Source organism: Geotrypetes seraphini, chromosome 2, assembly GCF_902459505.1.
Source record: "Geotrypetes seraphini chromosome 2, aGeoSer1.1, whole genome shotgun sequence".
NCBI lineage: Eukaryota > Metazoa > Chordata > Amphibia > Gymnophiona > Dermophiidae > Geotrypetes > Geotrypetes seraphini.
The window spans coordinates 484914869-486068301 of record NC_047085.1 but is presented as its reverse complement, the minus strand read 5'-3'; the positions used below and the strand labels follow the sequence as shown (position 1 = coordinate 486068301).

At 44.2% G+C, this 1153433-nt stretch overlaps 5 protein-coding genes across 30 annotated transcripts; 3 read left to right on the top strand and 2 right to left on the bottom strand.

Moving 5' to 3' along the window:
* Nucleotides 1-19101: 19101 nt before the first annotated feature.
* Nucleotides 19102-83834, top strand: ARF1 (ADP ribosylation factor 1). 2 transcript variants are annotated; one of them, XM_033931832.1, is made up of 5 exons: nt 19102-19312; nt 53906-54091; nt 67201-67311; nt 75076-75200; nt 82224-83834. In XM_033931832.1, exons 2-5 carry the CDS (start codon nt 53944-53946, stop codon nt 82383-82385), a joined length of 546 nt encoding a protein of 181 aa, XP_033787723.1. In that variant the 5' UTR covers nt 19102-19312; nt 53906-53943; the 3' UTR covers nt 82386-83834. The 2 variants fall into 2 exon arrangements, with proteins under 2 accessions (XP_033787723.1, XP_033787722.1); XM_033931831.1 differs by having other exon boundaries at nt 19104-19316.
* A 71188-nt stretch (nt 83835-155022) lies between these two features.
* On the bottom strand, nt 155023-215883 carry C2H1orf35 (chromosome 2 C1orf35 homolog). 3 transcript variants are annotated; one of them, XM_033931827.1, is made up of 9 exons: nt 215130-215883; nt 210601-210699; nt 206825-206978; nt 197663-197708; nt 195641-195723; nt 180618-180690; nt 173598-173680; nt 169127-169231; nt 155023-155777 (listed from the first exon to the last, which is right to left on the bottom strand). In XM_033931827.1, exons 2-9 carry the CDS (start codon nt 210692-210694, stop codon nt 155498-155500), a joined length of 918 nt encoding a protein of 305 aa, XP_033787718.1. In that variant the 5' UTR covers nt 210695-210699; nt 215130-215883; the 3' UTR covers nt 155023-155497. The 3 variants fall into 3 exon arrangements, with proteins under 3 accessions (XP_033787718.1, XP_033787719.1, XP_033787720.1); XM_033931828.1 differs by lacking the exon at nt 215130-215883 and having other exon boundaries at nt 155023-155774; nt 210601-210694; XM_033931829.1 differs by lacking the exons at nt 169127-169231; nt 215130-215883 and having other exon boundaries at nt 210601-210694.
* Nucleotides 215884-215951: 68 nt separating this feature from the next.
* MRPL55 (mitochondrial ribosomal protein L55) lies at nt 215952-241134 on the top strand. 4 transcript variants are annotated; one of them, XM_033934403.1, is made up of 4 exons: nt 215952-216065; nt 221764-221960; nt 234583-234784; nt 240831-241134. In XM_033934403.1, exons 2-4 carry the CDS (start codon nt 221914-221916, stop codon nt 240981-240983), a joined length of 402 nt encoding a protein of 133 aa, XP_033790294.1. In that variant the 5' UTR covers nt 215952-216065; nt 221764-221913; the 3' UTR covers nt 240984-241134. The 4 variants fall into 4 exon arrangements, with proteins under 4 accessions (XP_033790294.1, XP_033790295.1, XP_033790297.1 ...); XM_033934404.1 differs by having other exon boundaries at nt 215955-216045; XM_033934406.1 differs by lacking the exon at nt 215952-216065 and adding an exon at nt 216096-216252.
* Nucleotides 241135-250228: 9094 nt separating this feature from the next.
* GUK1 (guanylate kinase 1) lies at nt 250229-319720 on the top strand. Of its 5 annotated transcripts, none has more exons than XM_033931823.1 (8): nt 250229-250306; nt 274380-274493; nt 277440-277481; nt 279905-280001; nt 295548-295686; nt 307173-307257; nt 310709-310794; nt 319270-319720. In XM_033931823.1, exons 1-8 carry the CDS (start codon nt 250267-250269, stop codon nt 319321-319323), a joined length of 657 nt encoding a protein of 218 aa, XP_033787714.1. In that variant the 5' UTR covers nt 250229-250266; the 3' UTR covers nt 319324-319720. The 5 variants fall into 5 exon arrangements, with proteins under 5 accessions (XP_033787714.1, XP_033787713.1, XP_033787715.1 ...); XM_033931822.1 differs by having other exon boundaries at nt 250296-250315; XM_033931824.1 differs by lacking the exon at nt 250229-250306 and adding an exon at nt 267313-267468.
* Nucleotides 319721-332223: 12503 nt separating this feature from the next.
* Nucleotides 332224-1094263, bottom strand: OBSCN (obscurin, cytoskeletal calmodulin and titin-interacting RhoGEF). Of its 16 annotated transcripts, none has more exons than XM_033931804.1 (120): nt 1094091-1094263; nt 1041283-1042426; nt 1026373-1026642; nt 1022570-1022830; nt 989424-989729; nt 987193-987459; nt 983074-983349; nt 980447-980716; nt 976239-976514; nt 965072-965347; nt 961383-961658; nt 959294-959569; nt 958020-958295; nt 957640-957915; nt 957260-957535; nt 950070-950345; nt 934991-935260; nt 930612-930887; nt 930232-930507; nt 925771-926046; nt 917123-917398; nt 914852-915127; nt 897979-898254; nt 893200-893475; nt 889732-889998; nt 888453-888722; nt 878486-878752; nt 873533-873799; nt 872952-873064; nt 869209-869362; nt 861398-861559; nt 859057-859161; nt 857733-857999; nt 854670-854939; nt 851962-852228; nt 849649-849915; nt 834516-834782; nt 827681-827950; nt 824005-824271; nt 813841-814107; nt 793208-793480; nt 792039-792305; nt 788615-788881; nt 786753-787019; nt 781364-781630; nt 779471-779737; nt 769239-769508; nt 761121-761390; nt 760516-760782; nt 759034-759297; nt 756948-757217; nt 744393-744656; nt 732220-732486; nt 727751-728017; nt 726987-727253; nt 723046-723315; nt 715606-715872; nt 707036-707302; nt 705497-705763; nt 695677-695949; nt 690375-690641; nt 687269-687541; nt 676383-676649; nt 672874-673140; nt 671220-671492; nt 651033-651299; nt 649211-649483; nt 647016-647288; nt 640786-641010; nt 631785-633137; nt 615165-615443; nt 613990-614065; nt 612871-612995; nt 609468-609665; nt 603554-603604; nt 600812-600910; nt 596237-596455; nt 594617-594689; nt 588509-588579; nt 578823-578945; nt 575557-575705; nt 574279-574479; nt 567146-567228; nt 561297-561470; nt 558480-558639; nt 558084-558200; nt 554450-554614; nt 546155-546313; nt 542484-542661; nt 538062-538175; nt 530681-530848; nt 527038-527140; nt 506128-506257; nt 505264-505369; nt 472803-473063; nt 471452-471581; nt 470174-470307; nt 467970-468082; nt 467121-467289; nt 465731-465812; nt 464082-464282; nt 459155-459215; nt 458943-459020; nt 456785-456957; nt 453937-453963; nt 453151-453303; nt 430216-430261; nt 427993-428070; nt 415942-418342; nt 410888-410959; nt 402162-402272; nt 398409-398576; nt 364947-365069; nt 361513-361680; nt 356561-356666; nt 348926-349165; nt 343662-343885; nt 341943-342018; nt 337707-337856; nt 332224-332846 (listed from the first exon to the last, which is right to left on the bottom strand). In XM_033931804.1, the coding sequence occupies exons 2-120, from the start codon at nt 1042415-1042417 to the stop codon at nt 332684-332686; spliced, it is 29067 nt and encodes a 9688-aa protein (XP_033787695.1). In that variant the 5' UTR covers nt 1042418-1042426; nt 1094091-1094263; the 3' UTR covers nt 332224-332683. The 16 variants fall into 16 exon arrangements, with proteins under 16 accessions (XP_033787695.1, XP_033787697.1, XP_033787696.1 ...); XM_033931806.1 differs by having other exon boundaries at nt 470204-470307; XM_033931805.1 differs by having other exon boundaries at nt 612871-612992.
* Between the last annotated feature and the right edge of the window lie 59170 nt (nt 1094264-1153433).

Sequence of the window (1153433 nt, the reverse complement as noted above, 5' to 3'; positions counted from 1 at the left end):
CATACATTAAGGTATGACCCCCCACACACACTTCCCCATTGCTCACTGACCTCCCTCTCACCCCCCCAAAAAAAACTTAATAAAAGAGTACATAACTGTCTCTTGTATGAAAAAGCCTATTAGAGCGTCACACAAGTGTCTTAAGTAATCTGGTGGATGTGTTAGTGAATCACAGAGAGGAGGACCCAGGTCCATAAACCACTCTAACCACTACATTTATGGTAGAAAGTGTGAAGCCACCAAAACACTACTCTACTGCCATATAGGTGCCACCTGCAGTCATGAGGGCTATTCAGGTGGTAGACAGGTGGGTCTAGTAGGGTATATGGTGAGATATAATTCTGGCACTCAGCATGTGAAACTCACAGCAATGTCCTCTGTGTCCCACTGCTCTGTTGGCATGTCTTTGTGGCCAGTCCATCACAAGTATGGCCACACCCATGTCCAGATGGTCTGGATTTGGATGTTTTCAACTTAGACGTTTCTTTGGTCAAAAATGGGGTATAAAGTTAGGCATCCTAAGGATTGGACGTCCTTTCATTATCAGCAAAATTGGAGAAATTATCTGCTGTAGTCATGGATGTGCCTTCATTTATTTCACCAACATCTGAACTGATTTTTCTTCCTTCAACTAGAAAGGCTGATTTTATCCAATTTTCTTCTCAGGTAATACCCAGCACAACTTGAAATTAGAATAACCTTAGAGTTAGGGAAGCATCTGTCAACTCAGCTAGCAAAGTTTATTGACCAATGTATTTTGTTATACTTTCTGAAAATGTTAAATACTTGGGTATAAGTATTTAAAACACAAATACAAGTGCTATAGCAGGGTATTATTTCAAATACAAGCACAAAATAGTTCCAATTATCACCACTTGGTCACTTTTTGGTTCAAAAGTCTTAGTCTTTCCACTAGCTCACATTGAAGCTCTATAGTAACCAACTGGAGGTCCTGTAATGGTTACAGTGCGAAAATGTCTTTGCTTCTGGGATCTTTTCTTTGTATCTTCTCCTCCAGGATAATCCAAGGGTCAGGGTATTCTACCCTGCTTGTCCAACAATCCCTTAATTAGAATAGTTTGGGTGAATAAGACTAGCACAAAAATTATGCAAATGAGTTCCCATGTACAGAGGATGCAAATGCACTTATGAACTCTTTAGAAATGCAGCATAATGTCAAAAAAAAAAAAACCAAACTATTCAACCTGGCCCCCTTTCACAAAAGAGCTGGAGATATGACTGGCTCAAGCCTCCTCCCCTCTCACCAGAACTCACTCAGAATTTACCTCCCCAAGATTCCCTTACTCTGCTTTTGGGCATAACCAGGGGTTAGGAATCTACCTCCATGCTGTCTCCCACTCCTCCATCTCCGTGTTTCAATGGCTAAATTATCTGCCCTCTTCAAGGGTTCCCAACACATCTTTTCATCCCCCTTACTGGCTACTAGTCTCCCTTTCCATCCCTTGACTCGTGGCCATTTCCATGGGGGCATTCTTGGGTCCTACCCACTCCCTATTGCTTCTCCTTCAAAGAAGAGGTGACCTCACCGAGGATTCAAGGGGCCTCCCTTGGGATTTTCTGCTCATGGAAGGGTAATGAGGAAAGCCTTTGTGGTAACTAGCGAGGGTTCCAAGGTCTTCTGAGGACAGAGTAGATCGAGTTTCCTCTCCTTGACCCGGGACACTGCCCCCTTCATCACACAATGGCCCTGACATCACACAATCTATTGTAATTACTAATTTAAATACATTTAAACTACTTCCCAACACTGCTTGTAGAGCTTAAAACTACTCTACAGGGAATAGGATTCTCTGGGCTGGTATCATAAGTGAGTTATTGTCACACATTCAATGCCTTTAAACTTCCACCAGGGCTTTCTTTGGCTTAAACTGCCACCTACTGGAGCATGCTCAGTACACACCTGATTAGACCATTACTGCGCGATAAGTCATTGGATCAAGCCAGTATGACCAGTAACAGTGGGTTACAAACAAAACAGATTATAAACTGAAGAACTGATTGTAAACTGAAGGGATGTGGCTTCTGAACAACAACAACATAAACAGGATTGCTTTGGCTACTACCTCTAGCAAACTGTATTTAAGAAAGCATATTTGGCGTAAATCTGGAGAAAATGCATCCAGTGAGATATTGCAATGTTTCATGCAGGTGTCCTGTTAAGGTTCATGACCTATACTTCAAGTTATAATTAAGTAAAACGCTTTTTCCCCTCATTTCTACAACAATCAGCATCATTCTTTTTGGATGTCAAAAGTTCATTTCTAACCAATGACAGCTGTGAAGTTGATTGGCAGATTCTGGGTCGACTTCTGCCTTTTCTCCTCACCACAAAATGATAGTGTTGTGTTTATCAATTAACTTGTTGCAGATCTAATTAAGTTCTGATGACGGAAAATACCTGGAATTTCATTTCTACCTTGGGAAACCGCTATGATAATAGCCCTGGATACAAACCGATTACTGTGACAACACATTCCTTTATAATAGGCATTTCTGAGGATACATGGATGACTTTTGTATTTTTCCTCACATACAGAAGGTAGAATACTAATTATCTCAACAGTCAGTTGTAGAGTCCCAGTGCATTCATTTTTTTTCTCAGATTTGACAGGTCTTTATTTACAGAAATAAGATTTTTTAACCATTTTAATTCTAACTCTCTTTTAATAATAATAATAATAATAACTTTATTCTTGTATACCGCATTACCATGGAAGTTCTATGCGGTTAACAGAAGAAGAGACTGTACATTTACAGCGATATTACAATTTCGTTAATATTAGATTTACATTTTGGAAGATACATATTCGGTCAAGTTACCTTTACATTTTTGACAGTAAATATCCTGTGAAGTTATTTTGGCGGCTAGGTTAGTTAGATACAGCAGCGTTACAGATAGCAGTGTTGCATGAGGCGGTAAGGGTCTAGGGGGGGGAGGTCAGGAGGGAAGGGAGTACCTAAATAAAAAAAATAAAGATGGAAACACAGTAATGTGTAAAAGTCTCCTCATAAAATGTATAACAAACCAATAAAAAATATGTTCGACTAAATTATCAAAGAGAATTAAGTAGTGGGAACTTACCCCAAGGTAAAGTATCCCAGTGACACCACGCATCTAACGTACGGGTAGTATCACTGGGTCCTCCTCTACATCATCTTTTTTCTCTTTGTGAAAATCTTCTAATTTAAATGTAAATAAATCTTAGGAGATCTCTTATTATATATAGGCCCTCCTTTACAAAGCCACTCTAGTGTTTTTAGCACCTGCCGCGGCGGTAAGAACTCCGACGCTCATAGGAATTCTATGAGCGTTGGAGTTCTTACAGCCACAACCAGCACTAAAAACGCTAGCGCGGCTTTGTAAAGGAGGGAGGATAATTTGAAATTTTCAAAGAACGAAATCGATCATCTGCTCGCTTATTCACTGGTATTACAATATCTCATGGAGAAATCACTTAACTGTTTTTATTCCCTGCGGCATGGCTTCGAACTACCTGACAGAGTTCTCCATTTCGTCTCTTCACCAGGGGTAGATGCCTGGTTTTTTCTTTAGCTGCTGGATGAATTCAAAATCAAGAGCCATATCTCCAACCGTGGTACCACCAGGATACTTTACCCTGGGGTAAGTTCCCACTACTGAAATTCTCTTTGATAATTTAGTCCAACACTTTTTTTTCTTGGTATTGTTCTACATTTCCTTCTCCCCCTTTTTTTTTTTTTTTTGCTAAAGCGCGATAGCGGTTATTAGCGCAGAGAGCTATGCTGATTGAACCGCACCTGACTCTCAGAGTTCCTATGAGCGTCGGGAGCGGCACGGAGCATTCAGCACGGTTCCCTGTGCTAATAACCGCTATCATGATTTAGTAAAAGAGGAGAGAGGGGGTTATAAGGAGACTCTTGCAAATGAGGTTGTTTGGTTATTTGATATATTGGGTTCCCTCTTTTGTATGCTTAGACCCGTTAAAGAATCTTTGATAAACACAGTAATTAGTGTCATAACTACTGATCAAGGATAGCATAGTTCAGCACTTGGACACACATGACTTGAGGAAACCCAGTCAACATGGATTCAGGAAAGGGAAATCGTGTTTGACGAATTTACTCCAATTCTTTGAGACCGTGAACAAGCAAATTGATAGTGGAAAGCCGGTGGACATAATATACTTGGACTTCCAGAAAGCATTTGACAAAGTTCCACACGAAAGACTTCTCAGGAAACTACAAAGCCATGGCATAGAGGGAGATATACAAAGATGGATAGGCAAATGGCTGGAAAAAAGGAAGCAGAGAGTAGGCATAAATGGGAAGTTCTCAGACTGGGAGAAAGTAACTAGTGGTGTACCCCAGGGCTCGGTACTTGGGCCGATCCTTTTTAATATTTATATAAATGACCTGGAAAACGGAACATCCAGTGAGATCATCAAATTTGCAGACGACACAAAACTCTGCCGGGCAATCAGATCGCAGGAGGACAGTGAGAAACTCCAGAGCGATTTGTGTCGGTTAGAAAAATGGGCGGAGAAATGGCAGATGAAGTTCAACGTGGAGAAATGCAAGGTAATGCATTTAGGCAGTAAAAATAAGGAATACGAGTACAGAATGTCAGGTGCAACTCTGGGAAAAAGTGAACAGGAAAGGGATCTGGGTGTACTGATAGATAGGACCCTGAAGCCGTCGGCACAATGCGCGGCAGCGGCAAATAAGGCAAATAGAATGTTGGGTATGATAAAGAAAGGAATCTCGAGTAGATCGGAGAAAGTTATAATGCCGCTTTATAGGGCAATGGTCAGACCCCACTTGGAATACTGCGTCCAACATTGGTCTCCCTACCTAAAGAAGGATATAAAACTGCTGGAGAGGGTGCAGAGACGAGCAACTAAACTAGTGAAGGGTATGGAGAAACTGGAATATGAGGATCGACTTAAAACACTGGGATTGTTCTCCCTTGAGAAAAGGAGACTGCGTGGGGATATGATCGAGACCTTCAAAATACTGAAAGGAATCGACAAAATAGAGCAGAGAAGATTATTTACATTGTCCAATTTGACACGGACAAGAGGACATGAAATGAAGCTAAGGGGGGGCAAGTTCAGGACTAATATCAGGAAGTTCTGCTTCACACAGAGAGTGGTTGACATCTGGAATACTCTCCCAGGGGAGATTATTGCGGAATCGACAGTCCTAGGCTTCAAAAGCAAACTAGATGCATATCTCCTTGAGAGAGGCATATAAAGATATGGTTGGATATAAAATAAAAAAATATATAATAGCAAATGGAATATAAATAAGACACACACCAAAAAGTATTCCAATAAATGCTCACTACTATGGAGAAGAATAGTCTAGAGATAAGACAAAGTAGTTATTTGGAGAAAAGACCTCAGTTTCCTCATCAAGAGGTCTCTATGTCTGCCGTATACAACTTAAAGCAGCATAGGAGAAAACATCCCAGGTAGTGGAGTTTTTCTGACCTGGGATGTTTTCTCCTATGCTGCTTTAAGTTGTATACGGCAGACATAGAGACCTCTTGATGAGGAAACTGAGGTCTTTTCTCCAAATAACTACTTTGTCTTATCTCTAGACTATTCTTCTCCATAGTAGTGAGCATTTATTGGAATACTGCTTGGATATAAAATAAGCCAGGTGTATACCTAGCAGGGCCTCCGTGTGTGCGGATCGCCGGACTTGATGGACCGAAGGTCTGATCCGGAGATGGCGCTTCTTATGTTCTTATGTACATTACATTACAAAAATTCTTATATACCGCAGCTACCTCGCAATTCAGTGCGGTTAAGAGATACTAACTAATTGTAGTATGATCATAATAAATTCATCAAAATATTTGCCAAACAAGTGGGTTTTCAGCGATTTTCTAATGACTAGATAAGAATGACACTGATATATAAGCACTAACTTGTTTGTCCTTTATAGCTGCCAAATAAGACAAAGTTTTACTAAGGAATCATTTCTAAACACATCTCTTTAAAGATGGAAAGTCAAAAAAATTGTATCGTTCTTACATCCTATGGGTCGCAGTGCGGTTTTAAGACGGGTGGCCTAATTTGTAAGTTAGTTGGGTTGGGTGAGTACTGGTGGGGCGGGGTGGAGAGTATCATTGGGGGGAGAGGAGAGGGGGGGTTTGAGGAGGGGAAATGGGGTGTATTGAAGGGTCTGGCAATTAGTCAAAGATAGGATAATTGGTTCAGTTGGGGAGAAGGGGCGGTGTGACATTTTTGGGGTTCATAAGAGTACAGGGCTTTGGAGTACCTTTCCACCTTCATTAATCTCACTTGCCCTATGTAGAGAAGGAAGGGGAGGGAGTTTGGTCGATGTTACTCTTTTATTGTATATGCTTGTTCTATTATTGTATATGATGCATTATTATTTGTACTGTGCACCTTTGGGGTGCGTTGGTGTTGTATTTGCTGTGTTTGCATCAATAAAAATTGTTTGAACCTAAAAAATTGTATTGTATGCAAGTGCGTTCAAGTAGCAAAATTGAACCAACCAAAAGGTAGCTGGGTAAAAGTCCATTCAAAGCCTTAAAACATACACAACCAAATTTGAAAACTATTCTGGCTTCTATTGTCAACCAGTTTAGTCTATGGGCTCCTTTTACGAAGCCGCGTTAGCAGTGTAACGCGCGTAATAGCGCGCGCTAAACTGCCGGCCGCGCTAGCCGCTACCGCCTCCTCTTGAGCAGAAGGTAGTTTTTCGGCTAGTGCAGGGATTAGCGCGTGATTAAAAATCACGCGTGCTAAAGCCGCTAATGCGGCTTAATAAAAGGAGCCCTTTAATAATACTGTGATACACGATCTGATCTTTTCAATCTGAAAATTAACCATACCGCAGAATTTTGAATAATCTACAGCCTTTTTACATTTTTCTTAGAAATCGACAGAATATTACAGTAATCCAATTTATTGAGAATGAAAGACTGTACCAGTAATCTGAATGAAAAAAAAAAAAAAAAATCAAAGTATGGCTTAATCGTTCTTAATTTCCTAACACTGAATAATTCCCTCCTTTCCTTGACCTATAAAATGAATAGAAGCTCACAAGATACTGCGCCGTATGCCTGGAAGAAGCTGCCAGAGTCAATACGTTCTGCCCCGTCTCTAGCAGTATTCAAATCCAAGGTATAAGCCCACTTTTTTGAACCTGCTTTCAACTCTTAACTCCCAATCACTGTCAGATATACTATATTGTATTATTCCTTATGACAGAAACTCCCCAACTTGAAATGTCCTGTCTGTCTGTCCAAATTAGATTGTAAGCTCTTTTGATCAGGGACCGTCTATTAAATGTTAAGTGTGCAGCGCTGCATACTAGAGAATGATACGGGGACAAATTTTTCCTCGTCCTCGCAGGAACTCAATTTCTCTGTCCCGTCCCCGTGAGTTTTGTCACTCTCCCTGTCCCTGCCCCATTCCTGTAAGCCAGGGGTGTCAAAGTCCCTCCTTGAGGACCGCAATCCAGTCGGGTTTTCAGGATTTCCCCAATGAATTTGCATGAGATCTATTAGCATACAATGAAAGTAGTGCATGCAAATAGATCTCATGCATATTCATTGGGGAAATCCTGAAAACCTGACTGGATTGCGGCCCTTGAGGAGGGACTTTGACACCCCTGCTGTAAGCTCTGCCTTAACCGCACAAGCCTCGAATACTTATGAATTTTAAAGTGTTTGAGGCTTGTGCAGAGGAGGACAGAGCTTGCAGGAATGGGGCAGGGACAAGGACAGAACAAGCGGAGATGGGGAAAAAATTTGTCCCCTTGTCATTCTCTACTGCATATGCCTTTCAGCGCTATAGAAATGATAAATTATAGTAGTAGTCTGAGTTTCTTCTAAATTGCATTTTAAGGTACAAACCATTATACAAGGAATTATTACACCATGGGTCATTTCTAACACTACTAGAATTAGATAGTGCTGTGTACAGCCAGCCTATGCCCCGATCTCCGACGCCAGCTGACTTCTAACAATGCCTCTCCTTATCACCCCCGGACCAGCAGCCGGGCCGGCCTAGCAAAAGCCCTGAGGCTGCCCGGCCTAGCGGATGCTGGACAGTGAGCAGGTAAGGCAGAAGGGCTACTGCTGGACAGGGGGAGTAGGGAAAGGGTAAAAGGAACAGAGAAGAGCTACTGCTGGAAAGGGGGGAGCAGGGAAGGGGTGTTGCTTGACATGGGGGAGGTAAAAGTAAGAGAGAAGGAAAAACAGACAGGGGGCAGAAAGAAAGAAAGAAAAATAGACAGACAGGGGGCAGAGAGAAAGAAAGAAAAATAGACAGACAGGGGGCAGAGAGAAAGAAAGAGAAATAGACAGACAGGGGGCAGAGAGAAAGAAAGAAAAATAGACAGACAGGGGGCAGAGAGAAAGAAAGAAAAATAGACAGACAGGGGGCAGAGAGAAAGAAAGAAAAATAGACAGACAGGGGGCAGAGAGAAAGAAAGAGAAATAGACAGACAGGGGGCAGAGAGAAAGAAAGAAAAATAGACAGACAGGGGGCAGAGAGAAAGAAAGAAAAATAGACAGACAGGGGGCAGAGAGAAAGAAAGAAAAATATACAGACAGGGGGCAGAGAGAAAGAAAGAAAAATAGACAGACAGGGGGCAGAGAGAAAGAAAGAAAAATAGACAGACAGGGGGCAGAGAGAAAGAAAGAGAAATAGACAGACAGGGGGCAGAGAGAAAGAAAGAGAAATAGACAGACAGGGGGCAGAGAGAAAGAAAGAAAAATAGACAGACAGGGGGCAGAGAGAAAGAAAGAAAAATAGACAGACAGGGGGCAGAGAGAAAGAAATGCCTAAGTCTGCACATCTATTCTAGCACCCGTTAATGTAACGGGCTAAAAAACTAGTGTTATAATATTTTCACATTCAAGTATTATACTATAAAGTGAAGTTTTACTAATTTTATTAATATTATTAATTTTATAATGTGCTCAGAGTTCCTTCTCATAGGTCACAAAAGGTAGACCAATAAGACCTGTAATGTAAGGAACCATCATTGCATTATTCTGGCATAGCCCTCATTTTTGTTTCTTAGGATAATAAACTTTTTGAAGACGTAATGAATAATCACTTATCTTGAGAAATGCGATGAATCCTATAATCAGTTCTGTTGTGTCATTCAAAGGTTCAAAGGTTAGAAGTAAATTTGAGAGATTGAGATCATATTCCATATATCCTGGTTTAGGAGTGAGGTTCATTACTGCCATCAGTGGTGTAGTAAGTAGGAAGGGTGGACCTTCCTGGGCACCATGTCGGTGAGGGTGCTGGCACCTCTCTGCCCCCTCCCCACCCCATACCTCTGTAGATCTTCTCTAGTGCGAGCAACTGCTCCTGCCTGTTGCTCGTTCCAGCCCGGTTTCCCTCTGAATCACTTCCAGGTCACGGAGCCAGGAAGTGATGTCAGAGGGAAATCTAACGCTGCCACGAGGAGCATGCTGCAGAAGACACTCGCACTGGCGAACATTTGGAGGTACAGGGAGGGAAGGGAGAGTGCGACTGTGGAATGGGGGGTGAGAAAGAGGGGGTGGGGGCGCGGAGGGGCACCTCCTACCCTTACTACGCCACTGACTCCCATGGTACATGCAAAACTAAATCCAATATAAAAAGTACCAAAAAATGTCACTGTTTCAGTTGTTACCAAGCCAGGCAGTAGAAGGAACCTACAGAGCAGTCACAAACATGCAAAACTAACACTCTCTGTGACGGCTAAAAACAAGAACAAATTTAGTTATTCTGTTTGACATAGCCAGCAAATGCCAAACATGTTACAAAGAGTTATGGGTCTAAACTAGGGTTACCATATGGCTCCAGAAAAAAGAGGACGGATTGAGTTATCTGGGTTTTTCTTCCTTTGAAAGCAATGGAAGTAAGGAAGATGGATAGAGGCATCTGGGTTTTACTTCCATTGAAAGTACTGGAATTAAAACCCGGATGTCTCAATCCGTCCTCCTTTTTCTGGAGCCATATGGTAACCCTATTCTAAACTCTAGTAGGAGGGATAAAGTCCATATGTAACTCAGATGCATTCACAAGATAATACTAAACAAGGGTGCTGTGAGCCTGCTAAAGAATTAATGCATGAGGACCAAGCTCTGTATGAATAAATAACCCTTTGCAATTCAAACATTGCATCTTCCATCATTTTTCAGAACATCTACTACTAGGGGGAATCACGTGACTGACTCCGAGGTGGATACATGACTGAGATTCTCCTCACTGGCCTAACAAAATTCAATGCAACAATCAACTAAAATGTAGAAGATAGCAAATCTAATTACAATATTTAAAACATCTATAACATGGCTTCAGAACTGACAAAAAATGATAGCACACCCCAAAATATTGTTAAGTCAACATACAATTAAACCATCCAGATTTCAGCCAGGTTACATTTAAATATCATGAATGTTGTCATTGTTGAGGATACGTTGAAATCCTCAGCTCAATGTGCGACGGCGGTTAAGAAAGCAAATAAAATGTTAAGAATTATCAGGAAAGGAATGGAAAACAAAAATGTTAAATGTTATAATGCCCTTGTATCACTCTATGGTACTGCAACACCTTGAATACTGTGTGCAGTTCTGGTTGACGTATCTCCAAAAAGATATAGCAGAATTAGAAAAGGTACAGAGAAGGGTGACAAACATGATAAAAGGAATGGGACAACTTCCCTATAAGGAAAGGCTAAAACGGAGAAGAGATGGCTCAGGGTTGATATGATAGAAGTCTATAAAATACTGAGTGGGATGGAAAGGGTAGATGTGACTTGCTTGTTCGTGCTTTCCAAAAATGCTAGAACTAGAGAACATGCGATGAAGCTACTAAGTAGTACATTTAAAATAAACTGGAGAAAATATTTCTTCACACCACGTGTAATTAAACTCTGGAATTTGTTGCCAGAGAATGTGGTAAAATCAATTAGCTTAGTGGGGTTTAAAAAAAGTTTGGATAATTTCCTAAATGAGAAGTCCATAGGCCATTATTGAGATGGCTTGGGGAAACTCACTGCTTATTTCTAGGATATGCAGCATAAAATTTGTTTTACTACTTAGGGTCTAGGGTTGGCCACTGTTCAAAACAGGATACTGGGCTTGATGGACCTTCTGTCTGTCCCAGTATAGCCACTCTTATGTTCTTATGTTAACACCTCTGTTCTAAAAATAGTGCGACGATATTTAAGTCACCACACATTAGTGATTAATGAGATGCAAAAAAAATGCAACTGCATATTTTGCATATCATTACTATGGAAATGTCCAGTTTGTCTGTCCTGACTAGACTGTAAGCTCTTTTGAGCAGGAACTGTCTCTTCTATTTTTTGATGTACAGCGCTGCATATATATAGTAGCGCTATAAAAATGATTAGTAGTAGCTGGAGTAGTAGTACACGCCCTCCTCCATATTCGTGCGATCTTCTTACACTCCAGGAGTCCCATGCAGAGCCATGAACATAAATGGCTGCCATTAGTTTCTGTGGAGGAGTGGCCTAGTGGTTAGAGAAGCTGCCTCAGCAACCTTAGGTTGTGAGTTTGACTCCCACTGCAGTCCTTGTGACTCTGGGCAAGTGTGAGAGAGTCTATAGCAGTGATTCCCAACCCTGTCCTGGAGGAACACCAGGCCAATTGGGTTTTCAGGCTAGCCCTAATGAATATGCATGAGAGAGATTTGCATATGATGGAAGTGATAGGCATGCAAATTTGCTTCATGCATATTCATTAGGGCTAGCCTGAAAACCCAATTGGCCTGGTGTTCCTCCAGGACAGGGCTGGGAACCACTGGTCTATAGGATGCTATCACTCCCCCTGCTGGATACTCCCTCAGGATGTCAGAGTCACCTTAACATAGGGTTGCCAGATTTCCTCTAAAAAAAAAAGAGGTTACCTGGCCCTGCCCAATTCCAGCTCCACCCCACTCCGCCCCCACATGAACCTCCCCGAGATTGAAGGCCGCATTTGGAAGCCTTTGCACATGTGTGGACGTCAACACAATGACATCACGCACATGTGTATGACTAGGGTTACCAGATTTTCCTGCAGGAAAATTTGGACCCATGGCCACGCCCCAAGACCGCTTCCCTTCCCCCATACCTTTTTAACATTTGCGGTGCGAGCAGCAACCCCAATCTACTGCTCGCAGCAGCATCAGCTCTTCTTCTGTCATCATTTCCGGAGCCACGCCTAGGAAGTGACGTCAGAGGAAGAGCCAAAGCTGGCACGAGCAGCAGGTTGGGGTTGCTGCTCACACCGCAAACGTTAAAGAGGTAGGGGGAAGGGAATGGATGCACACATGTGGCAGGAAGAGGCAGGGGAGGAGAAGAGGACAGGTGGGGTGCCACCACCCTTGGTGCCTCGCTACGCCACTGCATTTGTTGTCTATATTTTACACTGTTCAGGAAGAAAAGTATTTCTTTCTATTTCTCTGGTGTTGTACTGCATGCAGAGCCTGGCATCTTAAGGTTTCGTTTGTGTATATTAGGACTTTTAGTTTGGGGTCCTGTATTTGCATAGGGTCTATCTGTGTTCTGCACTTGTGACCAAAGCCAAGTGTTCTGGCAGGAATGAATGTCATGAAGCGTTATTGGTGTCATGACCTCAAGTAGGAAGATATTTGTTGGCAGTTTGTCTGGGTTTTGGAAGATCCCGAACTCAGGGCCAGGTCTGGAGGGTCTCTGCACATGTGCAGATGTCGATGTGATGACATCACATGCGCGGAGGCCCTCTAGACATGGCCCAGAGCTCAGGGAAGGAAAGTGAGGTTCGTGTGCAGGCAGGGCTAGGGGCGAAACAGGGCGGAGCCAAGTGTCCTCTTTGTTTAAAAGTGGATATCCGGTAACCCTAATTGCTAGAGGGATTCCATGATCACCTCCAAAAGCGCTGAGCTTAAACTGCCTGCGTACAGTTGGGTCCTACCCAAGATCAGGGGCCTCCACCAGATCTGGCCCCCCTTAGAAATGAAGCAGCATTCACCTGCTACAGAGGACCTTGACTGGGAGAGTAAAGGCATTGAAATAGAAACATAAAAACATAGAAACATAGAAAAAAGCGGCAGAAAAGGGCTATAGCCCACCAAGTCTGCCCATTCCAGGTATCCCCTCCCCTGAATTTACTCCCTTAAAGATCCCACGTGAGTATCCCATTTTTTCTTAAAATCCGTCACGCTGCTGGCCTTTATCACCTGGAGTGGGAGTCTGTTCCAGTGATCCACCACTCTTTCAGTGAAGAAGTACTTCCTGGAGTCGCCATGAAACTTCCCTCCCCTGATTTTCAGCGGATGTCCTCTGGTGGTCGAGGGTCCCACTAGCCCGAAGATATCATCTTCTGACTCGATGTATCCCGTGATGTACTTATACGTTTCAATCATATCTCCCCGTTCTCTTCTTTCCTCAAGTGAGTACAACCGCAATTTCTTTAGTCTTTCTTCATACGTGAGATCCTTGAGTCCCATTACCATCCTGGTGGCAGTTCTCTGAACCGACTCGATCCTCAGCACGTCCTTTCGGTAGTGTGGTCTCCAAAACTGAACACAGTACTCTAAGTGAGGCCTCACCATGGCTCTGTACAACGGCATCATAACTTCAGGTCTCCTGCTGACGAAACTTCTGCGGATACATCCCATCATTTGTCTTGCCCTGGAGGAAGCCTTCTCCACTTGAGTGGCAACTTTCATGTCCTCGCTAATGATTACTCCTAGATCGCGTTCCTCCGTGGTCCTAACCAAGGTCTCACCATTTAGTGCATAAGTTCTACACGGGTTTCTCTTGCCCAGGTGCATTATCTTGCATTTTTTAGCATTGAAGCCTAGATGCCAAGTGTTTGACCATTGTTCCAGTAGCAGTAGGTCGTGTGTCATATTATCAGGTAATAAGCTTCTGCCTACTATGTTGCAAAGTTTGGCGTCGTCGGCGAACAGTGATACCCTTCCTCTAAGTCCTTGCGTCATATCTCTTATGAATAAGTTGAATAGAATCGGGCCCAGGACTGATCCCTGTGGCACTCCACTGATTACGTCCGACGCTTTGGATGGGGTACCGTTTACCACCACCTTCTGAATTCTGCCGCTCAGCCAATCCCCAACCCATGTAGTTAGAATGTCTCCTAATCCTATCGATTTCAGTTTGTTCAGTAATCTTCGATGAGGGACGCTATCAAATGCTTTACTGAAGTCCAAATATACCACGTCCAGTGACTCTCCGGCGTCCAGTTGTCTGGTAACCCAGTCAAAAAAGCTAATCAGATTAGATTGGCAGGATCTACCCCTGGTGAACCCGTGTTGGTGTGGATCACGGAGATTTTCTTCGTCCAGGATTGTGTCAATATGCTGTTTGATCAGTGTTTCCTTGAGTTTACACACTATAGACGTGAGACTCACTGGTCTGTAGTTTGCTGTCTCTGTCCTGCAGCCCTTTTTGTGGAGTGGGATTACGTTGGCGGTTTTCCAGTCCAAGGGGACCCTTCCTATGCTTAGGGAAAGATTGAAAAGAACAGATAATGGTTCTGCCAGGACTTCCCTTAACTCCCTAAGCATTCTGGGGTGTAGGTTATCCGGTCCCATGGCTTTGTTTACTTTGAGTCTTGATAGTTCGTTGTAGACACTGCTGGGTGTGAATTCGAAATCATGAAACGGGTCTTTCCGGTTATCTCCCGTCTGAAGCTGTGGACCAGCTCCCGGCGCTTCGCGGGTGAACACTGAGCAGAAGTATTGGTTTAGTAATTCTGCCTTCTCAGAGTCTGATTCAGCAAAGTTACCGTCCGATTGCTTCAAGCGTACTATCCCATCTTTGTTTCTTTTCCTGCTCCTGATATAGCTGAAGAAGGATTTATCCCCTTTCTTGATTTTCCGTGCTAGCTCTTCCTCCATTCGGAGTTTGGCCTCTCTGACTGCTGTTTTGACAGCTTTGGATCTGTCTAGATAGTCCTCTTTTGCCCCCTCTCTGCCTAAATGTTTGAAGGCGATAAATGCGTCTTTTTTCTGTTTAACTAGGTCTGAAATTTCTTTACTGAACCATTGGGGTCTTTTGTTTCTCCTGCGTTTACTTACTGTCTTTATGTATCGGTCTGTTGCTTCATGTAGTATGGACTTCAGAGACGACCACACATCCTCCACATTGTCAGTTTGTGCTTGTTTATGTAGTTCCTGATGGATGAAATCTGCCATGCAGTTGAAGTCTGCGCCTCTAAATTTGAGAATTCTTGTTGCTGTGTTTGTTTTTGGGACTCCTTTCCTGAGGTTGAGCCATACCATATTATGGTCGCTGGAAGCCAGTGTGTCTCCTACTGAGACTTCCGTGACACTATCTCCATTGGTGAGGACTAGGTCTAGTAACGCCTGGTCCCTGGTGGGCTCCAATACCAATTGCTTGAGGCGTGCACCTTTTATGGAGTTTAATATTCTTTTGCTGCTACCCGTAGTCGCGGAGAGTGTGTTCCAATCTGCATCTGGCATGTTGAAGTCTCCTAGCATTACTGAGTCCCCGCGCAGTGTGATATTCTCTATGTCCTCGATTAATTCCATGTCTTTATCTTCCTGTTGTCTGGGAGGTCTATATATCACACCAAGGTATAGGCATTTTTCATTCCCTCTGGCCAGATTCACCCAGATGGATTCCCCGGTGTATCTAACATCTGTGATTCTGGTGGTTTTGATGCTTTCCTTAGTGTATAGCGCTACTCCTCCTCCCAATTTACCCACTCGGTCGCAACGAAGTAGGTTGTACCCTGGTATAACCATATCCCACCCATGCGATTCCGTGAACCAGGTTTCGGATATCGCTATCACATCAAGATCGGCGTTTGTTATCTCAGTCTCTAATTCTAGAATCTTATTACCCAAGCTGTGTGCATTAGTATACATAGCCCTCCATATCTGTGAAGAGTTTACTTTATTAGTTAGTGTGGCTCCTAAAAATTCAGTGATATTTCTCCCTGACTTATCATGGGTATCATTGGTACTTACCTTAGACTTGGTAGTGTGAGTGCGACTTGCCTCCTTAGGGTGGTTTCTTACTGCTCTGGGATATAAGTATGTACCCTCCCCCGACTTACCTAGTTTAAAGCCCTATGGAGTAGGCGGGCCAGTCGATGTCCAAATACGTTTCTCCCTCTTCTGGTTAGGTGGAGTCCGTCTGGTCCTTGTAGTCCCTGGAGCGTCTCGCCGTGGTTTAGGAATCCAAAGTTCATTTCTATGCACCATCCTCGGAGCCATTCGTTGGTCCTTCGAATACGCTCTTCTCTAGCTCTGCCTTTGTTTCTTACTGGAAGAATTGACGAAAAGACTACCTGGGCTCCATTTCATCCCAGTCATCCTCAGACTGAACTTTCCCATCTTGCACAAGGCACCGTTGCTGAGGAATTGCACTGTTTTTGAGAAATCCCCAACGCCAGCAGGGCCACGATTCCTGGGGGTTCCATGTGGCCCTTGTTAATATTGTAAGCGTCAAACATCATATTGATGAATTCAGGGGAAACCCCTGACCAGGACATCCAGACAGCCCCTGTGGACACTCACAAGCTCTTTCTTTTTTTCTGGGGGGGGGGGGGGTTGCAGACTTGTCATGGCTGCACTTCGCCAGAAACGCACTTGTGCTGTTCCCCGGTTCAAATCTAGACCTTTTCCCGGGCCCTCAGACCCACTGGGCACTAACACTCCCTGAAGGACCAGAGGAAGCTAAGCCAGCGACTCCCGTCCCCCTCTTGTGCTGTGTATCATATGGAACCTGAGATATTCTATACTGTAAATGCTGTAATCTAAACCCCCTTTGTCTATACTGTAAATGCTGTAAAGCCTGTATTTCTCACTAAAGTTTGGCCTACCCCATACTATGATTGTACTTTTGTAACCCGTTCTGGGCTCCTTTTGGGAGGATGGGCTAAATAAATGACTAAAAAAAAGATATCAAAGGCACTCAAAATTTAAAAAAAGTATTCTAAATAAGCATAAGATATTAGAAATCTATAAAAATAGTTTATGTAAACAGTTCAAAGGTACTACATTATTTATTTGTAGGATGTCAGAGGTAACACTTGTTGGACCAGAATAGCTGAAATGCTATACCACAGTGTCTTATTGGTATAGCATTTCAGTTATTCTGGTCCAACAAATCCAAGCTGAAAACCCACTTTTCTGAAGCTGATTTCAACTCTTAACTCCCACTCACAGATACCTTTACCCATTGTATTATTTCTTCTGCTAGAAACTCCCCAAACCTGAAATGTCCTGTCTGTCTGTCCAAATTAGGTTGTAAGCTCTTCTGAGCAGGGACCATCTATTGAATGTTAAATGTACAGCTCTGCGTACACCTTTCAGCGCTATAGAAATTATAAACAGTAGTAGTAGTAATAGAGTGAATTGTTAAAGTTTTTTTGAACCTGCTGATTTCCAATACATCTGAAAAAGTGTAAATAGTTTGCCGTTATCCGGACATTAAGTTGAATAAAAGTTCCAGTTGTTTTTTCACTTGCATCTTTGACTAAGCTATTCTTCATTTCGGGAAGAGAGAAAGGTCCAAATGGGGTGAGTAAAACCCAGGATCATGTTTCCTCCAGCCTACCGGAGTTTATCCAGCCCTGACATACACCCAAGCTTAGGGTTACCAGATGTCTGGGGAAACCTGGATATGTCCTCTTTTTAGAGGACTGTCCAGGTGCCCGGAGGGATTTCCAAAACCTGGCAGTTTGTCCAGGTTTTAAAAATCCCTGTGGTCTGCACCGCCTCTGAAGGCCCTCTGCACATGCGCGAACATTGACGTGATGTCATACGCACATGCACATGATGACATTGTGTCAACATCCACGCATGCAAAGAGGCCCTCAAGACCTTGGGAAAGGAGACAGGAGGTTCAGCTAGGGGCAGGGCTGAGGGTAGAATGGGGCAGGGCTGGAGGCAAAACAGGGCAGGACTGGGGGTGAAATAGGGCATGGCCAGGTGTCCTCATTTTATTTTTTTTTAGGAGGAAATCTAGTAACACTACCTAAGTTCAGTAAGAACTGTGAGACTGTGTCTGCAAGTAAAAGAAAAATACAGTATATATCTCTTTTTTTGTGTTTGAGTCCTGATTGTGGAGTGTTCCAGACTCCAAGGAGCTGGCCAAAGCCAGTGTGGTGAGTGCGAGGTGGGAAGCTTAGGGTTACCAGATTTTTCATTTGCTAAATAAACTTTATTGATAGAACAGATCCTATTGTGCACAATACTAGAGTGGAGTTTCATTAGAGTGGGGCTACACTAATAACAGAAAAAAACAAGTGGAAAGGACAAGATGTCTCCAAACAAAACCTTTTATTGAGAGTGTTGCTTTTTGTCCTTTCGCTACACTAATAACAGCATATGAGCTGTATGAGCCAACTTGTGAGTACTGAGCACTCACAATAACATAACATAAAAACTTATTTCTATACCGCAATACTGTTAAGTTCTATGTGGTTTACAGTTAATGGAAGTTTCAGTTAGTTACCCAGGAATCTGGTGAACAAGAATGTTTTTAGGTTTCTCCTAAAATGTTGGAAGGTGCTATAGGTCACAATTAGAGATTGAACAAGCTCTTTAATTATGTCCAGGGAGGGATAATTTGTATTACATTTCGCACATATGATAGCTTTGATACATTGGCACTTATGACTAACAGGTCTGCAATTTCGTTATTTCAATTCTTTCAATACTCTGCTGGCCTTGAGATTAAAAAAAAAACCCCAAAAACAACATTAGGTTCTGGTGACGTGGCCATATTGTTTATTTTTAATTTATTTGGATTTGGCCTTTTTCTGTTGTAGCTCTATGGTGAATTTATATTCAGGTACAGTAGGTATTTCCCCGTCTCTGGAGCCTGCACGGTTCACAAATGGAGAGTTAAATGTCTTGCCCCAAGGTCACAAGGAGCCACAGCCTAGACCGGAACGCTTCCCAGCGCGCTGCTGAGACTCCTGCCCTGTGTAATTGACTCTAACTATATTGAAACTCCACTCTAGTATTGCTCACGATATGATCTGTTCTATCAATAAAGTTTTACTTAGCAAAAAAAAAAAAAAGCCCACACCAACGGCCAGAAGGGACTGGCTTCGTCAGGCGGCGTTTCCTTTCCCTTTGCCTATGGCACTATTAGGGGCCGGCTGTGGGCTGTGACGCGCGCGACGATTTCCCAGGTGCCCCCGCGGCTGGCACTGACGTGGCCGGCCGCCGTGTTCCGCCATCTTGTGGAAGCCCCAACCAACGCCTTGGAGGAGAAGCTGTGGGTGGCAGCTGGAGCGAGAGAGGCAGAGAGCGGAGAAGAAATTACGACAGGGCTGAAGGCAGGTAAGGACGAGGAGGCTCCCGAGGTAGAGGAAGAAGGACGGGCGCGGAGAGAAAGGCGGGCGCCTTTCCCCGCGGGACATGGCGGCCGCTCGCTAACGGGCCTGGGCCTGTAGGTAGTATTGTGAGGGAGGTGTTCGGCCGCTTCTTTAGCTGTTATTGGGGGGGGGGGGGGGCTGGGGACGTTCCTCTTTACGTCTCAAGGGGATGGAGAGAGGCTGAGGCCTAGGAAGCTGAGCACGGCCTTCCGAGGCTCTAAAGGAAGGCCCCAGTGTCCACCCTTTGAGACGCGCTCCCTAACCCCGAGCAGGAAGTGGCGGCGCCATTTGCAGTTCGTAGGTCTTAAAAGTTCGCTTCCGCTACTCTTCCACCTGCCCGAGGGAGCCGGTCTCCGCTGCTGACTTTTCTGACAGTTCTTCGCGTCGACGTAACCAGCAAAAATCCGTGTATTGAGACCATCCTTGTGACCTTTGTGAAGGTTCTGCGCATTCCTAGTCTCAAAACTGAGTAGCAGTAAACCATGGACGTTGAAGAGGCTCGGGGATTTAGAGAGAGATGATATTAGGTGGTTTTCCCCCCAAAGATTTTGAGAAAGGGGGGGGGGGTAATGAGTTGGGACGATGTCCATCGCCTTGTGTTTGTAGTCTTTCATTTTGATGTTTAAAACTGTGCATGGACAGACACTGACATTTCGGACGTTGAGGAGAATAATTTGTGGATGGCGTTCCAGGTCAGGGAGAGTTTGGGTTGGAGATTTAAGGTGTAGCTTTGTGCTATTGTGAAATCTCAGGTTGTGGTTTGTTTGTTTTTCAATGGGTAGAACGGTCTAGGACACTGACACTTCAATTATAGTGTGTTTTGGAGGGGTAACTAAGAACTCAAAAATGAATAATTTTTCATAGTATTGAACATTTGAAGAAAGTAAAGCACTGAACTTTTCCAGAGTTTAAAAAAAGGTGTTTAAAAAATGTTATGTCTCGACTTTCTAAAAGATGAACCAGTAGTTTGTCTGCCTTTGAAGGCCACACTGTCACCCAAGCATGTGTGTGTGCATGCTCTTTAAAACAGTTAATTTGAATATGTTCTAATGATGGTATGTTTTGGTCATGTGCAGACAAGTGCATGAAAAGCCTGTCAAAAAAACATTTTTTTTTTCTGACAAATAATTCTCATGCTCGCTTTTTTTTTTCCTTTGTAGTTAAGTGGTCTAACTACCCTATTGGTGAAAAAGATGTTAGGTCATCAAGTATGCTTAGTTTCCCCTGTCCACACACCAAAGAATATAGCTCAAGTATTGTCCATAGGTAATAATCATTTGAAAGATTTTGCTCCTTAATCAGAAATAAGAGATGTGTTCCCACTCTCATTCTATTTCCCATTCGGTTAATGAACTTATCTCTCTCATAGTTCATACCTAGTAGGACAAATCCTAGGTGAGCAGAAATTTTAACTGATATCTGGGATCTTTCTGCTGCTGCCCAAACAGGCTTTTTCCTTTCTGCTCTATGTGCGCCCATGAATTGGAAAGTCTCAAATTAATGCAGAAAATGCAAATATCAACAGGGGGTTGTGTTTGAGGAGCGATCCTGTAATAATATAAATTATTAATAATGTGGTGAATCCTCCAGTGTGTGGTAGTAAGCTCTTAAGAAGCAAAGTTCTAAAAGGAACGACGGCTTCAATGCTTTACCAAGGCCCGTACTTTACTGGCGTAAGAGTCCTCTTACTGTTTCAACTGCACATCATTGTAGGGTTTCACATAATGTGTGCATATAAATGAGTGATATAGTGAAAATTGTGATTATTCAACAATATGACAGTAAACTTCCACAAATGACACCCTGTAATGTCAGCAAAACATGGAAGCGAGAAAAGGTATTTTCACGGTGAGAACTGTACTTAGCTTGTGTAGAGCCTTGTGTTTTGCAAATGCTGTAAAAATGTTGGTGGGATCATCAGGAGAATTAACGTTTCAAAAGTTGTTACTACCTCTCCATGAAGCTGTTCATAGGTTCGACCAGGCTTGGTTTCAGGGAACACAACCCCTTCTTCAGGAACCCTTATGACAGTCAAGCAATTAAGGTGAACATCAAAGAAAAGTTTTTATGAAGTGAACTTTCAGATGTTACTGCTCTGCACATTGCTTGTTTCAGGCTGGGAGGGGAGTGCCGAAGTGGAACGCAGCAGCTGCTCAAGTAGACATGATGACATCATGTGTTAGAAAAAATGTTCTAAATGAAACAAAATTAAAACATAATACCCGAAGGTCAAAATACTGACTTGGGAAAGGAGAAGGAAAAGACCAGGTCTTTAACTTCAAACTCTTGTGCGTTTCCATTTATCATACTAGTTACCAAAAAATATATTTGTTATGCGAGAAGTGTTAAAAACAAGCTACAACAAATGTTGGGAATGGGATGCCCACAGGCAATACAGAGTGAGCTAAGCAATGCAAAGAAGATTGTATGACCATGCTGGAGACATAAATAATGGTGTTCCATTCAGTGAGTTTTGTTGAATCCATCTGCTTGAACGTAATTAAATTCAAAATTGCTCACTAAGTTGAATTTAATCCATCTTATCACCTCTGAAGGTGGTTAGAATTAGAGAATGACACAGTGACAAAATTCATCACTGTCCCCATCCCCGCGGATAACCGTGGGAAATAATCCCATGTCATTTTCTAGTGTCTATTTCAACCTCAGTCCTTCTACACCAGCATTCTTCAAAGCAAAGCTTGTGGGTCAGTGGTTGTGGCCATTCATACTCTGATTCTTCCCTCTTTCTTTAAAGAATGACATGAAGATGGTTTCCCGCGGTTATCCACGGGAACGGTGATGAATTTTGTCACTGTGTCATTCTCTAGTTGGAATCTGTTCAATAATAAAACCAGCTCAGATCGTAAAAAGAATGATCATGTTCTAAGCAATGAGCTAGTGGAGCCAAAATGGTTGCTTTCTGTATCTGTTCTTGTAATCTAACCTTAATCTGATCTGAAGTGCAACCTACAAATAACAAATTGCAGGGACACATAACATAACCCATTGTGACTAGGAAAATGTCGTATAAAATAAGTTTTATGAGTACAAGGATGACTCCAAGTGGAAAGATGTAAAGAGTTGGCACACACCAAACATGCACCACAAACCCTAAAAATAGAAACATTGAGACTCAACTTGGAACAACCTTGGGTGAACGTCACCCGTGTAGTGGGTGTTCGGTGTGTGCCAACTCTTTACGTGTAGGTCACACTTCACATCAGATTAAGACTAGATTACAAGAGCATAAAAAGCAGAATACAGACAGGAACCATTTTGGCTCCACTAGTTCTTCATTGCTTGGAACATGATCATTCATTTTATGGTCTGAGATGGTTTATCATTGAACAGATTACAACTAGACAATGACCCGGGGACAATTTTTTTTTCCCATCCCCAGAGGAACCCAATTTCTCGGTCCCGTCCCTTCAAGTTTTGTCCCTGTCCCATTCCTGTAAGCTCTGCCTTAACTGCACAAGCCTCAAACACTTATGATTTTAAAGTGTTTGAGGTTTGTGCAGATGAGGATAGAGCTTGCAGAAATGGGGCAGGGACAGGAAAAGAACTCTTCAGTACGGGAAAATTAATTCCCACAGGAACGGGGAAAAAATTTGTCCTCCAATTTCAACCACCTTCAGAGGTGATAAGATGGCTCAAATTTAACTTTGCGAGCAATTTTGGATTTTTGAATTTAATTCCATTCAAGTATAGGACTCAACAAACTCCCTGAATGGAACACCATTATTTAAATTCATATATTTGTCTCCAGCATGGGCATACAATCCTCTTTGCATTGCTTAGCCCACTGTGTATTTCTTGTGGGTATCCCATTCCCAACATTTGTTGTAGCTTGCTTTTAACACTTCTCACGTAACAAATATATTTTTTGGTAACTAGTATGATAACTTCAAACCTTGTTCATACCCCTACCAGCCTGAAACAAGCAACGGTGCAGAGCAGTAACATCTGAAAGTTCACTTCATAAAAACTTTTCTTTGATGTTACACCTTAATTGCTTGACCGTCAGAAGGGTTCCTGAAGAAGGGGTTGTGTTCCCTGAAACCAAACCTGGTCAAACCTACAAACAGCTTCATGGAGATGTAGAACAACATTTGAAATATTCTCTTGGAGATCCTGCCAACATTTTTACGATGTTTGCAATACACAAGGTTCTACACAAGCTAAGTACAGTTCTCACCGTGTAAATATCTTTTCTCACTTCCATGTTTGGCTGACATTACAGGGCGTCGTGGAAGTTTACTGTCATTATATTATTAAATAATCACATTTTCATTAAATCGTTCATTTGTTATGCATACATTATGTGAAATCATATGATGGTGTGCGGCATGAGCAGACTCTTACACGGGTAAATCTGGTTCTTGGTAAAGCACTGAAGCTGTTGTTCCTTTTGGGACTTTGCTTCTTAGAACTTACTACCACACACTGGAGGATTTACCACACTATTAATAATTTATATTATTACAGTGTCGCTCCTCAAACATAACCCCCTGCTGATATTTACATTTTCTGCATTAATTTGAGACTTTCTAAGCATCTGAAGCATTTTTTCTGGGTTATTTTGTTGTCTGCTTCCATGAATTGGAGCCAAGCCATTCTAGTGTTAGTTTGTACACTAAATAGAGTATTACCTATAATCTAAAAAGAACAGAGGGATAGAGGAACAGAGAGGAGAATTGTGAGATGGTATGATGTTTCCGGAGAATTGTATGGTGCAGAAGAGTTGCAACCCATATGGTGAGGGGGGTAGGGAGAAGCTATATGGTTGGTGGCACGGAAGTATGTTGAAAGAAAGAGATGAGCGAGGGTTGAGGCCCTCGAGAAATGAAGGAGCATTGTGAAAGAGGACATGTGTGTAAAAGCACTCTACAACCCACCTTTTAATGAGTGATGTTTGAGACAGGATAAGATGAAGACCTGCATGGTCATTCAGTCTGTCAAAAAAAGGCAGCCAGAATCAAATCTATCACTCCATGCAGGTTACTACTTCTACTAGTTATAATTTCTATAGCACTGAAAAATATACGCAATACTGTACATTCAATATGCATCCGACAGGCCCTTCTCAGAAGAGCTTACAATCTAATTTGGACAGGCAAGACATAATGGGGGGGGGCTGTTGGGGAGGTTTTTTTTGCAGAGAATGATAGGATGGACTTAAGTAGTTTATGGTGAGAGGGAGATAGGAGTTGAAAGCAGCATCAAAAAGTGGGCTTTTAGTTTGGATTTCAATATTGCTTGATGAAAAGACTAAGGCTCATAATAAAAACAAACAAAAACACGTCTAAAAAGTGGCCTAAATGGCTACTTGGACGATCAAAAAGCCTGATCGTCCAAGTACCCATAATCAAAGCTGGTTTTAGACATATCTAAAACCAGCTTATGCCTTTCCCCTGCCTCTAAACGCACAGAGAGAAAAGATGCGTTTTTAGAGGAGGGGAAAGGGCGGGAGGTAGGCCGACCTAGACCTAGGTGTGCAGCAGGTATAACCAAAACATTTGACAGGTTGCCTAGTCGGCACTTATACATTTTGACTTAGACCAAGTCAAAACAGGTATAAGTGCCGAAAAAGGGGCCGCTGAGCTGTTGGCTGGTGCGATCAGCTCAGCGGCCTGGCAACCTACCCCACCCCCACCGCAATCATCGGGGCAGGATAGATGGGTCATCTCCCCTGCCGGAATAGTGATACCACTAAGTGCCGCCAAACGCGGCACTTGGGATCGCTAAAGTGGCAGGAGAGATGACTCATCTCTCCTGCAGTGATCCACTCCTCCAATCGGGCCAGGAGAGAGCCCAGGTCCTTCTGGCCCCGCCAAGTACGATTGGGGCAAGAGGGAGCCTAAGCCTCTTGCCCCGCAGCACCCTCGACCTCCCCGACACTATCGGAGCAGGAGGGAGCCCAAGCCCTCCTACCCCGCGATCCCCAAACCCCCTCCCCCCCGGGCCGAATCCGTTGGGGCCAGGAGCCCTAGCCCGGTGTTCTCCCCCCCCCCCCACCACACGATCCGGTCAGGAGGGAGCCCAAGCCCTTCTGGCCGCATCCCCTTCTAACCCCCACCCCCCCTAAAATACGGGCAGGAGGGATCCCAAGCCCTCAATGCAACCTCCTCCAACAACCGCCCCCCTGAACCCCTGACCGGCCCATTTGCTTAAGGCCCTGACCACAGGAGAGGCCTAAGGCTCCCGGGCCTATTCTGGTTGGCCCAGGCACCTCAGGCCCCACCTGTGGGTGGGGTTTGAGCCGCCTGGGCCAATCCAGTCCAATTCCTACGCTGGCTGGTCCCTCCGGCCAACATTTTTTTGAGGTGCGGGAAAGGTGGGGTGGGGGGGCCGTTCGGGGGGTCCGTCGTTGGGGGGGTTGCGTCGAGGGCAGGAGGGCCTGGGATCCCTCCTGCCCGTATTTTAGTGGGGGTTAGAAGGGGTCGCGGGCTAGGAGGGCTTGGGCTCCCTCCTGGCTGGATCATGTGGTGGGGGAGGGGGGGGAGATCGCTGGGCCAGGAGGGCTTGGGCTCCCTCCTGGCCGGATCATGTGGGGGGGGGGGGAGATCGCTGGGCCAGGAGGGGCTGCAGAGTGAGTGCACTTGTAGATCAGTAAGAGGAGTTTGAACTCTATTAGTAAATGGACAGAGAGCCAGTAAAGTGACAGGGTAATAATGCAAGTATGGTGGCTCTCACGGAATGTCATGCAGCAGAATTTTGCATGGTTTGAAGGGAAAAGAGATAGTTGAGCAGAAGACAGGAGAGAAGCAAGTTGCAGTAATCTAAACGGGAGATGATGAGTGTTGATAGAGTGTTCAGAAAGAAGAGGTCAGATTTTGGCAATTCTGTGTTGTAGATTTAAAGGAAGAAGTGACAAACTAGCAGTTTAGATCTGAGAGGAGAAGGAGAGTGGAGTCAAGATGACCTTAAGGTTATCAGCTGACGAGATGGGGAGGAGAAGAATGTTGTCCACAAAGAATGGGGGAAGGGCAGGAGTGAGTTTAGGCAGAAAGGTAAGGCGCTCAGCCATATTTTCTTTCCTTTAGTCACAGCAGATGAATCCAGAGCCACACCCTGTTGTGGTGTTTGTCGCTCTTGGGTGTGGTTTAGGCATGCCTTTTCAGCAAATATGGGGGATTCAATCGACTGGAGTTTTGTATGGAACCTTGGAATTCACGAAAGTCTGATGCTCTGCAGTCATACTTTTAGTGGAGGAGCATTGCAGCTGGGATTTCCGCAGCATGAGGCTCTCGGGTGATGATTTTGTATGCTCACATGTGCCAAGAGGATTAACCTCTGTGTATGATCATGGGATACATACACACTGTTTTTGTATCTCCTTGGACATTTGCTGCAGGGCATGATTTGGGAATGGAGAATTTCACAATTGGGCATAGAGCACATGTGGGGAGAAAGATGTGTTATATGTCTCATGTCTCTTATGTGCTTTATTTCGATTGCTCTGAGAAGACATACTGGCTAGCCATGAGGCTGTGCATTCAATATATCTGAGGACAACTCAGTGCTCTCTATCTCCACCTGCTGGTTGATGGACATAATCCCACAAGTCTCTAGATTCATCTGCTGTGACTAAAGGAAAGAAAATTATCAGGTAAGGACATAATTTTACTTTCTAGTAGCTTGGATAAAGGGAGGAGGGAGATGGAGCAATATTTGGAAGGGCATGTGGGGTCTGGGTCTTCATGCATGAATACCAGCATCACAACTGGGGCTGTTGACAATTTGTTTCTATTCTTTCTGTGATATAGTTCCATACCATAGAAACATGATAGTAGATAAGAATAAATTGCCAATCTAATCTGCCCATCTGCAGCATCCACTATCTTATTTTCTAAGAGATCCCACATGCCTGTCCCACGCTTTCTTGAATTCTCTACCATACTAATAGCCCAACTATTGGTTTTATTATGACTTCAGCATAGTCGCATTCGTTATATACAATCGAGTCACATTATTATGGCCACTGCCTACCTCTGAAGTCAGGGATACAGCTAATGACCGAATGCATGTTGCATGCCATGGGTGTGGTGCAGTGGTTAAAGCTACAGCCTCGTCACCCTGAGGTGGGTTCAAGGGCAAGTTACTTAATCCCACCTATTGCCCCAAGTACATTAGATAGATTGTGAGCCCACTGGGACAGACAGGGAAAAATGCTTGATTACCTGAATAAATTCATGTAAAACTGTTCTGAGTTCCCTAGGAGAACAGTATAGAAAATTGAACAAATATATAAGATGAGATGTCAGCAAGTTGTCAATATAGCAACTGTGACTGTCATGGGGGAAAAGCGCGATTTATCAGACATTTGAAAAAGGCATGATCATCGGCTACTGGGCCAAGGGTGGCAGCATTTCGGAAATGGTGGAGTTTGTGGACTGTTATGGACGACTATGGTTAAAGTGGACCATGAGTGGTCCAATGGAACATTTTCAATAACCTGATGTGGTGATTGGGAGATAGCACAAGCCATCAATGTGAGAGATGAATGTTGATTGTGCAGGCCAATTGGTATGTTGCTGTGGAGCAACTCACCATACAAACAAACCAGGTGGCTTCCAGATGTGTCCAAAACAACTGTACAGTGAACCCTGTTGTGAATGGGGCTCCTGGGCAGATGGCTAGTGACTGCACCCTTGCTCAAGAGCAGGGATGCCCAATAGGTCGATCGCGATCGACCGATAGATTACCAAGGCAAAGTGAGTCGATCGCGGAGCCCATCCCGGGCTCCGTGATAGACTCACTTTACCTTGGCGATCTACTGGGCCGATCAGCCTTCCTCTCCCCGACGTCAATTCTGCTGTTGGAGAGGAAGTTCGGGCCAGCCAATCGCTGCCTGGCTGGGCCAGAACTTCCTCTCCGACGGCAGAATTGACTTCGGGGAGAGGAATGCTGGTCGGCCCGAAGCTTGGGGCGGCGGCAGCTTTGGGGCCTGTTCCCCGATGGTGGCAGCAGTGGCTGGGTGGAGGGCAGGGAGAAAGAAAAAGGGGGCAGCCAGGGAGACAGAAGGAAAGAAGGGAAACAGAAAAAAAGAAAGGGGGCATGAAGAGAGAAAAAAATAAAGGGAGGCAGGGAGAGAGGAAGAAAAAGTTGGGGAGGGAATGAGGTCTGGAGGAGAGGAAGCATACAGGCTGAAAGAAGGGAAGAAAGATTGGATGCACAGTCAGAAGAAGAAACTGCAACCAGAGACTCATGAAATCACCAGACAACAAAGGTAGGAAAAATGATTTTATTTTCAATTTAGTGATCAAAATGTGTCTGAATTTATATCTGTTGTCTATATTTTGCACTATGGCTCCCCTTTTACTAAATTACAATAGCGGTTTTTAGCGCAGCGGTTTTTAGCGCAGGGAGCCTATGAGCGTCGAGAGCAGCTCCCTGCGCTAAAAACTGCTGTTGTGGTTTAGTAAAAAGGGAGGGGGTATATTCGTCTATTTTTGTATGGTTGTTTCCCTGGAATAGGAATGATAATTAACATTTTCTCAGCACACAGTGTGCTTTGTGTTGTTGTTTGTTTTTTTATTTTATTGTTGGTAGATCATTTTGACTTTGTCATTTTAAAAGTAGCTCGCAAGCCCAAAAAGTGTGGGCACCCCTGCCAAGAGGGTTCATCACAAAATATGGCTGCAATTTACACAGGAGTACCGACAAGGATTTGCACTGACTGGCAGAGGGTCGATTTCTCCAATGAGTTGCATTTTGAGCTCCATCAAACGGATGGACGTTTGCATGTCAGGCATGAAACTGCTGAGAACAAACACCCAGCAACCATTATTGGATATACACAATCTAGTGGGGAATGTTTTCTTGGTATGGACTGGGTCCCTTTATACCTCTGGAAGGCGCATTCAACCAATATGGGTCTTTCTCTCTCTCCTTGCTGATCAAGTATACTCACTCATACATGTTGACAGTCTTTCCTATGTCCGATGAGATCTTTCAACAGGACAATGTGACATGTCATACCACCAAAATTGTTTGAGTGGTTCACAGAGCACGACCAAGGCTTTCAGCTACTTCCCTGACCTCTGAATTCCCCAGACCTTAACCCAGTCGAGCACATTTGGGGACCACCCGATCAACATGTTCAAGTGGATCCACCCGCATGCACCCGTCTGCAAATGTCAGATGCACTACAATCAGCATGGCTCCAGATATCTCTAGCAACCATCCAGCTCTGTACCGCTCAGCAGCTGAAGAAGCCAGAACTCGGAGCAGCCACGGCAGCTACCGACTGACCAGGTTAGCAGCAGGAGTGTGAAAAACTCGCTTCTGCCCCGCTACACCTCTGGACCACCAGGGATTCCAGCAGTAGAGGAGGTAGGATGGACAGGTTGAAAAGCCTCGCGGCCCGGCGGAGGCCTTTATAAACCAGAAGTTGACTGCAATTTCAGCTCATAATTTTGATTATCGGCGCATAAGACGCAACCCATATTTTAAGTGTATTTTGAGGGGGAAAAAATGTATCCTATACACCAGCAAATACGGTAAGTGGATTGTTATGTTATGTGGTCATAATGTGACTTTGACCATATATGTGATTAAATCAACAATCCAATCACGTTGCTAATGTTTTATTCTCTAATTTCAAATTTAATGTCTTCCTTTCATAGAGATACAGTACACACTACCTGCACGCAGATCAAATTATATGACTGATAAAAATATGTATGAGTGAGGGTGATCTGCGAGAGGAAGAATGCTGGGATCAGAGGGATGTGAGTGTGCTGAGTATAAGGTGAAGGAAAACAGACTGGCTGAGAACAGGCTGGGCATGATTGAGAGAGACTGAGGCAAATTGAAAGTTCTTGGTTATGTGCTTTTCCAACTAAGCGATTCATTAAAGGATGGATTTGCTGAGTTTTCTTCTCCTTGGGCACAGAATGGGAACATAGGCATAGGAAATCAGGTCCTAAAGGATTTAATGGGTGGGTGAGGTTACTCTCCCCAAACTGCTGCAGGGTTTACCTTGTGGGAGTAGGATTAAAGGTCTTTGTAGAAAATATGAAGACCTGTACCAATGTAACTATTGCTAAAACATTTCAAGATTGGACCTAGTTTTTCTTGGCAAATGAACAGGCATCAGATTTGAAAACATAGGTAATATACATCCATGCTTTTTGATGGTTAGAGTGTCTGTAGGTCAGCTGTCCTATCAGAGTGGACTGATCAAGATCAAATTTGAGGAGACAGCTAGCCAGAGGAGTTAATTGTATTGAAAATTACCTCAGTCCGATGAGAATATGAGGTCATGTTCTCTGAATTAATTTTTCAGTGCTAGTTTACACTCCACTTTTCCTGTTACCCACTCTCCCCCCCCCCCCCCCTTTTAGGGGAGCAATGTGTGTTGCCTATCCTGTTTCTCTGCTACATGACCTGGACTATTCTTCCCAGTCATGTTGGATCCTGTTTCCACTATAAGTCACATGATAACCTTGGCACAACCCACTGGTCAAACACTGTCTGTTGCCTAGACATATTGATTTACATATAAGATATATGCCGTGCTTATGTTTTTCTCAGTGCTTGTTTTTCTCATTACATTGGGATTGTAGATGTATTGTTAACCCCTTTATTAGATGTTATTAGAGATTAGACTAAGGTGATAGCTATCTTTTAATTGTCAACATTTTGGCCACATTCAATATACTATTACTACTATTTATCATTTCTAAGCGCTGAAAGGTGTACTTGGCACTACTTTCCACATGTATTAGACTTTCCCTGCTCTGAAGAGCTTACAATCTAATTGGGACAGACAGAAGAAATGGGACTGATGAGGGTTTTATTATAATCACCTGGTGGACTGCTTTCTTTGCAGGGACCATACTACAGCAATTTCAAAAATGTTTTAGGTGAATGGAGGAGTAGCCTAGTGGTTAGTGCAATGGCCTGAGAGCCAGGGGAATCCAGTTTGATTCCCACTATGGCTCCTTGTGTCCTTAGTCAAGTCACCTAACCCTCTGTTTCCCCAGGTACAAAATAAGTAGTCAAACCTTGGTTTAAGAGTGCCGCGGTTTGCGAGTGTTTTGCAAGGCGAGCAAAACATTCTCGCAAATCGTGACTTGCAAACCGAGCATTGACTGGATTTGCGAGTCCCCCCACCCACGAACCGGCATCGCCCCCCCACCTGCAAATACAGCCCCCCGCGAACGCTCACACTCCCTCCCCTCTGCGAACCGGCATCCCCCGCACGCCCAAACTGAATGCTTACCCCCAATGTGGCACCGGCACACAGCACCAACCCACAGGAGGTGCCGGTGCCCAAAGATATTGCCTCTCCTTTGACTGGGCCTTGAGCATCTGCGCATGCTCAAGGCCTTCTGGCTCCCACCTCTCTCCGAAATTCTCAGAGAGAACGAGAGCCAGAAGGCCTTGAGCATGCGCAGATGCTCAAGGCCCTGCCAGGGGAGAGGCACGATCTTTGGGCACCGGCACCTCCTGTGGGTTGGTGCTGCATGCCGGTGCCACTTTGGGGGTAAGCATTCAGTTTGGGCGGGCGATGCCATTTCACGGGGGGGGGGCAGGGATGTGGAAGTGCACCAGTGGCCTCAGGGGTGGGGGGGTCTTTTGGGGATGTGGTGGGGTGGAGCAGCACCGGTGGCCGAGGGAGGGGAGGTGGAACCAATCAAGCGAGTTTCCCTTACTTCCTATGGGGGAAACTCACTTTGATATACGAGTATTTTGGTTTACAAGCATGCTTCTGGAATGAATTATGCTCGTAAACCAAGGTTCCACTGTATTGGTATATACTGTAATGCGTAAACTGCTTTGATTGTAACTGCAGAAAGGCGGTATATTGAATCCCATCAAGTCTGCATCTAGGCCATTGGAAACTGGGGTTCCACAAGGGCCATTTTTAATTTATATCTAGTACCATTATGCCATTTGTTGCACTCATTTCTGGTTCATTATATACTGTATATGCAGATGATATTTACAGAAGTTATCTTTCCATTGACGGCTGTTGTTGCCTCTGTTTGCAAGAGATTTTTGATGGCATGACTCAACAGTCAGACAGTTGGTGAGTCATGATTTAAATTTGAGCATTTTGTTACAAAGTCCACTTCTCAGCAAGTGTGAAGTTTGGGAATGAAATTGGATTCAGATTTAGTTTAAATCACAAATACAATTCCTGATTAGGAATTCAAGTACAAACCTTCTTTATTAAATTTTATTAAGTACAAATGTCAATGTAATAGTATACATATGTTGATATGACATACATGCATGAATGAAGAAATAGCAAAAAATAGTTTACACTATAAATATATAGCAACCCAACTAACGTTGATCTAAATGTTTTATGGGAAATTTTATGGGATACTAAAGGTACACAGGGGAGGTGGGAGCGAGGTAAAAATGATTAGAATCAGCTGGGACAGGAGGTGGGAAGGATCCCTCCGGACCACCGGGTCTCACGACAGGCCCACTAATGGGCACATGCGCAGAAAAATGCTGTAAAAAAACACTCTTCTGCTGCCCGATAGGACAAATGGAAGGGAGAGGAGGGGAGAAGCAACGCCAACTCTATTCAATCGCGCATAAAACATGGCATTCTCTCCAATAAAACTACTATAATTCAGGTAAATCTTGTAATTTCTTTTTAATGTAAAATTTAATCAAGACGCACAGCCCGAAACACACAAGACAAGGGTATTATACATGCGCTCAAGAAGAAACGTTGGCTTTTAACAGGCGCATATGAAACATGCTTGTCTATCCCAAACTCAAAAGAAGTGTGATTTTACTACCCTCCACTAAAAATATATAGATATACTTTTTTTGTTCATTAGCCCATGTCAAAACACAAGTGCTGGCACTGTAATGGCACCCCCGGACCAATTGCTGCTTTTCGAAAATGCATTGGAGATTTTAAAAAATCCACCAGAGGGCCCATTTCAATGTTAGAGCACATTTGCATGACATTGTCGGAGACTGCTAGAAACCACTAAAGACAGATAATCCATTTTGATAATCTGCCGCTAAAATGCGTGCAGGCTATACCGCTGGAAAACAGTTTAGCGACGGCGTTAATGTTTTGAGAATCTTGTCTAGGAGGTGTCTTCTCTGTCACTTCAAAGGAGGGAAGTGGAGTCAATTACTACTGTTGCTTAGACTACAGAAAAATATATTTCTGCTTTTTAAGAAACAAATGAGCCACCTGTTGCAGTTGGCATATAGGATATTTCAGGTTGATCTAGATATTTTATTTTAACTGACAAAAGTTTGTTTAATGTATGTTAGTATGGAAAAGGAAAGTTTCATTCCCTTTCCCCTTTTATTACAGTATATCGATTGGGGGGGTTTTGTACTCCACTTTGAAAAAAGGTAGAAAATAAGTAATAACCCTTAAATATTTATCAACTTATTTTGTTGCTTACAAAATTATCATTTAGAGTTTATATTAAATTAATGTTTAATTCCTTGTCATCAGCCACATGAATTCAGAGATAAGTGGGTTAAGTCCACCTTACAGTGGGTGGAGATAGAGAATACAAAACTGAGCTCTCATATATGCGATGGTCTGCTCACTGGAACTTTTATTCATTGTCTCCGCAGGCGAACGGATAGTTCTTCTCCTTTCCCTGGATTCATCTTGTGCTTAGCTCCGGTTTTATTAATTCAGTGAGCATGGGGGTTTTAGGTTTTGGGGTTCCTACTTGGGATACACTTGGTGGCACCAGGTCCCTACCCACCCCCCTGCTGCCCTGATCCATGCTGTTTACCTCCTTAGTTCCCTCACACAAAAAAACCAAAATCCCCATGGCATGCAGCTTCCCTTGCCTGCAGGCATTTGGGTTTTTATATGGAGGGCAGGTGGAGCGAAGGGCTCTGGAACATTGTTCAAGAGTGCTATATTTTCCCTCTCCACAAAAGGACTCTTGATTCCTCTGCTGGACGGTTTCTTTGTACTCGGAGAGAGCGGTGGGTCTCCCTCCCCGCCGTGGGGCTTTCTGTGGCTGTCAGATTACTCAGACCGGCAGCCTGAGTTTTGGCCAGAGTCCGCTAGGTGCTGTACTTTTTAAGAGTATTACACACAACCCCCCCCCTCCCACCACCACCACCAAAACTGCCATTATCCCAGGACAAGCAGGCATATATTCTCACATGTGGGTTGACGCCATCTACGGAGCCCCAGCGCGGACAGCTTTTCAAGCAAACTTGATTGAAGTTTCAAGTTTGCTATGCTGCACCACGCATGTGCATGCCTTCTTACCCACTAGAGGGCGCATCCCCACCTCGTGGTCCTCAGTTCAGTTTTTTCCACGGAGCCAGAAGCCCTGTGGAAATTGTGCTCTCTTCGATTTTGCCTTCTGACACCGCGGCTGAGTGTTTCTTTCTTGGTCGCTGTGCTTAATTTGTTTGTGTATCAGTTTTCGTCGGGAAAAAAAAAAAAAAGATTTTCCGTTCGGCTCCGAGGGCTCCCGGTAGCCGCGGCCGCGGGACCTCGTTCGTTCCCAGCCGTTTTTTGTGTCCATGTCCCGTCCCTTGACGGGCTTTAAAAAGTGCACCTGGAGCGATCGGCTCCTTTCGATCACCGATCCCCACCGGTGGTGCTTACTTTGTCTGGGTCCTGAGCACCCGACTGACTCCTGCACTCGGTGCTCTACTTTTCAGCAGAGGGCTCTCCGCCGCCGTCGCGCTCGTATGGCGGAGCTCTTTGCTGTGGACCCCGCGGCGGGGAAGGCGTCGGCTTCGGCCCCGGCCTTGACCTTGGCCTCGCCCCGAGAGCCCGCTTCATCGAAGCCTGTGTCCTCGACCTCGAAGTCGACGAAGGGTAAGTCCTCACTTCCTTCTTCTGTTCCAGCCTCGAAGAAGCCATCCTCGGGCTCCTCGACGGGGGCGGGTGGGTCGTCCTCAGCCCCGCCCCGAGCGTCGAAGTCGGGTGCCCCGCAGGAATACTCGAGACCGAGGTCGCCCTCAAGGGAGCACCCGCCGGCCCAGGATCTGCCGGCTATGATGGGGGTTCCCGTCTTTCAGGACTTACTCCGTGCGCTCATTGCCTCGGAGCTGTCCAGTGCCCTCGCGCACCTCCAGCCAACTTCGGCCCTGTCTGCCCCGGCTTCGGCAGCCTCGGTCTCGGTGCCCTCGACTTCGGCCCCGACCTTGCCCTCGACCTCGGTTGACCAGCCTGAGCGGAGCGTGCGGCCTCGGGACAAGGTGCGGAGCGTCGGTCGAGGAAGCCCAAACGTCAACGGGCCTCTCCTCGACGACGCGGTCGCTCCTCGCCGACTGGGGTGGAGACCCTCTGGGTCTCCGAGCTCCGCCTCGATAATCCGAGGCTTTTCCGTTCCTCCGAGGTTGAGTGTTCGAGGGACTCTTCGCCGAGACGGAAGGGGCGTGCCTCGGTGCCCCATACCCCGGGGACTTCCCGCATCAGGTTCTCAATACACGAAGGAATTTTTGGAGGAGCAGGATTTGCCCTCTCCCCCCAGAGAGACTCCTCGGCTCCCTCTCAATAAGGTTCTCCACCAGACCTTCCTGAGGAACTTGGACTCCCCTCTTACAGTCACAGCGGTTCCATCGAAGATGGAGTCTAAGTACCGCACAGTCCTTTGCAAGGGCTTCGATAAAGCACAGCTGTCCCACCAGTCGTTACTGGTGGAGTCGGCGTTGAAGAAGTCCCAGCCTTCTAGGGTCTCTGCTGCGGTCCCCCCGGGCGGGAGGGACGGACCCTGGACAAGTTTGGTCGTCGCCTCTATTCCAATTCAATGATGGCTGCCAGGGTCCTTAATTACGCATTCACCTTCTCGTCCTATTTAAGGCAGATGGTGAAGGCGTTGCCCCGGTATTATGGGGTCATGCCAGATTCCCATAATCTTTGGTACCTTTATGGCCAAGGGACTTTGGTACCTTTATGGCCAATTTGTCTCAGCTGCGTCTCTACATTTTTCATGCAGTTTACGACGCGTTTGAGTTGGCCTCTCGTGTATCCGCCTTTGCGGTGGCGATGCGCTGCCTCGCATGGCTCCGTACCCTGGCTATGGACCCGAACTTGCAAGAACGTCTGGCCAATCTTCCATGTGTTGGCTCAGAGTTGTTCGATGAGTCCTTGAAGGCGGCGACCAAACGCTTGTCTGAACATGAGCGCTCTATCGCCTCATTGGTCCGTCCTAAATCCCGGGCCCCGACGCAGAAGCCGTTTAGACCTCCTCCGCGGCAGTACCCGCAGAAATCGACGCCGGCTTTCTCGAGGCCTCCGCCCCTCAGCAGGGCAGAGCGTCCCAACCAAAGTCTCAGGCGCAAGGGGCGTCTAAACCGGCTCCGTCTTTTTGACGTGATGCGCGGATGGGGGCGGGCCCCCTCCGCTCTGTCGAAGGACCCCCTTCCCATCGGGGGCCGATTGCAGGCCTTTTTTCCAACCTGGGCCGAGATCACGTCGGACGCTTGGGTGCTCCGGATCATCTCCAAGGGTTACTCGCTGAACTTCTTAGCCACGCCGCCAGAACATCCGCCGGGGGCTTCTCTGGGCTGTCGAGACCAGCTTCCTCTTCTCCTGTCGGAAGCCAGGTCCTTGTTGAGCCTTCGGGCGGTGGAGCCGGTGCCCCCGAACCAAAGGGGACGGGGGTTTTACTCCCGTTACTTTTTGGTCCCGAAGAAGACAGGGGACTTGCGCCCCATTCTGGACCTCCGGAGGCTCAACAAGTTCCTTGTCCGGGAGAAGTTCCGTATGTTGTCCCTTCCAGTCCTGTACCCTCTGTTAGAGTCGGGGGACTAGATGTGCTCCCTGGACCTGAAGGAGGCATATACTCATGTTCCGGTGCATCCCGCCTTCCGCAAGTTCCTCAGGTTTCAGGTGGGGGGGTTGCATCTCCAGTATCGGGTCCTCCCCTTTGGGCTGGCTTCGTCCCCTCGAATCTTCACGAAGTGTATGGTGGTGGTCGCGGCAGCCCTGAGATCTTGGGGGCTGCAGGTCTTTCCCTACCTGGACGATTGGCTGATCAAGGCGTCCTCCAAGGAAGGGGTTATTTCAGCGACCTGACAGACTATCACCTTCCTTCAACGTCTGGGATTCGAAGTGAACTTCCCCAAGTCTCAGTTGTGCCCGGCTCGATCCCTTCAGTTTATCGGGGCCGTGCTGGACACGGTTCGCCTCCGTTCGTTCCTCCCCCCGCCACGGTTGGAGGCCCTGCTTCGATTGAGTCGCCAGGTTTCGCTCCTGCCCTCAGTTTCGGCACAGCGCCTGATGGTTCTGCTAGGCCACATGGCGTCGACGGTCCATGTCACTCCGTTCGCCCGTTTGCACCTGAGGCTTCCTCAGTGGACCTTGGCCTCCCAGTGGCGTCAGGATCGGGACCCAGTCTCCTCCCCTATAACAGTGACTCCTTCCTTGAGACGCTCGCTCCGTTGGTGGACCAACTCTTCCAATCTTTCCGGGGGTTTGCTCTTTCTCGTCCCTCCGCATCGCAAGGTCCTGACCACGGACTCTTCGGAGTACGCGTTGGGGGCTCATCTCGACGGTCTGCGGACTCAAGGTCTATGGTCAGCGGGGGACCGTCTTTGTCACATCAATGTGTTGGAGCTTCGTGCCATTTTTCTGGCTGCTCCAGCGTTCTGCCACCTGCTACACGATCAGGTAGTCCTCGTGCAGACGGACAACCAGGTGGCCATGTATTATGTGAACAAACAAGGGGGAACGGGCTCTTGGTCCCTATGCCGGGAAGCCCTGCGCCTTTGGGAATGGGCGGTCTCCCAGAACATCTTCCTGCGTGCGGTTTACATTCAGGGAGAGAAGAATTGTCTGGCCGACAAACTCAGTCGTCTTCTCCAGCTGCACGAGTGGTCGCTAAACTCCCGAGTTCTGCACGAGGTCTTCGACCGCTGGGGGACTCCTCAGGTGGATCTGTTTGCCTCCCCGGAGACTCACAAACTGCCCCTTTATTGTTCTCGGATGTACTCCCTGGACCGTCTCGAGGCCGATGCCTTTCTTCTCGACTGGGGAGGGAGGTTCCTTTATGCGTTTCCTCCTTTCCCTCTGATCTTGAGGACGTTGGTTCATCTCAAGTCGTCCGGAGCCACTATGATTCTCATTGCGCCTCGTTGGCCTCGTCAGCACTGGTTCTCCCTGCTCCTTCAACTCAGTGTCAGGGAGCCTCTGCTTCTGCCTGTTTTTCCCTCTCTGCTGTCTCAGAGTCGGAGGTCGCTGTTACATCCCAATCTTCAGTCTTTACATCTGACGGCTTGGTTCCTTTCCCCTTGACTTCACAGGTTTCTCAGTCTGTGAGGGAGGTTCTGGAGGCCTCGCGCAAGGTCTCGACTCGGCTTTGTTATTCCCAGAAGTGGACCAGATTTTCTTCTGGTGTTCCTCGAACCATCTGGATCCGAGTTCGGTTCCAGTGTCTTCGGTTCTGGAATATTTATTGCATTTGTCCAAGTCTGGGCTGAAGACGACTTCCATTAGGGTGCATCTTAGTGCTATTGCTGCTTTCCATCGGCATCTCGAGGGTCGCTCTCTCTCTCTTCATCCTCTGGTGATTCGTTTCATGAGGGGTCTAGTGAATGTTAATCCTCCTCTGAAACCTCCTCCTGTAGTTTGGGATCTTAATGTGGTTTTGGCTCAACTGATGAAGCCTCCCTTCGAGCCTATTGACAAATCTCTTCTTAAGTTTCTCACTTGGAAGGTGATCTTCTTGCTTGCGCTCACGTCCGCTCGTCGGATTAGCGAGCTGCAGGCTTTGGTTGCGGACCCGCCCTTTACTGTGTTCCATCATGACAAGGTGGTTCTTCGCACCCATCCTAAATTTTTACCTAAGGTTGTGTCTGATTTCCACCTCAATCAGTCCATTGTTCTTCCGGTGTTTTTTCTGAAGCCCCACTCTCATCCTGGGGAAGCGGCGCTTCACACGCTTGACTGTAAGAGAGCGTTGGCTTTTTATCTTCAACGCACCAAGTCTCATCGGAAGGTTCCTCAATTATTTTTGTCCTTTGATCCTAATCGGTTGGGACGTCCTGTTTCCAAGCGCACCTTGTCCAACTGGTTGGCTGCTTGTATTTCTTTTTGCTACGCTCAGGCTGGTCTCGAGCTTCATGGTCGGGTCACGGGACATAAGGTCCGAGCGATGGCAGCTTCTGTGGCGTTCCTCCGGTCTACTCCGGTGGAGGATATCTGCAAGGCTGCCACTTGGTCTTCGGTTCATACTTTCACCTCCCACTACTGTCTGGATTCGTTGTCCAGAAGCGATGGCCGGTTTGGCCAGTCGGTTTTACGTAACCTGTTTTCCTAAATTGCCATCCTCCCACCTGCCCTTTTTTGGTTGACTTGGAGGTCACCCACATGTGAGACTATCATGCCTGCTTGTCCTGGGATAAAGCACAGTTACTTACCGTAACAGGTGTTATCCAGGGACAGCAGGCATATATTCTCACAACCCGCCCTCCTCCCCGGGGATGGCTTCTTTGCTGGCTATGGAACTGAGGACCACGAGGTGGGGATGCGCCCTCTAGTGGGCAAGAAGGCATGCACATGCGTGGTGCAGCATAGCAAACTTGAAACTTCAATCAAGTTTGCTTGAAAAGCTGTCCGCGCTGGGGCTCCGTAGATGATGTCACCCCACATGTGAGAATATATGCCTGCTGTCCCTGGATAACACCTGTTACGGTAAGTAACTGTGCTTTTTGCGTATGCAGCTCTGGTAGATAGCTATTCGTCAGTTGGGGATAGGTATGCAAAAGAAAAGTTGAGGTTTATTTTATAAAACTTCAAAGTAGTTGTAGTTTAAGAGAAAATCTAAGTATTAAATGTTATCAACCTACTGAGAATCAAAAGTTTAGATGCACAAAATGTCATAAAAATGTAAAATGATTTACTCAGTTACAGCCAGAATGTGCAAAATTAATGCACGTGCTACACTTGAACTTTTGTCTTGGTCAGCTCCTCATTTTTTAAAACCTTATTCCCTTATGACCAATTTTTTTTTTAATTCATATCCCTGGTTGACTCAAGTACTAACATAATTGATCCCAAAAGTTAGATAATGAACAAGCTATTCTTTTTTTCCTGTTGTTTAAAAAAAAAATCTCTTTGTTCCTATGGAGAATTTAGAACCAGGGTTAAATCTTTGACTGTGCCAGTGTATTGCAAACTGTGTGCCATGGCACAATAGTGCCAGCATGCTGCCTTCTATCTGTCGCCCCCAGCTAACTGGAATTTTAGGGTTACCAGATGGCGGGATTTTCAAAACCTGGCATTTTGTCTGGGTTTTGGAAAGCCCCCAAGCTCAGGGCCTTGTGTAGAAGACCTCTGAGCATGCACAAATGTCGGCGTGATGGTGTCTTGCACACGTGTGTGACATCATCAGTCGGTGTCCGCACGTGTTTGAAGGCCCTCTAGATGTGAACCTGAGTTTAGAGTGCCGTGGCTAAAAAAAGTTTGCAAGACACTGGTCTGTGCTAATGGAAGGAAATCAGATATGATATTCCTTTATAGATGAAGTTGCTCCTGCTAACAAATATTTAAATTTTGGAGTATGAGCAGTATAAATGTTTCTTTTATGTGACTATTAAGTTACTTGTACAAAGGTGAGTTGTAGTCGGTATTGTTTAATTTAAGCAAAGGAGATTATTTAGTAACAGGATCTGTCTCATATGATCCTGCAGCTACCAATACAAAACGTGAATTTATTTACATTTAATTTGATATTTCAGTTGTATGCAGAATTTAGAGCTGAATTTTGATTTAAGGTGAACTGACAATCTCCTTTACAAATCATTGATGAAACCTCACTTGGAGTACAGAGTTCTGTTTTGGAGGTCATATCTTTCTAAGGATGTACAAAAGCTTGAAGCAGTTAAGAGAAAAGTGACAAAATGGTATAGGCTCTGCACCACAAGATGTATGATAAGAGACTTGATGACCTGAAGATGTATACCCTGGAAGGGAGGAGAGGGGGTGGTATGATATAGACATTCAAATATTTGAAAGGTATTAATATGCAAACTTTTCCCAGAGATGGGAAGGCAGCAGACCTAGATGACATGAATTAATGCTACAGGAAGACTGCAAGAGGAATAATGTCAATGTACTTTTTCATTAAGAGGGTAGAGTGTTAGATATCTGGAATGCCTTCCCAAGGGATTTGGTGGAGATGGAAAAAGGTATTGGAATTTAAAAATGCATGGGATAAAATATAAATGAATTCTGTATGTAAAGAATGGAACCAAACAGACCTAGTGGTGCTTAGATGGCAACTCCAGTAATAGAGAAGCAAAGCCAGTGCCGTGCAGTCTTATACAGTCTGTGCCCAGATCATGGTTGTTCACATTTGGATGGGCTGGAGTGGGACCTAGATGACAATTTCAGTAGCTGGGGAGCAAAGCTAATGATAGGCAGACTTCTATGATCAGTGCCCTGCAAATGGCAAGGACAAATCAAGATCAAGTAGTAGTATTTCATCATACTTTATGCTGTGAGTTTATTTGGTTGTGCAGATTCTACTGTACAGGGTTCTGTCATATACTATGTAATCTGATTACTTCATAGTATTTTTGTTTAATTAGAATAAGGATATTTAGCACTTTATTATGAATGCCTTACTAAAACAGCTGTTTCCAGGGATATTGGAGAATTCCAGGACATCAACTTACTGTAGCCAAGTGCTTTAATATTGGCAGAAATTTTGAGTAGAGCCTCAAACATGGTTTTCTTAGTGTCAACTCAGTACTATGAGCAGAATCAAATCTAGTATATGAATGGTTTCAAGAAGCAGTACATCTTACCTCACCAACTTGCTTGACTTCTACGAAGGTATGAATAAACATGTGGATAAAGGTGAGCTAGTTAATATACCCCCTCTTCTACAAAACCGTGCTAGCGGTTTTTAGCGCAGAGAGCCGCACTGAATGGCTAGCGCTGCTCCTGACGCTCATTGAGTTCCTATGAGCGTCGGGAGCAGCACAGGCCATTGCACTAAAAACTGCTAGCGTGGTTTCATAGAAGAGGGGGATAGTGTATCTAGAATTTCAGAAAGCTTTTGACAAAACTCCTCATGAGAGGCTCCTAAGAAAATTAGAGTCTTGGGATAGGGAGCAGTGCCAGTTGTGGATTAGGAATTGACTGTTGGACAGAAAACAGAGGGTAGGGTTAAATGCCAATTTTTCTCAATGGAGGAGGGTAAATAGTGGAGTGCCGCAGGGGTTTGTACTGGGACCAGTGCTATTTAACACATTTATAAATGATCTGGAAATTGGAACGACGAGTGGGGTGATTGAATTTGCAACCTCAGCCCTCACCAAGTCCAGTTTTTAGGATTTCCCAAATGAATATGCATAAGATCTATTTGCATACAATGGAAGCAGTGCATGCAAATAGATTTCATGAAAATTCATTGGAGAAATCCTGAAAACCGGACTGGATTGCAGCCCTCGAGGACCGACAGACAACCGTGTGCTAAACTGAAAAGGTTGTTAACGCATGCAGAATGAAAAATTGTAGGAAGGCCTTAGGAAATTGGAAGACTTGTCATCCCAATGGCAGATGAAATTTTAATGTGGACATAGTTACCAGATGCTAGGGCCCACTTTATTAGGGGTCAGTACCCAAGAAAAAAAATCTGGGGTGTAGACAATTCACTCAAACCTTCTACCCAGTGTGCAGCGGCAGCCCCCCCCCCAAAAAAAAAAAAGCACACAATGCTAGGAATTAGAAAAAGGATGGTAAATAAGACTATGAATGTTCTAATGCCTTGTATTGCTGCATGGTGCAACCTCACCCTGAGTACTGTATTCAGTTCTGGCTTCTGTATCTTAAAATAGATATAGAAATTAGAAAAGGTTCAAAGAAGAGCAGCCAAGATGATAAATGATTTAGACCGCCTCTCATTTGAAGAAAGGCTAAAAAGGTTAGGGCTCTTCAGCTTGGAAAAGAGAAGACTGGAGAAATGATTTGAAGTTTACAAAATCCTAGAGGACATTCAGTTACAGGGAAAAACTTTTAAAACCAATAGAAGGAAATATTTTTTTCTCAGAGAATAGTTAAGTTCTGGAGCGCATTTCCAGAGTATGTGGTAAGAGTGGTTAACTTTCCATATTTTTTTGCTTCATAAGACACACTTCTTTAAATTTCAGTGCATCTTATGAAGTGAAAGTAACTTTTTTAAACACTCCCCACCCACCCCGGTGTACCTTTTTAAAATGACCCACTCATTGGGGTGCACAGGCTGACTGCTGCCCGCCACTGGTCCTGCTCACCGCCGCTGCTCCTTGCTGGCCGCCACAGTGCCGCAACTCAAAGAAGGGAAGGGCCGAGGCTTGTGAGCCGGCGACATGCAATTGCTGCACACTGGCCCTTTCCTTCTTTGAGTTGCGGCACAGCGACGGTGGCAGACCGGGGCCAGAGGAGGAGCAATTGGCGGAGGGTAGGCAGGTTTCAGCACGCAAGGAGGACAAAGGCTGGAAGGCAGTGAGGGCAAGGAGGCACGAACTCGGGACTTGGGAGGGAGGGAGAACAAAGGACAAGGGCTAGAAGGCAGTGTGGAGGCATGAACTCGGGACATGGGAGGAAGGTAGGTCAAAGAACAAAAGCTGGAAGGCAGTGAGTGGGAGGGGGCATGAACTTGGGACATGGGAGGGAGGAAATAGAAAGGGACAATTCTTGGGCCTGAGTGAAGAAAGGAAGGAGGCTCATGAAATCACCAGACAACAAAAGTAGGAAAAATTATTTTATTTTCAATTTAGTGATCAAAATGTGTTGGTTTTGATAAATTATATCTGCTGTGTGTATTGTGTGTATTTGAAAAATGAAATGAACAGCCTTGCAGGGAAGGGGAGACGGGGTGCAGAGCCTGGTATATATTAGTACACAATTTGGTTCAGAATGTGGGGTATTTTCTGGTTTTCCTACTCTAAATCTAGGGTGCGTCTTATGGAGCGAAAAATATGATAGCTGGTTTAAAAAAAAGGTTTGAACAAGGTCCTGGAGGAAAAGTCTACAGTCCACTATTGAGACAGACATGAGGGACGCCACTGCTTGCCCTGGGATTGGTAGCATGGAATATTGCTACAGTATTTGGATTTTTGTCAGCTACTTGTGACATGGATAGGCCACTGTGGAAACAGGATAGATGGACCATAGGTCTGACCTAGTATGACTATTTTTATGTTATGTTCTTATGTAATAAGTTCTTATTTTTAAAATAAAAAAATTCTGTAAACTGCTCAGTTGTCTGAGACTCATATTGGCCGCCTTAATTATCGTATTTTTCGCTCTATAAAACACACTTTTTCCCCCCAAAAAAGTGGGTGGAAATAAGGGTGCGTCTTATGGAGCGAATACTAACTAACCCCCTCCCCTACATTCATTTCTCCGACGGTACGGGTGGTCCATCGCTGTAGGGCAAGAGCTTTCAGCCTCATTGAAAATGACGGCAGAAAAGGGCCACGGCCCATCGAGTCTGCCCACACTAATGGCCCACCCCCTAACTACCTCCATGAAGAGATCCCACATGCCAATCCCATCTTTTCTTAAAATCTGGCACGCTGCTGGCCTCAATTACCTGTTGTGGAAGATTATTCCAGCGATCAACCACCCTTTCGGTGAAGAAATATTTTCTGGTGTCGCCATGAAATTTCCCATCCCTGATTTTCAACGGATGCCCTCTTGTTGCCATAGGTCCTTTAAGGAAAAAGAGATCCTCTTCCACCTCGATATGGCCTGTGACATATTTGAATGTCTCGATCATTCCTCGAGTGAGTACAGCTACAACTTAACCAGTCGTTCCTCATACAGGAGATCCTTGAGACCTGAGATCATCCTGGTGGCCATTCGCTGAACCGACTCAACTCTCCGCACATCTTTTTGATAATGCGGCCTCCAGAATTGTACACAGTATTCCAGATGGGGTCTCACCATGGATCTGTACAACGGCATTATGACCTTGGGCTTACGGCTGACGAAACATCTACGGATACAGCCCATGATTTGTCTAGCCCTGGAGGAAGCTTTCTCCACTTGATTGGCAGTCTTCATGTCTTCGCTAATGATCACCCCCAAGTCATGTTCTGCTACAGTCCTTGCTAGGATCTCACCATTTAGGGTGTAAGTCCTGCATGGATTTTTGCCGCCAAGGTGCATGACCTTGCATTTTTCTGCATTGAAACTTAGTTGCCAAGTCTTTTACCAATGCTCCAGCAGGAGTAGGTCCTGCGTCATACTGTCGGGCATTGAGCTTTTGTCGGGCACTGCTTTCATCTGTTGTGCGGTTGCCTACTATGTTGCATAGTTTGGCGTCATCGGCGAATAATGTAATTTTAGCCCCTCAGTCAAGTCTCTTACGAAGATGTTAAATAGGATCGGGCCCAAGACCGAGCCCTGCTGATCACCTCCATCGTATCGGAGAGGGTACCGTTTACCACTACCCTCTAAAGTCTACCTCTAAGTCAGTCCCTAACCCATGCGGTTAATGTTTCACCCAGTCCCATCAAACCCATCTTGCTCAATAACCTGCGGTGTGGGATGCTATCAAACGCTTTGCTGAAGTCCAAGTATACGACGTCCAGGGACTCCCCTGCGCTGCAGAGTTGAAGCGGCAAGAAGGCAGGCGCGAGTTTTTCACTTCCTGGCTTGCTGCTCCGTGAATGGTGGTCCAGTGCTTGTAGGGTAGGAGCTTTCAGCCTCCTGCCCTTCTCTCCTGCTTTCTCTCCCCTAGCGGCAAGCAGGCAGGTGCGAGTTTCTCGCTTCCTGCCTTGTCCCACGTCGCTCTGTGAATGGCTCTCCCAGTTCTTGCTCGGGGAGAGAAAGCAGGAGAGAAGGGCTGAAAGCTCCTGCCCTACAGCGCTGGACTACCGGAGGAGTTAAGGTAAAGGGGGATCCGGCTTGCCTTCGGGTGGGAGGCCCTGCCACTAGGCCTGCCTGCCTGTCACTAGGGTTCTAGGCCTGCCTGTCACTAGGCTTCTAGGCCTGCCTGTCACTAGGCTTCTAGGCCTGCCTGTCACTAGGCTTCTAGGCCTGCCTGTCACTAGGCCTGCCTGCCCTGTCCCGGCCTAGCACTAGACCACCAATGGGGGTACAGGGTACAGAGCCTGGCAGGGAGGGGGACAGGGTGCAGAGAATAGAAAGGAGTGTGGGGTTGGGTGCAGAGCCTGGCAGGGAGAATTTGGTTTTTTTCTTGTTTTCCTCCTCTAATTCTTGAAACATAGAATATGACGGCAGAAAAGGGCCTTCAGCCCAACAAGTCTGCCCACTCAAATAACCCTCCCCCCTAAGTTCTTCTTTGAAGTGAACCCGCATGTTGATACCATTTGTTCTTAAAGTCAGTCACGTTATTGGCCTCAACTACCTGAAGTGAAAGATCATTCCAACGGTCAACCACCCTTTCGGTGAAGAAGTACTTCCTAGTGTCACCATGAAATCTCCCACTCCTGATTTTTAGCGGATGCCCTCTTGTCGCCCTAGGTCCTGTAAGGAAAAAGATGTCTTCTTACACCTCAATACAGCCAGTAACGTATTTGAACGTCTCTATCATGTCGCCCCTCTCTCTGCGTTCCTCGAGAGAGTATAGCTGCAACTTACCTAGACGTTCTTCATATGGGACATCCTTGAGGCCTGAGACCATCCTAGTGGCCAACCTTTGAACCGATTCTATTCTAAGCACATCCTTCTAATAATGTGGCTTCCAAAATTGCACACAGTATTCCAGATGTGGTCTCACCATCGACCTGTACAGCGGCATTATCACTTTGGGCTTTCGGCTGACAAAACTTCTCCGGACGCAACCCAGCATTTGTCTAGCCTTGGGTGCGTCTTATGGTCAGGTGCGTCTGATGGAGCGAAAAATACAGTACTTTCTCCACATTCTAAAAGATGATGTCATCCCTTTTTGGGCTAGTTTGTTTAGTTTTAGCTTTCTTTTGAAAGACTAAATTTACACTTAATGATGCATCATACAAGTGAATAAACAAAGTATTTACTGATATACATCAAAACAAGGGATCTATTCTTAATTTGTTTTTTTTTTTGTTATCTCTTCATTCTATTCAATCTTCTCCCTTTGATTTTGTGGTCTAAGAGATTTTTTTCTCTTTTCCTTATTTAGTTTAGCGGTAAATCAGTGACGGGACAAAAGCACGCGAGACAAACGCATGCCAACATTTCAGAGCGGACGAAATGTTGGCATGATGAAAGCTTCTTTTAAAGGGCTCCGACGGGGGGGGGGGAATCCCCCCACTTTATTTATTAGTGTTCGAGCTGCCTTGTGGGGGGTGTAACCCCACACATTATACAGAAAACTTAACTTGGGCGAAGCTTTTGAGCACTCCAAAACATAAAAGCATTCCGCTGCATATGCCTAGAATGACTATTTTAAATAAAGTTGGGGTTAAGTATGGTACTATCTATGAGGTGAAAATAACCAGGCGGATCGCTGGAATGGTGTCTCTGGGTTAGGAAGGATCTATACTTCTACTAAGACTAAGTCTCTCAATAAAAAAAAAAATTTGGCCCGTGGCTTAGCCTGTGTGTTTGATTTCAGCCCCTTATGTAATTGAGCTTGACATCCCTGAGACAGAATTTTTTTTTTTCTCCATAGCCGTGTGCAGCTGCAAAAGAAATTCACTCCGGACTTTTCACTCTGCCTCTGCTGTAATTCACTAGATTCTCTTGCTCCACCTACAGTTCTTTCCTTCTGCACGCGTGCCTGCAGGAGTGTTTGTTCTGTTGTTCTGCTCTTCTCATTTTATTTTTATTCAATGTAATTTTGTCCCCTTTTCGGGAAATTTGTTACTTGGATTGATTTCAAAGCTCTGCCTGCTTGAGAATAGACTGTCTTCGGTCTGTAGCTGACAGGCCAGTCCCACTGAGTACCTGTTAGCCAGTCTGCATAGTTTTCTCTGGAGCTCAGGGCCATCCCTGATGTGGTCTCACCTACTGTTAATCAGGGGTTGAGTGCAGGCTTTTGGGCACTCTTAAGAAATTTGGCGGTGTCTCGCAGGGTGTCGGCTGCACATCCAATGGTCTGCAGGGATGGAGGTATAATTAGGCATAGGAGTCTGACTGGCAACCCAAAGATCAGTTTGCAGAAGCATGCGTTGTGACAGTGAATTTTCTTATTCAGCTACTGTGAGAGAGCTGTAAGCAGCTACAGCACAGATCTGTCAGGTCACAGTGAGTACATAAGAACATAAGAAGTTGCCTCCACTGAGGCAGACCAGAGGTTCATCTCGCCCAGCGGTCCGCTCCTGCGGCGGCCCATCAGGCCTATTGCCCGAGCAGTGGTCCCTATTTCTATAACCTACCTCTGCTTCTATCCCTATAACCTACCTCTACTCCTATCTGTACCCCTCAATCCCTTTGTGCTCTAGGAACCTATCCAAACCTTCTTTGAAGCCCTGTAACGTGCTCCTGCCTATGAGAGGAATTGGGAGAGGTTGAAAAAGTGGAGTTTTGAGTGTTTCTGAATATTCCCCTGTATTCCCTCTCCTGAAAAATCCTAAATTCCCTAGCAACAGCAGCAGATGAATCCAGGGACCAATGGGATAGCTCACATCTACCAGCAGGCGGAGATAGAGAAACTGATTAACAGGTGGTCCTATTGGCTGGCACTCCTCCTGTTTATCTAGTATTCTCTATCTCCCGGCAGGAAAATGTCGCTATTCAACTAGCTCCTGAATTCTGGCTGTGGCTGGAACTTTATTTTCTCCTGTTGAGGTTTCTCTTCAGTGAGCTGGCAGTGCTATTTCTCCTGTTGAGATTTTTCTCTTCAGTGAAACAGGGGTGTCCGGCTGAACGGTGCCGGCTTTAGAGGTTACATTTGGGCCCCCTCTTGTCCCTGCCTCACCCTCCCTCCATTGCTAGAGGGTCTGACTGGGTCTCAATTTTTTTCTTCTTTCCCTTCTCTGTAAAAAAAAAAAAAAAAAAAGAGACCACAGTTGTTACATTCTGCCATGCTTTTGCTGCAAACTGGCTTCAACTGGCCCTAACAACTAGCTTGTGAGTTTGTCTGGCTTTTACGGTGGTTTGAACTTCAGGTTCTGTTTGGGAGTCTTAGTACTGTGGGTTCGGTCATCATACATTTAAGGTATGGATATTTTATTGAGGCTAAGTTTTATGACTAGAAATCCGTGGAGGGAGCCGGGACTTCCCGCCCTTTGCATGCACGCGCTTTGTTTCCTTGTTGGTTACAGCGCAGCAGTAGCGATGCGATTTCATGCTCGTACTTGTTCTCATTGTTGGGTTTCAGTGCAGCAGTAGTCCTGTTTATTCTGAGCCTCCATAGCTCAATGGGTCCAGGAGGACATTCTTTATGCTTGCTTGCTGGCAGGGAAGCGGGTGGCGAAAGAACTTCATGACCATTCCGCCGGAGCGATGGCTATTTCTTGGGCTCGGCCCAGAGGTTTTTTTCCTTGGAGGAGATTTGTCTTGTGGCTAATTGGTCTTCCGAGAGTGCTTTCTCTACGCATTTCTGCTTGGATGTGGGGGCGTATGCGGTAAGGGCGTTTTGTGCTTCGGTTGTTGCGGAGGCGGCGTTTGCTTCCCACCCAGATTGAGGATTGCTTTGCTACATCCCATTGGTCTCTGGATTCATCTGCTGCTGTTGCTAGGGAAGGAAAAATTATGTTCTTACCTGTTAATTTTCTTTCCCTTAGACGCAGCAGATGAATCCAGAGCCCCACCCTTTCTGGATATTGTCTCTCGGTTTTTTCTTTTGCAACTTTCGCAGTTTGTTATTATGGCAGGTTGTTTTCTGTATTATTGCATTTTGAGATTTGTTATGGGAAAGAAGTTTTTTACATGCTATGCCTATTGATGGTTACGGATGCTTGGGCAAGGAGCTATACTAGATAAACAGGAGGAGTGCCAGCCAATAGGACCACCTGTTAATCAGTTTCTCTATCTCCGCCTGCTGGTAGATGTGAGCTATCCCATTGGTCTCTGGATTCATCTGCTGCATCTAAGGGAAAGAAAATTAACAGGTAAGAACATAATTTTTCCATCATCGTTTTTGGAGTTTGGCAAGTATGAAAAATATTGCGATTTTTTGCAAATTTTTTTATGGTGGCTATCTTGGATTTTTAACAATCAGTTTTTTTCTAAAGTTCCCTGTTTAATGAAAAACTGCAAATTTTGTCTGGAAAAATTGCTGGGATTGAAGTCTTTGTGCTCTCCTCATGTGAATTCTTGCCAGGATTGTACAAAACTAGCACTTTTAGAGCGTCCTTGTGCCATGTGGCACAGTTGGGGGGCGGCAGCGCCAGGCTTAGCCTGTCCTCTGCTGAAGCAGGACCTAACGCTTGACTAGCCCAGCAGAGCAGCCTTCGTTGTTTTCAGGGCTCAGTACGGCTGGTAATTCTGAAAGCCAGGCTACAGATCCTTCGCAGCCTATGAAATGTAAATTCAAGTCATCTAAGGGTGACTAAGCCCCAGGAGCCGGATACCTTTTCTAAATTCATGAAATTTTTGTTGTTTGAATTTCAGATCAAGTGTTCTTTCCCTGAGCAGTCCCAATCTGCCTCCGCTGCTTCTTAGTGTCATTTTGCCTTTGGACATGTCCTTGCCTCGGTCTGCTGCTGATTTTGCACTGCCTGATCCTGATCTGGGGGACCCTGATGCGGATGTTTCCCTTACTGATCTCTTGTTTGCTGGTTCAGTGCTTCCCAGAGCGGGAGATCAGGGGCTGTGTATGGGATCTTCAAATCTGTCTGGGGTCTCGGATCCTGGGGATGATCCTACTGTACTGTGCTTATATTTAAGTTTGTGGCTCTGCCAGACCTTATTTCTGAGTATTTGCAGGAATTGAACTTGGTCACTCGGCCGGCTCCATCTACTTTGTCCTCCTGGCTTTGTGGTGTGCATTTGCAGTCTGCTACCTTTCCCTGGCACCCTAATATGAGCGTTCTGGTCTCGGAGCAGTTTGACTCTCCGGAGGGTGCTCTGAAAATTGCTAGAGCTATGTCGCACTTGTATCCTCTGGCTTTTGAGTCAGCCCTGGGTGGATTCTTTGGTGGTTCAGGTGACTAAGAACACTCTCGCTCCAGTGAGGGTGGTGTACTGTTAAAGGATATGCAGGACCGCTGTGTGGATGTAGTCCTCAGGAAACTGATATAGCTGCTATGGACATCAAAGCTACTTCGGTGACATCTTTTTTCGCACGCACCTGTCTCTTGCTTGCACACTCTGGAGAATGAGGCGGTGGATCCCCATCCTCAACTTCTGTTGGCTGCAACAGATTATATGCGTGTTTTGGCCAAGGTGTCGGTGTACTCCATCTCTGCCCACAGGATGCTCTGGATCAGACAGTGGGCTGGTGATTTCACTTCCAATACTACTTTGGCTAGGCTGCCTTTTAAGGGGCAGTTATTGTGTGGCAAAGGTATAGACAACCTCGTGGATTCTGTGATGGACCATCTCCCTAAAATTCTGCCTGATAGCAGACCCAGACCCTCCAGGATTTCTGGTAGTTCTAATTGACTGTATGCAAGTACCACATTGCAGAGATTTTCACAGGGCTCATGAAGACGGTATACTGGCTATAGGCATTCCCAGTCTTCCACCTCCCGTTATGCACCCTCTGTCAGAAAGGCACAATAACACCAGGCCGAGAGATACCCCTCTTCAAATAGGGGGTTGGTTCTCAGCATTTCTTCCCATCTCAATGTGCATTACACCTGACCAGTGGGTCTTGGACATTATTCTGTCGGGCTACAAGCTGGAATTTGCCCGGCCTCTGACAGATTGGTTTGTGGACTCTCCTACAGGTCACCCAACTTCAAGAGGGAAGGCTTCAAGCTCAGCCGTAGGACATGCTTAGGAGCCACTGCCCGCGGCTTTGTGCAGAGAAACGACTGCCAGAAGAAGATAAACACTCACTGGAGGGAAGCACATACTTGGTACACGGGAGGGAGATGGGCACGTTGGGACAACGGAGGGAGAGAGGCATGTTGGGATACGGAAGGGAGAGGGGCGCGTTGGAACTTGGGAGGGAGGGAGCACAAACTTCAGACAAAGGATGGAAGGAGGGAGGGGAGCATGAGCCATAGGATGGAAGGATGGAAGAATGGAGGGAGTGAGGGAAGGATGCTGAGGTGGGGGAGGGAATATAAAGGGAGAATTGGGTGTCAGAGGGAAAGAGATGGTGAACATAGGGAGGGAGAGAGAATTACTGGACATGGTGGTGGGAGAGGAGTGAGGTAGAGATGCATGGGAAAGAGAGAGATGAGAGGGAGTAATTTTGGATGTGGTGATGGAGAGGGAACAGTGGGATGGATAGAAAGGGATGCAAGAGGGGCCTCAAGGAAGTAGAGAAAATGGAAAGAATACTAGGATCTAAGTTACATACAAATTCAACTTAAGAACGGTTTAAAAATGGAACCTGTTCTTAACCCAGTGACTGCCTGTACTACTATTTATTTCTAAAGCACTGAAAAGCATACACCATGCTGTACATTTAACATGCAACAGATAGCCCCTTCCCAGAAGAGCTTACAATCTAATTTGGTCAGACAGGCATGATAGGATGGATGTAGGAGTTGAAAGCAGCATCAAAAAAGTGGGAGTTTTGCTTGGATTTGAATACTGCCAGAGAAGGTGCCTGACGTAAAGACTCAGACAGTTGTGTACCAGATCATAAAGAATATAGAACAATCTTCTCATGTTTGGTGACTTTCTTTGGCAATGGGCTGGAGGTGACTCTGATTGCATCACTACCCTGTGGATGCAGCATCCAAAAAGCTTTCAAAGGGAAGTTGTTGTTTGTTTTTTGAGAGCCTGGTCCTCTGCAATTCTCTGAAGTGCTCCAGAAAAGCACCCAGGCTCACTCACTGGGCAGGGGACATTTCTGTTTGGGCAAATGTCAGTCTGTGTTGGCTTCAGGTCTTTCAGACCAGTGGTGTATCTTCTAGGGGAGTGAGAATTGATGGGATGGATTGGTGGGAATTACAATATTAGCTTTTTTGATGTCCTCTCGTTCTAACGTATGCTAACTTAAGCAAAAAGAACATTTTTTGTGTCCAGATTTACTTGGTTATATAGGAAAGCATTCCTGGAGCTGAATCCTTAAGTTGAGGGAGGGGCTAACTTATCCTGAAACTTCTGGTCAAATGATAAAAATTGTTATAACTCAGGGCCCTATTTATTTAGAAACTTTTTTTTATTTTTTCTTACTGAACGTTTCTGGTCTCCAGAATGAGTGAGTTGTAAAAAAAATAATAATCATTTTTCACCACTGCATATGCCTTAGAAGGTTTTGATTATCTTTGTTCCTTAATTTGTTCAATCATGCTGTGAACTAGTTGCAAGACCATTGGATCCTATGTAGAATTTTCTTTGTTTGTTTTTTCTACATTTGTATAAACTTGTCTCAATGTAAATTTAAAATCTAAATTTAAAAAAAGCAAAAACTGACCATATTGTTTTTAGCTGTTTTAAGGAACAGTATTCATATCAGAGATTTGAATAATAGAATTAACATAAAATCTTTCTTTATAATTTTTTTATTCTTCTAGTGAACAGGTTGTAAATTTTTGCAGTGGCTTGCTATGTAGTTAATATAAAAACGTCAAGTGATTTGGAGGATAAAGATTTATTTTATGTTCATTTTTTTATAGATTTCATCGACCAGTTTTGAATACATCACATTTTCAGTATGGGGGGTATGTTTTCCAACCTCTTCAAAGGTCTTTTTGGCAAAAAGGAAATGCGTATCCTTATGGTTGGCCTTGATGCTGCAGGGAAGACTACTATTTTGTACAAACTTAAACTGGGTGAAATAGTAACTACTATCCCAACTATAGGTAAGCAATGAAATTGAGCTGATTAAATGTTAAGCACAGTTATTTTAGTTATACACCTGAAGAAAACCTGAAATTTTTTTTACAGTGTTGTAATAACTTTTACTGGACTTGGAACTACCATTCGGAATCTAATCTTAATTGATTATTTTATCTGGTTAACCTTAGCTAGTATACACTGTTTCCTATGTCAAAATTTTCAAATGCTTCTGCCTGCTGTATCATTCACAGTGTTATATGCAAAGCTATATACTGTATACTATTATAGACAAAGCGAGACATTCTAGACAGTAGGGTTATTTCCCTTTAGCCACATGGTGCAGAAGGAATACATTCTGGATTTTTCACTTTGCCTCTGTAGTACTTCACTGGGCTGTTTAGGTCCCTTCTTAGTTCTTTCCTTCTGCATGCATGGCTGCATTTATGGCTGCAAAATGCTCTCCCCATTTTCTTATTTTGAATTTGTAATTTTGCCCCTTCTTTGGGTTTATCAGCGCTAGGAGTGATTTTGAAGCTCTGCCTGTTTGACAATTTCACAGACTAGTCTGAGGCTGACAGGCCAATTCCACTGGGTACATATTAGCCAGCCTGCATAGTTTTCTCGAGCTCAGGGCCATCCCTGAGGTGGTCTCACTTTCTATTAATCAAGGGTCGAGCACAGGCTGTTAAGTGCCCTTAGGAAGCTCAGCAGGGTCTTGCAGGGTGCTAGCTTCGTCATCGCATCTGATCCATTGTTTGCAGGTACAGCGCTTCCCAGAGCGAGAGGCCAGGGGTTCTTTGCTGGATCGGCGGATCCCTTGGGGGTCTTAGATCCTGTGGATGATTCTACTGTCTTGCGCTAATGGTTTGCGGCCCTGCCAGATCTCATTTCTGAGTCGTTGCAGGAGTTGAACTTAGTTCTTCAACCTGCTCTGTCCACCTCTTCTTCCTTACTCTCTGGTGTGCGCTCGTAGTCAGCTACCTTTCCCTGGTACCTTGACTGACATGAGTGTTTTGGTTTCGGAGCAGTGTGACTCTCCATAAGGTTCTCTAAAACTTGCTAGAGCTATGTCCTGCTTGTATCCTGTGGAGTGTCAGCAGCTTTTGAGTCAGCCCAGGGTTGATTCTTTGGTTGCGCATGTGAATAAGTGCACCTCTCTCCCCAATGAGGGTGGTGTAGTGTTAAAGAATATGCAGGACTGCCAGGTGGATGTGGTCCTCAGGAAACCTTTTGATGCAGCTACTTTAGGTATCAAGGTTGCTTCAGCCATATCGTTTGTGACGTATGCCTGTCTCTCTCGACTGTACACCCTGGAGAGTGAGGCAGTGAACCCCCCTCCTCAACTTCTTATAGCTGAGACAGATTATGTGACGAAGTGTTGCCCTAATACTCTGTCTGTTAGTCGACCCAGGCCCTCCATGGATTCTGGTTCTAATTTTCATGGCTCCTGTCGTTCCAAGAATATTATCACCCTGAGTGGCATAAATAATCAATATAACGTGATATACAATTATACTCCACTCAATCCAGGAGGTACATCTGCAGTGTTGTAACTTCTCTCTATTCAGGAAAAGGCCTTAGAATTGGCAGAATTGACAGCTAATTACTTATCTCAGTCAATGTTTGTTCTAGACCTATGCCTTGGTGATATCACACATGTGTCCTCTTCGGCATGGATTGCTTTCTCGCTGGGCTCTGCACAGGGACGCTTTACAAGCCCTTCTGCCTTGGACTCTGGAAGGCCAAACGAGCTCTGCTCAGTCTCTCTAGTTGTTGATTGGCTCTGCTCCACTTGCCTCCTGGAGCAGCTTTATCTTTGTATGTAGGATTTGGCTCCTCTTGACTGGTTTCCCAGCTCTTTCCTTAGCTGTCCAGCACATCTCTTTGACTATTTGGCACAGCTCCATCTTTGGCTGTAATGAGGGACTCCCTTTTACTCTCGGGCATAGTTCCTTCGGTGAATGTGGAGCATGGCTCCACTTGTCTGTTTGGCTTGGTTCCATCTTTGGCTCTAGAACTCTACTGGCCTGTTTGCTGCCGTTTTATCCTTAGTGGTAGATCGTAGCTCCATTTGCCTGTGTGCCTCCTTGGTACAGCGCTTTTTTGGGGTTCCCGAGTGGCTCCATTTCCCTGTTTGACATGGCTCCATCTTTACTGTAGATGTAGAACACAGCTGGGATTACAGGTTTGGCACAGCTCCCTCTTTGCTTGCGCAGAATGACTACACTAGTGATCTGAATTGGCCACCGTGAAGATGGGCTACTGGGCTTGATGGACCATTGGTCTGACACAGTAAGGCTATTCTTATGTTCTTATGCCTGTTTGGCAGATGTGGGGCGAGGCTTCTTATCTCACTTGGTACTGAGCTACCCATTGATGTACTACGTAGCTCCTCTTGCTTGCTTGGCATAGGTCTAGCTTCAGATGTAGATAGCCACTTTGTATGCAGGCCTCGCATGCACTCTAGCACGTCTCCATCTTCGGTTGTAGCACACTGCTTTGGATACCTCTATGGGACAATTCCACCTTCGACTGTAGGCCACTGCTTTAGATACCTACTTGGTGCAGTTCCATCTTCAGATGTGGAACACTGCTTTGTATATCTAATTGGTGTGGCCGGTTTGGCATCCTACTGAATGTGGTTCCATCTTCCGCTGTGGCCCACCATTGAGATGCCTCCTTGGTACAGCTCCATCTTCGGATGTCGAACACTGCTTAGGAGGGTGCGGACCTCCAGAGATTTTAAAGGCACTAGGGGGAGGTGAGAGGGAGGCAAGAGTTTTAACAGGAGGCAGAAGGGATTAGAGAGTTGCGCGGGGACAGAAATCCCACCCGTCCCCGCCAAAGTCCCACCCGTCCCCACCCGTCCCCGTGAAGAATCCCACCCGTCCCCATGAGGAATCCCTCCGTCCCCACCCGTCCCCGCGAGGAATCCCCTCCGTCCCCACCCGTCCCCGTGAGGAATCCCCTCCGTCCCCGCCCGTCCATATAAACTTCAGAAATAGTTATTTCATTTAATTATGCTACTGAATTAAAGGCTCTGGTAGAAACCATTTACAAATAAGCAAAAAGACTTTATTAATTTGAAAATATTAATTGGGAAGAATACATACTTTGCAAATGGGTTTCTACCAGATCCTCTAATGTTTATAAATTTTTATCAACACAACTAATATACTACTTTATCCTGAAGCAAAAAAAAAAAAAAAAAGAAATATAATTCTTTTCCTACCTTTGCTGCCTGGTTTCTGCTTTCCTCATGTTCTCATTCAATTCCTTCCATCCACTGTCTCTCTTCCTTCTGCATCTTCCATTTGCTCTGTTACTGTGCCTCTCCCTTTCTTCCCCCTTCCAAATTGGTCTGGCACCCATCTTCTTCTCTCCGCTCCCCCCATAGTCTGGCATCTGTCTTCTTCCCTGCCAGCGTCTTCTCCCTACTCTCTCTTCCCCATTTCCTTTCAGCGTCCTTCTCCCCCCATCTTCCCCATGTCCTGTCAGCGTCCTTCTCCCCCCTCTGTCTTCCACATGTGCTTTCAGTGTCCTTCTCCCCCCTCTGCTTCCCCATGTCCTTTCAGCGTCCTTCTCCCTCTCTGTCTTCCCCATGGCCTTTCAGCGTCCTTCTCCACCCCCCCCCCCGTCTTCCCCATGTCCTTTCAGCGTCCTTCTCCACCCCTTTGTCTTCCCCATGTGCTTTCAGCATCCTTCTCCCCCCTCTGTCTTCCACAAGTGCTTTCAGAGTCCTTTCCCCCCCCTCCGCCCTTCCCATGGCCTTTCAGCGTCCTTCTCCACCCCTTTATCTTCCCCATGTCCTTTCAGCGTCCTTCTCCCTCTCTGTCTTCCCCATGGCCTTTCAGCGTCCTTCTCCACCCCCCCCCGTCTTCCCCATGTCCTTTCAGCGTCCTTCTCCACCCCTTTGTCTTCCCCATGTGCTTTCAGCATCCTTCTCCCCCCTCTGTCTTCCACAAGTGCTTTCAGAGTCCTTTCCCCCCCTCCGCCCTTCCCATGGCCTTTCAGCGTCCTTCTCCACCCCTTTATCTTCCCCATGTCCTTTCAGCGTCCTTCTCCACCCCTTTGTCTTCCCCATGTGCTTTCAGCATCCTTCTCCCCCCTCTGTCTTCCACAAGTGCTTTCAGAGTCCTTTCCCCCCCTCCGCCCTTCCCATGGCCTTTCAGCGTCCTTCTCCACCCCTTTATCTTCCCCATGTCCTTTCAGCGTCCTTCTCCACCCCTTTGTCTTCCCCATGTGCTTTCAGCATCCTTCTCCCCCCTCTGTCTTCCACAAGTGCTTTCAGAGTCCTTCCCCCCCCGCCCTTCCCATGGCCTTTCAGCGTCCTTCTCCACCCCTTTGTATTCCCCCATGTGCTTTCAGCGTCCTTCTCCCTCCTCTGTCTTCAAGTGCTTTCAGCGTCCTTCTCCCCCCCTCCTTCTCTACCGCCCCGGGTGCAGCACAGCCGGCCAGGTCCCCTTACTTTTGTGGCACTTCCCCGACCGACTGACAACAGCCCCGGTCCGACAAACCTCCCTGCCCTTAACTGCGAATCTAAATTACCTTATTACAGCTGCTGTAAGAAGATAATTTAGATTCGCGGCTACAGGGCAGGGAGGATTGTCGGACCGGGGCTGTTGTCGGTCGGTCGGGGAAGTGCCACAAAAGTAAGGGGACCTGGCCGGCTGTGCTGCAACCGGGGCGGGGTGTGGCGGGGCGGACCGCCCCCTCCCTTGGTAGCCACTCGAACCGCGAGGCTACTCTCCTCCTTACCTGCACTGCCTGCAGCACAGAGCCAAACTGAAGTCTTCCCGACTCAGTCGCGCGGCTCTTCTCTCTACCTTCTCTGTTTGCAGCACAGAGCCGAACGGAAGTCTTCCCGACGTCAGCGCTGACGTCGGAGGGAGGGAGGGCTTTAAGCTTTAAGCCCTCCCTCCCCTCCGACGTCAGCGCTGACGTCGGGAAGACTTCCGTTCGGCTCTGTGCTGCAAGCAGAGAAGGTAGAGAGAAGAGCCGCGCGACTGAGTACATCCAGCCCCGCAGGAACCCCGCGACCCTCGGAGGCGTCCCCACGGGATCCCCGCGACCCTAGGGGGCGTCCCCACGGGATCCCCGCGACCCTAGGGGCGTCCCCACGGGATCCCCGTGACCCAAAGGGGGAACCCGCGGGATTCCCGTCGTCCCCGTTCCCGTGCAGCTCTCTAGAAGGGATCCCTCCTGTCCCGGCCCACCGCTGGACTACTAGGTCTTACAGCAGGCCCGATGGAAGCCTGCAAGGCATCGGGAGGGACAAGGCTGGGAGGGAGGGTGGGATAGGGTACAGAGCTTGGAAGGGAAGGCTGGGTGAAGAGCCTGGCAGAGAGGGAGGAATGACTGGGCAGGGCTGTGGAGTTGGTAGATAATTCCTTCAACTCTGACTCATCAGTTTCTGATACCTCTGACTCCAGGTACCCAAAATTGTCTCCAACTCCACAGCCCTGGGACTGGGTGCAGAGCCTGGCAGGGCATGTCACTTGAATATTAACCCCTGGTTTATATTTGAGTCAGCCTTTTTTGTTTGGGGAGGTTCACCTTGGTTTATATTCGGGTCGGCTTATATTTGAGTACATACGGTAGCTGCTTTTTGTACATACTGTTTCTGTATGGGATACAAAGCGAGTCTGGTAAGTTCTCTGTTCTACTTTTAGTAGATCTATATTTAGATTCCAGGCAGCACTAGCCCTTGTATCCGATGTCCTTGGAAAGCAGGGCTGTGGAATCGGTAGATAAATCCTTCAACTCAGACTCCTCAGTTTCTGATACTCACGACTCCGACTCCAGGTACCCAAAATTGTCTCTGACTCCACAGCCCTGCTTGGAAGGGTTGTTTCTCTACCTCCATCTGGTGAGGAGAGTTGGGGGAGGGGGGTGGTTTGACAACCCATTGGTCTAGAAGTGGTCTAACAAACCCAAGGAAAGGAAGTTGATGATGTATGAATAACTTGTACCATATTAATGTGTAGGTATAGAGGAAGGTTGAAGGTGATAATTGCAACCTAACATGGTGGATTATGGAAGAGATGTTCACAGCAAGCATAGATAAAAACTGCGAAAACTTGACACATGTAAATCTGCAAGAAAGACCCCAAAAGCAATTGTACATCTCGTAGCTGGCTGCAAAATTATCTTAAAAGAAAGCTGATAACAGAAAGGTACAATAAGGTGGAATTGGAAACTTTCCCAGAAAAAGCATAGGAAATGGTTAGGTTATGATGATGTGGGACAAAAAACTGAATGCAAGAAAGCTGGAGGACTCCCCCCTCCCAAATGAGAACAGCATCAATGATGGGGGTATTGGTTTCAAGTGATTACTCTGCATTGATTAGAGAAAAAAGATCAAGTACCCAAAAAAAGTGGTAGGTAGAGAATTTTCCATCATATTAAGTGCTTTGACTTGATTTAAAAAAAAAAAAATTAAAACATGCTTTGATAGATTCCCTATGCATGTTGCTTCTTACAAGCTTCAGAAGTAAACTCCCTTTGGCAGAGCTAATGTTAGTAATTTGTAATTTTTCTTTAAAATCCAGCATAGTATCAGAAGACTGGAGGGTGGCCAACGTGATGTCAATTTTTAAAAAGGGTTCATGTGGTAATCTAGGAAATTATAGGCTGGTGAGTCTGTGCCAGGCAAAATGGTAGAGACAATTATAAAGAGCATAGCATGAATTAATGAGAGAAAGCCAACATGGATTTAGTCAAGGGAAATCTTGCCTCGCCAATCTATTGCATTTCTTTGAAGGGGTGAATGAACATGTAGATAAAGGTGAACCGGTTGATATTGTGTATTTGGAATTTCAAAAGGCATTTGACAAAGTACTTCATAAGACTTCTGAGAAAATTAGAAAGTCATGGGATAGGAAGTAATGTCCTTTTTTGGGTTAAGAACTGGTTGAAAGACAGAAAACAGAGAAGGTTTAAATGGTCAGTATTCTCAAAGGAGAAGAGTAAAAAGTGGGGTTTCCCAGGGGTCTTTGCTGAGATTGCTGCTTTTTAATATATGATCCATGATCAATATCAATGATCCAGAGATGGGAATAACTAGTGAGATAATTACATTTGCTGATGACACAAAGTTGTTCAAAGTTTTAAATCTTAGAAGGATTACAAAAAAATTACAGAAGGACCTTGTGAGATTGGAAGACTGGGCATCAAAATGGCAGATGACATTTAATGTGAGTAAGTGCAAAGAGATGCATGTGGGAAAGAGGAATCCGAACTATAGCTATGTGATGCTGGGTTCTCTGTTAGGAGTCGTTGCCCGGGAAAAGGATCTAGATGTCATTGTTGAGGATACTTTGAAACCCTCAGCTCAATAAGCAGTGGCAGCTAAGAAAGCAGATAGGAATTATTAGAAAAGGAATGGAAAACGAAGATGAAAATGTTATAATTCCCTTGTATCGTTCTATGATAGGACTGCAACTTGAATACTATCTTCCATTCTGGTTGCCATATCTCAAAAAAGATATAGCGGAATTAGAAAAGGTACAGAAAAGGGTGACAAAAATGATAAAATGTTTGGGATGACTTCCCTATGAGGAGAGGCTAAAGCAGCTTGGAGAAGACGGCTTGAGAGATATGACGTCTATAAAATACTGAGTGGAGTTGAAAGGATAGTTATGAATTGCTTGTTCATTCTTTCCAGAAATACTAGGATTAGGGGGCTTGTGATGAAGCTACTAAGTAGAAGATTCATAACTGGAGAAAATATTTCATCATACAATGTGTAATTAAGCTCTGGAATTCATTGCCAGAGAATGTGGTGAAATCATCTTAGCGGGGTTTAAAGAAGGCTTGGATAATTTTGTAAAAGAAGTCCATAGGTCGTTATTGAGATGGCTTGGAGGGGAAATCCACTGCTTATTCCTAGGATAAGCAGCATAAAATTTGTTTTACTACTTGGGATCTTGCTAGGTACTTGGGGACCTGGGTTGGTCACTGTTGGAAATAGGATACTGGGCTTGATGGACCTTTGGTCTGTCTCAGTATGGTAATTCTTTTTTTTTTATCATCATTTATTCATTTTTCAACAAAAACAATTATTGAACAAATCAAGAGGCCAATCTCATTACAAAAATAAAATACCTAAACAAGTTAGAGATCATTATAACAAATTAATCATTTTCAAGTCTCTTCCACAGCCCACATTAAGGGACAATCGCACATATCAGGGAGTGATATTAAAACAAAATTTAACCAATTATACCAAAAATTATTAATAGTGGCTCTTCCACATTCATTAAGTGGACTAGCTAATTACTCGATCTCCTACATTGATACTCCCTTTCCTTCCGAAAATAATTGTAATTGGGTGGGTTCATAAGACACAAGTATTTTGATCCAAGTAAACCATATATTTACACGGAAAGCATAATTGAAATTTTACCCCCAATGCTTTCACATTTTCTTTCATCTCCAGGAATCTCTTCCTTCTTGTTTGTGTAGATCTTGAAACATCTGGAAAAATTGAGATCTTTTCATTCAGAAAGGACTTCTTTATGCCTTAAAAAAAGGCGAAGAAGTGCTTCCTTGTCCTGTTGGAATACAAACATTACTAATGTTGAACGCAGTACTACTTCCTCCTCAGAACTTTCCAGTATATTTGAAATATCTAATAGAGTAGAAAAAATCATAGAAAGTGAATCTGCTGGTTCAGAGGTTGAAGGTTTTTTTTAGGAGAAACTGGCAGGAAATAAATCTTATGTAGAGGAGGGAGATCTTCTTCAGGGTATTGGAGAATTTCCTTCAAAAATTTGTAAAATATATCTTTGGGTAACATAGTAATCATTTTAGGAAAGTTCAACAATCTTAAATTCAGTTGTTTCGTATAGTTTTCCAAATTTTCTATCTTTCTTAATAAAACTAACTTATCTTGAACCACAGTTCCACAAGTTGTTTGAAGATCTTGCACTAATGTCTCTAAACCACTGAATTTCTCCCCTTGGGTCTTCAATGCCTTTTCACACTTTTTCACCTTTAAAGTTTGTTCCTGAACAAGAGGGAAGGTTTCCAGGCATACCTGGTACAGGAAGTCCAGTGCAGTCTAAATCGAGTCCAATGTAATCTCGGCGGGTCTGACAAGGGGCTGAATAGTTGGCATCACCGTTCCCTCCTTCGGGAATCCATCTTTTAAGCATTCCTCTGGAGCAACCCCACCTGTCTGTCCCATCGTCCCTTGAACCACGCTCGACTTCAAGGGATGATGGTACAGACAGGTGGGGTTGCTCCAGAGGAATGCTTAAAAGATGGATTCCCGAAGGAGGGAGAGAGGAAGGAGGGTTCTTGAGTGGGCAGACTTGTTGGGCAGTCGGCCCTTTTCTGCCGTCCTACTCTGTTTCTATGTTTCTAACATATGAAAGAACATAAGAATGGTCCGACCCAGTAAGGCTATTGGTCCATCTAGCCCATTAGCTCATCCTCACTGTGGCCAATCCAGGTAACTAGTACCTGGCAAAAACTCAGAGAGTCAAACTACAAACACGGATCAGATTTATAAATTATCCAACCCACACTCTGATGTAAACAAGTTAACAAAAATGGGGCTAGGATAACTTGTGCTCCCTTTATTATAATTTTTCTCTTGCACCTAGAGTGCTTTGAATTATAAATAATTAGATTTATTAGCACACTTATTTTAGATCTATAAACAGTAACTTAGTTTAAAGATAGATATGGCAATAACCATTAGCTCGCCACAGAACAATTTAAAAACTCTTACTTAGATAACTCTCTATTTATTTAACCATAAATCTTCACTCAATAAGATGACTAAATTTAAACGGAAACCATTGAAAACTCCCTCAGTTCAAACAAACAAGAACGCTTAGCCTCCATGAACGCACATGTAAACCTTCTTAACAACCTAGACATTTTAGACATTCAAACAGTAAAATAACCCCACCGAGTTCAAATTATCCTTTCTGAAAAAACACATTAAACCACTCATGCTGTTAACGCCATTGTATAAACATTTAAAATCCCCATACGGGAACACAATACCTTGCCTTCCAATCTTACGGACCTTCTTACTTATACAAGCGAGCTCACTGTGAAGTTATTATATAAAGAAAGTGGTCCCGTAAAATAATTAACTTTATTGCAAACAGCTTTGTGGGAGCAGGATAACATCATGACGCTTGAATAAAATAATTAACTCAGTTACAAGCAGCTTCGTGGAAGCGGAATGATGTCATGATGCTGAAATATGATGCTCATGCTTCGTAAGGGCAGGACAGCGTCATAACGCTCAAACGTCATATCTATACGAATGAACATGTTATGATACTGCTATATAAAAAAGAAAAAGACAACCCAACAAAATATTTGACTCAATCACGCACAACTCCGCAAGAAAACTATATGACACTCAAATGTCCCGCCAAAACAAGGAAGCTCCAACGAAGACTCGGGTGACATAGCCAACACTGCAACGTAACCTTAAACAAACCGAATATAAACAGATCTGCCATCCTGAAGGGATCACCTAGTCAATAAGCTATGATGGAAACACAATCATTCAGGGTGTAAACTTTAATAAAACATTTCAGATGGTTGGATCCAAGATTCCAGCATATACCATATAATATCAGTGGATTTGTATGTGGATTCAAAGAGCACCCATATTATAAATCCCACTCTCCTGTCTTTAAATTGAATATCCATCGCTTTTCTTTTCTCAAGAGGATAGAATTAATGTCCCCACCTCTTTCAGATAAGATCACTTTTTCAAGAACAGTAAACCTGATCTTCAAAACTGTGGTTTGCCTCCAAGCAATGTGTAACTAAGGGGTCGCAGTGTCGCCTTGTTTCAGACGTGATCTATGCTCTATTAGGCGTGCCTTAATGGCACGCGTTGTTTCACCAATATAGACTAGATCGCAGGGGATGAGTTCTATCTTTAAACTAAGTTACTGTTTATGGATCTAAAATAAGTGTGCTAATAAATCTAATTATTTATAATTCAAAGCACTCTAGGTGCAAGAGAAAAATGATAATAAAGGGAGCACAAGTTATCCTAGACCCCCATTTTTGTTAACTTAAAAACTCAGAGAGTAGCAACATTCCATACCGATCCAAGGCAAGCAGGAGGAAGAGCAGTCTGCTTAGCCTCCCCTTTGCTCTCTAGGACTGAGGAATGTCCAGGAGGGTCTATCGGTTGGGAGAAAATCCCTCCCAGAGCCCCGGAATGGCGGACATCCTAAACGCAGAGGCACGAAGCTCAAGAGACTTAAGCTGGAGTCATCTAAAGGAGATTCCGTGCTGCCTAATACTGCATCTAAGGTGGATAGCTTATCTGGATGGCCAAGATGCCCAGGGGACATCAGTGCACAAAGGAGATGCATAAGGGGGCTGGGGCTCTCAGGGCGCATATGCCTCAATGCCAGAGGCTGGTCAGGATCCAATGGGCCTTTCCGAGAGATACTCAGAGGATGAGGGGTATATTTGTATGCCTTTACCATCACAGAGTGAGCCCTCACATAGGGAAATGCATGGTTGCAGGCAGGTGTGAGTGTGCCAAATACAGTGGCAGCCCTCGATCAAGGAGATAACCTATGGTCTGCCATCTGTTCAGACCCTTGGCTCTGTTAGAGCTTATCACTAAGAGTTATACTTGGACTTCCAACAGGTTCCCTCTACTCTATAATGAGTGGAGTGAGAGCCTAGTCTTCATTTTCCTGGCATCCTGATAGCAATGTATTGGTCATGGAGCATTGGGATGCTCCTGAAGGGGCCCTTAAAGTAGCCAAAATAATAGCTTGGCTGTATCTGATAGCACAGGAGTGTCAGCAACTGTTCGCTCAGCCCACAGTAGAGCTCTGGTGCATTAGGGAAAAAATTAGCCATTCTCTGCTGTGAACTCAATGGTGTTAGCTTTCCTCCAGGTTGGCCTTGACCAAGGTCTTACAGTGGTGTCCCTCAGAGTCCAAGTGGCAGGACTCATTTGTTTCAGGATTCAGGAGTCTAAAATTGCCTTAGTGTCTCATCCGGGCATAGCCAGATTCCTAAAGAAGGCGCTATGGCTCAGGCCCCCATTAAAATGCCCTTTTCCATCATGGCACCTTAATGTTTTGCAAGGTCTTAGTTAGGCCACTGCAGGGAAGCGTCCTTTGTGGATCTGATTCTCAATACCAGTTTTTTTTTGTGGCTATTACTTCAGCGAGAAGAATCTCGAAGCTACAGGCTCTTTTCTTGCAGAGAGCCTTTCCTCAAGTCCACAGAAGCCGGAGTTCCTTTGCACACCGTTCATCCTTTTTGCTGAAGGTTGTTTTGGCTTTCCATGTCAATCAAGGTCAGATTGCTGGCGTTCCAGTCAACAGGTTTTACAAAGGACCGCATTCTGAAAAAATTGGATGTGAGAAGAGTGCTTCTCTGATATCTTGCAGAAAACAGTCACCAGTCTCCATAAAGGTGCATTCAACTAGAAGTGTGGTTTCTTTGTGGGAAGAAGCTCGGGCAGTCTCTCCCGAGAAGATTGTTAGGGTAGCAACTTGATCCACTCTATATACATTTTCCATGTTTTATAGAGTAAATGTAGTGGCAAAGGAGAACTCTTGTCTTTCTATCCTGAATGTTATGAGCTGCTTTTGTATGTCCTGTCTATCCAGAATGACACACCTATTGTGCTAGAAAAAGAGATTAGGTTCTTACCAGATCATTATTGAGATGACTTGGGGAAATCCACTGCTTACTCTTAGGATAACCAGCATAAAATCTGTTTTATTACTTGGGATCTAGCTAGATACCTGGGACCTGTTGACCACTGTTGGAAACAGAATACCATACTGGGACAAACCTTTGGTCTGTCCCAGGATGGCAATTCTTACATTATGTTCACATGTTTCTGTATGGGGATATTGCCTGCTTTGGTACAAACTGAAGGGAGCAGCAGAGCCCTCTGGTGAAGGAGGAGGGATTTAAAATCTGGGGTGAATTCCTTCTGCATAGTTTGTGAGCATGGGGATATTACCCATCTGTCCAGATTGACACACCTATCTACTAGAAAAGATATTAGCAAGGTAAGAACCTAATCTCTATAAAGGCATTGACTAATTTATATGAATTCAGAAAATCTCTAAATTGGTCTGATTCAGCTTTTTTCCTGTTATTTCAGGTTTTAATGTAGAAACAGTAGAATACAAGAACATCAGTTTTACAGTGTGGGATGTAGGCGGTCAGGATAAGATCAGACCGCTCTGGCGCCATTATTTCCAGAACACACAAGGTAAGCCTGGTGGTTTTAAGGTCAAATGTAGTCATGCATACTGTACTTTTTGTTATATAAATCAGTGTTTCTCAACTCGGTCCTGGAGTACCCCCTTGCCAGTAAGGTTTTCAGGATGTCCACATTGAATTTGCATAAACTTGATTTGCAAACACTGCCTCCATTATATACAAATTTCTTTCATGCATGGTCATTGTGGATATCTTGAAAATCTGACTGGCAAGTGGGTACTCCAGGACCAAGTTGAGAAATACTGGTATAAATCACCGCTTCAATATTTGAGGGGAGAATAGAGGGGTTGGTTTGAGGTACAGCTGAATTTGTTATATGCAATGTTTAATATTCAGGTTTTTATTTTTCTTTTAAAGGCAAAACATTAAAGGACAGGCTAAATTTACCCATATCTTGAGCTGGGTAGGGTCATGGTTTATAAACTATTATTTTTTTTAATCTATTTATTTATTTTGAGTATTTATATATCATTTATAACCTGGTGGCTTCAATATGGCATTTTTTGAGCTCTAAATCTGTTTTGAATTTATATAGAGAATTAAGTATAGCTTAGCTGACACAAGTTGAGCCACACTGAAATGGCTACACCAGGATTTATTGTGAAAATACACACAATGGTGGGATTGAAGTAGCTGTGGTCTGCATAGTTGCAACCAAGCACACACACATTTGTCCAGTTTTAACTCATCACTGCCCGCATTGTTCTTTAAAACTTATTTTTCTGTTTACTGGGCAGCACTGAAATTCTAATTAAGAAAAAGGGGGCGTGGCTTGGAGCGCGCACGATATGGCAGCTTAACCCGCAGCGCTCCCGTATCCAGGCAACAAACGGAAAAAAAATAAAACTTTCACTTTGCCTAACCGCTATAAAATATATATAAAACAACGTCGGAAATGGCAAGTATGAAGCAGGGAAAAGCTGAAAAACCTTCAACATCGGGAAGTTCAGCAAAAAGAACAAAAGTAACTCCTCTGTCACCATCGAGTGTGCCGTTCCCGATGGAAACTGAAGAACTCACTGAAAAGTCCGATATTATGACTGAACTGTTCAAAATAAAACTGATGCTGACTGAAAATGCCAATAAAATCTCTGAAGTTAAAGAAGAACTTCTTAACATGAAACAAGAAATCCAAACCGAAAGACAGAGAATGGCAGTGATGGAAGAAAAAATGGAGAAATTTGAATCCTTCACACAAGAATATGATAAAGATAAAAAAGAAGTAGCAGCTTTAAAAAATCAAATGGTGGACATGGAAAACCGAGGAAAAAGAAAGAACATCAGAATTTTAGGGCTGGCTGAAAATATTGAAGGGGGAGATCCTGTACAATTCTTGGAAAATCTTTTACCTAAACTGCTTCAGCTCAATTCAAAATGGCCGTTAGAAATAGAAAGAGCCCACAGAATCCCCATAAGAAAGCCAGTAAACCAGGCAGCTCCAAGACCTTTGATATTCAAGGTTTTAAGGTACCAACATGCTCAGGAAATATTAAAAATGGCAAAAGCAAATAAAAACTTGAATTATAAAGGATCAAAACTGATTTTAGTTCCTGATTTTGCCAAATACACTGCAAACATAAGAAAACAATTCCTCACATACAGACAGCAGTTGAAAGAAAAAGGTTACATATATGGAATATATTATCCATCCACTATGAGAGTATCTAGTGGAAATAAGTCCATATATTTTCAAGACCCTGCAAAACTGAAGGAATTTTTGACACAAGAAGAACCTATGTTTGCATAAAAAACAGAATAAAAGGAACAATTCAGCTGAAGAAAGAAGAAAGAAGATGGAAAAAAGGGAAAATAAAGAAGATTATTAAAAAAAAAAAATTAAGACTTAAGAAATGTTACTAACTGGAAAGATAATTTACTGATATAGTGGATGCAATAATATAATATTATTATATCAAATTAATTATTAATAAAATAATAGCATCCACATTCATTAATACTAGTGAAAAAAAAAAAAATTTTTAATTATTAAAATATAAATAAATAAATTATAAAACTAATAATATTTATATAAAATATATATTTTAATCAAAATAGAGAATTTATTTAATTTATTATATATATTTAATTATATAAGTATATTAACTTATTATGATTATTGAATAATGAAAATGATTTACTATGAATTTATTATTAATAATATTGAAAGGAAAATTTGTTATTGTTATATTGAGAATAAGACTAAAAAAAAATAAAAAAAAAAAAAAGAAATATATTAATTTATTATAAAAATAATATTTTAATTCTATGTAAGAAGATTGTAATTTTATGAAATATATACAAGATAATAATTTGAATATTGAATGGATTAATTAATAAAATAGGTGTCTACTATAAAATTTATATTTAATTCAACTATTCAGTTATATTAACTTATTATGGAAAAATAATGAATTAAGTAATTGATTGGTAGATAATTAATAAAATAGGAATTTATTATAAAACTTATTTATTGATATAAAATGTATATTCTATTCAAGTATTCATTCAAATTAATTCATTATGAAGATTATCTATGAAAATGATTGAAATGTATTTATTATTAATATTAATATATTTATAAAAATGGATATATTTAATTTACATGATGAATAACAGATATATAGAGAATAAGAGATATATTTGTAATATGTTTATTTATTAAGAATAATATATTACATGTATGCATGATATTGAATTTAATTTTATGAATCAAATATATATAATTCTCAGTAAATTTATAAAATTTTATAGATTAAATGGATATAATTTTCAATTATATAAGGGTGGAAGTATAAAGAATGTATTGAATTTAGAAATATGTTTTTAAATAATATAATGAATTATTAGTTGCCTGGAGATGGAGATTTAGGTTTTGCATGACCAATGCGTGTTCCAAATCAGAATATGATAATGGGTGGGGAGGGAGGGAAAATAATGGGTGGGATAGGAGATAAATTTTTATTGAATGTGCTAGGAACTAATCTTGTAAATTATTATAGAATATTGGTTAAAACATAATTATTAATTAGATGGATATAAAAATGTATTCGTTGAATGTCAATGGTTTAAATCATCCTATTAAGAAAAAGAAATTATTATCGTTCCTTAAAAATCAAAATGCGGACATTTACTTCATACAAGAGACCCATCTTTCGGAAATTGAATCAAAAAAACTATCTGGAGGTTGGATTTCTAAATGTTTATTTGCACCTGCTTCAAAGAAAAAAGCTGGAGTGGCTGTTCTAATAAACAAAAAATGTAATGCAGATTTTAAATTAATTAATTATGATCCCTTAGGTAGATGGGTACATATCGAAATGGTTCTGGGAAATACAACCCTGAATTTATTCAATTTATATGCTCCTAATACGAATCAAATGGAGTTTTTTAAACAAATTCAACAATTACTTTTACCACTGGCTACATCTAATTTAATAGTAGCAGGGGATTTCAATGCTGTAATGGATCCGATTTTGGATAAAAAACCAAGTAAAATTATGAAATCATTAGGCTTAGATAATTTGATACTATCTTGTGATTTAGTAGATATATGGCGAATTCTTCATTTTAATGATCAGGAATTTTCTTTTTGTTCTCAGGTCCATAAATCTTTTTCACGAATTGATTATATATTTGTTTCTAATAATATAGCGCAGCGTGTACTAAAAGCAACAATTGATCCCATTATAATTTCAGATCATGCTGGTGTGTGGATTAATCTTCAAAATTATGATGTTGAAAACTTTGATTCAGTATGGAGATTTAATAATGATTTACTAGCGGATTCAAAATTTATTGAAGACTTTAAAATAAAAATGCAAGAATTCTTTCAATTTAATGAATCAGATACTATTAATGCTGAGATCTTATGGGATGCTTTTAAAGCAACTATGAGAGGAAATATTATTTCATACTCAACATTTATTAATAAACAAAAAAAAAACAATTTCTTGAGATGGGAAAGCAAATTAAATTATTAGAAAATAAATTAATTGAGAAATGGGAAAATAATACATTACAAGAAATATTAAAATTAAAAGTTAAATATAATGAGATTTCTTCTCAAATTGTGAGGAAAGACATTTTCAATAAACAAGTACAATATTATGGAAATTCAAATAAAGCTGGGAAATTATTAGCAAATTTTCTTAAAGTAAAGAAAAGAAAATCTAAGATTATTGCAATTAAAGATACACAAGGTAAAACACATACCAACACAAAAGATATAACACAATTTCTTGATTTTTACAAAGAATTATACACTTCCAATTCTTATAAAAATAAAGAACAAGACGGATTAACTTTTTTAAATTCATATATTGGACCAAATATTCCAGATCATATAAAAGGAAGTTTAGAAGAACCTATATCTTTAAAAGAGTTAGAAACAGCATTGAAGTCTCTTAGAGTTGGATCCGCTCCAGGTGGAGATGGGTATACGGTTGAATTTTATAAATTTTTCCAAAATATCATATTACCACATCTGTTAAATTTGTATCAATATCAAATAAAGAATGAAAATATTTCTGGTACTATGGCAGAATCGATAATTATAGTCTTACCAAAACCAAACAAAGATCCTACTCTGGTTTCAAATTACAGGCCTATTTCATTATTGAATGTGGATAACAAATTGATGGCTAAAATATTAGCATTAAGATTGGCAAAAGCTCTTCCTTTCATTATTGATGTTCATCAAACAGGATTTATTGCTAAAAGACATTCATCAAATAATACTAGATTAGCATTCCACTCATTAAATTTAGCAAAAAAAATAAATGATCCAGCTTTTTTAATATCTTTAGATGCAGAAAAAGCCTTTGATAGAGTGGAATGGAATTTTATATACCAAGCTTTACAATGGTTTGGTATAGGATCCGGTTTTATTAAAATGATTCAGACATTGTATAGCTCTCCTGGAGCAAGATTATATATTAACAATAATTTATCAAATAGATTTAACTTGCATAGGGGAGTTAGACAAGGATGCCCTCTGTCTCCTTTACTTTTTGATATTGTCCTAGAACCTTTATTAATTGCAATAAACAAAACTAAGGAGATAAAGGGAATATCATTTAACAGTTTTGAATTTAAATTATCTGCATATGCAGATGATATATTATTATATTTAAGAGAACCGGAAACTACTATTCCATGTATACTTAATTTAATAGAAAAATATGGTACTTTTTCTGGATATAAAATTAATTGGAACAAATCTGAAATTCTCCCAATCAATGTTCATTGTACCAAAGGATTATTTGATCCATATTCATTTATTTGGAAAGAAGATGGAATAAAATACTTAGGAATTATGATCAAAAATACAATTGAAGACACAGTCAAAGAGAATGAAAAACTTTTATTGAAAAAAATAACAGAAATGTGTGAGCAATGGAATCCATTACATCTTTCTTGGTGGGGAAGAATTCAAACAATTAAAATGATGATATTGCCTGTGGTTTGTTACCAAATGAGTATGATTCCAATATTTTTCCAGGGGTCATTTTATAAAAAACTTAACAATGTTCTTACAAAATTTGTTTGGTGTGGGAAAAGACCAAGAATCGCTTTAGTATCATTACAAAGACCAATTATGGAAGGGGGGGTAAATTTTCCAAATTTTTATAGGTATCATCAAGCCTATATTTTAAGACAGGGTATGTATTGGATCCTCCCAGATCTTTTGGAAAATGTACCAGATTGGCTGTATTTAGAATGGCGGCTCCTGTTCCCTTTACATCCAGAACAGTTAATAACTATAACAATGCCTAAAAGATACAAAGACCACAGAATTTTATTTGACACTTGGAAAACATTGAGATACATCAGTAATCTGTCACCAGAACCTATTGCTAAATCTCTAAATCAATCAATATGGGTAAACTCCAGGATCAGAATTGGCGGATTTAAAATCGTCTGGAAACAATGGATAAATGCAGGAATACGAACATTGAATGATGTCATATCAGAAGGTTCACTGCTTAGTTTTTCACAATTGCAAAATAAATTTGGATTAAATAAAACACAATATTTTAAATGGATGCAATTGAAGCAGGCCATTCAGGTAGGGTTCCCTGAATGGAAAAATCTAAATAATCAATATAGTTTACAGGTTCTATGTTTCCAGGCGGATTTTTTGGGTCACCAAGCCGCAAAATGGTACAAATTGATATACGGATTTTTAAATAAAAAAAAGAAAACAGGTCTTAGGGATATTTGGAGTATTGAGATTGGTCAGACAATTTCTGAGTCTCAATGGCCACGATTCTGGTCCTGGAGATTAAGATCTACAAAGTCAGCGTCTATGAATCAAACATGGTTGTTCTTATTACATAGAGTGTTCTGGACCCCAACGCGCCTGCAAAAAATAGATAGTACTAGATCCAATAGATGCTGGCATTGTAAATTGGAAATAGGGACGTTAGATCATTTAATCTTTTTCTGTCCCTGTGTAAACGCATTTTGGAATTCAATTTGGCCCCAAATTAATAAGTTACTAGAGAATTATGTAGGACTCTCATATGATACCATATTATTTGGCACTGCAATGAGAACTAAGCAAATAATAATAAGCTATTACTAATACTAACAGGAGTCGCCATGCAACAAATTACTCAAAATTGGAAAGATTATACCAAATTAAATTTTACGTTCTGGTGGAATTCGGTCTGTCATATATATAAAATGGAAAAAAAATTAGCGTTACAACAAGGGAATTTTCTTAATTTCAAGAAAATTTGGCAACCATTGACTAATTATTCTAATGATTAGATTTCTTAGCACAATGATAAAAATTATATATGAATGGGGTGGGATTTGATTAATTATTGGAAACATGTTATACAAAAAGGGGGAGGGATTTATATTTTTATGTTAATGTATAATCTTTATCATATTATATTTTAAATACTATGAATTATTAATGACAATATACTAGATATGTAATAATTAATAATATTTACTATGATTCAGATGTTGTAAGAATGGAAAATTTATAAATAAAAATTTTAAAAAAAGAAGACTTGAGTACTACATTTTCTTAAGTTACCATATATACTCGAATATAAACTGAGATTTTTAGGCCAAAAAATTGGCCCAAAAATGGGGATCCTGGTTTATTTGTGGGCCAGTGCCCCCCTACCAGACTTATTGCAGGGCGCCGCCAAGCTCTGCACCCTGCCCTGAACGGTGGGAGCCAGTCAGGAAGGCACTCAGCACCGAGCAGCAGTGCCAAAGCACACTCCAGCTCAGTGCTGCTCAGTGACTGAAGAAGCTAGAACTCGCAGCAATCGGCCAATCTGGTTAGCAGGAGGGCAGAAAGCTCACTCCTGCCTGCTGCACTCTGTACCACCAGGGATCAGCAGAGGAGGTACGACGGACAGGGCAAGGAGGGTGCAGAGCCTGGGAAGGAGGGAAGGGGGCTGGGTGCACAGCCTGGCAGGGAGGAGGCTGGGTGCAGAGCCTGACAGGGGTTGGAAGATAGGGGGTTGGGTGTAGAGCCTGGCAGGGCACTTGACTATTAAGCTGCCCGACTTATATTTGAGTTAACTATTTTTCCTCTATTTGTGGGGGAAAGTGGGGGTCTTGACTTATATTTATATGATAATATATGAGGTGCTTTTACACTGCCCTGTTAACATATTCATAAATATGCTTTTAATTAAAATATCTAAAAGCTTTGATACCTAACTAGATTTCAGATCCTTAATCGCCCCTTCCCACTTTATAATTGGGGTCTCTTTCCTTGCAGGTTTGATTTTTGTGGTTGATAGTAATGATAGAGAAAGAGTGAATGAAGCCAGAGAAGAATTGATGAGGATGTTGGCTGAAGATGAACTTAGAGATGCTGTCTTGTTAGTGTTTGCTAATAAACAGGTGAGTGCAAGCAAACAGATTTTGAAACTAAGCATAAAAAGTTCTTTATAGAAATACATGTTTGGGGGATGAGGGGATGGTGCCATAGTCTTAATTTTCCATCCTATTTATTTAGTTTTCTTTACCGTTCTCCCAGGGGAGCTCAGAACAGTTTACATTTATTTATTCAGGTACTCAAGCATTTTTCCCTGTCTCGGTGGGCTCATAGTTTTGTCTAATGTACCTGGGGTAATGGGGGGGGATTAAGTGACTTGCCAGGGTCACAAAGAGCAGCGTAGGTTTGAACCCACAATCTCAAGGTGCTGCGGCTGTAGCTTTAACCACTGCAACACACTCTTGAAATTTGAATGTATGTGTGGATTCCAAACCTCAACTTTGGGATTTAGTGGTGATATTTGTTTAATTTTTAATTTGAAAATTAATTAATTTGAAAAATAGACCATGTGGCACATTATTATCAAAGATTACATTGGTTGCCAGTTGAGGCAAGAGTGATGTTTAAATTTGGATGTTCAGATGTATATGTTATCCCAGGACAAGCAGGCAGCATATTCTTGACTGATGGGTGACGGCACCGTTGGAGCCCCGGTACGGACAATTTTAGAGTGATTGCACTCTAAGAACTTTTAGAAAGTTCTAGCTCGGCCGCACCGCGCACGCGCGAGTGCCTTCCCGCCCGACAGAGGCGCGCGGTCCCTCAGTTTCTTAGTTTCCGCGGAGCTAAGAAGACGCGTTTTCAACGGCTGTTGAAACTTTTTTCTACTTTGCCTTCCCGCTCGCGTAAACTTTTGCTTATTATTAATCTTATTTCTTTTCGGTTTCTATTTGTAAAAAAAAAACAAAAAAAAAACTTCATTTTTTCTTTATTTTAATCTTTCCCCGGCGGGGCCTTCTGCCACCATCGAAGCCTCGGCCTTCGATTTGGCTGAAGCCGTTTTTCCTTTCATGCCCCCTCAACCGGGTTTTAAAAAGTGCCAGCGGTGTGCTCGGCCTATATCTCTCACGGACCCACACAACTGGTGTTTACAGTGTTTGGGTCCTGAGCATCAGGCCTCCACTTGCACCCGCTGTGCCACTCTCAAAAAACGGACATTAAAAAATCGCCAAATTCAGCAGCGATTGTTGTTCGGTGCCGAGATGTCCGACCCCGTTCCATCGACTCCAGCTTCGGCACCGATTCAGTCGGCACCCTCTTCTTCGACGCCGCGTGATTCCGCACCGGCGTCTCACCAGTCAGGTAAGCCGGCTAAGAAGCCTTCCCCGCTGGAGCGTCCCCCGGTCTCGAGCGCAGTGAGCCCAATCCTGCCGACTGGGAGACGCCAGCGGAAGCGTTCCGCCCCTATAGAGGTGAGTCCCTCGACATCGGGCTCCTCATCTCCGGGGCGTCGAACGGCACCGCAGGTACCGCAGAAGAAAAAAGCGGTACCGGTGCCATCCCTCGATGACCGTATCACGGCCATCCTTCAGGTGCAGCTTAAGGACCAATTGAAACAGCTCCTTCCTGCTATCCTGGCTCCGAACCTTCCGGTGCCGGTCCGCACCGAGCTACCGGTACCGATTGTGGAACAGCCTGTGTTACCTGCTTCCACGACTTCGGTACCGCTTCAACTAACTTCATCGGTATCGATGCCAGTTCTTACACCGGAGCCGAGAGCTCACCATCAATCGGTGCAGACTTCGGCACCGGTGCGACCGATAACTTCTCCTGACTCGATATCGATGAGGTCGGGTAAGTCGTTACACAAGACCCGACACTTACAATCATCGACACCTGAGTCTCAGGACCATACTTCCCATGTCAGGGATCCTGATCTGTGGGGAGACTCAGAGGAACCCTTTCTTTCTGAAGGCGAATGTTCCTCAGAGGAGGAGGATTCAACTGTCCCTGACCCATCCTCCAAACAAGTCACTTCCTCTTTCTCCTGCTTTTTAAAAGAGATGTGTGACTCCTTATCCATTCCTTTGGAAGCTGAATCCAAAAAGTCCAAAGCTTTTTTGGATGCCCTTGATTTTGACCAGCCTCCAAAGGAATTTTTGAAACTCCCTCTTCATGACATCTTGAGGGAGACTTTCTATAAGAACTTAGAGACTCCTTTAACTGTCCCAGGGGCCCCACGTAAACTGGATTCTCTATATAAGGTAATTCCCATTCCTGGGTTCGACAAACCTCAACTTCCACACGAATCCTTGACTGTCGAATCCACCCTTAAAAAATCTTCAGGAGCCAGTGTATATGCATCGGTACCTCCTGGCAGAGAAGGCAGAGCCATGGATAAATTTGGTAAGAGGCTCTACCAAAATGCTATGTTAGCAAATAGAGCTAGCAATTATGCTTTTCATTTTTCTTTTTATTTGAAGCATCTCCTTACCACCATGGCTTCATTCGAAAAGTACCTTCCTTCACGAAAACATCACTCCTTCCATACTTGCTTGTCGTCTCTTTTTCAATTACGTAAGTTCATGGTTAGATCCATATATGACACCTTTGAACTTACATCCAGAGCGACAGCAATGTCGGTAGCTATGCGTCGCCTGGCCTGGCTTCGGGTATCCGACCTTGATGTTAATCATCAGGATCGGTTAGCCAACGCCCCTTGCCTAGGGGATGAGCTCTTTGGGGAATCCATGGACTCAACCACACAAAAGCTCTCTGCTCATGAGACACGCTGGGATACCCTGCTTAAAAATAAAAAGAAGCCTCCTCCGCCTAAACCATATAGGCAGCAGTCGGCCTATCAACGCCGCTTCACAGCTCGGCCATTACCTACCACTGCTCAGCAACCCAGGCGTCAAAGGCAGCAACAACGTCAGCCTCCCAGACAGCAGCCACAGCAGCAACCTGTGAAACCACCTCCTCAGCAGAAGTCACAGCCCTTTTGACTTCATTCTCCACAGTATAGCCAGTATTCCTATTCCTGCTCTCCTGCCTCAACCTATAGGAGGTCGACTTTCTCTGTTCCTCAGCCGATGGGAAGTTATCACTTCGGACCAATGGGTCCTCAACATCATACAACACGGCTACTCTCTCAACTTTCAGACCCTTCCATCTCAAAACCTGCCAAAAGAGTCTGCTTTGAACAGTCCTCAATCTGCCCTCCTCATTCAGGAGGTTCAATCCCTCCTTCTTCTAAACGCTATAGAAGAAGTTCCTCAAGATCAAAAAGGGCAGGGATCCTACTCCCGTTATTTTCTAGTCCCCAAAAAAACAGGAGATCTCAGACCGATTTTAGATCTCCGCGACCTCAACAAACACCTGGTAAAAGAAAAATTCAAGATGCTTTCTTTAGCCATCCTTTATCCTCTTCTCAATCAAAACGACTGGCTATGCTCCCTCGATCTCAAAGAGGCATACACTCACATACCGATCCATGTAACCTCAAGACAGTATCTCCGCTTCATGATCAATCATTGTCATTATCAATACAAGGTGCTGCCCTTCGGCCTTGCCTCCTCTCCAAGGGTCTTCACCAAGTGTCTCATTGTAGTAGCGGCATTTCTACGCTCTCACCACCTTCAGGTCTTCCCTTACCTGGACGACTGGTTAATCAAGGCCACATCCGCTCAAGCAGTTCTACTGGCCACCAACCAAACCATCTTGTTTCTACGAATTCTGGGATTCGAGATCAATCTACCCAAATCTCATCTCATCCCCACTCAGAGACTTCAATTCATTGGAGCGATCCTGGACACACTCCTCATGAGAGCTTTCCTTCCATCCAATCGTCTTCAGACCCTTCAGTCTCTTTGTCAGCAGGTGCTTTCACTGCCTTCCATCTCAGCCAGGCAAATGATGGTACTCTTGGGGCACATGGCATCTACAGTTCATGTCACGCCCCTCGCACGTCTTCACCTGCGCACTCCTCAATGGACCCTTGCTACTCAGTGGTCCCAAGCGACGGATCCTTGCTCACGACACATATCTGTGACATCATCTCTTCGTCAGTCTCTTCAATGGTGGTTGGTATCCTCAAATCTATCCAGAGGTCTTCTGTTCCATCAGCCTCCTCATCAACTAGTCATCACCACCGACGCCTCTCTTTATGCATGGGGAGCTCACTTGAACGAGTTCCAGACTCAAGGTCTTTGGACAGCCCAGGAAAAGAAGCATCAAATCAATTTCCTGGAACTCAGAGCGATGTTTTATGCCCTCAAGGCCTTCCAACATCTTCTCTTTCCTCAGGTCCTTCTGTTGTGCACAGACAATCAGGTTGCGATGTACTACATCAACAAGCAGGGTGGGACAGGCTCTCGCCTTTTATGCCAAGAAGCCCAAAAGATCTGGAATTGGGCCATAGATCACCATCTCTTCCTGAAAGCTATCTACATTCAGGGAGCACAGAATTCTTTAGCGGACAAACTCAGCAGAATTCTCCAGCCTCACGAGTGGACACTCGATCCTGTAACTCTGCAGTCTATCTTCACTCAATGGGGCACTCCTCAGATAGACCTCTTTGCAGCTCCTCACAATCACCAGCTGCCCCTCTTCTGCTCCAGACTTTACTCTCCTCACCGTCTGGCAGCGGATGCTTTTCTCCTAGACTGGTCGAATCTGTTCCTGTACGCCTTCCCTCCGCTGCCTCTCATGTTGAGAACCTTATTCAAGCTCAAGAGGGAACGAGCCACAATGATTCTGATTGCTCCGAGGTGGCCCAGGCAACATTGGTTCTCCCTTCTACTTCAACTCAGTTCCAGGGAACCTTTTCTTCTTCCTCTGTTTCCTTCTCTGCTTACGCAACAGCAGGAAACCCTTCTACATCCCAACCTCCAGTCTCTGCACCTGACAGCTTGGTATCTCTCGGGCTGACATCTCATGATACTCTTTTATCTCAGCCTGTTCGTTCCATTCTGAATGCCTCCAGGAAACCAACCACTCTGCAATGTTACCATCAGAAGTGGACGAGATTTTCCTCCTGGTGTCTTCTTCATCATCTTGATCCAACTTCTCTGGCAGTGGAGACTTTGTTGGATTATTTGCTTTCTTTGTCTGACTCTGGCCTTAAGTCCTCTTCCATCAGAGTTCACCTCAGTGCCATTGCAGCTTTTCATGAGCCAGTCCATGGAAAACTTCTCTCAGCTCATCCCCTGGTGTCCAGGTTCATGCGAGGGCTTTTCAATGTGAAACCACCTCTTAAAGCCCCTCCTGTTATCTGGGATCTCAATGTGGTTCTTTCCGCCTTAATGAAGCCTCCATTTGAACCTTTGGCTACCTCTCCTTTCAAGTTTCTCACTTGGAAAGTGCTTTTCCTTATTGCTCTTACCTCTGCCAGGAGGGTCAGTGAGCTTCATGCACTGGTCGCAGATCCACCTTTTACGGTTTTTCACCATGACAAGGTGGTTTTGCGTACACATCCAAAGTTTCTCCCTAAGGTTGTCTCTGAATTCCATCTCAACCAATCCATTGTTCTACCTGTTTTCTTTCCAAAACCTCATTCTCATTCTGGAGAACAAGCTTTACATACTTTGGATTGTAAAAGGGCTCTGGCTTACTATCTAGAGCGTACGAAACCCCACAGATCAGTTCCTCAACTTTTTCTGTCCTTTGATCCAAATAAATTGGGACATCCCGTTTCTAAACGTACGTTGTCTAATTGGCTGGCAGCGTGCATTTCATTCTGTTATGCTCAGACCGGACTGACACTGGAAGGTTCTGTCACGGCCCATAGAGTCAGAGCAATGGCAGCTTCTGTAGCTTTCCTCCGTTCCACTCCTATTGAGGAAATCTGCAAGGCTGCTACTTGGTCCTCAGTTCACACTTTTACATCTCACTATTGTCTGGATGCATTCTCCATACGGGATGGACACTTCGGCCAATCTGTTTTGCAAAATTTGTTTTCCTAATGGCCAACCTTCCCTCCATCCCTCTTTTTGTTAGCTTGGAGGTCACCCATCAGTCAAGAATATGCTGCCTGCTTGTCCTGGGATAAAGCACAGTTACTTACCGTAACAGGTGTTATCCAGGGACAGCAGGCAGATATTCTTGCGTCCCACCCACCTCCCCGGGTTGGCTTCTTAGCTGGCTTATACTAACTGAGGGACCGCGCGCCTCTGTCGGGCGGGAAGGCACTCGCGCGTGCGCGGTGCGGCCGAGCTAGAACTTTCTAAAAGTTCTTAGAGTGCAATCACTCTAAAATTGTCCGTACCGGGGCTCCGTCGGTGCCGTCACCCATCAGTCAAGAATATCTGCCTGCTGTCCCTGGATAACACCTGTTACGGTAAGTAACTGTGCTTTATAAGGTGTCACAAGGCCTTGCACCTAGTTATCTCATGGATCACCTTTTATTTGTGAACTTAAGATGTTCATTACCAACATCTGCCTTATTTGTTTTTTCATCAGTAAAAAGGTTGTCTATGCAGAAGATACTTTCAAAGATTGTCATTCCAGGTAGCGAAATGAGATAAGAATTTATTCCGCTTGATAACTGGTTATCAACATTTTAGGAAATTGTTAGACATTTATTTGAAGACTTTTGAAAATTTGAAATTTTTTATTTTTCAGAGTTTGGTTTTCTTTGTTAACCACATAGAACTGTGAGGCTTTGCTTTATACAAATTTTTCTTGTATTTATGTATTGTGGACCATCAGTTATTGCTTTGTCCTACTTTTTTCATGCTGGCTGTGAATGTAGTCCTTTTTCTGTTGGGTTGATGATGACTTTGTAAAAAGACCAAAATTTATCAATAGTGACTATCATTCTACAGTGTTTATAACACCTTAATAGGAACACATAAGAATACCTTTTCTTTCAAGCTTACATTTTAGTAGAGACTGGGGACACATAAAACAAATAAGGGAGTCGATTAAAATGGCAAGATCTCGATAGGGGAAAATCTAAAGCGAAGGCTATAGGTTTTGAATGAATGATCATGCAGTCTCAGCTCTTCCCATTGTATTGGAGAGTGAAGTCTGTTTTTGCTGACTCCCAGAAGACACCATTTAGTATTGCCAAAGCATAAGGAGCAGGATTTAGAGCTTTGTATTTGCATGCATACTGAAACCTTCCTTTGTTTCCTTTCTTCTAACAGGACCTTCCAAATGCCATGAATGCAGCAGAAATCACAGACAAGCTGGGCCTGCATTCTCTTCGTCAAAGGAACTGGTACATCCAGGCAACCTGTGCCACTAGTGGAGATGGTCTCTATGAAGGACTAGACTGGTTGTCCAATCAACTCAAAAATCAGAAATGAAACTAGAAAACTTCTTTCTTCTCCCCATCCCTTCCTTTTATTTCATTTTCCTTCTTGCCCTTCGCTTTACTCTGTGGCAAACTGTGCTACTTTGTGGTATTGAGTGCCAGAATTGTTTTTCATTTCTTTGTCACAGTACCTTTCGCACCATGCTGTAAATGTGGCAGAGGGCCTGAAAACAGTTGGGTGTCTTATTTAATGTAAATAGTTTTTGGTTTCCAATGAGGCAGTTTCTGGTACTCCTATGCAATATTAATCATCTTTTTTATTATAAAGAATCAGAATTCACCATTTAGTACTGGGAAAGGGATTTAAGCAGATTTATTAATACAGGGGTTGACAGCAATTCATGTGCAATAGAGCCAAATACTATCCCATTGGCTTGTGAGATCAGTGCTGAGATCCATTTTGACTGTTGGTTTTTAACACTGAACAGTTTTTTGTTTTTTTTATTGGTTTTGTTTTTAAAAAAAAAAAAAATAGGGAGCACATGAGGGAGAAGTACAGTTACTATTGATTTTTCAGTGACAACTTGAATATCGGTTATTTTACTGAGCTGTATTTCTCTTGAAAAAGAAATGTGGTATAGAGAAGATAAATCTTAACCAAAATACCAGTTTTTGCATGGTTAAAGTATAGATCCCTGTAAATACTATGCCACCGGATCTTTCTGTATTTCATGATATCTGTACTCATAGTTGTGATTACCTGGAGATAGCTTTGGGAAAACTTTAGTTTTAAAAACTGATAATTCAGAACAAACCACAGAAAAGGACAAGATGACTTTATATCCCTGCAAGTTGTAAAAATGCAGAGACATCCTTTGCAGTCTACTTGGGGAGGAAACTTCATGGAAGTGTGCATTGGATAAGTTCCTGAAACACCAGATTTTGTTTGTCTTTTCTGAAATGTTCTCTGCATTTTAATCTATGACAGAATAAAAATGGTTTTGAACTTTAATTTCTGAGACCACACCAGAGCAAACCTCTACACTGCAAGCACAGCCTGTATTAATCCTGTGCTTTATAGACAGTACTGTACCTCCAGACATTGAAACACATGACATCCTTTATGTATAGTATCTAGAAATAAGCATGTTGGAGAGTCATTCCATTCTAGAATTCATACTTCTGTTTGTTCTGTTTAGGAATAATCCCCATATATGTGTATATATATATGGAACATCCCTTTTTGCATCCCTCATGCTGCAAAAGTCAGATTTGCCATCTGAAGAGACTTTTTTCCCTCTCTTTAGTATTTGTTTTTGATCAACACACTGAAGAAGCTGGCGCTGTTGAAACGTTTAATCTTGAAGATTTATCAGAACTGGTTTGTTTAGTGATGTGGAAATCTGTTGCTTTCAGTACACAAATAGTAATCAACTGTTTTGTATACTTGTTTTGAGTCTTCATTTTGGACAACAAAGCACTGTAATTAAAGCTATTAGAATAAAATCTGATGTTTCAAGTTTTTTTCCTTATGCATAACCTTTAAAATATAACAATATTTGTAAAATGAAATATTCTAACTTCAGTGTATGCTGCCATTCATCACCAGCAAGCAAGAAAGTTGATGTTAGAAAATCTGCTTGCCCCTCATGCATACTCTGCTGACTACACTGCAGACAATGGAACAAAATATTTCTGCTGAGAGCAACTGAGACGGTGGTCCAATGAGGACAAAAGCAGCAATGTGCCTAAGCCTGAAGTGCATATTTGTCAAGTTACTATTTTTAGAAAGGAAAAACAAGCATAGAGCCCTAAAGCAGTGCTCTTTAACCCTCTCCTGGAGACATACATTTCCAGTCAAATTTTCAGGATCATCACAATGAATATGCATAATACAGTGGGTCTCTAATTTCATACATATCCATTACAGCTAGAGTATTAAAGGTTTACACTCTAACCTACACTTGTAATAAGAATCACTTAAAAGACCTAAACATAAAAAAATAACTTTGTATTACCAAAAGAACTCCATTCATTTTTCTCATATCAGTTTCTATGGTAATAAGTAATATAATATTTATAAGTTCTTTTCTCAATAAACTCTCATGAACTTATACACTTCCCCCTCCCTATTCGGGGTTCCCAGTTTTGATTATCTGTGATTTTTTTTTGGGGGGGAGAAACAAAAAAGCATAGTTTAGAGCCTTCCTGCCTCCCTACAGGACTTAAAATATCTAGTAGCGCTATAGATTACTCCCTACCTGGTAATCTAGCAGACTTTCGGGGCAGGAGCAATCTTCCTATGCTCCTGCCCTGTGTAGATCGCCAATAGGAAATGGCTGCCGTGAGCTCCCGTCATATCTCGAGACTACGGGAACTCACGGCAGTCATTTCCTATTGGCAATCTGCACGGGGCAGGAGAGTAGGAAGTAGAGAATGACACGGTGACAAAATTCATCACTGTTACCGTCTCCGCGGATAACCGTGGTAAACAATCTTCATGTCATTCTTTAAGGAAAGAGGGAAGAATCAGAGTATGAATGGTCAAACCACTGACCCTCAAGCTTTGCTTTGAAGAATGCTGGTGTAGAAGGACTGAGGCTGAAATAGACACTAGAAAATGGCATGGGATTATTTCCCGCAGTTATCCGCGGGGATAGGAACGGTGATGAATTTTGTCATGGTGTCATTCTCTAGTAGGAAGTTCGCTCCTGCCCCGAAAGCCCGCTAGACCACCAGGTAAGGGAGGGAGGTGGGGGTGGGTCAGAGCTGGATGAGAAGTTATTTGTGGTCCGGCTCTGCTCCTATCCCCCGTGAATACCAAGGGAGAAGTATAATCTTATTATCCCAGGACAAGCAGGCAGCATATTCTTTACGCATGGGTGACGTCACCGACGGAGCCCACGGTACGGACCTTTTTTACTAGAAAGTTCTAGTTGGCCGCACCGCGCGTGCGCGAGTGCCTTCCCGCCCGACGGAGGAGAGCGTGGTCCCCAGTTTCTTCGTTTCCGCGGAGCGAAGAAGACGTGCGTTTTTCAACTCCGATTGAAATCCTCTTTTTGCCTTCCCGCTCGCGTTCTTTTTTCGTTTTATTTACCTTCGGGTTCTTTTTTATTTCATTTCCAAAAAAAAAAAATATTTTCTTTTTGTTTCGTTTTTTGTCTTTGCCCCGGCGGGGCCTGTTGTCACGATCCAGGCCTCGGGGTTTGATTTTGCGGAGGCCGTGTTCACATTTATGCCCCCGCAGCCCGGTTTTAAGAAGTGCCAGCGGTGTGCACGCCCGATCTCCCTCACTGACCCACACAATTGGTGTTTACAGTGTTTGGGACCGGAGCATCGGGCGGACTCGTGCACCCGCTGTGCCACTCTTAAAAAACGCACTTTGAAGAATCGCCAAATCCAGCAAAGTCTGCTGTTCGGCACCGGCCCGACTATGGACTCGACTTCTTCAACTGCGGCACCATCGAAGTCGGCACCGACCACCTCGACACCGCCTGACATTACATCGGCGCCACCGGCGCCAGGTAAGCCGGCTAAGAAGCCTTCCACCCTTGAGCGCCCTCCCACCTCGGTGGCGACACCGGCTCTTTCGGCTCCACGCCGAACTAAAAAGCGCTCCGCTCCGATATCGGTGAGTGCCTCGTCATCGGCCGCCTCATCGCCGGAGCGTAGAGCGGCACCCATGGAACCAAAGCAGAAACAAGTGGTTCCGGTGCCAACCCTGGATGACCGCATTGCGGCCATCCTCCAGGATAAGTTGCAGGAACAACTCCAAAAGCAACTTAAACAGCTCTTGCCCTCTATCCTGGCACCGCTGCTTTCGGTACCAGACCGGCCCGAGCCCCACACCGTCCAACCGGTATCCACGCCATCGGTACCTATGGACCCCTCCATGCCCATTCTCTCGGCACCGCATATCCATGCCGAGGCCGTAGCTCTGACGACATCCGATCCTCCTCGGGACCGAGCGGAACACCGGTCTTCCCGCGAACCTGACCGGCACCGTTCTTCCCGGGACCGAGACAGACACAGGTCTTCATCCCCCGGTACCGTCTCGGTACGCTCAGGCAAGTCTCGGTCTAAAGCTCATCATACCGAACCTTCCACTCCAGTCTCTCGGCACGCACACACCGATGTCAGAGACCCGGACCTCTGGGAGGAATCTCCCCTCGGTACCGAGGAGGATGCATCGTCGTCGGACGAAGAGCCCTCGGCCCCCGATACCACATCTAAACCTGAGCAATCTTCTTTTTCAAAATTCCTCAGGGAGTTATCGGGGGCCTTATCTTTGCCTCTGGAATTTGATTCCAAGAAGTCACAAGCTTTCCTGGAGGCATTAGATTTCGATCAACCTCCTAAGGAGTTCCTGAAGTTACCCGTGCATGACATCCTACGGGAAACTTTTTATAAAAATTGGGAAAATCCATTAACTGTCCCTGGGGCACCCCGTAAACTGGATAGCCTTTACAGGGTTATCCCAATCCCGGGATTTGATAAACCCCAGCTGCCCCATGAATCTCTCCTGGTTGAGTCCACTTTAAAAAAGACTCAAGGCTCCAGTGTATATGCCTCTACCCCTCCTGGCAGGGAGGGCAAAACTATGGACAAGTTTGGCAAGCGGCTCTACCAGAATGCCATGCTTGCCAACAGGGCAAACAATTACTCTTTCCACTTTTCATTCTACCTGAAACATCTGGTAATGCAACTCTCCGCCATGCAAAAGTACATGCCGGAGCACAAGGTTCCACTATTCCAGCAGCACATCTCCAGCCTGCTTCAACTTAGAAAATTTATGGTGCGCTCCATCTATGACTCCTTTGAGCTCACCTCTCGTGCATCTGCCATCGCTGTGGCCATGCGCCGCCTGGCCTGGCTCAGGGTCTCTGATCTGGATGTCAACCATCAGGACCGACTAGCCAACGCCCCATGTATGGGAGACGAATTGTTCGGAGAGTCTCTGGATACCACCACACAAAAACTCTCCGCCCATGAGACCAGATGGGATACTCTCATTAAACCAAAGAAGAAGGCCCCTCCTGCTCGGCCTTACAAACTACAGTCTTCATACCAGCGCAGGTTCTCCGCTAGGCCGCTTAACCCGCCTTCACAGCAACCTAGGCGGGCTCGCCAACAACACCACAACCAGGCTCGTGCACAGTCTAATCAACCTGCCAAGCCTCTTCCTCCTGCCAAACCTTCTCAGCCCTTTTGACTCCTCTCTCCAGGGCTTAGCCAGTCTTCCACCCTCGTTGCCTCTCCCTCAACCAATCGAAGGCAGGCTCCACATTTTTCTCAGCCGTTGGGAGGTCATCACATCGGACCAGTGGGTCCTCAACATCATCCGCCACGGCTACTCTCTCAACTTCCAGACTCTTCCACCAGACAATCCTCCCGTAGAGTCTGCTTCTCTTTCAACTCAAACCCCCCTCCTCCTGAGGGAGGTCCAATCCCTCCTTCTCCTCAATGCCATCGAAGAAGTACCTCTGGAACAAAGGGGCCGGGGATTCTACTCCCGTTACTTTCTGGTTCCAAAAAAGACAGGAGACCTACGTCCCATTCTCGATCTCAGGGACCTCAACAAATGTCTTGTCAAGGAGAAGTTCAGAATGCTCTCCCTTGCCACGCTTTACCCTCATCTCTCTCAGAACGACTGGCTATGTTCCCTGGACCTCAAAGAGGCCTACACTCACATACCAATCAATCCAGCTTCACGTCGCTACCTAAGATTCCAGGTGCACCATCGCCATTATCAGTACAAAGTGCTACCTTTTGGCCTCGCTTCATCACCCAGGGTGTTCACCAAATGCCTCATTGTGGCGGCGGCCTTCCTCAGGTCTCACAACCTCCAGGTGTTTCCCTACTTGGACGATTGGTTGGTGAAAGCACCTACGTCTCCGCTTGTGCTACAAGCCACTCATCATACCATCTCTCTCCTCCACCTCCTGGGGTTCGAGATCAACTACCCCAAGTCGCATCTGCTTCCCACGCAGCGCCTGCAGTTCATTGGAGCAGTTCTCGACACCACACTGATGAGGGCGTTTCTCCCCTCCGACCGTCAGCGGAACCTGCTCCGCCTGTGTCGTCAGGTGCTCCTTCATCACTCCATCTCTGCCAGACAGATGATGGTCCTCCTGGGCCACATGGCCTCGACGGTGCATGTGCTTCCCCTGGCACGACTCCACCTCAGGACACCTCAATGGACTCTGGCCAACCAATGGTCGCAGACCTCGAATCTTCTTTCTCATCCCATCTCTGTGACATCGTCTCTTCAGCAATCTCTACAATGGTGGTTGAACTCCTCAAATCTTTCCAGGGGCCTTCTTTTTCATCTGCCCCCGCATTCCATGACCATCACCACGGATGCCTCCCCTTATGCATGGGGAGCTCACCTGGGAGACCTACGCACCCAAGGTCTTTGGACCCCGCAGGAGCGTCTTCATCACATCAATTTCCTGGAACTACGAGCCATGTTCTATGCTCTCAAGGCCTTCCAGCACCTTCTTTGCCCTCAGGTTCTGCTCCTGTGCACGGACAACCAAGTTGCCATGTACTACATCAACAAACAGGGCGGCACCGGATCTCGCCTCCTTTGTCAGGAGGCTCTTCGCATTTGGACCTGGGCCACGGCCCGCAGTCTCTTCCTCAAGGCTGTCTACATCCAGGGCGAACAGAACTCCCTGGCCGACAATCTCAGCCGCATCCTTCAACCTCACGAGTGGACTTTGGACCCTCCCACGCTCCACTCCATCTTTGCTCGCTGGGGCACTCCGCAGGTGGACCTATTCGCAGCTCCTCACAACCATCAGCTGCCCCAGTTCTGCTCCAGACTCTTCTCTCCTCATCGTCTGGCCCCGGATGCATTCCTTCTCGACTGGACGGATCGGTTCCTCTATGCCTTTCCTCCTCTACCTCTGATGTTGCGGACTTTATCCAAACTCCGCAGGGACGGAGCCACCATGATCCTCATAGCTCCCCGGTGGCCTCGTCAACACTGGTTCTCCCTCCTGCTTCAGCTCAGCTCCAGGGATCCCATTCCTCTGCCTGTGTTTCCTACTCTACTTACACAGCAACATCAGTCTCTACTACATCCCAATCTGTCTTCGCTCCACCTGACAGCTTGGTTTCTCTCGGGCTGACCTCTTCAGGAAATCTGTCTCAGCCTGTCCGTCTCATTTTGGACGCCTCCAGGAAACCGACCACCCTCCAATGTTACCATCAGAAGTGGACCAGGTTCTCCTCTTGGTGCCTCCGTCATCATCACAATCCCACCTCTTTAGCGGTGGAAACTGTTCTGGACTACTTGCTCTCCCTGTCCAATGCAGGCCTCAAGTCTACCTCTATCAGAGTCCATCTCAGTGCCATCACGGCATTTCATGAACCTGTCTTAGGAAAACCTCTCACGGCTCATCCTCTGGTTTCCCGATTCATGAGGGGCCTCTTCAACATCAAACCACCTCTGAAGCCTCCTCCGATCGTCTGGGACCTGAATGTGGTTTTATCTGCCCTCATGAAACCTCCCTTTGAGCCGCTTGCCACAACTTCGCTCAAATTTCTGACATGGAAGGTTCTTTTCCTCATTGCCATCACCTCTGCCAGGAGGGTTAGTGAGCTTCATGCACTGGTTGCCGATCCACCGTTCACTATTTTTCACCATGACAAGGTGGTTCTGCGCACCCATCCAAAGTTCCTTCCTAAGGTGGTCTCAGCTTTTCACCTCAACCAGTCCATTGTGTTGCCTGTTTTCTTCCCGAAACCTCATTCACATCCCGGAGAACAGGCATTGCACAGTCTTGACTGCAAGCGTGCCCTGGCTTACTATCTTGATCGTACAAGGGCTCACCGCTTGTCCCCTCAGCTCTTCCTGACCTTCGACCCAAATCGTTTGGGTCGACCGGTCTCTAAACGGACGCTATCCAACTGGCTTGCAGCTTGCATCGCGTTCTGTTACGCTCGGGCCGGTCTGTCACTAGACGGTGCTGTCACGGCCCACAGGGTAAGAGCTATGGCCGCTTCTGTTGCTTTCCTCCGTTCCACACCCATTGAGGAAATCTGCAAGGCGGCCACCTGGTCCTCAGTTCACACATTCACTACTCACTACTGTCTGGATACTTTCTCCAGACGGGATGGGCACTTCGGCCAATCTGTACTTCAGAATTTATTTTCCTAATGGCCAACCATCCCTCCTCCCTCTTTGTTAGCTTGGAGGTCACCCATGCGTAAAGAATATGCTGCCTGCTTGTCCTGGGATAAAGCACAGTTACTTACCGTAACAGGTGTTATCCAGGGACAGCAGGCAGATATTCTTACGTCCCACCCTCCTCCCCGGGTTGGCTTCTTAGCTGGCTTATACTAACTGGGGACCACGCTCTCCTCCGTCGGGCGGGAAGGCACTCGCGCACGCGCGGTGCGGCCAACTAGAACTTTCTAGTAAAAAAGGTCCGTACCGTGGGCTCCGTCGGTGACGTCACCCATGCGTAAAGAATATCTGCCTGCTGTCCCTGGATAACACCTGTTACGGTAAGTAACTGTGCTATTTTGTCAAAGTCACTAATTCATGTGGACAGTATTAAGATGAATTCAGAGACTAGTGGTATAGCGCACATCTACCAGAAGGTGGCAATAGAGGGTACTGATTTGCAGGTCTTCTTCTTGGATGAAACTCATCCTGGCCAATTATGTATATTTTCTGTAAACCGCTTAGAACCTAACGGATGTAGCGGTATATAAGAAATAAATTACATTACATTACATTAGTATGCTTTTATCTCCAGCTGGCGGATTAATGCCATTCTTCTAGCTCTTGGCTTCTGAAATAGCTCCTGTGGTCTTCAGCTGAGCTTGGGGGTATATGGCTGAGCGGTGCCGGCTTTAGGGACTACACTTGGGTCTCTCCAGGTCCCTTCCCCACCCTCCCCTGCATTTCTAGGGTAGTCAGTGTCTTGTTACTCTCCTTTCTCATTTAAAAAAAAAACAAAACCCAAACAGAAGTGAAATTGAGACACTTTAAGTTAGAGCTGTTTCAGCTACCAGTGCTGACAGAAAATGTTTCTCTTGAAGGCTACAGCAGTGCTGCGTAAGTGGTGTATATATCTTTAAATTTTTTTATTGCTGTCTGCTTTTATTTTTAAATGCAGTTTTGGTTTCTTTGTTGTATGGTGGTGGAGGCAGTTAAATGGTGGTCGCATTGCAGAAAGCTGCGAACTCCATTGGGGGTTTGTTCAGCCAGCTGCTCGGGTGGGGCCATCGATTCCATCATAGCACCAGAGGGCTCTGCATTTTCTCGTGCAGATGAAGTGTGTTCAAGTTCTTGCTGCTCCCTTAATTTCTCAGGCCTCATCTCAGGTGGAGGGAGATCGCTGACTGCAGCTGGGTTTTCGAGGAGTTTAGCATCCACGGTTGTACAGGGCATGGCGGGCATAGCTGTATCTGTCTAGGGACATGCCCTTTTTTCTAGAGTTTGGGCTTTTCTTGCACAAGGTTTTTTTACTGCAGGTCTCTAAGACTTCTCAGCCTGTGACCAGTCTGGTTGGAGACTCTTCACAAGTCATTGCTGACCACCCTTCTTTGGGCTCCAGGCTGAGTCAATAGAGGGCTAAACACCGCAAGGTGGTCTCCACAGCTCAGGGAGATCCGCTATTAGGCACAGACCTAGCTGTTTCTCTTCCTGGGTCCTCGGATAATAATTTCCAAGATTTGGGGGGGAAGTACTGTTGGGGGGAGACAGATGATGCCACAGCGGCTTCGTCTGTTCCATAGGGACTACTTTTATTTCTACTTTTATGACTACTTTTATTTCTAAGGCATTAGAAAGTCTTAATATTTCACAAGCAAACACGCAATCTTCTGCGGCTTCTAACTCATGGGCAAGAAAAAACCGCCCAATACATTTCCTGTCCATGAAGCTATGCATGAGCTTATTTTGGCCCAATGGTCCATGTTGGAGGCGGGTCTCTGGGTGGCGAAAGCTATGAGGCAGTTATATTCAGTGGCTCAGGATGAGCTGGATATGTTTAAACTTCCAAAAGTAGATTCTTTAGTGGCTGCAGTTACTAAGAAAACCACCTTGCCCATTAAGGGAGGGGTGGCGCTGAAAAATACCCAGGATAGAAAGCTGTAGACCTCCATGAAGTTGTCATTTGAGGTTGCAACTTTAACTTTGCAAGCTGCTATGTGTAGTTCTTATGCGGCACAAGCTTGTATTCAATGGGTTCAACAGATTATGGATGGGATGGTGGAGCCTTCAGAACTCCTCTTCCTCCTGACTTCCCAGATGTTGAGACAGGTCTGGTGGATGCTTTGTATGATATCTTTCATGCCTCAGCTAAATAAATGTCTCTTATGGTGGTTTCTCGGAGATCATTGTGGCGCCGCCATTGGGCAGCAGATGCCACTTCTAAGCAGCGTCTGGTATGGCTACCATTTAAGGGCCGCTTATTCTTTGGAGAGGATTTGGAGAAATTAGTTAAGGATTTTGGTGATTTGAAATCTCAACGGCTACCAGAAGATAAACCTAAGGGTTCCTTTAAGGCTGCTCTTCCCCGCTCCCATTTCTGAGATACCAAGCAAGATAAAAACCCCTTACAGTTCTTACAATTCCAAATCTAAGTATTCACAAAAACAGTCCTTTCATCCTTCCAAAGCTTCTGCCTCCAGCCAGTCCTCAGTGACTGAGTGAAGGTTCCCTTCACTGACTATATTGGGGGACGGGTGTGTCTCTTCCTTGCGGAATGGGCCAAGATTATGATCAGTGGGTTTTAGGTATTATTTGAGAAGGTTACACGTTAGAATCTGCAACCGGAGAAGAGAATTCTTTCTTGGTTTCCCCGTGTTTAGGAGCGGCCAAGAGAGAATCGGTAATGTACACACTCAATGCGCTGATAGAACTCGGGATGGTAACCCTGTTTCTTCCAGAGCAAAGGGGCCAGGGGAAATACTCCATTTACTTTGTGATGCCCAAGAAAGGGGGTTTGGTCAGGCCTGTTCTGGATCTCAAGAGGGTCAATCAGTTTCTCAATATCAGACATTTTTGGATGGAAATTGTGTGATTGATCATTGCAATGGTGCAACCGAGAGAGTTTCTCACAGCTCTTTATCTCAGAGGCTTATTTACACATTCCCATCTAGCTACTGCATCAGCGTTTTCTTCGATTTACCATTCTCGGACAGCATTTTCAGTTTCGTGCTATGCCTTTTGGCCTCGCTACAGCTTCACGGACGTTTTCCAAAGTGATGTTGATGGTAGCAGCCTTCCTGCGGAGGGAAGGAATTTGGGCGCACCCCTATTTGGATGACTAATTTAAGCATCTTGGCAGGACAGCTATCAGATAACACAAAGAGTGATTTCTCTTCTTCAATCTTTAGGTTGGGTCATCAATTTCCCCAAGAGTTCTCTGATCCCATCTCAGTTGTTGGAACATCTAGGGGTCTGATCCCATCTCAGTCGTTAGAACCATCTGGGTGTCCGGTTCGATAAGTCACAAGGGAAGATTTTTCTGCCCAAATGCAGGGGCAAGAAACTTCAGTCTCAAATTCGTCTGCTCCTCCAGTCTCCAGAGCCGAGAGTTTGGGATTATGTGCAAGTCCTAGGATCAATGGTAGCGATGTTGGAGGTAGTACCTTGGGTTTGGTTCCACTTGAGGCAGTTACAACAGTCACTCCTGTCCAGATGGTTGCCGGTATCTCAGCATTACAATCGGCTTCAGTGGACACATCAGCCCTCTCTCTGCATGTATTGGTGGCTTCGCAGTCACAATCTCTTCATGGGAGTGCATCTTGCATCCCCAAACTGGATAATGGTCACCACAGATGCCAGCCTATCAGTGCCTTTAGTCCTCGGCACAGGGTGCACGGACTCAAGAGGAGGCTTAATGGTCCATCAACCGGCTGAAATTGAGAGCGATCCATATGGCCCTGTTGCCATTCCAAACCCTGATAGAGGGCAAGGCGACCAGGGTGTTATCAGACAATGTCACGGTGGTAGCATATATCAACAGACAGGGGGCACGAGGATCCCTCAGCTGGTGCAAGAAGTGCGAGTACTTCTCATTTGGGCAGAAGCTGTCTTCTACTGTCGGCAGCTCACATTGCGGGAAAGTCCAACATTCAAGCAGACTTCCTCAGCAGAAATCTATTAGATCCTGTGGAATGGGAGCTTTCGATTGAGGCATTCAATCTCATTGTTCTCCCAGACATAGACCGCATGGCCTCGTCTCGAAGTGCCAAAGTTCCTTCTTCAGTAGGCACAGGGAGATGGAGTCCGAGGGGGTAGACGCGCTAGTTATTTCATGACCTCCACAAAGCCCTCTGTATGTTCACACACCACCCCACCCCCAGCCGATGATAGGCAGGGTGTTGCATCACATTGTTTGTTACCCAGAGACAGTGGTGTTGGTAGCTCTGGATTTGCCACACCATCCATGGTATGCGGATCTGATGGGACGATCCATTACAGTTTCCAGTAACGCAGGATTTACTCATACAGTGTCTAATATGGATGGAAGACTCCTACCGCTTTGGTCTTAACGTCCTGGCTATTGAAAGGTCATGGCTGAGGTGGAAAGGTTATTCAGAGCAGGTTATTTCTACTCTTCTCCAAGTTAAAAAGAGATATATGTCCACAGCTTATGCCCATGTATGGCGGGTTTTCAATTCTTGGTGTAGTCAACAGGGCGTGTCACTGTTTCAAGCTTCCTTGTCTCACATTCTATCCTTGCAGGATGGCGTGCCAAAAGGGCTAGTGTATAATTCCTTTAAGATGCAGATAGCAGCCATTGCTTGCTACACAGGTCGTATGTCTCACTCTTCCTTGGCTTCTCAGCCAGATGTGGTCGGGTTCCTGAAGTGTTTGCCACCTTCATCCTCCTCTGAAGAAACCATGTCTGGATTGGAATCTCAAGTTGGTATGTCATAGCTTACAATGACCTCACTTTGAGCCTTTGCATAAGGCAACACTCAAGGTTGTCACCTGAAGATGTCTTTTTTTTTTTTTTTTTACTAGCAGTTGCATCAGCTCGATTGGTGTCGGGAGATAGAAGCGTTATTGTGCAGAGATCTATTCTTACATTTCACAGAATCAGGTGTCTCAGTTCAGACAGTACCTTCCTTCCTACCTAAGGTGGTCTCGGCTTTTCATGTCAATCAGTCTCTCTCCCTTTTGGGAGGAGGACTATGGGTCTCATTTATGTTCCCTGCGATTGTTGATGTTCGTAGAGTCCTCATGCACTATCTTCTGGTTACTAATGACTTTTGACGTTCTGATAACCTTTTTGTGGTGTTCTCTTGATGCGACAAGGCTATAGCGGCGTCCAAGGCATTGATAGCTCGCTGCGTCCAAGAGACTATTGCTTCCTCTTATTTGATAGTGAGCAAGCAGTTGCCGACTGATTTACATGTTCACTTGACCAGGACGGTAGATACTTCATGGGCTGAATCCAGGGGATTCTCCTTAGAAGAGATTTGTAGAGCGGCAACATGATCCTCTGCGATTACATTTTCTAAACTTTACTGGTTGTATGTGGCAGCGCGCAGAAGCATCTTTTGGCGTTTTCAGTTATAGCAGAGGCAGTGTGCACTTCCCACTTGTGGTAGGGACTGCTTTGATACATCCCACTAGTCTCTGGATTCATCCGCTGCTGACGTTAAGGAAGGAAATATGTTCTTACCTGATCATTTTCTTTCCTTTAGGTGCTGACGTTAAGGAAGGAAATATGTTCTTACCTGATAATTTTCTTTCCTTTAGGTGCAGCAGATGAATCAAGAGCACCACCCATTCTTTCTTTCTGCTGTTAGTTCCCTCGAGGGACATTCATGTTTTGTGTTAAGGTTGGTAGTTTGGTTTTATTTATGGTGTTTTGTATTTTGCATTGTTTATATGAGAGGTGTTTTTTTGGATTTTAGTTGTGTTCCTGATGCTTTGGCAAAGAGAGATACTAATTGGCCAGGAACGGTTTCATCCAAGAAGAGGGCCTGCAAATCGATTCTATCTATACCTGCTGGTAGATGTGTGCTATTCCTCTAGTCTCTGGATTCATCTGCTGTGCCTAAAGGAAAGAAAATGATCAGATAAGAGCATAATTTTTCCTTCTACATACTTGAAATTCAACAAATATACTCATATGTGTATTTTCCTCTGTTACAAAGATTACACATATTCCAACAATTCATTTATCATTTACCCATTATTTAAGCACTCAACATTATAAACACATCAACAATTACAGTAATTTAGCTACGATAAACAGATCAAAAAGAACAATAAATGGTTTTGAGGAGAGGCTTTTAGTATTAAGCTTTTTTGTTCTCATTGTATAATGATATTGGTGGATTCTGATTTTGAGGTAGTTAGAATACTTGTCTAACTCCAGTATTGATTGTTATATAATTGAAAAAGATTATTAGCAGAGCTGCGTCTTGTTTAGATCCAGTCCGAGGTTTACAAGCATAGTTTTGATCTAGCTATTGTGTATTAAATTGGGAGTAGTGGATGATGTCATTAGAACGCAAATTGTGTTTTGTGACCAATCTATTAAGATTGCATTTTAAAATTAAGAACATAAGAATTGCCATACTGGGACAAGACCGAAGGTCCATCAAGCCCAGTATCCTGTTTCCAACAGTGGCCAACCCAGGTCCCAAATACCTAGCTAGATCCAAAGTAATAAAACAGTTTGAATTGAAATTCTATGATGATAGAACACCCTCAGAATATTTCTAATTGGTTTTATTTGGACAAAAGATATGTTGATAGGTATGGAGTATATAAAAAAGATATCCCATAACCCTTCGTGATAGATTGCTGTTTCACCAATTCGGTGAATGCTGGATTAGAAACACAGAAGAATGGTGATGTAAGCTGTTTAAGAATTTTGGAGCAATAGCTTATAATTTAGTTTGTTTATAAGTGTGTCTAATATATAGCCATTTTAGTTGGTTTTTGATCGAGGATTTTTAAATTAATTGAACATTAGGTGTTTAAAGATGCCGTGATGTATATACAATTGAAATGATTTGTGATTGATGTCATATTTGATGACAGCTGGAGACTGCATTAGTTACAAGTTTTTATTGTGCTTAATATACCGACCATCAACATGTTTCTGGCCAGTTTACAGTGCTAAAAAAAAAAATAAGATAAAAGGTAAAATAGTAATTGTATATATATATGAGGGGGGGCGTGAACATTGAAAAGACGATAAACAAGAACTTACATGAATTTGAGGGTAATAAGGGAAAGGAAGGGTCAATAAGTACATTATTAAAACAAAATTTAAAAGAAAGGGAGAAGGGGGGATTTGACATCAGGATAGGGTCGCTTCGTAAAAGCAGTTGAGATGATTTTACTGGTTTAGGGAGAGGAGGTATTTAGAGGTTATGATATGCATCTTGAAATAGGAATGTTTTTAGTTTGGTCTTGAATTTAACGAGAAGATTTTTATGACGGAGTTGAGGTGGTATGGCATTCCATAAGCTTGGAGCAACTACAGAGAAGTTAATTTTCCTAGTGTAGTAGAATTCTTTGATGGAAGGAACAGCCAGTAAGTTTTGATCTGCTGATCTTAGGGTCCGAGAAGGACAAAGAGGGATGATAAGTTTGTCTGGAAAAGATGGAAGACGTGAGAGTTTGATTTTGAAAACCAGCATTAAGGTTTTATAAGATTTAGTTTTACTAAATCTTAATTTTTAGCATCTATATTGAAGTTTAAATATTAATCTTCAAACTAGTAGAGCCTTATATTGACGTCACTAAGACGCATTCCACTTTGAAATCGTTTTGAAACACTCCAAAGAGACTTTAAAAAGAACTTTGATGAAATGTGTATATATTTTTAATCCATTGTTGAAAATCATTCATTGTATTTTTGACCTGTAAATTGTAGCTAAATTAGCGCAATTGTTGATGCATTTATAACATGAGCGCTTAAACAATGGGTAATAAGTGAAGAATTATAATGTGTAACCTCTGTAACAGGAAAATACACATAACAAGTATATTTGTTGAATTTCAAGTATGGAAGAATGGAGATTTAAGTTTATTCTATAAATCTTCATTGTTCACTTGAATTAGTGATGCTGACAACATTGTTTAAGGTTATAAGTTCATGTAAGTTTATTGAGAGAACTTATAAAGATTATATCACTTATTGCTGTAGTAATTGATAATATGAGAGAAATGAAGTTAAATTTGGTAATGTGAAATTTTTGTGTGTTAGGTCTTAATTGATTTTCCTATTACAAGTATTAGAGTGTAAACGTTGAATATTCTTTGTATGTTGTATGTATGGATCCCTTGTTTTTAATGTTACAGATTTAAACCCCTGTTGCAGCCCTTGTTTGGGGCAAAACATGGCCCATGTCTGATATTTGTTTGACTAAAACTCGATTTTTATAACTTACATCATCTGGGATCAACTCCTTTTTCCATTCATCTGCCTTGTTGCGGATTTTCTACACCCTCTTTTTACTTTTGTTAGCTAGAAATGCTTCAAGAACAGGGTTGAGAAGTACTGCCCTAGAACATAAATAGCTGTTGTATTCACACATGTCCTGTGTCAAATTTATTTTTTTGAAAAATGATTAATGCACATTTGGGTAAAAAAATTGTAAGTAAAAATGGTTTATGAAGAAAAATAAGTTTTCCTTTGTACCTCAGCTTAATATGCTTCCATGTCTGGTCTGAAAATTCCTATTTCCTTGAAGGGTAATTTATGACTTTTTGCTTTTCCTATGTAATAAGAACATATTTCATCTATTAATGTTATCTTTTTCAACCCCACCCCTCCTCCTGAGTCCAAGATGAGTAGTATTATTGAAGAGGTAAGTTTATCCAGTTAACAGTAAATGACTACATTGCGAACTAGTTAGTCCATCCATCCATTCTTCCTGGCTATGTTTCTCACTGGTTCCATATAAATTTCCATACTTAGTCTCTTATGTCTGTGACAGTGCTGCCTTCCTCTTTCACAACTAGTGAGCAGTATTAAATGTCATCTTGTTTGGTTAAGTCTCATACTTAATCTAATACCCTTGCCCCTTGGTAATAATCTAGACAGCTGTCAAAACTACTGACAGTTATTCATAAGAATAGCCATACTGGGTCAGACCAATGGTTCATCTAGCCCAGTATCTAACAGTGACCAATCCAGGTCACAAGTACTTGTCAGAAACCCATCTTGGGATACCCACCCATGTCTTTCAATAGCAGACTATGGACTTTTCCTCAAGAAATTTGTCCAAACCTCTTTTTAAAACTCAATACACTAACCCCCAGATTCTCTAACCAGTGGCCGCTAATTGCATGTCGATCATGTGACAGCACCAGTTAGAATTACGCCTGATTGTGGAGCAGCCCCAGTAAAAGAGGGAACTGCCTAGTGCCTGCTCAGTAAAGCAATCACTAGACACAGCTCCTCCCATCATCCCTCCTGTCAAATTTTAAAAAGCTTTCTTCTACCCGCCACTGCTGCTCTCATAGCCAGCTGAGCTGATGCGGCAGGGGAATCCCCTGATCAGCTGAGCCAGCAGGACTTCCCAAATCTGACTTCAGGGCTTTCCCTGCTGGCTCATCAGTTGTGGACTATTGTCTGGATACCCCAGCAAAGTCAGGTGCTGGAAATGTATGCCAGGTAGGTGCTTTAGGCTGCCTAATGCCACTTCCAGCATTGGCATTGCCTATGTTGGCATTTGGCAGTCTAAAGCACCTATGTAGGCACTATTCCAGCACCAGTAGGTGCCTCAACCTTGTCATTTTTTTTTTTTTTTTTGCTGTCTAATGGCATTAATTTTGGCCGTCTTAGAATTTCCCCCTAACTGCTATTACCACATCCTCTGGCAATGAGTTCCAGAGCTTAACTATGTTTAAAAATATGTTCATGTAACTTCATTGAGCGAATTAGTCTTTTTGTAAATTTTAAAAGAGTAAAAAATCAATTCATGCCATCTTTTCCTGCTGAAGAGCCTTAACCTCTTTCTTCATATGAGAGGAGTTCCAAACCCTTTATCATTTGTTTGCTCTTCAAAACCTTTTTCTGTTGTATGTATTCCGGGTTCCATACTAGTGATTTTTCCCTTTCTGTAAAATGAACTTAGAGAGAGAATATTTAGAGCTTTGAGCACCTCCACTATAGAGGCAGAGTCTTAGTCCATGCCTCAGTTTTTTCTCTGCAAGTAAACTGTGCAGAAGTGTTCTGATCTGCTCTACTTAGGTTTTTAACTTTATTGCATTTAAAGTTTGTTTTTTCTGAGGCCTTAGTGCCCTGAGATCCCACTCTTGGGGATACTCTGCCTGGGAAAGGATGCAGATCCCCTGTGCCAGTCTACAGCTCTGCCGGGCAAGCCTTTGGGTGGAGCTGGAGAGTAGAGAGCTGAACTGGGACGATGGGAATCCCGCGGGGATCTTGCAGGGTCCCCCTTTGGGTCACGTGGGGACGCCCCCTAGGGTCACGGGGATCCTGTGGGGATGCCTACTAGGGTCACGGGGATCCTGCAGGGTTCGATACAACTCAAGCCATGAGGCTCGTCGTCTTCCTACCTGCCCTGCCGCAGCACACATAGCCGACCGGAGTCTTCCCGATGTCAGCACAGACGTCGGAGGGAGAGCTTAAGCAAAGCCCTCCCTCCCTCCAACGTCAACGCTGACATCGGGAAGATTTCCGGTCGGCTATGTGTGCTGGGGCAGTGCAGGCAAGAAATAGAAGACGAGCCTCGCAGCTTGAGCTCCATTTGGCTGAGAAAGTTGCAAAGGTAATTTGCTTGCAGATGAGGGCTGGGAGACAAATGCGGAACACAAAAGGGGGGAGAGAATGTGTTTTTGGACACAAGGCATTAACTTGGGAAAGAGATGCTGAGGTAGGGGAGGGAATGCATTTTTGGATGCAGAAGGCATGAACTTGGGAAAGAGATGCTGAGGTAGGGGAGGGAATGCGTTTTTGGACGCAGAAGGCATGAACTTGGGAGAGAGGGAGGGTAAGAGATGCTGAGGTGGGGGAGGGAATGAGTTTTGGACACAAGGCATGAACTTGGGAGAGAGGAAGGGAGGGAAAGAGATGCTGAGGTGGGGGAGGGAATGAGTTTTGGACACAGAAGGCATGAACTTGGGAGAGAGGAAGGGAGGGAAAGAGATGCTGAGGTGGGGGAGGGAATGCGTTTTTGGACACAAAGCATGAACTTGAGAGAGAGGAAGGGAGGGAAAGAGATGGTTGTGTACACGGGAATGGAAGAAAGGAGAATTTTTGGTCATAGGGAGGAAGTGAGGTACAGATGAGAGGGAGAAATATTGTGGAGGAAAGGGAACAGTGGAACAGATTGAAATGGATGCATGAGGAAGGAATGTTGGACATAGTGGTGAAGGGAATGGAGGGAGAGATGTGGCATGGTGTGGGAGAGGGGTGATAGAAGGAGAAATGTTGGGCATGGGGCTGGTGGGCAGGCACGAAAGATGAAAAAGGGATAAATGCTGGACCATGGTAGGAGGAACCAATGGACAGCAACAGAAGAATTTACAGAAGATGGGAAAGCGGAAAAAAATAAACTGGGACCAACTTTATGGAAAAATAAGTCTCCAGACATCAAAGGTAAAAAACTGGCTAAAATATGTTAGCTTTGGGAAATGTATATAGCAGATGTCTTTGTATTGTGTTCAAAAGAAAAGGAAATGCATTTCTGGGTTTATTTCTACAATGTTGAAGTACTTGCTGACCCTTGCTGTGACTGGTGGGGATCCCCAAGCACCGCCAGCAGAGGACCTTCTCTAGAGATGGCCAGAACTCCCCTCCACCAAGCACAGCAGTCGCTGGCAACATCCATGAGCCACTGAGGTGCCAGCATCTATGACTCAGGGACGCTACTGCTGCCTGCCAAGCTTGGCAAAAGGGACCCCTGGCCAACTGCAAAGGAAGTCCTCAGCTGACAACTTGGGGGTTCTCAGCTGAATATTTATATTTTATATTTACATTAGAGGCTGTGGTAGAAACCCATTTACAAAGTATGTATTCTTCCCAATTAATATTTCCAAATTAATAAAGTCTCTTTGCTTATTTGTAAATGGGTCTGTACCAGAGCCTTTAATTCAGTAGCATAATTAAATGAAATAACTATTTCTGAAATTTTTTAGGGATGGGCAGGGATGGGTGGGATTCCTCACAGGGACGGGTAGGATTTCTGTCCCCGCGCAACTCTTTACTGGAGAGCCAGACTGTTGTGTTTTCTTCTGAGTTTCTCAGTGCCTTGAAAACAGGCTGTGGGTACCAGCTATGTATTTACCCATCCAAGGTCTTTAGGGGTGGAGGTCAGTCCCATCCGACTTGTAGCCTGAAGATTTCATGGTCTGGAAGTCGCTGAAGGTTTCTGAGGCAGAAAAGTCCTTTCCATTTATCAGCTGCAGGCAGACACCATCCTTCATTTCTATGGGAGAATCAGGGTGGATCAGAAAATCCCACATTTGAGGGTTAGAGTTCAAGTGTCCCACCTCCAAAACCCCTGTTTCTGTGTTTTTTGACTAGATTTTACTGGCAGCTGCCATCTTGGATTTCAAATAATCTTTTTTTTCAAAAGCCTCTATATGCCTACCTCTCTACCCCCCCCCCCCCCCCCCCCGACAAATTTTGCTCCCAATCAGCTGGGATGAACTCGGGGTGAGGATGTAAATTCATGTGAAATTTGTATCGTTGCAAGCGGAAGAATGTCTATGTGCTTGGCTGTTTCAGTGATGAGTATATCTTAGTTATAAGACAGGAGGTCCAGAATGTGTGGAATTTTGTTGTTTACCGACATGACCAGACCGGTACTTAGCATAGTTTTGGGGGTCTTTTCAGAATCAGGGTGTGGTATTGGTGTATGGTGGTAGTCTTTCATCTGTGGCCAGGTTTTCTTTCCCCCCAGCAAGGGACTCGACTCTCTCTCCCCTCCCCCACTCGTATCACCAATCTGCTTACAAGGATTCTTAGGGAGAGTAGTAGATAATCCTCAAAGTTGTTGTTGAGATTTTAAGGGGTGTCTACTCTCACCCTAGCTAATATCATTGTTGCACTAGGAGGGCAGCATGTTATACAGTACTCCCCCGATATTCGTGGGGGTTCTGTTCCAGGAACCCCCGTGAATCTTGAAAAAACGCAAATATGGTTTTTCATGGGGGAGCCTGGAGAGGGCCTTATCCAATCGCAAACAACCGGGGAACACTTTGCACCCTTCGCATCAAGGCACTCCGAGCGGAGCACACCGCAAAGGACTACCAATACCAGCACAACCCGTGGCGCACCCTCCATCTCGCACGAGCACTGCAAAACTGTCAACAAGATGCTAAAACCAGCCCTCCTGCCTCACTCTCATTGGTCGCCCCCCTGTTGCCTCCACCCCCCCTATCTTTCCCAGTCCCTTTGTCCGTCGACCTATCAATCAAGCTTTTGATCCTGTTAGCCGGCGAGAGCGAAGGAGGCGCAGGAAAAGGACACAAAAGCAGCCCTTTTTAAAAAAATTTAAAAAAACCCGACATCCCGCCCCGCCCCTCCTCTCGTCGGGCAACGCAAACTGGCTCAGTAGGTGACTGAATGAAATAAAAGCCGCCGCAGCAAACTTGAAGAACGGCCTGGAACGTCTTTACAGGTTTCCATTCACCTCTCCTCGGTGGTTCACGGTCGGAAAATACCGCGAATGACTGGGACCATGAACCACCGACCGTGAACAACAGGGGGAATACTGTACTCAATTTTATGGGGACTGTCCTGTCACATAGAGGTAAAGGCATGATTGGGTTATGTTATACTGCTATATGAAGAATGGCATGTACCATGCACTTATCCTGCATCTATAAAATGTTAAGACACCATTTATAAGAATTGCATACAACCTTTGGATGCATTGCCTATGTTTAAATTATTGTTTGTTAGTAATTAATAGGGCTCATTATTATCATTATTAATTATTATTTGGATGCCTAATAGAGAATGACATAGGGCCAAATTTTTTCCCATCCCCGCAGGAACTCAATTTCCCTGCCCCGTCTCCATGACTTTTATCGCTGTCCTTGCCCCTGCCCCTTTCCTGTAAGCTCTGCTTTAACCACACAAGCCTTGAGTGCTTATGATTTTAAAGTGTTTGAGGATTGTGCAGATGAGGACAGAGCTTGTAGCAATGGGGCAAGGACAGGAAAAGAACTCATGGGCCCAGGACAGAAAAATGAGTTCTTGTGGGGACGGGGAAAAATTTGTCCCCGTGTCATTCTCTAAAGCCTAAGGGGCTCGTAATCGAAACAGAAAAACATCTAGAAACCGGCCTAAATTGGCACTTCAACGATCTAAAAGACAAGTCGTCCATGTGCCAATAATCGAACCTGGTTTTAGACATAAACCTCGGTTTGCGAGTAATGTGGTTTGTGAGTGTTTTGCAAGACAAGCAAAACACTCGAGCAAATTGTAACTCACAAACCAAGCATTAATGCAATCTGTGAGCCCCCAACCCAACCCTGGGAACCGGCTTTGTTGCTCCCCCGAGGCCACCGGCACGCTCTCTCCCTTTGCGATCGCCTTCCCCCCCCCCCCCCCCCCCCCACTGACCAGCACTGTCCTTACCCATGCGCTGCCGGTGTTGAAAGTGCCTGCCGCCGATTTCCTTGTTAGGCTGTTGCTGGGCCTTGAGCATCTGCACATGCTCAAGGCCTTCTGGCTCTCACATTCTCCAAGATTCTCATGAAATCTCAAATCGTGTGAGAATCTCGGAGAGGGTGAGAGCCAGAAGGCCTTGAGCATGCGCAGATGCTCAAGACCCAGCAGCAGCCTAACAAGGAAACCGGCGGCGCACAGGTAAGGATAGGGCCGGTCAATGGGGGAGAGAAGGCGATCGTGAAGGGAGGGAGCAGTGCTGGTGGCCTCGGGGGAGCAACAAAGCTGGTTCCCGGGGTCATGTCAGCTCGGGGGTCGGAGAGATCTACCTACCAGTATTCAGTCAGTGGAATGAATCATCCGAGTTGCCATTATGGCCTATGAGGAAAATTTCTTTGATATACGAGCACTTTGGATTACAAGCATGCTTCTGGAATGAATTATGCTCACAAACCAAGGTACTACTGTATTTAAAAACGACCTAGGCCTTCACAGTGTTGCTGAATGATCAGAGCTAAAAGGGGCATGTCAGGAGGAGTGTTGAGGGCGGGATTTGGGCGGGACGTGTGCCGTTCTAGACTTAGTCGTACTGCTTATATAACCGAAAGTTTTACAACACTGCCTAGATGGAACTTGGACGTTGTGACTTAGGCCATCTAAAACCAGGTCTAAGTCACAAGAAGGTATCCAAAGTGACCAGATAAGCACTGCAGACACAAAATACAGATCCCCATACACTGCCCCAGCAATCACTGACCCCCCTCCCACATAAAAATCGTAATAACAACTTTACATATCTGCCTCCAGAACATCAGCACATGGCAGCCTGGCATAGGAAAGCCTAGTAGAGTTGCACAGAGGTGGCTTAAGTGGTCTTGGGGGTGGGTCAGTGAACCATGGAGAGGAGGACCCAGGCCCATAAGCCACTCTAATCACTGCATTCATGGTGAAAAATGTGCACCCCCCAAAAAACCCCCTAACCCTTTTGTACTGCCATATAAGGGCTCCTGCAGCCATAAGGGCTAGTGGGGTGGTAGATAAGTGGGTCTAGTAGATTCTGGGGGTGTTGGGGGGCTCACCATGACCTATAACCCGCTACTCTGGTGCCATGTCTGGATATCCAGTCCGTCACTTTTCTGGCCCCTACCATGCCCAAAAGGTTTTTTTCTAGGCATTTGTGACTTGAATGAATTTATGGACAAAAATCCTATATAATAAAACGCTAGCCACGCATGCGCACTCAACTGCATGCTTCTGTTTTCCCTGATCTGTAAGATGTAGGTCCGTGGCATTGCAGGAGTGCGCATGCGCGCCTAGGGTTCTTTTCAGTTCTTCGTCGTCTTCGCCCCTCCCCCCCCAATCCCCGTTGAGCCTCCCACCCGATTTTCCCTTCTCGCGGTTTGGCCGGCTCCCGTAGTCCCTTGCCGCCGCCACCCCCTTCCCTTCCCGCGGTCGACAAACCTCTTGGCTCCAGCAGCGGCCGCAGCACTGTAAACACACTGCTTTGCGGCCTCTACTACCTTGATTTGCTCTTCCGTGTCCCTGATGACATCATCAGAGATGCGGCAGAGCAAATCGGGGCAGTAGAGGCCGCGAAGCAGCGTGTTTACAGTGCTGCGGCCGCTGCTGGAGCCAAGAGGTTTGTCGACCGCGGGAAGGGAAGGGGTGGCGGCGGCAAGGGACTAGGGAAGCTGGCCAGACCGCGGGGATGGCGTGCATCTTCAAAAAAGTGTAGGCGGGAGGCGAGTGAAGGAGTTTCAGCTCAGAGGAACGGCTGGAGGGTGCTGCAGGTGGCCCATGCAGGTAAACATTCTCACAGCAGGGGAAAGGGGGCTACTTCGGGGGGAGGGGTGTGCTGGGAGGCAGATCGTTTTGCTTAGGGGGGAAGACAGAAGGGGGGCCACGGAGAGACAGGGAGGAACTGGAGCGGGAGAGGGAAAGGGGCCTGCTTTGAGTGAGGGGTATGCTTGGAGGCAGACAGCTTTGCTTGGGGGGGGGGGAGACAGAAGGGGGGCCAAGGAGAGACAGGGAGGAATTGGAGGGGTAGAGGGAAAGGGGTCTGCTTTGGGGAAGGGGTGTACTGGGAGGCAGACAGCTTTGCTTGGGAGGGGAGACAGAAGGGGGGCCACGGAGACACTGTCAGGGAGGAATTGGAGGGGTAGAGGAAAAGGGGGCTGCTTCGGGGGAAGGGGTGTGCTGGGAGGCAGATCGTTTTGCTTAGGGGGGAAGACAGAAGGGGGGCCACGGAGAGACAGTTAGGGAGGAACTGGAGGGGGAGAGGGAAAGGGGGCTGCTTTCTAGCACCCGTTAATGTAACGGGCTTAAACACTAGTGGGGTATAAAGATGGAAGACTTAGCGGTCTGGACAATCAGACGGCTTGATGTGCAGTTAGACGATTTTTGGGAAAAATATGTTGAACGTATTTTTCAAAAATGGACCTTTTCCCACGTCTGACTTAGGGCGACTCGCGACTTAGGCCCAAAACGGATTTAGACGTTTCTTTTGATTATGCCCCTCTAAACATTTAGATGCCTAACGTTAGGTACACTTGATAGAGTCAGCCCCACAGGGCTTAATTTCTGAGGGAATGAGCTGCAACATACTGTATATCCAACCATTCTGTGCAGATTCTAGGGCAGCCGGGGTGTTTTGTTCCAGCACCTCTCCCCTCCCCCCTTTTACTAATCAGCCAGCGGGGGAGAGGAATTGGGAGCCTACAGAGTAGAAAACAGCCCCCTTAATCCACTCCTCTTCTGGCTTTACAGTTCTGAGTGTATCGTTTCTTTTCTTTCTTTTTTTTTGACAAATGAAGTCCTCTACATGTAGCAGTGCCAGCTTTGGTCCTGACTAGATTTGATTATGGTAGCACAGTTGGTGTGAAATTTCAGGAAAAATTATTGCAGAGGATCCAGCTATTCCAAAATACAGTCTTAATAGCAGAGCTAAGCCTAAGGGATCATGCTACCTCCATTGTTGCAAGAAGCAGGGCTGGATCAAGGATATCAATCACGGCTTCTAGCTGAAGTAGAGAATGATACGGGGACAAATTTGTCCCTATAGACACTCAAGTTCCCTGGCCCATCCCCCTGTCCTAGTCCTGTAAGCTCTGCCTTAACCACACAAGCCTCGAACACTTATGATTTAAAAGTGTTTGAAGCTTGTGCACATGAGGACAGAGCTTGCACTAATGGGGCAGGGGCAGGAAAAGAACTCGTGGGGATGGGGGAAAATTTGACCCCGTGTCATTCTTTAAACTGAAGCTTTAGCTATGCACCCTTTTCATAGTCCAGCATCTTCACTTCCCTACTCTTAATATTCAGCATCTCTTTTCATTGGAATTTAAAGCTGCGTCAAAAGAAACAGCAGAGGGTGTGACCTTTCATCATAAACTTCCTGTTAAGAGGGGGTGGGGCAGGGCAGATCTTGAGCTCAGAGGTGACCACTACACTGATAGCATCTTTAAAGTCAATCTTAAACTTGACTACATGACCTTAAAACGTTTACATGTTAACTCCGAAACTTATAGGCCAAGCCCCTCTCCCAACACACACACAGACACATCTTATATAGGGTTACCAGATTTTAGGCCTGTAAAATATGGATATGTGGCCCTGCCCTTAGGCCCACCCAGTTCTACCCAGCCTTGCCCTGTTCCGGCCAAGTCATGCCCTGTTCCAGCTCTGCCCTCCCCCCCCCCTTCACCACCTCCAAGCATGCACAGGTGTGATGATGTCACACATTGTATGTGCGGATGCCCTCCCAGTGCAACCCCCAAGCTTGAAGCTTTTCAAAACCCAGATAAAGTGCCGGGTTTGAAAAGCTGTCCGGATGCCTGGACCTCTAAAAAGAGGCCATGCCTGTGTAAATCTGGAAGTCTGGTAACCCTAAACTTACATTGAAAGCAGGATATGAATTTGTCAACAAATGCTGAACACACAGCTTGCTTCTGTGTATATTTAATATAGGTAAAACTATGTTATTTAACTGGCTAAATAGCCCAATTTTAAGATGTAGCCAGCCTTGGGGAGGGGTGAAGGCAGAGTAGATACTTATAAATTTAGCAGTGGGCACTCTAGCAAACCTTCAGCCTCACACCCCTCTCAATTAATTTTGGGGTTCTTAGCCTATTGTCCCCTCCCCCTTCCAAAATTTTGATAAGGTCTGCAATCACGATCCCCATAACAATTCTATATACACTCATAATTGAACATACTTTTAAAATCATGAGGCCCTGAAAACCTGCACTATCATAAAGGGAACTGTCTGAATTAGAATAGTATGTGGTTCAATTAAAAATTATATCAGACATCCAATCTAGCAATGTGGACTCAGATGTAACAGCACATGACATGGTGAGGCTAGCTTGCATCTTTAAAGTTACAGCCACCCAGCTTTATGGTTAAATTCTAGTATTTAATTTGATGTATTTAATTTTGATGTTTAGTTTTTAAAAAATTTGGGCTTCTACTGACAAGACAGGCAGGGAGGTCTGCTGAATTTCTTGAAAACAATTTGCTGAAGGCCAATTTTTGGAACTTCAGCTCAGCCAAGGACAGAGGAAATGTATTTCTTTATCTGTCTATCAGTGATTGGCTTCAGCCTCAGGGTGTGAGTCATGTTTTTGTCAGTAGCATTTCAAGAACTTGCCTTTTGTTCAGATAAACTGGTGGGTAATTCCAGGCACACTTAGTAGTTATCAGTGCATTTGGTGGTCTTTTGATAATTGTTTCATGTAAGAACCGACCAGGTGTGTCTCGGAATCACACAGCCATCTTAGTCCCCCCCGGAGGCCATTTTTAATATACATGGCAGACACAAATCAGTTTGTTGGCATTAATGGATGCAAGATGTAGCATGCTGATGTCCAGAACTGTTTCACTGTGCTGTCATGTGAGAAATGAGATTACTGTAAGTGCTTGATCTGAATCTGACCCGAATGTGCAAGGAAGGGAGCCTAAGATGTGTATGCTATTGGTTCCAAACACTCTTCCCAGACAAGTCAAGAATACTTACTGATGCTCACAGACTTGGTTGATTTATTTTTTTTTAACAATTTCAGCACCATGCTGCAAAACTGAAAACCTTTCCATTTTTAGACACTGCAACTCATAAACTCAAGCGAAGCTAGCAGGTGGCTTTTGTAGTGGTGGTGGAGCTGTTGACGCACCTTACCATCCGACAGTTGTGGGTGGTCTATGTAAAACAAGATAGCAATCTTCATCTGGTTTTCTAGACAGCAGTGCAGTGGTTCAAATCATTTTTTAAAAAAAACCTCACCCACCACAGTTTTGCATTAATTGACACCATCTCCGTAGAGAGACCAAAGCCTGGTAAGCACAGAGACTGGATTATCTTCTCACCTCTAGAAGTAGTCTATTGCAAACAGGATTCAGGCACTTCAGTAGGGCAGTCTAGACAAGCCTGTCGTGCCTATGCTCATGTCTCTTCTAAGGAGAAACAGAAACCACATCTGACAGCTTTTATAAGAGCCAAATACAATAGGTAAACATCTACACAGATATAAATTGAGACACATTTCGATCACTAAATTTAAAATAAAATCATTTTTCCTACCTTGTCTGGTGATTTCATGAGTCTCTGGTTGCACTTTCTTCTTCTGACTGTGCATCCAGTCTTTCTTCCCTTCTTTCAGCCTGTATGCTTCCTCTCCTCCACACCTCATTCCCTCCCCCAACTTTTCCTTCCTCTCCTCTGCCCTTTCTTTCTCTCTGCCTCCCTTTCCTTTTTTTCGGTTTCTCTTCTTTCCTTCTGTCTCCCTGCCTGCCCTTTTTCTTTCTTTCTTTCTCCCTGCCCTCCCCCAAGACACTGCCACTGCCATCGGGGACCCAAACTGCCATCTGGGACCAGGACCCAAACCGCCACCAATAACAGGCCCGAAAGCCGACGCCAATAACACGCCCAAAAGCCGACGCCGCCCCAACCTCTCCCTGCTTCGGCCGACCAGCATCGCGAGGAACTGGTGGGGGAAATGCTGCCGGGTCCTGCCTTCGCGGAAAATCTTACAGGTAACTGGTAAGATTAATTTTATGCAGTCTTGCACTAAAATGCATACATCAGAGGAGGGGAGGGGGGGACGCCTTGCTCAGCAGTAGGATGAACTCCAGTCAGCTTGGCACCGCAAACTATGGCCTCACTGCAGCCCCAGAGTGAGGGATGAGCGGGGAGCCTGCAGTGCATCACTCCCTCCGAACGGAACAAATTGCTGGGAAGGACCAGGTGGGTGCAGCCCAGAAGTCTTACCCCCGACGTCAATTCTGACATCCGAGAGAAGGTCCGGGCCAGCCAACGTCAGAATTGACATTGGGGGTAAGGCTTCTGGGCTGGCGGCATGCAATCGCTGCATCCGCCTGGCCTTTTCCTTCCTCTACTTGCAGCAGCGAGCATGTAGCAGCGGGGGTGGGTGGCAGGAAACGGGTGAGAAACCCTGATCTAAATAAGGTAACAGGGCGGGGGGAAATCGCTCCATAGGATGCACCCTTTTTTCCACCCACTTTTTTGGGGAAAAAAGCGCGTCTTATGGAGTGAAAAATACGGTAATTTTCTTTTTGTTTTATTTTTGTTGGGCTTGTTTAATTTTGCTATTTTTTTCCTGCTTTTAGTTTTAGGATTTTTCTTTGGGGTTAAGAACATAAGAAGAGTCTTACTGGGTCAGACCAATGGTCCATCAAGCCCAGTAGCCCATTCTCACGGTGGCCAATCCAGGTCCCTAGTACCTGGCCAAAACCCAAGGAGTAGCAATAGTCCATGCTATCGATTCAGGGTTAGCAAAGGCTTCCCCCATGTCTTTCTCAATAACAGACTATGGACTTCTTCTCCAGGAAATTGTCCAAACCTTTTTTTGAAACCAGCTACATTAACTTCTCTCACCACATCCTCTGGCAATGTGTTCCAGAGCTTAACTATTCTCTATGTGAAAAAATATTTCCTCCTATTGGTTTTAAAAGTATTTCCCTGTAGCTTCATTGAGTGTCCCCTAGTCTTTGTAATTTTTGACGGAGTGAAAAATTGATCCATTTGTACCCCTTCTACTCCACTCAGGATTTTGTAGATTTCAATCATATCTCCCCTCGGCCATCTCTTTTCCAAGCTGAAAAGACCTAACATTTTTAGTCTTTCCTCATACAAGAGAAGTTCCATCCCCTTTATCATCTTGGTTGCTCTTCTTTGAACCTTTTCTAGTTCCGCTATATCTTTCTTGAGATAAGGGTTCTTTGATATTGAAGTTTTCCCTTCTGTTGTGCCTTTTACACACCTATAGTACTGAATTTATTGTATTATCTTTTCCCTTTTCTTTCTCTTTATATAGGTAAATGTAAGTAATTATTTCTTTCTTAGGTACTATAGTTAGATTGAGAGCCCATTGGGACAGAGAGGAAAATTCAAAATACACGATTAGATTTTTGGCCATTACTTAAGTCAATTTAATTGTTTTGTAAACCGCTTCAAATCCTTTGGGAAATTTAGGGATCCTTTTACTAAGGTGTGCTAGCCAAAAAATTACTGCCTGCTTAAAAGGAGGCGATAGGGTCTAGCGCGTGCGTCATTTTAGCGCACGCTAAAACCGCTAGCGTACCTTTGTAAAAGGAGCCCCTAGTGGTATATAAGGCGCCACATTAAATTAAATACTTCTTATCCCTATTCAGTTATAGCAGGGGTCTCAAAGTCCCTCCTTGAGGGCCGCAATCCAGTCAGGTTATCAGGATTTCCCCAATGAATATGCATGAGATCTCTGTGCATGCACTGTTTTCAATGCATATTCATTGGGGAAATCCTGAAAACCCGACTGGATTGCGGCCCTCAAGGAGGGATTTTGAGATCCCTGAGTTTTAGGTTCTTATTTATCACATGTTATATAATTGGTGATTTTCTAGGGTGCCTAAATCTAGACGCTAACTGTGTACACTAATTTAGGCTCTCTTTTACTAAGCAGTGCTAGAGGTTTCTACTGCAACCTGGGGTGCTAAATGCTCTGACTGCAGCTCTGATGCTCATAGAATTCGATGAGCATTAGAGTAGCTTTGGAGCATTTAGCACTCCGGACCGCAGTAGAAACCTCTAACGTGGCTTAGTAAGAAGGAGGGGGGGGGGATTATAGAATAAGTACATGTACATACTGATTAACTCCCACTGGCTCCCAATTAGCCATCGTATTACTTTCAAAATATTACTTCTAACATACAAAACTTTAACTTTTAAAGAACCTCTATTTATCAACCGAATGCTTATCCCCCACAACACTTCCTGGTCTCTTCGATCGGCAGCCCAGTATCTCTTAACTTTAAAAATTATTGGCACTAGAAGACATGATATGTCCTCAGTAATGGCCCCCCCCCCCAATTATGGAACGCTCTTCCCCAATATATCAGAGAAGAAAAAGACCTCAGTCAATTCAAAAAACTACTAAAAAGTTATCTTTTTAAAGATGCATTCAATCTCTTAGCTTTTTCCTATTAGACGCAGACATTAGGGCTCAGTTTTATTACCCCATCCTATTGTTTCATTCCTTGTTTTGTTTCTTTTCTTAAGCTGCGATTATGTAACTTTACCCTTCTATCCTTCTCGTTTTGTGTATGTCTTAATAATGTTAGTTTTAAGTTATTTTGATTACTTTTATAAACCTGTTTTATGAAGTTGTAAATCGCTTAGTAACTGGAATAAGCGATTCATCAAATATAAATAAAAACTTGAACATCACAAATTGGCATTTATGTGTAGATGTGCTAGGCACTATTCTATAAAACTAGTGTGCTAATTGTATGGTGTGTAATAGCACATGGGCTGTTCCAGTGGGTAAAGAGGGGGGCATGGCTTGGGCCTTCCACCTAGCAATGCAAGCACCTTATTGCATAGTATCAGCTGGGGGCTCCTAGACATTTGGCCGACAGACATTTCAACCTTGGCCATTTAATCAAATGAACATTTGACTGGCATTCGGTGAAATATCTGTTGGCTTCATTATTTTTGCACCGGGTGCCCTTCATTGCAATCCCAGGTAAATGAGGTATCCAGGGCAGTATTGCAATCCGGCATGTTCCAAATCAGATTGCCAGAATGCTCAGGCCAACAAAACTGCCAACAGTATTGCTTTGAGCTTTCTTTTCTAAATATTCTGCAATGAAAAGGATTAAAAAGAGAACTAAAGGAAAACATGGGTTCCACTTCAGCTTCTGGCGTCATGTTTTTTGTTTGTTTGTTTGCACCAACATCAAAGTAATTCAGTAGAAGGAGGTGAAGCTCAGCTCAACAATATTTGTAGATGATATAGAATTACCAATGGAGTGATAAAAATACAGGTAAAATGGCTTCTGAGGAAAAGGAGAGAAACTATTTTGATCGTGGCCGGACATTTGGCCAACGGACATGCCACTGACTGTCAATCAAAGTCCATTCAGTGAAGTTTCTATCAGCCAAATGTCAGATGCCATAGTGCAAGATATACTTAGGTGTAAACTGTTGCACCTCAATTTCAGTGCGCCAAAGCAGTTTTGCACTACTATTTTATATGGGTTAGGTGTACATTAATGCTGTTATAAATTGGTGTCAGGTGTACTTCCTTGGTGCACCTGCATTTTAGGTGCTATTGTATAGAATTATACTCTATTGCCTTAATACTTGATGGCTGCTAATTTTGATAAGATAGAGGCCCTAATTTCCTCTAAGAGGCCAGGAGCCTCCTTGAAAGGTTCTATAGTAGTCAGAAATTCACTGTCTAGAGGTCATGTTAGATTCCCAGTTGGACATGCAAGCTCAAATTAGATTTCAAGCATTTGAATCTTATGATTGTGTGTCACTTAGCGATTGAGGCAAAATTACAAGCCAGGGTATGATCAACTCAGAATATCCCTGCCTCTCTTCCAGTTTATGATCCTGAAATCAGACAACTGAAATAAAAGGTATGCTCTATATACAAGTCAAAGAAAAAACAAGTGGGAAACTAGAGATGTTTCCAAACACAAGCTTTTATTAAAAGCAGATTCAGTTCTATAAAAGTAAAAATAAAAAACGACGACTCAATGCTGTAGGCATTTCGGTACAGAAAACTGTACTTTGTTCAGGAGTCTTTGACTACAAGAAATTTTTCAATAAACCAATGTGGTCGGGTTTCTTAAGTTTGTTTTGGAAAAAAAACGTGTACTCAAGATGAAATTAAACAGAGAGCAAAGCACTCAAATCACTTAAGAGATTGAGGCAAAATGACAAGCCAGGGTATGATTAACGTGACCATACGTTCAGTTTTGAATGGGACCATCCCATTTTTAATTAGCTTGTCCCGTTGTCCCGAAGCACACCCGAAATGTCCAGTTTTCAGAGCCCAGGATTTCTTCCTGCTTCTCCTTGCTTCCCCGACGCAACAACAGGCCAGGCGCTGCAGCGATTGCACTGCACAAGTGCCGGGCCTACAAGCCTTCCCCACTGATGTCAATTCTGACATCGGAGAGGAAGTTCTGAGCCAGCCAATTGAGGCTGGCCCGGAACTTCCTCTTTGACATCAGAATTGACGTTGGGGTAGAGAATGACAAAACTCATCACCGTTCCCGTCCCCGCGGATAACCACGGAAACCCATCTTCATGTCATTCTTTAAAGAGAGGGGGAAGAATTAGAGTATGAATGGCCACAACCACTGACCCACAAGCTTTGCTTTGAAGAATGCTGGTGTAGAAGGACTGAGGTTGAAATAGACACTAGAAAATAACATGGGATTATTTCCCGCGGTTATCCACGGGGACGGGAACGGTGATGAATTTTGTCACCGTGTCATTCTCTAGGTTGGGGCGGGGGGGGGGGGAGGGAGACTTGTAGGCCTGGCGCTTGTGTAGTACAGTCACTGCACACGCCTTGGTGTTGCTGTGTCAGGGAAACAGGGTGGCTTGGGGGGGGGGGGGTCAGGGAGAGAGAAAGAAATGAAAGAGGATGCACAGTCAGAAGGAAGTACAACTAGAGACTCATGAAATCACCAGACAACAAAGGTAGGAAAAATGATTTTATCTTAAATTTAGTGATCAAAATGTGACAGTTTTGAGAATTTATATCCGCTGTTTATATTTTGCACTATATTTAATGGGATTCGGGGGGGTGGGGAGGATTCAGGGGTCCTGTCCAGTTTTGAGGAAATAAATAAATGGTCAGGTTAGGTATGATCAACTCAGCTATCCTTGCCTCTCCTGAAGTTAGATGACTGAAATGAAAGGTATGCTCTACATGCAAAACATCTTCTGATAGTGATCCGGATGAGGTCTGATGATGTCAAAATGGGGGTGTATGTTAACAAATGAGGGTGGAATTGATGTTGAAAGCCAGTTGGCTTGCAGGCGGATGTAGCGGCTTCTCGGGTGTTTTTGCTGGTGCACAAGGAAGGGACAGTTACTGAGCAAGTAGACTTTATCAGCAGCAACATTCAGTACCCGTGGGAGTGGACCTGAGTTCCTGAGTTCCTTTTGGTTCCTGGCAATTTGCTGGGGTATTCCAGGTTATTACTGCCCTCCTGCCATGGAAAGTAGCTTGGACCTGCCTGCTTAGACATGTTCATGTAACAAACACATCAGCAAAACCCTGAACATTAGAAATGCCCCAGTGCAGGGCCCTCTGGAGGTTGGTCAGGCAGCTGTCTGGGAGATAATATTGTCTCCAGTCTGGCTGTGTTGTGTTCTGTTGCCTTGATTCTGCTCTCAGCAGGTCCACTTCTCCCTCTCCCTGAGAGACCTGGAGAGCTGATACAGGGACTGGTGGTCAGAGAGAACCCAGATCCCCTCTGGATCACGACCTGGCCTTGGAGAGGTGTTCACTATATTCCTAGGGCTACACTTCCATGGTTCCGCCTACATGACCGAAAGCCTTGGTTTAGGTCCAATAAAGCATGTATTTTGGTGGTGTGTGCAAAGTATGATACACCCATAGTAAGCAGGTTTGGTTTTCCTCCTGTCTTCCTACAATTCTCCCTGAAGAAGGGACTGACTTTTAATTCCTTCAAAGTTCAGTTAGTATCTCTCTCATGTCCTCAGGGAAGGATACAGGCAATATTCCTAGAGGTCCATCCTGTGTGGAACATTTTTGCTGCAGCACCCCATTGGTGCTGCTATTTCAGTAGAAACATAGAAACATGATGGCAAATAAAGGCCAAATGGATCATCCAGTCTGCCCATCGACACCATCCACTATCTCCTCCTCTCCCTAAGAAATCCCACGTGCCTGTCTCATGCTTTCTTGAATTCAAACACAGCCTTTGGCTCCACCACGTCTAACAGGAGACTACTCCACGTATCTACCATCTTTCTGTAAAAAAGTAATTCCTTAGATTACTGCTGAGCCTATCACCTCTTAACTTCATCCTATGCCCTCTCATTCCGGAGCTTCTTTTCAAATGAAAGAGATTTGCCTCAAGTGCATTTATGCCAAGACTCTCAACCATTTTAGTAGCCTTCCTCTGGACCGACTCTATCCTTTTTATATCTTTTTGAAGGTACAGTCTCCAAAATTGTATACAATATCCTAAATGAAGTATCACTAGCATACCTCTCTTTATGCACCTAGGCATCCTAAGAACATAAGAATAGCCTTACTGGGTCAGACCAATGGTCCATCAAGGCCAAGAGCCCATTCTCACAGTGGCCAATCCAGGTCACTAGTACCTGGCCAAAACCCAAGGTATAGCAATATTTCATGCTACCAATAGAGGGCAAGCAGTGGCTTCCCCCATGTCTTTCTTAATAACAGACTATGGACTTTTCCTCCTAGCTTTTGCCATCACTTTTTCAAACTGTTGGCCACTTTTAGCTCTTCACATACTATCATACCCAAGTCTTGCTCCTTTTTCGTGCATAAAGGTTCATCACCCCCTCTGGTTTTTGCAGTTAAAATGCATAACCTTGTATTTCTTAGCATTAGATCTTAGCTGCCAAATTTCAGACCATTCTTCAACCATCAGGGGTGTCTATTGCAGATTTTGGTATCATCTGCAAAGAGGCAAATCTTAATCGACAGCCCTAAGCAATATCACTTACAAAAATGTTAAAAAGCGCAGACCCAAGATCCAAACTGGTAACATCCCTTTCCTCTGAGTCGCCTTCCACTCAACCAGTTCCTGACCCAGTCCGTCACTTTGGGGCCCATCCCGAACACACTCGGTTTATTTATGAGACGCCTGTATGGAACACTGTCAAAGTCTTTGCTAAAATCTAAATACACCACATCTAGTGCACTCCCTCTATCCAATTCTCTGGTCACCCAGTCAAAGAAATTGGTCAGATTTGTGTGACAAGACTTGCCTCTAGTGAATCCATGTTGCCTCAGGTCCTGTAATCCACTGGATTCCAGAAATGTCCCTATTCTCTGTTTTTAAAGTGCTTCCATTAATTTACTTACCACAGAAGTCAGACTTGTCAGCCTGCAGTTCTCTACTTCTTCCTTACTTCCACTTTTGTGGGGATTGACCACATTCACTCTTCTCCAATCCTCTAGAACCACTCTTGATTCTAGAGAAGCATTTAGAAGGTCAGCCAGCGGAGCCACCAGAACTTCCCTAAATTCCTTTAATACCCTCGGATGTACACTAACTGGCCCCATAGCTTTGTCCACCTTTAGTTTAGCTAGCTCCTAATGAACACAATCCTCTGAAAATCGATGAGGGTCTACCACACTTCCTTCCCTATTTGTGTTTGTCTTCTGTGTCCCACTCCTGGCACTTCAGTTGTGAACACAGAACAGAAATATTTGTTAAGCAATTTAGCCTTTTCTTTATCAGCTTCTACATATTTCTCCCTTTCACCTTTGAGTCTCGCAATGCCACTTTTGCACTTCTTCCTATCACTAATATACCTAAAAAATGTCTTGTTCCCCTGTTGGCTATTTTTTTCTTCCATTTGCATCTCTGTTTTCCTGACTACTTGACCAGCATCTTTTAACTTTTCCAGATATTTTTGCCTGTCTTCCTCTGTCTGTGATCTTTTGTAGTGTATGACAGCTAACCTCCTTTCCCTTACCTTCTCAGCTACTACTATTGAGAACCACAGCAGTCTTATTTTCCTTATTTCCCTTACAAAATGGTTTATTGCCCTTACAATAGCTCCTTTCAGTGGGATATTAATTACTCTCAGTCCCAGGATTGGACCACCATGTCATCCCCAAAACTGGTCTCTCTGGAAAGCTGAAAGTGCAATTAAACGTTAACATAAACATTTAAATGTGGAATAAAATATGGAATAGTGACTTCCACATGTACAGACCCTGAAAAAAGAAAGAAAGATTAATCAATGTAAACAATTTATTGATTGAGTTAGGGTACAAGAGTATATATACAATAGTAAAGACAGAAACATCAAACTTAAAAACTATATAATTGATATACAAGAAAAATTATAACTCCTGTACAGCCGAGCTTGACATAATACAAATGAAAAAATGCAGTTGATGACATGAAAGACTGTCTTCCTGTGGACTTGTTTCTTATACACGTGGCTTAATAGCCCCATCTTCTGGCTAGATTGCAGAAGTACTTATATTCAATTTGGTATGTATCAAGGTAGGACTGTCTCTGGGAAAAGTAGTCTAAAGTTGCGAATCCAAAATTTTGAGAATGGCTGATTTTTCATGTCATGGATCCCTAAGCGGTCTGAAAAAGTTACATGTTTGAACTAAGAACATACGCAATGCCTCTGCTGGGTCAGACCAGAGGTCCATCGTGCCCAGCAGTCCGCTCACGTGGTGGCCCATCAGGTCCAGGACCTGTATAGTAATCCTCTTTCTATACCCTTCTATCCCCCTTTCCTTCAGGAAATCATCTAATCCCTTCTTGAACCCCAATACCGTACTCTGTCCTATCACACCCTCTGGAAGTGCATTCCAGGTGTCCACCACCCTTTGGGTGAAGAAGAACTTCCTAGCATTGGTTCTGAATCTGTCCCCTCTTAATTTTTCCGAATGCCCTCTCGTTCTTGTAAGTTTGAAGAATCTGTCCCTCTCCACTTTCTCTATGCTCCTCATGATCTTGTAACTATCATGTCCCTTCTAAGTCTCCGCTTTTCCACTATTCAATATGTTTAGCAGGAAATCACATTCACCCAAAACACAACAAAACTGACAGAAAATAATAAATACAAAAAAACGGAGAAAAACAGACCTCATACACGGGTGGCAAGGACTGCACTGTTCCCTAAGCCAGCCATATTATCACTGGTCTGAAAAAAAAATCTGTACATCAAAATTTTCTCAGTCTCACTTCTGTCAGATAAACTGTTTCCTTATATATATTAGTCTTGAACTGTAACTTATTCTTTTATTTTGTCACATAAAAGGGTGGGGTTTGAATTGCTGCATGACAAATTGTTTGCTCTAACAGAATTCATTAAAACCTAATTTTTTTGTTTTTGATTACTTCAGTCACCTATTCCCAGAGATGGTCACATATAGTATAGATCAGTGGTCTCAAACTCAAACCCTTTGCAGGGCCACATTATGGATTTGTAGGTACTTGGAAGGCCTCAGAAAAAAATAGTTAATGTCTTATTAAAGAAGTGACAATTTTGCATGAAGTAAAACTCTTTATAGTTTATAAATCTTTCTTTTTGGCTAAAGTCTTAATAATAATATTGTAATTTATAACTAAAGAGACATATAATCAAGAAACTGTTTTATTTTACTTTTGTGATTATGATAAACATACCGAGGGCCTCAAAATAGTACCTGGCAGGTTGCATGTGGCCCCTGGGCCACGAGTTTGAGTCCACTGGTATAGATACATTAAACCCTGCCACATAGCATTTGAGAGGGGGGGGAAATTCATAAATAGCCGTGTGCTAAATGTGAATCAGCGCGCACTAAATCGCTTAGCACCCATTGATAAATTTCTCCCTTAGTCTGATAGGATCCTGATTTAACAGAGAGATAAAATGAATTCACCAAAGTCACCATAAGCATCTGCGGTAGAAGCAGGATTTGAATCCAGGTTACTTGCTCACTCTAACCACATTGGGCCAACAAGGTCTTTCCTTTGGTACAGGGCCAAATGTAAACATCAGGTAAAAAAAAAAAAATAGCATAAACAAAAAAGATCACTTAGGTCTGTTTTCTTGCATTATTCTCAACTAGAGCATTTCTTCCCTTTTCAAGAATTTTATTTCCAACAAATTCTGGAAGGATACAATTTCCAGTTCAACAGCAATTCAAGAATTTTGCAATGGAATTGATTCGGGGATTTTTTTAGGTAGTTTCTTGTGGGTATTTATTTTCTTGATTTGGGAGGGTGGGGGGAAATAATTGCTTATTAATATCTGTAAGTTTATTGTGCTTTTCTTGTAATATTATATGTACATGAATTATTTGCATGCATAATTGTAGTTTGAAAACTTAATAAAGATTAAAAAAAAAAAAAAAAAGAAGAATGGACTAAAAATCAACAAACTTTACCTGGACCCAAGTACAACTGAGCTCCTGTGGGCCCCAACACAGGCAATCATATACCTCACTTAAAATCCCCTTGTGGAAGCTATGAACTCCCCTTAAATCACAGATCAGAAGCCTTGTGATACAGCTAGACTTTACACTTCCAAAATTCATGGGCTGCTTTCTACTGTCTGCAATAACTATGATGTTTCTCTCCACACGCTGCTTCTAGCCCTTATTAATCGGCTTTAATCTGGAACTTTCTTCCACAGGGACTTACTTGTACTTTAGAGTTTGATTATACAGTATGAGATTTTGAAAGAAACCAAAGACCTATCTGTTTCAAAAGTATCTATTAATTAACTGTCGCACTGCTTTGGTTGATAAGTGAATTATTATTTTCTGTATTTTCCTAGAGCTTTGTTCTAGCTTCTTTGATTATTATCCACATTGAACCAATTTAGTTGGAGAATAACTTAATATGGGGTTCATTTTTTTTTTAAAAAAGAAAAACGTCGAAAAAGTGACATAAAGGAGCAGATGGACATTTTTCTTGCCAAACTGTTCCTATTTGCTATTTGTGAAACCTATTTTCTAGATGGATTTCTATGCTGTACATCTGCAGTTCGTCTATCTTAAAGGGACATATTAGGGGCATGGTATGGGTGGGACTAGGTTGGGCTTATGACTTGGATGCTTTTCTGCCATAACCTGTTTTAACAATGAATATGTGCCAAAAAAGGTGACCAAACTGACCAGTGATGATCACACACCCTTAGTGGTCACTGACCCTCTCCAACCCCCCAAAAATGTGAGACAGTTTCAGATGGTATGGGAAGTTGTGGGTCCACCCTGGCTGACCCGGAAGACTTCCCTCCACTCTCTGGGTCAGCCAGGGTGGCCCCACAGTCCGGGCAACAGCAATGAGAGAATGAGAGAAAGACTGATGGACAGTGAGAGAGAGAGGGAAACATGTTGCCAATGGGGGTGGAGGAGAGAGGAAGAAAAGTTGGACTCATGGAGGGACAGAGATGTTGGTTGGGGAAGGAAATGAGGTCCAGAGGAGAGGAAGTATGCAGGAGGCAGAAAGAAATAAATATTGGATGCACAGTCAGGAGAAAGTGCAACCAGAGACTCATGAAATCACCAGACAACAAAGGTAGGGAAAATGATTTTATTTTCAATTTAGTGATCAAAATGTGTCAGTTTTGAGAATTTATATCTGCTATCTATATTTTGCACTATATTTGTCTATTTTTTTTATAGCTGTTCCTGAGGTGACATTGCATATTTTAAAGTCATCTACCTTGATCTCTTTGAAAAAAAACAACAAATATAAATGATAATTAAAATTTTCTCTGCATATAGTGTGCTTTCTGGTTTTTTAATTATATGGTTACCATTATGTATTGTTAATAAGATTACATTGTGTATATGAAAAATGAATGGAAGAAATTGCATTACAATTAATACAATTATGGGAGTGGGGTCATGGGCAGAGCTTGGGTGGGTCTGGGGCAGAGCTTGTTCAGGTCTGGGGTAGAGCTTGGGTGGGTATGGGGTAGAGCTTGAGTGGTTATGGGGCAGAGCTTGGGCAGGGGGTACTTGGTTGATATTTGTTAGACTTAGGGGGTACTTGGCTTGAAGAAGTTGAGAAACACTGGCCTAGTGGATGGTGTAGTGAACCATACAGATAGGAACTCAGGCCCTTATCCCACCCAAATTCCACAGTACCTATATATAGGTGACACCTGAAGGCATAAGGGCTATTGGTGTGGTGTAATACAGTTGGGTACAGTAGGTTTTGGGTGGGTTATGGTGAGATGTGTTCCTGGCTTTTTTATGTGACGTTCACTGCCATGCAACCTAAGGTGCCCCACTGCTCCGCTGGGATGTCTATGTGACCAGTCTAATAAAAATGTTGGCCTCTCCTTCATCCCCGTGCTTTGTCTGTGCATTTATTTTTGGACTTTTTTTTTTTTTTTTAAATAGCTCTAAAAGATAAACACACATCAGAAAAATGCCCATTGTCGAACAAGATAGACAATTCGCAATTTTGAAAATGAGCATATTTAGTACTGGATTTTTTTTGTGTGTCTTTTGCAAAACATCCAAATTTGGATTTGGATGTCATATCAAAAATGCCCTATATAAAGTTATGTTATGCAAAGAAACTTGCCGCCACCAAAATATACCTCTCACACATTTGCTTTCTGCCCCTGTGGTCTGGTATGTGAGTCTCTCTCTCTCTCTTTCCTTTTCTCCCTTCTGCAGTCAGTCCAGTATTTCTCACTTCTCCTCTCCCTGTCTCTGGTCTAGCATCTCTCACTCTCACTCCTCCTTTCCTCCCTTCTGCAGTCCAGTATAACATAATGTAACATTTTATTTATAAACCACAATACACCAAAAAAAAAGTTTGATGTGGTTAACAGTTTCAAGGTTAAAAAAAATCTGTACACAATCAGTTGTTGTTAGGTGCCATCGACTCGTGTTCAAGTCCAAGCGACTTGATGAAATACTGATCTAAAAAGAAATTGGTTTTGTGCTAGTCTGGTAAGATCCTCCAGCATCATTCCCATGTTGTTTTCATCATGTCCAGCCATCTGATTGCAGGTTGCCTTCTTTACCTGGTTCCTTCAATCTTCCCAAACAAGATGTCCTTTTCCAATGATCTTTCTCTTCTGGTGTGACCAACATAAGACAGTCGTGACTTCATCATATGGGCTTCCAGTGACATAGCTGATTTGATCTCTTCCAGAATTGATTTGTTAGTTTTTCTGGCGGTCCACGGCTCACATAAAATCCTTGTCCAGCACCAAAGCTCAAATGAGTCAATCTTCTTTCTGTCTTGTTTCTGTAATGTCCAGCTTTTGTATCTGTAATTGACCACTGAGAAAATGAGTGTGAACAAGTCTGATCTTCATTTGGAGTGTTATTACCTTGCCTCTGAATACTTTGAGAGCCTTTATTAAAGAACAACCTAGTGCTATTCTACGGAGTATTTCTTTGTTTACGAAAGAGCCCAGAAGATTGAAATCCTTTACAATTTCTATTCTATTACCTTCAAGCTCAAAATCTTCATCATTTTCCATGTTCATGATCTTCATCTTGTTCATGTTCAATTATAATCCCATGTTATGACTTCCAGCTTTGACTTTTCTCAGTAAATACAGCATGTCTTCTTTGCTGCTGGTGATGAGCATTGTATCATCTGCATAGCACAGGTTATTTATATTTCAGCCACTAACTTTGAAAGCAATGCTCTCTTCTTCCAAATTTGCTTTTCTGAAGATGGCTTTGCTGTAAAGGTTGAACAGGTGCATCCTTGCCCGATACCACATTTTATTGGAAACCAATCAATGTTGCCATATTCAGTTCTCACTGCAGCTTCTTGATTTTTGTAGAGGCTCTTTATCAGCTGAGTTACGTGTTTGGGTATTCCCATTTGTGCTAGAGTTCTCCATAGTTTATCGTGATTCACACAGTCGATGAAGCAAAAGTATAGGGACTTTTGGTATTCTTTGCTCTTCTCCAATATCCATCTAATGAGCAATAATGTCTCTTGTTCCTCAACCTTTTCTGAAACCAGCCTGAACTTCGGGTAGTTCTTGCTCAAAGTAGCCTCCATTGTATTATTTTCAGCAATATTTTGCTGGCGTGTTGAATTAATGCAATCATTTTATAGTTTTTACAATCCTATGTGTCTCCTTTCTTTGGTATAGGTATGAATAGTGATCATTCCAATCAGTTGGTCATGTTTTTTCCTTCCAAATCTGTTGATCTAGTTGAGTGACGGCCATGATTGCACCTTCTCAGTCTTCGATTAATTCAATTGAAATACTTTCAATACCAGGTGACTTGTTTTTCAATAAAGATTTAATTGCTGCTATGACTTCTTTTAAAATATCTGGCTCTTCTTCGGCATCAGTTTCCAGTTCCATTTCTCCAGTGTTATCCTCAATGTCTTTTTAAATAATTTTCCATATATTCTTTCCATCTTTTTTTAATGATTTCTGGATCATTCAATATCATATCATTGACGTCTTTAATCATCCCCAATCTAGGTTGGAATTTCTGTTGCAATATCATAATCTCCTGATACGCTAATCTTTTTTTCCCGTTCACATGTTTCAGTTTGATTTTCTGACAAATATCCTTGAGATATCATTCTTTGTCTTGCTGAACTTGATATTGAAACACTCAGTTCAACTGTAATACTTTTTCCTTAGCACCAGAAAGTTTTGCTTATCTTCTTTGTTCGGCTACCTTTCTGATTTCTTCTGAGATCCAAGGCAATTTCTTGCCTTTCTTTCTCTTATGGAGTGTTGATTTAGTTTCATTACTAATTATGGTTTTGATGTCATTCGATAACTCTTTGGGTTCTCTATATTCTGTATTAAGACAGGCAAATCTATTGTCTAGTTTTATCCAATAATCTGATGGAATATTTTCAATGTCATCTTTTGGGAGGTTTCTAATAATCATCTTCTTGCAAAGCTTTAATTTGATCTTTCATGTCAAAAGCTCGTGGTTGCTTCTACAATCAGCTCTGGTTTAGTCCTTGCAGTCACAACTGCAGATTTCCATCTCTGTCCTATGCAGATGTAGTCAATTTCATTTTGATGCATGCCATTTGGAGAGATCCACGGATGTAGCAGTATATAAGAAATAAATTACATTACATTACATTACATTGTTTAATAAATTTATGAATGAACTGTGAATGTTGTAAACTTTTATGTATTTGTACTGATTGTGTTCCTAGTCATGGTACATTGGCTTGTTGTGCCACTAGGACATGCATGTATCTGTGAAGCTGAAAGCTATACCGTCAGTAGTTTCACTACCAACAGGGCCTCTCAAGGAACACAGGTTTCAACAGAGATGTCAGACTAACTGCATATATGATGATGCGGATTTAATGATTGGAAGTAATTCCTGACTCAAATGGGCTGCTTGGAAAGATAATAACTTTCTTACATACGCTTGACACTCTGTACCTTGAAGAGTAGGAAAGGAGAAAAGTGGAAAATCCCTGGACTAAGTGTATAACCCTCAATGGAGACTGCCCCAGCCTTGTTGGTTGGGCTGAGAAATTTTCAGCAGCCTCCCATACACCATTTCCAATTGATTCAGAATGCCACAGCACCGCTTCCCATGGCTACCAGTACAATACAGAGCTAAACTCTCTGTCTGATTTTAAAGGCACTTAAATAAAATGGGCCAGAGCACTTTAAGAACTGGATCTCTCTACACACCTCCGAGGTCACTAAGCACACTGTCTCCAAAGGAAATCACCCCCAGGCACCTTGCCTTCCCCTTTCACCAGCATCTACCCCTTGGATATGGAGGTAGGTGGAAATACTCGAGTATATATGTGTTTTGTGTGTGTGCTCCACTCCATTCCCTCTTTCCCCTCTTTTATCTACATGCTCTCCCCTCACATCTCTTTAATCTGTCCCTTTTACCCATTCTCCTTCCCTCTCTCTGACTCCATTCCTCCCCTCTTATTTACCCCATTTCTCATCTTTCTCACACCTTTTCCTCTCCCACACACACCTCTCCTTTCCTTTTCCCTCTCACTCATACACTCATTTCTCTTGGAAAGCACACCATTCTAACCAGATAACAGGGTTAATTCTAATACACTTAACACTCTATCCAGAGGCTAAGTTATGTAAAAAATATCATCCAGAGTTGGCCCTTTGAAATAAGTGAGATCAACAATAATCAAAATCATAATCACAGTATTTATAATTTGCTCTATCCCAATTAAAATTAGTGCAAAGCAATTTACAGCAGAACTCATAATAAAAACAAAATTAGTAATAACAAAAATGTAACTGCCTAACAAATTGAAGAAGTAGGAAATTGGTATGACGAGCGAGGTGATCAAATTTGCAGATGATACAAAGTTATTCAGAGTAGTGAAGACACAGAAGGATTGCGAAGACATGCTTGAGAAATGGGCTGCGACATGGCAAATAAGATTTAACGTGGATAAGTATAAGGTGATGCATGTCAGTAACAAAAATATTATACACGAATACAGGATGTCCGGTGCAGTACTCGGAGAGACCCTCCAGGAAAGAGACTTGGGAGTACTGGTAGACAAGTCAATGAAGCTGTCCGCGGTGGCGGCAGCGAAAAGGGCGAACAGAATGCTAGGAATGATTAAGAAGGGGATCACAAATAGATCGGAGAAGGTTATCATGTCACTGTACCGGGCCATGGTATGCCCCCACCTGGTATACTGTGTCCAGCACTGGTCACCGTACATGAAGAAGGACAAAGTACTACTCGAAAGGGCCCAGAGAAGAGTGACTAAATTGGTTAAGGGGCTGGATTAGTTGACGTACAGTGAGAGATTAGAGAAACTGGGCCTCTTCTCCCTTGAAAAGAGGAGACTGAGAGGGGACATGATCAAAATGTTCAAGATAATGAAGGGAATAGACTTAGTAGATAAAGACAGGTTGTTCACCCTCTCCAAGGTAGAGAGAATGAGAGGGCACTCTCTAAAGTTAAAAGGGGATAGATTCTGTACAAACGTAAGGAAATTTTTTCACCCAGAGAATGGTAGAAATCTGGAACGCTCTTCTGGAGACTGTTATAGGGGAAAATACCCTCCAGGGACTCAAGATAAAGTTAGACAAGTTCCTGCTGAACCAGAACGTACGCAAGTAAGGCTAGACTCAGTTAGGGCACTGGTCTTTGACCTAAGGGCTGCCACGGGAGTGGACCGCTGGGCACAATGGACCACTAGTCTGACCCAGCAGCGGCAATTCCTATATTCTTATGGGAGAGCTGGACAGCTAGTTGGGGTGAAAGAAAGGATGATTCTGGACTACTCAGGGAAGGGTGATATAGCTCAAGGTTTGCCTAGGCCACCAGATACTCTTGAGCTAGCCCTAGATAATTTATCCATATAAGTTATGAGGATAGTGGCTGAATTGTGCCACTCCATATTATTTTAACCTCTGTTTCATAGAATGCCATTAATTCCACTCCATTTTGGATGGATAACTTTTAGCTGGAAGTGACTTATTCAGCATATTTTTTGGGGAGGAAAATACAATAAAAAGGATATATGCAGCAAGTACCCACTGCTGCCTGGAGTATTGACCTGAATATCTATAATCCATTAAAAGATTCCCAATAAGTACTATTTTGGATTTCACATCTACTATCTCTTCTTCTCCCTTAGAGGTCCTGTGCACTAACAAAGATATAAAGGGGCATTTTTTGGGGGGTTAATAAAACATCCAAGTCAGAATTGAGATGTTTACCTTATTATGCCCCCCCCCCCCCAAAAAAAAAAAAAAAGTCCATCTTGGAGGCATTTTCAATTAGGAAAAATATCTGGATTTTCCCTTTCAAAAATGGCTCTAAGATGAACATATTTCACAGAAGACATCTACAAATTTGAGTAGTTTCAAGAAAATGTTGAAGAAACATCTTTTCTATAAGATGAAATATGGGATTTGATTTAAAGTTTTTTGATGTGAGGCGCTGGTAGCCTCTTTGTAATTTTGCGAGGCTTTATATTATTATTATTATTATGTTTTATCTGTTGTAATGTATGTGATTTTGCTTATCCATGTACAGTCAAACCTTGGATAGCGAGTAACGTGGTTTACGAGTGTTTTGCAAGACGAGCAAAACATTTTCTTAAATTTTAACTCAATAAACAAGCGTTGTCTTGCAGTACGAGCAAATATATTGGTTTCATGTCAAATATGCACAATATATACACATCGCATTACTGATTGCGTCTGAAAGTAATACATGCACCTGCAGTTCAAGCGTGCACAACATACGCACATCTCACGTTGAGCGTGGCTAAACATAATTAAAGCATTATGCCCAATTTACCCGCAGTGTAGTGACTATTCGAAATGAGTGAGATCTTGCAATACAAGTATGTACAGCACTGTATTTTCTATTAAAGTGGATGTGGATGTGGATGTGGATGTGGAACTAATTGTCCGAGTTTCCATTATTTGCTATGGGGAAATTCACTTTGATATACGAGCGCTTTGGATTACGAGCATGCTTCTGGAACGAATTATGCTCGCAAACCAAGGTACCACTGTATTTCATTGTGACCCTCCTTGGAAAAGATTTATTTAAAAAAATTATATACAGTTTTAAACTAAGCTGTTTACATAATATACATACATAGAGGGACATAATAATAATTTTAAAAAAACATCTAAGTCCCTTTTGGCCTAAGGCCCTAAACGCTGAAAATAGCAGCAGGGAAAATGTCCATTCTCAAAAAAACCATCCACAATGAGTTTTTTTTGAGAATGGTCTACCTCTACGTTCAGCAGTTTAAACGGCCAGACCACCACCTATAACACATTATCAACCCAAAAATAGCCTAAGTCCCAAATGCTCAAAACGAAGGAGGGGCCATTCCTTCGCCTAAAAGCTGGATTCTGATTGGGCCAGGTGCCTAAGGCCCTGCCCACAGGAGGGGCCTAAGGCAACTTGGCCAATTTTGGTTGGCCCAGGCGCCTAAAGCCCCTCCTGTGGGCAGGGCCTTAGGCACCTGGCCTAATCAGGCCCCAAGGCCCGCCATTCGGCGGATGGCGGGCCTGCCGGGCGGATGGGCTTGGGACCTGCTCGCCCGGCCAACTGATTGTGAGTAAAGGGGGAGTATCAGGGGTGGGGGGGCTGGTTGCGGGGTCACGGGGTGACGGGACGATCAGGGATTCGGGGGGGGGGGGGCATCGTGGGCTGGAGGGCCTGGGATCCCTCCTGCCCATATTTTAGGGGAGTGGGGGGTTGTCATGGGCATGAGGGCCTGGGATCCCTCCTGCCCATATCAGTTTGGAGGGTTGGGTTGTCGTCGTGGGCAGGAGGGTAACAACTACCTCCTGCCTGTATTGGTTCAAAGAGGGGGTTGCATCTCGGCATGAGAGATTGGCTATGTCTCCTGCCGCGATAGCGATCCCCTGAAGTACCGAGAACCGCGGCAGTTCGGGAATCACTATTGCGGCATGGGAGATGAGGCATCTCTCCTGCCGCGATCGTTGCGGTGGGGGATGAGCAACCTGCTCAACTTTTTGGTTGTAGTTGCTGTACGAGTAAGTCTAGGTTGGCCCACCTGCCGCCCTTTCCCCTCCTCTAAAAATGCCTCTTTTCGCTCTAGGCGTATATAGGCAGGGGAAAGGCCTATGCTGATACTTGGACAATTTAGATTTTTGATCGTCCAAGTGCTGATTTAGGCCCCTTTTTGGATGTTTTTAAAAAATTATTATGAGCCCCCTAATATTTAAGATGGCCACATAATGATGGGGTATAAATAAATACAAATACAAAGAACAGCATTTTACAAAATGGCAAGTCCAAATTATAAATGCCAAAAAAACAGGCACTAGAACTTCTGTCTGGCATTATTTTGAGACAAATTGCTCCACAGGCTTCCCTGCAGATCACCGCAGTGGACTTTAAACAAAAGGCACTCAGGTACAATTCCCACCATACTACTACTATTTATCATTTCTATAGCACTGAAAAGTGTACCCAGCACTGTACATTTAACATTCAATAGGCGGTCCCTTCTCAGAAGAGCTTAGAACCTTAACTCCTTTATTTTGTATTCTGAGTCCTCCAGGAACAGAATAAAACTTACTGTACCTAACTGTACTCCATTACAATCACCTTCTACCCTGTAGGTGTCTCCTATATTTAGGTACAGTAGGTAATTTAGTTGCTTTGAAGGGCTTACACTGTCTACCACAAAGGTATTGGAGCAGTATTTGGACTTGGATCCCTATGCTCACAGTCCACTGCACTGCCCACAGACTACTCCTGGGAGCTGCTTGCTGCTCTGTTGGATATGCTCATAATACCTGATGTTGTCATAGCGCTTGGTATCCCCTTTCAGTTTCAGTTCTTAGGAGGGTGGGAGGGCAATAGCGTCAACTGGGGGGGGGGGGGGGTTAAGAAGGGATCAAGCCTTAATCCTTCCAATAATCAGCTGGTCATTCAGACCATTTTTTAAAAAACATGCTGGACTCATTTAGAGCACTGGTCTTTGACCTGAGGGCCGCCGCGTGAGCGGACTGCTGGGCAGGATGGACCCACCCCTTTCCAATTTGGTCAAATTAAGTGGAAACCGTCCAAATTCTGCCTGTTTGAAAATCACGATTTTGACGTTTAGAGCAGATAGTCGTACTTTGGGCCATTTTGAACTGTTTGTCTGCTTTGAAAATGTGTACCATAGTTTGCTACTTATAATGTCAATACTCCTAATGAGACTTGGCATCTCTGAATTTTTGTGCTTGTGGGTTGTGGCTTGTTGCCCCTGGCCTCCCCTTTCCTATTTCCTGCCTGTGCATATTACACACACACCAGCTGATACAGCTATTTCCCATATTTAAACAATAGTTTGCACCTCCCTGCAAAGGCCCTCATGCCTTCTCATTGTTCTTGGCTAGGGAGGCCAGTTAGGACTCCAATTCCTCCTTTATCCTTCCTTCAAGATTGCTCCAAGAGGAATCTTCCCTGCTTCCTTTCTTGCTTCCAGCATGAAATTAGCTTTCAGAAAACAAACAAAACAGGATTCGGGGAGCTGAATTTGCTTTACAGCCCTTTCAAGCATCCACAGTAAAACAATTTGAGGCTTTCAACCCACCCAATCTGTGCTAGAGGGCTGCCAGCTTTCAACTTCCACCTCTGAATTAGCTGGGAGGGGTTGGTGATCCTGGATGGCAATCACTTTGCTAGGGTTAAAAGCTGGTTTATTTCTGTCCAGCAATCTGGATCATTTTCAATACAAAAGCAATAGTGTTAAATGGCACCCAGTTTCCTTTCAACCATTCCTTTTTACCTTAGGTTGTTTCCATTCTCCACCCCCCTTCTATGTCCAATATCATAAATGAAATTTGTGTTCCTTCCATACATGTCTAAATTTGACTGAAAGAAAGAAATCATATCTAATTCAGTGAGCAACACATGTAGACGATGTTTCCTGCTTGTCAGCTGATCCCGGCTTGTGCCGAACCCTGGGTCCCTGCTCGAGTCATGCTTAGTTTACTGGTTAAGTTGTGAGGTTGGTGCACCTTGCAAACACAACTCCTGAAGACGCCAGGTGGCGAAACACAGTCTTGTGTTCAGCTGAATGCTTTATGAATTGAAGAACAGGACCATCATGAGGACAGAGAGACTTGTGTTTAAGAAACTGTGATTTTCATGTCCATGGACCAGTGCTGTCCACAGAAATTTCCTGTCAGTCCACAAGGCCAGCACGTGCATCAGGCCCAAAACAGTGTTCTTCAACCGCCGGTCCACGGTGCAATCGATGCGGCGTTATCTTCGAGCCAGCTCCCTCTTCCTAACTGATTCGGTGCACAAAGCCACCTGCGCATGAACCGGAAGCCTTCTTTCTGACGTTGAAACGTCAGAGGGAAGACTTCCAGATGAGGCACGGGATGTGCAAGGTGCAATTAGTACTATTATGGAGGGGGGGTCTGGGGTGGAGATTGGGTAGAGATGGGCGGGGTCTGGCCCACGACTTAGCCCAGTGTTCTTCAACCGCCAGTCCACGGACCGATGCCGGTCCACAGAACAATTCTTTTATTTCTGCCAGTCCATAGGTGTAAAAAGGTTGAAAAGCACTGTGCTAGACTGTTGTGCAACTCTCAGTTTGAAGCCTCTCCGACTAGATGATCATGGACTAATGAACTCATGAACTAACCACAATGACCGTAGTATGTGTGTGAAAGTTGGGAAGTGAGTGTGAGTGACGGGGATTAGGTTCACTAACTAAATTATTTTGATATTTATTAATAAATTATGTATTGGTAAGTTGTAAAAGTAATGAAATGAATTGTGGGAGATAAGATTAAAATTGAATTGATTCAGATACTTGTTTGTATTAAATATTTAATAGCTGGTTTTAAGAATATTGAATTATCTAATAGGCTATTTAATTAACTGAGGAAAAAAAAAAACCCCAAGCTTAGGCTTTATGCTTATTTATTAGGGATATCATGAAAATCCAACTGGTTGGGAACCAGTGATCTAGAAGGCAGGTGTAGAACGTGTGAAGACAGATAACTAATGTTGATCTACCTCTCACTAATGGGGATAAGTCCCAGAGGGGATACATAAAAGATAAATTATAAAACACAGTGGAAATGAAAGGAAACACTGCAGAAATAGTATAGAGTCATGGTAGATAGTGGAAGCAAAAATCTCAAAGCCTTCACTGAAGTGATGTACCCCAAAATTTTTCGAAAAACCACACCGTCACACCTGGAACAAACTTTAAGAAAAACATATTTATTTGTATATATATATATATATATATATAGGGAAAATTTTAGGAGGAAAAATAAAAGCAAAAAGAACATTCTTAGAAAAAAATAAAGCCCTTAGATCATCATTTGGCTCTGAATCAAGTTCCTTTGGTACCTCCTTGCTCTTTCTTCTCTTCTGGGGACAATCCTTCATGTTACTTTGAGAAGCTGATGATATGTTAATTGTATATCCACTGAAGAAGGCAGTTCTCACTGACTAAACTGGGATCCTAGTTGGGATTTCCATACCTTGATATATTAATAAAGGACCCATTGGTTGATCTAGACATCTTGCATGCCTGTTTTTTCCTGTGTGTTACAATTTGAGGCAAGGACTTTCTTTTGTTGTTTTTTCTCTTCTAGTTGGGCCATAAAGGATTACCCTTCTTCTTTAGCTCTTTAGGATCCCAAGTTGGGTACTTCCAGACTTCTACCAGTGGGCTCCAAAGACAAGATGGAAGACGACAGGTTATGTTGAGTTTTAGAAGAATTATCTAAAACAGGTGCAACAATAAATCTGGTTGCAACACATTGTAGTTGCCATGTAATTGCACCTGTATTTGCAAGATGGTGAAATTACAATGCAAGGCATTGTTTATCAGGATTCTTTCCTGCCATTGTTAAAATGCTAGTTTGGACAAACACCCCTAAGGACACAGCAAGCCTTTATTATTTGCTAATAAGCAGCTTGATGCTGAGGAGGAAGTTAAGTTAATAAAAAAAAAAAAAAAAAGGGTGCAGAACCCTAACTTGTTTGCAAAGTACACAAATCAATGAGCCCTGCAACCTGAGGACAAATAACACTTTACTCAAGATAACATTCTTACATAAGTGACTAATTTTCCACAAAAGAAAAGAAGAAATAAGCAGAGTTCAATAAACACCATAAGCAAAATGCCATGGTTCTCATTTCTGAGGTTTCTTATATTGATGGTTCAAAATCAAAACAGAGAAACAAAAAACAATAACCACATAATATAGATTAATATTTATAATAATGCAAATTATTCACGTACAAAATGTACAGTGTTGGTCAAAGTACAGAACTTAAGTTTACAGGTATACATACGTATACTTTAATACTTAAGTAAAAAAAGTTATCATTTAATATATTACTTTTTGAGTAAAAAACACCACAGCTACAATGAACGCACCCATTAATATTTTTATCCCAACACCATTATTGCTTTGCAGTTCAATCTACTTTGCCTTTGGTAAAACTAAATTTTTGAATATGATCGTCACTTATGTGAGCGTGCTTGTCACTCATTGATCCAGCTAACTAAAATGGTGTTTGACTGCATTAGTACTAAGTGGATTGTTCAGTCTGATTTAAATAAAAAAAAGTTCCTTCAAATTAGGAGAGGCGGCAGTATTACTGATGTCTTCTGACTTGACTCCCAAATACCATCATTATCATCTTCATGCTGTCCAATTGCAAAGAAAGCATTCATAAAGCTTCTGCCAAAAACATTTCGCTGTCCTTGTCCAATCCATCATCCTCTCCAAACGTGACTACTGTAATGCCACTTACCTATGCTTAACAAAAAAAAGCCTCCAAAGCCTCCAGCTTATTCAGAATACAGCAGCCAAGCTGATCTTTGCAAAACGTAAATCTGACCACGTCTCCCCACTCCTGGCCAATCTTCACTGGCTCCCAGTGATTTCCAGAGTCCAATTCAAATGCTCTTGCCTGGCTTTTAAGATTATTCATGGCATCCTTCCTTCCCTATTCCCACTTTCCTTCAACTCCTCGTGCCCTGACTCCACCAGGCCCGCCCATAAATTAAAACTATCCTTCCTCTCCCTACATGGTATCCTCCATGCAGATAAACTTGGAAAATCACTTCTATTCAAAATCACAGGTCTCTGGAATGACCTTACCATCCCGCTGCGGAACCTGAGCTCCCTCCATTTATTCCGCAAGCAACTAAAAACCTGGCTCTTCTCTAACATGTAATTTCTTTTTTTTCCCTTACTTTTCCACTCAACTTATAAACATATGTAAACCTTTTCCTACCCTTTCTCATTTTTAAGTTCTTGTAAACCGTGCCGAGCTCTACTTCTGTGGAGATGATGCGGTATATAAACTTAAGGTTTAGTTTAGTTTAAAGGGCTAGATTCACAAAGCAAATCGTGTACCAATCGGTTTGCGACCCCTTTACTATCAAATTTCCATCCGGCCTGATTCACTTACCTCTCCTGCGATCCACTTTGAATCCATGCATGCAAATGAGGTGAAACGCATGCAAAGTAGGCTGGGACACGATTCGCAACACCAAATTTCCAATCCAACTGGGCTGGCCGATCACCTGAAGAAGCTGGGGACCAGTCAAATATGTCTTTCCGACTGGAAGCCCTGCTCTCTGCCCTGCAATCTCTCCTGCCTGCAAACCCCGAATGCTGCCCTGCTCTGCCTCGATCTTGAATGATTTCAAGTCATAAGAATGGTATATAAATAAGTGTACTCCTGAACAACTATCAGCATTCCCCTAATTTCCAGTTTAAAAGCTGCTCTATCTTTTTTTTTTTTTAAATGTTAGTGCCAGCAGCCTGATTCTTTCCTGGTTAAGGTGGTGTTCATATCTTCAGAACAGGCTCCTCTTCCACAGAATATTGCCCAATTTCTAACAAGTCTAAATCCTTCATCTCTGCACTACTTTCTCAAGCTCTGCTTGCTTCATGCATCTTAGGCTATCCTGGATGATCTAGAGATTTCAACTGTCTATCTAAGAGCCTTAATTTGACTTCCACAACTTCTCCTTCCACATTTTCCTTATGTCATTCTCGATGAGTGATTGGAGAATTGAATTGCACGAAACGATCAATGTGTTTGAAAGCTGTAAATGATCATAGATTAGTATTAAATCTTGCTAAAACAGATGTGATGTTGATTAGGAGTGAAGACCCCTTATGGCCCCAAAATATTGAGGTAAATAATATGAAACTTTCAATATTATTATTAGGATTTTATATACCGCCTATCAAGGTTATCTAAGCGGTTTTTACAATCAGGTACTCAAGCATTTTCCCTCTCTGAAAATTTTAGGGGGTCTGGTTAGATTTGATATTGAATATGAAAGATCATATATTGGCAGTGATTAGATCTTCATTTTACCACATGAATTTGAGTAGACTTAAACTGATCTTATCAGGATATGATTTTCAGTCAGTGGTACAGATCCCAATTATTTCAAGGTTGGATTACTGTAATGTGCTTTATTTATTGTCTTCGTTTTCTATCACATTGTCCCCAAAGAGCTCAGAACGGGTTACAGTTTAACATACAAAATTTCAGTTTATTTGGGAATAGCGTCTTCATGGTGCAAAGCTTTACAGATGATTCAAAATGCTGCAGCACGCCTGATATATGGTGGAAATACATTTGAACATGTTATACCATGGTTGAAAAAACTTCATTGGTTGCCTGTAAATTTCTGTATTGTCTTTAAAGTCCTTGCCTTGGCCTTTACAGTGATCCATTATAAAATTCCTTGGTATTTGACTCAACTAGCCTCTTAGATGTTTAAGATCAGAGGGAGCGACACACTTATCTACAAATTATGAAAATTATGCACATTATGAAAATATGAGAGCATCTGTAATCTCAATAGCAGGGGTATCATTATGGAATAATTTGATAGGAATAATTTGAAAGCACTCTCGGATATTCAGAAATTCAAGAAGACACTGAAAACAACTCTGTTTATGGAGGTTTTTAACTGAGTAGTGATATTTTTATGAGAATACTGTAGTGGAACTGTTATGTTTTGTATGCATATATGTCGCTTTACGATTATGGTTGTATTTTGTAAGCAGCTTAGGTTTAAGCGGGTAAGAAATATTTTAAATAAATATAAATCAAAGATCAGGCATAAAGATGATAATTTTTAAGTGATTTCTGTATGTAAAAAATTTTTTTTTTAACCAGAATTAATCTTTAGTCTGAATATAGCTAAAAGGCTCCACATTGTTTCACATCACACATCCCTCAAAGAGGAGGCATTCCTTGGAACACTTTTTGGTCAGGGGAGGTAAACAACACACATGGACTGCATTTTCATCTTTACACATGATATTTTCCAAGAAAAGAAAGTACCAGCAGAAAAAGCTGGGGCCAGAGACCATCCGTACTTTGTACCTACAACAGTTCCAATATGAAAGGAAGGTATGTTCATGACTTCCTATTGAAAACTGGTGTAACATATGCAGGTTGGAAGGACCTGCAGACTCTGGCCCAGTGTAGATATTTTGAAAATAGTAACATATGTTGACAATGTTTGCAGGCATTATTCTTGATGGTTAGAAGCAGTGGAAACACAAAAACAGGAGGATGGCTTAATGTAGAGAATGAAGTCCAACTCCTAAGATTTTCATCTCGCTTAACAGCAATGTGGGCTACCTAATAATGAGACAACCAGGAAAAAAACAACAACAACAGACCGAACATAAGAACTGCCGATCACACGGCGGCACATCTTTCTGGTTATTACCATCATTCGCCAATTCACAGGTTACCCTGAAACAAAACTACCAAATGTTGTGTCTTCAAGGGCCTGATGCTAGCGTTCAAAACCTTGCATGCCATGGTGCCAGACTACATGTTGACTAACATGTCGACTGTACGTGCCAAACAGGGCCCTCCGCTCCCAAGATGAAATACGCCTCAAAACGTCCCTTGGTCATGCCCTTGGTCATCACAAACATCACAAACATACTTAATCAGATAGAACTCTGGATGCAATCCTACAGATTAAAACTAAACCCGGACAAAACAAAATTCTTCCTAGCCTCCCCCAATGAAAAAATCAAAGTCTCCACAATCCAAGTGAAAGGCTTGGTCTTCCCCCTCGAACAAACATTAAAAATACTGGGAGTCACTCTAGACAAACATCTATCCCTAGAAAATCACACCGATCTCACTGTCAAGAAATGCTTCTCGGTGCTCTGGAAACTGCGCACCATAAAAAAATACTTTGATGACTCCTCTTTCCGCCTTCTGGTACAATCCTCTGTCTTGAGCGTACTAGACTATTGCAATATCATTTATCTGAGCTCCACAAAGAAAACCCTCAGGAGACTAAAACTGATCCAGAACACTGCCATCCGCCTCATATTCGGCCTGAACAAATGGGACCACATCACACCTTTCTACCACCAACTGCATTGGCTCCCCTTCGAATCCAGAATCCTGTTCAAATTCGCCTGCTTCTGTTACAAAACTGTTTTTGGCCTATTACCTAGATACCTCAATCACCATTTCACTCTGAACCACACCAACAAGAAATCCCGCAGAATACAGCTGTTTGTCTTCCCATCCCTAAAACTATGTCATTTCAAAAGATTTCTCGACAAAACCTTTGCTTACCAGGCAGCCAAGCTGAACCCCTGGCTTGCCCAAATGATACTCGAGGCTCCCTCTTACCTTAGCTTCAGAAAACTTCTCAAAACGCACCTTTTCCGTGAACAGACCTTTTAATCCCCCTTGCCCCCTTTTTTCTCCCCTTTCCCTCTCTACCCCGCCCCTTCGGCTGTCCCTTCCCCCCCCCCGATTTCATCTCTCTCTCGCTATATCATATCTTACAACCCTCCTCCTGTATCTCCGTTTAACCCGACCTAATCCCTTCAAAAAAGTTCCCCCCCCCCACCTTCATTGCCTGTATCTTTATCAAAATTTTGTAAATCCGTGTGCTTTCACGGACCTTAATTTAATGGATGTAAACCGCCTAGAACTTTACGGGTATGGCGGTATACAAGAATAAAATTATTATTATTATTATTAAACTGCAACCCACCAAACGATGTTCCCACTCCTACTTCATACCAAGCCACTGGAATTGACTGCCCCCACAGATCAGATCCCTTAAAGGTCTCAACTTTAGAAAAGTGATAGAAACATACCTCTTCACCTAACTCCCCTGCCTAAGCCTGATAGATTACATGGCATCCTTCCTCCCTTTATTCCACTTTCTTGGAATTCCTCAAATCTTAATATCACCAGATCCACCCGAAAATTAAAACTATCCTTCCCCTCATTAAAAGGCATATCCCATGCAGGAAAACTAGGGACATCCCTCCCCTTCAGAATCACTGAGCTCTGGAATAACCTTACCTCCCCACTTTCGGAATCTGAGCTCCCTCCAACTTTTCCATAAACATCTGAAAACTTGGCTATTCTCAAAAATGTAATACTTCCTCCCTCTCTGGTATACTAAGCTCCTCTAAACATTCTTTATATTAAGGCCTATAACCCTTTATTGGAGTTCCTTTTCTTTCCCAGCTCCTGTAAACCGTGCCGAGCTCTATGATTGTGGAGAGGATGCGGTATACAAACCTAAAGTTTAGTTTAGTTTACAAATCTTGCACTGTAACTATGTCAAATTTACCCTGTAAACTTTATATTATGTTTATTGATATTAGATCCCTAGTATGTGTCTAATCAGGATAAAAAATTGTACTGTTACTATGGCAAATTGTAACCTGTTAACTGTATATTATGTATGTCAACCTGTAACCCGTTCTGAGCTCTTTGAGGAGAACGGGATAGAAATGAATTAAATAAATAGACAAACAAACATATATGGCATAACAGCTGAAAGGATAGACAAATATGTGCAGTATATCATCTCTCATGGGTGCACTTATTCAGTTGTCTTAATTACTTAGTCGACTCCCACACCTCACTTCTCCCAGAGTCAGTGACAGTGAGATATGTATTAACATCAGTCAGTCGCCTGCAAATAAATCCCAGCATTGCCTCTTGTATCCTCTTTTCTATCCCGTTCCCCTTTTGTTTTGTTTTTATGTATTTGCCTGCTTCCCGCCTTGCCTGTTGCTTTGCTCCCGCTTGAGGCCCCTACATGCTGAGAGGAAGCCCATTCATCACAGGAAAACCTCTCAAGCAGTCTCTTCAGGGCTGGACAAGCCCTTTCTCTGCCAACCCCTCTCATTTCCAGGCTGACAATGGGATTAATTGCGAAAACACTCTGCCTTTCCATGTCATTCCTCCTACCCCTCCTCTCATGAAAAGGGAGACGCCAGTCATTGCTTTCCTTAATTGACCTTCCATTATAGTAGGGAGACAGTCGACTCCCATGCAGTCACAAGCAGGCTGGATCAGACAACAACCAGAAAATCGGGCCTTGGACACAGAGGATGAATCAGGGAGACACAATGGTTGATCTGAGAATACCATATTTATCCCACAGGTCAGTTGAGTTTCATAACTCACATGCACCACAGGAACTTGAGAGGCCTGAGGAAGGGCTAACATATTATAATTTTATAACAAAATTAAAAAAGGTTAAATACTTAGAGACAGACCAACTTTTTAGTATACTGCAGTTAAAGGAGCTGCTGTAACCCTTTATAAACATATTATTTAAGATTAATTTAGACTTTGAATTTTTGTTCTGTTATAACTGCCCTGTGTTTAATTGATTAAATGCTACTGACAACACCTCACATATCAGTTTTATGGGAATAGGCCAGCATCACAGTCTAGCCATATTTCATTTTGCCCAGCCAGGCATCAAACAGGATCATATAGCCCCACTGCCCCATACTGCAAGAACTAGCATAAACAGTCTTCAACCCAATTACCAACTAAAAACTAAAATGAGACCCCTTTACTCCAACCCATAGAAAACCCCATCAGGGGTGCCCCAAGGCTCCCCTCTATCTCCCACATTATTCAACATCTACCTCGTACCCTTAGGTCACCTACTACAAAAATTAAACCTAAAGCACTACATATATGCAGATGACATAACCATCCTAATCCCCATAACTGACATCACAAATGAAACTATAGATAAACTCTCACACACTATGATAGAAATCGAAAAATGGACCCCCAGCTTCAAACTAAAACTGAACACAGAGAAAACAAAAATCTTTTTGGCAAGCCCCAACGACAAAATAACAAAATCATCGTTAAAATTAAACGACCATGAACACCCAATCTCCAAAACCATAAAAATACTGGGTATCACTTTAGATACTCACCTAACTATGGCCGACCACACAAACCTACTGGTGAAGAAATGCTTTTACACGATGTGGAAGCTAAGAACTATCAAAAAAATACTTTGACACAACATCCTTTAGATTACTGGTGCAATCGCTGATCCTATCTACCCTAGATTACTGCAACATCGCCTACCTGGGTATCCCCAAAAAAAACAGTATAAAAATTAAGATTAGTGCAAAACACTGCAGTTCGCTTGATCTTCGGATTGAAGAAAAAAGACCACATCAGCCCCAATTACAAAAAATTACACTGGCTACCAATGGAAGCGCGAATACTGTTCAAATTTGCATGTATCTGTTACAAACAAGTTTGGGGCCTAGCACCTTCCTACCTACAAACACACTTCACTCTGCACAACCCCACACGTACAACCAGAAACAAAAACATCTTTGCATACCCAAAGATCACAGGCTGCAAATACAAATCCTTCCTAGACAGAACCTTCACGTTCCAAGCAAACAGACAGGAATCCTGGCTGGGAAACCACATAAACAAAGCCAGACAGACCTACAACACATTCCGAAAATCAATTAAAACCGTTCTATTTGACAAATTCCTTGCCTAATCAGACGACCTCTCTCAGATATTCTTCCCTTTATTACCCCAATGTATTAGGTAATTTCTTTCTCTCATGTATTCCTTCCCGATGCTTCCCTAATTATTATGTAACTTCCTTCTTCTTGCATTGTGTAATTCGCTGATTGTCCAGCCTTCTTTCTATGTGAACTGCCTAGAAGTCAGTTTGACTATGGCTGTATAGAAAAATAAAGTTATTATTATTTTTTCCCCATAAAAGGGGGGGGGGGGGGAGTCCTGATGCTGCTACTCCATGTCAGCAATACCTTTGCCTATAAGAACATAAGAATTTGCCTCCGCTGGGTCAGACCAGAGGTCCATCCCACCCAGCGCTCCGCTCCCGCGGCGGCCCTCCAGGCCCATCACCTGTGCAATGGTCCCTGACTATTCCTATAACCTACCTCAATTCCTATCTGTACCCCTCAATCCCCTTATCCTCTAGGAACCTATCCAAACCTGCTTTGAAGCCCTGTAACGTGCTCTGGCCTATCACGGCCTCAGGAAGCGCGTTTCATGTGTCCACCACCCTCTGGGTGAAAAAGAACTTCCTAGCGTTTGTTCTAAACCTGCCCCCTTTTAATTTCTCCAAGTGCCCCCTTGTACTTGTGGATCCCCACAGTGTGAAGAATCTGTCCCTGTCTATCTTTTCTATGTCCTTCAGGATTTTGAAGGTTTCTATCATGTCTCCTCTAAGTCTCCGCTTTTCCAGGGAGAATAGCCCCAGCTTTTTCAACCTGTCAGCATATGAGAAGTTTTCCATACCCCTTATCAGTTTAGTCGCTCTTCTCTGGACTCCCTCAAATACTGCCATGTCCTTCTTGAGGTACGGCGACCAGTACTGGACACAGTACTCCAGATGCGGGCGCACCATTGCACGATACAGTGGCAAGATGACTAACTTCGTCCTGGCCGTGATACCCTTCTTAATGATACCCAACATTTGGTTTGCTTTCCTTGAGGCCGTCGCGCATTGTGCCGATGCCTTCAATGGACTGTCCAAAAAAGACTCCCTTCGGCTGGAATGAGTAACCTGGTCATCCTACTGCAGCCTTTTAGCTCTGTACACACCAATCACAGGCTCAGGAGAAAAAGCAGCTCTTCTTGTGCTTTCTAATCACTCCTCCCATAGGCTGCTACGTTTTATGAATGGACTCTGAAATGAAGCTAAAAGGAATCCTGCTTCAGCTGATGCCATTGGTTTGACACAAGAGAAGACATAAAATGCTGAAGAATTTCCCTGTCAGCGCTATGAAATTAAAGATAGCCCGGCATGTGAACATCAGCTGGTTTTTAATGGTTAAGAGAAAATAAAATTATGAAAATGAACATAAGAATTGCCACTGCTGGATCAGACCAGTGGTCCATCGTGCCCAGCAGTCCGCTCCCGTGGCGGCTCTTAGGTCAAAGACCAGTGCCCTAACTGAGTCTAGCCTTACCTGCGTACGTTCTGGTTCAGCAGGAACTTGTCTAACTTTGTCTTGAATCCCTGGAGGGTATTTTCCCCTATAACAGCCTCCAGAAGAGCATTCCAGTTTTCTACCACTCTCTGGGTGAAGAAGAACTTCCTTATGTTTGTACAGAATCTATCCCTTTTTAACTTTAGAGAGTGCCCTCTCATTCTCCCTACCTTGGAGAGGGTGAACAACCTGTCTTTATCTACTAAGTCTATTCCCTTCATTATCTTGAATGTTTCAATCATGTCCCCTCTCAGTCTCCTCTTTTCAAGGGAGAAGAGGCCCAGTTTCTCTAATCTCACTGTACGGCAACTCCTCTAGCCCCTTAACCATTTTAGTAACTAAAACACTTGAAATTGGTACATCTCATGGATGGAATCATCAAATTGGATGAACCTCAGTATCAACTGATGAACATCCTACAGCTGAAGAAACATGGGTTAAAGGCACAAACCTTGGTCAGTCATAAGCAAGTAGTAAGTACTACAGAAACAGAGTGTTAGGGGCTCATAATCAAAACATCCAGATGTCCAAAAACCCACCTAAGTCAGCACTTGGACATCCTAATCATCAGAACGTACAAGTGCCAATTTATGAAACCAACATTTTGGACATTCACTAGGCATCCAGAACTCAAAGGGGCCTTAGGCACTTGGGCCAATCAAAGCCTTAGGTCCCCTTCCCAGTGCATCCTGGGATGCACTGGAAGGGGCCTAAGACTCCAACTGATTGCACAAAGAGTACTATTTTTCCTTTAACATGATGCCAATCTATGAGGAGGAGCTGGAAATCGAACATTAAAACAAATTAATCTGGAAGTATAAATCACTGTGTTCCATTAACTAAACTGAGCTAATTCAACTGTGTTTAAGTTTATGAAATATATGGAACATTGAGTGTCCGTGATTACTACATATCTGGAGGTTTCTATGCCTATGAGGAGGCACTCTTAGGTTGCAGAGGACATTTGAAGTTCTGAGTCTTTCCCTCCTATATAATACACTATAACTTGATATATATCTATTAAACATTTTATTGATATTCGAAGTCTAGGCATTACTTGTCTATGGGGTATGAGTGGTGGAATTGAGTTATAGATGATCATATAGAGTTCCACTTGTTCTGTTTTGTTAATAGAATATTATAGCTTTACTAGGATATCCCATACTGGGTGCTGCTGTTCTAAAGACAGGTATGTACTGTTTCATTCATATGTTTGGGGGGTGGGAGGAGTCAGTGACCTATGGAGGAGTATAGAAGGTCATAATTTAATCCCTCCAGTGGTCATCTGGCCAGTTTGGGTACCTTTTTGGCACTTAGACCCTAAAATAGGTCTAGCTCACAACATCTAAGTTCTGTCCAGGACGTCTTGGGGAAAGGTTCGATTATTACTGCAAGATGTCCAAGTATAAGTCTGCCCAAAATACGAGCCCTTTACTTTTGGATGCACAGCAGCTGGGACACCTCGCAAGACGTCTAGAAAAACAGTTTCAAAAATTGGCACATGGATGTTCTGGCTGTTAGGAAGTCCATGTACCAATTTATGCTTTTTTTTTTTTAGATGTAGTGTTTTGAAAATGCCCTTAATAGTTTATCTAGACTTTCAGAAAGCTTTTGACAAACTTCCTCATGAGAGACTCCTGAGAAGATTAAAGAGTCATGGGTTAGGAGGCGATGCTCTGTTATGGATTAGAAATTGGTTATTGCACAGAAAACAGAGGGTAGGATTAAATGGCCATTTATTTCAGTGGAGGAAGGTGAATAGTGGAGTGCCACAGGGATCTGCACTGGGACAAGTGATATTTAACATATTTAAAAATGATCTGGAAATTGGAACGACAATTGAGGTGACTGAATAGTTTACTGTCATCTGCAATTTAAAGTTAAAATGTATGTGGACTGTGATAAATTGCATGAGGATCTTAGGAAATTGGAAGGCTAGGCATCCAAATAGCAGATGAAACCTAATATGGACAAATGTAAGGTGATGAACATTGGCAAGTATAATCCGAATCATAGTTGACAAATTCTTGGGGTCAGCATCTAAGAAAAAGATCTAGGTGTCATTGTAGACAATACACTGAAACCTTCCACCCAATGTGCAGTGATGGCCATAAAAGTAAACACGATACTAGGAATTAGTAGGAAAGGGATGGTAAATAAGACCACAAGTATTATAATGCCTCTGTATCATGTCATGCTGCAACCTCACCTTGAGTATTGCATTCAGTTCTGGTTGCAGTGTCTCAAAAGAAGATAGAGCAGAATTAGAAAAGGTTCAAAGAAAAGCAACCAAGATGATAAACATAGAAAATGAAGGCAGATAAAGGCCAAATTGCCCATCCAGTCTGCCCATCCGAAGCATCCACTATCTCTTCCTCTCCCTAAGAGATTCCATGTGCCTGTCCCACGCTTTCTTAAATTCAGACACAGTCTTTGTCTCCACCACCTCTGCCAGGAGACTATTCCACGCATCTACCATCCTTTCTGTAAAAACAGAATTTCCTTAGCTTACTCCTGACCCTGTCGCCTCTTAACTTTATCCTATGCCCTGTCATTTCAGAGTTTTCCTTCATTTGAAAAAAAACCCTCACTTTTATACATTAACGTCACAGAGATATTTTTAAACGTCTCTATCATATTTCCTCTCCCACCTTTCTTCCAGAGTATACATATTGAAGTATAAGTCTGTTTTATTAAAAAGAAACCAAATACTGGTCTGAGAGACATTTGGAGCATTGAGATTAAGCAGATCTTCCTCTTCCAAAACAGGATTTACAAATGGACGCTACTGTAATTTTGGAAACATCATTGAAGGATATAGTAAAACCTGCCACGTTAATACTAACGGTGGCTTTATTACCGGATAGAGACTGGTTATTAAAAATGTTCTTCAAAAATAGACATAAAGACTTTTTGGGACTAAAGATACAGATGTTCCCGGACTTGACTAAAGATACCCAAAAACGTAAACGACAATTCTTGCATACTTAAACCAGGGATAACTATGATGAGAGGTCTTTTTTTATTATGATATCCCTGTAAATGAATTGTTAAATATAGATCCAATACATACGTATTCTTTGACCCTTCTCAATTAACAGGGTTCCTCTCTACGAATCGCCTTGAAGGGGTAAATGAAACAACAGCAATATAGTAAAGTATTTAGGAAGACTCCTACTACTGCAATCAGATGTTTTGCTTTTCTTGTTAATAATATGATTTAAGTTTAATAGCACTCATTGGAATTTATGGATCCATATTATGGGGATTAATAGTATTGATTAAGAATGGTATTGCCTAATTGAGATTTTGTCTTGTTTAAACTATTTTATCTGTCTAATTTTCAATATTCTGTACAAGAGGTTTCTTGGAAAAAATTTAAAAGCAATTAAAAAAAATAAAAATCCAGTCATGTGAAACATAATATTAACTAAAAAAGATTGCTCTTGGAAGTAATAATCCAAGAGATGTTTTAAGATTTGTAAAATCATTGTTTCAATCTAACATTTGGTAATATTGATATGATAGGTCCACATGTTGAAGAAATGGCAAATTTGTTATATGAAATACAATAATCACAAGACCCTCTGTCGGGTATCACTTTAGATCGCTTCTGGGCTGAAGTCCCCGCAATTAAAACTGATCAATTTATTCTGTGATTTAGACCAGTGGTCTTCTCTAATTACAGTATAAGTCAGACCTACTTTGGATCTAAATAAGTTGAAGGAGATATTCTCCCATGTGGAGCCACATCAGTTGTAAAACAGCTAACTAGTGTGCTTCAATAAATATCCATCCCCAACAGCCCACTTTCCAACTTTTCATTAGAGACACCTTCGGGTTTTTAACTCGGAGGAATACAAGATGGCGGTCGCTATGTAGCTGTGCTCGGCAGGCTTAGCGTTTTTTCTTCATTTCAATAATTCGAACCAGATACTTACAGTATCAGAATGCCTCATACGAAGAGGAAGGGGAGTGTGAGAGCGGGGCAATTGCCGCTGCTCACATCGTCTCCTGCCCAGCAGACAATTCAGCGGTTTCTACAACCGCTGAGCCCAGCCGACGCCCAGATATCCCCGCGGTGGGAGAGTTCCGCGTCAGACCTGAGTGAGGGAGCACTCGGGTCTCTGAACTTGATGACATCACTGTCTCCACCGCATCTCTCTGCGCCCCCATGTCCAGCAGAGGCGCAGAGTGTCGAGCTTGGCCCCGAGGGAGAAGAGCTGGAGACCCCGGAGCAGGCAATGGGAGGAGCTACTGCCCTAGCTGGAACGCTGGGTGGAAGGGCTGCTGAAGGAGAAGGAGCACCAACAAGCACCCCAGCAGTGACACTAGAGATACTTTTGGAGGCTATCAAGAGACTGGATGTGAAGGTGGAGAAGACTGCCTCAGATATTGAGGTAATGGTTAAGAAAATGGATACCTTTTCTGAAAGTCTGGTAAAAGTCAAGCAAGAGTGCATGGACAAAATACAAACTGAGTCAGCTTCATTGAAAAATTCAATTACCACTATTGTTAAAGAACAAAATTCTACTGCCCGTAAAATAGAAATGATTGAGAACTTTAACAGAAGATTGAACTTGAGAATCCTAAATTGCCCAAGGATTTCGGCAATATCACCTATTGAGATTTTTAAAAAATTTCTGGTAGAATGTTTGAATTATCCGCAAGATCAGATTCCGCCCCTAAATAAAGTATACTTTTTACCTACTTCAAAAAGAAATTCAGATATACCTAAGGGTGAGAACTTGGTCACTGATAAAGACATGCAAAATCTTACGGCAATATTAGAGGAATCATCTATGGAAGTTAAAGAAAGAGGAACTTTAATTGTTAACTTTATCTTTGAACAAGATCTTAATGCAGTTATGAGGTTATTCTTTAAAAAGTCTGGATCACTTTTTTGTGGTCGTTTATGGTTAGATAGGTATAGATAGGTATAGACCATTGCTCAGGCAATGGGCCTGATGGGCCGCCGCGGGAGCGGACCGCTGGGCAGGATGGACCTATGGTCTGCCTCAGCGGAGGCAACTTCTTATGTTCTTATCATGATGTAACTAGAATAACCCAGGAAAGACGGAAAATGTTTTTGGGCATGAGAGAAGAGACAAGGAAGCTAGGTGCTACTTTTTTGCTAGCTTATCCATGCAAATGTGTTATTAAGTTTAAGGGTCTGAAATATGTGTATTTTACACCAGATCATCTACGTTCCTTTTTAGATCTCAAAGATTTATCTAGTGGAGGGAATGTAGCTTAAAGGAAATGCTGGGTTGTAGCGTTTAAGTCTTTACTTTTTCGTTGTATTATTGTAATATTACTCCCTATAATATCTTTGTTTTCTTTTTCCTCCTCCTAATTGAGGTCTAAGGAAGAGTTAAGTTTCATATATATATTTATTTTAAATATTGTAATGTTTAATGATGTTTTTCTTTTGGAACATGATTCTATATTTCTAAACCAAGTAGTTATACTTGTAAAGTATGTTAAATTCAATAAAAATAAAGTTAAAAAAAAAAAAAAAGAGACACCTTCAAGAAGGTGGGCATTTCCAAATGCAATCTTTCATCTATCGAGAAATGCCTTGTCCTTCAAGTATGTGGCTCTTCCCTCATTCGTTTTCCCTTGCTGATATGAAGTTGCATAGAGAGGCAAAGATTAGTAGAAAAAAAAAAACTCCAGATAGATGATGGAGGGCCACCAGAGAAGTCTCTAGGGGCTGCCATTGGTGCCCAGGCCTTGCTTTGAAGAACACTAATTTAGACCCTCGTTCAACTGTATTGTTTAAACCAGGGATGCCCAAAAGGTCGATCACAAAGACAATGCGAGTCGATCGCAGAGCCCACTCTGGGCTCCACAATCGATTCGCATTGCTCCCTGCTTCCCTGACACTGTAACAGGCCAGCAGTGACTGCAGAAGTGCCGGGCACACCAGCCTCCCTCCCCCCCATCGGAGAGGAAGTTCCGGGACAGCCAATCGCTGCCTGGCTGGCCCGAAACTTCCCGGAGGGAAGGCTGGTGGGCCCGGCGCTTCTGCAGTCGCTGCTGGCCTGTTGCGGCATCGGGGAACAGGGAGAACTTGGCGGCTTGGGGGCCTGTTCCCAGACAGTGGCCCTGGCGGTAGCTTGAGGAGAAAGGACAGACAGAGAGAAAGAAAGGGGACACAGAAAGACAGAACAGGGACACAAAAAGACAGAAATGGGGACAGGGAGACAAAGACAGAGAGAGAGAAAGAAAGAAAGGGGGGTGACCCTAAGGACTACATGGTTTCTACAAAGTTTGGGGTTCGAAAATCAACTTTCCCAAATCCCAGCTACAGCCCTCTCAGAATTTACAGTTCATCGGAGCTGTCCTGGACACTGTCTGACTCAAAGCATTCCTTCCTCAACAATGTCAGGATGCTCTCATTCGTTTCTGCCACAAGGTGTCTTCCTTGACTACAATTTCAGCAAGAGACATGATGGTTCTCCTAGGTCACATGGCCTCTACAGTTCACGTGACTCCTTTTGCCAGACTTCACTTCAGAATTTCTCAGTGGACCCTGGCATCTCAGCACATTACATCTCTCAACACATTACAGAAATTACTTCGTTGAGACAGTCTCTCCACTGGTGTATGCTCTCTTCCAATCTCTCCAGAGGTTTACTGTTTCAGTCGCCCATCAGAAGGTCCTCATGACAGATTCCTTGACCTACACATGGGCTCATCTCGATGGTCTCTGTACTCAAAGCCATTGGTCCAGCACATTTTTTCTCAGTGGGGCACTCCTCAGATAGATCTCTTTGCATCTCCCCACAACCACAAACTGCCTCAGTTCTGCTTCAGGATATACTCTCCTCATTGCCTCGAGGCAGATGCTTTCCTTTTGGAATGGACGAATCAGTTTCTCTATGCATTCCCTCCATTTCCTCTGATTTTCAAGACTCTTGTCAAACACAAACAGGAGCATGCCACCATGATTCTGATCGCTCCTCGGTAGCCCAGGCAACCTTGGTTCTCCCTTCTACTTCAACTCAGCAGCAGGGAGCCAATGCTTCTACCAGTTTTTTCCTCTCTTCTTACACAGAGTCAGGGGTCTCTACTTCATCCCATCCTGCAGTCTCTACACCTGACAGCTTGGTACCTCTCAACTTAACTGCCACTCTACAGTTTTCTCAATCTGTACAGGACATTTTAGAGCAGGGCTGCCCAAGTCCGGTCCTCGAGAAGAGGATCTATGCCTTGATGGAATCTCAATGAATGCCTCAACTGGTGTGAACTGTGCCTTGAACCAAGCAGGACTCGACTCCTTGTGATACTGCTTGCTCAGGCTGGACTGCAGGAAGCAGTGTCGAGGCAGAAGCATGTTTGGCAAGGATATTGCCTAAACTGATGATCCAAAATGGTTTGGAAGAGAGCCTCCAAATAATAATAATAATAACAACTTTATTTTTGTATATCGCAGTACCAGAATAGTTCAGAGCGGTTTACATGACATAAGACTGTACATCTACAGCGAAGTTACAAATCAGTCAATCAATCAATATAGCTTAGCAAGTCGGGAGCAGGCAAGGAGATAGCGAGGTTATAAACAAGTCAATCAGCGTAGCTTAGGAAGTCGGGTGCAGATAGGTAGGAGGTGCAGGTAGATGGGAGGTACAAGGCATAGTTAAAGGTAGAGTTACAAGGGGGGCGAGAGTCAGAGATATTTGTCAAAGAGATAAGTTTTGATTGATTTCCTGAAAGTTTGGTAGGGGGGAGAATTAGAGATGAGAGTGGACAGACATTTGTTCCATTTGCCTGCCTGGAATGCCAGGGATCTGTCAAGGAATCTCTTGTAGATGCAACACTTTAGGGATGGGAAGGCAAACAAGTGGGCATTACGTTTGCGGGTTGGACCAGGACGGACAAAGTGATCTGACAGGTAGATTGGAGACGAGCCTGTTAGGGTTTTGAAGCAGAGGCAAGCAAATTTGAAGATAATCCTTACCTCCATTGGCAGCCAGTGCAGCTTTTTGTAGAAGGGGCTTATATGGTTTGATTTTTTCAGATTGTAGATGAGTCGAACGGCTGCATTCTGAACGAGTCTTAAGTGTTTGATGGTTTTTTAAAATGAACCTAGGTAGATGATATTGCAGTAGTCTAGGATACTCAGGATTAGTGACTGGACCAGTAATCGGAAGGAGAGGAAGTCAAAGTAGTGTTTGATGGTGCGGAGTTTTCAGAGGATACCAAAACATTTTTTAATCTGAGCATTGGTGTGGACTTCGAAAGTAAAGCAGCGGTCCAGGATGACTCCAAGGATTTTTAATAGTAATCATTATCTTTCTCTCTCTGAGAGATCCCACGTGCCTATCCCAGGCCCTCTTGAATTCAGACACAGTCTGTCTCCACCACCTCTTCCGCGAGACTGTTCCATGCATCTACCACCCTTTCCGTAAAAAAGTATTTCCTCAGATTACTCCGGAGCCTATCACTTCTTAACTACATCCTATGCCCTCTCATTGTAGAGTTTACTTTCAAATAAGAGAGACTCGACTCATGCACATTTATATTATGTAGGTATTTAAACGTCTATCATATCTCCCCTCTCCCGCCTTTCCTCTAAAGTATACATATTTAGATCTTTAAGTCTGTCCCCATATGCCATATCACAAAGACCACACATAATTTTAGTAGCCTTCCTGTGGACCAACTACATCCTGTTTATATCTTTTTTGAAGGTGCGGCCTCCAGAATTGTACATTCTAAATTGAATATTCTAAATGAGGTCTCACTAAAGTCTTATACAGGGGCATCAATACCTCCTTTTTCCTACTAGCCATACCTCTCCCTATGCAACCTAGCATCTTTCTAGCTTTCGCCGTCACCTTTTCAACCTGTTTGGCCCCCTTAAGATCATATTAGCCCCTCTATTCCCTTAGAGATCCAACCTACTTGTCCCAACCTTTCTTGAATTCAGATACACTTTTTGTTTCCACCACCTCCACCAGGAGGTCATTCCAAGCATTCACCACCCTTTTTGTGAAAAAGGGTTTTCTGAAGTCACTTCAACCTATGCCCCTCCTCATTCCAGAATCTCCATTCAATTGAAAGAGACTTGCCTCATGCACATTTATGCTACATAAGTATTTAAATATCTCTCAAGAAAAACAAAAATAACAAATAACATTTTTTTCCTAGATTTTTGAATTATTTGCCAAGTAGTGGAAGCACCCACTGAAAACCATTTACTCAAAAGTGGAGAAAAAGCCTCAACCATCAATAATATGCAGATGGCAACCCAATGAGTTTTTAAGCCGTTCATATTCTGTATCATGGGCAAAAAACTCCACTATTCTCAAAATGTCATTTTCAAAAACAGGAAAACATCCCACCACTGTGCACAGGGAAAAGAACCAGAACAAGACCAAAAAATGTACTTATCTTCACTGATGACTCTTTACTCCGTCCAATAAGCTGATATTCCGGTTTATACACCTACAGCAGTGAAGTGAAGATAAGTGGCTGTATTGGAAAGAACGAGAGCTTGTCATGGAATTTCCCTGATGCAGCCACTGGTTGGTGAAACAAGAATCTTGTTGGAAATACAGCCACTTATCTTCACTTCACTGCTGTAGGTGTATAAACCAGAACATCAGGATATTGGATGGAGTAAAGGGTCATCAGTGAAGATAAATACATTTTTTGGTCTCTTGTTCTGTTTCTTTTCCCTGTGCACAGTGGTGGGCTGTTTTCCTGTTTTCGAAAATGACATTTTGAGAATAGTGGAGTTTTTTGCTCATGATACAGAATAAGAACGGCTTAAAAACTCATTGGGTTGCCATCTGCATATTATTGATGGTTAAGGCTTTCTCTCCACTTAAGAACATAAGCAATGCCTTTGCTGGGTCAGACCAGAGGTCCACCATGCCCAGCAGTCCGCTCACGCGGCGGCCCATCAGGTCCAGGACCTATATAGTAATCCTGTATCTATACCCTCCTATCCCCTTTTCCTTCAGGAAATCATCTAATCTCCTCTTGAATCCCAATACCGTACTCTGTCCTATCACACCCTCTGGAAGGGCATTCCAGGTGTCCACCACCCTTAGGGTAAAGAAGAACTTCCTAGCATTGGTTCTGAATCTAAGTAAATTGGTTTTCAGTGGGTGCTTCCACCACTTGGCAAATAACATTTTTTCCCTAGATTTTTGATTTAAACATCTCTATCATATTTCTCCTCTTTCGCCTTTCCTCCAAAGTATACATATTGAGATCTTTAAGTTTCCCTGTAAGCCTTATGAAGAAGACCACTAACCATTTTAGTAGCCTTCCTCTGGACTGACTCCATCCTGTTTATATTTTTTTGGAAGTGCAGGGTCCAGAATTGTACACGATATTCTAAATGAGGTCAGTAGAGTCTTATAAATGGGCATCGATACTTTCTTTTTCCTACTGACCATTCCTCTAATCACCCAAGCATCCTTCTAGCTTTTGCAGTCATATTAATAGTAGCCCATGCTGACAACTTCCCCCTTTAATTTGCCAAATGATTAAAAGATAAAAAGGTTGGTAACTTGAATTTACATGCCTGTTTAAAAGTAGTTTGGACTTACACGACTTGCTGTAGATTTTTTTTTCTCCATGCCCCAGACTTCCTGAAAAATTGTTTTCGTGCTGCCAGACCTGCATATGATTTCTTAAATCCAACTTGCAAATTAAGATTGTATTAAAGAAGCTTCACTGAATTTTCCATGATGTCTGTTATGTTCTTTATTAAACTATTTTGTTTGACTGAATGAATCATGCCTATACCCGCCAGCACCTTGTTTCTCCCCTATCCCCTTCACTAACATTCAAATATGTTCAGCAGCTGAAGAAATTGGAAGTTACCTTATAGGATGAGGAGGATACCAGTCACAAGAGGGGATCCTAAAGCTACAACTGCTCTCATCTTACTCTTGACAATGCCCCAAGATCAAGCCTGAGAATATGCGTAGGACTGTAGATGCTAAGACTTCTATGCATTCCACACATGATTGTCTGAAATCACATTCAAAGTCATGTGTTAAAAAAGCAACTGCAGGACAAGAACTCTTGCTTTGGGGGCTTCATTTCTTGTTAAATTTCCTGCAAAGTGTTATGTAGCTTACCAAGATAAGAATTTTCTTTTCTTTGAGCCTAAACAACTTTTAGAATTTATTGAATCAAAAGAAAGGTTGGTAACAATGTCTAGTGATGTATGACCTACCATCTGGCTGTAATTCAGGAATCTAATGCTGTGACCTTAAGCCAATTTTTGTTATTTCTGATGGAAGTTTATTTCTTTTCTTGATCCTCATTTTTGTGGACTAAATAAGAGATAGTTAATGTTTCCTTTATATGTTTTATTGAATATAATTTCTGGATCTGTAGCAATTTGCAAATGCAATGCTTGTATTAAAAATTGAAAATTTTATAAATAAAGTTTTAAAAAAAGCAACTGCATAAGTAGCATGGAAGAACAAGGCTAGTAAGTACCATTTTTAACTGTAACTGAAATCAGCACCAAACAAAATAAGTAGCATAAAACAGGAATTATATGCAGGGTTATTTTTCTCCGCAAAACACATTTCTAGTCTTTATTCAATTGCAGAGTTGAACACATATGCTGCCAAAAGAATGCTAACAGAACAAAAGGAGTTAGGTGTCACTTAAAAATATCACCTCATCAGGTATAATCCCTTCCTTGGGTCTTTCATCCAAAAGCCACCAGCATTTGTGGGAGCCAGACTTCCAATAGCACAGCAAGCTCCCTTCCTTGCCAACTTCCCCCCTTAAATTACTTTTCTGCGGTGTCACTGCCAATTAATCGTCCGTATCTGTGTCATGCCGTCGCTTGGGGCCACGTGCTGGTGAAGACCCCCTTCTCTGGTCGTGGGGGGCTGAATGCCGGCTGTCGTGGTTCTGGCTTCTGGCACGATGAGGTGAGTCCCTGCCATCACTGGACGAGTCCGTGTCATGCCGTCGCCTGCTAGGGGGCTTCTGTGTGTCTTCAGCACTTGATGAATGGCTGTCAGGGCGGCTGGCTCCACATTGCCGTGATGATGATGAATGATTCCTCTGGCGAGAGGCTTTTCTCTTCCTTCTGGGACAAGAATAAAACAACAACAACAAAAAACCCATGAAAACAAAGAAGAGCAAGTCAGGCTGGCACATTATGCTCAGCAGCTTTTGTGTCCTTCCCAGTAAAGGGAGCAATAGCTAAAAAAAAAAAAAAAGCCCTATTCTTCCAAAGGATGGAAAGGGTACAACTTGGTCGACTGCTAGGTTCTAATTGAGATTTGCTCCTCCTGCAGACTCTTTCAATACGGTTGACTACCTAATGTTCGTGTCAAAATTCTTTTTCCTCTTTACAGCCATTCAATATACTGTATAGCAGCTCGTTTAAAAACCTGCAAGTATTTCTGTTTATCAGTCTATTTTCACTAGTTTGCAGATCTTGTTTGCCAGAAAACAAAAAAAAAAAATTTCACCAGCTGAGGCTAGGCTATGACAAAGACGACCTATGCCCTCTTTTACAAAGGCACGCTAAGCGTTTTAGCGCGGACTTAGCGCGCACTAAAATCAACGCGTGCGCTAACCACTAATGCGTCCATAGGACAACATGCACACATTATTTATTTATTCATTCAATTTTCTATACCGTTCTCCCAGGAGAGCCCAAAACGGTTTACTTGAGTTTATTCAGGTACTCAAGCATCTTTTCCTGTCTGTCCTGGTGGTCTCACAATCTTATCTAATGTACCTGGGGCAATGAGGGGATTAAGTGACTTGCCCAGGGTCACAAGGAGCAGGGTGGGTTTAAACCCACCACCTTAGGGTGCTGAGGCTGTAGCTTTTAGCCAATGCGCCACACTCTCCCCTAGTGTTTAGCACGTGTTTGGTGCACACTAATATTTAGCGCACGCTAAAAAGCTTAGTGCACCTTTGTAAAAGAGGGGGCTAGTTTCTAAAGCATAAATACAATACATTGCCAAATGGTATAGCTTTAGATAGACAAACTCTCTATACATCAGGGAATCTAGGGACAAGTGATAGGTGAATGTTTGGCTTCCAGAACTACCTCCAAGACTGCAGCCTGTTTTTAAATTAGGTTGATTATTTCTATTTATTGCATGTGTTTTAATATTGTTTGACATAATATATTGTGAAGCTGATTATCGAGCAAAGAAATTTGACCATGTCACCCTTCTTCTTTGTAAAGCACACTGGCTACCCATTACCCATCGTCTATCCTACAAAATACTTCTACTAACATTCAAAACTGAACATTCCAACTCACCAACCTTCATAGATAAACTTCTTGTGCTCCCTTTAGGACCAGTGGTCTCAAACAAGGCCCGGGGGCCATATGCAGCCCGACAGGTACTATTTTGAGGCTCTCAGTATGTTTATCATAATCACAGAAGTAAAATAAAACAGTTTCTTGATCATATGTCTCTTTAGATATAAATTACAATATTATTATTAAGACTTAGCTAAAAGGAAAGATCTGACCTCATTAAAGAAATGACAATTTTGCATAAGACATTAACTATTTTTTCAGAGGCCCTCCAAGTACTTACAAATCCAAAATGTGGCCCTACAAAGGGTTTGAGTTTGAGACCACTGCTCTAGGACTCTTCGCTCCACAGTCGTAAATCTGCTTACTATCCCTTCTATACATGAACTATTCTATGACACAACCCATAAATCCATTTTCTTGGTTACTGCCTCCTCTGTTTGGAATGCCCTCCCATTGGATCTCCGCTTAGAAAACTTTCTTGAAAAATTCAAACCCAAACTTAAGACAGAGTGCTTAGGGAATTGAGAGATGTCTGGCAGAGCCGTTAGCTGCACTCTTCAATCTTTCTCTGAGCACGGGAAAAGTTCCATTAGACTGGAAAACAGCTAACGTCATTCCGCTCCACAAAAAGGGATGCAGGTTAGAGACTGCAAATTACAGACCGGTAAGTCTCACGTCAATAGTGAGTAAACTTATGGAAATATTGATTAAACACAAATTAGATACGGTTCTGGACGATGAGAGACTGAGGGATCCCCACCAGCATGGATTTACAAGGGGGAGATCCTGCCAATCCAACCTGATCAGCTTCTTTGACTTGGTAACAAAAAAACTAGATAAGGGAGAGTTCCTAGATGTAGTGTATCTGGACTTCAGTAAGGCTTTTGATAGCGTCCCACACCATAGACTTTTGAACAAGATGAGTTCGTTGGTACTAAGAGAAACATTAACTGCATGTGTTAAAGACTGGCTCAGTGGCAGACATCAAAGGGTGGTGGTAAATGGTACTCCTTCTGAAAAGTCAGAAGTTCAAGTTTATTAATATTTGATTAATCGCTTAATCAATATGCTAAGCAATGTACAGAATCATAAATTAACAATAGAAGTACAAGGAAGAACAAACTAATTGACAAATATTTAACAAAAAACCAAACAGTAAATATTTAACGACAAGACAAACTTGAAATGGGAGGAGGGGGGAAGTTACAAGCTTTTCATTAAGAAGAAAGAACAAAAAAGGAGAAGAACAAAAGGGGACAGGGGGAATTTAAAATCTAAGTATAAAAAGCAAAAGTGCACAGTGGAGAACCTCAGAGCTCGGTCCTAAACTAAACTAAACTTTAAGTTTATATACCGCATCCTCTCCACGGAAGTAGAGCTCGGCACGGTTTACAAGAACTTAAAATATAAGAAGAGACAGGAAAAGGTCCTGGGTCCAAACCTATTTAATATCTTCATACAAGATCTGCCTCAGGGTCTTCGGGGTAAAATTGCATTATTTGCCGATGATGCTAAATTATGCAATATAGTGGGCAGAGGTTCCGTGCCCTACACTATGACACAGAACATACTTTTACTGGAGCACTGGTCTATTTGGCAGCTGAATTTTAATGCCAAGAAGTGTAAAGTTATGCACCAGGTAGTTGAGGCCAACAACATGACTGACTTTAAGAACAAATGGGATCAACATGTGGGTTCACGTCAAAGAAGAACTTAGTGGGGAGGGTTATTTGAGTGGGCTGACTTGTTGGGCCGAAGGCCCTTTTTCTGCCGTCATATTCTATGTTTCTATTCAAACACTGTAACAAAACAACATTATAATAATACAAATATTATAACAATTCAATCCTTTTATACTCATTGTATCAATACCATTTAAAAAATATAACTAACCCCTCCTCCCCTCTCCCAAGACTGCTAAAAAAAAAAAAAAAATTAATTAAATTAAATTAAAATCTATCATTCAAAACATGACTTTGTGCTGTAGGAGATAATGTATTTAAAAAGGATTGTCAAATACTGATCAACATTCTTCCCTTTTTAGTGTCCCATTCAGATATAGACATGCTTTCTATTATTAAGAGATGCAGCATATTGGAACACCATTGGCTATAGGTAGGGTATAACGAGTCTATCCAAAGAGAAAGGATGACTTTTAAGCCTGAAAGCATAACACATTTCAGAAAGCTTTTAAGTCCTCTGGGAATAGGATGCTGCTGATTAGAGAATGACATGGGGAAAAAAAAAAATTATCACCGTTCCTGTCCCATCCCTGTGAGCTCAGGCCCTGTCCCTGCCCCGTCCCCATGAGCTCAGTCCCCGTCCCACAAGCTTGGCCCCCGTCCCTGCCCTGAACTTATTTTATTAAAGTATTAAAAGAGACAATATTCTGTACAATTGCCATTTTATAAATACAAATAATACAGAACAAGGATCAACAAAAACCCGTCTCCCTTCCCTTTCACAAATATTCCTTCCACTATTGTGAAAACCGAACAAACCAAATTACTACAAAATGCTGCACACAAAAATCAAGCTAACAGAATACTTGAGAGAGAGAGAGAGAGAGAGAGAGAGAGAGAGAGAGAGAGAGAGAGAGAGCCTTAAGCCATCTGGAAGCTAAAGAAGAACAGCCTGGGCTTTGCGGCCCCCAGTTATACTCCATAATAAAACCCTTACCCGTGCATGCGCTGTTAAAATGGCATAATCCCTGCTGCTGTGATTTCTGCTTCTGTGCCAAATTCGATTTGCGGTGCGTGCAGCGATTTCAGCAGCGATGGCGGTTTGACTCCTGCGCTACCACTGCTGGGACGCTTCTTCTCAACACCGGACCAGCAAATACAGCAGCTGCGGGGCATTTGATAGGCCGGCCCACTTCAATAATGCGAGGTGGGCCGGCCTAGCAAAAGCCCCGAGGCTGCCCAAGCTAGCAGATGCTGGACAGGGGGCTCAGGGAAAGGAGAAGGGGTACTGCTGGACAGGGGGCTCAGGGAAAGGGTGCTGCTGGACACAGGGGAGGAGAAGGAGAAAAAGAAAGAGAGAGAAAGAGAGAGAGAAAAAGAAAAAGAGAGAAAGAGAGAAAAAGAGAGAAAGAGAGAAAAAGAGAGAAAGAGAGAAAAAGAAAGAAAGAGAGAAAAAGAAAGAAAGAAAGAAAGAGAAAGAGATAAAAAGAAAGAAAGAGAAAGAGATAAAAAGAAAGAAAGAGAGAGAGAGAGAAAGAAAGAAAGAAAGAGAGAAAAGAGAAAGAGAGAGAGAAAGAGAGAAAGAAAGAGAGAGAGAGAAAGAGAGAAAAGAGAAAGAAAGAAAGAGAGAGAGAGGCCAAGGAGGGAAAGAAAGACAGACACACACATCTATTCTAGCACCTTTTAATGTAACGGGCTTAAAGACAGCTCTAGCAGGATACATATTTCAAATCTGAAATATACTAATCACAAAATACATTTATTTTTTTTCTACCTTTTGTTGTCTGGTAATTTTATTCTTCAAATCACATTGGTCTCAGGCATGGCATGGCTGGCTTCCTGAAGGTAAAATAGGTGCAAGAGGAGCTGGGGAGGAGATACCGAGTCTGACATGGCCGCATTTTTTTTACCACAGGAACAAGACTTTTCACCGTACATTCCCGTGGGGTGGTGAAAGGTCTTGTCCCCATTCCTGCGGTAAACCAGTTGCAAATTTCTCCATTCCTGCGGATTTACTGCGGTGACCACGGTTTACCACAGTAAATGGTCCCCGTATCATTCTCTACTATAGATCAAAAAGCAAAATAAGCTATAACTATTGTATTCCACATGCCACTAACTCTAGAAAAAACTATATATCAAAATTGGTGTACTTAAGGACAAATCCAAAACATGAGATAAATTGGCTTTAATGTGGCCACACTTGGGACAAGAACCTTCAGAGATAAGTGCTGCACGAAAAGCACGCCAAGGTGCTATATATAAATGACAAATAAATTTATACCCCATTTCAAAATATGAGGTATCAGGTAATATTCTATATATCAATTTCAAAAAATGATTTATATTGGAACCCTGTAATATTTAACTCTACATTCCAAGACTTTTCTCTTTAAAGATGCCTGGTAATATTCTATATATCAATTTCAAAAAATGATTTATATTGGAACCCTGTAATATTTAACTCTACATTCCAAGACTTTTCTCTTTAAAGATGCCTACAAACTCTGACTGACTTTCTTTCAAACACACTCCACATAGCTCCTTGATGGATTTCGCTAAAACACTTCTTTTGAAGCGAGCCCTACCATTGTGTATTTTCCTCCCCAACACTTTCCACCCCTTTATTTTCAGATCTCGATGTATTTATTAATTTATCAAGCCCCTCCTCCCGTCTTGTTTCCAGTATGCAAGTCCGTCGTGCTCCCTCTTTTCTTATTTTTTTACAATATGTTTTACTTTTAATTTTAAACTTTTTTAGACTGATTCCATTGTAAACCATTTAGGTACCTGTTTGATAACGGTATATCAAAGAATAAAGAAACTTGGAAGCCATATAGAATGCTTGCTCAATATCACAGGTGCTCTTTATGCCCTTAATGAACCATCATCTCCCTCCCCCACTCCTCCTAAGTAGCTCCCTCAATCTGGCTTCTAGGGCTGTGGAATTAGTCCATGCTATGGGTTGGCTGCTAGGGTCTAGCACTATAGTGGAAGGTTTACAGGGGTTTTATTTATCCTTGAAATACATGAAAGCAAAAGGAATTTGACTCAAAACTACAGGTCTTGCTATGACTTCATGCCTCAGTGAATGATGACTAGCACAGAATTCAGAGATACCAGGACCGTATGCCTGGAACGGCTGCCTGAATCAATATGTCATGCTCCATCCCCAGCAGTATTCAAATTCAAACTAAAAGCCCACTTTTTAAAACTGCTTTCAACTTTCAACTCCCACTCACTGCTGTCAGATACCTATACCCACTGTATGATTTCTTTTACCATAATCTCCCCAACCCTGAGATGTCCTGTCTGTCAAATTAGATTGTTAGCTTTTCTGAACAGGGACTGTCTATTGTATGTTAAAATGTAGAGCGCTGCGTATGCCTTGTAGTGCTATAGAAATGACAAATAGTAGTAGTAAAAGAAGTAGGGATTTTGTGAGATTCATTCCTTGGAGAATTTCAGGATTTTTGTTTCACTTGTTTAAACACTTCTAGTCTCCCGTAGTAGGCACCCAATAATCTTAAGTCTGATCAATCACAGATAACACAATACATACGGTGCTATTTATTCTTAACTAGGTCATAAGTGTTTTGGCCAAAAACCCCTAAGTATTATTTTTAATATCATTTGTAATGTATCCAGAGATTGTGCCAGATGCTGGAATTTTTCTGCTCGGTGACCTGGAACAAAGTTGTTTGATACCTACTGAGCTTTATTATCCCAAGGCCATTTGCACTGGCATCAGAAACCTAAAGGAAAATTATAGGGCCTTTCTAATGTGTTATTTATTGATGTGATGGGCAATCTAAGCTTTGAATAAAAAAATGCACCATTTCAAAACTGTATATAGATACGAATATTTGATACATGATTTTTATTATGATTCTATGTGTTTGAACTGCTTTCTATTTATAATTCTTATAATATTCAATAAAATTATTGAACTAAAAAAAAAGAAGTTCTATTTATTGATTGCTGAAATCTATACTGCATTTGCTTTGGTATGGATGCATGTTAAAATAAACTGCCACACTAAGTCAGACAGGAAGTCTATCAAGTTTGGCATTGTGTCTCTAAACAATAGCCAATCGGGGTCACAAATAGCTGTCAAGATCCCAAAAGCAGCAAGATTCCATGCTGCTCAACCCCCAGAGATAGCCTGTGGCTTTCCCTCTCTTAATTGTGCTGGGCTTCTTCTGGAACTCTCTCTCTCAGCTGCATGATATTCATGGAAACTAGCTGCTATTTTAGTAAAAGGTACAAGGGAAGATTAGGTTCTTACCTCAATAATCTTCTTTCTAGCAGAAAGTCACATGAGTCTTGAACCAAAGACTTATTCACTTCTAGTTATGAGTTGTATAGAAGGAATCTAGAATTTTTTTTTCTCTCCTGGCTCTGCCTCCTGCCTCACAGGGCTATGCTGTAGCTTCTCAATTCATACCCAAGCAATCGACATTTACTAGAAGAGAAAAAAATAAGGAGGTGGGATACAGGGAACTCCTCGACCGAGCCCATTCTATTCTGCTCTGCATCAACTAAAATGCCATAAAAAAATCAATGTTAAGGTGGAACCGAACAAGCCACTTACCGGAGAACAACCATCACCAACACTTATGTAGTTCTTACAGGCTCTCATTTGGCCATGCAATGGAGGAGTTAGCTTATCACTCTCAGACCTGTTGGACAGGAGAAAAATCTAGCATCTGGAAATACCTACCTCTCTGAGCCAATAAGCAAGCTAAATGTAATCTGACAAGGTGGGCCTTCAAGATTCATATGCTTTATACTAGAAAGAAGATTATCAAGGTAAGATAGGTACATTAGATAGAGTGGAAGCCCACTGGGACAGTTAGGGAAAAATGCTTGAGTACCTGAATAATTAGTAATCTGCATAGAATTATAGGATATGAGGAATATAAATTATAAAAAAAAAAAGAACCTAATCTTCCCTTCTAGTGCAAAAGGCATACAAATCTTGAACCAGTGGGACCTACCAAAACAGTCCCCTGAGTCTATGGCAGGACAGATGAGCCTGATGCTAGCACTGAGGACCTAAAAGTATCATCTATTCATGCCACTACATCCACTCTGTAAAATTTTGTGAAAGTACAAGAGGGTGGACCATGTAGCTGCTCACAAATCTCCTTAGGCGGAACTGCCCAGGACTCTACCCACGAAGAAGACACATTCATCATAGTGTTTGTCCTCCCTCCCCAAAAATCAGTGGTTGCTTACCAACCCAATGTATGCTTTAGAAATAGCTCTGTGAATCTATCTTGACATTGAAAGCCTTAGAAGCCGGCTTCCCCAGGCAGCCGGTTTCTAAGTGCAAAAAAAATGATCTGAGAGATGAAAATCATTTGTTGCCTTGAGATAATGGAGATAAACTCTCCTAACATCTAGCAAGCCAAAACATTTGGCCTTTGTCTTCAAACCTGTGAACAGTATCACGAGCAGTCAGGCTTCCCAATTTATAAGGAAGGCTGAGGCCATTTTTGGACGATACCAAGCGCAGGGAGACACCAGTCTCCATAAATCTGAGGAAAGTTCTCTGTATGTCAGATCCTGGCTCTCTGAGACCCTGCTCTCTGACATCATAGCTAACAGGAAAAATGGTCTTAATTGTAAAATCCATCAGTGTCTCCGCAGGTAAGGGCTCAAACGGAGCCTTACTGAGCTCCTACAAGGTAATATTGATTCCACATCGGTACGGCTATCTCACAGGATGCAGCCACAATACTCCCTTCAAAAAACAAATCTAGCTACAACAGGCTGGAAAGCCCAAGAACTTTCTCCACTCAAGCCAGAAAGTGCTAGAGACCTGCCATCTGCACTTTGATGGAACTAACCGCCAGACCCCTCTCAAGCCTGTCCGGAAGACATGAAAGTACCATGGACATTGGAGCCTAAAATGGCTCCACATCTTGCTTAGCACATCAGTTCTGAAAATTTTTTTCAAGCCTTAGCATAAGTTTCAACAGTTGTTGGTTACATAGCCCTTAGGAGGGTAGCTATGACCCCCTCCAATTAGCTCTTCTGCAATAAGGCCGCATGCACAAGTGCCATGTCTTAGGCCCATGTGAACTGAATCCCCCAAGGCAACTGGACCTGAGAGAAACGAGTTGGATGAAATTGATTTCCCTCCTCCTTCTTGGGCTCTGTGCTCAACGTCTAAGATTGAAAGGCTTTCTCTACTCTCATCAGTCCATCAGAAGTGAATTGATTTTCCTCTTCTGTGCTTAAACATAAGTGATCACATGCCATGGTGATTAAAAAGATCATCATTGCCCTAAATCAGGGGTGCCCAACACGTCGATCGTGATCGACAGGTCGCTCGCTCAGGCGACCCCAGTCGATCGCAGAGCGGGTTCCCTTCTTCCCTTCTCTTTTTTCCCCTCCTGACTGGCCTGCTCCTGAATTCTGCTGCTGCCTCCGCTGCTCAACATTTAAAAAAAAAAAAAAAACCGGCTTGGAGAATTTATGCTCCGGGGGCTAACGCGTGCTTGTACCGGCTTCCCTTCTCTTCCCTCTGAAACCGGAAGTTATGTCCGGGGGGGGGGGGGGAGAGAAGGGAAGCCGGCACGCACATGTTAGAGCCCCGTTCGCGGGCTAAAGCGGGAGACAGGTCAGTGAAGCTTGCGATTTGCTCTTCTTGCTGCCAGGTCCTGCCTACTTTCTGTTTCCTCAAAGGCAGGACCCGGCAGCATTTCTTCCAATAGGTCGATCTTGGGCCATCAGCCTTCCTCTCCCCGACGTCAATTCTGCCGTCGGAGAGGAAGTTCTGGCCAACGGAACTTCCTCTCCGACGGCAAAATTGACGTCGGGGAGAGGAAAGCTGGTGGGCTCGAAGCAGGGAGAGCTTGGCCGGCGGCCTGTTATCCGATGGCAGTGGCTTGGGGGAGGGCAGGGAGGGAGAAAGAGGGCAAGCAGGGAGACAGAAGGAAAGAAGAGAAACAGAAAAAAAGAAAGAGAGGGCAGGGAGAGAGGAAGAAAACATTGGGGGGGGGATGAGGTCAGGCGGAGAGGAAGCATACAGGCTAAAAGAAGGGAAGAAAGATTGGATGCACAGTCAGAAGAAGAAAGTGCAACCAGAGACTCATGAAATCACCAGACAAGGTAGGAAAAATGATTTTATTTTAAATTTAGTGATCAAAATGTGTCTGAATTTATATCTGCTCTCTTTATTTTACAATATGGTCCCCTTTTACTAAACCGCAATAGAGGTTTTTAACGCAGGGAGCCTATGAGCGTCGAGAGCAGCGCTGGGCATTCAGCGCAGCTCCCTGCGCTAAAAACTGCTATCGTGGTTTAGTAAAAAGGGAGGGGGTGGGTATTTGTCTATTTTTGTATGGTTGTTACTGAGGTGACAGTGCATAGAGTCATCTGCTTTGACCTCTTTGAAAAAACCCTGGAATAGGAATGATAATTAACAATTCTATGCGTACAGTGTGCGTTGTGTTTTTGTAAAATTTTATTGTTGGTAGATCATTTTGACTTGGTCATTTTAAAAGTAGCTCGCAAGCCCAAAAAGTGTGGCACCCCTGCCCTAAATCATTCCTTATTTTCACCCATATCTAAACCCTGCAGCCTTCCTATGACACTAACATAGCCATGCCTATCACATGTGAACCCTCCTGGTAAAACTTCCTATGTCCCCTTGCCCTCATGCTCTCAAATTAGCCCATAGCCAGTTTCCTACCAGAGTTATTCTCTCTCCCCTGCTATCACTATGGCTTCTGTACACCTCCTCCTCCTCCTAATACCGATTTTCCCCAACCTCTCCCTTCACCACAAACCACTGAACTCAACACCACATCATTCATTTTTAAAATCCATTACCTCACCCTCCCTTTTGCCCACTACCCTCTTCTCAGCCCCAAAGCTTCAACACCACCTTCCTCTCATTCAGCCATCCCCACCCTCCCTGCGTGCATCTCACCTGCAGCACAGCAGGCCTCCCCATGCCTCTCCCACCCTCACCCATATCATCTTGCTCCTTTTTCTCTGCTGGGGATATCAATCCAGTTGGAGCACTTGGAGAGCCTCTACAGTTGCTGGTGGAGTAGGCTGGAATCATTCCCCTGACGCAGCTCAGCGAAATGGAGGTTTCCCTGTCAGGAAAGAGTGGCTGCGGGGCCAGGCAGGCTTGCACTTTCTGGATGCATGAAAGACAGCCTGGATACCGTCTGCAGCTGTTTGCTTGTTTTTTCCTGCTTACCATTGACTGTGTTTGAGACTCATATATGTGCTGCTTGCTTTACTCACATTTTTTGAAGTTTTGTTATTTGGCGTGCTAGATTTTTTTTTGAGGTGGTTCTTATGAGGACTACCATAGTGTTTCTCACTGCTGAGTGAACTGATACATTTTGGACCTTGCTTAATAGTGATTTATAAGTGGAGTTTTTTGCCATATGAAGATGAACTGAGGCTTTTTCTCCACTTTTTTTCTTTGTTTTGTGTGTTAAGTGAATGAGTGAGTCTCTGTATGGGTGCAGTGGGTAGACCGGGTAGTGTCTAGGTAGGTTCCTCCTATGGTTTCCAATAGGGCATAATCTATTAGTTTTAGGGATATCAATCTCAATCCTGGTCCTCCCAATCAACTCTCACCCTACTCATGTGGGTCACACCGCAATGTCATTAATCTTATTTCTGTTCCTCTCCCACTGTCTCCAACAAGCTTGCCTGCATCCACAATCTCTTCATCTCTGCCTCTCCATCTGCTCGTACTGAGACCTGGATCTGCCCTGATGACTCTACTACTGCTGCCGCTCTGTGTCATGAAGTTACCTGTTCTCCCATATGCCTTACCCGATTGGTCATGGAGGTGGTTCTGAGCTGCTACTCGCCCTCTTGTAGATTTCAACCCCTTCTTCCACCTGCTTCTCTTCCTTTGAAGTCTACTCCATCCATCTATTTGCTCCTGTGCCCCTTCATGTAGCTGTCATCTAACAAACAAGGGCTGTACCTTATAGTGCCCCAAATACATTTTCCTATACAGCTGAATAGTCATTTACATTCACATATGAACAAATCCAAGGCTCTGCTAAATCCTACTGAACTAAATATGATCTCTGATTTCACATTGTTTCGTTTATTATCTGTTATGTTAATGCCATTATTCATATTCGACATTCCTATTTGGCTGAATAGTAATAAGAATATATGCTATTCGGTAAAGCTCTTAAATACATGTAACAGTAAAATAACATGTCTTAATGTTAGTTCACATTGATAACTTTCTCCCTGGGTGTCTCTCAATAGCAAGTTTTCATAGAGCACCTGATCATCTTGTAATTAGCATTGTCCAGATATCAGCAACAAACAGTTTTATGATAACAAAAGAGGTTAATATGACAACTCTGACATATGTAGATGACAGAAAAATCAGGAACTGTTATTGAAAGATTAAATAATCCAGTGGATCCTGTCTACTAATCACCATCTCTCTTACTGTCATCCCCTCTATCTGACATATCCTCAACCTATCACCTTCCACTGTGACTGTACCACCTTCAAACATGCTATAGTTATGCCGCTTCTCAAAAGAATTCCTCGCTGGACCTTATCTACCCTCCAATTATCGCTATCTCCCTCCTCCCAAGCTACTTCAACGTGCTGTTCACTGCCATTGTCTTGACTTTCTTTCATCTTGAACTATCCTCAACCCTCTTCAAATTGGGCTTTCATCCGCTTCATTCTATGGAAACTACCCTTATTAGAATCTCCAATGACTCGCTCCTAGCCAGTGTCATTAAGCTCATGCTACCCCTCTCCTCAGTCACTTCACTGACTTCCTGTCCATTTCTGCATACAGTCCAAACTCTTCTTATTGACTTACAAGTGTAAGCACTCTGCAGCTCCTCAGTATCTCTCCTCTCTTGTCTCTTCCTATACTCCATCCAGGAAGCTCCGTTCATCAAGTAAGTTTCTCTTGTCCATACCCTTCTCTTCTACTGCCAACAACTTCCCTTCTGTCTTGCTGCACCATATGCCTGAACAACCTGTCAGTACATCGGATTCAGTCTCTGGAGATATTCAAATTCAGGCTGAAAGCCCACTTTTTTGAAGCTGTTTAAGTCCTAACCCAACCAAATTGTAAAGCACCTATATCTGTTTGTCATTCCCTCTATAGTCCCCTATCCTATGCGACTCATCATTCCCCCTGTAAGTCCCTACCTGAGCAGTGTGTATAGATTTATCCTTTTTGTCTTGTGTACCTATCATAATTAGATTGCAAGCTTTTCCAAGCAGGGACTGTCTCTTGAGTATTTAATATACAGCCCTGCGTGCATCTGTTAGCACCACAGAAATAATAAATAGTAGTAGTAGATTAGTTATAGAATTAACTTTCACATGTGAAAAAGGGAAGATGGAATGTGTGTGGATGTAAGAACAGCAAACATGTATGGGGGGGGGGTCGGTGACCACAACCATGCACAGCGGCACTTTGATACCACAAACCTGTCTTCATCTTCTGAGGAAGAGTCTCTCTTCTTGTCATGGCTTTCTCTCTCTTTCTTCCTTTTTTTCTTTTTCTTTTTTTTGGACTTCTTTTTGCTTTCTGATCTGCACATTAAAAGGAACAAAACAAAAAAATACAATCCTTGCTGTAAAACTGACTGCTTGGGGACACAGGTTTCTAAGGTACTACTTTACATAGTGCCAATTCCCTACCACAACTGCATTAGTTGTGCTTACAAGAATGAAAGATTAGGTTCTTACCTGGATAATCTTCTTTTGTGTTAATCTTCTCAGGAGTCTGTACGTTAGGTGCTTAATCCATTCCCGCGAACCAGGTTTTGCAGAAGTGTGTCACTCACAACTTTCAGCATCTCCCATATTGCCAATAGAGTGGAGTGTCCCCTTCAGTTAGTTCCAAAGCAATCAATCTCCACTGGAACAGAATACAAAGAAGGAGGGGTATGGGGAACTTCTCCTTAAACATACAATTATTTTATGCTCTGCAACTTAGAAAAGGAAGAATAATGATTAACAAGCATTATAACGTAGCTGCAATAGTGAATCAACCTGCTGTGTGAAACAAGCACTAAGAGAAGTGGAGCCAGAAGCTCAACAAGTCACTTACTTATACTGGATTTCTTTATGCTCAAGGTGCTGACAGTGGAAGAACTCTAGGCCTGGAATCTAGAAATATCCGAGGCATAGAGCAGGCGAAACAGTATACTGAAGGTGGACTGTACAGACTCCTGAGAAGATCAACAGAAAAAAAAAAAAATTAGCCAGTAAGAACCTAATTTTTCATTCTGTACATCTCAGGAATCCATGTATTAGGTGATATACCACAGCAATGGCTGACATCTAGTGTGGGACAGAAGAACCTGCCAGCAAGATTGAAGACCCAAAGATGACATCTTCTCAAACCGACATGCCTACTCTATAAAACTTTATAAAGGTATGAAGAGTAGACCAAGTAGATGCTCTACAAATCTCCATGGGAGGAACTGCCAGAGATTCCGCCCATGAAGATGTGACACTCTTGGTTGAGTGCGCCTTGAGAGAAACCTGCAGCTGCTTACCACAGGCGATGTATGCTGACAAATGGCCATGCAAATACATCCGGCTATAGAGGCCTTGGATGCTGGTCTGCTGAATCTGGACTGGCTAGTTAACAAACAGATGGTCAGAAAGATGAAAATCATTGGTCTTTTCCAAGTAGTAAAAGTAAACTCTTCACACATCCAGTTTTTTCAGTATCCTATCCTGCTTGTCTGAAGCTGTAGGTTGAAAGGCAGGCAGACGAACCTCAGATACAAGTTTTGGAGGAAGGAGGGAACAACCAGAAGAGCTACACCCTGGAGAAAGGGCTCTCTACAAGAGAGTGCTTGCAATTCTGAGCTGTGTCTTGTCCAGACAACCACCAGGAACTGTGAGATCCAAGAAGGATGTGTCTTTGAGTGGCTCATATGGAGTTTTAGCGAGGCCTTTTAGGACAGTTTGAAGATTCCATTAAAGAAAAGGATGCCTTAGCAGAGGCGTTAAACCAGAGCACATCTCTTAGGAATCTGATCACATCTGAGTGAGCTGTCAGTGAAACTTTACCACTTTGCGCCCGGAAGCATGAAAGGCCTGCCACTTGCACCTTGAGGGAAACTACTGTAAGACCTTTTTCCAGACCAGTCTGCAGAAAAGCAAAAAAGCAATGTTACTTAGCGTAACAGTTGTTATCCAGGGACAGCAGGCAGCTATTCTCACTAGTGGGTGATGTCATCCAACGGAGCCCCGATGCGGACGTCTCACAAGCATACTTGCTTGTAGAAACTTTAGAAGTTTCCAGTCGCCCGCACTGCGCATGTGCGAGTGCCTTCCCGCCCGATGCACTGGGTGCGTCTCCTCAGTTCAGATAGCTAGCAGAGAAGCCAACCCAGGGGAGACGGGTGGGAAGTGAGAATAGCTGCCTGCTGTCCCTGGATAACAACTGTTACGGTAAGTAACATTGCTTTATCCCAGGACAAGCAGGCAGGTATTCTCATTAGTGGGTGACCTCCAAGCTAACCACAATGGGATGGAGGGAGAGTTGGCAACTTAGGAGAATAAATTCTGTAACACAGTTTGGCCAAACTGTCCATCCCGTCTGGAGAAAGTATCCAGACAATAATGAGAAGTGAAGGTATGAACCGAGGACCAAGTGGCAGCTTTACAAATTTCCTCAATCGGTGTCGACCTGAGGAAAGCTACAGAAGCTGCCATCACTCTGACGTTATGGGCTGTGATTTTTCTGTCAAGGGGCAATCCATCCTGGGCATAGCAGAAAGAGATACAAGCCGCCATCCAGTTGGAGATGGTACGTTTAGAGATAGGACGTCCCAACTTGTTCGGATCAAAGGAGATGAAAAGTTGAAGAGCAGTACTGTGTGGCTTGGTGCGTTCCAGGTAGAAAGCCAAAGCACGTTTACAGTCCAGAGAGTGAAGAGCTGATTCTCCAGGATGAGAATGAGGCTTTGGAAAAAACACTGGAAGAACAATGGATTGTTTGAGATGAAATTCCAAGACCACTTTAGGAAGGAATTTAGGATGAGTGCGAAGCACCATCTTGTCATGATGGAACACTGTGAAAGGTGGATCCGCAACCAAAGCTTGAAGCTCACTAACTCGACGAGCAGAAGTGAGGCCAATGAGAAACACCACTTTCCAAGTGAGATACTTGAAATGAGCCTTGTTAAGAGGCTCAAAAAGAGGTTTCATAAGCTGAGAAAGAACAACATTGAGGTCCCAAACCACTGGAGGCGGTTTGAGAGGAGGACTGACATGGAAAAATCCTTTCATGAATCTGGAAACCACAGGATGAGCAGAGAGAGGTTTCCCTTGAAGAGGCTGATGAAAAGCAGCAATTGCACTGAGATAGACTCAGATCGATGTAGACTTGAGGCCAGAATGAGATAGGTGCAAAAGATAGTCCAAAACAGAGGACAAGGAGACATGTTGAGGCTCCTTATGCCGAGAAAAACACCAAGTAGAAAATCTAGTCCATTTTTGGGAATAGCATTGTCTAGTAGCGGGCTTCCGTGAAGCTTCCAAAACATCCCACACAGGTTGTGAAAACTGAAGGGGAGTTATGTCGAGAGGAACCAAGCTGTCAGGTGTAGAGACTGCAGGTTGGGATGAAGCAGAGACCCCTGATGCTGTGTAAGCAGAAGAAAGAGCTCCCTGCTGCTGAGTTGAAGTAGAAGGGAGAACCAAGGTTGTCTGGGCTACCGAGGAGCAATCAGAATCATGGTAGCATGGTCCAACTTGAGCTTGACTAGAGTCTTTTGAATGAGAGGAAATGGAGGAAATGCATACAGAAAGAGATTCCTCCAGTCCAGAAGAAAAGCATCTGCCTCGAAGCGATGAGGAGTGTACATCCTGGAGCAGAACTGAGGCAGTTTGAAGTTGTGGGGGGCTGCGAAGAGGTCTATCTGAGGCATGCCCCACAGAGAGAAGATGTGATGCAGGGGCATGGAATGGAGAGTCCATTCATGAGGCTGCAGAAGATGACTCAAGTTGTCCGCCAAGGCATTGTCCGCCTCCTGAATGTAGACAGCTTTGAGGAAGGTGTTGAGGCGAATCGCCCAATCCCAAACTTTCAGAGCTTCCTGACAGAGGGAGGCCGATCCCGTGCCACCCTGCTTGTTGATGTAATACATGGCGACCTGGTTGTCCGTGCGAATGAGAACCACCATGTCGTGTAGAAGATGCTGAAAAGCATTGAGAGCATTGAAAATCGCCCTGAGTTCCAGGAGATTGATGTGACACAGACGGTCCGCACTGGTCCAATAGCCTTGAGTGCACAGACCATCCAGATGAGCCCCCCAAGCATAGGTCGAGGAGTCGGTCGTGAGAACCTTCTGATGGGGAGGAGTGTGAAACAGCAAACCTCTGGAGAGATTGGAAGAGAGCATCCACCAGCACAGAGACTGCATAAGAGCAGGAGTGACCTGGATGTGTCGAGTCAGAAGGTCGGACACCTGCATCCATTGAGATGCCAGGGTCCACTGAGGAATTCTGATGTGAAGTCTGGCAAAAGGAGTCATGTGAACTGTCGAGGCCATGTGGTCCAGAAGAACCATCATGTGTCTCGCCGAGATGGACGGGCGAGATGACACTGAATGACAAAGACGAAGCAGAGCATCCAGGTGTTGCTGAGGGAGGAATGCCCTGAGTTGTATGGTATCCAGAACTGCTCTAATGAAGGAGAGAGTCTGGGAAGGTTGCAGATGGGATTTTAGAAAGTTGATCTCGAACCCCAGACTCTGCAGGAACTAGATCGTCCTTTGGGTCACCTGGACGACTCCCCGAGATATCAATAACACAAACTATTATTAGCTGTTGGGTAATTAAGCCCGTTTTGTTTCTAATTTACATGATTTTCATATGCTGCCTCTCAAAAAATTGCAAGGATGACAACAGAATTCAGATTTTTGTTTACACTTACCTCGATTTTTCCGATTTCTGTTCCCCGTCCAACTTCCTTTTGCCACTGGAAATCTCTTGAATCTTTTCTTCCACTTTATGATGCTGTGAGTTTTACAAAACATAAAGTGAAGTTTAAATACATATCTTCAGACAAGATATTTCTCCAGTTAAGAATGAGAATTCTTCACATTTTAATCAAACACAAATGCAGGGGTTGCAATTCTTATAAATAAAAAATGTACGGCCAATATAAAGGTAAAAAGTTCAGATCCACATGGAAGATGGATACATATCGATATAGGTATGGGAAATGATACCCTGACGTTATTTAACATATATGCCCCTAATTCGAATCAATTAGAATTTTTCAAAAAGCTACAAAATATGTTATTACCACTGGCTGCCTCTAATTTAGTGGTGGCTGGAGATTTTAATGCTGTAATGGATCCATTATTGGATAAAAAACCAGGTAAAAATATTAAATCTTTAGGTCTAGATAATTTAGTTCGATCATGCGATTTGAAGGATATATGGCGTATTCTTCATTTTAATGATCAGGAATATTCATTTTGTTCACAGGTTCATAAATCATTTTCAAGAATCGATTATATTTTTGTTTCAACAAATAAAGTGCAACAGGTGATTAAGGCCTCCATTGATCCTATTATCATTACGGATCATGCGGGAATATGGATAGAATTACAATTAGATCAATTAGAAAATAATAGACCTCTTTGGAGATTTGATAATGCATTGCTTGTGGATGACAAATTTTTGGAAAATTTTAAAACACAAATTAATGAATTTTTTCAAACAAATTTAGTGGAAGATACATCTATAGAGAATGTATGGGATGCATTTAAAGCAACTATGAGGGGTAATATTATATCATATTCAGCATTTATTAGGAAACAAATTAAAAAACAATATAAAGAATTAGAAAAAGAAATAAAAATATTAGAAGCTAAATTGATAAGTAAATGGGAATATGAAGTTTTGCAAGCTCTTTTGAAAGTAAAAGGTAAATATAATGAATTAACTTCAAAAATGATAAGAAAAGATTTGTTTTCCAAGCAAACAGTGTATTATGGAAATTCTAATAAGGCGGGAAAATTATTGGCAAATTATCTTAAGGCTAAAAAAAGGAGAACTAATATTAATGGAATAAAAGATGATAATGGAATAATAACAAATCAAACAAATAGAATATTAAAACAATTTTTAAATTTTTATAAAGATCTATATTCTTCTGAACCTTATTTGGAGAAACAAAAAGATGGAAAAAAATTTTTAGATTTAATTAATGGACCTAAAATTCCTGATCATATAAAACGAAGTTTAGAAGAACCTATATCATTAAAAGAATTAGAATCAGCATTGAGATCTCTTAGAGTTGGATCCGCTCCAGGTGGTGATGGTTACACAGTAGAATTTTATAAAACATTTCAAAATATCCTCTCCCCACATTTATTAAAATTATATCAGACACAACTTATAAAAGGTAATATAAAAGGTACTATGGCTGAATCAATAATAATTGTTTTGCCTAAGCCAAATAAAGATCCTACTTTGGTTTCAAACTACAGGCCTATATCTTTGATAAATGTTGATAATAAACTTTTGGCAAAAATTTTGGCTTTGAGATTAGCCAAAGCTCTCCCACATATTATAGATATGCATCAAACGGGTTTCGTTGCTAAAAGACATTCCTCCAATAACTCTAGACTATTATTTCACATGCTAAACTTGTCAAAAAAAATGGATGAACCGGCTTTTACAGTTTCATTAGATGCTGAGAAAGCATTTGATAGGGTAGAATGGAATTTTATGTATCAGGCTTTAGAATGGTTTGGTATAGGTTCTGGATTTATACAAATGGTAAAAACATTGTATAGCTTCCCGATAGCAAGATTAAATATTAATAATATGATATCTGATGGTTTTCAATTGCAGAGGGGAGTTAGACAAGGCTGTCCTTTATCTCCTTTGTTATTTGATGTTGTATTAGAACCCTTATTGTTAACAATACAGCAAACTAGGGAGATACAAGGTATTCCATATTCAGATATGGAATATAAAATTTCGGCTTATGCTGATGATATTTTGCTTTATTTGAGAAATCCAGAGTCTACCTTATCTTCTTTATTGGAAATAATTGATAAGTTTGGCAAATTTTCAGGTTATAAAATTAATTAGAATAAATCTGAAATTATACCTTTGAATGTTCACTGTGTAAAAGGATTATTTGATACTTTTCCATTCATATGGAAAGAAGAAGGATTTAAATATCTAGGCATTCAAGTTAAAAAAACAATTGAAGATACTGTAAAAGAAAATGAAAAATATGTATTAAAAAAAGTTACGGAGTTATGTGAGCAATGGAACCCATTACATATTTCTTGGTGGGGAAGAGTTCAAACTATTAAAATGATGATGTTGCCTGTTGTTTGCTACCAAATGAGTATGATACCTATTTATTTTCAGGGGTCCTTTTATAAAAAGCTTAATAGAATTTTAACAAAATTTCTTTGGCTTGGTAAAACACCTAGAATAGCTTTAGTAACCTTACAAAAATCAATTAAGGAGGGAGGGGTAAATTTTCCAAATTTTTATAGGTACCATCAAGCCTATATTCTACGTCAGGGTATGTATTGGATCCTCCCAGAACTTATAGATAATGCACCAGATTGGTTATATTTGGAATGGCGCCTTATGTTTCCCCTAAATTTAGTTCATCTACCAAGTATTAATATACCTAAAAGATACAAAGAAAATAAAATAATAATGGATACTTGGAAAACATTGAGATTTATTGATAAATTAACACCCATCCCAATATACAAATCAACTAATCAATCCATATGGATAAACTCCAAGATCAAAATTGGCGGAGCTCAAATCCTTTGGAAGAACTGGATTAATGCAGGCATTAGAACACTAGATGATATTATATCAGAAGGTAAACTGCTGGATTTTTCACAATTGCAACATAGATTTGGTCTCAATAAAACACAAAGTTTTAAATGGTTGCAATTGAAGCAGGCCATTCAGGTTGGGTTCCCTGAATGGAAATCATTAAACAATCAATATAGTTTAAAATTCTTATGCTTTAAAGCAGACTTCCTAGGACATCAAGCCGCATTGTGGTATAAATTAATATCTGGATATTTAAATAAAAAACCAAAAAATGGCCTAAGAGACATTTGGAGCATTGAGATTGGACATCAAATTAATGCATCTCAATGGCCACTAATTTGGTCTTGGAGAATGGGATGTACAGTGTCAGCATCTATGAGACAAACATGGTTCTTTTTATTACATAGAGCTTTTTGGACCCCTACCCGTTTGCAAAAATTAGACAGTTCTAAGTCTAATAGATGCTGGCATTGTAATCTAGAACCAGGGACATTAGATCATTTATTATATCATTGTCCTTATATAAAAATTTTTTGGAATTCAATTTGGCCACAAATTAATAAATTAATGGAAAATCATATTGCAATATCATATGATACAATTTTATTTGGAACAATGATGAGAAAAAAAAGTCAAATTTCACCAGAAAATAATAAGCTTTTATTAATTATGACAGGGGTTGCCATTCAACATATAACTAACAATTGGAAAAATTACAACAACCTAAATTACACATTTTGGTGGAATACAATATGTCATATTTTTAAAATGGAAAGAACAATAGCAGTACAAAAGGGGACATATATTAAATTTATAAAAATATGGGGGCCATTGACAAAATACTGTAATGAATAAATAATATGATGTTTTCTTCTTCTTTTCTTCTTTTAAGGATTTTTTTTTTATGACACACATAAAGGGGGGGTAAGAAAAATTAATTTATACATAGTATGTTATAATATATTATACAAAATGTAACGTATGAAAAAAAGGTAATAAAAGGGTGGGGGGAGGGAAATGGGATAAAAATTGTTTAGATTATATTGTATTAGATATAAAAAAAAAAAGTTATTGAATATTTATCAATTGTATTCTAATATGTTGTATACTTTTTATAAAAATTTGAAAATTAAAATATTATAATAAAGTAATGAAAGGGAGGGGGGAGGGTGAGGGGGGAAAATCAAAGTCAGATATATAATGTATTAGATATAAAAGTGATAATATGTATTTATAAATTGTAATTAATTATTATGTACACTTTATGAAAAATTAGAAAATAAAAAAAAAAAAAAAAAAAAAAAAAAATCAAACACAAATGTTCCAAAAGGTAATTGCTGCCAGGATCAGTTTATGTGCACCCCCCCCCCCCCGCTCCCAATTCTGTATATGGTACCTAAAGCACAGTTACTTACCTGTAAAAGGTGTTATTTAAAGACAGCAGGCAGATATTCTCACATGCCCCACTACTCTGTTAGCATGTCTGTGTGGCCAGTCCATTAAAATGCTGGCCCCCCTTGTTTTGGATGTTTTGATTTTCGAAAATGGCCAAAAAAGATAAGACGTCCTAAGGGCCAGAACGAGATTGAGAGTGAGCAAATGCTCAAAGCCAGTCCAGCCCAGCCCAGCCCAGAAGAAGGAGGATCTCCAATGCACCGCCCAGCCCAGGCCGCGCCAGAAGAGGGAGGATCTTCGGGCACAGGCACTGGTGCCAAGTCAGGTAAAGGAAGTGTCATTGACTGCTCGGGGGGGGGGAAGTAGGATCGCGGTGGAGGGGGGGGCAATGCGAGTGGGGGGAAGATGCCGGTTCACAGGGAGGGGAAGCCGGATCGCGGGAGGGGTTTGGAACAGCGTCAGATTCCTCAAGGGGGGGGGGGAGAATGGAGCAGCGCCGGTAGCCTCGGGGGGGGGGGAGGAGGTGGAACCAATCAAAGCAGTTTCCCTTACTTCCTATGGGGAAACTTGCTTTGATATACGAGTGTTTTGGTTTAAGAGCATGCTTCTGGAACGAATTATGCTCTTAAACCAAGGTACCACTGTATATCTACTTTTATTAGTTGAGGGGGGTAGAAAATGAGTGTTTTCTGAATTATTTGCATATTTAAAGTGCGTTTCTTGATTTGTTTATGTTTAAATTCATTGTATTGCACTATTTATATTTTAAAATTAATAAAGATTTACAAAAAAAAAAGGAATATGTGTAGAGAGCAAAACCAGTTCTTCTCCAGCAGGGATAGAAGAGTTCCTAAATAAACTATTCTGAATTTCTCCTTCACTAAAGTATTTGTTGAGAGTGCAAAGGTCTAGATTTGGATGAAGACCTCTGGTTTTTTTTCGGTATCAGCAAATATTTGGAATAGAACCCTCGGCCCCTCTCCTGCAGAGGTACTTTCATGATGGCATCGAGTTGGAGGAGGGCTGAGAGCTCTTGATGAAGGAGGATAGTCAGTTGGGAGCTGAAAGACTCTTTTGGAGGATGGATTGGAGGCAGTTTTGAAGGTGGAGAATGTAGCCTCATCTCACACCCTGTAGGACTCAAGTATCTGATGTGATATGGGTCCAACGATGATAGAAATGAAGACGACAACCTCCATTTGGAAGAGTATGAGGAGACGGTTGTTGGATGTTGGCCAGGTTTTCTATGAGAAAAGTCAAAATGACTGCTGGGTTTTCTGCTGAGACTGAGTTTGGATCTTCTGGGGCCTCTGCTGCCTAGACCACCTCTGTGTTGGAGCCCTAGAGGAAGAAGTAGATGAAATATTTCTGTCTAGCATAAGAAGAGCGCTTAAGGTTATAGAAGTTTGTAAGATTTTGAAGTAGACATCGACTGCTCAAGTCTGGTAATATTTTGTGTGGCCTCCTCTATTTTCTCTATTGGCATCATTTAATGAGTCACAATAGATATCATGTACCTTTTCTTTTTATCTGACCTCCTTACACATCCAGAACAGGAGGTGGGAAATGTATTATTGTTTGTTATTCCTATTTTATTTATTGTATGGAAATTATAAATGTTCATCTCCCAAGCATGGTATGTTAGCTCAATGGTCTTTACGTTAACATCTAGGTCTGATATCCAGAGTCATGCTTGTCTCCTCATGGCAAAGGACAGTGTCGACGCTCTAAAAGTGATGTCAAAGATTCAACCACTGACCTGGCCATATATTTTCTCTTCCCCAGGAGATTATCAGCAAGTTGTTGAAAGATGTTGAGTTAGTCATCCGGGATGTATTGCTCAAAGTGGAATAGTTGTTGCACCAATGATTTCATGTAAAAAGTCATGGCAAAAGTTGCGAAGTTACAAACTATTAGGAACTAGGATCAAATGCCATTTTGAAATAATAAGCCTGTCTCCCTGGTCTGGCATCTGTCACCTTCCCTTCCCTCCCCCCTGTCTTGGAATCTCTTCCTCTCCCTCCATGGCCTGGCATCTCCTTTTCTTCCTTCCTTCCTTTCACTCCCTCTTTTTTTTTCCCATGGTCTGGCATCTCTCTTTCTTCTCCTTTCCCTTTCCTAGTCTTCCTTCTCTCTCCCTCTCCCCAATAGGGTGAAGCATTTTTCTCCCCTCTCCCGTGTCATCCCTGTGGTTGTTTTCAATGCCTAGTTAATAGGCAGGTTATAAATGGAAAATAAATATAAATGGAATGCATTTCTGATCACACTTCCTCACTCCAAATACAGTACATGCTGAAACATTAGCAAGGAATGCAATCAACAGAGAAAGCAATGGGATCCCAAAGCAGTATCCTGGCTAGTACCGCAGCTTTAAAACAAAGACCTACGAGTACAGAAAAAGGGAATCCCAACTGTTCCACTACAGCCACATTTACAAGCTGGGCTTTAGAGCCTAGAGACTGCCTCATCATCCTACTGGGCAAGGATCTCCTTCATCTCCTACTACCAGCCTTTTCATAAGCAATGTGCAATTCATAGGAGTCTCATAGTAAAGGGATGGGTGTTAGGAGCGATGCCTCATGTGACACTGAGACACTGCTGTTCAGTCACCAAGGGGCCACTCTCTTCTTCCTATGGTAACCAGTCTCAGAAAGGCAATGAACGGGCAACAAGAAGGGTCCCAAAAAGCTTACAATGAAAACAGACAAGAAGAGTCCAAAGAACTTACAGTGAAAACCGACAGTCCCAATTTGGCAGCTTCTCTGTCCTTTCTGGAGAGCATTAGTCTGCCAGCATTGCCACTGCCATAAAAGAAAAAGAAAATTGTTATTTGCTGTTTTACAGTTGCTAGTTGCGCATTAACATAGATTGCATGTAAAGCTTTCAGATGGAGAGGATGTTAATCTGTTCTGCATTTCATTCCACTGCAATTATTAGAACCCATGTCTGTCATGTACCCCCCTAGGAACTTGTCCAAACCTTTTTTACCTCAGTTTACTACTACTACTATCTAATCAGTTGATGTCCGACCCTTGGATACTCTGAAGGCCATGCTTCCATGTTTTCCACACCTTCTTTCAATCGCTTGATGTTCATTCCCATGTCATTCTTGATGGTATGCAGCCAACGGGCCTTTGATCTCCTCTGCTTCCTTTTACCACTTCCTTCAGTTTAAAAGCCCAATACTGCAATATACTCCTCTTTGGGAAACAGATTTAGGAACCTATTATAGAAAGCCACTAAGGGAGAGAAGTTTCAGGAGGCTTTTGATTTGATAGAATATATAATATTTGATAGAGCATAAAATACTGATCTGCTATTAGAGATCTGTAATCTATTGTTAAAACTGCCCATAGTACCTGAAGATTGGCGGGTGACAAGTGTTATGCTCATTTTTAAAAAGGATTCTGGGGTGATCCGGGAAATTTCAGACTGGTAAGCCTGACTTCAATGCCAGGCAAAATAGTGGAAACTATTACAAAAAATAAAAATTACATAACACATAGGAAAACATGGTTTAATGAGACAGAGTCAGCATGGGTTCAGTCAAGGGAGGTCTTGCCTCACCAATTTGCTTGATTTCTCTGAAGGTATGAATAAACAAGTGGAGAAAGGTGAGCCAGTTGATGTAGTGTATCTATATTTTCAGAAAGCTTTTAACAAAGTTCCTCATGAGAGACTCCTGATAAAATGAGTCATGGGATAGGAGGCAATGTTCTGTTGTAGATTAGGACTTTGTTATTGGACAGAAGATGTGGTAGGGTTAAAGGGCCAATTTTCTCCATGTAGGAGAGTAAATAGTGGAGTGCCATAGGGACCAGTACTATTTAGCATATTTATAAATGATCTGAAATTGGAATGACAGGTGAGGTGATTAAATTTGCAGATGACACAAAACTATTCAAAGTTGCCAAAAACAGAGGACTGTTAAAAATTGTAGGAAGACCTTAGGAAATTAGAAGACTGGGAATTCCAAATGGCAGATGAAATTTAATATGGACAAATGCAAAGTGATGCACATTGGGAAGAATAATCCAGATCATAGTAACTTTATGCTAGAGTCTACCTTAGGAGAATATTATAATGCCACCATATTGCTTCATGGTGTTTCCTCACCTTGAGTATCTACTTGCAATCTACATCAAACAACACTCATGTCTCCACCCAACCCAATTCAGATTCCATCAACAATACACCACTGAACTTCTCATCCTCACTTTAATCACAAAAACCAAACAACTACTCAGTATGGGACGTCAGGCAATACTCCTGCAATTTGACATTTCAGCTGCCTTTGACTCCGTGAATCATCACCTTCTACTAACAAAACTATCAGAAATTGGTATAACTGGAACAGTGCTAAAATGGTTCTCTGACTTCCTACAAAACAGAGAATACATCATTAAAAAGAAAGAAGAGATCACCAAACCCTGGAAGGCCTTCTGTGGGGTGCTTCAAGGTTCTCCACTTTCCTCCATTCTGTTTAACCTTTTCATGAGTTCCCTCGGAAACATCAAATTCGATGATGAAAGCATAATGTCCTATGTCGATGACATTCTGCTCCTCATCCCCACAAACAACAACCAGTCAGATGTCACCAACAAAGTATCAACCAATATTGAAAGAATCCAAAATTGGTCAACAATCAACAAGCTAAAACTAAACCAAACCAAAACCAAAATCTTATTCTTCCACACAGCCCAACAGACAGCACTGACAAGCATCACTCTCCGAACGGGCCACGCCCTCACAGTCGATAAAACGTCCAAAATCCTAGGCTGCATTCTTGACTCCACAGAAGCCAAAATCTCTATTATTCAGAAATGTCCATCTTCACCATGAGGCAACTAAGACTCATCAGGCCGTACTTTCATCAACATCACTTCGCTCTGATTGTAGAGTCAATGATCCTAACACAGCTGGACTACTGTAACTCTGCCTATATGGGTATCAACAGCGCACTGACCCACAAAATGCAACTCATACAAAACAAAGCTGTAAGACTAATTTTCAACCTGAAAAAATGACTCGATATCAACCTTCATCAGGCACCTACACTGGCTACCCATCCCATCACAAATAAAATTTAAAACTTCATGCATCATATACCAAATAATTCACAGAAACTCAGCGGCTCCACTCATCCAACTTTTCTCAAAAGCATGGTCTACCTCCCACAGAACCCTTAACAGGATATGACTGAACCTCCCTTCAACAAAGAATCTCCAATACCAGCAAATCTTTTACTCCATGCTCACCTTCCTTGGAGTGAAAACCTGGAATGACCTCACTGAAATGACCAGAAAAGAACCCAACTACACCACATTCTGGAAAAAACTGAAAACCAGCCTCTTTGACACTTAAACTTCTCAGATCTTCCCTTGCCCCATGTTTCCCCTTTTCTCCTTTCCTACTCTCTTCACTCCTCTCTCTTCTCTTTGTAAGTCGCCTTGAGCCTGCTTAGGTATATGCAATGCAGAAATAGAAGATTAGATTAGATTATTGCACTCAGTTCTGGTCGCTGTATCTCAAAAAAGATATAGCAGAATTAGTAAAATGGTTCAAAGAAGAGTGATCAAAATTATAAAAGAGGATGGAACTCCTCTCGTATGAGGAAAGACTAAAGAAGCTGGGTCTCTTCAGCTTGGAAAAGAGATGGCTAAGATATGACCGAGGCTTATAAAATCCTGAGTGGTGTAGAACGGGTAAAAGTGAATTGATTTTTCACCCTTTCAAAAAGTACAAAAAACAGGGAACACTCAATGAAATTACATGGGAATACTTTTAAAACAAATAGGAGGAAATATTTTTTCACTCAAAGAATAGTTGAAGCTCTGGAACTCATTACCAGAGGATGTGGTCAAAGGGGTTAGAGTAGCTGGGTTTAAGAAAGGTTTGGACAAGTTCATGGATGAAAAGATGTTGCTACTATTTGGGTTTCTGCCATGTATTTGGTGACCTGGATTGACCATTGTTGAAAACAGGAAACTGGGCTGGATGGACCATTGGTTTGACCCAGAACGGCTGTTCTTAAGTTCTTATTGTGTTGCATACATTTTTTTGATATCTAGATTGGATTATGGGAATATAGTCTATAACAGGACTTCTGAAATACAATGATACTTGTTTTTTTATGCTTTTTTTCTCTTGTATGCATGTAAATGGTTTCTTTTCTGATTTCTTTTTAATATACTCGTGCAAACCACTGTGATCTGGGAAAGCCAAGCGGTATAGTAAATTTTAACAAACAATAAATGATACTACCAGGGACACTCCCATGAAGTGCTGGGATGGAGGGGTCCGAGGATGGAGAAATGAATTTGAGGTTTTCTATATTGCAGTAGGCCACAGAAACTGCAACCAGATAATACTGTTAAGTATTTGCCCTATATGGTAACTGCAGGGCAATACTAGGAATGCCCCCAGCAAGTACTGCAGAGGATGCAGTAAGTGCAAAACCTGACTGCACTTTAATAAAACAGACCCTTTAATTAGAGCTCTTATCTGTAGGTGTTTATAAACCTGTGTAATTAGACGTTTATTTTCCAGATAAAAATAATTGTTAGTTGAATCGTATTAACACATTTCCATAACACGTCATATCAAGCATACTTGAATACAACTTATCTTGAGCTACTAGTGAAGAGATGAAAGATAAACCGAACCAAGCAAACAAACAAACAAAAAAGTTATATTCACACATTCCCCCAGCCATTGGAATTTGGGGGAGGAGGATTAGACCAGTTTGTTCAGTTAAGGAGCAACTGGCATGAAAAAGACACAAAGCATGGAGGATCCAAGGCAGGCAGGCATGAGAAATTACTGGGGAGAGTGATGTTTTCCCCCAAAGTTTATTCAACAAAAACACCACCTACATTGTTGTGTTTACCAATTAAAACCTAAAAACACAAGCCCTGAGTAGAATTAAAAGCTTCTTTTCTATTCATGGTAACATAGTAAAACCCCGTTTTCCTGAAAATAAGATCTATCCCGAAAATAAGCCCTAGCATGATTTTTAAAGATGCTCCTAATATAAGCCCTACCCCAAAAATAAGTCCTAGTTATGATCGACCTCTGCTCTGAGGCCTCCAAAAACAGCAGTGGCAGCAGCGCTCTGAACTGGCTGCTTCTAGGCCTTCCCCACCAGGGCCTTCCCTCTGCTACATCACTGATGACATCATCAGTGATGCAGCAGGGGGAAGGCCTCGAAGCAGCCAGTTCAGAGCGCTGATGCTGCTGCAGCTGCTCTTTTTGGAGGCCTCAGAGCAGAGGTATGTCAGTCTCACGGTAGGAGGGTTGGGTGGGGTTCTGCTGCACAAGGGGATGAGAACTTAAGAAGTTGCCGTTGCTGGGTCAGACCAGTGGTCCATCGTGCCCAGCAGTCTGTTCCTGCAGCAGCCCCAAGGTCACAGACCAGGGCCCTGAGACCAGCCCTACCTGCATACGTTCCCGTTCAGCAGAAACTTGTCTAACTTTATCTTGAATCCCTGGAGGGTGTTTTCCCCTATAACAGCCTCCGGAAGAGCGTTCCAGTTTTCCACCACTCTCAGGGTGAAGAAGAACTTCTGTTTGTATGGAATATGTTCCCTTTTAACTTTAGAGCGTGCCCTCTCGTTCTCCCTACCTTGGAGGGTGAACAACCTGTCTTTATCTACTAAGTCTATTCCCTTCAATATCTTGAATGTTTCGATCATGTCCCCTCTCAGTCTCCTCTTTTCAAGGGAGAAGAGGCCCAGTTTCTCTAATCTCTCACTCCAGCCCCTTTACCATTTTAGTCGCTCTTCTCTGTACCCTTTCGAGTAGTACTGTGTCTTTCTTCATGTACGGTGACTAGTGCTGGATGCAGCATTCCAGGTGAGGGCATACCATGGCCCGGTACAGCGGCATGATAACTTTCTCCCCCCACAGATCATCTTCCTTCCCCGCTGTTGGGCTTCTATTTAAGCACCACTCCTGCGCATCATAAGTGAAGACATAGTTTTTGATCTGTCAATTTTTATGTAAAAACTATCTTCTTTCTGTTTAGGGATCCTTTGTGTTTATCCCATGCATTTTTGAACTCCGTCACTGTTTTTGCCTCCACCACCTCCACAGGGAGTGCATTCCAATCATCTACCACCCTCTCCGAGAAAAAGTATGGAAAGATCATTAGCCATTCAGAAAGGGAATTTTAAGAAATTTCAGGAGACTTGGGAGTCATTAGCAAAATATTGTAATGTCTAATCATTGTTTTCCCCTATAAACATACACATCCGCGAGGGGGGAGGTTGGGGGTCTGATAGGAAAATAAATTTAGATATATTGAATTGAGGGTCAATATAGAAATTATATATGTCGGTCATTGTGATTGTTTAGGAGGGAGGGGGGATTAATTCTGAAATAGATATTAGTAGAATATTAAGTGTGGTATTGAAGTAAAATATGTATTTATTGTTACACTTATTGTAAGTTTTGAAAATAAAGAATTGGAAAAAAAAAGTATTTACTGACATTACTCCTAAGTCTACCACACCACAACTTCATATTATATCTTCTAGTTTTACTGCTTCGCCCTCTCTGAAATATATTTGTTTATAGATTAATACCCTTCGAGTATTTTAAACAACTGTATCATAGGTCCTCTATCCCTTCTTTTCTCCAGAGTATACATATGCAGGTATTCAAGCCTCTTCTCATGTCTTTTGGCACAATCCCAATATCATTTTTATTGCCTTCCTCTGGACCACTTCAAATCTTCTCATATTCTTAGCAAGATACGGCCCCAGAACTGAACACAATATTCCAAGTGGGGCTTCATCAATGACTTGTACGGGGGTTATCAACACTTCTTTTTCTGCTGGCGATTCCTCTCTCTATGCGGTCCAGCATCCTTCTGTCTAGGGCCAGTTTTGTCACATTATTTTGCAGCCTTGAGATCCTCAGATACTATCAAGCCAAGATCCCTCTCCCGGTCTGTGCATATCAGCTTCTCACCCCCGAGCATATACAGCTCCTTTGAATTTTTACTCCCCAAGTGCGTCACTCTGTACTTCTTCATATTAAATTTTAACTGCCAGATATTAGATCATTCTTGCAATATTCACAAATCTCTTCTCATGCTTTCTATTCCCTCCGGAGTGTCCACACAGTTGCAAATCTTCGTATCATCGGCAAAGAGACACTTTTCCTTCTAATCCTTCAGAAATATTACTCACAAATACATTGAATAGAACGGGCCTCAATACTGATCCCTAAAGTACACCACTACTCACCTTTCCTTTGAGCAAATTCAATTCACCACCACTCTCTGTCATTTGTCCATCAACCAATTTTTAATCCAGGTCACCACTTTAGGTTCTAACTTCAGGCCACTAAGATTATTGATAAGCTTTCTATGAGGAACCATGTCAAAGGCTTTACTACATCTAGCACAACATCCTCTATCCAATTCTCCGGTTGCCCAGTCAAAGAAATCGATCAGATTCATTTGGCATGATTTTCCCTTGGTGAAACCATGTTGTCTCAGATTTTGTAACCCACTGAATTACAGGTAGTTTACTATTTTTTCCTTCAGCAGAGCTTCCATTATCTTTCCAACCACCAAAGTGAGACTTTTCAGTATTTAGTTTCCAACTTCTCCTCTATTCCCACTTTTGTAAAGAGCTAATTACGGTCACAGTAAAAGTCGAAAAAAAAACCCCCAACAACAACAAAAAAAGAAACAAAAGGAATCCTCAAATATAGACAAATATGATTGCGAAAAGAAGAGACTGGAGCCTCTCAGTCTCCTTTAATATATACTGTACATACTGCTTTGGTGACCTCTAGTGGCTAAAAGGGGAAAATGTGGATTCCTACAGTCACTTCTAATGCTGTGCAGATAAAGCACAGTTACTTACCGTAACAGGTGTTATCCAGGGACAGCAGGCAGATATTCTTAACGCATGAGTGACGTCACCGACAGAGCCCCTGTACGGACACTTTTAACTAGAAAGTTCTAGTTGGCGGCACTGCGCATGCGCGAGTGCCTTAACCGCCCGACGGAGGAGTACGTGGTCCCCAGTTAAGATAAGCCAGCTAAGAAGCCAACCCGGGGAGATGGGTGGGACGTAAGAATATCTGCCTGCTGTCCCTGGATAACACCTGTTATGGTAAGTAACTGTGCTTTATCCCAGGACAAGCAGGCAGCATATTCTTAACGCATGGGTGACCTCTAAGCTAACAGAGAGGGAGGAGGGATGGTTGGCCATTAGGAAAACAAATTATGTAACACAGATTGGCCGAAGTGTCCATCCCGTCTGGAGAAGGCATCCAGACAGTAGTGAGTAGTGAACGTGTGAACTGAGGACCAAGTGGCAGCCTTGCAGATTTCCTCGATGGGCGTGGAACGGAGGAAAGCCACAGAAGCAGCCATAGCTCTGACCCTGTGAGCCGTGACAGCACCTTCCAGTGAGAGACCGGCCCGAGCATAACAGAACGCAATGCAGGCAGCAAGCCAGTTGGAAAGCGTCCGTTTAGAGACAGGGCGACCTAGACGGTTAGGGTCGAAGGATAAAAAGAGCTGAGGGGACGAGCGGCGAGCCCTGGTAAGGTCAAGGTAGTATGCAAGGGCACGCTTACAGTCCAGCGTGTGTAACGCCTGTTCCCCAGGATGAGAATGGGGCTTAGGGAAAAAGACAGGCAACACAATGGATTGGTTGAGGTGGAAGTCCGAGACCACCTTGGGAAGGAATTTAGGATGGGTACGCAGAACCACCTTGTCATGGTGAAAAACAGTGAAAGGTGGGTCGGCAACCAGTGCATGCAGCTCACTTTCCCTCCTGGCAGAGGTGATGGCAATGAGGAAAAGCATCTTCCATGTCAGAAATTTGAGTGAAGTAGTGGCAAGAGGCTCAAACAGAGGTTTCATGAGGGCTGATAAAACCACATTCAGGTCCCAGACGACTGGAGGAGGCTTCAGAGGTGGTTTGACATTGAAGAGGCCTCTCATGAACCGGGAAACCAGGGGATGAGCCATAAGCGGTTTTCCGAGGATAGGCTCATGAAACGCAGTGATGGCACTGAGGTGGACTCTGATTGAGGTGGACTTGAGACCAGCATCGGATAGAGAGAGCAAATAGTCCAGTACAGTTTCCACCGCCAATGAGGTGGGATTGTGGTGATGCAGTAGACACCAAGAGGAGAACCTGGTCCACTTCTGATGGTAACATTGGAGGGTGGCCGGTTTCCTGGAGGCATCCAAAATGCGACGGACAGGCTGAGACAGATTCTCTGGAGAGGTCAGCCCGAGAGAAACCAAGCTGTCAGGTGGAGCGAGGACAGATTGGGATGTAGTAGAGACTGATGCTGCTGCGTAAGTAGAGTAGGAAACACAGGAAGAGGAATGGGCTCCCTGGAGCTGAGCTGGAGCAGGAGGGAGAACCAGTGTTGGCGAGGCCACCGAGGAGCGATGAGAATCACGGTGGCTCTGTCCCTGCGGAGCTTGAATAACGTCCGCAACATCAGAGGCAGTGGAGGAAAGGCATAGAGGAACCAATCCGTCCAGTCGAGCAGGAATGCATCCGGGGCCAGACGATGAGGAGAGAAGAGTCTGGAACAGAACTGGGGCAGCTGATGGTTGTGAGGAGCTGCAAAGAGGTCCACCTGAGGAGTGCCCCAGTAAGCAAAGATGGAGCGGAGTGTGGGAGGATCCAGAGTGCACTCGTGAGGTTGAAGGATGCGGCTGAGATTGTCGGCCAGGGAGTTCTGTTCGCCCTGGATATAGACAGCCTTGAGGAAGAGACTGTGGGCCGTGGCCCAGGTCCAGATGCGGATGGCCTCCTGACAGAGGAGGGGAGATCCGGTGCCGCCTTGCTTGTTTATGTAGTACATGGCGACTTGGTTGTCTGTGCACAGGAGAAGAACCTGAGGGTAGAGAAGGTGCTGGAAGGCCTTGAGAGCATAGAACATGGCCCTGAGTTCCAGGAAGTTGATGTGATGCTGACGCTCCTGATGGGTCCAGAGTCCCTGGGTGCAAAGATCTCCCAGGTGAGCTCCCCATGCATAGGGGGAGGCATCTGTGGTTATGATCATGGAGTGAGGGGGTAGATGAAAGAGTAGACCCCTGGAAAGATTGGAGGAGTTCAACCACCAGTGAAGAGATTGCTGAAGAGACGATGTCACAGAGATGGGATGAGAAAGAGGATCCGTGGTCTGTGACCATTGGTTGGCCAGCGTCCATTGAGGTGTCCTGAGGTGGAGTCGCGCCAGAGGAAGCACATGGACCGTCGAGGCCATGTGGCCCAGGAGGACCATCATTTGCCGAGCTGGAATGGAGCGACGAAGGAGCAGACGTGGAGACAGCAGAGGTGGAGCAGGGTCCGTTGGCGGTCCGAAGGGAGAAACGCCCTCATCAGAGTGGTGTCGAGGACGGCTCCAATAAACTGAAGTCGCTGTGTGGGAAGTAGATGCGACTTGGGGTAGTTGATCTCGAACCCCAGGAGGTGGAGGAAGGAGATGGTGTGCTGAGTGGCTTGTAGCACAAGAGGAGACGTAGGTGCTTTCACTAACCAATCGTCCAAGTAGGGGAACACCTGGAGGTTGTGGGACCTGAGAAAGGCCGCCACCACAATGAGGCACTTGGTGAACACCCTGGGCGATAATGCGAGGCCAAAGGGTAGCACTTTGCACTGATAGTGACGGTGCTGTACCTGAAATCGAAGGTAGCGACGTGAAGTCAGATGGATTGGAATGTGAGTGTAGGCCTCTTTGAGGTCTAGGGAACATAGCCAGTCGTGTTGAGAGAGAAGAGGGTAAAGCGTGGCAAGGGAGAGCATTCTGAACTTTTCCTTGACCAGACACTTGTTGAGGTCCCGGAGATCGAGGATGGGACGGAGGTCTCCTGTCTTCTTGGGAACCAGGAAGTAGCGGGAGTAGAATCCCTGACCCCTTTGGGCTGGGGGTACCTCTTCGATGGCATTGAGAAGAAGGAGGGATTGGACCTCCCTCAGGAGGAGAAGGGATTGGGAGGAGTGAGAAACAGACTCTATGGGAGGATTGTCTGGTGGAAGAGTCTGGAAGTTTAGAGAGTAGCCGTGGCGAATGATGTTGAGGACCCACAGGTCTGATGTGATGACCTCCCAACAGCTGAGGAAGAGTTGAAGGCGTCCTCCGATCGGTTGAGGAAGAGGCAATGATGGTGGGAGACTGGCTATGCCCTGGAGAAAGGAGTCAAAAGGGCTGAGATGGCTTTGACGGAGGGAGAGGCTTGGCAGGTTGGTGAGACTGTGAGCGAGCCTGAGTTTGATGCTGTTGCCGAGGTCGGCGAGGCTGTTGTTGAGGCGGGTTGAGAGGTCTGGCCGAGAACCTGCGTTGATAGGAAGACTGCTATCTGTAGGGGCGAGCAGGTGGAGTCTTCTTCTTAGGTTTTATCAGAGTATCCCACCTGGTCTCTTGTGCCGAGAGTTTCTGGGTGGTTGAGTCCAGGGACTCCCCGAAGAGTTCATCACCAAGACAAGGTGCGTTAGCCAGGCGGTCTTGGTGATTAATGTCGAGGTCAGAAACTCTCAGTCAGGCCAGGCGCCTCATGGCCACAGCCATGGCAGATGCTCGAGAGGTTAACTCAAAAGAGTCATAAATGGAGCGCACCATGAATTTCCGGAGTTGGAGTAGACTGGAAATTTGTTGTTGAAAAACAGGAACCTTACGTTCAGGGATGTATTTTTGTAAGGAGGAGAGTTGTTGCACCAGATGCTTCATGTAGAAGGAGAAGTGGAAGGTGTAATTATTAGCCCTGTTGGCAAGCATTGAATTTTGATAAAGGCGCTTGCCAAATTTGTCCATCGTTCTGCCCTCTCTGCCAGGAGGGGTGGAGGCATAAACACTGGAGCCCTGGGTTTTCTTTAAGGTGGACTCCACTAGAAGAGATTCATGGGGTAGTTGAGGTTTGTCGAACCCCGGGATAGGAATGACCCTGTACAAACTATCCAGTTTTCGAGGGGCTCCCGGTACCGTGAGAGGGTTTTCCCAATTTTTGTAAAAAGTTTCCCGTAAGATGTCGTGGACGGGTAACTTCAAAAATTCTTTGGGGGGGTTGTTCGAAGTCTAAGGCGTCGAGAAAAGCCTGGGACTTCTTAGAGTCGGATTCCAATGGGATAGAAAGAGCCGCCGACATCTCCCTTAGAAATTTAGTGAATGAGGACTATTCAGGTTTGGAACCGGTATCGACCATCGAGGGTTCCTCGTCCGTTGATGAAGCCTCATCATCGGTACCGGGTGGGGATTCTTCCCATAAGTCCAGGTCCCTGACGTCGGTGTGTGCAGGACGGGATGGTGGTGTGGACGGCTCAGCGTGGCGAGTCTTAGAGAGAGATTTGCCAGAGCGCATCGAGACGGTACCGGGGGAGGAAGACCGGTGCCGGTCCCGGTCTCGGGGGGACCGGTGTCGGTCTTGATGTTGGGGAGGGTCGGCATCAGAGCGTGGTTGCACGGGAGGATTGAGTGGTTCAGCCGCGAGTACCGGCATGGACGTGTTCAACGGTACCGATGGGATCGACACCGGTGGTATGGTGCGAGGCTCGGGCTGGTCCGGTACCAGAAGGAGTGGGGCCAACATTGCTGGCAACATGTGTTGGAGTTGCTGCTGTAGTTGCTCCTGCAATTGGCTTTGGAGTATGACCGCAATGCGGTCGTCCAGGGGAGGCACCGGTACCGCTTTTTTCTTTTTCGGTACCATAGGTGCCGCTCCATGCCCCGGCGATGAGGAGGCCGATGAAGAGGCACTCACCGAAATCGGGGCGGAGCGTTTGCGGGGTCGGCGTGATGTCGGGAGGACCAGCGTCGCCGCTGTGGCAGGAGGGCGCTCAAGGGAAGTGGAAGGCTTCTTAGCCGGCTTACCTGGTGCTAGCGACCCCGAGGAAGGATCAGGCGTCGTCGAAGTAGTCAGTGCCGTCGACGGCGCGGCCGATTCCATGGAAGATCCGGTACCGAAAAGAATATTCTGTTGGATCTGTCTATTTTTTAATGTACGTTTTTTAAGAGTAGCACAGCGGGTGCAGGTGTCAGCCCGATGCTCTGGACCCAGGCACTGTAGGCACCAATTGTGCGGGTCAGTGAGAGAGATCGGGCGTGCACACCGCTGGCACTTCTTAAAGCCCGGCTGAGGGGGCATGAAGGGAAACACGGCCTCCGCAAAATCAGAACCGGAGGCCTGTATGGTGGCAACAGGCCCCGCCGGGGCCGGCCTGAAAAATAAAGAAAAAAGAAGAAGCAAAGTTTTTTGTTTTTTTTTTAAACGGAAAAGAAACCCGAAGGGAAAAAGCAAAAAAAGAAGAAAATTTCGCGAGCGGGAAGGCAAAAATCAGATTTTTCAACAGCCGTTGAAAACACATGCGTCTTCTTCGCTCCGCGGAAACGAAGAAACTGGGGACCACGCACTCCTCCGTCGGGCGGGAAGGCACTCGCGCATGCGCGGTGCGGCCAACTAGAACTTTCTAGTTAAAAGTGTCCGTACCGGGGCTCCGTCGGTGACGTCACCCATGCGTTAAGAATACGCTGCCTCCTTGTCCTGGGATAATAATGTTAAGCATGAGCATGAGACTACAGTAAATTCTCTATATCTATTATACTGAGACTGCTCTCTCCCCCCCCAAAAAAAAAATTTTCAGGCACCTTATTACTATGATCGATGACCGTTCTCTAATGAACTTTACCCCTGTTGAAATCCTTCCCAATTATGAGTACTGTTGTGCAGTCTAGGATTCCCTGCTTCAGAGTGATTGAATATTGGTTTCTTTTTTTTATACAATCTTTATTCATTTTTAAAATTTACAATAAGTGTCTCAGCAAATAAAAACATTTTAACTTAGATGCAACACTTAAAATTCTGCAATACTCCATTTTAAAAAGTTTATCACCCTCCTTTCCATATCAAAAATACAACACATATACCATATAATAAAATATTTCTTAACATTCCTTACAATTATAGAAAGATCAAACTCTATTCCCCCTCCCCCCCATCTTGGGCATGTACTATTAAGGGAAAAATGGTAACTATTCATTACAATAATTTGTTAAAGGCTCCCAAACATCCTGAAATTTTCTTAAATACCCCTGCTGTGTAGCTATTACCCTTTCCATTTTATATATATGACAAATAATTCCACCAGAAACTATAGTTCAATCTATTCCAATTACTTGTAATCTGTTGTATGGCAACCCCTGTCATAAGTAAAAGCTTATTATTATTTGAAGATATTTGGCTCTTAGCCCTCATTGACATGCCAAATAGTACAGTATCATACGAAAATGCCAATGATTATTGGTTTTTCTAAAATAATGGAAAACTCTCAGTAATCAAGCACCCATGGGCACTGGCGTATAGAGGGTGGGAGGCACCCGGGGCAGTGGCACTGCCCTCGCCCTCTTCTTTGCCCCCCCCACCGCACAAATACACCCTTCCCTTGTACCTATTTAGCTTCCCTGGCCCAAGCAGCATCTCCAACTTGCTGCCCATGTTGGCTCTCCCTCCGATGTCACGGGACCCAGAAGTAACGACAGAGAGAAGCGCTGGGGACAAGCGCAAGCAGCAGGATGGATTTTTGTCTCCCTTCCCACCTCATTCTCTTCCTCTATCATCCCTTCACCCCCACTTGTAGGTCTAGCATCTGTTCCTCTCTTTGGTCTGGGTCACCTTCTCTCCCCGTCTTCTCCTCCCACTTATGGGTCCAGTATCCATCCATCTCCCCTCCCTTGCACCTTGATGGACCTGCTGGACCCTCCCACACACACACTTCTGGTCCATCTGCCCTCCCTCCCTCCACGTGGGTCTGGTCTTCTGGACCCCCCTCACTTACTGAAGCAGCAATGGCAGCCGGTCAGCAGAGGCAGCACTGTAAGCAAGCTGTTCGCAGCCAGCCCCAGCAGGGCCCGTCTTCTATCACGGTGGAAGAGATGCATCATAGGAAATGCCCTGCCGGGGCTGGCTGCAAGCAGCCTGCTTTCAACACTGCCGCTGCTGACCGGCTGCTGCTGCTGCTGCTTTAGGTAAGGGAGGGGGGGGGGGTTTGCAGCTTAGGATCACTGCCGCTGCTAGTGCTTTGAGGCTGGAGGGGGGATCGTGGCTCAGGACCACTGCTGCCGCTTCAGGACTTAGAGAAGGGGTTCGTGGCTCCAGACCACTGCTTCGGGGATGGTAGGAGGGTTCCCGGAACCGCTGCCGCTGCTTTGGGGATAGAGGAAGGGTTCGCATCTCAAGACTGCTGCTGCTGTTTCAGTATAACACAATGGGTGAATTTCTTCAAAAGGGTAGTAAACAAATCCTAACACACACTGTGCACTTGTGTCTTAACTAAAGATCTTGAGATACTGGCTAGGTAAAAGTTGCATCCTGATGCAAATGTAATCAGTCCAATTCTTTTTGTGAATGTATAAAACACTTTTCATTCATATGTGTAGGCAATTCCCTCCTCCTCTGTACACTTAGATTCAGGAATTAGGTCCCCTTTTACTAAGTGGCATTAGTGAGTGCCGTGCAGCCACCGCACTAAAGTCCATAAGGCTTTGGTGCAGTTACCACGCCGGCCCATGCTAATCGCCTTAGTAAAAGGGGACCTTAGTTTTTTCTGGACCATTTCTGTTGTTAAATTATACTTGGGCAAAGGCAGGGGTGAAAAGAAAGGATAAGCTGCAAAAGGTCATTATGTCTCAAATGCTCAATGCTGGCACCACACACACACACACCATCCCATGCCACTGTCACTCCAATTCTCAGCCTGCCCTGAACTCCAGTACCTGGAACTTCCAAGGCCCAAAACTCGGTCCACATCTTTTTCGTCGCGTTCTGCTCCCTCCCGCTTACACATTTCTGCAAGATCCTACCATGGGGAAAAAAATAAAAGCTGAATAAATATATTATCTAACTCATTAACAATACTGTAATTTACAATTGTTAATCATACTGGTGCACTTCTTAAAATCCAACACTAGCTCTCGGGAGAGAGTAGTCTATAGAAACAAAACTGACCAAGTCTCTGTGTTCACAAGATAGCAGAGCTAGTCGTTCCAATAGAGGAGAAAGCAGGGCAAGGAAGAGCATCCTGAATGTCTCCTCAACTAGAAATAGGTTGAGAGGTCTGAGAGCCAGGATGGGTCTCAGACCGTCGGCCTACTTGGGTACCTAGAAGTAACAGGAGGAAAATGCCTGACCCTGCTGATTGAAGGGAACTTCTTTGATGGGATTAAGCAGGAGAATAGATTGAGCCTCCTATAGAAGAAAGGACTGTGAAAGGTCCAAAACACTCACTTGGGAGATGGTCTGAAGGCAGGATGTGAAAATTGAGTATGTAACCCTGCCACATATACAATATTCTTTATTATTGATCTAAATATTTAATAAAATTATAAAATCCCTCCCTCCATCCCTTCCTTCTTATTGCATTTATAATGGAAAAATGGCATTTATCTTGTCAATGGCCCCCAGATTTTATTAAAATTATTATAGTTCCCTCTTTGTATAGCAATTGCTCTTTCCATTTTATAGATGTGACATAATGAATTCCACCAGAAGCAATAATTGAGTCTATTCCATTTCTTCCAATTAAATGTGATTTGTTGTATGGAAACTCATGTCATGATCAATAAAAGCTTATTATTATTAGATGAAATTTGACTGTGCTCTCATTGATTTTCCGAATAGAATTGTATCATAAGATAATGCCACATGGTTTTCCAATAAACAATTTATTTGACCCCAAATAAATTTTCAAAAGGCTAAAATAAAGGGACAATAAAATAATAAATGATCTAGAGTCCCTACTTCGAGATTACAATGCCAGCATCTATTAGACTTAGAGCTATTCAACTTTTGTAATCTTACTGGGGTCCAAAAAGCTCCATGTAAGAGAAAAAACCAAGTTTGTCTCATAGATGCGGGCTTGATTAGTACAGCCTGGTGTCGTAAAAGCAGTAGGCACTGGATTCCTGATGGCGTGGAACAAGAGCTGCTATTGAAGTGGAGTGGAAATGTACTGCTGAAGAAAAAAGCAGAGGAAGCAAAAATTGGCAAGGTCGAGGGCCCGACACTGCGAGAGGCAGCGGTGGATGGCGGTGATCACAAGTGCCCGAGCACAGCAACTGCCCGTACTGAGAATTATCAGCGGAAGGGCCAGGAACGGTAAGACAGCCATAGGAAAAACGAATGCTAGAGCGATCCATAAAGGCCTGCAGAACTGAAGCCCACAACAGCAAAATAGAAAACAAAGAATATATAATCTCTTGGGGTTTTTTTTTTAACAGAACGAAAGAAGAAAAATAAAAGAATAGAAAACTGACTAAAAAGTCAGAAGCCGCGAGAGCGGGAAGGCAGCGAAATGAAAATTTTCTAAACAGCTGTTGAAAATGCTTCTTAGCTCAGCGGAAACTAAAAAACTGAGGGACCACGCGCCCTATGTCGGGCGGGAAGGCACTTGCACATGCGCGGTTCAGGCTATCGCAAACTTTCTAAGATCTTAAAGTGGCGATGCACTTTTAAAGTGGCCCATACCGGGGCTCCGTAGGTGATGTCACCCATACGTGAGAATATGCTTCCTGCTTGTCCTGGGATAATTAATACTTACTATGCCTGAATTTAAACTTGCCTTAAATTACAAGGAAGGTTAAAACCAGTCCCCTCCTCTACCCCACAAATAAATATTCAACTGGGAAGATCAACCGAGATAGTATAGGAAAAAGGCTGAAATACCCAATGGAATGAAAAGAACAGGACTCTTCCCGTGCCCAGAGGTTACAAGAAAAAAAAAAAAATGTTTTTCGTACCTCCTTACTCAGTCCTGTAGGTTGGCGTTTCACCTGCTTGTAACCTCTGCAACAAGAACACAAAATTGGAAAGCTAGACAAAAAGATTCATTTCCAGAATGCAGTGCTGAGAGACTTAAAGTTTTAAAGGTAACTGCAGAGACGTAACATATATGCATATAGCAAGAGTTCTGTGCATTCTATTCAGAGACAAAATTATGGATACTGCATCACTTTAAACACAGCTAGATCTATGTCATTTTGAAATTATCACTAGGGAATAAGATGAAAAAATGTTTGCAGTCAAGTTCAAAACAGAACAGTTAACAACATTAGTACAATACTGAAGAAGAAAAAAAAAAGGACTTATTCTCTCTCCCTCCCCCCTGAAAAATCCCACCACAACTTAATACTAACCTGCACACTTGACAGCACTATCAAATAAATTAGGTAACCTTTCAAGTAGCATGCCCTCAACTTTGGAATATATTGTCTCTTGAACTTTGGAAAACACAGCTAACTTTCTCTTTCAGGAAACAACTAAAAACATTTGTTTAAACAGGCATTTTCTGAAGGATCGTTCACAGCTCTTCCATAAATAATCAATGAGTGTTAGCTAAATTATGGGGTCCTTTAACTACGGCGTGCTAGCCGCTTTAGTGTGCACTAAATATTAGCGCTCGCTAAACGCTAATGCGTCCATAGACTATAATAGATGCATTAGCGTTTAGCACATGCTAAAATGGCTAGCACGCCTTAGTAAAAGGACCCCTGAGATTTAAATCTGTTGTCCTATTTTGTTTTACACTATATGTAATTTAAATTTTGGGCTCCTTTTACCAAGCCGCGCTAACAGAGTTAACGCGTGCGACATTTCATCATGTGCTGGCCAAAAAACTACTGCCTGCTCAAGGGAGGCGTTAGTGGCTAGCGCGGCCGGCGGTTTAGCCCGCGGTATTACGCGCATTAAACCGCTAGCGTGGCTTGATAAAAAGGAGCCCTTTATGTTTTATATTGTAATTTGCCTAGATGTTTTAGATAACACGGAATATAGTTCAAGTTCCATTTATTTTTAACATACCGCAATTTCATATTATAACAACGCGGTTTATACAAATCATATTGTCAAACAGTGGTAGGGGGTTTAAAAGAGGGGAATGTTTACCAGCGGTTTGGTATGGAGAGAATCCTGGAGATATTAGAAATTTCTTTTTATGCTTTGTATAGATTATTGGTTTATGTCATTTTGAGTTAATTTTAATTTAAATTGTTTTATTTTTCCTGTATTGATTAAATATTTTTAATTGACTGGCTTTTTAGATTGTAAGCCGCCCAAAAGGCTCTGACCCTTGGCGCGGGATAGTAAATTTTAATAAACTTGGAAAAATTAGGGGGAGGAAATATAATAAATGATAGTAAAGATACTAGAGAAATAATAGCAAATCAGTCCTGTTACTCTGCATACTGCCTTCCCGATTTCCAGGACAGGGGAAAAAAAAAAAGAAAATAACCATATGCATCCCTAAATAGAAAGGTCTTCAGTAGAGATTTGAATTCATCAAGTGATGTTTCTTGCCTAGGGGCTTCTTTTACTAAGCTTGGAGAGGGTGAACAACCTGTCCTTACCTACTAAGTCTATTCCCTTCAGTACCTTGAATGTTTTGATCATGTTCCCTCTCAATCTCCTCTGTTCGAGGGAGAAAAGGCCCAGTTTCTCTAATCTTTCACTATACGGCAACTCCTCCAGCCCCTTAACCATCTTAGTCGCCCTTTTTTGGACCCTTTCAAGTAGTATCATGTCCTTCTTCATGTACGGCGACCAGTGCTGGATGCAGTACTCCAGGTGAAGGCGAACCATGGCCCGGTACAGCGGCATGATAACCTTCTCCGATCTGTTCGTGATCCCCTTCTTTATCACCATGAGAGAAGCGGCTAAGCAGTGAATTTCTTTAGCTGATAAAGCTTTGGCATCCTTACCAGCCATTAACGGCTGTAATACTAGTTTGATGGGGGGGCCTGAACCCAACCTGGGAGAGTTCAGCACCCACCCCCATGACTATGCCACTGTTCCCCACTATCTCAATAATATCAATGGCAGTTTCAAAATGAAACTCCATGCTTTCTTCAGTTCATATGACCCTCCTCCCCAATCCCCAGCTTCTTTCCCCCTTACAAACAGTACATAAATTTTGCACACTTCTGTCTCCCATTTGCCTTTCTCCTGGTGCCAATCTGATTTTCTTTCTTTCCCCCATGTCCCCTTATCCTTCACTTGTTCTTTCTCTTATATGTACCCCCAGCCTACACTCTGTCTCCTCACCTGATTGCAGATTGTTGCCTTTGATGAAGTTTTGTCTCCCTGCCACTGCTAGACAAATATATCAGGTGGTCTGCAGAAGCTCCGTGGAATTTCCTATTGGGATCCCCGCTTCTCTGCCTCAACCACAAGGCTGAGCCATGCTACACCAGAAGTCGAAGTTAATCTCATGGTATCAAGTCTCGCAAGACTTGATACCATAGGAACAGCCTCACTTCCAAAACAGCCTCACTTCCAAAACCACACGGCTCAAGCTCTCGGTTACACCAGTGAGGCGGGGAAGCAGAGATCTCAGTGGACTTCAGGGAGTTTCTACGGGCCATGGGTTGGACAAGCCTGCTCTAGATAGAAAAAAAGGGAGGGTAAACTCATCAATATGAGTATCACCTAACATTTTCTAAATAAGTGGCTTAATTGGTTATATCAGAATAAGTTATTTTATCAAGAGAATGACTTCTCTCATGTGTAGATGTGAATGTAGGTACAAAAAATATAAATTATGCAATGTAGTTACTTCAAGCCACCTTTCTTATTTCAATAAATTTGTTCTTTCTAATTTCCTGTAACCCGTGCTGAGCTGTACAGTTATAGAGAAGATGCGGTATATAAAGCAATGTTACTTACCGTAACAGTTGTTATCCAGGGACAGCAGGCAGCTATTCTCACTAGTGGGTGATGTCATCCGACAGAGCCCCGATACGGACGTCTCACAAGCATGTCTTGCTTGAAGAAACTCAGAAGTTTCGAGATGCCCGCACCGCGCATGCGCCAGTGCCTTCCCGCCCGATGGTCCGGGCGTGTCTCCTCAGTTCAGGTAGCTAGCAGAGAAGCCAACCCAGGGGAGGTGGGTGGGACGTGAGAATAGCTGCCTGCTGTCCCTGGATAACAACTGTATCCCTGGATAACAACTGTGTCCCTGGATAACAACTGGATAACAACTGTTACGGTAAGTAACATTGCTTTATCCCAGGACAAGCAGGCAGGTATTCTCACTAGTGGGTGACCTCCAAGCTAACCTCAATGGGACGGTGGGAGAGTTGGCAACTTAGGAGAATAAATTTGTAACACTGTTTGGCCAAACTGTCCATTCCTTCTGGAGAACGTATCCAGACAATAATGAGAGGTGAATGTATGAACCGAGGACCAAGTGGCAGCCTTACAAATTTCCTCAATCGGTGTCGATCTGAGGAAGGCTACAGAGGCTGCCATTGCACTTACCTTATGGGCTGTGACCTTACAGGGAAGGGGTAATCCAGCCTGGGCATAGCAGAAAGAGATACAAGCCGCCATCCAGTTGGAGATGGTGCGCTTCGAGACAGGTCGTCCCAACTTGTTTGGATCAAAGGAGACGAAAAGTTGAGGAGCAGTTCTGTCTGGTTTGGTGCGATCCAGGTAGAAAGCCAAAGCACGTTTACAGTCCAGAGTGTGAAGAGCTGATTCTCCAGGATGAGAATGAGGCTTTGGAAAAAACACAGGAAGAACTATGGATTGGTTGAGATGAAATTCAGAGACCACTTTAGGCAGGAATTTCGGATGAGTGCGGAGGACCACCTTGTCATGATGGAATACTGTGAAAGGAGGATCCGCCACCAAGGCCTGAAGCTCACTGACCCTGCGAGCAGACGTGAGGGCCACTAGAAAAACCACTTTCCAAGTGAGAAATTTTAGTGGAGCCTTGTTGAGAGGCTCAAAAGGAGGTTTCATCAGCTGAGAAAGGACAACATTGAGATCCCAAACCACTGGAGGAGGTTTGAGAGGAGGATTGACATGAAAAAGTCCTTTCATAAATCTGGAAACCACAGGATGAGCAGAGAGAGGTTTCCCTTGTAGAGGCTGATGGAAAGCCGCAATAGCACTCAGGTGGACTCGTATAGATGTAGACTTGAGACCAGACTGAGACCAGTGGAGAAGATAGTCCAATACAGAGGATAGGGAGGCTCGCTGAGGCTCCTTAGAATTGGAAACACACCATGAAGAAAATCTAGTTCATTTTTGGAAGTAGCATTGTCGAGTAGCAGGCTTCCTGGAAGCCTCCAAGACATCCCTCACCGCCTGGGAAAACTGGTGAGGAGTTACGTTGAGAGGAACCAAGCTGTCAGGTGGAGAGACTGCAGGTTGGGGTGCAGCAGAGATCCCTGATGCTGAGTAAGTAGTGAAGGAAACACTGGAAGAAGGAACGGCTCCCTGCTGCTGAGTTGAAGTAGAAGGGAGAACTAAGGTTGTCTGGGCCACCGAGGAGCGATCAGAATCATGGTGGCATGGTCGGACTTCAGTTTGACCAGAGTCTTTTGAATGAGAGGAAAGGGAGGAAACGCATACAGAAAGCGATTCCCCCAATCCAGCAGAAAGGCATCCGCCTCGAGATGATGAGGAGTGTAGATCCTCAAGCAGAATTGAGGCAGCTTGAAATTGTGGGGAGCCGCAAAGAGGTCTATCTGAGGCGTCCCCCACTGTGCAAATATCTGATGAAGGGGCTTGGAATGGAGTGTCCATTCGTGAGGCTGGAGGGGGGGGGGGGACCCGATGGAATTGCAGAGAGTACCCTTCCTTGATGATGGTAAGGACCCAGAGGTCGGTGGTAATAGCCGTCCATCGATGGAAAAAATGATGGAGGCGACCCCCAATGGGGAAAACAGGGGATGGCAGAACGAGGTCGGTTATGCTCCCTAAGAGAGAGTCAAAAAGGCTGAGTAGCCTTAGGGACAGTGGACGGTTGAGGCTTCTGCGGAGCCTTTTGTGGAGGCTGTCGTTTCGCAGCTGGAGCATGCCTCGGAGTGTAACGCCTCTGATATATCAAGGGCGGTCTGGCAGGTCGAGACTGTTGAGGCTTAGGCTTAGGCCGAAGAATAGACTGAAAGGATTTTTCATGGTCAGAGAGCTTCTTCGTTACAGTCTCGATAGACTCGTCAAATAAATCCGCTCCCGCACAAGGAACATTGTCAAGCCTGTCCTGGAGGTTCGGGTCCATATCAATGGTTCGAAGCCAGGCCAGACGACGCATGGCCACGGAGCAGGCAGCAGCTCGAGCCGAGAGCTCGAAGGCGTCATAGGAGGACTGCATCAGTTGAAGGCGCAGCTGGGACAGCGAAGCCACAACTTCCTCGAACTCGAAGCGAGCCTGAGATTCAATGTAAGGTGTGAACTTCCGAAGCACAGGCAGGAAACTTAATAAGAAGCAAAATGGAACATATAATTAAGAACTCTGGAAGCCATCATCGAGTTCTGGTATATCCGCCTGCCAAATTTGTCCATTGTCCGTTCCTCGCGCCCCAGAGGCACCGAGGCATACACCTGGGACGGATGAGACCGCTTGAGGGACGATTCGACCAGCAGGGATTGGTGGGAAAGTTGAGGGCCCTCGAACCCCTTGTGATGGACCGTGCGGTATTGGGCATCTAACTTGCCAGGGACCGCAGGAATGGAGTATGGCGTCTCAAAACATCTCATGAACGTTTGGTCGAGAAGTTTGTGGAGAGGCAGGCGAACAGACTCCGCAGGAGGATGAGGCAAATGCATGGTGTCGAGGTATTCCTTGGAGTACCGCGAACCGGTGTCCAAAGTAATGTCCAGGTCATCCGCCATCTGCCGGAGGAAGGAAGAAAAAGACAATTGATCCACCAGCACTGGTCTCCGAGAAGGACTGGACGAAGTCGAGGCCTCGGGGTCCAAAGAGACCTGGGAGCAACAGGGAGAATAAGAGGTGGATGGTTCCTCATACTCCGGTCCCTGCGGAGGGGACATGTCTGAGGAAGAGTACCCCATGCGTGGCTGCTTCTTCTGCGGCGAAACCTCCGAGTGCCTCGAGGAGTGCCGTGAGGAATGCCTGGACCGATGCCCCTCCTGGTGTCTGGAGGGGGATCTAGAATGACGATGCTTAGCATGGTCCCCCGACGCCTCTAGCGAGCAGATGGGACTCGAGGCTGTGGAGCGAAGAGGCGGGAGATTCGACGCCTCTCGAGCCGCAGCCCAGGCCTGGTATGGAGTGCGGAAGAACTCTTCCTGCGATTTTTGATGCCCAGGACTTCGATTACCCGAAGAGGGATTCCAAGCCTCCTCGAACGGAGGTGTGATGGGCTTTAAAGGAGGCATATCACTGAAGGAGGCCCGCCTCGAGGGACCGGCCGCCATACGTCGCTCCTCCTCGCCAAGCAGCGAGGTCGACCGGCGAGGAGGAGGAGGAGAGGGCGGTCCGCCCCCCCGGGACCGGAACTGGGAGGTCACCCTGAATGGTGGCAATCAATCTGGGCCCTATGGTTTGCATAAGCTCGACAAACTGAACTTCCAAAAGGGACCGCAACGAAGCCGATATGGAGGGATCCGCACTGAAAGGGGGTCCTCCAGCACGGTCTTCGCGCTCCTTCGTGGCCGAGTGCTTTTGCTTTGAAGCTTTCGGCATCTTGATAACCACGGGTAGAATTGTGGAAGGCGGTACCTGAACCTGAGAGACGGAAGGCACCGGCGCCGAAGATGGGGTCGTAACAGGAACAAACGAAGCCGGTTTCAGGAGACCCGGAGCAGCAGGAGCGGTGGTGGGCTTCGCATGTGAGGGTGAAGCTCCAGTCGAAGTCGAAGCGGAAGGATCTTGCACAGCTTCCATCTTGAACATCGACTCCCACAAAAAACAGCGACGCTTAAACGCCCGCGCTGTGAGTGTGGAACAAGGGAAATGTTCCGGACCAAGACACTGCAGGCAGCGTCGATGCGGGTCCGTCAGCGAAATCGCGCGCTGGCACTTGCTACACTTTTTAAAACCGGTGATTGACCGGGACATAGGCCGAAAAAGCCCCGCCGCGAGATCGAAGGAGCGGGGCCTGCGCCACGCGGCCGACCCGGCCAAATCGCCGGAAGAATTTTTTTTTGTTTTGAAAAAGAAATAAAAGAAACAAAACACACGATAAGAGTAAAAGAAACTCAAAACCGCGGCTATGGAAGACAAAAGAACGGGAGTTCAATCAGCGCAGAATCGAAGAAAGACTTCTCAGCTCCGCGGAAAGAAAAGAACTGAGTGAGGAGACACGCTCGGACCATCGGGCGGGAAGGCACTGGCGCATGCGCGGTGCGGGCATCTCGAAACTTCTGAGTTTCTTCAAGCAAGACATGCTTGTGAGACGTCCGTATCGGGGCTCTGTCGGATGACATCACCCACTAGTGAGAATACCTGCCTGCTTGTCCTGGGATAAGCCTAAGGTTTAGTTTAGAATTTGTATATACAGAAAGTGCACAGTAGCAAAATATGAAATAGCATGATCTCCATGCAACACAACATCAAATACATCTTTCACAAACAAAACTTCCTTCCCCACCTGCTCCACAAAAAAAAACATACAGGGAAGGCACCCAGTTGGTTCTGCAGAGCATCCTTTCCAATAAACCACAAATATATTTTATGGAAGTAAGGTAAAGAGGAAAGCTTTTCAGCAATCACAGACCAGGTCCATAATTGGTGAATATAAAAATGTATCTTTGCTATTGATGATTCCAGTGTCCCCAAGGTACGCAGCTTAATATACCAGTCTCCTAGGCTAGGAGACTGGGTTGAGCACCAATGAGTAGTGATCAAAGATTTTGCAGTAGCCAAACCCAGTCTCAAAAGTTGGGGTTTGCCACTTGTACCTACAGACATTATATAATCCCAATAAATAGCTTTTGGAGAGTAAATCCAATAGAAAATTGTAGCAATTGTGAAAAACAATTAACAACTAGTTTCCTAAACACCTTTATGTCAGGGCATTGCCACCAAATGTGCAAGAACGTGTCTGAGTTGGCGAGACATCTCCAGGAAGTATCTGGCACTTGAAGATACATCCTTTTTAAATGAACTGGAGAATAATACCACCTAGTTAACACCTTATAGGCATTCTCCTGCACCAAAACACAGTTTGAAGCTCTACAAACTTCAGTACAGATTTGAGACCATTCCCAATGCCTCATATAAGCGAATTTATACCGTTCTTTCCCTCTCAGATATATAATATTGAAATCGGTTTAGGTACCTTCCGAAGGGCCACCACAAATTTTCCAAATATTCTGCAGTCATATTACTTCATGCCTTCTATATGTAGCTACCTCTGAATTTTTGTGAACTCCTGGGACATGCTACTAAGGTAATACATGACTTCCCACTTGATTGTGTCATTTGCGACATTGCTTCTAATTGTTCCATACCAACCAATCATTGTAACTATCTATATTGTTGACCCTGGAAACTCTGGAACACTACAGCTACTCAAAGGTTCACAAATCATGAAGGGATGGGAACATTTTAAATTGTATGTTCTACATATTATTGCTTATCCTGTAAACTTTCAGAACTTTCTCCCCCCTTCAAGTTTCAAGTTTATTAAAAATTTGTTTGACCGCTTAATCCAACTTCTAAGCGGTTAACATAATAAAATTACATAAAAACAAATTAAACATTAAAACAGGGAAGACAAATGACTTACTCAAAACATACTGCGACAATAGGGCAGATGGGGAGGAACTACAATAAGTATAGGATAGATAAGTCATAAAGGCTAAAACAATAGGTTAGGTAAAAAATTGAAAAAAAAAGGAAAAGAAAGAAAAGTGGGGTCCATAACCCCCCAAGAGCAAAGCAGGAAACTCTTAAGAAAAGAAAGAGAATGAACAAGATATCCCATCCTGTTAATGCTATACATCTGAGAGGAAAGGAAACAATCAAGTCCTGGAACTCTTTGTTACTAAATTCGTATTTCTTCTCTGGTTGTATGAGCCCTGTCAGTTATGACGGAACTGGAGAGAATCACGTTGCATTTTCTTCCCTCCATTACCCACCAAGCGATGCTGTTGATATTTTAGGGACTATGAGATTAGAACGGATACCCTAATATCTTCTATATACTTACAGCGCTGCCATCATGGCCTCCTGCTCAGCTTGCCGCACTGCCGCTAGCTCCTCCTCTCTTGATGTCATCATCCCTGCTGCTCCCTTCTGTTTGGCATACCAAGTGAGATCTTTACCCTTCTGCCATCTTCCAACTGGGGCCATCAGTGAATTCCCTACAGAAATGAAATAAAGCAAAATATACCTTATACTTCCAACGTTCCTGAAACACCTTCTCATCTCCATCTCTGCCCCAAACAAATCACCTCACAGTAGAGAATGACATGGGGAAAAAAATCTGTCCCCGTCACTGCACCGTTCCCGGCCCACCACTGCCCCGTCACCGCCGTTCCCTTCACCGCCCCGTCACCGTCACCCCTTTCACCGCCCCGTCACCGCCACTGCCATCCCATTCACCGCCCTGTCACCGTCCCCGCAGCATCCATATACTGCAATAGTACTGCAATATTTAGCTTATTCCTTTCTTATAAATCAAAGTTCCTGCTGCTGAACTAGAGAAAGAGATGTTCAGCTGGCAGGGCTTTGTTTATAAATTTTTATCAACACAACTAATATACTACTTTATCCTAAAGCAAAAAAAAATAAATAAATAAATAAATAGAATTTTCTTTTCTACCTTTGTTGTCTGGTTTCTGCTTTCCACATCTTCTCATTCAATTCCTTCCATCCACTGTGTGTCTTCTCTCTGTGTCTTCCATTTGCTGTTACTGTGCCTCTCCCTTCACACCCCTCCCCAATTGGTCTAGCACCCATCTTCTTCCCTCTGCTCCCCCATAGTCTGGCATCTGTCTTCTTCCCTTCCAGCGTCTTCTCCCCACTCTGCCTTCCACATTTCCCTTCAGGGTCTGTTCCTCTCTACCCTCTTTCAATGTCTGTTCTATTCCTTTCCACCACCACCCTTCCCTCCCTCCTTTACCATCTGTTCCTTTCTACCACCCTTCTTTCATATCTTCTATCAGTCCCCCCACCATCACTAGCAGTCTCTCTTCTCCCTTACCATGAGCAAATAGAACTTCTGATAATTGTATTGCTGAGGCATTGTTTCTAATGCCTCAGCATTAGACATCAATTTTATAATTCTTACTGTCTGCTCTGATTTCATTCATAATTTGGTTTGTGTTGTGGCTGAGGATTCCATGAGGCATTTAACCTTTTCCTGTCTCTTGAACTATGATTTCAAGTTGATTCCTTCAATAATGGAGTCTCACGGCAGTAGCAGTTTTCTCTTTTGGGCTCTTTTGACATTGTTTAAGGGATTTCTTGTACATTTGGTGCTGGTCTTCTTTGATGAGGTCACTTCAGAATCTATTTCCAAGGAAGAGAAACTTTTTCCCTTTCACTCCCTCCTTCTTTTTGTGAGCCGGGAACACGCGGTCCCCGCAGCCCCCACCCGCACGCCGGCTCGATCGTTTAACCAGCTTCCTCTCTCCACCTCACCTTAGTTTGCCAGCTTTCTTTTTCGGCGACCGGCACGCACGGCTGCTCAAAGTTCAATCTTCTGCTCTGCTGCAACTTCCGGTTGGGTCAGAGCAGAAGATTGAATACTGAGCAGCCGCGCATGCGCAGCTCTTTGAAAGCATGCCGGTCGCCGAAAAAGAAAGCCAGCAAATAAGGTGAGGTGGAGAGAGGAAGCTGGTTAAACGATCGAGCCGGCGTGCGGGTGGGGGCTGCGAGGACCGCGCGATTCTTGATGCCTCACTGCGGTGACAAGACCATTCACCGCCCAACGGGGCGGTGAATGGCCTTGTCCCCGTCCCCGCAGAGGCTGCTATTTTTCATTCCCCGTTTTGGCGGGTTACCCACGGCTAAACGTGGTAGCCGCGGGTAAACCGCCACCGTGTCATTCTCTACCTCACAGCTTTTCCCTTCCACCTAGCAAGGATGCATAGTGTAGAACTGGCTGTTCTGTGTGTGTTACAAGTTTTTTTTATGCCCTATTGTTAAACTTGTTCAGTTACAAGCATAAGCTGTCAAATGTCAACAGCACATTTGCTGATTCTAGAAAAATGAGGTACGGTTTTGTGAAGTCCTTCAAAACATGAACTAGACACTCCCCTTTAGCAAATCATTGAGCTGTGATTTTAAAAAAGCCCCAAAAAAACAGCATGCAAGTTTACTCGAGTTTCAGCATAGAAAAATTATGTCTTAACTGATAATTTTCTTTCCTTTAGTCCTACTAAGACTTGTCCAGGACTCGTGGTTATATTCATCAACCAGCAGATGGAAGCAAAAAAGTAGTTCTACATGATTTGCCCCCTTTGATGATTCCAGTGTCCCCAAAGCACACAGTTTAATATACTAGTCTCCTAGGCTAGGAGGCTGGATTAAGCGCCAATGAGTAGCGATGAAACATTTTGCAGTAGCCAAACTCAGTCTCAAAAGTTGGGGTTTGCCGTTTGTACCTGCAAATGTTATATAATCCCAATAAATAGCTTTTGGGGGAGTAAATCCAATAGAAAATTGTAGCAATTGTGAAAAACAATTAACAACTTATTTCCAAAACACCTTTATGTGTGCTGAAGCTAGGCCAAAGGTCAGGACCTTATGCTGAAAATGGTGAGAACCCACTAGGAAACAAAGATATTTTCTGTGAACAGGTAATACTGATATGCGATTCAAGCCTACTTTATATCTAGAGAGCAAAGCCAATCATTTGTGACCAACAATGTTAACAGAACTCCCAGAGACGATGCAAAATTTCTCCTTCCCTAAGTATTTATTGAGCACAAAGGTCTAGAATTGGATGGAGACCTCCAGTCTTCTTTTTTTCAGTATGAGGAAATACTCGGCCTCTCTCCTGCAAAGGAACTAGCTTTATTGCATTTAGCTGGAGGTCCGACAGCTCTTGGTGAAGGAGGGTCTTCTGGAAAGAGTTGCAAGAAGGCCTCTTGCTGCACCAAGTACAGAATGAGGCCTTGTTGCAAGGAGCTGGACCACATCGTAGGCTTTATCCTATCTCACGAAGACACCGAACGCTTGAGTGTTTGGAATACCATTGGTAGATGACATACACCAAAGTGTACAGGTTTAGCTATTAGCAATGTATGTTAAATTTCTGTTATTTTCCACAATAAAAAGTGCAGATATTGAAGGTTCATTTAATAAAATACTGCTTGATTTTTTGAATAAAATGTATTTTTTATCATTATTTTATAACAGATTTTTTTTCCTATATACTTTGGTAGTTGTAACACTAAAATAGTGGGGTTGTAAGGAATCCGACCATACTTGTTATATAAGCATATTGGAGACTCTAGTGTTATTTCTGTACTTAATTATTTATTGGAGCAGCACCTTAAGTGGTCTATTTGTGAACTCACTATCATACCAAATGTATAGGAAATCTGTGAAATCTTATCTGTATGATAAATTCACTTAAGAAATCTCAGCCATACAAATAACATAATTCAGAATGTATTTCTTTTGACAAATCTGTTTAAGAACTTCAGCCATGCAATTAATGTAATTCATAAGCGGCTGACAGATCTTCTTGCTGTAAACCGCTTTGAACTGTTGAGGTATAGCAGGTTATAAATAAATTTGAATTAACATAAAATGTCTTTTTATCAATGTATTATTGCAGAGAGCGTGAAAATCATAAAAGTTATAGCTACAATACTAAGAAATTTGCTCCATTAAGCAAAAATAATGAGATTTTCTGATGTTCAAGGGATTATGAAACGGGGTTTCTTATGAGCTGTAAGAACTTTGGCCTGTGGCATTTATCTTTGTATGTTTACTAAATGAAAAATAAAGTAAAAAAGAAGATATACTTACCCAAGTAGTTTTCCCTCTGCTTGTCTGTTTTCACATCATCCCAGTTGAACTGATCTTGTCCTCCTCTCACACCACCTCTTGATGAGCCAAACATTGTGACTGTGGAAACAAATCTATACTATGAAAAATGAACCAGCCCCTCATGTCCCCATCTCCTCCCTCCATTGTGAACTGATATTTCAGTTAGAGAACCAAACCATAAGTAAAAGGAGGGTCAGTACTTGTCTCTCAGCTCCTATTCCATAATTCCATATGCTGATCAGCTCCAGAAACTAAAAGGTTTAACCTGACCTACTTGTTCCTCATAACCAACTTCACCAAAGCACCAGCTCATGGCTACCTGATGAGTCTTCAGAGCACATCTGGTGCCACCAGGGCCAGTGCAAAGGGTTTCGACACTCCCCTCCAATTTACAAATCAGTCTCCTCTTCCCTCATTAATATTAATGGCAAGTCCCACACACACCTCTTGTCTCAAAATTTCTTTACCAACCCTGCTTGTTCATACATTGCTACTATTTAAAATTAAAAGGTATACGAGACTCTCCTTGAAAAAAAACAGGTGTCCCTCCCCCCTGGGTGTTTTGGGTGGGCCGAGAATCTGGACGTTTTTAAGGGCTAATTATGGAACAAGATAAATATGTCTAGGACAAAAATTGGAATGATTTTATCTAGACCCTTTTCAATCACAAAAACTGAGCAGCTGACTACTGGAAAGATTATGGCATAACCCTCTTAATCTCCCAGTAGTCAATGACACTCTCCCACCTCTCAAAGATGTGAGGGGGACAATACATATACTGTATTTTTCACTCTATAACACACACTTTTTTCCACCCCAAAGTGGGTGGAAATGTCGGTGCGTCTTATGCAGCGAAGACGACCCGACCCCCCACCCCAGCACACTCCTTGCCAGGCTCTGCACCCATACCCACACTCCTGCCGGCCGATACACCACTGGACCACCAGGCTTAAGGGGAATTTAAAAAGGTACTATGGGCGGGGGGTGGAGGGAGGGAGGAGGAAAAAATTATTAGTCGGCTGGGATGGATCCCTCCTGTCCCAACCTACCACTAGACCACCAGAGGGTTGAGGGGGGGAGCAGGTTACATGGCAGGGCAGTGGGACAGGGTCCAAAGCCTGGCAGGGAAGGGGGCCGGGACAGGGTGGAGGTGGACAGGGTAAAGGGCCTGGCAAGGAGTGTGGGTATGGGTGCAGAGTCTGGCAAGGAGTTTAGGGGGCTAGGTGCACAATTTAGTTCAGAATGTTTTTTTTTCCTATTTTCTTCCTCTAAAATCTAGGGTGCGTCTTAAAGTCAGGTGTGTCTTAGAGTGAAAAATATGGTAATTTCACCAAAAATACCAAATGTACCTAGGTACAGTAAGTTTTTAGGCACCCATGGAGGGTTCACATCACAATACAAAATACAGGTGTTAAGGTGGGACGGGTTGCTGGATCACTTTATGTGACGTCCACTGCTCTGATCATTAGGCTACCTCTCTGCTCTGCTGGGATGTCTGTATGGCTAGTTTACTAGGAATGTATCTGCACAGCCATTTCTATATTTTATTTTTGTGTATTACTTTTTTCAAAAATGATTATCTAAAGAAATATATACTGTGTACAAAAACATCTGGATTATAACAATCCTTGAAACAAACAAACAAACAAAAAGACTTTGTTTTCCAATTCAAAAATTGCTATGTGATTTTTAGGTGTTATCAGCAATATGTGTACAATCAGACTTGAACGTCATATTGAAAATTCCCCTCCACATCTTAGATAGGCCTCCTAGTGTCCATTCATCTCTGTAAAGCATAGCAAGACCTTTCCTCCCTTGAGCTCAGACTGTAAATTCTTTGGGGTAGGGAGCTTACAACAGTATTACTTGAATTTGATATACTGCCATTAATAATAATAATAACTTTATTCTTCTATACCGCCACAATCTTGCGACTTCTAGGCGGTTTACAATCAAGAGTGCTGGACATTCAGCGAAATACAATAAGTAGATATTCAGAGGAAATACAGAGATCAGAGACCTCAGAGGCAATAGTATAGAAATACATTAGTATTTGAATACAGCAGAGTTATGTTAATCAGGATTTCTATTCCGCCTTTACCTATTAAGTTCAAGGCTGGATTACATTACAAGAAGTTGGGTCAGTTACCCAGGAAGTTACAAAGGACAGTTTAACATGGACATTCAATGGAGTTGCTAGTACAGGGTTATTAATAAAGTTAATTCATAGTTAAAAGTTTAAGTAGGTCATCTTTGGTTCATAATTATGTGAGTGGTTTATAATAAACGATACATAACATGAATGGAGAGAGAGAAAAAAAAAGAAACAAAATAATAAGGGGCAGAAAAGAACAGGGAAAGGCAGCTGCACAGAGGAAAACAGAACTTATTTATATTACCTAAAGGCCATTTGAAAATACCAAGCCTTTTATTGTTGCTAGGGAAGTCCATTCGGCAAGCAGTGTAAAAATCAAGGCAGCCAGTAATAACAGCAGTGCAATAACCAGACCAGACCCCTGATGATAGCTACTATGCACTTAACACAGATTAAAATCATGTTAACATAGGCCTAGATCAGGGCTGTCCAAGTCCGGTCCTCAAGATCTAATGGCAGGCCAGGTTTTCAAGATATCCACAATGAATATGCATGAGAGAGATTTGTGTGCACTACCTTCTTGGTATGCAAATCTCTCTCATGCATGTTCATTGTGGATATCCTGAAAACCTGGCCTGCCAGTAGATCTCAAGGACCGGACTTGGGCAGCCGTGGCCTAGATGAACTAAAGTCAGCGATCATCTGACCATCATCACTAAACTAGTTTTGACTGGTATAGCGACGATTGCATTTGCCAACCCGATTCAGAAAATGGCTCACTACATGGTTTTCTGCATGATTGCTCATTCTCTGATCCGGCTATGCAAATAAGGTCATCAATATTGAAATGCCATATAAAAAGCTGAGCAACTGATGCTCTAATATTGCTTCAAGATGCACAAAAAGAAAGCAAACATTTTTAGCATGTCTTACCGATAGTTCAACACTGAAATTAATATAATATTTATAACCAGCACCGGGAAACATAGAAACATAGAGTATGACGGCAGAAAGGGGCCGACGGCCCAACAAGTCTGCCCACTCAAGAAACATCCCTCCTCCCTCCCTCCTTCGGGAATCCATCTTTTAAGCATTCCTCTGGAGTAACCCCACCTGTCTGTCCCATCGTCCCTTGAAGTCGATCCCCCTTCCTGCGGCAGCGAAAATTGGCAGGAAGGATACCCACTCCCTCCTGCCATGGCGACCCCACCCCCAGTGCAAGAGAAAATTGGCAGAAGGGATGCCTCCTTCTTGCAAACAAAAAATGGCAGGAGGGATACCCACTCCCTCCTGCCAACAGAGCCCCCCCCAAAACCATCCCCTACCCTCCTCCCTTCCACCTCCAAAAAAAGGCAGGAGGGATGCCCACTCCCTCCTGCCACCAGAGTCTCCACTGAACCTCCCCCCTCATGAGAAGTTGAGAGAAGGAGCGATACTCGGTCCCTCCTGCTCTGAGGCCCGCCAATCCAAAATGGTGGACTTCTCCTCCTCAGTTCATCATGTGATGCAAGGGGAAGGGCCTAATACCCCGATTGGCTCAGACGCCTAAGGCCCCTCGAAGGGACTTAGGCGTCTGAGCCAATTTTCTTGCATGCGGGGGTTCGTTATACAAGGAGGCAGTGGGGCATCCCTCCTGCCAATTTTCGCTGCTGCAGGGGGGGGGTCTCCCAGTGCCGGTTCGTGGGAGGGTCTTTGAGGAGGGCCATCATTGGTGGAGTGGGGACGAGGGGGGAGGTAGCATGGCATTTTTTTTAAAATGGGGCAGATATTGTGCATGTGTAACACACACACATCTGTGCCAAAAAAAAGAAACAACCCCCAACAGCTGAGGGGTTTTCCCTGCCACTCAGATGTTAGGCCTTCCCCAAACAGGCTCTGCGCATGTGTCAGTCACTTCCAAAGTGATTGATTGGACAGCCATGAACTTCCGTGCAAATAAATTACATGGAGGTTTGTTGGTGCATCAATTGCTTTTCCAGAGTTGGCCAAAAAAATCAACCAACAGCGATTCACACGGTCTTAACGACCATGTTTTGTGCATCTCGCACTTAGGTGCCTGCAATGTAGGCCAGTAAAACCCTGGCCTACATTGCAGGCGCTTATGTTTTATGATAGGCTCCATAAGGCACGATTCTGTAAACGGCACCTTAGCGTGACTGACAAGTGTCCAGTGCCCTTTTTCAAGGCGCCGTTTACAGAATCTGGCCCCGACTTATTTTAAGTTAGTTGCTAGATTTTTTTTTAAGCTAAAAATATGACCTGACCACCTAAACTTAGGCAATGGAAATAAACAAAGAAAAAAGGGTGAAAGCAGAAGTAGGGAAAGGTCAAAAGCATACAGTTAAATACTCAATACAGATTTCCAGTATTAGGCGCCTAAATGTAAATCTAACAAAGGACCATTAATACTCACAATCTTAGGACTACAGTCACAGGAATGTGGCAATCCAGGGCAGAGGCAGCAAACATCCCCTTCTCCCCTGCTCGGTTCCAGTATCAGAGCCAACAAACACAGCAGAACCGGAAGCAATAACCGTACTCCCAGCCGCTCTGACCCGTTGCGTCACCGCCGTGTCGTCATTGGCCCATACGTTAGGCTTCCCCGCCCCCGCACTCCAATCGAATGAACCGGAGCCCGTTCTCGAGGCTTGGCTCGATGCGCTTCGCGAGGAAGACGCATCGGCCTGCCCTCGCTTTCTCTTGCCAAACGTCCTCGCTGCCCATGCAATATGAGTTCAGAATGCAAAAACAAAACAAAAAACCCAAAGGAAATAAGGTGATACCTTCTTCAGATCAGGAAAAAAAGCACCTTGTTTTCTTTCTTTATATTACCTTGGAAAGTGGACTTACACGGCCACCATACCTTTTCACTCAAAACATGCAAAACAAATGCATCTCATTTTGCTCCTGAGAAATCAGCCACAGAAGAATACTTGTCATTGTTAGGAATAAATCCTGCACAGTCCAATTAAAGCCTCCTCTCCGGTACTTCTTCCTTTAGGTCAGCGGTATCCAATTTACTGCCCTCCCTTTCAAGTCGTAGGATTTTCAGGCCATCCACACAGCCTAGGAATGAGATAAATTATGCATCTCTTGGACTGCTTTGCCTCCTCCTCGGGAGCAGGGGGCGCTCCTTCAGACGTGGGCAATGGTGCTGGTCGCTCCTCCCCCTGTGCACGAGGATCCCCCACTGTGGGTCGGGCTTATGGGAAGCAGAGGCCATTGGCCCGTGATCACGTGATAGTGGGGGGGGGGGGGGCTGCGGAGGAACCAGGAAGTGAGTGTGAAAGGCACAAATTGCACAGTCCGGGCTGTGATTTATTCTGCGGGTGAGCCAGCAGCAGGCAAGGTGATAACACAGATGGAGGGGGATGGTAGAAGTGCAGCAGAGGCGCAAGAGAAGGGCTCAGAGGGGAAGGAGGGGTGGCTCACTGGTAGAGCCCAGTGCTGCTTCTTGTTACCCTGGGCAAAGTCATTGTCCAGTGCCCAGCGCTTTGAATGTCTACTCTGAAATGCCAAAAGCCACAAAAAAGACGGTATACAAGTTCTCATTCCCTTTCTCTCTGTGTTAGGAGGGTGGAGGATTCTCTGTTGTCCCAGCCCTGTAGCAAGTCTTCCCTCCCTTACATCAGTCTGTTATGTCTGATGACTTGAGAAAAGTCCTTAGAATATCTGTCTTCAGCCCTCTCCCCTTTTTTAATGCTAGGGTGTGTTAGAAGGATTTTTCTGTTTTTATCTGTGAGATCATGTTTTACACATTTGATCCTCTGTGCTTTTATTTTCTTGTTTCAGTGATAAATTTAATAATTAAGCTTTCTTAAATCTGATCTGAAGAAGGGTTACCTAACTGCCTCTTTTACAAAGCCGTGCAACAACAACCCCGAAGCCCTTTAAGGGCTCCTTTTACAAAGATGCGTTAGGGCCTTAACGCGCGGAATAGTGCGTGCTAGCCGCTACTGCCTCCTCTTGAGCAGGTGTAGTTTTTCAGGTAGCGCGCTCTAATCTGTGCATGTGCTAAAAACGCTAGAGCATCTTTGTAAAAGGAGCCCTAAATCTCTATGGAGTTCGGGACCATTAGCGCAGCACAGCCGCTAGCGCAGCTTTGTAAAAGAGGCCGTTAGAAAACTCATCATTAAATGCATTGTTAGTCCAATAAAAAAAGGTATTATTACCTTATTTCCTTTTTTTATTATTATTATATTTCTACCCGCAAAGGATTTCAGTCTAAGGACTGGGCTCATTTTTCCCACAGATCATATATAGTGTAACATAGTAGATGATGGCAGATAAAGACTAAACTAAACTAAACCTTGGGTTTATATACCGCACAGGAAGAAAGATGAGAGAGGAACTACAGTGGAGAGATTAAAGAGTTAGGTGTAAAGGGGGAAGGTGAGAGGCCTAAGAGGGGGGAAGTGTTACCGTTTTGAGAATAGCCAAGTTTTTAGGTGTTTGCGGAAGAGTTGGAGGGAGCTTGAGGTTCGGACCTGAATGGTCCATAATTTTTTCTTCTTAGCTATTTCTGGGCAAGAATCTAAAGCTCTACCCGGTACTGTGCTTGGGTTCCAACTGCCAAAATATCCGTTAAAACCTACTCCATCCCATCTAAACCCTCCCAGCCATTGAAGCCCTCTCCAGCCCATCCTCCCTTAAACGGCCATATACAGACACAGACCGTGCAAGTCTGCCCAGTACTGGCCTTAGTTCAATATTTAATATTATTTTCTGATTCTAGATCCTCTGTGTTCATCCCACGTTTCTTTGAACTCAGTCACCGTTTTCCTCTCCACCACCTCTCTCGGGAGCGCATTCCAGGCATCCACCACTCTCTCCGTAAAGTAGAATTTCCTAACATTGCTCTTGAATCTACCACCCCTCAACCTCAAATTATGTCCTCTGATTTTACCATTTTCCTTTCTCTGGAAAAGATTTTGTTCTACATTAATACCCTTCAAGTGTTTGAACGTCTGAATCATATCTCCCCTGTCCCTCCTTTCCTCTAGGGTATACATATTCAGGGCTTCCAGTCTCTCCTCATACGTCTTCTGGTGCAAGCCTCCTATCATTTTCGTCGCCCTCCTCTGGACCGCTTCAAGTCTTCTTACGTCCTTCGCCAGATACGGAACATCAAGCCGCATTATGGGGTAAAGATCTGGAACAACTGCTCGTGCCTACTACTTATAGGGAATTCAGGAAACGCCTAAAAACACATCTGTTCCTGAAGTACTTAGGTAACTGACCCATACAATCTTAGTCCTCACAATCTTAGTCATCAACAAATGATCTTAGAACTGTTATTCACTAACTCTGATCTATGTTTATTCCACTCAATTTGTAATACCTTTTGATCATTGTAAATCGCATAGAACTTTGCGGTCCTGCGGTATATAAACTGTTATTATTATACGGTCTCCAAAACTGAACACAATACTCCAAGTGGGACCCTACCAATGATCATCACCTTCTTCCTTCTACTGGCTATGCCTCTCTTTATACAGCCCAGCATCCTTCTGGTAGCAGCCACTGCCTTGTCACACTGTTTTTTTGCCTTTAGATCTTTGGACACTATCACCCCAAGGTCCCTTTCCCCGTCCGTGCATATCAGCTTCTCACCTCCCAGCATATAAGCAGGATTTAAACTCCTGCCTTCTGTGGTGCTTAGCCCAATCCTAAACATCAACTTTTTTGCGATTCAAATGAAAAATAAACTTGACTCTAAGAAACTGCTTTGCTTATATGTCAGTCCAAGTTTTCCCTTGCACAAAGGTATGGTTCACACTGGTTGCAAGTAAACTTATGCTGATATTCACTGGTTTGAAGAAAATCTATTGTTTGCATGTGGAATCTAATGCTTGAGCCAGAGGGGGGCTTTTATAAAAGCCGGGAAGAGGTTTTTAGTATCGGCAAGGTTGATTTTTTTTGCATACTACTGTGGACCACTCTAGTATGTAGGTCATAGAATTGCCCTTGTGGTGGGATAGTGACTGACCTGTTCCATTTGATCTAAGGTCATGGGTAAGTTAGCGCAATGTTGAACCTAAGTTTGAAATATAGCAGATGATGCGGTATACAAACCTAAGGATTAGATTAGATTAGCATGGCAATGGCATGACAAATAGTTGCCTTCAGGATATAGAAACATAGAAGATGACGGCAGAAAAGGGCTACAGCCCATCAAGTCTGCCCATTCTGCTCACCCACCCCCTGTCTATGCCCTAATGACCCAATTTTCTTATCTTGACCCTCGTAGGGATCCCATATGGGTATCCCATTTATTCTTAAAGTCTGGCATGCTGTCTGCCTCGATCACCTGCACTGGAAGCTTGTTCCAATGATCAACCACTCTCTCTGTGAAGAAATACTTTCTGGTGTTGCCATGAAATTTTCCGCCCCTGAGTTTGAGCGGGTGCCCTCTTGTGGCCGATGGTCCCTTGAGAAAGAAAATATCATCTTCCACTTCGACACGTCCCGTGAGGTACTTAAATGTTTCGCTCATGTCTCCCCTCTCCCTACGTTCCTCGAGAGTATAGAGCTGCAATTTGTTCAGTCTCTCTTCGTACGAGAGACCCTTAAGCCCCGAGATCATCCTGGTGGCCGTCCGCTGAACCGATTCAATTCTGCGCACATCTTTACTGTAATGTGGCCTCCAGAATTGCACACAGTACTCCAGATGAGGTCTCACCATGGCCCTGTACAACGGCATTATGACTTCAGGCTTTCGGCTGACAAAACTTCTATTGATACAACCCAATATCTGCCTTGCCTTAGATGGGCAAGCTAGCTGGGCTTTAGAATTCTTATTTTCTATCATCTTATTTAACAATTTATAACCTTCTTTTCAAGTAAAACTGCCAAATGATTACAGTGTACTGCAAAACACAGAAAAGTCGTAGAGCAGAGAAGTCCACAGCTAAGTTCAGGATCGACAAAAGCAATCTTTATTTGTGACAGCCAATGGAGACTCAACAATGACAGTGTTTTGGCTGTGGACTTCTCTGCTTTATGACTTTTTTGTGTATTGGATTCACTGTGCCCATCTTAGAGGGTCTCTTTTTGGCTCTTCTTCGGTGTAAAGCACCAAGGAAAATCCAAACATACAAAGACACTGAGATAACATAAAACTGTTAACTACCAGTAAACATATATACAAACATGCAATACAAAAATCAGAAGCATTATATTGTAAATAAAATCCCAGTAGATAAGAAAAATATTTTTCATATTTTATATTGTGGCTTGCTAACACCTAACGTTTGGTGAGATAATTCACTATTTGACAATCTTATCCTCGTAAGAAAAGGAGGGGCAGGAGGTGGTTTAGGACAGTGTTCTTCAACCTTTTTACACCTATGGACCGGTGGAAATAAAATAATTATTTTGTGGACCGGCAAACTACTAAAACTGAAATTAAAAAAACCATTTCCGCCCCGTCCCCACAAGCTTGGTCCCCACAAACCATCTGATCCCATCCGCATAAGCCTTGGTTATAATTTTATATTGAACATATTTAATTAAAGTATAAAAAGAAACAATATTCTGTTCAATAATTTTATAAATACAAATAATACAGAGCAAGGATCAGCAAAACCTCTGTCTCCCCTCCCTTTCACATATATCCCCTCTACTATCAAGAAAATTGAATAAGCCATATTATTACAGAATGCTACACAGAAATATCATGCTAACAGAATACCGCAGTCACATATGGCAGGAACAATGTTAGGGGAGTGGAACTAGGGCAACTGCCCCCTTGTCAGAGAGAGCCCTAAGCCAGCTGGAAGCTAAAGAAGCACTGCCTGGGCGGAGGGGAGGAAGCTACTGTCGGAGGCTCTTGCCGGCCCTGCACAGAATTTTGCGCACCGATCTTGCCAGCCCTGTGTGGACCGGCAGGAATTTTCTGCGGACTGACACCAGTCTGCGGACCAGCGGTTGAACAACACTGGTCTAGGACATAACACAAAGTTATCTGAATAGTGACTGGCTACTGCCTGAATAACATTATCCATTTGGTAGACCACACAAATACATCATATCTTAAGCAGATAAATTATCTATTAAAGTTTAGGACTGTGTATTCAGTAGTCCTATTTAATCAGATAGGGATACTGAATATCAGACAAGTGGTTGAATATTGTTTTAAGTGTGTGTCGCACATAAAATCATCCTATCCCTATATTAAGCCTTAGCGCATGAGTTTTTATATAGCATTTTATAGTAATTTGGCTTGTTCAGTTTTTCTATAGATATATTGATAATTTAGGGACCCGCTGCCTTTTCATAGGTTTGATCCATGTTTTGAAAGTTAGTGCTGGCATGATAGATTTACTCTGGGTTCTTAATGACCTTTTGTTTTATAGAGTTTTAAAAATTAATAATCATCCCTTGGTACCGTATTTGCGGAGGTTTGGTTCCAGAACCCTCCACGGATACCAAAATCCACTGATGCTCATGTCCACCCGATGTACCTTTGCAGCCACTCTCGGCCCTGCAGCAACAACAGCAGCCATACTCAAAGGCTGCCTGCAGCCTGTACCAAACATTTACCTCTGACATAGCCAGCCCAGGAAGTTGCATCAGAAAGGACAAGCAGCCTTTGAAAACAGCTGCTGTTTTTGCTGCAGGGATGAAACTGGCTGCAGAGGTACACCAGGTGGGCTTGAGCATCTGGGGGTGGGGGGTAAGCTGTGGTTGGATCCACAGTTGGTTGGCTGGTTCTGCAACAGGGGGACAGGAGAGGAAGGAAAGCTGGAAAAAGAGGAGAAAATATTCTGGATTGGGAGGAAGGAGAGAGAATATTCTGGGGTGGGGGGGGCTGAAACATTATCATTTTATTTATATACTGTATATAGTTTATTTGAGCAGCTCACAGTTAAGGGTGGGGCGGGGCATTGTTGGAAAGGTGGAGGCACAAAAACAAAAGTTGGTCCGTGGTGCCACAGCCTCTTGAGCCAGCCTTGCACCAGCCTGTGTCATTTTGATTGCTTCAGATTAACTCTGAACATGTTTACTGCTAACAATAATACTTTGCTCACTCTTTTCTTCTAAAGTGCCAGAAGTGCAGTGAAAGCTGAACAAGGAAGGTGCTCTGAGAAGGGATAGCAGGACAAGCGCATTACCTATATGAAAGGCTTTTTACATCTTTAGTTGTACACGGAGACCAGCTCCAGATTTCCCAAAATCCCATACTTCTGTTTCCTATGGTTACAGCCAGAAGTGGTATGGCAACTGTGAGCAGGACTTTTAAGTAAGTAATGTATCCAGAAATGTCTTTCCTGCATACATCTGGTGATTCAGCAGCAGGGTTGCATGCCACCATACAAAAAAACCCTGTTTGATTCATTGGGCTGATAGAGAACATAGGAGACAGATCTTTGAGTGTTGTGCATTCCCAACATAAGGGTAAGCTTCTTCATTGTGTCTAGGGAGAGATAATTTGTATTTCTGAAAGCCACTATTATGTCACAAAACTATTACCGTATATACTTGAATATAAGTCGAGACTCCCATTTTTACCCCCAAAAGGAGGAAAAATGGTTGACTCGAATATAAGATGGGGGCTTAATATTCAAGTGCCATGCCCCTGCCAGGATCTGCACCCAGCCCCCTTCCCTACCAGGCTCTACACCCACAAGAACTGGCGGCAGCCATTCAGCGAGCAGCGCAGGACCACACGAGAACTTGAGAAGCTCACTCCTGCATACCTGTGCGCCGTTAGCCTGGAAGGAGGTGCGCAGGGCAGGAGCACAGTCCTGCCTATACACCATTGGACCACCAGGGATAACTGAAAAGGTATGCAGGGGGAGGGGGTAACAGAGAAATACTCAGGGAGGAGTGGGAGGGGGTAAAAAAAATTAGTAGAATCGGATGGGAGATGGGAGGGATCCCTCCTGTCCCGGCCTATCAGAGGCCTGCATCAAGTTGGGGAGGGGGTTGGGTGATGACCCAAATATAGGACGAGACCCCCATTTTTGGGCCATTTTTTGGCCCAAAAATCTCATCTTATATTCGAGTATATATGGTATCCTACCAAGCAGCTCACCTAAGCCGGGAACTACTGCACTCCCCATTATAGGATCCTTTTCATCATACGTGAATTTTAGCAAAACTTAAAAACACAAATTCTATAAGTGCCAGGGAAACAATGGTGAACAAGGATCAAAGGAAATTAGAAGCACAACTAGATGATCTCTTGTATAGACATGTTGAAAGAATTACCGTATTTTCACGTAGATAACGCGCACACGGGTATACCGCAGGAAACACAAATTTATGTAAAAAAAAATTTAATATAGCGCGCACACGCGTATACCGCGCATGCTAAAACCTCCTCCCGCCTACTCCGAACCGGCATCCTCCCCCCCCCCCCCGCTTGCTTACCTGCGTTTTACAACTTTTTTTTATCAATCCGATCCGGTATCCCCCCTGCGAACCGGCATCCTCCCCCCCGCTCGCGTCACCACCCCCTCCCCCGCGATCCTACATCCCCCAGCACCAAACATCTCTTACCCGATTGGGCACCGGCACCAGCACCAATGCACAGGACGTGCCAGTGCCCGAAGATCCTCCCTCGTTGGTTTGGGCTGGGCTGGGCTGGGCGGTGCGGTGCAGGAGAGATCCTCCTTCTTCCTGCGCCGGCCGATGCGCAAATGCTCAAAGCCTAGTCCAGCCCGGCGCAGGAAGAAGGAGGATCTCTCCTGCACCGCACCGCCCAGCCCAGCCCAAACCAACGAGGGAGGATCTTCGGGCACTGGCACGTCCTGTGCATTGGTGCTGGTGCCGGTGCCCAATCGGGTAATAGATGTTTGGTGCTGGGGGGATGTAGGATCGCGGGGGAGGGGGGGGTGACGTGAGCGGGGGGGGATGCCGGTTCGCAGGGGGGATGCCGATCGGATTGAAAAAAAAAAGTTGTAAAACGTGCTCACGCGTATAACGCGCAAGGTTATGCACGGTTTGTAAAATCGTGTATAACGCGCGCGTTATATGCGTGAAAATACGGTAAGCCACTAGAAAACATGTGTTCCTTGTTATCAATAGCAGATGAATCCAGAGTCTGGTGGGATTATGTTCATCAACCAGCAGGTGGAGATAGAGAACCGAGTTGTCCTTAGCCTTATAGGATGCACAGCTTCCTGGCCACTCAGTATACTCTATCTTCAGCAGGCAGATGGATGTGTTCCTCACAGCTCTTGGCTTCTGCTTCTGGATGTCGGTTCAAGCCTGGATGTTTGTAGAGAAGGGGTGTCTGGCAGAATGCTGCCAGCTTTGGAGAATACACTTGGGCCCCCATCAGCTTACCCTCCTGAGGGTACACCTGCTCACCGCAGGTACCTACCCACAAGCTGCCGTTATGCTTGATGTCTGCTTCTCCTTTCTGAGGAAGAAAAAAAAAAAAAAAAGAGGAACAGGCACGGTTGAAAAGGGTAAGGGCTTTCCACAGCTACTTTACCATTCTGAAGCCGCAGGCTCGGTTCCTGCTAGGTCCGTGGTCTCGGCTTTTTTAGTGTGGGTGAGTATTGCATTTTTATTCATTACTGGGGTTGGCTGAAGGAGTAGTTTGTGGCTTGGTGAAGTGATTTGGACCTAGCTCAGCCGTACTTCAGTGTGGGAGCTGTGTGGTCTACACTTCTCTTCAGAAGGGCATTGGCAGGGAGGGGTCGGTACCTTCACTTGCAGGAGGTTGAGTTTTCCTCAGTCCCGCGCAGCCATTTTATGTGGAGTTAAGAGCCGTTTGGAGCGCACGAAGATGGCGGTTCCTGCGGGGGTTAGACCTATCGAGTGAGGTTTTTTTTCCAGCCAAGTTGCGGCTACTAGGTAGGTTTTTGGCGCACTTCAGAGGCGGAGGTGATTGTTCTGCGGATACACGCCGCATTGTTTCTCATGGTATATGTTTACTTCTTCCCTCAGTGGTGGTGTTCGGTGCACAGTTTTGTCCCATATTTCTAGCGGGGAGGAGTTTCTTTTTGGGTTTTTAGGTTTCTTCCTGCTCTTCTTGGTTTGTTCCAGGCTGGTTTGTAGTGACCCATGGTTGGATCGGGTTTCCTGTGTAGGGGCATAGGGCTCTGTCCGGTTTGCAGGTGTTTATTCAGGTACTCAGGCTTTTCCCTGTCTGTTGGTTATTTCAGTGCTGGTAGTACGTTCCTTATGGCACTGGCTTGGAAGCATACACAGGGAAAGTTTTGCTGACACACACTTTGTCCCCAGTCGTTTGGTACTGGGAGGGAGCAGGGGTCCCACTTTGCAGCTATGTTTATGTCTGTCTAATCTGCCTGGGGCAAGTGTGGGGTATGTTATATTTTCTAGCAGATGCATAAGCTTTCAGACTTTGGTGAGTCCCTGGCCACACTTTTGCTGTATTTCCAGCTACATGAGCTAGGATATTCTGTATCTACTCCCCGGCGCTTGCCTTTCTTTTCTTCTCTCTCTGTGGCAGGTCAGTGTCTTTGTTTAATGCTGGCTAGCGCCAGGTTCATTCAGGGGCTTTCATGTTATTCATGCAGGTCTTCCCTCTTGGAGGAGGGGGGAAGCATTGGCCCTTCCTTTGAGCGTCAGATAGGCCTAGGTGTGGTAGATCTCTGGTCCTTAACAGGCTAGTCCTCTCCAGGTTGTGGCCTGACTTTCCCAGATTCTCTGGTGGCCATTTTCTGGTTTAATGCTCCTACATCACTGTGGATATAGGTAGTTCCTTTTCTGGATCTCTGGTCCGTGAATCTGGGTAAGTTTCCTTACCGTTTCTCTCCTCATTTTCTATGGGACTTGGGTCGGTTACTGTTAGTACCAGCATACCTGTTTCTGTTCGACTGTTTTATTTCTCATTATTCTTTTCTCAGATGGGAGGTATCGGTCATTCTCCATGCGCCTTCATGGGCATCTTGTAAATTATCTGGAACCTATATTGGGAAGGTGAGGTACTTGAATTCAGGTTCGGCCATACCTCTCCTGTAGCATTCGGGGTATGGGTCTTTTCCTCTCTTAGGTGAGGATTTCTACTTGAATTTGTTCAACAGTTTGCCTCTTTTGAGAGATCTGTTGACCTCGTACTTGGAATGGCATCTTCTTTAAGCGGCGTGCCACCGCTTGTTGTGCTTTTGTTTTCTGAAGGTCATGGCTTTGCCATAGGCTAGGACCATTGCCAGATGGAGCGGATTCATTCAACAGGTGTTTTGTATGGAGCCTTGGAGTCACAAAAGTCTGGTGCTCTGCAGTCATACTATTCGTGGAGGGGCGCTGCAGCTGTGATTCCGCAGCATAGTGATCTCAGGTGATGTTGGCTTCTGCTCTCATGTGCTCTGAGGGTTAGCCTCTGTATAATCGTGGGATACATGCACTCTGTGTTTTTGTATCTCCCTGGGCGTTCGCTGCAGGGCATAATTTGGAAGCGGAGGATTTCACAATAGCTTATTTATTGTTCTGTAACTGTCTACATTAGTGGTCGGGGTATAGGGCTACTTATGGAGTGGCATTGGGCTTGGGAGAATGGTGTTTTTACCTCCCTATGTTAGGATTGCTTTGGTACATCCCACTAGTCTCTGGATTCATCTGCTATTGATGACAAGGAAGGTAAAATTATGTCCTTACCTGGTAATTTTATTTCCTTTAGTCACAGCAGATGAATCCAGAGCCCCACCCTGTTTCCATTTAAGTGTGTGTGGGGGGGGGGGGGGGTTCGCTCTTAGGCGTGGTTTTTGGCATGTTTTTTCAGCTGGAGTTGCATTCTCGGTTTTGAAGTTTCAATTCTTAATGTGGCACATGGGGAGGGAGGGAAGGAGTTTTATGTTTCATGTGCCTTATGTCGGCTGCTCTAAGAAGATCTATACCAGGGGTCTCAAAGTCCCTCCTTGAGGGCCGCAATCCAGTCGGGGTTTCAGGATTTCCTCAATGAATATGCATGAGATCTATGTGCAAGCACTGCTTTCAATGCATATTCATTGGGGAAATCCTGAAAACCCAACTGGATTGCGGCCCTCAAGGAGGGACTTTGAGATCCCTGAAATATACTCACCATCTGATGGTCTGCAAAAAGATTTTTTTAAAAGTGAGAGGATACAGCGTGTGAATTGTTGGCAGATATCAAATGCACAGAGGTGAAGCGTGCTGTGGATAGGTCAGGTTAGCTCAGAATGGAATGGAAAAATCTTAATAATTATCATAATATAGAATTCTTATGTTTTCAGATAGATTCCATGGGTCACCAGGCCGCAAGGTGGTATAAATTAATATCTGAATTTGTATATAAAAAGAAAAAAAATGGTCTTAGAGATATTTGGAGCATTGAGATTAAGCATCAGATCAATGCATCTCAATGGCCACGACTTTGGTCTTGGAGGATAAGATGTACACTGTCAGCATCTATGAGACAAACTTGGTTTTTTATTTTACATAGAGCTTTATGGACTCCTACACGTTTACATAGAATTGATAGCTCTAAGTCTAATAGATGCTGGCATTGTCATCTTGAAGCAGGGACATTAGATCATCTTTTATTCTATTGTCCATTCATATTAACATTTTGGAAATCAATTTGGCCCCAAATCAATAGGATGTTAGAAAATCCTGTAGCCTTGACATACGATACAATTCTATTTGGTACTGCAATGAGATCTCAAAGTCAAATTTCATCAAATAACAACAAACTTTTATTTATAATGACTGGAATAGCAGTACAACAAATTACACACAATTGGAAAAATTGTGACAGATTGAACTATAATTTTTGGTGGAACTCAGTTTGCCATATATATAAAATGGAACATACATTTGCAACACAAAAAGGATATATGGATAAATTCAAAAAGATTTGGGGACCATTAACAAAATATTGTAATAATTGAATTTCATTTTCCCATAATAAGAAAATAGTTAAAGAAGAAAGGGAGGGAGGGGATATGGGAGGGGGATTTATACTCTTTATTATAAATTATAAATAAAATATTATTAATAGATGGTATTCTTACATGAAAACAATGTAATAAAGGGAGGGGAAAAAGGTTAATAATTTAAAAAATAATTGATAAAATCATTACAATATATATGTTGTATAACTTTATAAGAAAAATAATTACAGTTATATGATATATAAAATCATAAGAAATATAAGATAAGAAATGTTATGTATAAAATACATTATAGAAATATCAAGTGTATTATTAAGATAATTGTATGAAAATTTATGGCACTTGTTAAATGAAAAAAAAATCAATAAAAAAAACTTAAACAAAAAGAAAAACCGACTGGATTGCGGCCCTCAAGGAGGTACTTTGAGATCCCTGATCTATACTGAGTGGCCAGGAGGCTGTGCATCCAATAAGGCTGAGGACAACTCGGTTCTCTCTATCGCCACCTGCTGGTTGATGGACATAATCCCACTAGTCTCTGGATTCATCTGCTGTGACTAAAGGAAAGAAAATTATCAGGTAAGGACATAATTTTACATTCTCGATGCTATAACATATGCTCAGAGACATGAAGCCCTTCCAGGGATGATGTCCCTATTGAAGGACTCACCACTCAATCACCACATATGTATCAATGTATGCTGAATATCTCTTAGTGAATTTTGTACTTGTAAATTTATATTTTCTTTGACTTGCCAATGCCAAACACTTATCTCAGAGGGTCCCGATGCCTTCCTCGGGGAACCCAATGAATTTAGTTGTTGAATGCGTGTTTAACTAAGAAGCAAAATGGTGAGCTGATTTTTCAAAACTTCCACTATAGGTAGGAGATTTCTACAAATAATTCAAAAGTTGCATCAGTATAACCTCATAAAAATACTACAACAAAAGCTGTTACGTGCTTAAAAACACACCTGTTCAACAAATTTCTAGCAGAACATTAAACCCTGTGCTTTTGCCGTGTGTCTCTCACGCTCTTCCCCCCAAGATGACTGCAAATGCTCCATGCACAGATACTCCCTTTTTTTTTTAAACTATGTCCTTCCTCACTTCCCTGCTATTTGTATTTGGGATTCCCTATCTTTAACTTCAACTTTACTTGGATTTCTTTGTATTAACTCACCTTCATTGTACCTGATGCTTGTTCTTCTCCTAAGCTGTTTGTTCTTGTGCCCTCATCGCTTATGTACGGTCTTTTAGTTAATATTTCTTAACCGCATCAAACTTCACGGTGTATTGCAGTATACAAATAAAATTTTGTTATTCTATTACATGGAGATCACCGGGACCCAGAGATTTCAAGGGGGTGTAGTTTAGGCGGAGCTTGGAAGGACCAAAAATTTACACCATCTTACATAGGTAATACTGTACTTGCCTCTGTTACAAAGATTATGACAGGGATTTTTTAAAAATTTTTTTATTGATTTTCAAACAATAAATGTGCCATAAATGATTCACATATATGTACATTGTATAATAAGCGCAGCAAACTTTCAAATATTACTACAACAAAGACATTTCCCCTTCCCTTCCAGCTAATATACAAACAAATAAATCCAACCTTCATGAAACCATTCATAAAATCATAAAATTCCATTCTCTCCCCTTACCCCCCCCCCCCCAGGATGTGTACGTTTACTTGTTTATAAAATAAAATAAATTATTCCTCTTTACAGTATTTAGTCAATGGCTCCCTCTACAAAATTTTTCAATCTTCCCTGTTGTATAGCCACATAACGCTCCATTTTTATATGTATAACACAGGGATTCCCACCAGAATGTGTAGTTCAACCTATCCCAATTTTTCCAATTTCTTAAGATAAGCTGCATGGCAGGGATTTTTTTAAAACTGATCAGACATTAATTTATACCAAAAAGGATATATGGATAAATGCAAAAAGATTTGGGGACCATTAACAAAATATTGTAATAATTGAATTTCATTTTCCCATAATAAGAAAATAGTTAAAGAAGAAAGGGAGGGAGGGAGGGGATATGGGAGGGGGATTTATACTCTTTATTATAAATTATAAATAAAATATTATTAATAGATGGTATTCTTACATGAAAACAATGTAATAAAGGGAGGGGAAAAAGGTTAATAATTTAAAAAATAATTGATAAAATCATTACAATATATATGTTATATAATTTTATAAGAAAAATAATTAGTTATATGATATATAAAATCATAAGAAATATAAGATAAGAAATGTTATGTATAAAATACATTATAGAAATATCAAGTGTATTATTAAGATAATTGTATGAAAATTTATGACACTTGTTGTTAAATGAAAAAAATCAATAAAAAACTTTAAAAAAACAACAAAAAACTGATCAGACAACAGTGGAGGAGGTAACCTAGTGGTTAGAGCTGCTGCCTCAGCATCCTGAGGTTGCGCGTTTGATCCCAGCCCGCTCCTTGTGACTCTGGTCAAGCCACTTAACCCTCCATTGCCTCAGGTACCACACTTAGATTGTCAGCCTGCTGGGACAGATAGAGAAAATACCCGAGTACTTGATTTCTGTTTAATGAATTGTAAACCGCTTTGGGTGAATCTCTTCATGAAAAGGCGGTCGATAAATCTAAAAAAATAAATAATATAGAAAGAACGGACATGATAGCATCTCCCTCATTTATGTGAGTGGTTTTGAACCACTTTGGAGGCATGCACCCAGGGCTTTATTTGAGGGATCATTGGAGTAATTTTCTTTCAGTACCTAGTGTTTATTTCCTAAAAAAAAATGTAGTTTCCTTATTTAAATGGTTGCACTTAGATGTATAGGTTTGTAATGGTTAATGGTTTGCACCATTATATTGGTTGTAGAGTGGTACCAGCTACATGTGTAACCGACAGCAGTTACATAAAAATGGCATTCCCCAAATAGGAGATCAAAGATGGCGTCGGAAGTGGACGACTGAGAGGAGGCTCCATCATTGAGCCGCAACAACTCTGCTGAATAGTCTTCCCTTACCTGAGGGCTTGGGGAAGAGAAAGGGAGCGACCCGAATTGTTCCTCCGGTGGTGCCGGCAACCCAGCAGTGGTTGGTGCAGGCGACGATTACGGAGGCGTTCTCCCATGCGGGCAAGTCTGTACTTCCTACTTCGGGGGGGAAGCCTGGCTTTTTCGGGTGACCCCCGTACATGCAGAAAGGGCGTCACTGAGTACTGAGCAGCGGATGATACCGCTCCAACCCAGAAGTACACGGGTGGAGGGAGAGCTGGAAGTGTCGTTCCTTAGATTGGAATCCTCACTGTCCGGCTTAGGAGGGAGCCCAGCTTGAGCCCTGTTGGAAGCAGGTGAGCCGGGAGAGGACCAACAGCCCCACACCGGGTCTGAAGTGAGAGGTGCTTCGGAAGGGACCAGCATACAGTTTGAAGTGTTGGACTATGGCAAGCTATATCTGTTATGGATGCTAATCTTAAACTATCTTTTTCTACTTTTAACTACAAACTATGGGACAGTCTTTTCCAGAGTTGAGCAACAGGGTGTATATATTGCTCAAATGAAAGAAAAACTAGAGAAACAGAAACAAAACTCTCTGAAATGAAACAAGTAGAGTTTGGACTGTTAAAAGAAAGAACTTATATGGCCAGAAAAAAATGGAGAGTTTTGAAAATCAGCTAAGGAAGAATAATTTGAGCCTTTAAAATTTTCCTAAATCTCCAGTGATCTCTCCTATTGAGATGGTTAGAAAAATATCTTAAGGAAATACTGTGTATCGCACCTGATAATTTACCTCCTACAGGTTGAGTTAATTATCTACAGTTAAAAAGTTTTGGGGAGGCTTCTACCCCTAATGAGATTCAAGGAGATAAAGGGGGGATTTGGATTTGACAATCTTCTTAGAGAGTTCACTAGAGGTGGTAACTGAAAGGAGAACCTTTTTAGTTACATGAGCTTTGGAAAGTGACCGTGAATATATTCTGCGTATGTATTTTCGCCATTTAAATGATCAGTTTTGTGGGGGACAAAATTCATATATTTCCTGATATGGCTCAAAAGTCCCAGAAACGGAGAAAGGAGTTCTTGGCATTAATGCCTTGGGCGGAACATTTTTGTTAAAATTTCCGGTAAAATGTTTTATTACCTATCAAACTAAGAATTTCTTATTTTTTTAACCCAAACAGCTGTTAGAGTTTATTGAATCAAGAGAAGGAGGAGCATCTGTAGGCAATTCAGAATAATGCCGCTTTCCTATTTGAGTTGTTATATTTCTTATGACTGTATTACCTGTTGATCTTCTCAAAATATGGTGGACTAAATATCTAAAAATTGTTTTTCCTGTCTTTAGTTGTTTCTATTATGTTTTATTGATCTATTCAAGTTGTAATCATTCTGCTTGATTGTAATAAGAAAGTTGTTATTATAAAAAAATGTCTTTTTTTGTGTGTATATGTGTACCACCTTTTTGCAAAAAAAGAATCAAGCTAGGCCAGGACTTTGTCGCGTGTTCCTAAGGAAGATAAAACTTTGAGCAAGACAGGATGATGTATGCCAAAAGCTGATTTTAAGATCCAGAAGAATCAGCAAACAAGCATTTCCCTTATCTCTTTTCCCTTATCTCTCTCCAGTTTCAGGTCTTTAGATGTGGCCCACGAGGTAGCTTCAGTTTCATGGCCCTATCTGAAGCCAGACTGGAAAGGATCATATAACTTTTTCTTTCAAAACAGTCCAATAATTGGACAGTAACTGCTTTCCCAATCACTTTCCCCTTGTAGAGGAATTTAGTCACAGATTGATCTTTGTAACCCTTAGTATCTTTATTAAAAAAAAAGAAAAAAAATAGAAAATGGGGACAAGTAGCAACAACTTTCAGAACAATTGATCTGACTAGTCAAAACCTAATATCTGCATTTGACCCTTAGGCTATGGGATAAGCTGTATTATAGAAAAGCATTAGCATCTCATCTGAGTTATTTGAATTTTTCTGATTTCTGCTTATTCTTTTATTTAGGTATTTATAGCCCACATATCCAGCAATTCTATGCGGCTTATAATATAACATATTGATATAAACAAATGATATAATAGACACATTAAAACTGTCCTCTCTATCCCAATTGGGCTCACAATCTAAACCAGGGGTGTCAAAGTCCCTCCTCAAAGGCCGCAATCCAGTCAGGTTTTCAGGATTGCCTCAATGAATATGCATGAGATCTATTTGCATGCACTGCTTTCATTGTATGCTAATAGATCTCATGCATATTCATTGGGGAAATCCTGAAAACCTGACTGGATTGCGGCCCTCGAGGAGGGACTTTGACACCCCTGATCTAAACTAAGTGCCTGGGAAGAAAGCAATGCTATTATAAAAGACTAGTCTTATAGCCCGTTACATTAACGGGTGCTAGAATATATGTGTGTGTGTCTGTCTGTCTTTATTTATTTCTCTCTCTCTCCTTAGCCGCTTTCTTTCTTTCTGTCTTTCTTTTTCCTTGGCTGTCCTTCACCACCCCTTGCCTGCTCCCCCTGTCCATTCTCCCTTCCTTTTACCTCCCCTATGTCCACCACCACCCCTTCACTGCTGTCCTTATGCAGTAGCAGCCCTTCTCCTTTTGTTTTACCTCCCCCCTGTCCAGCAGCACCTCCTTCTCCCCCTGTCCAACATTAGGCCTCCATTCCTTTTTCTTCACTCCCCCTGTCCATCAGCACCTCTTTCCTTCTCCCCCTGTCCAGCAGAAGGCGTCCCTTCCTTTTTCTCCCCCCCTCCTTCTTATCCCTATGATACACTTACCTTGCTCTGCCCCTGATCAGAGGTTCCCGACAGCCGCCCAGTTGCACCCATTGGAAAAGTTCCCTCTGTCGCATCCCGCACCCCTCCTGACGCGACTCCCGCTGTCTTTCTTTCTGTCTGTCTCTGTCCCTGGCCCCCTTTGTCTTTCTGTCTTTCTGTGTATCTCCCTGCCCCTGTGTCTTTCTTCTTTTCTTTCTGTCTCCCTTCCTCCCTCTGTCTGTCTGTCCAAAGCAGCATTCCCTCCCCCTCCATTTCCCTCCCCCACACCAGTTCCCTGCAGCAGCATTAGCATTTCCTCTACCCCCCCTTTCCCTTCCCGAGGTACAGACTACGAACCTGGCGATTCCAGCGTGTGCAGCAGTCTTCACATGCTGCTTCGGGTCCTTCTACTCGTCACTGATGACATCATCAGAGACGCGGCAGAGCAAATCAGGGCAGTAGAAGGGCCCGAAGCAGCGTGTGAAGACTGCTGCACACGCTACTTGAATTGCCAAGGTAGTTGGATCCGCGGGAAGGGAAGGGGTGGGCGTCAAAGGACTCGGGTCCCGATCCGGGGCGGAAAGTTGCTGGGCTCCTCGGTGGGGGCGCTGAGCGGCCGCGATCCCTCTCCTCCGAGACACCCCCCCCACCCGCCCGCCCGCTGGAGGAACGGAGATCGGCGGCTGGCTGCGGTCCTGGCTTGTGGAGGCATCGGTGGCTGATGATGTAAGCGCGCATGCGCACTCCTACCTAAGGTGCCCTACATCTCACGGAAAACGGACGCACGCAGATGGGAGTGCGCATGCGCGGCCTAGCATTTTATTATATTAGATGAGTTAGGAAGAGGAAGGAAAGGAGAATATAACTATGCCATGAAATCTAATGCTTTATTAGATGCTTTATAAGTATTATTTTAGTATGTATTATATTTCTTATTTGAATTTCAGTGCTACTACTAAGTTTATTTTTTAAACTGTTTCATGATTGTCCTATTAAGTTTCAATTTACTGATTTTAACTATACCTCATTCATTGTATTTATGTATATATTTGGTCTTTTTACTACACTTGAGTGAATCTCTTCATAATGGCGGTTAATAAATCCCAACAAATAAAAGTTGGCTTAGTCCAGTAGTTATGAATTTTATCAATCATAAGGGTTGTGAATCTTGATTGCCGCATGATATATTGATACTTGTACGTGCATATAACAAATAGGAAAAATTACAGTTTTCCTTTGAATTCCTTTTTCAGCCTTCTACAGCAGGGCATGGCAAAGACTTTCCTACCTGCCATATGCAATTTACATACAACAGCATTCCAGCAGAACTCGAACAGGACATCCATAGTCCGTTTTGGAAGGCAAGCCTATGCCAGGCTTTACCCAGTTCTTCTCATCAGGCCTGATGGATCTACCATCAACATCCGGTATAAGGAGCCCAGGAGAATCCTTATGGTATGGATCAGACCTACACTGGAGTTTCCACTGGCTGAAAATATCCTACCATCTTCACTTGTGGTTAGCAAAATGAATGGTGACGGGACAATCGTGTGCCAGACATCAGCGCGCCGACAATTGAGCGCTGACAAGCGCGCCGCGGGAAAACCTAGTTTTAAAGAGCTCCGACGGGGGTGTGTGGGGGGTGCACTTTACTGCATACTGTTCGCGCTGCCGTTGGAGGGGGCGTGGGGGGTGCATCCCCCCAAATTATAGAGAAAATGGAACTTTTCCCGAAAAAAATCAGAAAAAGTTCCGTTTTCTCTATAATGGAGGGTTCCAACCCCCCTCCCAACAGCAGCGTGAACACTATGCAGTAAAGTGGGGGTGTTCCCCACTCACACCCCGCTTCGGAGCTCTTTAAAACTAAGTTTTCCCGTGGCGCGCCGGTGTCTTGCACTGAATTGTCTGCCCTCCATTGTCGGCGCGCTGGTGTCTCGCGCACGACTGACTATGAACTAAATGAATGGTGTGCCCCAGTTAGTTGCCAACCAGCTGTTATGTAAGGGAGGGCAATGGCTGGCTGGACAGAAAACAGATCTTGGGACGGCTTTATCCAGTATGTTTCTTACCCATCTGTGAGCCAACTGTATTACTGTGTATTTACAACCATATTACCCCTCCTCCAGAGAGGGGAGAGATGGTAATATTGAGCAGGTGGTACAAATGGGCAGATTAGATAGGCCTTATAGTTTTTATCTGCTGTCATGTTCTCTTTGTCCATGTTGCATGGGCACTTCTGTCCTGCGGTGCCTAAGGATTGTCACTGCAATGGGTAGTGAGGTGGTGAATGAAGACTTATGGCACTGTAGCCGCAGTAAAGACTGGTTTCAAATATGCTGTCAGCCTGAAGGCACAGCTTCCCCACTCTAAACGAAGAATCAACTAGTTTTAAATTTGAGTATTAGTTAGCTCCTGGAATATTTGCAAGAATGTTTATGGTATTAAAGAGAAAATAATTTTGGGTGCTGTTTGTCCACTTGAATATAAATTAGGGTCTACAAATAAGTTGTCAGTGAGACGTTTTTACTGTACTAACCTAATGGTCATTTTAGTTATCCTCTGTGCATCAGGTCAATGAAGCAGCTATGCTAGGTTTAAATAGAACCGAGTAATCTGGATCTTAGACGGTCTGCATATGCCTTTACAGCTCAATAAAATGGAGTAAGGACAGACAGAGTTAATGACATAGTAAACTTTCCAGTGATATTAAAGATAATAATTTGTGGTAAGGCCTGTATTTCATCCTGAGGTTGTGTGAATTTTGATTGTCCTCTTCCTCTGTGGGTTATGCGGTCAGAAGCTGGTGTAAAAAATTCTTGTGCAACAGGACTGGTAGTCATCAGCCACAAGGGTTGTAGAGAGCCCGCTGTTTTGTTTTCATGCTCTAGTTCCCATCACTCTGGGATAAGATAATAATAATAATAATAACTTTATTTTTGTATACCGCCATACCCGGAAGAGTGCTAGGCGGTTCACATCAATTAAACAAGGTTACAAGTGGTTTACATTAGTTGAGCGGGGTTACAAGCGGTTCAATAACAAATTGATCAAAGTTGCCAGGGGGGGTGAGGGAAGGATGTAGAGGGGAGAGGGGTTGTTAGATAGAAGGGGCGTTGGGATCCTGGTCTTGGAAGAGGCGGGATTTGAGTAGTTTTCTAAAGCCGAGGTAGTTGGGGGCCTTGAGGGCCATTTGGGATAACCATGGGTTTAGCTTAGTGGCTTGGAAGGCGAGGGTTTTGTCGAGGAATTTTTTAGAGTGGCAAAGTTTAAGGGAGGGGTAGGCGAAGAGTTGGATTCTGCGGGAGTCCTTGATGCTGTGATTCAGGGTGAAGTGAGGGATGATGTAGCTTGGGGATAAACCAAATACTGTTTTATAGCAGAAGCAGGTGAATTTGAATAGGACTCTGGATTCTAATGGCAGCCAATGGAGTTTGTGGTAGAAAGGGGTGATGTGTTCCCATTTTTTCAGGCCAAATATGAGGCGGACAGCAGTGTTCTGGATCATTTTGAGTCTCCTGATGGTTTTTTTTGTGGAGCTTAAGTAAATGATATTGCAGTAGTCCAATGCAGTAGATCCACCCTCTCAGTCTTACTTAAAAACTCACTTTTACTTACAGTGTAACTGTGCACAAGAATTTGTGTAGACATCAGTTCCCTGCTTATTTAAATCCAATGGCAGTGAATGTATTAAGGCTGGATGCAGAGACTTGCACAGATATGAAAGCTGAGCACATGATTTTCTAAAGCTGTGAGTTTAGGGAATAATTCTCTATAAGTGCTTAGCATTAGGCACCAGGATGCTATGTGCTAAATTTGAATTTTGTAATGGCAATTCTGTTACATATACACAGAAGACCATACATTAGGTAATAAATCCATGCTCACGAACCACTTGCATAAGGGTGTTAATCACATCTTTCAGCTCCTCCTCCTTCACCAGTGGAGTATAGTTCTCTGTTCAGTTTTTCCTTCTTCAAGCGAACCAAGAAGAGGTGTTCTGATCTGCTCTGTTCTTTTCCATGGAGAACCCAGATTGCTTTGGTCTTACGACATGGCTATTGAGCGCATGACCTTTACCTGCAAGGGTTATTCAGAAGTAGTCATTGCTACTCTTCTTTGATCTAAGAAGTCATCAACATTTGCAGCCTACGCTAAAGCCTGGAAGGCTTTCCAGTTGGGTTGCACCAAAGATAAGGTTGAGCTTCTTACGGCGCCAATTCCTGTGATCCTGGCATTCCTTCAAGCCGGATTAGAAAGGGCCTAGTGGTGATGTCTCTCAAAGTCCAGGTGGCTCAAGAGGGAAAACAATCCCTGGCATCTCACCTGATGTGACCTGGTTCTTGAAAGGAGTGCTCAGGTTGTGGCCTCCTGTACGCCGGCCTTTTCTGTCCTAGAATCTTAATATATTTTTGAAGGGCCTGTCCAAGCCTGCGTATGAGCCTCTCCAAGAGGTGTCTCTTCTGGAACTCATGGTGAAGATGGTATTCCTGGTAGCAATAGTCTCCACAAGATGGATCTCGGAATTGCAGGCTGTTTCTGCAGAGACCCCTTCCTAAGGATCTAAGAGGTTGGGATTTCTCTGCACAAGATACCTTCTTTCTTACCAAAGGTTGTGTCTGCCTTTCACGTCAACCAAGAGGTTTGTTTACCTGCTTTTTATCCTATTGATTCGACCAAGCAAGATATGATTATTGCAGAGGCTGGATATGTGAAGAAATTTACTCTACTACTTGGAAAGGACAAATGAGTTTCCAACCATCTTTTTCTTCAAGCCAGTCAGTCCAGGCGAGGCAGACCAGCTTCCAAGGCTTCAATCGCCAGATGAATTTGCATGGCAATTTCATCAGCGTACTTTGGCTGTGGCAAACATATTTCCATATTTCCATATTTCCATCAAAGCTCATTCGACCAGAAGTATGACATCTTCATGGGTGGAGTCCTGGGCAGTTCTGCCTGAAGAGATCTTCATACCTTTTACAAAGTTCTAGAGTGGATGTGGTAGCTCTTGAGGATGCTGCTTTTAGGTCCTCAGTCTTGCGGGCAGGCTCATCTGTCCCTGCCTAGATGTCTGGCACTGCCCTGGTATGTCACCTAACATATGTACTCCTGTGTATATGTAACAGAATGAAAGATTAGGTTCTTACATGGATAATCTTGTTTCTGTTAATATATATACAGGAGTCCATACAGCCTGCCCTGTTAATTCTGCAATTCACCTGTTCTCTGCTTCGGACAACTCTATGGTCTGGAACTGAAGTTCTTCTCCTGTCAGTTGGATGAACATCTATGATTAACGCTCTATGGTCTGGAAATGGAGTTCATCTCCTTTCAGTTGGATGAACATCTATGATTAACTTTATTAATAAAATACTTAGTTATTGAGCTTTGGAGTTCCTTATATGTTAGTACTAGTTGCATACAGCAGGTTGATTCACTGATACACCTATGTTGTAAGTTCATGCTAATTATTCTTTTACGTGAGTTACAGAGCAGAACAGAAATTTTTTATTTCTAGAGAAGTTCCCCGTGCTCCTCCTTCTCTTTTCTCCTGTTATAGTGGAGCTGAATTGCTTTGGTACAAACTGAAGAAGGAAGAGCTGAAAGATATAAGATTGACACCCTTCTGCAAGTGGTTCACGAGCATAGATTGATCACCTAATGTACAGACTCCTGTGTATATTAACAGAAACAAGATTATTCAGGTAAGAACCTAATCTTTCATTGTGCACACTATTATTATCATAGAACACTAGTAAAGTCTCCAGTTAGGCATTTAGCTAACACTATTCTGTTACATGTGCATGCAAGATCTAAGCATGCCCCTGACTTGTCTGTGCCCCTCCCCAATCCATACCCACCTGGCAGTTGCATACTATGGATTTTGTGTGCACATTATGTTAAATAGTGACTAATGGCAGTTATATGAATAATTAATGCAAGTTAATGCCATTTATAACTAATAATTGGTCAATGTCAATTAGGTAGTTAATCAATTAAGTTACATACATAACTGACCTTATTCTATAACTTGGGACACAAAACATTGTATGATGAGTGTCAAGTTGGATATGTAGGTATATAAAGGTGTCCTTTTATTAAGCTGTGGTAAGCTTCAATGCAAGCTTACTGCAGCTTAAAAGGGCTTACCGTGGGGGTTTTTGAGGCATCCCATGGTATGTTCCAAATATGCCCATGCTACTCACACACTAAAAACTACCGTATATACTCGAATATAAGTCGAGACCCCCCATTCCCCCCCCAAAAAAGAGGAAAAATGGTTGACAAGGGCTTAATATTTCTGCCCTGCCAGGATCTGCGCCCCTTCACTGCCATCTGTTCCTTTCTACTACCCTTCAGCTCCTCTCACGTGGCTTATCTATCTACCTTCCTCCCTCTTATTTTCATGGCACGTTACAATGTAATTTGTGCAAGCCACTGGAGCCTGCGAGCTCGGTCCCTGTCCCATCCCCACAAACCATCTCGCTTCTGTGCTCCTATTTTCTCCATTTCTAATATCTCCCCTATGTATCTGTCATTGCCCCCCCTGTGTCCATATACCATCCCCATGGCATGTCCCCTTTATGTCTCTGTCTCTATGCCCCATGCACATAATTTCCCCTCTTTCTGTTACCTTCCTGTGTCCAGATTTCCCCTATCTTCCTCTTCCATACCAGTGTGTCTCTTCTTTTCAACCCCATCTAGCTTTTTTCCCTCTTTCTTCCCCCCCCCCCCCTGCTTCTAGCATCTGGCTCACCTGCCTGTCCTTCCCTTTCTTTCCTGCTGTGGGTTTTCTTTCCGTCTTCATTCCCTTGGCCCAGAATCCTTTTCCCTTTCACTCCCTCCTTCCAATTTGAGCCGGGAACACGAGCGATCGCACGGTCCCTGCAGCCACCACTCGCCTGCCCAATCGATCCTACTGTTTAGCCAGCTCTCTCCCTTCGCCTCACCTTAGTTTGTAGGTTTTGTTTTTCGGCGACATGCACGCTTTCCCAAAGAGCCGCACATGCGCGGCTGCTCAGTGTTCAATCTTCTGCTCTGCTGCATCTTCCTGTTTCCGGTTGCGTCAGAGCAGAAGATCGAAACTGAACAGCAGCGGGGACCGGGGGAGTCTCATGGGAGTGCGTGTGGGACCCGGCCTGAGGCCTAATCAGTGACTGCACTGTACGGCACACCAGGCAACATCTCGCGGCACACTAGTGTGCCGCGGAACAGCGGTTGAAAAACACTGCTCTAGACACACATTATTTGCATACAATTTGGTTATAGCATTGGGCATAAATTTTTTTTGACATGTTAGAAAATCATTCACCAAGCTTCAATACATAACTTGTTCCATCAGCCCTTCAGATACAATCATTTTTGCCCCCCTATGACATTACAATAGTTCTGCTTTGTCCTCAGAATGCATTCCCAATCAGGAGAGTTAGATCACTGGTTTACTTTTCAACTTACTAAAAGTAGGGACTAGGTCATTTTATTTATTTTATCATTTTTTTTTAAGATGCCTGTAGATATTTCCACTCTGTCTGAAGCTGAAAGAAAAGCAAGATTAAGGAAACGTGACCCCAAACGCCTTGTGAAGAAAACAGACAAAGAGGACTTTCACGATGAATTTAATGCAGACCAGTACAGCAAATTTTGGAAGAAAAAATGAACTCTGATTTTCATGCCAAGACAAAGATCCAGCAGAGTTAGCCTGTACAGGACAGATCGTATGATACCCAGAAATGTCTTTTATTAAAACTGATTTCCTCACTAAAAGCACCTGCTTTGAGCTCTCTGAATAAGACACACTGATTAATTCATTCTTCTCATTTTGGCTTATTTACAAAAGCTGCGTGTCCTGTTTTATATCTTTGGGCCGCGTGGTGCTTAGCACATGTTAATGTCCATTAGATCGCACTAACCCCTCCTTTACTAACGCGTAGCATGAGTCACCAGCAGTGGCGGTAACTGCTCCGATGCTCATAGGAGTTCTATGAGCATTGGAGCAGTTACCGCCACTGCCGGTGCTAAAACCCACGCTACGCGTTAGTAACGGAGGGGGTAAGTTTTAGTAAAAGGGCCTATTTAGAGAGATGTTTGCTGTTCCACAACTTTGGAAATGCCTGCTGTTCGGTATGTCAAGTTTCTTAATTGCAAATATGTGTAAAAATATTGTCAAGTCAATTGTAGCATAGGCTGGAAACCTTCTTCCAAATCAGCCATTCATTGATTTGGTGGTGGTTGGGGGGGGAGGAATGGCTCTGTTTTCTGAACCTGGCCCATCTTCTTCCTGACTTGCTATCATTCAAGATTGGTGGGGTCTGAACCTGAGATGTCTGGAATTTTCTGTGATTATACCACACATGCCTTTTTAAATGAGCCAGCACTAGAATTTTCTGTGATTATACTACACGTCTTTTTAAATGAGCCAGCACTAGAACTCAGCAGGAGACACATGCTCTCTGTGTATGCTTAGGGTTCCAAGTGGGGCCAGGTATGGAGTATCCTTTGCACAGGCTGGAGCCTTATTCAGGTAGTGGTCTGGATCTGGAATATGCAAGAGCTAGAGCAGATACTGAAGTTGGAGCTTACGGTAAAGCAAATTTCCAAGCTGAAGTAGGAGCTGGCAATGAAGTCAGCAGAGTCTTCATACAGGAGGCTTGATATCAAACTGGCTGGTTATCCTTCGTGTTCCTGTGATCGGCTTCCTGTTTCCCACAAATCACTTTTAGCTCAGCCCCTAGAGCAGCCATTCCCATCCCCAGTCCTTACGGTATGTCTAGTCACATCGGGTTTTCATGATATCCACAATGAATATACATGAGAGATTTTCATCAATTGCACTTAAATATTGAACATTCATTGTGGATATCCCGAGAACCTCAAAAATGTTGAAATGTCTCCTAGTACTTGTGGATGGACAAACTATTCTAGTATTGGTTGTGAAAGACCCTCTGGCCTTCATCATATAGGTCAGGGGTAGGCAATTCCGGTCCTTGAGAGCTGGAGCCAGTTCAGGTTTTCAGGATATCCACAATAAATATGCATGAGATAGATTTGCATCTCAAGGAGGCAGTGCTTGCAAATTCCTCTCGTACATATTCATTGTGGATATCCTGAAAACCTGACCTGGCTCCAGCTCTCGAGGACCGGAATTGCCTACCCCTGATATAGGTGATGACTGCTCCTGGGCATTTTGGTTGCTCCTGATGGCTTTCAGCTTAAGAGAATGTGTGTCATTATCTCAAATGGCTCTTGAGTTTGGTTTTCTACCTACCAGTTTCCAGCTGTTCCTTGAGTTTCCATTTCAGTCAGGATGGGCCTTTATGCACCTTCCTTGGCATCTACTCAAAGGGATAGATTCTGTATAGGAAGCCAGTCTCAGCAGTTGCCTACGAAGCAGATGAGAATTGCAACCCAGCATTCTATACAGAATCACCTTATCCCCTGATTCTGTAACCAGTGCCGGATACAGCATCGTGCTTGCCTGATCGAGGGATCCCTTGCCATCAGCTGATTGGGGATTCCCTTGCTGCAATCAGCTCAACCAGCAGGCCTCCCCAAAATTGTGGCTTCGGGGAGGCCTGCCAGATCAGCTGATTAGGAGGAAAATACCCCCAACATGAGCAGCTGCGGCAGGAGACCTCACGACAAGTATCCCCAAAATCATCAGGAGGGATTCCCACTCCCTCCTGCCACCAATCTGACATCCCCCCACCCCACGAAGCACCATCGGCATGAGGGATGCCCACACTTTCCCCTTGAACCCCTGCCACCCCCTCCTCCCAGAAAGTAGGCTGGCAGGAGCGATACCCATTCCATCCTGCTGCCATCACCCCACCAACCAGCGACACCCCCCAAATGCCCCTGGCACCCCTTTAAACAGCTAGACCGCCACCTCCCACATACCTTTAATAAAAGGATGCTTACTCCCTCCAGTCTGCAGACAACCTGCAAAATGGTGGGCCTTTCCTGTCTCTGTGCATCCTGAATGCCCCATAGAAGGGGCCTTAGGCTTCCTTCCTGGTGCATCCTGGCATGGAATGGATAGGGCCTAAGACACATATTTTTGTTTTGTTTTATAATTTTTATTGATTTATAATATATATCACAAGTAATACACTTGTTACAGAAATACAGAACATAAAATTTTTCCAAGAAACAACATATTATTATATAAATAATAGTCCAATTCCTTTCTTAGACCAAAATTAAACAAGGTAATCCATTAAGTTCCATGGAGAGAATAAACAGGAAAATTAAATAATTAATTACAGGAAAGCTGACTACGCTTGACAAACCCCAAATAAAAAAATCCAGCTGATTGTCTGAGTTAAATTACATTACTTCGGAGATCTTTTAAGGTCTAGAAAGACTCTCAATTGTGATGGTAAAAAGAAAGTGTACTTAATCCCCAGGTAGCGAACCAAACATTTACAGGGGTATGCTAAAAGATAAGAAGCCCCCAATCTTTTTGCTTCATCTCTCATAGAAAGAAATTATTTTCTGCGATCTTGTGTTATCTTGGATACATCTAGAAAGATCCAAATTCTTTGTCTGGAAAAATGTTGATGCAAATTCCTAAAGTAAATTTTCATTATATGGTTTAAGTCTTGTTCAAAAACAAAGGAGACCAAGAGCATCTCCCTTTCTTTAACATCGGAAAGGGATTCCTCCAAAATTGCTGTCAAATCTTTTTGTACTACCAAATTTCCTTCTTCATCAGCTTTAGTCATTGTAGTTGGTATATAGCAGTGGTCTCAAACTCGCGGCCCGCCAGGTACTATTTTGAGGCCCTCGGTATGTTTATCATAATCACAAAAGTAAAATAAAACAGTTTCTTGATCATATGTCTCTTTAGCTATAAATAACAATATTATTATTAAGACTTAGCCAAAAGGAAAGATTTATAAACTATAAAGAGTTTTACCTCATGCAAAATTGTCATTTCTTTAATAAAACATTAACTGTTTTTTTCTGAGGCCCTCCAAGTACCTACAAATCCAAAATGTGGCCCTGCAAAGGGTTTGAGTTTGAGACCACTGGTATATAGTATACTAGCTGATGCCCCGGCGTTGCACGGGTATTTAATTATAGCAATAACACTGTAAATGGATTCAAATAAAGATACTTTATAGTGGTGAATGAAATTATTTTTTTACAGCTTTATAAAAAGTACAATATTCAAATTATAATGTGAAATATTTGACAAAATGAATACAATACAACTAACGCAAAACTTGATTATAAACAAAATTTTTAGTTTCACCTCCAGGAGCAAGAACATATAAATTCTTGGGTGAACCCACCCTTGAGCAAGCAACATAGAGTTGTCCATGGGAAAAACAGGGGGATCTTAAATCCACTCCACAGTATGTAATAGTCTGTCCCTGTGATTTGTTGATTGTGATAGAGAATGCAAGTCTCACTGGAATTTGCAATTTCTTAAACTGAAAAGGAAGATCTGTTGGAATAAGTGGCATCCAAAAGTTTCAGTATTGATTTAAACAACTCAATATGTGGAAACTCAGGTTGAAAAGAAACTCCATGCAGTTTTTTCCCGGTTCAGAATGGAACCTGTGTTCCTAGTTCAGCATATGTGAGTACTCATGTAATGTAATAACATTATGAACTGGGGTGCATGAAGGAAACAGTTACAAACACAGTTAGAACATACAAACTCTATATGTATGGTGTCCGTGGTAGAATAGAAACGATGTCCCTAGTGGTTATAGTGTCATAGAAAGTGTTTTATAGTTGGAATTACTGTGAGAATGGCAGCTTTTTACATTTTTTCCATTGACATGAATGGGTGAAATCTGATTTTCTGTTTGTAGCTCCGCCCACGTGTGCAGGTGGGCCGCGAGACCCCCAGAACATATCACCCCAGGTAGTGAGGGATCTGCATACCAAGTTTTGTTCAAATCGGTCAAGTCGTTTTGGAATTACTGTGCGAATGGCAGCTTTTTACATTTTTTCCATTGACATGAATGGGTGAAATCTGATTTTCTGTTTGTAGCTCCGCCCACGTGTGCAGGTGGGCCGCGAGACCCCCAGAACATATCACCCCAGGTAGTGAGGGATCTGCATACCAAGTTTCGTTCAAATCGGTCAAGCCGTTTTTGCGTGATCGCAGCACATATACACATACATACACACATACATACCTCCGATTTTATATATATAGATTTTATTAATGGGAGGAATAGCTTGTTGCGGAATTTTGAGAATCTCCATTAAATTCTTTTTAAAATAGTCATGAGGATTTAAAGTTGGTGATTTTGGGAAGTTTAGTATCCGTAAATTTAGCCTCCTACTATGGTTCTCAAATTGTTCCAGTTTAGAATGCACATATATCTTATCTCTTATCTCTAACCAGAGTAGTTGTAATTTCCTTCAAGTCTTTTACTTCATTTTTAACACAAGTCATTTGTTCAATAAAGTCATTTTTTGTCTGTTCTATTAATTTTGACAAATTGTCCATTTTCCCCGATAAACTAAGTACCTCTTCTGTTGAGTCTGTTAGCTTGCCATCGAGCCTCTGCAAGGCCTGCCAAATGGTCTCCAAAGTCACCGCCGGAGGAGACAGAAGCAGCGACGAACTCACTGATGCTCCCAAAGTTAGCTGCTTGGCAGTCTTCACCACGGGTGCTCCTCCCTCAAGGCCCAGGTCCAGGTCCGCGACTTCCGCTCCTGGAGTCCCTGCTAGAGCAACCCGTGCTGACGTCGGTGCGCTGGATATCGGAGGGGACAGCAATACTTCTTGCACTAGTAGGCTGAACGCTCCATCGTCGAAACCTGTAACAGGGTCCTTTTCTCCCGATAACAGAGTTGCTAGCTGGCTCAAAAACCTCTCGAGGGTTTGCTGCTGTAAGAACATAAGAAACGCCTTCACCGGATCAGACCCTAGGTCCATCTATTCCGGCGACCTGCAAATGCGGAGGTCAAGCCAGGTGCTCCCAGATGGAGACCCTGAACACCCGTATCCCTCAATGTGATTTGCAAGGAGGTGTGCATCCAACTTACGCTTGAAACCCAGAATGGTAGACTCTGTCACCATCTCCTCCGGGAGAGCATTCCAAGCGTCCACCACTCGCTGTGTGAAACAGAACTTCCTGACATTTGTCCTGAGCCTGCTGCCCCTCAGCTTTAGTCCATGACCTCTTGTCCGTGCCACTTTTGACAATGTGAACAACGATGTTTCTTGCTCTATTTTGTCGAATCCTTTCAGTATTTTAAAAGTCTCAATCATATCCCCTCGCAGTCTCCTTTTCTCGAGAGTGAACAGTCCCAGTCTTCCGAGGCGTTCTTTGTAGCTCAAATTTTCCATACCTTTTACTAGCTTCGTGGCTCGCCTCTGCACCCTTACCAACAGGGTTATATCCTTTTTTAGGTATGGAGACCAGTGTTGGACACAGTACTCTAAGTGTGGTCTGACCATTGCTCTGTAAAGCGGCATTATAACGGCCGCCGATCTACTCGTGATCCCCTTCTTTATCATGCCCAACATTCTGTTTGCTTTCTTTGCTGCTGTTGCGCATTGAGCCAACGGCTTCAGGTTCCTGTCTATCAGTACCCCCAGATCCCTTTCTTGTTCGGTTTTGGCCAATGTTACACCTAACATTTTATATTCATGTTCCTTATTTTTCTTACCTTGCATTTGTCTATGTTAAACTTCATCTGCCACTTTTCGCCCATTCCTCCATCTGGTTTAGATCCTTCTGGAGATCTTCACTGTCTTTTTGTGACCCAACTGCCCAACATAGTTTTGTGTCGTCGGCAAACTTGATTATATTACTTGTTTCCTCTTCAAGGTCATTTTTGAAGATATTGAATAAGATGGGCCCAAGAACCGAGCCCTGGGGCACGCCACTAGTCACCTTCTCCCAGTCCGAGAATTTCCCATTTATGCTTACCCTCTGCAATCTATTCTCTAGCCATTTGCCTATCCATCTGAGTACATCCCCTTCAATTCCGTGACTTAGTAGTTTCCTCATAAGCATTGTGTGCGGGATCTTATCGAACGCTTTCTGGAAGTCCAAGTAAATTATATCCACCGGGTCTCCGCCTTCATCCCTTTAGTTAGCCAAGTTGGTTCTCCTTTGTTCTTGTTTGGATATCTTCTTTGGATATCTGCAGAATGTAGAGATTCTGCGCTTCGGTGATGGTATTTTTTAGTAGGGACCATGCTTGATCAACCGTTTTGATTCCAGCTGTCTTTTTTATGAGCCGTTTTTTAACCATGACTCTCATGCTGCCATAATTCCCTTTTTTGAAGTTAAAGGTTGTGGTTTGGGTCATGGTTCTTTTCCCCTTCCCAATGCCAATTTTAAAATTGATTGTGCTGTGATCGCTCGTCCCCAGGGGGACCATGACTTCCACATCCGATGTTCTCCCAGTTAAGCCATTGAGGACTAAGTCCAAGGTTGCGGATCCCCTTGTAGGTTCTCCCACCATTTGTTCTAGGAAGCAGTCCCCTATTGTTTCCAGGAACATCATTTCCCTGCCGCAGTTCAAGGTTCCTAGGTTCCAGTTTATCCCTGGAAAGTTGAAGTCTCCCATGATCGTTACATTACCCGTTCTACATTCATGGTTGATTTCATCATTTCTTCGTCTGCTTCTTCTGTCTGTGCTGGGGGTTGATAATAGAGGACAATTTTTGTGTCTGCATCGCTTTTTCCAGGGATCTTTATCCAAAGGGACTCCAGTTTTTCTTTTCTTTCTGTCTGCCCTTCTCCGATAGACTCTAATCCTTCTTGGACATAGAGGGCCATACCTCCCCCTTTTTGCCCTATTCTATCTCTTCTGTATAGTTTGTATTCCTGCAGTACTGTGTCCCATTCATTTTCCTCATTCCACCACGTTTCTGTTATGCCAATGATAAGAAGTTTTTCTCGCCTCGCTAGTACCTCCAGCTCCCTCATTTTGTTTCTCAAGCTTCTGGCATTTGTGTACATACATTTGAGCTCCTTTAGTGCTGGCTTCTTGGGCTTTTTAGTCTTCGCAGCCCTCCATGTATCTATTTGTGCTCCTTCTCTGTCTCTTTCGATTGCAACATGCTCTTCCCCATTATCCAAGCAGTTGTTTGTAGGTTCTTCTTTGGTATCACCTGATGCCCGGGCCATCGACTGGATGTCAACTGTCGGCTCTCCCCTGTTCCTTAGTTTAAAGCCTTCTCTATGGTTTTCTTCATGTTTTCAGCCAAGACTCTTGCTCCTTGCTTTGTGAGGTGCAGGCCATCTTTTCTATAGGATCTGCTTCTTCCCCAGAATGCTGTCCAGTTGCGTATGAAGTCAAACCCTTCCTCATCACACCATCGTCTCATCCAGGCGTTGATTTCCCACAGCTCCTCCTGTCTCCTTCCATCCGCTCTCGGTACCGGGAGGATTTCGGAGAAGGCCACTTTCACCTCCCTGACTTTCAGTATTCTTCCGAGTGAGCGGAGTCGACCCTTCATTTCTTCTGTCGTGCTTCCATCCGCTCACATTGTTGGTTCCCACATGGATAATCACAGCAATGTCCTCTCCTCCTTCACTGTCTATGATCCTGGTGATCCTGCTGGCTACATCCTTTACTCTTGCACCAGGCAGGCAGGTGACCAGTCTATCTTCCCTTCCTCCTGCGATGTGGCTGACCACATTGTGTATAATGGAATCTCCAACAATGATCCCAGACTTCTTCAATCGGTGGTTCTTAGGGGGTCGCAAGTCTGTATCCATGGTGTAGGACCTGTCCTCTCTCTTCTGTGGTGTATCCCCAGACTGGCTCTCATTACTTCTAAGTGTGTGGTCGTCCTCAATCTCCGGCGTGGAAGTTCTGAGTTGGGAGGGAGTCGTTCTCAGAACTCCCTTTCTTTTTGTATGAGGCATTGTAAGGAAGATACACCGCAAAAACAATTCCGGTGTTCAATTCTGCATAGGAATGAGCCGGCTGCACGGGAGAGGTAAGAAAAGCAAGCGCTAGCGTGCAGCCATCTTGGATTCCCTCTCCCTATCCTAAGACTCGTATTAACCAAATTATGCAACCCCCCTCCCCCATAGAGTTTGCTGCCATAGCTGACTGCCCAGTTAATCTTAACTAATGGTTGGGCCAGCGTTGCTCGAAGCTCGCTGAACCCCAGGCATCTGGTGCACTATCCTGAGAACACCAGAATAGAAAACATGGCCTTTAAAAAGAAAAAAAGAAAAAAGTAAGGGATCTTTAACTCTTTCATGCTTCCCTATCCCAGCCTCTTTTTTTTTTTTTTTTAACTATAAAAAAGACCAGTGTGAGCTTTTGCAGAAAGAGGCAGACGAGAAGCAACGTCTTGCACCTGCCATCTCTTATCTTCCTTGTGTGTATTCCACAAAAAGCCCAACGTTGAAATTTCCAACGCCTGCCCTTTTTTTTTTTAAACTTAAAACCAATTAAACCCCTACATAAAACAAATCTATATACCAGGAAAACGCTCCAGCCTTCTTTACTCTTATTGAACCGTGAACTTCTTTTTTAAATGCATGAAGAGATACTTTATCCTGACACTATAATCTGCAGCCATCATTCTTTATTGGCTGGTGGCTGGAAAAAGAACAATTCTCACTAAAGCTCTGAATTACAGAGCAGGGATGCCACATGAACCGCGGAATCCAATGAGAGAGGAAGGCTATTGGAGGACCAGAATGAGGCTTGGAATACACAGAGTGAACACCAGAATGAGGCTTGGAATACACAGAGAAACAGCCAGAACACCAGAATGAAGTTTGGAACAACAGTGAATACTGCCCAAGAAAACTGTACAATGGCGGAAAAAAAAATCACAAAAGATATATTGCTGCCGGTCTTCAAAAACTAGCCCAATTTGGCAAGAAATACACCCAAAGGTTACCCAGGTAACAGGTGGCAGCACATAAATGACTAGTCCAGATGGTGGTGTCGCACGTTGATGACGTAAAAGGTTCCTGGGAGGGCTTCAGATGCATGATTGCAGATTCCTATCGCGTATCGTCCGTGCCGGTAAGAGAGGTGCGATTTTATTGCTGCTAGCTCTCCCTTGGAAAGAGGTGGGACTTAAAAGCCCACCCTGAGTTAGGGTGTAATCATATTCATTACTGCTCTGTCCATCAGCAGCTCCTAGAGAGGTGAGTTGTGTAGAAGGAAGAGCAGGGCAGGGTTAAGCTGTTCCTCCTGCCACAGAAAATGCACGTGCATGCATTGGTTCCGTGGAAACATAAAGAGATTGAATTGGCTCAGTGCACTAGTTTTAAATACGTGCTGGTATTCTAGAAACTTTCTAAAAATATACTATATGTGTTACTAAAGTAATGCATAGAAAGATAGATGCTTCACTTCATTCAGATGGTGTAAGTTAAATCATCACCCCTAAAGATTTGATCTAAGGTTGTTCGATCCCCGATCCTCAGAGACAACACACTAGGCTCAAACTTTTCATCTACCTAGTGATTAACATGTCGCTTCGTCACTGGATCAAATATTATATACTCAATGTTTGTATTCAATTAATTTAAATCCTAATTTTTTCATAAATATTCATTATATTTTTTTAAGTTATAAAAATATTTGAACTTAGCTTTTGTGCTCAGTTTTGGAATAAGTATTTTGTGAACATGTTTCACTGTTAAATCCCTGCAATAAAAGAGCAAAAAAATTACTTCCCTGCACTTTTTCTAAACCTAAATGCAAAGTAATAGATAAATCTTTTACAAATCTTGAAAAAAACGTAACAGTGCAACATGTTGACAAATACTTATCTCAAAACTGACCACAAAAACTAAGTACAAATATTTTTATAACTTAAAAATAAAAAAATATAATTAATATTTTTGAAGAAATTAGGATTTAAATGAATTGGATACAAACATTGAGTATATAACATTTGATCCAGTGACAAAGACATGTTAATCACTAGGTAGATGAAAAGTTTGAGCCTAATGTGTTGTCTCCGAGGATCGGGGATCGAACAGCCTTAGATCAGGTCTTTAGGGGTTGTGATTTAACTTACACTATCTGAATGAAGTGAAGTATTTTGGGACCTTTTTCAATACAATTTGTGCAAAAGTGACCAATTAGAAAGATAGATGCATCACAGAGACAATACAAAGACAACTCCTTTGGTCTGGTGTTGCTTCCTAATGTCTTTGATCAAATCATATTTCTGGACTGGTGGCATAATACTTATTTTATGTTTCCCCTTTTTCTTTCACGATTATGCAGCATTTTTCTATCTCTTTTGGATGAGATAAGAACATAAGAATTTGCCTCCGCTGGGTCAGACCAGAGGTCCATCGTGCCCAGCGGTAGCCCATCAGGTCCATGACCTGTAAAGTGATCTTTTGTCTAGAACCTGTTCTACCCTAATCCTTTATATCCTTCAAACCCCTTTTCTTTTTATCTATACCCTTTCTTTCTCCTTTATCTGTAACCTTCAATCCCCTTATTCTTCAGGAATTTATCCAGTCCCTCTTTGAAACCCCATAATTTAGTCTGATCTATTACACCCTCCGGAAGCGCATTCCAGATATCCACCACCCTCTGTGTGAAGAAGAATTTCTTAGCATTTGTTCTAAACCTGTCCCCTTTCAATTTCTCCGGATGTCCTCTTGTTCTTGTGGTTCCCAGTACGCTAAAGAACCTGTCCCTCTCCACCCTCTATGCCTTTCATAATCTTGTACGTCTCTATTATGTCTCCTCTGAGTCTCCGTTTCTCCAGGGAGAAGAGCCCAAGTTTCTCTAACCTCTCAGTGTATGAAAGATTTTCTATATCCTTTATCATTCGTGTGGCTCTTCTCTGGACCCTCTCAAGTATCGCCATATCCTTCTTAAGGTACGGTGACCAATATTGGACACAGTACTCCAGATGTGGGCGCACTATCGCTCGATACAGCAGCAGGATAACTTCCTTCGTTCTGGATGTAATACCCTTCTTGATAATACCCAACATGTCTTTGATTTTTCTCTGTCAACTTTGGGAAGTGTGCATCCTTTTTTTGTGGGTATGCATCTTACTTTATTTTAAAACCTAGATATGAAGGAACAATAGAAAATTGGTTCAGACAGGAAGTACTTTGATTACACTATGTAACACGGTTTTTGTTCCTGGGCAGTAACCCTCTGTTTTACTAAGGTGTGCTATGCGTTTTAGTGCATGCTAAATATACGTGTGTACTACCCGCTAATGCGTCCATAGACTAACATGCACGCGTTAATGTTTAGCACATGGTTAGCGCGCGCTAAAACACTTAGTGCACCTTTGTAAAAGGAGCCCTAAGTGTAATTTTCTATTTTGCAATTTACCTATTTAAAACTTGAAAACACCGAATTTTCATCTTTTTATTTTTAAAAGTCATAAAAGCAACATATGAATCGCAAAGACAACCACAGATTTAGGAATGAGTAGTTTTCGAGATTTGTAAGTCACTGTCATGAATCAGCCCCCAGATGTAGTCATTTTATTGTCTTTGTTACCGGCATTCAGAGTTCAGTATATCCTCTGGTTTCTCTAGTTATTTTTTATTTGCCTTTCACAAAGTGGAAGCCCATCGTCACACATACAATAAATCTTGCACAACATTATATTCATCGTATAATAATTAAAATTTCTACATAATCATTTAACATGAAAGATAAAAACATGACAATAATATTACACACATAAAATATTAGGGACCTTGTTTCTTCAAAGGTGATAACCATATAACTATTAAAAAAAATAATCACCTTATTTCCACATAAATAAACAACCCAATACTTTTATGGTCACGCTCAGACTCATAACCAAACTCTAGTGAAAAGTCACAGAGTCAGTTATAATAGAGACCATCACAGCAAGTTCACTGTCTCTGCCACCTGCTAATAACATACAAGGAAAAGATAGATAACATATCTGAATGCAGGATGCCACTGCTGTTGCTCTTTCACTGCTCTGGGTACATATTTAAAGTACTAACACATTGCAATTGCCATAAGCTGTTGTTTATTTATGTGGAAATAAGGTGATTGTTTTTTGAATAATAATATTACACAGATATAAAACTTTTCTTACTGTAGCCTTCTACAATAATCACATAACAGAACAACTCCCAGATCAACAGATCAAGCGCTCACTTTGCTCCTCTGACTATGCTTCCATGTTCTCTCATGATGAACATCAAGGACATGGACTTTGAGAGACATCTTACAGCCCATTTTACTGTAATTCTTCACCAGATTCTCAACCAGCTCCGCATAGTTTTCGGCCTTATGGATTGCCCAGGAAGCCCTGGACCATTGCAACTAAGCTGCTTTCTCCTTCCTAGTTGGCTTCTTGGGAAATTCCTTGCACTCCAGGATCTTCTTGATCTGTAGTCCGACGAAGACACCAGCTTTGACCTTTGCCTCAGACAGATTAGGGAATAAGTCTTGAAGATACTTGAAAGCTGCTGACCTTATCTAGAGCTCTGACAATTTTTTCATTAGGCCCAATTTGATTTGCAGTGGTGGCATCAGCACATTCTGGAGGTCCAGCAGTGGTTCCCAGTCTTGCCTTTGGTAATGCGCCTTTGTGTCCTTGCTGTCCCAAAGGCAGAGATAGCAGGGAAACTTGGTAAAACTGCCTTAGACATCCACTAGGAATGCTACCATTTTAAAATCTTCGATAACCTCCTAGCTGTACTCATCATACTTCAAGGCTCCTAGCAAGTGCTTTATGCTGTCAGCTTTTTCCCCACTTTGAGCAGCCCTTCAGAACTGAATTGATTTCTTTCCTTCTTTCTTGGGTTCTATGCTTAAGTAATCACTTACCAAGGTGATTAAAAAGAACATCATTGCCCCAAATCATTCCTATCTTTCTTATGGGGACCCCTCTGTCCTCTACTAATAGTAAGTGTATGTAAGCATATATTTTTTTCTGTCTGAATATGTAATGTATATATTGTAAGCTTAGCTCGCAATATAATAATAATAATAATAATAATAACTTTATTTTTGTATCCCGCCATACCCGGAAGAGTTCTAGGCGGTTCACATCAATTAAACAAGGTTACAAGTGGTTTACAGCAGTTGAGCGGGGTTATGAGCGGTTCAATAACAAATTGATCAAAGTTGCCAGGGGGGGGGGGGGTGAGGGAAGGATGTAGAGGGGAGAGTGGGTGTTAGATAGAAGGGGCGTTGGGATCCTGGTCTTGGAAGAGGCGGGTTTTGAGTAGTTTTCTAAAGCCGAGGTAGTTGGGGGCCTTGAGGGCCATTTGGGATAACCATGGGTTTAGCTTAGTGGCTTGGAAGGCGAGGGTTTTGTCGAGGAATCTTTTAGAGTGGCAGAGTTTAAGGGAGGGGTAGGCGAATAGTTGGATTCTGCGGGAGTCCTTGATGCTGTGATTTAGGGCGAAGTGAGGGATGATGTAGCTTGGGGATAAACCAAATACTGTTTTATAGCAGAAGCAGGCGAATTTGAATAGGACTCTGGATTCAAATGGCAGCCAATGGAGTTTGTGGTAGAAAGGGGTGATGTGTTCCCATTTTTTCAGGCCGAATATGAGGCGGACAGCAGTGTTCTGGATCATTTTGAGTCTCCTGATGGTTTTTTTTTTTTTGTAAAGTAAAGTAAAGTAAAGTATTTATTATCTCTCTAAGATCTGAAAGGCTTCTGCCCTCTTTGAACAGCCAATCGGAACCAAATTGATTTCTCTGCTCCTTTCTTGGGCTCTGTGCTTGTGATCACATGATAAGGTGATTAAAAAGAACAACACTGCCCCAAATAATTCCTTTCCTTCTTGTGGGGATGACATGAGCAGATTTATTTTTACCCACATCCAAACCCTGCGGCCTTCCTTATGACACCGACATAACCGTGCCTTTCGTATGTAAGCCCTCATGCTAACTTAGCTTCCTGTGCTTCCCTTCACCTTCAAGCTCTGAGACTAGCTCATAGCCAGTTTTTCCCAGTGTTCTTCTCTCCCCATTCACCAGTATGGCTTCTGTACACTTCCTCCTCCTGATATTGACCTCACCCTTCACTCCAAACCACTGAACTCAACACCACAGCACTCACTTTTTGAATCCGTTACCTAATATAAGTGGTGTGGGGAGAGCCTCGGTAACATTCAAAAAACATATAAACAAGAGCGAAGAGCAACATCCCCTGAGGAAAAATACCAGTGAAACGGCTGTGTATCCGTCGGGCTATAAGTTAAGTGCTCTTCTTAAATCTTTATATAGCACCACATAGATGCATTAAGGTATTGCCTGCATAAAAAAAAACTAAAAAAGACCAATGATGAACACGTCACCCCAGTAAGGACACAAAATAAACATAAGTAGTGTCTTGGGTGTTTGAGGTCTTGGTATAAATACAATCTGCAAGCAGTTTGTTCACAAGTATTTACAAGCAATAAAATAAAAAGCTTTCTTGCTAGTGAATTCCCATTTTGCTCTATTTGCCGTTGGAAGGACTAATCTGTTATTATCCCAGGACAAGCAGGCATGATATTCTCACATGTGGGTGACGTCATCTACGGAGCCCCGATGCGGAAGCATTTTCAAGCAAACTTGATTGAAGATTTAAGTTTGCTCTGCTGCTCCACGCATGCGTGCCTTCCTGCTCCACTAGGGGGTGCATCCCCTCGTGGTCTCCAGTTCAAAATTTTCCGCGAGCCTAGAAGCCGTGTTTTTCAGGCTCTGCCCCAACTGCCTTCTAGCACCGCGATTTTTTCTTGTTTTTTCACGATTAAGTCGCTGTGCGTGAATTCCTTACCTTTTTTACTTGATTCCTGCTTCGTTTTCAACGACCCGGAGGCTTCCGGGTCCCCGTGGCTGCGGGGTTAATCGAGCCGCGGCTACTTTCGATTTAATGTCCTGGCCTTTGACCGGCTTTAAAAAGTGCACCCGGTGCGAGCGGCTTCTTTCTCTCATAGATCCGCATCGCCGGTGCATCCTCTGTCTGGGGGCGGCTCATCCAACGCACTCAGCCACACCGGAAAGTCCCACAACTGTTTCTGTCTTTCGACCCAAACCGGTTAGGCCACCCAGTTTCCAAACGCACCTTGTCCAACTGGTTGGCCGATTGCATCTCCTTTTGCTACGCTCAGGCTGGTCTCGCACTGCATGGTCGAGTAACGGGACACAAAGTCCGAGCGATGGCAGCCTCCGTAGCGTTCCTCAGGTCCACACCTATTGAGGAAATCTGCAAGGCTGCCACGTGGTCTTCGGTTCATACCTTCACCTCCCACTACTGTCTGGACTCCCTGTCCAGAAGCGATGGCTGGTTCGGCCAATCGGTATTGCGAAATCTATTTGCTTAAATCGCCAACTTCCCTCCATCCCTCTTCAGTAAGCTTGGAGGTCACCCACATGTGAGAATATCATGCCTGCTTGTCCTGGGATAAAGCACAGTTACTTACCGTAACAGGTGTTATCCAGGGACAGCAGGCATATATTCTCACAACCCGCCCACCTCCCCGAGGTTGGCTTCTTGGCTAGTTAAGTGAACTGGAGACCACGAGGGGATGCACCCCCTAGTGGAGCAGGAAGGCACGCATGCGTGGAGCAGCAGAGCAAACTTAAATCTTCAATCAAGTTTGCTTGAAAATGCTTCCGCATCGGGGCTCCGTAGATGACGTCACCCACATGTGAGAATATATGCCTGCTGTCCCTGGATAACACCTGTTACGGTAAGTAACTGTGCTTTTTGAATAGATCTTAAAATTTTTTGGTGAGTAAGGAATTGTCAAAGAATGCAAATAACTAGGTTATTGTAGATTGAAAGCTCTATGTGCCAATATTACAGCTTTAAAACAAATTCCATAAAAGATTGGTAGCCAATGAAACAGTAAATAGAGTGGTATTACTCGATCAAATTTCTTTTTGTAACCCAATATTTTAAAAGCGGTATTTTGTACCGCCTGCAATCTTTTCAGATTGCATTTTAAGCGTCCCGCATATACAATGTTACAATAATCCAGTTTAGATATCATTAATGCATGAATCAGTATATGCAAATCCTGTTCCTGAAAATATCCTCTCACCGCCCTAAGTGATCTCAGGGGGGAAAAAACTCTCTTGATTAAAGCTGATACTTGATTTCTAAAATTTAACTGGTAATTGATGATTACTCCAAGATATTTGAAAGTCTCAACTGATGTTATCTTTTTTTGAAAAATATCTATCTCTATTTTTGGCTGTATATATTGACCAGTAATCCCACAAGAAGTGCATTTCTCAATATTAAGAGATAATCTGATCTATTAGCGACTGAACGGTTTTTGAAAGGCCATCTTTGGTAGGGGTTCAGATCAAGTCAAATTGGATCAGTTTTTGCAACAATTAGAATATCACCAGCATAACAATAGACTCGAAAACCTAATTCCTGAACTAAAGTAATTAATGGAACCAAAATGATATTAAATAACCCTGGCAATAGTGCCCAGCTCTGTGGCACACCACAGAACAATTGAGATTTTTTAGAAACAGATTTTTTCCCTTTTACCCTAAAGCTTCAACACTATCTTCCTCTCATTCAGCCAACCCCACTCTTCCTGTGTTCATCTCGCCTGCGGCACAGCAGGCCCCCAAATACCTCCTCCACTCTCCCTGATATCATCTTGCTCCTTCTTTTGCTCTCTGCTGGGGATATCAGCCCCAACCCTGTTCTTCCCAATCAACTCCATCTTACTCATGTGGGTCACACCATAATGTCACCAATATTATTTCCAGTGCAATAGGTGTTTCATTCTAGACAAGCGGTTTATCTCCCCCATAACCTTCCTCTGGACCGACTCCATCCTTTTAATATCTTTTTGAAGGTGCGGCTTTCTCTTAATTGGGATTTGTAATCCTTGCATGTTTTTGTTGAAAAATCCCTTGATATTCCTCATTTCCTGTACTAAGCTATTTAATTCTGACAGTTTCTTAGTAACCTGGACACAACTCATCAACACCTTGCTTCTTGGTCTATTAGAACTTTCTTGATTAATTTTGTAATCCCTGGAGCACATCTGTCAGGCAGTTGTTATTAGACTTCACAATTCTAATGACCCTTTGGAGACTATTCACTTCTCGCTGTCATGTTAATTGCGTTGTGAATGCTCACATGCGTGAGATTCCAAGTAGGAATGGTTTGGTCTGATTTATATTTGTTTTGCTGGGTGATCTCAGGTCAGATTCCGAGTTTATAGACCACTGCATTTGTCTCTCAGTTCTCTGACTTCTTAAAAGGGATCTGGGGACAACGGGAGAAGCAGAAAGTGGGTTCTGAGCCATTTTAGCTTTCTCTGTTTTAAGGGTCTTTTGGCATTGCTATAGTAAAGATTTTGTCATATAGACAGAAGCAGAGATTTTTCTAGAGTTAAAACCATGTTTCTTGAGGAACTGGTATTGGCCTTTTAGGACTGGGGAGTGGGCTTCTCTTTTTGGGTAAGCGATTAGTAGTACAATCTTCCCAGTCTTTTTCCTTCAAATGCGCAAAGTTTTCTTAGAACAGCAACAGGGAAGGGGAGACAAAGGAAAGAAAAGGAGGTGACGGAGGAAAGCCACTGGCCCACATCTGAGCAAAATAAATCCACTTTTATCTTTATACAAGGCAAATATACTGTATTTCTGAGCAAAAGGTTACCAGAGGGCAAAGATCTTTGTTGTTGACATTGTTTCTGTAGCTAAAGATAATGGTAGGCATTCAGAGGCATGAGGCTGAAGAGCATGCTGAGGCTCTTTATGAGCTCTTTATGAGCATTTATGAATTTATTGTTTTGGTGTGAGGGGATTACAACCACAGCAGTGCCTGCACTACAGGGTAGGCGTAGAGCAGGGGTCTCAAAGTCCCTCCTTGAGGGCCGCAATCCAGTCGAGTTTTCAGGATTTCCCCAATGAATACGCATAAGATCTATGTGCATGCACTGCTTTCAATGCATATTCATTGGGGAAATCCTAAAAACCCGACTGGATTGCGGCCCTCAAGGAGGGACTTTGAGATCCCTGGCGTAGAGGGAATGTGGTCACATGCTGGCACCCTTTTGAGTTAAAAACAGATTCTTCCCTGGGTCACCCACCCCCTTGAATGAGCTGTTTTGCAGAGGTACCAAGGATGAATTTTTCCAGAGTGAGATTTTCCAGACTGTCAACATGGATTTACTAAGGGGAGATCCTGCCAATCCAACCTGATCAGCTTCTTTGACTGGGTGACGGGGAAGCTGGATGTTGGGGAGCCCCTGGATATTGTATACTTGGACTTCAGCAAAGCTTTCGATAGCGTACCACACCGCAGGTTGTTGAGCAAAATGAGCTCTATAGGATTGGGTGACACATTGACAAAATGGGTTGGGGACTGGCTTGGAGGTAGGCTTCAGAGGATAGTGGTGAATGACACCCCCTCCGAAATGTCTTGGGTCTTGGGCCCGATCCTGTTCAGCATCTTTATAAGAGACTTGGCTGAGGGGCTTCGAGGTAAAATAACGTTATTCGCCGATGACGCTAAACTATGCAATGTAGTAGACAGGAGCCCAACGGCCAAAAACTCAATGCCCGACAATATGACGCACGACCTACGCCTACTGGAGCGCTGGTCTAGGATCTGGCAACTAGGTTTCAATGCCAAAAAATGCAAAGTCATGCACCTTGGCAGCCATAATCCATGCAGGACTTACATCCTTAATGGCGAGATCCTAGCAAGGACTGTAGCAGAACGGGACTTAGGGGTGATCATCAGTGAAGACATGAAGACTGCCAATCAAGTGGAGCAGGCTTCATCTAAGGCTAGACAAATCATAGGGTGTATATGTAGGAGTTTCGTCAGCCGTAAGCCTGAAGTCATTATGCCATTGTATAGATCCATGGTGAGACCCCACCTGGAATACTGTGTACAATTCTGGAGGCCTCATTACCGCAAAGATGTGCTGAGACTGGAGTCGGTCCAACGAATGGCCATCCGGATGGTCTCAGGACTCAAGGACCTCCCGTACGAGGAACGGCTGGATAAATGATGGCTATATTCACTCGAGGAACGCAGAGAGAGGGGAGACATGATTGAGACATTCAAATATTTAACGGGCCGTATTGAGGTGGAAGAAGATATCTTTTTTTTCAAAGGTCCCACGGCTACAAGAGGGCATCCGTGGAAAATCAGGGGCGGGAAGCTGCACGGTGATGCCAGGAAGTACTTTTTCACCGAGAGAGTGGTTGATCGCTGGAATAGTTTTCCACTTCAGGTGATCGAGGCCAGCAGCATGCCTGATTTTAAGACAAAATGGGATCGTTATGTGGGATCTCTTCACAGAGAAAGTTAGGGGAGGGTCATTAGGGTGGGCAGACTGGATTGGCCTTGGCCCTTATCTGCCGTCTATTTCTATTTTCTATGTTATAAATTTAGGAAAACCGTAAATTGCTTTAAAATGAAAAGGCAGCCTAAAATGATTATTTTCTTTCATCAGCTCCATTGTTCTAAATGAATGGGTTGTTATCCGCGGTCCAGAGGAAGGGCGATGAAAATGGTAAGGGGTTTGAACCAAAAAAAGTATGAGAAGGGACTGGAAGACCTAAATATGTATACTCTAGAGGAGAGAAGGGACAGGGGAGATATGATACAGATGTTTAAATACTTGAAAGGCATTAATATAGAACCAAGTCTTTTCAAAAGAAGAAAAAATGGTAAAACTAGAGGGCATAATTTGAGATTACAGGGAGGAAGACTCAGGAGCAATGTTAGGAAATTCTTCATGGAGAGGGTGGTAGATGCCTGGAATGATCTCCCGAGGGAAGCGATGGAGAGGAAAATGGTGATGGAATTCAAAAAAGTGTGGGATAAACATAGAGAATCTCTAATTAGAAAACGAAGGATGTAAATTAAAGAGCTAAGACTGGTACTGGCAGACTTTCACAATCTGTGTCCCATATGTGGTAATTTGGTGTAGGATGGGCAGGGGAGGGCATCAATTGGATCTCACTAATTTGGAACATGAGGATGTTACTGGCCAGACTTTATGTTAGATATCCTGCAAACAGGATAGTTGGATAGACCGGAGTGAACTTGGACAGCAACTTCAGCATTTGGAACCTAGGACAATACTAGTCCATGACCCAAAAATATCAATGAAGAGAAGAGTTAATTTAATCATGGACCATTGAAGTTTTTGTCATTTACCATTTTAACAGCAGATGAAGGTAGAGAAAACTGAATTCTACCAGTGACATCACTATATAAGTTATTGTGTTCCCTGGAACAATTCAGTGTTTTTCAAGACTTTCCAGCAGGTGGTAGGTCTGTCCCAGGCCTAGCTCCCTACTCTGCTGGCTATGATTGCACAGTATGTAATGTAATGTAATGTAATGTAATTTATTTCTTATATACCGCTAATTCTGTTAGGTTCTAAGCGGTTTACAGAAAATATACATTAGGGTGCATTAAAATTATAAGTAAGATGGGTACTTAGAAATTCCCTTACTGTCCCGAAGGCTCACAATCTAACTAAAGTACCTGGAAAAATGACAATTAGTAGAGTAATAAAGAAATAAAAAATAGAGATAGAGGAGAAAAATAAGAAAATAAACATTCTAATAAGACTACAATGATCTAAAGGACTTTGAAAGGTTGAAAAGAGGAGAGATAGGAATAGATGCAGAAGGGAGAACCGTTGAAACAATAGAATTCTGGGGAAATTTAAATGAAATTTAAATGATAAAATAAAATACAAAACAAGTGGCAAAACAATGAATGAGATTAAAAAATATATCATAAACTAAAAAGAAAGTGAAAATAAAATCAAAACAGTCAAGACTGAAGTCCAGCTTGAAATGACTTCACTGCTTTGGCTACCAAACTTCTCCAGGTGTCATCCGATCCTAGTCAGCATACCGGTATGGTTGAGCCTAACAGCCGCTCCCAGATTCATGATCACTGAATGTGCCAATGTGTGAGGCTGTGGCTTGGTCCTAAGGGATCTTGCCCAAGGGGTAAAGGTCTTGCGCGTTTTGGCAAACACTATTGGAAAGTGACTGTGAACCAATAAACCAGGCTGAAAGTGAGATGACCAAGGTGGTAACAATTAGAGCTGTGCATCAATAAGCCTTATTTAAATGATGCAAAATTAAAAATTATGTCAAAATTCACGCATTCACAGCCTAGAACAGGGAAATCCCTTACTCTCAGTTGATGGATTTCTTTGTTAGAGCACTCCCCCACAAGAACCTGGAATGGTGCAGGAGCCAGATTCCCAGGCCGAGGCAGGTTTGCTCATGTCTGCCATGTGAGTAGGTATTTCAACCAGGAGACACTGCACAAACTGCAACAGCCGGCAGCTGAGCATAGCCGCTGGCTCTGTCTGCCCGCAGTGTGATGGGCCATTTCCAACTTCATAAATGGCCTGGGGGGGGTGCCATTGGAATTGATCTGATTACCCCCCCCCCCCAATGCCAGTCGGCAGCAATTGTGGCCATTTAATTTTCTGCTTCTCCTGCTATTGCTTCTTGGCAGTAGGGAAATGTTCTTTCCACCTCAGGGCTTGAAAGATGTGGGATCTTCTACCTTCCTCAGATCTGTTTGGGGGGGTCCCTTTTGGGGGCTCCAGACCTAGCTTAGATATTCCAGCTGCAGTTGCAATCTGATGGAGAGCCCCCTTTTACTTGGGGGGCCTCAGTGGACCCCACTTTAGATATAAATTGACATGGGACTGAGTCACGAGCACTGGAGGTACTACTTCCCTTGAGAATTTGGAGGTTCTCTCAGGTGTCAGTCCTCTGCGTACTCTGATTTGGAGGAAACCCCCCTCAACCTTAGGAAGACGAGGAAGAGCGGTCCCATGTGATCTGTTGCGAAAAGTTGTCTCATTGACGAGGTCACTAGGGCCCTCTATGCTATGCCCAAGACTTCGTCTGTGGCCCCTGTAGAGGGGAATTGGGAGAGTCACTGAAGAAGGGATTGCTGCTACCTCTCTTCTTGGGTGACCCTCACAACAGATGCCGACCTTTACAGCTGGGGGAGAGGGACATTGCGAGGGTCACCTAGTTTAGGGACGCTGGTCGCCCTCGCAGAGAAAGTGATCTATCAACTGCTCGGAGCTACAAACTGTTCATTTTGCCCTACAGATGTTAGAGAACACCCTGGAAGGCAAGGCGATCCAGGTTTTATCGGATAATGCCACAGCAGTGACCTACATCAACAGGCAGGGAGGCACCAAGAGTGCTGTGTTGAAATTGGAGGCCCAATTTCACTGGGCAGAAGTCCATCTGCAAGCTCTATCAGCAGCGCCCATCATGGGAGTGGACAATGTACAGGCCAACTATCTCAGCCAGCAGACCTTAGACCCAGAGTAGTGGTCCTTGTCTTGGAGGACCTTCAACAGCATTGTGCGTTGATGGGGTAATTCGACATTTGATTTCATGGCTTTGACAGTCAACAGAAAAGTCCCTCAGTTCTTTGACCAAATATGCATGCCCAGCATGGATGCTTTAGTACAACCATGGCCAGAGAGGACTGTTGGCCATTTTTGCTCTGTGGCTCATAGTGGGCCGGGTTATTCGAAGGATAATCATCTAGGGTTGGTTGCTGCAGATTGGCTGCATCGGCCATGGTGTACAGATTGGTTCACCTACAGAGAGATGAGAGTCTCAAACTGCCACTATATCCGTCTCTGCTTTCACAGGGTCCAGTTTTCCTAGAGGATCTGGAATGCTTTGGGCTTACGGCATTGCTCTTGAGCAGGCGTCTTACTGCACAAGGGTTTTTCGGAAGTGGTTATAGCTACCCTCTTCAGATCTAAGAGGCCAGAGATGGTTGCGGCCTATGCTAAGTCTTGGAAGATGTTTCGGCACTGGTATGCTAAAGAGAATATGGAGTTGATGAAGGCTCTGATATCAGTGATCTTAGTGTTTGTCCTGGATGGTCTTGAATAATTTGGCTATTGGTATCCTTAAAGAGCAAGTGGCAGGACTCTCGTGTTATAAGGCTCAAGTAGAAAAGGCTTCTTTGGCCTCTCATTCAGATGTCGCCAGATTTTTGAAAGGAGCATTGTGGTTGCTTTCTCCTCTGTGACAGCTGTCCCCAGAGTGGAATCTTAACTTGATTTTACAGGCACTCAGAAAGGTTTCGTATGAGTCTTTGCAGAGTTATCTTTGATGGATCTTATCATTAAGGCTTTATTTTAGTAGCAATTGCTTCAGCAAGAAAGGTTTTGGATCTACAAGCTCTGTCATGCAGAGAAGCCTTTCCTGAAGCAGGGGTTTCCCTTCGCATCCCTGTTTGCTTTTCATGAAAATCAAGTGGTCTGACAAGCCATTTTTCCATCCTATGGGGTTGAAGAAAAAAAGACAGTTTTGCTGTTGGCTGGATATTTGGAGAGTTTTCTCCATTACCTGGAGGTGACAAATGACTTTCACCTCTCAGATCATCTTTTTGTGCTAACAAGCCCTAGCCGCCTGAGTAAGACAGCCTCTAAGACTTCTATTTCCTATATTAGGTATGGTAAGAAATTACCAATTGCATTGAGAGCATACTCTTATGAGGGGTGTGGCCTCTTCATGAGCAGTGTCACCCGAGGAAATTTGTATGGCATCTACATGGTCCACCCTTCGTACTTTCATGAAATTTTACAGAGTGGACATAGCAGCGTGTAAGGATGCCACTTTTGGGTCTGAAGTGCTTACAGCAGGTTCCTCTGCCCTGCTCTGCCCTAGACTCAGAGGATTGCTTCAGTACATCCCACTGGTCAAGACTCGTATGCCTTTTGCATTAGAAGGGAAGACTATGTTTTTAATAATCTTTCTTGTAGAAAGGCATACGAGTCTTGATGCCCGCCCTATCAGATTGCATTTGGCCTTCTTGCTATGTCAGACATGTATTTCCAGATGTTGGTGTCTATTGTTAGAAAGATCTGAAGAGCTACATAAGTGTTTAGTGCTGGTTACACTCAAGTCAGTGGCTTGTTCATTTCCACCTTGTTTTCAGTTATAATTATATTGGCATGGATTTATTGCCTTTGACTTATTGCAGAGCAGAACAGAAATGGCTTGGAAGCAGGGCTGTGGAGTCGGTAGATAAATCCTTCGACTCTGACTTCTCTGTTTCTGGTACCCATGACTCCGACTCCAGTACCCAAAATTGTCTCCGACTCCAACTCCACAGCCCTGGTGCCCAGTGGGGTAAGGGGGTGTTAAAGCTATGGAGATGAATGTGTCTGGGTAGGGTTTGAGAAAGAGAGACATGAAGAGAAAACTAGGGGTTTTGCTAGAGGACAGAGAGAGAAAGAAAGAAACTTGGGGGGGGGGGGATGACCATCATAGAAAGGGAGCAGAGAATACTGGAGATTGAATCTTCCAGGGGTCAGGGTACGTGTGTGAGAGGAGGCATAGAAAGTGTGGGGGGGTCAGGCTAGTTAGGGAGTGCGACTACTGGGTTTGTGGATTGTCTGAGTTTCAGCAAGGAGAAAGCTAGTTTAGTCATGCCTGAGGTATGGAGGAGCCTTCCATTAATACTACTACTAATTATTTCTATATCGCTGCAATATATATGCCTTGCTTTTATGATGGGGAATACTACCTAAACAAGTTACTAATATACAGTAGATGTGCAGAATTTTGCAGATTTTTTTTGAGCAGAATTCCCCCAGGAGTTTTGGGCAATCCCCTTCTATTAGCAGGTTACCCATTCACGTGAGCAGATGTGAATGGGAGTGTGTTTCTGTGACTTGCCACTAGGTGGAGAATATCTCGGAAACAGGAACAGTGTTTTGTAGTGCTTTCCAATCTTTTTTGGGTCTGTAACCCCATGACTGCGGCCAAATAAAATTGTGTGATCTTCTGGAAGTGTTGAATAATGATGCACCTGTGGAGACCCTACCTAAGTTGTGACCTCAAAAGGTAGGGAGTCCTACCCTTAATCATTTGGGGTCCTGACCCACAGCTTGGAAAACTCTCCTAGTCTGGATTTCAAATCCTCTTCAAGGGTTTCTTGGCTGTGTTGTGCTAATTTCACTCGCCAACATTCACCGAGCTATCTATTTGGGTACTTGCCAAGTCTGCAAAGCCGCATTATCTATAGGCAGAGAGTCTGTGCTCTGACACCACTGACCTTGCTGCAGACTTGCTTCACAACAAGAAAAGCAATTAGGACACCATAGTGAATGTATCGAACGTATTTCATCCTTACCTACACGTAAAAACATTATACATATTTGATGCATTTATCAGGGTGTGTATGTTTGTTTTTCATTTTGCTTGATAGCCTATGCACCTATCTGTACAGATTTAATGTTTTATGCCAGTGGTCTCAAACTCAAACCCTTTGCAGGGCCACATTTTGGATTTATAGGTACTTGGAGGGCCTCAGAAAAAAATAGTTAATGTCTTATTAAAGAAATGACAATTTTGCACGAGGTAAAACTCTTTCTAGTTTATAAATCTTTCCTTTTGGCTAAGTTTTAATAATAATATTGCAATTTATAGCTAAAGAGACATATGATCAAGAAACTGTTTTATTTTACTTTTATGATTATGATAAACATACCGAGAGCCTCAAAATAGTACCTGGCGGGCCGCAAGTTTGAGACCACTGTTTTTGCCTTTGTTGGCAGTCACCCTTTCTAGCTTTATGTAAAACCATGTTCGTGCTTGTGAACTTTTTTTTTTTTCTCAGTATAATAGAAGCTTCTTGCCCTTCAAGTAAAGAAAGGAATTATTCCCCTCCCCTCCCTTGCAGGAGACTGCATTTCTGACAGACTTCTGTGGTCATTTGAAGCTGGGGGTGGGATGGGTGGAAGAGAAGAGGGCATATTGAGTTTGATAGACATCAAACCATCCTTATTTACACAGCAAAAGATGCTCAGATTAGCAAATAGCAAAAGATGCTCAGATTAGCAAATAGTCCAGTACAGCAAGCTAAGTATCAGAATAGTAAATACTGCTCAAACGATTTATGAATAGAAAGGAAGGGTCTGCGAGACTAGGAAGCTTTGTGTTGTGATTCCTGTGGCATTGCAAGAGAGAGAGGCACAAGTGCCTCGTCACCAGGGTGTGAGCTGCCAGTGGGAAGTGAGTAGGAGGAGAAAAGAGAATATAGGAAGAGCTGGCTGGCTGATGCTGTCGGAAATCTGGAATTTATTCCTAGCTGTCCTAAGTCCTGTCATTTCTACTGTTCAGCTTCTCATCAGCTCTGTTAGCAATGTGTTCCACATCTTAATCACCAGAAAACAGAGAGAGAGAGAGGGGTGAGTATGTACAACACATATATTGTATGGTGTTGTACATGGATGTGTTGGTTTTGTTATGCTGTTTGGGAGTGTCTGTAGAATAGCCACGTCTTCCAGTTTCTCTGTTTCCAGAATTGTAGAGTGAAATGAGGTGTAGAACAATATACTGTAAAGAGAAGCACCAGATAACTATAATTCTGTAAGCAAACTGGAGTTGAAACTTATTTTTTTGCAGTAGAGAAGAGTTTCCCTGCAAGAATAATCTGAAAAGAAGCTAGGTGAGGTGATAGTGGCACTTGGCAAGCTGTTTTATTTGGTTTCAGAAAACTTCCTTTTTTCTATATAGCGCTGGGTCTCTGCTTGTGACAACTCCAGGAGAGATTCTGCCGTTCCATTGTATGGTACTATTTTGATTTATGCTTATTCCCACTAGGGTCTGGGGCTGTCCAGTGCATCTGTTAAGACTGCTGTGTGATCAGTGGCATAGGGCAGACAGACTGCACTGAAGAATCTCCCCATGTGTGCAAGTGGCTACTGGATTCTTAGAACTTACCTTCTAATTGTATGTTCTGCATACTCGCTGAGAAGAATTTGGGCATGAAAGAACTGCTTTCCTTATTTGGTTAAATTGCCGTGTTCTCTCAGACTTGGCTCAAAAGGCATGAATCTGAACCTTTGTGTGCTGCAAATGAGTGCTGTGCCGAGAGAGACAACTTAATCCTATTCTGTATTAGTGAGCCTACCTTAGGTAGCATTGGTTTCCATTGCTTTCCTTCAGGAAGTAGAGGCAAAATATTTTGCTCTCTTTAGAAACATGGTAGCACACTGGTTGTGTGATCAGTGTCTGAGATATATATATATATATATATATATATATATATATATATATATATATATATATATATACTAGTCTTTAAGCCCGTTACATTAACGGGTGCTAGAATAGATGTGTCTGTCTGTCTGTCTGTGTTTCTTTATCTCTGTCTCCTTGGTCGCTGTCTGTATCCTTCTGTCTCCCCCCCAGGACACACCTCCCCCCCAAAGCAGCCCCCTTTCCCTCTCCCTAACTGTCTCTCCATGGCCCTCTTCTGTCTTCCCCCCCCCCCGAGCAAAGCTATCTGTCCCCAGCACACCTCTCCCTATCTCTCCATGGCCCCTTCTGTCTCCCCCCAGCACACCCCTCCCCCCAAAGCAGCCCCCTTTCCCTCTCCCTGTCTCTCCATGGCCCCTTCTGTCTTCCCCCTAGAGCAAAGCTGTCTGTCCCCAGCACACCTCTCCCCCAAAGTAGCCCCCTTTCCCTCTCCCTATCTCTCCATGGTCCCTTCTGTCTCCTCCCAGAGCAAAGCTGTCCCCAGCACACCTCCCCCCCAAAGCAGCCCCCTCTCCCTATCCATGGCCCCTTCTGTCTCCCCCCAGCACACCCCTCCCCCAAAGCAGCCCCCTTTCCCTTTCCCTCTCCCCCTGGTTCCCGGCATTGATCCCCTTCTTACCCTCCCCTCCATCCCGGCGTCTTCTGGCCTGCTCCTCTTCAAAGCAGCCTGCGATCGTGGTGGCCGGCTTTAGCGAACCTCGCAGGCTGCTCTCCAACTCGGTAGCACATTCCCTCTGACGCGATCCCGTGCATCAGAGGGAGCATGCTACTGAGGTTGGAGAGCGGCCTGCGAGGTTCTTTAAAGCCGGCCACGATCGCAGGCTGCTCTGAAGAGGATCAGCGGCGGCGGCGAGTGAGATGACACGGCAAGGATGCGGGCAGGCAGCGAGTGAGAGGCAGAGGTGAGTGAGGGCGGGCGGTGATGCGCTGAGGTCAGGGAGAGAGCACACCTCAGAAGCACACCTCACGGCGCCACACTGCACAAATTTTCGAGAACGCATGCGCGCTCTAGCATTTTATTGTATACTAGTCTTTAAGCCCGTTACATTAACGGGTGCTAGAACATATGTGTGTGTGTCTGTCTTTTTTTCTCTCTCTCTCCTTAGCCGCTTTCTTTCTTTCTGCCTTTATTTTTCCTTGGCTGTCCATCACCACCCCTTGCCTGCTCCCCCTGTCCATTTTCCCTTCCTTTTACCTTCACTGTGTCCACCACCACCCCTTCACTGCTCTCCTTATGCAGCAGCAGCCCTTCTCCCTTTGTTTTACCTCCCCCCTGTCCAGCAGCACCTCTTTCCTTCTCCCTCTGTCCAACATTAGTCCTCCGTTCCTTTTTCTTCACCTCCCCTGTCCATCAGCATCTCTTTCCTTCTCCCCCTGTCCAGCAGTAGGCATCCCTTCCTTTTTTATCCTCCCTCCTCCTTCTTATCCCTATGATACTCTTACCTTGCTCTGCCCCTGATCAAAGGTTCCCGACAGCTGCCCAGTTGCACCCATTGGAAAAGTTCCCACTGCCGCATCCCGCACCCCTCCTGACGCGGCTCCCGCTGTCCTTTCTGTCTGTCTCTGTCCCTGGCCTCCTTTGCCTGTCTGTCTTTCTGTGTATCTCCCTGACTCTGTGTCTTTCTTCTTTCCTTTCTGTCTCCCTTCCTCCCTCTGTCTCCCTTCCTCCCTCTGTCTGTCTGTCCAAAGCAGCATTCCATCCCCCTCCATTTCCCTCCCCGCACAACAGTTCCCTGTGCACCTGCCCCTGTGTCTTTCTTATTTTCTTTGTGTTTCCCTTCCTCTCTCTGTCTGTCCAAAGCAGCATTCCATTCCCCTCCATTTCCCTCCCCCCACACCAATTCCCTGAGCACCTGCCCCTGTGTATTTCTTATTTTCTTTGTGTTTCCCTTCCTCTCTCTGTCTGTCTGTCCGTCCAAAGCAGCATTCCCTTCCCCTCCATTTCCCTCCCCCCCCACCAGTTCCCTGTGCAGCAGCATTAGCGTTTCCTCTACCCCCCCCCCCCCTTCCCTTCCCGCGGGCCGGACTACAAAGGTGATGATTCCAGCAGCGCTTGCATCAGTCTCCACACGCTGCTTCGGGCTCTTCTACTGCCCTGATTTACTCTGGCACGTCCCTGATGACATCATCAGAGACGCGGCAGAGCAAATCAGGGCAGTAGAAGGGCCCGAAGCAGCGTGTGGAGACTGATGAACACGCTGCTGGAATCGCCATTCGGGCCCACGGGAAAAGAAGGGGGTGGGCGGCAAAGGAGAAACGGAGATCGGCGGCGGCGGCAGGAGAAACGGAGAACGTCGTCTGGCTGCGGTCCGGCTTGTGGAGGCGATAGGCTGGTGACGTATTAGCGCGCATGCGCACTCCTTAGGCCACAGACCTACAGCGCACGGAACACGCAAATAGGAATGCGCATGCGCGAGTTAGCCTTTTATTATATAGGATGAGATATATATATATATATATATACATTTTTTTTTAAGCACTGCAAAAATAATAAGACTATTGGCTTTTGAGTTGTCCCTCGTCCTTTGGTGCCTATCCTGTTTGGTTCTCTGGTACCCACTGAGGATCATTTTCAGTACTTAGGAATTCTGATGGATGCTGGACTCTCTTTTATGCCTCAAATTTCTTCTGTTGTGAAAAAAGGCTTTATAGTGCTCACAACTACACTCTGTATGTCAGTGGTCTCCGCTGATTTTTAAGTTGGGGCCGTTAGGAGTCCAAAAGAGCTTAATGAGAGCCAACAAATATCTTCCTACTTGGGGCCATGACATCAACTACTAAAGTTTCTCAACAGAACATAAGGCCTTAGTCGCACATAGAAAAAAACAGGAAAAAAATCCCTTTTCAAATACAGACCCACAAACTAAAATTCTAGTACAATGTGTCTAGTGGTCCTGAATGCTAGGGTTATGCATCTGAACCTCTCTAGTTGCTTGTAGAATGCTGTCGATCATTTTATGAACTCTGCCTCCTTCCCAGGGAGCTGCTCCTGCCCCCTCAGTTTTTTTTTCTGCAAGCAAGTTGCTCAGAAGAATTTCTGCACTGCTCTGTGGTTTTATAATTTTTGGTTATTTTTTTCTGTTTAGGTTGGAGGCTCTGTGTCCAAAGGTTCCCACTTGTTGGAACCTCTGCCTGGGAGTAGATGCAGACTCGCACTGTGAAAATGTGCTGCTAGTAGGATCAGTACTTGGGGACACCTAGCTAGCCAACCTGCTTTTGTATTTCTTGAGCTCAGGGGCAGTCCCCTGTGTGACTGCTCGTGTACCTGATTTATCAAGAGCTTGCGCACAGGCTGTTTGACTCCTTCACGGCTTAGCCGGGATTAATAGTGGGCCAGCTTACATGGCCCCTCTCCCCCTTCATAGCACAAGATTTTCTGGGGGTTGAAGCTCAGTCCAACTTCGGCTCAATTGGCAGCTCAAAGACCAAGTTCGTCTTGCAAATCTGTGAAGCAGAGTTCTCCATTTATCCCAGCTACATTCCTAAGCTGAAGCAGGCAGGCACACAGCACAGTGAGTAAGGCTAGCCTATGGGGAAAATCAGAGGGGTCTCCAAAAATGAAAGTTAAAAGATTCTACAGCCAGAGCCAAGGTTATTCACCTATAAAATCCCTTTCCCTGCAATTTTTGTTCTTCAGGGAAATCCCCACAGGCTGTTTTTGGCACAATTTTACTGGTGGCAGCCATCTTGGATTTTGAACAGTCTTTTTTTTTTTTTATAAAGCTTCCGTCTGCCTCAAAATCTCTCAATTTTGTTTAAAATCGACAGGGATGGACCTCCCTCAGGCCTTCCTACCCTATATCACGCCAGGTTTGCACTGGCTGGCTGACCGAGGAGCTTCCATGTCCTGTGTGTGGTGGAGCACATGGAGGAGGGGGCGCGAACTGAGCCCTCCAGAGCTAGGGATCCACAGGAGGTATGTTCCCAAGGGAAGAGATCCTCCAAAGGTGCATTGGCCAAGCACAGATGTGAGGTGGCCAAGGAGCACAGAAGGACTGGCAGAGTGTTCCTGCCAGGGTATTTGAGACACCTAGTACAAGACTTCACCCTGGATTTTGTGTGAAATATATGGAATGCTTATTTAAACTGCAGAGGGTCCTCAGCATCTGTATTTAGCGTGATGGAGGTGGTGGCGTAAGGTAACTCCCTTCAGCATTGCACTCCAACCAGATGAGGACACAGAGCTGAACCAGGAGGTGTAGTCTGACATGACTGGGAGGCTAGAAAGTTCGATTCCTTGCCCCTATTGTCCCTGGATGCAATTTGTCTGGCAGTCTGGTTCTCTGCATGACAACAGTGGTCAAGAAGTGGTAATGGTTCTGGACCAGGAGAAAGAAATCTTGGTGTGCTGGCTGTTCAAAGCCTCTGCAATCTTGGCCATTATCTACCTTGCTATAAAAACTGAAGCTGGAAGTTCCTCTAGCCCCCTTGTTGTCACTCAGTCCATTTAAAGGGGCTCTTTGGTTGCATCCTCTGGTACACCTCCCTTTCCCTTTCTGGAATCTTAACATAGTATTACAAGTCTCAGTAGAGCTCTGTATGAGCTCTTAAGGGAGGTTTACCTTCTGGAACTTACAATCAAGACAGAGTTTCTGGTGGTGATTACATCAGCAAGATGAGTTTCCAAGTTACAAGCACTGTCCTTAAGTTTACAGAAGCAGGGCTCTCGTTATGCATGGTTCCGTCCTTCGGTAGTCTCAGCCTTCCATGTCAATCAGGAAGTCCATTTGCCCACTTTTGACCCTACAGGGTCTAAGAAAAAGGCTAAAATATTGCATTTGCTGGATGTCAAGTGAGTGCTCCTCCAGCTCCTCAAAGTTACCAATGAGTTTTGTGTATCAGATCATCTTTTTGTTCTGACTAGTCATCCCAAGAAGGGGAGGCCGGCATCTAAAGCTTCGATTTTCAGATGGATTAAAGTGGCCATTTTCTCCGTATATGTGGGCTGTGGTAAGGAGCCGCTGATTGCATTGAAATCACATTCCACTAGATGAGTCACTGCCTCAAGGGTGGAGACTCTGGCAGTTTCACCTGGGGAATTCTGTAGCGCAGTTACTTAGTCTACCCTTCATACCTTTATTAGGTTCTTTAGGATGGACGTAGCAGCCAGGAAAGATGCTATCCTAGACTCCTGGGACTGCTTTAGTGCGTTCCTAGTGTTCAGGACCATTAGACACATTGCACTAGAAAGAAATATTAGGTCCTTATCTCAATAATCTCCTTTCTTGTAGATGTATCTGGTGGTCCTGAAGCCCAGTCTTAGCAGTGGGCTTCGCCTGTCTTCTGCCTTAAGATCAGTCTGAATCTGGAGAATTCCCTGTCTCTCAGATGAACTGAGAGGATTGAAAAAAAAAAGAAAGAAAACACTCAAGTCTAGTTTAAGTCTCTGTTTGATAGCAGGGCATGCAAGTAGCTACAAGCAATATATGATTATTGCTGGATGCACACAGTTTTTCTTTCTGTTTTGATCTGTTGCTTTGAGTCTTATAACATTAATGGATATGTTTGTTACAGCGCAGAAAGAACTGTAGTGTTGGAGATTTTTCCCCGTTTCCCTCCTTTCTGTATGTCTGTCACACTGAGGGGGCAGGGCAGCTCCATGGGAATGAGGCGGAGTCCAAAAGATAATTGATAGCATTCTGCAAGTAAGTTGCTAGTTCAGATGTATAACCCTAGTGTTCAGGACCACTAGATACATCTACAAGAAAGAAGATTATCGAGATAAGAACCAAATCTTTCTGTACTAATGTACACAAATGAAACCCTAAGATGCCAGATTCTACACACAGTATTTTGACCTACGTTTGGACGTAGCTTTTTCACACACTTGTGAGGAAACCACACTTGGACCCCTGAGGAAGACTTTTATGTTGAAACACAGTCCGCGTAGGGTTCTATATATCAAGTTGTGGATGTTTTATTGACTACTTTATTCCAATAAAGTCTACATCGGCAACATCAGTCTCCAGAATTGTTTGTTTTGGATATATATATATTTGTAAGTCATATGGCTAGCATAAGGAACCATGAACTATGGTCTCTTTTTGTCTCTCTCTAGTCATGGCAGGACCCCGGCCAGTTGTTTTGAGTGGTCCCTCAGGGGCAGGAAAGAGCACTTTGTTGAAGAGGCTTCTTCAGGACCATGAAGGTGTTTTTGGCTTCAGCGTTTCCCGTAAGTATTTGTGCATGATTGTGAGCGTTTTCCTTTCTGGATGGCTGCTGTTGACGTAAATCCACACACTGTATGACCTGATGATCTTGGAGAGTTTGTGGCCTAGCAAATGGAATGTTATCATTTGTCAATTAGATGCACTGGACTAAAGACTTTAGATGCTTAGGGCTTCTTTTATCGAGCAGTGGTGGAGCGTTTTACTGCGGGCCAGCAAGGTAAATGCTCCAACGCCCATAGGAATTGAATGAGTATCGGAGCATTTAACCTCACTGGCCTGCGGTAAAACGCTCTACTGCTGCTTGATACAAGGAGCCCTTCATTTGAGGTCTTAGGTGCCTAAATTGGCCCCTTTTGGACACTAACTGTGGCTGGGTTCCTAAATTTAAGATCCAAAGCCTGGGTGATTCTACAGGCAGATTTAGGGCAAAGAAAGCATTAAAGGTACCAAGCATTGATTTTCAACACTAGCTACCTAATTTGGTTCATAAAGTTAAGGAAATAAATTTAGCACTAATGTCCCCCCCCCCCCCCACACACACACACTTTTACTAAGCTGCAGTAGAGGTTTCTACTGCTGTCCAAGGCGCTAAATGCTCCAATGCTGCTAAGACGTTCATAGAATTTCTATTCCTAGTAAAAGAAGGCCATTACGAGTATGTAACTGATTCTTTGAACATGGTATCGCTTACAGGGACCAAAATCTAGCTATATTAAATTTTGTTATGTACAATGCTTTGGGTGAATCTCTCCATAAAGGCAGCTAATAAATCAATAAAATAATAATTATCAATTTAATAAGAGTATTTGAAGTGAAAAGTTCACTATCATTAGATTTGAAATACCTTACATCCTTGTCCTTTATTCCCAGTTGTAGAGGGCCTCAAACAGGTCATTTTTTCAGGCTAACCCTAATGAATATATACAAGACAGATTTGCATACCAGTTAATTCCATTATATGCAAATCTCTCTCATGGATATTCATTAAGGCATTCAGAAAACCTGACCTCTTGGTGGTCCTTGAGGGCAGGGAGTGGAGACTTAGGCCTTAAAATGAGAACATTTTGGTAAGCTCATGTATACATTGAATAAGGATGGTGAAAGTGGGGAGCCTTGTGGAACCCTGCAGAAGGCTCTCCATGTTTGGGATTTTCTAGGATCCCTCACTTCATATGTTCTCTTGCCCAAGAATTCTGGGAACCATTTCAATACTATCCCGTATATAACTAGCTCTTCCGATTTTAAAGTAATAGTGAGTGAACAATTGCATTGAATGCAGCCGAGATATCGAACTGCAACAAAACCACTAGAGGGGCAGGAGTAAGTGGGCTTCATACCTGCCTGAATGTCTTTGCTGGACCACCAGGGATTGCAGGTAGGCTTGGGAGGGCCTATCCTACATGGAAGAGGGGTGGGAGGAAGTGGGGGCCCTTTGCTTGGTTGTGGGAGGGGAAGGGGTGGTAGGGAACTTAGTATCACCAGGAGGAGAGGGGAGGGACCCTCATAGCATAACTACCAGCATGTCTCCAACTCTACTCCTGTACTGCCTCTGACCTGCTCACTTTTTTAATAGCCAGTCAGAGCCAATATTCAAGCAGCTCTGCCAGGTAAATTGCCACTGAATACTGGCAGTTGGGTAGCTTTGTATATTGGGCAGATCCTTTTTCTCACAATCTCCCTGTAAGCTCCAGCTTGCCACCTGTGCTAAGATTGGGTCTCTGGTAACCAGTGTATTTTTTGCGAGAAAGGGTGTGATGTGTTCACGATGCTTGGCAACCTTGTTTTTGGGTTGGACTATACAGTTAAAGGGGCATTATGGCCTAGTTGGATCAGCTAAAATAAAATGGCTTTTGAGAAATATTAAGATAAATTCTTTGTTTGAGACCATCTAGTTGACCTGGTCCTTTTTAGCATTGTATGCACAAAGCGTTAGATGTGAAGTGAAACGCAGGTGAAAACTGTAAGGATTATCTAGTTGGCTTTTTTCCCCTTCTCCTTGAATTGCAGATTAGAGAATGACACAGAGATAAATTTGTCCCCATCCCCAAAGGATCGATCTCCATCCCTGCGAGTTCTGTCCCTTTCCCTGCCCCATTTCCTGCAAGCTCTACCCTCATCTGCACAAGCCTCAAACACTTTAAAATCATAAGTGTTCAAGGCTTTTGCAGATAAGGGCAGAGCTTATAGGGATGGGGCAGTGACAGGGACACAACTTGCGGGGATGGGATGGGGATAGAGACAGATTCTACTTGATTTCTTGCTTTGCACTTGCTTCATTATATGAAGAGATCCTCTGGGCTTATCTCATTTCCTTATACCTCTAATGGGAGATTGTGTCGTATGTTTAGCACCCTTTCTACGAAGACAGATTTCTTAATGTTATGCCTGAGGAAGTGTCACTTTTTGTATTTTGTAAATTTTCTAGGTCTGTGTGTATTACACTTCTCGCTTCGAATCCCACAAATTCGGTTATTTGCAATTTTTTTGCCCCGGGCCTTCCCCTAGTTTTTAAAGGCTCAATCACTGTATCCCGGACCTCCACAGACCTTACCTGGTGGTCTAGCTATCTTCCTACACTCCTGCCCCGTGCAAAGCCGTCATCAAAAATGGCTGCCATGAGTTCCCGTAGTCTCATGAGACTACAACGGGAATTCACAGCAGCCATTTTTGATGACGGCTCTGCACAGGGCAGGAGCGTAGGAAGATCACTCCTGACCCACGACACCGCTAGACCACCAGGTGAGGTCCGGGGAGGTCTGGGATGCAGAAGGGAGGTGAGGGTGGGTCAGAGTTGGCCCTAAAAGTTATCCGCAATTTTCCATATTCGCGGGCCGGCTCTGCCCCTAACCCTCACGGATTCGGAGGGAGAAGTGTATTAGCTAACTGTTTTCGTATACTATTTTACTGGTTGGCCTGTGAAATCATTGGTAATCTTTTTGTGTTTACAGATACTACAAGGAAGCCGAGGCCGAGAGAAGTAAATGGCAAAGGTTTGTATCCCTTTGTTAGTTTTTCAAGCCAGTCAAGGAGTAGTAATAGGTTTTACTACATCACAGAAGTGTACAATTTACCAGTTCATGATTTATTCCAGTAGGAAAAAGAAGGATTTATTTGCACCATATCTTCATTTATCCCAGGACAAGCAGGCATGATATTCTCACATGTGGGTGACGTCATCTACGGAGCCCCAGCGCGGACAGCTTTTCAAGCAAACTTGCTAGAAGTTTCAAGTTTGCACACTGCACCACGCATGTGCTAGCCTTCTTGCCCACTAGAGGGCGCATCCCCACCTCGTGGTCCTCAGTTCATTTTCATCCGCGGAGCCAGAAGCCCTGTGGAGAAATTGTGCTAATTGTGCCTTCTGTCGCCGCGGCTGTGTAGGGTTTTTCGCACGGTCGCTGCGTTTTTTTGTCTTCTTCTTTCTTTATTTTCTTCTTTTCCAAAAAAAAAAAAAAAAAAAACTTTTTTCAGGATATCCCTAGTAAATGTACATGAGAGGGATGTACCTACATCGGAGGTACCGTAGTATTCATATAAATTTATCTCATACATATTCATCAAGTGTATCCTGAAGACAAGTTCATTGCCACAAGGCCACAAGTTAACAGTTAACTAAAAACTAACGAGACTGTTGACTGAATATCCAGCCTCCTAGGTTCCCATGACCTTGCTGTACCATACTCGGTCACGACCAACCTGCAGGCACCAGCTTGATTGTGGGCGCTTCTCTCTTTGTTCAGGTTTACTTGTGGAAGTTGGGTTGGTAGCAGTAGGTTACTGCTACCAGAAATCAACTGGGTCTGTGATGTCCAACAAGTCCATTGGGAATGTAGAAAACTATTTGGAAGGCTGTTGACCCAAGCAGGTTTTATAACAGTGTAGATTGTTACGGAGCTTAGAGGTAAAACATGGAAGATTATTAATAATCATCTGTCCCAGCTGGTGACAGAGAATATTTAACTTGGGATAAGAAGTGATAATTGTCAAACTTTTATGACTGGCAGCTGGGAGATTTGCTTTCCGTATAAACAGGACTAACTGGACACATTAAATTGGCATTTGAAGCCTAATTCTATAAAAGTCCTTTAAAAATTGCATGCACGGATTTGGGCACAAGCTCGGTTTTCTTGGGCCATTTTAATTGAATAATAAGCTAATTGGTGCCAATAATTGGAATCGTAACAAGCAATTATTGGTGCTAATTGGAATGAATTAAAATTTACATGCGTATATTTAGGCGCCGGATCCGCACTTAAATTTTATGTGCATTTCCAAAAAGGGAGCGCTACCATGGGAGGATCATGGGCGGATCGGGGCATTCCTGAAATTTACGCATTCAGTTGTAGAATAAAGGGAATCTGTGCCTAATTTAGGGGGCAAAGATTTACATTATCTTTTACAGTATAATCTCGTTATAACGGACTTAAGCTGGCTGGTCTCCTTATTAGTCCTGTTGGTTTTTTCTATTTATCCTTACTACTGTCTAACTATTGTTTCTTTATTTCATTTATCCTTTCTTTGTTCTTCAATTTTATGTTTAATTAGTAAGTTTGATTTATATAAATATATACCTTATTCATCATATTAATTAATTAAACTGCTAAATACACTCCAATTTATCAAGATCGTGTACTTAGCACCAACACCAACGGGACTAATGAGGAGTCCAGCCAGCTTGAGTCTTACGACCCAGCTGGTCTTCTGAAGACCCTGAGGTGAAATACTAGCAATATTTCATACCTCTCTTTTTATTGCACTTTGGTGATATTTAAATTGTATCCAACGCTGGGTTACTAAAGAGAGATCTTTTTCCACAGCCAATGTAAAAGAGTAAATAAAGAGGGCAAATGCTGCCTCCCTTCTCATTCTTAAAAAGCAATCTCTTTTATGGCAGGTAGGATTTTTTGTTGGGCAATGAAACTTCCCACCCTGAGGCGAATTCAGGATAGGATTGCAACTTTGACTTGCAGGCCAGTGTGAGATGTCCTTCTGTCTTTCCCTCTCAGCAACGACTCCTGAGTTCCTGTGGTGTTTTATCAGTACTGCGTTTTTTTGAATATTTGTGCCGGGCAATAGGATTTGTCTTGCGTGCACTGCAAGTTCAGATTTTTGCTTGATTTTTTTTTTTTTTCTTGGAATCTGGCGCCATCTACTGGGCCACTCTTTATACACCTAAGGAAGGCCTTTTTGGCCGAAACATGGACCGTGTTGGGGGTCCAGTATACATTACAATCCGAAGGACTGGGGTCCAGTAGATATTTTATCATAAAGGACTTGTGTATGCCTGCTACATTCTATGCATATGTTATATATGTATACTTTTTAATTTTTAAATTTGTTGATATTTTAAAAATTGATGTCCCTGCAGCAGTTTGACTAGTGTCCATTCCCACTTTTCTTTGATTCCCTTCAGATTACCATTTTGTGACCCGAAACGATATGCAGAAAGCAATAGATGCCGGGGAGTTTCTGGAGTATGCCGAGTTCTCGGGGAACATGTATGGCACAAGGTATGTGACAATCTTGTGACACTGTGTAAGCTTTGTCTTTCAGAAAACTATAGTTTTAAGAAACAAAATAAGTGCAAGCAGACATGAAACCGGAACCTGTCGCCGAGACAGCCTGAAGGCCCAGTAGTCAGCAGTATTTGTCCCCCAAGTTAGCTGGGGTTGAAGAACATGGAAAGGACTTAACTTAGCTTTCCTTGAATAAGTTCATCCCTGGCGACCAGTAAAATGTTTGAGTGAATGGTGGTTTGCTTCAATGGTAATAGTGATTAGTTTTGCAGGCGGGAAGAGCAGCTGTGGCTTGAGGGATCCATCCCAATAGCCATAGATGTGTGCTTGCTCCTGTCCTCCACTCTCAACAATGAAAGCAGCACTGGGACACATTTACCATAGTAAATGACGGCAAATAAAGGCCAGTTAGCTCATTCAGTCTACCCATGTGAAGCTGCCTCTTCTCTGGCTTTCCATCACTTGTTCCCATTTAATAAAAAATAAATAAATGTATAATCCACTTTTTCAAATGAAACAGCATAAAGATGAACTGGAATAATTACATTGGAATAGACAGACAGTAAGAAGGTATTCTCTTTAGCCATCCCCCATGCCATGTCTTTAATCTTACCGCTGAAAGCTTGCTATTACTGCTGCCTTTCACAGCTGTCCCAAGTAAATCCCTCTCCATTTCTTCTGCCTATTTATTTACTTCCATTTATGTCACCGATTCAACACAGGTGACTTACAAGATAGCATAGAGCAGTGTTCTTCAACCGCCGTTCCGTGGATTGGTGCCGGTCCGCAGAAATTTCCTACAGGTCCGCAGGGCCGGCATGTGCATCGAGTCCGAGACAGTATTCTTCAACCGCAGGTCCGGTGCGATCGATGTGGTGTTATCTTTGGGCCGGCTTCCCTCTTTCTTACTGCCGCAGTGCACAAAGTCGCAGGTGGTGGCTCCTATGCGCGTCCTGCGCCTGAACCAGAAGCCTTCTCTCTGATGTCGCAACGTTGAAGGGAATGCTTTCAGATGAGGCATGGGACGCATGAGGAGCCGCTGCCCGTGCTTTGCGCACTGTGTCGGTGAGGAAGAGGGAGCTGGCCCAAAGATAACACTGGGACAACATAGGTAGGGGGGGAATGATTTTAATTTCCAATTTAGTGATTGAATTGTGTCAATTTTGAGAATTTACATCTGCTGTCTGTATTTTGCACTGTTCAGGAAGAAATGTATTTGTTTCTTTTTCTCTAGGGTTGCAGAGTCTTGAATCTTAGGGTTTGTTTGTATATATTAGTACTTTTAGTTTTTGGTCCCGTATTTGCATAGGGGTTATCTGTGTTCTGGTAGGAATGAATGTTGAGAAGCATACAATATGCTTTGTGTAGTTTAATTTTGTGGTTAACCATTATGTGTTGTCAATATAAGATTAATATTGTGTGTGTATATATGGAAAAAATAGTGTTATTATTATGGGGGCGGGGTCTGGCCCTCGACTTAGCCCAGTGTTCTTCAACCACCGGTCCACAAAATAATTATTTTATTTCCGCCGGTCCATAGGCATAAAAAGGTTGAAGAACACTGGCACAGAGGACACCTTTAACTTTCCCTTTACCACCATACTTTCTGTCTATCCCAGCCACGCCATCATGGTTTTGGTTGGTGCTACCTTTACCAATACCTTTTGCAGCTACCAAGGTTATTTGAATCATTCGTTGCCTCTTTAAAAAAGTTCTGTATCTTCATATGTCTTCTCAAAGTCGAGACTACGACGGGAACTCCCCGCAACCATTTTGTATGAGTGATCTGCACGGGGCAGGAGCGTAGGAAGATCGCTCCTGCCCCGAAAGCTCGCTAGACCACCAGGTAAGCTCCGGGGAGGTCCGGGATGCAACGTTTCATTTAAAAAAAAGGTCCGGGATGCCGGGGGGAAGTCAGGGGATGAATCGGAGCCGGCCCAAAAGTTATTTGCGAATTTTCAAGTTCGCAGGCCAGCTCTGCCCCTAAGCCCCCGCGAATATTGAGGAAGAAGTGTAGATTCAGCATGCAAATGATCTGATCGGACGCACACCCACAAGCGATCCCACGGATCGCTGTGGAGCGAACGAGACGCATTCGCAGATTATCCTTGTTGGTTGTAAATGCCGTTTGCGCATGCGCGTGCTCTTCGCACAGGGGAGCTCAAAATAAAAGGGGAGGGGTGGCTGCAGTTTACTTGCTGGTCCTACGAGTGGACATTTTAAAAGGAATCGTTTCAGTTTGTGCAGTCAGATTATGGAACAGAACACACGGGTTAAAACTACGGGCTCGCACTGCGCTTTTTGCAGAATAAAAAGGGAGTTTATATGCATATGTACAGTTTTATTTTTTTATTTTATTTTGATGGTTGTTTTGTAACCTCGATACTGGGATTTCTGGGCGGCAGAGAGCAGGAGAGTCGGCAAGGACAGTGAGCGACTGGTCCTCAGCAGTCGCTTCATTTCAGATCGGCAAACCCAATCAGTGTTTCTGGTTCTGCTTAGTGAATTGATGGCTTCCTACTTATGCATGCCATTTCCCCTCATTTGCATGGGCGGATCGGATTGGGTGGGAGATTGATCGTGCAGAAGGCTAGTGAATCGGGTCGGGAAACGATCACAAACTAGTTGGGACACGATTGGTGAGTTTAGTGAATCTAGCCCTAGATCCTGAAGAGGGATTGGTGAGAGAGAAGAGAACTCTGGAAGGGTACGAGAAAGAGAACAAGATTTTGAGGTAATGAGGATGGAGCAGAAAAAAGGTTTTTGAAGGAGACTAGGGAGAAAAAGATGGGATGAAGGAAGAGTCAAGGACCTTGAAGAGTGTGAGTGAAGATGTGGGGAGGGGAGTGAGTGGGAAGGAATTCTGAAATAAGGATGGGAAAGGAAAGAATGATGCCTGAAAGAGGGAGGAGGAGAATGAAGAGTAACTTAAAAAGGCAATATAGGAGTTTGAGGGGTGTGGGAATGAGAAGGTAAAAGGGCCTCCCAGGCGGTAGAAGAAAAAGATGAAAGATCGAAAAATAGCTCAAGACTGGGGACTGAAAGCATGATAAGGGAACTGGAGGGTAGAAGGAATGCGGAGTATTCTCACTTCTGCCTCTGGCTACTGCACTTTATGCTGTCCGCTAAGATGAAGAGGGTGAGGCGGCAAAAAGATTGTTAGAGGGGAGAGGGAAAGATTAGACTGTGAAAGCAGAAAGAAAAACTGGAGTGGTTGCACAGAGAGCAATTGTAAAGGAATAAAAAAATAAAGCATGTTTGAGAAATAGAAAAGGAAAAAGAAGATAGCAGAACAGAGATGGAGAGGAAGAAAAAATGTGATATTAGCATACAGTTTTCCCTCGCTATAAAAAAAAAATATTCTATGTATGTAGCAATTAATTCTCAATACAGACTGAAGCATAAACCTGTTCTTGCTGCTTTATCATTCTAGAGCGGACGTGGGCAACTCCGGTCCTCGAGGGCCAGAATCCAATCGGGTTTTCAGGATTTCCCCAACGAATAGGCAAGAGATCTATTTGCGTGCACTGCTTTCAAAGCAAATTCATTGGGGAAATCCTGAAAACCCGATTGGATTCCGGCCCTCGAGGACCGGAGTTGCCCATGTCTGTTCTAGAGTAATATCTAGCGGTGTGAGCTTCTGCTTCAGTAACCGAATGTCAGTTTCAAGTGGCCTAACAATGTGTAAAACTGCTCTGTTGTGTCGGGTCACTTTTGGATTTTAAACTTGTATTCCAAAGCATTCTGAAACCAGTAATTTCAAAAGGTCTCGACCATGAGCCACAGAACCACTTCTCAGGGGGGAGGAGATACGTAAAACCAACTATCCCAAAATAACCCAGTATATGTAATTATCGGAGTCCCGCCAGTTTTACCGCGAGCTGCTTTTTCTTGTCACATGACAGAGCTAAATTACAAGAGATGGACTTAATTGCAGTGAGCTGCTGCATAATGAAAGGAGGCTAGAGCCTAACATAAACAGTTTTCATTGTGGTAAGAAACCCTGGGACTCCTTTTAACATAGAGAGAGAGTTGTCTGGGTTTTTTTTTTTTCCTAAAATGAAATTAATACAGATTATTTTAGTTCATCCTTAACTGAAAGATTAAATTTACTGATTTACTCTGCAGAATTTTCTTTTACCGTTTGACACTGTTTGTGCTGTTGAATGGGGGACATGCGGATCTCTCATTTCTTTTCATATTGTGTAGAGACTTCTGGGTGCAGCAGGAGCTTCTGGATTTATAATTTGTAGCCCAACCTTGGCCGATCATTGTGTTTTTGGCTCCATGGGCTACAGAAGAGAGTTAAAGTAAACTGTTTGGGCCTTGAGGGGTAGGAGGGAAAGCTAACTCTTAAAAAGTCCTACATATGCAGGCAATCTCACGTCTCAAGTGTGTTTTCCAAATCGACTCCCACAGGGCTTGATTTTTAAAACTCTGCGGTAAAAGCCGACAGGCCGCTGTCGCAGCCATTATTATAGTGATTTCAAAAAGGCCAGTCATTCTCCAAAAACCTCGCATGCAAATGAGGTTGGCGGAGAGTAGTGAAGATTTGCTAAATTTGCATGTGCCCATTGCTGGTGATAGCGATGGGCACATGCGCAGAATAAATGCATAAAGGCCCCCAAACAAATCGAAAAGCATCACCCCCTGCCCTCCCCCTTCCACATACAAACACACACACGGCAGCAGGAGACATGCCTACTCACTCCGGCCGCTGGTCAAGCAATCCCCCCCCAAAGCAGAGGAAGAGATGCCCACTCCCTCCAGTGGCTGAAGTCAAGCACCCCTACCCCACAGCAGCAGGAAAAATGCCTACTCCCTCCCGCCACCAAGCAACACCCTCCCTGCCACCCCTCCCCCTGTGCCTCTGACGGCCCCCTGCCCCCTCCCCATACCTTGTTTATGATGGCTGGCCTCCGACCAGCAGGCCCACCTATTCAAGATAGCTGCAGTGGGAACCATGCATCTACCATGACCAGCTGCACTTTAGAGAGTATTTAGTCCATGTTAGTTCTTGCAGTAGAGACTAGATCTCTATTAAAAAGGACACCCAAGTATTTTAAAGAAGTATAGTCATAGACAGGAATGCTCCCCTTCCTTGACAGAATGGAAAAATGAGATGTATGCTCACTTGCGTATGGCAAGACGTGATGTAAAATGGGCATCCCCTAGAGCGTGGAGACAATTCCAGCTGATTTTGGCCCCCATTTGGGACACAAATCCTCCTAAGACCTGCAGTTATTTGTCGAATATGTAGGTTGGGGTGTCTTAGACTGGTGTTGTGTTTTCTGGACCATTCTGAAGAACAAATGTGAGTGGTCCTAATTTGGCTTGTTTCATTGGATGTGCGTGTGTATTTAGTTGCATTGTTTTAAAAAAGAAAAATATGATAAATGAAAATAAATAAAGAAGTATAGTCATGTCAGCATATGCGAGTCCATAATAAACAGGACACAGGACTCATTCAGTGGTAAGACCTCTGTCTTGTCCCAGTTGATCTTGTAACCAGAGTATATAGAGAAGGTGGCGATAAGAGATGAGGCTCTTGAGAGATTGCTGAGGATTAGAAAGGTAGAGTAGGACGTCATCAGCATAAGCAAAGAGCTTAAAGTCCAGATTAGTGACTGTAATACCTGTAATGCCATAGATTTGTCTGATAGCTGCTAGCAGGGGCTTCAGCACACTCTGTAAAAGGAGGGGATGACATAGGGCAGAAGAAAAGGCTTGAAGAGTTCACTATTGACGGCTATTTGAGCAGTTGGAAAAGCATGAAGAAGGCATACGCAATGAACATAATCTGATGGAAAACCAATGTGGCTCAGGGTACAAAAAAGGTACTTCCACTTGACCCGGTTCAATGCCTTCTCTGCATCTAAAGATATGGCTATCAAAGGAGAAGGGCAAGACCAGTCTGAAAGGAGTAGATGACAGAACAATCTAGTATTATCAGCATCAAATCGCCCTTTCAATAAAACCAGCTTGATCCCTATGAATTATAGAAGACACTATTACCTCCATCTGCTTCGTGAGGACTTTAGCGTACATTTTATAGTCCAGATTTAAAAGGGATAGTTGTGAACCAGTTGAGGATACTGGTTGAGTTTAGGAAGAACCATGACCACAGTTTTCATAAAATGACCCATTTGGGATGGAGGTAGAGTACTGAGTGCCTGGTAGAGTGAAAAAAGTTTAGGAGAGAGAATGCATGAAAAAAAATTTTAAAAACAAAAAACTTGAGGGGGAGGCGGAGACCAGGCCATCTAGTAAAAATTTAATAGCTAAGGCCACTTCCTCAAGGGTAATGGATTTTTTCATAGATAAAATTTGTTGTGAGGATAATTTAGGCAGATGAAGTGTGAATAGAAAGATGGTGATATCCTCTTCTGTACTGTTACATTTTGTTTCAGAGTTGTATATAAAACAATTCTGTTGCGGATACACAGGAGTCCTTACTTGAGCTGTTGGCTCCCATTTTCCGCAAACTGCAGAAGGATATCCCTTTAAGAACTTGAAAACTCCTCCCCTTCTGCAGTGGAGCACAGTATCCTCCTCAGTTATTCCTTCTGGAAGCGAACTCAGAAGGTATGATTTGCTCTGCTCTTTGTTGTTTTTGGTGTTTTTCTGACGGATTTTTGCAGCTCTTCATGGCTTCAGTAGTCAGAGGTCCTTCTCGGGCATACTCCAACAGGGAAAGGATGAATTCATAGAAACATAGAAACATAGAAAGGTGACGGCAGAAAAGGGCTATAGCCCACCAAGTCTGCCCACTCTACTGACCCGCCCTATCAAGTCTGAGTGTCTTGCTAGGCCTCTGTAGGGATCCCACGTAGATGTCCCATTTATTCTTAAAGTCAAGCACGCTGTTGGCCTTGGCCACCTGCTCCGGAAGCTTATTCCAGTGCCCTATCACTCTTTCCGTGAAGAAATACTTCCTAATGTCACCCCTAAATTTCCCTCCTCTGAGTTTGAGCGGATGCCCTCTTGTGGCCGAGGGTCCCCTGAGTAGAAAGATGTCATCTTCTACCTCGACACGACCAGTGATGTATTTAAACGTTTCAATCATGTCTCCCCTCTCCCTGCGTTCCTCCAGAGTGTAGAGCTGCAGTTTATTCAGTCTCTCCTCATACGAGAGACCCTTGAGCCCCGAAATATTTCTAGTGGCCATCCGCTGAACCGACTCGACTCTAAGCACATCTTTGCGGTAATGTGGCCTCCAGAACTGCACACAGTACTCCAGGTGAGGTCTCACCATGGTTCTGTACAGTGGCAATATGACCTCAGGTTTCCTGCTTACGAAACTTCTATTGATACATCCCATCATTTGTCTTGCCTTGGATGATGCTTTTTCCACCTGATTTGCAACCTTCATGTCTGCACTGATGATCACTCCCAAGTCTCGCTCAACTATCGTCCTGGTCAACGTTTCTCCATTTAAGGTGTAGGTTTTGCATGGATTCCTGCTACCGAGGTGCATGACCTTACATTTCTTGGCGTTGAAGCCCAGCTGCCATGTTGAGGACCAGTTCTCCAATGTAAGCAGGTCCTGCGTCATACAATCCTGCAAATCATTTTCCCTTACTATATTGCATATTTTGGCGTCATCGGCGAATAATGTTACTTTACCCTGAAGCCCTCGTGTCAAGTCCCCTATGAATATGTTAAAAAGGAGTGGACCCAGGACTGAGCCCTGCGGGACTCCGCTGATCACTTCCGATGTTTCAGAGAAGGTGCCATTGACCACCACTCTTTGAAGTCTACCACTCAGCCAATCCCTGACCCAAGTAGTTAGCGTCTCACCTATCCCCATTGATTTCATCTTGCTTAAAAGCCTGCGGTGTGGGACACTGTCAAAAGCTTTACTAAAATCCAAGTATACTATGTCCAGAGACTCCCCGGAGTCCAGCTTCGTTGTTACCCAATCAAAGAAGCCGATGAGATTAGATTGACATGACCTACCCCTAGTGAATCCATGTTGATTGGGATCCCTCAGATTCCCATCCTCCAAGATCATGTCTAATTTGCGTTTAAGTAGTGTTTCCATGAGTTTACACACTATCGATGTGAGACTCACCGGTCTGTAATTCGCAGCCTCTGCTCTGCAACCCTTTTTGTGCAGAGGAACGACGTTAGCTGTTTTCCAGTCTAGTGGAACTCTCCCCGTCCTTAGGGAAAGATTGAAGAGCATGGCTAATGGTTCTGCCAGGACTCCACACAGCTCTCTGAGCACTCTTGGGTGCACTTTGTCTGGTCCCATGGCTTTGTTCACTTTGAGCCTTGCCAGTTCGCTATAAACGTCAGCCGGTGTGAACTCAAAGTTCTGAAATGGGTCTTCCGCGCTTGAATTTGATACCAGCTGAGGTCCTTGTCCAGGTGCCTCGCAGGTAAAGACTGAGCAGAAGTATTCATTCAGTAGTTTGGCTTTGTCAGAGTCTGCTTCTGCGTAATTCCCATCCGGAGTTCTAAGGCGTACTATTCCGCTGGTGTTCTTTTTCCTATCATTAATATACCTGAAGAAGAATTTGTCCCCTTTTTTAATGTTCTTTGCTAGATTTTCTTCCACTCGTAGTTTGGCCTCTCTAACTGCTGTTTTGACCTCTGCAGACCTGGCCCTGTATTCACTGTTAGCTTCTCCTTTCCCCGTACGTTTGTATGAAAGAAATGCTCTTTTTTTCTCCTTGATGAGATACGAGATTTCATCCGTGAACCATTGAGGTTTCTTGTTTCTTTGTTGTTTATTTACCGATTTTATGTAACGGACAGTTGCCTCATGTAGGGTCAGTTTCAGAATTGACCACATAGCTTCCACATTATCAGTTTCCTCCTGATCCTGTAGCGTTTGCTGGACGAAATCTCCCATGCGTGCGAAGTCTGCGCCCCGGAATTTGAGTACCCTCGTTTTTGTTTGTGATTTAGGGAAGCCCTTCCTAAGGTTGAACCATACCATGTTATGGTCACTGGAGGCTAGCGTTTCTCCCACCGAGACCTCCGAGACGCTTTCTCCGTTTGTAAGTACTAGATCTAGGATGGCCTGGGCCCTAGTGGGCTCATGTATCATTTGTTTAAGCCGTACTCCCTTCATGGACGATAATATCCTCCTGCTCCCACAAGTTGTTGCCGCATGGAAGGACTGCTGCTCCCAAGTACCTGTGGAGCCAGCCTGCTTTTGGATCCCTTCAGGAGCTCATGGTCCGTCCCCTTGGGAGCAGCTCGCATTCTGATTCGGACAGTGCTTGGGTGGTCATGGGCAGGGTTTGGTCTAAGCCAGAGGTTATCCAATTAGTATTGCATCTAGATAGATAGTAAGAGCACATCAGTAGTATCGTCAAATCATCATTCTATAGACTCCGTCAAATTCGCTCCCTTTCACAATATCTTTGTTCTAAATTACTAAATATCCTTATCCATTCCCTAGTAATCTCTAAAATCGATTACTGCAATGCCCTTTTTAAAGGGATTGCACAAAATGAAATAAGACGGCTTCAAATCATACAAAATACTTCCATTAAACTTATAACAAAGAAAAAAAAATTTGACCACGTAACACCACTTCTCAAAAACGCGCACTGGCTTCCGGTATCGTATAAAATATGCCTACTCACCTTTAAAGCAATGCTTTTCAAAACACCTGCATTTATTTTTAAATCATTGATCCCTTACTCCACAAACAGAATATTGCGGTCAAACGAAATTCCATCTCTAAAGATCATTAATACCAGAAGACAATTTATCTTCTCAGTTACTGCCCCACAAATCTGGAACTCTCTGCCAATTTATTTAAGAGAAGAACACAATATTGATAAATTCAAGACCAATTTAAAAACATTCCTTTTCAAAGACGCTTTTGATTAATAAGTCTTACCCTGAATTCATTAATGCTGTATTTGACCATTCATTTTAATTCCCATCCTTGAGTTTTTGCCTGACCTCCTTTTCTTTAATATTTTGTAGTTAAAATCCCCTCTTCCTATTACTCGTGTTTTGTTAAGTTTGATATATTCTAATTTATTTTAATGTTATGTTTAAATTAATGTTTTTATTTTTTAATATTGTCATTTTAATTGTTTCTGTTCATCGCTTTGAAGTAAGATGAAGCGATTCATCAAAAATTTTAATAAACTTGAAACTTGAAGCAGTAGGGGGTACCATAGGAAGTATGTTTGTTGAAATTGGGTCTTAGTTTCAGTGCTTGACTATGCCCTGCACCCCCCCCTTCTGCCAAATGGTAGTGTAATAGAACTTCTGTAGCTATCTGTTTTCATGTCTTCATAAAAGGCCTTTGCAAGATTTTCCAGAGTTTAGTCAGACTGCAACACAAACCCTGCGCAGAGATTATGAGTTATTGGACCTAAATCTAGAATCTTAGATGTTCATCTTCTCAGAAAGATAGAGGGCAAAAAAGGAGAGAGAACCAAACTGACTTGATTAAGGAAATGATGTTTTGAAGAGAAGCGGGCCATATAATTAATGACCAAGAAAGGGCCCTTTGGAACAGCCAACGGGAAAACAAGTGCTGCGTGTAAAAGGGGGTCTGCTAATCAGTTTACACAAATAGTATTAATTCTATCCCCTGAGTCTGATGTGTTCTGAAGACCTGCTTATAGGTGGAAGAAGCAGATGGTTAAGTACTAAAGTATATTAGATCTTCTCTCAGTGTATACCATAGTGGATTCCTGTTGGGCCAGGAATTATATATATGCTGAATGCCTCTCAAGGAACTGTGTGCTTAATTGTTCAAGCTGAAAACAAAAGGAATTGACCCCAAAATATCCACAAAGAGCTGGAAGTGAGACACTGCTTGCATTTGCAATGGAAAGCAGTGTCTCACTTCCGGCTAACCACACAATTGTTTCCCACGTACTCACCTTTATAGGACCCCTGAAAAAGACTTTTTGTCGAAACGCGGACCGTGTTGGGTCCTGTATCCCTAAGCGGACTAGGTCTTTTAAGGCTCTTATGTGGATGATTTATTTTTATGTGGATGGAATTATTTTATGTGGATGATTTCAGTGTACCTTTGGAACTTTGACACTTTCAAATAAAGTCCATTTAGGAACATCGTTGCTCCAGAGGTTTTTTTTTTTTTTGGGGGGGGGGTTTGTTTTCTTTTAATTGTTCAAGCTGTAGATATTTGCTTGCTGAGACAGAATGCTTATGTCTCCAAGACATGCCCCTCGTTTGTGTGGCCTGTGGGGAAAAATATATTATCTCTGTGTGTGGTGTTCACACTTCTGATGTATTAATTAAGAGGAAGACTTCATCAAGAGGAACGGAAAGCATGTTAATTTAATGTTAGAGCAGAGGCTTTATTTATTTCATTTATTTTCTAGCCCGTTGTCCCCCAAAGAGCTCAGAACGGGTTACAGGTTTAATATACATAATTTCTGTACAAGTTTATCCTAACTAGATACATGCTAGGGGCTAAAGATAATACACTAAAACCTTGGTTTGTGAGCATAATTCATTCCAGAAGCATGCTTGTAATCCAAAGGAAATAATGGAAACTCAGATGATTCGTTCCACAACCCAAAACCTTTAATACAAAATACTATACGTACTTGTATTGCAAAACCTCACTCGTTTAGAATAGTCACTACACTCCCGCAGCATCAGAGAGAGAAGAACCATCGGTTCAGTTGTGATGATATGACGCGTGTATACTGTATGTACTCGTATTGCAAGACTTTGCTTGTTTCGAACAGTCACTACACTCTCACAGCGTCAGAGAGAGAAGAACCATTGGCTCAGTTGTGATGATATGACGCGTGTATACTGTATGTACTCGTATTGCAAGACTTTGCTTGTTTCAAACAGTCATTACACTCTTGCAGCGTCAGAGAGAGAAGTACCATCGGCTCAGTTTTGATGTGTGTATACTGTATGTACTTGTATTGTAAGACATTGCTTGTATATCAAGGTAAAATTTAATAAAATGTTTTCCTTGTCTTGCAAAACACTTGTAAACCAAGTTACTTGCAAACCAAGGTTTTACTGTATACCGCTTACTGGTTACAATTTACTATGGTTGTCTTTATGATATGAGGTTTCCAGTACAAGTTATACCTAATTTGACACACAGAAAGTTAGTGTATGGTACAAGTTAACCTTATGTGACACATACTGGTTCTGATTCGTTCAAGGGTAGGGGTTTAGGTGAAGAGGTATGGTTTTATTGCTTTTCTAAAGCTGACTTTATACATGTGCTTTGTTGGAAAGTTGTCTCTTTATATGAGTTAAGTTCACAGACTTCATCAGTCCACACTAGGAAAAGTGTTCACATGGATTTGCACCTGCTATTTATATGGGTATTATTTTTTCATGAATATGTCACATGAGTGCGTTGTGTGTCTATCCTGCTGCCAGGAAAGTACTTATGTGCACATGTATTGGGCAGTTTGCAAAAGCGCTATTTCTGTGCATCTTTATTGAAAGCTTCTATACCGCTACTAATGATTAGGGAGTCAGTGCATGAAACCCTGTGTTAGGCGTGACAGTGTCAATATATATAGCTACACATATACATTGCTCTACAGTGTGCTCACTCTCTTTAGGTATCTATAGTATGTAATTTAAAAGATTACTTCTGGTGGAATTCTGCGAGGGCAGAATTCCTCACCCCATCAGGATGCATAGAATTCTGAACATGCTGTGCAGAATTTGGTGCAAAGGCGTGAACCGCTGCACAGCGGGTCACTTCCTTCTGCGATAGCTTAAACCCGGCTGTTTATGTGAACCGCAATCTTACATATGCAGAATTCCACAAGACAAAACAAAAAGAGACCAACAATACTTCCATGAAGATACAGCAATCAAACCAAAAAAGTACTGCAGAAAATGTACAAGGTTCAGGAATTTTATTCAAATCAATGAAAAATGTGTTTCTAAAATTGGTCCTTGGTATGAAGGGTGCAGATTCGACATGGTCCGTGTTTCGAAAAACACTTCTTTCTCAGGGGTCCGTGATGCTCAGTATAGAAGTATACAAGAACCATATGGATAACAGCAATAAAACATAAAATTTTGAAGAAACAGGCAGTAAAAAAAACTCCTGTCAAAGGAATTGTGCAAAATGCCTGTTCTTTGACTAGGTGACCAGAGAATTGGATAGAGGGAGTGCACTAGATGTGGTATAGTTAGATTTTCGCAAAGCTTTTAACAGTGCTCCACACAGGCATTTAATATATAAACTGAGTGCCCTCGGGATGAGCCCCAAAGTGATGGGCTGGGTCAGGAACTGGTTGAAAGGAAGGCAACAGGGGGTAGTGGTCAATGGAGATCACTCTGAGAAAAGAGATGTGCCTCAAGGTTTGGTTCTTTGGCGTGTTCTTTTTCACATTTTTTGTAAGTGATGTTGCTGAAGGGCTGTCGGGTAAGCTTTGCCTCTTTGCGAATGATACCAAAATCTGCAATAGAGTAGACGCCCATGATGATACAAATAACATGAGGAAGGACATAGCGAAGCTTGAAGAATGGTCTGAAATTTGGCAGCTAAGATTTAATGCTAGGAAATGCATTTAGAATATTTTGTACAATTCTGGAGGCCGCACCTTCAAAAAGATATAAAAAGGATGGAGTCGGTCCAAAGGAAGGCTAATAAAATGGTGCATGGTCTTCATCATAAGGCATATGGGGACATACTTAAAGATCTTAATACTCGTATACTTTAGAGGAAAGGCAGGAAAGGGGAGATAAGGTATAGACACATTTAAATACTCACGTGGTGTAAATGCGCATGAGTCAGGTCTCTCATTTGACAGGAAGCTCTGGAGTGAGAGGACAGAGGATGAGGTTAAGAGGTGATAGGCTCAGGAGTAATCTAAAGAAATACTTCTTTATAGAAAGGGTGATAGATGTATGGAATAGTCTCCTGGTAGAGGTGGTGGAGACAAAGACTGTCTCTTAATTCAAGAAAGTATGGGGCTGGCACATACTTAGGGAGAGGGAGGAGATAGTGTATTCTGCGGATAGGTAGACTGGATGATCCATTTGGCCTTTAACTGCCATCATGTTTCTATTAAAAACAAAATCGAGAAAAAAACTACAAATTTTTGATAGGGAAGAAACGGCATTCATTCAAGGCACACACAATCAGTAAAGAAACACATGGTAGAGAAAGTTGAGGGAAGAGAGAAAATGAAGAAAAATGAGGAAGTGGGATAGGACAATTTCATGGCGACACCAGAAAGTATTTCTTTACAGAGAGAGTGGTTGATCATTGGAACAAGCTTCCAGTGCAGGTGATCGAGGCAGACAGCGAGCCCAAGTGGGATCCCTACGAGGGTCAAGATAAGAAAATTGGGTCATTAGGACATAGACAGGGTAAGCAGAGTGGGCAGACTTGATGGGCTGTAGCCCTTTTCTGCTGTCATCTTCTATGTTTCTATGAAAGTGAGGTAGACTATGTAGGGTCTGGTAGGACTACACATGTGGATTATTATATTTGTGTTTTTTTAGAAGAAGAAATAAATAAATCATCTTTTTAGAACATCATCATCCAGTCTTCTGTTTTTTTTTATTGTCTAGAGCGATGTTCTTCAACCGCCCGTCCTTGGACCAGTGCCTGTCCGCAGGGCCGGCACGTCCATCGGACCCAAGACATTGTTCTTCAGCCACCGGTCCACGGTGCGATCAACGTGGCATCTTCAGGCTGGCTCCTTGAGTGCTGCAGTGCACAAAGCCGTGGGAAAAGGCTCCTAAGCGCGGCCTGCGCCTGAACCGGAAGCCTTCTCTCTGACGTCGCAGCGTCAAAGGGAAGGCTTCCAGATGAGGCGCAGGACGCGTGCAAGGAGCCGCTGCCCACAGCTTTGTGCAATGCAGCACTCAGGAAGCCGGCCGAATCTGCCGCGTTGATCACACAGTGGACCGGCCCAAAGATAACACTGGGGGGCAGGCCAGAAGGCAAGGCACATGGAGAGAGAGAGACAACAACGGTAGGGGAAATGCTTTTATATTTTTATTTAGTGATTGATTTGTCTGTTCAGGAAGAAATGCATTTGTTTCTTTTCCTCTGGGGTTGTACTGCTTGCAGAGTCTTGCATCTTAGGGTTTGTTTGTAATATTAGTACTTTTAGTTTTTGGTCCTGCATTTGCAAGGGGTTATCTGTTTTCTGGTAGGAATGAATGTTAAAAAGCATACAGTGTGCTTTGTGTATTTTAATTTTGTGGTTAACCATTATGTGTTATTAATACAATTATATTGTGTGTGTGTATATGAAAAATGAATGGAAAAAATGGTGTTACAATTAGTACCATTATGGGGGCGGGGTCTGGGGTGGAGATTGGCACAACTTAGCCCAGTGTTCTTCAACTGACGGTCCACGGACCAGTGCCGGTCCACAAAATAATTATTTTATTTCCGCTGGTCCATAAGTGTCAAAAGGTTGAAGAACACTGGTCTAGAGAACTCCTCACAACCTGCTACTGGGACAAATTGCAGCTCGTTGAAAACAAAACTTGCCTAATGTTGAAAATCCAGTTAACATCAAAGCATGTTTTTCCTTTCTGGTCGTTCACTATGTATCCATTGACTTCTCTCCCCAGTAAAGCTGCTGTCCGGATGGTGCAGGCAAAGAATCAGATCTGCATCCTCGATATCGACATGCAGGGAGTAAAAAACATTAAGAAAAGTGAGCTGAAGCCCATCTATATCTCCATCCATCCTCCATCTGTAGCAGTTCTAGTAAGTGAAGTAGTCAGCTTGAGCCAAAATAGAGTTAAACGGAGATCTGCATGCATTCATAAGGTACCTATTCTCTGAGCATCCTGGGAAAAGTGTTTTTTAAACAGTCATAAGTAAAATGAGAGAAATGAAGTAACGAAGAAAACAAATGAAGTACAATGGTGATAATGCATGGCTATTAAGCTCAATTTTTTTACAAATAGAACCTGTATATTTTGCTTAGACACAGATGTTGTGGCACTGAAAAATTTTCAGTTGTGAATCCTGCTTAAGTGCCATTGTGATTTGTGCATATTTTTTTGAATAGATCCTTTTGGAGAAAGACATGGGGGAAGCCACTGCTTGCCCTAGATCGGTAGAATGGAATATTATTACTCCTTGGGTTTTGACCAGGTACTAGTGACCTGGATTGGCTGCTATGAGAATGGGCTACTGGGCTTGAAGGACTATTGGCTGACTCAGTGAGGCTATTCGTATGGATCTTGTAATGCAAACCTTTGTACATATATAGTACTTTCATTGTTAGAGTTTTGACTGGACTGTTCTTTAAACTGATATCACAAATCAGACTTTTGAATTCTCATCCTCCTTTATGTGTACGGGACCTTGTTACAGCAGTAGATACTAGAGGTCTGAACGGGGATTGCGGGAATCCCACAGGACCCACGGGTGTCCTGCGGGGACCCCCCTCTAGCGAACAGGACTCCCACGGGGATGGAAGGCTTTGGAAGCAGGGTTCGTCCATATAATATAAAGGACACGTCAGCCTTAGTAAAAGAGGGGGTTTATAAGTTAATTACCTGAACAGAAAACAAAAAAAGGGTTCCACCAAAGAGATTCCACAAGGAAAACAGCAGTGCAAACACAAAAGAAACTGTGGAATTGATGATCCTGTCAGAAGTAATTGCTGCTTTTTATGGGGACGGGCGGGGATGGAGGTATTTCCCCCAAGAGAAACTCCTCGTCTGCCTCTCAATAAGGTCCTACACCAGACCTTCCTGAGAAATTTGGACTCCCCTCTTACAGTCACAGCGGTGCCGTCTAAGATGGAGTCCAAGTACCGGACCATCCCATGTAAGGGCTTCGAGAAAGCACAACTGTCTCACCAGTCATTGCTTGTCGAGTCGGCGCTGAAGAAATCACAGCCCTCAAGGGTCTCGGCGGCGGTCCCTCCCGGACGGGAAGGGCGGACCCTGGACAAGTTTGGTCGCCGCCTCTATTCAAATTCATTGATGGCTACTAGAGTCCTCAATTATGCCTTTACATTTTCCTCCTATCTTCGACACATGGTGAAAGGCTTGCCCCGCTATTATGGGGTCATGCCAGATTCCCATAAGGAAGGTTTTGCTACTTTCATGGCCAACTTGTCCCAATTGCGTCTGTACTTGTTCCACGCAGTTTACGACGCATTTGAACTGGCTTCGAGGGTCTCCGCTTTTGCAGTGGCGATGCGCCGGCTGGCATGGCTCCGTACGGTTGATATGGACCCGAACTTGCAGGAGCGTCTGGCCAATCTACCGTGTGTTGGCTCGGAATTGTTTGATGAGTCCCTGGAGGCGGCGACCAAACGCCTGTCGGAACATGAGCGCTCCATCGCCTCTTTGGTCCGTCCTAAACCTCGGGCCACGCCGCAGAAACCATTCAGACCTCCCCCGCGGCGGTACCCGCATAAGTCCACGCCAGCATTCTCTAGGCCTCCGCCCAGGCGCCCCCCGCAACAGGGTAGAGCGGGCCAACCAAAACCTCAGGCGCAGGGGGCGTCTAAGCCGGCGCCGTCTTTTTGACGTGATGTGCGGATGGGGGCGGGCCCCCTCCGCACTCTCGCCGGACCCCCTGCCCATCGGGGGTCGGCTGCGGGCCTTTCATGCGGCCTGGACCGAGATCACCTCAGATGCTTGGGTGCTCCGGATCATCTCCGAGGGCTACTCGTTAAATTTCTCAGCCACGCCGCCGGAACATCCGCCGGGGGCCTCTCCGTGCAATCGAGCCCAGCTTCCTCTTCTCCTCGCGGAAGCCAGGGCCTTGTTGAGCCTTCGGGCAGTGGAGCCGGTACCCCCCGACCAGCGTGGGCGGGGGTTTTACTCCCGTTACTTTTTGGTCCCAAAGAAGACCGGGGACTTACGTCCCATTTTGGACCTCCGGAAGCTCAACAAGTTCCTGGTCCGGGAGAAGTTCCGTATGTTGACGCTTCCGGGTTTGTACCCTCTTTTGGAGGAAGGGGACTGGATGTGCTCCCTGGACTTGAAGGAAGCATATACTCATGTTCCGGTGCATCCCACCTTCCGCAAGTTCTTACGGTTTCAGGTGGGGGAGTCGCACCTTCAATATCGGGTCCTCCCCTTCGGACTAGCTTCGTCCCCTCGGGTCTTCACGAAGTGTATGGTGGTAGTCGCTGCAGCCCTGAGATCTCGGGGGCTACAGGTCTTTCCCTACCTGGACGATTGGCTGATCAAGGCATCGACCAGGGAGGGGGTTATCTCAGCGACCCAACAGACTATCATCTTCCTTCAACGTCTGGGGTTCGAAGTGAACTTTCCCAAGTCTCAGTTGTGCCCGGCTCAATCCCTTCAGTTTATCGGAGCCGTGCTGGACACGGTTCGCCTCCGTTCGTTCCTCCCCCCCCCTCGGTTGGAGGCCCTGCTTCGATTGAGTCGCCAGGTTTCGCTGATGCCCGTAGTATCGGCTCAGCGCATGATGATTCTTCTGGGCCACATGGCATCGACGGTCCACGTCACTCCGTTCGCCCGCTTGCATCTGAGGCTTCCTCAGTGGACCTTGGCCTCGCAGTGGCGTTAGGATCGCGACCCAGTCTCTTGTCCGATAACGGTGACTCCTTCTTTGAGACGCTCGCTCCGTTGGTGGACCAACTCTTCCAATCTTTCCGGGGGTTTGCTCTTTCTCGTTCCTCCGCATCGCAAGGTCCTGACCACGGACTCCTCGGAGTACGCGTGGGGGGCTCATCTCGACGGTCTGCGGACTCAGGGTCTATGGTCGGCAGAGGACCGTCTTTGTCACATCAATGTGTTGGAGCTTCGTGCCATTTTTCTGGCGGCTCGAGCGTTCTGCCACTTGCTACACGATCAGGTAGTCCTCGTGCGGACGGACAACCAGGTGGCAATGTATTATGTGAACAAGCAGGGGGGAACGGGCTCTTGGTCCCTGTGCCGGGAAGCCCTGCGCCTTTGGGAATGGGCGGTCTCCCAGAACATCTTCCTACGTGCGGTTTACATTCAGGGAGAGAGGAACTGTCTGACAGACAAACTCAGTCGTCTTCTCCAGCCGCACGAGTGGTCGCTGAACTCCCGGGTTCTGCGCGAGGTCTTCAACCGCTGGGGAACTCCTCAGGTGGATCTGTTTGCCTCCCCGGAGACTCGCAAACTGCCCCTCTATTGTTCTCGGATGTACTCCCGGGACCGTCTCAAGGCCGATGCCTTCCTTCTCGACTGGGGAGGGAGGTTCCTTTATGCGTTCCCTCCTTTTCCTCTGATCTTGAGAACGTTGGTACATCTCAAATCGACCAGAGCCACTATGATTCTCATTGCACCTCGTTGGCCGCGGCAACACTGGTTCTCCCTGCTCCTTCAACTCAGTGTCAGGGAGCCTCTGCTTCTGCCTGTTTTTCCCTCTCTGCTGTCTCAGAGTCTGGGTTCGCTGTTACATCCCAATCTTCAGTCTTTACATCTGACCGCTTGGTTCCTTTCCCCTTGACTTCGGTTCCTGTTTCTCAGTCTGTGAGGGAGATTTTGGAAGCCTCGCACAAGGTCTCGACTAGGCTTTGTTATTCCCAGAAGTGGACCAGATTTTCATCCTGGTGTTCCTCGAACCATCTGGACCCGAGTTCGGTTCCAGTGTCTTCGGTGCTGGAATATTTGTTGCATCTGTCTAAGTCTGGGCTGAAGACGACTTCCATTCGGGTGCATCTCAGTGCCATTGCGGCGTTCCATCGGCATCTCGAGGGTCGGTCTCTTTCTCTTCATCCTCTGGTAACTCGTTTCATGAGGGGTCTCGTGAATGTTCATCCTCCTCTGAAACCTCCTCCTGTAGTTTGGGATCTTAATGTGGTCTTAGCTCAACTGATGAAGCCTCCTTTTGAGCCTATCGACAAATCTCATCTTAAGTTTCTCACTTGGAAGGTGGTCTTTTTGTTTGCGCTCACGTCCGCTCGTCGGATTAGTGAGCTGCAGGCTTTGGTTGCGGATCCACCTTTTACTGTGTTTCATCATGACAAGGTGGTTCTTCGCACCCATCCTAAAATTTTTGCCTAAGGTTGTGTCTGATTTCCACCTCAATCAGTCCATTGTTCTTCCGGTGTTCTTCCCGAAGCCCCACTCTCATCCTGGTGAGGCGGCGCTTCACACGCTTGACTGTAAGAGGGCGTTGGCCTTTTATCTCCAACATACCAAGTCTCATCGGAAGGTTCCTCAATTGTTTTTGTCCTTTGATCCTAATCGGTTGGGACATCCTGTTTCCAAGCGCACCTTGTCCAACTGGTTGGCTGCTTGTATTTCTTTTTGCTTCGCTCAGGCTGGTCTCACGCTCCATGGTCGAGTCACGGGGCATAAGGTTCGGGCTATGGCAGCTTCTGTTGCTTTCCTCCGGTCTACTCCTGTGGAGGACATATGTAAAGCTGCCACTTGGTCTTTGGTTCATACGTTCACCTCCCACTACTGTCTGGACACTTTGTCCAGAAGCGACGGCCGGTTTGGCCAGTCGGTGTTACGTAACCTGTTTTCCTAAATTGCCATCCTCCCACCTGCCCTTTTTTGGTTGGCTTGGAGGTCACCCACATGTGAGAATATCATGCCTGCTTGTCCTGGGATAAAGCACAGTTACTTACCGTAACAGGTGTTATCCAGGGACAGCAGGCATATATTCTCACAACCCGCCCTCCTCCCCGGGGATGGCTTCTTTGCTGGTTATGGAACTGAGGACCACGAGGTGGGGATGCGCCCTCTAGTGGGCAAGAAGGCATGCACATGCGTGGTGCAGTGTAGCAAACTTGAAACTTCAATCAAGTTTGCTTGAAAAGCTGTCCGTGCTGGGGCTCCGTAGATGACGTCACCCACATGTGAGAATATATGCCTGCTGTCCCTGGATAACACCTGTTACGGTAAGTAACTGTGCTTTTCCATCCCTATTTTTTCATTGTTTTCATAAATGTTTTAGTTGACATTCAGCCCTAGTTGAAAACTGGTTATGGGCTCTTGTCCTGGAACATAAGAATAATCTTACTGGGTCAGACCAATTGTCCATCTAGCCCAGTATCCTGTCTTCACAGAGGCCAATCCAAGTTACAAGTACCTGGCAAAAACCCAAATAGTAGCAGCATTCCATGCCACCAATCCAGAGCAAGCAGTGGCTTCCCCCATGTCTTTATCAACAGTAGACTATGGACTTTTCCTCCAGGAACTTGTCCAAACCTTTTTTTTTTTTTTTTAATCAGCTACTTTAACCACTCTTACCTCATCCTCTGGCAACGCATTCCAGAGCTTAACTATTTTCTGAGTGAAAAAATATTTCCTCCTATTGGGTTTTTTTTTTTTTAAGTATTACTCTAATTTCATTGAGTGTCCCCCTAGTCTTTGTAAATCTTGATGCAGGAGAAGATGGTGAGACCTAGCCAGATGAAAAAGCACGTTGTATAAATTTATGCTTTATTCTCAAGTTACAGTTGAATATTGTTGATTATATTATTTGTAGAAAGTCACTTGGAGATTTCCTTCCTAGCATAGCCCATTCCCAAGAACTGCATTTGCTCACCCGATTAGGGCAAATATCTGCTCTAAACCTGCACGTGTTAGTTTCTTCTGTTTTAGATCCCACATTCTTATATTTTTACTTTCATATGTTGCTGAATGGTGCATATTTTGTTAGACATTTGTTGAAGCCATTTTTTCTAGGTTTACAAATCGATGTGTTGCCCACCCTGTTACCTGTTGAGTGTTTTGTATATTATCTAGAATAATAATAATAATAATAACTTTATTCTTCTATACCGCCACAATCTTGCGACTTCTAGGCGGTTTACAATCAAGAGTGCTGGACATTCAGCGAAATACAATAAACTAAACTAAACTAAACCTTAAGTTTATATACCGCGTCATCTCCACGGAAGTGGAGCTCGACACGGTTTACAGGAATTAAAACAGAGAAAGGAACTACAATGGAAGGAAGAAGGGCTTGGTAAACAGGAAGGAAAGAGGGGACTTAGAATAATGGAGGAGGGGGGGGTGGTTACATTTTGGAGAAAAGCCAGGTTTTCAGATGTTTTCTGAAGTGTTGGAGGGAGGTCGAACTCCGAAGGTGGGCAGAGAAGCTGTTCCACAGCTCGGTGATCCTGAAGAGGAGGGATGTTCCAAGTTTTCCTGTGTGGGAAATGCCATTTAGAGATGGGAATAAGTAGATATTCAGAGGAAATACAGAGATCAGAGACCTCAGGAGGCAATAGTATAGAAATACAATTTGCTGAGCGAAAATGTAATATGTACATTTTAGTAGGTAATGTCCGACAGGACCTGTTGGGGATAAATAGCAACGTAAAGTTACGATAAGATGAAGATAGCAGATTATATTTATAACAGTGCTGTAAGTTCAGGTGGAATAGGGAGGGGGGAGGGAGAGGGAGCGCGGGTCAATTGTTTAGGTATTTCTGGAACAGGTATGTTTTTAGGCGTTTCCTGTGCCATCACTGAATAGAAATGTTAGTGAGGAGTAAAAGATTTACAGTGGTAACAATAATGCCAGGCATGGGCATGATTAGGAAAACAATCCAAACCCTCAGAAATGATTTTTACGTTTGCTGATGACATTTTTATCTTACTTGAAGTTGATCCATCATTATCAAATTTAACAGCTGATATTAATTCTTGTATTTCACGACTCCAAGAGTGGGCCTCTTTGGTGCGTATGAAGTTAAATGCCACTAAAACCAAACTATTATGGTTTGGTCCTACCCTAAATAATTTACCTTTATCTAGAAGATTAAATTTGGGCGATTCTTTAAAAACTGAATTTTCATCTTTGTGCAGTGTGAATCGCTTAGGTCCATTTATAGGTTAAATTGATTGTTTTTGATGACCTGTAGCTTTTGGTGACGGGTCAAAAACGCGCGAGGACAAAGGCGCGCCAACAACCGAGCGCGGACAACTGAGCGCAGGGCTTCATCGCGCCGAAGAAAACCCATATTTTAAAGGGCTCTGACGGGGGGTGGGTGGGAGGGAACCCCCCCCCACTCTACTTAATAGGGATCGCGCTGCCTCACGCTGCCATGTTGGGGGGGTATGGGGAAAACAGGGAAAAAGTTAAGTTTCCAGTATAATGAGGGGGGTTAAACCCCCCCAACATCAGCGCGATCTCTATTAAGTAAAGTGGGGGGGGGTTCCCCACCAACATCCCCCGTTGGAGCCCTTTAAAATACGGTTTTTCTTCGGCGCGATGAAGTCCTGCGCTCAGTTGTCCGCGCTCGGTCGTCGGCGTGCCTTTGTCCTCGCGCGCTTTAGACTATGAACCGTAGTTTTTATGTTGAACTTTCTATATTCACTTTGGACATTCTGATAAAGGGTGATAAATTTAAATAAAGGAAATGAGGGAATAAATGGCAAGATATATATTCTGACTCTTCCCCTCCCCCCCCCCAGGTGAGCAGCAGCTATTGTGTTCTTTCCCTTTGGCAATTCCTGATTCTTCACTTTCCTATTTGCAGCATTGAGCTGCTGCATCATGCTCCCTCATGCTTTACCTAAGGCACAAATGTGCATTAGTCAAGTCTTTCATTTGAAAGGAAACTCTGCAATGAGATGGCATAAGATGAAGTTAAGAGGTGATAGGCTCAGGAGTAATCTAAGGAAATACTTCTTTATAGAAAGGGTGATAGATGTATGGAATAGTCTCCCGGTAGAGGTGGTGGAGACAGAGACTGTATCTGAATTCCAGAAGGTGTGGGATCTAGAGAGTTGCGCGGGGACAGAAATCCCACCCGTCCCCACCTGTCCCCGCCAAAATCCCACCCGTCCCCACCCGTCCCCGCGAGGAATCCCTCCGTCACCATCCTTCCCTATAAACTTCAGAAATAGTTATTTTATTTAATTATGCTACTGAATTAAAGGCTCTGGTAGAGACCCATTTACAAATAAGCAAAGAGACTTTATTAATTTGGAAATATTAATTGGGAAGAATACATACTTTGTAAATGGGTTTCTACCAGAACCTCTAATGTAAATATAAAATATAAATACTCAGCTGATGAGAACCCACAAACTGTCAGCTGAGGACTTCCTTTGCAGTTGGCCGGGGATCCCTTTTGCCAAGCTTAGCAGGCAGCAGTAGCGTCCCTGAGTCACAGATGCTGGCACCTCAGTGGCTCATGGATGCTGCCAGCGACTGCTGCGCATGGTGGAGGGGAGTTCTGGCCATCTCTAGAGAAGGTCTTCTGCTGGCGGTGCTTGGGGATCCCCACCAGTCACAGCAAGGGTCAACAAGTACTTCAACACTGTAGAAATAAAACCAGAAATGCATTTCCTTTTCTTTTGAACACAAAACAAAGACATCTGCCATATACATTTCCCAAAGCTAACATATTTTAGTCAATAAATTCCATTTTTTACCTTCGTTGTCTGGAGACTTATTTTTCCATAAAGTTGGTCCCAGTTTCTTTTTTCCGCTTTCCCATCTTCTCTAAATTCTTCTGTTGCTGTCCATTGATTTCCCCTACCATGGTCCAGCATTTATCTCTTTCTCATCTTTCGTGCCTGCCCACCATCCCCATGCCCAACATTTCTCCTTCTATCACCCCTCTCCAACACTATGCCACATCTCTCCCTCCATTCCCTTCACCACTGTCCAATATTCCTCCCACTTGCATCCCTTTCAATCTGTCCCATTGTTCCCTTGCCACATTTCTCACTCTCATCTTTTTCTTCCCTATCACATTCTGTACCTTCCTCCCTACGACCAAAAATTCTCCTCTTTCTTCCATTTGCCGTGTGTGTGCCGTGAGGGAGGTCTGGTGCCCCAGAGTAAGAGCAGGGGTGCCCACACTTTATGGGCTTGCGAGCTACTTTATAAAGACTAAGTCAAAATGATCTACCAACAATAAAATTAAAAAAAAACACAAAGCACAATGAAAGGCAGAGAAAATGTTAATTATTCATATTCCGGGTTTTTTCAAAGAGGTCACGGCAGATGACTCTATGCAATGTCACCTCGGTAACAAAATACAAAAATAGACAAATACACCCCCTCCCTTTTTACTAAACCACAATAGTAGGTTTTAGCACAGGGAGTTACGCTGAATGCCTCGCGCTGCTCTCAATGCTCATAGGCTTCCTGCGCAAAAACACGATATTGCGGTTTAGTAAAAGGGAGCCATAGTGCAAAATATAGACAGCAGATATAAATTCTCAAAACAGACACATTTTGATCACTAAATTGAAAATAAAATCATTTTTCCTACCTTTGCTGTTTGGTGATTTCATGAGTCTCTGGTTGCACTTTCTTCTTCTGACTGTGCATCCAATCTTTCTTCCTTTCTTTCAGCCTCCTGTATGTTTCCTCTCCTCCAGACCTCATTCTCTCCCCCAACTTTTTCTTTCTGTCTCCCTGCTCCCCCTTCTTTCTGTCTCCCTGTCTGCCCCCTTTCTTTCTTTCTCCGTGCCCTCCCCCAAGCCACTCGGTTTGCTGCCACCGCCATTGGGGAATAGCCCCCAAGCCACTGCTGTCCCAAGCTTTCCCTGCAGAAGCGACGCGCTGACCAGCATTCCGCTCCCTGATGTCAATTCTGACGTAGGAGAGGAAGTTCCGGGCCAACAAGGCATTTCTCCTCATTCCATCCAGCCTGAGCCCCATCTCTCCTTGATCCAGCATTTCCCTTCTGTGTTTGTCAGAATTATCATTCCACCTATTTTCCAGCATCACCCTTCTTTGTGTCCATCTCACCTATATCCCTATCTCACCACTTTTTCAGAATCTTCATTTGTCTCTGTCCTTGTCTTTACCCCATGTTCACCATTTGCCCTTTCAATGTCTTTATCTCCCCCCCCCCCCCCACTTTTTCAGCATTACTTCTATGTCTCTATTTCACCTCCTCTTCATGTCCCCTCTGTATCTCTATCCTTATTCAGTAGGTCCTGCTTACTCTTTCTCTTCTTTGTGTCACTATCTCCATTTTCAGCTTTCCCCCCTTTTCCTTTGTTACTGCACCCGGTAGCCAGAATCTTTCCACCCTCCCTCCACTCCGGCCCAGCCCAGTATGAAATATTTCCTTTTGTTTCCCTCCCCTCTCTCTTTCTCTCTCTCTTCTCCTCCCTCACCCACGAGTCCTGCATCTGGCCCTCTCCCTTCTACCTGCACCTGGCAACACCCCCCTGCTCCGCGGCTCTCTTCAGCAACTCGTCAGCAGCGGTGATCAAGACAAGCTGCCGACATCGAGGCCTTCCCTCTACGAGTCCCGCCTTTGTGGAAAAAGGAAGTTGAAACAAGCGGGACTCGCAGAGGGTAGATCCCGACATCAGAAGCTTGTGTCGATCGCTGCTGCTGAGTTGCCGAAGAGAGCCGCGGAGCAGGGGGTGTGGCCGGAAGCAGGTAGAAGGGAGAGGGAGATAGGAAGGCTGTAGAAGCTCCGGAGCATGACACCGACCCCGGCCAGGATGATTTCTTTTTCAGGCGTGCAGCTTACAAGTCCGGCGTCGCGGCGGGAAATAGCCATTCTGAGCAGTGAGCTCAGCACGTACACAGATGAAAGCCTTGCTTGCTGATTGGTCCGGCGGCACGCCGGGGCGGGGCCGCCGGACCAATCAGCAAGCAAGGCTTTCATCTGTGTACGTGCTGAGCTCACTGCTCAGCATGGCTATTTCCTGCCGCGACGCCGGACTTGTAAGCTGCACGCCTGCATCGCCAGAATTTAGGTAGGCTGTTTTCATCCCCGTGGGAGTCCCGTGGGCCAGGGGGCGTCCCCGTGGGAGTCCCGTGGGTCAGGGGGGCATCCCCGTGGGAGTCCCGTGGGCCAGGGGGCGTCCCCGTGGGAGTCCCGTGGGCCAGGGGGGGAACCCGCGGGATCCCCGCGATCCCCGTTCCCGTGCAGACCTCTAGTGGGATCTCTTAGAGAGAAGAAGAGATAATGGTTACTTTGGATGGGCAGATTGGATGGGCCATTTGGCTTTTATCTGCCATCATGTTTCTGTGTTTAAAATCCCAGCCTTGCTGCTTTTAAATATGCTCTTTGCCACATGTAAAAGCTCTATGGAAGTTCATTCTCCTAAAACAAAGCCCAAGTGCTGGTTATGGTTTTGTAAGACATTTTTGATTTTGAGATCATTAAGTTACTTAAGTAGATGTCATTGGAGCCAGCTCTGTAGGTGCCGAGCATCCCTAGCATTGCACAAACTCTTTCACTTTATCCAAGAAGGGTATGGTTTGTACTGTTTGGCACCCCAACCATTCTGAAATATCGGCACCTGTGAGAGATCATTTGTTTTCTTTGCTCATTTTAGGAAAAGAGATTAAGAGACAGAAAAACAGAAACTGATGACAGTTTACATAAGAGGTTAAACGCTGCTATGAAAGACATGGAAATCAGTGAGTATCTCCCTATTCAATGCTACCGGGATTTTAACCAGAAAGGGGTAGGCCATTTGTTTCGGCACAGATACGTTACTCCTGGGGAAGTTCGGCTCAGCCTCCCAAGACAGAATTTGCGCAGAATTCCGCACGGGTAGCAAGGAGGTTGTATGGTCCACAATCCCCACCCTGCATGGATCATGACACACAAACCCAGCCGTGTCGCACCAATTGTGTGGCAAGAAGAGGAGGAAGCGGGCTGAACTTCAGGTCATGTCTTCTTCTACTACTACTTAAGGCCTCTTTTACAAAGCCGCGCTAGTGGCCCCGAAGCCCATAGAGATTTAAAGGGCTTCGGGGCTGTTGCCGTGCGGCGTTGTAAAAGAGGCAGTTAAAATCAGACTGCTGGTTTAAGCCAGTTCAAATTTGTGGTCAGACTACAGTTGACAGAGAAGAAACTGGCCCGGTGTGCAACCAATCACCTCCTCTTGCCATGTGATTTGTTTCTTCTGGGACCGACGGCAAGCTGGTACATGCCCTGAAGGAGGGAAGCAGGAAGAGAGCATGGGAGTATGTGCCATGGGGGTGAAGAGAGGGGGAGAAAACCTGAGGGAGCAAGAGCACTCTAGGGGGAGCAAGAGGGATGGGTAAAGAGCATAAGAATAGAGAAGTGGAGGAAGGGGTCTGTCTTGTTGAGGGAATAGGGAGAGAACAGGTCACAAAGAGGGAAAGAAAACCATGGAGTGGGAAGAAGAAGAGAGCGGTATTCATGCCGGAGAGGTGGCAGAGAAAGCTGGGGTTTGACTCTGTTGAGGCATGATAATAATATTTCCTTTCTTGATTCCGTAATTGTGGCCTAAATATTAGTTAAATGTTTCCAAATACATCTGTTTGTATAATTATTTGATTTTCCTTATGAATGTTTATGATCTGTTTCAAGTTGTTTATGCTTGATTTTAAATTAAACAGGTTATAAATAAAAAAGTAATAAATAATAATAATAACTTTATTCTTTTATACTGCCATTACCAAAAGTTCTAGGCGGTTTACACTAAAAAGAGCTGGACAATCAGCGAAATACAATAATATAATAAAAATACAGCTATATTATAAAATACAAATTCAATGTAAAACTCTCATTAAGTAATAAACTTATCGATCAGAGTGGTCTTAATTAATTTCCAAAAATAACAATAAGATAACATAGCTTGTTGAATACATTTACCTAGCCAAGACCCCTGTCTACCAGCTTGAAACGCTGGGAAGATCAAGCAATAAGAACGGGTTCAAGTTAAGTAAGGGAGCGAGAGAGAGTGGCAGAGGGTGAGATTGCTGGAGGAGGTCGCGTCTGAGCAGAGAAAAAGTTGGAAGAATGTCAGGCCTGGGTCAAGGAGGAGCCAGGCATTATGATGGGCAGAAGTCTGAAAAAATAAATGACAAATTATGCAGAATTTTAAAATCTTATGCCTAGAACTTTCAGCATTTTTATGCAGCGTTCCCCCAGGAGTAATAATAATAATAATAACTTTATTTTTATATACTGCAATACCACAATCAGTTCAGAGCGGTTTACAGAGGAAGAGACTGTATACAGACAGTGATGTTACAAAAAAAGACTTTCAAATTACATTAGCAAGCCAAAAGTAGTCAGGATTTATCCAGAAGCATTTCAAAGATACAACAAGACAGGAAAGGAGTCAGAGGTTTTGAGTGTAGTTATCCAGTTGGGGGGGGGGGGAATGCAAACAGGGTTGATATTTGATTGTGTGTGAAACCTGGGTTGGTACACTCTGTGTAACCCCTTGCCCATCACATTGGACTTCCAGCCCCATTCAGCCTTTTGTCCATTTGCCAACTTTTCAACTGGGTTCATATTTGAGTAAAGCTAAGACAAGATGAAGGGGGTAAATGCAGAGTGCTTTTGTGATATATGTCTCAGCTGTACTTGCTCTCTGAGTAAAAGGGCTGTTTCGGTTCTATTCCTGACGTGTAGTACATTAAAATGGATAATTATAGTGTTGACAAGTCATATTTCATTTTGCAAATAAATGACACTGCCTCAAATCCTGCATCTGCAAGCCTTGAAGTGAGGTACTTTAAGGTACAGTAGGCATTTTTCTTTTTAAACAATTTGGTTTGTGAAGTGGTTAAGGACAGGCATCTCCAGGGTAAGAATGCCCTTCTTATGTATTTTTAAAGAGAAAATGTGGATATGTTTTCCTGTTTAAAAATTGCTATGTAAAGGCCCTTTTTTTATGTTTGAGCTTTTTGACTTGGACATTTCCTTTGAAAATGTCCCTCAATTTCACCTATCAATTACAATACCCCCTCCAAATCCGCGGTTTCAATACCCGCAGATTCGGTTATTCGTGATTTTTGACCGGTGGTTTGTAATAACAAAACTGCTGGAGGGAGGCGGGAGTGGGTCAGAGCCGGCCCTGAAAGTTATCCGTGATATTTCAATATTCGCGGGCCGGCTCTGCCCCTAACCCCTGCGAATATTGAGGGTCTGCTGTATAGAATATTATAAATTACCAGTGGGGTGGGTTGTTTGGGTTTTTTTAGCAATCTAGGTGCCAGTATTTACTCCAGTTCTATGGCCGATCTAAGGGTCATGCCTAAAATACACACATTTTTATCTTCGGGCACAAGTGCTAAACCTGAGGTATTTCAATGTCCACAGTGGGGCACCTTTTTCAATAATTTCATGCTACCTTTGCTGCTGCAGTTATGTGAAATATTTTATTATGGCTGTGCTCCACTGTCCCTGGCCATCTACACTTCCCCCTCCCCATTCGCGGTTTCTGCAGTCGCAATTTCACATAATCGCAATTTTTTTCTGGGGAGGGGGAAAATTTAAAAAACCCATATTTTTTTACCTCCCTGCCGCCTTCCCGGTCTTACCTGGTGGTCTAGCGGGCTTTTGGGGCAGGAGCGATCTTCCTACGCTCCTGCCCCGTGCAGATCACCATGAGGAAATGGCTGTAGGGAGTTCCCGTCGTAGTCTCGAGATCGCTCCTGCCCCGAAAGCCCTCTAGACCACCAGGTAAGGCTGAGAAGGCGGCAGGGAGGTGGGGGTGGGTCAGAGCCGGATAATTGCGGTTTTTCGCCATTCGCGGTTCCGGCTCTGCCCGTATCCCCCGCGAATAACGAGGGAGAAGTGTATTTGACTTTTGTAATCTATTATGGCTGCATATTCAGGTCTTACTGCAGTTAGGGGTCCTTTTAACTAAGGCGCGCTAGCTGAGATTTACTGCTTGCTAAATATTAATGTGCACTAAATGCTAATGCGTTCATTATATTCTATGCATTTAGCGCACGCTAAAATGGCTAGCACGCCGTAGTGAAAGAGGAGGTTAGTGTATGAATCTTGGAGAGGCTTGTGTCTTGCACTCTAAAAGATCTTAAGTAAATGAGATATAATATTCCGTTTGTATCATAAACCTCTTTTTTTCCTTTAATTTGATAGGTAAAGAGCCAGGCCTCTTTGATATGATCATTATCAATGATGATTTAGAAGAAGCCTATTCCAATCTGAAGGAGGTCCTCCAGGAAGTAAGGAGGTTAAAGTTTTATGTCTGCTGATGGAACAGTTTTAGAAGTGATACTGTAGGCTAATTTAGCTAACCGATTTGGCTAACCGATTTGGTGCACGCTAAAGGGCAGCACGCACTAAGGTCCTCTTTAACTATGGTGCGCTAACTGATTAGCACGCGCTAATCAATTTAGCGCACACTAAATGCTAACACGTGCATGTTAGTCTATGGACGTGTTAACGTGCGCTAATATGATTAGTGCACGCTAATCAGTTAGCGCACCATAGTAAAAGAGGGGGGTAAATGCTAAGGCATCCATTATGAGGTCCTTTTATTAAGGCGCACTAACTGATTTAGCGCGTGCTAAAGATTAGCGCACTCTAAATGCTAAGGCGCCCACAGAATATAATGAATGCCTTATCATTTAGAGTGTGCTAAAAATGTAAGAAGCAGAGAAAGTATTTGGAGCATAGCTCAAACAATTCTTTCCAAACCCTTCTACGTGTAAATGCATGCGTGTGTGGGAGGAGCAGGGGGTGAATGGGTACATGTTTGTGTGTTGGAAAGTGGCGTCAGAGGGAAGGCTTCCTGGTCAGCCTGCAGGAGCCGCTGCTTGCTGCTTTGTGAAGACAAGTGCGGCTGGGATGAGGGAGTCGGCCAGATGAGTTAAACAACCGCGGGAGGCATGAATTTGAGAGACAGCACAGAGGGAGAGAAGGACGCATTGGCATATGAAGGGAGAAGCAGACCCTGCTTTGTAAGTACGAGTCTGACATAAGTTGGATGTTCTTAACACATGGACTGCCTGTATTTGGGTTTTTGCCAGGTACTTGTGACCTGGATTGGCCACTGTGAAAACAGGATACTGGGCTTGATGGACCTTTGGTCTGAGCCAGTAAGGCTATTCTTATGTTCTGCCCAATGTGCATCTGCGACAAAAAAACAAACAAACAGAATGCTAGGAATTATTAGAAAAGTGATGGTAAATAAGACCCGAGAATATTATTATGCTTCTGTATCGCTCCCTGGTGCCTCCTCACCTTGAGTATTGCACAGAGTGCTGGTTGCCATATCTAAAAAAAGAAATAGTAAAATTAGAAAAGGTTCAAAGAAAAGCAACCAAAGTGATAAAGGGGATGGAAATCTCCTCCTCCGAGGAAAGACTAAAGAGATTGGGACTCCAGCTTGGAAAAGAGACGGCTGAGGGGGGATATGAATGAGGTCTGCAAAATCCTGAATGGTGTAGAACAGATAAAAGTGAATCAATTTTTCACCCTTTCAGAAAGTACAAAAACCAGAGGACACTCAAATTGCATGGCAATATTTTTAAACTATATATAGGAGGAAATATTTTTTTTTCCTCACTCAAAGAATAGTTAAGCACTGGAACTCATTGCCAGAGGAAGCGGTTACAGTGGTTAGCATAGCTGGGTTTAAGAAAAGTTTGGACATGTTCCTGGACGAAGAGTCCATAGCGTGCTATTGAGACAGACGTCGGGGAAGCGACTGCTTGCCCTGGATCGGCGGTACGGAATGTTGCTTCTCTTTGGGTTTCTGCCAGATACTGTGACCTGGATTGGCCACTATTGGAAATGAGAAACTGGGCTAGATGAGCCATTGGTCTGACCCAGTATGACTGTTCTTATGATAGATGCAGTTTCTTAATCACTATATTACAATGAATGTATATATACTGCAGCTGTTAGAGCTGCTTCTCCCTTAGATATGTATTGGGGCATTTTTTGGAGCAGGTTTATTTTTCTTCCACTGCCCACCAGATGTAAAAATTTCACTTCTATGGCACAGAAACTTCCTTTCCATGACTGGATATGCCTTCCAATGCTCCACCCCCACTGCTTTCCCATTGGCTGGATTCTGTTAACATTCTTTGTCCCTTGTTACCGTGGAAGAAGGCAGGCGAAGCTAATTTAGGGGGTGGGGTAGAGACTGGAGACAGTGGTGTAGTAAGGGTAGGCGGTGGCGCCCCCTCCCTGTCCCTTCCCTTTCCCCGTACCTTTTTAACTTCTCTGGCGTGAGCAGCATGCCCATGTCGGTGTCACCTCGCCCTTTGGCGTCACTTCCTAGGTGCGGGGTCCTGGAAGTGACGTCCGAGAGAGCGCCAGTGGCCGACCCGGGCAGCAACCTCGCACTGGGGAAGTCAAAAAGGGTATGGGGGAATCAAGGGGGCATGCGCAAGGAGAGGGGCGGAGAGGAAGAGGGGTGTTGCGCCCTCAGCAAGACAGCACCCGGGGGGGCAGACTGCCCCCTCCCCCACTGATTAGAGAACTGCAGATAGGGGTTTTAAAAGCAGAAAAATGTCCATTTTTACTAGCCATCCTTCTGCCTTCTGGACTGACTTTAAAAAAAAAAAAAAAAAAAAAAAGCTAAAGAACTTTGTAATTTAGTCTCAGGTAAGGTGACCTTGAGGAGATTTTTGTGGCACAGAAGTGAAGTTTTTGCATGGGGTCACCTAGGGATTGAAAACAAATGAACCCCCTCACCCCCCAAAAAAAAAACAAAGCTCTGGTACATTTCTATGGGAGAAGCTATTTCAATAGCAGCAGTATACCGTATTTCCCCATGTATGGGCCGTGGCCTATACATGAGTTTTACAATTCCCTGCACTGGGTGCAGCTTACTTATATGGGGCGGCCTATCTAAAGACATCGTAGATCAGCCGCAAAGTTCCCTGTACCTGCAGTGCCCTCCTGGTGGCTGCCTTCCTCGTCGCGTCCAGCGGTGCAGGGCAGGAGCATTCTTTTCAGTATCTATCCGGCCCCGCGCTGCTTCCTCAATGCATGCGCCAGTTCTCACGGCTTATCTAAGAGTTTTAAAACCGAAATCTACATTTCCTGCAGCCTATACATGGGGAAATACGGTACATTCATTGATTCACTTCGATTATAGTGATTAAGGAATTGTACCTTTCGAACTGCCTTCCCCTCTCCTCTTCTGACCAGATACACAGTGCGTGCACATACAGGCAGACAGACATCATTTAGATGCAGAGAGGTTGGAAAGAATTCCACGAGCCATTCTTTACATGCTTTCTCCACTTGTTTTATTCTAGGACTGTGATCGTTTTATTTATTTGTTGGGATTTATTTACCACCTTTTTCAAGGAATTAAGGCAGTGTAAAGTGACAAGGAATTAAATATAGACAATACAGTAGTAAAAATATTCAAATAACATTACAAGTGTGGTATGGTATGCTATATTACAATGTTAGCACAATATGCAATTAAACATTTTAATAGACAGCAAAGTGTGTAAGCAAAGATGGAACATAGAGAGAAAAGAGAGTAATAGGAGCTAGGGGACAGTTTTAAAGAAAGTTGCACATGAGGCCAGAAAACTACATGAATGTAATTTCAGCTAGAGCTAAATACATCCTTCTATAGTATATAATAATAATAATAACTTTATTTTTCTATACTGCCACAATCTTGCGACTTCTAGGCGGTTCACAAAGAAGAAGAGCTGTACAATCAGCAAATTACAGTAGATGAATACAAGGTGGTTGAAAGGAAAATTATACAGAGGTTGAATTATAAGAAATTAACTATTTTACTTCTTACAATTTAAAATAGTCAGACACCAGCGAATATCAGGATACAATTATGAAGAGGGAATTTTAGCAGACAGGGAATGTGGATACCTAGTGTGAGGAAGAAATTCAGGATAAGGTGTGGAAGTTATGTTCGCGGGAGAGTGTTTGGCTAGGACAAGAATTTCTTAAACAAAGTGCTCTTTAGTTCTTTCCGGAAGATGCTGTAGGTCAACCTAGCGGTATCGATGAGATAGCCTAGCCATGATTGCTGTCTACCAGCTTGAAACTTGAAAGTTCTGTCCAGGAAGGTTCGATATCTACAGCCAGCTATTTTCGGGTATGCAAACAGGTTGTGGTTTCTGGTAGATCTAATGGGGGACTAGAATTCGAAGTGAGGTAGAAGGTAATTGGGGGCCATTCCCCAGATTAATTTATAGCAAAAGCAGGAGAACTTGAATAGAATTCTTTCTTCAATTGGTAACCAGTGCAGCCGTTTGTAGAAGGGACTAACGTGATCACTTTTCTTTAGTCTGAATATTAAGCGGACGGCTGTGTTTTGAACTATTCGCAGTTTTCTTACTTTTTTTTAGGTATCCCCAAGTAGATGATGTTACAATAGTCCAGGGTGGATAGAATCAGCGACTGTACCAAGGATAGAGGGTCAAAATATTTTTTTATGGTTTTCAGTTTCCAAAGAGTGGAGAAACATTTTTTTGTCACCGAGTTTATGTGATTGGTCATAGTTAATTTGGTATCTAGAGTGACTCCTAATATTCTTATAGATTTTAATATTGGGTGGTCGTGGCCGTTTATTTGTATTGCTGTTTGTATATGCAGCCAGTGTCACTCCTTTGTGTGTTGTGACTAGCAGAATAGTTACTTCCGTTAAAGGCCTGGTTGAAGAGCCAAGATTCATCTGCTTCCTGAAATAGAGATAAGTCTTGTGTTTAAGCAAAGTCTTTTCAGGGAGTGCATTGAGTATGGGAGCTACTCTGGAGAAGGCTCATTGGCACTATTGCATCATGTGATTGCCTTTTGGAGAGGGTGTGGTTAGGGAAATTACTTGGAAGGACATTAGTGACCTTGGAGGGATATGTGTTCAAGCATGGAGACAGTTTTTGTGTTTGTATATCACAGGGGTGTCCACACTTTTTGGGCTTGCGAGCCAAGTCAAAATGACCAAGTCAAAATGATCTACCATCAATAAAATTAAAAAAAAACAAACCACAAAGCACACTGAAAGGCAGAGAAAATGTTAACCATCATTCATATTCCGGGGTTTTTTCAAAGAGGTCAAGGCAGATGACTCTATGCAATATCACCTCAGTAACAACCATACAAAAATAAACAAATATACCCCTCCCTTTTTACTAAATCGCAATAAGAGTTTTTAGCGCAGGGAGCTGCGCTGAATGCCCCGTGCTGCTCTCGAAGCTCATAGACTCCCTGTGCTAAAAACTGCTATTGCGATTTAGTAAAAGGGAGCCATAGTGCAAAATATAGATAGCAGATATAAATTCTCAAAATGGACACATTTTGATCACTAAATTGAAAATAAAATCATTTTTCTTACCTTTGTTGTCTAGTAATTTTATCAGTCTCTGGTTGCATTTTATTCTTCTGACTATGCATCCAATATTTCTTCCCTTCTTTCAGCCTCCTGTATGCTTTCTCTCCTCCAGACCTCATTCTCTCCCCCAACTTTTTCTTTCTTTCTCCCTGCCCCCTTCTTTCTTTCTGTCTCCTTGCCCTCACCCACATTTGCAATTTTTAAAAACAATGCTGAACCCTTCTAAAAGCTGGTCCCTATGTTTTGTTAATATTTTCTACCCCTATGCCAGGTGTGCTGCACAGCACTTCAGCCTTGCTAGGGGCCTGGACACCTGATAATGGGAGCACATCCATGTTAATTTAGTCTCACAAATTGGTTTCTTCCACATCTTATGAAGACTCGTCCCCTCTTAATTCCTTCATTTTATTACCGACTTTTGCAAATTGTGTAACCTACATCTATTCAAGCTTAAATTATATGTTCTTGAGAGTCTGAATGTTATAACTGTATAATTATCTTGTACCTTGTCTGTGCACGTCGTTAAATTAATATGCATTTCTGAAGTTATCTGTTTTCAGCTCCTGTAATGTTCACCTCATGACATAGAAACATAGAAATAGACGGCAGATAAGGGCCACGGCCCATCCAGTCTGCCCACCCCAAAGACGCTCCCCTACCTTTCTCTGTGAATAGATCCCACGTGTCTGTCCCATTTGGCCTTAAAATCAGGCACGCTGCTGGCCTCAATAACCTGAAGTGGAAGACTATTCCAGCGATCAACCACCCTTTCAGTGAAAAAGAATTTCCTGGTGTCCCCATGCAGTTTCCCGCCCCTAATTTTCCACGGATGCCCCTTTGTTGCCGCTGGACCCTTGAAGAAGAAAATATCTTCTTCCACCTTGATGCGGCCCGTGAGATACTTGAATGTCTCGATCATGTCGCCCCTCTCTCTGCGCTCCTCGAGCAAGTATAGCTGTAATTTATCCAGCCGTTCTTCGTACGGGAGATCTTTGAGTCCCGAGACCATCCGGATGGTCATTCTCTGGACCGACTCAAGTCTCAGCACATCCTTGCGATAATACAGCCTCCAGAATTGCACACAGTATTCCAGGTGGGGCCTCACCATGGATCTATACAATGGCATAATGACTTACGGCTTACGGCTGATGAAACCCCTGCGTATACAACCTATGATTTGTCTTGCCTTGGATGAAGCTTGCTCCACTTGATTGGCAGCCTTCATGTCCTCACTGACGATCACCCCTAAGTCTCATTCTGCTACCGCTCTAGTTAGGATCTCGCCATTAAGGGTGTAAGTCTTGCATGGATTATGGCTGCCCAGGTGCATAACTTTGCATTTTATGGTATTGAAGCTGAGTTGCCAGTTCCTAGACCAGCGCTCCAGTAGGAGCAGGTCGTGCATCATGTTGTCGGGCGTTGAATCTTCGTTCGTTGTGCTTTTGCCCACTACATTGCCCAATTTGGCGTCATCGGCGAATAATGTCATTTTACCTCTCAGCCCTTCTGCTAAGTCTCTTATAAAGATGTTAAATAGGATCGGGCCCAGGACCGAGCCTTGCGGCACCCCACTGATCACCTCCATCATTTCTGAGGGAGTGCCGTTCACCACCACCCTCTGAAGCCTACCTCCAAGCCAGTTCCCAACCCATTTCGTCAATGTATCGCCCAAACCCATAGAACTCATCTTGCTTCAGTGACTGACAGGAGTGTAATTTATTTTATACAACATTTACAAGTCTTGCATATTTGGTGGGGGCTGTTGCAGCCTTATAATGCAGTATTTTCCTGAGTCACACTGAGGTTTGGAGAACAGATGTTGTTCAGCATCTGTCACAATTCTAGTCTGTTGCCAGCTGGTCATCAATGCTTAACCCTTGCATGGCACTCTGGATTTGTATTGAGGACTTTGGCTGCTTGGGGAGTTGACAAAAGACAGGGCCCCAAGCCACCGCCGCCCCAAGCTCTCCCTGCAGAAACGTCGCGCTGACCAGCATTCTGCTCCCCGACGTCGATTCTGTTGTCGGAGAGGGAGTTCCGAGCCAGCCAGGCAGCGATTAGCTGGCCCAGAAGTTCCTCTCCAACATCAGAATTGATGTCGGGGAGCAGAATGCTGGCCAGCGCGAGGCTTCTGCAAGGAGAGCTTGGGGCGGCATGGGGGACGTCGGGGAGAGGAAGGCTGATCGGCCCGGTAGATTGGGACAGCAACACGAGTCTATCACGGAGCCCAGGATGGGCTCTGCGATCGACTCGCATTGCCTTCCCGATGAACCGGTCGATCGCGATCGATGTATTGGGCACCCCTGGTATATCATATTCACAATTTTGAGCCAATATTTTGCTTAGAGACACATTAAGGCTCATTTTCAAAGCACTTAGACACAAAAAGTACCTTAGAAACCTAAGTGTGTCTAAGTGCTTTTGAAATGAGCCCCATTGTGATACAAATGGTTTTGAGCCCTGAACATTGGTCTTTTACATGTGTTTTGTGATATCATCGTTGGACTCCTCATCATTTTGAAACCCTATGCAGTAAACTGTTTCTGGTTGCACCTTGGATGTTCTCTTCTTCTTGCTGGAAATCCATTGTTCACCCCCACTTTTTTCCTTACTTTTTTGTTGTGGGGTCCTCCTCTTCCATTTTGTTTTCTTCAAGTTCCCTGGGCCATTTCCTTTAAGGGCCTTGAAGATCAGACATAGTTTTAAATCTAGCCCTGTTTTGTACTGGTGGCCAGTGAAGTTTTTGCAAAAATGGTGCGATGTGGTCACGTCGCTTACAACTACTGCTACTAATTATCATTTCTTTAGCAACAGTATTCCATTAGTCAGCATTCTAAATCAATTGGAGCTGGTGAAGAGTGCATTACAGTAATCTAATCTTAATGTTATCATGGCATCCACAACTGAGGCAAGACATGCCTTGTCAATGTATGGAGAAAAGCAGCGTAGTTGTCAAATAATAGAAACAGCTCTTGGAAGGTTGCTTGGATTTGGGAGATTAGATTAAGTGTTGAATCTAACTGCATTCCGGGGTTCCTGGCTTGTGATTTGAGGGGGGAGTTCATGTTTACCATAAGAGACTTAGATGTCAGCTATGTGCCCATTTGTGTTAGAGACCCATATTCATTTTTACTTAGGTTCAGGCAAAGTTTGTTGTTTTTTAGCCCATTAATAAATTGATCTTAGACAGGTGGTCAGTTTGTTCAGGGCTATGGATTAGAAGTATATTCTCTGTTGACATTTACACCTTCTTCAAGCCACACATACTATACGAGACCTGAGGGATGAACATAACAGTTTGAGTTTAGAATTTTACTGGCTATGTTATTCCTCCTTTCCCCTCAAACTGTTTTAACTGGTCTGTGTTTTTCAGGAAATCTTGAAGGCCAAGCAATCCAGCAGTTCCTCACTGAAGGATTCTAGCTAACTCGTCATCATTCCTTCCGTCACAGACTGACTCCAAGAAACTCATTCACGAAAGCCTGACTAATCTGGAATCCTACTCAACTGAGAACTAGAGCTTTCCAAACCCCTTGTTTTTAGTTTTTTGCTGCTACTCTCCAGCAGGCCTTGCGCCAATTTTAAATGCATTGTCGGTTTCCTGTAATTGTTAATGTGGAAATGAATTGAAAATGCAGGCCTAAAGTTGTTAGCCATTGAGACAGAAAACACTGTTGTAAGTTTGCTTGATTGAGTTGTGTATGTGGAGGGGCATAATCAAAAGGGACGTCTAAGACAGTTTTTGTCCAACTCGCAAGTCGTCCAAAGTAAAAAAAACAGCCTAAGACACATTTTCAAAAAATACGTCCAAAATTTTTTTTGTTCCGAAAATCATCTAATTATACGTCCTGCCAATCTGATCATCCAAGCCGCTAAATCGTCCATCTTTATACCACATTTTCGTCCAACTTTTTGTCCAAGTCCAAAATGCCTAGAACAAGCCCTGTTGGACGTGGGAGGGGTCTGCAAAGTGATGGACTGCACACCCAGACATGCCACCTAAATAGTGGGGTACCTTACAGGACACTGTTGTGAACTTCACAAAAAGGGTGCCATATCTTCTCCTCTCTATAGCTCCCTTATAGCTTACGGTGAGCCCCCCAAACCACCTCCAGAATCCCCTAGACCCACTTATCTACCACCCCAATAGCCATTATGGCTGCAGGAGCCACTTATATGCCAGTAAAAAAGGGTTTTGGGGGTGTATAGGGGAGTGCACATGTTTAAGTATCAATGCAGTGATTATAGGGGCTTATGGGCATGGGTCCTCCTCTCTATGGGTCCCTAACCCACCCCCAAGATGACTTAAGCTGCCTCTGTGCTGGACGAATAGGCTTTCCTATGCCAGGCAGCCAGGTGATGATGGTCTGGAGGCTGAATTTTAAAGATGTGATTAATATTTTTATGGGGGTGGAGGGGTCGGTGATCACTGGGGTAGTATTGGGGGGGTCTGTGTTATGTGTTTTCAGTGCTTATCTGGTGATTTTAGGTGGGTTTTTGTGACTTAGACCATGTTTTACTTGATCTAAGTCACAACTTCCAAGTTCCGTCGATCGTGGGCTGTATAACTTTCAGTTGTATATGCTGTACGACTAAGTCTAAGCTGGCCCATGTCCCACCCAACTTCCGCCCTCGACACTCCTCCCGAAACGCCCCGTTTAGCTTTGGTCGTTCAGCAGCACTAAGAAGGTCTAGGTCGTTTAGAAATATGTCCAAAACCCGTTTTTAGTATTGGCACTTGGACATTTTGAGAAATGTTCGTCCAAGTGCCGACTTAGGCCGGTTTTTGGACGTTTTTCTCTTTCGATTATGAGCCCCATAGCGTTTTATGCTTTGTAGAGAAGGTCTATTTCATTTTTCTACTCTATTGAGTAAGTTTTATCTTCCAAGAACAGAGCTGCCCACCCAACCTTGGACCAAATGAATTTGCCACTGGAGAACACCTTGTTATATCCAAGATCTTGACAATAAATGCTGGCTCAAGCTAACTTAGCTTGCACCCTTCTTTCTTCTCATACTTCTTCCAAGATCCCTTGATAAACCCATTCTCTTCTAACCTCCTTGGCACTGTGATAGAACTGCAGAACATTCCTGCTGCTGGAAGAGTTGACAATTGTCAGCTGTGTGGTGGAAAGAGAATGGCATGGAGAAGGACCTCGGGCTCTATCTAGTCTACACAGCTCCATTCCTGCTGTGGTGTCAGAGACCACAATTAATCTTTGGCGTTACTCATTTCATTGTAGCTAGGAATGTTCATTGGCTCTTTGATGATGTAATAAATGTTACTTATTATCTCTGACACCTACTATGGAAGATGCATTCCATACATCTATCTCCCTTTTGGTGAACCAGGGTTTCTTAATGTAGGTCCTTTGTCTGCTTGGAGTCTATTCTGTGACTTTTTGTTCTGTTGCTTCTGCAATGCCAGTAACTTGTACAGAGGCATTATCTTTCTTTTCCCCGCTCTTGGTGGTTATATCTATCTATTCATCCCTCTTGTGCTGGTCACTCGATTGTTAAACTTAGTCCCTCCCAGGTCTCTCTTCTTCCTCTATGAACTGCTCTTTCTAATTTCTGTACTCTTAAGGGCATGACTCTGCGTTTTTAGTTTTTTTTTTGCATTGAAACTTAATGACCTAGTACCCACCCACTTTCAAGCTTCCATACATCACACTTCATTCTGTTTCATTGCTCCGTTGCAGATCTTACCCCCTCTTCTACAAAACGGTGCTAGTGTTTTTTTTAGCGCAGAGAGCCGCGCTGAATGGCTTGTGCTGCTCCCGACGCTCATAGGAACTCAGTGAGCGTCGGGAGCAGCGTGGGCCATTCAGCGCGGCTCTCTGCGCTAAAAACCGCTAGCGCAGTTTCGTAGGAGAGGGGGTTAGTGTTATCCACAAAGAAGCAAATTTTTTTTTTTCCCCCTTCTAATTGTTCTCTTAGTTTCACTCCTAAAGACACTGAACAGAATTGGCCTCAGGATCCATCAGTGAAGTAGGGCGGTCATTGCCTTTCTTTTCTCACCACCTCACACTCTGTCTTTACCAGTTTCTAATCTAGTCTTCCACTCTGGAATCTCTCTCCCCCCTCCCCCACCTCAAGAATTTTAGCTTGTTACAGAGTGCACGCTACTCCTTCATACAGATCTAGGCCTACCTCTGCTTGGCTTTGGTGGTCTCCAGATCACATCTATGCATAGGTCCCAGGCATACTATATACAGTATACGAGTTAGCTGCTTAACACACCTTAGTGGAAGGGCCCATTAGTTACCAAAATATATGTATTACAGATTTTGATGAGACAAATCATTTTTTTTTTTTTTTTGTTTAAATCAATTTTGTTTTTCACTTGAAACATTCTGTATGCTGAAGCTAATTAAAGCATTAATAATGGTGTTCAAATTCTAATCTCTAAGCAGGGTTTATTTGTGGAGGGCTTTTTTTTATATAACATTGTTTTTATTATGGCATAAACCATGTTTATTTTATTATGCATGTCAATGTAATTTGATGTAAATGAGTTGGGTGGAATTCTGAGTTGGCACGTAATTGTCTATCATTAAAAAAATGTTATATTTATAAACCAATTTGCAAAGAGATAAATTCTCCATTGCTACAGATATAATACTGTATTTAATTATATAATACTATATTCTGTATTGCCTGGTAGACTGGTATAGTCCTTACGAATAGGTTATATGCCTCACTGCTACCAGCAGGTGGAGACTGAGCACAAATTTGTATATCAGGCTAGCTTCCCCCCATGCAATCCAGTCTGTCTCAGTCTCCGTAACAGGTAGTAAGACTAGATCAGCTCCCCTCTTAGAACTGTTGGAACTTTGTTTTGGACTCCTGGGTTTCCTTTTTGTGCCGGATAGAGCTTGGACAGGTCCTGTTTAGGGATCCGTCCGACCTCGGGGGGGGGAGGGGTCTCGTGCTGGGTCCCTTCCCCCACCTTCCTCCACTTCCCCCATATTTTTGTAGAGGTGCCTCAGCTGGCGGCCTGACCCCCGGGTTGGTCAGCCTTCCAGCTTTGAGAGCCTCCGTGGAGCCTGTTCTGTTTAAGTTAAAAAAAAAAAAAAATCCTCAGGTGTGCTGGTCTAAAGCTCATTTTCCTATAAAGCTGTCTTTTTTTCTGTGGTTTCTCAACTAACCGGCACTTTTCTTTGCAGCTAGAGCACTTTTCGGCACAATGAGCACTTTTAAAGGGGAAAAGTGTTCATTGCGGCCGGCCTGTGTAAGCATTGTGCAGGCCGGAGCAGTGGGGTAGCCTCGTCGGCAGTGGATGCTGGCGGCTAGGGCACCCCGCTTCATGTACCTCAGGAGTCGGCTTCGGATCGCGGGGAAGCCTGGGCTTTCCCCGACACCGACGCCTCCCGTACGTACAGCCCTCTGTTCCTTCTTGGGATCTGAATCTGGTTCTGTCAGTTCTAGTGTGCCCTCCTTTTGAACCATTGGACGACTGCTCTTTGAAGGACCTTACTCTTAAATTTATTATACTGCTTGGCTTTATCCAAGATCAGTAGTTTTACAAACAAAAAGCTACAGAAAGCTCACACATCCAAGACCACATATTCCCAGATATAATAAAATGAACTCTCCACAATCCCTCAAAGGATAGAAGCCCTAATCTCCGGGAAGAGGAATATCAAAAACAGCCATAAAGTAATGGGCCTTAAGATGGCATTTGAACTGTGCCAATGATGATTCTATGCGCAAAACTTGAAGTGCATTCCAAAGGCGATGTAGCCTGTTTCAATTAGTAGGTTTCTTGTCTCCACGAACAGAAAGGGATATCCAACTAGGTGGTGCGGCAGCCCATTTTTGCTATGATGTTCCAATCCATTTTACGGGAAACCCATGCCCATTTGCAAAACGTCTATTTTCTTTTTTAGAAAATAGCCATTTTTCAGATGTGCATCTATCTTTTTGAACCATAAAAAAGCCCCAACACATAACAAGCCATTGGGCTGTAGGAGGGGCCAGCATTTGCAAAAAAACTGGCCACATCTCCCAGCAGAGCAATAGGGCACTGCAGGGGGTCACTGCAGTGAATTTCACATAAAGGGTTCCAGGTATACATCTCACCGTAATCCCATTATATTGTGCGGTGATCCCTCCAAAACCTACTGGACCTAACTGTATACCACAACAGTGGCCCTTATGCCTGCAGGTTGCATCTATATGATAGTCCAGTAGGTTTTGGTGGGCTCACACCCTCCACCAGAAATGTAATAGTTAGAGTGGAATATGAGCTTGGGTCCCATTCTCTACAGTCCACTGCTCTGACCACCAGGCTACTCCAGGAACCTGCTTGCTGTTCTACTAGGACTGCCCATAAAATCTAAAGCTGTTATACAGGTAGGTATGTACTATTTCATTTACATATTTGGGGGGGTGGGAAGGGGGTCAGTGACCACTGGGGGAGTGTGGGGATGTCATGCTTACATCCCTCCAGTGGTCAGCTGGTCAGTTTGGACACCTTTTTGACACTTATTCATTGTTAAAACTGGTCTAGTCCCAAACGTCCAAATTGTGCCCTGGACTTATTCTAAAATGTTTGATTATGGAATAAGCCTCCCCTAGTCCCGCCAACACTACGCCTCTAACATGCCTCCTTAAGATTTAGACAAACTGGACGAACAGTGTAGAAAGCTAGAAAATAGGCTTTGAAAATAGCGAATTTGGAAGGGTTTGATGAGGAAACACATCCATGTGACCCTTTAGCCACATTTTGGATGTTTTTCTTTTTTTTTTGAAAAGGAGTCCCATAGGCTGCAAACTAGCGAATGTCTTCTGAACCTTCTGCAGCACTTTCCCCAGCGATGGCAGGGAAATCGACCAGAATGAGCTCCAAGTAGCAAGCTCCCCTTCCACTACACCCTCTCCACCAGGATGTAAAGCCCCCCTCTCCAGAATAATCAGAAAACAAAATGCGTTTTAGAACTTAATTTATGCAAGATGGGCCAAAAGTAGGTATACAGTATTTATTCATTATTTCTTTTTATTTTACATGTGTCACAATTAATATTCATGCAAAGTTTTTGGATCAGTTACATCATTTCGCTTTTACTTGATTATCGTTCAGAACAGGCAGGCCCCAGGTTACAAACGTCCAACTTACATCGGATCTTACATGTGGTCACCCTCTCTCTTACCACGCAGGTCTGGCATCTCCGCTCCCCACGGCCTTCCCAAAGATTTGGTAGCTGGCTGACAGGAGCAACGCTGGAAAGAGAATGCCCGAGGTCAGCCCCATTGGGGCCTTTCTCTGTCGTGTCTGCTTCCTATGATGTCATTTCTTTTGGGCAGATGCAACAGAGGAAAGGGGCCCCAATGAGGCTGACCTCAGGCATTCTCTTTACAGCGCTGCTTTGGCTGGCCAGCTACCACCACTTTGGAAAGGCCGCAGGGAGTGGAGGAACGGAGATGCCAAACCCACGTGGTGAGAGGGGGTCAAACTTACGGCTCTGGGATCTGCCTCTCCCAATAAACAACAGCTCATTTTCATCTCCACCCTTAGCACAAGAGGGTTGGGTGGGTAATAGCAGGAATGGAAAAGAGGCCCCGTTTATCCTATATCTGCAGCCCACACCCTGGCCAAAATGATCCCACCCAAAAGTAATCTGCAGAATTTTGAAGCAGAATTGGGGCAGGCATTAGTAGGTGGTAAGGAGAGCAGTTGTCCAAGGTCTCCAGACCTTAAGAACCCCCCAAGCCTGCTTCAAGCTGAAGGAGGGCTTTGGGAAGCCCCCCTCCCCAGTTCCTGCCCTGGGCACATTCACAGCTAAGACTAGCCCTGGGCAAAGTATAATGCCAAAATGATTGAATTTAAGATAGTTCTATACTGATGTCTAGATTATAAAAAAACTGAACTACTGGATTTAAAGAAGTAGCCCCATGGACAAATAGTAACTCAGGCAGCACAATAAATACATATTTATTTCATAGAAACTATTTTCCCATGGCTCATTATGTCTTTATGGCTCTCAGAGGGTGCAGTACATGCCTCTTTTCCTGTGGTTAAATGTACGGCTGCAGTGGAACCCATGCGTACTTTCAACTACATTTGAAAAGAGCAAGTTTTAGGTTGTTTACTTAGGTAAATACTTTTGAAAATTTGCTTTGTAGGGACACACTAGGGCTGATTTTCAAAAAAGAAAAATGACAAAGTAGCATTTGGGTGTTTTGTTTGATAAAAACGTCCAAATAGCTATTTTTGAAACACATTTTTTTAGACAGTTTTCTATGCGAAGCTTGAAGAATGATCTGAAATTTGGCAGCTAAAATTTAATGCTAAGAAATGCAAGGTCATGCATTTGGGCTCCAAAAACCCAAGGGAACGGTACAGTTTAGGGAGTGAAGAACTTATGTGCATGATGGAAGAGTGGGACTTGGGTATGATTGTATGTGATGATCTTAAGTTGGCCAAACAGGTTGAAAAGGTGACAGCGAAAGCTAGAAGGATGCTAGGTTGCATAGGGAGAGGTATGTCTAGTAGGAAAAAGAAGGTATTGATGCCCCTGTATGACTTTGGTGAGACCTCATTTAGAATACTGTGTACAGTTCTGGAGGCCGCACCTTCAAAAAGATATATAAAAAGGATTTAGTCGGTACAGAGGAAGACTACTAAAATAGTATGTGGTCTTCATCATAAGGCGTATGGGGACAGACTTAAAGATCTCAATCTGTATACTTTGGAGAAAAGGCAGGGAGGGGAGATATGATGAGACATTTAAATACCTACGTAATGTAAATGCACATGAGTCGAGTCTCTTTAATTTGAAAGGAAACTCTGCAATGAGAGGGCATAGGATGAAGTTAAGAGGTGATAGGCTCAGGAGTAATCTAAAGAAATACATTTTTAGAGAAAGGGTGGTAGATGCATGGAACAGTCTCCCAGAAGAGGTGGTGGAGACAGAGACTGTGGTCTGAATTCAAAAGGGCTTGGGATAGGCACGTGGGATCTCTCGGAGAAAGAGATAATGGTTACTGTGGATGGGCAGACTAGATGGGCCATTTGGCCTTTATTTGCAGTGATGTTTTTGTTTTACAGTGCATCTAAATCTTATGGGGGCTTGTTGGGGGTATGTTTTGGGCAGGATTTAGGGCAGCCTTATGATTTAGATGTATTTCTGGAATAATGGAGAAAACATCCAGAGCAGAACTTAAGATGTTTGAGGACAGACCTGCTTAAATAACGAATAAGTGCCAAAAAGGTGGCCAAATTGACCAGATGATCACTGGCCCCACTTAATCTGCAGTCACTGACCCCCTCCCACCCCTCAAAGATGTAAATGAAACAGTACATACCTGCCTATATGACGACTTCAGATATTCTGGGCAGTCCTAGTAGATCAGCAAGCTGGAGTAGCCTAGTTATCATTGCTGTGGACTATAGAGAAGGGGACCCAGGCCCATATTCTACTCTAAATAGTTCACTTGTGTTGGAAACTGTGAACCCGCCAAAAACTACTGTACCACCTTATAGGTGACACTTACATACATAAGGGCTATTGGGGTGGCGTATATAGTTTCTGAAAATCTTGGTTTCTTTGATTAGATCATATATTCCCTCCAGTTCTTTGCAATCCATGTCTCGACATCTTTTGCAAGTTCCATCTTTGTGGATTATTACAAAAGCTATAATTCACTCCAGGATATTTAGTGTCATGGCCCATGGCTGTGGAAAGCGCTTCCAGATGTGATATGTCAGATTCCTTTGTTTCTTTTCAAAAAGCCTTGAAGGATTACCTTTTCCAGAATGGCAATTTATGAAGGGAGAAAAGTGTGTTTGTAGTATTTTATTGTAATTTTAAAATGTGACTGGTTGTTTAAATGTATCTGTATGTATTTTGTAATCCACATAGATTTTTGTGACATGCGGAATATAAATGTTTTTAAATAAATAAATAGATAAATAGTAGGTTTGGGGTGAATTTTGGAGTGCTCATCATACAATGTAAGGGAGTTATGGTGAGATGTGTATCTGGGACTTTGTATGTGAAGTTCACTGCAGAGCCCTGCTACTCCACTGGGATGCCATGGCCAGTCAGCTAAGTGTTGGCCCCTTCTACATCCCAGTGGCTGGTTTTTGTGCATTTTTCCATGTGGATGATTTTATTCAAAAAGACAGATGCACTGAGAGGATGAGCTCATCTAGGAAATGACCATTTTCGATACAAAAAATGGAATGTTTTTCTGGTTTGAAAAGGGCCATTTTTTTTACTGGATTTTTGGGCATTTTTCCCAAAACATCCCAAATCAGATTTAGACATCATATTGAAAATGCCTCTCTCTGTTCTTTAGGCTGAGGATAGGCTGTTGGTTTCTATGTCCCTGCCTGCATATAACTCTATAAGAATGTGTAAGTAAGAAACGTATTATATTCCTCCTTGACTGCCCCCTGGAATTCAGGAAGCATGAGAAAAGCGAGTGCTCATCCTTGTGCTGAAGGAAGCACGTCATCTACGGTGGCAGAGGAGATGCATTGGGAAACACTGACATACTGTTGGCTTCCATTGCAGGGCCGAGCAGTAGTGCCTGCAGATACTAACTGCTGTGGGCAGCAAGAGACCAGGAAGTGGCAGTAAAAATGGTTTCTGTGCATATGCTGGTTTTTAACCGTTGAGTTAACTGAACTCGGAAGGAAATGATTAATTCAATTACTATGTCAAAATATTTTATTATTTTCTTATTAGCAGAGGTAACAAAATCAGGACCAGACTGTAAGCATCCAAAATGCATGCAAGTCAAACTTACAAGATTGTCTTGGGTTAGAGAAATAAGCTGAAATACAGTGACCCTAATGATATTTTAAAAAATACAGTTCAAAGCAAATATTAGAGAGTTCCCTTATCATGGAGGCAAAAATATAAAAAGGCATTTAATTTGGGAGGAGCAAAATAGCTGAGCTGAGTGCTTGCTTATGGTAGGCGTAGATCGGTGCTACTTCAAGGAAAAAAAGATGATTAGTGCCAAAATACCACCAAGAATAAAAGCTGAAATAACAATAGGTGACGCCAGGTTTTTGCTTCTATCAACCCATAGCCAGATTGCTCACCTAATGAGCCTTTTCCTCATTCTGTGCCTAGAGATGACCCACATGAAAGTCTGAATCTTTAAGGTGGTTAACTGGCTCTTTGCCAGATTGAAGTACGGTACGTCTGCTTTTGATCACTCTGTTTTTATACTGAGATTTATTGGACATTATTTCGAGCCTCAGAGGACAGTTAAGAGATTTCATCTTGAACGCTGGTAAGTTTTTCAGAAACAAAAATCTAAGGAAGATTGACCAAGCTGTGTTAGATTTGTAAAAAAAAAATATATATATATTTTTTTAATTACAGTGTATGCTATGACAAAACATCAGTTCTTAGCCTCTCTGTAGTATAAATTAGTAATAGTTCTGGAACTGTTTTCCTATTTTATCCCTCCTTTTACTAAGCCCAACAGCGCAGGCTGGTGTGGTAAATGCTCCAGTGCCCATTGCAATTGATAAACCTTCAAAACTAACCCCCTCTTCTACAAAACCACGCTAGCAGTTTCTAGCGTGGGGAGCTGCGCTGAATGGCCCGCGCTGCTCCCAACGCTCATAGGAACTCAATGAGCGTCAGTAGCAGCGCGGGCCATTCAGCACGGCTCTCTGTGCTAAAAAACGCTAGTGCGGTTCCACAGAAGAGGGGGTAAATTCTAAATGCCACCAAAGTGCTTGTAAAGGTTAATAATCATTGAATTGCTAGTGAATAACCTCGGGGCATTTTGATGGCATTTAGAATTTAGTTTTGAAGACTGAGTATTGGATTTGTGATAAAGGAGTATATACACTGTTAAACAACATAGCATTTGATAAACATTTGGTGTATGCCAGCTGTGCAAGCATACAGGAAAAAAAACCAATCAGCTCTCCCTTGGTATAAATCTTCAGTCTGATTCAGCTAGGGTTTACTGCAATTCTGCTTTTATGGGCAAAAATCCTTCGGATCACCAAGTTAGAGCAGTAGCCATTCTTGCAAGAAGATATGGCTGAACTACCTGATCAAGCAGAGTAACATCCGCATCATTTCTAAGATTACTCCGCTATTGGTGTTATGTTAAATGACAAAGTGTTTATATAGCGTGCACCTGTAGGAGATGACTGTACCTTCCATGGTGGGATTGCAAAAGACTACGTTGCCACTTCCCGCTCTCCAGATTTTGCTATCCTCTGCCCTTTTCTTCCCTCTGTGTAGCTGGTGTTAAGAAAGGTTTGGACAAGTTCCTGGAGGAAAAGTCCATAGTCTGTTATTGAGAAAGACATGGGGGAAGCCAATGCTTGCCCTGTATTGGTAGCAATGGAATATTACTACACCTTGGGTTTTGGCCAGGTACTAGTGACCTGGATTGGCCACATTGAGAACGGCCGACTGGGCTTGATGACCCAGTAAGGCTATTCTTATGTTCTTATGCATTGAGATGCTGTTGTTGGCACAGCGGATGCCATGGTGGAGAAATGTGCATTCTTGGAACCATACAATGATTTGTGTCACATGTTCAGCTCATGACACAAGAAACACTATCAAGAATCAAGCGTACCGTGCAATATTTGTAAAGCCAGTAAAATCTTTATCAAACAACATAAATGATGATATGTAAAATAAAATACATTTCCAAACCACCACCCTGCTGGTGCAGAGGAAAGGGCCTGCAATTATGCTTCAATCTCAATTCTGCCGATGACTGGGAGGGTCTGATGCTGATATGAATGCTTGTTTATCTATGCTTCCCTCTACTGCAGGGGTGTCAAAGTCCCTCCCCGAGGGCCGCAATCCAGTCGAGTTTTCAGGATTTCCCCAATGAATATGCATGAGATCTATTTGCTTTCATTGTATGCTAATAGATCTCATGCATATTCATTAGGGAAATCCTGAAAACCCGACTGGATTGCGGCCCTCGAGGAGGGACTTTGACACCCCTGCTCTACTGTGTTGCATCTAGTCCTAAGTCCATAGTTGTGGCTGAGTGTGGGTAACTTACTGCTACTGCTGATCCAGAATTTTGGATATAGCTTCCCGTGAGTTACTTTCAGATACAAAATGTATTTCCAGAGGGGCTTACAATCTGCGTTTATACCTGAGGCATGATTTGCCCAAGACCACATGGAGCAGCAGTGGGTGTTTCACCCCTGGCTTCCCTGTTTTTCAACCCACTGCTCTGTTAGGCTACTCTTCCAGTGTGGTTTTGATTAGTTTAGACCAGTGATGTCAAACTCAAACCCTTTGCGGGGCCACGTTTTGGCTTTGTAGGTACTTGGAGGGCCTCAGAAAAAATAGTTAATGTCTTATTAAAGAAATGACAATTTTGCATGAGGTAAAACTCTTTATAGGTTAAAAATCATTCCTTTTAACTAAGTCTTAATAATAATATTGTAATTTATAGCTAAAGAGATCAGCAGTAGCAGTGCTAAGAAACTTTATTTTACTTTTGTGATTATGATAAACATACCGAGGGACTCAAAATAGTACCTGGTGGGCTGCAGGTGGCCCTCGGGGCTGCAAGTTTGAGACCACTGGTTTAGATTAACCATTTCACACACCTGAGCCTTTTATGATGAATAAGCTAGAGCTGTACTGAATAGCATATTTTACTGTTTGGCTGAAAATGAATAATCGGCATTGAGCTTTAACATAATTTTGAAAAGCAACATAAAATCAGCTCAAGTGATTATTTCAGGAGCATTTAGCATAGTTCAGCCCTGGATTATTTGTATTTTAATTTAAATTACTACTTGGCCAAATAAGAATAATGTGTTTGGGGCACCATTCAAGTCTGAATCAAATAGAATACAAATATTGTATTTAGTACAGCCCTAAAGCACCTGATGTGTGGAACATACAGCGGGGTTGAAATGATCTCCACTAGGTTGCCGTTGGCTGTTCTGCAACAGTACCATCATTCCTGTCACCAGCAGCAGCACTGAGATGTCTTCTGTGATCAGACCCACGTTCTGAGTTGTTCTCTGGCAATTTATTTGTTCAAAGAGGAAAAAGCCACGTAATTCTGGATTATACAGTTATTCTGATTATTTTTGAGGGATGAATGTGTTTGGTTTTTTTTAATAATGGTTGGTTTCACAGATATTGACGGACACATCCATGAGTGGGAAATCCAGTTCTTAAAAAAGCTATCAGAACGTCTTATCCATCACTCTAGAACAGGGGTGTCAAAGTCCCCCCTCGAGGGCCGCCATCCAGTCAGGTTTTCAGGATTTCCCCAATGAATATGCATGAGATCTATTAGCATACAATGAAAGCAGTGCATGCAAATAGATTTCATACATATTCATTGGGGAAATCCAGAAAACCTGACTGGATTGCAACCCTCGAGGAGGGACTTTGACACCCTGCTCTAGAATGAAGAGCTACTCATTGTTACTTATTTCTAAATGAATAAAGCGATTATTAACATAGATGTTTTCAAATTCTACTTGGGGGGTCCTCTTTCCAAGACACCCAAGAAATGTAATGGCCGCAGTGCATTTATAAGTTAAAATCTTTTCCAGTTTAAAAGATGGTGAAAAAAGTTGCCCTTCCGGTCAAGCAGACATATTCTTGTGCTGTACTAATGCAACCTAATTAAAAGTGTACAGATGGGTTCATCGCTTCAGCAGTCTTATACAGTGAATCACTGTCGTACCCCCATCTGTGTGTCTGTGTATAATACATAAGTTCTTGCATGACATTTGAGAACTGGAAACCACGCTATAGCAGGTACCCAACAGCCATTTCCACAGTGATTGACAAGTTGCTTTCTTAGACCATACTGCGTCCACAGGGAGGCTCCAGTCTTTTCCGTTCCTTTAAGAAACTCTTCAGCTTCGTGCTAGGGAATGAAACGGTGGCTTGCTGTGGGGTAGCCAGACCAGCTTCCTGGAGCCAAGAAAACTGAAGACATTCAGAGGCAGAGGGTCTTCCCCTATAAAAGTACAAAGAAAGCCTGTTTCATTTCCTTCTGCTGGGCAGGGCCTCCACTATGGAGTTGCTAACTGGTACCAGACTTACTTGATGGGAGTTGATCTAGTCCCAGGTTTATCCTATTGCATGCAAGAGATGGAGAGCTAGAAGATTTTCATTTTATGTCATTTCTGGCCATTTTGTTGTCACAGGAGCAAAGTCATTGACTATGCGCTCTTTTAAAGGGGGGGGGGTGCACTATTTGCAAAGAGGGTTCACTCTTTTGAAAAGAGTGGATACTCTTTTCCTGATAGTGCATGCATGCAGAGTGGTTCACAGATGCGCAGTGGTTTAAATGGATGAGTGTACCCTCTTTGCACACAGTTCACACTCTACTGATAAAGTGCACACTTTTCTTTGCAAACGAAAAACATGAAATGTGGGGGGTTTGCTCATTTTTCTTCATTAATGATGTAATGACATGGGATAACTTGTTGATGTTTCCCATGTCGTTACAAATGACAGCCCATCTCTATTATATGAAGAGACTCTTAGTTCTGATTTCCTAATTGCATTCCTTAAAAGAGATACTGCATCCTGGACAGATGTCTAATCCACCTTGTGGTAGGGTGGCTCTAACTGTACCCAGGGACTGGTAGACCTGGGGGATGGGGGGGGGGGGGGGCGATATCGTTGTGACCAGTAATGCTGAAAGGATCTGTGACCATCCTGTAAAATAAACAGCCTGGTGTCAGATACCTCAAACCTGAAACATGCCCTCTTCCTATAAAGCAGGGGTAGGCAATTACGGTCCTCGAGAGCCGGAGCCAGGTCAGGTTTTCAGGATATCCACAATAAATATGCATGAGATAGATTTGCAGTGCATGCAAAAATACTAGGAACTAGGAGCCATCCAATGAAGCTATTAAGTGGTAGATATAAAATAAACCAGAGAAAATATTTCTTTACTCAAAGTTAAATTAAACTGTGGAATTCATTGCCAGAGAATGTTGTAAAATCAGCTTAGCAGGGTATAAAAAAAGGTTTCAATAACTTCCTAAAAGAAAAGTCTATAAGCCATTATTAAGATGGACTTACAGCAGGCGCCTGGCTCACAAGCCTTCCTCCCCCCCCCCCCCCCCCCGACATCAGTGATAAAGTCCCGGGCTAGCCAGGCAGCGATTGGCTGGCCTGGAACTTTCTCCCCGACATCAGAATTGACGCGCCATGACCTGTCCCTCCCTGCACCGAGTTGCTGCTGGGAGGGGATGGAGTGTGACCGCTCCAGGTCGGCTTCGGGGGTGGGGATGGTGCAGTGGGCAGGCAGATGGAGGTAGGAAGTCATCCCCGGTGACGGCAGCTTCAGCGGTGGTCAGGGAGGGATGCCTGGCAGCGGCCAGGCCGCATACCCCTAACAGGCAGCCCATGTACCCCAAGGGTACGCGTACCACATGTTGAGAAGCACTGGTGTACAGGACCATAAACCTAAGTCCTTGCCAGACAGCAGGCCCCGGTCTTCTAGGGGGTAGGGGTGTTCTTGTTTTCATTCCTCCAGGCGATATTTACCATTGACCATTCCGAGTAGCACCTCCTTTGCCTTCCTCACATGTCCAAAACAGGTCAATTTCTATCTGGTAATCTTGCTTTCCAGGAACAACTCTGGGTTTAAATGATCAAGAACATCTTTGTTGATGATCCAAGCTGTCCATAGGATTCATAGACATCTTCTCCAGCATCACAGCTCGAAGGCATCAAATTTTCTTCTATCTGCTTTCGTGAGTGTGTTTATCTCACAGCCATATGTCTCACTGCCATATGATTGGCAGTGAATACACTAATAATATATTTTTAACCCCGCCCCCTCAAATATCTCAGTTCTTATGTTACTGCAAAAGTCTACTAATTGGGAGTGGAAACACCACCTATATCTTATAGAATAAAATTTTAAAGGGGCATGTTTTGATTAAAAGGTTTCCTCTTGTACAAGACATATAGGGTTAAAATGTCTGGAGTTTTATTAGAAGGTTGTTTTTTCCAATGTGGTACCCTGCAGGGATCCCCACCGTCACCAATTTTATTCAACATCATTCTATTTACGTCACTGCACTGGGAAGGAGGCCTGGAGGTCCCTCGGCCCAGAGATCTTATCAGAACTATAAACATCCATTTGGTGGAGCTAGGCATCCGCAATCTTTGGGAGTCCGCCCCACGTCCACCCCACCCTGGGTGTGGTATCTTTGCATACAAAGAAATCCCAGGCTGGTGTACTGCAGGTGATTGAAAATACTTTATTGAGGCCTGAGCCGCAACAAATTCTCACTGTCTTTTTGAAAACAATTGGTAGAATGGGTTATTACACAGAACTACTTTACCTTTGAGGTAGGAGGGGTGGCTATGGGAGCAATTCTAGCACCCCTCAGTAGCTACCCTATATGTGGCGAGTTTTGAGGAATGATTTTTGTATACCTTGGAATTTTTTCAACATATCCTCTGGCGCAGATTTTTGGATGACATCCTGTTCATGTGGATAGGGACAGAACAACAGCTCATTCAATTTTGGAATGATTGAATTCATTGGACCCCTGTCTGCACTTCAGAATTGCATATGATTGTCATCAAATTGAGCTTTTGGACATCCTTATTGAAAATAATTTTCATACTACAATATTTAGGAAGCCCGTACGACACAATACATTTTTGCACTTTTCCAGTATAACGTGCCAATAAGTCAATTTCTTAGGCTGGGGAGAATATGTTCTACCATTGAGGAATTCAAATCCCAAGCAGATAGCTTGCGTGAAAGATTTGTAATCAAGGGTTACCCAAGAGGAGCAATCCGTCAGGCATAACTTAGAGCACGGTTTGCAAACAGGGAACTGTTGATGAAGCAACGGGTACAACAGCGGGAGGATATTTTAACTTGTGTCTTGCCTTTCCTCAGGAGAGAGAAACCAATTTGTAAGCAATATGAGAAAACATTGACACTTAATGCAATTATACCCCTGCTGTTCTCAGTTCCTGATGATAGCGTATTCTCGAGCAGCCACTATTGGAGAGCGATTGGGACATTTAGGGCTCCTTTTACGAAGCCTTGTTAGCGGCTTTAGTGCATGCACCTTTTTAGCAGGTGCTAACCCCTGCGCTAGCCGAAAAACAACCGCCTGCTCAAGAGGAGGCGGTAACGGCTAGCGTGGCAGGCAAAATTAGCGTGCGCTATTACGCGCGTTAAACCGCTAACGCGGTTTCGTAAAATGAGCCCTTAAAGTTTGGGGGGGAAAAAAAGATAGATGGCTGGAAGAAAATTGTGGACATGATGTTTGTGGTGATTGCCAGAGGTGTGTTTGTGCAATCAAAGGAAGTGAATGGACTTACCTCCAAATGAAAAGAAGGGTGCGGAGTCAGAGCAATTACGATTGCAACAGTGCATTATTGAATGTCCCTGTAGACTAGTTTATGTGGGGCGTACTAGTCGGCCTGTTAAAACCAGATTAAATGAGCATAAGTCCTGCATAAAGGGGGAAGTTTCACAAGCACCTCTGTCACAACATTGGAAGGATAATCAACATATGACAGAGGCTATATGATGGAGAGTGATTGATGGAGTAAAGCAAGGGAGGGAGGGTGGCAACTCTGAAAAGTTGCTACATTTTTGTGAACAGTTTTGGACATATACTTTAAATACTGTGGCCCCGCTGGGCGTCATTGATTTAGCCAGGTAGTCTTTGTGATTGATGGATGATTGACTACATCACAAAGTAGGAAGTTTGAAAAAGTTAGTAGTGGCAAAGTGGAGATGAATGGTTTCTCGGCAGGGAAGGTAAGATGTGGTTAGATTTTGGGTATAGGAGTTGGCGTGGAGATATTATTATTTTAATGCTTGTTTTGTATTGTTAGGGGTGATCGTTGATAAAGCCATATGGGGCGAAACATGTTGGACTAGCTACTCCTTGCCGATGGATGAATGTGTCTAAGATAAGTGATTACAAAATCTTGTTGAGGTAAAGTGATGTATTGAAGTTTGAATTTTTAAGAAGTAATGAGTGTAGAACTATATTTAATCACATCTAAATAGAAGTTTAAGTATATCTACTAAGCAAAACTAATGACGAATTGGGGGTGTAAAGCTTAGTTCAATGAGATTCTTTGTGGCCCCACTGAAGCTTGTTGAACTTCTGAAATTTAAAAAGATCTGATTTTAAAGATTTATGGAAGAACTGAGTAGCACCCGAGGATTTGGTGGAAGTGATGGCCTATAGAGTATCCAAGGGTCGGACATGACTGAATGGATAGTAGTAGTAGTAGTAGTCATTGTCTATTTTCTTCAGGTTTGTTCTTGAGTTATTGGCTGAAGTATTTTTCTTGTAAATTGACAATACATATTAGATGGAAAAATAAAATTTGCTGATAGTTTATTCCAAGCATCCACCTTCCTTTCGTTAAGATTGTACTTCTCGCCCTTCTTCCCTAATTGTTTGTAGTTAGTATATATGTTTGTATGTATTTACTAACCTAACTTGGTTGTTTAGTAATTTCATTTTAATTTGTTTTTAAGATACTTTTTATTTCTGTACACCGTTTACAAATATGATTAAGCAGTATAAAAACTTTTTTTAATAAACTTGAAACTTGAAGTTATTTCCTCTGAGCCTTCTTTCTCCAAAGTTATGTTGGTAAGGGAGAATGAAAGGTTTTGGCTTCCAGACTATGGGAGAATCAAATGTTTCCAGGTCTCCTCCTAACCAGTTTAGAGGGATGCAGTACATTGGACCCAAGCAATGGGCTCTTACATGTTACAGCTAAGTCACTAACGATCATCAGCCACATGCAAGTTCTTCATTTTTGAACATGTTTTTCTAATAATTCCATCAAAATAATTTCTCACCATGGATTTATCCATAGAGTGCTCTGCAAGAAGGAGACTGCTCCCCCAGACAGACCAGCGTAACATCTGGTGAACTTAATCTTCCCCTTCCTTATGGCTTTCTCCAACTCAGAAGCTACATCAGAACTGAAGGGATAGTCTGCACTCAACCTATAAATTTAAGAAAAAGGGAACAGTATAGGCTGATTTATTTATTAGGATGTGCTTTTATTTTGCAATGACAAAAAATATATATATTTTTTTCAGTTTAGTATACATTAAAACCTTGATGGTTCTAAAGTATATACATCTTTAAATTAAAATAAATTTGAAACTATTTAGCATGCTTTAAGAAGTTTTATTAGATGCTAAAGTGAAAAAAATTAAAAAAAAAACTGAAATGAGACAAAACAAATTTAAAAGAATCCCCAAGAAAATGAATAATGATATGAATCATGGTTGCTTCATGCCCCCTAGTGGCCACCGGGGTAAATTCTATATATTGCACTTAAAAATAGTACAGAATAAAGCAGCGTTCTATAAACTGCACATCTAAATCACTTATGTCCAAGAATCATGCTTATCTTTAGGTGCAGCCATTTGTACCAATGAAAATGTACAAATGCCCGCATCTAAATTTAGGTGTGATTGCCCTTAATCTATATCTACACGAATAACTTAAAGGAATCTGCCAATAACCTGCCCATTTCCATGTTCCCTTTTTTGACTCATGTAAAATTTAAGCACAATTAGCATTGCTAATTATTTGTTAAAATGCCAATTATTGGAGCTAATTAGCTTGTTAGATATGTGCACAAATTTGCAGTTTTCAGTGCTTTTTTTTATATAGAGAATTAGGGGGATTGTGGTTAACAACCTTATTCTTCTATAAGACAATCGTAGGTCTCCTTTTAGAAAGCCGTGCTAGTGATTCCTGAATGGCATTCAGTATCTAAGGGCTTCATTGCATTTGCTGCTTGGGAATCGCTAGTGCGGCTTTGTAAAAAGAGCCCATAGTGTACAAGTTTATGATATTTAAATTGCCTGGTGCAAGGAGGGGAAAAAAAAAAAAAAGACATTTTCAGGCTATTTATAGTTGGAATGCATTATTTTCATGGGTTTTTTTAATGATTCAATCCTTATGTCTTATTCCAAAAATATTCTCCTTTTCCCCACCTCCCAGCAGTGAGTATGGTTCCCTTTTCTAATTTTGCTTCACACTAAGAGGTCCTTTTATCAAGCTGCGGTAGGGGTTTAACGCACGTAATACCACGTGTTAAACTGCCTGCCGCGCTAGCCACTAATTCCTGCATTGAGCAGGCGTTAGTTTTTTAGCCGGCCGCGGGGGTTAGCGCGTGATGAAATGTCCAACATGCTAACCTCGCTAGCGCGGCTTGATAAAAAGAGCCCTAATACTCATGCCAAATGTCAAATGGAGTGCTCTCAGCATACATATATGCCTATTCTGAAGACCGTTTTAAAAGTTATTTGTGCAAAGGGAAAAGAAAAGCACCTGGCGGGGCCTCCGCGTGTGCGGATCGCCGGACTTCATGGACCTAGGGTCTGTTCCAGAGATGGCACTTCTTATGTTCTTATATATGCCCTATTAGCCAAGAGTCTGAAAACTGTTCTCCCTCCATGCAGCTATAAGCCTTTGCATGATCAAAAAATGCAAGTACTTTTGAAAAGAAAGAGTGGTGTTTTACCTAGGGGTACATTTAGTCTGGAGGAGATATCATCATTAAATCTTCACTATTGTTTTCCTGCAACAAACCACCAGCAGAAATATCTAACATAGAAACATAGAAGATGATGGCAGAAAAGGGCTACAGCCCATCAAGTCTGCCCACTCTGCTTACCCACCCCCTGTCTATGCCCTAATGACCCAATTTTCTTATCTTGATCCTCGTAAGGATTCCACATGGCTATCCCATTTATTCTTAAAGTCTGGCATGCTGTCTAGTGGCAATAAGCTGATGCATTCCCTTAAAAAAGTATATTTGTAGCCTGAAACAATGCTCCCTCTAAGGGGGTGCATGCATATTTTTTTCTCATGTGAGCAACAAGTTCTAAAAAGTTTTTTTTTGTGTAAGCAACAAGTTCTAAAAACCAACAATTTTCCAAATTTGCAAGTATTTATGTGAGCGACCATGTCAAATCTATGAGCAACACTCCTAGATTGTATGAGCGATTGCTCATGTGCTCACCTTGAGGGAACAGAGGGCTGAAGCAGTGGCATAGCGAGGGAGACTGGTGCCCGGGGTGGTGGTGCCATACTATGCGCCCCCCCCCACTCTTCTCTGCGTACCTCTTGACATGTTCGCCAACGCGAGCAGCATCTACCACCTGCTCACGACGGCCTCGGCTCCCTTCTGACATCACATCCTGGTCCCGTGACCAAGAAGTGACATCAGAAGGAAGTCGAGACCGGCGCATGCAGCAAGTGGAAGATGCTTCTTGTGCCGGTGAACATTTAAAGAGGTACGCGGAGGAGGAAAGGGGCCGGCACCCCGGTTAGTCCACCCCCCATCACTATACCACTGAAGGTAAAAATACTCATGAACTTTGCTCCACCGCAGCAGGTTTGAAAATTTCCATCTGCCTATATCAATTTGATGGTTGCACAGGTGGTTAGTGGGTGGGGTGGGAGGACCAGTAAAAGAACATCCTTGGCCGTTTTATGAATTCATAACAGTGTGAGTAGATAAGTTGAAGGAATGTTCTAGACCAGGGGTGGGCAATTCTGGTCCTCGAGAGCCGCAGGAAGGTCAGGTTTTCAGGATATCCACAATGAATATATATTTATTAACCCACCGGGACTTGTAAAGTCTTTTCAATAACTCTACCTTAATACATAAACAAAAGACACAAAAAAGAGCTATACCCTCACATTACTTTTCATGCTTATAAAGAGTTAATCATTTGTTATAATTATGTAGCACCATCCATATCTTTAAACCGTATTATACCATTATTTCATACAAAACATACACACAATCCTCCCTCCCTCTCTATCCAACACATTAAATAAGTTAAAATTCTCGAAAAGTTCATCCCTTCAATAAAACACTGTGTTCAGTGCCCAATCTTCTTAATCTGTATTTTATTCTTATCACTGTTTGATTGAAGGGATGAACTTTTCATGAATTTTAACTTATTTAATGTGTTGGATAGAGTGGGAGGGCTTCAATGTTTGGGAAAAGGATTGTGTGTATGTATTGTGTGATCGTCAGTGAGAACATGAAGACTGCCAATCAAGTGGAGCAAGCTTCCTCCAAGGCAAGGCAAATCATAGGTTGCATACGCAGGAGTTTCGTCAGCTGTAAGCCTGAAGTCATTATGCCATTGTATAGATCCATGGTGAGGCCCCACCTGGAGTACTGTGTGCAATTCTGGAGGCCACATTACTGTAAGGATGTGCTGAGACTTGAGTCGGTCCAGAGAATGGCCACCCGGATGGTCTCGGGACTCAAGGATCTCCCGTACAAGGAACGGCTGGATAAATTAAAGCTATACTCACTCGAGGAACGCAGAGAGAGGGGTGACATGATCGAGACATTCAAGTATCTCACGGGCCGCATCGAGGTGGAAGAAAATATCTTCTTTTTCAAGGGTCCAGCGGCAACAAGGGGGCATCCATGGAAAATCAGGGGCGGGAAACTGCACGGGGACACCAGGAAATTCTTTTTCACTGAAAGGGTGGTTGATCGCTGGAATAGTCTTCCACTTCGGGTGATTGAGGCCAGCAGCGTGCCTGATTTTAAGGCCAAATGGGACAGACACGTGGGATCTATTCACAGAGAAAGGTAGGGGAGGGTCTTTGGGGTGGGCAGACTGGATGGGCCGTGGCCCTTATCTGCTGTCTATTTCTATGTTTCTATGTATTGTATGAAATAATGGTATAATACAGTTTAAAGATATGGATGGTGCTACATAATTATAATAAATGATTAATTCTTTATAAGCATAAAAAATCATGTGAGGTATAGCTCTTTTTTGTGTGTTTTGTCAATGAATGTATATGAGATGGATTTGCATGCACTGCCTCCTTGAGATCTCATGCATATTTATTGTGGATATCCTCAAAACCTGACCCGCCTGTGGCTCTCGAGGACCGGAATTGCCTAACCCTGTTCTAAACCATCAAACACTAACATTTATTCAGGAGTGAAAGAAAAATCAGAATGAAAAAGGATAACTGATTTTGAAATGTTTCTTTTCCACTACCGTACTGCTTCGCCTATCAAGGCAACTCACATAATGAAAGCTGTTACGCCGACAGCCCAAATGTCAGTTTGTGGAATGGCCCCTTGCTCTTCCAGGAGTTCAGGAGCTAGAAGAAGGGAAAACTTTTAAGATGGTTTTTGCCATGAACATTTGCGATGCTTCGTTTTCTGCCCACCTGCTTCTTTATAGCTAAGTCAGACACTGGAGCTGATATTCAAAAGATTTGTTCAGATAACTTCGGCAGTTACCAAATTTTACATTTTGGAACTTCTAACTTTTATCTGAACAACTTGTCTGACCAAAGTTAATCAAGTTATGCTTGGAAGGGGTCAGATGCACAGTTATACTTCAACTGGATAATGTTGTACATTTTATGCATTTGTCCATTGTTCTGTTGTACTCCGTCATTCCAGAGCACAAATAATATTGCAGTGATAGGGTGGATCGAGTTGGTGGAGGCACATGTTAAGGAGGCCTTAAATCAAGTAGACTAGAAATTCTACAGTAACAAAAACACACGTTGGAATCCCTAAGGATAGAAATTCCATATGTAAAGGCAAAAAAGTGCACTAACTCCACCTGGCCAGCATGAACAGAAAGATGTTATCAGAAATTAGGGAGGCTAACAAACTGGATACCACAATAATAATGGGTGATTTCAATGACCCCACAACAAAGAGGATAACTTGGATATAATTATAATACACAACAATAGACAAACTTCAGAGCAATCACACCCATTATAGACTAATGCTTCAAAAATAACAAAATGTCACAAGAAACAGGAAACACTACCTTCACAACCGTGAAAGCAGAGAACAAACAACAAAGGTGACTAATCAGAGTTCAATTTCCTTTATTGTTAAATATGACTCGACACGATTGTGTTTCGGCCTAGAAGGGCCTGCCTCAGGAGTCTGAATAGAGTTGATGATTCATAAACCGTATGATTTCATCCATCAAAACTCCTGGATATTTAAAGTTTTGATGGAGAAGATCATGAAATCATATGGTTTATGAATCATCAACTCTATTCCGACTCCTGAGGCAGGCCCTGCTAGGCCGAAACACGATCGTGCCGAGTCATATTTAACAACACAGGAAATTGAACACCGATTAGCCACCTTTGTTGTTTGTTCTCAAAACTATCAAAAACACTCAAATAACCATATTTCAATAATGTGGAGTGTAATGCTTCAGTGCAAAAAGAACAAAGTGCCATAAACAAAAGGGCACATTCACATTCTATCATCAGCTAAAAAAGAAAAAACCTCCACATCTTACTAAAACAGGATTTTTCAGGGACAGGCTGAAAATTTCTGGGTTGCAGATAGTCCTAAAAAAGTATAAGGCCAGAGGCAGGTAAAAGTCAAGTCATATTGAGAGCCGGTGAAATGGATTCTGCCACAATCTTCCCCTATAGCAGTGTTTTTGTGTTGCAAAACAGGATTCCTGTTGGAAGTTGATTCAACATTTCTACAGCGCCTTTCAAGATAAGTGTGATTTGGACTAGAGAATGACACGGGGATAAATTTTTCCCCATCCCTGCAAGAACTCAATTTCCCTGTCCCATCCCTGTGAGTTTTGTCACTGGCCCTGTCCCACCCTATTCCTGTGTAGGTTTTCAGTCTCGGTTAAAGCGCTAAGAAAGGACCTTCAACTCAGAGCTCAATTGTTACACTTGGATTTCAGCCAAAAGTGATTTGAATACTACCATAAATAAGCAACTCTTTTGACTGAGATACTCACCCATGGTTTCCATAAAGTCCCGGTATCTTTCTACAGTGATGACTTTGTCTTGGGCATCAATTTGAGCACTGCCAAAGTCTAAGACCTTGAGCAGCTTGTGCTCGGTAACTATGATGTTCTCGGACCTCAGGTCCAGGTGAAGGATCTGGTTTGCATGGAGGAATTCCACAGCACTGAGCATCTGCCACAGGTAGTCTCTCACCTCCAACTCCGAATAGGACATTCTAAACAGAAACACATATATCAGATATTTCGTTTGAGAGGAAGACTTTATGGGTCAGAACATTAACAGCTATCTCCATGGCAGGTCTCTGAAAAATTCTCTTGCACAAATGTATTTCAGCTGCAGAGTATCACAAAGGTGTAGCCAAACACCCAATTTTGGGCAGGCCTGAGCCCAAAATAGGTAGGCCTACCACCCCTCCACCTGCTATCTCTCCCTTCCTCCTGCAAGGTGATTGGGGGGGGGGGGGGTGTCACTTAATTGCATTCCTTAATCCCTCTGGTACCTTTAAATCCTTTAAGTCTTTGCCAGCAGCGAGTAGTTGTGTCTGAGCTTTCCCTCTGACACAACTTCCTGATCCTATGAACAGGAAGTTGCAACAGAGGGAAGACTCAGGCTGATGTGAGTAGGGCAAAAGCGTTGTGGCTCGCTGTTGGCGAAGAGCTAAAGAATTTACAAGTACCAGGGGGTTGGGATAGCGAAGTGACCCCCCAATCTCCTGGAGGGGGAGTCTTCAGCTCTTGGGGCTTGGGGGTCCCATGTTTTACTTTTGAATTTAAAGTAAAACTAAAAACATTCTTGTTCCAGGACGCCTTTGGATAACAACTGTCCTTTTAAGGACAAAATTAAAGTAAACTGTTACTTTTTACCCTAACCTATTGTACTTTCCTTTTATGTTGCACTTTTCTATAACGATTGTAGTTCTTCCCCACTTTCCTATTGTTTGAAGTAGGTCCACACGTTTTATCTGTGCTTTATTATGACACTTGGATTTTATCCAGTATCCCTTGTTTTTATATGTTTTTATGTTTTAATATGTTTTTATGTAATTTTATATTGTACACATCTTAGAAACCTGATTAAGCGGTTTAAAAAAATCTTTTAATAAACTTGAAACTTAATAATAATAATAATAATAATAATAATAATAATAATAATAAACTTGACTTTAGTTGCTATTTGTTTTTTTACAGTGCCTTGTTGTCAGAAGCAATTTTTTTTGGATAGTATCTTTTTTCTCACCATAAGCATTGACCAATATTCTTGTGACCGTCCTTAAACATGTAACTTTATGCCAAAAACAGTCTGTATCGGGTCTTTTCAGCTGTTGGTGTTTTTTGAATGAAAGAGATTTTATATATTTTTGGTATCACTGATTTGTCTATGTAGGGGCTCCTTCCTCCTCTTTTTTTTTCTTCACTGCTTGGGGATCCTTGCCAGCCACATCAATGCTATGCCACTACTGGGTTGGCCTGAATCCAAAGTAGGTGGGCCTGGGTCCACTCATAGCTATGCCACTGGAGTATCACATCACTCTCTTTCCTGTGCCCAGCCTCCTTCCTGAAATCAGACTATGGAAAAATTACATTTGAAACATACATACATAGAGGAGGGTGACATTTCTCATGTCTGAAAGCTTCCAAATGGCAATGCTATGGATTAAGTTAATATTTATAATACACCGATGAAAACAAAAACTGTGGATACAGATGTTCTGGAGATAATTTATTAACCACTGACATATAAAAACATGAAAATTCAATTAAAAAAGTACAATGATAAAAAATACTGTGATAAAAATCCACCCGGACCCTACACGGTCCGTGTTTCGGCGAACACGCCTTCCTCAGGGGTCCAATGGTTTGCAACCTCACATATAAAGAATTGGACTGAAAACAGTCTATTGTCTTTAAACATGTGAGCAAATGCTTTTTTTTTTTTTTTTTGCTACTTCAGCTTGTCTGCGGTGTTCTTTGCTCACATGTTTAAAGACAATAGACTGTTTTCAGTCCAATTCTTTATATCCGAGGTTGCAAACCATTGGACCCCTGAGGAAGGCATGTTTGCTGAAACATGGACCGTGTAGGGTCCGGTTGGATTTTTATCACAGTATTTTTATCATTGTACTTTTTTAATTGAATTTTCATGGTTTTATATGTCAGCGGTGAATAAATTATCTCCAGAACATCTATATCCACAGTTTTTGTTTTCATCGGTGGATTGTTTTCACTGTGGATCATTGGATCTCCCCATTTTTCTTTGTAATATTTAAAATACAGCCATTGGAATTTATTTGGCTACTTGTGATATTCAGACCTATACCAGGACAACTACCCAAATAATGTTTGGAGAGTTTATGCTGTCTTAATTTTTTCCAGATAGTCACATATTGGGTAACTCCTGGCTCTGCCATGGGGGTCTGCCTGGATATTTAGCAGCACTGTCTGGGTAAGTATGGCTGAATACTCCGGTCAGTGGAACATATTTAGATAAGAGACTCTCCTACATGGCAAAGTCTTTTTGGATATCAGGCCTGACATTTTTAGTCAGTTCCAAATGAAGTTGTAGGTTAACTAAGCTGCAGTTTAAGGCTTCACAATCTGAAGGACCTGAAAAAAGGAAGACAAACTTGCCCATTTCAAAACAAAGCTGGTTGATAAAAGGAGATATGGGATAATAAAGATTCTCAAAAATAACAAGAATATACCCTTACCCTCTTTTTTACCTTCCTATTAAATTATTATTATTATTTTTTTTTTAGTATTTTTATAGCCTAAGGGCTCCTTTAACGAAGCTGCGTTAGTAGCTTTAGCACACGCAACTTTTAATCACGCCCTAACCCCCATGCTGGCTCAAGAGGAGGCTGTAGCGGTAGCGCGGCCGGTGGTTTAGCATGTGCTATTACGCACATTAAACCACTAATGCGCCTTCATAAAAGAGCCCTAAGTGGTTTACATTCAGGTACACAAGCATTTTTCCTTATCTGTCTCGGTGGACTCACACTCTTATCTAATGTTCATAATTGACAGGTGGGAACTGAATAAGAAGGAAATATGACTAATGCATACTGGTATCAGGGAAATGCTGAGCATACCCCCAAAAAAGAGGATATGCTATTTATTTGGAGCCTGACACCTCTTTATTTTTCAGTTCTGCCTGAGTAAGTTTTTCAATCTTAATTAAACCTGATACGTTTGTCATTTAGGGCTCCTTTTACTAAAGTGCACTAGCGTTTTTAGCGCACGCAGGATATTACCGCGCGCTACACGGCTAGAACTAACGCCAGCTCAATGCTGGCGGTAGCGTCTAGCGCGCGCGCTATTCCGCGCGTTAATGCCCTGACGCAGCTTCGTAAAAGGAGTCCTTAGTTTTAGTTGATACATAAGACCAACCTAGAAGTTTCTAAAACAACTTTTACTAGTAGACCTGTCCAATGTTGATAAAGAGATGACCATTAGTATGACTTTCACACCTACAGTTAGGCGTGTGACTGCCAGTTTATGCTAGTATTATATACAGTGGTACCTCAGTTTATGAGTGCACCGGTTTGCGAGTGTTTTGCAAGACGAGCAAAACATTTGCAAAATCGGCGCCTCGGAAACCGAGCGTGGCTCGATTTATGAGCGCCCCCCCCGCGATCTGGCACCCTCCCCCCCGCGATCCGGCACCCCCCCGACGCGATTGGACACCCCCCCGCCGCGATCCGGCTCCCCACCCCGCCATGATTGGGCATCCCCCCTCCATGATTGGGCACCCCCCCGCCGCTTCTTACCGTCATCTGGGCACCGGCACCGGCATGTCCTGTGTTTGGTGCCGGTGCCCAATGATCGGCCTCCTCTTCTGCTGGGCCTTGAGCATGCCACTGTAATAGCAATTATGTGCATAATCGCTGTTAGAGAATTGGTGCTTATCACCCTAAAATTTTTGGCACCTTTTAGTACCTTTTATAGACTTGAGCCTTTCCAACGTTGGCTCGATGTCTCCATAACCAATCTTAATTCTGATTGGAATGTTTTGAATAATGAGATTAGTGAGGTCGTTGTAGAGAGCCCAGCATTCAGACAGGTTGTGTAGTGGTACTTTTTGAAGTCCAGGAGAGCAGTATGGGCTGAGGTTGGGTTGCTCTTAATATTAGTCCCTTTACAGAATATGACAGTTCAATCATACTCAAATCCTGGAGGGCAAGTGTTGACTCTGGGGGAGGAGGGAGGAGGAAAATGTGCTGCCTGTGGATGGCCCCAGGAAAATGTTTTGCCTGTTTGGGGTGGGGAGGAGGCTATGGTGTTTTTTTTAATCTATGTGCATGAACGTGCTGGTAAGGAAAGAAGGGAGAAAGAGCAGGATTTGGAGAAGGAGAAAAGGGGAGGTGCTAGAGTCAGGTTTAAAGAAGGGGGAGAATAGGGTCACCAAGACATGTCCTTTTTTTAGAGGACTGTCCAGGTGTCCAAACTGTTTCCTGGACTGGAGGAAGATTGTCCGGGTTTTGGACTCACTCTCGCCAGTCCAACCCCCAGCCCGGAGTTGAGTAAGGCTCTTCCCCGTTGGCCTGTTAATTTAGGAATAAAAATTTGGAAGCTCAGCTTTTTTGAATATTGGGCCCTATCTGTTTAATATAGGCCTGGTATTTGGCAGGCCTAAATTAAGTAAGAACATAAAAATAGCTTTACTGGGTCAGGCCAATGGTCCATCTAGCCCAGTAGCCTGTCTTCGCGGAACTTGATTCATTTATCAGCAGGATATTACTGCTAAATGTATAAGTGCTGGGTTCACCTTTGTTCCTCCCCCAAGCCAGCCCCTTATTAGATGGATAAAATATGGCCAGATTAAAATGGCCAAATTTGATCTGCATAATAACTGAAAATCTAGTCATTTCTATAGTGCTACTAGACATACAGAGTATTGTACGTGTTATATGCAGGTACTTTTTCTGTCCTTATTGGGACCACAATCTAAGCTTTTTTTTGTACTTGGGGCAATGGAGGGTTAAGTGACTTTCCCAAGGTCACAGGGAGCTGCAGTGAGAACTGAACCCAGTTCCCCAGGACTTCAGTCAATTGCACTAACCGTTAGGCTACTCCTTCATTCTACTCATAATTGAGTTATGAGTTCACTACTTTGACAGCAAACACATAACTCACATTGAGTATTAGTGCCTAGAAATCCTTAATCCAAAATGTGAAATTATTCCATTCAGCCTCCCTATCTCCACTAAAAAAAAAAAAAAAATAACAAAACCAGATAAATTGGAAAGTCATCTTACCCTTCAGCCAAATGACGCAGCAGCTCCTGCCCCTCGCAAAGCTCCAGGACCAGTACTAAGTGCTGGGGGCTCACGTAGGCCCCGTGTAGTTGCACTATATTGGTGTGATGGAGTTTCTTCAAGACGTGATACTCTGTGAGAGTGGACTGCTTATTCTCTGGCTTATAAGGGATCATTTTAATAACAAGCACCCTGCCACTTGACTTCTCCCTGCATTGTCTTACAACACCGAAACGACCGCTGTGGAGACAAAAAAATCAAGAATGCCATGACTTCTACTCGGTGATGGGACAAAAGTGCGCCGGACAAAGCCGTGCCAACATTTTGGCTCAGACAATTGCGTGCAAGACTCCAGCGCACCGCTGTAAAAGTTAATTTTAAAGAGCTCCGATGGGGGGTGTAGGGGGAACCCCCCACTTTACTTAATACTGTTTGCGCTGCCATTGGGGGGGGTGTGGGGGGGGGTGCAACCCCCCACGTTATACAGAAAACTTAATTTTTTCCTAAAAAATCGGGAAAAAGTTGTTTCCTCTACAATGGGGGGTTCCAACCCCCCCAATGGCAGCGTGAACACTATTAAATAAACTGGGGGGGTCCCCCCGCCCACCCCCCGTCGGAGCTCTTTAAAATTAACTTTTCCGGCGGCGCACTGGAGTCTTGCACCCAATAGTCTGGGCTCAAATGTCGGTGCGGCTTTGTCCCGCGTGCGAATGACTGTGAACCCTTCTACTCATGTGGTCCCCTTCTGATCATCTCACCCATAAGGCTTCTCCCAGACTTCTTTTCCTGACGAGCAGCAGAGGCGCTCAAGACCATCCAGTAGGCTGTGTGCGAAGCGAGGCCGCACAATCTAATTCTGTATGTAACACCATTGCTAAGTTATTTTGTCATAACGCTAGCTGTGTAGTGTTACTCCTTGTTTATAGTTCATATATTGTAAATCATGTACTGTACCATCATTACTGAAGTTAATGTTCATATGTCCATCAAAGCTGGCTGTGTAAACCACTCTGAATTGACTTCATAGTCATTAGTTAGTGGTATAAATGCTTTAAATAAACAAGGTGCTTGGAGACAGTAGGCAAATATCGCTCCCTGATCACTGTCTTCCCTTGTGCCTGTGGCATGGGGTTCATAGACAGTAACGTGGAAGACAAAGGCATGCGCCGACAACTGAGCGCAAGACGGAGGCGTGCGCCGAAGAAAAAGACTGTTTTTAGGGGCTGCGACGGGGGGTTTTTGTTGGGGAGCCCCCCCACTTTACTTAATACAGATCGCGGCGGCATTGTGGGGGGTTTGGGGGGTTGTAACTGAAAACTTAACTTTTTCCCTGTTATTAGGGAAAAAGTTACGTTTTCACTAAAATGTGGGGGGTTACAACCCCCCAAACCCCCAACGCCCCCACAACGCGGCGCGATCTGTATAAAGTAAAGTGGGGGGGTTCCCCTCCACACCCCCCGTCGTAGCCCCTAAAAACAGTCTTTTTCTTCGGTGCGCACCTCCACGCTGTGCTCAGTTGTCTGCTCGCACCTTTGTCCCGGCGCGCTTTTGATCTGACACCGTGGCATGGTGAGCAAGGTGGGGGCTGTAGGAAGAATACTGCACAGGGTGGGATTCTAGCTCAGGATGCTCCAGTGCTCTGTACGTGACTTGTGCAGGCTACCCATGTGGCACTTCTGTGGTACTTAGACTACACAGCAGGGTCAGGTCTCTTTGTGGGGTTTTTTTATTTTAGTTTCATAATGAATATTGACAACAGTGTGCACTCATTGCAAAAGAGTGCCAACTATGTGTAAGAAGGTACATGCCTCTTGCATGCTCACTCTTTCTGATAGTGTGCGAATGCACAAAACATCACACATACACAGTGGCGTAGGGAGGGAGGTTAGCACCCGGGGCGGTTGCACCCGACATCGCCACACCATGTACTGTCCTGCTCTTTCCCGTCGCTTGAGTGGCCCCCCTCCTTCCTGCCACTTGAGCTTTTTCCCCCCTCCCCCACTCCCCGCATACCTCTTGAAATGTTCACCGGCATAAGCCAAATTCAAATTCAAAAAAATTGCTAAGATTTTCCTTGCTAAACCAACACTAGGATGGTGGTTGCACCACAAGCTCAATCATTAGATGAACTCAGTGATTAAATAAAGGGATTTCAGTACGGGCTCAATTATCCCCACGAGTAGCCAAAAGCCCCAGGCAGGTATTCATAAGTGACTAGCACTTAGACCAAAGGTCTAAATAAATCCTGCCCCGTACATCATAATATCCTTATATTTTTAAATAACCTTAATAAATAAATATAAAGTGCAAATGTGCATCCAGTGTGGGGACAAGGAAAAATAGAAATGTTTTTAAAAAAACAAAAAATTCAAGAACAAAACAATTTCAAAAAATAAATGAAAACAACATCCCCAAATCCAAAAATAGGTGAGTTCAAAAATTCCAAAGTTCATATAAAAATCAACAATTCATATCAAAGTTCATATCCAAGTACCGTTGTCAGTAGGAAAAAAATCATGAAACAAACGTGGCAAAATCAGTCAATCAAACTACCCAACTGGATTAACTAAATTTTCAGTTCATATATTCCAATTCATGTTGATGCTATGTCTCCATTCATTTAAATAAATAAATAAATAAATAAATAAGGAGTAGATAGAAAAAGAACATGAAAGAACATTTACAAAGTCAATCAATCAAACTACTTAGCTAAAGCAGCTGGAGTCTCCATTTCATGTGTGCAAATTCATATTAGCACTGTATCTCCGCTCAACAGGCCCTGTTTCGATATCTTCTTCAGGAGGGAGAGATGAAAAAACAATAAATTCTCTAGTCCAGGAGCATAAGCACCAGCTTGGCTCTCTTCTGATGTCACATCCTGGTTCGGTGACCAGGAAGTGATGTCAGAAGAGAGCCGAGGCCGGCGTGAGCAGCAAGTGGAAGATGCTTGCACCGGCAAACATCCCAAGAGGTACACAGGAGCAAAGCAGAGGCACCAGCACCCCCTCAAAAACTGCACCTGAGGAAGTCCACCTCCCCCCCCAACCCCACCACCTCCTTACTACACCACTGCACACACAAGAACTATTGGGTAAGTGTGCGCAGTGGTGTACCTAGCATATGTGACACCCGGGGCCCATCATTTTTTGACACCCCCCCATCTATATGAAAAATATGATTTTTAGTAACAATCCACATATCGCACAACAAGAGTGTACCTAGGAAAAGGCAGCATCTTAAACACTGCAGTGAGCATTAGAACACCAACACATACATTGTAAAACTAAATAAGCCAGATCCCGCTCAGTCAATTGATCCTGCAGTCAATGCCAACTGAAAACTATGTTCTTTTCATACACACAGAACAGAGATACACCCTAACCCAATATGGAATAATCACAAACTAAAAATAGAAATATGTAGACAAAAGTTAAACTGAACCACCAGAAACCAGATTCTGCATACAATGCAACACCACAACACCACAAAAACAGTAACACATGTCCTCTAATACTGTGCAAAATATAAAGACAGTAGATGTAAATTTTAAAAAACTGATACATAACAATCACCACTTTACAAATTAACAAATAAAAATAAAACAAATAATGAGCAATAAGAAAATACCATTTTATTGGAGTAATCCATTTTTCAATTAGCTTTCAGAAGCCAAATCTTTCTTCAGAATAGTACTGTTATGGTATCCTGTCCTGACCTGAGGAAAAGGGTTTAGTCCAGGGGTAGGGAACTCCGGAACTCGAGAGCCATATTCCAGTCGGGCTTTCAGGATTTCCCCAATGAATATGCATGAGATCTATTTGCATGCACTGTTTTCAATGCATATTCATTGGGGAAATCCTGAAAACCCAACTGGAATATGGCCCTCGAGGACCGGTGTTCCCTACCCCTGGTTTAGTTCAAAAAATTACCTTATTTCCATTTTCTATTTATAAAATGTTATCAATACAGTTACAATACTACTTGATTCTAAGTAAAGCAACAAAAAAATCTTTCTACCTTTTGTCGTTTCTGCTTTAATCATCTTCTCTTTGCTCTCTTCTTTCTATACAGCGTTTGTCCTCTCTCCCTTCCATGCAACATCTGCCCTCTTTGCCCCTTCCACCCAGCTTGTGTCCTCTCTCTCTCTACCCCTTCCATCTACTGTCCACCCTCTCTCTGCCCCTTGCATCCACTATCCCTTTCTCTGTTCCATATGGCATCTTCCCTCTTTCTATGTCCCTTCAATAAACTGTATATCCTGTGCCCTTTCTCTCCTTTGTACATGATTCATTTTGGCTTCACCCCCTCCCCTATGCTCTGGCATTTCTCTCTTCTCCTTTCCTTCCTTCCTTCCCACTCCACCCCATGGTCTAGCATCTCTATCTCCTTCCCTTCTTTCCCCCCATGCCCTGGCATCTCCCACTTATCTCTCCCTCTGGCACCTCCTCTCCTTTCTTTCCCTCTGGTCTGGCATTTTGTCTCCTTTAGTTTCCCTTCCTTCCCCCCATGCCCTGGCATCTCTCTCCTCTCCTTCCGTTTCCCCCTCCCACTCCATTATCTAGCATCTCTTCTCCTTCCTTTCTCTCCTTCCTTCCACCTGGTTTGGCATCTGCCTCCTCCCCCTCCCCCTCCCCCTGACATCTCTCCCCCATCCCTCCATGGTCTGGTAGCTCCTTTCCTTTCATTTACTTCCATAGTCTTAGCATCTCTTACCTCTCCCTTCCCTAGTATTCCTTCTCCCCTCTCTCTCCCCAATTGTGTGCAGCAACAGCATTTCTCTCTTGCCCCCTCCCCAATTGGGTGCAGCAGCATCATCATCTCTTCCCCTCCCCCCTTGGGTGCAGCAACAGCATCTCTCTTCCCCCCTTGGATGCAGCAGCAGCAGCATTTCTCTTCCCATCGATGGAGTCGCAAGCTTCCCTCCATCGTTGACCTCTTGCTGCTATTCCTTGCTTTGGGCCTTCCCGTTGCCGGGTCCTGCCTTCGCAGAAACAGAAAGTAGGAAGGACCTGGCAGCCAGGAAGGCCCGAAGCAAGGAAGAGCAGCAAGACAAGTTTTAACTTCCCTCCGTCGCTGACCTGTCTCCCTTAGCTTCCCTCCGTCGCTGACCTTAGCCCTAGTGAACTCATGCTCCGGGGCTCGAACGTGTGCGTGCCGACTTCTCTTCTCCCCCCCCCCAGAACGTAACTTCCGGTTATGGAGGGAAGAGAAGGGAAGCTGGCATGCACACCTTTAAGCTCCGAAGCATGAGTTCGCTACGGGCTAAGGTGGGAAATTGCCAAGTCGGTGAGAGGCGGGGATTGTTTTTTAAAAAAAAATATTGAGCAGTGGCAGGATTCGCAATAGATGGCAGCTGGGCAATCATCTAAATTAGCCGGGCGCAGCGCCCGGATAAAAGGCCCTAGGGCAGTGGTAGGCAAACTCATTAGTCAAAAGAACCAAAATCAGCAGTACAACGATTAAGATTTTTTTTGAGAGCCATACCCTGTGCCCGCTTGCGCTACAACGGCTACTTCAACCCGACTGACACCCCGCATGTCCGCACGTAGTTGAAATCGATTCGTGGCAGAGCCTAGAGAATGACAGGGGGAAAAAATTTGTCTCCATCCCCTCCCAGTCAGCTCAGTCCCCATTCCCGCAAACCTCCTGATTCCATCCACACAAGCCTTGAATTGTTTTATTTTGAACTTATTATATAAAGTATAAAACGAAACAATATTCTGTACAATTGTCAATTTATAAATCAGCGTCTTCTCCCCACTCTCTCTTCCCAATTTCCCTTCAGCGTCCTTAGCCCACTCTCTCTCCACTTTCCTCCAGCGCATACACATAAAAACAAGCAAGTAATTTTATATCATTTTCATTCTATTCATTCATAGAAATTAAAGTCTAAATAATGTCAGTCACATAACAAAACATGATTTTACAAAAATAATTCCCTGCACAGTCAAGCCTGCAAGGATTACTAGATGTTTTTCAGCAGCTTCCTTCCCTCTTACCTTCATGGCCAAGTCAAAATGATCTACCAACATTAAAATTTAAAAAACACAAAGCACACTGTACGCAGAGAAAATGTTAATTATTATTTATATTCCGCGGGTTTTCAAAGAGGTCAAGGCAGATGACTTTATGCAATGTCACCTCAGTAACAACTATACAAAAATAGACAAATATACCCTCTCCTTTTTTTACTAAACCGCAATAGCAGTTTTTAGCGCAGGGAGCTGCGCTGAATGCCCCACGCTGCTCTCAACGCTCATAGGCTCCCTGCGCTAAAAAACGCTATTGCGGTTTAGTAAAAGGGGACCATAGTGCAAAATATAGACAGCATATATAAATTCTCAAAGCGGACACATTTTAATCACTAAATTGAAAATAAAATCATTTTTCCTACCTTTGTTTGGTAATTTCATCAGTCTCTGGTTGCACTTTATTCTTCTGACTGTGCATCCAATATTTCTTCCCTTCTTTCAGCCTCCTATATGCTTCCTCTCCTCCAGACCTCACTCCCTCCCCAAACTTTTTCCGTTTCACCCTGCCCCTTCTTTTTTTCTCTCTCCATGCCCCCTTTCGTTCTGTATGCCTGTTTTTCTCTCTCTCCGTGCCCCATTTCTTTCTTTGTTTCACCCTGCCCCTTCTTTCTTTCTCTCTCCATGCCCCCTTTCTTTCTCTATGTCTTTTTCTCTGTGCCCCATTTCTTTCTTTGTTTCACCCTGCTCCCTTCTTTCTTTCTCTATCCATGCCCCCTTTCTTTCTCTATGTCTGTCTTTCTCTCTCTCTCTCCGTGCCCCTTTTTTTTCTTTTTCTTTATTTCACCCTGCCCCCTCTCTTTCTTTCTTTCTTTCTTTCTGGCTCCCTGCCCCCCTTTCTTTCTTTCTCCCTGCCCTCCCCTCCCCCATGCCACCACCATTGGGAAAATGCTGCCACTGCCGCTGGGGAATAGGCTGCCACTTCCGCCATCGGGAACAGGCCGGCACCGAGTTTGCCCTGCTTCTCTTCCCCGGGGGCCGACCAACTCTCGCCGCCCGACGTTAATTCTAATGTCGGAGAGGATGTTCCGGGCCAGCCAGGCAGCGATTGGCTGGCCCAAAACGTCCTCTTACATCAGAATTGACGTCGGGCGGCGAGAGTTGGTCGGCCCCGCAGGGAAGAGCAGGGAGAACCTGCCGCCGGCCTATTCCCGATGGCGGCGGTGGCACTCAAGTGGCTAAAGAGCCGCAGTTTGCCGGCCTAGGGAGAACACTGGAGGGTGGCCAGCTGTGCACCCCCTTGGGGCGTGCACCCGGGGTGAACTGCCCCCCCCCCCCCGTCCCTTCTTGGTACGCCACTGAGTGTGCATACTCTTTAAAACACATGCACCATCTTTGCACATAGTGTGCACTATTATTAGCAAATGACAGCCCATCCCTACTGCATAGTATGAAGCTTAAAACTATGTGGAAGACCACAGAAATGCAAGATGGCAAATTGTGGAGAATGAACCTCTCCTCCTGCCTGCAAGGGTGGTGCTGCTGCAGGTGGTATTTGTATGCGTGTACGTGAAAGCTGGGGGTTGGGGAAGATGGGGGAAGGAGAATATGAGAAAAATCTCAGCTCCAGCCATGAAACTGGCCTCATATGCTTCTACTTTTTCACCTTTTGATCTCGGATTTGAAGTCGTATGTTTGGAGCGCTGGAGCAAATGCTGTACTCTTATTGTCTAGGGCTTCTGGGACCTCTGCTACAGCGGAGTGCAAGAATGCTAGAAAAAAAAGAAAGGAAAAAGGGAGAGGGATAATGTAAAGAAAAAGAAAACTGAAACTTTTTTTTTTGCCAGTTCAAATATATTCTTAAGCTACGCATCCCCTAAAGAGAAAGGTTTTACTTGATTTGGTTAACTTTTTGGGTCTATCCAGGATGTTCGCATGACCCATGCCTGGAATTAGGTCTCTGGTGTTGTTAGTTATGTAGCGCCCCCTTCAGGGCGGCTTTGGGTCCAGGTGCCCGACCTGGCCCAAAGGCAGTCTCCGTCAGTCCCTCACCCGGTTGGCATTCGATGCTTCCACCTGGGTAAAAGAAGTGTTAGAGGGTGGGTTCACCCCCTTCTCCCCCAGGAAAACCCCAAAAAGTCTGTAAATAAACTAAGGGCTCCTTTTACTAAGCCGTGTTAGGACTTTAACGGGTGGAATAGCGTGCGCTAGACCTTAACGCCAGCATTGAGCTGGCGTTAGTTCTAGCTGCGTAGCGCGGGTTTAGCTCGTGCTAAAATGCTGCGTGCGCTAAAAACGCTAACGCAGCTTAGTAAAAGGAGTCCTAAGTGTAAATACTTTCTCCTTTTTAGTTCTGTCAGAAACCCACTGCCATGGGGTGAGGGGGGGTCAGCTACAAAGACCTGATATTTAGAGCAAATGTAAAACTTCTCTATCCGTGTACTTTAAAAAATTTAGATGGCTAATACCAGACAGTTTAACTTACTAAATACACTTCTCCCTCTGTATTCGCAGGGGATGCGAGCCGGCCATAGATTACGGAAAATCCGCGAATAACTTTTTATATGTTATTGGCGGTTTTTTGTAACAGCCAGCGTTCTAGCTATTGAAACCGCGAATAACTAGAGACTCTGCAGTTGAAGATACCTGGTACATGAGCATCTCTCTCTGGCTATCCGGCTATCTTTTCGGATAGCCGGTGGCAGAATATTGGAGTAAGATTACCTAATCTTATCGTTCCCCCGACCTTGAAAAAGGACTTCGAAACGCGTCGGGAAGGGGAACTGATAAAGATTGAAGATAAGTGATTACACTTTTATATCTATCTAAGAAGTTATAAAGAAGTTTGAAAATGATATATAACAGTATATAAATCTAAAAAATCTAAAAATTAACAAATAATAATTCTATCAGTAAGGGAATAATGAAGAATTCCATGACCACGGACTCGTTTTGAGCAAGTGGAGTCAGAATTCCCACTGAAATAGGAATTACTTTGCACTAAGTGTATGTTTGATTGGTTGATTATTACATTACATTACATTACATTCGGGATTTCTATTCCGCCATTACCTTGCGGTTCAAGGCGGATTACAAAAGGTTAGTTTAAGGACAGGATTACAATGAATTACAGAATTACAGAATTACAGAGTTAGAGAATTATAGAATTACAGAGTTACATAATTACAGAATTACATAATTACATGAATTATAATGAATAGCTAGATAGGTTAGATGTAGATCTTAAGGGCTTTTAGAGGTCGTGTTGTTATTGCTGTTTTAGGAATTTCTTGAAAAGTGTGGTTTTTATTTCTTTTCTGAACGTCTTATAGTCTGGGGTTGTCATCAGAAGGTTGGAAATCTGTTTGTCCAGTCTTGCAGCTTGTGTGGCTAGGAGGCCGTCATGTTGTTTTGTTCTTTTTACTTCTTTGGATGGGGGGGGTATGAATGGGGAGTGCGTTTTTCTGTGTCTGGTGTTGGTTGCTTGGATGAGGCGATTATTCAGGTATGATGGGCTGTCTCCGTGTAGGGTTTTAAATAATATGCAGTAGAATTTGAATTGGATTCTTTCTTGGATTGGGAGCCAGTGTGAGTTGATGAAGGCCTCAGTGATGTGGTCGTGTTTTTTCAATGAATAGACGAGTCTTAAGGCTGTATTTTGGATTGTTTGGAGTTGTCTTATCGTATTTGCTGGACATGGGAGGAATAGTATGTTACAGTAGTCCAATATGCCTAGTATCAGGGATTGTACTATAAGTAGGAATTGTGTATTTTCAAAGAATTTTCGGACTTGTCTCAGGTTTCTCATGATTGCGAATGATTTTTGAGTTGTTTTGTTTATTTGCGGTTGCATTGTGCAGCATCTGTCTATGGTCATGCCTAGTAGTTTTATGGTTGTTTGGATGGGATATTTGGTTGCGTTTATGTCTAGTATGGTTGTGGTTTGGATCTTGTCGTTTTCTAGGAGGATGAATTTGGTTTTGTCTTGGTTGAGTTTAAGTTTGTGATTTTCCATCCAGGTTGTGACTGCTTCCAGTGTTTGGTGAAGTTCGTCCGTCATGGTTGGTTTGGAATGATCGTATGGGATGAGGATGGTGATGTCATCCGCATAGCTATAGGATGTTATGCCTAGATTATCCAGATGAGTTCCTAGAGAGGCAGTGTATAGATTGAAGAGGGTGGGGGATAGTGGAGATCCTTGTGGTACGCCGCAGGGGTTTGACCAGGATTCTGATTTTTCTTTGTTTGATTTTACGCTGTAGGTTCTGAGTTTTAGGAATCCTTCGAACCAGGCGTATACTTTATCTGAGATGCCTATTGCATCTAAGATCTGTAGAAGGATGTTGTGGTCTACTAGGTCGAATGCCGCCGATAGGTCCAGTTGTATGAGTAGCATTTTTTTTCCTGTACTAAGTTGTTGTCTAACGGTATCCATGAGGGAGCCTAGTAATGTCTCTGTGCTGAAGTTTGTTCTGAATCCTGATTGCATGGGGTGGAGTAGGTTGTGGTCCTCTATGTAATTGGTGAGGAGTTTGGCTACTAGGCCTTATAAGGAGTGAGTCTATTGTTTTGGTAGATATACATAAATTGAACAGATCTACTTAAATAGATTTTAAATGATGGCCCCCCCTCCAAAAAAAAAAAAAATTCTGAAAACTCTTTCAATCCCTGGGATGGGGCAGGAGGGTTGAAAGGTTTACAAAAGTAATAGCACATTTAAAAATCTGTGTAACCTACTCAAGAGTAGGCTTTATTAACTAACACCCTTCCCCTCTGCCTAGTATTAACCATCTAAATTGTAAATACTGTGGTCAATGTTGACTTCAAAACACCGACCGTGGCATTTAAATCTACACCTTGACATTCAGTGCCAGGACATAACTGGACACTGGCATGAAATATCTGGACACAAGGTAACCACTAACCACGGGAAGTTATCGGGCAGCTAGCTTTGTTATTTCACTGTCTTAACTTGTCCATATAGAAAGGGTAGACTAACAGTGATCTGGGCCCTGAAGCAATAAGGGTTGAGGGCCCTTAGCCATCTATCAAAAGTGATTAAACTAAATGGAGGTTACTGCTGTGGGCCCTCAGGCCCTGCCCTATTGTTCCAATAAGCAATTGTATATTGAGAAGGAGTGCCGTGGCTGGTGGCAGCAGACCTTACCTGCACCGAAGGGAAGTGTGCTTTTAGAATCCCCTTTAATTGCTGCCCCCGAAGCAGTCTGCCGTAGGCAAAACGCAGCTACGTTGGGCTATTTTAATAACGTTTGCTCTTCTTCATCCTACTTGTTGCACCGTCTTCTACTTTTCCGGTTTGTGCATCACTTGCCTCTTCTGTGTCGCTATTGTTCCAGTGGTCTGCCCCTGCCTGATAGCTATCCGATAAATATTAATGGTACCTGGATAACTGTTGGCTCTGCCCCTGAAACATCCCAACATTAACTAGATAGTGTTGAGGCAGTAATATGATTTTCAGCGGTTAAAGCTACAGCCTCAGCACCTGGGGTTGTGGGTTCAAACCCACATTGCTCCAGATACATTACATAGATTGTGAGCCCGCTGGGACAGATAGAGAAAAATGCATGAGTATCTGAATAAACTCATGTACACCATGCTGAGCTTTCCTGGGAAAACAGCATAGAAAATTGAATAGATAAGTAGTGTGAAAAGCTTCAGCCTCCAGAGCTGGTATTGTGACATCATAATGCCTCATTCCACCAATGCCTAAGAGCCAACCTCATCAGTGATGTCACAATGGCTTGACTGTCCTATACTTGGCTCACTTCTACTACCTTTTGATTTCTAGAGTCGTGCAGTGGTACCTGAATACATTAACGTAAACGTTTCTGAGCTCTCCTAGGAGAACAGTAGAGAAAATTGAATGAATAAATAAATCAATCTGGATCACTAGTTTTGAATATCGAGCTGCTAGTTTGTATTTTCATTTGGATATTTTGAAGCCAACACCAAATACTTTTCAGAGTAGAGCTTTATGCTTTTTGCCTCTTTGGCCCTTAAGAAACACATAGGGGTTGTTTTGCTGACTGCAGTAGGCATTTTGTCAGGACATTCAATGCTGGGCTATGTCTGGGCTCTGGCACTGAATTTCCAGATTTAAGACACTGGCTTCATCATAGTGATTAAGTATGATTTTTCTGCACTGACTTTTATGCTGAATATCAATACTTAACCAGCCAAGTGTTGACTCCACCTCCTGGAATGCCCCCCCCACCCCCCACCCCCAATAGCCAGTTTTGTATTAGGCGCTAACGGTCATTTTCAGCAAAATTGTCACTGAAAATGACAGGTTAGCCCCAAACAAGTGATTTAATTAGCCAGGAGCCATTTCTGGCCAGTTAAATTGCTTTGAACATCACCCCCCATAGGTTCCAAAACTACAAAAAAAAAAAAAAAAAAACAACTACAGAAAAAAATTTAAAAAGTAAGAAAATAAATTTGCCACATGGAATGGAGGAATGGAAAAGTACAATAAGATACAATAATATCCCAAAACTGAATTTCACTCAAACCATGGCTCTTCTAATTAGTGACAGACATTCACTTTTGGAGTGGTAGAGAGTATAAGTGCGCAAAGTGCACCTCAAAATGCCTTACCCTGGTTTTCTGCACCAATCTTGACTTTGACAGACGGGTTGCTGTACGGTCCCATCCCAGCTTTACTGATACAGGCAATACGAAACAAATACACACGGCCTCTGGATAGATTATTAACGCAATAACAGCAATCCGATATATCAGAGGCAAGAGTTTTCCAGTCTCCACCTAAAAAAAACAGGTTAAAGGGGAGGAAGATAAAAGGAAACAGGGAGAAAGAGAAGAAAAGAGTGAGAGAAAATAAGAGAAATTTTAAGGAGAGAGAGAGAGGGAGGCAACATAAAGAAGAAATAATTATTAATTGCATGAATTTTTATAAAATGTTTGAAATTATTGCTTGGAGTCTTAATCCACAGGTGGGAAGTCATTATTCTGTATGTTGCTATGGGCAGAATTTGGTCTCCCTGGATCTCAGCCTGCTGCTCTAACCATTTATCATATTCATTTAAAGTTATTTGTGCAGTCCTTCTAAACAGATAATTATTCGAATAATGGCTGAATTTAGTTGTTATTCGGATAAAATCTGGCCCCACATCAGCAGTGTAGAGAAGGAAGGAGGTGCCCAGGATGGTGGTACCTGGTTTTACCATGCCGTGTGCCCCATCGCGTTCTTCCCTGGCGTGCACCCTCCACGACCCGTGTACCTCTATGAAATCTTCGGTGGCAGTGAGTAGCATCTCCTAGCTGCTGCTCGCGTCAGCCTCGGCGCTCCCTCTGACATCACTTTCTGGTGATGTCGGAATAAGAGCTGAGGCTGGCACCAGCCATGACTACGAGTTGCTGCTGGCTGCCACTGAAGATTTTGAAGAGGTGGGTGGGCGGATAGAAGATAAGGTGTCAGCACCCCCGCCAAGAAAGTGCCCAGGGTAGTCCACCCCCTCTAACCTCCTTGCTACACCACTTCCCTACATCAGAAATGCCCCTCTTAATTTTAAGGGGAAATTAAGGCTTACTTGCTAATTTTTTTTCCTGCACTCCAATCAAGACACATGAGTATATGCTCTCATTCTAGAAGATGAAGACTGCAAACCACTGACTCAATGCCTTTCATTCTATAAAGGGTTCTGTGCATTCCACAACCAGCCAGCATTTATTAAAAAAAAACAATAACCCAAAACCATAGATGTACTGTAACTAATCCCTATCAAGAACCAAGGACAAGAAACACTTGAGAAACAAAACACTTAGAGCTATCAGAACTCAAGGCATTTTGCAGCTAGAACTTCCAAACACTGTCTCCTAGACTTAACTATGAGTGAGTTCTGCATGGTCTAGATCAGTGGTCTCAAAACTCGCATCCCAGGGGCCACATGTGGCTCGCCAGGTACTATTTTGAGGCCCTCGGTATGTTTATCATAATCACAAAAGTAAAATAAAACAGCTTCTTGATCATATGTCTCTTTAACTATAAATTACAATATTATTATTAAGACAGCCCAAAGGAAAGATTTATAAACTATAAAAAGTTTTAGCTCATGAAAAATTGCCATTTCTTTAAAAAGACATTAATTATTTTTTCTGAGGCCCTCCAAGTACCTACAAATCTAAAATGTGGCCCTGCAAAGGGTTTGAGTTTGAGACCACTGGTCTAGAGGGACTCAAGGAAAGAAAATTAGCAGGTAAGCCCTAATTTCTCCTTCTTCATCATCCCTCCAGACCAGTCCAAAGGTGTAGGTCAGGGGTGGAGAACAAGAGCTACAATCCAGTCAGGTTTTCAGGATTTCCCCAATGAATATGCATGAGATATGTTTGCATGCACTTCCTTCACTGTATGCAAATAGATCTTATGCATATTCATTGGGGAAATCCTGAAAACCTGACTGTTTAGCGGCTCTTATTCCTCATCCCTGGTGTAGGTAGTTCCAAAGAATATTTAATGAGGCTGGGCTCCAGACAAGCCTGTAATCAAGACACAAGCCCTAAAGGCTACATCTTGATCTGCCTGCACATCTGTTCTATAGTGTTGGGCAAAGGAGTGCAATGATTTCTATGCAGCCACCCTACAATTGTCCTGTGGTAGAATCAGGCTTTGTTTTTCCCTTGATGCTGTAGAGCAGTGTATGGCAAACTGTGTGCCGCACTACACCAGTGTGCCTCCTGAGACTTCAGGTGTGCTGTGACACACTGGCGAGGAGAAGAGTCATCCATGCAGCTGACTGCCTACAGGACGTGCTTCTCATGGCGAGATGATGAGGAAGGAGAAATTAGGAAGTAGGAAGTCAGCCGGCACAGATGACTCTCCTCCTGGCCGGTGTCTCTCCTCTTCTCCCCGCACCTCCCGGATCCCTACATCGAAGTGGGATGTGACCAGATGGCCCTTTGCGCATGCTCAGTCATCGATGCGATGACATCATGCATGTGCATGACATCATCATGTTGACATCCACGCTTTTCTGGGTGTCTTCCGACTGGGGCACTGGATTTAGTATTCCACCGGCTGGAAAGTTTGCGAGGCACTGCTGTAGAGTAACACAGTAGATGACGGCAGATAAAGACCCGAATGGTCCATCCAGTCTGCCCAACCTGATTCAATTTAAATTTTTAGATTTTTTTCTTCTTAGCTATTTCTGGGCAAGAATCCAAAGCTTTACCCAGTACTGTGCTTGAGTTCCAATTGCCAAAATCTCCGTTAAAACCTTCTCCAGCCCATCTACACCCTCCCAGCCACTGAAGCCCTCCCCAGCCCATCCTCCACCAAACGGCCATATTCAGACACAGACCATGCAAGTCTGCCCAGTACTGGCCTTAGTTCAATTTTTAATATTATTTCCTGATTCTAGATTCTCTGTGTTCATCCCATGCTTCTTTGAACTCAGTATCCATTGTTCTGCCCCCATATTCAGATTGCCTTTACTGGAATATTTAAATAGAGTGTATTTCTTTAAGATAAGGTCCAGAGTGTACTGCTGGTACATCCGGTAGGCTGAGCCCCACCCTTTCTCCTGGCTGCTTCTTTTTGTGTGAGGAGATAGCAGACTCCATTTTAGAGCTGCATATGGCCATAGGAATGAATTATTCCCCATCTGGTTTACACCTTTGAATCTGCTAATCTAAATACAGCTTAGCCTGAATTTACTAGCTTTGAATCTGCTAGTCTAAATACAGCTTAATGGGCTAAGTTGAAGCACAATATTTTTATTTCACATAGTATGTTAAAATATACTACTTGGCTTTCCCTAAACATAGGACATGCCAGTATAGTGTGAACTTGTATAAGTAGAACTTCCTTGAGATCAACTGAACAGTGTTTATTTATTTAAGTTTTGTATTAAAGAAAGTTGTTTAAGGAATACAGAGTCCAGTCTAATAATATTAAAGGCTACAGGCTCAATGAGTTTATGCTGACTGGGATCCTCTGGGAGAGAGCCAGTTACATCCATTTTCAGTTGGCCTGAAGAGGATGAAATGTTAACAGGAAACTCTGGCTATCTTACCTTCTTCCTTGCTCTGCAAAGTGTAGGTCACTGGGGTGCTGGACTCTACTGGTTTCCAAATTACAAGAGCACCAGATTCATTCACTTGGGCAATGTCTGGACTTGTTGGACAGCACGGGATTTCTGTCATAGAAAGACACACAAAGCCAAAATTTATCATTCCACTAATATTTTGGACATACAATGCTTTTATTTTGTTGGTGTAGAGTCTAATAATTCTGCAGTATAAAACAATTTTACCATGAGAAAGGACCAAACCAAACAGAAATCATGTTTTAATACAAACACAATAGAGTGGTTATTTTAGAAGCCCTGTTTGCGATTTATCCAGGTAAACTTACCCATAAGATCATCAGAGTACCTGGCAAAATTCCAAAGAGTAAAGCAGATTTTATACTGCTTATCCTAGGAATAAGCAGTGGATTTTCCCAAGTTCATCTTAATAATTGGACTTGAATAATAATAATAATAATAACTTTATTCTTCTATACCACCACAATCTTGCGATTTCTAGGCGGTTTACAATCAAGAGTGCTGGACATTCAGCGAAATACAATAAGTAGATATTCAGAGGAAATACAGAGATCAGAGACCTCAGGAGGCAATAGTATAGAAATACAATTTGCTGAGCGAAAATGTAATATGTACATTTTAGTAGGTAATGTCCGACAGAACCTGTTGGGGATAAATAGCAACGTAAAGTTACGATAAGATGAAGATAACAGATTATATTTATAAAAGTGCTGTAAATTCAGGTGGAATAGGGAGGTTGGAGGGAGATTATTTACTTTTAGGAAATTATCCAAACCTTTTCTAAACCCTGCTAAGCTTACTGCTTTCACACCTGAATACACACAGAAAACCCAAATTTACAAAGCCAGTAGTTACATATTGAAAAGGGTGTGGTTTGTTTAGGGCTTGGGTGGAACCAAAATCTACACGCATATTTCCTAGTTCAGAAAGGGAATGCACATGTATACCAATCTCGGATATTTCTTTCTTAATTCCCCATTGTTCACCCCTCCCCCCCCCAAATTTAGAGTGTATTAATATTGTGGCTTCTGTTCGTAACTAGGAGTGTTTACATGTGTAGGTTTCTAAAATAGCAGACATACACTTGTAAGTTCTGAAATACCTTTTTATACACGTATGTGTTGGTACTTAACTCGTTTAAATTGCTGAGTTGGGTTCTAGAATGGCTATGGTGCTGAACAGCTCCTCCAGGCCCGACTTCTAAATCCTACAGAACAGCTTTAAATACAAGAAAATCGGTTTTGGAGTATCGTGTAACAAAAAATTTAAAAGGAAAAGAGATTATGGCAGCGAAATTGATACGGAAAGAAAAGGATAATATCAGAGCTGGAGAGTGCAAAGTGGCAGTTGCTTCATCTCAGCCCGGGACAGCATGGACGCAGTGGCGTACCTAGGGTATGTGGCACCCGGGGCCCATCATTTTTTGACACCCCCCCCCCCATCTATATGAAAAATATGATTTTTAGTACCAATCTACATATCGCACCACAAGAGTGTACCTAGGAAAAGGCTGCATCTTAAACATTGCAGTGAGCACTAGAACACCAACACATACATTGTAAAACTAAACAAGCCAGATCCCGCACAGTCAATTGGTCCTGTAGTCAATGCCAACTGAAAACTATGTCTTTTTCAGAACACACAGAACAGAGATACACCCTCGCCCAAAATGGAATAATCACAAACTAAAAATAGAAATATGTAGACAAAAGTTAAACTGATCCGCCAAGAAACCAGACCCTGGATACAATGCAACACCACAAAAAACAGTAACACATGTCCTCTAATACAGTGCAAAATATAAAGACAGTAGATGTAAATTTGAAAAACCTGATACATAACAATCACCACTTTATAAATTAACAAATAAAAATAAAACAAATAATGAGAAATAAAAAAATACCATTTTATTGGACTAATCCCCGTAAGCTCGGTCCCCATCCCCGCAAACCACCTGATTCCATCCACACAAGCCTTGAATTGTTTATATTAAAGTATAAAAAGAAACAATATTCTGTACAATTGTCAATTTATAAATCAGCGTCTTCTCCCCACTCTCTTCCCCATTTCCCTTCAGCATCCTCAGCCCACTCTCTCTCCACTTTCCTTCAGCGCACGCACATAAAAACAAGCAAGTAATTTTATATCATTTTCATTCTATTCATTCATAGAAATTAAAGTCTAGATAATGCCAGTCACATAACAAAACATGATTTTACAAAAATAATTCCCTGCAGTCAAGCCTGCAAGGATTACTAGATGTCTTTCAGCAGTTCCCCTCCCTCCCTCCCCCTTACCTTTGTGGCCAAGTCAAAATGATCTACCAACAATAAAATTTTAAAAACACAAAGCACGCTGTACGCAGAGAAAATGTTAATTATCATTTATATTCCGCGGGTTTTCAAAGAGGTCAAGGCAGATGACTTTATGCAATGTCACCTCAGTAACAACTATACAAAAATAGACAAATATTACCCCTCCCTTTTTACTAAACTGCGATAGCGGTTTTTAGCGTAGGGAGCTGCGCTGAATGCCCCACGCTGCTCTCGACGCTCATAGGCTCCCTGCGCTAAAAAACTCTATTGCGGTTTAGTAAAAGGGGGCCATAGTGCAAAATATAGACAGCAGATATAAATTTTCAAAACGGACACATTTTGATCACTAAGTTGAAAATAAAATCATTTTTCCTACTTTTTTGTCTGGTGATTTCATGAGTCTCTGGTCCTTCTTCTGGTCCTTCTTCTTTCTCTCTCCCCCTGGCTCCCCTCTTTATTTCTGCCTTTCTTTCTCTCTCCTCCTGGCCCCCCTCTTTATTTCTGCCTTTCTTTCTCTCCCCTTGGTCCCCCTCTTTCTTTCTGCCTTTCTTTCTCTCTCCCCCTGGCCCTCCTCTTTCTTTCTGCCTTTCTTTCTCTCCCCCTTGACCCCCTCTTTATTTCTGCCTTTCTTTCTCTCCCCTTGGTCCCCCTCTTTCTTTCTGCCTTTCTTTCTCTCTCCCCCTGGCCCCCCCTCTTTATTTTTTCCTTTCTTTCTCTCTCCCCCTAGCCCGCACAAAGCCATCGTGCCGATTTCTCTACTTCCACGATTCTTTCCCTATCCTCACCCCCAAGCCAGCAGTCGATTTCTTCCTGCTCCTTCCCCGATGTCCTGAACTTCATCGGGCAGCAGCAGCATTCACAATTCACTGCTGTTGCCCGCTTCAGGCCTTCCTCTCTGTCGGGTCCTGTCTTCATGAAAACTGGAAGTAGGCAGGACCAGGCAGAGAACAAGGCCTGAAGCCGGCAACAGCAGCGAATTGTAAACGCTGCTGCTGCCCGAAGAAGGTAATGGAGCACCGAGGCAGTCCGCTTCTCCCCCCTCCCAGCCGAACCCCCGCTGACCCTCCTATCTCCCCCCCCCCCCGTGAACCTTTCCGACCTTCCCAGCGAGAGCAGCAAACCTCCTTCGCGGCTTTCTCCTCCCTCTGCCGCGTTACTGATGACGTCATCAGTGATGCGGCAGAGGGAGGATAAAGCCGACGCTACTGGAGGGAGGTTTGCTGCTTTCGCTGGGAGGGTCGGAAAGGTTCACTTGGGGGAGGAGAGATAGGATGGTCAGCGGGGTTTCGGCTGGGAGGGGGGAGAAGCGGTCTGCCTTGGTGCTCCAAGGCCTGGCGCCATTACCTTTTTCGATAATGGCGCCGATGCTGCTTTCGCTGGGAGGGTAGGAGCGCGATAGGGACCGGGCCAGCTGTGCACCCCCCCCCTAAGGCGGCACCCGGGATGGACCTCCCCCTCGCCCCCCTTGGTACGCTACTGCCCTGGGGAAACAGCCTGCAACAAGATCGCGCGATGCCAGAGATCTTTGCCTGCTTCGGCTGTTTCCTCCGCCGCGGTCCCGCCCCTCCTCTGACATCAGAGGAGGGGCAGGACCGTGGCGGAGGAAACAGTCGAAGCAGGCAAAGATCTCTGGCATCGCGATCTTGCTGCAGGCTGTTTCCAGACGCGACACCCGGCGCAGGGGGGGGGGAACTGGACCGGACCGGGAGCACCCCCTCAGGGCTTGGTACCCGGGGCGGACCGCCCCTCCCGCCCCCCCCTTGGTACGCCACTGCATGGACGGCTGCAGAAATAATGGTAGAAATATCAGCAACTGTGGAGGCATCACTGGATTTAAAACTAAAATCTCTTTTGGACAAAATAACTGAAGTGGGAGATAGTGTGGCTGTGCTGAATAGAGATATGATAGCAATTGGACAGTGAATAGATTCACTGGAGACAAATATCATAGAAACATAGAAGATGACAGCAGAAAAGGGCTACAGCCCATCAAGTCTGCCCACTCTGCTTAACCACCCCCTGTCTATGCCCTAATGACCCAATTTCCTTATCTTAACCCTCGTAGGGATCCCATATGGGTATCCCATTTATTCTTAAAGTCAAGCAGATTAAAACAGAAAATCAGAGACTAATCAACACTTGTAGGATTTTAGAAGAAAAAGTAAATGACCTGGAAAATCGCAATAGGAGATATAACCCGAGACTTGTTGGTATACCCGAAAATATTTTAGAAAAGGACCTGCGAGCCTTTTTAGAATCTTGGTTGGTTATACAGTTGAATTTACCTAATGATGCTGGTCCCCTAAGAGTGGAGAGAGCACATCCTCTGGGAACTTTAAGGGAAGGTAACCAAAGGTTCTCGCATTGTTATATTTAAAACATTGAACAATGCCCATAAGGACATGATTGTTAGAGCGATTCGGTCGGGGAAGCAGTTAATTTATCAATCAAAGAAAATACTTTGTTTCCAGGATTATTCCAGTAAGGTGGCAGCGCAGAGGAAGATTTTTTTCTCCGCTATGCACGCGCCTTGCAAAAAATAATGTACCCTTTGCTTTATTATTTCCAGCAAGGCTACGTTTGAATTTTCTTGGAAAATTATTTCACTGATTATTCAGAAGCTGTTGATTTTATAACTTCTCATCATATTCTTTCAAAAGAGGGAAATCAAAATAAAGAAGATTGAATTACAATGGTATATTAACAGTTTGAGAATTGGAACACTGGATACTACATTCTTTTTTGCCTGAGGAAACTATGACATTTAGAAAGTGGGCAGTTGATAGACATCTGTTTGTATGATGCTTTTGAAAAGAAATAAACTGGGGATGAGAATATTTACTTGGTTTCTGTTTGGATTCATGTTCCGCCACTTATTTCTGTCAGATGGGATGATCAGTGACACTCGGAAAAGCACACAGACAATATAAAAGCATAAACAATAACCCTTTATTATATATATATATATATATATATATGAATATAAGAATAAAATAGCATCACCGTAATCCCAGGCAACGACCATCTTCACAATTGGGAATCCCTGCAATTGATAGGTGGGTGGACACGGGAGACTGTCCCTTTAGACGTCTTGGATTCTAATGTTAGGGGCAGAATTCCGTTCTTATATAGGATGAAAACTGCTGAGTTCATAGTAAAAACAGCTGGTCCTGCAGTAACCAGCAGTTCTTTATTACGATTCAGGCACACCCGGTCCTGTCCTTTTGATGTCGTTTGGACAGCACTCAGGTCAAGGAGGTGTTAAACCAGTTTCCCATCTGGTTTTACTGTCCTTTTGATGTTGTCTTGGCAACACCCAGGTCAAGGAACTCTGGATGTCAGATAAGCAAGGAGGTGTTGCAGAAATCAGCTTCCCATCTGGTTTTACTGTCCTTTTGATGTTGTTTGGTTTTACTGTCCTTTTGATATTGTTTGGGCAACCCCCAGGTCACGGAGGTTAGATACGCAGACTTGAGGAGACATATTACGTAGAGTTTCAGTATACCCCCTGGCCATAGGCATAACAGTCCACCCCTGGATCCTCAAGTCTGCACCTCCCAATAAGAAATCATCCGAATAAAGGGAGAGGGTGTCCGTTTGTATACACAATAGGTAAACCCACAATTAAGAAATGTTAACATAAGGATAGTTAAACAAAAATATAGAGTAAGGAATGAAGAAACACCTTTTGTGCTGTAGCCCTCCCTCTAGTAAAAGCATCCCACCAAGGGTGTGCAGTGGTAGCTTCAATGTGATCTGTCACAGAATGCAAGTCAAAATTCATCTATTTTATGCTGTATCAAAGTAAGGTTACATTGCTGATTTGCTTTATTTAGGATTGCTATATTTTGCATGGCTTTCTTTATAGATGGCAATAAAATACATCGGCAAAATAAAAATTAATATTTACATTTGATATACACATACTAAAAAGGGAGCTTGAATAGCAGGAATCACAAGTTCAACAGTACTGCTAGCAACACAAACATTTTTATATGATATTTCTTGTATAAAGGTATAACCTTGCGGTGGAATGGTCCATTGGCACAAATTGTAGATATGTTGTAAAGAACATGGTTCATAGATGACACGTTTGTTTTATTTTGTTCATCTATTTGTTGCCCATGATAAGTGGGAAACACTAATTGGGGTCCCAATGTCAAAGGCATCACCGTAAAAGGACACATTGTTTCATTTCAAAATTACACCATTTTCTATCTAAGGGTACAGAATGTGATGTGGTTTTAAATCAATGAGATAAAGTTAATTCTTTGTGGTAAAAAAACAAAACACAGTTATCATTGACGACATGTAACATTAACTGATCATATCTTAGTGTTAGTTCATGATTATGTACAGTATTTGGCACCCATTCACCTTCCCATCTAAATACATCTGCTACTCTGGAGCCAAAATATGCTTGTTTGCCAGCCAGTATTTCAGAAACAATAGTATTTACTATACCTCAGGTTCTACATTTAGGTAAAATGAGAAAATTAATTTTCCATTCATAAATTATTTCCTTATATTCTAAACCTGGTATTCTTGCATTCCCTAATATTTCTTGCTAATTAGGCATTTTACTTGAAAGTATCACGTATAGGGAATCATGGAAATTAATAATCTTATTAATATTATATTTGTGCTCTTACTCATGGCTTACATACATTTAGGGTAGATTCATATTCACCATCGATCACTGCAGTTATCTGGTATCCCGTTTTTCTTAGCAGCTTTGGTTAGGGTCTGGCTATGCTCCAGTTTCAATAGGCTTGCTATGCCACTCACATGCCTTCACTCATGTAAGAGTCAAGTGCACCACCCCAAGAGACCAGCCCTAATGTGAAGTGGCAGGATATAGGCTCACTTCTATTCCCAAGTGGGTGCCACATAATAGCGTCATGGCACGGCACTGTATGTCTGGTTGCGTGTTATCATCTTCTCGATCTGGTGAAATTTTCTCTTAACCCAGCATGTTAGCCAAATCATAAGAATAAGAGAGCAGAGCTGACCAATTCTATCACAAAGGGATGAAAGTCTATATGGAATAACATTTCCCAGTACGTGATTTTCCAAGGAAAATATTTCATCATGACTGTTTAGCTTCAATGCTTTAGTTACAATAAACACCCCTAGTGATAAAAGAGAAGATAAGAAAAAGAAAAAGGAGAAAAACCACTTTATGTATAGAATGTGATAACATGTGACACAATACTTGTGTGTAAGGTAGTATTTGTTTGAGATAAGAGAAACAACACTAATGCACTTAAAGGTATTCTGTAGGACATTTAGAAAATACACCTTTTTATGTTCTGGACATAATTATTATGTCACTTAAGAGAGACCATAAACACGTACTGATGGTAATACCAAAATAACTTATGTCAGAGATGTGCACTGCACTATTTATACCTGGTAAGTTAAATAAAGAGAGACCATTTTTTATTTTATTTAGCAAATATCAAATACCAATGAGCACCAGTTTACCAGGTATAAAGCTTTCTAATTTTTTCTCTTCAGATATCCTCTTATAATATAACCCCTAACTAAATTATAATTGGGCTGTATGAACCATAGCATAAAATCATTGTGAGCATGGTTTTCATAAGAAACTTTCTTGTATGTGGGGGAATCTTTTTTGAAAAGGGATATGGTACCATTTGGACTAATAGAAGGGGTGGGAAAAACTCTGGAAATGGCCAATGTGCGATGTTTATTGGGGTACCCCATAAGCTAAAACAGACAACACATAACAGAAACAGACAAACACAGAGCTCCGGCATGCTTTCTTCCATCGGCAATGATTCAGGGTTGAATTTAATCTGTAAATAAGCACACTATTAATCAAAAGAGTCATAAACAAATTTGGTATCCATTGGATTCCCACTATCAGGTCACAGTGCTGGAAGTATTTTAAATATGGCACAGTGAAATTGGTTCTAATGACCATGTCTGGATGCTAAGCTTCTAAAAGAAAGAGAGATAGAAACTTAAGTTAATTGCTCTATAGTTTTGCTGGTCTCCTTTCTATCTTCTTCCATTTCCAAGCTCTGTCACACAATCATAAGAGAGTGCAAGCAGGGACATTTTAATCTATAAAACATACAAGAGAGGTTTACGTGAAGGTACAGTGGTTCACAATGTTCGAGTTTGAGGTAAAAGACACATTTGCAAAATCACTTGGAGTGCAACTTCCTTATACTATCTAACAAAACTTTATACATTATAAAGGTCACTTAGCAATATTTCTACTTTTTTATTGTCCCACCTACCCCATATGTCACCCCAGATGTGAAATATGTTACCTCCAGAATCCAAAAAGGCCTGAGTTTGTTTTTTACTTAGGGGAGAAGGGAAGTTTACAATCTTCTGTTTAACTTTCTCTATCACCTTTCGGCATCCTTTTGCCCACTTAGTCAATATAGTGTGATAGTTCTACTCCTGCATGTAAGGTCTAAATGTTCTGTTATAATCTTGTGATAGAAAGTGGGACTATGTAAGTATTCTTGTGGTAGTCTGGTAAATATATATTGCCTCCCTTGCCAAGTGAATGCAAATTATTCCTGACATTGCTCCACTATAGGAATAGTAAAGAATGCATTGGCTAAATCAGTAACTGCCTACCAAGTACCAATTTGTGATTGAATTTGTTCTACCAGTGTTATCACATCTGGAACGGCTACACTTAAAGGTGTCATGTGTTTTATTCAACTCTCAGTAATCTACTGTCATTCTCCAGCTTTCCTCTGTCTTGTGGACTGGCCATACTGGATTATTGAAGGCGGAGGTACCAAAACTATAGATTCCATCAGAAAGCTGTAATGTTAACCATTTTAGGATATCTAGCCCTATTATATTTTAAGGAATCTCATTGATCAATATAGTATATTCCCAAATTGGTAATTGCCCAATTTTAAAATTGGTAATTTTTTTTCCTTTCTTCCCGCTTGTATAATTTTCCCCCCCCAATCCTGATATTTATATTCCTCCACCCCAGTGTCCACTACAGCTTGTACCTTTTGCTCCCCAGATTTCCAATAAATATTTATCTCTACATGCAGACGCTGCTTTAATTTGGTCCAGGCAAACACTGAGGCTTGGCATTCACATCATTGATCCTCCCAACATTTCCACCCTTTTAAATCAGGATAAAGAGTGGAAGCAGTTTCCTCCGGAGGCACCAAAATATCCTCCCTCTCTTCTTTGTTCACTTGTGCTTGAGACATAGATTTTTTTCCCAGTCCTCTACTTTTGTACATTTCCCATAACGTCCCTATATCTTTCCCATCTATTTCTTCCCCCTTTACACCATCTTTTATTAATGCCAAAAACATATTCCTCCGAGACACCCGATTAGCCCTGTTTGAATTGGATTGTCCTTTTCTCTTTTTATCAAAAGTATTTTGAGGTCCCCAGTCCCCCCGATCTCCTAACATTCAGACTGCTTCTAAGGCTTCCAAAATAGTCCTGTCTATTTGATTGATCAACAAAGTTATCATTACCTGTTTGTATGCCGGTGCAGCATACTTAATTTTATTTCTCATGGACACAGTAAAAGGTAATGACATATATGTGTCAGCGTGACCTATTACTAAGGCTACCTTCATAGCCTCCTCCTTAATTCTCATTTGAGCATCTTTTAATGTATACCAAATTTTATCATTTGAGGGCCAATCAGATTCAAATGGATATCGCCTCGTGACACCCCTACTAATTATCTCTAATAAAGACCATTGGACATATTTTGCAGGATAAGGATCCTCCCGTAAAGCATCTTGTACTGCTGCTTCTTGACTAATTTGAACAAATTTAGGGGCATCTGTGGCATCCACCATAATCCCTGCTGCGCCCAGCTCCTGTACCCGAATTACCCATTGTATTAGTGGTTCCCCAGGCCGCTGTGTAAAGCGCGCCATTATATCCATGATTTCCTGTTGAGTAACATCTTCCATAACATTATTTCTAGTCAGATTTTTTCCTGTCTGCAGATTTCCCTGTAATCTTTGTCTCCTCACAGGCTTTGCTTCTAAACTTTCTGCCTGCTCTCCTTCAACACATATATCCTCCTCACTGTTATTAGAATTTGAATCCCAAATATTCCCATCCCGTTTGTTTGGATTACAATCATCCGGCAGATGATAAATTAAGATTTTAACTTTTCTGTAACTCACTTTCCGCCTCCGTTTCTTGTATTTATATCGTGCACATTGCACAGCTGCCTTTTCTGTTACATTTTGATAGGTGTCTACCTTATCCATTAACAACTTATTCTGACATTGTAGCATTGTAATGGCATGCTGTTGATTACACCTTTTCTTTTCCAGCTCTCCTAATTTCAATTGTAATTCATGTTTAGCTTCATGCAAATTCCTCCAGTCTGACAAAATCATCCTTCCTTGTCTAGAAATTACTTCTTGCTCTTCTCCTTTTGAGATTTTCACCTTTTGTAAGGAGGCACATAATTCATGTGGATCCCCACTTCCAAAAGTACAGGATTCACATAATCCTGCTTCTACAGACCACTCAGTGGCCATTAATTTACCTATACTGTCATTCCAATCCGGAATGGAGGGATTGGGAGCAGTGTTCCCTCTAAGCGGGCGGGTGTTGTGAGCAAACTTTTTTCACCGTGAGCCAAAAATATCGGGCGCCAGCAAGTTATGAGCCAACTCGCCCGATTCTCCTCTCGCCGCCCTGCCATCTGCCGTACGCCTCTTCCGATCGTGCGCTGTGACGAGAAACGTGTGCGCTGCGATGTAATATTTTGTGCGCCAGCGCACGCCAGCGCAGCTTAGCGGGAACACTGGTTCAAATGGTTTTATTTATTTCCCCAAATTTATTTTTGTTATACGCATTGAAAATATTTGATATTGCGTTTAAATCAAAATCTCAATAAACTTGAAACGAGTGCCCGTGAGATTGTGGGAGGGTTAAATACTCAAAACTTAGAAGTTTTTGCTACGCCAGCTTTCTGGTATCTTTACATACAGTGGCGTACCTAGCATATGTAACATCCGGGGCCCATCATTTTTTGGCACCCCCCCCCCCATCTGTAAGAAAAACATGATTTTTAGTAACAAACCACACGTCACACATGAGTACCTAGGAAAAGGCAGCATCTTACATATTGCAGTGAGCAGTACATCAATACACCCATTGTAAAACTAAACAAGCCAGACCAGCACAGATCAATCCTACACCGTCAATCCTAACAGAAAACCATGTCTTTCGAACACACAGAACACAGAAAACACCTTCGCCTAGTAAGGAATATGTAATCACAAACTAACCCCTCCCTCTTTTACAAAACTGTAGTGTGGATTTTAGCTACGGAGGTAACAGCTCTGATGCTCATAAAATTCTGAGCATCAGAGCTGCTACCACCAAGGCTGGTGCTAAAAACGCTTCACAGTTTTGTAAAAGGGGGGATAAAATAAAAATACATAGACAAAGGTTAAATTGAACCAGCAAGAAGCTGGACTCTGCATACAATGCTTCACAGAAACAGTGACACATGTCTCCTAAAGCAATAAATAAATAGAAATTTTTTTCTACCTTTGTCTTCTGTGGTTTCTCCTTTCCTCATCTTCTTGTAACTCTCTTCCTTCCATTCACTGTCTGCCGTCTCTCTTCCCCTATATGGCATCTTCTCTCCTTCTATGCCCCTTCCAGAAACTGTATGCCTCCCCCTTCCATCTCTCCTTTCACCCCATTGGTCTGGCATCTCTCTCCTCGCCTTCCCTCTCCCACACCTCTCCTCATAGTCTGGTATCTCCCCTTCCCTGATTCTCTGGCATCTCTCTCCTTTCCTTTTCTTCCATCTTTCGCTCCCCCTCCATGCTCTCACATCTCCCCCTTCCTTTTCCCTTAGACTGGCATACCTTCCTCCTATGCTCCAAGCCCTGGCATCTCCTTTAATTCCCTCCCTCATCTTCCTTCTCCCTCCAGCTGGGTACCGCAACACTCTTCCCTGCAGCTCTGCACTTCCCCACAATTGCCATGCTTCGGTTCCTCTTCTTCCTTCCTTCCTCCCCCCCCCCCCCCGCGGGACCCTGCGGCACCATCAACTCTTACTCCCTCTAATGTCGGCCCTGCAGCTCCAGACTTCCTCGCACCTTCTCCCCTCCCCCTTTGGATCGCTATTATTTTAAATGTTATAGCCGCGGAGCTGTATCCATCAGTGGAGATGTCTAACCTCGGCCTGCCCCGGAACTCTTACTGCAGCAGCCGCCCGTCTAGGCAGGAACAGGAAGTCACTGTTGCAGTAAGAGTTCCGGGGCAGGCCGAGGTTAGACATCTCCACTGATGGATACAGCTCCGCGGCTATAACATTTAAAATAATAGCGATCCAAAGGGGGAGGGGAGAAGGTGCGAGGAAGTCTGGAGCTGCAGGGCCGACATTAGAGGGAGTAAGAGTTGATGGTGCCGCAGGGTCCCGCGGGGGGGGGGGGAGGAAGGAAGGAAGAAGAGGAACCGAAGCATGGCAATTGTGGGGAAGTGCAATCCCCCCAATGCGTCCCCTTACCTTACCTCCCCTTACCTTTGCGACGCGTGTGTGCGCTGTGAAGAGAAACTTTGCGCTGCGATGTAATATTTTGTGCGCAAGCGCAGGCTAGCGCACCTTAGCGGGAACACTGATTGGGAGCCTGCTCCTCAACCCCTTGTTTTCTACATAGCTTTTCTGACCACATTGATCACCCCACTTCTGGTACCAATATGTTCCGCCACTTATTTCTGTCAGATGGGATGATCAGTGACACTCAGAAAAGCACACAGACAATATAAAAGCATAAACAATAACCCTTTATTATATATATATATATATATATATATATGAATATAAGAATAAAATAGCATCACCGTAATCCCAGGCAATGACCATCTTCACAATTGGGAATCCCTGCAATTGATAGGTGGGTGGACACGGGAGACTGTCCCTTTAGACGTCTTGGATTCTAATGTTAGGGGCAGAATTCCGTTCTTATATAGGATGAAAACTGCTGAGTTCATAGTAAAAACAGCTGGTCCTGCAGTAACCAGCAGTTCTTTATTACGATTCAGGCACACCCGGTCCTGTCCTTTTGATGTCGTTTGGACAGCACTCAGGTCAAGGAGGTGTTAAACCAGTTTCCCATCTGGTTTTACTGTCCTTTTGATGTTGTCTTGGCAACACCCAGGTCAAGGAAGTCAGGATGTCAGATAAGCAAGGAGGTGTTGCAGAAATCAGTTTCCCATCTGGTTTTACTGTCCTTTTGATGTTGTTTGGTTTTACTGTCCTTTTGATGTTGTTTGGGCAACCCCCAGGTTACGGAGGTTAGATAAGCAGACTTGAGGAGACATATTACGTAGAGTTTCAGTGTACCCCCTGGCCATAGGCATAACAATTCAAAATATTACTATGGAGCACAGCAAGTTATGAAGAGTCTGGTTAGAATTTAGCAGCTATTGAAGGAGTGCTGCGAGTTATGAATCCTTTAAGTAAACAAAGACTTAATTGGAGCTCGGATGTTTATGCTTTAACACAGCTTGAAGGAAATACAGAGTTGGATCTTTTGAATACAAGTGATAACTATTTCTCCGGTTTTTGGATATACACATGCAGCCACTGGTTTGGAATGATCCACATTTAAAGGAATTTCTGAAGAAACATTTCCTGTTAGATTGAGTTAATAACTTCAAGGAGCTTTGTGACCATTTGACTACTATGCGCTGATTGGAAAGGATGCAGTATGGTATGAAGAGGAACTCAAGCAATTAAAATTGTAAAATTCATCTGAAAGTTTTAAGTGAAGAAATAAAAGTCAAGAAAAGAATGGAGAGCAAATGATAATGCATATTTGGAGGTGTATTAGCATGCAAAAGTAATTTACAAGATTGTCATATAGAAAATACACATTTTAAATGCCTCTTGATGCATTACTATATTAGTTAAAGTTCAGTTTTAATAGAACGGCAAAAACCCGGTATGATACTAATAAAACCATTTTTTTGTGTGTGTTTAAGAAGTATTTAGATGGAAGAATTTGTAGTGAAAAAATTTTTTAAATATGAAAAGTAATTTATGATATATAGTACTTTCAGGAAGTTGATAAGTTTACATAGCAATTGTTAAATTATATATCAAAGGTGTGAAAGTATTTTACAGAAACTTCATCTTGTATTATTTGCTTTACTTATGTTAAGAATGATATAATAGGGTGTTTGGTATGATAAGTCATTGTTGATGAATTTGAAATAGTTTATTTGAAAATGTATACATGGGAATTCTTTGAATTATATAGATGATTTATATACATACTTGGGTATTTAACTGAATATATGAAATAAGTAATGAGATTTATGGATGAATGGGTTATATAAATTGTTCTTGAAATATTAGGTTATGTTTATATACATTCTATTCTTTCTTTTGAGACTTTATGGTAATATTTATTATCTTTAATAGCAATTTGAATAATTTATTATATAGTATTATTATATAATTAATATATAGTATTAAATGGTTTTGTTGAATTTTATCTCATTTTTTAAAAGTTTTAAATAAAGCTAATTATAGAATAGCTATTAATAAATATTTACAAGATCTGGGGATTATTAGAATTATATTTTATTTATTCTATTTATTAAAGAGGTCAGGCTCGGGAAGGAGATGGGGGGACATAGCTATGATCCTAGACAATTTATTTGTCAAAAGGGGTGCGATAATTTGGGGGCTAATTTTTGGGTTAGATGGAAGGTTGTGATGGGATGGTCAATGGGAAGGGGATTTTGGATATAGGCAGGGGGGAGCATAGGAGGGAGAGAGCTGAATGGAAGATGACCATAAATATGAATAAAAATTTAAAAAGAAATATGGAAGGTAATGGAAGTTTATGTTTTTCAATACATAATGGGGACTGGTGGCTGGGATAGTTTCCATTATTTGAATGGTTATTATTTAGGATATTTATATTTTCTTACAAAATTAAGTGAATAAATGTCTTTAAAAACTTATCTCTTGGAATGTGTGGGTGTGTGTGGGGGGATTTCATCTCCAATAAAAAGGAAAAAGATATTACAAAGTCTACAAAGACATAAGGCTGCTATACTTTTTTTGCAGGAAACACATTTGTCTACACAGGAGCATGCAAAACTTCATACTTGGTGGGTGGGTGATATTATTGAAGCCCCGGCCCTTAATAGGAAAGCAGGGGTAATTATTCTTTTTCATAAATCTTTGATAATAGAAAAAATACATACAAATATTGATCCAAAAGGTAGATATATTTTGGCAATTGTAAAAATTAATGGGGTGGAATTGACGCTTTATAGGGCAATGGTCAGACCCCACTTGGAATACTGCATCCAACATTGGTCTCCCTACCTAAAGAAGGATATAAAACTGCTGGAGAGGGTGCAGAGACGAGCAACTAAACTAGTGAAGGGTATGGAGAAACTGGAATATGAGGATCGACTTAAAACACTGGGATTGTTCTCCCTTGAGAAAAGGAGACTGCATGGGGATATGATCGAGACCTTCAAAATACTGAAAGGAATCGACAAAATAGAGCAGAGAAGATTATTTACATTGTCCAATTTGACACGGACAAGAGGACATGAAATGAAGCTAAGGGGGGGCAAGTTCAGGACTAATATCAGGAAGTTCTGCTTCACACAGAGAGTGGTTGACATCTGGAATACTCTCCCAGGGGAGATTATTGCGGAATCGACAGTCCTAGGCTTCAAAAGCAAACTAGATGCATATCTCCTTGAGAGAGGCATATAAAGATATGGTTGGCTATAAAATAAGCCAGGTGTATACCTAGCAGGGCCTCCGCGTGTGCGGATCGCCGGACTTGATGGACCGAAGGTCTGATCCGGAGATGGCACTTCTTATGTTCTTATGTTCTTATATGCTCCTAACACTTATGATAAAATTTTTTTTTTCCTAATATATTAAATAACTTAATTCAACATGATTCTTGTTCTATTTTAATAGGGGGTGACTTTAATAGGGTGGCAGAACCAGAAGTTGACAAATCAGTTCTTAGAAGGACAGATAAGCTTGACACTTCAAAAGGGGTTCCTTTATTGTGTGATTCTCTTCATTTATTAGATATATGGAGAGTGGTGCATCCATTAGAAAGAGATTATACACATTGTTCTAGAGTGCACAATACTTATTCTAGAATTGATTACATTCTTTGTTTAGATATACTTTTTCTAAGATACATGAGACGGGTATTGGTCCAACAGAAATCTCTGATCATGCATTTGTTTGGACTATATTTACTTTAATTTCTGAACCTTTGAGTACACCACAATGGAGATTCCCTTTAGATTTATATTATGATGAAAGATTTAAAGAACATATTTTTAAATGTTGGAATAATTATCAACTGAATAATGAGCAACATAAGGAAACTCCTATTTTATTTTGGGAAGCTGCAGAAGCAGTTTTGAGGGGGGAAATTATTGCATTTTCAAGCCAAAAAAAGAAAGCTCGAGATAGAGAGATTTTGAGATGAGAAAAACGTTTAATACAGATTAAACGTATCATGCTAGATGTCTTACTGATGATAATAATGCTAATTTACTAGCAATTCAACATCAATTGAATGAACTTTTGCATCAACGAACTATCAAATCAGTCAAATATTGTCAATATCAGTTATATAAACATGGTAATAAGACTGGAGCTTTGTTAGTGGTAACACTAGAATTTTAAAAATTAAATCCTCCCAAAATCAAATATATACTAAAGAAAAAGATATTTGTAAAAAAATTCAAGATTATTATTCATTCTTGTTTACATATAGTCATGATGATGGTTTATTTAGTGATACTTATTTATCTAGTTTAAATTTACCATGCATAGGGCAGAATGACCAAATTCATTTAAATCATCTAATTGGGGAAGAGGAAATGTTATTAGCTATTCAGCAAAGTCCATTGGGTAAAGCACCGGGATTGGATGGATATAGGGCAGAATTTTATAAGATAATTACATTACATTACAGATTTCTATTCCCCCATTACCTTTCGGTTCAAAGCGGATTACAAAAAGAGTTATGGAAGAAGGATTACAAAGTTAGATCGTTTCCAAGAGAGGGATAAGAAGGATCAGGGGTTGGGGAAGGGAAGGTAAGAAGGGGTATTCGTGGTATTAAGCTTTATTAAGGGATTTCTTGAAGAGTATAGTTTTTATTTCCTTTCTGAACATCTTGTAGTCTGGGGTAGTTATAAATAGGTTGGAGATTTGGGGAAAAATATATTTTCCTCTTTAATTTCAATGTTTAATAATCAAATTTTAAAAAATTTTTATCATCAACTTTACGTCAATCACAAATTATTGTATTTCCAAAGCCTGGGATAGATCCCAAGAAGGTTGAGTCTTATAGGCCAATTTCTCTATTATGTTATGAGGCTAAATTGTTGGCAAAAATTTTGACTAATAGATTGTCAAAAATTTTACCAGATTTGATTGCTGAGCCACAGGTAGGGTTTGTTAAGGGAAGAACGGCAGTCAAAAATATTAGATTAATATTATCTTCTTTGGAATGGGTACGTCTAAAAAATATTCCTTTGTTACTTATTAGCTTTGACGCTGAAAAAGCATTTGATAGGGTTAGATGGGAATTTTTATTAGCAGTTTTAACTAAATATGGTTTTATAGGGTTTTTCAAGATGCTATTAAAACATTGTATTCGGAAACACAGGCTAGAGTTTATGTAAATGGGATTTTTTCAGATTTTTTTCAAATAAATCAAGGAACAAGACAAGGTTGCCCATTATCACCATTATTGTTCATTTTAACATTGGATCCGATAATTAGGGATATAATTTCAAATACCAATATTAGGAATATTAGGAGGAGAATTTACTTTCCAAATAGCTGCATTTGCTGATGATATTTTAGTTCATCTAACAAATCCACAATTATCTTTGCAAACATTATTAGAAAGTTTTAGAGAATTTGGAGATTTTTCTGGATTTAAATTAAATATGGATAAGTCTGAGGCTTTAGCGACTAATGAAAATTTAATAAGAGAATGAGGTGCAAGTTTTCCATTAGAATGGACGGAGAGTCATTTTAAATATTTAGGTATTTATTTGCCAGGGGATTCTAGAAGATTGTATAAAGTAAACATCCCTATTTTGTTTAACTATACAAAAAATAAATTACAAAATTGGCAAAATTTACCTTTATCTTTAGGGGGTAGGGTTGCTTTATTTAAAATGGTTATTTTTCCAAAATGGTTATATGTTTTTCAGTTGATCCCGTTGGAGTTGAATAATAGTGATTGGCATAAGTTACGAATATTAATTACAAAATTTTGTTGGGCAGGTAAAAAACCAAAATTATCTTTTGAATTTTTATTGGGTTCAGGGACAAGAGGGGGATTAGGTCTTTCAGACCTACATATTTATAATCGGGCATGTCTTGTAAGACACATCAGAGATTGGATTCTTGAGGATGATTTGTTTACCCCTTTGTCATATGACAAAGCATTTTTCCATCCATATCATTTATTGTTTTTAATTCAAATACCAAATTCAAGATTACCAGATTATCTTAAAGGTAATTCTATTCTAATTCCTTTGAGATCAGTTTGGAGTAAAATTCTGAAACTATGGGAATATCAATCTAATATAACAGATCTTTTACCAATTCAGGGAAATGGTACTTTTAGATTATGGGTAAATAAAGGGGTTAGATTTATAGCTCAGATTTTGAATGATTCTGGAAAAATAAGAAGTTTTCCAGATATTTCTTTAACAGTGGGTAGCGGTCCAGGATCATTATTTGGATATATGCAATTAGCACATTATATTAGTAAAATACGAAGAGGGGGAATTTCATTGGGTGTTCAATTTTTTAAATCAAAATAATGATATTCCAATTTCTGTATCTTTATTAAATAAATGGTGGTGGTGTTTAATTCCAAATAGAACATATGATACTACTATACAAAAATGGTGTAATGAATTGGGGATGCAGATTTCTCTACAAGATTTTAGTCAAGCTATTTATCGTACAGTGGTACCTTGGATTATGAGCATAATCCGTTCCAGGAGCATGCTCATAATCCAAAATGCTCGTTTATCAAAGCAAAGTTCCCCATAGACAATAGTGGCAACAGCAACGATTGGTTCCAAAACCCGGGGTCTGTACCTGTCGGGGCCGGGTGCTGCAGCGTCGTCTCCTCCGTCTGCCTCCTCCATCCGTCATCAGAAGAAAAACCCCACAGTGCCGCTTCGGGGGGATACGTGTAATGTCCGCCAGCCGCCGGAGAACCCCGCAGTGCCTTCAGAGGGATGCCTCCTCCATACGCCGGCCAGCCCTCCATGTGAGATGCCCCTCTCATGCTGGAGAGCCCCCACCCAAGCCCACGCAGCCGAGCACCGCCCCACCCGCATGCCGCGCATGACACGCACAACGCCGATGATTGACGGCACCTGGGGCGGTCTGCCCCTTCTGCATGGGGTTACCAGATTTTCTGTTTGGAAAATCTGGACATCTGGTAACCATACTCCCGCCTCTCCTTACTACACCACTGTGGTAATTTATTGTGTCATAGTAACATAGTAGATGACGGCAGATAAAGACCCGAATGGTCCATCCAGTCTGTCCAACCTGATTCAATTTAATTTTTTTTTTCTTAGCTATTTCTGGGCAAGAATCCAAAGCTCTACCCGGTATTGTGCTTGGGTTCCAACTACTGAAGTCTCGGTCAAAGCTCACTCCAGTCCATCTACACCCTCCCAGCCATTGAAGCCCTCCCCAGCCCATATACAGCCATATACAGACACAGACCGTGCAAGTCTGCCCAGTACTGGCCTTAGTTCTTTAATGTTTACTATTATTTTCTGATTCTTGATCCTCTGTGTTCATCCCATGCTTTTTTGAACTCCGCCACTGTCTTTATCTCCACCACCTCTCTCGGGTGCGCATTCCAGGCATCCACTGTAAAAACTCATTAAAAAAAGTAGGCAGCAGCGCCTTGAGCCTAAGTGGGCATGCTTAAGGAGTGGAGCGCGACTTAGGCACCATTAGACACGATTCACTTAAGAACTTAAGGCATTTGCAATGTAGGCCAGTAAAACCCTGGCCTACTCTGCAGACACCTATGTTTTCTGGTAGGTGCCATTAGCGATGATTCTGTAAACGGCGCCTAGGCATGATTGACAGGCGGTTTTGTAGGCAGCTTCCAATTTAGGTGCTGTTTACAGAATCTGGCCCTACATGTCCATTTCTGCATTTATTTTAGAGAAGGCTCTACATTGGTGAAACCCCTCTATAAAGAGGTTTTCAATAGACATGGTTTGTGTGTTAAACACTGAAGACCAATAGGAGTATAAAAAGATTAATTAACATGTTCCAAAAGCTAGAATTATCAAAATACCAGCATATATCATGTAAAATATACAAAATACTACTACATACTACTACAAATCCTAGATACAATAAGTATCACAGATAAATTATACACATGGTTTGAAGGATTCCTTAAATCAAGAACCTAAAGAGTAAAATCAGACAAACAAAAATCTGAACCTTGGTCAAACCCCTGCGGAGTTCACCAAGGATCCCCTCTATCCCCGACTCTCTCCAATCTCTATACAGCCTCCCTCAGCTCTCACCTGGACAAACAAGGCATAACCTCCTACAGCTATGCCGATGACATTACCATTCTCATACCCTTCGATCAACCAAAACTCTCCATGACAAACACAATATACCAAACACTAAAATCAGTAGCAACCTGGATGAAAGATCACAAACTGAAATTGAACCCAGATAAAACTAAATTCATCCTCCTAGAAAACAACAAAATACCAACCCTAACCAACATTGAAATCAACGCAATCAACTACCCCATACAAGCCACCCTAAAACTACTAGGAATAACAATCAACAGATGCTGCACCATGCAACCGCAAATCAATAAAACAATACAAAAATCATTCTCAGTCATGAGAAACTTAAGACAAGTTTGGAAATTCTTCGAGAAAACACAATTCCAGCTCATAGTTCAGTCCCTAATACTAGGCCTACTTGACTTCTGTAACATCCTCTATCTCCCTTGCCCTACAACCATAACAAAACAACTACAAACTATTCAAAACACAGCACTAAGACTCATATACTCATTAAAGAAACATGACCACATTACAGAAGCATATCTCAAATTGCATTGGCTTCCAATCCCAGCAAGAATACAATTTAAATTCTACTGTCTACTATTGAAGACTTTATATGGAGACAGTCCAAACTACCTGAATAACCGCCTCATCCACAACACCTCAACCAGACATAGGAAAACTCACACCCCATTCTCATACCCCCCAATTAAGGAGGTCAAATGGAAAAAACTATATGATGGCCTCCTGGCCACTCAAGCAGCCAAACTAGACAACCAAATCGCCAATCTACTGACGGCATCCCTCGACTACAAGACTTTTAGAAAATAAATAAAGACCATACTCTTCAAGAAAGCCCTGAAAAAAGAAATAACACCGCAAGTTTCAAGCACCACCTCTCACTAAAGCCAACTACCCCAAACAAATAACCATACTCATTTCTTACTTTCTTTGAAAATGACCAATTTTCTTTTTCCTTTTTTTTTTTTTGGTAAGTTCTTGTTGTAATACATCCTTGATAATTCTTTTGTAATCCACTTTGAACTGCAAGGTAATGGCGGAATAGAAATCCCTAATGTAATGTAATGTAAAATAGTATCAAAAATGTAATAAAATTTCCTAAAATATATAATGTGAAAAGTACTCAGTGCCCTTTGTCTCCTGCACATACGGTGCCGCTAGCAGAGCGAGTTTGGGACCATCATGACACTCCTCCGTCTCAGTACAGAAATATTACTGCAACAGCTGCTTCATTAATGGTCTATCTCTGCTATCTTAATTGGTAAAGTTGAAAAAATAGTAGCACTTATCTTATGTTTGAAGTAACTGATCTTGTTCCTTCGGTGTAACTACCATTTTTTTCGCTCCATAAGACACATTTTTTTTCCATCCAAAATGGGTGGAAATCTCGGTGTGTCTTATGGAGAGAAGATACAATTTTTTTTAAACCCCCCGTACCGTTAAAAAAAAATCCTCCCCGCCGCACGCCCCTTTTTAAAACATCCTCTCCACATGCTTGCCGCTACATCTTTTTAAAACTCCCCCTGCAAACACCTGCCGCCGCACCTTTTTAACCCCCCCCCGCAAACCTCCGCTGCCGCACCTTTATAAAACATCCCCCTCCCCGCAAACACCCGCCACCGTCGTACCTTGTTAAAAACATCCTGGTGGTGCAGTGTGATTCCTCCCTTGCTAGCTGTCTCCTATTTCCCAGCTAGGAGCACAGAGGTCAGGCGTGAGCTTTCTGCACTCCTGCCTGGCCCTGCACTGCTTTCTGAATGGCTGCCGTCAGTTCTCACGAGTCCTGTGAGAACTGACAGCAACCAATCAGAAAGCAGCGCAGGGCCAGGCAGGAGCACGGAAATCTCAAGCCTGACCTCTGCGCTCCTGGTCGGGAAATAGGAGGAGACAGCTAGCGAGGGAGGAATCATATTGGACCACCAAGATGTTTTTTAACAAGGTACAACGGTGGTGGGTGTTTGCGGGTGTGTGTGTGTGTGTGTTTTAGAAAGGTACCAGGGGGAATGATAAAAATACCAAGACAGCCGTCTAGGGAGGGAGAGAGATTTTATAAAGGTACGGAAGTGGCTACCACACAATGAGGGGAGGGATGGGAGGATTTTGTGGATCGTGGGGGCTGCTTTTTTCTGTTTTGCTGGAGGGGTTGTACACAGGGGACGGGTACTTTAGATTTCGCCATAACAAAAATTTTGTATTGGGCATGTCTTGAGTTCTGATACTGTACATTAAGATTGATCTTTACTTCATCTTGTTATTGTTATTCTGTTTTTGGTTGTATTCAACACTGATTCTGCCAGAGTGCTATTGATGTACTTGTATGCAGTATGGTTTTGCCTTATAGAGATTTTACAAAAAAAAAAAAAAGGTACGGGGGGGGGGGGGGGGTGTTTCTGGCTGGCTGGCATTAGACATGTCTACCATTAGACGTACCCTGTACCCTGTCCCGGCCTACCACTAGACCACCAGAGGGGGGACAGGGTACAGGGCATACCATTTGGTTCAGAATTTTTTTTTCTTGTTTTTTCCTCCTCTACAGGTGGGTGCATCTTATGGTCAGGTGTGTCTTATAGAGCGAAAAATATGGTATATAGCAACCCGGCAGGAAAGTTTTCTTTTTTGCATCTTTTCTTTTGTGCTGCAAAGTGATTAGTGCGTACTCATGAAATGTGTTAAACAGACTGGCACTTTGGTTGTAAGATTTCTCTTTCAGTTTTGATAAGACAAATGTCTGTGAGTTGAAGACAGGCTGTCAGTGAAATGTATCTTCTCTTCTCCACAGCAATCTGTGCTTGGGAGGACTGGGGGGGGGGAGGAGCTTTTCTGAGGAGAAAAGAAATAGACTGATTTATCTGCACAGGAGGGAGTTCTGTGAAGCCTATCAGCAGGAAACAGATAACCAAAAATTCTAAGATAGTTAAATTCAAAAGGCTAGATTCACTAACCCCCGATTCTGTCTCCGATCCGTTCCCGATTGCATGCAGGCCGACAAATTCACAAAAGGCCTGCATGCAAATGGGGACGATTGTTGACACACTCCCCATCCATGGCACAGATCGCTAGAGAGCAATCCTGGAGCATGCGCAGATCCTGACAGTAGTGTGTGTTAGAGTGTCCTGGGGGAAAAGGGAGGGGGATCTTATCTTCTAAAACTTTTACCCTTTTACTTTAGGTTGAGGCAGTGGCTTAGGTGGGTGGAGTGGGCGGACCGCCATGAGTGACATCTTGGTGGGGGCACCAGTGCCTCTCCTCCTCTCCACCCTCCTTCTCCTTCCCACTCCTCCCCTGCCAGGCGCGTGCTTTCAATTCTCGGCCACCGAACCTCCAGCTCTCACTGGCATGAGCAGCAGCTACAACCTGCTGCTTATCCCGGCCTCGGCGCTCCCCTCTGATGTCACTTCCGGGTCCCGTGACTAGGAAGTGATGTCAGAGGGAGAGCTGAAGCTAGCGTGGGCGGCAAGTTAGAGATGCTGCTAGTGCTGGGGGAAACTAAACAGGTATGGGGGAAGGGAAGGGAAGGGGAGTGTGCGTGGCAGGAGCAGGGTGGGGCGGAGAAGAGGGTAAGGGGGGGCCACCACCCCGGGCACCTCCCATCCTCGCTATGCCACAGGGTGGAGGCATTAGGCAGCATACATATAAGGAATCGACAGCGCTGGCACAGGAATTTCTGTGAGGTCAAGCCCCAAATCCAGGGATGCTCTTGAGGAGACAATACAAGACAGAGCCTCTTCTAAAATACTCCCAGGTAATACCGTGTTTCCCCAAAAATAAGCCCTAGCATGATTTTGAGGAAATGGCTGCCTTGAGCTCCTGTAGTCTCTCGAGCCATTTCCTGTAAGCCCCTCCCCTTAAGCCTTACCTGGTGGTCTAGTGCAGTGTTTTTCAACCGCTGTTCCGCGGCACACTAGTGTGCCGCGAGATGTTGCCTGGTGTGCCGTACGGTCAGGGCCGCCATCAGGGCAGTACCACCAGTCTAGGGAGAGGGGCGGTCCGCCCCACGTGGACAGGAGAGAGCTGGACGGGGGACCCGCAGAGTTCAATACATCTCCAGCCGCGAGGCTCGTCTTCTGTTCCTGCCTGCCCTGCAGCTAACATATAGCCGATCGCAAGCGTTCCCCGATGTCAGCGCTGACGTCGGAGGGAGGGCTTAAGCAAAGCCTGCCCTCCGACGTCAGCGCTGACGTCGGAGAATACTTCCGTTCGGCTATTTGTGCGCGGCAGGGCAGGCAGGAAGCAGAAGACAAGCCTCGCGGCTTGAGCTTCGTTTTGCTGAGAAAGTTGCAAAGATGGGCTGGGAGGCAAACACGGAACACAAAAGGGGGGAGGGAGTGCGTTTTGGACACAAGGCATGAACTTGGGAGAGAGGAAGGGAGGGAAAGAGATGCTGAGGTGGGGGAGGGAATGCATTTTTGGACACAGAAGAAATGGACTTGGGAGAGAGGAAGGGAGGGAAAGAGATGCTGAGGTGGGGGAGGGAATGGGTTTTTGGACACAGAAGGCATGAACTTGGGAGAGAGGAAGGGAGGGAAAGAGATGCTGAGGTGGGGGAGGGAATGAGTGTTTGGACACAGAAGGCATGGACTTTGGAGAGAGGAAGGGAGGGAAAGAGATGGTTGTGTACACGGGGAATAGAAGAAAGGAGAATTTTTGGTCATAGGGAGGGAGTGAGGTACAGATAGTGGCATACCAGGGTGGGGGGGGCGGTCTGCCCCACCCCGGGTTTACGTCCCAAGGGGGTGCATAGCTGGCCACCCTCCAGTGTTGTCCCTAGGCCGGCAAACTGCGGCTCTTTAGCCACTTGAGTGTCCCCGCCGCCATCGGGAACAGGCCGGCGCCAAGTTCTCCCTGCTTTTCCCTGTGGGGCCGGCCAACTCTCGCCACTCGCGTCAATTCTGACGTCGGAGAGGACGTTCTGGGCCAGCCAATCGCTGCCTGGCTGGCCTAGAACATCCTCTCCGACGTTAGAATTGAAGACGGGTGGCGAGAGTTGGTCGGCCCTGCGGGGAAGAGAAGCAGGGAGAACTCGGTGCCGGCCTGTTCCCGATGGCGGCAGTGGAAGCCTATTCCCCAGTGGCGGTGGCAGCATTATAAAATACTTTCTTTGTGTTTATTTGATTCCTATATATTTATATATAGTCAATATAGGCACAGTTAAATTTTTTAACTTTTTCTAATGGTGGTGTGCCTCGTGATTTTTTTCATGAAACAAGTGTGCCTTTGCCTAAAAAAGGTTGAAAAACACTGGTCTAGTGGGTTTTCGGGGCAGGAGCGATCTTCCCACGCTCCTGCCCCAAAAACCCGCTAGACCACCAGGTAAGGCTTAGGGGGGGGGGGGGGGGGGGGGCTTACAGGGCTTAAATTAGCCTGAAAAATAAAAATGCATTTTTGGTTTAAAACCGCAAATAAGCGAATCCGTGGATACGGAATTTGCAAATACGGAGGGGGAAGTGTAACTTTATGTAGTTTATGATTAGCTTTCAAAGGTAACCCCTTCTTCCTCAGATCAAAATACTACTAGAATTGGACACGTTCTAAACATGAATGTATCAATCCTAATTTCTGTGTTTTATCTAAAACTGACCTTTAAACATCGACTTTATTAGAGTTTAGGAGTAATTAATACAAGGCATAACATAATAATTCATTGTTTTATTTTTTTATTTTAAATAATGAAAAACAAATTGATGCATTCTGTGCTGTGAAAAGGCATGTTGGTGGTTTCTATGCCAACCAGTTTAGCTATTTTTATTTAAATAGCATGAACAAATTTTCACTTCTTAAAAAAAAAAAATAATAAAAGAAGAAGTAAGAGGTAAAAGATTCTTTGGTTGCTCAAAAAAGAAAATACAGTGGTACCTCGGTTTACGAGTGCACCGGTTTGCGAGTGTTTTGCAAGACGAGCAAAACATTTGCAAAATCGGCGCCTCGGAAACTGAGTGCACTTCGATTTGCGAGCGCCCCCCCCCTGCAAACCGGCACCCCCCCCCCCGCGATCCGGTACCCTCCCGCCGCCATCGGGCCCCCCCCCCCGCTGCCATCAGGTACCCCCCGCCGTGACCTGAGGTCCCCCCAACCCACTCCTTACTTTGCTGTAGCCTCCGCAGCGGCACCGGCACCAGCATGTCCTGTGCGTGGTGCCGGTGCCTGAAGATCTGCTTCCTGTGCTGGGCCTTGAGCATGTGCGCATACTCAAGGCCTGAGAGTTCACGTTGAACATGAACTCTCATGTCGAACGTGAACTCTCAAGGCCCAGCACAGGAAGCAGATTTCAGGCACCGACACCACGCACAGGACATGCTGGTGCCAGTGCCGCTGCGGAGGCTACAGCAAAGTAAGAAGAGGATTCGGGTGGGTTGGGGGGACCTCAGGTCGCGGTGGGGGGGGAGCCTGATGGCGGCGGGGGGGTTCCCAAATGGCGGCGGGGGGTGCCCGATGGCGGCAGGGGGGGTGCAGATCACGGGGGGGAGGGTGCCAGTTCGCAGGGGGGAACCTTCGGGGGGAGCAATACCGGTTCTCATGGGGGGGGGAGCAGCGCTGTTGGCCTCGGGGGGGAGAGGGTGGGGGGTGGCAACCTATCAAAGCGAGTTTCCATTATTTCCTATGGGGAAACTCGCTTTGATAAATGAGCATTTTGGATTACGAGCATGCTCCTGGAACGGATTATGCTCGTAATCCAAGGTACCACTGTACCACTTAAGCTTTGAAGTGTGTACTTTTCTGATAATGTCTACAAACTGGTGAGGCATTCCAAGAATCCACCTGTGTCTGGTGCTGTATGAGTGGAGAACCAGAAGCTCAAACCACTTTTCCAAATACAAATATAGCACATGTTAAGAGAATGCCACTCCATCAAGAAACTATATATATTCACTGGCACAAAAACCGGATGAATATCCAGCTGACCAAGACCCGTAACTTTGATTCGAGGGGGCGCTGAAAAGTTCTCAGCCTAACCAAGAAGAGAACGACGTGGATACGGTTCAATCAATGATCTGAAACAATGTCTAAACATAGAATTCCGTTTCTGCAAATTGGCACTTAACGAAACAAGATAATACTCTTTTCAGCTACAGTGGCAAAATAACTCTCGGAATTTAGGAAGTTGGTTGGTTGGGCCGAGAACTTTTCAGCACCCCCTCGTACATCAGAACTGACCAACATGAAAGGCTGATTGTGACGTGTTTTATTTTTTGAATTTATTTAATGTAATACGCTGCTTATAATAATTTTTTTTAAAACCCCACCTCAGTGGTATACACTATCAGGTAAAGCACTAATCATACAAATAATCAAATGAGACTTCAAATAACAATAGGGAAAAGCAAATATTTTAAAAGTAAGAAGCTATGAAACACAAGAACAGGTAAACACAGATCAGTTGTTTATTCTTTCCAACAACTCATTGCTGAAGGATGTGTTAAAAGCAATTTGCACCTTTACCCTTTAGCAATTTGCACAGCTGAGTTTTTAAAAAGATTAGGACAAATTCCTGGAGAAAACGTTAGGCTGTTAGGGTGGGAAGATATTATTAATATGAAGAGGGTAAGGTTACTGGGCAAATAAATGTTGCTATGTTTTATTGTATAATCATTGAGGGGGTGAGAAAATGAGTGGTTACATATATAATTGTAAGTGGATGTGCTTAAATTGATGTTTTATGTGTTATATATTCATTTATTGCACTTTTGAAGTATGGAAAATCAATAAAGAATTATAAAAAAAAAAAAAAAAAGTAGACCATTGCAAAGCCACTGCTCATCCCCATAGGTAAGTAGCATGCAATCTAACTATTTTTTTGTGATCCTGCCAGATACCTGTGACCTAGATTGTCACTGTTGAAAATGAGATACCGAGCCAGATGGTGCTTTGGTCTCAATTAGTATAGCAATCCTTACAGTATGTTCTAATTTGTTATCTTGATTTAAAGCAGTGTTTTAGTGTGCCGCGAGATGTTGCCTGGTGTGCCGCAGGGCCGCCATCAGGGCAGTACTACCAGTCCTGCATTCAGGGGCCCGGAGCTGACAGGGGGCCTGAGGCAGGGGCGCCAGTAGCTCGCCAAGGCAAAGTGAGTCGATCACCCAGGACTCACTTTGTCTTGGCGATCTAATCTATCGAGCCGATAAGTCTTCTTCTCCCCGACGTCAATTCTGCAGTCGGAGAGGAAGTTCGGGCCAGCCAATCGCTGCCTGGCTGGGCGGAACTTCCTCTCCGATTGCAGAATTGACGTCAGGGAGAGCATGCGTCGGCGTCGGCTTTGGGGCCTGTTATCCATTGGTGGGTCCTGTTCCCCGATGGCAGCGGCAGTGGCAGTGGCTTGGGGAACGGCAGGGAGAAAGAAAGAAAGGAGGCAGGCAGGGAAACAGAAGGAAAGAAGAGAAACAGAAAAAAAGAAAGAAAGGTCAGGGAGAGAGGAAGAAAAAGTTGGGGGAGGGAATGAGGTGTGGAGGAGAGAAAGCATACAGGCTGATAGAAGGGAAGAAAGATTGGATGCACAGTCAGAAGAAGAAAGTGCAACCAGAAATCACCAGACAAGGTAGGAAAAATGATTTTATTTTAAATTTAGCAAAGTGGAGGCAGTATTACCACAGTTTTCAAAGGAATTTGCCCAAATAACTTAATAGTTAACTGGGTAAATTCCCAGAGATGAAAACTTCCCTTCACTTACTATGCACAGTTCTGAATTTATATCTGCTGTCTATATTTTACAATATGGTCACCTTTTACTAAACTGCAATAGTGGTTTTTAGCGCAGGGAGCCTATGAGCGTCAAGAGCAGTGCTGGGCATTCAGCGCAGCTCCCTGCGCTAAAAACTGCTATTGTGGTTTAATAAAAAGGATGGAGGGTATATTTGTCTATTTTTGTATGCTATAAAAACCAAATACAGAGAGAGACTGAGAGCTGTTGACGAAGAGCTACGTGTGTGTCTTTCTTCGATTCCAGCCAGAATATCAGCTTTGTGTTCAGCCAAACAGGCCCAGGTTTCGCACTGAATAAAGTATTTTATAATTTTTCACTATTCTGTTTACTTAATATTTCATAATAAAGTAATTATAAAATACTTTCTTTGTGTTTATTTGATTCCTATTCAAGAGAATTACTTTATATATAGTCAATATAGGCACAGAGTTAAATTTTTTAACATTTTCTAATGGTGGTGTGCCTCGTGATTTTTTTCATGAAACAAGTGTGCCTTTGCCCAAAAAAGGTTGAAAAACACTGATTTAAAGAATCTCGTATACAGTCCGTTCTCATTATTTGCGATAGTACAGTTCCTGAAAATGTTCACGAAATCGCGAATAACGAAAATAGAGGAAATGGGAAAGTAGGGTTAGGTTCCAGCCGTTCACGTTGCGCCTCAAAACAGCAGAAAATGAACAGTGGATCCTATTGGGAAAATAGGGCTAGGTTCCTGCAAAGGACAGCACTCTAAGTACCTGTAATTCACTCTTTGGACACTTGGGGGCCCTATCTGGAAGGCAAGCCTGACCACGAGGTGAAAGTGAAAGGAAAAAAAAGCTGTCCACAAATACAGGAACACAGCAGGTGAATGAGGAATATTGGTTGCAATTGATACAACCACGTATAGGCGAAATTGCACAGTGTGAATGTGTGAATAACGAGAACAGACTGTACTCTATAAGGTGCCACAGCTAAGGCTCTCCCTTTTATTATTGACATGCACCAAACTGGGTTTGTTGCTAAAAGACATTCATCTAATAACACCAGATTGGCTTTTCATATCAAGTTTATTATTAGGATTTTATATACCGCCTATCAAGGTTATCTAAGTGATTTTTACAATCAGGTACTCAAGCATTTTCCCTATCTTTCCCGGTGGGCTCACAATCTATTTAACGTACTTGGGGCTATGGAGGATTAAGGAGCAGTGCGGGGTTTGAACCCACAACCCCAGGGTGCTGAGGCTATAGATCCAACCATTGCGCCAGACACTCCTCCGCCACACACTCCTTAACAAAAGCCATGAATGATCCGGCTTTTTCTGTGTCTTTGGATGCAGAGAAAGCTTTTGATCAGGTGGAATGGACCTTCATGTATCAAGCATTAGATTGGTTTGGCATAGGTTCAGGATTTATACAAATGATCCAAACATTGTATAGCTCCCCTGCTGCTAGATTATATATTAATAATAATTTCTCAGAACATTTCAGTCTGCAGAGGGGGGTTAGACAAGGCTGTCCTTTGTCTCCTTTGCTTTTTGATATTGTATTAGAACCCTTGTTGTTAGCGATTCAGCAAGCGAAGGAGATACAGGAATCAGATCAGGAATACAAGGTCTCTGCATATGCAGATGATATAATGCTTCATTTGAGAAATCCAGAAACATCCATTCCATGTTTACTTGAATTGATAGAAAAATTTGGAAAATTTTCAGGTTATAAAATAAACTGGAGCAAATCGGAAGTTCTTCCACTAAACATACATTGTACAAAAGGCTTGTTTGATCCATTCCCCTTTCTATGGAAGGAGGAAGGAATAAAATATTTAGGTGTTAGGATTAAAAATACACTGGAAGACACAATGAAAGAGAATGAAAAAATTTTATTACAGAAGGTAACAGAAATGTGTGAGCAATGGAATCCTTTACATGTTTCTTGGTGGGGGAGAGTTCAAACTATCAAAATGATGATCTTGCCTGTAGTTTGTTATCAAATGGGAATGATACCAATGTTCTTTCAGGGGTCCTTTTATAAAAAATTAAATCGTATTATTACAAAATTTATTTGGCTGGGTAAAATTCCTAGAATCGCTCTAGTATCTCTACAAAAACCAATTACAGAGGGTGGGGTAAATTTTCCTAATTTTTATAGGTATCATCAAGCCTATATTTTATGCCAGGGTATGTATTGGGTCCTCCCAGAACTCAATGGCAATACCCCAGACTGGTTGGAATGGCGACTTATGTTCCCTTTACGCTTATGTCATGTTCTCAGCATCAAAATGTCTAGATTGTATAAAGACAATAGGGTTCCCCGAATGTTAAAATCTTAAAATGCAATATAGTTTGTAATTTTTATGCTTTCAGGTGGACTTCTTGGGACACCAGGCCACCCAGTGGTATAAATTGATAAATGGATTTGTAAATAAAAAACCTAAAACTGGACTTAGGGACATTTGGAGCATTGAGATCAAGCAGAAAATTTCTGCGTCTCAATGGCCACGAATTTGGTCTTGGAGGATGAGATGTACAGTATCCACATCTATGAGACAAATTTGGTTTTTCCTTTTACATAGAGCATTTTGGACCCCGGTTAGATTACAGAAGTTAAACAGCTTTAAGTCTAATAGATGATGGCATTGTAATCTTGAGATAGGGACACTAGATCATTTGTTATACTATTGTCCCTTTATCTTGACCTTTTGGAAATCAATTTGGACCCAAATAAATTGTTTATTGGAGAACCCTGTGGCTTTATCATATGATACAATTCTATTCGGTATGCTAATGAGAACAAAGAGCCAAATTTCATCAAATAATAATAAGCTTTTATTGATTATGACAGGAGTCACCATACAACATATCACAAATGATTGGAAGAATTGCAGCAGACTAAATTACAGTTTTTGGTGGAATTCGTTATGTCACATTTATAAAATGGAAAGAATAATAGCTATACAAAAAGGGAATTATAAGAAATTTAAAGAGATTTGGGGGCCATTGACAAATTATTGTAATGAATAGATACCATTTTTCCATTATAAGTACAATGCAAGTAAGAGGGTGGGAGGGGGGAATTCTGAATTTTATTAAATGTTTGATCAATAGAAAATAATATTTTATAGGATATATTTGATTGCACATGACATGGTAAGGATGGGAGGGAAGGGTTTAAATTTTATGTATTAATGTTAAATATGAAAGAAATTCAAGTGATGTATTCAATTTCAATTGTCATTTATTGATACACTTGTTATAAGATGTAAAAATGAATAAAGATATATATATATATATAAAAAGATGCCACAGCATCCAACTATTCACCTATCTTACAGCTCTGCACCCTTAACCCTATATGTCATGTCTGTCTGTCCAAGTTAGATTATAAGCTCTTCTGAGAAGGGACTCTCTATTAAATATCAAAATGCACAGTGTTGCGTATGCCTTCCAGCGCTATACAAGTGATAAGAAGTAGTAAGCTGACCCTATAAATCCACAATGGTTGTTTATCAGCTTAGCTTGATATTCCTCAGCAAAAGCTTCTATATTCAAAGACTGTGACTTTCTGGATACTCAAGTACCGCTAATACACAAGCTGCTTGTTCAAGTTATATTTGTTTGGAGTTCCCCAGTGTTGGCAAAGGTTAGGTGAGATATTGCACAGCTATATTCATAATTTACTGTGGCTGATAGAGTAAGTTTAAACCATTATATAGCTTTAACTTTAGTGCTTTGAAAATTTACTGGACTGATATTCGAGTCGAAGCCACAGGTTGCTCCTGCTTTGTACTTACCAGCCTTCTTGAGGATGCAGCAGGTAGAAGCCCCTCCCAAAGAGTTGGTGGCCACACATGCGTAAATGCCAAGATCTTTTGCAGCAACTGCAAGTATGGTTAAAAGCTGAAAGTTTTTGAGAGTGGAGGAGATCAGGACCCTGTCACTACCCTCAATGGTTAAGCCATCTGTAAAGACAAGAAGATCAGAGCATGATGTCTTATTTTAGTTTAGCTTTTATGGAAGGTGGTATATTAAGCGAGGTATTGTAAATAGGACATGAAGAGGTGACTCAAGGTTTTCTCCTCCATGTCCAGCATCGCCCCTTGCCTTTCATAGTTCAACATCAACCCTCTTCCTTCTCCCGTGTTGTTGGGTATCTTTCATCTTCTGTATTTTCCCCCAGCCAAGGGGGCAAGCATTGCTCTCCTCACTAACCTCTCCTCATTGACAGCCAATTTTTCTGTTTTAACGGTTATGCTCTAATTTTCCCATGAGTGTGAGGTAGAGAGTTGCATGGGGACAGGGAAGGGGGCACAACAAATACTGGACCCAGGCAAGGGAGGGGGAGGATGGAGAGACACACTGGACCCAGAAGTGGGGGAGAAATGCTAGGCCTAGGGTTGTGAGAGCTGATTGAAGGGAAAGAGAGAGAAACCTGGAGCATAAGGGGAGAGTTAAGAGAGGGGGCAGATGCTTGATTGGGGGGGTGCAGTTGCAGAAGGAAGAAATGCTGATCCAGTGGAGGGGAGGAGAGATAGATGTGTAGACTACAAAAGATGGGTGGGGGGTCATGAGGAGGCAGGAGGAAGGGGAGGAACAAGGCAATAACGGAGAAGGCCAGACCGCGGGAAGGGAAGGGGGGGCGAAGGCCAAACCGTGGGAAGAGAAATGCATTTCCCCTGTGGGGGGAAATGCTGCTGCTGCTGCACAGGAGGCAGGGAAACACACAGAAAGACAGACAAAGAAAGGGGGCCAGGGAGAGAGAAAGACAGAGAGAGAAAGAGAGACAGAAAGAAAGAAAGAAAGACAGACAGACAGACATGTATTCTAGCACCTGTTAATGTAACGGGCTAAAAGACTAGTATATTAATAAATGAGGATATTTATATTGATGAATGAACTTATAAAGAACCTCATTTAAATTGGACTTTAAAATCAAATCTGCCACTAAAATTTATATGATTCATAAGACAATACAAAACATTCTTATTGCTGCCCTCAAGCACAGAAGTATTCATATAGTAACACATAAGACCTGTACTCAGACGATTTGAACGTGGTATAAAATACTTATGGGACGGAGACTGTAGAAGTCTGTCCAGTAATGGCTACACCGCCCCACACTGCCCCATGCCTAAAGTTGCTGTAACAGCTAATTCCAGCTCCCCCACCCCCACACACTCTCTGATCCGTTGTGTTATACAGACCATCTTCCTTCCCCGCTGCTGGGCTTCTATTTATCAAATCATGTATTTATCTTTATCAATGTCCTACCAAAGGCTGACAATACAACTTATCACTTCTCTTCACCATCCATGTTTTTCTTCATTATTGGTATATTTATTTTACTTCATTGTTAATATTTTGTATGGACCTTCACCTTGGGAGAGGTGAATACAGGACAAGTTCACTACAAGTTAAGTGAGGTTCCTTCAATTTCAATACAAAGGAAATTTTAGATTATAGCACAAATACATATAAAAATCACCCAACTGGGCAGGAAAATCGAATTGAAAAACCAATTCAATAGGCCAGGGGTGTCCAATGTCGGTTCTCGAGGGCCGCAATCCAGTCGGGTTTTCAGGATTTCCCCAATGAATATGCATGAGATCTGTGTGCATGCACTGCTTTCAATGCATATTCATTGGGGAAATCCTGAAAACCCGACTGGATTGCGGCCCTCGAGGACCGACATTGGACACCCCTGCAATAGGCTGAATCGAATCAAAAATTTTTTTCCTGAATCTGGCAGCATTAGTTTGCGCTACTGTCTTAAACTTTAGGACCTGGGATTGGGGAGAGATGGCATCCTCAGTACTTTATAATGCAAGTGAAACGAGGATTTGGTCAGACTTTTGAAGGGTCTGCAGAAAAAAAATATTGTATAGGCCGGGGACATGAGACAGCAGGAAATGGGAACTTTTCTTCCTTCTATTTTTGTGAATGGAAAGGCTGAGGATGTCAGAGAGTTCAGTTAAAATATGTGCTTTATAAGAAAATATAATAATGTGTTTTATAAAGTTTATAGCATAGCTGGCCTACCCAGTGAGGTGTTCCTAGTGGTGATGGTGGCAGCGTGTCAATGTGTTGAGAGGAAGAGGTGGTCTGGGAAATTCTGCTGAGCAAACTCCGGGCCCATTTCCACCCCCCAGTTAGTCCACTCCACTCAACTGGTTCACACACTGAGTGGGTCTTTGGGTGTTGTGTTGGGATCTCTTCCAGTGGTTTATCTCCTTCTGGTCCAAGGAAGGGAACTTTGTTATCCTTAGCATTGACCTACAGAATATGTTTGTAACAGCGCTGCTTGTGTGGCATTAGGCTATGTAGTGATCGAAAGAAAAAAACAGACCTTTGCACATTTTTGCACTATATGGTGGGTGTATGAGGAGATTCACATTTCCTGCACAGCTAAGTCCATGTGAAGTTACCTTGTGCTGTATTTGACATCTAGCAAGGTCTCTGTTTGAAAGGAAAGATCTAAACTTAAAAATGAAGTGGCCAGAAGTTATGGTAAAAGCAGATAGTGTAGCTGGTTTTAAGAAAGATTTGGACAAATTCCTGGAGGAAAAGTCCATAATCTGTTATTAAGACATGGGGGAAGTGTCTGCTTGCCCTGGATCGGTAGCATGGAATGTTGCTACTCTTTGGGTTTTGACCAGGTATTAGTGTCCTGGATTGGCTACCATGAGAATGGGCTACTGGGCATGATGGACCATTGGTCTGACCCAGTTAGGCTATTCTTATGTTATGTTCTCATCTGTAGGGGCCTTTGTTTTCACTTCTTATTTTAATGTATTTTTTTTCTGGGAACTTATCAGTGTTTTTTATAATGGGAACAAAAATGGAAGAGAATTAATGTGTGTGGGATGAGGGGGTAACTAATTTCTTCAGCTAAATAATTCAATCCACTTCAAACAGACATAGGAGAACTCACGCACCATTCACACACCCTCCAACCAAAAACGTCAAAAGAAAAAAACTGTTCGACAACCTCCTAGCCATTCGAGCTGCAACACTCGACCCCCAACTCTACAACCAATTGACATCTACCACAGACTGCAAAACCTTCAAAAAGAAATAAAAACCCTTCTATTCAAAAAACACATAAAACCGAACTAACACAATCAGAACTGTCCCAAGCATCACCTGCAACTACTCCATATGTACTTCTGATGTCATGACAATTCAGACATAATTTATGTTATGTTATGTTTGGAATATAAGAAAATTTTCACTGCCTGTTTCTATTCTGACCATTTATTCTGTTTCATGGTCATTACAAAAAATATTTTTTTACATAGGGGGGGTGTCAAAAAATGATGGGCCCCGGGTGCCACATACCCTAGGTACGCCACTGGCCTGTACCCTTATTGCTAAAGATCATGTGCATCCAGAATTGGGCTCCTCACCCATCTAAAGATCCACTTGATGGACATCATCCTCAATTTAAAGGACTAGCAATAGCTACCTGAATTTATGGAAAGAGAAATCTATTCTTAAGAAAGGACAAGTTATTCCAAATACTGTATGCGGAGAAGTGTCTCTCTCACCTTTAAACCATTCAATCTCAGCAGCTGAGTGAGCAGATGTTCGGCAAGAGAGAGTAACCGAATGGCCTAGGACAACAGTCTGATCTGTGAGCTCTTCTACAAAAGCAGGTGCTGGAAAAGCAAAAACAAATGAATACATTTTTCAAAAATTTTTATTTTAACAAATTCACATACAAAGGAAATGCAACAGTCGGAACACATACACAAACTATACAAAACTAAAGATAAGATAGTCGTCCACGGGGTTTCTGCACGGAAACTAAAGAACTCAACGAAACAAGTCAAAAACCATACCCCCACCCCAATCCCACCCCATAAACCCCCTCCCACCCTCACCAGCACTCCAGTGTCAAAGCGCCAAATAATTAAAAAATTCAACAGAGCACTTATTCAAAAGCACTTATGAAGTTAGTTCTGGTGCTGAAAACTTCTGGTTTTTTTTTTTTTTTAACCAAGCATTTGAATGGATACATACAATTTTGGATAGGCAATAATTTATGTGTCCAAACAGGGGAAGGATTTGGTGAATTCCAGGGAGCTTATACGTGTAAACAGCAGCTGGTCAGTTCATTATACCATTGCGCCAGTTTTCGAAAAGAGTGTTTATTAGTGGTCTATAAATTACTCAAGTCACTGATTTTCAAAGGCAAAATCCCCCAGATTCTATATAGGTACACTAGCTGATAACCCGGCGTTGCCCGGATATTTATTTATCCCAAAATGTCCAACCCCCTACATGTCCCACCCCCCTATATCCCACATGTCCCACCCCCCACATTACCCCCCCCCCCCACATGTCCCATATGCCCCACCCCCATGTCCCAACCCCCTACCCTCCACATGTCCCAAAGGAATGTCCCTCTCTATGGGGCTGAACTTAGACTTAAACGGCATTGGGAGTGTCGGTATTCATCTCTGCGAGCCCGAAAACTATGGGTTGGACATTAATATCTGTCGCTTTTGATAATTTTAACATATCACCCCCTTCCCACCCCCACAGTGTTTGTCCTCAGATAGTAAGTAATGTGTATGTCAAGTTTGGTTGAAATCTGTCCATGCATTGAAGAGTTATGCTGGAACATACATTCATACACACACACACACACATATATTCAAATTATAATGTGAAATATTTGACAAAATGAATACAATACAACTACCGCAAAACTTGATTATAAACAACATTTTTAGTTTCACCTCCAGGAGCAAGAACATATAAATTCTTGGGTGAACCCACCCTTGAGCAAGCAGAGTTGTGGGCCGCGAAACCCCCAGAACATATCACCCCAGGTAGTGAGGGATCTGCATACCAAGTTTCGTTCAAATCGGTCAAGCCGTTTTTGCGTGATCGCGGCACATACATACATACATCCGATTTTATATATATAGATTAGATAGATTGTGAGCTCACTGGGACAGATAGGGAAAATGCTTGAAGTACCAGTATATAAACCGCTTTGAGGGTGGTTGTAAAACTACTAAAAGGTGGTTATATAAGTCCCAAATCCTTTTCCACTTTATAGAACTTGTGCTTACTGTGGATAGTACTGACAACTAACTTTGGATGGCACTTACTGAACATAAGAACATAAGAATAGTCTTACTGGGTCTGACCAATGGTCCATCAAGCCTAGTAGCCCGTTCTCATGGTGGCCAATCCAGGTCACTATTACCTGGCCAAAACCCAAGGTGTAGCAATATTCCATGCTACCTATACAGGGCAAGCAGTGGCTTCCCCCTTGTCTTTCTCAATAACAGACTAAGGACTTTTCCTCCAGGAACTTGTCCAAACCTTTCTTAAAACCAGCTACGTTATCCGCTCTTACCACAACCTCTGGCAATGCGTTCTAGAGCTTAACTATTTTCTGAGTGAAAAAGAATTTCCTCCTATTGGTTTTAAAAGTATTTCCCTGTAACTTCGAGTGTCCCCTAGTCTTTGTAATTTTTGACGGAGTGAAAGATCGATCCACTTCTACCCGTTCTACTCCACTCAGGGATTTTGTAGACTTCAATCATATCTCCCCTCAGCCGTCTCTTTTCCAAGCTGTCGTCATACGAGAGGAGTTCCATCCCCTTTACTATCTTGGTCGCTCTTCTTTGAACCTTTTCGTTTGCCACCCTATCTTTCTTGAGATAAGGAGACCAGAATTGCACCATGGCGCGATACAGGGGCATTATGACATTCTTAGTTTTGTTAACCATCCCTTTTTTAATAATTCCCAGCATCCTGTTTGCTTTTTTGGCCGCCGCCACACAATATAAATAAGGGGCAATTATATAACTGGGCATCAAAATTAGGTACCCAGATTGAACACGCTGGGCACAAATTCTATAGCAGCACCTGTGCGCCAAGATTCCGTTATAGAATGCTAGCGTAAGTCGGCATCAATGTAACCATAATTAGGTGCGCCCACTTAGGTTATGGCAATAGCAGGCTTAAATGCATGCATTTAAATATGGCACTTTAGCACATTAAGGGCTTCTTTTACGAAGGCGCGTAAGGGCCTTACCATGTGGAATAGCACGCGCTAAAATACCGCACACGCTAGCCGCTACCGCGCGCTAATCCAGTACGTGTGCTAAAAACGCTAACGCACCTTCGTAAAAGGAGCCCTAAGTGGGAGACCCCCGCACATAGGGACATTTCTTTGCATTTGCATGCTGAGCAAAGTGTCACTGAGCTAGGTGCTATTCTTTAACCTGGGGGCCTGAATTCCATGGTGCATAGTTTGCAGGTGGGCATGCACGTGGATAGCGTCTGGGTGGAGCACGGGCAGGGTGCACAGTTATGCACATAAATTCAAGTTTCAAGTTTAGGTTCAAGTTTATTAAAATTTGATAAAATGCTAATCATAATTCTAAGCGTTTTAACACTTAAAAATATGATCTCTCCCATTGCTCTTTTGTTTTAACCTTAATTGTACTCTTTTCTTTCTTAAATTGTATTTCCCCCTACTATCCTTTTGTTTTCATGTAGAGATCATATTGATGAAGAATGAGAATAGTACAGGAAATGGTAGTGTGGACCAATGTTCCCTCTAAGCTGAGCGCATGAGCGATCGCTCACTATTTTCATTGGCGTCGCTCATAATTTTTCTGTCGCTCACTAAAATATGCAGTGGGTGCGACTGGAATCGAGCGCGGGCGGAGGTGAGAGGAAGCAGTGGCGGCGGCTCAGGCCAAGCGCCGGCGCAGCACTGCATCTTGATTGATCTGAGTAAGGGGAAATGAGGTCAGTGGAATGCATAAGGTCAGTAGATTTCAAAAGTAGACAGTTCTGATTTGCGGGATTGTGATGATCTCCTCAGCGACGCCGTGCCTGCGCGTCCTCCTCGGAGCCTTGTTTTTTCCATCCGCCGCTCCGCACCGCTGCCTGAAATGTTTTTTTGAAGCTTCGGTCTGCCCTGCTCGCCTTAGTGTATTTTTAAGTTGAAAGATGCAGCGGCGGCTCCTCTCTAGATCCCCTACTGCATTGGACTTCCGACGCAGGTGGGGATCGTGAGAGGAGCCACTGCCACGTCTTTCAGCTTAAAAATACACTAAGGCATGGCAAGGAGCAGGGCAGACCGAAGAACAGCATGAACATACCAGTAAGGCGCACTCCTGCGGCCACGGACCTACACCTCACAGAACACGCAGATAGGAGTGCGGCTAGCGTAACTTGTCGCTCATGCATATTTTTTTTTTCACACACCTCATCAATCCTTAGAGGGAACATTGGTGTGGACCCGGAGATCATTAGCATTTTGAGGTTTCCCTTAAATTTATCTATATTTTTCTCAGACGGCTGATGTAAGTAGCTGCACCATTGACAGAGGCACATATTTGCCCGACTCTGTTAATATTCATAAAGAAAAGTAGGCACCTAGGCCCAGATTAGGTTTACCAGACGTCTGGATTTACCCAGACATGTCCTCTAAAAAGAGGACAGAGGACACGCCGGCTTTTCAAAACCCAGCACTTTGTCCGAGTTTTGGAAAAGCTGTTGAGATGGGGGCTGAATCTGGAATGCATCTGCGCATACGCGGATGTTACGCGGTGATGTCATGCACATGCACGCATGTGTGTGATGTCAACGTACCATACCTGCGCATGCTCAGATGCCCTCCTGACGTGGATCCGAACAAGCGAACAGGTTGAGGGGGCTGGGGCGGAACAGGGTGTGATTTGGGCAGAACGAAGGCGACTAATCGGTGTTCAATTTCCTTTATTATTTGATATGACTCAATATGATCGTGTTTCAGCCTCAGGAGTTTCAACAGAGACAGCGGCAGATACTTTCGACTATTGAATTGGATGTCTAAAGATTTCACCAAGAAGATCTTGAAACCTTACGCTTTATTATTATTATTTTTTTTTAAAATTTATTCAATTTTCTATACCATTCTCCCAGGGGAGCTCAGAATGGTTTACATGAACTTATTCAGGTACTCAAGTATTTTTCCCTTTCTGTCCTGGTGGGCTCACAATCTATCTAACATACCTGGGGTATTGGGGGAATTAAGTGACTTGCCCAGGGTCACAAGGAGCAGCGTGGGTTTAAACCCACAACCTCAGGGTGTTGAAGCCTTAGCTTTAACCACTGCGCCACACTCTCCCCAGACTCCTGTGGCAGGCCCTTCTGGGCCGAAACACAATCGTGTCGAGTCATATCAATCAATAAAGGAAATTGAATACTGATTAGTCACCTTCGTTGTTTGTTCTCTGCTTTCCCGGGAAAAGCTACGCCATAGGCATGCATATCATGGGTGTGCCTTATTGGAGAGCAATATATACACGTCATAGGCGTGCGTCACATGCGGCTTCCCATGCATGCTTTTGACATTTTTTCCTCCAAAACTATTACTACTATAATGTGTATGGTGTATTTTAAAATTTTTTTATAATGAGCCACAGCCAGAAACACATGCCGGAGATGCACTTTTCACAGCACCAACACCCCCAGACCAGCCGGTGATTTTTGGTTGTCTAAAACAGCATTGTGCTTGGAGAATCGCCCAGCGATGATAGAGAATTGCCCAGAGTGCTCGTTTAAATATTAATGAGCCCATTTTACTACCATTTTAATATTAATGACCTCGTTGTAATACATTTGCATGGCAGAGTCGGAGGCTGCTAGAAAGCTCAGAAAAGACCGCGATGAGCTGTTCTGATGATCGAGAGGTAAAATACTGCCAAACTAAACCGGCTGGAGCCGGTTTAGCAACCATCATTAAAGGCTCGGTAAGTTTTGAGAATCCGGCACTAAGTGTTTTTTCCTCTCTGTCTCAGCAGGCTCACAATGTAACTATGGTACCTAGGGCAATGGAGGGTCACAAGGAATGGCACTAGGCTTGAACCCACAACGTCAGGGTGTTGAGGCGGCAACTCGAACCACTAGGCAACTCCTATTAAAGTAGATTGGTTAGCTCAGACATGCAATTTAAACAGCCAGGAGCTGCTCTTGGAAGTTAGGTTCCAAATAGTTGATTTTTGGTATTTAAAAATAGGCAAAGAAACCATTTGGGCACTATCCAAAAAGGGGCCGATATTCATCTACACTCCCCCTTGTTCTATAACAGGGTGCTTAAATTTAAGTGTGGTCTGCCTGCTTAAATTGATAGAATACTGCTTTGACTCCATTTTGGACTCAAGATTTCTGTGATAGACCCAAATCTCATCTCCAGTCACAAAACAATGAAAATAAATTCCAATTGGTCTTCACGGAGCATTTTCAAGTTCTCCTGATAGCCCTGGAGCCTCGTGGCCTTCTGACATGGTGTCAATGTTCTTGGAATCCATCTCACACTAACCTTGGACATGCCCAACTTTTCATGAATTATTTTCCAAACTGTACCTGCCGAGATGCCTATTTCTTCAGCTATTCAGAAACCTTAATTCATTTGCCTGACAAAATTAAATCCTCGACTTTCTTGCACATTTCTGTGGACGTTGCTTCCACAGGCTTCCAGTGTGAGGGTCATCTTCAATGGACTCTCTACCCCATTTAAGCTGCTTGCTCCAAAATTTTACTTTGTAGGATGATGGGGCAGATTCACCATAAACTGTAGTCATGCGTTTATGGATCTCCTTTGGCTTTTTCACTTCTTTTGTGAGAAATTTTATCATTGAACGGTGCTGCAAATCTAGCAGTTTCTTACTTGATTCACATGAGGATTCTCCATACATCCTGTCTCTTGGAATGCTAGACTCACACTGAGCTGCAGCTGTGCATGAGTAACCTTGAGACATATTACAACATGCAGACTTGTTTTGACACGCTTGCTACTTTCTTTCATACCCATGTAGATAAATTATTGAACGCCTCTCTGGCCAGCTATAGAACTGCCTAAAGGACAAGTCCATAGGCCATTATTGAGATGCCTTGGGGAGATCCACCGCTTATTCCTAAGATAAGCAACATAAAATGTTTTACTACTTGGGATCTAGGTAGGAACTTGGGACCTGGGTTGACTACTGTTGGAAACAGGACACTGGGCTTGGTGGACTTTGAGTCTGTCCCAGTATGGCAATTCTTTTTTTTTTTTTTAATCTTTATTTTCATTTTATAGTATTGACATAATATTAGTCAAAACAAGAAAATAATACAACTCAGTTCAAAGATTAAAATGAGACAATAGGTAATAATAAACATTTACAATTGAAATACAGAAATCAAAGCAAAATTTTTCCTTTCTCATTCGGCATAACATTAAGCCCAAAATAATTTTTTACTGGTTTGTATCGTTAGACCTCAATCCATGGGGGAGAGAGCTTTAAAATTGTTGAAATCTTAATCAAATAATACAAAGAAAAATGAAGATGGTAGCGGGGGAGAACATAACCAAAAACCTTATACTTGAGCAGGTTGAGACTGAAGTTCTCTCAAGAATTTTAAATTTGCTCTTTAGCAGAAATTAATTTTGTCAACTGCTGAGATTCAAAGAAAATAAATCTATTCCCTTGATAGGTCATTACACATTTACAGGGGAATCTGAGTACAAACGTCGCACCTAACTGCAGAACCCTTTGGTCTCAAAATAAGAAATTGTTTTCTTCTCTTTTGGGTCATTCGTGACACGTCTGGATACATTCTCACTGTTTTAGTCATAAATGGTACATCTTTAAACTTAAAAAACAATTTAAGCATCCATTCCCTGTCAGCATCTATAGCAAATTGTACAAGTAGCGTAGCAGTTGCCGGTATCTCTTCACCTGACCTCTCCAGGAAATTTGTCAAATCCAAACTATCAGCAGACAAATTCTGCTGGTTTGGTTTTTGAACAGATGCTCTAGTTGGTAAATAATATATTTTAGTGAGAGGCGGATAGGAGGTTTTGGGAACTTTCAAAACTTCTTTCAAATACTTTTTAAATGTATCCTGCGCTGAAATAAGTGGTAATTTTGGAAAATTGATAATCCGAAGATTACTTCTTCTAGTCATATTTTCCAACATTTCCACCTTAAAATTAAGGTTTCCACTATCTTTTACCCAGACCGAAGCCTGGGACTCCACTGTTTTTATTCTAGTTTCATGTCCATCCACTTTATTTTCAACCCTGGATATCCTATTTTTCATTTCCAAATTTTCAGACACAACAGAGGTATAATGTGTGGTAAGTTGCTGCATTTGAGTTCCCAAAGAGATTTGCAAACTAGATATTGCTTCCCAAATTGTCTCCATATTGAAAACCTTGGGCCTCTGCATTGGTATCAGTTCAGCACCCAGAACCTCTGATGAAAAAGTACCTGGAACTTCAGCAGGCGATGAAGTCAGTGTCAGGAAATCCTGAGGCAGTTTCTGTCCCAGCTCCTCCGAATGCACAGATAATAGTTTTGGCTTCACCCCTCCTCCTACTGAGCCGACTCCCGATCTCAGCATGTCTGGAGAGCAAACACCCTGGGGCATTTCCTTCACCGTCGACTGGCCAAACGCCCCCGAACAACTCGGAGGACTTTGCTCTTCCGTCGATCGGTCAAACGCCCCCGGGCGACTCGGAGGACTCCGCTCTTCCGGGGTCAAAGATGTTGCCTCGAGGGAGAGTTGCAACGCTTCAGCCAGCGTGTCTCTCCCAGCCGAGAAAGCCTCCGGCTGTGTTGGCGTCCCTCGCTGAAGGAAGGCGTCCATCGGGCCCGTTGCTGCTGGTAAGGATTTGTCAGGGAAAATCCGAAGCTTAGATTTTCGTTTCACCATTTCACCATTCAGAAGAGACAGCAGTCAGGGAACATCCATGGCGTCTAGCTCTAAGCACCCGCGGCCATCTTCCTTAGGCCACTCCCCCAGTATGGCAATTCTTATATCTTTATATACACTGTATACATACTGTACTCGTATATACACACACCCATACCCTTGGCAGTTTCCTTTAGGTCTGCTGAAAATGTCTAGGTAGATATAACTTGAAATGCCTATTTTAGATATTTCAATTTATACGAGGATATTTGGAGTGTTATATAAACAGTGTTGCTGAATATACATCTGATCTGAAAAAGTCTAAGTTTGACATTTCTAATTATATGTTCATCATGCTTCTGAAAACTGACCTCATTGTATCAACCTCTTTATTTTCACGAAAGTCATATTTTATATCACCAATCACATCTAGTTTAAGTTTTTAAAAAATGTATATTTATTTTAAAAATATTTATATATATGTATACAAAATTACTTGTAAAAGATGAAATACAGTCAGCAATGGGATAGCATGCAGTCAAATGCTCAAATCTATAAGAGAAAAAAAGCAAACCTGAGAAAGTGCTGGGCTGAAGTGCTGCCATCTGGGGTTCTGGCGCCCTCTCTCTTTCTGGAAGTCTATATACTTTGAGATAAATGGGAATAAAGATGTAAGCTTGTCGGTAACTGCCAACAGAAATTATGGGTCCAAAATACATAGCACCCAAAGCACCATAAATAGAAGAAAAACAGAGGCCTTCAGCAATGACCTAAGATAAAAATAAATATCTACCAGCTCAATGTAAGGGCTATGGTTGGTTACTCATAGTAGATGGTTAGATGAGTTGACCAGAGGCCAACTATCTGACAGAAGTTCCACACTAGCACAGATTTGAACTCAGGTCATGAGCACAGTAGGCAAGTGACTATATCATCCAAGCATCATCCAAGCATCACTCTGCATGAGATGTAGCTGCAGACCCTGTCTCTGGATATTTTGGGGCACTAAGCTACTCAGGAACTCCAGAAGAGCATGTGTTTCACAGAGTAGGTTAGAGGCTTCATGTCTTGATGGCTCTCCCATTCCAATTTGAATACTTTCAAAATCTCTGTTCACCAAATTGTTTGTGGTGCCAAACTTTTACACCAAGAACCCTGGTCATTCTAGGGAAAGAGGGTGCACATCAATCTGCTAGTGTGCTATAGGAAGCTGTAAACACTCTAAAAGCTTTCCAGAATCAGATGGGCAACAAAATTGTTCTGGTCCAAAGAGGGAGGAACAGGCCCCATTCTCCTCTATGGGGAAGCTGTCAAGTTATGGATTTGGGATATCTCTTATGGGACAACCATAAGAGCCATATCATTGGCAGGAGGAGACAACAACCTGATAGACAGACTCAGTCATATCTGGGGTTTTACAAGCCCCAATAAAGTACGGGAAGGTGAAATTTGCACAGGAGACAAAATTCAAGGACAAAGGGCTAGGATGCAAATTTGCTGTAAACTAATGAGTAGTTGATGCCTTGGACAGCAGAGGTAGTAGCAACCAAATCATAACCATAATGAAATGTTAAAATGTGCGGCACAAGCATATTACACAGTGGTAAAAAAGCTGGCAGTGGTAGGGGAACGAGTAGGATTACCAGATGTCCGAGATGTCTTTTTAGAGCAGGGGTGTCACATGTTGGTCCTCGAGGATCACAATCCAGTCGGGTTTTCAGGATTTCCTCAATGAATATGCATGAGATCTATTTGCATGCACTGCTTTCATTGTATGCTAATAGATCTCATGCATATTCATTGGGGAAATCTTGAAAACGCGACTGGATTGACACACCTGTTGATACCCCTGTTTTAGAGGATCTACCGGGTGCCTGGATGTTTTTCCAAAACCCAGCAGTTTGTACGGGTTTTGGAAAGCCTCGAGCTTGGTGCTGTGTCTGGAAGGCCTCCAAGCATGTGCAGATGTGAAGCGATGATGTCACATGGACACATGCATGCTTGCAACATCATCACGTTGTTCGGAGGCCTTCCAGACATGACCCCGAGCTCATGGAAGAAGAGATGAGGTTTGTGTGTCTGTGTGGGGGGTGGGGGGCCTGGGGGCAGAACTGGGTGGATCCAAGTGTCCTCTTTTTGTAATGAGGAAATCTGGTAACCCTAGGAACAAGTATACTGGGGAGAGCTGTGGAGGGTGACAATGGGAGCAGAATTGGGGAACAAGAAAGAGAGTGCTGGTGTTGGTGTAGGCTTTAACAGTTTTTGTGTTTACCTATCAAGTGACAGTCAAACATATAGATAGAGACTCAGTCTGAGCAGACTGGACAGGTCAATTGGTGTTTATCTCTCGTCATTTTCTGTTATATGCTAACACCTTTCAGATCTTGGCCTAAATACCAAGAGCCTGCTATTCAGAGAAGACTTAGCATCTGATTTTTAGGTGCCTGTTTTTAGCACTAGGACCCAGGGCAAGGCTGTGTAGACTTAGATTAAATAATATACTTTCTGTTTATTTATAACTCAAACCTTTACATACTTCTGTTCAGTCTATGTAGAGGCCTGTCTTCAGTTTTACTTTGAACTTCTTTTCTTTGTTTTGCTTGCAGAAAGGACACTTTTACCTTCCCTTCATATTACAAACAACTTCCCTCATGTCTAGTGTGACCATATTGCTCCAGAAAAAAGGGGACGGACTGTGATCTGAGCTGGTTTTATATTTACATCTAAACCCTCCTCCTGGACAACAAAACAAAAAGCCTACAGCAATGATCTCCAACCTTTTTCATGTAAAGGGCCACAGTGTGAATACAAGAAAGCTCTGAGGGCCACCAAAAGATTTCAAGCTTACCTATATTACTAATTTTGTAAAGCGCCATGGTCTGCTTCTTTAGACTGGGTATTAAACTACAGCAGTTCAAGGATATATTTTAATGTAAGCCCCTTGGTTATGTGGGGTGCATTGCAGTTGCCTAGCTCCTGCCCGAATTGAGGCAGAAGGGGTACACAAAATATTTATTTGTTCAGAAGCAGGGTTGAGACCAACTATGAAGCTGGGGGGGCTCTGTGTAGCAAGCACACACCAGACTGTCCATTCTAAAAAAGGTAGACTACACCAGATGTTAAACTCCAAACTCAAACTTTACTCTTCCAGTAGATGAAAGAGGTACTTTCCTTGAACAGTAACATAGCACACCCAGATCTAATCTAATCCAGATTTCTGAATCGCATTTATCTAGTACAGGTTCAAGGTGATTTACAAGCTAAGAGGCCCATATTGTAATATAGGGGATTACAGTCACATCATATTAAAGAGTGAAAATTACATAATTGCAGGTAGATAACGAGTATAGGTTCAAGACAGTTCATCATTAAGAGGCCTATAAAGGCAAAGGGATGCTAGAGTTACATTATTGAAGATGGATGGTAGATATAATTACAAGGAGGTGTTAATCACAGATTTTCATATGGTTTAAAATAAATCTTAAGCTTATATACCGCATCTTCTCTATGAAGATAGACCTCGGTACGGTTTACAAAAATTTTAAAGAAGGGAAAATATAATAAGAAGTTTTCAGATGTTTGCGAAATAATTGGAAAGAGCCCAAATTTCGCAGCTGGACAGCAAAATTATTCCAAAGCTCAGTAATTTTAAAGTAAAGAGATTTCCCTAATTTTCTAATATAGATAACGCCTTTTAACGAGGGGAAAGATAATTTAAGCTTTTGTATAGATCTGGACCACTACTGGGGGAAGATGGTTGTAGTTAAGTCCATGTTTGTTGCTCTTGGTTTGGAGGGAAGGCTGAGTTACTGAGTTGTAAGGAATATGTCAAACAAGTACAGTTGATGTACATTCTTACTCCTTTCTTACTCCTTTCAGTAAACCCAAGATTTTAACTACACATTTCTTATTAGATAGTAAAAGCTGTTCACAAAAATGTACCTTTGTAGATCCCAGACTTGAAGGGTGGAACCCTAGTACCAGAGTTGTGCAGACTTTACATTATCTCCCTTTTGCCATAGATGTAGATTCTTAGGGTTACCAGATGTTCGGGAAAACCCGGACATGTCTTCTGTTTTTTTTTTTAAGGACTGTCAGGGTGTCTGGATGGATTTCCAAAATCCATCAATTTGTCCGGGTTTTGGAAGGCCCCGAGCTTGGGACTGCAACTGGAGGGCCTCCTAGCATGCACAGATGCGACATGATGATGTCACATACATGCACACATACATGTGACATCATCACATTGCACCTACACATGCTTGGAGGCCCTCCAGAGCTTGGGGACGCATCTGGAGGGCTTCTGAACATGCGCAGATGCGATACGATGATGTCACATACATGCACACATATCACATATTACATTATCACATTGCATCTATGCATGCTCGGAGGACCTTAAGAGCTTGGGGCTGCATCTGGAAGGCCTCCTAGCATGCTAATCAGCTAGCGGCTCTGCGTGGGCAGGAGTGAAGAAGGCCGCTCCTGCCATGATTCACCGCTGGACCACCAGGGAATTTTCTAGAGACTTTGGACTATCCACATGTAGATTAAAAGACAACTTCAGTGTCAGAACAGGTTGATATTTGGAATATACACTTAGCTAAGACCTTAGAGAAATTGCACCATTAAAAAAAAGTCTTATGCTCCACTCACAAATGCTCATCTTAGTTTTCTCCAAAACTTTAGACCTTTAGACATAAAGGATGGAAAATCTGGAAAAGAGATGGTATAAATCTTGTCTGGATGAGGACAATATAAACTGTAGGAAAACATGACAAAGTATTGCCAAGACTGAATAGCAGCCACAAAACAATATTTCTCCCAGGCTGCCAATTCAACTAAGCACTTGTTCATTATAGTAAACAGCCTACTGCAATCTCCACAACAAAACCAGCCTGCTCAGTCAAACCTGAATTTTAGCAATTTTGAAGTAGGTGGTGATCAACAGTGTGAAAATCGGAAGACGGGTCAAGAAGGATGAGGATAGAATAGAAGCCTATGGATCTGGCCAGGAACAGGTCACTGGGGACTTCTGCAAGGGCAGTTTCTATAGATTGTAGAGAACAAAAGCATGATTGAAATGGGCAAGAATAGCCTGAGATAAAAGAAAGTCAAGACAACAGTGTTCAAGGAGCTTAGATAAGAAAGGGAGAAGGGAGATGAGGCGATAGTTGGAAGGACAGGTCGGGTACAGTGAAGCTTTCTTGAGGCGTAGTGTAATTACAGCATGTTTGAAGGTATCAGGAACAGTTGCGGTGGAAAGTGAATGATTGAGGATATGACAGAAGGGATGACAATAGGAGAGATAGTGCTAAGTAGATGGGTGGGAATCGGATCAGAGGAACAGGTAGTGTTCGGAGGAGGAAAGAAGATGTGCAGTTTCCTATTTGATTTGCACACACATCCAGGGAGGTGGGGGGGGGAATATATTTTGCATTATTCTTTGATCAAATGTAAGTGCTGTTCATGATATTAATTGTATGTAAAATTTATTGCACTTTGTACTCGGATTGAAAATCAATAAAGAATTTAAAAAAAAAACATTAGGCCATATGAGTCAGTGTTTTGCCTTGCATTATATAGTACTATATATGGAGCAAAAATCTCATTGAAACCCAGACTTACCTTCTTTTCTCTCAGGTTCACTAGGCTGCTTTCCTTTTATAATTCTTGAAATATTGGCAACAGAAGCTTTCATCTTCTGTTTCAGACTTTTCTCTGAAGATTTCTCCATTGATTCAGACTTTCCATAGGGCTTAAAAAATCCCAGTTTAGTTTGCTTGCTGAAAGTTGAGTGTGTATGTTCTTTACTTCCGTCCTTATGGAAGTCAAACAAATGCTGCTGTTTGACTGAGGACAGTTCCCTAGGTTCATGTTCCAAACTTTTATCAAGTTTCTGATCTCGCTCCAATTTTTGTGAGTCTTGTTTCATGGCTATATCACAAACACTAATCTTTTCAGAAAGTTCAAGAAGAGCCTGCCTTGCTGAGGTTGTGGCAACTTGCACAATATCTGGAGACAACTCAAGCTCTGATGTCATTTCTGTGCCCACACCAATTTGGACTCCAGCTGTCTCAGATTTAGCCATTTCTCTGGGGCATGAAGATCCTTCAGCGTGCTCTGTGGTAGCTCTAACAGTTTTTGTTGTAAGTGGAAAGGTTTGGATGTCATAGAATTCAAAAAGATCATAAAATGCAGGTTCAGGATCTGATGTGCCTGATGTTGATGCCTCGGAGAAGATAATTTTTTTCCCTTCTGAAAGGTCAGCAATCTCTATTAGTGAAACCTCAGAATTTCTACCAGCTTCCTCAAAATCAGAAAAATTATCAGACCTTCTTCCAGTACCTGAGCTATCAGAATGTGAAAAGAAAGTTTTGCCCGAACTACAACTTTCTAGCGTTAAGTCCTCCAAATGCTCATGAGGAAAAGGAGGGGTTGGTGCTTGACCAAATGCAAATAGGCCATACTGAGTGCTTGACATACCTGCTACGTCTTTTACTTCAGAAGCAGATGTGATGGATGATTCTGTTACTTTTCCAAGATAACTTTTGTTTTTATCTCCTTCTCCTTTCAGTCCTGAACTGATGACACTAACAGTTGACTGAGTTAACTGAGAAAGTGGATCTGTGTGAAACATCTTAACTGATGAGAGTTTTTGCTTAGACCCCTCTTGATCAGACATGGACTTTACCAAAACATTCATCTCCTTGGACAAACAAACCATTTCATCTACTAAGTTCTCAAGAACATCAGATTGTTCTTTACTGTATACTATAGATTTTGATGATTGACTTAAAGACTCTTTGTTTTGTTCTTGGCAATCAGAAACTGGGGATGTCCTTTGAGGTTGAAGATTTATCACTGGACTTTCAACATGAGATGGTCTTGAAGAGATTTCCATTTCTGTTGGTGAATCTGTTTTATCCTGACCTGTGTCTTCTTCTGTTAAAGGTTCTTTATAACAAATACTAGCATGTTCAGAGGAATATTTATATTTTCCAGACTCTGCTGGAGTCTTCTGTGAGGCTTCACACTCTGACTCTTCAAACAGAGGCCCTTGAGATTGGCTCATGGTCCTTAGTCTGTAATCATCCAATGAGCGGCTTCTACTGGAAACACTAAGAGTGTGCTTTGGTGATCCCTTAGCAATGTCAAAGGAAACTGATTTTGTTAAAGAATTAGATGGTCCTTCATGAAGAAATGCTCTTCCTTCTTCCTTTATTCCAAATTGCTCTAGCAAGGGCTCCCGTAGGCCACTTAAAGTTCCTTTTGAATATCCTGCTTTTATTAAGTTTCTTCTGGCTCTTTCACGGCTTTTGATAACATCTTTGTCTTGTGTCGTGCTCTCATATGCTTCACTGTAGAACGTGCTTTTAATAACACTCTGCCTTGGCACATATAACAAAGAAGGTTGATCAACATCATCTCCAGCTTTTGAGATTTTGTCTTTATTTGAAACCTTGAGCAATAAAGCACTATCAGCAGAGGATCCTCGGACCAAGTATTCAACCTTTTCTCTTTTAGTTGACAGGTCACCTATTTCTATTGTGGCAGCTTTAAATAACAGAGGTTTCTCTCCAACAGCCGCTTCAGGTTCCTCAGTGTCTTCTGCTGCATGCTCCAACATTTTTTCCTGTCCTGTCTGACCACAATCCCTTTGTTCTGGATACTCCATCAATGACTCTTTGACAGATGCACTTATCAAAGGTGAGGACTCCATTTCATCACTTTTTGTTGCTTGTACCAAGGCCTCCACACTTGTTTTGGAATAGTCACTTGATAATATAGTGTCTTCATAAGATGGAATATCCAACACTGACAAATTTAGCTCTGGGGTAGTAGTTAAGTCTCTAGTACTGGAGGAAACAGCACTTTCATTATCAGAAGAAGAGTCACTTGTTGTGGAGGAACTGCTGTCTCCAACTAGGTGTCGAGGAACACCAAGAGAAGAGCTCTCAGGAGCTCCTTTCAGGAGGTCTGGAATTGATCTCATTACCAGTATAGACTTATAGCACATAAGGGATCGCTACAATTAAATAGAGAAATATGATATCATTAGAAATAAAACTCAAATTAAACATGAGGCAATAACAAACATTCTCTCTATGTTGCCTACTCAATTCTCATATAATATAAAAGCTATCAGATTTATTTTTTAGAACTAGTTAAGAATTTGTCAAGATTTAGGGCTTCTTTTACAAAGCCGCGCTAGTGACTGCCTTGCGCTAACGGCCCCGAAGCCCATAGAAATTTAAAGGGCTTCGGGGCTGTTGCCGCACGGCAGCTGCTAGCGCGGCTTTGTAAAAGAGAAAGTTAATGTTTTATGAAATGTTGATCTGCAGTCAATATATAATTATTTCACTGATGTAGAAAGGCAAAAGTTTATATTGAAAAAGCCCATTGAGTATATGGATAACACGGGAAATATTAGATGATTTAGGGGCTCAATTTTGTAGCAGAAAAAATGTCTAGAAAAACATCATATAGCGGGAAAAAGAGATATGTTTTGCAAAAACATTTAAGTCGCAATTTTCAAAACTCAGATTTGAGATGTCTTTCTCCACAGTCCATCCAGATTTCAAGGGGGCATATCAGGTGTGCGTTTTGTGCAGGACTTGGGCGTTAGCAAAATGTCTAGTGCACAAATTGAGACGGGTTGGCTTAGAATTCTTTTCTGTCACAGCACAGCTACAAAAAGATGCCCTAAATGACTAGCGGACTACTGGAGAGATTTAGGCATGACCCTCTCTCATTCCCCCAGTGGTCATTGGCCCCCTCCACTCCCTAAGTTGAGAAAGTGACAGTACATACCAGGCACTAGGACAGCTTCAGATATCATGGCCATTCCCATTAGCACAGTGAGCAGGTTCCAGGAGTAGTGCGATGGATTGCAGAGAAGGGGATCTAGGGCCATATCCCACTCTAACTAGTGGTTTTTAGAGGTGGTGGAGACATGACTGTGTATGAGTTCAATAAATTGTGGGACAGGCATGTGGGATCTCTTGGGGAAAGGAGGAGGTAGTGGATGCAGTGGATGGGCAGACTGGATGGGCCATTTGGCCTTTATCTACCTTCATGGTTCTATACTGCAAAAAAAGATCCAGAATGGAAAGCAATTGAAGAGGTAAGTTTCAAAATCACTTAAGTATGAAAAGTTCTTCTCTGGATAAATGCAAGTTTTTATTTTCAAGAAGTCTAATCAACATAGAAAATTTTTTTCCACCGAATATCACATACGTTACCTTACAAATAAGGAGAAATTAGGTTCTTACCTGCTAATTTACTTTCTTTTAGCTTCTCCAGACCAGTAGAGGTTAACTTTACGAATGGGTATATATCTAATCATGACCAGCAGGTGGAGACTGAAAACAAAACTTTGGGACAGTATATCCTAGCCCCTCCTCTCTATTTCCCTCAGTCTGCCGAATAGCCAAGCAGAACCAAGAACTGGAAAACAACAGAGAGAAAAAACAATACTCCGAAAGGAGTAACAAATAACAAAACCCAAAATGCTGTTGGAAAATGCAGAGGAGAAATTCCCGAAGGAAGAATGTCCCCACAGCTCGCCAGCTAAGCCAGCCGAGCCACAGCCGCTGTTCTTCAATTCTCCCCGGCCCTAGAAAAATACTAGAACCCGCAGCAAAAACCAAAAACTGCCCGCGCAACAGCCCCAACAACAACAACAACAGACAGGGTGGGGACCTCTACTGGTCTGGAGAAGCTAAAAGAAAGTAAATTAGCAGGTAAGAACCTAATTTCTCCTTCTTTAGCACTCTCCAGACCAGTAGAGGTTAACTTTACGAATGGGACGTACCAAAGCAGTCCCTCTCACGGGCGGGACCCCCGAAGGGCCGATACCAGTACACGCTCACCGAACACCGCGTCCCGACGCGCCTGCACATCAACCCGATAATGACGAACAAAGGAATGCAAGGAGGACCAAACCGCAGCCTTACAAATATCCACAGGAGGCACGAGCGACGACTCAGCCCAAGAAGCCGCCTGACCCCGAGTGGAATGAGCCTTGAGAAACTCCGGAACAGGCTGCTGTTTCAGAAGATAAGCGGAAGCAATCGTCTCCTTGATCCAGCGCGCAATAGTAGCCTTAGAAGCGCCAGCTCCCCGACGAGGACCCGCCAGGAGGACAAAGAGATGATCGGACTTCCGGAATTCCTGGGTCCGCTGCACATAAGAGCGAAGGACCCGACCGACATCCAACTTGCGCAGCTGCCGTTGCTCAGAAGAGCCCTCCCGACCACCCAAGACCGGGAGAACCACCGATTGATTGACATGAAAAGGAGAAACAACCTTAGGCAGAAAGGAAGGAACAGGCCGCAAGACGACCCGCTCCCTAGAAAACTCCAAGAAGGGAGTCCTACAAGAGAAAGCCTGCAGCTCAGAAACACGCCTAGCAGAAGTAATGGCCACCAAAAAGACCGCCTTCAAAGTAAGGTCCTTCAAAGAACAGTCGTCCAACGGCTCGAAAGGCGGACGCACCAAAACAGAGAGAACCAGATTAAGATCCCAAGAGGGAACCGAGGGCCGTAGGGGAGGCCTAAGCAACTTGGCCGCCCGCAAAAACCGAATCACATCAGGAAGAGCCGATAAACGCTGACCTGACACCAACCCTCGAAAAGCCGACAGGGCCGCAAGATGAACCCGTAGAGAAGACCAAGCCAGGCCTCTATCCAGGCCATCCTGCAAGAACTCCAGAATGTTAGGCAGAGAAGCGCGAAAAGAGGTCACTCCCCGCGCCCGACACCATTCCTCAAAGAGACGCCAAACCCGCACATAAGCCCGAGAGGTAGAAAGCCTCCGGGACCCCAACAGTGTAGAGATCACCTTGTCTGAATATCCCTTCTTGCTAAGGCGACCCCTTTCAAGAGCCACGCCGTAAGACAGAAGGGAGACGGGTCGAACATGGGAATGGGACCCTGCATCAGAAGGTCGTCCGTGAGAGGCAGAGGAAGAGGATCCGCTGCCAGGTGCCTCACCAGATCCGCATACCACGGACGGCGAGGCCAATCCGGCGCCACCAGCACCACCAAACCCGGATGGTAAACAATGCGAAGAAGCACTCTGCCCACCAGCGGCCAAGGAGGGAACACATACAACAGCCCCTCCGTTGGCCACTGCTGGACCAGAGCATCCAGACCCTCGGCCAGACCGTCCCTGCGACGACTGAAGAAGCGGGGCACTTTGGCGTTGCCACCCGTGGCCATCAGGTCCATCAGGGGCTGCCCCCAAGCCTGCACTATCAACTGAAACGCCTCGGCGCCGAGACACCACTCTCCTGGATCTAGGAAGTGACGACTGAGGAAGTCTGCCTGAACATTTTCTACTCCGGCTATGTGAGAGGCCGAGAGGTCCAGCAGATGGGATTCCGCCCAAACCATGAGCAGAGCCGCCTCCTGCGCCACCTGAGTGCTCTTGGTGCCCCCCTGACGATTGACATAAGCCACCGCCGTGGCATTGTCCGACAGCACTCTGACCGACTTGCCCCGCAACAGGGAGTGGAAAGCCAACAGCGCCAGACGGACCGCTCTGGTCTCCAACACGTTGATCGACCAGGCGGCCTCCTCCGCGGACCAGGTGCCCTGAGCTGAGTGACCCAAACACTGAGCCCCCCAACCCAGGAGACTCGCATCCGTCAGGAGCACCGTCCACTGCGGGAGATCCAGACCCACCCCCTGAACTAGGTGAGGGGTCTGGAGCCACCAACGTAGACTGCAGCGCGCCAAGCCTCGCAGGGGGACCGGAACATCCATCCCGTGCCTCTGGGGAGACCACCTCCGGAGCAGAGCATACTGGAGAGGACGCATGTGGGCCCGCGCCCACCTCACCACGTCCAGGGACGCCGCCATCGACCCCAAGACCTGGAGGAAATCTCGCGCCCGAGGACACCGGGACGCCAAAAGCAGGCGAATCTGAGATTGCAATTTGCTCACCCGGCCCTCTGGGAGGAAGACCTTCCCCAAGGAGGTGTCGAACAGCACCCCTAGGTACTCCAGACGCTGAGCCGGGACCAACCGACTCTTGGAAAGGTTGACCACCCAGCCCAGCGACCGGAGAAACTCCACCACCCGAGCAGTCACCCGGGAGCTTTCCTGCAACGACTTTGCCCGAATTAACCAGTCGTCCAGGTAGGGGTGAACCAGGATGCCCTCCGACCGCAAGGCTGCCGCGACGACCACCATCACCTTGGTGAACGTCCGAGGAGCCGTGGCCAGCCCAAAGGGAAGCGCACAGAACTGAAAGTGCCGACCCAAGATCGCAAAGCGCAGGAAACGCTGATGAGAGGCCCGAATGGGAACATGCAAGTAGGCCTCCGTCAGATCGAGAGAAGTGAGAAACTCCCCCGGCTGAACCGCCAGAATGACCGACCGCAGAGTTTCCATACGGAAAGAGGGAATCTTGAGAGCCCTGTTGACCCCTTTCAAATCGAGGATGGGCCGAAAGGTCCCCTCCTTCTTGGGCACCACAAAGTAAATGGAGTACCTGCCCGTGCCCCACTCCGGAGGGGGCACCGGAACAACTGCCCTGAGATCTAGCAAGCGCTGAAGGGTCTGGCGAAAAGCCTGCGTCTTCCCCGGAGTCTGACATGGAGAAGCGAGGAAAAAATCCGGTAGAGAGCGGGCGAACTCCAGGGCATAACCGTCCCGCACCACCTCCAGGACCCACTGATCGGACGTGATCTCGGCCCATTTGGGGAAAAATTCGCGCAGCCGGGCCCCCACCGGAACCAAAGGGGGCGCCGGCAAGGCGTCATTGTGCAGGACGGGAAGCGGGGGAACCGGCGGAGGGATTCCCTGCCCCCCGACGGGCCCCCCGAAAGGGCTGCATACGCTGGAAGAACCGACCCCGGGAAAATCCCGGAGACTGGAAAGAAGCAGCCCCACGCCCAGGGCGATACTTGCGAAAATCCCGCAAACGCCCCCGGGCCGCACCCCCCCGAGACGCCGGGCGGGCACGGTCCTCCGGCAGACGGGGAACTTTCGAGTCCGACAGAGTCTGAATCAACTTATCCAAGTCCTCTCCAAACAAAAACGACCCCCGAAAGGGAAATTTAGTAAGCTTAGCTTTGGACGCAGCATCCGCCGCCCAAGCGCGCAGCCACAACACACGCCTTGCGGCCACGCCAAAAGCCATAGACTTAGCCGAGATCCGCACCAAGTCATAGAGAGCATCTGAGAGGAATGAGGCCGCCATCTCAATCTTCGCAACCTCCTGATCCACCAGAGACCAGTCGTCAGACTCTCGATCCAAGACCCGCTCCGCCCACCGAAACATGGCGCGAGCGACCAGTCCCCCACAAATAGCCGCCTGGACCCCAAAGGCAGAGACCTGAAAATTTTGCTTAAGGAGGCCCTCCAATTTGCGCTCCTCAGGGTCTCGCAAGGCAGAACCGCCCTCAACAGGCACGGTATGCCGCTTGGAAATTGCCGAGACCACCGCATCCACGATCGGCGAAGCTAACGTAGCCCGATCCCCTTCAGGAATGGGATACAGGCGAGCCATGCTGCGCGCCAGCCGAAACGGCGTCTCCGGCGTTTTCCACTGCTCCAGGATAATATCCCGAATATCCTGATGCATAGGAAAAGAGCGGGAAACGGAACGGATCCCCCGCAACAGGGGGTCCCCCACACGCGGAGTCTCCGGCGGCGCGTCCTCAAAACGCAAGACCGAAGAAACCTGCTGAATAAGGTCAGGCAGCTCATCTTTCTGAAAAAGACGCACCACAGACGCCTCGTCACTGGAGAACGGGAAATCCGACAACCCGCCGCCAGCTTCCGTCCCCTCCAGAGAGTCCTGGAATTCCTCAGAAGGGTCCAGGTCCTCCTCCAGACCGACCCGTTCCTCAGACCACAAATTCTCGTCCCACGACACCCGCGGACGCTTGGACAAGGGAGGCGGCGGAGGGGACGTCACGCCAGACGAAAGAGGCAAAGCCGCAGGAAGCGCGGAGGAAAAACCACCCCCCGAGACCCCCTGGGCGCAACCGGGACCCCCAGCCGCCTGAAAATAGGCTCTGCATAAAGAAAAGAAAAATTCAGGAGAAAACCCCCCCGAGGGTCCCAAGGGACTCCCTGCCACAGCAGGGGACCCAGCAGAACCTTGCCCCTGCATAGTCAAAACAGGGGGAAGGTCACCTGAGGTGGAAGACAAAATGGAGGGGCCAGACAGAGAAGATGGCGTCTTTCCCGCCAAAACAGCTCCCTCCACAGCCTGCAGCGGCTGAGAGACCTGAAAAGTCTCAGCCGCTAAAACAGGCAAGCCGGCATCAGCTGTCAAAATATCAGCTGAGAGGGAATCCTCTAAAACCCGACCGTCGGCGGCTCGGGGAATCCCTCCGTGGGCGGACGGAGAAGACCGGGCTTCTCCACCGTTCCCTGCCGACTCGCGAGGCACCATCGGCGGGGAGCTCTGGGCGCCTGCAGCCGCTGCCGACGGAGCTCCTCCACCGCACCGGCCTGAACACCGCTTGCACAGGCCGGCCGCGAGTGCCTCGCGTCTGGTTTTTTGAAGTGCTCATTGCTCCATACGCGACCTAGCTGTAAAAAAGTGCCGGTTAGTTGAAAAAATACAGTAAAATACAGTTTTCTTAAAGGGATACAACCCTCCAGACCAGCACTACCTCAGGATTTTTTTTTTTTTTTTTTTTTTTTACAGAACAGACTCCACAGGCTCTCAAAGCAATAGTCTTGCTTGATTTAGGGGGCAAGGCTTATTGCTGAGGCTCCTCTAAAAAAATGTGGGGAGGTGGAGGAAGTGGGGGGAGGGACCCCGCTCGTGACCCGCCGGGTTTGACACCCCCGAGGTCGGACGAACCCCCAAACAGAGTCCGTCCAAGCTCCGTCCGGCTAAAAACAGGGACAATAAACCCCTTAAACAAATTCCAACAGCCCTACCAAGGGAGATGGGTACAGATCACTCAACACCTGCTGGAGACTGAAAGAAGACTGAGGGAAATAGAGAGGAGGGGCTAGGATATACTGTCCCAAAGTTTTGTTTTCAGTCTCCACCTGCTGGTCATGATTAGATATATACCCATTCGTAAAGTTAACCTCTACTGGTCTGGAGAGTGCTAAAGAATACCTTATAGTGCAAATTTCACACATCCTATGGCTATATATAAAGAAAGTTAATTTCACGTATGAACTCATAAGTACATTAACAGATTTTAAAACTAACCTCTTCAATTTTCTTGGCCTGGCAAGAGAACTCACTAGTTAGTACTCTATGCTGCCATGAAGGAGACCTGAATCTAGCTCCTGATGCAGGCTCCTACTTTTCAGGCTGATGATGGAAAAAACTGACTAGCTAAAGCAGGAGTGGGCAACCTGTGGCTCACCACTGAATTTTACGTGGCCCATGAAACCTTGGGAAGTATACACAGAAAACGGCTCACACAAGAATCATTAACCATATTTCTGTGTCAGTGGAACCACTGAAGGATACAACAATGAGATAAGACTTGTTTGACAGTGTTAGCAACTGTTTGGAAAGATAAAAGTATATGGTAACAGACCATTCTGGTAATGATTTATATTCACGAGTTTTGTTGGTGCTGAATTACATAGGACATTTGTTAATTTTCCACGTGTCCCTCTAGCAATACCACTGACATTCATGCAGCCCTTTGTGTATGAAGGTTGACCACATCTGAGCTGTGGAGGGGCATTTTCAAAACAGATGTCTACTTTAAGCCCAATTTGGATGTAGGGCACTAAACGTCCAAAGTTGGCAGCAAGAAAATGCCTATTTTCGAAAGCCAAACCACCATATGTCTAGATATAATTTTGTTTTGAAAATCCTCTATCTGGACATCCAGGCCACTGGGACACCCAGAACGCCATTTTGTCCAAGTCCCAAACACCCAGAAGAAGACCATTTGCATGTGGGAGGGTCCATTACAGGACTGGCCACCCAGACAAGGCAACAGAGCAGTGGGCACTGCTGTGAACTTCACATAAAGGGTGCCAGATAAACATCTCACCATAACTCCCTTATAGTAATGGTGAGCCCCCCCCAAACCCACTATACCCACCTGCCTACAACCCGAGTAGACATTATGGCTGCAGGTGAAACCTATATGGCAGTAGAGTTTGAGGGGGGGTTTGGCGGGCTCACATTTTCCATCATGAATATAGTGGTTAGAATGGCTTATGGGACTTGCTACTCCTCTCTATGATTTACTAGCCCACTCACCTGGCTATTTAAGACACCTGTGTGCAGTTCTACTAGGCCTTCCTATAGCAGGTGCTGATGTTCTAGAGACAGGTATGTATTCTTGTATTCTGTTCTTTGTGGGTATGAGGGGAGTCCGTGAGCACTGGGGGACTGATGCTTGCAGTGGTTGTCTTTGTGGCACCTTGGTGGCACTTAGACCCTTCTAAAACAGGTCTAGTTCCAGGATGTCTTGCAAAATGTTTGATTATCGCTGCAAGATGTCCATGTCTAACCCGCCCTTGACACTGCCCAAAGCCCACCCATAACACGCCTCCACCATGCCCATTTCGTGCTGTGAACATACAGAGGCTGGAACACCTCACTAGACACACAGAAAGATGGTTTTGATTATGGGCACTCGGACGTCCTGGCGATTAGGATGTCCAAGTACTGATTTAGGATGCATTTTGGATGTCTATGTTTTTTTTTATGGGCCCCATAGGCTTGAAACAGAAGATATCCTTAAGGGAGTTATATCAGTGCCTCTAAGCCACATAAAAAAGCTTGAGTTATGGGAGGGAAAATGTGAAAGAACAGAGAAAATAATAAAGGCCATGATGTCACCTTGGTGAAAGCTAGACAAGAAGAGAGAGAGAGATCCTATAGAAGGATAGATAACAAGGGAGTGAAACCATGCTTTGTGTATGTATAGATTTTTCTTTTATGCTTGTTAGTTTTAAACATATCAGGAATGACTTCATCCTTATTGGATCAAAGTCATTTTCTTTATTTTATTTTTTTTTTCACAGTTGCAGCTTCATTTTATTTGACCGAGCTGTATTTCCAGTGGCATGTAGCACATTCAGGAATGCCATTTTCATTAGGGTAGATGACAGTCCAATCAAAACCTGTTTCGACATCTTTTATGGATGTCTTCAAGCCCCAGACAGTGAATCATGGCTATAGCAATTTCCATTCTCTTTGACCAACTTTTAATCACGTCCCCTATCTTCAGTGTTAGGATGAACAATCACAGTTTCCTATGAAGAACATTTGTCAATCATCAGGAATATGGCACGACAATACAGGGAGAAAGGAAGGGAATGTAATTGTAGAATTTTCTTTGGCTATTTGAGCACATTTTCTGTTCCCTAATATAGTAGTCTTGTTGACGGTCCAGTCCAATATTTCAAATCCCCCACCCCCTCCTGTATAACAGGTTTTTCCTTTCGTTGGCTTTCATATGGTATCAGAGCTCAGTGCTTGTTGCTGGGCGTTCAACTCTCTTTTGGAGGAGATTTTGTAAACATTATTTAGATTCAAAATAAATGTGGGAAATTCTGCGACGTGGCGTGGCAGGACAAATTGGGAAACAGTGTCATTTTCAGGATCCATGTAGAAAAACACAAAAGAGCTACGGAGAGAAGACATCAAGCAGAGATAAATGGAAACAACAACAACAATAAAAAAAATTAAACGTAAAAGCCTGGAACAGTAGAGACTCACCTGCCACCTGCCTCGACTCACAGTGAATTTGAGTTGTTTTGTATTAATGACATGGTCTCCTGTGGGTCTCTGGTTTTCCTGCAAGAAAGGTCAATATTCTCAATGAAGAAGGGTAAATAGTGGGGTTCCCCAGGGGTTCTGTGCTTGGACCACTGCTTTTTAACATATTTATCAATGATCTAGAGATGGGAATAACTAGTGAAATAATTAACCCCCCTTTTTACAAAACCATAGCACGGTTTTTAGAGCTGTTAATGCCACGGCTGGTGTTAAAAACCGTACTACGTTTTTGTAAAAGGAAAGGGGGGGGTGTAATTTTGCTGATGACACAAAGTACTTGTATTATCACATCTGAGGGTAAATCTTTTTTTCTTAACTCCAACTTGGCATTTGGCTAGCATAGCAAGTTTCAGGCAGTTGGGACCACCAGTCCACAAGAACTGGCCACTTGATTTCTGTTTATCCCACCAAGTGTCTGCCTTTCATCTAGCTTGGAACTCTCAACAGTTTTTAGTGCTCGACCTTTTTTGTGTGTTTGATTGACCTAGCCTTGTACTAACAAAGGACTTCTTATCTGTGGATTACAACATTACAGTGACCCCCCCTGATGCAGGCGTTTTGATTCGCCGTAACACAGTACTGTGTGTGTCGGGTCCACAGTTTGTGTATGTCCTTTATTGGAATCAAAAAGACTCTTTTACATCAGTGATCCTTTGTGGAGTGTTCATTGTCCGTTCCCACAGTTTTTTTGTGTCCCTGTGGAAGAGTGCCAGCAGTCCAAATCTGCAATTGCACACACTGCTCACGCTTCTTCAGCTGGCAAGCAAAGGAGCCAATAATCAGCATGGAGCAAAAGAGAGGCATAAATCACTTCCTGCTGCCTCTCTTCCAAGTGGCTGGAAGTGCTGTGCTACCGTTGGAGTGCATGATTACAGTTGATTTGTGGGTGAAACAGAGGGCAAAAGAGAGACAGGAGAGGTATAGCAAGGGAGAAGAAAGGGGAAGAGGACAGAAACAGAGAGGGAATGAGCAAGGGAGGGGAAAAGAGAAAAGAGGGGGACAAATATGAAAAGATGAGAGATGAAGGGAGGGGATGGGAGGAAAGAAGAGGCAAGCGTAGAGAATGCAAAGCAATGCCTATGGCAGTGGTTCCCAATCCTGTCCTGGAGGACCACCAACCAGCTGGGTTTTCAGGATAGCTCTAATGAATATGCATGGAGCAGATTTGTATGCCTGTCACCTCCATTATGTGCAAATCTCTCTCATGCATATTCATTAGGGCTATCCCAAAAACCCAACTGGCTGGTGGTCCTCCAGGACAGGGTTGGGAACCACTGACCTATGGTATCAATGTAATGCCTCCTTCATTAGTATACACCAGTGGTCTCAAACTCAAACCCTTTGCAGGGCCACATTTTGGATTTGTAGGTACTTGGAGGGCCTCAGAAAAAATAGTTAATGTCTTATTAAAGAAATGACAATTTTGCATGAGGTAAAACTCTATATAGTTTATAAATCTTTCCTTTTGGCTATGTCTTAATAATAATATCGTCATTTATAGCTAAAGAGACATATGATCAAGAAACTGTTTTATTTTACGTTTGTGATTATGATAAACATACCGAGGGCCTCAAAATAGTACCTGGCGGGCCGCATGTGGCCCCCGGGCCGCGTGTTCGAGACCACTGGTATACACCTATCCAAAGCAGAAGCTGGGAGCAGAGGGAAGATGAAGTGAGTACATCAAGGGTGAAAAAGTCAGCTTTATTTTCAGCAGAGTCAGCAGCAATTCTGAAAGCCAACTGTCAACATCTCCACACAGCTTAAGCAGTTTAATTGATCCTTACCCCAAATACAGAGCTAGCTCATGACTTTCCACTGCAGACATTCTGCAGCCTGAAGGACTGAATTTAAGAACAGCTGGAAACAGAGGAACTGAAACAATGGGGGTCTCACCACTGTGAGTCTGTGAGATCAGCCATCACTTCTAGACTCACCTAATGGTTGACTAGACAGCTTTAAGATATGGAGAATGTGCCCCTGTTACTGGGCACCAGTTCTGGAGAAATGACTCTCTAGAAAGCCAGCCAATTACAAACAAGAACTTGGCAGCCCCACTGATGAGTCTTAAAAACATAAGAACATGCTGAAAATTGTTATTTGGGCACAGGGAGATTTTGGATAGTATACCAGAGATAGAAAAGGAAAAGGTTATTAACTCACCTGGAACCAGCTATGGAAGCGGCATTCGCGAGCAGTAGGTCTGGCTCTAAAAAGAAGAAAACACCAAATATTAACTCTTGCAACCAGTAACATAGCTCTGGTCAGATCAGTGGAAATATGGAAGATGTCTGAGGACTTCTGGCCACTTCAAAAAATGATTTTATGTGCTTTTATCTGTTCTCTCTTACCATGGCATTTCAGACCATTTATGTATTGGTGCAAAAGGAGGAATGCAATATGCTAAAGCAGCAAACATTTCCTGCCAAGAGTTTTTCAACTGCTTTACCCTCAGTGTGATAATAAAAGCTTTATATTTTATTATTACATTTAGGGGGAAGTTATCAATGTAGGCTACTGTTAAAACATGTGAGTTTACCACTAACTAATACTATTTTAGCATAGGTCCAATTTTATGCAGTGAGACCTAATTGCTAATAAGTGGGTTTAACAATAAAATAGAACGTCTTAACTCATACTTTAATAACTTCCCCTAAGACAGAGTTTACAAGATGTCTGGAAAAACCCAGATGTGTCCTCTTTTCAGAGGACTGTCCGGGTTCCCAGACAGATTTCCAAAACCTGGCAGTATGTCCAGGTTTTAGAAGGCCCCAAGCTTGGGGCCGTGTCTGGAAAGCCTCCGAGCATGCACGGATGTGATGAGATGACGTCAAACGCAAGTACATGCTCGGAGGCCCTCCAGACACCGGAAGAAGACAAAAGGTTTGTGTGGGGGGCTGGGCTGGGGCAGAATAGGGTGGGAATGGGGGCGGGACAGGGCGGGGCCACATGTCCTCTTTTTTGCACAAACATATCTGGTAACCCAACCCTAAGACAGTGGTCTCCAACTTTTTCCATGTAAAGGGCCTTCGTATGAATATGAGAAAGCTCTGAGAGCCACCAAACGATTTCAAGCTTACACATACTACTAATTTTGTAAACCGTTTTTTTTGTTCTTTACTATCCAAACATTGTAATTCCTCCCCCTTCTCCTCGTTCCAGTATGTCATGTCAAGTGCTGGGTTTTGAAAAGCCATCCGGACCCCCGGACATGTCCTCAAAAGGAGGACGTGTCCGGGGAAATCCAGACGTTTGGTAACCCTAGGCTCAAGGCCTGTTTGGAGAGCCTTTGCGAATGCACGGAAGCTATAGAACTACAGGATGTATGCAGACCTGTACATTAAACACACAACATATAGTCACGAGAGCATTCATTTCAATTCCCCAGCAAAACAAGAGTTTGATTTTGCTTTTTTGGGTTCTTTTAGAGTTATAATTTTAGCACAAAATGTCCTTAGATAATTAATTGCTTTGCCAGTAAAACAAACAAACAAAACTCATGAACCCTATGTAGTTTATGTGGAACAGCACTTTAGAAAGGTTGCTCTTGTCCAAACAGGAACATCCGAGTCTGTACATCACCACCAGTCTGTGAATTTATCCAAAACGAAGAGCCATTATACAAACTATGAATGTAGCAAAATGAATGACCGTGTCCTAAAAAGGCCACAAAAACATTTATGTGCCAGGATATGAACCTTTGCAGCGGTCATTTTCACACCATGAATGTCCAAGTTCCCGGAGCTCAGACGCTGTCCCATATTTTACAAGTTTCTTTTCAAGGGAGGATGACAACCACATGAGAATTAGGAGTGTGACACTCACCCATTCCGTCAAGTGAAGCGCTGCTCAACCCGAGCACCTTTTTGTGAACTGGAGGTTTCCAAGTTTATTAAAATTTACTTCCCCACATCTAGGGATTACCTTCAGAGCAAATTACAATCTACCGTGCTTCTCAGAAAATAAGACAGTATCTTATATTCATTTTGGGCCCAAAAAAGGCACCAGGTCTTATTTTCGGGGGATGTCTTATATTTTTCTTGTACAATGATCATCTCTCCCTTCTCTCCACCCCAATTCTTCCTATTTCCTTTCTCTCCCCCACATGTCCAGCATCTTTCCTCCTCTCTTACCCATCCTCTTGTGCAGTATCTTTCTATCCATCCCTTCCATCCCTTGTGCAGCAGAACCCTTGCAGCTTCTATCCCTCCCTCCCATCCCTTGCAGCTTCTATTCCTCCCTTCCTCCCATCCCCCAGTGTAGCATCTTTCTATCTCCCCCGCCACCGCCTTGCACCCCCCCCGCCCCCTCCCCCCGCAGTCCCATCTCTCCCTCCCATCTGTACTGCGAGACAGAAATAAATGTACCTTATAACAAACCGGCAGCTTCGGCAGCAATCTAGACAGGCTCCTTCGCGGCTGGCCTGTTCCTCTGATGCATTGCTGCTGATATCATCAGTCATGTGGCAGAGGAACTGCCCAGGCCATGAAGCAGCCTATCTAGATTGCTGCCAGTTTGTTATAAGGTACATTTATTTCTGTCTCGTGGTTCAGATGTCAGGGAGAAATGGGTCAGCAGGGGGGGAAGCGGTTTATTTTAGGGGGTAGGGCTTATTTTCAGAGAAACACGGTAAATACATTTAATAGTAATAAAAATAGAACTAAAATAACTAAATTTCAAATTTAAATTTAAAAGACTTCAGCGAAATTAGGTCAAGGGGAGAACTACAAAATGTAATAGTAAAGGGGGGAGGGATGGAAAGGAGAAATTAGGTTCTTACCGGCTAATTTACTTTCTTTTAGCTTCTCCAGACCAGTAGAGGTTAACTTTACGATTGGGTATATATCTAATCATGACCAGCAGGTGGAGACTGAAAACAAAACTTTGGGACAGTATATCCTAGCCCCTCCTCTCTATTTCCCTCAGTCTGCCGAATAGCCAAGCAGAACCAAGAACTGGAAAACAACAGAGAGAAAAAACAATACTCCGAAAGGAGTAACAAATAACATACCCAAAAATGCTGTTGGAAAATGCAGAGGAGAAATTCCCGAAGGAATAAGGTCCCCACAGCTCGCCAGCTAAGCCAGCCGAGCCACAGCCGCTGTTCTTCAATTCTCCCCGGCCCTAGAAAAATACTAGAACCCGCAGCAAAAACCAAAAACTGCCCGCGCAACAGCCCCAACAACAACAACAACAGACAGGGTGGGGACCTCTACTGGTCTGGAGAAGCTAAAAGAAAGTAAATTAGCCGGTAAGAACCTAATTTCTCCTTCTTTAGCACTCTCCAGACCAGTAGAGGTTAACTTTACGATTGGGACGTACCAAAGCAGTCCCTCTCACGGGCGGGACCCCCGAAGGGCCGATACCAGAACACGCTCACCGAACACCGCGTCCCGACGCGCCTGAACATCTACCCGATAATGCCGAACAAATGAATGCAAGGAGGACCAAACCGCAGCCTTACAAATATCCACCGGAGGCACGAGCGACGACTCAGCCCAAGAAGCCGCCTGACCCCTAGTGGAATGAGCCTTGAGAAACTCCGGAACCGGCTTCTGACTCAGAAGATAAGCGGAAGCAATCATCTCCTTGATCCAACGCGCAATAGTAGCCTTAGAAGCGCCAGCCCCCCGACGAGGACCCGCCAGAAGCACAAAGAGATGATCGGAGCTCCGAAAATCCCGGGTCCGCTGCACATAAGCATGGAGGACCCGACCGACATCCAACTTGCGCAGCTGTCGTTGCTCAGAAGAACCCTCCCGACTACCCAAGACCGGGAGGACCACCGATTGATTGACATGAAAAGGAGAAACTACCTTCGGCAGAAAGGAAGGAACAGGCCGCAAAACAACCCGCTCCTTCAAAAACTCCAGGAAGGGAGCCCTACAAGAGAAAGCCTGTAGCTCAGACACCCGTCTAGCGGAAGTAATGGCCACCAAAAAGACCGACTTCAGCGTAAGGTCCTTCAACGAACAGCCATCCAACGGCTCGAAAGGAGGGCGCACTAGAACAGAAAGAACCAGATTGAGATCCCAAGAGGGAATCGAGGGCCTTATGGGAGGCCTGATCAACTTGGCCGCCCTAAGAAAGCGAATCACATCAGGAATGGCTGACAACCGCTGACCTGTCACCAGCCCCCGAAAAGCCGACAGGGCCGCCAGATGAACCCGAAGAGAAGACCAGGCCAGGCCCCTATCCAGGCCATCCTGCAAAAACTCTAGAATGTTAGGCAGAGAAGCGCGAAAGGAGACCACTCCCCGCGCTCGGCACCATTCCTCAAAAAGACGCCAAACCCGTACATAAGCCCGAGAGGTAGAAAGCCTCCGGGACCCCAAAAGTGTAGAGATCACCTTGTCGGAATATCCCTTCTTACTCAGGCGGCCCCTTTCAAGAGCCAAGCCGTAAGACAAAAGGGAGACGGGTCGAACATGGGAATGGGACCCTGCGTCAGAAGATCGCACTCGAGAGGCAGAGGAAGAGGATCCGCCACCAGATGCCTCACCAGATCCGCATACCACGGACGACGAGGCCAATCCGGAGCCACCAAGACCACCAGCCCCGGATGGCGAACAATGCGAAGCAGTACTCTGCCCACTAATGGCCAAGGAGGGAACACATACAACAGCCCCTCCGTTGGCCACGGTTGGACCAGAGCATCCAGACCCTCGGCCAGACCGTCCCTGCGACGACTGAAGAAGCGGGGTACTTTGGCGTTGCCACTTGTAGCCATCAGATCCATCAGGGGCTGCCCCCAAGCACGCACTAGCAACTGAAACGCCTCGGCGCCGAGACACCACTCTCCCGGATCCAAGAAGTGACGACTGAGGAAGTCCGCCTGAACGTTTTCTACCCCGGCAATGTGAGAGGCCGAGAGGTCCAGAAGATGCGACTCCGCCCAAACCATGAGCCGAGCCGCCTCCTGCGCCACCAGAGTGCTCTTGGTGCCCCCCTGACGATTGACATAAGCCACCGCCGTGGCATTGTCTGACAGGACTCTGACCGACTTGCCCAACAAAAGGGAGTGGAAAGCCAACAGCGCCAGCCGGACCGCCCTGGTCTCCAACACGTTGATCGACCAGGAGGCCTCCTCCGTGGACCAGGTTCCCTGAGCTGAGCGACCCAGACACTGGGCCCCCCAACCCAGGAGACTCGCATCCGTAAGGAGCACCGTCCACTGCGGAAGATCCAGACCCACCCCCTGAACTAGGTGAGGGGTCCGGAGCCACCAACGCAGACTGCAGCGCGCCAAGCCTCGCAGGGGAACCGGAACATCCATCCCGTGCCTCTGGGGAGACCACCTCCGGAGCAGAGCATACTGGAGAGGACGCATGTGGGCCCGCGCCCACCTCACCACGTCCAGGGACGCCGCCATCGACCCCAGGACCTGGAGGAAATCTCGCGCCCGAGGACACCGGGACGCCAAAAGCAGGCGAATCTGAGACTGCAATTTGCTCACCCGGGCCTCTGGGAGGAAGACCTTCCCCAAGGAGGTGTCGAACAGCACCCCGAGGTACTCCAGACGCTGAGCCGGAACCAACCGACTCTTGGAAAGGTTGACCACCCAGCCCAGCGACCGGAGAAACTCCACCACCCGAGCCGTAACCCGGGAGCTTTCCTGCAACGACTTGGCCCGAATTAACCAGTCGTCCAGGTAGGGGTGTACCAGGATGCCCTCCGACCGCAAGGCTGCCGCGACGACCACCATCACCTTGGTGAACGTCCGGGGAGCCGTGGCCAGCCCAAAGGGAAGCGCACAGAACTGATAGTGCCGACCCAAGATCGCAAAGCGCAGGAAACGCTGATGAGAGGCCCGAATAGGAACATGCAAGTAGGCCTCCGTCAGATCGAGAGAAGTGAGAAACTCCCCCGGCTGAACCGCCAGAATGACCGACCGCAGCGTTTCCATACGGAAAGAGGGAACCTTGAGAGCCCTGTTGACCCCTTTCAAATCGAGGATGGGCCGAAAAGTCCCCTCCTTCTTGGGCACCACAAAGTAAATGGAGTACCTGCCCGTGCCCCACTCCGGGGGGGGCACTGGAACTACTGCCCTGAGATCTAGCAAGCGCTGAAGGGTCTGGCGAAAAGCCTGCGTCTTCCCCGGAGTCTGACACGGAGAAGCGAGGAAAAAATCCGGCAGAGAGCGGGCGAACTCCAGGGCATAACCGTCCCGCACCACCTCCAGGACCCACTGATCGGACGTGATCTCGGCCCATCTGGGAAAAAAGTCGCGCAGCCGGGCCCCCACCGGAACCAAGGGGGGCGCCGGCAAGGCGTCATTGTGCAGGACGGGAAGCGGGGGAACCGGCGGAGGGGTTCCCTGCCCCCCGACGGGCCCCCCGAAAGGGCTGCATGCGCTGGAAGAACCGACCCCGGGAAAACCCCGGAGACTGGAAAGAAGCAGCCCCACGCCCAGGGCGATACTTGCGAAATTCCCGCAAACGCCCCCGGGCCGCACCACCCCGAGACGCCGGGCGGGCACGGTCCTCCGGCAAACGGGGAACTTTCGAGTCCGACAGAGTCTGAATCAACTTATCCAAGTCCTCTCCAAATAAAAACGACCCCCGAAAGGGAAATTTAGTAAGCTTAGCTTTGGACGCAGCATCCGCCGCCCAAGCGCGCAGCCACAACACACGCCTTGCGGCCACGCCAAAAGCCATGGACTTAGCCGAGATCTGCACCAAGTCATACAGAGCATCCGAGAGGAATGAGGCAGCCATCTCAATCTTCGCTACCTCCTGATCCACCAGAGACCAGTCGTCAGACTCTCGATCCAAGACCCGCTCCGCCCACCGAAACACGGCGCGAGCGACCAGTCCCCCACAAATAGCCGCCTGGACCCCAAAGGCAGAGACTTGAAAATTTTGCTTAAGGATGGTCTCCAATTTGCGCTCCTCAGAGTCCCGCAAGGCAGAACCGCCCTCAACAGGCACGGTATGCCGCTTGGAAATAGCCGAGACCACCGCATCCACGACTGGCGAAGCTAACGTAGCCCGATCCCCTTCAGGAATGGGATACAGGCGAGCCATGCTGCGCGCCAGCCGAAACGGCGTCTCCGGCGTTTTCCACTGCTCAAGAATAATATCCCGAATATCCTGATGCATAGGAAAAGAGCGGGAAACGGAACGGATCCCTCGTAACAGAGGGTCCCCCACACGCGGAGTCTCCGGCGGCGCGTCCTCAAAACGCAAAGCCGAAGAAACCTGTTGAATAAGGTCAGGCAGCTCATCTCTCTGAAAAAGGCGCACCACGGACGCCTCGTCACTGGAGAACGGGAAACCCGACAACCCGCCGCCAGCTTCCGTCCCCTCCAGAGGGTCCTGGAATTCCTCAGAAGGGTCCAGGTCCTCCTCCAGACCGACACGTTCCTCCGACCACAAATCCTCGTCCCACGACACCCGCGGACGCTTGGACAAGAGAGGCGGCGGAGGGGACGTCACGTCAGACGAGAGAGGCAAAGCCGCAGGGAGCGCGGAGGAAACCCCACCCCCCGAGACCCCCTGGGCGCAACCGGGACCCCCAGCCGCCTGAAAATAGGCTTTGCATAATGAAAAGAAAAAATCAGGGGAAAAACCCCCCGAGGGTCCCAAGGGACTCCCTGCCACAGCAGGGGACCCAGCAGAAACCTGCCCCTGCTTAGCCAAAACAGGGGGAAGGTCACCTGAGGTGGAAGACAAAATGGAGGGGCCAGACAGAGAAGATGGCGTCTTTCCCGCCAAAACAGCTCCCTCCATAGCCTGCAGCGGCTGAGAGACCTGAATAGTCTCAGCCGCTAAAACAGGCAAGCCGGCATCAGCTGTCAAAATATCAGCTGAGAGGGAATCCTCTAAAACCCGACCGTCGGCGGCTCGGGGAATCCCTCCGTGGGCGGACGGAGAAGACCGGGCTTCTCCACCGTTCCCTGCCGACTCGCGAGGCACCATCGGCGGGGAGCTCTGGGCGCCTGCAGCCGCTGCCGACGGAGCTCCTCCACCGCACCGGCCTGAACACCGCTTGCACAGGCCGGCCGCGAGTGCCTCGCGTCTGGAGCACAATGAGCACTTTTTCCCTTTAGAAGTGCTCATTGCTCCATACGCGACCTAGCTGTAAAAAAGTGCCGGTTAGTTGAAAAAATACAGTAAAATACAGTTTTCTTAAAGGGATACAACCCTCCAGACCAGCACTACCTCAGGATTTTTTTTTTTTTTTTTTTTTTTTTTTTACAGAACAGACTCCACAGGCTCTCGAAGCAATATGCCTTGCTTGATTTAGGGGGCAAGGCTTACTGCTGAGGCTCCTCTAAAAAAATATGGGGAGGTGGAGGAAGTGGGGGGAGGGACCCCGCTCGTGACCCGCCGGGTTTGACACCCCCGAGGTCGGACGAACCCCCAAACAGAGTCCGTCCAAGCTCCGTCCGGCTAAAAACAGGGACAATAAACCTCTAAACAAATTCCAACAGCCCTACCAAGGGAGATGGGTACAGATCACTCAACACCTGCTGGAGACTGAAAGAAGACTGAGGGAAATAGAGAGGAGGGGCTAGGATATACTGTCCCAAAGTTTTGTTTTCAGTCTCCACCTGCTGGTCATGATTAGATATATACCCAATCGTAAAGTTAACCTCTACTGGTCTGGAGAGTGCTAAAGAAACACAATTTATTTTTATTTATTTATTTTGATTTCTATCCCATCCTCCCAGTAGCTCAGAATGGGTTACAAGCCAATATTCACAATGGAAAACATTTTGGACAGTACAAGACTATACAGCAACTTAAGTACATTTTGGACAGTTCAAAGACTATATAGCAACTTAAGTACAGGAGAGTGCAGAAAGGAAGGGGGAATATAAGGGGGTCAAGGAGTAGTTTGCAGTTAGAATTTCAGTTGAAGAGGAGGGTCTTTACTGCTTTCTGGAAGGTCATCAGAGAGTTCTGTAGTCTGATTTGTGGGGGGAGTTGGTTTCAGAGATGGGGGATCATTTGCAGGTGGTTTCTGACAGGAGAGACCTTCCTTGGGGGATGCATAGATGTTTCTCCATTTCAGAGTGGAGGAGGTGGGTGGGGGTGTACAGGGTTAGCTTGGATCCTATGGGGCTCATAATCGAAAGAGAAAAACGTCCAAAAACCGGTCTAAATCAGCACTTGGATGAACATTGTCCAAATACTTTCAAGTGCCGATAATAAAAACAGGTTTTGGACGTATTTCTAAATTACCTAGGCCTTCATAGTGCCGCTGAACAATCAAAGCCAAACAGGGCGTTTCAGGAGGAGTGTCGAGGGCGGGAGTTGGGCGGGACGTGTGCCAGCTTAGACTTAGTCGTACAGCATGTATAACCGAAAGTTATACAGCCCAGGATCGACGGAACTTGGATGTTGTGACTTAGACCGTGTAAGTCACCAGATAAGTACTGCAAACACATAAACAGATCCCCACACACTACCCCAGTGATCACCGACCCCCCTCACCCCCATAAAGCACAGTTACTTACCGTAACAGGTGTTATCCAGGGACAGCAGGCAGATATTCTTGACTGATGGGTGACGGCACCGACGGAGCCCCGGTACGGACAATTTTAGAGTGATTGCACTCTAAGAACTTGGAAAGTTCTAGTAGGCCGCACCACGCACGCGCGAGTGCCTTCCCGCCCGACAGAGGCGCGTGGTCCCCAGTTAGGATAAGCCAGCTAAGAAGCCAACCCGGGGAGGTGAGTGGGACGCAAGAATATCTGCCTGCTGTCCCTGGATAACACCTGTTACGGTAAGTAACTGTGCTTTATCCCAGGACAAGCAGGCAGCATATTCTTGACTGATGGGTGACCTCCAAGCTAACAAAAGGAGGGATGGAGGGAAGGTTGGCCATTAGGAAAACAAATTTTGCAAAACAGATTGGCTGAAGTGTCCATCCCGTCTGGAGAATGCATCCAGACAATAATGAGATGTAAAAGTATGAACTGAGGACCAAGTAGCAGCCTTGCAGATTTCCTCAATAGGAGTGGAACGGAGGAAAGCTACAGATGCTGCCATCGCTCGAACTCTATGGGCCGTGACAGAACCTTCCAGTGTCAGTCCGGTCTGAGCATAACAGAATGAAATGCACGCTGCTAGCCAATTAGACAACGTACGTTTAGAAACAGGACGTCCTAATTTATTCGGATCAAAGGACAAAAAGAGTTGGGAAGCTGATCTGTGGGGTTTCGTACGCTCTAGATAGTAAGCTAGAGCCCTCTTACAGTCCAAAGTATGCAGAGCCTGTTCCCCAGAATGAGAGTGAGGTTTCGGAAAGAAGACAGGCAAAACAATGGATTGGTTGAGATGGAATTCAGAGACAACCTTAGGGAGAAACTTTGGATGTGTACGCAGAACCACCTTGTCATGATGAAAGACCGTAAAAGGTGGATCTGCAACTAGTGCATGTAGCTCACTGACCCTCCTGGCAGAGGTAAGAGCAATAAGGAAAAGTACTTTCCAAGTGAGAAACTTGAAAGGAGTGGTAGCCCGCCAAAGGTTCAAATGGAGGCTTCATTAAGGCAGAAAGAACCACATTGAGATCCCAGATTACAGGAGGGGCTTTAAGAGGTGATTTCACATTGAAAAGACCCCGCATGAACCTGGACACCAGGGGATGAGCTGAGAGAAGTTTTCCATGAACCGGCTCATGAAAAGCAGCAATGGCACTGAGGTGGACTCTGATAGAGGTAGACTTAAGGCCAGAGTCAGACAAAGAAAGCAGATAATCCAACAATGGCTCCACTGCCAGGGAAGTGGGATCAAGATGATGAAGAAGACACCAGGAAGAAAATCGTGTCCACTTCTGATGGTAACATTGCAGAGTGGCTGGTTTCCTGGAGGCATCTAGAATGGAACGAACGGGCTGAGACAAAAGAGTATCATGAGAAGTCAGCCCGAGAGATACCAAGCTGTCAGGTGCAGAGACTGGAGGTTGGGATGTAGAAGGGTCTCCTGATGCTGTGTAAGCAGAGAAGGAAACAGTGGAAGAAGAAAAGGTTCCCTGGAACTGAGTTGAAGTAGAAGGGAGAACCAATGTTGCCTGGGCCACCTCGGAGCAATCAGAATCATGGTGGCTCCCTCCCTCTTGAGCTTGAACAAGGTTCGTAACATGAGAGGCAGAGGAGGGAAAGCGTACAGGAACAGATTGGACCAATCGAGGAGAAATGCATCCGCTGCCAGACGGTGAGGAGAGTAGAGTCTGGAGCAGAATAGAGGCAGCTGGTGATTGTGAGGAGCTGCAAAGAGGTCTATCTGAGGAGTGCCCCACTGAGCGAAGATGGACTGTAGAGTTAAAGGATCGAGTGTCCACTCGTGAGGCTGGAGAATTCTGCTGAGCTTGTCCGCTAAAGAATTCTGTTCTCCCTGAATGTAGATAGCTTTCAGGAATAGGTGGTGATCTGTGGCCCAAGCCCAAATCTTCTGGGCTTCCTGGCACAAGATGCGAGAGCCTGTCCCACCCTGCTTGTTGATGTAGTACATCGCAACTTGATTGTCTGTGCACAGCAGGAGAACCTGAGGAAAGAGAAGATGTTGGAAGGCCTTGAGGGCATAAAACATCGCTCTGAGTTCCAGGAAATTGATGTGATGCTTCATTTCCTGGGCTGTCCAAAGTCCTTGAGTTTGGAATTCGTTCAAATGAGCTCCTCAGGCATAAGGGGAGGCGTCGGTGGTGATGACCAATTGATGAGGAGGTACATGGAACAGAAGACCTCTGGAGAGATTTGAGGATATCAACCACCATTGTAGAGACTGACGAAGAGATGATGTCACAGATATGTGTCGTGAGCAAGGATCCATCACTTGGGACCACTGGGCAGCTAGGGTCCATTGAGTAGTGCGCAGGTGAAGACGTGCGAAGGGTGTGACATGAACTGTGGAGGCCATGTGACCCAAGAGTATCATCATTTGCTTGGCAGAGATGGAACGTTGTGGAAGTACCTGCTGACATAGAGATTGAAGAGTGTGAAGACGGTTGGACGGCAGGAACGCTCTCATGAGGACTGTGTCCAGCACCGCTCCAATGAATTGAAGTCTTTGAGTGGGGATGAGATGAGATTTGGGTAGATTGATCTCGAACCCCAGAAGTTGGAGAAACAGGATGGTCTGGTTGGTGGCCAGGAGTACTGTCTGAGATGAATTGGCCTTTATCAACCAATCGTCCAGGTAAGGAAAGACCTGAAGGTGGTGAGAGTGTAGAAAGGCAGCCACCACAATCAGACATTTGGTGAACACTCGTGGAGAGGAGGCAAGGCCGAAGGGCAGCACTTTGTATTGGTAATGACAGTGATTGATCATGAAACAGAGGTACTGTCTGGAGGTCAGATTGACCGGTATGTGAGTGTATGCGTCTTTGAGATCGAGGGAGCATAGCCAGTCGTTTTGATTGAGAAGAGGGTAAAGAGTGGCTAAAGAAAGCATCTTGAATTTTTCTTTGACTAAGCATTTGTTGAGATCGCGAAGATCTAGAATTGGCCTGAGATCTCCTGTTTTTTTGGGAACTAGAAAGTAACGGGAGTAGAATCCCTGTCCCTTTTGATCTAGAGGAACTTCCTCTATGGCTTTCAAAAGGAGGAGGGATTGAACCTCCTGGAGAAGGAGAGAAGACTGAGGAGTGTTCAAAGCAGACTCTCTTGGCAGACTTAGGGTAGGAACTGTCTGAAAGTTGAGAGAGTAGCCGTGGCGAATGATGTTGAGGACCCATTGGTCCGAAGTGATAACTTCCCACCGGCTGAGGAAAAAAGTGAGACGGCCACCTATAGGTTGAGGTAGGTGGGTAGATGTGGTGATGCTGGCTATGCCCTGGAGAATTAAGTCAAAAGGGCTGCGTAGATTTCTGCTGTGGAGGCGGCTTCACAGGTTGTTGCTGCGGTGGTCTAGGAGTCTGTCATTGTTGTTGACGTTGACGCCTAGGTTGCTGGGGAGCTGATGGCAATGGACGAGCCACATAACGGCGTTGGTAGGCCGACTGCTGTCTGAAAGGCCGTGCCGGTGGAGTCTTCTTTTTTGTTTTGAGGAGAGTATCCCAGCATGTCTCATGGGCGGAGAGCTTCTGGGTGGTCAAGTCCATGGATTCCCCAAAGAGCTCATCCCCCAGGCATGGAGCATTAGCCAACCGATCTTGATGGTTGACATCAAGCTCGGATACTCTCAGCCAGGCAAGGCGGCGCATGGCCGTCGCTCTGGAGGTAAGTTCGAAGGTATCGTAAATGGATCTTACCATAAATTTACGGAGCTTGAAAAGAGAAGACGAACAGTGGTGAAAAGCCTGTCGTTTCCGCTCAGGAAGGTACTTTTCAAAGGAAGCCATGGTGGTAAGGAGATGCTTGAGATAAAAAGAAAAATGAAAAGCATAATTACCAGATCTGTTAGCGAGCATAGCATTCTGGTATAATCTCTTACCGAATTTGTCCATGGCTTTACCTTCTCTGCCAGGAGGGACAGAAGCATATACACTAGTCCCCGCAGACTTTTTAAGCGTAGATTCCACAAGCAGAGATTCATGGGGAAGCTGTGGCTTGTCAAACCCAGGAATAGGGATTACTTTGTATAATGAATCCAATTTGCGGGGAGCTCCTGGAATAGTTAAAGGAGTCTCTAGGTTTTTATAGAAAGTTTCCCTCAAGATGTCATGAAGAGGGAGTTTCAAAAATTCCTTTGGAGGCTGGTCAAAGTCAAGGGCATCAAGAAAGGCCTTGGATTTTTTAGACTCAGCCTCCAAAGGAATGGAAAGAGATTCGCACATGTCCTTCAAGACAGAAGTGAAAGATGTGGAATCATGTTTGGAGGATGGATCAGGAATAGCAGGATCATCCTCATCCGAAGAACACTCACCCTCAGAAAGAAAAGGCTCTTCGGAGTCACCCCACAGATCAGGGTCCCTAATATGGGAGCCGCGGTCCCGAGACTCCGGAGTAGAGGGTTCTAGGTGTCAGGATTTGCGTGCTGACTTACCCGACCTCATAGATACGGTACCAGGAGATGTTACCGACTGCAATGGTGCCGAAGTCTGCACCGACTGATGCTGGGCTCTCGGCTCCGGTGCAAGGACTGGCATCGATACCGATGATGCCGAGTGAACCAGTACCGAAACAGTGGATGCTGACAGTAGGGGCTGCTCCACTGCCGGTACCGATGGCTCAGACCGGACCGGGACCGGAAGGTTCGGTGCCAAGAGAGCAGGAAGGAGTTGTTGTAACTGCTCCTTGAGCTGCACTTGTAGGATAGCTGCAATGCGCTCATCCAAAGAAGGCACCGGTACCGCCTTTTTCTTTTGTGGTACCTGCGGTGCTGCTCGATGCCCCGAAGATGAGGAGCCCGAGGTCGAGGGACTCACCTCAATAGGGGCGGAGCGCTTCCGCGGGCGCCTCACGGTCGGCAGGACTGGGCTCGCTGCAATCGAGACCGGAGGACGCTCCAGCGGGGAAGGCTTCTTAGCCGGCTTACCTGGGTGTTGCGACGCCGGCGCGGTGTTGCGCGGTGTCGATGAAGTGGGTGCCGACTGCAATGGAGCCGAAGCCGGTGTCGATGACGCGGGATCGGACATTTCGGCACCGAAAAGTAATCGCTGTTGTATCTGGCGATTTTTTAAGGTACGTTTTTTTAACATGGCACAGCGGGTGCAGGTGGAAGCCTGATGTTCAGGACCTAGGCACTGTAAGCACCAGTTGTGCGGGTCCGTGCGGGATATAGGCTGTGCACACCGCTGGCACTTCTTGAACCCTGGCTGGGGGGGCATGAAAGTAAAAACGGCTTCTGCCAAATCGAAGGCCGAGGCCTCGATGGTGGCAGAAGGCCCCGCCTGGGCAAAACCGAAATGACGAGAAAAATAAAAAGTAAACGTTCGGTTTTTTTGTTTTTTTTTTAATAAAGAAAAGAAATGAAGGGAAAAAAACTTCCAAAAAGGTTTCGCGAGCGGGAAGGTGTTAAGGAAAAAATTTCAACAGCCGTTGAAAAAAGCGACTTCTTAGCTCCGCGGAAACTAAGAAACTGGCGACCGCGCGCCTCTGTCGGGCGGGAAGGCACTCGCGCGTGCGCGGTGTGGCCTACTAGAACTTTCCAAGTTCTTAGAGTGCAATCACTCTAAAATTGTCCGTACTGGGGCTCCGTCGGTGCCGTCACCCATCAGTCAAGAATATGCTGCCTGCTTGTCCTGGGATAAAAATATTAATCACACCTTTAAAATTTAGCATCCAGTCGTCCAGCACAGAGGCAGATTAAGCCATCATGAGGGTGGGTTAGGGACTCATGGAGAGGAGGACCCATGACCATAAGCCCCTGTAGTCACTGCATTGATACTTAAACATGTGCACTCCCCTATACACCCCTAAAACCCTTTTGTACTGGCATATAAGTGACTCCTGCAGTCATAAGGGCTATTGGGGTAGTAGATAAGTGGATCTAGGGGATTCTGGAGGTGGTTTGGGGGGGATCACCATGACCTATAAGGGAGCTGTAGTGAGGAGAAGCCATGGTACCCTTTTTGTGAAGTTCACAGCAGTACCCTGTAAGGTACCCCACTATTTAGGTGCCATGTCTGGGTGTTTAGTCCATCACTTTGCAGACTCCTCCCAAGTCCAACAGGGCTTGTTCTAGGCGTTTTTGACTTGGACAAAAAGTTGGCCGAAAATGTGGTATAAAGATGGACGATTTAGCGGCTTGGACGATCAGATCGGCAGGACGTATAGTTAGACGATTTTCGAAACAAAAAAAATTTGGGACATATTTTTCGAAAATGTGTCCTAGGCTGTTTTTTACTTTGGACGACTTGCGACTTAGACGAAAACTGACTTAGACGTTCCTTTTCTTTATGCTGGGGTGGTGGCGCAGATTCTTTTATGTGCTATCACCAAGGCCTTGAAAGCACAGCGTTGGTTGATCTGGAGCCAGTACTTTGCGTGGAGGGCTGGGAAGATAGGGTCATCGTAGTTGAGGTTTTGTAGGAGGTGGATTGCTGCATTTTATACGCACTGGAGGCATTTGAGATCTTTTTTGGCCATTCCATTAAATAGGGAGTTACAGTAATCCATCCTGGCATAGAGGAGTTGGGCTATGTCAGGCTTGGATATGTAAGGTTTGATTCTTCTCAGTTGGCGGAGGTAGTAGAAGAAGGTGGAGGCTATTTGAGATATGTGGGTGGCCGTCTAATGTTACTCCTAGGCTGCGTACCTGATCTGCTGCTGTTAGTGAGGTGGAGTCCCATGATAGAGTTGGGCGAGTGTATTTGGTACTCTTTTTCCTAATCCATAAAAGTTCAGTTTTGGAGGCATTCAGCTGTAGTTTGTTGTTTGACATCCAGGTTTTCATGTCAGAGAGGCAGAGTTGGAGGTTATCAATTTGGGATGATCGATTTTCACCTAGTGGGAGGGGCAGCTGGATGTCATCGGCGTAAGAGTGAATTTTGATGTTGTACTTCTGGGCTATATCTAGGACAGGTCTGATGTAGAGGTTAAAAAGGAGGGGGATAGAAGGTCTAAATACCAATGTCATGGAAGTTCCTTCCCCTTCTAAACTGGGGAATGGCTAGGACAAGGATATCCAAGTGTCATCCACTCTTTTTTTTTTTTTTTTTTTTTTAATCTTTATTCCTTTTTATTTCTTTCAACAAGTGTACAGTATTATTACAATTAATTTACATAACACACTTGGCATTCTTAAACAATATTATTATACATGTTTTTATTTCCCCCCCCACCTCCCACCCTTTTCCATATCAATAAAATATTCCTTCCAAATTTATATATAATTATACATCCCTTTTTGATAATACAATTAATCTGACATGAAATCTGTCCCTCCCCCCATCCTTCTTCCTCAAACACTTTAAACATTTTATTATACCCAGTAATGCACAACAATAAATATCCCATCCTATTACATATATCTCCTTATTTTTCATAACAACATCTTTCCAATATTTTTCCCTCCCTATTCCTCCCATCCCATCCCATTTCTATATATTTTCCCCTAAGGAAAAAGAATAAACTTTACTCGTTATAATATTCAATTAATGGCCTCCACACCTCTTGAAATCTTTTAAAATACCCCCTCTGTATCGCAAAAAATCTTTCCATCTTATACATTTGACAAACTGAGTTCCACCAAAAATTACAATTCAATCTAGAATAGTCTTTCCAATTAGTTGTTATCTGTTGAATTCCCACTCCCGTAAGAATCAACAATAATTTATTGTTTGCTGCAGATATTTGGCATTTGGCCCTCATACACATTCCAAAAATCACTGTGTCATAGGATAAAGCCACATGACTCTCCATCAACATATTAACTTGATCCCATATTGATATCCAAAATGCCTGAATACATGGACAATAAAATAAAAGATGGTCTAGAGTTCCAACTTCAATTTTACAATGCCAGCATCTATTAGACTTAGAGCAATCTAATTTTTGTAATCTAGTAGGGGTCCAGAATGCTCTATGCAACAAAAAGAACCATGTTTGCCTAATAGATGCTGACATCGTACCTTTAATTCTCCAAGACCAAATACGTGGCCATTTAGATGCATTAATCTGATGCTTAATCTCAATGCTCCAAATATCTCTTAATCCATTTTTAGGCTTCTTATTCAAATAATTAGATATAATTTTATACCACTTTGCGGCCTGGTGACCCAGAAAATCTGCCTGGAAACATAAGAATTCTAAGCTGTAATGATCATTTAAAGATTTCCATTCAGGGAACCCCACCTGAATAGCCTGCTTCAATTGCAACCACTTATAACTTTGTTTTTTATTCAGACCATATTTATGTTGCAATTGTGAAAATTCAAGCATCTTATCATTATCAATTACTTCCGTTAATGATCTTATACCTGCTTTAATCCAATCTTTCCAGACAACCTTAAACCCGCCTATTTGTATCTTGGAGTTTACCCAAATAGTCTGTTGTTTCGATTTTAAAATAGAATCAGTAGTTAATTTGTCTACAAACCTTAATGTTTTCCAAGTATCCATTAATACTCTATTGTCCTTACGTATTCTAGGCACCTTTATACCAAGCAAAAGATCAAGCCTAAGTGGAAAGATAAGTGATCTTTCCACCCTTAACCACTCTGGTAATTGTTCCAAAAGCTCTGGGAGGACCCAATACATACCTTGGCGCATGATATAGGCCTGATGATACCTATAAAAATTGGGAAAATTTACCCCACCCTCCTTAATTGGTCTTTGCAAAGACACTAAAGCCACTCTTGCAATTTTACCCAGCCAAATAAATTTAACCAGAATACTATTTAATTTTTTATAGAAAGACCCCTGAAAAAACACTGGTATCATTCCCAATTGATAGCAAACCACATGCAAAATCATCATTTTAACAGTTTGTACTCTTCCCCACCAGGACAAATGTAAAGGATTCCATTGCTCACACAATTCTGTAACTTTTTGTAATAAAAATTTTTCATTTATTCTTATTGTCTCTTCAAGTGTTTTATTCAGCCAAATACCTAAGTATTTTATTCCATCCTCTTTCCATATAAAAGGGAAAGTATCAAGTATACCTTTTGTACAATGCACATTTAAAGGTAAAATCTCTGATTTAGTCCAATTTATTTTGTATCCTGAGAATTTTCCAAATGTATCTATGACCTTCAGTAGACATGGGATTGTTGTTTCCGGATTCCTCAAATGAAGCAAGATGTCATCTGCATAAGCAGATACTTTATATTCCACTCCAGCACATGGAATACCCTGTATGTCCTTTGCCTGTCGAATAGCTAATAATAAGGGTTCAAGAACTATATCAAAGAGCAAAGGAGATAATGGACAACCTTGTCTAACTCCCCTCTGCAACTTAAAAGCATCCGAAAAATTATTATTTATATATAAGCGAGCAGTTGGGGAGCTGTACAATGCTTGTATCATTTGTATAAATCCGGATCCAATACCAAACCATTCCATAGCTTGATACATGAAACTCCATTCTACACGATCAAAAGCCTTCTCAGCATCTAGTGAAACCGAAAAAGCCGGATCATTAATTTGTTTTGTTAAATAATACATCTGAAATGCCAGTCTAGTATTATTAGAAGAGTGTCTTTGAGCAACAAATCCAGTTTGATTCATTCCTATTATATGCGGAAGAGCTTTAGCCAATCTTAATGCTAAAATCTTAGCTAATAATTTACCATCTACATTTATTAAAGATAAAGGCCTGTAGTTTGAAACCAATGTTGGATCTTTATTTGGCTTTGGCAAAACAATAGTTAAAGATTCTGCCATAGTGCCTGATATACAACCTTTATTCAGTTGATCCTGATATAATTTTAATAAATACGGTAATAGGGAAATTTGAAATTCTTTATAAAACTCTACTGTAAATCCATCTCCACCTGGAGCGGTCCGAACTCTAAGGGATTTCAATGCCATTTTTAACTCTTTTAATGATATAGGTTTATCTAAACTTCTTTTTATAAGATCAGGAACCTTAGGACCTTCAACTAAACTCAAAAAATCCATCCCATCTTTCTCTTTATTTAAATAAGACTCCGAAGAATACAATGACTTATAATATTTTAAAAATTGTTTTAATATATTTCCAATTTGAGAATGAGAATTTCCTAACTCATCTTTAATTATGCTTATTTTCTCCTTCCTTTTCTTTGCTTTTAAATAATTTGCCAATAATCTTCCAGCCTTATTTGCACTACCATAATACACCACCTGCTGAGCAAAAATATCTTTCCTTACTAATCCAGAGGAAATTTCATTATATTCACATTTTTTTTAACAATATTTGAAATGTCTCCTGTTCCCATTTATTAACCAATTTTAATTCCAAATTCTTAATTTCTTTTTCCAAATTCACATATTGTTTTCTTAACAGTTTCTTTTTATATGCAGAATATGATATAATTTGTCCTCTCATAGTTGCTTTGAAAGCATCCCATAAAATTCCAATCGAAATTTCCTCTAAATCATTAAGTCTAAAATATTCATTTATTTTATTTTGAAATTCTGTGCAAAATTTAGAATCAGCAAGCAATGTATTATCAAACCTCCATACAGGTTTGGAATTATCTGGATCTATTAAATTAACTTCTATCCATATACCACCATGATCAGATATTACTATTGGTTCTATGTTAGCTTTTATAACTTGCTGTACCATCTGATCTAAAACAAAAATATAATCAATTCTTGAGAACGATTGATGAACATGTGAACAAAATGTAAATTCCCGATCATTAAAATGAAGAATACGCCATATATCTTTTAAATTACATACTTGTACCAAATTATCTAATCCCATTGATTTCATTATTCTACTAGGCTTTTTATCCATTATTGGATCTATAACAGCATTGAAATCCCCAGCCACCACTAAATTAGTAGTAGCCAGTGGTAAAACTAATTGTTGTAGAGATTTAAAGAATTCACTTTGAATCGAATTAGGTGCATATATATTTAGTAACGCCATTGTATTACTGCCCATGCTCATGTCAACAAGTAACCACCTTCCTTGAGGATCTGCCTTAACCATATTAAATGTTGCTGGACATTTTTTATTAATCAATATTGCAACTCCTGCCTTCTTTTTTACCGCTGGTGCAAATAAACATTGTTTTATCCACTTATCTGTCAGCTTCATAGACTCTGTTCCAGACAAATGTGTCTCTTGCAAGAAACATATATCTATATTTTGTTGTTTAATATATTCCAATACCTTTTTCCTTTTTATAGGGTGATTAAGGCCATTTACATTCAAAGAAAAAAATTTTAAACCCATTTTACAAATAAAATATAAAATACATATATAATCCACTCAAACATAAAATATACATTTTTTCTTTTTCCTTAAACCAATATATGAGTCTCCCCCACTCCCCTCTTTCCCCATCCCCCCTATTCCCATCCCCCACCCTCCCCTCCCCTAACACAAATGCAAACTTCGAAACACACATATTACTGAGCAAAAATAAACTCCCCACAGGCAATAACATACTCATTTTTCTTTCTCTAATCTTTCAAACAACCAACACTAAATTCTCCTGCAGTCAATCCATTCTTCAATACCCTAAATACCCATATTTACTATAATTCTTTATTATATACTTCCCCTCTCATTCAAATTTTCAAACATTCTTCCATCCTATACCTCTAATATATTTATAAAAGTATATACCCAATATTTCGGAAACCATTTCTTACAATATATACCCCCCCAAGATTAATATTATTATTTTATTTATTTATTTTTTTTTTTTGTATAACCTAAGTTTCTCACAACTTCAATGGAACATACATCACTCCATCCTATAATATTCATTTTTTTTTTTATCCTTACATCAAAAGAAGGATTAAACATTTCAACCAAGCAGACCTCATATTTTTTAAAACTCTCATTAATTTTCATTGCATCTTCAATCTATTACAGTCTATTCTCCATTCTGCACAACTCTAACACTTGTACATCTTCATCCTGCTGCTTCAGTCTCTTATTCCATCTTCTTGCAGATTGCTATTTCATCTTTCTCCAATAAAGTATTTTTGCAACATCATCCTTATATCTCAGTCAATTTCAGATGCAAATTGTAAATCTAAATAATGCTCAAGTCATTTCCATCAGTCTATCTTCACATCTTCTTCTCTTTACATCAATAGTCTTTTGTATTTTTCATCTTATTATATTCTAAGTTCCCACATTTCTCCAATGCAGCATTTGTGTCCTCATATTATTATCTCAGTCACGCTCAAATGCAAATTATAAACTCATATTAAGAAACCATCTAAATCTTATAATCGTTCCTCATATTTTTTTCACTTCCTATATGCTCCATCCCTCTTCTTACCTTGTCAAAATCTTCTTTTCTTATTGTCTCTTTAAAATTTCCATTTCTATTCTTTAAATCTTGTTTGAAATGTTGATCCCCCTTAAATTTAACTACAACAATTTTCTAGAAAATATTTTTCTCCTTTTCTATTTTTTTTTTCCACTTTTTCCTTCTTTATAAAATATCTTTCCATTTTCACTCAAAAATATAAACCAAAAATAATCTAAGTATATTATTTATTACATTTTCTAAATACTTTCATGAAACCATAGGCAAATTATATTGATCTAGAAATTCCTGTAATTTGCCTGCTTCTTCAAAATTATAAGTTTTATTCTCATAAGTTACCCTCATAATAGCAGGGTATATCAATCCATATCTTGCTCCCATTGCTCTCAGTTTAGGTCTTAAATCCAAAAGCTGTTTTCTTCTGTAGGCAGTAGCTTTTGCAAAGTCAGGTACTATAAAGATCTTAGAATCCTGGCATTTAAGATCCTTGTTTGTTTTAGCCAGTTTTATAATCTCTACCACCTGCTGATGTCTTAGCAGTTTAAAGATTATTGGACGGGGACCCTTCTGACTATTTGATCTTTTCATCGGTATCCGATGTGCTCTTTCTATCTCCAAAGGAAAAGAACTTTTAAATGGCAAGATCTTTGGGATAAAATTAGTCACAAATTGAATAGGATCATTCTGCTCAATCCCCTCAGGTATCCCAATCAGACGCAAATTATTCCTTCTTTCACGATTTGATAAGTCTTCAAAATCCTTTTTCAACGCCTCTATTTCTCTGTGATCTTTTTTACACACCAGCATCTCTGCCTCAGATTTCTCAGCATGCTTTTCTAACTGCTCAATTTTGAAGTCAACTGCCTGCATTCTATTTGTCAGACTCTCTATTTCCTTCTTCACATCTTTTATATTTTTAGCGTTATCACTTACTATTTCTTTAATTTTCTGAAGTTCATTCATCAAATCACTGTTATCAATTTCTTCCTGAGGCAACGGGACCGCTGTCGGGGATACCGAATCAATTTTTGTTCTTTTTTTACTTCCTGCTCCTGAATTCACCGGATTACTTTTACTAGTTTTACCCGAAGCCATTTCTTACTTCAATTCTCTCTTTTCCTTCACTTTTCTTTAATTTTAACTGCCAAAATCTTAATAAAATTTGCCTGTCACAACAGAGCTAATCCTCTACCCAGCCATTTTCGTGCGCTGCAAAGTTCTACAATCTTTGTCATCCACTCTTTAAAACTTGCCCCCTTGCCATAACATGACATTGTAACATCAGCATTTGGAGTTATAAAATTATAATACACTCACTCAGGAGACAGCTGTACGATCTTTTTCACAAAGTCTTGGGCACCTTCACTTAGTTTAACAAAATCAGGGTTATCCCAGGAGATCTTCCCTCGCTGCACATTGAGGAGGGTCGCTCTGTCATTTTCTCCAGCAAATGGGGAAGTGCAGGTCAGACTGAGATTATTAAGGAAGAAAGAAACAAGACCCAATAGGTTAACTGTGGTGTTATAGTCACAGGCTCTATTATCTAAAGCAGTGGTTCCCAAACCTGTCCTGGAGGACCACCAGGCCAATCAGGTTTTCAGGCTAGCCCTAATGAATATGCATGAGAGAGATTTGCATATAATAGAAGTGAGAGGCATGCAAATCTGCTCTATGCATATTCATTAGGGCTATCCTGAAAACCCGATTGGCCTGGTGGTCCTCCAGGACAGGGTTGGGAACCACTGATCTAAAGGTTATGGTGGCAATTTTTTTAAATTGGCGCCAAGATTTAGGTGCCCCAGTGCCATGCACTGAGTGCCAATTCTATAGTGGTATCTTGGCACTAAGATGCCATTATGGAATGCTAGCATAAGTCACCATTTGTGTGCCTAAGTGTGCCCTGAGATATGTGTAACTTATTGCACTCTAAGTTTTGCGTGCATCTCAGAGACAAACCCATGACCTTCCCATACTTTGTTCATGTTTATGACCCCTTATACATAAACACTAAGACAGGCTTGTCCAACCTACACAAAATTTATCCAAAGATGACTCTGTATTTGAACTTCTAACACAAGGGCAAATGGATGTTGATTTCCTTACCTTAAGTAGCTGATGACTCCAAGAGCCCTAGAGAAAAGGGACACAAGATTGTTAGTAAAATGAGATGCTCTCCACCATCATCTTCTGTTTTATGTTCTAATGTTGACGCAAAATTTATTCAGTTAAATCCTTGGCAGATTAGTTGGTCTGAGGCACAATGTATAAATCAGTGCTGACCCTGCCCCCATAATCCCTCTTGTTGTCCACAAAGTGGGAGAGCCTCCTCAAGCCTGAAATACCATGAACTCTCCAAATGCTCAAGGGGGCAGAAAAAATCCCCACTTGTTCTTGCTACAGTGCTGCCATCTTGAATAATGGCATCAGGTGACCCAGAGGCAACTCAAGGCAATCTGCTGCCAGAGGTGAAGGATGAGCTCCCCCCCACCGAGCATTCAAAATAAGGCTGGGGTAAGGGCTGCCCCAACTATTAGGCAATTAGGCAAGACTAGCCAGCTGCCTATAGCAGTAGCTTCATAAAGGGTAGTAGCTTCAGTAACATAGCACCCAGGGGCAACTCAAGGCAATCTGCTGCCTGAGGTGAGGGATGAGCTGTCCCCCCCCCCCTCCGGCATCCAAAACAGAAGTGGGGCAAGGGCTGCCCTGCTATTAGGCAAGACTGGCCAGCTGCCTATAGCAGCAGCTTCTCAGAGGATAGTAGCTTCAGTAACACAGTAAATGACAGCAGAGCCTGGCGTACCACTCCTTTTAGGCCCAGGTCACCCATGTTTAAAGCAAAACAATAGATCCTGCCAGACAACCTCAAAGAACCATGTTTCTCACCACACATACTTTAACTGCTTTTCAGCAAAAACACAAAAAAAGCAAAATGACAAAGAAAGCAAAAGAAAAGCTCAGTTTAACACACCATAATAAAATTAGTTATATGAGAGGTGATATTCTACCTCCCCACAACATGCAGATCAAAATTAGAACATCTCTCTTTGGAAGTCACCATACAAAAAAAATATTCTGATTTTCATATTATCTGAGCAATAGCAACACAATGCTCTCCACTACCAGGCACATAGGGCTCCTTTTACTAAGGTACACTAGCGTTTTTAGCACATGCAGGAAATTACCGCGTGCTACACCACGCGCTACGCTTCTAGAACTAACGCCAGCTCAATGCTGGCGTTAAGGTCTAGTGTGCGCGGCAATGTAGCGCGTGCTATTCCGTGCGTTAAAACCCTAGCGCACCTTAGTAAAAGGAGCCCATAGTGAAATACAAAACCTGAAAAGAAGCTTCATATTTTGTACTGAATACTGTACAAAGACATCTGCAATTATTTCCCAAAGCTAATGTTTCAATTTATACTTTTTAAATAAAACACTTTAAGATAGCAGATGTAAATTTGGAAAAAAACTGAGAAATAGCAATCATCACTTTACAAATTAACAAACACAAATAAAACAAATAAAGGAAAATAAGAAAATATCATTTTATTGGACTAATCCACTTTTCAGTTAGCTTTCATTCAGAGGCCGAATCCTCCTTCTTCAGGTCAGGACAGTATACTGCTATTAAGGTATCCTGTCCTATCCTGAGGCAGGGGGTTTAGTCCAATAAAAAGATTGCCTTATTTCCATTTCCTGTTTATAAACTTTTATTAATACAGTTACAATACTACTTTATTCTAAAGCAACACAAAATATTTGTTCTACCTTTTGTTGTTTCTGCTTTAATCATCTTCTCTTCACTGTCTTCTTTTCATACAGCATCTGTCCTCTCTCTGCCCCTTCCATCCACTGCCCGCCAGTACCCATGCATGCTCAGTTTTGCACATGAGTGGAAACTGAGCATCTCCACAACACATATGATTTAAAAAGAATATTTATCTAAGGAGGAAAAGCCTCAGGGCACAGTCCAGAATCTCAGGCAATTGTTTTGTAGAAATTAACGGCGATTCAGTAAATATGAGAAAAGGAGGTTTTTCTGCCCTTGAGGAGGCATGTTTGAGTCCGTGAGGATACTTGAGATCCCTGAGGCTTCTCCTCCTTGGATAAATATTCTTTTTATACCATATGTGTTATAGAGATACTTATATTTAAATGCTGTACAGTTTACCGTTTGTGGATGAGTGACATTATGTTTAATGTGCAGCTGAGAGGAGGTCTTTGGTGGTTGAGGCTTTGGGGATTCTTGTCAGCTCAGGAATTTCTGTTTTTAGTGTTTTGGGGGCACCCTGGGTGGAGACAAAATTTTGTGCCACCCTAAATCAGCCATCTAGATACTCCAGTGGCAGACACACATTTGTTCTGCATGTCTATGTTAGTGTACTGGTCATTTTCATACATGGTGCCTTCATGCAAGCATCCACTTTATAATCGCCCCCATTGTTCTACTGGTGCCCTTTTGTAAAGAGCCCCCCCCAGATGTCCCCTTATCCTTGGCCTTCAAATGCCAACTGCAACAGCTTCCCCTTGCCCCCTTACCTCCCACCGCCCATTTCTAAACATAAACAAATCACTTTTTTTTTTTTTTTTTTTTTGCTTCTTGTGGTAATGGATGAGATGATGGTCTAACCTAGAGCTCAAGTTAGGAACATTTAGGTCAAACACTGGTTGTGTGGTGTAAAGAGAACTACCATAGCTGGATGGAGACTAAAGCAAAAAAACCCCGCATTGCTGCAATTTCTGCAATGTGTGGTACATCAAGCTACTGCAGATAAATACCCCCCCCCCCTCCTTTTACAAAGCTGTGATAGTGGCTGCCAAGTAGCAAACACTCTGATGCCCATTAAATCTCTATGGGTGTCGGAGCAATTACCACAGCAGCCGCCACTACCACGGCTTTGTAAAAGGAGCCCTAAATGATGTTTAAAGCTTTCCATTTTAAAACTGCTTTTACCAGATATCAGACGCCTTTGAAACCGGTGACTGGGAGACGATTTCCGGGGAGACAAACTCAGGAGAGCCGTATATGCTGTACTGCAGCTCAGATGCACTCAGCTCTTGGGCAAAGCCAAAGTCACAGATTTTAATGTCTTCTTTGTCCGGATGCACCACCAATATGTTAGGAGGCTATTTACATAGAAAAGCTTATTAGAGAATTCTTAAAATACACCCTGGCATAGCATAAAAGCCAGTCCCTTCTGGTTGCATGTGCAAGCCAAGAAGCACTGAGATATACTATTTTAAATACATAACACTCTTCTGACACAACTATTTTCATAAATAGGCAATTAAATTATTATTGCTAACAGAAAACCATAATATGGAGAAATCATGCGTTGTTAAAATGAACTGTATACCTGTCCTATCAGTAACAGACATTATGGACAATCACCCCTTGTTCCTTGAGTGTGCCACTGCTGTCTTTGAGTGAAGAACAGCAGCCATCTTGTGGCACTGACTGGCTTCTCAGATTAGGCAGTATCGTCTAAGGCTTTTGCCAGTAACATCGCTAGATGTCTGGGTGCTAAAGCCAGAGTTCAGACTGGTGACATAATATGCACAAAGAAACACTCCTATTGGCACTTCCATCCTCTGCCATTTGTGTCACCGAAACAGTACAGCATCCTTCTCCACTATACCTGAACTACATGGGGATTTGCAGTTACATGCCGGATCCCAGACCCAGAAGTACATATCATTCAATGTTAGTATATTCTACTAAAAATGCTATTATGAGAAGCACTATGTCCCCTAAAGCACTGTATATACCAGTGTCATCACACTGTCCACTTAGCAAGCGTCGAGTTTATAGTTATCTTGATATGCCTAGAACAGATTACCTAAGTCTGTACTAGAGGTCTGCATGGGGATTATGGTCCATGGGACTCCCACGGGGATCCACCCTAGGTCCACGGGATTCTCATGGGATGGACGCTGGTTCTCCAGGGTTCCCATGGAAAAGCCAGCCTACCTTTGTTCCAATGCTCCCTCTAAGCTTCTTTGATCCCTCAGTGCACCAGCTGCTGTTTGCTACTCACATGGGAAAGCTCTGTACATCCACCAATCAGGGAGACAGAGCTGGAGCTTGATGGCCAATCATGAGCACTTCCTTATAGAAGTGCTCTCAGATTGGCGGATGTGCAGAGCTCTCCCAGTAGTGAGCCTTGGTATGAGACCTTCCTGTTCATCAAATTCTGCTTAAAATCTACTTCTTTGGGACAGCATTTTGTTGATATGCCAACCCTGCCCGACTGGGGAGAGGGATGGAGAAAGGGTATTGTTTTTATGCCTCTTCTGGCAGATGTCTGAGAAAGTGGAGAGGGACAGATTCTTCAAACTTTTGAAGACTACAAGACGTAGTAGGACAGAATACGGTATTGGGTTTCAAGAAAGGATTAGATGTTTTCCTGAAAGAAAAGGGGATTGAAGGGTATAGATAGAGGATTAATATGCAGGTCCTGGACCTGATGGGCCACCACATGAGCGGACTGCTGAATATGATGGACCTCTGGTCTGACCCAGCAGAGGCATTGCTTATGTTCTTATGTTTTGAATTTTCTGTAAAACTCAATTAAAACTAAAATCAAAACTGTCAGAAGTAGTTGTTGCTTTTTATGGGGACAGGTAATTTTTATGGGGGAGCCGACGGGATTCCTGGCGGGGACGGGTGGGGACAGAGGAGATCCTGGTGGGAACGGGCGGGGATGGGCAGAATTCTGGCGAGCACGGATGGGGACGCAGGCAGGATTCTGGCGGGGATGGGTGGGATTTCTGTCCCCGCGCAACTCTCTAGTCTGTATGTCAAGCTTCATCTCTGGCAGTGTTCCAATCTAGGTTAAAAGCCTACTTTTTTTTAGGCTGCTTTTAACTCCTAATGCCCACTCACTTGTAAAGTACCTATTCCCTCTGTGAGAAATTCCCTAACCCCTATTTGTTCTGCTTTAATTAAATTATAAGCTCTATTGATCAGGGATTGTCTCTTACATGTTAAATGTACAGTGTTGCAGTGCCATAGAAATGATAGGTAGTAGTAGTTATATACCATCTTTCAGGGCTTAACAGTTAGCAGGCATGCTACAGGTAAGAGACTATGAATCTTCTACAGAAGTTACCTTTATGTCCAAGTGGAGAATGTTCTTATCGTGAAGATATTCAACACCTTCTACAATTTGCTGTATATATAGTTTCACCTGAGAATTAATATATTTATATGTCAAAAGATATTGCATATAACTTTTTGTTGATATGGTGCCATTGGAATTCTGCTTTAATTACACCAGGTGGTCATTTGTTTTTCAACACAAAACTTCTTTTAAAGTCTTACCTCTGTTTCAGTGGCTGTGCCTTTCTTCAGAAGACGGTCCAACAGTTCCTCACTAGAACATCTGCGGTAATCATTCAGGAAAGCTAAGATCTTGCATTACCATTGAACAAATCACAATGAATAAAACACTCACGTTGGTGGAGACAGTGCATGTGGATGGAAGGATGATGTTTCCAAGGAAATATAATATTCTTAGGTGATAGGCTCAGGAGCAAGCTAAGGAAATACTTTTACGTGGAACAGTCTCCCGGTAGAGGTGGTGGAGACAGAGACTGTCTGATTTCAAGAAAACCTGGGATAGTCACATGGGATCTCTTAGAGAGAGGAAGAGATAATAGCTACTGCGGATGGGCCATCATGTTTCTATGGGGTATTTGATGTTTTATTTGGATTGAATTGTGAGTTAAAGATGATGTAAACAATTAATAAAGCTGCGGCCAAATACTTGTTGCACAAATTAGTGCGAGTGTATTTATTGGTTATTTGTTGATTATGTTATACAAGTATATATGCAGGTGACGGAATGCAAAAACTAATGCTAAGGGCAAGCGCCCCACCATATAGGGGGCAGCGGTGATAAAAGGGCTGAGGCCTTTGCCTAGGGGGGAAAGGGAAGTAGGGAGTGGGAGGGGTAAATTTGGGGTAGAGAGAAATAGGGCCAGGAGGGGGGCCAATCAGGGTCAGGGATATAGAAAAGGAGGTGGAGTGAGCGAGGGGAGGCGACACAAACTGTAGCGGAAGCTGCAGTTCGGCCTTCGCCATGGGAGCGTCACGGCGTTTTTTAACAGGATACCCTACCACCTAAGGAATCCGGCCTGCTCCTCCTTACTTTGGTGTGCTGGCTCCGGGATCCGGCTTTGTAAAACAGCTTAGGGGCAGTACAGAGCTTTGAGACTGAGAACCGAACCTGCTGTGGCTGCAGGGAAAGGAGCGCGAGGCAGGGCACGGTAGGCGGTTGGGGAGGCCTGGTTTCCTCCGGTGGGGGGGGGGGCCTCGGCATTCGGCGTGTAAGGGTTGATGGAGGTTTTCTGATTGTCCGGCAGGATGGTTCCTCCCTCCAGGAAAGCAGCTCCATCTTGGCGGTGCCGCTTTCCAGTGGTCCGCTAGCGCTGCTTTGGGGTAGGGCCGGCTGGGAGAAGGCCTGTCTGAATGGGCGGTTGAGACTGGAACTGAGTGCGTTATCGGACCCCTTCCTGCTTTGCTCTGTGGTCAGCGCATCAAGCGCACATGCAGCGGTATCGAGCACATGTGTCGTTGCTTCTCTCCTGGTAGAGAGAGGATGGCTGCACGGCAGGAGTGCGACTGTTAGGCACCAGCGGTTCAGAGGGCTGGTCATGCATTGGCCTGGCCTCTCTCCGGTTGCCGGTTTTATACTGACCAAGGCTTGTTTTTAGGCTGAGGTTCTCTTCCGCGGTGGTGGGCGAGGTTTACCGCGAGGCCTCTATGAACAGCTGCCTCTTCCTGGTTCTCAGCCGCCACTACCCTGTAGGTAAGGAAGAGAGCTCCGAGGTTGCTCCGACTCGGCCATCGAGTCGGCAGTCATCATAGAATGCTTATGGGAAAGTATTCACCTTTCATAGGCACATGCTCCCCTGTTTAACCTCCATTTAATGAGTCAGGGAAAAATAGAAGAAAGCCTTCATGCTCTACTCCGGGGCCACACTTTCATGCCTGCCCATACTGCAAGCTTTGACTGTTGGCCATGACAGGCAGCTGCTGTAGCCAATCCAAGAACAGTTTAATCATGAAGGCTCAAATCAGAGCCAGGAAACATCCTCTGGGACTTACCCACCATGTCAGTGCTGATGTTGCTCTCCTGACCATGCCCCCTGAAGCAGAGACAGTCAGGAATCCCTGCCGGCATAGGAGCTCAACCAGGGGCCCTCCCCTGTGCCGAAGCTGTACCTACCACACACCAGCACAGAGCAGCAGAGGAAAGGCTCCATGGAAACTGCAGTCTCTTATTAGCACCACGGACAGTGGAAGGAGCACAGTTGACTTTACCCTGGACAGCAAATAAGGGACACAGCAGATAGCACAGAGAGAACAGCCCTCGCAAAGGAGATCATGCTTTCTCCTTACACTCCGCACACCACCACAGGCACCAAGAGTCCTGCAACTGGGAACACTACCATACCAGCAGCACCTCTGGAGCTACACACCTTCACAGGTTCAGGATCCATCCACCAGCTCCTCTTACTTCCCTATCCCCCCAGGAAGCAACCCAGCCATTACAGCTGGGACTATCCATCCCACTACTCCTTCAACGGAATGCAGCAGATCATCTAACTTTCAGCTCCATCTAAGCACTGCCCCTCCCCCAACTTTTAAACCTGTAGTGGTTGGCATCAACACAACTGTTCCAAAGACACAAGAAGCACGTGTATTTGGTGTACCCCTGGCAGACCCAGAAGGAGTGACACAACTTTGAGATCACCACAGAGGTTCCACTGGTGATCTGCATAGTGTGTGAGTTTTAAAAGTATCTCCATCGACTCATACGTTTCCTTTATCTCAACTGCATGAGCAACAGGAACAAATGGCTTCTTGTTCCCATTGTGTAAAAGTACCGCTTTAAGGCTTGCTTTGCTTGAATCAATGAATAGTCTCCATTCGTCAGAAACATGTTCATATTCCAGTTCATGCATGAGACCATTAATATCAGTACAAAAACAAATGTTTCCTTCCATTTGGTAAAAGGAAGCCAGGATGGTGTGACGATCATGGAATAAAGATATTTTGGTGTCCTGCCTTAAAAGATTCCATTGCTTCAGCCTTGAAGCCCAACAGTTCTGCTTTCTCCTTTGACAGTGACAAGCCTCTAACCAGATCATTAAGATCTTCTTGAGTTAGCAGGTGAGGTTGTTTTTATCCACTTCAGGTTCATATAACTCCTCCACAGCAGCAGAGGTACATTCTTCATCTGAACTTTCGGCATATTGTGCTGCAGATGAGGAAGGAGGAATTGGAACTGGATTCTCCGAGTCATGAGGAACAGGTTTAATTGCTGACGGGCAATCAGGATACACAATTTTTGATTTATTCCTCTTTGTGAATCAGGAAAACTTTGTCATGCAAAAATAACAGTCTGAGTGATGATTTGTTGGTTCACGCCGCACCATGGGTACAGCGAAAGGCATCTTCTTCCATTTCCCATTCAGCCACTGTGTTAATCCGGAATAGCAGACAGTGCAGCACACATGAGGTGCCCACCAACTTTACAGCCCAAATAATGCTTGTATGCACTTTGAAGTCACTGATGTTGTGCAGTAAATTGTCCGCAGACATAACAGAAATTATCCGGATGTTTAACACAACCTTGTCTGTTCATAATAATTATAATATGTTAGACAAAAAATTTTAAAATATAAAAATTCACGGGTAGAAAAAGCAGCACAATCACCTTTTAGTATAAACTTTCAAGTTACTGGTACATGTGATCAATGAACTGTCCTAAAATGCAATATTGTGTTACAGAAAGAGTAAAATACCGAGGCTTCGCAGTAGCGTTAAGACGAAAATGATATCAACACAAACTGATGCATAACTTAAAAGCAGGATGTGATAGACGAAAACTGTTTTCAGATTTAGAGTCATCATGTGGCACTTGTTAAGGTACAGGTGACAGAACTTCAGGAGCAAAATGCTTGTTGACCAGTGGAAACTTTCATTTCTGAGACCTGTATCTTTTACTAAGGCGCTCTAGCCGAATTAGCACACGATAAACGCTAGCGCGTCCATAGAATATAATGGATTTTGGTATCACCTGCAAGGAGGCAAACCAGATAGCCCTTCAGCAATATCTCTAACAGAAATATTAAAAAGAACATCTCAAGAACCAAACCTCATAGCACACCACTGGTAACATCCCTTTCCTTAGAGTGAGCGCCATTTACCACTGCCTTCTGTTGCCTTCCACTCCACCAATTCCTAACACTGTCAGTCATTTGAAGGCCCATACCAAGGGCATTCAGTTTATTAATTGGTCATCTGTAGAAGCATGTCAAAGGCTTTGTTAAAATCTAAATACATCACATCTAGTGCTCTTCCTCAATCTAAAACTCTATTTACTCGGTCAAAGCAGTGCTGTGACCTCTAGCAACAGAACAGTTCTTAAAGTAATGTGGTACCTGAAGTGCTCACAGTATTTGAAATATCATGAGGCTGCCATTAGAAGTCATGGCAGCCATTTTGAACTACAGGCTGGTGCTAGGCAAGAGAAGTGGGCATTGGTTTTGCCTGATTTTCCCCTAGACAAGGGGTAGGCAATTCTGGTCCTCGAGAGCCAGAGCCTGGTCAGGTTTTCAGGATATCCACAATGAATATGTATGAATATGCATTTGTTGTGGATATCCTGAAAACCTGACCTGGTCCTGGCTCTTGAGGACTGGAATTGCCTACCCCTGCCCTAGACTATCAGGGACCTCTCCAGGGCCTACGGAGGTGACTGAGGAGAGGCTTGGGCAGTTTTGGGAGGTGGGAGGGGAGCCAATATTCAAACTGGTGCTCAGTTGAACTTGGTGCATAAAGTTAGAACAGCTATTTTTCTGTCCTAACTTTCCCCCACTTTTATCAAGCTGCGCATAGGAATTCTATGAGCATCAGATCACGTACCGCACTGGCTCGCACTAAAACCCTCTAGCGCAGCTTGATAAAAGGGACCCTTTATGCACTAGCCCAGCTGATTACCATCCTGAATATCTCTGCCACCAGCCCACCTCTAACCTTGTCGGTTAGGGGTTGGCCATTTAGCGGCAGTATTCATTGGCACTGTCCTGTTATGTGCCGCTGAATGTTGCTGGCTAGCTCCTATCATTTAAATCACTTTTAATACCGAGCTCTTTATTTATAATGTTCCATACAAATTTTGTTGCACTCGAAACAGAAAAAAAAGGTATCCAGAAAAAAAAGTAAGAGAAAAGGATACAGCTCCAGGATTAAGACTACTGTTTTCTTTGTTTCAAAAGTATCCAGCAGTCGGGTAATTTTCTCGTGACTTATTCTTGTCAGGATGTCCCGCTCTCGATAGGCATGGGACCTTGTTTTGCTTCGTAGAGGTATAAACTTGGCAGCACAGGCCGCTTTGTTTCCCTTGTGCACTACCCTCTTCAAAAAGCCAAAAGAACCTCTGCACAAATTGAAAACAACACGGATATTCTTTATATTTAGCATTTTCCAAAAGCAAGGGATAGGATGCTCATCCCTAAAGACCAAAGAACCAATGAACTGCTATGCTCAGCCATGCAGCTAAGTTGTGATGGAACAGTAACACAAAGCTTATGCCTCTTGAATCTAACTGCACTTTTAAAGGGTAATTAAAAGGTTCTGAGATGGGTAACATTAAAATAGAGCTCCACAGACGTTTAAAATCTGGAAAACATCTTTACAAAGTATTTTCTCCATGATTTCAGAACTGCAGGGGAGAGGGTGCATTAGTTCTAAAAACACACTGTATAGCCCAAACGCCTGCATTTGTCTCCCCTTTAACTATTTGTGAAACTGCATAGGCTGACTCAGGAAATGGGATGGGGGAGAAGAACTTAAGAATTGCCATTCTGGGACAGACCGAAGGTCCATCAAGCCCGGTATCCTGTTTACAGTGGCCAACCCAGGTCCCAAGTACCTAGCTAGATCCCAAGTAGTAAAACAGATTTTATGCTGTTTATCCTAAGAACAAACAGTGGATTTCCCCAAGCCATCTCAATAATGGCCTATGGACTTCTCTTTTAGGAAATTATCCAAACCTTTTTTAAAACCCGCCCAGCAGATAGAGCAGTATGTATAAGGCAGAGGTCTCAAACTCGTGGCCCAGGGGCCACATGCGACCTGCCAGGTACTATTTTGAGGCCCTCGGTATATTTATCATAATTCACAAAAGTAAAATAGAAGTTTTTTGATCATTTGTCTCTTTAGCTATAAATTGCAATATTATTATTAAGACTTAGCCAAAAGGAAATATTTATAAACTATAAAGAGTTTTACCTCATGCAAAATTATCATTTCTTTAATAAGACATTAACTATTTTTTTCGGAGGCCCTCCAAGTACCTACAAATCCAAAATGTGGCCCTGCAAAGGGTTTGAGTTTGAGACCACTGGTATAAGGGATCTTTAAAAGATTTCTGCACTTTTATTTTTAAAAATTACTATTTATTAAACCCTTTCTTTACAAAGCTGCTCTAGCATTTTTTAGCACCCGCTGCGGCGGTAAGAACTCCGATGCTCATAGTGAGTGTCGGAGTTCTTACCGCCGCGTCCTGCACTAAAAACACTAGCGCGGCATTGTAAAGGAGGGGGCAAATCTCTCAAAAGCAAACTACATCACTCTTCCACATAATCACCCTGTTTTGCGATACATTTTTCCCCAGTGTCCTACTAACTTCTTAATGCCCTCAGAAAAGAATGCTTTTGGTTGAGCCTGTGAAAATATGAGAGCGTGAAATCTTTCTGCAGAACCCTCGTAGAATGTAGTTTCTTTATAATGGGTCTTTAATTCTGTTCCTCTTTGCTAAGCTAACATAGGCTTTTCTGACCAAAGGTTCCATACCTACAAAACAATTATTTTAATATTATTTACCTTCCTATTTCTTCTTCCACATCATAGAAGGAGTGTACTTTTCTTCTGTTGCTCTGCTTCTTTGTCATTTGATTTTTCTTTTCTTTAGAAATGTAAGCACAAAAGTCAATTAACAATCATGTTACCATGGGTGATAGACCTACATAATATTATTTCATTGATATGCTAGTATTCATTCATCTTAGCTGTTGGATTATCATCAGAGGGATATCTTCTTATGCCACTAAGTTAACAACTTGGTCTTATTAGATCATGTGATAAGAAACACTTCCACACATTTCAAGCCGGTATTCTGCGATGGGCCCACCTCTAACCTTGTTGGTTAGGGGTTGGCCATTTAGCAGTAGTATTCATTGGAACTGTCCTGTTATGTGCCGCTGAATGTTGCTGGTTAGCTCCTATCATTTAAATCACTTTTAATACTGAGCTCTTTATTTATAATGTTCCATACCAATTTTGTTGCAGTCGAAACAGAAAAGAAAGGTATCCAGAAAAAAATAAGAGAAAAGGATACAGTTCCTTTTACTAAGCTGCTCCTTTTACTAAGGGCTCCTTTTACTAAGCTACGATAGCGTTTTTAGCGCATTCAGGATTTAAACCCGCACTACGTGGCTAGAACTAACGCCAGCTCAATGCTGGCGTTAAGGTCTAGCGCACGCTAAAACCGCTATCGCAGCTTAGTACAAGGAGCCCTAAGTGTAGTGTGATTGACATGAACTAGTTGCCTAAATTTAGGCGTCTATCATTTGGGGCCCCCAATTACAGAAACTGTCCCTTAGTGATTGCCAGTATCTCTGGAATACTCCCTGATAGATCAGATTTCTTATGGAATGACCTGGTTCTACTAACAGTAAATTTCTATTACAGAGGAGCTGATAAAATGCCCTATAAAGCATCTTGACGGTTGCACTAAAGGGTACACCGTCAAAAGTGTGAAGGACGACAGTGCGCCAACAATCCCGCCCTGACATTTGAGCGCAAGAGAAATCCGCACCTTTGAGGCCTTCAATTTTACGCTCTGAGGGGAGGTGTGTGTATGTGTTTGGGGGAACCCCCTGACTACACTTAGAAGTCCTTGCGCTCCCATTGAGGGGGGGTTTGGGGTGGAACCCCTCCCAGTACACTGAAAACTCCCATTCTCCTTCCTGTTTTCAGTCTTTGGGAGTTTTCAGTGTAGTGTGTGGGGGGTTTCCCCTCTATAACAGCAGCGTGAAGACTTCTAAGTGTAGTGGGGGGGGGTCCCTCCCCCTTAGAGCACCAAAGGCCTCAAAGTGGCGGAAACCGTGGTGTGCATCTATCCTGCGCTCATATGTCAGCACAGGATTGTCGGCGCGCTGTTGTCCTCCGCGGTTTGACGCCGTGACCCACTAAAGGCAGTGAATATAGTTACCTTCATGTATAACCAGCTCAGCTTTGCAGGAGACCTCGCCCCCGACATTTCTGGCAACACAGGCGTAAACACCCCCATCTTGCTGCTGGGTATTGCTGACAACCAATGAGTGTTTTGTGCCTTCCTTAATGTTCTGGATTCTGTCACTGTATTTCAGCAATGCGTTGTCCTGGAAGAAAGACGGGGCCTTTCAGAGCCATGACACTAAAACACGCTTCTTTAATTTCAATGCATTGTGCTTCTAAGTTGTTATTATTATATCATTGTTTTTTAATAGACCCCCCTGATGCAGGCATTTGACACCAAAGCGCAGCCTGTGTCAGGTCCATCAATAAATCAATGGCCTCTGGTGCTCTTTTCATTACGTTCTCTTTCTGGATGAGGTTAGCTTCCTCAAGCAAATACCATTCTGACAGAAGAGATCCAGCCAAAAGTTTCTAAAATCCATGGGGACTTCACGCTTTGCAACTCATATCAAGCTGTGTTTCATTTGCCATTCGTTGTGGCAGATGATTCCAATTCTTCTAGGGACTGAGGCCTCCACAGTATATGGAAGAGCAACTAGGCAAAGTGAAGGTAGAATCCTTAAGAAGCAAAGCTAAGCCTCCCATTTGATGTGGCAACACAAACCAGTGAAACTTGCTCATCTAATGTCCCAGTCTGGACTGGTTTTCAAGACTTTCACAATGAAGATGTATGTAAAACCTGCTCGTGGTACTCGGGGCTAGTGTTTGCCATCACTGAGTTATAGCATGAGTTTAAATATATGGTTGAGCTTCTATCAATCAGCATTTTGGAAAATACAGAATGCACAATATATTTTTGCTGCCTTTTTAGGCTGCTATTTACCTTATACCAGGCAATAGTAGGTAGAGGGTTTCCTTCAATCACTGCATCAAACCTTGCAGTGTCTCCTTGTTGAACATGCACATCTTCTATAGTCACCTGCATATACGGAGGACCTATGAAGGAAGAAAATTCTTTGGTCTGCATAGAGTCTTTCCGATTGGAATAATTGTTAATTTGCTGGGACACAACAGGCCTATATAACACAGAATCAACACTAAGCACCGTTCTAGTTGGTGCCAATTTTTGGTGCTATATATAGAATCAGGCCCTAAGTATTTAGGAAAAAACCTCAAGACCTGGCTCTTTCAGAATATATCAGATCCTTAAATTAATGTCTGTCTTGTTCAGTCTATTTAATGACTTGTGGGGTTTTTGTTTTTTTAATATGCATGTCTGTATGAGTCGGGGGTTGTTATTTGACTTTATGGATCTTCCCAATTGTAAGTTAACCTACTGTAGTATATATGTTTGCTTATTTTGTCATGATGTATAATGGATTGATTATGTTCTGATTAATTTTTTTCTTGTAAACTCCTGTTAATTAAAGCGAAGGGTAGTACAGTATTCCCCTGATATTCGCGGGGGTTCCGTTCCAGGAACCCCTGCGAATTTTGAAAAACCGCGAATACGGTTTTTCATGGGGGAGACTGCTTTGACACGCTCCCCGTACTTTTTATTTTAGTCTGTTGGATCCAGCGCTGTTGGTAGTTTGGCGATCCGCTCTCTATGCCTGCTCTCCAGCCCCAGTGCTGCCGCGCGCTGCTAGCAGGACGCCGCCAGTTGCAAAGGTGCTCTGCTCTCCAGCAGAGTACAGCCGTCACGAGCCACTATCGCCGCCGGATGTAATTTTAAAATGCCCGCTCTTCTCAGACTGTTCATTCTTCCTTTTTCTGCCGCCGTGGCTCTGCTTGCTCTGCTCTCCGGGACCAGCTCTGCCCGCTCTGCTCTCCGGGACCAAAGGCCGCAGCCGAAGTGAAGCAGGTACAGAGGCCACTTATTTAAAGCTTCCGCCGCTCTTCCCCCTACCTATCCCCGACTAGCCCCTTTCTCTCCAGTCCTGCCCTGGTCCCCCGGAGTTGGTTTTAAAAGTACTGCTCTCTCTTGCCTCTCCCGCTGCCCTCTCCTTGTCGGTGGTTTGCGGTCGGAAAATACAGCGAATGACCGGGGACCGCGAACGACCGGGGGAACACTGTACATTGAATTAGTAAACTAAATATATCTCATGAAAACTTGATGGAGAAGAAGGCTGAGGACTGTTTGGAGCACCTCTACCCTAGATTAATGAGCCTATTATTTCTTCCAGGAAAACAATTATACATGGAAGAGCAGCTATATAACTCAAAGAAGGCTACAGGTAAGTCGTTCATTTCTCAGCAAATTCTTCTTGCAGGATATTAGTTACGAAGGGGTGCTGAAAAGTTCTCAGCACAACCAAGAAGAGAATGACGTGGATATGGTTCCATCTATGATCTGAAACAATGTCAAAACAGAATTTTCTTTCTGCAAATTGACACTTAGGCCTGGATTCTTGAACTTGCGCCGATATCGGCATCTGCCTTAAAAGCGTCCGCCAATTGCATGTCAACCATGCATCGGTGCCGATTTAGGAATTTCGCTGATGGAAATATAGGTCAGGGTTTTCCGGGCCTACATTTCCGGCACTTATCTTCACGTGAATTGCACCTATGTAGGTACTTTATGCTGCCTAACACCACTTCTGGAGTTGGCCACACTTACTTTGACCTAAAGCATCTATGTAGGTGCAATTTCGGCACCGATTTTCTAGGCACCGGTGTGGGCCTGAAATCTCGGTTAAAAACGCCATTTGGTATTTTTAATGGCGGTACGGGCGCCTACCGGCAGCGTTGGTTCATGAATCCAAGCCAAAATGAAATAAGATAGCACTCTTTTCAGCTACAGTGGCATTTAGGAAGTTAGTTGGTTGGGCTGAGAACTTTTCAGCACCCTCTCATAAATGCTGTCACTTAACACAAGTTCAAGCTGTGTAATATGCTAACAAATTATCACCATGAAATATTTCATGTTTGCCTCAGGAGATCATTAAGAGAGCATTTTTGTCTTTGTAACGTTGAGTTTAGGGACGTGCAAACCAAAGGAATTAAAATATTCTTAAGGGCAAACATGAAAGCACTTTTGTGAATTCCATTTCCTCGTAGAAGAGGATGCATGCAAGAGTTTCATACGTGATGTCTTGTCATCCTGTAGATAAATACATGTTTTTTCTGTGGTTTCAATATAGACTTCACTGTGGACATCCCAGACATCCCCTGTCCCTTCTCTTCTACGATACCAGTCATCTCCCTCCTCTGGTGATGTTCTTTCCACAAAAAAAAAAACCCACAGTAAGCAAAACTCAGTGATGAAACAGACAAAATATTCAAAACAGATAGCAAGAATTGGAAAAACACAATACCTGCCTGTATGACAGCTTCAGAATTATAGGCAGTCCTATCAAAGCAGCAAGCAGGTTCTTGGAGTAGCCTAGTGGGCAGGGTAGTGAATATACAGTACTCCCCCGATATTCGCGGGTGTTCGTGAATCTTGAAAACCGCGAATATGGTTTTTAGCGGGGGAGACAGGAGAGGGCAGCCGGAGAGGCAGGAGAGAGCGGCCGGAGCGCCGTTGAGAGAAGGAAATCACATGCAGCTCCTGATTGGTAAGGCCCGACTTTAGTGCAGGAAGAGGCGGTCGGAGCATACCGCAAGTGATTTCCTTCACTCGCCGGCGCTCCGGCTGCCCTGTCCTGCCGTCCTCTCCTTCCCGGTCATTTGCGGTCAGAAAATACCATGAATGACTGGGACCGTGAATTGCCGACCGCAGAATGACCGGGGGAGTACTGTATATGGGGGCTCAGGCCCATATCTCACTCTTACTACACTTATGGTGGAATAATGGTGGAATAATCCGCCTTGAACTGCAAGGTAATGGCGGAATAGAAATCCCTAAAGTAATGTAATGTAATGTAATAAGTGAGCCTTCCAAAGTCTACCCAAATCTTACTGTACCTATATATAGGTGACACCTGCAGGCCTAAGGGCTATTGATGTGGTGTACAGATGGGTCCAGGAGGTTTGGGGTGGATTTTAGGGGGGCTCACAATAGAATATACAGGGGTTATGTGAGATGTGTATCTGGGACTGTTTATGTGAAGTTCACTGCAGTGCTCTCTAGGGTGCTCCACTGCTCTGTTGGGATGTCTGTTTGGTCAATCTGCTAAAAAATGTTGGCCCCTCCTACATCCCCATAGCTTGCTATGCGCAATTTTCTTCTGGACATTTTTTTTTTCCAAAATGGTTCAAGCACATCTGAGAAATGGCCATTTTCAAAATAAAAAAGATGGAAGTTTTTACATTTTGAAAATGGTCATGTTTGCTACTGGATTTTTGAGTGTGTTCCGCAAATCATCTAAACTCGGATTTAGACATCGTATCAAAAATGTCCCTCTATATATTTCTGATTACCTAATAGGAATATCATATTCTGGAACCCCAGCCTCGGCACTGGTTTTCTCCTTTTGGAAGGTGGATGGATCAAAATCTACTTCAGTCCATTTCATTCCTACTACTTTCCCAGGGCTTTCTACCTTTTCATCTGTAAAAAGGAAACAAGGTTTGATAGATGAGAAAGAAATGTAAAAAGCAATTAAAACAGATGCAAAGCCAGTGCCAAGGGGGATGTGTGGTCTAGGCAGGGCAGGATTAATTCGTCGAGGGACCCTAGGCACACAAGTACGCTGGGCCCCCTGCCCCGCTCCACCCCACCATGCGCCCAGGCGGAAACAGGAAGCTGCGTCAAAGGGAAGCTTTGGGCAAGCAGCACTGCTTGCACAATTACAGTTCCCGTTGCCTTTCTTACCCGCGTTGCTTGCTTGTCTTACTTTCCATCGATGGGGGGGGGGGGGAGGCATGTTGCCAATCAGGGGGGGAACTCGTGTTGCTGATCAATGCTGGAGGGGCCCATCGCCGTTTGGAAAAAACAATGTTGATGCCCTCCTTCATCGGGCCCCCCTGATCATTTCGGGCCCTAGGCATGTGCCTACTTGGCCTATTGGCTAATCCTGCCCTGGGTCTAGGCCAGTGTTTCCAAACCCTGTCCTTGAGGACTACCAGCCAGTCAGGCTTTCAGAATAGCCCTAATGAACATGCACGAGGCAATTCCCTTTTTTTAAAGGTGAGCTGCAATAGTTTTCACACCCCTCCATCAACTTTTCCAGTATTTCTTTTGTGTGTTCCACTTATTTTCTTCTCTCCCCTTTTTGTCATTCTTATACCTTTTTGCCCTTTCTCTTGACAAGTTGTACTTCTTTTTTTCACTCTTTAATATATTACTGTTATTTTGTAAACTCATCCAGTAGTATTTACAATTGGTGGTATATCAAGATTCATAAATAAATAAATATAGAAACAAGAATGAAATTTTAGGGCTCCTTTTACAAAAGTGCGCTAGCGTTTTTAGCGAACGCACAAGATTAGCGCGCGCTAGCCGAAAAATTACCGCATGCTTAAAAGGAGGCGGAAGCAGCTAGTGCATGCGGCATTTTAGTGTAGTTTTGTAAAAGGAGCCCTTAATGTGCACACTCCCAGAACATGAACTCAAAGGAATGTTAGGAAAAGATTAGAATTCTGGAGGCTGATAATGACAGATCGACAATAACTTGCTCTGAATATATACAACAGAAATAAGAAGGACTGAGGCTTCTTTATTGCATCCAAAATCATAAATAAGGGAACAAATTAATTATGTTGTAACTCAGCATAACACATTTTGCCTTTGGTCATTTACCCTTGATTTAAGAATCCAGTCCTGACTTACCATGGCCTTCTGAAGTTGGGGTTTGAGTATCAGCATCACGAAATTTCCCGACAGGATAAGTTTCTGCTGTATCTAAATACTCGGAAGAGGTGGGCTCAGGAGTATCCAGACCTTCAGATGCTTCTCTCCTGCTCTGAGGAAGAGGCACGCTGACCGCTGTGGAATCCACGAGTTTCTTCAGGGCCATCCTGATCTCCTGATTTGCACGTTCCAGTGAGGCCCGGATGGATTCGTCCAGCTCCAACTGTGTGAGGGTCTCACCTGCAAGCAGGAAACGTAGGTTTTTTTCTCTACTGATAGGAGTTAGAAATCAGCTGCATAATAATATTCAAAGCAATTCACAATGGTTAAGGCACCAATGGTTAGTGCAGCAGATTGTGACCTTGGGGAACTGGGTTAAATTCCCACTGTAGCTCCTCGTGACCCTGGGCAAGTCCCTTAACCCTTCATTGCCCCAGGTACAAAGTAAAAAAGAATTTTAAATTGTGAACCCATTAGGGATAGGGAAAGTAGCTGCAAATCACATGTACGGTGCTGCATACATCTATTAGCACTATAGTAATAATTATCAATATGTTTATAAACAGAAAGTTCTTTAGCCTTCTACTTATAGAACACTGGAATCCATTACAAATGTGGCAGCCTCTGCCACCTTCACTGCTTGGGAAAATATGGGGCTCGTTTTCAAAAGCGAAAAATGTTAATACAGAAGCAGATGGATGTGGGCGTTTTATTTTTTTTTTTTTGGGGGGGGGGGGTTGCCAAAACATCCAAATTGCTATTTTTCAAAGCCCATTTCGTAGATGAATTTCTATGCTATTCATCTGCAGAGTGTCTAAATTTCATGGATGCATGTAGGAGGTGGTGTGTTTTGGGTGGGACTAGGACGGGCTTAAGATGTTTTTATGCCATAATAGAACATTTTTGAAAACGTCCAGGACTCAGTTCGGACATAGACAAAGCGATGGGCTAGATGGTGCACATCTGAAGGTGCTGAAAGAACTTAGGGAAGTTCTGGTGGATTCGCTGACTGACCTTTTCAATGCTTCTCTAGAGTCGGGAGTGGTACCAGAGGACTGGAGAAGGGCGGATATGGTCCCTCTACACAAAATTGGAAGTAAGGTAGAAGTAGGGAGTTACAGGCTAGTAAGTCTGACTTCTGTGGTAAGCAAATTAATGGAAATGCTTTTAAAACAAAGAATGGTGAAGTTTCTGGAAGCTGGTGGATTACAGGACTAGAAGTAACATGTTATCACTAGAGAAAGGTCTTGTCAGAGAAATCTGATCAATTTCTTTGACTGGGTGACCAGAGAATTGGGTAGAGGGAGTGCACTAGATATAGTGTATTTAGAATTTAGCAAAGCCTTTGACAGTGTTCTACACGGACATCTAATAAATAAACTGAGTGCTCTTGGGATGAGCCCCAAAGTGATGGGCTGGGTCAGGAACTGGTTAAGTGGAAGACAAAAGAGTTCTGCGCACATTTTTACTGTAATGTGGCCTCCAGAATTGCACACAGTACTCCAGATGAGGTCTCACCATGGCCCTGTACAATGGCATTATAACTTCAGGGTAGTGCTGTGCCTCAAGGTTCTGTTCTTGGGCCTGTCTTTTTAACATTTTTATAAGCGATATTGCTGAAGGGCTGTCAGGTAAGATTTGCTTTTTTGTGGATGATACCAAAATCTGTAATAGAGTAGACAGCCTGGATGGTGTGAATAACATGAAGAAAGACCTAATGAAACTTGAAGAATGGTCTGAAATTTGGCAGCTAAAATTTAATGCTAAGAAATTCAAGGTCATGCATTTGGGCTGCAAAAACCCAAAGAAACGGTACAGTTTAGGAGTGAAGAACTTATGTGCCTGACCGAATAGCCAAACAGGTTGAACAGGTGATGGTGAAAGCTAGAAGGATGCTAGGTTGCATAGGGGGAGGTATGGTCAGTAGGAAAAAGAAGGTATTGATGCCACTGTATAAGACTCTGGTGAGATCTCATTTAGAATATTGTGTATAATTCTGGAGGCCCCACTTTCAAAAATGTATAAAAAGGATGGAGTCAGTCCAGAGGAAGGCTACTAAAATGGTGTGTTGTCTTTGTGATAAGGCGTATGGGGACAGACTTAAAGATCTCAATCTGTAGACTTTGGAAGAAAGCAGGCGAGGGGAGATATGATAGAGACGTTTAAATAACTACGTAATATAAATGTGCATGAGTCGAATCTCTTTCATTCGAAAGGAAACTCTGCAATGAGAGGGTATAGGATGAAGTTAAAAGGCTTCGGAGTTATCTGAGGAAATACTTTTTTACGGAAAGGGTGGTAGATGTGTGGAACAGTCTCCCAGAAGAGGTGGTGGAAATAGAGACTATGTCTAATTTCAAGAAAGCCTGGGATAGTCATGTGAGATCTCTTAGAGGAAGAAATAATGGTTACTGCAGATGGGCAGACTAGATGGGCTATTTGGCCTTTATCTGCCATCATGTTTTTCTGTTTCTATCCACAAAATTTAAAGCACTAGCTGGCTATGTTTGGGGGTCAAATCGGGCTGCATAAATAGTTGGTCTATCTTTGACCGCTATAAACTTAGGTAGCCAGTGCTTAATATCAAATTAGCTGGCTAGGTTTCTAATGGCCAAAAGTAGACTGGATATTCAATGCCAGTCACTGCAAATGGCTCGACATTGAATATCCAAACACAGCGCCAATCATGGTTAGTCAGCCTGGCTAACTCTTGCAGTCTGAATATCAGGCTCTAAGAGATTCTTAATTGAAATGGAAATATGTCTAAAAACCTGCCTAAATCAGCACTTTATCAAAAAGACAGGTCGTCCAAGTGCTGATAATCGAAACATGTATTTACATATCTAAAAGTAGCTTAGGCCTTTTACTGCTGCTGTATACCCAGATGAAAGGGGTGTTTTTCAAGGAGTGGTTAGGGCTGGAGGTGGTCGGGACGTGGGCCGACCTAGACTTAGTCGTCTTGCAGCGATAATTGAAAGTTTAATGAGACTGTAGATGGAACTTATATGTTGTGACTTAGGCAATCTAAAAACAGGTTTAAGTGCCCAGAAGGTATCCAAAGTGACCAAATAACTACTGCAGGGACAAAGTACAGACTCCTACACACTCCCCCAGTGATCACTGACCTCCCCCCCTCCACCACCATAAAAATCAGAATAAAAAAGTACATACCTGCCTCCAGAACATCAGCACCTGGTATAGGAAAGCCTAGTAGAGCTACACAGAGGTGGCATAAGTAGTCTGGGTTGTGGGCTAGTGAACCATAGAGAGGAGGACCCAGGCCCAAAAGCTACTCAGCACTGCATTCATGGTGAAAAATGTGCACCCACCAAAACACTATTGTACTGTCATATAGGTGACACCTGCAGCCATAAGGGCTATTGGAGTGATAGGTGGGTATAGTAGGTTTAGGGGGGCTCACAATGACCTATAGGGGAGTTGTGGTGAGATATTTATGTGGCACCCTTTTTGTGAAGTTCACAGCAGTGCCCTGCAAGGTGCCCCACTACTCTGTTGCCATGTCTGGGTGTCCAGTCCATCACTTTGCTGGCCCCTCCCACGTCCAAAAGGTCTTGTTCTTGGCGTTTTTGACTTGGATGATTTTTTTGGATGAGAATGAGGTATAAAGATAGATGACTTAGCGGTCTGGACAATTAAATGGCTGGATGTAGTAGACAATTCTCAAAAAAAATAAATAAATAAATAAATATATATATATATATATTTTGGACATATTTTTCGAGAATGGTCTTTGGATGCTGCTGACCTTGGATGACCAGCGACTTAGGCCCAAAACAGGTTTAGACTTTTTTTTTTTATTATGCCGCTCCACATTTCTAGAATACCAATTATGAGAAAAGTTCTCGGCCCAATCAAGAAGGAAATGAGGTGGAGCCATGAAACTTACAAGAATAATCCACATTCACCCCTATGTTCAACACATTTGGCACATCGGCCCTGATTCTCCAAAAGTGCGTCCCGATTTTAGGCAGCTGTAGGCGTCCTACAGCTGTCTAATCAGCCAATCGGGATGCACGTTTTTTAAAAAAAAAATGCTCCCCAGGCAGGCCTGAAGGCGCCTCCGGGAGCCTAGGGAGACCCGCAAGACACCTAAGCTCGCCTAAGGTGAACCTAGGCGGCCCTATGCGTCTCCCTAGTAGAGGATGAAACGCTTACAATGTAGGCCAGCAAAATGCTGGTCTACATTGTAAGTAGACGCAGCCGCTATACTTATTGCGTCAAGGGATCTCTCTGCCGCTATAAGTATAGCGGGCCGCGGCCTGTCCGATCGGATGCCCCCCCCTCCGACACTACCGACCGCCCCCCCCGACACTACCAACCGCCCCCCCCCCGACATTACCGATCTCCCTCCCACCCCGACACTACCGATCGCAGGCAGGAGGGTGCCCAATCCCTCCTGCCCGAAGACGCACCCCCCCCGGCGCTAACAACCCCCAAACTAACCTGTTCTTCAGGCCAGACGGTTCTTGCCCGTCCAGCTGGTAGGCCCGCCTCGTCGAAATGAGGCGGGCTCGCCCCTTCCCGGCCCATCCCGCCGAAGCCTAAGGCCTGATTGGCATAGGCTCTAGAAGCCTGGACCAATCAGGCCTTAGGCATAGCGGGTCCGCCCATCCCCACTTAATCTAAGGCCTGATTGGCCAATCAGACCTTAGATTAAGTGGGGATGGGCGGACCCGCTATGCCTAAGGCCTGATTGGTCCAGGCTTCTAGAGCCTGGGCCAATCAGGCCTTAGGCTTCGGCGGGATGGGCCGGGAAGGGGCGAGCCCGCCTCATTTCGACGAGGCGGGCCTACCAGCTGGACGGGCAATCAGGCCTTAGGCTTCAGATCCATCTGACCCTGATCCATATCCTCTTGAGGCAGAGTCTGTCGATTCCAGATTTGAAATCTTTCTCCTTTTGATATCGAGCCTCTTTTAAACTCTTTCTCTTCTTCCCACACATTTCATTTTTCCCTTTTTTTGTTCTCGATCCCATTGGTTCTGTCTATCTGTACTTAATTTGTGAGTTTGATTATAATATGTTGGTAAGTCCTAATCTTTGTAATGATTGTATTCCTGTATATTGCTTAGAAGTCTAATTAAGCGATTTAATCAAATATTTTTTTTTTTTGTTTTATAAATCTTTATTCATTTTCTTATGTTACAACAAGTGTTTCAAATAAATTCATTATAAACTTGAATAATCACACTTGATTAACTTACAGATTAATATCAAATTTAAAATTTCTTTAGAAAATCAATATTTTATAAAGTTATAATATTATGTAAGAAATCTAAATTAATATAATTATTATTGAATATAATAATCTCCCCTCCCTCTCTCCCTCCCTATCAATATTGAATGAGAAATCTTTATTCATTTTCATATGTTACATCAACAATATAAATTCATACTAATATTTCAGAAAACTAAATTTATATAATTCTTAGTTAATGTAATAATATCCCATCCCCTCCCCCCTCCCTTCTATTCAGTAATACATGAATAAAATTTTTAAATGTTATTTTATCCATATTTCATATTATAAATCTAGTATTAATATATTATATAATATTTAGAGATATGATCTCTTTTTCTTCTAATCAAATTCTATACATGGGAAAATTAATCATTCTTTACAATATTCAGTTAATGGTCTCCATATTTTTTGAAATTTATCTACATGTCCTTTTTGTGTTGCTATAGTGAGCTCCATTTTGTATATATGACATACAGAATTCCACCAGAATGTATAATTTAATCTGTCATGTTTTTTCCAATTGAATGTGATTTGTTGTATTGCTATTCCAGTTAAAATAAAAAGAAGTTTGTTATTACTTGATGATATTTGACTTTTTGCTCTCATAGTTGTTCCAAATAATATGGTATCATATGTCAAGGCTACCGGATTGTCTAACATCCTATTTATTTGGGGCCAGATTGATTTCTAGAATGTTAAGATGAATGGACAATAGAATAAAAGATGATCTAATGTCCCAATTTCAACATGACAGTGCCAGCATCTATTTGACCTAGAGCTATCTATTTTTTGTAATCGAACAGGGGTCCAGAAAGCTCTATGTAAAAGAAAAAACCAAGTTTGTCTCATAGATGCTGATACCGTACATTTTAGCCTCCAAGACCAAAGTCGTGGCCATTGAGATGCACTAATTTGGTGCTTTATCTCAATGCTCCAAATGTCTCTAAGACCATTTTTTGGTTTTTTATTTATATATTCGGATATTAATTTATACCACTGTGCAGCTTCATGACCTGTTGAATTAATCTGGAAACACAGGAATTCCAAACTGTGATAATTAGTAAGATTTTTCCATTCAGGGAACCCTACCTGAATGGATTGCTTCAATTGCAACCATTTAAAATATTGTGTTTTTTTAAGATCAAATTTATGTTGCAATTGTGAAAACTCCAGCAACTTTCCATTTTTTATTATATCATCTAAAATACGAATACCTGCTGTCATCCAGTTTTTCCAGATTATTTTGAAACCGCCTATTTTGATCTTGGGGTTTAACCAAATCGTTTGAGTTGTTGATTTACTAATTGGAATAGGAGTTAGATTACTTATATACATATCTTAAAGTTTTCCATGTATCCATGAATATTTTATGTTCTTTGTATAGCCTTGGCATTTTGATACTAACTATATGACTGAGACGTAAAGGAAACATGAGTCTCCATTCAAGCCAGAACCAATCTGGAATATTATCAGTGGGCTCTGGGAGGATCCAATACATACCTTGACGTAAAATATAGGCTTGATGATACCTATAGAAGTTGGGAAAATTAGATTGGCTAATATTTTTTTTTTTTAATATTTATTACTTTTAAAATTTTTTCCAAGAAACCTCTTGTACAGAATATTGAAAATAAGAAAAATAACATATTTTGAACAAAACAGAATCTCAATTAGGCAATAACATTCTTAATCAATACTATTAATCCCATAATATGGATCCAAGAATGCCAGTGAGTGAGTGCTAATGAAATTAAGTCATATTATTAGCAAGAAAAGCAAACATTTGACTGTAGTAGAGGAGTCTACCTAATTACTTTACTATTGAGGTTATTTCATTTACCCCTTCCAGGCGTTTCGTAGAGAGGAACCCTGTTAGTTGAGAAAGGTCAAAGAATACATATGTATTGGATCTATATTTAACAATACTTTTACAGGGATATCGTAATAAAAAAAGACCTCCCATCATTGTTACCCCTTGTTTAAGGAGCAGGAATTGTCGTCTACGTTTTTGGGTGTCCATAGTCACGTCCGGGAACATCTGTATCTTTAGTCCCAAAAATTCTTTATGTCTTCTTTAAAAGATTTAATCAAATTTTAAATAAAACTTGAAACTTGTCTGTCCCCAATGATTTGTTGACATTGCTTGCTCTGAGTACTTGAAAAATTGTGACTGAAGTAGTTTATTGGAAGAATGTTTGAATTTCGCTCCTCATGAGTTTCTAATTTTAGAAAGCTGGTATATACAGGTCTAAAATTCAAATATGTGCATTTGGCAAGGGGCCATAATCTGGGTGGGCTGAAAATATGCATATGCATTCTCCTATTTCCAGAAGTGGAATGCAAGCTTATGTTGTGACATGCCTCAAGGTTACTCACAGTTGTAGCTCAGTGCAAGTCTAGCGTTCCAAGAGACAGGATGTCAGGAAAGTCCTCGTGCAAATCAAGTAAGAAACTGCTAGATTTGGAGAACCGTTTAGTGATAAAATTTCTCACAAAAGAAGGGAAAAAGCCAAAGGAGATCCATGAACGCATGACTGCAGTTTATGGTGAGTCTGCCCCATCATCCTACAAAGTAAAATTTTGGAGCAAGCAGTTTAAGTGGCATAGAGAGTCCATTGAAGATGACCCTCACACTGGACAAAGAAATGTGCAAAAAAGTCTGTATCTGTTTGTGTTTCTCTGTTGAAAGGGGAGTCTGTAGAAAGCTACACTAGTTAACAAGCATTTTGCTACTCGGGTTCTGTCACCTGTACAAGGGCCACATGCTGACACTAAATCTAAAAACTGTTTTTGTCTATCACATCCTGTTTTTAAGTTATGCGTCAGTTTGTGTTTATATAATTTTCGTCAATAATGCTACCGTGAAGCGTTGGTATTTTACTGTTTCTGTACATGATCCCCTTGTCTGTTTGAATTCTGATTTTCATGGGCTTTAGATGGATGGAAACTGTATTGTTTGGATTTATTCCATTAGATGTGTCAACACATTTCACAAGACTCTACAGTGACTTACATAGGAACAACATTCAGCATAAAGGGATCCTTCACATGCTCATCTTCTAATGTGGTATATATCAGTGGTTCCCAATCCTGTCCTGGAGGACCACCAGGCCAATCAGGTTTTCAGGCTAGCCCTAATGAATATGCATGAGAGAGATTTGCATATCATGAAAGTGACAGGCATGCAAATATGTTCCATGCATATTCATTAAGGCTAGCCTGAAAACCCAACTGGCCTGGTGGTCCTCCAGGACAGGGTTGGGAACCACTGGTATATATCATTCAATGCAAACATATGCTATCTGTGTACTGTAGATTGATCCTAGTCTTTAGCAACTGGCTTGTTTCTCAAATGTAGCATCCCCCTCTTTACAATTTTTGCATTGAATGATATATACCACATTAGAAGATGAGCATGTGGAGTCTTGTGAAATGGTAATGTGTTTCAGCACCTAAGAAGTATGTTTAGTTTCGAGAAAAGTAAAGTCAAAATCAAAGAAGGTGTTTTTATTGGATTCAAAATCTGTGAACTGATCCTTGATGATGCGTTCAAACAGAAGCTGAACCCAGCTAAATCAGCAGCATGGGAAGCATTCATGCTGGTTGTTCAGAATTTTCTTGGTAATCACAGATCAGAGAATTATGCTGAGCTTGTGGAGAACATGCCTGCAGCATATCAGCTAATGGGTGCCAGAGTGTCACTTAAATGCACTGCTTCCATTCTTGGTGATGTCAGCGATGAGCATGGGGAAAGATTTCATCAAGATAGCAAGGTGATGGAAAGGAGATATCAGGGAAAGTTCAATTCCAGTATGATGGGAGACTATTGCCGGTTCTTGCAAAGAGAGACAAATGTATAGTACAAGTGTACAATCAAGTGTCTCAAACATTTCTGAACATGCTGCCATCACTTTTGTGTGAGTTAAGAGAGGTATAAATATATGCTGTAACGTCTCCTTATTTGTTTTCAGAGTAAACTCCTTAACACAAGTTTGGTGGGATACAGTTCATACTCGCAATATTGTGCCGATATGGCAAACTGTCTAGAAAAATCAGGAACGTGTATCTCAGAAACCTGATGTGCTAGTTGAATTTCAATTACAGATCTGAAATCGGCACCATTAAATTAACTAAGGACACTTTTTAAGCTCTCAGTAGCAAAGAAAAACTTTTTTGTGTGTTGACCAGTGCTATCAGTGAAGACAAAACACAGATGAGACAGGTGTGAAATATTTTAAGAGAGTTGAATTCGCTTATGCTTTGTGGTAGTCCATGAGGGAAAGAGAGGGAAATCCTCTCCATTAAAACCCTTTCAACTTAGGTGGAGGCACCGGGGATCGGATTCTACCAACAGCACTGGTATCGTTGGCCGCCTAAAAACAGCCGCCAATCGCATGTCAATCACGCAGCGGCACCGTTTTTAGAATCGTGGCTACGTGAAAGGTAGACGCCAGAAATGTAGACCAGGGTTTTAAAGGCCTACATATCCAGCGCCTACCTTTCATGAGAATTACGCCTATGGAGGCACTTTGAGATGCCTGATACAGTTTCTGGTATTAACCATGCCTATGGTGGTGTTAGGTGTCATAAAGCGCCTATATAGGTGGGATAAGGGCGGCCTTATTGGAGGTGTTTTTAGGCACCTCCATTTTTTTTATAATGATGTTTTTTAATTGGTTTTTAATAGGTATGGCCAATTTGTGCGCCGATTAAACCAATTAAAACCAATTCAGTTAGGCGGCAGTAGGGCACCTACCATCGCCTAACTTCGGGCACAGTTTTTAGAATCGGGTCCTAGGCACCATATATGTAGAGGTCCAATGGAGCTCTACCTTTCAGGCTGGCCCCTCAAATCTAAGGACGTTCTTGAGAGGGAATTACACAAATCCTCCTGTGCAGATCCTGAAACCCAGAAATGGTTGAGGGACTGAGTTTTGAAAGACTAGTCTTGTGGATTATCTCTGCAGGCTTATACCTATCAGTATTCCATGACCGCCAGGCAAGCTACAGCTGGAATGATTTCAGTTGTACTGAGGGCAATTATATCTCAAAAGCCCTTCCATTCAGCCACAGTAAACATAACTAGCAAGAAACTCAAACAGAGAAAGTAGTCCAGGTACCACAACAGCTGATGCAAGATGTTTATTGATCTGAAACAAGCTTCTGACAACACATCATGACTTGGAAGTTTGGGGAGTTTTGCTATTTTTCAAACTGAAGTTTCTACCTAAATTCCGCATTCTTAACCCGTGGGCATTGCTGTGGAACATTAATTTACTTGTCATAACATTTTGAAGCTACAGGAAAGAAAACCCTCACACATGTCCCTATTGAGTTTTCTAGACATTGTAAATCACTTATAAGCAATATCTATTAACCACAGAAAAAAGTTTGAAACCAGAGGTTAGAGTATCCCTAAAATAATTTTCAGCTAATAATTTTCAAAAGGAGAAAAAGGGTAACTTCTTTTCCACTAGGTTTCAAGCGCAGGCGCCAACTTTTCAAAATCATTGGTGGCGCAAAACCCAATGGAAATGACCTCTCCCTGGACACAGTCAAAGGGTTTGTTCAATACTGAGGGTGTCCAAGCGCTCGGAGCACCTACAGAGCTGGCTCCTATGGTTTCCAGAGAAGATACAGACAGACCTTAATTTTCTCTGACTGGTCAGCTTCTTGTGCTGTGAATAACAGGTTTGTGATTCACTGATAAGTGTCACCAAACAAAAAAAAAGGCAGCTCAAAACCCCCCCAAAAAACATTAATTCAAGAAAGGATGGGCTTTTCTTATATTCATTTGTCACATTCCCTTGTTCAAGTGGACTGGTTAATCACAGAGGATTTAAACTGAATGCCCCTCTCACACAATTGCTTGATTGAGCAACATACTCTGTGCAAATACAATTATCTCAAGAGGTTGCGTTTAATAGGAAATGACAGAAAGCATGGCCAGGGATCCAGCTAGTCTTAGTCTGAAAGCTATTTTCTTCCAGAAACATTAAACCCTAATCTGGGGGAAGTCACTATCACCTAGATAACTTTCTGGTTTCTCTTAGAGAAACAGTTATCTTTTTAAGGACTGACACAAAAACGTTAGAATTCTAACAAAAATCCTATAACAGTTGTGCTGATGTCCTGAGCAGGACGCTCACTGGATGACAAAGCCTTTGGCCCGGGCTCTGAGTTTTTAGCACAAGTTCTAAGGCAAGTTTGTCTGTTTAGTCCTGGTTTGTCCAATAATATAATATATTTCCGCCCCCTTCTCCTATTGTTTTAAAGGCTTGAGTTTGTCCGTTTAGTCCTGGTTTGTCCAATAATTTAATATATATATGTTTTACAATGCAGACATGTCTGTCTTCCTGTAATTTTTAAATTTTTTGTTCAACGCTTTGTACTGCTGGATAAGCGTTTAATCAAATACTTTGAATAAACAATAAGTTACTTGTCTGAAAAATTCAGGGCAAATTACATACAAATGCTTGAGGTGCTATTAAAAAAACAGAGAAAAACTATTCACAATCTTTAGGCACTACACAAATCAAGCTTTATATATAGCTTTTTAGAAAACTTCCATTTTTGCATACTGTGCCAGTGTAGGTTTACCATATGGCTCCAGAAAAAAGAGGACGGATTAAGACATCCGGGTTTTACTTCCATTGAAAGCAATGGAAGTAAATCCCGGAGCTTTTTCTGGAGCCATATGGTAACCCTAGCATTAGGTGATGTTTTTTTGACAACATACCATTCAGAAACTGAGATTGATATTGGCCTCTGTTTATTTGAATCATTGCATTTAAATCCCTGTGTAAGAGCTGCTATATCTTTGCTGTGAACCTTATCCTAGTGTACCTTGAGGACATCATTGGAAGCCACATTTTTTTTTCTCTCCAATTACTCTCAAAATGGAATACCATGACAGATAAGAACTAGGTGACCCTCTGTTCACCTGCTGCTCCCAAACCTGTTCTGTGGCTCTGCTGCCTTCATGTTGAACAGAGATCCAACCTGAACAGATGTGGACAGCAGCAAAGCTTAACGCTCAAAAAACATTGTGCCGATATGCTGTTGGAGGTCTTGGTTATGGCTTTTCTCAAACATATAGAAGATTTTCCGACCCTGTATCACACATTTCAAGCAACACTAAGAGCTAGATGACAATGAATCTGCTACAAACCATAAGGCCGATGTGCACATTAAACTGACATATTCTTTACATGATTCTGATCTACAGCCAGCAAAATCACAGACCTGCAAAAAGGGCCAAACAGCTGGAAAGATTTAGCCCGAGGCATATTTTGCTGTGCTGGAAATTTTTAAAAAAATATTTGGTTCTTTTCATAGAGGGGATACCTGCCTCTGTCCTATGGAGACTGTACATACACTTCTCCCTCCATATCCGCGGTTTCCATATCTGCGGATTTGCTTATTCACGATTTTTTGGCTCCTGATTCTGCCCCCCAATTTTCATCACTGAACCCGGCATTTCACATTGGAAATCACTGCTCCCGGTGGTTCCTGAAGGAAATCGCTGCTCCTGGCATTGTATGGAACAAATCGCAGGTTGGCTTATTCACGGTTTATTATGTTTTTCAGATCTATTTTACCAAAAAACCGCAAATAACATGCAAAACGTTATTTGCGGTTTTTCAGTATTCATGACTATGTTCTTCCCGCATCCCCTGCGAATACAGAGGGAGAAGTATACTTTTCTCCCGCCCTTACTCCTTTCGGAGTTTGCAGAAGAGAAGCCTACACATTTAGGAAGGTTTTGCTGTACTACAGCCCTCAGCAGTTTTCTTTGTCGACAATTTAAGTTTTCTCCGCCAGAGTATTCTTGTTGCAGGTTTTTTTTTTTTTTACTCATTTCATTTGTACACAGTGCCACTTGCCTATGAAAAGCGGGACAGCACATTATCCCTTTTCGGGCGCGTGGAACTCAAACCCATTGATCAGGTTTATCAAGTTCTGGTTTCTCAGCCTGATATATATATATATATTAGCTTGGATTGCAAAAACATTATTAACATAAACGGCACAGTCCTTTGGTGATTGCTTTTGTCGCAGCAGGACTAAGCACAGAGTGGAACGAGACTGCCTGGCTTGCAGGCCTTACATAAACTCAGGATGTGAAGTGTATTTTTCTGTAGGGAAACTCTAAAGCTTAACAAATGCTACGTGGTAAGTTTTCTTTCCAGAACTAATACAGAATATATCAGCTTTTGGAAAGGTACCCATTATTTGTTACAAAAGTCACGGTAAGTTCGAGCGCAAACATCCTTTTTTGTTTTCGATGATCAGAAGGCACTGCATAATTGCAACCACAGTATAAACAGATTTCTCCCCTACAATATTTTAACACTAAAATCAGTTATCTTCCTAAGTCAGTTTTATTTGCAATGTCTTGTTGCAGGTTTGGATGATCTAATTGTCCTCCAGCATTCTTGTGTTGTACTATGGAATGATACACTTTCTTCCATGGACTGAGCTGACAGATGTGTTCCCATTAAGACTAAAAAACTCTACATAACCCTGTATGTATGTTTCCCCTCCCCCTCTATGATGCATACACTTTATTAGAAATGTCATTATAACCCACACGCCTCCCTTTCCTCCCTCCCCTAACTTCTTTTTTATTTCTCTCCTCTCAACTTTGGGATGGGTCTGTTTTGTTGATATGCAGTGTAACTTGTTCTCTCATAGTTCCATAGTTAAGGGTTCTGGTAGAAACTTTGGTTTTAAAGCTGGGCTGTCCATTGTCCACTGGGCGCTGGACTTCAGTACAGAATGACGGCTTAACATTAAATGAAGGGTTCTTTCCAGGAGAAGCTGTTGTAAGATGAACGCTTGCCCCAGCTGTGCAGGTTTCGCTCACACGGAAGAAGACATTTGAGGGGCTCATGGACCCCCTTCCGCTTACTCTAGATGCTGACATGAACACAGTTCCACTAACATTATCATTAAACTTCCTAAAAAAGCCTGATGCTGGCTTTGGAACAACGGGCCTTCCCACATTTAGTAAGACCGGTTTGCCAATAGTGGGTTTATTAATTTCTGTCTGGAGCACTGAGATTTCACATGGTGTAGCACCTTTAACACTTCGATCACTTTCATCACATCCATAGGTCTCTCCTTCTTCAGGAACATAATCTTCAAGATCTTCTAGAGTAAGCACTTTTCCTTTATATGTCAAAATTTTTTTCTCTCTATTTCCAATGTCGTCAGTTTCTAGTTCCACTGGTTCCTCAGTTAGGAAGCTTTCTACCTCTGAAGTTGTGTCTTGTATAGGATCTGCTATTTCCTCTTCTGCAGTCCAAAGTGTAACCACATCTTCAATAGCTTCCTGAATCTTAGAACAGATTGGTGAGGAAGTACAACTGTCTCCGTCTTCATCAACTGCTTCAACACTAAAAACAAGAGGCTCATCTGTTCCAGCAAGAGGTGAGGAAGAAGCCTCTGCCAAATTAATTCTGGTAATTGATTGAGTGTTCTGCTTTTCTCCAGCTCCACAGTCCAAAATGGAATTGCCTTCTACCTCTTCAGACCCACACTGATAGTCTTCATGGCTTACTGTGGGCCCCTCTTGGGGCAAATGTTCATATTCAAGAGTTGGGATGTCAGCAGTGGGAAGACTACTGGATGAAAGAGAGTTTGGCTCTTCCACTAACTTGTTGTTGGAGTTATTAGCATTTGGGTTCTCTTCAGATGAATGCCTGGGCCTCTGGTCAGGAAGACTGAATGTCAAAGTTTCCAAGTCATCTTTGTCAGGCTTTACAGGAGAAGCGCTTCTTTTCCTTGGAAGGTCGGATGTTGGTGATTTTTTCACCTGGAATTCAATTATTTCTTCTACTTCAATCCATTTAGGTTTCTGTTCTTCAACATTGGTTTCTGTGCTAACAGAACTAGCTGTTGCACCTCTCACACTCTCTGATTCTGTCACAAAAAGTGTTGGAACAACTTTCTTCCTTGCCTCCTGCTCACGTCTCAATGCGGGTTGCTTTCCTCTTGTCACATAAAATGACTCTGCTATAGACAGATCCGATCTTGGAGACCGAGATGGAGAGTGACTGGAAGAAAGACGTGATGGTGACATCCTACTCTTCATCCTTGGACTCTTTACCACAGTTGTTATGGTCTCCTCTCTAGTGATGAAAATGTTTGAAATAAAATTTGAATGAAAACATAGCTTGCTTGGGTCTACAGTCCACACATGTCAATGTTGACAATTGCAGCTGGAATTAGTTTTGCAAGCAATTCAAGCTGTGATCACTTAAAATACAAAATTTGTGGATTATTTGGTATGCACATGTCTGTCTATTGACACAACATACATTTAAACAAACACTAACACCCAGGATAAGTAAACACATGCATAAATAAACACTCTTCTTTTTGAAAACGGATCTACCCAACAACTCTTCAACATAAGACTATTATTTTTTTGAATCCTAATTATAATAATCCCTTGAGTGCCTTAAGACACAGAGGGTCATGCATCCACTGAAATATTTTAGGATGATCCAATGCCAAGTTTCAGGATCCTTCAAAGTGCCAAGAACCCATTGAAAGTCAAAGACTCTTGATCAAAATGGATTGCTTATGTTCAAATAAAGAACTGGTTTGGAAATATCTGAAATATGCTGCTTGTTGCATTGCTATGCTGCTTATTAATAGTCAATTTATAAAACTATATGTTTGGGTTTTACCCCCTTCATAGTTTTTACAGTGTTATGTGCCAAAAGCAGTACGTACACTTATTTTTCTGCCCACTGTTTTCATATTAGTGAACTTGGAAGACTAGCGGGATAAATTAACTTGCGACCCTTTTTATCAAGCTGCGCTAGAGGTTGTTAGCGTGGGCAGCTGTAGGAATTACTCTGGTACTTAGACAAAAAAAATGAAGCAGATTCCAGGTTAAAGCATTGTTGGGTATAATTTTACCCTGTATTAAGCCCAGATTTAACATGGCACCTTTTGTTGATGTTCCCTCTACTTTGTATTGCAGGTCATACACTGATGTTACCATTAGAGCATGGCACCTGCTGATAGTTAATACGGGAGCACTTCCCACTTCCATTACATGCAATAGCCATTTATAAGGCCCAGATCCTAAAAGCAGCACCGTATGAAAAGCCACTGAAAAGTTCTCAGCCCAACCAAGAAGAGAATGATGTAGAGCCATGAAACTTCCAAGTTATTCCACTTTTCATTTCAATGCATCTAGCAAATGGGCACAAGTAGAGGGGAGGCAAGCTATTGTGACATCACCAATGAGGTTGGGTCTTAGGTATTGGTGAAATGAGGCATTATGACATCACAATACAAGGGGCCACTGAAAAGTTCTTAGCCCAACCAAGAAGAGAATGATGTGGAGCCAAGAAACTTACATGTTATTCCACACTTTTCTTGACACTTTTTGTTTTGTTTCATATCATTGAAATGAAAAGTGTCAAGAAAAAGGGTGAAATAACTTGTAAATGTCATGGCTCCATATCATTCTCTTTTTGTTTAGGTTGAGAACTTTTCAGCGGCCCCTTATAATTGGCAGGTGCCTGAAAAAAATGGAGTCGGTCACATGTCACTCAGATTATGGTGTTGTTTTTAGAATCATGGCCTCTGTCAAAGATAGGCACTGGAAATGTAGGACAGGCTTTTACAGACCTACGTTTCCAACACCTATCTTCGACATAGACTAACGCTTAGCAGCACTGAAAGTCAACCCACCCACACCTTTTGACATTTGACACCGCTAGGCATCTGCGTAGATGCGATTCTAGCGTCAAGTTTTATAAGCGCCTACTTTTTTTTTCCCTTTTAATTGTTTTTTAATAGCATGGTCAATTACCGAACCATTAATAGCCAATTAAAACAATTAACTTAAACGCCTTCCTAACGGTGCCGATTCCAGTGCACAGTAAGTATAACGTGCTTGCTGGCTAATGCTTCCATGCCACAATTTCTTATGGAAAATTATTGAAAATTTCAGCAACGCACAATTTAATGAACACAAACAAGGAAACTATCTCAAAACTCTTTAACGCAGTTGCGCGGTAGCCCATTTACATGCATTAACCACATATTAAGGGCTCATAAACACCCTTTAATAAAAAGGCTCCTAAATTAGGACAGCCCTTTTTCTGTCCTAAGTTAAGCAGATAATTAGATGGTGTTTATGCGGTTAAATGCCACTGAATATCAGTACATGGCCCAGTCAGCACTGGTTAACCAGGTAGGAGCACTGTTCTCTCTAAGCCAGGGCTGCCCAAGTCCGGTCCTCGAGATCTACTGGCAGGCCAGGTTTTCAGGATATCCATAATGAACATGCATGAGAGAGATTTGCATACCAAGAAGGCAGTGCAGGCAAATCTCTCTCAGGTATATTCACTGTGGATATCCTGAAAAGCTGGCCTGAAAGTAGATCTTGAGGACTGGACTTGGGCAGTCCTGCAAGTCTAAGCCAAGCAGGATTCCTCCATCTAAAGTCCTTCTAGTGGGGGTGCTTTTTACTTTAGTTGAGCTCTGATAGCACTACAGAGAGCCTATCTCTAATAATTGAAAACACAATGTTTATTTATTTATTGGGATTTATCAATCGCCTTTATGAAGAGATTCACCCAAGGCGGTGTAAAGCAAGTTTAATTCAATGTAAAACTTACAATTTTGTTAACGGCATAACAGTAGTAAAAAGACCAAATATATATATATATAGTAGATACAATAAATGACATGAAGTTAAAACCAGTAAATTAAAACTTAATAATAGAACTATCATTAAACACTTTCAAAAATACACTTATTAACAGCACTGAAATTCAAATGAGAGAGATATAATACATACTATAAGGGAGACTTAATATTACTACTACTACTATTAATTATTTCTATAGCACTACCAACACTTAGGCAGCATCTAATTAGCATAAATCAGAACATTTCAAACAACATAGCTATGATGCTAATCAGTGGCGTAGTGAGGCAGAGTGGTGCCAGGGGTGGTTGCACCCTTCCCCCACCCTCTTCTTCACCCCCTGCTCCTTCCCGACCCACCTGCCGCGTGCCTGCACCACTTCCCTTCCCTCGTACCTCTAATTTTCCCTGCGCAAGCTGCATTATGAACTTGCTGCCCGCGTCATGTCAGCTATTCCTCTGACGTCACTTCCTAGGCGTGGGGCCCGGAAGTGACTTAAAAGAGAGGTAACACGCAGGCAGCAAGTTCATAATGCTACTTGTGCAGGGAAAATTAGAGGTACAAGGGAAGGAGTGCACGGTGGTGGTGATGGGGGTTAGGGAAGGAGAGGTGTGGGGGGGGGGGCAGAGAGGATAGGTGCCTGCACCCTTTACAAAGACCATGCCAGGGGCAGACCCCCCCCTTACAACACCTTACTACTGATGCTAATGGGCTTGCTAATGTTTACTACAGGCTAATGCTTACTAATGCTTGCTAATTCTAATGCTTGTTAATGCTTACTAAGGGCGGACCCCCCACCTTACTACTGATGCTATTGCTTACTAAGGGCTTGCTAATGCTTACCACGGGCTAATGCTTACTAATGTTAATGCTTATTAAAGACTAATACTGACTAATGCTAATGCTTGCTAATTCTAATGCTTGTTAATGCTTACTAAGGGTGGACCCCCACTTACTATTGATGCTAATGCTTACTAAGGCTAATGCATACTAAGGACTAATGCTTACTAATGCTAATGCTTGCTAATTCTAATGCTTGTTAATGCTTATTAAGGGCGAATCCCCTGCCATCTTACTACACCTTACTACTGATGCTAATGTTTACTAAGGGCTTGCTAATGTTTACTAAGGGCTAATGCTTACTAATGCTAATGCTTACTAAGGGATTACTAATGTTTACTACAGGCTAATGCTTACTAGTTCTAATGCTTACTAAGGGCAGACCCCCCCACCTTACAACTGATGCTAATGCTTACTAAGGGCTTGCTAATGCTTACTAATTATAATGCTTGCTAAGGGCAGACCCCCACCTTACTACTGATGCTATTGCTTACTAAGGACTTGCTAATGCTTACTACGGGCTAATGCTTACTAAGGACTAATACTTACTAATGCTAATGCTTGCTAATTCTAATGCTTGTTAATGCTTACTAAGGGTAAACCCCCCTACCTTACTACTGATGCTAATGCTTCCTATGGGCTAATGCTTACTAATGCTTGCTAATTCTAATGCTTGTTAATGCTTGCTAATTCAAATGCTTGTTAATGCTTATTAAGGGCGTACCCCCCACCTTACTACTGATACTAATGCTTACTAAGGGCTTGCAAATGCTTGCTAATGTTTACTAAGGGCTAATGCTTACTAATGCTAATGTTTACTAAGGCCTGATGTTTACTAAGGGCTACTGCTTACTAATGCTAATACTTACTAATGCTAATTCTAATGCTTGTTAATGCTTACTAAGGGTGGACCCCCACCTTACTACTGATGCCAATGCTTACTAAGGGCTTGCTAATGCTTGCTAATTCTAATGCTTGTTAATGCTTATTAAGGGCAGAACCCCCCCACACCTTACTACTGATGCTAATGCTTGCTAAGGGCTTGCTAATGCTTACTACGGGCTAATGCTTACTAATGCTAATGCTTATTAAGGACTAATGCTTACTAATGCTAATGTTTGTTAATGCTTATTAAGGGCGGACTCCCCCCACCTTACTACATCTTTCTACTGATGCTAATGCTTACTAAAGGCTTGCTAATGTTTACTAATGCTAATGCTTACTAATACTACTGCTTACTAATGCTAGCTAATGCTTACTAATGCTAATGCTTATTAATACTATTGCTTACTAATGCTAGCTAATGCTTACTAATGCTAATGCTTACTAAGGACTAATGCTTACTAAAGCTGATGCTTGCTAATTCTAATGCTTGTTAATGCTTATTAAGGGCAGACCCCTCCACCATACTACTGATGCTAATGCTTACTAAGGGCTTGCTAATGTTTACTAAAAGCTAATTCTTACTTATTCTAATGCTTACTAAGGGCTAATGTTTACTAAGGTCTAATGCTTACTAATGTTAATGGTTACTAAGGGCTTGCTTATGCTTACTATGGGCTAATGCTTACTAATGCTAACTAAAGACTAATGCTTACTAATGCTAATGCTTGCTAATTCTAATGCTTGTTAATGCTTATTAAGGGCGGACCTCCCCACCTTATTACACCTGACTATTGATGCTAATGCTTACTAAGGTCTTGCTAATGCTTACCAAGGGCTAATGCTTATTAATGCTAATGTTTGCTAATTCTAATGCTTGTTAATAAGAACATAAGACCATAAGAACATAAGAAGTTGCCCCCGCTGAGTCAGACCAGAGGTCCATCTTGCTCAGCGGTCCGCTCCCACGGCGGCCCATCAGGCCTAGTGCCTGAACAGTGGTCCCTGATTAATTTTGTAATTTACCTCTAATCCCATCCCTATAATCTACCTTTACTCTTATCCGTACCCCTCAATCCCTTTGTCTTCCAAGTACCTATCCAAAGCTTCTTTGAACCCCTGTAGCGTGCTCCTGTTTATCACATCCTCTGGTAGCGCGTTCCATGTATCCACTACCCTATTAAGGGTGGACCCTCACCCTTACTACCCCGTACTACTAATGCTAATGCTTACTAAGGGCTTGCTATTGCTTGTAATGTTTACTAAGGGCTACTGATTTCTAATGCTAATGCTTACTAATGCTAATGTTTACTAAGAGCAGACCCCCCTTACTATACCTTACTACTGATGCTAATGCTTTTCAATAAACAACTTTTTCCCCCCACTAGCAGCAATGCAGTTGGAGGATTCCTGCTCAGCTCAGAGGGAAAGGTGAATCAGGGCCTCTCTTACCTGGTTCACTGGTGCTGAATATAGACCCTTGTTAATTTTTACCTGTGATTCACACAGAAGTTTGAAAATAGGCTCCAAAATGTTTGACTCAGTGCAGTTTTTTTTTGTTTGTTTTACGGGAAGGTTTGAAATGAATATGCTATCTTTACCTGTGCTTCCCAAAACAGATGCTGGAGGATGGGATGTAAATGAACATATTTTGCACAAACAGTGAAAATCAAGCGGATTAGTGAACCATGCACAACAGGCAGCAGGATACAAGCACAACTGGAGCGGAAAAAAAAAAAAAAAAAGAAAAAGCACAGAACTTACATGATGATGGTTTTCTTGGGCACTTTAGTTTCCTGTTCGGTGACTAAAAAAAATAGTATGGAGAGCATGGGGTTAGAGAAATGCAGAAGCTGAAATGATTGAAGTAGCTTTGTTAAGAGAATCCACATGAAATTTCAGAAAATGTTGCAGCCATCTTTTCTGTGGTTCTTTCCTTTGTGAAACCATCTAACAGAGACCCCTGTGCTCCTATTAAGCAAATTCTATTAAATTTGACTATGAATCTCTCCTTCCTTATTCTGGTTGCATCTTGATATTTTGCATCTTGACTGTATGAATTGATTCAGGAGAAGAAACTCTGTAGAACAATAACTATGAAGGATTTTTTTTTCTTCAAGACCCTCCTTATGAATGTTATTTCTTATGCCCTGTTATGTTTTCCTGATTTTTTTCTGTAGATGAGTTCTCCGATATGGGATCTTTGCTTTGTTACAGCGGCAGCAACATGCATGAAATATCAGGTTACGATAACTTTTTATGGCAAGGTTGCAGGATTTAAAATAACGTCACGAGATTTACTGGGAAAGATGACTCACTAACTACAGTTTAAAACAATATATATAGCAAAATATTGTGCAACATTTTGTATGAACCTGCAGCCTAATGTATATAGTCATTGCTTTCTATTGTGTGAGCCCTTGACATGGATATTTGTATCTCTAATAGGTACTTTATAGTTCTTTGGGAGCTTGCTTTCTCTAGAATACTATAAAACTTTAATGCTGGTCTTTAAAATCAAACTTTCGCGTCTCCCATCTTTTTTTGATAAACTCATCATCTCCTTTTGCCCTCCCTGGACCCTTATATCGGCTGATCAGAATTTATTGGCCATACCTTCAATCAAAGAATTCTACTACACTAGAAAAAGTAACTTTTCCATTGTAGCTCCAACTTTATGGAATGCCATGCCACCTCAACTCCGCCTCGAAAATTCACTTGACAAATTCAAGACTAAACTAAAAACGTTCTTATTCCAAGACGCATACCATAGCGTCTAAATATTTCCTTTCCAACAGTCTGCAAAATAAACACAAACTGCTTTTAAGAAGCAATCCACATTCCTGGTGTTTTATCCTCCCCCCCTCTTTCCTTTAATTAATTTGTTTTTAATTATGTAATTATTAACTTTTCCCTCCCCCTTAAGCTCATGTTCGTATTTGTAATTTGTTTATTTAATGTTCACATTTCCCCCCCCCTACAAAAATTTATTTTAACCTTTCATTTTTAGCATTGTAAACTGACAAGGTGCACGTCGATGGTCAGTATATTAAAATTAATTAAACTTGAAACTTGAGAATACTTTCTGTGTCTATTTCTATGTGATATCAAAAATATGCTTAAGGGAGAAGGACAGGATCGGGGCAAAAACTTTCTATACTCCTAAATATCACAGTATTAATAAACTCAGTGTGAGGTGATAAGCTCTACAGAGCGACTACAAAGCTCACTCATATGCTTAAACAGACATTGGCCAGAAGCGCCATGTTTCAAACCACACACCATCATAGGTTACCCCGGCTGTGTGTGCTCATACAGTGAAAGCGGTGATATAATCAATTAGCAAAATAAACAAATTAATTTTAATTCAGTAAACAAGGAAGTTCCTATCCCCATCCTGTAAGCCAAATGGAAAAATTCACAGCGACAACATAATTTCATTCACAGCGACAGCATAATTTCATTAACTGAAATCAATTGAAAAACATTTTAAAAGTTCACTGGCTAAAAAAGTGGTCTCAGGGATATCATCAATTTGTTGAAAGTGAAGATGTAAGTTGTTCAGGAACTGAAGAATCAGACTCAAAATGCAGACTGATTCTTCAGATCCTGAACAACTTACATCTTCAGTTTCAGCGGATTGATAATATCCCCGAGACCAGATTTTCATTCCGCTAAGTGACTTTTTTAGCCAATTAATTTTTAAAATGTTTTTCGATTGATTTCAATGAATGAAATTATGGGCTCCTTTTACTAAGGTGCATTAGGGCCTTAATGCGCTAAATTGCCATGCGTGCTAGACCTTAACGGCAGCATTGAGCTGGCGTTATTCAAGAAGTGTACCACGCAGTTTAGTGCGTGGTAATTTCATGCGTGCACTAAAAATGCTAGTGTACCTTAATAAAAGGAGCCCTATGTTGTCGCTGTGAATTTTTCAATTTGGCTTACAGGGCGGGGGCAGAAACTTTCTTGTTTACTGAATTAAAATTAATTAATTTTGTTAATTGATTATATCACCGCTTTCACTGTATGAGCACACACAGCCGGGGTAACCTATGATGGTGTGTGGCTTGAAATATGAAGTTTCTGGCCAATGTCTGTTTAAGCATTTGAGTGAGCTTTGTACTCGCTCTGTAGAGCTTATCACCTCACTGAGGGCCCCGTTCTCACCATCAATATTTTATTATTACTGTGATATTTAGGAGTATAGAAAGTTTTTGCTCCTATCCTGTCCTTTTCCCTTAAGCATATTTTTGATATCTTTTAAGTACCTTCGTGCTTGAATTGGGGCTTTTTGGCTTTGTTTCAATGTGAAGCATTTCTAACACTGATCTTCAAACTCTCTTCCATGCTCTCCTTGATTGTTCTTATTGGGCTGAGAACTTTGGAATTAGGTTTGATTCACATTGCTGCTCCTGGTGACCTTAGGAAGGTCACTTAACCCTCCATTGATCCAGGCACAAAAACTCAGAATGTGAACTTACTAGGGACAGATAGTACTGGCATATAATAAAGTAATCCACTTTGGTTGTATTATCAAATCTACAACCTTTATGCTTAAAGGCCCTTTCCTTTCCCACCCATACCCATGTATGTAATCTTTCATTCATTTATAATTAGAATATTTATATTCTTAATAAGTCCTGCAGGGAATGGAGATGAGGGATGGTAACATGAACCAGAAATAATTTATTCTGGAGATGGTGTGACAAATTGGAAGAAATAATGTCTTAATTTTCAGATTAATATAGTATGCTTTCCATATAGCCAATTCCATCTAGATGGATAAATATAAAAGGAAATATCGCACAATAATAACCACCATGGAATCTGAGATATGATCTCTCTGGCTCTTTGTGAATTAGGATATCACTGAAATTCTTTGCATCAAAGACTATTTGTATGATTTAAAAAAATCATACACAATTGCATTAAATATATTGATCTCCATCACTGCTTATCTACTGTAGCTAGCTAGCCATCCATCCGCTCATCTATAGACTTGTGTATAGATTTATATGTACTGTATATAAATGCTAATTATTTATATATGATTAAATTAAAACACTGGTCTGCATTCAAATATATGAACCTTGGTAAAAAATAACTAAAAATAGATTCTGTGTGCAGAGGTTCTTTGTAGAGCACACCTGAACTTTATGGATGCAATGCCTTACACACAGTTAAACTGTGATCTGATCTTCCAAAGACTCACAAAATGTTAGGCAACTGTGAGTCTTTAGAGAGTTTTGAAAATGCTTGTGTCATTAGGATGCCAAGATTCCCAAATGTCTCTGCAAGCTGGGACCTCATATGTCTACAAGCAATGATGCATTCTTAGCAAAAAAAACCCCACAAAAAACACCCAACAAAACAAGCTGATACAACTGTCAAACTCCTGAATCTGGACCAATGAACTGAAAACAACGAGTGTAGAGAAATCAAAAGACCCATTTATATTATTTATAGTGCATCTGCTTTTTCTAGAAATAGCAGAGATGAAACGAGGATCTTAGTTCTATTTGGTAGGTGTGGCATCCATTAACACCTATTACTGCATAATATCGGTGAATAGACCCCATTGGATATAATGGGAGTCGTGGTAAATAATATATTTATGCATGTTTTTGCACACTGCATCTTAATAAATAGACATCCATGTGTTGTGATTTTCAAGTTTCTTTTAACTCTATTCCGGTTTAATATTTTCATGAAGGTTAAAAAATACTTTAAATATTTCATTTTGTCCTAAGATTGCATATCAGATGAGAAATGCTGCCTATTGCCTGCTTAGCTGAGGGGATGCATTCAAGGAAGTGTAAGTCCCATCACCTGGCCTGAATGGATCCTCAGTGACTGCTATTTATTTTTGATGCATATTAACTGCAAATACTTTTTGTGAACAGGGCACGACTGTTGATCTAGTATCCTTCTATCTGGAGCTGGAGCTCTACAGGACTTTCAGCACTGCTTTTTGAATATCTCTTTACTGGTGTACATCATATCAACATACTGCTTGTTCATGGGGTTCTTTAAGTACCGGCCCCACCATCATATTGTTCACAATTTTAAATTTTTAACTCTTTATTCAGTTAGGGAGGAGAATCATCTTCTAAAGGAGTATGTCCTCAGAACATACTCAGGATTTTAAGATACCCACAATGAATATGCATGAGTTAAATTTACATGCCCCCATGGCCTGGAGATCTCTCTCATGCATATTCATAGAAGGCACAGACTGACTGTGCCGTGTCCCAAAGACTGGGTTGGAAACCTCTATTTCAAAACAATAAGATAGAATTAGCTGCAGTCTAGATTCTAGAAGGTGCCAGGTAGAACTGTTGTCTCTATCTTCTGCCTCCTCTATTGATCTCAAATTAAGTACCATCCAAAAAGGTATAAGCACCAGGAAAAGGAGTGGACTAAAAGCCCATGTGCCATTTTCTCCATCCAGTCTTAAACTATCTTTTTTTTTTTTAAATTGGAATCTCTTAGAAAGAAATCAGATGCAGTGGTACCTCTTTCACATACCCTTACTATGCTAAGAAAATTGATGTTTTGTTGACACGCTGGAATACTGCTGCTTTAATAATGAAAAACTCCTAGGTTAATTCATAATGCTATTGTGCAGGAGGAGGAGGAGGAACGGGGGTTACTTCAATGGCTTCCTCTCCTGGACAAAAATGAGTGACTCAAACTTTCAGTCAGAATGGACGCTTGTGCTAATCATTCAGAGACAGAACCCCCCTCCCCCAAAGGACAAAATCATCTCTGTTCAGCAGAGGCATGTCTTTTCTTCATCCTTCCCATTCACAGCACTTTTCAGAGCCTCAGTAGGTAGTCGTCAGGGGGTACAAGAGAAGCATTCATGTCCTTCAAGTTCACAATAGGCGAGATGTTTTTAGTGATAAGAAGTTTCAGAAAAAGGTGCTATGACATGAGGTTAGAGGTGGACAGACTAAGGATCACAGTAAAGAAGTCCGTCTTCTCACGAGGAAAAAGTAAAAGAGCAAATCTACGTAGAACACTTGCATCTATAAACATACAGAACAGAAGCACTTTTGCAGGTAAGTGATGGACGTGACCAAGATGATAAAAGGGATGGAACTCCTCTTGTATGAGGAAAGACTAGAGAGGTTAGGGCTCTTCAGCTTGGAAAAGAGACGGCTAAGGGGAGAATAGATCAGGGCTTTATTCACTTTGTAAGCAATTATTGAAGTCTACAAAATCCTGAGTGGTGTAGAATGGGTACGAGTGGATCAATTTTTCACTGCATCAAGATTTACAAAGACTAGGGGACATGCCATGGATTTACAGAATAATACTTTTAAAACCATAAGAGGAAATATTTTTTTCATTCAGAGAATAGTTAAGCTCTGGAACGCATTGCCAGAGATTGTGGTAAGAGTGGATAGCGTAGCTGATTTTAAGAAAGGTTTGGACAATTTCCTAGAGGAAAAATCCATAGTCTGTTATTGAGAAAGATATGGGGGAAGCCACTGCTTGCCCTGGATCGGTAGCATGGAATATTGCTACTCCTTGGGTTTTGGCCAGGTACTAGGAACCTGGATTGGCCACTATGAGAATGGGCTACTGGGCTTAATGGACCTTTAGTCTGACCCAGGAAGACTATTCTTATGTTCTCTTGTGCAGACTTTCCTCCTGTTGTTTTTGCACCATAGAATAGGACGTTCTCACCATGTAGCACTGGGGTGCCTAAAAGGGGATGCCCCTTTATAGACTTCCCTACTTCATACATTGAAATGCTTTCCAACATGGATGATTTGGGGACAGGGGAAATATATCATAATTTTTTTTAAGCCTAATAAACAGATAGAGAGCATTCTCAGTGGTAGAAAGGTGAGGGATCAAGCATAAAAAAAACTGGGTACACACCAGATAGGTTTGACAATTTGTTTTAATTCACAAGGCACAAAGGGTTTTTAGATTACATCCTACTGGAGTTTCATTAGTAGCTGAATGAGAGAATGAAGAAAATATGCATGAACCTTGTAAATATAAATTGTTTTATTTTAGCCCCAATGTATATTTCCTTGTGTATATTCATTATTGGTCTTGCTCTAAGTTATAAAAACACAATCTATCCAGGTTTTGAACCACATGAGCTTTTTGCATCCGTAACAGAAATATATTGATGTGAGGTACACCATCTAATCTAAATTAGGAAGGCAAAGACCCTACATCAAGGAGAAAACCACACAAAAGTAGGATGAGCAAATATGATTTTTTTTTTCTTTGCTCCTGTACATTGAAATCATATCTGTGAGAGAAATTCCTGAGATGAAGCTTAAGCTGTGATTTATCATTTCAACTTTCTAAGCAGTTAAAGTGGGATAATAGCTTTGCAAAGCCAGTGCTGCTGCTGCTGCTGCAATGTAAGTTAACTGGTCCAAGCGAAAGAAAAAAAAGTCACACTTATGCCTACAAAGTGAGTATAGCCAATTATTGACATGTTATAAAGCGCAGACAAAAGATGTACTAGCAGACAAGAACTCTGGCATAGCTTGAGCTAGGGTTTAAAATGAAAAAGCATTCGGGTTTTGTACTATGAAAATGGAATGTTTGAAGGATTACAAGTACACATGAAACTGTGCATTTATATTAAGCAGAATCCACGGCCACTTCCTACTACTCCTATCTCAATACGCAAAAAGTACTAGCAACATTTTGATTCTGGCTGTTCCATGGCAGCGCGCATTTTCTAAACAGAAATATTTGTTTATGGTTTGGCGGATTCATGTACGCAACAGCAGTCCAGAAGGACCAAGATGAGAGGGGAGCAGGGTTAGGGACCTGACACCACCAGTTTTAACACAGGATGGGAACTCATTCTCCAAGACTACTGTCTGTACCGTTCTCTAGAACCACAGAAGGCCAGATTCTCGAAAAGCTGCTGAACTTAGCCGCTGGCAGGGGCCTAGATCATGTCTACTGGTAAATAACCTAAGGGTTTTAATTGGTTCTAAGTGGCGCGATAATTGGTTACACCTTTAAAAACCAATTAAAAACCTCATCAAAACAAAAAAAATTAGGCGATGTTAAGCAACCTTTAGGACCATCGCCTAGATCTATGGCACCTAGCGAAGCACAAAAGTGGGCGTGTTTAGGGGTGGCGCCAGACTGCAGCGTCATTAAGCGACACTATCCGCGATTCTACAACAATCCTAGGCATTGAAAATGTAGGCCTGTAAAACCCTGGCCTATATTTCCAGTGCCTAGGGTCCTTGCTAGGTACTGGTATCCCCGATTCTTGGTCGTGATTGACACGCGGCAGGCTCCGCTTACAGAATCAGCCCCAGAATGCACTACAAGAAAAATAACATACAAAGATTTCTGGAGTGTGGAGTGATTCTCTTGCTTTTCTTTACACAGGGATATGTTTGAAGTGTCTGCATAAGACACTCCAAATGAGGCTGACCCAGAAGAATCATGATGGTTGGAGAACCATGGGGCCTGATTTTTAATTGGCACACTGACCATATTAAAGTGCTGGCATTTATATTAATCTATTATGTTCAGTGCCCAGTCTGTTTAGGCAGCAGTGCTGAACATATGGAGAGCGTGGTCTTCGTGGAGGTACTATCTGTTTAGGTTAGACCAGGGGTAGGCAATTCCGGTCCTCGAGAGCCGGAGCCAGGTCAGGTTTTCAGGATATCCACAATGAATATGTATGAGACGGATTTGCATGCACTGCCTCCTTGAGATGCAAATCTATCTCATGCATATTTATTGTGGAGATCTTTAAAACCTGATCTGGCTCCGGCTCTCGAGGACTGGAATTGCCTACCCTTGGGTTAGACCTACTAGTCTGGTAGTGCCATAGCAGTGTTCCGCAAACTTTTCCGGCCAGCGGCACACTAAATGCAGTACCCCGGCTGAAAGGCACATGGAAGTCGATGCGATGATGTCACGTGCATGCATGATGTCATCGCATCAACATCTGCGCATGCGCGGAGGCCCATCTTGCCGCGACCCCGCTGTTAAAGGGATCTGGGAGATGCAAGGAGAAAAGGAGAGACGCCGGCCAGGAGGAGAGTCGTCCACACCTGCCGATTTCCTATAAGACATGCCTCTCGCTGTGGGAGGCACGTCCTGTAAGCAAGCTGCTGGTGTGGATGATTCTCCTCCTCGCAAGTGCGTCGCGGCACACCAGAAATCTCAGGAGGCACACTGGTGTGCCGTGGTATACAGTTTGCGATACAATGCGCTATAGAAATAATTAATAGTAGTAGTAGTAGTTGCAGGTCTAACCTAAACGTATAAATTATACAGATAAATTATATAAATTATATAAATTGTATAAATTATATAAATTGTATAAATTATAAAGCTAAATATCACTGCTGTCTGGGTAATCTTTCAGCTAGCATTCTCTCTGCTCCAAACCCAACCCCATGGAGGGCCATTTTCAACTAGGACGTCTAACCCTGATTTGGACGTTTTCCACAAGATGTCCAAATTTGGAAGAGAAGAAACATCCATTTTCGAAACCGCTAGGCGTCCACATTTAGTTTTGAAAATCGTCTACTTGGACATCTTGGCCACTAGGTCGTCCGACCTTAGGAAGCCTAACTTTATTCCCCATTTTCGACCACTGAAACATCCAAGTTGAAAACATCCAAATCTAGACCATTTGTATGTGGGAGGGGCCAGTGTTGTAATAGACTGACAACATAGAAATACCAATAGAGCAGTGGGGCACCTTAGAGGGTACTGCTGTGAACTTCACATAAAAGGTGTCAGGTATATATCTCAAAACAGCAAAATGAAAAAACCCTTTCAAAATATATAGCCAATATAAACCTAAGAAAGATACTGCTAAAAAATTGGATAAAACACCTTAGACCTGAGGAGGAAAGTCTTGGCAAAACAATTATTCCATGGGAGAAAACAGGATTTAAAGTAGTGGACATCATTATGAGCCCATCATGGATAACATAAACCTCTGGCTCAGGCAAAATCTCAAAGGTGACCAGCACCAGACATCAGTCTAAATGAGAGTTGCCTCATACATCATATAGTCCATAACAAATTCATTATTATTTTCACAGGTGATGAATTTGTTATGGACTATATGATGTATGAGGCAACTCTCATTTAGACTGATGTCTGGTGCTGGTCACCTTTGAGATTTAGCCTGAGCCAGAGGTTTACGTTATCCATGATGGGCTCATACTGATGTCCACTACTTTAAATCCTGTTTTCTCCCATGGAATAATTGTTTTGCTAGACTTTCCTCCTCAGGTCTAAGGTGTTTTAGCCAATTTTTTAGTAGTATCTTTCTTAGGTATACATCTCACCATAACTCCCTTATAATTTACAGTGAGCCCTCCAAAATTCTCCCTATACCTCCTATGCCCACCTTTCTACCACTCCAATAGCCCTTATGGCTGCAGGTGGCACCTATATGGCAGTATAGTAGGATTTTGGTGGGATCACACTTTCCACCATAAATGTACTGGTTAGAGGGGCTTATGGGCCTGAGTCCTGCTCTCAATGGCTCATTAGCCCATCCACCAACCTACGTAAGACACCTGTTGATGCTCTACTAACCTTTCCCATACCAGATACTGTTCTAGAGACAGGTATGTACTGCTTCATTCATATTTTTTGGGGTGGGATGGGGTTAGTTACTACTGGAGTAGTGTGTGTGTATGGGGGGGGGTCATACCTTCATGCATCCAGTGGTCATCTGGTCAGTTTGGGTACTTTTTTTTGGTACTTTTAAAACAGGTCTAGCTTAGAATGTCTAAGTTCTGTCCAGGGCAATTCGGGAAACATATCTGTGCAGGATGTCCAAGTCTACACATGCCCAAAACCCATCCATAACATGCTTCCCAACATGCCGCCCCCCTCCGCCACCCCACGGATCTTAGGATGCACAGGGGCTAGAATGCCTCGCACGACATTCATAAAGACAGTTTTGAAACTCAGCACTTGGACGTCCCAGTAATTAGGACGTCCAAGTGCCAACCAACTTATGACGGTTTTGGAACATCTTTATTTTTTGATTATAAATCCCATATTATATAGCAATGGCAGTCATAGCTTTGTAAGGAGCTGTAGCCCACTCAGCTAGAAGCTACAAAGGGCTCCTCTGAAAACAAGATTGCCTCAACCAAGGGCTAAAGAGCAGCAAGTTAAAATAACAGAAACAAGAGTTGAGCAACGAAAAAGACAAGTCAACTGCCAATGCTGAGAAAAACAAGGAAGAGACTTGGTTCAATTTTCCATTCTTGATAGGCACCTCAACCCCCAGATGATCCGAACAGAAGGAAAAAAAAGAGAAAGCAAGCTGTAAAGGACTTGAACAATTGCAAATATTCTCCTTTCCCTTCCAAGCCTTTATTCTTCATGGTGAGAGGAAACCAGCTACACTAATCCAGAAACACTGATTAGGAGCATCTTTGGCTTATTCAGAGACTGAACAATATGCCCTCATACCTGCTGGAAGCAGAGAAATACTAAGCATTCTATAGCTGAATGGTGTCCTTAACGGACTGAGTCACACAGAACTACTTTGTTTCTTTGTCTTTGTCAAGTGCTGGACTGGTGTGGTATGGACACTATGGAAATTCATCTAGCTTTCTCTTTGAGGAAAAATGGAGAACAAAGTAACATGAGAACATTTAGCACCTGTAATGAGCATGGACAATTTGCTGCCTCAACTGAAGCAGGTAAGATTGCTTGTCCAGTAGGATAACATACAGTGTTTGTAGTGGCCTGATAGCAGCCAACATGAAATGCCTCTTACCTTCAATGGTGATGGCTTGGTCTCCTCTTTTCTCTTGGGTCAAGAGTGCTGGACTCTGTGCATAAAGTTCAGCTCCGCTTCGGGCTGATCCCAGTCTGTTCACCAGCTGCGGTCAATCATATGCTCTGATTAAAACAATGGTATCTCGGAAGAAAAAGTCATTCTCATCTAAATGACATCAAGATGTTGAATGGGTTAAGAAATCAAAGACTGCTGCCATCTTAACGCTTATTTTATAGGAGAACTCTGGAACACGCAGAAAGTCAAGATTCAGCACAATCTAATACGTGGAGGGGCATAATTTTTTTTTTAAAGTCTAAGTCCCCTTTTGGCCTAAGGCCCTAGGCGCCCAAAGTAGGCAGCAGAGAAATGTCCATTCTCGGGAAAAAAAAGTCCAAAATGTGTTTTTTTCCGAGAATGGCCAGACTGCCACTACGCCTACTTTTAAGCCCTATTCTCTCTCTAAAAAAAAAAAAAATCACCCAAGTCCCAAATGCCTAAAACAAGACCTTTTAGGCATGGGAGGGACCAGTCCTTCGCCTAAAATCACGGTTCTCTAACCGGCATCTGTCATAAGCACCGGTTAGAGAATCGTGGAACTGTTCTTCCCCCCCCCCCGCAACGATTGCGGCAGAAGGGATGCCCAGCAGGTGATTAGACAGCGATGTCCCTATACCCACTACGGTGGAGAAGATTTCTGATAACAATACTCTGCTGCTAGAAGCACGTAACTTATTGCCTTTTGGAAGGAGGAAAGAGAATGTATCACGTAGCTTAATCATGAGTTAACCTGAATTTTCAGCAAGGAACCTTGCAATAGGGAAGATGAGGCAATTCTATAAATCCCTTAAAAATATTGCTTACTTCACACTCGTAGTATCCTAGATCTTCCTGGAATGCGTTCTTGATCACGAGCACTAATACTCCACTTCTTGGCTCGCTGTAGGTCTGGAATTTATCTGGGTTTTTCAGCAGTGCACCATCTCTATACCACCTGAAAGCAGAAAGCCATAAACACAAAGGAATGTTCTGAATGCTGCATTTCTAGCAGTCTAAATGTAAGAGAACCAGAACTTGGCAGGTAATCTGAATCCACTAGATTTCCGAGAAGAAAGCAATGTTACTTACCGTAACAGTTGTTATCCAGGGACAGCAGGCAGCTATTCTCACTAGTGGGTGATGTCATCCGACAGAGCCCCGATACGGACGTCTCACAAGCATGTCTTGCTTGAAGAAACTCAGAAGTTTCGAGATGCCCGCACCGCGCATGCGCCAGTGCTTTCCCGCCCGATGGTCCGGGCGTGTCTCCTCAGTTCAGGTAGCTAGCAGAGAAGCCAACCCAGGGGAGGTGGGTGGGACGTGAGAATAGCTGCCTGCTGTCCCTGGATAACAACTGTTACGGTAAGTAACATTGCTTTATCCCAGGACAAGCAGGCAGGTATTCTCACTAGTGGGTGACCTCCAAGCTAACCTCAATGGGATGGTGGGAGAGTTGGCAACTTAGGAGAATAAATTTTGTAACACTGTTTGGCCAAACTGTCCATCCCTTCTGGAGAAAGTATCCAGACAATAATGAGAGGTGAATGTATGAACCGAGGACCAAGTGGCAGCCTTACAAATCTCCTCAATCAGTGTCGATCTGAGGAAGGCTACAGAGGCTGCCATTGCTCTGACTTTATAGGCGGTGACCTTACAGGGAAGGGATAATCCTGCCTGGGCATAGCAGAAAGAAATACAAACTGCCATCCAGTTGGAGATGGTGCGCTTTGATACAGGTCGTCCCAACTTGTTTGGATCAAAGGAGACGAATAGTTGAGGAGCAGTTCTGTGAGGCTTGGTGCGTTCCAGGTAGAAAGCCAAAGCACGTTTACAGTCCAGAGTGTGAAGAGCTGATTCTCCAGGATGAGAATGAGGCTTTGGAAAAAACACCGGAAGTACAATGGATTGGGTGAGATGAAATTCAGAGACCACTTTAGGTAGGAATTTTGGATGAGTGCGGAGGACCACCTTGTCATGATGGAAGACTGTGAAAGGCGGGTCCGCCACCAAGGCCTGAAGCTCACTGACCCTGCGAGCAGACGTGAGGGCCACAAGAAAAACCACTTTCCAAGTGAGAAACTTTAGTGGAGCCTTGTTGAGAGGCTCAAAAGGAGGTTACATAAGCTGAGAAAGGACAACATTGAGATCCCAAACCACTGGAGGAGGTTTGAGAGTAGGATTGACATGAAAAAGTCCTTTCATAAATCTGGAAACCACAGGATGAGCAGAGAGAGGTTTCCCTTGTAGAGGCTGATGGAAAGCCGCAATAGCACTCAGGTGGACTCGTATAGATGTCGACTTGAGACCAGACTGAGACAGGTGTAAAAGATAATCCAACACAGAGGATAGGGAGGCTCGCTGAGGCTCCTTAGAATTGGAAACACACCAGGAAGAAAATCTAGTCCATTTTTGGGAGTAGCATTGACGAGTAGTAGGCTTCCTGGAAGCTTCCAAGACATCCCTCACCGCCTGGGAAAACTGGGGAGGAGTTACGTTGCGAGGAACCAAGCTGTCAGGTGGAGAGACTGCAGGTTGGGATGAAGCAGTGAACCTTGATGTTGAGTAAGTAGCAAAGGAAACACTGGAAGAAGCACTGGCTCCCTGCTGCTGAGTTGAAGAAGAAGGGAGAACCACGGTTGCCTGGGCCACCGAGGAGCTATCAGAATCATGGTGGCATGGTCGGATCTCAACTTGACCAGAGTCTTTTGAATGAGAGGGAATGGAGGAAACGCATACAGGAAGCGATGCTCCCAATCCAGCAGAAAAGCATCCGCCTCGATACGATGAGGAGTGTAGATCCTGGAGCAAAACAGAGGCAGTTGGAGCCGCAAAGAGGTCTATCTGAGGCCTCCCCCACTGAGCAAAGATCTGATGAAGGGGTGTGGAATGGAGTGTCCATTCGTGAGGCTGAAGCAGCCGACTCAATTTGTCTGCCAAGACATTGTCCTTCCCCTGAATGTAGACAGCTTTGAGGAAGGTGTTGTGGTGAACCACCCAATCCCAGACTCTGAGAGCTTCCTGGCAGAGGGAGGCCGAGCCCGTGCCCCCCTGCTTGTTGACATAATACATGGCGACCTGATTGTCCGTGCGAATGAGGACCACCATGTCGTGAAGCAGATGTTGAAAAGCCTGAAGAGCATTGAAGATGGCTCTAAGCTCCAGAAGATTGATTTGATGGAGGCGGTCCGCACTGGTCCAGAATCCCTGAGTACGAAGCCCATCCAGATGCGCTCCCCATGCATAGGTCGAGGAATCGGTTGTGAGAACTTTCTGGTGGGGAGGAGAATGAAACAGCAAACCTCTGGATAGATTCGAAGAGGTCATCCACCAAAGCAGAGACTGCCGAAGAGCAGGAGTGACAATGATATGTCGAGTCAATGGATCCGACACCTGAGTCCACTGAGATGCCAGGGTCCACTGAGGAATTCTGAGATGGAGTCTGGCCAACGGTGTCACATGAACTGTAGAGGCCATGTGGCCCAGGAGGACCATCATGTGTCTCGCCGAGATGGACTGGCGAGAAGATACAGACTGGCAGAGGCGAAGAAGAGTATCCAAGCGCTGAGGGGGAAGGAATGCTCGGAGACGTATGGTATCCAGGACCGCCCCGATGAAGGGGAGCGACTGTGTAGGCTGTAGATGAGATTTGGGGAAGTTTATCTCGAAACCCAAACTCTGCAGGAACAGAATCGTGGACAGGGTCGCTGAGGTGACCCCCGAGGCCGAGGGAGCCTTGATGAGCCAGTCATCGAGGTAGGGAAATACCTGAAGACCCTGGTTCCGGAGTGCAGCGGCCACCACCACCAGACACTTCGTGAAGACTCTGGGAGACTAGGACAGACCGAAAGGGAGCACTCGGTACTGTAGATGCAGATGTCCCACCTGAAAATTGCGAGAGGCCGGATGAATGGGAAGGTGAGTGTAGGCCTCCTTGAGATCCAGAGAGCATAACCAGTCGTTCTGCTCGAGGAGCGGGTAGAGAGAAGCAAGGGTCAGCATGCGAAACCTCTCTTTGACTAGGAATTTGTTGAGGACCCTGAGGTCCAAAATGGGTCGCAGGTCGCCCGTCTTCTTCGGTTGTGTTGGTCCACAGGGTCCGGCTCGACGGCACGAAGCCGGAGCAAAGCCTGAGCTTCCTGAAGAAGAAGGGCGGTCTGAGTCAAGTTGGAAGGATACTCTCTTGGAGGGTGGTCCGGAGGGACCCGATGGAATTGAAGAGAGTATCCCTCCCTGATGATAGTAAGGACCCAAAGGTCGGTGGTCACGGCCTCCCAACGATGATAAAACTGATGGAGGCGCCCTCCGATGGGAAAAACAGGAGGAGGCAGAATGAGACTGGTCATGCCCTCGACGAGACAGTCAAAAAGGCTGAGGAGCCTTAGGGACAGCAGACGCCTGGGACTTTTGCTGAGCCTTTTGGGGGGGCTGCTGCTTCGCAGGTTGCCTTGCAGGCGGAGCTTGCCTCGGCTGATAACGCCGCTGATAGATCAATGGCGGTCGAGAGGGTCGAGACTGCTGAGGCTTAGGCTTCGGCCTAAGAATGGACTGGAAGGACTTTTCATGATCAGACAATTTCTTCGTGACAGTTTCGATGGATTCGTCGAAAAGATCCGCCCCAGCACACGGGACGTTCGCTAGGCGGTCCTGAAGATTCGGGTCCATGTCAATGGTCCGCAACCAGGCCAAACGGCGCATCGCCACAGAGCAGGCCGCTGCTCTGGCCGAGAGCTCGAAAGCATCATAGGCCGATTGCATCAACTGAAGACGAAACTGGGACAGCGAAGCAACCACTTCCTCAAACTCAAATCGAGCCTGAGACTCGATGTATGGCGTGAATTTTCGAAGCACAGGTAGAAAAAATTCCAAATAGGTGGCAAAGTGGAAATTATAATTCAGGACTCGAGACGTCATCATAGCATTCTGATAGATGCGTCGCCCAAACTTATCCATGGTTCTGCCCTCGCGGCCTGGAGGCACCGAAGCATACACTTGGCCCGGATGAGACCGCTTGAGCGAGGATTCGACCAAGAGGGACTGATGAGAAAGCTGAGGTCCCTCGAAGTAGAGAGTTGCGCGGGGACAGAAATCCCACCCGTCCCCACCCGTCCCCGCCAAAATCCCACCCATCCCCACCCGTCCCCGTGAGGAATCCCTCCGTCCCCACCCGTCCCCGTGAGGAATCCCTCCGTCCCCACCCGTCCCCGCGAGGAATCCCCTCCGTCCCCACCCGTCCCCGCGAGGAATCCCCTCCGTCCCCACCCGTCCCCGCGAGGAATCCCCTCCGTCACCATCCTTCCCTATAAACTTCAGAAATAGTTATTTTATTTAATTATGCTACTGAATTAAAGGCTCTGGTAGAGACCCATTTACAAATAAGCAAAGAGACTATTAATTTGGAAATATTAATTGGGAAGAATACATACTTTGTAAATGGGTTTCTACCAGAACCTCTAATGTAAATATAAAATATAAATACTCAGCTGATGAGAACCCACAAACTGTCAGCTGAGGACTTCCTTTGCAGTTGGCCTGGGGTCCCTTTTGCCAAGCTTGGCAGGCAGCAGTAGCGTCCCTGAGTCACAGATGCTGGCACCTCAGTGGCTCATGGATGCTGCCAGCAACTGCTGCGCTTGGTGGAGGGGAGTTCTGACCATCTCTAGAGGAGGTCCTCTGCTGGCGGTGCTTGGGGATCCCCACCAGTCACAGCAAGGGCCAACAAGTACTTCAACACTGTAGAAATAAAACCAGAAATGCATTTCCTTTTCTTTTGAACACAAAACAAAGATATCTGCCATATACATTTCCCAAGGCAGATGACTCTATGCAATGTCACCTCGGTAACAAAATACAAAAATAGACAAATACACCCCCTCCCTTTTTACTAAACCACAATAGTAGGTTTTAGCACAGGGAGTTACGCTGAATGCCTCGCGCTGCTCTCAATGCTCATAGGCTCCCTGCGCTAAAAAACAATATTGCGGTTTAGTAAAAGGGAGCCATAGTGCAAAATATAGACAGCAGATATAAATTCTCAAAACAGACACATTTTGATCACTAAATTGAAAATAAAATCATTTTTCCTATCTTTGCTGTTTGGTGATTTCATGAGTCTCTGGTTGCACTTTCTTCTTCTGACTGTGCATCCAATCTTTCTTCCTTTCTTTCAGCCTCCTGTATGTTTCCTCTCCTCCAGACCTCATTCTCTCCCCCAACTTTTTCTTTCTGTCTCCCTGTTCCCCCTTCTTTCTGTCTCTCTGTCTGCCCCCTTTCTTTCTTTCTCCGTGCCCTCCCCCAAGCCACTCGGTTTGCTGCCACCGCCATCGGGGAATAGTCCCCAAGCCACCGCTGTCCCAAGCTTTCCCTGCAGAAGCGTCGCGCTGACCAGCATTCCGCTCCCTGACGTCAATTCTGACGTAGGAGAGGAAGTTCCGGGCCAACAAGGCATTTCTCCTCATTCCATCCAGCCTGAGCCCCATCTCTCCTTGATCCAGCATTTCCCTTCTGTGTCTGTCAGAATTACCATTCCACCTATTTTCCAGCATCACCCTTCTTTGTGTCCATCTCACCTATATCCGTATCTCACCACTTTTTCAGAATCTTCATTTGTCTCTGTCCTTGTCTTTACCCCATATTCACCATTTGCCCTTTCAATGTCTTTATCTCCCCCCCCCACACTTTTTCAGCATTACTTCTATGTCTCTATTTCACCTCCTCTTCATGTCCCCTCTGTATCTCTATCCTTATTCAGAAGGTCCTGCTTACCCTTTCTCTTCTTTGTGTCACTATCTCCATTTTCAGCTTTCCCCCCTTTTCCATTGTTAATGCACCCTGTAGCCAGAATCTTTCCACCCTCCCTCCACTCCGGCCCAGCCCAGTATGAAATATTTCCTTTTGTTTCTCTCCCCTCTCTCTTCTCCTCCCTCACCCACGAGTCCTGCATCTGGCCCTCTCCCTTCTACCTGCACCTGGCAACACCCCCCTGCTGCGCGGCTCTCTTAAGCAACTCGTCAGCAGCGGTGATCAAGACAAGCTGCCGACATCGAGGCCTTCCCTCTACGAGTCCCACCTTTGTGGAAAAAGGAAGTTGAAACAAGCGGGACTCGCAGAGGGTAGGCCCCGACGCCAGAAGCTTGTGTCGATCGTTGTTGCCGAAGAGAGCCGCAGGTAGAAGGGAGAGGGAGATAGGAAGGCTGTAGAAGCTCCGGAGCATGACACCGAACCCGGCCAGGATGATTTCTTTTTCAGGCTGCTGCTGCCGCTGCCGCTGCCATCCCCCACCCGAAATGACAAAAAACAGCCTAATGCCCGCGTCGGGAAATAGCCATGCTGAGCAGTGAGCTCAGCACGTACACAGATGAAAGCCTTGCTTGCTGATTGGTCCGGCGGCACGGTGGGGCGGGGCCGCCGGACCAATCAGCAAGCAAGGCTTTCATCTGTGTACGTGCTGAGCTCACTGCTCAACATGGCTATTTCCCGACCCGACGCCAGACTTGCATCGCCAGACTTGCATCGCCAGAATTTAGGTAGGTTGTTTTCATCCCCGTGGGAGTCCCGTGGGCAAGGGGGCGTCCCCGTGGGAGTCCCGTGGGTCAGGGGGGCATCCCCGTGGGAGTCCCGTGGGCCAGGGGGCGTCCCCGTGGGAGTCCCGTGGGCCAGGGGGGGAACCCGCGGGATCCCCGCGGGACCCGCGGGATCCCCGCGATCCCCGTTCCCGTGCAGACCTCTACCTCGAAGCCCTTATGATGCACCGTGCGGTACCGAGCATCCAACTTTCCAGGGACCGCAGGGATAGAGTAAGGAGACTCAAAGCACCTCATGAAGGTCTGATCGAGGAGCTTGTGCAAGGGTGGGCATAAGGACTCGGCTGGAGGACGAGGCAAGTGCATGGTATCGAGATACTCCTTTGAGTATCGAGACCCTGCATCGAGAGTAATGTCCATGTCATCCGCCATTTGTCTGAGGAATGAAAAAAAAGACAGCTGGTCCGCCAGCGCCGGTCTTCGAGAAGGACTAGACGAAGTTGAGGCTTCGGGCTCCACCGAGGCCTGTGAACAACAGGGCGAATAGAAAACCTCAGGGTCCTCGAACTCCGGGCCCAGAGGAGGAGACCCAGCCGAAGCAGAATATCCCATCCGGGGCAACTTCTTCTGAGGCGAGACTGTCGAGAGGAATGCCTCGAAGAATGTCTGGAGCGATGCCCCTCTCGATGCCTGGACGGGGATCGAGCCCGCCTGTGAGAATACTGGTCCCCAGAAGCCTCCAAGGAGCAGATAGTACTCGACGCTGTCGATCGAAGAGGCGGAAGATTCGGTGCCTCCCCAGCAGCCGCCCAGGCCTGATAGGGGGTCCGGAAGAACTCGTCCTGCCCCCTGCTATGCCCAGGACTGGGAGGCCTCGAAGGTGGACGCCACACTGTATCATGGGGCGGAGTAATAGGCTCCAAAGGGGGCAGTTCACTAAGGGAGGCTTTCCTCGAGAGAATCGGTTCCAAGGGAGGCATCTCTCCAGGAGGGGCCTTCCTTGATGGTATCGGCTCTAAGGGAGGCATGTCACTAACCGAGGACCACCTCGATGAGCCGGACACCGCCCGCCGCTCCTCCATGCCGAGCAACGAGGTCGAGCGGCGCGGAGGAGGGGGCGGCCCGCCCCTCGGGACCGGAACCGGGAGGTCACCCTGGATCGAGGCAATCAGCCGGGGACCCATGGTGTGCATGAGTTCCACAAACTGAGCCTCCAGAAGGGACTTCAATGAAGCCGATATGGAGGGATCTGCACCAAAAGGGGGCCCTTCCGCACGGTCTCCGCGCTCATTCGGTGCAGCGTGCTTCTGCTTGCCAGCCTTCGGCACTTTAAGCACCACCGGTGGAACTATGGGGGTCGGTACCTGTTCCGAGGAGACAGAGGAAGGCACCGGCGCCGAGGATGATGCCGAAACCGGCGTGAACGAGGCCAGTTTCAGAAGGCCCGAAGCAGCCGGGGAGGCAGAGGGCTTTGTCGACGAAGTCGAAGCACCAGTCGATGTCGAAGCTGTAGGATCCAACGAAGCTTCCATCTTGAACATGGACTCCCACAGCAGGCAGCGGCGCTTAAACGCTCGCACCGTCAAAGTGGAGCAAGGCCGGCACGATTTCGGAAAGTGATCCGGACCCAGACACTGGAGGCAGCGTCGATGCGGGTCCGTGAGCGAAATCGCGCGCTGGCCCTTGCTACACTTTTTGAAACCGGTGATTGGCCGGGACATAGGCCGGAAAAGCTCCGCCGCAAGGTCAAAGGCGCAAAGAAATCAAAGAAAGAAACAAACGCACGGGAGAGCCAAAAGAACCCAACCCGCTGCAATATAGAAGGCAAAAAACAGATTCAATGGGCGCAGACTTGAAGTTGAACTTCTCAGCTCCGCGGAAGAAAAAGAACTGAGGAGACACGCCCGGACCATCGGGTGGGAAGGCACTGGCGCATGCGCGGTGCGGGCATCACGAAACTTCTGAGTTTCTTCAAGCAAGACATGCTTGTGAGACGTTCGTATCGGGGCTTTGTCGGATGACATCACCCACTAGTGAGAATACCTGCCTGCTTGTCCTGGGATAAAGAATAATCAAGCCGCTCACTGCTTTTCCTTTAGTTCCAATTGGTCATAGGATCACATACAAAATTCTTCTTTTGACCTCTAAAACCCGTACTTCTAATTGTCCTGAATTTATAAATAGGTTATTAATCTCATCCAATCCTTCAAGATCTCTACGATCTGCTTCCCATCACCTTCTATCTATTCCTTCAAATTAATCATATCTGTACGACGCGCACAGCCATTTCTTCAATCACCGGCCCCATCGCTGTGGAATTCTGCACCTACTAATTTAAGAGAAGAAACGTCACTAATCCGGTTTCAAGTCTAAATTAAAGGCATTTTTATTTAAAGATGCATACGATGTTTGACTGCCCTTATCTGGGTGACTTGCAATTTTAACAGGGTTTTAGCAGTGCTAAGACATTTAAAATCACCTTTCCTTGTTCTTACCTTTTATGGGGGGGGGGGGTTCTGTTCTATATTGTAGTTTTTCTCCTTTTCCCTACTGTATCTATAAGTCTGTATGTTCTATTTGTGTTACTTTATAGGTCATTGTAAAATAGCCAGTTTTTTTTAGATGTACACTGCCTAGAAACTCTCTAGAGGTGATTTAACAAATTTTTAATAAAACTTGAAATTTTAACACAAATTGTCAGATGGATAATGGCATTCCAGTTTGTTGCTCTGTTCTGGTTTTAATCAACCTAAAATTAACCTTTCAATAAAATCAGATATGTTACTTTTGCATTGGAGGGTGGCCAATATATCACCCCCTTTTTTTTAAAAGGGGATCTGATGAAGTCCAAGAAACTATAGGCCCGTGCAGGGCAGGATTAATTCGTCGAGGGCCCCTAGGCACATAAGTACACTGGGCCCCCTGCCCCGCCCCACCCCACATGCACCCAGGCGGAAACAGGAAGCTACGTCAGAGGGAAGCTTTGGGCATGCAGCACTGCTTGTAAAATTACAGTTCCCATTGCCTTTCTTACCCGCGTTGCTTGCTTGTCTTACTTTCCATCGATGGGGGGGGGGGCACATTGCCGATCGATGCTGGAGGGGCCCAATGCCGTTTGGAAAAAACAATGTTGATGCCCTCCTTCATCGGGCCCTCCTGACCATTTTGGGCCCTAGGCATGTGCCTACTGGGCCTATTGGTTAATCCTGCCCTGGGCCCGTGAACTAGACATCAGTGCCAGACCAAATTACAGAGGCTGTTCTAAAAAGCAAAAATACAGTGGTATCTTGGAATCCGAACTTAATCCGTTCTAGAACCCTGTTCGAGTTCCAAAATGTTTGAGTTGCAAGACAATTTTTCCCATTGAAAATAACAGAAACTGGATTAATCTGGTCCCTCAAGCTCAGCAAGATCGGGCACCCAACCGGCATAGACACAAAATCGGGCACCCACTAGGCAGAGACATCAAGATTGGACACCCACCGGCATAGGCAGCAAGATCGGGTCCCCCACCGGAATAGGCAGCAAGATCGGGTCCCCCACCGGAATAGGCAGCAAGATCAGGCACCCTCCAGGCATAGACAGCAAGATCGGGCAACCACCCAGGCAAACACAGCAAGATCGGACACCCACCGGCATAGGCAGCAAGATTGGCAACGGGAACTGCAAGCAGTGCTCAGCCCAGGTTTTCTGGCCCAATGGGGTATTCCCGTTGAGCTATTTTATAAAGAAAACAGTTGTGTAGTGTGATTTGTTCACAGAGAGTGTGGTTTGGTAATATGTGATTTAAATCAGTGTGATATAAATATATTTATTATGTGTTAATAAAAAATGGTAAGTGCAATAGAAGGCTTCTTAAAGTTAGTAGGTATCTACCAGTGATATGAGACAGATTAAAAAAAACATAAGCTCAAGAGCTCTGCCCTTTAAGAGTATCATACAGCCTGGAATGTTCAGTATTTTCTCTGTCTCCAAGTGGATGACACGCAACTCCTTCTTGGTGTTTGGTAGCTATTGTCCCAGTTCATTTTGGGTGTCAGTTGAGCAAGGGATTGTGCTGGTCATCTTTGCTCAGGTTATAGTCTGAACTTTTTCACTGAGCTTGGATGACGTCTGGTGGTCATCCTCCAGTCTGCATGACAGCTGGTGATGCTGGATCCCTCCCATACCCCTCCAGTTCTACTCTTGACCTGTTAGGTGCTTTTTGGAATGTGAATTGGAGCAACTATTGGAACTTCAGTGTGTGGCAGTCTTCTAAACAACAAATGTGTATTTACTCTTCCTGCTTCTAGTGGCTATTATTATTTTTTCCTCTCATGCTTTATGGTGGACATGAAGTTTCCACAGCTGTAATTTCAGTGTGTTTTGAGTTTTTAATTGACAGTACCTGAGAAGAAGCTAGCTTGTGCTGAGGCCCTTTTTCTTTGCGAGGACAAGATGCTCATTATGCTTATTTTATATTGTTTCTGCCCTTTCCAGTATTTTTCTCTTTCCAGGCGATTGTCATCGGGAGAGTTGAGTTTATTTATCCCAAAGACAGCTTCCTCAGAGTGCTGGTGGTTTTCTTTTTGGCTGAGTGGTCAGTCACCTCCAAGTCTGTGGTGAGCATAATTTTGCTAATTTTCCCCCTCTTTTACTAATGCGTAGCGCGGGTTTTAGCGCTGGCAGCAGCGGTAAGTGCTCCGACGCTCATAGGAATTCTATGAGGGCCGGAGCAGTTACCGCCGCTGCCAGCACTAAAACCCGCGCTACGCGTTAGTAAAAGAGGGGGGTTTATTTGGTATTGGATTATTTTCGGGCCTAAGATTAGCGTTTTTGCTTCTCATGTAAAAAAAAAAAAAAAAGAAGAAGAAGAAGAAGAAAGATCTCTCATTGAGTAGATTTTCTTTCTGAGCCAATCCATTCCAATTATGGCACTGGTAATTCAGCAAGATAGTTTACCCACACAGTTTCTGCTCTGTTGTGGCTTCATATGTTTTCCCTGCCATTTTTTTTAGCCAGCATACTCAGCAACATTTACTGTTCTCTCTCTTAAATGTGACAGTTATGCTAAGCCTTTTTGTGCTATGAAAATGCAATTGTTCCTTCTCCTGAAGTCTTTGAACCAGACCGGTGCAGTTTCGATTAGTAGCAACATCATTATTTGGGCTTCTGGCTTAGGTTTTAGGCAGAGGTTTAGATTCTTTGAGTTTGTTATGGGACTATTTTGTGCTTTGTGGGCTTATCGCTCACACTACAGAGATCCCCACAAGGGTATCATCTGTCTATAGTGTCTATCTCTTAGGGAACTGAGCTATTTAGTATTGCTATAATATTCCAGCTTCCTCACACATATAATGTCAGCATCTTAAAGACTGCATTGCTGGTGTCTTCGTTTATGGAACAGCCTTCTTAGAGGCTTTTTAAAGAATTCTACTTCTTGTGGGGTATAGTGGCAACTATCATTTTGGGCTCCATAGTGTGCTCCATATCGATTTGATGACAGACTCATCTTCATGACCATTTTTGAAACAGCAAAACGTCTTATCTTTTTGTTTCAAAAATGGTCATTTTTCAGAATGCTTATCCTCAGTGCATCTATCTTTCTGAACCATTTAAAAAATATAACACATCCAAAAGAAAGATCTCAGAAAGTATTACTAGGACCCTCCTTATCAGAACCAAAACCTCTCTGCTACTGAGAACCCCAGGGTGCCTTGCTATCCCCACTCCTCTTCAACCTGTAGTCAAATCAGTGCTCGACATTGCAGAAAAATATAAAATCAAAACCCACTCATACGCAGAAGACATACAGCTCTACCTTCCCCTCGGTCAACACAGAGATGCACAAATCAAAAATCTTCATTGTTGCCGAACTGAAATAAAGAACTGGATAACTGAAAATAAACTACAGCTCAATGCGTCAAAAACCGAACTTCACTGAAAATACAAAAATTCCTGCACCTACTCCCGCCCATCCCTTCCCTGTGGAAATGACACCCTTACAGCCAAATACAACGTCCGCAGCCTGGGAGTGATTCTTGACTCAAACCTGTCGCTCTCAAATCGTATATCCAAATTAGTGTCTTCATGTTTCTATTACCTACACCAGCTAAAGTGCATCCATGCTTACTTTTTGGAAATTTATTTTGCCCAGCTAGTATATGCATTTGTATTATCCCACTTAGATTACTGCAACGCGCTACTAGTAGGGTTACCCGCAAAAACCATCTCCCGTCTCCAAGGCATGCAAAACGCTGCAATCTGACTCCTGAAAAACCTGGGCTTCCGCGACCACATCATCCCTGCTCTAATATCCATGCACTGGCTGCCTATCCGAAAACGATGTGCCCTTAAGCCCTAGTTCTAACCTTCAAAATATTCCACAAGATGACACCAAGCTACATAGCATCAAAACTACAAATTTATGTCCCCAAATGATCAATGAGATCCCATGCAGAAAAACGGCTACTCCTTCCACCTTGATGCTCACTCACGTCTGAAACAGCCCAGAAATTTTCTTATTCACATTTCATACCCAGATTATGGCACATCATTCCCCCCCCCCCCATCTATCAGATTGTTAAGCAGTCTATGGAAGTTCAGGAAGGCTGTGAAAACCTTCCTATATACAAACCCAGCTCCTTAGCTTACATTTGCACCCCTGACCGATGGATCTCAAAAGCACTGCCTAATACTACCAAACTTACAAATCACTCCAAACAAAATCAAATTGTACTATATTCTAAAAACAATCCTCATTCCTAGTAAAACTTATCAGTGACACCCACCGGATCAAAAATCCACCATACTTCGATGATGCACACACCTGCAAAGAAAAACGATTTTACCTTTATGTTAGGCTATGTCTTTTCGGAAAATGCTGCAAATTTAAAACACCCTATGTCCACTAAGTCTGTATTTTCAAGTCTGTATGTTAGAGCTATACTGTAAAAGCTGAAATTTAAACCCCCCTATGGCCACCAAGTCTGTATTTCCCACCAAAGTTTGTCCTGCTTATACTGTGAATGTACCCTTGTAACTCGTTCTGGACTCCTTTGGGAGGATGGGCTAAATAAATGAAGAAAGAAAGAAAGATAAGAAATGAAAGAAAGAAAGATGCACAAAACAAGCCATAGGGATGTAGGAGGGGCCAGAATTTAAAGTAGACTAGTTACACAGATATCCCAGCAGAACAGTGGGGTACCTTAGGGGGCACTGCAGTGAACCTCACATACAAGGCCCTAGGTACATATCTTACAGCACCACTTGCAGGTACCCATGTAACTCAATATGGCAGATACCAATGTAAATTATAATATAATATAAGTTGTATATATAAATGGGAGCCCTGTCTATGTCTAACCCATGCTCTACCCCTGTACATGCCCCCCTTGCAAATACATGCTACGTATTTAAGTTAGTGAGTAAATGTTGTAGTCTGGACACATGTACAGTTTTAAATGTCACTTATTCGAATCATCTCAAGTTCCAAAAAGACGCCTCAGCCCCACCACTCCACCACTGTGATAATTTATACTGCGGGAAGCATATTGTGGTGCCTCATCATTGGCTGTCTATTTGTAATGCTATTTGTTCTTTTAATCTTTTTTTCAATATTTTATAGAATAAATAATTTAAATAAACTTCATCACTTCAATACTGTGGTATATACTTCAAAAGTGAAAAGTACTTATCTCAGCCAAACCCTGGGGAGTCAGACCCGACCTGTTTTACACTAACAAGTGTTTTATCAAGGGTCTCCCTGCAAAATATAGAACAGAAGCTGTCACATCCGATTGTGTCCTGCCCCTCTCCTATCAAAGTTCTTCGTAGCTAATACAATTTCTATATGTTGCACTCACCAAGGCTGCCGCTGTCATCCGACTCCAATCTAACTATGAGAAAAGATGGCGGCGGCGTCCTTAGCTCCAAGTTTAAATCCTCCCCCTGCAGCTCATTGGTCCCAACCAAAGTTACATCATCGATCCCCACTCAATTTCGCTGTTCAACCCGCGGGGTTCAATAGTGTCCAGCATGAAAATAAATCTTTGTTCACTCTCATTAAACTTAATCTGATCACCCCCTCCATCCCACCCTACCACTTTATTAATGACACGCCATCTCAAATCGTTAGTGGTGTGATTAGCTCTCAAACAATGTTCTACCAGGGGTGCTTGCATTACCTTGTTCAAAATGCGAGATTTGTGTTCTGTCAGCCGTGTTTATTTTCCTATTGGTTCGACCCACATATATGAGGTCGCAGGGGCAGATGATGGCATAAACTACACCCTGGGTGTTACAATCAGTGATATGTCTGGATTTCAAAGATAATGTCCTCCCAGGAACCTTCCAAATGTCCCCCTGGATGGCGGAGGGGCACCACTGGCACCTACCACATGCCCCATGGTGCCCCCCCTCCAGCTCAGGTCGGATCCCATATTTTTGAAAATTACAGCATGGGCCCAGTGTAATCCCCCGAGTGTACGCTATCCTGGGGAAAACCTCTAAAGGTTTATGAGGTTGCACTATAAACCAATATTTTCTAAACATATCTACTATCGTTTTAGTTGCCCTCGAAAAAGGGAGAACACATGTGAGCTGATCACCATCGCTTTGAGGAGTATTTGATGGTTCCTGCAGGAGTAAATCCCTCTGCGCATACTTGCCCCTATTGAAAGCCTGTTTAATGGATCTTTCTGGGTAACCCCTAACCCAAAAGTTTAAAGAAATCAGGGTGATGGGACATCACAAAACCCAAACCTTGCTCCAAAATTTCCATATGCGGGGTGGTAAGGCAAAAAGATGACAAATTTATTACTGTCGGGAGGTTGTCGTCCGGGTTTTGTATGTCCCATCCCCCTGATTTCTTTAAACTCCATGTGGCACTACAAGCCTTCATCAGAAAGATGCAATTGAAAGTCTTTTTTGGTGAAAATATAGAGGATGGGTTACAACCAATGGATGAAGATCAAGCAGAAGTCCAATTGCCAGCGGACAAGGGTTCTATTGCAGTTTGTAAGGTAAAATCTCATTGGATTCCCCCGGGTCCCATGGACCCCCTTATCTTTACTTTTCGGGAATTGATTACCACGGAGCTTAGGGACCTCCAGAGAAACTGGCAGAATAGGGGCCCTTACAATACCACTAAAGCCCACCAAAGTGGTTTTCAAGAGCTTTTGGAAAACAAAGACATCATTATAACTAAAGCTGATAAAGGAGGTGCCACAGTTATTCTTAATAGGCGGGATTACAACAATGAAGTAGCACGCCAATTAGCGGATACACAGGCATATAGTCTTTTACAAGGAGACCCCACTACATCATTGGGGGAAGAGATACTGCAATTTTTGAACCTACACCGTGAACAAGGCAAGATTACATTGAAGGAATACAATTTTATGTTTGAGAAAAACCCGAGGATTCCGAAGATTTCGTTTGTCCCAAAAATACATAAAACTCTAATGAATCCTCCGGGTCAGCCCATTGTAAATACCCGTTCCTCTATTTTGGAACCCTTGTCAAAGGTGGTGGACTTCTTCCTTAGGGAAGAAGTCCCTAAAATTAAATCTTATATCAGGGACTCTTCTCATTTTTTAAGGAATTTGGACAGCCTTCAACTAGATATGACTGATAAATGGCTGGTGACTCTTGACGTTGTCTCTCTGTACACCCAGATTCCCCAGGACGAAGCACTCCAGGTTATAAGGGAGTCGCTCCAAAAAAGAGGCATCCACCGCATATCCACTGAATTCCTCATGCAGTTAGCCTTTTGGGTCATCAAAAAGAACTATTTCCAATACCAACATCAATTTTTCCAACAAACACAGGGGGTGGCGATGGGCGCCACCCTGGCCCCCTCTGTAGCTGCCCTTTACATGGCAAGGTTTGAAGAGACTTGGGTGTACACATCAACATGGAATTCCCAGATTTGTTTTTGGGGCAGATTTTTGGATGATATTTTTTTCATTTGGCATAATACTAGGCAAGAACTTGATGGTTTTGTGGAATTTTTGAATTCAGTGGATTTGAACATAAAATTCACTATGTCATGCCACCAGACGAAAATTGATTTTTTGGACATTACGGTCCAAGTGCAGGGGGGCAGCATTACCACATCCCTCTATAGAAAGCCAGTTACTCGTAACACCATACTGCATTTTAATAGCTTCCATCCGTTTAAACTGTGGTTCAACTTACCTATTGGGCAGTTTTTACGCATACGCAGGGTTTGCTCCTCTATAGGGGAATATAGAATTCAAGCCAAAAAATTGATAGATAGACTTTGGGTTAGGGGTTACCCAGAAAGATCCATTAAACAGGCTTTCAATAGGAGCAAGTATGCGCAGAAGGATTTACTCCTGCAGGAACCATCAAATACTCCTCAAAGCGACGGTGATCAGCTCACATGTGTTCTCCCTTTTTCGAGGGCAACTAAAACGATGGTAGATATGTTTAGAAAATATTGGTTTATAGTGCAACCTCATAAACCTTTAGAGGTTTTCCCCAGGATAGCGTACACTCGGGGGATTACACTGGGCCAACGCTGTAATTTTCAAAAATATGGGATCCGACCTGAGCTGGAGGGGGGGCACCATGGGGCATGTGGTAGGTGCCAGTGGTGCCCCTCCGCCATCCAGGGGGACATTATCTTTGAAATCCAGACATATCACTGATTGTAACACCCAGGGTGTAGTTTATGCCATCATCTGCCCCTGCGACCTCATATATGTGGGTCGAACCAATAGGAAAATAAAAACACGGCTGACAGAACACAAATCTCGCATTTTGAACAAGGTAATGCAAGCACCCCTGGTAGAACATTGGTTGAGAGCTAATCACACCACTAACGATTTGAGATGGCGTGTCATTAATAAAGTGGTAGGGTGGGATGGAGGGGGCGATCAGGTTAAGCTTAATGAGAGTGAACAAAGATTTATTTTCATGCTGGACACTTTTGAACCCCGCGGGTTGAACAGCGAAATTGAGTGGGGATCGATGATGTAACTTCGGTTGGGATCAATGAACTGCAGGGGGCGGATACATTGTTTGTTAGAGAGGGAGGATTTAAACTTGGAGCTAAGGACGCCGCCGCCATCTTTTCTCATAGTTAGATTGGAGTCGGATGACAGCGGCAGCCTTGGTGAGTGCAACATATAGAAATTGTATTAACTACGAAGAACTTTGATAGGAGAGGGGCAGGACACAATCGGATGTGACAGCTTCTGTTCTATATTTTGCAGGGAGACCCTTGATAAAACACTTGTTAGTGTAAAACAGGTCGGGTCTGACTCCCCAGGGTTTGGCTGAGATAAGTACTTTTCACTTTTGAAGTATATACCACAGTATTGAAGTGATGAAGTTTATTTAAATTATTTATTCTATAAAATATTGAAAAAAAGATTAAAAGAACAAATAGCATTACAAATAGACAGCCAATGATGAGGCACCACAATATGCTTCCCGCAGTATAAATTATCACAGTGGTGGAGTGGTGGGGCTGAGGCGTCTTTTTGGAACTTGAGATGATTCGAATAAGTGACATTTAAAACTGTACATGTGTCCAGACTACAACATTTACTCACTAGGATTACACTAGGCTGGACAGAACATCCATTCATTAATATTTGCCAAATTTCAGTAAACGTATTTAAGTTAAGCAGAACAGAACGGCGTTTAGGCAGCATTTATGTTTTTTACTTTTAATTTTTTTTCCAGTTTTATGAATTATTTGTAATCTTATTCATTGCTTTACCATTTTGTTTTATTTCTATCTTTTAAATTCTCCAGAATTCTTTTTTCAACAGTTCTTCCTCTATATCTCTTCTCTTCTATCTTTCAAAGCACACAGTTCAGTTAGATTGTTTATTTTCTCATCTTTTCTCTTTTCTTACTTTGCACTCCCTTACAGCTCTCTTGGTACTTTAGTTAGATTGTGAGCCTTCGGGACAGTTAGGGAACTTCTAAGTACCTTTCATACTTATAATTTTAATGTATATTTTTCTGAAAACCGCTTAGAACCTAACGGATGTAGCGGTATATAAGAAATAAATTACATTACATTACATTTATGCACTTATGTGCATAGGTGAATAAATATACAGATTATGCCCTTATTCTAAACATTTACATGCCTAATATGCATGTGAACGTACGAGGGTTCTTCAAAGTTTCCACACTTTCATTATTTTTCATGGGAAATGGTCAGGGCAGGAGAAGTTGTAAGAAGACACGTCGCAGAATGTCAGGCAAGCCGGCTCATCTCGCAGGTAGTGATGTAATTTGCTTTTGAGATTTTTAATAAATAGTGTTTTAAAAAAAAGGTAGAAGCTTTTTGAAGATTCCTCATACGTGCCTAGGTTATAGAATTGTACTTTAAACAACTTTTCTGGTATGAGTAGCTCTCTTATACCTTCTTCAGTAGTAACCAAAGCTAAGAATTAATTTGGGGCTCCTTTTACTAAGGTGCGCTTTAAGCGCACGGAACAGATTAGCGCGCGCTAACCCCACTGTATGCGACTAGAACTAACGTCAGCTCAATGCTGGCGTTAGCGTCTAGAGCGCGCGGCATTGTAGTATGTGTTATTCCTTAACGCAGCTTAGTTAAAGGAGCCCTTATTGTCTCAGCTATGGCTTTGTCTTCCCTGAGTACCCTTTTTACACCTAAATCATCTAATGACCCAACAATGAGAAGATGGGGAGCAACAATTAAACATTAACAAGCTAGCAAAACCCCTCCCCAATTTCTATTTAAGATGTACAGTGACAAAAGGAAGGGAAAAGCTTTAAAGCGCTCCAGACTTAACTGCCTATAGAACTTACACTCTTCATCATAGGCATAAAAACCCTGAACCTTTTCATATTAGTAGTGACAGCTACTGTTCTTCTAAACCAAAAACAAACAGCCGACTACTTTCTAGAGCCTTCCTCTAATACGCTAACAACAGCCCATGTTCAATGGTAGCCATCATGTCTCTTAGCTGTAGGAGGATTCTAATTACTCTGTATTCCTAAGCAAAAGAAATCATAAAATATTCCCCCCCCCCACCCTGTTGTTGGGTATAAGGGAGGGGGGGATATTTGATGCGTGTTAGAATTCGATGATATATTAAGTGATGTTAAAGTATGAAATGATTGTATTTTATGTTACACGTATTGCGAGTTTTAAAAAAATGAATAAATATTAATACTCTGTGTTCCACGGTTGTCTTACTTCATAGTACCCTCTCCTGTGCATTTCCAAAGAGTGGGAGTCTTGCTAGTAAAACATTCCCACTCCCATACACACACGCGTACGCACTTGGACACCAAGCAAATGTTTGCAATCCTCAGATTTTTCATTTGTATGAACATCTATATAATAAAACCGTAGGCGGCGCATGCGCATTCTTATCGGCGTGCTTCCATGATCCGTATGTCCGTGGCCGCCAAGAGTGCAGCATGCCCCGCGCTTACTACGGCCCCACGCACAGCTGAGTTCGTCACGGCGGTTTCCCCAGATAGGGGAAGTCGAACAACTCACTCCCGAAGCGCAGCTCAGTTCGGCACGGCGGTTTCCCCAAATAGGGGAAGTCGAAAAACTCACTCCCGGCTCTCCTCGGCACAGCGGTTTCCCCAGATAGGGGAAGCCGAACAACTCACTCCCGCCTCATGGTCCTGCCGCCGCTCCTGTTCACAGCGGCCTGCACGTCAACGACTCCCCCCCCCATCCTCCCGCAACAGCCGCTACCGGGGGGGGGAGAGAAGGGAATGGGGGGTGGGGTAAAATGATGCTACTGCTTCAGCAAGGACCTGGAGGGAAAGAGAAATACCGCTGCTGCTTCTGCAAAGGAAAGTGGGGGGGAGGGGAGAGAAGGGAATGGGGGGTGGGTGGGGGGAAATGCTGCTACTACTTCACAGGGATCTGGAGGGGAAGGGAAATATCACTGCTGCTTCTGCAAAGGAAAGTGGGGGGGGGGGGAGACACAGAAAGAAATACAGACAGACAAAGGAGGCTAGGGAGAGAGACAGACAGAAATAAAGACAGACAGGGGACCAGAGAGAGACAGAAAGAAAGATAGACAGACAAAGGGTGCCAGGGAGAGAGAGAAAAAAATTGCAGGAGGGAGAGAGACAGAAAGAAAGGAAGAAAGAAACAGGAGCAGGGAGAGAGACATAAATAAAGAAAGACAGACAGCCATATATTCTAGCACCCGTTAATGTAACGGGCTTAAATACTAGTAGATAATAAACTGACCTAATCTGTGGGTATGGCGCTCCTTCAATGGTGCAGGTAAACTGAGCATCTTCACCTTCCACAAAGTAAACATTTCGAACTTTGTTCACAAACCGGGGAGGCACTAGAGACACAAGATGGAGCCTGGTTACAATCCAGATATTTAGCCAGCGTTAAGTAGCAACATATTCAGAAGCGCAAACTTATACATGTTTTTGTATAGGTGTAGCCCAAATTTGTTACCATTTTCATAGCATGTATTATAAAACTTAAACAGTCTGTATGTCAAATCTACAAGTTTTGAAAACACTTATTCTATAGAAAAGGGACACCATAATAAATTTAAGGAAATTTGGGGCCCATTAACAAAATATTGCGAGTTATGATATATTAATATTATTTCCTTTTGTTTTATGAATGAGTATTATACACAGCCAGGAGGGGAGGGTGGATGGGAGGTGGGTTATACGAAATGTATATTATTTGATTGGAATAGAGTGCAGTATGTTATTTTATCTGCTAGTTCATATGTTTACACTATGTATTGATTTAAAATGAATAAAGAAATTTAAAAAAAAACCAAAAACAAAACTTAAACAGGTCCTGGTTTGTTTGATGTTTCATAATATTGGCGTGATCTTCCGTCTTCACTGGCTGAGGCTGGTTTGAAAATGAATGCAGTGCACGCCTGAGGGACGAATGTAAGCCACTGTCTACAATGGAAAGGGATGGACATGTCTGGGGGTCCAGACGGCTTTTCAAAACCCGGCACTTTGTCCGGGTTTTGAAAAGCTTCCAACAAATTGCCCTCGAGCAGGAGGGCAAACACGCAGGCAGCGGGGCTATGGTGGGATTGGAGGTGTGGCTGGGGCATAACAGGGCGGGGATGGGTGGAATTGGGTTGGCCTGGGGGTGGGTCTAGGGCAGAGATCTCAAAGTCCCTCCTTGAGGGCTGCAATCCAATTGGGGTTTCAGGATTTCCCCAATGAATATGCATGAGATCTATTTGCATGCATTGCTTTCATTGTATGCTAATAGATCTCATGCATATTCATTGGGGAAATCCTGAAAACTCGACTGGATTGCGGCCCTCAAGGAGGGACTTTGAGATCCCTGCCCTAGACCCACTCCCAGGCCAACCCAATTCCACCCATCCCCGCCCTGTTATGCCCCAGCCACACCTCCAATCCCACCATAGCCCCGCTGACCCAGCAGCGGCAATTCTTATGTTGTTATGTTGGTTACTGTGGATGGGCAGACTAGATGGGCCATTTGGCCTTTATCTGCCGTCATGTTTCTATGTTTATTTGTATTTATAGACTGCTGTTCGATACATCATCATTGTGGTTTACATAGTACTAAACAAAAAAGAAAAGAACTCCATCATCAATAGGAAAGTAAAAAAATACAAAGAAAATAATAAATTAGAAAGGGAATTCTAATTAAAATAAAAAAATAGAAAAAAGATTATAAAAACTTAAAATACAATGATAAAAAGCAGCAACTACAAATCTCTCCCTCAACGTTCATACCAATATGATACTAAATATCAGCCGACTGAAAAAGCAATTAAGAGTGTGCCAATCTGAAAAGATATGTTTTTGACAGACTTCTAAATTTAAAATACAAGTGTTCACTACGTAATTCTAATGGGAATGGATTCCATAGATAAGGCCTTTTCAGCAACAGCAACACAAGTTCCCTCCTTTATCTGACATTCTATAAAATAACACAAACCCCTGCATAAAAAGACACATATGTAGTTAAACCCATCCTATCAAACCAGCATTAGCATCCAGAACACAAGCTGCTACAATCTGGCCTACAAAAAAGCAGGCAATGCAAATTAGCGTCATGTCGTAGGATGCCAATATCCCTCCAGTTGGGATGTGCCAATTAGAAGACAGAAGAAGGTGGACTGCTACAGACCCCCTACACAGACACAAACACATTAGCAGAAGACACGCACAGCAGTGGCAGATCCTCACCCAAAACAGAATAAGTGACCACAGACTGGAAATAAATAGATGCCGACAAAAGCCAAACTCTAAATTCCAAGAAAAAGAAAACTGCATTTCCTCTTGCACAGTATAAAAAAAATTTGAAGATATCCGAGATGCACAGTTCCTAAAGCTGCAAGAAAAAGTCAAAGGCAGCTCCGGAATCTAGAAATTGTCCTCATTATTATCCTCTCTGTTTACTGTGATTTTATTTTACTATTGCTAACCTGTAAATTATCTCTTTCAGTTTTTTTTTTGTTTTTGTTTTTTACCTTAATCTCTCACCAAGGTAATTTTATAAAATTTAAAAAAGGCATCTATGTGGAATGTCCAAAAGACTGTCCAATTTAAAAGGCAATATAGGTTGTTTGTATTTGTACCTTCACCACTTATGTGCAGTCTTTAGTTGATTCTTGTTAATCGCCTTGAACTTCACGGTGTATCGCAGTATACAAATAAAATGTTACGTTATGTTATCCAGGCCAGTCCTAAGATCAAAGAAATACTTGTGCACAAATTGGCCCCTGCTCCAGGGAAGGTGGCAATGTGTGCCCATATATTTTATAAATATGTCACATTACCAGTCTGTTCCACCCCAAATTACACCCCCTGGGGTATTTCTACTATGTCCAGGGCATGTATAAGAACCTAGGACTTTACTGATGCATGCACAATGCAATTGTAGAAGAGCCATTTTCTGCAAGACAATATGCATTTCACATGAAAAGTGTGTTATCAAATTGCCTTCTAAATGGGTGATTCTATAAGTGGGTACCTCCTTTTAGGTGCATTGATGCTGCATAGTGAAATTCTATTCTATAAAGTCACCTGGGCACCCAGATTCCATTATAGAACGCTAGCATAACATGGTATCAGGGCACCTACAGTCCAGGCACCCACAGTTACACCACCCACAGGTCTGGCCTAACTGCGGGCGTCCACATACAGCAAGGGTGTGTGTAACTTACAGTATTCTGTAAAGGCATGTGTAAATGGCAGCACAGTCCGTACCCCTCCCAATATCTTCCCCCTTGTTTTTTTCACGTTATTTCACATACGCTTGCCTTACAGAGTAGTGTCCAGCTGCTTTGCTGCCTCTTACCCATGAAAGTGCTTGGCATTCTGTACATTTATGCATGTAAGTGGCGTGAAAATGCAGAAGCCCTGTTATAGAATTGTCCTTCACATGTATTACAATGCATGTAAAACTGTCATGCTGATAAAGTTTTCTGAATACGAGATGAGGAGAGGAGGGAGTTCTCCCACAGAGTGAAAGTGATTTGATCATAATGCACAAAACCTTCAAGATGACATGGTAAGTCTTATAGATGGACTGACAAATACATCTTGTAACAGGACGACATAAGGACAATCATCCTCTGACAGCGTAACGCAGAGAAAATTCCTCTTCTGTCAGTGACATGGAACAATGCATTACTAGAAATCGGTGAAGATACCAGAACACAAAACACACATTTCAAAGCAGACTCTCTAATCTAAATGGCATCATTTCAGCCTTTCAAGGGTTTCACAATCACTCCGAATCATTGAAGCTTCCTCAGAACACCATAAGACAGAAAAAGCAGCGATGTGAAGATCAGACTGTGAAGAGAAAATGAGCCCCTGCAGATCAAAAGCACAGGACACGCTGGACTAGCTGTTACCTTGAACGAGGATCTTTCCCAGCGTAGAGGCATTGCCGGCCGCACTGACAGCAAAGCACATGTACTGCCCAGAGTCTGCCCCTGTCAAGTTGTCCAGGATCAAGGTACAAGAGCCATCAGGATCCTCAATGATGATGTGGTGGGGATCCACCTCTACTGATTTCCCATCTAAAAAAAAAAAAAAAACAAAACCAAAAAACTTAACATGCAAATAATGCTGTAGCAGAGTCTAAGAGGGAATGCGTGGCAATCTGTCTTCCTTAAAACATACATACACACCTCCCCCATCACATTCGTCAACACAAGATATTGCCATCCTCTAGAACATCTTGCCTATCGAAAAAAATGCCAGACTTTTTGGTTTGTTTGTTTTTTTCAGTCTCAATGCAATGACACAGGGAACAGGAACAGAAGTCTGGCAATAAAATCTGAACACAGTGTAGTGAATTTCATCATTATGTCATAACTAAGAATATTAAGCTAGCATCAAAATCAGAGCCTGCCATTTGGTACAACAGATACTATTTTAAGTTGTTGCTGTATGGTTTGTTTGGGGTTTTTTTTTTGGGGGGGGGGAGGGATGAAAGGAAGATAGTAACAAACAAAATTCCCACTGTTTACTTTAAAAAGTATGTATTCCATAGATGTGGTTTAGAAAATTATTAGTTGTCTCCGAGGCATATAGGGGGACACAGTGTACTTAGAAGGCACCTACTTTCCTCCCTAGTGTGACAGGTGAAATGTGTGCCTATAATTTAGGTTTGAGGACTTTGACTAGTTATAGTGTTCATGCCTAAATGTCAGAGGCACATATGTAAACTGATAAGATTCTATATGCGAACTCCACTCTTGCTCTGCCCAGACTCTGCCTATGAAGGTGCCAACCTGTAAAATATATGCTACGTAAGGAAACATGACCCCAGTGTGAGTAGCGCCTGATTACCACTAGGGATGCCATTTTGGAGATGGTGCTGACAAGGCGGGAGCAACTGAGGATTGTTCCTATTCAAGGTCCACTGAACCACCAAGTGAAAGGCTGATAGGTCCATGTTTCAAATTTATTAGGGACTTTTTAGTGACCAATTCAAAATTTTTGGCCAATTTTTTTGTTTGGTGACTTGGTCGGGCCTGCACGGATCGAGCATGGAGAGTCAGGTTAGGGTTTAAAGCGGGTTAAAACCACGGGCTCGCTGGGCTAGTAAAAGTAGAAAAAAAAAGTTGCAGCTCTTAGACGCATGCGCAGACCATCTACAGATGGTCTATGCATGCATCAGGATCGCACACTAGCGATCCGTGCGGTCGGAGGGGGCATTCCTCCGATCGCCCTCATTTTAATTTTTTTGTTTGGTGAATTGGTCGGGCCTGCACAGATCAGGCACAGAGAGTCAGGTTAGTGAACCCTAAGGGCTAGATTCACTAACCTGACTCTCCTTGGCCGATTCGTGCAGGCCCAAACAATTCACCAAACAAAAAACTAAAATGAGGGCAATCAGAGGAATGCCCCCTCCGACCGCATGGATCGCTAGTGTGCGATCCCGACGCATACGCAGACCTTCTGTAGATAGTCTGTGCATGCATCTAAGAGCTGCGACTTTTTTTTAACTTTTACTAGCCCAGTGAGCCTGTGGTTTTAACCCGCTTTAAATCTGCAGGCTAAAACCACGGGCTCGTACTGTGGAGAAAGGCCAGGGCAGCGCTTGGGGCAGAGAGTCGCGCAGGAGATTTGGGGCAGAACAGGATGGCAGGAGAGGAGATTCAGGGTGGGGCAGAGCAGGGCAGCAGGAGAAAAAGGCAGAGAATCGGGGCTTATGGAGCAGGAGAGCAGATTCGGGGGCAGAGATTCGGGGCTTATGGAGCAGGAGAGCAGTTTCGGGGGCAGAGAAAAAGGCAGAGAGTCGGGGCTTATGGAGCAGGAGAGCAGATTTGGGGGCAGAGAAAAAGGCAGAGAGTCGGGGATTATGGAGCAGGAGAGCAGATTCGTGGGCAGAGAGTTGGAGGCTTATGGAGCAGGAGAGCAGGTTCGGGGGCAGAGAAAAAGGCAGAGAGTCGGGGCTTTTGGAACAGGAGAGCAGATTCGGGGGCAGAGAAAAAGGCAGAGAGTCAGGGTTTATGGAGCAGGAGAGCAGATTCGGGGGCAGAGAGTCGGGGCTTATGGAGCAGGAGAGCTGATTCGGGGGCAGAGAAAAAGGCAGAGAGTCGGGGCTTATGGAGCAGGAGAGCAGATTTGGGGGCAGAGAAAAAGGCAGAGAGTCGGGGCTTATGGAGCAGGAGAGCAGATTCGTGGGCAGAGAGTTGGGGGCTTATGGAGCAGGAGAGCAGGTTCGGGGGCAGAGAAAAAGGCAGAGAGTCGGGGCTTATGGAGCAGGAGAGCAGATTCAGGGGCAGAGAAAAAGGCAGAGAGTCGGGGCTTTTGGAGCAGGAGAGCAGATTCGGGGGCAGAGAAAAAGGCAGAGAGTCGGGGTTTATGGAGCAGGAGAGTAGATTCGGGGGCAGAGAGTCGGGGCTTATGGAGCAGGAGAGCTGATTCGGGGGCAGAGAGTCAGGGCTTATGGAGCAGGAGAGCAGCTTCGGGGGCAGAGAAAAAGGCAGAGAGTCGGGGCTTATGGAGCAGGAGAGCAGATTTGGGGGCAGAGAGTCGGGGCTTATGGAGCAGGAGAGCTGATTCGGGGGCAGAGAGTCAGGGCTTATGAAGCAGGAGAGCAGATTCGGGGGCAGAGAGTCGGGGGCTTATGGAGCATGAGAGCAGATTTGGGGCAGAGCAGGGCGGCAGGAGAAAATCTCAGCAGAGAGTCGGGGCAGAGAGAGCAAGAGAGTCGGGGGCAGAGAGCTGGAAATTCGGGGTAGACAGCAGGCTGAGCAGGAGATGGCAGTCGGAAAGCAGTGAATGACTGGTCCCCAACAGTCACTTGTTTGTGATTAGTCAGCCCAGTCGGTGTTGCAGGGTTTTTGTTTGTGAATCGCTGCCTGCCATTATTTCAATGCCATTCCCCCCCCATTTGCATACGCGGATCGGAGGATAATCGGGACAGAGGCTAGTGAATCAGGTTGGAGGGAAATCGGGTCGCAGACTGATCGGTACTCAATCAGTTTGCTTAGTGAATCTAGCCCTTAATATCCCACTTATCAAAGATGCATGTCTAAGCAGCTTACATTCTTGAAACTGTAGGGAGGGATGTGAAGAGACAAGACAAGGCAGTGGGGTGGGGATAGGGGTTTTTTGGGGGGGAGAAACTACAAATAGTATAGAAAAGGGGGTTAGCGGCGCCGTATGCCTGGAACAGGTTGCCTGAATCAGTACGTCATGCTCTGTCCCTGGCAGTGTTCAAATCCAAGCTAAAGGCCCACTTTTTTAAAAACTGCTTTCAACTCTTAACTCTCCCTCACTGCTGTCAGATACCTAGACCCACTATAATCTCCCTGACCCTAAAATGTCCTGTCTAAATTTGATTGTAAGCTCTTCAGAGCAGGGACTGTCTATTATATGTCAAAATGTACAGCGCTGCATACACTTTTCAGCACTGTAGAAATAATAAATAGTAGTAGGATAAGCCCTGGTGTTATAAGGTCCATAGGGCACCTGAAAGAGTTAATTATAAGCACTGAAAAAGAGAGATGTTTTAAGATCTGATTTGAATTTGGGTAGAAAACTTTGAAGTCTAAGATGGGATGGTAATATGTTCCATAATTGGGGACCTTGTAAATAGGACTTCAAGTGGTATCAAGGATGATGTCTTTGAATAAAGGAAGTTCTGGTTTGAGGAGCATAGGTCTCGGACTGGACAATAAGGGGTTAAGAATCTGGAAAAATAAGGTGGTGTGTCAGCAGTGTGTATTTTGAATGATGGAGAGTCATTTGGGGGATGTGTGAGAGGATGTGGTGGGGGGGGGAGGGGCACTGGGCCCTTTACGCTCCAGTTTGGGAGCATCAAGAGTTGATGACTCCCAGTTTAAACTAAGGTGTAGTGCTGCTTTTACTACTACTACTACTACTAATCATTTCTATAGCACTACTAGACATACGCAGCACTGTATATCAAAACATAGAACGTACAGTCCAAGTTCATAAGAGCTTACAATCTAGTCAAGACAGACACCCCCACCTGAGCACAGTGTGAAACAAAGAAAGAAAGAAATGGGGCACAGAGAGAGAAAGAAAGACAGACATACAGAAAGAAAGGGGGCATGGAGAGAGAAAGAAAGAAGGGGCAGGGTGAAACAAAGAAAGAAATGGGGCACGGAGAGAGAGAGAGAGAGAAAGACAGACATACAGAACGAAAGGAGGTATTAAGAGAGAAAGAAGGGGGCAGGGTGAAACAAAGAAAGAAAAAAAAAATGGGGCACGGAGAGAGAGAAAAACAGACATACAGAAAGAAAGAGGGCATGGAGAGAGAAAGAAAGAAGGGGGCAGGGTGAAACAAAGAAAAAGTTGGGGGAGGGAATGAGGTCTGGAGGAGAGGAAGCATACAGGAGGCTGAAAGAAGGAAAGAAATATTGGATGCACAGTCAGAAGAATAAAGTGCAACCAGAGACTGATGAAATTACCAAACAAAGGTAGGAAAAATGATTTTATTTTCAATTTAGTGATCAAAATGTGTCCATTTTGAGAATTTATATATGCTGTCTATATTTTGCACTATGGCTCCCTTTTACTAAACCGCAATAGCGGTTTTTAGCGCAGGGAGCCTATGAGTGTCGAGAGTAGCGTGGGGCATTCAGCGCAGGTGCCAACCTGTAAAATATATGCTATGTAAGGAAACATGACCCCAGTGTGATTGCCTGATTACCACTAGGGATGCCATTTTGGAGGTGGTGCTGACAAGGAGAGGAGGTGCCAGAGGGAGAGATAGGAGGGAGATGCCAAGGCATGGGGGGGAGAGAAGGGAATGAGATAGAGATGCCAGACCATGGGGTGGAGTGGGAAGGAAGGAAATGAGAAGAGAGAGATGCCAGAGCATAGAGGAGGGAGTGAAGCCAAAATTAATCATGTACAAAGGAGAGAAAGGGCACAGGATATACAGTTTATTGAAGGGACATACAAAGAGGGAAGATGCCATATGGAACAGAGAGAGGGTGGACAGTGGATGCAAGGGGCAGAGAGAGGGTGGACAGTGGATGCAAGGCGCAGAGAGAGGGTGGACAGTTGATGGAAGGGGTAGAGAGAGAGAGAGGGCACAAGCTGGGTGGAAAGGGCAAAGAGAGGGCAGATGTTTCATGGAAGGGAGAGAGGACAAACGCTGTATAGAAAGAAGAGAGCAAAGAGAAGATGATTAAAGCAGAAACAACAAAAGGTAGAAAGATTTTTTTGTTGCTTTACTTAGAATCAAGTAGTATTGATAAAATTTTTTGGAAATAAGGCAATTTTTTGGACTAAACCCTTTTCCTCAGGTCAGGACAGGATACCATAACAGTACTTCAACATAACATAACCATAACAGTACATAACATAACCATAACAATACTTCAAACAGCTACACTGGCTGCCGATGGAAGCTCGTGTAAAGTTTAAGTTCGCCTGCCTCTGTTTTAAAGTTTTCTACGGTCTAACCCCTAAATACATCACTGACCTATTCTCCTTCTCAGCCAACAAACACAAGAGAAGCTCCCACTCGCACTTCGTTTCTCCCCCGGTTAGAGGATGCAAACTAAAAACACACCATGAGCATCTTCTCTCACATCAGGCTGCTCTATGGGGTAAAGACCTAGAACAACTCCTATTGCCCACCACTTATAAGGTATTCAGAAAATGCCTCAAAACTCACCTATTCCTGAAATACCTAGACAGCTGACCCACTTCCCTCCTTCCCCTCTCTTGCCCTTTCTCCCCATTGTTCCCACATCCCTTAAGTTAACTCAACTTGTACGTCAACTCAACTTGTACTCCACTAATCTTCTGTAAACCGCATAGAACTTAACGGTATTGCGATATATAAACTGTTATTATTATTACTGTTCTGAAAAAAAAATTTGGTCTCAGAAAGCTAATTGAAAAATGGATTAGTCCAATAAAATGGTATTTTCTTATTTCTCATTATTTTTTTATTTTTATTTGTTAATTTGTAAAGTAGTGATTGTTATGTATCAGTTTTTTTCAAATTTACATCTACTGTCTTTATATTTTGCACAGTATTAGAGGATATGTGTTACTGTTTTTGTGGTGTTGTGGTGTTGCATTGTATGCAGAATCTGGTTTCTGGTGGTTCAGTTTAACTTTTGTCTACATATTTCTGTTTCCCAATTATTCCATATTGGGTGAGGGTGTATCTCTGTTCTGTATGTATGAAAAGAACATAGTTTTCAGTTGGCATTGACCGCAGGATCAATTGACTGCGCGGGATCTGGCTTGTTTAGTTTTACAATTTATGTGTTGGTGTTCTAGTGCTCACTGCAGTGTTTAAGATGCTTCCTTTTCCTAGGTACACTCTTGTTGTGCGATATGTGGATTGTTACTAAAAATCATTTTTTTTCATATAGATGGGGGGGTGTCAAAAAATGATGGGCCCCGGGTGTCACATATGCTAGGTACGCCACTGACTATCCATAACCATATCTAAGAAACTAGAGCTGATGTGGTCTATCCAATGCAATTTTTTGAAACAATGCCCTGAATAACCCCAGGAACAGGTCAAAAACCTAAGGCACCAAGAAAATATTTTGTTGTTGTTGGCATGTTTTATTTTATATTTGTGCGCATTCTTAGGTTTTAAAAAAAGATTTCTGGATGAAAGCTCCATTACAGCAGCTATTAGTCAGGTAGGCTTGGAGACCACCACCTCTTATATCTGGAAGTGAACAACAGGGAATGGTCTCTTGACCCAAATGTATTGGGTACTTTTTCCATGCAACTTGGATTGGCCACTAGCAGAGACAGGATACTGGGCTTGATGGACCAGTGCTATGACCCATTATCACAAATCTTATGTAATTAGCCCCTTGTAGTGTAACAGTAACTTCACAGTTCCCAAGAGCCCCTGCTCACTTTGGCCCCCTGTTATCAAACTGCGGTAGAGTGTTGTAGTGCAGGTAAATGCTCCAATGCTCAAAGGAATTGAATGAGCATCGAAGCATTTACCGCAGCTTGATAAAAGGAGGCCTTTGTGTGGCACAGAAAAACTTTGTAGCCTTTCAACAAAGGTCCCTTCCTCATTGTCATCATGGTAGCGTGTATTTGACATAAGTCATTTAGATGTACAAATGATGGGCAATTTAGAAATCAAAACATGAAAAGAAATGGAATTAACCACCCTTTTATATCAGTTAACTACAGGTATAGGGAGGGATCCCTGTCACTCTCCAATGTTTCACAAACATTGTATTAGCCATACTAGGCTTAAGGGTTTCTGCCACTCTGCAGTTTTACCCAAAGGCTCTGCATTGACCATACCTTTATACCAATTAACCACAGGCTTAGGGGTTCCTGTCACTTTGCAGGCCAGTTTGACTGTCTCTCCCAGCTCCGCCGTGCAGTCTGCCAGTTCCTCTTCAAAGTCTGGTGGATCTGAAAATAAAATATAGATGCTGATAGCACTTTTAATAAATGTAAATTTTTTTTAAAGCAACTATGAGAGGAAATATTATTTCATATTCAACATTTATTAACAAACAAAAAAAAAAACAATTTATTGAGATGGGAAAGCAAATTAAATTATTAGAAAATAAATTAATTGAGAAATGGGAAAATAATACATTACAAGAATTATTAAAATTAAAAGTTAAATACAATGAAATTTCTTCTCAAATTGTGAGGAAAGACATTTTCAACAAACAAGTACAATATTATGGAAATTCAAATAAAGCTGGTAAATTATTAGCAAACTTTCTAAAAGCAAAGAAAAGAAAATCTAAGATTATTGCAATTAAAGATACAAAAGGTAACACACATACCAACACAAAAGATATTATAACACAATTTCTTGATTTTTATAAAGAATTATATACTTCCAATTCTTATAAAAATAAAGAACAAGACGGATTAACTTTTTTAAATTCATATATTGGACCAAATATTCCAGATCATATAAAAGGAAGTTTAGAAGAACCTATATCTTTAAAAGAATTAGAAACAGCATTGAAATCTCTTAGAGTTGGATCCGCTCCAGGTGGAGATGGGTATACTGTTGAATTTTATAAATTTTTTCAAAATATCATATTACCACATCTGTTAAATTTATATCAATATCAAATAAAGAATGGAAAAATTTCTGGTACTATGGCAGAATCGATAATTATAGTCTTACCAAAACCAAACAAAGATCCTACTCTGGTTTCAAATTACAGGCCTATTTCATTATTGAATGTGGATAACAAATTAATGGCTAAAGTATTAGCATTAAGATTGGCAAAAGCTCTCCCTTTCATTATTGATGTACATCAAACAGGATTTATTGCTAAAAGACATTCATCAAATAATACTAGATTAGCTTTCCACTCATTAAATTTAGCAAAAAAAATAAATGATCCAGCTTTTTTAATATCTTTAGATGCAGAAAAAGCTTTTGACAGAGTGGAATGGAATTTTATATACCAAGCTTTACAATGGTTTGGTATAGGATCCGGTTTTATTAAAATGATTCAGACATTGTATAGCTCTCCTGGAGCAAGATTATATATTAATAATAATTTATCAAATAGATTTAACTTGCACAGGGGAGTTAGACAAGGATGCCCTCTGTCTCCTTTACTTTTTGATATTGTCCTAGAACCTTTATTAATTGCAATAAACAAAACTAAGGAGATAGAGGGAATATCATTTAACAATTTTGAATTTAAAATATCTGCATATGCAGATGATATATTATTATATTTAAGAAAACCGGAAACTACTATTCCATGTATACTTAATTTAATAGAAACATATGGTACTTTTTCTGGATATAAAATTAATTGGAACAAATCTGAAATTCTCCCAATAAATGTTCATTGTACCAAAGGATTATTTGACCCATATTCATTTATTTGGAAAGATGATGGTATAAAATACTTAGGAATTATGATCAAAAATACAATTGAAGACACAGTCAAAGAGAATGAAAAACTTTTATTGAAAAAAATAACAGAAATGTGTGAGCAATGGAATCCATTACATCTTTCTTGGTGGGGAAGAATTCAAACAATTAAAATGATGATATTGCCTGTGGTTTGTTACCAAATGAGTATGATTCCAATATTTTTTCAGGGGTCATTTTATAAAAAACTTAACAATATTCTTACAAAATTTGTTTGGTGTGGGAAAAGATCAAGAATCGCTTTAGTATCATTACAAAGACCAATTATGGAAGGGGGGGTAAATTTTCCAAATTTTTATAGGTATCATCAAGCCTATATCTTAAGACAGGGTATGTATTGGATCCTCCCAGAGCTTCTAGAAAATGTACCAGATTGGCTATATTTAGAATGGCGGCTCCTGTTCCCTTTATATCCAGAACAGTTAATAACTATAACAATGCCTAAAAGATACAAAGACCACAGAATTTTATTTGACACTTGGAAAACATTGAGATATATTAGTAATCTATCACCTGAACCTATTGCTAAATCTCTAAATCAATCAATATGGATAAACTCCAGGATCAGAATTGGCGGATTTAAAATCGTCTGGAAACAATGGATAAATGCAGGAATAAGAACATTGAATGATATCATATCAGAAGGTTCACTGCTTAGTTTTTCACAATTGCAAAATAAATTTGGATTAAATAAATCACAATATTTTAAATGGATGCAATTGAAGCAGGCCATTCAGGTAGGGTTCCCTGAATGGAAAAATCTAAATAATCAATATAGTCTACAGGTTCTATGTTTCCAGACGGATTTGTTGGGTCACCAAGCCGCAAAATGGTACAAATTGATATATGGATTTTTAAATAAAAAAAAGAAAACAGGTCTTAGGGATATTTGGAGTATTGAGATAGGTCAGACAATTTCTGAATCTCAATGGCCACGATTTTGGTCCTGGAGATTAAGATCTACAAGGTCAGCATCTATGAATCAAACATGGTTATTTTTATTACATAGAGTATTCTGGACCCCAACGCGCCTGCAAAAAATAGATAGTACTAGATCTAATAGATGCTGGCATTGTAAATTGGAAATAGGGACGTTAGATCATTTAATCTTTTTTTGTCCCTTTGTAAACGCATTTTGGAATTTAATTTGGCCCCAAATTAATAAGTTACTAGAGAATCACGTAGGACTCTCGTATGACACCATATTATTTGGTACTGCAATGAGAACTAAGAGTCCGATTTCAGCAAATAATAATAAGCTATTACTAATATTAACAGGAGTCGCCATGCAACAAATTACTCAAAATTGGAAAGATTACACCAAATTAAATTATACGTTCTGGTGGAATTCTGTTTGTCATATTTATAAAATGGAAAAAATCATAGCGTTACAACAGGGAAATCATCTTAATTTTAACAAAATTTGGCAACCATTGACAAAATATTCTAATGATTAGTTCTTAGCACAATGATAAATAATTATATATGAATGGGGTGGGATTTGACTAATTAATGGAAATATACTATATAAAAAGGGGATGGGAATTATATTTTATATGCTAATGTATAATCTTTATCATATTATATTTTAAATACGATGTATTATTAATGATAATATTTTAAATATGTAAAAAAACTTTATTGTATATTATATTACTCAAATATTGTAAGAATGGAAAACTTATAAATAAAAATTTAAAAAAAAAAAAAATAAATGTAAATTTTCATTTAGTACAATAAGTTTTATATTTAGAAAGCATTTTGAAAAACGAAACAAGAAGTGAAGTTTTCATCTTCCTGCAGACTGTGAGGCGATATTCTGTGTGAAATGTGCCCATTTCTGAGTGGAGTGGAAGGAAGAGGATAAGTAGATTTCTTTGATAGCACAAATTTGTATTCATTCTGGGGTCCTTCTACTAAGACGCTCTATCCGATTTAGTGTGGGCTAAACGCTAACACGTCCTTAGAATATAACGGACGTGTTAGCATGCGCTAATATTTAGCGCGCCTTAGTAAAAGACCCCCTATATCTGTTCTGCAGAGAGCCAGATTCTTTGCAGATTGTGACTCCTTTTATTGGGCTAGGATGAGAATTCTCCAAAGTCAAAGTTGAACCTAACATCGGCTTTCAAGACCACACAGGTCCTTTTCAGATGTAACAAAAACAAATTCTGTCACATAATCAGAAGAGACAGGCAGTTTTGAAGAATCTGGTACAATATTATCCATGCTGGCAAATGGAACGATTGGCTTAGTAACGTTTTCGCGCTCTCATCATCCTACTTCAGTTTTAGAAAACAGGTAAAAACGAGCTTGTTCAATCGATTTGTTAACTAAGAATCTTCTCAGCTCTGCTTACTCAACCAGTATCCCTAATGAACTACACAGCTTTCATATTCCTTCTTTATGTAAGATTGTATAACTCTCATATTCCTTCATTATGTAAGATTATATTGCTGACTTTGATTGTAATATCTTCGCTGACTTTGACTGTAACCTCTTCGTTGATTGTCCAGCGCTTCTTGCTGTAAACCACCTCGAACTTCTATGGCTTTGGCGGTATATAAGAATAAAATTATTATTATTATTATTAAATAACCTTGAACTGTACACTGCTTAGACAGCTATTATAAGCGGTATATCACATTTTAATAAACTTGGAAACAAATAAGGAATGTTCTGATGTCTGGTTAATGTCTCAGCTGATACTGAGAAAACTAGCTGTTATTTTCCTTATCTAGTGAGCCACTGGTAAGAATCATTGCCAGCAGGACCTATTATCTCATGGCAGGTGTACTTACTCCACACTGGGAGGCTGAAGCGCTGCTGCATAATAGTAATCTCCTTCACCCAGGCATTCTTGATGATAATGGTGCGGGCCTGCAGCAGGAACTTGCGCACTGAGTCCTCTCGCTCGTGCCAGATCTCAAAGGCGCGATCGTCTCCTTCTACTACTTCATTCACATCTATGTTTGTCAGCTGTGGAACAAGTGAAAGCGGTGAGCAAGCTAGGAACCACCCAGGTTTTTACTGTGATCAAAAGTCAAGACAGGTCCGATGTGTAGAACATAGGAAGGGTTCCCAGTTAGGAATGGAATAGTTAGGTGCTCACACAATGGCTGGCATTAAGTGCAGATGCCTAAATGCTAAGTACATCAGTACCAGATCATACTAGCATTCTAGAATGGAATCTAAGCGCCTTGGTTCCATTATAGAATAGGCTCCTGGCATAAGACTTTGAAGCTTAAATGGAGGCTCCCAGTTATAGAATTTTCCCTACATGCTGCAAATAGGTTTACCAAGCAAGGAAGTTTTGTCAAAAGTCCTCGGAAAAGAATCAAATTCTATGGATGTGAAGTATAATAGGCAGATGTAATCATTGACTATTAAGACTCGGGAAAGGGATTAGAATGTATGAGTTCAGAGAAGTTTATGTGCAAGAAATAGAACTTGTTCTCGTTTCAGTACATTACACAACCACGGGTTAGATCCATGGCCATCTAATTTAATAACCCCCCACCCCCCCACCCCTTTTACAAAAAAGTAGCGCAGTTTTTAGTGCTGGCCATGGTGGTAACAACTCCTAGGAATTCTATGAGCATCGGAGCTGTTACCACCATTGCTGGCGCTAAAAACCACGCTATGGTTTTGTAAAAAAGGAGGGGGGGGGGGGTAAGTTTGGAAAAAGTAATCTTTCTGCAGCTTATAGGCAATTAATAGGTCACCTGTCTCTCCTTCTGTTCTACTGTCAATAGTAATTTCATTATAGCATTTCTGACACTTTCATTTCCCTCTAATTATTATTCTACTCTGATTTCCAACCTCTAATTTATATTATATATTTATATTACACTTCTCCCTCCGTATTCACGATTTCAGCAATTGCAGTTTCAATTATTCACGGTTTTTAGCTTACTGGCTCCTCCCCCCAAATTACATTGGCTTGCATAGAGAAATCGCTGATTCCAAGCGTTTACAGAGAAAATCACTGATTCCCAGCACTTTCTTCATCGTGTTTTGCCTCTCCTTCAGGAACAGGCCAGGTCTCCCACCATGTTATTCATGGTTTCACCATATTCACGATGGTTTTTAATAGAAAATAGTGAATAACAAATGAAAAAGTTATTCACGTTTTTTCTGTATTTGCGGTTCTGTTAATCCCCTATCACAGCGAATACGGAGGGAGAAGTGTACTCTGATTTCCAACCTCTAATTTACCTGAGAAAAAAATAATTCACTACAAGTTAGTCTGTATGATACACATGGTTATTTACAGAGAAAACTCAAATAGACTGGTGACCAATATTAAGGTCACACACACCTTCCTCAATTCAAGGTCTATGCAGCACTTCAAGATACCATTCTCGTCTTCTCAACAAATAAGCCGGAAGAAGATGTTTAACTCCACCTTTGAGTTCCTAGGATCACGCATCTGGAATAGAGGTCTGCACGGGAACGGGGATCGTGCGGGAAACCCACGGGACTCCCACAGGGGACCCCCCTCTAGCCAACGGGACTCCCATGGGGACGGAAGGCTTTGGAAGCAGGGTTCGTCCATATAATATAATGGACACATCAGCCTTAGTAGGAGAGGGGGTTTATAAGTTAATTACCTGAACAGAAAACAAAAAAGGGTTCCACCAAAGAGATTCCACAAGGAAAATAGCAGCGCAAACACAAAAGAAACTGTGGAATTGATGATACTGTCAGAAGTAATTGCTGCTTTTTATGGGGACGTGCAGAGATGGAGATAATTCCCTGCGGGGATGGGTGGGGACGGAGAGGATCCTGACGGGGACAGGTGGGGACGGAGAGGATCCTGGTGGGGACGGGTGAGATTTCTGTCCCCGCGCAACTCTCTAATCTGGAACAGTCTGCTTGCATATCTGCGGCAGCTCACCACATACTTTTCAGGAAAAAGCTATAAAGACATACCTTGCCCCCTTCTAGCTACTAAATGCTGATGCTTCTCCCCATCCCAGCTATTGTCCCCTCTAAACTTGAGCTATCAATGTTAAATTTGCTTATCTCTAACTTCAGTCAATAATGTAAAATACTCTTGCTGTGAGTCACATTGATTCCCTGTTGAAAACTGTGGGATACAAGAAGTTGTATTGTATTGTAAAATCGAGCAGTGTAAGGGGGCATTCTTTCAAGAATGTTAGTAGAAGGCATGCCTCATTGGTAACTGAAATATTTTTTTTTGTTTTACCAGCATATCATGGGCTTGATACTTTTGTTGTGACTGATATTCCAAATGTGTCAATGGTGCATGCACAGTTGTCATGTCGTTGCACAATCCCCTCCCTGCTAAGGCTTTTAGAATTGCTTAAGATTATTTTATAGTTTCTCTTGTAATTAGTCATTACACCTTCATTTTGTAGGCCCTGGACTACTCCTCACTTGTTTGCAGTCCCTTGCTATCACCTTCCCCCCTCCCATCTGTTTCACTTAGGGTAATTTTTCCAACTCCATCCCTTCCCCTAATAAATGCAAATTTTATAACCTAGTTCCCTTGTGTGTCTCTATGTATCTTTTCTTCTCTTACTACTAATTTATATTTGACTTTGTAAATTGTTTAGATTTTATTGATTTCCGGGATATTAAATAAAGTTGAACCTTGATGTCACTGCAGGGCAGGATTATGGCATAGGCAAACTAGGCTTGTGCCTAGAGCTCAAATGTTTAGGGGAGGCTTTCTTAGATGTGAAGTTACAATGGCTCCTAAGGGAGATTTTTGTCCTAGTAAAGCACCAGGTGGCAGAAAGGAGATAAGCAAGTTTATAAAATCATGAGAGGTGCGGGACAAGTTAATAGGGAGAGTTATTTGTTCTAAGAACATATGAATGTTATAGTTGGTCAGACCAATGTTCTACTGAAGTCAGCATCTATCTCTGAAAGTATTTTTCAGTAATTACACAAGCAGACGGAGGAATGTTTGCCAGAAGATGTTGCTAAGCCCAGTAGCACATTTAGGTTTTAAAAAAAGATTTCTGGTTGAAAGCTCCATTACAGCAGCTATTAGTCAGGTAGGCTTGGAGACCACAGGGCATGGTCTCTTGACCCAAATGTGTTAGATACTTTTTCCATGCAACTTGGAGTGGCCACTAGCAGAGACAGGATACTGGGCTTGATGGACCAGTGCTATGACCCATTATCGCAAATCTTATGTAATTAGCCCCTTGTAGTGTAACAGTAACTTCACAGTTCCCAAGAACCCCTGCTCACTTTGGCCCCCTGTTATCAAACTGCGGTAGAGTGTTGAAGTGCAGGCCGGTGAGGTAAATGCTCCAACGCTCAAAGGAATTGAATGAGCATCGAAGCATTTACCGCAGCTTGATAAAAGGAGGCCTTTATGTGGCACAGAAAAACTCTGTAGCCTTTCAACAAAGGTCCCTTCCTCATTGTCATCGTGGTAGCGTGTTTCATTCTAATGTACATAGAGAACACTTATCCAGCAGTAACTACCGACCTTCATCATGTTCTTGAAGATGTAGCTGAACGAGTCCGTCTTGGTGTCTCTCTTGGGTTTACAGATCAGGATGTAGCTCTTAAAGAGGAAGACATGACGGTTGTGACCTTTCCATGCCATTCGGGCCCCCGGGGCCCCCTCCCAAACTATGAAGTGGCCCTAGAATGAAAATGGCAGACAGGACCCTTACACAACAGGCATCTTTCTGAATATATCTCTTTGTTTCTTGAAGGTGCCGAGTTATAATTATTGGCAGATCTCTCGTAATAATTTCTAGACCATCTTTCTTATTTTTAACTCAAGGCAGTTTACAATATTTTTCAGGTATATGTCTCTGCCACAAAGAGTTCTACCTTCTGAGTTTTTGAAGTAGTAAGAGATAAACCACCTCATTCTGTAATACATCACCTGAGGTTAGGTGTCAATTGCGCATGTAATCTAACCCACAACCCTGCTTATTGCAGAGAGCACCCCCTAGAGTTCACCCAAAATACCAACTCTCAAGCAATATGTCTGATTACCTCAGGCTGCGCCTCTCCAAAAAGAGGATGGGGCTGATTACATAACAGACCTTCCAAGAAGATCTGAGGATGTTAATTAAGTTAAACATAGAAACATGATGGCCGATAAAGGCCAAATGGCCCATCTAGCCTGCCCATAAAAAAAAGGTATGAACACACAGCCTTCTGATCTAGAGTCAGATGTGCTACCGTTGTTGTTAATTGAGGAGAATCAGAAGGTATTACATGATTCTTAATTTTAATGAACAGTGTATGTAATATAGAAGACACTAATTATTTGGTGAAAGGGTGTTTTTATTGCACAAGTTTATATTAAAAAAAAATATATGAATAAAAATGCATTATTAAAATAGTTAAACCACATCTTAAAAGTCTAAAACCGAGTTACAATGTTAAAAATGTTTAAAAAATTTAAGAATTCAATTACAATATCTTATTGACCTCCTACTGGATTGTTTAAATTTAGAGTACTACTACTATTTATCATTTCTATAGTTCTGAAAGGCTATGCAGTGCTGTACATTTAACATTCAATAGATGGCCCCTGCTCAGAAGAGCTTACAATCTAATTTGGACAGACAGACAGGACATCTTGGAGTTGGGGAGATTCTGGTAGAAGGAATGATACAATGGGTATAGGTATTTGACAGTGAGTGGGAGTTAAGAGTTGAAAGCAGCTTCAAAAAGTGGGCTTTTTGCTTGGATTTGAACACTGCTAGAGACTGAGCATGATGTATTGACTCTGGCAGCCTGTTCCAGGCATACGGCGCAGCAAGAAAGAAGGGACGAAGTCTGGTAGTAGAGGAGAAGGGTATAGATAAGAGGGACTTACCCATGAACAGAGTTCTCAGGGAGGGGGGCCATAGGGGGAGATAAGTGAGGAGAGGTATTGAGGAGCTACAGAGTGAGTGTAGTTGTAAGTCAGTAAGAGGAATTTGAACTGTATTCAGAAACGGATGAAGAGCCAACAAAGTGGCTTGAGGAGAGGGGTAATGTAAGCATGGTGGCTCTCACGGAATATGAATCATGCAGCAGCATTTTGAACCTACAGAAGGGGTGAGAGACAGATGTGCGGGAGACCTGAGAGAAGTACGTTGCAGTAGTCTAAGCGAGAGGTGATGAGAATATAGATAACGGTTTTGGTAGTGTGTTTGGAGAGCAGAGATCGGATTTTGGTGACAGATTTGTTGGATCTGAGAAGGAGAGAGAGGAGTCAAAGGTTGCGAGCTGACAAGACAGGGAGAAGGAGAGTATTATCCACAGAAATAGAGAATGGCGAGAGGGGAGAGGTGAGTTTAGGAGGAAAGATAAGGAGTTCAGTTTTAGCCATATTCAGTTTGAGATGGCAGTGAGACATCCAAGCGGCAATGTCGGACAAGCAGGCTGAGATTCAGGCCTGAATTCCTGTAGAGATATCTGGTGTGGAGAGGTAGATCTGGGAGTCATCAGCATAGAGGTGATATTGAAAATTTTGGCTGTAGATCGTTGTACCGAGAGAGTGGGTATACATGGAAAAGAGGAGAGGGCACAAGACAGAGCCTTGAGGTACACCGATAAGACAGTGGGATGACAGCGGAGAAGGATCCACCGTAACATATACTGAAAGTACAATGGAATAGATAGGAAGAAAACCAGGAGAGAACAGAACCCTGGAATCCCAGCGAGGACAGCATGTCGAGGAGCAGGTAGTGATCAACAGAATCAAAGGCAGCAGACAGATCGAGAAGGATATGGATAGAGCAGAGGCCATTGGATTTGGCCAGGAACAGGTCATTTGAGACTTTAGCAAGGGCATTTTCCATAGAACGGAGAGGGCGAAAGCCCAATTGAAGCGGGCCAAGAATATCATGAGAAGAAAGGAATTCCAGGCAATGGTGGTGAACAGCACATTTGAGTAGTTTGGATAGGAAGGGGAGGAGGGAGATATGGAGATAGTTGGAGGGGGATATGGGTTCTAGTGAGGTTTTTTTCAGAAGAGGTGTAACCACGGTGTGTTTGAAGACATCAGGAACTGTTGCAGTGGAGAATGATAGGTTGAGAATGTGACAGATGAAGAGCTCCACGTAGGTGGGTAGGAATCAGATCAGAGGAACAGGTTGTGGGTTTGGAGCCTGTTTTACAGAACTATAGTAGTGGCTCAGTGGTTAAAGCTACAGCCTCAGCACCCTGAGGTTGTGGGTTCAAACCCACATTGCTCCTTGTGACCCTGGGCAAGTCACTTAATCCCCCCATTGCTCCAGGTACATTAGATAGATTGTGAGCCCACAAGATCAGACAGGGAAAAATGCTTAAGTACCTGAATAAATTCATGTAAAATCGTTCTGAGCCTCTCTGGGAGAACAGTATAGAAAATTGAATAAATAAATAAAATAGTGAATCTGCTATGGTAAATGCACCGAAGCCCATAGGAATCACTCCACAGCTTTCTAAAAGGGCCCTTAGACTATAAGCTCTCTTTTCCATCACTGAGAGGAATCAAGTCCGTAAAATTTCACACTCCTTTCCATACTTAATAATTGCGATATAGAATGGACTACCTCCTCAGATTAGATCATGCTTATCTCTTCAGATCTTTCACAAAACCTTAAAAACCACTATGTTTCATCGCTTTTTAGGAAATAGCTTCAATGAATGTTAACGGATCTTTCTTTGTGATCTAATTATGTAAACCAAATCGAGCTCCTATTTTTAGGAGATGATTCATTTTATAAGACTAAGAATTAGATTAGATTAGAAAAAATTACCTGCATATACTGTAGTATGTATAAACTGCTTTAAATGTACCAAAAGATAAAAGTGGTATATCAAGTCCATGACCTTTTACCCTTTTCATGCATTTATGTAGCCAGTTTTAAAATAGCCCCTTTCATGATCTTAATGCAACAAAGGAAAAATTAGATTCTTACCTGCTAATTTTCTTTCTGTTAGCCTGTAGACTAGTACAGTCCTTATGAATGGGTTATATACCTCATTGCTACCAGCAGGTGGGGACTGAGCACAAACTTGTATATCAGGATAGATTCCCCCTTAGTAATCCAGTCTGCCGAATAGCCAAGCAGAACCTAGGAAAGACTTCAACTGAAAACAGTATAACACACTCCGAACAGGAGTGGAAAAACAACAAATACTTAAAAACTACTGTTGGAGCATGTGCAGAACTTAATCCTGGGAAAGCAAGCATCCCCACAGCTCACCAGCTAAGCCAGCTAAGCTATAGCCACTGTCCTTACTTCTCCCCGGCCCTAGAAAAATACTAGAACCTGCAGAAAAACACAAAATCTGCATGCGAGCAAAACAAAAACCCACAATCACCGCACAAATACAGATAGAGTGGGGGACTATACCAGTCTACAGGCTAACAGAAAGAAAATTAGCAGGTAAGAACCTAATTTCTCCTTCTGTATCACCTGGTAGACTGGTATAGTCCTTACAAATGGGATGTACCAAAGCAGTACCCATTAAGGGTGGGACCCCAGAAGGGCCAATATCAGAATACATTCACCGAATACTGTGCGCTTGAACATCCACACACTAGTGTCTGAAAAAGGAATGCAGAGAAAGCAATCCGGACCAATCCGGAGCAACTAGAACCACAAGACCCAGATGTCGAATTATGCGGAGAACTCTGCCCACTAATGGCCACGGGGGGAACACATACAACAGCCCCTCCGTTGGCCATGGTTGAACCAGAGCATTTAGGCCCTCGACCTGTCTCTGTGACGACTGAAGAAGCGGGGCATTTTGGCATTGACACTTGTGGCCATCAGGTCCATGAGGGGCTAACATCAAGACTGCACTATCAACTAAAAGGCCACGGGGCTTAGACACCACTCTCCGGGATCTAGCACGTGACAACTTAGGAAGTCTGCTTGAACATTATCCACGCCGGCTATATGGGAGAATGATATTTCTTGAAGATAAGACTCCACCCAGACCATGAGAGATTTGCCTCCTGTGCCATCAAAGTGCTCCTAGTGCCCCCCTGATGATTGACATAGGCCATCACCGTGGCGTTGTCTGACAGAATCCTGACTGACTCGCCCATCTGAAAGGATTGGAAGGCTAACAGCGGCAGACAGATGGCTCTGGTCTCCAAGACATTGATCAACTAAGAAGCCTCCACCGTGGATCAGGTGCCCTGAGCTGAGTGACCTAGACACTGAGGTCCCCAACCGAGAAGCACCGTCCACTGCGGCTGATCCAGACTCACCCGTTGTACAAGATGGGAGAAATGGAGCCACCAACGAAGACTGCGCCAAGCCAAGCCCGGAAGCGGAACAGGATGATCCAGACTGTATCTCTGAGGCAACCACCTCCGAAGAAGAGCATACTGAAGAGGACGTATGTGGGTCCGCGACCACCTCACTACATCGAGGGAAGCCGCCATTGACCTCAAGACTTGGAGGAAATCCTGCGCCCGAAGACACCGAGATGCCAAAAGCAGGCAAATCTGAGATTGCAATTTGCTTACCTGGGCCTCCAGAAAGACCTTCCCCAAGGAGGTGTCGAACAGCACTCCTTAGATACTCCAAGCGCTAAGATGGAGTTAACCGGCTCTTGGACTGCAGAAACTCCATCACCCGAGCCGTGACCCGGGTGCTCTCCTGGAACAACTTCACTCAAATCAACCAGTTGTCCAGGTATGGATGAACTAGAATGCCCTATTTTCGCAACGCCGCCATAACGACCACCATCACCTTGGTGAACGTCCGTGGAGCTGTGGCCAGACCAAAGGGAAGTGCACAAAACTGATAGTGTTGCTCCAAGATTGCAAAGCGCAGGAAGCGATAATGGGAGGCCTGAATAGGAATGTGCAAACAGGCCTCGGTCAGATCTAGAGAGGTCAGAAACTCCCCCGGCCGAACTGCCAGAATCACAGACCGCAGTTTCCATGTGGAAGGAAGGCACGTGAAGAGCCCTGTTGACCCCCTTCAAATCCAGGATGGGTTGAAAGGTCCATTCTTTGGCACCACAAACTAAATCGAGTACAAACCTGAGCCCCACTCCTGTGGGGGAACTGGAACCACCGCGTGGAGATCTAACAATCTTTGAAGGGTCTGGCGAAAGGCATGACACTTCCACGCCACCTGTGAGGGAGAAGCGAGTAAACGGTCTGGCAAGGAACGGGCGAACTCCAAAGCATAGCCGTCCCAAATCACCTCCAGAATCCACAGATCGGACATGATGTCTGCCCATTTCAGATTGCATCTGGGCACCCACCGCAAGCAAGACGGGCACCGACAAGGAGTCATTGGGCAGGATGGGCAGCAGGGGACCCGACGGGGGCGCTACCCGCACTCCAGCGGGCCCCATGAAAGGACTGCATGCGCTGGAAGAACCTGCCTCTTGAGAGCCCAGGAGACTGAAAAGAGGCAGCCCCTCGACCAGGACGGAAACGGTGGAAATCACGCCCATGCCCACGAGCAGCACCACCTCGAGCCAGCGGTCTAGGCCTATCCTCAGGCAAACGAGGCACTTTAGAATCAATGAGAGTCTGAACCAACCTGTCCAAGTCCTCACCAAACAAGAAAGATCCTTTAAAACGCTCCTCCGGGTCCTTCAAGGCCGCACCACCCTCAACAGGCAGGGTATGCTTCTTAGAAATGGCAGAGACCATCGTGTCCACAATAGGCGACTTCAGAGTATCCCTATCCCCTTCAGGAATTGGATACAGGCGGGCCATGAAGCGTGCAAAATGAAAGGGGGCTTCCAGCACCTGCCACTGTGCGAGCATAATATCCTGATGCATAGGAAAAGAGTGGGAAGCAGAGTGGATCCCCTTAAGCAAGGGGACCACTGTACGCAGGGCTCCAACACGGTGTCCTCAAAGTGCAAAACTGAGACCTGAAGAATTTCTCATAAACTCTTCCCGCTGAAAAATGCGCACCATAGACGCATCTTCGTCAGCAGAGGGGTAATCGAACCCCTCGCTGGCGGAATCTGACCCCCCAAGAGGATCCTTGAAATCTCCCCAAAAGTGCAGGTGCTCCTTAATTACATCTTGCTCATCTGGGCAAAAATCCTTATTCCAAGAGACCTTCGGGCGTTTGGATGAGAGAGGAGGGGGACAAAACCGCCGCTGTGTGGGGTCATACTGGGGAAGACGTCAAGGGCAACCCTCCCCCCCCCACGAGATCCCCAGAGTGGACACAGAACCTCCAGCCGCCAGCAATAAGCTTTACAAAGTGCTAACGTAAATTCCGGGGGAAAGACCCCCGGCGGCCCCAAGAGACTCCCTGCTCCAGCAGAGGACCCTGCCATTCCTTGCCCCTGTATTTCCAGAACAGGGGAAAGGTCACCTGAGGTAACTTAAATGAAGGAGGAGGTTCCCGCCGAAATTGGACCTTAAACTGCCAAAATCGGAGTTCCTGCAGCCTGCCATGTCTGAAAAGCCTGGGACTTTCCTGACACTAAGGCTGAGGAATCGACTGACGCAAAAAGGGAATCCCCAGCCGTTCCGGCGGCAAGGGAATCCTATTCTCCTTGACCGTCACCGGCTGGGGGACCCTCCGTGTGGGTGTCAGGGGAAGCCCGGGCTCCCCCGCGATCCGAAACCAACTTGTGAGGTACATGCAACGGGGTGCCCTGACTGCCGGAATCCGCTGCCGACAAGGCTGCCCCAGTGCTCCCGCCTGCAAACACTTGCACAAGCCGGCTGCGAGTACCTCACATCTGGAGCACAATGAACACTTTTTTCCCTTTAAAAGTGCTCATTGTGCTGAAAACCGCCCTAGCTGGAAGGAAAAGTATCAGTTAGTTGAGAAAAACACAGAAAAAGGCTGTTTTAAAGGGAAATGAGCCCTTTTACCCGCACACCTCAGAATTTTTTTTAACTTAAACAGAACAGACTCCACGGCTCTCAAAGCTGGAGGGCTGACCAATCAGGGCGCCAGGTCGCTGGCTGAGGCTCCTCTACAAAAACGTGGTGAGCTGGAGGAAGGTGGGGGGAGGGACCCAGCATGAGACCCGCCAAGTTTAACACCCCCCAAGGTCGGACGGATCTCCAAACAGGACCCGTCCAAGCTCTATCCGGCACAAAAGGGGAACCCAGGAGTCCAAAACAACATTCCAACATTACTAAGAGGGGAGCTGAATTAGTCTTACCACTTGCTTTAAGCGGAGACTGAGGAAGACTGGATTACTAGGGGGGAATCTATCCTGATATACAAGTTTGTGCTCAGTCTCCACCTGCTGGTAGCAGTGAGGAATATTACCATTCGTAAGAACTATGCCAGTCTATTAGGCGATACAGAATACTTCTTTTTTGAGAAGATAGAAAATACATAATTTTACTTACAGTGTTAGAGGATTTAGATAACCCACTGATTATATTATCACCAAAAGAAAATAGGACCCCAGGATACATTTACAACACTACAAAGCTAATTGTACACTGATTAACATTAATGTATATAGCGGTATATCAAATCTAATAAATCCAATGCAATTCTAATGACAGGAAACTGCTGAAAACACAATTATTTGTTGATGCATTTCTTTGAGCATTTGACCTATTGCAAGGATTGAATCGTTCTGCTTTTGCTTTTATCTGTTCTGCCCTGTTTCAATATTTTATGTAAGTAACTTTATTGTAAACCATTTTGGAATAAAACGGTATAGAAATTTTAAAAATAAATATATTTTGAGCAAGAGCACCAACAGGAAAACATCACCCAACTAGTTTTGAGAACCTATGAGCATCATTGATGAACTCTGTTGATGCATAATGATGCTCTTACTCATACAGTTCTACTTGGGTACAGCCTCTGCTTACTTGTCGGATGGGCTCTCCAAGAGCTTCCAGTGTCCCTGGGTAATTCTCAATCAGTGAAACATGCAGGTTGTTCTCAGCTCTCCGAGTGAGTGCAGACACGATGGCATATGCCTGCTCCAGAAGAGTGCAATTTTGCCGATTTCTTGCTTTGTTGCGAATTAATTCCTTTAAAAACAGACCAAAACAGAAATCTGTATAATTTCCAAAATTAAAAAAATGCCAGATTCCTCCAACCAGTTTTATCAAATAACTCATTGCAACAGATTATAAGAGTTTGAACGTAGGATCAGGTCTGACATTGGGGGGGGGGGGGGGCAAACAAGGCAACAGCCTTGGGCCCACAATTCCAGGGGGTCTTGTGGTCTGGCACCTTTTCACCAGCACAGCCTGATATAAGCAGCCTGCAGTTTTCCTGTCCCTCTCTCTCCCTCTTATTTCCAGTGGTTCAGTGGCGCTCCTAACCTACCTCAATCGCTACCAGCAGAGACACTGCAACGATTGAAAGGAGCTGCCCTGGGGCCTATTTTCCCTGTGATGCCTCCTGCCTACACGAAACAGGAAGTTGCCACCGGAAATGATTTTCACAGACTCGAACGTGAAGGGAACGGGAGAGAAATGTCAGGCTGTGCTGGGGAGAAGGGGAAGAGATGCTGGGCTATAGGACCCCCTGGAGCTATTTTAAGCTAGTTACTGGAGGAGGGGATGAGAGAGAGAGGGAAATACTGTACCAGAGGTAGTGGGAGAGGATTGGAGGAAGAAATGATGGGCCCAGAAACAGAGAATGGCACGGTGACAAAATGCATGAAGAGAGTATCACTGGGTAGAAGGTACTATTGGGTGGGGAGGGGTGGGTGTGAAGAGGGACGGTGTGGGTTCAAACACATATAGATAAAATGGGGGTTTATTGAAATTGGAATTAGTCTTTTATTATGTATATCTAATATAATAAAATGGTAGGCCGCGCATGCGCACTAAAAAAAACGTGTTCCCTGATCCGTCGCGAAAACACGATTGTGCATGCGCGGGTTTTACGTCACCACTTGCTCGCGGCTTTCAAATAAAAATAAAAAATTACACAGCTGCGGCAGCCTTCCTCACCCCCGCCTCTCACTGTGAATGGTACTGGCTCCTCTCTCGAACTGCACCAGGATCGAGAGAGGAGCTGCAGCGCCGGCTTTCAACTTAAAACAAAAAAAATAAAAAAACCCCAACTGGAGATCGCCGCTCTCACCTGGCTCCCACTGTGCAAACCCCCCCCCAACTGGAGATTGCCGCTCTCACCCCCCTCCCCCCCCAACTGGAGATCGCCGCTCTCACCCGCTCCCACTGTGCAAACCCCCCCCCCCCCCATGGGAGGATGCGCCGCAGCAAAGTGCTGCACAGGTACTGGAGGGGGAGAGACATATCGCTTCTGCACCGGTACAAACATCCCTCCAGCGTTGGCAGTCGCTGCACGTTAAACAGGCTGCTTCGGGCTTTCTCCTGCAGTTGAGTCCCTTTGCCGCGTCACTGATTACGTCATCAATGACACAACAGAGAGACTCAACGGCAGAAGAAAGCCGAAGCAGCCTGTTTAAGTGCAGCGACTGCCAACGCTGGAGGGAGGTTTGATATTAAAGTCATCTTGCTAGGAGGGTCGCAGAGTCAGCGGGGGTTGGGCTGGGAGGGGAGAGAAGCATCTGCCTCGGGTGCTTCAGGCAGCAGCAGCGTTTACAGTTCGCTGCTGTTGCTGGCTTCAGGCCTTCCTCTCTGGCCGGTCCTGCCTAATTCCTGTTTTCATGAAGACAGGACCGGCCAGAGAGAAAGACCTGAAGCCAGCAACAGCAATGAATTGTGAATGCTGCTGCTGACCAATGAAGTAGTTAAATGAGGAAAGAGAGCAGAGGGGGAGAGAATGGCTTGGAGGGAAGGAGGAAGGTATGCCAGACCAAGGCAAAAGGAAGGAGGAGATGGAGAGAGGCCATATGGGAGAGAAAGAGAGAGGGCGGACCCTGGATGGAAAGAGAAGAGAGGGCAGTGAATGGAAGGGGCAACATAGAGGGTGAACAGTATTCTAGCACCCGTTAATGTAACGGGCTTAAAGACTAGTTATATTATAAAATTGATGCATTATTGATGTGCTTTGATGCTGTATTTGTTGTATTTGATGATGTTTGCATCAATAAAACTGTTTGAATCTAAATACTTTTGAAAGATCTCCGAGACCAGCCCTGTGTCTCATATGTACTCTTTGATACTGGCATTCACTTTGCTCCTGGAGCTGGACAGCACAGCTGCCATTTTAGCACTCCTTTCACCCAGCAAGACTGCCCTGCATGATTTCTAGCGCTGTTCGAAATATAGCATATATTCCCAGATCTGGGTAAACTCTAGAGCAGTGGTCCTCAAATCTGTCCTGGGGACCACCAGCTATTCAGGTTTTCAGGATACCTTTAATGATTATGCATAATAGCGAGGAGGAAAAGTATGCAAATCGGTGCCATGTATATTTACTAGAATCCTACCACTAAGAAGCTTACTTGTCAGTTACTTGTCTTCTCAACCACTAAAAGAAACTGTATCATGGGTTTAGGGAAGGATTTTGATGAACATATTTTGATGCATAATATCTGAACATATTTATGTGTTGTATTTATTCATAAGAGTTTGGTGAAAAAAATCTTACATTCATTTTTGGATACATTTGCAAAATAGTATTATGTATTTGTCATATTGTATTTAAACTGGTTTTTAATTACAGTGAGATTAGTTATACTTTAGCTGCTAATAAGATGTATGAATAGATGTGAATGTATAAAAAAGCATAACTCTCTTCCAATAGCACAGCTCTAACTTTTTTGTCCTTAATTAAATAAATATATAATTGAATTGAATTAGTAAAGTACTCAGAACCTCAACCCAACTGTTCAGTAATTTATATCATTATCATCACAGAATAGTAATTTATAGCTCCTTGGATGATTGGAGTATCATTAAAAAAGTATAACAACATATAAGATATATGGTACTAAGTAAGCTACTAGGGGCAGGATTTTATTGAGGATTGGAGCTTTTTATATAATTTTACACCATGGAGTAGTTAATGTATATTTACTAAGCATATCCTGAAAACCCAACTGGCTGGTGGATTCCTAGGACAGGTTTGAGAACCACTGCTCTAGAGTGTTATGCTCCCACCAAAGAAATAGCAACACTATTTTAATTAAAATGAGCATGTTATTCCCCCTTTCCCCCTGAAAAAAAATGCTCCTGCCTCACAGGATCTACATTCAGTATCTTTTTATAGTTCCATCAGTGGATACAGTAGACTCTATGTTAACCGGAACTCAAGCAACCAGAACTCTCAAGCAACCAGCAAAAATAAATCAAAGAAATACTGTAATACTTTTAATAAGAATGAAAACAAAATCAATTTCTGGCAGAGATTTAAGAGTAAACTTGGGACGCCACACCTCAGTATGTCCACGCTTTGCCTACCACATGTCCGGTAGTTTATGGTATGGCACAGTATGGAGTATAGTATAAGTTAGGCCTGTTTTTAATAGTAACTCTCAAACAACCAGAAACTACATTTATCCGGCATCTATCAGTCCCCATGGGTGCCGGTTAACTGAGAGTCTACTGTACAATGTACCTTGATTATGGCTTGGTACTGCTGGATCCTTGTTATAGGCCTTTCTAGAAAATGTTGCAGTGGAGGCGCTGGTGGTTGAGTAGGATCAGCGGAGGCTAATGTGTCCTCAGAATAATTCTGGTGGGGGGAAGGGGGAGACAAAAGAAATGTCTAAATCAACCAAATAGCAACCAAATCCCTTCCAGAGATATGGTCGTCAGCACAATCTTGACCAAAGAGACAAGTAAATGAAAGGTGAAGAACAAAAGTATTACATTTAAAATAATGTCACTGTATCACAAAGCCTAAAATGTGTCAGGTTAGTCTATAAAACGAATTAAATAAATAAATAAACAAGCAGGGCTGGCAGTAGAAGTGCCCATGATCAGGGGGTGAAAGGAATAGTTTAGATTTTACCTTATAGAACTCCTGAATAGCTTGACTGACAATGACAGACTCAGCCTGTATGCGCCCCACCAGGTACATGATGTATTTATCAAACTCCTCCACATTCTTAATAAAGCACATGGCAACATCATCGTCCGTGTCGCAATTCTTCAGCTCTGGGAGGAAGGTGCTGCGGGGACAGAAGGAAAACCAGTGAGAAACACTAGGACATCACTAGTGATAGGCAATGGGATTGATTTGATGTATTTTCTTGATATACTTCTTAGCACACAGAGTATTAAAGTGGTTTACAATAAAAAGAAAAGAAACAAAATACTCAAAGGAAAACAGCCCCTCTTAAGCAATCACAATGGCTAACAGTAACTAGATGGAAGGACTGAATGACAGTAGTGAATGCTGATCAGGTTTGATTTCTGGGTCTCAGTTCTGTGTCTCCAGTCATTTGGAGTTGGTGATGTGGTAGAGGCAGTATTCACAAATAGAGAATGACAAGGGGACAAATTTTTTCCCGTCCCTGTGAAAACTCATTTTCCCATCCCGTACAGGTGAGTTCTTTTCCTGTCCCTGCCCCATTCCTGTAAGCTCCATCCTCATCTGCACAAGCCGCAAACACTTTAAAATCCTAAGTAGCAACATTCTAGAGCTCAGATTGTGATGTCATAATGCCTCATTCCACCAACGCCTCAGCTCTGTCCTCATCTGCACAAGCCTCATAAGTAGCAATATTCTAGAGCTCAAATTGTGATGTCATAATGCCTCATTCCACCAATGCTTAAGCTCCGTCCTCATCTGCACAAGCCTCAAACATTTTAAAATCATAAGTGTTTGAGGCTTGTGCGGTTAAGGCAGAGCTTACAGGAATGGGACAGGGACAGTGACAAAACTCACGGGGATGGGAAAAATTTGTCTCCGTGTCATTCTCTATTCACAAATACAGAGAGGCCAACAGATAAGAACCTCCTCATACACTCAAGTCTGCCAATTTTTGCCTGCCTGTGTTGCCACAGATCATACTTGAATGGCGGTTTGTTCCCTTCCTTGCCTATTTAATTTTTTATCCCGTTATTTTTTTATCCTGTTATTTGCCATTCATGTGGGGGACATCATGGTGGTTTACAAGTCTCAGGTGAATATTGCAAGACAAAAACAACAACAAAGATATGATTGAAGTCTACAAAATCCCGAGTGGAGTAGAACGGGTACAAGTGGATCAATTTTTCACTCCATCAAAAATTACAAAGACTAGGGGACACTTGATGAAGTTACAGGGAAATACTTTTAAAACCAATAGGAGGAAATTTTTTTTCACTCAGAAAATAGTTAAGCTCTGGAATGCGTTGCCAGAGGCTGTGGTAAGAGCAGATAGCGTAGCTGGTTTTAAGAAAGGTTTGGACAATTTTCTGGAGGAAAGACATGTGGAAGCCACTGCTTGCCCTGTATTGGTAGCATGGTATATAGCTACACCTTGGATTTTGGCCAGGTACTAGTGACCTGGATTGGCCACCTTGAGAACAGGCTACTGGGTTTGATGGACCATTGGTCTGACCGAGTAAGGCTATTCTTATGTTCTTAATGGAAAGAATAATTAGCACAAAGCCAATAACCAGAGGCAGGGAAGAGTCGCCTAGTGGTTAAAGCTGTAGCCTCAGTACTCTGAGGATGTGGGTTCAGGCCCAGTGCTGTTCCTTGTGACCTTGGGCAAGTTACTTAACCCCCAATTGCCCAAGATAGATTGTGAATGTAAACTTGGAAACATACATCTAATGGGAGAGGATAAGAGTAGGAGCTTTCAGCAAGAGGACAGGAGCAACCCTGAAAGAAAGCATACATGCCTATTCTCAATTTGGTGTTACTAGATCATGTAAATGTAGAATGATGAGCCAATAGGAAATCTCTATTACCCAATATGATATGAGAGGACCAACAGTTGCATTTCAGTTTGTTGTCTACCTATTTTTAGTTTGTGGTCATTTATTCTGTTCTTGGTCAGGGCCATCTGTGAGTATTCTGCTAGCATGCAGTTTCTAGGACAGTCTGGCATTAGGGTGTACAAATAGGACACAGCATGCAAATTGGTTTTGGTACAAAGTTCTGCTCCTGGTCTCTGTATCTGTATCACTGGCCCTGTTGCTATGTAAGGATTTTTAATAATGTGACTTGTTCAGTTTTTTCAACAGGTGTATTGATATTCTAGAGCCCCCCCCCCCCAACCAGGTAACGTTCTTGTGTGAGTTAATGCCTCTATGGCATGGTAGATTTTTTTGGGACAGTTCACAGTATACCCAGGAATAATGTCGCTGTTACTGAGACGACACTAGAATCAGAATTTTTAAAAATGGTTTGTGGGGAAATGCTCTAGTTTGGGGAGGCTTCTGTGGATGCAGAATATATATTTATATTTAACTTCAACATAGTTCAGTGTGCAGGGCTGGGGATCCTTTTTTTTATATTAAAGTCCTAGGCTACATAATTTAAACGCTACAGTATTTGTTGAGTATGACCAGGGTTTGCCAAGTTTTATTTCTGTTATGCAGCCTGGAAACATACGTTGTTTTTGTTATGACTGTGAGGCAACTACCTGACCTGAGTGAGAGGGCCCCCCCCCCCCAACCAGGCTACTTGACTAAACCTCCTTTACTATACCCATTTTGGGTGCCTTGGTGGGTGAACGACCTTGCCTCGACCTTGCCTATCTTGAGCTGCTCCTGTTTTAAATAAATAGATAGCATCTTGGCAACATAAAACCCGGTATGACCTTGCAATCATTTGTAAAGTCGTTTTCACATATCAGATGCTTTGCACGGTAGCAAATTCTTGTACACCTACTTGGCGTGGAAATTGGCGATGTCACTGAAGTTTCTAAAGATGATGGACTTTTGACTTGCCACAGCTGCTGGGATGTTTGGACAGCTCTCGGTATACTGAAGGTGGTGGTTCTGTAGGAACTGGAGGTCTTTTACGAATTCCTTCTCCGAGCCAAGCAGCTCCTGAATAATGTTGCTGAAATGAGAACCAGAAGGAAGAGAAAACACAATAAATCTGCAGTGAGCTGGTAAGTTTCCATAGGACAAAAATTAGGAGCTAGGATTAACCAGTTACCCAAGAATTATTTTTCTAAAGCACCTAGTACCATAAAAATATGATAACCATTTAAAGGGGAAGTTACTAAACTGTAGTAAAACATCATATTTTAGCATAATATACCTGAAAGAATAACTTAGCAAAAATTAAAGTTTGCAAGTTGTTTTATTTGTGGGAAAAAATTATGCCAGCTTTGAGCAAGCATTCGTTTTCCTCCCCAGGAGCACTGAGATGCTAACAAGCAGACATTGCTCCCAGAGGCCATCTTGAAGGGGGTCAGAGGTATTGCATTTTCTGTACCATCCCCAAGGTAAAGAACCATCCTGATCATAGTCCCTGCAAAATAGATCCTCCACCTCCAAAAGATACCCCCATAACTTTCTCCACCCCAAATAAAACATCCCATTACCATCTCTAGTGTATAGCAGAGGAGGCCAAGAGTAATCCCCAGTTACTTCTGCCCCTAGGCTATCAAATTCAGATTGGTACCAATCAACAGTCTTGCAGTATTACCATTAGGGATTAAGCTGCCAATAAGCTCCTTAACCCAAGCTGCTTTACTCAATTTGCATAAACATGTGGACTGAAAAGTTAACACATTAAACATTCAAATTTTAGAGTTAATTTCATTTTAACATTTGTGCGCCCCTTCTCTCCCCCACCTTGCCCCTAGTACTGCCCTCCTTCTCCTCAGTCCTTCGAGCTTTCTGTTTGTGCTGTTTGAGATTAAACCAGCCTGTCTCTGGGGTCCTTCTCTCTAGAGCAATTTCTTGTTTGTCGCGTGGGAAGGAAATAACCAAAAGAAGGCCCTTTAAACTGGCTTCATCACTGCCATTTCTAGGGAAGAAAGCAAGTTTGGGGGACCAGGGAGGGAGAAAAAGAGATTCTGGAGCCACATGGGGGAGAGGGGGAGAAGATAGAGTATGAGAAACTAGACCCATTAAGGAAGGGAGGAAGATAAAGAGTGAGAGATGCTGGACTGTAGGAAGGAAGTGGAGGGCAGGGGAAAGAGGGTGTTGAAAATATGAGATAGGAGAAAAAAGGGAGATGCTAGACATGAATGGGGAGTAGAGGAAGAGGAGAAAGAGGAAGAATGATGCTACACATGAATCCAAGGGAAGAAACGTTGCAAATAGATGAAAGGGAATGGATGAGAGAAGGGAGAAGATGTTAGAGATGGAGGGATAGGGAAGAGAGGAGGAGAAAATGCTGCACATAAATGGAAGGGAAGGGAAGAGAAGGAGAAAATTCAGCATAGGGCTGGAAGGGAAGAAAAGGAGAGGCAAGAAGAGAAATAAAGGCTAGAAGGCTCAGAGACAGAGTTCAGAGCACAGACAGAGGGAAATAGAATTAAAGACTGGGAGCATCATGATTAAAAAAATAAAAACCACCAGACTACAAAGATAAGAACAATGAATCAATTTTCAGTTTAGTGACTGAAATGTGTCAGTTTCGAGAATTTACATCCTCTGTCTAAATTTTGCACTGTGATGGAGGCAAGGGAGGAAGTTTATGCAATTAATCTTGTGATTAAAAATGTTAATCGTAATTATTTGAGCAATTCAAAATTTTAATCAATGTGCAGTCTGATAACTTCACTATTATTTATATGCTTTTCTCCTTATTATAAGGTATCATGCACTGCAGTGTACTAAACTGCATTATGGTCAAATAATGCATCATTTTGCCATTTGAAGATGTTAAGTGGTGAATATACAGTATTATTTCCTTATGACACTTTAGTAACTATCCCCCCTAAATTTGTGTTTGCTTTTTAGGTTACAGTTATTTTTCTCAGCTATGCTTCTTGTCCTTTGCTTTTTTCTAGTTCAATTGTTTTCTCAGTTAAAATTGTCCTCAAAATGGGGGTCCCGGTTTATATTCGGGTCAATGCCCCCTCTCAGAATTTTTTTTTAAGGCAGCCGCCGCCAGGCTCTGCCCCCACCTCCCTCCCTGCCCTATCCTCATATGGTACCTCATCTTAGCGATCCGCAGTGGAGGTGTAGCTGGCAGGAGTGAACTTCCAAGTTCCTGCCCTGCTGCCGCGAGTTCCTTCGACGCTGAGCTAAACGAGCAGGAGCGCGATTTGGCGCTGCTGCTCAGTACTGAAAGGCATCCTTACCAATATGGTTTCAGACCCAACTTCAGTACCGAATCTCTATTGGTCTCATTAATTTCAAACGCTCAGCAACTACATTCACGTAACAAGTTTGCAATCCTATTACAATTCAATCTATCTGCGGCCTTTGACTTCGTTCACCATGATATCTTGATCTACCAACTCTATAAAATAGGCATTGATTTTACAGTCTTAGACTGGTTCTCGAAATTCCTACAATCTCGCTCATATACTGTTAATATGAATGGCACCATGTCATCTTCTTGGAAGCCTCTATGTAGAGTCCCACAGGGATCATCTCTATCCCCTATCCTCTTCAACATCTATATGTCTACTTTAAAACTTTTCCATCTATCTCCCTTTGAAACATTATATATATATATGAAGATGACATCTTTGTCCTTCTTGAGATAGATTTGAATCTCACAAACCTCGCTGAAAATATAATAGCATGCATAATAAAACTTCAATCTTGGGCCCTTACTGTGCAAATGAAGCTCAATGAGTCCAAAACCAAACTACTGTGGCTTGGCCCAAAACTAGATCAACTACCTTCGTCCATTTCATTGCCATCTGGATCTCCACTGCAGGTCGAATTCTCTAGTAAAGTTCTGGGTGTCATTATAGACTCAACACTTTGATTCAATGACCATCTTAATTCTCTGGTGAAAAAATGCTTTAGTCTCCATATGCTGAGGAAAGTGAGATCTTGCTTCCACCAACAACATTTCCTCGTACAATCAATCATTCTTTCAAGGTTGGATTATTGAAATTCGGTCTATCTAAGTCTAACCAAGAAAAGTCTTCAAAGACTTCAACAGATCCAGAATACTGCAGATAGGCTGATCTTTGCAAAAAAGCAAATATGATCATGCTTCCCCGCTTTTGTTAAAACTTCACTGGCTCCCAGCAGTCTCTAGGGTTTACTTTCGATGTGCCTGCCTAACATTTAAGATCTTGCATGGCACTCTTCCCCCTTTAATTCCTCTATCCTGGAACTCTATCCAAAAGCTTAAATTATCTTTCCCCCTCGTTAAAAGGCATTATCTATATCGGAAAAATTAGGGAAATCTCTCTATTTTAAAATTACTGAGCTTTGGAATAACTTTCCTGTCCAACTGTGTAATTTGGGTCCTTTCCAATTATTTCGAAAAACATCTGAAAACGTGGCTCTTTTCAAAAATGTAAATTCCGCTGCTCTTTATATAACCACTAATTCTTATTATATTTGCCTTTCTTAAACTCTTGTAAACTGTGTCGAGCTTCTATCCTTATAGAGAAGATGTGGTATATAAGCTTAAGATTTAGTTTAGTTTATGTACATGCATATACAGTATACTGGTATTTTAAATATATCCATGCATTTCTGGCATGTAAATGTTAGCAACTATTTAACAGATTACTTCAGAAATGTTCTAAGTAGTGTACAATAAGATGATCTAATAAAATATGTAATCTATAATCATATACTGATAAATCTAATTAGGAGGTTTTGGGAAGCTCAACCGCTTTAAAGCACATTGAGATAAGTGAACTTTTAATAAGTTTTTTGGAATTTGTTCCCATAAGATGTTATACACTACAGGTAGGTAATGAACTTAGCTATTCCTCTAGTAGCCATCACATTGAACAAGTTTTAATGTTGTGGATTTATATTGAAGAAAATACAGTGGATAAGTGTTTACGTTTTGAGTGCATGCTCACTATTTATGTTGAAGAAGAGTTTTTGTACAGACCCGTGATTATACGGGCTCCAGTGGATACATAGAGGTCTGGGAGCCAAATATATTGAGGTCTTTTTTTCTCCACTTTTTGTCTTTATGATTTAGTTGTTATTTTCACTGCATGCTGTGTGAGTTGAGAAGTCCCAATAGTATCTTAATAAGCAGCATGTCAAGATTTTGAAATACTGAGGCCCTGATTCTGTATAGGACGCCCAGGAGAGGTGTCCTATACAGAATCGGTCCTACACTAAACCCTGATTCTGTAACCAGCGTTCATGGTACAGATGCCGGTTAGAGAATCGGGTTAAATTAGACACAGTCGCTACACTTATCGCTGCATGGGATCTCTCCCTGCTGCAATAAGTATAGCGGCCGCCTGTCCCATCACCGGCAGGAGGATGCCCAACTCCTCCTGTCGGAACCCCGAACTCCTCCTCCCCCCCAAACTGGTAATCGCTGACAGGAGGATGCCCAACTCCTCCTGCCGGAAAACCCGACGACCCCCCCGCCCCAACTAATCTCCCTCCCCCAACTAACCTTTAAATGTTGGTCGGCTGGACGGGTCTTGCTGCCGTCCAGCCGACAGGCCCGCTTTGTGGAAATGAGACGGGCCCGCCCCTTCCCGGCCCATCCCCGCTAAATCTAAGGCCTGATTGGCCCAGGCTCTAGAAGCCTGGACCAATCAGGCCTTAGGTATAGCAGGTCCGCCCATCCCCACTAATCCTAAGGCCTGGTTCCGACAGGAGAAGTTGGGCATCCTCCTGTCGGCGATTACCAGTTTGGAGGGAGGGGGAGTTCAGGGTTCGGGGTCCGACAGGAGGAATTGGGCATCCTCCTGCCGGTGATGGGACAGACGGCCGCGGCCGCTATACTTATTGCAGCAGGGAGATCCCTTGCCGCGATCAGTATAGCGGCCGCGTCTACTTACAATGTAGACCAGCAGTTTGCTGGCCTACATTTTAAGCGTCTCTTCCTCTACTAGGGAGACGCATAGGGCCGCCTAAGTTCGCCTAAGGCCTTTAGGCGAGCTTAGGCGTCTTGCGGGCCTCCCTAGGCTCCCGGAGGCGCCTTCAATATAGGCGGCCTGCCTGGGGAGTATTTTTTTTTTAAATGTGCATCCCGATTGGCTGATTAGACAGCTGTAGGACGCCTACAGCTGCCTAAAATCGGGACGCACTTTAGAGAATCAGGGCCTGAATGTCTGCGCCCATACTATTTAGCGCTCCTTTTACAAAGGTGCGCTAAGCGTTTTAGTGCACGCTAACCACGCGCTAAATGCTAACGTGTGCATGTTAGTCTATGGATGCGTTAGCATGCGCGTATATTTAGCATGCGCTAAAACGCATAATGCACCTTAGTAAAACAAGGGATTAGTGTGTTTACTTTTACCAGTGCCATCATAGTGCTACTTTAACTTTATTTATAAGCAAATTCTGTATCTTCCCCAAGCTAAGCAATGACTAGGTTTTGTAATTATGTTTTATGCTTATTCAAGTTCAAAATATTGCCTTCCGAGTCACATAAATCAAGGCAGTTTTCAATTGAGGAGGAAAGTGTACTCCAATAGAATTGTTCTGAGTGACTGAAAGCTAAAAGAAGAGGAAAGAAAAAAAATAAACCCCAAGAAGGTAGCATCTCAATATCACTATGAGTCCTTAGGCTTGATTTTTAATAAGGATTTTAAGAGGTTGTGCCGTTGCATAACTTCAGTTCCTTTGGAAGAACTCCACTGCTGATCATGAAGTGCTCACCTCAGTTTCCTTTTGTATTCGTCCCCTGAGAGAGACTCTCCTGGAAACTCTGGGGCATCTCCAGCTCCCCATTCAGGTGACAGCTAAAGCACACAAAAGAACGATAAGTTTCTTTGCAACGATAGTCAAGTTATTCATGGTTGTTAACACAGAACAGATAAGACAGGGATTATCTGGAAAAAACACAATCTAATGCTGAATGTACTGTAGTACAAGTCAGCCCAGATCTAGAAACATGGGTTTGGGTTTCACCAGCTCAAAGGGTGGTTAAATGAGATAGAAAAGCACCGGTCCCATGGATTTGGAAGTTTCTGGATTAGAGGTTTCAGGCAAAGAAGGCCTCTCGTGAATTTGGACACAATGAAACACTGGGAATATAGTGCTTGATCTATCAGGATATCATAGGCTTTATTTACTGTGATTGCTTTATAATCACTTTGCCGGATCTCCACAGGAACCTGCTACTTAACCTTTGTTTATGGCTTCATATAACTGTTATCTTTTCCTCATTATACATAGGTGCTCATTGTTCCCTGTTGCACCTATGGCTATGAATATGTTTGTATTATTTATACAGTACGAATTACTTATGTAATAATTTTATGCAAAACTTTCAATAAAAAGATTTAAAATGGAATGGAGAGTACTACGATACAATCTAATAGAGGACACATAGGGGCTCATTTTCAAAAAAGATAGATGTCCAAAAGATGGCATAAACTGACACTTGGGCAGCTTACTAGATAAAAATTTCCAAGTGGGCATTTTCGTAACTGACTTTTTAGACGTCTTTCTGGTTGTTTTGTCTCCAGTGTGTCTAAATCTTAAGGGGACATGTTAAAGGTGTGTTTTGGGTGAGAATAGGGCAGGCTTAGCAATTAGATGTTTTACAGTGATAATCATACTAGTAGGGAGAAAATCACTAAGATTCTGTGATGAAAATAATAGTATTCTTTATTGAATCACAGCTCTTTATTTTGTTTTTAGCTATCAAGCTAATATATTAAAATCAAACGTTTATCATTCTCAACAAAATGATGATTCAGTTTCCAATAACGCTGCAACTAATCATATGATTAGATGATATATCGCAATGTCTAAAAAATCCAACCTTTTACCGCACCCATGGCGGAACAAATGTAAAAATCAATAGCAGCGTCAATGGGTTGTGCAAAAGTACAAATTGTGCAAAGAATTTTTTTAATATAATGTGCTGAAGTGCTCTTAAAGTGCTAGATAAAGTGCCAAGTGCTTTTTACTTCAATGCCTGGCCCCCCCGTTTTCTTCGTCAGGAGGGGTCTAGGTAAAAACAAACTAACATTAAAAACATTACAGCAATCAATCAAATACACATTCAATATTGTAACTGAATCTCACCAATCATCTATCAAATATCAAAACTTCTCTATTATCAATGTAAAGGTTGTTAAACATACCTTCTCAGGCAAACTACATCGGGGAACGACACCGGAAGAGGAACTGGCTAAAGTCGCTCAAACTTCCGGATTTAAATAGATACGCACACACTAATACACCTGGCTGGTTGAAATGCTGCAATTAAAGCAGCGGAAATGGCGTTATATCCGAGGGCACCACGCATACATCTACATGTTTAACCACTCGATTTCTGAATTTAAACCATTAGGAGATAAGGTATTCCAATTGTTAATAAAACGCTGTTCTTTCTGCAATAAAAGTTTACATATATCTCCTTCATATTGATCAATGTGGATAAGCACTGTATATTTAAGATCTTGTAACGAATGATCCTCCCTCAACCAGTGATCCACCAGGGGGGCGGACTCTCTGCCTCTGCGGATATTGCTGAGATGTTCAACAATACGAGTTTTAATTTTTCTGCTGGTTTGACCAATATACAATAAACCGCAGGGGCAGATCACGCAGTACACAACTCCCTGGGAATCACAGTTGGTGCCTGTAGTGAGATCAAACTTCTTACCCTGTGAATTTGGAATAAATATAAAGGATTGACCCCATATAAGGTTACAAGTGCTACAATGACCACAAGGTTTATGAGCTGACAATCTTTGTCTGCAATAAGGTCGCTTCCTGTGTCTAAGCTTTTCACCCAAGTTACTAGCCCTAGTGAAGGCAAATTTAGGTGTATCCCTAAATTACATTACATTACATTACATTACATTACATTCGGGATTTCTATTCCGCCATTACCTTGCGGTTCAAGGCGGATTACAAAAGGTTAGTTTAAGGACAGGATTACAATGAATTAAAGAATTACAGAATTACAGAGTTAGAGAATTACAGAATTACATAATTACAGAATTGCATGAATTATAATGAATATCTAGATAGGTAAGATGTAGATCTTAAGGGCTTTTAGAGGTCGTGTTGTTATTGCTGTTTTAGGAATTTCTTGAAAAGTGTGGTTTTTATTTCTTTTCTGAACGTCTTATAGTCTGGGGTTGTCATCAGAAGGTTGGATATCTGGTTGTCTAGTCTTGCAGCCTGTGTGGCTAGGAGGCCGTCATATTGTTTTGTTCTTTTTACTTCTTTGGATGGGGGGGGTATGAATGGGGAGTGCGTTTTTCTGTGTCTGGTGTTGGTTGCTTGGATGAGGCGATTGTTCAGGTATGATGGGCTGTCTCCGTGTAGGGTTTTAAATAATATGCAGTAGAATTTGAATTGGATTCTTTCTTGGATTTGGAGCCAGTGTGAGTTGATGAAGGCCTCAGTGATGTGGTCGTTTTTTCTCAGTGAATAGGCGAGTCTTAAGGCTGTATTTTGGATTGTTTGGAGTTGTCTTATCGTATTTGCTGGACATGGGAGGAATAGTATGTTACAGTGAAGAATGAAGAATGGTATTGAACAATGGGCCAATATTTTAAAATTATTTTCTTAATAGCATTACTATTACTAGTAAATGGTAAAACACACACCGTATGAGAGTCATTATCCTTCTCTGTTGGTCGCATAAGCCAAGAGCGGTGACAGTTCTTGGCTCGCTTCCACGCTCTTTTGATAATTTTTTTAGGATAACCACGTTCAACGAATTTGTAATACAAATCCTTAGCTTGATTATTAAATTCGGCGTATGCGAAGAAATTGGCCCACTGGAATGCTATTCTTAAGTGAACGAGGGTGAAAGCTTTGATACTGGAGGAGAGCATTACGGTCAGATGGTTTTCTGTGTAGACTGGTGGAGATAGCCTGATCATGAATATAAAGACTGATGTCCAAAAATGATATACGGGCCCTATCCTTCTTATACGTAAATCTGATGTTAGGGTCCCTCTGATTAATTTCAATAAGAAACTCATCAAGCTCCTCCTCTCCACCAGTCCACACAAAAAACACATCATCAATAAAACGCCTCCAGCATCTTACGTGACAGAAATGGTTGGAACTGTACACAAACGTCTCCTCAAAGTTGGACATGTAGAGGCAGGCTATAGTGGGGGCAACTGCTGCCCCCATTGCTACCCCCTTAGTTTGTAAATAAAGAGTATTTGCAAACTTGAAGTAGTTATTAAAAATAACCACTTCAGCCAATTGTAAAAGGAAATGTTTTTTAGACTCTGTTATGTCCAATTTAGAAGATGTAGATTCTACAACAGTCAAAGCTGCCTGCTGGGGGACGTTTGTGTACAGTGCCATGACATCTGCTGTCACCAAGATGCTGTTATCGGGTAACGGTTGTTGACACAATCGGTCAATTATTTGTAGAAAATGGGACGAGTCCCTAATGTGTGATTTAGCATATGGAACAAATTTCTTCAAATACCCGTCAAGGTATTTGGATAATGGTTCCAATACTGAATCAATACCCACTACAATCGGGCGACCGGGGGGATGAGTGCTAGATTTATGTATTTTGGGGATAAAGTATATGTGTGGTGTCCTCGGATAATTGTTGGTCAAGAAACGCAATTCCTTAAATGAAATCAATTCTTCACTCTTGGCTGATTGAACTAACTGGTCTACTTTTTGTTTAATAGCATTAGTGGGGTCTTCCAATAATACAGTGTAATAAGTAGTATCATGTAATTGGCTAAGGGCTTCTCTTTGATAATCCATATAGTCCTGAATGACAATCCCACCCCCTTTATCGGCCCTATGTATAATTATAGTTTGATCATTTTGTAAATCCTGAATGATCTTAATCTGATCTGAGGAAATATTAGAATTACATCTGATATTCTGAGTTTCTAAGTTTTTAACATCTCTTAATACTAATCTTTCAAAAGTAGTAACTAAGATTACTGCTATTGATTTTTACATTTGTTCCGCCATGTGTGCGGTAAAAGGTTGGATTTTTTAGACATTGCGATATATTACATTACATTACATTACATTAGGGATTTCTATTCCGCCATTACCTTGCGGTTCAAGGCGGATTACAAAAGGTTAATTAAAAAAGTAGAGTTACAATGATTAGCTAGAGAGGTAAGTTGTAGATCTTATAAACATTTAACGTGTTGTTGTGGGTGAGGTGGTTTGTAAAAGAATTAATAGGTGGTCGCAGTGGAGGTTCTTTTGTTATTATTAGTGCGGTAATGGGTAGGTCTAATGTCAGTTTTAGAGTTGCTAAGAGGTCGTGATGTTATTGCTGCTTCAGGAATTTCTTGAAAAGTATGGTTTTTATTTCCTTTCTGAACGTCCTATAGTCTGGGGTGGTCATCAGAAGGTTGGAGATCTGGTTGTCCAGTCTTGCGGCTCGAGTGGCTAGGAGGCCGTCGTGTAGTTTTGTTCTTTTGACTTCCTTGATTGGGGGGGGTATGAATGGGGAGTGCGTTTTTCTGTGTCTGGTAGTGGGTGCTTGGATGAGGCGATTGTTCAAGTATGATGGGCTGTCTCCGTGTAGGGTTTTAAATAATATGCAGTAGAATTTGAATTGGATTCTTTCTTGGATTGGAAGCCAATGTGAGTTGATGAAGGCTTCCGTGATGTGATCATGTTTTCTCAATGAATAGATGAGTCTCAAAGCTGTATTTTGGATTGTTTGAAGTTGTCTAATCGTCGTTGCAGGGCAAGGAAGGAAGAGGATGTTGCAGTAGTCCAATATACCTAGTATTAGGGATTGCACTATAAGTTGGAATTGTGTTCTTTCAAAGAATTTTCGGACTTGTCTCAGATTTCTCATGATTGCGAATGATTTCTGAATTGTTTTATTTATTTGCGGTTGCATAGTGCCGCGTCTGTCTATGGTCATGCCAAGCAGTTTTATGGTGGTTTGGATGGGGTATTTGATTGCGTTTATATCTAGGTTGATTGTGGTTTGGACCTTGTCATTTTCGAGAAGGATGAATTTGGTTTTGTCTTGGTTGAGTTTAAGTTTGTGGTTTTTCATCCAGGTTGTGACTGTTTCAAGTGTTTGGTGAAGTTTGTCTGTCATGGTAGGTTTAGAATGATCGTATGGGATGAGGATGGTGATGTCATCGGCATAACTATAGGTGGTTATGCCTAGATTGTCCAGATGCGTTCCTAGAGAAGCAGTGTAGAGGTTGAAGAGGGTAGGGGATAGTGGAGATCCTTGTGGTACGCCGCAGGGGTTTGACCAGGATTCTGACTTTTCTTTGTTAGATTTTACACTGTAGGTTCTGAGTTTTAGGAATCCTTCAAACCAAGAGTATACTTTATCTGAGATGCCTATTGCGTCTAAGATCTGTAGAAGGATGTTGTGATCCACTAAGTCGAATGCCGCAGTTAGGTCCAGTTGTATGAGCAGCATTTTTTTCCCTGTACTAATCATATGATTAGTTGCAGCGTTATTGGAAACTGAATCATCATTTTGTTGAGAATGATAAACGTTTGATTTTAATATATTAGCTTGATAGCTAAAAACAAAATAAAGAGCTGTGATTCAATAAAGATTACAGTGATAATCAAACATTTTACAAAACGTTCAGGGCACAATTTGAATGTTTTGGGCTAGATCTGTTTTTAAAACGAATAAGGTCCAAAAAAAGTACCCAAACTGACCAGATGACCACTGGAGGGATGAAAATATGTCTCCCCCACACACTCCCCTGGTGGTCACTGATCCCTTCCCACCTCCCAAACATCTGCATGAAATAGTACATATCTGTCTCCATGATAGCTGCAGATACTATGGCCAGTCATAGTAGAGCTGCAAGCAGGTTTCTGGAGTAGGCTGGTGGGCAGTGCAGTGGAAGAGGACCTAGGCCCATATGCCATCCTAACTATTACACTTATGGTGGAAAATGTGAGCCCACCAAAAAGCTACTGTACTGCCATATAGGTGACACTTGTAGGCATAAGGGCTATTGGGGTGGTAGACAGGTGGGTATAGTAGGATTTTTGTGAGTTTTGGAGGGCTCACCATATATGTATGGGAGTTATGGTGAGAAGTGTACCTTGTACCCTTAATGTGAAGATTACAGCCACGGGTCCTCCATCTTCCTGCGCATCCCCTCCCACTTATGCTGAAACAGGAAGCACTTCATGCAGGAGGAGGGGATATGTCAGGAAGAAAAACGAGGACCCATGGCTGGCAGAATAAACATGTCACAAGGCTAGCACAATTGGAGCATTTTGTTTTGTTGGTTTCTTAAATCCTTGCTAGGTTTTGGAAGAGGCTGGGTGGAGCAGCTGATATTCAAACCATTAACTGGTTAAATAAGTGGTTAAAGTTAGGATAGCGAAAATACCTGTCCCAACTTTAGCTGATGAGCTAATTGGGAATCAGTCTTAATATTGGCTGGTGTCTGGTTAACTTCCAGTAGCGTACATGAGGGTTTCTGGTCCTCTACCCTCAACCTATTCTGAGAACAAGTAGAGCCCATGACAAAGCCTCCCAATTCCCCACTCCCTGTAGGATCTCCTGGGCCTACCTTTGACATCTTTTGTGGTCTATAGGGTAGGAACAATGCCCCTTGCTCCCGCCAATGGCCACTGTTACTTCTAGTAGCAGTTTTGCAGTGGATGCTCTCCACTTAAAAGAATTAATAGTGTATGAGGAGTTCCTTGAATGACTGAGAGGACACATCAGGAGCGACTAATATGAATCACTTCATTTGCTCTTGTTTCCCTTTGTCTGTAGGAAGCCTGCTGTTCCTTTAGATACTGTATACGAGACAAAGAAATAACAATTTATACGTTTTTTACCAAACCTTAAACAGATGATTTGTTATTACCTTTAGCCTCTTGTCCAGGTATGCTGGAGGTACCCATCCTTGCCTTGAGGGGCTGGATTTAGTAGGTTTAGTCCTGACAAGCCACTTAAGAAGATGAGCTGAGTCAAGGACTTCTACATACTGCCCCTCTTTCAAAGTGATGGCTTCTTTGTCAACTCCAGCGGGTGTGTAGTCAGCCATGACCATGTAGATATCAAAAATCTATAGATGGAAGGAATTTGGGAAAGTTATAGCAATATCAGCCATAAACTCAGTTTGTGTTTATTTAAAATGTATAGTCTTAAGACATCGCCTGAACGTCCTAACATTCCTATACAACTGTCTTCAGTGTTTACTAAAACTGTATTCTCTTTATTCAAAGCAGAGATTTTACGGTGGCCCAAATGATGAAGTCACAATTGTCTTATTTTGGTCACACTGTCAGGAGAGAAAGATCATTGGAGAGGGACATCATGTCTGGGAAGATCGAAGGAACCAGGATGGCTGGACGTGTTGAAAACAACCATGGGGATGATGGTGGAGGGCTTTACTGGACTAGCACAAAACTGATTTCTGTTTAGATCTGTAATTCATGGCTAGGACTCGGGCATGAATCCAAGACATCAAACTAACTTTATTTTGCCCAAATTCTTTTTATTCCATTTATGAATTTAATTTGTATTGTAACATATTTCAAGTGTTTCCCCAGTGAAGGCACCCAATAGGACCCTCCAACCCCTGATACTAACCAAAAGCCATTTTAGAAAACGATGCAGGGCAACCTGAGGCTTCAGCTATTCTCACAGCTGAACTCACAACTGTTAGAACAGCAGTAAATATGACTTACCTGGCACTTTTAATTAGCTGTTTGACGAGCAAAGGACCAACTGACTTATTTTTATTTATTATTTATTTACATTTCTTATATACCATTTCTATTTGAAGTGGTTTACATTCAGATACATTGATATTACTAGTGGAACCTGTTCAGTGCCTTTTTGTGGATGGGGGACTTTAGTGGGGGTAGTAGTGAAAGATAGTGGGCTTGAGGGCAGTGAAGGATTATATTTATGGCGAGGGGCCTCAGTGGGTGGGAGAACTGATTGGGAAATGTGTCGACAGAGGCAGAGAAGGGGGAAGAGAGGGCGCATGTCTGGATGATATTTTACCCTGTAATTTTTGATCAGCACGTCTAGCAGTAGATATTACATCTATTTTTTAAATTCTAGCATTATACCTTCTATAAAGCTTTGTAATGTTCATATACAGTTCAATCTCCTCTGATATTTATTTTTATACCTCTCCTCTGGAATCTCCATCCTCTGACTCTGAGGAGGACTCCACTGCAATGGATGAAGGTCTGGACCTGCCATGTCGTGGAGAGGCAGATGGTGTCTTTGTTTCGTCATCACTGTCCACTCCAGTAACTCCTGGGACTCGGAGTGAGGCTATAATCAAATAAAGCAATAGTGATCACCAACTGTAAAGATAAGCATCTCTTGTCACAAAGATCAATTTATTAAAACTGAAATGACCTTTTTTTTTAACATGCATCATTCTCTATATCAGGGGTAGGGAACTCTGGTCCTCGAGAGCCATATTTCAGTCGGATTTTTAGGATTTCCTCAATGAATATGCATTGAAAGCAGTGCATGCAAATAGATCTCATGCATATTCATTGGGGAAATCCTGAAAACCTGACTGGAATACGGCTCTCGAGGACCAGAGTTCCACCCCTGCTCTATATCATAAAATACAAAATAAACTTGTCTCACATGGCTTTCTAAGCATGTTTCTTCATGGTGAAGAACCTCTTGCGTCTGTCTGTCTTTCATATGCATTGTTTTGGCCCTTTCTCTGAAATTTGGCTGAAACTTGGTAGAGGAATCTCTTACTGATATGCTAACACTTCAGTGAAATCTCATCCATGTATGTACTGGGAGAAAAGGACTTTCATGGATGGATTGGAGTGGGTGGGAAGAGACATGATAAATACGAGGGGGTTGATATGCAAAGCAATTTCACCAGCCCAAAAAGGCTTCTGGCCAGTTAAGTCACAAGTTTGAGGCTATCCACTGATACACAAGTGCCACTGAATATCACCACAAACTCCTAAACTCAAAGCTGGCTTTTTATGGGGGGGTCTGTGGGCTGAATCAGCACTTATGTGGTTAAGTGCCAATATTCAGTATTAACTGCTTATAGTGGTCAGTTGGACTGCATAAAAGTCAGTCTTGTCTTTATAGTGTTGCTATTGTGGCTAAGTGTTGACTATCGCACTTAACTGCATGAGAGATAGCCGTCCACATAAACTTGGATATTGGACATGGCCTGACATTGAATAATCTAGGTTAAACACCGCTGGTAGCTAGAAACAAAAATAGTCATCATTGTCAGCTGAATACCAACCCCAAGAAAATGAGAGAATATGCCGTACTTCTGCTATGCAAGAAGCACACGCTTTTCCAATTTGTTTTATTTTTATGGCCCTGCAGATTCCTACTACCTGTTTGGGCTTTCCAGATTCTCTAAAAGTAGCCTCTGCTGGGCTACATATTGATTGGCCTTCATTTGCAAAAACCTTTCCTCTTCCTCTCTCTTCCCTCCATCGAAATAGAAAACATAACATCTAGCCATTACAGCGACAGTCGTTGGCCAGGGGTGGCAGATTGTGGCTCCTTCCAGAATCCAGTTCAGATGTAACCGGATAGGCACTAGGACTTTTCCCCTTATCCCTTAAGGTTTAAAATATTACCTCAAACAAGAGAAAAATCCAACAGGAACTGCAGCAAATCCAAGCGAAAAGCAAAAACCCAAAACAACTGCAGACTATGTACAAGATGCAGGCACTGTTAATTTCAAACTCTAATGGTATATACAACCTTATTACCAACCGAGGGACCCAACACGGTCCGTGTTTCGGACAACAAACCTTCCTCAGGGGTCCTAATAAACATAAACATAGAGTGTAAATAAAACTTAGAAAATATTTCTATGCTCACCATTCACCATTAATTTTTCATATTTTATTGTTTGCATTATGCACACCATCACCTGTCTCACCCATTAAGATATTTTCTAAGTTTTATTTACACTCTATGTTTATTAGGACCCCTGAGGAAGGTTTGTTGTCCGAAACACGGACCATGTCGGGTCCCTCGGTTGGTAATAAGGTTGTATATACCATTAGAGTTTGAAATAAACAGTGCCTGCATCTTGTACATAGTCTGCAGTTTTAAAATATTGCCTCAACAGCATCTTCACGCCTAGTTAGTCCAATGGGCAGATGTTGTATTCAGGAATCAAAAATGGTCTCAGGTACCAGGTTTTGAAAAGCTGTCGGGACGCCCGGACATGTCCTCTAAAAGAAAAGTCTAAAAGAGAACGTGTTTGGGGAAATCCGGACGTCTGGTAACCCTAAACGTGGGTAAAGAAAAGTCTAAAAGAGGACGTGTTTGGGGAAATGCGGACGTCTGGTAACCCTAAACGTGGGTGCCGGTAGGTGCCCTACCGATGCCTAAGTACAAAACGCAGTTTAAAAGAGCTTTTAAAATAAATTTCAAGGAACCTACCAGAGCCTAAAAAACAGCACCAGATTTTCGCCTATGGAGGTGCTTTATGACGCCTAATGCCACAGTAGGCCTGGCTAATGCCGGACGTGGTGACAGGCGCTGTAAAGTGCCTCCACAGGCTGATTCATGTCAAAGATAGACGCCAAAAATGATATTCAGAGAGTCGATTCACATACACATATCTGGAACATTACTGTTCGGAGATCAGCCTTGGTGTTATTTGGAGCTTCCTTACATTTCCATCCCCGTCGGCCTGGAGCCTCTACATTCCTTCGTTGGACTGCAGTGATAGCTATCAAATGTATTTTGCTTAAGTGGATGGAATCTGAGGCTCCTGACTATTCCTTATGGCGTAGTCACATGATTACGTTGCTTTCTTGGGAACGGAGAGGAGTCCAGGACATTTCTTCCTTGCCTGGAAGGGCCTTTCAACGAATTTGGGAGCCTTTTTGGACCACATTGTCTCCGGTGGCTCGCAGCCGCATTTTGAACTGTTGAAGTCCCTGAGATTTGTCTTTTTCTTTGTTTTCTTTATTTTTGTTTGGCATCAGTGAGAGTGGGGGGGGGGGTTGTGGGTTGGGTGGGTTTGTTGGATTTTGTGTAAAATTTGGAGCTATTGGTTTTTCTCTGTACTTGTTTCTTCTTGTTGCTTTTCTTGGTGCTCAATAAAATATATTTGACGATCCATGGGCATACAATAAAACTTCTGAAATTTAGCATTTACAATCTTATATCATTTACTTTAAACTAAAGATAATAAAATCAGTACATCAGAAAGTACATAATATTTCCATGACCTAGCATCAAAAAATCAGAATCAAGCAAAAAGAAACAGAATTAAAGCACCTTACCCTTCACATATCTACAAAAAATAAACTACAGATGAAAACATTTTCTCCGGATGACTTTCCAAGCTTCTTAAAATATTTTTATATTACTGCCCTCAGCGGCTCCTGGTACACTGGATTCTTGTTCTTTTGACTAAGTGCTTACCTTGTGTGATCTTGGCAGATACCATTTCAGTTATGTGGGAAGTCAGTTTCTGTAGAAAATCCTCTGTTCCCACATCAGCCAAAGAAACGTGAGGTCTAGGTTCTTCTTCACTAGTCCTGGCTTCTGCAGAAAGACAGACATGTCCAAACTAAACCAAGTAACATCTGAAAATCAAGCCTACTGGTACTATTACAGGACATTGGATAGGAACACTGAGGGGGATTGTATTTGATATACCACCTTTCTGAGATTACAATCAGAGAGGTTTACACATTATGGACCAAATTCTGTGTATGGTGCCTTAAGTTGTGTGTGCAAATCAGTGGGCATAACTGATTGTGCAAATCAGTTATGCTCACTGATTTGCACACACAACTTAATTGCTTAACAAGATGAATCAGCGCTGATAATTGACAATTAACACCTACTAATTGATGCTAATTGGCAGTAGTTAGAATTTACATGTGGAGCTTTGTAGACACATTGGGCTAGATTCACTAAGCAAACTGATCGTGTACCGATCGGGTTTGCGACCCCTTAGCGACCAAATTTTCCTCCAGCCCGATTCACTAATCTGTTTTGCGATCCGATTCCAATCCGCGCATGCAAATGAGGGGAACTGCATGCAAAGTAGGTAGGGACGCGATTCACTAAACAAATTTCCCAATCCGACAAGGCTGGCTGATCAACTCAAAAAGCGACTGCTGGGGACCAGTCGAAAACGTCTTTTCGACTATCCAGCTCCAGCCCTGCTCTCTGCTGCCCTGAACCTCTCCTGCCCTTCCCCGCACTGTGAGCCCATGGTTTTGCATGTTGGTAAGAAAAATCTCATGCATGAATATAGGCTGTCCGGGGCGGGTACTTGGAGAAACCTCCCAGTAAAGAGACTTGGGAGTTCTGATCGACAAGTTGATGAAGCTGTCAACGCAATGCGTGGCGGCGACGAAAAGGGCGAACAGAATGCTAGGAATGATTAAGAAGGGGATCACGAACAGATTGGAGAAGGTTATCATGCCACTGAACCGGGCCATGGTGTGCCCTCACCTGGAGTACTACGTCCAGCACTGGTCGCTGTACATGAAGAAGGACATGGTACTACTCAAAAGGGTCCAGAGAAGAGTGACTAAAATGGTTAAGGGGACTGAGGAGTTGCCGTACAGTGAGAGACTGGAGAAACTGGGCCTCTTCTCCCTTGAAAAGAGGAGATTGAGAGGGGACATGATCGAAACATTCAAAATGCTGAAGGGAATAGACTTAGCAGATAAAGACAGATTGTTCACCCTCTCCAAGGTAGGGAGAACGAGAGGGCACTTTCTAAAGTTGAAAGGGGATAGATTCAATACAAACATAAGGAAGTTCTTCTTCACCCAGAGAGTGGTATAAAACTGGAACAATCTTCTGGAGTCTGTTATAGGGGGGAAAACCCTCCTGGGATTCAAGACAAAGTTGGACAAGTTCATGCTAAACTGGAACATATGCAGGTGAGGCTGGACTCATTTAGGGAACTAGTCTTTGACCTGTGGGGCCTCCGCGTGAGCGGACTGCTGGGCACGATGGACCACTGGTCTGACCCAGCAGCAGATTCTTATGTTCTTAAATACTGAGTGGAATGGAAAGGGTAGATGTGAATCTTGTGTTTTACATTTTCTACAAATACTAGGACTAGGGGGCATGCGATGAAGCTACTAAGAAGTAGATTTAAAACAAACTGAAGAAAATATTTCCTCAAACAATGTGTAATTAAATTCTGGAATTTGTTGCCAGAGAACATGGTGGACAAGGCTTAGACTTAGTCGTACAGCATGTATAACCAAAAGTTATACAGCACAGGATCGACGGAACTTGGACGTTGTGACTTAGACCATTTAAACATGTCACAAAAAACCACCTAAAGTCACCAGATAAGCACTGCAAACACATAATACAGACCCCCACACACTACCCCCAGTGATCACCGACACCCCCCAATCCCATAAAAATTGTAATCACACTTTTAAAATTCAGCCTCCAGACCATCATCACCTGGCAGCCTGGCATAGGAAAGCCTAGCTGTCCAGCACAGTGGCAGCTTAAGCCGTATTGGGGGTGGGTTAGGAACCCATGGAGAGGAGGCCCCATGCCCATAAGCCCCTGTAATCGCTGCATTAATACTGAAACATGTGCCCTCCCCTATACACACCCAAAACCCTTTTGCACTGGCATATAAGTGGCTCCTGCAGCCATAAGGGCTATTGGGGTGGTAGAGAAGTGGATCTAGGGTATTCTGGAGGTGGTTTGGGGGGCTCACCGTGACCTATAAGGGAGCTGAAGTGAGATGATGACATGGCACCCTTTTTGTGAAGTTCACAGCAGTGCCCTGTAAGGTACTCCACTATTTAGGTGCCACATCTGGGTGTTCAATCCATCACTTTGCAGACCCCTCCCACGTCCAACAGGGCTTGTTCTAGGCATTTTTGACTTGGAGGAAAAGTTGGACGAAATGTGGTATAATGTGGTATAAAGATGGACGATTTAGTGACTTGGACGATCAGATCAGCAGGATGAATCCTTAGATGATTTTTGAAACAAAAAAAAATTTGGACGTATTTTTCGAAAATGTGTCCTAGGCTGATTTTTACTTTGAACGACTTGCAACTTAGACGAAAACGGAATTAGATGTTCCTTTTGATTATGCCCCTCTTTGTGTTTTGTGATCAGTGTTTTTCATATAGAATAAAAATAAAGTTATAAAAAAAATCTCCAGTAGAGGAGAAACAATTGAAACTTTTGTAGTCAGTAATAAATAAGGATTAGAGCATGACAAGGAACATAGGCAATGTAAGATATGTTTATTTTCCTCTAGCGTCATGTGTCCTGGGACAAAGTTGGCATCAGAAGGAGAAATTAGGTTCTTACCTGCTAATTTACTTTCTTTTAGCTTCTCCAGACCAGTAGAGGTTAACTTTACGAATGGGTATATATCTAATCATGACCAGCAGGTGGAGACTGAAAACAAAACTTTGGGACAGTATATACTATCCTCCCTTCTCTATTTCCCTCAGTCTGCCGAATAGCCAAGCAGAACCAAGAACTGGAAAACAGGAAGAAAACAATACTCCGAACAGGAGTAACAAATAACATACCCAAATGCTGTTGGAAAATGCAGAGGAGAAATACCCGAAGGAAAATGTCCCCACAGCTCGCCAGCTAAGCCAGCCGAGCCACAGCCGCTGTTCTTTAATTCTCCCCGGCCCTAGAAAAATACTAGAACCCGCAGCAAAAAACAAAAACTGCCCGCGAAAACAGCCCCAACAACAACAACAACAACAGACAGGGTGGGGACCTCTACTGGTCTGGAGAAGCTAAAAGAAAGTAAATTAGCAGGTAAGAACCTAATTTCTCCTTCTTTAGCACTCTCCAGACCAGTAGAGGTTAACTTTACGAATGGGACGTACCAAAGCAGTCCCTCTCACGGGCGGGACCCCCGAAGGGCCGATACCAGAACACGCTCACCGAACACCGCGTCCCGACGCGCCTGAACATCTACCCGATAATGTCTAACAAAAGAATACAAGGAGGACCAAACCGCAGCCTTACAAATATCCACCGGAGGCACGAGCGACGACTCAGCCCAAGAAGCCGCCTGACCCCGAGTGGAATGAGCCTTGAGAAACTCCGGAACAGGCTGCTGTTTCAGAAGATAAGCGGAAGCAATCGTCTCCTTGATCCAGCGCGCAATAGTAGCCTTAGAAGCGCCAGCTCCCCGACGAGGACCAGCCAGGAGGACAAAGAGATGATCGGACTTCCGGAATTCCTGGGTCCGCTGCACATCAGAGCGAAGGACCCGACCGACATCCAACTTGCGCAGCTGCCGTTGCTCAGAAGAGCCCTCCCGACCACCCAAGACCGGGAGAACCACCGATTGATTGACATGAAAAGGAGAAACAACCTTCGGCAGAAAGGAAGGAACAGGCCGCAAGACGACCCGCTCCCTAGACAACTCCAAGAAGGGAGCCCTACAAGAGAAAGCCTGCAGCTCAGAAATACGCCTAGCAGAAGTAATGGCCACCAAAAAGACCGCCTTCAAAGTAAGGTCCTTCAAAGAACAGTCGTCCAAGGGCTCGAAAGGCGGGCGCACCAAAACAGAGAGAACCAGATTAAGATCCCAAGAGGGAACCGAGGGCCGTAGGGGAGGCCTAAGCAACTTGGCCGCCCGCAGAAACCGAAACACATCAGGAAGAGCCGATAAACGCTGACCTGACACCAACCCTCGAAAGGCCGACAGGGCCGCAAGATGAACCCGGAGAGAAGACCAAGCCAGGCCTCTATCCAGGCCATCCTGCAAGAACTCTAGAATGTTAGGCAGAGAAGCGCGAAAAGAGGTCACTCCCCGCGCCCGACACCATTCCTCAAAGAGACGCCAAACCCGCACATAAGCCCGAGAGGTAGAAAGCCTCCGGGACCCCAACAGTGTAGCGATCACCTTGTCTGAATATCCCTTCTTGCTAAGGCGACCCCTTTCAAGAGCCACGCCGTAAGACAGAAGGGAGACGGGTCGAACATGGGAATGGGACCCTGCATCAGAAGGTCGTCCGAGAGAGGCAGAGGAAGAGGAACCGCCACCAGGTGCCTCACCAAATCCGCATACCACGGACGTCGAGGCCAATCCGGAGCCACCAGCACCACCAAACCCGGATGGTGAACAATGCGAAGAAGCACTCTGCCCACCAGCGGCCAAGGAGGGAACACATACAACAGCCCCTCCGTTGGCCACGGCTGGACCAGAGCATCCAGACCCTCGGCCAGCCCTTCCCTGCGACGACTGAAGAAGCGGGGCACTTTGGCGTTGCCACTCGTGGCCATCAGGTCCATCAGGGGCTGCCCCCAATCTTGCACTATCAACCGAAACGCTCCGGCGCCGAGAAACCACTCTCCTGGATCCAGGAAGTGACGACTGAGGAAGTCTGCCTGAACATTTTCTACCCCGGCTATATGAGAAACCGAGAGGTCCAGAAGATGGGACTCCGCCCAAACCATGAGCCGAGCCGCCTCCTGCGCCACAGGAGTGCTCTTGGTGCCCCCCTGACGATTGACATAAGCCACCGCCGTGGCATTGTCCGACAGGACTCTGACCGACTTGCCCAGCAAAAGGGAGTGGAAAGCTAACAGCGCCAGCCTGACCGCTCTGGTCTCCAACCCGTTGATCGACCAGGAGGCCTCCTCCGCGGACCAGGTGCCCCGAGCTGAGTGGCCCATAAACCCCCAACCGAGGAGACTCGCATCCGTAAGGAGCACCGTCCACTGCGGGAGATCCAGACCCACCCCCTGAACCAGGTGAGGGGACCGGAGCCACCAGCGCAGACTGCAGCGCGCCAAGCCTCGCAGGGGAACCGGAACATCCAAATCTTGCCTCCGGGGAGACCACCTCCGGAGCAGAGCATACTGAAGAGGACGCATGTGGGCCCGCGCCCACCTCACCACGTCCAGGGACGCCGCCATTGACCCCAGGACTTGGAGGAAATCTCGCGCCCGAGGACCCCGGGACGCCAAAAGCAGGCGAATCTGAGATTGCAATTTGCTCACCCGGGCCTCTGGAAGGAAGACCTTCCCCAAGGAGATGTCGAACATAACCCCAAGGCACTCCAGACGCTGAGCCGGGACCAACCGACTCTTGGAAAGGTTGACCACCCAGCCCAGCGACCGGAGAAACTCCACCACCCGAGCCGTAACCCGGGAGCTCTCCTGCAACGACTTTGCCCGAATCAACCAGTCGTCCAGGTAGGGGTGAACCAGGATGCCCACCGACCGCAAGGCTGCCGCGACGACCACCATTACCGTGGTGAACGTCCGAGGAGCCGTGGCCAGACCAAAGGGAAGCGCACAGAACTGAAAGTGCCGCCCCAAGATCGCAAAGCGAAGGAAGTGCTGATGAGAGGCCCGAATTGGAACCTGCAAGTAGGCCTCCGTCAGATCGAGAGACGTAAGAAACTCCCCCGGCTGAACCGCCAGAATGACCGACCGCAGCTTTTCCATGCGGAAAGACGGAATCTTGAGAGCTCTGTTGACCCCTTTCAAATCCAGGATGGGCCGAAAGGTCCCCTCCTTTATGGCCACCACAAAGTAAATGGAGTACCTGCCGGTGCCCCACTCCGTAGGGGACACCGGCACCACTGCCTCGAGATCTAGCAAACGCTGAAGGGTCTGACGAAAAGCCTGCGTCTTCCATGGAGTCTGACATGGAGAAGCGAGGAAAAGGTCCGGCAGAGAGCGGGTAAACTCCAGAGCGTAACCGTCCCGCACCACCTCAAGGACCCACTGATCGGACGCGATCTCGGCCCATTTGGGGAAAAATTTTCGCAGCCGGGCCCCCACCGGAACCAAAGGGGGCGCCGGCAAGGAGTCATTGCGCAGGACGGGAAGCGGGGGAACCGGCGGAGGGATTCCCTGCCCCCCGACGGGCCCCCCGAAAGGGCTGCATGCGCTGGAAGAACCGACCCCGGGAAAAACCCTGAGCCGGGAAAGAAGCAGCCCCACGCCCCGGGCGATACTTGCGAAATTCCCGCAAACGCCCCCGGGCAGCCCCACACCTAGACGCAGGGCGGGCACGGTCCTCAGGCAGACGGGGCACCTTCGAGTCCGTCAGAGTCTGAATCAACTCATCTAATTCCTCTCCAAACAAAAAGACCCCCTAAAGGGAACTTTAGTAAACTTAGCTTTGGACGCAGAATCCGCCGCCCAAGCGCGCAGCCACAAAATACGCCGCGCGGCCATGCCATAGACTTAGCCGAAATCCGCACCAAGTCATAAAGAGCATCTGAGAGGAACGAGGCAGCCATCGCAATCTTCGCTACCTCCTGATCCACTAGAGACCAGTCATCAGACTCCCGATCCAGGACACGCTCAGCCCACCGAAACACGGCGCGAGCGACTAGCTCCCCACAAACAGCCGCCTGGACCCCAAAGGCAGAGACATCAAAATCATACTTAAGAAGTGTCTCTAACGCACGCGCCTCCGAGACCCTAAGAGCAGAACCGTCCATAACAGGCACGGTATGCCGCTTAGGAAGTGCCGAGACCACCGCGTTCCCCATTGGCGAAATTAAGGTAGCCCCACCTCCCTCCGGGACGGGATACCCAAGAGCCAAGGCGCACACCAAACGAAACTGCGCCCATAGGCCACTGCGCCAACACAAAATCCCGCAAATCCTGACGCACAGGAAAAGAGCGGGAACCAGGACAGACCCCCTGAAGCAGAGGGGCCCCCATACGCGGGGTCTCCGGCGGCACAACTGCAAAAATGCAGCACCAAGGAGACCTGCTACACAGGTCTAAAAGCTCATCCCTCTGAATAAAAAAGCGCACCACGGACGCATCTGCTCTGGAAGACGGGAAACCCGCCGCCCCGCTGCCAACAGGCGTCCCCTCTAGAGGATCCTGGAAGCCCGCCAAAGCAGCCAGGTCCTCAACCAGGCCAACACGCTCCTCCGCCCACCAATTCGCAATCCAAGCCCCCCCGCGGGCGCTTGGATGAGGGAGGAGGAAGAGGGGACGCCAAACGAAAAGAGGGAGGCAAAGCCATAGGGGGCGCGGAGGGAAACCCCCCCCGAAACCCCCCAGGCGCACGTGGGACCCCCAAAAGTCCGCACAAAGAAAGAAAATAAATTGGGGGCAAAAAACCCCTGGGGGTCCCCAGGGACTCCCTGCCCCAGCAGGGGTCCATGCTGAAACCTGCCCCTGTGTTCGCCATACAGGGGGAAGGTCACCTGAGGTTGCAGACAAAATGGAGGGGCCAGACAAAGAAAATGGCGAAGTTCCCGCCAAAAATGCTCCCTCCATGGCCTGTAGCGGCTGAGAAGACTGAAAAGTCTCAGCCGCTAAGACAGGCAAGTCGGCATCAGCTGTCAAAAAATCAGCTGAGAGGGAATCCTTCGGGGAATCCCTCCGTGGGCGGTTGTGGAAGACTGGGCTTCCCCACTGCTCCAAGCCGACTCGCGAGGCACCATCGGCGGGGAGCTCTGGGCGCCTGCAGCCGCTGCCGACGGAGCTCCACCACCTCACCGACCCAAATCGCCGAGTTCAGGCCGGCCGCGAGTGCCTCGCGGCTGGACTCATTTGTGTCCTACTCCCCCGGAGAAGGGCACAATTGCTCCATACGCGACCTAGCTATAAAAAAGTGCTGGTTACATGAAAAAATACAGTAAAATACAGTTTTCTTAAAGGGAAACAACCCTTCAGACCAGCACTACCTCAGGATTTTTTTTTTTTTTTTTTTACAGAACAGACTCCACAGGCTCTCGAAGCAATATGCCTTGCTTGACTTAGGGGGCAAGGCTTACTGCTGAGGCTCCTCTAAAAAAATGTGGGGAGGTGGAGGAAGTGGGGGGAGGGACCCCGCTCGTGACCCGCCGGGTTTGACACCCCCGAGGTCGGACGGACCCCCAAACAGGGTCCGACCAAGCTCCGTCCGGCCAAAAACAGGGACAATAAACCCCTAAACAAATTCCAACAGCCCTACCAAGAGAGATGGGTACAGATCACTCAACACCTGCTGGAGACTGAAAGAAGACTGAGGGAAATAGAGAAGGGAGGATAGTATATACTGTCCCAAAGTTTTGTTTTCAGTCTCCACCTGCTGGTCATGATTAGATATATACCCATTCGTAAAGTTAACCTCTACTGGTCTGGAGAGTGCTAAAGAAGAGTAGAACTATAAAATATCAAAAGTTCATGTATTGCCAATATATTTGGACACTCAAAATTATCAGATTCCATAAAAAGTCTAAGATATACTTAAGTGATAAGAGAAAAAACATCAACTAGATACTGATTCAACATCTGTCAACTGAGGGTACTGAGGGCTTGAAGAAAACAAACAAACAAAAGCAATAGAGAGGATGTGTCCCAGTAGTTAGAGTACTGGGCTAAGAGCCATACCAGCCAGGGTTCTAATCTTAAGAACATAAGAATAGCCTCACTGGGTCAGACCAATGGTCCATCAAGCCCAGTAGCCCGTTCTCACGGTGGCCAATCCAGGTCACTAGTACCTGGCCAAAACCCTAGGAGTAGCAACATTCCATGCTACCGATCCAGGACAAGCAGTGGCTTCCCCCGTGTCTTTCTCAATAACAGACTATGAACTTTTCCTCCAGGAACTTGCTTCATCCATTGACATATGGTTTGGTAAACCACTATCTGAATGCTTATCACCACTACACAAAAATTTTTAGGTTTATAGTGCTCTAAAATAATAAATGTAATTAATGATGAGCAGGATTAAAAAAGAGAACATAAGAATTGCTGCTGCTGGGTCAGACCAGCGGTCCATCGTGCCCAGCAGTCCGCTCACGCGGCGGGCCCTAGGTCAAAGACCAGTGCCCTAACTGAGACTAGCCCTACTAAGGGCAGAGTTAGGGAAAGGCAATATCAGTTTGGCTAACAGTTCAGATATTTAATATAAAGAATCTTAGGGCTCCTTTTACTAAGCCATGTTAGGGCTTTAACACGCGGAATAGCGCACGCTACATTGACACACGCGCTAGACCTTAACGCCAGTATTGAGCCGGCGTTAGTTCTAGAAGCGTAGCGCGTGGCGTAGTGCACGGTAATTTCCTGCATGTGCTAAAAACGCTAGCGCACCTTCATAAAAGCAGCCCTTAGTGTGCCCCCTTGCTAATTCATCAGGGAAATGAGAAATTATAATCTCTTACCTTTCTTTGGAGCATCAAAATCAGTGAAAGAGCCCTCAGGCTCGGGAGGCTGGACCGAGATACCAATCTCACTGCAGAATGGAAAAGAAAGATAAACACGTAACTCATTCAGGAAAATGCTAAAAAAAAAAACCAAACCACAACTATTTGTAGATGCATTTCTTTGGGCAATTGATCCTATGTAAAGATTGAATCTGTCTGTTTTGTTCTTACGTTGCTCCGACTTTTTAATATTTTATGTGTGCAACTTTTTGCAAACCGTTTTGGAGAAAAAAACGGTATAGAAATTTATTTATTCCTATCTCTCCTCTCTTCAACCTTCCAAAGTCCTTTAGATTGTAGTCTTGTCACAATGTTTATTTTCTTATCTTTTCCTCTATCTCTATTTTTCACTTCTTTATTACTCTCAAGGTACTTTAGTTAGATTGTGAGCCTTCGGGACAGTAAGGGAATTTCTAAGTACCTATCTTACTTAATCCATTATAAAATACTAACACCCCAATTTAGCCACAACTGCTGATGTTTGCTCTCTGAGAGGTGAAAATGGGCACATCAAAATGCAACTGTTAGGCACCTACTATTACTACTACTACTAATTTCTATAGCGCAACTAGACATTCGCAACGCTGTACATCAAAACATAGAAGAGACAGTCCCTGCTCAAAAGAGCTTACAATCTGTTCGAGACAAACTGGACAAGAAGGTGCATCAATACACAGTGCTCAGGTGAGGGAATTACAGAGGGAATGATAAGACAGATATTGGTGCATAGCAGGTGGGTTGGAGTCTGGAATTGAAAGCAGTTCCAAAATACTTCCAGGGACCAAGCTTGACAGGGAATCTTCAGGAAAAAGGTGCCACCCAACATGAACAAACGAGATTTCAATTCCAAAAATTTCTTACGTCTTTCCTGAGTGGCTCTAGAGAATTACACAGGGGCAGAATATGTCCCCGTCCTCGTGGTTAATCGCGAGACACCATCCCCGTGTCATTCTTTAAGGAGAGAGGGAAGAATCAGAGTATGAATGGCCACAACCACTGACCCGCAAGCTTTGCTTTGAAGAATGCTGGTGTAGAAGGACTGAGGTTGAGAGAGACACTAAAGAATGACAGTTTCTGGTATCCAGAGCAGATATTATGATGTCATAATGCCTCACTCCACCAATGCCTTAGAACCAACTTCATCAGTGATATCACAATGGATTCATTATCCCATACTTGGCTCACATAAGAATCAGAGTATGAATGGGCTCAGCCACTGACCCTCAAGGCTTGCTTTGAAGAATGCTGGTGTAGAAGGACTGAGGTTGAGAGAGACAATGCAGAATGATGATGACGCTAACTCATTTTGGTGCTTAACTGCTGTTTGCGCACCTAAAGATAGGTTCCTAATTGATGCCTACATTTTGGTGAATTATATACTGTAGAATTAGGGGGTAGGAGAAATTAGGTTCCTAGATAAAAATTTATCCTCTGCTAAGCACCTAAATTTAGGCATGGCCAGGGGTGGAGGAAGTGCAGTAAGCAGATGAAGCCTCTGAGCATAGGTGAACATTGTTTTGCTCGGAAATGTGATCCAGTACTTAAAACTTGGGATAGCAGAGAGGCAAGGGTATACTGTATATGATCAATTCTGTTTTAATTAATTAAAAAACAAACATTTGTTATAAGGTCTCTTAATAGGTCTAAAATTAGTTCATCTAGGAATATTTAATCTTTTCAGCCTGGTGCGAAGGAAGTTAAATATTAGCTTGCTTGAAAGGTCTCAGTTTAGGTGCTGAAGAACTTAAGTGCACGACAGAAAAGTGGGATTTGGGTGTGATTGTATGTGATGATCTTAAGGTGGCAAAACAGGTTGAAAAGGTGAAGGCGAAAGCTAGAAAGATGCTAGGGTGCATAGGAAGAGGTATGGCTAGTAGGAAAAAGGAGGTATTGGTGCCCCTGTATAAGACTTTGGTGAGACCTCATTTAGAATATTGCGTACAATTCTGGAGGCCGCACCTTCAAAAAGATATAGAAAGGATGGAGTCGGTCCAGAAGAAGTCTTCTAAAATGGTATGTGGTCTTCATCATAAGATGTATGGGGACAGACTTAAAGATCTCAATCTGTATACTTTGGAAGAAAGGTGGGAGAGGGGAGATACGATAGACACGTTTAAATTCAATAAACCAAAAAACTGTTATTAGCCTAGTGGTGGAGATACCCCTTGAAAAACCATTTATAATCAGTGGAAAAAAAGCCTCAACTTATGAAGAATATACAGACGGCAACCCAATGAGTTTAGAAACATAGAAACATAGAAAGATGACGGCAGAAAAGGGCTACAGCCCACCAAGTCTGCCCACTCTACTGTCCCACCCCATTAAGTCAGAGTGCTGCTCGACCTGCGTAGAGATCCCATGTGGATGTCCCATTTATTCTTAAAGTTGAGCACGCTAGTGGCTTTGGTCACCTGCACCGGTAGTTTGTTCCAGTGATCCACCACCCTTTCTGTAAAGAAATACTTCCTGGTGTCACCACCAAATCTCCCTCCTCTGAGTTTGAGCGGGTGCCCCCTTGTGACTGAAGGTCCCTTAGGAAAGAATATGTCGTTTTCCACCTCGACACGACCTGTGACGTACTTAAATGTCTCAATCATGTCACCCCTCTCCCTGCGCTCCTCTAGAGAGTAGAGCCGCAATTTGCCCAGTCTTTCCTCGTATGAGAGACCCTTTAGTCCGGAGACCATCCTAGTGGCCATTCGCTGGACTGACTCAGCTCGAAGTACATCTTTACGGTAATGTGGCCTCCAGAATTGTACACAGTACTCCAGATGAGGTCTCACCATGGCTCTGTACAGTGGCATTATGACTTCAGGTTTACGGCTGACGAAGCTTCTATTGATACATCCCATCATTCGCCTTGCCTTGGATGAGGCTTTCTCTACTTGTTTGGCAGCCTTCATGTCTGCACTGATGATTACTCCCAAGTCCCGTTTTTCTGAGGTCGTAGCTAGTGTTTCTCCATTCAAGGTATATGTTCTGCATGGATTTCTGCTGCCGAGATGCATCACCTTACACTTCTTTGCGTTGAAACCCAGCTGCCATGTTGAGGACCAGTTTTCTAACTTGATCAGATCCTGCGCCATACCATCCGCGAGATCGCTTTCACCTACTATATTACACAGTTTGGCGTCGTCGGCAAACAGCGTTACTTTTCCCTGAAGCCCTCGGGTCAAGTCCCTTATGAATATGTTAAAAAGGGATGGTCCCAGGACTGAGCCCTGCGGTACTCCGCTAGTCATCTCCGATGTCTTAGAGAGGGTGCCACTGACCACCACCCTCTGAAGTCTTCCACTCAGCCAGTCATTGACCCATGCCGTTAGTTTCTCACCTAACCCCATCGATTTCATCTTGTTTAATAGTCTACGGTGTGGGACACTGTCAAATGCTTTACTGAAATCCAAGTACACTATGTCCAGAGACTCTCCCGAGTCTAGCTTTCCTGTCACCCAGTCGAAGAAGCTGATAAGATTGGATTGGCATGACCTGCCCCTAGTGAATCCATGTTGACAGGGATCCTTCAGATTCCCCTCATCCAATATCGTGTCTAATTTCCCTTTAAGTAGAGTTTCCATGAGTTTACACACTATTGATGTGAGACTTACTGGTCTGTAATTCGCAGCCTCCGCTCTGAAACCTTTTTTGTGCAGAGGAACAACATTGGCAGTTTTCCAGTCCAGGGGAACTCTCCCCGTACTTAGGGAGAGATTGAAGAGCATGGCTAACGGTTCCGCCAAAACATCGCATAGCTCTCTGAGCACTCTTGGGTGCAGTTTGTAACCAGTCCTGCTCTGTATCATAGGCAAAAAAACTCCACACTTTTCAAAATGTAATTTTTCAAAAAACGGGACCAAAGCCACCACTGTGCACAGTTGCCATCTGTATATTGTTGATAAGTTGAGGCTTTTTCTCCACTGATTAAAAATGGTTCTTTCATGGGGTATCTCCACCACTAGGCTAATAAAAGTTTTTTGGTTTATTGAATTTATATATTGTTATTGCAATTTGTATTCTTGAGAGACGTTTAAATACCTACATAATGTAAATGTGCATGAATCGATTCTCTTTCATTTGAAAGGAAACTCTGCAATGAGAGGGCATAGGTTGAAGTTAAGAAGTGATAGGCTCCGGAGTATTCTAAGGAAATACTTTTTTTCCAGAAAGGGTGGTAGATGTGTGGAACAGTCTCCCGGAAGAGGTGGTAGAAACAGAGACTGTGTCTGAATTTAAGAGGGCCTGGGATAGACACGTGGGATCTCTCGGAGAGAGAAAGAGATAACGGTTACTGTGGATGGACAGACTAGATGGGCCATTTGGCCTTTATCTGTTGTCATGTTGGGTTAAGAAGCCTGTTTTATCACATGTGTTTGGAGCCTGTGACACCCAATGTAACATTTGCAGATCAATACTGCTTAATAAACTGGTCCTATCTGTCTATGGGGGATGTTCTTTTTTTTTTTTTTTTGTGACACAGCCTGAGCGGAGGATTGTTCGTTCTGCTTTCCCCGACGATGCGACCGGCAAAATGGGGTACTCCCGTTGGCTTCATTTGGATACGGTCTGGAAGCTGACGGAACAGCATAAGTGGCCCATTTTTTTTGTTAACCGCTGTTTTTGAGGACTGGGGTCTTTTTGTCCCTGTGAATGTATTACTCTGCAACCTGCTTTACGAGAGGATTTGAATACTGCCTTACCAAGTGGAGTTTTTTTTGACTTATGCCTGGTGTATGCCTGCTGCATTAGCCACTGCTTTGTTAGTCTGGCGTCAATAGCATGGCGTTAGCTCCTCTGGAGCATTTATGAGGTCTTTTTCTCCACTTGTAAGTTTGTATGGGCCTATGTGATTCTGTATCCTTTCTCTAGCAGTAGAAGAACAGTTTCGTTCTACTTATTAGTTGGATGTTCTTTGTACAAATAATTCACAATCTAAAAGTTAAATACGAGAGATTTTCAAACTGTTTCTGCTCTTTTATTTTTTTTAGAGAAAGAACAAACCAGGGGAACAAAACCACAGATATAAATAAATACAACAAAACAGAATGGAATTGTCCAGATCAGAATGATGTGCACTAAAAAAGTGTCCTCCAACTCATCTGATAATATGAAGATTTTTATTTCTCCAATGTCACATTGGTACATTCGAACGATTCTATGACTCATAGAATCGTTCGAATGTAGCAATGTGACATTGGCGAAATAAAGATCTTCATATTATCAGATGAGTTGGAGGACACTTTTTTAGTGCACATCATTCTGATCTGGACAATTCCATTCTCTTATTTTTTTTAAACATTATTTATGAAATATCTCACTTCCCATGAAAATATGAAAACTTTCTGAAGAACCCTCATAGGTTACATTATCTTGAAGATAGGTGACGGGTGCAGCATAGATCTAATGCAAACATTTACTTATTTAGATTTCTATCCCGTCCTCCTGGAAGCTCAGATCAGGTTACAGCAAAAATATACACAGTAGGTTAAGGACAGACAAATCATCACTTTGTTATTTTCAACTACAAACTACAAAACCTTCAAGAGAGATACTAAAACCATACTCTTCAAAAAAATACATAAAACCTATCCAGCACGACCAATCCCAACCCAACATCCAACACTCTCTATACCCTTAATACTCTCTAATATTCTTATATTTACCAAACGTTATCTAAAACCCCATAATTCACCCTATTCCTATCTCCTAAAGACTTCTACTTCCCGTTGGCAACTCTTTTACCCGACATTTTTATTATCTTAAAAATTTTAAGTCATCGCTTATTTTATTCCTTCAAATTTTGAAAGTAATTCTTGTTTTAGTTTGGATATAATCCGCCTTGAACCACAAGGTAATGGCGGAATAGAAATCACTAATGTAATGTTGGTTACAAAACATGAAGTATTTAGGAGGAAAGGTTTAAAGAGGAGTCTGAATGCTGGTGTCCATTCAGCTGAAGCACTGGATTCAAGCACGGTAAAATATTTGCTATCCAGAAAAAAAACAACAACCCAAGAGTGCGCCATTCTGACCTCATTGGGACTTTTTATGATATACCTCCTTAGAACCTACCTATGAAGTAATGTCCTCAGCAAGGTTTCTTTCACAAGTTTCTCTTCCTCTGTCACAGCCTCAGCCTCTTTTTCTGCAAGATAACAACTCAGTTTTAGCAAGAGATGAACAAGGTGAGTAGAATGCACTTGACACTACAGAGGGTAATTAAAGAGTGCTTTATCACACACTTCAAAGATTCTCCAGCTCACTAGTATTTCCACAGTCTGCACGCTCTGATAGTCTTAGCATTAGTATCACTACAATCGGCTAGATTCACAAAGCAAACCGATCGTGTACCGATCGGTTTGCAACACCTTAGCGACCCCGGCCCGATTCACTTACCTCTCTTCCGACCGATCCTCCATTCCGCGCATGCAAATGAGGGCAACAGCGTGCAAAGTAGGCAGGGACGTGATTCACTAAACAAAACCCTGCAACACCGACTTGGGCTGGCCGATCAAAAAAAGTGACTGCTGAGGACCAGTCGCTGAAGCCCTTTCCAGCTGCCCTACCTTCTTCCGCCCTGTCAGCCCCTATCCTGCAGCCCCGAATGCACCTGCCTGCCTGCCCCGAACACGCTGCCTTCCCGCCCTGAACATGCTGCCTGCCTGCCCCGAACATGCTGCCTGCCTGCCCCGAACATGCTGCCTGCCTGCCTCCCTTCCCCGCACTGCAAGCCCGTGGTTTTAACCCGCGGGCTTAAGCGGGTTAAAACCACGGGCTCCAAAAAAAATGATCGTCTATTTTTTTTTAAACTATGCCGGCCCTGAGGTCCAGCGCATGCGCAGACCATCTACCAGCAAGATAGCTCCAATTTATGAATCAATTAAATTAGGGCATTAATTTCCACAGCATTGTATAGGGTTGTTTATCTGATGCAAACAGCAGCACAATTTGTATATTTTTAACTAGTATTTTAGCCCGTTCCATTAACGGGTGCTAGAATATATGTCTGTGTGTCTTTATTTCTGTCTCTCTCTCCCTCCCGCTGTCTGTCTCTCTCCCTGGCCCCCTTTGTCTGTCTGTCTTTCTGTGTCTCTCCCTGCCCCTGTCTGTCTCTCTCCCTGCCTCCTATGCAGCACCATTTCTCTCCCACCACTTCCCTGTGCAGCAGCCACAGCAGCATTCCCTCCCCCTCCATTTCCCTCCCCCCACACCACTTCCCTGTGCAGCAGCAGCGTTTCCCCTACCCCCACTTTCCCTTCCCGCGGTCTGGCCGGCTCCCTTAGTCCCTTACCACCCCCCCTTCCCTTCCTGCGGTCCCGACAAACCTTCCGATTCCAGCAAATCAGGGCAGTAGAAGGCCCCGAAGCAGTGTGTGTAGAGTGCTGCAGACACTGCTTGAATCGGAAGGTTTCAGGACCCGCAGCCCTTGCCGGACCCAAAGCGAGCTCTGGGGTTTTTTAAGTCCGTTGGGGGAGGGGAGGAGAGCAGCTCCTCTCCCTTCCAGCTCCGTGCTTTTTGGCTTTATCCTTCAGACGGCAAGAGCCGCCGCAGCCGATAGGCTCTACGCCGCCTCGCACATGTGCACTCCTACCTGCGGGTCCCTACAGCGCACGGAAAACGGGAGCACGCAGGTGGGAGTGCGCATGCGCGCTTAGGGCTTTATTATATTAGATAGTTGTGGTATTAAATTACCTTCCAGAAGCTCAACCGATGAGGTGCAGATGGACTGCCCAGCCTTGTTGGTGGCAATGCAAGTGTATGTTCCTGTGTGCGCCTTCTCAATATCTAGCAAGATCAAACTGTGGTGCATGTTGGAGCTCACAACTTTGTACCCCGGTGTTTCTGGTTTGATCCAAAGGACATTTTCAGGAGACTCTTCTTTTAACCAGGTAATCATTGGAGGTGGATAGCCTATGAAAAAGAAACAAACAATGTTCTTCCAAAAATGGCATTTTTAAAAAATTACAGTATAGTTATAGAAGCTTGTGACTGGACACGGTTTTTGCCTTCATGAGACAGTCTCCGTTTTCCCAAAATACTAGCTGGTAAGTCCCTCCTGTCTGTGCCCTTCTCTTCCCCCGCCAGCTCCAGACTCCATCCCTTATACCTTGCTGCGCCGTATGCTTGGAACAACGCTGCCCAAATCCCTATGGCGGGCTCCGTCTCTGGCAGTATTCAAGGCCCAGTTAAAAGCCCACCTTTTTGAGACTGCTTTCAACTCCTAACTCCTCTTACCTTGGGTTCTGCATCTCCAATCTTATATGTCATGTCTGTCTGTCCAAGTTAGATTGTAAAAATAATAACTTTATTCTTTTATACCGTCATAACCAAAAGTTCTAGGCTGTTTACACTAAAAAGAGCTGGACAATCAGCAAAATACAATAATACAGTAAACAATACTAATACAGTGGAACCTTGGTTTACGAGCATAATTCGTTCCAGAAGCATGCTCGTAAACCAAATTGCTCGTATATCAAAGCAAGTTTCCCCATAGGAAGTAAGGGAAACTGCTTTGATTGGTTCCACCTCCTCCCCCCCCCCTCCACGAGGCTACCGGCGCTGCTCCATTCCCCCCCCATTGAGGAATCCGACGCTGCTCCAAACCCCTCCCCGCGATCCAGCTTCCCCCACCTGTGAACCAGCATCCCCCCCCGCTCGCGTTGCCCCCCCTCCACCGCGATCCTACTTTCCCCCTCCCGAGCAGTCAATGACACCCTTTACCCGACGGCACCAGTGCCGGTGCCCGAAGATCCTCCCTCTTCTGGCGCGGCTGGGCGGTGCGTCGGAGATCCTCCTTCTTCTGGGCTGGACTGGCTTTGAGCATGCGCAAATGCTCAAAGCCAGTCCAACCCAGCCCAGCCCAGAAGAAGGAGGATCTCCAACGCACCGCCCAGCCCAGGCCGCGCCAGAAGAGGGAGGATCTTCGGGCACCGGCACTGGTGCCAAGTCGGGTAAAGGGTGTCATTGATTGCTCGGGGGGGGGGGGGGGAAAGTAGGATCGCGGTGGAGATGGGGGCAATGCGAGCGGGAGGGGATGCTGGATCGTTGGGGGGGATGCCGGATCGCCGGGGGGGCGCTTGTACAGCGAGGCAAGCTCGGTTTACGAGTCACCAAGTTTGCGAATGTTTTGCTCATCTTGCAAAACACTCGCAAACTGGTGCACTCGTAAACCGAGGTACCACTGTATTTGTAAAATAGAATTTCAATGATAAAACTCACTAAGTAATAAACTTATCGAACAAAGTAGTCTTAATTAAATTCCGAAAACTGCAATAGGCTAACATAGCTTGCTGAATACATTTACCTAACCAAGATTGTTGCCTACCAGCTTGAAATGCTAAGAAAGTCTTAAATCTACACCCATTAATTTTTGGATAAGCAAATAAGTAGAAGTTTCTAGTTTCTCTTGATGGTCTATGCAACACAAAATGAGGAAAAAGGGTAAGCTGGAGACAATCCCGATATCAGCTTAAAGCAGATATAGGAAAATTTGTAAGCTCTTCTGAGCAGGGACCATCTATTAAATGTCAAAATGTATAACACTGTGAATGCCTTTCAATGCTATATAAGTGAGACACTCTACACCTACGCCGACGACATTCTTGTCCTCCTCGAGACCGACTCCAACCTCACCAACCTCGCTGATAACATCTCTTCTTGTATAACGAACCTCCAATCCTGGGCTCTCACCGTTCAAATGAAACTCAATGAGACCAAAACAAAACTCCTTTGGCTAGGCCCAAAATTAGATCAGCTGCCCACCCTCATCCCACTATCCTCAGGCACCAACCTGCCGCTTGAACACTCAAGCAAAGTTCTGGGAATCATCTTGGACTCTACACTGTCCTTCAACGATCACCTCAACTCCTTAGTAAAAAAATGCTTTTTCAACCTTCACATGCTAAGAAAAGTCAGATCCTGCTTCCACCAACAACACTTCGCTATCCTCGTTCAATCCATTATTCTTTCTAGACTGGATTACTGCAACTCCATCTACCTAAGCCTAACAAAGAAAAGCCTTCTCAGACTCCAGCGGATTCAGAATACCGCGGCTAAATTAATTTTCGCAAAAAGCAAATTTGACCACGTCTCCCCGCTTCTATCTAAGCTTCACTGGCTCCCAGTTTTCCTCAGGGCCCACTACAAATGCGCCTGCCTAACCTTCAAGTCATTACACGGTATCCTTCCTCCCCTGTTTCCACTATCCTGGCTCTCCGCAAATCCCAACTCCACCAGATCCTCTCAGAAATTCATACTATCATTCCCCTCTTTAAAAGGCATTTCCCATACAGGTAAACTTGGAACATCCCTCCTCTTCAAGATCACCGAGCTGTGGAACAGCTTATCCGCCCCTCTCCGGAGCGCGACCTCCCTCCAACACTTCAGAAAACATTTGAAAACTTGGCTTTTCTCCAAAATGTAACCACTCCCTCCCTCTCCTCTACACCTAACCTCTTCTCTCTCCCCTTATTGCCAAGCTCTTCTTCTTTCCCATTGTAACTCCTTTCTTTTGTAACTCCTGTAAACCGTGTCGAGCTCTACTTCTGTGGAGATGATGCGGTATACAAACTTAAGGTTTAGTTTAGTTTAGTTTAGTTTAGTACCTAATGAATTGTGTGCTTTTTCTTGATAAAATTAAATCTATAAAAATTATATCCTCAAAATTATAGCAATTCAAACTATTATTTTGGAGAAGCCCATTGAAAGGTATTTTGTATTTTAATTCTTTATTCATTTTGGAAATCAAATACATAGTGCAAACAGTTGAACAATCAAGTAATATAACATATTGCACTCTATTCCAACAAATAATATAGAACTGTTTAAACTGCCCCCCTCGCCCTAACCCTCCCACCCGCCCCTCCTGGATGTATATAACAATTTTTTATGAATCAAAGGGAAATAATGTTAATAACTCAGATTCATATCTTACAATACTTTGTTAACGGGCCCCAAATTTTCTTGAATTTGCTATGGCGTCCCCTCTGTAAAGAATAAATATTTTCAAACTTATAAATATGGCATAAGGATTCCCACCAGAAACTATAATTTAAATTATCCCAACTTTTCCAATTTTTCATTATAAGCTGCATGGCTACTCCTGTCATGATGAGGAGCAATTTATTCTGGTTTGCATTGATTGGTCTTTTGGGTAATATCATCGTTCCAAACAATATTACATCATATGACAATGATAATGGAACTTCCAATATCATAATAATTTGACCCCAAATGGATTTCCAGAATTTAAGTATCAAGGGACAATAGTATATCAAATGATCCAGTGTCCCTATATCAAGATGACAGTGCCAGCAAGCATCTATTAGATTTAGAACTGTCTAACTTTTGTAATCTAACAGGGGTCCAAAAAGATCTATGTAACAAGAAAAACCAGGTTTGTTTCATAGATGCTGACGCTGTACATCTCATTCTCCAATTCCAAATTTGTGGCCATTGAGATGCAGAAATCTACTGCTTTGTCTCAATACTCCAAATGTCTCTAAGACTAGTTTTTGGCTTTTTATTAAAATATTCATATATTAATTTATACCACTGGGCAGCCTAATGACCTAGGAAATCCATCTAGAAGCATAGGACCGGCAAACTATACTGATCTTTTAAATTCCGCCATTCAGGGAACCCTTTCTGAATAGCCTTGCTTCAACTGCAGCCATTTAAATGCTTGGGACTTTGAAATACCGAAAGATTGTTGTAGTCGTGAAAACTCAAGCATCTTCCCATTTGATATCACCATCACCTAACGTGCGTATACCTGCCTGCATCCAATGCTTCCAGATGACTTTATATCCGCCAATTTGAATCTTGGAGTTCAGCCATAGGGACTGGCACGTGGATTGATGAATCGGAATCGGTGTTAGGTTATTTATAAATTTTAATGTTTGCCACATGGAAACTAAAATTCTATTGTCCTTATATAGCCTAGGTATCTTGATACTTAAAACATGAAATTTTGTGGGATGAATAAGGAGAAAGACAAATCTCAGCATTCAGCTTCAATGATTGGCTAAAAGAAACTGGCTAGATCCATGTATCCATGCCAGTCTGGCTAGGAACAGAAAACAGCTCTTGTATCCCTGTTTGATGATCTCCACTGAAACTGTGACAGGGGGAGAAAAAGGCCACATTGAGAGATGAAAATGAAGCTAGTTACCCAGTTAAGAGCCAGCACTAAAATGAAAAAGTGAAAGAAACAGAAGCTCCAGGTAGATATGTGAAATAATTATACAAACCAAGTTTTCTCTTTACCTTCAACTTTCACAGAGAGTGTGATGCTAGCACCTTTCCCCACTTTCTTATGTGTAAATCTTTCCAGGAATCTAGGAGGAACCAATACCTCTGGAACATCTGTAGAAGATAATTGTTTAGATAACACTGGAAAATTATCAAAAAAATATTGAGAAAAATCTACAGTACACTACATAGTCCTTACCATACAAGTGAAGATCACTGTTTTGAAAAGTCTTCAATAAACTTCATCTTAGATTGTTGAACTTAAAAATTTGTGTATTAACAAAATCACTTGAGTTTTTATGAGTAATGATTGGGACTCTAGCCTGCTGGCCATTAAGTTACAAGGGGCTATGAAACAGTTTCATCTACATGGTGGATTGCACTTCTGGAGACAAGTCCTTGGACTCTGGTGGTACAGTACAGATAACATTGGAAATGTAATGTTGAAGAATATGATAATGTAATGTAATGTAATTTATTTCTTATATACCGCTACATCCGTTAGGTTCTAAGCGGTTTGAAGAAAATATACATTAAGATTATAAATGAGAAGTAAGAAGGTACTTAAAAAATTCCCTTACTGTCCCGAAGGCTCACAATCTAACTAAAGTACCTGGAAATTAATAAAGAAGAGAAAATAAAGATGGTTGAAAAAAGAAAAATTCTATGTGAATTTATAGGATGGAAATTAAACTGACAGTGAAGAACTGTATGAAAAATACATATGGAATTCAGTTAGAGAGGGTAGGTTACAATCTATTTATGGTATTTGTTTAATTGGAAGGTGTTAAGGTGGGTAATTTGGGGGAAGGTTATCTGAAGGTAGGTGAATCTTCTGGAGGTAAAAGAGGAGGGGTTAAGATATTTGGATGAATTTTTTGAAAAGCAGGGTTTTGATTTCTTTTCTGAATGTTTTGAAGTTGTCTGATATTGTCATAAGATTGGAGATGGAATGGTTGATTTTTGCTGCTTGTGTTGCTAGAAGGTTGTCAAACATTTTCTTGCGTTGTGTGCCTTTGAGTGGGGGGAAGGAGAAAGGGTTCGAGGTTCTTCTGTGTCTTGAGGTGGAGATTTGGTTTAAGCGGTTGTTTAGATAGGAGGGGGAAGAGCCGTGTAATGCTTTGAATATCAGGCAGTAGAATTTGAATTGGATTCGTGCTTGTATGGGTAGCCAGTGAGAGTCTAAGAAGGCAGTTGTTATGTGATCATATTTTTTGAGTGAGTAGATCAATCTGAGGGCGGTGTTTTGTATGGTCTGGAGTTGTTTTATCATAGTGGCTGGACAAGGAAGATATAGGGAGTTGCAATAATCCAGCAGACCTAAGACTAGGGATTGGACGATTAGTCTAAATTGTGCTTGGTCAAAGAATTTTCTGATTTTACGGAGATTTCTCATGGTTAGAAAAGCTTTCTGGGTTGTTTTGTTGATCTGGGGCTGCATTGTGCATCATCTGTCTATCGTAACTCCTAGGAGTTTTAGTTCGGGTTGTATTGGGTATTTGGTATTTTTGATTTTCAGTTCAGTGATGGTAGGTGTTTGGGCTTTTTCGAGCAAAAGGAATTTTGTTTTTTCAGAATTTAGTTTTAGTTTGTGATCCATCATCCATTTTTCTACTGTGTCTAAGGTTGTTTCTAGCTTTGTTGTGGTGGTGGTCTCTGATGGGTCGAATGGGAGGATTATGGTGATGTCATCAGCATAGCTGAAAGATGTGACATCTAGGGTATCTAAAGTGGCTCCTAGGGAGGAGATAAAGAGGTTGAAGAGCGTAGGTGAGAGAGGTGATCCTTGTGTAACTCCGCAGGGATTTGTCCATGGTTCTGATTTGATATCATTGTATTTTACCCTGTAGGTTCTAGATTTGAGGAACCCCTGAAACCATTTGTAGACCTTGCCTGAGATTCCTATGGCGTCGAGAATTTGTAGTAATAAGGTGTGGTCAACTAGGTCAAATGCTGCGGAGAGGTCTAATTGTATTAATATCATTTTTTTTCCTTTACTGATGTGTTGTCGGGTTGTATCTAGTAATGTGACAAGTAGTGTTTCTGTACTATGGTTAGTTCGGAATCCTGATTGTGAGGGGTGGAGTAGGTTATGTTTTTCCAGATATTCGGTGAGGTATTGTGCCACTAGGCCTTCTATTATTTTAACGTACAATGGTATTGAAGCGATAGGTCTGTAGTTGGAGGGGCTATCTATTGGGCCTTTGTGATCCTTTATGATTGGAGTGATTAAGATCTCTCCTAGGTCCTGTGGGAATTGGCCTTCTGTCAATGTGGTTTGAATCCATAGCATGAAGTTGGTTTTGAATGTGGTGGAGGCGTTTGATAATATGTAGGTGGGGCAATTATTTAGGTCACTGGAAGCATGGCTGTATTTATTGTAGAGTCGGTTCATATCCGACCAGACTAGAATTGGGAAATCGGACCAGCTTCTGTCTGCTACGATGGCTTCGCTAGTTGATGGGTTTGTTGTTATCTTTTCTAGATGGGTGTGTGTGTTGATGAATGTAGATCTGATATTGGTGATCTTGTTTTTGAAATGGTCTGCTAGGTGGATGGCTGTTGGTGGGTGGATACCTTGGGTGGAGAGGTAAGGTTTGGTATCTGTGAGGTTCTTTAATAGATTAAATAGCTTTTTTGTGTCTGGGATTTTTTTGCCTATCATATTGGAGTAGTAGGCTTTTCGTTTTTCCTTGAGTTTGGTTTTGTATTGATTAATTTGGTATTGATAATGAAATACACAATCTTGTGTCTTACCTTTTGGTTTCTCTGCTTCATGTTTCTTCTCAGTTTCTAGTTCGTCTGGTCCTTCAAAAAGGTGGTAAATAGTATCAGGAACTACATTTTGAAATATTGCCTTTTATCATGTAAATCATGTGTACATGTAATACATGTAATACAGTGTGTACATGTAAATCATGTGTACATGTAATACATGTAATAGTGTGTACATGTAAATCATGTGTACATGTAATACATGTAATAGTGTACATGTAAATCATGTGTACATGTAATACATGTAATAGTGTGTACATGTAAATCATGTGTACATGTAATACATGTAATAGTGTACATGTAAATCATGTGTACATGTAATACATGTAATACAGTGTGTACATGTAAATCATGTGTACATGTAATACATGTAATACAGTGTGTACATGTAAATCATGTGTACATGTAATACAGTGTGTACATGTAAATCATGTGTGTACAGGGGCAATACACTCAGGGCTCCATTTACTAAGCTGCGCTAGCGGTTTTAGCGCGCGCGCCAGATGCCAACGCCAGCATTGAGCTGGTGTTAGTTCTTGGCGCGTAGTGCGGTTTTAGCGCCACTAAAAACGCTGGCACACCTTAGTAAAAGGAGCCCTCAGTCCAGCGAGTTTCCAGTTTTTTCATTCCATCAGAAAAATACTCCGCCAAATACTCATTGATGGCATCAATGACTTTTAATGGACTGTGGTGCCATCTCATGGAAATTTACAAAACGTTTTAAACTACTCTCATGTAAGACAAAGAGGAAACACAACTGACACCGGAGAAGTACTTCAGATAAACATTTTAAACAACACATTTTGGGAGTCATTTACAAGTCGCCGCTAAAGTTACGCATTCACACTGCGGGCGACCAACAACTTAGGCGTCCAAATAGATTAGATAAGCCTAATTAATGATTTTAACAAGCAATAATTGAAAGTTAGAAGTCCAAAGGCTGTGTGTGATTCACAAAATAGCCGTCCACAATTTTGTGGATGCCCATCAGAAAAAGCTGCGTCTAACGGGACAGGCATGGGTGTGGCTTTGCGATAGATGTCCATTTACAGAATCACATGCCACTCAGCATCCTAACGCATCTACATTCGCGCCTAAAATGTAGATGTTGCAATAGCAGGTCCACTTTTGAGCGTTAGTTGGGTGCAAGTTAGGTGGATGCAACTTAGGTGTTACTTAGGCGTGCCGGAGGCGTCCATATATATAGTAGATGATGGCAGATAAAGACCCGAATGGTCCATCCAGTCTGCCCAACCTGATTCAATTTAATTTTTTCTTCTTAACTATTTCTGGGCAAGAATCCAAAGCTCTACCCGGTACTGTGCTTGGGTTCCAACTGCCGAAATCTCTGTTAAAACCTACTCCAGCCCATCTACACCCTCCCAGCCATTGAAGCCCTCCCCAGCCCATCCTCCACCAAACGGCCATATACAGACACAGACCGTGCAAGTCTGCCCAGTACTGGCCTTAGTTCAATTTTTACTATTATTTTCTGATTCTAGATCCTCTGTGTTCATCCCATGTTTCTTTGAACTCAGTCACTGTTTTCCTCTCCACCACCTCTCTCGGGAGCGCATTCCAGGCATCCACCACCCTCTCCATAAAGTAGAATTTTCTAACATTGCTCTTAAATCTACCACCCCTCAACCTCAAATTATGTCCTCTGGTTTTACCATTTTCCTTTCTCTGGAAAAGATTTTGTTCTACGTTAGTACCCTTCATGTATTTGAACGTTTGAATCATATCTCCCCTGTCCCTCCTTTCCTCTAGGGCAGGGGTCTCAAAGTCAGGTTTTCAGGAGTTCCCCATTGAATATGCATGAGATCTATGTGCATGCACTGCTTTCAATGCATATTCATGGGGGAAATCCTGAAAACCCGACTGGATTGCGGCCCTCAAGGATGGACTTTGAGATCCCTGCTCTAGGTATACATATTCAGGGCTTCAAGTCTCTCCTCATACGTCTTCTGGCGCAAGCCTCCTATCATTTTTGTCGCCCTCCTCTGGACCGCTTCATGTCTTCTTACGTCCTTCGCCAGATACGGTCTCCAAAACTGAACACAATTCTCCAAGTGGGGCCTCACCAATGACCTGTACAGGGGCATCAACACCTTCTTCCTTCTACTGGCTACGCCTCTCTTTATACAGCCCAGCATCCTTCTGGCAGCAGCCACTGTCTTGTCACACTGTTTATTCGCCTTTAGATCTTCGGACACTATCACCCCAAGGTCCCTCTCCCCATCCGTGCATATCAGCTTCTTACCTCCCAGCATATACGGTTCCATCCGATTATTAATCCCCAAATGCATTACTCTGCATTTCTTTGCATTGAATTTTATAGGTGAATGGGGCTTCTAACACCCAAAAGTAGACCTAGTTTTGCAAAGGAGTTTTCTTTACACCAAAAAATAGGTTTAGTATGTAATATATATATATATATATATATATATATATGTGTATGTATGTATGTATATATATATATATATAAATATATTTATTTTTTTTTAATTTATTTATTTTTTTCATGTGCTTTGATTGAGGAACATAGAGGCCAAAAGAGGAACTGGACAAATGTTGAAGATACTTGTTTGATATTTAGCCTAGAGAAATTAGTGCTTTTGAATCAAGAGGATATAAGCTTGGCTTTTGAATTGACAGGGTGTGTGGTGCAGTGCTTAGAGCATAAAGCTACAGCCCCAGTACCCTGAGGTTGTGGGTTCAAACCCTTCACTGCTCCTTGTGACCCTGAGCAAATCACTTAATCCCCTTAAGCCCACGACAGCTGGGAAATATGATAAAGTAGGCGGATATAAAACTGGGCTGCCTTCTGCATGCCATATTCGACGACTTCATTGTAATTATTTTCACTGATTGTCCAGCTCTTCTTGATGTAAACCGCCTCAAACTACCATGGCTTTGGCAGTATATAAGAATAAAATGATTATTATTAGATAGAATTTTAATGCAAAAACAGCATAAAATCGCCTTTCTAATGATGCCATAACGCTAAAAAGCGATAATATATATATATATATATGTTGTGAAACATCTATGTGACACCTAAAAGGCGATTCTATAAAGCACGCCTAACTATATAGATGCACTTAAATTTGCAGAGCACCGCTGAGCCTGATTCTCTATTGTACATCTATGCTTAATCGAATCGCGCTCAGCGTTGCGCTGCTGGACGTCTAAACGATGCCTAACTTTTAGACGTCTTTTACAGAATTTGCCCCTTAGTGCACTGGCTATAGGCATGTGCATTTTGAACTTTAATGTACGCTTTCTCTTCTGACTAAATCACGCCACGCTGAGTGTCTCTTTTAACGTGACTATTTATACCGTCTATGTACATATAACTATTGTTTCTGTATTGTCATACAGTGTACTCGTCTTTCTTTGTATTATTTGTGAGTTCATCCTTTTGTGTTTCCTCCATGTTGATATTCCCCCTCTTCTCCTAACTCCCTTGCTCTTGACTGATGAATCTAATATAATAAAATGCTAGGCCGCGCATGCGCACTAAAAAAACGTGTTCCCTGATCCGTCGCGAAAACACGAGTGTGTATGCGCGCGTTTTACGTCATCACCTACTCTCCACCTCGCGCCACCGATCACTGTCATCACCTGCTCTCCACCTCGCGCCACCGATCACTGTTCCTCCTGCACCATGCCATGCCAGGCATGTCCGCCGCCGGCCTCGAGCTCCTGGGGGACAGCGGCGCGAGCCGCCCGGCGGTGCTGTGCTGGGGTCCCGCCTCCCGCTTCCGCCCTACATGGCGCCGCCAGACCCGGCCCTACACTGAGATCCGCGATCAGGGTTGCCATGGAAACCCCGCCGCAGCCTCGCGGCTAGGTAGGGGGACAACAATGGCGCTTATGTTCAAGCCGCCGCCACGACTCCTCTCTCGAACCGCACCAAGATCGAGAGAGGAGCTGTGGTGGGGGCTTGAGCATAAGCGCCATTGTTGTCCCCATACCTAGCTGCGAGCCTGCGGCGGCCTTCCTCACCCGCCTCTCATGGCTGGCGGCCGGCGAACCCTAATGCTGACATTGAATCCAAGTAAACAACCGGGGCTGCCTAAAGAAACAAAGTTTCACGGTGCTTGGCCCGCCAAACAATTCCTGCCGTTGCTGAAATTTGCCCCACCGTTCCTTCTCTTCCTCCATCAGGTACAGTTCAGCTCCGCCTATGTTAAAAGGAGCTGCTTTTAAATTGGAGCCCTGCCGCCACCGTAACACGTTCCCTCTGCCGCGGTCCCATATGTCAGAAAAGGGGCGGGACCAAGGCAGAGGGGAACGTGCTACGGCAGTGGCAGGGCTCCGATTTCGACGCGGCTCCTTTTAACATTGGTGGAGCTGCACTGCACCTGATGGAGGGAGGGAAGGAAAGGTGGTTGTGCGCTGTTGAGCCCCTCTTTGTCCTCAGACCCTCTCCTAACTGCTCCCTCCTGTCTCAGACCATTGGGTGGAGGTGCCTGTCTTCAGCTGCAGGGATGGAGGGAGGGAAGAAGAAAGAAGGGGCCCTGGCAAGCGAGTTATCAAAAACCAACCATAGCCTGGGACCCCTACATGGTATGAATAATGACCAGACAACAAAAGGTAAGAAAAATAATTTTATTTTCTGTTTTGTGATTTCAATATGTCAGATTTGAAATGTGTCTTGAGGGAGGCTGCCGCTGCAGCTTTGGACAGAGGGGCACCATTTTTGTGGGAGCCGGCCTTAGGAGAGGCATGGGACGCGGGGACGGATGCGGGAGGGGCTGCCGCTGCGAAGGGCTTTGGAGGGGGAGCCAGCCAGACCGCGAGTGTGGGGACGTTGTAAGCGCGGATTGGTCAAGGAGCCGCCGCTGCCGAGGCTTTGAAATTGTTCTCCCACCGTCACTCCCTCCCGCCCCGGCTCTGCCTCTGCCCCTGCCCAGGTTGAAAAGCAGGAGACATCTAGCACCCGTTAATCTAACGGGCTTAAACACTAGTTACAAATAAATGAATATTGGTACCAGATCCCGATATGTGTCACATTAGGAAAACTGTATTGAAAAATCCTGCACTGTAACTATGGTAAATTTAGCTTGTACACTGTCTGTGTGTCAAATTAGGATAAAACTTGCACTGTAAGGATAACTATGGAAAATTGTAACCTGTATATTATGTATATAGTGGTACCTCAGAATCCAAACGCCCCAGAACTCGAACGATTTGGAATCCAAACTTTTTTTTTTCTTCATTTTTGCCCCGGAATCCGAACACTGCTTTGGAATCTGAACTGCAAGCAGTGCTCAGCCCAAAGCTTCCTCTCTGACGCAGCTTCCTGTTTCCGCCTGGGAGGGAAGCTTTGGGCTGAACACCACGTGCAGCTACCGTTGCTGATCTTGCTGTCTTGCCGATGGGGGTCCCGATCTTGCTGCCTCTGCTGCTGGGGGTCCCGATCTTGCTGTTTCTGCCAGGTGGGCCCGATCTTGCAGAGTTTGTAGGACCAAGGAACAGATTAATCCAGTTTCTATTCCTTTCAATGGGAAAAATTGTCTTGGAACTCGAACGGGGTTCTGGAATGGATTAAGTTCAGATTCCAAGGTACCACTGTATTAGTGTTAGACCCCTAGTATGTGCCAAGTTAGGATATGTTCTTAAAATAGACACATACTTGCAAGCAGCTAATATGTACTTAGGTGCATTCAGTCATTCTACCTGTATAACTCCTGTTTTCCAATTGTATCAATATCAGCCAATGTTTTCATCTACACAGAATTCTGTCTTTTCACAGAGAGGCAAATTTAGTTAGCATTTTTAAAAAAAAAATTTCGTCTTCCATTCACAAACTTGTAGATCTACTTTCTCAAAAAGGACTACCAGTCTCAGATGGCTCAAGATCAGAATGAGAAGGCAAGCTGTTTACCTTTCACAACCAGTCTGGCGGAGGTGTAAGCTGAGCCAGAAGCATTACTCAGGTATGCCGAATATTCACCAGCATCCTCCTTGCAAACATTCAGAATTTCGAGGGCGTGAAGTTTTTTCTTGTCGGTCATCAGAACTTTGTCCGATGCTCGCATATGTTGGCCGTCCTTGAACCAGTACACGCGAGGGCATGGGTATCCTGAAAGACAAACACATTCACGTTGACGAGAGTGACTGTTCCTGACCGTACTGACTGATGAGAAGGTGAGGAGATCCAAATTGTGGGCATGTATTTTGGGCGTCTTTCCTCTCGTTTGTGTCGCAGCTCGTGCATGCTCAGTACTTCTTCCCCCAATGTCACCCGAGTGGCCATACACTTCCTTAAATGAGGCTGGTGGTGCATAGGGTAATAGAAAAACAAAAAAACTCTGTGGAGTGACGCTGTTCCTAAATGGACTTTATTTGAAAGTGTCAAAGTTCCAAAGGTACATTGAAATCATCCACATAAAATAATTTCATCCACATAAAAGCCTTGCATTTGCATTATCTCACTTCCGGCTCACCACATAATTGTTTTCCACGTACTCACCTTTATTTATTTATTTATAGAATTTTACAATATTACCAAGCATATACATCTTGTACAGTAAAGTGAGATCAAACAACATACTGAACTAAATTTCCAAAATTAAAATATACCACAATCATAATTCAGTTGAAAATAAAAATAGATAAATAAGGTAATAATGATCTAGCTGATCACACACTAGTCCTCCATATATTGGATCCAAGATTTAAAGAGTAGGACAAATATAAATCAAATTAATTAAAAGAAAATCCATGTCTTACTACAGTGCGGGGAGCTAACCTTCCATGGGCGCTGTTATTCCTTTTTCAAGACGTTTCGCTGAGAGAAAACTAATCAGTTGAGACGGTTCTGTAAAAATATACTTCAATGATAAATATCTAACCACACATTTACATGGATATCTCAGAAAGAAAATACCCCCTATTTGAGTCACTCCAGGTTTTAAAACGTACTCACCTTTATAGGACCCCCAGGGACCCCTGAAGAAGACTTTTTGTCGAAACGCGGACAGTGTATCCCTAGCGGACTAGGTCCTTTAAGGCTCTTATGTGGATGATTTATTTTTATGTGGATGATTTCAGTGTACCTTTGGAACTTTGACACTTTCAAATAAAGTCCATTTAGGAACATCGTCACTCCACAGAGTTTTTTTGGTTTTCTCTGGATTTTCTTCTTTGTGGATATTTTGGGGTCAATTCCTTTTGTTTTTTGCATAGGGTAATAGGACAGCTAATGAGAAATTTCTCAGCCCCTTCCTGGAGGCAAACCTACCAGTTGGGTTCTCAGGATTATTTCAATAAATACACATTAGAAGTGCATATTTATAACATAACATAGCAACATAGTAGATGACGGCAGATAAAGACCCAAACGGTCCATCCAGTCTGCCCAACCTGATTCAATTTAAATTTTTTTCTTCTTAGCTATTTCTGGGCAAGAATCCAAAGCTCTACCCAGTACTATGCTTGGGTTCCTACTGCCAAAATCTCCGTTAACACCTACTCCAGTCCATCTACACCCTCCCAGCCATTGAAGCCCTCCACAGCCCATCCCCCACCAAATGGCCATATACAGACAGACAGAGACTGTGCAAGTCTTCCCAGTACTGGCCTTAGTTCAATATTTAATATTATTTTCTGACTCTAGTTCCTCTGTGTTCATCCCACGCTTCTTTGAACTCCGTCACCGTTTTATTTATTCAATTTTCTATATTCTCCCAGGAGAGCTCAGAACGGTTTACATGAGTTTATTCAGGTACTCAAGCATTTTTCCCTACTACTACTACTATTTATTATTTATATGGCGCTGAAAAGGCGTAGCACTGTAAATTTTAACACACAATAGACAGTCCCTGCTCATAAGAGCTTACAATCTAATTTATTACGGGGTTGGGGAGATTATGGTAGAGGAAATGATACAGTGGGTTTAGGTATCTGACAGCAGTGAGTGGGAGTTAAAGAGTTGACAGTAGTAAGGAAAATGGTAAAAACCAGAGGACATAATTTGAGATTCAAGAGCAATGTTAGGAAATTCTACTATAGGGAGAGGGCGGTGGATGCCTGGAATGAGCTCCCGAGAGAAGTGGTGGAGAGGAGAACGGTGACGGAGTTCAAAGAAGCGTGGGATGAACACAGAGGATCTAGAATCAGAAAATAATAGTAAATATTGAACTAAGGCCAGTACTGGGAAGACTTGCACAGTCTCTGTCTGTCTGTATATGGCCATTTGGGAGAGGATGGGCTGGGGAGGGCTTCAATGGCTGGGAAGGTGTAGATGGGCTGGAGTCGGTTTTGACGGAGATTTCGGCAGTTGGAACTAAAGCACCGTACCGGATAGAGCTTTGGATTCTTGCCTAGAAATAGCTAAGAAGGAAAAAATTTAAAAATTTAAATTGAATCAAGTTGGGCAGACTGGATGGACCATTTGGGTCTTTATCTGCCGTCATCTACTATGTTACTATATTTCAAAAAAGTAGGCTTTTAGCTTGGATTTGAACACTACCAGGGACGGAGCAAGACGCATTGATTCAGGCAGACCGTTCCAGGCATATGGTGCCGCAAGAAAGAAGGGACGGAGTTGGAGTTGGCAGTGGAAGAGAAGGGTAGAGATGGGAGGGACTTGCCCCAATGAGTGTAGATCAAGGGGGGAGGGGAAAATAGGGGGAGATAAGTGAGGAGAGATATTGGGTTTTTTTTAGAGCAAATGCACTTGTAAGTCAGCAAGAGGAGTTTAAACTGTATTTGGAAACTTTCTGTCCTGGCAGGCTCACAATCTATTTAATGTACCTGGGGCAATGGGGGGGATTAAGTGACTTGCCCAGGGTCACAAGGAGCAGTGTGGGTTTGAAACCACAACCCCAGGGTGCTGAGGCTGTAGCTTTAACCACTGCGCCACTGTCAAGACCCCATTGTATACAAATGTATCTCGTGCAGACTCATTGTGGCATCCTAAAAAATGACTGGCAAGGCATGCCTCAAAGAGAGAGTTGAGAAGCAATGAGCTAATGCAACTCATGACTCAGAGATGGTGGGCTCACAATTTCTCATTATATGCTCATTATCACACAATTTGCCATTATGCAGCCTCCCACACAGGGTCTACTATTGCTTTGAATGACAGTTTTGCATTCACTGGTCTTCCTGAACAGCTATGCAGTACCCTCCTCCTTTCTAAGTTCACATTGGGTGAATGACGGTGGCAGATAAAAAGGGAATATTTGTAGGTCATAGCTTGCACCGGACCAGCAAACAAGTTCTTTCAGCGCTTCGTAATATTCACTGTTCACACCTCTATGGCTTTAACAAGTACTCTGTACCTTTCACCTTTAGCTGGAATTTGGCCAAAGGGGTTCCTGGTGACACCTGAAGGTCCCGAAGCTCTTCCAGAATCTGAGGCAGATGCCCTTCCTCTGCGGTTGAATCTTCGCCTTCTTGTTCTCTACTGGGTAAGTACAGAGTTGCATGCAAAGCTGGATTAAGACAGAATGAATTAACCAACAAGCAAGATACCACTCGGCATTCCCATGGAAGTTCCAATACTACAAATAGGGAAGGGGTAAAACGCGGACCTCACAGACCTGACGGACCTTGCGGATCTAAACCCGTACGGCCTTAAAAATCTGAGGTCCGTGTCGGTCCGTGTCCGTGGCATTTGTAATTGCTGTTGCTGACAGACCTTGATGAGATTTTTGCACTGACGGATCCGTCTCAGCATAGGGAGGGAAAAGTGTTAGGATCCGTCAGCGCTAAAAATCTCTTCCAGGTCTGTCAGAGCCAGAGACTAGTGCTGGAGTTTGGAGACTTCTTTTCCATAACGCACGTCCAAAACCTATGTCCACGCTCTCTTGGCTTCTGCTCTTCCGCTCCAGCACTAGTCTCTGGCTCTGACAGACCTGGAAGAGATTTTTAGCGCTGACGGATCCTAACACTTTTCCCTCCCTATGCTGAGACGGATCCGTCAGTGCAAAAATCTCATCAAGGTCTGTCAGCAACAGCAATTACAAACGCCACGGACACGGACCGACACGGACCTCAGATTTTTAAGGCCGTACGGGTTTAGATCCGCGAGGTCCGTCAGGTCCGCGTTTTACCCCTTCCCGGAGAAATAGCTTCTCTGTTCACGCTTCTTCAGACATTCAAAATGACTGTTAAAAAAACATCTTCCACTGAAAACAGAACTACCGGTAATCAAGAAGATGCAAGCATTATAACAGCTATTTAAGGCACACAGTTTAGCTACACCCTAGGACCACCTCTAGCTCTCCCCCTTTCTAGGTATGTAAATGTAATGCAGGCAATGATTTCCCCCAGATAAAAATTAACTGCACCACGGTGGCAGTGAAGGCGGCCTTTTTAAATCTTTTAAAATACTGTTCTCAATATGCACAACACAATAGCTTCAAGTTTTCGTGGTTACAATTCCACCGATTTTGTACCTTGACAGATAGCTTTGAGCACTGAAGTACGAGGAGGTTTCCGTTGCTTCTGCTGTGTCGTAGTCTGAACTGGTCACTGTCAAAACGTAAAATAATAGGATCGTCAAGAGTGACTGAGCTTTACAATTTCACCACTTTCTAGACTAGCTCAGATGTACTTACAAATGCTCAGTTTGGAGAAAGTACTACCATAATGCTAATATTTTATAGTTCAAAACTATTAAGATACTTTCCTCAAGCAAAGTGACACAAAGAAGAAAGGGACTTTAGCAATTCCTAAAACTTACACATAGAGAGGGGGCATTTTCAATAGGATGTCTAAGTCTGTGTTTGGACTTTTGGGGAAAGACGTTCAGAAATCCAGCAGAGAAAATGTTCGTTTTCAAAACTGTAAGATGTTTATGAGTTAAAAAAAATAACTTATTTAGACATTTTAGCCCTTACTACGTCTATCTTTTTTGCCCATTCCCAAAAATAAAGACATCCACAAGAAAAACGCAGGAAAGCAAGCTTTCCCAACATCCAGGAAGCCTGCATTCTTAGCAAATTATTCAGACAGCTGAGCACACAACAGTGTGACGCAAACATAGGGCTCACCATATGGGCAGAGCAAATCAGGGCAGTAGAAGGCCGCGAAGCAGCGTGTTTAGAGTGCTGCGGCCGCTGCTGGAGTCAGGAGGTTTGGCAGGACCGCGGGAAGGTAAGAGGGGTGGGGAAAAGGGACTAAGGGAGCCGGCCAGACCTCGGCGAGGGAGGGTCGGATGGGAGGGTCAGACCGCGGTGGGAGGGTCGGATGGGAGGCTGAATGGGGGTTCGGGTGTGCCAGGGAAAGGGGGTGGGGGGGGGCGAAGACGCCGCCGCCGAAGACGAACTGTCTTACAGGGAAAAAAAAGCCCTAAGCGCGCATGCGCACTCCTGCGGCCACAGACCTACAGATCAGGGAACACGCAAGTAGGAGTGCGCTTGCACGCTTAGGGTTTTATTATTATAGATGGATTATACTCTTCTATAAGTTACATAGAATGTGCTTGAGCTGTAACATTATTTTATAATTTTTGCAGAACTATGCACTTTTTAATAATGCTCTGCAATATTTGGTCTGCTAATATTCTGCACATTACCATACGTTGCAGCTATGATTTTGTGCCATTCTGTGGGCTATGTACCATACTTACTGTCTACTCGCAGTTCAGCTTTAGTTGATGAGACTCCCATCCTGTTTTCTGCCAAGCAGCGGTACACTCCCATATCAGTGGGAACCACTGCCGTAATAATCAGCTGGTAGCAACCTTCTTGGTCTTCGTTGATCATGAAATGGTCATCTTCTTCGATCACTCTTCCATCCTTAAACCAGCGAACAGTGGGGATAGGCTTGCCAATGACAACACAGTCAAAGCTGACTGGGTAGCCATCTTGCACCTCTTGGTTTTGCAGTTCAGTTATAAACATGGGAGCTTCATTTGTTAAATTTAAAAGACATAAAACAATTTAAATAACATGCAAAGAGCAACCGCCAAAAACATTTCAAGTAATTGCACTAATCTGCACTTGAGTACTGTAAAAATGAAATGAATGCCCAAAATATTTTCTTGAAATATATATATATTTTTTGTAATTTGTTGTCAAATACAGTACTATTCTGTTTAAAGTTAATATGGTTCACACTATATTGAAAATATTGATTACTTAGTATTGAGAGCTCAATCTGAATTAAACAAATGTATTTTGATTTCTACAGTGTAAGCGTTGTTTAATTTAGTATAATGCAGAGCAGGGGTGTCAAAGTCCCTCCTCGAGGGCCGCAATCCAGTCGGGTTTTCAGGATTTCCCCAATGAATATGCATGAGATCTATTTGCATGCACTGCTTTCATTGTATGCTAATAGAGCTCATGCATATTCATTGGGGAAATCCTGAAAACCTGACTGGAGTGCGGCCCTCGAGGAGGGACTTTGACACCCTTGAGGTAGAGCATTCTCAGAAAGGTTCCATTGAAGAAATCTAATGCTAATGCTAACACAGGGTTTTCTGCATGGTAGACAGCAGAACAGGCCTATGCCACTGTCTACCGTACTAAAAAGCACAGTTACTTACATAAGAACATAAGAACATAAGAAATGCCTCTGCTGGGTCAGACCCAAGGTCCATCGTGCCCAGCAGTCCGCTCACGCGGCGGCCCAACAGGTCCAGGACCTGTGCAGTAATCTTCTATCTATACCCCTCTATCCCCATTTCCAGTAGGATTTGTCCAATCCTTTCTTGAACCCCAGTACCGTACTCTGCCTTATAACGTCCTCTGGAAGCGCATTCCAGGTGTCCACCACACGTTGGGTAAAGAAGAACTTCCTAGCATTTGTTTTGAATCTGTCCCCTTTCAACTTTTCCGAATGCCCTCTTGTTCTCTTATTTTTCGAAAGTTGAAAGAATCTGTCCCTCTCTACTCTCTCTATGCCCTTCATGATCTTGTAAGTCTCTATCCGTAACAGGTGTTATCCAGGGACAGCAGGCAGATATTCTTGACTGATGGGTGACGGCACCGACGGAGCCCCGGTACGGACAATTTTAGAGTGATTGCACTCTAAGAACTTGGAAAGTTCTAGCAGGCCGCACCGCGCACGCGCGAGTGCCTTCCCGCCCGACAGAGGCGTGCGGTCCCCAGTTAGGATAAGCCAGCTAAGAAGCCAACCCGGGGAGGTGGGTGGGACGCAAGAATATCTGCCTGCTGTCCCTGGATAACACCTGTTACGGTAAGTAACTGTGCTTTATCCCAGGACAAGCAGGCAGCATATTCTTGACTGATGGGTGACCTCCAAGCTAACAAAAAGAGGGATGGAGGGAAGGTTGGCCATTAGGAAAACAAATTTTGTAAAACAGATTGGCCGAAGTGTCCATCCCGTCTGGAGAATGCATCCAGACAATAGTGAGATGTAAAAGTGTGAACTGAGGACCAAGTAGCAGCTTTGCAGATTTCCTCAATAGGCGTGGAACGGAGGAAAGCCACAGATGCTGCCATAGCTCTAACTTTATGGGCCGTGACAGAACCTTCCAGAGTCAGTCCGGACTGAGCATAACAAAATGAAATGCACGCTGCAAGCCAATTTGACAATGTACGTTTAGTAACAGGACGTCCTAATTTATTCGGATCAAAGGACAGAAAGAGTTGGGGAGATGATCTGTGGGGCTTAATACGCTCTAAATAGTAAGCTAGAGCCCGCTTACAGTCCAAAGTATGCAGAGCCTGTTCTCCAGAATGCGAGTGAGGTTTCGGAAAGAAGACAGGCAGAACAATGGATTGTTTGAGATGGAATTCAGAGACAACATTAGGGAGAAACTTTGGATGTGTACGTAGAACCACCTTGTCATGATGGAAGACTGTAAAAGGTGGATCCGCAACTAGTGCATGTAGCTCACTGACCCTCCTGGCAGAGGTAAGAGCAATAAGGAAAAGTATCTTCCAAGTGAGAAACTTGAAAGAAGCAGTAGCCAAAGGTTCAAATGGAGGCTTCATTAAGGCGGAAAGAACTACATTGAGATCCCAGATAACAGGAGGGGCTTTAAGAGGTGGTTTCACATTAAAAAGACCCCGCATGAACCTGGACACCAAGGGATGAGCTGAGAGGAGTTTTCCATGAACTGGCTCATGAAAAGCAGCAATAGCACTGAGGTGGACTCTGATTGAAGTAGACTTGAGGCCAGAGTCAGACAAAGAAAGAAGATAATCCAACAAGGTCTCCACTGCAAGGGAAGTGGGATCATGATGATGAAGAAGACACCAGAAAGAAAAATGTGTCCACCTCTGATGGTAACATTGTAGAGTGGCCGGTTTCCTGGAGGCATCCAGAATGGAACGAACGGGCTGAGACAAAAGAGTATCTTGAGAAGTCAGCCCGAGAGAAACCAAGCTGTCAGGTGCAGAGACTGAAGGTTGGGATGCAGAAGGGTCTCCTGATGTTGCGTAAGCAGCGAAGGAAACAGTGGAAGAAGAAAAGGCTCCATGGAACTGAGTTGAAGTAGAAGGGAGAACCAATGTTGCCTGGGCCACCGTGGAGCAATCAGAATCATGGTGGCTCGTTCCCTCTTGAGCTTGAACAAGGTTCTTAACATGAGAGGCAGAGGTAGGGAAAGCGTATAGGAACAGATTGGACCAATCGAGGAGAAATGCATCTGCTGCCAGACGGTGAGGAGAGTAGAGTCTGGAGCAGAATAGGGGCAGCTGGTGATTGTGAGGAGCTGCAAAGAGGTCTATCTGAGGAGTGCCCCACTGAGCGAAGATGGACTGCAGAGTTAAAGGATCGAGTGTCCACTCGTGAGGCTGGAGAATTCTGCTGAGCTTGTCCGCCAAGGAATTCTGTTCTCCCTGAATGTAGATAGCTTTCAGGAATAGATGGTGATCTGTGGCCCAAGCCCAAATCTTCTGGGCTTCTTGGCACAAGAGGCGAGAGCATGTCCCACCCTGCTTGTTGATGTAGTACATCGCAACTTGATTGTCTGTGCACAGCAGGAGGACTTGAGGAAAGAGAAGATGTTGGAAGGCCTTGAGGGCATAAAACATCGCTCTGAGTTCCAGGAAATTGATGTGATGTTTCATTTCCTGGGCTGTCCAAAGTCCTTGAGTTTGGAATTCGTTCAAATGAGCTCCCCGGGCATAAGGGGAGGCATCGGTGGTGATGACAAGTTGATGAGGAGGTAGATGAAACAGAAGACCTCTGGAGAGATTTGAGGATATCAACCACCATTGTAGAGACTGACGAAGAGATGATGTCACAGATATGTGTCGTGAGCAAGGATCCGTCGCTTGGGACCACTGGGTAGCTAGGGTCCATTGAGGAGTGCGCAGGTGAAGACGTGCGAGGGGTGTGACATGAACTGTGGAGGCCATGTGACCCAAGAGTATCATCATTTTCTTGGCAGAGATGGAACGTTGTGGAAGCACCTGCTGACATAGAGATTGAAGCGTTTGAAGACGGTTGGACGGCAGGAACACTCTCATGAGGACTGTGACCAAGACTGCTCCAATGAATTGAAGTCTCTGCGTGGGGATGAGATGAGATTTGGGTAGATTGATCTCGAACCCCAGCAAACGTAGAAATAGGATGGTCTGGTTGGTGGCCTGAAGTACTGTTTGAGATGAATTGGCCTTTATCAACCAATCGTCCAGGTAAGGAAACACCTGAAGGTGGTGGGAACGCAGAAAAGCGGCCACCACAATCAGACATTTGGTGAACACTCTTGGAGAGGAGGCAAGACCGAAGGGTAGTACCTTGTACTGGTAATGACAACGATTGATCATGAAGCGTAGGTACTGTCTGGAGGCCAGATTGATCGGTATGTGAGTGTATGCTTCTTTGAGATCGAGGGAACATAGCCAGTCGCCTTGATTGAGAAGAGGGTAAAGAGTGGCTAAAGAGAGCATTCTGAATTTCTCTTTGACTAAGTATTTGTTGAGATCGCGAAGATCTAGGATGGGTCTGAGATCTCCTGTTTTTTTGGGGACTAGGAAATAACGGGAGTAGAATCCCTGCCCCTTTTGAGGAACTTCCTCTATGGCGTTCACAAACAGGGTAGTTCTACATCAACCCCACAACTCACCCTAAGAAACAGATTCCAGATCTTACAAGATGGAACCGCTGAGGAGGTACCAGAAGAGGCTCAAGAAGATACCCAGCACATAACTTCAGTTCAGGAGCTCACGGTTCAGCCCCCGCGGAAGAAGCGCAGAGTGGTGGTCATTGGGGACTCCATGCTGCGGGGCACTGAGGGACCAATCTGCAGACCGGATATGCATTCCAGAGAGGTCTGCTGTCTCCCTGGAGCCAAGATCAAAGATGTCACCACCTGTCTAGATAAACTTCTAAAACCTCATGATCATTTCCCTATGCTTCTCATCCATGTAGGTACGAACGACACTGCCAGGAGCACCTCGGAGAACATACCCGAAGACTTCGGAACCCTGGGTAAGAAGTTAAAGCAGATAGGAGCACAGGTGGTCTTCTCATCGATCCTCCAAGTAAGAGACAAAGGCAAAGCCAGAGAAGAGCGCATCAAATGGACTAATGAGTGGCTTCGCAGATGGTGCATAGAGATGAACTTTGGATTCCTAGACCACGGAGAGGCGCTACAGGGACTGCAGGGACCAGACGGACTCCACCTGACCAGGAGAGGTAAAAACGTATTTGGACATCGATTAGCCCGCCTACTTCGTAAGGCTTTAAACTAGGTAAGTTGGGGGAGGGTATCCACTCACATTCCAGAGCAGTAAGAAACTATCCTGAGGTGGCGAGCCACAACCACACTTCTGAGTCCAAGGTAAGTACCCATACTATACAAGATAAAATGGGAGTCACACTAAATCAGGAGGGAATCTCTTCACAGGGACTTAACAACAATAAGGTATGGAGGGCAATGTATGTTAATGCACACAGTTTGGGCAACAAAATTCTGGAATTGGAGACTGAAATAATGAACGCAGACCTAGATGTGGTGGCAATATCTGAGACTTGGTTCACGGACTCACACGGGTGGGATATGGTTATACCGGGCTACAACTTGCTTCGTCGAGACAGAGAGGGAAAGTTAGGAGGAGGGGTAGCACTATACATTAAAGAAAACATCAAGACTACCAGAATCACAGATGTTAGATACTCCGGGGAATCCCTCTGGGTGAACCTGGCCAGAGGGAACGAAAAATGCTTATACCTTGGTGTGGTATATAGACCTCCTAGACAACAGGAAGACAAGGACATAGAACTGATCGAAGACATTGAAAACATCACCTTGCGTGGGGACACAGTACTGTTAGGGGATTTTAATATGCCCGATACAGATTGGAATGCACTTACCGCACAAACTAGCGGCAGTAGAAGGTTGTTAACCTCCATAAAGGGTGCACAGCTCAAACAATTGGTATTGGAGCCCACCAGGGACCAGGCGTTACTAGACCTGGTACTCACCAACGGAGACAGCGTATCAGAAGTTTCGGTAGGTGATACGCTGGCCTCCAGCGACCATAACATGATTTGGTTCAACCTTCGGAAGGGTTTCTCCAGATCGACCACAACAACAAAGGTCCTAAATTTTCGTGGCACTGACTTCAAACGCATGGGAGACTTCGTCCATCGGGCACTGCAAGACCATGCCGAAACCAATAATGTAGAAGCTATGTGGGCAAACCTGAAATCTACCCTACATGAAGCAATAAATCGCTATATAAAAACAACAAGCAAACGACGGAGGAATAACAGACCCCAGTGGTTCACTACAGAAATCTCGGACCTCGTTAAGAAAAAGAAAAAAGCATTTGTTTCCTACAAACATTCAGGAAGAGGAGCAGTAAAAGAAGACTATCTGGCCAAGTCCAAAGCTGTCAAAACGGCAGTCAGAGAGGCCAAGCTTCAGATAGAAGAAAATCTAGCAAAGGACATTAAGAAAAGGGATAAATCCTTCTTCAGGTACATCAGCGATAGGAAAAGAAACACAAATGGGATAGTACGCCTTAGGAAAGCAGACGGGACTTATGCAGAATCAGATTCAGATAAAGCCGAACTACTAAACGAATACTTCTGCTCAGTCTTTACCTGCGAGGCGCCAGGGTCCGGTCCACAGTTGCAAGCAAGGCATAGCTCAGATGACCCGTTCTGGAATTTCGAGTTTACACCCAGCAGCGTCTACTGCGAGCTATCAAGACTCAAAGTGAACAAAGCCATGGGACCGGACAATCTACACCCCAGGGTGCTTAGAGAGCTGTGTGATGTCCTGGCAGAGCCATTGTCTGTGCTCTTCAATCTTTCCTTGAAGGCGGGAAAAGTCCCCTTGGACTGGAAAACAGCCAATGTAATCCCACTCCACAAAAAGGGCTGCAGGACAGAGGCTGAGAATTACAGACCGGTGAGTCTCACATCCATAGTGAGTAAACTCATGGAAACACTAATTAAGCATAAATTAGATACAATCCTAGACGAGAAGAATCTACGGGATCCCCGCCAACATGGATTTACCAGAGGCAGGTCCTGCCAATCCAATCTGATTAGTTTCTTTGACTGGATAACAAGGAAACTGGATGTGGGTGAGTCCCTGGATGTCGTTTACTTGGATTTTAGTAAAGCTTTTGATAGCGTTCCGCACCGCAGACTATTGAACAAGATGAAATCAATGGGACTGGGAGAGACGTTAACTACATGGGTCGGTGATTGGCTAAACAGTAGACTTCAGAGAGTGGTGGTAAATGGTGCCCCTTCAAAAACGTCGGAGGTGATCAGTGGAGTGCCTCAGGGCTCGGTCTTGGGCCCGATCCTCTTCAACATATTTGTGGGAGATCTGACTCAGGGGCTTCAGGGTAAAATCACATTATTCGCCGATGACGCCAAACTATGCAACATAGTAAGTGAGAACACTTTACCAGACAGTATGACGCAGGACCTACTTCTATTGGAACATTGGTCCTCGACTTGGCAGCTAAACTTCAATGCTAGAAAATGTAAGGTCATGCACCTCGGCAGCAGGAATCCATGCAAAACTTACACACTAAATGGTGAAACCTTAGTTAGGACCAAGGCGGAACGTGATTTGGGGGTGATCATTAGCGAAGACATGAAGGCTGCCAATCAAGTGGAGAAGGCTTCATCAAAGGCAAGACAAATGATGGGTTGCATCCGAAGAAGTTTTATCAGCCGGAAGCCCGAAGTTATAATGCCATTGTACAGATCCATGGTGAGGCCTCATCTGGAGTATTGTGTACAATTCTGGAGGCCACATTATCAAAAGGATGTGCTGAGAGTTGAGTCGGTTCAAAGAATGGCCACCAAAATGGTCTCGGGACTCAAAGACCTCCCGTATGAAGAAAGGCTGAACAAATTGCAGCTATATTCACTTGAAGAACGTAGAGAGAGAGGAGACATGATAGAGACGTTTAAATATATCACCGGCCGTATTGAGGTGGAAGATGATATCTTCTTTTTTAAAGGCCCCTCTGCCACAAGAGGCCATCCGCTGAAAATCAGGGGTGGGAAATTTCATGGCGACACCAGGAAGTTCTTCTTCACCGAAAGGGTGGTCGATCGTTGGAATGAACTTCCACCTCAGGTGATTCAGGCCAGCAGCGTGAAGGATTTTAAAAGGAAATGGGATACACATGTGGGATCTCTAGGGGGGTAAATTCAAGGGGGTAGGGTTGTTGGAGTGGGCAGACTTGATGGGCTGTGGCCCTTTTCTGCCGTCATCTTCTATGTTTCTATGTTTCTATGAGGGATTGAACCTCCTGAAGAAGGAGTGAAACCTGAGGAGTGTTCGAAGCAGACTCTCTTGGTAGACTTTGGGCAGGAAGTGTCTGAAAGTTGAGAGAGTAGCCGTGGCGGATGATGTTGAGGACCCACTGATCCGAGGTGATGGTTTCCCAACGGCTTATGAAAAGAGTAAGGCGTCCTCTTATGGGCTGCGGACGGTGGGCAGCAGGAGGGAGACTGGCTATGTCCTGGAGAACCAAGTCAAAAGGGTTGAGTGGATTTTTGTGAAGGGGGAGGATCCACTTCAAATGTGCGTGTCTGGCCTACAAGATCCTACATGGCATCTTTCCTGCCGTTATCCCTCTATCCTGGAACTCCCCAACCCCTACTTCCTCCAGATCCTCCCAAATTTTTAAACTATCCTTCCCTTCCATAAAAGGTATTTCCCATGTAGGCAAACTTGGGTCATCCCTCCCCTTTAGAATCACTGAGATCTGGAATAACCTCACCTCCCCTCTCCGAACCTCAAGCTCCCTCCAACTCTTCCGCAAACACCTAAAAACCTGGCTATTCTCAAAACTGTAACACTTCCCCCCTCTTAGGCCTCTCACCTTCCCCCTTTACACCTAACTCTTTAATCTCTCCACTGTAGTTCCTCTCTCATCTTTCTTCCTGTAAACCGTGCCGAGCTCCGCATTCGTGGAGATGGTGCGGTATATAAACCCAAGGTTTAGTTTAGTTTAGTTCACTTGTTGTTGCTGCTGTGCTGGTCTAGCAGCTTGTCTCTGTTGTTGCCTTTGACGCCTGGGTTGTTGCGGGGCCTGTGGTAAAGGACGAGCCACAAATCTACGCTGGTAGGCCGACTGCTGGCGAAAAGGCCTGGTAGGTGGGGTCTTCTTTTTTGTTTTGAGAAGAGTATCCCACCTGGTCTCATGAGCTGAGAGCTTTTGGGTAGTGGAGTCCATGGATTCTCCAAACAGCTCATCCCCCAGGCAAGGTGCATTAGCCAGTCGATCCTGATGATTGACATCAAGTTCTGAAACTCTGAGCCAGGCCAGGCGACGCATGGCCACCGACATAGCCGTGGCCCGAGAGGTCAGCTCAAAGGTGTCATAGATCGATCTGACCATGAACTTACGGAGTTGTAAGAGCGATAAAGAAGTTTGGCGAAAAGCAGATCTTTTACGGTCAGGGAGATATTTTTCAAAAGATGACAAATTCTGAATGAGATGCTTAAGGTAGAACGAAAAATGAAAAGCATAGTTCCCAGATCTATTAGCTAGCATCGCATTCTGATATAACCGCTTGCCAAACTTATCCATGGCCTTACCTTCTCTGCCAGGAGGGACAGAGGCATACACACTAGCCCCCGTGGATTTCTTTAAAGTAGATTCCACTAGTAAAGACTCATGGGGGAGTTGCGGTTTGTCAAAGCCAGGAATAGGTATGACCTTATACAAGGAGTCCAGTTTGCGAGGAGCTCCTGGAATGGTCAAAGGTGTCTCTAGATTTTTATAGAAAGTCTCTCGCAAAATATCATGGAGAGGCAATTTCAAGAATTCCCTTGGAGGCTGGTCAAAGTCCAGTGCATCGAGAAATGCCTTGGATTTTTTGGATTCAGCCTCCAAGGGAATAGAGAGAGAGTCGCACATTTCTTTGAGAAAAGAGGTAAAAGAAGATGCATCAGGCTTAGAAGACGGATCTAATACAGAAGGGTCCTCGTCCCCTGACGAACACTCTCCCTCAGAGAGAAGCGGCTCCTCTGAATCACCCCACAGATCAGGGTCCCTCACCTGAAAACTACGGTCCCGAGACTCCGGTGTGGAGGGTTCTAGGTGTCGAGTTTTATGAGTCGACTTACCAGACCTCTGTGAAACGGTACCGGGAGATGTCATCGGGCGTGCCGGTGCCAAAGTTTGCACCGCCTGGTGTAAAGACCTCGGTTTCGGAGCTAAAACTGGCATGGATACCGAGGAAGCTGTTTGTACCGGTACCGACAAAGTGGATGCCGATAAAAGAGGCTGTTCCACTGCCGGTACCGGTAGCTCAGACCGGACCGGGACTGGAAGGCTCGGTGTCAGAAGAGCAGGCAGGAGCTGCTGCAATTGCTCTTTAAGCTGAACTTGCAGGACGGCGACAATTCGCTCATCCAGTGAAGGCACCGGTACCGCTTTTTTCTTCTGCGGTACCTTTGGTGCCGCTCTACACTCCGAAGAGGAACCCGAGGTCGAAGGGCTAACCTCAATCGGAGCGGAGCGCTTCCGTGGGCGCCTCGAGGTCAGCAGGATTGGGCTCGCTGCCACTGAGACTGGAGGGCGCTCCAGCGGGGAAGGCTTCTTAGCCAGCTTATCTGAGGAATGCGACGCCGGCGCGGTATCGCGCGGTGTCGATGAAGTAGGTGCCGACTGCATCGGGGCCGAAGTCGGAGTCGGTACCGCCGAATCTGACATCTCGGTACCAAATAACCGCTGTTGAATTTGGCGGTTTTTAAGAGTTCTCTTTTTCAGAGTGGCACAGCGGGTGCAGGTGGACGCCTGATGGTCAGGACCGAGGCACTGTAAGCACCAGTTGTGCGGGTCGGTGAGACTGTACAAGCATAGTGTATTATAATCACATTCATAAGAATTTGTCCGTACCGGGGCTCCGTCGGTGCTGTCACCCATCAGTCAAGAATATGCTGCCTGCTTGTCCTGGGATAACAGGAGGTTTGCATTAGAAACCCAGCATTTTATCAGATACATGGAAAACATTGAGATATATTAGCAATTTAACACCTATTCCAATAAGTAAATCTACAAATCAATCTTTATGGATTAATTCCAAGATTCAAATTGTCGGATCTAAAATCTTATGGAAAACCTGGATCATTGCAGGCATTCGAACTCTAAATGACGTTATTTCAGATGGTAAACTGCTTGAATTTTCACAGCTGCAACATAGATTCGGTCTTAATAAATCACAAAGTTTTAAATGGTTGCAGCTGAAGAAGGCTATTCAGGTAGGGTTCCCTGAATTGAAAAATCTGAATAATCAATATAGTCTGGAGTTCCTTTGTTTTCAAGCGGATTTCCTGGGACATCAAGCCGCTTTGTGGTATAAATTATTATCTGGATATGTGAATAAAAAACCAAAAAATGGTCTTAGAGACATTTGGAGTATTGAGATAAGGCAGCAAATTTCTGCATCTCAATGGCCACGAATTTGGTCTTGGAGAATGAGATGTACAGTGTCAGCATCTATGAGGCAAACTTGGTTTTTTTTGTTGCATAGAGCTTTTTGGACCCCAGTTCGTTTGCAAAAGATAGATAGATCTAAGTCTAATAAATGCTGGCATTGTAATCTGGAAGTAGGGACATTGGATCATTTACTTTTTTACTGTCCCTGTATTAAATTATTTTGGAATTCAATTTGGACGCAGGTTAACCGTTTACTTGAAAATCATGTTGCTTTGTCTTATGATACTATTCTGTTTGGCATGGCTATGAGGAAAAAAAGTCAAATTTCATCTTATAATAACAAACTTCTATTAATAATGACAGGGGTGGCAATTCAGCACATTACGGCTAATTGGAAAAATTATACAAATCTTAATTATTCTTTTTGGTGGAATTCACTTTGTCACATTTTTAAAATGGAAAGAGCAATTGCTGTACAGAAAGGTAAATTATAACAACTTTATAAAGATCTGGGGGCCATTAGAGAAATATTGTAATGAATGAACATCGTTTTCCTTTCTGATGGATACATGTATTTTATTGGGGGAAGGGGGGGGAAATTGGATGATTAATATTTTTATTTAATGATTGGATTTCTGTTGCAGAATTGTTTGGTGGGGGGAAAGGGTTATAATTTCTACTTTAATGGATTATATGTATAAGAATGTCAAGTGCTGTATATTTTATTATTAATGTAATGTTTTAATATTTATCACTTGTTTGTCAGTTTTAAAATTAATAAAGAATTTTAAAAAAAAGAAACCCAGCACTGGCAGCCAAATGCGAGAGTGGGCTGGGCACGCATGAGACAGAGGCAGGCTAGCATACATGTGCAGCCAATAGTACAGTTGAACTTACCATCACCTCAAAAGGACGCGATAAGTATAACATAACAAATTCACTTATACACCGCAGTAACCTCTCAGTTCAACACGGTTAACAACAATCGTGAGACTGTACAAGCACAGTGTATTATAATCACATTCATAAGAATTTGTCAAATAAATAGGTCTTTAGCATTTTTCTAAAGGAAAGATAGGACCTAGAGTTTATCAGGACAGAAAAGGGTTTATTCTGTGATCCAGCTTGAAAAGATAAAATTCTATGGAAAACTCTTTTGTACAATATATGCAGTAAAGTGGTGCAATGGGCTGCACAGAAGCCGGACCCCTCCCAATCCACACTGCAATTCCCCCGATATCATCCCATGCTGGCGCTGACACATTAACCCACCCTGACATAGACCCTGCCCCTGACAAACCCCCTCCCCCAACAACTCAGACCCCCCCAATCAACTGTGACATCCACAGAACCTCTCCTTTCCATGAAAGCCCTGACACCAACATGCTGGAGCAGTCACAAGCAGCCCACCCCCTACAACCAAACTTCACCCCTCTGAACTAAAGTCCCAGTCCCAATGCCCTATCTTCCCTCCCACCTACTGATCCCCTTCCCCAGGTCTTACCTGGAGACTTTATTGGAGATCCAGTGGAACCCAAGCAGCAGTGGTCCCCTTTTGCTGCCACCTGGGTTGTCACCTTAAACCAAAATGGGGCTGATGGACCCTAGCAGTTGTCTTAGCAGGGGTACCATGAGATAACCAGGTTCTGGGGATGTCAAGACAGTTGATCGTGGTGGGGGGGGAGAGGAGGAGGGGAGAAGTTCAGTTTTGTGTAGGGGACAGGATCTGTATCGAGATTGGGGTTACTGTATCAGGGAACAAACAAAAACGAGGAGACCTGAATTTCCACAGGAAAAGAAGAACAAGTCCAAACAAACAAAACTGTGGAAACACAATGTTCTCGGATCTTTGGATATAATTTATTCAAAATTTTTTTGTTAAAAGCAGTAATGATGATACAGACTAAATCCACATATATCATAAAAGGACCAGAGGAGGGGGTGTCCCTCTCGGTGTCCATCATTCACGCTAGCTTGCAAGAGTTACAACCGGCCAATGATTACCAGAATATCCGGGGTAAATGGGAGGGGGAATTGCAAATTAATATGAGACAATGGGATGTAGCCCGTACCTTGAGGGCGACGCCAGGGGTTACCCCGTGTGCTTGGTTGAGGGAAACGCATTATAGGGTGACATTACGTGCATATTACACTCGCACACAGTTGTATTATAGTGGGGGGTCTCCCTACACTACTGTGTCATAAATGTGGGTCAGGGAGACACACTTTGGGACATGCCTTCTGGACTTGCCCCATCATCCAGCGCTTTTGGAGGCGTGTAATCTCTTACATGTCCAGGTTGCTTGGGAGAGCCCTGCGGAGTACCCCGGCTCACTTTGTTTTGGATTTGCCAGAGGCTTTTGGCCACTTGCCTAGGGGGAATCGGGCACTGTGCAGGAAGATGAGTTTACTGGCCAGGAAATGTATTCTTCAATGCTGGACGGACCCTGACCCTCCGGCATTTTGGCATTGGCGGAACCAGTTGCATCAGTTGGCCATCTGGGAGGCGCGAGATGCGGGAGGGGCCAGGAAGCGTAAGTTGTTGTTCCTGAATATTTGGGAACCATATTTGCAAGATTTGCATCCAAAGGGCCGCAAATCTTGAGATGGGTGTCCTAATGTGGGTGCCCGGATAGATGGGCTGGGAGAGTACGGGCATGTATTGGTGGGGGTGGGGTGGGGGGTTTGGAGTGGGATTGGGGGGTATGGGTAGGTTCTGGGATTTTGCTATGGTCAGGGTACGGGGGATTCAGTGGGGGGGGGGGGAGTGGTGTGGCTTCCTCGGGGCTCATCAGAGTCCAGGGCCTCGGGGTGTCTTTCCGCTCTCCTTCCCATGCACACTCTTAATGGTGTGCGGGGGGGGGGGGGGGGGAGTTTGGTTGATATTCCTCTTGTCTAGTCCTTTTATGTTATACTATTTATATGATGCATATTTGTTTTGTATTGTGCACCTTCAGGGTGCCTTGCTATTGTGTTCTTGTTGTTTGCATCAATAAAAATTGTTTGAACCTAAAAGGACCTGACCCAGGCCGTGTTTCGGCTAAACACTTCTTCCTCGGGAATCCATAATATAATAAACCGACTTTGGCAATTGAGGAAAAAAGCCTTAGAATCCAAAGACAATTTGTATTTGCAAAATGTAAAACCAAATAGAATGCTGGGTGCAAGTCTGCAGTGCTGTTCACATCCAAGGCTTCTTTCCACAATTGCTAAAGTCGGTTTATTATATCTTGGATCCCCGAGGAAGGCATGTTTAGCCAAAACACGGCCCATGTTGGGTCCTTTTATAATATATGTGGATTTAGTCTGTATCATCAAAAAAATTTTGAATAAATTATATCCAAAGAACCGAGAACACAGTTTTGTTTGTTACTGTATCTTAGCTACCTTGGGTTGGTGTCAGGGGAGATCCTAGTTTGGATCAGGAGGTGGGGTCAGGACTTTCTTCAGGGGACTTGGGATGGAGATGGGTGGGATCATGGGCCTGATCTGAAGGGTCTGCTTTTCATTGGGGTGTTAGCAGGACCCTTACCAAGGATCCACATTAGAGGTCCAGACATGTAATGTGGTGGCTGTGTGTTAACTTTGTGCCTGTGCAGTAAATGAATAGCAGATACTGAACATGCCCTCTAGACTTGCCACATAAGCTCTTTGCAATTACTGCATCTTAATTTGTGCATGAAAATGTGTGGTAGACATGTCAGTCCACTGTTTGAGATAATATATATAGAATTAAAAGAAATAAAACAAAAGAAGAGGGATAAAGGTAATACCATTTTTACTGAACTAACTTAAGAGAAGATTCTCAAAACTTCATGATAAAATCCGATGGACTGCTACTGAGGTCGTTATTGTAACAATTTCAAAAAGGCGAGTCATTCTCAAAAGACCTCGCCTGAAAATGAGGTTCCTATGTTCATGTAGGCTTGCTAAATTTACATGAGATGAGTCACTGGTGGTAGCGATCAGCACATGCAAAGAATATACTTGCATATTTTTTAAAAAACCAAACCCACCAAACCAAATCAAAGATCAGCAGGAGAGATGCCCACTTTCTTCCACCGCGTTGCACAATCCCCTGACACTACTACCCACCCAACACCCCCCTGCAACTCCCCCCCCGTGCATCCAATGACACTCCCGCTCCTCCCTACCTTATTCACGAAGTCCAGCCGATAGGATGCCTACCAGCTCCAGCTAGGCATCCTATCGGCTGGACTTCGTGAATAAGGTAGGGAGGAGCGGGAGTGTCATAGCATGCCCACCTCTTACAAAATGGAAGTCCTTCTCCTTCCAGATGCATCCTGGGATACACCGGGGAGGGGCCTAAGCTCTGATTGGCCCAGGCGCTTAAGGAGGGGCCTTAAGCGCCTGGGCCAATTACAGCCTTAGGCCCCTCACGGCACATCCCAGGATGTACTGGGAAGGGGAAGGTCTGCCAAAGTGGGTAGGTGTCCTTCTGGCCGGACTTTGTATATAAGGTAGGGAGGGGTGGAGGGGGTGTTGTTGGGGGCATGGGGGGAGTTGTCAGGGGGGTTGGGAGAAGGCGGGAGGGAGTAGGCATCTATCCTGCTGCGGAGTAAGGGGGTGGATAGTAGTTTTGGGGATTGTGTAGTAGAAGGGAGTGGGCATCTCTCCCACTGCACGGTGGAGGGGTAGGTAGTCATTTCGGGGGATTGTTCAGCAGGAAGGAGTAGGCATCTCTCCTGCTGTGGGGTGGGGGTTGGGTAGCAGTGTTGGGGGTTTGTGCGACACGATGGGAGAGAGTGGGCATCTCTCCTGCTGATCTTCAATTTGTTTTTGTTTTTTAAATTTGTGTGGAGGGGTCTGAGCTGTCAAACTTTACTTTCCTGTCAATGCCTGAGCCAATCAGTGCTCAGGCACTGATCAGAAAGTAAGGCTAAGACAGTTCAGACCTGTTGTCAAATTTTGGCCGCAAATGTGGCACAACGAGGTTAGGGAATCATTCGACAATGACAGAGAATTGCTTGGAGTCCTCATTTTAAAATTAACGACCTTGCTGTACTACATTAGCATGGCAGTATCGGAGACTGCTAGGAAACTCGGAAAAGACCATGGTAAGCCATTTTGATAATCCGCTGCTAAAATACATGCATGCTAAACCGGCTGGAACAGGTTTAGCGAGTACATTAAAGGCACATTGTAGTTTTGAGAATCTTCCCCTTAGTACATTGTTTGATGAGCTTTCGAAGATGACCCTTCTTCCTCAGATCAGAAATAGGCATATGTTCATTTTTGCAGTAACTGCACTTTAGTAAAAGGGACCCTATATCTTCTAAAAGTCTGGGTTACCTTTCTCTGAGCTTATTTATTTAGGATACCTGAAATAATTCTACCTCCATATGAGCTCACGCAAACACAGAAAATTGTATTGCCCTTACCAGTATCTGAAGTCAAAAGAGTGCTCTCAGGCGTTTTTTCTTCTGGCTGCTCCTGCACTTGTGCTGCTTTCATTATCCGTAGCTCTGTTTTCTTTGTACCTTGATCCAAGATGTCAATGTCAACTGGGATTCCCATAGCTCCGAACATTTCTCTGAACCTGCTAGCAGCGATCTTAGCCTCAGATAACACTTCAAATCTGATGTAGATGTACTTATCATCTTCACGGTATGTCTGTGGATCCACATTCTCTATGTCCCCTTCATCAGCACTGACAAACTCTTCCACGTCTGATATATCAGGGGAAACTTTTGATTTAAAGAGCTGGTGAAGTCGTCTACCTGCTTTGCGGAATGCATCATCAATTTCACTTCCTGAAGAGCTCTCTGTCTCACTATCACTGCTTGATTTTGAAGGGCCTAGTTTCGCTTTCTCAACAGCTTCTGATGACTCACTGCACACCGCTACCCTCGCACTGTGAGAAACCACACCAAATTTATTAGAGACCTCACACGTGTATCTTCCCGTATCTTTTGTTTCAAGGCCTGTAATGATTAAGGAGCATGTTCCATCACTGTAATTGTCAATATGATAATGACGCCCATCAGAAAGTTCCTCGCCATCTTTTAGCCAATGGGCTTTCATATCAGTCTTACTAATGGCTAGACACTCAAGGTGAAGAGTGCCTCCAGGCTCACCAGTAACATCTCTGAAGATCTCTCCAAACATTGGACACTCTTGCTGTTTGATCACTTTCCTTGTTTTGTAGCCTTTGAAAGCAGCCTGAATTTTCACAGCTGCTTTATTCATTGAAGGGTCATTATCATCTATGATGTCTAAGTCAGCAGGTGTAGCAGGTGGCATGGGTGGCTCAAGCTTTATATCACTAGTGTCTGTTTCCCAGTGTTTCATGAATTTGGTAGTGGACACTGTTTGAACCTTGCTTCCTACAGCAATAGTGGTCTTTCCAGCTTTTTTGAGGTAAGAAACTAGTGATGGGGTTCCAGCCCTGGATTCATCATCTGAACTTGTGAAAGAGATGTCAGCTTCTCCGATCTTAGTCTGTTCATCAGAGGTATATCCTTCTGAGAAATCTGTCCGTACCTCTACTTCTTTTTTCCGCTTAAGTTTATCATCTTCCTCTGGTACTTCACTGATAGAATCCAAGGTTGGTTCCCTGCTCATTCTTCGTTTCTGCACCAGAGCTTCCCATAAGAGATGAAGATCACCTTCTTGAGCTGCTTCAAGTGGCAAACTGGGCTGGGCAGAACCTTCTGCAGTTTCTTCACATTTGACCATCTCCTGTACTTCTTCCAAAATCTCTTCTTTTGTCAGCACTTCAGAAGATATTTTTGCTGAAATTTAAGTTGACCAAAAATGTAATACACAGCATTTCTGCTTACAGTACAGAAGCTTACACAACCACAATTAAAATAGTGACGAGGATGAAAGAGATAAAAACTACAGCTCTTTATTATTTTTGAGCATTTATGATGACAGCAAAGGGATGAGAAGGGAAGGAAATTACCCTCAGAACCAGGAAAGCAATGATGGTGGGGGATGGCTCTGAGAAAGTTGATGGTGAAGGAGGGAGTAAACTTTCAAGGGCTTGATGAGGAGGGAGAGATTGTCAAGGGAGGAGTTATGGGACTTGAGGAGGAAATAAATGTTAAAGAAATAAGGATGAAAGAGTGATAAGGAAGTATGAAAACTAGAGGAGTGAGGATGATGGTGAATGCTGGAGAATGAGAAATAAGGAGAGGGTAAATGCTGGGGGCAGAAGACAAGGAAGGGACAAATTCTAGGAAGTAAGGATAAGGGAGTGAATGCTGGGGTGATACATTCAAAGGATGGATTGAATGCTGGGCGAGATGCAAAAGGGATGAATGTGCAGGGAAGAGTGATGAAGGGATGAATTCTGATGGGTAATTGTCACAAAGAAGGTGAGAATTTTGGGAGATGTGTCAGAGTCACAAGGTAGGACTGAATGCTGGAGGGTAGGGGAGTGGGAGACAGATGAGGGAAACATGAACAGAGAGTGAAACACTGGGGAAGGGGTGAAATGAAGAATGTTGTAAGCTAGGGATGGGGGGAAAGGCAAGGCAAGAAAGGTAAAGAAAAGAGGCTGATAAGAAAACATGCATTTAGTAAGGGTTTTTTCTTTTGCCTCAGGGTTCAGTAATACTGAAACTACATAAGAATTTCCATACTGGGACAGACCGAAGGTCCATCTAGCCCAGTATCCTGTTTCCAACAGTGGCCAACCCAGGTCCCAAGTACCTAGCTAGGTCCCAAGTAGCAAAACAAATTTTATTATGCTTACCCTAGGAACAAGCTGTGAATTTCCCCCCAAGTCATCTCAACAGTGACCTATGGACTTCTCTTTTAGGAAATTATCCAAACCTTTTTTAAACTATCCCCATGATAAAACTCAGTAAACTTATCATACTGTATATAGCCTGTATGTCCTACAAAAGACACATGCATTGCCATTCTGTTCTTAGGAGGTACTCTATGGGACGGCTTTCAAGCATTATCCCTTTAAGCTAAATGGAAGGTTACAAGATTTTTCTAAATTAAAATGTTCCCCTCCTGAGCACCTAAATTTCAGTGACTAAAAAGTGGCTGTGCTTAGGGACAGAGTCAAGCTGGGGGAAGCAAGTCAGATGCTCAGTTTAAACGTAGGCAGATCTAGAGCAGGCCTAAATGTAGGCACCTCAGTTTTAGGAGACCAAAGTTAGGCACCTATTTTCAAACAATGTCTTAGGTTCCTAACCTCGGCTCCAATTTTTTCTCTTAGCTTTACATACATAACAGTGATGCACCTACCATATGTTACAAAACAAAAAACAAGCTGAGTATGGGAAATCAGCTGACCAGCTTGTGGTATTTATTGTCTGCTTCAACTGCATATAACAAGGTGAAATCATCTGCATACAGATGTGGGCTTTCCTTTACAGACCGATATAAACCTGGGACTATTTTTATTGCAAGATGCATTTGGTTTATTGTATTTATTGTTTTATGCATTTGATAAGAACATAAGCAGTGCCTCCGCCGGGTCAGACCATAGGTCCATCCTGCCTGGCAGTCCGCTCCCGCGGCGGCCCAAACAGGTCACGACCTGTCTGAATCACCAGAAGGGGCTCCCTTGCCACCTTAGTTTCTCATTGAAGTCCTATCTTCCTATCGAAGTCCTAACCCTCCGGTCTTGCACATGCACGACATGGTTGAGTTTCTATACTTATTACCTGGTTAGCTTTCTATACTTGTGTTACATCCCAGCTCCTCCCTCAGTATCCCACGATCCCTTTATCCCTCAGGAATCCGTCCAATCCCTGTTTGAATCCCTGTACCGTACTCTGCCTGATCACTTCCTCCGGTAGCGCATTCCAAGTGTCCACGACCCTTTGGGTGAAAAAAAACTTCCTTGCATTTGTTTTGAACCTATCTCCCTTCAGTTTCTCCGAATGCCCCCTCGTACTTGTTGTCCCCTTCAGTCTGAAGAATCTGTCCCTATCCACCCTCTCTATGCCCCTCATGATCTTGAAGGTCTCTATCATATCTCCCCTGAGCCTCCTTTTTTCCAGAGAGAAGAGTCCCAGCCTATCCAACCTCTCGGCGTATGGGCAGTGTTCCAGCCCTTTTACCAGTTTCGTTGCTCTCCTTTGGACTCTCTCAAGTACCGCTATGTCCTTCTTGAGGTGCAGCGACCAATACTGAACGCAGTATTCCAGATGTGGACGCACCATCGCTCGATACAATGGCATGATGACTTCCTGCGTCCTGGTTGTTATGCCCCTTTTTATGATGCCCAGCATCCTGTTGGCTTTTTTCGAGGCTGCTGCGCACTGTGCAGATGGCTTCAGTGATGCATCCACCAGCACACCCAAGTCTCTCTCAAGTCTGCTGTCTCCCAACAATGCCCCCCCCCAATTTGTAGTTGAACAACGGGTTCTTTTTCCCTATATGCATGACCTTGCATTTTTCCACGTTAAAGCGCATTTGCCATTTGTTTGCCCAGTCTTCCAGCTTGTCCAGGTCCCTTTGCAGGTCCTCACACTCCTCCCTGGACCTAACTCTGCCGCACAGTTTGGTATCGTCTGCAAATTTTATAACCTCGCACTTTGCCTCCTTTTCCAGGTCATTGATAAATATGTTGAAGAGTAACGGCCCCAGCACCGATCCCTGTGGCACACCGCTTGTGACTCCCCGCCAGTCAGAATATTGGCCCTTCACTCTGACCCTCTGCAATCTACCCGACAACCAGTGCTTGATCCATCTGTGCACATCCCCTCCCACCCCGTGGTTCCACAGCTTCCTAAGCAGCCTTTCATGTGGCACCTTGTCGAAAGCCTTTTGAAAATCGAGGTAAATGATGTCTATGGGTTCCCCATTGTCCACCCGAATGCTTATTCCCTCAAAGAAGTACAGAAGATTCGTTAGGCACGATCTTCCCTTACAGAATCCGTGCTGGCTTGTTCTCAGTAGGCCATTCCTCTCGATGTGCTCGCAAATGCCGTCCTTGATCATAGCTTCCACCATCTTCCCTATAATTGAAGTCAGGCTCACCGGCCTGTAGTTCCCGGGGTCACCCCTCGATCCCTTCTTGAAGATAGGTGTGACATTCGCCAATTTCCAGTCCTCTGGTACCTCACCAGTTTTCAAGGATAGGTTGCAAACATGCTGGATTGTGCCCGCTATTTCTTGTCTTAGTTCCTTCAGAACCCTTGGGTGGATCCCGTCCGGGCCCGGTGATTTACCGCATTTTAACCTGTCTATCTGTTTGAGGACATCCTCCTTACTTACCTCTATGTGCTCCAATTTTTCGGCCTGTTCCCCACTCATGAGCTCCTCTGAGTCCGGTATATTAGATGTGTCTTCGCTCGTGAAAACCGACGAGAAGAACGTGTTCAACCTCTCAGCTACCTCTTTATCCTCCTTAATCACTCCCTTCCTATCCCCATCGTCCAACGGCCCCACCTCCTCTCTCGCTGGTCGCTTCCCCTTTACGTAACTGAAGAATGCCTTGAAGTTTTTCGCCTCCCTGGCCAGCCCCTCTTCGTATTCCCCTTTCGCTTTTCTAACCTCTCGGTGGCATTCCTTTTGGCATTTCCTGTGCGCCTGGTGATTTTCCTCCGTTGGGTCCTTTTTCCATCTCCGGAAGGATACTTTTTTGTCATTTATTGCCCTCTTTACTTCAGTTGACATCCAAACCGGGTCCTTTGATCACTTGTTCTTGCAGCCTTTCCTGAAACTGGGGACGTACATTCTTTGTGCTTCCTGCAGGGTGTCCCTGAATAGGGTCCAGGCGCTTCCCACAGTCTCCATCCTAAAGATGTTTCTGAGCTTCCTCCCCACCATTTCCCTCATAGCAACATAGTTCCCTTTCTTGAAGTTGAGCGCAGTTGTTGCGGTCCTCCTTACTATGGGTGTCCCCCTTTCTAATGTGAATCTGATCGCGTTGTGATCACTGTTGCCTAGTGGTCCTCCCACTTCTACCCCTCTTGCAGGCCCCCCTAATCCGTTTAGGATGAGGTCAAGAGTAGCACCCCCTCGCGTCAGTTCTTTGACTAGTTGCTCCATGAAGCAGTCCCTCACAGCTTCTACAAATCCTGTTTCCCTAGTGCAGTTGGAGTGACCCGTACTCCAGTCTATTCCCGGGTAGTTGAAGTCCCCCATCACTGTTACACTTCCAGTCCTGCATTCCTGTCTCAGTTCCGCTTCCAAGTCATGTCCGACTCCTTCTGGCGTACCAGGTGGGCGATAGTACAGCCCCAGTTTTATGCCTGCACCCTTGTTTCCCGGCAATTTGACCCATAGCGATTCCAGCCCCTCTGCCTTCGTTGCCATATCCATCCCGACCGAGTAGATAGAGTCCTTTATATATAGTACTATGCCTCCCCCCTTCTTGTGGGTCCTGTCCCTCCTGTAGAGCTTGTACCCCGGCAGCGCCACATCCCATTGATTTTCCTCTGTCCACCAGGTTTCTGCAATTCCAATTATATCTAGGTCCTCCCCCTTGGCCACGACTTCTAGTTCACCCATCTTGGCCATGAGGCTTCTTGCATTTGCGTATAAGCACCGCAGGTCCCTTAGGTCCCGTCGTTTTTCCTCCACCTCTGCATTTACCTGGGCCGCCTGCCCTTGGATTTCGGGCAGTTCTCCTGTTCCCTGTGCTTCTGCTTTGCCCTCAGCCTTTACCCTCTTAGCTTTCAGCTTCCCCACATTCCCGCCACCCCACTTCCCCGCTTTTCCTCTGGGTTTTCTAGCCCTACCGGCCCCCTCCTGGGCTATCATCCCTTGAGCCTCTGTTTGATCCCCCTCGCCTTGTGGTACCTCTATATTGCCCTCAGCTTTCGCCCTCGTGCCACCCAGTCCCCCTGTGTCTCCATGCCCCTTAGTCTTCTCCCAGCAAGCTCCCTTTACCTGATGTTTCCCTCGCTGTCTGATCATAAGATCCTCCGGTCCCTCTGCTTCCTCCCTGGCACCATCTCCTCAACCATGCATTCACAGCCTGGAGGTCTGCCTGCCTCTTTGCATCTGCTCTCGGTACAGGCAGGATCTCCAAGAATGCTATCCTCTGTGTGCTCCACTTCAGCTTTCGTCCCAGGACCCTGAACTGGTCAGTCAGTGTGGCCATGCTGAAGTTCCTCCGGCTCACATCATTCGTTCCGACGTGGATTATTACCGCAGTCTCCTCTGTCTCTGCTCCGTCCAGGATCCTCTCGATCCTATCAGTGATGTCTCGTGTCTTGGCCCCTGGGAGACAAGTCACTAGCCGGTCCTCCCTTCCTCCAGCTACGTGACTGTCTACCTCTCTCAAGATCGAGTCTCCCACCACAATAACAGACTTCCCTTTCTTCAGCAACCTCCTCTGCCTCAGGTCCGTGTCCTTGGTGTAGTGCGGTGTCTCTCCCTCGAGGTCCCGGTGAGTCGCGGTCTCCTCCTCTTGAATGGTTCCTCCGCTAGGTCCTTCCCCGGTGTCGCCTTGTGGATCCTGGGTCTCGTCTGCCGACATCCGTCTGTGCAGCTGCTGGTCCCGTTCCTCCACCTTCCTATAGGCCTCCTCGATGAATCTCTCGAGGTCCCTCACCTGGTCCACAATGGGGCCTGCTCCGTCTGTGTTCTGGGTTGACCAGCTCGTCTCCTCTGTGGTGCGCAGTCCCTCCAGTTCCTGGACCCTGACTCTCAATCTGCCGACTTCCATCCTCAGGCTTTCCAGTTCCTGACACCGACTGCATATGTACTCCCGCCTTCCCAAGGGGAGGTAGTTGTACATATTGCACTCTGTGCAGTATACCGGAAAGTACCTCTGGGATCCTGGGTCCTCCATCGCTCTCGTAAAGTGCTGGTGTGCTCCTGCTGATTGGAGCCTGTTATTTTGTTAGCTTCAGAATCCAACTGTCGTCACTGCAGGCGCTTCACAAAGGCGTGCACTAAGGCGCATGCGCCTTTGTCGCACGCCTTCGTCGGCGCGCCAAACAGCTGAGCGCCATTGGCGCTGTGCTCTTTTAAATGTTCCCTTTCGGTCAGGGAGAGGGGCGGAGCAGGGCTCCCACGCTGCCTCTCTTCGGGAACAATCTGGATAAGCTGTCTCCCGCTGGTGGCCTGAAAGGGGGCCCGGCTGGCTGCTGTGCTCTTTTAGATGTTCCCTTTCGGTCAGGGAGAGGGGCGGAGCAGGGCTCCCACACTGCCTCTTTTCGGGAACAATCTGGATAACGCTGTCTCCCGCTGGTGGCCTCAAAGGGGGCCCGGCTGGCTGCTGTGCTCTTTTAGATGTTCCCTTTCGGTCAGGGAGAGGGGCGGAGCAGGGCTCCCACGCTGCCTCTCTTCGGGAACAATCTGGATACGCTGTCTCCCGCTGGTGGCCTGAAAGGGGGCCCAGCTGGCTGCTGTGCTCTTTTAAATGTTCCCTTTCGGTCAGGGAGAGGGGCGGAGCAGGGCTCCCACGCTGCCTCTCTTCGGGAACAATCTGGATACGCTGTCTCCCGCTGATTTTACGTGTTTAATAAACCTGTCATTTTCAAGTCCATCTACTCCACTTTGCCGGCTTTGGCTTGCTGTTTTTTTTGTTTGTGATTTCTTCTTTGTACAGTGGAGGATTGAGGTTCCTTGCTTGTTGTGACCTACAATATGTTAAGCATTCAGATTAAAAATATATATATCTGCCTCTGAGCTCCTTAATGAAATAAAACTATTTTTAAACTGGAATCCCATCCTCCCCATCCCTGGATGTGAGGTCTTCATGTACTAAGTCTTCCTCTGCGGGAGAGATCTATCTTGAGATCAGAGGGTAAAAGCTGTAGGGCGAGATGGAAATCATAACTTTGATGAGGCGTTTGTAAGAGGATAAACTGCTTTTATGAAATGCATGCGCTGGCTTTTACAAAGCTTTGGAAGAGGTTTCTACTACGGGCCAGCAAGGTAAATGCTCTATGCAATGAGAAACCATATGAGCGTCGGAGGACTTACCTCGCCTGCCCGCAGCTTTGTTAAAGGAGCCATAATTTTTGCTTTAAATTGCTGAAGAATATCTATACCTGTCATTTGTATTTTATGTGTCGTGTAACACTGAAACCTCATGTTTTTGAGCAATTGTAGAATGTTGAGAGCTCTACGGGTCCTTTCCCATAAAACAACTGCTATGTATGAAAAAGAAATTTGCGTGCCTTTGAACTGCCTGCTTGTGTTTCAGATTGGAAAAACAAGAACGCGTTTCTATTTTTCGCTGAAGTGTGGAAAATTAGTTTTATGGCAGGCCCAAACTCTACGATGACATTGATATTTGGGGTGAGTTTATGTATGTTTGGAAAAATTGTCTTTTTTACATAGCAAATCAAGATGATGTAAAGCAAGAACTATGTTCAACAGAGCAACTAATGCTGTGTTTCATTGTTTCAGCCTCTCCTTGCGTACCAAGTGTGATGATGCAACAACTTATGTGACTACATGTTTGCTTTAGATCTGCCATTTCTGTGCTATATACAGAGCTCAACATACTTTCCAAAGACAGGTCCTCAGGCTTGAGTGGATGGATAACGAGCAACTGGCTCTTGCCATCAGAGATTATTTCATATTTTTCTCCAGGATGCACCTCCTCTTTCTCTTTCGCCTTCTCCCATTTCACCTCCTGATTTTCATTAACCAATTCAGTTGTTAAGAGGACATCTCCTACTTCAAGGGCTGGCTTGCTCAGTAAGGGGTGAGTTATGGTGAATGGAGGCTCTGGAATGACAGAAAAAGCAACACGGATTTGCTGACACATCAATGACATTTCTATTAGAGACAGTTAGAAAATGCTGAAGACACCAAGAGATATCCATGATCTGAAGGTTTTTTTTTTTAATTATTTTGCATTTTTCTTTGGGGAGGAGATGCAAACAAAGATTTAAACCTAGATTTTTAAAAAGATGCATGTTGCATATTTTAACTGAACACAAAGAAATTACCTTTTCTAGCCTAAAGGAAGGAGAGCTAGCTCTTTATAAACTATCTGATGAAATCTTGGTAAAAGCAGATCAAGATTTTGATGCTCTTTGGGTCCATTTAGATCTGAGTGCTGCTTTTGACACAGTATCTCATTTTAAGTTATTACATCCTAAACACTTTGAGGGCCATTTTCGATAGGACGTCTATGTCTGAGGCGGAGAAAGGGCCATTTCTGAAGCCTGCAAAACCGCTAGATGCCCAAATATTTTTTTTCCAAAAATCGTCTATTTAGACATCTTGGCAACAGGACATTCAACCTTAGGACATCTAACTTTGTTATTTTCAACCACAAAAACATCTAAGTTCAAAACATCCAAATCCAAACCATTTGGACGTAGGAGGGGTGAGCATTGTAATGGACTGGCCACACAGACATACCAACAGAGGAGTAGGGCACCTTAGAGGACCCTGCTGTGAACTTCACATAAAGGATGCCAAATGTACATCTCACCACAACCACCTTACAATTTATCCTGATCCCTCCCAAACTCCCCCCTAGCCTCTTCTTGTTGTGAACTGCCTTGAACTGATGGTTTGGCAGTGTATAAGAATAAATTATTTATTAAAATTATTATTATTATGCCCACCTGTCCACCACCCCAATAGCCCCCTATGGCTGCAGATAACACCTATATGGCAGTTTTGATTGGCTCATAAATGTAGTGTTTAGAGTGGCTTATGGGCCTGGGCCCTCCTCTCTATGGTTCACCAGCCCACCCACAAGGCTACTTAAGACACCTTTGTGCAGCTGGACTAGGCTTTCCCAAACCATGTGCTGCTGTTCTAGTGACAGATATGTATTGTTTCATTCAGATCTTTGTGGAGTGGGAAGGGGTCAGTGACCACTGGGGGAGTGTGAAGTGGTCGTTACTTTATCCTTCCAATAGTCATCTGATCAGTTTGGGTTCCTTTTTGACACTTAGGGCTCCTTTTACAAAGGTGCGCTAGCCGTGACCGCCTCCTTTTAAGCAGGCGGTAATTTTTCGGCTAGCGCACGCTAATCTGGTGCATGCGCTAAAAATGCTAGCGCACCTTTGTAAAAGGAGCCCTTAGATGCTTTTAAAACAGATCTAACTCTGGGCGCCTAAGTTCTGTCCAGGACGTTTGGGGAAAGTTTTGACTGTCACCGCAAGATGTCCAAGTGTTAAGCCCGCTCAAAGACCACCCACAACATGCCTTGAACTCTGAATGCACAGCGGGCAAAAATTCAAACATGACATCTAGTGAGATCGTTTTGAAAATTGACACTTGGACATCCTCAAGTTCCGGTTTATGCTGTCTTTTGGACAGCTTTCTTTTTTTTGAAAATGAGCCTCTTTGGCTTGAAATCAATAGTACTAGATTGGTTTAGATCAGTGGTCTGAAACTCAAACCCTTTGCAGGGCTACATTTTGGATTTGTAGATACTTGGAGGGCCTCAGAAAAAATAGTTAATGTCTTATTTAAAAAAAATGACAATTCTGCATGAGGTAAAACTCTTTATAGTTTATAAATCTTTCCTTTTGGCTAGGTCTTAATAATAATTTTGTAATTTATAGCCAAAGAGACATATGATCAAGAAACTGTTTGATTTTACTTTTGTGATTATGATAAACCTATTGAGGGCCTCAAAATAGTACCTGGCAGGCCGTGAGTTTGAGACCACTGGTTTAGATCTTACTTTTGCCATTGGACGCACTTGATCGGCTAGAATAACGACCTAGCCCTGAAGAAGGTTCTAAAAGGTAATGTCACTTCTTTCCCCTGTTCTTTTTTAATTTGTATTTAGAACCTATAGCTAGGTTGCCGGACACCTGGAATACTGATTTTCACCTCTGCAGATGATATACAAATAATCACCTTTATGAAAGATTTGCTTGATTTTAATGAAAACGTTTTAGCTGACTTGATGAGTGAGCACAATTTGAATTTGAATAAAAAATTGACAGCTATATGGTTATCACGTAAATCTAGATGCCTCGCAACCTTGCCTAGAACAGGCAGTCAAACGCTGCCTCTTCGACACATGATTACTAGGTTAGGAGTTTGTTATGACAATGCATTTAGTTTTAAACCTCAGATTAGTCATGCAGTTAAATCATGTTTTTATTATTTATGTATGTTAAAGCAATCAAAACCCATATTAACCAGAGAAGACCTCTTAAGATACTATAAAAAAGAGATATCGCCTTACCTTTCAGTAAAGCCAAAGTAGACCAGTGACGAATAGTTTGTTGAGAGGTCATAAAGTCAGGACGCATTTGAACATTATCAAACTGTCCTCCTAAACTCATTGACACCATGTTTGTGACAGCTCTTATGCACATTTTGAAAAATTGGAAGTCATCCACACTACTAGACTACACCTTTTGGTGGAACTCTTTGAGCATGTACCACAAATTCGAATCATATGCATATGAAAAGAACATGATATCCCGTTTCTCTACAAATTTGGTGCGAAATAAATCACCTTGGTCATTCTTAGATTCATATGTTCACTCTACCTCGTAGACACTTCTGCCTCTCTCTCTTTCTCTCTCTCTCTCTCTTTATCTCTCTTTTTTCTTTTACTTCATCATCTCTGCTTCTCTACCCTTTCTATTTCTTTTCTTAGCAGTTTCAAATACTCTGAATTCTTCTTACTAATCTGTTATATGCAAATGAATGCAATTATGGTTTCTTTCGTTTATACATCACTATTTTTTATTCAATTTTTATGTATTTGAACTGCTTTTTGTATATTACTTATAATATTCAATAAAATTATTGAAATAAAAAAAAAAAAAACCAGAGAAGACCTTATTTTTAACCATGCTTTTATTACTATTAGAATGGATTACTGTAACTCTCTCTTTTTAGGATCTAGTCAGGCTAATCTGCAGCATTTGCAAGTTGTGCAAAACACAGCTGCCAGGCTCATCAGTGGAGCAAAAAAAAAAAAATTGATCCTATAATTCCCATACTGTATCAACTACACTGGCATGCATTGATTTTAAATTGCTTTGGCCTTGTTTTCAAGACTTTCGTTTTGAGCCAACTTTAGTATTTGTCCCCCCCCCAAAAAAAAATATTGCCAGGTATGCGCCCATAAATACTCTCTTCAGCTACCTAACTTGCAGCAAGTAAGACTTTCATCAACTAGGAAGAGTTTTCTCTTACGCAGGTCTGGTATTCTGGAACTTCTGGCAGGACAATTTTCAACCTGATCTTTCCTATTTTTCCTTTCAGAAAGTGTTCAAAAGAGCATTGTTTCAGCAATATTATATGAATACTTAGAACTGTCTGCTATATGCAAAGTAGGATGCTGATGTCAATTAGTGCAATATGATTATTCTTTTTTCAATTTGCTTTTTTTATTGTTTGATTAGAGATTGTCATGTCTTATATACGTGGAGGGGCATAATCAAAAAAACCGTCTAAGTCCCCTTTTGGCCTAAGTCCTTAAACGTTCAAAGCAGAAGCAGGGAAAGTGTCCATAATCAAAACAAACGTCCTTGTTTTGATTATGGCCTGCCTCTACTAAACGCCCAGATCACCATTACGTCTACAAATACACCCCCACGATGTCTACACTTTTTGCCCATAATTTACCCAAAAAACGCCTAAGCCCCAAACGTCCAACACAAGGGCTTTTAGACGAAGGAGGAACCAGTCCTTCGCCTAAAAGCTGGATTCTGTAACCGGTGTCTGTCAAAAACAACACCGGTTACTGAATCCCCCCCCCACAACGATCCAGACAGGAGGGTGCCCAAGCCCTCCTGCCCTGTCGAACCGCGAACCCCCCCTCCCCCCCGACAACATCGGAGCAAGAGGGAGCCCAAGCCCTCTTGCCCCGGCGATCGTGCCCTCCCCCGACTCGATATGGCCAGGAGGGAGCCCAAGCCCTCCTGGCCCTGGCAACCCCCCTTCCGACACGAACGGGCCAGGAGAGAGCCCAAGCTCTCCTGGCCCTGGCGACCCCCCCCCTCCGACACAAATAGGCCAGGAGAGAGCCCAAGCTCTCCTGGCCCTGGCGACCCCCCCTTCCCGACTGGATTGGGCCAGGAGGGAGCCAAAGCCCTCCTGGCCCCGGTGACCCCCTACCCCCCACCCCCACTACAATACGGGCAGGAGGGATCCCAGGCCCTCCTGCCCTCGACACAACTCCCCTCCCCCAAAGACCACCCCCCCGAACTCCCGATGAGCCCCCCTGCCGCGATGGTTGCGGTGGGTAGGTTGCCGGGCCGCTGAACTGATCGCGCCAGCGGCCATCAGCTTAGCAGCCCCTTAGACCTGGTTTGACTTCGTCTAAGTCAAAAAGGTATAAGTGCCGACTAGGCAACCTGCCTACGGTTTTGGTTATACCTGTTGTACGCCTTGGTGTAGGTCGGCCCACCTCCTGCCCACTGCCCGCCCTTTCCCCTCCTCTAAACATGCCTCTTTTCTTCTCTGTGCGTTTAGAGGCAGGGGAAAGGCCTAAGCTGTTTTTAGATACGTCTAAAAACCAGCTTTGGTTATGGGTACTTGGACGATCAGGCTTTTTGATCGTTCAAGTAGCCATTTAGGACACCTTTTAGACTTTTCTTTTTTGATTATGAACACGATACTGTATATTGCGTGATCTGATTAGAGATTGTGATATATTATGTGTTGCTGTTTTTTTCATACTGCCTAACACTTACATAAAAGGTAGTTTATCAAATCAAATAAATCCAATTTTTGCTTCTTTAGTTAGATTTTACATTCAATTCAATCACCCCTATCCAGTATTTTCCAAAAGAAAAAACAGCTTCCAGAACTCTGTGCATTAAATAAAATAGGGTATGCTGTTAATACTATTCTATAACCTGTTTGTGTAATTTTATGTGCAAGTTTATAGAATTTGGAGGTGAGAATGTAGGTAGGAAAAACAGCATAGAAAGAAATATAGCTTGAGTAGACAATGGATAGTAATGAGGATGCACGACTGTGACCAGGCCCAGATTCAGGCATACACAACTGCCTCAGAAGCCAAATTTTGGTTTCCAAAATAGGTCATGTGCATGTGCTGTGGCATGGTCTTCAAGTTTAATAAAAATTCAAAGCAATATATTTCAAAAAAAAGTCACCGCTTCTCTTCTTAAGTCTCCAATCTGGGGGATCTCTGAGACCCCTTTCACTCCCTGCTCTCTGGGTGCCAAAATCTTAAAACTAGCTCTGACAGTAATTGTCCCAGTTCCTACATCAGAAAGAATTAACATTTTTTAAAAAAAATAGAGCATACTATCCAATAAAAAGCATACTGTGTGTAAACCTGGCACAGCTTAAAGCAGATTTAGTATAGTTGTGCAAGACAAATGCACTTCCTGCCACTTTTATTCTTTAATCTTATCTATTGTTTTGCCTTTTGTCTTTGTTTTGTTCTATTTCTATCATTTAAATTTCTCCAGAATTCTACTGTTCAACGGCTCCCCCTTCTGCTTCTATTCCTTTCTCTCCTCTCTTCTACCTTCCAAAGTATTTAGATCAATGCTGTCTTGTTAAAATGTTTATTTTATTTTTATTTTTCCTCTAACTCTACTTTTCACTTCTCTATTACCCTCCAGGTACTTTAGTTAGATTGTGAGCCTTCGGGACAGTAAGGGAATTTTTCAAGTACCTTTCTTATTTCTAATCTTAATGTATATTTTCTGTAAACCGCTTAGAACCTAACGGATGTAGCGGTATATAAGAAATAAATTACATTACATTACATTTTATCACTCATGCCACAAGTGCAAAGCCTTCATTATATGTTGACTTACGTATTACAGACAGTTTCACTGACACAACCGCTTCCCTTGCAGCGAATGTCACCTCGCCAGAATGATGCAACTGGGCTTCTTTCAAGATAAGCTTGTAACTGTTTCCATCTGCCTCCATTGTCCAGTTTTTGTCCGGTTCGATATTGGAGCCATTATAATACCAAGCCACCTCACTCATCGGCACTGCTTCGCTTAACACACAGCTAAATGTAGCCTGGCTTCCTGTGGTGACTTCGGTGTCAATCAGAGGCTTTAAAAATGTCAGGCGCCATCCTGGAGTTAAAAAGTGTATGATCAAAACCCCCAAACGGTGAAAAGAAACATGTGATAGCAACGTATAACAAGAAACTTTGAAATGTAAAATATCTTGTATGCAAACAATGTGGAAAGAGGTCAAATAAATAAACCATTCAGAATGCTAAGACCATTTCATTAACTACACCAGAAGAAATTAGTCAACAGAAGAGCCACAAAGTAGCTCATCTGATTTGTTTAAAGTGGCATGAACTGTAAAGGCCCACATTTATTGCGTTTTACCATTAGTTTTAAAATGAATGTACATCTTTAATAGTTCCTGGCATGTCAATTATGATATCAGTCTCAGCACACACTGGTCAGAGTCACTAAGTATGACGCAATTTATGGTCCTCTTGATAGCTTTGTTGCTTAGCTTAAGTCCATTGCAAGAAAGGAGTTTGCAGAATTTCAGAAGATGAAATTAAGTCTACCTGCTAATTTTCTTTCCTTTCGTCCCAATAGAATAGTCCAAGTACTTGTGTTCCATACATTGAGCAGGTAGAGATAGAAAATACATAACTAAAAGGTCCACCCTAAAGAGCACTGTGCAGCTCCGATTGATCAGTATTTTGATGACAACGCAGTGTAACCAGACAAAGGAACAACTTTATGTGTCCAAGTAGTTGTAACCTATGTTCTCTCTAACGTGCGTGAATGAAAATGAAAAGAACTCTTTAATACATCCTCTCCCTAAATTTGTGTGTATGAGTAAAGCAGATGTGATGTACTTGTCTGAAAACAGCATAATAAAATACAGGGTTTTAGGTTTGTTCAATATTTTTCTTGGTACTGAGGAAACGACCCCCCCCCCCTTTTACAAAAGTGCGGAAGAGATTTTTAGCACCAGCCGGAACGCTGGATGCTGCTACGATGGTCGTCAGAGCGGTGCAGAGCATTCAGCATGCCAGCCTGTCGAATACCAGGTTCAATTAAAAATCTTAATATTGACTTCTAAGGCTCTCCGTATATGTATTCCGACTTACCTGGCTTCTTTGACTGTCCCCTATGCTCCCATTCACACTCTGATTTCTATTAATGATCACAGTTTAGTACTTCCCATCCTGCAACAGGAGTATTATGAATCCACTCGTAAGAGTGTTTTTTATTTTATTGGTCCATTTTTCGACAGTGAACCACAGTATCTTTGATCAGAAACCTGCTATCGTCAATTTAGGGTTGGGCTGAAGAGTTATCTTTTTGTTCTAGCCATTGGGGAGTTCACAGTTAACAGCATCAAATAAAATTCTGTGTCGTTTCGTGCAGTTCCCTGTCTTTGGGACAGAAAGAGCCAGATTGTATTGGAAATTTAACTTGTGCGTGTCGAATGATCTTGGCTGTTTATCTGTCCTATCAGACTATGGTGTTCTCTTCTATTACTTTGATTTTGATTTTATCATACTTTGCCTCGATTTGCATTTGTGAAAAAGGCACATTCATTAAATTTATAGACTTGAAAGAATAAATGCTGAAAGTGTGGGGCATGGTAATAGATAAATTGATACGGGGCCCATTGGCATCTTATGTTACCTCATTATAGTTGATAATAATTGAATGTTTACTGTGAATCAGTTTTTTGTTCATTTTGGGACATATCCAGGGTAGAGTGGGAGAGGGTTGTTTATGTCACAATTTGATTTTTTAATTTTTAAACTTGGAATGGGTGGGAAGATATCATTATCATAATAGGGTAAGGTTTTTATGGTAATATATGTATTTATGTTATATTGAAGGATTATTGATGATGAAAATGGTTGATTATGAGCACGGGAAAGTTGAATGTGCTTTAATTGCATCATTATACGTTACATTTGTTGTATTGCACTGTTGAAGATTTGAAAATTAATAAAGAATATATAAATAAATAATATTTGCCCCCACCTCCCTCCTTCAAGCTTTACCTTTCACGGTCAGGAATGCTGAGGATACCGCATCACTTGCCAGAAAGGTCACTCTGCAGCTGTCTTTGCAGGTCAGGTTCTTCAGAAGGAGAAGGTGCCGCTGACCATTTTCAAAGAAAACCATTTCAGTATTTTCAGTTGTCCTTGCTGGTTCATCATCGATTAACCAGTTGTAATTATAGCATTCGGGTTTGGAAAGGTAGCACTCAAAAAGAGCCTCACCCCCTTCCACAGCTTCCACATTCTCCAGTCCTTTCACAATAGTGTTTTTGGCTATTTAAAAGACAAAACAACCAACAGACATGATCAGACAATGACTTACTAGAGCTGAAGGAATTTAAAACTAGTAGGTGTTTTATGTTAAGGCAAGCAGCAGTTTGAGCAATTATAATTGTATAGAAGACTACTCCAGTTAAGTGACACAGAGCATATTCTATTTCCTGTAATTACATCATATCAGAAATGTTATTCTTAAAATTAAAAGAAAGAAAGAAATGTTATTTTTTATTGGGGGTGGGGTAGGGATGAGAAGGGTTGTAATGCAATTGAGAAAAATAAAACCGTAAAACGTAAAGAAATTGATTTTTTTTTTTAAAGTGGCATCTTTTTTTTTTCTTTAATCTAATCTAGTCTTCAATTTATACACCGGGTCATCTCTCGTTGGAGCTCGACCCGGTTTACAAGAAGTCAAGAAACTAGAATATACATAAAATAAGGAGAAAATAAAAGATAATAAAAATTAGTTTAGTCTATAATAGAAGGAAATCTTGCTATGTTAACAATTAGTAGGTTCTGCAGGTAAGCTAATTAGATATTGTGAGAATAGCAGGGTTTTTAAGGTTTTCTGAAATAATTGCAATTGGTCTATCATTGTAATAACACCAGGAAGTCCATTCCAAATCTCTACCAACTTGAAAACATAGAACCGACATGGGGTGCTATTACAGAATCTAGTTCATGGATTACTCATGGTTTCATTAAAAGGACAGCTATCATCATACAGCGTATTAAAGAAAATAAACAGAAGTTCTAGAAAAGAAAATCTTAAAAAATAACTCCCTGAGGATCAAAACCTGTCTTATATACTCCTAGTGCTATCAGAAGTGATAAACCAAAAGGGATTTCCTCACATAACATTAATTCATGGATTTCACAGTTTGAAGAAACTGGGATCTTTAAAAAAAGACATTAACATTTATAAAAATGTATCTTTTTATATTTTAAAAGGTCAAATATTGTTGACCAAATTTGAAAATGTGGAGACAGGAACTCTTTCAGGAAAATGTTAAAAAACACAACTATTTGTAGATGCATTTCTTTGAGCAATTGATCTTATGTAAAGATTGAATCAGTCTATTTTGTTCTGATTTTTAATATTTTATGTTTGTAACTTTCTGTAAACCGCTTTGGAAAAAAACGGTATAGAAATTTTAAAAATAAATAAATAAAATAAATTTAGGGGTCCTTTTACAAAGGTGTGGTAGCGGTTTAATGCGCGGAACACCGCGCGTTAAACCGCCTGCCGCGCTAGTATCCAACGCCTCCACTGATGAGGCGTTAGGATTTTAGGCTGCCGCGGGGGGTTAGCGCGTGTTGAAAGGAGCCCTTATATTCTTGTTGGAGATTAGATCATGATTAAAATTTCATAGTTAACTTATGTAAATATCAAATGGAGATAGCACCATTTACATAAGCACTACATAAACAAAATTACTAGAACTGATTTGAGATTTTCTATATTTAGCCAAAATGCCGCTGGCATCTGGTCTGTTGTCACAGGCACTAAGGTAGCCTTCCTTCTGTTGCTACTGGAAGACCTCACCTTCAACATCAAGCTCAGCCATCACACTCGTGCCACCTGCTTCACAAACATAGATGCCTCTGTCCTCAGGAACTGCAGGCTTAATTGTAAGCTTGGCTACATTCCAGTCTTGCTCAATAGTGATTCGCTTCCCATCAGCAAGGACCTCCTGGTCGTTTTTCTTCCACGTGGCCTGCACCGGCCTAGAATACTGGCAAATGAACTCTGCTGTGCCATCTTCATCAACAGTAAGGTCGCCCATGGGACTGACCACTTCAACGGTTGGATCTGTCAACCAACATGTCAGGAAGGACATGCATTAGCAGATCTCAGTGAAAATGGTGGCTTAGGCTCTTGGCAAGCACAGAGCTTATTTGGAAGCAAAACTACATGAACCTGCAAGCATGGGGAGTGGCCTATGGGAGCCTTGATTTAGGTTTTGCTTGTGCCAGCAACAGGCTTTAGCAGTGCAAAAGTGATAGATTAGGGGGATGCTGCATGGGACAGACAGAGTGAAATTTTTGAAGGATATGGAAGAGCCTTTAAATTACATATTTTGGGGGACAGAAGCAACCAACCACTTTGTTTTCACAAGGGGAAAGCAATTTTGAGCAGACCATGTACATTGTCTATATGCCTGGGCTTCCCTGTATTAGTACAAGAAGTCTGTATGCTATCTTCTGTGGCTTTGAAAAAAACAAGTGCCAGCCGTACTAGGAATACCCAGTTCCTAGGCCTTTCTATTTCAAGATGAATGGTAAATCTCAGATTGTCACAAAAAAAAAACCCAACAACTATTAAGTCCCTCAATAAAGTCCATAATCGCTAGGCAATGAAGGGTAGAAAGCCTTTAATGAATCAGGTCTTAAGTCTGATTTCTTTTTTTCTCATATCTTTCTATATTACTGTTTCTTTTTTTTTGTTTGTTTGTTTCTTTCCTTTATGTTATTGCATGATAGTCATGTTTTTACAGAATAGTACTAAGGTGCATACTGGCATATATGTGCATATGTGCAACGAGTGCACAAACGTTAATGTGTAGATTATAGAACTGTCCTTATACCCCCACATTCTATGTATGGTACTTAGATTTACATGCCCTAATTCAGGTGCGATCCTGAGTTGCACGTAAACTAAATTAGCTAATGAGCCATTAAAACGCAATCATTGGCTGCTAACAATCAATTATTGGCGTAAATTGGTGCTAATTTAGAGTTGCGTGTACAACTATGTATGTATGATTCTATAAAGAACATAAGAATTGCCATACTGGGAAAGACTGAAGGTCCATCAAGCCCAGTATCCTGTTTCCAACAGTGGCCAACCCAGGTCCCAAGTACCTAGTTAGCTCCCAAATACCAAAACAGATTCTATGGTGCATATCCTAGAAATAAGCAGTGGATTTCGCCAAGCCATCTCAATAATGGCAAATGGACTTCTCTTTTAGGAAATTATCCAAACCTTTTTTAAACCCAGCCAAGCTAACTGAGTTCACCACATTCTCCGGCAATGAATTCCAGTTTAATTACACATTGTGTGAAGAAATACTCCCATGCACAAACCAAAAGGCAGCCATGGGACGCTAATGCACATTCCCAAAAGTTACACCCAGTGTTATAGAATTGGTGGAATGTGTGCCCAACTTGCGTGCCAGGATTTGAACCTAGTTTTAATAGCTGCAAATCCTGGCATCTAATTTTAGTCATGTGAATCAGTGCTCAGCACAATTCTATAAAGGGTGCTCATCCTGGAGTATTTATAGAATAGCCCTGAGTGCTAATTTTTCCTGGCACTCAAATTTGTACAGCTTACTGAATCTGATCCATAGTGTATTCTTGAAAATGAACTTTTATTTGTTAGGTACTCTTAGTGGCATAGTCAGGGGAGGGTCGGACTTCCCCGGGTGCTGTCATAGTTGGGGCAAGGCATCTCTTCTCGTATCCACCCCCTGTTCCTTCCCCACCTGTCCCACACCTCACATGTGCCGTCTCTCCCCCCTGTATCGCTAACTCTTCATGGCTTGAGTAACATCACCAACCTTCTGCTCTCGCTGGCCTCGATCCTCTTTCTGAAGTCATTTCCTAGTCATGGGACCAGGAAATGATGTCAGAAGGAAAGCCACGGCTGGTGCAGGCAGCAGGTTGCTGATGCTGCTTGCACCGACGAAGTTAAAGAAGTATGGAGGGGAGGGGGGGAAGCGGGTGGGGGGACACCACCGCCCCGGGCACCACCCATCCTCACTACGCCACTGTTGTGTTATACGTGTTTGCCATTTTTGTTTTGATGATCGTGATGATCGTTATGTATTTTGCGAATTGTCTTGAATGTCTGGTTCGGTTTCGGAAGATGATATAGAAGTCTAAGTATAAAAATAAGTTCACCTATGTGGGGAATAAGGAGGCAAGCAAAGAAAGAGGGGATGCAGTATGCAGACAGAGGTGGTAAAGGGAGTTGAGCAGAATAGTGTTGGAGATAGGCGGAGTGCCTTGTTAAAACTATGGTGAAAGCTGCAGAGATCTAAAGCTCTGCCGAGGAGAAGCAGTGACCCTGTAAAGTCGCTACAAGTCACAGTGACTGAAGCCACACTGAGAGGAAGCAGCACTCACATTAAAAACTATGAAGTGGATATTCAAAGACCTTCATATCATACGCTACTCATTGGAGGAGGGGAGGATATCTTAAAGCTGAACAGGCAGCCAGGCGTGTTCGCGGCAGGCAAGCAGGCTCATTTGGGGCTGCAGAAGATGGGGCTGACAGATTAGAAAGCAGGGCAGCAGAAGGCAAGGCAGTTGCAAAGGGCTTCAGCGATTGGTCCTGAGCAGTCGCTTTTTGTGAGTCCAGTCAGATCGAAAAAAAGTTTAGTGAATCGCGTCCCTGCCTACTTTGCATGCAGTTCCCCTCATTTGCACGCGTGCACCGGAAGCGGATCGCTACACAGGTTAGTGAATACTGCAGGAGGGAAATCTGGTCGCTAAGGGCTCGCAAACCGATCAGTACACGATCGGTTTGCTTAGTGAATCTAGCCCAAAGATCTTGGGTTTTTACATACCAAAATATTATATTGCTTTGTCACCTTCTTATCACCCTTCCGCATCTCTCTGTCTCTCATCCACCCACCCCTTCCCTCTTCCTGGGAGAATGCCATGGGAATGCTTTCATGTTTCACTTATATATACTCATATTTGTCAACATTTGCTTATTTTTGATCTGAAGAAGGGTTACTTTCAAAAGCTAACTTAAAAAAATGCATTAAACCCCCGTTTTACAAAACCACAAAAGTGGCTTTTAGTACAGGCTGGCGTGCTGAATGCTCTGAGTTGCTGAGCATCGGGAGTAGCACAAAACCGCTTTCACGATTTTGTAAAAGGGGGAGGGGTATGGGGGTAAGTTAGTCTAATAAAAAAGGTATTGTCTTATTTCTTTAAAACAATTCATGAAATGGAATGAAAAGAATTATTTTTTCATATTTAAAAAGTCAATATTTTTTCACCATTGTTTTCTTTATGGGGAAAATAGCAAATGCTAAATTTCTGATGGAATCAAATCTAGATAGATGAATTTATGCAAAATGCCCTGCACTGGCAAACTAATCACTGTAAGGATTTTGAGGCCCTTTTACTAAAACGCACTAAAAGGTTGGCGTATCCTTGACGTAGGTCTTTCCTGTTTGCCGAGGCCACTTTTAACGCAGTAGTAAAATAGCCCCATTTTCCATTTTTCCTATTATTGGCCTTATGCTAATTTATTTCCCCATTATTATTACTACTTATCTCAGTGCGTGAGCCCCTATAGACACTTCTTTTGTAGGCGCTAAGGGTTCCCACCCTAACTACATAATAATCGGTTGGTATGCTAACCAACGAGCACAGAAGACACCTGCTTTTAGTCCCTGTCCCATCCCCAGTGCTAAAAAAATAAAATCTATTCTTTAAGAACATAAAGAATAGCCTTACTGGGTCAGACCAATGGTCCTTTAAGCCCAATAGCCCGTCCTCACGGTGGCCAATACAGGTCACCTGGCCAAAACCCAAGGAGTAGCAATATTCCATGCTACCGAACCAGGGCAAGCAGCGGCTTCCCCCGTGTCTTTCGCAATAACAGACTATGGACTTTTCCTCCAGGAACTTGTCCAAACCTTTCTTAAAACCAGCTATGCTATCCGCTCTTACCACATCCTCTGGCAACGCATTCCAGAGCTTAACTATTCTCTGAGTGAAAAAAAATTTCTTCCTATTGGTTTTAAAAATATTTCCCCGCAACTTCATCAAGTGTCCCCCTAGTCTTTGTAATTTTTGATGGAGTGAAAAATCGATCCACTAGTACCCGTGCATGGAAGGTATGCAATGTTCCCCAAACTACCGCAGGATGCCTGTGAGAACCCCAAGGCAGTGCTTTTTATCTTGCAGTAAGCATACGTTAGCACTTATCACAGCTTAGTAAAAAAAAAAAAAAACCTTTATTTTTTTAACATATTTATTAGATTTATAATACGCTGCCTAATATTATGCTCCTGGGTGGCTATTCAGGAAGTAGAGAAAATTGGACATAGAAGTGAAACAGATTGCGGCTGCAAAGAATGTGTGCTACCAGCAGCCCCTCCCCCCTCTGAAGTCTTCTGATGACTTGGAATGATAAGCGACTTTACAGGGGATTAAGACAAGCACAGTTAGGATCATATTAGTGCGTATGAGATTTATCTTATCACAATACTCTTCTGCACATATTCGGTATTTTAACAAACAGATTTCTCAGTGCAAGCTAGACAAAATATTCATGAATATAGTAACATTTCTTGCAGTACTGACTCTCTCTCTACAGCAAGAAAACAGACATATTTTCTTAACTAGAGGACTACAGGTGGTATATCACCAAAATTGGCAAAACCTACAAAGCTGAAAAAAAAAAACCCAAGATTTTTTTTTATCGTGTTCACAATACAAGAAAGGTTTCAAGGACAATGAGTTCATGAAATACAGGCTCTCTTATTTTTCTTTGTTAATCTACCAGTCATTCAGCCGGCAGCAGTTAGCAATTTTTTTAAACACTGGCCACTGTGGACAGAATTCGGCCTGATATTCTGTGCCAGGCTGCGACTTGGCACCAGCAATGATTACTGGAATATGAATGGCCCAGACTGTACCACCCTTACTTATTTGGATAACAGCCAATATTCAACCAGGAACCATGTAAGACACTTATGTGGGTCCCAGCTGAATATTGTCCGGGACCCGCATAAGGCAAAATGCCATTCCCAACCCCTCTGGATTCAAAGCTTCCCTCCCCTCTCTCAAACCCAGAAGTTCCTCTACAATCACAAAATCTACCACTTTCCACACACACCCTGGTCCTCTCTAGAATCACCCATCACCCCCAGCCCTTTCTAGAGAGGCTGGAGCAGTCCTCTTTCTGATCCTGCCTTTTCAGCTCCAGGTTTGAAAGTGGTGGTGCCCCTAGCAATAGTCTTGCAGTACTACATGCTAGGGGTACTGACGCCTGGTTGTAGTACTGCAAGACTATCACTAGGGGCACCACCAAAGCTGAAGCGGAAGGTATGAAAAAGAAACTATTTTAGCTTCTCTCACTAGACACCAGGATCTACTCTGAGTAAGTACTGAAGATACAGGGGATTCTGGGGAAGTCTGAGAGGGAGTGGCGAGGGGTGTATTTGGGATTGTGGTTGGAGGGGGGTATTTCAGATTGAAGAGAGGTTTTCAGGGGAGAGGTCATGGATCAATGGTTGATGCTAAGGGGATCAGAATGAGGGTGATCATTCCAACTATAATTTTCTTCAGGGTGTGATAGCTTATAGGAGAGTTATACAAACTAAAGATCAGTATAATGTTATTTTAATGGGCCAGTATGAATTATTTAACGGGCCTGTATGAAGATAACAATTACTGTAATTTTTTATTATAACTATAAAAATCCATATTGCCAACCCTGTCCTGGAGGACCACCAGCCAGTCCGGTTTTCAGGATAGCCCTAATGAATATGCATGGCGCAGATTTGAATGCCTGTCACCTCCATTATATGCAAATTGATGTGATGTTGACGCTCCTGAGGGGTCCAGAGTCCCTGGGTGCGTAGATCTCCCAGGTGAGCTCCCCACGCATAGGGGGAGGCATCCGTGGTTATGATCATGGAGTGAGGGGGTAGATGGAAGAGTAGACCCCTGGAAAGATTGGAGTAGTTCAACCACCATTGAAGAGATTGCTGAAGAGACGATGTCACAGAGAAGGGATGAGAAAGAGGATCCGTGGTCTGTGACCATTGGTTGGCAAGAGTCCATTGAGGTGTCCTGAGGTGGAGTCGCGCCAGAGGAAGCACATGGACCGTCGAGGCCATGTGGCCCAGGAGGACCATCATCTGTCGGGCAGGAATGGAGTGATGACGGAGCACCTGACGACAGAGGTGGAGCAGGGTCCGTTGACGGTCGGAGGGGAGAAACGCCCTCATTAGTGTGGTGTTGAGAACTGCTCCAATGAACTGAAGTCGCTGTGTGGGAAGCAGATGCGACTTGGGGTAGTTGATCTCGAACCCCAGGAGATGGAGGAAAGAGATGGTCTGATGAGTGGCTTGTAGCACAAATGGAGACGTAGGTGCTTTCACCAACCAATCGTCCAAGTAGGGGAACACCTGGAGGTTGTGAGACCTGAGGAAGGCCGCCACCACAATAAGGCACTTGGTGAACACCCTGGGCGATGAAGCGAGGCCAAAAGGTAGCACTTTGTACTGATAGTGACGGTGCTGTATCTGAAACCGTAGGTAGCAACGTGAAGTCGGATTGATTGGGATGTGAGTGTAGGCCTCTTTGAGGTCCAGGGAACATAGCCAGTCGTGTTGAGAGAGAAGAGGGTAAAGCGTGGCAAGGGAGAGCATTCTGAACTTCTCCTTGACCAGACACTTGTTGAGGTCCCTGAGATCGAGGATGGGACGAAGGTCTCCTGTCTTCTTGGGAACCAGGAAGTAGCGGGAGTAGAATCCCTGACCCCTTTGGTCCGGAGGCACCTCTTCGATGGCATTGAGAAGAAGGAGGGATTGGACCTCCCTCAGGAGGAGGGGGGTTTGGGAGGAGTGAGAAGCAGACTCTACGGGAGGATTGTCTGGGGGAAGAGTCTGGAAGTTGAGAGAGTAGCCGTGGCGAATGATGTTGAGGACCCATTGGTCTGATGTGATGACCTCCCAACGGCTGAGGAAGATTTGGAGGCGACCTCCGATAGGCTGAGGAAGAGTCAATAATGATGGGAGACTGGCTATGCCCTGGAGGAAAAAGTCAAAAGGGCTGAGATGGTTTGGACGGAGGGAGAGGCTTGGCAGGTTGGTGAGACTGTGAGCGAGCCTGAGATTGATGCTGTTGACGAGGTCGGCGGGGCTGCTGTTGAGGCGGGTTGAGAGGTCTGGCCGAGAACCTGCGCTGGTATGAAGACTGCTGTCTGTAGGTGCGAGCAGGTGGAGTCTTCTTTTTAGGTTTAATCAGAGTGTCCCACCTGGTCTCATGTGCTGAGAGTTTCTGGGTTGTTGAGTCCAGGGACTCTCCGAAGAGTTCATCACCCAGACAAGGTGCGTTAGCCAGGCGGTCCTGGTGGTTAATGTCCAGGTCAGAGACTCTCAGCCATGCCAAACGTCGCATGGCCACCGCCATGGCAGATGCGCGAGAGGTCTGCTCAAATGAGTCGTAGATGGAGCGAACCATGAATTTCCTGAGTTGGAGGAGGCTGGAAATATGTTGCTGGAAAAGAGGGACCTTACGTTCAGGAAGGTATTTCTGTAAGGAGGAGAGCTGTTGCACCAGATGCTTCATGTAGAAGGAGAAGTGGAAGGTGTAGTTGTTGGCTCTATTGGCTAACATGGCATTTTGGAAAAGGCGCTTACCAAATTTATCCATGGTCTTTCCCTCTCTGCCAGGAGGGGTGGAGGCATATACACTGGAACCCTGAGATTTTTTCAAAGTAGATTCCACCAGGAGGGACTCGTGGGGCAATTGAGGTTTATCAAACCCTGGGATTGGAATAACCCGGTACAAGCTATCCAATTTACGAGGGGCTCCAGGAACCGTGAGGGGAGCTTCCCAGTTTTTATAGAAAGTTTCCCGTAAGATGTCGTGGATGGGCAACTTCAGAAATTCTTTGGGAGGTTGCTCAAAGTCTAGGGCATCGAGGAAAGCCTGAGACTTTTTAGAGTCGGACTCTAAGGGAATGGAAAGAGCTGCTGACATCTCCCTAAGGAATTTGGAGAAAGAGGATTGCTCTGGTTTGGAGACGGTGTCGGTCATGGAGGGTTCTTCGTCGGTTGACGAAGCGTCCTCCTCGGTACCGTGAGGGGAGTCTTCCCACAAATCTGGGTCCCTAACGTCGGGGTGCGTACATTTGGACATCGGTGTGGAGGGCTCAGCATGGCGGGTCTTTGAAATAGATTTGCCTGAGCGCACCGAGGCGGTACCGGGTGAGGAAGACCGATGTCGTTCCTGGGACCGGACAGGGTCGGCAGCATCACGGGTATGTACTGTAGGTGTTTCTGCCAAGAGCACCGGCATGGAAGTATTAATCGGTACGGAGGGGGTCGACACCAATGGGACAGTGTGAGGCTCGGACCTGTCCCGTACCGGAAGGTGCGGTGCCAGCAACGCCGGCAACAGTTGTTGGAGCTGTTGTTGCAGCTGTTCCTGTAACTGTGTTTGGAGTATGGCCGCGATGCGGTCGTCCAGGGGAGGCACCGGTACCGCTTTTCGGTACCATAGGTGCCGCTCTACGCTCCGGTGATGAGGAGGCCGATGATGAGGCACTCACCGAGATCAGAGCGGAGCGTTTGCGGGGCCGGTGCGGTGCCGGGAGGGCCGGTGTCGCAACCGTGGCAGGAGGGCGCTCAAGGGAAGTGGGAGGCTTCTTAGCCGGCTTACCTGGGCCCAACGACCCCGAGGAAGAGTCCGGTGGTGTTGATGTCGTCGGTGCCGACTTTTGTGGTGCCGTCGACGTCGCAGCCGGTTCCATGGCAGATCCGGTACCAAACAAAATATTTTGCTGGATCTGCCGATTTTTCAAAGTACGCTTTTTAAGCGTAGCACAGCGGGTGCAAGTGTCAGCCCGATGCTCTGGACCCAAGCACTGGAGGCACCAATTGTGTGGGTCGGTGAGGGAGATCGGGCGTGCACACCGCTGGCACTTCTTAAAACCCGGTTGAGGGGGCATGAATGGAAACACGGCCTCCGCAAAATCGAACCCGGAGGCCTGTATGGTGGCAACAGGCCCCGCCGGGGCTGGCCTGAAAAAATAAGGAAAACTCGACGAGTTTTTTTTTTGAAAACAAAAATAAAGGGAATCCGATAAGAAAAAAGGAAAAAAAGTGAAAAAATACGCGAGCGGGAAGGCAAAAATTAGTTTTTCAACGGCCGTTGAAAACACATGCGTCTTCTTCGCTCCGCGGAAACGAAGAAACTGGGGACCACGCTCTCCTCCGTCGGGCGGGAAGGCACTCGCGCATGCGCGGTGCGGCCAACTAGAACTTTCTAGTTAAAAAGGTCCGTACCGGGGCTCCGTCGGTGACGTCACCCATGCGTTAAGAATATGCTGCCTGCTTGTCCTGGGATAATCTGCAAACAGCCCTGATGATGTGGATTGCATGAGGAAGGACATAGAGAAGCTTGAAAAATGGTTCGAAATTTGGCAGCTAAGATTCAATGCTAAGAAATGAAAGGTCATGCATTTGGGCTGCCAAACCCCAAGGGAACAGTACAGTTTAGGGGGGGGGTAAACCTTTGTGCACAAAAGAGGAGTGGGACATGGGTGTGATAGAATGTGATGATCTTAAGGTGGCCAAACAGGTTGAAAATGCAAAGAGAAAAGCTAAAAAGGATACTTGATTGCAAAGAGAGAGGAATGATCAGTAGGAAAAATGAACTACTGATGTTCCTGTACAAGATTCTGAGATTTCATTTAGAATATTGTGCACAAAAAGATAAAACAGGATGGAGTCAGTCCAGAGGAAAGCTACTAAAATGGTCAGTGGTCTTTGTCATAAGGTGTACAGTGACAGACCTAAAGATTTTAATATGTATACTTTGGAGGAAATATCTGTGTTTAAATATCTGTGTGAAAACCAAAAAAACTCTGTGGAGTGACGATGTTCCTAAATGGACTTTATTTGAAAGTGTCAAAGTTCCAAAGGTACACTGAAATCATCCACATAAAAATAAATCATCCACATAAAAATAAATCATCCACATAAGAGCCTTAAAGGACCTAGTCCGCTAGGGATACAGGACCCAACATGGTCCGCGTTTCGACAAAAAGTCTTCTTCAGGGGTCCCTGGGGGTCCTATAAAGGTGAGTATGTGGGAAACAATTGTGTGGTGAACCGGAAGTGAGACACTGCTTGCATTTGCAAATGTGTGGATGATTTACTTTTATGTGGATGGAATTATTTTATGTGGATGATTTTAGTGTACCTTTGGAATTTTGATACTTTCAAATAAAGTCCATTTGGGAACATCGTCACTCCACAGAGTTTTTTTGGTTTTCTCTGGATTTTCTTCTTTGTGGATATTTTGGGGTCAATTCCTTTTGTTTTTTGCTTGTTCCTTTAAATATCTGTGTGTCATAAATGCGCATAAGGCAAATCTCTTTCATGTGAAAGGAAACTCTGAAAAGAGGGAGCATAGGATGAAGGAGAAAGGGGAAAGATTCCGAAGTAACCTCAGAAAAATACTTTTTCATGGAAATCTTGGTGAATGCTTGGAACAGCCTCCCAGTGGAGATGATGGAAACAACGCTGCATCTCTAAGAGATAGAAAGAGGTAGCAGATGGCATGGTTAGATACGGTCTTTATCTGCCTTCATTTTTCTCTCTTTCTAATCTCTCTCTTAGTGAAATTCATCCTAATTTTCAAAGAGGCTAACTTAGCAGCATAATTCTGAAAGTTAGAAGGAGAAATTAGGTTCTTACCTGCTAATTTACTTTCTTTTAGCTTCTCCAGACCAGTAGAGGTTAACTTTACGAATGGGTATATATCTAATCATGACCAGCAGGTGGAGACTGAAAACAAAACTTTGGGACAGTATATCCTAGCCCCTCCTCTCTATTTCCCTCAGTCTGCCGAATAGCCAAGCAGAACCAAGAACTGGAAAACAACAGAGAGAAAAAACAATACTCCGAAAGGAGTAACAAATAACATACCCAAAAATGCTGTTGGAAAATGCAGAGGAGAAATTCCCGAAGGAAGAAGGTCCCCACAGCTCGCCAGCTAAGCCAGCCGAGCCACAGCCGCTGTTCTTCAATTCTCCCCGGCCCTAGAAAAATACTAGAACCCGCAGCAAAAACCAAAAACTGCCCGCGCAACAGCCCCAACAACAACAACAACAGACAGGGTGGGGACCTCTACTGGTCTGGAGAAGCTAAAAGAAAGTAAATTAGCAGGTAAGAACCTAATTTCTCCTTCTTTAGCACTCTCCAGACCAGTAGAGGTTAACTTTACGAATGGGACGTACCAAAGCAGTCCCTCTCACGGGCGGGACCCCCGAAGGGCCGATACCAGAACACGCTCACCGAACACCGCGTCCCGACGCGCCTGAACATCTACCCGATAATGCCGAACAAATGAATGCAAGGAGGACCAAACCGCAGCCTTACAAATATCCACCGGAGGCACGAGCGACGACTCAGCCCAAGAAGCCGCCTGACCCCTAGTGGAATGAGCCTTGAGAAACTCCGGAACCGGCTTCTGACTCAGAAGATAAGCGGAAGCAATCATCTCCTTGATCCAGCGCGCAATAGTAGCCTTAGAAGCGCCAGCCCCCCGACGAGGACCCGCCAGAAGCACAAAGAGATGATCGGAGCTCCGAAAATCCCGGGTCCGCTGCACATAAGCATGGAGAACCCGACCGACATCCAACTTGCGCAGCTGTCGTTGCTCAGAAGAACCCTCCCGACTACCCAAGACCGGGAGGACCACCGATTGATTGACATGAAAAGGAGAAACTACCTTCGGCAGAAAGGAAGGAACAGGCCGCAAAACAACCCGCTCCTTCGAAAACTCCAGGAAGGGAGCCCTACAAGAGAAAGCCTGTAGCTCAGACACCCGTCTAGCGGAAGTAATGGCCACCAAAAAGACCGACTTCAGCGTAAGGTCCTTCAACGAACAGCCATCCAACAGCTCGAAAGGAGGGCGCACTAGAACAGAGAGAACCAGATTGAGATCCCAAGAGGGAATCGAGGGCCTTATGGGAGGCCTGATCAACTTGGCCGCCCTAAGAAAGCGAATCACATCAGGAATGGCTGACAAACGCTGACCTGTCACCAGCCCCCGAAAAGCCGACAGGGCCGCCAGATGAACCCGGAGAGAAGACCAGGCCAGTCCCCTATCCAGGCCATCCTGCAAAAACTCTAGAATGTTAGGCAGAGAAGCGCGAAAGGAGACCACTCCCCGCGCTCGGCACCATTCCTCAAAAAGACGCCAAACCCGTACATAAGCCCGAGAGGTAGAAAGCCTCCGGGACCCCAAAAGTGTAGAGATCACCTTGTCGGAATATCCCTTCTTACTCAGGCGGCCCCTTTCAAGAGCCAAGCCGTAAGACAAAAGGGAGACGGGTCGAACATGGGAATGGGACCCTGCGTCAGAAGATCGCACCCGAGAGGCAGAGGAAGAGGATCCGCCACCAGATGCCTCACCAGATCCGCATACCACGGACGACGAGGCCAATCCGGAGCCACCAAGACCACCAGCCCCGGATGGCGAACAATGCGAAGCAGTACTCTGCCCACTAATGGCCAAGGAGGGAACACATACAACAGCCCCTCCGTTGGCCACGGTTGGACCAGAGCATCCAGACCCTCGGCCAGACCGTCCCTGCGACGACTGAAGAAGCGGGGTACTTTGGCGTTGCCACTTGTCGCCATCAGATCCATCAGGGGCTGCCCCCAAGCACGCACTAGCAACTGAAACGCCTCGGCGCCGAGACACCACTCTCCCGGATCCAAGAAGTGACGACTGAGGAAGTCCGCCTGAACGTTTTCTACCCCGGCAATGTGAGAGGCCGAGAGGTCCAGAAGATGCGACTCCGCCCAAACCATGAGCCGAGCCGCCTCCTGCGCCACCAGAGTGCTCTTGGTGCCCCCCTGACGATTGACATAAGCCACCGCCGTGGCATTGTCCGACAGGACTCTGACCGACTTGCCCAACAAAAGGGAGTGGAAAGCCAACAGCGCCAGCCGGACCGCCCTGGTCTCCAACACGTTGATCGACCAGGAGGCCTCCTCCGTGGACCAGGTTCCCTGAGCTGAGTGACCCAGGCACTGGGCCCCCCAACCCAGGAGACTCGCATCCGTAAGGAGCACCGTCCACCGCGGAAGATCTAGACCCACCCCCTGAACCAGGTGAGGGGTCCGGAGCCACCAACGCAGACTGCAGCGCGCCAAGCCTCGCAGGGGAACTGGAACATCCATCCCGTGCCTCTGGGGAGACCACCTCCGGAGCAGAGCATACTGGAGAGGACGCATGTGGGCCCGCGCCCACCTCACCACGTCCAGGGACGCCGCCATCGACCCCAGGACCTGGAGGAAATCTCGCGCCCGAGGACACCGGGACGCCAAAAGCAGGCGAATCTGAGACTGCAATTTGCTCACCCGGGCCTCTGGGAGGAAGACCTTCCCCAAGGAGGTGTCGAACAGCACCCCGAGGTACTCCAGACGCTGAGCCGGAACCAACCGACTCTTGGAAAGGTTGACCACCCAGCCCAGCGACCGGAGAAACTCCACCACCCGAGCCGTAACCCGGGAGCTTTCCTGCAACGACTTGGCCCGAATTAACCAGTCGTCCAGGTAGGGGTGTACCAGGATGCCCCCCGACCGCAAGGCTGCCGCGACGACCACCATCACCTTGGTGAACGTCCGGGGAGCCGTGGCCAGCCCAAAGGGAAGCGCACAGAACTGATAGTGCCGACCCAAGATCGCAAAGCGCAGGAAACGCTGATGAGAGGCCCGAATAGGAACATGCAAGTAGGCCTCCGTCAGATCGAGAGAAGTGAGAAACTCCCCCGGCTGAACCGCCAGAATGACCGACCGCAGCGTTTCCATACGGAAAGAGGGAACCTTGAGAGCCCTGTTGACCCCTTTCAAATCGAGGATGGGCCGAAAAGTCCCCTCCTTCTTGGGCACCACAAAGTAAATGGAGTACCTGCCCGTGCCCCACTCCGGGGGGGGCACTGGAACTACTGCCCTGAGATCTAGCAAGCGCTGAAGGGTCTGGCGAAACGCCAGCGTCTTCCCAGGAGTCTGACATGGAGAAGCGAGGAAAAAATCCGGCAGAGAGCGGGCGAACTCCAGGGCATAACCGTCCCGCACCACCTCCAGGACCCACTGATCGGACGTGATCTCGGCCCATTTGGGAAAAAAGTCGCGCAGCCGGGCCCCCACCGGAACCAAGGGGGGCGCCGGCAAGGCGTCATTGTGCAGGACGGGAGGCGGGGGAACCGGCGGAGGGATTCCCTGCCCCCCGACGGGCCCCCCGAAAGGGCTGCATGCGCTGGAAGAACCGACCCCGGGAAAACCCCGGAGACTGGAAAGAAGCAGCCCCACGCCCAGGGCGATACTTGCGAAATTCCCGCAAACGCCCCCGGGCCGCACCACCCCGAGACGCCGGGCGGGCACGGTCCTCCGGCAAACGGGGAACTTTCGAGTCCGACAGAGTCTGAATTAACTTATCCAAGTCCTCTCCAAATAAAAACGACCCCCGAAAGGGAAATTTAGTAAGCTTAGCTTTGGACGCAGCATCCGCCGCCCAAGCGCGCAGCCACAACACACGCCTTGCGGCCACGCCAAAAGCCATGGACTTAGCCGAGATCCGCACCAAGTCATACAGAGCATCCGAGAGGAATGAGGCAGCCATCTCAATCTTCGCTACCTCCTGATCCACCAGAGACCAGTCGTCAGACTCTCGATCCAAGACCCGCTCCGCCCACCGAAACACGGCGCGAGCGACCAGTCCCCCACAAATAGCCGCCTGGACCCCAAAGGCAGAGACTTGAAAATTTTGCTTAAGGATGGTCTCCAATTTGCGCTCCTCAGAGTCCCGCAAGGCAGAACCGCCCTCAACAGGCACGGTATGCCGCTTGGAAATAGCCGAGACCACCGCATCCACGACTGGCGAAGCTAACGTAGCCCGATCCCCTTCAGGAATGGGATACAGGCGAGCCATGCTGCGCGCCAGCCGAAACGGCGTCTCCGGCGTTTTCCACTGCTCAAGAATAATATCCCGAATATCCTGATGCATAGGAAAAGAGCGGGAAACGGAACGGATCCCTCGTAACAGAGGGTCCCCCACACGCGGAGTCTCCGGCGGCGCGTCCTCAAAACGCAAAGCCGAAGAAACCTGTTGAATAAGGTCAGGCAGCTCATCTCTCTGAAAAAGGCGCACCACGGACGCCTCGTCACTGGAGAACGGGAAACCCGACAACCCGCCGCCAGCTACCGTCCCCTCCAGAGGGTCCTGGAATTCCTCAGAAGGGTCCAGGTCCTCCTCCAGACCGACACGTTCCTCCGACCACAAATCCTCGTCCCACGACACCCGCGGACGCTTGGACAAGAGAGGCGGCGGAGGGGACGTCACGTCAGACGAGAGAGGCAAAGCCGCAGGGAGCGCGGAGGAAACCCCACCCCCCGAGACCCCCTGGGCGCAACCGGGACCCCCAGCCGCCTGAAAATAGGCTTTGCATAATGAAAAGAAAAAATCAGGGGAAAAACCCCCCGAGGGTCCCAAGGGACTCCCTGCCACAGCAGGGGACCCAGCAGAAACCTGCCCCTGCTTAGCCAAAACAGGGGGAAGGTCACCTGAGGTGGAAGACAAAATGGAGGGGCCAGACAGAGAAGATGGCGTCTTTCCCGCCAAAACAGCTCCCTCCATAGCCTGCAGCGGCTGAGAGACCTGAATAGTCTCAGCCGCTAAAACAGGCAAGCCGGCATCAGCTGTCAAAATATCAGCTGAGAGGGAATCCTCTAAAACCCGACCGTCGGCGGCTCGGGGAATCCCTCCGTGGGCGGACGGAGAAGACCGGGCTGCTCCACCGTTCCCTGCCGACTCGCGAGGCACCATCGGCGGGGAGCTCTGGGCGCCTGCAGCCGCTGCCGATGGAGCTCCTCCACCGCACCGGCCTGAACACCGCTTGCACAGGCCGGCCGCGAGTGCCTCGCGTCTGGAGCACAATGAGCACTTTTTTCCTTTAGAAGTGCTCATTGCTCCATACGCGACCTAGCTGTAAAAAAGTGCCGGTTAGTTGAAAAAATACAGTAAAATACAGTTTTCTTAAAGGGATACAACCCTCCAGACCAGCACTACCTCAGGATTTTTTTTTTTTTTTTACAGAACAGACTCCACAGGCTCTCGAAGCAATATGCCTTGCTTGATTTAGGGGGCAAGGCTTACTGCTGAGGCTCCTCTAAAAAAATATGGGGAGGTGGAGGAAGTGGGGGGAGGGACCCCGCTCGTGACCCGCCGGGTTTGACACCCCCGAGGTCGGACGAACCCCCAAACAGAGTCCGTCCAAGCTCCGTCCGGCTAAAAACAGGGACAATAAACCCCTAAACAAATTCCAACAGCCCTACCAAGGGAGATGGGTACAGATCACTCAACACCTGCTGGAGACTGAAAGAAGACTGAGGGAAATAGAGAGGAGGGGCTAGGATATACTGTCCCAAAGTTTTGTTTTCAGTCTCCACCTGCTGGTCATGATTAGATATATACCCATTCGTAAAGTTAACCTCTACTGGTCTGGAGAGTGCTAAAGAAGCACAAATTCTTTGACTATTGAGCTCATCCTTTTTAATGCTACTTTCCAAATGTATGTACCGTATTTTTTGCTCCATAAGACGCACCTGACCTTAAGACACACCCTTATTTCCACCCACTTTTTGAGGGAATAAAAGTGCGTCTTATAGAGCGAAAAATACGGTATATCCCTAAGGTTTTCAGGAGACATCATGGAGGGCCTGAGCACTCCGATAGGGGTGTTTCTCTGGATCCATGAATGTCCATGCCTCAGACGGTGAGCTCCTTCGGTCCTGTGTTCAACTTGTTTTTAAAAAGAAACCCATATTGTTGTTACCTTACAATGTTTACTTGTTTCTCAGACTTAATCTGATACCACACAAACAGGACCATAATGTGACAGTCCACGATGTTACAAAGAGTTCAGCCTTTCAAGATGACCAAAATATGTAAGTCCACCATCAACTACAGGCACTGTATACAAATAAACTTTATGAATATTCACTGTGGGCACATGAAAACCAGACATTTCTGCAACCTTTGAAGGACAGAGTCTTGGAACCCCTAACTTAGATATCATAAAGACCAGGCAAGTCAATCCTTGTTTTCCAGCTCCTGTTCTAAACATTTTTATAATGAGAAAATGATGGGCTTGAAAGGGGAACTGAGAAAAACGATGATACCTCATCCGTATGACCTGGAACTAAAGCATCCCTCCAACCCCCCCCCCCCCCCCCCCAATGTACATCACTCTTCTAAAGCTGATCACATGGGAAACTGAGTAAAACAATAAGGGCATTAAACTGTCTGCACAGATGCCTTGAATTGGACATGTAAAATTGTGTGCTTTATTGAACAATGTGTATATGGGGAGTGTGTGGTGCAGTGGTTAGAGCTACAGCCCCGGCACCCTGGGGTTGTGGGTTCAAATCCCACACTGCTCCTTTTGACCCTGGGCAAGTCAATTAATCCAAATGCTCTAACTAATGGAGGAAGAACCTCAGGACCCAGTTTGCCGCCAGCTATTTGACTCAGCCTGCAAACCTAGACGGGACTATCCTCATTGGCTCCAACCTCCCAATTACTATTTATATTTTTATTTTTAATTCAGATAGTTTATGATTATGATAATGTTGTTCTAATTTAATATAGGCCACCCTAATACATCTATATTTTCCCTAATTCAAAAGAGTGAAAAGAATTGAGAAGTGAAGAGAGAATTTTTGATGGTGATTTGATTTTTTTCTCTTGCACTGCCTGTATTTAGTATATGTTTTGACAAGTCACTTAATCCCCCAGTGCCCCAGGTACATTAGATAGAGTGTGAGCCCACCAGAACAGATAGGGAAAAATGCTTGAGTGCCTTAATAATTTGTAATCCACATAGAATTGTAGGATATGCAGAAAATAAATATATTACCCACATAAAGGATTTTCCAGATATAAAGCCTGTTTTGCACAGGAAAAGTCTTTTAAAAATTGTTCAACTGCGCACACACATAGGGAGTATATGCATGGAAAGTGTATGCATACTTTTATGGGGCTGTGTGCAAGTGTTTCTGGGCGCATAATTTGGGCAACTTAGAGGTGGAGCATAGAGAATACAATGCATAGATTTTCACCATTTTTGGAGCAATTTGTGTGCTATCGGGGCTGGATCAGGGAGCCTATTTTTATAAAGGCACATAGGCATCAATGTTACTTTTATAAAACAGATCTACTGTATAATAGGTGCCTTTTTGGTCTTTACACACGAGCATCTGATTATATAATCAAGACCACAGAGAGTAGATAATATTCAAACATAGTACTTTGAGGAGGAAGAGAGTGTGGTGTCGTGGTTAGAGCTACAATCTCAGCACACTGAAATTGTGGGTTCAAATCCCTTGTGACCCTAGGCAAGTCATTTAATCCTCCACTGCCCCAGGTACGTTAGACAGATTATGAAGACAGACAGGGAAAATGCTTCAAGTATCTGTATGTAACTACAAAAAGGCAGTATACAAGTCCCAATCCCTTTCCCTTACTTTGTGTAGTAAAATACCCTTTGTCCATGGTGCCATTTCAAAACATTCCCTGTAGAGAGTGGAATAAAGAAAGCTTAAAAACTAAACTAAAACTTAACCTTATATAAAGGAAGCTCTACGCGGTTAACAATAAATTTTTTAAAAATACAGTAAACTAAAATACAAGAGTTAGGGCTCCTTTTACGAAGCTGCGTTAGCGGCTTTATCGCAGGCAACTTTTTAGCACGCGCTAACCCCCAGGCTAGCCGAAAAACTGCCGCCTGCTCAAGAAGCGGCGGTAGCAGCTAGCACGGCCAGCAAATTAGCGCGCGCTATTACGCGCGTTAAACCGCTTTACGCGGCTTCGTAAAAGGAGCCCGTAGTTTTCAAAATGTTTAGCAAATAAAAAAGTTTTAAAGAAGTTTACGGAAGAGTTGGAAGGAACTGGGACACCTCAAAATTAGGGGAAGTTCATTCTATAGTTGGGAAAATTGAAACGCCCGAGAGCTGCTAAAATCTCACTTATTCAGACAATGGGCTTGGAAAAACATTAATAAAAACTGCAGGGTTTTAAATCCTTTCCAGAATCTCAACAGAAGCCCAGTCTAGCCTCTTTCTATAAAATAGTTCCTTTCCTTCTCAGGATTGCCCTCCACTACTTTCTCTGGCAACTATCCGTTATGTCTCATTGTCTTGTTCACTTTTATGCACTACTTTCGTCTCCCTTATGTGTCTTTTGCTTTGAATACAGGCCCCCTTTTATTAAGCTGCGATAGCGGTTTTTAGCACAGGGAGCTGCGCTGCTCCCGACGCTCATAGAGCGTCAGTCACTCAGCAAGCGGTGTGGGGGCAGGCCGGATGCCGAAGAGATCGCAGCTGCTCTGCACCGCTGGAGCCATCCAGGGGGGCTCCTGAAAAGGTACCGGGAGTGTGTATGGGGGGGGGGGATGATTTAAAATCCCTACATAGGCCACCCCATATAACTAGGCCACGCCCCATACACGGGCTTTGTAAAACCCATGCATAGGCCGCGGCCTATATATGGGGAAATACGGTAGGTGCGATTCTCAATCATCCACCAGGCGCTGTTTATAGAATTGCGCCTAGCGGGGCCTAAGAAGTCTTAGGCAATAATAGGCTTTGAATCCTTACAAAGAATGCTAAAAAAAATTAGGTGTTAAACATTTGTATTCTATGGGGAAATTACTGATAAATTGATAATCTTGTTTTTATTTTATGCTATCAATGTTATTCTTTGGTTGAGAACCGCTTTTACATTTTGGTTAAAGGTAATACATAAAATGAATAAATCAAATCAAATCAGCAGACACTTGATATGTTCCTGTGGCACAATAAAGCATTCCCTGCAGGTTCTTGCCACCCAAATGACCACATTCCCAGAAAATGATGTCCTCTTTAAGGGCAATGCTCATCCTTATAGCGGCACATACCTTTGATTAGCAATTTAGCGGAAGACACAAGAGATCCAGCTTTGAAGGTCACGGTCCCAGAGTCATCGGCCCCCAGTTCCTTCAGCGTCAAGGTGTGCACGTTCCCGTCTTGCTCCGACATCTCGTTCAGGGAGCTGTTCTTCAGGAGAGAACCATCCAGCCACCACTGGACACCCCGCACGCCCGGCCGGGAGAGCTCACAGGAGAACGTGGCCAATTCGCCCGCAAAAACATCGATGTTCTTCAACCCGGTAACTACTTCTACTTCCCGTTCTGCGCATCCGGGGTAGAAAGTGAGAGGCAGAATAAAAACAGACAACGAATTGCATTCTTTACTATGTTACTATATATTCTGACTGTACTGTAATTATCACTTTTAGCGGGCGTTTAGGGCTGAATCAGACCAAGGTCCATCGGAACCCCATCATTCTGCCTCTGACAGCAACCTGACCCAGTCACAAATAAAACTAAAAAAGTTTTAGGAGTATATAATGATTGAGTTGCTGGTAACCTTAATCTGCCAAAAATATTATTCATACACCAGCTTCTGCTAAATTATATATTAAATCTTATAGCATAAATAAATTGTATTGGTGAATATAAATAAATTGGGAAAAGTGTTCAATCAGACATTGAACACTTTTCACAATTTATTTATATTCACCAATACAATTTATTTGTACTATAAGATTTAATATATAAATTTAGCAGAAGCTGGTATATGAATAATATTTTTGCCAGTCACAAATACCCAGCAAATACCTTAAATGCATTATGATTCTTCAGCTCTTTTTCAGAGACAAGCAATGGCTTTTGCAAGACTCCCTAAGTCATCTGGAATTATCCCTAGGAACTTGTCCAAACTTCTTGAGCTATGCGAAGTTAGCCATCTTGAGCAGAATTTCCAGCAAAAACAATCCATAGCTTTATCGTATGCTGTGTGAAAAAAATACATTCTGTGAGGAGGAAGACGAGACAGGGGAAAGAAAGTAAGAAGGAAACTGCACCCTTGGCAGCTTGTACACAGTGGTGTAGTGAGGGTAAGTGGTGCCCGGGACGGTGGCACCCTTCCCCCACCCTCTTCTCCACCCCCACTTCTTTCTGATCCTCCCTTCCGCGAACACTCCTTCCCTTCCCCCGTATCTTTTAAATTTTCCAGGCATGAGCAACAGCACAAACTTGCTGCCCGTGTCATGTTGGCTATCCTTCCGTCCTTTCCTAGGCGCGGGACTCAGAAGTGACGTCAAAGAGAGGCGACACCGACGTGGGCAGCAAGTTCAAAATGCTAAAGTAAGGCTCTGCCAATCGGGAGCTGCTTTGACACGCAGCTCCTGATTGGTGTAGCCTGACTTTGATACAGGAAGAAGCGTCGGAGAATACCGTAAATTAATGAGTCCGCAAACCACAAATTTGCGGGGGGAACACCGTATTTATGTATATCCTGCCCTCCCAGAAAGCTCAGGGTGGATAACAGTAGAACAAACACAGTTTCTGAGACCAAATTTTTTAAAGGAAAATGGTATCTGAAATTTCCCTTTGCAAATGAGGTTACAGATACACAAAAACAAAGGACCCTCCTCCTCGGTTCTCTTGTATCCTGTGAAACATGATTGCATCTGCTACAGGAATACTCATCCAGCCAGTATCCCCTTACCTTTTACTGCCAGGATTGCAGTGGTTTGCTGGTCTCCTGAATCACAAGTGTAATCTCCAGCATCCTGCGGCTCCACGTCGTAGATAAGGAGCTCCACCACAGGCCCCTCCTGTCTCATCTCATACTTGTCATTGGAGCGCAGCACCACCTCGCCTTTCCTCCACAGCACAGGGGCGTTGGGTTTTGTCAACTCACAACGCAGTGTGATTGCGCTCCCTTCTTCAGTCTCTTCGTTCTGCAGCCAGCGTTGGAAGAGCACTGGCATGGCTTTTAACATGGAAATAAAAGGAAGAAAGAGCTTTAGCATTGCACGGTACTCTAAAAATCTATCCATACAAGGATGGATTTCAGCATTATGGGAGCATGGCTGAGCTGTTTCAAGAGGGAATAATGTTCTAGCATAAGAAGTGGTAATAAGATGCTGGAAAGGATAGATTCAAATGTACCAGAACAGTATCTTCAAGAAGGAATGGTGAATGCATGGAACAGACGACCGTGGAGACTGATGTCGCAGATGTAGACTTTATTGGAAAAAAGTAGTCAATAAAACATCCACAATTTGATATATAGAACCCTAGACGGACTGTGTTTCGACATAAAAGTCTTCCTCAGGGGTCCAAGTGTGGTTTCCTCACACATATGTAAAAGCTACATCCAAGTGTAGGTCAAGGCAAGAGGATACTTTGACCTACGCTCTGACATAGCTTTTGCGTATTTGTGAGGAAACCACACTTGGCCACTGAAACACGGTCCATGTAGGGTCCTATATATTAAGTTTAGGATGTTTTATTGACTACATTTTTTTCCAATAAAGTCTACATCGGCAACATCAGTCTTCACAGTCGCTTGTTTTGGATTTGGATTTTTATCTGTGGATCGGCAGGGTCAACTTCTTGGTTGAATGCATGGAACAGTGCATTCAGGGGAGATGGCGCAGGGAAAACAATACAAAATAAATATCAGCTTCTTGAATAAATGCTCACAATAATTTAATTATTAAATATCTTATAAATACTTGATTAATAAATATTTGAATAAATGTTTAAATGTATGAAAAGTGCTCAGTGTCTTATCTCTTGCATGTGAGCCACAATGAGATCCTTTCATTTTGTAGCAGGGAAAACAATACCAGATCCTATGAAAGCACGGCAAAAAACATGCACGACCATATCATGAAATGAAAGGAAATTCTAATTCACTTGTATAATCAGCATCAGCCATAGTTCACTCTGCACTGTATGATAAAAGAAGTGTACAGTACTTCTCAAATGACAATGTCAAGTCCAATGAAATGTCATTTCCTACAGCTTGTGGATCTTATGCTTACATATCCAATTGGCCTAACACAACAACCATAATATATACAAATATAAAATTTAGAAAATAACAAGTTTCATATACTTGCACGTAAAGTATGTGCAAACACCCTTATTTTATAAACTACATATGTAAATCATGACTCTGCCTGCTTTCATCAAAAATGTGCCCCAGAAACACTTACACCTAAGAATCATGTAAAAATATTGCATTCTTGTCGCCATGTGTACTTTTATGTAGCAGAATTTTTGCACATACGCTGTACACACTTAAGGCACTTCGGACTGTGCAGGATTCTTTTGTGAGGGTATTATTGTATTTACCTCATTTTAATCACATCACACCTGGTCTTTTGGAACTCCATTGGCTTCCAATTGTGTAACAAAGCAAATATAAAATTTTGATGCATGCATCCAGGGAGGGGCCTAAGGCTCTGATTGGCCCAGATGCATAAGGCCCCACCCATAGGCCTTAAACAACCTGGGCCAATCAGAGCCACATGCCCCTCCCCGGTGCATCCCAGGGAGAGGAAGGCCCGCACGATAAAAATCGCATGAGACAATCGTGCGCAGACAAAGCCGGGCCGACAATCGCATGCAGGACATCAGTACGCCAGATTTAAACTCAATTTGAAAGTGCTCTGAGGGGGGTTGTGGTGGAGGGGGGGGAGAACCATCGCCCTTAACTTAGTAGTGTTGGCGCTGCCGTTGGGGGGGTGTTGTGTGTGTGTGTGTGTATCTCCCATTATAGAGGAAACAGACTTTCCTCTGTAATGTGGGGGGATTTCCCCCTCCAAAGGTAGTGTCAACACTACTAGGTTAAGTGGGGATGGGGTTAAATCCGGCGCGCGCTGATGTCCTGAGCGTGATTGTTGGCCCAGCTTTGTCTGCGCGCGATTGTCTCATGTGGTTTTTACGTGACACCTTTTGAAGAGGCGATGGGCACATGCAAATTTAGTAAATCTTCGCTACTCTCCACCATCCTCATTTGCATGAGCGTTTTTTGGAGAATGACTCGCTTTTTAAAAAATCACTACTATAACGGCTGTGACAGTGGCCTGTCGGTTTTTAACACAACTTTTAGAGAATCTAGGCCTAAGACCCTATGTGTAATGTACAGGTTATATATATTCAAAGGGGTTTAACTGGGCAGGACCCTGACACTTCACAGAGTTGGCTGGCCACCAATATTCAGTAGCACTTAACTGGATCGTGCTGCCGTCTCCACTAACTGGTTATTCCCTAACTGGGATGGAGTTTGAGTGGAGCCATACCTTAGCCAGTTAGCAGTGACATTTGGTCTGCTAACCAGCTAAATTGTGACAGCAAATAAGCTGTCCTAACTTTATGTGCCAAATTAACTGGGCACCAGTTTGAAATCAACCGATACTCAATTAACTTCCGGGTCAGCACACATACTCAGATATTCAATGCTGGGAGATGCCCATGCCCTGGCATGGAATATGGTCTGAATATTACCTAAATATTAATTCACAAAAAAGTCTTTTTAAAAATTGACCCTTAAGGTAACGAATTGTGAGGGTGGGGAAGGAGAGGGAGGATGGTTGAGGATGGGAATGCGGGGATATTGTTTGGGGCTGTTGCAAGGATTGGTAAGAAAGTGTGTGGTGGGGATTGTATTCTAGAGGAAAGAGTATTTGCTGTTTAGTATATTCTGTTGGGTGATTGAATAATAGTCCACCGATGAAGGGAATATGATTCTTTGGGAAGGAACAGTTGCGGGTGATATGTTTGCTTGGTTGTAAGGAACCTGACAAGTTTGTAGCGGCACAAATTCGGGGACAATAAGGAACAGGGCCTCAGATTGTTGTTTGCTGCAATTATGAAGTGGCCTTCTATTTTGCTCCTGCTGCTATCTAAGGCCTGGGCTATGGGGAGGGGGGAGAGAGATGGGGAGTTGGGGGAACATTAACGTTAAAATGGATTGATAACTAGACACACTTGTTGGTAGACTTGTCGTCATTTTCTGGATGTATTGTTGAAAGTGTACTGTGACAGTTGTTTTGTGGTAACTCTTTGTCATCAATAAAAATGTTTGAATATCAAAAAATTAACCCTTAAGGAACCAAAGGAAGTTTACAGGGCCAGAAAAAAAAAAATGCAAAAAGACCCCACAGACACACACACACACCCCAGCAAATACAACTGTATATTCTAGAGATAAATCCTCACCATTAACTTCCAGACGTGCTATGCTCTTCTTCTCACCAGCAACACAAGTGTATTCTCCTGAATCTGAGGGTGTTAAATTGTGAATGTTCAAAATGTGGACTGGCCCTTCCTTTCTGATTTCAAACTTCTCATTGGACATGATCACTGTAGACCCTTTCCTCCACTCCACTTTGGTGTTGGGCTTGTTGAGTTCACAGCGTAATGTTGCTACACCATCTTCTTCACCCTCTGTTGATTGCAGCTGATTTGTGAAAGACAGGGAAATGGCTGAGGGGTGATAATACACAGAAAATTAAATAAATCCACAGAATCAAATCAAACCTGAAACTTACATATAGCCAAAATTTGGTTACATGCACAAGTCAGAGAGATGGCACAGACTGGGATGGAGGCCTTCTACGCTCTTCAGAGCCGGTTCATGGTCAGTGGCAACCTGAGCCAACTGTAGCATCAATTCCCCCCCCATTCATGATCCAATATTTCCTTCTTCTAACTCAGTCCGTCCCCCCCATATGTACCTTCACATTCTAAGGTGTCGGCAGCAGCAGCAATGCTCCACACATACTACATGTGCTCAACATGGAACCTTCCCTTTGCTGCATCCTGCCTTGATGAAAACAAGAAGTTGCGTCAGAGGAGGTGGGAAGAGGAAGAGGGAAGGCTTCAGGCTGGGCACAGGAAGTGTGTGTGTATCACTGCTGCTGGCACCCTCTAGAGCACAGGTGTCAAATGCAAGGTCTGCGGGTCGAATCTGGCCCGCCTGGCTGTTTTATGTGGCCCACGGTGCAATCGATGAGGTGTTTTCAATGCTGCCCCTGGTGTCATCTTCCGGCTGGCTCCTTCTTCCTCACTGCCGTAGTGCACAAAGCTGCGGTCGGCAGCTCCTATGTGCATCCTGCACCTGAACCAGAAGCCTTCTCTCTGATATCACAACGTCAGAGGGAAGGCTTCTGGATGAGGCGCGGGGCACGAGAGGAGTGGCTGCACACAGCTTTGTGCACACTGCGGCAGCAGAAGTGAGGAAGATAGCACCGGGGGCAGCAATGAAAATGCGCATCGCACCGCGGGCAGCATAAAATGGCTAGGCGGGAGCAAGACAGAAGGTAAGACACCCGCCAGAGGGAGGCACCTAATTGATGCACAGCATGGAGTGAGGGAGACAACAAAGGTAGGGGGGAATTATTTTATTTTCAATTTAGTGATTGAACTGTGTCAATTTTGAGAATTTACATCTGCTGTCCATATTTTGCACTGTTCAGGAAGAAATATAATTTTAATTAATAATTTTTATTCGTTTTTACAACTTACGTCAAGTGTAACAAGAAATAACATTTGAATTGAAAAACATCACTTGATTTGCTATTAATATCATCTGAAATTCATGAAATTTATCCTCCCCTCCCATTTCTATCTCATCAAAAATATTCATTTATTATATTATACAATATACATTTTAGTAAAATATCAAAATATCAAAAAACCATCCCCATCCCCTCATTTCAATTATTTTATTAAGGGAAATGTTTACTATTCATTACAAAAGTCTGTTAATGGTCCCCAAACCTCTCAAAATTTACCAAGATAACCTCTCGTGTGGCTAATGTTCTTTCCATTTTATATAGATGACATACAGAACTCCACCAAAAACTGTAATTTAATCTGCTCTGATTTTTCCAATTGAATGTAATCTGTTGAATGGCAACTCCAGTCATAATAAGTAAAAGCTTATTGATTTTTTAAGAAATCTGACTTTTTGCTCTCATTGACATGCCAAATAAAATAGTATCATATGTCAAGGTCACCGGATTCTCTAACAACCTACTTAATTGGCCCCATATCGATTTCCTTAATGTCAATATAAATGGACAATAGAATAAAAGATGATCGGACTTCCGGTTTGGACTTGAGCAAGATGGTCACGTGAGCTGCTTGCTCCCACCCTTTTCTAAGCTTATCTTTTAGAATTTGCCTGTTCTTTTTGCTTTCTTTCATTTTTTTTCTCAGCTGCAGCCTTGTTAACAACTATTCTAACTTTTAATATATCATGGCTAGCAAAAAATCTAAAGCCAACACACTTCCAGCAAGTAAACGTCTCAAGTCGGCTCCCCCCTCTCCTGAGAAGCCTGGCTCCGCTGCAGACCTCGTGGAGGAGATTGACCCGATCCTAACAGAATTGCAGAATATAAAATCTCTAATGAAATCACACATGGAAATATCACAAGATATGCGAGGGGAATTAGAGTTAATCCACACACAAATGGCTGCATCTCAGCAGCGTTTCGACTTACTGTCTGAACGAGTCACTGCTGTGGAAAAAGATCTCCCGACAATAAGTGCTAACTCGGCGGCCATTTCTAAACTAACCACTGACCTCGAGGATATGGCAAATCGCAGCCGTAGATCTAATTTACGGATCCTTGGAATGCCGGAAGGGGCCGAGGGTAATGATACGATAGCCTTCCTGACTTCATGGCTCCCGAAGTTCCTGGACATTGATTTCTCCCCGATCTTAGAGCTCGGGCGTGCTCATCGCTCCCCTTCCAGCCTGCAGCCTGGAAACAAGCGCCCACGCCCGCTGGTCGTCAAGGTACTCCGATTCCAGCATGCCTTACAAATCTTAAATGCCGCGAAGGGAAAGGCGTCCATGTTACATCAGGGGCGTAAAATTATAATTGTGCCCGACCTAGCTCCCGCCACTGCAGCGAAGAGAAAGTCCTTCCTCTCCATGCGGCAGGATTTAAAAGACCTTGGCGCGCAGTATGGACTCTTCTATCCTACTAGGTTCCGGGTGACTTATCGCAACAAAACGGACAACTACAGTGACCCGAAGGTTCTGCGTGCGTGGCTCCAACAGACGAAGATGGGGTAGTCGATCTCTGACTGTCTTATTTGCGGCTCCCTGCACTGGACTTAGCGCCGTACTCACTATGTGATCTACCATCATGTGCTACCCGGTTACCTGCTACGATCTCCTCACCGAACTGCCTTCAAGTCTATGGGACGACTTATCCCCTTTTACATTGCCTCTGACTCACTGCTGCTTCCCGACTAGCTTACCAACGGCTCTTCTCACTGGACTTGACTGTACAATCCTTCTGATTTCTCCAGCCGTATGCTCCCTGGTTCCCCGCATCGGACTCTTCACTACGCTGCCTGCAAACTCATGGACTTTCCACCCTCTTAAACCCTGACTTGTTGTTGCTTATTTTACTTTACCTGCCCATACTCAAATCTTCCTTTTTCTGCTTCTTTCTCGATAATATAAGTGGCTCTACTCTATTCTAATCTTTTTCCCTCACGCGTCCACCTCCCGCCATTTTGGGTCCTCCTTCTTCAGTTTCTTCAATTTTTCTGTTTTTTTTTATATCTTGCTCTCCCTCCTGCAGCGAAGATTTTACTTTCTTTAACCGGAGCTTTCTCCCCTCTCGTTTTAAGTTTGTTATCCCCCTTCTCTCTCTACAACCTATTTATACTATGCTTGTAATTTGTACCTATTTATTCATGTTCTCTCCCCGCCATTTCTACACGTGCTTTCTCTTTCCTAGAACCACTCTAACATACTGTATGTCATTTTTCTCTCCCGCCTCTTGCCTACCCAACTTGTTGAAATTTTGTTCAATTGCTGTTATATTTTAACTTTTTCTACATTTTGCATACCCTTTACTTTTACGAGTGTTGTCATGGTAACCTTCGCTTTTCCAACGGCTCTCTGTTTTTCTTCTCTGTTCCTCCCTCCTCCACGATGCTTCTCTTCATGCAGTATAATTTAGCTCAACGTTTCCTATCTCTTTCTTTGCCTAATATTCTGTCCCTTGGATGATATGAATTTACTGTCATGAATTTTTTATATCTTATCTTGATCACATTGACTCATGTTATGCTATATGAACTTATAATTTTCTATCTCTCTTCTCCTGCTGCTCAGTCACATAATATTTACCCTCTCTTTGCCTTTGAATACGACTCGCTGCTAATTTGCTTTTTAATGTATTTTTACTACTGACTAATTTCTCTTACCCATTACTGCCTGCACTCCAACCCTGATGTACTTTAAATTATTTTTAGTATTGCTTTTATGATATCTGTCCTCCCTATGTACAGACCTAAATTACCGACTGACGGATGATCACACACTCTCCTATTAGTTTATATATTATGCATGTTTGTTCCTCTATTCCTCTTACTGATGAACTCCTTATAACCCCCCCTTTTTTTTTTTTTCATTTATTTTTCTTGATTTGTACACTACTGTTAAATTGTTTTATACTTTTCCCTGATAATTTTTTACCCATCATAACTTATGATACCCTCCTGATGAATTTTAAACCATTTTCAACTTTGCCTTTATGATAGCTATCCCCCTTATGTATAATTCTACTTGATTAATTGATGGATGAATTCATATTTTCTCTCCAGGTTATATATTACTCATGTTTTCTCTTCCATTCCCCTTGCTGATGAATTCCTTATTAACCTTTTTATCTATTTCAGTCTATGAATTGTTGATACAATGCTTTATACTTTTTACTGGTTAATTTTTAATACCCATTATAACTTGTGATACCCCCCTGATGAATTTTAAAACTTTTTTTAACTTTGTTTTCATGATAACTATCTCTCATATGTACGGCTCTATTTTATTACTTGACGGATGAATTCATTTTTTCATACTAGTTTATATATTATTCATGTTTTTTCCTCTATTCCTCTCGCAGATGAACTCTTTATACCCTTTTTTATTTATCTCGATCTATGAACTTTTACTAAATTGTTTTTTACTTTTTGATTGGCTACTTTTCCTTACCCATTATAACTTTTCCTTACCCATTATCTAATTTGTCTTTCCTTTCTACTTCCTCATTACCTTGTAAATCTACCACCATATATGCCACCCTCCAAGCGGTTCAGCATTTTGATTGTATTTCCGGGTCCGATAGACGCAACACGAACGGTTCTCCTCTCTGGTACAACCCCTCTTTTTGTATTGGTAATCGCCCTATTCACTGGAGTTCCTGGATTGACAAAGGGATATGGACTTTAAATCAGGTCATGGATAATGGTAAACTCCTTTCTTTTGCTCAGCTCATGGACAGGTTTGACTTACCTACAACGGAATGCTATCATTGGATTCAGCTCTCTCACTGTCTACTTAAATGTTCCCCATCCATTTTTTCCTATACCCAAACCTCTCCTTTCATGACTCTCTCAAAATTAGCGCTAGAACTAGGTCATACCACGTCCCTTTTTTATAAAGAACTCAGATCACATTTATACCCTAGATCCAAGAGATCTACAGATATTTGGTCATCTTACTCCACTTGGCATGGAACCGATCAGGACTGGGACCATTATTTCAGCAAAATAATTTGCCCAACAGCATCTGCAAGTTTATCTCAGTCGCTTTATTTTCTTGCGTACAAAGCTTTCTGGACTCCTAACAAGATGTATATGGTTGGCATTAGGGATTCCAATAGGTGTTGGCACTGTGCTTCGGAGTTAGGGGATCTTCATCATATGATTTATGCATGTCCTATCCTTCAGGACTTTTGGACACAAATATGGCGTCTTGTTCAACGTATTCTCCCTATTTCGTCGGGATTCTCCTTCGATATCTTGCTCTACAGAGCTTTAGCTGTGTCAGATCCCCTCTCCGCCAGTCAACAAGCTCTTCTTAATATTTTAATTGCTTTAACAATTCAAATGATTCTTCACAATTGGAAATCCGCAAATTTGCTTAATGTTGTTTTCTGGTGGAATACTGTTCTCATGATTCATTCCTATGAACTAAAAGCTGCTGAATTTACAAACCGATTGCAGCGCGTTTCCAAGATATGGGATCCTATTCGACACTACTCTCCTTAACCGTTGTCTTTCCTCTAATTTCTCTTGATCTTGTTATGTCCAACTTTCTCTCTCTTTTTCTTCTCTATCCATTACTCCAGGTTGGCATGGGATGTCCGCCCCGTATCCTTTACTCATTACTCATCATTCTTCACTCATTACTATTTCATTACTAGTCTCTCTCTTCCATCTTCTACTTGATCTACCTCTTCCTCCTCACCTTTTCCTAGTCTTCCTCTTTTTTCTCTTTCTCCTCTCCAGGTTCTACAGTGGGTTCTTTTGAGCCTCCAGGTTTCCTTGTGTTTTTTCTTTTTTGCAACGAAAATTATAAACATCATATCATATGTATTCTGTATTATGTACTCTTCTGATATCTGGTTGGTTCGTTTGAACCTCTTTGTTCACTTGTTCATTATTCTTTTTGTTATTTTTGTATCTCTGTTTTGGTTACTAAAAATTCAATAAATATATTTGAAATTAGAATAAAAGATGATCTAAAGTCCCAGCCTCAAGATGACAGTGCCAACATCTATTCGACTTAGAGCTATCTAATTTTTGTAAACGAACAGGGGTCCAAGAAAGAAGAAATGTATTTGTTTCTTTTTCTCTAGGGTTGCAGAGTCTTGAATCTTAGGGTTTCGCTTGTATACATTAGTACTTTTAGTTTGTGGTCCTGTATTTACATAGGGGTTATCTATGTTCTGGTAGGAATAAATGTTGAGAAGCATACAGTGTACTTTGTGTAGTTTAATTTTGTGGTTAACCATTATGTGTTGTTAATAAGATTATATTGTAAAGTTCAAAAAGTTTTTATTGAATTTTCAGAACAAATAAAGATATCCAGATCAAAGGATGCAAATTGAGAATGCAGTATTGACAATAAAGATGTTGCAGTAATATTGTCAGAAAAATCATCCAGTGACCTGGAACAGAGAAAAGGGAAAAAATATAAAGAAAACTTACATGACAATAACAGTATATATCAAAATGTCATAATGGGTAGTCATGTAAAAAGCCAAAAAACAAAAGCAGATCCACCTGGATGTCAATAGGGCTCACGTGTCATAGTCAGAAAACAAGCAGTATATAAAAATGTGTAGTAGTATCAAAGGAATAATTGTGATCTTACTTTCACAAAGTTCAGCCAATTGTTTGAAATGGAGAGTGGGAATAGTTCAGCAATGGTGATATTGTATGTATATTGTATACGAAAAATGAATGGAAAAAAATAGTTTTACAATTAGTACTATTATGGTGGCAGGGTCTGGGGCGGAGATTGGGCGAAGATGGGTGGGGTCTGGCCCACGACTTAGCCTGTGTTTTGGATTTTGGCTCCTTAATGTGATTGAGTTTACGCTTGCTATTTGCACGGTGTAAGTCAGGGGTGTCCAATGTCGGTCCTCGAGGGCCGCAGTCCAGTCAGATTTTCAGGATTTCCCCAATGAATATACATGAGGTCTATTTGCATGCACTGCTTTCATTGTATGCTAATAGATCTCATGCATATTCATTGGGGAAATCCTGAAAACCCGACTGGATTGCGGCCCTCGAGGACCGACATTGGACACCCCTGGTGTAAGTGATTGCACCTAGATGTGGGCACATAAATGTAGACTTACATTAGTATTCGATAACAGCAATTAATGGCATAATTGCCTTAATAGACTTAGCGCCTTGTATGTTGGTACCAATATTTGGGTGACCTTTATAGAATTGACCTCAGAATGCAGTGAGACAAATCACAACACTAGATTTTTATTCAACTTATCTTTAAACTGTTTTAGTATAGCTAAGGTCATTTGTCTTCAACAGAATTCGGGATGAGTGTGCCAAAAATGAAGAAGGGAAAAAAAAAAAAAAAGCTGAGAAAATAACTAAAATTGTGACAGCTGGTTAAGAGGCCCTGCTCAGCATCCATGCATGCTGCATTTTGTTATATCCTCGTATATGTTATTGCTTGGAAAAATCTTTTTTTTGTTGTTGTTTCAGTTATTCAACAATCTAAAGTTTATTAGATTAGCAGCTACAGTTCATAAAAAAACATTTTTCAACTGACACCCATTTCAGAATGCAACGAGCTGCTACTTATCAGGACATCTGAGAACAATCTAAAGCCCTGCTAAAGAAATGTTACAATTACAGTTGCATACATGCACAAACTCAAAAAAGTGATCAGTGGAACAACACAAAATTAAAAATTAGCATATTTACAAGAGAAGAAGCATTTAATTTAGTATAACTGTGGAAAAGACACTTTTCCATGTTACATAATGCCATGACTACAGACATTTAAAGACTGAGCTTTGTTTGAAGCATCTGCATGGTTTAAGTATCAAAGTTCATTAGTTTAAGTGCATCAACTTCACAAAACTCTATACCGGGGTGCCCAATATGTCAATCGCGATTGACCGGTAGATCGGGAAGGCAACACGAGTCGATCGCAGAGCCCATCCCGGGCTCCATGATAGACTCGTGTTGCCGCCCCAATCTACTGGGCGATCAGCCTTCCTCTCTCTGACGTCCCCCACCACCCTCCCTCCAGAAGCATCAGACTGACCAGCATTCTGCTCCCCAACGTCAATTCTGACATCGGAGAAGAAGTTCTGGGCCAGCCAATCACTGCCTGGCTGGCCCGGAACTCCTCTCCGATGTCAGAATTGATGTCAGGGAGCGGAATGCTCATCAGCGTAATGCTTCTACAGGGAGAGCTTGGGGCGGCGGTGGCTTGGGGGCCTGTTCCCCGATGGCGGCGGCAAACCTAGTGGCTTGGGGAAGGGCAGGGAGAAAGAAAGAAAGGGGCAGGCAGGGAGATAGAAAGAAGGGGGGCAAGGAGACAAAAAAAAGAAGGGAAACAGAAAGAAAGGGGGAACAGAGAATCAGAAAGAAAGAGGGCATGGAGAGAGAGAGAAAGACAGGGAGGCAGGGAAAGAGAAAGAAAGAAGGGGGCAAGGAGAAAGAAAAAGTTGGGGAAGAGAATGAGATCTGGAGGAGAGGAAGCATACAGGAGACTGAAAGAAGGGAAGAAATATTGGATGCACAGTTAGAAGAAGAAAGTGCAACCAGAGACTCATGAAATCACCAGACAACAAAGGTAGGAAAAATGATTTTATTTTCAATTTAGTGATCAAAATGTGTCCGTTTTGAGAATTTATATCTGCTGTATATATTTTGCACTATGGCTCCCTTTTACTAAACCGGAGTAGCGGATTTTAGCGCAGGGAGCCTCTGAGCATCGAGAGCAGCGTGGGGCATCCAGCGCAGCTCCCTGCGCTAAAAACTGCTATTGCAGTTTAGTAAATTGGGAGGGGGTATATTTGTCTATTTTTGTATGGTTGTTACTGAGGTGACATTGCAAAGAGTCATCTGCCTTGACCTCTTGGAAAAAATCCCAGAATATAAATGATAATTAACATTTTCTCTGCGTACAGTGTGCTTTGTGGGTTTTTTAAAAAAAAATTTTATTTTTGGCAAATCATTTTGACTTGGTCATTTTAAAAGTAGCTCGCAAGCCCAAAAAGTGTGGGCACCCCTGCTCTATACCTATTAAATATGAACAAAAAAAACTGGTGCTTGGACAAATACACACAAGAATGTCTGCAGGAAAAAAAAAGTGTTCCCTGGACATTCTATGGGGTCCTTTTATCAAGCTGCGGTAGGGGTTTAACGCGCGTTATGAAATGTCGCTAACCCCGCTAGCGCGGCTTGATAAAAGGACCCCTATGTCACCCATTCTACTGTATTAGTCTGAAGCATCATTCATTCTTCTTTTCTTTTTGCTTGAGGAGTTTGTTGATCTCCTTTTTGCCCATGCCAATGTACTTTGAAATAATCCCCTGATTGTTCAGGCCAGGAAGCAACAGCAAGAAACTCACAATAAAATAAGTGAGGAGAAGGTTATGAACCTGTTGTCCTATCCAAGCAATCACAGCAAGAGAACTTCTCTAAATCTAAACCTAAAGAGACTGTCCACATTTTTGTGGGACATCAATTTAAGACTGCAACGTGCATTGTGAACAATATGATTCCTAAAACCAAAAGGAGGACTGTGATTTAACAAACGTGAAATTTAAAACTCTAAAGCTTTGGCTATCCTGAATGCACCTCAGTATCTACCACAGTATTTCCACATACTGTGAAGGACAACAGCAGTGGGAAGAGATCCTGAAGTATACGTCACAACAGCTGACGAAGTACACACAGATTGCATATTTTTATCGCAGCCATTATTAAATCAGAGATATACAGTACCTAAAAATGATTTTGATAAACGTACATTTTCAGGATTTTGTTTTAAATACTTGAAAATATTAAGATGTTATAAGAGCATGCCTCTCAGTCCCTGGATGTTGTAAGCTTACTGGCTATGGCTCTCCTTTTGGGTCTTTGCTGTCCCAGCAAAAAAAATAAATTCATAAACATTCAGAGATCAATCTTCAGTAAGGCAACCACTATTTAAAGACATCTGGATTAGTTACTAGGTATCTTTAAATGGATTTTGAGCCTCCATATTTAATCAAGTTGGACCATCGACTATATGGTCCTAATTTTAAACAAGCCACTTAAATGAATAACATTTTTTGTCCCCAAAATGTTCTGGCTCTTCCTCAACTGGATACCTTTAAGCCACATATTGACTTCTACAGACAAACTTTATCTGCTCATAGGAGGGACATTTTTTTAAAGAAAGCACTTATACAACCAACATCCGATGCTGATTGCCTAAGTGATTTTGAATATTAACGAACCAAATACCTCTTATTCAAGAGAATTATTTATTTTCTGGAAAGCAGTTTAATTTTCACGTACTCCTGCTTTGGCAGAGGTTGTTACATGACTGTACCCCCAGTGGACTGACTGGCAGGATGCTAACATCTGAAAACTGACAATTAGATGTCCACATTGCATGGAAGTTCAAATCCTTATATTGTATATTGACCACTGTCAGCCTAAAGCTCCGACTCTACACTTGGATCTTGGTCATAAAAAGAAGCCAAGAAATGATCTCTGATCTCAGTAGTATAAAGTTAGACTTTTAAGAAAATTACCTTTCACATCCAGCTGTGCCTCTGTGGTCTTATTTCCTACACGGAAACTGACAGTGCCGGAATCTTCTTGGGTGACCTTCTTCAGAGTCAGAGTATGGGTCCGCCCCTTCTGAACAGATATCTCATTCATTTCATTGGCCTGAAGGGGCACACTTTCCAGGTACCACCGCACATCAGATACCTCATCCCGAGATACCTTGCACTTAAACACTGCATCCTGCCCTTCATCCACAGTCACATTTTTCAGTCCCTCAACCAGGTAGACGTCCGGTTCTTTTTATTTTTTTTAAAAAAGGAAATAGATTTGTCTTAGTTATCAATTCTTCAGCAGTTTCAAAACAATATTTTTCAAAAGCAAGCAATGAAACATCCTGAAACTTCAGTGGCTGGCTCTATGTCTATTTAAGTACAGTACCTTTCACAGAAAACTAGGGCATTATTTTTGAAGCCCTATGTGTGATTTGCCAGCACTTACACAAGGAAATGTCAACTACATGGAAATTGCAGTTTTAGAATGGCTGCAATCTACGTGTATATGTTTGGCCATGAAGAGATATTCATATTTAGAAAAGAGGATCGGTAGCATGGAATATTGCTACTCCTTGGGTTTTGGCCAAGTATTAGCGTGGTACTAGTGACCTGGATTGGCCAGATACTAGTGACCTGGATTGGCCACCTTGAGAACGGGCTACTAGGCTTGATGGACCATTGGTCTGACCCAGTAAGACTATTCTTATGTTCTTAGGTGTGTCAGAGGGTGTACACATCTATGACATATTCTGCAAAGGCCATGCAACTTGAGGGTGAAAAATCATCGGCATTTGCATCTGCTATAAATCATACAGCTTGTCGTTTGGTTCTGATGTTTGTGTCAATGGCTGCTATAGGAGATCTGAGAATGTTTTGATTGCCTGATTGACATCTCTGCCCACATTTCCTTGCTCTGCTTCAGGCCCTCCTCATCACCCTTGAATTTCCCTCAGTCAAACTATCTCTATCTCCCCTCCCCCCCCAGTCTTGGCCATGGTCCCCTCAATGTGTGCTACCTTGTCATCTGGTCTGTCTTTGATGAGGGACCAGTGTGTACCTGTTTGCCTCACAGTGAGTGCTTCTGCATGTTGCAGTGGGTGGACTCTGCAGGCCATGCAACAGTAGGCACACATGGAAAAGAGAAGAGCCAGGAGGAGGCAGCCTTATCAAGAGGATATACTGGCTCAGAATCTAGTTCCCAAACAAATCTCACAGACGAGCAGTGCCTCAGCAGGTTCTAAGGCTAGCATCCACCATCGATGCCGGCAGCTTGATCTTCTACTCTGCTCCTGCCAAAGAGGAGACAATTCATGCTTGTCTTCCTAAAGGTTATCAGGGTGCTTGTCTTTCTCACCCCTAGTTGATTTCGGCCTCAATCACACAGTTTCTTGGGGTCTTTCTCATCCACCTCTTGGACTACGTAATCTTATTGTGCAGCTCAGACACCAAACTATGACACCGTTGAATCATCGATTGCATACCCGTGGGCATCAGGCCATCACAAGGGAGGAAGGGGAACTTACTGCAACAGAAGCTCCTTTTATTTCTCAACATGCAAGTGATCTGAAATACCTAAAGGCACATCATAGATGCCTTCCCAAGATTCCCATGCTCCCGCCATGTTGGTTCACTCTAGCATTTATTGCAAGTTCGAGAGTGGCCAGATCACCCTGGAATGGCTGCTGGGTAAGCCCTGCAATACTTAAACTAGAAAGTGCTGCCGCCCCTTCCTTGCTCCCAGCATACCCCTCTATGGGTGACTCTTCTTTTGTTTCCACAGCCCTTCGCTGCCATGAGTTTCAAACTCTGATACGCTTCGCCCACCATAGCACATAAGCACATAAGTTGAGCGTTTATTCTTAGTATTCATTCTTTATTACTATAGAGACCGAATGATGTACAGGACAGGACTTATTGAGGGTTTTTTTTAACCTGGTGCTGGTCACCTATAAGTCTTTTGTCCAGGGCTATAAAAGTTACATTATAGTATTAAAGTGTTTAACTTTGGCCCATACTGAGGTGTCTCACTTTCATTAATTCTTATTTGAATACAGCCAGCATTTGTTCTTTGCATGGTTAATATAAGGTTCTGCCAATTGCTCTTTTTGTTATATTATAGGTTTGGCAGTTTTCCAAAGTTTTTTCTTGGTTGCACTTTATATTACCCACTTTATATTACTCCACCTTACCAAGCCACCTCCTACAGTATAATATGCAGCCTCCACTGTGCAAGATCCCACCGTTCTATCTACTTTGTCACATTTTGTCATACTGTCACCTTTCACTCTACTATACTATATATGATTACCACACTATGTCTATTGTGCTACATTCTCATGCTATGCTATACACAATGTTTGCCATTCCACTTCTCCACGCTAAGTTCTACCTTGTAACATACCATACTGTCATGTCATACTAGGTTAGCCACACTTGTATACTATATCTACCATGTTATGTTTCCCATGCCATGTTCTGTATATATAATACTAGGTATGTCATGCCATGCTATGCATGTATATACAGTATATATAGTACTAGGTTTGTCATGCTATGTCTCACCATACCATGTTATGTTGTGTTTTGCCATGCTTTGTTGACTGTTTTGCCATCCCTGTCGGACAATGTCCTGCCATGACATGTTTGCCAACACCTTAAGTTTATGCATGGAAAAGGACATGTAATCGATCAAGTAAGAGCAAGATGTTGACAGAATTTGAGAGATGGTTTTAATTTTTGCTATGCTTCTCTGACAATTGAAGTTTATTTTGACTTGGGTTTCCATTGCAGATAAACCCTGCCCTGACACAGATAGCGAACGTGCATGTTGGCATTGGGTTTGGCAGTGAGCCAGTGAATGGCATATAAACTAAGCATATTTAATACAAGTTTTAAAGTGACGTAAGAGAAAAAAAAAGAAAAAAAGTTTGGGTTATAATAAAGGTGAAGGTGACAAGGAAACTTGCGGATAACTATGCCCCAACGGGCGAAACAAGTCCCGTATAAGAGCTGCTTCTGAAGCAGGAGGGAGAGTGTTAACTGACAATATAGAAATTTCTTTCCCCAACTCAATTACCTGAGATAGTTATCATTGCCTTGGTTTGTCCATTTCCATTGTCACAGCTGTACTCTCCAGCATCCTCTGGCTTCAGGTCATGTATCTGTAATGTGTGGACTGTCCCCTCTTGTCTGAGTTCATACTTGGCACTAGGGGAAATCACAAGAGGCCCCTTACTCCATTTCACTCGGATTCCAGGCTGGGAGAGTGTACAGCGCAAGAGAGCCACGTCACCTTCCTTCAGCTCTAGGTTCTGCAGTTCTTCAGTGAAGACTGGAGGTGGCACTACAACAATGACAAAATATTTCATTCAGACAAACACTTGCTCCCCTCCTCGCCTAATATTCAGACAGCGGGAGATCACTGGCGATCTCTCGTGGGCCGCATTGACACTGGAAATTCAATGCCGGTGCCAAATCCAGCCACTGGCATTGAAATTCTAGTCTATTTTGGGCTGGCCGGGACATAGTCTGTTATGACAATATTCAATGGTTAGCCGGCTAAGTCTCAATGGCCAAAGATATACCACCCTCTTAGGTGCTCATCTTTGACCACTGAACTTGGCCAGCAAGTCACTGAATATTGGTAATGACCAGCTCAGTCACGCAACATAACCAGTCACTAGCCAATCTGCTAAGTATCGGAGGATAGCTGCTATGTGCTATTTACTACTACTACTACTATTAATTATTTCTATAGCGCTACCAGATGTACGCAGAGCTGTACAGAATCACAAATAAGACAGTCCCTGCTCAGAAGAGCTTACAATCTAAACAGGCAAGACAGACAAACGGGATATCATGGATACAGTTAAGGGGAAAGTTAATTTGCTGGCTAGGAGCGGTTCCCAGTTAAACAGTGTTGAATATTGGGCCCTCCCATTTTTTTCTGAGAGTGGCACAGTGACAGAATTTGCCCCCGTCCCCAGGGTTAACCATGGGAAACCATCCCCGTTGCATTCTTTAAGGAGAGAGAGAAGAATCAGAGTATGAATGGGCACCACCGCTGACCCCCAATCTTTGCACTGAAGAATGCTGGTGTAAAAGGACTGAGGTTGAGATAGACACTAAAGAATGACACAGGATGGTTTTCTGTGGTTATTCGTGGGATCGGGGACAAATTCTGTCCCCCGTATCATTCATTTTCCTTCCTAGTCAAATCAGCATTATGTGTGTTTATTTACAGCTACTGTTTATCATTTCTGTAGCACAGCTCAGTACCTATAAGAGACAGTCTTTGCCCTGTGAAGTTTACAAGCTATTAGCGGCCTATCAAGTTACTATAAATAAAGAGGTGGGGGGGGTCGCAGGTCGGCGGGGGGGACGATCAGGGGTTCGGGGGGCGGTCGTGGGGGGGGGGGTTGCGTCGAGGCAGGAGGTCCTGGAATCCCTCCTGCCCGTATTTTAGTGGGGGGTAGGGGTTAGAGGGTGTCGCCAGGCCAGAAGGGCTTGGGCTACCTCCTGGCCGGATCGTGTGGGGGGGAGAGGGGTGTTGGAAATCGCCGGGCCAGGATGGCTTGGGCTCCCTCCTGGCCCCATTGGACTCGGCGGGGAGGGGGGTTGGGGATCGCAGGGCAAGAGGCCTTGGGCTCCCTCTTGCCCCAATGTCAGCGGGGGGGGGGGGGGAGGGGAGGTGTCGCGGTTCACCAGGGCAGGAGGGCTTGGGCTCCCTCCTGCCCGGATCATTGTGGGGAAGGGGGGGATTCTGTAACTGGTGTTGTTTTTGATAGACACCGGTTACAGAATCCAGCTTTTAAGTTCAAGTTCAAGTTTCAAGTTTCAAGTTTATTAAGTCTTGATGAATCGCCTATAAATTTGCTAGGCGATGTACAATAAAAATAACAAGTATTAATAAATGAAACAAGTACAATATTAAAAATGACATAAAAAACAAATTTGTTGTGTAGACAAGAAACATACTTTGCAAACTACTCAAAAAAACCTATATTCACAATAATGTGAGGGTAAAACATACAAGAAATGTGAGGATAAATAGGGAAATAGTTACAATTTTGATAGAGGAGAGGAATAAACATAAAAGGAAAAAACAAAAGGTGGGTAAAAGATGGCTCCTCCTTCGCCTAAAAGCTCTTGTTTTGGACGTTTAGGGCTTAGGCTTTTTTTAGGTTGATTATATGATGTAAGTTTAGACGTAGTGGTGGTCTGGGCGTTTAAACAGCTGAACGTAGAGGCAGGCCATTATAAAAAAAACTCCTTTTGGACGTTTTTTTTGATAATGGACATTTTCCCTCCTTCTACTTTCACCGTTTAAGGCCTTAGGCCAAAAGGGGACTTAGACGTTTTTTTTGATTATGCCCCTCCACCTGCCTGGCAGTCCTATTTAGCCGTCCGAGTACAGCTCCCGGCCAGCTAAATGGCGCTAAGCTGACTAATCGCCAATATTCAGTGTGACATAGCCGGAAATTCAATGCCAGGGCTGTATCTGATAACCGGCAATGAATTTCTGGTCTTTGTGCAGCTAGGTTTGGCAATGCTGCTCAGTGCCAATATTGGCGGTCCAGTTAGGTTTAGCTGCCAGACAGACCCGCCTACATAGCAGGTCTGTCTTTGGCCGCTATGACCTACCTGGTCAGACAATGAATATCGGCTTGGCGGACAATGTCAAATGTGGCTGTAACTAGATCGGAAAATCAATGCCCGCTGCCAGATATGGCCCTGGCATTGAATTTCCAAGTTTATTAATGACTGCAAGAGGTAGCTGGGCTGCCTCCCACAGTCTGAAACTACGCCTTATAGGGCTTATCCAGGATGTCCATCCATACCATCCTTTCTCTTAGAGATCCCATGCACTTGTCTTAAGCTTTATTGAAGTCTTCATCTCCAAAACTTCAACCAGGAGGCTGTTCCTCAAATTCACCATCCTATCCATGAAGAAAGGTTACTCCTAAGTCTGTTCCCTTTCACCTTCATCCTGTGCACCCCCCCACCTCATTATAGAGTTTCCTTTCAAATGAAAGAGATCCACCTTGTGTATTTATACCACAGAAGTATTTGAACCTCTCTATCATGCCTGCCTTTCTCCCAAAGTTTCTATATTGAGGTCTTTAAGTCTAGTCGCACATGTTTTAAAAAGAAGACCTACTGACCATTTGAGTAGATATTAAATTGTATAGGACTCGAACCAAGGTGGTTCCATGCATTCAGCACTCTGACTTATATATATATATATATATATATATATATATATATATATATATATACACACAGCTCTCCCTCCATATTCGCGGGGGTTAGATGCAGAGCTGACCCATGAATAGCAAATGCAGAGCCGGCCCATGAATAGCAGATACAGAGCCGGCCTGCGAATAGCGAAAAATCGCAAATAAGTTTTTGGACTGGCTCTGACCCACCCTCGCCTCCCTCCTGCGTCCCTGGACCTTACCTGGTGGTCTAGCGGTGACGCGGCGCAGGAGTGATCTTCCTACACTCCTGCTCCGTGCAGAGCCATCATCAAAATGGTTGCCATGAGTTCCCGTTGTAGTCTCGAGACTACAACAGGAACTCACGGCAGCCATTTTGATGACAGCTCTGCACAGGGCAGGAGCATAGGAAGATCTCTCCTGCCTGGCATCACCGCTAGACCATCAGGTAAGGTCCGGGGAGGTTCAAACAGCCTAAAAATAGAAGACAAATAGGAGAAAAATTAGACAAAAAAAAAAAAATTGCGAATAATCAAATTTGCAAATATGGAAATCGCGAATCTGGAGGGAGATCTGTATAAATAAGTTAGAGTGATGAATGCATGAAGCAACCTCCCACAGTGGAAGAGGTAGGGGCCAAAAAATAGCACAGAAATTCAAGGAAACAGTGGATGGAGACAGAATACAAAAGATATTCAGACTTTACAAAAAATAAGTATTTGAATTATTTCAATGTTCCTGCAAAAATAGCCAAATTAGCTAGAACAACTTTTTATGTAAAATGCGATGCAACTTTCCATGAGGAATCACAGGTAGGAGTCATGCAGGCCTTGATAAATCACCAACTCCACATCAATACCCTAATTCTATAAACTTGTTTGCCCAAATTTAGGCTTAGCATGGAAATTTTTATATGCAATTTAAAGAATAAGGTCAGTTGTGTATAGAACTTAATTTAATAATTGGCTGTTAATTGTCATTAACAGCTAATTATTGGCTTTAATTGCAGTTAATTGGCACCAATTAGCAGTTGCATGCGCAACTGCCTTTGGTCACTATTCTAGAAGCTGTATGCACAAATTCTATTGCACACAACTTCTAGGGGGTGTGGATTGGGGAGGCATGGGTGGGTCAGGGTATGCATAGGAGTTAGGCATGCAAGTTATGGAATACTAGAAGTTATGCACCTTACTACCAACAGCTAGGCATGAACACTTACACTGGCCTTTAAATGCTTGTGCCTAAAGTTGGGCACGAAACTTACGCTAGCATTCTATAATGGCAGTTCTAAGGGAAACTGCTGTTACAGAATTTGTACTTACTGTGCATTATCCCATGGCCTAAATTTTAGCACTCTTGAATCTACACACAAATGTCCAAGAATGTAGATTTTCTGTCCCGCCACCTTCTTGTGCTGAGCATCCCCCTAATAGGTGTATCACCACCACCACCCTATTTCTGCATAGGCTAGAGAAAGGAGAAAATCAGGGCAGTGCAGGGTTTTCCAGCATAGGTTTATGCTCAAGCATTGCTACAGCTCACCCCCCTCCATGAGTTCCTGTCAGAAGGGGAAGGATTCATCAGGGCCCGGATAGGAGCCTTGGCTCTCCAAATCTCAGCAGCAATCTTTTAAATGTCAATTAATATGCTTCGATAAACAAAATCTTCTCAGTAAATCTGGGAGTAAATCACAAAAATTTTGCTAGACTTGAATAACGTCTAAAGTTCACTTGTTTCAGCTCTTATATGGAATATTCTGTTTCCTTATTGTCCCAACAGATAAGTCTAGATTTCTGGGTTATGTTCATTGACCAGCAGATGGAGACAGAGACAGTAGTTCTTTGTAATCTGCCCATTAAGGGTACTATATTTCTTTCTCCATCAGCTGGTTGATGGGCATAACTCACAAGTCTAGACTACAGGAAAAAAAATATCAGGTAAGGAGTGGCCTAGTGGTTAGAGCTACAGCCTCAGCACCCTGAGGTTGTGGGTTCAAATCTTGCACTGCTTCTTGTTACCCTGGGCATGTCACTTAATCCTCCATTGCCCCAGGCACACCAGGACAGATAACTTTGATAGGTGGTGTACAAATAAATAAGACATATTTTTTCTATATCTCAGCCTTACACTTAGTTCTATTTGTCTACTGCAGATTCTTACCTTTTACTGTGAGCTTTGCTGTAGATGTGTATGGTCCAACCCTGAAGGATACCATGCCAGAATCATCCTGTGTGACCTGTCTCAGCTTTAGCGTGTGAATCTTGCCTTTGTCAACTGAGATCTCATTCATTTCATTAGGCTGTAAGGCAATGTCCTGAAGCTTCCATTGCACATTCCTGGCATCTTTGTGGGACACCTTACATGCAAACATAACATCTTCTCCTTCAAACACTTCTACATCTTTAAGGCCACTGACTATAGTCACATCGAGCTCTGCAAAGTGACAGCAGCAAAAGAGAAATTCTATCAGATGAAGGAAAATACAGAAAACCCCAAATGACTAAATCTTAGTGCTATGATCTCTATGAGGTATACTGTACGCTACATTTTATTATTTCTTGAACACATGAGCAGACTGCTGGGCGCGATGGACCACTGGTCTGACCCAGCAGCGGCAATTCTTATGTTCTTACAAAGATGATATGGCTTGTTAATGCAATCATTTAGATTTTATTTGTATAAAAATATTAGGATTAATTTAATTATTCATTTCAAGTCCTTTAGGGTCAATTATTTAGCCACGAGGAGACACCCTGGATAACTCCCATGGTCAACACTGACTATCTGGGATTTTTTTTGGCTGTTAAATAGTTTAGTGACTAAGGCCAGGATTCTCTAAATGGCGCCATTGGCAGCCACCTTAAAAAAGGCCACTGAACATATATGTCAGTTTACAGAATCACAGCTTCAGAAAAGGTAGGGGCTGGAAATGTAGGCCAGGCTTTTCAAGGCCTACAATTCTGGCACCTACTTTTTACATGAACCATGTCTACGGAAGTGCTTGACGACGCCTAATGCCACTTCCGGCATTAGCCACGCCTACAGTGGCGTTAGGCATCTTAAAGCACCTCTGTAGGTGTGATGCAGGACTTACATTTTTCATTTTAAAACGGCATTTTCAGCTTAACTTAGGCACCTAACGGCACCTAACTTAAGGCGTTGTTTATAGAATATGGGGCTCATAATTGAAAGAGAAAAACATCCAAAAACCGGCCTAAGTCTGCAGTTGGACGAACATTTCTCAAAAACGTCCAAGTGCTGAAAATAAAAACGGGTTTTGGACGTATTTCTAAACGACCTAGGTCTTCATAGTGCCGCTCAACGTCCAAAGCTAAACGGGGCGTTTCGGGAGGCATGTCGAGGGCGGAAGTTGGGTGGGACGTGGGCTGGCTTAGACTTAGTCGTACAGCATGTATAACCGAAAGTTATACAGCCCAGGATCGACGGAACTTGGACGTTGTGACTTAGACCATGTAAAACATGGTCTAAGTCACAAAAACCCACCTAAACTCACCAGATAAGCACTGCAAACACATAACACAGACCCCCACACACTACCCCAGTGATCACCAACCCCCCTATCCCCCCAAAAATTTTATTCACAACTTTAAATTTCAGCCTAGGAAAGCCTAGTCGTCCAGCACAGAGGCAACTTAAGTCATCTTGGGGGTGGGTTGGGGACCCATAGAGAAGAGGACCCATGCCCATAAGCCCCTGTAATCCCTGCATAAACATGTGCACTGTCCTATACACCCCCAAAACCCTTTTGTACTGGCATATAAGTGGCTCCTGCAGCCATAAGGGCTATTGGGGTGGTAGATAAGTGGGTCTAGGGGATTCTCGAGGTGGTTTTGGGGCTCAATGTCACCTATAAGGGAGCTGTAGTGAGGAGAAGCCATGGCACCTTTTTTGTGAAGTTCACAGCAGTGCCCTGTAAAGTACCCCTGTAAGGTGGAGAAGGCTTCGTCCAAGGCAAGACAAATAATGGGCTGCATCCGTAGGGGTTTTGTCAGCAGAAAACCTGAAGTCATAATGCCGCTGTACAGATCCATGGTGAGACCTCATCTGGAGTATTGTGTTCAATTCTGGAGACCACACTACTGGAAAGATGTGTTGAGAATTGAGTCGGTTCAGCGAATGGCTACCAGGATGGTCTTGGGGCTCAGGGATCTCACGTATGAAGAAAGGCTAAAAAAACTGCGGATATACTCACTGGAGGAACGAAGAGAGAGGGGAGACATGATTGAGACCTTTAAGTATATCACGGGACGTATAGAGGTCAAAGATGATATCTTCTGTCTTACAGGGCCCTCGGTTACCAGAGGGCACTCGCTGAAAGTCAGGGGAGGGAAATTTCATGGTGATGCCAGGAAGTACTTCTTCACCGAAAGGGTAGTCGATCATTGGAACGAGCTACCTCAGCAGGTGATTGAGGCCAACAACGTGTCAGATTTTAAGAGAAAATGGGATATTCACGTGGGATCTCTAGGGGAGTAAAAGTCAGGGAGTGGGTCATTGGTATGGGCAGACTTGATGGGCTGAGGCCCTTTTCTGCCGTCAATTTCTATGTTTCAATGTTTCTAAACTAAACTAAACTAAACTAAGCCTTAGGTTTATATACCGCATCTTCTCCACTGAAGTGGAGCTCGACACGGTTTACAGAGTTTAAAAAATATGGGAAGAGAGAAGAGAAAGAGTTTACAAAGCATAAAAAGAGGGGATGTAATCAGGAGAAGAGATTATTATATGCTAGAGAAAAGCCAGGTTTTCAGTTGTTTTCGGAATAGTTGGAGGGAGTCCAGGTTCCGCAGCGGGACAGTGAGGTCATTCCAGAGGCCGGTGATTTTGGAGAGGAGGGATCTACCCAGTTTACCTGCGTGGAGGATGCCGTGTAGAGAGGGGAAGGATAGTTTATGTCTGTGGGCAGATCTGGTGGTAGTTGGTGTCGGGACGAGGAAGGATAGAGGGATTAGGGGCGGAAGGATGCCATGAATGATCTTGAAAGCCAGGCAGGAGCATTTGAAATGAATTCTGGAAAGTACTGGGAGCCAGTGAAGATTGGTAAGTAGAGGGGAGACGTGGTCATATTTGCGTTTAGCAAAAATCAGCTTAGCCGCAGTGTTTCTATTTAGGTGGCATGTCTGGGTGTGCAGTCTATCACTTTGCAGACCCCTCCCACGTCCAACAGGGCTTGTTCTAGGCGTTTTGGACTTGGACGGAAAGTTGGACGGAAATGTGGTATAAAAATGGACGATTTAGTGACTTGGACGATCAGATCGGCAGGACGTATAATTAGACGATTTTCGAAAGTAAAAAAAAGTTGGATGTATCTTTCGAAAATGTGTCTTAGGCTCTTTTTAACTTTGGACGACTTGAGAGATGGACGTAAATGGACTTAGACATCCCTTTCGATTTAATTTATAGCAGTCCAATTTGGCTGCTAAACTTAGCCGTTCAGCTGATTAATTTTTAGTCACTAACCTTGAATAGTTATCTTGCACTGAATGTTCGCATTTACCCCCCCCCCCACCACACCTTTTACTAAACCGCAATAGCAGTTTTTAGCGCAGGAAGCTGTGCTGAATTCTGTGCGCTGCTCCTGATGCTCATAGGAACTCTATGAGCGTCGGGAGCAACACGGAGCATTCAGTGTGGCTCCCTGCGCTAAAAAATGCTATCACGGTTTAGTAAAAGGTGGGTGGGGGTTAACCGGTTAAGCACAATTTAAGTATTCGGTGCCATTTCTGGCCAGTCAAACAGCGCTGAATATCAGCTAGTTATATTTTAACGGCTGCATATTTCAAAACTGCAACATGTAGGGGGGCGTGGCTTAGCGCGCACACAAAATGGTCGTGTGATCGCAGCGCTCCTCTTACCTGGGCAACCGTTGAATAAATAAAGATTTCCTTTTAAACTGTTTTCGGCTGAAAACATCGGAGAGGACAGCGGGAGCATGGCGAGCACCCGACAGAGTAAGAGTGAAACCGGAGGGGCTGTGAAAAGGCAGAAGCAGGATCAAATTACCCCGAGTAAGGTTCCGCTTCCTGCTGATGTATCAGAGGAGTTAAGCAAAGCTGAAGTTATGGGGGAACTGAGGCAAATCAAACAAATGCTGACAAAGACTGTGAGTAATATGGCAGAACTGAAGGAAGAAATCCTGAATATACACAGACAAATGGAAGTAGCTAATAAAAGAACAACAGAGTTAGAAGTTAAAATGGAGAGCTTAGAATGTGAAGGAAAAAGATGCAAAAATGAGTTTGGAAATAATTCAATTGAAAAGTCAGCTGGAAGATTACGAAAACCGTGGAAGAAGAAAGAATATAAAACTTTTTGGAATACAGGAAAATTTGGAAGGGAAAAATGCAATACAGTTTTTAGAAAATTTAATTCCTAGATTATTGCAGTTGGATTTCAAACAGCCTTTGGAAATAGAACGGGCACACAGGATTCCAATAAAGAGTCTGGAAAATCAAGGGAGACCAAGACCATTAATATTCAAGATGTTAAGATACCAGCAAGCAATAGAAATTTTAAATGCTGCCAAAAAAGATAAAAACTTAAACTATAAAGGATCCAAAATATGGTTTTTACCAGACTTTGCTAAAAATACAGCAAATATTAGGAAGAAATTCCTTGATCTGAGATCTCAATTAAAGGAAAAAGGATATAAGTATGGGTTATATTACCCAGCAAAAATGAGGGTATCTTGTGGGGATAAATCTTTGTATTTTGTTGATCCGGAAAAACTAAAGACCTTTCTTTCAAAATCAGAACCTATGTCATTTTAGCACAATGGGTGTTGAAATGAAGGGATAAATACTAAGACTGGATTGGTGGATATTGAACAAAAAATTAAATATAAAGAACTATGGGACTTTTGTTTGTTGGAAAAAGAAGAATATGCAACAAAGAACAGGAAATAAAAATGAACAAGTGAAAAAGAAAATAAAAGAATGTAAAAAAGAAAGTAGAAAGAAGGATAGACTGGAAAGACATTAAAGTGAAGTTATTAGACTGAACTTTTAGGAGACTGAAAGATGGATGGTTGGAGTAAAGAATGAACAAGAAGGATTAAAGGACTGGACAAATTAACACAAAAGGAAAAGTGAAGACTGAATAGGAAAATAAATAGATGTGAAGAAGAAGAAAGCAGGACTGATAGACTAAAAGGATATTATAAAAAAAAAAAAATGAATGACAATTGGCAGTCAAAAGTCTTTAAGAGTGGATGGATGGAGATAAGAAATAAATATGAAAGTTCAGTTTATTTAATAAGTCAGAAAAGGAGAAAGTAAAGAATGAAAGGACAATAAGGAAAAGATTGCAGAATGGACTAATGATAGAAAGGACAAGTTATATGATATTTAAATGCAAGTAAAGGAAAGGAAAATGAATAATATAAAAGAAAGATACATAAGAATTTATTGGTAGCTGAAGGAATGTAAAGATTGATGTTGTGAAAATATAGTTTTAAAAAGATTGGATTTAATTTGGAGAAGAGGAAATATAAAAAGGGGGAAAAAATTATTTTGAAAATGAAATACAAATGTTTAAATACAAATAGGGGATAAAAACTTATAAAATTGAATTTTTTTTTAACAGAAATATATGAAGAGATGGATATTTGTTGTTGGATATTTAAAGGAGGATAGGAGAAGATGGATTAGATAATATAAGATATAGGAAAATGATACTTTTTATTAAATATATGACTATGATAGAATTTTCTTGAATGAAATAAAATGTTGGGGGAATGAATTAGAGATTGGTGAAATGATAAAAATACATTAATGGAATGTTAGGAAATAAATATGGTTATGTGACTAAAGGTTAAATAATAGATAGAGAAATTAATTACTTTAAAATGGAAAAAGAAGAGAGATATAATTAGATATATTGTGGAGAGGTAGTGAGTTTGTCTCAATAAAGGATAAAGGGGTTATTAATAAATTTTTGTTGCCTGGGGGGGAGGGGGGAAGTTGGGATTACTGTCCAATGTGTGTCCTTAAGCAGTCATTATATTGGGGGGGGAGGGGGGAAGAAGGTGGGTATTAAAGATATTACTAGGATGATTAAGGAAAAGATTAATAAGGGATTGGGCAATTTGGAGGTAAGAATGTGTGCCATGGGGAGAAGTTTTTTAGATCTTAGTTATGGAAGAAGGGAAGAGGAAGATTATGATAAGGAGTATAAAATATATTATGACTTTTAAGATATTTTCTATTAATGTCAATGGCCTGAATCATGTAATCAAAAGGAAAAAGGTATTATCATTTTTAAAGAAGCAAAACGCGGATGTTTATTGTCTGCAGGAGACCCATCTTAATATAAAGGAATCACAGAAACTAACGGGTGGGTGGGTGAAAGAATGTTTTTTTGCTCCAGCAGAGGGTAAAAAAGCAGGAGTAGCAGTTCTTATAAATAAAAAGTGTATGGCCAATTTTAAGATAGTAAATTCAGACCCACATGGAAGATGGCTACATGTTGATATAAGTATGGGAAATAATGCCCTGACGTTGTTCAATATATATGCCCCTAATTCGAATCAATCAGAATTCTTTAAAAAATTTCAGAGTATGTTGTTACCACTGGCTGCTTCTAATTTAGTGGTGGCTGGAGATTTTAATGCTGTAATGGCTCCATTAATGGATAAAAAACCAGGTAAAAGTATAAAATCTTTAGGTTTAGATAATTTGGTTCAATCATGTGATTTGAAGGATATATGGCGTATTCTTCATTTTAATGATCAGGAATTTTCATTTTGTTCACAGGTTCATAAATCATTTTCAAGAATAGATTATATTTTTATTTCATCACATAAGGTGCAGCAAGTGATTAAGACTTCCATTGATCCCATTATCATTTCGGATCATGCGGGAGTATGGATAGATTTACAATTAGATCAATTAGAAAATAGAAGACCTCTTTGGAGATTTGATAATGCATTGCTTGTGGATGAAAAATTTTAAAACACAAATTAGTGATTTCTTTCAAATTAATTTAGTGGAAGATACATCTATTGAAAATGTATGGGACGCTTTTAAAGCGACTATGAGAGGTCATATTATATCATATTCGGCTTTTGTTAGGAAACAGATTAAAAAACAGTATATAGAGTTAGAAAAAGAAATTAAAATACTAGAAACTAAATTGGTAAGCAAATGGGAACATGATGTATTACAAGCTCTTTTGAAAGCAAAAGGTAAATATAACGAAATAGCTTCAAAAATGATAAGAAGAGACTTGTTTTCCAAACAGACAATGTATTATGGAAATTCTAATAAGGCGGGAAGATTATTGGCAAATTATCTTAAAGCAAAAAAAAGAAGAACTAACATTAATGGGATAAAAGATGATAATGGTATAATAACCAATCAAACGGATATAATTTTAAAGCAATTTCTAAAATTTTATAAGGACCTGTATTCTTCCGAGCCTTATTTGGAGAGGCAAAAAGATGGTAAAAATTTTTTAGATTTAATTATTGGACCTAAGGTTCCTGATCATATAAAACGGAGTTTAGATGAACCTATATCATTAAAAGAATTAGAAACAGCGTTGAGATCTCTTAGAGTTGGATCCGCTCCAGGTGGTGATGGTTATACAGTAGAATTTTATAAAACATTTCAAAATGTCCTTTCCCCATATTTACTAAATTTATATCAGACACAACTTATAAAAGGTGATATTAAAGGTACTATGGCTGAATCAATAGTAATTGTTTTGCCTAAGCCAAATAAAGATCCTACTTTGGTTTCAAACTACAGGCCTATATCTTTAATAAATGTGGATAATAAACTTTTGGCAAAAATTTTGGCTTTGATATTAGCCAAAGCTCTCCCACATATTATAGACACGCATCAGACGGGTTTCGTTGCTAAAAGACATTCCTCTAATAACTCTAGATTATTGTTTCATATGTTAAATTTATCAAAAAAAATGGATGAACCGGCTTTTACAGTTTCCTTGGATGTAGAAAAAGCGTTTGATAGGGTAGAATGGAATTTTATGTATCAGGCTTTAGAATGGTTTGGTATAGGTTCTGGATTTATACAAATGGTAAAAACATTGTATAGCTTCCCGATTGCAAGATTAAATATTAATAATATGATATCTGATGGTTTTCAATTGCAGAGGGGAGTTAGACAAGGTTGTCCTTTATCTCCTTTGTTATTTGATGTTGTATTAGAACCCTTATTGTTAGCAATACAGCAAGCAAGGGGGATACAGGGTATTCCATATTCTGATATTCTGATATGGAATATAAAATTTCGGCTTATGCGGATGACATTTTACTTTATTTGAGGAATCCAGAGTCTACCTTATCTTGTCTATTGGAATTAATTGATATGTTTGGCAAATTTTCAGGTTATAAAATTAACTGGAGTAAGTCTGAACTTATACCTTTAAATGTTCATTGTGTAAAAGGATTATTTGACGCTTTTCCGTTCATATGGAAAGAAGAAGGATTTAAATATCTTTGCATATGTGCCAAAATTCTGCCTAAGCGCTATTGGACAAATACACGCATATCTAGTATAGCACATTTCTTACAGGTAGGCATACACATAGGTGGAACTGGAGTGGAATATGGGTGGGACTTGGTACTCAGCTCACCCAACTTATTCAATATTAATGTCTATGGGGCTCAAGGATCTCACGTATGAAGAAAGACTGAATAAACTGAGGCTGTACTCACTTGAGGAACGAAGAGAGAGGGGTGATATGATTGAATCGTTTAAGTACATCACGGGCCATATCGAGTCGGAAAAAGATATCTTCTACCTCGACCACCAGGGGGCATCCGCTGAAAATCAGGGGAGGGAAGTTCCATAGCGACTCCAGAAAATACTTCTTCACTGAAAGAGTGGTGGATCATTGGAACAAACTCCCACTGCAGGTGATTGAGGCCAACAGCGTGTTGGACTTTAAGAGAAGATGGGATATTCACATGGGATCCCTAGGGAAGTGAAACCAGAGGGCGGGTATTTGGAATGGGCAGACTTGGTGGGCTATAGCCCTTTTCTGCCGTCTTTTTCTATGTTTCTCTGCACATACTTACACCATTTCTGTGGCTCAGAGTGTATTTGCACCTTACTTATAGGTGTATATTTTTGCTGTTACGCTGGTATACTATAAAAAAAAGTAGGTACCTATGCTCCCTTATAGACCAGGCTCCTATCAAGCATCCAGTTATAAAATTACCCTCTAAACCAGTGTCCCGCAAACTTTTTTTTTTTGTCTGGCACACTAACGAAGCAAACGTTTTTCTGTGACACGCCCACAACCCTGCCCCACTCTGCACAGGGTTTTTCAGGGATGACATCACAGCACAGTAGTTCTCAGTCTCCCTCTGCTGGAAGCACAGCAACAAGCCAAATATCTGGACTGGCTGGTTTGGTGGGGCGATAAGGAATTTCATTTATAGAGGACTTTATGTACTGCTGCATAGATAATTGTGAGACAATAACACCTAGATATTTCTCCTTCCTGCTCAGGAAGTACCACGTCATTAAGCCACTGAGGCAGTCTCACATAATACAATCATAACAATGTCTCAATGTTGGATAAATTAATCACCATCCCGTGAAAGTTCAGCCAGGCAATCATACTTTGCACAATTAAGCTGTGGAATATACAACTTGACAGTGTAGTTAAAGCTAGTCGTAAAAAAAAGGTTTGGATAAGTTTCTGAAGAGATCCTTTGGCAACTATTAGCCAGATAAACTAGGAGGGCATCACTTCTAGAAATGTAGAACAGGGCATAAGTCCTATTAGGATCTGCTAAGTACTTCTAAGAGACCAGAATTGGCTACTGTTGGAAAGAAGATGCTGGGCTCAATGATCTACTTGTCTGATCCAACAGGGTATGTCTCTCTTATGAAGATACACAGGTTCTTAGGTATCATTATGAATCCTTCAATGGATTTCAATTCTCAGATCGTGATTAGTTTCTAAATTTAAACATTCCACTAACCGTTCACTTTAAGCTTAGCTGTGGTTTGTTGGTATCCTGTATCACAGGTATACTCGGCCACATCATCTGCTTCGGCTTGAGGGATCACAAGTTCAGCGACTGATCCATCCATCTTAATTTCATATTTAGCACATGGGTGGAGCACCATTGAGTCTTTCCGCCATTCCACAGAGGCATTCGACTTTGTAAGCTCACAGCAAAGTTTAACTGCAGCACCTTCATCCACTTCCAAGTCCTTTAGCTGCTTTTTGAATAAAACTGGAATAGCTATTGAGAGAAACAAGTGAACGGATCTTAGTCTACGGCAACACATGTCTTGCATGTGGATGATTAAAAGCTGCAGTGTGACTGGTTAATGAAACTATGGGCTCCTTTTACTAAGCTGTGTTAGCATTTTTTGCGCATACTAAACCCACACTACACGGCTAGAACTAATGCCACTAAGGATTTTGTCGACTTCAATCATATCTCCCCTCAGCCGTCTCTTTTCCAAGCTGAGAGCCCTAACCTTTCTAGTGTTTCCACATAAGAGATAGGTTCCATCCCCTTTATCATCTATTGTACCCCTTGACAAGAAATAATAATAAAAATAAATTTGGAAAGAAAAATTAGTCTAAGCAAAAAAAAAAAAAAAAGGGTAGAAGAAACCACATAATATCAGGATGACAACAGGAATGCTAAAAAAATATATTAAAAAATCAAGGTAGCTAAAGTTAATATCCCTTTTGGTGCTTAAGGAGACTGAGACCCTATTGCTGATTGTGGATCTACCTCTGCTTGAGGAGGACTATTGATCATGGATGGACCTTGCATGAGGGATGCTATTGATTGTGGTTGGATCTTTGCTTGAGCAGTATCACTGGAGACTTGGCTCAAATCTTTAAGTGAGTGACAGACTGAGTTATTGCAGAGTCAGCCTACACTTACAGAATTAATTTCAAGTATACCCTCCCCCTTTTACCAAGCAGTGTTAGGCTTTTTTTTTTTTTATCACTGTGGCAGTATTAGCTCCGATGCTCATAGGAATTCTATGAGCGTCAGAGCTAATTCCGACGTGACTGGTCATAAAAAAAGCCTAACGTGACATCGTGAAAGGGGGGTGAGGGGCGGAGTAAATGAGGTGTAGCAAAGATAAACAGACTCCAGAGGAAGGCAGAATTTGCCAAAACATGGACTGTGTTGGGTCCAACCGTTCATTACTCTACGTGTGACGTGCTACTTCACCCCTGCGGTTTTACTACTTTGATTTTTTTTAATAAATTTTTTTAATAAATTTTTTTTTTAGCATTCCTGATACTGTGTGGTTTCTTCCACCCTTTTTAGCTTGCTTTCTTATAACACTGTTTGTAAGTTGGCTCGTATTTTAGATGTCACTAAGATGCCACAAGAGAAGAATTGTATCAGGAAGTGGTTCTTATAATCTAATAGATTTTTGAAGGACTCAAGAGGACCTCAGTTACCTACCACTTATAATTTACAGTTATGTAATTGAGACTCTCATATCACCTTCTCTACTATTAAGAATCCTATAGTGTTTACCTTTCACTGTTAAAGAAGCTCTGGTTTCCTGGTCCCCAGAACTGCAGCTGTACTCCCCAGTATCTTCTAGTTTTAGGTCACATATCGTAAGTTCTGCAATGTATTCCTTCTGTTTCATCTCATACTTGTTTCCTGATTGGAGTTCCAGACTTCCCTTCCTCCACACCAATGGGACATTGGGCTTTGAAACCTCACAGCACAAGGTAACTGCATCTTCCTCCTGACCTTCCTTATTCTGAAGAGGTTGTCTGAATACAACAGGCAGTGCTTGGAAAAACAAAAAATGGTAAAATGTAGCGTCTTTTCTGTTTAAAATGCAAAGAAAATCTTTCAGATTTTTGGTCAAAAATAACAATACACAGAGGAAACATTCAGCAGCCCATTTAAAGCTATGGGTATTTTCAAGGTCAATTCCGTGCAGCTTTGAAAGGAGAAATTAGGTTCTTACCTGCTAATTTTCTTTCTATAAGACTCTCCAGACCGGCAGTTCACTGATGGGTAATAACTCACCATGACAAGCAGGTGGAGACTGAGACAAAACTTTTGGCTGTAATGCAAGTAGCTGTGCTTCCCCCTAAAATAACCAGTCTGTTGAATAGCCAAGCAGAACTAAGAAGTGCTAATTAGAACAATAACAACACTCCTAACAGGAGAAACAACTAACATAGAGCAATACTGTTGGAAACTGCATAGAAAAATACCCATCAGCAAATGTCCCCACAGCTACGCCAGCTGAGCCAAAGCCGCTGTTCTTTTAAGCTCCCTGACCCTATTAAAATACTAGAACCTGCAGAAAAAAAAATCACACTCTTCACGCGAATCCCACAAGAACAACAGACAGTCAGACAGGATGGGGACTGTGCCAGTCTGGAGAGTATATAAGAAAGAAAATTAGCAGGTAAGAACCTAATTTCTCCTTCTTTAACGCCTCTCCAGACCGGCACAGTTCACTGATGAGACATACCAAAGCAGTATCCATCATGGGTAAGACCCCCAGAGGGCCGCCACCAGAACACACTCACTGAACACCGCGTCCCAATGCACCTGAACGTCCCGGTAGTGTCACACAAAGGAAAACAGAGAAGACCAAACTGCAGTTTTACAGATATCCATTGGAGGCACAAGAGAAGACTCAGCCCAAGAAACTGCCTTGACCCCAAGTGGAATGAACCTTGAGAAATTCCGGAACAGGTTTCAAGAAATATGTTCAGATACCTTAACTCCCACCCCCTCCCTCTCCTCCCCGGTAAATTCCCCTCTCAAAGCCTCCACTTTTCTGGTAATTTTTTCCTTTTCTAAATATCAACCAAGAATACAGTTCCCTAAAATGTAAAGCTCCTGGAAATGTCTAGCTTTCTTAGTTGTTATCCTATTTGTAATATTGCCTAGAAATGTCCAATTCTTATTTGTTATCTAATTCGCAATATCTCCTGGAAATATCCAGCTCTCTTATCTCACTTGTAACCAAAAAATTGTAACTATCCTGGAAATGTCCAGTTAGCTCTTTTATAATTCGCCTAGAACTGCAAGGTACAGGCAGAATAGAAGTCACTAATGTAATGTAAAGTTTCTTCTGAAGAAGGTATGCGATCCAGCAAGCAATGGTAGCCTTGGAAGCGCCATCCCCCTTACGAGGACTCGCTAAGAGGACAAAAAGATGATCCAACTTCCGGAACTCCTGGGTCTGCTGAACATAAGAGCAAAGAACCCGATAGACATCCAACTTACGCAATTGCCTCTGCTCTAACAAGATCTCCTGACTACCCAAGACCGGGAGGACTATGGACTGGTTGACATGGAAAGGCGATACCACCTTCGGCAGAAAAGAACAGGCCGCAGCACAACATGCTCCCTAGAAAACTCCAGGAAGGGAGGCCTACAAGAGAGACCCTGCAGTTTCAGACCAGCAGTGTCTCAGGATTTTTTTTTTTCTGTCAGAACAGACTCCACTTGCTCTCTAAGCCATATGCCTTGCCAGTATCGGTGGCAAGGTTTACAGCTGAGGCACCTCTAGAAAAATTTTGGGGAGGTCGAGGAAATGGGGGGAGGGACTCAACTCGTGACCCGTCGAGTGTAACACCCCCCGAGGTCGGATGGACCTTCAAAGGGTTTCCCCAAGCTCAGTCCAACACCAGACGGGGACAAAGGAGAAATTAGGTTCTTACCTGCTAATTTACTTTCTTTTAGCTTCTCCAGACCAGTAGAGGTTAACTTTACGATTGGGTATATATCTAATCATGACCAGCAGGTGGAGACTGAAAACAAAACTTTGGGACAGTATATCCTAGCCCCTCCTCTCTATTTCCCTCAGTCTGCCGAATAGCCAAGCAGAACCAAGAACTGGAAACAACAGAGAGAAAAAACAATACTCCGAAAGGAGTAACCAATAACATACCCAAAAAATGCTGTTGGAAAATGCAGAGGAGAAATTCCCGAAGGAAGAAGGTCCCCACAGCTCGCCAGCTAAGCCAGCCGAGCCACAGCCGCTGTTCTTCAATTCTCCCCGGCCCTAGAAAAATACTAGAACCCGCAGCAAAAACCAAAAACTGCCCGCGCAACAGCCCCAACAACAACAACAACAGACAGGGTGGGGACCTCTACTGGTCTGGAGAAGCTAAAAGAAAGTAAATTAGCAGGTAAGAACCTAATTTCTCCTTCTTTAGCACTCTCCAGACCAGTAGAGGTTAACTTTACGATTGGGACGTACCAAAGCAGTCCCTCTCACGGGCGGGACCCCCGAAGGGCCGATACCAGAACACGCTCACCGAACACCGCGTCCCGACGCGCCTGAACATCTACCCGATAATGCCGAACAAATGAATGCAAGGAGGACCAAACCGCAGCCTTACAAATATCCACCGGAGGCACGAGCGACGACTCAGCCCAAGAAGCCGCCTGACCCCTAGTGGAATGAGCCTTGAGAAACTCCGGAACCGGCTTCTGACTCAGAAGATAAGCGGAAGCGATCGTCTCCTTGATCCAGCGCGCAATAGTAGCCTTAGAAGCGCCAGCCCCCCCGACGAGGACCCGCCAGAAGCACAAAGAGATGATCGGAGCTCCGAAAATCCCGGGTCCGCTGCACATAAGCATGGAGGACCCGACCGACATCCAACTTGCGCAGCTGTCGTTGCTCAGAAGAACCCTCCCGACTACCCAAGACCGGGAGGACCACCGATTGATTGACATGAAAAGGAGAAACTACCTTCGGCAGAAAGGAAGGAACAGGCCGCAAAACAACCCGCTCCTTTGAAAACTCCAGGAAGGGAGCCCTACAAGAGAAAGCCTGTAGCTCCGACACCCGTCTAGCGGAAGTAATGGCCACCAAAAAGACCGACTTCAGCGTAAGGTCCTTCAACGAACAGCCATCCAACGGCTCGAAAGGAGGGCGCACTAGAACAGAGAGAACCAGATTGAGATCCCAAGAGGGAATCGAGGGCCTTATGGGAGGCCTGAGCAACTTGGCCGCCCTAAGAAAGCGAATCACATCAGGAATGGCTGACAAACGCTGACCTGTCACCAGCCCCCGAAAAGCCGACAGGGCCGCCAGATGAACCCGAAGAGAAGACCAGGCCAGGCCCCTATCCAGGCCATCCTGCAAAAACTCTAGAATGTTAGGCAGAGAAGCGCGAAAGGAGACCACTCCCCGCGCTCGGCACCATTCCTCAAAAAGACGCCAAACCCGTACATAAGCCCGAGAGGTAGAAAGCCTCCGGGACCCCAAAAGTGTAGAGATCACCTTGTCGGAATATCCCTTCTTACTCAGGCGGCCCCTTTCAAGAGCCAAGCCGTAAGACAAAAGGGAGACGGGTCGAACATAGGAATGGGACCCTGCGTCAGAAGATCGCACTCGAGAGGCAGAGGAAGAGGATCCGCCACCAGATGCCTCACCAGATCCGCATACCACGGACGACGAGGCCAATCCGGAGCCACCAAGACCACCAGCCCCGGATGGCGAACAATGCGAAGCAGTACTCTGCCTACTAATGGCCAAGGAGGGAACACATACAACAGCCCCTCCGTTGGCCACGGTTGGACCAGAGCATCCAGACCCTCGGCCAGACCGTCCCTGCGACGACTGAAGAAGCGGGGTACTTTGGCGTTGCCACTTGTAGCCATCAGATCCATCAGGGGCTGCCCCCAAGCACGCACTAGCAACTGAAACGCCTCGGCGCCGAGACACCACTCTCCCGGATCCAAGAAGTGACGACTGAGGAAGTCCGCCTGAACGTTTTCTACCCCGGCAATGTGAGAGGCCGAGAGGTCCAGAAGATGCGACTCCGCCCAAACCATGAGCCGAGCCGCCTCCTGCGCCACCAGAGTGCTCTTGGTGCCCCCCTGACGATTGACATAAGCCACCGCCGTGGCATTGTCCGACAGGACTCTGACCGACTTGCCCAACAAAAGGGAGTGGAAAGCCAACAGCGCCAGCCGGACCGCCCTGGTCTCCAACACGTTGATCGACCAGGAGGCCTCCTCCGTGGACCAGGTTCCCTGAGCAGAGTGACCCAGACACTGGGCCCCCCAACCCAGGAGACTCGCATCCGTAAGGAGCACCGTCCACTGCGGAAGATCCAGACCCACCCCCTGAACTAGGTGAGGGGTCCGGAGCCACCAACGCAGACTGCAGCGCGCCAAGCCTCGCAGGGGAACCGGAACATCCATCCCGTGCCTCTGGGGAGACCACCTCCGGAGCAGAGCATACTGAAGAGGACGCATGTGGGCCCGCGCCCACCTCACCACGTCCAGGGACGCCGCCATCGACCCCAGGACCTGGAGGAAATCTCGCGCCCGAGGACACCGGGACGCCAAAAGCAGGCGAATCTGAGACTGCAATTTGCTCACCCGGGCCTCTGGGAGGAAGACCTTCCCCAAGGAGGTGTCGAACAGCACCCCGAGGTACTCCAGACGCTGAGCCGGAACCAACCGACTCTTGGAAAGGTTGACCACCCAGCCCAGCGACCGGAGAAACTCCACCACCCGAGCCGTAACCCGGTAGCTTTCCTGCAACGACTTGGCCCGAATTAACCAGTCGTCCAGGTAGGGGTGTACCAGAATGCCCTCCGACCGCAAGGCTGCCGCGACGACCACCATCACCTTGGTGAACGTCCGGGGAGCCGTGGCCAGCCCAAAGGGAAGCGCACAGAACTGATAGTGCCGACCCAAGATCGCAAAGCGCAGGAAACGCTGATGAGAGGTCCGAATAGGAACATGCAAGTAGGCCTCCGTCAGATCGAGAGAAGTGAGAAACTCCCCCGGCTGAACCGCCAGAATGACCGACCGCAGCGTTTCCATACGGAAAGAGGGAACCTTGAGAGCCCTGTTGACCCCTTTCAAATCGAGGATGGGCCGAAAAGTCCCCTCCTTCTTGGGCACCACAAAGTAAATGGAGTACCTGCCCGTGCCCCACTCCGGGGGGGGCACCGGAACTACTGCCCTGAGATCTAGCAAGCGCTGAAGGGTCTGGCGAAAAGCCTGCTTCTTCCCCGGAGTCTGACACGGAGAAGCGAGGAAAAAATCCGGCAGAGAGCGGGCGAACTCCAGGGCATAACCGTCCCGCACCACCTCCAGGACCCACTGATCGGACGTGATCTCGGCCCATTTGGGAAAAAAGTCGCGCAGCCGGGCCCCCACCGGAACCAAGGGGGGCGCCGGCAAGGCGTCATTGTGCAGGACGGGAAGCGGGGGAACCGGCGGAGGGGTTCCCTGCCCCCCGACGGGCCCCCCGAAAGGGCTGCATGCGCTGGAAGAACCGACCCCGGGAAAACCCCGGAGACTGGAAAGAAGCAGCCCCACGCCCAGGGCGATACTTGCGAAATTCCCGCAAACGCCCCCGGGCCGCACCCCCCCGAGACGCCGGGCGGGCACGGTCCTCCGGCAAACGGGGAACTTTCGAGTCCGACAGAGTCTGAATTAACTTATCCAAGTCCTCTCCAAATAAAAACGACCCCCGAAAGGGAAATTTAGAAAGCTTAGCTTTGGACGCAGCATCCGCCGCCCAAGCGCGCAGCCACAACACACGCCTTGCGGCCACGCCAAAAGCCATGGACTTAGCCGAGATCCGCACCAAGTCATACAGAGCATCCGAGAGGAATGAGGCAGCCATCTCAATCTTCGCTACCTCCTGATCCACCAGAGACCAGTCGTCAGACTCTCGATCCAAGACCCGCTCCGCCCACCGAAACACGGCGCGAGCGACCAGTCCCCCACAAATAGCCGCCTGGACCCCAAAAGCAGAGACTTGAAAATTTTGCTTAAGGATGGTCTCCAATTTGCGCTCCTCAGAGTCCCGCAAGGCAGAACCGCCCTCAACAGGCACGGTATGCCGCTTGGAAATAGCCGAGACCACCGCATCCACGACTGGCGAAGCTAACGTAGCCCGATCCCCTTCAGGAATGGGATACAGGCGAGCCATGCTGCGCGCCAGCCGAAACGGCGTCTCCGGCGTTTTCCACTGCTCAAGAATAATATCCCGAATATCCTGATGCATAGGAAAAGAGCGGGAAACGGAACGGATCCCTCGTAACAGAGGGTCCCCCACACGCGGAGTCTCCGGCGGCGCGTCCTCAAAACGCAAAGCCGAAGAAACCTGTTGAATAAGGTCAGGCAGCTCATCTCTCTGAAAAAGGCGCACCACGGACGCCTCGTCAGTGGAGAACGGGAAACCCGACAACCCGCCGCCAGCTTCCGTCCCCTCCAGAGGGTCCTGGAATTCCTCAGAAGGGTCCAGGTCCTCCTCCATACCGACACGTTCCTCCGACCACAAATCCTCGTCCCACGACACCCGCGGACGCTTGGACAAGAGAGGCGGCGGAGGGGACGTCACGTCAGACGAGAGAGGCAAAGCCGCAGGGAGCGCGGAGGAAACCCCACCCCCCGAGACCCCCTGGGCGCAACCGGGACCCCCAGCCGCCTGAAAATAGGCTTTGCATAATGAAAAGAAAAAATCAGGGGAAAAACCCCCCGAGGGTCCCAAGGGACTCCCTGCCACAGCAGGGGACCCAGCAGAAACCTGCCCCTGCTTAGACAAAACAGGGGGAAGGTCACCTGAGGTGGAAGACAAAATGGAGGGGCCAGACAGAGAAGATGGCGTCTTTCCCGCCAAAACAGCTCCCTCCACAGCCTGAAGCGGCTGAGAGACCTGAATAGTCTCAGCCGCTAAAACAGGCAAGCCGGCATCAGCTGTCAAAATATCAGCTGAGAGGGAATCCTCTAAAACCCGACCGTCGGCGGCTCGGGGAATCCCTCCGTGGGCGGACGGAGAAGACCGGGCTTCTCCACCGTTCCCTGCCGACTCGCGAGGCACCATCGGCGGGGAGCTCTGGGCGCCTGCAGCCGCTGCCGACGGAGCTCCTCCACCGCACCGGCCTGAACACCGCTTGCACAGGCCGGCCGCGAGTGCCTCGCGTCTGGAGCACAATGAGCACTTTTTCCCTTTAGAAGTGCTCATTGCTCCATACGCGACCTAGCTGTAAAAAAGTGCCGGTTAGTTGAAAAAATACAGTAAAATACAGTTTTCTTAAAGGGATACAACCCTCCAGACCAGCACTACCTCAGGATTTTTTTTTTTTTTTTTTTTTTTTACAGAACAGACTCCACAGGCTCTCGAAGCAATATGCCTTGCTTGATTTAGGGGGCAAGGCTTACTGCTGAGGCTCCTCTAAAAAAATATGGGGAGGTGGAGGAAGTGGGGGGAGGGACCCCGCTCGTGACCCGCCGGGTTTGACACCCCCGAGGTCGGACGAACCCCCAAACAGAGTCCGTCCAAGCTCCGTCCGGCTAAAAACAGGGACAATAAACCTCTAAACAAATTCCAACAGCCCTACCAAGGGAGATGGGTACAGATCACTCAACACCTGCTGGAGACTGAAAGAAGACTGAGGGAAATAGAGAGGAGGGGCTAGGATATACTGTCCCAAAGTTTTGTTTTCAGTCTCCACCTGCTGGTCATGATTAGATATATACCCAATCGTAAAGTTAACCTCTACTGGTCTGGAGAGTGCTAAAGAAAAGGCCATTAAACAAATTCCAACAGCCCTACACTAACCAAGGGAAGCTGCCACAGCTTACCACACCTGCTGAAAGACTAAGAACAGACTCGTTATTATGGAGGGAAGCACAACTATAACATAATATAACATAGACTCTTATATACTGCAACTACCTCACGGTTTTGTGCGATTCACAAGTCAAGAAATACTAAGCAACATAGTATGATCACAGCAAATGAATCAAAATATTTGTCAAACAAAAATGTTTTCAACATTTTTCTAAAAGCCAAATAGGAAGTATTTGTATTACAGCCAAAAGTTTTTGTCTCAGTCTCCACCTGCTGGTCATGGTGAGCTATTACCCATCAGTGAACTGTATCAGTCTGCAGAGATGCTAAAGAAATTACGTTAGGTTCCTAGATAAGCTAGGCTAGCTGACCTAGACATCTAACTTTAGATATCTTTTATAGAATCAGGGCCTATCTAGACCTGATGTGGGTTTATACTTGTGATTACTTTGATTGCATCTATATGGGCAAGTAAAAAGAAGAACAGCATTATTTTAGAAATTTTTATTTATACCATTTACTGTCAAGGCTGCTGTTGTCTGGTGCTCCCCACATATACAAGTATAATCTCCTGCATCTTTCGCTTCCAAGTCATGGATCAGCAGCTTAGCAACAGGACCTTCCAGCCTCATTTTGTACTTGTCGCTTGGTTTCAGTGACCTGTGTCCCATCTTCCACTCTACTGAAGCAGCGGGCTTTGTCAGCACACAGCACAAGGAGGCTGTTCCACCTTCAATGGCTTCCTCATTTTTCAATTCTTCTTTGAAATGTGGTGAAAGTTCTAGAGAAATCAAAACGGGCACAAATGTAAGCTATCTTTTTTTTTTTTGAACGATCAACAGGGTGAAAAAAAACCCTACATGGATGACTGATGTTGGGGGGTATTAGCAGAAATCATTCATCTGAGGTGCAAGCTTCATCTTATGATGAACATCTAACATGTCAGCTCAAAAAAAAAGAAATCAAGCAGTAGAAAGGAACGTATCCATAAAAGATTAATATGAACAAATCGGTAAATGGTTCATCTCCAAGTTACATCAATCCTCATTTTAACCGGTACTACACAAACAAGAAATCCCATAGAATACAACTGTTCGCCTTCCCCTCGCTAAAACTTTGTCACCTCAAAAGATTCCTAGACAAAACCTTCGCCTTCCAAGCAGCCAAGCTGAACTCATGGCTTGCCCAAATGATACTCGAGGCCCCCACTTACCTCGGCTTCAAAAAATCACTAAAACTTACCTATTCAGCGAACAAGACCCCTAAGGGCCCCCCCACTTTTCATTACACTTCGCCCCCCCTAATTCACCCCCTGCTCTTCTCCTCCTCCACGATAGCTTCTCTATTCTTGACCTCCCCCAATCTCCCCTCCTCCTCTACCAAGTTTGGTCAAAAATGTGTTATATAGATGATAAATTGTTGTAAATCTGCCGTCAACGCGGATCCTAATCTAACTGATGTAAACCGCCTAGAACTCGCCGGGTATGGCGGTATATAAGAATAAAATTATTATTATTATTATTAATATGTGTGATTAGAGATATCAAAATCAGGCATAATGCTGCTGCCCACTACCTGAAAAAATTTGACCACATAACTCCATTCTACCAAAAATTACATTGGCTTCCTGTTGAGGGACGAGTTCCCTTCAAATTTGGATGCCTCATTTACAAAGCCATACATGGCCTACTACCTAACAGCTCAGTTCTTGTTCTCGTCGCCAAGCCCCTCCACACGTTCCCAATCATTTTTTACCTACCCTTCAGTCAAAGGCTATATGCAGAAAAGATTCATTAACCAACTCTTATCATACCAAGTTGCTTCCAGGAATCCTGGACTGGGCCAAATGGTTAGAATATCAACATCATATATGCATTTTAGAAAGCTATTAAAAACCCATCTGTTCTCGAAATTCTTGTAATCCCTTCAAAGCAGCATAATGATGGGAAACTATCGTTAAACTTTTTGATGCCAATATTCTATCAATTGTAGCTCACTGACAATGGTCAGCCCCATCTCTTTTGTAAACCGCATAGAACCGAAAGGCTTTTGCGGTATTTAAAGGAGAAATTAGGTTCTTACCTGCTAATTTACTTTCTTTTAGCTTCTCCAGACCAGTAGAGGTTAACTTTACGAATGGGTATATATCTAATCATGACCAGCAGGTGGAGACTGAAAACAAAACTTTGGGACAGTATATCCTAGCCCCTCCTCTCTATTTCCCTCAGTCTGCCGAATAGCCAAGCAGAACCAAGAACTGGAAAACAACAGAGAGAAAAAACAATACTCCGAAAGGAGTAACAAATAACATACCCAAAATGCTGTTGGAAAATGCAGAGGAGAAATTCCCGAAGGAAGAATGTCCCCACAGCTCGCCAGCTAAGCCAGCCGAGCCACAGCCGCTGTTCTTCACTTCTCCCCGGCCCTAGAAAAATACTAGAACCCGCAGCAAAAACCAAAAACTGCCCGCGCAACAGCCCCAACAACAACAACAACAGACAGGGTGGGGACCTCTACTGGTCTGGAGAAGCTAAAAGAAAGTAAATTAGCAGGTAAGAACCTAATTTCTCCTTCTTTAGCACTCTCCAGACCAGTAGAGGTTAACTTTACGAATGGGACGTACCAAAGCAGTCCCTCTCACGGGCGGGACCCCCGAAGGGCCGATACCAGTACACGCTCACCGAACACCGCGTCCCGACGCGCCTGCACATCAACCCGATAATGACGAACAAAGGAATGCAAGGAGGACCAAACCGCAGCCTTACAAATATCCACTGGAGGCACGAGCGACGACTCAGCCCAAGAAGCCGCCTGACCCCGAGTGGAATGAGCCTTGAGAAACTCCGGAACAGGCTGCTGTTTCAGAAGATAAGCGGAAGCAATCGTCTCCTTGATCCAGCGCGCAATAGTAGCCTTAGAAGCGCCAGCTCCCCGACGAGGACCCGCCAGGAGGACAAAGAGATGATCGGACTTCCGGAATTCCTGGGTCCGCTGCACATAAGAGCGAAGGACCCGACCGACATCCAACTTGCGCAGCTGCCGTTGCTCAGAAGAGCCCTCCCGACCACCCAAGACCGGGAGAACCACCGATTGATTGACATGAAAAGGAGAAACAACCTTCGGCAGAAAGGAAGGAACAGGCCGCAAGACGACCCGCTCCCTAGAAAACTCCAAGAAGGGAGCCCTACAAGAGAAAGCCTGCAGCTCAGAAACACGCCTAGCAGAAGTAATGGCCACCAAAAAGACCGCCTTCAAAGTAAGGTCCTTCAAAGAACAGTCGTCCAAGGGCTCGAAAGGCGGACGCACCAAAACAGAGAACCAGAATAAGATCCCAAGAGGGAACCGAGGGCCGTAGGGGAGGCCTAAGCAACTTGGCCGCCCGCAAAAACCGAATCACATCAGGAAGAGCCGATAAACGCTGACCTGACACCAACCCTCGAAAAGCCGACAGGGCCGCAAGATGAACCCGGAGAGAAGACCAAGCCAGGCCTCTATCCAGGCCATCCTGCAAGAACTCCAGAATGTTAGGCAGAGAAGCGCGAAAAGAGGTCACTCCCCGCGCCCGACACCATTCCTCAAAGAGACGCCAAACCCGCACATAAGCCCGAGAGGTAGAAAGCCTCCGGGACCCCAACAGTGTAGAGATCACCTTGTCTGAATATCCCTTCTTGCTAAGGCGACCCCTTTCAAGAGCCACGCCGTAAGACAGAAGGGAGACGGGTCGAACATGGGAATGGGACCCTGCATCAGAAGGTCGTCCGAGAGAGACAGAGGAAGAGGATCCGCTACCAGGTGCCTCACCAGATCCGCATACCACGGACGGCGAGGCCAATCCGGCGCCACCAGCACCACCAAACCCGGATGGTGAACAATGCGAAGAAGCACCCTGCCCACCAGCGGCCAAGGAGGGAACACATACAACAGCCCCTCCATTGGCCACTGCTGGACCAGAGCATCCAGACCCTCGGCCAGACCGTCCCTGCGACGACTGAAGAAGCGGGGCACTTTGGCGTTGCCACCCGTGGCCATCAGGTCCATCAGGGGCTGCCCCCAAGCCTGCACTATCAACTGAAACGCCTCGGCGCTGAGACACCACTCTCCTGGATCTAGGAAGTGACGACTGAGGAAGTCTGCCTGAACATTTTCTACCCCGGCTATATGAGAGGCCGAGAGGTCCAGCAGATGGGATTCCGCCCAAACCATGAGCAGAGCCGCCTCCTGCGCCACCTGAGTGCTCTTGGTGCCCCCCTGACGATTGACATAAGCCACCGCCGTGGCATTGTCCGACAGCACTCTGACCGACTTGCCCAGCAACAGGGAGTGGAAAGCCAACAGCGCCAGACGGACCGCTCTGGTCTCCAACACGTTGATCGACCAGGCGGCCTCCTCCGCGGACCAGGTGCCCTGAGCTGAGTGACCCAAACACTGAGCCCCCCAACCCAGGAGACTCGCATCCGTCAGGAGCACCGTCCACTGCGGGAGATCCAGACCCACCCCCTGAACTAGGTGAGGGGTCTGGAGCCACCAACGCAGACTGCAGCGCGCCAAGCCTCGCAGGGGAACCGGAACATCCATCCCGTGCCTCTGGGGAGACCACCTCCGGAGCAGAGCATACTGGAGAGGACGCATGTGGGCCCGCGCCCACCTCACCACGTCCAGGGACGCCGCCATCGACCCCAAGACCTGGAGGAAATCTCGCGCCCGAGGACACCGGGACGCCAAAAGCAGGCGAATCTGAGATTGCAATTTGCTCACCCGGCCCTCTGGGAGGAAGACCTTCCCCAAGGAGGTGTCGAACAGCACCCCTAGGTACTCCAGACGCTGAGCCGGGACCAACCGACTCTTGGAAAGGTTGACCACCCAGCCCAGCGACCGGAGAAACTCCACCACCCGAGCAGTAACCCGGGAGCTTTCCTGCAACGACTTTGCCCGAATTAACCAGTCGTCCAGGTAGGGGTGTACCAGGATACCCTCCGACCGCAAGGCTGCCGCGACGACCACCATCACCTTGGTGAACGTCCGAGGAGCCGTGGCCAGCCCAAAGGGAAGCGCACAGAACTGAAAGTGCCGACCCAAGATCGCAAAGCGCAGGAAACGCTGATGAGAGGCCCGAATGGGAACATGCAAGTAGGCCTCCGTCAGATCGAGAGAAGTGAGAAACTCCCCCGGCTGAACCGCCAGAATGACCGACCGCAGAGTTTCCATACGGAAAGAGGGAATCTTGAGAGCCCTGTTGACCCCTTTTAAATCGAGGATGGGCCGAAAAGTCCCCTCCTTTTTGGGCACCACAAAGTAAATGGAGTACCTGCCCGTGCCCCACTCCGGAGGGGGCACCGGAACAACTGCCCTGAGATCTAGCAAGCGCTGAAGGGTCTGGCGAAAAGCCTGCGTCTTCCCCGGAGTCTGACACGGAGAAGCGAGGAAAAAATCCGGCAGAGAGCGGGCGAACTCCAGGGCATAACCGTCCCGCACCACCTCCAGGACCCACTGATCGGACGTGATCTCGGCCCATTTGGGGAAAAATTCGCGCAGCCGAGCCCCCACCGGAACCAAAGGGGGCGCCGGCAAGGCGTCATTGTGCAGGACGGGAAGCGGGGGAACCGGCGGAGGGATTCCCTGCCCCCCCGACGGGCCCCCCGAAAGGGCTGCATGCGCTGGAAGAACCGACCCCGGGAAAATCCCGGAGACTGGAAAGAAGCAGCCCCACGCCCAGGGCGATACTTGCGAAAATCCCGCAAACGCCCCCGGGCCTCACCCCCCCGAGACGCCGGGCGGGCACGGTCCTCCGGCAGACGGGGAACTTTCGAGTCCGACAGAGTCTGAATCAACTTATCCAAGTCCTCTCCAAACAAAAACGACCCCCGAAAGGGAAATTTAGTAAGCTTAGCTTTGGACGCAGCATCCGCCGCCCAAGCGCGCAGCCACAACACACGCCTTGCGGCCACGCCAAAAGCCATAGACTTAGCCGATATCCGCACCAAGTCATATAGAGCATCTGAGAGGAATGAGGCCGCCATCTCAATCTTCGCAACCTCCTAATCCACCAGAGACCAGTCGTCAGACTCTCGATCCAAGACCCGCTCCGCCCACCGAAACACGGCGCGAGCGACCAGTCCCCCACAAATAGCCGCCTGGACCCCAAAGGCAGAGACCTGAAAATTTTGCTTAAGGATGCTCTCCAATTTGCGCTCCTCAGGGTCCCGCAAGGCAGAACCGCCCTCAACAGGCACGGTATGCCGCTTGGAAATTGCCGAGACCACCGCATCCATGACTGGCGAAGCTAACGTAGCCCGATCCCCTTCAGGAATGGGATACAGGCGAGCCATGCTGCGCGCCAGCCGAAACGGCGCCTCCGGCGTTTTCCACTGCTCCAGAATAATATCCCGAATATCCTGATGCATAGGAAAAGAGCGGGAAAACGGAACGGATCCCCCGTAACAGGGGGTCCCCCACACGCGGAGTCTCCGGCGGCGCGTCCTCAAAACGCAAAACCGTAGAAACCTGTTGAATAAGGTCAGGCAGCTCATCTTTCTGAAAAAGGCGCACCACGGACGCCTCGTCACTGGAGAACGGGAAATCCGACAACCCGCCGCCAGCTTCCGTCCCCTCCAGAGAGTCCTGGAACTCCTCAGAAGGGTCCAGGTCCTCCTCCAGACCGACCCGTTCCTCCGACCACAAATTCTCGTCCCACGACACCCGCGGACGCTTGGACAAGGGAGGCGGCGGAGGGGACGTCACGCCCGACGAAAGAGGCAAAGCCGCAGGGAGCGCGGAGGAAAACCCACCCCCCGAAACCCCCTGGGCGCAACCGGGACCCCCAGCCGCCTGAAAATAGGCTCTGCATAAAGAAAAGAAAAATTCAGGAGAAAAACCCCCCGAGGGTCCCAAGGGACTCCCTGCCACAGCAGGGGACCCAGCAGAACCTTGCCCCTGCATAGTCAAAACAGGGGGAAGGTCACCTGAGGTGGAAGACAAAATGGAGGGGCCAGACAGAGAAGATGGCGGTTTTCCCGCCAAAAAAGCTCCCTCCATAGCCTGAAGCGGCTGAGAAACCTGAATAGTCTCAGCCGCTAAAGCAGGCAAGCCGGCATCAGCTGTCAAAAAATCAGCTGAGAGGGAATCCTTCGGGGAATCCCTCCGTGGGCGGTTGTGGAAGACCGGGCTTCCCCACTGCTCCAAGCCGACTCGCGAGGCACCATCGGCGGGGAGCTCTGGGCGCCTGCAGCCGCTGCCGACGGAGCTCCACCACCTCACCGACCCAAACCGCCGAGTTCAGGCCGGCCGCGAGTGCCTCGCGGCTGGACTAAAATTGTGGCCTACTCCCCCGGAGAAGGGCACAATTGCTCCATACGCGACCTAGCTATAAAAAAGTGCTGGTTACATGAAAAAATACAGTAAAATACAGTTTTCTTAAAGGGAAATAACCCTTCAGACCAGCACTACCTCAGGATTTTTTTTTTTTTTTTTTTTACAGAACAGACTCCACAGGCTCTCGAAGCAATATGCCTTGCTTGATTTAGGGGGCAAGGGATACTGCTGAGGCTCCTCTAAAAAAATGTGGGGAGGTGGAGGAAGTGGGGGGAGGGACCCCGCTCGTGACCCGCCGGGTTTGACACCCCCGAGGTCGGACGAACCCCCAAACAGAGTCCGCCCAAGCTCCGTCCGGCTAAAAACAGGGACAATAAACCCCCTAAACAAATTCCAACAGCCCTACCAAGGGAGATGGGTACAGATCACTCAACACCTGCTGGAGACTGAAAGAAGACTGAGGGAAATAGAGAGGAGGGGCTAGGATATACTGTCCCAAAGTTTTGTTTTCAGTCTCCACCTGCTGGTCATGATTAGATATATACCCATTCGTAAAGTTAACCTCTACTGGTCTGGAGAGTGCTAAAGAATAAAGATTTATGTTATGTTATGCAGAAAATTATTTAATTCTGGCTTCATAGTTTACCCTTCACTGCCAGGGCTGCCGTAGTCTGTTGTTCCCCACATACACAAGCATAGTTTCCGGCATCCTTCACATCAAGGTCAGAGATTACCAGCTCAGCTATGGCACCCTCCTGCTTCATTTTATATTTGCCATTTGCTTTGAGTGTTCTGGCTCCCTTCTTCCACTCTACTGGGGAAGCGGTGGCCTTAGTGAGCTCACACTGTAGAGTGGCAGTTCCACCTTCGGTGCCTTCCTCATTTTTCAACTCCACTCTGAAATGTGGAGGTAGCTCTGGGAAGTGAAGAACCAAGAGAAAAAAAAATGACAAAGACCCCAGTCACTGGACCTCATGGTTTATAATTCTAGTAGGACTTACTGAACAGGTAACCTCCCCGACCTTATACTCAAAGAAGCAAATCTGAGTTCAAGTTCAATTTATTATTTAACATACTGCAAATCAGTTCAAGTAACATCTAACCCCCCCCCCCTTTTACTAAGCCACAGTAGAGGAATTCAATGCTGCTCCAACGCTCATAGAATTCCTATGAGCGTCGGAGCATTTAGTGGCTCAGTAAAAGAGGGCCTGAGTGTTTTATAAAAAATAATTAAATCTGGGGAATACCTTACAACATATAAGGGCAAGGTAAAACAAACAGCAAATAGCAGGGAGGTCACATTAAGGGCTCCTTTTACTAAGCTGTGATAGCGTTTTTAGCACACGCAGGATTTTAGTGCGTGTTAAACCCATGCTACGCGGCTAGAACTAACGCCAGTGCCCTCTCTCCTCTTTGCCTTTTTCCATTTTCTCACTGTACCTTTCTCTGACATACTGATCTTTTCCTCCCTACCTTTCAGCCTCTGTGTGCATTCAAATTTCACCCTTTTGCTCCTCATTTTCAGTTTTCATCTACCTAGCAACTTTCAATTTGCTCTTATTCCTTAGTTTTTCCATTTTCCAGCTCACTCTTTTACCAGTGTCTTCTTTCTTTTTTATCTTCTTCCCATTACTACATTTCTACCATCTGTACTCCTATCCTCCTCTCACTCATTTCTTTGACAGCCCTTCCATGGCTTTTCCCACATTGTTCCACCACTCTTGGCATTTCCCCTTCCTATCCCTGGCTCCATCTTGAAGCCTGACATCTCCCTGTCTCTTCTCCTCCCTCCCTCCCACCCAGAACGGCATCTCTTTCTTACCTTTTTCCCATTCCCTCCCACCAACCCCAAACTGCATCTCTCACTCACCCTTTGTCCCCCTCACAATACTGCATCTCTGGTTTACCCTTTACCCCTTCCCTACCAGTACAACATTTCTCACTCACCCTTTGCTCCCCTTCCTTCCCAGTACTGCATCTCTCACTCACCCTTTGTCCCCATCTCTCTTAGTGTTGCATCTCTGGCTCAACCTTTGCCCCCTCCCTCCCAGTATTGTATATCTCCCCCCCCTTTACCCCTTCCTACCCAGACATGCGTCTCTCATCTTCCCTTTGTCCCCTTCCCTCTCATAACTGAATCTCTCCCTCCCCCTTTCCCTCCTAGAACTGCATCTCTCACTCAATCTTTGCCCTTCCTCCCCTCACCCAGTACTGCATCTCTCATTATCCCCACATTAGGTTCCCTCTCTTTCTCCACAGTCCTTCCTGCCCTTGATCCAGAATCTTCTATGGTCTCACTTTCTCTCTCAGTATCCCCCAGCCCTCATGGTCTCATTTCTCATTCCATCCTGCCTGGCCTTCAGGGCATGCCTCCATGATAGCTCCTTCCTTTACAATCCGGGCTTCCCTAGTCCAGCAGTTCTCCTTTCCCCCTTTCCCTCGATCTGGTACAGTAGTTCTTTTTTTCCAGTTTCTTTTTATTTATTCATTTATTTAGCCCATCCTCCGAAAGAAGCCCAGAACGGGTTACAAAGGTACATTCACAGTATAGAAGGACAAAATTATTGAAAGACATTTTTGGCAGACATAGCTTAGAAGAATTTGCGGCATTCGTAGAAGATATTACATGGCATAGTATAGATTTAGAGTGCAAACTGAACAGGTAAAGTGAAGACCTTAAAGAAGTGTTGAAAAAGACAAAATCCTCAGATTACCATCAACACTGTAGATTTTCTATTTTTATTTCTCCCACATTAATGAAAATTGAAGAACTGGCAACTATCAAATATAACCCAAGACTGGAAATCTGCCATGCTGGAATTGAACAACAAGAAGCACTTATCTTAACATTTAAACCCGACGGAGGCCAAATCTGTTTCACGCCAACGGGTTTCTTCAGGGGAAACCAGTTCTTCAGGGGAATGCCAGTTTCAATAAATTAACAGCCGAGCTCGGCAGTGACGATCAAAAATCAAATAACCAGACAACTGTTAATTTATTGAAACTGGCATTCAACAAGCTTCAGTGTTTCCACTGAAGAAGCCCGTTGGTGTGAAACGGATTTGGCCTCCATTGGGTCTAAATGTTAAGATAAGTGCTTGTTGTTGTTCAATTCCAGCATGGCAGATTTCCGGTCTTGGGTTATATTTGATAGTTGCCAGTTCTTCAATTTTCATTAATGTAGGAGAAATAAAAATTGAAATTGAAATATTTATTCACAAAAAAACAGATTTAAAATTCATATAAAAATATTAAATTCTAAAGTAAATTACTTTACAGAGGTTTTGGTCGATGATGAGACCCTAACCCCCAAATTAATCCTTCTATTGATTGGATCCTAGGGGTGTTTTGAGATCTTTATCCTCTGGTTAAACAAATTTTGTGCATTTCACATATGTGAAGTGTTCTATAGTGTTGATAGTATAGATTTAGGACAGCATTTACTGTACTAACAGAACATAACATAACTGTACTAAAATTTTAGTGTTGTAAGTGAGTACATGATCGGTGGTCGGCAGTTAAGGTCCCGTGAGTAGCGTCGGTCATTACAGAGCTCGTGAGTAGCGCTGGACATTAACGAGCTGGATTTGTGAAGAGGAAGGTTTTCACGGCCTTCCTGAAGTTCCATAGATGTCTAGTCATCTAATGGATGTGGGGATGATGTGCCAGAATCTGGGTATAAACTGTGAATAAGAATGTTTGCGGGCTGTTTCAGTTTTGAGTGAACGACCAGATGGTAGTGTGAGCCGTCTCTCTGTTTGAGATCTCAGTGATCTGTTTGGGACATAAATTTGTAGTTTTGATGTCATGTAGTTCGGTGTCAGCTTGTGGTAGGTCTTGAAGACTAGGACCAAGGCTTTAAAGGCGCAGCATTTTTGGATAGGTAGCCAATGTATGGATGTTAGTTCTGGGGTGACATGGTCTCGGAGCCTAGGTTTTTCTTGTCCAGTAGCTCTCCTTACTTCCTGCCTGATCTACCTTCACTAATTACTTGCTTTCTAGAGGTCACAGGTGGCAGCCTATACGTTGACTGCATGGCTGCTGGCACCGGCATCTTCTCTGTAGGTCATTCTGCCCCTGAGGAAACAGGAAATGACATCAGAAAGAGTGGGACACCATGCAGAGAAGACGCTGGCAGCCAGGCAGGCAACGTATCGGAATAGCTGTTCCTGGCGACCTCTAGAGAGCACATAATTAGTGAAGGTAAACCACGCAGGAGAGAAAAAGAGCTCCAAGATAGGGAGAGACTGGAAAAAAAAGAACTACAAGATTGGGGGAAGGAGAACTGCTGGACTGGGGAATCCAGGATTGGAAAGGAAGGAGAGCTATCATTGGAGGGGGGGGGGGAAACATACTATAAATTTGTACAAAAGGCAATGTGGCAGGAGTGGCGGAAGAAGGCAGTTTGCTCTGCAGGGTACTGGAGGACTGTCTGTCATGCCACTTTCTGAAACCTACCGCCTGAGGCCGCCGCCTCAGTTGGCCTCAGGCCAACTCAGGGGTGCCCCTGGTAAGAATGATCTCCATGACAGCACTTTATATGACAAAATCATGCATTTATGCACTGATACATAGAGTGTAATTTACCCTTCACTGTTAAGGTTGCTTTGCTTTTCTGCTCTCCACACACACAAGTGTAATCTCCTGCATCCTTCTCATCCAAGTTCTGAATTATCAGTTCAGCAATAGGACCCTCTTGCCTCACGTTATACTTGTCACTTGGTTTCAGCGTCTTGTGTCCCTTCTTCCACTCCACTGAGACAGCGGGTTTCGTCAGTTCACAGCGTAAGGCGGCTGATCCACCTTCTAAGGCTTCCACACTCTTTAGCTCCACTTTAAACAAGGTAGGCACTTCTGAAAGAGGCAAAATGGGGAGAATGTGCATCATACAGCAGTAACATAGTACAAGCATCTGATGGCAGAAAAAAACTTTATTTTCTTTATTTATTTGTTCAATTTTCTATACTGTTCTCCCAAGGGAGCTCAGGACGGTTTACATTAATTTATTCAGGTACTCAAGCATTTTCCCGGCGGGCTCACAATCTATCTAATGTACCTGGGGCAATGGGAGGATTAAGTGACTTGCCCATTCTGCCCAGCTTTCCTCCTCCATTCTGCAAGTTCTCAGTCTTAGAATGTGATTGCTTGTCAGGCCTTTGTGTATTCAGAAGAGTTTATTTTATTTCCCATCAATTCATTTATTTACACTCAATTAATCACTTTAGTCTGGGAAAAACCCAGGGTACAAGTAATGTACAGTAAGATAAACCAGAAAAGTAATAAACAATCAATAAAAACAAAATAATAAATATGAGAAAAAATATGCAATGAATAACATGCACATAGTTTACCTTCCACCAACAGGGCCGCAGTGGTCTGCTGCTTCCCACATACACAAGTATAATCTCCTGCATCCTTGACATTTAATTCATGGATTTCCAGCTCAGCAGCAGTGCCCTCCAATCTCATTTTATACTTCTCACTTGGTTTCAGTGTTGTTTGTTCCTTCTTCCACTCCACTACATCAGCGGCCTTGGTCAACTCACAATGCAGAGTGGCACTTTCGCCCTCCTTTGCTTTCTCATTCCTCAGCCCTTTTTTGAAATTTAGAGGCCGTTCTGGAAGACACAAAATATGTTACGTGCATAAGGTATGTTAAAATCTAGACATTCAGAGCTACAGGTTGTGCTCTTCAGCTAGTTAAGACAAAGATGAGAAGACAGCAGACGTCGAGTATAAACTGAAAAACTTAATCTCACAATCTGAATCTCATTGGGAATTCTGTGGACCAGGACAAACAAATAAAATATAAATCGAGAAATATTTCTTACAAAAGTCTTCACACCCTTCAACATTTTTCACACTAAGCACTGGCGCCTAAAAAGGATAGGCACCTAAAGTAAGGTGCCTATGCATGTCAATCACACTAGGCGCCCATTACAGAATCAAGCTTAGCCGCGCCTAACTTAAAACTTAGGCGCATGTAATGTAGGCTAGGGTTTTAAAGGCCTACATTATTTGCAGAAAGCAGGAGTGTTGGGTAGGAGAGCAATTTTAGGTGACTGGGTTGGAGGAGGAGCTCCGTCTTACTGGGCTTGGAGGAATTGTCTGCGTGCGCTCATGATGTTGGAGCAGAGAGGGGCTCGTAGATCGTATTGGGCAACACAGTTATTTTTGCGGACTTGGGATCTCTACATCTTCTCTTTGCCCCCTACAGATAGAAGTTTAGTTTTGAACGCCCTACAGGGACCAGAGTAATAGCACCTGGATGGACAGTGGATATGGCACATCTGGCTTACTATACTGGTGCATGGATTGGAAGTCTGTGTGTGGTGTTTGTTTATTTTTTTTAATTATTATTATTATTATTTGGGTTTGGGGGTAGTGTTTCTGATTTTTTTATTTTTTTTTTTGGGGGGGGGGGGTGAATTACACTTTTACAGTGTTGGTGTATGCTATCCAGTACCCTACTCACATGTTATGTTGGCTATTGTAGCCATTTTTTGTATTTCTGGTACTGTTTGTTTTCTACATTACTACGCATGGGCAAACTCTAAGGATGGGGGTGGGAGGTTAGGTTTGGGTTATTGTTGCTTGTTGTTCTACTGCTATTGGATATATCTTTTGTAATATAAAATTTCAATAAAACTGTTAAACCCTTAAGTCCTTTAGAGAATCACGCCTAGTGGTGTCTAAGTCTTTCTCCACTCCTAAACTTGTCTACTTTGGTCTTGGGAATGTGATAGGCGCCTATCTTTTGTAGAATCACATCTATGAAGATAGGTGCTTATCTCTCAATTAAATTTAAATTTTTTCAATTATGAGTTCATTATTGAAGCCAGTTTACTAATTAAGTGCCTAACTTTAGGTGCCTCTTATAGAATTTCCTCCCTGAGTGCTCTTAATAGAGCTTAGAGTAGATTCCTATGACCAACTTTGGGTGCGAAACTTGGTGTAAATTCTGATGCACAAGCTGGACACGTAACACCAGTATTCTGTAACACTGCACCTAAATATTTGAAATGCCCTTGACCCACCCACTTCCCTCCTATGGTCAAGCCTCCTCTTGAGTTGCACATGGTATGCTGTCAGCACGCAATGTTATAGAATAGCATGCAAACGTAAATTCAAATAAGTGGCAATTAAAACCAATAACTTGTTGTTTGCACCCAATTGACTAATTATTTTATGCACATATCTGGGCTCCGCGATAAAATTAGGGCAATTTATATAAAATCCAGTGGTGCGTAGCTTTCATAGACTAGAAGAGATAGCAAAAAAGAAAGACAGGCAACAATGTCTGGAAAAATAGTTAGAAAAGCAAAGATGCAAATGGAAGTCAAAATAGCCAACAGGGGAAAGGGAAAAGGAATGATATATTTGATATATTGCCTTTCTGTGGTTACAATTGAAGCAGTTTACATATTATATATAGGTACTTATTTTGTACTTGGAGGGTCAAATGTCTTGCCTAGAGTCACAAGGAGCTTCAGTGGCTCCACTCCAGTACAGGACATTTTTTAGACATGTTACCGATAGGACGAAGTATGAAAGTGGCATTGTGAGATTCAAGGATGAAGGGAAGGAATATGTAGAAGTTGAAAAGGACAAAGCAAAATTGCTTAACAAATATTTCTGTTCTGTGTTCAGAGCTAAAGGTCTGGGAGAAGGTTAGCAGAAAAATACAAATACAAATAGGAATGGAGATGTGGTACACTCTGAACAATTTTCAAAGAACTGGATTTAAAGGTATTCACAGAGAGCTATGACTGGAATATAGTTATACCAGGCTATAATCTGTTCATGAAAGACAGGGTAGGATGGAAAGGAGAGGGAGTGGCATCATATGTTAAAGATCATATTAAAACCACATGGTTGCAGGATTTACATGATAAGGAAGAGGTACTGTTGTTCAATCTGGAAAGAGGGAATGGAAAATGTATTTATATTGATGTGATATACTGTACAGGCCTCCTTCACAAACAGAAGTGGACAGAAATTTAATAGAAGACATTCAAAATACAGCTGTAAATGGGGAGTACTACTAATAAGTGATTTTAATATGCCAGATGTTGATTGGGGTACCCCTATTACAGTTGGGAGATCCTGGATACTCTACAAGGAGAACTGTTCCGGCAGTTGATAATGAAATCCATATGGGATGGGGCCCTACTGGACTTAGTGCTTATAAATGAGTAAAGTGTTTCTGATGTTATATGGGTGATCATATAGCATCCAGTGATCAACTCAAGGTGTGGTTTCATATTAAGACAGGTGTAGAGAGGGCTCATTTGAAAGCAAAGGTTCTAGACTTTAAAAGAACTAACTTTGTTGAGATGGGGGATTACATCAAGGAGTTGTCTGGATGGAAACATCTGGAAGTAGGAAAGCAGTGGGCAAAATTTAAAGGAGCTATTGTAAGGGCAACAAACCATTTTATAAGGAAAGTAAGTAAAAGTAAGAAGAAAAGTAGGCCACTTTGGCTCTCAAAAATAGTAGCTGAAAAGGTAAAGTAAAAGAGGTTAGTTTTCATAAACTATAAAAGACTGCAGATAAAAAGTGTATCTGAATATAAGAAAGCTTGGGGCAAATACAGAAGAACATAAGAATAGCCTTACTGGATCAGACCCATGGTCCATCAAGTCCAGTAGCCCGTTCTCATGATGGCCAATCCAGGTCACTAGTACCTGGCCAAAACCCAAGGTGTAGCAATATTCCATGCTACCGATACAGGGCAAGCAGTGGCTTCCCCCATGTCTTTCTCAATAACAGACTATGGACTTTTCCTCCAGGAACTTGTCCAAACCTTTCTTAAAACTGGCTACGCTATCCGCTCTTACCACATCCCCTGGCAATGCGTTCTCTGAGTTAAAAAAAAAAATTCTTCCTATTGGTTTTAAGAATATTTCCCTGTAACTTCATCAAGTGTCCCCTAGTCTTTGTAATTTCTGACAGATTGAAAAATCGATCCACTTGTACCCGTTCTACTCCACCCAGGATTTTGTAGACTTCAGTCATATCTCCCCTCAGCCGTCTCTTTTCCAAGCTGAAGAGCCCTAACCGTTTTAGTCTTTCCTCATACGAGAGGAGTTCCGACCCCTTAACCATCTTGGTTGCTCTTCTTTGAACCTTTTCTAGCACCACTATATCTTTCTTGAGATAAGGAGACCAGAACTGAACACAATACTCCAGATGAGGTCGCACCATGGAGCGATACAGGGGCATTATGACATTCTTAGTCTTGTTAACCATCCCTTTTTTAAATAATTCCTAGCAACCTGTTTGCTTTTTTGGCCGCCGCCAAACATTGGGCGGAAGGTTTCATCGTATTGTCTACAATGACAATCCTTTTCTTGGGTGCTAACCCCCAAGTACTTTGGATCTCTAAGGGAGAGGAGAGGCATGATTAGATAGACTAGATAGGCCACATGGTCTTTATCTGCCTTCATTTTTCTCCGTTTCTGAGATAGAGGATATACACATACAGTCTCTTGTCAAAGTTATTGCCCTAATTACTTGCTAACAAGAGACTTCAAGTAAACAAGTTGGTTCAGAACACATATACTGAAGAGGTCTGGCATATTGACTGAACGAGGTAGTTGCTTAAAATTTCCTGGTGCATGCCAGTCCCAGCAATGGACCAACCCAAATAAATACAGTTATGTGAGGGGTCCTCCATACAATCACCGGGCATAAAAGGGGCCCACCCTTACACATCTTACAAAATATGAAGCAAATATAAGGTACATCTGGCTCATAAAATGGCATTTAAAAAAAATAAATGCTGCATCTTTGGTATTGACCATGTTCTGTAATTTACCATTCACTAATAAGGCTGCAGAGGTTGTCTGCTTTCCACACACACAAGTATAATCTCCAGCATCTTTCACATCTAGGTCAAGGATCACCAGCTCAGCAATGGTACCCTCCTGCTTCATTTTATACTTGTCACTTGATCTGAGTGTCTTTTTTCCCTTCTTCCACTCTACTGAGGCACCGGCTTTGGTCAGTTCACAGCACAGAGCGACTGTCCCACCTTCTGTGGCTGCCTCGTTCTTCAGCTGTACTTTGAAATGTGGAGGTAGCTCTGGAAAATGCAGAATGAACAGCATGGATCTTTATTTCTATACGAAAACAAGAGAACTGATCCAATGATCTCCACAGACAAATCCAAGAAGAAACAAAAAACAAATGTGGAGAAATGATGTTCCTGAGAGGGACTTTATTAATATTAAAATAATATTAAAACTTGGCAACTCACATAAAAACCTCTAGGACACAGTCCGCTGAAAAGCTTTGGACCCTGGACCCAACATGGTGCGTGTTTCGACAGAATGTCTTCTTCAGGGATCCCTAAGAAGTCCTATGGGAAAGATACGTGGATAAAAATGCCAGTCGGAAATAAACTGATCTGTAAAAGCTGTGTGCAGGACAGGGGCTCAAAAAGCCGGATCAGTTTATTTCCGACTGGCATTTTTATCCACGTATCTTTCCCATAGGACTTCTTAGGGACCCCTGAAGAAGATATTCTGTCGAAACACGCACCGTGTTGGGTCCAGGGTCCAAAGCTTTTCAGCGGACTGTGTCCTAGAGGTTTTTATGTGGTTTGCCAAGTTTTAATATTATTTTAATAATAATAAAGTCCATCTCAGTAACATCATTTCTCCACATTGGTTTTTGTTTGTTCTTTATTTCTATATACATTTATTAATCATTGCCTCATAAAGATCATCCTTTTCAGAGATTTCTTTCAGTAATAAAGCAACAGACAGGGGAAGTAGCAACATAGAAGAAATAACTAGTAACTTCCCACCAGGAAGACGATAGGGTGGACAATGAAGATATACCCAGGCAGATGAGAATATGATAAATAAGTACAAATAACTAGAATTAACAGATGTGTATAAAGCTAAGATGAACAAGACCCAAGATACTGGTAATAGGCATGAAAGTAAGTAGGTTATAGAACGAACATAGTACAAGATACTAGAATTTTACATGAACCATTAATTACTATAGACTCAACACTCTATAAGATCAATCCAACGATTAAAATATTGGGAGTTGTTATAGATCAACAATCGACCATGAAAAAGCAAGTAGACGCTGTACTGCAAAAAGGGTTATTACACATTGTGGAAGCTGCATATCATAAAATCATATTTTGAGTTTCCGGCCTTTAAACTTTTAGTTCAGTCGTTACTTCTAAGTCTTCCCGACTATTGTAACTGTGTCTATTTGACATGTACCATGAAAGAGATAGCTAGGCTTAAACTGATTCAAAATACAGGGGTCAAATTAATTTATGGTCTAAAGAAATATGATCATGTGACTCCTTTCTACCGTGAGTTGCATTGGCTTCCAGTGGAGGCGCGTGTTTTGTTTAAGCTGGGTTGTCTTTGTTACAAAGTTGTGTATGGTATTGCTCCAAACCATAAGAGGTTACAGCATGGAAAAAGGAAAAAAATATATTAGCTGAAACAGCAGGCTATTTATATTCATCAGAACCCTTTAATACTATCTCATCCCCCAAATCAAAATCAAGTAATATTAACTTGTTCCACAGGTACCTTAACCCACAAAAACAGATTCCAACTGCACTGCATCAAAGAAATACAGGGATTCTTTTACTATGGCATGCTAACGGATTTACCTCACCCCTCCCTTTTTTCTTTTTTTTTTAACTAAGCCATGGTATAGGTTTCTACCGCAACCCGGAGCACTAAATGCTCCAACACTCATAGAATTCCTATGAGCATCAGAGCATTTAATGCTCTGGACCATGGTAGAAATCTCTACAACGGCTTAGTAAAAGAGGGACTTAGTGCTACTAATTAGCACATGCTGAATGCTATCTAGACCAGAGAACGACACGGGGATAAATTTTTTCTCCATCTGTGCGAAAGCTCATTTTCCCGTCTTGTCCCCGCAAGTTCTTTTCCTGTCCCTGCCCCATTCCTGCATGCTCCGTCCTCATCTGCACTAGCCTCAAACACTTTAAAATTATAAGTAGCAACATTCTAGATTTCAGATTGTGAAGTCATAATGCCTCATTCCACCAATGCCTCAGCTCTGTCCTCATCTGCACAAGCCTCAAACACTTTAAAATCATAAGTAGCAACATTCTAGATTTCAGATTGTGAAGTCATAATGCCTCATTCCACCAATGCCTCAGCTCTGTCCTCATCTGCACAAGCCTCAAACACTTTAAAATCATAAGTAGCAACATTCTAGAGCTCAGATTGTGATGTCATAATGCCTCATTCCACCAATGCCTCAGCTCTGTCCTCATCTGCACAAGCCTCAAACACTTTAAAATCATAAGTAGCAACATTCTAGAGCTCAAATTGTGATGTCATAATACCTCATTTCACCAATGCCTAAGCTCCGTCCTCATCTGCACAAGCCTCAAACACTTTAAAATCATAAGTAGCAACATTCTAGAGCTCAAATTGTGATGTCATAATGCCTCATTCCACCAATGCCTAAGCTCCGTCCTCATCTGCACTAGCCTCAAACACTTTAAAATCATAAGTGTTTGAGGCTTGTGCAGTTAAGGTAGAGTTTACAGGAATGGGACAGGAACAGTGACAAAACTTGTGGGGATGGGGATATTGAGTTCCTGCAGGGATGGAGAAAAATTTGTCCCCGTGTCATTCTCTAATCCAGACCATTGTATTTCTATGGACTGCACAGTATTTAGCTCACACTAATCGCTAGCATGCCATAGTAAAAGGACCCCATGATGATTATTCTGATATTAAACTAAAACATTTGTATGGGAATTTAAGAGTACATATCTAACTCTTGCTCCACTTGTTACTAAATCCATCTCTCATTCCAGGAATTCTCCTTGGTTCACACCATATCATAGAGAACTTAAGCAAACATGTAGGAAACTTGAACGAAAATGGAAAAAATCTATTTCAGACTTAGATAAACTTAATTGGAGGCTTACTGTAAGAAAATATAACTCTCAGCTGAGGAAAGCAAGAAAAACCTACTATGGAGGTAAAATTGCTAATTCTAATCATCAAAGTAGTACATCTTCTCAGGCTTCACTACCCACAGCAAACTCTCTTGCATCTTTTTTCAAAGATAAAATTGTTACTATTAAGAATTCATTTTCTGCAGTGAACCTTGGTCTATTTTTAAGGGATTCTAAGAATAATTTTATGTTGACGCCAGCTGATCGCTTTTGGTATTCATTTGACTCAGTATCCAAGTCTCAAGTCCCAAAACTTTGTGCAAAATTGATGAGATGTAAATGTATTCTTGATCCTTTTCCCTCTTATCTTTTTGCCAATATTCCTCCTCAGGCGATCAATTGGCTGACTATATTATTAAATGACGCTTTGGAAACAGGATTTTTCTCGCATGATATGGGTATAAGTCTTACTCCCCTTCTGAAAAAATCAGATCTCGATCCAACTGTTCCTCCCACTATAGACCGATTGCTAACATACCTCTCTTAACTAAACTTATGGAATCAGTTGTTGCCACCCAACTCTCAAGTTATCTGGAGAAATTTTCTATTCTTTTGCCTTTTGAGCATGGGTTCTGCCCGAATTTTAGTACAGAAACTCTTCTGGTTTCACTTCTTTCTAAGATTCAGTCTAGTAAGAAGCACGCTATCTTACTTCAGTTCAATCTCTCTGCAGCTTTTGATGTAGTTAATCACAATATTTCAGAAAATCGGCCTTGATCAAATTGTTCTAGACTGGTTTGACACATACCTACCTTCCCGCTCTTATTCAATCAATATGAAAGGTTCCAATTCAAAATCATGGAGAGCCCCAGGGCTCTCCATTGTCTCCAACCTTATTTAACATCTACATGAGTTCATTGAAGCGTTACGATTTGAATATCCAAGAAACTTTACTAACATACGCTGATGATATCTTCATATTACATGAGGTTGATCCACATCTCGATAATTTGATATCCAATATTAACCATGGTATTATCAAACTTCAGTCCTGGGCAACAATGGTCCAGATGAAATTAAATGCTGCCAAGATTAAGGGCTCCTGTTACTAAGCTGCGATAGCAGTTTTAGCGTGCGCTTAGCGCACGCAGAATTGCCATGCGCATTAGATGCTAATGCCAGCATTGAGCTGGCGTTAGTTCTAGCCTCGTAGCGTGGGTTTGGTGCACGCTAAAATTCTGTGTGCGCTAAAAAACGTTATTGCAGCTTAGTAAAAGGAGCCCTAAGCTTTTATGGCTTGGTCCAAAGTTAGATTCTCTCCTTTCTGCTGTGATCTAAGACTCAGGAGAATCTTTGAAAATTGAGTTTTCCTCGTTAATACTGGGTATTGTTATTGATTCTTCACTTACATTTAAGGACCAACTAAACTTGCTTATTAAAAAGTGTTTTATCAGCCTCCATGCTCTGAGAAGAGTGAGAGCACTCTTTCACCAACAACACTTCTCTGTATTGGTTCAATCAATCATTTTGTCAAGGTTGGATTACTGCAACTCAGTGTATTTGGGTCTTTCAAAGGTCAATCTGCAGAGACTTCAATTAATACAGAACACTGCAGCTAAACTTATTTTCAGCAAAAGTAAATTTGACCATGTAACCCCTCTTCTTAAAGAATTACATTGGCTTCCAGTGTATCTCAGAATTCAATTTAACTGCATTTGTATTGCATTTAAGATCCTATTTGGCATTTTTGCTACTTTGATTCCTTTAGACTGGAATGTTCATAGATCTCATCTTGCTAGAAGTTCTCAAATTAAAACTTACATTTCCCTCTCTCAGTGGTAAAAACAGAACCTTTAAGAGATTTAGCCACTCTTTTGCTTTTAAATTAACCGAATTCTGGAATGCTTTACTGCTTACATTAAGAAGTTTAGGTTATTTTGCTTTATTCTGGAAAGTTCTGAAAACTTTTTGCTTGCTAAACATTTTGGAAATTATTTCAGTCCACTTTCCCTTGTCAAGTTTATATATTATGAATTACATTATTGTTAACCGAGTTGAGCTCCTCTTGGTTGATGACTTGGTCTATAAAACTAAGTTTTAGTTTAATTTAAGAAAAGCTTGCACTGACATCCAAAAGTTTGTTTTTTAACTGCAAAAAAATAAAAAATATAAAGCTCTCCTCTGTAATTCAGTTGCCATAGCAACATCAGGAAACAGAAATATGGGTAATATGACTAGCTGTAGAACATGGCTGAATTTCCCAAATGAAAAACAGGAGAGAGAGAGAGAGAGCTTTAGTTTTGAAAACAGTGGTGACTGTAGCAACCCTGAGAGCTGAGTTTTTCTAGGTGAAAAATGTATCCGCTGATGTACAGGCCTGAACTAAATTCTTCAGCTGTGAAAAAGAACTCTATACCAGAACTCTGTATAATTGAGTTGCACAGCACAAGCCTGTGTTCAGAAGCTATATATACACGCAGCTGGCTAGTCAAACAGTAGACTATTTACTAGGCCTAACACTTTTTATAAGCTTGTTAGAAAATACAAGAGCTCTGCAATAACAACATGGTGAATGAGGCTAGTGTCTTTAGTATTCAGGACTATTAACTACGAGGAAAATAGCAAAATTAAGTGAGTGAAGAAGATAAAACTTTCCAGAGGAAAGGTAGAACTTACCTCTCTAGATAAAACAATACCTCAAGTAACAATACAAGCAGTCTGTCTCACAGAAGGCAGTAAGAAAGCCTTTAGTTTCTTCAACTCCTTAACAAACTGCAGTGCAGAGAAGGAGTGGGGGAGGGATGGCACTGCCCATTAAGAACCCCCAGCTCTACTGACACACAGTACAGGTTCTGGAGCTCTGTGAGAAGCACCAAGGAGGCGCTGAATGGTCCATCTACCGTCCACTTGGAGATAGAGGATAATACTGAACATTCCATGGCTGCATGACACCCTTAAGGGGCAAGTCATAAAGAACTACTTTTTTTTCTCTGTCTCCATCCAGTGGTTAACAGACGCAACCCACTGGTTCTGGACTGGTCTGATACGGACGAAAAGGAAGGAGAAATTAGGTTCTTACCTGCTAATTTACTTTCTTTTAGCTTCTCCAGACCAGTAGAGGTTAACTTTACGATTGGGTATATATCTAATCATGACCAGCAGGTGGAGACTGAAAACAAAACTTTGGGACAGTATATCCTAGCCCCTCCTCTCTATTTCCCTCAGTCTGCCGAATAGCCAAGCAGAACCAAGAACTGGAAAAACAACAGAGAGAAAAAACAAGACTCCGAAAGGAGTAACAAATAACATACCCAAAAATGCTGTTGGAAAATGCAGAGGAGAAATTCCCGAAGGAAGAAGGTCCCCACAGCTCGCCAGCTAAGCCAGCCGAGCCACAGCCGCTGTTCTTCAATTCTCCCCGGCCCTAGAAAAATACTAGAACCCGCAGCAAAAACCAAAAACTGCCCGCGCAACAGCCCCAACAACAACAACAACAGACAGGGTGGGGACCTCTACTGGTCTGGAGAAGCTAAAAGAAAGTAAATTAGCAGGTAAGAACCTAATTTCTCCTTCTTTAGCACTCTCCAGACCAGTAGAGGTTAACTTTACGATTGGGACGTACCAAAGCAGTCCCTCTCACGGGCGGGACCCCCGAAGGGCCGATACCAGAACACGCTCACCGAACACCGCGTCCCGACGCGCCTGAACATCTACCCGATAATGCCGAACAAATGAATGCAAGGAGGACCAAACCGCAGCCTTACAAATATCCACCGGAGGCACGAGCGACGACTCAGCCCAAGAAGCCGCCTGACCCCTAGTGGAATGAGCCTTGAGAAACTCCGGAACCGGCTTCTGACTCAGAAGATAAGCGGAAGCAATCATCTCCTTGATCCAGCGCGCAATAGTAGCCTTAGAAGCGCCAGCCCCCCGACGAGGCCTCGCCAGAAGCACAAAGAGATGATCGGAGCTCCGAAAATCCCGGGTCCGCTGCACATAAGCATGGAGGACCCGACCGACATCCAACTTGCGCAGCTGACGTTGCTCAGAAGAACCCTCCCGACTACCCAAGACCGGGAGGACCACCGATTGATTGACATGAAAAGGAGAAACTACCTTCGGCAGAAAGGAAGGAACAGGCCGCAAAACAACCCGCTCCTTCGAAAACTCCAGGAAGGGAGCCCTACAAGAGAAAGCCTGTAGCTCCGACACCCGTCTAGCGGAAGTAATGGCCACCAAAAAGACCGACTTCAGCGTAAGGTCCTTTAACGAACAGCCATCCAACGGCTCGAAAGGAGGGCGCACTAGAACAGAGAGAACCAGATTGAGATCCCAAGAGGGAATCGAGGGCCTTATGGGAGGCCTGAGCAACTTGGCCGCCCTAAGAAAGCGAATCACATCAGGAATGGCTGACAAACGCTGACCTGTCACCAGCCCCCGAAAAGCCGACAGGGCCGCCAGATGAACCCGAAGAGAAGACCAGGCCAGGCCCCTATCCAGGCCATCCTGCAAAAACTCTAGAATGTTAGGCAGAGAAGCGCGAAAGGAGACCACTCCCCGCGCTCGGCACCATTCCTCAAAAAGACGCCAAACCCGTACATAAGCCCGAGAGGTAGAAAGCCTCCGGGACCCCAAAAGTGTAGAGATCACCTTGTCGGAATATCCCTTCTTACTCAGGCGGCCCCTTTCAAGAGCCAAGCCGTAAGACAAAAGGGAGACGGGTCGAACATGGGAATGGGACCCTGCGTCAGAAGATCGCACCCGAGAGGCAGAGGAAGAGGATCCGCCACCAGATGCCTCACCAGATCCGCATACCACGGACGACGAGGCCAATCCGGAGCCACCAAAACCACCAGCCCCGGATGGCGAACAACGCGAAGCAGTACTCTGCCCACTAATGGCCAAGGAGGGAACACATACAACAGCCCCTCCGTTGGCCACGGTTGGACCAGAGCATCCAGACCCTCGGCCAGACCGTCCCTGCGACGACTGAAGAAGCGGGGTACTTTGGCGTTGCCACTTGTAGCCATCAGATCCATCAGGGGCTGCCCCCAAGCACGCACTAGCAACTGAAACGCCTCGGCGCCGAGACACCACTCTCCCGGATCCAAGAAGTGACGACTGAGGAAGTCCGCCTGAACGTTTTCTACCCCGGCAATGTGAGAGGCCGAGAGGTCCAGAAGATGCGACTCCGCCCAAACCATGAGCCGAGCCGCCTCCTGCGCCACCAGAGTGCTCTTGGTGCCCCCCTGACGATTGACATAAGCCACCGCCGTGGCATTGTCCGACAGGACTCTGACCGACTTGCCCAACAAAAGGGAGTGGAAAGCCAACAGCGCCAGCCGGACCGCCCTGGTCTCCAACACGTTGATCGACCAGGAGGCCTCCTCCGTGGACCAGGTTCCCTGAGCTGAGTGACCCAGGCACTGGGCCCCCCAACCCAGGAGACTCGCATCCGTAAGGAGCACCGTCCACTGCGGAAGATCCAGACCCACCCCCTGAACTAGGTGAGGGGTCCGGAGCCACCAACGCAGACTGCAGCGCGCCAAGCCTCGTAGGGGAACCGGGACATCCATCCCGTGCCTCTGGGGAGACCACCTCCGGAGCAGAGCATACTGGAGAGGACGCATGTGGGCCCGCGCCCACCTCACCACGTCCAGGGACGCCGCCATCGACCCCAGGACCTGGAGGAAATCTCGCGCCCGAGGACACCGGGACGCCAAAAGCAGGCGAATCTGAGACTGTAATTTGCTCACCCGGGCCTCTGGGAGGAAGACCTTCCCCAAGGAGGTGTCGAACAGCACCCCGAGGTACTCCAGACGCTGAGCCGGAACCAACCGACTCTTGGAAAGGTTGACCACCCAGCCCAGCGACCGGAGAAACTCCACCACCCGAGCCGTAACCCGGGAGCTTTCCTGCAACGACTTGGCCCGAATTAACCAGTCGTCCAGGTAGGGGTGTACCAGGATGCCCTCCGCCCGCAAGGCTGCCGCGACGACCACCATCACCTTGGTGAACGTCCGGGGAGCCGTGGCCAGCCCAAAGGGAAGCGCACAGAACTGATAGTGCCGACCCAAGATCGCAAAGCGCAGGAAACGCTGATGAGAGGCCCGAATAGGAACATGCAAGTAGGCCTCCGTCAGATCGAGAGAAGTGAGAAACTCCCCCGGCTGAACCGCCAGAATGACCGACCGCAGCGTTTCCATACGGAAAGAGGGAACCTTGAGAGCCCTGTTGACCCCTTTCAAATCGAGGATGGGCCGAAAAGTCCCCTCCTTCTTGGGCACCACAAAGTAAATGGAGTACCTGCCCGTGCCCCACTCCGGGGGGGGGCACCGGAACTACTGCCCTGAGATCTAGCAAGCGCTGAAGGGTCTGGCGAAACGCCAGCGTCTTCCCAGGAGTCTGACATGGAGAAGCGAGGAAAAAATCCGGCAGAGAGCGGGCGAACTCCAGGGCATAACCGTCCCGCACCACCTCCAGGACCCACTGATCGGACGTGATCTCGGCCCATTTGGGAAAAAAGTCGCGCAGCCGGGCCCCCACCGGAACCAAGGGGGGCGCCGGCAAGGCGTCATTGTGCAGGACGGGAAGCGGGGGAACCGGCGGAGGGATTCCCTGCCCCCCGACGGGCCCCCCGAAAGGGCTGCATGCGCTGGAAGAACCGACCCCGGGAAAACCCCGGAGACTGGAAAGAAGCAGCCCCACGCCCAGGGCGATACTTGCGAAATTCCCGCAAACGCCCCCGGGCCGCACCACCCCGAGACGCCGGGCGGGCACGGTCCTCCGGCAAACGGGGAACTTTCGAGTCCGACAGAGTCTGAATCAACTTATCCAAGTCCTCTCCAAATAAAAACGACCCCCGAAAGGGAAATTTAGTAAGCTTAGCTTTGGACGCAGCATCCGCCGCCCAAGCGCGCAGCCACAACACACGCCTTGCGGCCACGCCAAAAGCCATGGACTTAGCCGAGATCTGCACCAAGTCATACAGAGCATCCGAGAGGAATGAGGCAGCCATCTCAATCTTCGCTACCTCCTGATCCACCAGAGACCAGTCGTCAGACTCTCGATCCAAGACCCGCTCCGCCCACCGAAACACGGCGCGAGCGACCAGTCCCCCACAAATAGCCGCCTGGACCCCAAAGGCAGAGACTTGAAAATTTTGCTTAAGGATGGTCTCCAATTTGCGCTCCTCAGAGTCCCGCAAGGCAGAACCGCCCTCAACAGGCACGGTATGCCGCTTGGAAATAGCCGAGACCACCGCATCCACGACTGGCGAAGCTAACGTAGCCCGATCCCCTTCAGGAATGGGATACAGGCGAGCCATGCTGCGCGCCAGCCGAAACGGCGTCTCCGGCGTTTTCCACTGCTCAAGAATAATATCCCGAATATCCTGATGCATAGGAAAAGAGCGGGAAACGGAACGGATCCCTCGTAACAGAGGGTCCCCCACACGCGGAGTCTCCGGCGGCGCGTCCTCAAAACGCAAAGCCGAAGAAACCTGTTGAATAAGGTCAGGCAGCTCATCTCTCTGAAAAAGGCGCACCACGGACGCCTCGTCACTGGAGAACGGGAAACCCGACAACCCGCCGCCAGCTTCCGTCCCCTCCAGAGGGTCCTGGAATTCCTCAGAAGGGTCCAGGTCCTCCTCCAGACCGACACGTTCCTCCGACCACAAATCCTCGTCCCACGACACCCGCGGACGCTTGGACAAGAGAGGCGGCGGAGGGGACGTCACGTCAGACGAGAGAGGCAAAGCCGCAGGGAGCGCGGAGGAAACCCCACCCCCCGAGACCCCCTGGGCGCAACCGGGACCCCCAGCCGCCTGAAAATAGGCTTTGCATAATGAAAAGAAAAAATCAGGGGAAAAACCCCCCGAGGGTCCCAAGGGACTCCCTGCCACAGCAGGGGACCCAGCAGAAACCTGCCCCTGCTTAGCCAAAACAGGGGGAAGGTCACCTGAGGTGGAAGACAAAATGGAGGGGCCAGACAGAGAAGATGGCGTCTTTCCCGCCAAAACAGCTCCCTCCATAGCCTGCAGCGGCTGAGAGACCTGAATAGTCTCAGCCGCTAAAACAGGCAAGCCGGCATCAGCTGTCAAAATATCAGCTGAGAGGGAATCCTCTAAAACCCGACCGTCGGCGGCTCGGGGAATCCCTCCGTGGGCGGACGGAGAAGACCGGGCTTCTCCACCGTTCCCTGCCGACTCGCGAGGCACCATCGGCGGGGAGCTCTGGGCGCCTGCAGCCGCTGCCGACGGAGCTCCTCCACCGCACCGGCCTGAACACCGCTTGCACAGGCCGGCCGCGAGTGCCTCGCGTCTGGAGCACAATGAGCACTTTTTCCCTTTAGAAGTGCTCATTGCTCCATACGCGACCTAGCTGTAAAAAAGTGCCGGTTAGTTGAAAAAATACAGTAAAATACAGTTTTCTTAAAGGGATACAACCCTCCAGACCAGCACTACCTCAGGATTTTTTTTTTTTTTTTTTTTTTACAGAACAGACTCCACAGGCTCTCGAAGCAATATGCCTTGCTTGATTTAGGGGGCAAGGCTTACTGCTGAGGCTCCTCTAAAAAAATATGGGGAGGTGGAGGAAGTGGGGGGAGGGACCCCGCTCGTGACCCGCCGGGTTTGACACCCCCGAGGTCGGACGAACCCCCAAACAGAGTCCGTCCAAGCTCCGTCCGGCTAAAAACAGGGACAATAAACCCCTAAACAAATTCCAACAGCCCTACCAAGGGAGATGGGTACAGATCACTCAACACCTGCTGGAGACTGAAAGAAGACTGAGGGAAATAGAGAGGAGGGGCTAGGATATACTGTCCCAAAGTTTTGTTTTCAGTCTCCACCTGCTGGTCATGATTAGATATATACCCAATCGTAAAGTTAACCTCTACTGGTCTGGAGAGTGCTAAAGAAAAGTGTGTTTAAATGCAGGAAACAAGAACAACATTCTGATCAATTGTTATATTTGAAGTATCACCACATACAGTTTAAATTGTTGGCCAAGGAAATAGGTGGATAAATATATGCCGAGGGTTAGGGAAATGATGGGATACTTTACCCTTCACTGCTAGGGCTGCTGTGGTCTGCTGCTCCCCACAGACACAGGTGTAATTTCCGGCATCCGTAACTTCAAGATCATAGATTACCAGCTCAGCAACGGGACCCTCTTGCCTCATTTTATATTTGTCACTGGATTTGAGTGCTTTGGGCCCTTTTTTCCATTCCACTGGAGCAACCTTGGTCAGCTCACATCGCAGGGTGACTTTTCCTTGTTCTGTAGCTTCCTCATTTTTCAGTTCTTCTTTGAAAAATGCAGGCAGTTCTGGAGGACATAGAATGGACAAAATAAATCATATCTACATACAAAGAGTACCAGTGTAGACTAAATATTTTTTCAATGGCCTAATCCTTAGATGGCATTCATGCCATGTAACTTTTTAAAAAAAATGTATTTAGCTCATGCCTTTTAATTGGTAGGGAAGAGGATAGAATAAAAGTATAGAGTATTTCCATTCAAAGAAAAACTTAATTCATTGACACAGATAAAAAGAGGAGTGGGGGTAACCTGTAACACTAGCTAGCATTCTGGACAGAGTGGATGGACCGTGCTGGTCTTTCTCTGCCATCATTTATTATGCTACTTTGTAAGGCGAGTTACATTTAGGTACACTAGTTATTTCACTGTCCTTAGAGGACTTAGAAACTAAGGGCCTGTTTTACAAAGCCGTGCGGTAACGGCCCCGAAGCCCATAGAGATTTAAAGGGCTTTCGGGCTGTTGCTGCGCGGCTTTGTAAAACAGGCTGTAAGTGGGATATTCTATAAACTGCTCTCAAACGTAGGCGCTAGTATGCGCCCTAACGGTGCCAAAGTTAATTGAGAAATGCTGTTTAAAACTGCGAAAAATGGTAAAATTAAAGCGCCTACTGGCACCTAAATAAAAGATGCCAGAATCGTGTCTGCATGGGTGTTTTACAGCACTTAACATTGTTGTGGGCATGGCGCGATGCACAACAAAGATAGGCACCAGAAATGTAGGCTTCTAATACCCTGGCCTACATTTCTGGCTCCTATCTTTCACAGAGGCGTGATTCTCTATAGGAGCACCGTTGCGTGATTGAAATGTGAGCGGCGGCATATCGGCGCCCTATAGAGAATCCGGGCCTAAGGGGCCACAGTCTGTGGTGGTCGGTGGATTTCAGCTGCAGTCAAAACGAAGACTGCATATTCAGTGTTGTGGTCATGACTGGCTCTACATTATGCGGATACAGCTAATATTCAGTGCTGGCGCTCACATAGCTAAGCAGGCAAAGATAGGGCTGCCTATTGTGTGTTGCTATCTGTCCACATAACTATGCAACCACTCAGCCGAAACATCATTTTTGAGGGTGCACTGTAGGGGAAGGTGGCACAGTTTTTTGTCCCATCCCCTACTATCTGTGCTCTCCCTCTGCCCCCCCCCCCCCCCCCTGACAACCCCAAATACCTTTGGCTGCCAGTAGGATCACCAAAACCTGCCAGCCAAAGTGGTTCCCTACAAGTGTTCCTTCTGTTAGTGGCATTTTCTATAAGACATTGCCACCCCTGCACCCAACTCCCCCTGCCCCCAGGCATACATGAAAACTGAGCATATGCAGGGCAGGCATTCCCCCACCAAGCTATGTTTTGCAAAAAACAAGTGTGCGCGGGGAGAGCCCCACCATAAAAAAATGCCACTAACAGACAGAACACTGGTGGAGAACCTCACCAGAAAGCGGGACTTGAGGATCCCCACCATCATGTGGAGAGTGATGAGGAGAAAGCAAATGTGCTAAACAAATACTTCTGTTCTGTGTTCACAGAAGAAAATCCTGGAGAAGGACCGAGATTGTCCGGCAAAGTTACACGAGAAAATGGAGTAGATTCTGCGCCGTTCACGGAGGAGGGTGTTTATGAGCAACTTGAAAAACTGAAGGTGGACAAAGCGATGGGACCAGACGGGATCCATCCCAGGATACTAAGGGAACTCAGAGAGGTTCTGGCGAGTCCTATTAAAGACTTGTTCAACAAATCTCTGGAGACGGGAGTGATTCCTGGGGATTGGAGGAGAGCGGATGTGGTCCCTATTCATAAAAGTGGTCACAAGGATGAAGCAGGAAACTACAGGCCGGTGAGCCTCACTTCAGTTGTTGGAAAAATAATGGAAGTGTTGCTGAAAGAAAGGATAGTATATTTTCTTGAATCTAATGGGTTACAGGATCCGAGGCAACATGGCTTTACAAAAGGTAAATCGTGCCAAACGAACCTGATTGAATTTTTTGATTGGGTGACCAGAGAGCTGGATCGAGGACATATGCTAGATGTAATTTACTTGGATTTCAGCAAAGCCTTTGATACAGTTCCTCATAGGAGGCTGTTGAACAAACTTGAAGGGCTGAAGTTAGGACCCAAAGTGGTGAACTGGGTCAGAAACTGGCTGTCGGACAGACGCCAGAGGGTGGTGGTTAATGGAAGTCGCTCGAAGGAAGGAAAGGTGACTAGTGGAGTCCCTCAGGGTTCGGTGCTGGGGCCAATCCTGTTCAATATGTATGTAAGTGACATTGCTGAAGGGTTAGAAGGAAAAGTGTGCCTTTTTGCAGATGATACCAAAATTTGTAACAGAGTAGACACCGTAGAGGGAGTGGAAAATATGAAAAAGGATCTGCAAAAGTTAGAGGAATGGTCTAATGCCTGGCAACTAAAATTCAATGCAAAGAAATGCAGAGTAATGCATTTGGGGATTAATAATAGGAAGGAACCGTATATGCTGGGAGGAGAGAAGCTGATATGCACGGACGGGGAGAGGGACCTTGGGGTGATAGTGTCCGAAGATCTAAAGGCGAAAAAACAGTGTGACAAGGCAGTGGCTGCTGCCAGAAGGATTCTGGGCTGTATAAAGAGAGGCGTAGTCAGTAGAAGGAAGAAGGTGTTGATGCCCCTGTACAGGTCATTGGTGAGGCCCCACTTGGAGTATTGTGTTCAGTTTTGGAGACCGTATCTGGCGAAAGACGTAAGAAGACTTGAGGCGGTCCAGAGGAGGGCGACGAAAATGATAGGAGGCTTGCGCCAGAAGACGTATGAGGAGAGACTGGAAGCCCTGAATATGTATACCCTAGAGGAAAGGAGAGACAGGGGAGATATGATTCAGACGTTCAAATACTTAAAGGGTATTAACGTAGAACAAAATCTTTTCCAGAGAAAGGAAAATGGTAAAACCAGAGGACATAATTTGAGGTTGAGGGGTGGTAGATTCAGGGGCAATGTTAGGAAGTTCTACTTTACGGAGAGGGTGGTGGATGCCTGGAATGCGCTCCCGAGAGAGGTTGTGGAGAGTAAAACTGTGACTGAGTTCAAAGAAGCGTGGGATGAACACAGAAGAATTAGAATCAGAAAATAATATTAAAGATTGAACTAGGCCAGTTACTGGGCAGACTTGTACGGTCTGTGTCTGTGCATGGCCGTTTGGAGGAGGATGGGCAGGGGAGGGCTTCAATGGCTGGGAGGGTGTAGATGGGCTGGAGTAAGTCTTAACAGAGATTTCGGCAGTTGGAACCCAAGCACAGTACTGGGAAAAGCTTTGGATTCTCGCCCAGAAATAGCTAAGAAGAAAAAAAAAAAAATTTAAATTGAATCAGGTTGGGCAGACTGGATGGACCATTCGGGTCTTTATCTGCCGTCATCTACTATGTTATATGTTAGCTATAGCAACAGACACCCAGTGCCACAATATGAGTGTGCCTGAACTTGATGTGAGAGGGCCCAGGCGCCAATTATGACTATGCCACTGGCAGGCACCAGAATTCAATATGACTGCTGCCGGCATAACTGACGACTTCTCCATGACTATGCCCTAACACAGTGGTTCCCAAACCTGTCCTGGGGGACCCCCCAGCCAGTCAGGTTTTCAAGATATCCCTAATGAATATGCATGAGAGAGATTTGCATACCTGTCACTTCCATTATATGCAAATCTCTCTCATGCATATTCATTAGGGATATCTTGAAAACCCGACAGGCCTGGTGGTCCTCCAGGACAGGATTGGGAACCACTGGTCTGGACCCATTTCTAAGAGCAGGAAATCACTCTGCTCTATCTCGTCTATCTATATCAGTGGTTCCCAAACCTGTCCTGGGGGACCCCCAGCCAGTCAGGTTTTCAAGATATCCTAATGAATATGCAGCGTTCAACTTCAGGAAAAGGAACTATGATGCCATGAGACAAATGGTGAGGAAGAAGTTCAGAAACAGCTCCAAGAAAGCTCTGTCTGTGGAGCAAGCATGGTCCCTACTCAAGGACACATTAAGCAAGGCACAAAACCTATCTGTACCCAGATTTAGGAAAGGATGCAAAAAGAATCAGACTAAAGACCCAGCATGGATAAACAATGAAGTAAAGACAGTGATAGGAGACAAGAAAACATCATTTCGGAAGTGGAAGAAGGACAAAACTGAAGGAAATTGGAAAGAGCACAGGAAGCATCAGAAAGAATGTCACCGAGTGGTCAGAAAAGCCAAGAAAGAATACGAGGAGAGACTAGCCAAGGAAGCAACAAATTTTAAACCATTTTTCAGATATGTAAAAGGGAAACAGCCAGCGAGGGAGGAGGTGGGACCTCTGGATGAGGGAGACAAGAAAGGAGTGGTGAAGGAGGAAAAAGAGGTGGCTGATAGACTAAACAAGTTCTTCGCGTCGGTCTTTACAAAAGAAGACACATCTAGCGTGCCGGAACCGGAAAAAATCTTCAAGGTGGATCAGGAGTGTATATTATCATGCATGGAGGTAAGCCTCGAAGACGTTCTAAGGCAGATAGATAGATTAAAAATTGACAAATCTCCTGGCCCAGATGGGATCCACCCGAGAATACTGAAAGAGCTCAGAGACGAAATAGCGGAGTTACTCAGGCATATTTGCAACCTATCCTTGAGAACAGGGATAATCCCGGAAGATTGGAGGATAGCAAATGTTACACCAATCTTCAAAAAAGGATCGAGAGGCGACCCGGGGAACTATAGACCGGTGAGCTTGACCTCAGTTCCGGGGAAGATGGTCGAATCACTGATCAGGGAAGGTATCAATGAGCATATAGAAAAAAATAAACTGATGAGAACAAGCCAGCACGGTTTCTATAAAGGACGATCGTGCCAAACTAATCTACTACATTTCTTTGAGGGGATAAGCAATATTTGGACCAAGGTAACCCCATTAACATAGTTTATCTGGATTTCCAAAAAGCCTTTGACAAGGTACCCCATGAGCGCCTGCTGAAGAAACTGTGGAACCACGGGGTGGAAGGGGACGTCCACAGATGGATCCAAAATTGGCTGGCGGATAGGAAGCAGAGGGTAGTAGTAAAAGGACACTACTCTGACTGGAAAGGGGTCACGAGTGGTGTCCCGCAGGGGTCAGTGTTGGGACTGCTGCTGTTCAATATATTCATTAACGATCTGGAAACAGGCACGAAGTGCGAAGTTATCAAGTTTGCGGACGATACAAAACTCTCCAACAGGGTCAAAACTGTTGAGGAATGCAAAGAACTGCAAAGCGACCTGAACAAACTGTGTGAGTGGGCAAAAAGATGGCAGATGAGCTTCAATGTGGAGAAATGTAAGGTCTTGCACATGGGGAAAGGGAACCCCATGTACAGCTATACGATGGAAGGAAGGGTGATGGGGAAAGGCACCCTAGAAAAAGACCTGGGGGTATTGGTGGATACAACAATGAAGCCAGCGGCGCAATGTGCAGCGGCCTCAAAGAAAGCAAACAGAATGCTGGGCATTATCAAAAAAGGTATCACTACCAGAACGAAGGAGGTTATCCTGCCATTGTATCGAGCAATGGTGCGACCACATCTGGAATACTGTGTCCAATACTGGTCACTGTACCTTAAGAAAGACATGGCGATACTTGAGAGGGTCCAGAGGAGAGCAACTAGGATGATAAAAGGAATGGAGAACCTTTTATATGCCGAAAGGTTAGACAAACTGGGGCTCTTTACCCTGGAAAAGCGGAGACTGAGAGGAGACATGATACAGACATATAAAATCATGAAAGGCATAGAGAGGGTGGAGAGGGACAGATTCTTCAAACTAGCAGGGACAACAAAAACAAGAGGTCACTCAGAGAAACTGAGAGGGGACAGATTCAAAACGAATGCAAGGAAGTTTTTCTTCACTCAGAGGGTGGTGGACACCTGGAACACGCTTCCAAAGGAGGTAATAGGACAGAGTACAATACTGGGTTTCAAAAAGGGACTGGATGACTTCCTGGAAGCGAAGAGGATTGCAGGGTATAGATAGAAGGTTACTCTACAGGACAAAAGCGAAAAGCGTATGTGAGTTTTAGGGTAGGAGCACTATCAGGTCCTGGACCTGAGGGGCCGCCGCGTGAGCGGACTGCCGGGCACGATGGACCTCCGGTCTGACCCAACAGAGGCAAGTCTTATGTTCTTATGAGAGAGATTTGTATACCTGTCTCTTCCATTATATGCAAATCTCTCTCATGCATATTCATTAGGGATATCTTGAAAACCTGACTGGCTGGGGGTCCCCCAGGACAGGTTTGGGAACCACTGCCCTAACACTATCTGGGCAGCACCACAGAGGTCAGAGCCAATATCAACAGCACTGACCGATATTGGCAATAGGGAGCTGAACGTAATTTAACCAGCAGGTGCTTCTCCTACCAAGTTAAATTGCTTTGAATACACTATAGGGCTCATAATCAAAAAACTAAAACTAAACTAAACTAAACCTTAAGTTTGTATACCGCATCCAAAAGAACATCCTAAGTCGGCACTTGGACTTCCTAATCGCTGGGACGTCCAAGTGCCAATAATCAAAACCCTTTTCCTGGATGTGTAGTGAGATGTTCCAGGGAGTGCACTGGGAGGCATGTTATGGGTGTGCTTAACTCGTATGTCTTAATGTGATAATTGAACCTTTTCCAAGATGTCCTGGATGGAACTTAGATGTTTGGAGCTAGAGCTGTTTTAGAAGCGCCAAAGTGCCACAAAGGGACCCAAACTGACTAGATGACCCCCGGATACATTAAACTATGACTCCCCACTTTTTCACAGCTCACTAACCCCCTCCCACCCCCCAAAAAATCTAAATGAAAGAGTACATACCTGTATCTAAAACAGCAGCACTTGGTCTGGGAAAGTCTAGTAAGTAGAGCATCACACAGATGTCTTAAGTAACCTAGTGGATGGGCTAATGAACCACAGACAGAAGGACCCAGGCCCATAAGCCACTCTAACCACTACATTTATGGTGGAAAGTGTGAGGCCACCAAAACCTACCTAGTATACATAGAAACATGATGGCAGATAAAGGCCAAATGGCCCATCCAGTCTGCCAAGTAGGTGCCACCTGTAGCTATGAAGGCTATTGGGGTGGTAGACAGGTGGGTTTAGTAAGTTTTGGGGAGTTTTAAAGGGCTCAGCATAAATTAGAACTGATATATGGTCAGATGTACTTCTGGAACTCTTTAAGTAAAGTTCACAGCCATGCCCTCTAAGGTGTCCCGCTGCTTTTTTGGCATGTCTTTGTGGCCAATTCATCACAATGATGGCCACTCCCATGTCCAAATGGTCTAGATTTGGATGCTTTCAACTTGAATGTTTCTTTGGACAGAAATTGGGTATAAAGTTAGGAGTCCTAAGGGCTGGACATCCTGTCGGTCCAGACGTCCAAGTAGACTTTTTAAAATATACATATTTTTTAGCTTTTGAAAATGGATGTTTCTGTGCTTCCATCTTTGGACGTTTAGCAAGAAACGTTCAAATTGGAGTTAAGACATCCTTTTTGAACATGGCCCTTCATGTAACATGATTTTTGTTCGTGAGCAGTAAGTGTAATTTCCTAATTGCTCATGCCTAAAAAGAATAGAAAATGTCTGTGATTTCCATAAAAGTTTACTTTTGTGAGCAGGATAGTCAAATTTTGCTATTTACCTATTTAAAACGTGAAAACGCCAATTTTTCATCTTTTCATTCTTATAAAGTCATAAAAAGAAACACATGAATCACAATTAAAATGTATTTATATTGAAGATTTAGAAGTGAGTAGTTTTTCGAGATTTGTGATTATATTGTTAGTCACTTTCATGAATCAGCTCCCAGATGTATTCTCCAATCATGTTGCTATTATATTGTCCTTGGTAGCGGTGTTTGAAGTCCAGTATATCCTGGTAGAAGCACTCACCTTGCTCCCCAAGTATGCTCTCATGTTCTCCTTGAATGTCTCAATATGAGCATTAAGGACAGGACTTTGAGAGACATTATACAGCCCATTTTACTGGAATTCTTCACCGGATTCTCTACAATTACACGTAGTTTTCAGCCTTGTGATTGCCCAGGAAGCCCTGAACCACTGTGACACAGCTGTTCCAAGCCTCTTTCTCCTTCTTAGTTAGCTTCTTGGAAATTTCTTGAACTCCAAGATCTTGTTTGTGGTCTGACGAAACATCAGCTTTGACCATTGCCTCAGACAGTTTAGAGATGTCTTGAAAGTACTTGAAGGCTGCCGACTCCTTATCTAGAGCTCTGACAAATTTTTCATTAGGCCCAATCTGATGTGCAGTTGTAGCATCAGCACTTTCCAGGAGTCCTCCAGTGGTTCTCATTTGACATTAAGCACATAAGAATAGCCTTACTGGGTCAGACCAATGGTCCATCTAGCCTAGTATCCTGTCTTCACAGTGGCCAATCTAGGTCACAAGTATCTGGTAAAAACCCAAATAGTAACAACATTCCATGCTACTGATCTAGGACAAGCAGTGGCTTCCCCCCATGTTTGTCTCTGAGTGAAAAAAAATATTTTCTCTTATTGGTTTTACATTTATTTCCCTGTAACTTCAAGTGTCCCCTAGTCTTTATGATCCACTTGTACCCACTCAGGATTTTGTAGACTTCAATCATATCTCTCCACAACTGTCTCTTTTCAAAGCTGAAGAGCCCTAACCTCTTTAGTCTTTCCTCATACGAGAGGCGTTCCATCTTCTTTTATCATCTTGGTCATTCTTCTTTGAACGATTTCTAGTTCCGCTATATCTTTTTTGAGATAAGGCAACCAGAATTGAATGCAGTACTCAATGTGAGGTCGCACCATGGAGCGATACAAAGGCATTATAACATTTTTAGTCTTGTTTACCATCCCTTTTCTAATAATTCCTAGCATCTTGTTTACTTTTTTGGCTGCTGCCACACATTGATGAAAAATTTCAACGTATTGTCTACAATGACACCCAGATCTTTTCCTTGGGTGCTGACCCCCCAAGGTGGACCCTAGTATCTAGTAACTTTGATTTGGGTCATTCTCAATATGCATTACTTTGCATTTGCCCACATTAAATTTCATCTGCCATTTGGACATCCAGTCTTCCAATTTCCTAAGGTCTGCCTACAATTTTTCATAGTACACATGCGTTTTAACAGCTTTGAACAGTTTATTGTCATCGGCATATGTAATCACCTCACTTGTTCCAATTTCTAAATCGTTTCTAAATAAGTTAAATAGCACCGGTCCCAGAACAGATCCCTGCAGCACTCCACTATTTACCTTCCTCCATTGAGAAAAATGACCATTTAACCATACCCTCTGTTTTCTGTCTAATAACCAATTCCTAATCCACAACTGAACATTGCCTTCTGTCCCATACTCTTTAATTTTCTCAGGAGCCTCTCATGAGTAACTTTGTCACAAGCTTTCAAAAAATCTAGATATACTAGATCAACTGGCTCACTTTCAAAGAAGTCAAGCAAATTGATGAGGCAAGACCTCCCTTGGCTGAACCCATGTTGACTCTGTCCCATTAAATCATGTTTGTCTACATGTTCTAGTTTTATTTTTTTAAATAGTTTCCATTATCCACTGAAATCAAGCTTACCAGTCTGTAATTTCCCAGATCACCCATGGAACCCTTTTTAAAAATCGGCGTAACATTGGCCACCCTCAAATCTTCAGGTACTACAAACGATTTTAGCAACAGATCACTAACAGCAGATCAGCAATTTCATGTTTGAGTTCTTTAAGTACCCTGGGGTGTATACAATCCGGTCCAGATGATTTATCACTCTTTAACTTGTTAATTTGGCTTAGTGTGTCTTCCAGGTTCACAGAGATTTCTTTCAGTTCCTTCGCTTCACCACCCTTGAAAACCATTTGCAGTTCAGGTAGATCTCTTACATCTTCTTCTGTAAAGACCGAAGCAAAGAATTAATTTAGTCTCGCCGCTATGACCTTATCCTCCCTGAGCGTCCCTTAATCAATAGGGACGCACAGACAACTTTGTCTGCTGTGGCCAGTCCCGCCTTTGGTAATGCACCTTTGTGTCCCTAATGTCCCAAAGGCAGAGATAGCAGGGAAACTTGGAAAAACCACTTTGGAGATCCATTATGAATGCCACTATTTTGAAGTCTCTGATGACCATCGACCCATACTCATTATACTTTAAAGTGCCTAATAAGGTCTTGATGCTTTTGTAATCCTCTTTGAGGTGCACTCAGTGAGAGTGGAAGAGACAGGTACTTGTTCCCATTATGGAGCTGCACAGATTGATGCTCCTGTATGAGCTGTCAATGAAGAGACACCACTTTTTCATGTTGCCTCAAACAGACTGGTTGCATTGTGGCAGAAGCAGAGCCCATCTTGATGGGTGAAGAAGTTGGAAAAAGCTTGGTGGCACTTCCTTTGATCTGTGACTTAAACACTTTCATCCAACACGTTCCACTGCTTGAGCCTAGACATTAAAAGCTCGGCATTGAACTTGATGAGATCATGATGTCTGATCAAGTCATTGAGGTTTTTTTGTTTTGGATAGTATGGGTTTCTCTTATCAGCTGAACTACTGATACTGTAAACTGGATCTACAACGTCTCCCTCACTCTCTGACTTGCTGCTCTCTTCTGAAGACAGCAGCTCTCTCTCTCTCTGGGGATTGGGTATGGAGAGCTCATGGCAACGGGGTGATGGATGAAGGAATGTCCAGATATGTGATTGCACATGTAGGCTTGCCAATTCTATGTTTGGAAGGGTCCACCTTGTAGAAGTAGTAGTTGCTTTAGTGGTGAGTGGGTTCCCGCCAAATTCTTGGGGTGGCAAACTTCATGGCTCTCTTTTCCCTTCTGTATCATCCTGTAGAAGAAGAAAATGAAATTGTGGAATGAAAACAATAGATTTATTTCATCTATGATTAATGAGTGTGAGAGTCTCGCAATATATTTCATATATGATATATTTTCAAATAATATTAAAAAAATTTTAATTTATATATATTTTTAAAATTAAACATTCTAATACATTTTATAGCAGAAAATCTGCCATCCTAATGAGAAACAAAATTGTCTTACCTTCCAGAGTTTTTGGGCACTGCTGGCATGTGAAGTGAAGTGCTCAAGATTTGTCCTGATCCCCTACAAGCATGCCAAAATATGCCTTGTAGGTATCACACATCTTAGCAGATGCTTCTATGGAATACTTTTTCCCTATTGTCTTGATAAATTGGCTGCATAAATAGCAAAACGCATCTGCCAGATGTCTGCAGCCTCTAGATGCCATCTAAAACAATGCAGATATGTTACCACTTAGGCACTACTGAGCTGGTGGGCTTAAGATCTCTATAGTTACACAGTACTACTATTTAAATTGATGGAAAATTCTAGAAAGTTCTTGAAGTTATTCTAAGGGGCCCTTTTAATAAAGGGAATGAAGCCATTTTCTATACTTTTTTGGCATAGGCAATTAAGAAAGAACATTTATTACCCAGGAACAACAACAAAAAATTGTTACTTAGTAATATCAGGTCTAAAGTTTCTACTTCAGGCAACAGAAGATGATCTAACTACTGAATGGTGGACTCTTGGCTGACCAACCACCAGTCAATTGGCTATAAGGCAGCCAACGGACATATATATGTTTCATAATTTTTCTTGATTTTCCAGGTTTTGATTTCCAACTGCTCTCATGAGGTCAAGGTTCACAGAGGTCAAGGACACTGTAGCCACCAGAAGCTATCACAAAAGGATATAGACCAGGGGTAGGGAACTCCGGTCCTCGAGAATCGTATTCCAGTCGGGTTTTCAGGATTTCCCCAATGAATATGCATGAGATCTATTTGCATGCACTGCTTTCAATGCATATTCATTGGGGAAATCCCGAAAACCCGACTGGAATACGGCTCTCGAGGACTGGAGTTCCCTACCCCTGCTATAGATGTCCCAGTACATGGTAAATACTTAGGAGTCTATTTAATAAGATAAATGAGTTGGTTAGCTTGTAATGCTATAAGGCCATACTAACAGTTAACACAGGACATTAGCTAATAGCATGTACAAAGTCCTAGAGCAGGGGTAGGCAATTCCGGTCCTCGAGAGCCGAAGCCAGATCAGGTTTTCAAGATATCCACAATGAATATGTATGAGATGGATTTGCATGCACTGCTTCATTGAGATGCAAATCTAGCTCATGCACATTTATTGTGGATATCCTGAAAACCTGACCTGGCTCCGGCTCTTGAGGACCAGAATTGCCTACCCCTGTCCTAGAGATATGCGCACACTGGGGGTTTTTTTTTGTTTTGTTTCAGGCACAATTTACCTTTCACTGCCAAGGATGCTGAGGTTTGCTGTTCCCCACACACACAAGTGTAATCTCCAGCATCCTTCGCAACAAGATCATGGATCACCAGCTCAGCAATGGGACCCTCCTGTCTCATTTTATACTTGTCACTTGGGTTAAGTATCCTCTGTCCTTTTTTCCACTCCACCGGAGTAGTAGTGGCCTTGCTCAGCTCACAATGCAGGGTGGCTGTTCCACCTTCTGGGAAATCTCCATTCTTTATTCCCACCTTGAAAAGTGCAGGCAGCTCTGAAGGATGTCAAAACAAAAAAATGAACACAGTGTGACATTTAGTAGTGACATCAAATTTATAATAATAATGAGGAAAAAGACCTCAAATACCCCAGCATCTTAATATTTTAAAGACACATTCAATGGGGCAGAACATACTATCATTGGTCAAAAAAAAAACCCTCATTATCATTGCGCTCTCACCAAAAGACTTTTTCTTTTTAATATTATTTCTTTTTATATTGTTTCTTCTAATTCTAAATCCTGTGGTGCTTTTTATTAAGATCTTGCTTCAGGCAAACTCCATTGTAATGTTAATGTAACTGTGTGTTACTGAGCAAACAATTGCAAATGACCAAGCATTCACTTATAAATGTTAATACAGTATAAGCACATATCTTGCACCCCTCAATGGCTTCCTCAGGGGATATATTTAAAGTGCTGTCCGTATTGTGAAATCTTCACCTCAATTTTGCTCACACAGTTCTGGCCAACAAAATCTCACTACTCAGTCTGTCAGCGAACTTTAACGCTAATCCACGCTGAATTAGACCAAACGAATAACCCTGGCACCGCTGCAGTCACCAACCAACATGTACATTGAATGCCGCAACCTATACAGACAGCGGCACCGAATAGACAGGTTAAATTGAATACCAGTGCTGGGATTTAACTCATTCCAGAGACTGCATCAGCTGAAAACTAAGTCCTGTGGAGCCTTAGATGCGAGGATGTGAAGGCAAAGCCTGACAGTGGTGGTGGTGGTGGGGGGGGGAGGCTCTGTGGTGTTGCATCAGATTGGTTAGCCCCATGGCTTTGTCTGCCATCATGTTCTATGTTTCTCTGAGGAACTAAGAAGAGCATAGCTCCCCTTCAACGTCAGAGATCAACTTTTCAATTCTTTGTTCTATGGAGATCGCATTGGGTTCCAAGTACAGCATGACCAAAGGAGTTAAAAAATGCTATTACTAGTCCTGAATCTGCTTGATTTCAATGCTGTTTTTCCCCTCTTTTTTTTTTTTCTTTCTAAAAATAGGTACTTCACTTATAGCCAAGAGCCTCCAAATGTATGTTTTTCTTGCACACTATCACAAAAACCAAACCTTGCCTTATATTCAAAGAAGTGCTGCCCGATTTGCCGATTCAAATCGATTCACTTCAGTAAATCAATTTGAATCGATTCGTTCTCCGAAAAAATCAGACTCTTCGATTCAGTGACCAACAGCCAACCCACCCCCACCCCACCCAGCTTGGGTTTGGAGAAGGCAAAGGAGGGGGGGCGGTGAAGAGGCTACAAAATAAACCCGCCAGGGCATTTGAAAACAATGCCCGACTGGGCGGGTAAAGCGAATTGAATCAAATCGAAAAATTGATTCAATAGGCCAAATCGAACTGAATTGAAAAATTTTTCCCTCAATCGGGTAGCACTAATTCAAAGTCACTACATAACTGGACAAATATGCTACTTAGCATTTCTATAATACTACTAGTAATATTTTTCTATTATTTGTGTATCACCTTGGGTACATAGTAGGAAAGGTTGATTATAAATAAATAGAATCAAATTAATAGTAAGCAGATATAATATTACTGAATTCTTGTAATTTAAACATATCATATTAATAAAGAGAACAGGAAGAGAAAAAGGAAGAGTAAGAATGTTAGGAGGACGATGGCATGTTGGAATACCAGAGGGACAATTTTTAACAAGTCAGACAAGGAGAAAACACTAAGGAAAGTTTTTTCAAAATACGGGGATGAATTCTTAGCATGGCCCTTGTAGTTTAAAAAGAGGTGGTACATGGCATTAATCTTAAACATGACTCCTTTTTACCTTTCACGGTCAAGGTTGCTGAAGTCTGTTGCTCACCACAGAGACAAGTATAATCTCCAGAGTCCTTCATGTCAAGATCATGGATTATCAGCTCAGCAATGGAGTCTTCCTGTTTCATTTTGTATTTGCTGCCAGACTTCAGTGACTTTTGTCCCTTCTTCCATTCCACCGGTGCAGCCTTGGTGAGCTCACAATGTAGAGTGGCCGTGCCACCTTCATTCACATCTTCATTTTTCAACTCTTGTCTAAAAAGTGCAGGGAGGGCTGAGGAATGCAACATGAAGAGGCAGGGTATCAGTAGCCAAAAAGCCTCGGGGCCTTCTTGGTGAGGAATCACTTCCATTAGTAGCTGGCCACTCTGAGTAGGTCTGCTTGTACTGTTGGAAGCTAAGCAGGGTTGGGCCTGGCTAGTACCTGGATGGGCAACCACCTGTATGAATACCAGATGCTGTAGGTTGAGGGGCCCCCTGTTGGGCAGCAGTGACATGGTGGAGCTGCACACTGCATGGGAGAAAGCAATGGCAAACCACTCCTGTTGTGCTCTGCTGTGAAACATCACAGGGTGGATTCCTCACTAGGCTTGTTGCCATGAGTCAGTGGCATAATCCATCCAGTGATTACTTATTCAATGTATTGCAACTTACAATTTCCCAAAGTCACTGCCAATTAAGAAAACTAAGCAACAATGGCTCAGAGAATAAATTGCTTAAATATAATAATTATAAAGTGAATTATGTACAAAGAGATAATTATGCTTGTTTATTGTAATATACCTAGACTGAAAGATAGAATGAGATATAAATCCATAAAATAAATCTCTCTTATCCCTGCTGCCCACCAGCAGGAAGCCATGAATGTCTTATGGGGCTGCTGAAAGTGAGATGGTTCCCATAGCAGGCCCTATACAGCTGCCAGCACCATCTCCAGCCATCCCAAGGCAATGGAGAATTAAATGGCTTGCCCAAAGTCACAAATAGCTGCCATGAAATGTGAACCTGGGGTCCTCTGTTCCCAGTCCGCTGCTCTAACCTGTAGTCTACTCCAGTGGTTCCCAACCCTGTCCTGGAGGAACACCAGGCCAATTGGGTTTTTCAGGCTAGCCCTAATGAATATGCATGAAGCAAATTTGCATGCCTATCACTTCTATCATATGCAAATCTCTCTCATGCATATTCATTAGGGCTAGCCTGAAAACCCGATTGGCCTGGTGTTCCTCCAGGACAGGGTTGGGAATCACTGGTCTACTCCTCTGCCTGCTCCACCCACCTCCTCCCGCACAATCAATCAATAGAACGGGAAAGAAAATTCTTTTTAAATTTCATGCACATAAACCACATTTCCAGTCTAGCAAAGGACACTCCTGTTGACCAAATAGGTGAGACTGAGAGACATTAGCCAGAGCGACTGGAAATGAGATGTGGGCATAGCATGCTCAAAATAATAAAGAAGGCAGGAAACAATATACAGTAGTCAATATTGTACCATTCACAGTCAGGGTTGCCGAGGTCTGCAGCTCTTGACATAGGCAGCTATAGTCACCAGCATCGTTCACATCAAGGTCGTGGATTACGAGCTCAACGATAGGGCCATCCTGCTTCATTTTGTACTTGTCACTTGGTTTAAGTACTCTGTGTCCCTTCTTCCACTCCACCGAGGCAGAGGCCTTGGTTAGCTCACACTGAAGAGTCACCGACTCACCTTCGGTCATGTCCTCGTTCTTCAATCCTTCTTTGAAAAGCACTGGTATTTCTGGTAAATGTAGGATACAGAATAGAAACATTAACATCTGCAAGCTCAGAGCTATAGGGTAGATTTCTCTCTGCTAATTAAGAGTGAAATGAGAGCAAAGAGCATGGATGACAAATTTGGGGAACATTAGCTGACAATAATGATCCTAGAAGCAAAGTTCACATCATACTTGAGATAACATGAATTTCAACTTGTACAATTCACGCAAAGCAGGGGGACATGAGCAAAGGCAAGCAGGAATCAATTGTTATATAATTAATGGTACAAAACAGAGGATAACTGCTGAGCACCCCAGAGAAAAAATAAAGGCAGCAACTAATTCCGAACATATATTTTACCGTTCACAGTTAATACTGCTCTAGTCTTTTCCTCCCCACAGACACAAGTGTAATCTCCAGCATCCTTCACATCGAGGTCGTGGATTATCAGCTCAGCAACAGGACCCTCCTGCCTCATTTCATACTTCTCGCTTGGTTTGAGGGCCCTATGTTTTTTCCTCCACTCCACTGGATCGGCTGTGACCTTGGTCAACTCGCAGTGCAGAATGGCTGTTCCACCTTCTATGGCCTCCTCGCTTCTCAGCTCTTCTTTGAAAAGGACAGGAATCTCTAAGGAAATAATAAGAGGGTTCTTTTACAACAGGGTATTTAAATTGTGTGTGTTGGCATTTACATAAGCTTGGGAGCAGGCATAAATGTTAATCTAGAAAGTATCAATGAAGTCGAAAAAGCGCCAGGGACCTAAGAGTGGGATAATAAGAGTTCTCTTTATTGAATGACCTGACACGGGCTATGTTTCGGCAAACTTGTCTGCATCAGGGGTCAACTTTTTAAATTGTATCAATGATGGTACATCAAATGAGAGAACTGTAAAAACAATTAGGTAAAAAGTTTAGGATGCTGCTTAGATTTTGCTTCTGCTGAACTTGAGCAGCATAAACTCCAAAAGGTAAGCTAGACTTTTGGTTTGTCCCAGTATGGCAATGCTAATATAATTATATACCTAGTACATGCCTACTTGACCTGTGCATAAATTTAGGCATGACTTGATTTTCCCCCTCTTTTACGAACGCATAGTGCGGGTTTTAGCGCCGACGGTAACTGTTCCGACGCTAAAAGGAATTCTATGAGCTTCGAAGCAGTTACCGCCACTGCCGATGCTAAAACCCACTCTATGTGTTCGTAAAAGAGGGGGGTTTATGAGGCATTTTACAGGTGAAATGGTTTAGAAAATTATTTCCTAAAAGCACAATATCCATAATAAATTTATACCATTATAATGTTTGAACTGCATTCTCGTCCTTCTGGCACTCTCGTCCTTCTTTGTATGGTTTAAGGACAAACCATACAAAGCTGGAAGGAAAAACCTTGCATGCAGATAGCTAGTAGCAAAAGACAAGTCAAATATGATTGTGAGGATAAAAGAAGAGAAGATGGGAGAATAAATAGCTATGCTTACATGAAAATTCCATAGCATCAGCACTGTCTGCCAACCAGTGGATGGAGACAGGGGGAAAAAAATGTAGTTCCTTGCGATCCGTTCCTCAAGGGTTTTGTATCGTCCTGGAACTCTCTCAGTATTTTGCTCTGTCATAGCAGATTGTGATGGTTTCTCATGCAGCTCCTTGGTTATATAGCCCTGTCAGCTCCTAAACTATTTTCTCATTGGGGGGGGGGGTCTTTCACGATGGCGCGCTAGCCGATTTAGCGCGCGCTAAAAATTAGCTCTGCCATTGAAAAATATGTTCTGCCATTGAAAGAACAAAATAGCTCAACTAATAACTATGGGGGTCTTTTACTAAGGCGCGCAGAGCATATATGGACCTTGTCTGGAAATGCCTCTTACCTCAGTAAGAATTCTTAGAGTTGATGGGCCCACAAAAGGCTTAACTCCTGATCCAGCTGAGTACGGAGATTGATAATCAGAGGGCAACACTCAGTGGTGCCGAGTCCCTCCCCTCATCTCTCCACTACCACCAGCACCTTTATCTGGAAGAAGGCAGACTGGCGCTATAAACAGCAAGTAGACTTCCTTTCTGGTTTTTGCATCTAATTCATATTCAGCAACCAGCCTCCAGTATTTCTTGCCCTCTAGTGCGTTTTATAGAGAATGACACCACGGGGACAAATTTTTCTCCATCCCTGCGGGAACTCATTTTCCCCGTCCTGTCCCGGCGAGTTCTTTTTCTGTCCATGCCCAAACTCCTGCAAGCTCCGTCCTCACCTGCACAAGCCTCAAACAATTAGTAACCACAAGTGTTCAAGGCTTGGGTGGTTAAGGCAGAGCTTACAGGAATGAGGCAGGGACAGGGACAGGGACAGCAACAAAACTTGCAGGGATGTAATGTAATTTATTTATTTATTTCTTATATACCGCTAAACTCCGTTAGGATTCTAAGCGGTTTACAGAAAAATAGACAATAGGGTGCATTAAAATTATAAATAAAATAGGTACTTAGAAATTCCCTTACTGTCCCGAAGGCTCACAATCTAATTAAAGTACCTGGAAAAATGACAATTAGTAGAGTAATGAAGAAATAAAATAGAGAATAGATGAGAAAAATAAGAAAATAAACATTCTAATGGGACGGGGAAATTGAGTTCCTGCGGGGATGGGGAAAATTTGTCCCCATGTCATTCTCTAGCATTTTATTCTTCCTTGAAAGCACATCATTACATTACATTACATTAGTGATTTCTATTCCGCCTGTGCCTTGCGAGTTCTAAGCGGATTACAAATTAGAAGAGATCTGGACATTACCGAGAGAATTACGTAACAATGATTACCGAGAGAATTACATAACAGTGATTCATGTACTTTACATGGTATGGTAGAGGATTATAAAATATCTGGATTTTTCCAAAAGAATTACATAGCAAAGAATCAAGTGATAACAGGAGACAGTGGAGAATATCAGTATATACAGGTTACAGAAGAAAAGTTACCTAACAATGAAGGAAGAAGTTTGTTGGATACTGAAGGTAGATGCTTATTTAGGAATCAGAATATTTTTGGAAGGTATGGTTCTAGGAATTGACTAATGTGTTATTCACGGGGGGGGGGGGGGGGGGGGGAGGGGAGAGCATGCTACTGGCTGGTATGATGTCTTTGCTCTAGTTTCCTCGTGTTTGAAGGGCTCTCCTAAACCTTTCTTCTTTGTAGGCATTCTTTCTCCAAAAGGTTTTTCAAAGTGTCTTCCTGCATCAAACTATTCCTCATAGAGCAATTTGTTACTGTATTCTTTGTGCCAAAATTTCCACCATTGTTTTTCAGCAGTATACTTATATGGCAGATGTGCAGTCAATGATTTTTCGTTTTAGATCTGCTGTTTGTCTTGAAGAAAAGAAAACAAACCCCCGAGGGAAATTACACTTCTTCAGCTCAGTCTGTCTCCTTCTTCACTTTCTGTCATGTGTGCTTCTATATGCAGAACTATTTCAGTGCAATTTATACACAAAACAAAATACAGTTTACAAGCACTGGAGTAGCAATATTACTGGTTAGGGAGGTGGTCATTTACCACAATTATAAGCATAACCTAAAAAACTCAACAAGCACTGCTCAAACTCAGAGTTGGCCCGATTCCTGTTCTCCTGACACGGTAGGCTGGTGCCCCACGAAACAAGGCTGCCCTTGTCAAGTCTTTGGGATGGTGCACCGCTGAATGTGGCCTGGAGGAGAATTTTGTTGAAACGATTTTGGTCTTTGTTTTTCCAGAGCGTTGCTGTAGTGAAAGAAACTGTGTTACGCAGCTTCGCAGACCTACCTCAGAGATCCCAGTCAGGAGAGTGACAATTAAGAGCAAAGTGGCTGGGGGGGGGGGGGGGGGTCAGCAGTGTGTTTGATTTATTTTGGAACTCAAACTTCAAAATATTGGTATTAATAGTGATGATCTGTCCTTAAATAACACTGGAGATGATATAGGAAAATGTGCTTCCCGAAATAAGAAAAAATTAGTAAAAACAAAGTGAATGAAAGGACCAATCAGTACGGGCCCAGTGCCCTCGTAACAACCGTTGGCCCCGGGCAGGTGTTTATGGAGTGACAAACACTTAGAAATAAATCTAAATAAACCCTGCCCCGTACATCATCTTATCCTTGTATGTGTGTGATTATAGAAAAAATATATATACATAATAAATAATCGGGAGCACAAACATCCCCAGATTAAAGCAAAAGGAGAGAAAATCACCCCAAAAGAGTTCTCCCTGAAACCTAATTAAAAAAAAAAACAATATATGAAAGAACCAAAATACGAAAAAATGACAAAAATCACCAAAGAAATAAGAAGAATATAATATTCTCAGTCTCATCCATAAATCCACAACGCAGTGAGCCCTGTGCACCTATCACAAATTGTGAAAGTAATGAAAAACAGTGAAAAACAGTGAAGAATACTTAGCGCAAGCGGCTGAAATAAATCCAAAACGAGACGAAGTTCAAAGTTCACCAATCATCACTGTTCAGTTCCGCTCACTACTCAGTCCCGCTCGCATAAACTCGCTCAGTGAAGAGTCATAAATATCAATCCATTCGTTGTTCCACTTCACTCGCTCAGTCCCATGCAATCAATACAGCTGTTCAATGCTGTTCACCACACATTTTGGTTCCGCTCACTCGACAGGTCCTGTTTCAATATCCTCATCAGGAGGGAGCAAGAAAATCAGAAATGTTAGTAAACTGGCTGAAAGTTCACAAACCCAGTCCCTAATATAAAGGACGGAGTAATCCTTTGCTCAAAGCAGCCTGATTGTGCCGCTGCCGTGGATTACTCCGTCCTTTATATTAGGGACTGGGTTTGTGAACTTTCAGCCAGTTTACTAACATTTCTGATTTTCTTGCTCCCTCCTGATGAGGATATTGAAACAGGACCTGTCGAGTGAGCGGAACCAAAATGTGTGGTGAACAGCATTGAACAGCTGTATTGATTGCATGGGACTGAGCGAGTGAAGTGGAACAGCGAATGGATTGATATTTATGACTCTTCACTGAGCGAGTTTATGCGAGCGGGACTGAGTAGCGAGCGGAACTGAACAGTGATGATTGGTGAACTTTGAACTTCGTCTCGTTTTGGATTTATTTCAGCCGCTTGAGCTAAGTATTTTTCACTGTTTTTCATTACTTTCACGAACAATTTGTGATAGGTGCACAGGGCTCACTGCGTTGTGGATTTATGGATGAGACTGAGAATATTATATTCTTCTTATTTCTTTGGTGATTTTTGTCATTTTTTCATATTTTGGTTCTTTCATATATTGTTTTTTTTGAATTAGGTTTCAGGGAGAACTCTTTTGGGGTGATTTTCTCTCCTTTTGCTTTAATCTGGGGATGTTTGTGCTCCCGATTATTTATTATGTATATATATTTTTTCTATAATCACACACATACAAGGATAAGATGATGTACAGGGCAGGGTTTATTTAGATTTATTTCTAAGTGTTTGTCACTCCATAAACACCTGCCCGGGGCCAACGGTTGTTACGAGGGCACTGGGCCCGTACTGATTGGTCCTTTCATTCACTTTGTTTTTACTAATTTTTTCTTATTTCGGGAAGCACATTTTCCTATATCATCTCCAGTGTTATTTAAGGACAGATCATCACTATTAATACCAATTTTTTGAAGTTTGGATTATCGTTGTTATTGGTATTTATATTTTGGGGTTTTTTTTGGCCATTTTTGGTAAAATGATTTATTTTGGACCATTTGAGACCAGAAAATATTGTTCTCATATTACTGTTTTTGGGGGAGGTTGATCTTATTGGTTTGACTGTTTTTTTTTTTTTCTGAGCAAGAGAATTTTCCTCTCCTTTTGAGGTTTTTATATTTTGCTCAGTTTTTTTCTGGTCTAACCTGGCCAATGATAGTGTGGCTGCATCTTTGAATTGGATCGGTGTTCGTTGAGTCTTTGAGGTTATGTTTATAACTGAGGTAAATGATTACCCCTCCTAACCAGTAATATTTTACTCTAGTGATGGTAAGCCAGCTGTAGTTTGTTTTGTGTGTGAATTGTTTCATTGAAGCTGGTATCTCATATTATAGTTATTTCATTAGGAACCTTGGTTTACGAGCATAATTTGTTCCAGAAGCATGCTCGTAAACCAAATTACTCATATATCAAAGCGAGTTTCCTCATAGGAAGTAAGGGAAACTCACTTGATTGGTTCCACCTCCTCCTCTCTCCCCCCCCCCACGGCCACAGACGCTGCTCCACCCCACCACATCCCCAAAAGACCCCCCACCCCCGAGACCACTGGTGCGCTTCCACATCCCCCCCAAACTGGCATCGCCCCCCCCATGCGAACGCCCACCCAAACTGAAGCCTTACCCCCATCTGGCACTGGCACGCAGCACCAACCCACAGGAGGTGCCGGTGCCCAAAGATCGTGCTGCTTGCTGGACTGGGCCTTGAGCATGTGCAGATGCTCAAGGCCCAGTCCAGCAAGCAGCACCGGCACCTTCTGTGGGTTGGTGCTGCGTGCCAGTGCCAGATGGGGGTAAGGCTTCAGTTTGGGCGGGCGTTCGCAAGGGGGGACGATGCCGGTTAGTGGGAGGGGCGCGGGCGGGGGAGGCGATGCCAGTTTGCGGGCGGGGGGATTCGCAAATCAAGTCAACGCTCAGTTTGTGAGTCAAGATTTGCAAAAATGTTTTGCTCGTCTTGCAAAACACTCGCAAACCGCGTAACTCGCAAACCGAGGTTTGACTATTATCTGGTGTTCATGTCGGATTCTTTTTTACAGGGGATTGGTCTGCAAGTGTCCCCTTTCACTGCAGCTATCCTTCCTTCATAGTTTTCAGCTGTGCTGTCTTTCTCACATCACACATCTTGTTCTTGGATCAATTCTCTAAGGCTGGAAATGGAATCCTTATTGAGTCTTTGGCATAACACCTTCCCATCTTATCTGGTCTCCATCTCTCAAGCATCAGCCTAGTGGCAATTTGTTGGGGGGGGGGTTGCCTTTGTTTATACTAAGAAAGGCAAGGTGAGCTCAGAGCTGTTTGAAGGGTTAGTGCAGCAGGCTGAGACCTACACTTTCATTTTGCCATTTATTTTATGGCTTCACATAGACTTTAAAATACTTATCTGTGCAGTCCAGGCAATATTTTCCACTAGACCAGGCTTGCTCAACCTGCCGGAAAAAATCCAGTCCACCAAGTGCTTTCTTCTGGCCCTTGGAAGCTTGGCAATTCTAGCAGTGTTTACAGCAGGATTCCTGCACCCCATCACAATTCAGCTCTTTGTAAGCCTGAGCCACCCAGTACTGGAAGTTCAAATTGGTCTTGCAGTTGTCAAATCTTGTGGGACTTGAAAGCACAAGATGAACCCCAACTTCCAGCACCATGCCGCTCAAGTTTGCAGAGAACTTAAATTATCTAGCATGCTCTATCTTGCAATTGGATCAGTAGCATGGGACGCTGCTACTATTTGGATTTTTTGCCAGGTTCTTGTGACTTGGATTGGCCTCAGGGGTCTCACCTTTTTTAGGACCTTCAATGTATGTTCTGACTAAGCTTTTACAGCTTCAAGTCTCTTTCTCTCACAGTTTATATTCTGGCTCTTCTAGAGTCACAGGTGTCAATTTTCATAGTGATATTCTTGCAGGTTTTCTATTATGTTTCCGGCACCCTAATTACACATCCCACAAGTTCTGGGCTGATCTGTTGCTGATGCTAAGGAAAGTAAAATTAAGTTTTACCTACTAATTTTATTTTCTTTAGTCACAACAGATCAGACCAGGAACCCACCCTCATATTTCTCTGGTTTAGTTTGATACTTGTCTACTCACAAACTTCTCTGTCTACCTTCATGGAGTAACATTACACCACTATTTTAGCCTGCATTCCTCTTACGTACTTACAGATCTGCATGATGGCATTTACTATACAGTAATTCTTACACTCTCTACTATTTGCTTATTTTCACTCCATGTTATTGACTGAGTACTATACCAGTGAATTTGTTACTGCCACCTTTAAATGGTCTGCTCAATAAGCCATTGACGTATGGGTGCTGATAGTGAACATAATCTACTATCATATGTTTTCTCTGTATCAGCTCCATTTCTTTGTCAGTAAAAATACTGAGAGTTCCAGAGCGTTACAATACCCTTGAAGGACAGATCGCAAACAACTGCTTTTTCTTTTCCTCTATCTCCATCCATTGGTTGATAGACATAGCCTACAAGTTCTGGACTGATCAGTTGAGACTACAAGAAATAAAATTAGTAAGCAAGACCTAATTTTACCATGTAAGAAAATACAAAAGAAGAGAATGGAATTGGATGTTAGAGAAGAAACATTTTGCATTGTAAGCAAATGCTGTACAGTAGGATACCTGAAATATGAATCCTCCCCCCCCAAAAAAAAAAAATAAATAAATTCATGAAACAAAACATGTGAATACATTAATATTTGAGCCACGATTAAAGTACAGAAAATTACAGATAATGCTTTACCCTTCACTTCCAAAGTGGCTATGGTCTTCTGCTCTCCACACACACAAGTGTAATCTCCAGCATCCTTCGCATCTAGGTCCTGGATCATCAACTCCGCAATGCGACCTTCCTGCCTCATTTTATACTTGTCACTTGTTTTAAGTGTCATTTGACCCTTCTTCCACTCCACTGGAGCAGTAGTGGCTTTGGTCAGCTCACAGTGCAGGGCAACTGTCTCACCTTCGGTGGCTCTCTCCTTCGTCAACTCTTCTTTGAAAAGTGCAGGAAGCACTAAGGAATATAATATTCAAAGGCAGGGTATTAGAACCTACAAATTCTCACTAGTACCTTTATTAATAAGAAACAATAATTTTTTATCTGGATTTTCAAAAGCCATTTCACAAAGTACCTTATGAGAAAATTAGAAAATCATGTCATAGGAGTAGGGTTAAATAGTTAGCATTCTCAAAGGCGAAGGGTAGATATTGGGGTTGCCAAGAGGCCTGTGACCACAGACTGCAAACATGAATAGGGATGGAGGAGTGGTAGACCCTGATCGATTTTCAAAGGGTTGTGTTCGTGAGGAGCTAGCTAAAATAAAGTTAGACAAAGCAGGGGCCAAATAGTATACATCCAAGGGTGCTGAAGGAACTTAGGGAAGTTCTAGGGGCTCTGCTGACTGATCTTTTCAATGAGTCTTTAGAGTCAGAAGTGGTACCGGAGTAGTGGAGAAAGGAAGATGTAGTCCCTCTCCACAAAAGTAGTAGTAAGTAAGAAGGAGAAATTAGGTTCTTACCTGCTAATTTACTTTCTTTTAGCTTCTCCAGACCAGTAGAGGTTAACTTTACGAATGGGTATATATCTAATCATGACCAGCAGGTGGAGACTGAAAACAAAACTTTGGGACAGTATATACTATCCTCCCTTCTCTATTTCCCTCAGTCTGCCGAATAGCCAAGCAGAACCAAGAACTGGAAAACAGGAAGAAAACAATACTCCGAACAGGAGTAACAAATAACATACCCAAATGCTGTTGGAAAATGCAGAGGAGAAATACCCGAAGGAAAATGTCCCCACAGCTCGCCAGCTAAGCCAGCCGAGCCACAGCCGCTGTTCTTTAATTCTCCCCGGCCCTAGAAAAATACTAGAACCCGCAGCAAAAAACAAAAACTGCCCGCGAAAACAGCCCCAACAACAACAACAACAACAGACAGGGTGGGGACCTCTACTGGTCTGGAGAAGCTAAAAGAAAGTAAATTAGCAGGTAAGAACCTAATTTCTCCTTCTTTAGCACTCTCCAGACCAGTAGAGGTTAACTTTACGATTGGGACGTACCAAAGCAGTCCCTCTCACGGGCGGGACCCCCGAAGGGCCGATACCAGAACACGCTCACCGAACACCGCGTCCCGACGCGCCTGAACATCTACCCGATAATGCCGAACAAAAGAATACAAGGAGGACCAAACCGCAGCCTTACAAATATCCACCGGAGGCACGAGCGACGACTCAGCCCAAGAAGCCGCCTGACCCCGAGTGGAATGAGCCTTGAGAAACTCCGGAACAGGCTGCTGTTTCAGAAGATAAGCGGAAGCAATCGTCTCCTTGATCCAGCACGCAATAGTAGCCTTAGAAGCGCCAGCTCCCCGACGAGGACCAGCCAGGAGGACAAAGAGATGATCGGACTTCCGGAATTCCTGGGTCCGCTGCACATCAGAGCGAAGGACCCGACCGACATCCAACTTGCGCAGCTGCCGTTGCTCAGAAGAGCCCTCCCGACCACCCAAGACCGGGAGAACCACTGATTGATTGACATGAAAAGGAGAAACAACCTTCGGCAGAAAGGAAGGAACAGGCCGCAAGACGACCCGCTCCCTAGACAACTCCAAGAAGGGAGCCCTACAAGAGAAAGCCTGCAGCTCAGAAATACGCCTAGCAGAAGTAATGGCCACCAAAAAGACCGCCTTCAAAGTAAGGTCCTTCAAAGAACAGTCATCCAAGGGCTCGAAAGGCGGGCGCACCAAAACAGAGAGAACCAGATTAAGATCCCAAGAGGGAACCGAGGGCCGTAGGGGAGGCCTAAGCAACTTGGCCGCCCGCAGAAACCGAATCACATCAGGAAGAGCCGATAAACGCTGACCTGACACCAACCCTCGAAAGGTCGACAGGGCCGCAAGATGAACCCGGAGAGAAGACCAAGCCAGGCCTCTATCCAGGCCATCCTGCAAGAACTCTAGAATGTTAGGCAGAGAAGCGCGAAAAGAGGTCACTCCCCGCGCCCGACACCATTCCTCAAAGAGACGCCAAACCCGCACATAAGCCCGAGAGGTAGAAAGCCTCCGGGACCCCAACAGTGTAGCGATCACCTTGTCTGAATATCCCTTCTTGCTAAGGCGACCCCTTTCAAGAGCCACGCCGTAAGACAGAAGAGAGACGGGTCGAACAAGGGAATGGGACCCTGCATCAGAAGGTCGTCCGAGAGAGGCAGAGGAAGAGGAACCGCCACCAGGTGCCTCACCAGATCCGCATACCACGGACGTCGAGGCCAATCCGGAGCCACCAGCACCACCAAACCCGGATGGTGAACAATGCGAAGAAGCACTCTGCCCACCAGCGGCCAAGGAGGGAACACATACAACAGCCCCTCCGTTGGCCACGGCTGGACCAGAGCATCCAGACCCTCGGCCAGCCCTTCCCTGCGACGACTGAAGAAGCGGGGCACTTTGGCGTTGCCACTCGTGGCCATCAGGTCCATCAGGGGCTGCCCCCAATCTTGCACTATCAACCGAAACGCTCCGGCGCCGAGAAACCACTCTCCTGGATCCAGGAAGTGACGACTGAGGAAGTCTGCCTGAACATTTTCTACCCCGGCTATATGAGAAGCCGAGAGGTCCAGAAGATGGGACTCCGCCCAAACCATGAGCCGAGCCGCCTCCTGCGCCACAGGAGTGCTCTTGGTGCCCCCCTGACGATTGACATAAGCCACCGCCGTGGCATTGTCCGACAGGACTCTGACCGACTTGCCCAGCAAAAGGGAGTGGAAAGCTAACAGCGCCAGCCTGACCGCTCTGGTCTCCAACTCGTTGATCGACCAGGAGGCCTCCTCCGCGGACCAGGTGCCCCGAGCTGAGTGGCCCATAAACTGAGCCCCCCAACCGAGGAGACTCGCATCCGTAAGGAGCACCGTCCACTGCGGGAGATCCAGACCCACCCCCTGAACCAGGTGAGGGGTCCGGAGCCACCAGCGCAGACTGCAGCGCGCCAAGCCTCGCAGGGGAACCGGAACATCCAAATCTTGCCTCCGGGGAGACCACCTCCGGAGCAGAGCATACTGAAGAGGACGCATGTGGGCCCGCGCCCACCTCACCACGTCCAGGGACGCCGCCATTGACCCCAGGACTTGGAGGAAATCTCGCGCCCGAGGACCCCGGGACGCCAAAAGCAGGCGAATCTGAGATTGCAATTTGCTCACCCGGGCCTCTGGAAGGAAGACCTTCCCCAAGGAGATGTCGAACATAACCCCAAGGCACTCCAGACGCTGAGCCGGGACCAACCGACTCTTGGAAAGGTTGACCACCCAGCCCAGCGACCGGAGAAACTCCACCACCCGAGCCGTAACCCGGGAGCTCTCCTGCAACGACTTTGCCCGAATCAACCAGTCGTCCAGGTAGGGGTGAACCAGGATGCCCACCGACCGCAAGGCTGCCGCGACGACCACCATTACCGTGGTGAACGTCCGAGGAGCCGTGGCCAGACCAAAGGGAAGCGCACAGAACTGAAAGTGCCGCCCCAAGATCGCAAAGCGAAGGAAGTGCTGATGAGAGGCCCGAATTGGAACCTGCAAGTAGGCCTCCGTCAGATCGAGAGACGTAAGAAACTCCCCCGGCTGAACCGCCAGAATGACCGACCGCAGCGTTTCCATGCGGAAAGACGGAATCTTGAGAGCTCTGTTGACCCCTTTCAAATCCAGGATGGGCCGAAAGGTCCCCTCCTTTATGGCCACCACAAAGTAAATGGAGTACCTGCCGGTGCCCCACTCCGTAGGGGACACCGGCACCACTGCCTCGAGATCTAGCAAACGCTGAAGGGTCTGACGAAAAGCCTGCGTCTTCCATGGAGTCTGACATGGAGAAGCGAGGAAAAGGTCCGGCAGAGAGCGGGTAAACTCCAGAGCGTAACCGTCCCGCACCACCTCAAGGACCCAATGATCGGACGCGATCTCGGCCCATTTGGGGAAAAATTTGCGCAGCCGGGCCCCCACCGGAACCAAAGGGGGCGCCGGCAAGGAGTCATTGCGCAGGACGGGAAGCGGGGGAACCGGCGGAGGGATTCCCTGCCCCCCGACGGGCCCCCCGAAAGGGCTGCATGCGCTGGAAGAACCGACCCCGGGAAAAACCCTGAGCCGGGAAAGAAGCAGCCCCACGCCCCGGGCGATACTTGCGAAATTCCCGCAAACGCCCCCGGGCAGCCCCACACCTAGACGCAGGGCGGGCACGGTCCTCAGGCAGACGGGGCACCTTCGAGTCCGTCAGAGTCTGAATCAACTCATCTAATTCCTCTCCAAACAAAAAGACCCCCTAAAGGGAACTTTAGTAAACTTAGCTTTGGACGCAGAATCCGCCGCCCAAGCGCGCAGCCACAAAATACGCCGCGCGGCCATGCCATAGACTTAGCCGAAATCCGCACCAAGTCATAAAGAGCATCTGAGAGGAACGAGGCAGCCATCGCAATCTTCGCTACCTCCTGATCCACTAGAGACCAGTCATCAGACTCCCGATCCAGGACACGCTCAGCCCACCGAAACACGGCGCGAGCGACTAGCTCCCCACAAACAGCCGCCTGGACCCCAAAGGCAGAGACATCAAAATCATACTTAAGAAGAGTCTCTAACGCACGCGCCTCCGAGACCCTAAGAGCAGAACCGTCCATAACAGGCACGGTATGCCGCTTAGGAAGTGCCGAGAACACCGCGTTCCCCATTGGCGAAATTAAGGTAGCCCTACCTCCCTCCGGGACGGGATACCCAAGAGCCAAGGCGCACACCAAACGAAACTGCGCCCATAGGCCACTGCGCCAACACAAAATCCCGCAAATCCTGACGCACAGGAAAAGAGCGGGAACCAGGACAGACCCCCTGAAGCAGAGGGGCCCCCATACGCGGGGTCTCCGGTGGCGCCACTGCAAAAATGCAGCACCAAGGAGACCTGCTACACAGGTCTAAAAGCTCATCCCTCTGAATAAAAAAGCGCACCACGGACGCATCTGCTCTGGAAGACGGGAAACCCGCCGCCCCGCTGCCAACAGGCGTCCCCTCTAGAGGATCCTGGAAGCCCGCCAAAGCAGCCAGGTCCTCAACCAGGCCAACACGCTCCTCCGCCCACCAATTCGCAATCCAAGCCCCCCCGCGGGCGCTTGGATGAGGGAGGAGGAAGAGGGGACGCCAAACGAAAAGAGGGAGGCAAAGCCATAGGGGGCGCGGAGGGAAACCCCCCCCGAAACCCCCCAGGCGCACGTGGGACCCCCAAAAGTCCGCACAAAGAAAGAAAATAAATTGGGGGCAAAAAACCCCTGGGGGTCCCCAGGGACTCCCTGCCCCAGCAGGGGTCCATGCTGAAACCTGCCCCTGTGTTCGCCATACAGGGGGAAGGTCACCTGAGGTTGCAGACAAAATGGAGGGGCCAGACAAAGAAAATGGCGAAGTTCCCGCCAAAAATGCTCCCTCCATGGCCTGTAGCGGCTGAGAAGACTGAACAGTCTCAGCCGCTAAAACAGGCAAGTCGGCATCAGCTGTCAAAAAATCAGCTGAGAGGGAATCCTTCGGGGAATCCCTCCGTGGGCGGTTGTGGAAGACCGGGCTTCCCCACTGCTCCAAGCCGACTCGCGAGGCACCATCGGCGGGGAGCTCTGGGCGCCTGCAGCCGCTGCCGACGGAGCTCCACCACCTCACCGACCCAAACCGCCGAGTTCAGGCCGGCCGCGAGTGCCTCGCGGCTGGACTAAAATTGTGGCCTACTCCCCCGGAGAAGGGCACAATTGCTCCAGACGCGACCTAGCTATAAAAAAGTGCTGGTTACATGAAAAAATACAGTAAAATACAGTTTTCTTAAAGGGAAACAACCCTTCAGACCAGCACTACCTCAGGATTTTTTATTTTTATTTTTATTTTTTTTTTTTTTTTACAGAACAGACTCCACAGGCTCTCGAAGCAATATGCCTTGCTTGACTTAGGGGGCAAGGCTTACTGCTGAGGCTCCTCTAAAAAAATGTGGGGAGGTGGAGGAAGTGGGGGGAGGGACCCCGCTCGTGACCCGCCGGGTTTGACACCCCCGAGGTCGGACGGACCCCCAAACAGGGCCCGACCAAGCTCCGTCCGGCCAAAAACAGGGACAATAAACCCCTAAACAAATTCCAACAGCCCTACCAAGAGAGATGGGTACAGATCACATCAACACCTGCTGGAGACTGAAAGAAGACTGAGGGAAATAGAGAAGGGAGGATAGTATATACTGTCCCAAAGTTTTGTTTTCAGTCTCCACCTGCTGGTCATGATTAGATATATACCCATTCGTAAAGTTAACCTCTACTGGTCTGGAGAGTGCTAAAGAAGTAGGGAATTACAGGCTGGTAAGTCTGACTTCTGTGGTAAGCAAATTAATGGAAATGCTTTTAAAACAGAGAATGGTGAAGTTTCTGGAATCCAGTGGATTACAGGACTGGAGACAATATGGATTCACTAGAGGTAGGTCTTATCAGACAAATCTGATCAATTTCTTTGACTGGGTGACCAGAGAATTAGATAGAGGGAGTGCACTAGATGTGGTATATTTAGATTTTAGCAAAGCCTCTGACAGTGTTCCACACAGACCTCTAATAAATAAACTGAGTGCCCTCGGGATGGGTCCCAAAGTTATGGACTGGGTCAAGAACTGGCTGAGTGGAAGGTTTTAGAGGATAATGATCAATGGAGATCGCTCTGAGGAAAGGGTTGTTACCAGTGGTGTACCTCAAGGTTCTGTTCTTGGGCCTGTTCTTTTTAACATATTTATAAACAATATTGCTGACGGGCTGTCAGGTAAGATTTGCCTCTTTGCAGATGATACCAAAATCTGCAATACAGTAGACACCCAGGATGGTGTGAATAACATGAAAAAAGACCTTGCGAAGCTGAAGGATGGTCTGAAATTTGGCAGCTAAAATTTAATGCTAAGAAATGCAAGGTCATGCATTTGGGCTGCAAAAACCAGAGGGAACGGTACAGTTTATGGGGTGAAGAAGTTATGTGCACAACAGAAGAGCGGGACTTGAGTGTGATTGTATGTGATAATCTTAAGGTGGCCAAACAGGTTGAAAAGGTGACAGCGAAAGTTAGAAGGATGCCAGGTTGCATAGGGAGAGGTATGGCCAGTAGGAAAAAGGAGGTATTGATGCCACTGTATAAGACTTTGGTGAGAACTCATTTAAAATATTGTGTGCAGTTCTGGAGGCTGCACCTTAAAAAAGATATAAAAAGGATGGAGTTGGTTCAGAGGAAGGCTACTAAAATGGTGTGTAAGGCGTATGGGGACAGACTTAAAGATCTCAACCTGTATACTATATGAAGGAAAGGCAGGAGAGGGGAGATATGATAGAGATGTTTAAATACCTACGTGATGTAAATGCGCATGAGTCGAGCCTATTTCATTTGAAAGGAAGCTCTGCAATGAGAGGGCATAGGATGACGTTAAGAGGTGATAGGCTCAGGAGTAATCTAAGGAAATACGTTTTTACAGAAAGGGTGGTAGATGCGTAGAAAAGTCTCTCGGAAGAGGTGGTGAAGACAGAGACTGTATCTGAATTCAAGAAAGCCTGGGATAGGCACATGGGATCTCTTAAGAGAGAGAAAAAGATAATGTTACCATCATGTTTCTATTATAGCCTGAAAGCCAGGACACTGATCCTAATCTCTGCTTTCATTCAAGGCAAGCTAAGAAAAGCCATATGGTCCAATCAGTCTCTTTTCCCTACATTTACAAGTACATATGCTGTGAAACCTGTACACATACCTTTAGCAACCATTAGGAGGGTAACAGTCATTCTGTAGAATTCATCTATAAGATTAGGGGACACTCATGAAGTTACATAGTAATAATTTTTAAAACAAAAAGGGAGGAAGGCAGCAGTCCCCCACTAACTCCCCAGACTAACTCTAACTTGTTTTGATCTTCTTTTCGTTCGTGCACTCAGTCCTCTGGTGTCGAGACCAATGGAGCACATCATCCTCTAGGCTAGATGAATTAGTTTTTAAGAAATGAAAACCTTTAAAAACAAAAAAATCTTAAGTTGTTTTCTATAATGAAGATAAGAAATAGACTTCGAAAACAGCCACTTTAACTCTTTATCCCATAATGCAATCTGAAAAGAGAGTGTTTATCTGCCTTCATTTTTCATAGTTTCTGTGTTTCTATGTAATGCAGTACAATGCAAGTTGTCTATATCAGGCTTCACCAGTTCTACACCACCTTGGGCTAATCTCTTCATTAGAGGCCGAATGAAACCAGTGGTTCTGTTTCCATCTGAAACCAAATCCATGGCTGAAATCTGCAGCTCAGTTTCAATTGGAACAGGAACTGAAACAGAGGTGCCCCCTATCCCAAGCCATAGCCCCCATTTTCTAACAGAAAACACCTTCCTCCATTCCCCCCAGGCCACCCACTAACTCTGTCCTCTCCTGCCTCCCATAGGCCTTCCCTGGGCCTAACATTTAAAAGCCATGGTAATCTAGTGGCATCTTCGGTATAGGAGCATCCCAATTTGCTCCTGACCGCACTGGCTGTGTTGTCAAAATGGCGGCTGCAACTTCCCATTACAGACTTGCAAGAATGAAAGAGGGAGGCCATGGCCACCATTTTGGAACTGGGAATGGTATAAGCACTGGTACTGTATTTTTTAGCTGAAATTTAAACCTAGATTTTAGGTCAGTTTGGTGCTGAATTTGAAACTAAAACTGAAAATCGGTTGGCTTCTACTCTTCAAAAAGGCAGGTAATAATCATTAATAAATAACTAAAGACATTGAGAGGCTAAATAGAAAATTATGTCCCCTGGACAGTTAGAGGGATAGCAGAGGCTGCAACCATAAGAACATGAGAATAGCCTTACTGGGTCAGACCAATGGTCTATCAAGCAGTAGCCCGTTCTCACGGTGGTCAATCCAGGTCACTAGTACCTGGCCAAAACCCAAGGTGTAGCAATATTCCATGCTACCAATACAGAGCAAGCAGTGGCTTCCCCCATGTCTTTCTCAATAACAGACTATGGACTTTTCCTCCAGGAACTTGTTCAAACCTTTCTTAAAACCAGCTATGCTATCCACTCTTACATCCTCTGGCAACGCGTTCCAGAGCTTAACTATTCTCTGAGTGAAAAAAAATTCTTCCTATTGGTTTTAAAAGTATTTCCCTGTAACTTCATCGAGTGTCCCCATGTCTTTGTAATTTTTGACGGAGTGAAAAATCGATCCACTTGTACCCGTTCTACTCCACTCAGGATTTTGTAGACTTCAGTTATATCTCCCCTCAGTCGTCTCTTTTCCAAGCTGAAGAGCCCTAACCATTTTAGCCTTTCCTCATAAGAGAGGAGTTCCATCCCCTTTACCATCTTGGTTGCTGTTCTTTGAACCTTTTCTAGCGCCACTATATCTTTCTTGAGATAAGGAGACCAGAATTGAACACAATTCTCCAAATGAGGTCACACCATGGAGCGATACAGGGGCATTATGACATTCTTAGTCTTGTTAACCATCCCTTTTTAAATAATTCCCAGCATCCTGTTTGCTTTTTTGGCCGTCACCGCACATTGGGCGGAAGGTTTCATCGTATTGTCTACAATGACTCCCAGATCCTTTTCTTGGGCGCTAACCCCCAAGTATCCGGTAACTGTGATTCAGGTTATTCTTCCCAATGTGCATCACATTGCATTTGTCCACATTAAATTTCATCTGCCACGTGGACGCCCATTCTTCCAATTTCCTAAGGTCCGCCTGCATTTTTTCACAATCCACATACGTTTTAACAACTTTGAACAGTTTAGTGTCATCTGCAAATTTAATCACTCGTTGTGATGCTTAGGAAAGAAAATTCTAGATAACATGAAGGAGAGCAGGCAAAGGCACAGCAGCATTACACACAAACTGAAAGGAAATGCAAAACTAGATACGTGAACATGGAGCTGAAGCGTTATCAGGAATGTAGACGTGAAGCACTGCATAGAGTATTTTACCTTTCACTGCCAGAGCTGCTGTGGTCTGCTGCTCCCCACAGACACATGTATAATCTCCAGCATCCTTCTCATCTAGGTCACAGATGGCCAGCTCAGCAACGGAACCCTCCTGCCTCATCTTATACTTGTCACTTGGTTTGAGCGCCTTCGGTCCCTTCTTCCATTCCACTTCAGCAGTGGCCTTGGTCAGTTCACAATGTAGAGTAGCTATACCACCTTCAATAGCTTCTTCGTTCTTCAGTTCAAAATTGAAAAGTGCAGGCAGCTCTAGAGAATGAGAAATGAAAAAAAAAAAAAGATGTGAAACAAAATTTGGGAATTTAGAACCACAGATCATCCATGTAAATACTACCCTTGACCCTAATCCCATTCATTTGCTTATGTGATCATAATGCTATACCTCTGGATTGTGTTTCCTCTAAGCTGAGCGGGAGTCCTCCAACTGTGTTGCTACCCCTGGAGGGTAGTGTTCAATAGGATGTTTTCAGTTTCTAGAGACAGGCAGGTTACCTGGCGTCTGGCAGAGCTTGCTTGTCCCTCACAGCACCACCCACTGACAGGAATGTAGGTGGAGGACTTCTGCTCAACTTCAAGGGAACAGTGCCTCTAGGGGATTTTTATTTTGTTTTTATTGTCATAATTGTATGCACACAGTGTAAAGTATCACTGCACAATTAACAGCCAGTACTGTTATACCCATTACACATAATCATCCAATTGCTCATTTCCTGGCTATCCACACCCTCCGACTTTTTTGGGGGGTAATCCTATAAGGCAAACAAAACAGGGAATCCTATAAGAACAGCATCAAGATGTTGGTGCCAAGAATACAAGTAAATAACCTAAATACTGGCATTTATGTGTTTGTGTGTTTACTACAACTTAGTGAATGCTTAGCACAACTTAAAATGGCTTACTGTAGGACACACTGGGCCTACCTGTATATTGACGGTCCAGTGGGGGTCTTTGGGGGCAGGAGCGCAGCCCCTCATGGGGGCCTTTCAACTGAAGTACTATGAGTTGCTGTGAGAGGTCATGGTGGCCATTTTGAAAGGCCAATCTTGAGGAGGCAGGAGCGCAGGTAGGCCTCCCTTCTATACAAATAGAAGGGAGTGTGTAAGTGGAGGGGGGCACACTTTGTCTATGGTAAGAGACAGCAGGGAGGAGGCATTATTGGCGGGAGGGTTGCAGAGGGAAGGAGATTTTTTTTTTTTAAAAAAAAGGAAAAACTATTTATGCGAGCTCTGGCCCAATATTCAGGTGAATTTAGGACTGCTCAAAAGCTGTCCTAAATTCATATGTTTATCTTATGAGGGCCCTGGATAATTATCACCAGCATGCTCATAAGCTCTTGTTCTTCCCCAGCACCGCCTTCTGGCCTGACCCTGACTGACCCACTTTTTGGGGACCAGTCAAGAGCTGATATTCAGAAGCACTGCCCGACTTAGTGCCACTGAATATCTGTGTTTGGGTGGTGAAAGGTGATTTAAGTGAGCCAGAGGCTCTCTGGCTCTCTTAAATCACTCTGAATTAGAGAATGACACGGAGACAAATTTTTCCCTGTCCACAGAGAAACTCATTTTCCCATCCTGTCCCAGAGAGTTCTTTTCCTGTTCCTGTCCCAATCCTGCAAGCTCCGTCCTCATCTGCACAAGCCTTAAACACTTTAAAATAAGTGTTTGAGGCCAGTGCAGTTAAGGCAGAGCTTACAGGAATGGGGCAGGGACAGCGACAAAACTTGCGGGGACGGGGGACAAATCTGTCTCCATGTCATTCCCTACTCTGAATATTGGCCCCTTTGGATTTAGACCAATATGTTGTAAATGCCAGGTCCAATTTATAGTCCCAGTCTCTCACTGGTATTTAAAATTCAAACAGAAATTATATTTTTACCATTCACGGTTACAGTTGCTGTGGTCTGATGATCTCCACATATGCACACGTATTCTCCAGCATCCTTCACATCCAGATCGTGGATTATCAGCTCAGCAATGGAACCCTCCTGCTTCATTTTATATTTTTTGCTGGTCCTAATGGCTTTGTGTCCTTTTTTCCACTCCACCGATGCATCAGCTTTGGTCAGCTCACATTGCAGAGTAACTGTTCCACCTTCAGGGGTTTCCACATTCTTCAGTTCTTCTTTAAAAAGTACAGGGAGAGCTGAGGAATGCAGTTAAATGAAAAAAATAAATAAATAATAGCTCACCAGGTCAAAATAAATACGTGTATGCCTAAAGAGTCAAGTCACATTTCAGATTCAGACTTCTAACCTCGTATTTCAAGGTGTGCAAAATGATAAACGCCCTCTTCTACGAAACTACGCTAGCAGTTTCTAGCGCAGGGAGCTGCGCCGAATGGCCTGTGCTAATCCCGACGTTCATAGAGTTCCTATGAGTATCGGGAGCAGCACGGCTCTCTGCGCTAAAAACTGCTATCGCGGTTTCATAGAAGAGGGGGAAAATTTTCTCAAAGACAGAGGGACATAAAAAGAATAGCCATACCGATTGTCCATCTAGCCCAGTATCCTGCTTCCAACAGTGGCCAAAAATTAAAAAAATTAAAAAAAAATAAAATAATAAATTTAAATTGAATCAGGTTGGGCAGACTGGATGGACCATTCGGGTCTTTATCTGCCGTCATCTACTATGTTACTAAGTACATGTCATAAACCACAAAAAAATAGTAAGTTTCCATGTTACTGATCCCAGGCATATATAATGGTTTTCTCCATGTCTATCCTCCAGGAACTTGTTCAAGCCCATTTTCAATCCAGATATGCTAAATCCTGTAACCACGTCCTCCAGCAATGAGCTCCGTTGCTTAATTATCCATTGAGTGAAAAAATATTTTCTGCTATTTGCTTTAAAAAGTATTACCATGTAATTTCATAGACTGTCCCCTAGTCTCTGTACTTGTTGAAATTGTAGACAATTGAGTTATGTTTATATGAGTAAACAACTAGAAGCTTGGACACTAGTCCCAGAAAGATTATTATTTCAAATTGTAAAAAAAAATATTTTATTTGAATGAAATAGTGGGGTAGCCATGTTAGCATACTGTTTGAGATAATATATAGAATTTAAAAAAAAAACCAAAAAGCACAGTTGCTTACCGTAACAGGTGTTATCCAGGGACAGCAGGCAGATATTCTTGACTGATGGGTGACGGCACCGACGGAGCCCCGGTACGGACAATTTTAGAGTGATTGCACTCTAAGAACTTTGAAAGTTCTAGTAGGCCGCATCGCGCTCGCGCGAGTGCCTTCCCGCCCGACAGAGGCGCGCGGTCCCCAGTTAGGATAAGCCTGCTAAGAAGCCAACCCGGGAAGGTGGGTGGGATGCAAGAATATCTGCCTGCTGTCCTTGGATAACACCTGTTACGGTAAGTAACTGTGCTTTATCCCAGGACAAGCAGGCAGCATATTCTTGACTGATGGGTGACCTCCAAGCTAACAAAAAGAGGGATGGAGGGAAGGTTGGCCATTAGGAAAATAAATTTTGTAAAACAGATTGGCCGAAGTGTCCATCCCGTCTGGAGAATGCATCCAGACAATAATACGATGTAAAAGTATGAACTGAGGACCAAGTAGCAGCCTTGCAGATTTCCTCAATGGAAGTAGATCAGAGGAAAGCTACAGACGCTGCCATAGCTCTAACTTTGTGGCCCGTGACAGAACCTTCCAGTGTCAGGCCCGACTGAGCATAACAGAAAGAAACGCAGGCAGCAAGCCAATTGGAGAGAGTGCGTTTAGATACAGGATGACCCAACTTATTAGGATCAAAGGACAAAAATAGTTAAGGGGATGATCTGTGAGGCTTAGTACGTTCAAGATAGTAAGCCAGAGCACGTTTACAGTCCAAGGTATGCAAAGCCTGTTCACATGGATGAGAATGAGGCTTTGGAAAAAATACAGGTAGGACTATGGACTGGTTAAGATGAAAGTCAGATCGAGGGAGCATAGCCAGTCGCCCTGAGCGAGAAGAGGGTAGAGGGTGGCAAGAGAGAGCATTTTGAACTTCTCCTTGACCAAACATTTGTTGAGAACTCTGAGATCTAAGATGGGTCTGAGGTCTCCGGTCTTTTTGGGAACTAGAAAATACCGGGAGTAAAAACCCTGACCTCGCTGATCTTGAGGAACTTCTTCGATGGCATTGAGAAGAAGGAGGGATTGAACCTCTTGAGCGAGAAGGAGGGACTGAGACTTGTTGGAAGCAGACTCTTTTGGCAGGCCTAACGGCGGAGGAGTCTGAAAATTGAGGGAGTAGCCATGGGCTATGATCGAGGGCACCCACTGGTCGGTGGTGATTACCTCCCATCGAGAGTGAAAAATGGTTAATCGACCTCCTATGGGCTGTGGAAGAGGACAGGTGGGAGGGAGACTGGCAATGTCCAGGAGAAGGGAGTCAAAAGGGCTGAGTCGGCTTTGTCTGAGTGACAGGCTTTATGGTAGGCGGCTGTTGCTGACGTGCTTGTTGGTGCTGTTGCCGCTGCCTGCGAGGTTGTGGAGGTTGAGGCTGAACCGGCCGAGCAGAAAACCGCCTCTGATATGATGGCTGCTGTCTAAATGGACAAGGAGGAGGAGGCTTCTTTTTATTTTTCAGCAAGGTATCCCACCTCGTCTCATGGGCAGAGAGCTTTTGAGTGGTGGTATCCATAGATTCTCCAAAGAGCTCATCACCCAGGCAGGGAGCATTGGCAAGGCGGTCCTGGTGGTTCACATCAAGGTCGGAGACTCGGAGCCATGCCAATCGTCTCATCGCTACAGACATAGCCATGGCTCGGGATGTGAGTTCAAAAGTATCATAAATGGACCGGACCATGAACTTCCTGAGTTGTAGGAGACTGGAAGTGCATTGTTGGAATGCAGGAAGCTTACGGTCAGGAAGATACTTTTGAAAAGAAGAGACTTGCTGAATCAAGTGTTTCAGGTAAAAAGAGAAGTGAAACGCATAATTACCTGAACGGTTGGCCAGCATTGCATTTTGGTAAAGTCTTTTACCAAATTTATCCATGGCCTTGCCCTCTCTGCCAGGAGGGACAGAGGCATATACACTAGAGCCTGCCGATTTTTTGAGGGTGGACTCCACCAGCAGAGATTCATGGGGCAGCTGGGGTTTGTCAAACCCTGGAATAGGAATCACCTTGTAAAGCGATTCCAGCTTCCTAGGGGCTCCTGGAACAGTGAGAGGAGTTTCTAAATTTTTGTAAAAAGTTTCCCTCAAGATGTCATGGAGGGGTTAATTATTTCGGAGGCTGGTCAAAATCCAAAGCATCAAGAAATGCTTTGGATTTTTTAGAGTCAGACTCTAGAGGGATGGAAAGGGTGTCCGACATCTCCTTAAGAAACTTGGTGAAGGACGAGTGCTCTGGCTTACCAGCAGGATCCTGCACCGATGTAACATCCTCCTCCGAGGAATAATCTGCCTCGGTACCGAGGGGGTCATCAGAATCATCCCACAAATCAGGGTCCCGTACCGATGACAGACGGCCCTGAGAAAGTGGGGTAGAAGGTTTGGTATGCTTGGTTTTGTGTACTGATTTACCAGACCTCATGGACACCGTACCGGGTGACTGTACAGCAGTACGGGTGTCAGAGAACGGTACCGGCTCCGAAGTTGAGTAAGCAGTGCGTCGAAGAGACTTCGGTTCCGCCGAGAGAACAGGCATAGAAACAGATTTTTGCGGTGCCGACAACGTCGATGCCGACAAAACAGGCTGTTCGACAATCGGCACCGAATGCTCAGTAGGTACCTACACTGGAAGGCTCGGAGTCAGCAGAGCCGGGAGCAAATGTTGTAACTGCTCCTTAAGCTGGACCTGAAGGATGGATGCTATTCTCTCATCCAGAGACGGTCCCGATGGCACCGGTACCGCTTTTTTCTTGCTCGGTACCTGCGGTGCAGCTCGACGCTCAGGGGAAGTCGATGCCGATGAAGAGGCAGTGACTTCAATAGGAGCGGAGCGTTTGCGGGGCCGGCGCACAGTCTGCAGGACTTGGCTCACTGCTTGTTCGACTGGCGGGCTAAGGACAGTAGGGGATGGCTTCTTAGCCGGCTTACCTACAGGGTGCGACACCGAGGATGGATCTTGCGGTGTCGAAGTCACCGGTGCCGATTTGGAGGAAGATGACGGTGTCGATGCCGGGGGAACTTCCATGGCGGCACCGAAAAGAATTTGCTGTTGAATTTGGCGATTCTTTAGAGTTCTCTTTTGGAGAGAACTGCAGCGGGTGCACGTTTCTGCCCTATGGTCCGGACCCAGACACTGAAGGCACCACTTGTGCGGGTCGGAAAGAGAAATAGGACATGCACACCGCTGACACTTCTTAAAACCCGGTGAAGGGGGCATGAAGGGAAAAACGGCCGTAGCAAAATCGAAGCCCGAGGCTTCGATGGTGCCAACAGGCCCCGCCAGGGCTGACCGGAAAAAAGTCTAAAAAAATGGACTTTTTAAAAAAAATAAAAATAAAAGAAAGAAACGATAAGTGAAAAAATCACAACAAGAAAATAACGCGCGAGCGGGAAGGCTAGAAAAATTTGAAAAAATTTTCCAACAGCAGTTGGAACACGCATCTTCTTAGCTCCGCGGAAACTAAGAAACTGGGAACCGCGCGCCTCTGTTGGGCGGGAAGGCACTCGCGCGTGCGCGGTGCGGCCTACTAGAACTTTCAAAGTTCTTAGAGTGCAATCACTCTAAAATTATCCGTACCGGGGCTCCGTCGGTGCCGTCACCCATCAGTCAAGAATATGCTGCCTGCTTGTCCTGGGATAAGAATAAATATGATACCTTTTTGATTGGACTAACTCCCCCCCCAGCACTAAAAACTTTGATGCTCATGTGAATTCTATGAGCGTCGGAGCATTTATTGCTCTGGGCTGCAGTATAAACTTCTACCATGGATAAGTAAAAAGGGGGTTTAGTGCATTGTTTGATTAGCTTTTGAAGGTAACGCTTCATTATGATCTGAAGAAGAAGGGTCATCTTCGAAAACTAATCAAACAATGCACTAACCCCTTCCCCCTCCCCTTTTTACAAAACCATAGTGCAGTTTTTAGCGCTGGCCAAGGTATCAGAACTGTTACCACTGCAGCTGGCATTGAAGGGGGGGATGTTAGTCCAATAAAAAAGGTATTACCTTCATTCATTCATTTTTGTTTCATTTCTTTCAATTCTGTCTATTATTTTCAATACAATTGACTTGTGATGAAAAACAAAAAAAAAACATTGGCGGGTTCAAAGTGTAGTACTGAATCGTGCTAATGCGGTGCAGTCTTCATCTCACCATGCACTTTGACCCGAGCAGTGCTCTGTTGGTCTCCAGTATCACAGGTATAATTTCCCGAGACCTCTGGTTCCACATTGTGGATCTGTAGCTCTGCAACAGTGCCTGTCTGCTGAATTTCATACTTTGCACTGGCCTGGAGGGTTACAACGCCTTTCTTCCACACTACTTGGGCATCGGGTTTTGTGATCTCACAGCACAGGGACACGGCGCCGCCTTCTTCAGCCTCTACATTCTTCAGCTCTTGTTTAATGCGGACTGGACGAGCTAAAGTAGAAAAGCACAATTACTTTACAAGTGTGTGATTACTATTCCGTGGTCTTTTCTTTTGTATTGCAGGGCCCCCAAAGTCTTAAGAGGCCCTTTTCCTAAACTGTGGTAAAATTGGCAGCTTCAAATATTAATGCGGCCACCATTGAGGGTGTTCTCTATATTCTGTAATGCCAATCGTGTTTTAACAGTGAGATTAATGCGTGGTAGCTGCTCCGGGTTATCTTGGAAGCACTTAGAACCTTCTATTTAGGAGGTGGTGGTCCTGCATTAAGCCTGCACTACGCAGGTGGAGTGGCATAGTCAAAAATGTGCCCGAGTCTGAGGTTGGACATTTTGTGCAAGACGTCCACAAACCCAGCAGGAAAAATGTCCATTTTCAAAGCTGCCAAATGTCTATCTTTTATTTTTGGAAAATGAACAAGGACGTCTAGTTTTTTTTTTTTACCCATTTTCAAAAATAAAAACGTCCACGTGAAAAACGTACAAAAGCAAGTTTTGTACACGTACCCACCAACTACCTTGTCTCATCGTGGCAAAAGGAATCCCCATCATCTGAGCCAGTTTGGGGATTCCTGGTGACTCAGCTGATGAGGATTCCTCCTGGCAGGATCAGCTGAGCTGCGGAGCGCTACACCCTCCCCTGACATCCCCCTGATATCCCCCACATCCCCCCTCACATTCCCCACATCCCTCTCATATCCCAACATCCCCCTGATATCCCTCCTGCCATTTGCTCTTCCAAAGATATGGGGGGGAGGTCCGGGGATATCAGGAGAGGGATGTAGGGCTCCGCTGGGAGAGTAAGAGGGGACCATGCCTTAAATCCTCCAGTGGTCTTCTAGTCAGTTTGGGCACCTTTGTGGAACTTAGACGCAACTCAAAACAGGTCTAACTGCTGGTGTTTAAGTTCCCTTTAGGAAAGCTTTGATTATGGCTGGGGTACATCCAGGTTGAAGCCTGCCCGATTCCCACCTCCCAACACACCCCATTGCTCTCTGGATGCACAGCAGCTTAGAAGGGGTGCTGCCGCACTAACAGAAAGTTGGTTTTGATTATCGGCAATTGGACGTCCCTGCTATTAGGACATCCAAGTGCTGACTTAGAATGTTTTTTGGAAGTTTTAAAGTTTTGATTATGAGCCCCTTAGTGTGCAGTTAAGTACAGCATATTAACTGCCAAATGCCTTCCACACTCACTCTCTGCCCTTGCTACACTCCCTGGCACAAAAAAAACAAACAAACAAAAAATCCCAATTTACCCATATGCTGACTGCGAATGCGGTTTTGTGCTAGCAGTTAACGAGGTTTCAACCAGGTGTTAAGTGCTTAACCTAGTTTAATAAAAGAGTCCCTTAGTCTAAGGTTGATAAATGAGGGTCTTTTATTTTCCTGAGGTGGTGCATAGAAACTAGAAAAGCATCAAGTACTTCACAATATTTCTGAAACAAAAGAGATATGTTCTAAGCTTCTAGGCAATTTTCAGACACTGCACCCAAATGATTCTTGCAAAGTTAACAGGCAGTGGGTTGGCTGGCACATAACGAGCTTTGCATTTAAGCAGATATACTAAAAATAATGAATGTTGCCTACCAATCACTTTCACATGAGCTGTGCTTTTTTGGTCTCCTGTGTCACATGTGTAGTCCCCAGTATCCTCTGGTTTCACGGCCTGGATGAAAAGCTCAGTTATGGTCCCGTGTTGCTTCAGCTCATACTTCTCGCTGGACTGCAGAGTCAGGTCTCCCTTTCTCCACGTCACTGAGGCACTGGCTTTTGTGAGCTCACAGTGCAGCTTGACCTTACTGCCCTCTTTCACTTCCTCATTCCGAAGTCCGCGTTTAAAAAGAACTGGCAGAGCTAAAATGCAGAATTTTACAAAGCTACGTTTTATAAACCTGAAGGCTTTGTTTTACAATGCAAAAGAAAAAAAAAACCCCCACCAGATTTCATGACACAATAATGCAATGGTTTTCTAGCACCATTTCTTCCATAAGAATTTTAATTCTTAAATCAGAAACCAATCAGTTAATATGTCAAATCTTGGACAGGAACAGGTTTTTCTCCCCAAAAGCCAATGAAGTAAACAAAGCAATTCTGAAAGGTCAAATTTAACAAGCTAATAACGGTACATTCAAGGTGTGGAAAAAAAGAGGAGGTTAATAAAACAGTGAATGAAAGGAGAGAAAGAGGAAAAATAAGAAGGAGGAAGATTATCATCTCAAAGAGCCATGGATCAAAATCTTGTCACCAAAGTTACTAACCTTGGAAACCACCAGGGAAGAGGCAGACATAGAAGTGGTTACAACCACAAAGTGTCTGTTTAACAAACAGCAGACACGAGCAAATACTTCAGAGGAGACAAAATAAGGAAAACAGGAGAGGGAAAATATCTCTTTAAGTTAGGGATATAATAAAAATCCACTGAGGTACAAGAAAGGACAGGCCAGTATTCAAAAACACTTATCTATAAGACTTAGCCACTGCTGTCCGTGGATATCGGAATATCTTTAGACTGCCTCAGCATATCTGGATAGAGCTATAAAGCTAGAGTCACCAGATTTTTCCACGGAGAAATCCGAGCACATGTTCCCGCCCCATTCAGCTTCCAGGTCTTCCCCATTCTGCCTCCAGCCTCACCCCCTCAAAGCCTCATCTTTTCTGACCTCTGGACTGCATCTGGAGGGCCTCTGAGCATGCGCAGATGCATCCGACATCATCCACCCATGCTCAGAGGCCTCCAGACATGGCCGGGAGGTTGTGGCTTTCAAAAAACCCAGACAAACTACCGGGTTTTGGAAAGTCTGTACGGACACCCAGACAGTCCTCTAAAAAGAAGACACGTCTGGGTTTTCACGGAAATCTAGTTAGGGTTACCAGACATCCGGATTTCCCCAGTCATGTTCTCCTTTTGAGGACATGTCCGGGGGGGTCCGGATGTCTTTTCAAAACCCGGCACTTTGTCCAGGTTTTGAAAAGCCTCCTCTGAATCGCGTCGGGCAAGTAGTGTGGGCAGGGCTGGGGCGGGAGGACAACTGCAACCCCTTGGGAGAAAGGCCCACCTATGAGCCTTTAAACAAACTTCCTCTTGGTCCGGTAGCACTGTTTACTCCCATGTCCCTGATCCAGTGGCACAGCTTCCTTATCCCCTGCCAGTCAAACCACCTCCCAATATAAAACAAGTGACAAGGGCACAGAGCTGCTGTCTCTAGGCCAATGGTTCCCAACCCTATCCTGGAGGACCACCAGGCCAGTCGGGTTTTCAGGATAGCCCTAATGAATATGCATGAGAGAGCTCTGCATATAATGGAGGTGTCAGGCATGCAAATCTGCTCCATGCATATTCATTAGGGCTATCTTGAAAACCCGACTGGCCTGGTGGTCCTCCAGGACAGGGTTGGGAACCACTGCTCTAGGCCATGCTGAATGGCTCTTCCAGTCTTGCTCCTCCAAAGCAGAAAGTTCACATCAGAAGGGGTGGGACTGACAGGAGCCATTCCTAGCATGACCTAGACAGAGTTTCCATGCATTTATTCCGCTTTTATTTTTTTGTTGTGAAGCAGCAGAGCTGGCAGGGGTGGGGGGGTAGAAGGAAGCTGCTGAATCAGGGGTAAGGAGGGAAGAAAGATGCTGGACTGGGGTGAACCCTGTGCTCAGGGTCACATTCTCCTTTAAGCTGGGCCCAAGACAGCTGCCCTTCATGCCCATAGGTAAAAGTGACAGCTTAGGAGGCTACATGACTACTGCCAATGCCAGGAGAATGAGACGAGTGAGGCTTGTACCTTAGAGTCTATGGAGGAGACGAATGACAACATCACCAAATAAGGCGAGGTGAGAAACTGAATGGGGGACAGAGGTCGCATCCCGTGTCATTCTTTAGTGCCTATCTCAACCTCAGTCCTTCTACACCAGCATTCTTCAATGCAAGGCTTGAGGGTCAGTGGTCTGGTGTCCTTATCTCAAGAAAGACATAGCGAAACTAGAAAAGGTTCAAAGAAGAGCATAAAGGGGATGGAACTCCTCTGGTTAGGTTAGGGCTCTCCAGCTTGGAAAAGAGAAGGCTGAGGGGGAGATATGATTGAAATCTACAAAATCCTGAGTGGATTAGAATGGGTACAAGTGGATCGATTTTTCACTCCGTCAAAAATTACAAAGACTAGGAGGACACTCGATGAAACTGCAGGAAAATACTTTTAAAACCAATAGGAGGAAATATTTTTGCACTCAGAGAATAGTTAAGCTCTGGAACGCATTGCCAGAGGTTGCGGTAAAAGCGGATAGCATAGCTGGTTTTAAGAAAGGTTTGGACAAATTCCTGGAGGAAAAGTCTATAGTCTGATATTAAAACATGAGGGAAGCCTCTACTAGCCCTGGATCGGTAGCATAGAATGTTGCTACTCTTTAAGTTTGGGCCAGGTACTAGGGGCCTGGATTGGCCACCGTGAGAATGGGCTTGATGGACCACTGGTATGATCCAGTAAGGCTATTCTTATGTTCTTATGGTTGTGCCCATTCGTATTCTAATTCTTCCCTCTCTTCTTAAAGAATAACATGGGGATGGTTTCCTGCGGTTATCCACGGGGATGGTAACAAATTCTGTCACCATGTCATTCTCTATAGTGACAACAGGCTTGGTAGGGAGAGAAACAGGAAAAATTAGTTCACTCACAATCTCCTTTCATCTCTCACCACCTCACCGGAAACAACTGAGCCCTGTTTCTTCTTTTTTGGAGTGTCAACAGGCATGAGATAAATAGTTGTAACGAACAAAGGCCTAAAATACTTAGGGCTCCTTTTACTAAGCTGCGTTAGCGTTTTTAGCACATGCAACATTTCAGCGCGTGCTAAACCCGCGCTATGCGGCTAGAACTAACGCCAGCTCAATGCTGGCGTTAGCGTATAGCACGCACTATTCCGCGCGTTAATGCCCTAACGCGGCGTAGTAAAAGGAGCTCTTAATGTCTTTACCAGCCCAGTTCTCCGGTTTTTAATCTTTATTTTGATTTCTTTCACCTACCATTTACTATCAAGGCGGCAGCAGTTTTCTGATCTTGGGCACAGCAGGTATAGCTCCCAGCATCCTCTGGCTCCAAATCGTGGATTAATAACTCTGCCACTGCTCCCTTCTGCTTCATCTCGTGCTTACTGCTGGGGTGGAGCAGTTTGTCCTCTTTCCTCCATTCCACAGCCGTGTCGAGTTTTGAGAGCTCACAGCGCAGGGCAGCGGTCTCACCTTCAGTGGCTTCAGTATCCTGAAGCTTTTCTTTGAAGCTCACTGGCAGCGCTAAGATTTATAAATAGAAACTGCATTACCAATTATAATTATTATAAAACCATGATTGCCACAGTCTGTAAAGAACATAAGAACTGCCATCTCCGGATCAGACCTTCGGTTCATCAAGTCCGGCGAGCCGCACACGCGGTGGCCCAGCCAGGTGTACACCTGGCGTATTTTTAGTTACCCATATCCCTCTATGCCTCTCGTAAGGAGATGTGCATCTAGTTTGCTTTTCAATCCTAGAACGGTGGATTCCGCAAGAATATTTAAACTAGATGGATCTAGTTAGATTTCAAACAAAATGATTGCCTGGAACACCCCCCTATTAATACGTCATATATCCCCACGATTCACACTTAAGAATTCAGAATGTTCATGTCAATTGCATCATTCTTAAAGCCCTTATGAAAAATAAGTTACATTGTCAGTGAACACTCTTAACACTGGAAATTATTGCCTAATTAACAAAGCATATGGATGCCTAACTTTACAACTTCAAACTAGCATTTTCAAATCAATAGAGAGCACTATAAGAGAGAATTTATGAGGAGTTGTTCCTTGACAAGAGGAACATCCAATAAACTGCAAAAGAGAAATTTGCACTTATAGAACAGAATCTAACCCCCTCTTCTATGAAATCGAGCTAGCGGATTTTAGCACAGAGTGCTGCGCTGAATGGCCCGCGCTGCTCCCGACGCTCATTGAGTTCCTATGAGCTTCGGGTGCAGCGCAGGCCATTCAGCGTGGCTCCCCGTACTATAAACTGCTATCACAGTTTCGTAGAAGAGGCCCTAAGTGTTGGACTCCGTCACAGACTTAGGACAATATTTTTTACTGCCTGCTCTATACCTCTCATTTCCATACATATCTGATGCATGTTTTTACAGTAGGCATTGTGTAGGGATTACCTTTAACAAACAAATTTACAGAGGATTTCTTATCACCGGCTTCAAATGTAACGACACCAGAATCCTTCACGGTAAGTTGTTTCAAGGTTAGCTCATGATATCCACCCTGATGGGACTGGATCTCATTAAGTTCATTGATGTGGAGAGGGGTCTTATCCAAAAACCATTGTACATTGGTGTACTCTGCTGGAGAGATTCTGCATCTAAAGGTGGCAGATTCTCCTTCAAAGACGTCAATGTCTTCCAGATCTTCAGTGACTAGAATTTTGTGGCCTGAAAGGAACACAGGCACATCAGACTATGTGCTCATGATCTCTCCAGTAAATTTTCTGGTGACTAGGGCTATGGGAGGACAGTCTCACATGATGCCCTCCAGTATGTTTGCCCTACCCTAGCAGATCCTTTCTTCAAATTTGAAGATGGTGAAGAAAGCACAGTTACTTACTGTAACAGGTGTTATCCAGGGACAGCAGGCAGATATTCTTGACTGATGGGTGACGGCACCGACGGAGCCCCGGTACGGACAATTTTAGAGTGATTGCACTCTAAGAACTTAGAAAGTTCTAGTTAGGCCGCACCACTCGTGCGCGAGTGTCTTCCCGCCCAACGAAGGCGCGCGGTCCACAGTTAGGATAAGCCAGCAAAGAAGCCAACCCGGGGAGGTGGGAGGAACGCAAGAATATCTTCCTGCTGTCCCTGGATAACATCTGTTACGGTAAGTAACTGTGCTTTATCCCAGGACAAACAGTCAGCATATTCTTGACTGATGGGTGACCTCCAAGCTAACAAAAAGTGGGATGGAGGGAAGGTTGGCCATTAGGAAAACAAATGTTGTAAAACAGATTGGCCGAAGTGTCCATCCCGTCTGGAGAATGCATCCAGACAATAGTGAGATGTAAAAGTATGAACTGAGGACCAAGTAGCAGCCTTGCAGATTTCCTCAATGGAAGTGGAACGGAGGAAAGCTACAGACGCTGCCATAGCTCTAACCTTGTGGCCCGTGACAGAACCTTCCAGTGTCAGGCCCGACTGAGCATAACAGAATGAAACGCAAGCAGCAAGCCAATTGGATAGGGTGCGTTTAGATACAGGATGACCCAACTTGTTAGGATCAAAGGACAAAAACAGTTGAGGAGATGATCTGTGAGGTTTGGTGCGTTCAAGATAGTAAGCCAGAGCACGTTTACAGTCCAAGGTATGCAAAGCCTGTTCACCTGGATGAGTATGAGGCTTTGGTAAAAATACAGGTAGGACAATGGACTGATTAAGATGAAAGTCAGACACAACCTTAGGGAGAAACTTTGGATGTGTACGGAGGACCACCTAATCATGGTGAAAAACAGTGAAAGGTGGATCGGCCACTAGTGCATGCAGCTCACTGACCCTCCTGGCAGAAGTGAGAGCTATAAGGAAGACCACTTTCCAAGTAAGAAATTTGAAATGCGCTGTGGCCAAAGGTTCAAAAGGAGGCTTCATTAAAGCAGAAAGAACCACATTGAGATCCCAGACTACAGGAGGGGGCTTAAGAGGTGGTTTCACATTGTAAAGGCCCCTCATGAACCTAGAAACCAAAGGATGAGCCGAGAGGGGTTTTCCATGAATTGGCTCATGAAAGGCAGAAATTGCACTAAGATGAACTCTGATGGAAGTAGATTTGAGACCAGAGTCAGACAAGGAAAGAAGATAGTCCAACACCATTTCCACTGCCAGAGACAAGGGATTATGGTGATGGCAGAGGCACCAGGAGGAAAACCGAGACCACTTCTGTTGATAACACTGAAGCGTGGTCGGTTTCCTGGAAGCATCAATGATAGAACGGACAGGTTGGGAAAGGAGTGAGTGAGCCGAAGTCAGCCCGAGAGATACCAAGCTGTCAGGTGCAGAGACTGTAAGTTGGGATGCAGTAGTGTCTGCTGATGCTGAGTAAGCAGAGAAGGAAACAGTGGAAGAAGTATGGGTTCCCTGGAACTGAGTTGAAGTAGAAGGGAGAACCAATGCTGCCTGGGCCACCGTGGAGCGATGAGAATCATGGTGGCTCGTTCCCTCCTGAGCTTGAACAATGTCCGCAGCATGAGCGGTAGAGGAGGAAATGCATATAGGAAGAGATTGGTCCAATCTAGGAGAAATGCATCCGCTGCCAGACGGTGAGGAGAGTAGAGTCTGGAGCAAAACAGGGGCAGCTGATGATTGCAAGGAGCTACAAAAAGGTCCACTTGAGGAGTGCCCCATTGAGCGAAAATGGACTTGAGAGTCAAAGGGTCGAGAGTCCATTCGTGAGGTTGGAGAATTCTGCTGAGATTGTCTGCTAAGGAATTCTTTTCTCCTTGAATGTAGACAGCCTTCAGGAATAAGTGACGAGCTGTTGCCCAAGACCAGATCCTTTGGGCTTCCTGACACAACAGGCGAGAGCCCGTCCCTCCCTGTTTGTTGATGTAGTACATTGCAACTTGATTGTCTGTGCAAATGAGAAGTACTTGAGGAGAGAGAAGATGTTGAAAAGCCTTGAGGGCATAAAACATTGCTCGGAGTTCCAGGAAATTGATGTGGTGTTTCTTTTCCTGGGCAGTCCAAAACCCCTGAGTTTTGAATTCGTTCAGGTGAGCTCCCCAGGCATAAGGGGATGCGTCTGTGGTGATGACAAAATGATGAGGAGGTAGATGGAACAGTAGACCTCTGGAAAGATTTGAAAATGTCAACCACCAAAGAAGCGACTGTCGAAGAGACGAGGTCACAGATATGTGTTGTGAACAAGGATCTGTCGCTTGTGACCACTGAGTCGCTAGGGTCCATTGAGGAGTACGTAGGTGGAGACGTGCAAAGGGGGTGACATGTACTGTGGAGGCCATGTGCCCCAAGAGCACCATCATGTGATTTGCAGAGATGGTAGTCTGCTGAAACACCTGCTGACAGAGATGAAGGATGGTTTGAAGGCGGTTTGATGGAAGAAATGCCCTCATCAGAACAGTGTCCAGAATGGCTCCAATGAACTGAAGTCGCTGAGTTGGAATGAGGTGCGACTTGGGCAGATTGATTTCGAACCCCAACAGGCGAAGGAAGTGAATGGTCTGATTGGTGGCAAGCAGAACAGCCTGAGGTGTATGAGCTTTGATCAGCCAGTCTTCCAGATAAGGGAAGACTTGAAAGTTGTGAGAGCGAAGATAGGCCGCTACCACAATTAGGCATTTGGTGAACACCCTGGGAGAGGAGGTCAGACCGAAGGGTAACACCTTGTACTGATAATGATGTTGGTTGATAAGAAATCGTAGGAATTTCCTGGACGTCAGATGGATAGGAATGTGTGTGTAAGCCTCTTTGAGATCGAGGGAGCATAGCCAGTCGTCCTGAGAGAGAAGAGGGTAGAGGGTGGCAAGAGAGAGCATTTTGAACTTCTCCTTGACCAAACATTTGTTGAGATCTCTGAGATCTAAGATAGGTCGGAGGTCTCCGGTCTTTTTGGGAACTAGAAAGTATCTGGAGTAAAATCCCTGACCTCTCTGATCTGGAGGAACTTCTTCGATGGCATTGAGAAGAAGGAGGGATTGAACCTCTTGAGCGAGAAGGAGGGACTGAGACTTGTTGGAAGCAGACTCTTTTGGCAGGCCTAACGGCGGAGGAGTCTGAAAATTGAGGGAGTAGCCGTGGGCTATGATCGAGAGCACCCACTGGTCGGTGGTGATTACTTCCCATCGAGAGTGAAAAATGTTTAGTCGACCTCCTATGGGCTGTGGAAGAGGACGGGAGGGAGAAAGACTGGCAATGCCCTGGAGAAGGGAGTCAAAAGGGCTGAGTCGGCTTAGTCTGAGTGACAGGCTTGATAGCAGGCTGCTGTTGCTGACGAGCCTGTTGATGTTGTTGCCGTTGCCTCCGAGGTTGAGGAGGATGAGGCTGAACCGGCCGAGCAGAAAACCGCCTCTGATATGAAGGTTGTTGTCTAAAAGGATGAGGAGGAGGAGGAGGCTTCTTTTTATTTTTCAACAAGGTATCCCACCTCGTCTCATGGGCAGAGAGTTTTTGAGTGGTGGTATCCATAGACTCTCCAAACAGTTCGTCACCCAGGCAGGGGGCATTGGCAAGGCGGTCCTGGTGGTTCACATCAAGGTCTGAGACTCGTAGCCATGCTAATCGTCTCATCGCCACAGACATAGCCGTGGCACGGGATGTAAGTTCAAAAGTATCATAGATGGAACGGACCATAAACTTCCTGAGTTGCAGAAGACTGGAAGTGCATTGCTGAAATGCAGGAAGTTTACGGTCAGGAAGATACTTTAGAAAAGAGGCCCTTGTTGAATCAGATGTTTCAGGTAAAAAGAGAAGTGAAACGCATAATTACCTGAACGGTTGGCCAACATTGCATTTTGGTAAAGCCTTTTTCCAAATTTATCCATGGCCTTGCCCTCTCTACCAGGAGGGACAGAGGAGTACACGCCGATTTTTTGAGGGTTGACTCCACCAGCAGAGATTCATGGGGCAGCTGGGGTTTGTCAAACCCTGGTATGGGAATCACTTTATAAAGAGATTCCAGCTTCCTAGGGGCTCCTGGAACGGTTAGAGGGGTTTCCAAATTTTTATAAAAAGTTTCCCTCAAGATGTCATGGAGGGGTAACTTCAAAAATTCTTTAGGAGGCTGGTCGAAATCCAAAGCATCAAGAAATGCCTTGGATTTTTTAGAGTCAGACTCTAGAGGGATGGAAAGGGTGTCTGACATTTCCTTAAGAAATTTGGTGAAGGACGAGTGCTCTGGCTTGCTAGCAGGATCCTGCAATGATGGATCATCCTCATCTGAAGAATAATCTGCCTCGGTACCGAGAGGGTCGTCAGAATCATCCCACAAATCAGGGTCCCGTACCGATGAAAGACGGCCCTGAGAAAGGGGAGTAGAAGGCTCGGTATGCTTGGTCTTGCGCACCGATTTACCTGATCGCATGGACACCGTACCGGGTGACTGTACAGCGGTACGGGTGTCAGAGAACGGCACCGGCTCAGAAGTTGAGTAAGCGGTGCGTCGAAGAGACTTTGGTTCTGCCGAGAGAACCGGCATAGAGACAGATTTTTGCGGTGCCGATAACGTCGATGCAGACAGAATAGGCTGTTCGACCATCGGCACCGAAGGCTCAGTAGGTACCGACACTGGAAGGTGTGGAGTTAAGAGAGCCGGGAGCAAGTGTTGTAATTGCTCCATAAGTTGGGTCTGAAGGATGGATGCTATTCTCTCATCCAAAGACGGGCCCGATGGCACCGGTACCGGTTTTTTCTTGCTCGGTACCTGCGGTGCAGCTCGACGCTCAGGCGAAGTCGATGCCGATGAAGAGGCAGTGACTTCAATGGGAGCGGAGCGTTTGCGGGGCCGGCGCGCAGTCTGCAGGACTTGACTCACTGCTTGTTCGACTGGCGGGCCAAGGACAGTAGGGGATGGCTTCTTAACCGGCTTACCTACAGGGTGCGACACCGAGGATGGATCTTGCAGTGTCGAAGTCACCGGTGCCGATTTGGAGGAAGTTGTCGGTGTCGATGTCGGGGGAACTTCCATGGCGGCCCCGAAAAGAATCCGCTGTTGAATTTGGCAGTTCTTTAGAGTTCTCTTTTGGAGAGAACTGCAGCGGGTGCACGTTTCAGCCCTATGGTCCGGACCCAGACACTGAAGGCACCACTTGTGTGGGTCGGAAAGGGAAATAGGACGTGCACACCGCTGACACTTCTTAAAACCCGGTGAAGGGGGCATGAAGGGAAAAACAGCCGTAGCAAAATCGAAGCCCGAGGCCAACCGGAAAAAAAAATCGGAAAAAATTATATTTTTATTTTTTTATTTTTTAAGAAAAGAAAGAAAACAAGAACGTGAACACTTCACGACAAGAAAAAACGCGCGAGCGGGAAGGCGAGAAAAAATTTTCCAACAGCCGTTGGAAACACGCGTCTTCTTAGCTCCGCGGGAAGGCACTCGCGCACGCGCGGTGCGGCCTAACTAGAACTTTCTAAGTTCTTAGAGTGCAATCACTCTAAAATTGTCCGTACCGGGGCTCCGTCGGTGCCGTCACCCATCAGTCAAGAATATGCTGCCTGCTTGTCCTGGGATAAGTATCATTACTTTGTGGACAAAATGGAAAAATGATCTGGAGTAATGTTTGTCTTTACAGTGGCTACGACAAAATTATTTGTAAAGAAACACAGAAGGAACATTAAGCAAGAAAGATGTAGAAATTATGGTTTATTTACATTTAATACACCGTGTTTTCCAACAGTGGATCTACGTGATGTACAGTGATAAAATATCTGTTAATGTGCTTTCCTTTAGTCCATCCAGGCCATTCCAGACACATGGATATACTCTCCCTCTGCCAGCAGATGGAGACTGAAAACTACTGCCTTTATAACTTTGCCCTAAATGTGTCCTGTGAAGCCCACAGCCAGTCATTATTCCCATACCAAAGGAAGAATACTTTACAAAACCTTGTAATACTTAACACTTTTCTTAGCCAGGGAAAAATTTGTAACAGACAACTAACAAGAACAATCCAATTTGCAGCCGTGCTGTAGACTGAAGATTAATGTCACAAACTGCTCCAACTTCTAATCTCCAAATGATTATGTTCTTCAACTTTAAAGCTATATACAGGTAGGTCCTTGACTGGTCTGGAGAGACAAATGGAAATAAAATTAGGTAAAATCAAGTTCTCCTTCCTTATAATCCTTCCAGACCAGTCCAGACATGTGGCAACTACTAAAGCAGTATCTATTAAGGAAGGGGGGACAGATGAATCCTGCAGTCAACGCTCTCACCCTAAAGGTAGCGTCCTGAGGGGTCCGCATATCCAGCCTACAGTGCTTTACAAAGAAATACAATAAGGAGAAATTAGGTTCTTACCTGCTAATTTACTTTCTTTTAGCTTCTCCAGACCAGTAGAGGTTAACTTTATGAGTGGGTATATATCTGATCATGACCAGCAGGTGGAGACTGAAAACAAAACTTTGGGACAGTATATCCTAGCCCCTCCTCTCTATTTCCCTCAGTCTGCCGAATAGCCAAGCAGAACCAAGAACTGGAACAAAACAGAGAGAAAAAACAATACTCCGAAAGGAGTAACAAATAACATACCCAAAATGCTGTTGGAAAATGCAGAGGAGAAATTCCCGAAGGAAGAATGTCCCCACAGCTCGCCAGCTAAGCCAGCCGAGCCACAGCCGCTGTTCTTCAATTCTCCCCGGCCCTAGAAAAATACTAGAACCCGCAGCAAAAACCAAAAACTGCCCGCGCAACAGCCCCAACAACAACAACAACAACAGACAGGGTGGGGACCTCTACTGGTCTGGAGAAGCTAAAAGAAAGTAAATTAGCAGGTAAGAACCTAATTTCTCCTTCTTTAGCACTCTCCAGACCAGTAGAGGTTAACTTTACGAGTGGGACGTACCAAAGCAGTCCCTCTTACGGGCGGGACCCCCGAAGGGCCGATACCAGAACACGCTCACCGAACACCGCGTCCCGACGCGCCTGAACATCTACCCGATAATGTCGAACAAAGGAATGCAAGGAGGACCAAACCGCAGCCGTACAAATATCCACTGGAGGCACGAGCGACGACTCAGCCCAAGAAGCCGCCTGACCCCGAGTGGAATGAGCCTTGAGAAACTCCGGAACAGGCTTCTGTTTCAGAAGATATGCGGAAGCAATCGCCTCCTCGATCCAGCGCGCAATAATAGCCTTAGAAGCGCCAGCCCCCCGACGAGGACCCGCCAGAAGGACAAAGAGATGATCGGATTTCCGGAATTCCCGAGTCCGCTGCACATAAGAGCGGAGAACCCGACCGACATCCAACTTGCGCAGCTGCCGTTGCTCAGACGAGCCCTCCCGATTTCCCAAGACCGGGAGGACCACCGATTGATTGACATGAAAAGAAGACACTACTTTCGGCAGAAAGGAAGGAACAGGCCGCAAGACGACCCGCTCCCTAGAAAACTCCAAGAAGGGAGCCCTACAAGAGAACGCCTGCAGCTCAGAAACACGCCTAGCAGACGTAATGGCCACCAAAAAGACCGCCTTCAAAGTAAGGTCCTTCAAAGAACAGCCATCCAAAGGCTCAAAAGGCGGACGCACCAGAACCGAGAGAACCAGATTGAGATCCCAAGAGGGAACCGAGGGCCGAATGGGAGGCCGAAGCAACTTGGCCACCCGCAAAAACCGAATCACATCAGGAAGGGCCGACAAACGCTGACCTGACACCAACCCTCGAAAAGCCGACAGGGCCGCAAGATGCACCCGGAGAGAAGACCAAGCCAGGCCTCTATCCAGGCCATTCTGCAAGAAGTCTAGAATGTGAGGCAGGGAAGCGCGAAAAGAGACCACTCCCCGCGCCCGGCACCATCCCTCAGAGACGCCAAACCCGCACATAAGCCCGAGAGGTAGAAAGCCTACGGGACCCCAAGAGTGTAGAAATTACCTTGCCTGAATAACCCTTCCTGCTAGGGCGACCCCTTTCAAGAGCCACGCCGTAAGACAGAAGGGAGACGGGCCGAACATGGGAATGGGACCCTGCGTCAGAAGGTCGTCCAAGAGAGGCAGAGGAAGAGATGCCTCACCAAATCCGCATACCACGGACGCCGAGGCCAATCCGGAGCCACCAGAACCACCAGCTCCGGATGGCGAACAATGCGAAGAAGTACTCTGCCCACCAGCGGCCAAGGAGGGAACACATACAGGAGCCCCTCCATTGGCCACGGCTGGACCAGAGCATCCAGACCCTCGGCCAGACTGTCCCTGCGCCGACTGAAGAAGCGGGGCACTTTGGCGTCGCCACTCGTGGCCATCAGGTCCATCAGGGGCTGCCCCCAAGCCTGCACTATCAACCGAAACGCTCTGGTGCCGAGAAACCACTCTCCTGGATCCAGGAAGTGATGACTGAGGAAGTCTGCCTGAACATTTTCTACCCCGGCTATATGAGAAGCCGAGGGGTCCAGAAGATGGGACTCCGCCCAAACCATGAGCCGAGCCGCCTCCTGCGCCACAGGAGTGCTCTTGGTGCCCCCCTGACGATTGACATAAGCCACCGCCGTGGCATTGTCCGACAGGACTCTGACCGACTTTCCCAGCAAAAGGGAGTGGAAAGCTAACAGCGCCAGCCTGACCGCTCTGGTCTCCAACACGTTGATCGACCAGGAGGTCTCCTCCTTGGACCAGGTGCCCCGAGCTGAGTGGCCCATAAACTGAGCCCCCCAACCGAGGAGACTCGCATCCGTAAGGAGCACCGTCCACTGCGGGAGATCCAGACCCACCCCCTGAACCAGGTGAGGGGTCCGGAGCCACCAGCGCAGACTGCAGCGCGCCAAGCCTCGCAGGGGAACCGGAACATCCAAATCTTGCCTCCGGGGAGACCACCTCCGGAGCAGAGCATACTGAAGAGGACGCATGTGGGCCCGCGCCCACCTCACCACGTCCAGGGACGCCGCCATTGACCCCAGGACTTGGAGGAAATCTCGCGCCCGAGGACCCCGGGACGCCAAAAGCAGGCGAATCTGAGATTGCAATTTGCTCACCCGGGCCTCTGGAAGGAAGACCTTCCCCAAGGAGGTGTCGAACATAACCCCAAGGCACTCCAGACGCTGAGCCGGGACCAACCGACTCTTGGAAAGGTTGACCACCCAGCCCAGCGACCGGAGAAACTCCACCACCCGAGCCGTAACCCGGGAGCTCTCCTGCAACGACTTTGCCCGAATCAACCAGTCGTCCAGGTAGGGGTGAACCAGGATGCCCACCGACCGCAAGGCTGCCGCGACGACCACCATTACCTTGGTGAACGTCCGGGGAGCCGTGGCCAGACCAAAGGGAAGCGCACAGAACTGAAAGTGCCGCCCCAAGATCGCAAAGCGAAGGAAGCGCTGATGAGAGGCCCGAATTGGAACCTGCAAGTAGGCCTCCGTCAGATCGAGAGACGTGAGAAACTCCCCCGGCTGAACCGCCAGAATGACCGACCGCAGCGTTTCCATGCGGAAAGACGGAATCTTGAGAGCTCTGTTGACCCCTTTCAAATCCAGGATGGGCCGAAAGGTCCCCTCCTTTATGGCCACCACAAAGTAAATGGAGTACCTGCCGGTGCCCCACTCCGTAGGGGGCACCGGCACCACTGCCTCGAGATCTAGCAAACGCTGAAGGGTCTGACGAAAAGCCTGCGTCTTCCATGGAGTCTGACATGGAGAAGCGAGGAAAAGGTCCGGCAGAGAGCGGGTGAACTCCAGAGCGTAACCGTCCCGCACCACCTCAAGGACCCACTGATCGGACGTGATCTCGGCCCATTTGGGGAAAAATTTGCGCAGCCGGGCCCCCACCGGAACCAAAGGGGGCGCCGGCAAGGAGTCATTGCGCAGGACGGGAAGCGGGGGAACCGGCGGAGGGATTCCCTGCCCCCCGACGGGTCCCCCGAAAGGGCTGCATGCGCTGGAAGAACCGACCCCGGGAAAAACCCTGAGCCGGGAAAGAAGCAGCCCCACGCCCCGGGCGATACTTGCGAAATTCCCGCAAACGCCCCCGGGCAGCCCCACACCGAGACGCAGGGCGGGCACGGTCCTCAGGCAGACGGGGCACCTTCGAGTCCGTCAGAGTCTGAATCAACTCATCTAATTCCTCTCCAAACAAAAAGACCCCCTAAAGGGAACTTTAGTAAACTTAGCTTTGGACGCAGAATCCGCCGCCCAAGCGCGCAGCCACAAAATACGCCGCGCAGCCACGCCATAGACTTAGCCGAAATCCGCACCAAGTCATAAAGAGCATCTGAGAGGAACGAGGCAGCCATCGCAATCTTCGCTACCTCCTGATCCACTAGAGACCAGTCATCAGACTCCCGATCCAGGACACGCTCAGCCCACCGAAACACGGCGCGAGCGACTAGCTCCCCACAAATAGCCGCCTGGACCCCAAAGGCAGAGACATCAAAATCATACTTAAGAAGTGTCTCTAACGCACGCTCCTCCGAGACCCTAAGAGCAGAACCGTCCATAACAGGCACGGTATGCCGCTTAGGAAGTGCCGAGACCACCGCGTTCCCCATTGGCGAAATTAAGGTAGCCCTATCTCCCTCCGGGACGGGATACCCAAGAGCCAAGGCGCACACCAAACGAAACTGCGCCCATAGGCCACTGCGCCAACACAAAATCCCGCAAATCCTGACGCACAGGAAAAGAGCGGGAAACAGGACAGACCCCCTGAAGCAGAGGGGCCCCCCATACACGGGGTCTCCGGTGGCGCCACTGCAAAAATGCAGCACCAAGGAGACCTGCTACACAGGTCTAAAAGCTCATCCCTCTGAATAAAAAGCGCACCACGGACGCATCTGCTCTGGAAGACGGGAAACCCGCCGCCCCGCTGCCAGCGGGCGTCCCCTCTAGAGGATCCTGGAAGCCCGCCAAAGCAGCCAGGTCCTCAACCAGGCCAACACGCTCCTCCGCCCACCAATTCGCAATCCAAGCCCCCCCGCGGGCCCTTGGATGAGGGAGGAGGAAGAGGGGACGCCAAACGAAAAGAGGGAGGCAAAGCCATAGGGGGCGCGGAGGGAAACCCCCCCCCGTAACCCCCCAGGTGCACGTGGGACCCCCAAAAGTCCGCACAAAGAAAGAAAATAAATTGGGGGCAAAAAACCCCTGGGGGTCCCCAGGGACTCCCTGCCCCAGCAGGGGTCCATGCTGAAACCTGCCCCTGTGTTCGCCATACAGGGGGAAGGTCACCTGAGGTTGCAGACAAAATGGAGGGGCCAGACAAAGAAAATGGCGAAGTTCCCGCCAAAAATGCTCCCTCCATGGCCTGTTGGCTGAGAAGACTTAACAGTCTCAGCCGCTAAGACAGGCAAGTCGGCATCAGCTGTCAAAAAATCAGCTGAGAGGGAATCCTTCGGGGAATCCCTCCGTGGGCGGTTGTGGAAGACCGGGCTTCCCCACTGCTCCAAGCCGACTCGCGAGGCACCATCGGCGGGGAGCTCTGGGCACCTGCAGCCGCTGCCGACGGAGCTCCACCACCTCACCGACCCAAACCGCCGAGTTCAGGCCGGCCGCGAGTGCCTCGCGGCTGGACTCAATTCCAGAATTAGGTTCTGAATTAGGTTCTGAAATCCCCTCAGAACCTAATTACGAAAACATTAAAGGATACTACCTAAACACCCGTTCCGTGAGAAACAAAGCCCACATAATATATGATTGGATACTACAAACAAAACCTGACCTCCTGTTTCTGACTGAAACATGGATGATCTCTGACACCGACACCATCATGAAGGAAATCCTACCTCAGGGATACAAAATTATCCCTCTATCAAGAAACTGGAAAAAAGGAGGAGGACTAGCGATCATCCTAAAAGACCACTTCGATTACATCAAAACCGATTCCAAATCTTCTGATAACCTTGAAATACTAACGTGCAAAATCACTAATGCGCAGTTAGAAGAATCACTAATCACAACTCTATTCTATATCCCACCCAAAAAATGGTCAAGCGCAAAAGAGGAATTCGCCGAATTCCTTACCCTATCTAATCTAAATGGTTCATACAACTTGCTTCTGGGAGACATAAACACTCACCTAGAACAAACGACAAAACCAGAAATAACTGAAATCGCCAACCTCCTAATGTCACTGGACTTTCCAAACCCTGACGCAGAAATAACCCACGAAAAAGGACACAAACTAGACCTTATCACCTTCTCCCACAAAGAAATAGCCCCCAAAATACAATATCACTCAGGGCCCTGGGAAAAATGTATTTGGTCAGACCACTACATTGGCAAGTTCAATCTACATTGGCTAAAACAAAACACTCAACAAAAACACAAAAACGCCAATATGAACACAGTAACCAGCCGTGGCATCATAAACCCAACCGAATTCTGGACCCACTATGAGTTACAACCCCCAATCAATGAAACTCAGGACTTCCCCACAAAATGGGAAACTTACAGCAAAGAACTCTTAAACAAAATTGCACCATATAAAACCTACAAAAAGAAAAATAGACCACCAAATGAATGGTATGATGGGGAACTACTAACCACCAAACAGGAACTAAGAAAATTGGAAAGAATCTGGCAAAAAACAAACAATGAGTCAGACAAGACAAAATGGAAACAAAAAATGAAAATATACAAAAATATGATCAAAGAAAAACGCACTAAGCATTATGCGAAAAAAATTGGTACTTCAAAAATAAACAGCAAAGAACTATTCAAACTAGTAAAAACCATAACCGACACAACACAAATACTGAAAAAGGACACTGAGCCCACTCCATCGGCACAAACCCTAGCCAATTTCTTTCAAAATAAAATCACAGAGCTAAGAGCAACACTACCCACGACCACAACAAATGCTCCTCAATTCCTGGAACCCCACGACCAAGACACCAAGGTAGACATGATATGGGACCACCTTGAATACCCAAACTGGCAGCAATTCCTGAATTTATTTAACAAGTACACCAAATCTAACTGCCTACTTGATGCATGTCCCCCTAAAATCATGACAGTTGCCCCCCTAGAATTTAAAAAGGAACTTTTTGCATGGCTAACATCCACCCTTACAAGCGGAACATTAAACAAAAAAACGGGTCACATATTAATCACCCCAATCCCCAAAGACCAGAAAGCCTCCTCAGCCTTGACAACCAATTTCAGACCCATAGCAAGCATTCCACTCTTCACAAAGATACAGGAAGGACTGGTCAACCTTCAATTAGTCAACTACCTGGACAAATTTAACCTCCTTAGCGAACACCAATCAGGATTCAGGAAAGGATACAACACTGAAACTGTCCTAGCCTCCTTACTGAACCACCTCTATGATCTCTTCAGTAAAGGCAAAAGCGCACTGATCCTACAATTAGATCTCAGCAGTGCGTTCGATTTGGTAGACCATGAAATCATGCTACTGTGCCTTGAAGCAATGGGAATAACAGGAAAGACAAAGAAATGGTTCCAAGAATTCCTAACAAACAGATCCTACAGAGTAATTGGCAATGGAAACTACTCCAAACCTTGGAAAAACCCATCAGGCGTGCCTCAAGGTTCCCCCCTATCACCCACACTTTTCAATATCTATATCGCCTCCTTAGGCCACCTACTACAAAAATTAAATTTAATACACTACATTTACGCCGACGACATATCCATCCTTATACCCTTAAACGACATCACAAAAGAAATTGTAGATAACCTCTCATACACAATGACCGAAATCAATAAATGGACCAACAACTTCAAACTAAAACTTAACGCAGAGAAAACAAAAGTCTTTCTGGCTAGTCCTAATGACAAAATTTCAAATACATCGATAAAAATAAACAACCACGAATACCCAATTTCCAAAAACATAAAAATACTAGGTATCACGCTAGACACTCATCTAACTATGACTGACCACACAAACGCACTAGTCAAAAAATGCTTTTACACGTTATGGAAACTAAGAACCATAAAAAAATACTTTGACCCTACATCATTCAGGTTGCTGGTACAAGCACTGACACTATCCCTTCTTGATTATTGCAACATCATATATCTGGGCATCCCACAAAAAACAATCAAAAAACTAAGACTCATACAAAACACCGCCGTCCGCCTAATTTTCGGACTAAGAAAAAACGACCACATCAGCCCCTACTATAAAAAACTGCATTGGCTTCCAATAGAAGCGCGAATTATATTCAAATTTGCTTGCACCTGTTTTAAACAAGCCTGGGGAACAGCACCTTCATATCTACAAACACACTTCACCCTACACAACCCCACAAGAACGACCAGGAACAAAAACATCTTTGCTTACCCAAAGATTACAGGCTGCAGATACAAAGCCTTCCTAGATAGAACCTTTAAGTTCCAAGCGAACAGACAGCAAATCTGGCTGAAAAACCACATAATCGAACCCAACGTAACTTATAATGCATTCCGCAAAACAATCAAAACTGCCCTATTCGCAAAATACATTGACTAAAACGGTCCCCAACGTCACCAGGTCTCCTCTCCCCACAAAACGCATTTTCTCTCTCTCTACAAACCCCTCATACCTTGATCTCCTCGAACCCAGAACCCCAACTCATGGTTGTTCTAAATCCCTCAGACACTCATTACCCTTAGATCTCCAATCAATTAATACGTAACTTTCGCATCTAAACTATTGTATTGCGTTTAGACTCTTTGTACGATATTGTATTTAGACTTAATGTATAGTATTGTATTTAGACTTAATGTATAGTATTGTTATTCAGCCTCACGGTATTGTATAGTATCGTATTGTATGTGGATCTATTGTTTTGTTTTGTACTGTTTTAAAACCTTTAATATTCGCTGAATGTCCAGCCTTCTTACTATGTAAACCGCCTAGAAGTCGTCTGACTATGGCGGTATAGAAAAATAAAGTTATTATTATTATTATTATTATTATTAATTGTGTCCTACTCCCCCGGAGAAGGGCACAATTGCTCCATACGCGACCTAGCTATAAAAAAGTGCCGGTTACATGAAAAAATACAGTAAAATACAGTTTTCTTAAAGGGAAACAAACCATCAGACCAGCACTACCTCAGGATTTTTTTTTTTTTTTTTACAGAACAGACTCCACAGGCTCTCGAAGCAATATGCCTTGCTTGACTTAGGGGGCAAGGCTTACTGCTGAGGCTCCTCTAAAAAAATGTGGGGAGGTGGAGGAAGTGGGGGGAGGGACCCCGCTCGAGACCCGCCGGGTTTGACACCCCCGAGGTCGGACGGACCCCCAAACAGGGCCCGACCAAGCTCCGTCCGGCCAAAAACAGGGACAATAAACCCCTAAACAAATTCCAACAGCCCTACCAAGGGAGATAGGCACAGATCACTCACACCTGCTGGAGACTGAAAGAAGACTGAGGGAAATAGAGAGGAGGGGCTAGGATATACTGTCCCAAAGTTTTGTTTTCAGTCTCCACCTGCTGGTCATGATCAGATATATACCCACTCGTAAAGTTAACCTCTACTGGTCTGGAGAGTGCTAAAGAATGACCAGTTAGCCACTCTAAAATTTCCTGTGGAGTTATTAGGTCATGCTCCACCCAGGAGGTAGCTTGATCCCTGGTAGAATGCACTTTCAGAATGTAAGAAACTTGATATGCCTAAACCATATTTGTTATTTATTTTGTACATTTATATTCCTTACTATCCAAAATTCTAGGCAGATTACAAACACAATGGCCCCCTTAATCCAGCGGACTGTTTATACACTTTGGAGGGGAATGCCCTTTCCTAGCTCCTCCAAAGAGCATAAACAACTGATCCAATTATCAAAACTCTTTGGTCACCTAGAGAAAACAGCACAACACTCTCCTCGCATCCAACTAATGCCGACTGCTTTGTGTTTTCATTGCCTCACATTGGCCAACACCAGAAGTGAGACAGTTTGACTAACGTGGAATGAAGATCCATTTTCAGGATACAGGAAGGGAACTGACAAATTATTATCTTCTCCTGTGAATAACCAGAAATGGCTCTCAACATGACAAGACCTGCAATTCTGAAATTCTCCTGGTCATATAAATAATAATAATAATAATAATTTTATTCTTATATACCGCCAAAGTCATAGTAATTTGAGGCAGTTCACAATAAGAAGAGCTGGACAATCAGAGACATAGTCACAATGTAAAGTCATCGAATACATGTAGTTATCGAATACATGTAAGCAGAATAAAGAGAATCAGAGAAAAGAGGTAGTAGGGAAATAGTCACAATGTAAGGTTGTCAAGTACATGTAAGCAGAATAAAGTGGTAAGACTTTAAGAGTTCTTACGTTACAAATCGGTTAAACAATGGCTACCTGAAACACTTCAACATGACATCCTTCAATGAGGCTTCCTTGAGGGCACCAAAAACGACAGAATGAAATTCAGATCCCTCTTCAGCATCATCAGACACCTGGAGAACCTCAAAAACATACACGTTGCCTTGAATTAATCCTCTGCAGCATTCCAGAGCTTCAATCTGAAGTTTTAGAAAGGCTAAGACCAAGTCTTTGTCCAAGCCATCTTGCTAAATGTCTAAGATCTTTGTGACTTGCCTTCATAAGGACACTCATTGCTGATCCAGGCACCATGCCTTGAAAATCTGCGAAACCCTGACATAAGCCAAGGTAGCTGAAAATATGGCTAGGACTCAACTAGATTATCTTCTCTTTCAAAGCCCTTTCAAGAGTCATTGCCATAAGACAGAATGGAGATAGATCTGGCATCTGGCTCAACCCCTGCACTCCCACCTCTTCCATTTTTGGACAAAACTAATTGATCTCCCACCGTCAGTCTCACAATATCCCTGTACCAATATTTAAAAAAACACACCTGTAACTAATTGGGAAGGTTTTTATGCCAGTGATCGGAAGGTGAGAACCATATAAGTGCAATTAAGCACCCAGTAAGAGCTCCCTAGTACCTCTGAGGCTTTTCCTGCCCCATAGTTCATGTGATAATCCGTGTAGTAGCAGTGACATTAATTTGATTTACAGCGGCTGTTTTATTTGCAGTGTTTATTATCATCATCCTATTGAATTTGGAAGCATTTTCTATATTGGCCACATGTGTTGACATCTGACCCAAGAGGTGCCGAACTGCCTGAGCATGTTCACTTCCTCCTGGCTCTTGGTGCTGTGCTGATGATTCATATAGGCCACTGCTTTTACAATGACCCACAGTACTCTTATCACCTTTTTGATCAGAGGCAAGAAGGCAAGCAGAGCTACACATATGGTCCTCACTTCAAGCCGGCTGATTGGTAATGCTGCCTCTGTCATGCTGGGTTATAACCCAGCTTGAAGGGGAGAACATCTTTAAACTCACCAGAGAATTTACTGTTCTATGGGAAAAAGGGACCAATGGATTTTCCCACCAAAATTCAAATTGGGACCAACGGACTTTCCTGCCTCATTCACCTTAAGTCCCAGCCAATCGTGTTTGAGGACCCACTATATAAAAAGACAAACTGCAAAACTCCCAGAATTCCCTGAAGAGAGCCACAGCATGATGGCTGAAACATCGATTCTACCTACCCAGATGCAGCGAGTCCCAGAGAACTGCAACAACAATGACACCAGCCGTAGAAACCTACGAGAACAAATATGTAACCCACTTTAATTGTAACCAAAGAAAGGTGGTATATCAAATACTCTTTCCCTTTCTTTCTGTCAGAAAAAGCCAACCTCATCTCAATCCAGTCCATTTGCAGACCTCCTTCCAACACTCTTTCCAGGGATTGTTCTAGAAGCTGTTTAGCCCCAGTGAAAATAAGCCTGGGCTGCATAACTCCTTCAGTATGTTACCTGTGGACCAGTGCTGTCACCTCAAAGGTCTGCTTCAGAAGATTTTCCATCCAGCGAACCTAAAGTTCCCACAAGGCTGCACCCTCTTCCACTGGAATGGCTTTCTTCTTGGCTACAACCAATACCAATACATCCACATTTGGGAGGTGCAAGACTTTTTTTTTCATCCAAAAGGACAGGATAGAGCCTTGTAGTGGAGTGTCCTACCTTAAACTCCCCATCCAGGGACTTCCTTTCAGCTGCTATCATTCTTTAATATCTCTGTGTGTGGGAAATGCCTTGGAAGGCTTTTTAATTTCCTTCTTAATAGGGCTAAGCTGTCTGTCTTCTCTGCCAGATTATCGTTAGAAATTTTGAGAACTGAAAGGATCTGAGAAATCAGGGCAAACCCTTCATCTCTTTGGAATATATGCACTACTTTGGAATCTTCCCCAGGGGTAACTCTTCTTCCTCATTGAACTCTTCTATGAACCCCTCCAGGGCCCCCCAAAGGTCCTCCCACCAGATCCAGGGAAATGACGGACCACTCCAACTCCTTGACATCCAGATCCCTCCCCTCATCCAGTAAGATCTGTGGGTGCTTAAGTACTAATGGACTTTTCATTAAGAGAGCTGCCTGACACAGTGCTCCCACCTATCCTCCTCAGTCTCTCATTTAAAATGCCTGCTGCAACAAAATGACAAACTCCAAGAAAAGTGTTTACACTGCCCTGGAGTCCACTCCTTACTGCTGTTCCAACCTGAGGACCCTTGAGCAACTGTGAAGGTCAGTGTTGGAAGGCCAACCAGTATCTTTCCCACCAATTTCAAGATAGTGGTGATATCTACAAAAATCGGGTCTCTGCTAACTCAAAGCTCACCCTCATCCCAAGTCCATGGCCCACAACTCCGTCATGACTTCTCCGCACATCTGCTAGGTTTGCCTACCAAAGGTAGCCCCTGGCACAGACCTCGTTGCATCTGCAGCACCAGCCACTTTCAGAGACGCGTTAGAGGCAGCACTGGCTTTGTTCCTCTTGGAATCAGAACTTCCTTACTTAGGAATCAGGATTTTCCTGCTCTAAAGCTAAGTTACATGATACGTTGTTATAGCCATTTCTTTAACAAACTAAGTTGAAGTTATTTCTCAAGACCTATGTCTTGTTCAATTGATCAGCTTCGGCTGTTTTGAAATGACATCACAATTGTTTGGGGTCTTTTTTCTTCTTTATGGAATGCTGTTGAATGATTTATTGATAAGATTACAGTATTATAGTAAATACGATCCTATAGGTGAAGAATCCTTTTCATCTCTACTTTGAATATTTATCTTTTGATTGTAGAGTTTTTGTCTTTTTTGTTCCTCTTGTGCCACCATAGCAGTGGCCTGACTGTTTCCATTAGCATTTGTTTTCTCCCGTCTGCTATTGATTTAAACCATTCCATTTTTACATCCTGTTTATTCCGGATTTATATCCTGTCTCTTAAATCAATGTCTAGGTGGCTTACATAAGAGAAATAATTGAGGGGAGGTGTGAGAACAAATCAACAATATGCGAGGAAAGGTAAGGAAATACAATATTTAATAGGAAAGATGGGCGGAGGAAGCACATAAGGAAGAGGGAATGCCCCCTCTAAAGAAAGTTCCACTCACTACCTTTATTTGCTCCAAGTTCCAGAAGTGCAGGCCGCAATCTCTGGTTTTGTTACTGATGTTTGTCTGTTGCAGTTGAGCCCAGGTACGTCACTCAAAGGTCCCTTTCCAGGCATAAGGGAGGAGGACCGAGGAACAAGCAGCCAAACACCACCTTAGGCAAACTGCTTCAAGGTGGAGGAAGGCTGGGACTTGAGCCACCTGGCTGTACCCTAGTCTACAAGATTAACTCGACCAGAACTTGACTCTTCTTCTACTCTCTCTCTCTTTTTTTCCTTTAAAGATACTCTTCAATGGCAAACTATAAATAGCTGGCCACAACTCCTTAACATACCTAACAGAGTAGATCTAAACTGCACAAATTAGCTCACTTACCATCTGATGGAGACTGAGAATTGCTAGCTGGCTGCAGGCTGCACAGGATACTTAACAGGGTGAAGTAATGAAGCCAGCAGTTTTTAAGTCTCTACCTGCTAGCAGATGAGAGTAGACTCATGTGACTGGCCTGGTCTAGGGGATGATATGGAAGACAAAAATTAGACAGATTTCATTCCTTGGATGAGACCAGATAGCACTTTCCAAACATCAAATGTTTGTATTATGCCCCATGTAGTAGGGTAGATTAGTGAGATAAGCCTAACATTCACATTTGGCCGCAGCTGTTCTGTGTCTCCAGTACCTTTTATGCACTCATTCAGCACATACCTTGAACAGACAACTTGGCTCTGGTCTGAGCATCCCCAATGTCACAGATGTAGGTGTCACTGTCATTCTTCTCCAGCTCATTCACCGTCAGGTTCAAGACTGCACCCTTCTGGTTCAGCTCGTGTTTCTTGCTTGGTTTGAGGTCCGTCATCCCTTTCCTCCAGGTGACTGAGGTTGCAGGCCTCTCAGTCTCGCATGCAAATACAGCTGTTCCTTTCTCTTCCGCTGTCATGTCTGAAAGCTTTTTGATGAACCAGTTAGTTACTTCTGCAAAACAGAATTCCAACCTCAGTTTTGAAATCCTGATCTCAACTTGATCAGAAAGATTATTATGTAGTTATAGTGAATAACAACAACACTATTCAGTTTGAGTACAATTTTCAAAGTCATTTCTGCAGGTAAAACAACTTTCACCTACAAAAATAGGCTTTTTAAAATGTCTGCCCTCAATGTGAGTAAATTACACAAGGGACCTGATATTCAGACCATGGAAAGCAGCTCAGCCACCTCCCACAGTTGGGGGCAAACCCGGAAATTCAGTGATGAGGCAGTATCTAGCCACTGGTACTGAATTTCCAGGCTCAGCCACATTTGGCTTTGACATAGCCAGCCAAGCCAATATAGGCTTGGTCTATCCGCTTTATAGGCTTGGTCTTTCTGGCTGCTAGACTTAGCTGGTCAGCCAATGAATATTTGCACTAACTGGCTATGTTGAGTGACTTAGCCGGTGACCAGCTTAGGCGCTGACCAGGATATTATGCGAGAGACAGCTGGCTATCTCCCTCTGTAAATTGGTGGCTAGCTGGCTTAGCACTATTTAGGCATTCCTGGACAGCTAAATAGTACTGAGTATCAGGCGGAAGTTGTTCCACAATGTATACAATTTTACTTGCATTTCCGAGGACATATTTAACTTGGGAGAGGGAAATAAGTCAAATAGATGGCTTTTTTCAAACAATACAGAGACATAACATAACATAAAAATTAACTTCTAGGGAATGGGATCCAAGATGGCCGCGACGGTTTGACTCTCAAAGCTCTTTCCTAGTCTTACCTTATATTTGCAAAATGCCAAAGAGGAGAGGCAAGAGCGCTGGTGGAGCCTCACAGTGCCCGGAGACCTCTCCTCTGGTAACTATAGACAAGTTTTTGAGGCGCCTGCAGCAGGAGAGAACAGCGCCGTGGAATCGCCCGCTGGAGGTCCCAGCAGTGAGTGAAGCTGCGGTGAACCTCCCTGGGCTAGAAGCGACACTGAGCCCCATCGCTAGGACCCCGCCTCCACAGCCGCAGGGAGCCAGCTCACCTAAAGAAGACAATCTATCCGACGAGGTAGACTCGTTCTCCCGGGAGGCTTCGTTGAGCCAGGCTTCAGAAGACACCATGCCTGCGGCAGGAACAGCATTGGAGCAGATAGAAGGACAAGGTGGAAGAGAGAGAAATCCTGGGACTGAGGAAATTCAGCCAATACAATCAGGTACTTTTTTCCTTTTCAAAACCCAACAATGTAACCATGGATTCCCTTTGGGCAGTCACCATTTCGACAAATAAAGGAATTGGAAAAAAGAGTGTTGGAGCAAAAAGAAGAATTCAAAAACTTTAAACAAGATACTTCCATAATGAAAAATAAGATGGAAAACATTGAGAAAGAGTTGTTAGAAGTGAAGCAAGTGCAGACTACCCTTATTAGGGATAACACTATTCTGAGAAGGAAAATTGAAAACTTGGAAAATAATTCCCGCTCTAGTAACCTTAGATTATTATATTTTCCAAAAACCTCAACGATTTCCGCAAAAGAAATGTTAAAAAAATATCTTATTGAAATATTTTGCTAAAACTACTTTGCTTCCTTCCACGCTACCTGCAATTCCGACAAAAAATTTTTGTAAATCCGGGTTCAGACCGGATCCTAATGTAATGGATGTAAACCGCCTAGAACTCTTTGGGTATGGCGGGATATAAGAACATAATAATAATAATAATAATAATTGAATATTTCAGAAGATATGCTTCCTCCTTTTGCAAAAGTATTCTACCTACCAATGAAAGAACAGAAGATTTTCCTCTCCAAAAACAGGATTTACAAATGGATGTTACAGCAATCCTGGAAACATCATTGAAGGACATAATAAAACCTGCTACACTTATACTAATGGTGGCTTTATTGCCTGATAGAGATTGGCTATTGAAGTTGTTCTTCAAAAATAGACATAAAGAATTTTTGAGACTAAAGATACCGATGTTCCCAGATAATAATAATAGTTTATATACCGCAATACCGTTAAGTTCTATGCGGTTTACAATAGATTAAGCGAGGTACAAATTGATTGAATTTAAGAGGGGGGGAAGAGGAGAGTTAATAGGTCCGGAAATGCGTTGTTGAGGAGAAAGAGATTAATAGGACAGAGAAATCAATATGGAGGAGAAAGAAGATGAGTAGGTCAGTTGTCTAGATACTTTAGGAACAGTTGAGTTTTTAGATGTTTTCTGAATTCCTCATAAGTAGTGGGCGAAAGCAGTTGATCTAGGTCTTTACCCCACAATGCTGCTTGATGTGACTAAGGACACCCAAAAACGTAGACGACAATTCTTGCTCCTTAAACCAGGGGTAACAACGATGGGAGGTGATTTTCTCTTGCGAACGCCTTGTAAATGTATTGTTAAATATAGATCCAATACATATGTATTCTTTGGTCCACCTCAGTTAACAGGGTTCCTCTCTACGAAACACCTTGAAGGGGTAAATGAAATAATAGCAACAGTGACTTAAAGTAATTAGAAATAATCCTACTACTGCAGTTAGATATTTGCTTTTCTTGCTAAATTGACTTATTTTTTTATTTTCACTCACTAGAATTATTGGATCTATATAAGGAATTAAAAGTATTGACTAAGAATTGTATTTCCTATTTTATACTAGTATTTTGTGTAAAATTACTATTCCTGTTTCTTTTTCAATATTCTGTACAAGAGGTCTTCTTGAAAAATTTTAAAAGTAATAAATAAATTCACTTCTAGACCACGTTACCTTTAAGTTCTATGTGGTTTACACAAGATTAATTTAAAAAATGCACATAAGATGAGAATAAGAAACTAAGAACCTAAGAATCTAGAAAATAAGTAAGTCTTAAGTTGTTTTCTAAAATGTAAATAGGATACAGAAATCAGTAAAGCACAGTTACTTACCGTAACAGGTATTTATCCAGGGACAGCAGGCAGATATTCTTGACTGATGGGTGACGGCACCGACGGAGCCCCGGTACGGACAATTTTAGAGTGATTGCACTCTAAGAACTTGGAAAGTTCTAGTAGGCCGCACCGTGCACGCGCGAGTTCCTTCCCGCCCGACAGAGGCGCGCGGTCCCCAGTTAGGATAAGCCAGCTAAGAAGCCAACCCGGGGAGGTGGGTGGGACGCAAGAATATCTGCCTGCTGTCCCTGGATAACACCTGTTACGGTAAGTAACTGTGCTTTATCCCAGGACAAGCAGGCAGCATATTCTTGACTGATGGGTGACCTCCAAGCTAACAAAAAGAGGGATGGAGGGAAGGTTGGTCATTAGGAAAACAAATTTTGCAAAACAGATTGGCCGAAGTGTCCATCCCGTCTGGAGAATGCATCCAGACAATAATGAGATGTAAAAGTATGAACTGAGGACCAAGTAGCAGCTTTGCAGATTTCCTCAATAGGAGTGGAACGGAGGAAAGCTACAGATGCTGCCATAGCTCGAACTCTATGGGCCGTGACAGAACCTTCCAGTGTCAGTCCGGACTGAGCATAACAAAATGAAATGCACGCTGCAAGCCAATTTGACAACGTACGTTTAGAAACAGGACGTCCCAATTTATTCGGATCAAAGGACAGAAAGAGTTGGGGAGATGATCTGTGGGGCTTAGTACGCTCTAAATAGTAAGCTAGAGCCCGCTTACAGTCCAAAGTATGCAGAGCCTGTTCTCCAGAATGAGAGTGAGGTTTCAGAAAGAAGACAGGCAGAACAATGGATTGGTTGAGATGGAATTCAGAGACAACCTTAGGGAGAAACTTTGGATGTGTACGCAGAACCACCTTGTCATGATGAAAGACTGTAAAAGGTGGATCCGCAACTAGTGCATGTAGCTCACTGACCCTCCTGGCAGATGTTAGAGCAATAAGGAAGACCACTTTCCAAGTGAGGAACTTGAAAGGAGTCATAGCCAAAGGTTCAAACGGAGGCTTCATTAAGGCGGAGAGAACCACATTAAGGTCCCAGACTACAGGGGGTGCTTTAAGAGGTGGTTTCACATTGAAAAGACCCCGCATGAATCTGGAAACCAAAGGATGAGCTGAAAGGAGTTTTCCATGAACTGGCTCATGAAAAGCAGCAATAGCACTGAGGTGAACTCTGATGGAAGTAGACTTGAGACCAGAGTCAGACAAAGAAAGAAGGTAATCCAACAAGGTCTCCACAGCAAGGGACGTAGGATTATGATGATGAAGAAGACACCAGGAAGAAAATCTTGTCCACTTCTGATGGTAACATTGCAGAGTGGCAGGTTTCCTGGAGGCATCCAGAATAGAACGAACGGGCTGAGACAAAAGAGTATCATTCAATGTCAGGCCGAGAGATACCAAGCTGTCAGGTGCAGAGACTGGAGGTTGGGATGCAGAAGGGTCTCCTGATGCTGTGTAAGCAGAGAAGGAAACAATGGAAGAAGAATAGGCTCCCTGGAACTGAGTTGAAGTAGAAGGGAGAACCAATGTTGCCTGGGCCATCGTGGAGTAATGAGAATCATGGTGGCCTGTTCCCTCTTGAGCTTGAACAAGGTTCGCAATATGAGAGGTAGCGGAGGGAAAGCATACAGGAACAGATTGGACCAGTCCAGGAGAAATGCATCTGCTGCCAGACGGTGAGAAGAGTAGAGTCTGGAGCAGAAGAGGGGCAGCTGGTGATTGTGAGGAGCTGCAAAGAGGTCTATCTGAGGAGTGCCCCACTGAGCGAAGATGGACTGTAGAGTTAAAGGATCGAGAGTCCACTCGTGAGGCTGGAGAATTCTGCTGAGTTTGTCCGCTAAGGAATTCTGTTCTCTATGAATGTAGATCGCTTTTAAGAATAGTTGGTGATCTGTGGCCCAAGCCCAAATCTTCTGGGCTTCCTGGCACAAGAGGCGAGAGCCTGTCCCACCCTGCTTGTTGATATAGTACATTGCAACTTGATTGTCTGTGCACAGCAGGAGGACTTGAGGAAAGAGAAGATGTTGGAAGGCCTTGAGGGCATAAAACATCGCTCTGAGTTCCAGGAAATTGATGTGATGCTTCATTTCCTGGGCTGTCCAAAGACCTTGAGTTTGGAACTCGTTCAAATGAGCTCCCCAGGCATAAGGGGAGGCGTCGGTGATGATGACAAGTTTATGAGGAGGTAGATGGAACAAAAGACCTCTGGAGAGATTTGAGGACATCAACCACCATTGTAGAGACTGACGAAGCGATGATGTCACAAATATGTGTCGTGAGCAAGGATCCGTCGCTTGGGACCACTGGGTAGCTAGGGTCCATTGAGGAGTGCGCAGGTGAAGACGTGCGAAGGGTGTGACATGAACTGTGGAGGCCATGTGACCCAAGAGTATCATCATTTGCTTGGCAGAGATGGAACGTTGTGGAAGCACCTGCTGACATAGAGATTGAAGAGTTTGAAGACGGTTGGACGGCAGGAACGCTCTCATGAGGACTGTGTCCAGCACCGCTCCAATGAATTGAAGTCTCTGAGTGGGGATGAGATGAGATTTGGGTAGATTGATCTCGAACCCCAGAAGTTGTAGAAACAGGATGGTTTGGTTGGTGGCCAGGAGTACTGTCTGAGATGAATTGGCCTTGATTACCAATCGTCCAGGTAAGGAAAGACCTGAAGGTGGTGAGAGCGTAGAAAGGCAGCCACCACAATCAGACATTTGGTGAACACTCTTGGAGAGGAGGCAAGACCAAAGGGCAGCACCTTGTATTGGTAATGACAATGATTGATCATGAAGCGGAGGTACTGTCTGGAGGCCAGATTGACCGGTATGTGAGTATATGCCTCTTTGAGATCGAGGGAGCATAGCCAGTCGCCTTGATTGAGAAGAGGGTAAAGAGTGACCAGAGAAAGCATCCTGAATTTCTCTTTGACCAAGCATTTGTTGAGATCACGAAGATCTAGAATGGGTCTGAGATCTCCTGTTTTTTTGGGGACTAGAAAATAGCGGGAGTAGAATCCCTGCCCCTTTTGATCTAGAGGAACTTCCTCTATGGCGTTCAGAAGGAGGAGGGATTGAACCTCTTGAAGAAGGAGGGAAGACTGAGGTGTGTTCAAAGCAGCCACAGGATTACCTTTAAAATCTTATTACTTATCTTTAAAACATTAGCCTCTAATGAACCACTTTTTATTTCACGATCTCTAATCCCATATAACTCCCAATGCTCTCTTCGATCTTCCGACCAAAATATGCTTTCAGTACCTTCCTTGAAAATCATAGGTACAAGGAGATCAGACATGTTTACAGTCATGGGACCACAATGGTGGAACACCCTCCCTCAATATATTCGATCTGAAAAAGATATTGTAACTTTTAAAATCTTACTTATTTAGGGATGCTTTTAATACTTAAAACTTTTTTAAAAACTTTAAAATCTTATTTAAAGTTTTGGACATTTTTAATACTTTTAGGATGTTTCGAACTGTGCTTTGGATTTTAGCCTCTTACCTCTTGGCCTACCCTTTCTACCAAATATAAGATTGTAAACTTTAATCCTTCCCTACCCTTTCATGTTTGTTTTTATGTTATTATTTTTGTTAATTGATAGTTTCTTTGTATTAATCTCTATATGGACTCTGTACATCGCCTAGCAATTTTAATAGGCGATTCATCAAATGAATAAATAAACTTGAAACTTGAAACTTGGCAGACTTTGGGTAGGAAGAGTCTGAAAGTTGAGAGAGTAGCCGTGGCAGATGATGTTGAGGACCCACTGATCCAAGGTGATGATTTCCCAACGGCTTATGTAAAAAGCAAGGCATCCTCCTATGGGTCGAGGAAGATGGGCAGATGATACAACACTGGCTATGCCCTGGAGAACCAAGTCAAAAGGGTTGGGTAGATTTTTGTGTAGGAGGAGGCTTCACCTGTTGTTGTTGTGCTGGCCTAGGGGTTTGCCTTTGTTGTTGTCGTTGACGCCTAGGCTGTTGAGGAGCCGGTGGCAAAGGACGAGCCACATAGCGGCATTGGTAGGCCGATTGCTGCCGAAAAGGCTGAGCTGGTGGGGTCTTCTTTTTTGTTTTGAGGAGAGTATCCCACCTAGTCTCATGGGCAGAGAGCTTTTGGGTAGTGGAGTCCATGGATTCTCCAAAGAGCTCATCACCAAGGCAAGGCGCATTAGCCAGTTGATCTTGATGGTTGACATCAAGTTCTGAGACCCTGAGCCATGCCAGACGACGCATGGCCACCGACATGGCCGTGGCTCGAGAGGTCAGCTCAAATGTGTCGTAGATCGACCGGACCATGAATTTGCGAAGCTGTAGAAGAGATGAAGAAGTTTGGCGAAAGGCAGATCTCTTGCGGTCAGGGAGGTACTTCTCAAAACCAGTCAGATTTTGTATAAGATGCTTGAGATAGAACGAGAAATGAAAAGCATAATTCCCTGACCTGTTAGCCAACATCGCATTCTGGTACAACCTCTTGCCAAATTTATCCATGGCCTTACCTTCTCTGCCAGGAGGGACTGAGGCGTACACACTAGCTCCCGTGGATTTCTTTAAAGTGGATTCCACCAAGAGAGACTCATGTGGAAGTTGTGGTTTGTCAAAGCCAGGAATGGGGATGACTTTGTATAAGGAGTCCAATTTACGAGGGGCTCCTGGGATGGTTAAAGGCGTCTCCAGATTCTTGTAAAAAGTCTCTCTCAAGATATCATGGAGAGGCAATTTCAGAAATTCCCTTGGAGGCTGATCAAAATCCAGTGCATCAAGAAACGCTTTGGATTTTTTGGACTCAGCCTCTAAGGGAATAGAGAGAGAGTCACACATCTCTTTCAGAAATGAGGTGAAAGAGGTTGCATCTGGTTTAGAGGATGGATCTAAAGTAGAAGGATCCTCGTCACCAGATGAACATTCCCCCTCAGAGAGAAGAGGCTCTTCGGAGTCACCCCACAGATCAGGATCTCTAACTTGGAAGCTGCGGTCTCGGGACTCCGGTGTGGAGGGTTCCAGGTGTCGAGTTTGTGTGTCGACTTACCCGACCTCTGGGAAACGGTACCGGGAGATGTTAAGGTCTGTGTCGGTGCCGATGTAAAGACCGCGGTTCCGGTGCTAAGATCGGCATGGATACCGATGAAGCAGAATGTACCGGTACCGACAAAGTGGATGTCGATAAAAGGGGCTGTTCCACTGTCGGTACCGGTGGCTCAGACCGGACCGGGACTGGAAGGCTCGGTTTCAAAAGTGCGGGAAGGAGCTGTTGTAACTGCTCCTTGAGTTGCACCTGCAGGACGGCAGCAATTCGCTCGTCCAGCGAAGGCACCGGTACCGCTTTTTTCTTCTGCGGTACCTGCGGTGCCGCTCGACGCTCCGAAGAGGAGGAACCCGAGGTCGATGGGCTCATCTCAATCGGTGCGGAGCGTTTCTGCGGGCGCCTCAAGGTCGGCAGGACTGGGCTCGCTGCTACTGAGACCGGAGGACGCTCCAGCGGGGAAGGCTTCTTAGCCGGCTTACCTGTAGGGTGCGACGCCGGCGCGGTGTCGACGAGGTGGGTGCCGACTGAGAAGGGGCCGATGTCGGTGCCGGTGCCGCAGGATCAGACATATCGGCACCAAATAATAACCGTTGCTGGATCTGACGGTTTTTTAAAGTTCTCTTTTTTAAAGTGGCACAGCGGGTGCAGGTGGAGGCCTGATGGTCAGGACCCAGGCACTGTAAGCACCAGTTGTGCGGGTCGGTGAGAGAAATGGGCCTCGCACACCGCTGGCACTTCTTAAACCCGGGTTGGGGGGCATGAACGTGAAAACGGCTTCTGCCAAATCGAAGACCGAGGCCTCGATGGTGGCAACAGGCCCCGCCGGGGCGAAACTGAAAGAAATAAAAAAACAAAGGGTTTTGTTTTTTTTGTAAATAATGAAAAAAAGAAAGAAAATGAAGGAAATATTATTTCCTCAAGGGTTTACGCGAGCGGGAAGGCGATACCGAAAAAATCTTTCAACAGCCGTTGAAAGAGATGCGTCTTCTTAGCTCCGCGGAAACTAAGAAACTGGGGACCGCGTGCCTCTGTCGGGCGGGAAGGCACTCGCGCGTGCGCGGTGCGGCCTACTAGAACTTTCCAAGTTCTTAGAGTGCAATCACTCTAAAATTGTCCGTACCGGGGCTCCGTCGGTGCCGTCACCCATCAGTCAAGAATATGCTGCCTGCTTGTCCTGGGATAATAGGGGTTTCAGCTCCTTATCCCATAAAGCAACCTGATATGACAGCATTACATTACATTACATTAGTGACTTTTATTCTGCCATTACTTTGCAGTTCAAGGCGGATTAATAAGAGGTTATCTGGACATTTCCAGAAGAGTTACAGAGTTGAGCGGGTTACTTCGGGGGATTGAGATGCTTCCTGTGGTGTTAGTTTGTCTTGATGGTTTTGTAGTTTGGTGTCATGAGTAGATTGGATAGTTGGTGGTCTAGTTTCGCTGCCTGCCTGGCCAGTAGGCCATCGTACATTTTTTTTGCGTTTGACGCTCCTTCTTGGGGGGGGGTGCATGAATGGTGTCTGGGTTCTCCTTTGCCTGGTTGTGGTAGTTTGGATAAGGCGGTTGTTCAAGTAAGCTGGGCTGTCTCCATTCATGGCTTTAAATAGTAGACAGTAAAATTTGAATAGTATTCTTGCTTGTATTGGGAGCCAGTGTGAGTCGAGGTATGCGGCGGTGATGTGGTCATATTTCTTCAGCAAGTAGATCAGTCTCAGGGCTGTGTTTTGTACTGTTTGTACTTGTTTTATCATGACAGCATCTGTCTATCATCACTCCAACCCAGGCAATGTGCCTAAGGCCCCACCCACAGGAGGGGCCTAAAGCAACTGGGCCAATTCCGGTTGGCCCAGGCGCCTAAGGCCCCTGCTGTGGGAGGACGGGCTAGAAATCCGACTACATAAATAAATAGAGCACAAAGCACTACTGCTTACCCTGAACTTGAACAGAGGCTTTAGTTTTTGAGACTTCTGTTTCGCATTTGTATTCCCCCGAGTCTTTTGTTGTGGTACTAAGGATTGTTAGCAAGGCCTGAGTTCCTTCCTGGCGGATGTCGTAATTCTTGCCCTTCCGAATGGCCTTGCCGTCTTTGTACCACTTCACACTTGAGTCTGGTTTTGAAATGTCACAGCTCAGGGTCAGAGATTCTCCTGCTGATACTGTTTTATCCTCTAGCTCCTTTGTAATCACTGCTGGTTTTTCTAAATAAAAAAAAAAAAATAAGAGAATCACTCTTAATCCATACTGTTTCTGTATTTCACGTTTTATATATATCACTAATTGCTTCCCTGTAGCAGGGGTTCTTCGTAGACAGCAGAATAAATCAGAAAAAACCTTGACATTTTTTTTCAGAGTATGCACGGGAGTAACCACATAACCCCCCCTTGGTCAGTATTTAGCTGAGTAGTGGTCAAATTCTCAAGAACAGCAAGTAGGTCAGTGTGTCCGATTGATTCTACTGTCCACGGAGAGCTCCCATTGCAAGTAAGCAACTTTGCTTTCTCTTTAGACAAGCAGGATAAATCAGCCACACGGCCGAGAGTTCCTGCACCCGCACCTGTTTCACTTTCTAAGCAGAAACCCAGTTATTTAGCTTACCTATAGTAGAGTTGAGATTTAGTTATATAAATTCTTCAGTACAGTCTAACTAAAACTACTGTCCGCCCTGGACACTGTGTCTAACTAGTGGTGGCAGGTATAGATGCAAATTGAAGACCATGTTGTGCTTTCACATATGCCCTCAATGGCAGGAGGAGAGTGTGGCTTTTATCAAGCTGCGTTAGGGTTTTTTTTTTTTTTTTTTAAATTGTGGGTCGCTATGGTAAAAGCTCCACCGCTCATAGGAATTCTATGAGCGTCAGAGCTTATAATGCCACGCAGTGGCGTAGCAAGGGTAGGAGGTGTCCAAGGAGGTGGCACCCTCTACCCGTGCCCTCCTCTCCTCCCTCTGCTCCTTTTGCGCCCCCACCACACTCGTGCCCTCCCTACCCCCGTACCTTTTAAAATCTTCGCCAGCACAAACAGCTTCTCCAGCCTGCTCACGCCGGCACTGGCTTTCCCTCTGATGTCAGTACCTGGTCACGTGACCAGGAAGTGATTTCAGAGGAGAGCCAGGCCGGCACAAGAACCAGTCCGGAGAAATTTCTCATGTTGGCAAAGATTTAAAGAAATACAGGGGGGGTGAGGAAGAAGGCTGTGAGCATGCATGGGGGGGGCGGAGAAGTGCTGGCTCCCTCACCAGGACGGCACCCAGTGCAGTCTGCCCTCCCCTCACTATGCCACTGTCACCACGGCCTGTGATAAGAAACCCTAACGCATCTTGATAAAAGGGGTCCTTAACGTTTTGAATATCACCAGAACTGTGACAAGTACTTCTTTATTTCAAATGAAAGACCCGACACTGTCAGTGTTTCAGCTCTTGGCCTGCCTCAGGGGTCTTTTTAATTGTCATGCACTATTTCTTTCATGGAATTGCTCGTCCTAATATCAGATTAAATGGTTTCCAGCGACAAATGTTTTGCGGTCTCTACTCAACCAGTGCCCTTTCATGATTTCATGATGAAAGGGCACTGAAGAGCACAAGTTTACAACAAGATCAACGCATGTAAAATCTATGATGAGTTTTCTAAAGCAGCCTTGTTGCGAAATGCGTCAAAACCCGTACGGCTGCCCGGCTCCAGCATAAGATAAGTTGTTGGGGTTTTTTTTAAAAATCTTGATAAATGCTAGCGTTTTGCTTATAATATGAAGCTACAAAAAGTGCTGTGATTCAAAAAAGAGAAATGGACAGGTGGGGCTGGTGCCTAAAGTCTGGTCTCTTTAAAACACTTTTTTTCTGAGCACTCATGAAGATTATTGCAATAAAAGATGAAAATGGAGAAACACATACTAAAATGGAAAATATTTCAAAACAATTTCTAAATTTTTATAAAGACTTATATTCTTCTGAGCCTTAGGTGATAAGGAAAAAGATGGTTTAGAATTTTTAAATTTAATTGTTGGACCAAAGGTTCCTGAACATATAAAAAGAAGCTTAGAAGAGCCTATATCACTAAAAGAATTAGAAACAGCATTGAAGTCTCTTAGAGTTGGATCCGCTCCAGGTGGTGATGGTTTTACAGTAGAATTTTATAAATCATTTCAAAGTACCATTTTATTAAGTACCTATTTATTAAAAGTACCTATTTATTAAATTTATATCAATTTCAACTGAATAAAGGTTGCATTACAGGTACTATGGCAGAATGATTAACAATTGTTTTGCCAATGCCAAACAAAGATCCCACTTTGGTTTCAAACTACAGGCCTATCTCATTAATTAATGTGGATGGAAAACTTTTTAGAAGATGATGCAATGTATATAACTCTTTGACAATCAAGGACTGTTTATTTTGTTACCTAGTATTATCTTTTCCTTGGTGATTAGTAATTCACTTCCCCAGTGAGCATTGGTTTCACCTAATTTTCAGCACTATTTTCTGAATTTGGGTCAAAGCATGTAGTATGGCAGTGAATAATTAATGGTAAACACAGCACATAAGGTATGTATATGATGTCACTTTCTCCCCTGTAATGTATCCATGTCTATTAATGGAGTTAAAGGGTTCCGGGGAATTAGATAATACAAGACTCTGGCTTGGTGATAGCATGATATATATAAGAACAAACAAAAAGAAACCAACAGAAACTGCAGTAAAAAAAAATAACAGCGCAAAACCAAAACAAAACTGCAGAAAATGTACAAGGTGCAGGAATTTTTATCAAACAAAAATATAAAAATCAATAAAACAATAATAAAAAATCCAGTCATTAGTTCTTGATATAGGACAAACCGGACCTGACACGGTCCGTGTTTCGAAAAACACTTCTTCCCCAGGATAAAAATAAATTGACAAAAAGTCTAGAAGCACAGGCAGTCAGAAAACTCCTGTAAAAAAAATGCTGCTCAGTGAGACGCATATTATTGTACTGAATGAACTACCTGGACCCTGAGGAAGAAGTGGTTTTTTTTTTTCAAAACACGGACCATGTCGCATCCGTTATGTCCTATATCAAGAACTAATGTCTGGATTTTTATTATTGTTATTATTGTCTTTATTGATTTTTATATTTTTGCTTGAATAAAAATTCCTATATTTATAAGATACAATGATAAGATGTTCAATTGTTCTAATTAATAGTGTTTATTATGAATTCTGTACACTTGATGAAAGTTTTAAAATGAATAAAGAATTAAAAAAAAAAAAAAAAAGAATAAAAATTCCTGCACCTTTTACATTTTCTGCAGTTTTATTTTGGTTCTTATGATATATATAAGACACAAACCCCCTCATTTACAAAGGTGTGCTAAGCTTTTTAGCGTGTGCTAAATATTAGCGTGCGCTAAACACGCGCAAAACACTAATGCATAGATATTATCCTATGGATGCGTTAGCGGTAAGCGCATGCGTTGATTTGGTGTGCGCTCAATCCGCACTAAAACGCTTAGCACGCCTTTGTAAAAGAGGGCCATAATGTACCAAAACTGTCTTGTTGTTCTGTAGTACATTTGTTGATTAATGTTTCATTAAAAATAGTTAAAAAAAACCAAACTGCTAAGTGGCAAATAACCTTTTACTATTAGCGATGCCTTGGAGTTTAGGTTGCGTGCAGTGAAGACTACTTCTCCAGAATCAATTGCCACCACTTCCTTAATGTTGAGAGTATATTTTCGGCCCTTGTTAAAGATCTCAAATCGGCCACCGCTATCCACTTTTTGCCCGTTTACTGTCCAGTGGTAATCACCGATGCTTTCGTGGGACAGAATGCACTCAAAGGCACAGCTCTCCCCTTCTTTGGCCTCGGTGCTTTTCAGGCGCTTTGTGATACCAATATTCAGCTCTACAAAACAGAAAAGCAAACAATATGTTTCTTTAAGATGTGATCTACCTCTCCTGCATTTTACTGACCTATGCGGTTTACAAAGAATCAAACTAAAATGAAATTAGGTACTTGAGAAAAAACTACCCTGTCGGTCCCAAAGGCTCACAATCTAGCTACAGTACCTGATAAACTAAAAATATGTAATAACATATAATACATTTCCAAGATCAAAAATCAAAGAAATAGAAAGAATGAAAGAAGATAAAAAATCTATATATATAAAATCGGAGGTATGTATGTGTGTATGTACCGTATTTGCCGGCGTATAAGACGACTGGGCGTATAAGACGACCCCCCAACTTTTAAAGTTAAAATATAGAGTTTGTTATATACTCGCCATATAAGACTACCCCTTCTTCCGCACACCTTCTGCACAACAAATAAAACTTAAAAGAACATCAGTCCTGCATCTGGCCCTCTCCCTTCTACCTGCACCTGGCAACACCCCCCTGCTCCGCGGCTCTCTTCAGCAACTCGTCAGCAGCGGTGATCAAGACAAGCTGCCGACATCGAGGCCTTCCCTCTACGAGTCCCGTCTTTGTGGAAAAAGGAAGTTGAAACAAGCGGGACTCGCAGAGGGTAAGCCCCGACGTCAGAAGCTTATGTCGATCGCTGCTGCTGAGTTGCCGAAGAGAGCCGCGGAGCAGGGGGTGTGGCCGGAAGCAGGTAGAAGGGAGAGGGAGATAGGAAGGCTGTAGATCTCCGGAGCATGACACCGACCCCGGCCAGGATGATTTCTTTTTCAGGCGTGCAGCTTACAAGTCCGGCGTCGCGGCGGGAAATAGCCATGCTGAGCAGTGAGCTCAGCACGTACACAGATGAAAGCCTTGCTTGCTGATTGGTCCGGCGGCACGGCGGGGCGGGGCCGCCGGACCAATCAGCAAGCAAGGCTTTCATCTGTGTACGTGCTGAGCTCACTGCTCAGCATGGCTATTTCCTGCCGCGACGCCGGACTTGTAAGCTGCACGCCTGCATCGCCAGAATTTAGGTAGGCTGTTTTCATCCCCGTGGGAGTCCCGTGGGTCAGGGGGGCATCCCCGTGGGAGTCCCGTGGGCCAGGGGGCGTCCCCGTGGGAGTCCCATGGGCCAGGGGGGGAACCCGCGGGATCCCCGCGATCCCCGTTCAGACCTCTAATGTAAACAGTACCCGGCGTATAAGACGACCCCCGACTTTGGGGAGGATTTTAAGGTACTGAAAAGTCGTCTTATACGCCGGCAAATACGGTATGTGTGTGTGTGTGTATGTGCCGCGATCACGCAAAAACGGCTTGACCGATTTGAACGAAACTTGGTATGCAGATCCCTCACTACCTGGGATGATATGTTCTGGGGGTCTCGCGGCCCACCTGCACACGTGGGCGGAGCTACAAACATAAAATCAGATTTCACCCATTCATGTCAATGGAAAAAATGTAAAAAGCTGCCATTCTCACAGTAATTAAAAAACGGCTTGACCGATTTGAACGAAACTTGGTATGCAGATCCCTCACTACCTGGGGTGATATGTTCTGGGGGTCTCGCGGCCCACAACTCTATGTTGCTTATATGTTCTTGCTCCTGGAGGTGAAACTAAAAATGTTGTTTATAATCACGTTTTGCGTTAGTTGTATTGTATTCATTTTGTCAAATATTTCACATTATAATTTGAATATATGTGTGTGTGTGTATGTATGTATGTTCCCTTAAAGCTACTCATAAATTGGCCACTTGTCATATAATGATAATCCAGCCACTATAAATGTCCATAGAATCAGTATTCAACTGAATGGTCTGGATTCAATAATATTAATGGTAATTGTATGATATTGAAAAGGACGCCTCAGCCCCACCACTCCACCGCAAAAAAGTCGCTCAAATCGCGGGAAGCATAGTGTGGTGCTTCATCATTGGCTGTCACTTCACACTTGTTATTAACTCAATACTTTTTATTTGTTTTTCTATAGTAAAACTATGGGTAGTACATAGTACTACTATAGTAAAACTATAGAAAAACAAATAAAAAGTATTGAGTTAATAACAAGTGTGAAGTGACAGCCAATGATGAAGCACCACACTATGCTTCCCGCGATTTGAGCGACTTTTTTGCGGTGGAGTGGTGGGGCTGAGGCGTCCTTTTCAATATCATACAATTACCATTAATATTATTGAATCCAGACCATTCTGTATGTATGTTCCAGCATAACTCTTCAATGCATGGACAGATTTCAACCAAACTTGACATACACATTACTTACTATCTGAGGACAAACACTGTGGGGGTGGGAAGGGGGGGATATGTAAAAATGATTGAAAATGACAGATTTTAGTATCTACCCCATAGTGTTTTCAGGCTCACAGATGAATACTCAGCATAACTCTGAAACGCATGGAGAGATTTCAACCAAACTTGGTACACATATGACTTACTATCTGGGGAAAAATATTGTGCAGGTGGGACGGGATAAAATACTGTGGGGGTGGGAAGAGGGTGATATGTTAAAATTATCAAAAGCGACAGATATTAATGTCCAACCCATAGTTTTCGGGCTCGCAGAGATGAATACCGACACTCCCGATGCCGTTTAAGTCTAAGTTCAGCCCCATAGAGAGGGACATTCCTTTGTGACATGTGGAGGGTAGGGGGTTGGGACACGTTGGGGGGGGTAACGTGGGGGGTGGGACATGTGGGACATGTGGGACATAGGGGGGTGGGACATGTAGGGGGTTGGACATTTTGGGATAAATAAATATCCGGGCAACGCCGGGTTATCAGCTAGTTAAAAATAAAATAAAACAAATTTTAAAGATAGAAAAGTCTCTGAAGCGGTCATATTTTAGTGCAGGTCTTAATACAATTCCCGGCACAGCCCACTTCACAGATCCGTCACTGGCAGAGCTTGAGAGCATCAAAGAAATGAACATTTCTAAAACGTATCCACTAAAACTGTTATATGAAATATATAAATCCAAATCAACACGAATCAGTACACATTAAGGCAGATTGCGGTCCCCATTCCATTATTCAATTTGGGAGAGCCATTTGAAAAAAAATGTGCTTTTAGATGTCTCTTAAAATTTTGAAATGATTCTTCAATATAGTTACTCTGGCAATTAAGGATAAGAAAGCCCTATTTACACCATCTTCACATATGTCGATTTTTGGCGTTGTGCAAGTCAAATTATTTGGGGGGTAAAAAAAAGCCTCTCCCTTTCATTCTATAATATGTTATAGAGGAGGCACTAGGAAGACCCACCTGACATTCAATGCAAGTTATGTGTGTGCCAGTGGATGGGAACACGATTCAAGTATGCCTGCATTTTCAGTGCTTATACCAATAAAATTGGTCCTTTTAACTCACTAAGGGGCAAGATTTTATCCCTAGAAGAAAGGGTTGGCAATAAGAAAGGGACAAAAGTGGATCCAATACTTTTACGTCATGCATTTAAAATCAAGCCTTCAAAGTAGAAGATATAACTTTCAACAGACAGGCAGTGGCCACCAGACAGATATATTTATTTAGAGATGCTAGATGAAATGTTTGGCGCTTAGGAATATGCAAATAAAGAGACCCTTTTACTAAAGCTTTTCTTAGGTCAGTCAATCTGCATCTTGCCTTTGGGGAACTGACGGAGGAAACAGACAAGAACTTTTGGTCAATAAATAGACATTCTTACGTGAAAACAAAGAATCTGTAAATACCGTAATTCAGAGAAGAATTTTATCTGTGTATTTATTAAAAATTATTTACTGCGTTTTTGAAGAAATTCACTTAAGGTGCTGCACAACAAGTGTAAGATACCTATGTCCATCCTATCATGCTCTCTGTAAGAAGCTCCATAACCCCTATCTGTCCTAGTTCTGCCTGGCCTAATTACACTGTAAGCTCTTCTGAGCAGGGACCGTCTATTACATGTTGAATTACAGTGCTGTGTATGGCTTTCAACACTATAGAAATGATAAATAGCAGTAGTAGTAGTAACTGACACATGTAATTTATAATGACAGCTTAATCATAATCAAAATGCTCTAATATCAACATACATGCAAATTTGGATTGGCAGCATTTCTTAAATGCTGACCACTGCTGGCTAATGTAGACCCAGATATTCAGTTCTGGGCCATATCTAGGCATAGCACTGAAGTGACACCCAGAAGTTATATAGCAATGATAATGCGCAAAGTTAACTGGGCAAAGTTAAGATTGCTTTTTCTGTGGTCCAATTTGCTCAGTTGGCTAAGCAGTTATGAACACTTCATACTGCCAATGCCTCTGTAACTTTTGGATTTGTCCCTGGACTGACCCAAGACTGCCCTGGCACTACAAACTGGTGTCACTGAGATCAAGAAGAGTCAATATTCAGCAGAACTGTTCAGCGACATGCCAGTTATCAGTTCCCAGTCCACTCGGTGTGATTTAAGGAAGCAGGAACTTGGAGCATAAGAACAGCGTTACTGAGTCAGACCCATGGTCCGTCTATTCCAGTATCCTGTTTCCACAGTGGCCAATCCAGGTCATATGTACCTGGCAGAAACTCAACTAGCAGCAACATTCCATGCTACCAGTTCCAGGGCAAGAGGTGGCTTCCCCCATGTCTTTCTCAATAGCAAACTATAGACTTTTCCTCCAGAAACTTCCTCAAATTTTTTTTAACCCCAGCTACACTAACTGCTATTACTATATCCTCCAGACAACAATTTTCAGAGCTTAACTAGTTCCAGAGCTTTCATTGAGTGACAAAATATTTCCTCCTGTTTATTTTAAAGGTAATTTCATGTAACTTCATTGAGTGTCACTTAGTCTTCATAATTGTTTTAAGAGAGTGTGGCATAGTGGTTAGAGCTACAACCTCAGCACCCTGAGGTTATGGGTTCAAACCCTGTGCTGCTCCTTGTAACCCTGGACAAGTCACTTAATCCTCTACTGCCCCAGGTACATGCTTAAGTACCTGATTTATAACCCGTTCTGAGCTCCTATGGGAGGACAGATAAAAAGTCAATTCACGTTTACCCGTTCTACACCAGTCATATCCTCTTCAGCTGTCTCCTTTCCAAGCTGAAGAGCCCTAAGCTCTTTAGCCTTTCCTCATATGAGAGGAATTCCATCCCTTTTATCATTTTGGTCATTCTTCTTTGAACCCTTTCTAATTCTGATATCTTTTTTCAGGTACAACGACTAGAATTTAACACAATACTCAAGGTGAGGTCACACCATGGAGCAATACAGAGGCATTATATTCTTGGTCTTATTTACCCATCCCTTCTCTTGCTCGCTTAAACCAACCTGAATATTGACCCTATAATGCACAATTAAAACTGCAAAATAAACTTAGGCCCTCTTTTACGAAGGTGCGCTAGCGTTTTTAGTGCACGCACTGGATTAACGCGCGCTAGCCGAAAAACTACTGCCTGCTCAAGATGAGGCGGTAGCGGCAGCGCGCGCAGCATTTTAGCGCGCGTTAAGGCCCTAACGCGCCTTCGTAAAAGAAGCTCTAAATCTAAAGGGTAATATTTATGCCATTTCACCAACTATAAAAATTTTGGGAATCAACTTTGATCGCCAACTATCATTTGATTCTCATATTACCACTCTGATTTTAAAAATCTCATTTCCTTTTACGGAAATTAAGAACGGTAAAGTCCTATTTTGGTTTTGCAGCGTTTGACTGATGGTACAGTCTCTTGTTTTGAGTTCGTTGGACTATTGTAATATTCTTTATCTTTTGATTTCTAAGCGAAATGTAAAAAGGATGCAGATCATTCAGAATACTGCAATACGGTTGATTTTTGGATTGAAACGGACAGATCACGTCTCGCAGTATTATTATAAATTGCATTGGTTGATAGTTGAGGCCAGAGTGATTTTTAAGCTAGGCTGCTTATGTTTTAAGGTTTTGAAAGGATTGCTGCCTAGTTATCTTTCTGATGCTTTCAAATTTGTTGATAAAATGCTGGCCTACATTTAAGGTGCCTGTTTTAAAAAACCAGCCGTGATTGACACACAATCAGCAGTCATTTTTAGTTGGCCATTGATACTGGCACCGATTATAGAATCCGGGCCTAAATGAACAAATAAAATTAAATAAATGGGTTCATAGACAAAACCGCTGAAGACAAAGAGTGTTTTTAGGGGTAAAGATGGGGGGTTTTGTTGGGGAACCCCCCCCACTTTACTTAATACAGATCGCGGTGGAGTTGTGGGGGGTTTGGGGGGTTGTAACCGCCCTCATTATACTGGAAACTTAACAGTTTCCCTGTTTTTTAGGGAAAAAGTGAAGCTTTCAGTAAAATGTGGGGGGGTTACAACCCCACAACGCCCCCACAACGCGGCGCGATCTGTATAAAGTAAAGTGGGGTGTTCCCCCCCACACCCCCCGTCAGAGCCCTTTAAAACAGTCATTTTCTTTGGCGCGTGCTTCCGCGTTGCGCTCAGTTGTCTGCGCGCGCCTTTGTCCTGGCGCGCTTTTGACCTGACACCAAATAAATGTGTACCATGCCACGCCAAGCCTTCAAAATCACTCTGGCTTTGTTTTCCTGTTTATCTACCTTGAACGTGAACTCTTGATTTGGCAACATCAGTACCAATATCACAGGTGTACACTCCAGCATCGTCCTTATTTAGGTCATGGATGACTAAACACAGAGACTTCCCAGCCTGCCTCTGCTCATATTTGTCGCTCGCAGTGAGCAAAACATCATCCTTCCTCCACACTGGCGTAACCTTAGGTTTCGAGACTTCGCATGCCAGAGAAATCACTCCTCTCTCCTCACCCACAATGTCATCCAGGGACTTCAGGAATACTACAGGCTTTACTGAAGAACGGGGAAAAGAGAAACAAAGAAAAAAAAAGAATTCATCAGGGAACATCACACAGCAATGTTTCTTTAGCTTACGTCATTTAAACACTACTGGATTGGAAGTTGCCAAGTTCCATTTCTATTGCTTGATCAATCAGGTTATAGCTTCCTTTCAGCGTATTACTGGTGATTTACCGTACTTTGATTTGATAGGTTCATTCACGACACTAGGAAGGAGAAATTAGGTTCTTACCTGCTAATTTACTTTCTTTTAGCTTCTCCAGACCAGTAGAGGTTAACTTTACGAATGGGTATATATCTAATCATGACCAGCAGGTGGAGACTGAAAACAAAACTTTGGGACAGTATATCCTAGCCCCTCCTCTCTATTTCCCTCAGTCTGCCGAATAGCCAAGCAGAACCAAGAACTGGAAAACAACAGAGAGAAAAAACAATACTCCGAAAGGAGTAACAAATAACATACCCAAAATGCTGTTGGAAAATGCAGAGGAGAAATTCCCGAAGGAAGAATGTCCCCACAGCTCGCCAGCTAAGCCAGCCGAGCCACAGCCGCTGTTCTTCAATTCTCCCCGGCCCTAGAAAAATACTAGAACCCGCAGCAAAAACCAAAAACTGCCCGCGCAACAGCCCCAACAACAACAACAACAACAGACAGGGTGGGGACCTCTACTGGTCTGGAGAAGCTAAAAGAAAGTAAATTAGCAGGTAAGAACCTAATTTCTCCTTCTTTAGCACTCTCCAGACCAGTAGAGGTTAACTTTACGAATGGGACGTACCAAAGCAGTCCCTCTCACGGGCGGGACCCCCGAAGGGCCGAAACCAGTACACGCTCACCGAATACCGCATCCCGACGCGCCTGCACATCAACCCGATAATGACGAACAAAGGAATGCAAGGAGGACCAAACCGCAGCCTTACAAATATCCACTGGAGGCACGAGCGATGACTCAGCCCAAGAAGCCGCCTGACCCCGAGTGGAATGAGCCTTGAGAAACTCCGGAACAGGCTGCTGTTTCAGAAGATAAGCGGAAGCAATCGTCTCCTTGATCCAGCGCGCAATAGTAGCCTTAGAAGCGCCAGCTCCCCGACGAGGACCCGCCAGGAGGACAAAGAGATGATCGGACTTCCGGAATTCCTGGGTCCGCTGCACATAAGAGCGAAGGACCCGACCGACATCCAACTTGCGCAGCTGCCGTTGCTCAGAAGAGCCCTCCCGACCACCCAAGACCGGGAGAACCACCGATTGATTGACATGAAAAGGAGAAACAACCTTAGGCAGAAAGGAAGGAACAGGCCGCAAGACGACCCGCTCCCTAGAAAACTCCAAGAAGGGAGCCCTACAAGAGAAAGCCTGCAGCTCAGAAACACGCCTAGCAGAAGTAATGGCCACCAAAAAGACCGCCTTCAAAGTAAGGTCCTTCAAAGAACAGAAGTCCAAGGGCTCGAAAGGCGGACGCACCAAAACAGAGAGAACCAGATTAAGATCCCAAGAGGGAACCGAGGGCCGTAGGGGAGGCCTAAGCAACTTGGCCGCCCGCAAAAACCGAATCACATCAGGAAGAGCCGATAAATGCTGACCTGACACCAACCCTCGAAAAGCCGACAGGGCCGCAAGATGAACCCGGAGAGAAGACCAAGCCAGGCCTCTATCCAGGCCATCCTGCAAGAACTCCAGAATGTTAGGCAGAGAAGCGCGAAAAGAGGTCACTCCCCGCGCCCGACACCATTCCTCAAAGAGACGCCAAACCCGCACATAAGCCCAAGAGGTAGAAAGCCTCCGGGACCCCAACAGTGTAGAGATCACCTTGTCTGAATATCCCTTCTTGCTAAGGCGACCCCTTTCAAGAGCCACGCCGTAAGACAGAAGGGAGACGGGTCGAACATGGGAATGGGACCCTGCATAAGAAGGTCGTCCGAGAGAGGCAGAGGAAGAGGATCCGCTACCAGGTGCCTCACCAAATCCGCATACCATGGACGGCGAGGCCAATCCGGCGCCACCAGCACCACCAAACCCGGATGGTGAACAATGCGAAGAAGCACTCTGCCCACCAGCGGCCAAGGAGGGAACACATACAACAGCCCCTCCGTTGGCCACTGCTGGACCAGAGCATCCAGACCCTCGGCAGACCGTCCCTGCGACGACTGAAGAAGCGGGGCACTTTGGCGTTGCCACCCGTGGCCATCAGGTCCATCAGGGGCTGCCCCCAAGCCTGCACTATCAACTGAAACGCCTCGGCGCCGAGACACCACTCTCCTGGATCTAGGAAGTGACGACTGAGGAAGTCTGCCTGAACATTTTCTACTCCGGCTATATGAGAGGCCGAGAGGTCCAGCAGATGGGATTCCGCCCAAACCATGAGCAGAGCCGCCTCCTGCGCCACCTGAGTGCTCTTGGTGCCCCCCTGAAGATTGACATAAGCCACCGCCGTGGCATTGTCCGACAGCACTCTGACCGACTTGCCCAGCAACAGGGAGTGGAAAGCCAACAGCGCCAGACGGACCGCTCTGGTCTCCAACACGTTGATCGACCAGGCGGCCTCCTCCGCAGACCAGGTGCCCTGAGCTGAGTGACCCAAACATTGAGCCCCCCAACCCAGGAGACTCGCATCCGTCAGGAGTACCGTCCACTGCGGGAGATCCAGACCCACCCCCTGAACTAGGTGAGGGGTCTGGAGCCACCAACGCAGACTGCAGCGCGCCAAGCCTCGCAGGGGAACCGGAACATCCATCCCGTGCCTCTGGGGAGACCACCTCCGGAGCAGAGCATACTGGAGAGGACGCATGTGGGCCCGCGCCCACCTCACCACGTCCAGGGACGCCGCCATCGACCCCAAGACCTGGAGGAAATCTCGCGCCCGAGGACACCGGGACGCCAAAAGCAGGCGAATCTGAGATTGCAATTTGCTCACCCGGCCCTCTGGGAGGAAGACCTTCCCCAAGGAGGTGTCGAACAGCACCCCTAGGTACTCCAGACGCTGAGCCGGGACCAACCGACTCTTGGAAAGGTTGACCACCCAGCCCAGCGACCGGAGAAACTCCACCACCCGAGCAGTAACCCGGGAGCTTTCCTGCAACGACTTCGCCCGAATTAACCAGTCGTCCAGGTAGGGGTGTACCAGGATGCCCTCCGACCGCAAGGCTGCCGCGACGACCACCATCACCTTGGTGAACGTCCGAGGAGCCGTGGCCAGCCCAAAGGGAAGCGCACAGAACTGAAAGTGCCGACCCAAGATCGCAAAGCGCAGGAAACGCTGATGAGAGGCCCGAATGGGAACATGCAAGTAGGCCTCCGTCAGATCGAGAGAAGTGAGAAACTCCCCCGGCTGAACCGCCAGAATGACCGACCACAGAGTTTCCATACGGAAAGAGGGAATCTTGAGAGCCCTGTTGCCCCTTTCAAATCGAGGATGGGCCGAAAAGTCCCCTCCTTCTTGGGCACCACAAAGTAAATGGAGTACCTGCCCGTGCCCCACTCCGGAGGGGGCACCGGAACAACTGCCCTGAGATCTAGCAAGCGCTGAAGGGTCTGGCGAAAAGCCTGCGTCTTCCCCGGAGTCTGACATGGAGAAGCGAGGAAAAAATCCGGCAGAGAGCGGGCGAACTCCAGGGCATAACCGTCCCGCACCACCTCCAGGACCCACTGATCGGACGTGATCTCGGCCCATTTGGGGAAAAATTCGCGCAGCCGGGCCCCCACCGGAACCAAAGGGGGCGCCGGCAAGGTGTCATTGTGCAGGACGGGAAGCGGGGGAACCGGCGGAGGGATTCCCTGCCCCCCGACGGGCCCCCCGAAAGGGCTGCATGCGCTGGAAGAACCGACCCCGGGAAAATCCCGGAGACTGGAAAGAAGCAGCCCCACGCCCAGGGCGATATTTGCGAAAATCCCGCAAACGCCCCCGGGCCGCACCCCCCCGAGACGCCGGGCGGGCACGGTCCTCCGGCAGACGGGGAACTTTCGAGTCCGACAGAGTCTGAATCAACTTATCCAAGTCCTCTCCAAACAAAAACGACCCCCGAAAGGGAAATTTAGTAAGCTTAGCTTTGGACGCAGCATCCGCCGCCCAAGCGCGCAGCCACAACACACGCCTTGCGGCCACGCCAAAAGCCATAGACTTAGCCGAGATCCGCACCAAGTCATATAGAGCATCTGAGAGGAATGAGGCCGCCATCTCAATCTTCGCTACCTCCTGATCCACCAGAGACCAGTCGTCAGACTCTCGATCCAAAACCCGCTCCGCCCACCGAAACACGGCGCGAGCGACCAGTCCCCCACAAATAGCCGCCTGGACCCCAAAGGCAGAGACCTGAAAATTTTGCTTAAGGATGCTCTCCAATTTGCGCTCCTCAGGGTCCCGCAAGGCAGAACCGCCCTCAACAGGCACGGTATGCCGCTTGGAAATTGCCGAGACCACCGCATCCACGACTGGCGAAGCTAACGTAGCCCGATCCCCTTCAGGAATGGGATACAGGCGAGCCATGCTTCGCGCCAGCCGAAACGGCGTCTCTGGCGTTTTCCACTGCTCCAGAATAATATCCCGAATATCCTGATGCATAGGAAAAGAGCGGGAAACGGAACGGATCCCCCGTAACAGGGGGTCCCCCACACGCGGAGTCTCCGGCGGCGCGTCCTCAAAACGCAAAACCGAAGAAACCTGCTGAATAAGGTCAGGCAGCTCATCTTTCTGAAAAAGGCGCACCATGGACGCCTCGTCACTGGAGAACGGGAAATCCGACAACCCGCTGCCAGCTTCCGTCCCCTCCAGAGAGTCCTGGAACTCCTCAGAAGGGTCCAGGTCCTCCTCCAGACCGACCCGTTCCTCCGACCACAAATTCTCGTCCCACGACACCCGCGGACGCTTGGACAAGGGAGGCGGCGGAGGGGACGTCACGCCCGACGAAAGAGGCAAAGCCGCAGGGAGCGCGGAGGAAACCCCACCCCCCGAAACCCCCTGGGCGCAACCGGGACCCCCAGCCGCCTGAAAATAGGCTCTGCATAAAGAAAAGAAAAATTCAGGAGAAAAACCCCCCGAGGGTCCCAAGGGACTCCCTGCCACAGCAGGGGACCCAGCAGAACCTTGCCCCTGCATAGTCAAAACAGGGGGAAGGTCACCTGAGGTGGAAGACAAAATGGAGGGGCCAGACAGAGAAGATGGCGGTTTTCCCGCCAAAAAAGCTCCCTCCAAAGCCTGAAGCGGCTGAGAAACCTGAATAGTCTCAGCCGCTAAAGCAGGCAAGCCGGCATCAGCTGTCAAAAAATCAGCTGAGAGGGAATCCTCTAAAACCCGACCGTCGGCGGTTTGGGGAATCCCTCCGTGGGCGGACGGAGAAGACCGGGCTTCCCCACCGTTCCCTGCCGACTCGCGAGGCACCATCGGCGGGGAGCTCTGGGCACCTGCAGCCGCTGCCGACGGAGCTCCTCCACCGCACCGGCCTGAACACCGCTTGCACAGGCTGGCCGCGAGTGCCTCGCGTCTGGAGCACAATGAGCACTTTTTCCCTTTAGAAGTGCTCATTGCTCCATACGCGACCTAGCTGCAAAAAAGTGCCGGTTAGTTGAAAAAATGGAGAAATTAGGTTCTTACCTGCTAATTTACTTTCTTTTAGCTTCTCCAGACCAGTAGAGGTTAACTTTACGAATGGGTATATATCTAATCATGACCAGCAGGTGGAGACTGAAAACAAAACTTTGGGACAGTATATACTATCCTCCCTTCTCTATTTCCCTCAGTCTGCCGAATAGCCAAGCAGAACCAAGAACTGGAAAACAGGAAGAAAACAATACTCCGAACAGGAGTAACAAATAACATACCCAAATGCTGTTGGAAAATGCAGAGGAGAAATACCCGAAGGAAAATGTCCCCACAGCTCGCCAGCTAAGCCAGCCGAGCCACAGCCGCTGTTCTTTAATTCTCCCCGGCCCTAGAAAAATACTAGAACCCGCAGCAAAAAACAAAAACTGCCCGCGAAAACAGCCCCAACAACAACAACAACAACAGACAGGGTGGGGACCTCTACTGGTCTGGAGAAGCTAAAAGAAAGTAAATTAGCAGGTAAGAACCTAATTTCTCCTTCTTTAGCACTCTCCAGACCAGTAGAGGTTAACTTTACGAATGGGACGTACCAAAGCAGTCCCTCTCACGGGCGGGACCCCCGAAGGGCCGATACCAGAACACGCTCACCGAACACCGCGTCCCGACGCGCCTGAACATCTACCCGATAATGTCTAACAAAAGAATACAAGGAGGACCAAACCGCAGCCTTACAAATATCCACCGGAGGCACGAGCGACGACTCAGCCCAAGAAGCCGCCTGACCCCGAGTGGAATGAGCCTTGAGAAACTCCGGAACAGGCTGCTGTTTCAGAAGATAAGCGGAAGCAATCGTCTCCTTGATCCAGCGCGCAATAGTAGCCTTAGAAGCGCCAGCTCCCCGACGAGGACCAGCCAGGAGGACAAAGAGATGATCGGACTTCCGGAATTCCTGGGTCCGCTGCACATCAGAGCGAAGGACCCGACCGACATCCAACTTGCGCAGCTGCCGTTGCTCAGAAGAGCCCTCCCGACCACCCAAGACCGGGAGAACCACCGATTGATTGACATGAAAAGGAGAAACAACCTTCGGCAGAAAGGAAGGAACAGGCCGCAAGACGACCCGCTCCCTAGACAACTCCAAGAAGGGAGCCCTACAAGAGAAAGCCTGCAGCTCAGAAATACGCCTAGCAGAAGTAATGGCCACCAAAAAGACCGCCTTCAAAGTAAGGTCCTTCAAAGAACAGTCGTCCAAGGGCTCGAAAGGCGGGCGCACCAAAACAGAGAGAACCAGATTAAGATCCCAAGAGGGAACCGAGGGCCGTAGGGGAGGCCTAAGCAACTTGGCCGCCCGCAGAAACCGAATCACATCAGGAAGAGCCGATAAACGCTGACCTGACACCAACCCTCGAAAGGTCGACAGGGCCGCAAGATGAACCCGGAGAGAAGACCAAGCCAGGCCTCTATCCAGGCCATCCTGCAAGAACTCTAGAATGTTAGGCAGAGAAGCGCGAAAAGAGGTCACTTCCCGCGCCCGACACCATTCCTCAAAGAGACGCCAAACCCGCACATAAGCCCGAGAGGTAGAAAGCCTCCGGGACCCCAACAGTGTAGCGATCACCTTGTCTGAATATCCCTTCTTGCTAAGGCGACCCCTTTCAAGAGCCACGCCGTAAGACAGAAGAGAGACGGGTCGAACAAGGGAATGGGACCCTGCATCAGAAGGTCGTCCGAGAGAGGCAGAGGAAGAGGAACCGCCACCAGGTGCCTCACCAGATCCGCATACCACGGACGTCGAGGCCAATCCGGAGCCACCAGCACCACCAAACCCGGATGGTGAACAATGCGAAGAAGCACTCTGCCCACCAGCGGCCAAGGAGGGAACACATACAACAGCCCCTCCGTTGGCCACGGCTGGACCAGAGTATCCAGACCCTCGGCCAGCCCTTCCCTGCGACGACTGAAGAAGCGGGGCACTTTGGCGTTGCCACTCGTGGCCATCAGGTCCATCAGGGGCTGCCCCCAATCTTGCACTATCAACCGAAACGCTCCGGCGCCGAGAAACCACTCTCCTGGATCCAGGAAGTGACGACTGAGGAAGTCTGCCTGAACATTTTCTACCCCGGCTATATGAGAAGCCGAGAGGTCCAGAAGATGGGACTCCGCCCAAACCATGAGCCGAGCCGCCTCCTGCGCCACAGGAGTGCTCTTGGTGCCCCCCTGACGATTGACATAAGCCACCGCCGTGGCATTGTCCGACAGGACTCTGACCGACTTGCCCAGCAAAAGGGAGTGGAAAGCTAACAGCGCCAGCCTGACCGCTCTGGTCTCCAACTCGTTGATCGACCAGGAGGCCTCCTCCGCGGACCAGGTGCCCCGAGCTGAGTGGCCCATAAACTGAGCCCCCCAACCGAGGAGACTCGCATCCGTAAGGAGCACCGTCCACTGCGGGAGATCCAGACCCACCCCCTGAACCAGGTGAGGGGTCCGGAGCCACCAGCGCAGACTGCAGCGCGCCAAGCCTCGCAGGGGAACCGGAACATCCAAATCTTGCCTCCGGGGAGACCACCTCCGGAGCAGAGCATACTGAAGAGGACGCATGTGGGCCCGCGCCCACCTCACCACGTCCAGGGACGCCGCCATTGACCCCAGGACTTGGAGGAAATCTCGCGCCCGAGGACCCCGGGACGCCAAAAGCAGGCGAATCTGAGATTGCAATTTGCTCACCCGGGCCTCTGGAAGGAAGACCTTCCCCAAGGAGATGTCGAACATAACCCCAAGGCACTCCAGACGCTGAGCCGGGACCAACCGACTCTTGGAAAGGTTGACCACCCAGCCCAGCGACCGGAGAAACTCCACCACCCGAGCCGTAACCCGGGAGCTCTCCTGCAACGACTTTGCCCGAATCAACCAGTCGTCCAGGTAGGGGTGAACCAGGATGCCCACCGACCGCAAGGCTGCCGCGACGACCACCATTACCGTGGTGAACGTCCGAGGAGCCGTGGCCAGACCAAAGGGAAGCGCACAGAACTGAAAGTGCCTCCCCAAGATCGCAAAGCGAAGGAAGTGCTGATGAGAGGCCCGAATTGGAACCTGCAAGTAGGCCTCCGTCAGATCGAGAGACGTAAGAAACTCCCCCGGCTGAACCGCCAGAATGACCGACCGCAGCGTTTCCATGCGGAAAGACGGAATCTTGAGAGCTCTGTTGACCCCTTTCAAATCCAGGATGGGCCGAAAGGTCCCCTCCTTTATGGCCACCACAAAGTAAATGGAGTACCTGCCGGTGCCCCACTCCGTAGGGGACACCGGCACCACTGCCTCGAGATCTAGCAAACGCTGAAGGGTCTGACGAAAAGCCTGCGTCTTCCATGGAGTCTGACATGGAGAAGCGAGGAAAAGGTCCGGCAGAGAGCGGGTAAACTCCAGAGCGTAACCGTCCCGCACCACCTCAAGGACCCACTGATCGGACGCGATCTCGGCCCATTTGGGGAAAAATTTGCGCAGCCGGGCCCCCACTGGAACCAAAGGGGGCGCCGGCAAGGAGTCATTGCGCAGGACGGGAAGCGGGGGAACCGGCGGAGGGATTCCCTGCCCCCCGACGGGCCCCCCGAAAGGGCTGCATGCGCTGGAAGAACCGACCCCGGGAAAAACCCTGAGCCGGGAAAGAAGCAGCCCCACGCCCCGGGCGATACTTGCGAAATTCCCGCAAACGCCCCCGGGCAGCCCCACACCTAGACGCAGGGCGGGCACGGTCCTCAGGCAGACGGGGCACCTTCGAGTCCGTCAGAGTCTGAATCAACTCATCTAATTCCTCTCCAAACAAAAAGACCCCCTAAAGGGAACTTTAGTAAACTTAGCTTTGGACGCAGAATCCGCCGCCCAAGCGCGCAGCCACAAAATACGCCGCGCGGCCATGCCATAGACTTAGCCGAAATCCGCACCAAGTCATAAAGAGCATCTGAGAGGAACGAGGCAGCCATCGCAATCTTCGCTACCTCCTGATCCACTAGAGACCAGTCATCAGACTCCCGATCCAGGACACGCTCAGCCCACCGAAACACGGCGCGAGCGACTAGCTCCCCACAAACAGCCGCCTGGACCCCAAAGGCAGAGACATCAAAATCATACTTAAGAAGAGTCTCTAACGCACGCGCCTCCGAGACCCTAAGAGCAGAACCGTCCATAACAGGCACGGTATGCCGCTTAGGAAGTGCCGAGACCACCGCGTTCCCCATTGGCGAAATTAAGGTAGCCCTACCTCCCTCCGGGACGGGATACCCAAGAGCCAAGGCGCACACCAAACGAAACTGCGCCCATAGGCCACTGCGCCAACACAAAATCCCGCAAATCCTGACGCACAGGAAAAGAGCGGGAACCAGGACAGACCCCCTGAAGCAGAGGGGCCCCCATACGCGGGGTCTCCGGCGGCGCCACTGCAAAAATGCAGCACCAAGGAGACCTGCTACACAGGTCTAAAAGCTCATCCCTCTGAATAAAAAAGCGCACCACGGACGCATCTGCTCTGGAAGACGGGAAACCCGCCGCCCCGCTGCCAACAGGCGTCCCCTCTAGAGGATCCTGGAAGCCCGCCAAAGCAGCCAGGTCCTCAACCAGGCCAACACGCTCCTCCGCCCACCAATTCGCAATCCAAGCCCCCCCGCGGGCGCTTGGATGAGGGAGGAGGAAGAGGGGACGCCAAACGAAAAGAGGGAGGCAAAGCCATAGGGGGCGCGGAGGGAAACCCCCCCCGAAACCCCCCAGGCGCACGTGGGACCCCCAAAAGTCCGCACAAAGAAAGAAAATAAATTGGGGGCAAAAAACCCCTGGGGGTCCCCAGGGACTCCCTGCCCCAGCAGGGGTCCATGCTGAAACCTGCCCCTGTGTTCGCCATACAGGGGGAAGGTCACCTGAGGTTGCAGACAAAATGGAGGGGTCAGACAAAGAAAATGGCGAAGTTCCCGCCAAAAATGCTCCCTCCATGGCCTGTAGCGGCTGAGAAGACTGAACAGTCTCAGCCGCTAAGACAGGCAAGTCGGCATCAGCTGTCAAAAAATCAGCTGAGAGGGAATCCTTCGGGGAATCCCTCCGTGGGCGGTTGTGGAAGACCGGGCTTCCCCACTGCTCCAAGCCGACTCGCGAGGCACCATCGGCGGGGAGCTCTGGGCGCCTGCAGCCGCTGCCGATGGAGCTCCACCACCTCACCGACCCAAACCGCCGAGTTCAGGCCGGCCGCGAGTGCCTCGCGGCTGGACTAAAATTGTGGCCTACTCCCCCGGAGAAGGGCACAATTGCTCCAGACGCGACCTAGCTATAAAAAAGTGCTGGTTACATGAAAAAATACAGTAAAATACAGTTTTCTTAAAGGGAAACAACCCTTCAGACCAGCACTACCTCAGGATTTTTTTTTTTTTTTTTTTTTACAGAACAGACTCCACAGGCTCTCGAAGCAATATGCCTTGCTTGACTTAGGGGGCAAGGCTTACTGCTGAGGCTCCTCTAAAAAAATGTGGGGAGGTGGAGGAAGTGGGGGGAGGGACCCCGCTCGTGACCCGCCGGGTTTGACACCCCCGAGGTCGGACGGACCCCCAAACAGGGCCCGACCAAGCTCCGTCCGGCCAAAAACAGGGACAATAAACCCCTAAACAAATTCCAACAGCCCTACCAAGAGAGATGGGTACAGATCACTCAACACCTGCTGGAGACTGAAAGAAGACTGAGGGAAATAGAGAAGGGAGGATAGTATATACTGTCCCAAAGTTTTGTTTTCAGTCTCCACCTGCTGGTCATGATTAGATATATACCCATTCGTAAAGTTAACCTCTACTGGTCTGGAGAGTGCTAAAGAAACAGTAAAATACAGTTTTCTTAAAGGGATACAACCCTCCAGACCAGCACTACCTCAGGATTTTTTTTTTTTTTTTTTTACAGAACAGACTCCACAGGCTCTCAAAGCAATATGCCTTGCTTGATTTAGGGGGCAAGGCTTACTGCTGAGGCTCCTCTAAAAAAATGTGGGGAGGTGGAGGAAGTGGGGGGAGGGACCCCGCTCGTGACCCGCCGGGTTTGACACCCCCGAGGTCGGACGAACCCCCAAACAGAGTCCGCCCAAGCTCCGTCCGGCTAAAAACAGGGACAATAAACCCCCTAAACAAATTCCAACAGCCCTACCAAGGGAGATGGGTACAGATCACTCAACACCTGCTGGAGACTGAAAGAAGACTGAGGGAAATAGAGAGGAGGGGCTAGGATATACTGTCCCAAAGTTTTGTTTTCAGTCTCCACCTGCTGGTCATGATTAGATATATACCCATTCGTAAAGTTAACCTCTACTGGTCTGGAGAGTGCTAAAGAAGTTCAGTGTTGTCAACCTAACTTCAAATCATCACAAGATTATAATGATCATTGCTCGAAGCGTTTTTGCCTGCCACTACACATGCCAAGTGGTTTAATTTACAAGTGTCCCCTGAGGAAGACGTTTAGATCATGCAGAAACTAGGATCCTTGTTGGGGCTACATTCTATGAATAAAGTTTGCCTCATTGGTTGAATTGACATCCCCCTTGCCTTTCTTTTGGATTGTCTATATCTTCAGCTTATTAGCCATCACTCTTGAATGCTAAAAATTTAATTGCTCTCAAGGTTTTGTCTTACATATAAAATGAGACTGACAGTATCAAGGGGGAAAAGAATGCAGAGTATAGGCTAGAGAATTCTTTCCAACACATCTAAGTGTGCATATGTGCATGTCTGTGTGTGTATATGTTTAGGTGAGAACTTGTTTTCTGTCTGTATTTTGTGTTATTGTACGAGTATATATTTTATCTTTTTGTGTGCATGTCAGCATATCTCTCAGTTTTGTATGTTTATATCTTTTGTATTTGCATAACTTTATTTTTGTTTGTGTGTGTTGATACTGTCACAATCCCGACTCCCGTTACGGCCTTGTGCCAGTTAAGAGCCCCAGAAATCGCCCGGTGAAAATGATTAGAGCCAACTAGTATGTTCCTGCTGTGCAGGAAGAGGACCAGCAAGCTCAGGCTGAGTTTAGGCAGGACTCAGTACACAGCCCTGGGAAAAATAGTTTTGTCCCTTTAAATCCTCCATCTTTAAAACTGCTGGCCAAACAGGTTAGAAGGCAGCCTCAGGTGCAGAAAGCCCTTCCCCCGCATAGGACTGGGCGTGGCACTGCAGCTCTTGAGCACTTAGAGAGCTGGCTGTCTGAGAGGAGAGGGAAGTCAAAGGAAGCTCTCATGTTGGAAGAGCCTGCACCTCCTCCAGAGTCACTGATGTGGAAATGTTGAACCCAGAGTCAGAAGAAGCAGCCCTGATAAACCAGGAGCCTGAGGAAATGGACTAGAGTGCTTTGCAAGAATTTGTGCTTACTGAAGAGATGGAAGTAAGCTGATTGAATTGTGGGCTTGTGTTTTTGAAAAGGTTTCTTTTTGTGAACTTTTTGGGTTTTTGGATGTTTGACTGCTGGGACACTAATTTAACTACTGTGATGTTTTGAAGGAAGTCACTGCTGAATAAGTGAATTCTCTGTGTATGCTAGCAAAGGGAAGTGTGCTAGTAATTCATTCTGCTTGTTTGGAAATTGTTTTTTTGGGGGGAGCCAAGATGGCTACTGCAAGCTGAGGCTTGGCTGCAGTGAGGAAATACTTGCAGTGTCCCTCTTAGAGTTTGGAAAACCCTGAAGGCTTTGGCAGTATCTGGCCAACATCTGTGTGGAGGGATTTGAAGGTTAATTTTGCTCCTTGTCCTGATAAGGAGCCATTTTTGGTAAATCTGCCAACCTTCTACTCTGGAACTCTGAGGAGAAAGGAAGAACTATGACATTGCAGTGTGGTAAGTTTTGGTTTGTTTTTTTTGTTTGTTTGTTTGTTTGCATTCATTGAGGATTACAAGAGACTGAATTAAGTTTTGTTGTAGTACTGCTACAAGGAAGTAAGACTTACCTGGGACATAAGTTGAACACTGAGAATTAATCAGACCAGGCTGATGGGTACAGCATTATTGAATTGTCAGTTGATGTTACTGTTATTTTTGCACTCTTGTTGTTTTTTTTTTTCTTGCATTCTTTTTTGGTCCTGCCTGGATAATAAATAAATTTAAGTTTATCCTTCTGATACTTACCTGTGAGAGGCCATTCTGTTCAGTGTGCATAGTGTAAGCTATCCACCACAGGACTTCCTCCTGTTTGAGGAAGTACGCCGGGGCTATTTAGTGGTCCCTGCTATGCCCTAAGGGACGGCCACCCTACAATACGTCTGTGCATGTTCAGATGTGCGTGATTACTTGCATGTTTGTGCATGAGTGGATAGGTTAGTCTGTGTGCATGAGTGTTCATCTGTGTGTTGGCTTTCTATGTGGCTAAGATGGAGAGTTGAGATGAGAAGCAAGGACTCTTTGAAAGGTGCAATTCGGTAATGGCTATGTTATTTTAGAATCGTTTGTATAATACAGCTGTTTTAACTGCTTTACCCACTCGGGTGATGGCTCATTTTCTCTTCACTCCCTCCACCCACCACCCTTACGAACACCAAATGCAGAAACTTTGGGGGTAATATTCAAGTCTATGGTGGCTCAGATTGAATATCTGTGGTATTGTCCTGGTGTTGTCCTTACCACAGATATTCAACACCAGGACATGCGTGGCTCCCGGAACGGAATATCCGGGTATATGCACTGCTTCAAGTGCCTGTACGTAAACCCAGTGGCGTGGTAAGGGGGTGGGTGAGGGGGGGCAGTCTGCCCCAGGTGTCATCTTGCTCAGGGCACCGGCACCCCTCCTCCTGTCCCTGCCGCGCGCCCCTACCCTCCCCCTGTATCTTTATAACATTGGCGCGAACAGACACCAACTCGGCTTCAGCACTTTCTCCGACGTCAGTTCCCAGACTCGAGCCTAGGAAGTGATGTCAGAGAGAACACCAAAACCAATGAACCGAAGTTGAAAAAGTATGGGGAAGGGGTACGTGAGCGCCGAAGGGGGGCCAGGGAAGAGGGCGAAGGAAGAGCGCCACCACCGCTCACCCTCGCTATGCCACTGTGTAAACCACTTTGAATGTGGGTTGTAAAACTACAAAAAGGTGGCATACACGTCCCAATCCCCCCCTCACCCCAACCAGTCTGAATATCACTTAACTTGGTACAAAGTTAGGCCAGCCTTTTTTACTGTCCTAAGTATATGCATTTATCTAGCCAGTTCGCAGACTAGATGCTGCCACTAATAGGATAAGTTGTGGCTCTGCCAGTCAATCCAGGTCAGTGGATTTGGAGGCGCTCTCTAAATCTGTTCGTTCCTTATTTTCTCCTCATCAGTCCGATTTCACCAACCTTTAACTTTAAGATGAGCACTCTCAGTAAGATTCTCTGCTTTGAGAGTCACCTCTCCCGAGTCCTCAGGGGAGACCTGCTTCAGCATCAGGGTGTGGCTCTTGCCGATCTTCTTAATATCACTGGCATTACTGCAATACAGGAGTGTGCTGTTCAGGAACCATTCCACCTCCTCGTCCTCGTGTGACAGCTCGCAGGAGAAGACAGCATAGCCCTCTTCCTCCGTTTCTACATCCTCCAGATGTTTGACGACCTGCACATTGCGAGCTAACAAAAAAAAAATGTCAAAACTGTTGAAACGGACCCCTCCACCTTACACACTCTTTCAGAGTTCATTCCATAATAGAGAAGAAATTCCATCCCACTCCATGAAGACAATCTATGGATATCATGTTACCTAATGTAAACCCTCCCCACCATTTTTTTAACAAAATTGCACAAGAGGATTTTAGCGCTGGCTGGCATGCTGAATGCTCTGCGCTGCTCTGATGCTCATAGGAACTCTATAACCATTGGAGCAGTGCAGAGCATTCAGCGTGGCGGCTTGTGCAGTTTTATAAAAATGGAGGGGGGTAAATCTGCTTAGAATTCAGACTCACGACATTCAGCTTTTAACGGTCAAGGAATAGGGTTTTATATATGACCAAAGATCTACTAACCCCCTCCTTTACTAAGGTGCTCTAACCGATTAGCGTGCGCTAATCGAATTAGCGCACACTAAACACTAACACGTCCACAGACTAACATGCCCGCGTTAGCGTTCAGCCTGCGCTAATCGGTTAGCGCACCTTAGTAAAAGAGGGCCTAAATCTAGAATAATCTCACTTTTATGCGTTAAAAAGATGCAGAACCAGGAATTTCGAACACTGTAAAATCAACTCTGATGGATAATATTTATTTAATTCGTTTTCTATCCAGTTTTCCCCCAAAGAGCTCAGAACGGGTTAATACAAAATTGTAAAACATGACAAGCTTGCTGCAAACTTCCACTGTGCAAAGATTTAACTAGGATGGTAAAACTGAATGGCCTTGTCCAGAATTTATTTATTTTATTGTTTATATGCTGCCAACATACCAAGATTATGTCACTATATCCTGCACCAAATTCCCTAGTATAATGTGAATATACCCTGTCCTATGCCAATATAATGTAAATGTACCCTCATTCGTATGCAGAATCCTATGTCAGAATAATGTGTAAGTGCCCTAAATAGTCTGTCTTGAAAACATTGTGAATGTATCATTGTAACCCATTCTGGGCTCCTGTGGAGGACGGGCTAGAAATCTAAATAAATAAAATAAACAGCAAAATCATACAATAAAAGGATTATTTGGGAACTTGCTCCCTTTTTTTTTCCATAGGATCAGTGGTTTTGTATTCACATTTTTGGTATTATGGGGGGTGAAGAGCAAGAACGCACTAATCAGAGTACAAAAGTTTTTAAAAGCAATTATCAAGAACAGGCAGCCAGTAAAGTTTATTTATTTATTCAGTTTTCTATACTGCTTTCCCAGGAGAGCTCAGAATAATTTACATAAGTTTATTCAAGCATTTTTCCCTGTCTGTCCCAGAGGGTTCACAATCTATCTAATGTACCTGAAGCAATGGGGGGGATTAAGTGACTTGCCCCGGGTCACAAGGTGCACCGTGGGTTTGAACCCACAACCCCAGGGTGCTGAGGCTGTAGCTTTAATCACTGCGCCACACTCTTTTTATTTCTACATATTATCGTTAAAAGAGGAGTAACCCTCTCAGTACGTCTGGCTTGAAATAATAATCTAGCTACTGCATTTTGTAGAATTTGTAGGCGAGTAAAGGAATGTTTAGGACACTAAATGTACAGGAGGTTGTAATAATCTATAGAAAATTATTGTTTCAAGTTTCAAGTTTATTATATTGTTTGATTAAACGCTTTTACAATTTCAAAGCGTTTTACATAAATAAAATAAAGTGGACTTACTTATACAATTACTATTCATATAAACAAACTGGGAAACAACTTTAGACAAGAAGACAGCTGATAACAATGGGGAGGTGGGGAGGAAATACAATATTTGTTAAAAGATTACATAAAAGGGAAACACATTGGGGAGATAAGGGGATAAAATGAGAGACCGAAAAGATGTCAAGAAAAATGAGAATTTGTAATCTGTCAATTAAAGGCTTCTTTAAAAAGAAGACATTTAAGGTTCTTTTTAAATATTTTTAAATCTTGTTCTAATCTTAAATAATCTTAATAGGAAAAAAAAATAAAGTGAGAAAATGGAGAAAGGAAGAGAAGGAGAAATTTCTCCTATAGCAAGTCCACAAACCTTCCACTATGAGTTTGCAGGAAGTCTCGGCATTTCCCGCTCTGCATCTGTAAACCCCAGCATCCTCGGGTTTCAGCTTGAGGATCCTGAGTTCTGCCATGTGTTTCTCCAGCTTCATCTTGAATTTCTCTGATGGTTCAATTAATGTCTGGCCCTTGTACCACTCCACAGACTTTGGAGAAGGCTTGAAGTCACAGGAGAGGATCACTGACTGGCGCTCACTGCCAGTCTTATCCTCCAGCTCTCTGGTGATCTTCACCGAAATGTCTGCAGAGAATGGTCACAGGAAATGTTTTAGAAGTATACTTTGACAATGTTAATGTGATAGTGCATAAAAACTGCACGGTCCACCTAGACTGGCCATTTCCTTTATTTATTTATTTATGTATAGATTTATTCATTCTTTTGTTTAGGCCCGATATTCAGCCTGTGGCAGTAAGCAACTTATAAGCAACTCTGCGAGCCGAGGTAATCTTAGATAATTCAATGCTGGGTCATGCCTGGCCTCTGGAATTGAATATCTAGGTTAATGGGGAAACAAGGGAGCTAACCTACCCAGAAAAGGAATAGCCAATTAGAGCTGATATTCAGTGGCAAATATCTGGTTAAGTGTGGCCGAATATTGATAGCCAGTCAGCTCAGTGGGAACATCAGGCAGGAACCTCTCTTGCCCAGTTAAACCTATTTGAATAGTGACCCCTTTATTTATAAAAACGTATATACTGCCCTTTCTGAATAATCATCATTTAAGGCAGTTTCCATACGTACCACAATGTCATAGACATTGTTTTATCTCTACTTTCTTCCTTATTTCCTTCTACTGAGCATCCTCTGTACTTATGCATTTCTGAAATCAGATCATGGTTTTGTACCTAGTGTTTCTAACTGGGGGCTTGATGCACAAAACACGATCGTGAAGACTGGGTGAGTCGCTGTTGACTGATTTTTTTTGACCGACTCTGGAACAGTGACTGATGTTCCAACAAGTCTGCATGCAAATGATTTGCACGGAGGTTCCCCCATGTGGATTTCTGCACAGTTGTACATTCTCAGATTCTGGCATGCAAATGAGGTAATTAATATTGAAACCAAGCATCTAATATTAAACCTTGCATGCCAGAATCCTGGGATACATGGGGGGGAGCCTAAGGGAATGGGAATCTGATCAGAGCCGGTTTGGGGAAGCCTGAACAGCTGAGTGGCAGGGGAAGCCCCAAAGCAGCTTCCTGCCACTCAGCTGCTGGGGCTTTTTTCTTTTATTAATGGCAGAGATGTTGTGTATGTGTGTGTGTTACACATGCACAATATCTGCCCAATTAAAAAAAAAAAAAGATAAAAGCCCTCACTGACCCCCCTCCCCGACTAACGACCCCCGGTATAAAAAAATCAGCAGGAGGGATGCCCACTCTCTCTCTCTCCTGCCATCGAGATTCTCCCCCACACTGACTCCCCCCCCCTGCAAGCACATCCTCCCCGAACCGACACCTCCCCTCTCTATTCCCAAAACTCAGCAAGACGGATGCCCACTGCCTCCTGCTGCTGCAAACTAATCCCCCCCCCCCCGCAATGCCTCCCCCACATCCCCTCCCCTTCCTAAAAATAAAAAATCAGTAGGAGGGATTCCTACTCTCTCCTGCCACTGGATGCCCCTGCCCTGCCGGAGAATGTGGTGAAATCAGCTAGCTTAGCAGGGTTTAAAAAAGGTTTGGATAATTTCCTAAAAGAGAAGTCCATAAGCCATTATTAAGATGGCTTGGGAAAATCCTCTTCTTAATCTTAAAATAAGCAGCATAAAATCTGTTTTACTACTTAGGATCTGGGTTGGGTACTTGGGACCTGAGTTGGCCACTGCTGGAAACAGGATGCTGGGCTTGATGGACCTTCAGTCTGTCCCAGTATGGCAATTCTTATGTTCTTATGGGTAGACTGGATAGGCCATATTGCTTTATCTACAATCATTTTCTAGGTTTCTACATATCTATACAAAGTGGACAATTTTCAGAAAGCTCTTTTATCTGGGTAAATTGCCATTTACATGGGTAAATGACTTTGAAAACTGTCTTCCTAGTAGATTGGATCTCATAAATCTAAAAACATATGAAACATCTAAAACTAACTAAAAAACATCAAATATTCATAAAACCTCAAGCATATTGATGTCCAGTCATCTTAAAATCAAAGCACATAAAAACAAGAGATGGAGAGAACAATACATAAAAGATGGATAAATAGCTATTTTGTAGGGCAGTGGTTCCCAACCCTGTCCTGGAGGACCACCAGGCCAGTCGGGTTTTCAGGATAGCCCTAATGAATATGCATGGAGCAGATTTGCATGCCTGGCACGTCCATTATATGCAGATCTCTCTCGTGCATATTCATTAGGGAACCACTGTTGTAGGGTGTCTGAAAAGTACCCAGCCTATCTATAAGTATAAGTAAACACAGTGATCAATACCATGGTTGGGAAAAGTAGACAGGCTCAAAAGCAAAGTTAGGTAAGGTGAGACAACAACAGGCATAGTTTTCAATTTTCAAAGGAGTATAATATTATCAACAGGAGCAACACAATTTAACTAAAATAGCAAATCACTGTCATTCCCCGCAATGCATTTCTGTTAACAAAACCATCCCTCCCCACTGTGTTTTGAGCAGAAGACGGGGATGCGGAAGGTTAAATGAATAAATAACCAACATTTACTAAAAATTACCTTTGACAACCAGGTTTGCAGTGGACTTTGATTTGCCAATTGCAAACTGGACGGCACCAGACATGCTAGCATTGGTCTTCCATAAAGTAAGCCGATGAATGGTTCCCTCTTGCTCTATATGTATGTCTCTGCCAGACTGCAGGACATCTCTCCCAAGAGACCATTTGGGGGGCTTCACAGATGGGATGGATGTCTCACATTCAAATTTGGCAGATTCGGGCTCAGTTACCTCCACATCGCTTAAGTCCTTGACTATGTTTATTGATTGTTCTACAAAGAGAAAAAGAAGGAAGAAGAGTCTGTTATTTCACGGACTTAAGAGTAACTATAAAACCAAATTTATGTATGTACTTCTCAGGGGAGATAATTGATGCTGAATGGAGAACTCCTACCTATTTTGGAGTAAAACTACTGAAACATTGTCTTTAAAACCCAAATATTGCTTGCATATTTTCTGCTCTGGCTTAGAGATTTCTGAGTTATTGCAATAGCATTTGATTATGTTGTCCTTATGCATAGTTTATCTGTCTGTGAAAGGCACTAGAAGGCACAGCAACATAGCTGCTTCACATTTCACTCTGGTTACCCTGTTGTAAACAAGTTTTTTTACATGATTCTTTCTTTTTGATTGACTACTGGAGTTCTCACCTCTTGGGTGCAAAAAGTACAATCTCTATTGTATGATCTTATTTTTTAGGACATGCATTCAGCACATCTTTCTAGACTCCATCTTAGGTCATCTGTAACAATATCTGTTAGAGATCCATTTAGGCAGTTTGCTGAAACATCTTACATTGAGGCTGGAGCAAGCCTTGTGTCTTCAGAGCTGGTGTAATCTACTGCTGCCCTTGCATTCTCTAAGGCAGGGACAGAAGTAGGTCCTTGTTTCTGCGTTTATCTGTATGCCGTAATTGCCGCCAAAACATTTAGACTGCCAGGACATCTAACTTTATTTGCTATTTTCAACCACAACATCAAGGTTAGAAATGTCCAATTCAGCATCATTTAGATGAGGAAGGGGCCACCATTCTAATGGACAGGTCACAAAGACATGTCAACAGAGCAGTGGAGCACATTAGAGGGCACTGCTGTGAACTTCACATAAAAAGTGCCAGATATACATCTCATCATATACCCCTTTTAATTTATGGTGAGCCCTCCAAAACTCCCCCAAAACCTACTATGTCCACCTGTCTACCAACCCAAAACTCCTTTGGCTGTAGGTGGCACCTATATGGCAGTATAGTAGGGTTTCGGTGGGCTAATAATTAACACCATAGATGTAGTAGTTACAGTGCCTTATGGATCTGACTCCTCCTCTCTATGATTCACTAGCCCACCCATCTGGATACTTAAGACGCTGGTGTGATGCTCTACTAGGCTTTCCCATACCAGATGCTGCTGTTCCAGAGACAGATATGTACTGTTTCATTCAAATCTTTAGGGGGGGGGGGAGGTTCAGTGACCACCGGGGGAGTGTGGGGAGGTCATTATTTAATCCCTCCAGTGGTCATCTGGTCAGTTTAGGTACCATTTTCACACTTAGATACTTCCAAAAGAGGTCTAGCACAAAATGTCTAAGTTCCATCCATGGTCTGAGCACTTTACATTTATTTATAATTATTTAAGTATTTATTTAATAATAATAAGAGCTGTGATTAAATGGATGAGATAAGTTCCATCCAGGACATCTTTGCAAAGGTTGATCATCCCCGCAAGATGTCCCAAGTCCAGCACACTCACAGCCCACCCACAGCCTCTTAACATGCCCCCTTGAACTCTGGACACACGGAGAACGAAATGTCTCGCTAGATGTCCAGGAAAACGGTTTTGAAAATTGGCACTTGGACATCCCGGGGATTAGGACACCTAAGTGCTGACTTAGGCGGTGTTTTGGACAGAAGACTGATGCTAGAAATAGTTCCTTACATTCCCTGGACATATCGGCATGGTAAGCTAGCTCTTCCTTTATTTACTCTGTACAACTACCAGCCAGAAGATGGATGGATTGATGGTAGCACCTTTCCTAAGGTATGTGACATGGAAGGGCATTTTCAATAGGACATCTTAAGTCTGAGTTTGGGGAAAGACATCTAGAAATCTAGTACAGAAAACATCCATTTTCAAAACCGAAAGAAGTCTCTCTCTCTCTTTTTTTTTTTTTTTTTTTAATGACCTATCTAGATGTTTTGGCACTTAGTACGTCTATCTTTTTTTGGCCATTTTTGAATATGAAAACATCCAAATGAAAAACACACAAAAACAAACCATTAGGAGGTCCAAGCAGCCAGCATTCTTAGCAAACTGGCCACACAGACAGCAGAGCACAGGGGCACTCTAAGGGGTACTGCAGTGAATCTCACATTAAAAGTCCCAGGTACACATCACTGTAACCTGCTTATATTATATGGTGAGCCCTCCAAAACCCCCACAAAACTTCCTGTACCCAGCTGTACACCACAATAATAGCCTTCATGCTTGCAGGTGTCATCTTTATATAGGTATAGTAGGTTTTGGAGGGCTCACCATACAATACAAGCAGGTTACAGTTACATGTGTACCTGGGACTTTTTAATGTGACATTCACAGCAGTACCCCCTTAGAGAGCCCCTCTGATCTGCTGAGCTGTCATACAGGCTGGAATGTGGTTTCTTTCACATCTTTGGATAAGGGGGTCATGCATTAATCCATCCAGTGGTCATCTGGTCAGTTTGGGCTCCTTTTTGACCATTATTCATTTTTAAAACAGGTCTAGCTCCATACGTTTAAATGGCATCCTGAATGATTTGTTGAAAATGTGATTATCCCTGTGGACATTAAAGTCCTAAGCCTGCCCAAACAAGCCTCTTGAGATTTAGACGCACAGGAAACAAAACAACCAGAGAGACGTCTAGAAAGTCAGTTTCGAAAAAGGACTTGGACATTTTGACTAGTAAGATGTCCAAGTGCCGGTTTACGCTGTCTTTTGGACATCTATCTTTTTTTGTGAACATGAGCCCCAAAGTCTCTAAACTACATGTATGTTTACTGCCCTTGATAAACACAAGTGCCTTGATTACATACCTTCAACATAAAGTTGAGCAGTGGTCTTGTCATCAAAAGCATCACAGGTGTAGGAGTCCTCGTCCTGGAACTCTACATCATTGATGATTAGTTTCCTGTACAGCCCCTCGTTCACTACTTCATACTTGTGACTAGGAAGAATCTCTTTGTTCTTTCGATACCATTTCACCATGGCGGTGGGACGAGACACTTTGCACTCGAGGAACGCCCTGTGCTTCTCTATGGCGATCTTATCACGTAGAGGTTTCACAATTTTAGCTGGCAGCTCTAAAATGGAAATGCAAACAAGCACGGAATCTTAGGCCACAATACACTGGAAAGAAGCAGGCCCGCCATTCAGAAAGAGGACCCATCCGGCCGGCCAACAAAAAAGGTTAGAAGGGGGGGTCCGGAGAGGGGTCGGGGGATCGGGTGGGGTTAGGAGGGGTTCTAGTGGGGGCGCGGGGGTCCAGGTGGAGGGGGGGTCCGGGAGTGGGCTGGGCAATCTACAGGGGTGGGTGGGGGGGTTGGGCATTCCTCCTGCTGGTGATCTACAGGGGGGATGGGTGGCCGCAATTACGGCTGCTAAACTTATCGTGTCAGGGAGATCCCTTGCTATGATAAGCTCAGCGTCCGTGTCTACTTATAATGTAGGCCAGCATTTTGCTGGCCTACATTGTACACGTCTCCTGCTGGCCTAGGGAGATGCGTACGGTCACCTAGGTCCACCTAAGTCTACTTCTGAGCCAAACCATGCCCACGCCTAGCCTTAGGTGAGCTTAAGCGGGCTTGCATGCCTCCCTAGGCTCCCGGATGTGTCTCCAATGTAGGTAGCCTGCCTCGGGAGGTTGGTTCTTTTTTTAAACGTGTCTCGAATGGCTGGTTAGACAGCGGTAGATCGCCTACCGCTGCCTACAGTCGGGACGCCGATTATAGAATCCCGGCCTAAGTGCTCCAGCACCATCTATTAGATTAACATCCACACCTGTGAAGCAGGTTTCCCTAACATAGCCGAAACACGGACCGTGTCGGGTCTGGAAGGTTATGAAAGAGGAACTGATTATTTCATATGTGTTGTATTTTAATAGAGGACTGTACTCAATAAACTCAGATTTATCTCAGGTTGAAGTCCCTTCCCCGTTTTTTCTTTTTGCTTACTGCTACACTACACAGGTTGCCCCCGTGCTGTCTTGAAGCGATTATACAATGCTCGTTTAGGGCTGTAACTGCTGCACTATGCATTTACTTCAGGCTTCTGGCAGCTTGGATGCAAATCACTGTTTAGGCATGCAAAGCCACAACTTTCTTCTGAATTCTGAGGGGTTTTTTGTTATGTTTGTTTTACCTTTAACCCGAAGGTTTGCTGTGCATTCTGCATTTTCAGCTGCAAATTTGATCTCTCCTACATCTTCAGCTTTCACACTTCTGAAAGTTAATACATGGGCTCTTCCTGTAACAAGACAAACAACAGGGTCTCACTAGGTGACGCATCTTGTTTACCACTGGTCTCACTCGGAGGCCCCAATGCTCTAATTTTACTGTACCTTTAATGAGGAATGCTAAACCAGATCTAACCGGTTTAGTGTCGAAGTATTTCAGCGACCAATGCACAAATTGTCTAAACACGGTATTATCCGTGCTTTGTAGCAGCCTCCAATAATCATTTTGGAATGTATTAAAATGAGCTCATCAATGTTAAAATGAGCACTCCGGGCATTGCCTGATGATGCACAAAATGAAGTGCTGACCCTTAACGCTCTAAATTTAATGGCAGGTCTAGAGGTGCCAGTAGCATCAATACATGTGTATTAGAAGCACATCTTGTGCGCGTGCGTCAAAGGCGCGTCTCATGTGTATTTGTTAAAAGTTCAAAAACAAAAAATATGGGGTAGGGGCACCAATGTCCCGCCGAAGCAGTGTAGAAAAATGCATACATATCTTGTATTTCACCTATGTATGGCATGGATGTAGCAGTTTCACATTTGTATGGCTCGCTTGTAGGTAGCCCTCCACCCCTCCCCTAGGGTTACCAGATTTACCCAGACATGTCCTCTTTTTAAAGGGAATGTCTGGGTGTCCACACGGCTTTTCAAAACCCAGCCGTTTGTCTGAGTTTTGAAAAGCAAATTGCGTTGGGACAGGCATGCGTGGATACAACGCAGTGACATCACGTGCATGACATCATCGTGTCTCATCCGCGCATGCCCTCCCTATCAAGACGAGCAGGCTGAGGGGTGGGGTTAGGGGTGAGGCTGTGGCATAGCGTGGGCTTAACGGGGCGGGGATGGGGGCGGGGCTAGGGGGTCCGGATTTTACATCCGTAAAATCTGGTAACCCTCCCCCTTCTTCCAATGGGACCAATGGATGTGTACAAGATTCAAGCTCAAGCGTGCCTATGATGTAGCATCTCCTGGCGCATGCACGCGTTGATGCCTCTTACCGTGAACTATTCTGCACATGTGTCGGTCGCCTTCTTTAATGACGGATCAGATGGGTTTTCTGCAGTCCTCCATGAACCTCATTTGCATGCGAGGTTCTCTGAGCACCACTTGCTATTTTGAAATCTGTCAATTTAAGAGCACTGCAGCACACCACAGGATTTTTAGCATGGACCCTAGAGCATCAGGGCCTCAGATCTTTATCAACTGAAAAATGCCACAGTATTCTCCAGTTCCCATTAGTTTATTAATGCATCTGTACTACCCCAAGACAGGAAGCGTGGGGAAAATAACTAGTTTGTCTGAAAAGTATGTTGTGATACCTTGGTGCCCTAATATAGTATTTTGGAAGTGCAAAAATCCTGGGCACCTAAGTTTAAGATATTCTTCTGGGGACAATCTGGTGACCCTGTGGCCATGAAAAGGGACACAAGTACCATTCTCCGATCCAGATCCTGCTCCCCAGCTACCAGGGCTAGGATTGGCCCCTTAGAAGGAGCAGCCCAGTTCAGGAATCCCAAATGATGCTTTGAAAGGGAGCATCCTTACATGCTGTCTGGATAAGGCTTATTGCCAAATGGCAGCTTAAAAAGAGGGCAGAAGGCTATAAAAAAGATGTAAAATACCCCAGTCAGATGCAAGTGAAGGCTCATGGCACCTAGTTCCAGTCTGGGTTCTGACTGAGATAGAAGAATAAATGAGAAACTACCTAAAAAAAATTGTTTTAAGTTTTCTTGTACATTTGAAAACTAAAATCTCCTATTTCTGCAGCTGTTTGCATATTGAAAGCTTTCATATTACAGTATAGACAAACAGAGGGTTTCCAGACATCCAGATTTCCCTGGACATGTTCAGGCGTCTGGACAGGTTTTCAAAACCCAACACTTTGTCCGGGTTTTTGAAAAGCTGGTGCGATCAAGGCCCCAGCCCGAAGAGACGAGGTTTGTGCGGGGCTGGGTTTGGGGAACGGAATGGGCGGGGCTGAGGGCGGAACAGGGCAAGGTCATGCATCCTCTTTTACCAGATGGAAAATCTGGTAATCCTAGGCAAACATACGTGCATCTTTTCACCACACACATATTTTATCCCCGTTCTTTTTAGTCAAAGCTCTGCCTGCGACCAATCTACAGTGATCTCTCTCAAGGGAATCATAATACCAGGGGCCTAATGAGTAAGAGGCAGTACTGTTAGGTTGTCACGGTGACGGAATACAGTCACCCAGCCTGGGTTGCACATCAGCCCTCTTACCTTCCTGCCGCATCTTAATGTTATCCCCAGCCTTCAGCTTTGTGTCGTTTCTATACCAACGGGCTTGGACCTCGTCATGCGAGATCTCACAGGTGAAGGATGCGCGCTCCTTTTCCAGAACTTCCAAATCTTCCAATGGTTTCACAATTGTGATTCCCCGGCCTGATGGGACAGAAATAATAATTTTTATAATCTGATTGCCATGTTTTAGCCATTCTTGTTCCTTTTTCAGGTTTGTTAAACGTAGTTTCCAGATTTTTCAATTTGACTTTCAAAGGTTTATAGGATGTAAAATTCAGAGTGCACTCTATACAGGCGTATCATTTTGAGGGGACCTGCAGGCAACGTCATGGTAGTTGAATGTTTTTTACTGTATTTACTTTCCTTTAATTTTAATGGAGCCATTTTCTTTTTAATGCACATTGCCTTGATTTACATCGTATAAAAGGTATCTTCATTGAATACTAATAAATAACACAGTACAGTCAAACCTCGGTTTGCGAGTAATGCGGTTTGTGAGTGTTTTGCAAGACGAGCAAAACAGTCCCACAATTTTTAACTCACAAAACAAGCGTTGTCTTGATACACAAGGATGTGTCACACACATGCGCATCACGCATGTACATCAATGAGCGCGATCCTACCTCGGCTCAGATTTCCCACTCCGACTCCCCCCCCCCGAAAGTTGGCGGCTGCAGTAAGGAGAAATTAGGTTCTTACCTGCTAATTTACTTTCTTTTAGCTTCTCCAGACCAGTAGAGGTTAACTTTACGAATGGGTATATATCTAATCATGACCAGCAGGTGGAGACTGAAAACAAAACTTTGGGACAGTATATACTATCCTCCCTTCTCTATTTCCCTCAGTCTGCCGAATAGCCAAGCAGAACCAAGAACTGGAAAACAGGAAGAAAACAATACTCCGAACAGGAGTAACAAATAACATACCCAAATGCTGTTGGAAAATGCAGAGGAGAAATACCCGAAGGAAAATGTCCCCACAGCTCGCCAGCTAAGCCAGCCGAGCCACAGCCGCTGTTCTTTAATTCTCCCCGGCCCTAGAAAAATACTAGAACCCGCAGCAAAAAACAAAAACTGCCCGCGAAAACAGCCCCAACAACAACAACAACAGACAGGGTGGGGACCTCTACTGGTCTGGAGAAGCTAAAAGAAAGTAAATTAGCAGGTAAGAACCTAATTTCTCCTTCTTTAGCACTCTCCAGACCAGTAGAGGTTAACTTTACGAATGGGACGTACCAAAGCAGTCCCTCTCACGGGCGGGACCCCCGAAGGGCCGATACCAGAACACGCTCACCGAACACCGCGTCCCGACGCGCCTGAACATCTACCCGATAATGTCTAACAAATGAATGCAAGGAGGACCAAACCGCAGCCTTACAAATATCCACCGGAGGCACGAGCGACGACTCAGCCCAAGAAGCCGCCTGACCCCGAGTGGAATGAGCCTTGAGAAACTCTGGAACAGGCTGCTGTTTCAGAAGATAAGCGGAAGCAATCGTCTCCTTGATCCAGCGCGCAATAGTAGCCTTAGAAGCGCCAGCTCCCCGACGAGGACCAGCCAGAGATGATCGGACTTCCGGAATTCCTGGGTCCGCTGCACATAAGAGCGAAGGACCCGACCGACATCCAACTTGCGCAGCTGTCGTTGCTCAGAAGAGCCCTCCCGACCACCCAAGACCGGGAGAATCACCGATTGATTGACATGAAAAGGAGAAACAACCTTCGGCAGAAAGGAAGGAACAGGCCGCAAGACGACCCGCTCCCTAGAAAACTCCAAGAAGGAAGCCCTACAAGAGAAAGCCTGCAGCTCAGAAACACGCCTAGCAGAAGTAATGGCCACCAAAAAGACCGCCTTCAAAGTAAGGTCCTTCAAAGAACAGTCGTCCAAGGGCTCGAAAGGCGGGCGCACCAAAACAGAGAGAACCCGATTAAGATCCCAAGAGGGAACCGAGGGCCGTAGGGGAGGCCTAAGCAACTTGGCCGCCCACAGAAACCGAATCACATCAGGAAGAGCCGATAAACGCTGACCTGACACCAACCCTCGAAAGGCCGACAGGGCCGCAAGATGAACCCGGAGAGAAGACCAAGCCAGGCCTCTATCCAGGCCATCCTGCAAGAACTCTAGAATGTTAGGCAGAGAAGCGCGAAAAGAGGTCACTCCCCGCGCCCGACACCATTCCTCAAAGAGACACCAAACCCGCACATAAGCCCGAGAGGTAGAAAGCCTCCGGGACCCCAAAAGTGTAGAGATCACCTTGTCTGAATATCCCTTCTTGCTAAGGCGACCCCTTTCAAGAGCCATGCCGTAAGACAGAAGGGAGACGGGTCGAACATGGGAATGGGACCCTGCATCAGAAGGTCGTCCGAGAGAGGCAGAGGAAGAGGAACCGCCACCAGGTGCCTCCCCAGATCCGCATACCACGGACGTCGAGGCCAATCCGGAGCCACCAGCACCACCAAACCCGGATGGTGAACAATGCGAAGAAGCACTCTGCCCACCAGCGGCCAAGGAGGGAACACATACAACAGCCCCTCCGTTGGCCACTGCTGGACCAGAGCATCCAGACCCTCGGCCAGCCCGTCCCTGCGACGACTGAAGAAGCGGGGCACTTTGGCGTTGCCACTCGTGGCCATCAGGTCCATCAGGGGCTGCCCCCAAGCTTGCACTATCAACCGAAACGCTCCGGCGCCGAGAAACCACTCTCCTGGATCCAGGAAGTGACGACTGAGGAAGTCTGCCTGAACATTTTCTACCCCGGCTATATGAGAAGCCGAGAGGTCCAGAAGAGGGGACTCCGCCCAACCCATGAGCCGAGCCGCCTCCTGCGCCCCAGGAGTGCTCTTGGTGCCCCCCTGACGATTGACATAAGCCACCGCCGTGGCAATGTCCGACAGGACTCTGACCAACTTGCCCAGCAAAAGGGAGTGGAAAGCTAACAGCGCCAGCCTGACCGCTCTGGTCTCCAACACGTTGATCGACCAGGAGGCCTCCTCCGCGGACCAGGTGCCCCGAGCTGAGTGGCCCATAAACTGAGCCCCCCAACCGAGGAGACTCGCATCCGTAAGGAGCACCGTCCACTGCGGGAGAACCAGACCCACCCCCTGAACCAGGTGAGGGGTCCGGAGCCACCAGCGCAGACTGCAGCGCGCCAAGCCTCGCAGGGGAACCGGAACATCCAAATCTTGCCTCCGGGGAGACCACCTCCGGAGCAGAGCATACTGAAGAGGACGCATGTGGGCCCGCGCCCACCTCACCACGTCCAGGGACGCCGCCATTGACCCCAGGACTTGGAGGAAATCTCGCGCCCGAGAACCCCGGGACGCCAAAAGCAGGCGAATCTGAGATTGCAATTTGCTCACCCGGGCCTCTGGAAGGAAGACCTTCCCCAAGGAGGTGTCGAACATAACCCCAAGGCACTCCAGACGCTGAGCCGGGACCAACCGACTCTTGGAAAGGTTGACCACCCAGCCCAGCGACCGGAGAAACACCACCACCCGAGCCGTAACCCGGGAGCTCTCCTGCAACGACTTTGCCCGAATCAACCAGTCGTCCAGGTAGGGGTGAACCAGGATGCCCACCGACCGCAAGGCTGCCGCGACGACCACCATTACCGTGGTGAGCGTCCGAGGAGCCGTGGCCAGACCAAAGGGAAGCGCACAGAACTGAAAGTGCCGCCCCAAGATCGCAAAGCGAAGGAAGCGCTGATGAGAGGTCCGAATTGGAACCTGCAAGAAGGCCTCCGTCAGATCGAGAGACGTAAGAAACTCCCCCGGCTGAACCGCCAGAAAGACCGACCGCAGCGTTTCCATGCGGAAAGACGGAATCTTGAGAGCTCTGTTGACCCCTTTCAAATCCAGGATGGGCCGAAAGGTCCCCTCCTTTATGGCCACCACAAAATAAATGGAGTACCTGCCGGTGCCCCACTCCGTAGGGGGCACCGGCACCACTGCCTCGAGATCTAGCAAACGCTGAAGGGTTTGACGAAAAACCTGCGTCTTCCATGGAGTCTGACATGGAGAAGCGAGGAAAAGGTCCGGCAGAGAGCGGGTAAACTCCAGAGCGTAACCGTCCCGCACCACCTCAAGGACCCACTGATCGGACGCGATCTCGGCCCATTTGGGGAAAAAATTGCGCAGCCGGGCCCCCACCGGAACCAAAGGGGGCGCCGGCAAGGAGTCATTGCGCAGGACGGGAAGCGGGGGAACCGGCGGAGGGATTCCCTGCCCCCCAACGGGCCCCCCGAAAGGGCTGCATGCGCTGGAAGAACCGACCCCGGGAAAAACCCTGAGCCGGGAAAGAAGCAGCCCCACGCCCCGGGCGTTACTTGCGAAATTCCCGCAAACGCCCCCGGGCAGCCCCACACCCAGACGCAGGGCGGGCACGGTCCTCAGGCAGACGGGGCACCTTCGAGTCCGTCAGAGTCTGAATCAACTCATCTAATTCCTCTCCAAACAAAAAGACCCCCTAAAGGGAACTTTAGTAAACTTAGCTTTGGACGCAGAATCCGCCGCCCAAGCGCGCAGCCACAAAACACGCCGCGCGGCCACGCCATAGACTTAGCCGAAATCCGCACCAAGTCATAAAGAGCAGCTGAGAGGAACGAGGCAGCCATCGCAACCTTCGCTACCTCCTGATCCACTAGAGACCAGTCATCAGACTCTCGATCCAGGACACGCTCAGCCCACCGAAACACGGCGCGAGCGACTAGCTCCCCACAAATAGCCGCCTGGACCCCAAAGGCAGAAACATCAAAATCATACTTAAGAAGTGTCTCTAACGCACGCTCCTCCGAGACCCTAAGAGCAGAACCGTCCATAACAGGCACGGTATGCCGCTTAGGAAGTGCCGAGACCACCGCGTTCCCCATTGGCGAAATTAAGGTAGCCCCACCTCCCTCCGGGACGGGATACCCAAGAGCCAAGGCGCACACCAAACGAAACTGCGCCCATAGGCCACTGCGCCAACACAAAATCCCGCAAATCCTGACGCACAGGAAAAAAGCGGGAAACAGGACAGACCCCCTGAAGCAGAGGGGCCCCCATACGCGGGGTCTCCGGCGGCGACACTGCAAAAATGCCGCACCAAGGAGACCTGCTACACAGGTCTAAAAGCTCATCCCTCTGAATAAAAAGCGCACCACGGACGCATCTGCTCTGGAAGACGGGAAACCCGCCGCCCCGCTGCCAACAGGCGTCCCCTCTAGAGGATCCTGGAAGCCCGCCAAAGCAGCCAGGTCCTCAACCAGGCCAATACGCTCCTCCGCCCACCAATTCGCAATCCAAGCCCCCCCCGCGGGCGCTTGGATGAGGGAGGAGGAAGAGGGGACGCCAAACGAAAAGAGGGAGGCAAAGCCATAGGGGGCGCGGAGGGAAACCCCCCCGAAACCCCCCAGGCGCACGTGGGACCCCCAAAAGTCCGCACAAAGAAAGAAAATAAATTGGGGGCAAAAAAAAACCCCTGGGGGTCCCCAGGGACTCCCTGCCCCAGCAGGGGTCCATGCTGAAACCTGCCCCTGTGTTCGCCATACAGGGGGAAGGTCACCTGAGGTTGCAGACAAAATGGAGGGGCCAGACAAAGAAAATGGCGAAGTTCCCGCCAAAAATGCTCCCTCCATGGCCTGTAGCGGCTGAGAAGACTGAACAGTCTCAGCCGCTAAAACAGGCAAGTCGGCATCAGCTGTCAAAAAAATCAGCTGAGAGGGAATCCTTCGGGGAATCCCTCCGTGGGCGGTTGTGGAAGACCGGGCTTCCCCACTGCTCCAAGCCGACTCGCGAGGCACCATCGGCGGGGAGCTCTGGGCGCCTGCAGCCGCTGCCGACGGAGCTCCACCACCTCACCGACCCAAACCGCCGAGTTCAGGCCGGCCGCGAGTGCCTCGCGGCTGGACTAAAATTGTGGCCTACTCCCCCGGAGAAGGGCACAATTGCTCCATACGCGACCTAGCTATAAAAAAGTGCTGGTTACATGAAAAAATACAGTAATCTTAAAGGGAAACAACCCTCCAGACCAGCACTACCTCAGGATTTTTTTTTTTTTTTTTTTTTTACAGAACAGACTCCACAGGCTCTCGAAGCAATATGCCTTGCTTGACTTAGGGGGCAAGGCTTACTGCTGAGGCTCCTCTAAAAAAATGTGGGGAGGTGGAGGAAGTGGGGGGAGGGACCCCGCTCGTGACCCGCCGGGTTTGACACCCCCGAGGTCGGACGAACCCCCAAACAGGGCCCGACCAAGCTCCGTCCGGCCAAAAACAGGGACAATAAACCCCTAAACAAATTCCAACAGCCCTACCAAGAGAGATGGGTACAGATCACTCAACACCTGCTGGAGACTGAAAGAAGACTGAGGGAAATAGAGAAGGGAGGATAGTATATACTGTCCCAAAGTTTTGTTTTCAGTCTCCACCTGCTGGTCATGATTAGATATATACCCATTCGTAAAGTTAACCTCTACTGGTCTGGAGAGTGCTAAAGAAAATCTGTTTGGGAGATGGAGAGAAGGATGAAAGCTAATGCAGTCGCACAACCAGTGCACAGCCTATATGCACATCTTACGCGCACGACTTCTCCCTCACACCAGCCAGTTTTTGGGATGTGGAACGAATCGTCCGAGTTTCCATTATTTCCTATGGAGAAATTTGCTTTGATATACGAGCGCTTTGGATTACGAGCATGCTTCTGGAACGAATTATGCTTGCAAACCAAAGTGCCATTGTATTCTGGAAATTACACGCATAAGTGAGAGGCATGCTTTTGTCCCACCTATGCTCTGCTCATGTGTACGCCCCTATAGATCTGATTTGATAAACCTCTTTAAGGAAAAAAGTGGTATTTGTGGAAAAATCAAAAGAATGTTCATAAATTTACTCCAGCTCTTTAGAAAATCTGAAACGGATTGTGTCAAGCTCTTCTTCGACCTTTTTGAATCCAGTTCAGAATTTTTGGAGCTCCAGCTAAAATAGGAGGTGGGCAACCACGGTTTTCAAGGACTACATCTCAGTCAGATTTTCAAGATTTCTACAATGAATATGTATGAGATTGATTTGCATGTGCTGCCTCCATCATATGCAAATAGATCTCAAGCATATTCATTGTAGAAATTTTGTAAACCTGACTGGGTTGTGGCCCTTGAGAACCATGCGAGCCAACACCTGACCTAGAAAAATTAGAGATTTTCCCAGCTGATCTTGGGGAAAACATAACATAACAAATTCACTTATTTACTGCAGTAACCTCTCAGTTCAAAGCAGTTAACAGCAATATTGAGACTGTACAAGCACAGTGCATTATAATCACATTCAGAAGTAGGTCTTTAGCATTTTTCTAAAGGAAAGATACGAGTTGGAGTTTGTTATCAGGACAGAAAAGAGTTTATCCTATGATTCGGCTTGAAAAAAATAAAATTCTATGGAAAAATCTTTTGTATATGCAACCTTTTACAGTAGGAAATGTAAATAATCTAAAATGCTGAGAAAGATGTGATCAATAATATAATCAGGTATAAGGCCAAACAATGTCTTGTACCAGGTACAACCTAACTTGAATAATATTCTTGCCTCAACTGGGAGCCATTGTAGCTTCCAATAGAATTTAGTCACATGATCACATTTTTCCAAGTTGAAAGCAGACATATTTGCAATGAAATGAGAACCAGGCTGAAATGTGTCTGGTTTGCATTTAACAGAGAACTGTTTGCACATTCCTACTTGTAGAAGCCCAGAATTTGTCTACCAAGTGAAACAATTCTCTCCCTCAAACAGCAAAATGGAACCTCACTCACTGATTTAGACCTACCTTGGACAGTAAGGTTAGCTGAGCTCTGGTCGGCAGTGGCATCACACATATAGGTCCCCTGATCGTCATATTCACATTTATGAATAATGAGGCATCTCTTTCTTCCTTGTGAAATAATGCCAATTGTTTTGCTGGGCCGCAGTGGCAATCCATTCTGAGTGAAAAAGAATAAAAGCATTATAAACTATGATGTCAAAAGACAAAGGCATAGGCATGTTTAGTGGCAATATTCAAAATTATTTAACCGGCTAGAAATGGCTACTGACAGGTTAAATTGCTTATTTGGGGGATATCCACTAATTTTCAGCAGCCCTTAACTGGCTACTACTACTGAAGTGAAAACAGGCTATTATGGAGGAGCACTTGGCCAGTTATGTGCTGATATCCAGCATTTAATCGGCTGGGATAACAGCATAAATGGGATTGCCTAAAACACAGTCCTATCTTTATGCAGCAACCTATGGCCAGTTAAGTTCTGAATATCCACTTAACTAGCCATGTTTTAGACGGCACCACATAAAACAGATCGAGGGGTATAATCAAAAGAAACGTCTAAGTCTGTTTTGGGTCTAAGTCGCAAGTCGCCCAAAGTCGGACATGGGAAAAGGTCCATTTGCGAAAAATACGTCCAGCATATTTTTTTTTTTCAAAAATTATCCAACTGTATGTCCAGCCGTCTGATCGCCCAGACCGCTATGTCATCCATCTTTATACCCCTAAGGAAGGTCACTTCTGCCATGGTTCACTGCTGGACCACCAGGGATTCTAAAGCTACACGGGGGAGGTAAAAATTCTTAGAATCGGCTGGGACAGGAGGCGGGAGGGATCCCTGCTCTCCCAGCCCACCACTGGACCACCAGGTCTCATGGCAGCCCCAGCAGAGGCATGCAACAGGTTAGGAAAGGGGGCAGGTCATGGCTGACCCAAATATGAACCAAAATCCCCATTTTTAGCCCCCAAATCTTGGTTTATATTCAAGTATATATGGTATATTCAGCAACGCTAATTAAAGAGGCAGCACTGCTGAAAATAGGAATAAAGTTAAGCACCAAAGCTTAACTTTATTATGCTGGCCAGACCAGCTGAAAGACAGACCCTTTTAGGCAGGGGATGTCCATTTTATAGTGTACATTCGATTTGATAACACATCTAAAAATAGCAAGCAAATTAATTGAAGATGTGTTAACCTAAAATTAATATACAAAAAGTTGATTTCTGTTTGTTAAATTTGTACATTGTTTTCCTGTAGCTTTCATATATAGAGGGATTTAAGGAAATCGTGTGGGGGGGAGGGGAAGGAGTGGTTAGTGCAAACCTTAACATTTTACACAATTTGTTTCTCATGCAAAACACGCACTTGAAGAATTTTTGAAATATTTCCTCCTCCTTGGGTGACATTGTGCTCTTACCTCAGACATTTATTTGCACTTTTTAAATTTTTTTATAAAGGTGCACTTTTATGAACATTGTAGCGTGGCCGGTCCTCAGAGCTCGCGGTAACCGGCCCACGCTTACAATATTCTCCCCAGCGTGCTTCCCCAAGATGGAGGAAGTCCCTGTTGTGCACAAACTTATCTTATGTGAAAAAAACAGGATGGCCTCACACAAGTAAGTATTGAAAATAAAGAAATCAAATTTATTGTTCCACTGAACAGGTCCAAGCAAAAAATATGAAAAGAACATGAATTCCAAAAGGTCTTGGTTTAAAACATGAAAATAAAATAATATGTAGGTAACCAGCCTGGTCTGGATAACTTTCTCCAAGTTCAATTATCAATGTCCCAGGTATCACAAAGTCTCTGGCAGTTCTTGACTCTCTCAAAGTCTTGTTTGAAAATTGACAAACAATTATGTTATACTGTACTGTGCAGCGCTGCCCTTTCAAAAACAGAGGCATAAGGCAGGCGGATTTATCAAGGCGGCTCCTTGCTATCAAGGGCAAAATAAATTGCAAACAATTCACTAAGGTGCTGGGTAAATCCTGTTCCAGCTATCAGGATGTTTACCTCTTATGAAAAGAAAATATATTGAGGTTCTTTTCATAGCAGCCATCTTGGCAAAAGAAAAAAAAAACTTCCCATTAAAGCAAACACATTTTCACTAGCATACATCCCTTTAGCTAGCATGCTTACCAAAAACCTCATGCCCAGCAGAATTGGAAATATTCACATCTTAATTACAAAAAAAACCAACTCCAAACTAACTGATCTCCATTGCTTCATGCAATCCCACCTCTGGTGAAACACTGTAATCCATATCTTCACATTCTGGATTTACCAAGGTTGTTTCAGCTGGTTCAGAGTCCAACATTTCCACATCTTGTGGCTCCGGAGGAATTGGAAGCTCCTTCCACATGAGAGCTTCTCCAGTCTTCCCCTTTCTCTTGGTCAGCCAGCTCTCTAAATGCTGCCAAGCTGCTGTACCACGCCCAGCCCTACTCCAGGGCTGAACTTCCTTCAGCTGTGTTTGCCTTTTCCCCTGCTTAGCCAGCTTTCCACAAAATGGAGGATTTAAAGGGGCCTTACCAGATTTCACCAGGCTGTGTTCTGCATTAGGTCTGAACACAGCCTGTGCTTTCTGGTCTTGTTCCTGCCTATCAGGGACACAGTGATTAGCCCGGACCAGTTTCAGGGGATGTTTTCTTTCATTCTTCTCTGGCACAAGGCCGGCATTGGACTCGGGCTTGTGACAACATGCACACATCTTTAGATTGGAATGATAAGACTTAGGTTAAACATATGAGCACAAGAGGCTGAGGTAAGTGCACAATTTGTCCATTTGATCGGGCCATTGGCTTAGCCACTAGAAAACTAAACCCCGAGCTTTGCTAACAAATGTTCTAATGGCTGGATTCAGTAATGCCACTGATCCAATCCGATCGGTGGACAGGGGGGTGATTCACGAAATGCCCTCATGCAAATGAAGGTGATCGGAATCACGCCCCCAACCGACCTCGCAGATCGCTCTCCAGCAATCCCGCCGGTGCATGTGCTGGCCCTCCGTGCCCAGCAGAGCTGCTGGACAGAAAACATTTTACTTTTGTTTTTTAAACTTTTTCGCAAATTGTTTTTTACTTTTTTCGTGAGCCTGTGGTTTTAACCTGCTTTAAACCCGTGGGTTAAAACCACAGGTTCGCACTGTGGGGAAGGCAAGGCAAGTCGGGGCAGAAGCAGGGCGGCAATCGGGGCAGAGAGCAGGAGAGTCGGGGCAGAAGCAGGGCGGCGATCGGGGCAGAAGAACACTTCAGAAAAGGACATTAAATTTTAGAAGCATCCGACAAGGGAGACAGGCTCTGGGGAGAGGCAGAGAGGCAGGATTTCAAGATGGCAGAGAGCAGCAAAGGACAGTCGAAGCAGTGAGCAGGGCAGTCGGAAAGGGCCTGAGCGATTGGTCCTCAGCAATCGCTTATTTTTTGATCGGCCAGCCCAGTCGGTGTCCCTCATTTTTTTTTTTTGTGAATCGCTGCCTGCCTATATTTGCATGCCTTTCCCCCTCATTTGCATGTGCAGATCAGATCGGGTGCGGATCGGATCTGGGGTAATGTTAGTGAGTCGGGTCGGGGTCGCTAAATAGTCGGGACTTGATAGGTGGGCTTGGTGAATCTAGCCCTAGGTGAACTAGCCCTGATCACCCAAAAAACCGGTAAGCAGGATTTTGGCTGATCAGCAAGAAAGGGAAAAAGACACCATGTTTCTTTCTGGCTATGCCATATACCACATAAAGCACCATCACAATCCATGTACCTTAAACCACTTCACTTCCACATTATCTCTTGAGAGTTCACACTCAAATGTCACTTTTTCCTTCTCGGGAACTCTGAGGTCTTTCAAGGTTTGAATAATTTTCACAGGAGACTCTGCCCAAACAAAATTGACAATAGAAAAAGGCACTGTTTAAAAAGACTTAAACTGTGTATGCAATAGAGAACAGGTAGGATATGATAGAGACAAATACTTCAAAAGCATAAGCAATTTGCAAGAGGCAACAATTTCAGTGAAAGAAAGTTCCGGAACAAGAGGTCATGATATGAAGCTGGAGAAAAGCAGATACCATAGTAACAAAAGGAAGTGTTATTTCACTGAAAGGGTGATATATACTCTGACCAGCCTCCAAGTAGAAGTGGTAGTGATAAAACCCTGTATCAGAACTCAATTGCTTATGATAAACACAGCAGACATTTAGTGGTAGGGAAGTAATAAAACCAGAGAAAAAGTGAGGTTTGTGGTATGTCAAGGCCAAAGTATTAATGCTGGTAGCACCAGGCTGGTTTCTACTGAAAGTACACATCTCCGTATACCGGTTCTCCTGGCTCAACAAACGGTACCTTTCATGATAAGTTTCCCAGATGTATGGAGCCCTTCTGCCTTGAAAGAGACAAGCCCCGAGTCTTCTAGCTTCAGGGCTGAGAGGGTCATGGCATGTATCTTCCCCAAGACAGTGATTCGGCAGTGATCATCCGACCACAGCTTCAGCCCGTCCTTTGTCCAGGACCCTTCCACATTCCCATGAGACAACTCCACCTGGAACGTGGCAGTGTCTCTCTCAACGGCTTCCACGTCGTGCAGATCCTTCACAATCTTGATCTGACGCACTAAAACACACACGTGCAGATAAAATTCAAACAGTTATTCGCTAACTCTAAAAAATATAAATACCCACAATATTAAACAAAATACACTGTTTATGTCTTTTGGTAGAAATTATTTTTTTTCCATAACAGTAAACAGCATCTATTTTTCATGTTCCCTGTGCAAACAACAGGTGTCAAAGAAATAAAGCAGTCAAACATTAAGAACAAAACATGAACCCTGGCATTTATTTCAAGACCTCACAGCCACAATGTGGAAGGGCCTGCAATAGCTAGATTCAATGACACAGAAGACATGCCAGAGAGCAGATTTGTCCAGTGGTTTTCAAAGAGTACATTTTACCACCCAGTCCATTTAGATATATAGGCAAAAATTTTTAAATGATATATATCCCATTATTTATGGAGTTATTTTGTTAACTGATCAAAGACTGAATTACCGTACGCCCATATAATCTGCTATAATCTTCTCCTTTCACATATCTATTACAGGCAACAGCAGTGCAAGCTTCCCCCATATACAATGTCCCACAAAAGAACAACCAAAAATGTATGGATTAGAATTAAATACATGTTAAGTGAAATACGCACAACTCAAACACAACCATGTTTATTACACCCATCCATGCGAGTTTGTCATCTCATAATATCAACACTACAGGATCCCCTGGAGCAACTGTGCTGAGTCATAGGGGCAAAAGTATACTCGTATGGGCCCCAGAGAATAGTCATTCAGAGAGGTCCTCGAAAGAGAGACTTCCCCAAGAATGATCCTAAGGCAAGAGGTCTAAAGGAAGAGAAGCTTCCTCTAGCTGTGGGCTGAGAAGGATCCAGTGTATGAGAGCATCAAGGTGGTGGTTGGTGTCTGTTTGGCTGAGGTAAGCCAACTATCTTATTTAAAGACTGTGAGATCTATTATAAGTGCTGGCTGGGGTCAGATTTAATTGACTTACTAAAGACTAATAAACCCTGAGGTTAGAGTGTGGCAGTTGGTGGCCACAGGAGCACTCTGGGCTAAAATCCCAGAGTCCTGGTTTCCAGCCTGCTGGTCACTTAAGAATAAAAGTTTACTTTCCCTGAGCCTACGAGGCAACAGGCTCAGGAATTTGTATACCAATAAGGACTGTTGAATTAGACTGAACTCTTAGGAGTTAAGAATTTATGTTGTCTTTCCTGAGCTCAGGTCTATGAATGAATAAAGACTTTTCATTATATCTTACAAGAGTGTCCCGGGGGGGGGAGGGGGAGGAAGGAGGAGGTGCGTGCCCAGGTTTTACCTCAGGAACCTGTCCAGTCTCGTACACATCAGATGAATGATTTTCTGTAGTTTTTTGTCCAAATCCCATAACAAACAAAGGGCTAGATTCACTAAGCAAACCGATCGTGTACCAATCGGTATGCAAGCCCTTTGCGACCAAATTTCTCTCCTGCACTATTCACTAAAGGCAGTAATGATCCGATCCCGATCCTTCCATGCAAATTAGCAAAACCCCTTGCAAAATAGCCAAACGATTGATTCACTAACAATTGCTTGCTATTTTGAGTCGGGTTTTACTACTGACAAACTCGACTGCTGTAGACCTGTCAGTAACTGAGTTACCGACAGGACTGCAGGTTTTTTGACAGGCTTGCTGTCTTTTTTATTCATTTTTTTCCATGGCACAAATATTTTGCATGTGTTACACACGCAAAATATCTGTCCAATCAGGGATTTCCCTAGACTCCTCCCTAAGGAAGTCCCTGATTGGCTGAGGTGCCCCCAGGCCCCTCCAAAGGGAGGAGCCCAAGGCGCCTCAGCCAATCAGGGCCTTAGGCCTCTCCCCGTGCATCAGATGATGTGCCGGGGTGGGGCCTAAGGCCGTTATTGGGCGGCGGGCGGCCAAAGTAGCAGGAGCAAGAGGACTTTCCTCCTGCTCCCGAAGATGGGAGCCTCAAAGGAGTAGGAGAGACCGGGCACTCCTCCTGCTCCCAACTATTTTAAAGGTACCGGGATGGGTGGGCCGGGCCCGACTGCCTGGGCCAACCAGGGGTGGGCCGGGGAGGTGGGAGGACTAGGAGCAGGAGGGACTGAGCACCTTTCCTGCTCCCAACTTTTTGGTGCCTGAGGGCCGTGCCAGGAGGGGGGCGAGGGAGAGATCTGGGCAGAGCAGGGCAGGCAGGAGAGATCGGGGCCTGGTGGGGATGTCGGGAAGATCTCTCTTGCTTGCTCCCAGACTCTCCTGCTCTCTGCCGCCATTCCTCGCAGTGCAGGCCCGCTTTAAAACCACGAGCTTGCACTGCAGGGAACGGCGGCGAGAGCAGGAGAGTCCGGGAACAGGCAAGAATGATCTGGGCTGGGCTGAGCCCTGACAGCAGTGACAGGAGGCTGTTTCTCCTACTGTCAGGGTGTGCGCATGAGCGGGGATCGCTCTGGCCATGGGTAGGGGGGCGTATTAACAATCGTCCCCATTTGCATGTAGGCCTTTACTGAATTGGTCGGCCGGCATGCAAACGGAAATGGATCGCACACGGTTTGGAGGTTTAGTGAATCTAGGCCAAAGTATTCTTCCAACCCTGCCAAAACCTTTGGCAATTCCATAATTAATAGCATTAAGGTTCCTACCTCCATTTCATGGTGTGAACACACCTTTTTGCTGTTGCTTCCCGCTACTTTGTAGCTCTAAACACTCTCCTTAAATTTTCTTCTTCATCTTCTCTCTCTCTGTCCAGTTTTTCTTTAAACAATCTGAGCTTTTTCTTCCATTCACCAACAGGCTGCTTAATTGGCCCCAAGTGCTTAATTTCCTCATTTGGGCTCACATGGTTTGGGCATATCAAGCATGGTTATAAGTTGGACAACCTTTTGTGCATATTCTACCATAGCTACGGCATGACAGCAGCAGTGCAAGCTTCCCTCACATACTGTCCTTACAAAGAACCGGTACAGCAAAGACAGATGCAGAGAAGTCTCTCATGCTAGTATGATGTGTAAATAATTCTCCGAATGTTGCATATCTTGGATCATATTATTGATACTTTCCTATTTATATATCATTAATGCACTTAATCTGTTGTTCTCTTGATTTTCTGCAGTTAACTTTTTCTTACTAATTATTCTTTGGGGTTTCTGGGCACACCTAAGCAAGTACAGAATACCAGTACAAAATTGCTTGGGCACACCAACTTATTTCATGTCAATGTCTAGTGTACAAATCTGTCTGGCATAGGGGTGTGAAGTCCAATGCCAGACAAACTTGTATGATCTGTGTCCCCCACGTGGTGAGAAAGAAAGAAAATCCAGCATGGGGGAGCAGAGCCCGATGCCAGACAGACTCACCGGTCAATTTAAGATTCACCTGTGTCTTACGTGGATGAAAGTGTTAGTCGCTGTACATTTGTGAAAAAGAGGCCACAGCCCTTGAAATAGCCTGGAGCGAAATACGGCCACTGTCGGGCCTGGCTGAAGTTCTCTTCTTTCTTTTTCTTTTTGAGTTTGATTGTTTTTGGAAAGGGGACCAGTGCGATAGGATTTTGTGTGAGTTTCATATACACCAATGATTCACCTTCCTGGACAACTGGCTGTATATCTGCTGGTTTGAATAATTTTTGAATAATTTGGAGACATATATTGAAGATGGTGGTTATAGTGGCTGCCTGAATGAATACGTTGTGCTCCATCCCTGGCAGTGTTCAAATCCAATCTAAAAATCTACTTTTTGGGAACTGCTTTCAACTCTTAACTCCCACTTACTGCTGTCAGATACCTAGACCCACTGTATCATTTCCTCTACCATTATCTCCCCAACCCTGAAATGTCCTGTCTAAATTAGATTGTAAGCTCTTCTGAGCAGGGACTGTTTATTGTATGTTAAAATGTACAGTGCCTTTCAGCACTATAGAAATAATAAATAGTAGTAGTAATAAAGTGTGTGGGGGGAGGGGGAGGTTGAGAGACCAATGACTGTACTATGCTCCATTACAGGACTGGGATGTACTGAGACGAGGAGAGAATTGGTTATCTAAGGTCTCTTTTTTTCTCCACTATTTTTTGAATAAGCTTATACAGGGATCTTTTGATCATAGTTGTCTTTTACTACTATATCTCTGTTTGTATTTCTAATTGAATAATAGTAAAAGATCTTTTTTTGTCTGGTTGAGAAATAACAATAGTGCATGACCATCTTTCCTTTCAGCCGGCCACTGAGTATCCCAAGACTCTTGTCTCGCTCTCTCTCCACAGCAAAATATATCTGGCAAGTGTCTTTGGCTTCTATTCTCATCTATGCCTTCTGAGTCACAGGCTCACACTGTTGAAACAGCATTACTAGGGTTACCATATGGCTCCAGAAAAAGGAGGACGGATTGAGACATCCAGGTTTTACTTCCATTGCTTTCAACGGAAGTAAAAACCCGGATGTCTCAATCCGTCCTCCTTTTTCTGAAGCCATATGGTAATTCAGAAACTGAACCACCACCTAAGTCAGGGGTCTCCAAAGTCCCTCCTTGAGAGCTGAATCCAGTCGGGTTTTCAGGATTTCCCCAATGAATATGCATGAGATCTATGTGCATGCACTGCTTTCAATGCATATTCATTGGGGAAATCCTGAAAACCTGACTGGATTCGGCCCTCAAGGAGGGACTTTGGAGACCCCTGACCTAAGTATTTCGGATCAATCATTCAAGTAAACAGCGTTTCCATCAAGAACTTACTTTCTACATTAAGTTTAGCCTGGGTCTTGTCATCGAGTGTCTCACAGCAGTAGTAGCCCTGGTCTGCAAAGACAACGTTCTTTATCACCAGGTTGTGTTTTGTGCCATCGGCCAGAATCTCCATCTTTTCACTAGGCTGCAGCACCACGCTGTTCTTTATCCATTTTAATTCCGTGGATATCTTCGTTAGCTCTACCTCTAGGACTGCTGTGCCCTTCTCTTCAACTGTCTGAGCTTCCAACTTCTTCTTAAACAGCACTGGGGCTTCTGGTAAATATTTTTTGTTAAAAAAAAGAGAATTAAGAGTCATTTTGGTACACAAAGGGAAACTGCAGAAAATGAACTGAGAATTCATTGTTAAACTGTATATGCTGAACAACGCCTTAAGGGAATCTCTTCATAAAGGCATTAATAAATCCCCAATAAATAAATAGATAATTAAATGCATTTGTTTGTTTAATTTAAAAATTATAATTAGAACTTCTGATTTTGGGTTATAATCCAAAACCTCAATAAAACACCACTGAAGGAGAATTTGGAATTTTCAGTTATAACTGACAACACAAAAAAAAATTTTTAAATCATCTATTCATCACATTCTGATTAAGTACCTGGCAACTGCCATCACTGCTGGGTAACGGGACAAAAGCGTGCGAGACATCAGTGCGCTGACATTGGAGCGCAGACAATCTGGCGCAAGACACCAGCGTGCTGCGGAAAAACTTACTTTTTTATGAACCTGCTGGGTGACAGGACAAAAGCGCGCGAGACATCAGTGCGCCGACATTGGAGCACAGATAATTCGGCGCAAGCCACCAGCGCACCACGGAAAAACTTACTTTTAAAGAGCTCCGACTGGTGGTGTGGGGTGGAACCCCCCCACTTTACTTCATACTCTTCATGCTGTCATTAAGGGGGGTGCGGGGGGTGCAATCCCCCCACATTATAGATAAAACTGAACTTTTTCCTAAAAAATTGGAAAAAGTTCAGTTTTCTCTATAATGTGGGGGGGGGTTGCACCCCACCACACCAACCCACAACAGTTGCGCGAAGAATATGAAGTAAGCTGGGGGGTTCCCCACTCATACCCTGCGTCGGAGCTCTTTAAAAGTAAGTTTTCCTGCGTCACGCTGGTGTCTTGCGTCGAATTGTCTGCACTCCAATGTCGGCGCGCTGATGTCACGCACGCGGATGACTATGAATCTCAGTGCTGTGGTGGGACCTTGTGTGCTTACTCCCACCACTCTCTGCTGTTTCGTCCACTCTGCCGCCAGCACCATGAAATCATTGAAACGCGAGAGCAGGTACTTCCTTCTCTCAGGTTTCAAAGCCTCCCACATGGTCCGCTGCAGAGCCAAAGCAACAGAAAGTGGCAGGAGTGAGAGCACACGTATCTGCTGCTCTAGCAGAGACAGTCACTGACACAGGGGTAGGAAATGGGGGAACCGCTGCTGAGGCTGGGGGTGGGAGGGGAAGGGGCTTTACTAATGCTGGGAGTTGGGAGAGAGAGGGCTGTGACTGATGTATGGAGAGGAGGTGACCGATACTGTTGCTGGGAGAAGGAGAGGCTGATGCTCTTGTGGTTGGGAGAAGGGGCCTGTCACTGGAAAACTGTGTTTAGGACCACTGACTGGAATCCACCTTAACACCTCCCTCCCCATTTTTTTTTATAATACAAATTCACCAATATATCCATGTTTTTTTGACCTTAGAAATAAATATCTAGAATCAAAAGTCCAATTTATTATCTACAGCTCACAAATTTTTGAAGTGGATTGCAAACTAACAAACAATCAAAGCTATTAACACACCACAAACCACAATATAAAATTACATAAAGGTAAAAAATTATTTTTAAGCCATCCTCAACTAATTAAATTCATAAGATTAGATGATCACACCCAAATTGGAAAAGGCCTGTCTACATAAGGAGGACAAGGCACAGACAGAGATCTTCAACCATAGATGAAATAAAGGAATTTATTGAAAATCCCCTTATTTCATCTAAAGTTGAAGAGCCTCTTCTTTGGGGGGGGGGGGAAGATTTGTGTGTGTGGGGGGGGTGGCTGACTCTGCTCTGGGGCTCTGTACTGTATACATAAAAAGGTCTTCAACTTTTTACAGAATGCCAAAATATGTTCAAGGTGCAGGTCACAAAAAAGACTATTCCATGGTGTAAGACCCAAAAACAAAAAGCACCCCCCCCCTAATATTCAGAACATGGGAGATCACTGATGAGCTCTCTCGGTCCGCAGCAATTCCAGAAATTCAATGCTGGCAATGTATCCAGCGATTGGCACTGAATTTCCAGTCTATTTTTGGCCGGCCAAAACATAGCCAGCTAGGCAGATATTCAGAAACCAGCCAGCTAAGTCATAACAGCCAAAGATAAACCACTCTTTTAGGCGGCTCTATCTGGCCGCCAAACTCAGCCGGCAAGCTGCTGAATATTGGCGGTCACTGGCTATGTATGTTACATGTCATAGCCAGTCACCGGCCAAGCTGCCAACCCAGATATTCAACAGATGAATTGTCTCATGTACGTTATGCAAACATGAGAGCATGTGTAATTTTGGTTGCGAGTGTACAATTATGGAATAATTTAACAGGACCACTGAGGTTACTTTCTGATATCCAGAAATTTAAGAAGGTTTTGTTTTTTGTTTTTTAAAATCTTTATTCATTTTTAAACTTATAATAAGTGTGATAACATATCCATACAAATAACCATAAATATATCACTTAATAATCAACAATGATACATATTATATTCTCTTATCTCCCCCCCCTCCCTACCATTATCTATCATATAATCAATACTTATACAACATGTAACAATAAAAATACCCTTCCTCCCACCCCATAATTGAACTTGTAAATTTAAGGGAAAAGGAGAAATTAGGTTCTTAGCTGCTAATTTACTTTCTTTTAGCTTCTCCAGACCAGTAGAGGTTAACTTTACGAATGGGTATATATCTAATCATGACCAGCAGGTGGAGACTGAAAACAAAACTTTGGGACAGTATATCCTAGCCCCTCCTCTCTATTTCCCTCAGTCTGCCGAATAGCCAAGCAGAACCAAGAACTGGAAAAAAACAGAGAGAAAAAACAATACTCCGAAAGGAGTAACAAATAACATACCCAAAATGCTGTTGGAAAATGCAGAGGAGAAATTCCCGAAGGAAGAATGTCCCCACAGCTCGCCAGCTAAGCCAGCCGAGCCACAGCCGCTGTTCTTCAATTCTCCCCGGCCCTAGAAAAATACTAGAACCCGCAGCAAAAACCAAAAACTGCCCGCGCAACAGCCCCAACAACAACAACAACAGACAGGGTGGGGACCTCTACTGGTCTGGAGAAGCTAAAAGAAAGTAAATTAGCAGGTAAGAACCTAATTTCTCCTTCTTTAGCACTCTCCAGACCAGTAGAGGTTAACTTTACGAATGGGACGTACCAAAGCAGTCCCTCTCACGGGCGGGACCCCCGAAGGGCCGATACCAGTACACGCTCACCGAACACCGCGTCCCGACGCGCCTGCACATCAACCCGATAATGACGAACAAAGGAATGTAAGGAGGACCAAACCGCAGCCTTACACATATCCACTGGAGGCACGAGCGACGACTCAGCCCAAGAAGCCGCCTGACCCCGAGTGAAATGAGCCTTGAGAAACTCCGGAATAGGCTGCTGTTTCAGAAGATAAGCGGAAGCAATCGTCTCCTTGATCCAGCGCGCAATAATAGCCTTAGAAGCGCCAGCTCCCCAACGAGGACCCGCCAGGAGGACAAAGAGATGATCGGACTTCCGGAATTCCTGGGTCCGCTGCACATAAGAGCGAAGGACCCGACCGACATCCAACTTGCGCAGCTGCCGTTGCTCAGAAGAGCCCTCCCGACCACCCAAGACCGGGAGAACCACCGATTGATTGACATGAAAAGGAGAAACAACCTTCGGCAGAAAGGAAGGAACAGGCCGCAAGACGACCCGCTCCCTAGAAAACTCCAAGAAGGGAGCCCTACAAGAGAAAGCCTGCAGCTCAGAAACACGCCTAGCAGAAGTAATGGCCACCAAAAAGACCGCCTTCAAAGTAAGGTCCTTCAAAGAACAGACGTCCAAGGGCTCGAAAGGCGGACGCACCAAAACAGAGAGAACCAGATTAAGATCCCAAGAGGGAACCGAGGGCCGTAGGGGAGGCCTAAGCAACTTGGCCGCCCGCAAAAACCGAATCACATCAGGAAGAGCCGATAAAACGCTGACCTGACACCAACCCTCGAAAGGCCGACAGGGCCGCAAGATGAACCCGGAGAGAAGACCAAGCCAGGCCTCTATCCAGGCCATCCTGCAAGAACTCTAGAATGTGAGGCAGAGAAGCGCGAAAAGAGGTCACTCCCCGCGCCCGACACCATTCCTCAAAGAGACGCCAAACCAGCACATAAGCCCGAGAGGTAGAAAGCCTCCGGGACCCCAACAGAGTAGAGATCACCTTGTCTGAATATCCCTTCTTGCTAAGGCGACCCCTTTCAAGAGCCACGCCGTAAGACAGAAGGGAGACGGGTCGAACATGGGAATGGGACCCTGCATCAGAAGGTCGTCCGAGAGAGGCAGAGGAAGAGGATCCGCTACCAGGTGCCTCACCAGATCCGCATACCACGGACGGCGAGGCCAATCCGGCGCCACCAGCACCACCAAACCCGGATGGTGAACAATGCGAAGAAGCACTCTGCCCACCAGCGGCCAAGGAGGGAACACATACAACAGCCCCTCCGTTGGCCACTGCTGGACCAGAGCATCCAGACCCTCGGCCAGACCGTCCCTGCGACGACTGAAGAAGCGGGGCACTTTGGCGTTGCCACCCGTGGCCATCAGGTCCATCAGGGGCTGCCCCCAAGCCTGCACTATCAACTGAAACGCCTCGGCGCCGAGACACCACTCTCCTGGATCTAGGAAGTGACGACTGAGGAAGTCTGCCTGAACATTTTCTACTCCGGCTATATGAGAGGCCGAGAGGTCCAGCAGATGGGACTCCGCCCAAACCATGAGCAGAGCCGCCTCCTGCGCCACCTGAGTGCTCTTGGTGCCCCCCTGACGATTGACATAAGCCACCGCCGTGGCATAGTCCGACAGCACTCTGACCGACTTGCCCAGCAACAGGGAGTGGAAAGCCAACAGCGCCAGACGGACCGCTCTGGTCTCCAACACGTTGATCGACCAGGCGGCCTCCTCCACGGACCAGGTGCCCTGAGCTGAGTGACCCAAACACTGAGCCCCCCAACCCAGGAGACTCGCATCCGTCAGGAGCACCGTCCACTGCGGGAGATCCAGACCCACCCCCTGAACCAGGTGAGGGGTCTGGAGCCACCAACGCAGACTGCAGCGCGCCAAGCCTCGCAGGGGAACCGGAACATCCATCCCGTGCCTCTGGGGAGACCACCTCCGGAGCAGAGCATACTGGAGAGGATGCATGTGGGCCCGCGCCCACCTCACCACGTCCAGGGACGCCGCCATCGACCTCAAGACCTGGAGGAAATCTCGCGCCCAAGGACACCGGGACGCCAAAAGCAGGCGAATCTGAGATTGCAATTTGCTCACCCGGCCCTCTGGGAGGAAGACCTTCCCCAAGGAGGTGTCGAACAGCACCCCTAGTTACTACAGACGCTGAGCCGGGACCAACCGACTCTTGGAAAGGTTGACCACCCAGCCCAGCGACCGGAGAAACTCCACCACCCGAGCAGTAACCCGGGAGCTTTCCTGCAACGACTTTGCCCGAATTAACCAGTCGTCCAGGTAGGGGTGTACCAGGATGCCCTCCGACCGCAAGGCTGCCGCGACGACCACCATCACCTTGGTGAACGTCCGAGGAGCCGTGGCCAGCCCAAAGGGAAGCGCACAGAATTGATAGTGCCGACCCAAGATCGCAAAGCGCAGGAAACGCTGATGAGAGGCCCGAATGGGAACATGCAAGTAGGCCTCCGTCAGATCGAGAGAAGTGAGAAACTCCCCTGGCTGAACCGCCAGAATGACCGACCGCAGAGTTTCCATACGGAAAGAGGGAATCTTGAGAGCCCTGTTGACCCCTTTCAAATCGAGGATGGGCCGAAAAGTCCCCTCCTTCTTGGGCACCACAAAGTAAATGGAGTACCTGCCCGTGCCCCACTCTGGAGAGGGCACCGGAACAACTGCCCTGAGATCTAGCAAGCGCTGAAGGGTCTGGCGAAAAGCCTGCGTCTTCCCCGGAGTCTGACATGGAGAAGCGAGGAAAAAAAAAATCCGGCAGAGAGCGGGCGAACTCCAGGGCATAACCGTCCCGCACCACCTCCAGGACCCACTGATCGGACGTGATCTCGGCCCATTTGGGGAAAAATTCGCGCAGCCGAGCCCCCACCGGAACCAAAGGGGGCGCCGGCAAGGCGTCATTGTGCAGGACGGGAAGCGGGGGAACCGGCGGAGGGATTCCCTGCCCCCCGACGGGCCCCCCGAAAGGGCTGCATGCGCTGGAAGAACCGACCCCGGGAAAATCCCGGAGACTGGAAAGAAGCAGCCCCACGCCCAGGGCGATACTTGCGAAAATCCCGCAAACGCCCCCGGGCCGCACCCCCCCCGAGACGCCGGGCGGGCACGGTCCTCCGGCAGACGGGGAACTTTCGAGTCCGACAGAGTCTGAATCAACTTATCCAAGTCCTCTCCAAACAAAAACGACCCCCGAAAGGGAAATTTAGTAAGCTTAGCTTTGGACGCAGCATCCGCCGCCCAAGCGCGCAGCCACAACACACGCCTTGCGGCCACGCCAAAAGCCATAGACTTAGCCGAGATCCGCACCAAGTCCTATAGAGCATCTGAGAGGAATGAGGCCGCCATCTCAATCTTCGCTACCTCCTGATCCACCAGAGACCAGTCGTCAGACTCTCGATCCAAGACCCAGTCCCCCACAAATAGCCGCCTGGACCCCAAAGGCAGAGACCTGAAAATTTTGCTTAAGGATGCTCTCCAATTTGCGCTCCTCAGAGTCCCGCAAGGCAGAACCGCCCTCAACAGGCACGGTATGCCGCTTGGAAATTGCCGAGACCACCGCATCCACGACTGGCGAAGCTAACGTAGCCCGATCCCCTTCAGGAATGGGATACAGGCGAGCCATGCTGCGCGCCAGCCGAAACGGCGTCTCCGGCGTTTTCCACTGCTCCAGAATAATATCCCGAATATCCTGATGCATAGGAAAAGAGCGGGAAACGGAACGGATCCCCCGTAACAGGGGGTCCCCCACACGCGGAGTCTCCGGCGGCGCGTCCTCAAAACGCAAAACCGAAGAAACCTGCTGAATAAGGTCAGGCAGCTCATCTTTCTGAAAAAGGCGCACCACGGACGCCTCGTCACTGGAGAACGGGAAATCCGACAACCCGCCGCCAGCTTCCGTCCCCTCCAGAGAGTCCTGGAACTCCTCAGAAGGGTTCAGGTCCTCCTCCAGACCGACCCGTTCCTCCGACCACAAAATTCTCGTCCCACGACACCCGCGGACGCTTGGACAAGGGAGGCGGCGGAGGGGACGTCACGCCAGACGAGAGAGGCAAAGCCGCAGGGAGCGCGGAGGAAAACCCACCCCCCCGAAACCCCCTGGGCGCAACCGGGACCCCCAGCCGCCTGAAAATAGGCTCTGCATAAAGAAAAGAAAAATTCAGGAGAAGAAACCCCCCGAGGGTCCCAAGGGACTCCCTGCCACAGCAGGGGGACCCAGCAGAACCTTGCCCCTGCATAGTCAAAACAGGGGGAAGGTCACCTGAGGTGGAAGACAAAATGGAGGGGCCAGACAAAGAAGATGGCGGTTTTACCGCCAAAAAAGCTCCCTCCATAGCCTGAAGCGGCTGAGAAACCTGAATAGTCTCAGCCGCTAAAGCAGGCAAGCCGGCATCAGCTGTCAAAAAATCAGCTGAGAGGGAATCCTCTAAAACCCGACCGTCGGCGGTTTGGGGAATCCCTCCGTGGGCGGACGGAGAAGACCGGGCTTCCCCACCGTTCCCTGCCGACTCGCGAGGCACCATCGGCGGGGAGCTCTGGGCGCCTGCAGCCGCTGCCGACGGAGCTCCACCACCTCACCGACCCAAACCGCCGAGTTCAGGCCGGCCGCGAGTGCCTCGCGGCTGGACTCAAATGTGTCCTACTCCCCCGGAGAAGGGCACAATTGCTCCATACGCGACCTAGCTAAAAAAAAGTGCCGGTTACATGAAAAAATACAGTAAAATACAGTTTTCTTAAAGGGAAATAACCCTTCAGACCAGCACTACCTCAGGATTTTTTTTTTTTTTTTACAGAACAGACTCCACAGGCTCTCGAAGCAATATGCCTTGCTTGACTTAGGGGGCAAGGCTTACTGCTGAGGCTCCTCTAAAAAAATGTGGGGAGGTGGAGGAAGTGGGGGGAGGGACCCCGCTCGTGACCCGCCGGGTTTGACACCCCCGAGGTCGGACGAACCCCCAAACAGGGCCCGACCAAGCTCCGTCCGGCCAAAAACAGGGACAATAAACCCCTAAACAAAATCCAACAGCCCTACCAAGGGAGATGGGCACAGATCACTCACACCTGCTGGAGACTGAAAGAAGACTGAGGGAAATAGAGAGGAGGGGCTAGGATATACTGTCCCAAAGTTTTGTTTTCAGTCTCCACCTGCTGGTCATGATTAGATATATACCCATTCGTAAAGTTAACCTCTACTGGTCTGGAGAGTGCTAAAGAACAAGATTTTTCTAATCATTACAATACTTTGTTAATGGCTCCCAAATATCTTGAAATTTTAAGAAGGTTTTGAAAACAACTTTGGTTATGGATGCTTTTAACTGAGTAGGCTGGGATACTAATTATCCACATTTTAGATGAGATTGTTTTGTTTATTTGTATGTTTTGTATGTTATATGATAATTATGTTTGCATATTGTTAACCGCTCAGGTATCTTTTAAATAAATATTCAGCAGGAGATAGCCAGCTAACTCCTGCTGAATATCGCTGGATAGCAGGCTATGTGAGAGCCATTGCTGGCTGACTATATAGTGCTGACTATCAAAGATGAGCACTTAGTATAGAATAAAACTGAGGGCCAATTTTGGTGCCCAAATTTGGGCACCAGGACTTATGCCTGCTGAAACCAGATATAATACACAGATCCTGGACCTGTTGGGCCGGCTGGGCACGATGGACCTCTGGTCTGACCCAGCAGAGGCACTTCTTATGTTCTTAACTCCAGGCCCCCAATCTGGGCACACATCCCTGGTATTCTATAACACTGTGCTCAGAAGGCGAAAAGAGGATTTATAAAGTTATGTGGATGCCAGTCAAAATTCAGCTGGGGCCTACATAACTGTCTCATGTGGGCCCCAGCTGAATATTGTCTGGGACCCATGTAAGCAATGGCAGTTAGCACGGATACAATTAGCCCAATATTTAGTGCCAGTGCCTACTCATGTCCCGGCGCTAAAAAAACACTGCCTGCCACCAGCTTTATCTCGGCAGATGGATTAATTCAAGACAGGAGAATGGGATCTCCAAAAAAGGTGATAACATCCCTAGATTAGCTTTAGCAAACAATTTGGTGAACCTGGAAAAAATTGACGGGGCTCATCCAATTGCCTCATTTCACTTTTTCAATTAAAAAAAAATAAAATTCCAAAACACATTTGAAATATTCACTTGGGTCTTTTCCAGATGTTAAATTTATTCTAAACCTTATGTCAAACACACTGGAATTCTAAATTTCATTTTTCATGATTTCCCCAAATCTACCAATATCTGACAAATAATCCCAGAACATCTGGGGACCATCCAAACATTCTATCAAACCTGAAATTTTTGCTCACATATATCTACATATCATGGTAGTATAAAGATTCCACTACCATAGGTTGCATCAGTATGGAAATCAACCTTGGCTTTCAATTCTAAAATTCAATTAAATCCTTCTAAATCTTGCTTTTTCCCAACCCCTCTCACCTTTGATCTTGAGGGTGGATTTCGTTTTTGCGCCTTCAAACTCTGCCGAGATTTCAGCCGCATCCTCCGTGGTTAGACCAGTGATGGTCAGGATGTGGCTGGTGTCCTTCTTGGAGATCAGATATTTTTCACTAGGTTTAATTTTGGCCCCGTTTCTGTACCACGTGACCACTGCATCTTCCTGGGAGGCAGTGCACTTAAACTTGGCCTCCGTGCCTTCCTCGGCGACCACATTATTGAGTTCGCCAGTAAACTTTACCACTCTGGGAACTGAAGGGCAAATGAAGTCAAGTAAGGAGCACCCAAAAAAATATCAGTATGGATTGAGTATGATGCAGTTCTTACAGCATAGAAGGTAATGGTAATAATTCTACAAAAGGGCCACTAGATATACAGTAGGTTCCCAATGTTGTTCAGATAAGTATACGTTATACGTGGAAATCATAGGGAAACAAGATTTTATGTATGTGACTTGGAAACTGCATAGCTGTATGCGATATATAAATTTTTTAATAAATAAATAAATAAGCACCTATTCTACAGTTTCATCTGGGTGCCTAGATTCTGTTACAGAATACTAGCGTGTACCTAAGCTTAACTGCGTTCATTTATGCCAGGTCTATGGCAGGAATAAATAGGACTAATATCCCTTAAATAGATGGATACACTTCTCCCTCCGTATTCGCTGTGATAGGGAATTAACAGAACTGCAAATACAGAAAAACCGCAAATAACTTTTTCATATGTTCATATGCGGCAATTCTTATGTCCTTATGTTCTAAAAGGCCTCTTTTACTAAGGTGCACTCACCGACTAGCGTGCGCTAAACGCTAAGGCATGCATGTTAGTCTATGGACGCGTTAGCATTTAGCATGTGTTAATCGAATTAGCGCGCACTAATCAGTTAGCTCACCTATATAAAAGAGGGGGTAAGTATTTTCCCTATCTGTCCCAGCAGGCTCACGATCTAACTATGAAACCCGGGGTAATGCAGGATTAGGCAATTTGCCCAGGGTCACACGGAGCAGCACTGGGATCAAATCCACAACATCAGGGTGCCGAGGCAGCAACTCTAACCACTAGGCCACTCCTCCACTCCCTTGTTAAATCACTTTAAATATTCACCGGTGTACTGATAAAAACAAGAGCCCTGGATGTTTAGGAAAAGGCCATTAAAAAGCAGGACTAAAATTTCCACGCTGCTCAGGACCCTGACATATTTAGTAATGCCAGGCAATACCTGATTTGCTTCCTTGTACACAATGGTCAGCCTAGGTACCTTTCGTGGTGATCTGAGCGATGGTCTTATCATCCCTGGACTCGCACGAGTACTCTCCTTCATCCTCTGCCCTCACATTGGAAATGGTCAGCGTGCGCTGGATTCCGTCGGCCTGGATTTGGACTCGTTTTCCAGGTCTGATCTCTACTCCGTTCCTGCGCCACAGGACATCACCCTTGGTCTTACTCAGCTCGCAGGTCAATGACAAAGTCCCGCCTATCTCGGCGCTCTTCGGTTCTAGTTTTTGTGCGAACTTCACAGGCACTTCTGGAAAGAATTCAAGTGCATTGCCTTCAACAACCATCGTTACAATTTGTAAACCATTATGTGCATTAGATTATGTAAAATGAGTTGATAAGTCTCAACACAGATCCCAATGGACAAATGTGTTAGAGGAGAGGCCAAAGCCCAGATTACTCTCTCATCCTTAGGGGTAGTCCCTCCAGAACAGGATTAGCAGGGCGCCAGGGAAGTCTTGGAAAGCTTACAGCTGTGGTACCTGGATAATTGTTGGGTTTTTGTCTTGCTGAACTACAACTTTTCATAAACGATTAAAAAAAAACTTTAAGCACAGTTACATAGTTGGTTAGAATGAAAGAAAACCAAAATAATAAATGAGGCAAAATCACCTTAAACTAAGGAGAGAAGGGGGGAAATGGAGAAAATGTGAATGTTTAAATCATGAATGCACAGTACAAACTAAAATAACTATAAAACAACCTTTAATACAAAATAAATGAGGATGATGATAGTGATAAACAAAATCAGCCACTAGAATAACTAAAAGCTATTTAAATAATTCACGACATAAACAAAGCATTGACCAAGATGTCAGTGCTGGAAGACAGCACTATCCCAGGTCACACAGGAAAAGAACCTGAGGGACAAACTCATCTGGGGGCAGAATTTAGAAAGCAGCATCTATGAACTAACCCTCTGGAGATTCCTAGTGAATATGCATGAGATATGCATGCATATTCACTAGGAATATGCATGCATATTCCTAGTGAATATGCATGAGAGAACAGAAGCAATGTGCAAGCAAATCTCTCTCATGCATAGTTACTAGGAAAAGTCAAGCAGATTAGAATACAGGGTGAACGGAGGTCATCTACCCCGGCATATAGGTCCTACGATGAAGTGCATTGTAGAATGGACAAATATGCAGAAAAAAAAGTCATTGCAGTGTATTCCATATTCTACAGTGGACATTCTGGACTGTTTGAAAGTCATCTTTAACTTCTGTCTGAGACTGAAATTATATGCACTGGATCCTGGATTATAAAGGATGCTAATTTGTGGAGATGCAACTAACAGAAGACAAGTGATTCCTCTTATCACTTATCAACGCTTTATCAAAAAAATCTTTTCAGTTTTATTTACTCTGAAAAGCCCCTTACTGCAGATATACATGCCAAAATGGGCCATATTGGGGGGGGGGGCTTGTGTTCTAATTTCTGCAAATAGTACCATTTATGGGGCTCTTTGACCAAGCACTGGAAAAGGAAGTGCTACTCGGAATGGTCAGTGGTAAAAGGAAGCAGGAGAGATCAAAGGCCTGTTGGCTGGCTACTATCAAGAATGACAGAGGAATGAACATCAAGCCATTGAAAGAAGACGTGGAAAACAGGGAAGCATGGTGAGGACTGGCTTAAAGAGTATACAAGGGTCGGACGTGACTGAATGGACAGTAGTAGCAGTTTACCAAGCAGCACTAAAAAGTGGCCAACATGGGTCTTTCCCGTGCACCGAGGCCACAATGGGCATGAGCTAATTTCCCCTTTAGTGCGCGGCCATTAGCACATGAGCCTTTACTGCCAACCGTCTTGTAAGTGATAAGGGCTCACATGCTAAGCCTCTGCTAATCAGTTAGTGTGTGGTAATGCCCACGTGATGATTAGCATAGCTGTGCCCACTCTCTGCCCCCAACAACCCCCCCAGTGCTAAAAATAAATTTTATTTTTTAGTGGATGGGTGGCATTCACCAATTCCATAACTACCATGGGACACCTGAGCACACCCCACCCATGGTAGTGCATTTTAACCTGTAGTAAGCATGCATCAGTGCTCACTGTGAGTCATTAAAAGAGCCCCTAAGTGTATTGATTATTTAATTCACTTTTATTTATTATTGTGATTTAATTTTAATTGGCAATTAGGGCAGCAAGCTGGGATCCAGGGCAGATAGAGTTTAAATCCTGCTTCTCCTACTGATACTTCTTTTGGTGGATATGTCACCACCTCCATTGCCTCAGGTAGTCAGTTAATGGGCATGAGACATCGCTTTTGCCCTCCCCCCTATGGAGAAATGCTGGGGGAGCTGCTTTCAGAAGCAGCGGGAACAACTATAGAAGTCACAGAGGTAACTCTGCAGAAGATCTAGACCAGGCATGGGCAACTCCGATCCTTGAGGGTCAGAATCCAATCGGGTTTTCTGGATTTCCCCAATGAATATGCATGAGATCTATTTGCATGCACTGCTTTCAATGCATATTCATTGGAGAAATCCTGAAAACCCGATTGGATTCTGGCCCTCGAGGACCGGAGTTGCCCTATGCTTCAAAAAAATGGAGCACAATCTAACCAAATCTACAGGAGAGGTAACAGTTCTGGCAAATAAATTTGGGACTTTGGTTAAGACTATTGAGTCTGTTAAAAAGGATTCTGCTGAACAATCAAGATTTACTATTTACATACTACGAAATCCTCTAAGGGGGAGATGTTAGTTGTTGGCAACGGAGAAGAACAAATATATATCAACAATATTTCAGCTCCACAGGAACAGTCTATCACTGCATCTATGGAAAGAGTTACGTTATTTGTCTCATTTGTTTTGAACAAGATCTAAATGCAATTTTGAGACTTTATTTGAAACACTTTCATGCTGTTTTTGGTGGGCTGAAAAATTTGGATTTATCCAGATGTTACCAAGATCACTTAAGAATGTAGAAAAGTATATCCCTGTAAATGTTTGGTGAAGTATGCAGGATCAAAATATATATATGTTATGCCCCAGAAAATTTGAAGACTTTTTTTTAGAGTTAAAGAAGGGTCCATAGGAGTTCAATTGAGCAAATGGAAGAAGACTGGGGATTTCACGTTAATCCTTTTTCTTTTTTGTTTATTGTCTCTATTAAAATCCTCCGATGCTTGTTAAATCCACTCTTTCCTATTATTGTAGTCTGAAGAAGTGTGAAAAATATTTTTCCCTTTTTTTTTTTTTTGTTTAGATATTTTCTTGTATTAATTACTTGCTGTGTTTCTTGAACAAGAGTTTATCTTGTGTAAAATGTTTAAACTGAATAAATATAAAATAAATATTCAGGCTAATTTTCAAAATTCTTATACATTTACCAATAGCTTATTCATTTAATAAAAAATTCAAAAACAGAAATCCTACTCTTCATGTTCCTGTCCAGGCTGGGCTTATAATGAGTGCTGCCAGTGTTTTCATTGTCCTTCTCTCACCTTTCACCTGTACTTTGAATTCTTGCTTGTCACTGACTGTCTTGCAAGTGTATACAGCACTGTCTTGAGACTCTGCCACTTTCACAATCAGTGTCCTGGAGGAACCTTCACTCTTGATCTCACACTTCCTGCTTTCTGCCAACTCAAAGCCATCCTTTAACCACCGAACAACAGCATTTGCTGGCGTGACTGAGGTCACCAAGATGATGTCATCATGCTCCAGAACGACAACTGGCTCTTTCTGGCCAGGTTTCTTCTCAAATTTGGCTTCTCGCTCTGTCAAAAAAAAAGAAAGATCAATCTGATTTAAAACAATAGGGTTTTTCCAGATCTGGTACAAATGAAAGTCAAGTTTCTGACCAACAGATGTCTTTCTTTAAACCTCTGAGTGCTACTACCTACACAATCTTTGTATGGATCCATTATATCTTAGAAGCTGTAGTGAAGAATTCCATTTTACTCAAGTTAACCAAAACAGCCTTAGCCTATTCTACTTTTGACCCACAAAAGGCTCCTTTTACGAAGGTGCGCTAGCGTTTTTAGCGCACGCACCGGATTAGCGCACACTAGCCGAAAAACTACCACCTGCTCAAGAAGAGGCGGTAGCGGCTAGCGCACCTGGTAATTTAGGGCGCACTATTCTGCGCGTTAAGGCCCTATAGTGCCTTCGTAAAAGGAGCCCTAAGTGTAGTAGATCAGATTTCTCTAGGATAAGCTGGCCTACTTAGCAGGGCTGTAGAGTTGGGGTCGGAAGCAATTTTTGGGTTGCTGGAGTCAAAGTCAGTGAAAATATGCCGACTCCAGTTCCTAATAGAATTAAATTGTATGTCATGCAAATCTTACAATGCTTAAATTTCTTATTTCACAGATAATTTTGATTAACCCTTTTTCAGGATATGTTTTATTTCTATGAATATATTTTGATATCAAGTTCTTTGATGATTACAAAATGTAATATATTTTATGATATTTATATTAGTGAAAGCAGCACCTAGAGAATGACACGGTGACAAACTCTGTCCCGTCCCCACAAATTTTGATCCCATCCACACAAGCCTTGAACAGATATGATTTTATATTGAAATCATTTTATTAAAGTATAAAAAGAAACAATATTCTGTATAACTGTCATTTTGTAAGTCACAAATATAGAGCAAGAATCAACCAAAAAAAAACCCAAAAACCCTGTCTCCCCTCCCCTCACATGCATCTCCTCGACTACCGAGACAACTGAATAAGCTAAATTACTACAAAACGCTGCATAGAAAAATCATGCTAACAGAATACCTCAGTCACACAAATAGAACGCAAATGGCAAATCCATAATAGCTGACCAAAAATGATAAACATAAATTAAACCAAAATCCCAAGGAGCCACACCTTGCATCTGGTACAACACCTATATAGATATTTAAATAAAGGAGTCGGAGTCAAAGGTTTTATGTACCGTCTCCACAGCCCTGCTACTTAGTAGGAATCCTGTTGCAGAAAGGAGAAGGTTAATTACATTTACATGCTAAGAAATAATTGAATTATATAAACCAGGTTGAACCAGTCAGACTGATTTTATGCTAGGAAGTCAAAGTCATTCGGCAAGGCTAAGAAACTTTTAACAAAGTATAAACAGTTTATCAAGGTTCTGAGGTATCTGTTTGAAGATAAGACTAGACTGAAATTGTGCGTTCGTCTTCCCTTTTTTAAAATTGGACAGGGCGCATAAACAAAACCGTCAACAGTACGAACTACAAGACAATGCAATTGGTTCATTCAGAAACTCCCTTGTAAGTAAACATTGCCAAACATCCTCAGATATTTTCTTATTAACTCCCCCGGATAAGCCCAATCAGCCATGTGACAGTCAAACATATAGTTGTTCTATGAATTTCTGTTTGATTTCTGGACGACATTCTAACCCAGAAATTCTTTCACATATGTCTAATGTCAGATTTACTTATATTTACATCTATTGTCCGTAGCGTAATGAAAGCATTATCAACTGTTTAGTGCAAAATAGTCGATTTTAAGTGACAAAATGGATTTTGGTGGTGCTTATATTCATTGGCTTTAAGCGACCCCAGGATGGGCCTAGAAAATTATTCAAAACATATTTTCTTATCAAGCACATACAAATTCAAAGGAAAAACTTCAGTTACTACAGTTTCTCCAACTTTAGGTTTTTTGGGACCACCCTAAAGTAACACATTACTTTCATAGTAACTTACTACTATGTACTAGAACTTATTTTTATGGTGCTACTAGACATATGCAGCATTTATCTGTATGCACTGAAACTGAATAAGAACAGTTGTGACTACCATCTGCTTGTGATGAAGGACGATTGCATTCAGTTCACGTAGGCACGAGGGGGTTGATATCACCTTATGCAAATCATGAACTGAGGGATGAACACACAGACATTTGCGAGGAATGTTATACCTTTTAATTGACTATTTCATGAACAAAGCTTGTGGGCCCAAATGAATGTGGGGATACAGAAGAGCTGAATCAGAATAGGGGAAGTGGACATCTATTTCCCATGAGTTCACAGGAGGATGAGAATGGTTAGAAGTCGTAATAAGCCCAGGTTCAAGAGCTGAGTTGGAGTTTTGTGGAAATGAGTTTTGCATTACACAGAGTTATATCTGTGCATTATACTCATTTGGGAGATAACTCTCTAGAGGGGAAACCCGGTTACTGGTTACTACAGAGCTCTTGTGAAAGCTGGTATTCTGAGTACCAGCAGAGGTGTATCACTAGAAGTGCTCTATAAGAAGAGAAAACCAGTAGCCCTTGGGAACTTGAAGCTCAAGCTGAAGAAAGAAGACCAGCAGCCCTTGGGAGCTAAGCTCAAGGCAAGCGGTCTTTGGGAGTAGCCCAGGGCAGAAGAAAAAAGAAAAAAGGAACTGTGGAGGCACTCTTGGTGCCTAAGAGCCAGGAAATGCAGAAGTAGTCCTCTAGAAGGAGCCTTGTTACAGAACCCTGTTGAAGGCTGGTAGTCTGAATCCCAGCAGAAAACTACCCCAGAGGTTCCTCTTGAACAGGGCCCAGGCTACTGGGGTGCAGTCGGCACCAGTTGCCCAACAGAGGAACCAGGCTACTGGGATGCGATCGGCACCAGTAGCCCAACAAGGAAGAAGGCTCCCTAGAAACAGCAGAGGAGAGTTCTAGGAGGTCAGTGGTTCTCAGAGCTCAAGAAGAACCAGGAGACTACAGCATAGCAGGCTGCCAACCTGGAAGCACAGCAGCTACCTATCTTTGAGACCTTCAACAGATTGGGTGAGATCTTGGGGACTGGATGAGGGTGGATCGGAAAGGGGAGGAGGGATTTCGGTATACAGCCATGCCCACCTATTGAAAACTGAGAAATCTGTGAGGAGCTTACAGCTACAGTGTTGGCAGTCAGAACTGAAAATGGTTTAAAGTTTCAAAAGACTAAAACAGAATTGAGAATTTAACTGTGAACTAATGGTTTTGGATATCTGAAACGTAAATTAATGCTGTTGGGTTAACTGCATATGTATTAGTTCAAGTGTGGAAATACTGAAATTGCTGAAAACCATTCATGACACAGGTTATCTGCCTTCCGGTACCGTTTTCGGAATCTAGATGTAATAAGATACACTCTGTATAGCATCTTACAGGTGTTCTCCAACAGATCCGAGGAGGCATTAACTCAGGAAACACAAGTTGTATTTCGGGAAACAGCAAGTTGTATTTCTTGCCTGCCATCCTTCTGCACTCCTATCAGTTTCCCACGCATGTGTATATACCGGTTTAATTTTGGGAAGCTGTATTAAGGCCTAGTGTATCTTAGAATGTTTGGTATAGATTTCTTCAAATCCACATCTTTTAGTTTCCAAATCCTCCCTAATGTAACCTCTCCTAATATAATGATTGACCAGCTAAAAGTGCAAAAAAATTTTTATTGGAAATATCCAATTTCTCTCTCAGCTCATCAAAACTGAAAACCTATACATGCATTGCCCTACCCAACTCAGTCCTTTCTCTTTTCCATTTCTGTATATATACTTCAAGTTTTATTATAATTTGTTATACCGCCTTATAAAATTATTAAAAAAATGGAAAACGTACATTAGGACTTACAGGATGGACCATATTCCTCTCCACTCAACGATAGCTCTTAGTTGTGCATCTTTATACTGTATCTCCAGACTGGGGACACTCAGCCCTCCTGACTTTTTAAGTTGGTATAGTACATCTCTTACCACCCTCTATGGTTTCCCTTTCCTAATGAGCCCCTATAACTTTCTTTGGATGGACTTCAGCCTCTTTTGGGGTACTTCAGCCGGCAGACACAGTAAAAATTCAACCATGTTCATTTTCACACTTGCCCGTTTGATGTAGCCATGACAAATACAAGCTGCCCCATGAATTCAGACCATAATTCAATTTATCCAACCCACTCACATCCCTCTTTAACTTGACTCCCTGGAAGTACAATGACTCTGCTGCCCATCTAAACAGAAAAGCGTCTTTCATGAGTTGAAGTTTGGTTGTGTCATTTGTAGTTGGAACAGCTGGTGCACTAGAACAACCCATGTGTTAATATCATAGCTGTCCACAGCTCTGCCCACCCCTATCATGCCCAAATCCAACCCACTCCAGTGTTAGACAATTAACGCAATGTTATAATGCACAGTTGACAATAGCATGAGCCTGCATTACCATGTACCATGCTGAAAACTCTGTGTTAGCTGCTTAAAACAGCTTAGTAGAAGGGTCCCTAAGTTATGTAGTAGTCAAGACAGCTTCACTCACCAGTGATGTTAATTTTGAAGGTGATTTTCTGCCCTCCTGCCTCACAGGTGTATTGTCCAGCGTCTTTCTTTTCAAGCTTCTCCACCACTAGCCTGCGGGATTTGCTCTCAGACTCCACTTTCAGTCTCTTGCTGGAGGTGATCTGCTTTCCATCCTTGTACCATTTCACTTCGGTCTTGTCCTGAGATACCTCACAATTCAGGGTGAAGCTCTCTGTGAGGAAGGCCTTCACCTCCTTCTGAACTTTCTCTTGGTTTATAAATACTGGCTCTGGCTCTGAGGGAAAATTGCATAACTTGAATCCCCTAATTTTACAAGAAGTGTTTTATAGACAAAACAGTTGAAGTTGATATAGACTATCTTTTTGCAGAGTTGTTATTTTAAAGAATTAAACTGTATTAGAAATGTAAAAATAGATCTGAAGATAAAGTTATATCACTACCAGGCCTCAGCAAAAATTCAACCATTTTCAGGAAACGAACATAGTGGACCCAATAGTCAAAGGATTCATACTCCTAACTTTGAGTTTATGCTCATAAACTGGCCTTGAAAATTTACTAGGGTTAAGTGTCTAAATTTGTACAAAAAATTTCACTAAACTCCTAAATTTTGAAGCATGAAAAGTAGATGACAACAGGAGTTGATCAGGACAGGGAAAAACAAAGTTAAGAGTTCACATTGATTTTTAGCACTAGGCTCATAAATTAAGTTAATAGGTCTAGGCTAGGGGTGGGCAACTCTGGTCCTCAAGGGCCAGAATCCAGTCGGGTTTTCAGAATTTCCCCCAATGAATATGCATGTGATCTATTTGCATGCACTGCTTTCAATACATATTCATTGGGGGCAATCCTGAAAACCCGAGTGGATTCCAGCCCTTGAGGACCAGAGTTGCCCATCCCTGGTCTAGGCATATGAATAGCAGACCTAAATTTATAAGAATAACTATTAAGCCTCCCCTTAAAATCACGCTTTTAAGTTATTCTTAAAAGCTGAATACCAATTATCATGCTGCAGCTCTAATGGAAGTCAAAACCACGGTATTGGATCCATTACCATAAATGAGCAGGTAGGTATTCAAAATAAAACTGGTTATGAAAAGTATTGCCTCCTTGGGAATTCATACCAACTTAAATAAATTCTGAATACAAGACCCTACAAATGTAAAACACAAATGGCTAGAAATAGCAATTGATAGTATAATGAATTTGATATTCAACAGGCAAACTAATGGAGCTCTGCCAGAGCTGGGGAAGTATGATCAAAGGATTTCCTTTTCATCAAAAGCCAGTGGTAGAATTTTGCACTACCTGGTATTCTGGGAAGATACAAAAGAGTATTACAATAGTCTAATTTTGAAGTACCGTAAAGCACAGTTACTTACCGTAACAGGTGTTATCCAGGGACAGCAGGCATATATTCTCACATGTGGGTGACGTCATCTACGGAGCCCCGATGCGGAAGCATTTTCAAGCAAACTTGATTGGAGATTTAAGTTTGCTCTGCTGCTCCACGCATGCGTGCCTTCCTGCTCCACTAGGGGGTGCATCCCCTCGTGGTCTCCAGTTCACTTAACTAGCCAAGAAGCCAACCTCGGGGAGGTGGGCGGGTTGTGAGAATATATGCCTGCTGTCCCTGGATAACACCTGTTACGGTAAGTAACTGTGCTTTATCCCAGGACAAGCAGGCATGATATTCTCACATGTGGGTGACCTCCAAGCTTACTGAAGAGGGATGGAGGGAAGTTGGCAATTTAAGCAAATAGATTTCGCAACACCGATTGGCCGAACCGGCCATCGCTTCTGGACAGGGAGTCCAGACAGTAGTGGGAGGTGAAGGTATGAACCGAAGACCACGTGGCAGCCTTGCAGATTTCCTCAATAGGTGTGGACCTGAGGAAGGCTACGGAGGCTGCCATCGCTCGGACTTTGTGTCCCGTTACTCGACCATGCAGCGCGAGACCAGCCTGAGCGTAGCAAAAGGAGATGCAATCGGCCAACCAGTTGGACAAGGTGCGTTTGGAAACTGGGTGACCTAACCGGTTTGGGTCGAAGGACAAAAACAGTTGTGGGACTTTCCGGTGTGGCTGAGTGCGTTGGAGGTAAAAGGCCAATGCTCTTTTGCAGTCAAGAGTGTGGAGCGCCACTTCTCCGGGGTGAGAGTGGGGCTTGGGAAAAAACACAGGTAAGACAATGGACTGATTGAGATGGAAATCAGACACTACTTTAGGTAGGAACTTTGGATGGGTGCGGAGTACCACCTTGTCGTGATGGAATACCGTGAAGGGTGGGTCCGCTACCAGAGCTTGTAGCTCACTAACCCGCCGTGCGGACGTGAGCGCGAGTAGGAAAATTACCTTCCAAGTGAGGAATTTTGGATGGCATTTGTCTAGTGGCTCGAATGGAGGTTTCATTAATTGAGCCAGAACCACGTTAAGGTCCCAAACCACCGGGGGAGGTTTGAGAGGGGGGTGGACGTTCAGCAGACCCTTCATGAAGCGAGTGACTAAGGGATGGAGCGAGAGGGCTTTCCCTTCCAGGGGCTGATGAAAGGCCGCAATCGCACTGAGGTGTACTCGAATGGAGTTGGTCTTTAGGCCGGAATGAGATAGTTGAAGTAGATAGTCAAGTACCAGGGGGACGGGGACCGACACCGGGTCCTGGCTGTGGGAGGAGCACCAGGTTGAGAATCTGGTCCACTTTTGGGAGTAGCAGATTCTCGTCGAGGTTTTTCTAGAGGCCTCCAATATCTCCTTGACTGATTGAGACACGGGGAGAGCAGTCAGGGGGAGAGAAACCAAGCATTCAGATGAAGAGATTGAAGATTGGGATGTAACAGTGAACCCTGACCCTGTGACAGTAGAGAGGGAAACAGAGGCAGAGGCAGTGGATCTCTGACACTGAGTTGAAGTAGAAGGGAAAACCACGGCTGGCGTGGCCAGCGAGGGGCAATCAGGATCAGGGTGGCTTGTACTGTTTTCAGGTGGACAAGCGTCCGCAGTATCAGAGGAAACGGCGGGAACGCGTATAGGAACCTTCCCTCCCAGTCGAGGAGGAAGGCGTCGGCCTCGAGTCGGTCCGGGGAGTATATCCGGGAGCAGAAGAGAGGCAGCTTGTGATTGTGAGGGGACGCGAACAGGTCTATTTGAGGCGTCCCCCACCGTTCGAACACTCCTCGCAGGGTCTGAGAGTGTAGTGACCACTCGTGTGGCTGGAGGAGACGGCTGAGTCTGTCCGCCAGGCAGTTTTGTTCTCCTTGTATGTACACCGCTCGAAGGAAGGTGTTGTTGGAGATTGCCCATTTCCAGAGGCGTAGGGCTTCCCGACAAAGGGGCCAAGACCCTGTCCCCCCTTGTTTGTTTACGTAGTACATCGCTACCTGGTTGTCGGTTCGGATGAGAACCACTCGGTCGTGCAGCAGATGTTGGAAGGCTACAGCTGCGAGATAGATGGCCCGAAGTTCTAGCACGTTGATGTGGCAGCGACGGTCTTGTGCTGACCACATTCCTTGGGTGCGTAGGCCGTCCAGATGGGCTCCCCAAGCGTACTCCGACGAGTCCGTGGTGAGTACCTTGCTGTGGGGTGGGGTGAGGAAGAGCAAGCCTTTGGAAAGATTTGAAGAGTCGGTCCACCAGCGGAGCGATCGTTGCAATGAAGGAGTCACTGTCACTGAGTGGTCGATCGGGTCCCGGTCTTGACGCCATTGAGACGCCAGGGTCCATTGAGGGATTCTCAGATGGAGGCGGGCGAAGGGTGTGACATGGACGGTGGAGGCCATGTGGCCCAGAAGAGTCATCATCTGTCAAGCTGATACTGAGGTCAGCAGGGAGATCCCTCGGCTCAGACTTACTAACGCCTCCAGGCGCGGAGGGGGGAGGAAGGAACGGAGGCGAACCGTGTCCAGCGTGGCCCCGATGAACTGTAGGGTCTGCGAGGGGCGTAGTTGAGATTTTGGGAAGTTTATTTCGAACCTCAGACTTTGTAGGTAGGTAATAGTCTGTTGGGTCGCTGAGATAACCCCTTCCCTGGACGGGGCTTTGATTAGCCAGTCGTCCAGGTAGGGGAATACCTGGAGGCCCTGGGAACGTAAGGTTGCTGCTACCACAACGAGGCACTTGGTGAAGACCCGAGGTGATGATGCTAGTCCGAAGGGGAGGACTCGGTATTGTAGGTGCCAGTCCCCTACTTGGAAGCGCAAGAACTTGCGGTGAGCGGGGTGCACTGGGACATGTGTGTACGCCTCCTTGAGATCGAGGGAGCAGAGCCAGTCGCCCTCGTCGATCAGGGGGTAAAGTGTTGGTAGTGAGAGCATCCGGAACTTTTCCCGTACCAGGAATTTGTTGAGGCGTCTCAAGTCTAGTATTGGGCGTAGGTCTCCCGTTTTTTTCGGTACCAGGAAGTAGCGGGAGTAGAAGCCCTTCCCCCGTTGGTCGGGGGGAACCTTCTCCACTGCTCTCAGGCGAAGCAGGTCTCGAGCTTCGGAGAGGAGTAGGGGTAGCTGAGTCCGGTTGGGAGGGCAATTCCTTGGGGGGTTGTCCGGAGGAATGGCCCGAAAGTTGAGAGAGTACCCTGATGAGATCACGCCAAGGACCCATGCGTCCGACGTGATTTGTTCCCAGCGAGGGTAAAAAGCTTTGAGTCGACCCCCGATGGGAAGGTGGCTTGGGACTATGGCGGAGGGGGCCCGCCCCCTTCCGCGTGTCCCGTCAAAAGGACGGGGATGGTTTGGTGGTCGCGGGCGGTTGGGACTTGGGCATGGCCCTGTGGTGGGCTTGCGGACGTCTGGGTGGGGGCCGCGAGAAGGCAGGGGTGGACTTTTGTGGGTAGCGGCGCGGAGGGGCCCTGTATGGCCTGGGCGCTGGCGGTTTGGGCTTTTGCCGGACAAGGGAGGCAAACGAGCGTTCATGTTCGGAGAGGCGTTTTGTCGCCACCTCGATAGTGTCATCGAACAATTCCTTTCCCACGCAGGGGAGGTTAGCCAACCGGTCCTGTAAGTTGGGGTCCATGTCGACCAGGCGCAGCCAGGCTAGTCGGCGCATGGCGATAGCGAAGGCTGCTTCTCTTGAGGAGAGTTCGAAGCCATCGTAGGCCGCGTGGAATAGATGAAGGCGCAGGTTGGAGAGGGACTCTAAAAGCAGGCCGAACGTTCCTTGCCGGGAGGCCGGTAGGTCAGTCTCAAAGGCTCTCAATAGTCCAATGAGGTGTTTGAGGTATGATGTGAAGGTGAAAGTGTAGCTTTGCACCCTAGAGGCCATCATTGCGTTTTGGTATAGTCTCCTGCCGAACTTATCCAGGGTTCGGCCTTCTCGGCCCGGGGGGACCGCTGCTGAGACCCGGGACGGGTGAGCCTTTTTCAAGGAGGATTCTACTAGCAGCGATTGGTGGGAGAGCTGTGGTTGCTCGAATCCCGGGTAAGGTACTGTGCGGTACTTGGCCTCCATTTTGGAGGGTACGGCCGTGACCATGTAGGGGGTCTCCAGGTTCCTGAAGAAGGCCTGTTGGAGTACCGGGTTAGGTGGTAAGCGAAGGGACTCTCTGGGCAGTGATGGCATATCCAGCTCCGCCAGGTACTCCTTAGAGTATCTGGAGTCGGACTGGAGGTCTAAGTCCAATGCGTGGTCCATGTCTTGGACAAAGCGAGTGAAGGATGGGCGGGATGTCCCCGGGGCCCCGTGCGGGGTCGGGGAACGAGACCTTCGTCGGGTGGAGAAGGATAAGGAGGCTTCCCTCGAGTATCGAGGTTCATGCTCTGATCCATGCTCCGAGGTTGGGGAAGCACTGTGAGAGTGTTCCGGGGTTGTCGATCTTCGGCGTCTCGAGGAGCCCCTCGGAGACGATGCCGGGGTTAGGGTTACCGATCGATGTCGGATTGGTGACCTCGATCCGGACTCCCTCGGAGAATACGTCCGAGGGGGAGTTCGGAGGATGCGCGGGTTGGAGAGTGATAACTCAGCCACCCTTAGTGGTCCTGTACGAGGTGTAGGGGAACGGCCTCGTAGGGTTGGTGAACCTCGGGCCTTCTTGGAGGTACGGCGGTTCGAGGTTTCTGTCGTTCTAGCCCGACGTTTTGCCCCTCGGCGGTCCGCGGAGGGGGAACGTCTCGGGCGTCTCGGCGAGGAGTCCGAGGAGGATGGGATGCGGCGAGGATTGCGCACCTTTCCTCGAGGTTGTTCGGTGTGAGGCCCAGGCTGGTCTGGCACATTCGAGGTCGAGGCCGATTGAAACTGGGCCATTGCGGTGGACAGCTCCGACGTGATCATCGCTCGGAGTAGGTCCTGGAAGACGGGCACGGACAGCATCGAAGGCATGTCCACTGCCTCGGTGCGCTCCACCGGGGGCGACCTCGTATCAGAGTATTCCCGTGTGGTGGAGGCACGGCCCGAAGGCTTGGAGGGCTTAGACGGGGCTGTAAGCATGGGGCTTCCGCCATGCGTCGCCGTTGTCCCCGAGGCTGGCTTCTTCGCTGTTACAGAACCTGAAGAGGGAAGAGGGGACTTACCCGGAGCCGAGGTTTTCTGTTGTCCCGAGGACTTCGGGGTCGAGTCTCGTGAGGTATCCGGGGCTGAGGTCAAGGCCGGGGCCGAGGCCGGGGCCGACCTCGAGGCCGAGGTGGAGGGTTGGTCCGGGGTGAAGAGATCCGCCATGCGGGCTTTTCTTCGACGGAGGGCCCGGTTTTGGAAAATAGCGCACTGGGGGCAGGAGTCGGTTGGATGAGTCGCCCCCAGACAGAGGATGCATTGGCGATGCGGATCTGTGAGAGAAAGGAGCCGCTCGCACCGGGTGCACTTTTTAAAGCCGGTCAAAGGCCGGGACATTAAATCGAAAGTAGCCGCGGCTCGATTAGCCACGCGGCCACGGGGACCCGGAAGCCTCCGGGTCGTTGAAAACGAAGCAGGAATCAAGTAAAAAGGTAAGGAATTCGCGCACAGCGACTTAATCGTGAAAAACAAGAAAAAAATCGCGGTGCTAGAAGGCAGTTGGGGCAGAGCCTGAAAAACACGGCTTCTAGGCTCGCGGAAAATTTTGAACTGGAGACCACGAGGGGATGCACCCCCTAGTGGAGCAGGAAGGCACGCATGCGTGGAGCAGCAGAGCAAACTTAAATCTCCAATCAAGTTTGCTTGAAAATGCTTCCGCATCGGGGCTCCGTAGATGACGTCACCCACATGTGAGAATATCATGCCTGCTTGTCCTGGGATAATATATGTGTGTATCAAAGCACCCAAATCCTTATGATTCTATGTTAAAGGATGCAGCATAAAACAGGAGTCATAGGCTAGGAAAAGTATCATAAGCAGAAATAATCTGATATTTAAAGTCAAATATCCACCTAACCAAACTCTCCAATTTTTAACCATTTTTTTCTGGTAGAATCATACCATCAATAGATGGAGACAATGGAAGAATTCTCTGAAGCCTAGTGAGCATATATGAATTTTACCTAAATTAAGTTTGAATTTAGCCTTTCTAAGCCAGTAAGGTAGTTTTCGCAAGTGCATAAACAGGGAAGATAATGTAACTTCCTGATTTCCCCCAAAGTCATCGGCAACCCAAATCTCTCCATTACAAAAACTACTGGGCTCAAAAACAAGTTGAAAAATTACAGCGATAAAGCTGATCCATGGGGAAGTCCATGTCAAGTTGCATTTAAGCTAGGGGGAGTTGTTTTGTGCCTTTTTGATGCCTGTCCTTCATGTGTATATAGGGTTACATAGGGTTGCCATATTTTGACAGAGAAAAAAAAAACACCTGCCTTACACCATGCCCCACCCTTGCCTGTCTATGACCCTCCCCTATCCCAATTCTCTTGACATACCCACTGTTTCACTCTTCTCCCATCCCATCCCATCCCTCTACAACCCCCATCCCACCCCTCTACAACCAGCTGTCCACATTAAGATTGCCATCTCAGAAGAAATAATTGCCACATGCATGTACATTCTATGATTATTCCACAAACGTTAATCAGAGAAATAAGCCCATTTTTAAATGAATATGTAATTCAGACATTCCAAGTACAGTGTGGAGGAGTAACTTGGTGGTTAGTGCAACAGCCTAAAAACCTAGGGAACTGTGTTTGTTATTTTATTTAGTTAAATAATTTATATTCCGCATATCCTACAATTCTATACGGATTACAAATTATTCAGGTACTTGAAGCATTTTTCCCCTAACTGTCCTGGTGAGATCCCACTATAACTAATGCACCTGGGGCAATGGGGATTAAGTGACTTGCCCAGGGTCACAAGGAGCAGTGCAGAATTTGAACCTACAATCTCAGGGTGCCAAGGCTGTAGTCCTAACCACTGCACCACACGCTCCCACTGCAGCTCTTTTTGATTCTGGTCACTTAACCCTCTACTGCCCCAGGTACAAAATATGTGCCTTCAATTGGCTACATGGACAATGAGAAATCCTCTCTGTGACGCTTCAAGACAGAATACAGGAGTAGCTTGCCCTTGCCTTCTCCTGTGTGGCTCCACTATGTTGTTGCTGCTCAAAATAGGGCCCTGCAGCCTACAGCACCTGGTATTCTCCAGTGGTCCCCCATCCAAGTACTAGCCAGGCCTGAGCCTGCTTAGCTTCTGATAGCAAGAGCAAGCCTAACCAGAGCAACCAGGCTCACAAGCTAGGGACCTGTCTATAAAGCACAGTTACTTACCTTAACAGGTGTTATCCAGGGACAGCAAGCAGATATTCTTGACTGATGGGTGACGGCACCGACGGAGCCCCGGTACGGACAATTTTAGAGTGATTGCACTCTAAGAACTTAGAAAGTTCTAGCTAGGCCGCATCGCGCGTGCACGAGTGCCTTCCCGCCCGACGGATGCGCGCAGTCCCCAGTTAGGATAAGCCAGCTAAGAAGCCAACCCGGGGAGGTGGGTGGGACGCAAGAATATCTGCCTGCTGTCCCTGGATAACACCTGTTACAGTAAGTAACTGTGCTTTATCCCAGGACAAGCAGGCAGCATATTCTTGACTGATGGGTGACCTCCAAGCTAACAAAAAGCGGGATGGAGGGAAGGTTGGCCATTAGGAAAATAAATTTTGTAATACAGATTGGCCGAAGTGTCCATCCCGTCTGGAGAAAACATCCAGACAATAATGTGATGTAAAAGTATGAACTGAGGACCAAGTAGCAGCCTTGCAGATTTCCTCAATGGAAGTGGAGCGGAGGAAAGCTACAGACGCTGCCATAGCTCTAACTTTGTGGCCCGTGACAGAACCTTCCAGAGTCAGGCGCGACTGAGCATAACGGAAAGAAACGCAAGCAGCAAGCCAATTGGATAGAGTGTGTTTAGATACAGGATAACCCAACTTGTTAGGATCAAAGGACAAAAACAGTTGAGGAGATGATCTGTGAGGATTAGTGCATTCAAGATGGTAAGCCAGAGCACGTTTACAGTCCAAGGTATGCAAAGCCTGTTCACCTGGATGAGAATGAGGTTTGGAAAAAATACAGGTAGGACAATGGACTGGTTAAGATGAAAGTCAGACACAACCTTAGGAAGAAATTTGGGGTGTGTACGGAGAACCACCTTATCATGGTGAAAAACAGTGAAAGGTGGATCGGCCACTAGTGCATGCTGCTCACTGACCCTCCTGGCAGAAGTGAGCGCTATAAGGAAGACCACTTTCCAAGTAAGAAATTTGAAATGTGCTGAGGCCAAAGGTTCAAAAGGAGGCCTCATTAAAGCAGAAAGAACCACATTGAGATCCCAGACCACAGGAGGGGGCTTGAGAGGTGGTTTCACATTGAAAAGGCCCCTCATGAATCTAGAAACCAAAGGATGAGCCGAGAGGGGTTTTCCATGAATAGGCTCATGAAATGCAGCAATGGCACTAAGATGAACTCTGATAGAAGTAGATTTAAGACCAGAGTCAGATAAGGAAAGAAGATAGTCCAACACCAGTCCCACTGCTAGAGACATGGGATTATGGTGATGTAAGAGGCACCAGGAAGAAAACAGAGACCACTTCTGTTGATAACACTGGAGCGTGGCCGGTTTCCTGGAAGCATCAATGATAGAGCGGACAGGCTGAGAAAGGAGTGGATGAGCCGAAGTCAGCCCGAGAGATACCAAGCTGTCAGGTGCAGAGACTGTAGGTTGGGATGCAGTAGGGTCTGCTGATGCTGAGAAAGCAGAGAAGGCAACAATGGAAGAAGTATGGGATCCCTGGAACTGAGTTGAAGTAGAAGGGAGTACCAATGTTGCCTGGGCCACCGTGGCGCGATGAGAATCATGGTGGCTCATTCCCTCCTGAGCTTGAACAATGTCCGCAGCATGAGCGGTAGAGGAAGAAATGCATATAGGAAGAGATTGGTCCAATCCAGGAGAAATGCATCGGGTGCCAGACGGTGAGGAGAGTAAAGTCTGGAGCAAAACAGGGGCAGCTGATGATTGTGAGGAGCTGCAAAAAGGTCCACCTGAGGAGTGCCCCATTGAGCGAAAATGGACTGGAGAGTCAAAGGGTCGAGAGCCCATTCGTGAGGTTGAAGAATTCTGCTGAGATTGTCCGCTAAGGAATTCTGTTCCCCTTGAATGTAGACAGCCTTCAGGAATAAGTGGCGAGCTGTCGCCCAAGACCAAATCTGTTGGGCTTCTTGACACAACAGGAGAGAGCCCGTTCCTCCCTGTTTGTTGATGTAATACATTGCAACTTGATTGTCTGTGCAAATGAGAAGTACTTGAGGAAAGAGAAGATGTTGAAAAGCCTTGAGGGCATAAAACATTGCTCGGAGTTCCAGGAAATTGATGTGGTGCTTCTGTTCCTGGGCAGTCTAAAAGCCCTGAGTTTGGAATTCGTTCAGGTGAGCTCCCCAGGCATAAGGGGAGGCGTCTGTGGTGATCACAAAATGATGAGGAGGTAGATGGAACAGTAGACCTCTGGATAGATTTGAAGATGTCAACCACCAAAGAAGCGACTGTCGAAGAGACGAGGTCACAGATATGTGTTGTGAACAAGGATCTGTCGCTAGAGTCCATTGCGGAGTACGCAGATGGAGACATGCGAAGGGGGTGACATGCACTGTGGAAGCCATGTGCCCCAAGAGCACCTTCATGTGATTGGCAGAGATGGTAATCTGTTGAAACACTTGCTGACAGAGATGAAGGATGGTCTGAAGGCGGTTGGATGGAAGAAACGCCCTCATCAAAACAGTGTCCAGAATGGCTCCAATAAATTGAAGTCGCTGGGTCGGAATGAGGTGCGACTTGGGTAGATTGATTTCGAACCCCAACAGTCGAAGGAAGTGAATGGTCTGATAGGTGGCAAGCAGAACTGCCTGAGGTGAATGAGCCTTGATCAACCAGTCGTCCAGATAAGGGAAGACTTGAAAGTTGTGAGAGCGGAGATAGGCCACTACCACAATCAGACATTTGGTGAATACCCTGGGAGAGGAGGCCAGGCCGAAGGGTAGCACCTTGTACTGATAATGATGTTGATTGATGAGAAAGCGCAGATATTGCCTGGACGTCAGATGGATAGGAATATGTGTGTAAGCCTCTTTGAGATCGAGGGAGCATAGCCAGTCGCCCTGAGTGAGAAGAGGGTAGAGGGTGGCAAGAGAGAGCATTTTGAACTTCTCTTTGACCAAACATTTGTTGAGATCTCTGAGATCTAAGATGGGTCTGAGGTCTCCGGTCTTTTTGGGAACTAGAAAGTACCTGGAGTAAAATCCCTGACCTCGCTGATCTTGAGGAACTTCTTCGATGGCATTGAGAAGAAGGAGGGATTGAACCTCTTGAGCGAGAAGGAGGGACTGAGACTTGTTGGAAGCAGACTCTTTTGGGAGGCTGAACGGCGGAGGAGTCTGAAAATTGAGGGAGTAGCCGTGGGCTATGATCGAGAGTACCCACTGGTCGGTGGTGATTACTTCCCATCGAGAGTGAAAAATGGTTAATCGACCTCCTATGGGCTGTGGGAGAGCACAGGAGGGAGGAAGACTGGCAATGCCCTGGAGAAGAGAGTCAAAAGGGCTGAGTCGGCTTACTCTGAGTGACAGGTTTTATGGCAGGTGGCTGTTGTTGGCGAGCCTGTTGTTGCTGTTGCCGTTGCCTCCGAGGTTGAGGAGGATGAGGCTGAACTGGACGAGCAGAAAACCGCCTCTGATATGATGGCTGCTGTCTAAAAGGACGAGGAGGAGGAGGTTTCTTCTTATTTTTTAATAAAGTATCCCACCTCGTCTCATGGGCAGAAAGCTTTTGAGTGGTGGTATCCATAGAGTCCCCAAACAGCTCATCCCCTAGGCAGGGAGCATTGGCGAGGCGGTCCTGGTAGTTAATATCAAGGTCTGAGACACGAAGCCAAGCCAATCGCCTCATCGCCACAGACATAGCCGTGGCTCGGGATGTGAGTTCAAAAGTATCATAGATGGAATGGACCATATACTTCCTGAGTTGCAAAAGACTGGAAGTGCATTGTTGAAATGCAGGAATTGCGGTCAGGAATATACTTTTGAAAAGAGGCTACTTGCTGGATTAGATGTTTCAGGTAGAAGGAGAAATGAAACCCATAATTACCCATAACCCATAGTTAGCCAACATTGCATTTTGGTAAAGTCTTTTACCAAATTTATCCATGGCTTTGCCCTCTCTGCCAGGAGGGACAGATGCATACACACTAGAGCCAGTAGACTTTTTGAGGGTTGACTCCACCAGTAGAGATTCATGGGGCAACTGGTGCTTGTCAAACCCTGGAATGGGAATCACTTTATAAAGCGATTCCAGCTTTCTAGGAGCTCCTGGAATGGTTAGAGGAGTTTCTAAATTTTTGTAAAAAGTTTCCCTCAAGATGTCATGAAGAGATAACTTTAAAAATTCTTTAGGAGGTTGGTCAAAATCCAAAGCATCGAGAAATGCCTTGGATTTTTATGACTCTAGGGGGATTGAAAGGGTGTCTGACATCTCCTTAAGGAACTTAGTGAAGGAGGAGTGCTCTGGCTTACTAGCAGGATCCTGCACCGATGGATCATCCTCATCTGATGAATAATCTTCGGTACCGAGGGGGTCATCGGAATCATCACACAAATCAGGGTCCCGTACCGATAGGAGACGGCCCTGAGAAAGGGGAGGAGAAGATTCGGTATGCTTGGTTTTGCGTACCGACTTTCCTGACCGTGTCGACACCGTACCCGGTGACTGTACAGCGGTACGGGTGTCAGAGAACGGCACCGGATCAGAAGCGGAATAAGCAGTATGCCGAAGCGACTTCGGTTCCGCCGACAGAATAGGCATAGATACAGATTTGTGCGGTGCCGATAACGTCGATGCCGATAACATGGGCTGGTCGACAATCGGCGCCGAAGGCTCAGTCGGTACCGATACTGGAAGGCTCGGAGTCAGCAGAGCCGGGAGCAATTGTTGTAATTGCTCCTTAAGCTGGACCTGAAGGATGGATGCTATTCTCTCATCCAAAGACGGTCCCGATGGCACTGGTACCGCTTTTTTCTTGCTCGGTACCTGCGGTGCAGCTCAACGCTCAGGCGAAGTCGATGCCGATGAAGAGGCAGTAACTTCTATGGGAGCGGAGCGTTTGCGGGGCCGGCTCGCAGTCTGCAGGACTTGGCTCACCGCTTGTTCGACTGGCGGGCCAAGGACAGTAGGGGATGGCTTCTTAGCCGGCTTACCTACAGGGTGCGACACCGAGGAAGGATCTTGCGGTGTCGAAGTCACCGGTGCCGATTTGGTGGAAGATGTCGGTGTCGATGTCGGGGGTACTTCCATGGCGGCACCGAAAAGAATCCGCTGTTGAATTTGGCGGTTCTTTAGAGTTCTCTTTTGAAGAGAACTACAGCGGGTGCACATTTCTGCCCTATGATCCGGACCCAGACACTGAAGGCACCACTTGTGCGGGTCGGAGAGGGAAATAGGACGTGCACACCGCTGACACTTCTTAAAACCCGGTGAAGGGGGCATGAAGGGAAAAACGGCCGTAGTAAAATCGAAGCCCAAGGCTTCAATGGTGCCAACAGGCCCCGCCGGGGCCGACCGAAAAAAAATAAAAAAAATAGACCTTTTTTTTATTTTTTTTTTAACAAAAGAAAGAAAACAAGAACGTGAAATGTTCACGAGGAAAACAAACGCGCAAGCGGGAAGGCGAGTAAAAATAGAAAAAATTTTCCAACAGCCGTTGGAACACACGTCTTCTTAGCTCCGCGGAAACTAAGAAACTGGGGACCGCGCACCTTCGTCGGGCGGGAAGGCACTCGCGCACGCGCGGTGCGGCCTAGCTAGAACTTTCTAAGTTCTTAGAGTGCAATCACTCTAAAATTGTCCGTACCGGGGCTCCGTCGGTGCCGTCACCCATCAGTCAAGAATATGCTGCCTGCTTGTCCTGGGATAATATATAAACCACTTTGATTGTAACCACAGAAAGGCAGAATATCAAGTCCCATTCCCTTAACCCTCCATTCTCTATATTGCAAGGGCCTCACAGAACAGCACAGGCCAGACACAGTTGTCACAAAGGCACAACAGCAAATGAGTTGTAGTAGCCTACATCATAAACTCACATATAGTACTCATCACACTTAGTAAGGCAGGGACTCAAGGTTGATTTAATGGCTGAACAAACAAATGGTACCTCCTCCTGTTCTTGTGTGCACACCAAAGCCTGCCAGATGCTGAGTGTTACTCTGCCTTCGATCTGTACACACTAGAGAATGACACGGGGACAAATTTTTCCCCGTCCCCGCGGGAACTCATTTTCCCGTCCCGTCCCCACGAGTTCTTTTCCTGTTCCTGCCCCATTCCTTCAAACTCTGTCCTCATCTGCACAAGCCTCAAACACTTTAAAATCCTAAGTGTTCGAAGCTTGTGTGGTTAAGGCGGAGCTTACAGGAATAGGGCAGGGACAGGGACAGCGACAAAACTCATGGGGACGGGACGGGGAAAAATTTGTCCCCTTGTCATTCTCTTGTACACACAAAAGAAGTCCCCACTGCACACAGACAAAGATGACAAGGGTGGCTTATTCTAAAGCTTGAGATTTACTACCACTATACTTGAGATTGAATGCCACTGAGTGACGTTTTTCTCATGGGTCCCAGCCATGTCCTGCACCATTCTGGCACATATACATCCCCAAAACTGACATATTTTGATCACATTATATCTATATATATAAAATCGGAGGTATGTATGTGTGTATGTATGTATGTGCCGCGATCACGCAAAAACGGCTTGACCGATTTGAACAAAACTTGGTATGCAGATCCCTCACTACCTGGGATGATATGTTCTGGGGGTCTCGCGGCCCACCTGCACACGTGGGCGGAGCTACAAACAGAAAATCAGATTTCACCCATTCATGTCAATGGAAAAAATGTAAAAAGCTGCCATTCTCACAGTAATTCAAAAACGGCTTGACCGATTTGAACGAAACTTGGTATGCAGATCCCTCACTACCTGGGGTGATATGTTCTGGGGGTCTCGCGGCCCACCTGCACACGTGGGCGGAGCTACAAACAGAAAATCAGATTTCACCCATTCATGTCAATGGAAAAAATGTAAAAAGCTGCCATTCTCACAGTAATTCAAAAACGGCTTGCCCGATTTGAACGAAACTTGGTATGCAGATCCCTCACTACCTGGGGTGATATGTTCTGGGGGTCTCGCGGCCCACAACTCTATGTTGCTTGCTCAAGGGTGGGTTCACCCAAGAATTTATATGTTCTTGCTCCTGGAGGTGAAACTAAAAATGTTGTTTATAATCAAGTTTTGCGTTAGTTATATTGTATTCATTTTGTCAAATATTTCACATTATAATTTGAATATATGTGTGTGTGTGTATGTTTGTATGTTCCAGCATAACTCTTCAATGCATGGACAGATTTCAACCAAACTTGACATACACATTACTTACTATCTGAGGACAAACACTGTGGGGGTGGGAAGGGGGGACATGTAAAAATGATTGAAAATGACAGATTTTAGTATCTACCCCATAGTGTTTTCGGGCTCACAGATGAATACTCAGCATAACTCTGAAACGCATGGAGAGATTTCAACCAAACTTGGTACACATATGACTTACTATCTGGGGAAAAATATTGTGCAGGTGGGACGGGGTAAAATACTGTGGGGGTGGGAAGGGGGTGATATGTTAAAATTATCAAAAGCGACAGATATTAATGTCCAACCCATAGTTTTCGGGCTCGCAGAGATGAATACCGACACTCCCGATGCCGTTTAAGTCTAAGTTCAGCCCCATAGAAAGGGACATTCCTTTGGGACATGTGGAGGGTAGGGGGTTGGGACATGGGGGTGGGGCATATGGGACATGTGGGGGGGTAACGTGGGGGGTGGGACATGTGGGACATAGTGGGGTGGGACATGTAGGGGGTTGGACATTTTGGGATAAATAAATATCTGGGCAACGCCGGGTAATCAGCTAGTAGAAAATAAGATTCCTTTTTCTACCTTTGTTGTCTGGACATTTTATTTTTTTTCTAATCATGTTGGTTCTAGTCTCTGGTTTCTCCTTTATCTCTTGCCAGGGTCTCCTCATCCATTTGGCACTTTTTCTTTCTTCATATCCATCACTCATATTCCCTCTGCTTCCCTATCTGTCCTGTTCAGCATCTCCTCTCTGTATCCCTGCCCAATCCTCCTGCCATGTTGAGCTTCTCCCCTCTCTGTGTCCTTATTCTTGCCTGTTCTACATCTCCCCTCGGTCTTCATATTTCTCCCCTCAGTTCAGTAAATAAATGTTATTAAATGAGTATATAAAAGCCTTTTGTATTAAATACCTTTTTATATGCAAAAATTATTTATAAAATTATCCCCCAAACACGGGGAATCTAAATATCCTGCTAGTTTTCAATTGCTTGCGTGTCTAGGTTATTATGTAAAAGTTAAGAAATCCTCACTCACCAGTGACATTAACTTTGAAAGTCATCTTCTGCCCCCCTGCCTCACAGGTGTATTCTCCAGCATCTTTCTTCTCCAGCTGTTCCACCAGCAGCCTACGGGATTTGCCCTCTGTCTCCACCTTTAGTCTCTTGCTGGAAGTGATCTCCTTCCCATCCTTGTACCATTTCACTTCCGTCTTGTCCTGGGAAACCTCACAGCTCAGGGTGATGCGCTCTGTGAGGAAGGCCTTCACCTCCTTCGGCACCTTCTCCTGGTTTATAAACACGGGTTGTGGCTCTGAGGGAAAAATACAGCTCAAGAATTTATTTTGTCACTTGAGAGTTGACAATTTCAAAGTCTGTGAGCACGGTGAGAATGAAAAATATAAAAGTACATTCATGAATAAAGCTACTTGCTCTTTCAATTTTTCCCTCACATCCTTTAGTGAGAGGCACTCTACATTTATTTACTTTATTAATTTATATATTAAACTAAACCTTAAGTTTATATACCGCATCATCTCCACGGATGTTGTGGAGCTCGGCACGGTTTACAAGAACTTAAAATATAGGAAGAGAAGGGAAAAAAAGGTTTACATGAACTTATATATAGAAAAGAAGAGTAAGGGGAGATAGAATTACATTTTAGTGAAAAGCCAAGTATATTGCCTATTAATTGTCTAATTAATAGGACATTCAGGTACTCAGTCCTTTCTCCCTATCTGTCCCAGTGGGCTCACAATCTATCTAATGTACCTGGGGCATTAGGTGACTTGCGTAGGGTCACAAGGAGCAGCACTGGGCTTGAACCCACAACCTCAGGGTGCTGAGGCTGTTGCTTGAACCACTAGGCCACTCCTTCCACATTTTTGGGGTGGCTGACGTGGATTTTGTTTGTTCCTTACATAATACATACTGGATAAACTACGGATTAGCACCCTGAGGCCCAAAGAATTTCCCACTGCCCCTGTAAAAGTGGAATAAAAATATCCAGAAGGATACAAAGAATTATGCTTTGAGATTTGCAAATTCCACTTTTATTCCAGCCTGATAAATACAATTTTATAATCCACTCAGATTCACTTTTAATTTACATTACATTAGGGATTTCTATTTCGCTATTACCTTGCAGTTCAAGGTGGATTACAAAAGAGTTATAGAAGGTGGGTTACAAAAGATGTCTGGTCATTTTCAGGGTAAAATGAGAGTAGAGTAGGTTGTTTCTGGGGGTTGGGGTGTTTTCATGGAGGGAAGGAAGAGGACTTGTGGTGTTAAGTCTTTTTCAGGAATTTCTTGAACAGTAAAGTCTTGATTTTTTTTTCTGAATGTTTTGTAATCTGGGGTCGCTATCAGTAGATTGGAGATTTGGTTGTCAAGTTTTGCTGCTTGAGTGGCCAGGAGGCCATCATATAGTTTTTTCCTTTTAACTTCTTTGATTGGAGGATGCGTGAATGTGGTGTGAGTTTTCCTATGCCTGGTTGAGGTGGTTTGGATGAGGCGGTTGTTCAGGTAGGTTGGGCTGTCTCTGTTTATTGTTTTAAATAGTAAACAATAGAATAGAATTTGAATAGTATTCTTGCTGGAATTGGAAGCAGTGTGAGTTGAGGTAGGCCTCTGTAATGTGGTCGTATTTCCTCAATGAGTAGATTAGTCTCAGTGCTGTGTTTTGAATTGTTTTGTTATTGTTGCAGGGCAGGGGAGATAAAGGATGTTACAATAGTCTAGCAGGCCTAGGATTAGGGATTGTACTATGAGCTGGAATTGTATAATCTCGAAGAATTTCCGAACTTGACTTTTCTTGCAGGAGTTCTGCAGAAAAGCAACCATGACAGCACCATGTTACACAGGGCTGTATTATGCACAGGGGAGCTGCTTTTCTTGTGAGCCAAGCGAATGATTATTTATTTAAAAAATTTATATACCGTTTAACTCCTATATGACAACAACCATAAATATTAGACAGTACATACATATTTAATACTTAAAAGGAACTTCGCTATAAGATCTAAAATATCTTTCTACTAAAGCATTTGCAGGTAATTACAGTGACACAATACAAGTATAATTAATTCTAGCAGGATCTACCCTTGTCTGATCAAATGGGAATTTCTACCTAGACATTCCTACAACATATAACCCATTACATAATAAAAAGGGAGACACAATGAATGGTGGGCTTGCTTAAGTACAAAGTAAACAAAGCAGATTTAAATAAGCTCCAAGTTAAAAGTATTAGAATACAAAGTAAAACATATATATATATATATTTTTTTTTAACTGTACTTGATCTTACCAGTGACATTAACTTTGAAGGCCATTTTCTGCCCCCCTGCCTCACAGATGTACTCTCCACTGTCTTTCTTCTCCAGCTGCTCCACCGCCAGCCTGCGGGATTTGCCCTCAGACTCCACTTTCACCCTCTTGTTGGAGGTGATCTGCTTCCCATCCTTGTACCATTTCACTTCGGTCTTGGCCTGGGACACTTCACAGCTCAGGGTGATGCTCTCGGTGAGAGAGGCCTTCACCTCCTTCTGTACCTTCTCCTGGTTGATAAACACGGGTTCTGGCTCTGAGGGATAAAGGCAATTTAAATATCTATCTTGACATTTTAAAAGACTGATTTTCAAATCCATTTCTATGTATAAACTAAGGAGAAATTAGGTTCTTACCTGCTAATTTACTTTCTTTTAGCTTCTCCAGACCAGTAGAGGTTAACTTTACGAATGGGTATATATCTAATCATGACCAGCAGGTGGAGACTGAAAACAAAACTTTGGGACAGTATATCCTAGCCCCTCCTCTCTATTTCCCTCAGTCTGCCGAATAGCCAAGCAGAACCAAGAACTGGAAAACAACAGAGAGAAAAAACAATACTCCAAAAGGAGTAACAAATAACATACCCAAAATGCTGTTGGAAAATGCAGAGGAGAAATTCCCGAAGGAAGAATGTCCCCACAGCTCGCCAGCTAAGCCAGCCGAGCCACAGCCGCTGTTCTTCAATTCTCCCCGGCCCTAGAAAAATACTAGAACCCGCAGCAAAAACCAAAAACTGCCCGCGCAACAGCCCCAACAACAACAACAACAGACAGGGTGGGGACCTCTACTGGTCTGGAGAAGCTAAAAGAAAGTAAATTAGCAGGTAAGAACCTAATTTCTCCTTCTTTAGCACTCTCCAGACCAGTAGAGGTTAACTTTACGAATGGGACGTACCAAAGCAGTCCCTCTCACGGGCGGGACCCCCGAAGGGCCGATACCAGTACACGCTCACCGAACACCGCGTCCCGACGCGCCTGCACATCAACCCGATAATGACGAACAAAGGAATGCAAGGAGGACCAAACCGCAGCCTTACAAATATCCACTGGAGGCACGAGCGACGACTCAGCCCAAGAAGCCGCCTGACCCCGAGTGGAATGAGCCTTGAGAAACTCCGGAACAGGCTGCTGTTTCAGAAGATAAGCGGAAGCAATCGTCTCCTTGATCCAGCGCGCAATAGTAGCCTTAGAAGCGCCCGCTCCCCGACGAGGACCCGCCAGGAGGACAAAGAGATGATCGGACTTCCGGAATTCCTGGGTCCGCTGCACATAAGAGCGAAGGACCCGACCGACATCCAACTTGCGCAGCTGCCGTTGCTCAGAAGAGCCCTCCCGACCACCCAAGACCGGGAGAACCACCGATTGATTGACATGAAAAGGAGAAACAACCTTCGGCAGAAAGGAAGGAACAGGCCGCAAGACGACCCGCTCCCTAGAAAACTCCAAGAAGGGAGCCCTACAAGAGAAAGCCTGCAGCTCAGAAACACGCCTAGCAGAAGTAATGGCCACCAAAAAGACCGCCTTCAAAGTAAGGTCCTTCAAAGAACAGTCGTCCAAGGGCTCGAAAGGCAGACGCACCAAAACAGAGAGAACCAGATTAAGATCCCAAGAGGGAACTGAGGGCCGTAGGGGAGGCCTAAGCAACTTGGCCGCCCGCAAAAACCGAATCACATCAGGAAGAGCCGATAAACGCTGACCTGACACCAACCCTCGAAAGGCCGACAGGGCCGCAATATGAACCCGGAGAGAAGACCAAGCCAGGCCTCTATCCAGGCCATCCTGCAAGAACTCCAGAATGTTAGGCAGATAAGCGCGAAAAGAGGTCACTCCCCGCGCCCGACACCATTCCTCAAAGAGACGCCAAACCCGCACATAAGCCCGAGAGGTAGAAAGCCTCCGGGACCCCAACAGTGTAGAGATCACCTTGTCTGAATATCCCTTCTTGCTAAGGCGACCCCTTTCAAGAGCCACGCCGTAAGACAGAAGGGAGACGGGTCGAACAGGGGAATGGGACCCTGCATCAGAAGGTCGTCCGAGAGAGGCAGAGGAAGAGGATCCGCTACCAGGTGCCTCACCAGATCCGCATACCACGGACGGCGAGGCCAATCCGGCGCCACCAGCACCACCAAACCCGGATGGTGAACAATGCGAAGAAGCACTCTGCCCACCAGCGGCCAAGGAGGGAACACATACAACAGCCCCTCCGTTGGCCACTGCTGGACCAGAGCATCCAGACCCTCGGCCAGACCGTCCCTGCGACGACTGAAGAAGCGGGGCACTTTGGCGTTGCCACCCGTGGCCATCAGGTCCATCAGGGGCTGCCCCCAAGCCTGCACTATCAACTGAAACGCCTCGGCGCCGAGACACCACTCTCCTGGATCTAGAAAGTGACGACTGAGGAAGTCTGCCTGAACATTTTCTACTCCGGCTATATGAGAGGCCGAGAGGTCCAGCAGATGGGATTCCGCCCAAACCATGAGCAGAGCCGCCTCCTGCGCCACCTGAGTGCTCTTGGTGCCCCCCTGACGATTGACCTAAGCCACCGCCGTGGCATTGTCCGACAGCACTCAGACCGACTTGCCCAGCAACAGGGAGTGGAAAACCAACAGCGCCAGACGGACCGCTCTGGTCTCCAACACGTTGATCGACCAGGCGGCCTCCTCCGCGGACCAGGTGCCCTGAGCAGAGTGACCCAAACACTGAGCCCCCCAACCCAGGAGACTCGCATCCGTCAGGAGCACCGTCCACTGCGGGAGATCCAGACCCACCCCCTGAACTAGGTGAGGGGTCTGGAGCCACCAACGCAGACTGCAGCGCGCCAAGCCTCGCAGGGGGACCGGAACATCCATCCCGTGCCTCTGGGGAGACCACCTCCGGAGCAGAGCATACTGGAGAGGACGCATGTGGGCCCGCGCCCACCTCACCACGTCCAGGGACGCCGCCATCAACCCTAAGACCTGGAGGAAATCTTGCGCCCGAGGACACCGGGACGCCAAAAGCAGGCGAATCTGAGATTGCAATTTGCTCACCCGGCCCTCTGGGAGGAAGACCCTCCCCAAGGAGGTGTCGAACAGCACCCCTAGGTACTCCAGACGCTGAGCCGGGACCAACCGACTCTTGGAAAGGTTGACCACCCAGCCCAGCGACCGGAGAAACTCCACCACCCGAGCAGTAACCCGGGAGCTTTCCTGCAACGACTTTGCCCGAATTAACCAGTCGTCCAGGTAGGGGTGTACCAGGATGCCCTCCGACCGCAAGGCTGCCGCGACGACCACCATCACCTTGGTGAACGTCCGAGGAGCCGTGGCCAGCCCAAAGGGAAGCGCACAGAACTGAAAGTGCCGACCCAAGATCGCAAAGCGCAGGAAACGCTGATGAGAGGCCCGAATGGGAACATGCAAGTAGGCCTCCGTCAGATCGAGAGAAGTGAGAAACTCCCCCGGCTGAACCGCCAGAATGACCGACCGCAGAGTTTCCATACGGAAAGAGGGAATCTTGAGAGCCCTGTTGACCCCTTTCAAATCGAGGATGGGCCGAAAGGTCCCCTCCTTCTTGGGCACCACAAAGTAAATGGAGTACCTGCCCGTGCCCCACTCCGGAGGGGGCACCGGAACAACTGCCCTGAGATCTAGCAAGCGCTGAAGGGTCTGGCGAAAAACCTGCGTCTTTTCCGGAGTCTGACATGGAGAAGCGAGAAAAAAATCCGGCAGAGAGCGGGCGAACTCCAGGGCATAACCGTCCCGCACCACCTCCAGGACCCACTGATCGGATGTGATCTCGGCCCATTTGGGGAAAAATTCGCGCAGCCGGGCCCCCACCGGAACCAAAGGGGGCGCCGGCAAGGCGTCATTGTGCAGGACGGGAAGCGGGGGAACCGGCGGAGGGATTCCCTGCCCCCCGACGGGCCCCCCGAAAGGGCTGCATGCGCTGGAAGAACCGACCCCGGGAAAATCCCGGAGACTGGAAAGAAGCAGCCCCACGCCCAGGGCGATACTTGCGAAAATCCCGCAAACGCCCCCGGGCCGCACCCCCCCGAGACGCCGGACGGGCACGGTCCTCCGGCAGACGGGGAACTTTCGAGTCCGACAAAGTCTGAATCAACTTATCCAAGTCCTCTCCAAACAAAAACGACCCCCGAAAGGGAAATTTAGTAAGCTTAGCTTTGGACGCAGCATCCGCCGCCCAAGCGCGCAGCCACAACACACGCCTTGCGGCCACGCCAAAAGCCATAGACTTAGCCGAGATCCGCACCAAGTCATATAGAGCATCTGAGAGGAATGAGGCCGCCATCTCAATCTTCGCTACCTCCTGATCCACCAGAGACCAGTCGTCAGACTCTCGATCCAAGACCCGCTCCGCCCACCGAAACACGGCGCGAGCGACCAGTCCCCCACAAATAGCCGCCTGGACCCCCAAAGGCAGAGACCTGAAAATTTTGCTTAAGGATGCTCTCCAATTTGCGCTCCTCAGAGTCCCGCAAGGCAGAACCGCCCTCAACAGGCACGGTATGCCGCTTGGAAATTGCCGAGACCACCGCATCCACGACTGGCGAAGCTAACGTAGCCCGATCCCCTTCCGGAATGGGATACAGGCGAGCCATGCTGCGCGCCAGCCGAAACGGCGTCTCCGGCGTTTTCCACTGCTCCAGAATAATATCCCGAATATCCTGATGCATAGGAAAAGAGCGGGAAACGGAACGGATCCCCCGTAACAGGGGGTCCCCCACACGCGGAGTCTCCGGCGGCGCGTCCTCAAAACGCAAAACCGAAGAAACCTGCTGAATAAGGTCAGGCAGCTCATCTTTCTGAAAAAGGCGCACCACGGACGCCTCGTCACTGGAGAACGGGAAATCCAACAACCCGCCGCCAGCTTCCGTCCCCTCCAGAGAGTCCTGGAACTCCTCAGAAGGGTCCAGGTCCTCCTCCAGACCGACCCGTTCCTCCGACCACAAATTCTCGTCCCACGACACCCGCGGACGCTTGGACAAGGGAGGCGGCGGAGGGGACGTCACGCCAGACGAAAGAGGCAAAGCCGCAGGGAGCGCGGAGGAAAACCCACCCCCCGAAACCCCCTGGGCGCAACCGGGACCCCCAGCCGCCTGAAAATAGGCTCTGCATAAAGAAAAGAAAAATTCAGGAGAAAAACCCCCCCGAGGGTCCCAAGGGACTCCCTGCCACAGCAGGGGACCCAGCAGAACCTTGCCCCTGCATAGTCAAAACAGGGGGAAGGTCACCTGAGGTGGAAGACAAAATGGAGGGGCCAGACAGAGAAGATGGCGGTTTTCCCGCCAAAAAAGCTCCCTCCATAGCCTGAAGCGGCTGAGAAACCTGAATAGTCTCAGCCGCTAAAGCAGGCAAGCCGGCATCAGCTGTCAAAAAATCAGCTGAGAGGGAATCCTTCGGGGAATCCCTCCGTGGGCGGTTGTGGAAGACCGGGCTTCCCCACTGCTCCAAGCCGACTCGCGAGGCACCATCGGCGGGGAGCTCTGGGCGCCTGCAGCCGCTGCCGACGGAGCTCCACCACCTCACCGACCCAAACCGCCGAGTTCAGGCCGGCCGCGAGTGCCTCGCGGCTGGACTAAAATTGTGTCCTACTCCCCCGGAGAAGGGCACAATTGCTCCATACGCGACCTAGCTATAAAAAAGTGCTGGTTACATGAAAAAATACAGTAAAATACAGTTTTCTTAAAGGGAAACAACCCTCCAGACCAGCACTACCTCAGGATTTTTTTTTTTTTTTTTTTTTTTTTACAGAACAGACTCCACAGGCTCTCGAAGCAATATGCCTTGCTTGATTTAGGGGGCAAGGCTTACTGCTGAGGCTCCTCTAAAAAAATGTGGGGAGGTGGAGGAATTGGGGGGAGGGACCCCGCTCGTGACCCGCCAGGTTTAACACCCCCGAGGTCGGACGAACCCCCAAACAGAGTCCGCCCAAGCTCCGTCCGGCTAAAAACAGGGACAATAAACCCCCTAAACAAATTCCAACAGCCCTACCAAGGGAGATGGGTACAGATCACTCAACACCTGCTGGAGACTGAAAGAAGACTGAGGGAAATAGAGAGGAGGGGCTAGGATATACTGTCCCAAAGTTTTGTTTTCAGTCTCCACCTGCTGGTCATGATTAGATATATACCCATTCGTAAAGTTAACCTCTACTGGTCTGGAGAGTGCTAAAGAAAGCAGCGTTTTATATGCTCAAACAGGCACTTATAAAATTATGCATCTGACATGTGTGTGTAAAGCGACAGATATACAGGTTGTGTTCCCATCTATCTGAGCTGAGTAGCGGCAGACTTGTGAAGGGCTCTTAAACTCAGACACCTCATTCTATTAATTTACATGCCCATCTTTAGGCTTAGCATGCAAATTTGCATGCACACTGCAGAGCTTAATTTAATAATTTGCCATTCATTGGAGTTAACTGCTAGTTAATGATTTTAATCCATGTTAATTGGCACCAATTAGAAGTTGCACACGTAACTGACCTTAGTTGCTATTCTAGAAGCTGTGTGCACAAATTCTATCTAGGGGGCATGAATGTGGGATGGGCATGGGCGGGTCAGTGGTGTGCCTAGCAGTTAGGCGTGTCGTTTGTACTATAGTAGGAGTTACTTGCATAATTGTCAAAAGTTATGCCTGAGCACTTACACCAGGCTCTGATATGGTGTACGTAAGTGTTCATGCCCAGTGGCATAGCGAGGGTAGGAGGTGTATGGGGCGGTGGTACCCCCATGCCCTCCTCTCTGCTCCCCCCCCCACACACTCCTTCTGCGCCTCCCTCACCTGCCTGCTAACCACACTTGCGGCCTCGCTTTCCCCTGTACCTTTTTTAATCTTCACCCACAGATTCTCCAGCTTTATGCTGGTGCTGGCATTTGAGGTCACTTCCTGACCCCACGACCTAGAAGTGACTTCAGAGGGAAGCCAGGCTGGCGCGAGCAGGAGGCCAAAGTTGCTCAAGCTGGTTTAAAAGGTACAGGGGGAAAGGAGAGCATGAGCATGGTGTTGAGGCACGGAGAGGTGCCGGCACCCCCACCAAGATGGCGCCTAGGGCGGTCTGCCCCCCCTGCCCTTGCCTTGCTACACCACTGCTATTTTTTTTTTTTTTAAATTTACTATTTATATACTATTTATAGCCTAAGTGGTTTACATTCAGGTACTCAAGCATATTTTCCTATCTGTCTTGGTGGATTCACAATCTATCTAATGTACCTAAGGCAAGGGGGAGCTCTTATTGGCCCGGACATCTAAGGCCCCTCCTATGGGGTGTCTGGGCCAATCAGAGCCTCAGGTCCCTCCCCGGTGCATTTTAGATGGCACAGGCAGCTAGGAGGAGGGAGTCTGCGGCCCTCCGGGTTATCTACGCGTATTTGAGGTAAGAGGGAGGGGGTGGATATGGGGGACGGGGTCACCAGTGGCGGAGAGTGGGTATCTCTCTCGCTGCAGGGGGAGGGGCCAGGTCACGGCAGTGATTTTAGGGCAGTGGGAGAGTGTGGGCATATCCCCTGCTGCGAGTGGGGGGGTGCATCTCTGCCACTGCAGGGAGATGGGGTCGCGTCAAGTCGCATCGCAGCGGGGATTTTAGGGCAGCGGGAGAGTGTGGCATCTCTCCCGCTGCAAGGGAGGGAAGGTGTCCCTGCCATTCCGAGGGGGGCATGTTCACCAACGCTACTGCAGGGAAGGGGTGTTATGAAGCAGCAGAGAGAATAGGCATCTCTTCCACTGCATCACAACACAGGGGCTTTCTAGTAGTGTCTGACACTGACCGGCACCCCTGGACCAGTCGCTTATTTTTGCCATCATAAGCCGATGCCGCTTTTTTAAAATGGCTCAGCATTTTTAAAGAATCCGTAAGAGGGCTCATTTCAATGTTGAACAGCCCCTTTCTATGCCAGGGTTGGAGACTGCTAGAAGCCTTGCTAAAGACAGAGATAATCCATTTTGATAATCCGCTGCTAAACTGCGTACAGGCTAAACCACTGGAAAACAGTTTAGCGATGGCGTTAAAGTTTTGAGAATCTGGACCTATGAGCTTTGGCCCTATCTAGGTCATCAGTGACCCCAGTGGTGTAAAACAGTTGCCAAAGTTACACTAAGGTAAAACACATCCTAGATAGAGATTTATCAATAATCTCAGAAAAGGCAGTCATTTTCAACTGTCTGGGTTTTTTTTCTTGGTGATTACATCGTGAAATAAAGAAAGCCTTACTCACCAGATTACATAATTAAAAGGGAGACACAATGAATGGTGGGCTTACTTAAATACAAGGTAAACAATATAGATTTAAATAGGCTCCAAGTAGAGAATGACACGGTGACAAAATTCATCACCGTTCCCATCCCCGCGGATAACCGCGGGAAATAATCCCATGTCATTTTCTAATGTCTATTTCAACCTTGGTCCTTCTACACCAGCATTCCTCAAAGCAAAGCTTGCGGGTCAATGGTTGTGGCCATTCATACTCTGATTCTTCCCTCTCTCCTTAAAGAATGACATGAAGATGGTTTCCCGTGGTTATCCGCGGGGACGGGGACGGTGATGAATTTTGTCACCATGTCATTCTCTAGCTCCAAGTTGAAAGTATCAGAAGACAGAATAAAACATCTTTAACTGTGCTTGATCTTACCAGTGACATTAACTTTGAAGGTCATTTTCTGCCCCCCTGCCTCACAGATGTATTCTCCAGCATCTTTCTTCTCCGGCTGCTCCACCACCAGCCTGCGCGATTTGCCGTCAGATTCCATTTTCACGTTCTTGGTGGAGGTGATCTGCTTCCCATCCTTGTACCATTTCACTTCTGTCGTGACTTCGGTCACCTCACAGCTCAGGGAGATGGTCTCTGTGAGGGTAGTCCTCACCTCCTTCTGCACTTTCTCCTGGTTTACAAACCCAGGCTTTGGCTCTGGGGGAACAATTCAGTTTAAAGGATATATTTTATATTTGAAGTTTTTGATTTTAGTGTTTGTGAACACAGAGATGGCGTATAAAAACGCATCTTGAAAGTCTTGAAACAAATTTCTGAATTTTTACAAGTCGGAATTGCATTGTCCAAAAAAATCAATTGCCTGAACAAATAATAATAATAAGTTAATCTTTCCAGTGCTTAGCACTCTGGACATTCAATAGGTACCTGGACCCACAGAGAGGCATTTTCAACAGGACATCCAAAAGTTCATTTTCAAAACTGCTAGATATCCAATTTTTTTCTTTTTGAATATTACCTTTTTGAACATCTTGGTCATCAGGACGTCCAGCCTTAGGACGCATTACTTTTTGCCAATTTTCAACCACAAAAAATGTCCAAATTCAAAACATCCCAATCCAGACCATTTGGACATGGGAGGGGGGGGCCACACAGATGCCAACAGAGCAGTGGGGCACCTTGGAGGGCACTGCTGTGAACTTCACATAAAGGGTGTCAGATATATATCTCATCATAACCCCTTTATTATTTCTGGTGAGCCCTCCAAAACTCCCCCCAAATCTATTATACCTACCTGCCTACCACCCCAATAGCCCTTATGGCTGCAGGTGGCACCTATATGGCAGTGTAGTAGGGTTTTGTTGACCATAAATGTAGTGGTTAGAGTTATAGCACTGGGTCCTCCTTTCTTTGGTTCTAATCTAATCTAATCTAATCCTTAGGTTTGTATACCGCATCATCTCTGCGTTCGTAGAGCTCGACGCGGTTTACAGTAGTAGAAATAGGAAGGAACTACAACAGAGGGTTAGAGATAGAAGTGTGAAGAAAATTTAGAGGACTTGGGATGCCAAGATATAAGAGTTTCCTTGATTCCTAAGTTGGAGGGAGACTTACATTTTTTGAGAAAAGCCAGGTTTTCAGATGTTTGCGGAAAACTTGGAGAGAGCTCAAGTTCCGAAGAGGGGAGGTAAGGTTGTTCACTAGCCCACCCACTAAGCTACTTCAGACACCTGTGTGATGCTCTACAAGGATTTCCCATACCAGGTGCTTCTGTTCTAGAATCAGGTATATACTGTTTCATTGAGATCTTTGTGGGATGGGAGGGGGTCAGTGGCCACTAGGGGAGTATGTGTGTATGTGTATGGGAGGGGGGGGTCATTACTTAATCCCTCCAGTGGTCATCTAGTCAATTTGGGTACAATTTTGGCACTTAGACGCTTTTAAAACATGTTTAGCTCTGGACGTCTAAGTTCTGTCATGGGTATCTTGGGAAATCCTCGCCACTCTTTAATATTTATGATAAATATATGAATACAAGAACACAATAGCAAGTGGTAGTTATCTCTGGTATCATATGCGTAGCGCAACAGGACATCAGATATGACCTACAAGTAGTAGCACTCTTCGGTTTATGTTTATGTCATTTCCTCATTCATCCCTGCGTAATGCATTTTTTTATGTTTTATATATAATGCTTTTTTTTGGTGATTTTCTTATTCTTTTATACTTAATGAGTGAATTAAATAATTTAAATAGGTTAAATGAACTTAGCTTCATAGCGAACATGCTTCAACTTTAGAATCCCCAGCCTTGATAAAGATGTGCGAAACGCGTTGGCACTGGGGAGCTTCATTCTAAAGTTGAAGCATGTTCGCTATGAAGCTAAGTTCATTTAACCTATTTAAATTATTTAATTCACTCATTAAGTATAAGAAAATCACCAAAAAAAAGCATTATATATAAAACATAAAAAAAATGCATTACGCAGGGATGAATGAGGAAATGACATAAACATAAACCGAAGAGTGCTACTACTCGTAGGTCATATCTGATGTCCCATTGCGCTACGCATATGATACCAGAGATAACTCCCACTTGCTATTGTGTATCTTGGGAAATGCCAGCACTGCTCCTAGAGGAATGACACATTATGCAATGTCAAATGCTAAGAGCTCTATAAGTAAATATGATAAAAACAAACTGCTAGAGTGGCTATTCTGAAAATATTTGTAAAATACAGTATTTAAAATTGCCAAGACTCTGGTTAATGGCATTTTCTGTGTACTGTATACTTCCCATGGTTTCGGGGACTGCATAGAATTTATCAGTGGGCTGCAGATTGCCCACCCCTGCTCTAAGGAGTAACTTTCTGGAGTCTCTGCTCCTCATTTGAACCCAGTTTACAGTAAGATATAGCGGCACTAGAAAAGATTCAAAGACCAAGATGATAAAGGGGATGGAACTCCTCTCATATGAGGAAAGACTAAAACGGTTATGGCTCTTCAGCTTGGAAAAGAGACGGCTGATGGGAGATAGGATTGAAGTGTACAAAATCCTGAGTGGAGTAGAACGGGTACAAGTGGATCGATTTTTCACTCCGTCAAAAATTACAAAGACTAGGGGGCACTTGATGAAGTTACAGGGAAATATTATTTCACTCGGAGCATAGTTAAGCTCTGGAACACATTGCCAGAGGTTGTAGTAAGAGTGGATAGCGCAGCTGATTTTGAGAAAGGTTTGGACAATTTCCTGAAGGAAAAGTCCATAGTCTGTTATTGAGTCAAACATGGGGGAAGCCACTGATTTCCCTGGAGTGGTAGCATGGAATGTTGCTACTCCTTGGGTTTTGGCCAGGTACTAGGGACCCAGATTGGCCACTGTGAGAACGGGCTACTGGGCCTGATGGACCATTGGTCTGACCCAGTAAGGCTATTCTTATGTTCTTATAGAGGTAATGGGTGTTGGATTTGTTTGCCAGTCACTATGCAGGAGGCATCCTCTCTCCAAACTGAAGAGAACTATAAAAAGGCCTTGCTTGAATGATCCCATGTCTTCCTTCCAGCAAAAGGGTCTGGGATGAGAGGGTTCTAATGATCATACCGTGTCTCTCCTAATCAATTATGTTACCTCCTTCTTTTACACCATTGCTTAATTCTCCTTCTCCCAAACTTAATCACAATTCTTTATTACTTTATTGACAAATTTATGTATGGAGCGTGAGGGTGCCTTCCTGTACTGACTCAGGAAAATAGTGGCGTAACCATGTTTCATCAACAGTAACTAATCATACCAAAAAGTTGGCACCAGCTTGCTGAAAATGCTGCAGAATCAACTTGGAAGTGCCCACTTAACATAATTTATCATCAGCATTCAAACATTTGGGTACCCTTTTGGCTGACAGCTTCTGTATACCCAGCTGCTCATGGATTATACACCCAACACATTCCCTAAATCTGTAGTGTCTCAGCAATTGTTTTAGCTGATATTTGCCAATCTGCCAAATCATGTTATGAACATGGTATACAATTTCAGGAGTTGACTCTATTTGAGACCTTCCAGACTTTGCTGCATCTTCAGTCTTAAATTGCACTGCATACCAATTTTTCACTGTGGAATACGATTAGTATTTGCCACTCAATGTTTGCATCATACATTCATGGATTCCCTTTAGAGCAGGGATCTCAAAGTCCCTCCTTGAGGGCCGCAATCCAGTCGTGTTTTCAAGATTTCCCCAATGAATATGCATGAGATCTATGTGCATGCACTGCTTTCAATGCATACTCATTGCGGAAATCCTGAAAACCCGACAGGATTGCGGCCCTCAAGGAGGGACTTTGAGACCTCTGCTTTAGAGCTTTCTTCTGCCAAAATAGGAACCATGACAGCTCAGAGTTCCACACTTGAAAATTCCACACTTTTCATTGGCATGGTTAAATCAATGATCTGAAACCATGTCAAAAACATAGCATTATGATTCCGCAAATTGGCAACTTTGAAAAATATAATAATACTCTTTTCAGCTACCGTGGCAAAATAATGCTCAGAATTTAGGAAGTTGGTTGGGCTGAAAACTTTTCAACAACCCCTCATAGGTGCATTCTTTGACCTCCCAGACATAAAGTTTGTTTTAATATTTTGGATCCCTATTTATCTTACTTGCACTCTTGGGGAGAAGAGCAAGAAAACCTCACTATTACTATCTCCACCTAGGAGATATAAATAGCACTTCTCCATTCTTAAAGCCACCGCATAGGACCTCTGGGGCAATCCTCACCCCTTTGTGAGAGGCTGGCTACAGTTTTAAATATAATCGTAAAGAATGCATTTATTTTGAAATGCCTTAACGCTGTGATTATATTATAAAATCAAGAGAGTTCCACTCACCAGTGACATTAACTTTGAAAGTCATTTTCTGTCCCCCTGCCTCACAGGTGTATTCTCCAGCATCTTTCTTCTCCAACTGCTCCACCACCAGCTTGCGGGTTTTGCCCTTGGACTCCACCTTCACCCTTTTGCTGGAAGTGATCTGTTTCCCATCCTTGAACCATTTTACTTCAGTCTTGTCCTGGGACACCTCACAGCTCAGGGTGATGTTCTCTGTGAGGGAGGCCTTCACCTCCTTCTGCACCTTCTCTTGGTTTATGAACACAGGTTCTGGCTCTGAGGGAGAAATTAAGTTAGGAATTTATATTATTTGAAACTTTATTTTAAATTGTGCATGTTCTTAGAGTTTAGACATTGAAAATCAGCTAAGTCTCACTCACCAGTGACATGAACTCTGAAAGTCATTTTCTGTCCTCCTGCCTCACAGGTGTATTCTCCAGCATCTTCCTTCTCCAGCTGATCCACCACCAACCGGCGGGATTTGCCCTCTGACTCCACCTTCAGCCTCTTGCTGGAAGTGATTTGTTTCCCATCTTTGTACCATTTCACTTCAGTCTTGTCCTGGGACACCTCACAGCTCAGGGTGATGTTCTCTTTTAGGGAGGCCTTCATCTCCTTCTGTACCTTCTCTTGGCTTATAAACACAGGTTCTGGCTCTGAGGGGAAAATACAATTTATTTCATCTTTGAAGTTTAAGATTTCAATATTTGTGAACAGCATAGTAATGACACAAAAATACACATCCCAAAAGTCTGAGAATGAATTTCTGAATTATGTACCATAGACATTAACGATTTTTTTACAAGACTGAACTGCACTGTTTGACAAATGCAATGCTTGAACAAAGAAACTGTAATAAGAAATCTTTCCAGTCCTTAAGATTCTAATTTTATGACAGGTGCAGGGTTTATTTTAGATGAATTAGTGACAGAAGGAAGTGCAATAGTATCATTCCATCCCATGGTATACATCCCACAATATTGAAAAAATTGCAAAATGAACTTGTAGAGTTATTGGTTTTAGTTATACTGTTTTTGTCATGTTTGTACGAATCAAAACTGTGTATGTTTTATTGGTATTCACTTAGGGGTCCTTTCATTATGACGCGCTAACTGATTTAACATGTGTTAAAGATTAGTGCACACTAAATTCTAATGCATCTATTATATTCTACTAGTATTTAAGCCCGTTACATTAACGGGTGCTAGAATATATGTCTGTCTGTCTTTCTTTATTTCTGTCTCCCTCCCTCCCACTGTCTGTCTTTCCTTCTATCCCTCCCCCTCCATTTTTCTGTGCAGCAGCAGCAGCATTTCCCTCCCCCCACCCCACTTCCCTGTGCAGCAGCAACAGCATTTCCCTCCCCCCCACTTCTCTGTGCAGCAGCAGCGTTTTCCCCTACCCCCCTTTCCCTTCCCGCGGTCCGGCCGGCTCCCTTAATTTCTTGCCGCCCCTCCCCCTTCCTTCCCGCAGTCCCGACAAACCTGCTGACTCAAGCAGCGTCTGCAGCACTCTACACACACTGCTTCGGGGCCTTCTACTCCCCTGATTTACTCTGGCACGTCCCTGATGACATCATCAGAGACGCAGCAGAGCAAATCAGGGCAGTAGAAGGCCCCGAAGCAGCGTGTGTAGAGTGCTGTGGACGCTGTTTGAGTCGGCAGGTTTGTAGGGACCGCAGGAAGGGAAGGGGGCAGCAAGGGACTAAGTGAGCCGGTCAGACAGCGTGAAGGGATGGGAGGGTCAGACCGTGATGGGAGGGTCAACGGGGGTTCGGGTGTTTTGAGGAGGGGTGCAATGGGGGGGTGCCGACGAATAAATTACTTCCTGTGAGTGAGGGGGGAGCCGGCAAGACCGCAGGGACCGTTTTATGCGCGCATGCGCACTCCTGCCTGCCACGGACATACGGAACACGCAGGCAGGAGCACCTTAATAAAAAGATCCCTTAGTTTTTAAGCGGAGAAGAAATTTTAAATAAATAAATGATATGTACATACTATAAAAACATAAGAATTGCCATACTGGGACAGACCGAAGGTCCAGCAAGCTCAGTATCCTGTTTCCAACAGTGGTCAACCCTGGTCCCAAGTACCCAGGGCAGGATTAACCAATAGGCCAATTAGGCACATGCCTAGGGCCCAAAATTGTCAGGGGGGCCCGATGAAGGAGGGCATCAACATTATTTTTTCCAAACGGCGATGGCCCCTCCAGCATCAATCGGCAATGCAAGACCCCCCTATCGAAAAAAAGTAAGACAGGCAAGCAACGCAGGTAAGAAAGGCAACGGGAACTGTAATTGTGCAAGCGGTGCTGCTTGCCCAAAGCTTACCTCTGACGCAGCTTCCTGTTTCCGCCTGGGCGCATGGTGGGGTGAGGCAGGGAGGGGCAGGGGGCCCAATGTACTTGTGTGCCTAGGGGCCCTCGATGAATTAATCCTGCCCTGCAAGTACCTAGCTAGATCCAGCTTGGTACCAGACCAGACAAAATACAGCGGTGCATTTAATTTTTGGCCTAAAAAAATACGACAACATCAGCCCATTTTATCGGCAATTACATTGGTTGCCCTTTGAGGCATGCATTCTTTTTTTAATTTAGTTGTCTTTGTTTTAAATCTCTTTTTGGTTTGACTCCGGGATATCTAACCTCTCAATTTCATTTTTACACTTCATTAAAAAAATACTCGTAATAAAGTGATGTTTATGTATCCTTCAGTCAAGAATTGTTGTTACAAAAATTTTTGAACAGGACATTTGCCTTTCAGCTAGGCAAAGTGAACTCTTGGTTAAGCCCACTTATCTGTCAAAGAGATTCTTATAATGTTTTTAGAAAATTTTTAAACACACACTTGTTTGATAAGTTTGTCAAATAATTATGTAATCATCTTTTTTATCATTTTTTATTTTTCATCTGATGAATTTTTTCACTGATTGCACAGTTCTTCTTTGTTGTTAACCGCCTGTAACTTCGTGGTAGGGCGGTATACAAAAATAAATTTATTATTATTATTGGAGGGTAGCCAATGTAACACCAATTTTTTAAAAGGGTTCCAGAGGTGATCTGGGAAATTATAATAATAATAATAATAATAACTTTATTCTTATATACCGCCAACAATCTTGCGACTTCTAGGCGGTTTACAATGAAGAGAAACTGCACAGACATCGAATTACAGAGTGTAGCAGTGAATATCTGATAGTAGCAACAATAAAAATAATAACAACAGTTTATATACTGCAGGACCGTGAAGTTCCATGCGGTTTACAATGAATTGGAAAAATTCCATAAATTGAAAGGAACATTCATAGTTAGAGATTAGAGGTTAACAGTTTACAAGATCTAATTTGGGGAGGGATTGCAATGGGGGCTATTGTCCTGATTCGTCACCTAGGTATTTCGAGAACAGGTATGTTTTTAGGTGTTTCCTAAATTCACCATAATTGTTTGTGTGTGTAATTAGTTTTTCCAAGTCTTTGCCCCATAAGGCTGCTTGGTATGACAGAAGTTGTTGATGGTGTCTCTTATATTTGCATCCTCTGGCTGGTGGGGAAACGAATTTCTGGTGTGCTCTTCTCTCATGTCTTTTGGTTGGGAATTTTGTACATCACTTCTGCAGTCTCTTTTGGTTCAACATTTAAGCATTTACAAATAACACAGTAATGACATAAAGCATACATATGTATTTGAACTTTTGGAATGAAATTTTGAATTTTATTCTTTAATATCTCAATTTTTTTCACAAGTAATACTTTTTTAAATTTTATTTGTATTATGATAATTTCAGTATTTTAGCAGATTACTATAATATATTAACATTAAAACTATGACTAAATACGTACAAAGAAGTGTAAAAGGTAATCGCTTAAAGAATAACATTCGCGGGAGCCAGTAAGGATGCCTTTCAGTACCGAGCAGCAACGCCAAATCGCGCTCCTGCTCGTATAGCTCAGCGCTGAAGGAACTCACGGCAGCCGTTTAGCAGCAGGGCAGGAACTTGGAAAGTTTGCTCCTGCCCGCTGCACCTCCACTGCGGATCGCTAAGATGAGGTACCGTATGAGGCTAGGGCATGGAGGGAGGCAGGGCAGAGCCTGGAAGGAAGGGAGGGAAGGTGCAGAGTCTGACAGGGAAAGGAAGGAAGGAAGGGTGCTGGGTGCAGAGTCTGACGGGAGGGGGGAAGGAAGGGGGCTTGTGCAATGCCTGACAGGGGAGAGAGGGAAGGGTGCTGGGCACAGTGTCTGGCAGGAAGGGAGCTGGGTGAAGTGCCTGACAGGGTGGGGAAGGGTGCTGGGTGCAGAGCCTGACAGGGCAGGACACTTGAATTTTAAACCACCCAACTTATATTCGAGTCAACCATTTTTCCTCCTTTTTGAGGGGAATAAGGGGGCTCTTAACTTATATTCAAGTATATACAGTATATTAAATAAAATAAACCATCCATGTAGTTATGCAGTCAAAGATAAGACAGTCTTTAGTGTACTCCTATCTGACTGCCTACTATGTAGCCACCATGCAAATGCTAGCTCCCCCCCCCAGACTGCCCCTGCACTGGTCAGTTTTGAACTGAGCAGTCAGAGCTTATCTTCTGCTACACCATCCAGTTAAGGGCCATTGAATATCAGAAGTTGGCCTGCTCAGCATAGTTTAACCATGCGGGACCTTCTCCTGCCTGCTTAAACCTTTTGAATATCGGGCCCTACGAATACGAATTTGACTACTCACGGTGCTTTGCCTTTACTGCGGAATCAAGAAAATCTCACTCACCAGTGACATTAACTTTGAAGGTCATTTTCTGCCCCCCTGCCTCACAGGTGTACTCTCCAGCATCTTTCTTCTCCAACTGCTCCACCACCAGCCTGCGAGATTTGCCCTCAGACACCACCTTCACCTTCTTGCTGGAAGTGATCTGCTTCCCATCCTTGTACCATTTCACTTCGGTCTTGTCCTGGAACACGTCACAGCTCAAGGTGATGCTGCCTGTGAGAGAGGCCTTCACCTCCTTCTGCTCTTTCTCCTTGTTGATAAACACTGGTTCTGGTTGAAAATATAGGTTTCAAAATTACTGGATTTCTTTATTTTACATGATTTCTTTACAGAAAGATGACCACATCTCAGTTTAGGTAGCACTGGTACCGTATATCTATATATATAAAATCGGATGTATGTATGTATGTGCCGCGATCACGCAAAAACGGCTTGACCGATTTGAACGAAACTTGGTATGCAGATCCCTCACTACCCGGGATGATATGTTCTGGGGGTCTCGCGGCCCACCTGCACACGTGGGCGGAGCTACAAACAGATAATCGGATTTCACCCATTCATGTCAATGGAAAAAATGTAAAGAGCTGCCAACGCAAAAACGGCTTGCCCGATTTGAACGAAACTTGGTATGCCGATCCCTTACTACCTGGGGTGATATGTTCTGGGGGTCTCACGGCCCACCTGCACATGTGGGCGGAGCTACAAACATAAAATCAGATTTCACCCATTCATGTCAATGGAAAAAATGTAAAACAGCTGCCAACGCAAAAACGGCTTGCCCGATTTGAACGAAACTTGGTATGCAGATCCCTCACTACCTGGGGTGATATGTTCTGGGGGTATCGCGGCCAACCTGCACACCTGGGCGAAGCTACAAACAGAAAATCAGATTTCACCCATTCATGTCAATGGAAAAAATGTAAAAACTGCCTCCGCATAACCGGCTTGCCCGATTTGAACGAAACTTGGTATGCGGATCCCTCACTACCTGGGGTGATATGTTCTGGGGGTCTCACGGCCCACCTGCACATGTGGGCGGAGCTACAAACATAAAATCAGATTTCACCCATTCATGTCAATGAAAAAATGTAAAACAGCTGCCAACGCAAAAACGGCTTGCCCGATTTGAACGAAACTTGGTATGCAGATCTCTCACTACCTGGGGTGATATGTTCTGGGGGTATCGCGGCCAACCTGCACACGTGGGCGGAGCTACAAACAGAAAATCAGATTTCACCCATTCATGTCAATGGAAAAAATGTAAAAACTGCCTCCGCAAAACCGGCTTGCCCGATTTGAACGAAACTTGGTATGCAGATCCCTCACTACCCGGGATGATATGTTCTGGGGGTCTCGTGGCCCAACTGCATACGTGGGCGGAGCTACAAACAGAACTTCAGATTTCACCCATTCAAGTCAATGGGAAAAATGTAAAAAGCTGTGGGACCGATTTGAACTAAACTTGGTATGCTGATCCCTCACTACCTGGGGTGATATGTTCTGGGGGTCTCGGGGCCCACCTGCACACATGGGCGGAGCTACAAACAGAAAATCAGATTTCACCCATTCATGTCAATGGAAAAAATGTAAAAAACTGCCATTCTCACAGTAATTCCAACTACCTGGGGTGATATGTTCTGGGGGTCTCGCGGCCCACCTGCACACGTGAGCGGAGCTACAAACAGAACATCAGATTTCACTCATTCATGTCAATGGAAAAAATGTAAAAAGGAGAAATTAGGTTCTTACCAGCTAATTTACTTTCTTTTAGCTTCTCCAGACCAGTAGAGGTTAACTTTACGAATGGGTATATATCTAATCATGACCAGCAGGTGGAGACTGAAAACAAAACTTTGGGACAGTATATACTATCCTCCCTTCTCTATTTCCCTCAGTCTGCCGAATAGCCAAGCAGAACCAAGAACTGGAAAACAGGAAGAAAACAATACTCCGAACAGGAGTAACAAATAACATACCCAAATGCTGTTGGAAAATGCAGAGGAGAAATACCCGAAGGAAAATGTCCCCACAGCTCGCCAGCTAAGCCAGCCGAGCCACAGCCGCTGTTCTTTAATTCTCCCCGGCCCTAGAAAAATACTAGAACCCGCAGCAAAAAACAAAAACTGCCCGCGAAAACAGCCCCAACAACAACAACAACAACAGACAGGGTGGGGACCTCTACTGGTCTGGAGAAGCTAAAAGAAAGTAAATTAGCAGGTAAGAACCTAATTTCTCCTTCTTTAGCACTCTCCAGACCAGTAGAGGTTAACTTTACGAATGGGACGTACCAAAGCAGTCCCTCTCACGGGCGGGACCCCCGAAGGGCCGATACCAGAACACGCTCACCGAACACCGCGTCCCGACGCGCCTGAACATCTACTCGATAATGTCTAACAAAAGAATACAAGGAGGACCAAACCGCAGCCTTACAAATATCCACCGGAGGCACGAGCGACGACTCAGCCCAAGAAGCCGCCTGACCCCGAGTGGAATGAGCCTTGAGAAACTCCGGAACAGGCTGCTGTTTCAGAAGATAAGCGGAAGCAATCGTCTCCTTGATCCAGCGCGCAATAGTAGCCTTAGAAGCGCCAGCTCCCCGACGAGGACCAGCCAGGAGGACAAAGAGATGATCGGACTTCCGGAATTCCTGGGTCCGCTGCACATCAGAGCGAAGGACCCGACCGACATCCAACTTGCGCAGCTGCCGTTGCTCAGAAGAGCCCTCCCGACCACCCAAGACCGGGAGAACCACCGATTGATTGACATGAAAAGGAGAAACAACCTTCGGCAGAAAGGAAGGAACAGGCCGCAAGACGACCCGCTCCCTAGACAACTCCAAGAAGGGAGCCCTACAAGAGAAAGCCTGCAGCTCAGAAATACGCCTAGCAGAAGTAATGGCCACCAAAAAGACCGCCTTCAAAGTAAGGTCCTTCAAAGAACAGTCGTCCAAGGGCTCGAAAGGCGGGCGCACCAAAACAGAGAGAACCAGAGTAAGATCCCAAGAGGGAACCGAGGGCCGTAGGGGAGGCCTAAGCAACTTGGCCGCCCGCAGAAACCGAATCACATCAGGAAGAGCCGATAAACGCTGACCTGACACCAACCCTCGAAAGGTCGACAGGGCCGCAAGATGAACCCGGAGAGAAGACCAAGCCAGGCCTCTATCCAGGCCATCCTGCAAGAACTCTAGAATGTTAGGCAGAGAAGCGCGAAAAGAGGTCACTCCCCGCGCCCGACACCATTCCTCAAAGAGACGCCAAACCCGCACATAAGCCCGAGAGGTAGAAAGCCTCCGGGACCCCAACAGTGTAGCGATCACCTTGTCTGAATATCCCTTCTTGCTAAGGCGACCCCTTTCAAGAGCCACGCCGTAAGACAGAAGAGAGACGGGTCGAACAAGGGAATGGGACCCTGCATCAGAAGGTCGTCCGAGAGAGGCAGAGGAAGAGGAACCGCCACCAGGTGCCTCACCAGATCCGCATACCACGGACGTCGAGGCCAATCCGGAGCCACCAGCACCACCAAACCCGGATGGTGAACAATGCGAAGAAGCACTCTGCCCACCAGCGGCCAAGGAGGGAACACATACAACAGCCCCTCCGTTGGCCACGGCTGGACCAGAGCATCCAGACCCTCGGCCAGCCCTTCCCTGCGACGACTGAAGAAGCGGGGCACTTTGGCGTTGCCACTCGTGGCCATCAGGTCCATCAGGGGCTGCCCCCAATCTTGCACTATCAACCGAAACGCTCCGGCGCCGAGAAACCACTCTCCTGGATCCAGGAAGTGACGACTGAGGAAGTCTGCCTGAACATTTTCTACTCCGGCTATATGAGAAGCCGAGAGGTCCAGAAGATGGGACTCCGCCCAAACCATGAGCCGAGCCGCCTCCTGCGCCACAGGAGTGCTCTTGGTGCCCCCCTGACGATTGACATAAGCCACCGCCGTGGCATTGTCCGACAGGACTCTGACCGACTTGCCCAGCAAAAGGGAGTGGAAAGCTAACAGCGCCAGCCTGACCGCTCTGGTCTCCAACACGTTGATCGACCAGGAGGCCTCCTCCGCGGACCAGGTGCCCCGAGCTGAGTGGCCCATAAACTGAGCCCCCCAACCGAGGAGACTCGCATCCGTAAGGAGCACCATCCACTGCGGGAGATCCAGACCCACCCCCTGAACCAGGTGAGGGGTCCGGAGCCACCAGCGCAGACTGCAGCGCGCCAAGCCTCGCAGGGGAACCGGAACATCCAAATCTTGCCTCCGGGGAGACCACCTCCGGAGCAGAGCATACTGAAGAGGACGCATGTGGGCCCGCGCCCACCTCACCACGTCCAGGGACGCCGCCATTGACCCCAGGACTTGGAGGAAATCTCGCGCCCGAGGACCCCGGGACGCCAAAAGCAGGCGAATCTGAGATTGCAATTTGCTCACCCGGGCCTCTGGAAGGAAGACCTTCCCCAAGGAGATGTCGAACATAACCCCAAGGCACTCCAGACGCTGAGCCGGGACCAACCGACTCTTGGAAAGGTTGACCACCCAGCCCAGCGACCGGAGAAACTCCACCACCCGAGCCGTAACCCGGGAGCTCTCCTGCAACGACTTTGCCCGAATCAACCAGTCGTCCAGGTAGGGGTGAACCAGGATGCCCACCGACCGCAAGGCTGCCGCGACGACCACCATTACCGTGGTGAACGTCCGAGGAGCCGTGGCCAGACCAAAGGGAAGCGCACAGAACTGAAAGTGCCGCCCCAAGATCGCAAAGCGAAGGAAGTGCTGATGAGAGGCCCGAATTGGAACCTGCAAGTAGGCCTCCGTCAGATCGAGAGACGTAAGAAACTCCCCCGGCTGAACCGCCAGAATGACCGACCGCAGCGTTTCCATGCGGAAAGACGGAATCTTGAGAGCTCTGTTGACCCCTTTCAAATCCAGGATGGGCCGAAAGGTCCCCTCCTTTATGGCCACCACAAAGTAAATGGAGTACCTGCCGGTGCCCCACTCCGTAGGGGACACCGGCACCACTGCCTCGAGATCTAGCAAACGCTGAAGGGTCTGACGAAAAGCCTGCGTCTTCCATGGAGTCTGACATGGAGAAGCGAGGAAAAGGTCCGGCAGAGAGCGGGTAAACTCCAGAGCGTAACCGTCCCGCACCACCTCAAGGACCCACTGATCGGACGCGATCTCGGCCCATTTGGGGAAAAATTTGCGCAGCCGGGCCCCCACCGGAACCAAAGGGGGCGCCGGCAAGGAGTCATTGCGCAGGACGGGAAGCGGGGGAACCGGCGGAGGGATTCCCTGCCCCCCGAAGGGCCCCCCGAAAGGGCTGCATGCGCTGGAAGAACCGACCCCGGGAAAAACCCTGAGCCGGGAAAGAAGCAGCCCCACGCCCCGGGCGATACTTGCGAAATTCCCGCAAACGCCCCCGGGCAGCCCCACACCTAGACGCAGGGCGGGCACGGTCCTCAGGCAGACGGGGCACCTTCGAGTCCGTCAGAGTCTGAATCAACTCATCTAATTCCTCTCCAAACAAAAAGACCCCCTAAAGGGAACTTTAGTAAACTTAGCTTTGGACGCAGAATCCGCCGCCCAAGCGCGCAGCCACAAAATACGCCGCGCGGCCATGCCATAGACTTAGCCGAAATCCGCACCAAGTCATAAAGAGCATCTGAGAGGAACGAGGCAGCCATCGCAATCTTCGCTACCTCCTGATCCACTAGAGACCAGTCATCAGACTCCCGATCCAGGACACGCTCAGCCCACCGAAACACGGCGCGAGCGACTAGCTCCCCACAAACAGCCGCCTGTACCCCAAAGGCAGAGACATCAAAATCATACTTAAGAAGAGTCTCTAACGCACGCGCCTCCGAGACCCTAAGAGCAGAACCGTCCATAACAGGCACGGTATGCCGCTTAGGAAGTGCCGAGACCACCGCGTTCCCCATTGGCGAAATTAAGGTAGCCCTACCTCCCTCCGGGACGGGATACCCAAGAGCCAAGGCGCACACCAAACGAAACTGCGCCCATAGGCCACTGCGCCAACACAAAATCCCGCAAATCCTGACGCACAGGAAAAGAGCGGGAACCAGGACAGACCCCCTGAAGCAGAGGGGCCCCCATACGCGGGGTCTCTGGCGGCGCCACTGCAAAAATGCAGCACCAAGGAGACCTGCTACACAGGTCTAAAAGCTCATCCCTCTGAATAAAAAAGCGCACCACGGACGCATCTGCTCTGGAAGACGGGAAACCCGCCGCCCCGCTGCCAACAGGCGTCCCCTCTAGAGGATCCTGGAAGCCCGCCAAAGCAGCCAGGTCCTCAACCAGGCCAACACGCTCCTCCGCCCACCAATTCGCAATCCAAGCCCCCCCGCGGGCGCTTGGATGAGGGAGGAGGAAGAGGGGACGCCAAACGAAAAGAGGGAGGCAAAGCCATAGGGGGCGCGGAGGGAAACCCCCCCCGAAACCCCCCAGGCGCACGTGGGACCCCCAAAAGTCCGCACAAAGAAAGAAAATAAATTGGGGGCAAAAAACCCCTGGGGGTCCCCAGGGACTCCCTGCCCCAGCAGGGGTCCATGCTGAAACCTGCCCCTGTGTTCGCCATACAGGGGGAAGGTCACCTGAGGTTGCAGACAAAATGGAGGGGCCAGACAAAGAAAATGGCGAAGTTCCCGCCAAAAATGCTCCCTCCATGGCCTGTAGCGGCTGAGAAGACTGAACAGTCTCAGCCGCTAAGACAGGCAAGTCGGCATCAGCTGTCAAAAAATCAGCTGAGAGGGAATCCTTCGGGGAATCCCTCCGTGGGCGGTTGTGGAAGACCGGGCTTCCCCACTGCTCCAAGCCGACTCGCGAGGCACCATCGGCGGGGAGCTCTGGGCGCCTGCAGCCGCTGCCGACGGAGCTCCACCACCTCACCGACCCAAACCGCCGAGTTCAGGCCGGCCGCGAGTGCCTCGCGGCTGGACTAAAATTGTGGCCTACTCCCCCGGAGAAGGGCACAATTGCTCCAGACGCGACCTAGCTATAAAAAAAAGTGCTGGTACATGAAAAAAATACAGTAAAATACAGTTTTCTTAAAGGGAAACAACCCTTCAGACCAGCACTACCTCAGGATTTTTTTTTTTTTTTTTTTTTACAGAACAGACTCCACAGGCTCTCGAAGCAATATGCCTTGCTTGACTTAGGGGGCAAGGCTTACTGCTGAGGCTCCTCTAAAAAAATGTGGGGAGGTGGAGGAAGTGGGGGGAGGGACCCCGCTCGTGACCCGCCGGGTTTGACACCCCCGAGGTCGGACGAACCCCCAAACAGGGCCCGACCAAGCTCCGTCCGGCCAAAAACAGGGACTAGAAACCCCTAAACAAATTCCAACAGCCCTACCAAGAGAGATGGGTACAGATCACTCAACACCTGCTGGAGACTGAAAGAAGACTGAGGGAAATAGAGAAGGGAGGATAGTATATACTGTCCCAAAGTTTTGTTTTCAGTCTCCACCTGCTGGTCATGATTAGATATATACCCATTCGTAAAGTTAACCTCTACTGGTCTGGAGAGTGCTAAAGAAGCTGCCATTCTCACAGTAATTCAAAAACGGCTTGACCGATTTGAACGAAACTTGGTATGCTGATCCCTCACTACCTGGGGTGATATGTTCTGGGGGTCTCGCGGCCCTCCTGCACACGTGGGCGGAGATACAAACAGAAAATCACATTTCACCCATTCATGTCAATGGAAAAAATGTAAAAAGCTGCCATTCTCACAGTAAATCAAAAACGGCTTGACCAATTTGAACGAAACTTGGTATGCAGATCCCTCACTACCTGGGGTGATATGTTCTTGGGGTCTCGCGACCCCCTTGCACACGTGGGCGGAGCTACAAACAGAAAATCGGATTTCACCCATTCATGTCAATGGAAAAAATGTAAAAAGCTGCCATTCTCACAGTAATTCGCAAACGGCTTGACCGATTTGAACGACACTTGGTATGCAGATCCCTCACTACCTGGGATTATATGTTCTGGGGGTCTCGCGGCCCACCTGCACATGTGGGCGGAGCTACAAACAGAAAATCAGATTTCACCCATTCATGTCAATGGAAAAAATGTAAAAAGCTGCCATTCTCACAGTAATTCACAAACGGCTTGACCGATTTGAACGAAACTTGGTATGCAGATCCCTCACTACCTGGGGTGATATGTTCTGGGGGTCTCGCGGCCCTCCTGCACACGTGGGTGGAGCTACAAACAGAAAATCAGATTTCACCCATTCATGTCAATGGAAAAAATGTAAAAAGCTGCCATTCTCACTGTGACCAATTTGGACGAAACTTGGTATGCAGATCCCTCACTACCTGGGGTGATATGTTCTGGGGGTCTCGCGGCCCACAACTCTATGTTGCTTGCTCAAGGGTGGGTTCACCCAAGAATTTATATGTTCTTGCTCCTGGAGGTGAAACTAAAATTGTTGTTTATAATCAAGTTTTGCGTTAGTTGTATTGTATTCATTTTGTCAAATATTTCACATTATAATTTGAATATATGTGTGTGTGTGTATGTATGTATGTTCCAGCATAACTCTGAAATGCATGGAGAGATTTCAACCAAACTTGGTACACATATGACTTACTATCTGGGGAAAAATATTGTGCAGGTGGGACGGGGTAAAATACTGTGGGGGTGGGAAGGGGGTGATATGTTAAAATTATCAAAAGCGACAGATATTAATGTCCAACCCATAGTTTTCGGGCTCGCAGAGATGAATACCGACACTCCCGATGCCGTTTAAGTCTAAGTTCAGCCCCATAGAGAGGGACATTCCTTTGGGACATGTGGAGGTTAGGGGGTTGGGACATGGGGGTGGGGCATATGGGACATGTGGGGGGGGGTAACGTGGGGGGTGGGACATGTGGGGGGGGTAACGTGGGGGGTGGGACATGTGGGACATAGGGGGGTGGGACATGTAGGGTGTTGGACATTTTGGGATAAATAAATATCCGGGCAACGCCGGGTTATCAGCTAGTACTCAAATATAAGTCATTCCGAATATAAGTAGAGCCCCATTTTTCCCCCCAAAAAGGAGGAAAAATGGTTGACTCGAATATAAGACGGGGGTTTAATATTCAAGTGCCATGCCCTGCCAGTATCTGCACCCAGTGCCCCCTCCCTCACGCCCTCCCCTGCCAGGTTCTGCACTCAGCCCCTTCCTTGCCAAATTCTGCACCAAGCCCCCTTCCCTCCCTGCCCTGCAAAGCTCTGCACTCAGTCCCATTCCCTACCAGGGTCTGAACCAAGCCCCCTTCCTTGCCAGGCTCTGAACACTGTCCCCCCTCCCTGACAGGCTCTATATCCTGTCCCATCTTCCTTCCCTGTACCCTCTTCCCACTAAAAAGAGCCAACCTCCTCAGTGATGTCACAATGGCTTGATTGTCCCATATTCCCCTCTGCCCTCCAACCCAGCCAGAAGATTAACCCTTCCCCTTAACTGAAACCAACTAGTGGTAGGTTGGGACAGGAGGGATCCCTCCCATCTCTTGCCCTGGCCGACACTAACAATTACCACCCTCCCTCCTTCCCTCCCTCGCGTACCTTTTCCCTGGTGGTCTAGCAGTGTATCCCTCCTGCCGATTGCGAAGGTAGTAGCCAGCAGCGCACCCGGGCCGGCATCTAGGAGCGAGCTTTTCATGCTTCTGGCTGGCCCTGCACCGCTCCTCGATAAGCTGTTGCTAGTTCTCGCAGGATTCGCAGCTCTCGTGGCAGCCTATCAAGGAGCGGTGCAGGGCCAGCTGGGAGCACGAAAAGCTCGCTCCTGCGTGCCGGCCTGGGTACGCCGCTGGCTACTACCTTCACAATTGGCAGGAGGGATACACCACTGGACCACCAGGGAAAAGGTACGTGAAGGAGGGAGGGTGGTAATTATTAGTGTCAGCCGGGGCAGGATACGGGAGGGATCCCTCATGTCTCGGCCTAATGCAGGCCTGCAGGAAGTCCAGGAGGGTTTTGGGTAGTCACTGGGGATGACCCGAATATAGGACGAGAACCCCATTTTTGGGCCTTTTTTTGGGCCAAAAAATCTCAACCTATATTCGAGTATATTATCTTCAAAATAGCAAGAATTGGAGGAGTAATTTAGTAGGTAAAGAAGAAAATTTGAACCAGGGATGACGGGGCCCCACTGACATTCTTTGTGACCTTGGATAAGTTACCTTACCCTCTACTGTTTCAGGTACAAGTAGATTAGGAGCTCATGATTAAGCCACCTTGAGTTTGGATTTAGAAAAGGCAATTACTAAATCTAAAGTCTGATACGCTCACAAAGAAACTGTCTGAAGATGTGGGTGGGTGGGTGGGGGGTGTATTTGTATAAAAGGCACCCATGTGGAGTGTTAAAAAGACAGCATAGGTACTCCTGTGCCTTATAAAAACAAGCACCCAGGAACTGGTCTAGTAGCACACAAATTTATACCTGCTCTGCAGAAGGTGTAAAATATAGCATGTATTCTCTGTGTGGATATTTGTATTTTTCAAAATATGCGTCTACATTACAACTTGGCTTCTTCACAGCGTATATATATAAGCGGTACAGACTTGATGATGTGTGTACTTTTAAATTCAGCCACACAGTTTTGTAATATTCCATTTTTGTGTGCAAACGTCCTTTACAAGTGAACAGTTTTTAAAATTACCTCTAAAATATGTTGTTATATGCATAGCCAATAACTACCGTATTTTCACGCAGATAACGCGCACCCGTGTATAACGCGCACACGGGTATAGCGCGCAGAAACCACGATATTATGTATAAAACCTTTTGTATACCGCGCTCACGGGTATAACGCACATGCTGCCCGACTGTCCTTTCGCCCGCCCCGACTCTCCTCTGGCCACCCCGACTCTCCTTTTGCCCTCCCCGACTCTCCGTGCGCTGTCCCGACTCTCCGTTTACCCGCCCTGCCCTCCCCCCCCCCGGCAGGACCACTCGCACCCCCACCCTGAAGGACCGCCGACTCCCCGACAATATCGGGCCAGAAGGGAGCCCAAACCCTCCTGGCCACGGCGACCCCCTACCCCCACCCCGCACTACATTACGGGCAGGAGGGATCCCAGGCCCTCCTGCCCTCGACGCAAACCCCCCTCCCTCCAACGACCGCCCCCCCCAAGAACCTCCGACCGCCCCCCCAGCCGACCCGTGACCCCCCTGGCCGACCCCCACGACACCCCCACCCCCCTTCCCCGTACCTTTGGTAGTTGGCCGGACAGACGGGAGCCAAACCCGCCTGTCCGGCAGGCAGCCAACGACGGAATGAGGCCGGATTGGCCCATCCGTCCCAAAGCTCCGCCTACTGGTGGCCGCGGCCTGAGGCACAACATAGAAACATAGAAACATAGAAACATAGAAGATGACGGCAGAAAAGGGCCACAGCCCATCAAGTCTGCCCACTCCAACAACCCTACCCCCTTGAATTTACCCCCCTAGAGATCCCACATGTGTATCCCATTTCCTTTTAAAATCGTTCACGCTGCTGGCCTGAATCACCTGAGGTGGAAGTTCATTCCAACGATCGACCACCCTTTCGGTGAAGAAGAACTTCCTGGTGTCGCCATGAAATTTCCCACCCCTGATTTTCAGCGAATGGCCTCTTGTGGCAGAGGGGCCTTTAAAAAAGAAGATATCATCCTCCACCTCAATACGGCCGGTGATATATTTAAACGTCTCTATCATGTCTCCTCTCTCTCTACGTTCCTCAAGTGAATATAGCTGCAATTTATTCAGCCTTTCTTCATACGGGAGGTCTTTGAGTCCCGAGACCATTTTGGTGGCCATTCTTTGAACCGACTCAACTCTCAGCACATCCTTTTGGTAATGTGGCCTCCAGAATTGTACACAATACTCCAGATGAGGCCTCACCATGGATCTGTACAATGGCATTATAACTTCGGGCTTCCGGCTGATAAAACTTCTTCGGATGCATCCCATCATTTGTCTTGCCTTTGATGAAGCCTTCTCCACTTGATTGGCAGTCTTCATGTCTTCGCTAATGATCACCCCCAAATCACGTTCCGCCTTGGTCCTAACTAAGGTTTCACCATTTAGTGTGTAAGTTTTGCATGGATTCCTGCTGCCGAGGTGCATGACCTTACATTTTCTAGCATTGAAGTTTAGCTGCCAAGTCGAGGACCAATGTTCCAATAGAAGTAGGTCCTGCGTCATACTGTCTGGTAAAGTGTTCTCACTTACTATGTTGCATAGTTTGGCGTCATCGGCGAATAATGTGATTTTACCCTGAAGCCCCTGAGTCAGATCTCCCACAAATATGTTGAAGAGGATCGGGCCCAAGACCGAGCCCTGAGGCACTCCACTGATCACCTCCGACGTTTTTGAAGGGGCACCATTTACCACCACTCTCTGAAGTCTACTGTTTAGCCAATCACCGACCCATGTAGTTAACGTCTCTCCCAGTCCCATTGATTTCATCTTGTTCAATAGTCTGCGGTGCGGAACGCTATCAAAAGCTTTACTAAAGTCCAAGTAAACGACGTCCAGGGACTCACCCACATCCAGTTTCCTTGTTATCCAGTCAAAGAAACTAATCAGATTGGATTGGCAGGACCTGCCTCTGGTAAATCCATGTTGGCGGGGATCCCGTAGATTCTTCTCGTCTAGGATTGTATCTAATTTATGCTTAATTAGTGTTTCCATGAGTTTACTCACTATGGATGTGAGACTCACCGGTCTGTAATTCTCAGCCTCTGTCCTGCAGCCCTTTTTGTGGAGTGGGATTACATTGGCTGTTTTCCAGTCCAAGGGGACTTTTCCCGCCTTCAAGGAAAGATTGAAGATCACAGACAATGGTTCTGCCAGGACATCACACAGCTCTCTAAGCACCCTGGGGTGTAGATTGTCCGGTCCCATGGCTTTGTTCACTTTGAGTCTTGATAGTTCGCAGTAGACGCTGCTGGGTGTAAACTCGAAATTCCAGAACGGGTCATCTGAGCTATGCCTTGCTTGCAACTGTGGACCGGACCCTGGCGCCTCGCAGGTAAAGACTGAGCAGAAGTATTCGTTTAGTAGTTCGGCTTTATCGGAATCTGATTCTGCATAAGTCCCGTCTGCTTTCCTAAGGCGTACTATCCCATTTGTGTTTCTTTTCCTATCATTGATGTACCTGAAAAAGGATTTATCCCTTTTCTTAATGTCCTTTGCTAGATTCTCTTCTATCTGAAGCTTGGCCTCTCTGACTGCCGTTTTGACAGCTTTGGACTTGGCCAGATAGTCTTCTTTTGCTGCTCCTCTTCCTGAATGTTTGTAGGAAACAAATGCTTTTTTCTTTTTCTTAACGAGGTCCGAGATTTCTGTAGTGAACCACTGGGGTCTGTTATTCCTCCGTCGTTTGCTTGTTGTTTTTATATAGCGATTTATTGCTTCATGTAGGGTAGATTTCAGGTTTGCCCACATGGCCTCTACATTATTGGTTTCGGCATGGTCTTGCAGTGCCCGATGGACGAAGTCTCCCATGCGTTTGAAGTCAGTGCCACGAAAATTTAGGACCTTTGTTGTTGTGGTCGATCTGGAGAAACCCTTCCGAAGGTTGAACCAAACCATGTTATGGTCGCTGGAGGCCAGCGTATCACCTACCGAAACTTCTGATACGCTGTCTCCGTTGGTGAGTACCAGGTCTAGTAACGCCTGGTCCCTAGTGGGCTCCAATACCAATTGTTTGAGCTGTGCACCCTTTATGGAGGTTAACAACCTTCTACTGCCGCTAGTTTGTGCGGTAAGTGCATTCCAATCTGTATCGGGCATATTAAAATCCCCTAACAGTACTGTGTCCCCACGCAAGGTGATGTTTTCAATGTCCTCGATTAATTCCATATCCTTTTCTACCTGTTGTCTCGGAGGTCTGTAAATCACACCAAGATACAGGCATTTTTCATTTCCTCTAGCCAGGTTCACCCAGAGGGATTCCCCGGTATACTTAACATCTGTGATTATGGTAGTTTTGATGTCTTCTCTAGTGTATAGAGCTACCCCTCCCCCTAACTTGCCCTCCCTGTCTCGACGGAGTAAGTTGTAACCCGGTATAACCATATCCCACCCGTGTGAGTCCGTGAACCAAGTTTCGGATATCGCCACTACGTCTAGGTCGGCGTTCATTATTTCCGTCTCTAAATCTAGAATTTTATTGCCCAAACTGTGTGCATTGACGTACATAGCTCTCCATACCTTATGTTTGCTAAGTCCCTGTATAGAGTTTCCCGCCTGAGTTAGTGTGACCCCCGATGTATTGTTTACAGTGTGTGCACTTACCTCAGACTCAGAGTGCGACTCACCTCCTCAGGATAGTTACTTACTGCTCCAGAGAATGAACGGATACCCTCCCCCAACTTACCTGATTGGCCCACGCGCCTTAGGCCCCACCAGTAGGCGGAGCTTTGGGACGGATGGGCCAATCCGGCCTCATTCCGTCGTTGGCTGCCTGCCGGACAGGCGGGTTTGGCTCCCGTCTGTCCGGCCAACTACCAAAGGTACGGGGAAGGGGGGTGGGGGTGTCGTGGGGGTCGGCCAGGGGGGTCGCGGGTCGGCTGGGGGGGCGGTCGGAGGTTCTTGGGGGGGGGCGGTCGTTGGAGGGAGGGGGGGGTTTGCGTCGAGGGCAGGAGGGCCTGGGATCCCTCCTGCCCGTAATGTAGTGCGGGGTGGGGGTAGGGGGTCGCCGTGGCCAGGAGGGTTTGGGCTCCCTCCTGGCCCGATATTGTCGGGGAGTCGGCCGGGCAAGAGGGCTTGGGCTCCCTCTTGCTCCGATCGCGGGTGCGGGTGGGAGCGCGTGCGAGCGGTCGTTCGGGGTGGGGGTGCGAGCGGTCCTGCTGGGGGGGGGTGAATCGGGCGTCGGGCGGGGTGGGAACTATGTAGAAAAACTTTCGTATACCGCGCTCACGCGTATAACGCGCGAGGGGTATGCGCGGTAGGTAAAAACGCGTATAACGTGCGCGTTATATGCGTGAAAATACGGTACTAATAATACATCTTCAGATATTAAATACATCTTCAGTTTTCAACTGCTTCTAGCCCGTTGACATTATGAGGAAGTCAAGAGAGTTTCACTCACCGGTGACATTAACTTTGAAGGCCATTTTCTGCCCCCCTGCCTCACAGGTGTACTCTCCACTGTCTTTCTTCTCCAGCTGCTCCACTGCCAGCCTGCGGGATTTGCCCTCGGACTCCACTTTCACCCTCTTGTTAGAGGTGACCTGCTTCCCATCCTTGTACCATTTCACTTCGGTCTTGGCCTGGGACACTTCACAGCTCAGGGTGATGCTCTCGGTGAGGGAGGCCTCCACCTCCTCCTGCACCTTCTCCTGGTTGATGAACACGGGTTCTGGCTCTGAGGGGCAAAAGGCAATTTGTGAATCTATTGTTCCCCTAAAGAAGGTACTTTTAAAAGGCATGGCTGTTGTGTAAAGCAGTGCTTTCTGTGTGGAAATGTCCTTTAATAAAGGTGACTTCTCTCAATCAATATCTGGGTAAAAGTGCACACCTAAAGGCTTGTCTGTGCACGTTTACAGATGCATTCAGAAGTACCACCTGGGAGACGGAGTCTGAATTTATTTATTTGAGAGAAGAAAGAATTTTAGATAAATTTAAGAGTAATCTTAAAGGATTTCTTTTTAAAGATGCTTTCAGCGATTAATTAATTTTATATTTTAACTTTTTTAATTATTTTAAATTCACCTACCTTCCCCATTGTTTTTATCCTTAAATGTCTCTATTATATTAAAATGTATTTCTATACCTCATCTTGCCCATTGTTTTCAAGTTTGTATCGTTATGTCATGTATACTTCGGATACTTTAACGTATGTTAAATTACTATAAATTTATCTAATTTTGTAATTACTGATATACATCGCCTAGAACTTTGAATAGGCGATTAATCAAATTTTATAATAAACGTGAAACTTGAACTTGAATGGAGTTTTCATTTATACGCATACGTTTAACCTGTGAAAAGGTAATTTTATAACTGCACCTAATTTAAGAGGGCAAGCAAGTGCCTATTTAGGTAATATTGTACAAAGACATCTAGGGCTCCTTTTATCAAGCCGCGCTAGCGGTTTAACGCGCGTAATAGCGCTCGCTAAACCGCCGGCCGAGCTAACCGCGCTAGCCATTATCGCCTCCTCTTGAGCAGGCGGTAGTTTTAGGCCAGCGCGGGGGTTAACGCGTGATGAAATGCCGCGCTCGTTAACCCCGCTAGCGCGGCTTGATAAAAGGAGCCCCTGGTCTTTATCTGTCTTTATCTGTTTTTAAGTCCATTATTCTAATTTGTATTTTATCTGTATCTCATGTATTAGCTCACCTTGTTGCGAACCACCTAGAACTTTTTCGTTATGGCGGTATATAAGAATAAATTATTATTATTATTATAGTTGCCTACCAGCTTTATAAAACAAGCAGCAGAAGTCATGCATCCTTTGCAGGCACAGACTGTTACAATTGCTCTCGAGCATCCTCTATAATAAAACCCTGAGCACTTAAGGTTTTGTGATTCCTGCCACCGTGCTGTGTCCATCCGTGCCGAATTTGATTTCCAGTGCATGGGGCGGCTTGCGACGGCAATTTCAGTGACAGTTTGACTCCTGCGCTGCCACTTCTCAACCCCCCCTCCCCCTGACCAACAAACGCAGCAGCCGCGGGGCATTTGCTAGGCCGGCCCACTTCGATAATGCGAGGTGGGCCGGCTTAGCAAAAGCCCCTAGGCTGCCCAGGCTAGCGAATGCTGGATACGGGGAGCAGGGAAAGAAGAAGGCCTACCGCTGGACAGGGGGTCAGGTAAGATGTGCTGCTGGATGGGGGGGGGGCAAAAGGAAGGGAGAAGGCCTACTGCTGGACAGGGGGTCAGGTAAGAGGTGCTGCTGGAAGGGGGGGGGTAAAAGGAAGGGAGAAGGCCTACTACTGGACAGGGGGAGCAGGCAAGCAACTTGACATTCCATTTTAACGATCTGAAAATTAACCAGTGCTGTGGAGTTGGAGTCGAGGAGTCGGAGTCGGAGGAAATTTCGGGTACCTGGAGTCGGAGTCAGAAGTACAAAAAACTGAGGAGTCGGAGTCGGAACATTTATCTACTGACTCCACAGCCCTGGGTAATGTGGCCCTTTTGATGATTATCTATATCGCATAACCACTTCTGTGAATTCTCTCACTTTATGGTATGGGGTGGTTCGAACTTCGACACCTTCCGGGAACCTAACCATAATCCGGTGTGAATGGGTAGTGCATTGTGGGTGGGTGTATGTGGGGATGAGTGATTGCTGCCTTTCTAAGTTGAGGGTTGTTGAGGAGTTTGGTGGATAATGAAAAATGGAGTCGGGGGAATGGGACCTTCTTTTTTTATTCTAAGGGAGGTGCTTCGCAATGTAGCCTTTTGATTGTTTGGATTCCTGACCCATAGTGTTTTACCTTTCGGGAAGGGGGAGGGAGATCCATCGGGAGATCTACCTCCAAGGTAGGGTGAATTGCTTCCACCTCTGCTATTTCTTCCATGTAAAGCTGTTAGTACTTTTTGTATTTTTTTTGTATGGACATTTCTTGTTATATTGTTCCTGTTCTCTGTTGTCTCTTCAATAAAAAATGATATATATAAAAAAAAGAAATTTAATGTTCGTTCATTGCTCTAATTCAAGCTCCGACATTCTCGTGACAGCACACAAAAACATGCAACAACAATAATGAACGCCACTCAGCAAGACACTACCATATATCAACACAAACACAGCTGTGAGACACTGATATACCAGGTTATGAAACCTTACTGAGCTATTTGTATAGTGCTGCAAACCTAAGCAAACGGTGGCAAGTTCATAAGAACATAAGAAGTTGCCTCCACTGGGTCAGACCAGAGGTCCATCGTGCCCAGCGGTCCGCTCCCGCGGCGGCCCATCAAGTCCACGACTTGTGAAGTGGTTTCTGACTATTTCTGTAACCTACCTCCACTTCTATCTGTATCCCTCCATCCCCTTTTCTTTCAGGAACCTATCCAGACCCTCCTTGAACCCCTGTAGCGTGCTCTGGCCTATCACAGCCTCCGGGAGCGCGTTCCATGTGTCCACCACCCTCTGAGTGAAAAAGAACTTCCTAGCATTTGTTCTAAACCTGTCCTTTTTCAATTTCTCCAAGTGCCCCCTTGTACTTGTGGCTCCCCACAGCCTGAAGAATCTGTCCCTGTCCACCTTCTCTATGCCCTTCATGATTTTGAAGGTTTCTATCATGTCTCCTCTAAGTCTCTGTTTTTCCAGGGAGAATAGCCCCAGCATTTCCAATCTGTCAGCGTATGAGAAGTTTTCCATACCCTTTATCAGTTTTGTTGCTCTTCTCTGGACTCCCTCGAGTACCGCCATGTCCTTTTTGAGGTACGGCGACCAGTACTGGACACAGTACTCCAGATGTGGGCGCACCATTGCCCAATACAGCAACAAAATGACTTCCTTCGTCACCCCCAGCAATGATCCCCCCATTTTATAGTTGAACATCGGGTTCTTTTTCCCTACATGCATGACTTTGCATTTCTCAGTGTTAAAACTCATTTGCCATTTCCTTGCCCAGTATACCAATCTCATTAAGTCCCTTTGCAGGTCCTCACAGTCTTCCTTGGTTCTAACCTTGCTGTAGAGTTTGGTGTCGTCCGCAAATTTAATAACCTCACAGTTCGTCCCTGTCTCCAAATCATTTATAAATATATTGAACAGGAGTGGTCCCAGAACCGACCCCTGTGGGACTCCACTCGTGACCCATCGCCATTCTGAGTAATGGCCCTTTACTCCAACCCTTTGTTTCTTGCCTGCCAGCCAGTGTTTAATCCATCGGTGGATATCCCCTTGTACCCCATGGTTCCACAGCTTCTTTAGCAGCCGTTCATGGGGTACCTTGTCGAAGGCTTTTTGGAAGTCCAGGTAAATGATGTCTATGGATTCCCCTTTATACTATGTCACACTTTCACAAAAGATGATGATGTCACAAATAAGTGAAGGCAGTGCTGCTTTAGTTTAAAGGGGTGTATATTTCAAAAACGGAGGAAAAAGCCTCAGACAAATGCCCTCATTGGCAGAAAACCTCCATTGCACTCCCTATTATGTAAACTATAAGCAGGGCTGTCTATGCAAATGATAGATGAAAAAAACTTTCAACTTTATCCATCTGGCTGTTTATTCTCTCAAAGAAGTATAGCAAGTTCGTGAGGCATGACCTTCCCTTGCAGAAGCCGTGCTGGCTTGCCTTCAGCTACCCACTGATTTCTATGTGATCGCAGATGGTGTCCTTAATCAGTGCTTCCATCATCTTTCCCGGGACCGAGGTCAAACTCACCGGCCTGTAGTTTCCCGGGTCACCCCTTGATCCCTTCTTGAAGATGGGTGTGACATTTGCTATTTTCCAGTCCTCTGGGATCTCCCCTGTTTCTAAGGAAAGGTTACATATTTGGCGAAATGTTTCTGCTATTTCGTTTCTCAGCTCTTTTAGTACCCTTGGGAGGATGCCGTCCGGACCTGGTGATTTGTCGCTCTTTAGTCTATCTATCTGACGGAGGACGTCCCCATGAACTTTATTGTCAGACCTCGTCCAGCTTCTGTTGAGTGAACTTTACTTCAATAAAATGATTTTAACTTAAAAAGCTTAAATTCTGCTGCAATTGACAAATATGTAATAATAAAAAGACCTTTTCATTACTTAAGAGTATATATGGCCAAGTAATTTATATCCTGGCCCTTAACTATATTGCACACACTTTAGATATTAAAAAACAACCACGCACCCCCCATACACATAGATAGTGTATGTTTGCATTGTGCTTCCAAGAAAACTTGGGTGACGCTGCATGGAAGCAACCTTTTCAACCCTATGCAGAGTTGTACAACAGTATCATCGTCATGGATAGGCCCACTGGAGGGGAATATCAGCAACCAGAGATGATGACCTTCACCTATAACAGCTAATTGGGATGATGTGGGGATTTTAGGTGAGGATACAAAATGAGCCATTTTACTAAACCTGTCCACTACCACCCAGATGATTGTATTGCCCGTGGAGAAGGGTAGATCTATGATGAAATTCACAATGATGTGGATCCAGGGGTACGAGGACACTAATAGGGATTGAAGTAGTCCTGCTATTTGGGAGTGAGTAGACTTTGCTTCAGTGCAAACTGCACAGAAGGAAAACATAGTTCTGGGCATCTTTTAGCATGGTTGGCCATCAAACTGAGCTCAGGAGATATATAAGAAACTCCTGGGTATCCTACTTGTTGGTTGGCGTAGATTATCAGGAACAAAAAGGCAGTGATGGAACTACCATCGGGTGCCACCTACTAAGCCAGCTGTAATTTGGCAATAAGTTGTGTAGTCAGAGTCACTATTATCCTTTTAGGTGATGTCACCCCTCTTTGAAGGAATAGGTGTAAACTAGAGAAGCACTAGTGGCCATTGGCTGCTGGGCAACTTGACAGAAAGGAAAGCAATGAGGTGAGAATAGATCAACCTGGAGGTGGGCTAAAGGTATTGGGTAAAAGGATGCAAGAATAATAATAATAATAACTTTATTTTTCTATACCGCCATAATCTTGCGACTTCTAGGTTAAGGATCTTGGGAACAAGTGTAGAAAGACCAAGTTGTTGCAGTTCAGGAGAGGTGGATCCCTCAGGCAGTAGCATTCAGCTTAGAGGGTGGTACCATACCAACCTGAATTGAAGGTTGGTGCCACCCAAAGGGCTGGAGGCACAAAGAATGGGGTGAAGGATAGCTCTGGATGGGTGTGCCAACTATGGCCTTGGCTTAACTGGTTCTTTACAATGGACTGAGGGCTGAGAACTGAATATGCTGTGAATGACACTTGGTTCAGAATAAATGTATATTCATCCAATAAAGATGCAACCGTGTACACATGATTCAAATTGATTCACCGATTTAATTTAGCTGAATCGATTTGTTTTGGAAAAAAATTTGGACTCACTGATTCAGGCCTGCTCTTGGGCTTTCCCTCTGCCAGAATCCTTCCTTTTGATGTAGCTTCCTGTTTTGTGAAACAGAAGGTTACATCAGACGGAAGGACTCCAGGCGAGGGAAAGCCCAAGAGCAGGTCCTTGAGGTTCAATGGTGAAGACTAAGAAGGCTGAAAAAGATAGTGGGGTGAGGTGCTGGGTTGCACTGCACTACTTCCTCTGCCACCGCTGTTGGACCCGCAGGGGGGAGGACAGCACTGCTGCGCTGCTGATACTATTGGACCCATGCAGGGGAGTTGCTGCTGCTGCTGCTGCTGCCGATGGACCTGGAGAGGGGAGGAAGCTGAAAGTTGAAGGGAAGGAAGAGAGGATGCTGGACCCTGAGGGGGCGAATTGACTATCTAAGACTGGAGCTGGTGGGAATGGAAGAAAGAGAGGATGCTGGCCACATGGACTGGGGGGACTGGAGGGAAGAGAAAGAGAGGGTGCTAGCTAAGGGGTGGGGGTAGGGGGGCTGGAGGAAAAGGAAGAGAAGATGCTGGCCATATGGTGTGAGGGGCTAGAGGAAAGGGAAGAGAGAGAGAGAGTGCTGGCCATAAATAGAATAACACTGCATCTGCAAATTTTAAGGGACTTTAATGTTTTTAAGATACAATTTTAGAAAATGTGAATAAGGACGTAAGTATGATGCATTAGGATGGAAGGCAGATTTTTTTTAAGGGTTGTGGATTTGATATACTGTCTTTCTGTGGGTACAATCAAAGTGGTTTACATTTATTATATGCAGGAACTTTCTCTGTCCCTAATGGGCAATGGAGAGTTAAATGACTCACTCAGAGGTGCAGTGGAAATCAAGTCCAATTCCCCAGGTTCTCAGTCCAATGAACTAACCATCAGGTTGCAATGGGAATTGAGCCCAGTTCCCAACAATTCACCTCAGTACACAAGTATGGACAATACTTCTGCCTATTTGTGTTTTGGGGCCTTCAGGTCCGTATTTACCCAGTAGGTAATTGCTGTCAGTCTAGTAATTTTTTATATAAATATATGTCTTAATTGTTAAATTTGTTTAAATGTTATTTTAAACCTTGTTCAACGCTTTGTAGTTTCGAAAAAGCATTTAATCAAAAATCTGAATAAACAATAATCTCATCCCTCTCTCATCCCAAACTCTGAATGCATTTAAAGAGCTGATTTCTTATAGAGATAAACCAATCCCAGTGTGAAATCAAACAAACTGTCAATAATTTCATAACAAGCAGGATACAAATTCCTAATGATCTTGAGCTTATCAAGTGAGTTTCACTTACCAGGAACAGTAACTTTGAAAGTCATTTTCTGTCCCCCTGACTCACAGGTGTATTCTCCAGTATCTTTCTTCTCCAGCTGCTCCACTACCAGCCGGCGGGATTTGCCCTTGAACTCCACCTTCACCCTCTTGCTGGAAGTGATCTGTTTTCCATCCTTGAACCATTTTACTTCAGTCTTGTCCTGGGACACCTCACAGCTCAGGGTGATGCTCTCTGTGAGAGAGGCCTTCACCTCCTTCTGCACCTTCTCTTGGTTTATGAACACAGGTTCTGGCTCTGAGGGAGAAATTAAGTTAGGAATTTATATCATTTGAAACTTTATTTTAAACTGTGCATGTTCTTAGAGTTTAGACATTGAAAATCAGCTAAGTCTCACTCACCAGTGACATGAACTTTGAAAGTCATTTTCTGTCCCCCTGACTCACAGGTGTATTCTCCAGCATCTTTCTTCTCCAACTGCTCCACCACCAGCTTGCGGGTTTTGCCCTTGGACTCCACCTTCACCCTCTTGCTGGAAGTGATCTGTTTTCCTTCCTTGAACCATTTTACTTCAGTCTTGTCCTGGGACACCTCACAGCTCAGGGTGATGCTCTCTGTGAGAGAGGCCTTCACCTCCTTCTGCACCTTCTCTTGGTTTATGAACACAGGTTCTGGCTCTGAGGGAGAAATTAAGTTAGGAATTTATATCATTTGAAACTTTATTTTAAATTGTGCATGTTCTTAGAGTTTAGACATTGAAAATCAGCTAAGTCTCACTCACCAGTGACATGAACTTTGAAAGTCATTTTCTGTCCCCCTGACTCACAGGTGTATTCTCCAGCATCTTTCTTCTCCAGCTGCTCCACCACCAGCCGGCGGGATTTGCCCTCTGACTCAATCTTCAGCGTCTTGGTAGAGGTGATCTGCTTCCCATCCTTATACCATTTCACTTCAGTCTTATCCTGGGATACTTCACAGCTCAGGGTAATGTTCTCTTTTAGGGAGGCTTTCACTTCCTTCTGCACCTTCTCCTGGTTTATAAACACAGATTCCAGCTCTGAGGGAAAAACACAATTTGGGGGATCATCACATTGATGGTTATCATGTCAAAGCTTTGAACTAGAGAATGACAAAGTGACAGAATTCATCACCGTTCCTGTCCCCGCAGATAACCATGGGAAACCATCCTGAGTCATTCTTTAGTGTCTATCTCAACCTTAGTCCTTCTACACTAGCATTCATGAATGCAAGGCTTGAGGGTCAGTGGTTGTACCCATTCATACTCTGATTCTTCCCTCTCTTCTTAAAGAATGGCATGGGAATGGTTTCCCGCGGTTATCTGCAGGGATGGGAATGGTGATGATTTCTGTCACCATGTCATTCTCTATTTTGAACAGCATAGTAATAAAAAGTATAACAACACAAGCTCCTGTATATTCAAGGATGAACACTCCAAGAAGACAGCAAAGGAGAACAAAATCCTCACAAGTAATAACCGATGGGAATGAAATGAGATTTAAAAAGGAGGATCAAAGAGTCCAGAAGATATATGAGATTCAGTTCTATTTATTTATCAACTATGGTGAGAAGCGCAGAGTTCATCTATTGGAAAACTCACAAATGAGACTCAAGTTTGCAATTATGTGAATACATTTGAAAATCTGAGCATCCACAAGTAATTTAGCCTTGAAAATCTGAGCACTCCAAAGAGCCGCAAAGTAAATGTAAGCAGATGGTTTTCTTGGGGTAATTTTCAAAGCAAAAGCACAAGCATCTGCACGTACATTTTACTCAGGTGTCAACATTTGCTTATTTCTGCTCTGAAGAAGGGTTACCATCAAAAGCTCATCATTAAATGCATTGAGTTAATCCAATAAAAAAAGTTATCACCTTATTTCTTTTGTTTTATTTCTTTATACTACTTTGGGAAGTGGACTAACAAGGCCACTAAACCATTTTACTCAGGTGTATAAAATTACATGCAAACTATGAAATAGCCCTTTGGTTTTTAACTGTTCTAAGGCATTATGAGGAAATCAAGAGAGTTTCACTCACCAGTGGCATTAACTTTGAAAGCCATTTTCTGTCCCCCTGCTTCACAGGTGTACTCTCCAGCATCTTTCTTCTCCAACTGCTCCACCACCAGCTGACGGGATTTGCCCTCAGACTTCACTTTCACGTTCTTGCTGGAAGTGATCTGCTTTCCATCCTTGTACCATTTCACTTCGGTCGTGACCTCGGACACTTCACAGCTCAGGGTGATGCTTTCTGTGATGGAGGCCTTCGCCTCCTTCTGCACTTTCTCTTGATTTATAAATACTGGTTCTGGTTCTGAAAGAAAAATACAACTGTAAGTATTATATCTCTTATCTCTATCTGTACCTTCTTATAGTTAATTAACAATAGGTTCTGGCTCAAAGCGGATTACAATCCTTGCTAGTCCCAAAAATCCAAACAAACAATAGAGTAATCAATCATATATAAAACAAAATGACAATAAAATGGTCAATAAAAGATAAATACAACGTAAATAAAAATAAAAAAAACAGACAAATCACAATTTATTGATTGATATCTCACCTTTCTGTATTCAAACAACATTCCAATGTGATATACAATAGGATAACAATCATTTTAAAAAGGTCACAAATTAAAAAGTCATAAAAGTAAAAACCAATTAAAATTCCAGTACGACTACTCTCCATCAATCCCTAAAAGCCACTTCCTTCTCTAAAGTCATATCTAACTTCTCAACTCCCATTCATGTCCTCTAGTTCTACCAGCCCTATGTCTCTGGAAGAGGTTTGTTTGAATATTAAAACCTTTCAAGAACTTAAATGGCTGCATCATCTCACTTCTCTCCCTCTCTCATTTTCTCTAGCATATATATATATTCAAGTCTATTCTCATATGACTTATGGCATAAACCCTGTACCATTCTTGGACAGCATCTGATATGAGGGAATAGCTAAATATCTCTGCAAACATCCCTGCATATGATTTGGGAACTACTAAAGAAATTTTTGCTGTATAAATACCAAGACATCCTGAACAGAACTTAGACATTCAGAGCTAGACCTGTTTTTAAAAGCAACTAAGTGCTAAAAAGATACTCAAATTGACCAGATGACCATTGGAGGGATTAAGTAACGAACTCCCCCACACACATTCCCCAAGTGGTCACTGGCCCCCCCTCCAACACCCTAAAAATATGAATGAAATAGTACATACCTGTCTCTAGAACAGCAGCACCTGATATGGGAAAGCCTAGTAGAACAGCATGCAGGTGTCTTAAGTAACCTGGTGGGTGGGCTAATGAGTCATAGAAAGAAGAACCCAGACTCATAAGCCACTCTAACCACTAGATTTATGGTGGAAAGTGTGAGCCCACCAAAACCCTACTATACTGCCATATAGGGGCCACCTGCAGCCATAAGGGCTATTGGGGTGGTAGGCAGGGGAGTATATTAGATTTTGGGAGAGTTTTGGAGGGTTCACCATATATTAGAAGAGGCTTATGGTGAGATGTAATTCTGGCACCCTTTATGTGAAGTTCACAGCAGTACCCTCTAAGGTGCCCCACTGTTCTATTGGTATGTCTATGTGGCCAACCCATTACAATGCTGGCCCCTCCCACATCCAAATTTGGATTTGGACATTTTGAAATTGGACGGTTTTGTGGTCAAAAATGGCAAAGTGGTTTTGCTGGTATCGAAAATGGCAGTTTCCTCGCCTCCGACTTTTCACGTCTTTCAGGAAATGTCCAATGTCGGACTTAGATATCCTGTCAAAAATGCTCCTCCATAAGTATCAGTAATACTTTGTAAGACACAGATGCCCCGGTGTGTACCAGCTCACATCTACCTCTGAGTAACTGGAGCCTTCACACCCTATGCTCGATCCAATCATCAGCTGATCATCTCTACTGAATAAAAAACAAACATCACAGAGAAAGCAAGCCTGAAGCACTTGATCTTAAATGCAAGAAAAAGTAAGCAAATGAAAATCTCAATAATTGTTGCAAAGAGAAATCATTCCTACGTGTAGAACTGCTAAATTAGAAACAATATCAAGAGCACAACAGGCTGTAGGCACCCTTGTTTTTCAATTGTTTCTAAGATTGGTGGAAGCAAGTCTCACGTACCGGTGACATTAGCTTTGAAAATCATTTTCTGTCCCCCTACTTCACAGGTGTATTCTCCAGCATCTTTCTTCTCCAGCTGCTCAACCACCAGCCTGCGGGATTTACCCTCTGACTCCACTTTCATCCTGTTGTTGGAGGTGATCTGCTTCTCATCCTTGAACCATTTCACTTCGGTCTTGTCCTGGGAAACCTCGCATCTCAGAGTGATGCTCTCTGTGAGGGAGGCCTTCACCTCCTTCTGCACTTTCTCCTGGTTTATGAATACCGGTTCTGGTTCTGGAATCAAAGTAAAATTATAAGAATCATCTCCCCTATATCCTTCTACACAGTCTCATTGTTTGCAAATGTGAGTTCTGAGAAAAATAATTTAGAAAATAGGATACATATAACTCCACCAATAAAGGGGATGCATGCAATTTATCATGTACAATTAATGCCCGGTGAGAGATGTATTATCTATAAATTCTATGGTATGCTCAAGGGGTCAGCAATTCAGTTCAATTGCCGGAAGCCAGTCAGGATTTCAGAATATCCAAAATAAATAGATATGAGGCATACAACAGAAGCAGTGCATGCTAATACACTCAAGAACCAGAGCTGACTACTTCTGATATGTTCTTGTAAGCTTCCAAAGCTGGCATCATGATTGATTGGTCTCTCACTACATCTGGATAGCTTGAACCGATATTTAAGCCATAATGCTGTGGCTTTCTTCAGGGTATATTGCATGAAGTTTCAAGTTTCAAGTTTATTAAAAAATGTTTATACCGCTTAATCAAGTTTCTAAGTGGTGTACAATGTAAAAAATTACATAAAACCAAATTAAAATTAGAAGTACTAAACAAAACCAAGAGAGGTTAATAAATCACATAAAATATATGGACTAACTTCACACAGCTGGGGAAGAAGGGCAAGAACTACAATCTTTGAGGAAAAGAACACAGTAAAAGGGGAAAAACAATAGGAAGGGTAAAAAGCTATAAAGCTTGTTTTGGTCCTGGAGCAAGAATGTTTTTAATTTTGATTTAAATTGATTTAATATGGATTCGATGCATTAATGATTAGGCTGCAATATGACCGGATAAAATATCTATCCCATAAAAAAAATTGAAAAAAAAAATCCCTCACCACCACCGCAGGTCCTTCCCCAATGACCCCTGACAATTGCGGCCCTAGACAATCAGGAACCCCCCTCCCCCCGACAAATACGGTGACCCACCTGAACCTATAACAAATGGCAGGAGGGATGCCCACTCCCTCCTGCCTCCCCCTAACCTCTCCCCCCCCAAAAAAAAGGCAGGAGGGATGCCTACTCAGGCAATCAGGAACTTCCTTAGGCTCCTTCCTAAGGAAGTACCTGATTGGCTCAGACCCCTCAGGGCCCTCCCAAGGGAGGATCCTGAGGCGTCTAAGCCAATCAGGGCCTAAGGCCCAGTGTCGTCAGCGAGAGAGGAGGAGCAGGAGGTAGTTTCAGTACCTCCTGCTCCTAACTTTTAAGGTACGGGGCATGGGGGCCTGGAGATGGAGGGGAACCTCTGGTGGCAGGAGGGAGTGGGCATCCCTCCTGCCTTTTTTCGGGGGGGAAGGGGGAGGGAGTGGGTACCTTTGTGAAAGGACAGAGTGGGCATCCCTCCTACCTTTTTCTTTGGAGGGAGGGTAGGGGGGAGATCTTTCCTGGAAGGAGAGAGTGGACATCCCTCCTGCCCTTTTACCATGGGGTATAGTGGAGAGTCAACATAAGAACATAAGCAATGCCTCTGCTGGGTCAGACCTGAGGTCTATCATGCCCAGCAGTCCGCTCAAGCGGCGGCCCAACAGGTCCACGACCTGTGCAGTAATCCTCTATTTATACCCTTCTATCCCCTTTTCCAGCAGGAAATTGTCCAATCCTTTCTTAAACCCCAGTACTGTACTCTGCCCTATTACGCCCTCTGGAAGCACATTCCAAGAAGAACTTCCTAGCATTCATTTTGAATCTGTCCCCTTTCAACTTTTCCGAATGCCCTCTTGTTCTTTTATTTTTCGAAAGTTTGAAGAATCTGTCCCTCTCTACTCTCTCTATGCCCTTCATGATCTTAAAAGTCTTTATCATATCCCCTCTAAGTCTCCTCTTCTCCAGGGAAAAGAGACCCAGTTTCTCCAATCTCTCAGCGTTTGAGAGGTTTTCCATCCCTTTTATCAGGCGTGTCGCTCTCCTCTGAACCCTCTCGAGTAACGCCATATCCTTCTTAAGGTACGGCGACCAATATTGGACGTAGTATTCCAGATGTGGGCACACCATCACCCGATACAACGGCAGGATAACTTCTTTCGTCCTAGTTGTAATACCCTTCTTGATTATACCTAGCATTCTATTTGCTTTCTTAGCGGCCGCTGCGCACTGTGCCGTCGGCTTCATTGTCATGTCCACCATTACCCCCAAGTCCCTTTCTTGGATACTCTCATTCAATAACATCCCTCCCATCGTATAGTTGTACCTCGGGTTTCTGCTTCCCACATGCAATACTTTACATTTCTCAACGTTGAACTTCATCTGCCATTTTGCCGCCCATTCCCCTAGTTTGTTCATGTCCCTTTGCAATTCTTCGCATTCCTCTTTAGTCCCAGCTCCACTAAATAGTTTTGTATCGTCCGCAAATTTTATTATCTCACACTTCATCCCTGTTTCTAGATCATTTATGAATATATTAAATAGCAGCGGCCCAAGCACCGAGCCCTGCGGAACACCACTCGTGACCCTCATCCAGTCCGAGTAGTGGCCCTTCACTCCTACCCTCTGTTTCCTGCCCGCAAGAGGGAGTAGGCATCCATCTGCCATCTTTTTGGGGTTTGGGGGTGTTGACAGTGTCTCGGTGCTGCTAGCGCGGGGGGGGGCTTTTTTAATGGGACAGTTGGTGTGTGTTTAACATGCGCACACCATCTGTGCCACTGGAAAAAAAAACCAGAAGCTCTAACAGCAGTGACAGGCGGCTGCTTTCCCTGTCACTGCTGTTAGGGCTCCACATATGTGTCAGTCACTCACTGAGCAATTGAATCGGTTGCGTTTGCATGCAAACTTGATGGTGAATCAATCACTGTTGGAGAATCAGCCAGAGAATCGTCCAACAGCAACTGAGTTGCTATCTTTAGTGAATCTAGCCCTAAGTCTCTGACTTGAGCTGTAGGGGCTAAATTACACGGGCTGAATAATGATATTGCAACATTCACTGAGAATCCTGATACCTTTCTAAACTCTTGCATCAACCCCTGAAAAGGGGGAGAGCGCCCCTATGAAGAACCAGGGGATAAGGACCTGTGGATAAAAAAGTAAGCTAATCTGACTTGCTTGCAAAATCTCTTCATCAAATTACACCAGCTGAAATTACTTGGAAGTGGAATTGCTACACAAGGGAAGGGATGATATCCTGGGGGGAACAAATCATCTCCATGTAAACTCAAATACTCTCAAGACAAGCCATGATTTATTCATATTTAAAACATGTTACAATTACTGCATTTTAGAAGAGCAGAAAGGTGTGTGCATGTCAAGGAAAGTGACACAATCAAATCTTAGCTCAGCCCCCTATTGCCATACATGAAACTGTACTAGAAAAATAAGAAATGTTTTCTCGAATTTCACTTCCTTTAAGCAGCAAATGGACAGAGACTGAAATAACAAATCAATGAAAATGAACAAAGGCTTCACTCACCAGTGATATTAACTTTGAAAGTCATCTTCTGTCCCCCTGCCTCACAGGTGTACTCTCCAGCGTCTTTCTTCTCCAGATGCTCAACCACCAGCCTGCGGGATTTACCCTCAGAGACCAACTTCACCCTCTTGGTGGAAGTGATCTGTTTCCCATCCTTGAACCATTTCACTTCGGTCATGGCCTGGGATACCTCACAGCTCAGGGTGATGTTCTCTGTGAGGGAGGCCTTCACCTCCTTCTGCACCTTCTCCTGATTTATAAATATAGGTTCTGGTTCTATGAAGAAATTAAAAAAAAAATTTGAAAATATGGAAATACAAAGTAAGAAAAAATTCAAGTCGTTGAGAAGTAATGCAGGCCATCATTTTCCATACAGGGCAGGGATTTATTTTCCAAGGACTGCTCTGCTCAGAATTCACTGGACCCTTTCCGTCACAGTTTTATCAATATGAATGATCTGAATCTCTACAGCACCCAGTCAATCAGATTTTCAGGATATCTACAATGAATATGCATGAGATAGATCTGTATATACAGCCCTAACTATATGGGAATTAAAAAAAAAAATACAACCGAGTTAGGAGAAACTAAGCTGGCCTAATAAATAACAGATAATGGCCAGTATGGCAGAAACAGTTTATTGGCAGAAAGCACAGTTACTAACCGTAACAGGTGTTATCCAGGGACAGCAGGCAGATATTCTTAACGCATGGGTGACGTCACCGACGGAGCCCCGGTACGGACCTTTTTAACTAGAAAGTTCTAGTTGGCCGCACCGCGAATGCGCGAGTGCCTTCCCGCCCGACGGAGGAGAGCGTGGTCCCCAGTTAGGATAAGCCAGCTAAGAAGCCAACCCGGGGAGGAGGGTGGGACGTAAGAATATCTGCCTGCTGTCCCTGGATAACACCTGTTACGGTAAGTAACTGTGCTTTATCCCAGGACAAGAAGGCAGCATATTCTTAACGCATGGGTGACCTCCAAGCTAACAGAGAGGGAGGAGGGATGGTTGGCCATTAGGAAAATAAATTGTGCAACACAGATTGGCCGAAGTGTCCATCCCGTCTGGAGAAGGCATCCAGACAGTAGTGAGTAGTGAACGTGTGAACTGAGGACCAAGTGGCAGCCTTGCAGATTTCCTCGATGGGCGTGGAACGGAGGAAAGCCACAGAAGCAGCCATAGCTCTGACCCTGTGGGCCGTGACAGCACCTTCCAGTGAGAGACCGGCCTGAGCATAACAGAACGCAATACAGGCGACAAGCCAGTTGGAAAGCGTCCGTTTAGAGACAGGACGACCTAGACGGTTAGGATCGAAGGTCAGAAAGAGCTGAGGGGACGAGCGGTGAGCCCTGGTACGGTCAAGGTAGTATGCAAGGACACGCTTACAATCCAGCGTATGCAACGCCTGTTCCCCAGGATGAGAATAGGGTTTAGGGAAAAAGACAGGCAACACAATGGACTGGTTGAGGTGAAAAGCCGAGACCACCTTGGGAAGGAATTTAGGATGGGTACGCAGAACCACCTTGTCATGGTGAAAAATAGTGAACGGGGGATCGGCGACCAGTGCATGAATCTCACTAACCCTCCTGGCAGAGGTGACGGCAATGAGGAAAAGCACCTTCCATGTTAGAAGTTTGAGCGAAGTTGTGGTAAGAGGCTCAAAAGGAGGTTTCATGAGGGCTGATAAAACCACATTCAGGTCCCAGACAACAGGAGGAGGCTTCAGAGGTGGTTTGACATTGAAGAGGCCTCTCATGAACCGGAAAACCAGTGGATGAGCCGTGAGAGGTTTTCCGAGGATAGGCTCATGAAACGCAGTGATGGCACTAAGGTGGACTCTGATTGAGGTAGACTTGAGGCCAGCGTCGGACAGGGAAAGCAAATAGTCCAGTACAGTTTCCACCGCCAAAGAGGTGGGATCGTGACGATGCAGTAGACACCAAGAGGAGAACTTGGTCCACTTCTGATGGTAACATTGAAGGGTGGCCGGTTTCCTAGAGGCATCCAAAATGCGACGGACAGGCTGAGACAGATTCTCTGGAGAGGTTAGCCCGAGAGAAACCAAGCTGTCAGGTGGAGCGAAGACAGATTAGGATGTAGTAGAGACTGATGCTGCTGCGTAAGTAGAGTAGGAAACACAGGAAGAGGAATGGGCTCCCTGGAGCTGAGCTGAAGCAGGAGGGAGAACCAGTGTTGGCGAGGCCACCGAGGAGCGATGAGAATCACGGTGGCCCTGTCCCTGCGGAGTTTGGATAACGTCCGCAACAGCAGAGGTAGAGGAGGAAAGGCATAGAGGAACCGATCCGTCCAGTCGAGCAGGAATGCGTCTGGGGTCAGACGATGAGGAGAGAAGAGTCTGGAACAGAACTGGGGCAGCTGATGGTTGTGAGGAGCTGCAAAGAGGTCCACCTGTGGAGTTCCCCAGCGAGCAAAGATGGAGTGGAGTGTTGGAGGGTCCAGAGTCCACTCGTGAGGTTGAAGGATGCGGCTGAGATTGTCGGCCAGGGAATTCTGTTCGCCCTGGATGTATACAGCCTTGAGGAAGTAGACTGTGGGCCGTGGCCCAGGTCCATATTCGGATTGCCTCCTGACAGAGGAGGGGAGATCTGGTGCCGCCTTGCTTGTTGATGTAGTACATGGCGACTTGATTGTCTGTGCACAGGAGAAGAACCTGAGGGTAGAGAAGGTGCTGGAAGGCCTTGAGAGCATAGAACATGGCTCTGAGTTCCAGGAAATTGATGTGATGTTGACGCTCCTGAGGGGTCCAGAGTCCCTGGGTGCGTAGATCTCCCAGGTGAGCTCCCCACGCATAGGGGGAGGCATCCGTGGTTATGATCATGGAGTGAGGGGGTAGATGGAAGAGTAGACCCCTGGAAAGATTGGAGTAGTTCAACCACCATTGAAGAGATTGCTGAAGAGACGATGTCACAGAGATGGGATGAGAAAGAGGATCCGTGGTCTGTGACCATTGGTTGGCTAGAGTCCACTGAGGTGTCCTGAGGTGGAGTCGAGCGAGAGGAAGTACATGGACCGTCGAGGCCATGTGGCCCAAGAGGACCATCATCTGTCGAGCTGGGATGGTTTGATGAAGGAGCACCTGACGACAGAGGTGGAGCAGGGTCCGATGTCGGTCGGGGGGGAGAAACGCCCTCATCAGAGTGGTGTCGAGAACTGCTCCGATGAACTGAAGTCGCTGCGTGGGAAGCAGATGCGACTTGGGGTAGTTGATCTCGAACCCCAGGAGATGGAGGAACGAGATGGTGTGTTGAGTGGCTTGTAGCACAAGCGGAGACGTAGGTGCTTTCACCAACCAATCGTCCAAGTAGGGGAACACCTGGAGGTTGTGAGACCTGAGAAAGGCCGCCACCACAATAAGGCACTTGGTGAACACCCTGGGCGATGATGCGAGGCCAAAGGGTAGCACCTTGTACTGATAGTGGCGGTGCTGTATCTGAAATCGGAGGTAGCGACGTGAATGCAGATGGATTGGAATGTGAGTGTAGGCCTCTTTGAGGTCCAGGGAACATAGCCAGTCGTGTTGAGAGAGAAGAGGGTAAAGCGTGGCAAGGGAGAGCATTCTGAACTTCTCCTTGACCAGACACTTGTTGAGGTCCCTGAGATCGAGGATGGGACGGAGGTCTCCTGTCTTCTTGGGTACCAGGAAGTAGCGGGAGTAGAATCCCTGACCCCTTTGGTCCAGAGGCACCTCTTCGATGGCATTGAGAAGAAGGAGGGATTGGACCTCCCACAGGAGGAGGGGGGTTTGGGAGGAGTGAGAAGCAGACTCTACGGGAGGATTGTCTGGGGGAAGAGTCTGGAAGTTGAGAGAGTAGCCGTGGCGAATGATGTGGAGGACCCATTGGTCTGATGTGATGACCTCCCAACGGCTGAGGAAGAGTTGGAGGCGACCTCCGATCGGCTGAGGAAGAGGCAATGATGTTGGGAGACTGGCTATGCCCTGGAGAAAAGAGTCAAAAGGGCTGAGATGGTTTTGACGGAGGTAGAGGCTTGGCAGGTTGGTGAGACTGAGGGCGAGCCTGAGTTTGATGTTGTTGCCGAGGTCGGCGCGGCTGCTGATGAGGCGGGTTGAGAGGTCTGGCCGAGAACCTGCGCTGGTAGGACGACTGCTGTCTGTAGGTGCGAGCAGGTGGAGTCTTCTTTTTAGGTTTGATCAGAGTGTCCCACCTGGTCTCATGTGCGGAGAGTTTCTGGGTTGTGGAGTCCAGAGACTCTCCAAAGAGTTCATCACCCAGACAAGGTGCGTTTGCCAGGCGGTCCTGGTGGTTAATGTCTAGGTCAGAGACTCTCAGCCATGCCAAACGGCGCATAGCCACCGCCATGGCAGAAGCGCGAGAGGTCAGCTCAAATGAGTCGTAGATGGAGCGAACCATGAATTTCCTAAGTTGGAGGAGGCTGGAAATATGCTGTTGGAAAAGAGGGACCTTACGTTCAGGAAGATATTTCTGTAAGGAGGAGAGCTGTTGCACCAGATGCTTCATGTAGAAGGAGAAGTGGAAGGTGTAGTTGTTGGCTCTATTGGCTAACATGGCATTTTGGAAAAGGCGCTTACCAAATTTATCCATGGTTTTACCCTCTCTGCCAGGAGGGGTGGAGGCATATAGACTGGAACCCTGAGATTTTTTCAAGGTGGATTCCACCAGGAGAGACTCGTGGGGCAATTGAGACTTGTCAAAACCTGGGATTGGAATAACCCGGTACAAGCTGTCTAACTTACGAGGGGCTCCAGGAACTGTGAGGGGAGCTTCCCAGTTTTTATAGAAAGTTTCCCGTAAGATGTCGTGGACAGGCAACTTCAGGAACTCTTTGGGAGGTTGTTCAAAGTCTAGGGCATCGAGAAAAGCTTGAGACTTTTTAGAGTCAGACTCCAAGGGAATGGAAAGAGCTGCTGACATCTCTCTAAGAAATTTGGAGAAAGAGGATTGCTCTGGTTTTGAGACGGTGTCGGTCATGGAGAGTTCTTCATCGGTTGATGAAGTGTCCTCCTCGGTACCGTGAGGGGAGTCTTCCCACAAGTCTGGGTCCCTAACGTCTGGGTGTGTACGTTTGGACTTCGGTGTGGAGGGCTCGGCATGGCGGGTCTTTGAGAGAGATTTGCCCGAGCGCACCGAGGCAGTACCGGGTGAGGAAGACCGATGTCGTTCCTGGGACCGGACAGGGGCGGCAGCATCATGGGTATGTACTGTAGGTGTTTCTGCCAAGAGCACCGGCATGGAAGTATTAAGCGGTACCGAGGGGGTCGATACCGATGGAACTGTGTGGGGCTCGGACCGGTCCCGTACCGGAAGGTGCGGTGCCAGCAACGCCGGCAACAGTTGTTGCAGCTGCTCCTGTAACTGTGTTTGGAGTATGGCCGCGATGCGGTCATCCAAGGGAGGCACCGGTACCGCTCTTTTCTTCTTCGGTACCATAGGTGCCGCTCTACGCTCCGGCGATGAGGAGGCCGATGATGAGGCACTCACCGAGATCGGAGCGGAGCGTTTGCGGGGCCGGTGCGGTGCCGGGAGGGCCGGTGTCGCAACCGTGGTAGGAGGGCGCTCAAGGGAAGAGGGAGGCTTCTTAGCCGGCTTACCTGGGCCCAACGATCCCGAGGAAGGATCCGGTGGTGTCAATGTCGTCGGTGCCGACTTTTGTGGTGCCGTCGACGTCGCAGCTGGTTCCATGGCAGATCCGGTACCAAACAAAATATTTTGCTTGATCTGCCGATTTTTTAAAGTACGCTTTTTAAGCGTAGCACAGCGGGTGCAGGTGTCAGCCCGATGCTCTGGACCCAAGCACTGGAGGCACCAATTGTGTGGGTCGGTGAGGGAGATCGGGCGTGCACACCGCTGGCACTTCTTAAAACCCGGTTGAGGGGGCATGAAGGGAAACACGGCCTCCGCAAAATCAAATCCGGAGGCCTGTATGATGGCAACAGGTGGGGCCGGCCTGAAAAAATAAAGAAAACTCGACGAGTTTTTTTTTTTGAAAACAAGAGTAAAGGGAATCCGATAATAAAAAAGGAAAAAATGTAGAAAATACGCGAGCGGGAAGGCAAAAATTAGTTTTTCAACGGCCGTTGAAAACACATGCGTCTTCTTCGCTCCGCGGAAACGAAGAAACTGGGGACCATGCTCTCCTCCGTCGGGTGGGAAGGCACTCGCGCATGCGCGGTGCGGCCAACTAGAACTTTCTAGTTAAAAAGGTCCGTACCGGGGCTCCGTCGGTGACGTCACCCATGCGTTAAGAATATGCTGCCTGCTTGTCCTGGGATAAACAGTTTATTGGCATAAAGGCCCAGATTCTATAAATGATGCTAGCAGTACCGGGAAGGGCACTGGATGTTGCAGAGTGGGACTGGATGTGGGGAAGGGCTGTATTTGAGATGGGGGATGAGATTGGGGGAAATGCAGCCACACCGAATAACAGCAGCTGTGCTAGGGGAGAGTGTGGCACAGTGGTTAAAGCTATAGCCTGAGCACCCTAAGGTTGTGGGTTCAAACCCACACTGTTCCTTGTGACCCTGGGTAAGTTACCTTTATCATTCTGTCGCCCTTCTCTGTACTTTTCTAATTCTGCTATATCTTTTTTGAGATAAGACGACTAGCATTGCACATAGTATTCTAGGTGCAGCTGCACCACGGAGTTTTACAATGGTATAACATTCTCATCTTTGTTTTCCATTCCTTTTCTAATAATTTCTAACATTCTATTTGCTTTCTTAGCTGAGTGTTTCAATGTATGGTCAACAATGGCATCCAGATCCTTTTCCTGGACGTTGACTCCCAATACAAAACCCTTAGCTACAGTTTAGGTTCCTCTTTCCCACATGCATCACTTTGCACTTGCTCACATTAAATGTCATCTGCCATTTTGATGCCCAGTTTCCCAGTCTCGCAAGGTCCTCTTGCAATTTTTCACAATCCACTTGCAATTTAACAAATTTGTGTTGTCAGCAAATTTAATTATCTCGCTAGCTATTCCCATCTCTAGATCATTGATAAATATTTTAAAACAGACTCCTGGGGTGCCAACTACTCACCCTTCTCTGTGAGAATACTGACTATTTAACACTACTCTCTGTTTTCTATCTTTTCCATAAAAGGACATTACCTCCTATTCCATGGCTTTCTATAGTAATTTCCTAGGACGTTTTTCATGAGACACTTTGTCAAATGCTTTTTGAAAAGCAACATTTTTCAGAACAAAAGGCTGTGCATATACTTTCTTTGAAAAATGATATAACTTGTGCACATATTTAATGCACATTTAGGATGTTAGAAAATTATTTCACAGAGATTATAAAGACAAGGCATTCCTTGGGAATGTGGTGTTACAGAAGCTAAAAGGATAAGGTTAGTTTCAAGTTTTATAAAAAAATTTGATTAATCACTTAATCATACTTGTAAGCGATGAACATAGCTAAAAAGTTTTACAACATTCAGGGAGTAAAAAAGACATGGACTTGATGTAAGGGACTTACAGTGCCGATGGGAGAGGGGGGTGAGAAATACAATATAGGATAGGAAAGAGGACAAATAAGGAAAAGACAAAAGGAGTGTAAACCAGACATGGATGTTATTTAAAAATATCAACATGGAAGCTCAGATCAGATGTATTCCACATATTAGAAAAGGTGGAAAGAAGAGAGCCAAGCATGGCTAAAAGGTGATGTGAAAGAGGCTATTAAAGCAAAAAAAAAAATATCCTTTAAAGAATGGAAAAAGGATCTGAATGAAAAAAATAAGAAGAGACACAAACACTGGCAAGTTAGATGCAAAGCATTGATAAAGAAAGCTAAGAAAGAATATGAAGAGAACTTACCAAAGAGGCAAAAACTTATAACAATTTTTTTTAAGGTACATCAGAAACAGAAAAACTGTTGGAAGATTAAGGGGCACTCAGGTAGGACAAGGTCATAGCGGAGAGATAGAATGAATTCTTTACTTTGGTCTTTACGGAAAAAGATGTAAGAGATCTACATGAACCGGAAATGGTTTTCAAGGGTGATGATGCGGAGGAACTGAAAGATATCTCGGTGAAACTGGAAGATGTACTAAGCCAAATCAACAAGTTAAAAAGTGATAAATTGCCTGGACCAAATGGTATACATCCCAGGGCACAAAAAGAACTCAAACTTGAAATTGCAGACCTGCTGTTAGTGATCTGTAACCTGTCGCTAAAATCATCTGTAGTACCTGAAGATTGGAGGGTGGCCAATGTTTTGCCGATTTTTAAAAAGGCTTCAGTACCGGGCAAAATGGTGGAAACAATTACAAAAAATAAATTGTGGAACACGTAGACAATCATGATTTAATGAGACGGAGTCAGTATGGGACAGAGTAAGCATGGGTTCATCCGAGGGAGATCTTGCCTCACCAATTTGCTTAACTTCTTTGAAGGTGTGAATAAACATGTGGATAAAGGTGAGTCAGTTGATGTAGTGTATCTAGATTTCCAGAAAGCTTTTAATAAAGTTCCTCATGAGAGGCTCCTGAGAAAATTAATGACTCATGGGATAGATGGTAAAGTTCATTTGTGGATTAGGAATTGGTTATGGGAATGGGATTGAGATTTGTAAACCGCCTTTTTGTAGTTATAGAACCACATTCAAAGCGGTTTACATACAGGTACTTCAAGCATTTTCCCTTTCTGTCCTGGTGGGCTCACAATCTATCTAATGTACCTGGATAGGAAACAGAAGGTAGGGTTAAATGGTCATTTTTCTCAATGGAGGAGAGTTAACAGTGGAGTGCCACAGAGATCTGTACTGGAACCAGTGCTATTTAACTTATTTATAAATGATTTGGAAATTAGGCAGCCAAAATCCATGCAAGACTTACACCCTTAACGGCGAGATCCTAACAAGAACTGAAGCAGAACGAGACTTAGGGGTGATCGTCAGTGAGAACATGAAGACTGCCAATCAAGTGGAGCAAGCTTCATCCAAGGCAAGGCAAATCATAGGTTGCATACGCAGGAATTTCGTCAGCCGTAAGCCTGAAGTCATTATGCCATTGTATAGATCCATGGTGAGGCCCCACCTGGAATACTGTGTGCAATTCTGGAGGCCACATTACCGTAAGGATGTGCCGAGACTGGAGTCGGTCCAGAGAATGGCCACCCGGATGGTCTCGGGACTCAAGGATCTCCCGTACGAGGAACGGCTGGATAAGTTGCAGCTGTACTCACTCGAGGAACGCAGAGAGAGGGGTGACATGATTGAGACATTCAAGTATCTCACGGGCCGCAACGAGGTGGAAGAAGATATCTTCTTTTTCAAGGGTCCCACGGCAACAAGGGGGCATCGGTGGAAAATCAGGGGCGGGAAACTGCACGGGGACACCAGGAAATTCTTTTTCACTGAAAGGGTGGTTGATCGCTGGAATAGTCTTCCACTTCAGGTTATTGAGGCCAGCAGCGTGCCTGATTTTAAGGCCAAATGGGATAGACACGTGGGATCTATTCACAGAGAAAGGTAGGGGAGGGTCATTGGGGTGGGCAGACTAGATGGGCCGTGGCCCTTATATGCCCTCATTTCTATGTTTCTATTAAATTTGCAGATGACACTAAACTGTTCAAAGTTGTTAAAAGAAACCAAAAGAAACTCTGTGGAATGACGATGTTCCTTAAATGGACTTTATTTGAAAATGTCAAAGTTCCAAAGGTACACTGAAATCATCCACATAAAATAGAAGTAATCCACGTGAAAGCCTTAAAGGACCCAGTCTGCTAGGGATGCAAGATCCAACACGGTCCGCGTTTCGACAAAAAGTCTTCTTCGGGGTCCCTGGGGGGTCCTATAATGGTGAATACGTGGAGAAGCTAATATGTGGTGAGCCGTGAGTGAGACACTCCCCTATAGTGGGAGGGGCCTTAGGCACCTGGGACAATCAGGCCTTAGAATCTTATGGCTTGGGCAGGGGAGGAGCGGGCCTGCCTCATTAGGACAGAGGCGGGCCTGCTGGCCAGACGGTGCGAAGACTCGTCCGGCCAACTTGGAGGTAAGCCTGAGGGGGGGTTCCGGGGTGGGTGTTTCATTGGGGGTGTCTGGCAGGAGGGGTTGGGCACCCTCCTGCCGGCGATCTTCGGGGGGGGATGTTGGGGGTCTGGCAGGAGGGGGTTGGGCACCCTCCTGCCAGCGATCTTTGGGGGGGACCATTGAAGGGGTCTGTGGAGGGCGTTTGGGGCATGTTGTTGGGGGGATCCAGCAGGAGGGGTTGGGTACCCTCCTGCTAGCGATCTTCGGGAGGGGGTGGGTTCTGTCGGCAGGAGGGATTGGGAACCCTTCTGCTGCAATCGTCGGGGGTGGGGCCTACTGGCAGGAAGGGTTGAGCACCTTCCTGCCGGTGATTGTGGGTTTTGTTGGCAGGAGGGGTTGGGCACTCACCTGCCACGAACGTCGGGGGGGAGGGTTGGAGAGACTGGCAGCCGTAGCCGCAGCCGCTATACTAATCGCGGCAGGGAGATCCCTTGCCGCGATAAAGTATAGCGGCCACGTCTACTTACCATGTAGGCCAGAATTTTGCTAGCCTACATTGTAAGCTTCTCACGCTCTTCTAGGGAGACGCGTAGGGCCGCCTAGGTTCGCATAAGGCTACCGTTTAGCCTTAGGCGAGCTTAGGCGGGCTTGCGGGCCTCCCTAGGCTCCCGGAGGCACCTTCAATAAAGGCGGCCTGCCTGAGGAGCATTTTTTTAGAAAACGTGCCTCTTGATTGGCTGATTAAACAGCTGTAGGACACCTACAGATGCCTACAATCGGGTCGCACTTTGCAGAATCAGGGCCTAAGGGTCCAAGATTGAAGTTTCATTATACATGCTATTATATTCTCAGCGAGGTTTGTGATATTCAAATCTATCTCAAGAAGGACAAAGATGCCATCTGCATATCTATATAATGTTTCAAAGGGAGATAGATGGAAAAGTTTCAAAGTAGACATATAGATGTTGAAAAGAATAGGGGACAGAGGTGATCTCTGCGGGACTCCGCATAACGGCTTCCAAGAAGATGACATGGTGACATTCATATTAACAGTTTATGAGCGAGATTGTAAGAATTTCAAGACTGTAGAATCAATGCCTATCTCAGAAAGTTGGTAGATCAAGATATCGTGGTGAACGACATGAAAGGTCTCTGATCTTGTCTGAAATAATAAGCATCTCCTTACTCACCTACTATTTTGACTTGGAATGTTAATTCATCCTCCTTTGTCTCACAAGTGTAGCTCCCTTGGTCATGCTGGGTCACATTCTTGATGACGAGCTTGCGTTGAGTTCCCTGAGAAGTGATTGTTACCCTCTGGTCCTGCTTAACCTCAATTTGATCCTTTTTCCATACAACAGCACCACCTGCTGCTGTCACCTCACACTGCAGCTCTAGGCACTCGTCCAGAGAGATTGTAAGTTCTGCAGGTATTGTAGGTTTGTTGACAAATCTAACAGCCTCATCTAAAAAAAAAATTGGTTACAGTATAAACTTAAAACCAGATTCATGTCACAAATATCACTCACTGGACTTATAAAGCATGAATCTGACAGGGGCCATACAAAGGGGTAGAACGCCCACTTAGGTATGACCCTGCTGCATTTAGGCACTCATATTTATACTATGGTTGGTATAAATACAGGTACTTAAATGTTGCCAGAGGATGTGGTAAGAGCGGATAGCGTAGCTGATTTTTTTTTTTTTTTTTAAATTCTTTATTCATTTTCAAAATTACATTAAGTGTTAAAATACATTCATTTTCACTAACAATAAATACATCACTTACAAATAATCATTGATACATTTCATAAATTCTTATCCCCTCCCCTAACCCAACCCTCCTTCCCATATATTCCATTATCATATAAAACATGTAATAATAAAATCCCCCCCCTCCCTGCACCTTAAGTTGATAAATATTTATCAACTTAAGGTGCAGGGAGGGGGGGATTTTATTATTACTTAAAGCGTAGCTGGCTTTAAGAAAGGTTTTGGCAAGTTCCTGGAGGAAAAGTTCATAGTATGTTATTGAAAAAGACAAGGGGGAAGCCACTGCTTGCCCTGTATTGGTAGCATGGAATATTGCTACTCCTTGGGTTTTGGCCAGCTACTAGTGACCTGGATTGGCCACCGTGAGAATGGGCTACTGGGTTTGATGAACTATTGGTCTGACCCAGTAAGGCTAGTCTTATGTTCTTAAATACTGGGTTTCACCATTAGGTACCTAGGTTACATTACAGAATAGGCTCCTATGTGAGATTAAGTGAGCTAATAATAGTTAATAATAGTAAATGTCATATGTTTAGGATGATGCTGACTGCTTGCCCTGCCATATCAGTAATTAAGTTCAGAAAGTCCTTAATCCCTAATTCAGTCACAGGAAGAATCGAGCTTCACATTCTCGGCTGAGTCCAATTTCAGAAGACTAGGAAAATGATGATGGTGAAGTTGTCAAAATTATTCCCAAGCAGTCTGCCATCAGGAGCAATATATTCCCTACTGTCATGATTTCTGCAGCTACAGAGATCTGGCCATTTGCAGAACTTGTGATTTGTAAATTATTTCAAGTTTTCATTCTAGGGTGTCATCACATGTAGACAATGCCAGTGTTTCACATTTATTCATGGAAAAATCCAAATTTAGAGGTCTGTTATCAAACAGCTGCTGGCTAATTTTAGTCAACTATCCTTAAATAAATGTTCATCTGAACACAATAGGTTCGTTTTTTTGGCTGAAAATTCACCTAACTCCAGTCAGGCAAAATTTGATTAAAAGATTTACCCCCTCTTCTACAAAGCCACGCTAGCGGCTGCCGCGCGGCAACAGCCCTGAAGCCCTTTAAATCGCTATGGGCTTCGGGGCCGTTCCCGCACGGCTTTGTAGAAGAGGGGGTTAATATAGTTAGGCTCCCCAGTTGACTTTGTTGGTTAGCACTAAAGATCAATACTAAACACATAAATAAAAAGAACGAATCTCCCTCTCTCCCAATTATACCCAGCCTTCCATTATTTAATAGAAAAAATGTATCTTTTTTTGTTTTTTTTTTTTTTTCAATTTACAATTTACAACTTGTACAGAAAAATAAAGATAAGCCAATAAAGTACTAATATAAACATTTCTGCTCCCAAACTTGTTACAAGAAAAATCATTATAGCTTAACTTCAACTCTAGTCCACTATATGGATCCAAGGAATGCATAGCGGATGATTAAAGTAATTTTAACAAACTAAGTTGTTATTAAAAGAAAATAGGCCCTTTAGGCAGAGACAGGTCAACAATAATCAATTATCCTCTTATTCTCTTATAAGAGAAAAAATGTATCTTGCGGACATCCTTTTCCCCATTCTGGTCACCTAATATTTAAAAAAATAACCAAGGAACCTCTAAACTCCCTTCTACCCTCACATTTGAAACCCTTATGGATCCAAAGGTCAAGCCAGGAGGAGGAGACCAAGCTTATCACCCTCCCAGTTTGACATCTAGCATTGCTTTGACTGTACACGTCTCCCTCCGTAATTGCGGTTTCGATTATTCATGGCTTTTTAGCTTGCTGGCTCCTCCCCCCAAATTACATCAGGTTGCCTAGAGAAACTGCCAATTCCAAGCGTTGACAGAAAAAAAATCGCTGATTCCCAGCACTTTCTTCACCATGTTTTGCCTCTCCTTCAGAACAGGCCAGGTCTCCCACCATGTTATTCGCGGTTTCACCATGGTTTTTAATAGAAAACCGCAAATAACATGTGAAAAAGTTATTTGCGCGTCTGTTAATCCCCTATCATAGCGAATACGGAGGGAGAAGTGAACTATAAAGTATTTGTTAAAAATTCTAAACCCCCCCACACACACACAAAATAATGAAAGAACAGTGGAAGAAAACTGCACAAGAATGAAAAGGAAACTCAGCAGAGCCAGAATTCCATGGCATCACTTTGGATTGTCGGGCTTTGCTCATGGCTTTATTCATGTACACAAATAGTTATAGTAGAATAAGTACTTGAACCTAGAAAAAATCTTTAAGAGGAAATAAAGACAAGAAGTAGGCCAAGTGATTTTCTCATGGTTAATTGGCACTGCTGCTATATGACCAGATTTAAGATAGAAGAGCAAATGTTTTGAAAATATGGTAGAAGGATCTCACCCATGACATGATAGCAATGACAGCTCCAACAAGTGTGAATAACTGTACCACCAGTTAAAGTTTATGTACTATTCTGAGAATCAAGACAAGGTGCCAACTAGAGAATGATATGGGGCAAAAAATCTGTCCCCGTCACTGCCCCATCACCAGACCAACGTCCCCTTCACCGCCCCTTCCCCACCATCCCCTTCACCGCCCCGTCCCTGAACCCGCCATCCCCATCACTGCCCTGTCCCCGCCGTCCTCTTCACCGCCCTCGTCCCCGTAGCATCTACCCTTCCCTCTCGCCACCTCATCGCCCTTCAGCGGCCCGAGAATCTCCCTCCCTCCCCCTTACCTTCGCGGCGCGTTAGTAAAGAAACTTACTGAAGCCAGCGAAGCCTGCCTGTGTCTGCAGTCACGTATGTGTGGGCAGAAGCTTCTTCTCTGATGCAACCGGAAGTTGCGTCAGAGGAGAAGCGTCCGCCCACACACACGCGACTGCAGGCACAGGCAGGCTTTGCCGGCTTCAGTAAGTTTCTTTACTAACGCGCCGCGAAGGTAAGGGGGAGGGAGGGAGATAGATTTGGCTGTAGGGAGGATGCCGCAAGCGATCGGTGACCACACACCTTCCCTCCCTTAACTGCGGGGACAAGGCCATTCACCGCTCCACGGGGCAATGTATGGCTTTGTCTCCATGCCCGCAGTGAGCACTTTTTCCCCCCCACCGTTTCGGCCGCGGGTAACTGCCACTGTGTCATTCTCTAGTGCCAACTCTTTTAGGGATTTCCAGGATGGAGAACATATACAGGATGACAGGTCGAGCATTCTCCTCATAGATCCAATCCACTGAAAAGTACTGTTTTTTCCCTACAATAACAACCCTGTGGTGGCTGAGTCTACTCAGTCTTCCAATCTGCACCTCAGACTCCCATCTCAACATGATCCTGCCCATTATCTAGAGCAGGGGTGGGCAACTCCGGTCCTCGAGGGCCGGAATCCAGTCGGGTTTTTCAGGATTTCCCCAAAGAATATGCATTGAAAACAGTGCATGCAAATAGATCTCATGCTTATTCATTGGGGAAATCCTGAAAACCCGATTGGATTCCGGCCCTTGAGGACCAGAGTTGCCCATTCCTGATCTAGAGTATATCATAAACCAAATGACAAGAAATTTCTCTCAAAATTATTGTCATTCCCAGTGACTTTAATGCCCCAAAATGGTCTTGACACGACAACTTTTTTTCCAATGTGGACAAAACAGAGTATAAACTTTACCTGAGACTTTTAAATTGAAAACCATGCTGTCTTCTCCAACTTTACACACATATTTTCCCTCATCTTCTTTCTTTATAGCAGAGACTAGGAGCTTGTGTGCCTTTCCTATATCTTGCATGATGAATATATCTGAAAGGTTGATCTGTTTGTCATCTTTGTACCAATTTACTTTAATGTTGGATTCAGATGTCTCACATAGGAGTTCTACCTCTTCTCCAGACACCACGGTCACTGTGCCTCCAGATCTGTCTTTGTTTATGAAATAAGGAACTGCAAAAAAAAGCATATGTATAAGTAAGGAGAGAGATTTTTTTTCCCCCTGAAAAATATTTTCTGCCATTCCAGTACTGCTAACACTGAAAGCAAATGAACGATAACCAGCGCTGTCTCGCATTCAGCTATCATTGTTTGGAGAATCACCATTTTGTTCTCATAGATCCCTAGACAATACGCATGGTTTTCTGGACTGTAAATTTTATTTTACTTTAATCCTTATTGGCTTTTCCATCAAGGTTCAGCAAAGCGTCTTTTTTTTTTTCAGAAAGAATATGTTTGCACAGGAAAGGATTATGGACTGATTCATTTCCTAAATCTCCCTGTGGGAAGTTGTTGAATTGGATCATTTTTTTCAGAAACCATACAGAGCCCAAAATTAGACCTCAGCCTGAGAAACAAGGTCTGTGCCTTGGTATTAAGGGGGGTGACTCAATAACTGGATGTCTCCTATTAGGTGGACAGAAGGTGCATGGTAGGAGCCCATTCTATAAAGCAGGGGTAGGGAACTCCGGTCCTCGAGAGCCGTGTTCTAGTCGGGTTTTCAGGATTTCCCCAATGAATATGCATGAGATCTATTCGCATGCACTGCTTTCAATGCATATTCACTGGGGAAATCCTGAAAACCCAACTGGAATACGGCTCTCGAGGACCGGAGTTCCCTACCCCTGGTATAAATCAACCTAGGTTCCTACTAGTGTAACTGGCTATCAATGTGCCAAAAATGTAGACACTCGCTGAGTCGCACCTAGCCTGGCCAAATATAGAGCTGGTATAAGTACAAGGGCTTAAATATGGCAGGATGTCCGTAACTTACAGCCTTCTATATCAGTGGTTTTAAGCGACCCCAGCATAGGCTTTAAAAAAAATTTAAAATCATTTTCTGATCAAGCACTATGAAATTCATGGGAAAAACTTCAATTTGTACAGCTTTTCCAATTTCCCTAGTGGCCATACTGGGAAAAGGTCTATCAAAAGCCCAATATCCTGTTTCCAAAAGTGGCCAAATCCAGGTCACAAGTACCTGGCAAGACCCCATAAAGACAGGACTGAATAATGTGTGATCTGATTCGTCCGCCTCCGGATCACCCAGCTCGCTCTTAATTTAGTAATCTATGTGCTATATGGCAGCACTAACCACTTAAGTGCCACTGCGGATCAGCAGATAGCCCCAAACAAGCAATTTAAGCAGCCAGGAGCCTCTCTTGTCCCGTTAGACTGCTTTGAATATTGACCCTGATATGTGTCAATTCAAAAATGAAACAAACTGACATGGAAAAATCATTGACATTTCCCACGGCATTTCAAATGAATAGTCGTGATGGGCAGCCCAAAACTTTCATTTCTTATCATCTCCTGTGTCGTTTGCTGGGAATGGACATTTTATTTGGTTTTGGTCGTCATGGTTGCAAAGTCGTTGGGTGCACACTCTTTTGAAAGAGGATGCACGCTTTCTAAATAGCATGCGCTATGCACCATGATCAGTGATGTGCCTGGTTGCCCTTTTTGCAAATCATATGCACCCTATTGAAAGAGTATAAACTATTATTGGCAAACAATCAGACATTCATTTTCATGCTTCTACTGCTTGTTTTCATTTGATCATGACATGCAACAATTTAGAATATGTCACTGAATGTCCCCCCTGTTGTTGCAAACGAATACCCAGCCCTATTGTATCCCTATTGTACAGCTAAGCAGTTGGTATGGATAAGGTAGGCTGGTTGGTCCTCATGGCCTTTTTCTGCCATTATGTCTTTAAGAAACCACTTTGTTGGTTTCTTAAAGACAAGTTATTTTTACTGCAAAAGAAAACTCATCCAAAAGAAAGAACAAGTGCTGTCCCAAAACCTTGCATACAACATTTTTTTATTATTCTTATAGTATCCCATAAAAAAATGCCACATCCTACTAAGATATAAGTTTACCACTGAAACCTATGTCAGAGCAATTATCTCTTCAAATCCTCATTTAACCTTTAGAACAACTTTTCGGAGTACATGTAAACAATCAATACTTTCTCACACATCTTCCCCAACCTACTCGTTTGTTCCTACCCACATCATACCCCTTTCTTCCCTTGAGGAAACTACAATTTGTAACTATTATTCCCTAATGTTCTTTCCTAATGTTTCACAGTTCGTCTGTATTGTCAATCTGTCGTAGCACCTTGAAAATTGTTAATGTAAAATAACTTGTTTTATTGTTCTATACTATAATTATTTTATTATGTAATTCGCTTAGATTTAATAGGCGAACCATCAAATTTTAATAAACTTGAAACTTGAATTATCTTAAGCGGGAACATTTTGTTATTTCATAAGGAATCTCAAGCAGAAAAAAAAACAACCTACCTTTCACTGAGAGTTGGTACGCTATTTTATCCCCTTCGCAGGTGCATTCATAGACATCACTGTCCTCGGATGTAACATCATATATTTTTAAGATCCGCTGCCTCTCCACCGACTGAAACTTGTACCTTTGACTGTCTTTCAGTTCCCTGCCATCCTTCATCCACCGCACAGCAACAGCCTGATCGGAGATCTCGGCTAGGAGCTCCGTGTCCTCATGCAGGCAAGCCGAAACTTTCTCCGGTTCCCCAGTTTTTTTGATGAATCGCACTGGTATAGCTGGTAAAAGTGATAAGTTCATCAAGTTGAAAGATGCTACCAGAGTCAGTTAGGTTTCTTATCTTTACAAAGCATCCTATGGTATCATTAGTCTTTAAGCCCGTTACGTTAACGGGTGCTAGAGATTCCTTGGCTTCCTCCCCCTCCCTTTCCCATTCCCGTCAACCCCCTTGTTTCCCTTTGCACAGTCTCCCTGCTTCATCCGCTCCTTCTCCTGCGCGGGCCACCGGAGCAGAGAGGACTGGGCAGAGGGGACTGTATTTATTGTATAAATTGTTAGTTTTATAATATCTTATATGTTATTTCCTATTTTAGTGTTATGTTTAATCATATGTTACTTTTATACACTGTAATTCGCTTAGAAATAATTTTAATTAAGCGATTAATCAAATATAAATAAATAAATAAGCTAGGCGGCTGGAGGAGTAGCAGCAGCCGCCGCTGCCGATTGCAGCCTCCGTTGCCGATTGCAGCCTCCGTCCCGCCTTCGCCTCCCCGGATTTGCTAGAACGGCCTGCAAGGTTCGCTACAGTGGCTGGCGAACCTCAGCAGGCCGCTTTGAAGAGGACCCGCAGTGGGAGGGAGGAGTCGCTGGCACACGCGCTAGCACAGGCGCCGTGAGCACTGGCAAAGAAGCACAGCTCACGCCACCAGGACTCACGGATTTTCGACATCGCATGCGCACTCTAAGGTTTTATTATTATAGATTACAAATTACCTTTACATAGCATTCTATGCTAATGCTACTGGCTGGTGAGTGGATTTCAGCTTGGAACAAAGATTCTTCTGTGGAAAACAAGAATCTTTGAGCCCAATAGTCAACCTGCAATAGTCAACTGAGTTTAAGCTTCTTATAACTTTCTGGAAACGTCAATCGCTCCTCCTAAACTTACTTGCTCCACTTCATCACTGACGCTGAAACCGTGGATTGAAGACAAAGTTTTATTTTATTTTTCTTTCCAGCTTATGATTTATCTTTAATCTTATCTATTGTTTTGCCTTTTGTCTTTGTTTTGTTCTATTTCTATCATTTAAATTTCTCCAGAATTCTACTGTTCAACGGCTCCCCCTTCTGCTTCTATTCCTTTCTCTCCTCTCTTCTACCTTCCAAAGTATTTAGATCAATGCTGTCTTGTTAAAATGTTTATTTTATTTTTATTTTTCCTCTAACTCTACTTTTCACTTCTCTATTACCCTCCAGGTACTTTAGTTAGATTGTGAGCCTTCGGGACAGTAAGGGAATTTTTCAAGTACCTTTCTTATTTCTAATCTTAATGTATATTTTCTGTAAACCGCTTAGAACCTAACGGATGTAGCGGTATATAAGAAATAAATTACATTACATTATAGGCATGGATATTCCAGATATTCAATGCCAGGCCATGCCCTGGCTCTAGCATTAAATATCCAGGTAAGTGCAAGTCGCCCAGACATCAACTGGACACGGGACAATATTCAGAACATAGGCAGGATTTCTCCCTCTCACCCCTTTCTACTTCTCTGTTGCATCTCTCCCTTCATCTCCTCCACCCCATATCCAATAATCTTTCTTTCTTCTCTCTCCCCCATGTGAAGCAGCTTACAATCCCTCCCTCCCATTTTGCTGTCCTAACTTTATGTAGTTGCTTAACTGGTTAGCAGACTAAATATCACCAACTAACTGGTTAAATGCTGGCTCTGCCCAAGCTCCATCCGCCCCAATGCCCAAGCAGCATCCGGAGAGTGATGCGGTGATCATGGGCAATATTCAATGGTGCCCGCAGCTTAAATGCAGCTGAATATTGGCAGCTGGCCAGCTCAGTGAGGTTTGACTAGGCTGAAACCTCTCCTGCCTAGTTAAACCCTTTGGAATTATTGTGCCTTTTATTTTTATATTTCTGGGTTTTATATGGCTTCCTACCTAAAACCTTATAGACCACTGGAAAAGTTAGGCTATTTACTGAATATGCTGAGGCTGAAAGAGCTTCACTGTCTTCCTCAAGCGTTTTGAATCAAGTTCATAGCTGGTATTTCAGCCACTGAAACAGGAGGTAGCAAGCTATCTAGAGGCGCTATTTTCATCCTCTGAGTCACCTCAGGGTTTGAGATCTTTGGGCAAATCTAGATTATCTACACCATCATTAAGGGACCTGAATTTGATGAGGATAACTAACAAAGCTTCTTCTAATATGGGTCTGATGCTCTCTACTCATGGCAGAGGAACCCATGTTGGTATCTCAGTGACTGTCGTGCTCAGAACCTCAAAATACTGTCTGGTTAGAGTAGGTGATACCAGTGACATAGTAAGGGGGGGCGAAATGCCCCAGGTGCCATCTTGGTAGGGGCGCTGGCATCTAATCTCCTCTACTACTACTACGGTCCCTGCTTAAAAGAGCTTACAATCTAATTTAGACACCTCCCCATGCCTCTTTGGCTTTACGCCGGTGATCACAGCATCTCCAACCTGCTGCTCTCCCTCTGAAGTCACTTCCTGGTCGAGGGACCAGGAAGTGATTTTATAGGGAGAGCCAAGGCTGGCAGGGGCATCAGGTTGGAGATGCTGTTCTCTCTGGCAAAGAGTTAAAGAGGTATGGGGGAAGGGAAGGCATGCACGCAGGGGTGGAGAAGAGGGTGAGGGTGCCATGGCCCTGGGAATCTCCTACCCTCACTGCGCCCTGGGTTTATGTTTATTAATATTTATATACCACTCTTTGTTACAACATCAGTACGGTATACATCAATTAAAAAGGAAAAGAGCACCAATAATTATAATCACTTAGTTACTGTATGATCCAATGCCCAACTAAAGATAAAACCATATCATAAAAGAAAACTAAAAGGGAAATGCCAGTCCAAATAAATGAGTTTTTAAAGAAGCTCTAAATTTAGTATAGGTAGACTCACAGTGAAGTTCATTAGGAAGAAAGTTCCTTAAATATGGCACCGATGCAAAGAAGGTAGAGTTTTGAGTAGATTTTAATCTAACCAAATGAGTAGATGGTAGTGTTAATCTATTTAGTGTCGACGACCGCAGTGATCGGGATGGTTTATATAGAACAAGTAATTTTGCGAGATAATCAGGCTGCTGGTCAACACTTTGAAAGCCAAAGTTAATGCTTTATACATCAGCCTAAATTTTATCGGAAGCCAATGACATTTCCTAAACAATGGTGTAACATGATCATACCTATGAGCGTTTGTAACAACTCTAATGGTAGTATTTTGAACTGTCTGCAATTTCTTAAGAGAGACCTGAGGAAGTTCCGTATACTGTATATAGTATTACAGTAGTCCAATTTTGATGTTACCAACACATAAACAAGAGATTCGCAACAGGGAGTGTCTATATACGATTGTATAGAGCATATCATGCGCAAAGAATAGAAACAGGATCTAACTACCGAGACCAATTGAGGGTGAAAAGTCAAAGCTCTATCTAAATTGACTCCTAAATACTTTATAGAATTTTGAAGTTCTACAGGGTGAGATTGCAGGAGGGGAGACTCCGCCGGAAATTGTAAAGAACCAGTAATCCATAAACTAGTAGTCTGTGATACTGATATTGATTGTACAGCCAAGGCTCTATTTCTCTTCGGAAATTTTGTCCAAACTATCTTGAATGTGAAAGATGTGTTTTTGAGGTTGTTTTTGCAGAATCTTACAGTGCAATATAAAACTTCTTAATGGCTCTGGATGTTGTGACTGAAAGGAGGAAGTTATACCATGGCCTAATTGTCATACTTAATCACTGATTGAACAAAACAAGATAAGTTGCATGTAGTGTACTGAAGGAATAAGGTAAAGTTTACAGGTAAGGTTTCTACAGTAGTTTAGAAAAAACTCATACAAATGGAAATTTAGTACCTTTTACCCTGAGTTTGGTGATGTTTTCAATGTTATTGGCTACAAATTTCACCTCTGTGTCATTATCCGTCTGTGTAACAGTCTTGATAACAAGGATGTGGGTATTCTTGGTTCTCTTTATGATGTAGTTCTCACTGTTCTGTATGACTTTACCATTCAGGAACCACATGCCAAGAGTTGCCGTCGTGAGGTCAATGGAGAAAGTAGCTTCTTCTCCTGGTGACACTTCCATTGCCTTCAGCGGTGTTTTCACATCAGCTTTTGGTTCTAAAAAGGGACAGTAGTAAATGGTCACCAGACAACTATGACCACCAAAGTACACTGGTAAGAGAACAACCACAATTCAGATTTCTACTTCTATCAGAATTAGTTAAATTAATACAGTATAATTTCCTTAGTTCCCTGGACACAGCCAGGTTCAGAAGTACACAATTGAAATCACATACAATCATTTCTCACTAATTAGGGGTATGGGTTTGATGTCACTATTAAGCACTGTAGATTACATGGACCAATCAGATTCAATGTATGTCATATAGTTTGCAAAATGCTTCTAAATATGGCTGTTCAAGGAAACTGCAGGAGAGCAGCTTAGGGCATTAAAAACAGTAACAACCTAACGGTTTTATTGAGATTCACTGTATAATACAGTGATTTCCAAACCTGTCCTGAGGTTCCCCTCCCCCCCCAGGCCAGTCAGGTTTTCAGGATATCTACAATGAATATTCATAAGAGAGATCTGTATGCATCTCCTCTACTGCATGCAAATACGATGTCATTTTCAAAATGGAGGTTGGAAGAGGCAGGAGCGAGTAGACATCGCTCCTGATTCCAACAACAGGTATTGAGGGGGTTGGGTGTCAGGCCTCTACTAGACCACCAGGATAGTGAGTTGGGAGGCAGGGGCCCACTGGACCACCACGGTATTTTGTACTTGGGTAGAGGGAGGAGACAGGGCCAGGCCAGCAGTATGCTCTTCCTGCCAGCATTGGAATTCTCTCTGATGTCACTTCCTGGTCCCGTGACCCGGAAGTGATTCAGAGGTGAACCAGGCTGGCGTGAGCAACAGGCAGAAGTTGCTCGTGCTAGTGAAGATAATACAGAGGTATGGGGTGGGAAAGGATGGCGCGAATGTGGTGTGGTGTGGCGGTGAGGTGCTAACACCCCCACTGACTCAGTGCCCAGGGTGATCCATACCCCTTGCACCCCCTTACTATGCTACTGCAAGCCAAGGAGGTGAGTATTTTGGGGGGGACCAGCAGGTTGAAAGGAGAGAAAAGGTGCCCCATTGCCCCAGGTACATTAGATAGATTGTGAGCCCACTGGAACAGACAGGGAAAACTGAATGAATGAATGAATGAATAAATAAATAAATTTGCAAATACCTGCCCTATACTCTTACAAACCACTGTCATCAGATTTATAATTATCCACTTATAAAATGTATTCACTCGTTGAGGTATCTTAAGAAATTTCTACTGCGGGTGGGAAAAAGAGACTTCAAGTGCTCACTGGTGCTGTACATTAGAATGAACTAGTGCAGTCCCCTAGGTGTGAACTATCATTAGTCTTAAAAATTAAAAAAAAACAACAACCCCCGTTTATTTGCTAATTCAAATTGTATTTCAAATTATATTTCTACCGTCACACATATTGGATTTCCAATCAGATTTATAATGTCAGGTCTCCAGCATACCCACTTCAGAAGCCATTGGTTCCATTTTTTTATCCCTCCCAAAAGAATGAAGCCCAAGTCTAGCTATGAGTCAGGGTTTCACACAGCTTGATATAGTTTCAAGTTTATTAGGATTTTATATACCGCCTATCAAGGTTATCTAAGCGGTTTTTACAATCAGGTACTCAAGCATTTTCCCTCTCTGTCCCGGTGGGCTCACAATCTATCTAACGTACCTGGGGCTATGGAGGACTGAGTGACTTGCCCAGGGTCACAAGGAGCAACGCGGGGTTTGAACCCAGGGTGCTGAGGCTGTAGATCCAACCACTGCACCACACACTCCTCTATCATGCAACTGCTGGCTCACTGTTTCAGCTCAAAATGTGGCAATTTTTAAGAGACATTACACCCTAAGCACATATTCAACCATGCTTCAAAATGTTAAGATACACAAATTAATCATCATCAACCATTTCTTGCTGCCCTAAGTTTCCAGTGCATAATAACACTGCCAGTTCCAGTGAAGGAGATGCAAATGCTTATGGTTTACACTCACCAAGGTGTAGAGTTCCTGGGAATTCTAGGTAAGGGCTCTGTCCGAAGCTGTTGACCGCACTGACTCGGAACTGGTAATCCCCTTCTTCTAATATATTGTTCACTATGAGTTGAGGGACAGGCACATATACAGATTCATGACACCTTAGCCAGCTGACTCCCATCAGTTTTTTACACTCTACAACGTAGCCATCGACATGGATGGGACGTTCCATTGGAGGAGGCGACCAGGCTAAGGTAACTGACATTTCTGTCTTATCTTCCACCACAGGGTTGACTGGGGAATGGGAAGGGGGTCTTCTTAAGGCTGTATTGAATGAAAAAAAGCAATAAAAAGAGAAATATTCTCATCTGTCCAGTGTTGTAACGTGAATACAAGCTTGATTCTCTGAACTTAGCCACATTGAAATGTTACCAAGTACGCATATTTTCGGATTTATGCATCTCTTTACCAAATAAAAGGTTTGTTCATAGTGGTATACTTTAAAGTCAGTCAACATAAAACATAAAATCATAAAATATAATAAAACATAATAATTATAACATCAACAAAATAGATAAAAAATGCACAATCATAACTCAATATATTAATAAATAACAAACATTAAAAAATTTAAGGACATTTTAAATCAGTGGTCTCAAACTCAAACCCTTTGCAGGGTCACATTTTGGATTTGTAGATACTTGAAGGACCACAGAAAAAATAGTTAATATCTTATTAAAGAAATGACAATTTTGCATAGGTAAAACTCTTTATAATCTATAAATCTCTCCCTCCCCTCGAAGGCCAGCATGTTCCCCTCTTCTTTGCAGCATCTTCTAACTTCCCCCTGGCCTTCCGGTCTTAATTTCAGCTAATTACCACAGCCTGCAGAGAGGATAGCCAGTGCTGTAGCGTTCCTTGCAGGCTGCCATCGGCCTCCGCAGCACGTTCCCTCTGCTGCGGTCCTGCCCTTCCTCTGACATCAGAGGCAATATCGCAGCAGAGGGAACGTACTGCTGAGGATGCAAGGATCACTACAGCACCGGCGATCCTCTCTGCAGGCTGCGGTAATTAGCTGAAGGTAAGAGCGGGAGGCCAGAGGGGAAGCCGGAAGATGCACTAGTACAGACCGTGGGCCGCAAAATAGTACCTGGCGACCACATGTGGCCCCCCAGGCTGCGAGTTTGAGACCACTGTTTTAAATACACTGAAAAAATTGTAAACGTCATGATATCATTGTCATCAACCATCCATAATAAGGTTATATGCTATTAAACTTCCCATACATAAATCTGGGTCTGAAAGAGCAAAATATATCAACACCAATCAATCTAGATCGCCCCAAATTAGAGCCTGCCACAAATGTGGAACAACAATACATTATACATGAGTAGGAAAGACAATCTTTATATTTTAAAATTGCTTTTGTAACTTTATACATTTCTTTACACTCCTTCCTCCCTCACATTTCACCCAACTCCCTCCAATTAGGTCTATGCCTCAGGGCCAAAATGAAGAGACTGACATTTGGCATGAGTATAAGCTCCTACCAGAAGTGTGAGGACAGGGCCAGGGTAGGGTTTCAAACTGGCAGTTTTAATTAATGTAGGTCAGTGGGCAGCAGGACTTTACACCAAGAATATAAAGTGCCAGTAATATTCAAACCACTTGCCTCCATCACAGCTGACATTCTTCTCCCTCTCTCTCTAGATGCAACAATTCTAGATGCCTCTTTGCCTGCCTACCTTACCTCCCAACCTTACCTCCCAATACATGGTTTCTTCCTACCTGTTATGCACCCTCTGTACAACCTCTGTGTTATTCACTCATTCATCTTAGTGGACATTCACTCCTTTCCAGGCCCCTACCCAGCTTATCACTTCTTCAGTAGGTGTCAGTAGGCTGTGAATCAGCATGTGAACTCAAGCCAATGCATGTCCTGGGCACACTTCCCCAATGGGAGCCAGGAGAAGGCAGAGCCACTGTGGGGCCTTTCACTAACTACTGTCTCAATGCAGACACTCACTTGCTACCTGCCGCTGATACCAAATCCAGGATCAGATCCTATTGCATTTCAGGAGAAGTGAACTTTGAGGAGGAAGTGGAGGTATACAGGTGGGGAAATTAATTTCTGCAGAGCAGGGACGGCAGGAAGTGATTGGAAGAGGAAGTGGGGAAAGTATTTTTATTTGATTCAGCTGCATGCACGGGTCTGTGAAATCAAGGTACAGTATTAGGAAACTAAAAGCTTTAGTTTAGGGCTATCATATTCACTCCTGCCCTTGCTGGCTCTGCTCTCAAAATGGCTACCATGGCCTCTAGTGGCAATAAGGAGTGAATGGTAAGGAGAAGTAAAATCTTAGCGGCTACAGCAGTATCTCTCAAACTGTGTGACACAGCACAGTGGTGTGCCCCGAAGAGATTCCAGAATTTTACTTTATTTTAAAAAATTCCCTTCATAAGTATACACTAGAAAATATGACATGTACTTTGCCTATGGAAAAGCCAGTCAATATTATGAGTGTCTGTGTGCATAAGGATACAACCACCCAGTCAAGCATCAGTCTTTGACGTGATTGGTCCTTGAAAACTAGCAGCAAGTAAATTTCAGTTTTATTTTTTATGCAGTGGTTATCCTAACTTGAGCAAACCAAAAAAACTCTGTGGAGTGATGATGTTCCTAAATGGACTTTATTTGAAAGAGTCAAAGTTCCAAAGGTACACCAAAATCATCCACCAAAATCAGCCTTAAAGGACCTAGTCCACTAGGGATACAGGACCCACAGGGTCCTTTAAGGCGTTTATGTAGATAACCTATTTTTATGTGGATGAAATTATTTTATATGGATGATTTTGGTGTACCTTTGGAACTTTGACTCTTTCAAATAAAGTCCATTTAGGAACATCGTCACTCCACAGAGTTTTTTTGGTTTTCTCTGGATTTTCTTCTCTGTGGATATCTTGGGGTCAATTCCTTTTGTTTTTATCCTAACTTGAGCAACAAAGCAATCAAGGCTTTGTTACCATTTGGATCGTCTTATCTTTGCGACTTGGATTTTCAGTTCTGAGAAAAATTAAATTGAGAAAAAAAAAAAAGAGAATGATTGCAGATGATGGATGATGAAATGTGTGTTTGCTTGTTGACTATCGAGCCGCATTTTGAACTAATTTGCACTAAAAACAAGGACATCCATCGCATTGATTAGCAATTCTACTTTATCTACTTTAGTTTCACCTTTGTTATAATTACCCATACATAGCTTAAATAACTTTAAATAAATAACTGTCAAATTTAATTTTTTGTTCATTTTTCAATTTTATAATTTCAATTATAATGTGCTACGAAGAAAACATTTGCTCCAATTAGTATGCTGGAGCTAAAAAAAGTCTGAGAGACATTGGGAGAGAGAGAAAAATATCAAAAAATATTTTGACCCTCTATCTTTCAGACTACTGGTACAATCACTGATTCTATCCACCCTAGACTATTGCAACATCATTTATGTGGATATACCTAAAAAAAAAACGTGAGAAGATTAAGAATAGTGCAAAATATGGCCGTCCGCTTAATTTACGGACTAAAGAAAAGTGAACACATTAGTCCCTACTACAAACTGCTACACTGGTTGCCAATTGAGGCACGTTATTCAAATTCTCTTGCTTTTGCTATAAACTGGTGTGGGGAATGGCCCCCAATTATATATCACCTCACTTCAAACTTTATACACCCACAAGGACAACCAGAAATCGCAACCTCTTTGCCTACCCGAAAATCACAGGTTGCAAAATATAGAACCTTTCTGGATAAAAATTTCAAATCTCAAGTTGGTAGACAGCAAACCTGGCTAGGCAACTTCATGGATAGAGCCAGGTTAATCTACGGCGCCTTTCGGAAAGAAATCAAGACCGCTCTGTTCAATAGATTTAATTCTTAGTCAAAAAATGCCCCCCTTTCTTTTTAAAAAAACTCTCGCTCTTCAGGCTGATACTACTTATCTTCATCCAACGGTTTTCTGTTTTCAATGACTGTTCAGTGTCTTTTTCACCAATTATATTCTGTAATTCGCTGGTTTTCCAACCCCTTTAATGTAACATGTCAAGATTATACTGTAACCCATTAATATCTTTTCCTTGCTATTGTGTAAATTCAAGTACCTTTCTTATTTCTAATCTTAATGTATATTTTCTGTAAACCGCTTAGAACCTAACGGATGTAGCGGTATATAAGAAATAAATTACATTACATTACATTACATTACTCTGCAATCACTGACTGCTCAGTGACACCTTCACTATTTGTACGCTGTAATTCGCTGATTGTACAGCTCTCTTCACTGTGAACCGCCTAGAAGTCGCAAGATTATGGCTGTATAGAAAAATAAAGTTATTATTATTATTAAAATAGAAGTAAACTGAGAGGTAGAGTGCCTAAGATGGATATAGGAGAAAAAGTTAGGAAGACATGAGGGGAGAAAATGAACTGTCGAAAACCTGCCTCGGTGGTATTCCGCATATCTTACAGGTATTGCATAGGCGGAGTCTGGGCAGACCATGGGAAGGCCTCACATTTCCATATGTTAACTTATCAGTAAGTTACGTGCCCATATAATTCAGAAACACATATGTGCCAGCTATATGGTTGGTGTAAGTGCTCACTCCTAAACTTATACCTCCATATATAACTGAGAATATTTCCATTATAGAAAAGGTATCTAAATATAGGTAGAGTTATAGAATTATTTCCAAATTCTATATAATGCTCCTAAAGTTGTATGCATACATTGGTGTATGATGTACACAACTTGATTAAAAGGCTTAACCAGCACTGATAATTGGCGATTAGCAACTCATAACTGTCATTAATTACAGCTAATTGCAAGTTAGGTGCAGAACTTGGTAGGCGTATGTGCCTTGTCTAATGCGTGCAGCTAGAAGTGAGTGTGATTAGGGGGCGGAACATAAGTGTGTTTTCAAATTATGCACATGTTTTTGAGTTATACAACTTAGGCATAGGAATTTAGGCCAAGAGAAACCTGGCATAAACTAGGGTTCACTTATAGGTTAGGACACCTAATGAAACCTAACACTGCTTAGGCAGTGCCAAGTATGATTCTATACAGTGCACCTAACTTTGCTCTTAGCACCATACTAGTTGGCGCTGATGTTTAGATGACGTATACAGAATTGGGCCCTTACTCTATAAATGCCTGGAAGAAGGGCAGATGTGGTCTCTCGCCATAAAAGTGTAAGTCTAAAGAAGGATATAAAACTGCTGGAGAGGGTGCAGAGACAAGCAACGAAGTTAATAAAAGGTATGGAGAACCCGTGGAATACAAGGAACGACTTAAGAGACTGGGATTGTTCTCCCTTGAGAAAAGGAGACTGCGAGGGGATATGATCGAGACTTTCAAAATACTGAAAAGAATCGACAAAATAGAGCAGGAAAAAAAATTATTTACAATGTCCAATGTGACACGGACAAGAGGACATGGACTGAAGCAAAGGGGGGGACAAGTCCAGGACAAATATCAGGAAGTTCTGCTTCATGCAACGAGTGGTGGACACCTGGAATGCTCTCCCAGAGGAGGTTATTGCAGAATCCACCGTTCTAGGATTTAAAAGCAAACTAGATGCACATCTCCTTACGAGAGGCATAGAGAGATATGGGTGACTAAAATTACGCCAGGTGTACACCTGGCTGGGCCTCCGCGTGTGCGGATCGCCGGACTTGATAGACCGAAGGTCTGATCCGGAGATGGCAGTTCTTATGTTCTTATGTAAATTAATGGATATGCTCTTAAAACAGAGAATAGTGGCATTTCTGGAATCCTGTGGAATACAGGACCAGAGGCAACATGGATTCACTAGAGGCAGGCCTTATCAGACAAATCTGATCAATTTCTTTGACTGGGTGACCAGATAATTGGATAGAGGGAGTGCGCTAGATTTGGTATATTTAGATTTTAGCAAAGCTTTTGACAGTGCTCCACACAGGCATCTAATAAATAAACTGGGTGCCCTCAGGATGAGCCCCAAAGTGTTGGACTGGGTCAGGAACTGGTAGAGTGAAAGACAATAGAGGGTAGTGGTCAATGGAGATCGCTCTAAGGAAAGAGATGTTACAAGTGGTGTGCATCAAGGTTCGTTTCTTGGGCTTGTTCTTTTTAACATTTTTTGTAAGCAATATTGTTGAAGGGCTCTCAGGTAAGATTTGCCTCTTTGTGGATGATAATCTGGTATGAATAACATGAGGAAGGACCTAGCGAAGATTGAATAATGGTCTGAAATTTGGCAGCTAAGATTTAATGCTAAGAAATGCAATGTCATGCATTTGGACATTTAGGGAGTGAAGAACTTTAGTGCATGAAAGAGGAAAGGGACTTGGGTATGATAGTATGTGATGATCTTAAGGTCGCCAAACAGGTTGAAAAGCCAACAGCATAAGCTAGAAGGATACTAGGGTGTATAGGGAGAGGTAAGGCCAGTAAGAAAAATAAGGTATTGATGCCCCCTATAAAACTCTAGTGAGGTCTTATTTTGAATATTGTATACAATTCTGGAGACCACACCTTCAAAAACATATAAACAGGATGGAGTTGGTCCAGATGAAGGCAACTAAAAGAGTTGATGGTCTTCATCAAAATGCTTATGGGGACAGACTTAAAGATCTCAATATGTATACTTTTGAGGAAAGGCGAGAGCGGAGAGATATGATAGAGACATTTAAATACTGACATAGCATAAATTCATGAAGTAAATTTCTTTCATTTGAAAGGAAGCTACGGAATGAGAGAGCATATGATACAGTTAAAAAGTGATAGGCTCAGGAGTAGAAAAATTTGTCCCCGTCCCCGCAGGAACTCTATTTCCCCATCCCGTCCCTGTGAGTTTTGTCACTGCCCCATTCCTGTAAGCTCTACCTTAACCGCACAAGTCTCGAACACTTATGATTTTAAAGTGTTTGAGGCTTGTGCAGATGAGGATGGAGTTTGCAGGAATTGGGCAGGGACAGGAAAAGAACTCACGGGGACGGGATGGGAAAATGAGTTCCCATGGGGACGTGGAATAATATATCCAAGTGCCATTCTCTACTCAAGAGTAATCTAAGGAAATACTTTTTTACAGAAAGGGGGGGAAGAGTGGAATAGTCTCCCGGTAGAGGTGGTGGAAACAAAAACTGTGTCTGAGTTCAAGAAGGTGTAGGACAGGCATGTGGGATCTCTTAGGGAGAGGAGGAAATACTGGATGTTGTGAACATAAGAACATAAGCAGTGCCTCCGCTGGGTCAGACCTAAGGTCCATCGTGCCCAGCAGTCCGCTCACGCGGCGGCCCAACAGGTCCAGGACCTGTGCAGTAATCCTTTATCTATACACCCTCTATCTTCTTTTCCAACAGAAAATTGTCCAATCCTTTCTTGAACCCCAGTACCGTACTTTGCCCTATTACGCTCTCTGGAAGCGGATTCCAGGTATCCACCACAAGTTGGGTGAAGAAAAACTTCCTAGCATTTGTTTTGAATCTGTCCCCTTTCAACTTTTCTGAATGCCCTCTTGTTCTTTTATTTGTTGAAAGTTTGAAGAATCTGTCCCTCTCTACTCTCTCTATGCCCTTCATTATCTTGTAAGTCTCTATCATATCCCCTCTAAGTCTCCTCTTCTCAAGGGAAAAGAGTCCCAGTTTTTCCAATCTCTCAGCGTATGAAAGGTTTTCCATACCTTTTATCAGATGTGTCACTCTCCTCTGAACCCTCTCGAGTAATGCCACATCCTTCTTAAGGTACGGCGACCAATATTGGACGCAGTACTGCAGATGCGGACGCACCATCACCCGATACAACAGCAGGATAACTTCTTTCGTTCTGGTTGAAATACCCTTCTTGATTATACCTAGCATTCTATTCGCTCTCTTAGCAGCCGCTGCACACTGTGCCGTCGGCTTCATTGTCATGTCCACCATTACCCCCAAGTCCTTTTCTTGGGTACTCTCATTCAATACCATCCCTCCCATCGTATAGTCGTACCTCGGGTTTCTGCTTCCTACATGTAATACTTTACATTTCTCAACGTTGAACTTCATCTGCCATCTCGTTGCCCATTCCCCCAGTTTGTTCAAGTCTCTTTGTAATTCTTCGCAGTCCTCTTTAGTTCGAGCTCCACTAAAATAGTTTGGTGTCGTCTGCAAACTTTATTATCTCGCACTTCGTCCCCGTTTCTGTGGATGGGCAGACTGGATAGGCTATTTGGCTTTTATCTGCCATCATGTTTCTATGACACTCACTGGCACTGAATTAGTGTCATATCTCTAAGGAAGATGTTTTCTCAGCCACTAAGAGCGTCCCCGAGTAGTCCTTCAACAATATCGTTAGACCCATTCAAATTTTTCATTTGAAACTACAGTAAGGAAACGTTTATGGCCCTTCTAAAGTTTTAGCGACAAGCAGCCGTAAGATTAAATGACACTGAAACCCAAGAATGGCAAAGTTTGCAATCTGAGTCATCGTAGGAGAAAACACATTCATGTTGCCAGCTGCCTTATTCCCTGGCTGGGGAACAAGTAAAATGGAATCTGTGGTTGACAGAGGAAATGGCAGACAACTAAGCCTCCCTCTTTTGAGCAGACTTCATATCTGTTTCTTAAATAAAAGCGATAGATCAATGTGTTGACCAGAGAAACCGGATGAAGGGAAATGGCTTTGGGCCAATATTTAAAAGAAGTTATATGTTCACTGGAAGCCAATGAATGCATACTTGACTATACATATATTTTTAAAACTTAAATGGGAGGTAGTCCATTTTGTGTTGTGTTTGCCCTCTTTTAAGTTGTAAACTAGTAGGAGACTTTAGTTTAACTATATTCTCTTTAGTATTATTGCTAGATGTTTGGTAGATCTCATTTTTTTTTTTTTGCATATTATATATACCTGAGATATAATTTGTATCTTAGTATCACAGTGTCCCATTGGCTATTTGCCTTCCACCAGGTCTCAGAGATGCCTATTATATCTGTCTTTTCATTTAGTTCATAGATGCCTATTACATCTGTCTTTTCATTTAGTGCTATACATTCTAAGTCTTTCATCTTGTTTCTTAGATTTCTGGCATTTGTATATCTCAAACAATGTTTGTCATTCCTATTTACAATTTGCTCAGCACTGGCAGAAAGTGAATTGCTCAGTCCGAGTAAAACGTTCCTTCAAATCAGAGCAAACTGTAATATTACTAATGTCTTTTGACTGGGTCTGCAGATATTGATCAAGGGACTCTCTGTCTAAAACGCTTGACTTCTATATCGCTAAGAATACTTTATCATCATCAGTGTCATTATCTATATTAGAATTAGTGTGGTCTAATTCAGTGTTCTTCAACCTTTTTACACCCGTGGACCGGCAGAAATAAAAGAATTATTTTGTGGACCGGCAAACTATTAAGACTGAAATTTGAAAAAACCATTTTCGCCCCGTCTCCACGAGCTCGGTCCTCGCAAACCATTTGATCCCATCTGCACAAGCCGCAGTTATGGATTTTATATTGAACATATTTTATTCAAGTATAAAAAGAAACAATATTATGTACAATTGCCATTTTATAAATAAAAATAATACAGAGCAAGGATCAACAAAACTCCTGTCTCCCCTCCCCTTCACATATATCCCCTCTACTATCAAGAAAAACTGAACAAGCCAAGTTATTATAGAATGCTAAACAGAAATATCATGCTAACAGAATACTGCAGTCTCCATTTATGTCTCTAGCACAGTGGTCTCAAACTCAAACCCTTTGCAGGGCCACATTTTGGATTTGTAGGTCCTTAGAGGGCCGCAGAAAAAAATAGTTAATGTCTTATTAAAGAAATGACAATTTTGCATGAGGTAAAACTCTTTATGGTTTATAAATCTTTCCTTTTGGCTAAGTCTTAATAATAATATTGTAGTTTATCGCTAAAGAGACATATGATCAAGAAACTGTTTCATTTTACTTTTGTGATTATGATAAACATACCGAGGGCCTCAAAATAGTATCTGGGGGCCTGTATGTGGCCCCCGGGCCGCAAGTTTGAGACCACTGCTCTAGCAGGATATATATTTCAAATCTGATATATTCTAATGACAAAATAGAAATAAAATTATTTTTTTCTACCTTTTGTTGTCTCTGGTTTCTGCTTTCATCTTCTTTTCACTCTTTTCCTTCCAGCGTCTGCCCTGTCTCTTCAATCCAGCATCTGCCCGTTCCATCCACTGTCTGCCCTCTCCCCCTTCCATATGTATCTGACTTCTTTCTATGCCCCTCTCCCCTGCCAATCCAGCCTGTGCCTTCTCTCTCCTTTTTACATCATTCATTTCAGCTTCACTGCTTTCTTCATTTTTATCTCTCCTACACTAGATCTAGCATCTTTATCCCTCTCTCATTTCTCTGCTGACCCCCTTTCCAGCATCAATCTCTCTCTACTTTCTCATTCCTCTGTTTCTCCCCTTTCCCTCATCTGATCTCTCCATTCCACCCTGACCCCTTCCCCTCCTGTAATCTCCCTGCCAGCTGTTTCCTTCCTTTTTTCCTTCTCCCTTCCCTCCTCCCCCCTATCCAACATTAATTCTCTTCCCATCCCTTTCCCTCCTCCCATGCCAGCAGCATCTCTCCTTCTACCTCCCTCCAGGCCCTGTAGCAGCTCTCCGTTTATCCAGCAGCTTCCCAGCCTCCTACAGTGGCTTCCTCCCCTTCCAACAGTTCTCAGTACTTGCCTGCAGCAGTGATTTATTTAGGCAGCCTTGGGTCCGTTACCGCCTCTGAGGAAAGAGGAAGTTACCGGTGAATCACTGCCCTGGCAAGTAGGAGAGCTGCTGGGAGGGGAGACAGCCACCTTCGAAGGCTCCCCAGATCTTGCTCCCACACGCGCTGACCATCTCCCTTGTACCTGCAACTCTCTGCCTGCAGATCATCAATTGAACCATATTCTTGTCATTCCCTTCTTGGTTGGGGTGAGAACATTTCAGCACCCCTTGTAGAATGAATTAAATGTATCCCACATGGAATTATTTATAAATCCTATTTGTCAATGTTTGTGTGTGTGTGTATCTGTGTTTTGGGGGGCTAGGTTTAGTTGCATGGGGGTAGTTTAAGGGTGGGGCAGATGGTAGAACAAATGCAAACAGTAGATTTCTGGGGTGATAGTTTGGGGTGATGGTGGTGTGGGGGAGAGGTTTGAGCTATTAGAGGGCTAGTTATAGGAGTGAGGGGAAATTGCTGGGGGTGTTTTGTAGGTTGAACAATTTTGGGTAGTGGGATAGGTGCAGGATGAATAATTTGGGGGGGTTAAACAGTTTGGGGAAGTGGTGGGGCAGTTGCATTGGTAGTTTTAGGGGTGGAGCTCTTTGGGTGTAGTAGGAAGGGGTATTTGCAAAGAAGTAGTTTGGGGTGAGGATAGTTTGGGGGGCTTGGGAAGTTTTAGGGATGATGGGACAGTAATGGGATAGTTTGAGGGTACTGCGGTTCCTCCCAGCCTCGGGCGATCAAGACAGGCTGCCGACGTCGGGACCTTCACTCTCTGAGTCCCACCTATTTTGTTTCAACTTCCTGTTTCCGAACAGGCGAGACTCACAGAGGGAAGGTCCCGAAGTCAGCAGCCTGTCTTGATCGCCCGAGGCTGGGAGGAACGGCAGTCGGCAGGAACCGCAGTTGGCAGAAACTTGAACTGCCGACTTGATCTCGCCGGCCCTGCATGGACCGGCAGAAATTTTCTGCGGACCAGCACCATGGACAGGCGGTTGAAGAACAGTAGTCTAATTCATCACTTGTATCTTAATCTTATCATCATGCTGGCCAATTACAGAGAAAGTTTTCATAAAGTTGGAATCATTGTCTGTTGTTCTAACAATTTTTAATTTGATGTCAAATTAGACCCACTGCCTCAGCACACTCAAGTTGTGAGTTCAATCACCATGTTGCTCCTTCTGATCCTGGGAGAGTCACTTAACCCTCCACTGAACCAGGTACTGTAGGTAGATTGTAAGCCCAGTGGGACTGATAGGAAAAATACTTACCTGAATGTAAAAACTGCATCAATGGTCTTGCGAAAGGTGGTATATAAGTACCTTAATAAACATAAATATGTGTGGGAACCATTCATTCTTGGGGTCACACAAGCAGGAGTCCTCTCTAAAGACCATCAATCCAGTGGACAGTCACCCCAAAGTAAAATTTTTCTTGGGATGACCAGCATTCTGTTGTGGTAGAGACATATGTCTGTTCACCGAGAATTGCTTCCAGCTTCAGTTTCATCTCAACATCAAAGTGACCAGCTCGCAATGTTCTGTTTGACTGGAGACCAGTAATCAGTTCAATTGAGTGCCTTCAGGGTTGGGCCCCAAAGTGACGGGCTTGGTCAGGAACTGATTGATTAGAAGGCGACATAGGGTAGTGGTCAATGGAGATCGCTCTGAGAAAAGGGATGTTACCAGTGGCGTGCCTCAAGGTTCTGTTCTTGGGCCTTTTCTTTTAAACATTTTTATAAGTGATATTGCTGAAGGGCTGTCGAGTAAGATTTGCCTCTTTGCAGATGATACCAAAATCTGCAATAGAGTAGACACCCCAGATGCTGTGAATAACATGAAGAACGAACTAGCGACGCTTGAAGAATGGTCTGAAATTTGGTAGCTAAAATTTAATGCATTTGGACTGCAAAAACCCGAAGGAATGGTACAGTTTAGGAGATGAAGAATTTATGTGCATGACAGAAGAGCGGGACATGCGTATGATTGTAGGTGATGATCTTAAAGTGGCCAAACAGGTTGAAAAGGTGATGGCAATAGATAGAAGGATACTAGGATGCATAGGGAGAGTTATGACCAATAAGAAAAAGGAGGTATTGATGCCCTTTATAAGATTCTGGTGAGACCTCATTTAGCATATTGTGTGCAATTCTGGAGATCGCACCTTCAAAAAGATATAATAAAAAGGATGGAGTCAGTCCAGAGGAAGGCTACTAAAATAGTGTGTGGTCTTGACATAAGGTGTATGGGGACAGACGTAAAGATCTCAATATGTATACTTTGGAGGAATTCAAGAAAGTGTGGGATAGGTACATGGAATCTCTTAGAGAGAGGAAGAGTTAATGGTTACTGTGGATGGGTAGACTGGATGGGCCATTTGACCTTTATCTGCCATCATGTTCCTATAGGGTACATTCACTGAAAAGTAAAAGTTAAGATACAATGAATGATCCATTGTTTGCATGATGAGGTTTGCAATTAGCAAAATCCTGTTCCAGGTTTTCCTGTCTGATGAGGTTTACTGAGGAATCGTCATTTACTTCTTCTGCTTTTACTTTTTTTACTCTTAACTGCAAGCATCAGATGTAACCTAGATAAAAGTAGTCAAAACTGGTGAAATTATTACTTCAGTAAAAGTTAAACTTTGTTAGCCTGTGCTTCTTTACAAATAAAAGTAAAAAAAATTCTACTTATGTACAGTAATAAGTTATAGTTAATTAATTACTATACAACACTGTTTTTCTGTGTCATATAAATAGAGCCTCCCTGAAAGTCCACTGCTACAAACAAACTTGTATGCATACTGAACAAAAGGAAGTTTCCAAGCTAGGGAACTTACCCAGCTAGTTATTATGTGTCCTGGACAAATTTCTTTAAACACTGTCCTAATACAACCTTCTCTCTGTCTAGAGCAGAGGTCTCAAAGTCCCTCCTTGAGGGCCGCAATCCAGTCGGGTTTTCAGGATTTCCCCAATGAATACACATGAGATCTATGTGCATGCACTGCTTCAATGCATATTCATTGGGGAAATCCTGAAAACCCGATTGGATTCCGGCCCTTAAGGACCGGAGTTGCCCGTGTCTGTTCTAGCCACTAACACTTCTATCATATTGTACTAATGCAGGAGTCTCAAAGTCCCTCCTTGAGGGCCGCAATCCAGTCGGGTTTTCAGGATTTCCCCAATGAATATGCATGAGATCTATGTGCATGAACTGCTTTCAATGCATAGTCATTGGGGAAATCCTGAAAACCCGACTGGATTGCGGCCCTCAAGGAGGGACTTTGAGACCCCTGGTCTAGAGCCTTTCACAAACACCAAAGAAAGTGAAATTTTAGTATTTTGCTGCTCCCATTTGTGAAGCTTTTCTCACACGTAAAATTTTCTAAATATATACCTCAGTTACATTGTCCCTTGGCAGCTCTAGTTTGCACCAGAGGCAATGGAGGGTGAAAATGAGTTGCACAACTTTTTTGCTTCTTGGTTCACTGCTGCAGAGCTTCCAAGCTACCCAGTTTCAGGAGGTGATTTTTTTTTACATTTCACTGGTTGAATTTACATCCCAATTCAATGTGCTATTTGTATTCCCTAACAACTACCAAGTGAAATCACCACTTCTTATAATATACCAGGACAGAGTTGCAGAAATCCAGAGCTAGTTCAGAATCTCCCTCCTGGAACTGGGTAACTTGGAAGACCTACATCTCTAACCATTAAGCCTCCCCATTTAAAGCATGTGCTTGCAGGGTCCTCCTGTTCACCCGCAAAGTATTACTGCCACCATGCTCACAGGAAGGCTCAGCACTTTCCCTACTACTTCTTGATAAGTGAAATGGGGAGGGGAGGGGAGGGATGAGTGTGAGAAAAGAAATGTCAGTGAGAGGTGGAAGGGGAGATCTTGGTAGAGGGGCTCTTAAATAGGGCTCAATATAGTGTTAATCCTGCCCTGGCTGCTACTATCTCTGCCAACTATTCCAAGCTTCTGCCATCCTATCACTAAAGAAGCATTTTATCATATTTCACATTGGAGTGCAGCCTAATGGTTGAAGGAGTGAGCTAAGAAGCAGGGAAGCCAGGTTCAAATCCCACTTGTGACCTTGAGCAAGTCACTGAACTCTTCATTGCCTCAGGAACAAACCTAGATGAGGAGATAGTAGATGCTGTCGATGAGCAGACTGGATGGGCCATTTGGCCTTTATCTGCCATCATGTTTCTATGTTTCATAAAGCTCTATGACATCACAATGCAGGTGTAAAGAGCCTTAGCCAATAGGGAAAGGAGAAGATAATGGATGCTGTAGATGGGCAGACTGGATGGGCCATTTGGCCTTTATCTGCCATCATGTTTCTATGTTTCATAAGGCTCTATGACATCAAGTTTCAAGTTTATTTGTTATTTGATTAATCGCCTATTACAATTACTAAGCGATGTACACATAATAAAATAAATTTCTAAAATGTACATAAAATAGAGAGTAACGTTAACAAGGGTATAAAATCATCAAAAATAAACTAATTAAAACAAGGTAAATAATACAAAAACAAGCAAACAATAGGACAAAAGGGGAAGAAATACAATGTTCGATAGGAAAGAATCAACAGTTAAGGTAAAACACAAAAGGAATGGGAGGACAACTAAATAATTGAAGATCAAAAATGCATAAAAGAGCAAATGATGAAAGAGCAATTAACATTTCAATTAGGTATTGAACGCATCTTTAAAAATAAAGCTCTTAAGTTGGCTCTTAAATTTTTCCAAATTCTTCTCCTCGCTTAAATAAAGTGGGAGTGAATTCCAAGTCTGTGGCGCTGTTACAGTAAAAATGAATTGCCTTCGAGTGTTAATAATTTTAAGAGAAGGAATGACCAACAAAAGTTGGTCATTAGATCTTAAAAATTTAGGAGAATTATATGGAATTAAAACTTTGTAAATAAAAGCAGGGGTTTTATATAATAATGATTTAAATGTGAGTAAAGATAATTTATATAAAATTCGGTATGATACTGGGAGCCAATGTGCCTTTTGAAGTAATGGAGTAACATGGTCAAACTTCTTAGCCCCCATAATTAATTTAATAGAGGCATTCTGGATTATCTGCAATCAGAGAAGAAGCTTCCGCCCACACACATGCGACTGCAGCCACAGGCAGGCTTCGCCGGCTTCAGTAAGTTTATTTTCTAAAGTACCATGAAGGTAAGGGGGAGAGAGGGAGATAGATTTGGCCGGAGGGAGGGAAGAAGGGGGCCGCGCGCCTTCCCTATCTTAAGTTTCTTTACTAACATGCCATGAAGGGGGAGGGAGGGAGATTATCAGGCCTCTGAAGAGCGGTAAGGTGGTGAGAGGGAAGGGTGGATGCTGCGGGGACGGGGCGGGGCGGTGAAGGGGAAGGTGGTCCGGTGACAGGGTAGTAACGGGGACAGATTTTTTTACCCAAGTCATTCTCTATCTAAAAAGACTCCCAAAACCCTTGCTTCTTTTTTTTTCATTTTTCAGAATTTCATCTAACTCAAGAATTAGCTCCTTAACAGACAGAGAGTCAAAGTTGTCCGAACCATAGATTTTGGTTTTCAAATAGTTCAATTTTAGAAAATCTCTATGGGTCAAAGTATTATTGAGTAAAGAAATGCTATTTTGTTTTAAATTTTGTAGTGTGTCCTCAAAGGAACAGAACCCGGAACATTACATTAGTGACTTCTATCCCGCCTTAACCTTGCAGTTCTAGGCAAATTACAAAAGAGTCAGCTGGACATTTCCAGGAATGTTACAGGATTAGGTGCTGATGACAAGGTTGTGTCTGGAACTGAAATGGGGGATGCTTTGGCATTATCAGCATATGTCAAAACAAACACTCTTAAATTGGACAGTACCCAGCAGACTAAGATAAACATTGAACAACAATGGAGAAAGTGGCAAACCCTAGGACAGCCCTCAAAGTGACCACTGGGATAAAGATATTTCATCATTTTTCTTTACACAGTATGCAGGTGCAGAATACTTCCCCCGTGGTTTCTTAGGATAAGCACACCAGTCATTTCACAACTCTTTTGAGCTCAGGCACTCCGTTCTTGGTTTCCATCCACTCGCCCTTTAGTGCATGTTTATTCCAGTCATTTTTTTTAATTCCAGCAATGTTTTTGCATCCAGCACCTTCATCGGGAGAGCATTCCAGGACAAGAGGAGTAGCCTAATGGTTAGAGCAGTGGGTTGAGAGCCAGAGAAGCCAGAGTTTAATCCCACAGCTCCTTGTGATCTTGGGCGAGTTATTTAACCCTCCACTGCATCAGGTACAAACGTGAAGGGCAGTTCTGTAAGTTGGAGCCTAATGTTAGGCTCTAAGGCCTGGATTCTTTATAGGATGCCCAGTCTCAGAAGCCACCTAAGCCAACATTGTACACATCTACAGCGGACCTAGGGAGGCGCGTACGGCTGCCTAGGTCCGCCTAAGGATACTTTTGGGCCAAGCCACACCCATGCCTAGCCTTAGGCAAGCTTAGACAGGCTTACGCGCCTCCAATGTAGGTGGCCTCCCGGAGATGCCTCCAATGTAGGTAGCCTGCCTCGGGAGTTTTGTTTGGGTTTTTTTTTTTTTTAAACATGCATCCCAATTGGCTGGGTAGCCAGCAGTTGGCTGCCTACAATTGGGACGCTGTTTATAGAAATGCACATGGATTATACAGTAAATTCTAGCACTTATGTTCATTGTTGGTGTCAATAATTGGCATTTACAGATGCAAGTACTAAGTCTATTCAATGAAGTATGTGCAAAATCGCTTAGCACCTAACTGTAAGGGGTCATATACTTGGGCAGAGCATGCGTGTGCCATAGACATGTTGCCAAGCATTAAGCGCAACTTATAGAATACTATCAGTTGCATGCGTTGTATTACACACTTAGGCAGGCCAACATAGACCTGCCATATATAGGTGCATCTAACTTTAAGCAGGCCAAGCTAGTATTCTATAATGGCTTAGGCCCGCCTTGAAGCACATGAGGTCATAAGCCATAGAATGCCACAGATCACTGTGGTGTGAGCCTTGAAGTTCACATATGACATGATGTTATGGCTGGTCTATAATATCAGCACCAAAGGACACAACTCCAATTTCTCTCATACATAACTGATCATTTTGGACTGGACATCAAACTGTGCAAGCAAAAGTTAAGGGCTCAGTGGCCCCAAAATTTGAAAACTTATTATTTAATAGTAGCAGTATTTATGCTCTTAGTTCATCTTTATTTGATGTACTGCCAATCAGTTTTGAATACCTGAGTAGTTTACAAACTCATGGAAGAAAAAGAAGGGGGGGGAGAATTAGACAAACTCAGCGGGTTGCCTAGGTTACCTAATAATTCTTAATATCCTATATAATAAAACCCTAAGTGCACATGCGCACTTAAGGTTTTGTGATCCCTGCTGCTGTGTTTTCTGTTCCGTGGCCGAATTCTATTTTAGAACACTGCGGCAGGGAACATTCTGGCGACTCTCCTCCTCCCGCCCTCACTCACCAACTGCTGTTGCTGGAGGAAACGCAGGCAAGCTCTCTCTCAGCGGCACCAGAGCTGCGTCGTCGCCGCCCGATTGCCGGCCGCGGTGGCCGCTGCTGCTGTGAAACTGCCCAGTACCACTGCCGACACCGCTCTTCAAAGGAGCCTGGTGAGGATAGCAGCTGGCTGTAGCAAACTTCTCAGGCCGATCAGCACCTCGGTACAACGTTTCCTCTGATGTACATGATCACGTCAGAGGGAACTTGCTACTGAGGTGCATAGCAGCCTGCGAGGTTCGCTACAGCCGACCGCTATCCTCACCAGGCTGCAAACATTACATTACATTACATTACATTAGGGATTTCTATTCCGCCTGTGCCTTGCGGTTCTAGGCGGATTACATTATAGAAGATATCTGGACATTTCCAGTAGAATTACATTTCAGGATAGGAGTATATTACAGTAACAGTAAAGAGTTATGATACTTCAAGTTCACAGAAGATAATACTTGTCACATAAGTTATTACATATAACAGAAGAGAGTGTATTTTGCAGAGGTAATACATGGCAACTCGATCGTTTAAATCGGGTGTAAAGTAGAAGAGTTACATTACATTTTAGGTCACAGACAAAGAGATAGTATAGATGGGTGTTTCCGAAGTCGTTGGTTGGGAACTCATTGGGTGGTGGTTAGAGTGATGGGAGATATTTTTTGAACAGTAGTGTTTTTATTTCTTTGCGGAACTCTTTTATGTCTGTTGTTTTGGTCAGTAATTTTGAGATGTCAGAGTCTATTTTAGCTGCCTGTGTCCCCAGGAGGTTGTCGTATAGTTTCTTACGACAAGTTCCGTTGAGTGGTGGATAGGTGAAAAGGTTCTGTGTTCTCCTTCTTCTTGGTGGTTGATAGTGATGGAAACGATTAATTAGGTAATTGGGTGCCGTGCCATGGGTTACTTTGAACATGCTGGACAGGGGGAACAGGTAAGGGGTGCTTCTGGACCGAGGGAGCAGGGAAGAGGGACAGGGGGAGCACGGAAGAGGTGCTGATGGACGGGGGAGCAGGGAAGAGGGACAGGAGGAGCACGGAAGAGGTGCTGATGGACCGGGGAGCAGGGAAGAGGGACAGGGGGAGCACGGAAGAGGTGCTGATGGACTGGGGAGAATGGAAGAGGTGCTGATCCATCCCAGGGTTCTGAAGGAATTAAAGGAGGAGATAGCGGAACTACTGCAGCAAATTTGCAACCTATCCTTGAAAACAGGCATGATCCCGGAGGATTGGAAGATAGCCAATGTCACGCCCATCTTTAAAAAGGGATCAAGAGGTGACCCGGGAAACTACAGACCAATGAGTTTGACCTCGGTTCCGGGGAAACTGACGGAAGCACTGATTAAAGAACACATCGATGAACATCTGGAAAGAAACGAACTTTTGAAAACAACCCAACATGGTTTCTGCAGGGGGAGATCGTGCCTAACGAACTTATTGCACTTCTTCGAAGGAATTAACAAACGGATGGACAGAGGAGACCCCATAGACATCATATATCTTGATTTCCAAAAAGCCTTTGACAAGGTGCCTCACGAACATCTACTCCGGAAACTGAAGAACCATGGAGTGGATGGAGACGTACATAGATGGATCAGAAACTGGTTGGCGGGTAGGAAACAGAGGGTAGGGGTGAAAGGCCACTACTTGGACTGGATGAGGGTCACGAGTGGTGTTCCGCAGGGCTCAGTGCTCGGGCCGCTGCTATTTAATATATTCATAAATGATCTAGAAACAGGCACGAAGTGTGAGATAATAAAATTTGCGGACGATACAAAACTATTTAGTGGAGCTGGGACTAAAGAGGAATGCGAAGAATTGCAAAGGGACTTGAACAAATTGGGGGAATGGGCGGCGAGATGGCAGATGAAGTTCAACGTTGAGAAATGTAAAGTATTGCATGTTGGAAACAGAAACCCGAGGTACAACTATACGATGGGAGGGATATTATTGAATGAGAGCAACCAAGAAAGGGACTTGGGGGTAATGGTGGACATGACAATGAAGCCGACGGCACAGTGCGCAACAGCCGCTAAGAAAGCAAATAGAATGCTAGGCATAATCAAGAAGGGTATTACAACAAGGACAAAAGAAGTTATCCTGCCATTGTATCGGGCGATGGTGCGCCCGCATCTGGAATACTGCGTCCAATATTGGTCTCCGTACCTTAGGAAGGATATGGCGTTACTCGAGAGGGTTCAGAGGAGAGCGACACGCTTGATAAAAGGGATGGAAAACCTCTCATACGCTGAGAGATTGGAGAAACTGGGTCTCTTTTCCCTGGAGAAGAGGAGACTTAGAGGGGATATGATAGAGACTTATAAGATCATGAAGGGCATAGAGAGAGTAGAGAAGGACAGATTCTTCAAACTTTCGAAAAATAAAAGAACAAGAGGACACTTGGAAAAGTTGAAAGGGGACAGATTTAAAACGAATGCTAGGAAGTTCTTCTTTACCCAACGAGTGGTGGACACCTGGAATGCGCTTCCAGAGGGCGTAATAGGGCAGAGTACAGTACAGGGGTTTAAGAAAGGATTGGACAATTTCCTGCTGGAAAAGGGGATAGAGGGGTATAAATAGAGGATTACTGCACAGGTCCTGGACCTGTTGGGCCGCCGCGTGAGCTGACTGCTGGGCATGATGGACCTCAGGTCTGACCCAGCAGAGGCATTGCTTATGTTTTTATGTTCTTATGATGGACCGGGGACCAGGGAAGAGGGACAGGGGGAGCAAGGAAGAGGTGCTTCTGGACATGGGGGAGATAAAAGGAAGGGAGAAGGGCTACTGCTGGACAGGGGGAGCTGGCAAGGGATGGTGGTGGACAGCGGAGGAAAAAGAGACAGACAGAAAGAAAGACAGACAGAAAGCGGCCAAGGAGAGAGAGAGAGAGAGAGATACAGATACACCCACATCTATTCTAGCACCCGTTAATGTAACAGGCTTAAAGACTAGTAAAAAATAAAGCTAATAAAAGGAAGGAAAACTAAATTGTATTTTAATAAAGAACATAAGATTTGCCGCTGCTGAGTCAGACCAGTGGTCCATTGTGCTCAGCAGTCTGCTCATGCGTTGGCCTTAAGTCTAAGACCAGTGCCTTATTTGAGTCTAGCCTTACCAGCATAGGCTCTATTCAAGTAGGAACTTATCCAACTTTTTATTGAATCCTTGAAGGGTGCTTTCCCCTATAACAGCCTCCAGAAGAGCGTTCTAGATTTCTACCACTCCCTGGGTAAAGAAGAACTTCCTTACGTTTGTACGGAATCTTTTCCCTTCTAACTTTAGAGAGTGCCTTCTCGTTCTCTTCACCTTGGAGAGGGTGAACAATCTCTCTCTACTAAGTTAATTTCCTTCAGTATCTTGAATGTTTCGATCATGTCCCCTCTCAGTCTTCTCTTTTCAAGGGAGAAGAGGCCCAGTTTCTCTAGCTTCTCGTTGTATGGCAATTCCTCCAGTCCCTTAACCATTTTTGTCGCTCTTCTCTGGACCTTTTCAAGTAGTACTATGTCCTTTTTCATGTATGATGACCAGTGTTGGACGCAGTATTCCAAGTGGTCTATTATAATGGCATGATAACCTTTTCAGATCTGTTCGTGATCTCCTTCTTAATCATTCTTAGCATTCTGTTTGCCCTTTTTGGCCCCACCGCATATTGCGCAGACAGTTTCATTGACTTTTCTACAAGTATTTCCAAACCTCTTTCCTGGAGGCTCTCTCTGAGAATAGCAACAGACATCCTGTATTCATGCATATGATTTTTGTTACCGACATGCATCACCTTGCACTTATCCACGTTGAACCTCATTGCCATTTAACAGCCCATTCATCGAGTGTATTTATGTCTCTGTGTAGGTCTTCGCAATCCTTCTGTGTCCCCACTACTCTAAATAACTTTATATATTCCGCAAAGGATATGAAGGGGTGCTGATAATAATAATAACAACAACAACAACTTTATTTTTCTATACCGCCATAGTCAAGCGACTTCTAGGCGGTTCACATTGAAAGAAGGCTGGACAGTCAGCAAATAACAAGAAGCCTAAAATAGAAAAGTTACATACTAATTGGAGTTCCATGGGTAAAGAATACATGAAAATTGGAGCTTCCTGAGAGATTGAAATAGCGTTTACAGAGGGGAATAGCATAATGAGAGAGGGTGGTCGGTTTTAGTCAATGAATTTGTCGAATAGGACGATTTTAATTGATTTTCGGAATGCATTGTAAGTCAGTTTGGGTTCATTTATGCAGTTTCTCAGCCAGACTTGCTGCCTATTCGCTTGGAACATGAAGGTTCTATCCAGGAAGGATTTGTATCTGCAGCCTGTGATCTTTGGGTATGCAAAGATATTTTTTGTGGTCATTCGTGTGGGGTTGTGCAGAATGAAGTGAGTTTGCAGGTAGGAAGGTGCTAGTCCCCAGACTTGTTTGAAACAGATACATGCAAATTTGAATAGTATTCACGCTTCTATTGGTAGCCAGTGCAGTTTTTTATAGTAGGGGCTAATGTGGTCTTTTTTCTCAGTCCGAAGAGTAAGCGAACAGCGGTGTTTTGTACTAATCTCAATTTTTTTATTGTTTTTTGTGGAATACCCAGGTAGATGATATTCCAGTAGTCAACGATGGATAGAATCAGCGATTACACCAGCAACCTGAAGGATGTTGGGTCAAAGTATTTTTTAATGGTCCTTAGCTTCCACAGCGTGTAAAAACATTTTTTCACCAGTAAGTTTGTATGGTCAGCCATGGTTAGGTGTGTATCTAGAGTGATACCGAGTATTTTTATGGTATTGGATATTCGTGGTTGTTTATTTCACCTACTTTTAGACTAACAATACTTTCATCACATCAAAGTTTATTGTTTCATACGTGTCTGACCTAAATATCATAATTTTACCCTGAATATTTAATTTATTATTTTATTTTGCAGATTTCACTGGAAAAGAGTGCAGAGCGATGATGAAATATCTTTTCCTAAAAGGGAACTCGGTCAAACAAATTTAAGATGATATGTCAGTTACATTAAGGGATATCTGCCCTTCCTACACCTAGGGCCTCTTCTATCAAACTGCACTAGCAACTTGTAGCACAGTGAGTCGTGCTGCTCACGATGCTCATAGAGTTCCTATAAGCGTTGGGAGCAGCGCGGGCCATTCAGCGCGGCTCTCTGAGCTAAAAACTGCTAGCGCAGTTTGATAGAAGAAGCCTCTAGTCAAGAATTGGGTTGCTGCATTTAGAATAGGGCACTGGAACATGGAAGAGGAAGAATTTTCTGGGAGTCCAACTCAGGTGAAAATTCTAGAAAATATGGATGCCATTCCATGATCCTGGATGATCAAAGAATATTCACTAAAATGATAGCAGAGACCCTGGAGTTATCCCGACAATGAGTAGGCTATATTATTCACGAGATTTTAGACATGAGAAAGCTCTCAGCTAGAGAATGACACGGGGAAAAAATTTGTCCCTGTCACCGCCCCGTCCGACTATCCTCTGCACCGCCCCGTCACCGCCATTCCCTTCACCGCCCCGTCACCGTCACTGCCATCCCTTTCACTGCCCCGTCACCGCCACTGCCATCCCATTCACCGCCCCGTCACCGTCACCGCAGCATGCATAAAAGCCTCAAACAGGTTTGATTTTATATACTTATCTTTATTAACGTATAAAGGAAACATTCTTTACAACTTTACAACTTAGTTAACTATACAAAAACAAAACACAACCTGTACTTTTAATTGTCCTTATTTTTTAACCCGTGGATGAACAACAAATCATCCACAATCTCTGGATTCAGTCTAGTTCTCCTTTCTTTCACAGTCTTTCCTGCAATAGAGAATGCCCTCTCTGAAGATGTGCTGGTAGCTGGAATGCACAGTATCCCTCGTGCAACTTTTGCTAATTTTGGCCAGCATTCTTGTTTATTTCTCCAAAATCTTAAAACATCAGCATCAACATCAGTAGAACAAAGATAGTTATCCACCTCATTAACAGCAGCCTTCTGAGATTCCGGCTCCTGCCTCTGCGCGATGACCCCGCTCCGCTACCTGCCTCTGGCCTCACCCCCACTACCTCCAGCGCTATGGCTGCCCGTGCCGATGCGCGGGAGCGCCTCGGAGGTAACTGCCTGCCCCTCCTTGCAGCCACACTCACCGGGAAGTGATCCTCTTCGTCAAGGGAGTCGCCCGCTAGCAGCGAAATTTCAGCTGGGTCCGCCTGCGACGAGTGCGCCATGCTCTCACGCTCCGGTCGGCCACGTGGAGAAAATGTAGGCCGCGACCGCGAACGCGCGTCTGGCCGGCGAGCTTCTTCGCAGCACCAGGACTCGTTCGGGTAAAGTAATCCGCGACCGCGAGCGCCCTCCCGGCCGGCAAGCTGCTTCAGAGGACCGACGCTCTTGCAGGGAAACTGTAGGCTGCGCTCGCGAACGGAAAGCTGCTTCGGAGGACCCAAACTGTTCGGGTCCTCCGCGATCCTTGCTTTTAACCCCTCCCTCCCCCACAGTTCCTTTCGGCAGCGACAGCCAATGCTATTCCTTCCGAGGGACCGCCCCCTTTGGGCACGCTACCCCGACCCCTCCTTCGGCCTAACTAGTCCGATGGGCGATCCTGCGGGCCACCCAGCCCCGCGTTAAGTTCGCCCATCGAGACTAGCTCTCGGGCTTTTTATTCAAAAAAGTCATACAATTTTTCTATCACTAATCTTCCCCCACCCCATATATATTCCGCAGGTTTTCAAAGAGGTTAAGGCAGATGATTTTATGCAATGTCACCTCAGGAACAACTATACAAAAATAGACAAATATACCCCCTCCCCTTTTACTAAATCGCAATAGCGGTTTTTAGTGCAGGGAGATGCGCTGAATGCCCTGCACTGCTTTCGATGCGATTTAGTAAAAGGGGGCCATAGTGCAAAATATAGACAGCAGATATAAATTCTCAAAACAGACACATTTTGATCACTAAACTGAAAATAAAATAATTTCTCCCACAAGTGGACATGCTTAGTTACGTCAGCTCTATGGCTGCTTTAACTGTAAGGCGCCTGAATCTAAGGCTATATGCTACCATTCTGTAATGGAACCTGGGAGCCCATTCACTGCTATAGAATAGGCGTTCCCTGTACAGTCTCAGGGTGCCTACGAGGAAGAACCCACTTGGAGAATTGCCCTTTATTTTTTTTAAGGATTATAAAAACAGAAGCAATAATGTGAAAAACAAAACCCAGCCTTAAAACAGGCTGAATTAATTTGTGAACCATTATTTAAAGGTTACTCAGAAAAAATATTGTTTTCCCTTAACTTAAATGAAATAAACATATTCCTATCCATCATTTGACTATAGCTAAGGGCAAAAGAACCTCATAGAGATGCAGTGAAATAGAAAAGTGATTTCGTTTTACTGTAATCTCTGCATTAAGTAGATTTGCACACCCCAAGCTCCTTAAATCCTGATACACTTCTAGCTTTTCCTGTATCAGACTCTGCAAGATTAATAAATGGAGCATCCTTCTGCCTGCCAGTTAAAGGATGAAAAACAAATACCTATAAAGTTCAAATCACAGCTTGACTAAACTTGAACTTTCTTGATTTCATTCTTACTGGCTGACCACTTTATCTTCCACAATAGGCACCAAGGTTGCTTGGATCGGAGCTTTAAAAGAGCAAGCAGAATCGGGTCTGATGTCCATGCGTTTGGTTTTATCAAATGGTATACCACTACACTTGTGCTTTTACTTGCTTCGGGCCTTCCTCGTTGCCAGATCCTGCCTACTTTCTGTTTCCGCGAAGGCAGGACCCGGCAGCGAGGAAGGCCCGAAGCAAGTAAAAGCAGCAAGTTGTAAGCTTCCCTCCGGGGCTCTATCGTGTGCGTGCCGGCTTCCGTTCTCTTCTCTCCCCCCCCCCCCGGGACGCTACTTCTGGTTTCGGAGGGAAGAGAAGGGAAGCCAGCACGCACACGATAGAGCCCCGGAGGGAAGCTTACAACTTGCTGCTTTTACTTGCTTCGGGCCTTCCTCGCTGCCGGGTCCTACCTTCGCGGAAACAGAAAGTAGGCAGGATCCGGCAACGAGGAAGGCCCGAAGCAAGTAAAAGCATGCTGGCAAAAAAAAAAAAGGCAGGCGTCAAACAAAATTTTCAGCGGCGAGTCAGCCTTGGAAGGAGCAGGATTAGCTGGGCGGTCATCTAAATCAGCCAGGGAGAACACTTACTTGTACCTGACGAAGTTTTCAGGCTTTCAGCTCCTCCTAGTGAAATGAGTGAATCCAATCGAGGCAGCGACTGCAAACAAAATTCAAATCCTGGGCTCAGCTCCGAAATCCAATCGCTACTGCTGCACTACAACCCATTAAATATCAGGTGCAGCAGTAGCGATTGGTTCCCTTCTTTGAGCAAAAAGAACTGACCAAAGAAGAGCCTGTATATTAGGGGGCGGAGTCAATGCGGCAACGTGCAAGTCGGGTAGAGAGTTGGAGGAGACAGACCACATGGCGGAGACAAACATGGCGGCCGGAAAAAATCTGACACCCGGTCCCGAACCAAAGACACACGGTGAAGACAAGGTAAATAGCAGTACATAGAAGGGGGGACATTTGCCTGCGGGGACAAATCTTTTCACCGTTTTTGCGGGCGGTGAAAACTTTTGTCCCCGTGTCTGCGGCGATTTGGCTATGGAGTCTCCATAGCCCGCAGCCAAACCGCAGCCACACCGCGGCTCCCTGCGGGGATCGCTCCCCGTGTCATTCTCTACTCTCAGCCGAATGGGTTCCTAAATTTCTCAATGCTGACCAGAAGTGTGATCGAATGGATGCCTAGCAATCTATTCTGGACCGATTTTGGCAGGATTCTGTAGTATTTTGAACCATCTCATAACTATGGATGAAACTTATATATATACAGTTATATGATCCAGAGACAAAAAAACAGTCCAAAGAATGGAGACACAGTGGTTCCCCACATCCCAAGAAGTTCAAGACACAGAAGTCATCAAACAACATGTTGGCTCCCGTCATTAGAAGTTGAGCGTCATTTGGAGTGAATTGCGGGACAGCACCTGAAATCATCCACAACATGATAGAACAGATAAGATTTTTCATTTTTACTCCTTTGTTTTGTTTTGACTTCAAGGCACAGTGGAATTTGGGCTATTTTTCAGCATGCTTATTGCGGGAGAAGGAAGATATGATAGAGATGTTTAAATACCTATGTGATGTAAATGCGAATTAGTCGAGTCTCTTTCATTTGAAAGGAAGCTCTGGAATGAGAGGGCTTAGGATGAAGTTAAGAGGTGATAGGCTCAGGAGTAATCTAAGGAAACACTTTTTACAGAATGGGTGGCAGATGCGTAGAACAGTCTCCCGGTAGAGTTGGTGGAGACAGAGACTGTGTCTGATTTCAAGAAAGCCTGGGATAGTCACGTGGGATCTCTTAGAAAGAGGAAGAGATAATGGTTACTGCGGATGGGCAGATTGGATGGGACATTTGGCCTTTATCTGCCGTCATGTTTTTATGTTTCTATGTCACACCGAAGACTGTTAGTTTAATAAGTGGATTATGCACATATTGATTTATTATTTGATATATAAAAAAATACACACACATATTAGAGGAGTCACATGATGTGTGATAAGTAAAGCCGTGAGGCTTAAGTTTGTAATTTTCAAGTAAAGTGCCAGGGAGCACTAATTCCTCACTGAAACCTCCTCTTTAGCTTAAAATTTTTTTTTATAATATTTTCATAGGTGCATGATTCTACTCACATGTTGTCTCCAGTGTTAATAATCTTTCTTACTTCCAGTAGTAGTGTGGATTATTTTTCTAAAGAAAGGGCTGTGCACTTACAATAAGCACACTCCTCTTTGCCTGTCATTGACATGTTGTAAATTATGGTATCAGCACACTTAACTAGAGGCACCAAGTTAGAGAACTGCCCTCTTAACTTTGCACCTGAGGCAATTGGGAAGCCAAGGGCTGGATTCTGTAAACAGCGCCTAAATCGGCAGCCACCATCCGTGTGTCAGTCACACTTTGGCGCTATTTAAAGAATTGTGGCTAACGGCGCCTATCATAAAACTCGGGCACCGGTAATGTAGGCCAGGATTTTACTGGCCTACATAGTAGACACCTAAGTTCTTTTGAGAATCGAGCATAAGGTCATCTCCGCCCTTAACCATGGCTACTTTGACTGTAGGCGCCACTAGACGCCTTGGTGTAGATGTGATTAAGCCTACTGGGGTGTTTTTTTTTTTTACAAGTTTTAATTGTTTTTTTAATCAGCACAGCCAATTACTGTGCCAATTAAGTCATTGTTAAGCGGTGACAGGGCACCTACCACCGCCTAACTTACAGCATCCTGACTGCAGGCAGTATTAAGCATTCTACCACTGTCTGGCAGCCAATCAGGATGCATGGTTTTTTTTAAGAAGAATGAAGGACGCCTAGAGTGTAGATGTCTGTAGTGAGTCTACGGAGATGCATAGGGACACTTATGCATGTGGTGCTTAAGTATTCCTGTGCATCTCCATAGGCATGAGACAGACGCCTTAAATGCAGGCTTGCAAAATGCTGGCTTACATTTAAAGCATCTGTTCAGCGACACAGACACGATGCTCGTTAGGATGCTGATGCATGACTGACACGCGATGGGCAGCTGCCTCTTAGTTGTCCGTCGAGATCAGCGTCCTAGAGAGCAGTGTCTCTCAAACTGTGTGCCACAGCACAGTGGTGTGCCCCAAAGAGATTCCAGAATTGTACTTTATTTTTTAAAAAAATTCCCTTCAGAAGTTAGATAGTTCTAAATCTAATACAGTGATTCCCAACCCTGTCCTGGAGGACCACCAGGCCAATCAGGTTTTCAGGCTAGCCCTAATGAATATGCATGGCGCAGATTTGCATGCCTCTCACTTCCATTATATGCAAATCTCTCTCATGCATATTCATTAGGGCTAGCCTGAAAACCCGATTGGCCTAGTGGTCCTCCAGGACAGGGTTGGGAACCACTGATCTAATAGATGCTGGCACTGTCATCTTGACACTGGATCATCTGTTGTTCTGATACTCAGTTTCTGGAAGTCAATATAGGGGCAGATTAACCTTATACTGGAATCAACAATCCCTTTGACGTACGAGGCAATTATATGTGGAACATTGCTGCATGTCAAACCTCCCATGGATCGTTACAAAGGTAGGCTTTTCTTGATCATGACAGGGATTGCTATGCAAATGATAACCTGCAATTGGAAAAATTGCGACCGCCTCAATTTTTTGTTTTGGTGGGCTAGTATATGTATATGTTTAGGTTACAAATACGAAAAGATGAATGCAGATATGTTAGGGAATAGTAAATTATTTAAATTGGTTTGGGGCCCGTTGACATCCTTTGTTAATTCAACATGGTTGCTTTTGTTTAAATTTGTGTTTATTTTTATACATTTCCAGGATGGGGTGGAGGGGGGATATCTTTCTGGTTCATTTCTTGATTAAATTGTTGGATGGGAGGGGAGGGATATTTATTATCTGCATTATTATTAATGGAAATTAAGTGCTTATTTTGTTATTAATGTATATATAATTTATGGCACTTTGTATTAGTTTTGAAAATTAATAAAGATTTAAAAAAAAAAAAAATTCCCTTCATAAGTATACACTAGAAAAGATGACATGTACTTCGCATATGCAAATGCCTGCCAATGTTATGAGCATCTGTGTGCGTAGGGATACAGCCGCCCAGACAAGCATCATTCTTTGACGTGATTGGTCGTTGAAAACTAACGGCAAGTAATTTTAGTTTTATTTTTTATGCAGTGGTTATCCTAACTTGAGCAACAAAGCAATCAAGGCTTTGTTACCGTTTGGATCTTCTTATCTTTGTGAACTTGGATTTTCAGCTCTGAGAAAAATTACATTGAAAAAAAAAAAAAGAATGCATGTCTGCTTGTCGACTATAGAGCCACATTTTTGAATTAATTTGCACTCAAAAACAAGCACATCCATCACATTGATTAGCAATTCTCTTCTATCTACTTTAGTTTCACCTTTGTTACAATTACCGATGCACAGCTTAAATAACTTTGAACTGGGCTTCCGTGGTTGTCAGCCCACTGCTCTAACCACTGGGCTACTCTTCCACATTGAAGACCCAGAATATGCAAATCTGCATATTTATTCTAAATGTCCAGAAAACCAAACTAAGAGGGTCTTTTCCTAAGGCGCGCTAGCCGATGTAGCGCATGCTATATATTATATATACAGTGGTACCTTGGATTACGAGCATAATCCGTTCCAGGAGCAAGCTCATAATCCAAAATGCTCGTTTATCAAAGCGAGTTTCCCCATAGGAAATAATGGAAACTGGCTTTGATAGGTTCCCACCCTCCACCCCCCCCCCCGAGGCCATCAGCGCTGCTCCCCACCTCCCACGAGAACCGGCACCCCCCGCCGCCATCAGGCACCCCCCCCCCCGCCGCGACCTGAGGTCCCCCAACCCACCCGAACCCTCTTCTTACTTCAGTGTAGCCTCCGCACCGGCACCGGCACCAGCATGTCCTGCCAGTGCCCGAAGATCTGCTTCCTGTGCTGGGCCTTGAGCATGTGCGCATGCTCAAGGCCTGAGAGTTCACATGCTCAAGGCCCAGCACAGGAAGCAGATCTTCGGGCACCGGCAGGACATGCTGGTGCCGGTGCGGAGGCTACACTGAAGTAAGAAGAGGGTTCGGGTGGGTTGGGGGACCTCAGGTCGCGGGGGGGGGGTGCCCGATGGCGGCGGGAGGGGTGCCGGATCGCGGGGGGGAGGGTGCCGGTTAGCGGGGGGGGGGGGGGCGCTCACAAATCGAGGTTACCACTGTATATATATTCTATGGACGCATTAGCATTTAGCATGCGCTATATAGGCTGGCGCGCCTTAGGAAAAGACCCCCCCCTAGCTTAGCTAAGTGTGCTTCCAGGACTGGTTTGCGAAAAAGTAGACTAGGTCATATCGCAATGACTTTGAAAAAATGTAAGTACTGAATATCTTTTTTAACGAAGGTTACATAACTGGTCAACAATTTGCCTGCTGCCCAGTATTTTGAAAGGATTAATTCACTTGCATACTTGCAATACTTTGAGATTTTTCAAAGGTGCTAACAAGGCATTTTTCCAACAGAAAACTTAAGCACAGCAGTGTGCAGAGTATAAAAATAGGAATACTGCCCTAGCTACTCATACAAATATACAGTTCACTGTAAAATGATATGGCATTGATGAGCGGGGCTCCTACAGGTCAACATTCAGCTCATGTTCAATGTGAAGAGCTTGGCACGGACAGCAGAGCGCTGTTCACACATCTGACATCATGTTAAATAGAGATATTCTCTTTGCAGTGACACCCTGAACATTTTCAGTTAGACCAGGGGTAGGCAATTCCAGTCCTCGAGAGCCGGAGCCAGGTCAGGTTTTCAGGATCTCCACAATGAATATGCATGAGATGGATTTGCATGCACTGCCTCCTTGAGATGCAAATCTAGCTCATGCATATTTATTGTGGATATCCTGAAAACCTGACCTGGCTCCGGCTCTTGAGATCCGGAATTGCCTACCCTTGAGTTAGACCATTGATCACAGAAGCTGATGTACTATTGCGAGCCCATCCTATTAGAAGCTTTTCTCACAATTCTGTCTTATTAAAATGCTATTTAAATGCAATTCTTGGCACGTATTGTGAGGTAAAGAGGAGGTGTTAGATGCACCTGGCAGATACTACAGTCCTCTGCATTACAAAAAAAATGATTCCCCTGATCTGCTTCAAGACTCCACTTTCACCCACTTATTGATGATGTTTAATGCTCACCCCCATTCCTCAGATAACCCTCAGGACTTATTAGGGTTGTCCCTGGGTGGTACGGGACAGGAGCAAATCCCGGAAAGGTTTGGACAAGTTCCTAGAGGAAAAGTCCATAGTCTGTTATTGAGAAAGGCATGGGGGAAGTCACTGCTTGCCCAGGATCGGTAGCATGGAATATTGCTACTCCTTGGGTTTCGGCCAGGTACTAGGGACCTGGATTGGCCACTGTGAGAACGGGCTACTGGGCTTGATGAACCATTGCTCTGACCCAGTAAGGCTATTCTTATGTTCCTGGCGCTGGTGCAAAATAGTGGCTCCGACTCCTAGCAGCAGTTCCCTAGCTCCCAAAGTTAAAGCAAATGGCAGAACTGAACAAATAATCAAGTCAATTTAAAACCTTTCAAACTGAGCCTATGCCAGTCAAACACATTTGCAGAAAGCTGGACTGCAGACATGCTTGGAAAAAGTTATAAAATGCTGGAAGAGACATGATAAGGAAACATTTAGAAGGTAAGGGGGGAAAATAAAAATGCAAAAAGCAAGAAAGCTTAAAAATAAAAAAATATTTATAAGTAACTAGAAAAAAATTAATATAAAGAAAATGTGATTTCTATTCTATGTTTCTCATTCCCTTTTCCAAGCCCTGTCTCTCTCTCTCTCTCTCTCTCTGTCATTTTGCTATGAATACAATCTAGACTAGAGGAAAATCTGTAATGAATCAGGCCTGTGAAGGGTGATTCTATAACTGGGCATTTATGCCCTCTTTCTCCAAATTCCATAAATGGTGCTTTGAGTTGAGTGTGCTAATTTGGGCAAGTGTCCAATTGCTTGCACAATTTAATTGAATAACAGACCCTCTGTCTATACTTCTACACTTAGCAGGTGACTGTAGGCCATCAAAAACAAATTGAACCATCCTGATTTTCTATTGTGTGATATGAAAGGATTTATATCTCCAATAAAAACCAAGACTACAGGTCTTTAGATGCAAATAAAGCAAAGTCAGGATCAACTCAACTAGTGCCAAAACTGATCTGCCGTGATATGAAAACAGCTTACTAGACACAGTGAACTGGGTGGACGTCTTGCACTCGTCAGCCAGGAATGCAATCTCTCCAGCATCCGTGGTCTGGCATTCCCGGATGATCAAAGTGTGTTGCTTGCCAGAGGAGGTGATGCTGATACGGCCATCGGGCTTCACTTCTTCTCCATTCTTCATCCAACAAATGTGCTCGCAGTCATCGATGAGCTCCACGCAGAAGATGGCAGTGTCGTTTATGGGGACTTTAGTCCTCCTTGGTAACTTCTTTATAATATTACCTTTGAACCAAAGCAAAGCAGTTTTGATACAGGCTCATGCAAATATGCACACACAAAAACAAAATGCCAAATTTTAGAAGATAAATCATAATGATAGGCATGTGGGAGAGGCATGTGGGATCTCTCAGAGAAAGAAATAATGGTTACTGTGGATGGGCAGACTAGATGGGCCATTTGATCTTTATCTGCCATCATGTTTCTATGAAAAATAATACCTTTTCACCTGTATGAATGAGTTTGATAAAATACTGATAATGAAAACTTACTTTAAGAATAAAGGGGCTAAATTTTGCGGAGATGTAGTTTTAATATTTCCAGACGTTGCCAGAGCCACTAAACTAAGAAGGAAGGAATTTCTTAAGTTAAAATGTAGAGTAGTGGCTTTTGAGGCAATGCTGTTGTTTTTTAAGTTTCCCTGCAAATGCATAATTAAGTTACATAATAAGGAATTTATGTTTCGGGACGCTATTCAGTTACAGTAATTTTTAAGCTTACAGGAATAACATAAGGTGTAATTTCTGTTGATTAATACCAGGAGTCAAGATTTAAAATACCCAGATTTTGTTGGTCAATTTTGACCATTTGTTTCTTGACATATTTTGTAAACTATGGGCAATTCTTGTCATAATGTGGGCTAGAAAGGATTTCTTTGTTGGGATTATTATTATGGGATATTCTTTGTATTCCTTTTCCTTAATTTCTTTGTGAAATGTAATTGTGAAAAATGATAAATAAAAAAAAAAAAAAATATATATATATATATACACCTTTTCCTTACACCTGATATTTAGCTGGGGCAGCCACTCTTAAAGGCATTATGGGGCTGATTCTGTAAGCGGCGCCTGACGTGTATCAATCGCTGATAGGTGCCGCTTCCAGAATCATGGCTTGACGCGACCCTAGGTGCTGTTAACGTAGGCCAGGGTTTCACAGGCCTACATTTCCAGCACCTAGGATCCTGTCGGAATTGTGGCCAGCGGCACCTAGTGAGGCCAAATCTGGCACCGCTCCTAACCACGCCCACCTCTGGGCTTCGGTGTTACTTTGCACCACTAGCTGCCAGGGACCTAGGCGCTGGTCCTAGAAGCTGCATAGCAGCGCCTTTAAAAAAAAAGATAATTACTTTTTAATTGGTTTTAAACAACGAGGTCAATTACCGCATTGTTTAGCACCAATTAAAAGAGTTAAGTTAGGCGGCGGAAGGACTCCTGCTGCCACCTAACGTTCAGTGTTCCGGAGAGAATCTGGGCCTGTCTGTTTAAGTAGTGCCATGAATATTCATGCATAGTAAGCCACGACTACACTACCAGCTATTTATAAGGCTTAAATCAAAAGAATAATTTATTCATTTAGGAGGACATTATGGGCTACCATTAAAACAGGTTATTTTACCAAAATTGTACTATTTTAGCAGAGAATCTTCTTGTATAATATAGCACAACTTATGGTAAAATAGCCCATCTCAACCATAGCTCATGTGGATAACGTCTCCCTTAGTGGCTGAATATTGCCACTCCGTGGATAACTGCTGGCTCCGCATGCTCCTCCCCACTTTATTCTATGGATAAAACCAGCTGTTTAGCAGATTAAGGGCTCCTTTTACTAAGGTGCACTAACAGAAAGAGCGTCCGTTAAATGCTAAGAAGCCCATTTTATTCCTATGGGCTTCTTAGCATTTAGTAAAAGGACCCCTAAATGGCCAGACTGTATCTATGTAATAACTGAAGGGGAGCTATGCATTTGATATGAGTATGCGTACTTATGCTGTAGGTATTACCAGGGTAGCATGGACAAATTCACAACACATGCACACCGATGATAAAATATACAATTCTATACACAAATACTTCCAAACCTAGATATTTCTTAATATGGAATGCCATTTAATATTTAGATGAATTTTCAAGTCAGTAGTTAAAAGTCCCAACACACAGTGGGGCCGATATTCAGGCCACGGGAGGCAGGCCAGCTAACTCCCGCGGGTTGGCACCGAGCCCGGATATTTAAGGTGCACTAAGGAGCTCATTTTCAAAAACAGAAAAACATCCTAGAAGTGGCATAAAATGGTAGATGGCCTTTTTTTTCTCTCTCCAAATCGTCCAAATTGCTATTTTTGAAACAGTTTTCTGTGCGGTGCATCTAAATCTCAAGGGGGCATGTTGGAGGTGTGGTTGGGGGGTGGGGGAGGAATTAGGACAGGCTTATGAGCTGAACATTTTTCTGCAGTAATGGAGCATTGTACAAAATGTCCAGGGCAAAAATTGGATGTTTGAAGCTAGACCTTTTTCAAAAGGTGCCAAAACTGATCAGATGACCACTGTAAAGATTAAGATAAGACTAGCCTTACTGGGTCAGACCAATAGTCCATCTAGCCCAGTATCCTATCTTCACAGTGGCCAATCCAGGTCACAAGTACCCTGCAAAAATCTAATAGCAACAAGTCCCCCTTACTTCTCCCTTCACCAACCCCTCGTTATGTCATGGACCGCCTGTATTTACATCCTGTAAAGACATATCATGATCATGAGGTCTGTGTTTGTATATCTTATAACAAAATGCTAATAAAACTGATTGAACTTTAAAAAAAAAAGATATGAAAGAAACAGTACATATCAGTCTGTACAACAGCTTCAGATGTTATGGTCAGTCTTATTACAGCAACCAGCATGTCCCTGGAGTAGCTTAGTAGTCAGTGCAGAGGACCATAGTGAAGGAGACCCAGGCCCATAGTACACTTGTGGTGGAATGTGTGAGCCCTCCAAAACCTACCAAAAACTTACAGTACCTAAGTATAGATACAACCAGCAGGCATAAGTGCTATTGTTGTGGTGTACAGTTGGATAGCGCAGGTTTTCGGTGGCTTTAGAGCAGTGGTCTCAAACACGCGGCCCGCCAGGTACTATTTTGAGGCTCTCGGTATGTTTATCATAATCGCAAAAGTAAAATAAAACAGTTTCTTTATCATATGTCTTTTTAACCATAAATGACAATATTATTATTAAGACTTAGCCAAAAGGAAAGATTTATAAACTATAAAGAGTTTTACCTCATGCAAACTTGTCATTTCTGTAATAAGACATTAACTATTTTTTTTCTGAAGCCCTCCAAGTACCTACAAATCCAAATCGTGGCCCTGCAAAGGGTTTGAGTTTGAGACCACTGCTTTAGAGGGTTCCTAATACACAGTAAAGGGTAACGGTGAGATATGTACCTGGGATCTTTCATGTAAAGTGCACTGCAGTGTTCCCTAGAGTACCCCATTGCTCTACTGGGATGTCTCTGTGATCAACCTACTGAAAATGCTGCCCCCCCATATATCTAGCAAAAGGCCATTTTCAAAACAGACAGATGGACAATTTTCTGGTTTCTTTAATGGATTTTTTTTCTTTTAATGTAAACCCCCCACACACACACAAAAAAAAAACAAAATCAGATTTAGACATCATATTGAACGTGCCCCTCTACACCCGTTAGTGCATGCTAAATCAATTCAATGCCTACTAAAGCAATGTGCAGTACAGAATGCACACTCCTACAAATACCTTGCACAGTCAGTTCAGCTATAGTCCTGCTGCCTTCTTTCATTTCACAGATGTAGACAGCGTCATCATCCGTGGTGACATTCTGGATGGTGAGTCTTCTCAGGGTTCCCTCCTCTTCCATATTGTACTTAGAACTCTGTTTGAGTTTGGTCTCTTCTTTGAACCACTCGGACTCTATGACGGGAAGAGGCACCTCACACTGGAAGGTTGCAGTATCCTTCTCTTTAACTTCGACATCCGCCAGCTTTGTCTTAAATGGTACACTGGGTTCTGGAAAGTAACGGAAAAGGGCAAGGTATTTTACCGGTACAGAAACAAGTCACCTCTCTTATAGCAATGAAGAGCAGCTGATGATATCGGCACAGATTTGGAAACTTCTGACATATTTAGAAAACCTCCCAGTTTAATGGTCAGTTAAATAAAACCGGGTTTTCAGAACTCTGATGTGCAAATCGCTTCATACCAAAAGCGAAAAGGACAAACCGTGGCATTTAATGTTCTCTCGGGGTTTCTTTCCGCAGCTGGCATTGTGCTTGTTGCAGGTTTCCGGGTCTTGCTGCTCTTTATCATGTTTCCACCCGACAAAGACGCAGCGAGACCCGGAAACCTGCAACAAGCACAACGGCATTTAAAACCCTGCAAAATTATTCACAGAACATTTTTTTGTTTTACTTTTTTGCGTATCCACAGAAATATTCCAAGATTAACCGACTTCCAATACATATTTTTTTTAACTAAAATGCACTGTCGACTCTAAGAATTTGTCACTTCTTACCTTTGCACAATGAACATTAAACCCTGTGACAGTTTTTGCATTAAGGATGCATAGCTCTTAAAATTATAAAAGCTCTTAAAATTATAAAAGCTGCTTTTTACACAACTCTGGGTAAAAGTAACAGAGCAGGCACCACAGCTCATTCGTCCTCATTTACTACTTTTTTAAACTCAGTTCAGTGGTCCTTTTACTAAGGTCCGCTAACCGATTATGGCCCAGATTCACTAACAAGAGCGACTCAATCACTGTTGGCTGATTTTCCAACAGGGATTGATTCACTATGAAGTTTGCACACAAATGATTTGCATGGAGGGGCAAATCATTTGCATGCAAACTCCCCGACTAAATACACGCAAAATATCAGTGCCGTTAAAAAAAAATAATTAAAAAAAAAAACAAAACTGGGTCACTGACAAATGTTAGTGAATCAGTCGCTTAGCTATTTTGCATGGGGATTTTGCTCATTTGCATGGGAGGATCGGATCGGAGATTGATAGTATAGCAGTTTAGTGAATTGGGTCGGGGAACGATCACAAAACTAGCAAAACTGGTTTTGCGATCGTCGGTACAGGATCGGAAGGTTTAGTGAATCTAGGTCTTAGTGCGCGCTAAATGCTAAGATGCTTATAGGAATATAATGAGTGTGTGGCGCAGTGGTTGGAGCTACAGCCTTAGCACCCTGAAGTTGTGAGTTCAAATCCCTCGCTATTCCTTGTGACCCTGGGCAAGTCACTTAATCCCCCATTGCCCCAGGTACACTAGAGTTTGAGACCACCGGGACAGATAGGAAAATATGATAACGTATCTGAATGTAAAGCACTTAGGATATAAGTAGTATATAAATAATAAAATAATAATGGATGTCTTAGCGTTTAGCACACGCTAAATCAGTTAGCGCACCTTAATAAAAGGTATAAAATATATATAATATAATATATAATATAAATATATATATAAATGGAGACAGCCCAACCTACCTAAACGACCCACCTCATCCAAACCACCTCTACCGGCATAGAAAAACACACACCCCATTCACTTACCCCCCAATCAAAGCAGTAAAACGGAAAAAACTACACAACGGACTACTGGCCACTCAGGCAGCGAAGATAGACAACCAAGTCTCCAACCTATTGACAACAACCCCAGACTACAAGATGTTCAGAAAGGAAATAAAAACTATACTCTTCAAGAAATCCCTTAATAAAGCTTAATATCATGATAAAGCTTAACCCCCCTCTTACCATCCCCTCCCTATCCCCAGATCCTACTTTTCCCTCTCTTGGAAACCTTCTCTGATCTAACGTTGTAACCCTTCTTCCATAACTCTTTTTGTAATCCGCTTTGAACCAAAAGGTAATGGCGGAATAGAAATCTGTAATGTAATGTAATATATAATAAAATATATTTTATAAACTAGCTTCTTGTGTTAATAAAGCACAGTTACTTACCGTAACAGGTGTTATCCAGGGACAGCAGGCAGATATTCTTAACACATGGGTGACGTCACCGACGGAGCCCTCGGTACGGACCTTTTTAACTAGAAGTTTCTAGTTGGCCGCACCGCGCGTGCGCGAGTGCCTTCCCGCCCGACGGAGGAGTGCGTGGTCCCCAGTTAGGATAAGCCAGCTAAGAAGCCAACCCGGGGAGGTGGGTGGGACGTAAGAATATCTGCCTGCTGTCCCTGGATAACACCTGTTACGGTAAGTAACTGTGCTTTATCCCAGGACAAGCAGGCAGCATATTCTTAACACATGGGTGACCTCCAAGCTAACAAAGAGGGAGGGGGGATGGTTGGCCATCATGAAAATAAATTCTGTAACACCGATTGGCCGAAGTGACCATCCCGTCTGGAAAAGGCATCCAGACAGTAGTGAGTAGTGAACGTGTGAACTGAGGACCAAGTGGCAGCCTTGCAGATTTCCTCGATGGGCGTGGAACGGAGGAAAGCTACAGAAGCAGCCATAGCTCGGACTCTGTGGGCCGTGACAGCACCTTCCAGTGAGAGACCGGCCCGAGCATAGCAGAAAGCAATACAGGCAGCAAGCCAATTTGAAAGTGTCCGTTTGGAGACAGGACGACCCAAACGGTTGGGATCGAAAGATAAAAATAGCTGAGGGGATGTACGGTGAGCTCTGGTACGATCAAGGTAGTAAGCAAGGGCACGCTTACAGTCCAGCGTGTGCAACGCCTGTTCTCCAGGGTGCGAATGAGGCTTAGGGAAGAAGACGGGCAGCACAATGGACTGGTTAAGGTGAAAAGCCGAGACCACCTTGGGAAGGAATTTAGGGTGGGTACGCAGAACAACCTTGTCATGGTGAAAAACAGTGAACGGTGGGTCGGCAACCAGTGCATGCAGTTCGCTAACCCTCCTGGCAGAGGTGATGGCAATTAGGAAAAGCACCTTCCAGGTAAGGAGCCTGAGCGAAGTTGTGGCAAGAGGCTCGAATGGAGGTTTCATGAGTGCTGAGAGAACCACATTCAGGTCCCAGACGACAGGAGGAGGCTTGAGAGGCGGTTTGATATTGAAGAGCCCTCTCATAAATCTGGAAACCAGAGGATGAGCCGTGAGGGGTTTTCCGAGAACAGGCTCATGAAACGCAGTAATGGCACTGAGGTGGACTCTGATGGAGGTAGTTTTGAGGCCAGCATTGGACAGCGAGAGCAAATATTCCAATACAGTTTCCACCGCTAAGGAGGTGGGTTCCTGATGATGCAGGAGACACCACGAGGAGAATCTGGTCCATTTCTGATGGTAACATTGGAGGGTGGCCGGTTTCCTGGAGGCGTCCAAGATGAGGCAGACCGGCTGAGATAGATTCTCTGGAGAGGTCAGCCCGAGAGAAACCAAGCTGTCAGGTGGAGCGAAGACAGATTGGGATGCAGTAGAGACTGATGCCGCTGCGTAAGTAGAGTAGGAAACACAGGAAGAGGAATGGGCTCCCTGGAGCTGAGTTGGAGCAGGAGGGAGAACCAGTGTTGGCGAGGCCACCGAGGAGCGATGAGAATCATGGTGGCGTTGTCCTTGCGGAGTTTGGACAAGGTCCGCAACATCAGAGGAAGTGGAGGGAAGGCATACAGGAACCGATCCCTCCAATCGAGCAGGAATGCATCCGGGGCCAGACGGTGAGGAGAGAAGAGTCTGGAACAGAAGAGGGGCAGTTGATGATTGTGAGGTGCTGCAAAGAGGTCCACCTGCGGAGTGCCCCATCGAGCAAAGATGGAGAGCAGAGTCGGAGGGTCCAACGTCCACTCGTGAGGTTGAAGGATGCGGCTGAGATTGTCGGCCAGGGAGTTCTGTTCGCCCTGGATATAGACCGCCCTGAGAAAGAGATTGCGGTCCGTGGCCCAGGTCCAGATGCGTAGAGCCTCCAAACAAAGGGGGCGAGATCCGGTGCCGCCTTGCTTGTTTATGTAGTACATGGCGACTTGATTGTCTGTGCACAGGAGGAGGACTTGAGGATAGAGGAGATGTTGGAAAGCCTTGAGGGCGTAGAACATGGCTCTGAGTTCCAGGAAATTGATGTGATGACGACGCTCCTGTGGGGTCCAAAGTCCCTGGGTGCGTAGATCTCCTAGGTGAGCTCCCCACGCATAGGGGGACGCATCCGTGGTGATGATCATAGAGTGAGGGGGTAGATGAAAAAGTAGACCCCTGGAAAGATTTGAGGAGTTCAACCACCATTGGAGAGATTGCTGAAGAGATGATGTCACAGAGATGGGATGAGAAAGAAGATCCGTAGTCTGTGACCATTGGTTGGCGAGAGTCCACTGAGGCGTGCGAAGGTGGAGACGTGCCAGAGGAAGGACATGCACCGTCGAGGCCATGTGACCTAGGAGGACCATCATCTGTCGGGCAGGAATGGAGGGATGCATGAGCACCTGACGACAGAGGTGGAGTAGGGTCCGCTGACGATCGGAGGGGATAAAAGCCCTCATTAGTGTGGTGTCCAGAACTGCTCCAATGAATTGAAGTCGCTGGGTGGGAAGCAGATGCGACTTGGGATAGTTGATCTCGAACCCCAGGAGGTGGAGGAGAGAGATGGTGTGATGAGTAGCCTGTAGCACAAGTTGAGATGAAGGTGCTTTCACCAACCAATCGTCCAAGTAGGGGAACACCTGGAGGTTGTGAGACCTGAGGAAGGCCGCTACCACTATAAGGCACTTGGTGAAGACCCTGAGTGAGGAAGCGAGGCCGAACGGTAGCACTTTGTACTGATAGTGGTGGTGCAGCACTTGGAACCGCAGGTAGCGGCGAGAATTCTGATTGATGGAGATGTGAGTGTAGGCCTCTTTGAGGTCCAGGGAACATAGCCAGTCGTGTTGAGAAAGAAGAGGGTAGAGCGTGGCAAGGGAGAGCATTCTGAACTTCTCCTTGACCAGACACTTGTTGAGGTCCCTGAGATCGAGAATGGGACGGAGGTCTCCCGTCTTTTTGGGTACCAGGAAGTAGCGGGAGTAGAATCCCTGACCCCTTTGATCTAGAGGTACTTCTTCGATGGCATTGAGAAGGAGGAGGGATTGAACCTCCCTCAGGAGGAGGGGGGTTTGAGATGAGTGTGAAGCAGACTCTACGGGAGGGTTGTCTGATGGAAGAGTCTGGAAGTTGAGAGAGTAGCCGTGGCGGATGATGTTGAGGACCCACTGGTCCGATGTGATGACCTCCCAACGGCTGGAGAATATGGTGAGACGACCTCCGATTGGTTGTGGAAGAGGTAGCGAGGGTGGATGACTGGCTATGCCCTGGAGAGAAGAGTCAAAAGGGCTGGGATTGCTTAGCAGGCTGGAGAGGCTTGGAGGGTTGAGTGGCCTGAGAACGAGCCTGGGTATGGTGCTGTTGTTGACGGGGCCGCCGAGGTTGTTGAGGAGGCGGATTGAGTGGCCTGGCTGAGAACCTGCGCTGATAAGAAGACTGAGGTCGATAAGGACGGGCAGGCGGAGCCTTCTTCTTAGGTTTTATCAGGGTGTCCCACCTGGTTTCATGGGCGGAGAGTTTCTGGGTGGTGGAATCCAGTGACTCACCAAAAAGTTCATCCCCGAGACATGGGGCGTTGGCTAGACGATCCTGGTGGTTGATGTCCAGGTCGGAGACTCTCAGCCAGGCCAGGCGGCGCATGGCTACGGCCATGGCAGAGGCACGGGAGGTGAGCTCGAATGAGTCGTATATCGAGCGGACCATAAACTTGCGCAATTGAAGAAGGCCAGAGATGTGCTGTTGGAACAGTGGAACCTTGCGCTCCGGGAGGTATTTCTGAAGGGCGGACAGCTGCTGAACCAAATGTTTCATGTAAAATGAAAAATGGAATGAATAATTATTTGCTCTGTTGGCCAGCATGGCATTCTGGTAGAGCCTCTTGCCAAACTTGTCCATGGTCTTACCCTCTCTGCCAGGAGGGGTAGAGGCATAGACACTGGAGCCCTGAGTCTTTTTCAAGGTGGATTCAACAAGAAGGGACTCATGGGGCAATTGAGACTTGTCGAACCCTGGGATAGGGATGACTCGATAGAGGTTGTCCAGTTTACGGGGGGCCCCCGGTACCGTAAGGGGATTCTCCCAGTTTTTGTAAAAAGTCTCCCGTAGGATGTCATGCACGGGAAGTTTGAGGAACTCTTTAGGAGGTTGTTCGAAATCTAAAGCCTCCAGGAAGGCTTGAGACTTCTTTGAGTCAGATTCTAAAGGAAGGGACAGGGCTGCAGACATCTCCCTCAGAAATTTAGAAAATGAGGACTGCTCCGGTTTGGAGGTGGCATCGGGTGCCGACGGGTCCTCATCAGATGAGGAGGGATCCTCCTCGGTACCGAGAGGGGATTCCTCCCATAAGTCAGGGTCCCGGACCTCTGGTGCATGTCGGGACACCGGGGTGGAAGGTGCGGTATGGCGGGTCTTGGATAAAGATTTCCCAGAACGCACCGAAACGGTACCAGGAGAGGAAGATCGGCGTCGATCCCGGTCCCGGGAAGAATGACGCACTGCTTGGTGCCGAGGAGGATCCGATGTGGTATGGGAGTGAACCACTGGATGGGTATGAAGCTGCTCAGCCGAAAGAATCGGCATGGAGGTGTTGATAGGTACCGAAGGGGTGGATACCGGGGGTTCGGTACGGGGCTCGGGCCGGTCTGGTACCGGAAGGAGCGGTGCCAGGATAGTGGGCAACAGGTGCTCGAGTTGTTGCTGTAACTGTTCCTGGAGTTGAACTTTTAAGATGGCCGAGATACGGTCATCTAGGGGTGGCATCGGAACCGCTTTCTTTTTCTTCGGTTCCTTAGATGCCGCTCCACGCCCCGGCGATGAGGAGGCCGATGACGAGGCACTCACCGAGATCGGGGCGGAGCGCTTGCGGGACCGGTGCGATGCCGGCAAGGTCGGCGTCGCCACCGTAGTTGGAGGGCGCTCGAGGGAAGAGGAAGGCTTCTTAGCCGGCTTACCTGGCGCCAGAGACGCCGATGTGGGGTCGGGCGGTGTCGAAGTAGACGGTGCCGATTTCTGTGGTACCGCTGTCGATGTCGAGGAGTCCATCGCCGACCCGGAGCCGAAGAGAAGAGTTTGTTGAATTCTTCGGTTTTTAAGGGTTCTCTTTTGAAGAGTAGCACAGCGGGTGCAGGAGTCCGCCCGATGCTCCGGACCCAAACACTGTAAACACCAATTGTGTGGGTCAGTGATGGAGATCGGGCGTGCACACCGCTGGCACTTTTTAAAAACCGACCTGCGGGGGCATGAAGGGGAAAACAGCCTCCGCAAAATCGAACCCCGAGGCCTGTATAATGGCAACAGGCCCCGCCGGGGCAAAATCGAAAAAAGGCGAAAAAAAGCAAGTTTTTTTTTTTTTTTTTTACAAAGCAAAAGAAAAAGATACCCGAAGGCAAAAGAAGAAAAATTAGGAAAAAAGCGCGAGCGGGAAGGCAAAAAAGTGGTTTCAACGGCCGTTGAAAAAACACACGCGTCTTCTTCGCTCCGCGGAAACGAAGAAACTGGGGACCACGCACTCCTCCGTCGGGCGGGAAGGCACTCGCGCACGCGCGGTGCGGCCAACTAGAAACTTCTAGTTAAAAAGGTCCGTACCGAGGGCTCCGTCGGTGACGTCACCCATGTGTTAAGAATATGCTGCCTGCTTGTCCTGGGATAATAAGCAATACATTAAAAAAATAATCGATGCAGCTGCATTTTTGTTCTAAGTCGTCTGGTTTGGATCTCTGTTTCATGGGAAAAGTTGAATTTGGAATTGGTATTCTACTGACTATGCTTATGAAAAAATATGAATCTTGTTGGGCAGACTGGATGGACCATTCGGGTCTTTATCTGCCATCATCTACTATCTTACTATCAGAAAATAATATTAAATCCTGAACTAATGCCAGTACTGGGCAGACTTGCACGGTCTGTGTCTGTATATGGCCGATTGGGAGAGGATGGGCTGGGGAGGGCTTCAATGGCTGGGAGGGTTTAGATGGGCTGGAGTAGGTTTTGACGGAGATTTCGGCAGTTGGAACCCGGGTAGAGCTTTGGATTCTTGCCCAGAAATAGCTAAGAAGAAAAAATTTAAAAATTTAAATTGAATCAGGTTGGGCAGACTGGATAGACCATTCGGGTCTTTATCTGCCGTCATCTACTATGTTACTATGTTATGTTATGAATTGAGCCCGGATCATGTGGGATTATTTGTATGCTTAATAATTTTTTTTTTTTTTTGATGTGATTTAGTATTGTTTTTGTTTTTTATTATGTATGATATAAATTGTAACCTGAACTGCATTCTTGAAGAAAAAACAAAACAGACCAACAAATATACTTCCAGTGTGTGAGAGACAAAATGGCACTTGTAGTGAAAGCTTCATCAATTGCGAAATACCACTTGTGATATGATGCAGGCAGATTTTTTTTTTTTTTTTTATTCTTTTGAGAACATTTGGGATACAGTCCTTGCATTACCACAAAGCAGCAGTTTTCAACCCAGTCCTCAGAACACACCCAGCCAGTCAGGTTTTCAGGATCTTCACAATGAATAGGAATGAAATAGATATGTGTACAATGGAGATAATGCGTGCAAATTTATCTCATCCATATTCACTGTGGAGATCCTGAAAATCTGACTGGCTGGGTATGTCTCAAGAACTGGGTCAAGAACCACTGAAAATAGATTACGAGTCAGACGTAGTGTATAGTGAATTGTACAGAAATTTTATTTGAATCATCGAATGGCCAATTCTTAAGAGGAAAAACCCAACAAAAAAAGAAACACATCAAGGGGCTCGCAGAATGGCACAGTAGAGTTCGCTTTACTAAATGACCTGACACAGGCTGTGTTTCAGCGCAAATGTTTGTATCAGGGATCAGTGCAAAAAGAATGTCAATTATGTGAGATCCAAGGATACAAAACTCTCAAAACAGACCTTATAGGACCGTCTGTGAATCAAACCAACTGAATACCACCAAACTCTGGCAATGTTCTATGTCATTCTAAGAGAAGCATACTAATAACTTCCTGAGTTGAGAAGCCTCCACGTATAGGAAATCCCAATCTAATCTAATCCTTAGATTTATATACCATGTCATCTCCTGGGACAGGGCTCGACTCGGTTTACAAAGATTAAATAAACAGGGAGTCAATCCATACGACAACCATACAAATTATAAAAGGAAAATAATTATTAACACTCCTTAATACTGTTTCTCAAAAACTGTTGAAATAAGCATAGTTTTCATCGATTTACGAAGGATCTGAAGAGAGAACGTTCTGATATAGCAAGGAATTTCATTCCCGATCATTGTAAACATATATGAAAAAGAGTGAGAAATATTACCAACAGACTTAATTCTTTTCAACGATGGAAACAAAAGTTTGAGCTTCTGAGAATGTCATGAGATAGAAGACCGAAGAGAATTCCATGTTAAACCAGACAAAATTTTAAATGTCATACATGCACATTTAGATCGAATTCTAAGATGAACTGGAAGCCAGTGAAGACTTCTCAATAATGGAAGAACAAGATCGAACTTCTTTTTTCCAAAAATCTGTTTAGCCGCCGTATTCTGAAGCCTAATGTAAGGGCTACCTGTCTTAAGGGAAAACACTATCAACATTTCCGTTACAATAGAAAAAAAAAAAGGATTCTAGAACCAAAGCGTTAAAACTTCTGCAAATGCATCTAGTGTGAAAGTATTCGCATTCTCCCGTCAAGTTATCCTAATTCACATCTGATTCCAAAAGAAATGCCACGGTTCTACTTTTCTTTTGATAATTTAAATATCTGTACCTGAGCATTGTTCTCTGATACCCGATGTCAACAATTAGATCGCAGGTCAAAAAAGTTCTCACCTCCCCAAAACAGAAATCTGGAGGGATAACCAGCTGTCTGCTTTAGGACTTCATATACTCGCCCTTTCCTGTATTTTGTTTCTTTAGAGACTTACCCCCTCCTTTACAAAGCCACACTAGAGTTTTTCACGTTGGCCACGGCGGTAACAGCTCGGACCCTTATAGGAATTCTATGAGCATCAGTGCTGTTACCGCAGTGGCCAGAGCTAAAAACGCTAGTGTGGCTTTGTAAAGGAGGGGGTAAGTTTGCCTTCTTAAGCTAAAGAATACAATTTGATGGTCTGGCTGTTCTTCTTTCTCCAATGGGATAGATTTTCTGAACTCTAATAATAACTATCCAACTAATACGTTCCACCCATCCCTGATTAGAAAGTCTGAAAAAGGATTTACTGTCACACAGGACCTTTACAGAAACATACCAGTGTTAAACTCTCTGACTCACTCGTGTGGCTTGGCAAATGAGATTGAGCACTGTTTCACCCTGTGAGGTATGAACATCAGGTGCATCCATTTGTTTATGCTGGAGAACTGAAATCAGAGCTATAAAATGGAAAGAGTGAAACACTTCCCATTATAAGCCCTTCCAGTCCTTGGAATGGTGCTTTCACGGCTGCAAATTCATGTATCAAGAATGTTGTTTACTGGACTTTGTCCGTTGTTGTGGTCACTGGAAGACTGTTGCACTAGCTTTGATGTGGAAATAAATAAATAAATATTATGCTTTTAAAATTTTCTCATAGTGCTAAGGCCCTCCTGACTTTTCCATCGGTGAAAGGCTGTAAATTAAAAAGATATCACGATCGAATGCTTTCATAGCAGGCTTTTATTTGGGATAAGGAGCCGAAATCTTTAATTACTAATGTCTGTATCTTATCTACACTTTAGGAAACAACTCAAGACCTCACTTATTCTCAAAGTTCTTGGGTCCTTAGTTCCTTATTCTCATCTATTGTGTATTTCTAGCTAACCTTGTGTAAACCACATAGAACTTAAAGGTAATGTGGTCTAGAAATGGATTGTTATGTTATGTTGTTTTACTCTGGGTTTGGTCTATTCCAGGGGTAGACAATTCTGGTCCTCGAGAGCCGGAGCCAGGTCAGGTTTTCAGGATATCCACAATAAACATGCATGAGGAAATTGCATGCAAATCCATCTCATACCTATTCATGGTGGAGATCCTGAAAACCTGACCTGGCTCCTGCTCTCGAGGACTGGAATGGCCTACTCCTGGTCTATTCCATTGTTTATGGCTTAAATGAGTAGCTATATTTATGTTCTTAAATTATTTTATACCCAGTAACTAGTTTGTACATTAGTTTTTATGATTTGTAGATTTAGTTTGAGAAAATGTGATTATAATTAACCCCCCCTTTTACAAAACCGAAGTGCAGTTTTTAGCACCGACTGCTGTGGTAACATCTGAGATGCTCATAGAATTCCAGCGCAAAAAACCATGCTACTGTTTTGTATGGGGGGTGGTAAATTTGCAGAATAATTAGGATGTTTTAAATTGTTTTATTCATACTTTGTTGTGCATTGCTTTATTCTAATCTAGAAAAAGCAATTTCTAAACAGAATAAAAGAAACGCATACTTTCTGTGCAAAGACTGTCCCCCTGTTTTACTAAGGTGCGCTAACCGATTAGCGCGAGTTAAACGCTAACGCGTCCATAGACTAACATGCACACATTAGCGTTTAGCATGCGCTAAATTGATTAGCGCGTGATAATCAGTTAATGCACCGTAGTAAAACAGGGCCTGTGTTTCCTTTTTAATATCAATCATGACTACCTATCAAACAGAGAAAATCTATTGATCACTTGTTTCCCTAAATATGATCTTTACACTTCTCCTTCCGTATTCGCTATGATAGGGGATTAACAGAACCGCAAATACAGAAAAACCACGAATAACTTTGTCATATGTTATTTGCTGTTTTCTATTAAAAACCATCGTGAATATGGTGAAACCGTGAATAACATGGTGGGAGACCTGGCATGTTTCTGAAGGCGAGGCAAAACACGAGGAAGAAAGTGCTGGGAATCAGCGATTTTCTCTGTAAACGCTTAGAATCAGCGATTTTTCTATGCAAGCTAATGTAATGGGGGGGGGGAGCCAGCAGCTAAAAACCATGAATAATCGAAACCGCGATTGCTTAAACCGCAAATACAGAGGGAGAAGTGTATAGTACCTCCTGTACTTGGAAGCTACAGTCTTTTCTTAGTCCAGGAAATTCTTCAATATAAATAATGCAAACATTGTTCGATTGAAAAGGAGTTCGATAATCTAGACCAGGGGTAGGCAATTCCGGTCCTCGAGAGCCACAGGCAGGTCAGGTTTTCAGGATATCCACAATAAATATGCATGAGATAGATTTGCATCTCAAGGAGTCAGTGCATACATATTCATTGTGGATATCCTGAAAACATGACCTACCTGTGGCTCTCAAGGATCGGAATTGCCTTCCCCTGGTCTAGAACAAGGGGGTCATGACATGGAGGTCAAAAGAAGATAAAATCATGTGTAACATTAGGAAACATTTCTTCATACAAAGGATAGTGGTTGCACAGAAAAACCTTTCAGTAGGGGGGGGGGGGAAGTGGAAGCGATAAAGATAACAGAATTCAGAAAGCATGGAATAAACACAGAAGATCTTTAGCAGTGAATAAGTGAAGGTAAAACTGGAGATCAAATAATGTCTACAGTTATGTTATGAGCAATCTTATATCCTGCGGAATCCTCATTAATTAGAGTTCTAAGCAGGTTACAAGCAGCATATTGCTACACACAATTCTGTATGTTACAAAGAATTATACATGCTATAAAGAATTATATACAGTATGGGGTTCATAATCGAAAGAGAAAAGCATCCAAAAACCGGCCTAAGTCGGCACTTGGACGAACATTTCTTAAAAACATCCAAGCGCCGAAAATAAAAATGGGTTTTGGACGTATTTCTAAACGACCTAGGCCTTCATAGTGCTGCTCAACGTCCAAAGCTATACGGGGCGTTTTGGGAGGTGTGTCGAGGGCGGGAGTTGGACGGGACGTGGGCCGGCTTAGACTTAGTCATTCAGCATGTAGAACCGAAAGTTTTACAGCACAGCCTAGACGGAACTTGGACGTTTTGATTTAGACCATGTAAAGCTAATGCCAGCTCAATGGTGGCGTTAGCGTCTAGCGCGTGAGGCAATTTTAGTACGCGCTAAAACCGCTAGCGCAGCTTAGTAAAAGGAGCTCTATTTTTATTTTAATCAGGAACTTTAGCTAGATTGTGAGCCTTCGGGACAGACGGGGTAGTTTTTTCTCGAGTACCTAATTTCATTTTAGTTTGATACACGGTAAAATGCAGGAGCGGTAGATCCCATCTTAAATAAAGATAAACATAAGTAGTTTGCATGGAACATACTTCAAACGTTTGAAGTGCGTTCCATGCGAGCTACCTATTAAAGTTTTTACCAGCCTCAATACCTTGGTCATCTCTGCTCCTTTTGTGCTGATTGACTTTGAACGGAGTTTGTCCGTCTTTGCTTTTCTTCTTCGGGCCAATAGCAGTGGCTGCTATCCAGATAAGTGCTACTCAGGGGAGCAAAACCCAGATTTTCAGCAGGTTATCCAGATAACGCCACTGAAAATCACCTCTGTTCTAATTTACCTGGATATTCAGCACTGGTACGCAGATAACTGTTTCTGCGATTTAGTACTGAATATCAGCAGTTCCCAGATAATTTCCAACAGCCACTCTACATCCAGATGTTCAGCATCAATATCTACATATCAGCTGACACTGAATATCTGGATATAGATTTAAACACCACAATTAGCACTTGAATCCAGCACTGACCGTGGTGTTTAAATAGTGATGGGTGGGAATAATTTTAACACTAGGAAGTCAAGTGGCCCTTTCCAGGGATAGGCCAGAGTAATGGCACATCTATTTTATGGCTATATTCTGGATAATTCTGCTGAAAACCCAGATGGGAGCCACTGAGTACTAAGCCTGAGCATTCTTGGAAATGAAACTGTGCCGATCTTAGCGGATTATTCTATATGGAATTCTGGATTGTTTAGTGCTATGTTCTCTTAGGCTTCCGCAGCTGGCATCGTGATTATAGCAGTTTTCCTGGTCTTACCGCGTCTGTGTAGAAAGAACCGACATTTCAGCCATCATGCTGTGGCCTTCTTCAGGGTATGTTGTGAGGTCTGCAGTGTGTCTTTATATATCGTGGGTCCATGGACCTGACTGAGAACAGGGCAGCCTGTGGGTCAAGAAATTTGAATTTTGGGGCAGGAAAGTTTGTTGGGCTGACCTGATTGAGAACAGGGCAGCCTGTGGGTCATGAATCTGAAGTTTGGCAGGAAAGTTCGCTGGAAATTCAAATTCATGACCCACAGACTGCCCTGTTCTCAATCAGGTCGGTGAACTCGCTATATATAAAAGACACACTGCAGACCTCACACCATACCCTGAAGAAAGCCACAGCATGATGGTTGACATGTTGGTTCTTTCAACACAAGCGGTACGACCCGGAAAACTGCTACAATCCCATTTAGTTCTATGACAACACAAAACCACTTGTTCAATTGCTTACGCATTGTTAGCCACTGCTGCTGTTCAACTGACTGATAGGGTTGGCTGTAGAGACTACAGTGGATCTGCATTAGGTAAAATACTTGATGAGTATGCTTATCCACTCCTCCATATAGAGCTTCTTATTGCCCCCATATCGAATGAAAGATATTGAAAGCAATAAGAAAACATACTTGACATATAGCACAATACCAATGCTGCCGTGATGGATGACAGAAGGTCAGCACTTACCTTTGACTATGACGAGCACAGAGCTGTAGGTCTGGCCTGCAAGATTAGACGCTGTACAAGTATACAGTCCATTATCCAGCTGCTTGCAAAAAAGTACCTTCAACACAAAGTTTTCTAGCTCATCTTCATACACCATGTGCCTCCGTCCCTCTATGATTAGCTCCCCATCTTTCTTCCAGACTATCTCAGGCTTCGGTTCACCAGTGACATAGCAACTCATCTTGGCATGCTTCCCTTCAGTTACTGTGCATGTGCGTGTGAACACCCCAGAGGTGTCATCACGAGGCACTTTAGGAGTAAGGCTGGCAGCTCTTTCATAATCAAGGGACAGGCTGAGGCCAAGGCTGGAAAGTGATTCAGGAACTGAATATGGCGATGTGGATTCAACAGCTCCAAGAATGGATGTATCTGATTTTCTTATTTCTTCGCGCCTCTTTTGCAAGTGAGACAATAGAGAGGTTGTCTTCCCATAGTTTGCATCTAGGCTGCTCATTTTGTTGGGGCTGTAAGTCCCATATGAATCAATGATCAGACTGGCAGTAGCATTTGCAGTGCCTACAGGGTTTTTAGCCTGACAAATATATGTCCCCTCATCTCCAAATCGGACACACTGTATTTTAAGAGCACTTGACTCTCCTTGGGATTCAATCTGAACTCGGTTTGAATCAAATGCACCCCCAAGTTCCTTCCCATCTTTTTCCCAGTTCACTGAAGGTTGTGGGTTGCCCTGAACTCTGCACTGGAAAGCAGCATCTTCACCAATGTTCACTCTTATGGAGGATGGTTTCAAGATGAAGTAAGGAGCTGATTCTGCAACCGTGCTTTCTGTATCATGCCCAACCTTTATAGTGACAGCAGCAAAGGCTTCTCCAATAATGTTGATCGCCCTGCAGATGTACTGGCCACTATCTTCAATGGTCAAGTCGTAAATAGTTAAACGATATATGTCACCATCTTCCACCATCTTAAACCGTCCACCTGGTTGGATTGGAAGCTTATCTTTTTCCCAGGTAATCACTGGGATGGGATTCCCAACGATTTGGCAGCTCAGGGAGGCATCTTTGCCTATTGACATCATAAAGGCCTTGGGCCTTGTCAAGAACCTGGGGGCTCCATTAAATGAATTGCAATCCATCTTGGTAACCTGGTGGAACAAATCATAAATATATTTTAAGATTTTAGAAATGAATTGTTTCTTTCACCATCACTAATAATACATAATTATTGCGCATTTATGCTACTTTTTCACAAATTCGTAGGACCCCTTTTATCAAGCTGTGCTAAAGGTTTTTAGCATGAGCCTGCAAGGTAAATGCTCCAACGCTCATAGAATTCCAATGAGAATTGGAGCACTTATCTCACCGGCCCACGTTATAAACCTCTAGTGCAGCCTGGTAATTTCCTCCCATATCCCATATTCATCTTCCCTTTTCCTATTTCAATCTAATCTAATCTACAATTTGTGAGTCGCTCTATACCTAAATAGGTTCAAGGCGACATACAATTCAAATGATAGGCAAAAGAAGAAGAATTAAGGTGTAAGGAGACAGTAAGTAGGAGAAGGAGAGGGAGAGTCTTTTATAGGGAAGATAAGAGTGGACATTGGAAATACAGTTTGCATTGGATGAGGATATGGAGTTCTTTGAGTCAAAGCTTTGGCTAGTAACCTAGGGATGGGTTAGAACACAGGTGTCAAACTCAAGGCCTGCGGGCCAAATCCGGCCCGCTTGGTCATTTTATGCGGCCTACGGTCTGATGCCCCCAGTTTTACCTTGTGGCCGGCACCCTCCTCCTCATAGCCGTAATGTTCACGGAGCGGCTCCTCGCGCGTCCCGCAATCTCATTAAGAAACATTCCCTCTGACGTTGTGACATCAGAGAGAAGGCTTCCGGTTCAGGTACAGGACGCACGAGGAGCCGCTGCACACAGCTCCGTGCACACTACGGCTGTGAGGAGGAGGGAGCCGGCCGCAAGATGACATGGGGGGGGGGCGGTAATCGCACTGCGGGCCGCATAAAATGGCCAGGTTGGAGCCGGCCAGAAGTTTAGACACCCGCCAGAGGAAGGCACAGCATGGAGGGAGGGAGACAACAAAGGTAGGGGGAATGGTTTTATTTTCAAATTAGTGTTTGAATTGTGTCAGTTCTGAGCATTTTAATCTCCTGTCCATCTTTTGCACTGCTCAGGAAGAAATACATTTGTTTCTTTTTCTCTGGGGATTGTACTGCATGCAGAATCTTAGGGTGGTTTTGTTTTTTTTTTTATATATTAGCACTTTTAGTTTTTGGTTCCTTATTTGTGTTCTGGTAGGAATGAATGTTGAGATGCATACAGTGTGTTTTGTGTAGTTTATTTCTGTGGTTAACCATTGCCATTATGTGTTAATAAGATTATATTGTGTGTGTGTGTGTACATATGAAAAAATGGTATTATAATTAGTATTGTTATGGGGGCGGGGTCTAGCCCACGAATTAGCCTGTGTTTTGGATTTCAGCCCCTTAATTGGTGATTGAGTTTGACACCCCTGGGTTAGAATAACCAGTCTGTCAGTAAGGTAGTGCTTGAGGACTAACAGACTTAGGACCCCACTCTCCTTTAGCCAATAATAGCCAGTAATATGGGTGGTTAGGGGGCCATGACAGTCTATCGGTGTCAGGTCAAAAGCGCGCTGGGACAAAGGCGCGCCCAGACAATTGAGCGCAGCGTGGAGGCGCGCGCCGCTCAAACTTACTGTTTTTAGGGCTCCGATGGGGGGGCGTGGGGGGGAACCCCCCACTTTACTTAATAGACATCGCGCTGCATTGTGGGGGCGTTGTGGGGCGTTTAGGGGGTTGTAACCCCCCACATTTTACTGAAAACTTCATTTTTTCCCTGTTTTTAGGAAAAAAGTTAAGTTTACAGTAAAATGTGGGGGGTTACAACCAGTGCTCCCTCTAAGCGGGCGGGTGTTGTGAGCAAACTTTTTTCGCTGTGCGCTAAAAGCCAGCAAGTTATGAGCCAACTCGCCCGATTCTCCTCTAGCCGCCCTGCCATCTGCCGTACGCCGTGCGCTGTGACGAGAAACTTGTGCGCAGCGTGTCATATTTTGTGCGCCAGCGCACGCCAGCGCAGCTTAGCGGGAACACTGGTTACAACCCCCCAACCCCCCCATAACGCCGGCGCGATGTCTATTAAGTAAAGTGGGGGGGGGTTCCCCAACAAAACCCCCCGTCGGAGTCCCTAAAAACAATAAGTTTGAGCGGCGCGCGCCTCCGCGCTGCGCTCAATTGTCTGGGCGCGCCTTTGTCTTTTGCGCCATTGTCTATGAACCCAGTCTATCCTTGCCTTATCTCCTCTACACAGATCTAAAAACACTGCTAAAGCATGTCATTTCTTTTTCTTTAACAATGCTAAAATCCATTCTTTTCTTTCTGAGCATGCTACCAAAATGCTCTTCTGCTTAGACCAGGGGTAGGCAATTCCGGTCCTCGAGAGCCAGAGCCAGGTCAGGTTTTCAGGATATCCGCAATGAATATGCATGAGATGGATTTGCATGCACCGCCTCCTTGAGATGCAAATCTGTCTCATGCATATTCATTGCGGATATCCTGAAAACCTGACCTGGCTCCGGCTCTCGAGGACCGGAATTGCCTACCCCTGGCTTAGACTATTGCTTACTCAGACCTCCTCTCCTGGAAGCACACATGCCACTTGGGTTTTCACGATTAGAACAATGAATATGCATGAGTTAAAGTATGCATACAATGGATCTACAATGGATGTAAAACATGCAGGTATAAAATACTCATATACCCCTGTATTCTCAAAGGGAGAGAAGCGCATTCAAGCCCACACATAATTTTACAATTCTTCTTATGTAGAGGGTAAATTTACATAACACCTAAGGCACCTCTGTTGAGTCTATTTTATAAAGACAAATGGGTACCTACTTGCCTTTGTAAAATACTAGTGTGACAGCATTAGAATTGGGGTAAATGTCTGTGTGTGCCCCACCAAACACTACCCCTGTGCATGCCTACTGGCAAAGTGCATTTCATTATTTCATAGCATATACTTTTGCATTAGTCAGTACTTTATATGATGTCATCTATGTACATATTTGACCACATCTGTGCATAAATGACAAAAATATTCTCCAGAGTGAGTGAGTACTTTACTGCTTAAAATGCATGACCCTTATAAAATTAACTTCAAAGTGATCCTTTATGACACAGCGGTAAAAAGTGGACTTAGCGCACTCTTATGCGGGTCTTTTCCATGTGCTACGGCCATTTTTACCGCTGAGGTAAAATGGCGTAGTTTCCTCTCTCTCTCTCTTTTTTTTTTTCAAATTAATGGCCATGTGCTAATTTTGCTACTAGAGTGCGGCCATTAAAATAGATTAGTGCGAGTTCTTACCACCACCCATCTTGTAGGCCGTAAGGGCTCGTGTGCCAATCGCACACTAATTGACTAGAATGCGTCAATGTAGCTACAATAACCAATTAGCACAGAACATACCAACTCTGTGCCCATCAGACACAGCCCTGCTGCAAAAAAATTAATTTGGGGGTTTTTAGCGTATGGATAGCACACACATATCCTGAAATTACCCCCACAGGACACATTACATTAGTGTCTTCTATTCCGCCAATAGCTTTTGGCTCTAGGCAGATTACAAAATGATTGGTCTGGGCATTCCCAGTGAAATTACAAGATAGATAATTAGAAGAAGCATTAGGGTCCGGGGATATATTGAGAAGGCTAGTTTGACTTGACAAATTTCCTGAATAACTTGGTTTTTAATTCTCTCCTGAAGGTTTTGTAGTTGGATGTTGTGATCAGCAGGTTGGAGATGTGATGGTCAAGTTTCGCTGCATATGGGGACAAACTTATAGACTTCAATATGCGTGGAGGGGCATAATCGAAAGGGACGTCTAAGTCCGTTTACATCCATCTCGCAAGCCGTACAAAGTTAAAAAAAGCCTAAGACACATTTTCAAAAGATACATCCAACTTTTTTTACTTTCAAAAATCGTCTAATAATACGTCCTGCCTATCTGATCGTCCAAGTCACTAAATTGTCCATCTTTATACCACATTTCCGTCCAAGTCCAAAACGCCTAGAACAAGCCCTGTTGGACGTGGGAGGGGTCTGCAAAGTGGTGGACTGCACACCCAGACATGCCACCTAAATAATAATAATAATAACTTTATTTTTCTATACCGCCATAATCTTGCGACTTCTAGGCGGTTCACAATGAAGATAAGCTGTACAATCAGCGAATTACAGAGTAAAAATCGAAAGGAGTACATTAAGCGGTCAATAAATTAGAAGGAGCTAAACGGTTAGGAGAAAAATGTACATAGGTTATTGAAAAGAATTAACTTATTTTCATATTACATAGGTTATTGAACAGAATTAACTTATTTTCATATTACATTGAAAAACATCGGGCACTAGCGAGAGGCTGGGTACAAATGTGCGGAGGACATAGTAGCAGGGAGAAAATCTAGGGTTCCTATTAAAAGGATAGAAGGAAATGGGGTGAGATGAGGGTACCTTACATGGCACTGCTGTGAACTTCACAAACAGGGTGTCATGGCTTCTCCTCACTACAGCTCCCTTATAGGTGACGGTGAGCCCCCCAAACCACCTCCAGAATCCACTTATCTACCACCCCAATAGCCCTTATGGCTGCAGGAGCCACTTATATGCCAGTACAAAAGGGTTTGGGGAGTGTATATGACAGTGCACATGTTTAAGTATCAATGCAGTGATTACAGGGGCTTATGGGCATGGGTCCTCCTCTCTATGGGTCGCTAACCCACCCCCAAGACGACTTAAGCTGCCTCTGTGCTGGACGACTAGGCTTTCCTATGCCCGGCTGCCAGGTGATGATGGTCTGGAGGCTGAAATTTAAAGTTGTGAATAAAATGTTTAGGGGGGGGTTGGTGATCACTGGGGTAGTGTGTGGGGGTCTGTGTTATATGTTTGCAGTGCTTATCTGGTGAGTTGTGTGGTGCAGTGCTTATCTGGTGAGTTTAGGTGGGTTTTTGTGACTTAGATCATGTTTTACATGGTCTAAGTCACAACATCCAAGTTCCGTCGATCCTGGGCTGTATAACTTTCGGTTATACATGCTGTACGCCTAAGTCTAAGCCCCGTTTAGCTTTGGACGTTGAGCGGCATTATGAAGGCCTAGGTCGTTTAGAAATACGTCCAAAACCCATTTTTATTTTCGGGGCTTGGACATTTTTGAGAAATGTTCGTCCAAGTGCCGACTTAGGCCGTTTTTTGGACATTTTTCTCTTTCGATTATGAGCCCCATAGTCTAGAAGAGCATATTAAATGCGGGATATCATAGAACCGGCATTTAAAGGGGGAAATCCTTGAAACAGCCTGTGGTGAAACATAGTCCTATGTCGGAGTATGTACCCCTAGCCCCGTTTGTTTAAAAAGATGAGTACTGTTTACATTAAATTATAGATAAGAGCACTATTAAGCACTTATGTAAATAGAAAATGGACCAATGACGAGGCTGGTGCTTACAATACTGTGGGGTTCATAATAAAAAAAAAACCAAACGTCTAAAAAGTGGCCTAAATGGGTACTTGGACGATCAAAAAGCCTGATCGTCCAAGTACCCATAATCAAAGCTGGTTTTAGACGTTATCTAAAACCAGCTTAGGCCTTTCCCCTGCCTCTAAACGCATAGAGCGAAAAGAGGCATTTTTAGAGGAGGGGAAAGGGCGGGAGGTGGGCTGACCTAGACCTCGGCATGCAGCAGGTATAACCAAAACTTTAGGCAGGTTGTCTAGTCGGCACTTATACCAAGTTAAAACAGGTATAAGTGCCGAAAAGGGGCTACTGAGCTGATCGCTGCAGCTCAGCGGCCCCAGCAACCTTCCTACCCCCTCATCTCTCCTGCTGCGATGGTGATCGCCCACCCCCCCTCTGAATCGCGGCATTTCAGGGTGAGCATCGCGGCAGGACATCTCCCCTGCCAGCGCTCTTCACCCCAAAGTGCTGTGGTTCGGAAGGGGGTGGGCGATCACCATCGAGGCAGGAGAGATGAGCCATCTCTTCTGCAGAGATCAGCCCTGCCCAGGCGATTATGATCGGGCAGGAGGGAGCCCAAGCCCTCCTGCCCGGCGACACCACAAATCCCCGACAGCATCGGGGAAAGAGGGAGCCCAAGTCCTCTTGCCCCGCCAGCCCCATACGTCCCTGACAGCTTCAGGGCAAGAGGGAGCCCAAGCCCTCTTGCTCTGGCGATCTCCAACCCCTCCTCCCCCCATGTCCGCAGATTACGATAGGGCCAGGAGGGAGCCCAAGCCCTCCTGGCCACGACCCCCCTCTACAAAATCGGGCAGGAGGGAGCTCAACTCCTCCTGCCCAAGCGAAGCCACTACTCCCCCCACTAAAATACAGGCAGGAGGGATCCCAGGCCCTCCTGCCCTCGATACACCCCACCCACCCCCGCTGACCCCTCGATCCCCCCCCTCCCCCAAGCCCCCTCCTACCTTTAAATCATTGGCCAGACGGACGGGTGCCATCCGTTGAATGGCTGGCCTTAGGGCCTGATTGGCCCCATCCACATAATTATATCCCTTTCTTTATGGTTGATAATTGAAAGTCTTTTAAACCTTTCAAAGAATCTTCAACTGACGAAACCCTAACAGCTTGTTGGTCAATAGTACGGTGTAATTGCTCCTCTTGGACTTGCAAAGCTTGAAAATCCACATTAAACTTAGTTGATAACTGCATGAGAGAAATTTGTACTCCCTGGATTGCATCGCATACTGAATCCAGAGTCACTACGGACGGTTTTTCCAACTTGCCTTGAATCACCATTGTAGTGTCGCCTTCACCATTTGATGCAGAACTGTCTCCAGTCCAGGCTGCGTTCATGTTGGTCTAGCAGTCAGGGGGGAAGAAGTGGCTGATATGACTCCTCCAACCCTGGAGAGAGAATCGAGAGAAAATTGTTCTTCCCTCTCTGGACTTCACATGTCAGCCAAAGTGCTTCCAGGTCTCAGCAGGACTGATCTATTCAAAGGGCTCAATGAAGCTTCCTCTTTGCTGTGGTCTGAAGCTCTGCAATCTTCGTGGATCCCACCAAAAAGCCACTAGACTCTACAACTGGTCAAAATCCAAACTTCTCCAGTGTCATCTGACCCATTGTTGGAACTCCACCGGGGTTAGGAGGAATCCCCCAAGTCTTTCTTTTTGTCTTCTCCATTGGGGTTCAGGAAGCACTGGCAGGTATGTAGAATGAACACCAGGGAACACGGAGCTCAGACACAGATGTCCTGTTCATCCACTATCTTGGCCTCCCAGGACACTATGGGCTCCTTTTACTAAGCTGCGATAGCAGTTTTATCGCGGGCTTAGTGCACACAGAATTGCCCCGCGCGCCAGATGCCAACGCCAGCATTGAGCTGAAGTTAGTTCTAGCCGCGTAGCGCGGGTGTAGCGCGCACTAAAATTCTGCGTGTGCTAAAAACGCTACCGCAGCTTAGTAAAAGGAGCCCTGTGTTTTGATGAACCTTATGCAAGTATTAACAACTACCCTCCGTTTATTTTTCTGTCATAGACTAATTACCATTATTGTACGAAAACCCGCGTGGTAATGCCTTCCTAGTAATCTTATCGCCAAAATCTATGAACGGGGGGGGGGGGGGGGGGGGAGACTTCAGCCGCTCACAGCTGCCAGCTGGTCAGCCTCATGTGAGCTATCATTACCGTATTTTCACGCAAATAACACGCACCCGTATAAAACGCGCACACGTGTATAGCGCGCAGAAATCACGATGATAAGCACAAAAACTTTGGTATAACGCGCTCACGATTATACCGCGCATGCTGCCCGACTCTCCGTTCACCCCCCTGACTTCCGTGCACTGCCCCGCCTCTCCGTGCGCTGTCCCGACTCTCCGTTCACCCCCCCCTGACTTCCGTGCACTGCCCCGCCTCTCCGTGCGCTGTCCCGACTCTCCGTTCACCCCCCCTGACTTCCGTGCACTGCCCTGACTTTCCGTGCGCTGTCCCGACTCTCCGTTCACCCCCCCTGACTTCCGTGCACTGCCCCGCCTCTCCGTGCGCTGTCCCGACTCTCCGTTCACCCCCCCTGACTTCCGTGCACTGCCCCGCCTCTCCGTGCGCTGTCCCGACTCTCCGTTCACCCCCCCCTGACTTCCGTGCACTGCCCCGCCTCTCCGTGCGCTGTCCCGACTCTCCGTTCACCCCCCCCTGACTTCCGTGCACTGCCCTGACTTTCCGTGCGCTGTCCCGACTCTCCGTTCACCCCCCCTGACTTCCGTGCACTGCCCCGCCTCTCCGTGCGCTGTCCCGACTCTCCGTTCACCCCCCCCCCCGCCGTCCGATTCACCCCCCCCCCCGGCAGGACCATTCGCACCCCCCCCCCGAAGGACCGCCGACTCCCCGACAATATCGGGCCAGGAGGGAGCCCAAACCCTCCTGGCCACGGCGACCCCCTACCCCCACCCGCACTACATTACGGGCAGGAGGGATCCCAGGCCCTCCTGCCCTCGACGCAAACCCCCCTCCCACCCAACGACCGCCCCCCCCAAGAACCTCCGACCGCCCCCCCAGCCGACCCGCGACCCCCCTGGCGACCCCCACGACCCCCCCACCCCCCTTCCCCGTACCTTTGGTAGTTGGGCCAGAAGGGAGCCCAAACCCTCCTGGCCACGGCGACCCCCTAACCCCACCCCGCATTACATTACGGGCAGGAGGGATCCCAGGCCCTCCTGCCCTCGACGCAAACCCCCCTCCCCCCCAACGACCGCCCCCCCCAAGAACCTCCGACCGCCCCCCCAGCCAACCCGCGACCCCCCTGGCGACCCCCACGACCCCCCCACCCCCCTTCCCCGTACCTTTGGTAGTTGGCCGGACAGACGGGAGCCAAACCCGCCTGTCCGGCAGGCAGCCAACGAAGGAATGAGGCCGGATTGGCCCATCCGTCCTAAAGCTCCGCCTACTGGTGGGGCCTAAGGCGCGTGGGCCAATCAGAATAGGCCCTGGAGCCTTAGGTCCCACCTGGGGGGCGCGGCCTGAGGCACATGGGCCCAACCCGACCATGTGCCTCAGGCCGCGCCCCCAGGTGGGACCTAAGGCTCCAGGGCCTATTCTGATTGGCCCACGCGCCTTAGGCCCCACCAGTAGGCGGAGCTTTAGGACGGATGGGCCAATCCGGCCTCATTCCTTCGTTGGCTGCCTGCCGGACAGGCGGGTTTGGCTCCCGTCTGTCCGGCCAACTTCCAAAGGTACGGGGAAGGGGGGTGGGGGGGTCGTGGGGGTCGGCCAGGGGGGTCGCGGGGCGGCTGGGGGGGCGGTCGGAGGTTCTTGGGGGGGGGACGGTCGTTGGGGGGGGGGGGGGTTTGCGTCGAGGGCAGGAGGGCCTGGGATCCCTCCTGCCCGTAATGTAGTGCGGGGTGGGGTTAGGGGGTCGCCGTGGCCAGGAGGGTTTGGGCTCCCTTCTGGCCCGATATTGTCGGGAAGTCGGCGGTCCTTCGGGGTGGGGGTGCGAGTGGTCCTGCCGGGGGGGGGGGGGATGTATCGGACGTCGGGGAGTCGGCCGGGCAAGAGGGCTTGGGCTCCCTCTTGCTCCGATCGTGGATGCGGGTGCGGGTGGGAGCGCGTGCGAGTGGTCGTTCGGGGTGGGGGTGCGAGTGGTCCTGCTGGGGGGGTGAATCGGGCGTCGGGCGGGGTGGGAACTATGTTTTAAAACTTTCGTATACCGCGCTCACGCATATAACGCGCGAGGGGTATGCGCGGTAGGTAAAAACGCGTATAACGCGCGCGTTATATGCGTGAAAATACGGTAGTCTTTTAAATAAAAGGTTGGAAAGAACAGGGTTGCAAAGATTTGGTATGTATATTGGAAACAGAAAAAGGACAATTTCTGTCCTTTGTCCAGATGCAGGAAAAATAGATGTTGCCAGGTTCACACCTATGCACATGCAAAAATTCAGATGTTATTACAGCACAACACAAATTTGAAGATACTTGGGAACATAGGGCCTGATTCTATAAGCCGTGCCTAACCACGCCTAGACAGCATGGTTGTCATTCAACCATGCTGTCGCTAAAAGAATCATGCTTAGAGGCATTGAGGTGTGCTTAGGCCTCGCTAGGCAAACCTGTGGCAGGCGCCAGTGTATTAGGCCAGGGATTTCCTAGCCTAATTTACCGATGCCTAACACAGATGCCTAGTGAGGCCTAGGTCAACCACGCCTATTCTCTGCCCCTAACCACACTTACTTTTCAGGTAGGCTTCATTAAGCACAGGTAGGCACCTTGACTTAGGTGTCACCAGGCGCCACTCTGAGTTCCACACAGAATTCTTAATTAATTGTGATGAGCCAATTAAAACAATTTAGGCTGCGCGTGGATTTCCATTGCATATATTTTGTCAGTATTATTTATATATTTAAATTTATATATACAGTATTTGAATATTTAAATGTTCGAGAAGTGGATTTACTTTCATCTGTACTTTTAAAATGGCTTCATGTGTAATGAATTTACCCCCCACCCCCTATGAGTGTCGGAGCTGTTACCGCTGTGGCCGGCACTAAAAACCGCACTATGGTTTTCTAAGGGGGGGGGGGTTAGGTAATATAGTGTCCGAAGATCTAAAGGCGAAAAAACAGTGTGACAAGGTAGTGGCTGCTGCCAGAAGGATTCTGGGCTGTATAAAGAGAGGCATAGTCAGTAGAAGGAAGAAGGTGTTGATGCCCCTGTACAGGTCATTGGTGAGGCCCCACTTGGAGTATTGTGTTCAGTTTTGGAGACCGTATCTGGCGAAAGACGTAAAAAGACTTGAGGCGGTCCAGAGGAGGGCGACGAAAATGATAGGAGGCTTGCGCCAGAAGACGTATGAGGAGAGACTGGAAGCCCTGAATATGTATACCCTAGAGGAAAGGAGAGACAGGGGAGATATGATTCAGACGTTCAAATACTTAAAGGGTATTAACGTAGAACAAAATCTTTTCCAGAGAAAGGAAAATGGTAAAACCAGAGGACATAATTTGAGGTTGAGGGGTGGTAGATTCAGGGGCAATGTTAGGAAATTCTACTTTACGGAGAGGGTGGTGGATGCCTGGAATGCGCTCCCGAGAGAGGTGGTGGAGAGTAAAACTGTGACTGAGTTCAAAGAAGCGTGGGATGAACACAGAAGATTTAGAATCAGAAAATAATATTAAAGATTGAACTAGGCCAGTTACTGGGCAGACTTGTACGGTCTGTGTCTGTGCATGGCCGTTTGGAGGAGGATGGGCAGGGGAGGGCTTCAATGGCTGGGAGGGTGTAGATGGGCTGGAGTAAGTCTTAACAGAGATTTCGGCAGTTGGAACCCAAGCACAGTACTGGGTAAAGCTTTGGATTCTTGCCCAGAAATAGCTAAGAAGAAAAAAAATATATATAATAATAATTTAAATTGAATCAGGTTGGGCAGACTGGATGGACCATTCGGGTCTTTATCTGCCGTCATCTACTATGTTACTATGTTAATATTTTAAGCATAAATTTTCTGTTTTCAGGCTTATCAATTTTCTGATTTTACAAACAAGTTCATTATTACTTAAATTAATAAAAGTACTAATTTTGACAGCATTTTATAGATATATTTTTTTAATTCATTATATATGAAGCCATTTTAAAAGTACAGATGAAAGTAATTTCACCTCTTTAACATGCAAATACATTTGGGGCTCCTTTTACAATGGCCTCTAAAGATTGTGAGGCTCTAAATCAGGGGTAGGGAACTCCGGGCCTCGAGAGCCGTATTCCAGTCTGGTTTTCAGGATTTAGTCAATGAGTATGCATTGAAAGCAGTGCATGCAAATAGATCTTATGCATATTCATTGGGGAAATCCTGAAAATCCGACTGGAATACGGCTCTCGAGGACCGGAGTTCCCTACCCCTGCTCTAAGTTGTAGCTTATTTTGCTTATAAGTAACTCTGATACTAACAACATACTACTTATCCCCAGAGATAAGCAGTGGGTTTTCCCAGTTCTCTATACTTTAAGCACTTTTCCACTAGGTATTTGTCAAAGCTTTCTTTAATCCAGGGGTCTCCAAAGTCCCTCCTCGAGGGCCGAATCCAGTCAGGTTTTTGGGATTTCCCCAATGAATATGCATGAGATCTATGTGCATATACTGCTTTCAATGCATATTCATTGAGGAAATCCTGAAAGCCTGACTGGATTCGGCCCTCAAGGAGGAACATTGGAGACCCCTGCTTTAAACCAAGTTACACTGCTTTAACCATATCATCTGGCAACAAATTCTGGATCTAAAACCGTATTAGCGGCTTCCGTACAGTAACGGCTCTGAAGCCTATTAATTCCCAATGGACTTCAATGCGATTACCGCGGGCTGCTACAGTAATCGGCTTTGTAAAAAGGGACCTATTGTGTTGGGTTAAAAATATATTCTCCATTTTATTTCAAATGTTGTACAATGGAGTGATTCAGAGGCATTATGACATCCTTTGTTTTATTCTCCATTTCTTTCCTAACAATTCCTAAACTTCTGTTAGCCAGGTGTTTTTTTTTACGATTTTGCAATGTTATAATGGGTGCTTTTTTTTTGGGGGGGGGGTTAAATCTTTATTAATTTTCAAATATTAATAGTGCATTGCAAAAAAAATTTTTAAACATAAACGAATCAGGAAAAGCACTTTAAATATACAAACATTCTGAAAACAATCATTTTCTTCCCCCTTCCTCCCATTCATCCATAAAAGTATAACCACATATAGAATTTCAATAAATACAAGAAATAATGATGCCTTCCCACCTCCCTCCCTCCCACCCTGGATGTGTAAGGAATTAACTAAAAATGGGTTTTAAGAAAATGTTGAAGACACACTTGTTTGGTAAGTGCCTTTCTGAGTTGAGAGTTTACATAATGTAAATGCCTGCTAATGTATTATCTGATTAATGATCAAATTTTATGGTACAGCTTTTATAATTAGTTAAAATGTTTGTCCAACATTTATGACTGTGATTATGTAAACTGTATAGATAATATACGATGTATAAATTTTTAAATAAATCTATTAGTTGCTGTGGCACACTGAGCAGAAGATTTCAACATGTTGTCCATAATGACATCCAAATTCTTTTTCTGTATGGTGACCCCCCCCCCTAATGTGGAACCTAACATTGTGCATCATTTTGTACTGATTCATATTAAGTATGCACAATTACGTACCTTATATAGACTAAAACCGATGCTAACATCTTTTGATATTTGATATAGGATCTAATTTTGCTTAAATTGGACTACTAAAGGACAAGGCTTTGCAGCTGGTAATGAATTCGGCTGCCAGGTTGATCAGTGACACATCCAGAATGGCGCATATCTCGCCTGTTTTGAAACAACTTCATTGGTTACCAATAAAACAGAGGGTACAGTATAAAGTTTTGTCCCTGGTCCACCACAGATCGGCCCCAGCATGCTTTGGCGTGTTGTGGGAGATCTATAGACCTGGATGGACATTGAGATCTGAGGGAGGTATGAGATTAAGGAACAGCAATTAAGGAAACGGGAGTGCGATATGCGATTTCAAAAACAAAAATGTTTTGTATTGCTGGTGTACATTTGTGGAATAATTTATCAGGACACCTGAGAGCATGGACTGTACTAATCTCAAGAAGCAACTAAAGACAACTGTTTGTTGATGCCTATATGTAATGTGGATGAAAATTTCCCATGCTGTTCTAGGTATATAGCCACCATATATGGATGAGAAGATAGTGGTTGCTGATTTTATGTCTATGGGCTCCTTTTACTAAGCTGCATTAGGGCTTTAACGTGAGGAAGAGCGCGCACTACAATGCCGTGCGACGCTAGACGCTAATGCCAGCATTGAGCTGGCGTTAGTTCTAGCTGCGTAGCGTGGGGTTAGCGCGCGCTAATCTGCTGCATGCGCTAAAAACGCTAGCGCACTTTAGTAAAAGTCCTATGTGTTTTATGACAAAGTTTTATGAAAGTTTTGATATTGGATATTAAGCAGTACACCAGGGGTGCCCAATAGGTTGATCGCAATCGACCGGTAGATCGCCAAGGCAAAGTGAGTCGATTGCGGAGCCCATCCCGGCCTCTGTGATAGACTCACTTTGTCTTGGCGATCTACTGGGCTGATCAGCCTTCCTCTCCCCAACATCAATTCTGCCGTCGGAGAGGATGTTCGGGCCAGCCAATCGCTGCCTGGCTGGGCCGGAACTTCCTCTCCGACGGCAGAATTGACGTCGGGGAAAGGAATGCTGGTCGGCCCAGCGGCTTTGAGGCCTGTTACCCAATGGCAGCGGCAGTGGCTTGGGGGAGGGCAGGGAGAAAGAAAGAAAGGGGGCAGGCAGGCAGACAGAAGGAAAGAAGGGAAACAGAAAAAAAGAAAGGGGGCATGAAGAGAGAAAAAAAGAAAGGGAGGCAGGAAGAAAGAAAGGGCAGGGAGAGAGGAAGAAAAAGTTGGGGGAGGGAATGAGATCTGGAGGAGAGGAAGCATGCAGGCTGAAAGAAGGGAAGAAAGATTGGATGCACAGTCAGAAGAAGAAAGTGCAACCAGAGACTCATGAAATCACCAGACAACAAAGGTAGGAAAAATGATTTTATTTTCAATTTAGTGATCAAAATGTGTCTGAATTTATATCTGCTGTCTATATTTTGCACTATGGCCCCCTTTTACTAAACCGCAATAGCGGTTTTTAGCGCAGGGAGCCTATGAGCGTCAAGAGCAGCGCTGGGCATTCAGCACAGCTCCCTGCGCTAAAAACTGCTATTGTGGTTTAGTAAAAAGGGAGGGGGGTATATTTGTCTATTTTTGTATGGTTGTTACTGAGGTGACAGTGCATAGAGTCATCTGCCTCGACCTCTTTGAAAAAACTCCGGAATAGTAATGATAATTAACATTTTCTCAGCGTACAGTGTGCTTTGTGTTTTTTAAAAAATTTTTTTGTTGGTAGATCATTTTGACTTGGTCATTTTAAAAGTAGCTTGCAAGCCCAAAAAGTGTGGGCACCCCTGCAGTACACTGCATATATATATATATATATATGTATTAAATAAATAAATAAAATAAGTTCTATCTGCTATGTGGAGGCCCAGTCTTCCAGTCTTACAAGATTCTCCTGCAATTTCTCACAATCCAAATGAAACTGGACAACTCTGAATAGTCTTGCATTATCTGCAGATCTGATTACTTCACTCATTCTTCCCATTTCAATAACATGTTTCCAAAATCATTTATGAATATGTTGCGCCTTTCTAAAATCACTGACCCCCTTTGGCAAGGGCTCTGATGTAAGCACAACAAACATACAGCAACTATAGCCTAAGCAAAATTAGCATTACATTTACTAAGTTACTGTCTGTGCAAACTGTATATCTTTGCTAGGCCTGAGAAACTTTTAGGCTGGCAAAACACAAGTCGGCATAGAATAACATGCTTTGCATGCCTTCCTTATCTGCTAAGACTCTACTCACAGAGCTGAGATAAAAACCATCCACATTTCTCTCAACAAGACAGATGGCAGTCATGAAGGGTTTGTTTTTTTTTCCATACTTATATAGTTTTCCCATTGACTGTTGCCACCTCCACCCAACACAGAGGGTATTATCTTTAGTTCTTTTTGGCACACATTTTTGGTTCTAACCTTCTGAAGATCTGTACAAATTTGAGGTCTGCTGTCAATTTGTGCCTTATCTGATCATTGTCAGTTCTAACAGTCTGCATTGCTATTTAAAATGCATTAAAGCCAAGTGTTTTATCTGAACTTACTGAGTGTCTGAGTGAGTCATTTACACATATCGGAGGAGCTACAAAAAGAACTGTGAGCTGATGGTCAGTGGTTTGCATCAGGCCCCAATCCTAGCATTAGTGACTCCCGCTAATAGGCAGCCCCAACTCTGATGCTAGCTCCTTCAACCACACTCCGATACCACCCCCACAGCACTTTCCCTGGTAGAATACCTACCTCCCCCCCCCCCCCACTGCATAACCATCTTTATATGGAAGCACCATCAACCTCAACCTCACCAGACAGCCATCGGTGCCTAGTAGCATCCCCACACTCATCATTACAGTACAATTCAGTAGCACAGCCAACTGGAGATCCCTGGTATCTAGTGGGCACACTCCCACCTCATATTCCCTGGGCTTCAAAATAGCCAAGACCTCGAATGGTAATATCACAATATTGCCACAAGGGGGCCTAGCTTCAATATATGAGAATATACTGTATGGGGTAGAAATGCTGGAGAAGGGGTAAGAGAGAAAAGGAATAGAACTGTGATAAGATGACAGAAGATGGAAACAGAGGACTTGGAGAAGGTAAAGGAAGCTAAGAGAAGAAGAAATATGGTAGCTGAAAAGAGACCAGGAACATCCCAATTATAAAAAAAAATAAATTGCCAAACAACCCCATATCAGTTTTATCAATGTAAAAAATTCTTACATCTTTGTACTTTGCTTAGTACAGGATGAAATGCATTTTTATTTTTATTTCTCCTCTGTTGTACTGCTCTATGGAGAAAACATCCTAGGTTTTCTCTGTTTAGACTGCAGAACAGGTTAAAAAAAATAAATAAAGTTCTTGATATTCATAGTAAGTTTAGTGTGAATTAATGTCTACCATCCAACCACCTTTTGAAAAACTGCATTCAGCACGTAAGCCCCATATTATTTTTTGTGAGAAAACCACAATTGAATAACTTTAATTCAATATCAGTTTATAAAAAAAAGATAAAACTAAAAAGAGCATTATGCTACTTTATTGTTCTGAATGAGCTTAGTTTTTACACATAGATCTTATTTCCAGTCTTGAGCCCTGTAAGAGGATTTATTAATTACATTTGGACTCCTGATGAAGTCTTGTGGCGAAACACTGCCAGTGTTGAGTATCCTTTCCACTTAATAAAGAGCTTGTTCCACTGCATCCCGTTCACAAACCTTGATTGTTTCCATTTTGTACAATAAGTTCTCTTCTCCTTGGCTATCAAGATGTGGAGTTCGGCAGGGTTCTCCACTTTCCCCTATATCAATTAACATAGTTTTTCATTTCACTGAGGAGAGAACTTAGAGACCTTGGAAGGGTGCAGAGGCGAGCAACGAAATTAGTTAGTGGAATGGAGAATTTGAGCTACAATGAACGACTCAGGAAACTGGGACTATTCACCCTCGAAAAGAGAAGACTGCGAGGGGATATGATAGAGACTTTTAAATTATTAAAAGGTTTTGACAAAATAGATCAGGAAATATCATTACTAACATTTTCAGATGTGACACGGACAAGAGGACATGGCCTGAAACTGAGTGGAGGCAGGTTCAGGACTAATGTCGGGAAGTTCTGTTTTGTACAGCGAGTGGTGGGCGCTTGGAATGCTCTCCCGGAGGAGGTTGTGATGGAGTCTACCTTTCTGGGTTTCAAACTTAAGTTGGATGCATACCTTCATGCTAATCATATTGAGGGATACGGGAAATCCGGGTCTCCATAAAGGAGTACCTAAAGGGCCTCCGCGTGTGTGAATCATCGGACTAGATGGACCTAGGTCTGATCCGGAGAAGGCGTTTCTTATGTTCTTATGTATTCCCAGTATATATCTCCTTGACAGATACAATGATTACCATGATTAACTGTTTAAAAAAAAAAATAAAAATAGCCCAGTGGATGAATGTGTACCTGTTCAAACTGAATTACTTTGGGTGAATGGAACATCTAATTCTCCTCCATCTTTAAGGGCTCCTTTTACTAAGGTGCGCTAGCGTTCTTGGCGCGTGCTGCATTGCCATGCGCAGTAACTCCGCGCTATGCACCAAGAACTAATGCCAGCTCAATGCTGGCGTTAGCGTCTAGCGAAGCACGCACTAAAACCGCTAGCGCAGCTTAGTAAAAGGAGCCCTAAGTCCCACTACAGAAGGTGCACAAATTGTTCTTCAGTCTACAGTTAAAGCATAGGAGTTTGGATCGACACCTCCCTAGAAGGAGACGTTCAGATCTGTTCTTTAGCATCATCTCTTTTTGCAAAGTTACGATTATTGTGTCATGATTGTTTGCTATTTTGGTTGATGATTTGCAGCAAATTTGCCTATACATTTTTAATCTAAGTTGAATGAATGTAATTTCCTATATTTATGGTCTTTTAGATTTGCAATGCACAGGTTACAACTTTTGAAGAATACTAATGGCAGGATTATTTAGGGAAATCCAGGTAGGAAAGAGCATCCCCTTTTCTTTGCATTGGCTTCCAATGAAGGCTCAGGTTGACTTCAAAATTTTAAATTTGACTTTAAAGATGATGTATGGAATGTGTCCTTCTTATTTAAAGAAGTTCAGAACCACTAGATTTGGCTTAAAATCCCAGTAAATACAGAATTTATACACATTTGAACTTCCAGTGACTTCAGTGAATATTTATAGAGATTCAAAGGATCTGTTTGGCGAAGGCACAGGCGGAAGAACAAATGGCTAAAAATGTAAAAAAGGGAGATAAAATTTTTTTCAGATATATTAGTGAAAGGAGGAAGATAAAAAATGGAATTGCTAGGCTAAAAGATGCTGGGAACAAATATGTGGAGAGTGATGAGGAGAAAGCAAATGTGCTAAACAAATACTTCTGTTCTGTGTTCACAGAAGAAAATCCTGGAGAAGGACCGAGATTTTCTGGCAAAGTTACACGAGAAAATGGAGTAGATTCTGTGCCGTTCACGGAGGAGGGTGTTTATGAGCAACTTGAAAAACTGAAGGTGGACAAAGCGATGGGACCAGACGGGATCCATCCCAGGATACTAAGGGAGCTCAGAGAGGTTCTGGCGAGTCCTATTAAAGACTTGTTCAACAAATCTCTGGAGACGGGAGTGATTCCTGGGGATTGGAGGAGAGCGGATGTGGTCCCTATTCATAAAAGTGGTCACAGGGATGAAGCAGGAAACTACAGGCCGGTGAGCCTCACTTCAGTTGTTGGAAAAATAATGGAAGTGTTGCTGAAAGAAAGGATAGTGTATTTCCTTGAATCTAATGGGTTACAGGATCCGAGGCAACATGGCTTTACAAAAAGTAAATCGTGCCAAACGAACCTGATTGAATTTTTTGATTGGGTGACCAGAGAGCTGGATCGAGGACATATGCTAGATGTAATTTACTTGGATTTCAGCAAAGCCTTTGATACAGTTCCTCATAGGAGGCTGTTGAACAAACTTGAAGGGCTGAAGTTAGGACCCAAAGTGGTGAACTGGGTCAGAAACTGGCTGTCGGACAGACGCCAGAGGGTGGTGGTTAATGGAAGTCGCTCGAAGGAAGGAAAGGTGACTAGTGGAGTCCCTCAGGGTTCGGTGCTGGGGCCAATCCTGTTCAATATGTATGTGGGTGACATTGCTGAAGGGTTAGAAGGAAAAGTGTGCCTTTTTGCAGATGATACCAAGATTTGTAACAGAGTAGACACTGAAGAGGGAGTGGAGAATATGAAAAAGGATCTGCAAAAGTTAGAGGAATGGTCTAATGCCTGGCAACTAAAATTCAATGCAAAGAAATGCAGAGTAATGCATTTGGGGATTAATAATAGGAAGGAACCATATATGCTGGGAGGAGAGAAGCTGATATGCACGGACGGGGAGAGGGACCTTGGGGTGATAGTGTCCGAAGATCTAAAGGCGAAAAAACAGTGTGACAAGGCAGTGGCTGCTGCCAGAAGGATTCTGGGCTGTATAAAGAGAGGCGTAGTCAGTAGAAGGAAGAAGGTGTTGATGCCCCTGTACAGGTCATTGGTGAGGCCCCACTTGGAGTATTGTGTTCAGTTTTGGAGACCGTATCTGGCGAAAGACGTAAGAAGACTTGAGGCGGTCCAGAGGAGGGCGACGAAAATGATAGGAGGCTTGCGCCAGAAGACGTATGAGGAGAGGCTGGAAGCCCTGAATATGTATACCCTAGAGGAAAGGAGAGACAGGGGAGATATGATTCAGACGTTCAAATACTTAAAGGGTATTAATGTAGAACAAAATCTTTTCCAGAGAAAGGAAAATGGTAAAACCAGAGGACATAATTTGAGGTTGAGGGGTGGTAGATTCAGGGGCAATGTTAGGAAATTCTACTTTACGGAGAGGGTGGTGGATGCCTGGAATGCGCTCCCAAGAGAGGTGGTGGAGAGTAAAACTGTGACTGAGTTCAAAGAAGCATGGGATGAACACAGAAGATTTAGAATCAGAAAATAATATTAAAGATTGAACTAGGCCAGTTACTGGGCAGACTTGCACGGTCTGTGTCTGTGTATGGCCGTTTGGAGGAGGATGGGCAGGGGAGGGCTTCAATGGCTGGGAGGGTGTAGATGGGCTGGAGTAAGTCTTAACAGAGATTTCGGCAGTTGGAACCCAAGCACAGTACCGGGTAAAGCTTTGGATTCTCGCCCAGAAATAGCTAAGAAGAAAAAAAAAAAAATTTAAATTGAATCAGGTTGGGCAGACTGGATGGACCATTCGGGTCTTTATCTGCCGTCATCTACTATGTTACTATGTTTTTCCTGGATTGTTTAGTTTCATGCTTATAACACTTCAATATGAAGCCAACTATTTTAAAATTTCATAAAGGCCTAAAAACATGGCTATTTGATAAATATTTATGATAGAACTAATATGATTCATTTTGATTCAATTGTACTAATAGGATTGCACAAATTATTTTGTTAACTCTTTATACTCTTGTTGAAAACTATTTTGAGCCTTGCATGTTAATGGAAAATAAAAATAAAATAAAAATTATGATTTTAATTATTATATTGACAATCATTAGAGCATAGTTCCATCTTCAGTATAAGAACACACTTGGATCTAATTCTTGATTAAATCCTTTATGTTTATTATCATTTGTTATACCGCATCACCATATTACAGACCTTAGCGGTTTACATTCTAAATTATATTAAATGATAATAATAATCATGAGAACTTTGTACAAATAAGACAAAAAAGAGCAGACAATCTTGAGTTCAAATTGAAAGAAAGAGAGGAGAATAAGAGCAGAAAGAGAATTGGAGTGTAGGGAAAACTACAAAATAGATAAATAAAATTTTAATAAGATTTTCTCATACACTGGACAGATCAATCAATAAATAAATAATAGCACATTTAGCTGTCATTGTGTCCATATACTGTATATATATATATATATATTTGTTCTAAACATATTAATGCATTATCAATATCAAGACCTTTCCATATTGCTTCTAATACGTGAAGAGCAAATCATCTTAAATCCTCAAATAAATGTCCAGTTACTGGCTTCTCCTCACTCCAGATCCAGATGTGTCCTTCAGTCAAAGTGACTTCTGGTGACTACACAGTGAAGGTTCCCCCCACCATGCTTGTGGTGTTCTTAGCATACTACAGGAATGGCTTGTCATTGCTTTCTCCCAAGGTATAGAGGATTAAGTGATTGCCTAAGGTCTGAAGAAAATGCTAGTGGAATTTGAACCTCAGCTTTCCTGTCCCTTGCCTGCTAGTCTAACAATTGGGATACTTCTCCACTCCTTTCTTCATTACCCCTGTGCATTGGCTGTGTTAGTCGGTCACAAATTCCCCTTGCTCTTGATGGTACTATGACCAGGAAAAAGGGCCAACCAATGGTAAAGACTGCCTGCAATGGGTCCCCTGCATCCCTCTTCTTCTGCCTCTCTCATGGATCCATTGAATATAACAGGGGAAACAAATCCACAAATTCAAATACATAAAATAAAGAGTGGAATTGTCCAAATCAGATCAATGACCACAACTTGTTACTCATCCAATGTTCAATTCACTTTATTCATCCAATAACTCAATGACTCGACATGTACATGTTTCGGCCAAACAGGCCTGCTTCAGGAGTCTTGAGAAACTACTGAGTTTACAGATGGTGTTTTGCTTAAGTGAATAATCTTTCGGGTCAATGTTACTTTGTAAAAACTCCGGCAACAGTGCTCGAAGCCAAAAAAAAGTCCCAGGCATTCTAAGAAGAGGAACGAAGATTCCTTGTTGACATGTAAGGAATCAGATGACTGTACAGAAACAAAGGAAGGCCAGATGATCAAATTCGAAATGTAAGAACATTATATTTGAAAGGAATCCTATATGCTATTGGAAGCATATGTTCAATTTTAAATAGCGGAGTTATATGATCAAATATGGAGCAGCGATAAAGCAAACAAAGAGCCGTATTCTGGACAAGCTAAAGCCGTTGGAGTTGATACTGAGGAAGTCCTATTAACAGAGACTTACAGTAGTCCAATCGGGATATAATCATAGAATGTAAGAGAATTCTAACGGAATCCTGATTTAGTAGAGATCTTACAGAGCAAATTTGCCTCCGTTTGAAAAAAGAGGAAGAAACACTAGAAATATGCTAAAGAAAAGATAAAGTATTATCTATAATTATGCCAAGAATTTTAATTGATGTTGAATACAGAAGAGTAGCACCCTTCAAGCTAAAACAAGGGGGATCTTAACTACTTTTTGTAGATGAAAACAATATTGTAGATGTTTTTTGTGAATTAATTTTTAATCTATTCATAGTTAGCCAGTCTGCAACCTTATCAAGTTTACAAAAAATTAGAGATTAATCTTGAGAATAGCTAATGTTAAGGGGATGCAACAGATGGATATCATCAGCATAGATGAATGTAAATACAAGAGATTGAAGCAGTAAAGTCAGGGGGACCAGAAAGGTGTTAAAAAGTATAGGCCCTAGTACAGACCCCCGAAGGACACCTGACCTAAGTGAACGTGAACCTAAAGAAGAAACAGAGTAGGTCCTATCTGTCAGATATGATTTGAACTATTGAAGAGCCTTATCAAAGATATGTAGATATTCCAGAAGACGTAATAGAATATCGTGGTCAACCAAGTCAAATGCAGCAGACATGTCTAAAGAAAAGAGAACAATATCTCTGTTACCGCCAAGAGATGGATGTACATAATTAACCAAACCTAAAAGAGAATGTTCTGTTGAATGATTGAACTGAAAGCCCATTTGGCATGAATGAAGGCCATTAATTTAAATAATCAGACAGCTGGGAAGCAACAACTTTCTCCGTAATTTTTGAAAGAAAAGATATATTTGAGGAGGGGATCCAAGATGGCCGCGGTACAGACGCTCTGAGAGAGACACATTTGACAGCTCCATTCAATTACCTTTTTTTCTTACTCGATCGACTTTGCGGCCCAATTTACCTATAGGATGCCGAAGAGAAGGGGAAGGAGTGTGGCTGGTGCCTCGCAGCGCTCCGATATCCCCTCCTTCGGCAAAATCAACAAATTGATCCGGCGGATGCAAGGGGCAGTTTTACCCACGTCGGGAATAAGCCCGCAGAGAGTACCTGAAGAAGGCGAGATTGGGGTTGTCTCTCCTGGGCTAGAGACCACCTTAAGCCCCAACTTCAGAGCTCCTCCTCCGTGTCCCCAGCCTACCAGTTCTCCAGGGACAGAGGAAACCCAGGAGATGGGGGAGGTACTTTCCCCAGAGGCAGCAAGAACTACATTGGAGACTGAGGAAGCAGTACACTCTGACCAGGGAGTAACTGCAGAAGAAGCCGGGGAAGGACAAACAACCGGAGGTGGATTCCAGCCGGACTTTAACCAGGGAAGCTTTTCTCCTCCAGACGGTGAGCATTGTTACACCCAGCAAAGTTTTCCAATCTGGGAGAAACCAGCACAAGTGACTCTAGACTCATTATGGGATCTGATCGCAAATTTTATCAAAACTATTAGTCCCAATTTCCAATATATTGAAAGGAAATTGATTCAACATTCTAGAGATCTGAAAGATTTGACTGTTGATTTGACTGTTTCAAAGGCTTCGATTCAAAAGCTTGACCAAGATATTCTCATGATTAAACAAGAGTCCCTAATTAAAAATAATATTAATCTTAGGAAGAAATTGAAAACGCTTGAAAATAACTCTCTGAGTAATAATTTGAGATTAATCAACTTCCCTAGATTAACTACGGTTACTCCTAGGGAAATGCTCAGGAGATATCTGATAGAAATCTTGCAAGTTTCAGAAGAAACTTTACCACCATTTGTTCAAGTGTATTACCTGCCAAATAAAGATGGGGCTCAACTGCAGTCAAAAATTCTGAACCAGGCACCACTGAATATTTCTGGAATTTTAGAAACATCAGATAGAGAGACAGTTGTACCTTCTACAATGATTTTGACTGTAGCTCTTGCAATAGATAAAATATGGTTATTGAGACTTTTCTTTAAAAACAGACAGAAAGAGTTTCTTGATTGTAAAATACAAATGTTTCCTGGTTTTTCTAGAAAAACTCAAAAGCGACGTAGAGAATTTCTATTATTGAAACCTGGAGTCACTTCACTGGGAGCGACGTTTTACTTGCGACATCCTTGCAAGTGTATTATTTGCTACTGTTCAGTTAAATATGTCTTTTTTGAACCTCAACAATTAACTGCTTTTCTGGTTATGTCTTGACTGGATAAAGAGAAACCAACAGCTCTATAATTTATATATCTGCCCATATCTCAGTTCTGTTTGTAATTAATCTTCTTATATTATTCTTCTTTTGCTCGCTTAAACGTAATCTTGGATCTATACTTTGAGGACTTGAGTTGGGTTAGTAGGAAGAATTTCCTTATGTATTTTCTTTAAATTGGTTTGATTATGATTTATATTGGATATAGGTCATATTCTACTAACTTACTTTCTATACAAGTGATTATTTGGTATGTAACTTGAAAATTTATAAATAAATAAATAAAAAAAAGAGATATATTTGAGATTGGGCGATAGTTAATAACTTCTGGGTCAAGTTTTGGGGATTTAAGAACTGGAACTACTATGGCATGTTTCTAAGCTGAGGGAAAAGTTACAGAATAAAGACTAGTTGATACAATAGTCATCATAGGGCCTATTAGGCAGTCAAGAACTCTTTTAACAAGAAATTATGTACAGTAATTGGGTCATTAGGAGAAGAGCAAGAATGAAATGAAGTAACTGTTTTCCTTAGGGATTGAACAGAAGGGAGGTTAAACTCAGAAAGTTCAGAGACTGGAACAATCTGAGTAGAAGACCCAGAGGTCAAAGAAAGTTTAGAAATTATTGCGGACTGAATGGGAGACTCAGAAATGGTGGAATCAAAGTCAAGCTGATTTCAGAGTTTAGTAACCTTTCCTGAAAAACCATTAGCTAATTCCTCAACATTTAGGGAGTGTGAGGGATGAAATAGAGTTATTAGTAGTTGAAGAACCAGAGAGAGAATAGAAGAGACAATATAACTGATAGTTATTCATATCTTGCTGCAAGATTCCATTGCACCACACACACTCAGATAGTATACTGCATGTCAATTCCATAGCCAAGCTTATATCCTCTTGATTTCCAAGCAATCATTTCTCTAGGATAAGTATCAAACATGTACCTTGAACAATTGTTCAATTCCTCTTTTGGACTCTATGTTCCTCAAAGCACATGAAAAAAACCTCTCTCTCGCTCTCTCTCATCATACTAAATCCTCTATTTTTTAGTAAGAGGACTGCTTGCAAAAGCAGATCTACTTTTGAATGTGAGTTGGGCGCTAGATAGGCGCGCTAGATAGATAGATAGGTGCACTAGATAGGGCGCTAGATAGGCTTCAGTTAGATAGACGTGACTTAGGCATCACTTAGGCGTGCTTGAGGCGTCCGCATATAGGTGAACGGGGCTTCTATTTTTTATGTTTAATAATGCATTACTTAAGCAAAGCACATGAAACATATATATATATATATATATTGCATACTAAACTTCTATTTTGGGGGTAAAGAGGACTCCTATTTGATAATGATAGAAAAAGATGTTTAATAATACATTACTCAAGCTACTAAAGCTTCTATTTTGGGGGCTAAAGAGGACTCCAGGTTGATATTAAACTCAAAATATGTTTAATAATGCAAGAGGTACACAACATTAAAATATTAGGAGTTATTTTCGACCGCACTCTTTCCTTTCATGACCATATTAGTAGCGTCATTAAGTATTCATTTTTCAGGCTTCGTCAAATCCGCTCTGTCTCACAATTTCTCAGTGTCAATTCTCTTAATATCCTTATTCATTCTCTTGTTATTTCAAAGATAGATTACTGTAATGCTTTGTTTAAAGGTATAGCCCAAAAGGAAATTAAACGTTTACAGATTATACAAAACACATCCATTAAGCTTATTTATAAAGCTAAAAAATTCGATCACACAACACCTCTCCTCAAGGAAGCCCATTGGCTTCCAATAGCCCACAGAATAATATATAAACTTAGCTTGCTCACCTTTAAATCTCTTCTTTTTAAAACTCCAGCTTTCATTCATAAATTGCTAATCCCCTACACAGCTAATAGAACATTAAGATCTACCGAACTGCATTTATTAACAATTCCATCTCTTAAAATAATAAACACGCGTCGTCAGTTTATTTTTTCAGTTACTGCACCCCAAACCTGGAATTCTCTACCTAGTCATTTAAGGGAAGAAATTAATATAGAAAAATTTAAAAGTAAACTAAAAACTTTCCTTTTTAACGATGCCTTCATCAATTAACTAGCTACAATGTAACCTTTTTAACAATCTTGAGAATCTCCTAAAATCATTCTTTTAAGTCTCACTAATATTTTTTATCCTTCTTTTACATCTTATCTTATAAATATTTTTATCATTACCCTCTCCTTATGTGCCTTCCCTATATATATGTTTCTTTAACTTTTATTTAAATTGTAACTTCTTCCCTATACTTTCCCTTTGTTTCCAGTTCTGTCAAATTTGTCATTAACCTTGTTAGTTTTATCTACTGAGATACTGTTTTTATATTGTAATTTTATCGTTATGTACGTCGTTTTGAATTTAGATAAAGCGATTAATCAAATCTGTATTAAACTTGAAACTTGAAACTTGATTACTCAAGCAAAGCACATGAAAATATATATATTGCATACTAAACCTAATTTCTAAAATAATAATAATAATAATAACTTTATTCTTATATACCGCCAACAATCTTGCGACTTCTAGGCGGTTTACAATAAAGAGAAACTGTACATACAGCGAATTACAGAGTATAGCAGTGTACATCTGATAATGGGAACATTAATGATAATAACAACAGTTCGTATGCTGCAGGGCCTTGAAGTGCCATGCGGCTTACAAAGAATTAGAAAAATTCCATAAATTGAATGGGGTATTCATAGTTTGTGATTGGGGGTTAACAGTTTACAAATTCAGTTTTGGGAATGATATTGCGAAGGGGGCTATTGTCCTGGTTCATTACCTAGGTGTTTCGAGAACAGGTACGTTTTTAGGTGTTTTCTAAATTCTCCATAGTCATTTGTGTGAGTAATTAGTTTTTCTAAGTCTTTGCCCCATAAGGCTGCTTGATACGATAGAAGTTGTTGGTGGTATCTCTTATATTTGCATCCTCTAGCCGGTGGGGAGACGAACTTCAGGTGTGTACTTCTCTCATGTCTGTTGGATGGGAATGAGAAGAGGTCTGTTATGTATTTAGGGGCTAGACCATATAATACCTTGAAGCAGAGACATCCCAGCTTGAACTTCGTGCGTGCCTCCATTGGCAGCCAGTGCAGGAGTTGGTAGGAAGGGGTTATGTGATCGGACTTCTTCAGCCCGAAGATCAGCCTGACTGCTGCGTTTTGTATCAGTTGCAGTCTTTGCATTTGCTTCTGGGGGATTGCCAGATGGGTAATGTTGCAATAATCAAGGTGGCTTAGTATTAGGGATTGTACTAGAATTCTGAATGCTGGAGCGTGGAAGTATGCTCTAATGGACCTAAGTTTCCAGAGAGTGAAAAAGGTTAAAAGAAAAAGAAACACAGTACTCACACAATGGCTATAGTTCAGAGCAAGTGGATGTGTCAGTAACCACAAATTAAAAACAGAATATGTAGATAACAATGAAACTGCACTCTATGAAGCCAGATGCTGCATACAATGCAGCACCACAGAAACATTGATGCATGTCCTCTAGTACTATGCAAAACTTAAAGAAAGCAGATGTAAATTTGAAAATACCAATCACCGCCTACAAACAAAACAATAATGGAAAATAAGATACCATGTTATTGGACTAATACATTTTTCTATTAGCTTTCAGAGACCAAAATCTGCTTTCTCAGGTCAGTACCGTATACTGCTGTTACAGTATCCTTTCCTGACCTGGGGAAGGGGGTTTTGGTCTCTTAAAGCTAGTCAAAAATGTATTAAAATTAGTCCAATAAAAAGATCACCTTATTTCCATTTTCAAATTATAAACCTTTATTAACACAGCTACTTTATCCTCAAGCACAAAAAAAACAACCCTTTTATCTACCTTTGTTGTCTCTGGGTTTCTGCTTTTCTCATCTTCTCTTCACTCTCTCAGTGTCTGCCCGCTTTCCGTGCCCTATCCATATGGCTTGGCCCTCTTTCTCTCCATTCCATCCAGCCTGAGCCCCCAACTCTCCTTGACCCAGCATCTCCCTTCTGTATCCATCAGTGTCACCATTCCACCTCATTTCCAGCATCACCCTTCTTTGTGCCCATCCTACTTATGTCCCTATCTCACCTCTTTTCCAGAATCTTTATTGTGCCCCTGTCTTTATCCTCCCCCCCATGTTCACCATCTACCCTCTCAATGTCCTTGTCTCCCCTCCCCTCCCTTTTTTATAGCTTTGCTTCTCTGTGTTTCTATTTGATCTCCCCTTTTTCAGCACTACCCCTCTACAGCATTGCTCCTTCTTTGTGTTCCTATCCTTTTCCTCCTTTTCAGCATTGCCCCATCTGTATCCCCATAAACCCTCCATTTCAGTATTACCCACCTCTGTGTGCCTATCTAGCCTCTTTCAGCAATGCCTCCCTCTGTAAACCCATCTACCTAGCATTGCTTCCTCTGTGTTCCTATCTATGCCCCTTTCAGCATTTCCCCTCTTTAACCCTATTGCTCCTTCTCTTCTCTGTGGCACTGTCTCCATTTTTAGCATATCCCCCCATTTCCCTTTTTCCCACACCCTGTAGCCAGCCTCTTTCCTCCCTCCCTCCTCCCTCCAGCCTAGTATGACATCTTTCCCTCCTCTCTCTCTTTCTCTCTCCCCTCCCCGTGGTATACCATTTTTCCCTCCTCTGTTTCTCTTCTCCTCCTACCGCTCCCCAGGGAGACCTGCATCTGGTATTCTCCCTTCCACCCACTTCCCACTCTCTTTCTTTGCTCCCACAACTTTTAGGCAGCATTTTTCCACCCACCCTCCTCACTCCCCCCCTCCTCCCCCACAAGTCCTGCATTTGGACATCTCCCTTGCACCTGCACCCGTAACACCCTCCTCACATTCCGCTTCAGTGAATTAGCAGTGATTAAGACAAGTCACTGGCATTGAAGTCTTCTCTCTGTGAGTCCCACCTGCTTTGTTTCAAGTTCCTATTTCCACATAGGTGGGACTCATAGAGGGAAGGCCCCAACGTCAACAACCTGTCTTAATCACTGCCACTGCCAAATCGCCAAAGAGGGCTATGGAGAAGGGGAAGAAAGTGTGGGTGCAGGTGCAAGGGAGAGGGCCAGATGTGAAGGCTGCCGGAAGAGGAAGGAGTTCCCAGAGCATGATGTTGACCCCAGGAGTACCCCCTTAAGGTCTGCTTCCAGAGCGGACCGACCCCCGCCTCCCCCACCCCTTGGTACACCAGTGGCTGCTACAGTAGATTTTTTTAGTGACATCACTCCAGATATCAGCTCAAATTTGATCAGCAGACCAAACACAGTTCGTTAAGGACAAAATCTAAAATTGCTCCCCCTCTTGTCTGTTCCTGGAACCAATTGCTCCAAGAAGCGGTCATTTATTGCATCTAAGAATTTTACCTCCCTAGCACTCCTTGATGTAACATTTATCCAGTCAATGCTGGTGTAATTGAAATCATACCATTCACACTATCAAGGTAACACACTGCAATGTCAAAAATATGAAAAAAAAAATAAAGTGTGCTAGCACTATGGGACTCAGCCTATCTTCACCCAGATAGGAAGATAGGCTGAACTGAGATATTTTTTCTCCACAGAGAACTTTTTTCTCCACATTTAAATTTGTCCTTCCACCTACGTGAGGTGTGATCAGGTCTGAATGTAGATTTGGCCCAACGCTATAGTAGCTAGCATCCCCAAACTAGTGCTAGCACACTTTATTTTTTTTCTTATTTTTGTAATTGAAATCATCCATTATTATAGTGTTGCCCAATTTGCCAGTTTTCCTAATCTCTGTAAACATTTCTTCATCTGTCTGCTCATTCTGTCCTGGGGGACAGTAATATCTGTATATTCCTTCCCTTCACACATGGAATTTTAATTATATGGATTCCACACTGCCATCTAGGTCATGCAGATTGTTTATTTTATTTCATTCAAGTCCCTCTTTAACATATAGCACAAACCCCCTTGATCCACTATCTTTGCAATATGATTTGTAACACAGTGCACCATTGATTGTCCTCCTTCCACCAGGTCTTTGAGTTGCCCATTACATCTACTCTTTCATTCAGTGCTATATACTCTAACTCTCCCATCTTACTTTTTAGGTTTCTAGCATTTGTATACATATACAGTACATAAAATTGTTTTTTTTTCCATGCATCTACAGGCTGCTGAGAAATTGACAGGGATAATTTATGTCCTTTACTCTGCCTTCCTCTTAAATACTTTTGCCTTTCTTTCACCATTATTGAAACCTCTCTATTTAGATTTCTAAATATTCTGTTTCAAGGGTATTCCTCGAGGATACTTCACACTGAGTCATCTGTTCCTGAGTGACTATTGGCTTTCTCCCCCATCTTAGTTTAAAAACTGCTCTATCCTTTTTAAATGTTAGCACCAGCAGCCTGGTTCCATCCCAGTGAAGGTGGAGCCCATCCTTTTGAAACAAGATCCCCATTTCCCAGAAAGCTGCCAGCTCCTAACAAATCTAAATCCCTCATCCCTGCACCATTGTCTCAGCCATGCATTGAGCTCTGCCTCTTGGGTCCTGAATGTGGAACATTTCCAGAAATGCTACCCAGGAGAATCTGAATGTCAGCTTCCTACCTAAGAGCCTAAAGTTAGCGTCAAGAACCTCTCTTCCACATTTTCCTATGCCACTGATACTTACATATACCAAGATAGCTGACTCCTCCCCAGCACTATCTAAAATCCTATCTAGTTGATGTGTAAGGTCCAATACCTTTGCACCAGATAGGCAAGTGACAATGTGATCCTCATAAATCAGGGAACTATGGAGGCTGGTGATTGCGAGGAGAAAATTGGAGGTTGAAGCTGGGTAGTGGGGGGGAGGGAAAAGGATATTAGATTCTGTGAGGGGAAAGAAACAAGGAATAGACATGTATAATGAATAACTAGGAAAGGGGGAAAGGTTTAGGATGTATATATGAGTATATATGAGAGCAAATATTCAAAAACTGAGGCACAGTGTAGGTTTGGGTGAGAGATCAAAAGAAGACATACTACGAATTGGGTGAGTACTGGGAGAGTAAGTGGGGGTCTCAGAGCTTTCGTGGGATTGTGAGTGAGGACTCAGGGATTAAGTAGGATGGAACAGAGGGGACGGGGAAAGTGGGGACTAAGAAACTGAGCAGGGATTAGGGAAGATAGTGGGGACTAGGTGACTGGGTGAGGGAATGAATAAGGCTATGAGATGGAGTACAGAAAAATGGGGAAAGAGGCAGTTTGAAGGAGCATTTGGGAAGCAGTTGACAGGACATAGGGTTTGGAAAGGGTAAAACACAAAGGAAGTGAAAGAGGGTAGATATGGGGAAGGTAAAAGAGGGGAATGGAAGTCTGGATGAGGAATAAGACTTAAGAAAAGTGACTGGAGGTAGAAAGAGGCAGAAAAGTCGATTGGGCTGGTAAGGGGAGGGCACATGAATAGGCTGTAGACAAATCCAGGACTACACAAAGCAGTGACCTATAATTACTTCTATGCTTAATTACTCTTAAACTGTCCTATATAAAGTGTAACTTTCCAACCTTTTCATATTCTACTTTTATCTGTCTTAATTATTATTTATGATTCTGTAAACCACTTAGCCAGAATACTGATAGGTGGTATATCAAAAACATATGAACTTGAACTTCAACATGAGGCTGGGAAGGGTAGAAATGGAGGACTAGAAAGTGATGAAAAAAGAAGAGAGACAGGAGGCTGGAGAAGAAATATGACATAGGTAGAAAATGGGAAGACCAGGGAAGTAAGAGTAGTAATGGAAAGCTGGTAGTAGGTTAAAAGTGAAACGTCAGAGATTAAAGATTGAAGGGGAGCAAAAAGGAATTAAATCTAGCCGTATGTAGATAAAATGCAGATAAGATAAATACAGGAAAAAAACTAAAACAAAAGGATCAATGTCAGAGATTCCTATTGGGGAAGAAAATAAAGAACAAGAAGAAATAGAAAATGGAAATGAGATCCTCAAAAAGTATTTAGGAGAAAACCAACAAGAGGAAGTGGTACAGAAAAACTAGGGCCAACCCAACTGAAAAAAAAAATACATGATCAAGCAACACACTTATCTTCTTATGTGTATGAGCCTTACCATCTCCATGGTTCATAATGAGATGCTGAACCTAAAATGAGGGCACAAAAGCAAAAATTGGCTCAGAGCACCACAACCCTTGAATCAGTCTTGGCTGTAATCCCGGTAGTGATACTTGCAGATGGCTGTGAGGAGTGCCCTGATTTGCTTAATTCTATAAAACAGTGGCTGATTAGAACATTAACATATATTACCTGAAGATTCTAATAAGGATGGTACATAAGAACATAAGAATAGCCTTACTGGGTCAGATCAATGGTCCATCAAGCCCAGTAGCCCGTTCTTATGGTGGCCAATCTAGGTCACTAGTACCTGGCCAAAAACCAAGGAGTAGCAACAGTCCATATTCCCAAAGAGTAAGAAAAAAGATTCTAGAACCCCAAAGAGTATCAAGATTCCAGGCAGAATCTCAAAAACAGCAAGATTCCGGAACCCCAAAGGGTAGCAACATTCCATGCTACCGATCCAGAGCAAGCAGTGGCTTCCCCCATGTCTTTCTCCATAACAGACTATGGACTTTTTCTCCAGGAACTTGTCCAAACCTTTCTTAAAACCAGTTACGCTTTCCGCTCTTACCACATCCTCTGGCAAGCTTTAATATCCAAGGAAATAATAAAATGCACACATACCTAAAGCAGTGATATTCAGCCACTGTACATAAAGCTAAGCAATTTAACAGCTTTTATTCTGTCCTAAATTAGCCTACAAAGTTAAACAGATAAAGACTTAACTGCCTGATATTCAGAACTATTGAGCTGGCTAGGAACAGACCCCAGACAGCTAAGCAGCACTAAAGCCAATGAAACAAACTAGAATTCTGAAACCTAGAACTTCAAAAATATTATAGCAAACATTACATTACAGATACATAGAAAGAACAAATGCTACAGACATCCAGTAAAAATAAGAATGGCAACAATAGAGACCTGAGAACACTTATTTTACAAAGCCGTGCTAGCGGCTGCCGCACGGCAACAGCCCCAAAGCCCTTTAAATTTCTACGGGCTTCGGGACCGTTACCGCGTGGCTTTGTAAAACAGGCCCTTAGTCCCACCAATTCAGTCCTACAGTCAAGTAGGCATAATCATAGGCCTCGATATTAAAAAAAAAAACCTCTACTCATATGTATATTATCTGTAAACATCCTGTAGTCAAAACTGGTCACCATTGGAGAAAAAGTTCAAACACAGTTCCAAATTTTGTAATACAAACAACTCCCAAGCCCGACAGCGGCCCTGTTTCGCAATAAGCTGTCTCAAGGGCTAGGCAAAATCCTCCATCCAGTTAGACAACAAAAACAAAAAAAAAATCCCAGCAAAAAGGACTCACCGGGCAAGTGAATTTAGCTTCCATTCCGCCATGTTTAAATCATCAAACCTGTACGCTTCCAGCCCAAGGCATCCACATGACCTTAGCAGCTAGCCCGGTCACCAGCTATATATCGCAGTGTCAATATTTATTGGCTAACCAGCCAAATAGACCTGCCTAAATAGTGAGTTTTATTATTGAAATTCTATTTTACAAATATTTGTATTTTTTACTGCATTATTGTATTTCACTGATTGTCCAGCTCTTTTTAGTGTAAACCTCCTTTGGTTATGGCGGTATAAAAGAATAAAGTTATTATTATTATTAACTGCTATGACTTAGCCGGTCAGCCAATGAATATCAGCTTGGCTGGCTATATCAAAGGCTGCAAAAAAAAAAATATTCAATGTTGGTTGCCCGATACAACAAAATACTGCACCAAAAATGCAACTGCAGGTGTTACTATCACAAAGTGAAAACCAAAACCACCTGTATAAGTGATTAAACCAATGCACAGCCTAAGGGGACCAAAGACCTCAGAGACCTTTAAGGCAACAATGCTGCTTAAATATAGCAAATGAAGCAGGTCATGCCTCAGTCACTGGTCCAAACCCCAAATGCTTTTAGTGTTCAGTGCAAAGTGAACTTCAACTTAAACAGCTATTTAAGACAAAAAAGATAGCGCAAATATTTTCAAGACAGCACTTATCTTTTGAAAGTGAACGCCATGCCTGAAGCATTTGGGGTTTTGACCATTGATTGAAACATGACCTGCTTCATTTGCTACATTTAAGCAGCGTTGTTGCCTTAAAGGTCTCTGAGGTCTTTTGTCCCCTTATGCTGTGCATTGGTTTGAACACATATGCGGGCGATTTTGGTTTTCACTTCGCCCGATACAACACCAGCATTGAATTTCCAGGTTCGTCACCGACCACAGCAGTGGCTCTCAATATAATCCATACCCAGTTATTTAGACATTCAGGGTGTCCACCATGGATTTGGATGAGAGACAACTATTTACAATGGAAGCAATGCATGCAAATCTATCTTATGCAAATGCATTGTGCATCTCTTGAAAATCCAACATGCTGGGTATGTCCCAAGTACTGAATACAGAATAGAGAATGACACGGTGACAAAATTCATCACCGTTCCCGTCCCCACGGATAACCGCAGGAAATAATCCCATGTCATTTTTTTAGTGTCTATTTCAACCTCGGTCCTTCTACACCAGCATTCTTCAAAAACAAAGCTTGCGGGACAGTGGTTGTGGCCATTCAGACTCTGATTCTTATGTGAGCCAAGGATAATGAAGCCATTGTGACATCACTGATGTGATTGGCTCTTGGGCACTGGTGGAATGAGGCATTATGACATCACAATATCTGCTCTGGATACCAGAGACTGTCATTCTGTAGTGTCTGTTTCAACCTCAGTCCTTCTACACCAGCATTCTTCAAAGCAAAGCTTGTGGGTCAGTGGTTGTGGCCATTCAGACTCTGATTCTTATGTGAGCCAAGGATAATGAAGCCATTGTGACATCACTGATGTGATTGGCTCTTAGGCACTGGTGGAATGAGGCATTATGACATCACAATATCTGCTCTGGATACCAGAGACTGTCATTCTGTAGTGTCTGTTTCAACCTCAGTCCTTCTACACCAGCATTCTTCAAAGCAAAGCTTGCGGGTCAGTGGTTGTGGCCATTCATACTCTGATTTTTCCCTCTCTCCTTAAAGAATGACATGAAGATGGTTTACCGCGGTTATCCGCGGAGACGGGAACGGTGATGAATTTTGTCACCGTGTCATTCTCTAACAGAACACCGGTATTACAATGATGACAGTAAAATGTGTGTGGGGGGAGGGGAAAAAGAATTCATCATATACCCCCTATTTTACAAAGACTCAGTAGCAGCTACCACATGGAAAACACTCCGTTGCTCATTAAATACCTATGGGCTTCGGAGCAATTACCGCAGCTTTGTAAAGAGAGACCATAGTAACAATGACATTAATTACACTTAGGGCCTCTTTTAGAAAGGCACACTAAGCGTTTTAGCGCAGATTTTGTGCGCGCACTGAATCAACGCGTGCGCTAACCGCTGTGTCCATAGGATAACATGCACGCGTTTGCATTTAGGGTATGTTTAGCGCGCGATATTTAGCGTGCCCTAAAAAGCCTAGCGCACCTTTGTAAAAGAGGGGGGTTAGCTAGCTGAGAGCAAGGGAATTCCCAGGTTCTGTTGCTGGTCCATAGTATCCCCGGTCAGGTTCCATTTCTTGCACGATGGCAGGCTACAGCATATTTTGCTACTTTTTCTCCTGTTTCAGCCACTATTATAAGAGTTTTTCCTGCTCATTCGTTTTTGGAGAAACATGCATCTCTGATATCTTTGAATTTTGCACAGCGCAAGAGGAAACGCATTTCAAAAGCAATGAAAAGCTACTTCCTAATTGGCAATAGTGAATAAAAATAAATCTTCAAAATGAACAAAGGATTGAGTCATCTGTGGAGAGGAGGCAAGACCTCAGACCGTGTCTTCATATCACATAGCAACCAATGGCCGTTCAGCCGATACAGACTGTGGGTTTAATCATTGGTCTTCCTCCACCACCTCCACTGTGTGTGCAAATCAGCAATACATTTAAATACTGTGCAAAAATCTCAATCTATCAATAATTTTTTTTTTAACTTTATTTAGTTTTTAATGCCAACATAAAGTGCAATACAATTTATATACACATAATGATAATCAACCAAGCACTTATAATCAATCAGTATCTATACAAAAGATAAAATTCCCTCCCCATCCATCATTACCATCAGGAATAATAACAAAACAAAAGATATTACTCCCCCACCCCACTCTGGATGTGTGGGTGAAAAACAACGGAAAATAAAGATAAAGGACAACTATAGCAAATCTACAAAAGACATCAATGGACCCCAAACTAATTTGAATATCTTATTATGCCGATACAGACTGTGGGTTTAATCATTGGTCTTCCTCCACCACCTCCACTGTGTGTGCAAATCAGCAATCAGGGCTGTGGAGTCGGTAGATAAATGTTCCGACTCCTCAGTTTTTTGTACTTCAGACTCCGACTCCAGGTACCCGAAATTTCCTCCGACTCCGACTCCACAGCACTGGTTAATTTTCAGATCGTTAAAATGGAATGTCAAGTTGAGAGAAATGAGCATTTTCAACACCACCTTCATTTTGCTTTTAATCAAGGTTCTAAGGCCGCAGAAGCTGCTCGCAACATTTGTGCTGTGTATATAGTGGGTGCTATAGCTGAAAGAATCGCTCGTGATTGGTATGCCAAGTTCAAAAATGGAATCGGTAGATAAATGTTCCGACTCCGACTCCTCAGTTTTTTGTACTTCTGACTCCGACTCCAGGTACCCGAAATTTCCTCCGACTCCGACTCCTCGACTCCGACTCCACAGCCCTGTCAGCAATACATTTAAATACTGTGCAAAAATCGCAATCTATCAATAATTTAATTGTTTAAATAATATACAAAAACCACTTATCTTATCTGTATCGGCTGAATGGCCATTGGCTGGTATGTGATATGAAGACACGGTCTGAGGACTTGCCTCCTCTCCACAGATGATTCAATCCTTTATTGATTTTGTGGATTCATTATTATTATTTTTGAATATGTCATGGATTGAGGACACATTTTATATTTGAATTGAAGCTTGAATTCCATTCTTGTTTTGAATTTTGTTATTTTTGATTGTAGAATTTTGAATTATTGCTTTTTTGTGTTTCAACGGTGAACAAAGACAGTGAGGACCATTTTCTTCCACAACTGCGATCTCCATTTTCTCCAACAACCGCATGCAGATGGGTCATCGCTGCTGCCTGATCTTTCCAAACTTCTACAGCCTTCCCAGCAAAGACGGAATAACCTTTTGGTATTTAGACAACTGTCAACAGTTCTAAATGTTGTCTCTGAATATTTGCTGACTGATGAACTACTGAAGCAATAAACAGTATCTGATATAAGGGTGATGATATGAGGTCAGGACACTAAAGACCATCTTGGATGTTCATTTTCCTGCTGTCCTTTAATAAGGTTCTCTTATTTCACCCCCACCGCCACCCCCCTTTTACTAAGCTGCGGCAGAAGATTCCTATGAGCGTCAGAGTATTTAGCGCTCCAGGCTGCGGTAGAAACCTCTACTGCAGCTTAGTAAAAGGTGGGGGGTCAGTCTTTTGCTTTAGGCAGAGGTCCGTTTGATTTTTGGCCTTAGAAAGTTTGACCATGTAAGTCCTTTTTATTTAAAATTACACTGGCTGCCTTTTGAGGCGAGAATCATGTTTCAGTTTTGATGTATCTGCTTTAAGGCATTATTTGGTTTAGCTCCTGGCTATCTTTCTTCTCTGTTTAAAGTACATAACCCTAAGAGGATTACCCAAATTAATAACATGTTTATGTATCCATCTTTGAAGTCTGTCCAATACAGGAGATTTCATGAACAAACATTTGCTTTTCAAGCAGGAAAAATGAATGCCTGGTTGAGCTCCCTCATTCTTTCAGCTGATTCTTATTACTCTTTTAGGAAGTTATTAAAAACTAAATTATTTGAAAAAATGTAATTTGAATTCTTGTAAGCTTTGCTAAATTTTTACTGTTTTAAATTTTCATTGCACTGTGATATGTATGTATCACTGAATTTGTTCAGTTTTTTTCTTTTTTTTTTTTTAAGTCAAGGTTTATTTATTGAAAATTTTCACAAAACATGGGAAAACAAGTGCATGGAACAACAAACCATGCGAGTCAAGAAAATACATCAGAATACTTGCTGTGACGAAAGCAATAAACATGTCCACATGTCACAACCATAATAAACATAGAAGATGAGGAAAACTCGCATGAGGGTAAAACAAGCCATGGAAAGTTTTTTCTTTTATGTAAACCGCCCAGAACTTACAGTTGGACGGTATATAAAAATAAAGTTTATTATTATTATTATTATAGGGTGAGGGGAAAAATAAAGTAATCCCTAGAGGGTTTTTTTGCTGTTTTTTCTCAGCCACTGCTTACAATTTCAACATGAAATTTTACAGCTTCGCTGTTACTTTGCCATGTAAAATGATATTATCTTTAAACAAGACAAAGTGGCAGATTTTTTTTAGCATGACCACCCAGTGATATTCATGCATTCAAAAATGTTTACACTGTAAAACTACAATTATTGGGGGGGAGGGAAATGAGGTACCAGCTTACTGTTAATGACATCGTGGTGACATAGACTTTTGTCTGGAGAGCAACGCTGGAGGCCTATCACAAGCTCCACCCAACGCCGCAAACCATCGCCGAGGTCAAGGAAGCGCTGCAGATGATCTGGGACAACCTGCCACAAGGATTGATCAACAACGAGGTTAAGAACTTCCCAAAGCAACTGAAGGCCTGGATTAAAGCTGAGCATTCATAGTGACAGCGAAATTCTGACACGTTGTTAATTTTATCATTTTTTTTTTTAATTGTGTTTTAGCTCAAACCTGCTTTAATGCACAAAAAAGGCTAGGTAGTAATGCTAAAATGTAATAGCAACATAGCTTAATGTAATTATGATGACTAAATGTGTGAAAATTTCTCATTGAAATTCAAAGCAGTTGCTGAGAAATGGCAAAAAAGATTTAGGGGATTGCCATTTTGGCCTCACCCTGTACAGAGGGATGCCTACATTTAGGGGTCCTTTTATCAAGCTGTGGTAGGGGTTTAACACGCATAATACCGCGCATTAAACCGCCTGCCGTGCTAGCCGCTACTGCCTGCATTGAGCAGGCGTTAGTTTTTTTGCCGGCCGCAGGGACTAGCGCATGATGAAATGTCCGACGCGCTAACCCCGCTAGCGCGGCTTGATAAAATGACCCCTTAGACACCTAACCCCGGATTCTCCCCTTCTTTTACGATGGCGCGCTAACCGATTTAGCGCATGCTAATGATAAGTGCACGTTAAATGCTAATACATCCATAGAATATAATGGGCGCCTTAGCATTTAGCGCGTGCTAAATCAGTGGACGTGCGCTAAAGCGGTTAGCGCGCCTTAGTAAAAGGACCTGTATATAGGTCACCCAGAATTAGATGCCCAGATTTGAGTGTGGATCCCAGATGGGCACATTAGAGAATGACACGGTGACAAAATTCATCACCGTTCCCGTCCCCGTGGATAACCGCGGGAAATAATCCCATGTCATTTTTTAGTGTCTATTTCAAGTTTATCAAGTTTCAAGTTTATTAGATGACTTGATTAATCGCTTAATCAAACATTCTAAGCGATGTACACTATAAAATTTACAATTATTAGATAACATTACAATACGTACAAATACTTAAATAATGGTAAATTGCTCTTAATTTTAACATTACTAAACATAGGGTAAGGAGGGATGAAATACAATTCATAAAGTAAAGATGAAACCTTGAGGGAAAATACAAAAGGGAAATAGGTAACACAGGTATAACAAAGTAAAATATAATACTCCAATAATAAAATTATATTGTAAAGGCATCTTTAAAAAGGAAGGTTTTTAACTCGGTTTTAAATTTCAGCCTCAGTCCTTCTACACCAGCATTCTTCAAAGCAAAGCTTGAGGGTCAGTGGTTGTGGCCATTCATACTCTGATTCTTATGTGAGCCAAGGATAATGAAGCCATTCTGACATCACTGATGTGATTGGCTCTTAGGCACTGGTGGAATGAGGCATTATGACATCACAATATCTGCTCTGGATACCAGAGACTGTCATTCTTTAGTGTCTATTTCAACCTCAGTCCTTCTACACCAGCATTCTTCAAAGCAAAGCTTGAGGGTCAGTGGTTGTGGCCATTCATACTCTGATTCTTATGTGAGCCAAGGATAATGAAGCCATTCTGACATCACTGATGTGATTGGCTCTTAGGCACTGGTGGAATGAGGCATTATGACATCACAATATCTGCTCTGGATACCAGAGACTGTCATTCTTTAGTGTCTATTTCAACCTCAGTCCTTCTACACCAGCATTCTTCAAAGCAAAGCTTGCGGGTCAGTGGTTGTGGCCATTCATACTCTGATTCCTCCCTCTCTCCTTAAAGAATGACATGAAGATGGTTTCCCGTGGTTATCCGCGGGGATGGGGACGGTGATGAATTTTGTCACCGTGTCATTCTCTAGTGCACATAAACTAAATTTGTCAATGAGGCGCTATCAATTATTGTTTATGTTTATCTATATAACATCTGATGAATTGCACAATATTGGATCAGCCAAGTCAAGGTTAAATTAGTAAGAAAACTTAGAAAGGAATTCCTAAACTATAACAGAAAAAATAAACTCACACATTCCTCCTCAATATACTTCTCCTAGTACTCTTCGCTCTGACCAGTCTGGTCTCTAGAATAAGCTCTGTTATTGTCCACTGTAACCTTATTTGTTGTCATGAAAAGTCTGTTTTCAAACGATTGTGAATGTCTACTTGTAACCCGTTCGGGAGAATGGGATAGAAATCGAAATAAATAAATAAATTCAGGATAGAGGAAAAGAAGAAAGAGACATTACTGTAATCCGCCTTGAACCGCAAGGTAATGGCGGAATAGAAATCACTAATGTAATGTAATGTACTATAGTGATTACTGCAATGCTCTCACCTCCAGCACATGTATACTAACAAGAAAAAACCTTTGAAGATAAATACAGTCTGTTCTCGTTATTTGCACATTCCTGATGTGCGGTTTTGTGTATCCGCAGTTGCATTCATTGTGACCGATATTCTCCATTCGCACCCCTCTGTTCACATATTCGCTGTGTTCACATGTTCAACACAGCTTTCTTTGCTTTCACTTTCACTTCATGTTCTGGCGTTGGCTCCCAAGCATCCAGAGAGTGAATTACAAGCATCTACAGGTACTCCAAGTGATGTCCCATTCAGGAACCTAACCCTATTTTCCCAGTAGGATCCATTATTCAAGTTCCACAGTTTTGAGGTGAAATGTGTACTCTATTTTCTCATAGACTTAGGTCTCCTTTTACGGAACTGTGCTGAATGGCCCGCGCTGCTCCCAACACTCATTGAGTTCTTATGAGCGTTGGGAGCAGCACAAGCCATTCAGCACGGCTCTCCATGCTAGAAACTGCTATCGCAGTTTCGTAAAAGAGGGGGTTAGCGTTTCATTATTCATGATTTCACAGTTCGCAAACATTTTCGGGAACTGCACCAAAGCGAAGAAGAACAGACTGTAAGTCTTTACATTTGCCTTAAATTTAAAGAATGAAAGGAGTCGCGTGGTGCCAAGGGAAGGAGCAGACGCTGAAGCTTGGTGCTCCTCACTTCCCACATTAAACTGGCTAATAAATGACATTGAACGTTGAGAATTTTAAGTGCCTAACGCTGCAGAGTAGGGCTTATTGTACTGGAGCATCGATCGGGCGTGTCGCTTAGTGGACTTTGGTGCTGGATGGCGGTTAAAGCACTTCGTAGGGACCAGGAGAAAACGTGGCCCGCGCCGCACCATTTAGAAACGTGGTTTCTCACACAGGTGAACTTTGATGAGTCTTTGGGGCCTCTACTATTTAAATTTAATGAATGAAAATTGGAGTTAATTGGCTGCAATTATTTATTTATTTTTAAAAACTTATACCCTGCTTAAACCTAAGCGGTTCACAAGGTACATACACAATCATAAATAACAATACAACAAAGAATAATTTACTTGTACCAAAAATTCTCTAGGATTGCTATCATTAGATAAAATTCAGGAAAAAGCCTCCATAAATAGCGGTATAGCAGTATGTAAGAAATAAATTATTATTATTATTATTATTCTATCAAACTGCGCTAGCAGTTTTTAGTGCAGAGAGCCGCACTGAATGGCCTGCGCTGCTCCTGACGCGCATTGAGTTCCTATGAGCATCGGGAGCAGTGCGGGCCATTCAGCGCGGCTCCCTGCACTAAAAATTGCTATCGCAGTTTGATAGAAGAGGGCCAAAGTTGTTTTCAATACCCTTTTAGTGGTCCAGTCAAATTATTCCAGAAAAGCACCCCTGCTACTGAGATAATTAAAGCTCTCATTTTCTCATAGTGTACACCTAAGAAGCCCTTTACTAGCCAACTTTAACCTCCCCTCTGACCTCAAGGGCCTACACGGTTGGTATACTTTCAACACTTGAGTCAGAAACCAGGGAATCCCATAGGAGATTAGGAGTTATGCTCTACACTCTATAACGTGCACGCCTAAATTTTGTAGCATACAACTCAGAAGGGGGTGTGGTCATGGGAGGAGCTTGGGTGCATCAGAAGCATTCCCAGGAATTAGGTTCTATGTTAAAGAATATTTATTTTATTTATTTAAAACATTTATATTCTGCTTTTAACCAAAGCGGTTAGCAAATTAACATACACAATCTTTAAATACACACAAAGTCTTAAAATCTACATAGCAGACAAGAGCAAATGAAGGCAAAGGTCTCAATGTAAACATTATATCAAACTCATTCTAGAAATGTTAAATAAGGTACTACTAGAGGAGAAATACTTGGATTTACGCACCCAACTGCTGTCATTTGGGTGCCAGGATTTACATTCAGCAGGTGTAAGTCCTCATGCCCAATGCAGATCATGGGAATCCCTGCTAAATGCTATTTTGTAAAGGTTGCTTAGCACTCAATGACCTTTTAGAACTGACGCTTAGCCAGGATCTTAACAGCACCTAACTTTGGCCACCATCTGACCCCTAGAGTGCACCCAATTGAATCTATTCAATAACGGAAAGTAGTGAGCCTCCCTTGTGCATGCTCAGTTTCACTATAACCAAGCATCGGCATGAGGGAGGGCAGGGCAGGCAGCACATTGGCTCCGGAAAACAAACATCAGCTGGAGGAAGGCTTCTGGCAACAGGGCTTGGGAACCCTCACTAGCCAAAGCAGCATAGAATCCATCAATTTTATTTTTTTTTTTTGGGGGGGGGGGGGCCCGATCCTAAACTGTGGAGATAGGCTCCCAAGGCCCCCTGTGACTAAACCATGGATAAGAGGCATAGGCCTTCTGAATATTCTACTAAACAAGACGGGGAACTTGAGCGGAGAGCAGCTGGATAGCTAGGGGGAGGTGTGTTGTGAGTGTAGAGGTAGGGTTACCACTTTGTCCGGGTTTTGAAAAGCTTGGAGCAAATCACTGTCAGACAAAAACACATCCGCACATGTGCAGATGCCATGTGATGATGTCACGTGCACACACACACAGGTGTGTGACATCATCGCGTCGCATCTGCGCATGCGCAGATGCTCTCCTGCCCGAGACAGGCAGCGGGGGTGCGAGGCTAGGACGGGACTGGGGCATAACTGGGTGTGGGATGGGTGGGTCTAGGGGTATGGATTTTCTAAATGGAAAATCTGGTAACCCTATGTAGGGGGTCACTGCAGAATGTGGGGTAAGGATCACCAGAGAAAGCTGGGTCTTCCCTGGAGGTAGGAGTTGCTAAAGCAAGGGAGGGTTGGTCACTGGAGCCAGGTGTAGTGTATGTGTGCAGTAGTTAGAGGGTAGTCAATGGAGAAAGCTGGCGGGTGTGCCATGAGGTAAATCACTTGAGCAAAGTTAGTTTATTAGGGTTTTGAAAAGGTTTTGTTTGTTTTTTTTAATTCTTTATTTATGCATTTTTAAACTTTTGACAATAACATCCGTCAAAAATAAGAAAATATACACTAAACAGAAAATATCAAAACAATAAGAACTAATGTTCTCAATTCATAGTTTTCCAGGAAACATATTACAGTGTTCTCCTGGTCATTTGCGGTCGGCGGTTCATGATATTTTCTGACTGTGAACCGCCGACCAGTAGAGGACAGCGAGAGAGGCAGGAGAGAGCAGCCGGAGCGCCGGCAAGTAAAGGAAACCACTCTCTGTATGCTCCGACCGCCTCTTCCTGCACTAAAGTCAGGCCTCACCAATCAGGCGCTGCTTTAACACACAGCTCCTGATTGGTAAGGCTCGACTTTAGTGCAGAAAGAGGCAGTTGGAGCATACAAGTGGTTTCCTTCACTTTCCGGCACTCCTGCCTCTCCCGCTGCCCTCTCCAGTCTCCCCCACGAAAAACCATATTCGTGGTTTTTCAAGATTCGCGGGGGGGGGGGTTTCCTAGAATGAAACCCCCGCGAATATCGGGGGAGTACTGTAATTAAATCAGAATATATAATTAGTCCACAATTTTTGGAGAAGGAGCTAAAGAATGAACTGAGCTACATTATTCCATAAAACTCTTAAGGAAATAAAGATGAGGCTTGATGACCCCCTCCCCCAAACCTATTTCTCATTGAGCTGTTCTACTTGGGTACCCTTAACAGGAGGTGGAAGTTACTTGACCTTTAACAGAAATAAATATAGATAGCTGCTGCGGCTCGTAAAAAACATATCTATTTTCTCTATAAACCATTAGACATTTACAGGGATATGCCCATGTGAAGGTTGCCTCCAACTGCAGGGCCTGTCTTCTTCTTTTCTGGGTGGCTCTAGATACATACGGGTACATCCATACTTTATAAATCACAAAGGAAAGATCTTGGTATCTAAAAAACAATTTCAACAGCCACTCTATGTCTGAGTCAATAACAAAGCAAACTAATAATGTTGCGGGGACCTGAGCTTCTACATCCAACCTCTCAAGGAAATTAGTCAGGTCGAAACAATCAGCAGAGAGATTCTACTGGTTAGGACTCTGTGATTTTTACCTTGGTAGGTAGGTAATAAATATTAGATTAGGTGGACAAGATGACTCGGGAACCTTCAAAACCTCATTCAAATACTTTTTAAACATTTCCATTGGTGTAATAGTCAATACTTTTATAAAATTAATTACCCTAAGGTTACATTTTCTGGTAGCATTGTCTCACATTTAAAATGCAAGTTCCCGCTATCTTTAACCCAGACCAAAGCTTGTGTCTCCAGTTTTTAGTCTGGTTTCATAGTCCAAAGACTTGTTGTTTTCCAGTCTAGATATTCTGTTCTTTATTTCCACATGTTCTGATAGTGCAGATGTGCACCGATTAGAAAGTTGCTGGACTTGGCTACCCAAAGAGAACTGCAAGCTAGCTATTGCCTCCCATATCGTCTCCATATTGAAGACCCTAGGTCTCTGTAGGGGTGCTAGATCCACACTGAGTTCCCCTGTAACACCAGTACCTAGAGCTGCTGCCGCCAAAGAAATCTGCACGCAAACCTCCTCCTCTTGACTTGCATCCAAGTCCTCCACTGGCAACGCTGGCTTATCCTCCTGGCGTCGCTCAGATTCAGGTTCCCGGCTCTGGCCATGCATCAAGGGAGCGTCTTGGACGTGATCAGCATCCAACGCTGATTCCGTAGCCACAGGTGGGCTCCGCTCCTCCAGAGATAAGGTGGCGCCCTCACTGGAGCGTTCACATGCCTCAGTTTGCGTGCCTCCTCCCGCTGAGGATTCATCCAGATTCTGCATTCGGAGGTATGTTGCACGAAAGCATCCATCGGCCCGGTAAGCAGTGCAGGTTCCTCCAGGAAAACCCGGACTTTAGATTTATGTTTCACCATGAGTTGGGGAAGGCAAAAAGGGTATTCTCCCGGGGACGGCGTCTCCATGCTCACTTCAAGCCGCCATCTTAGATTAGCTCCTCCTTTAATTGGTCTGTCTGGGTTTTGAAAAGGTTTGAATAATTTCCTAAAAGAGAAGTCCATAGGCCATTATTGAGAAGGCTTGGGAAATCCACTGCTTATTCCTAGGTTAAGCAGCATAGAATCTGTTTTGCTACTTAGGATCTAGCTAGGTACTTGGGACCTGGGTTGGCCACTGTTGGAAACAGGATACTGGGCTTGATGAACCTTTGGTCTATCCCAGTAGGGCAATTATTATGTCCTTAGGTATATAGATATCTTGGAAAAAGGTGACTAAAAAAATGAGGTCATATTTAATTCTATAAAAGCAAACAAAATACAACAGTCCAAACTTCCTCCTTTTATGTGAACTAAAACAGGTACAAAAGTTAAAACATTTTGGATCCACTACTTTAGTCAACTTTTCCTAGAGATAGCCATGTATAATCTACGAGGGGTGTTCAATAATTATCTACCTCAATAGAAAAGAAAAGAGCTTTCAAAAAATTTTGGCTTTAGTTTTCAATTTAGGCCCTGACAGCTCCATATACTTCATCCACTTTTCCTGCAACGACTTCAATCCCTTTGGAAAATAATTCTTCTGTTTGCCTTTCAAACTAGGACATCACAGCTTCCTTGACTTCCTTCATCACTTGAAAACCACTGTCCATGTAGAGATTTCTTCAAAACTCGGAACAGGAAATAATCCGAGGGAGCCAGGTCAGGACTGTAGAGTGGATGGCTCAGCTGCTGAAACCCACATTTTCAGATGGCAGCCTGTGATCATCGTGACATGTGTTTTCCCATATATGTAAAGAAGCAGCATGCCTGCTGCGAGTTTTCCTCATCTTTTCTCTTTGATTGAATCTTGCAAAGCAGCCATTGTGTTGGCGTAACTCTCTCTATTTATGGTTGTTCTTGTGTGGCATGAACTCCAGAACCAAAAATCTATCATTCCAGAACACAGTTGCCAGGATTTTGCCTGCAGATTTTTCTGTCTTGAGCTTTTTTGGGGTGATGAATGACTTGTGCTTCCACTGCATTTACTCCATTTTGGACTCAAGATCTCTGTGATTAGAGAATGACACGGGGACAAATTTGTCCCTGTCCCCGCAGGAACTCAATTTCCCCATCCTGTGAGTTTTGTTGCTGTCACTGTCCCTGCCCCATTCCTGTAAGCTCTGCCTTAACCGCACAAGCCTCGAACTGGGAGACTGTTCCACACATCTACCATCCATTCTGTAAAAAAAAGTATTTCCTTAGATTATTCCTGAGCCTATCATCTCTTAACTTCATCCTATGCCTTCTCATTCCAGAGCTTCTTTTCAAATGAAAGAGACTCAACTCATGGGCATTTATGCCACGTATTTAGACATTTTTATCATATCTCCCCTCTCCTGCCTTTCCTCCAAGGTTTACAGATTGAGACCTTTAAGTCTGTCCCCATATGTCTTATGACAAAGATCACACACCATTTTAGTAGCTTTCCTCTAGACCGACTCTATCCTTTTTATCTTTTTGAAGGTGCAGCCTCCAGAATTGTACACAATATTCTAAATGAGGTCTCACCAAACTCTTATACAGGGGCATCAATACCTCCTTTTTCCTACTGGCCATACCTCTTCCTATGCACCCTAGCATCCTTCTAGCTTTCACCGTCATCTTTTCAACCTGTTTGGCCACTTTAAGATCATCACATACAATCACACCCAAATCCTGCTCTTCTGTCACCCCCCTAAACTGTACCATTCCTTTGGGTTTTTGCAGCCCAAATAAATGACCTTGCATTTCTCAGCATTAAATTTTAGATGTGTCAGTGTTCAAGCATCCAAAGTAAATAAAAATTTATAACCTGGGGGACTCTTCCTGCGATCCCCTGAACAGAAATTTAATATATTCATGAGGAAGCACTCTTTGTTTTTCCAAGCTTTGGAGGACAAACACACTTATGGTGTTCCAATTTCACCAGATACACAAATCATCCCTACAATTTCAGTGCAACACCAAAACCAGTTAAAAGAACACCAGACAGAGCCTAAGTCAGTGTTCTTCAATGATTTTCCCAGTCAAGGAAGGTCCCATAACAATAAAATCAGTTTCTGTTCAGATAGTCACCTCTATTAAACTTCTCGGTGTTACTTTCGATGGAAAACTCTCGTTCCATGAACAAATAAGCTCAGTAGTTAAGAAATGTTTCTACCGTCTTCGAATGATTAGATCTCTTGCCACCCTATTAGATCAATCTTCATTAAATATTCTTATTCATTCGCTCGTTATTTCATGCTTGGATTACAGTAATGCACTATACAAAGGAATCACTAAGAAAGAAATAAAACGTCTTCAAATTATTCAAAATACTGCCATCAAAATTATTTCAAAAGCACGTAAATACGATCATGTCACACCTCTTTTGATCAATGCTCACTGGCTTCCTATAAATCAGGGGTGTCCAACCTGCGGTCCAAGGGCCGCATGCGGCCCCGTGAAGTATTTTGTGGGGCCCCGGTTGAGGGCGATGCAGTGTTTTCCTCTGCTGCCCCCGGGTGTTCACCGTCTTGCCAGCTCCCTCCTCTGTCTTGCTGCAGCGTTTGCGTGTTTGTGTGGCCCCAGAAACATTTTTTTCGGCCAATGCAGCCCAGGGAAGCCAAAAGGTTGGACACCCCTCCTATAGATCATCGAATTTCCTATAAAATAATGTTACTGACTTACAAGACCAAAACTTCCGGCCAACCTGATTTTATTAACAGGCTACTTATCCCCCATTATCGTACATTATCTTCATCTAATCAAAACTTGCTATCCATCCCCTCTTTAAGATACATTAACACTATGCGCACTACCATCTTTTCTGTCACGGCCCCTACCATCTGGAATTCAGCACCAAATTATACAAGAGAAATTACATCCCTTGATAAATTTAAAAGTAACTTGAAGGCTTTTCTTTTTTAAAGACGCATTTGGTGTATAATAGCCCTTCTAAGGACGGTAATGAAAATCTGTTCCTTGCCATTTTTTAATCATTTTAGCTTATTTTACATTATTCTAGACTATTTATATTTTGTTCCCCTTCCTTTTGTTTTGGTCCCTCTCCTCCTCTTTCTCTTTATACGAATTGTATTTCTGCCCTGCTCCATCTTGTATCAGTAAGTAAATGTTTGTCAGTGCGTTTGATTGTTTGTAATTTGTTTTTTAACCTACGTTCTTATTATACTTTGTTTTTATATTATGTAAAACCGCTTTGAATTTTAATAAGGCGGTATATAAAATTTTTAAATAAACCTGAAACCTGAAGGAGAATGGTGGCCCCCCCAGAAACCTCTGTAGTGGCCCCCTTCGTCTTTCAGATTTTTTTTTTTTCTTCTATGCTGCCTCTCTAACCAGGTGCTGGAGAGAAAGGGGAACGTGAGGGGGAGGAAGAGCCACGTGCTTGAATGACAAGGCATTTCTCAACAGATAAAAGAGTATGCATTTGGGAATGCTACACAAACTTGAGGATACCACCCCCCCCCCCCACCCCAATTGAAGTTTGAAAGTGAGCTAGTGGGAATTAATGTCATTGACACACACTGGTCAGCAGTGTCATGGCTCTCCTTCAGCTCACTGGAATACAAAGTGGTCCCAGTTTAGAAATTAACGAAGACCACTGGCCTAGGTAGTACTGGGGAACATCTCCTCCCAGGCTTGATGCCTGAACTTTCCCGCCTGCAATAATGTTCCCAAACAGTACAAACCCTGAGCCCTATGCCAGGGTGTGTTGGACATGAGCTCTCACATTTACTGCTTGGCTCAGCGCTTGCATTGTGCTCGAGAGAGACTCCTATTTCCTCGTGAAGGTCACCCAGTGTTGGCTCAGACTGTGTGCGCCCCTCTTCAGAGGATTCCCATCCCTTATCGCCTAACCTACACAGGGCATATGTATGCTCTCCAAACACACACTGTTCAGAAGCTGAAGAAAACTGGATAAACTAATAGCCACTAAATGCCCAAACAAAAACCATACCACACTTAAGCCCTTGTTTAAATAGTTCACGGAGCACAGCTCCTTATTAACCCTCCCCCTTTTACAAAACCGTAGCGCGGTTTTTAGCGGCCGCCGCGGCCGGTGCTAAAAAACGCGCTACGGTTTTGTAGAACGTGTGTTAGCGAGGGACCTCGGACAGCTCCAGCCCGGACCCCCCCCCCTGCCTGCGTCGAAAAGTTCCAGAACCATCCGTCGCACACCTGAAGCTCCCCGAGCTCTTCCCCACACCCACACGCAGTGTCATGGCCTCTCTCACAACAGGGTGTGACATTTCCCGGGTTCTCAGCACGAAAGGGTAATTAAACTTCTGGTATTATATTTAACATGTACGGGGGGGAGGGGTGTAATAAATGGAGGTGCTGACATGTTAGGGCATTCTAAGATTTTTTACTTACGTTGGGGTCCATTGACGTCTTTTGTAATATTGCTATAGTTCTCTTTATCCTTCTTATTGATATAATTTAGACACATCCAGGGGAGGGATATATCTTTAGTGTGATTTCTTGATGTAAATGTTGGTTGGTTGGGGGGGGTTATATTATTGCATTGCTACTGACTGAATTTAAGTACTTAATTGTTGTTATTACTGATGAATATTGTATTGCACTTTTTGTTAAGTTATGGAAAATCAATAAAGATTTAGTTAAAAAAAAAAAAAAAAGGTCACAGAGCACATCCTCCTCTCCCCCCATTTTATTTTATTTTTTTTTTAAGGTGCTTCTGAGTGCTGTGTCGCCTGCTGCTCCACCCCGATGAGCTGCAGGTCCCAAAATAGCTTCAGCTGTCCCGCTTCGTCTCCCCGCATAGCCATTTCTAGCCATGCGAGGAAAGAGGAGCAAAGAGAGTTGGCACCGGCCTGAGGCGAGCTCACAAAACATCGCCCCACACCATTGGTTTCTTTCACTTTACATGTGGAAAAACGGCCAGAAAAATAACTACGTATGGTCTAAGAAAAAAAAATAATAAATTTTTTTTTTTTTAAACTTGCTACACAAGTTACTAAATTATGTTAATTTGCATTGCTTTATTAGTAATAGTAAAAGCAAATATTCGTATTTGTGTTAAGAGTGTGAATTATTTTATACTGTATTTATTAGTCAGGAAACCTGAGGAAATATCAACATAAAGTTTCTCCAAAGTATAACTAAAGCAGAGTGAGTAAACGACGACAACAACAAAAAAAAGCAACAGAAGTATTAAAAATAATGTCCAGGTATCTACTATTATACATATATCACCTTCCCGGGTTTTTTTTTTATTATTATTTGCTCCCTTTAGGCGCGCGCGCTTACCTGTTTCCAGCGCGCCCAGGAAAACGATCACTTTCTAAGCCTTGACAGAATTTTTCGCGGACAGGGAAGGTGCGTTAGATCCGAGTTCGCAGATGTAAGATCCCAAAACAGGTGGAAAAAAAAAAAAATTGAAAACCGAGGAGGAGAGCATCAGCATCGGCCGAGGTCCCTGGCCCAGAGCTGCGAGAGAGGAGCAGAAGTAGACCCCCACCCCACCCCAGTCCCCCCCTGCAGTGGATTTGCTTGAGATCAACCTTTCTGTCCCTTCGGCTTCCCTCCTCCCCTTCCCTAATGTGACTCCTCCGCCGGATAAATTACCCTCGTCTCCAGCTCTCCTCCGCCTCAGCTCCAAAATAGCCTCGGTTTCAACTGCCCAGCAGATTGCATTTCATCCTAAGGGGAGCAAAGGACAGGGTTTAGGGAGTTGCTGGAGATCTCTCCAGGAGGAATGATTTAAGGACGGGGTGGAGGGCGACGGTGATGCTGATGCCTGGAGGACTTTCCTCTGCAGAGAGGTGTGCTGAAACAGGAGATGGTTGGGGGGGGGGGGAGAGGCCTCTCAGGCAATTTTTGGAAAGGAGGCAGTGGAAAAGTGGGGCCTGTTTGAATGAAAGGAGTCTCTAAACCAGGAGAGTAATTGTCCAGCACCCTGATTTGGAGATGGAGAAGGTGCCCCTTGTGTAAGCATATTTTATTAGTCGCATAAGCATCTATAGGTCTGTACCAAATACTAGCACAAACCCTACAGAAATCACACCTAGTGAACATAAGCACAAAAGTAAGTAGGTGTAAAGGTTAGCATGTACTCTCTGTACATATGTGCATATTTAATAAAATGTGTATAAATCATGACTGAGTCTATAATAATAATAACTTTATTCTTCTATACCGCCATAGTCAGATGACTTCTAGGTGGTTCACACTGAAGAGAGCTGGACAATCAGCGAATTGCAAAATGCAAATAGTGAAAGTGCCACATGCATGCATGCTTTTAGATATAACCTAGGGCTCCTTTTACTAAGCTGCGATAGCGTTTTTAGCGCACTCAGGATTTTAGCGCGCGCTAGACCCGCGCCACGCAGCTAGAACTAACGCCAGCTCAATGCTGGCGTTAAGGCCTAGCGCACGTGGCAGTTCAGTTAAGCGCGCACTAAAACCGCTATCGCAGCGTAGTAAAAGGAGCCCCTAATTTTATAAAAGGCCTTTTTTTATGCATGGAAAATTACCTCCTTAGGGAGTAATTCTGAAAGGAAGTTTAAGCGCAGGTTCTATATTGGAAGCTATACACATAATTGTGATTATGGGGCAACCTGCCTTTGAGGAAATGCTAAAGCGGCTAGGGCTTTTCAGCTTGGAGGTGAGATGGCTCAGCGGAGATATGATATAAAACATTGAATGGAATGGAACAGGTAGATGTGAAACACTTGTTTACCTTGTTTATTCATCCAGCAACAGAATGCTGAACATGATTCCTTAATGCAGGGGTAGGGAACTCCGGTCCTCGAGAGCTGTACTCCGGTCCTCGAGAGCTGTACTCCAGTCGGGTTTTCAGGATTTCCCCAATGAATATGCATGAGATCTATTTGCATGCACTGCTTTCAATGCATATTCATTGGGGAAATCCTGAAAACCCGACTAGAATATGGCTCTCGAGGACTGGAGTTCCCTACCCCTGCCCTAATGCATAGACGCACTATAGAGAATCATGCTCAGCGGTGCTGAGCGACTCTAAGCACGTCTATATGTTAAATGTATTTTGCAGAATCGCCTATTAGGTATTGCATAGATGTCCTAGTAAAGTCTGTAATGTTATCGTGTTAGCATTATCATGTCATTAGAATGGCAATTTTATGTTGGTTTTTTAACATTAAAATTATATGCAGTTAAATGCTGACACCACCATTATATTTTATTATCTTTATATCACAAGTAGTATTTACATTTGGCTCCTTTATCATATTTCTGTTCTAGTTGTCTAGGGTCACAAGGAGCAGTGGGGGATTTGAACCAACAACATTAAGGTACTAAGGCTGTAGCTCTAACCACTGCACTACACACACTCAGATAGTAAACTACATGTCAGTTCCAAAGTTAAGCTTTGCATATCCTCTTGATTTATAAGCAGTCTTTTCTCTAGGATAAATATCAAACATGTACCTTCAACATTTGTCCAGTTCCTCTTTTGGCCTCTATGTTCCTCAATCAAAGCACATGAATTATATATATATATATATATATATATATATATTTCATACTGCAATTGCATTTTTTGGTGTAAAGAAGACTCCTTGGAAAAGCAGGTCTACTTTTGAGCGTGAGTTGGGTGCTAGATAGTCCAAAAAATCTTGCGGATCGGATTGTTAATTCACGATTCACATCAACCCCTTGAAGTAGGAACCGTGATGAATGTGATATTTGTGCTACTACGATTGCGTGCAGTTCGTGGATTCATCTGAGTTCCCAGAAAAACTATTTGCTTAAAGCTATTACCAACTGTAGATCAACCTGGGTAATATAAGTGATCATTTGCTTCTGTCATTTAATCTATGTGGGCCGGACCCAATGTACTGTACGCACAAGAACATCGGAGCAGAATCAATACTCAGGGGTCCTTTTATCAAGCCGCGCTAGCGGGGTTACCACATCGGATATTTCATCATGTGCTAACCCCCGCGGCCGACTAAAAAACTAACGCATTAGCGGCTAGTGCAGCAGACAGTTTAACGCGCAGTATTATGCGCATTAAACCCCTACCGCAGCTTGATAAAAGGACCTCTCAGTCTATGAATTCTCCTTTAGTGCCACACTGTAGAGCATAATCACACTTTTTCTAATTTAAGATGGTTCATCATTGAGAAAATTCCAGATAACTACAATGGAGACAAGCAAGCATGTTTGGCACTCCGGGAATAGTATTGGATATTTGAATTCCAAACTTTATTTCCCCGGGGTCTAAACAATTACCGTATTTTTCGCTCCATAAGACGCACCTGACCATAAGACGCACCCTAGATTTTGAGGAGGAAAACAAGAAAAAAACATTCTGAACCAAATTCTCCTTGCCAGGCTCTACACCCTGTCCTCCTTCCCTGCCAAGCTCTGTACCCTGTCCCCCCTCTGGTGGTCTAGTGGTGAGCGGGGACAGGGCACAGATGTCAAGGCAGATGACTTTTTAAAATATGCAATGTCACCTCAGTAACAACTATAGAAAAATAGACAAATATAGTGAAAAATATACTATAGACAGCAGATATAAATTCTCAAAACTGACACATTATAATCACTAAATTAAAAATAAAATCATTTTTTCTACCTTTATTGTCTAGTGATTTCTTTTTTTTCTTCCTCAGGCCCAACAATTGTCCCTTCCTCCCTCCTATGTTCCCCTCACTGCCTTCCAGCCTGTGTCCTCTTCTCCCTCCTTCCCAACTCAGGCCCAACAATTGTCTCTTCTTCCCTTCCCCTCACTGCCTTCCAGCCTCTGTCCTCTTCCACTGCCTCCCCCCCCCCCCCAAGCCTGCCTGCCCGCTGGATTTAATTACCTCCAGCTGCTGCTGCTCTGAGGACACGTCAACGAAGCAGCAGCAGCGGCAGGTGGGGTGGGACCCCTGGCTCAGCAGCACAACATTCGAAACAGAAGGAGTTGCTAGGAAGGGCCAGGCAGGTGCAGCGATTGCATGCCGCCAGTCCAGAAGCCTTACTCCCAACGTCATTTCTTTTTTTTTTCTTTTTTTTTCTTTATAAGATATTTACATTATTATCAAGCATCTCATCTTGTACAGAAAGTGTAATCAAGAAAACATAATATTTAAGTTTACTTTCAATCCTGAAAGTGATTCAAAATATAAAGAAAAAACACATCTCATCTTAATCACACACTAGTCCTCAATTTGGATCCAAGATTAACGAAAAGAGTGGTTAAGTTTAAAGAATAACTTTACAAGAAATTCACTTAATCTGTTGCTGAAGCAGAGCTAATTATCACATGGATACAGATGGTATTCCACACTCAAGACACTTCAGAGAGAGGAAAGCAGTCAAGTGAACAGGTTCTACAAACACATATTTAAAGGAACGGTATCTAATGACACATTTACATGGAAATCTAAGAAAGAAAAAAGCTCCTATCTGAGTCACGCCTGGTTTCAACATTAGAAATTCCCTTCTTCTCTTCTGAGTCTCCCTCGAGACATCGGGAAATATCTGAATATGGAAACCCAGGAAGTCCTTAGACCTATTTTTAAAGAAAAGTTTAAGGATCCAGTCTCTGTCTGGAGCCAGAGTAAGAGGGTGGCTGGTGGAGCCACTTCTCTGTCTGATTGTTCCAATAAGGTAGAAACATCCAAGGGAACTTCCTGAGGTTTTCCTTCATCTTCTTTCTTTTGAGAATCCTGATTCTTTGTAGGTAAATAATATACCCTTGTAAGAGGTGGTAGAGAATTCTCAGGTATTGTTAGAATCTCCAGAAAGTAGCGCTTTATCATTTCTTGTGGAGAAATTGATGAGATTTTTGGAAAATTAATTAAGCACAAGTTATTAGCCTGAGTCTTATTTTCAAGGACTTCCAATTTTCTTTTCATAATTAAATTGTCTTTGACAAGTAAATCTTGATTACCTTTAATTATTTTAAGGTCCTTATTTTCTTCTTGAATATCGGACTTCAACAATACAGTATCTTGTTTTAAAGAGTTAATTTCTTCTTTCTGGTTTTTTATTTCTTGGTCCAAATTTTTTATTTGCGGATTAAGGGAATTTTCTAAATTGGAGACTAAGTCCCAGAGAGAGTCTGAAGTGACTTCAGGGGGCTTAGCAGGAGAAATAAAAGTTACTTGTGCCATTAATGGTTGTTCAATCGATTGATTTACCTCTCTGAGGTCCTGGACTTCTTTAGCCAACGTTGTCCCAGTCGCTGGTTCTTTCCAGAGGGAAGAATCACTCTGGGCTGTTCCTTGTAGCAAGCCCTCCAACAAACTGGCCTCTCGAGGAGAGAACACTTCCTCTTCGGGTGTGCTCTCTTCTCGCGGTGAGCTGGCTCGCAGTGGCTGAAGAGGAGGCGTCCTTACGTCAGGGCTCAGCGTGACCTCTAGCCCTTGGGTTGACCCCATGGCACTACTCTCTGCCGGGGCTCCTAGCGGGCGACTCCCCAACGAATCCTGCTCGCTCAGAAGGCGCCGAAAGATGTCATCCACAGCAGGCAACAGGGCAACTGAGTGTCGGGAGGCTCCACCGACACTTTTGCCCCTTCTTTTCGGCATTCTTCCCAGAGGTTCCGACGTCATTTCTGACATTGGCGAGAAGGTCGGCCCAGACTTTCTCACCAACGTCAGAACTGACATCGGGAGTAAGGCTTCTGGGCCGGCGGTGTGCCCCTCCTGGCCTTTCCCTTCCTCTACTTTCAGCGGCAGTGAGCAACCAGCAGCGGTGGCGGTCTAAATAAGGTAATGGGGGGGATTTGGGTATTCGCTTCATAGGACACACCCTTTTTTCCACCCATTTTTGGGGGGTGAAAAAGTGCATCTTATGGAGTGAAAAATATGGTGCATAAAATGTAACTGTGCCACTTAAATGTGAATTAGTTCCCTAATCTGCCTTTGAGTCCTGAGTTTTCCTGGATTACCTCCATTTTTTAAAATTTTCTTATTAAGATGTCATCACATTTATTCTGATGCTGCAGTTAAATTAGATGTTGTCTACTCCAACAGCACCATTTTTCAACATTGCTTGTCATTACAGCTTGCTAGAACATATCTACTCAGCACGAAGCAGTGCCAAAGTTCCCGAGGAATAAAGTTTTACCTTCGAAAGGAGCCTCATTGAACTTTAATAGGATGCGGAGCAGTTGATGGACATTGATTTTTCATTTTCGAAGGTAAGTACTGTGTTCAATATTTTCGATTTTTCCATCAATTCATTTCATGCATTTATGGTGATATATGGTTTTATGACTGGTCAATAGCGACTCATTGCACTTTTCTGTTGTGAATATAAGAACATAAGAAGTTGCCCCTGCTGAGTCAGACCAGAGGTCCATCTTGCTCAGCGGTCCGCTCCCGCGGCGGCCCATCAGGCCCAGTGCCTGAACAATGGTCCCTGATTAATTTTGTAACTTACCTCTAATCCCATCCCTATAATCTACCTTTATTCTTATCTGTACCCCTCAATCCCTTTGTCTTCCAAGTACCTATCCAAAGCTTCTTTGAACCCCTGTAGCGTGCTCCTGTTTATCACATCCTCTGGTAGCGCGTTCCATGTATCCACCACCCTCTGTGTGAAAAAGAACTTCCTGGCGTTTGTTCTAAACCTCTCCCCTTTCAATTTCTCTGAGTGCCCCCTTGTACTTATTGATCCCCTTAATTTGAAAAATCTGTCCCTGTCTATTTTTTCTATGCCCTTCATGATCTTGAAGGTTTCTATCATGTCTCCTCTAAGTCTCCGCTTTTCCAGGGAGAAAAGCCCTAGCTTTTTCAGTCTGTCAGTATATGAGAGGTCCTCCATGCCCTTTATTAGCTTAGTTGCTCTTCTCTGGACCCTCTCAAGTACCTCCATGTCCTTCTTGAGGTACGGCGACCAGAACTGAACACAGTACTCCAGGTGCGGGCGCACCATAGCACGATACAGGAAGGGGCCGGGAATGTTTCACAATATTTATTATTTTGGGTTTATTGAGTGACAACTCTGCTAAAGGAGTGCTCTTCCGGATATGAGTTGTGAAAACTGAGGGCCCTCACACTACATATATTTGATCTCACATTTTTCTTGTATTTAGTGTGTCGCTATATAAGGGAGAGATATTAGTGGTCTCTGTTATTCGTCTTTTCCTATTGGGTTTCACATTGATAAAACCTTTGGAAGATGGAAGCAGTGCCTTTAACCACTGAGCCATAGGTGCCTTAGGGGATCATAGGCATCTCAGGGTAAAAATAAGTTTCCCTCTGGACCCTGAAAAAGGCAGAGTGCTAATGTAAATGCCAAAGTCTGCAATCCATACTGTCTTATGAGAGCAAATAAGAAGCTGTGAAGGTACTGGAGAGGGGTGTGGATTCAAACTCATGACCTTTGGAAGATGGAAGCAGAGCTTTTAACTACTGAGCCTTAGGTGTTTCCTTTTAGGCAGAGGTTCCTGCCATGTGAGATGATACCTTAAGAGATCATAGGCATCTCAGGGTATAAATAAGTTTCCTCTAGACCCTGGAAAAGGCAGAGTGCTAATGTAAATGCCAAAGTCCACAATCCATACACTCTTATGAGAGCAAATAAGAAGCTGTGAGTGGATGTGAACCCATGACCTGTGGAAGATGGACAAAGTGCCTTCAACCACTGAGCTACAGGACCTTTTGCTTAGGTAGGGGTTCCAATTATTTTCTAGTGACATTCTACCATCTAGGTGCATATTGATGATGTCACACTATTGTCAAGATTGTGCATCAGACACTTGCTCTAAAGCACAGCCATTGTGAATGGTGTATCTCTTTTTATTGTCTTAATCTTTTGGAAATGAGGCTTAGTATGCAATATATATATATATTTCATGTACTTTGCTTGAGTAATGCTTTATTAAACATCTTTTTCTATTATCAAATAGGAGTCCTCTTTACTCCAAAAATATGTTTTGAATGTAATATATATATATATATATATAGCATGTGCTTTGCTTAAGTAATACATTATTAAACATATTTTGACCTTAATATCAACCTGGAGTCCTCTAAACCCCAAAAATAAAAGCCAATGGCATGCCTGAATGATGCCTAAGTTGCGTCTACCTAGCACCCAGCTTACACTCAAAAGTAGATCTAGTTTTGCAACGCCTACATTTTAGGCGTTAGTTAGTCGCTTTCGGGCACTGAGTGGCAAATGCGATTCTGTAAATGGGCATCCAAATCAAAGCCACTCCCATGCCTATTTTTTTAGGCAAAGTTTTTTCCGATGGGCATCCATGAAATTGTAGATGTCTATTTGTAGAATCGCGTCCAGCGTTTGGATGTCTAAGTTCCAATTAATGCTTGTTAAAGTCGTTAATTGGATTTATTATCAACTTTATTTGGACGCCTAAGTCAATGGACGTCCAGATTGTAGACACCTAAAGTTAGATGTCCTTTACGGAATCTGGCCCACAGTGTCCTCCTGCAAGTCCTCAGTCCACTTATGTTGCAGCTAATTTAAATAACATTGTGTCTCACTCCCTTTCCCAAGCCATTAATAAATACTGTGTATGCTAAACAACAGTGGCCCTGGGACAGATTGTTGAGGCATTTGTGTTCTGCCCCAGCAGCTTCATACTAGTTTATGACATAACTCTAAGATGTGTTTAATAATATCCTTAGAACTTTAATGCTGCAGTCATTTCCTATTATGATGTTATGGGCAAGGCATTGTGTGCAATGTAGTCTCGTACATGCTGCAGCCACTCTTGCTTACCTGTATAAGCTTCACTGTCAATGGTCTTTTCTCCTTAAACCTTTTCCCTTTTCCTCTCATCTAAGCTTGGGTCCTTTGTCTCACTGCTGTACTTCCTGGTCTCCTCTACAACCTTTGCCCTGATGGGTCTACAAAGGTATGACCTCTCTCTGCTTCCTTTTGCCAAGCTCTGTCCCTATTGTTCTCTTCTGTTCTCTCCCCTAGCCTTTCGGGGATTCCTGAGGACCCTTTGTCTCAGGGGAGTCACACTTCTGTTTTCATCTGAAACACGTGCGATTTCCCAAACAAAGAACCAGTCTTTTTACCCGAAGCCATCCGAATACACGCATGAATAATTCAGCATTTCACCTCTGGAACTTTGAATTTTTATTTAGGTTACTTATCCCCTATTCAGTTAAAAGAATCTTACGATCTAGTGAACGGAACCTTTTATCAATTCCTTCGCTAAAAATTATTAGTACAAGAAGACAATTTATCTTCTCATGTACAGCACCCCAGATTTGGAATGCGCTTCCCATGTTTTTACGGGAGGAGAAGGTGTTTGGGAAATTTAAAAGCGAGTTAAAAACCTTTCTGTTTAAAGATGCATTTGCAAATTAATTAAATTTTATTTTATAGTGTTATTTTAGTGAATTATTTTGCCTTTTCTTGTTTTTCCAACTTCCTTTTGTATTTTCCCTGTATGTTCTTTCTTTATTATAAAAAATGTATTTCATCCCCTCTTACCTTTTGTTTATATTATAATTAATTAAGTGTATGTAATGTTTTTTGTTTCCTAATGAATGTATATTTTACTGTACATCGCTTAGAAATCCGATTAAGCGATTGAACAAGCCAACTAATAAACTTGAAATTTAAACTTGAATACCTAACTATTCTTTCACCTATGCCACAAAACGTCTGTTCTTCAAATCTTTACCTATAGCTGCAATATTCAAAATCTACCAACTGTGACTACATCTCCTATATTAACTCAATAAAATATATTTCATAAAACTATAAGGACTTTCCATGTCTGCGTTGGTGTAGCTGTCTGGAAAGTATAGCCCACGTCTGCTTAGAGAGTCTTGGACAGCGGCAGCATGCCATATGAGTCCAGAATAATTCCAATGTTACCTTTATCCACTGGGATAAATTTCCACTTAGTCCTATTCCTCTGCTCTTTGTTTCCTATCTTTACTTATTTTTACCGGATCGTGCAGGTCTTTAATCTGCCGTCATCTACTATGCTATTGCACCACAGGGAACTTGCAGCCTACTTGCAATTTCCTCAGCAATTTGTTTCCCTCTTTGGTAGGTTTCCGCTCAGATGCTTTACTGACTCATCTTACCAATATTTTACCCAACTAGTTTGCTGGCATTTACGCTGTTTCCAGATTTGGTCCTAATTTCTATTTTTCAATTACTACTACTATTAATTATTTCTGTAGCACTACCAGATGCACGCAGCGCTGCACGGAGTCACAAAGAAGAAGAAACAGTTCCTGCTCGAAAGAGCTTACAATCTAAACAATTGTGACCTCCCCCTCTCCCCCCCCCCCAGAAGAATGTCTCTGCAGAACATGAGGCGAGAGATTCTTCTGGGAGTCATTAAGAGGTGCATGTGGGAACTCTATAAGTGGGTGGAGTTGGAAGACCCAGCCTAAAAGAGGTGGGGTTGTAAAGGCAATAATAATAATAACTTTATTTTTAGTATACCGCAATACCATAACAAGTTCTAAGCGGTTCACAATAAGAGACAACTGACAACCAGGGAAGTACAAATAACAAGAACACAAAAGTAGTTATGAAATAAGAGAAGAAAGGATACTAAGAAAAATTATGAAGTGACAAATTTATCCAAAAGATAGGTCTATAACAATTTCCTAAAAGATTGGTAGGAAGGGGCCTTTAAGATTATTTCACTTAACCATGTATTCATTTTGACAAAGGATTATGCTGAAAAGAAACTGGTCTTTTGGTTGTCCTGATCACCACAGAGCATAAGTGCTGAGGGCGACACCTGAAAATACCAGCAGCCTGTGGAGTGAGGATCTAAGTGTGATTGCCAGACAGCAAAATTGTGGGTTCAGCTTGGTGGGGAAAAAGTGGCCCTGGGCTGAGGAAGGAGGGTGAGACCCAGAGTAGAGAGTTGCACGGGGACAGAAATCCCACCCATCCCCGCCCGTCCCCGCCAGGATCCTCTCCATCCCCACTCATCCCCGCCAGAATCCTCTCTGTCCCCGTCAGGATCCTCTCCGTCCCCGCAAGGAATTATCTCCATCCCCGCCCATCCCTATAAAAAGCAGCAATTACTTCTGACAGGATCATCAATTCCAGTTTCTTTTCTGTTTGCACTGTTGTTTTCCTTGTGGAATCTCTTTGGTGGAACCCTTTTTTTGTTTTCTGTTCAGGTAATTAACTTATAAACCCCCTCTTTTACTAAGGCTGACGTGTCCATTATATTATATGGATGAACCCTGCTTCCAAAGCCTTACATCCCCGTGGGAGTCCCATTGGCTAGAGGGGGGTCCCCGTGGGAGTCCCGTGGGCCAGAGGGGAGTCCCCTTGGGAGTCCCATGGGTTAGGGGGGATCCCCGTTCCCATACAGACCTCTAACCCAGAGCGTCTCATAAGAGAGAGAACCAAAGGGACAGAGATAAGACTGCATGGATATCAATCTCAGCTGGGAAAAGAGTGCAAAGGACTGTGCTTACTGCAGATCTAAGACTGAGGGTTTCAGCTTGGCAGGGACAGAGTGGCCCCAGTCTGTGGTATGAGGGTGGAACCCAGAGTGGCTCACCGCAGATATAAAAGGGATTTGATATGAAGAAATTGGGAACATGGAGAAGGGTTGATTTTAAATAAAAAAATAAAAAAACAACAAACTGTGCTAGAACCAGGACTAAGAATTTGATTTCGAATGTTTGAAACTGCAACTTGGATTTTCAAGTAAAGTTAAAGGGCCTCTTTTATGAAGCCCGACCGCGAGGGCTGATGCAGCATATGCTCCTACATCCATAAGGATTGAATGGGCTACGGAGCATTTGTCACACAGCACTCGCTAGCGCTGCTTTGTTAAAGGGGGCGAAAGTTATCAATTTTCAGCCGTCTCGACTTGATTTATTTTCAATTGAATAAAAGACTGGGAGAAGTGAACTGGTACCAGAGAAAGTTATCCTTTGGCCCTACAGAAGTAAGTCTGGCTCCAGCATGCACCCAGCTCGAGAAACAAAACTTTGTTTTGTAGATCCTAGTCAGGGTAACCTAATCTAAACTAAACCTTATGTTTGTATACCGAGTCTTCAACCAGAATGGAGCTCAACTCGGTTAACAGTAACTAAAAAAATACTGAAAAAAAAGTAGCAGTCAGAGAATACTAATATGAGTGATTTCCAAAGTGTTTGGCAAATAAAATAGTTTTTAAAGATTTGCGAAAAAGTTGAAAAGGACCAGGACCCCTTAAGATAAGAGGAAGTTTGTTCCATAGTTGAGAAAATTTGAAAACCAAGGACTGACTGAAATTCATGATTCCTTTCACTGAAGGAAGGGAGAGTTTGAATTGTTGGGTGCCTCTTGCATGGGAGAATCTATAAGCATTCCATAATAAAGGGACAAGAGGGATGAAGATACCATATAGGGAGTGTGTGGCACACTGGTTAGAGCTACAGCCTTAGCACCCTGTGGGCTCAAATCCCTTGCTGCTGCTTGTGACCCTGGGCAAGTCACTTAATCCCCTCATTGACCCAGGTACACTAGATAGAGTTTGAGCCTGTCGGGACAGATAGAGAAATATGATAAAGTACCTGAATGTAAAGCCCTTAGGATATAAGTGGTATATAAATAAAAATATATAGAATTTTAAAAGTAATACATGCACATTTAAAGTGAATCCTGAGCTGGAACGGAAGCCAGTGAAGGTTTAGAAGCAAAGGAGACACATAGGGCTCCTTTTACAAAGCTGCGACAGCGTTTTTAGCGCGCATGGCAATTTAGCGTGCGCTAAACCCACGCTACATGGCTAGAACTAACGCCAGCTCAATGTTGGCGTTATCGTCTAGCACGCCCAGCAATTTAGCATGCGCTAAGCGCGCGCTAAAACCGATAGCGCAGCTTTGTAAAAGGAGCATCATGGTCAAATTTACTTTTTCCAAAAATTGATTTTGCAGCGGTATTTTGTATCAGTTGGAGTCTTTGAAGGCAGGTCTTTGTTATGCCGACATAGATAGCATTACAGTAATCTAACCGTGATAATATGATAGATTGGACCAGAACAGAGAAGTGTTGTTGATGGAAAAGATTTGTGACCTTCCTCAGCATTCGAAGGCTAAAAAAAGCACTTCTTGACAAGAGAGGGGAAACTCGTTTGGTCTATTCCTCTCGCCGCCGGAACAGAGACTTTGTAAGCACCTGGACTCCCTATTTGAACATTTTGTTACCAGTGAGTCGAAGCCATATACTGAATAGACTACAGTTGTATTCTGCCATACCTGTTTGACATCTACACTACGTCTGTGCAATGTATTACTTTTTGTTTGTCGGGGGAGGGGAGTTTGGGGGGAGGTCTTTTTTTTTTTAATTCTTTATTCATTTTTGAAATCAATTACATAGTGCAAAACAGATGAACAATCAAGTATTACATATTGCACTCTATTCCAACAAATTGATACAAAGCTGTTTAAACCCCACCCCTCACCCTAACCCTACCCCCCCCCCCCCCCCCGGATGTGTATAACAATCTTTCATGAATCAAAGGGAAATAATGTTAATAATTCCATTTATATCTTACAATACTTTGTTAACGGGCCCCAAATTCCCTTGAATTTGCTATGGTAAGAACATAAGAATTGCCACTGCTGAGTCAGACCAGTGGTCCATCATGCCCAGCAGTCTGCTCACACGGCGGCCCTCTGGTCTAAGACCAGCATCCTAACTGAGACTAGCCCTACCAGCGCACGTTCTTGTTCAACAGAAACTTGTCTAACTTTGTCTTGAATCCCTGGAGGGTGTTTTCCCCTATAACAGCCTCTGGAAGAGTGTTCCAATTTTCCACCACTCTCTGGGTGAAGAAGAACTTCTTTACGTTTGTACGGAATCTATCCCCTTTCAACTTTAGAGAGTGCCCTCTTGTTCTTCCTACCTTGGAGAGGGTGAACAACCTGTCCTTATCTACTAAGTCTATCCCCTTCAGTACCTTGAATGTTTCGATCATGTCCCCTCTCAATCTCCTCTGTTCGAGAGAGAAGAGGCCCAGTTTCTCTAATCTTTCGCTGTACGGCAGCTACTCCAGCCCCTTAACCATCTTAGTCGCTCTTCTCTGGACCCTTTCGAGTAGTACCATGTCCTTCTTCAGGTACGGCGACCAGTGCTGGACGCAGTACTCCAGGTGAGGGCGTACCATGGCCCGGTACAGCAGCATGATAACCTTCTCTGATCTGTTCATGATCCCCTTCTTTATCATTCCTAGCATTCTGTTTGCCCTTTTTGTTGCCGCCGCACATTGTGTGGATGGCTTCATTGACTTGTCGATCAGAACTCCCAAGTCCCTTTCCTGGGAGGTCTCTCTAAGTACCGCCCCGGACATCTTGTATTCGTGCATGAGATTTTTGTTACCGACATGCATCACTTTACACTTATCCACGTTGAACCTCATCTGCCATGTCGATGCCCATTCCTCGAGCTTGATTATGTCACATTGCAGATCTTCGCAATCCCCCTGCATCTTTACTACTCTGAATAACTTCGTATCATCCACAAATTTAATCACCTCGCTCGTCGTACCTATGTCCAGATCATTTATAAAGATGTTAAAGAGCACGGTTCCCCTTGGTAAAGAATTAATATTTTCAAACTTAAGGGGGAGGTCTTTCTGTGGGGGAAGGGGGGGATTGTTGTTGGTAGCGGCCGTGGAGGACATAAGAGTCTAGTCCTCCGTGGTGGTTCGATCCTATTGTAAACGTTGTTCGATCCTATTGTAAACGCTGCTATTGTTGTCGCCGCTTTAGTCTTTGTTTCTTTTTTTTTTTGTAAATCTTTATTGATTTTCAAACTAAAACAGTGCAATACAAACAAAAGAACAATAATTACTACATACATTGTACTATTAACTGTACAGGTAACATATATATAATTTAAAATTCTCCCATTTTTCCTACTGGTCTTTGTTTCATAATAAAAAGATTTAAACGTAAATGACATCAGGGGAAATTAGTGAAACAAAACTTAAGACAAACGGGAACAGGAGGAACAAGGTAAAAACTACAATATTCAAAGAAAAGAGAAGAAAAAAGTGACAAACAAAAGGTGGGAAAAGTTTCTTTATGTAAACACGATGATGGTTTCACCCTTACAAGGGCAGTTAAGTTTCGAAAGCATCTTGGAATAGTAAAGTTTTCAGCTTTGTTTTGAAAAAAAAAGAAGACACCTGGCCTGCCGCCAGTCCTGCCCCATTCCATCTCCGCCCTGTTCCTCCGCCCCCCACATGGACTTCACAGAGCTCAAAAGCCGCATTTAGAAGCCTTTGCACATGGGCAGACATCGACTCAATGACATCACGCACATGTGCATATTTTAATGTCTTCATGGTGCCAGCGGTGCATGCGCAAAGTCTTCCAGATGCACAGGATTTCCAAAACCTGGACAAACTGCTGGGTTTTGGAAATCCCTCTGGGCGCCCGAACAGTTCTCTAAAATGGAGGACATGTTTCCAGACATATGGAAACATATGGAAAGTCCCTCCTTGAGGGCCGCAATCCAGTTGGGTTTTCAGGATTTCCCCAATGAATATGCATTGAAAGCAGTGCATGCACATAGATCTCATGCATATTCATTGGGGAAATCCTGAAAACCCGACTGGATTGCGGCCCTGAAGGAGGGACTTTGAGACCCCTGCTCTAAGCTGTGCAGGAGGAATCCTTCAGCCACGTTTCTGCCAGTGTGGGGGTAAAGTTTCAATATTAGGTTTTCAATCAGTAGAGACAGAGAGGTCTTCTGGAGTCCTGCAGAACTTGCCTGTCCCTTGCCAATAAAAATGTGATATTGAAACAGCACTGCCTTTGGCAGGAATGCATTTGTAGACCTCATACACCCTTTAGAAGGACATTGCTCTCCACTCAACACCCTCTCAGAAGTCCATGCCCTCCATCTTGCTCTGTCCCTCTCCATGACATACCCCTCTAGCTTTAACAAAAAAAAAACAACTTCCTTGCCCCCCTCCCCTGTATTTTTATGTGTGTTCCTTGTACTCCTCCCCCTCCCATGTTACCATGCTTGTTTCCCAGATCATGTGGCAAAAAGAGGAGGCAAGCAGCTATGTCTCAGGCTGTTTCCTCATCCAGTGCTAATATGAGCCTGACCAATGGTTTCAGCCCCATAAGATTCTCCATATAGCTGTGCCATTCAAACAAGCAGTTAGGCCTAAGCTGGCAGAGTAGAAGGAAGCAGTCTGAGACATAATAGCCCCTCCCCTTTTATCACATGATCTGGAAGAAAGAGCAAGCTGGGGGGGTAGCTCTTGCAATCTATGATTGAATACCTGCTAGTTTTCAAGGGTGATGATGCGGAGGAACTGAAAGAAATCTTAGTGAATCTGGAAGATGTACTAAGCCAAATGGACAAATTAAAAAGTGATAAATCGCCTGGACCGGATGGTATACATCCCAGGGTACTAAAAGAAATCAAACATGAAATTGCTGACCTGCTGTTAATGATCTGTAACCTATTGCTAAAATCGTTTGTAGTACCTGAAAATTCAAGGGTGGCCAATGTTATGCAGATTTTTAAAAAGGGTTCCAGGGGAGATCCGGAAAATTACAGACTGGTAAGCTTGATTTCAGTGCTAGGCAAAATGGTGGAAACAATTCTAAAAAATAAAATTGTGGAACATGTAGACAAATATGATTTAATGAGACAGAGTCAACATGGGTTCATCCAAGGGAGATCTGATTGACTTCTTTGAAGGTGTGAATAAACATGTGGATAAAGGTGAGCCGATTGATGTGGTATATCTAGATTTTCAGAAAGCTTTTGATAAAGTTCCTCATGAGAGGCTCCTGAGAAAATTAGAGTCATGGGATAGGTAGCAAAGTTCAGTTGTGGATTAGGAATTAGTTATTGGATTGAAAACAGAGGGTAGGGTTAAATGGTCATTTTTCTCAATGGAGGAGAGTAAACAGTGGAGTGCCATTGAGATCTGTACTGGGACCGGTGCTATTTAACTTATTTATAAATGGTATAGAAATTGGAACGACAAGTGACGTGATTAAATTTATAGATGACACTAAACTGTTCAAAGTTCTTAAAACTCACGTGGATTGTGAAAAATTGCAGGCAGACCTTAGGAAATTAGAAGACTGGTCATCCAAGGGGCAGATGAAATTTAATGTGGACAAATGCAAAGTGATGCATATTGAGAAGAATAACCCAAATCACAGTTACCAAATGCTAGGGTCCACCTTGGGGGTTAGCGCCCAAGAAAAGGATCTGGGTTTTATTGTAGACAATACGATGAAACTTTCTGCCCAATGTGCGGAAGCGGCAAAAAAAGCAAACAGGATGCTAGGAATTATTAAATCCCAGCACACAATCTTGGCATGCAGCCCCCATATTCTATAGCACTGCATGTAATTTTTTTTTTTTTGAATTTTCCAACCCACTAATGCTCTTCCCATAGCCATCCCTCCTGCTGGGTTGTGTGCGAGTGGATTTGGGTGCGGTTCTTTATAGAATCATGTGTAGCCGCATAAGAACATAAGAATTGCCGCTGCTGGGTCAGACCAGTGGTCCATCGTGCCCAGCAGTGCGCTCACGCGGTGGCCCCCAGGAACTTGCCCAACTTTGTCTTGAATCCCTGGAGGGTGTTTTCCCCTATAACAGACTCCGGAAGAGCGTTCCAGTTTTCCACCACTCTCTGGGTGAAGAAGACCTTCTTTACGTTTGTACAGCATCTATCCTCTTTCAACTTTAGAGAGTCCCCCACGACGATTGCTGTCCTCTCTATCTTTTCTTGATTCTCCAGCCACAGGTCCGTGTCCCTGGTATATCTCTCCAGCCATAGGTCAGTGTCCTTCGTTCCCATCCATTTTCTCTCATCCTGGCATTGACTTGCACCGGACTCGTCTTCTTGTGGGTCCCCTCCGCTGTTTCCAGATCTCGCTGCTGTGTCACCCATTTCTTCCTGCACACAAATCCAAATTACAGCCAATTGGTGGCAATAATTGATTGGTAATGGCTCATTAACTAATGTACTTGTGCGCAATTTTGAGAGTAATTCAAAATACTGCGGTCCGCCTTATTTACGGTCTAAAAAAATGGGAACATGTCACTCCTTTCTACCTGAAACTACACTGGTTGCCGGTGGAGCTTAGAGTGTTGTTCAAGTTTTCATGCATCTGTTATAGAGTAGCGTTCGGTCTGTCACCGGGTTACTTGCTTTCTCACTTTTCTTGGAGTCATTCTAATAAAAACACACTGAGAGTGCAGTTATTTACATATCCCTCTGCAAAATCTTGCCATTACAAGAAGTTCCTTGATAGAACCTTTTCTTTCCAGGCCACCAAATTGAATACATGGCTCGGTAAAATGATGTTAGAAGCTTCTTCTTATTTAGATTTTAGGAAATTGTTAAAGACTTATTTATTTAATAAGCTGATATCTTAACGTTTTTCTTTTAACTTAATTATGTTTTTTTAATCACTTTTTATCACTTGCATTTCTATCTATATGGCATGCTTTTTATTCTGATGTATTATTGAAATGTATGTATAGCTCCTTGTTGTATTTCACCAGGATATTTTGATGGAATTGTTTCCTGTGTTGTGAGCCGCTTAGAACCTCCTCGGTAAGGCGGCATACAAATAAATTATTATTATTATATATAGAATCCAAGGGATTGTGCTGCAAGGTAGAAGAGCAAAGCTGGAAGTTAGTAGTGGAGGAGAAAGGCATAGGTAAGAGTAACATGTCCAGTGAATGGAGGTCGCAAGGAAGGATAAAGGGAGAGAGAAAATAGACAATGAGCTGTTGAGTGAATGCATTTGTGAGTAAGAGAAGCATGAATTGAATGCCAAAGACAACTTGGGAGTCGGTATAATGATTATGTTTATTTGATTCTTGGAAGACTGTCTTTATGTTGTTCAACCAAAATGGTTTATATATTGCATACAGGTATTTTCTCTGTCCCTCGTGGGCTCCCAATCCGATCCTCAGAACTCCTGCACTGTTCTGTACAGCGCGGGAGAATACCGGAGGAACAACGCTGATAAATAGCTTCCTAATATTCAGCACTAATAGCATGCAAATCATATGCACGCATGCTATTGACAGACAGAGAGACAAAGTGTTTCCATTAATTCACTTACCCAAAAGTCAGTCTTACTGGCCTGTAGTTCCCTGCTTCTTCCTTACTTCCACTTTTGTGGAGAGGGACCACATCTTCCTTTCTCCAATCCTCTGGTACCACTCCCAGCTCTAAAGAAGCATTGAAAAGGTCAGCCAGTTCCTTCAGTACCCTCGGATGAACATCATCTGGTCCCATCGCCTTGTCCACTTTTAGTTTAGCTAGCTCCTCACGAACACAATCCTCTGAAAATCGATCAGGGTCTATCACTCCTCCATCACCTATTTGCATTTGCCTTCTGCAGTCCTGCTCCTGGCGCTTCAGCTGTGAGCACAGAACAGAAATATGTATTAAGCAATTCAGCCTTACATTTATCAGCTTCTACATATTCCTCCCCTTCACCTTTGAGTCTCATAATTCCACTTTTGCACTTCTTCCTATCACTAATAAACCTAAAAATGTCTTGTTTCCCCATTTTACCGTGTCAGCTATTGTTTCTTCCATTTGCATCTTTGCTTTCTTGACTACTCGACCATTCTCTCTTAATTTTTCCAGATATTTTTGCCTGTCTTCCTCTTTCTGTGATCTTTTGTAGTTTATGAAAGCTAGGTGGGGGGAAAGGGGGGTATTTTGATTTTCTTATGAGTGCAAATAATGTGGAGAGGGAAGGGTTATTATATGTCTTCTTATGTTAGATGAAAGTCATTGTATATGGGGGAGGGAGGGTTATGGGATCTGAATTAAATTTTAATAGGATAAGTGATATATTTAAATATAAATTAATGTTATATGCTGTTGCACTTATTGTAAGTTTTAAAAATGAATAAAAAATATTTTTAAAAAAAGAAAGCTAACCTCTTTTTCTTTACCTTCTTGGCTACTACTTTTGAGAACCAGTGAAACCTTCTTTTCCTCTTACTTTTACTTACATCCAGTTTTCCCTTCACTCATTTGCAATTAAAGGAACTTCTGTGCTCTTCCCATGTTTTCCTGAATTCTGTTACTGTTTTTGCTTTATCACCTCCGCTGGGAGGCTGTTTCATATATCTAACATACTTTCTGTGAATAAGTATTTATTATTTCTGAGTGCACTGTAAAATCTCCAGATCTTGAAACTGTAAAGTTCAGTGGTTGGGGAAGAATGTGATAAAATCCAGGGAAGAAAATAAATGCAGCAGCAAAATGTTGATGAATTTCTAGTGGGTAGATCAGAGATGAGTGAAAACAGAGACAGCGCAGGACCTTGGAGCATTCCATTATTGATCCCTATCATATGTGTGAAGGGACATTCCAGCATGCCTAGGTCATGTGCTAAGAGAGCAGCAGTGAGAGCCTGGTTCAGACTGAATTGTGAATCACCCTCTGACATTGTCTGCCGCCCTGCTTATAAGCATTAGCAAGCGCTGCAAATATGTGTATTCTTTTGCATTGCAGAGTTTTAGAAATGGACAGACCTAGTGTCTCAATGGCAAATGTCATGTGCTGTTGTTTAGAGGAAACAGGCAGGATTCCTGAGCCCGGCACTGCTCGGCAAGACTTCCAGGGTTGGGAATTTTGCAGCCTCTCAGGGAAGGGCAGTCCAAGCCATTACTCAATATCTGGTAGCTGATATGAACCCTCAGCATAAAAACACCTGTAATCAGGTACCAGAAAGAATCACGCTTTGTGGACCCTGCCTGAGGATTGCCTGTGCAAGACTATTCGGCACTCTGGCCCTGATTCTATAAATGGCATCTAACACCTAGCCACTGTTCAGTGTAGCTGTCAATCACTAGGTGCTGTTTATAGAATCTTGCCCTGCAGTGACTAAGCATTCTTAGGCGCCAGTAGGCGTTGAATCCTTATGTACCATTTAGGTCAGGGTTTTCTTGGCCTAAATGAGTGCACCTATGTCAATCCATGCCCAAACTGTGCCCTGAATCTACCCCCTAACTTGCCAGTGGGTGCCTCGGTGTAGACTCCTACCTCGAAGTGATAGGTGCCTACTGGCAAATTAATTTTTTTAATTGGTTTTTAATGGCACTTTCAATTATTGACACTGATTAAGCCAATTAAAAAATGTAAGCTCGGTGCACCAATCTAGACACATTAGTAACATAGTAAATGACGGCAGATAAAGACCAGAATGGTCCATTCAGTTGCCCTGTAATCCCATGCATTGCAATTTCATGATTAAATTAAAATGTCTTTTTGTTGTTGTTGTTATTTCCAGACCATAAACCTTAGAAGTCCACCCGGTACTGTCCTTAGGTTCCAAACTAATGGAGTTGCCGTTGAAGCTCACTCCAGCCTATCCAAGCCATCTCCTTTGCTGGATTCAGACTGTGAAAGTTTGCTCATTTATATTCTAACTAGCGATCCTCTGTGTTCATCTTAACTGTAAGCATCTTTTATAGAATCAGGGCCTCTAGGCAAATTCTCTGCCTTATGCCTCCCTTGCTCCCACCAACTCTTCCACACCCACGTGCCTGTTCTTTGAGATTTAATAAGGAAACTCAACAAGCATGATCATCCCGACATCACCCCTCCTAGAATAACCATGTAAAAACAAATAAGCAGACCATCATACTTTTATACATTTAGGGTTGCCATATTTTACGTATGTAAAATCTGGACCCATAGACCCACCCCTAGTTCCTCCCATCCCCGCCCCATTACACCCCCTCAAGCCTGCTTGTCTCAGTTGGGAGGGTGTTCATGCATGCGTGATGTCACCGTGTTGCATCCACGCATGTGCGAATGCCCCTCCCAATGCGATCTGCTTTTCAAAGTGCTGGGCTTTGAAAAGCCGTCCAGATGCCCAGACATGTCTGGGTAAATCTGGACATCTGGTAACCCTATCTATATATTAAATTTTGGTTATACTACTATTTAGATTTCTCTGGTGCTACTGAACAAATGGTGTTGTACAGTACCAATGTATGTACAGTATTGTCTCAAAGAACTTATATTCTAAGGGCCCGGTATTCGAAACAATTTAGCTGGTCGCTGACCGGTTAAATCGCTAATATTTAGTGCCACTTAACTGGCTCAGTATCACTGAATACTGAGGTTAGCTCCATATTCAAAGCTGGCTATGTTGGTGACGTTCCGATGGCAGAGCCACTGCTTGCCCTGGATCAGTAGCATGGAATGTTGCTACTCTTTGGGTTTTGGCCAGGTACTAGGAACCTGGATTGGCCACCATGAGAACGGGCTACTGGGCTTGATGGACCATTGGTCTGACCCAGTAAGGCTATTCTTATGTTCTTAAGTTCTTATGTTGACTGCTTAAGTGCCGATATTCAGCCCATAAGCGGCCAGGTTTCTTGCATAAATGGAACTTCACAAAAGTCTGTCCTATCTTTATGTGCTAACCCATTCTGAAAAGCAACTTAAGTGGCTATGTTTCACTGCCAACTGAATATTGACCCGCTAAGTAGATACCTGAGGCAATGGAAGATCAAGGGATTAATTCTGTAAAGCAGGCGCTAACATTTGTGTGCTGATTATACACATGGATATTTACGGCAGGGGTTCCTAACCTACTTCTCATGAGTATCCCCCAGAAATATGCATGTCCTCCCTGCATGGTATGTAGGCACATCTACTTCATGCATATTCCAAGTGGATATCTTGAAACCCTGTCTGGCTGGGTGGGTTTCTGAGAACCTATAGTAGAGAATGACATGGGGACAAATTTGTCCCTGTCCCGTCCCTATCAGTTTTGTTGCTGTCCCTGTCCTTGCCCCATTCCTGTAAGCTCTGCCTTAACCGTACAAGCCTTGAACACTAATGATTTTAAAGTGTTTGAGGCTTGTGCAGATGAGGACAGAGCTTTCAGGAATGGGGCAGGGACAGGAAAAGAACTCACGGGGACGGGGAAAAATTTGGCCCCGTGTCATTCTCTAACCCATAGTTAAGAATGATGGCATTGTATACATATGTAGTACCATAGTAAATGCAGCAAATAAAGATCTGAACGGTTCAACTAGTCTACCCAATATTTATACATATTACGAATTCTTTTAACCTAACTTTTTATCCTATTTTAAATTGTTTGTATTTCTTTATATAGTTAGCATTTTATTTTGCTGAATCTTCAGAAGATTTTAATCTGATGTATGCATTTGCATTGTATGTATTGCACTTGTTTGTTGTGAACCGCCTAGAACTTTCGGGTATGGCGGTATATAAAAATAAATTATTATTATTATATTTAAATTGTCTTTTTTCTTAGTTATTTCTGGACTATAGACCGAAAGTCTGCCCAGTACTGTCCTTAGGTTCCAGCTTCTGGGGTTGCCATTGAAGCTCATCCCAGTTTATCCAAACCATCTCTTTGATTACAGGATACAGACTGTAGAGTCCTGTCCAGCATCGTTCTTATGTTCCAGATTACTGTAGTTCCCGTTGAATCCATTCCCAGTCCTTCTAAACTGAGTTACCATATACGGGAGACAGACTGTGCAAGTCTGCTGGGTACCAGCCTTAGTTCATCAATTTATACCATTCATTTTCTAATTATAGATCCTCTATTCATCCCATGCTTTTTAAAATTCCGTCACTGTTTTCCTCTCTGCCACCTCCCTTGCAGTGGCGTACCTAGGGTATGTGGCACCCGGGGCCCATCATTTTTTGACCCCCCCCCCCCCATGTAAATTTTTTTTTTTTTTTGCAATAACCATGAAATGGAATAAATGGTCAGAATAGAAACAGGCAGTGAAAATTTTCTTTTATTGAACCTCATATATGTAACCATTATTCCAAACATAACATAACATAAATTATGTCTAAATTGTCATGACATTAGAAGTACATATGGAGTAGTTGCAGGTGATGCTTGGGACAGTTCTGATTGTGTTAGTTCGGTTTTATGTGTTTTTTGAATAGAAGGGTTTTTATTTCTTTTTGAAGGTTTTGCAGTATGTGGTCGATGTCAATTGGTTGTAGGGTTGGGGGTCGAGTGTTGCAGCTCGAATGGCTAGGAGGTTGTCGAACAGTTTTTTTCTTTTGACGTTTTTGGTTGGAGGGTGTGTGAATGGTGCGTGAGTTCTCCTATGTCTGTTTGAAGTGGATTGAATTATTTAGCTGAAGAAATTAGTTACCCCCCCATTCCACACACATTAATTCTCTTCCATTTTTGTTCCCATTATAAAAAAACACTGATAAGTTCCCAGGAAAAAAATACATTAAAATAAGAAGTGAAAACAAATGCCCCTACAGATGAGAATATAACATAAGAATAGCCTAACTGGGTCACACCAATGGTCCATCATGCCCAGTAGCCCATTCTCATGGTAGCCAATAGTTCTGCCCGATTCAGAGAAAAATATTTCATTCGATTCGATTCACCCTGTTGAATCGATTTTTCGATTCGATTCACTGTTAATGACACCGCTTTTAAGTTTAAACAAAGTACAACAATAAATTTCACAACAACAATAAATTTCACAAAGTACTTAAAAAAAAAAATCACATTTTTCCATTAAAGCAGTTCTGGAGACATTAGCTTGAACAGTCTTTTTTCCCAGTCCATAAGCAAGCAATATGAAAAAGATTTCCTTAATTATCTACTCAAACATTTTTGCTATTTACTTTCATTGTCCCTAGACTATTATTCAGTAGAAAAAATTTAGTTTGTTCAATCAAGCAGAACATTCACTCATAGAAGTCCAATGTCCACACAGGATTTGATTGAACAAACCAAATTTTTTCTACTGAATAATAGTTTAAGTATACTGAATAGCAAAAATGTTAAAGCCACACAGAAAAACAGTAAAAGTCAATAGGTTCTCCAAGTGGGAACAACCTGATGTCTCAGCACTTGAGGAAAAGACCACGTAATAATGTTTATAAGATAAATTATATAAATGATTATACTGAAGCAGGGTGTCCTCAGCGTGAGAGGTAAGCGAGAGGAGAGAATTCTCCAGCGCTTTACACAATAAGGCACAGGTTAATCACCCTCTGCCTGCAGTGCACACCATCATAGGACACCTCAGGTGTGCTCAAATTAATCAATGTGATAAATTAAACAGTAATAAACAATTGGTCAATCACAAGAGTGCAAGATCAAACAGGTTGTTCCCACTCAGAGAACCTATTGACTTTACTGCTTTTCTGTGTGAGTAGATAATTAAGCAAATTTCTGATAGCCTACAGAATTGATTCTCACCTTCCATCCCCAGCCCCCAAGACTTACCAGACCCCCCCCCTGCCGATGTATTTACTTACTGCCTGAACTGGATATTAAATCGTGGGGAAGAGAGGAGAAATGCGGGGAAAGAGCCAGCCAAAACTAGTATTTGTTGCTGCTGAGTGCACCAATCCAGGGCAAGCAGACGCTTCCCCCATGTCTTAATAACAGACAATGGACTTTTCCTCCAGGAATTTGTCCAAACCTTTCTTAAAACCAGCTACGCTATCTACTTTTAACATAACTTCTGGCCACTTCATTTTTAAGCTTAGATCTTTCCTTCCAAACAGAGACCTTGCTAGATGTCAAATACAGCACAAGGTAACTTCACACGGACTTAACTGTGCAGGAAATGAATCTCCTCATACACCCACCATATAGTGCAAAAATGTGCAAAGGTCTGTTTTTTTCTTTCGATCACTACATAGCCTAATGCCACACAAGCAGCGCTGTTACAAACATATTCTGAAGGTCAATGCTAAGGTTGACAAAGTTTCCTTCCTTGGACCAGAAGGAGATACTGACAAACCACTGGAAGAGATTCTAAAACAACTACCCAGAAATAACACCCAAAGACCCATTCAGTGTGTGAACCAGTTGAGTGGAGTGGACTAACTGGGGGTGGAAATGGGCCCAGAGTTTGCTCAGCAGAATTTCCCAGACTATCTCTTCCTCTCAACACACTGACATGCTACCACCACCACCAACACTAGGAACACCTCACCGAGTATGCCAGCAATGCTTATAAACTTTATAAAACACATTATTATATTTTCTTATAAAGCATATATTTTAACTGAACTCAGCCTTGCCATTCACAAAAATAGAAAAGTTCCCATTTCAAGCTGTCTCATGTACACTTTTCAAATCTAACATATTGTAATCACAAAACAGAAAATAAAATTATTTTTTCTACCTTTTGTTCTCTGGTCAATATTCAAATCTTGTTGGTCCCAGGCTCTTGTTGTCTTGCTTGCCAGGGTCTCCTTTCTCCGTGCTAACCATCCATCTGCCATCTCTGTCCTCCCCTTCCGTTTCCCTTCCCTCTCCCGGAGATCTGGCATCTTTCCTTTTTTTGTCTCGATCCACAGATTAACCTTTTCTCAACTCCCCACCACCCCAGGATCCACCATCTCTCCCTTTCTGTTCCCAACTATCCTCCTGTCCAGTATCTCTATCCCCCCTCCACACCATCCCCTGTTTCCAAGTTCTCTCCCTTTCTGTTCCTTCCCTCCCTAAATCCCATTATGCACCATCTCTCTCCCACTCCTCTGTTTTTAGACCCATTATTTCTAACCCCCAAAGTCTGGCATATGCACGTATCTTTGAACCCCCCCTTCCCTCTCTCCCTCTGTGTACTTTTACACCAGGACCCCCCTCCCCCGAAGGTCTGTCCCCCCTCCGAAGGGCTACACCCCACCCCTGAAGGCCTGCACCCCCCTGAAGGACTTTACCTCCCACCCAAAGGTCTGTCCCCCTCTGAAGGCCTAAACCCCACCCCTGAAGGCCTGCACCCTCCCCGAAGGATTGTACACCCCACCCGAAGGTCTTTCCCCCCCTGAAGGCCTGCACCCATCCCGAAGGCCTGCACACACCCCGAATGCCTGCACCCTCCCCGAAGGCCTGCACCCCTCCGAAGGCCTGCACCCCCCCGAAGGCCTGCATCCCCCTGAAGGCCTGCATCCCCCTGGAGGCCTGCACCCCTCCCTGAAGGCCTGCACCCCCCTGAAGGCCTGCACCCCCCAGGAGGCCTGCACCCCCCCACCCGAAGATCTGTCCCCCCTGAAAGCCTACACCCCCCCGAAGGTCTTTACCTCCCACCCAAAGGTCTGTCCCCCCCTTAAGGCCTACACCCTACCCCTTAAGGCCTACACCCCCCATCTAGTACTGTCTAATGCAATTAGGTACGGGTCAGGAGGCCAGAGGGGAAGCAGGACATTGCAGCAATTCCCAACTGACCCTCCCCCCTCGCCCTCTAAAGCAGGAGCCGGCTAGCAAGAGGAAGTTGCTGATCCTGCTTTAGGGGGGGAGGGTCAGTTGATGATTCGGGTGGCCGATTTTAGGGTTTTTAAAAAATTGATTCGGGCAGAAAAAAAAATAACAATAAAACCACCGCCAAGCAGCCCAGCAATACTCACCCTCAGTTCCTGCCTTAATTGCAGTGTCCCACGCGGCTCGGGCTCCCTTTCTTGCTTCCACCCAGCCAGAAACCGGAAGTTGCTGACCAAGCTCCGACGGCGACGGGGGGTGTGGCCGTGGGGGAATGGAAGTTAAGAGAGAGGGCTCAGGCAGGATCACTTCGGGGACTCGCGGAAGCCTTGGAGTCGGGCCATAGCAGGGAAGTTCCCGGGCCATGACTCCAAGGCTCGAGCACCCATAATGAGCTGGCACCCGGGGCGGCCCGCCCCCCCCTAGGTACGCCACTGCTCCCTTGGGAGGGTTTTCCAGGCGTATATCACCCTCTCCATGAAAAATAATTTCCTAACATTACTCCTAAGTCTACCACTCCACAACTTCAATTTATGTCATCTAGTTTTATCATTTTCTCTGGAAAAGATTTGGTTCTATATTAATACCTTTCAAGTATCTCCCTGTACTTCCTCTCCTCAAGAGTATACATATTCAAGTCTCTGTCTCTTAAGTCTTTTGACTCAAAACCCCTGTCATTTTCGTCACCTTCTTCTGGACCATTTTAAGTCTTCTTATATCCTTAGCCAGATATGGCCTCCAAAACTGCAAAGTACTCCAAGTAGGGCCTCAACACCTCCTTTATCCTGCTGGTTACATCTTTCCCAAAGCAGCCTAGCATCATTCTGGCTACTGCCATTGCCTTGTCACACTGTTTTGTCACCTTCAGATCCTCAGAAACTATCACTCCAAGGTCCCTTTCCCTGTCCATGCATATCAGACTCTTACCTCCCAGCACTCTCTCAGATTTCTAATCCCCAAATGCATCACTCTGTACTTCTTTGTATTGAATTTTAGTTGCAAGACATTAGACCATTTCTTCTAACTTTTGCAGATCCTTTTTCATGTTTGACCATGTAACACCACTTCTTAAAAATGCACACTGGCTTCCAGTTATTCATAGAATTACGTATAAGCTTTGTATAATAACCTTCAAAACCCTTAGTAACAAGACTCCTGATTTCTTATTTAAATTATTAATTCCATATTCCGCAAATAGAGCTTTGAGATCTAATGAACAAAACCTATTGACTATTCCTTCGTTGAAAATTATTAATACAAGACGGCAATTTATTTTTTCGGTTACTGCACCACAGACTTGGAATGCTCTTCCAATATTTTTAAGGGAAGAACAGGAATTCGGAAAATTTAAAAGTAATTTAAAAACATTTTTTTTCAAGGATGCCTTTGAAAACTAATTTTAATATCCGATAACCGTATTAAATGTTATCTCATTATATTTTGTTATTTTGTTAACCTTCTGTATTTTTCCCTTAATGTTTTCTCTTTACTTTAAAGATTTGTATTTCACTCCTCCTTACCTAATGTTATGAGTATGTTAAAATTGATTGTAATTCTGTATTCTTTTGGGTTTTTTTCTTTTAAGTATTCTTATTTATTGTATTGTCACCCAACAAATGTAATTTTAAACTGTACATCGTTTAGAAGTATGATTAAGCGATTAATCAAAAAAAATTATTAAACTTGAAACTTTTCCACATATGCACAAAAATTCCACCTAGAGGCTATTTTATAAATATGAGCATATCTCACAGCATAGAGCACAAATTTTACAGGTTAGGCTTGGCAGAGTGTTGTCCGGATTCACATGCACGTAATTTATAGAATATTATAAGGCAGTGTCCCGCAAACTGTGTTGAGCCACGGCACAGTAAACATAGTGGCTGCGAGTCGAGGCATCCGGAAGTGTGCCAACATCAACGTGATGACATCAAGTGTATGTGTGACATCATCATGCCGATGTCAACGTATGCGTGAGGGCCCTCCAGACGGGCCCTGAACCACCAGTGCGGAGTGCCAGCAGGGAAGACGCTTGTAGAGAAGGAGAGGCGCTGGTGCCGGCTCATTGCCTACAGCAGTGGTTCCCAACCCTGTCCTGGAGGACCACCAGGCCAATCGGGTTTTCAGGCTAGCCCTAATGAATATGCATGAAGCAGATTTGCATGCCTGTCACTTCCATTATATGCAAATCTCTCTCATGCATATTCATTAAGGCTAGCCTGAAAACCCGATTGGCCTAGTGGTCCTCCAGGACAGGGTTGGGAACCACTGGCCTACAGGATGTGCCTCTCGCTGGGTTTTCAGGCTAGCCCTAATGAATATGCATGAGAGAGATTTGCATATAATGGAAGTGACAGGCATGCAAATCTGCTCCATGCATATTCATTAGGGCTATCCTGAAAACCCAATTGGCCTGATGGTCCTCCAGGAGAGGGTTGGGAACTACTGTTATAGACTGTTCAGGATATGCTGCAGGGAAGGGTTACTCTTGAGCCCGTGGTTTTAACCCCTCGATATTGTTGCAACCCGGACTCCTGATAAGCGCAGCGAGCCTGGTTCACAGCCACTGATACTGCTCCCAGCGCATTCCTTCCAACTAAGGAATCCTTCAGGCTCCCTAGGCACCGGCCTAGGGTGAAAATGTCAGGTAAATGACCACAGTGAAAACAGGCAAGGAAAATCACACACACACACACAGAAATGTCTAAAATCAAGATATACTTTTATTCCTGACCCTGAATCAGGCTGCTCTGGTGTTCTCAGCAAGATGCAATACTTTTCAACACATTTGTTCAGGAACCAAAACATAAAATGCTAGGCCACCCTGGTTTCACAAACAATAGCCTGATTATTATTTCAAAAAATAGAAGAACAAACACATACAAGAATTTTGGCTGGACTTTGGTCTGTGCAACTCAGTCTTCTTCACCAGCCTTAAATGGTAAAATAGTTTCAGCAATGCTCTCTTCCTATGAAGGAGCAGTAAAGAGAAGCATACAAAATACTTGCTGCATGAAAAATAAAACTTTTCAAAACCAAAAAGTAAACTGCTAAAATTGGAATCCTTCCACAGGCTGCCTGCAGCTAGGGAACTCATACAAACGGAGCTGCTCCATGACTGACATTCCCTACAGAAGTTTATCTACAGCTAATTAGCCTCCAGCTGTGTGGAGAGGAGGAAAACAAAATGCTGTGTAGTTTGCAAATGTTTAGACAGTTCAAGGCAACAAACTATGTGAAAGCATTCTTCAGAGCCTAGCTCTGGGAAGTTTAAGCAATTCTGAACACACAGCAAACTTAGTCCCAAAACTTTCAGAACACAGGTAAGCATCAAAAATAGCAAAACACTTCCAACCTTTTTAGCTTGTGTCCATTGCTTCCAATCTCCCACTAGGAATATTGGCACACCAATGTCCATGGGTTCCCAGCTTTCCAGCTGCCTCTCAATGGTGGGATCAGACACATCTGAAATGTCCACCATCTCACAGTCTTTTCCCAGTCCGTCAGCATTCAGCTGGGGAGACAAGCCTTGCTGCCTCTGAGGCTCTTGTTCCCAGCCTCTCTGCTTCTCCCCCTCTCTAGTTCTCAGCTGCCTCGTTTTAACTGGCTCCAAGCCACCCCTCCCTGCTCTGAAGAGGGGGAAAGAGAAAGCTCCCTTTGCAGCTGTGACTGGTCATGTGACAGATTGTTGCTGGTTCTCTGCCTTTCTGGGAGATGTAGTTTTCTGGCTCCTGAGATCTTATGTGAGCTATCAGCAGGCTTTGTAGAGTGACTTACAGCTGGCCTGAACTCTCCCTGGCAGTCACTGTCTGGCTCACCAATATCGGTGCAAGGGAGTTCAGCGCTGTCATACTCAGCAGGGCCAACCTGGTCAGCTCTCCTGCATATGGGTTTACTGTTCTTCCTAGACCATCTTGTGACTAAACTAGGAGGAGAGTTAGATTTGTCACAATATAAAGCAGGGCTGCACTACAGCATATTCTGTTCTGTTCCAGTCTGGAACATAATACGCTGTAGTGCAGCCCTGCTTATACCCGCGGGTTAAAACCACGGGCTTACACTGCAGGGAAGGGCGGCAGAGAGCAGGAGAGTTGGCAGGGATGTGAGCAACTGGTCCTCAGCAGTTGCTTCTTTTTGGATCGTCCAGCCAATTCGGTGTTCCTTCTTGAGTTTAGAGAATAGCTGCCCTCCTACTTTGCATGCCATTTCCCCTCATTTGCATGTGTGGATCGGATTGGATAGGGAGGAAGGTTAGTGAATCGGGTCGCAAAGTGGTTGGGACACGATCGGTGGGCTTAGTGAATCTAGCCCACAGTCCTATCTTTATTTGGTTTAACTTATCTGGTTAAGTGCCATGGTGGAGATGAAAACGGTGACGGAATTTAAAAAAGGGTGGGATGAACATAGAGGATCTCTTTTTGTGTGTGTGTGTTTAAATCTTTATTGATTTTCAAATTTTGACAGTGCAATACAATTGGTAAATCATAAATACTGCATAAAACACACTAATAACTATACAATTATTACATTAAACAATCATTTACTCCCATCCTCATCTTAATTATTAATATAATAATACATATGATGTGATTTCAATATTATAATTAAATAATTTAACTCCTCAACGTACATTTCCCTTCCCCCCACCCACCCTCCCTCCCTGGATGTGTAAAGAAATCTAATGAAAAGGAGGGAGAAACTTGACCCTTACTGTAATGTAACAAAAGTAGTCAATGGACTCCATACATCATTAAAGGACTTACTAGTCCCCAAATGTTCCGCCATCATTCTTTCATACTTATATGTGGTACACACATTTACCCACCAAAAAGTATAATTAATCCTGTCATGGTTCTTCCAATTATGTGTGAGTTGAACACCTATTCCTGTCATGATCAGGAAAAGGCGACTTTTATACTTCTCTAAAGTAGGCTTAACATGAAGTAACGTATCACAAATTACAGCCTCATAGGATAAAGGGATAGATGACCCAAGATTGAGATTTATTTGTCCCCAAATTGACTTCCAGAAACCACGTATCAGTGGACAAAAATATAACAGATGATCCAAAGTCCCTATATTAATATGACAATGTCAGCATCTATTAGATTTAGGATTATCTATTTTTTGTAATCGAACTGGGATCCAAAAAATCCTATATAATAAAAATAACCATGTTTGTCTCATAGATGCTGACGCTGTACATTTCAACCTCCAAATCCAAATTCATGGCCGAGACACAGAAATATACTGTTTTATCTTGATGCTCCAAATATCTCTAAGACTATTTTTTGGCTTCTTATTTAAAAATTCAGAAATCAATTTGTACCACTGGGCAGCCTGATGCCCTACTAGATCTGTCTGGTAGCAAAGGATTTGCAAGCTGTAATAAGTTTTTCCATTCAGGGAACCCACTCTGAATAGCCTGCTTCAACTGCAACCACCTATACTGTTGGGACTTTGGAATGCCAAATGATTGTTGCAGCTGTGAAAAATCAAGCAGTTTCTCATTAGATATAACACCATCCAATGTCCTAATACCTGCCTGCATCCAATTCTTCCAGGCGATCCCAGCACCGCCTACTAAAATCTTGGAGTTTAGCCATAAGGACTGCAAAATAGATTTCATTATAGGAACATCTGTTAGTTTATCAATAAATGTAATTGTTTTCCATGTATCCAATAAAATTATGTTGTCCTTAGCATATCTCTAATTAGAAAATGAATGATACGTATAATACAATACAACATTTATTTATATACTGCAAATACCTCAATGAAGTTCATTGTGGTTTAATAGGGCATATGGCAGTGAGCTTGAGAAACTGGAGTACCTGGGGGGGGGGGGGGTGGCTCACCCAGGTGGTATAGGGGTGGCTTTTGAGACACCAAAGTACTGAGGATGGGAGCTGAATTGCCTAGGCAGGAGAGATCTGCTCACCTGACTTGGGTTCAGGACCATACAAAACTGGGTATCTGGCTACGCCCCTGAGGCAGTCCTACATGGAACTGCCTGTACAGAGTACTAGTTTAAATCCAAATTTTCATGCCTAACTTTGGGGGTCTTTTACTAAGGCACGCTAGCCGATTTAGCGTGCACTAAATGCTAATGTGTCCATAAGAACACAAGAATAGCCTTACTGTACTTAGAATAGTGTCAACCATCACTAATTGGCACTGTTAGTTGCTAATGCCCTTATTTAATAAAACTTGTCTTTTACTAAAGAGTAGCATATGTTCTTTTCAGCAGGGTTCATAGGAATAAAATGGGTTCTGAGGCAGGTAACACGCACTATTCTTTAGTAAAAGACCACCTTAGTGCCTAAATTCTATGGTGTGTACCATCTAGGGGCAGTGTGGATGTGGGAGGGCCATGAGCAGGCCAGGGGCATACCCAACTATCAGGCATTAAGTTACATAAGAACAAAAGAATAGCCTTACTTGGTCAGACCAATGGTCCATCAAGCCCAGTAGCCTGTTCTCACGATGGCCAGTCCAGATCACTAGTACCTGACCAAAACCCAAGGAGTAGCAATATTCCATGCTACCCATCCAGGGCAAGCAGTGGCTTCCCCCATGTCTTTCTCAATAACAGACTATGGACTTTTCCTCCAGGAAATTGTCCGAACCTTTCTTAAAACCAGCTATGCTTTCCGCTCTTACCACAATCTCTGTTTTTCTTAGCATTAAATTATAGAAAATGAGTTAGAATATGAGTTGTAATTTGCATGCCTAACTAACTAGCATTTACACCAGCCTTTGAGCTCGCATAAGTACTCACACATAAAGGGGGTCTTTTACTAAAGCTCACTAGCCGATTTAGCACATGCTAAATGCTAACACGCCCATTATATTCTATTAAGAAAGGTTTGGACAAGTTCCTGGAGGAAAAATCCATAGTCTGTTATTGCGAAAGACATGGGGGAAGCCACTGCTTGCCCTGGATGGGTAGCATGGAATATTGCTACTCCTTGGGTTTTGGTCAGGTACTAGTGATCTGGATTGACCACCGTGAGAACAGGCTCTGGGCTTGATGGACCATTGGTCTGACCAAGTAAGGCTATTCTTATGTTCTTATGTAACTTAATGCCTGATAGTTGGGTATGCCCCTGGCCTGCTCATGGCCCTCCCACATCCACACTGCCCCTAGATGGTACACACCATAGAATTTAGGCACTAAGGTGGTCTTTTACTAAAGAATAGTGCGTGTTACCTGCCTCAGAACCCATTTTATTCCTATGAACCCTGCTGAAAAGAACATATGCTACTCTTTAGTAAAAGACAAGTTTTATTAAATAAGGGCATTAGCAACTAACAGTGCCAATTAGTGATGGTTGACACTATTCTAAGTACCGAATTTACTGAGTGTCAACTTAACTTTCTTCAGTTTTGCGCATTCCCTATCATTCTATGTAAGGCGCTAAAATTAGGTGTGGAACTGGGCACAAAGGGGTAATTTATGCGTGTAACTATATTAGCTAAGTCTGTACTTAGAATCAATTAGCTAATTTAGTTACATGCATAAATTACCCCTTTGTGCCCAGTTCCACACCTAATTTTAGCGCCTTACATAGAATGATAGGGAATGCGCATAACTGAAGAAAGTTAATAAAACAAAAGAAATAAGATGTAAGGTAAATTTTTAGGAATTTCATGCAAAGTGATGGAATAATCTTATTGGTTGACACCATGTTCACCAATCTACAAGGTAAAACAAATCAATCCTTAAGTTAAAAAAAAAAAAAAAAATACCTCAACAAAAAAACAAAACACTTTTGAAATAGATATGTGATAGATATTTTGCTTCTTATTTAATTTGTGCACTGTTGTGCTCATTAAAACAATTAACAATATAAGTAATCGTAACATAAAAGCAACAGCTTGGTTTCTATTGTATTGCCATCAAATATCTGTTCATTCCTCTCAGTAGAGGGAGTGTGGCTGTCCTCACCCTTAGTCGCAGCATTGCTCTGCCAGTTCCACAGTCCATGTACAGAATTCCTAGCCCTGAAAATTTAAAAAAGCTGAAGGAAATTTTGGGGTTTGTTTGTTTTTTTTTAATCAAATGAAAGGTACCCAAAAAATATTAGCTGTGAAGAAAAAAATAACAAAACAAGAGAACCAGAGATCTCATCCTCTATCAATGTCTGCATCTATGAGACAAACGTGGTTTTTCTTTCTACATAGAGCTTTCTGGACCCCTGTTCGTTTAAAAAAATTAGATAGCTCTAAATCTGATAGATGCTGGCATTTTCATCTTGAAGCAGGGGCTTTAGATCATTTATTATTCTATTGTCCTTATATATTAGAATTTTGGAAATCAATTTGGAATCAAATTAATTCCCTGTTAGAAAATCATGTGGCATTATCATATGACACAGTTTTATTTGGTATAGAAATTAGAGCAAAGAAACAAATATCATCTAATATTAATAAATTATTGTTAATTTTAACTGGTATTGCCATTCAACAGATCACTTACAAGTGAAATGGATTTAATTATTGTTTCTGGTGGAATTCAGTTTGTCATATATATAAAATGGAAAGGGCGTTAGCTGTCCAAAAAGGGAGTTTTAACAAATTTCAAGAGGTGTGGAGGCCATGTATAGATTATTGTAAAGATTACAAATTATTCTTCCCTGAATAATAAAGTTTAAGACATTAAGGGGGTTAGGGGGAGGGTATTTTTGAGTATATCTTGAATAAATCATCTTTATAAATGTATAAGGGAGGGAGATATTATTTTAATTTATAAGGATTAATTATAAGATGTCAGGTGTTTTTGAAAGTTAACATATGATATGTATTTATTGTACCTGATTTAGGATTTGAAATGAATAAAGATTTTTAAAAGTAAGAGAGCCAGAGATAAGATTAACATTTGCTGGGCTCCCACACCCTGTGGCTCAGTGCCCTGTCTTTCTTGCACCCGCCTACTGCTCTTGCACACATAAAACGAATGGTGTGCACTGCACTATAACCACTTGAGACACTTGATTGACAGAAGCAGGAGTTGCTCAGATCTGTTAGAACAAGCCGCTGCTAACTTTACAGGAGGCATAATCCTGGGTTGATGTAGCGTGTGTCTAAAAAGCACTTTGATTGGAATTTAAAGCCTACCACCCAGAGTGCTTTGAGTTTTGGTTTGTTTTTTTTAACTGGTGCGCTTCTGATTGACTAGAATGCAGGAGGCATTGCTTCCCTAAACCCTAATTCAATAAATCAGGCGTCCCTGAATGGTGTGAATGAAAACTAATAACATTATTGAACTCTGCATTCTTCAGCGATTATAACGCAGTCGGATAGGACTCTTGCATTTCAAGCAAGTAAGCAGCAGTCCTGGTTGGGTAGTTATGTTAGTGGAGCCATGCTGTCTTATGGCACATTTTGAAAAGAAATTAAGACTGTACTGTTTGATAAATTCATTTCTTAATTGAAGCCTTATGGATAACAAAAATTTTACATTGTGTATACATAGGAAACATGTTGTATTTTTAATTATTTGTACTTCGCTGATTGTCCAGCTCTCTTCTGTGTAAACCGCCTAGAAATCGTTTTGATTGTGATGGTATAGAAGAATAAAGTTATGTTATGTTACTTGTTAGATGTTACTGTAAACAAGGCGATGTTTTAAGAACAGCATGGACCAGTTTATTTACACTCATATCATGAATAGTTATCATGCCAATGATCCACAGTTAGAGGGAACATATAGTACCACAGTACATACACCATGGAATAACCTAGTAGAAGAGGTGGTGAAGACTGATACTGTGATGGAATTTTAAAATGTGCTTGGACAGATACAGAGGACAGAGAGGTTATATGAAAGACTTGGAATAAAGACAGCTGAAGGGAGATATGATAGAGGGCTATAAAATACTGACTAGAGTGGAATGGGTAGCTGTGAATTTCTCATCTACATTTTCCAACTATTACAAGGACTGGGGGGAGGATGGGGGGCACACAACGAAGCTACTAAGTAGTAAATTTAAAACAAATCAGAGAAATTATTTCTTCACTCAACTTGAAATTAAAACCTAGAATTCATTGCCAAAGAGCATGGTAAAAGCAGTTAGCTTAGTAGGGTTTTAAAAAAGTTTGGACAATTTCCTAACAGAAAGCTCATAAGCCATTATTAAGATGCACTTGAGAAAATCCCCTGTGATAAAGGAGCATAAAATACTTTGGAGGAAAGGCAGGAGATATGATAGACATTTTAATACCTATGTGGCATAAATATACACGAGGCGAGTCTCAATTGAAAGGAAACTCCAGAGCGAGAGGGCATAGAATGAGATTGAGGTGATAGGCTCAGGAGTAATATATGAAAATACTTTTTTACAGAAAGTGTGGTAGATGCATGGAATAGTCTCCCATTAGAGGTGGTGAAGACAAAGACTGTCTAAATTCAAGTGTGGGACAGGTACGTAGGATCTCTTAAGGAGAGGAGGAGATAGTGAATGCTTCAGATGGGTAGACTGGATTTGGCCTTTATCTGCCATTTGGCGTTTATCTGCCATCAGTTTTCTATAACCATAAAGCTCTATGACATCACAATGCAGGTGTAAAGAGTCTTAGCCAATAGGGAAAGGAGGAGATGGTGGATGCTGCAAATGGGCAGTCTGGATGGGCCATTTGGCCTTTATCTGCCATCATGCTTCTAAAATCTGTTTTACTCTTTTGGGATCTTCCCAGGTACCTGAAACTAGAATTGGCCACTGTTGGAAATAGTATACTAGGCTCTATGGCTCTTCAGTCTCTCCCAGTATGGAATGCTTATGTTCTTATAGGGGTTCATTTATCCAAAATGGTAGACAGTCAAAGAAAGAATACAACAGAACTGACTTGGATAAGCTGCAATATGCTGCAGATGGTCAAGCTTGCATAGATTACGTTTGGAATATGTCCTTAGCTAAAGCAGTGTGACCAGGAATAACTAACTGGGCAGTATGGATAGGCTAATTGGTCCTCATCTCTAATTGACATCGTTAGTACCATTGAAGCACCAGAAGTTAGAAATTACATGGAATTTATGAATAACACTGGCCAACACTCATTTTGGTGCCTCAAATGTTAGACCTGTTTCTGGGTATATTTGACCAGCTGATTCCAAAAATGGCACGTTTCTCCTCTCAGCTCTAGTTTTTGAGATACAGAACATGTGCCTTATAACACTCTTCACTCTGCTTGCCCATTAAAAAAAAATCAGGATATTTTAATGTGTTTAAATTAATATCTTTTAAACATGAAGGAAACATATTAAAAATGAAAAGAAAAGTAGATTTTTATGTTGTGCACTTATTTCATACCAAAAGCACAACTTTATGATACAAACTTTCCAGTCATTTGACACACAAGATGCTCCTTTTGTAAAACTTCCGAGAGTGGGACCTGCCAGGACAAGATTCCAATAATAGACTGCCATCATGTGTGCATCCCATCTTCCTTGGTATCTGACTTCCATTGTTTTTATGTCTTGGTGAAATCTTTCGCCTTGCTCTTCGCTTAAGTCACCAAGGTTCTCTGGAAAGCGATCTAAGTGACTGTGCAGATAATGGACTTTAACACTCATGTTACAGCCAAGCCTGTTGAAATGAAAGAGCATATCCTCTACTAATTGGGTGGAGTTGTCTGTTTCCTTGTTTCCAATAAAGTTTTTCACAACAAGAACAAATGAAGACCAGGCACATGATTCAGTTTCATTCATTGTTGCTATGAAATATGGGCCATTTATAAGTTGTCTGATCCGTGGACCATCAAAAATTCCTGCCTTCAGTTTTTCCATGGTAAGTCCAGGTAACATATGCGCTATGAGGTACATAATTGAAACGGAAATATGTCTAAAAACCTGCCTAAATTGGCACTTGGAAGACCTAAAAGAAAGGTCATCCAAGTACTGATAATTGAAACAGGTTTTAGACATATCTAGAGGCATCTTAGGCCTTTTGACTGCCACTAGGCATCCAGAGTGAAAATGGGCGTTTTCAAGGAGTGGTTAGGGCGGGAGGTGGACGAGATATGGACCGACCATAGTTGTTCTGCCTAGATGGAACTTAGTCGTTGTGACTTAGGTGATCTGAAAACAGGTCTAAGTGCCCAGAAGGTATCCAAAGTGATCAAATAACCTGCAGGGACAACGTACAGACCCCCACACACTCCCCAAGTGATCAATGATCCCCCCCCCACACTGCCATAAAATCCAGAATATCAGCACCTGGTAAAGGAAAGCTTAGTACAGCTGCAGAGGTGGCTTAAGAGGTCTGGAGGGTAGGCTAGTGAACCATAGAGAGGAGGACCTAGGCCCATAAGCCACTCTAACCACTGCATTCATGGTGAAAAAAGTGAGGCCACCAAAAAAAACCCCAAATCCTACTATACTGCTATATAGGTGGCACCTGCAGCCATAAGGGCTATTGGGGTGATAGACAGGTGGATATAGTAGGTTGGGGGGGGGGGGGTCACCATTACCTGCAAGAGATTTGTGATGAGATGTTTATGTGGCACCCTTTTTATGAAGTTCACAGAAGTGCTCCATTATTCTGTTGCCGTGTCTGTGTAGCCAGTCCATCACTTTGCTGACTCCTCCCACGCACAAAAAGTCTTATTCTAGGCATTTTGGACTTGGATGGTTTTTTTGGACGAGATTGCGGTATAAAAATAGACATACTAGCAGTCTGGATGATCAAATGGCTAGACGGATAATTAGAAAATTCTCCCCCCCCAAAAAAAAAAAAATTGGGGGACGTATGTTTCGAGAATGGACTTTAGACTTTGGGTGACTAGCGCCCTAGGCCCAAAATGGACTTAAGACTTTTTTTTTTTTAATTATGCAGTCCACATATTTACCCCCTCTCACTAGCTGCCGTGCGGCAACAGCCCCAAAGCCCTTTAAATCTCTATGGACTTCGGGGCCATTACCGCAGCAGCCCACGCTAAACGGCTTCGTAAAAGAGGCCCTTAATGCATGAACTGTGTTTATTCAAAGCCTTTACAAATTGTTTCATCAGATCTAGCTTTATATGTAGTGGTGGCAGTATGATTCTATCTCCTGATACCAAAGGTTCATTGATTACATTTTGTCCACCATATATTCCCTTGGAAGCCAATCTTTTTTTTTTTTTTTTTTTTGCAGTTCCAGAAGTTGCACCGGGGAAGTTTTTTAAAAATGACTTCAAGTTTTATAGATTTGGATTGTTCTCTTCCTAGAGGCAGTTCTGGGAGTCTGGTTATGTGTTGGGTTTGTTTTATGGTCTTAAATCAAGGGTGTCCAACCTTTTGGCTTACCTGGACTGCATTGGCTGAAAAAATTTTTTTCTGGGGCCGTACAAACACTAACATTAGATGATGAGCAAAAAAAAAAGGTTGAGCAGGTCCCAAATTTGCAATCACTAATATAGAAGATGTATGTAGCTAATAATAAACCTTCATTAAAGGGACACTGTGGAGAGGAACCCCAAAAAGCAGTAATACTTACCCCGACTAAATGATCCTCCACGTACACCGCTGACAGTGGGAGCGGCTAGCTTCCGCATTCCCATTCTGATGAGCAGGGATGCCCGCTCCTGGTTCTCCCATTGACTTCTATTACAGCTATGGTGAGCCTCTTCAGAGCGGGGATGCTGAATCAGCTGTCAGCAGCGCACGTGGAAGATCGTTTAATCAAGGTAAATATTACTGCTTTTTTGGGCCTCCCACTATGAGCTTAGGCTCCCTCAAAATGAATATCTCCCCTGCTGTAGCTAGTAGGGATCCCCAAGCCTCACGAACTGACAGCTCTCCTTCCCCCTCCCCAAGTTCTGCAGCTGGCAGCAATATTGCAGAGCTGCTGCCTTCCCTCCTCCCTGCCCCTGTCTTCAGTTGGCAGGGCTTGGGAATCCCCACTAGCTTGAGTATTTATAAATTGCACTCGGGCAGGGAGAAACTTTGGTGCCCATCCACTAATTTTGGGCTCCAGTCCCTCCCCCAAATCAGCTATATATGATTAAGCCATTGAATACAAAAATAATTGTGATGCACATATCCCAAAGCTAACATTTTCCAGTTAATAAATTCAAAATAAAACCATTTTTTCTACCTTGTTGTCTGCATGTTTTGTTTTTCCATCATCTTGGTCCCAGTTTCTCTTTCTGGTTTTTCTCTACCTTCAATAATTCTCTTTTCAGTGTCTGCTGTCCATTTTTTTCTCCTCTTCTCGTTTCATTTCCTTTCTTATGCCTGTCTCCAACGTATTGATTTTTCCCTTTCAGCTTTCTTAACTTTTTCTTTTCTGCCTCTGTCTACTCAAACCTTGCCTTCTTTCTCACCCTTCTTCTTTTTAAATGTTCAGCTATCTCTCAATTCTCCATCTTCTGTCTCTAGCTCTTCCATTTTCCATCTCACTCCTTTCCCAGACTCTTATTCCCTTCTATCTACTCCCCATTACCACATTTTTACCATTGTACTCACTACTCTCTCACTCATCTTGTCACCTCCATTTTGACCTCATCCACATGGCTCACCACTTTCAGAATCCCCCTCTCTCTCTCTCCACTGGTCAGGCTATAACTCCCTGTCCCTTTCTTTCAATCCCCTAGCATCAGCTTATCCCAGCTCTCTTCTCTCCTGCCCTCCCATCTCTCCTCCTCTATCTCCATGGTCCAACATTTTGCTCCCTCTCTTTTCTGTTTTTCTTCTTCCCTCCCCCCTTGATGCTCAACAATGAAATGGAGGAAAAAAAGAGAGATGCTGCATCTCTCTGCCTTCCATCCACAGGCCTAACATTTCTCCATCCTTCCCATCCCCAGATCCAGCGTCTCTCCCTTTCTCTTTCCAACTGCCCCCCATCCCCTCTCTCCCCCTGCCTGCCTCCCTTCTCCAGGTCCACCATTTCTTTCTTTATCTTCCCAACAGTTCTCCCTTCAAGTATCTCTTTCCCTCTTCCTCCACACTACCCCAGGTCCAACTTCTCTCCCTTCAGACATTGCCTACCATATCTCTCTGTCCTCTGTTTCTAGTCCCATAAGCTCTCCCCCCATGCCTAATCTGGCACTTCTTTTAATACCCTCCCACCCAAAAAAAACCCATCGCTGAACAAATCCCCCTTGCTTTAATCATCTTATTCTCACTCTCTTCTTTCTAGACAGCATCTGTCCTCTCTGTCTTCCATGCAGCATCAGCCCCTTCCATCCACTGTCTGCCCTCTCTCTCTGCCCCTTCCATTTCTCTATCCACTCTCTCTCCATTCCATATGGTATCTTCCCTCTTTCTATGCTCCTTCCATAAACTGTCTATCCTTTGCCTGTTCTCTCCTTTGTATATGATTCATTTCAGCTTCACCCCCTCTCCATATTTCTGTCTCCATCCTTCCCCTATGCTCTGACATCTCTTTCTTCTCCTTTCCTTCCTTCCTAACCACTCCACCCTATGGTCAGGCATCTCTATCTCCTTCCCTTCCCTCCCCCATGCCCTGGCACCTCCTCTCTGGCACTTCTTCTCCCTCTGGTCTGGCATTTGTCTCCTTAGTTTCCCTTACCTCCCTCCTTGTCCTGACATCTCTCCTCTCCTTCCAACTCCCCCTTCCCCTCCATTATCTGGCATCCCCTCTCATTCCTTTCTCTCCTTCCTTCCTTTCCCTTGGCCTGGCATCTGTCTCCTTCCCTCCCCTCCCATGCCCTGGCATCTCTCCCTCCCATGGACTTGGCATCTCTCATTCCTCTCCCTTTTCCTTCTCCCTCCTTCCCTCTCTCTTCCCAATTGAGTGCAGCAGCAGCATTTCTCTTCCCCCCCTTCTCTTCCCTGTGCAGAAGCAGCATTTCTCCCCCCCCCACCCACACCCACCCATCAGCAGTACAACATTCAACCCCAATTACCCTTCCTGGCCAAGTAAAGCATTTACTTAATACCGCTGATCCCTTACCCGTTCTCCAGCATGGTCATGCAGAGGACTGGGTTGTTGGCCTTGTCCATGGAGAAGCGCTGTAGATTCCACGTGGCCACACGCAGCAAGGGTCGGCACTTGTGCACACCGGGGAAGGGCTTGATGGGCGCAAGTGCCACCTACAGCTGCCCCAGCCCGGCTAACCCCCGGCAGGGTCATCAGCTCCTCCTCAGTGGCGACGTTGATGTTCAGTCACTCTGGGTTCACCAGGATCTGGCTGAAGTTACAGGCGGCACTGAACTTGTGGCTCTTGGAGCAAAAGCCCTGCCTGCGTTTGCTCAAAGCCGCAGACAACGTCTTCCATGCGCCTTCTGCGGCTGATCTGGAAGCGTTCCCTCTGATGTCGCAACGTCAGAGGGAACATTTCCGGGTCAGCCGCAAGAGGCACATAGGATCTGCTGCTCGCGGCTTTGAGCAAACGCTGCAGCAAGATGGAGGAGGGAGCCGGCAGAGGAAAACACCGCATCGTGGGATGGACACCCCTGGTCTACATACTTAAGAACTAAAAAGGGAGGTTCTGCCTTTTCCCCTGCATATTTCTTTGCTTGTGTTTGGGTTTGTTGTAGGGTGTACTGGCTTTTTCCCCCCTTTTCTAATATGTGGACCATATATACATTTTGCTTATGTATATTGTGGTTGTACTCTCTACAGCTAGTTTGCTGTTTTGTACTGCACAGTACTTTAATAAAAGACACTGCTAAATTTTTTTAAATGGATTGTCAGTAGCTGGAAAATTGCTATCAGGGAAATTATATAAAGGGTGCCTAACAATTGGAAAAATACCCTTAATAGGCTCAATAATTGTGAAAAAAAATTTAATTGTGCGATAGGCGCCTATCCGATTCTATATAAGATGGGTGCCTATCACATGGCGTTTAGCGGCACCTAATGCCTAAGGGAGTGCTTCTATGGGCGGAGCATGACTTAGGTGCCACTAAGCACTATTCTCCAAAAACTTATGCACCTGAAATGTAAGCCTTTAAAACCCTTGCCTACATTTGAAGCACCTAAGTTTTTACATAGGTGCCGCTAGCTGCGATTCTGCAAATGGCGCCTAAGTGTGACTGACACGCAGCCAGCACCTATTTTTAGGCACCAGCCAATTTAGGTAACATATAAAATCAGCCCCTTTATGCACTACATTGGCTTTATAGTTTGTCACAATGAACAGACAAAAAACAGAATCTCCAAAAGACATAATCAAAGACTAAATGGTTTTATTATTTTTAAATGATATACATTTTAACAAATCCTTGTATTTATTTAGCAATAAAAACTCTCAAGAGTAAAGAAGTTATATTAAAACATCAGTATCAGCTGAGATGACTCCTTTTTAGCAAAACCTAATTCCAACATAATAAGCAGAAATGATTACACCCAGGACAAATTTCATATAAGTGGTTAATTTAACACCCCTCCCCTTGCCCATAGCTCCAGTCACGGCGGTAACGGCTCCAACGCTCATAGAATTCCAATGAGCGTTGGAGCTGTTACTGCTGCCGCCGATGCTAAAAACAGCGCTATGGTTTTGTAAAAGGGGGGAGGGGGTTAATTAGCTGGATGGTTATTTAAAGAAGCAGCAAAATTTTCAGATCCTTTGGTATTGTAACTATAAAACAGGGGTTGACAACTATATACTATATAAATTACTGTTCATGGATTACTACATAATACAATGGCAGAACAAACGCTGTCTCCAGAAAGCATGAAGTTTGGGAGAATATATGAATGGTCAAATAGAAAATAACCAAAAAGGAGTTGCCTAAATGCTATAACTACAATTATTAAGCACATTTTATATAGTTACCATGTCCTATGTAATTTATTATAATAATAAATCATAGTGATTTTCTATATGAAATACTTCCATTTCTATGACTGTGTTACTATGAACACATAGGGCTCCGTTTACAAAGCCACTGTAGTGAGTACCGGCTTGGCCTAGAGGAATTAAATGGGTTGTGTTGCATTTGCCATATGGGAATTGCTACTGTGGCTATATAAAAGGGGTCCATAATTTGTTATTTTACTGCTGAATACAAAACTCTCAAATGGAAACAACAGGCGATATACAACATACATAAACTGGAATGAAACAAGCTTCATTATTAATTAAGCAAATCTGTAAAATATAGATTAAAGAACAATCAATCAGAGAAACACCAGAGAATTACATTGGTTATAACATATTACAGGATCTTCTTACAAGCCTGTAATTTTTCAGACACATTGAACAAATCCCAGAATAATGTATTAATGTTGCACCTTCTTACAATCCACCAAAAAGAGTAGGTAGTAAACATATAGACTCTAATTCTGCAAAGTGCGTCTAAAGTTAGGCGTTGTTTAGAGCAGTGGTTCCCAACCCTGTCCTGGAGGAACACCAGGCCAATCGGGTTTTCAGGCTAGCCCTAATGAATATGCATGAGAGAGATTTGCATATGATGGAAGTGATAGGCATGCAAATTTGCTTCATGCATATTCATTAGGGCTAGCCTGAAAACCCAATTGGCCTGGTGTTCCTCCAGGACAGAGTTGGGAACCACTGCTTTAGACGTCTAAGATAGGCGTCCTTTGTAGAATCACGCTCAGCACTGTTTAGATGTCTAAATTGTTAGGCGTCCTTTAGAGAATCAGATTTTAGGTGAGAGTTAGACATTCAATGTCCATAAAATTGTGGACACGTCTACAAAGTGACGTTCACGTCCTTTGGGCGCCTAAGTGCCAATTATCGCTTGTTAAGGCTCTTAAATGGTTCATTATCCACTTACTTTGGATGCCTAAGTCACGCTCAGCGTTAGGCGTGATTTAGGCACCCTTTATGGAATCAGGGCCATAGGGTACATTACACAAGCAACGACAGTCTAATCTCCGGAAACATTCCTTTTCACACAATGCACAGACAAGACAAAAGAAAATGTGCCTCAATTATTCAGAGTAGAGGTGTACTAACCTTACCTATGGAGCCAACAGGAATTTTTAGAGCATGCTACTTCATTGTATGACAAACGAGGTAGAAGTGAGATTTTATTTTGCAATTTTCACCAAATATCATTAGTAATTTACAGGAAGACCATCATAAGATGATATAAAGTATTGCTAAGTATTATAGCAAGTTCATATTCAAGCATAATCCTAGCAAATTGAAAAAGGGATATTTTGCTAAAATACTGCTCATTAGAAAGAAAAGTTCCAGAATTGATTATGGTAAAAAACCAAAACGTTGCACGCTTTGAACTGAAACATCGTTTACATAATTATCCAAAGATTAATGTGTACAAGAACTTTCAAGACCACTTAAATACCATCTTGACATCTGAAGAAAGGTCTAACCTGGTCTTGAAAGCTGCTAAATATATTTTTCATGTTAGTCCAATATAGGAATCTCAAATGATGAATTGCTACAAAGGAGGACCTCTATATCAGATTACCAATTGACATCCTACTATTTTGTGCAAATATTGGCACTTCATATATTGTTATTATGAACTTTGGGATTTCAAACTTTACTACATCATCTTTTTTCCAGTAATATTTTAGTAACAGTATAATTAAGTACAGAAGATTAGCCACCAATCAAATAATAAACGTAAATATATCAAAATACATAATTTATATTAAAAATAAAAGTAAATAATATTGTCTTTACATATAAAGTAGATATAAACTAATTTTTATTACAAGACCCTATTATAAAAACAACAAAACATATTTTAATGGAAAATTTTTGTGTCTTACATTATTACTGGAGCATTTACATTCTCTAAAAAATTTAAACCCAAGTTTTGAAATATAATGTCTTTTATTCAATGATCTACTTATGTGTATTTGCTCTCTTAAAACTCATCAAAAATGCTATTTCTAATTATTTCTTTAGTTTAAAAATATACACTTTACCTGATATGGCTACAGTAGTTCCATAAATATACTAAAAAGCAGATTATTTTACATTTTTGTGTTGCTCAGATGAGGACACTAGAGTCACCACAATAAAGTATATTAAACAGCTTTGACTGCAGTATTAATACTGATATGTACACTGCAAAATGTAGTTGAAACCATTAAAATCAATAAATGTATGCTTCTTCAGGAATTGAATACAATTAAAGCAGCTTCCATCACTCCACAAAATCATACCAACTTACCACCTCTACCTCAAAGAATAAAACAGCCCAGGAATAAATGGGTCACAGTAGGCTCAGGAAGACTGCGACATGTAACACAGAAACATCCACCTTCACTAATATTACCTCTACAGAATTCCTTCGCTCCACTAGTGCACTGCGATACTCAGGAAAACAGAAGGGAGGTGGGACTGGAACCAATGAAGGAAACTCAAGAGAACAAGAGCACCCTAAGTACAAATAAAAAAGCCAAAAACAGAAAACTATTACTGTTGGGGGATTCCATCATCAGAGGCATTAACCTTGGAACACAGGGCGAGGAGTCCAAAATAGTGAAATGTCTTCCAGGATCCTCAGCTACCAGGAGTTCCAGGCAAATACTGACTATAGTTAAGGAAGAAACTAAGGATTTTAACACTGATGTTGTTATCCATCTGGGAACAAATGACCTGGCCAACAACTCCACACTTGCAGCACAGAAAGCTTTTCGGGAGCTTGGTGAGGGCGTGAAACCTTTTGTAAAGACTTTAGCTTTTTCTGAAATACTGCCTGCATATGGAAAAGGAGAGCAAAGAGTGAAAAACACAGAGGACTTTAATAGATGGCTCAGAGCCTGGTGTCATCAAGAAGGCTTCAGGTACATAGGAGGATGGGGAAATACATGGAAGGACAAGAAGCTATATTGCACTGATGGGCTACATATTACTACAGCAGGAAAAAGAAACCTTGCAGAGAAATTTAGACAATATTTTTCCAGGCATTTAAACTAGAAGGTGGGGGTGGTGTATGTACGAAGGACAATTATAAAGACCACCCCCGGCAAAAGAAAAGATGTGATAGTAGTAAAGGCTGCAACATAAGCAATATCAGCAACTCATTTCTTAGTATTGCAACGGAAAGTGAAACGACACAAAAATCCATACGAAAAAGAAGATTATCGCTGAAAAATAGCTGGAAAGCGATGACCACAAATGCTCGCAGTCTAAGCAACAAAGTTCATGATCTGCAAGCTCTGATGTTAGAGGCAGATCTAGATATTGTTGCTATCACAGAGACATGGTTCAGTGAATCACATGGATGGGATGCAAACATACCGGGATATAATCTTTTTAGGAAGGACAGAGATGGTCATAAAGGTGGAGGAGTAGCTCTCTATGTAAAGATCAATATCCAAGCGACCGAAATGCAAGGGACCTGGGGAGAGGAAGAAGCGATATGGATTGCTCTGAAAAGAGAAGATGGAACTTCTATCTACGTGGGTGTAGTCTACAGACCTCCGACTCAATCGCAGCAAATTGATAAGGATCTGATTGTGGATATCCAAAAGTTTGGAAGGAAAGAGGAGGTTCTGCTGTTGGGAGATTTCAACCTGCCGGATGCGGACTGGAATGTTCCGTCTGCGGAATCGGAAAGAAGTAGGGAGATTGTGGATGCCTTTCAAGAGGCTCTGCTCAGACAAATGGTGACGGAACCCACAAGGGAAAAAGCGATATTGGATCTGGTCCTCACAAATGGAGAGAGTATCTCTAATGTTCGAGTGGGTGCTCACCTGGGTAGTAGCGATCATCAAACGGTTTGGTTTGATATAACGGCTAAAGTGGAGAGCGGCCGCACGATACTTAAAGTCCTAGATTTCAAACGTACGGACTTTAATGCAATGGGAAAGTACCTGAAGAAAGAGCTGTTAGGATGGGAGGACATAAGAGAAGTGGAAAGACAGTGGTCTAAGCTGAAAGGAGCGATAAAAATGGCTACGGACCTTTATGTGAAGAAAATCAATAAAAACAAAAGAAAAAGGAAGCCGTTATGGTTCTCCAACCTAGTGGCTGAGAAAATAAAGGCGAAAGAGTTGGCGTTCATGAAATATAAAAAAACCCAAGAAGAGGAGAGCAGAAAGGACTACAGGGTGAAACTGAAAGAAGCCAAGAGAGAGATACGTTTGGCGAAGGCACAGGCGGAAGAACAAATGGCTAAAAATGTAAAAAAGGGAGATAAAAATTTTTTCAGATATATTAGTGAAAGGAGGAAGATAAAAAATGGAATTGCTAGGCTAAAAGATGCTGGGAACAAATATGTGGAGAGTGATGAGGAGAAAGCAAATGTGCTAAACAAATACTTCTGTTCTGTGTTCACAGAAGAAAATCCTGGAGAAGGACCGAGATTGTCCGGCAAAGTTACACGAGAAAATGGAGTAGATTCTGCGCTGTTCACGGAGGAGGGTGTTTATGAGCAACTTGAAAAACTGAAGGTGGACAAAGCGATGGGACCAGACGGGATCCATCCCAGGATACTAAGGGAACTCAGAGAGGTTCTGGCGAGTCCTATTAAAGACTTGTTCAACAAATCTCTGGAGATGGGAGTGATTCCTGGGGATTGGAGGAGAGCGGATGTGGTCCCTATTCATAAAAGTGGTCACAGGGATGAAGCAGGAAACTACAGGCCGGTGAGCCTCACTTCAGTTGTTGGAAAAATAATGGAAGTGTTGCTGAAAGAAAGGATAGTGTATTTCCTTGAATCTAATGGGTTAAAGGATCCGAGGCAACATGGCTTTACAAAAGGTAAATCGTGCCAAACGAACCTGATTGAATTTTTTGATTGGGTGACCAGAGAGCTGGATCGAGGACATATGCTAGATGTAATTTATTTGGATTTCAGCAAAGCCTTTGATACAGTTCCTCATAGGAGGCTGTTGAACAAACTTGAAGGGCTAAAGTTAGGACCCAAAGTGGTGAACTGGGTCAGAAACTGGCTGTCGGACAGACGCCAGAGGGTGGTGGTTAATGGAAGTCGCTCGAAGGAAGGAAAGGTGACTAGTGGAGTCCCTCAGGGTTCGGTGCTGGGGCCAATCCTGTTCAATATGTATGTAAGTGACATTGCTGAAGGGTTAGAAGGAAAAGTGTGCCTTTTTGCAGATGATACCAAGATTTGTAACAGAGTAGACACCGAAGAGGGAGTGGAAAATATGAAAAAGGATCTGCAAAAGTTAGAGGAATGGTCTAATGCCTGGCAACTAAAATTCAATGCAAAGAAATGCAGAGTAATGCATTTGGGGATTAATAATAGGAAGGAACCGTATATGCTGGGAGGAGAGAAGCTGATATGCATGGATGGGGAGAGGGACCTCGGGGTGATAGTGTCCGAAGATCTAAAGGCGAAAAAACAGTGTGACAAGGCAGTGGCTGCTGCCAGAAGGATTCTGGGCTGTATAAAGAGAGGCGTAGTCAGTAGAAGAAAGAAGGTGTTGATGCCCCTGTACAGGTCATTGGTGAGGCCCCACTTGGAGTATTGTGTTCAGTTTTGGAGACCGTATCTGGCGAAAGACGTAAGAAGACTTGAGGCGGTCCAGAGGAGGGCGACGAAAATGATAGGAGGCTTGCACCAGAAGACATATGAGGAGAGACTGGAAGCCCTGAATATGTATACCCTAGAGGAAAGGAGAGACAGGGGAGATATGATTCAGACGTTCAAATACTTAAAGGGTATTAACGTAGAACAAAATCTTTTCCAGAGAAAGGAAAATGGTAAAACCAGAGGACATAATTTGAGGTTGAGGGGTGGTAGATTCAGGGGCAATGTTAGGAAATTCTACTTTACGGAGAGGGTGGTGGATGCCTGGAATGCGCTCCCGGTAGAGGTGGTGGAGAGTAAAACTGTGACTGAGTTCAAAGAAGCGTGGGATGAACACAGAAGATTTAGAATCAGAAAATAATATTAAAGATTGAACTAGGCCAGTTACTGGGCAGACTTGTACGGTCTGTGTCTGTGTATGGCCGTTTGGAGGAGGATGGGCAGGGGAGGGCTTCAATGACTGGGAGGGTGTAGATGGGCTGGAGTAAGTCTTAACAGAGATTTCGGCAGTTGGAACCCAAGCACAGTACCGGGTAAAGCTTTGGATTCTCGCCCAGAAATAGCTAAGAAGAAAAAAAAAAAAAAAAAATTTTTAAATTGAATCAGGTTGGGCAGACTGGATGGACCATTCGGGTCTTTATCTGCCGTCATCTACTATGTTACTATGTTACTTATGTGCTATCCTGTTGGCACATGCATACTACCACAAAATTTTATAAAAGGCCTTTTCTACCTGTAAAATATCATTAATACCCAGAAGAACCTTAATAAAATTATCCGTTGTCCTTTTCTATCCTTTCCTTTCACTTATTATGAAATAAGTATAGTAAGCAATGGTACGTTCATATTGACAAACATATTTTTATTTTATGACTCATCAAATTCGAAAGTTAAAATGGAACTATTATATTATAACAAACACATAAGAACATAAGATGTTGCCTCCACTGAGGCAGACCAGAGGTCCATCTTGCCCAGCGGTCCGCTCCCGCGGTGGCCCATCAGGCCTATTGCCTGAGCAGTGGTCTCTGACTATTTCTATAAGTACCTTTTGCTCCTATCCCTATAACCTACCTCTACTCCTATCTGTAACCCTCAATCCCTTTGTCCTCTAGGAACCTATCCAAACCTTCTTTGAAGCCCTGTAACGTGCTCCTGCCTATCACAGCCTCCGGAAGCGTGTTCCATGTATCCACCACAAGAGACATATATAGATGCTGTGAACAATATTTCTTTTTATTTAAAAGCCAAAACCAAATACAACCAAAACCAAATTATAAACCAAATTATAAACCATTTATTCATCTTGTGTATCAAATGTAAATTTTATACAATTGTGGAAATATCTTTTGCAGATCCAAAGTTTGCAATTATTTTTATAGGCAAACTAGTAGACTATATTGGAAAATAGAAGTGAAAGAGAAATGAACAGAAAGTACATCTAGACAAAGTTAATCACATATACAACAAGGCACTGTGGTTAAACAAATAGCCAATGGCCATGTATGTTTAAAGCTCCTATAGGCACAATGGAAAATCAAACTATACACACTGAGGGGGCAACTGTTAAAGGGATTTCAAAGGATAAATTAAAGTTTAATAAAGTAAACCTCTTCAAGAACCATCCTTAGCCCTCAGCAGGAATAATGTGGCACTAGCAACAGGGTCACATAGGGTCAGAGTAGCTCAGAAGTACATGAAGGATTTTCTCCTTGTTTTGGTAGTTTCCTTTCAAATTCCACAAATGGAACTGCAGATACCACGTACTGGAATCTTGCAAACTAAGCTACGTAAGATGGCTGAAAATTGCCCCCTAAAAGAACAAGATCTTATAGAATGACACCTACAGTGATATAATCATTAGGATCAGCTCTTTCAACCTTATTAGAGGTTTGGCTGTTTTATTGGGGCTTCTAGTCCATCTTATGTTTTCCAGCTCCTTAAACAATATTTGCATTGTAGAGTCTAATTCATTATGGGCCTGATTCTATAAATGGCACCTACATCAGCAGCACCTGGCTGAATTCCACATGAAGCACCAAATTTTTTTTAATTGAAAGTTAAGTTAGGCGTGATTCTGTAAACGGTGCATAGAAGCTGATTGACAACTTTGCAAAGTTAGGTGCCATTTAAAGAATCAGCCCCTGTTTGCATAAGCATGGACTTAATTTCTATCATAGTGCTATGAAATTATTACATTATCTTCTGGCCTTTTATTAAAGGTTTGATGTTGTAAAAAGGAAACTGAAAATAGTTGGGATGGCTAACTATGGCATTTTTAATATGGGATGACACAGGTTACTGACTTATGATGTTGGCAGGGACAAGGAATAACTAATTATCCTCCATTTTGTCACAGGGAAGACCCTGTGAGTCACAGCAGAGAAGCAGTAAGGCAGATTGCTGATAAAATAAGCACTGTTCCAACACCAGTCACTGACAACAGTAGACCTGTGTTCAAGCCCAGACTCCTGAGAAAGGAATCTAAGCAACCAGATGCCCATTTATATTTTCCTAGGCAGGTGTCTAGTATGCCCAAAACCAGCACTGGGGAATCCTGGTAAATCAGGGGAATACAAGCCTAAGCCTCAGGACATTAAATCTACACCAACTCCCTGGCAGCAATCCAGCTTGAACAGGTTCTCAGCCCCAACAGAAACTGCAACCAATCAGGAGGCAACTCACTCCTGAGCCAACCCTTAATTCCTTTAGCAAGGCTAAGCAGAATAGGGGAGGAGAGAAGCTGAGCTGGAACAAGCAGCTGAGAGAGAATCCACTAGCAAAAGCCAGAAAGGACCAAGAAACAGGACAATCAAGCTCCAGTGTTTGAGGTAGTGTTCCCTGAATTGAGTGATCAGGAAGACAATATAGTACTAGGCTCAGATAAGGAATTGTCACTTAGTGCTGAAGAGCCTATGAACTGTAATGGGAGTTTACTTAGACAATGTTTCCTCAGAAACTATGATGGAAGTTTAAGGTGGTGAAGGCTTGTGATGTGTCTCTGAAAGATGAAACTAATTGAAGTCAAAGTGATGTTCCAGTTGTAAGGCTGCTTTCAGAATCTCTGATGTGGTCTAAAGCTCTAATGGCCTGTGACATTGAACCTTGATTGCAGGCTGACTTTGGAAGTGAAACTGCAAAATAGAAAGTATATTGAGTTTGCTGTAGAGGAACCACGATGGCGACGAGTAAGTCACATAGGAGGAGATTCCCCTTCATCGGCAAAAAGAGAAAGTTTCTACTGAAGATTCGGGTTGGTGTTTCTTGTGGAATTATGCCAAAGAGAAGAGGGAAGCAGAGGGTAAATCCTCCTGTTCACTCTGTTACCTCCTCACCGCGACAAATAGCTATTACCAACTTCGCTGTACCTGTTAATTGGGGCGGATCTGCTGTCGGGAGTGGGCTGACCCCTGACCTGGAAAACGAAGTTTCATTGAGCCCTGTAGGACCAGTAGTGCGACCAGGACCAGGAGTGTTGCAGGAAATGCCGACTTCACAGCAGGAGGCGTCAGGAGAACTCTCACCAATGGCTTTGCCAGCTTCTCCTTTGACCCCGGAAGGAATGCAAACAGAGTCGAATGCTCTGCATGAAGCTCTCTCCATATACGGTGTTGGGAGGTGGTAAAGAAATCATGGAATCTAATCCTGTATTGCCTACAGAAACTTTTTCATCTAGTCCACCCCTCAAGCTGTTGATAAAGTTAGCTATTGTGGACATGGAAGCATTATGGGGAGCCATTGAGAGTCTGCATCATCAGTAACGCGGCAGAGTGAAATCCCCGACAGACAAGGCCAAGCAGCCTATTTAGAGTGCTGCTGTCCTGATGCTGCTTCACTTGTGGTCGGCGGGAGAGGGGGGTGGTTGAACATTTGCCAGCGAATCCCAGGATTAGGGCTTATTTTGGGGGAAGGGCTTATATTAAGACCTACCTCGAAAATGATGTTAGGGCTTATATTTGGGGTAGGTTTTATTTTCGTGGAAACACGGTATGAAAACTCAATCTAGTCAACATTTAAGGGACAAAAATTTATTAATAGAAAATCTGGATAATGTAAAATAGATAATCTAGATAATGTAAAATAGAAAATCTGGATAATGTAAATAGAAATCTTAATTTGAGACTTGGGGCTCTTTTTACTAAGCTACGATAGCGGTTTTAGCACCTGCTGAATTTCCGCGCACACTAGACCTTAACGCCAACATTGAGCTGGCATTAGTTCTAGCCACGTAGTGCGGGTTTAGCGTGCGCTAAAATCCTGTGTGCGCTAAAAACGCTATCACAGCTTAGTAAAAGGAACTCTTAATTTCCCAGTCTCCAAACTACAGTCAGTGTGAAATTGGTTAAAGAAGAAGTGGTGGAAGAAGAGCCAGGAGGATTAGATCTCATGGAATTCTTAGAATCGTCCCAAGTGGAAGTTACAGCTAGAGCTACTTTATTAGTGACATTTGTGTTTATACAGAATGAAGAAGAAATTCTTCGATTCTACAGATCTGAAAATGCTGAATTTTTTTTGCTTTAAAATAGCAATATTTCCTGATGTTTCCAAATGGGTACAATCCAGACGTAAGAAATTCTTAACTTTTCGCCAATCCATTTTGAAATTGGAAGCGACCTTCCAACTACGCTTTCCATGTAAATGTTGTATTTCATATCAATTACAGTTCTTCAAACTGGATCAATTACAATTTTTGGGGGAAGGCAAGGCTGCCTCAAGGACTCCTGATGTTAATGCTAATGTCTAGAAATCTGGTCAGTTATAATTTAGATTAACAGTCTCTGTATTTATTTATGTATTCTTATAACTCCAACTTCCCTTGGAAGTGATTGGTTCCTCTCTTTTCCTAATTTGTGGACTATATTACTGTAATTGATAATATTATTACTTTTTTTCTTCTGTAAAATATATATATTTTTTCAAAGCTTGTTCTTTGTTGTAAATATAAAATGCAATAATAATAAAAAAAGAAAGTATATCTTTGGAAAAGCTGTCTAAGGCAAGAGGATTTAACCAGCTTCAATAATGTTATAGCAGTAGCAAATCAACTGGTGATCTTTAAACCTGAATGGGACTGGGAGGGATTTGCTACATCTAATCAATTTGGGTGATCAGAATCCCATGCTACTGAGTGGTTAACTTCCATTGGGGCTCAATAGTGCGTCAGGTTTGGTCTCAAGACCTGAAAGACACAGGATTTATGAACTGTAAATGCATGTTGATTTAAGTCGTGTCAGAATGATTTAAAGGATTAAATGATTAAAAGAAGGAAACTTGCCATTCTCTCAAGTAAATACTGGGCTGGACTTATGGAATGAAAGCCAGAACCAATAATTGACCAGAAGCAAAAGAAACTGCATAAGAGCTTTATTTTGGTTGTACTGGGAATAGTGAAACCAGTGCAGTGCACTAACATTGTTTTGGACTTAAGCACTTGGGAAGGGTCCAGTTTTGAGATATAATTTTGAGCTGTGACAAAGCCAACATTTGCTCCAATAAAACACAGTTATTTTGATCACAGAAATGTTTATAACTTAACTTCCAAACCAAAACCATACCCAACTCTCTGCCAACTCCTTAAATTCACTTTGTCTGGCTCATGTACTGGACAAATCAGACTAAATTGCTGTAGCCAAGCCTAACACACAGTCACAACTTACAGCTATGCCTCCAGCTACCAAATCAGCTAACCACCTTTTCAGACTACTACACTGGTGCCAATATCAGTGTTGGGTTTCTGTTACATCCTCCAAAAGTTCCTGGTCTTTGGAACTTCTTGGAAGAGGGGATTTTTCCTTTGGAATTTCCTTGGACATATCTAAATCAAAATTTATCTTCTCAGTGCATTTTGTAGGAGCTGTAGAAAAGAAGATGACGCCCTGGGATGTATTAATCAGAAATATACTATAACCTAGAAACTACTTTGTTGTAAACCTGTATATGTGAAGGTTGTATGCATGTGTTCAGCTGTTTCCTCTTCAAGCAGCAGTACAGCCATATCCAGTTCTCTGAAACTCTTGACCTGTTTTTCCAACTGAAATCAGACATTTGGAATTTAAGAACATAAGAAGTTGCCACCGCTGGGTCAGACCAGAGGTCCATCGCGCCCAGCAGTCCGCTCCCGCGGCGGCCCATCAGGTCCATGACCTGTAAGGTGATCCCTGTCTAAACCCTTTAATCCCCCTATCTATATCCTTTCATAGCCTATTTCTACCTCTATCTATATCCCTCAATCCCCGTATCCTTCAGGAATTTATCCAATCCTTCTTTGAAACCCAGTAGTGTACTCTGTCCTATCACAACATCCGGAAGTGCATTCTAGGTATCCACCACCCTCTGAGTGAAAAAGAATTTCCTAGCATTGGTTCTAAACCTGTCCCTTTTCAATTTCTCTGAGTGGCCCCTTGTTCTTGTGGTTCCCAATAGGCTGAAGAATCTGTCCCTTTCTACCTTCTCTATGCCTTTCATGATCTTGAAAGTCTCTATCATGTCTCCTCTGAGTCTCCGCTTTTCCAGGGAGAAGAGCCCCAGCCTTTCTAACCTGTCTGCGTATGAAAGGTTCTCCATACCTTTTATCAATTTCGTCGCTCTTCTCTGAACCCTCTCAAGTATCGCCATGTCCTTCTTAGTCCTCATCATTCTTTCCAGGATTCACACTTCCTAGTCAAGCCATTATTATCTGAAAGGAACTACTTCCAGTCTCAGAGCTGCTTCTTGATACTGTCCACTAATGTCCAATGCACTTCTCTGGTGGATATACTCCTTGCAATGTACCTCCAAACAAAGACGTTAAATGCTATGAACTTCTGTGTGGCCTGCTGTTTGGAGAGGATGACATAATTCTTGAAAACAGTGACTATCAGGATTTTATTTTTTTCTCCTGCTGAGAGCTTTACATTCTAGATTTGCCTAGACCAGGGTGACCGGTACCTTCCAGCTTTACCAGCACTAGATTCAGCCTCATGAGGGTCCTTTTCTTCCTGCTTAACCAAGATCTCTCTCTCTACACAGTCTCTTCTCTCGGTCAGATATGTTCTCTGTTCTTACCAATCAAATTCTCTCATTCCAAAAGACAATGAAGACCTCAAACAGGCCAAGGGATATGGCAATCAACCACTGCTGCAAAATTTCTCCCTTTAACAAGCCAAATCTACCAACGCTTGAATTCACAGTACCCTCCTTTCCCCCTTCCTCACAGTACAGTACTGTCAAAATCTGCTTTGCAGAGACTTGCCTTGTATGCTTTTCTAGAGGACACTTGTGACAAATTCTCTACATTGAGCACATTCAAGACATCCTGAACCCTCTTCAAATGTGTTACTTTAGTATGATTTTATATAATCATACCTTACTGTGCGATAGATGTTCAAACTTTTAGCACAGTATGTTTTTGTATACTGTACTATCTTATGACAAGTGATAGTAATGAAGCCGTTTTAATAATAATAATAATAATTTTATTTCTTATATACCGCTATACCCTAAGTTCGAAGCGGTTTACAGTGAAAGTCGTGTCTGGAGAGAGTACAGTGTTAACAATAGGATACAGAATAATACAAAGTGAGTAGGTACTGGGGTGTTTACAATAAGGTACAAGATAATAACAAGAGAACAGTTACAGGATGTTTACAATAAGGTGCAGGATAAAATAAGAAAAAAAATGTATAATATCAGCTGGATTCTCTAATTGTCAGTGGCCACCGATCAAGTGTCAATCATGTGGCGGCACCGGTTACAGAATTGCGCCTCTGGCAAACGTAGGCACCAAAAATGTAGGCCAGGGTTTTCCAGATCTACATTTCCGATGCTTACCTTTGATGTGAATTGCGCCTCCATACGCACTTTAGGCTAATGCCACTTCCGGTGATAGCCATGCTCACAGTGGCATTACGTGGCCTAAAGCACCTACGGAGGCACAATTCCTGCTCCATTTTTTTAGGTGTCAGTAGGCGTCTTGAAGCTCGGTTAAAAACATTATTTAAATTGTGTTTTTTTAATGAGCCTGGACGCCTAAAAAAAATGCGCTGTTTAGAGAATCCAGCTCTATATGCCCTTACCCACTGTCCTTTAGTACTTAGGCCCCTTAATTATTTAAATTAATCAGTTTCTGGATCAAAAAATATTAGATTGAGAATCTTGGTCCAAAATGTTAAATATATCTGAAAATATGTGCGATTGAGCAAACCTCCTCCACCACCACGCCTTAAATTGTCATGCACCAGTAAATAACTACTCATCTGTGTTCCTAAAAGGAGTTTATCTCTTATTGTGCAAGGTAATAGCATAGATAACTGATTTAGTATTTGGAAAAAAATATGCAGATGGCCATTTGAGCATGGCTTTTCAAATCATTTAAATTCCTTGTAGTAAAACAAGCAGATAAAATAAGAATAAAAGAGAACAGAATATTGCATGTTCATAATACAAATGAAATCTTTTACAAATAGAGCAGCATAATAATAATAAAAACACGTCTAAGTCCGTTTTGGGCCAAGGGTTCTAGTCGCCCAAAATCGGCAGCGTCTAAAGTCCATTCTCAAAAAATATGTCCCCCCCAATTTTTTTTTTTTAAAGAATCGTCTAATTATACGTCCAGCTGTTTGATCGTCCAGACCGCCAAATCGTCTATCTTTATGCCACATTCTCATCCAAAAAATCATCCAAGTCCAAAACGCCTAAAATAAGACCTTTTTTGACATGGGGAGGTCAGCAAAGTGATGGATTGGCCATCCAAACATGGCAACAGGGCACTGCTGTGAACTTCACAAAAAGGGTGCCACATAATCATCTCACCACAACTCCCTTGCAGGTCTTGGTAAGTCCCCCAAAACCTATTATACCCACCTGCCTACCACCCCAAAAGCCCTTATGGCTGCAGGTGCCACCTATATGGAAGTACAGTAGGGTTTGAGGGAGTTTAGTGGCTCACATTTTTCACCATGAATGCAGTGATTAAAATGGCTTATAGGCCTGGGTCCTCCTCTCTATGGTCACCAGCCCACCTCCCAGACTACTTAAGCTACCTCTGTGCAGCTCTACTGGGCTTTCCTATGCC

Coding starts and splice junctions, on each gene's coding strand:
- ARF1 (XM_033931832.1), top strand. CDS start 53,944: ATGGGGGGTATGTTTTCCAACCTCTTCAAAGGTCTTTTTGGCAAAAAG. Junction 54,092..67,200: donor AACTACTATCCCAACTATAG/GTAAGCAATGAA, acceptor CTGTTATTTCAG/GTTTTAATGTAGAAACAGTA. Junction 67,312..75,075: donor TTATTTCCAGAACACACAAG/GTAAGCCTGGTG, acceptor CTTTCCTTGCAG/GTTTGATTTTTGTGGTTGAT.
- C2H1orf35 (XM_033931827.1), bottom strand. CDS start 210,694: ATGTTTGGCTCATCAAGAGGTGGTGTGAGAGGAGGACAAGATCAGTTC. Junction 197,709..206,824: donor GAGGCCATGATGGCAGCGCT/GTAAGTATATAG, acceptor TTCTTGTTGCAG/AGGTTACAAGCAGGTGAAAC. Junction 173,681..180,617: donor TGGGACTGTCGGTTTTCACT/GTAAGTTCTTTG, acceptor TAAAACTCACAG/CATCATAAAGTGGAAGAAAA.
- MRPL55 (XM_033934403.1), top strand. CDS start 221,914: ATGGTTACAGCCAGAAGTGGTATGGCAACTGTGAGCAGGACTTTTAA. Junction 221,961..234,582: donor ACTGTGAGCAGGACTTTTAA/GTAAGTAATGTA, acceptor TTCCTTTTTCAG/CCTTCTACAGCAGGGCATGG. Junction 234,785..240,830: donor AGCCCAGGAGAATCCTTATG/GTATGGATCAGA, acceptor TTTTTTTTTAAG/ATGCCTGTAGATATTTCCAC.
- GUK1 (XM_033931823.1), top strand. CDS start 250,267: ATGCATGATTGCAGATTCCTATCGCGTATCGTCCGTGCCG. Junction 295,687..307,172: donor CTCCATCTGTAGCAGTTCTA/GTAAGTGAAGTA, acceptor TGCTCATTTTAG/GAAAAGAGATTAAGAGACAG. Junction 307,258..310,708: donor TATGAAAGACATGGAAATCA/GTGAGTATCTCC, acceptor TTAATTTGATAG/GTAAAGAGCCAGGCCTCTTT.
- OBSCN (XM_033931804.1), bottom strand. CDS start 1,042,417: ATGGATTGCAATTCATTTAATGGAGCCCCCAGGTTCTTGACAAGGCCC. Junction 612,996..613,989: donor GCTCAAAGCTATCTGTCAAG/GTACAAAATCGG, acceptor GTACTTACCCAG/TAGAGAACAAGAAGGCGAAG. Junction 594,690..596,236: donor ATCGGTTGAGCTTCTGGAAG/GTAATTTAATAC, acceptor GTTATCTTGCAG/AAAAAGAGGCTGAGGCTGTG.